Raw genomic sequence first — 1153433 nt, 5'->3', positions numbered from 1 at the left:
TTTCTGTCTGGATCATCTGTCCATTGATGTAAGTGGGGTGTAAACGTCCCTTTCTATTATTATACAATTATGTATTATTGTTATATTATTCTACAATTATAATAATTCTTGTTAAATTATTATAAAATCTTTCCCTTTATGTGTATTTGTATTTGCTTTATGTAGTTAAATGTTCTTATGTTGAGTGTATATATATATTTACAAGTGTTTTCCTTTTTGTTGGGATGATCCCTTTATCATTATATTATACCCTTCTCTGTATCTTGTAATAGTCTTTGTTTTAAAGTCTATTTTGTCTGATATAAGTATAGTTAGTCCAGCTTTCTTTTAATTTCTATTTGAATGGAATACCTTTGTCCATTCCCCCACTTTCAGTCTTCCTGTTGGTAACTCTTTTTTTTTTTTTCACAATTCCATTCTAATATATATATGGTATTTCTGAGTTTATCTCTTTGTGGAGCTTTTCTTAGTGGATGCTCTACATATTGCAGTCCACTTGTGTTGACATTTTACCAGTTTAAGTGTAGAAATCTTCCCCCCCCTTTATATCTTTTCACTCTCCCCTGTTTATATGTTTGCCCTAAATATTTCCTTTAAATATTTAAATGGAGTATTTGAACATTAGAACTGTATCAGCTAGTTATAATTTTTATATCAACCATCAAACATATTTAAGAAAACTGAAGAGAAGGAAATTGTATTTACCTATATTTTTACTCTCCACATTCTGTTTTTCTCTCTGATATTCCAAAATTCTTTTCAAAAATAATTTCCTTCTTGTTTAGCCATTCTCCTTTAGCCATTCTTAAGGAAGATCTACTGGCAACAAATTCTCTTAGTATTTCTTCATCTGAGAATATCTTAATTTCACCTTTATTCCTATAAAATATTTTTAGTGGATATAGAATTCTTGGTTGAAAGTTATTTTCTCTCATCACTTAGAATATGTGTGCCACCTCCTTCTGGCCTCCATGGTTTCTGATGACAAATCTGCTGTTATTCAAATTATTTCTCTCTATGTATAAGACATCATTTCTTCTTTAATGCTTTCTGTATTTTTGTTTACTTTGTTTTCAGTTTTGAGAAATTTGAGTATGATGTCTTGGTGTGGATTTCTTTAGGTTTATCTTCTTTGGAATTCACTGAGTTTCTTGATTCTGTGTATTATTCTTTGCTAAATTTTGGAAATTTTCAGCTATTATTTCTTCAAGTACATTTTTCAGTCTCATCCTGTTTCTGCTCTCCCCAATGACATGAATGTTAGATATCTTGTTATAGTCCCACAGGCCTTTGAGCCTCTGTTCTTTTTTGGTTTTTTTTTCAGATTATTTTCTTTCTGTTTTTCAGATTAGGTAATTTCTATTGTTCTCTCTTCAAATTCACTAATTCTTTCCTCTGTCCCCTTCATTTTGCTGTTCAGCCCATCCATTGAATTTTAAAATTTTGATTATTTCATTTTTCAGTTCTAAAATTTCCGTTTGGTTCTTGAATTGATTTACTAAGATTTTTAATTTCTTTGATAATACTTTCTATTATTCCATTTGTTTCAAATGTGTTCATAAATGCTTGAAACATTTTTTTGATGATTGCCTTAAACTGTCAGGTAATTCACATATCTCTGTCATCTCAGGGTTGGCATCTATTGATTTTATTTGTTTTTTCTTTGTTTCATTTAGGTTGAGATTTTCTTGGGTCTTTTTATGATGAGTGACTTTCAGTTGAAATTTAGAAATTTTGGGCATTATGTCATGAGAACTGGATCTTCTCTAAACCTTCCTTTTTAGCAGGCTTTGTTTGACACTATTTTGACAGGGGAATTTACTGCTCCATTACTGCCAGGTGGGAGTAGAAGTGGGGTTTTGTAGAAATCCATGTTCTCCACTTGACCTTCAATTACAGTGAGGGAGGGGATCATCTCCTCATTACTGTTTTGCAGGGACAGGTGGGGAGCTCTGATTTCCATTGATACCTGTATGACTGGGAGGGATAAGAGCACCTCATTACCACTCCCTGACACCATGGATTGGGACTTGGCTTTATTACTTTGGGGCAGTTCTGTAAGTTCTGACTCTACCAGTCCAACTCTGACTATTCTATTGAGGAGAAGAAGGGACATCTTGTTACTGCCAGATAGGTGTGGAATTCCATGTTCCCCAACTGGTCTCCACTGACATTGCAGAAAGGGCAGCACAGTTATTATTTTTGTTAGGATTGAAAGTCCTGGCTCCTTACTGATCCTTTTCTGACACCACACCCACTGGAAGGCTAGGAGATTGGGATGCCTTATTAGAGCCTGGCAAGGATGGAAGTCTAGGCTCCCCACTTGGCTAGTGGAATTTGTGGAATGGGTGGGGCTACAATTTTTTCTCTGTGTTTTTGTCTGGAGTGGAATGGTTATATTCTAAAAGTTTTTTTTTTTTTCTCTTGCAAGGTTTTTCTTTTCCTGGTCTTTTGGCTAGAGAGAGGAGGTTTGTCTGGAGTATATGTAGCAATAAGGAATCCAGGGAACTCACCACTGTGTCGTCATTCCTTGTTTCCTGAGCTCTCTTGTTGCTTTGCCTCCTTTTATCAAAGTTTTCAAAGGCTTCCTATGTTTGTTTTATATATGATGTCCAGGGTTTTTAGTTGTACTTAGAAAAGGAATAAGAAAAAGTGTCTACTCCATCTTCATGGATGCAGGATTCCCCTTCATTCTGTTTTTTTACTAAGTAATGTGGTAGGCAGAATAATCATTCCCCAAATATATACACATCCCAATCTCTGGAACCTGTGAATAAATTACCTTACATGACAAAAGAGACTTTCCAGATGTGATTACATTAAGGATCTTCAGAGAAGGAGGTTATCCTGGGTTACTGGAGTGGACGCAAACTAATCACACGGGTACTTAAAATTGGAGCACTTTTTCTAGTTCTGGTCAGAGAGAAATGTAATGACAGGAGACTATCAGAGAGATGCAATATTGCTGTCTCTTGAAGATAGAGGAAGGGTTGCTGGTGGCCTCTAGAAGTGGGAAAAGGCAAAGAAATGAATTCTCCTCTAGAGCCTTCAGAAAGGAACATAACCCTATTAACTTTTTTGTTTTAGCCCAGTGAGACCTGAGTCAGACCTCTAACCTACAGAACTCTAAGATAATACATTTGTATGGTTTTGGTCCACTAAATTTTTGGTAATTTGTTATAGCATCAATAAAAATAAAATCAATAAAAATTAATTTATTGTTCCTATAAAGCAATAATCAAATCAAACCTTTATCTGAAGACTGCTAATAATTTTATTTCAGTTTGAATAAAAATATATAGAGATACAAATTACCTTATGAGTTATCATTGCTTATTTTCTGGAAAACACACATTTTTTGAGTGGTTAAGAATTCCAAAATGAGATAATTTACGTATATCTTTTATGTGCTTGGTTTGTAAAAGATGTTCAATAAATGTGTATTGAAGTTGTTAAATACTGGAGGAAAACAAATAGTGGTGGCAAAATGTCATTTCTTAAATCTTTAGAATGTACAAACCAGCTAATATTATTTGAATTATTTTAGCATTGCATCATATTTGTATTTTACAGTTAGTGAAGGTAGTTCTCTAATGGATATTGAAAATGTAATTCTGGCTAAAGTCCATGATGAAGAAGAAGACAACTCAGAGGCAGTATTGAAATCTGATAAGTTCCAACAGGACTTATTTTTTATGGAACGAGTTATAATGGAAAATATATTTCAGCCAAAACTTGCAGCTTATCGTCAGCTTCCTGTTTTAAAAGGTATTTAATACATTATATACTAAAAATCTTTTGTAAAAAAACATGGTTTTGTTTTGAAATAACGATTTTGTACTTTAAAAAAGGTATTTAAAAATAATCACTTTTAGTTAAGCTCAAATAATTTAAAAAATCAAATGATGTTATTATTTCTAATTGCAATATCTAGACTGAGTTATCACTGATCAGAAGACATTTTTATATAGTTTACAGCACTAAACATATGAGTAGCAAGAGAGTCCAGACCAGGAACCTGAAAGAAAAAGGTGTAGACCTTTACCTTTGGCCCTTTCCTCTCCGTTGTCCCCTCATTGAATTATTCTCTCATAATCAGACCCACCTTTCCAGTGCCATTTATACTTTCCAGGTTCTAGCTTTTATTACCTCTCCCTAATTTTATTACATACTCTTTTTTTTTTTTTTTTTAACATCTTTATTGGGGTATAATTGCTTTACAATGGTGTGTTAGTTTCTGATTTATAACAAAGTGAATCAGCTATACATATACATGTGCTCCCATGTGTCTTCCCTCTTGCGTCTCCCTCCCTCCCACTCTCCCCCTCCCACCCCTCCAGGCTGTCCCAAAGCCCCGAGCTTATATCCCTGTGCCTTGCGGCTGCTTCCCCCTAGCTATCTACCTTACTATGTTTGTTAGTGTGTATATGTCCATGACTCCCTCTCGCCCTGTCAAAACTCACCCTTCCCCCTCCCCATATCCTCAAGTCCGTTCTCCAGTAGGTCTGCGCCTCTATTCCTGTCTTATCCCTAGGTTCTTCATGATATTTTTTCCCCTTAAATTCCATATATATGTGTTAGCATACGGTATTTGTCTTTGTCTTTCTGACTTACTTCACTCTGTATGACAGACTCTAGGTCTATCCATCTCATTACAAATATCTCAATTTCATTTCTTTTTAAGGCTGAGTAATATTCCATTGTGTATATGTGCCACATCTTCTTTATCCATTCGTCCAATGATGGGCGCTTAGGTTCTTTCCATCTCCGGGCTATTGTAAATAGAGCTGCAATGAACATTTTGGTACATGACTCTTTTTGAATTTTGGTTTTCTCAGGGTATATGCCCAGTAGTGGGATTGCTGGGTCATATGGTAATTCTATTTGTAGTTTTTTTTTTTTTTTAACATCTTTATTGGGGTATAATTGCTTTACAATGGTGTGTTAGTTTCTGCTTTATAACAGAGTGAATCAGCTATACATATACATGTGCTCCCATGTGTCTTCCCTCTTGCGTCTCCCTCCCTCCCACTCTCCCCCTCCCAACCCTCCAGGCTGTCCCAAAGCCCCGAGCTAATATCCCTGTGCCTTGCGGCTGCTTCCCCCCAGCTATCTACCTTACTACGTTTGTTAGTGTGTATATGTCCATGACTCTCTCTCGCCCTGTCAAAACTCACCCCTCCCCCTCCCCATACCCTCAAGTCCGTTCTCCAGTAGGTCTGCGCCTCTATTCCTGTCTTATCCCTAGGTTCTTCATGACATTTTTTCCCCTTAAATTCCATATATATGTGTTAGCATACGGTATTTGTCTTTGTCTTTCTGACTTACTTCGCTCTGTATGACAGACTCTAGGTCTATCCATCTCATTACAAATATCTCAATTTCATTTCGCTTTAAGGCTGAGTAATATTCCATTGTGTATATGTGCCACATCTTCTTTATCCATTCGTCCGATGATGGGCGCTTAGGTTCTTTCCATCTCCGGGCTATTGTAAATAGAGCTGCAATGAACATTTTGGTACATGACTCTTTTTGAATTTTGGTTTTCTCAGGGTATATGCCCAGTAGTGGGATTGCTGGGTCATATGGTAATTCTATTTGTAGTTTTTTAAGGAACCTCCATACTGTTCTCCATAGTGGCTGAACCAATTCACATTCCCACCAGCAGTGCAAGAGTGTCCCCTTTTCTCCACACCCTCTCCAGCATTTATTGTTTCTAGATTTTTTGATGATGGCCATTCTGACTGGTGTGAGATGATATCTCATTGTAGTTTTGATTTGCATTTCTCTAATGATTAATGATGTTGAGCATTCTTTCATGTGTTTGTTGGCATTCTGTATATCTTCTTTGGAGAAATGTCTGTTTAGGTCTTCTGCCCATTTTTGGATGGGGTTGTTTGTTTTTTTGTTATTGAGCTGCATGAGCTGCTTGTAAATTTTGGAGATTAATCCTTTGTCAGTTGCTTCATTTGCAAATGTTTTCTCCCATTCTGAGGGTTGTCTTTTGGTCTTGATTATGGTTTCCTTTGCTGTGCAAAAGCTTTGAAGTTTCATTAGGTCCCATTTGTTTATTTTTGTTTTTATTTCCATTACTCTAGGAGGTGGGTCAGAAAGGATCTTGCTGTGATTTATGTCATAGAGTGTTCTTCCTATGTTTTCCTCTAAGAGTTTGATAGTTTCTGGCCTTACATTTAGGTCTTTAATCCATTTTGAGCTTATTTTTGTGTATGGTGTTAGGGAGTGATCTAATCTCATACTTTTACATGTACCTGTCCAGTTTTCCCAGCACCATTTATTGAAGAGGCTGTCCTTTCTCCACTGTACATTCCTGCCTCCTTTATCAAAGATAAGGTGTCCATATGTGCGTGGGTTTATCTCTGGGCTTTCTATCCTGTTCCACTGATCTATCTTTCTGTTTTTGTGCCAGTACCATACTGTCTTGATTACTGTTGCTTTGTAGTATAGTCTGAAGTCAGGGAGCCTGATTCCTCCAGCTCCTTTTTTCGTTCTCAAGATTGCTTTGGCTATTCGGGGTCTTTTGTGTTTCCATACAAATTGCGAAATTTTTTGTTCTAGTTCTGTGAAAAATGCCAGTGGTAGTTTGATAGGGATTGCATTGAATCTGTAGATTGCTTTGGGTAGTAGAGTCATTTTCACAATGTTGATTCTTCCCATCCAAGAACATGGTATATCTCTCCATCTATTTGTATCATCTTTAATTTCTTTCATCAGTGTCTTATAATTTTCTGCATACAGGTCTTTCGTATCCTTAGGTAGGTTTATTCCTAGATATTTTATTCTTTTTGTTGCAATGGTAAATGGGAGTGTTTTCTTGATTTCACTTTCAGATTTTTCATCATTAGTATATAGGAATGCCAGAGATTTCTGTGCATTAATTTTGTATCCTGCTACTTTACCAAATTCATTGATTAGCTCTAGTAGTTTTCTGGTAGCATCTTTAGGATTCTCTATGTATAGTATCATGTCATCTGCAAACAGTGACAGCTTTACTTCTTCTTTTCCGATGTGGATTCCTTTTATTTCCTTTTCTTCTCTGATTGCTGTGGCTAAAACTTCCAAAACTATGTTGAATAAGAGTGGTGAGAGTGGGCAACCTTGTCTTGTTCCTGATCTTAGTGGAAATGCCTTCAGTTTTTCACCATTGAGGATGATGTTTGCTGTGGGCTTGTCATATATGGCCTTTATTATGTTGAGGAAAGTTCCCTCTATGCCTACTTTCTGCAGGGTTTTTATCATAAATGGGTGTTGAATTTTGTCAAAAGCTTTCTCTGCATCTATTGAGATGATCATATGGTTTTTCTCCTTCAATTTGTTAATATGGTTTATCACATTGATAGATTTGCGTATATTGAAGAATCCTTGCATTCCTGGAATAAACCCCACTTGATCATGGTGTATGATCCTTTTAATGTGCTGTTGGATTCTGTTTGCTAGTATTTTGTTGAGGATTTTTGCATCTATGTTCATCAGTGATATTGGCCTGTAGTTTTCTTTCTTTGTGACATCCTTGTCTGGTTTTGGTATCAAGGTGATGGTGGCCTCGTAGAAGGAATTTGGGAGTGTTCCTCCCTCTGCTATATTTTGGAAGAGTTCGAGAAGGATAGGTGTTAGCTCTTCTCTAAACGTTTGATAGAATTCACCTGTGAAGCCATCTGGTCCTGGGCTTTTGTTTGTTGGAAGATTTTTAATCACAGTTTCAATTTCAGTGCTTGTGATTGGTCTGTTCATATTTTCTATTTCTTCCTGATTCAGTCTTGGCAGGTTGTGCATTTCTAAGAATTTGTCCATTTCTTCCAGATTGTCCATTTTATTGGCATAGAGTTGCTTGTAGTAATCTCTCATGATTTTTTTTATTTCTGCAGTGTCAGTTGTTATTTCTCCTTTCTCATTTCTAATTCTATTGATTTGAGTCTTCTCCCTTTTTTTCTTGATGAGTCTGGCTAGTGGTTTATCTATTTTGTTTATCTTCTCAAAGAACCAGCTTTTAGTTTTATTGATCTTTGCTATCGTTTCCTTCATTTCTTTTTCATTTATTTCTGATCTGATTTTTATGATTTCTTTCCTTCTGCTAGCTTTGGGGCTTTTTTGTTCTTCTTTCTCTAATTGCTTGAGGTGCAAGGTTAGGTTGTTTATTCGAGATGTTTCCTGCTTCTTAAGGTGGGCTTGTATTGCTATAAACTTCCCCCTTAGAACTGCTTTTGCTGCATCCCATAGGTTTTGGGTCGTTGTGTCTCCATTGTCATTTGTTTCTAGGTATTTTTTTATTTCCTCTTTGATTTCTTCAGTGATCACTTCATTATTAAGTAGTGTATTGTTTAGCCTCCATGTGTTTGTATATTTTACAGATCTTTTCCTGTAATTGATATCTAGTCTCATGGCGTTGTGGTCAGAAAAGATACTTGATACAATTTCAATTTTCTTAAATTTACCAAGGCTTGATTTGTGACCCAAGATATGATCTATCCTGGAGAATGTTCCATGAGCACTTGAGAAAAATGTGTATTCTGTTGTTTTTGGATGGAGTGTCCTATAAATATCAATTAAGTCCATCTTGTTTAATGTATCATTTAAAGCTTGTGTTTCCTTATTTATTTTCATTTTGGATGATCTGTCCATGGGTGAAAGTGGGGTGTTAAAGTCCCCTACTATGAATGTGTTACTGTCAATTTCCCCTTTTATGGCTGTTAGTATTTGCCTTATGTATTGAGGTGCTCCTATGTTGGGTGCATAAATATTTACAATTGTTATATCTTCTTCTTGGATCGATCCCTTGATCATTATGTAGTGTCCTTCTTTATCCCTTTTAATAGTCCTTATTTTAAAGTCTATTTTGTCTGATATGAGAATTGCTACTCCAGCTTTCTTTTGGTTTCCATTTGCATGGAATATCTTTTTCCATCCCCTTACTTTCAGTCTGTATGTGTCTCTAGGTCTGAGGTGGGTCTCTTGTAGACAGCATATATAAGGGTCTTGTTTTTGTATCCATTCAGCCAATCTGTGTCTTTTGGTGGGAGCATTTAGTCCATTTACATTTAAGGTAATTATCGATATGTATGTTCCTATTCCCATTTTCTATATTGTTTTGGGTTCGTTATTATAGGTCGTTTCCTTGTTTTGCATTTCTTATCTAGAGAAGTTCCTTTAGCATTTGTTGTAAAGCTGGTTTGGTGGTGCTGAACTCTCTCAGCTTTTGCTTGTCTGTAAAGATTTTAATTTCTCCATCAAATCTGAATGAGATCCTTGCTGGGTAGAGTAGTCTTGGTTGCAGGTTTTTCTCCTTCATCACTTTCAGTATGTCCTGCCACTCCCTTCTGGCTTGTAGGGTTTCTGCTGAGAGATCAGCTGTTAACCTTATGGGGATTCCCTTGTGTGTTATTTGTTGTTTTTCCCTTGCTGCTTTTAATATGCTTTCTTTGTATTTAATTTTTGATAGTTTGATTAATATGTGTCTTGGCGTATTTCTCCTTGTATTTATCCTGTATGGGACTCTCTGTGCTTCCTGGACTTGATTAACTATTTCCTTTCCCATATTAGGGAAGTTTTCAACTATAATCTCTTCAAATATTTTCTCAGTCCCTTTCTTTTTTTCTTCTTCTTCTGGAACCCCTATAATTCGAATGTTGGTGCGTTTAATGTTGTCCCAGAGCTCTCTGAGACTGTCCTCAGTTCTTTTCATTCTTTTTTCTTTATTCTGCTCTGCAGTAGTTATTTCCACTACTTTATCTTCCAGGTCACTTATCCGTTCTTCTGCCTCAGTTATTCTGCTATTGATCCTATCTAGAGTACTTTTAATTTCATTTATTGCGTTGTTCATCGTTGCTTGTTTCATCTTTAGTTCTTGTAGGTCCTTGTTAACTGTTTCTTGCATTTTGTCCATCCTACTTCCAAGATTTCGGATCATCCTTACTATCATTATTCTGAATTCTTTTTCAGGTAGATTGCCTATTTCCTCTTCATTTGTTAGGTCTGGTGGGTGGGGTTCCTCTGCTAATGGGTGGGGTTGTGTTCCTGTTTTGCTAGTTGTTTGGCATAGGTTGTCCAGCACTGTGGCTTGCTGGTCGTTGAGTGAAGCTGGGTGCTGGTGTTAAGATGGAGGTCTGTGGGAGATTTCCACCGTTTAATATTATGTGGAGCTGGGAGGTCTCTTGTTGATCAGTGTCCTGAAGTTGGCTCTCCTACCTCAGAGGCAGAGCCCTGCCTCCTGGGCTGGAGCACCAAGAGCCTTTCATCCACACGGCTCAGAGTAAAAGGGAGGAAAAGTAGAGAGAATTATTAGAAGTATGAGGAAAGAAAGAAAGAAAGGAGGAAAGGAAGGAAGGAAGAAAGAAGCAAAGAAGGAAAGAAAGGAGGGAGGGAGGGAGGAAGGAAGGAAGGAAGGAGGGAAAGAAGGAGAAAATGTAGAGAGAATTAGTAGAAGTATGAGGAAAGAAAGAGGGAAAGGAGGAAAGGAAGGAAGGAAGAAAGAAGCAAAGAAGGAAAGAAAGGAGGGAGGGAGGGAGGGAGGAAGGAAGGAAAGAAGGAGGGAAAGAAGGAGAAAATGTAGAGAGAATTAGTAGAAGTTTGAGGAAAGAGAGAAGGAAAGGAGGAAAGGAAGGAAGGAAGAAAGAAGCAAAGAAGGAAAGAAAGGAGGGAGGGAGGGAGGAAGGAAGGAAGGTAGGAGGGAAAGAAGGAGAAAATGTAGAGAGAATTAGTAGAAGTATGAGGAAAGAAAGAAGGAAAGGAGGAAAGGAAGGAAGGAAGAAAGAAGCAAAGAAGGAAAGAAAGGGAGGGAGGGGAGAAGGAAGGAAGGAAGGAGGGAAAGAAGGAGAAAATGTAGAGAGAATTAGTAGAAGTTTGAGGAAAGAAAGAAGGAAAGGAGGAAAGGAGGAAAGGAAGGAAGGAAGAAAGAAGCAAAGAAGGAAAGAAAGGAGAGAGGGAGGGAGGGAGGAAGGGAGGAAGGAAGGAGGGAAAGAAGGAAAAAAGACAGAAAGAAAGAAGATACAGTAAAAATAAAATAAAGTATAATATAGTTATTGTACTAAAAAATATTTAGAAAGAAAGAAAAAAAAAAAAAAAAAGAACAGATAGAACCCTAGGACAAATGTTGGAAACAAAGCTATACAGAGAAAATCTTACACAGAAGCATACACATACGTGTTCACAAAGAGAGGCAAAGGGGGAAAAATCCTAAATCCTGCTCCCAGAGACCACCTCCTCAACCTGGGATGATTCGCTGTCTAAAGGAGGGAAGGAAGGAAGGAAGGAAAGAAAGAACGAAGGTAAAGTACAATAAAGTTATTACAATTAAAATTAATTATTAAGAAAAAAAAATTTTTTTTTAAAAAAAACCATGGACGGATAGAGCCCTAGGACAAATGTTGGAAGCAAAGCTATACAGAGAAAATCTTACACAGAAGCATACACATACACGTTCACAAAGAGAGGCAAAGGGGGAAAAATCATAAATCCTGCTCCCAGAGACCACCTCCTCAACCTGGGGTGATTCGCTGTCTAAAGGAGGGAAGGAAGGAAGGAAAGAAAGAAAGAAAGAACGAAGGTAAAGTACAATAACGTTATTACAATTAAAATTAATTATTAAGAAAAAAAAAATTTTTTTTTAAAAAAACCATGGACGGATAGAGCCCTAGGACAAATGTTGGAAGCAAAGCTATACAGAGAAAATCTTACACAGAAGCATACACATACACGTTCACAAAGAGAGGCAAAGGGGGAAAAATCATAAATCCTGCTCCCAGAGACCACCTCCTCAATTTGGGGTGATTTGTTGTCTAAAGGAGGGAAGGAAGGAAGGAAAGAAAGAAAGAAAGAACGAAGGTAAAGTACAATAACGTTATTACAATTAAAATTAATTATTAAGAAAAAAAAATTTTTTTAAAAAAAAAACCATGGACGGATAGAGCCCTAGGACAACTGTTGGGAGCAAAGCTATACAGAGAAAATCTTACACAGAAGCATACACATACACGTTCACAAAGAGGGGCAAAGGGGGAAAAATCATAAATCCTGCTCCCAGAGACCACCCCCTCAACCTGGGGTGATTCGCTGTCTAAAGGAGGGAAGGAGGGAAGGAAAGAAAGAAAGAAAGAACGAAGGTAAAGTTCAATAAAGTTATTACAATTAAAATTAATTATTAAAAAAAAAAATTTTTAAAAAAAAAAAAAAAAAAAAACCATGGACGGATAGAGCCCTAGGACAAATGGTGGAAGCAAGAGTATACAGACAAGATCTCACACAGAAGCATACACGCACACATTCACAAAAAGAGGAAAAGGGAAAAAAATCACAGATCTCGCTCCTAAATTCCCCCTCTTCAATTTGGGATCACTCCCTGTCTATTCAGGTATTCCACAATGCAGGGCACATCAAGTTGATCGTGGAGCTTCAATCCGCCGCCTCCGTGGCTGCCGGGAGAGACCTCCCCCTCTCCTCCCTGCTCTCACAGCTCACAGGAGCTCAGCTTTGTACCCGGCCCTGCCCCTGCGCGCAGATCGCTGGAGGGCGTCTGTTTTTTTGCTCAGACAGGACGGGGTTAAAGGAGCCGCTGATTCGGGAGCTCCGGCTCACTCAGGCCGGGGGTTGGGGGATGGGGGAAGGAGGGGCACTGCGTGTGGGGCGGGCCTGCGGCGGCAGAGGCGGCGTGACGCTGCGGCAGAGGCCGGCGTGACGCTGCACCAGAGGCCGGCGTGACGCTGCACCAGCCTGAGACCCGCCGTGCGTACTCCTGGGGAAGTTGTCCCTGGATCCCGGGAACCTGGCAGTGGCGGCCTGCACAGGCTCCGCGGAAGAGGGGCGCGGAGAGTGACCTGTGCTCGCACACAGCCCCCCTGGTGGCGGCAGCAGCAGCCCCAGCGTCTCCCGCCCGTCTCTGGGGTCCGCGGTTTCAGCCGCGGCTCGCGCCCGTCTCTGGGGCTCGCGCTTCCCGCCGCGGCTCGCGCCCGTCTCGGGGGCTCGCGCCCTCAGCCGCGGCTCGCGCCCGTCTCTGGGGTTCGCGCTTTTAGCCGCGGCTCGCGCCCGTCTCTGGAGTTCCTTTAAGCAGCGCTCTTAAACCCCTCTCCTCGCGCACCAGGAAACAAAGAGGGAAGAAAAAGTCTCTTGCCTCTTCGGCCAGTGCAGGCTTTTCCCCGAACTCCCTCCCGGCTAGTCGTGGCGCCCCAACCCCTTCAGGCTATGCTCAAGCCGCCAACCCCAGTCCTCTCCCTGAGCTCCGTCCAAAACCAAAACCCGAGCCTCAGCTCGCAGCCCCGCCCGCCCCGGCGGGTGAGCAGACAAGCCACTCGGGCTGGTGAGTGCCGGTCAGCACCGATCGTCTGTGCAGGAATCTCCCCGCTTTGCCCTCCGCACCCGTCGCTGTGCACTACTCCGCGGTCCCGAAACTCCCCCCTCTGCCTCCCGCAGTCTCCGCCCGCGGAGGGGCTTCCTAGTGTGTGGAAACTTTTCCTCCTTCACAGCTCCCTCCCACTGGTGCAGGTGCCGTCCTTATTCTTTTGTCTCTGTTTTTTCTTTTTTCTTTTGCCCTACCCAGGTACGTGGGGAGTTTCTTGCCTTTTGGGAGCTCTGAGGTCTTCTGCCAGCCTTCAGTAGGTGTTCTGTAGGAGTTGTTCCACGTGTAGATGTATTTCTGGTATATCCGTGAGGAGGAAGGCGATCTCCACGTCTTACTCTTCCGCCATCTTCCCGCCGACCGCCTATTACATACTCTTATTGCTACAAATCCCATCTCATAGATTCACAAAATATTTTGTAGGATTTGAGAGATTATCTAATTCAACTTTTCAATTTTAATGCCTAGCTTTCAAGTATGGCTTAGGGCCAACTCCTTTAAGAAATCTTTCTTGATCCTTCAAGTCAAAACTGATCTTCTACATCAAAAAATTAGGTTACAAAATTGCATGTGTGACAAATGGATGTAAACCTTTTTCCTTACTTACCTCTAAGAATATTGAAAAACTATGTTTCTTATCTCACATTAGGTTGATGTTTTAAAATTTTTATCATATATATAAATTTTTCATCCCATAATTAGAGTTATAAGATTAAAATTTTACTGAGTACTGTAAATTTTGATGTTTTAAAAACAAAACTGGTGGTAGATCACTTCTTTAAATATATCTAAGAAATAGAAATATAGTAGGAAATTTTTTAATGAGGTAAGATTTACATATAATAAAGTACATATATTTTAACTGCATAATTTGATATATTTAAGAATGTATAAGCCTATATAACTAATACTGTAATCAAGACAGAAACTATATTTACCAACCCCAAAAGTTCCCTTCTGCTGTTTTCCAGTCAAAATGTACACCCTTATAGACAGACATTAAGCTGATTTCTATCACTATAGAGAAATTGTTTTGGTATATCATATAAGTGGGTTCGTATAGTAAGTATTCTTTTGTGTCTGGCTTCTTTTACTTAACATAATGTTTTTGAGATTCATCTACATTGATATGTATAGTAGTTCATTTTTTGTACATTGATATGTATAGTAGTTCATTTTTTTTCCTGAGTACTACTCCTTTTTATGAATATACCATAATAATTTGTATATTCATTCACCTGCTGATGGACACCCGTACATCTTTGAGCTGTTGTGAATAAAGCTGCTATGACCATTTTTGTGTTTCTTTTTGTGGATATATGTTTTAATTTATCTTAGATAAATACCTAGAAATGGAATTATTGGGTCTTTGGATAGATGTATGTATAACTGCAAAATACGTTTCCAGATTATTTGTACCATATTACAATCCCACAAGAAATATACAGGAGTTGCTCCACCTTCTTTTTTTTTTTTTTGGCTGCGGTAGGTCTTCATTGCTGAACGGGGGCTACTCTTCATTGCGGTGGCTTCTCTTGTTGCAGAGCATGGGCTCTAGGCACGTGGGCTTCCGTAGTTGTGGTACACGGGCTCAGTAGTTGTGGCTGACAGACTGTAGAGTGCAGGCTCAGTAGTTGTGGTGAATGGGCTTAGTTGCTCGGCGGCATGTGGGACCTTCCCGGACCAGGGCTTGAACCCGTGTCCCCTACATTGGCAGGTGGATTCTTAACCACTGCCACTAGGGAAGCCCCGCATTCTTGATAATGCCTGCCGTTGGCAATCTTTTTAATAACTTTTTTTGTCATTTGTATATCTTCTTCTGTGTAATATTTGGTCAAGTTCTTTGTGCATTTTAAAATTGAGTTGTCTTTTTAAAAAAAAATCAAGTAGTAGGAGCTTTTTTTTAAAAAATATATTCTGGGTACAAGCTCTTTGAAAGATACAACTATTTTATTTAAGCCTATAACTTATATATTTGTCTGTTGTTGAGCAGACGTTTTTAATTTTGATGAAGTCTTATCTATCAGTTTTTCCTTTTGTAGTAAATACTTTCCATGTCTTCTCTAAGAAATCTTTGCCTGCCCCAAGGTTGCAAATGTCTTTGTCTTGTTTCTGAACTTAGGATAAAGGAATTCAGTATTTCATTGTTAAATGAGATGTTAAGTATAGTTTTTTATAGATGCCTTTTACTGGTTTGAGGAAATTTCCTTCTCATTCCAGTTTGCTAGACATTTTTAAACATAAATGGGTGTTGAATTTTGTTCAAAACATTTCCTAAATTATTAAAACAATTACGTAATTTTTTCCTTTAATCTGTCAATGTGGCCAGTTACAGTGCTTGATTTTAAAATGTTAAAACAAACTGAATTCCTCTGGTTAAACTTCACTTGGTTATGATATATTATCCTTTTTATATACTGTTGAATTCAATTTTCTAATACTCTATTGAGAATTTTCGTGACTAGTCTCATGCAACATATTTTTCTGTAATTTTCTGTTCCTTTGAAGTTCTTTAGTGTTATGATGGACTTATAATATGAGTTTTGAAAGTCTTCCCTCATTCTCTGTTTTCAAAAATTTTTGTGTATTATTTCTTCTTTAAATGTTTCATAAAATTTACCAGTGAAACCATCTGGGATGGAGTTTTCTTTACAGAAAGTTTTCAAATTGCAAATTTAATTTCTTTGACAAATATAGGGTTATTCTATTCCTACCTGTATCAGTTTTGGTAATCTGTGAGGAATTTACCCGTTTTGTCTATGTTGTTGAAATTATATGCATAAAGTTGTTTATAATATCCTCTCTTTAAATTGTTTTGATATCTGTAGGATTTATAGTGGTATCTCCTATTTCATTCTTGATATTGGTCATTTTTGACTTTTCTCTCTTTTTTATTAGTCTGGTTGGGGCTTTTTCAATTATAGTAATCCTTTCAAAAATATCTTCTTGTTTCAATGATTTTCTCAATGTTTTGGTCTTTTTAAAAAAAAACCAGTTATTTTCATTTTTACTTTTATGTTTTTCTTCGTTGAATTTAATCTACTCTTCTTTTTGTAGCTTCTTAAGATGGAAGTTTGGATCATTGATTTTACATCTTTTTTCGTGTCTAAGATAGGCATTTAATACTATAAATTTTCCTGCCTCTTACAAATATTGATATCTTGTGTTTTTATTATTATTCAGTTCCAAATAATTTTTAATTTTCCATGTGGGCTTTTCTTTGATGTTTAGGTTAGTTAAAAGTATACTGTTTAGTTTCCAAGTTTTTAGTAATTTTTTATTCATCTTTTCTTACTGAATTCTAATTTAACATCGGCATGGTGGTCAGAGAACATATTCTATATGATTTCTACCCTTTGAAATTTATTAAGAATTGTTTTATGGCCCAGCATATGATGAATATTCCACATTCAAGAAGATGGGGTATTCTATTATTTAGTGCAGTATTCTTTAGATGTTAATTATGTCAAATTGATTGATAGTGTTTTACAAATCTTTCATTTTTATTGAGTTTTTGCTGACTTGTTCTATCAACTAATGAGAGAGTATTGTTAGAATCTTTAATTATGATTATGGATTTGTCTCTATTTTCTCTAGGCTTATTAATTTTACTGTATATATTTGAGAGCTTTATTATCAGATACATTCATACTTAAATTGTTCTATCTAGTCTAGACCCCTACCTTCACACACTTTAGAAAAAGCTAATTTAAAAAGCAAGATAATCTGAACATAAGTTCACTGCTTGATAAAACAAACTTCAAACTGTATTGTTTGGAAGAAAACACAATCCGGTCATTCATGCTGTAAATTTTATGATGTACAGCCTCCAATAAAAATAATTACTAGTCACGTAAAGAAGCAGGAAAATGTGAGCCATAACTGAGAAAAATCAGTTAATAGAAACAGATGAAAAGATGACTGAGATGGTGCAAAAGCAGACAAGGACTTTTTTTTTTAATAGATCTTTATTGGAGTATAATTGCTTCACAATATTGTGTTAGTTTCTGTTATACAACAAAGTGAATCAGAAATATGTATACACCCGTCCTCACATCCCATCCCTCTTGAGTCTCTCTATGCCACCCCTCTAGGTCATCACAAAGCACTGAGCTGTTCTCCCTGTGCTATGCTGCTGCTTCCCACTAGCTAACTATTTTACATTCGGTAGTGTATATATGTTGATGCTACTCTCACATCACCCCAGCTTCCCCCTCCTACCCCGTGTTCTCAAGTCCATTCTCTATGTCTACGTCTTTATTCCTGCCCTGCAGCTAGGTTCATCAGTACCATTTTTTCTTTTAGATGCCATATATATGTATTAGCACATGGTATTTGTTTTTCTCTTTCTGGCTTACTTCACTCTGTATGACAGATTCTAGGTCCATCCACCTCACTACAAATAACTCAATTTCCTTTCTTTTTATGGCTGAATAATATTCCATTGTATATATGTGTTACATCTTCCTTATCCATTTATCTGTCGATGGACATTTAGGTTGGTTCCATGTCCTGGCTATTGTAAATAGTGTTGCAATAAACATTGTGGTACATGTCTTTTTGAATTATGGTTTTCTCAGGGTATATGCACAGTAGTGGGATTGCTGGGTCATATGGTAGTTCTATTTTTAGTTTTTAAAGGAACCTCCATACTGTTTTCCATAGTGGTTTTATCAATTTACATTGCCACCAACAGTGCAGGAGGGTTCCCTTTTCACCACACCCTTTCCAGCATTTATTGTTTCTAGATTTTTTGACAATGGCCATTCTGACTGGCATGAGGTGATACATCATTGTAGTGCTTTTTCTGGTTGGTTTTTCAAATTTTTATTTATTTATTTTTGGCTGTGTTGGGTCTTTGTTGTTGTGCACGGGCTCTCTTTGGTCATGGCAAGTGGGGGCTACTCTTCGTTGCAGTGCATGGGCTTCTCATTGCGGTGGCCTCTCTTGTTGCAGAGCACGGGCTCTAGGCACGCGGTCCTCAGCAGTTGTGGCATGCAGGCCCAGCAGTTGTGGCTCGTGGGTTCTGCAGTGCAGGCTCAGTAGCTGTGGTGCATGGACTTAGTTGCTCTGTGGCATGTGGGATCTTCCCAGAACAGGGCTTGAACCCGTATCCCCTGCATTGGCAGGCAGAGTCCCAACCACTGCAGCAGCAGGGAAGTCCCCTCATTGTACTTTTGATTTGCATTTCTCTAATAACTAGTGATGTTGAGCATCTTTTCATGTGCCTTTTGGCCATCTGTATGTCTTCCTTGGTGAAATGTATATTTAGGTCTGCTGTCCATTTTTTAACTGGGTTGTTTGTTCTTTTGATATTGAGCTCCATGAGCTGTTTGTATATTTTGGAGATTAATCCTTTGTCTGTTGTTTAATTTGCAAATATTTTCTCCCATTCTGAGGGTTGTCTTTTTGTCTAGTTTATGGTTTCCTTTGCTGTGCAAAAGATTTTAAGTTTAATTAAGTCCCGTTTGTTTTTATTTCCATTACTCTAGAAGGTAGGTCAAAAAAGATCTTGCTGTGATTTATGTCAGAGTGTTTTTCCTATGTTTTCCTCTAAGAGTTTTATAGTGTCTGGTCTTACATTTAGGTCTTTAATCCATTTGGAGTTTATTTTTGTGTATGGTATAAGGTAGTGTTCTAATTTCATTCCTTTACATGTAGCTGTCCAGTTTTCCAAGCACCACTTATTGAAGAGGCTGTCTTTTCTCCATTGTATGTTCTTGCCTCCATTGTCATAAATTAGATGACCATATGTGCGTTGGTTTATCTCTGGGCATTCTATCCTGTACCATTGATATATATTTCTGTTTTTGTGCCAGTACCATACTGTCTTGATTACTGTAGCTTTGTGGTATAGTTTGAAGTCAGGGTGCCTGATCCCTCCAGCTCTGCTTTTCTTTCTCAAGATCGCTTTGGCTATTTGGGGTCTTTTGTGTTTTCATATGAATTGTAAAATTTTTTGTTCTAATTCTGTGAAGAATGCCATTGGAAGTTAAATAGGGATTGCATTGAATCTGTAGATTGCTTTGGGTAGTATAGTCATTTTCACAATGTTGATTCTTCCAATCCAAGAACATGGTACGTTCCTCCGTTTATGTCATCTTTGATTTCTTTCATCAGTGTTTTATAGTTTTCTGAGTACAAGTCTTTTGCCTCCTTATGCAGGTTTATTCCTAGGTATTTTATTCTTTTTGTTGCAGTGGTAAATGGGAGTGTTTCCTTAATTTCTCTTTCTGATTTTTGTTGTTGGTGTATAGGAATGCCAGAGATTTCTGTGCATTAATTTTGTATCCTGCTACTTAACCAAGTTCATTGATTAGTTCTAGTAGTTTTCTGGTGGCATCTTTAGGACTTTTTATGTATGGTATCATGTCATCAGCACACAAAGTTTTATATCTTCTTTTCCAATTTATATTCCTTTTATTTCTTTTTCTTCTCTGATTGGTGTGGCTAGGACTTCCAAAACTATGTTGAATAAGAGTGGCGGGAATGGGCATCCTTGTCTTGTTCCTTATCTTAGTGGAAATGCTTTCAGTTTTTCACCATTGAGTATGATGCTTGCTGTGGTTTGTCATATATGGCCTTTATTATGGTGAGGTAGGTCCCCTCTATGCCCATTTTCTGGAGAGTTGTTATCCTAAATGGGTGTTGAATTTTGTCAAAAGCTTTTTCTGCATCTATTGAGATGATCATATGGTTTTTATTCCTTAATTTATTAATGTAGTGTATCACATTGATTGATTTGCATTTACTGAAGAATCCTTGCATCCCTGGGATAAATCCCACTTGATCATGGTGTATGATCCTTTTAATGTGCTGTTGGATTCTGTTTGCTAGTATTTTGTTGAGGATTTTTGCATCTACGTTCATCAGTGATATTGGTCTATAATTTTCTTTATTTTGTGATATATTTTTCTGGTTTTGGTATCAGGGTGATGGTGGCTTTGTAGAATGAATTTGGGAGTGTTTCTCCCTCTGCTTTTTTTTGGAAGAGTTTGAGAAGGATTGCTGTTAGCTCTTCTCTTGATGTTTGATAGAATTCTTCTGTAAGGCCATCTGGTCCTGGACTTTTTTTTTGTCAAAGATTTTTAATTACGGTTTCAATTTCATTTCGTGTGATCAATCTGTTTATATTTTCTAATTCTTCCTGGTTCAGTAGTGGAAAATTGTACCTTTCCAAGAATTTGTTCATTTCTGCATGGTTGTCCATTTTATTGGCATATAGTTGTCTGTCGTAGTCTCTTATAATCCTTTGTATGCCTGCAGTGTCACTTGTGATTTCTACTTTATAATTTCTAATTTTATTGATTTGTGTCCTCTCCCTTTTTTTCTTGAGTAGTCTGGCTAAGGGTTTATTAATTTTGTTTATCTTCTTAAAGAACCAGCTTTTAGTTTTATTGATCTTTGCTATTTTTTCTTCATTTCTATTCATTTATTTCTGCTCTGATCTTTATGATCTCTTTCCTTCTACTAACTTTAGGATTTGCTTGTTCTTCTTTCTCTAGTTGCTTTAGGTTTAAGGTTAGATTGTTTATTTGTAGTTTTTCTTGTTTCTTGAGGTAGGATTGTATTGCTATAAACTTTCCTCTTAGAACTGCTTTTGCTGCATCCCATAGGTTTTGGGTCATTGCATATCATTATCATGTGTTTCTAGGTATTTTTTAATTTCGTCTTTGAGGTCTTCAGCAATCTCTTGGTTATTTAGTAACGTATTCTTTAGCCTCCATGTATTTGTGTTTTTTACGGTTTTTTCCTGTAATTTATTTCCAATCTCATAGTGTTGTGGTCAGAAAAGATGCTTGATATGATTTCAATTTTCTTAAATTTACCAAGGCTTGATTTGTGACCCAAGGTGTGATCTATCCTGGAGAATGTTCCATGAACCCTTGAGAAGAAAGTGTATTCTGCTGTTTTTGGATGGAATGTCCTATAAATATCAATTAAGTCCATCTTGTTTAATGTATCATTTAAAGCTGTGTTTCCTTATTTATTTTCATTTTGGGTGATCTGTCCATTGGTGTAAGTGGGGTGTTAAAGTCCCTTACTATTATTGTGTTACTGTTGATTTCTCCTTTCATGGTTGTTAGCATTTGCCTTGCATATTGAAGTGCTCCTGTGTTGGGTGCATAAACATTTATAATTGTTATATCTTCTTCTTGGATTGATCCTTTGATCATTATGTACTGTCCCTCCTTATCTCTTGTAACATTCATTATTTTAAAGTCTATTTTATCTGATACGAATATTGCTACTCCAGCTTTCTTTTGATTTCCATTTGCATGGAATATCTTTTTCCATCCCTTCACTTTCAGTGTGTATGTGTCCATAGGTCTGAAGTGGGTCTCTTGTAGACAGCACATAGATGGGTCTTGTTTTTATATGCATTCAGCCAGTCTGTGTCTTTTGGCTGGGCATTTAATCCATTTACATTCAAGGTTGTTATTGATATGTGTGTTCCTATTACAGTTTTCTTAATTGTTTTGGGTTTGTTTTTGTGCATCTTTTTTTTTTCTTGTGTTTCCCACCTAGAGAAGTTTCTTTAGCATTTGTTGTAAAACTGTTTTGGTGGTGCTGAATTCTCTTAGCTTTCAATTGTCTGAAAATCTTTTAATTTCTCTGTCATATCTGAATGAGATCCTTGCTGGATAGAGTAATCTTGGTTGTAGGTTTTTCTCTTTTATCACTTTAAGTATATCCTGCCACTCCCTTCTGACCTTCAGAGTTTCTGCCGAAAAATCAGCTGCTAATCTTATTGGGATTCCTTTGTATGTTATTTTTTGTTTTTCCCTTGCTGCTTTTAATATTTTTTTGTGTGTTTAATTTTTGTTAGTTTGATTAATATGTGTCTTGGTGTGTTTCTCCTAGGGTTTATCCTGTATGGGACTCTCTGCACTCCTGGACTTGGGTGACTGTTTCCTTTCCCATGTTAGGGAAGTTTTCCACTATAATGTCTTCAAATATTTTCTCAGTCCCTTTCTTTTTCTCTTCTTCTTCTGGGACCCATATAGTTCGAATGTTGGTGTGTTTAGTGTTGTCCCAGTGGTCTCTGAGATTGTCTTCAATTCTTTTCATTCTCTTTTCATTATTCTGCTCCTCTGCAGTTATTTCCACGATTTTGTCTTCCAGCTCACTTATTCGTTCTTCTGCCTCAGTTATTCTGTTATTGATTCCCTCTAGTGTATTTTTCATTTCAGTTACTGTGTTGTTCATCTCTGTTTGTTTGTTCTTTAGTTCTTCTAGATCTTTGTTAAACATTTCTTGTATTTTCTCGATCTGTGCCTCCATTTTTTTCCCGAGATTCTGGATTATTTTTACTGTCATTACTCTGAATTCTTTTTCAGGTCGAGTGCCTATTTCCTCTTCAAGTTTTTGGTCTTGTAGGTTTTTACCTTGCTGCTTCATCTGTGGCATAATTTTCTGCCATCTCATTTTTTTTTTTTTAATGAGTAGGATTGTGTTCCTGTCTTACTGGTTGTTTGGCCTGAGGCTTCCAACTCTGGAGTTTGTAGGCTGTTGGGTAGAACTGGGTCTTGGTGCTGAGATGAGGACCTCTGTGAGACCTCACTCCAGTGAATATTCCATGGGGTCTGAGGTTCTCTGTTAGTCCAGTGGTTTAGACTCAGAGCTCCCTCTGCAGAGCTGGCCGAACCCCCGGCTAGTGAACGAAGATCTGGTTCACTTGGGGGTTCTTCCCACCTCCTTGGGTGTCAGGGTTCCCCACCAGTGGCCAGCAGGTGCCCTAATTGTAGGGAGACACTAACTCGAGGCAAGGAATTTTAAAAAGCTATTTTACCCAGAATAGCTAACACAATATTGAAGGAGAAGAACAAAGTTGGAGGACTGGAATTACCTGACTTCAAGAATTACCATAAAGGTACAGTGGTTAAGACAGTGTGGTGTTGGTGAAAGAATAGACACACAGATCAATGAGACAGAACAGAAAGCCCAGAATAGATACATATAAGTATAGCCAACTAATCTTTGACCAAAGAGGAAAGGCAATACAATGGAAAGAAAAGATAGTCTTTTCAACAAATGGTACTGGAACAACTGAATATTTATGGGAAAAATAAAGAATGTAGATACAGACCTTACACTTTTCAGAAAAATTAACTCAAAATGGATCACAAACCTCAATGTAAGATGCAGAACTATAAAACTCATAGAAGACAACACAGGAGAAAATCTAGAGGATATTGGGTATGATGATGACTTTTTAGATTTAACATCAAAAGCATGATCTATTGAAAGAAATAATTGATAATCCAGACTTCATTACAATTAAAAAGTTATACCATATTAAAAAAAAAGTTATACCATATTGATACTGTATGACCCAGAAATTTCACTCCTGGATATATAGCCAAAAAAACCAAAAACACTAATTCTGAAATGTACATTAGCAGCATTATTTACAATTGCCAAGATATGGAACCAACCTAAGTGTCCATCAACAGATAAACGGATAAAGAAAAAATATATATACAATGGAATACTACTCAGCCAAAAATAAAAATGAAAATTTGCCATTTGCAGCAAAATGGATGGATTTGGAGGGCATTATGCTAAGTGAAATAAGTCAGACAGAGAAAGACGTGTACTGTGTATCACTTATATGTGGCATCTAAAAATACAAAAAACTAGTGAATATAACAAAAGAAGAAGCAAACTTATAGAGAACAAACTAGTGGCTACCAGTGAGGAGAGGGAACGTAGGAGGGGCCGTGTAGGGGATTAAGAGATACAAGCTATTAGGTATAGGATAAGCTACAAGAATATATTGTACAACACATGGAATATAGCCAATTTTTATAATTACTGTAAATGGAGTATAATCTTTAAAAATTATGAATCACTATATTGTACATACTTAACTTATATAATATTGTACAGCAACTATACTTCAATAAAAACTAATTTAAAAAAACACAAAAAAACTTATGCCCTATGAAAGACATTGTCAATAGAATGAGAAGTCAAGTCACAGACTGGAGAAAATACAAAAGACATATCTGGTAAAGGACTCATCCAATATATAAAAATATCTCTTAAAACTCAACAATAAGGAAACATAATTTTTAAAAATGGGCAAAAGACCTAACAGATACCTCACCAAAGAGATATACAGAGGGCAAATAAGCATGTAAGAAGATACTCAACATTATATATTAAGGAACTTCCAATTAAAACATCAATGAGATACCACCACAAAACTATTGAATAGCTAAAATCCAAAACATTGATACTACCAAATGCTAGCAAAGATGTGGAGCAACAAGTATTCTCATTCAGTGTTGGTGGGAATGCACAATAGTTCATCCACTTTGGAAGATAGTTTGGCAGTTTCTTACAAAACTAAACATGCTGTAACCATATGGTCCATAACTGCACTCCTTGGTATTTACCCAAAGGAGTTGAATAATTATATCCACACAGAAATCTGCATGCAGATGTTTATAGCAGCTTTATTCATAATAGCCCAAACTTGAAGGCAAACAAATGTTCTTCAGTAGGTGAATGGATGAATAAATTGCAGTATATCCAGACAATAGAATATTATTCAGCACTAAAAAGAAATTACTTATCGAGCCATGAACAGACATGGAGAAAACCTAAATGCATGTTACTAAGTGAAAGAAGCCAATCTGAAAAGGCTACATGCTCTGATTACAACTGTATGACATTCTGGAAAGGGAAAAAGTATGGAGACAGTAAAAAAATCAGGCGTTTCCAGGGATTAGAGGGTTGGGAGAAATGAATAAGCAGAGCACATAAGATTTTTAGAGTGATGAAACTATTCTGCATGATACATAATTGTGGGTACATGTCATTGTACACTCATCCAAACCCATAGAATGTACAACACCAAGAGTGAATCCTAATGTAAACTATGGACTTTGGGGGATAATGATTTGTCAGTATGGGTTCACTGATTGTAACAAATGTACTAGTGGTGCAGGATGTTGATCTGGAAGAGGCTGTGCATATATCTGTGTGTGAGTATTTGGGAACTCTGCACTTTGAGTTCATTTTTGCTGTGAACCTAAAACTACTCTAAAAAAATAAAGTTTATTAAAGAAAAAGCTATAAAAATATGCTTAAGGATTTAAAGAAAATAAGAATACAATGAGGAAAGTAATGAAAGCTACATATAGGACCAAACAGAACTTCTAGAGCTGAAATACATAATACATGAAATGAAAAATTTACTGTTTGGGTTTAACAGAATACTAAAAACTGAAGAAGATCAGTGAACTCAAAGACAAGCAAGAGGAACATTCCAAACTGGAGTACAGAGATAAACAAGGCCAAAAAAAAAAAAAAAGAGCCTCAGTGACCTGTGTCACAAGATCATGTGATTTAATATGCATGTAATTGGAATTGTAGTACTAGAATAAAGAGGAGGGAAAGCAGAAAAATATTTGAAGAAAGAGTAGCTAGAAATTTTCCATACTTGAAAAAAATCTTTAAACCAACAATTATAAGAAGCTCAATGAAACCCAAGCAAGATAAACACAATGAAAACCACACTGAGGCACATAAGTAATATATCAAAAAAAAGAACGTTTAAAAGTTGCCAGAAAAAACATGTTACATTTAGGGAAGAAAGCTAATAATGCCCTTATTTCTTAACAGAAGCCAGAAGCCAGTGCAATGACACTTTTACTGTGCTAAAAAATTCTATATGTAGAGAAAATATCCTTCAAAAATCAAGGTGAAATAAAAACATGTTCAGACAAACAAAAACTGAGAGAATTCATTGCTAGCAGACCAGCACTGTAAAAAATATTAAAGGAAGTTCTTCAGACTGATGGAAAATAATAATAGAAACCAGAATCTAAACAAAGAAATGGAAAATGCTAGAATTTGAAAATGTGAGTAAAAGTAAGAGACATTTCTTACCATTTTAAATTTCTTTAAAGATAATTAATTGACACTATAATTCTATATTTTATATGGCAAAGCAAAGGACCTAGAATAACTAAATCAACTTTGAAACAGAAGAATAAAGTTGAAGGACTTACCCCACCAGATTACAAGTGACTATAAAGCTACAGTAATCAAGGCGGTGTGGTATTTGTCTAAGGATAGACATATAGATGATTGAAACAGAGTAGTGAGTACAGAAATAAACACAGACCTATATGGTCAACTGATTTTTAACAAACATGCCAAGGTGATTCAATAGAGGAAGGCTGATCTTTTAAAAATGGTGCTGAAACAATTGGATATCCATAGGGGCAGAAAAATGAAGATCAACTGTCACCTCATATGTATAAATTAACTCAGAATGGGCCATAGATTTAAACGTAAAAATTAAAACTATAAAGTTCTAGAAGAAGATATAAGAAAAATTATTTGTGATCTTAGTGTAAGAAAAGATACTTAATACACAAAAATCCCAAGGCATAAAGGAAAAAAATAAGACTTTTGCAAGAGTTAAAACACCTGCTCTTTGGATAACACTGATAGGAAAAAAATGCAAGGCAACAGACTAGAAAAATATGTTTACAATACATACATCTGACTAAAGACTTAAGTTTTGAATATGTAATGGACATTTATTTACAGCCCAATAAAAAGAAGATAAACAGACTAATGAAAAAACAGACAAAAGATTGTAAAGCAATTATACTCTAATAAAGATGTTAAAAAAATTAGACAAAAGGTTTGAACAGGAACTTCACCCAACAAATAGACACCTGAAAATGTACTAAACATAGTCATCAAGGAAATGCAAGTTAAAATCAATACACTAGCCGGAATGGCTGAAATTAAAAAGACTGACAAAACCAAGTGTTAGCAAAAACATGGAGCAGCTTGGGTTTTTCATATATTGCTGTGTAAGTATAAAATTGTACAACCCAGACGTCTGCTAGGAAGTTCCTTAAAATGTTAAACACAGATCCATCCAATGACCCAATAATCCTTTTCCTGGATATTTACCCAAGAGAAAAAAATATGTCCACAAAAAAGACTTATATAAGAATGCTCATTATAGCTTTATTCATAATAACCCCAAACTGGAAAAAGCCCAGGTATCCATCAGTAGGTCAATGCTTAAACAAATGCTGGAGCACTACTCAGCAGTAAAACTGAGTGCACTACTTATATACATAATAACCTTGATGGATTTCAAAAACAGTGTTAAGTGAAAGAATTCAGACACAAAAGAATGCATACCAATGGGCCCATTTTCATGATATGCTATAACCAACAAAACTACTCCAAGGTTTTAGAAATTAAACCAGTGCCTGCCTATGGTAGATTAGGTTTGACTGGAAAGTAGTATGAGGAAACTTTTTCGGTTGATGGATATATTCTGCATCTTGATTGGATTGTTGGTTACATCAGTGTGTATATTTATCAAAACTCATCAAACTGTACAGCTAAAACCTATGCATGTCAATGATTGTAATTTTTTTCACAATTAAAAAATGCTGTGGTATTTATATTATCTGGGATTCATTTAAAGAGTGATATACCACTGTTATTTTTTAACAGCTTTACTGAAGTATAAGTGACAATAAACTGCCAATGCTTAAGGCATACAATTCAAAAGCTTTGATATATCACCACAATCAATCAATATATACAATTATATATAATGATATATATGTATATCTCAAATGTTTTTTTCATGTTTTTTATAATCCTTCCTTCTTATTCCTCTTTGCCCCTCTCCTATCCTTAAGAAGCCACTGATTTGCTTTATATCCTTATATAGATTAGTAGTTTGCATTTTCTAGAATTTTATATAAATGTACATTATGTACTCTTTTTTATCTAGCTTCTTTTCCTCAGCAAAATTATTAAAATCAAAATTATTTCAGATTCACTCATGTGGTTGCATGTATCAATTGTTCACTCTTTTTTATTACTGACTAGTATTCCATTGTATGAATATCCTATACTATGTTTATCCTTTCACCTGTTGATTTATATTTGTTTCTAGTCTGGGGCCATTACAAATAAAGTTGGTAAAAATATTGGTATACAAGTCTTTGTACGGGCATTTGCATTCATTTTTCTTGGGTCAGTACCTAGGAGTGGAATGGGTGGATCACATGTGAGATACAAATTTAACTTTCTTTCTTTTCTCATATACGCTTTCTAAGCAGTGCTTTAGCTGAAACTCATAAGATTTGATATGTTGTAATTTCAGTTCATTAAAATGTATTTTAAAATTTCTCTTGAGACTTCGTTGACCCATGTGTTGTTATAAATGTGTTAATATACAAATATTTTGGAATTTTCTAGCTATCTTTCTCTTATTTCTAATTTAATTCCATTGTGGTCTAAAGTCGTTTTATGGTCCATAATATGGTCCATCTTAAAGAATGTGCTATGGTACTTGAGAAGAATATATATTCTGGTGTTTTTGAATAGAATGTTCTATAAATGTTGGTTAGGTCAAGTTGGTTGATAGTGATGTTCAGGCCATCTGATTTTCTGCCTACTTGTTCTACCAGTTATTGAGAGAGGAGTGTTGAAATCTCCAATTATAATTGTGTATTTATGTCTCCTTTCAGAGCTATTGGTTTTGATTGTTTATTTGTTTCATGTATTTTGAAGTTGTTAGGTACATACATATTTTGGTTTGTTATAATTCTTGGAGAATCAATTGCTGAGTTTGCTAATTTATGCAGGCAGAGATCTGAGGAATATAGGTGGAAATGGGTATTAAGGGTATAGGATAATGATGGAAGGAATATAAAGTCAGATCAGGTCAAAGTTAATATGGTTCCGCTGAGCGGAGATTCTGGGTACAGTGTTGTAGTTTAAGGATTAGAGATGGCTTTAAGAATTTTTTATTTGGTTGGCTGATAATGGACCAAAATGTGGCCTTTACTAAGTGGAGCTGAAGTATCAGAACTGTCTTGGTATACTCTAAAGAAAGGTATCCAAAGGCATAGGGACTTTCTAACGTTAGAGCGGACTTATCATGATGACCTGCCTGGTCACTCCAAGAGGGTCCAGATAACATACCTTTCATCACAATTGTGAGAAATAAACTTGTGAGGGAGAGCCCCAACATCCTTGAAGAGCTCTGTGGTCACTCTTCTGTAGGTCAGAATTTATAGTGAGAGCTGCTGCCTCTGAACTGGGGCCTTAAATACAATAAGGGTAATTGGATCCTGAAGGTGAGGGGGCTAAAGGGCAGCATTTAATTGCCAGAGGAAATGTAGGCGTGGTTACCATAATGGGGACAAGGCAGTAATGAGAATAGTCTGACTTGCAGAGACCCAGGGCACTGGCTAGTTGATTATGATGTCCTTAGAAGAGAAATTGGTAGGTGGTGTATTAGTTTGCTAGGACTGCCATAACAAAATACCACAAACTGAGTGGCTTAAACAATAGAAATTTACTTCCTTACAGTTCTGGGGGCAGGAAGTCCAAGATCCAGGTGCCAGCAACATTGGTTTCCTCTGAGGCCTCTCTCCTTGGCTTGCAGATGGCCACCCTCTTGCTGCCTCTTTACATGGTCTTTTCTCTGTGTGTGTGCATCCCTTGTCTCTCTTGATGTGTCTAAATTTCCTCTTCTTATAAGGATACCAATCATATTGGATTGGGACCCACACTAATAGCCTAATTTTACCTTAATCACCTCTTTAAAGCCCTTGTCTCAAAATACTATTACATTCTGAGGTACTACATTCTTAGGACTTCAATATATGAATTTTGGGGAGAAATGTTTCAGCCCATAACAGACACACTTCTTGTAAATTCTTAATCTGTGTAAGCAGTAGAGTTCTAGGTCAAGTGTTTCTAACTTGAAACACTAAAAAACAAAGTCACAGCCCCTTAACCTATTCCTATTCTTGAGCCAGTTTATAGAACCAGAACTTCTTGAATGAAGGGGAGACTGGGTCCCTTTGAGAATGTATCACGCTACACTGCCAAGAATGTATACTGTTAATATTTATCCCAGCTTTCCCCATAGGGATCTATAGCCTTTTACAAGGGTGACTGTGCATTGCGGATAAGGAAATAATCAGAAATTTCAGGGATTACTGAACAGTGGCTCTGAGTTCACACTAGCTCTGGGAGACCCAAAACATCACTGGAGTCTACAAGTCAGAGTAAGGACTTGTAAAAGTCAGGTGATCTACAGAATTTTAGATCAGGTTCATCTCACAGTGGGTCCACTGAATCATCCTGTGGTTATTTCCCCTGTTCCAGAATGTATACTTGAAATAGAAATATTCAGAAACTGGCAGAATCCCCACATGTGATTCTTGACCTGTGGAGTGAGGGCTAATATGGGAGGAAAAGGCGAAGTGGAAGCCACTAGAGCTGCCTATACCTATGAAAATAGTACATCATAGCAATACCACCTTTCTGGAGGGATTTCAGAGATTAATGCTACCACCAAGGACCTGAAATATGCAGGAATTGTTGACTCTCACCATTCAACTCATCTGTTTAGCTTACATAGAAAACACACGGATCCTAGAGAAAAACAGTGGATTATTGTAAACTTAACCACGTGGTGACTCCAATTGCAGCTGTTGTTTCAGATAGGGTTTCACTGCCTGAGCAAATTAACGTATCTCATGGTACCTGGTGTGTAGCTATTGATAAGACAAATGTGTTTTTTTTCCCTCAATACCTGTTGGTAAAACCACCAGAAGCTATTTGCTTTCAGATGGTCAGGTTAGCAGTACACCTTCACGGTTCTGCTTCATGTCATAATTTAGTCTGCAGGGAGCTTTCCCTTCAGCAGAACATCACACTGGTCCATTACATTGTTGATATTGTGCTGATTGGACCTAGTGAACAGGAAGTAGACTTAACTGGTAAGACATTTGCATGTCAGAGGGTGAGAAATAAATCTGACAAAATTTCAGGGGCCTTCCACCTCAGTGAAATTTCAAAGGGTCCAGTGGCATGGAATATGTCAAGATATATACCTTCTAAGGTGAAGGATACATTGTTGCATCTGGTTCCCCTTCAACCAAAAAAAAAAAAAAGAGACACAATGCCTAGTGGACCTCTTTGCATTTTAGAGGCAACATATTCCTCATTTGGATGAGTCCTCTGGTCCATTTACTAAGTGGTCTGAAAAACCAATAGCTTTGAGTGGGGCCTAGAATGACAGAATATTCTGCAACAGGCTCAGGCAGCTATTCAGGGTACCCATATGACCCAGCAGATCCAATGATGGCTGAAGTGTCAGTGGTAGATAGAGATGCCCTTTGGAGACTTTGGTAGATTCCTGTAGGTATAAAGCACAATGATCTTCTTTTTGATTTGACTTAATTTTAGAACCAGAACCTGAAGACTTTTTAGTAGGTGAAAAACTTGAAGAGGTAGAAGAAGAGGTTAAGAAGGAAGAGGAAGAAGAAATAGAAATAGGTTCAGAACAATCAACAATACCAGCCAATTTGGAACGACTTTGGTCCTTTTCCTGCGACTTAACCAAAGGCCTTAATGTGAGCAGCCTTGCCTGGAATAAAAAAAATCCAGTAAGTTATCAAACATTTTAGTAATTCTGTCTCTAGCATTTAAGGGCACTTGTCAAGTATTAATGAAAACTTTTTTTTCTCAGCTATTAGGCAAGGGCTTTAAATGGACATAACCCCTAGTTTTAAAATTCCTCTAAAAACAAGTTTATGTTTTTAAAAGGGGAAAACGCAAACAGTTACAAAATGATGGTTTTCTCCTTTAATATGAAAATGTCACCATTTTTATTTTAGGAGATGTACTTGGGACATGGCATTCTCTGAATCCACATGAGATATTAAGTGAACAAGAAGATAGTATATATTTATTTAGTTTAACATGGTACCAAATTCATGTGCTCAAATTTGTGTTCTCTTTAAAGTAATCATATTTGGAAGTATATACTTAATCCAGTGACCCTGAACATGTGCAAAATGATTTTGAGATTCCTTAAAATACTATAACTACTAATAGCAGCAAATACTTAAACAGCACCTACTATGTACCAGGCACTATTGTAAATGTTTTACTTGTATTATCACAACTCTACTATTTTCCTCATTATGTTGATGAGGAAACTGAAGCACAGAAAGGATAAATAACTTGCCCAAAGTTATGTAACCAGTAAGTGAAACAGAATTCAAACCCAGACATCTGGCTCCAGAGTTCTTGCTTTTAGCTACTGCACTGCTAAGAATCATCCTGAGGAGAATTAGATGAATCATCAAGTGGGAGAATGGTATGTTTGCTTGTCAAAAAGAGATGATTATAGAGTAATGAGACTTATTTTTTCCTGTGGTTTATAAACTCATTCTGAAGACATGATTCTCCACTAGTAATTTCAAAAATCTTTTGTGTAATGGCAGTATCTTTGGAATAAATATTTGGTGTATTTTTAAAATGGTCAAAACTAATTTGTTTAAATTGTCTTGTATTATCCATGTTTTAAGAACTAGCCTTATTATTTTATTGCTACACCTTATAAGGTACTGTGCGCAAACATGATAGTTGTTATGGCTATTAAATGGGTGAATGGAGTCAAAAGGTACGAACTTCCAGTTATAAAATAAATAAGTCATGCTGTAATGTGCAGCATGGTGACTATAGTTAATAATACTGCATTGCATATTTGAAAGTTGCTAAGACAGTAGATCTTAAAAGTTCTCATCACAAGAAAAAAATTCTGTAGCTATGTATAGTGATGCATATTAACTAGACTTTTTGTGATGATCATTTCACAATATATACAAATATTGAATCATTATGTTGTACACATGAAACTAATATAATGTATGTCAATTATACCTCAATAAAAAAATTAATGCTAAAACAACCTAAAAAAATCATTTTTGTTGAAACCTAAATTACAGCATTCTTAAATTATATATATTATTTTTGAATAAAATAGAATACTATTAGTATGGATTTGTCTTTATAAAACTATTTGGGAACATCTTGTAGATAAGTGAAATTTAATAAATCAATAATAACCATGTAATAAGTACAGATGAATCATTTTAAGAAACTGGATATACTAGCATTTAAACATTATTATTGCTATTGAGAATAAGATTAATTTTGAATGAAGCTAAAAAATATATGACAGGTGCCATCTATCATATTTATTAATTCATTCTACAAATATTTATTGAACATTAACTCTGTGCCAGGAACTCTGTTAAAGCGCTGGAGATACAGTAGTAATTTAGTCACACATAGACACTGACCATATAATACTTTCCTATGTGCTTTAATAAAGAAAATAAATAATGCTGTGGGAACATATAAGAGAGGCTTGTGAATGCTTCTTAGAGGAAGTGACGCCTGTGCTGAGTCTAGAAGAGATGAATAGGAGTTTGTCAATGTTAAGATAAAAAGGGTTGTGGTGAAGAGTATTTTAAGGCAGAGGGAATTGTGGAGACACGATGTTGGCTTGAAGGTAAGGTGGTGGCAGGACTGTGTTTGTAATATTTCTGATTACAGAGAAGAGGCAGGGTTTGGTCGATCATTAAACTTTTGTCCATACATCCTTATACAGTTGACCTTGAACAACGAGGGGGTTGGGATGCCAACCCCCCATGCAAATGAAAATCCAACTATAACTTTTGACTCTCCCAAAACTTAACGACTAATGCCTATAGTAGCTGACTGGAAGCCTTGCCAATAACATAGTCAATTAACACATATCTTGTGTGTGATATGTATTATATACTGTATTCTTACAATAAAGTAAGCTAGAGAAAAGAAAATGTTATTAAGGAAATCATCAGAGAAAATACATTTATAGTACTGTATTTATCAATACCGTTAAGCTTATGTCATCTGTTTAACAGATGAATACTCTGTCAGTACCTGCATCAATACTATCTTATATGATACAAAACACTGTTGATGTTACATGTATTACTAACAGCAGACATCAAAAATGAAAATATCATGTGAAAAATAAATTCATATTTGTTTACAGGTATAATGATTTATGCATTGATAATGAAGAAGCAGCAATATGATTGCTTAATGGTAGCCTAGTGTAATTGATATGATTGCTTCAGTATAGCCTAGCCTATAAACTAATGAGTGAATTATTATAAAGTTTTTATGACATACAGTATTACAGTCATATTCATAATACAATATTGGAAACACTGTTACATTAAAAAAAAAACCTACTTACCTGTGATGATAGGCTGATATGCAGTTTCTCCAATTATGAGAGAGAGGCATACTTTATGGTAATGTAGTTCTTCGAAAGAAAAGCTATAAAACAGTAAGAAAACTCACATATTATTAATTTTATATTGAATATCACTTATGCCTATATGAGGATAGACTACTATCTACACATATTTTATGCATTCATGATAAATCTTAATTTTTTTGATATTTCTAGGTTATGCAGTTTGTAAAATTTTCAAATTATCTCAAATCTCTAAAAAATTTTCAATGTATTTATTTAAAAGAATCCATGTATAAGTGGACCTGCACAGTTCAAACCTGTGTTGTTCAAGGGTCATCTGTATAAGCACTTCTGGAAATGACCTGCTATATTAATCAGCTCGAGCTGCCATAAGAAAATACCATAGACTGGATGGCTTATACAACAGAAATTTATTTCTTACGGTTCTGGAGGCTGGGAAGCCCAGGATAAAGGTGCCAGATGAATTTGGTTGCTGGGGAAGGCTTTCTTCCTGGCTTGGCTGTATCCTTGCATGGTGGAGAGAAAGAGCTCTTGTGTCTCTTCGTCTTTTTGTAAGGAACCCAATCCTATCAGGTTAGGACCCCACCCTTATGACTTCATTTAACCTTAATAACCTCCTAAGTGCCCTATTTCCAAATATAATCACATGTTATTAGGCATTAGAACTTCAGCATATCACTTTTAAGGGAGGAGACACAATTCAGTCCATGGCACCTCCCTTTAAAAATAAATGTCTTTTATTTTACATTTGAAATTATTAGGTCATTATTAAAAACCCATAAGACACTATAATGCAATAATACACTTTTTGAAGATTATCTCAATATGTAAAATAGCTTTTCAGCAATTGTTTTTTTTGTATGTTTATTCTTCAGCCTAAAAATGTGGTTATTTTTACTATTATTTTGCTTATGAAGATGGAAATGTAGAGTGAAAATAGTTGGCATATTGGTATTTTTTAACCTCAATTGAAATGTCATCACTATTTTAACACAGTTCATTAATATGCATCTTTATACATTTGCTGATATTTTTATGCTGTCTTCTCTTATTTTTAATTTTTCTGTTTTTAAGGACCTTTTGGCTGTTGGCTATGGGCACTTTGGATTTAAGGAGCAAAAAAGAGGATTGGCTTGCTGCTGGTCAATAAAGAATCCCATGGTAACTAAAACAGGAATAAGACCTATTTTTATTTAATTAAATGTTCACATAATTCTCATAAAGTAGTTAGTTTTATGTGATCATTAAACTAACTCAAGAAAGTTTTACCAAGCAAGACTTTACTTTCTTTGGTTTAAATCTATAACAATAAAACAATTAAAATTTGTTCTTGGGCTTCCCTGATGGCGCAGTGGTTGAGAGTCCGCCTGCCGATGCAGGGGACACGGGTTCGTGCCCCGGTCCGGGAGGATCCCACGTGCCGCGGAGTGGCTGGGCCCGTGAGCCATGGCCGCTGACCCTGTGCGTCCAGAGCCTGTGCTCCGCAGCAGGAGAGGCCACAACAGTGAGAGGCCCTCGTACTGCAAAAAAAACCCCCAAAAAACAAAAACAAAACACAACAACAACAAAAATTTGTTCTTACACTTTATTGGATAAGGTAAATTCATTTAATAAATATTTATTGAAAATCTACTATGTGCTGTTAGATATGATGATCTAGGGCTGAACCATTATTGTTTATCACTGCCTGTTATAAAGAAGAATATTTTTGCAAAGAAAAATTCTTTAAAAATTAAGTTTCATTTACTACTGGGTTGTTTCTCAATATATAAATAACTCCTTATCACTTTATAAAATATATTTCTGCTCTCCTCGATAGATAGAAAATAGATTAATATAACTCTCTTACTGCCATGAATTTTTCAAAGAGAATGAACAAGAATCAGTTATGCTTTTTGTTAAACAGCCCTAGTCAACCTGTTACTTTACAGCTTTCGTTTTAAGTCACAACTGAAATGTAAAGTGGAAAACTTAGAAAAGGATCAGAAGAGCATATAAAAATGATTAGAGTTTTTATAAATAATCCCCCATCTGTTAGGAAGCTGGGTTTATATAGCCTAAAAGAAAGGAAGAAGCAATTTTAAACGTATGGAAGGGTTGACATAGGATTCATCATCAGCAGGTTATCTTCTCTTCCATGTAGGTTGTTAGAAACCAGAAAGGAGTTGGATTAGACATTAAAACAAAACAAAACAATAAAAATCTTGACAGAGTTGTAGAAAAGAGTAACTTAGAGAGAGTTTTGGAGCTTCCTCTATCCTTGTTTAGAATGATTAGATAATACAAGCATCTGAAACAGATACTGGAGGATAGGAATATATGCAGGATAATTTATTTGGTGTCCATTATTTGTATCTTTAAGACGGTGACTTGTGATGATCATACAAATCCTGCTGCAGGATTACCCAAAATAATTACTGTAGAAACCACGTGCTGTATTTCTTAAAACTACTGAGGTCTGAGGATTCATCAAAATAAAGGAAATGGCCAATTGAAGTTTTATTCTCATGTATACAGGAAGTTAGGAAGAAATGAGTAACTGAATGCAGACTAACTCTCCTCATATCCCCACTGCCACCAGCCTAGTCTTCAGCCACCATCATACCCACCTTACTGCGGTCTACAAAACCAAGGTTAAAATGTAATGTACTTTCTTTTTTATTCAGTGGCCAGAACGTACTTATCAGAGTCCATATGGCGTTACTGCTGTGGATTTTTCAATTGGAGCACCTAACCTTTTAGCAGTTGGCTATCACAATGGCACTATTGCGATTTATAATGTACAGAGCAACAGTAACATTCCAGTTCTGGATAGTAGGTGAGAATCCCAAGAATTAGATAAACATAAACCATGTGCTTTTTTTAGGGAGAAGGAAAAAATTACTCTAATGTTATTTAGTTTTGAGTGAATGTTTATATTGTTATTGCGAGTAATACCATTATCCTTCAAGCATTTAATAATTCCTCATAATGTCTCTCCAGCTGGAATGCTCTGCCCTAATATCTCCTTATCATCCTCTCTGCCTCTTCACCAACAAACTTCCTTTGGCTTGACGGTTTATTCTTTTCAAAAATTTTAAATATCTCCAGCTTTATTGAGGTATAATTGAAAAATAAAAATTGGATATATTTAGATTGTATGACATAATTTTTAAAGGCATACAGTGTGGTGATTTAATATATGTATACATTGTGAAATGATTACCACAGTCAAATTAATTAACACAACCATAACCTCACATAATTACCATTTTATGCGTGAGTGGTGAGGACACTTAAGATCTACTCTCTTAGCAAATTTCAAGTATGCAATACAGTATTATTAACTATAATCACCATGCTGTACATTAGATTTCCAGAACTTATTCACCTTATAAATGAAAGTTGTATCCTTTATTGCCTCTGTGTCACGTCTTCCAGGAAACCTGCCCATTCTTTTCTTTTGTACATCCGATACATACGTTTATTGTAGCCTTTATTGTGCTTTGTATAAATTATTTACATATATAACTCCCTGAGGAGGCTGTAAGCTCTGGGGGCAAGGATTATGTCTTCCTTACCTTTGTATCCTCAGTATGTCACATAATATCAGGCATATAACAGGATTACAGTAAGTGTTTGATTAAGAATGAATGAATGAGACATATTGAGAAAATAAAATGTTAAAGATATCTTAGGTTTTTATAATAAACCAGATACCAGTGGAGCAAAATGAGGCGGTATATTTATATTAGTGTTTGCATAAACTTCACAATAACTGGAAATAGGCATTAAAGCAGGTGTTCTTTAGCTTAATTTTGAAATTATTTACATAGTTTTGTAAGCGTGAGCCTTTGTGCTTGTTTCTGGGAAGAGGGTCCATAACTTTTACCAAATAATCAAAGATATATAGACTTTAAAAAATTCAGAACTACTGATTTGGAGAGTTTGCATAAAAAATCAAGGGAGTCAGTACTAGGAACAAAGCAACCCATTAATCTGACAGGAAAGCAACCAGTAATCTAAGAAGTGATTATAATTCATCATAAAACTTTTAAATCTCAGCCCTAGAGAGAATCAAGCCAGTGGGCAATCCTGAAACATAGGAAGAAGGAAGAAGACTTAAATGACTTACTCATTTAAGCTATGAAAAATATCCTTATAAAGATGGAGATAGTAATATTCAATGTGTCTAAAATAAACTTACACAACTAGGAAAAAGTAAATGAATAGAGTAAGAGGAGTAGATTCTAAAAAAAGAAAATGTTTGCTTTTGTATCCCTGATATGATAGCTAATATAACTAAAGGCAATAAAATTTTCCTTTTGTAAGAAAAGAGAAAAACACCAGTGAATATTAGCAAAGTGATTTTTTCCCCTGTTTTTCAAAATACTTAAAGTAAAAGTCCAGTTTTGAACAACAAAAGTATCATTCCATGAGTAGGTCATGATGCTTTAGGGAGCTGTCCTTATCACTTATACTCCAAGTCGCTTATACCCCAAGAATTTTAAAATTATTATAAGTATTTTATATTTCGTGCTTTTCCCTGTTTTAGCGAATCACCTCAAAAACATTTGGGACCTGTATGGCAACTACAGTGGATAGAACAAGATCGAGGGACAGCAGGTGATGACAAAAGAGAAATACTAGTTTCTATATCAGCAGATGGAAGGATCTCCAAATGGGTTATGCGGAAAGGACTGGACTGTCATGGTAAAAATAAATAAATACACACACAGACACCAAATTATCTTTCTCTTGTTATGTGTTGAATTAAAAATTCCTAGTGAACTATGTATAAGAGGTGACGAATTTAGGTTTGGCTAAATAAGAAAAAAAACTGGGCTTGGTCATTGTTTTTCTAAGCATCTAGCTCTGGTATTTGCTAATTTTAACCTAATGACCTGCAAAGGATGGCAGAAATCATATTCTTTGCAGAAGGGACATATCTACATTATTATTTCCTGTGGTAAATAATATATGTATTTTTTCTTTAAATAAAGATTTGATGCGTTTGAGGAGAACTACTGCTAGCAGCAGCAAAAAAGGAGGAAAAAAAGAAAAGAAAGGTGAAGCTTTGTTATCTCGACAGGCTCCTGGAATGTGTTTTGCTTTTCACCCCAAGGTAAATTATTTTAATCTGTTATTTACTATTGCATATAACAACTGCTGATAATTGAATTGTATTAAGATATAAATCAAGACAAAATGTCATCATGTTAATAAATATTGCGCCTTGTAAATAAAAAAGTCACACACATAGGTATCATAGGTGTCAGCCTAAGGTAGAATGGCACATTCCAGTTGGCTGTCCTTTTTCTGCTTTCTGGAGGAAAGGTCTGTATTTCTGAGCGACTATGGAACTATCTTTACAGCTCCATGTTTAACTTGAATGCCCCTCCTTGCCTCTCTTTGGTGCTCTGCTGCTCTATCATACTTATAGAAACCAAATCCACTCTATAGTCCTCCATGTCTCAATGTGAGTGGTGACTCATGATTCTGGGGATCAGGAAGACCACTTAAGATCATGTTTGTCAAGACGAAAGTCAAGTCAGAGCACTCTTAGTAAAGTTCTACTTTTCTAATTCTTTTTATCCAGAGGTCCTTTGGAATCAGAAATTCAGCCACTATGACAGACTTGCAAAAACACATATCCTATTTATTTTCTGATATGTAATATGATTATCTCTTTAGTGACACCATCATCCACCTACTTACTTAAGCCAAAACTTGAGCTCTTACTCTATTCTACCCTATTACCCAAATGATATTTAAGTAAGATTGTCCCACTCCTTCTAGTCCAAGTCTACTACTGCTAATGTGGTTCAGGCCTTTATTACATTTCACTTTTACTACTGCAGTCATATTCTAACTGCCTTCATTCTCAAATTCCTGTAATCTCCTTTTCACCTTGACTCTAGAGCAGTGGTTCTCAATGTGGGTAGAGAGGGGAGTAGTTTCCCATCAGGGACACTTCACAATGTCTTGAGATATTTTTGGTTGTTGCAGCTGTGGGGGGTGGGATGTGGGGAGGAGTGCTATAGGCATCTAGTAGGCAGAGGTCAGGGATGCCACTAAATACGTTACAATGCACAAGACAGCCACTGTCCTCCCCTGACCCAAACAAAGAACTAGCTGTCCCAAAACATCAATAGTGCTCCTTTGATTTCTTATTTGATTGATGCATTATTTAGAAGCATGTAATTTAGTTTCCAGATATTTGGGGCTTTTCCAAGGATCTTGCTGTTGATTTCTAATTCAATCCTATCATGATCAAAGAACAAACTTTTTATAAACTGAATCTTTACGAATTTATTGAAATTTGTTTTAAAGCCCAGAATGTGATTTTTACTTGTAAATGTTCCCTATGCACTTGAGAAAAGTGTATATTCTGCTACTGTTGGGTGGAATGTTCTGTGGATGTCCATCAGTTTAAGTGGGTTGATGGTGTTGTTCAACTTTACTGTATCCTTGCTGATTTTCTGCCGATTTCTTCCATCAGTCATTGAGAGAAAGAGATTGAAGTCTCTGACAATAATTGTGAATTTTTCTTTTTTTCCTTGAAATTCTATCGGTTTTTGTTTTATGTATCTTGAAGCTTTGTTTTAAGTGCATAAGTGTTTAGGATTTTCACATTCTCTCGATTAGTCAACTCCCTTATCATTATAAAATGGCCTTATTTATAACTGGTAATATTCTTTATTCTGAAACCTATTTAGTCTGATATTAATGTAGCTACTCCAGCTTTCTTTTAACTAGTATTATCATGGTTTATCATTTCCCATCCTTTACATTTAACCTATTTGTGTCTTTATATTTGGTATGTTTCTTTTAGGTAGCATATAGTTGTCTTGCTTTTTTATTGAATCTTACAATCTCAGCCTTTTAATTGTGATGTTTACACCATTTTTATTTATTTACTTACTTAAAAAATTAAAAAAAATTTTTCTCTCTTTCATCTCCCTCCCTCCCACCCTCCCTATCCCACCCCTCTATGTGGTCACAAAGCACTGAGCTGATCTCCCTGTGCTATGCGGCTGCTTCCTACTACCTATCTATTTTACATTTGGTAGTGTATATATGTCTATGCCACTCTCTCACTTTGTCCCAGCTTACCCTTCCTGCTCGCCATGTCCTCAAGTCCATTCTCTCGTAGGTCTGCATCTTTATTCCCGTCTTGCCCCTAGGTTCTTCATGACCTTTTTTTTTTTTTTTTTAGATTCCATATATATGTGTTAGCGTATGGTATTTGTTTTCTTCTTTCTGACTTACTTCACTCTATAGACAGACTCTAGGTCCATCCATCTCACTACAAATAACTCAATTTCATTTATTTTTTTATGGCTGAGTAATATTCCATTGTATATATGTGCCACATCTTTATCCATTCATCTGTTGATGGACACTTAGGTTGCTTCCATGTCCTAGCTATTGTAAATAGAGTTGCAATGAACATTGTGGTACATGACTCTTTTTGAATTATGTTTTCCTCAGGGTATATGCCCAGTAGTGGGATTGCTGGGTTGTATGGTAATTCTATTTTTAGTTTTTTAAGGAACCTCCATACTGTTCTCCATAGTGGCTGTATCAATTTACATTCCCACCAACAGTGCAAGAGGGTTCCCTTTTCTCCACACCCTTTCCAGCATTTATTGTTTCTAGATTTTTTGATGATGGCCATGCTGACCTGTGTGAGATGATATCTCATTGTAGTTTCGATTTGCATTTCTCTAATGATTAATGATGTTGAGCATTCTTTCATGTGTTTGTTGGCGATCTGTATATCTTCTTTGGAGAAATGTCTATTTAGGTCTTCTGCCCATTTTTGGATTGGGTTGTTTGTTTTTTTGATACTGAGCTGCATGAGCTGCTTGTAAATTTTGGATATTAATCCCTTGTCAGTTGCTTCATTTGCAAATATTTTCTCCCATTCTGAGGGTTGTCTTTTTGTCTTGTTTATGGTTTCCTTTGCTGTGCAGAAGCTTTTAAGTTTCATTAGGTCCCATTTGTTTATTTTTGTTTTTATTTCCATTTCTCTAGGAGGTGGGTCAAAAAGGATCTTGCTGTGATTTATGTCATAGAGTGTTTGCCTATGTTTTCCTGATAGTATCTGGCCTTACATTTAGGTCTTTAATCCATTTTGAGTTTATTTTTGTGTATGGTGTTAGGGAGTGTTCTAATTTCATTCTTTTACATGTAGCTCTCCAGTTTTCCCAGGAAAATTTATTGAAGAGGCTGTCTTTTACCACTGTATATTCTTGCCTTCTTTATCAAAAATAAGGTGAACGTAGGTGTGTGGGTTTATCTCTGGTGTTTCTATCCTGTTCCATTGATCTGTATTTGTTTTTGTGCCAGTACCATACTGTTGATTACTGTAGCTTTGTAGTATAGTCTGAAGTCAGGGAGCCTGATTCCTCCGGCTCCGTTTTTCTTTCTCAAGATTGCTTTGGCTGTTGAGGGTCATTTGTGTTTCCATACAAATTGTGAAATTTTCTGTTCTCGTTGTGAAAAATGCGATTGGTAGTTTGATAGGGATTGCATTGAATCTGTAGATTGCTTTGGGTAGTATAGTCATTTTCACAATGTTGATTCTTCCAATCCAAGAACATGGTATAACTCTCCATCTATTTGTATCATCTTTAATTTCTTTCATCAGTGTGTTATAATTTTCTGCATACAGGTCTTTTGTCTCCTTAGGTAGGTTTATTCCTAGGTATTTTATTCTTTGTGTTGCAATGGTAAATGGAAGTGTTTTCTTAATTTCACTTTCAGATTTTTCATCATTAGTGTATAGGAATGCCAGAGATTTCTGTGCATTAATTTTGTATCCTGCTACTTTACCAAGTTCATTGATTAGCTCTAATAGTTTTCTGGTAGCATCTTTAGGATTCTCTATGTATAGTTTCATGTCATCTGCAAACAGTGACTGTTTTACTTCTTCTTTTCCAATTTGGATTCCTTTTATTTCTTTTCCTTTTCTGATTGCTGTGGCTAAAACTTCCAAAACTATGTTGAATAAGAGTGGTGAGAGTGGGTAACCTTGTCTTGTTCCTGATACTAGTGGAAATGGTTTCAGTTTTTCACCATTGAGGATGATGTTGGCTGTGGGTTTGTCATATATGGCCTTTATTATGTTGAGGTAAATTCCCTCTATGCCTACTTTCTGGAGGGTTTTTATCATAAATGGGTATTGAATTTTGTTGAAAGCTTTTTCTGCATCTATTGAGATGATCATATGGTTTTTCCCCTTCAATTTGTTTATATGGTGTATCACGTTGATCGATTTGCATATACTGAAGAATCCTTGCATTACTGGGATAAACCCCACTTGATCATGGTGTATGATCCTTTTAACGTGCTCTTGGATTCTCTTTGCTAGTATTTTATTGAGGATTTTTGCATCAGTGATATTGGCCTGTAGTTTTCTTTCTTTGTGACATCTTTTTCTGGTTTTGGTATCAGGGTGATGGTGGCCTTGTACAATGAGTTTGGGTGTGTTTCTCCCTCTGCTATATTTTGGAAGAGTTTGAGAAGTATAGGTGTTAACTCTTCTCTAAATGTTTGATAGAATTCACCCGTGAAGCCATCTGGTCCTGGACTTTTGTTTGTTGGAAGGTTTTTAATCAAAGTCTCAATTTCAGTGCTTGTGATTGATCTGTTTATATTTTCTATTTCTTCCTGGTTCTGTCTCAGAAGGTTGTGCTTTTCTAAGAATTTGTCCATTTCTTCCAGGTTGTCCATTTTATTGGCATATAGTTGGTTGCAGCACTCTTTCTTGATCCTTTGTATTTCTGCAGTGTCAGTTGTTACTTCTTTTTAATTTCTAATTCTATTTATTTGGGTCTTTCTTTTTTTCTTAACTAGTCTGGCTAATGGTTTATAAATCTTGTTTATCCTCTCAAGGAACCAGCTTTTAGTTGCATTGATCTGTGCTATTGTTTCCTTCATTTCTTTTTCATTTATTTCTGATCTGATCTTTATGGTTTCTTTTCTTCGGCTAACTTTGGATTTTTTGTTCTTCTTTCTCTAATTGCTTTAGGTGCTAGTTTTGGTTGTTTATTTGAGGTGTTTCTTGTTTCTTGAGATAAGATTGTACTGCTATAAACTTCCCTCGTAGATCTGCTTTTGCTGCATCCCATAGGTTTTGGGTTGTCGTGTTTTCATTGTCATTTGCTTTGAGGTATTTTTTGATTTCCTCCTTAATTTTTTAAGTGATCTCTTGGTTATTTAGGAGTGTATTGTTTAGCCTCCATGTTTTTGTATTTTTTACAGAATTTTTCTTGTAATTGATATCCAGTCTCATAGCACTGCGGTTGGAAAAGATGCTTGATACGATTTCAATTTTCTTAAATTTACCAACGCTTGATTTGTGTCCCAAGATATGATCTATCCTGGAGAATTACCACTTGAGAAGAAAGTGTATTCTGTTTTCTTGGATGGAATATCCTATAAATATCAATTAAGTCCATCTTGGTTAATGTATCATTTAAAGCTTGTGTTTCCTTACTTATTTTCATTTTGGATGATCTGTCCATTGGTGAAAGTGGGCTGTTAACATCCCCTACTATGATTTTGTCACTGTCAATTTCCCCTTTTATGGCTGTTAGAATTTGCCTTATGTATTGAGGTGCTCCTGTGTTGGGTGCATAAATATTTACAATTGTTATATCTTCTTCTTGGATTGATCCCTTGATCATTACATAATGTCCTTCTTTGTCTCTTGTAATAGTCTTTATTTTTTAGTCTATTTTGTCTGATATAGGAATTGCTACTCCAGCTTTCTTTTGATTTCCATTTGCATGGGATATCTTTTTTTATCCCGTCACTTTCAGTCTATATGTGCCCCTAGGTCTCAAGTGGGTCTCTTGTAGACAACATATATATGGGTCTTGTTTTTGTATCCATTCAGCCAGCCTATATTTTTTGGTTGGAGCATTTAATCCATTTACATTTAAGGTAGTTATCAATCTGTATGTTCCTATTACCATTTTCTTAATTGTTTTGGGTTTGTTATTGTAGGTCTTTTCCTTCTCTCATGTTTCCTGCCTAGAGAAGTTCCTTTAGCATTTGTTGTGAAGCTTGTTTGGTGGTGCTGAATTCTCTTAGCTTTTGCTTGTCTGTAAAGCTTCTAATTTCTCCATCAAATCTGAATGAGATCCTTGCTGGATAGAGTAATCTTGGTTGTAGGTTTTTCCCCTTCATCACTCTAAGTATGTCCTGCCACCCGCTTCTGGCTTGCAGAGTTTCTGCTGAAAGATCAGCTGTTAACCTTATGGGGATTCCCTTGTATGTTATTGGCTGTTTTTCCCTTGCTGCTTTTAATACTTTTTCTTTGTATTTAATTTTTGATAGTTTGACTAATATGTGTCTTGGCTTGTTTCTCCTTGGATTTATCCTGTATGGGACTCTCTGTGCTTCCTGGACTTGATTAACTATTTACTTTCCCATATTAGGGAAGTTTTCAAGTATAATCTCTTCAAATATTTTCTCAGTCCCTTCCTTTTTCTCTTCTTCTGGGAGCCCTATAATTCGAATGTTGGTGCGTTTAATGTTGTCCCAGAGGTCTCTGAGACTGTTTTCAATTCTTTTCATTCTTTTTTCTTTATTTATAAAAATGTGCTCAACCTTGTTAATATCCATATAAATGGAACTTAAAACCATTAGGTGTAAATAATTTTATACCTAATAGAATGGCAAAATTTAAGATTTCTGATGTAACCAACTATTGAAGAGAATGTGTGTCAAAGGGAAATTTTATATATTGCTGAATGTAAATCGGTAGTACTACTTTGGGGAAAACATTATACTTTATTGTGTAATTTAAACTACATATGCAACATAACCTAGTAATTGCATTCTTAAGTTCTGGTGTATGCTAAGCAGTGGGTCTCATATTTCAGTGTACTTACAAATTACTTGGGAATCTTGTTAAAATGCAGATTCTGATTCAGTAGGTCTGGGACAGGGCCTGAAATTCTGCCACTGCACAATGCTCCCAGGTGAGGCTGACTGTACATAGTCAGGACTTAGAGCACTGACTTTCAGACTTTTTGATTATGACTGCATTGTAGAAACTACATTTTAAATCCCTATTTGTTACATACATTTAGAGTTAAAAGATGTCTGAGACTCCATCTAGTTCAATCTCTCATTCCCAGCAAGAATAATTTCTTCAGCATTATGTACATAAATTGTTATTGTTAAGTCATTTGTCTTCTCTTTGACTAGTTCAAATGAAAGAACACTTACTATTTCCCTGGATTGTTAGTTCCATTGTCAGGTAGCTCTAAATGTTAGAAGTTTCTTCTTCATTTTAAGCCAGTGTTTGTTCATGTAATTTCTAGACAGGATACAAATTTCTACCCTTTATTCCAGCAAAGAAAAACGTCTGTATTTTCTTTGCACAGTAGTCCTTCAAGGTAATTTAATTATTGTAAAATCATGATAGAAAGAAAAAGACAACAATCAACTGTCTTCTAGATAGTATTTCTAGTTTGGTTCTTGAATTGTCTCTAAGAGATCTTGAATCATCTAATCTTCTATTTAGCACATTTACTAATATATCACAAGCAAATGCATTTTGATTTTTTTGTGTTATAGGACACAAATATCTATTTGGCTGGCACTGAAGAAGGTCATATTCACAAATGTTCTTGTTCATATAATGAGCAATATCTAGATACCTACAGAGGACACAAGGTTAGTTTAATTATAGTAGGTATGGAAAATTTTATCTTGCAATATTTCTGAAAAAAATAGTATCATTAGGCACAGCATTTTTTATGCAATAATTTACAACTTCAGAGTTAAAAATACCAGCTTGAATTAAGTGCTTTCTTATACAGAAAACACCAATAACATGGGGGTCATTTAATTTGGCTTCTAGGTATCCTTGATTTCTTCTTGCCAGTTGCAGAAGCCACAATTTTTATTTGTTTCTAAGCGACTTTGCTTATGTTGACATGCTGATCCCAGAGTGAAATTGTCTCTGGCATATACCTATTCTCCACATTTTTTATGATTGTTCCAACTATGCTTTCTTCATTTTCTCCCTTATTTCTATTTATTTTCCTTAACATTCTTTATATTTTTAAAAGTAGTATAATATGTATTAATATTTAGTGAGTATTGTAGCAACTATATTTTTATGTTTCTGAATGGCATAATTTAAGGAAGAGATTCAATTTATGGCCTTATTTTCAGCTAAAATAATACCCACACAATATTTACATGGTATATAAGCTTTTAGAAATCTCTGCATTTTTAATTTGTTGGTCAAGTTTAAAGTATAAGAGGTTAAATCCTACTTACCTATGTATTTTAATTTATTTTTCTAATTCCAGGGTCCAGTGTATAAAATAGCATGGAATCCATTTTGTCATGATGTATTCTTAAGCTGTTCTGCAGATTGGGGCATTATTATATGGCAACATGAGAATCTTAAGCCATTTTTGAGTTTTTATCCAACTACTTATGTTGTTTATGATGTTGCCTGGTCTCCAAAATCATCCTATATATTTGCAGCTGCAAACGAGAGCAGAGTGGAGATTTGGGACCTTCACTTCAGCACGTAAGTGTTAATATTTTTCTTGGAGTTATTTCTAATAGAAGCAGTTCAATCTAAATGATACCTGATAGTACTGACATTGGTTAGAGAGAACTGTAGTTACTTTAAGACAAGTAATAGTTTACACTGTGAGAGTCCTTTGTGAATAAAGAGATATGCCAGGATAATAAATATAGTTTTGAACCTGCAAAGTATTATTTTATTCAAGAAAAACAAGGAATGTAGTATAAAATTATGACATGGGAAAAAAGTTTGCAAAGCATTCACGTGGAAAGAAGGTGTTTTAACTTTTCAATATCCATGTTTGCTTAATTCTTGTCAGCTGTTCACTACTGCTTCAAATATCCGGAATTAATAACTGTACCAACAAAATTCATCCCTAGTGTTTCCACAGAAGACATTAAAATATGAACAAATTATTTTTTCCTTTTCTTCAACCAAAATAGTCTTTCTTAGTCCTTTTTGTGCAAAAATATTACAAGAGCAATTTAAATGGAAATACTGAAATAACATGCCAACATTTCAGAGCACATTTAAAACACCCAGATAATTCTTGAAATTACCATATTCTAAAATAGAATAATATATTAATGTTAATTACTTATACCATATGTCATTTAAAAAATATTTGAATGAAAAATATTTGAATGAAAATAGGTTACCTTACTCCATCTCCATAAACTTTTTGTTTTTGTGGTATGCGGGCCTCTCACTGTTGTGGCCTCTCCCGTTGCGGAGCACAGGCTCCAGACGCGCAGGCTCAGTGGCCATGGCTCACGGACCCAGCCGCTCCGCGGCATGTGGGATCTTCCCAGAACCGGGGCACGAACCCGTGTCTCCTGCATCAGCAGGCGGACCCTCAACCACTGCGCCACCAGGAAAGCCCTCTCCATAAACTTTTACAGGCTGATATAGGATATCATAACTAGCTTGAATTCTTTGTCATTGCCTGGTTTGTGGAAGAATGCAGAGAGACACTGTTCTAATTGTGTCTAATTAACTAAAGACTTTCTATAATAAGATAAAGAAAGGGAACAAAATAAGTATTTTTTATAATATTTACTTACTCTCTTACCTTGCTTTAAAACATATTTGAAGGGGCATGCATTTAATTAAAATTTCTTATTTTAAGTGTTACACCAAAGTTATGAGAGTGCCATCTAGGCCATCTATCCTTTTTAATATGAAAGTTTATACAACGCTGGAATAAAATGTTTAATGGTTCTGTAATACTTATTCAATCAATATTTCAATATTGGAAAATATTATAGATCTTTAGGCAAGTTATTAGCAGATGAAGCATGGAAATGCATTCTTGTTTAAAATAAATGACATAAAATTCAATGGGTTTATTATTAATTGCAAATTTTTTCCTAGAGATTAATAATTTAGTAATTGGAAATTTGCATCATGGCTTGTTCTATAAAACAGTTTGACCCCAAAATCAAGGATTACAACACAAAGCAATTTATTTTTGAGTATGAGATGACTAAGGTAGAAAGTGGCTACTTAAATGATCCTACCTCTGATTTTATTTTTTCTAGTAAAATTGTAGTTCCCAGGGCAACATTTCTTCAGAAGTATGCAAGTGACTGCTGCTCTTATTTTATAAGGGTGTCAGTGGATTGCTTTGGATAACCAAGAGTAGGAAAGAACCTTTGAACAAGGTTTTCAATCTTGTTCAGATTCATTTAATTTAATTTTTAATTTTTTAAAATAAATTTATTTTATTTTATTTTTGGCTGCGTTGGGTCTTCATTGCTGCCTGCAAGCTTTCTTTAGTTGTGGTGAGTAGGGGCTACTCTTCATTGTGATGTATGGGCTTCTTATTGCCATGGCTTCTCTTCTTGCAGAGCACGGGCTCTAGGCATGCGGGCTCAGTAGTTGTGGCACACAGGCTCAGTAGTTGTGGTGCACAGGCTTAGTTGCTCCATAGGGATGTGGGATCTTCCCGGACCAGGGCTTGAACCCATGTCCCCTGCATAGGCAGGCAGATTCTAAACCACTGCGCCACCAGGGAAGCCCGAGATTCATTTATGTTCCAGGGGTTCATTTGGATCAAAACATCCTTCTGTTAAGAGACATTTATTATTTAAGGAGTTGTATTAGGGATCTTCAGAGAAACTAAACCAATAAAGAGAGAGAGAGAGATTTAAAAATATTGGCTCACATGATTGTGGGACCTGGCAAGTCCCAAGCCGGCATGACAGGCTGGCAACCTGGAATTTCCATCAGAGGAGTCCATGTTGCAGTATTGAGTACAAAGGTAGTCTGGAGGCAGAATTTTATTCTACTTCAGGGACCTCAGTCTTTTCTTTTAAGGCTTTCAACAGATTGGATGCGGCCAACTCACTTTGCAGAGGGTAATCTGCTTTATTCAAATTCTACTGATTTAAGTTAATCATATCTAAAAAAAAAAAAAGATACTTCACAGCAATGTGTAGACTTGTGTTTGACCAAGTTAATGCATAAAATTACTCATCATGGGAGTTTAAATTATGAGTTCACATCTTAATTGTGAACTGCTTTAATTTATTTCGTTGAAATTAGTTTATTGAAAAAATGAAAGTTTTGATTGAATAAAGAGTCAGAAGCAGTTTATTTGCTTTTGGAAACACATAAAGAAGCTTTTGGTTTTTGTTACATGAAATCACAAATATCTCAGATTTTTCTTAGTCCATATCTAAAAAGAACATATTAGCAACAACTAAATTTACAAATAAAATATTTCATTACAGTTTGGACCCTCTGATTGTGAATGTTGCTAACCCTGGAATCAAGTTCACAACTGTTCTCTTCACTAAGCAAACAGATTGCCTTCTGGTGGGAGACAGTGATGGACAAGTTGCTGTGTATGAATTAAGAAATATGCCCCCTGCTTTGGACTCTAACCGGGTAAGACTCAAAAGTCAAAATTTATGTCATTCTATGATTTTATTCCGTTGTAATTTTGTGGCATGGAAGAGATTTACATTTCTTAAACGTATGTTAAGTGTGGTGCAATGGAAAGAATGTAAGTCCCAAGAGTTGCTACCTACTAGGCGTGGCCCCTACTAGGCTTATTTTCTTTGAGTCTCACATTCTCTATCTGTAAAATTAAATAATGTTGTTGGGCAGAATAATTATAAATATTATATGAAAGAACTTAAAATTGTCCCTAGTATATGGTTGGGACTGCTTACTGCAAATATTCAAAGACTTTTACAAGAAATATTTTTAGATATTATCCAGTGTTCCTGAAATTGGCATTTGTTTCTGTTGGTTTAGCATTACCCTCTTCCCTTACTCTGATTTTCAAATATCAAAACTTTGTTGTAAAACTTTGACAAGCAAGTCCGTTAGATTACTAGATGCCCATTATTTTAAGAATTATTTATGTAATTATATATTTACTTATTTCTTGTTTTAAAAAAATTTTAAATTGAAGTATAGTTGATTTACAATGTTATATTAGTTTCAGGTGTACAACATAGTGATTTGATATTTTTATAGAGTATACTTAAAGTTATTATAAAATGTTGGGTATATGTCCTGTGTTGTACACTATATCCTTGTATCTTATTTATTTTATACCTGGTAATTTGTACCTCTTAATCCCCTTCTCTTATCTGCTCCTTTCCCCTCCCCTCTCCCCACCGGTAACCACTAATTTGTTCTCTGTATCTATGAGTCTTGTTTCTGTTTTGCTACCTTCATTCATTTGTTTTATTTTTTAGATTCCACATATATGTGAAAACATATAGTGTTTATTTTTCTCTGACTTACTTCACTAAGCATAATGCCCTCCAGGTCCATCCATGTTGTTGCAAATGGCAAAATTTTATTTTTTTATGGCTGAGTAATATTCCATTGTATATATACCATATAGATGCCCATTATTTTCAAGACAGCTTTTCAATTTTTTCTGTTTATGTTTACATTTCTATTTTAAGGAGTAATCTGGTAATTATTATGAATATATCAACATGTTAAAAATATTAAAAATATGTACAAATCAATAAGAAAAAACATTAAGACTCCAATAGAAGCATGAGTAATGGTCAGGAACAGTTCATTCACAAAAAATGTCTAGTAAATATATTTAAAAATTTAACCTCACTAATAAAAATTTGTTAAATTAAAATGTGATACCATTCTCATATATCAAATTAACAAAGTTTTTTTAAATTGGACTACTTATTCCTGGCAAAAATTTGATAAGATAGGTCCTCTCCTATACTGATGGTTGAAATAGAAATTGGTATAACTTCTTTGGAAGCAATTTGGCAATCTGAACCAGAATTGTCCACTTTTGAGACTCTGTCCTACAGAAATATTCATAAAGGCAATCAAAGCAATTAGTTATAGCATATTTTGTGATGGGATGAGGAAAAAAGAAAAAGAAAGAAAATGCAAGAAAAAAAGAGAAAAAGAAAAAAGAAACAATCTAAATATCCAACCAGAGGGAAATATGACCAGGAAAGTCAGATGTACTGATTAGATTAGGGGCACATGTCAGAGGTGCAGTTCTACCCCAACCATATGGACTATAAATGTTAAACAAACAAACAAGCAAGGAAACAAACAGAGAATACCTACCTACATACATACTAGCTTGCTTGGGACTTTGTACTTGTCATTCCCTCTCCGTAAAATCCACACAGTTTGTTCCTCTACCCACTGCAAGTCTTTGCTGAAATGTCACTTTCTTAGTGAAGTCTTCACTCGCCACCTTATTTAAAATTGCAACCTCTACTCTTGCCCACACTCCCTATTCAATACTCTTCCATAACTTATTTTTCGTAGTAACACTTACTTGGTATATACCATATTCTTTATTGATTTATTTTGTTAATTGCTAGTCTTCCACAGCTAGATTATAAGTGCCACGTAAACAGTGAATTTTGTCTCTTTTGCTCTGGGCTATATCCCTGTGGCCTAGTACAGTGTCTGGCTTGTAGTAGTTAGTCAATAGATGTTTTTGAATAAATATGCATTGAAAAACTAGAGAAAAATTCAACATGTTAGAAGCATTATTTTTTAGGGGTAGGATCATGAATGAATTTTAGTCTTTTACTTATCCATTTTACAAATCATTACACTACATAAAGTAATTTAAAAAATACATTGGTCTCCTTACATAACAATTTTAGTCTGCTCTGAGATGTGCACCCCTAATGGCTTATTTTTTCCATATAAAACATTTTAATATTTTCAATTTCTCACACATTCATTGAACGCAAGATATTTTAAGAGGATGGGGATGTTTGTGCCCACAGTGGAACTTGTTTAAGATACACAGCTCAACTACCAAAAGAAATTAAAAGAGAATTCTATTCTTTATTTAAGCCTCTCAAAGAAACATTAAAATGGATCCAAATATGTAGTTCATAGTACTCCTTTTTCTTCTTCTGTCCATATCTCTCAAACCCTAAATATATCTTCAAGGCCTAAATCCATCCCTTTTTGTCTCTGTAATTCTTTCAGTTCTATCCCAGAAGAGCTCTAAGAACTTGTCCACAAGCTCTGAACTTGGGGCAGTGGGCAGGGAGACTTGAATTGTTTCAAAATTTTTCTTAGTATGTGTTGGTGTACTGGTAGAAGGGAATCTATAAGCGTTAGCATGTTGATTCTTTTCATCACATATATTTTTCTGCAGGACCTATCAAGTACTACAACAGTTTATCAATATAATTTATAATATTTTGTATACATGTCTTTCTTACTAGTTTGAGCTGCTTGAAAATTGTATGTTCAAGTATCTAGCATAGCGCTAGCACATAATAGGTGCTAGCACATAATAGGCATTCAGCAAATGTTGAACAGATGTGTGAATGAACAAACCTATAAACAAAAAGAATATAGTTTCTAAGAAAGAAGCAACATATGCTTAAGAAACATAATCGAGTCATAAAGAACAAAATAAACAAACTCCTATAGGAGCACAGAGCAGGACAACAGTTGACTTTTGAAAGGAGAATAGGAAGAAGAAAAGGAAAAAATAAGAATGTTATGGGGAAGGCTTTCGCACAGGAGATTAAATTTCAACTGTGTTTTGGAGGACTAGGATTTTCTCTTGTAGACAAGAGAGTAGAATTGTTATTCCAGACTGAGTGAAAGGTTTAAGCAAAGATATGGAATTGAAAAGGTCCATGGCACTTTTCATGTGGAAATGGTGAGTAGATTTTTTTGACTGGTAAAGAGATTGCTTGAGATAAAAGCAAGAAAAGGGCCAGTTGGGCCATCTGGGACCAGAAAATGTATGACAGCCATGATGAGGAATTTGAACTTTATTCTATAGATTATGGAAAGCCATTTAAGGTTTACAATTTGAGAAGTGACATAGGGGGGAAACATTAGATCCCCATCTCACATTTTGTACAATGGTGAACTCCAAATGGATTGAAGACTGTGAAAAGTAAACGAACTCATAGAAGAAAATGTAGGATAATACATTTAAGGTCAAGGATAGATTTTTTTTTAAATGACCACCCCAAATCCCCTAATTTTTTCAATTTTTTTCCTTTTCTTTATTTGTAAAATGGGTATAATATTGGTACCAGAATCAAAGGTTGTTAGAAAGATTGAGGGCTTCCCTGGTGGCGCAGTGGTTGCGAGTCCGCCTGCCGATGCAGGGGACATGGGTTCGTGCCCTGGTCTGGGAAGATCCCACATGCCGTGGAGCGGCTAGGCCCATGAGCCATGGCCACTGAGCCTGCGCGTCTGGAGCCTGTGCTCCGCAACGGGAGAGGCCACAACAGTGAGAGGCCTGCGTACCGCAAAAAAAAAAAAGAGATTGAGTGAATATGTGCAAAGTGGTTAGAACTGTTGCTGGCACATAGTAAGCTCTCAACAAATCTCAATTATTCTTTGTATGATTATTATGTCAAAATTAACATTTTCTGTTCAGGATTCCATATGCCAAGTTAAATGAAACAGATTGGAAGAAGAAATTTCCAAGATATATAAAAGACATTTAATATCCAAAATGTATAAAGAACTCCTACAAAACAATAAGAACTCAATTTTTTAAATAGGCAACGTATAAAATATTAACTCAGAGTAGAGGAAACTAGATTATCAAATAAACTTGTGAAGCAATATTCATTCTCACTAATAATGAGGGGATGTGCAATTAAAGTTATATAAGATACCAGTTCATATTGATCAGATTTACAAAAATTAAAATATTAGCCAATATCAAGTATTAGCAGAGTTGTAGGGAACTAGGAATTCTTCTTTTTTTTTTTTTCCCTGGTATGCAGGCCTCTCACTGCTGTGGCCTCTCCCGTTGCAGAGCACAGGCTCCGGAGCGCAGGCCCAGCGGCCATGGCTCACGGGCCCAGCCTCCGGAGCGCAGGCCTAGCGGCCATGGCTCACGGGCCCAGCCGCTCCGCAGCACGTGGGATCTTCCCGGACCGGGGCACGAACCCGTGTCTCCTGCATTGGCAGGCGGACTCTCAACCACTGCGCCACCAGGGAAGCCCAGGAATTGTTATGCAAGGGTCATGGGAATATGTCGAGATTCTCTTGCACATGTGTACCAGGAGACATGTATAAGGTAGCAATGTGAGTTTTTTTTAATGTTTCTTTTAGACATAGAGAAGATTACTCAGTCTAGATTCATTTCAAACATTCACATTCAAATATGTTACAAAATTTTAAAAAAACTTTAGGTCACCTTAAGCTCTTACATTTAGATTATATATTTTATTATTCTAAGTCTAGGAAACTTTAATACCTACTTTTAAGTGAGTTTTTGTAACAATTAAATTTCTCTAAATTCTTTAAATTACATTTATGGATTTTTAAGTACTTCAATTGTCTTAGGGCCAACAAATCTCAGATACTTAAGGAATTTTTATTAATTTAATATATTTAAAATATTGAATATGCTGTATCTTAAACTTTCCTAAATGTTTCAGTGCTCTTTACAAATTAATAATTTTTAAATCTATGATTACAAGTCTAAATCAGTTATCCAATCACACATTAAAATTAGACAAATTTATTTGTTAGACAATCAAATATGACAAATTCTTTTATATGTAATGAATATTTAAAATTCCAAATATGTACAAATTCCTTAATACAAAAGTATTAAAATTACCTGTTTGATTTGCTACATTATTTCTATACACAACTTTTATTCTTCTCAGGCTAAAAAATATGTTTTCCCAATAAAGAAACAAGTGAAACATTCCAGGTAGCTTTGGAGATTATTTTCTTAACTGGCTGAGATGCATATTGATGGTAGATGTTTAAGGGCATTTTCCAGACTACCTTGGCTGCCAGGCTGAGCCCTATTTTACAGTTGATTTGTCAATGCCCTCCATATGGAATCGTCTCAAAGCCCGTGTCTCCTCAAGTCTAATTATATATTACCAGCATATTCCATCTTCTCATGGAAGGCTGCAACCCTGAATGTGTTGCTGCATTACTTGATTTATTTCAGTTCATTTATTGACTGTGTCATTAATTCTAAATTACTACAGTTTTCCTAACTGGTAGGACTATAATTGTTCTTGATGTTTAAATGACATCTGTTTGGATTCTGTATATCTCCCAGGGCTTTGTTTAATTTGTTGGTAGTGGTCTGAAAGACATGCAAATGAGAAAAGAATGTTCATAACAGCTTTGTTTCTATATTGATAAATTGGAAGCAATCTAAATGATCATCAGTGGGAGACTGGGTAAATAAAATATGGCATAATTACATGAGTGATTACAATACAGAAGTTTAAATGATATATATTTCAATGTGTCAATATGACAAATTTTGAATAAACCTTAAAAAACACAGTGTTGAGTGACAAAAGCAAATTGCAGGAAGGTAAATACAATATGTTATGATTTATGTAATATTATTTAAACACAAAAATCAAAATTATGTCCTTTACTGGCTCTATTTATAGTTAGTAAAAGAAAAGAATATAGACTGGAATGTGAAAGAAAAATGTTTCATTTTTGTTTTGATTTGAATCAGAGACATCTTTTATTTTGAGCAGTATGCTCTGTAAGCAGAAGGCTAAGCTCAGAGAGTCTGAATGTTTTCGACAAACGTGTGTGTGTGTGCATGTGTGTTAATGATTTCAGTGCTGCTGAGCAAAATTTTCTTTTAACAAATATATTCCATACATTAGTAAATAAATACAATTTCCTAATACAAATAAGTTTTTCGTTCTTTTTGGCCATTATATTTTAAAGGTTCAGGGTTATATTTCTGAGAGATTAAACAAAAAATTATTAATCAGGTTTTTAACCACAAGCTTAACTGATACGCCTCCTCCTTAGCTTTTCAGAGAAGAATTATAATCATAAAAGTTATTTAAAGTCTTAAAGTAATTAATGTCAAACCATTATTTCCCATCAAGATGTCTTACCGAGTAACATTATGACCTACAATTTCTTCATTAATTTTAACCAAGAGTTAATCAAAATTTTGGAAGTCATATGATTTCACTATATAGGAAAGATGTACATCAAATTTATGATAAAGGCTGCCTCTGGGAAGTGAAAGATGAGGGAAGAATAGGATTGGGGAAGGGTACAAAGAGAATTTCATCAGTAAAATTTTATTTCTTTTATTAGAAAATATTCAAGGCAAAGATGATGTTTGTTGATTTGGATTAAATATGTGTTTCACAAAGGCAAAGTACCAGACAGCCCACGCATAAAGTGTACTGGAGCAGGGTTCACTGAGGAAAACCCACGGAGATGGGATCAATAGCAATTTTAGGACCACAACACCCACTCATATTCTCATTGCCCATCACTTTCTGTGGCCTTGCACAGCAGGAGAAGGACTTTGATCCTTGGGCTGTGGAGGAGGTTTTAAGTGACATAATTTCTGAAACTATGGACCCTCCCAATGTGATCAAGGGTCAGAGTATTATTGTGATAGGACATGGCAGAACATTGGCTCTAGCCCTATCCTACTGACTCAGTGCTCATGGTTAAGGGTAACATCAGCCTGATGCCTGACATGAACAGGCAGTTGGGGTCCAAGCCTTGCAGTTATAACTTTGTGATGTAGCTAGCTGTTGACAGGATTTACCGCCACATTAGCATTTATTGTTTGTTGAAGCACCAACTCCTCTCCTGGTGTGATGGGGTTTGGTTGATGGGGGCCTAATTCTTGCATCGAACAGAATTATGGCTTAAGCACTTGGCAGAAGCTAATTTCAGTGGCACAAACCAACTCCTTTTCTGGAGGCAGCCTGTAGAGAATCACTCCTAAATACTGTATCTACTCTTATGTTTCAGTATACAAATGTTTGCCATCTTTTCCTCTGTACTTTTGAGTGTACATTTTTTCCCAAATTAAAGGGAAAACAAAAAGATAAGTGAAATTGTCAAAAATATAAACACACACACACATGCGTGTGTGTGTGTGTATATATATATATATACACATATTAATGTTGAGAGACACTGAAGACAGAAAAAATAGACTGTTCATTCAATAAATATTTACTGAGTATACACTATATGACAGGGTCTGTTTTAGGCACTAAGAATACAACTGTGAACAAACTACAGTAATGATCTACTACGTTTGCCCAAGTGACAGACTGAACTAGATTTAGGTGGGTTTGAGAAGCAACTTAGCAACTGATTTGATGTGTCACAGCTTAAAGGATGGGGAAGTACCAAAGAGTATAGTATAGGTTAAAAGACAGGAACTGACTTATGTATTATCTAAGGTGTTTATAACTCTTTAGAGTTTATAAAACACTTTCACCTACATTAGCTCATTCACCTCTTACAACAGTTTTTGGAAGTGGATGTTAATATTTCCATTATGCATTCAAAGAAACTAAGATTCCCAGATATCAGTGATTTCCTCAAGATCACCTATATGTGATAGAGAAAACTCTAGTCTTCTGCTTCCAATTCCCATCTTTTCACTATGTCTTTCTTGAAAACTCACCTCCCATCTTTGGTTTCATTTACCCTTTTAGTACAAAGATCATTATTATTAAATGAAATACAAAATCCATATAGAAATTCAGACATTTTACTCTCTCTAAATCAAACACTACAGATCAACAAAGAGCTTAAGATAGCATCAAGACTAAAAGTTATTTTACAGATGAGAAAAAAGATTTAAGCATTAAAGCTAAACAGGAGCTGCCAAAATTGTCCCTTTACTGAATCCTTATAAAATTGTTTTTCAAACTTCATTAAGAGAATCTCTCATAGGAAAGAGAAGGTTCATAGTAGGAAGTAAATGTTATTATTTAAACTTACCTTGGTTTGTTTCATTTTACAATCTTATTTGATGCCCTTTATATGTGTATCACTAGCTTATAAATTTTAAATGGCATTTTAAAGACTACTTTACCTCTTAATTTGTGTTTTATTGCATTGTAATTGTGTGACCTTTTTTTTTTTCTTTTCAGGGAGATATAATAAATACTTTGCTTGGACCCAAGTCAAATCAAAGCATAATTCATCATCAGTAGTATCTTTTTTGTTGTTGTTTAAAGGAACAGTGTTTAATATCCAATAGTCTGGTTTGTATGCAGTGAGCTGGGATTTTGATTATAGAACACAATATTTGATGTATAACTTCCATCTAAATTTAATATAAACTTAATGAACTTTTACTTCAGAAAATGTGATTAGTTTGTGATTTAAGCTAATTGTAAGAGTTTTACTGGGTTTTTCTTAATTTTTAAAAATTTATTTCTATTCTTTTTCTTAGTCATAGTCCAAGTACATATATGTACTTATAAAATATCCAGATAAGTTAGAAATTGTTATTCCTTTAGAAGCAACGCTTGGAAAGTATTAGAATTATTTAAACCAGAATCTTTATTAAGACAAAGTTCCATACACTTTTAAATCTTCTGCTTTCTGAGCTGTGTTTTCCAGGGTTTATGAATTTTGCAGGTGTTAGTATTGTGAGAATACTGGATTTTCATACCCAATTTTAAATAAGAATTTTATACTCTTAGATCTGAGAGCTGAAACTATAGAATATTGTTAGACTATTTGACAAACAAAAGACATGACAATAAATGTCAGAATTGCATTGTTTGGCCAGCAGGCATCATACACTCAATTCAGAGAGAATTAGTCTGGGACACATCAGGGCATCCTCCTCTGCATCCTTCAGAATCTGCTCTGGGTTTTAAGCCCAGACTTAAGTGGGCCCAGAGATAAAACAGAAGTCCCTGGTCTGTAGTTTGCATCAGGATGTTATTTTGTGAAGGGCTCTAGAGCAAGCTTGTGGAAATTGGAGGAGTGGGAGGCAGCAACTCCTCCAAATATAGATTGCTAACTGTCTGTTCCATGCTGTTTGTCTTCAAAAGTCTTGCAGTTTGTTAACTGAGACCATAGAACAGTATAACCTGTTCTGTAAAGCATTCTAAGTGGAGAGGAGAGGATAAGGCACTTGAAACTGACTAAACTGTCTGAAAAATAATATTAAAAGTGAGAATGGAATCAGAGCAGCAGTGGGAATTATCAGTGTCCATTTCTTTGGAGCCATCCTTTAAACAAAAGCAAGGCAATTTTTAGGTGGACTGAAAGCTAAGGTCAGGTTATAAGGATTATAAATTTTCTGCTGGTGTAAATCATTAACTCTTTGTCTTTTAAAAAGATTTGGACTTTCCATAATACTTTGTATAACAAAATAAAACTTAATTTAATTGAAAAAAATGTGTCTTTTTATTATATATTTTTGATCTTAAAAAATTTTCACATGTTCTATTCTCATTGCTCATCAGGCCTAAATGAAAAATAAAGCTATTTTATTCTTCTTGGATCCTGGGCAACTGATCCTGAACTGAACCTATTCCATTGTATGGAATCATACGATATGTAGCCTTTTCAGATTGGCTTCTTTCATTTAGTAATATGAATTTAAGGTTCTTCCATGTCCGCTAATGGCTTTATAGCTCATTCCTTTTTAGTGTTGAATAATATTCCATTGTCTGGATGTACCACAGTTTGTCATTCACCTACTGAAGGACATTTCGGTTGAGTCCAAATTTTGGCAATTATGAATAAAGTTGCTATAAGCATCTTTGTACAGGTTTTTATGTGGAATAAGTTTTCAACTCCTTTGAGAAAATACCGAGGAGTGCAATTGCTGGATCGTATGGTAAGAGTATGTTTAGTTTTGTAAAAAAAACAAAACAAAACCCTGAGCCATCTTCCAAAGTGGCTATACCATTTTTCATTCCCACCAGCAATGTATGAGCATTCCTGTTGCTCTACATCCTCGCCAGCTTTGATATTATCAGTGTTCCAGATTTCAGCCATGCTAATAGGTGTGTAGTGGTACCTCATTATTGTTTTAATTTTCATTTCCTGATAACATATAGAGTTCACCATAAAATGTTAAGAATTGAATGAGAATTCTGCTCAGTTGTTAGCCATCTCGTTTTATCTTTAAACACACACAAAATACCAATGGGCTGGTTAAGGGCCTAAGGAGGGAGTGGTGACTGGGCTAACTTTAGGGTCCTATTTTGTGCTAGGTATGCATTTTTGCATTTGGTCATTCTCTGCCAGGCATCTCTCAGAGAGAAGTTAAACTGTTGCCTGAGAGTAAATTGTTAGCTGCTCTTCCAACTTCTGTAGGGAAGGAAGATTGTATTCTCTAGTATATAGTTGTACATCGTATTTAGTGTGTTCATTTAGTTCACCTCTGTGTGGTTACATACAATAATAAATGAGAAGTAGAACATTTAGTATTTGCTGCTTTGTCTCAATAGGAGTCTCTCTAAAAACGTTGAATTGTACTGTGAATAATTGTTATCAACGCGCTAGTAACAGTGTACCTGTTAAAGTTCTTTGCAGTTTGCAAAACATCTTCAAGTCCACTGTCGCATTATACCCTTACATTGATCCTATGAGACAGGTAGGGCAAACAGTTGTATTATTATCATAATCTCTACTTTCCAGATGATATAATTAAGGCTTAAAGAGGTGATATATTTTGCCAAAGATCATAGAGCTGGTGACTGGTCAGACTTGAACTCAAACCCAAGGTTTTGAACAGTTCTTATACATTATCCACTATTGTGTTGTCAATGGTTTATGCCTATATGGTTTGCTGAGGTCTCATACACCAAAACATGAGTACATATTCTTCTATAATTAAGGTTTTACCCCTAAATCATAATGCTAGTAACTTAGTTTTACTCAGCTTTTTTCCTCTGCTATTAGACATTGCCATATGGACCCCTTCTGCTGGGAGTACTCTCCTCCTCTCTCCTCACTCCCCTTCAGTGTGTTAGCTCTTCACTCACCCTTCAGATCTCAGTTCATATCTCATCTTCTCAGAAGAGCCCCTTCTGAGCTCCCTCCTACAGGACCTCACCCAGCCAGGCTAAATTTGCTCCAAGCATCTTGAACATGAAGGGAAATGTGAAGTTTCTGCAGGGCTGGAGAGGAAGGGGAAATGAAGAAAAGAGAGAGGCCTGTGGATCCACACAGCAGAGGGGACCCATGTCCTACTTCTGAAAAGCATTGTTCAGGAAGTAGTAAGACCTAGGAGGGACCATAGTCAACCTCAAAAAACCATTCTCCATGGAATGAGCGATGTGCAAAGAAGCACAGGAACTGAAAAAACCAGGCAACTGAGGATGGTTAATGATCCAGCAAGAAGCAGCGCTTTGGTGGTAGAAGGGCCTTGGCACAGAGTAAGATACTAGAATTATATCCTGGGAAATGGAAGAAAACCAACTCTGAGAGATATGGACATTAACTTTTTGTATGTGTGGTTTATTTCTGCCAGCTGACTGGAATGAAGACTTGGAGTTAGAAATTGAATTATAGAAAATCTATTTCTTGGATACCTAAGTTTCTGAGTTGACATTCATACCTGCTGTGCTAAATATTTCTGTGGTCATTTTCATAGCGTCTGCCTCCAGCCCTAGACTGTAAGCTCCTTGAGGGCAGGGACTATGTGTTTTGCTCACTACTGTATGTTCAACACCTAGAACAGCACCTCCAATGAGTAGTTATTACCACAAATATTTGTTGAGTAAATGAATCATCAAATTAATGTAAGTAATGTTGGCTCCATGCTTGTCCTATATTATAACATGATCTAATATTTTACATATGATTTCCTCAACATCCTAACAAAACATCTTAACATCACAGAGGGTAAAAACATTTTAATGGTGGAAAACATATAAAACATAAAATGAGCCTTAAAAGTTGCTAAACACAGGTCATAGCTCTTTTTGGTTCTACAACAGGATAAAATCCATTTTCCCCCTCAAGACAAAAGCTAAGAACAAATCTATGATCACTTTCTTTAGGTGAGTATTACTGATGCTTTGTGAGACTGTATTCTCACTGACAATTTGGGGCACACTTTTCCTCCAGCGGAAAGCACTTAGCAAGATGCCTGGTATGAAGTAGTTGCTCAAAAATAGCAGTTCTCATTTTGATTATCCCAGACCACATCCCCACTTCTTGATCTGAGAACCTCTTTGCCCTTAGCAGCTGGCTGTGTCCTTGCCAAGGCCCTACTCCTCCTTCAGGAGATATAGACTGTGCTTATGACCTCATTTGTTCCTTTATACAACATCTGGGCTTCGTGTCTTGTTTGTTCAGGCCTTCAGAACCATAGAACACTTACTAGGCTATTAGCCTTCATTTGCTTAGGTTGGCATACCTAGTTGGTGATAAAACTAAAAGGCTAACAGTTTACATGAAACTAATTCCTGGGTTAAATAGAAAGCAGAACATGCCCATTAAGCTGGAACACCTAAAAACATGGTTATGAATCTTATAAAATGAGCACTGCTTTTTTTAAAACTGATGAAACATTTATGTAGCATCCAGAACTACTCATAAAAAATGTACTCTCACCGTGTCTGTGATTTCTTTGGATAAGCCAGCTTTTAAAAGATATGATGCCATTATACCAGGAAGAACAAAGGATCCCAGGACACTTTAGGGATCTTACATCACAACTTACTGATAATAGTTTTAGTGAATTTTCTAAATTACACATAGTTTGATTATTTATTGTTTTAATTTCTAAAAGCCCCAAATAACAACAAACTCATAAAAAGAAAATAGCTTCTCTGTCCATACAAAATGAAACTTTAAATATTACTGTTTATGAGATTGTTAATAAAAACATTTTCAGCTGCTCATTTAATTCTTAATGATAGGGCATTTTAAAAATCACTAAAATGAATGGTAAGAAAATTTTATCCATAAAATTATGCAAAATTATCTAGATAAATGGTATTTCAATATTGGTTCTACAGATAATTGTAGAATAGAAATTAACTGGTTTTAAAGAGGGAAGGAAAAGGAGCTTTAGGTGAAGAAAACAGTATGTGTAAAGGCCTAGAGAGAGAGAGAGAGAAAGAGAGAGAAAGAACATGAACCTTTCAAAAAACTCTGAGGTGTTTGGTATAGGTGGACCATTTAAAGTTTGAGGGTATCTAAGACCTTTGCAAATAGAGGCCAGCTCACGAAAGGTCTTACAGGCCATGTTAAGGGAATTTTGCTTTTTCTTGAGGAAAATAGGAAACAATTGAAGAGTCTTCAAAGTGGGTAATAATCACATGTTTTAGAAAGATCATTCTGGCAGCAGTGTGGAGAATGGATTGATGAAAGATATAGCCAAGTGAGAGGCCATTGCAGTAATCTAAATGAAAGTTGTGATCATGGCAGAGGTGATAGAGAGCAGTGAGTAGAATACAGGGAAATTTATCAATAGAAGGTAGAACTGATGAGACTTGGTGATTTAATGGATGTGTGTGTACAGGAGGATTCAGTCAGTGAAGAGTGAGGGAGCATGAGGAGCTGTGAATGACCCACAAGAATAGCTGAATGAATGGTGTGCCATTGATGAAAACACCCTCCAGAAGCAGTTAGTATGAGTATTAGCCAAGGATGAGCAGTACTAACTCTGTGTTAAAAAAATAATAAAAATAGGGCTTCCCTGGTGGCGCAGTGGTTGAGAGTCCGCCTGCCGATGCAGGGGACACGGGTTTGTGCCCCGATCCGGAAAGATCCCACATACCGCAGAGCGGCTGGGCCCCGTGAGCCATGGCCGCTGAGCCTGCATGTCCGGAGCCTGAGTGGAGAGCCTTAAATTCCAGGCTGTTTGGATTTTATTCTCCAGGTAATGCCGAGCCACTGAAAGTTTTTGAGGGGGGAGTAACAGAATTAGCCAATTATAGCAAGACTTAGAATTTCAAGTTCAAAAGAGTTTTTTTCTTTCTTTTTTTTTTAAAGAGTTATCAAGTAATTCAATCCAACTCTCTCAATTCACAAATGGGGAAAACAAAGCCCCCAAATTTGAAGCTCTGCAGCTGGGGCTTTCATTATTGGCAGTAGGTTTTTCAAGTGGATAACTGACATGGGTGATTAGCTTGCCTCCATTTGGTCACGGCCTGAGCTCAGGTCTTGCGCAGGTCTCTCGCCTGCGTCCCAAATTAACAAGAGTCCTGATGAGGCCTAAGAGCTGGCTGAAGAAGGGACTATTTTGAGCCTTGGGAGATCAAGTAAGGGTGATGGCAGAGTTCAGAGATAACGGAGTGTATCTAACATCTAGGGTAGGGTCATTCCTTGGCTGAATGCTTCTCTCTTGGGTTTTGCAGAAGCCTAACCTAGCCCATAGTCACTGATGACAGCTTTACTGCAGTGCTATGTTAAAGCTGGCATTATCAAGGTGGGCAATATAAGTCTCCAAAGAAGGGAAGAAGTTGGGAATAAATGGCTGAATAATTGCTGATGTTGTGAGTGTGTTAGACTTGGTCATACAGATGTCCCTCTGGAGTTGATAAATGACACAGGTTCACCTGCAGTTTTGACCCATCAAAAGATAAGGTAGCTCTGTCTGATGTCAAAAACCATTCCTGCGCCTTTGGTGTCTTTCTTAGCAAATGGGCGCCCTACCTCCCAGCTGTGTAAGGCAGAAACCTAAATACCACTTTTGGCTGCTCTCTCCATTGCCCCTGATGCCCAATCGGTACCAAGCCCTTCTATTGTTTGAATACCCATTTGTCCCATCCTGTCTACCATGACCTTAGTTTAGGCCACCATCATATCTCATCTAAATTATTGCAAAAGCCTTTCTCCGTTTTCCCTGCCTCAAACCTTGTACCCCTTAATCCATTATCTGCAGCCAGAGAGATAAAGAAAGCATCAATTCTTTGAAATAATATGTCTGTTTTGCAGAGTCAGAGATGTGTCCAATGACAGCATCGATTATTTTGTTCTGTTTTCTAGCTTCCCTACAGAAGAACAGTGATGTCACAAATATTAGGGGTGAAATGACATTGATCCACAGGCTCAAGTGATCTTTTTCAACCAGATATCACAAAGATTCAACAAAATCAACTAAAAAATTATTTGTCCAACTTGCTAAAAAGCGACACAATAAGTCTTTAAGATCTCAAACTCTAGAATTTTCAGTTTAGGTAAAAGCTTTGCAAGAGCTAGTGCTTTCAGAAGGTTTACTGCAAGAGAAATTTCATTATTTAGCTATTTGAGATTATGAATTCAGTTTTCTATTATAAAAACGTGTGTTGATAAAGGCATACCTAAGTCATAGTGTGAAGGATAACAAGGAAGATTCTAGTCAGAGAACTTCTCCTGAATTCTAAAGGAAAGTTATCTTTCTACTTTGTTCGGATGGTAAGGGAAGAAGGCAATCAATAATTATTGACTGTTTATTTTGCCAAGCAAGATGCACATTATCTCATTAGCTCTAGGAAGTAGTTACTATCAGCACAATTTTACAGTGAAGGATGCTTGGGAATGTTAAATATCTTGATAAAGATTCTAGAGCTGATAAGTGGGAAACCAGGATTCAAGCCTAAAACATGAGAACCTGCATTCTTTTTCTAAAAAATTTAATTTAATTAATTTATTTTTTATACAGCATGTTCTTATTACTTATCTATTTTATGCATATAGGTGTATATATGTCAATCCCAATCTCCCAAAGAGAACCTGCATTCTTAAGTGTGCATTCTCAATGCTTTGAAATAGATGGTGCTTTCAATACTTACAAATCCCTTATGAGATAGGTTTTCCCATTCTATAGATATGATTATCGAAGCTTAAAATGTTTAAAACTTGTCCTGTGTCACTCAGTAAGGGGTAGGGCTGACACTGAATCTCATACTTGTCCAGTTTCAAAGTCCATGTGTTTTCCACAATGTCTTCCAAGACAGCATCCTGTTAATTGTCTCACGTATGCGGCTAATAGTAAGTGATGATGTTCAGAAGGGACTGAATAACTAGCAATAATCGTAAAAGCTCATTTTTAAAACGTCATGGTGTCGCCTATGTGCTTAGCAAATGTTGTTAAAATGACGTATTGACCAATAAAATGTCAGGAAATTTCGTATAAATTGGCCAAGAGTGTGAGGGCAACGTCAAAACTTGATTTGACAATATTCACTATATCAGACTCTCATTAAATTCCCAGCGAAATGAGGGGTTTCATTTTTACTTTGTTTCTCTTCTCTCTCCTGCTTGCCATCTCAGAAGTGAAGAGTGAAGAATCCAGGAAGCTCTGCGGGCTCGAGTACATATGAACTGTCATTTACACCTGTGCCAGCTCCCGGTGGAGAAAGCACCTGGAGTCGATCCCACAAGGTCAGCAAGGTAACATGAATGCATATGACTCCCTCATTTATTATTATTTTTTTAAGACTTGTTTTAATAACTGTTTCTCTAGTTACTGCTAAGCCACTTCTATATCAATCTGGGGGATTAATTATCAAAATAAACATTTTGGCTTGGGAAGGAAGTGAGCTTCCTTTCAAAAAATAAGGACCTCGTTTTCTTTAGTCCCCAGCTTGAAATGATTTGATTGCGCAACTACTTCGATGAGCTTAGCATCTATGGCAGGTGCTGGGAGGGTGGGTAGAGAGAAGCATGTGATTTCAAGGGTCATGCTGGAGCAGCAAGATTTTCACATGCAGATAATTATAGAATATAGTAAGTTGGCATTCAGGCAGGTGCTAAATAAGAATGGAAGGAAGGAATCTAACTTTTACTGAGCACTTATTACATGCCAGGCAGTTTCATGGGCAACATTTCATTCAGTCTTCCGATAAGGATCCTTTGAAGTAAGTAATATTACCACCATTTACCATTTTACTGAGGACAAATATGTTCACCCAGCTAGTAAGCAGGGCGGTTGGGAAGCAAACCAGCTCTTTCTGGCTTCAGAGCTGAGGTCTCCTGCTTATTCTATACTGCGTCTCAGGTGGGGAAAAGATGGTGGTAGTGTGTTGTAATAAATGACACTACCGTGGAGGTGGTGGTATTTGACAGAGGCCCTAAGGGTGTGTAGGGTTTGGGAGTTATGGGGAGTGGGATGGGAATTCTAGCAGTAGGAATTGTCAGAATTTTAGAATTTTAAGGGTGCGAGTGAACCTAATGTGTTTCAGAAACGGAGAGGGGGGTGACTTCACTACATTTCTTCATTTTCCAATTCAAGTAACTTAGAAGTTGGCATTTTTCTCCTGCTAATCCTATATTAAAGTGTGACGTATAATTTATTTAAGATTCTATTTTAATAGTTGTGTTTGTTATGTTTTATAATAAAAGTAAAAAAGAAAAACATGTTTACAGAATAAATGTTGCAACCACACATATGATATGAAAACTTTACAGGTTTCAATTTGGTTTAAAATGACTGGTAAACAAAAAGATTTTGGAAAATGACCCAGAGTTTTTGTACTTTGGTGGACTAATGTCTTGAAAAATTATGAACTTACCACTCTTACTTTAATAATGAGAGGTTCATAGTTACTAGATGTTAATAAACAATAAGCATTTTTAATCTCAAGGGAGTAAACATAATTTACCAGATTGACCATATTTTATCAATCTCCGGCAAATCAGAATGCAATAGAAAAAAATACATTTTGAATATCTTTAAAATATGTGGGGCAATGGAGTATATGTCTGTATAAGGCTATCTCTTCCGACACCACTAGTCAAATATTTTCCCATACATTATTTATTTGATGCATTACTGGTTTACCAATCAGCATTTATTCATCTACATTTTTTCTGGTGGTTGCCAGTGTGCTAAGGTGCTGATGAGTAAGTTTGAACGAAGTTAAAGTGAGACAGGCTTATACATGGACTTCGGGAACAACACTGACAAAAACAGTTGGGCCCACTTTTAATTTTCAGACATAGAGGTTTAAATCTCCACTTCCTTCCTTACTGATCAGCTTTGCAGGGCATACACAGGATTATTTTTTGTTTGATTGTTTTCGTTGATAGCATGTAACTAATACTTTTGGAAGCCACTGGTCACTGTGAAGAGGTAGCCACGGCAACAGAAGTCAAGCCCTGACTTGGCTGCTAACTGGCCAAGTGACACTGGTTCTGTCACTCCTCTCTGCACCCACGTTTCCTCTTCTGTAAATGAGGAGGGTGGATATGACTGAGTTCTCCCTAAAATATCTAATCTCTCTGAAACCCCAGATCAAAGTTAAAAAAAAAAATCAACTGCAAGATTCAATTTCCTTCCAGAAATCCAATGCATTTCTCCCAGAGTAGAACTTGGTTGCTGCCTTTGTCAGAGCTCTCTAAGGAAGTATTGTTTTTTCCCTTCCATATAGCTGAGAGAGGAAACCTCTTCCAGCTGCCTAATGAACAGATTTCCGAGGAAAGCCCAGTGCAAAACCTTCCAAAGACGGATTCCTCGGAGGAGGAAAGTCTTCAGGGAGAACAGCTGCCCACGGAAGGGCTTCGGAGGTCAAAGAAGTATTCGGTGATGTCAAGACAAGACTTGCAAAAGTTGTGCTGCACCGAAGTCTGTTCCATGTCTGACTTGAGCGCTCTTTGTTAGGACAAACAAATCCCCAAGGGTGGCAGAGTTTTAGCACACCTTTAATCACGGTGTTTTACTTCCCAGAACAATACTCACATTGTGTCATTAAACTAATGTCTTTTGGGTAGGCAATCCTTCTTTCCTAAATGTTGTAGATGGTTGGCTAAAACCACAACGAGGTCTAGTTTCTCCCATTGCCAAGGTGAATGCACTGTTCTTTCCAAATTTTAACTAATCCTTTGAAATTTTAAATGCTGTGCAAAATTACGATAAAAATTCCATAAAGCAAGCTTACTGTGATTTTTCTGTTTTTAAAACAATTTTAAAGAACTTTAAAACAGTAAACCAAAAATGTTGATGGTAAAAAAAAACCTTAAAAAATAAAAAACTACTACTATTACCTCATCATCTAGAAATAATCCATTCTTAAGTTTTGTGTTGCTGTATATTATTACTGAAAATTTAAACATCGATTCACAGTCAAGTGTAAGAATCTAAACAAAGTGCTTTTCTCAAGAGTTCTTAGAGTGCTCAATTAATGTTTCCTAATATGCATCTCTTCAACATTATACTTGAGAATAGTTGGGTGCATATATGTATCAAAGAGGGCCCATAAACAGCCCGAATCCAGAAAACGTTTGGGTATCTTAGCTCCTTTCATAGTCTGGGCTGCCTTGGTTTTGCCTTCCTACTGCTGAGATAAAAGGACATTCTATTCTCATCCTGGATGTTGAGAAACTAAAATGCAGATAGCCAAGTCATTGTGCCACAATTGGATGTCTTCACAGATGAAAAGATAAAGTAAGATATCACAAAACTATGCTCTTATTTCTAACTCTGTCAGCCAACTCTGCAGTAGGTTTTAACATAGTTAGACTCTGTTCATCTGAGGTGCTGCCTATTAATACTCCAGCCTGTATTTGAAATTCATCGTCTACACATTGTGCACGTAAATTGTGCCAAAGCATTGTTCTTTGCAGATAAAAAACTGAGTCTCCCTAGAATTAAGTAAAAGTTTACTAAGTCACACAGCTGAGGAGGCGGTATCACTGATCCAAACTTAGGCTACTTAGCATGAATCAAGGCAGTCACATCAAACTGCACCGGTTGTCAATTACTCTTTACCACAAGACACTCCCTGTTTGTTTAAATCAGTTTCACTGAAGAATGTCTTTTGAAGAAGCAGTAGAAATTAATGATATTAAATCTCAACCCTTGAGTACATGCCCTTTCAATATTCTGAGGGGTGAAATGGGAAGACTGCATGAAGCATGTTTGCTGCAGACTGAAGTATGATGGTTTCCTCAAGGAAAAGCACTTCTGTGATTGAGTTTGAACTTAAAAGTAGCTGCTTTTTCCAAGAAGCACCATTTTTTAAGAAAAAATAAAGACTGAAAAACTGTGTTTATTCAGATTTGGGTATTAGCAATGAAATGAAATAAGATTTGAAAATGAACAAAGTAGGCTTCAAGGAAAACGACTGACAGTATTGGTTGCTGATGATAAAGTTCAAGCTTACAAGCAATTTTGGAAAACTTTTACCTACCACCTTGAGCATCAGTGGTGATATTTGATTTTTTGATATTATATGACATGTGTCAACATTTGGGAGATCTGCTATAACTCAATGAACCAATATTTTCCAAATGATCAATGCATGATACTACAAAATCATGAATGGTTAAGAAATCTGCTCAAAGTGCAAAATAAAGATTTTAATCTAACTACAAAAAATTCATTGGTATCATTTCAGATTTTACATTGCAAGTAACCTTTAATAAACAGTCACTTGTTGAGTTTTGGTATAATATCAAAAGAGAATATATTGATAAAAATGATCTGAAAATGCTATTAAAATACTCTCCCATTTTGCAACTAAATGTTTATGTGTGGCTGAATTTTCTTCATGTACATTAGCCAACATAACACACAGCAGCAGATTAAAAATGTAGGAGCTGATAGAAGCTGAATTTTATAAAGACAGTCATTAGAGACTTGCAAAAATATAAAACAGTGCCACTTTTCTCACTAAATGTTTTTTGTTTTGTGAAAATATAGATTTTTAAATAAAATATGTGATTGGTGTTAATGTGTGATGAGTTTATTTTTATTTTCAAATGAGTTAAACATTTAAATTTCTCAGTAAAATTCTAATATGATAAGTATTGATAAATTGAACCCACATAAACGAAAGCTCTTTGACATTCTTAATACTTTTTAAGAGTGTGAAAGGATTATGAAACCAAAAAGTGTGAGAATTGCTCTTATATAAGGTTTTGCCACAAATTTTTGAGGTTCCATCAAGAGATGTTTAGGTTGCTGTATTTGTCATGACAAAGATGCAATAAACAGCCTTGTTTATATATCCTTATGTACCGACACTTTCATTTCAATAGGATAGCTTGCCGAGTTGCTAGGGGGAAAAATATGTGTATTTTTTTCAATGTACTTTTAATAGTTATTTTTTATTTGTTACATATTTATTAGTTATTATAAATGTATCTATTCAATTTAAGTACAAAGAGAAACAAAGAAGAAAGATGGAACCTCGTCTTTTTTTTTTTTTTTTTGCGATACGCTGGCCTCTCACTGCTGTGGCCTCTCCCATTGCGGAGCACAGGCTCTGGACGCGCAGGCTCAGCGGCCATGGCTCACGGGCCCAGCCGCTCCGCGGCATGTGGGATATTCCCAGACCGGGGGACGAACCCGTGTCCCCTGAATCGGCAGGCGGACTCTCAACCACTGCGCCACCAGGGAAGCCCGGGACCTAGTCTTTTTACTTAAATCCTGTAGTTCCTTTTTTGGGGAAAGAAAGATAATATATGTATACGGTTAGGAAACGTAAACAGTCCAGGGAAGTATAAAATACAACAAAAGTCTCACTCTCTTCCATTTGATTCTGAAGTAATATAACCCTTATTCAGAGTTTCTTGTAATTTCTGCCAGAAACAAAAAATTATGTCTATACTGAATATGTGTGGTATAGTTACAGATTTAGTAACTATAGTAGATATAGATAGCTTGCCCTATATCATTATCTATCTATCTACCTACCTATCCTATCTATCTACCTATCATTGTCTATCTATATCTATATCTATCTATATCTATAACAGAGACTTTTAGCTGTCCACTAAAACTTCTCCTCTTCCTCTTGGGCACAGATAGACTACATTTCTCAGTCTCTTTTGCAGTTTCATGTGATCATATGACTGAATTCTAGCTAATTACATGTGACTAGTCCATCAAGTCTCCCTCCCTCTGCCTCAATTTAGCAAGCAATAACCTTTGACGTTTTTATGTTTGATTCTATTTTTTACAGTTGTTAACCCACTCTAATACAATATGTACTGACTCTATCAACCCATTTTACACAAAAAGAAATTACACATACTCATTGCTTTGTTTAATACATCTTGGAAATATTTCAATAACATCCCAGTATAGGTATTATAATTTTAAACACATACCAAGAGAATACCATTTAAAAAGTTTGTATTAATTCATATTTTCACTAGAAATTTATGAGTGACTCTTTCTCTACATTCTCCCCAGTCCATGATGTTATTACACTTGCAAAAATTTGCAATTTGTATAGATGAAACATTGAATATAATTTTGTTGTATTTGCATTATTACAACTATGATTGCCTTTAGTATTTATTGGACATTTTAATTTCCTCTTCTGTAAATTTGTCTGTTCATATTCTTTGCCCATTTTTTGATTTCTATTTATTTATAATAGTTTTCTTATCAATTTTTAAGACTTTTTAATATTAAGGATATTAACTTTCTGACTGCCTTCTTAGTAAAATATTTCCCCCCAAATCTTTGGTATGCATTGATTTCATTTAGGATGTCTTTTGCATACAATGTCATTGCATACAATGTCTGTCTTTCCTTTACAGTTTCTGGATTTCCTTTTTTGCTTAGGCAGACCACCCTTATTGTGAGTAAGGTTGTGAAAAAGTCTACTAAATTATATTCTAATAATTTAATTTTGTAAACTTTGCATTTAAATTTAATCCATCTTATATTTATTTTTGTATAGTATGAGGTGTTTAATTTTTATTTTCTTCCAAATGAACAGAACATTTTGCCTGCATCATGGAACAGCCTTTTCCCATGGAAATTTCATGCCATTTTAGTCATATGTTGTTTCACATGTTTGGAGCTATTGTAGGCCCTTTATTCTGCTCTCTGCTCTATTTATCCTCAGTTAGCACCATACTATTTCGATTGCAGTAACTTTATGGTAAATTTTAGTAGCTCTTAAGAAAAGTTGCCCATCACTATAGATTGTTTAAAATTTTTTCATGGATATTATGAGACATACATCCTTCTATGTGGATTTTATAATCCAGTTTCCAAAAAAATTTTATTGGAATTATAATTTGAATTGCTTTACATTTATACTCATGTAGAAAACATTTATATTCTATGATATTAAGAATTCTTATCTAAAATATATTACTATAATAATACAGTATTTTATTTCTTTTAATAACTTTTTATAATTTTAACTATATAGGTCTGTGTCTTTTTATACTACCTTCTAATTTTGTTACCTTTTTTTTTTCATTTTTTTCTTAAACATCTTTATTGGAGTACAATTGCTTTACAATGGTGTGTTAGTTTCTGCTTTATAACAAAGTGAATCAGCTATACATATACATATATCCCCATACCTCCTCCCTCTTGCGTCTCCCTCCCACCCTCCCTATCCCACCCCTCTATGTGGTCACAAAGCACCGAGCTGATCTCCCTGTGCTATGCGGCTGCTCCCCACTAGCTATCTATTTTACATTTGGTAGTGTATATATGTCCATGCCACTCTCTCACTTCATCCGAGCTTACCCTTCCCCCTCCCCGTGTCCTCAAGTCCATTCTCTATGTCTGCATCTTTATTCCTGTCCTGCCCCTAGGTTCTTCAGAACCATTTTTTTTTTTTTTAGATTCCATATATATGTGTTAGCATATGGTATTCTTTTTTTTTTCTTTCTGACTTACTTCACTCTGTATGACAGATTCTAGGTCCATCCATCTCACTACAAATAACTCAATTTCATTTCTTTTTATGGCTGAGTAATATTCCATTGTATATTACCCTTTTATTTACCATTTTTATTTGCCCCTGTGAATGAGACATTTCCCCCATGTTCATTTCTAAATGCATGCTGCGATACAAAGAAAAATCTTGATTTTTTGTATACTCATCTCCAGCCACCTCCTCCAGTTATTTTATTAAATTTAATGGCTATCTACCCAAGTCTATCTTGGGTTTTCTAGGTGTACAATATTATCATCTACTAATTAAAAGGTAATTTTGTCTCTTTCAATATTTAAACTGATTGCTTCATATTCTTGTCTTATTACATGACTCATTACTCTGAAATTATACATTGAGAGGGTAATGTGCAGGCATTGTTGTGGGTGCTAAGGATACAACCATGAATAAAACAGACTAAGTGTATATTCTTATGGAAGGCAGACATAAGCAAGAGAAATATTAGATAATGATGGACGCTAAGGAGAAACTATGGAAAGGGAGCAGGAGGGCTTGGAGTGGGGGTGAGGATTGAATTTCAGACAGAATAACTAGGGAAGGTCTCACTGGGAAAGTGACTGCAGCAAGAATTCTTTTTTTTTTTTTTTTTTTTTTTTTTGCGGCTCCGGACGCGCAGGCTCAGCGGCCATGGCTCACGGGCCCAGCCGCTCCGCGGCATGTGGGATCTTCCTGGACCGGGGCACGAACCCGTGTCCCCTGCATCAGCAGGCGGACTCTCAACCACTGCGCCACCAGGGAAGCCCAGCAAGAATTCTTAATGATGATGATGATGGTAGATATCTCTTTTATCTTCCTAATTTCAACAGAAAAATGGTTTCTGCATTCCAGTACTCAATATAACATTTGCTATTCAAAATATAAATAAATAAAATAATGAATAAATAATAGTCTTTATATTATAGATGCATATATGTATATGTACGAATATAAATAATATTGTTGATTATCTAAAGAGTTTTATTACCTATTGCTTATGAACTTATTTTGTTATAAATGGCTTCTAAATTTTATCAAATATCTATTTAACTTCAATATATAATTTTTTTCTCTTCTGTTAAAGTGAAGAATTATATTGCTAGCTCTACTTATGTTGAAATTTCTCTGTTTTCTCAGAATAAATCTATTTGATCATGAATTTATTAGTTTTTAGTGTAATAGTTTTTCAATACTCAGAAGGACTAAATTTGTTAATATTTTCTTTAAAATTTTTAATCTGTTTTCATAAGTAAAACTGATCTCTATATTTGTCAATGAAGATTAATATAGCTTCATAAAGTGAAAACATTATCTGTTCTTTAGAAATTTGGAAGAAAAATGCTATGATAGTATCTTTTGCCTAGTGACTTTAAAAAGATTTGTTGAAATATAATATACATATACAATAAAGTGCATAACTTTGAAGTGAATTTTTGCCTACTTTTATAGCCGTGAATTCCTGGAACAAATTCAGTTATTAATAATTTGTTATTGTTTTTGACATATCACTGGATTTTATTTGCTAACATTTTGCTTAATATTTTTGCATATATTTTCATTAATAAACATATTTTTCCTATAATTTTCTGTAATATCTTAAGTGATTTCGATATCAGGGTTAAGTTAGCTCTATAAAATGAGCTGGGACAATCCCTTCCTTCCTTCCTTCCTTCCTTTTCTAATCTCTGAATGTTTAAGATTGGTATTATTTCTTCTCTAAATGTTGGAGATTTCACTACTGAAGTCATTAAGGCTTGGCATTTTCTTCGTAGAAAGATTTAAAATTTCAGATACAATTTATTTTACAGATGTAGAAATCTCAAGATTTTTACAATTTTTCCTGAACAAATTTAATGATTGTGTTTTTCAAGGAATTTGTCCATTTCACCTAAATAAATTCTTCATAATATCTTCTTATCTTTTTGCTGGGAGGTACTTTTTATATGGTAAATCATTACTTTTCTAGTCTACTTTGTAGTTACTGATCTTTTCAGATTTCTATCATTTTGAGGGTTAATTTAGATAGTTATTCATTACTCAGAATTTCTTCTAGATTTTCAAATTTGCATGACAGCAACCACAAGGCTTTCCTTTATAGTGTGTCCTTGGTTTCAAGAACTTATCTTTAACACATAAATTCCGATCATATTATCAGCATTTATTCATATTTCAGTGCAAGAACTACTGTTTACCACTATTTTCTCCTTCTTCCTGATACATAGTTTCTAATCAATAAGTATATTTTGGTTGAATGAATAAAATAATCTTATATATTTTTTAATATTATATATTTATGTTCTATTTGCCCCTTAATCATGCTTGCTGATGGTTGGGGGCAGAAGGGTGTTTTTATTCTGTTACTCTTTTGGTTTTTTTCCGAATTTTATTTTATTAATTTTTTTATACAGCAGGTTCTTATTAGTTATCAATTTTATACACATCGGTGTATACATGTCAATTCCAATCGCCCAATTCATCACACCACCACCAACACCCCTCCATTGCTTTCCCCCCTTGGTGTCCATACGTTTGTTCTCTACGTCTGTGTCTCAATTTCTGCCCTGCAAACCGATTCATCTGTACCATTTTTCTAGGTTCCACATATATGCGTTAATATACAATATTTGTTTTTCTCTTTCTGACTTACTTTACTCTGTATGACAGTCTCTAGATCCATCCACGTCTCAACAAATGACCCAATTTCGTTCCTTTTTTTTTTTTTTTTTAGATTTATTTATTTATTTATTTATTTATTTATTTATGGCTGTGTTGGGTCTTCGTTGCTGTGCGTGGGCTTTCTCTAGTTGAGGTGAGCAGGGGCTACATTTCGTTACAGTGCACGGGCTTCTCATTGCAGTGGCTTCTCTTGTTTCACAGAACGGGCTCTAGGCGCACAGGCTTCAGTAGTTGTGGCTCGTGCACTTCAGTAGTTGTGGCTCACGGGCTCTAGAGCGCAGGCTCTGTAGTTGTGGCACACGGACTTAGTTGCTCCACAGCATGTGCGATCTCCCTGGACCAGGGCTCGGGCCCGTGTCCCCTGCATTGGCAGGCAGATTCTTAACCACTGCGCCACCAGGGAATCCCTCGTTCCTTTTTATGGCTGAGTAACATCTTCTTTATCCATTTATCTGTCGGTGGGCATTTAGGTTGCTTCCATGACCTGGCTATTGTAAATAGTGCTGCAATGAATATTGGGGAGCATGTGTCTTTTTGAAATATGGTTTTCTCTGGGTATATGCTCAGTAGTGGGATTGCTGGATCATATGGTAATTCTATTTTTAGTTTTTTAAGGCACCTCCATAATGTTCTCCATAGTGGTTGTATCAATTTATATTCCCATCAACAGTGAAAGAGGGTTCCCTTTTCTCCACACCTTCTCCAGCATTTGTTGTCTGTAGATTTTCTTATGATGCCCATTCTAACTGGTGTGAGGTGATACCTCATTATAGTTTTCATTTGCATTTCTCCAATAATTAGTGATGTTGAGCAGCTTTTCATGTGCTTCTTGGCCATCTGTATGTCTCCTTTGGAGAAATGTCTATTTAGGTCTTCTGCCCATTTTTGGATTGGGTTGTTTGTTTTTTTAATATTGAGCTGCATGAGCTGTTTATAAAAATCTGGAGATTAATCCTTTGTTCATTGATTCGCTTGCAAATATTTTCTTCCATTCTGAGGGTTCTCTTTTTGTCTTGTTTATGATTTCCTTTGCAGTGCAAAAGCTTTGAAGTTTCATTAGGTCCCATTTGTTTATTTTTGTTTTTATTTCCATTACCCTAGGAGGTGGATCGAAAAAGATCTGGAAACAGAAGCTTTAAATGACACAATAGACCAGATAGATTTAATTGATATTTATAGGACATTCCATCCAAAAACAACAGAGTACACTTTCTTCTCAAGTGCTCATGGAACATTCTCCAGAATAGATCACATCTTGGGTCACAAATCAAGCCTCAGTAAATTTAAGAAAATTGAAATCATATGAAGCATCTTTTCTGACCAAAATGCTATGAGATTAGAAATCAATTACTGGGAAAAAAATGTAAAAAACATAAACACATGGAGGCTAAACAATATGCTACTAAATAACCAAGAGATCACTGAAGAATTCAAAAAGAAAATCAAAAAATACCTAGAGCCAAATGACAATGAAAACACGATGATCCATAACCTATGGGCTGCAGCAAAAGCAGTTCTAAGAGGGAAGTTTATAGCTATACAAGCCTACCTCAAGGAACAAGAAAAATCTCAAATAAACAATCTAATGTTACACCTAAAGGAATGAGAGAAAGAAGAACAAACAAAACCCAAAGTTAGCAGAAGGAAAGAAATCATAAAGATCAGAACTGAAATAAATGAAATAGAAACAAAGAAAACAATAGTAAAGATCAATAAAATGAAAAGCTGGTTCTTTGAGAAGATAAACACAATTGATAAACCATTAGCCAGACTCATCAAGAAAAAGAGGGAGAGGACTCAAATCAATAAAATTAGAAATGAAAAAGGAGAAGTTACAACAGACACCGCAGAAATACAAAGCATCCTAAGAGACTAGTAGAAGAAACTTTATGCCAATAAAATAGACAACCTGGAAGAAATGGACAAACTCTTAGAAAGGTATAACCTTCCAAGACTGAAATAGGAAGAAATAGAAAATATGAACAGACCAATCACAAGGAATGAAATTGAATCTGTGATTAAAAATCTTCCAACAACAAAAGTCCAGGACCAGATGGCTTCACAGGTGAATTCTAGCAAACATTTAGAGAAGTGCTAACACCCATCCTTCTCAAACTCTTCCAAAAAATTGAGAGGAAGGAAAACTCCAAAACTCATTCTATGGGGCCACCATCACCCTGATACCAAAACCAGACAAAGATACTACAAAAAAAGAAAATTACAGACCAATATCACTGATAAATATAGATGCAAAAATCTTCAACAAAACACTAGCAAATAGAATCCAACAACACATTAAAAGGATCATACACCATGATCAAGTGGGATTTATCCCCGGGATGCAAGGATTCTTCAATATACACAAATCAATCAATATGATACATCATATTAACAAACTGAAGGAAAAAAAACATATGATCATCTCAATAGATGCAGAAAAAGCTTTCGACAAAATTCAACACCCATTTATGATAAAAACCCTGCAGAAAGTGGGCACAGAGGGAACCTACCTCAACATAATAGAAGCCATATTCAACAAACCCACAGCAAACATCATTCTGAATGGTGAAAAACTGAAAGAATTTCCTCTAAGATCAGGAAAAAGACAAGGATGTCCATTCTCACCACTATTACTCAACATAGTTTTGGAAGTCCTAGCCACGGCAATCAGAGAATAAAAAGAAATAAAAGGAATACAAATTGGAAAAGAAGAAGTAAAACTGTCACTGTTTGCAGATGACATGATACTACACATAGAGAATCCTAAAGATGCCACCAGAAAACTACTAGAGCTACTCAATGAATTTGGTAAAGTAGCAAGATACAAAATTAATGCACAGAAATCTCTTGCATTCCTATATACCAATGATGAAAAATCTGAAAGAGAAATTAAGGAAACATTCCCTTTTACCATTGCAACAAAAAGAATAAAACACCTAGGAATAAATCTACCTAGGGAGACAAAAGACCTGTATAAAAAAACTATAAGACACTGATGAAAGAAATTAAAGATGATACCAACAGATGGAGAGATATACCATGTTCTTGGATTAGAAGAATAAATATTGTGAAAATGACTATACTACCCAAAGCAATCTACAGATTCAGTGCAATCCCTATCAAATTACCAATGGCAATTTTTATGGAACTAGAACAAAAAAATCGTAAAATTTGTGTGGAGACACAAAAGACTCTGAATTGCCAAAGCAGTCTTGAGGGAAAAAAATGGAGGTGGAGGGATCAGACTCCCTGACTTCAGACTACACTACAAAGCTTCAGTAATCAAGACAATATAGTACTGGCACAAAAACAGAAACATAGATCAATGGAACAAGATAGAAAGCCCAGAGATAACCTCACTTATGGTCAACTAATCTATGACAAAGGAGGCAAGGTTATACCATGGAGAAAAGACAGTCTCTTCAACAAGTGGTTCTGGGAAAACTGGATAGCTACATATAAAAGAATGAAATTAGAACACTCCCTAACACCATACACAAAAATAAACTCAAAATGGATTAGAGACCTAAATGTAAGACCAGACACTATCAAACTCTTAGAGGAAAACATAGGAAGAACACTCTTTGACATAAATCACAGTCTGTATGTGTCCCTAGGTGTGAAGTGTGTCTCTTGTAGACAGCATATATATGGGTCGTATTTTTGTATCCATTCAGCAAGCCTGTGTCTTTTTGTTGGAGCATTTAATCCATTCACGTTTAAGGTAATTATTGATATGTATGTTCCTATGACCATTTTCTTAATTATTTTGGGTTTGTTTTTGTAGGTCCTTTACTTCTCTTGTGTTTCCCGCTTAGAGAAGTTACTTTAACATTTGTTGTAGAGCTGGTTTGGTGGTGCTGAATTCTCTTAGCTTTTGCTTCTCTGTAAAACTTTTTTTTTTTTTTCTGTAAAACTTTTGATTTCTCCATCGAATCAGAATGAGATCCTTGCCGGGTAGAGTAATCTTGGTTGTAGGCTCTTCCCTTTCATCTCTTTAAGTATCTCATGTCTCTCCCTTCCAGCTTGTAGAGTTTCTGCTGAGAAATCAGTTGTTAACCTTATGGGAGTTCCCTTGTATATTATTTGTCATTTTTCCCTTGCTGCTTTTAAAATAATTTTTATTTGTCTTTAATTTTTGCCAATTTGATTACTATGTGTCTCGGCCTGTTTCTCACTGCGTTTATCCTGTATGGGCTCACTGCACTTCCTGGACTTGGGTGGTTATTTCCTTTCCTATGTTAGGGAAGTTTTCGACTACTTTCTCTTCAAATATTTTCTCAGGTCCTTTCTCTCTCTTCTCCTTCTGGGATCCCTATAATGCGAATGTTGTTGCGTTTAATGGTGTCCCACAAGTCTCTTAGGCTGTGTTCATTTATTTTCATTCTTTTTTCTTTATTCTGTTCCACATCAGTGAATTCCACCTTTCTGAATTCCAGGTCACTTATCCATTCTTCTGCCTCAGTTATTCTGCTATTGATTCCTTCTAGTGTAGTTTTCATTTTAGTTATTGTATTGTTCATCTCTGTTTGTTTGTTCTTTAATTCTTCTTGGTCTTTGCTAAACATTTCTTGCATCTTCTCGATCTTTGCCTCCATTCTTTTTCCGAGATCTTGGATCATCTTCACTATCATTATTCTGAATTCTTTTTCTGGAAGGTTGCCTATCTCCACTTCATTTAGTTGTTTTTCTGGGGTTTTATCTTGTTCCTTCATCTGGTACATAGCCCTCTGCCTTTTCATCTTGTCTATCTTTCTGTGAATGTGGTTTTTGCTCCACAGGCTGCAGGATTGTAGTTCTTCTTGCTTCTGCTGTCTGCCCTCTGGTGGATGAGGTTATCTAGGAGGCTTGTGCAAGTTTCCTGATCCTGTTAGTCTTTTGAAAGAAAAAATTGTACATTTTTACTAGCTTTTAAATTTTTATTTAATATGTTTCAATTTTTGTCTGTAGATATCTCCCTATTTTTCTATGTAAATCTCCCTTTTATTTGTTTTGTTTATTTTGAAATGCTTTCTTAATTATTAATATTATCTATTTCCTTCCTTTTTAACTCACTAATGTGTTTAAGTCTAAATATATATGTCTGAGTATATCTTCAGCTATGTCCCTGGGTTTGATTATGAAGCGTTTACCTACCTATTATGTTCTAAACTCTTTTCAGTTTTAGTTTTCTCTTCATCTTTGACTTAAGGAATTATTTGGGAGTGTTTCATAATTTCAAAATAATACAGTTTTGTTTTCTTAGTCCCTGATTTTTGATTTGTAGGTTTAGAAGTTTATGATCACAGATTAAGTCCTGTAAATTCTCTAATTTTTGTAATTTATTAAAGTTTTTCTGGGAGCCAAAACAATAAAAAAAAATGTCCAGGTACATAATATATAGTTTATGTTGAGAGTATTGGCTGTTAATAGCTCACAGTTTTCCCTTTTTTAGAGAACTGCTTTGACCAAATGGAGGTGACTCACCAAGGAGGTTATGTGCCTCTCTCTCTGTACCCCCCTCCCCCACTCACGGATCAGCAACAGGTAATGACTGACTTACACAGAGTACAAAGGGCCAGCTCCCTTTTGTCAAGGCTGAACCAGCAATATGGTGCACCTCCTGCTCCAGGGCTCCAGGATGAACCTAAACTCCAGCTGAGAACACATGCTTTGCATAGCTCCTTCCTGTCTGGCTTTCCTTTCTTTATTCCTCCTCAAAACACTCCCTCAATGTTTCTGTTTCTCCCTCAATGTTTCTCAATGTTTCTGGCCCTGTTCTGGGGAAGCTAACTGTTTCAAGAGCTGTCATAAAAAACTGCCACAGGCTGGGAGGCTTAAAAAAGCAGACATTTATTCTCTCATAGTTCTGGAGGCTAGAAGTTTGATATCAAGGTACCATCAGGACCATGCTCTTTGAAGGCTCTGGGGGAGGATCTGTTCCATGTTATTCTCTGAGTTTCTGGTTTTGCTTGCAGTTCTTGGCATTTCTTGACTTGTAGACACATCACTCCAATTTCTGCCTCTGTTGTCACATAGCTATGTTCTCCTCTCTGTATAGGGCTGTCTTGCATCTCTTTTTCTCTCCTTATGAGGACATCACTCATATAAGCTAAGGGACCACATTACTCCAATATGACCTCATCTTAACTTACATTTTAATTATATCTGTAAAGACCATATTTCCAAATAAGGTCAGATTCACAGGTATTAGCGGTTAGGAACTTTACATATCTTTTCTGAGGACACAGTTCAACCCTAAACACTGACCTAACACATCAGATGAAAATGCGTATTATCTATTTTAGGGCATGTCCTTCTTTCTGCCTGTAACTGCTAAATCACGTTTTAAAAAAATATTATTAAAATTCTCCATATCTTGCTTATTTTTTGCCTTTTTTAAGACTCTGTAAAAGAACCATTAAAATCTCTTAATTTAATTATGATTTATCAGGTTCTTTTATTTTTAGGAATTTTTCTTTATGTATGACTGTGACTATTGGATGCATAAAGATTTACTGTTGTTATACTCCCTTCAAGTTCTATCTCTACTATTAAACAGTATTTTTCTTTGTTTTATCTAATACTTTTAAACTTGGAAATCTGCTTTTTCTTATATCAATACTGCTTTACTTGCTATTATTTAATATACAAAATTTGATGATTGTTTTACCTTCTTTATGAACTGTATCTTTTGTTCTTATGAGAAATTGTGTTAGCTAGCTCAGCCTGCCATAACAACATACCATACACTGGGTGGCTTAAACAACAGTGATTTATTTTCTTATAGTTCTGGTGGCTAGAAGTCCCAGATCAAGGTCTGGAAGGGCTGGTTTCTGGTGAGAGCTCTCTTCTGGCTTGCAGACTGCCGTCTTTGGTCCTCATATGGCCTTTCCTCAATGTGTAGGCCTGTGGTGGTGGTGGGGAGGGGCGGGAATCATTCGCTTTTCCTCTACTTATAAGGTCACTAATTCTATCAGATTAGGGCCTTACCCTTATGACTCCATTTAATCTTTTTTTTTTTCCTAATGTATTTATTTTATTATTTTTGGCTGCGTTAGTTCTCTGTTGCTGTGCGTGGGCTTTCTCTAGTTGCGGTGAGTGGGGGCTACTCTTTGTTGTGGTGCACGGGCTTCTCATGGCAGTGGCTTCTCTTGTTGCAGAGCATGGGCTCTTGGCGCCCAGGCTTCAGGAGTTGTGGCTCGCGGGCTCTGGAGCACAGGCTCAGTAGTTGTGGCACACGGGCTTGGTTGCTCCACAGCATGTGGGATCTTCCCGGACCAGGGCTTGAACCTGTGTCCCCTGAATTGGCAGGTGGATTCTTAACAACTGCACCACCAGGGAAGCCCTCCATTTAATCTTAGTTACCTCCAATGTCCTAATTTCCAAATATAGTCACAATGGGGATTAGAACTTCAACATATGAAGTTGCGAGAGGACACAATTAAGTCCATAACAGATATCATTTCTTTTATATTTAATGCTTTGGGCCTTGAAATTTACTTGGTCCAACATTAGTATTGACATTGTTTTTGCTCATATTTCTGCGGTATATCTTTGACCAAAATTTCAAACTTAACTGAACTTTAACTCCTACTTTTCTTGTCTTTTGGTTTTCAGTGTGTATTCTCAAAGTCACATGTAGCTGTCTTTTATTTGTTAAACAAGCCAATTCATGTTTAATGAGTGGTACTTAATAGAGCTGATTATATTCTATACAGTCTAGCATTTATTTTAATTTTTTTGTTTGCCTGACCAATTCCCCTTCCTCACTTGTTAATTTGGAAATGTTACTGTGCTTTTCCATTTCATTGCTGGTTACTTTCCACTTTCTATTAGACATATAAAAATCTTGACTTCTCTCTTTTATATTTCCAATTCCTCTCCTCCACTAAGAGAATCCTTTACAACTAGGGCAGTCAAACCATGGCCTTGGGGTCAAATCTGCCCTACCATCTGATTTTTACGGCTCACATGCTAAGAAGGGTTTTTACTTTTTAGATGGTTGATAAAGAAATCAGAAGAAGAATAACTTTTCATGATATATGAGAATTAAATAAAATTAAACTTTCAGTTACATAAATAAAGTTTTTTTAGAACACTGCCACACTTATTTTGTTAATTATTGTCCCTGACTATTTTTGTACTTTGATGGCAGAGTTGAGTAGTTGTGACAGAGACTGCACGGTTTGCAAGGCTGACAATATTTACTGTCCAGCCCTTTACATTTTTCTGACCTATGATTAAGAACATTCTAATATCCTCTGGTTGACCCAACTCTCTAGAATGTGTCCTTAGAAGGCTTTGCTTATGCTTGTAAACTGGGATACAAATAAAAAGTTTAGCTGTCCTACCAAAATATAGTTCTTACTATGGAATAAATTTCCTCAAAGAAAAATAAAAAGATAATGTATTTTCTATAATTAATATATAGACTATTTTTCTTTATTTCCAAAATGGAATGACTCTCTAAGGTTAATATTTCTCATATGAATTTAAAAAATGATTTCTCAGCACTCTCTGCACAAATCAGTCTGGATATTCTGTTCTTTTGATGGTTAGATGATCCACCCTCATCATGATCTGTGGGAAGCAACAGACTTTCTTTTTTGATTATGAATGGTAAGTGCGGCTTAGTGCTTCCATAGTGGCTATACTGGTTCCCTGACTTGCTAAGTAGGAAAATGGCCTAGTGGGTGGGTAGAGAACCACAAGTTTCCAGTTATGTCCTGCACTAAAATAAAAATATAAAAAATTGTGCATGGTAGTTAAATTAGCAAGGAAAGAAACTGAGAAGAAATTTCAGGAAACTTTAGTCAGACACTTAGCATAGTTAAGCTTTAATAAACCTTCTGGTAGTATGTGTTCATGTATGCGAAGAAGGGAAGAGAACATGTAAATTCAAATGGACACTAAGCCAGGAAAAAATAAGTAGATAAGTAGAGTAAGCAAAAATATTAAAAGGAACTACATAAGTCCTAAAGTGGGAGGCAAGACATCTGATCAGAAGAAGTATAAAAAAATAGGCAGAGGTTAGCAAAAAGAGATTAAATTTGGGGATGAATGGTATTTAATCATAAATGTGGACTTGAGAAATAATTCAGTGTTTCTGACTCAAAGAAGGCAGAAACAGGTGATTAAAACTTTTAAAAGAAAAAAAATAATCTAGGGAGTATAGTGGAGAGCAGAAATTGCTAAAATATAAGCTCAATTCTTTAGGAAAACAGGTTCTGCATAAAGAAGTTGGAGGTGGAGAGGGAGCTTTCCACGATGGGTCAGATGTTTTACATACACTTTCCCTTTCAGTCTTCACAGCAACAACAGAAGCAGTGATCACTGATCATTGATCAGTTATAAGTAGCAATCAATGTTACAATCATTTTTACTTTTGAGAAAACTGAGGCTGCAGACACTAGTCACTTTGCCCAAAGTCACACCGCTAGTAAGGTCTAGAAGCTAAAATGAGATATATGTCTGTCAAATCTGCAATTTAAAACAAACAAACAAGCAAACAGTCAAACCTATATCACATTGCTGCTCAAGAGAAATTCAGAAGAGAATTCAGAAGAGAACTGAGGTGGAATGCAGCTGGAGGAATGTTTGGCACATTTGGCCCCAGGCACCACTTCCAGTGTTTGTGAAAGCAACATATTGGTGGGGCTGAGATCTGGATTGCAGGAGGTGGAAGTGAGAGCAGCAGAGAAAGTCAGAGGCCGTGGGGCAGGCCACTTATTTAAGAATTTCAGGAGCAAAAAGCACAGTAAATTATCAATACTATTTAATATTGAGTTTTCTTAATTCATTTTTTGATAATATCTAGAAAGATAGGTCAAGTCATGGTCCCAAAAGGAAAGTGTTCACTCTCTAAAATGGCTAGATTTAAAAGTTCTGATTTCTCAACTGTTGTTTTGTAAACTCACCCACATACTGGATAATTCCCAAGAGTTTCTAAAGAATCAATGAGCTGAGATAGCTCAATTTCCCCACGAGTAATCTGTAAGGGCCTTTTATTATGTGTTTTCTTTAAGGTTGTTTTACTAAGGATGACATCAGACGACAGCATTGACCCTTCTATTTAAGGTGCTGATGTATTAAGGACTGAACCTTTATATTTCTTGTGGTATCTGACAACAGAAGCCCATCATATAGAATTTTTTTTTTTAATGAAGGAAAGAAAGAATGTATCATTTAATTTTGATTTTGGGAAAAATTTCTCTATTGATTTTGGTGACATTCCTAGAGTTAACTGAATTTTCAGTAATTTGCTACTAGTACCGACTATACTTGCTGAAGCTGCTGCTAATGAATATTTTATAAAGTAGGAGGAAGATATTAGGTCTCAACTTGGATGTCTGTCTAGTCTAAATTTCTCACCTTGATGTTGTAACTTAGCTCCAGTCCCACTTTTTCAGCTGCTTGAGGCAATCTCCAACTGAATGTCCCATTATTAACTTAAATTCAACAAGTGCAAAATCAAGCTTAGTATTTTAGTCTTCAAATTCTTCCTGCTGACTTTATTTTTGCTAGGAGGACCATTGATCTGGTTACTCGGACTCAGACTTTCAACTGCAATCACAGGAGCTGCAATCATAGGGCTTCCTTTTAGGCATGGTGCTGTGAAGAGCTTAGCTAACATATGGATTTAATTCTCACCAAAACCCTGTGAGGTACGTACCAGAACTATCATTACTGTACTTTAAGATGGGGAAGCGGCAGCATAGTGGGGTTGTTGATTTATTTAAGATCACTTAACTAGTGACTGGGATGGAAGGACTCAGACCTGAGGCTGCAAACATCAGAGCTTGAAACTTTCAACCACCTTTTCACTTTGCCTTAATTACCTCTGACTCCTTCCTCTTTGCCTGATTATGTAGACTTTGTCCCTAAAATGTTCATACAACTGTCTTCTCCTTTCCATTTCAATGGCACCGCTGAGTTCAGCCCCTCACTACCTGTCACTTCTCCTAAGTGGTCTTCCTGCTCTTTACTGATGCATTCATCTTCTTAAAGAGTCAGTTCATGTATACAATCAGCCTAATGAAAAGCCTTTGATGGCTACCCAGGGTCTGAGTGTCATTTTCATACTCAGACATTCAAGTTACCAATCTTAGTTCCAACCACTTATCTTCATTCATGAACACTGTGTTTTATCCAGTCTAGACTTCTTCCTGTATTCTGAACTTCTGTGTCTGTTGAAATTCTACTTGTCACCTTCATAGTATAGATAAGTGCTTCTTCCTTCATGAAGCCTTCCCTGATTCCCTTAATTATATAAAGATATTCTGGACTTTTCTTATGAAAACATATTCTAGCCTGTACCATGGTCACTTGTATACTTACCACCCCTATAGGATCCTAGGTCTTCTAGGGTTGAACTCTGTGTCCTATTACCTTTTTGGTTGGTAATTATGTAGCATAGTACTATCAATGCTTGCGATTCTTTCTTGAAAAGTTAAGATGTATTACATTTTCTTCTTAGGTGTTGTCAGGATATGTGGTCCATATACTCAAGATGTTTTCGATCTAGTAAGGGAAACAAAGCTATTATTCAAAACTCAGCTAGAGAAGAATCAGGGGCTCAGCCATGAGAGTGATGAAAGAAGAGAGAGGATGGGAGGGAAGAAATGAGTGGAGAAAGATTTAGAGAAAAGGTGACACCTGAGTTTAATGCTGAAAATTGAAGGAAGCTGCTCTAAGTGGAAGGAGGGTGTTCTGAGCTAGGCACAAGCATGAGTCAAGGCTATGAGGTAGGGATGGCACTTTAGGAACATCTATTGAGAAGAAAAAACACCAGGAGAGTTCAGTGGATTTCAAAGTAAAACAATTCCCTCAAATTTAGTGTCATTTCTTTTTGTAAAAAATGTTTATTTTAAAATTGAGATATAATTGACAGAACACTGTATAATTTTAAGGTACACAGCATGTTAATTTGATACATTTATTGGTTGGAATAGGTGTTAGCTAATATATCTATCAAAATTTCCCATCACAAAGCTTTTTAAAATAATCAGCATTCCTCCAAATTAGTTACAATTAGTAAGCTTTTACCATATATTTTTATGCTGTTATATAATTGCGAGAATTCATCATTGACTACCTGAATTACAGTACACAGCAATATGCTGGCAAACCGCTTCCTTTTTCTGATTTTTAACTGCCATCGTATTGTTAGGTTTTGAATCCTTATACAGCCTAAGACAGATGGTAAGAAACTATCTCATGGTTGAGATTTTATAACTCTAAAAAATAAGGACATTTTTATAATGGACTTTCTACATACTAAAAAAATTTCCTTCATACTGATTTATTCATGCAAAATTGCCATATGATTTCCCCTGCTATTGTTCTAAGAGGAGAGATGTTCATAAATGTATAGTGAATATATAAAACTCATTTATGTACTGTACTTATGATCTAATCCAGATTCATCACTGGCTATGAAGATCGACAAATCTTGGTTGTGATAAATTGTTACACAGACATATTCCCACTAAGGCACTAACAAAAAAAAACAATGAAAATTGACTAATTCATTTTGAAACGCTACCTTAAAAGCCAGAACAAAGAGAAGAAAAGGGATTTAAAAAGTATACTTAAAAAAAAAATACACATCATCTTGAGGGAAAAATAAGACATCAGTACGTGATTATAAAGCACTGACTATTTTCCCATTTGTTAAATTCGTTTTGATATGAATTACACATCATTTTTTCCTTAGGACTATAGAGTTGCTAATTTTCTCCATATGTGTACACTTCATCTTTGACCTTTAACAAATGTCCTCTAGGCAGACCACTTACCATCCAAGAACAATGTCACAGCACCATTTTACATGCACACAAAGGGCTGAAAGCTCCATAAAAATAAATGATCCATGTTATAAGCTACATTAACCCACAGAATAATAAGCTATTGCAGCCCTGTAAATTTTAGTGCCATCCATTCAAAACCACACCGGGTCACTTTAGTATTAAATTCATAGGAACAAAATAGTAAATACACGTTTTATCTGTTAAGCTGCCAGCTATATATTTTGTGTAAAAGTCTGTTAGCCTAGGAAACCTATTGAAAGGTGTATCAGGCAGTGTATATTTAAAAGCAGTGGCTCTTTCCAATACACGATTTTATGTTAAAGATACACTTACTATTAAGCATCATGTATATTTAATATCGCATCCTCTACTTCAGTGCCCTAAAAAGCCTATTTTCATTTTGTTGTTTCCATTATTGAAGAGCTAATATTTGGTTCTCCCACAATTTTGTAAAGTGCAGGCAACCCACAAGAGCTTCTAGTTTTAGCTAGCAGTCCTGTGGGACTACGATAATTGTTATGAAATCATTAATTCTACATTAGCAGTTTCAACTGTCAGGTACATATAACAATAATTGCAGTTAATGAATGCTGCTTAACTTATTAAATACAAAATGAAAACCAGTATTCTTTTATACACAGCACTGAGACAGAGTACCATTGATCATTTGTGTATACCACATTGAATATGCTACCGTCATTTATTGGTCAGGGTATATAGCCATATTTTTTAAGACTTCTCTTCATTAAAAAAATAATGCAGGGAATTCTAACTCTCTAATTAAAGTGTAATTAAAATAATTAGTACCCAAGGCAATATTTAATAAGAATCTATGTCTATGAAAAAACAATCCAGCAGAACCAAGACTTAGTTCCTTCTTTGGATAAACAAGATTCTTTCTTGTGCCACCATCTCTCCCCCAAAGAGTAAGTATACTCTTTCATACTTACAAGAGTATGAAAAAGTCCCCAAACTTCCAATTGTTTGAAATATTAGTGCTGTGTCTTTCTCAAACGTCTGGGCAGTGAAACTTGTGTACAAAGATACAGCCTATTTCTTGATTTAAAAAGTATGAACTAGATTTCTTGTTTTCAGTCACTCAAAGTAAACTGTGTAGACATTTGCAAGAGCAAACAGAGAAGAATTTCTGAAAATGTAAGATGCAAAGGTATCATTTTTAGGATCCCAGAGGCATCTGCTTCCAATCAGTATGCTCTGGCCGGTCAGTTGTCCAATGTGAACCATCACAATTAGCTTATATCGTGGAATCATCAAGTCCTTGACCTGGGCTTTAATAACCTAGAAATTAAAAGCAAAAAAAAATCCTCACTTAGTCACATTGAAATGTAAGAGTCTTAATTTTCCTCATAAATATAGTGGATTTAATTGAAGAAAACAGCATGATACATTTTGGATCCTTTTTTTTAGCGGTACGCGGGCCTCTCACTGTTGTGGTCTCTCCTGTTGCGGAGCACAGGCTGTGGATGCGCAGGCTCAGCAGCCATGGCTCACGAGCCCAGCCGCTCCGCAGCATGTGGGATCTTCCCAGACCAGGGCACGAACCCACGTCCCCTGCATTGGCAGGCGAACACTCAACCACTGCACCACCAGGGAAGCCCTTGGATCCTTTTAACTGTTGTAGAATGGTAGCTATAATTTCCTTCAAGCACTGGCCTCACAAGACAGGACATTTAGGGACAAAATGATAGCCCAAGCAAGAAATCTACGTTTTCTAAGGCACATGGAAAAATGATAATCCAGAGAATAGAGTTTAATGGATTTATTACATTCTTTGAAAATCTATGTTGAGATGGCTTCCCTTCAAAGAATGTTGGCATTTGAGTTATACCCTCTTGTTCATGTCTAATTAAGGGACCATACAGCTGGAGTCTCCTGTAATATGACTAATCGTGAATGCTTATTAGAGAGTTTGTAATAAGAAAGTAGAGAAAACCTGATGGAGTGCCAGCATTTTACTTGATAAAAATAGAAAGGTATTTAAAGGCCACAATGTTTGCATTTGATGGCATACAAAGAAGGTGCCTTGGGGAAGAAAAAATGATTATTAAAGTGTATTTTTTACAATAAAAAATTTTAAATAAATGGGCAGTTTTATATATTTCTTAAACAGAATACATGCAAGTGATGCACATAATAATTGTATTAGACAAAGGCTTTTTACACACACACAGATACACATAGAATATGACCTAATAAATATTTTTATAAAATAAAAATAAGCAGTTTTACTGCTACTGCAAATTAATTGCCTTCATCAAAAAGTAGGGGGTTGTGCTTTCAACAAATGTTCTCATCATAGTTAACACTTTGGGAAATCACACGCATACCTCAGAAATCGTTTTAGTCATCTGTCTACAGAGCTCTGGTTCATATTTTTCTTCTTGTAGGTAGTTAGTTAACACATCTTTCAGAATATGATTGACAATGACAACAGGAAAATGTTTGGTAGGACCTGAAAATACAGATGGAATTTCTTTCAAAGAAGTAATTTCAAATCATATCCATCCACCCCATAGCTTTATTGAAAGAGGGGTCTGAGAAGGGAACTAGATCCCAGAAGAGCCATGTGGAGAGGGCTCCCTTAAGAGTAGCTTATGTCCTTCTGTTGATAGATGCAAACAGCCCAAGATGAGCCCAAAGGCAAGGGTTCACACTCCTCTCTTCCTGCTGAAGTTTCCCTATGGCTGAACTTAACCAGAAGGTGACAGCCCATGCCTAAAGTTGAGTTAGGTCAGCCTCCTGGGGCTCAGTTAATCGTATTTTTATTTTGATGATTATACATGAATTGTTCAATTAAATTTAAATCAGCCTGGGGAATGAATGTGGACAAGTAAAACAGAGACATCTGCTACGAGTATGAGAATTAACCCCAGTATTGAGTCAGCAGGAATCTCTGTTCTACAGGAGAACGACAAGCAGTTATAAACCTATGAAGGGTTGGTCCTGGTTGCTCTTGCATCATGGGGTCAGAGCTAGGGCACCAGCCCCAGCAGGCAAGCTCCCAGACACCTGTCACCATCCTGTGGATGTTTCAGAAGATCTCCACTTGCGTACGCTAGTGAAATGAGGCTAAATTTGAGAGTGGTTTCTCCCTTCCTACTTAAGAAATTAAAAAATGATACTACCAGCTTGGACTAAATTAAATAGACTATGTCCTTTAGATTGGTACCTCTCTTTTTCACTCCCTCCTACCAAGCACTCGTATGGCATTTACCTTAACTTGACCTGTATCATTCACACGGAACTTAATTCGGCCATGTATTATAGCGACCATATGCATTGTTCCCTTCAGAAAATAGTTAATTCCTTCAGTGCATATATTTGTCCACCTATGCTTAATACTCCTCCCTGTGATTTGGGAACAGCATCTCCCAAATGGAAGGAACTGGTCCTCTTCCCACTCTAACCAAGTGGTTCTTTACGCTCTACCATCATTTTCTTTGAGCCCAAGTCCAGATCATGGTTGATTGGCCCTTGATGGACTTGCCCCAAGCCAGGCCAATTAGAGTCCTTTCTTGGAATTTTTATTTTAAATTGGAGCTAGGAAAAAAAAAAAAGTCAGTCTCTTTTTGGTGTTAAAAGTTATGACATGTGACTCTAAGGAACTGCTGGAGGCTGTTTCTCATAGTGGGAAGGCAGCCAGGCCACGGTGAGAGAGGGAGCCTCACACAGTTTAGGGCTGGAAAGATGGAATCCTGGGGGCACCTGAGTCTCAGCTCCCACTGCCCGGCTGCACCAATGCCCTTTCTGCACTTTGCTCAGGTTTGTCTTTTTAATCTCATTAACGAGATTCTATTCTGAAAAGAATTTAAAATATGGTAGTAAACTTTTCTTTTCTCACTTCTTTGTGACCTTGGCCCTATACAGCCAGAATTATCTATTGCCTTACTCAGGCTGGGATGCTGAGAGGCAAAGAGAGAGAGTCAATATTCAGCACTTGACTTCCAAAACAAGCTCCTGAAGCTTTCAGAATCAACTAATGTGAATGCCTAAGCTTTTTTTCATTTCTTTCTTTTTAGAGAAAATTTTTTTCTTTAGGAGGAAAAAATGTCTTTAGAAATCAAAAAGCAAAGATCTGAAGAAGTATCAGGATGGAAAAAAAAAAAAGAGAGAAACTTGTCCATAAAAATAGATTTAAGAGAGAATAGATAAAAATTTGGTTATTTAATATATCTGTGTCTTAGCTTCCCAAATAGGGATAGTGATAAGAATGATCACATATTGTTTTTTGTTGGGATTAAATGAGACGAAGTATTTAAAATGCTCAGAACAGTGCCTGCCACACAAAAAAGCCACTCATTAGAGCTTTGTTATTTAAGAGTGTTGTAGCTGTTATTGTTGCTACCTTATTCTGAGGAAAGAGACAGGGATTGCTGTTGCTGAGAAGGCAGCAAGATGGGCAACAGTGTAAAGGAGGGATGTAGTGAGGCCTCCACAGGCGGGAAGGACCCTGTAGGGTGGAGCAAAGTCAGCACTGAGAGACTGGCAGACTCTGTCCAACAAAGCCTCTGGTGACAGGGCCTGCTCATCTCACGGGAGTTGAGTTCAAACGATGTCTCTCTCTCTGTCTTTAGATTCTATTTTTCAATAATTGGCTTCAGGTGGACTGTCTCGAAGTGGCAGCAAAGATGGCCCCCTATAGCCCTTGTGTGACGTGGTGCTCACAGTGTTTTTAAAAAATCAGGTACCTCTATAGTCATTGCTCCAGAAAAAGTCCTGTGGAGAACTCATTCCATACTTAATAGGAAATTATGTTGGATATCATAGAAGGCTTTTCTTCTTAGTGATCTAAGGTGAAGACCTGGAGTCAGTCAGTTTGAGAAGCAATAACATACTGAATGGGGAAGCAATTTAAATACAATAGTTCATTTAATTCTCACAGTATCCCTAGATGTGACTTGCAGATGAAGAAAGTGAGATTCAAGGATGCTGAGTCCCTTGCTCAAACATCATTTATTTAGGAATAGGCAAAATGAGTGTTCAGATTCATATACATTGGACCCTACAGCTCGTATTTTCTTCTGTACTCATGTTTCAGTAATTAATTAATGGGAAGAGGTAAGTGGCTTTTATTATAAGAAATATGTTTTCATTCTTCCATTCCCCCTTTTTAAAAATTATGATTTATCTCATTCTTGGTGGCTGTAATTACTTAGATAAAGGGAGGACAAACATGCTAAACATTTAAGATGTGTTTACATGATGCATGAGAAAAAGTAAACACAGTGATACTGGTGATTGAGTTTTTCCTCACTCTTCTGGTCAGTATTCATTGTATAGATAGGAGAAAATCTTTGCCAAAGGCCCACAGACTACCTTCTTTCAGATGCAAAATAAACCCAGAAACAAGTGGAAGTGGAAATACATTTTTGATTATTAACAAAATAGCTAGTTAAATGCTTTAAACATGGATTGTCATGTATAAAAGACTTTAATCACAAAAGAATAATTCACATGACTTTCTGAAAGAAAATATGGAAAATATACTAAGCTATTTCTAAAATTACTTTTCTAACTTGCTTCAACACTCAGTACTTCTAAAACTGATTAGACAGTTTAGTTTATTTGGAGAAATGTTATGGAAATAGATCCCTTTGAAGAAGAAACACAGGGCTTCATATTTCAAATGCTTTATCTTGTGAAAATCAGATTCAAAGCCTTCTAGCATGCAGAGCCCAGAGTCATAGGCACTGAATGGAAAAGCTCTTTTAGTTACAGGAAGACCTGACCCAAACTTATTTTGCCTAACTGAAAAGTCTAAGAGTACGCAGCTGGATGTAGGACGTGGTCTCAGGCTTCATGTGAGGGCAAGATGGCCAAAGCTGCCATAAGCCCTTATTCTTTCCAGTTTCAGGATATGAACTGCTTCCTCAACAGCCCAAACAACATTTTCTGAATTGAACCTCAAAGGCTTTGACGGCCTTGACCAAATCCCCAAATCAGTCACTGTTACATCTCTGAAGCCAGTGTCAGCTTCAGGAGGATGCTATGGACCAAAAGTGATAATGATGGCAGTGGTCGGGCTCCCCCAAAGGAAACTGGGTCAGGCTACCAGAAGGAGTATAAATGTATCTTGGTTGGCAGGAATATTAGTTGTCTACCATAGGCACTGTGAAAATACCAGTAGGCAGACTAATTATGGAGGCTTATACTCCATGTCATCTTGGGGATTACTGTAGAAAACTGGCTAGAAGGCCTAATGGGATGTGCTGATGTTCTATAATTTTCCTGAGGTTAACTGACCACAGATGAAACCACTCTGGCCCATGGAGTCTTCCTTTGGTCACTGGTAAGTCTCTGCAGAATTTCTATACAGCAGTAATTATATGTGGATCCAGATAATAGTGAGAAGGTACTCATTTAGAGAAAGCAAGTAGTTCTATGAAGAAATGTGAATGGGGAATGATAGTCACTGTGGACTCCACCTGGAGTATAGGGGCAGGTGCAAAGATTTTTGTTTTCAAAGACCCAAAACCTCTGCGGGAAAAGATAAACATCTCTGTCAACAGGGGACCAGGAATCATTTGCCTTTGTCTTAAGGCTTTTTTCTCCACCTATCAGCAACCTTGGTTGGTTTTGTTTGATAAAACTATAGTGCATATCTCTTTCATTTAACTCAAGTAGATATAGAAAAACTCCACAAGAAATACCCAATGAACTCCTTAATTCAGTAATACAACTACACCTCAGTGCCGCCCAGTGACTTGCTTGGTATTTAGAAAATACTGATAAAGAAAAGTAGGCAATGGATACTGGTCCCACTTTGCATAGGAAGAAATTAAAGCAATACCAAATCACCCAATTAATTAAGATCCCTTATATTGTGCTAGCATTGAAGATAATGCCAGGTTATCAGGTATTATTCTAAGTAAATATCACCCATAAAATTAGAAGTCTTAAATAGGATGGAGTGATAAAATAACACACCCAGTTGGTAGGTGTTTTCCATCTGAACTGCGAGGTGAGAGGCATCTTCATGCTGGCTAGGTTCATCCATATAAGACACTGTACCCAGAGAGCTAAAAGCAAGGAGAAAACAAATTTCAACAGTTACTATAACAATAATAGCAAAACACCATGTTGCTCTTAGCAAAGATGTGACAGAAGTTTTATGTTTTCTCTAAAAATATTTCAAGCAAGTCCCCTGTAAATATCCTGGTAATACATTTAAAGTCTAAAACATTTTGGAGATGGAAATATTACCAGTGTAGAGAAGTCACTTGGAGCAGGTCTCAATATAGTGGTTGAAGCCCAGTGCAGTGCCTGGGGCATTTGATGATCACGAAAGTATTCACGGGTTGTTCCATCTGTGGGCTAATGGAGTATGTACAGTTAGCCCTTCGCATCCAGGGATTCACCCAGTCACGTATTTCAGTTGGTTAAATCCGCGGATGCGGAACCCATGGATATGGAGGACCAACTGCACTGCGCCATTTTATATAAGGGACTTGAGCATCCACTGCTTTTGGTGTCCCATGGGGGGCTCCCGGAACCAATGCTCAGCAGATACCGAGGGCCGACTGTACACGTTTCAAAAGCTATTGTCAATTGCATCTCTACTGCAGGTGCAAAAGTCTCTCCTCAAAGTGGACAGAACTCACAAAAGGGACTGGGGATTAAGTGAGGAAGCTTAAAATGTTGGGCAACAAGCTCTTTACATACATGGGGGATTATAAGGAGTTTACTATTAAATGTACCTCACAAAATCCCTTTAGTAGAAAAAAGAAAAACGAGAAACTCATCTACATGATGAGAGAAACCGCAATTCACCCAAACTATAGTAATCAATAAGCATCAATCACCCTTTTCAACATTAAGAAAGGGTTTTGGCTTGGTTACCAAGGCAATATAAGCTTATCCAGGTGCTGAACAGGAGACTCAAATGAAGAGTAACCCCTAAAGTCCCTCCAGCACTACTTAATCAGAGAAAATTCAGCTGTCACTAATGGCAGTCTCAGATCTCTACCCCAGTTCTCTCCACCTGTGAAACGGAGGTTAAGACAGATATTTCAAAGGAGATGATATAACAGTGTGTGTGTGTGTGAGTGTGTGTGTGTGTTTTCAGAGTGATTACTTTTATAAGCAGGCTAAGTGTTTGCTTTAATTAAATGAGAATATTTGTTCTTAATCTTTGGGGACTTTTTTTCTCTCTGCAAGGAGTTTTAAATACTTAGTTCTGAGCTGTTGGGAGTTAGTGAGCTTCCTGCAAATTGCTATTTTAAGAAAATCATGGATATTATCTTTTAAAAATCGTTTAATACAATTTAAACAATAAATTAAGGTTTACCCACCCAGCCCAAGAAAGTGATGTAAGACATTACGGTTGCTTTTCCACAATGGATTTCTGGATTAGTGAGTTAGTCTCCATTCTTATAACACCTGCTTTCCTCAATTTTCTGCTGCCCTTTGAAGTAGCAACCAACCTATTTAGCCACGTTGGCTGCAGGTGTTGTGAGTAGCACCAAAGATGGTAACTTCTGCTTAGAAAAACCAATGTTGCATAAGCCCCTTGATTTTAAGATAAGCCAGCCTGCCCCAATATTGTATATGCTACTTTTTTTCTGCAAAATATTTTCCATCAACTGTCTCATTTTATCTTTAAAATACCCCCTGTAAGGAAGTAAAAGAGTCATTATTCTGCCCATTTCAGCGATAAAGGGAACTGGCAAAGTGCTTAACTGAATACACATACGAAAGGCAGACTTAGATTTCAAATACTCTATTTACCTCTGTAACAAAGTTTCATATATGATCATACCTGATAGAATGGAAATAGGGGCAATGACTACCTGAAATAATTAATTGCTGCAATTAAAAGTTACTTGCACAAACATAAGAAGATCTTAATAAAACCCTATTTCTTTTCTACTAAACGCCATATTAAAAAACTCATAGAAGGAGAAGTAGAGTTTGTATAAACTCAAATTAGCAGAGTTAGAAGTCTAACACAAAAAAAGCGAGTAATGATTTTTTGCTTTGGATACTATTGCTTTGTTATTGCCATGTTACTAAAAAATATGATCCAGTGCCGTTTGTAATATTATCAGTATGATATTGGTAACTGTCATAAGGGCAGCTTCAAAACCCCATTGGCTGAAGATTGATGTGCAAATAGAAAGTTCTTTAGAGTGACTTTTTTTTTTTGAAATACTGAAGGTGATTTCGTACAGTGCCTTTTTATTTCTACAGCAATCTGTAAACCGTGTATGCTCATTGTAAAAATTTCAAAGTGTACAGGAAAGTATAAAGAACAAAGTAAAGTTACACAAAAAATTACTAACCTCAGTGATTATCTAACCACTCTTAATGTTAAAAAAACTTTTCAGACATGATTTTACATATGGGATCTATTATAGACGCCGTTTTTTTTTCACTCAGAAATATATAGCAGATAACTATGTCAATAAATAGTAATGTGCATCCATGTTTTAAATATCAAGACAGTATTTAATTTATGAACATACTGCATTTTAGTTAAACAGGCCATTTAGGTTGTTTTCAATATTCCATCATTATAAAGAAAACTATAATGACCATTGTGGCAGGGACTCATTTGCTTTCCAGTGTTGTTCTCTTCTTCCTTGGTAGCAGTACCAGAAGTTTGTGGGAATATTTCTCTCCAGATTGAAGACAAATGCTTGGACTCCTTAGTGCTACTGGGGCCATGTGGCTTATGAGCCAATAAGATGTAAGTGGAAGTTATGGGTGAAAATTCTGAGAGAATTAATTCAACCAACTAAGTCAACCAGCAGGGGCCTGTTCATGACTGGACCATGGATATGATGGCAAGAGCTCAGCAGCTATCTTGGATCTTGAGATGACATTATGGATTGTAGATCAGAAGCTAGAAGACTAGTCCTTCTAGACTTCTTTTATGTAAGAGAAAATATATTTCTATTTTGTTTAAGCCACTGTTTTTATTTTTTATAAAAAGATTTTTATAAGAAGCATTAGATATAACTGATACAAATTTTAACTGATACAGAGTTTGGAAGTGGGATGCTGCAAGTAATAGAGCACAAAACTTGGAGTTAATTTTGTGGAAGAGACGGGGCTTTGGGGAGTGAGATTTCAGATATTTCAGATATATTAACCTGGCTTCCCTTATCATGCAGAAGGAAAATATTTGGTTAGTCTATTGATTTCTGTACATTGGAAATCTGACCATGTATCAACCAAGACTATAATTTCATGTAAGTTATAGAAAAATTTTACTTTTTTAAAAACCCTATTTATGGTATTTTTTGAAACTAATGTTTCCTATATTAGAATGAGATGCCTCGGAAGAAGGGAGAGAGAAAAGAGAGTAAGTTGAACAGAAAAAATACAATATATATTGCATGAAAAAAGACAAAAAGAAGACACAAAATATTAAAAATGCTTGCAATTACCAATGTCAGTTCAGAATACTGACTTAGAAAAACATGTACATATTTTCTATTGATAAACAGCTTTATTCAAGCCCTTTGAAATTTTTAAAGATAAAAATGTGAGCTGCTTCAAAGAGCAAATTTATAATTTTAATTATCAATGCTGTATTCACAGCACAACAAATTTATTGGGTATATTTCACATTACATGTGGATGAGTTTCTGTTGCCTATGACCAGGCCTTCCCTAGTTTATAATAATAATCCTTCTTAGATACATGATCTCACTGCGAATGGAACGCTGTAGTTGATTTTTTTAAATGTGAAAAATGTTCTTGCTGTCTATGTGTTTCATCAGCTTGTTGGCATTTATGGAAGAAAAGGATTTCAACTGGCAAAATGTGCCCAAGGGAGTTGTAAAGTTTTAGGCAGGAAGGTAGTTTAAAAGTAAAAGCAGGAAAACTGAAAGTCTGGTGTAAACTGCTGGTGAAAACAGTGAACAAATGAACTAATACTATTCTAGAGAGAAGAGTAACAATTTGTAACCAATATAAATTTCCATTAATACTTGGAATCACATGTACCATTGCTCAGGACAGACTTGAAATTAGCCTGGTTGTGGAAATAGCTGCATGAAATTGGTACACAATAACAAAAGTAACTCTCTTACATTGTGTCCCATGCTAACCCAACAGCCTGTGTTATGATTATGCAGAAAAGAGCCAAAAAAATTAGCTAGGGAGTTGGAATATGTTTATTTTTCATGAAATTCAGTTTTCCTGAAAACATCTTACAAATTTGCATGCTGACCATTCCTTGAATTACACAGAATAAGTACAAGGCATGTCTTATTGTCATGATGGTTGGAGATAGAAACAATGTCAATTAAATCTCACCAGCCATAATACCATCTAATTATTATTAAGAATTCATTTCCAGACATTTTCACTGCCATTATGCCTTAGATGTTTTAAGCTGCAGTAAGAGATAATGTTTGTATAGATAGCTAGCCTTGAAGCCATTCATTTAGCAGCTTAAGAAGGTCACACTACCACCTCTTTCTTCGATTTGTAACTGTGAAATGCCTGGAACTACCGTATTTTGAATGGAATCATTTAAGCATGACCCTCTCTTATTTTTTAAAATCTGTTAAAGTCACGTGCTGCCTCCCAGTGGGGTTATTTCAGAGAGCACAGAGAAAAAGAAGGCTTCAGGGTATAAATTTGTACATTTGTTCTTTTCTTTTTGCTTCATTCTTTCAACAGCTATTTATTGCCCACCATGTGGCAGGCAAAGTGGGAAGTACCGGGAATAAAAAGGAAAATAAGACTTCCTGTGCTGGAGACACAAGATGTAGAAAACAAAATAAAATATGCATCAAAACTCACTTGGGGGCTTCCCTGGTGGCGCAGTGGTGGGAGTCCACCTGCTGATGCGGGGAACGCTGGTTTGTGCCCCGGTCGGGGAGGATCCCACGTGCTGCGGAGCGGCTGGGCCCGTGGGCCATGGCCGCTGGGCCTGCGCGTCCGGACCCTGTGCTCCGCGGTGGGAGAGGCCACAGCAGTGAGAGGCCCGCGTACCACAAAAAAACCCTCACTTGGGAACTTTCCACCTCAAACTGTCTATGGACATTTTTATGATTATTATGCTTAAGATCAAAAGCGTACCAACTCTTCCCCCCATCAGTGGAAGGTACAAGTTGTCTGTTAAGGTAATTTAGTTGTGTGTAGCCAGTTAGTTTTATAGCAGTATTGCTGGATTTTTTACATAGTTTTAAGATATTTTATTCACATTATGGGTCCCATCTTACAAGTAAGAGAAAGGTTGTAATGGAAACAAAAGTCAAGATATGTTTTCAAAAATGAAAGAGGAGAGAAAATGACATGATATGTGTTCTTGTGGGATACATTTTTAAGAGTAGGAATGATTCTGAAGGACAAAGAATGAACCATGCAACCTGTGAAAAGTCTAGCTCTGAAGCGATTGAAGATAACCCAGGAAATGTGACTGACAAAGTAGAACAAATTTGAGTGGGTGAATAGAAAGTCAGAGTTAGTGTCTGAAGCCCACTGTTGGATTTCTTTATTCAAGAGAAGGTGAGGTTAAGGTCAAGAGCAGCTGACGAAACTTCTGTTGCAGCTCCTGGATGAATGCACAGTTCAAAGTTGCATTACCCTTGGCAATCATCAGAGAGGTGAGGCTGGGAGTGTGTGTGCCATGGTTACCTCCACAGTGCCATGGAGATCATCAAGGAGTGTCGTCTATCCCAACAGATGTTCAACACAAATGATAATGTTCTTCTTCTTTTTTAATAGGTGCACAATGGAATGTTTCAGCAAGAAGGTAAAGTATACCTTGTTTTAAAAATTTGAACGAACATTTTTCTTTTTGCTGTAAATGCATCTTTTGTCTGCAAGATGAAAGCCCTTAGTCACCCTGGACTTACATACTCGGACCTGTGAACCTAACCTGTTTGTGTTCAGGAATGAGGATAATGCAATAATTATTCATTCTACTGTCAAAAAATATTTATTGAGTGACTGCTATGTGCCAGGTGCTATTCTAGGTCCCTGGGATATAAAAAACAAACAAACAAAAAAAAACCCCAAACAACAACAACAACAACAAAAAAAACCCAGAAAACAAAAACAAACTAAAATCTGCCCTCATGGAACCTAGTGAAAAGAGACAGAAAAAAGACAATAAAATACTAAACAAGTAAGTTATATGCTATGTTAGAAGATGATAAATGCTACATGGAAAAGGAGAGCTTAGTTAAGGGAGCTTGAAAGTGGATGGGAGAGAGGCAGTTGTGTATAATTTTAAATAGAATGATCAAGATAGATCTCCCTGAGCAGAGAGTTGGAGGAGGTGAGGAAATGAGCCATGTTGATGTCAGAGGGAAGGGTGTGTCGGGGTAGAGGAAAGCACATGCATAGGCTTCGAGCAGAAGGCTGCCTGGTAGTTTTGAAGAAGTGCATAGAGGCCAGAGTAGCTGGAGAAGAAGCAGCAAGCAGGAGGGTGGAAGGAGATGAGGTTACCAGGGTGTCAGGTAGCTGGACCATGTAGAGTTTTGTGGACCATCTTAAAATCTTGGCTTTTACTCTGATAAAGTGGAAGACTTTATAGAGTTTTGAGTAGAGGAATAGCAAGATCCATGTTATATTTTACAATGATAACTCCAAATGTTGTGCTGAGAATAGGCTGTAGGGCAGCATGTGTAAACACAGGGATTCCAGTTAGAAAGCTTTTATAGTAATCCAGGGGTGAGATGGTAGTAACTGCTAGGAACAAAATTGTGTCTCTTCAAAATTCATAGACTGAAGCCTTAACACCCCATGTGAGTATATTGGAGATAAGGCCTTTAAGGAGATCATTAAGGTGAAATGAAGTTGTAAGGGTGAAGCCCTGAACTGATAGAACTGGGCTCCTTACGTAAAAGAAAGAAACAGCAGCGTTCTTTCCTCCATGCAAGGACACTGTGAAAAGATGGCCGTCTACAAGTCAGGAAGCAGGCCCTCACCAGAACCTAACCAAGCAGGCACCCTGATTTCAGACTTCCAGGCTCCAGGACTGTGAGAAAATAAATTCCTATTGTTAAAGCCACACAATCCGTGGTATTTTGTTATGGCAGCTCAAGCTAATACAGTGACCCAGACCAAGTCGGGGGGTAAGTGGTAAGTAGTTGGGTTGTTTTTTAAAAATATTTATTTATTTATTTATTTATTTATTTATTTTTAGTTGAGTTGGGTCTTTGTTGCTGTGCGCGGGCTTTCTCTAGTTGCAGCGAGTGGGGGTTACTCTTGGTGGCGGTGTGCGGGCTTCTCATTGAGATGGCTACTCTTGTTGAGGAGCACAGGCTCTAGGCACGCAGGCTTCAGTAGTTGTGGCGTGTGGCCTCAGCAGTTGTGGCTTGCAGGCTTGGTAGTTGTGGCACATGGGCTTAGTTGCTCCACGGCATGTGGGATCTTCCCGAACCCATGTCCCCTGTATTGGCGGGCAGATTCTTAACCACTGTGCCACCAGGGAAGTCCCAGTAGTTGGGTTCTGAATATATTTTCAAAATTGATCCAACAGATCTCCTCTTGAATGGGAAGGAAGGTAGTTAAAGAGTTAAGTTGTGAGATGTTGAGTTTGCAATGTCTGCTAGGTACTGAAGTGAGGGGTCAATAGGCAGTTAGACCTATCAGTCTGGGGTTTGGGAGAGATGTGTGGGCCAGAGATATACATCTGGGGGCATAGCACCATGTCTCAGTCACTAGACTGGAGGAGATTCCCGAGGGGACAAGTGTAGGACAAGAGAAGAAGGGGACAAAGGGACAAAGTGCTCCCTGAGGCACTCCTACGTTAAGAAATTGGGGAGAAGAGGAGGGACCAGTGAAGAAGACTGAGAAGGACTGACCACTGCATCAGCAATGTGAAAGTCATTATGATCTTGACAAGGGCAATGCCACAAGTTCAGGGGCAGTCTATTTTGTTCACCACTGCATCTTTAGCATATAGCACAATGCCAGTAACCCAGGCAACAAAAATGTGTTCAGTAAACAAAAGACATGATGCAGTGATGAAGTGATTGTTATTCTCATTTCATAGATAATATATTAAGACAAAGAATATTAAATAGTAGCTAGTTAACAGAAGATCAGGGATTCAAACTCAGGTCTAGTTTGATGCCAAAGTTCTATGTAATAATAATGATCAACACTTGCTCTGTTCTTTGATGTGCCAAGAACTATTCTAGTGCTTCTATGTATTATTTCAATAAATTCTCAACATGCCCGAACTGACAACTGTTATTTTTATCCCATTTTGTAGAGGAAGAAACTGAGGCAAAGAAGGCTTAATAACTTATGCAAGACCAGCAGCTTGTAAGTGCTCACACTGGAATTGACCCCAGCCAGTGGTGGCAGAGCAGGCCTCTGAGTCACCCGTTCGACTCCCCAACTAAGCTCATGCTATTCCATTCACTCCTTCAGAGATACAGTTGACAACGTGGGGGTTAGGGGTGTTGACCCTCTTTGCAGTGGAAAATCCAGTAGAAGTTATGGTCGGCCCTCAGTATCCATGGTTGCATTTCCTCAGTATCCTTGATTCCACATCCACAGCTCCAACCACGGATCGTGTAGTACTGCAGTATTTACTATTGAAAAAAAAATCCACGTGTAACTGGACCTGCACAGTTCACACTTGTGTTGTACAAGGGTCAGCTGCACTGCAATAGTTAGCCAGGGCTGCCATAATGAAGTACCAAGTCTGGGAGGCTTAAACAACAGAAGTTTGCTGTCTCACACTTCTGGAGGTTAGATGTCCGAGAACCAGGTGTTGGCTGGATTGGTTCCTTCTGAGAGCCATGAGGGAAGGATCTGTTCCAGGCCTCTCTCCTTGGCTTGTGGATGGCCATCTCCTCCCTGTGTATCTTCACATCACCTCCCTCCAGGCCTGTTGGTGTCCAAGTTTCCTTTTCTTATAAGGACACCAGTCACATTGGTTTAGAACCCACCCTAATGAACTCACTTAAACTTAATTACCTCTTTAAATAAGAGGTAATTAAGTTTACCTCTTATTCCAAATAAGGTCACATTCAGAGGTATTGGGGATTAGGGCTTCAACATATGAATCTGGCAGGGGTAGTGGGGTACAATTAGCTCGTAACAAATAAAAATACTTTCATGAGGTCTCTAAATTCTAGGGTCAGAGAACCACAGGATTATTTGCTCTGTCATCTGGGAACTGTGATACGCTGGCCAGTCACTTTACCACAGCAAAGCCTCAGTGTCCTCAGTATATGGGGATAATAGGGCATGTATATCCCTATTTTTCTAAATACTGTTAGATTTCTTTGCTGAATGCCTATATAAGCTATTATTCTCACTAGCCTTGCCAACATTTGGTGTTATTCTCCCTTCTTATGTTTTGCCATTCAGTTGGGTGTAATATGGAATCTTGTTTTAATTTGCATTTTTCTCTTTCCAAGTGAATTTAAGCATCTCTTCACATTCTGCTTTGCCATTTGGGCTTTGCTTCTATAAATTGCTATTTATCTCTTTTGATTATTAAAAATTGTTTTCCTCCTTTTTTAAAAAATTGTTAATATACATGAGTTTACAAATATATATCTTCTACTGACCTACAAACTGTGTCTATTGTATTCTTTGTTGAACAGAAATACAAGTTTTACTGTAGTTGTATTTATCAAATTTTTTTTTTGCTTTATGATTTTAGTTTTTCATTTTGGGATCTTATTTAAGAAATCTTTCCCTTCCACAGAACACAAAGATATTCTATACTTTCTTCTATTAGCTTTATAGCTTTCCACATTTCAGTCTTCCATCTGGAGTCTACCATGCAAATGGTGTAAGAATCCAGCTTCATTTTTTTTCCCATCATATAGTAAGCCAGCTTTCTCCCAAAACAATCTATTAAAAACCCATCATTTCTCATGGAAGAAATCAAAGAGGAAATAAAATAATATCTAGAAACAAATGACAATGAAAACATGATGACCCAAAACTTATGGGATGCAGCAAAAGCAGTTCTAAGAGGGAAGTTTATAGCAATACAATCCTACCTCAAGAAACAAGAAACATCTCAAATAAACAACCTAACCTTACACTTAAAGCAATTAGAGAAAGAAGAACAAAAAAAACCCCCAGAGTTAGCAGAAGGAAAGAAATCATAAAAGAGCAGATCAGAAATAAATGAAGGAAACAATAGCAAAGATCATAAAACTAAAGGCTGGTTCTTTGAGAAAATAAACAAAATTGATAAACCATTAGCCAGACTCATGAAGAAAAAAAGGGAGAAGACTCAAATCAATAAAATTAGAAATGAAAAAGAAGTAACAACTGACACTGCAGAAATACAAAGGATCATGAGAGATTACTACAAGCAACTATATACCAATAAAATGGACAACCTGGAAGAAATGGACAATCCTTAGAAAAGCACCACCTTTGGAGACTGAACCAGGAAGGAATAGAAAATATAAACAGACCAATCACAAGCACTGAAATTGAGTCTGTGATTAAAAATCTTCCAACAACAGGGGCTTCCCTGGTGGCGCAGTGGTTGAGGGTCCGCCTGCCGATGCAGGGGACACAGGTTCATGCCGCAGTCCGGGAAGATCCCACATGCCATGGAGTGGCTGGGCCCGTGAGCCATGCCCGCTGAGCCTGCGCGTCCGGAGCCTGTGCTCCGCAATGGGAGAGACCACAACAGTGAGAGGCCTGTGTACCGTAAAAAAAAAAAAAAAAAATGTTCCAACAACAAAAGACCAGAACCAGATGGCTTCACAGGCAAATTCTATCAAACATTTAGAGAAGAGCTAACACCTATCCTCAAACTCTTCCAAAATATAGCAGAAGAAGGAACACTCCCAAATTCATTCTACGAGGCCACCATCACCTTGATACCAAAACCAAACAAAGATGTCACAAAGAAAGAAAACTACAGGCCAGTATGACTGATGAACATAGTTGCAAATATCCTCAACAAAATACTAGCAAACAGAACCCAAGAGCACATTAAAAAGGATCATACACCATGAACAAGTGGGGTTTATCCCAGGAATGCAAGGATTCTCTATATATGCAAATCAATCAATGTGATACACCATATTAACAAACTGAAGGATAGAAACCACATGATCATCTCAATAGATGCAGAGAAAGCTTTTGACAAAATTCAAACACCCATTTATGATAAAAACCCTCCAGAAAGTAGGCATAGAGGGAACTTTCCTCAACATAATAAGGCCATATATGACAAACCCACAGCCAACATCATTCTCAATGGTGAAAACTGAAACCATTTCCACTAAGATCAGGAACAAGAAAAGGTTGCCCACTCTCACCACTATTATTCAACATAGTTTTGGAAGTTTTAGCCACAGCAATCAGAGAGGAAAAAGAAATAAAAGAAATCCAAATCAGAAAAGAAGTAAAGCTGTCACTGTTTGCAGATGACGTGATACTATACATAGAGAATCCTGAAGATGCTACCAGAAAACTACTAGAGCTAATCAATGAATTTGGTAAAGTAGCAGGATACAAAATTAATGCACAGAAATCTCTGGCATTCCTATACACTAATGATGAAAAATCTGAAAGTGAAATCAAGAAAACACTTCCATTTACCATTGCAACACAAAGAATAAAATATCTAGGAATAAACCTATCTAAGGAGACAAAAGATCTGTATGCAGAAGACTATGAGACACTGCTGAAAGAAATTAAAGATGATACAAACAGATGGAGAGATATACCATGATCTTGGATTGGAAGAATCAACATTGTGAAAATGACTCTACTACCCAAAGCAATCTACAGATTCAATGCAATACCTATCAAACTACCAAAGGCATTTTTCACAGAACTAGAACAAAATATTTCACAATTTGTATGGAAACACAAAAGACCCCCAATAGCCAAAGCAATCTTGAGAAAGAAAAATGGAGCTGCAGGAATCAGGCTCCCTGACTTCAGACTATACTACAAAGATGCAGTAATCAAGACAGTATGGTACTGGCACAAAAACAGAAATATAGTTCAATGGAACGGGATAGAAAGCCCAGAAGTAAACCCACGCACATATGGTCACCTTATTTTTGATAAAGGAGACAAGAATATACAATGGAGAAAAGACAGCCTCTTCAATAAGTGTTGCTGGGAAAACTGGACAGCTACATGTAAAAGAATGAAATTAGAATACTCCTTAACACCATACACAAAAATAAACTCAAAATGGATTAAAGACCTAAATGTAAGGCCAGATGCTATCAAACTCTTAGAGGAAAAGATAGGCAGAACACTCTATGACATAAATCACAGCAAGATCCTTTTGACCCACCTCCTAGAGAAATGGAAATAAAAACAAAAATAAACAAATGGTACCTAATGAACCTTCAAAGCTTTTGCACAGCAAAGGAAACCATAAACAAGACCAAAAGACAACCCTCAGAATGGGAGAAAATAGTTGCAAATGAAGCAACTGACAAAGGAGTAATCTCCAAAATTTATAAGCAGCTCATGCAGCTCAATAACAAAAAAACAAACAACCCAATCCAAAAATGGGCAGAAGATCTAAATAGACATTTCTCCAAAGAAGATATACATATTGCCAACAAACAGATGAAAGAATGCTCAACATCATTAATCATTAGAGAAATGCAAATCAAAACTACAATGAGATATCACCTCACACCAGTCAGAATGGCCATCATCAAAAAATCTACAAACAATACATGCTGGAGAGGGTGTGGAGAAAAGGGAACCCTCTTGCACTGTTGGTGGGAATGTAAATTGATACAGCTACTGTGGCAACAGTATGGAGATTCCTTAAAAATCTACAAATAGAACTACCGTATGACCCAGGAATCCCATTACTGGGCATATACCCTGAGAAAACCATAATTCAAAAAGAGTCATGTACCAAAATGTTCATTGCAGCTCTATTTACAATAGCCAGGAGATGAGCAACCTAAGTGTCCATCAACAGATGAATGGATAAAGAAGATGTGGCACATATATAAAATGGAATATTACTTAGCCATAAAAAGAAATGAAATTGAGTTACTTGTAGTGAGGTGGATGGACCTGGAGTCTGTCATACAGAATGAAGTAAGTCAGGAAGAGAAAAAACAAATTCTGTATGCTGACACATATATATGGAATCTAAAAAAATAAAAAGAAAAAACTGGTTCTGAAGAACCTAGGGGCAGGACAGGAATAAAGACACAGACGTAGAGAATGGATTGAGCACATGGGTAGTGGGAAGGGTAAGCTAGGACGAAGTGAGAGAGTGGCATGGACATATATACACTACCAAATGTAAAATAGATAGCTAGTGGGAAGCAGCTGCATAGCACAGGGAGATCAGCTTGGTGCTTTGTGACCACCTAGAGGGGTGGGATAAGGAGGGTGGAAGGGAAACGCAAGAGGGAGAAGATATGGGGATATATGTGTAGGTATAGCTGATTCACTTTGTTATAAAGCAGAGACTGACACACCATTGTAAAGCAATTATACTCCAATAAAGGTGTTAAAAAAAACCCCATCATTTACCCTTGCTCTTGTATTATGTTCTATATATTCATAGGTCTACTTCTAAAGTTTCTATGTATTCCATTGCTCTATTTGTCTATTTCTACACGTATTTGCTTATTCCTGTATTTACTATTATTTTTACTTACTACAGCTTTGTGGTATATCTTAATATCTGATAGAGTAAATTCCTCCTCTATGCTCACTCTTCAAAGTTAACTTAGTTACTCAGAATTCTTTCCCTATTTATAAAATTTAGAAATGGTTTTTTGAGTTTCTCAAAACGTACAAATGGGTTTTGATTGAGATATGTGCATTTGTAGATTAATTTGAGAAATTTTGATATGCTTTTGTGTTAAGCAGTTTCATCTATGAATTATTTCACCATTAATTCAAATCTTCCTTAACAGGAATGCCTTTACCTGGGATCACATTCACAGGGCACTTTTCACAAAGATGCCAGTGAAGGGTTATGTACAAAGATGTTCCACATGGCACTGCATACCTTGGCAGGGAGGGAAAACCAATCTGGGTGCTCATCCCTAGGGGAATGGATAAGAGCATGAGTGATGGATGTGTATTAAGGACTATTATGCAGCAGTAAGAAGCAAAGAGCTAGATATCCATAGTCACATGAGTAAACATAAAAAACTAAAACTATTGAATGAGATATGAGATTGAGCAAACAAAATGAGATTTATAGCACAGTACCATTCATGTAAGCCAAAAATGCATATCTTTAAGTACTCGTTCTGTAATTTTTTATGAGAGTCAGTCAGGTGAAGTCACAGAAGGAGTCAGAGGACGGGTTCATGAAAACAGTTTATTATACTCACAGGTCCTAGAGGCAAGAGACACAACATGCCACACAGGACCATGTGGAAAAATGCCAGTGTGGTCAAGAGGCAGAAGACGGGAGCAAGGGAGAGCCAGGGGCCTTTACTGGGGTTTCCCAGGGAAAGGCAAAGCGGTACAGGGGAAACAGCTCAGGACTGGCCTGGTCTGAATAATTTCAGTGGGCTCTAAGCTATAGGAGAGGCCCCTAGTTGCCTGGTACTTGGCACTGGGATGATTAGGGCAGAGAAATACTGCCTCCTGGGATGTGTGGGGGGCCAGAGAGAATGGGTCAGGATGCCAGTTGGTTAGTTTGCATATTAAAGGCATGCTCCCTGCTGAGTCCTTGACTATCTTTAATAACTGGCTAGCCCTGGTGCCGGGGGCAGCCTCTCCCCAGCCAGAAAGGTTTTTGAAGATGTCAAAACATCATAATACACAGAAAATTAAAAATATATATAATATAGTATTTAAGTATGTATATTCTTGTAGTATATTTAGTATTTTGTGCATCAGAGTGGGTGCCTATTGGGAGATGAGAGTGGGAGTGAGGATGGGGAAGAAGGGGGCAATCAGGCAAACAAGGGGTCCTACTCATATTAGCGATGACAGTGTGCTACGAAATGAGGAATAGTTTCAACTCGTCTCGGCTCCTGAGAGAAGTAAGATAATAAATGAGATGAATGGGGATAATAAAAGTACCTTCTCTACTTAACCCACAGGGTTTTTAAGAGATTCATATGGATATTGTATGGGATATATCTATTAAGCACAACTTAATATTAGCTATTATTGTGGTTTAATTTAGGAACATGGCCAATGCAGTTTCTCAAGCTTCTCTCTCTTTGGAGGGAAGCTGTGTCTCATCCAGGTTTTGTTTGGGGCTTTAGTTTGATTCAGATGGCAATAGAGCTTATCAAAAGGAGGAAACAGGCCAGGCAACATCATTTTTAACTGCACATAAGCGGCTCAAGTAGTATAGGTTGGAATCATTGAATACATTCATCACATTTAAAATGACTTGTGCATTGCCTTTCCCACCAGATTATTTCTGTGTGGTTCACCACCTACTCATTGGTCAATAAACATTTATTTCAAATGAAGCAATGAATGTAATCTTTTCCATTTTTTCCAAAAAAAGATTACCATGTGGCTTTAAGTTTACTTGAAAAATGAGATTCTCGAGAGAAGAACAACCCTACAGTTACACCTTTATATGCCTTACATGTGGCACGAAGTGGAAGCTTAATAAATCCTGAATAAATGAATAAGTGGAAGAATATAATGTGGCCTACCTACTGCATTAGATGCCGCCAGTGGGTTCAAGTGGAGAGCTCTGAGATCCATCAAAGTTCTGGTTCATGATATCACTGTAATTTTGGTTTGAGGCAAAAGAGAGACTCTTCAGTCTTCAGCCTTAGGCTTGACCTACCAGTTGAACTACTGGCCTCAGAGATAAGAAGCCTGGATATCACGTCACATTATCCTGGGAAAGTAATTTAATCTCAGGCTTCTATTTCCATTTTAAGGATATGAGAGCAGCACATCTGTTCAAATACTCTTTGAAAGCTGCCAAAGCCTGTTTCCAACAAGAAAGACGTCATTGTAAATACCTGCTCTTACCCAGGGATGGGAAACAGAAGGTTCTGGTGAATGAGTAGAAGAGTTTCATTGATCCAAGTTACACGTAGATAGCCAATTTTCAGAGAATGAGAATTTTTGACTGTAAACAAAAGCCCGTTTTGCCACTTGCTGATTCTGTAGCTTTGGAGCCTCAACCTCTCTAAGCATGTTTCTTCATTTGTAAGATGAAGATGCTAACAGCATCTCTCTTATAGAACAGGGGTCAGCAGATATTTCTGTAAAATGCCATATAGCAGATATTTTCCACTTTGCAGACCCTGCACGTCTATTGCAACTACTGAACTCTGCCATTATGGTGTCAAAGCAGCCAGAGACAATACATACATGAATAAGCATGGATGTGGTCCAGTAAAAACCTTATTTATGGATACTGAAAGTTGAGTTTCTTATAATTTTCACATGACAAAAAGTATTATTCTCCTTTTGATTTTTTTCAACCATGGAAAACCCTTTATACAAAAACAGATGGCAGGTTGGAATTGGCCCTCAGGTCATAGTTTGCCAACTCCTGATACAGTGGGTCTCTGAAACTTAAATGAGGTCATAGTGAGGGCTCAGTAAAACTTAGCTTAGCACTCTTATTATTATCAATTATTTAACTGAAAAGCAACAAAATTCAAAATTATAGATAAAGTGTGATGACAACTAGCTAGCTATCGGAAGAAATATGCCAATGCGCTAACAGTTATGATGTTGGGATAGTAAAAACCAGCTTAAAATGTTTTTTTTAAAGAATAAAGCATAAAAATTACCTCATAATGAAAACATAATTTACATTAAAGAGACAAATCTAAAAACAATTAACAATAATTATATTGAATATAAATTCAATCTTCCTTTTACAATTCAGAAGGCATTTCAGGTATCCATTATGCCCAGGGATCAATGTTAAGCGTTAGTTACTTCTATAGAAGACCACAGAGAAACCAAGAATGTGGATGAACTTATGCTGAGCTTATGCCACATCTAAGAAACTGTTTTCCAAGTAGGTCTACCTCCTATGCTTCTTTGCTCTCCTTATCAGAGTGTTTACCGTTATAAAGGCCAATAAGTCCACAGTCTAATGAGAGAGATAGACAAGAAAACACCCAAATACAGTACCACGTAGAAGGCGAAAGCAGCAGGAGCAGAAAGGAAGAGCATCCGACCCAGTCGGAAGTGGAAGCGGTTGTAGTTGGGTAGTTATGAAACCGTGGGTTACATCCATTTCACCTGCCTTCGCTAATCAAGGTTGTTTTAAGACGTTCATGTCCTCCAAGCGGTGCATAACCTAAACAATAAGATGTTTGCCCAAGTTATTGTTTAGGAACTTGGAGTCAACTGCATCTAATTCGAGGTCAGCTGGTTAAGGCTGGATAGGACCACTGACCCTTCAACTGGGCAGACGCTAGTGTCCAATCAGTGACCTTTTAACATCAGAGGGCCCAAAACTCCACCCTCAGAATGTGCAGAGGGCTGTAGGCTAGAAATGTCTGCACGGAACAACAATTACTGCATCTTTTCCTAATCACCTTTCCTCACCCTCCCCGCACTTCCCACGCCTCATACCACCCTGCTTCTTTATTCTTTGTCCCATAAACTCCCGATCCCCCTGGCTTTGAGGAGGTGAATTTGAGATTTGTTCTCCTATCTCCTCGCTTGGCTGCCTTGCGAATGAACACTCTTTGCTGCAAACCTCAGCATATTAGCGTTTTGGCTCGTTGTGTGTCAGGCAAAATGAACCTGTTTTGGAAACTGTGATAGACAGCTTTTTGGAGAGTTGGAGATGGAGCTAAATTCTGAAGGAGGAAAAGAAGGAAGCCAGAGTGTAAGACAAGCATTCCAGACAAGGATACCCCATGGGAAAGCAATGTGAAGCAATGGCTGGAGGCAAGGCAGAGCACCGAGGGATTGTAAATATGGAAGGTGGGAATGGCCCAAGTGTAGGATGCAAGCAGGATAGTGGGGAAGATGGAACTAGAGAAGAAGGCAAGAGTTCGTGGACCCTTTTGGCCATACTCATAATTTAGGACTGTATCCTAATCCTTAAATTGTTCCTTGACCTATAAGTCTCAGCTATTTCATAGCAAAATGGTAAGAATGATGTCTACCTAGTAGGATTAATGCTGGGGAGATTAAATGACATAATGTATTAGGTCCTCAATATACTTCAGCATATGCTTTATACTATTGAAATTAATCTGTTCAAAAAATTGTTTTGAGATAACTTTCAAGTGAAAGCTATATGTTTTTCCAAAAAAACACTGCAAATTCAAAACAATGCTGCATTTGATAGCCACTAAGTTTTCAGAATTTTTCTACTAGTTGAAGACCCATTTCAGGAAGGAGAATCACCCATACATTCTGGTACCTGGCAAGGATGAAGACAATGGAAGATAAATGGGAGTTAGGGTTAGGAGGCAGCCTCCTAAATGGCCTCTGCATTGCAAGCGTGCTTGGAATCTGTTCATTTGCTATTTAATAAAAAAGGCTCCAATAGAGGATCCACTCTGAATATTTTGTTTGAGAGTCCCTGTTTCTAATTTTGAAATATATCAAGATAATTATCACTCAAATGTATTTGTTAGTAAAAAAAAAATCTTTCCTCATGTGTTGCTAAAACTATTTTCGTGTTCTTGTTACCTTTTAATTTGTTTTTATACTTCATCAATAAAATAAGAGTGATCTTTAATTCTTCAGGTTGGGCCATGTTCTGATTCTATATACTTGACTTTCTAATTTGCTTTGAAAGGGAAGAAGAAAATGAAACTTATGCAAGTAGGGATGATAGTTTAGTTTCTGGATAAGAACAGTGCTTTTTAAATCATGGGACCAGGACTTATGTCAGATTATTATTATAATATTTGCTTCTAAAAAGTTGAATTTAAGCTAACAATTATTTTAAAATAATTTAAAAATAACTCTTACACTTAAATCTTGGAAATAGCAGTCAAAATGACTTAGGATCAGAAGCAAAAGCTATAGAGGTTAATTATTCTCCCAGCTTTACTTCTGATGTACACTGAGATTGCTACTCCTTTATATTTCCTATCTATGAAAGAGAGCATTTGTACAGGACTTGTAATCCACAATCATCTAGGGTTGAAAAGTAGAATTTTGAGTAAGTGTATTAATACATTCTGAGAGCAGAACAATTTGGTTTCAGAATTCGAACGTAAATCTCTTCCAGTTCTTCTGGTCTCTGTTCCAACAGACGCACCAGCTCCTGCTTCCCAATCATGGGGATTAATATGCTACATCTTTCTTTCTTTCTTTTAAATTTATTTATTTATTTAATTTACTTATTTTTGGCCGCATTGGGTCTTCGTTGCTGCGCGTGGGCTTTCTCTAGTTGTGGCGAGCGGGGGCTACTCTTCCTTGTGGTGCATGGGCTTCTCATTGCGGTGGCTTTTCTTGTTGCAGAGCATGGGCTCTAGGCACGCGGGCTTCAGTAGTTGTGGCTCGCAGGCTCTAGAGAGCAGGCTCAGTAGTTGCAGCGCACAGCCTTCGTTGCTCCGTGGCATGTGGGAACTTCCTGGACCAGGGCTTGAACCCATGTCCCCAGCATTGGCAGGTGGATTCTTAACCACTGTGCCACCAGGGAAGCCCTGTTATATCTTTCAATCGTGTAGAAACTTTTAAGAAGGAAAGTTTATAATATAAATTAATTGACCTCTGCGTTGGATAATTTGTTTCGTTTTCCTCCCAATGGCAGTCAAAAAAAAATGTCATGAAAGTATTAAAAATTAATTCATCTTTTTTAGGAGAGCAAATGCAATATGTAGCAAGAGCCAAAAAATATACTTATTATCCTTTGACCCACTAATTATACTTTGGGGAAGAAAACAATCAGAGACTTCTTATATAGTAAAAAATTTAAAAAGTGGAAACAAACTTAAAATGCTCAATGATTGGGGAACTGTTGGCTAACCCAGAATTATAAGCTGACAAAATATTGTATTATGCAACCATTTAAAAGGATATGCACAAAGACTATGAAAATACATTACAAAATTTGTTTAAAATAATGCTAAATGTATTGTATATGTATATATTGATTACAAAAATGCAAAAATGATGTATTCATATAATATTGAGGAGAAGAATTCAGGAGTCAGTTAAGAAGTAGCTGGTCTACATTGCATATGACATTCTTTTCAGTAGATGATTTTTTGGGGTAGTCTCTGAAATAGTAACAAAAATGCTGCTGTGATCAACTTATCACTTAAATTTCCTTGTTCTTTTTCTCTTTCTTCTTTTTCTTGGTGCACAACACAGTGATTTATTATTTCTGTACATTTCCAAATGATCACCATGATAAATCTAGTTACCATTTTTTCTCGTTCTTTTAAAAAATATGGCCCCCAAAGATGACCTAAACCTTGTACTTGCCCATTTTTCTCCCTTTTTATGTCCCAAAGGAAATGCATTTTTTTCCTCCTGATAAATATTATGAACCTGTTTATTCAATAATTGAGTGTGTTAATGGACATCCAGTAACTCACTCTTTGGTGCGCCCACGAGGCTCTTTCCGCTGGAACTCATGGCTACTTAAAGAAGACACACTGCCCCTCTTCTTCAGTAAATGAGCCGTTCTGTCTTTAGCAATGTCTGACATCATCCTAACCTACGGAAGGAAACTTTTGTAAAATACTGAACAAAAGATCTGAAAATATTTTAGTATAACATAGAGACTCATTCTAAATAAAGTACACAGATCCTTTTTTTTTTAAGCATTTTTGAATAGGGAAGTGGGGTTTCCTTAAGAGTGATTTTTAGCATATGTTGTTATTCTGGTCGGTATAACTGGAAATATGATAACTCTTTTAAAAAATATTTCAGAATTTATTTATAAGAAGTAGAGACTTCCTTTTTTGTTTTATTTTTACTTTTTTGGCTGCACTACATGGTACGCGGGATCTTAGTTCCCTGACCAGGGATGGAACCCGCTCCCCCTGCAGTGGAAACATGGAGTCTTAACCACCGGACCACCAGGAAAGTCCCATCTGATAACTTTTACTTATGCAATAGCATACTTAATTCACACAAGCATATATTAAGCTGCAACAAAAATACTTAACTGCAGAAGAGGTTAAAGTCACTGAGAAATGATAGCCATATGTAGAAGAACGATATTATCCTACACCAGAAAACAATATTTTTATTGCCTCCCCAAATTTAATTTCAATGATATTTTGCTAATTAACATTTGTTGTTGTTGCTATTACTTTAAAAATTAAGATAAGCTGCTTCTCCAAAGGGTATTTTTTTTTTTTCAAGCAACAGTGATTTACTTTGTAAAGAGCAAACAGAACTTTTGTTTTTGTTTTTTTTTTTTTTTGCAGTACGTGGGCCTCTCACTGTTGTGGCCTCTCCCGTTGCGGAGCAACAGGCTCCGGATGCGCAGGCTCAGCGGCCATGGCTCACGGGTACAGCCGCTCCGCGGCATGTGGGATCTTCCTGGACTGGGGCACGAACCCGTGTCTCCTGCATCAGCAGGCGGACTCTCAACCACTGCGCCACCAGGGAAGCCTAGAACTTTTAATGAAGTAATTTATTGGAAAACCTACCTCCTCTCACAAATGCTTGTGAAAAAGCTGGTAGTAGGAATGGACTTCCCAGAACTTGGACTGTAACTCTACTGCCCTATTGCCTACATACAAGTTTAGACATTCATTGGAATTATTTTATAATCTGTAAATCTGAGAGCCCTAACAGGGAGACACTGTGCTAGGCACTAAAATAGAACTAAAACAGTTCCTGCCTTCAAAGAGCTGGCAGTTGAAGTGGGTAGGGCAGACAAGAACACAACCTAAAACCCCAGTGTGATCAGTGTGAAGGCAGACAGAGGCAAAGGGTACTGAAGGGCACACAAATACAGCAGAGGTACTGTGTGTTAGGAAGCAGTGTGGGGGGTGTGTGATTGTGGACCTGTGTGTGAGAGTGTATGTACATGGGTGTGAGCATCTCTATGTGAGCATATATGTGTCTCTGTGGGCATGTGCGTATGAGCATAAGTGTGTCCCCATGAGTGTGTGAGGCTGTGTGTATGACTGAGTGTGTACATAAATGTGTGTGCCTGTGTGAGTGCCCATGTGAGCATCTCTTTGTGTACGTACCTGTGTGTATGAGTGATTATCTGTGTACCTGAGTGTGTGCCTTTGTATGTTGGTGTGTGCACCTTTGTATGTGATGTGTCTGTGCACTGAATGCATGTGTGCTTGTGTGTTTGAGTGTGTCTGTGTACATGAGTGTGCCTGTATGAGCGTGTATATGTGTGAACAAGACATACAGAGCCTGTTTAAGTGGGTCATTCAGGTTCCAACCTTAAAGTGACACTGACAGACCTCGGTTTGCTCACCTGTTTCCAAAGCTGCCCCGCAGGCCAGAATTGGGACCTGGAGGTCCAGAGGGGCTGAGGCCGCCGGTGTCGCCAGACCTCAGGCAGACTGCTCAGAACTCATGCTGCTCCACGATCGGACCGGCTGGCCAGCTCTGCACTGGGCAACACTGTAAAGCCGAGACACACAGGCGGGCAGGAAACAAAAGGCCAGGACCTGCTTCCAGTTCCAAAAACTGGGGCCACTTTTTTCTTATTTTTTTGGAGGGAGGAGGAATAAGGCATTAGAGAGAGAGGTCGTGGACAAGGCAGGCAGGCCATTTCTAACACAGGGCCCTCCCCGCTTAGCCCCCTCGATCCTCGAACTTGCCTTTTGCCTCTGTCAATCTTCTCTGCTCCTGCCCAGACGCGCTGCGGAGAGGGCGCACTTACCTAAGGCAGTGCTGGAGACGCAGACGCGACTCGGCGGGGGACCTCCCGGACCACTGGCTCTTCCACTGCCGGGACCAGCGCGGGTCGAGGCTCCCGTCTCCCAGGCTTCCCTCTGCCCGCGAATGCCCGCGCACTCCCCCTGGACTCCGCGGCCCGTCTCCAAGGTGACCTTCTCAAACAGAGTCCTTGGCCCGCCCCAGGCAGACATAGTAGTTGCGTAGTCCTCTGAGCCGCCTAAAGATGTAGAGGATCTCCTCGTCACTGCCCAGAGGGGGCTGCCCTGAGCCTGGCTGTGCCTTGGGGTGGTCGTGAGCTGGAGAGAAGCCGAGTCACTCTGTAGCGAGGGGGACATCTGGGAACTCAAGGGGCAGCCCTGAGAGCCCTCATCAGTTTCCTTTTGCAGATGTCAGGGGCAGGGGTGGGAAATGCTGGCGGTTCCTAGGACGGGAAGTGCGAGGTACAGAGAGAAAGGAAAGCACCCCCTTCCCTTCCCCCGACCCCTGATGCTGCCTTCCACCACCCCAAGGCACAGATGGTTGATAATAGAGCTCACATTTACCAGGTACTGGCAAACAATTTTAGTTTTATCTAGTCCTCCCAATAACTCTCTCAAGAAAGCACTGTTGGGACTTCCCTGGTGGCACAGTGGTTAAGAATCCGCCTGCTAATGCAGGGGACACGGGTTCGAGCCCTGGTCTGGGAAGGTCTTACATGCCGAGGAGCAGCTAAGCCCTTGCGCCTAACTACTGAGCCCGCGCTCTAGAGCCCGTGGGCCACAACTACTGAGCCCATGTGCCACAACTACTGAAGCCTGAGCACCTAGAGCCCAGGTTTCGCTACAAGATAAGGCACCACAACGAAGAGTAGCCCCCGCTCGCTGCAACTAGAGAAAGCCCGCACGCAGCAAGGAAGACCCAACACAGCCAAAAATAAATAAATAAATAAAGCAAATTAAAAAAAAGAAAAGCAGAAAGCGTTGTTAGTCCTTTACAGATTTAGAGAATTGAGATTCTGAGATATTGAATAATATGCCCAGGGCCGCTTGGAACTCATCGTCTTATCTTTTGGGCATTACAAACTTTCACGTTACACTTTCCTTGACACCACTCTCCCCAATCCTTAAAGTTTACGAAGATTTGAAATGGAGGCTGTTTGGGGTTGAGAACCCACCTGACATAAATAATAGGCCCTTCCTCCTTAATAACTATCCCTCTTCTAACCCCAGAGCCCTTCCCCCAACCCAAAGCAAACAAAACCAGACCCTGAAGGGACCTTCACATAGTGGGCAATCATTGGAAATAGAAAAAGATGGCGCCCTAAGCACCTAGCTTGGTGCATGTCCATTAATGAGTGCTCAGTGCAGCTAGAATTGGCTGTCAATAGCAATACATCTGCATAGCGGTAGAGCGCATAAGGATTAGGATAGCATTGGAGAAAGAGCATTAACATTTTCTGGCCCGTCTCAATCCTTATTCACATAAAAATAAGAACAGGAAAGGATTGTTGACTATTTACTATATAATAGTTAGGAACTGTTAGGTGACTGATAAATATTATCTCATTTAATCTGTTCAGTGACCCTAGGATAAGTGAATAGTAACTATTTTTTTTTAAGATAAGGAAATGAAGAATCATTGAGTAACATGCTCAAGACTATAGTTAAATTATAGAATGAGATTTGTCCAACTCTATAGCCCTTGCACTGTGCCACCATGCCCACCCTAAATATGCAACGAAGTTTTCCAGAAATGTGGTAAAATTTTAAGAGGCTGGTAATAAAAGAGGTTCACAGCTCAACTTATTTTTGTTTTTCATTTATTTTCCAGAAAAAAATCACATTTAAATAGTAACTTACTTATATATTTGATCTTTTCTCAAGTATAATTAAACTTTGTCCTGCAATGGGAACCCTAGTGGCAGTAATGTGCCATGATAAATAATTGCATATTCAGGATTTTGTAAAATGGGTGATTGGGAAAATTATGAAGGAAAAAACACTTGTAAAAATCATTGTTTACAAAAAATGATATCCACACCTTTTCTAATTTATAAGGCAAGTAACATTAAAATGTTCTCACGGTTATCTTCAAGAAGTCAGTATTACACATTCATATCACCATTGTTCATCAGAGAGCTTTGGGCAGTTCTGTGAAGGAACAAACCCTTGCTTTTTTTTGCTGTTTTTTTCTTGAGCACGGCACATAAGCAGTAAAGATTTCATCACAGCTACGAGAATTAAGTATTCTCTATTGAATCAAACATGTAGGAAAAAGAGCCAGCCATCAATATTTTAACTAATTTTAAAAGTATATTTGAGTATTTTACCCCAGAGTTTTTTTTTTTTTAATAAATATTTTATGCTCAAGGTATTTTGTGAAAATATGTACTCCATCCAAGGTCATAAAGACATTGTTTACTTTTGCTACAAAGATCGTGGAGAACTCTAAATAAAAGCTACCACCAACTCAAAATATACACTAACAGCATTTTCTTTAAGAAAGACAGATGACTGAATTTTATTACCTTTAGAAATACAACAAAATTTCTGAGATATTTTTCCTAGTTCCTCTTATTGTTAAAAGTACAAAAAAAAGATCAATGCCTTCCATTGCCATTTAGTAGGCACAAAATTAACATTTGATCATTACATTCATACAGATCTCTATGCAAAGTGAAAAAAAAATCCTTTGTATATTGAAACCCAAAACTCTTCAAACAGTTTAAAAAGCCAGCTCTACAAATGACTGCTTGGCCTGTAGTGAAGTCCTAATGAATTAAAAATTGAACTATATTTAGAGAAATGTAAAGTGATTCAGCTTTACTCTTTTCTGTCTGGTAACAGACAGTTTACCCAGGAATTATTAAAGGAACTTTGTTGATTTTTTGTGAAAACGATTTGCAAAATAAAGCAAAGCAAAAAAGAACTGCTTAATGCTCATTAATAGAGTGTAGAGTCCTGCAAAATTTATACAAAATAGTGTATTTTTCCTAGGTTTAACTGAAATGTTTTTCATATAATTTCTAACAAGATTATGTAAAAATGCAGTCAGCATCAATCCATCATGATTCAATTTCTTAAAGTGTTTAGATAAAGTATTACCAAAGATTGTTCACTAGTATTAATTCTACTCTGTAAAGAAATCTGGACCATCTTCAACAGATAGCAGCATGATGTGATGGTCATAAGTGCAGATCCTAAAAATAATGCTTAAAAATTTAAAATAGTAAAACAATTTTATTGTTTTGTTTTGAATACTTTAGGTGATAAAGTTAAATTCACTAAGATATACTTATGAAATTTAAAGTAGATACTAAATCGTTTAAAGTGGTAGAAATTTTCCTTAGAGTTAAAACAAAAACCCAGAAGCATCTTTCCAAAGCATTCCTGGTTATATTATTTGAAATTGCTGAAAGATATGTAAACCAGTGTTAAAAAGAAAACTTTTCTAAAGTTTCTTCAAGATGTGTTTAGAAAGAAAAGTGTTTTTCTGATCCAAAACTTTCTTAAGCTTCATTAAAACACTAACATTTATTATCAATGTCTAAGGAGTGGGTTGGGACTATGGTCTAGAATAATTTATTCTCAGACCACAGTGAACATTTGCCAGAAGCAGTAGTCCTGAACATGATTTGGAAAACTCTGGAATACAGTGAATGAAGTAGAATTACCCTTTACTTATTTTCTTTTACCAATTAAGGGACACATAAAAATATATTTGATTTTCATTGAAACATCTTTTCCTATAAGGTTAAAGATGTATTTAAAACAGGCAATGTACTGCACTAGAGATAGAAGGAGACAATTAGAAATACTATAAGTCAAAGGAAAAATAACATTAGAAGTTAAGCCTAGAGAATAAGTTATTATACCCATGGTGGATGTCAGCAAGGAGGTGACTTTCTCTCCTAGGAATACTCATTTTGGGTAGACATCAGATATTAAACATGAGGGACAGTGAAGAGGTCTGACCATGGTCAACTCAATAGACCCTAAAATTTGATCTTTCAAGAAGGATATTTGGTATTCAGTTAGATATTTAAAATGCAGCTCTAGCCTATAGAAGATTACAGAACATCAAAGAAATAGAAATGCTAGTGGGTTTTGTTGTTTGGTTTTAATAATTGGAGACTTAAACATTGCACTCCTATCTCATTTTTCCTCCATACATTCCACAGACAAAAAGTAATGTAATGGTAGCCATGTTTGATTCACAAATGAGTAAATGGCATTTAACTGCTGTTTGCTGAATGAAAAAAAAAAAAAAAATGGAAGGAGCAGGAAAATACAATAAAGCCTGAAGAGAGAAGTGCACATAGTAAAAGAGATGGGGTGGGTCATCAGAACAGTCTCTTTAATCAGTGTAACAATGATTGACTCGTTCATTCATATCAACAATTTAATTTGACTCATTTTAAGGAAACATCATGTTGACAACTTTTAAAGCGATATTTAGAGATCACCCTAATTTTGATAACATAAAAAAATTATGCTTCCATTGAAAAAAAATTGCTGACCAGAAAACCATGTAGCAAAATGAATACATTTACATTGAATGGGATTTTGCTCAAATGCATGATCTTTTGGAAAAAAGAAAGTTAAAAAAAAAACAAACAAACAAGAAACCACAAACGCATCTCCTTAGTAGATATAGGCACATTTTACCGTGTCATTCAACTTTAACTGACAGACTGTGATTATTTTGAGAAAAAAAAATGCAAAAATGAAAGCAATTGGTGCAACTGTTTTGGAATGACAGTAGTCCGTGCTTATAAAGCATCCAATTCAAAGGCCTACAAAATAAACAGTGTCAGCTCACAAGTTAGTTGCCTGTGTCCCTTGCAGGAAGGGAGCCATGTTTTAGGACATTTTATTTGGAATGAATGATAGCTTGCAACCTACCTACTTCTTTTAATCTTTTAAGACACTGACAAAAAGGACAGAAAAATGACAATGAGAGAATGCATTTCAGGTCAGTTTGAGATAGCATAAAAGAACTCTAAGAAAACAAGGAATTTTCCTAGAAAAATCCCTCTACCTTTTTTTTTTCCTTCAAGATTGTAGGAAGCTAAGTGGACTGAATGAAAAATTAAGCTCACTAGAAAAATGGTATTCAAATGATAATTGAATGTGTCAAATCTGATGAAATGTCAGAACTAAGAAGTATTTGAGAGATCTACTAGGGCAGTGATTCTCAAATTTTGGGTGCTGTCAAAATACATATTCTTAAACCCCACCCCTACAGATTTATTTATTCAATATCAATTTATTGATGCCCACTACATTCTAGGCTCTGGGGATATAGTGGTAACTAAGCCAGAATCATTTCCCTTGTTAAATAAATGATAATACAAGTGGTCCATAAATCATGCTTTGAGAAACATATTCTTTTCCAAGAATTTTGCTTTTGGAATTATCCTTATTTTGGTATTAATTTTTCATAGCACCTTTTACCTGGGTATTTATTGGAATATGTATAGTAAAATAAAACAGAAGAGTTCATTTCCCAGAATGAACAAGTAAAACAGGTCAAGGGCTCCCACTGCTGTCAAGATAACTGGGTTACTTCCAGCTGCTGTGTCACTTTGGGCAAATTATAAATTTGTTTAAGCCTCAATGTCACCATTTGTAACATACTAATTAAAAAGAGTATCTACCATTTGGGGGTTGATATAAAGATTAAGTGAGCTAACATCTATAGTGACTGGTACATGGTAAGCACTCAAGAGAATATCAATTTTTATTGTATATCAATTACTATGATTGTACAAGTTTTTTTTAAAGCCCGCAAAGGTGGATCTCTCTGAGTCAACTAGAACCATGGCACTTCTGAGGTGGGAGAAGATTTATAGATCATGGCTGTGTTATTATGGTATTTAAACAGTGCTCTGGAGGACCAGATTTAAATTGCCGGAGGAACTCCTTCATTGCTCTGAGCTGTTTTGCCTAAGAGGATTCCATGTGCAATTTTAGCAGAAAAAAGTTTGGCTGTTAAGAAAAGCTTGGAAACCACTGTCAATCTCAACTCCTCATTCTAAAGGTGAGAAATTAAAGAGGGCTATGATTTGTCCAAGGTCACACAACAAGAGTTAATGGTAGAGCTAATGTAGTTACCAGGCTTCTTTGAAATGAATATTTGGAAATGGAAATATGAGTAATTATGGCCTCAAACACTTTGCAGATTGAGATTCAGTAAAAATACATAAAAACAAAAATAAAACAACTGTAGTTTAACTTTCTGGAGGGGATGGTTCCTCTCTATTCACTTGAAACCATTTGAAATGTGGACATTCTTTCTTTACAGGTGAAATGTACTTCCAAATACTATGCAGTGAATTTTCATTTTGGCTGTACGTGTCGAGAAGAATAAAGCTTTAAAAATAATTTAAAATTTAATTGTTTGGAATTGTATGTTCCAATTATGCTAAAATTCAGACTAATTCTTAAGAAAAATTATTTTTAAAAATAACATAAAAATATGGAATTTATTTGAAAAAAAATATTTCCCATGTTGCAAAATAAAGCATTCATACTTTCTATCTTGTTAGAGCAGAATCTTTTTTAATCATAATGCTCAGGAAATGGTGTTCTGTTTAATGAGAAGCCTTTCTTTTTATTTGACCCCTTGGTATTGAAAATCTAAATATGTACTAGCTCAATTTGTTTTAGGAATTGATAATGAATCTGACTTAGTGTTTCTTTTATAATTACTTTGTCTAGGATCATTTTTCCTAACACAAATTATTATTGTACAGTACTTTGCATACAGGAGTAACAGGAGATTATAAACTACAAGATTAAAAAAGAAAACACCAAAATCTAAATCCCTGCTATGAGTTAATTGTGTTATTATATGACCTATTTTCTGAAAGAAGAAGGGATATATTCTCTATGAAGTTTCTGGTATTCAATAATAATAATAAAAATATTTCAAAATTAATAATTTTGAAATCTCTGACTTTCATTCTGTTTCATAAAGACCAATTATGGAATCATAGGATATCTTCATAGTTTCAAATTTCGTGCCTAGAGACATTTGAATAATGTAGAGATCATTGTAATCTGTTTTAAATTACATTATATATCAACCAAATTATTCTATGAAAAGAAAACCCTTGTGTTTAATTACTAATTCACTCTAGAAAGATATAAAATAAAATAAGATATAATGAGCAAGACATGAGAACCAATAATATTTATACACTTTTAATATGGCTTTGTGTTAATATTCAATATGTTTTCTCATGAACTGATTTCTTAAAAACACATTTTTATATTCATATGCTGGATAATTCTCAATTTTCTGTTACTTACTCTCCATTGGTTTCAGTGTCTGAAATTTCCCCATGTTTCATGGGATTTAAAAGTTTGCATTTACTATTTTGGTTACAAAATCAAATTGAATATCTTTGCTTAAAGTGAGTTTATTACTTACTTGTTCAAAAAACTTCAACACCAGAGACTGCTTGGCGAGCCAATTGAGAGTTGTTTGAACAGTAAGATTTCTTCTAAGGTAAAACAGGTCATTTTGAACATTCTCTTGGTAGCAAGCACTGATTGAGAAGTACAAATATTAATTTAAAAGGTTTCACTATAAACAATTGCCTGTCACAATCTCGTTTTAAATGTAAGACTTACAAAATTTAATTTGATTCTAAAATTTAAAGGGGCTAAAGCTTCTTTGTCAAGCATGAATGAATGTAAAATAAAATTTATCAACTAATGATGAATATAACAACTTAATAATTATACTTATTTAATAGTATAAGCTAGAGTAGGAATTAGTTTATGTTTAAAATAGGTTCTATGACTTAAAGGAAAATTCATGTTTTCAGATTGTAATGAAGGAAGGTTTTACAACTGGGACCCCTGAAGAAGAGCTTCTTCATCCCGAATTCCCATATTATGAGGCCAGACTGAGTAATTACAGTTTTTATTATACCTTGCAACAATGAAATCATAACATACATTTTTGATAACTCTCTTTTTGATTCCCCAAGAATGGCAAAGATTTATAGTTACATACAATGAATCTTATCCAAAAGGAAATTTATTGCATAATAATGTGGTTAGAATTTGATTTATAAAGCTTATTTTTTCCTTCCCAAATTATATAAATGATGACAATTAAAATTCTTCTTCTGGATTTAAGTAGGGGACTAAAACCTTTTTTTTCTGGGATATTTAGACTCAATGTTTTAGTTCCTATTGGTAAGGAGGAAGATGCTTGGTACCATTCCCCATGCTGGATGGGAGGCACTCTCTGTATAGAGTTATTGTGCAAAAGTTGTTAACCAGTTCAACTATGGAAATTCTTGAAATTTTAAAATCACAATTTTTGTTTTAGTCTGATTATTCAGTAATCTCCACATCTGCTAAACTGTGGAGAGAGGGGGAAGTAGTTAAGACTTCGACATCTTCTTTACTCTTGATTATAATTTCATAAACTTTAAATATGAATTGCTTTCCCTTTTTACACAAGTTATAAAAATAAGAGGGCCTGTTTACACAGTTTGCATTTTTATGAAATTTGCAGTTTGAAAAAAAAGCTTTTTAAAAAGTGGTAATTAATGCTTTTCTTTGAATATGCACATGTACCTTAGAATTTTTTTTTTCTGAAATAGTTTCTGACTTTAACCCACTAAATATTTGAAGATAGAATTTTTATTTAGCACTAGAGTAAAACATACTAAGGACCGAAGAAAAGGAAGTTTTTTTCTGGTTCCACTGAATTTTCTTTGTGTGTGGCACCCCCTTATGACAGCTATCAATATTATATTTAAATTTTATATATTGACAAAATGCAATCTACCTCTGTAAGCATTGTGCCATTCAACAGTACTACTATTAAATTTACATACCACAGTTTAAATTACATCCATTTCAGGAATGGTAAAATGCTAAAACTCAAGTATAACTGCCTTACTGGAATGAGTACAATTTACAAATACAATAATTACATTTTAAAACCATTAACAATATTACACCTAGAAGCAAATACTGTAGGACTGGTCATCATGGTATTGTGTGAGGGAAATCATTGCTGAAAGTCATTGACATTTCCAGCAGATATACCCCAAGTGCAGATTTTGGTTTGTTTTCATCAAACCAAAATTAAAACCTGTTTCTCATACAGTAGTTCTCCATTATATGAATCCTCCAAATCCTTGCATAAGATTTTATTAGTTATCTGCCAAGTATTTTCCTGCAAAATAAAACAACATATCAACGGTTACCTGCTAGTTCCATAATGTGGTTATTAAGTGGGTAACATTTCTATTCTTCCTGCCCTACTCCTAGAAGCCAATACTATGTAATTGAAGGGTACAATACTAACATAAAATACATAAAGTTTATTAAGTTTTCAACTTTCCAGACCAGTTAGTTGCCTTTTCACATTTCCATATAGGAATACTTTGCAGAGGTTTGGGTTGCCCAGAATAGCTTGGAAGATTTGTTCCTGGATGGGAGAATCCAACTTCTTATAGAAAGAGTAACCATATAATTTCCACCCTGGGCCATTTTTGAGAACAAAATGGGTGTAGTTAATAATTACATCAATAAGGCAGACATAAAAGCCAGGATGTATTCCAACAAATCATTGACCAAGATAATCACCTTAATATTGGGGAATCCCCACCAATAAACTCTCGTGTGTGCCAAAAACCTGTCTCATTATCACATTTCAGCTCCAGGCAACCACTTCTGATCTCTGGTCTAGAGTTTTTAAGGTGCTATTAAAGTGAAGATGGATCCTCTTAGATCTCAGCTAAGCCTAGACAAGTCTAAAATCTATGAAGACCTGCTGAAGAAGAAAAGTTTTCAGGTAAGAGATAAATTCAAAATTAGCATTCATCTTGCTTGTCAATGTAACAAAAGTAGGATTTACCCCCATTAACCTCAGTGTACACACCTATATAATGGGAATGACAGGTCAGTCCCATATAAGAAATAGCCAGAGCCATGATAAGTATCCAGGACCTTCCTGATTTCTGATTCCCAGTTTCATTGTCCTATTTTTACTTCATTCAACAATTGGTTTGCTTTCTGATTGTGATGGGAAATGGGGATTGGGAGTGGGGAAGAAGAGGAGGAAGATGATCAGAAAATCACAACCTATTCCTTCTTAAGGAAGAGTAGCTAAGGCAACATTATTGTTTGCAGATGAAACTCACAAGATACCCACTTACCTGCAGCAAACCTTTTCTTGATGAGTGAAAATCTATACCCTGCTCCAACAAGTTCAATGTCACAGCCAGAAAGGGTGCTTCCTTCACTTGTAAACTGCACAACCAATGGGGAAGGTTTGCTTGGGCCTTCAGATAACTGAAATCTTGCCAATAAAGAGCCCACTCCTAAAAAAGAGTATTATTACAAGATAGTCAACACAACATTCTGGATATAACTTTGGAAATTGTATTCAAAGTTAATGTGCAAAATCGAACTTACTAGAAAATAGTATATGTTTCAGTATAAATAGAATAAAATTTATCATTAAATATTATTCATGACGTTTTTTGCACGCTGATAAAAATGTAATTCAGCCAAATGGTACTTCAAAATTTGGAAGCATGCTGCTTGGAAGGCAATGTATTTTCCAGTTTATGATTAATATCAGAGGAAAGTGAAAAATATCTAACTATCAGGGAGTGTGAGATCTGATACAGAATGGAAATATGCCTCATTAAAAGCTCTTCTCTGCTTAAAGTATGGTCTGTTTGATGTGGGGTCTTGGGCAGAAAAGAGGTAGCAGAGGATTCATTGAAGAACTATTTTCTTTTATTGGTTAAAATAAGTATATACCAAAGTGAACTGAAATATTTTGCTTACTTTTAGTGCTAAATGTATTTTGGTTAATAAGTTTCTAATATCTGAAAGTTATTTCAGCTTTATATATTAAATAAAATAAGCCTGTGATTACATTACCTCCATTTTCTGACTTCTGAGAAATATCAGGAATCTTCCACAATATTCTGTGCTGTTCAGCATTCCTAAAAATAAAGTAGGTAAAAGACTTTTTCATATGCAAGGGTTTCTGTTTAATGGATGTCGTATTTTTCCAGATAGTATTAATTACTAAAAATGATCTTAAAAATTTTAGCTACAATTAAAGCATTATCTATCTATCATCTATCTAACCATCCCTTCCTCCTTCCCTCCCTCCTTCCATCTATCTATCTATCTATCTACCTACTTACCTATCTAACCCTTCGTCCTTTCCTCCCTCCTTCCATCTATCTATCTATCTATTTATCTATCTATGTATCCCTTCCTCCTTCCATCCCTCCTTCCATCCATCTATCTATCTATCTATCTATCTATCTATCTATCCATCCCTTCCTCCTTCACTCCCTCCTTCCATCTGTCTACCCATCCATCCATGCATCCATTCATCCATACATAAATACTCTCCTTTCTCTTTCCTTATTGTAACTAGTCACAACACTGTCAGAGAGATAAACATTTAGAGGACAATGCAGTTAAAAATTTTTTTAACACATCTACTGAATAAATAGATGGGAAGTGTTAGTTGATCAATTAATTCAGGTAATTTAAATTGGAGCTGTCACATGGCTGACATTCTATTTTTTTTTCTTTTTTTTTTTTTTTTTTTTGCGGTACGCGGGCCTCCCACTGCCGTGGCGCCTCCCGCTGCGGAGCACAGGCTCCGGACGCGCAGGCTCAGCGGCCATGGCTCACGGGCCCAGCCGCTCCGCAGCATGTGGGATCTTCCCGGACCGGGGCACGAACCCGTGTCCCCTGCATCGGCAGGCGGACTCTCAATCACTGCGCCACCAGGGAAGCCCTTTTTTTTCTTTTTTAATGTTCTACTTTTTGCTTCTAACAATCATGTGGAAAAACTGGAGTATTTTTCCTTAGGAGGAAAGGATTTTTTAACATCTGCTATTGGTACTCAGTGTCTATTCTGTTTCTGTTCCCATACCTTCTCTAGTGTGCCTTTTAATAGTCCAGAGGCTGCAAAATGAAACTCAGACTCCCTTGTAATTAGGGTCCTAGATGCAGATTAGGGTCCATCAATTATAGGTACTACTTGAAATCTGGAGGATAGAAGGGAGGCAGAGGCCATTTTCCTGATGCTTTTTGGGCTGTTTTCTGCTGGTCAGCAGCCTAACTGAGATGTGGGGATCTTGTTAAACAGTGCTCCAGTCCAGTCTCAGTTTTGTAGTTGTTGAGAAGCAGTTTAGGCAGTGCCAGTAGGAGCTCTCTTATCCTTAGACTCTCATGAGGGTGGTGGGTTCTTGAATTCAATGGCTCCACTGACAGCCTTCTAATTTCTCTCCTTCCTGGTTGTAGCAGAGGTAGCAGCTCCCCTGGTGGACCAGTTCTGCAATCTTCTGGGAAATATTCTTGGAGATCCAGTCTAAAGCTTGTTCCTCTTTTTTTGTGTGAACATCTAAATCCCTGTGTTAAATCATTTTCTGCTTGAAATTAGCTATAGCAGCTTCTCTTTAATGCCCTGAACCCTGACACCCAGGCCTGCTGTGATCTCTTCCTGTAGGAAACACAAATGCTAAAAAGTCTGTGATCCCTTTGCCCAGGAGCCCTTTGGTGAAGAGGAAGGGGACTAATGGCTCCTTACCAGACTGCTGGTGGGAGCACAGCCTGGAGCTTGGTTACCCCTCCATCTATGGGGACCAGGAACTGCACATTGTTGAGGGCCACGGCCGTTGTCATTGCATCCGTATTGTATTTGTAATCTATGCGCAGGTCGGTGCTTGCCGGCTCACATCGCCAGTTCACTGCCAGGTTCAGAGGTGTGGACTGAATGCCCTGGGCTGACACCTTGCCAAAGACAGGAAGGAGAACATTTAAGGCTTGAATATTAATCTGAAACAAACCCAGAAGCTATTATTATCTCCCAATGGAATATTCGTAGATATCAAAATGTCATAATGTTGTTTGTGCCGCCCACAAGTGAGCACTCAGTAAAAAAATCACCATGAAGGGTGCCGTATGAGTGAGAGCTGGGTGCTTCAGGTGAACTGTTACAGATTAAAAATATAAAATCAATTATTAAAGTTTCTATAGCACTTTAGAGTTTACAATGCACTTTATGTCAGATAGGGAGCTGGTAGCACACTGGTTAGGAGCTGAGGCCAAGAAGGCAGACAATCCTGGGTGTGAGGTCGTTTTTCCTTTCTTTCTTTCCCTTTCTTTCTTTCTTTCTTTTAATTGAAATAGAGTTGCTATACAATATTATATAAGTTACAGGTGCACAATACAATGACTCATAATTTTAAAGGTTATACTCCATTTACAGTTATTATAAAGTATTGGCTATATTCCCCATGTTGTACAATATATCCTTGTACCTTATTTTATACCTAATGGTTTGTGCCTCTTAATCCCTTACTATTGCCCCTTCCCCTTTCCCTCTCCCCACTAGTTTGTTCTCTATATCTGTGAGTCTGCTTCTTTTTTGTTATATTCACTAGTTTGTTGAATTTTTTGATTCCACATATAAATGGTATCATACGGTATTTGTCCTTCTCTGTCTGACTTGTTTCACTTAGCATAATGCCCTCCAAGTCCATCCATGTTGCTGCAAATTTCATTCTTTTTTATGGCTGAGTAGTATTCTATTGTATACATATACCCCACATCTTCTTTAACCATTCATCTATTGATGGACATGTAGGTTGTTCCATACCTTGGCAAATTGTAAATAATGCTCCTGTGAACATGTATCTTTTCAAATTAGTGTTTTTGTTTTTTTCAGATATATTTGGGTGTGAGTTCTGATTGTCACTTCCAAGCTGAGTGATCTTTGACCAGTCACTAAAAACTTCTCTGTGCCTCAGTTATTTCCTCATTTGCCAAATGGGAATGATAATATATATTTTTTAATTTTTAAAAATGTTTTTGGCTGTACCATGTGGCATATGGGATCTTAGTTCCCTTACCATACTCATGGCCCCTGCACTGGAAGGGTGGACTTTTAACCACAGGACTGCCAGGGAAGTCCCAGAAATAATAATAATATTTATGCCTAGAGATGTTAGGAAGATTGAAGAAGATGTTTTATATGAAACACTCGGCCTAGTGCCTCATATACAGTAAGGAGTTAACATTTTAATACATGTTACCTATTAATATTCTTATCATATTTGCTCTTCACAAACCAGTGAGTTAGACAAAGGTGAATTTGACTAAGGAAAAGCCAGGTTTGAAGAAGCAGCAAAAAGTTATAAGACAATAATATCAACTAGAATCCTGGGCCCACAGTGAAAAATTTGCAAGGTTATTACTTCTATGTACCTTTTATAAGTACACGCGCACAGCAGGGGCCGTGTGGGTGGTGTCTGTGCCCTTGCAGTTTTACTCATGGAGTATAAGTTTTGCTGATTTTAAAGAATATAAACAGCTCTTTATTGGCCTAGTAATGCCTGCACATATGGACACCACGTGGACCTGAAGGCAGGCTGTGCTTAAAAGTCAGCCATGGGGGGGGACCTTGAAGATGGCGGAAGAGTAAGACGCGGAGATCGCCTTCCTCCCCACGGATACACCAGAAATACATCCACACGTGGAACAACTCCTACAGAACTCCTACTGAAGGCTGGCAGAAGACCTCAGACCTCCCAAAAGGCAAGAAACTCCCCACGTAACTGGGTAGGGCAAAAGAAAAAACAGAGACAAAAGAATAAGGACGGCACCTGCACCAGTGGGAGGGAGCTGTGAAGGAGGAAAAGTTTCCACACACTAGGAAGCCCCTCCGCGGGCGGAGACTGCGGGAGGCAGAGGGGGGAGTTTCGGGACCGCGGAGTAGTGCACAGCGACGGGTGCGGAGGGCAAAGCGGGGAGATTCCTGCACAGACGATCGGTGCCGACCAGCACTCACCAACCCGAGAGGCTTGCTGCTCACCCACCGGGGCGGGCGGGGCTGCGAGCTGAGGCTCGGGTTTTGGTTTTGGACGGAGCTCAGGGAGAGGACTGGGGTTGGCGGCTTGAACATAGCCTGAAGGGGTTAGTGCACCACGACTAGCCGGGAGGGAGTTCGGGGAAAAGCCTGCACCGGCCGAAGAGGCAAGAGACTTTTTCTTCCCTCTTTGTCTCCTGGTGCGCGAGGAGAGGGGTTTAAGAGCGCTGCTTAAAGGAACTCCAGAGACGGGCGCGAGCCGCGGCTGAGGGCGCGAGCCCCCGAGACGGGCGCGAGCCGCGGCTGAAAGCGCAAACCCCAGAGACGGGCGCGAGCCGCGGCTGAGGGCGCGAGCCCCCGAGACGGGCGCGAGCCGCGGCTGAAAGCGCAAACCCCAGAGACGGGCGCGAGCCGCGGCTGAAAGCGCAAACCCCAGAGACGGGCGCGAGCCGCGGCTAAAACCGCGGACCCCAGAGACGGGCGGGAGACGCTAAGGCTGCTGCTGCCGCCACCAAGGGGCCTGTGTGCGAGCACAGGTCACTCTCCACACCCCTCTTCCGCGGAGCCTGTGCAGCCCGCCACTGCCAGGTTCCCGGGATCCAGGGACAACTTCCCCGGGAGTACGCACGGCGGGTCTCAGGCTGGTGCAACGTCACGCCGGCCTCTGCCGCAACGTCACGCTGCCTCTGCAGCTGCAGGCCCGCCCCGCACGTAGTGCCCCTCCTACCCCCATCCCCCAACCCCCGGCCTGAAAAAACAGACGCCCTCCAGCGACCTACACGCAGAGGCAGGGCCAAATCCAAAGCTGAGCTCCTGTGAGCTGTGAAAACAAAGAAGAGAAAGGGAAATCTCTCCCAGCAGCCACAGAAGCAGCGGATTAAAGCTCCACAATCAACTTGATATACCCTGCATCTGTGGAATACCTGAATAGACAAGGAATGATCCCAAATTGAAGAGGTGGAATTTAGGAGCGAAATCTATGATTTTTTTCCCTTTTCCTCTTTTTGTGAAGGTGTACATGTATGCTCCTGTGTGACATCTAGTCTGTATACTCTAGCTTCCACCATTTGTCCTAGGGCTCTATCCGTCCATGACTTTTTTTAAAAAATTCTTTTTCTTAATAATTAAGTTTAATTGTAATAACTTTATTATACTTTACCTTCGTTCTTTCTTTCTTTCCTTCCTTCCCTCCCTCCTTTAGACAACGAATCACCCCAAATTGAGGAGGTGGTCTCAGGGAGCAGGATTTATGATTTTTCCCCCTTTACCTCTTTTTGTGAAGGTGTATGTGTATGCTTCTGTGTAAGATTTTCTCTGTATAGCTTTGCTTCCAACATTTGTCCTAAGGTTCTATCCGTCCCTTTTTTTTTTCTAAATATTTTTTAATTCAATAACTATATTATACTTTATTTTATTTTTACTGTATCATCTTTCTTTCTGTCTTTTTTTCCTTCTTTCCCTCCTTCCTTCCTTCCTCCCTCCCTCCCTCCCTCCCTCCTTTCTTTCCTTCTTTGCTTCTTTCTTCCTTCCTTCCTTTCCTCCTTTCCTTCTTTCTTTCCTCATACTTCTACTAATTCTCTCTACTTTTTCTCCCTTTTATTCTGAGCCGTGTGGATGAAAGGCTCTTGGTGCTCCAGCCAGGAGTCAGGGCTCTGCCTCTGAGGTAGGAGAGCCAACTTCAGGTCACTGGTCAACAAGAGACCTCCCAGCTCCACATAATATTAAACAGCGGAAATCTCCCAGAGACCTCCATCTTAACACCAGCACCCAGCTTCACTCAACGACCAGCAAGCCACAGTGCTGGACAACCTATGCCAAACAACTAGCAAAACAGGAACACAACCCCACCCATTAGCAGAGAGGCTGCCTAAAATCATAATAAGGCCACAGACACCCCAAAACACACCACCAGACGTGAACCTGCCCACTAGAGAGACAAGATCCAGCCTCATCCAGCACAACACAGGCACTAGTCCCCTCCACCAGGAAGCCTACACAACCCACTGAAACAACCTTAGCCACTGGAGACAGACATCAAAAACAACGGGAACTACGAACCTGCAGCCTGCAAAAAGGAGACCCCAAACACAGTAAGATAAGCAAAATGAGAAGACAGAAAAACACACAGCAGATGAAGGAGCAAGATAAAAACCCACCAGACCTAACAAATGAAGAGGAAATAGGCAATCTACCTGAAAAAGAATTCAGAATAATGATAGTAAGGATGATCCGAAATCTTGGAAGTAGAATGGACAAAATGCAAGAAACAGTTAACAAGGACCTACAAGAACTAAAGATGAAACAAGCAACGATGAACAATGCAATAAATGAAATTAAAATCACTCTAGATAGGATCAATAGCAGAATAACTGAGGCAGAAGAACGGATAAGTGACCTGGAAGATAAAGTAGTGGAAATAACTACTGCAGAGCAGAATAAAGAAAAAAGAATGAAAAGAACTGAGGACAGTCTCAGAGACCTCTGGGACAACATGAAACGCACCAACATTCGAATTATAGGGGTTCCAGAAGAAGAAGAAAGAAAGAAAGGGACTGAGAAAATATTTGAAGAGATTATAGTTGAAAACTTCCCTAATATGGGAAAGGAAATAGTTAATCAAGTCCAGGAAGCACAGAGGGTCCCATACAGGATAAATACAAGGAGAAACACGCCAAGACACATATTAATCAAACTGTCAAAAATTAAATACAAAGAAAGCATATTAAAAGCAGCAAGGGAAAAACAACAAATAACACACAAGGGAATCCCCATAAGGTTAACAGCGGACCTCTCAGCAGAAACCCTACAAGCCAGAAGGGAGTGGCAGGATATACTGAAAGTGATGAAGGAGAATAGCCTGAAACCAAGACTACTCTACCCAGCAAGGATCTCATTCACATTTGATGGAGAAATTAAAACCTTTACAGACAAGCAAAAGCTGAGAGAGTTCAGCACCACCAAACCAGCTTTACAACAAATGCTAAAGGAACTTCTCTAGACACGAAACACAAGAGAAGGAAATGACCTATAGTAGCGAACCCAAAACAATATATAAAATGGAAATAGGAACATACATATCAATAATTACCTTAAATGTAAATGGACTAAATGCTCCCACCAAAAGACACAGATTGGCTGAATGGATACAAAAACAAGACCCTTATATATGCTGTCTACAAGAGACCCACTTCAGAACTAGAGACACATACAGACTGAAAGTAAGGGGATGGAAAAAGATATTCCATGCAAATGGAAACCAAAAGAAAGCTGGAGTAGCAATTCTCATATCAGACAAAATAGACTTTAAAATAAGGACTATTAAAAGGGACAAAGAAGGACACTACATAATGATCAAGGGATCGATCCAAGAAGAAGATATAACAATTGTAAATATTTATGCACCCAACATAGGAGCACCTCAATACATAAGGCAAATACTAACAACCATAAAAGGGGAGATCAACAGTAACACATTCATAGTAGGGGACTTTAACACCCCACTTTCACCCATGGACAGATCATCCAAAATGAAAATAAATAAGGAAACACAAGCTTTAAATGATACATTAAACAAGATGGACTTAATTGATATTTATAGGACACTCCATCCAAAAACAACAGAATACACATTTTTCTCAAGTGCTCATGGAACATTCTCCAGGATAGATCATATCTTGGGTCACAAATCAAGCCTTGGTAAATTTAAGAAAACTGAAATTGTATCAAGTATCTTTTCCGACCACAACGCCATGAGACTAGATATCAATTACAGGAAAAGATCTGTAAAAAATACAAACACATGGAGGCTAAACAATACACTACTTAATAATGAAGTGATCACTGAAGAAATCAAAGAGGAAATTAAAAAATACCTAGAAACAAATGACAATGGAGACACAACGACCCAAAACCTATGGGATGCAGCAAAAGCAGTTCTAAGGGGGAAGTTTATAGCAATACAAGCCCACCTTAAGAAGCAGGAAACATCTCGAATAAACAACCTAACCTTGCACCTCAAGCAATTAGAGAAAGAAGAACAAAAAAACCCCAAAGCTAGCAGAAGGAAAGAAATCATAAAAATCAGATCAGAAATAAATGAAAAAGAAATGAAGGAAACAATAGCAAAGATCAATAAAACTAAAAGCTGGTTCTTTGAGAAGATAAACAAAATAGATAAACCACTAGCCAGACTCATCAAGAAAAAAAGGGAGAAGACTCAAATCAATAGAATTAGAAATGAAAAAGGAGAAGTAACAACTGACACTGCAGAAATAAAGAAAATCATGAGAGATTACTACAAGCAACTCTATGCCAATAAAATGGACAATCTGGAAGAAATGGACAAATTCTTAGAAATGCACAACCTGCCAAGACTGAATCAGGAAGAAATAGAAAATATTAACAGACCAATCACAAGCACTGAAATTGAAACTGTGATTAAAAACCTTCCAACAAACAAAAGCCCAGGACCAGATGGCTTCACAGGTGAATTCTATCAAACGTTTAGAGAAGAGCTAACACCTATCCTTCTCAAACTCTTCCAAAATATAGCAGAGGGAGGAACACTCCCAAATTCCTTCTACGAAGCCACCATCACCTTGATACCAAAACCAGACAAGGATGTCACAAAGAAAGAAAACTACAGGCCAATATCACTGATGAACATAGATGCAAAAATCCTCAACAAAATACTAGCAAACAGAATCCACCAGCACATTAAAAGGGTCATACACCATGATCAAGTGGGGTTTATTCCAGGAATGCAAGGATTCTTCAATATACGCAAATCTATCAATGTGATAAACTATATTAACAAATTGAAGGAGAAAAACCATATGATCATCTCAATAGATGCAGAGAAAGCTTTCGACAAAATTCAACACCCATTTATGATAAAAACCCTCCAGAAAGTAGGCATAGAGGGAACTTTCCTAAACATAATAAAAGCCATATATGACAAGCCCACAGCAAACATCATCCTCAATGGTGAAAAACTGAAAGCATTTCCACTAAAATCAGGAACAAGACAAGGTTGCCCACTCTCACCACTCTTATTCAACATAGTTTTGGAAGTTTTAGCCACAGCAATCAGAGAAGAAAAGGAAATAAAAGGAATCCAAATTGGAAAAGAAGAAGTAAAGCTGTCACTGTTTGCAGATGACATGATACTATACATAGAGAATCCTAAAGATGCTACCAGAAAACTACTAGAGCTAATCAATGAATTTGGTAAAGTAGCAGGATACAAAATTAATGCACAGAAATCTCTGGCATTCCTATATACTAATGATGAAAAATCTGAAAGTGAAATCAAGAAAACACTCCCATTTACCATTGCAACAAAAAGAATAAAATATCTAGGAATAAACCTACCTAAGGATACGAAAGACCTGTATGCAGAAAATTATAAGACACTGATGAAAGAAATTAAAGATGATACAAATAGATGGAGAGATATACCATGTTCTTGGATGGGAAGAATCAACATTGTGAAAATGACTCTACTACCCAAAGCAATCTACAGATTCAATGCAATCCCTATCAAACTACCACTGGCATTTTTCACAGAACTAGAACAAAAAATTTCGCAATTTGTATGGAAACACAAAAGACCCCGAATAGCCAAAGCAATCTTTAGAACGAAAAAAGGAGCTGGAGGAATAAGGCTCCCTGACTTCAGACTATATTACAAAGCAACAGTAATCAAGACAGTATGGTACTGGCACAAAAACAGAAAGATAGATCAGTGGAACAGGATAGAAAGCCCAGAGATAAACCCACGCACATATGGACACCTTATCTTTGATAAAGGAGGCAGGAATGTACAGTGGAGAAAGGACAGCCTCTTCAATAAATGGTGCTGGGAAAACTGGACAGGTACATGTAAAAGTATGAGATTAGATCACTCCCTAACACCATACACAAAAATAAGCTCAAAATGGATTAAAGACCTAAAAGTAAGGCCAGAAACTATCAAACTCTTAGAAGAAAACATAGGAAGAACACTCTATGACATAAATCACAGCAAGATCCTTTCTGACCCACCTCCTAGAGTAATGGAAATAAAAACAAAAATAAACAAATGGGACCTAATGAAACTTCAAAGCTTTTGCACAGCAAAGGAAACCATAACCAAGACCAAAAGACAACCCTCAGAATGGGAGAAAACATTTGCAAATGAAGCAACTGACAAAGGATTAATCTCCAATATTTACAAGCAGCTCATGCAGCTCAATAACAAAAATACAAACAACCCCATCCAAAAATGGGCAGAAGACCTAAATAGACATTTCTCCAAAGAAGATATACAGAATGCCAACAAACACATGAAAGAATGCTCAACATCATTAATCATTAGAGAAATGCAAATCAAAACTACAATGAGATATCATCTCACACCAGTCAGAATGGCCATCATCAAAAAATCAAGAAACAATAAATGCTGGAGAGGGTGTGGAGAAAAGGGGACACTCTTGCACTGCTGGTGGGAATGTGAATTGGTTCAGCCACTGTGGAGAACAGTATGGAGGTTCCTTAAAGAACTACAAATAGAATTACCATATGACCCAGCAATCCCACTACTTGGCATATACCCTGAGAAAACCAAAATTCAAAGAGAGTCATGTACCAAAATGTTCATTGCAGCTCTATTTACAATAGCCAGGACATGGAAACAACCTAAGCGCCCATCATCGGATGAATGGATAAAGAAGATGTGGCACATATACACAATGGAATATTACTCAGCCTTAAAAAGAAATGAAATTGAGCTATTTGTAATGAGATGGATAGACCTAGAATCTGTCATACAGAGTGAAGTAAGTCAGAAAGAAAAAGACAAATACCGTATGCTAACACATATATATGGAATTTAAGGGAAAAAAATGTCATGAAGAACCTAGGGGTAAGATAGGAATAAAGACGCAGACCTACTGGAGAACGGACTTAAGGATATGGGGAGGGGGAAGGGTGAGTTTTGACAGAGCGAGAGAGAGTCATGGACATATACACACTAACAAACGTAGTAAGGTAGATAGCTGGGGGGAAGCAGCCGCAAGGCACAGGGATATTAGCTCGGTGCTTTGTGACAGCCTGGAAGGGTGGGATGGGGAGAGTGGGAGGGAGGGAGACGCAAGAGGGAAGACATATGGGAACATATGTATATGTATAGCTGATTCACTTTGTTGTAAATCAGAAACTAACACACCATTGTAAAGCAATTATACCCCAATAAAGATGTTTAAAAAAAAAAAAAAAAAAAAAGTCAGCCATGGTTTTGCTGCAGAAACAGACCCAGACATGGATTCTTTTATAAGATGACAGACATGGCTTTTGATGACGTAATTTTAGTTTGATGACCATTATAATAAAAGCTTTAAAACTTTATAATAATCTCTATGATAAGCTTTATAATAAAGTTTTTAAACTTTAAATATTTTTAGCAGCCCAGTCCTCTGCAAATGCACTTTTATGTAGAAGTCTGTTACTTAAGATATAGCTCAAAAGCAGAGCAGACCCACTCTCCCCACCCATTTCTATACTCTGTCCTTGGCAGGAGTTCTCAACTTCTCAGTAGTTCCTCTACCTGGGGAGGTGCTTTATGGATATGTGATTGTCCCAGTTACTGGGAGGGTGCTACTGGTGGCCAGAAAGTAAACATGATGTGATTTGATCCCACAAAATGCTAATTATGCCTCCCAACCAATCCCTTGCATTGTTGAAAAACAATAACAACAGCACAACTAAACCACAACAAAAGGGATTCCTCAGAGCACCTTTAAAACAAAATGTCAGGCCTAGGGCTACTTACATTTCACAAAGTACTTTGAAATGTCACAGCCTATAAAATACCTAGGTAGGAATCATTTTTTCCTAATTTGCAGATGAGGAAACTGAGGCTCAGGGACATTAAGTGCCCAAGGTCAGTGGACAGTAGGAAGCTGACTTAATTCCAGAATTCAGTCTCTTGCCTTCATTATAGTACTTTATACCAAGCTCATATTGCAATAGGTGAATTCTGTTTACTTTCTACGTTTTGTTATAATGTCCAAAGCTTCAATGGTATTATTCTTACTAGAAAAACATTATATTCATTTGTATTTTTGTGAAATGTACAATTACATAGATGCTTCATGTTCAATGGTTCCCTTAGAACATGTGGTTTTCAATCCACAGGGTGCGTTATAATCATTTGGAGGACTTGTAAAAATATATACACCTACGTCACATCCTGAACCAATTAAATAAAAATCTCTGGGAGTGTCAGGGCCCAGTAGATGTCTCTGTCTCTGTCTCTGTCTCTATCTTTATCCCTCTCCCCTCCCACCTCCCCATCTCCATCTTTATCTATAAATAGATTTTTATAGAGACATCTATCTATATTTATATCTGTGTCTGTCTATAATTAGCACCAGTTCAGAATCAGCATTTGTTTATAACCGCCCTGGTGATTGTAAAGTACACTCATGTTTGAGATGCACTGATTTCTATTAAAGTACAACTTTCAAAAGAGATCAAGTGGCTAGGAATCAGTGGGATACTCACGCTCTCTAGAACCCTGGTTTGAAACAGGCTTATTTATTAAATCAGTAATATTCTGGGGTAAAGGGAAATCCTAAACACAAAAAGAAAGTTCTCATATCCTTTAATGTGTTGTACCAAATATTCTCATTAAATTATTTCTTAACATAAGTTTCATCAGAATTTAATTCATAGACTATCACATTATGAAAAAACACCAAATTACTTACATTTAATCATTTAAAGTAAGAGATTTTAGTACGGTAATATCTTAACGAAATTACAGTGAAATATTTTGTCAATATTTGTAATCTTAATTGATGTAGTTTTCTGAAAATTCATTTTTTGGCGTGTTTCCCTAAATTTGAATGAAATTTTTTACTTGCAGGTTTCAACTAATAAGAATATGTATGAATATTCTTGACACTATATAGCCTCCAAATAGTCTTTTAAGGTTTCTGTTTTCTTATAAATTCTAGCTTTTAAATAATATTGAAAGAAATTTTACTTTGTCTACTTTTATTTAATGTTAGGTATGTTAGAATATACATTTGTAATGTGAAAGAGACACCTTGACCATATAAATAGGCTTACCTGATATTTGAGCATATCCACGTTATAATATGTAGCCTGGGGCTTTTGTTCCGACACTTTCTTTAGGTGAATCATCAAATTTGGCATGTTTACCCAGAATTCCTTGGTATTGGCATCATTTTGGGTATTATCACTATTCAATTGGGAAGAAAAAATGATTGAGTAGCATTTTGTAACAAACATAAACCACACAAAAAAGCATATTTTCAAATTGTCATCTGATTTCTATCTCCATCTTTGACAATTTGTAGAGATTATATTATTAACAATAGTATAGTTTTAGTATAATTGTAGTCCTGAATGGTATTATGTTAATAGATTAATACCCATAGGGAGGCATTATTGTATTGCTATAAATCTCAGTGATTTGTACCCAGTAATATTACCCAGTAATATTAACCAATCGTGATGATAACTGGTTGCTTTAAACACTGAATTATTTATTAACCCAAATTTAATAGCCCTTTCTACATCGCCACCATTTCCTATGAATTAGTCGGTTAATGCAATCAAGGAGTCGAGTACATTGATTTTCTGTTGAATTTACTTGAACAGTAGGGTCTCAGAAATTACTTAGTAAATATTTGTAAGCGAACATTTGTAAACAAATGTGTAAACAAATATCTGTAAACACGGTCTTTATCTCCAACTGAGGAGAAAACGGTGATACTAAAATTATCATGCTCCTTTTTTAGCATTCACAATAGTTCATCTAAGAGTATCTAAATCATAAAAAGTCACCTCACTTATAAGATGATCCTGGAATTTAAATGATAATAACCAAGGTAGTTACACTAGAGAGTGCAGTCTTGGTGAATTAAGGAGTTTTATATTCCTATGAGGGTCGTCAATGTTACTCTGCGGCCTCTCCACAGGCCACTCCCCCCGTGTCTTGTGAAAATGTTTGTCTCAATGGCAAAAAGAATCAGGCTAGAGTGTGAAAAGCATCTGCTCACTTCTCACATGATGAAAAAACTGGGGCCCAAGTGTCTCAGTAATTTACTGGCATTTCACTTTCAGAATATCCTATGTAATACAATAATGGTAGGTAGAAGTTTTTGAGCCTCTATTATGTGCTAGGCACTCTGTTAGATACATTATAAACTATATCATTAAAATCTACCCTGCAAAAGAAGAATTATCTTCCTTTTTAAAAATAAGCATATGTTATAAAAAGAGAAAATTAGAGGTCACAGAGACAGAAGGGTGTGATACAGTGATAAAGGCAGGTCAAAAGTAAGTTCCTATGGTTCAGCCTCCAGAAGCCAAGCATATCAAGAGCTGAGTCAAAAAAAACATCAGGGCCTTGAATCTGCTTCTGGTCAGTTAGGAACGAGTGGTCATGGACACCAAGTCTCAGCAGGACCCCTGTGGTTCTGTTGTGCCTGCTATAGGTTGTTGAGGACAGAGAAAACCCTGTGCCTCTGGGCAGGAGGAAGTGAATGGAAAAGACTCCTGGCCCCTCGTCCTTGCCCCTGGCCCAGCTAAGCTAAGGATGCTGATAAGTGTTGTCTAAACTGTTATTATCTAAAACATCCAAGTTACCCAGAGCCTCCAGAGTGGTACCTACACAGGAGGCTGGAGCTAAGAACAATAGAGGTTCAGCAAAATTAAGTAATTTACTTAAGGTTGAACAGCTAATAAGTAAGAGAGTCAAGATTCCAGCCCAGGTCAGTCTTACTGCAGGTCATACTTTCCCACTATACCGAAAGAGGTGTGGAATTAATATCCAGCAACATTTTATTAATTTGTGCTAAGTAAATCCAAATAACTGAGAAAATCCCAATTATATGTTTAATAACAAAATAAGCTAAGTCATATGTCTATGAAAATTCCTCAGAGAACTTGCTTTAACAAATAGTCAAGAAAGGTTTGTCAATCAAAAGCTTGCACAGAGATGCAATTCCTGACTACTCATAAAGCCTTGAGAATTCTTCAGACTCAATTGGTTTAGCGATTGTTCCTGAACATCCTTTGTAAGCCAATCCCTTTCATAAGGGAAAAGTAGAAGTAAATTTCAATTTGGTCCCTGTCACAGGGATTGCAAACCCAAATGTCTCCAGGGACCTAAACTAACCTAACCTAAATAAGTCTTTCAGTAAGGATAACTGAGAAGATTGGCTGGGTGTAAGATAACAGATGAAGAAAGGCTTGAACAGCATTTGAGAATAATGCTTGGTTCCATGACCTTTTGAAAAGTAGGGGTGGCAGCAGGGGTGGTGGAGTGGAGCTACATACCAAAACCAAACAGTCTCTAGGACTGATGGGTCACCAATCACAGCCCTGACACAATCATCAAATACTTAGAGTTAATAAAGTCCAAATTAATAAGAATTTTTTTGCTTTTGCTTTTGTTTTGTTTAAAAAACAACTTAAGGGTCCATATAATGTTTTGTCACACAAAACATTCTCAGACTGATATTTAGTTCAATTCATAGGACTGATATATTAATATAAGTATAAAACTCTGACACATATGCCTAAGAACTTGGCAACATAACTGCCTAAAAGTGCAACAAAAGCTATAACTATCGCACCAGTGATATTTACAGACAAACTGGTGAGATGGTGGCACGTAATTCCTAATTTCAGATGGAGGAACCTAGAAAAATAAAATCAACTCGCTGTGAGGCTCGCTGTGCACATCAAAAACACAGAGGGAAACTGGAATAAGAAGTTCCCAATTTCCAATCTTGATCATTTCACATTTATTTTTCATTTAAAGGGTGAGCATTTCTTTTGTATTTTTAAGCCTGGAATCAAGTTTGCCAATTAAACCATCGCAAGGACCAAAGAGAAGGAGGTGATCTTGGTCATCACCTGAAACACCTGTGACTGTTTTTCATCATGGGAGCGAAAAAGTCTCATTCGGGCAAGAGAAAGAGAGTGACTGTATTGGTCCTCAGATTCCAAATAACCTTTAGTTATTTCTACATAAATATCCAGCTTGACAAAATTCTCTAAGTTATAGTTGAATTGTTCATTCATTCAACAAAGACTACTCAAGTCCTTATTAGGCATAGTGGAAGGTACTGAGGATACGGTGGTGAACCAATAGATGTGTTCTATTCCCTCATGGATTTTACAGTCTAGTGGGGGAGATGGATGGATGAAGAAGACAAATAGATATGTAATTATTAGTTTTAGTAAGTGTGACAAAGGGAAGAATAGGGAAGATGGAGAGAGAATAACAAGGTGATGTGATTTAGTGTGGGAGTGGGGAGGAGAGTGGGGAGGTCAGGGGAGGCTGAGTGCAGCTGAGATCTGAAGGATGAGAAAGAGTCCGGTGAAGAAGTGTGGGAATCCTGTTGGAGGCAGAGGAAACAAGCATACAAAGTCTTGATGTGGGAAAGGACTCAGCAGTTCCCAAGACTGGCAGGTCTGGCTGGAGCTACAAGGATTCTGAGGAGGATGGTGGGAGATGAGGACAGACAGACAGGCAAGAGTGGATGACTCAGGGTCTTGAAGGCAATGGTAACAAGTTTGGATTCTGGTACAGATGCAATGGGAAGCCATCAGAGGACTACGAGCGAGGATAACCTGATTTATGTCAAAAAAGGTCATCTGGTTATTGTGTGTAGGAGTGGGGCAAGACTGGATGCAGGGAGGGAAGGAGGAAAGCAGTTGCTGTGGTCCAGGGAAATGACAGTCATCATTTGGATAGAAGAAGTGATGATAACAGGGAAAAAGTGGCCATTTTAGAGAGAGAATTTTGGATGGAGTATCAGGACTTATTGATGGAAAAAACTGTCAAGAATGACTTTTTTTGTCTCATCCATTGTCAATAATTAACTTGTAGGGTGGATCATTTTTTAGTAGCATGTATATATGTGTGTGTTGTGTGAATGTGTATGTGCGTATATATATATGATAAAGACTTCAGACTTAATAGGAAATGTGAAGAAGTGTATTTATGTAAACAAATTCACATAAGCTTCTTTGATGCCATACATGTAAAGTTCCATCAAAACAATCATCATTACAGTACAATGAAATTACATGTTTAACAAAGAGATTTTCAAGCTTATATGAAGAGTAGCTCACAGTTCAGATATCATTTGATTTTAGAAGATGCCAATACAACAAATGGACTTTATTCCTTTTATTGGGCTCATTTTCCACCATCCTCATCCATTGTCTACCAGTGATAAGCAAAACAGACAATGACTAAATTGTCACTAATGCAGATTTCATTACTCTAAATGTCTCTTTAGCCACTTGAGATAGATGGCCATTAAAATACATATATGCACACACACACAATCACCCACCAACAATTTTTACAGCTGGTAAAAGTTCTGGGATTGAATCTATAAACATATCTGAGTAGCGGTAATTTCAGTACAGTGTACCTCTCTCGCTAAAGTACATCCCTCATCTAAGAATAAGGTGCTAAGCCACACACATCTCTAAAAAATTTGTGCAAAATATATTTACCAGCAGAGAAGTTGGGGATTTGGCAGGACGTGTTCTAACCTGCTGAAATTTGTCACCCGAAAAGTCAGGGCAGCTGGCGATGGGTTGTTGGCAAAGTGTCTGGTGATGCCGGCAGGAAAGGACAACACCATTTCTCCAGTAATCTTCACGATACATCTGGCGTATCACAACACGTGAGAGGAAAGAGAGGAAACCTAGGTCAGCATGTGAATCAAAGCAGTTGTGAAAAGCAAAGATTTCTGTAACAATATGACACAGCAGAAGAGAGGAAAAGTAAGCTCTTACAATATCTAAAGAACTGAGGACTCAAAGGTTTATTTTAACACGTCTCCAAAAAAGGTGGCTGTTTTGTTGAAGGTGTTTTTGCACCGTTAGAAGAGAAGTGCAGCTTTTTTCTTTCTGTAGAAAAGTCTGTATGTTCACCTCACAAACAGAATCATTTATTCTGGTGATTCTCTCTCTTTGCTGAATTGATGGCAGCATATTTGACGATACTAAATAATTGCACAATGTTACCACACTATTCACTGGGACTTATTTTAGTTTTCTGAGTAATGTGATTGATGCCTTGAGTGTGTTCTTTTATGGACACATGGGGTAAACTTCCTGCTTCCCACTTAATTAGATCTTTATTCCATTAACTTGTCTATCTGGTTGAAATGATAAAATCAGTCATATATATAAGTTAACACAGTTGGATGATAATTTGGAAGGAATAATAATCCTTTCTAAAAAGGGGCTTTATTGAAGTATAGTCGATATATAATAACTGGTGCTTATTTATAGTGTAAATTTCCATCATTTTTGACATAATCTACATCTATGAAACCATCACACAATCAAGATAATCAAAATATCCAACGTCCCTAAGAGTCTCCCCCTGTGTTTTTGTTTCCCTCTCTCCTGCCCTTCTCCATCCTTTCCCTCGATGTCCCTTGGTAATTACTAATATATTTTCTGACATTACATATTAGTTTGGACTTTCTAAAATTTTAGATAAACAGAATTGTAAGGTGTGTGATTTTTTTTTTGGTCTGATTTTTTCCACTCAGCATAATTATTTTGAGATTCATCCATGTAGTGTGTGAATCAATAGCTCATGTCTTTTTATTGCTGGGTGGAATATGGATATACCACAGGTTCGGTTTGAAAATTCATTCACTTGTTGAAGAACATTTGCATTCTTTCTGTCTTTTGCCTATTACAAATGAAGCTGTGATAAATATGTGTGTACAAGCCTGTGTATGGGCACATACTCTTATTTCCCTTGGAGAAATATATGACTGGATCACATGATAGGTGTACCTTTAACTTTTTAAGAAACTGCCAAACTCTTTTGTGAAGTGGAAAATACAGCTGAGTGTGAGAGTTTCAGTTCCTCTCCATCCTCACCAACATTTGGTAGGATCTGTCTTTTGATTTGTCATTCTCATAGGTGAGTAACAGTATCTTATTGGTTTTTTTGTTTGTTTGTTGTTTTTTTTTTGCGGTACGCGGGCCTCTCACTGCTGTGGCCTCTCCCGTTGCGGAGCACAGGCTCCGGACGCGCAGGCTCAGCGGCCATGGCTCACGGGCCCAGCCGCTCCGCGGCATGTGGGATCCTCCCGGACCGGGGTACGAACCCGCGTCCCCTGCATCGGCAGGCGGACTCTCAACCACCGCGCCACCAGGGGAGCCCTCATTGTTGTTTAAATCTGCATTTCCCTAATGGCTAAGGATCTTAGCACCTTTTCACGTGCTTATTTGTCATCAGTTATTTACTCAGGTGAAGTGTCTGCTCAGATTTTCTGCCAGTTTTTAAAACTGAGTTTTCTGTTCTTTTATTGATTTGGGTTGTTTTTTTTTTTTTGGTACATTCTGGATGTAAGTAATTTATCAAATACATGCTTTGCAAAGATTTTTTTTTCCCCCGTCGGGGGCTTGTTTTTTTTTTTTTTCTTTCTCTTAAGAGTAATTTGAAGGGCAGAAATTTTAACTTCATCAATTTATTCTTTTATGGGTTGTAGCTAACACTTTATTCTTTTGGAGTCTTATCTGAGAAATCTTTGCTAAATCCAAGGTCACAAACATTCCACCTATGTTTTATTCTAGAAATTTTTAATTTTTAGTTTTACATTTAGCTTTGTGATCTATTTTTGGTTAATTTTCTGTGCGGTATGCGTCCAAGTTCATTTTTTAGTGTGTGGATGTGGGTATCTAATTGTTCTATCACCATCTGTTGAATTTATCCACTTGGTAATTTTGTTGAAATTCAGTTGTCCATATATGTGTTGGCCTATTTCTAAATTCTCTATTCTGTTCCGTTGATCTATTTTGTCCGTCTTTACAACAATCCCACACTGTCTTGATTGCTGTAGCTTTAAAGTTATTCTGAGATCAAGTAGTATTAGTCTACCAACTTTGTTCTCTTTCAAAATAGTTATGGCTATTTTAAGTTCTTTGTATTTCCACATGAAACTTAGGATCACTGTGCCAATTTCTCCATAAAATCAGTGGAGTTCCAATTCACCCTTTACTGTCTGCTCTGAGAGAATTAGTATTGGGCCATTAATATATTTTTTCTTTGCCAACGTAACAGGCACTGTCTTACTTTTTGTCAGTAGAGGGCACTAGAAAGACATTGCAGGAAGAAGAGACCTTTTTCCCCTTCCTGGTTCCAGTGCGCTTGCTAGGCAGTCCTCTGCAGTACTCAAGGCTTTTCTAGAGCTAGGCTCCTGCAGTGCAGGAGGCACGTGGCACCCAAGAGTATGGGTACTGCAACCCGTGTGGCTTTGCTAGTGCCCAGTAACTGGCAGCTTCCGGAGCCTCTGGCTCCTGAGGTACGTGTGGCTGGGCTGTCCCAGCGCCCAGCTCTTTTAATGCAGATGGGGTCCCTGGCTCCAGGCTCCTATCATATGCACACCTTCTCCATAGCCAGCTTCTGCAGTGCATGGTGGTCTGAGGTACCCACAGGCCATTAGCTTCCTCGGGCACCCTCCTCAGCCAGTTTTGCAGTGGAGTGTGTCTCAGTGAGACACCTCCCACGAACGCCTGTGAGTCTGCTGGGCTCTCCCTATGCCATGGCCTGGAAACTCCCCAGGAAGTCAGTTGGGGCAATCATAATCTCACCTCTCAGGGGTCACTGTCCTTCACCTGGGGTCCTGTGTCTTGCAAACCATTGTTTCATATATTTTGTCTGTTTGTGCAGTGTTTTCAAGTAGAAGCGTAAATTGGTCCCTGTTAATCCACCTTAACCTGGAGCAGAAATCTCAAAAAGACTTTTCTTCTTTGGGAAATGCTAAATATTTAAAATGAGTGAACTTCTTTATAACTTTCCTATACATCTGGATAATTGACCCTTGTACCATTTCTGCAACTTTAAGTTCAGGAGTGTACTTTCTAGGGAAATTGAGGTTAATAAATGAAAACTTTGCTCACACTTGAATATAGGAAACTCTATTTGCCCCATAGTCACCTTGTATGCTGTGTAATTGTGACTGATGAGGCATAGTGGCTCAGATGAGATGGTCCTTGGCACACATTCAAAACGGCTTGTGTGAAGAACTGCTATAGCCTTGTTTGTGTAAGGCTGGGTTTGGGGTAGAGGTGGAGGGCAGGTGAGCTTCCTAAAGTTGCCATGTGCCCCTCCTCCCACTCAGATAATATCATCCCTAACTCTGAACTGCTCTGAATGAGAATTCTGGTTTCTGGAAGTTTGCCCCTCCATCCCTGCTGCAGAATATTGCTGATCTCTCCGTTTGGTGCCAACTCTTCTTCCTTCTCTATCTTTCAGACCCATAAGGCTTGCTTGATTTACTGGTGATGAATTGGTGCTAAGCCTGGACTTCCCCTTAAGCTGAGTCTACTCTTTATGTTTTTCAACATGTGGGCAAGAAAAATTTTATTTGATGACTCTAGAAGAAAATAATAACTACTCAGAGCACTTGTTAATCTAGGCTTCAGCACCTACCATCACTCAGTCCACTGTTAGCAGTGGTTGCTCAAATGTTTTTTTAATTGCTAAGGGATCTGCTCAGTTTCTTTTCCAGGTTGCTCAAAATGAGCTCTAAGTGGTGTCTTGGTGGAGGATAAAGTTTCTCTTTTGAAAGAAAGTCAGCAAGGGGAGGAGGTGGAATTTATTAAGTCAATAAACATTTATGGATGCCTAACTATGTAAGCTGGGGTTGTTTGTTTTTGTTGTGAGTGGGGAGGCAATTAAAAAATGAGCAAAAGACATATATACGCTAATATGTATAAAATAGATAACTAATAAGAACCTACTGTATAAAAAATAAATAAAATAAAATTCAAAAAAGATGAGCAAAAGAGCCCCTGCCTTCAAAGGGCTTACAGTGTCAGATGGACTATGAGAGAAGTAGTCAGTATAAGCCAATAGATGAAGCACCCAGGTTCGTCAGTTACATTACATTTCTTTCTCTTTTTTTTTTTTTTGCGGTATGCGGGCCTCTCACTGCCGTGGCCTCTCCCGTTGCGGAGCACAGGCTCCGGACGCGCAGGCTCAGCGGCCATGGCTCACGGGCACAGCCGCTCCGCGGCATGTGGGATCTTCCCGGACCCGGGCACAAACCCGTGTCCCCTGCATCAGCAGGCGGACTCTCAACCACTGCGCCACCAGGGAAGCCCTACATTACATTTCTGAACTGCATCTCAATTGTCAGAGTCAGACCTTTGGTGATTTATTAATCCATCCAGTGTCTAAGTCGATCTAAAATTTTTTATATAAAAATTAATATTTTCAACCTATGCTCACTCACTAAAGGAAAGTCTTTGTTCAACAGTAATGATTGTTCCTATCAGTGTGTGATGTGGCTACATTTCATGTGAGTTTAAATCATGGAAATCTGAAATACTGCTATATGGAAATATTGACATAGGTACTTTATGAAGTAAATTTAAAACCCTATGAATCCCCATATGAAACATCTGTCTAGAATGGCAAGATTTCCAAGTCAACTGGTCTAGAGCCTTGTAAACTGGGCTCTCCCTGTTACCACAGGCAGCATCATGTTAGCTGGTCAATAGAAACACTGGCCAATTTTGGTCAGGAAATGTGTGGATTTGATTTATGTGAGGTCATCAGAAATATATCCCTCTCATAAAGTGTAAGTTTTACTGCTTTGATAACTAAGCTCATGGTTTTCTGTTCAAGCATACACACTTCTGCACATAGGCTGCTTCCCTTCCTTTATCATCCCCTTTTATTGACTTGGGTACCAGGCAAAAACTCCTTTTCATATTCAAGACTCAGTTCAAAGGCAGGCCTTTCCAAGGTCTTTGTTAATATCTTCTCCATTCAGCCCTCTTTAGTTTTTCCTTTCTTTAGTTTCCTTGGACAAATGGACAGATTTTTTTTTTTTTTTTTTTTTTTTTTGCATTACGCAGGCCCCTCACTGTTGTGGCCTCTCCTGCTGCGGAGCACAGGCTCCAGACGCACAGGCTCAGTGGCCATGGCTCACGGGCCCAGCTGCTCCGTGGCATGTGGGATCCTCCCAGACCAGGGCACAAACCCGCGTCCCCTGCATCGGCAGGCAGACTCTCAACCACTGAGCCACCAGGGAAGCCCAAGGACAGATTAAAAAAAAAAACTGCTTTGTAGTTTCTTGCACGTATTTACTACTGTGAAGGCAAGTACTGTGTCTTAGGTTCTGGGAAGGCAAAGGTATAAAACACAGAACCCAGTGCAGAGTAGGAACTCAATAAAGTTTTTTAAAAATAAATCCATACATTTAACAATTATATATTGGCTGCCTAATCAACATACCAGGCATTGTGTAATGCACTAGAATGGGCAGTGAGAAACAGGACAAATGTGGTCTTGAGCAAACTTCTAGTTTAAGCAGGGAGATATACACTTGAATAACTAATTGAAATATGGTGTTAAGGGAAGGATAGACTATAACTGAGAAGCCTAAGGTTTTCTTGGGAATTAGAGAATTAGTTCCTAGCACAAGAGTTGTTCAAATAGGAGCTAATAACGGGAAATACGTTTCCCCCAGGTGGCAGCAAAGTCAAGGAGTTCTCTGCCTTTGAGCTACTGAGAAAGACTCAGATGCCAGAATACCAGTAGTGGATTTTTTTTCCAGTGTATGGTCTGAAAACAAATGGGGAAGTCTTTGATACAGGATGAGAGAGAACCACAGGCAAAGCAAAGCCACGTGCGTTTTCTGCATCATTTCTCTATGTGGCGCTGTGTTTGGCTTTATCCTGCTCCCCACCTCTCCCCATGATGGAACTTTTGAACTTGAGTTGTTTCTTTGAAAGTGCATAACAAAGGAACAGCAATTAAAGTCATTCACTGCTTGGAGATGACATTAAATTTAGAAGAATGTCACTTCATGATCTGTTCATAAATTTCAGATCTCATAATTTCAATGAAATATACTAAATCTCCCATCTACCAATATACAGTATACACTACAGCTACTTATGGCAATATAATTGAAAAAAGACTCGATATGTGCAGTCATCCACAGATCAAAGGCTCAGTTTATTTGGAAGGGCATAGGAAAAGCACTAATATTAATTTGGCTCAAGTACCACATCACTGGAATGCTAAAGTCATGGACACCAGGCTGACTGGTACAGACCTCCGCAGACACTTGTCAGAGTGTGCTGGGGAAACGGAAACTAGATGAAGAACCCAGCTTGTATAGGGACAGGTTCGCAGGTGACTGGTAGGGTCTTTAAATCCCAAGACCACTTCTTGGGATTTAAAAAGGATTATTATTCAGGACTTCTTAACTCCCATTGCCCCATATCTACACCTCTTCTATAGTGGACTTTGCATTATATTTATGTACAAGTTTTATTTTCCATATCAATTGTCTTCACCACCAATATATCCCTGTCTAGCACAATGGCAGCCACATAATAGACATTCTGTAAATGTTAGGTGAGTAATTAAACTCAACTTGTTCAGCAAATATGCACTGGGTGCTCCATGCCAGGTCCTGTTTTAGGTACTGAGGATATAACAATGAACAAAATACTTAAAGTCCCAGCTCTCATGAAGCTTACACTCTAGTGGGGGAAGGGACAGACAGTGGACACTGAAAACATGGAACATGTTAATTAGCATGTTCATTAACTAGAAAACAGTAAGTATGTTAACTACGAAGGAAGAGAAAGTGAAGTAGGGAGAAAGGAAATGTTGACAGCGGAGAGGGCAGGAGAATTGCTATTTTACATAGAAGGTCTCTGATAAATCTGCTGAAGAATCATGAAGGAAGTGAGGGGGCAAGTCACTCAGATAGTTGCGAGAAGATTTCACTAAGGCGGAAGGAGCAACAAATGCAAAGACCCTGGGGTGCAGGTGGGGTTGGGCTGATGAAAGAAAAACAGCCATGAAGCCAGAGTGGCTAGAGGGGAGTGATTAAGGACGAGGGTGACGGAGGCAAGATCAGAGAGGTGGCAACTGGGATGGGTCGTGAAGGACAAATCTTATAGACCATTATGAAGCATTTGTCTTTAACTTTGAACAAGTTAGGAAGATTTTGAGCTGAGGAGTGACATGTTACATTGAAAATAGATTTCAGGGGGGACCAGAAGTGGAAGTACCCCTACTACCAATTGGATCTGTCTGAATAAATGAACGAATAAATGAATGAATGAAAGCCAATTAGTAAGCAGACAAAAAAGCATTCATTCTCGTGTGATCCTTAGTGTTTTTCACTCCATTATAGACACCTCTCCACATTTTCAACTACTCATTTTTTTTAGGGTGTGTTTCTACCTGCAATTCAGGGAAGCCTGAGCTTTCTAAGGTCCAGGTCAGTCAGTAATAAGTAGTCTTTAGAACTGGTGTGACAGAAAGTCATGCAAATTCTTTACTCAAAGAAGGGTCTACAGAAGAAACATGTATGTATGTATACAAAGTCTGTATACAACCTAAGCGAATGATGCTTACTTTTCTCTAACAGTTCAAATGCATATTCTGTATGAGGAGCTTTTAGTTGCTGTTGATGCATGGTCATGGCAAATGATCTTTCTGCTCTGAAGATGTAAAAGAAGAGACGTGGGAGAAACCAGAACGCTATAGCCTGAATGCTTGTGTTCTCCCAAAATTTATATATTTAAACCTAATCCCTGATGTGATGATATTTGGGACGTGATTAGGTTATGAGGATAGGGTGCTCGAGAATGAGATTAGTGCCTTTATAAAAGAGACCCACAAAGTTCCTTAGCTCTTTCCAGTATGTAAGATTCCGATGAACCAGGAAGCTGGCTCTCATCAGATACCGAATCTGCCAGGGCCTTGGTTTTGGACTTTCCAGCCTCCAGAATTTTGAGAAATAAATTTCTGTTATTTATAAGCCACCTAGTCTGTTATAGCAGAGCAAATGAACCAAGACACCAGCGTCCACAGTATTTGTTTCTCTGCAAAACTCTGGGCCCAGAATAAAACCTAAATGCTGTTTAAAAGGATATTTAGGGAGATTGATAGATCTCAGTGGCTAGAATGGAGTGCAGTTACTAATTATATTAGGTATAATTAGTAATGTTGTTAGATTTAAACTTAAAAATAATGTTGTTAGATTTAAACTTAAAAAAAAAAACTTAAAAAAAACAAAAAAAAAGCTAGTGTTTCTGAAGTGTAAAGAGGGTTCACAATTATTCATATAGATTTTCACTTAAAATAGAGTTCCAAGTTCTAATTATACTTATCACTGTTTCAAAAATTTTTATAAAACAGTCTAGTGTTCTATATGCACATTTAATTTTTTCTCTCATCTTTATTTCCACGGCTACCAAGGTTTTCTAAGCTCTAGTCCCTGCAAGTAAAAAATAAAAAGCAATTCTTTCCTCACCTAGGTTTGTCCTTTGTTTATACATCAGATTCAGACCTGGAATTGTATTAGTGACACACTTGAAAACCAGTTTGACTTAGGTGTTTAGTTTTCAGTGTAGACTAATAATCGCCCTTAACTTTTTTTTTGAATCTGAACCCCTTTGTGAAATTGATGAACACTGTAGAGTGTCTATGGGCAAATGTGCATGTACACACACACATTAGATATGAAATATAATTTCAGGGGATCCATAGACTTCCTGAACCCCATCCATGGGATACCTTATAGAGAAGCATGTACATTCAGGTAAAGCCCATTGTCAAGTTGTACTGATATAAGTGTAATCAGGCTCATGTAAATAGAGAGTGGTACATTTTTACCTAAAATTTTTACTTTGTTGTGATTATTTTTTTTGGCTAGTTTTTCCTTACTTAACAAGGGTAACACATAACTTGTCCTCTTACATATCTGCATGTTATGGAAAGGTGGTTTTATTCCAGGTTCTCCAATGCACCATTGTTTCAGTTTCTATGTGGGTGACTCCCACCCAGGAAAGACTAAGACAATAAAGACATGATCTAGACATTTCCTTTTGTGAGATAATACATTTTCTCATTGCTGATGGAGTTGGTTGGGTTTTCTGTAACCTGCAACCAAAAGTGAATCAGAGATTTCTGTATTAGATTAGATTACTGGACCTTTTGGCATATTTTTTAAAAAAAGCAGTGAATTAATATTCCTAATCAAATTAATTCTAGGTATGCCACCTGTTACCGTTGACTGGATTTTTTTGTTTGTTTTGTTTTAGGATATGGAATGAAATAACTATACGTAAGGTGTCCCCACTGAATTGGATAGAGTTTGGAGAATACAATGGACCAAGCCCCAGACTTACTTGCTCGGATCTGCTCCTTTGAAGTAGGCATTGACTGTTTCTGTAAATGCTGCTGCAACAGGGAGGGTGTCCTGGGCTCCCATGGTTAGGGGGCTGGGTCCCCTGGAAGAACCTGCATGAAATGAAAAATCTTCATTTAATATGGATCGGAGCCATCTTAGTATATGTGGAACTAAAAGCCCATTAAAAGATTAGAGGATGAAATCTAATTACTGAAAAAAAAAAGCCATGTGCTAAGAGCCATAACTGTATATTCAACATAGAGCTCAAGTATTTAAAAGGAAATATTTGGCTGGTTTACAGACAAACACACTCGAAATTAATGCAACGATGTATTTTACTACAGAAAAAAATCCAAGCAGAAGAATAAAGTCATGGGGGGTTTCAATGTTTTACATAAAGCATAAGGCAGTATTTGCATGACAGTTTGTACAGCAGGTAGTTAGTAAGAAAATTATTAGCTTCCTATTTGAGCCTTCACCTTATACAATTGCCCACACACTCAAAACTGTTTGCATTTCTTCATTTTAAAGAGACAAACAGCCATGGAGCACCAAGCTACACATTGTCCTTCTCTGGGGTGTTTCCATTTCAAAAAGTCCAATTACCCTCAGATCAAGTAGGCTGAAGTGTACATGTCCCCAAACATACACAACCCAAACGTCCACCTTGACTTAGCACAAACACATCAATGCATCAATTCACATTATTAAAAATAACAGTTTACTGACCAACTACTACATACCAGGCACTATACTGGATACCTGACAAGAATTACCACATTCAAGCCCCACATCAGCCCTGTGGGATAGACATTATTATCCCCATTTTACAGAAAGAAAACTGAAGCTCAAAGAGCTAAGTGACTTGCCCAAGATACAGTTAGTTAAGTGGCAAAACTAAAATTCAAACCTAGGTTTGCCAGCCTATAAGGCTCATGTTTTTCCCTATACTGTTTATACCATATTGTTTGTCTAAATGAAACATTTTCCTGTATGTTTTTGATACAACTTGAGGTTTCCAAAAGGAGCGAAGTTTAGGATTGTTGTCTTCATTAATAATCTTTAGACATGGTACTGAAGAGTCAAGTTTTATAAGGACAAAGTATTTAATTATGTCACACATTCACTGCTTCTCCTTCTTATCACACAAAACACATTTCCTCTTCTCCACCTCATCACAGACTACGTGTTATGCTTTTTATCTTTTACCTTTAGTAACTCTCATACTCCTCTCTGATTATGAAAAGATCTACCTTTGTATATTTCCCTCCTCAATAAAGTTTTCCTTGATAATTCTAGTTCATCCTAGTGTCTACATTTTCTATCTTCCCTTGTCTTTCAATATCTTGGATGTAGTAATGGATCACCAACAGACATTGGCTTATTATCTGCTATGTATCAGGCATTATGGTAGGTGCTGGGGATTCAGAGATAATTAAACATAATCCTTGTCCTCAAGAAATAGGTTTTTGTTGTTTACGAGCCACGCCTCGAGTGGTATTTTGTTACAGCAGTCAGAATGGACTGAGGCACGCAGTCTGGCCCAGATCTATCCTTCCTCACCTCTTCCCTCTCTTTCCAACAACGCTATACCCTAGCTGTGTTCACCTCTGGGCACTACAGTCCTTACTGTGGGTTTAATCAATAATGCCAGAGAAGGAAAGAACATCAAGATTTTACAAAGAACCCTTTTACCTTAAAGGATCCACAGTTTACAATTCTAATTTCTTCACATCCCTATACATTGCAATTAATATGCCATCTTCTATTTCACTTTTTTCATTTATTACACAATTTTCCTTATTGCTCTCTGGTCTACATATCATTTCCATGAGTATATATTATTCTACAAAAATTCTCCAAATATTGGGTCATTTCTAGGTAGAAATTATTCTAAATCCATCTTTGTATAAATTGGTCTTTTTCTTTTAATTATTTTTTTAAGATATAGTTTTATTACTACAAAGTGGGATGACCCAACCATAAGGTAGATAAATTTTTGATTGCTAAGAATGCCAGATTATTTTATCTTATTTTTCAAAATAAATTAATTTAATTTATTTATTTATTTTTGGCCGTGTTGGGTCTTCGTTGTTGCACGCGGGCTTTCTCTAGTTGCGGTGAGCAGGGCTATTTCTTTGTTGCGGTGCGCGGGCTTCTCATTGCAGTGGCTTCTCTTGTTGCGGAGCACGGGCTGTAGAGCGCAGGCTCCGTAGTTGTGGCACATGGGCTTAGTTGCTCCGTGGCATGTGGGATCTTCCTGGACCAGGGATTGAACCTGTGTCCCCTGCCTTGGCAGGCAGACTCTTAACCACCACGCCACCAGGGAAGTCCCCCAGATTATTTTACATAAAGATTACACTCAGTGAAAATGCTATTAGTAATAAATGAATGCTTCTGTTCCCCTGCAGTACCTTAGAGAGTCTTTGTTACTATGATTATTGGAAAACTGGGCTAAAACCAGGAGAGTGTCTAAGATGCTGAGAAATTCAAACCTTATGGCCTAAGGTGACTAAGAGGGGCCTCAAAACTATTTTCAAATATCTGAGATAATATTACCAGACAGTGACTCTAGGGACCAGAATTCATGGCCATGGATCTGCAAGTTAATAGCTTTGTGACCTCGGGCAAATGAATTATCTTTAGGTTTTCTCAACCATAAAATGAAGGCAATAGATCACATCATCCCTGTGTGTTAGGATTCTATGGTTTTAAGTTGTTTATAGGAATTTAAGGAGTTTTAAACAGTAGGAACAATTTTCTCACACAGAAATAAGCTGCTTTGAAAACCGTATCCCTTCACTGGTGGTTTTAGTGAACCTGCCAAATATTTACTGGGTCTCTACTATGTGTAAGATAGTGGTGGGAACGCAGATATGTAAACTTTCAGGAAATAAGATACAAGCATATAGGAAACCCAGTAACAATATCATAAACAAACAAGAGCTTAAGACAATAGCTCAAGTGACAGCACTACGAGGTTTTTTCACTACAAGATTAATTGTCCAATGAGCAGAACAGGAAATTCTGCTCCTTGATTTAATACAAAGAACCTCAGACTCTGGTGTCACATAGACTTGTGTGTGAATCCCAATGCCTCCACTTACAATCTGCTGTGACCAGGAGCAAGTTATTTAATCTGTCTGTGACTCAGTTTCATCTTTAAAATAAAATATCAATAATATCTATGTTAAAGGTTTGTGGTGGACATCAAATGGGATATCCTTAGCGTGGTATATACTTGAAAAAACATCTTCTTGTTTTTGTTGCTGCTATTTTGTCAGGGTGAGTTTTACTAAGGTTGTTGAATTAGAGTTGGTTCTATGAATTTGAATAGTTATTGAGGTAGAGAATGAAGGGAGGTACCACAAATGGTACTCCTCACTGAGCAAGGACTAGACCAACATTTTCAGGTTCCTTCCAACTCCAAATTTCTTTTATCATAAGAGCAATGAATTCTGTCGTGCATGTTTAATTTTTTGTGTATTACGTGGGTGGCTCTCATATCTATTCAAGTTGCCTGATAGAATGCTTGGACTCTTGGAGATGAAAGTTGGTTGAATGCATATTTGTCTGTTGATTCATTCGAATGTGAGTTCCTGCAATAAGTAGGCATTGTGCTAGTTGCTGAGGGATTCACAGAAATGTATGAGATGTACCCCTCCCTTCATGGAGCTTATAGTGTAAAAGGGGACTATAATATTAAATACAAATGAAAGACAAAGCACTACATGAAGGTAGATAATATTGATAGTTAAGTATTATAATTATTATATTATTATTAATGATTATTTTTAAAGAATTCAATGTCAAAATAGTAATTATTATGTCTGTCCTACAATAAAATAAAAGATCAGACACTAATATGGCTTTTTGTTCTTTATACATTGAGGGGATAAACAGGTTCAGTATAATTATCTCTATTGCACTAGCCCAAGTTCACTCTGCTAGTAAGTGGTAAAGATGAAATTCAATCCTAGGTCTCCTAGTGCTAACAAAAACAGTAGTAGCAACAACGAAAACTTTGTACCTCTTATCGCATACTAAGAACTATTCCTGTATTACCTCTTAATCCTGATAATACCCCTATTAGGGAACTACCATTGTTATCCCTGTTTTCCAGAGGAGAAAACTGAGGTTACAAATCATTCAGTAGCCTTGCCCACAGTCACCCAGTTAGTAAGCAGTAAGCACAGCATTGGGATGCAAACCTAGTACTTCCTGACTCTGGATCCTGAAGTCTTACCTACACTGCTCATGGAACATGTAAGTCAGAACAAAATTATGTTAGACATCTGAGGGTGCATATGTGGTCCCCCAAGGAGGACAAGTTGCTGCCATTACCTTGTCGAGTTCTGACAAAATAGCAATTCCAGGGTCCTGGAAAGCAATTGCCATGCACACTTAGGGAGTTCTGAGAAATGGAAAAAGGCACACAGACTCACCATCATGTGATGAAATTTTCTGAAAGGCAGTTTTCTGTGACTCTCATTACCAAGCAAGGTTACACACACACACACACACACACACACACACACACACACACACACTAAGGCTAAAGAAAAATTAGTATGACATCTTTAAAAGAAGAGGTCATCCTACTATATAGCACAGGGAACTATACTCAGTATTTTGTAATAACCTATAAGGGAAAAGAATCTGAGAAAGAATATATACATATATATATATACATATATATATGTAAAACTGAATCACTGTGCTGTACACCTGAAATGAACACAGCATTGTAAATCAACTAAAAGAAATCAATAAAAAAAGAAAAAGATAAGGTTGTTAGTTTGTGAAAGCATTTCCTGAGTAGTCTACTGAAATATGAATGTGAGTATGGAGTAGGGGCTGTATATGTAAAAATACGAAAGGAGAAAGGGAAAAGGGAGAGCGATTTTAGAAGAGAAAGGGAAAGATACAAATAAAAAAGAGGGAGAAAAGGAAGTGAAATACCCAGGTACAGAACTTGAGTAAGAGTACAAGGTTTACTTGATAAATAAATGGCTGTTCGAGTCCCGGGTTCCACAGACACGCCTGGTACTACACCACTGCCAGTCTTTTGTGTGGAGGGGAAGTGTGTCCTCACGGTGTGCAAGCCTGTCCGGTCCCCCTGCCCCCCTGTTCGGTACAATTTACTCCATTTTCTGTATAATGTTTTCCACTTTGCAAAGTTGAAATTTAGAACTTTTTTCATATCAAACCAGCTCATGAAGAAGACTTCTTTTGAGTTGTTTTAAATATAATATGAATTTATGTCAGAGTAGTGCTTTCCTCAGGGGTGTTTGTAGCGTTTGTCACTATAGGCTTAATAAATGGTAATAGCTGTTATTTATTGTGTCCTAACTCTGTGTGATGCTTTATATGCATTACCTCCTTTAATTCACACAAACACCTCACCAAGTAGGTGCTATTTTTAACAACCTTTTCTTACAGATGAGAAAACTTTGGAGGCGTAAGTAGGTCAAACTCAGAGAGCAAGTGATCTATGCTTTTAGTTATTATGCTTTGCTGTTACAGTAAAGAATCTAGAACTTCTTCGGAGGCTGTGGGCTTCAGTAGTGACTGTGCTTCTTAGTTAACATCTGCCCTTGGGCAGGTCACTGATTCTAGCTGCATCCCTATTAAATTGCGACAGCAATGTCAGTGCCGCCAACTTTATCTGACTGTAAAGAGGATTTGCACTTACAAATGTCAGGAGTCAAAAGAGCTGCAAATTTTACTCTCTTTTCACCTGGGTTCGGAAACAGTCACTCTGAAAGTACAACATGAAGCATGGACAGCAGGAGAGGGCAGACTTGTTTGTTTAGAAGACCATTACCAGCCTTGCAGCCTACCAACCCGAACAACTCCTGCTCCACCAGGCCCGCTGTACACGCAGGGCAAATGACCCTTATGTCCAGGAGTGAGAATGCAGGAGACAGAACCAACAGATGGAAGAAACAGACAGCATCAGAATGCATGAAAGAAGAGAGGAGAAATTCCAGGAGTTGTATGAAGAAGCAGAGAGTGGGAACTGGATTAGCTTTTTCTAAAACAAAGCAAATCATATTAGTAGAATTAGTAAAAAAAAAAAATATATATATATATATAGTCAATTCAACTATAATTTATAGAGTATATTCTGTATAATGTGATAAAGACAAAAATGTTGGAATCAGATTGAATTAAATTTGAATCCTGACTTTATCACTTATTGTGCTACCTTGGGAAAGTTACTTAACCTCTCTCATGTCCACCTTCATCATTTTTTAAAATGGAGATAGTACCTTCTACAGATACTGTGAAGATTACATATGATGATATAGAATGTCTTTGTTATCCGAGGATAGTCAGTATCAGAAAAAAAGTCACTTAGAAATGAATGCATTTACACGGTTTCCAAAATTTCATAGGATATAGTAATAAAAGGGCTTGACTTGCACTCTAAATTGTCATAAACTAAATTTGTGAAAACAATCTTTTATTAACACACTGCAATCAAATAATCAATGAGTTCTTAGAATGAACAAAAATGATTTGTGTTGTTTTTTGTGTTGATTTTTTGTGTTGATTTTTCCTCAATCAAAATTGAGGAAAGGCATATTTTTCTGATAAATTGTATTATAGCTTCATATAACAATCTAGTTTCAGATTTGGTTTTCTTTCATGATTATAAAGTGATCCTACATTGCAGGGTTACTTGAGAGTTTTATACATTTTCCTAAGGGTCTCTCAATTTCTTGATTTTCTTTTGAAGTGGCTATGATGTAAGCTTCCTTTATTTCTTCTTTTTCAATCATTGATAGTATTATTTCTGCTCAACCCTCAATTGATGATGACTTTGAATATGACCTAAGGAGCTTTACACCATCACTTTCCTTGACTTCATGGAATCCTGTATCCTTTCTAAGACTGGCAATTTCATTTTGCAATAAATGTGCACTGCACCTGCATTGCATGTCCATTGTTTGTTTCAGACATTTATGGAAAAACTGACTACATCTGCATATTATGTGATGAACGGTGATAGATGCTAGGGTTAATTTGGTAAACTGATTTTAGAATGGGGACTAATGTTCTAGATTAATACTTTCATGTCGAGTTGGTCTTACTTTCCTACCAAATCCAGTAACTGCAAAGACACCCGTAAGGACACTAAAGTAAGGAGTTTCGCCAGTATATGTAAATCTGAGTGCCTGAGCATAGTAAATACTCAATAAGTAATAGCCATTATCATTAACAGAGAAGGAGAATTTGCTGGGCAGTCACAATATGTAATATATTGTTTCAGGCTGCCCTCAACACCATATGCATTTAGCATACAAAGTAAGATAAAGAGACGATTAGAAGCTTTTCTTAGCCCAGTAGAAAGAATTTTATCGTGAGAGCTTAACTTGAGAAGGTGAGTTGTACTTTTGTGACCTTGTGAATCTTAGTTAGCTGAAGTGATGGTTAATAAAGTAATGTTACTTTTTTAAAAATCACGGCAACTTTGTTTAAAATTTTTTAGGATAGGTTTGTAAGAAAAGGAGTCAAAGGAAAGTTATTACACATAAAATTTTCTATTTTTTTTTCTCTGCATCTTGGAATGTTACAACTTTACATAAACTAGTTGACTTAAATTATTTGAAATTTATCTTATATGTGTATGTTGTATGTGTGTGTATATGCTGCATATAAAAGTGTACATGTAAAATATTTTGTGTATTTTGGTATATTTTTGTCTCTTTTAGAATTCTAGGTCTAAAAATTCTATATCTAATGAATGCTGTAGGTTAATTTCATAAATAATAATGCTGTGATGATAGCTAAACTGAACATATACTTTTTGTATCCCAGGACTATTCTAAAAGTTTCACATGCATTACCTTACTGAATCCTCACATTTAAAAAAATATTATTATTACTATTTTGCAGATGACAAAACTGAGGCTTAAGAAAGTCTGAAAGATTCCCTAAGTGCTAGTTTGGTTCCTCACATCCTGAAGTAAGTGCCATCAATTGACTTGCTAAGTGCCAAGTGCCAGTACAGAGGAAAAACGACAAACCTCAAATGAAGAGTCACCAACATTACTGGGTACTTGCTATGGGCTACACTCTCTCGTTTATGCTTTACACATACTGCATCATTTAATTATCACCACAGTCCTGTGCCCACATGGGCACTACTACATATTACAGATCAAGAAACTGAGTCTGAAAGAAGATAGTCTTTGGCTCACATTCTCACCGTAAGCAGTGGAGTTAGTTAGGATTCAAATGAAGGTCCACTTAGCTCCACGCTCCTTCCACATAAGGAGCCCCATAGGCTTGTCTCGACTCACAGTGGCTTTGGGTGAATTATACTTGTTACATGCTTTTCAGTGTGCAAGGCATATACCTTCAGGAAAATGAGGAAGGCATACTTAAAGTCAGTTATCATAGAGAAGAATTAAGGACACTGAATTTCTGGGTATGTAAATAGGATTAGAGTTGTTTTCAGTCTTCCTCTACAAAAGTCCCTGCTCACCTGCCTTGGAGAGATATACATATATGTAAAATATATAAATATATACATATATACATATATAGATATATAAAAATATATTTTATGTGTAAAATGTATATATACACATATAATATATATATTTCATGTGCAGATAATTGTTGCTTTTCAAATTCCACTTAGTCCATAAACGTGATTGGTCAACGTTTTTGTTGTATTTTATAGAGAATTTTCTTCAAACTGGATCTTTGCTTACAGTTCTCAAACCATCATCCAACATTAATTAATGCCGTATTTAATTAACTTCCTAAAACAATATGGTTGACTCAGAAAATGGGAAAATTATGTTTCCTTTTCATCATCAAAGTCACATCAAGCATATTCAACACAAGGACTATTATTAGACATGGACATAAGGCAGGAGACAAAGCCATAATGAAAACGTCTTCAGTATGAGGACTCACATGACCAAAACCTATACAACTTCATACAGACAATACTGAGAGTGATTAAGCATCTGAAGCTAAGCCAGCCAGAGCGTGGTATGACAAAGGATGTGGAGAAGACATGAAGAGCTACTCTATGTAGAACACTTATACGGGATGGCCATTGTGCCGAATACTTTACATGCATTATGTCTTCTACTTTCCAAACATCTCTTTGAGGTACATATCATACCATTATTAGGCATGTGTTACCATCGAGGAGATTGAAGCTTAGTGAGATTAAATAATTTGCTCAAGGTAACTTGCTCTATAGTAAGTAGAAAGGTGCTGTGACTGAAACCAGATCTAACTTCAATTGTATTTTCAGTGTTGGCCTGTTCATGTTAGAAAGCTTTGCTCCAAGATCCAGCTGGATGCACAGTATGCATTCTCAAGGGGGCAGCTTCTCCCCAAAAGGGGTAGAAATTGGTTCTTAGGGGAAGGTGAAGGAAATCTTTACCTTTTTATGTATGAAGCACACAGATATTCATACAGTACATAACCAGGTGTACAGTACATCTGTGATATTAAAATTGTACTGGGGAGCAATGAGGGGGAAACAAAGGTCTAAAAAGACTCTGTGGGTAAGGGAAGGGGGATAATGAAAAAACAGTTTGAGAAGATCTGGTTTACAGCTTAAAAGGGTCATTGGTTGTGAATGTCCTTTACACCTCATCAACTCTCTTGGGAAAAACTTTACAGGACTGGTTTCGCTAAAGGATAATAATGGTTTATTTCTTTCTTCAAACTTACAGAGTGAATAATATCTATGGGGCTGAAATTATGGGTGGGCTAATCAAGATCATTGGGAAAATATCCAGTAAGGACCCCACAGAGGAACCATAAATGGCTAAAAAGTTTGAAAACAAGTTCAGCCTCACTAGTAATCAAAGAAATACAACAGGAAGAGAGAAATAATTTTTTATCTTTTCAGATTAGAAAAGATCTGAAAAGAACAATACTTCATGCGTGTGAGAATATAATGAACTAGGCACTGTAATATAATGTTGATGGAAGTAAAATTTGGTATAACCTTTCTAGAAACCTGCTTGGCAATGTGTGTCATGAGCCTTTAAAGGTGTCGTAAATTTAGCCCATAATTCCAATTTTAAGGATCTATTCTAAGAAAACGTCTTAAGGCCAAAGAATTATGTGCAAAGATGTTCATGGCATGTGGGAGAACTTGAAGCAATTTAAATGCCTAATAACTGAAGTGAAATAAATCACAATTCATGACAGAATAAAATGCTATGCAGATATTAAAAGGTTTTCAGTAATTAAAAATAGAGCTAAAAACAATCACGTATCACATTTTACCTATTAGATTGGAAAAGATCAGAAATACTGACATAACTCAGTGTTGCTAAGTGCATGGAAAAAATGTTAATCATAATGCTGGTATAAATTTTTGGATGGACATTTGGCAATATGTAGTATTATTTTAGATGTGCATACCCTTTAACACAGTGATTTCAGTTTTAGCAGTTTATCTTTTGGAAAAATTCACACAAGTACGTGAGGACATAGGTTTAAGGCTGCTCACTGCACCATTTTACACAATAGCAAAAAAAAGAAAAGAAAGAGCCAACCTAAATATCCATTAATAAAAGAAAGGTACATGCATACAGTATAATACTATGGAAACATTAACATGATTATATAGATGTATATGTATATAATGCACACACATATATATATCCCAAACACTCCATATCATAAATTTAAATGACTACTATTGAATGCAGATTATAGAGGAGAGTCTATCTTCTATTTGCATAAAACCGTACATACTTCCTTGATTGTTAAGAAACATACTTTTGAAAACATGAAAATATTAAAATTTCTGAAATTGAGATGCATCTTGTAATCAATGTCAAAAGAAAACTGGCAGCTGCTAACAGAACATGTTCCAGAGTTGTCTTTGCTTGTACTTGTGGGAATGTAACCTTGATTAGAAGTGATCAGCTCATCTCGAGGTCCCCTCAGTTGAGTTATTTGAATTGACAGCCTCTCATGTGATTAAATTTGGACCCTTATTTTCCCTTAAGAATTGTTTTTAAAGATTCCATCTGATGCAGTAATAAAGTGAGAAGTTATTTGTACACAGAAGATAAACTGTCACACACCAAGCTATGCAACGGCAGGCAGGAGAAACTGCCAGATTCTTTGAAAAGTAAACCATGGAATTTCGAAAGGTGGGACAAGTAGGTTATGACTGAATTATGCATCATGAAAGAATATATAACTCAGGTGCTAAAACTGTATCTGTCAACAACTTCTGGCTGACTTTCAAGAAAGTTACCTTTTGGCAATTTATAAATAAACTTAGGAAGACGAATGCAGATAAAACCTTGGAATTTTTGAAGTGCCCCCAAATGAAACCATAAACATCAAAGAGAATAAAAAGATCCAGATTATGAACATGCTGTATAAAAAGCATCAAGTCACTGTGATATTAAATATAACTGCTGATGGCCAGAGTGACTTAGGTGTATCTTTAATTCTGAAATTGAAATAAGTTTAGATTCAACTTCTGATGGTTATACTGAAGATAGTGGCTTGCAATTTGTCTGTTATTGTTAGTTAGGAAAAAAATGCCTTTATACTTTTAATGAAGCTTATTTTGCACCTGAAGTGTTGTTAAACCAATGGAGCACATCCCAATGGATGGCTTTTTGGAATCAAGTAAATGCAGCACGTGTGCACACACACACACACACACACACACACACGTGTGATTTCAGCATTGTATTTACTCTTTTATTTTTCAGTTCCAGGATCTTTTTTCTTTAACTTTATTGAGGTACAATTGAGAAATAAAATTGTAAGATATATAATGTGTACGTGTGATGATTTGATCTACATTTACATTATGGAGGATTCCTCCCATCTAGTTAATTCACACGTCCATCACCTCACATATTTTTCTCCCTTTCTTCCTTCCCTTCCTTTCCTTCTTTATTTCTTTTGTGAGAACATTTAAGTTCTACTCTCTTAGCAAATTTCACTTGTATCAATACAATACAGTGTCATCAACTATAGTCACTACGTTATACATTAGAGCCTCAGACCTTATTCATCTTATAGTTGAAAATTTGTACCCTTTTACCAGCCTCTCCATATTTCCCCCACATCCAGGCCCTGGCAACCACTTTTCTACTCTCTGTTTCTATGAGTCTGACTTTCTCTTTTCTAGATTCCACATATAAGTGATACCATGTAGTATTTGTCTTCCTCAAGATCCATCCACGTTGTTGCAAGTAGCAGGATTTCCTTCTTTCTCTGTATTTACTCTTTTATCTATACTTCTCCATATTGTTTGAAGTTTTAAAAAGTAATGTGCTTACATCAATTTCACAATCAGAATAAAACACTGAGCTATTTTCAAATACAGTTTAATGGCATGGGGGACATTATCATATGTTAAAGTAAGAGAATGCATACTTATATACTGTATGAAAATATAAACTACACAAACACACATGAGTCACCTACACAAGAAAAACCTTAGAAATAAATTACACCAGAACAGTGGTTATCTATGGTTATTAGATTATAGATTATTTCATTTTTTATAGCTTTCTGTTTTTCTAAATTTTATATAATGAGCATGATTAGGGATAGTGTGGCAAAAAATATTATAAATAGAAGATGTGGTACATATATACAATGGAGTATTACTCAGCCATTAAAAAGTATGAAATAATGCCATTTGCAGCAATATGGATGGACTTGGAGATTATCATGCTCAGTGAAGTAAGTCAGACAGAAAGACGAATATCATTTGATATCGCTTATATGCAGAATCTAAAAAAAATGGTACAAATGAACTTACTTACAAAACAGAAACAGATTTATAGGCTTAGGTAACGAACTTATGGTTACGGGGAGGGGAAGTGGGGGAGGGATAGATTGGGAGTTTGGGATTGACATGTACACACTGCTATGTCTAAAATAGATAACCAACAAGGACCTACTGTATAGCACTGGGAACTCTACTCAATACTCTGTAATAACCTATGGGAAAAGAATTTGAAAAAGAATAGATACATGTACATGTATTGATATAAGTGAATCACTTTGCTGTACACATGAAACTAACACAACATTGTTAATCAACTGTACTCCAATATAACATAAAAATTTAAAAAGAAAGAAATTGAGAGTTATACTAGGATCTTAAATAACTCTGAAGTTTCTACATTTCTCCTTTATTTCTTGAATGGTTTCTGTTCTTACAGTCAAAAAGTAGATGCTGGTAATTTTGAATTTTATGATATTTGATATTTATGAATGGAGAGGCATAAAGAATGCTGTCAGTCCTAGTCTGACTGCCTGAAAGCCTGCTATTTGAGCCACCAGTTTCCTGGGGAATGGGCTGTGAGCAGAGTCCAAAAAAGGCAAAAACTAGGAAAGGAGTAATCAACATTAAGTAACTCATTCTTCCCCTTCCTGGACTCACCCGTTACAATGATGACTGCAACTCCGGAAAGTCACCAAAACATCTTTGAAAAATTAACCTCACCCTTGCTCCTTTGTGATACTTCTCCAGAAAAACCTTTCATGTTTCTCAAAGGCATAGTTCAATGAGCCTCTAAATCAAATCTTGAAGCAATGTTGCAGTTACTCTGAATATAAGACTGAGCAACACAATTGTAAGTCGCACACACTGTCTGTGTGAATATGTGCCAGCAGGAAAAGAAGCCCCAAGGCCATATTTACTAATATCCTGGTGACTCAGTACAGCAGAGCCAGCAGAAAAGGAACACGTCCATGAAAATTCCTGTCTGCTGAAATTCTACACTCTAGCAGAGATTATTGCCACATACATGTTGCAAAATAGTTGAAGATACAAAAGGGTTAAAATCTTAAGGGCAATGACTTATCTTAATGCCTTATTTTGATGACCCCAAATCAATCTCTGATTTAATAAATAAAGCAATGAATCTAAAATTCTTAGCACATATTAAGTATTCATTAATGTTAATTATTTTAAGAAATGATTATATTTGTATAGTACTTTATAGTTTACAAAGGCCTTTCACAAGTAATTGATTAAAGTCTATTAGGAGTATGTTTGATATTGATGAAATATATACATTCCACATACATAAAAGGGCTTAGAAATGGGAGATTCTCCCGAGTCTTGACATCACCTCTTTGAATCCCTTTTTCATTCACTGTGTCAGCTCTCCTCTCTCTAGTGGGTAATCAAAGGTCCTTTTCTCTGTCTGGGGGAGTCAGAGTCAGGAGTACAATGTATGGGCTGTCTCCATCTGTGGACAGCTCTTCTTAGAAGACACATAATAAAAAACTATTGTACAAACTAGTATGTGTAAAATAAGTTACAGGGATATATTGTACAACACAAGGAATATAGCTAACATTTTATAATAACTTGAAATGGAGTATAACCTTTAGAAATTGTGAATGACTATATTTCACACCTGTAACATATAATATTGTACATCAGCCACACTTTAGTTTAAAAAAAGCTATGCATGATGAAGGCTCACAACTATGCAAAGGTAAAATAGATCCTTCTGGTGATTCTCAGCTTCTCCACTCTTTTCTCAGGAAGTTTGAAGTTACTTGTCAAATTTGCTGAAATACCTTGATTTACAAATTCCTTAATAAAAGAAATGGTAACAGATTTTCTTCCAACATCTCCCATCAGCATGAACACAGCATCCCGAGGAGTGTATCACCAGGCAGATCATTAGCCTCAGCGAGGCAGCTTTAATGATTGGCTCTGGTGGAGGCTGGTGGTAGGAGGTGAGTGTACAGCAGGAGGACGCATCCTGCTTCCACGGGATTCTCCTGCTCCATAAGCAGCCAGAAAAGAGGGCCCATTGTCCCTGCTGACAAAGAGCAGGGGGCCATGTAGCAGCTCACGGCAGACTGAGTTGCCAGATGCTTTATGTGGAAGACTAGAATGCAGCAACCTGACCTTCTTCAAAGCAGGCGATAACTAAACAAAGCAGTCCAGGGATATGGGAAGGTGGACAACAGTGGTAATAGCTAATCATTATTGAGCACTTTGCATGCACTGACCTCGTACTTGACTATTTAATCTTTACTACAACCACTACAATACTATGAAATAGGTTACTATTTCCCAGTAATACCATAACTATTCCAATTTCCAGAGAAGAAAACCAAGACTTAGGTTAAGTAGCTTCCCTAAAGTCACATCATGCTTAGACTATAATTTAGACCCCGAAGGCTAGTTCCAAAGCCAATGCACGCGCATACACACACACACACACACACACACACACACACTTTCTCCCTGTCTCTAAATATATATATATTCCATGTATTTTTCTCTATCTCTATGGATATATGTGTGAGTACATGCATGTGTGTACACTGAAAGTAAACTAATATAAATTAAATGGGGACTTTGTCTATTTCTAATATCTAGGATAATACCCAATATGCCTTTAGATTAACATTTATACATTATGTAAGATTTTTATTAGAATTCTAACTCAGCAAAACATTTTATCTTTCTTTAAAGCGGACTCTGTGTAGACTTAAAAGTCATGCCTGTCTCTTCTTCTGGAAGCTCTCCCTAACTTCTAGGCCAGGTTGTCTTTCTGCTGGGTGCCTCCCCAAACATCCTATCTCCTGAATTATAACAATCTCTGCATGTTACTGTAACAACTTGTTTAATGTCTTTTCTATGCTCCATGAAGGTAGAAACATGCTTTTCTTGTTCCCGACTGTAACCCCAGTATCGTTCATAGTGCTGAGCACATAGTAGAGGCTCAGTAATTACTTGCTGACTGAATGAATACAGCCACAACAATATTTGTCCTTATAGCAATATTATCAAGGTCGTGTTCTACCAATTTGTTCATTGTTTTCCCTATCAGATACCTACCTATTGTAGAATTAGTAAACATGGTAAACCTTAGCATTTTAATCAATTTTGTGCACATACATACAAACATATGTAGACAGTCCTAATTCCTGCTAGAGAATATTAACTGCGAGCATGTCTAGACACATTGCCGCTACCATGAGGAGGAATTTAGAAACTCTGTAATGTCATAAGAAGCAACTAATTGCTCCTTTTGAACATGACTTATATAAGTTTACCGTGGGGATAGGCAGGGAACTTTAAAATTTATTGCAAGAGCTCCTATTTCATGGAAAAAGAAAAATGAAGTGCCCTATTAAAACAAATAATTTTCTTTCTATTTATAAGCCAAAAAATACAAAATTTATTACTCAATTATTTGTAAGGTTTATACAAGTCATTAAGTTTTTGTTTGATGTACTCAACAAATATTAAAGATTCCTTCAGTCTCAAATGATGGTCAGTTTTGAGCGTTCACGTCTGTGGGTCAGAAGGAAGAGATAGAAGCTTACAAGACAGATGAGAAGGACACACGCCCAAGAGAGGATGAAAGGCGTGGACAGGCAGCGGTCAGGGAAAAGAGGCAGGATGTCACCTCTACGCTAACTTGTATTTGCAATAATGGCCTTCTAGAAGCTGGTATCCTCCTTCTAGGCTTGGTGTCTGCAATTTTCCTATCTGTTACTTAGGTGAACGGTCATACTCAGAGTGCAGCCGGGTGAGCCGGTTAGGCGCTCTCCCCCGAACACGAGTGACCGAGAGACAACAGATGAGCAAAAGATCTAGGCACTTAGTATATACCACAAAAACCTGTCCATTAAATATCCTGCATTCAAAATTAACCATTAATACTGTGTGGTTATTTAAAGAAAAGATACAATGGAGCAAGTTCCAGGCTACAATGCATTCCTTTTCCCATATGGTTCCTGATACAGGCTTGCCCCAAGGCTAAACCCTTACCTCCCTGGATTCAGTCCTCACGTCTAAGCAAATAACTCCCACATTTCCACAGTCTGTTTACTCCTGGACTCATACTATATAGATGGTGTGCAGGACTTCAAAGCTGAGACGTCTCCAAAGAAACTCATTTTTTCTGACCAAATCTAGTGCTCTTGGAGTCTCCTTTCTTCTGGTTTACAACAGTACCCTTCTCCCTGTGTCTCAGAATAGAAGTGTTCACTTATTTTCCACAACCTACTAGATGTCAGATGTTTCTACCCCAATGGTGATTTCCAAAGCTCTCCGTGAAAACGGTACCGTCGGTTCTTTCCTACTTCTCCCGAACTGCTTCAGTAAATCCCCAAATTTCTCTGTGCCTCTAATCCTAAAAGTCAAAGATGATCCTACCAATTTCTTTCTCCAAAATTTCTCAAAGTTCCACCTTGCATAAAGATTGTAATCAAATTCCTTCTCTCAGTATTGAAAGCCTTTTGGAATATGATCTCTACTTACTTTTCAAGATCATTTCTTAAAACATTCCTGGCCTCTCCCAGTGTTTACTGAATATAATGTGGATATCATTCCTGGGTATGACGTGGATATCACTCACCCTAACGCCTTTGCTCAAGTCATTCTTCAAACTGGAACAATCTTAGGTGTCTGAAGTCCTCCTTGTACCTTACTGTCAGTCAGGTCAAAGTCCCTGTGTCTCTAAAAAGCTTTCCCAGATTCCTCCCAGTTAAAAAAAATCTATCCATTACTCATACATTTCCAGCGTGTTTTTAAAATTCTATTATGACATTCACTACAGTGTGCCTTTTATAGAAAATCCTAACTCTTCTATTTCTTGTGAATTCCTACAAGGCAGAAGCCATATTGTTTTACCTCCATAACTCCTTCACAGGGGAGTGTGATAGCTCTCTAATAGCTAAGAGCAGCTCAGGGAATGCTTGTTAACCACTGAAAGAAGAAATACAAGAATGAACAGTCTTTAGCTTTTCTATTCTATTCATTACTAACCCTAGTTCCCTTTTCCTGATCTAGGGAACTATTTAACTTATGCTTCAGGTTTTGAAATTGTCTACACATAACAACTCTTCTTTGTGGGGCTTAAGGCTTTGTGCTGTTCTTATTTGTTCTTCATTTGGTAACCTCAATCAGATGAGAAACACTACGATTTAATCTACTTTTGCACCCAGACAAGTGTGACTGAAACTCAGGGTTCATTTCCTTTGTTGGGGAATAAAAGACTTCAATCTTGAGCAAAGCAAAGGCTGTCCAACATTTACATATTTTAAAATTATCGAATTATCTTCATTTTCTTTTGCATGAGGGACACATTCAGAAACAACTGTGTATTTTGGACCATATTAGAAGAAAATACACCATCAGTGAGTCTGATGGGGATACGAAAGGAAGCTCCTGGCCTTAGTCACTACCAGAGACCCAAGAGGTCACTTTAGAGACCAGGAAAATACCAGAAATAAACAAATGCATCTTAGCTACAGAACCTTCTTGGCCCCTTCCCTTAATTCTCCTCATTCAGTTTGAATGAAAATTCAAAGTATGAAAAATAAAAACATTTCAGAGCTACGAGTAATAAAAAGACATGGAGGAATCTTAAATTCATATTATTAAGTGAAAGAAGCCAATCTGAAAAAGGCTACACCTTGTATAATTCCAACTATATGAGATTCTGGAGAAAGAAAAGCTAGGGAACCAGTAAAAAGATCAGTGCTTGCCAGTGGTTGGGGAACTGGGAAAGAATGAATAAGCAGAGCACAGAGGACTAGGGCAGTGAAAAAACTATGTAGGATATCATAATTACAGACACATGTCATTACACATTTGTCCAAACCAATAGAATATAAAACACCAAGAGTGAACCCTAATGTAAACTATGGACTTTAGGTGACTACCCTGTGTCAATGTAGGTTCATCAATTGTAACAAATGTCCCACTCGGATGAGGAAGATTGTGCATGTGTGAGGGCAGGGGGTGAATGGGAAATCTCTGTACCTTCCCCTCAATTTTACTTTGAACCTAAAACTGCTCTAAAACATAAAGTCTATAAAAAACCAAAACCAAACCAAAAAGCCTTTCATATCGTGTAGTATGTTAGTAAACCAAACACACACACACACACACACACACACAAACTATCTTAACTTGATTTTCCTAATTATCCTACCAGGTGGGTATTATACCTTCCACTTTAAAAATTACAAAACAGAAAACTCAGAGACATTAAATTCTCAAGATCACATAGTGAGTGGCACAGCGAAGATCTGAATATTATAGTGGTTAGGAGCATTTATAACATAACACTAACTCCCTCTGAACCGATTTACACACTGACTAGCTGTGTTATTTTGGGGAAGTAACCTGAATTCTCAGTGCCTCTGTTTACTCATCTGTAAAGTGTGAATAACGATAGTGCCCACTTCACACAGTTGCTGTGTAGAGTACACGAGTTTGTGGCCAGGGAGTAATTAGCAGAAGATGAGAGCCATGGTAAGGGTTTATTGGTGACATTGCATCAGCAGTATTGGTATAAGCAGCAGTACTCTGGATATGCTGAATCCAAATAAAATCAACTTTTCACTAAAGGGTACCCTTTGCTTGGTGACTTGGGATAGAAACTGCCACCTACTCTTAAGCTTTCCCACAAGTATTTAATTGTATAGAATTCTGATATGAATTCTGTACATTCACATCATCCCTAGCAACCCATTCATAATTTGGCCTGGACATCAGGGCTAAAACAGGGAGCACTTTGCTGACTACGATGTTAAGAAACACATATTAGGTCTTTGTCCCAGTTCCTGGCACAGAGCTCCTCAAACCCTTGTGATTGCTTGAGCGAGAGGGTTAGTGGGGGCTTTGGGGTTATTCATAAAAAGTCTCTTTTAACCATACTTGAGTCCATACTAAGGAGGTGACTCTTGGAGGATGGGGGCTGGTTGGTTAAAGGGTTGAACTTTCTGTTCCATCTCCCAACCTCTGGAAGAGGAGAGAGCCTGGACATTGACTTAATCACCAGTAGTCAATGATTCACGCAACTGTGCCTACATAATGAGCCTCCCATAAACCCCCTAAACGATGAGGTTTGAAGAACGTCCGGGTTGGTGGACACATCAAGGTACTGACAGGGTGGCACACCCAGACAGGGCATGGGAGATCCGTGCCTCTACCCCCATACCTCCTCTTAGTCATTTCTTTTATTTGCCTGTGCCTGTGCTGTATCCTCTAGAATAAACGGTTGATAGAAAGTAAAGCTCTTTCCTGAGTTCTGTGAGCTGTGCTAGCAAGTTATCAAAACCCAGGAGGTGGCTGTGGAGAGCCCTCAATTTACAGGCGGTCAGTGAGAAGTACAGGTGACTTGTGGGACTTGTGACTGGTGGGTAAAGCGAGGGGCAGCCTCGTGGGACTGAGCCATGGGGTGTGCCTAACTCCAGGTAGTTACGTCAGAATTGTTCAGTGTGAAGGGAAACACCCCACATGTTTGGTGTCAGGAGTGAGTGGAATAAAGAGAGAGGCTTCTCTTTTACTGACTTTCTTGTCTATCTCCAGCATGACAGTCATACACAAAACATGTGAGCCAAGGCACCTGCCTCAAAGAACAGGAACAAGTGAAATATCAGCATGTTGGTCAATCCCAGAGATTTTCAGAACCAGGTCATTAATTTCTTGTGAAGAGGTCGAGTGAATTCTGAAACCCTCAGCAGATCTGCCTGGTAGAACATTTTGCAGGTTCAGCTCCACTTGAACCTTCTTCACAGGTTTAGGCTATTTTAAAAACTGCGACCTTCAGTTATGAATAGAAAGGGCGTTACATTTTATATTGACAATGTACTTTACATAGAAAGATTCAGAATAGCTAGGAAGTGTGATTTTAATATGTTTAATGAAGACAGTCTTGTATCACTGCTTTTTATGTTTCTATATCGTTTCCCCAACTTAGTTGTACTTAACACTGTGACTTGCACAGTGGGGTATTCCATAACTTTACTGCATTATTGATTGAAAAGGGCCTACAGTGGGGTAGGGGCAATTAGTGGACACTTCCCACTTGAAGAATATTGTGAATTTAGCAAAACAGCTGCTTCCCAGAAAATTGGTTATGCCTTTCAATTTTTCTTTCTTTAGTGACTCTCAGATGAATGAATTACTATCCTCCTGGTCATATGTGAAAAACTTGACCTGTTTGCTTCTTACAGGATGCTATTACTAGTGTCAGGGCAAAGAAAGTTGAGTGGTCCATGACTACGATTATGTCTTACCAATTTTTAAGCAGGGATATTTAATAACCTACTGAAGGAGGTCAGAAGTTAAAAATATCCCAAGTGTTACTTTTTTCACATGGACTACATAATTCCAAAGAGGAAAATGTAGATCCCACTGTATAGAGACATACTTTTCCTCTGTGGGGTCTAACCTGGATAAAGAAGAAAACTTGAATGTAGGCTTGGCTAGTGGACTGAACGAGAGTGGGGTGGACATGAGACTAGAGGTTTCAACAAGGTTAAAGATAAGGTGTAGTCCCGGGACCAGGAAGCTGGAATGTTAGGAGAGTTGGAAAAACCTGCGAGCATCACCTATCTCAAGGGGCTGTTGCGAAGGCTGAATGAGATCACGGATGCGGAGCAGAGCATCAGCCTCGGTCTCCAGCTAGGAGCCTGGTTTCAATCCCTTCTCTGCCTCTTCTTGGCTGAGTGATCTTGCAAAAGTGACTTATTTTAGCTGAATCTGAATTGCCTCATCAGTGAGTTGTGCAGGTAAAATGAGATAGTAGATGAAATGTACTTTTTGCATAGTAAGAGCTCAGGTGTTAGTTATTATTGTTCATTACTTTTATTACCTCAGGTCCTCTTATTTATTTATTTTCACCCCCAATATGTTCCATTCTCCTTCCCTATTTTATTTTATTTTTTTCTGTAGAATTTAGGCTGTAAATTTTACTTGTTTATCTTTTCACTTTTGATTCTCCACATTAAAATGTAAGCTCCATGGTGACAGGGAATTTTTCCTGTTTTGTTCCCTACAGGGGAGTGCCTAGGACAGTGCTGGCACACAGTAGTACTCACTAAATATTTGTTGAATGAAAGAATCATTGTATAGGAGTATAGGAAGGGGGACACATGGTTAGTTCTGAGATAGCCAAAATGACACTTGTCAGTAGGGACCTTTTCCAAGATGTGGTCAGAGGTGTGCGTTAATGAGTGGAGGGAAAGTTTATTGGAACTGAAGAAGTCAAGAGGCTCTGGAGCGAGGGTGTTGGGTGGATCATCCCCATCGAATCTATGACACAAAATGAAGCTAGGGAGTGAGGTGGAGAAGAGGGTGAAAAGGGGCTGCCAGCATCCCTAAGCCTGTAGATGAACACAGAGGAATGCTCCGTAGTCAGTGGTGGACGGCCGTAAGTAAAAGGCAGAATGAGCAGATGGCTGCTTTACATTATGGGGAGTGGGAGTTGGAGGTAGCAATGGGGAGTTGGGAGAACTCGCAGTCCCATGACATAGGGCCCACAGAAGACTGAGGAACTTTCCGTGGAGAGAGCTAGAGGAGAAGAGATGGCCCCTGGAGAGAGCTGGGATGCAGTTAAGGAAACAGGTGGGCGAGTGTGGCAGAGAGCCTGGGAATGCAGAGAAGGGTGTTGCTAAGGACATGGCAGTCCCACAGGTTGGTGGGAGTGAGACTAGTAAACGGGAGCACGGAGCTGTCTTGAGAGGAGAGTGCAAGTGGCTGTATGCACAGAGGAGAGGTGACACTCAAGAATGTATGGCTGTAGGTCGTCTTTTTCTCCATTACCAGATACAAGATGATTTTGTAGTTAAATAAGTTAAACAAAGAGAGGGACAGCACATTTCTGGAAGCATCTTGATGTTCAAATGCTCTACAGAATTATTCAAATATCTAACAGTCACATCTTCTACTTGTTATGGAAATATCTTTCCCTTCCTTCCATCTCAGAAGAATACTTGATAGTTTCAGTTGGATATACTCCTGGATGAATGAATTTAAACAATTACCACCTTTCGTAACCTTCACCACTTTTTTTCAGCTCAACTTAAATAGGTTAAAATTTCAGTGAATTTTTAAAAGATGAAATTGTTTATAAAAGTAAACCACTAAGACAAGCTTTGGAACTCTTCTGAGTTAGAACTATCATCTAATGCTTTTCTATCTCTCTTGTTAAGTTAAATTTGGAGGTGTGAAGCATCTCAAGTTATCTCCAAATAAGTTCATAAGGCAAAGTTCATTAGTGAGTTGGCTGATTGGTCAGTGACTCAAACACTCACTGGGTAACCACAATGCCTAGAGCACTGTAAGAACAAAGCAATGGATAAGACAGGCTAAGGTTTTGAACATGATAGAAACACTATTTAGATGCCAACCAATAATAATTTCAAAGCTATTTGGAACAAGTGAATATTTTGAGCTGGGAATCTTTCTTCCTTTTCTGCATTCCCTGAATAAAGAATTGAAGATAAAGATAATTAACATTAATAATAACAAATGTGGGTACAGCCAGAGTACCCTAGAAAAATATACTAAAAGTGCTACTCAATAAAACATGTTGAATGACAGTCTTTTGGGAGTTTAAAATTTGGGTAGGGGCACTATTCTCAAGGCATTTTAACATGTCACTGTTTCTATGCCATTTTATCATCACAGCAGAAAATTTAAAAATCATTCCAGGTTGCACTAGCTAAAACTACCTGAGATGAATGTACATAAAAGATGAAAACAAAGTTTTCCATTCTTAAAATGTAGCCATCCTTATGTCATTTTTAGTTCCGTGGGTAAGGTGTCATTTTTAGTTTCTCTTAAGTCTTCTCTTGAAGTTCACTGTAATGTATTTTCATCTGCATGAGTGTTTCTTGATGAGAAGACTAGGGACACATTTATGAAACAGCTGCTCCTATAGTCCCTTAAGAAGCCTTGCCTATACTTTCCAGCCTTGAGCAAAGTCCAAGATGAAGCTAACACAGAACTAGAGATTCCAATTAATTTCTATTCAACCTCTTTCTTGTATGACTTCTCTTGGCTTAAATTGAGATGCTTAAGGAATTTAGATCTTACTAATTAAAATAGCAATGTTACCAACTTTAGATACCCCCAAATCTACTAACAAATATTTTCTTTTCCTAAAAAGAAAAAAAGGGGTTCACATTGTTATTTCATATGTTTATTAATACTTATATTTGATTGATGATGTGGATTTTAAAAAGAAACAAACCAACAACCAAAAGTTCTCTTTAGATTGGTATCTTCAGAAAAAGTCTACCTCTCTCTGTTTAAAGAAATCCAAGCCAAAACACAAGCAAAGCAACCAACGGATACTCTAAAGACAAAACAAACCACACCAACAAAAAATTATGAAATATATTTTTTGGAGCCCCAGATGTTACTTGAAGGTTGCCAGTAGCATATGGCTTAATTTCCTGGTTAAAGCAGGGTAAACTACAACTTCTACTGTGGCCAGACTGAACCAGAGAAAGGGCCTTTATGTATGCAGGTATTGGCTATAAGTCAGGATCACCAACCTATTCAACTGTAGCTTCTGCTCTGAGTTGTGCTGATCAGTAAAAAGACACCTGGGCACTTTTTAATTCCATCTGATTCGAAGAGAAAGTTTAGCAGGTCATAAGTTTGTGGATTTTGCATCTTGGTTATCACAAAATTAATAGCCCGAGGCAACGAAGGTTTCCGACATCACGTGGAAAATATGCATCTTCCCTTAAAGACTGCCTATCCACCTGTTCTCTGCCTGACCCAGGATAGACATCAAGTATTTGGGAAGCTTTAAATCATACAATATTTCCTGCTGCTACCCAAGCTACTCCAAGCTAAGGACTTCCATCTCTGGGACCACCTTGCAAGGAAAAGTCACTGTTAAGAGAAAAAAGCCACACCACAAAAAACTACTTCAAAATCTGTATCAGTCATTCTGATTTTTTACAACTGTGCTAAAACACACACTTAAGAAAGTTCTTTTTGTTGTCATGAAATATAAAACATTCAATATTTAGGTTCAATTCTAGAGTAGAATATTTTTTGGCCAACTTTTTATCCCAAGATAAACGTAGCTATTTAAAATCGTAGAAAGCAGAGTTTTAAGTGATATGTGTAAGATAGTCCATTAATTAAGTTGAACTACTTAATTTTTCCTATACAATAGTTTAAACAGGCCATTTTATCAAATGCCTGGCCTGTTAAAATGATTTAGAATTTAAATATAAAATAGAAGAATGCTAATCCTTAATACAGAATATAACAAATTATCCAACATTGAGGTTAGATACCTGACATTATATTTATGTATATTTTCTTTCATCTTCTAAAATGGCAAGTCCAGTGGTAGCTGTACATTTTACTAGTCATTCCAGTTTCAATTTCCATTTCAGAAGATGTAAATAGAACTTACTAAAATACTTTTTTTCTTTTCCTCACTTTTCTGACCTCCCATGCAGCATTCCTTGTCATAAGAATATTTACACATTTACATTTTACAATAATGGATGTTGTATCTGAAATATTAATTATCCAAAGCAAAGTTAAATTCCAATTCCAACCAAAAATGTCCTTATATTTGTTGCATTGCATTTGCAAAAGAGTTAAGAAAGAGCCCTGGTTGACAGAGTTAAGTTCCTTGCCCAAAAAAGGTGTTTGTTTTTTTTCAATTTAACACAGTTAATTAAGTAACCAATATTAACTGCAAATTAGCTTTAATTTTTTAATATGAAAAAATCGAAGATCCCATACAAACCAAATTCATGGAATATTTTCTTTAGTATTTAATATTTTCGAAGTAGCCATAGCATTTTTATATAGAAAGTGAGACCAGGTCTTTTGAAGAGAATTGGGATTTAAAAATGTGAATGGGGAAAAGGCACGAGGGGAGGATAAATTAGAATCTGGTATGCTATGCACTACTTACCTTCAAAAGTCAAATAAAACTTTCCTCTGTCAAACCAAACGAGGGAAGGCTGTTCATTCTCTGCATGGCCAGGAGTTGAAGCGGGATGGGAAAGGTTAAGGAGAGGGAGAGAGAAGGACACAGTATGAGTTACAGAGCAGGTCATTAATCTCACTAGGGGGGAGGGCAGAGGCACTGCATGCCGTTAGCGTGCAGGAAAAAGGGAAGGCTGGCAATCTATTATTATTGTTATTTTGTTTTCAGTTCGGGAAACAGAAAGCAAAAGCAAAGCTATGGAGGCCTAAAGGGATGGGCACGTGTTGCTGGTAGCTTGGTACTCGGTGCTGGTGCGCATGGAGCAGAAGTCTTCCTGGCCATGCAGGGGTGTCAGCATATTTTAACTGCACTAGTTTGGCCAAACCGTCATTCAGCAATTGCTGTATTTATTTCATCTTCAATGTCATCCCCTTCTATGTTTTCAAAAAGATAAACTCGGAGTTATAGGTTATATAAAACTTAGCTGAGGTTTTCAATGACAACAGCATTGCATATCAACTGAAAGTTCATGGAAGATGTCATATTTCTTCCATCCCCTCCCCTGGAATCACCTTAGGCATCCGGACACAAAACACCCTTTACCTACATACCAAAGAAAAAACAAGATTACTAACGGTGCTCTACTATATTTTTAATTAAAAAGCCGTCACTGGACACGTAATTCTGAGCAGTTAAATTATTCCTCCTTCTGTAAATTCACAAAGCAATAGCATCTCACCTTTTTGGAACCTTTTCACTGAGAAACTGTCATGCAACCTGCGGCTTTATAAAATGTTCACTCAAAAAACATTTCAGTGGCATGAGTTCCACGATGAACAGTAAATAGACGGTGCATCTGATCGGCACTGGCCACTCATGAGGCGAGGAGCATGTCCATGAATTCATGTTGAGCATTCAGATGGCATAAGGGCTTGGATTTTTAAAGTCTAGATATCTAGAGCTCACTCGGCTAGCACCATACCTGCAGGCGTTTCACAGCGCCTTTCAAACGAGGGCAGTTTGTCATAAAAAACATCATCTTCTGACACTACGAACCAAAGAAATATAAAGGAATGGAAAACAAAAACACAAATACAAATCTCAAATGAAATCAAGCAACACACTTTACTGATCGAAACACAGGAATGATTTTAATGGAAAAGGAAACAAAACCTAAGACACTGCGATTATGGAAAGGGTATAAAAAAGTGATGTGCTTATTTCATGATGAGCCTATGAGAAGAAATGGAAATCTAAAAAATGCCAGATGTTAGCATCTGTGAATTCACTGAAGTCAGCTCCATGGAAAAAATCACACCCCCACCTTTTCAGGGAGTTGTTAAAAGCACTATCATTAATAATTGACTCGTGCAGGTGTATTTCATTCAGACACAATTCTCAAGTGGCTGGACATATATCCATCAACAGAACCTCTGGACAGAGCGCTGACAGCTCAATGGGATCACCCAGCATGCACCTTCCTCCCCATGGGGAAAGAGGAAGCTTTTAATGAGACCATAAAAATGCAACAGTATGAATCTGAGGTCCCTGAATGAAGTATCCCATTTCAACTTCATAATATCCAAATTCAATTTGCCTTGCACTGTACTTGGTAGTTATGGATTGTTAATTTTGAACAGCATTATTGTAATTCTATCTTTGGCTATGGTATCAGGCATGGCCAAATGTCTTTGTAAACTGGTCACAACAGTTGCTCTGAATCCCAACCGTTCTGGATCTCTGTACACGGTCTCCCTCCTCACCAACAAACGAATGTAGACAATTGAAGTTTTATTCTATGTGATTTAGATCAATCAGTGCTACAGGTCTGAAGGGCATTATTATAACTTTAATAGAAAATTGAATAAATTCTGTACAAATTTCTAGGGAATTTTTCTAGGGAATCTTCCCTAGAACACAGAGAAGTAAGATAAGGAAATGGATGAGGGTAGTAAAATTATTTCAAAAACTCTGTTTCTTGGAAAATATTCTACTAGCTTGCCTCCTTAGACTTAGTGAATAAGGCGGGGAAACTATTTCTTTGTCAGTTCTTAAGGCTCTAGGATAGCACCTGTCAATCAGCTTTTAATATACATGTGGCTTCCTTGGTGGCTAGAATAAGAGAATGCAACTCCTATAATATCTGTAGGAGAGGAAAAAGAACTGGCCCTAAGAAGGATACCCCATAATATCTCCAGAAAATAGGACTCAAAAAAGTTACATTGGCAGAAACTGAATGTAACAGTGCCTTTTCATACCTATTAGTGGGGAATGGTGGAGAATATTCCTTTCTTTTGAAGAACTAATTTTCTGTTTACAATCTCCTTCAAATGAGGAGCCTCCAATACTGTCATTTGTTCTTTGAGCTGAAGTTACAAAAGAATGGTTCCTAAGGGTTGAACAGGGTGGCTATCATTTTTTATTGTGGTTGTAGACATTGAGCGCTTAGAAGAAAACATACTAAATATGTCAGAGAACTTAAAAAATGGGTGGTTGCATAGCTCTGTGCTTAATTTAAATAAGGGCAACACTCAAATCAAGTACAGAAGAAAAATTTCCTTAAGAACTAACCATGGAAATTGCCTCAGATTGATCTGAGATAGGGAAGTCAGTACTGGAGACAGGCTTTTCAAAAAAAAAAAAAAAAAAAGGCAGAAGGAAAAAAATACTAAAGTGTGAGAATTTAAAATTGGGATCAAGAATATCTACCTCCAAAGGTCTTTCTTTTTGTCCAGAATAATTGATGTTAATATAGTTATATTTTTTAAAAAGCTTATCTAAGTCAGAATTGCCACCCAGCTTAGAGAGACAAAGACTTGGAGGAAATATTTTAAGTTTTAAATGCTATGACTAATATTCCTGTACTGAATACAAATCACTTTTGCTCAAAGATCTACACCAAAGGAAGCATCAAAGTCCATCTGATGCTTCCTTTGGTGCCTGTAAATGATTACCTTTCATTCATTACAGATTCCTGGGATGTTAAAGATGTAATTTAAAAATGCATAATTAACAGTGAAGGAATATAATTCATAGTGAATTTAACAATGAAGAAAAATTGTCTTCATGGTGGTCTTTTTGCATTGGGGTACCAAAGGAAGGTTTTGCAAACATCGAAAAAAATGACTATCACCTATAGAAATAAGAAACAAATAATAAATTGGATATATACAATTAGAGATGACTCCCTGTTTATCTCTATCTCTAAATGTCTAGGAATTTGTTTCTTACAATAGAATAACTTTAAATACTTTCTTTATTCATATAATATTAATAGGATTCTTCCCCCCAAATCAAATAGTGAAGGTCCTGTGAGCTTTGTTCAGTACAAAAGGAGTTTATTGTATTTCATTGATTCTACTATGTGTACTTTTTAACCTCTCTGGAATTGGGATGGGTCTTAAAATCAGTATGATAAGAAAGTATTGCACCTTACCTCAACTGGCAGCTTTCTCCACCCTTTCTCAGTCATATAGAAAATAATAGTGCATCTTCTGATTGAAGGTAACTTAAATTCAGTGACATATAGTTGCAAAGGTACTCTTCATTATTTGAATGTGACAATGCACAGAAAGTCCTGTTTTCAATTTGGCATCAGATTTACTACTTTATAATCACAGGTCTCATGAAAAAGATTTTATGCTCGAAGTCTGGCAGGAGCGAATTCTTACTTGAATTGTTGTGTAGGAAGACCAGACATGCTCTTAAAAATTTAATCCTTGAATTATATTAAACTATGCAATAAGCAAGTACAAATAATAAGTATCCAGTTTCTGCCACACATGTCCCAATTTTGGCACAAGTGTCACAGGAAATGTCAGAAAAGTATCTTGGTGGAGGGAGGGAAATATTGAGCCATCGATGTCAGGAATTTGCTGCTGAAATTCTATCTGCCCCAAGCCATCTGATTACATTAAGTTGATGTTCCAAGGCAGTCATGAACAGTCAGCACCTTAGTGCTGAACAGCCAAAGCACATCCTCTCCAAAAAGAGATAAACAACGCTACACAAGGTGCTGCTGGGCGGTCGTTGACAATGTATTTACTTCAGAGAGAAACGGCTGTCAGGTGACCCACAGCAGCAGGAAATAAAGAACAAGAGAGTGAGGAAGATGAAAACCAAACAAAAGTAACAGACCTAAACAGATAAAATCAGAATGCCCCTCAGCAATGAAGCAATGTGACCAGCCTCTAAGGTGGCTTTTTTCTCTTTTTAGCCCCTCTGTGGTTCATCTTAAAAGAATGCATACTAGCTGTGTTAAGAATCAGAGTCACTGGCCAGGATTTGAGATTTCTGCAGCAGGGAGCATGAGAACACATGGTACAAAACGTGGCCACAGGTCAAACGCTCTGTGTGTGCAATTTTCTCTATGAATCTCAATGAGTTGAAGGAATAGGTTAGATGGTCATCTGAGGTCACTTGAGGTCTGCTTTCTGAGTGACAGTTTATTATCCTTACTTTCGTCTCTGGACCACCAGGAAAATCACAGAGAGTGAGTGGAACAAGTGACCTTGAGGAAAAACAACGGAAAAACAACAGAGCAGGAGTGGGGGAAATGGCTGTAGCAATCAAGAGTATTAAAGAGAGTTCAAAAATAAGGTTGGAAGTTACAGAAAAGACAAAACAAAACAGCGACAACAACAAAACCCAGAGAGAAACTAGCTAATAGGCATCTAAAGTTAGGGAGCCCTGAATGGCCCCAGCTGATGATGCAGGTAAAGAATAGACATGGTTATATAAATGATGTTAAATATCTGTCTGTTAACGAATCATATGAAATTGGATAACTGGCTACATTTTCACCAAATTTGAAGAATTCTTTGGGGCTGATCTGATTAAAAATGTAGAGCACATGATATGGTCGAAATTCCCTTTGGGGGCCTAAGACGCACACCTTAACTTATTTCCCTGGGAAAAGAGGGATTTCTTCTCCAGAAGAGCTTCAGGCTTTGATCAAATTACTCCTCCCATGGGCAACTCTGTAGTGTGCTTCTTTTTTGGCAAGTAGCAGCGGGAATTTATTTAGCTTTGGTTAATGATTCTCCCAAGCAATGCAGCATGAGCCAGATGGTTTATAATATGGGAGACTTGGAGGGCATTCAGACAATAAAGGAAGACAATGGGAAAAAATGGAATGGGAAAGCCCAGGTCAGAGATACCATGCAAACATGAGAGAGGCAGCAGGAGCTACGGAAGGTGGGTAAAGAGGTGTAGACAGAGACCGGCCTTGGGAAGAGGGAAGACACTCCAGGCAAAAAGAGGCATTTAAACCTGGGAAAACCATCCAGCTGAGCAGCCATTCTCAACTCTTCACTTTCATCACACCATAAGGAAAGAGGCACAAAGGCATTTACTGAAAATGCCAGCAATGACTTATTTCTTGGGGAAAATTGACCGCACATCACTGAAAAGCACTACAAAAAATGTCGAAAAGTTTTCTCACGTCCCACAGTGCCCATGTTTATACCATCTGTCAACATAAGGAGAACCAAAGTGATGAAGAAATGAAAGCTTCAAGAAAATAAAAGTTCTAAATTTTGTGATTTCTGATGCGTTACATGGTTGCAATTTAAAAAAACATTCCCCCCTCAATGGAGACTATTTTCATTATAAGAAATAATATCTAAATTATAGGATCGTATTTGACGATTTCTTCTTTACTTTTATGAATAGCTCTACATGGAAATAGCATAAGAGAATTCCTGCAAAACACAGGTGTTCACATTCTTTTATTTGTTTACTTAAAGCACTTTGCCTTCTTTGCTGAGAAGGTGCTTTTAAAAGAAGAGTCAGATGATAGTAGCAAAACACACAGCAAACCAACTTTGATCAGAAACATTGGGCGTTAGGGTTTTCAGATCATAAATAATAGCCAGTCAAAACCACAAACAGATTAGAAGAGAGGAGATAATTTTTACCAACTGTCGGGGTGGTGGCTGCACTCAAGGAATTTGTGGACGATATTGAAGAAGTGCTTTCAGCTCGGGCTAGGGGTGCTATCGGAGGAGGGCTGGAAGAATGGATGGGAGGGCTGAAAGGTCGGGGCTGCAGGGAGAAGAAAAGAAATGGAAAGTTAGATTCACAGGTCTGCCCTCCATATTTTTAGTGTCTCCCGGCCCCAGATATGACAACTCAGATTCTTAAAAGAGAACAGGTGGCACCATTTTTACACTGAAGTTGATTATATCTGTACAGGAGCTTGTGGATGGAGCTAGAGGAACCATCAACCATAATGCGCTGCACTCAACAGGAACATCACATTTAGAGAAGCTGACATCTGGGGTGTGGTCAGTGATGTTTCAGGAGGATGGCCTCTTATGCCCCCAGGAACTAAGCAAGTAACATAATGTGAGAGCTTATACCCACTGAAAGATATCTGAATACAGAATACTGTACTGTGCTAGCTAAACCAGATATCAGGGACATCACCGGTCTGTGACTCCTGTGTGCAGATACCAAAGAAATTTACCTCTGCCAGAAGTCTCTTAATTGTTCACACAGAATGTTTCCCACCTCTCAGCCTTAAAACATGATGCAAGAAATGTCAGAAAAAACTCATTGGGTCATACCACCCTCCTTTATATTCACACAGTGTGCCTACCACCAGTAACTTCTCTGTAGTCTGGGGACAGAAATCAGGACTTGCCCTCCCTTGGAATCTTCCAAAATCAGATAAATATGGTGAAAGGAAACACCTCCCATTCTAAAGGATCTAGCACAATTGAGCATTATTATCTTAATTTTCATCAAACCCACTGTAGAAGAACTAAGGGCCCCAGGATCCTGTTCCTACTATTTTCGACCTTGGCTTGAAAGATGTTAGAGATTTGAGGGCAACTGAAACATACACTCTGATTGCAGTGACTGTCTTTCAGATGTCACCTGTCAGGGCCATTTGTACATGCACTGTAAGTGAGACTTAGACCTGAAGTTGAGATGACCCGCATTCAGGCACTTGGACTCCTGTTTGTCATTCCCACTGGATGTTTCTGAGCAGGCCAGGGCAGAAGGGAACATACCACATCTCCGACTCCAGGCTTCCCTGGAGGTAGCTTTGGCCGAGACGGAGGCCGGGGAGGAGGTGGAGGTGGGGTCGTGGTGCTGCAAAGAACCAAGGGGGTGGCTGGCCGAGCAGGGGATGATGCACCTGAAAAACAAGCTGGTGTTAAAAATGATTAGGAACGCAGGTGGCCAAAAGTGCTGTCATCACTGGATCCCGCCTTCCCCATTCCCCAACACAGTGTCAATCACAGCCATTTGTTTCACCTCAGCAGTTAGTACAGTCAACTCTGTAGCACATGGGGTTTGGGTTTTTTTTTTTTTCAATAAAGAAAAAAAATCACTAGGCTGATGGCAGAAGCTGAAGCTCATTGCCTTTTGTTGTCATGTGACATCCAGTGAAAGGTAAATCCTTTTATTACTCCCTGTGACAGAAAATATATTCTTAAGACTCTTTTGGCTGGGTGGGTGGGTATCCTTCATTTTGACCATGGTACACACCAAACTTATGATAAATTCTCTTGATTTTTGCATATTCAGAATTTATTTATGTCCAAGATGAAAATGGAGGTTAGAACTTGAAAAAAAAAGATTTTTCACATTATATGTATATATACATATATATAAATATGTGTGTATATGTATATATATATATATATATATATTTATGTATATAAAACACAGAAGAGAAGTATCCTTCTTACTGTGCTTCAAGCTATGAGTGCTAACTTCGTAAATGTAAGCAAACACTCGATGGTAAGCAAAGGACAAAATGTAAGAAAGTAAATTAGATGGTATGTGCATACTTTGTGTGTAGAATCTTAACAGAAACACATTGAATTGAGAGGATTTTATTTTTCAAAGGTGGCTAGGTAGGAATCTGTCTGTGTAGAGGTTTCCTGTGATGATTTTTGTGATGATTTTTAAAAGAGCCCTTGGATTTACTTTTCTGGCTGTCAATGACAAGCATGTGAAACACAGAGGACACACAGAGGTTGGCATGCACGCTGATGAGCACACCAGAGAGGTCTCTAGACTCAGGGGTCTGCCTGTCTTCAGTCATCTGTCCGGGATACACGGGTAAACTACTTGACTAACAACCTTAAGAAAGTCAAATCAATATTCCAAACTGTTCTTGTTCAGTCAGAGAAGTTCCAACTACTCCTAAGGTTTTTTTCACTTTGATTAGAAGCACAGGTATCAAATCACTCCAAGAAAAGTCTAAGAAATTGTGCCCCAGGAAAATATCTCTCCCCACCTAGCCTCCCCTCCAACATGTCACAAAGCTCTTTTCTCTGGAGACTCCTAGACCAGCACCTCCATGTCCAGATTTTCAGATTCTCAAGGAGCTTTGGAGTTGAGCAGCAAAACCCATCACCTCAGCATCTGCTCCCATCTTAGGCATGTCCTGGATGTGAAAATCTTGCTTCTTTGTTTAAACAATTTGAAACGTTGAGTGCGTTGTGTTTCTCTGTGTTGCTTATTCTAAGTGTAGTTTCATCGGTGCGAAACCCTACTAATTATTACCACCCATCCCTACCGATACCTCCTCTCCACCACTACCAACTTTTTATTGTATACTCACTTTTTATTTTGTTGGGCCAGCATCTATGTTAGGCATTTTACATGCACTATCTTATTTTATCCCCACAATAAGCTTTGGAGGAAGGTACTTCTACTGTCTCAGTGGAAAGTAAAGCTCAGAGATATTCAGTAACTTGCTCAAGGTCACGTAGCTCAAATGGTCTATGTAACTACAAAGCCTGAGCTTTTAAATGCAGTGTCTTGTAGCTTTAGGTGGACCTTAGCCCCATATTTTGCACAAAGGTCTTCTTTTTGCATGGATAGACTGCATACTTTTCTCTCAATATAAATATTCTTAGTCTTTGGCTAATCTTCTCTGAATAAAAGAATAGGGTATATTTTGACAGGTCCCACTACAAAGTTTTCTTTATACCCAGGATGTTTTCAGAAAACAGAAGTGACAGCAAAGAGATGGGAAATAAATCTTTACACAGCAAAGTCTTTGTCAGGAAGTTTTATGGAGCTTTTTTGAGGGTTCTATTTTGCTGGAAAACCATGCTATAGGAGTGGGTCAAAATGTCTACCCATGGGTCTATTTCCAAGAAATAGTCTTCTGAGTCAATCTCGGGAAAAGGTCAGCTGTGGGATTTTGACTTCTCTGAGCCTCAGCTTCCTGTTTTAAAAAAATAAGACATGTTTCTACTTTGCAAAGGGGTTGTCACAATTGGAATGGACAATGCTTATTAAAGTATTTACTAAACTATAAAACACTACACAAATGGAAGGCAGTTGATGATGGTAAAGATTGTTTTTTGATACAGGTACAACGAGAAGCAAGGAAAAAAGTGGCTAGTTAACTGGTTTCCTTTTCCTTTTGCGGCACGTTTTCTTTACTGTTTTACTCACTTTTTCTTTACTGAATTGATTTCATTGATTCGTTGTGCAGTTAGAAGATACTAAGGGAGTGTTTAAGAAGCAAAACCTGCTTGACAGAACCCACACATTCAGCAGAGAGTAGTCAGGGCCTAAGGAGTATTTCACAACTGTACTAACGTTTCACACAATTTTGTGAGATTACACAATTATTTTGTATTGCAAGAATATAGAGGGCTATTATTTGTACATCTCTATCCTCATTCTTCTACCTTCAATTATACTTTCATTTTCCCTTCAAGCAGTGTTTATTCCCAAGAACAATGCTGGAAAATAACTGGGCAACATTGTTTAACTTTAAAAATCACACGTACGTCATTTGAGTTTTGTGAGTTCAGAAAAGTTGGCAACCATTGACATGCTCTCAATCCATCTGCTGCTCTCAACCTGGAGTTCGATCATAACTTTGGTATGAGAACCGCATAAGGATGGCTTCAACTTTCATCTCTCTTTTTGTGTGTGTGCTTGTGGGTGGGGGAGGGGAGTGGGGGGGAGAAGTGGTAAATCGAATCCAACAGACCTGAGGTCAGACAGATACTGGCTTTGCTATTTATTGTTTTGTAACGGTGGCAAGTCCTATCTTTCAGCATCCGTTTCCTTATCTGTAAAATGAGGCTAATACATCAAAATGTTGTGGAGGAGAATCAAATGAATTAAAATATATGCACTTCAAAATATGTGAAGAATAAGTCTTTCCCAACTTGTGTTCCTTAGGACACAATTATACCATTGCTTTGAGGAAAGTATTAAACATATGTGGGAATGGTTTCACACTGCATTTCTTTTTTGGTGACCAGCACATTAAAAGCCCTAAAACAATACTGTCCAACAGAGCTTTCTGCAATGATGAAAATGTTCTGGAACAAGTGCTGTCCAATAAGATAGGCGTTAGCCACATGTGACCACTGAGCACTGAATTATGCCTACTGCATCTAAATAACTGATTTTTAATTTTAATTAATTGCCATTAAGATTAAAATAGCCCCACGTGCCTAGTGGCTTCCATATTGGACATGTAGTTAGGAAATATATTTGTTTAATTCAACCCCAGGTAGCTCAAAGTAATTTGCTTATGGGGGGTTGTATGTGTGTGTCTGTTTGTGTTTAACATGCTTTACTATTGCTTTAGTTTCCCCAGTCGGGAAACGTTGCACTGAACGTTCTATCTTTACGGACACCTCTCTTTCGCTGGCCTCCAAACTTGCTGCAGGCCAAGAAAACACTTTCCCCATTCTATCCCCTGGGCACACACAGCCCACATAGGAGAAGCGATAGCTTTTGCCAAGAATCAGTGTCTGCATTCCAATAAAGCAATGTGTTGGCCAAACTATGTATTTTGAACTTTTGCCATAAGGAAATTAAAGTTCTTGGAGCAAATTCTTAACTTCCAACTTTTTCAATAGCAGGTAACTCTTCTGATTCACGAGGCCTGAGTACTGTCTAAACTTGGTCATTGGCAGTCATCTCAGTGTGAATGAAAATTTTAAAGTAGGCATAATGGTATCTAATTAAATATAGTTTGAGGTCTACAAGAAGAGTTATTCCCATCAGGTTAAGTTTTAAGAAGCAGGTAGTGATAAGCACTACGAATCTTTAAAACATGAGACCGTGTCCTATTGTTTTAATCCTAAATTTACATTTCTTCCAGTCTGTGTATATTTCATCAATAAAAGATTTACGAGCAAATAAACTGGGACTTAATTAAGGAGATAATGGCGCAAGTTTTATTTATTCATGAGCTTCATTGGCCCAGTTCGGTCTTCTACTTAGAAATTCAATCCTTTAATACCAGCAAAGTATAGTTTTTTCCAGCACAGTTATTAAGAATTGATAGTCTTTACTGGTAACATTTTCAAGTAATTTTAAATAAGAATATGGAAGCTAAACACTAAAACAACAAAACTCCCAAGGATTCTAGAAAGAAAGCTAGAGCTTCTCTTGTCACTCATTAGCTCAGTGGTCAATTCAATCAAACAAGCATCTCCCAGAGCCTTGTGGAAGGTGTTGGAGGAGCTGGGTGAGTAACAAAGCTCCCCTCCCCCGACCAAAGGAGTTTACTTTGAGGAGAGCATAGTGGCCGGGCCACTGGAAAGAAAGCATTATTCCTTGAAAAGTTCTTTCGGAAGACTCAGAGTCTGGCCCAGGAAGGAGAGTCCCATCCAAGGCAATGAAAACATGCCCCTCTTTGACAGAGGACAACCAGCTTCTTTGGGGTTGAGGTCTGAACTTAAGGTTTTACCTAGGGGCCCTTTATTATCTTTACAGTTAAGTAAGAACCCCAAAGACCTAAAAAGGAATAGAGGGTGGAAGTGAGGCTCTAACCCTCCAGAATTATAGAAAGGAACACAGAGGAGTAGGTTTGGAGAGAAGACTTTTGGTGATCTTGATGACACTGTGCAGTACAGGTGTGTGTCAGTCTCAAATAAGCTTGGGATGTTTTGTCACTAAACCTTACAAGAGTGCCTGGAGGGCATAGTGGTTGAGAACACAGGCTTGAGATCAGAGAGACCCGAGGATCAATCCCAAGTCTACCACCTGCAGCTGTGTAAACTTGGGCAAAGTACTAAACATCCAAGAGCCTTGGTTTTTCGATCTGTAAAATGGGGGAAAGAAGAGTATTCACCTCATGGGGTTGTTGTAAGGATGAAATGATGTGCATAAAGTTCTTGGCATGAAGCCAAGACAAGAAACTATAGCTGTTGCTCTTATTGGCAAAATAATGGCTCTCAGAGGTCCTATAGTAAAGAAGCCTGCCGATTTTGTTTTAACATAGTTTCCCAAACTTAAATTTTAGTACTGCATTCTTTGTCCTTCTTGGTGGAGGAAGGGCACACCTAATGATATAAAACACTGATTTTGTGCGCAGTGCATGTGACTCTCCAGTCCTCTCCTTGATCGGCTTGGATGCTCTCACTTTAAAGCACAGAGCAGTTTGCAAACCAGAGCAAGCACTGAAAGATACTCCACTGAAAGCAGAAGCAATGATGACTATTAGAATAGAGACAAATGCCTTTCCTTTCTGTCTCTTACTAGACCTAAATAACTTAGACTTGGTCGCCTCTTTCAAAGAAAATAAAAAACAAATAGTCCTTCACACCCCTGCAAAGGAACCTAAACCAAACCCACAGGAACAGTTTGGGAAGGCACTGGAGGATCTTGTCAGACAAACATGAGCACCAATGGAATGAATAATACAGAAGCTGCATTAGAAAAATCTTGGTCTTTCTTGGATATGCTTGGTAGTTCCCATCCTTTCATAATTAGAGAGCACAAAATGAAGCTTCAAATAAGGGAAACCAAAATATCAGATTCAATGTCAACATGTGCATTTAGAATCCCAAAATGTACATTTCTGATAAAGTGCTCCATCACCTGTCACTATACTTAGAGTTGACCTCATAGGCTGATGAGCATGTCAAATGATGACATCAGAGAGTAGTTTGTTTCAGTGGCAGCTTGATTAGGCTGGGGATGCAATAAGGCAGGCTCTTTTTTTGCTGTCCTCTAAAATCTCTTTTTCAAACCCTACTTCTTTTTCTCTGAAGTAATTAGAGGAGTTAGCATAGTTCTCCCACCATAAGGAAAATAAACAGAAAAAAAATAGAAGAAAACGCATTGATCTACAAAAACTAGGACCCTTGAAAAAAAATACAAACAGATTTATAAGCTTATAAGCTGAATAATGTCTGAGGATCTAATGTATAACATGGTGACTATAGTTGATAACACTGTATTGAATGACTGAAATTTGCTAAGAGAGTAGAACTTAAATTTCTCACCAAAAAAAAAAAAAAAAAAGGTAAATATGTGAGGTGATGGACTGTGTTAATTAACTTGGTGGGAGGAATTCTTCACAGTGTATGTGTATATCAAATCATCAAATTGTACACTTTAAATATCTTACAATTTTGTCAGTTGTATCTCAATAAAGCGGAAAAACCCGAAAAAATCCCAAACAAACTAGGGCTCTCGTGGAGGCATCTGATGAGGAAATCAGACATTAAACATGAAACTCATTTGCTGTGAAACCTGTCTTTCTAGAACTTTTCCTGAAATCTAAACAATGACATCACAGCTTTCTTTAAAAAATATACACCTTATCTGCAGGGTAGAAGGCAGGGCACTCCTAAGGGCTGCAAGTGCAGGGCAGGACACATCCACAGACTTGCACTATGACCGTGAGCATTCGATGGACTAGTACATGCCACAGGGCACAGGACACCCACGCCAAAGGAGGGATGGCTGAAGCTCTAAAGCCAACTGCCAGGCAGGAGGAGGGCGTTGCTCACACTGCAGTAGCCACGGCCATTCCCGGTCACATGAAGCACACTCAAACATAAGACGTACCACTGGTGGTCCCCGTACCACTGCCCGAGCCAGGTCCAGGGGATGAAACCACAGTCCTGTAGGTGGGTGGTGGTGGGGCAGGCGGAGTTGCTCTCTGCCCCAGCCCCAAATCTTTAGGAGATGAGATTGTTTCTAAGTAATCATCTTTAATGAAGGCCTGCTCAGCGACTTTCTTCTGGACTTCTTCTAAGTTGAGTGGCGATGGTACATTGCGAGGGGGACTTGGAGGTCCTGGGGGACCAGGAGGGCCCGGGGGGCCCGGAGGCGGGGAGTCAGCTGGGTTGTCTGAGGCAGCTGGTGGGGACACCACCTTTTCCCTTGGAGTCAACTCTGGAGTAACACGTTCCGGGGATGTATCAGAAAAATGGACCCACTTTTCTTCAGCATTAACAGCAACAGACTTGGGGGACAACACAGGGCCAAAAATGCTGTCCAAGTCATTGATTGATGGTAGTTTTTCAATTTTGACCTCTGTGGCTGCCTGGTCATTTCCTATGGTTAAAGTAGTTGATTTTAAAATTTAATTGACTTTGTTAAAATTATTTGTATGGGAAGTGGGAGGGGTGAGGCAAAGCCTGGTAAATAGATTGTCTTGTGAGGTGCCTAGGTAGGCATATTTCACAATGGAAAATCTTGATTGGAGTTGAAGGGGAGGGAAGAGTTCCTTGCGTCTACAATATGAGTATCGTCTTTTTTGCTATTATTTACCCTTGTATGGGGTGACCCGAGTTGGCTACTTCTACCATCATCGAAAGCACTTGAGCACACGACTGCCCTCCAAGCCTGCTCACAGGCATGCAAAGTGTGGTCATTCTGAGAAGGCAGTGTTAGGTTCACAGAAGTGTACAAGCTCTGGAACTGGAAATTCCAAAAGGGAGGTCCCTTTGGAAAATCTGGCCTACTGAAATACAGAGGACACAACTGAAAAAGAACTGATAGCTGGAAATGACCCTCATTTGATAAAGATTGTCTACTCTGGCATATTAAATGAAAATGTTTCGTGAAACTAATGACAATATCTGTTAGTTAAAAAAAATGATCACATCATAATTAGTTGTATAGCCTCCACCTTGAACACACCAGAAACACAGCACAAAGATTATTTAAAGAGATATCCCCACATGAATATTTACAAACATACATATACACACTCCACATACCACACACATAGGATAATGAGAATACATTTACTACTTATTAGAACTGTTATATACATACCTGTTTAATAGGGAAGAAAATTATAAAAACATCTTTATAATTTCTTTTCTCAAGTCTAACCTGTTAATATCAAAGGCATAACTGATATATATCTATCTGAAGTCGCAAAACAAAAAAGTCTGTTTTGCTTAAGTATTAGCATTAGCTATTCTTTTTAATTCTTATCAGTAATAAGAGAAAAAATTAAAACTATCTTCTACAGCTTGGCAGGAAATACTTGATAACATTCAAAATGTGAGAAAGTGTACCTTTTACTAAACCTAGGTTATTTAAATTAGAAATTGTTACCTATATAATTGCAAGGCATGAGCAGAAGCCACTTTACCTTTAAATAACCTTCTAGCTATAAGAGCCAGATTAGTATTTCCATATTTCACATTTGAAAAGAGCTAACCTTCAAGGTTCCAAGGCTACAGATAAATGGGATAGCAGTTTGCATAGGCCACAATATTTATAATTTTGTTGCTGGTAGATTTATCTCTAACACATTCATGGGAATCCAAGGGGCCAAAATGATTTGAACTTGCAAACACCTTTACCTGTGACACTCTGGATGACTGTTGGGTCTGAATCAATGTAAATTTCATAAATGACTATGTCTTGCATTTGCTCTTGTTGATAAATACCTCACTCTGTAGCTATCAAACTCACCAGGCTGCATAAATAGCTAAGGATGAAGCTGCAACAGAATTCCAAAGGTGATGAAGAACTGCATTCTAAGGACCCAGGCACATAAAATAACTACTATTGCCTTTTTTTTTTTTTTTGCAGTACGCGGGCCTCTCACTATTGTGGCCTCTCCCGTTTGGAGCACAGGCTCCGGACGCACAGGCTCAGCGGCCATGGCTCACAGGCCCAGCTGCTCCACGGCATGTGGGATCTTCCCGGACCGGGGCACGAACCCGTGTCCCCTGCATCGGCAGGCGGACTCTCAACCACTGCGCCAGCAGGGAATCCCACTACTACTGCTTTTGACTTGCTAGTCCAGTAAGACTAGGTAGATTATAAACTGTAGGAATACATAGCATTGATTTTAATAGACAGTAAAGGTGTGCCTTAGAAATTATCTGTCTAAAGGCATGCAGCAATTCCTTGCCATATTTTATCATCCTTACACATCTCTTTGCCGTGGGATAATAAATACTTTAATAGCTACTGGGAAAAATTCCCACCACCCAAGCTTACCTGTATGTTGCATATCCCAGGAACCATTCTATTATCATTGTGGACGACACAGTTTTAATTCTAGAAAAAGACTTACTGGTTCTTGGAACAATACAAATTATGCCTTTTAATTTGTAAATCATTACAGTGAGATCCAATGAAGTGAGATGTCAATTGAACAATGACTTTTGATATTGAGTTTGTTTTCTTCCATCTCACAAGTAAATGTGGCCTTTGTTCGACAACATTATACAGAGAAAACATGAGTTAGGAAAGTGAACCCTTTTGTGAAACCTGGGAGTGTTACTTTAAAAGAAGTCTACATAGTGAAATGTAATGGCAATAAAACTAAACGCAAACAGTTTCATGTTTAGTCTAGCCTATAGCTTCCAACACATCAAGAGCATGTTGAGGTACGGGGCCACTGCTGATTGCTACATCATCCCAGAGCAGAAAAAATAAAGCTTACCTGGTCCAGTTGTTAAGGGGGAGCCTGTTCGGGGTGGAGTGGCTGGTACGTGTTTTGGAGGCAGTGGTGGAGGTGCTGCCAGGAGATAAGAAGCCAAGCATTGCTGATCACACTCTCCCTAAGTTACACAGTATTCCCTAGGTAGGCAGGATTGGGGCTTTCGCTCATACTTCTGCTATTGGAAAAGGAATAGCCATTAACAATCCATCTTCTTTAAAGTTCAAAGCTAAGGGATTGAAGCAGGACTCATTCAGATTCTTCCATTTTATGATAAGAATTTGTCAAGAGAAAGTCAGATAGTAACAACAATAACACCGTCATTTCATTCATTCGTTCCTTTTTTCAATATGCCTCAAGTACCAATGAGGTCCCATGTCCTGTACTAGGAATGAAGGACGTGGGGTTGACTACAACGAGCCTCTGCCCTCAAGGAATTTACTACTGAATGAATGAAGATCATGGTCACAGGCAATTACTGTCCAGAGTATGGTCAAGGACAATGAGAACAGCTTGGGTAGGGGCTCAGGGGAGGTTTTGTTTTTAATAGAGTCAGGATATTATCGCTTGGATGGAGTCTGGAAAGATTTCTCAAAGTTATATGTCTTAAATTTTGGGTATATTTTTGAAAGACTGAAGCAAAATGATTTGGATCAAGGAAGAATGAACAGATTCCTTTGATGAAATTATAGCTAAAAAAAATCCATGAGATAGAAAAAGTATTGTATTATAGCCCCAACCCAGAGACTCCTCCTTCTGAACTGGGCTTGTCACTTTGTGGGCCAAAGTTAAGAATTTCAACAGGTACGCTGTTTTCTTATTCTTTCTTTAAATGTATGTTTTCCTCTCACTGCTATATTTGGTAGATTTGATGAGTTCACTTTTTTCTTCAGGACTTCTTTCCCCAGCCACCTGGAGTAAGGGTTGGGGGCATTCTGGAATAAGTGGAGATGATGGCTCTCTTTGCTTTGAGATGAAATTGCCCTGATCTCCTATCTCAGCTTCTCTCTACCATATGGCATCATTTCTTTTGTTCTCCAATTATCACTCTTTCCTCTCAATGTGTCCTCTCTATTCTCTGTAGCCTCAGTTGTTCTGTAGGCCTAGCAGAGACCTTACCTGATTTGGTTACCTCTGTGTTGTGTGCTAGCCCACGCCTGGAGAATAGCAGGGTCTTTAGTTCACTTGCTTATCACTCCTACATAAACCTATTGAACGAATGAATGAGCCTGTGGGACGTCAGAAGAAGCTATAGATTCCAAGTTACTTATTCTGCTTTATTTATTTTATTATTCCTGTCTCAACCAACTGTCCTAGGTCCCTGTAACTCTAAAGCTTATCAGGATAACATCTCTTCTTAATGTTAAACAGTCCAAATGTGGCTTACGTAGACTTTGTAAGGGTTGCCTAATTTCACTATGCAGGCAGACAGTAAAATGAGTCACTTATTTTTCCAGACAGAGCAGACACATAACTTACTTCCAGTGGGAAAAGGCCTTGTTAACTTTGGCGACTCTGTGCTTGGATTAATTGGTTGGCCTGGACCCCATATCTCAGGCTGATCTAAAAGAACTGGAAACATAAAAAGAAAATTTCCCAGGGTGAGTTCAAAAAAGAAACGTCCTGAGTTTAGAACTTAAAATTTCAATTTAAAGTTGAGTTTCACAAAATTACTTCTGTCTTCCCTCAGTCCTAGCAAATTAATTTAGAGATGCGTTGTTCCTCATTTTTTTCAAGCAGAGAATGGACAAAGGAGCAGTGTGTGTGTGTGTGTGTGTGTGTGTGTGTGTGTGTGTGTGTGCGCGCGCAGGGGGTGTCTGTGTGTGCACATATAGCTAAATAAAAACTTGCAAAACAGAGCGTCTGCATTCTTTTCCTGGTTGGTCACTTAAGGACATTCTAAATGTCAATACATGTACTGGCTCCTTTCTGGCACCCACTTGAAAATCCAGGCATTACTCCCATGGACATTTGTTTTAAGTTGGTTTATTTAAAGTTTGCTATGAATAGGCTTCAAGAATGAAGATGCCTGAATTCTGTACAGTGGTTCCCACCTTTAAAGCATCTTACGGGGTCTTTAAACAATCCTTTTACAGTATCATAAAGAGAAATTAAATTATTCAAAAAATGTTTGGTGAACATATTAAGAGAACCAGAAAAATAAATAAGTCCTTAGGCATCTAAAGTAAATCAGGGCAGTTAGGTATTAGGCCTAAGGGCACTGAATCTAATATTTCTTTTTTTTGGTTGTTGCCATGGTAACAATGTAATGAACTAGCTCTTCTCAGCACCTATCATGTGCCAGGGTCTGTGTAAGTACTGCTGGTAATTCATTAGGTTGTAAAACAGGCTGGGAAGTCAGTTGGATGTGGATTTGAATCCAGCCTCTATGCTTACTCTAGGACCTTGGGCAATTCGTGTAACCTCTGAACTTCCCTTCCTTCAGTGTAGGGATAATAAGAGCAATCTCAAAGAGTTACTAAAAGGATTAAAGGAGGTAATGTATATAAATATAATGTATATAAAATACATGTAAAACACTTATCACAAGGCCAGTAGCTATTATGATATATTTTAGTCCTCACCTCACCACCATGTGGTTGATATTGAGGAAACCAAAGATTACAGTGATTAAACAACTTGCTCAATGACATACATGGTGAAAGTAGCAGAGCTAAGATCTGATCCCAGGCGGGCATTCCTAACTCCAAAAATATCTACTTTCCTCTCAGGCTTTGTAAACTAGTGATAGAAGAATCAATAAAGAAAGAGTGAGTAGATAAGAAAAGTAGGTGCAGATATTGGAAGAGCTAGTATGTTCGGTGCAAATGTTGGAACTTTACAGAAATCCAGGGGCTGAAACCACCTAAAGAACAATCAAGACAGGCTCATTGACAAGTTCAGTTCCTCTCCACCACAAACCTCAATGATGGTCTTAGCTCTGTTTTGTTTTAACATGAAAGCACACATTCTCCAAAGATGTGATGTAGCATTTGGTTTTTTGTAGATGCAGTGTGGGACACCACTTTGATTTTTATGAACTGTTTTCTATTTTGTCTATCAGGTTTATATAATGTTATGGGATTTTTTAATAGGTAGATTCAAATGCAACAAATCAAACCCCACCTTCAGTCACTACACATGACTTTATGTCATTAAAAGTGAGACTGATCACAGATCGGTTAATAAGATAACTGAGAACCTCACTGCAGGGCCACCTTTATTTATGGATTCTAAGTTGTAGACATGTAAATCACTGAAGGAGTATTTAGGGATGTTCTTTATACACTTTGCTAACTACATTGTTGAAAAACATTCAGCTGTGGCTGGCTGCTAGCTGTCTCCCAGGATCCATTCTCCATTTCTTCTACGGTTAAAGTTAAGCAGGCCATATGGCACTAAATTCTTTCTGATGGGTTCTGGTTGGAAGTGATGTGTGTCTCTTCCAGGTTTTGCTCTTACAAGAATTGGCAGTGAGTTCCATGGTCCTCCCCTGCCCCCCTTTCTTCTGATGGTGAGAGCTGCAGCAGCCCCCTTGCACCCAGAGATGAAGGCCACATGCGGAGGATAGAAGAGCCACCCAACCAGTCCTACATTTTGTACTTCGAGGCTGTTTACATGAAACAGAAATAAAATTCTATCTTGTTTAATTCACTGTACTTTGGAGTCTCTTTGTCACTGTATCTTAGCCTACTTACTATGCTTTCAAGTCTTGTTGTCCTTAACACTTATATCTAATTTCCTTCACCGATTGGTCCTAGAAAAATCATCTTTGATTTTTTTGATTTTTTCTTTGATTACATGACCATAGGGGTCTTAAATCAAATGATTTCTATAAAAACATCCCATATTATCAAATATATAGCTGCTGGAGATCCATGCATTGGACATAAATACATTTTAGGAATAGATTAGATCCCTTTCATAAAGAGTTTCTTTTATGTCAGCAAGGTATACATTACTCACAGCCATCCAAAAATGGTTAATGTTTAAAAGTTAAAATATTTAATTCTAGGAATAAATATTTAATAGGTAAACCCAACAATAACAGCCAAAATGATATTTCTCCCATAACATTTTATTTCTAAGTTGCTAAATGATTTAAGGTCATTCCTGGGTCTTGAACCTGCAAACAGTGTCTATTGTGTGAGTAAGACAATTGACACCTTCACTGATGAGGTCGACAAGAGAGAAAATGTGGTCAAAGAGGCTATATCACAACGACAGTGACTATGATGGGGAATTTGAAGGTCTGGCTCCATAATAATGGCTGTTTGGTTAATAGAACACTTATTCCCCATCCAGTGAGTTGTAGAGATTTGCAGTAATTCTTATTGGCCTCTTTTGAAGAGTGAACTTGTTAGCTCTTAGCTACTCTTGGAAGTAAAGTTTCAAATCCTGAAATGCTAGAGGTCTGCAAACAAAATTCCCATGCTGAGAGCACACCTAGATCAGAACTATCCTTTCACATGAAGATCTGGTGATACCTTACAAACATGCCTCAAAACACATTTACTCTAGGTAAGTTATACTTTATTGAAAGGAAAAACAAATCTATAGATATACAGAGTTTTTTCTACCTTCTGTCTTCTGTTCATCAAAAGCTGATTCTAATGGTGGGCCAAAGAGGGGAGCAAGTGCCATGGTGTCATCTGGAGGTTTTCTGCTGAATCACACACATTACAGCAAAACATAGAGAAAGGAAATATTAATGTTAAAAAAGATATAAAGCTTCCAAATATTTTCCACGGTAAGGCCGATGTATGTGTGTGCACTTATGTACATATATATGTATGTACTCAAGCTCCCGAGGGGCTAAAAAGTATATTTATGAAGAGGTCAAATGTATACGGACAAAAGGATCAGTAGGAGGTAAGATCCCTCATTCTCAACGGGGGCCCAAGGGGCTGGTCCAACAGAAACAAGATGAAGAGAGAAACTCTTTCAAAGCATCTGAGTCTCTATACCTAGAAGAGATTATTAAAGATAACAGTTTATTGAAAAGTACCTTCTTCTCTTAAGATCTCAAAAACCATTTATATCTGTCTTCACCACATCTCTGTGTTGTAGTTAATGTGGGTTTATGATTAGTGAAAGTCAGGCACAGGGAAGCTAAGAAACAAGCCACCAGGAAGTTTGTGTTTGAATAAGAAACTGAGTCTACCAGCTTCTAACTTCCATCCTCCCCTGACCGCCCCACACAGTTGACTAATTATAACTTCCTAATACCTTAATACTGCACATTAGAAAAAGAAGAGCATTGAGAAATCAGGGGGGAAAGACAGGTAGTAAGTTAGATGCTCATCCTTTCTACTAATTATTACTTAAACTGATTATTAAAGAAAAGCTGCATAATTATCTCCATTTCTTCCCCAGACCTGATTCCCTTCATTGATCCTCATGAGTTCTGTGTGTGTTGGGGGATAAGAGGTGAAGAGGAGAGGGGAGGGGTTAGAGAAGGAGGGAAAGTTAAAAGGATCCAGCCTTTAGATAGAAATAGGAGTCTTTGGGGGAAACATTGCTTATGTGCACAATACTTACTTATCCCAAGGATTACACGGTGTAAAACACAATGCTTTGCCAAAAACAAAAAACAAAATAGAAGATTCCTTTGGTGTGTGGCAGGTAGAATGTATCACAAAATTGTAGCCAGCTAAACAGGCTACTCTTTGTAAGGCAATATAATCATATTTCAGATCAGCATTCCAGACACCAAATGACGTCTTCATGTAGACGTTTAATCCTCTCATTAGTGAGGGGCTCCATATTCTGATAGATGTTACTTTAGATGACTACAGAGTACTTTCCTAAAGATCTCCCTCAGGCTGCACTTAGGAGAAATGATAACATATTTGAAACTGCTGTGACATACACATATGGGCAGGCCCTTTGTTATTAGATGCTGAGACTTTAGCCCAAAGGAGATTTGTTTCATTGTTAACAGTGCATGATGCCTTGCATAAAACACAACTAGTGTTTTTCATGCTCACCTTATGAGTTCTGGAGTTGGTGTGGAACGCCTGGGTCTCGCTACTTCTTCACCTGATGCACAGGACAAAGGGAATTTTTAGGCATATTTTTACCATTTTTTTTCTTTTATGTCTTATGAGCTATGTTTGGAAACACTTAGAGATTTAAGTCCCATCAATAAGCAACTCCATGTGAAAACTTTGCAAAACAAACCCAGAAAACAAACCCTCTCCCCTGGCAATGCAACAGCCATATATTAGGCATATGTAGTAGCATTTTCTTTGGCATTTATAAAACTAGTTAACCAGGGAATTACCATGATAAGCCAGCAAATGGAAGATGTGTACACTGTAGAGCTTAGTGGAATAGCACACCATTCTTTCAATGCCTGCTGCCTTGATCAGTTCTGCTTTTCAATTACCATAAGAGAATACTAAGCCAGGCCATATGTACATAGTGCATGAATCCAGCATTCTCTGCCTGTTCTTTTCTTGAAATGCCAAGAAAATGTTATACCTTTAACTAGGAACCATTCATTTAAAATTTCCTAGAACGTGCTGTATGCAGCAGAAGAAAATCATGCCACATGTATATTATAACCTATTTCATATAGCTTTGGTTTACCAAGATTTTCACATCAAATAACACAAAAATGGGTAAGTTGCATCTACCTTCAGTTCCTTCAGCCCTCCTCCTCTCCCTACCCCAATAAGCAAACACACACTTGATTAAATTCATTTCTAAAGTCAAATGATACAGTAAGAGTTGACAAATATAGGAAGAAAATAGCAATGTTTACCCCAAAACATATTCACTTTCAGGATCTAAACATTAGTCATTCAGAACCCAGAGAGCCCTTTTATCATTACAAGATTTCTTTTATCATTACAAGATTTCTTTGCTGTAAGAGTAAGACATTTGTAAGCCTTAAAAATAAGCCCAAGAGTGTATAAGTCAAATGTATATATGCTCCAAGATCCAAGGAACTGTTCCTTCTTTTAAATCGTACTCTATTTCTGGTAGCTAAGATATACTTACTGGATAAGTTCCTTTTAATTGCACCCTAGAATTAGAAATAGACACTATAAGGTTTAAGACCACATATATGTTATGTACAATATGTATATTTCTGTCATTTCAATTAAACTGAACTCAAAGAAATGCAGTTGGGGAAAAATGAATTTTTTCTCAGAATTGCATTCAAGTTGGAAATTGTAGACACACACATATAAATCAATTTTTCATTTTATTCAAAGATTACAGAGAGGAAAGAGAGTAAACAATAAGTCTTCCAAACCAGAAGAAAACCCTTACCTGGGTAGATTTGGTAAATTAAAGCAAATATTGAATAGTCTATTAAAAAAAAACCCTTGAAATCTAGCAGTCAAGAAAGTAAATCCATGTTTAACTTATGTTTAATGTTTAAAAATTACAGACTGTATGAGGAGTACTCTCTGCTCTTATCAGATGGGGTCCCTAAGTTGCTTGTAGAAACAGTCATTAGTTACGAATGCAATTTTTAAAGATACATGTGGAAAATGTTAAAAAGAAGGAAAACTTGAAGGTATTACCACTGAGTGGGCTGTTCTATTCAGGGAACCAGAGAATTCCATTCTTTCCCATCGGCCCTTCCTACCCCAATTTCTTTCACTTGCCTGCCATGGGGGCACCAACCTATCAATTGGGTGTCAAGGTGCTGTGATTCTATAGAAATGACAATTTCCCTGTCAGGAATAATCTGAGAAGGTCATTTTCAGATTTATAAGGCCCTAGGAGAAAATTATTTTGACAACAGAAGATTGATTCAAGTTTTGATTCAAAACTGCTGTGAAAGGTCCTTAGCATGTGATGCTTCCAGAAAAGCAGACCACTAGAAGCGTGGCCTCATAAGATGGGACATGGCTTGGCAGGGCCTCCTTAGGAGAATGACAGGGGCAGAGTTCAGGTTGGGGAAGTGGAAGTATAATAAAGTATAATAAAGTATAATATAGTATATATAATATAGTATAATATAGTTTTATATAATATAAAACTATAATATAATATAGTTTACATTACTATAATATAATATAATATAATATAATATAAAGTATAATAAAGTTTTCAAAAGGGTATGACTATGAGTTTGGTGGGTGATAATCAAACACATTTTTTTCTACTTTCCTACTTTGGTGAAGGCTCAACATGGTGGTCACAGATGTTTTCTTCTCTCAAATGATAACAAACAACTCAGGACAAGACGTAGCACCTCTGTAACAGAACTATAAGAGGATTCTTTCCCTCTTTCCTAAGGATTTATCAGAATTTTGTCTCATTTTGAACTCATTTACAATAGAGGAGCAGTTTCAGACTGAATAAGATCCACTAGATGTTTTTTAGTGACTTGCATGTATGTGCTATATAGAGATTATTATACATTATTAGTAAAAACTTTTTAATAAATATTTTATTTATTTTAATAGATAAACACTTTAAATCAGTATGTGTAAGTTAACATGTTCATTTAAATTAATAAATATTTAAAACAAATATGATCATTTAAATCAGTTATGGTCATTATAGGAGTTTTGATGTGGGTTGGCTTTTGGAAAATAAGACTCTGTAGACAAAATAATAAGAGAACAAATTGTTTAAATGGAGTTAAAATGTTTTTCTAGGTTGGAGAGCCTCAGATTGTCAGATTTTTATTAATAAAGTCTGAAGGAAGAGATCAGGTGGAGGCGTTAGGTCCAAGTAGTCAATCACGAGGTTGACACTGAGGGAATAGGACCTACCTAGTATAGTGAGACCTGAAATTCAGGAGTTAGGGGACCCCAGAAGCTGTATTGAAGACCTTTTGGTCTCTGTCTTACCCCTTTATTTATAATGTAATATTCATGAAACCAAGAAAGATACAAAGCTTTTTTGGTGTTCATTGGTATTCATCATTTCCTGGTGTATCAATTCATTTGATAGATGTTTATTGTTGAGAGGCACTAGACAAGAAGCCTCTGTGATATTTTATTAAATATTCCGTATGAATGAACAATCATCAGTGAAGAGGAAGAAAGACATGGCAGAAATATGCAAGAAAACCGTTGTTTAGAAATTAGAAAGAATAAAATCATATCAATTTAGAAAGGAACAGATGTTCAAACAATAAGCAGGAAACCATTAGCAACAGAAAAGAAAGTCCCGTTGTCCCATGATCTGGCATACAGATTTCGATGGCCTTGCTGTCGAAACAGGACAACTCTAGAACAAGGTTAAGGTGATGTCGACCACATAAAGCACATTCAGGAAAAAAGCCTATTGAATCCTGAAACCTTCTCCTCCCCAAGTGACCACATTTTCTTCCTTTCAAGGACTGTCCTTATAGGCAGACTGTGAATAGACTTCCTGCATTTTGCCTTAGTTAATTCCCTCTTTTTCTTTTTTTTAAAAAAGGAGTAACTTGTCATAATCTGAGCTGTGACCCCACTGCTGGATTGGAATCAGCCACATAGTCCCTGTAGGTGTTATCTTTGATCATCAACTACGTGGATTAAACAGAGAACCACAGCTTGTCAGCTGGTGCAGAGTATTTGTCTCAAGTAGTAATTGACTGATCAAATTGGCATAGGCCTACTTTCTGACAGCATTGTTTCAGTTCCATTTCCTCTCTCAAGGGACTGACTGGGCAGGTCCGGGTCATTTCAAACATAGCAAAGTCTCTTCTTCTTGTTGCCTCAATGTTATCACACGGAGGAAAATAACAGATTTACTTTGAGCAATGCAAACTAATACTGATTTGCCTTCAGTGATGAAATATATATGTGACAGCCTAGAAAGATTGACTTGAAAGTACGGCTCTTCCTCCCAAGATAGAAATTATGATTGTGTATGACTGTATATCAGTACACTGAACAATCTGAGTTATGGTCCAGGGACTTATGTTAAATTCAGGCTTAAAAACAATGTGGTTTACAAATTCTTTCCTTACTTGCCTTACAGTTTTCTTATTCTTTATTATCACCTTGCTATACATTTCTATGGTGATTTCTGGACAATCTCCAGCCCTTGTACACACACACACACACACACACACACACACACCACACTTTTTACATTTAGCACTAGGAGTTGGGGTACCTATGTATTAGTTTAATTTGTTATGGAAAATTGCTCTGATGATCCTAAAACATGCTCTTGACACATATAAGACCAGAGACTTTCAGCCACTAAACCTAATTCATCTGCCTCGTTCATACTGGGTTATCATAAATTTAACAAGAAGCCAACCTGGCCACCTTGCCTAGGCAAGAATTATCTCTATACATGTTTAAGGTAAAAATGTTGAGGATTCTTACCGGGCTGCGCCTCTGTGATCAGCAAAAAGGAAGAGAGAACAGACACCTAGTCAGAGAATGATGGATCAGTCAACAGGCTTGGGTAATAGAAGATTTCATAAACAGCTAACTAAACACACACTCCAGGTAATCAGGCCAAAGGAAGACAGGCAGTCATTGTGTTTGTGGCTTATTTAAACCATAATGAGGTTTTGGAGAACCTTAAGGAGAATCTATCCATTGCATAATATAGCTTTGCTAATGAGGATGTACTGGTTTCAGTTATGTGTACATACAGACAAAGCAGAAACATACAAGAAAATTTTACTGATAGATTTAAATGTCTTGTCATACAGAGTTTTTCTTCATATTGTTTGAGGAGGGGAGTTTTAGAAACTGGGTAGTACAGAGAAAACTGTTTCCCCACACAAAAGGGTGTTAGCAAACATCATAGACACGATGCATTTCCCACATAATTCAAGCTTTAATCGGAGCCTCCAAAAATCAGAGAGCAGGATTAGAGACACCTCTTCTTTGCCTAGCTCTTCTCTTTAGTGTTCTGTGGAATGAGTGCGGATGAGGACTTTTTTAAAGTATATGTTCTTGGCCTGGTGTGATTTGGGCAGCCTCACCCAATGGGTAGAATGTGGTGGGGAAGATAAGGAGCTCCTGACAAGCACAGGTGCGAATGATGAAAATTGTCCAGCACCAATAAAACACTGGTGGACCAGATGATGCCTGGAAAAACACAAAATGCTGACCTACGACTTTTTTCTTTCACTCGTCAAACCTTGATCATGGCTGCTATCAATTTACCCCAACAATCTCTGGTTGCTCTCCCTCTTTGGGATTTTTCTGTAGTAACAAGAGTGACTATGATGTGAGTAGGGAAAGAGCTGTTGCTCAGTTTCTCTTTCAGGATATGGGCTAGCTTGTGAATTCACCAGAGGCTACCTGGGACCCAGTACCAGCCAAATTCCAAAATCCAAGCAAGAAGCACAAACACAAAAGTATCTAGCAGGTTGCTTAAATGAAAAAGATGATTCTACTCTCCATAACATAGACAAGAAATAAAAACCTATAGTCTTTTATACCTACTCCAGTTGATTTTACTTGTAATATTTTAGATATTATTATTTGCCATATTTTTCCAGTTCTGTTCCATACGGATCCCATCTTTCTTATAAATCTGTCTATATGCATGGATGCAATTTAAATGAAATTAGAAAAAGGACACGTTAATATGTATTTCTGGGCTTACATTCTTTTACTGACGAATTCATACTGTGTTTTGAGAGAAATCCAAGCACTCTTTTATCTATTTAGACTTTATAATTCTTTAATGACCAGGCTAAAGTTCTTCACTAAAGAAGATGTGGGCATTTATGATTTTGCTTTAATTGCATGTCAAACATTTCCTTCTTAAGAGCAGCATAAAATACAGCAAAGAGGGGATTAAAAGTGACACAATTTTCCCCAAGATGATTATGAGAAATAATGCAAAATAAAATGTGTATTGCAACCATATAGAGGCAGAACCTTAAATTCAATAAACTTTGTTAAGATTATAGAGAACAACACTGTTCAAAATAATTTCAATTATATAAATTCACCCAAATTAAGTCCAGTGAATTAAAAACCTATATATTTTAATCAATATTTCCTGTTTGTATTTTTTCTAGTAAAAGATAACATGAAAAAAAGGAACATCAAGGAACATCTGTTGAAATTCATGTAGTCACAGGTTTATTAACCAAAAGCCAGAAGACCCAGCTAAAAGCTACGGAAAGGTCAGACCCAGAAAACCTCAAGGTCCACAATTAAAAGTGATCTGAAACCTGCAAAATAAAAGGAATTCCAGAAGTCAAATTGAAGGGCTTTCTATACACTAATTATCACCATTAAGGAGCATAAAGCAGTTGTAAGTTCTGCTGAACACGGACAGCAAAATCATTATCCGCCAGGAGGGGAGAGTCTTTCCTTTTAAAAGTTTTATTTTACTCTTTCTCCTGTCATTTCCCAGGAACTTTGAGGCCTTTAGCATTCTATCTTTGTTCTACCAATGTATAGAATTTGCTTCAAAGGCGGAAGGAAACATTCAGTATCTGATCTTGATATATTCTGTAAGCTGAACACTCTCCATGTTAAATCACAAACTCAAAAGCTTGCAGGGCAAGGAGCAGGGTCGCTGTGCACGAGGGAATGAGAGTTTCACAAAGCTTTGGTGAAATGGCCACAACTCAGGGGCCCCATGCTTGCAGCACAAAAATATGGCCCTAATGCTGCCAGATCTTCAGAGTTGTCAGAGAAGACGCATATCTTGATTTTTTTTTAACTTCAAAGATTCTGGCTTTTAAATGGCATTAGAATTGTTTTTAACTGCACAACCAAACAAAACATCTATTCAGTTGTTCAGAATCTGCAGGTGGCCAATTTGTCTCTGATTGCAGACATTTGTATCACACATAATAAGCTCTCAGCAAGTTTTTTTTAATCTACTGTTATTATTATTTCACCTGATTACTCAAACAGGGATTTTGCAATTGGTCTATTTGTTTTCTGAACAAATTTCTTGTGTTCCTAATTAAACATTAATTGCTCAATTCCTTGACTTCTCTTGACCTTCTGATGCATTCTGGAGAAGGTACTGAAAAACATTTTATTTTCCCCTCTATTTTTATCTTGATGTTCAACTTAGAGATAAGTCTTAGCTTGTATTTTGAGGCTATTTTCAAAGTGGGTATGATTTGGTCACTAGAATGAAGATCTTCGGTCAGAACATTTTGCATTTCTAAAATTTATATACTTGGCTATATGAATACGCCTTCCTAAAAGAAAATACTTCAGCAAATGTCCTCACAGCACCCACAGTGTCCTTACCCACACCAGCTTTGTTTTGTTATTTTTCTGCACAAAAGAATTAATTTAAATTCAGCTAAGTAGGCTAACTTAGTCTTTGCCAATGCGGGTAAGTGTTTTAAGATATTTATAAAAAGAAGTAACCAAACACAATCTGTCCGGCTTGTCAAAGTCACTAAATAACCAACCTCAGGTTTTGAAGCTTTACAACATCCTCATTTGCTAAAATTCAGTGCTATAGGGAAACAGAGGAAAATACGTGTAAAGCCACAAAGCACCCAACAAATATTATTTTTATACAGTCTAGTCATAGCAAATTCAGTCATTCATGGTAGTGAATTTTCTAGGAAAGAATTAGAATATATGATGATTATGTTTATTATTATGGTCCTAACCAGTTTCTTGTTTGCTTTCAAATGCTTCAGGGTGAAGATAACCTCTCTGGCAAGCACCTATTTGATGTCCCCACCCCTGCCAACTTTTGTGTTTGTCTGTATTTAAATTTGTTCCCATAACTATTACAAGTCAGATGACTGTGAATGCCTGCCAGATCCAATAGGACTTGGTAGAGATGATCTTCCGAAATTCCATTTAGGAAGAGACACAAAGAGCCTATTACTAACCAAGATATCACTAAAAGTTGACTGGTTTGAACAGCAACAACGTGGGCATTGCCAAAGAAAAACGAGGCAGGGGAGCAGGAGAAGGACTCATCCTTAGAGGCACAGCTAACAATGCAAAGGAGTACTTGTAGTTGAAATTGCTGTAAGAACAAGAGGAGGAAAACCAATGAGGAACAAAGAGTTTTTAAAGCACCACGGATAAATTTCAGACTACATAGTCCTGTCAATATTTGAAGTGGCCAAATCTGGATAATTCAGAGAAAGATTCAGGGTCAAAGAGAATAAATGAAATGGGCAAAATACTGTTGACTGAAAAAGAAAAGCACAATGCAAGAGTTGTGAGTTAAGTTTTATTTGGGGCAAAGTGAGGACTATAGCCTGGGAGACAGCATTTCTGATAGCTCTGAGAAACTGCTCCAAAGAGGTAGGGGGGCAGGTCAGTATACATGTGATTTTGGTGAAGGGGGAGTACATGCAGTCAGGCACATATTTTTTGCAGAAGGTTGCTGCTAGTCATGAGGAGCAGCCATCACCATGAAGGATTTTAGTGCTTTTCTATATATGAAGAGATGCAACAGTTGGGCTCATAAAATCTTCTCCTGAAAATATCTAACCATCTGAAGTTCTGCCAGTTTTTCCCAGAGCACAGATTGCCTCATTCCTGATCTCCACCCTGAACTCCTTTCAGGAAGTGTTGAAGGTCAGCAGCTGCAGTGGCTCATAATTTAATCCTCGTAGAGGTAGATGGAAAGTACCAATTTATAGTCGGCAATACAAAGAAAGGTTGCTGAAGCACACCAACGATCTGTATGTCACATAGCATGTGACCCAGAGTTGACTCGCAGTTACACAGAAGTGGGCCATTCAATTTAGTAATAGTAATAGTTACAATCGTACTAATTTTATTTTTGGAAGCAATGTCATTGGGTCCATATTTTGACAAATTGTAATATTTTGATTCTGTCTTTTGTTCTTCCTGTGTCTTCTGTTCTTCCTTCCTCAAAAAATCACATGAAATTGTTACCAGTACATTTCCTGCATGTGGTACAGAGACTGCCAGGCTTGGGTCAATGGGCAGGATGGGAGGTTTAGCAATAATTACAGCATCCACTTAGGTGAGGTCAACAGACAGTCAACTACTTCTCGGTGTGTGTTAACATGGAAACACAATATTTTCATATTTTCCACTGGAGAGGTCACGTGTATCAGCCATGCATTAGCATCCTGGGAACATGTTCCCATAAATTAGGCAGCTGAGACAAGAACAGTGCATTTTTTTTTTTTTTAGTAGATCTGTTTCATTGCTGCTCTTAAAAAAAAAAAAAAGATGTAGATACATCCTAACAGATCTGTACTGCCATTGAAAAGGATGCTATCATGCTGTACATTCAAAGAAAATTTAACAAAGAAATGTTTGCCTAGCTCATGGTAGATATATGTAGCTTGACTAACCCAAGTGGAAGCTGCAATAAATGAAACTTAATACTAAAATATTTGAACATATGCCTGTGATTGAGGCGGAGGTGAATCTTTACAAAATTACCCTGTGGCCCTTAATAACAGGTTTGGAAAATCACTTAGCAACCAGCTTCCTTTTATCCCCATGGGGCATAATTAGACTGTGTCCTGGTTCACAAAGGTTTGTTTTTAAAATTCAGAATCTTGTTTAGGTGTTAAACACAGTCAGTCATTAGATATGCAGATGATGAAAATGAACAGAATAAACAATGTTTGGCCAAGATGTAGAAAGGATTTGTTGTTTCTTACCGGACTTTTCCTCTAAAAGCGTAGGCATGAGGAGGAAAAATAAAGAGAAAATGAAAGAGGTGAAATGTATATTCAAGAAGATACCACTCAAGGCTCAGAATAACCTTACTTAAAGCAGCTCTCTAAGGCATGGCTTTTATAAATGTTTCCTGCGGATGTCTGATATAGTCATACCCAGGCTGCCAGCTTTATACCACCCCAAAACATGCCACTTGGCCATACTGTTTTGAGCTGTAGGCACTTGAAAACAGCAAAATCAGGAGAGACTTTCTATGAACAACCTTAATCTGCCTAAACATAAATCTTCCAGTTGTCATAAGGGTTTCACCAGCCAGGAAGGACTGACTCAACATAGGAGTGGAGACCAGAAATCAACACCATGCCCAGACAAACTCTGTCACAAACTATCATATTTCCCATCTATGCTTCCAAGGGTCCATTCATCTTCCCTAAATTACTCTCCCTTAAGAAGCCTCCATCCCTCTCCCTTTTCCCTGTTAAGACGGTATTTAATCCTGAATTCTGAAGACACCTCTTCGAGTTACTCAATTTTCCTGAGTGTTTGCCAGGTATACAGGAATAGACATGTTAATAAACTTATGTTCGTTTTCCTCTTGTTAATTCTGTCTTTTTGCTGAAGAGTCCCAGCTGAAAACCTAAGACGGGTTGAGGTAGTTTTGCCTCCTGTCCAAGTTCAAGTGATAGAGGACATAGGTGTGGTCTCCATTTGAGCACATTCTAAGCTCTCTTTTGAATGGTTTACTTTTATCAAATAGATTTGTACTTTCAAAACAGAGAATTATGCTTTGTAATATTGAAAGGAGCGGGAAAATTCCATGAATGCATTGCAGCCAAGCATGAAACTAAAATGTGAGATTTTCCCAAAATTCTAATCCTGTCAGGGAACATGGTACCTAGTATCTTCTCCCAAGATACTCTGGCTAGAACCATCAGTTCTTCCATCCCATCCTTCATTTGTCCCCACCCCGCATTGGGCAATGACAAATTATTTTCCTGGTGAGTGGTCCCTGGCCCCTGGGAATGATCTTTTCTTTCTTCCACATCTGCCTTAATGAGGGCTTCATTTCTTGCTGACAGTAGTACTCCACCAAGCTCCTCCATATTTCATCTCCTAAATCCATCCTTTGTACCATCCCTAGAATTATTTTCCAAAAATAGTGAAGTCAATGTATTACTCTGCCCTGCAAAAACCACTCTATTATTCAGAAAATAGAATGCAACCTCCATCCTGTAATTTAATGCCTTTGTGATGGGCTTCGTCTTACCTTCACTCCCTCGTCTTCCACTGTTGTCTGTATGAAGCCTACACTTAGCTGCAGACACTCCTTCTCGTCTCCTGAACTTGTAGCACACTCACACTTCCCTGCCTTCTGCTCAAGCTGCTTCTTCAGCCTTGATGCCTTTTCCCTCCCTCTCAATTACCATCTTACTTATTCTTCAGGGCCAGTAACGTTTCCTCTATGAGGGCCTTCCCCAAGGGCCTTTCCAATTAGGATAAATTGTTCCCTGGCATTTATTAGCCTCAGAGAAAACAGAGGTACAAACGGGTAGTATATATTTTTGCAGTTCTTATTTTGTTCTGTATTATTTAGATGTCTCCATTCGATTATTAGCTCCCAGTAATGGTTATGAATAACCTCTGTCTAGCCCCAAACAGAGTGCAAATCACACAGTAGGCACTCAAAGCATGTCTATGAATTTTATTTTTGTGGTCATTAAAACATTATACAAATGTTTGAAGCATAGTGTCTTTTAAAATATAGAAAGATGGGGGGCTTCCCTGGTGGCGCAGTGGTTGAGAGTCCGCCTGCCGATGCAGGGGACACGGGTTCGTGCCCCTGTCCGGGAAGATCCCACATGCCGCGGAGCGGCTGGGCCCGTGAGCCATGGCCGCTGAGCCTGCGCGTCTGGAGCCTGTGCTCCTCAACGGGAGAGGCCACAACAGTTAGAGGCCTGCGTACCACAAAAAAATAAAAAATAGAAAGATGAATTGCTCTCTGAAATAAGGCTGAATTGTATATAATATATAGCCCAAGGGATATGGCCCCAGTTGTAATGGTTCCTTCACCAGCTCCTATAAATGTGTCACTTAGCTCCTATTTAACTGTTGATCTTTCTGCCCATTAGTGACCTCAGGGGCTGATATGTGTTACCAAGGCTCCAAGGAATTGGCACAGCTTTGCACAAACACTGGTGTAGAGCTATGTGATCAGCTCTCAATGCTCTCCTATAGCAAAAAGAAAACGAGTGTTTCAGCATAACTGAGGCTCAAGATAGGGCCCACATCCTAGGTGCTGCTTTCAGACCCAGACCCTTGCGAAGTAGCACAGAAAAATGAAAATGCTTAAGGTCCAGGTCCTCGATTTACAAACAGAAAGAATTTTGGGGTTAAGATCAAATAGCTTCAAAGAAGTTGTCATGGAAGGAGGTGCAAAAGTTTTTATATATTCAAATTAGCTTAACCCCTTATTTTCTGCTTGCTTTTGCACAAGACATACTGTTCCTCAGTTCCATAGGTTGTAAAGTAGGGATGATTGCTATCTTATAGAACAGTTGTGAGGATTAAAAGATATGGATGATAGTGACAGATAAAATTCACTGAGAATTTACTATTATTGTTTTACCTTATGAGGTTGGTGTCATTATTATTTCTAATTTACCAGTGAGGAAAAGGAAGGTCAGTTGCGTTCCAAGGTCACGTGGTTACAAAGGATGAGAGTGGGACTAGATCCCAGCTTGTCTAACTCCAGAAAGCCTGGGCAGGGGTGGGCTCATGGCACAACCCAATTCCCCTGGCCCTTATCAGCACTGGGATTTAGAAACAACAGAGCTAATAGCTTGCAGATCACAGAGCCTGGAAAATAATCTTGGAGTTTTCCAATGGAAGGAGTTAAATAGGTCATGCCTGTCTATCATAGCAGGTCACAGGGAATGAACTTTTCAGAGAGTGAGCTTGTATTTTTAGGCATGGTGTCAGATCTTAGAATTAAACTCTGATTATATAGGTAAATTTCTCAGCCTCTTTCTAGAATTAAGTGCATTTTATTAAATTAGAATCAGAAGAATAAACATGAACACATGAGTGATAAGGGCCCTCCCCTCCTGCCCACTCCAGGCTAGATGATGATTAAACCATCTTTATTCAATATGTTGTTTTGATTGTTAGCAGCTATCAACACCTAGGCTATGGCCGTTTGGCTTAAGGGTTTCTTCAGAATGTTAAACAACCAAAGATAAAACATGACAAGACAATTCTCCTTTGGGGAAAGCAAATATATTTCTTGATTTAAAATGAGCTAATAGCATCAGAGTGATTTTTAATTATGGAAAAGATAATAAAAGAAACAAAAAAGACATGTATACCTCCAGGTACTCGTGTTCACAGAAACAAAGTCAGTGAATTTTTGGATTGAACAACATATATACCTAAAATATAACCACTGTCTCTAAGTGCAGGGATGTTCCTGTCCTATGGCCTGAGATAACATAATTCTCCAATTTGCAAGCCTTGTTGAAAGGTAGTTCATCCTTATGATCGAGGAAGCTTTCCAAGGAGCACACAGGCCCCTGCCCTCTGTGGATGGAGTCTCTCTCTGGCTGCATTATCCTAAATCACTTTCTAATGCAAGTAGTCATTCAAGTTAGGGCTTGTTGAAGCCTTCATTCTGCACGAAGGGCTAGAAATCTGCAGCATTTAAAACTGAATTCTGTTGGAGACCCAGACCAAAGCTAACTGAGGTGAATAGAGAAAATATACACCAGAGTTTCAATGATCCTTACATGGAGATTTTGTGCTCTAAATACACCCCTGTCCTCTGAACAAGGAACTGAGCTGCCATGGGAATTTTTGGCATCAAGTTTCATAGAGTGGGATCAAGACACAAAAAGCCAGATCTAATTTAGAAGCTTTTTAAGAGTCCACAATTGTTTAACCTGAAAAATAGGATAGCTATATTTTGAGTCTATATTTTAGCTAATGAGATTTTTTATAGATATAACCACTTCCTACCAGTTATGTATGAATAGTCAGGTATTCACAAGGAGCAAAAGGGTTATTTACTCATTTATTAAACCAGTAACTGATATTTATTGGGTACCTAATAAAGACCAGACACTATTCTTGTACCTTGGTGAACAAAACCGTAGGAACAACAAACAAAAAACTTCAATGAGCTTTTTGGGGGGCAGGGGAGGAAATAGATAATAAATATAATAAGTAAGCAAAGTATTTAGTATTTTAGAAGATGATAAATGCAATTTTAAAAAGTAGAAAAAATATAAGGGTTTGGGAATACCAGGGTAGAGAGTTTTGTGATTTTAAATAAGATGGTCAGGAGAGGCCTCACTGAGAAGGTGACTTGAACAAGCACCGGAAGCTGAGAGGGAGGTGGCAGTGCCAGTATCTAGAGGAAGAGGGCACAGCCAGGGAGCTGGGAGGGGTGGTGTGAGAAGGAAGAGTGGCAGGTGTTAGTCTGGGGTCGTGGTGTCCCCACCGCGAGGGTCTTGAAGGCCAATGTGAAGATTGGATTCGTTCTGCTCCCAATCAGGAGTTCTCAGCATGGACGTTTAGTCACTCTTGGTTGCTGAGAAGAGGCATTGATGAAACAGATGAAACAAGACCAGAAAATGCCTGGATGTGACATATGCTGTTGTTTTTCACTACTCTTTGGGAGCTTCTTTTGATTCCCCATGTACCATGCTAAAAATAAAATAAAATAAAGATGGGCTTCACACAGGCTGGGAGGTAGAAAGAGAGTTTCAACTGGGCAAAACAGAATGAGACCAGTCCATCTTGCCTTCCCTCTGTGTCGGCCACTTCAGGACGAGTAGCTCAGACTGGCACGCACAGCTCTGTACCACAGCTGTGCTGGTGGCTGATTTCAAACAGTAGTTCTTAAGGTCCAGTTAGTGGCTGTCCTTTAGATAATATAAGAGACAGAAGGAAACTTCACCTTCATTCTGTTTAGAAATGAAATTTCCCCCAGTCTTTGAGGAAACATTTTCTGACATAATTAATATGGGTGATTCGTACTCTAAGATTTTTTTTTCTAAAACAATGAAAAAGTACATTCATTGCTGTAGATTATTTCTGACACTAAAAAAAAAAAAATTCTCCTTTAAAGAACAAAGGGATAGATCCTTTTTTCTTATACTGTTATACTTACTTTTATACTATTATTCATACATTTATAGAAACTCTTTAGTATAAAAATAAATATAACAGTGTAAAAAGATAATAAAGTATCTACCCTTTATTCTCAAGGTCATGGACCACTAAGTGACAAATCTGAGATGAGAAAACAGACATCTCATTAGGATGTATGGGATTAGGGAAAGAGAATTATGACAAAAAACTGGTAGCCTCAGAAAAGGACACATTAATAAACTTTAGAAAAGAACCTACAGATAACCCCTATAAGAGAAGAACAGTTATTGTTCATACTGATCATCCATCTGATAACGAAGAAAAACTTGGTTGAATTGAAGGGGAAAAGATAAAAAATTTTCTCTCTTTATAAAATAATGCGAGGGATATAAGTTGTCTTATATCCCAGGGAAACACCAAGTTCCGTACACGTCCCACAGTGAAGAGCATCCTTCTGTTCAATCAACCAACAAATTTTGTTTTGTTTTTGGCTGCACCACGTGGCTTGTGAGATCTTAGCTCCCCAACCAGGGACTGAACCGGGGCCCTGGCAGTGAAAGCGCCTACTGGACTGCCAAGGAATTCCCAGCCAACAGGTATTTTATAAGTACCTATTACGTGCCATTCAATGTCCTAGACTCTAGAGGAAAGGCCCCATTAAGGCAGGAGCAAGAACCTATAACTTCTGGGTGCAGGATGAGTTGTCATTAACCCAACACTTGCTGAATTGTTCACAAGTTATGTTTCTGTTACAAACTTATTTTCCAAAATGATTGCTTCTTTACAGGGCCCATTCTATCCCGAATACACCATTAGCTAATAAAAATGGTTTTAAATTCAACTCTACACTGGTAGGACTAACACAACCAAGGCAGAAGACCTTAAAGATAGAAAAATTAGCCTTTTTGATTACAATTAGCATTGTAATTAAAAGACTAAAAGCATATAATTCAAGAATTTGCTACCTCTGGTTGAGGACATCCTAACATTTTTATGTGTGTCAATATTGTAAGTCTATTGTTTCATTCAATTAGATTTTAAGTTGGTAACAGAAATTGAGGGTTAAGGTCTCTGACCCTGGTGTTCACGTTTCTGGAACCCCCAATCAGATTAGGTTGTCTGAGATAGAAGAACACAATGAAAGAATCTGCAGTTATGCAAGGAAACTCTAACTCTTACATCTCACAAAGAGAAGCAAAATACCAGGTACTCAGAGGGTACAACCAGTATTAGTTGGAGAAATAATAACAGAGGCAATCCAGATTGAATTAATATTCTGCTCATTTTCAAGGAGATCAGAACATATAACAGTTCAGGGATTTCTTCTCACCATCGTAGGCTGGGCATAAGGGTTTGGAAAAATGATATTTTAATTTTAAATGTCAGGGAATGGGAGCAACAGAGAATTCCCTAAGAAAAAATAGTAACGAAGGAAAGAACATACACATATCAGATATGAAACAAATTCTTCTGCGAGTAAGTCACACGGCTTACTATAATGCAGGAAAGAGAAGAATATATTTTGAAAAAGGAAGATCCCACCCATCTCCCCATCTATCCTTCTCTATAAGGCCTGGAAAAAAAGAGATACATCTCATGTGCCAACTCCAGAAGATTTTGGTCAGGCTGCTTGCAGCTCTGTCTAGAGGGGGCTTCTCAGACTACATCTGGGATGTGGGATCTAGTCGCAATGTCTGTTGAGGGTTTGGAAGGGGAGTGGCAGTTTATATGCTTCATGCTTGACATCCCTGATCTAATCCCAACCCAAATCATGTTTGATGCGTTGAACCCAAGCTGAGCCTCTCCCCTCCAACTCGTTGTACTGGAGGTCTGGGCTGAGCGCTTAGCATCAGAATGCATGCAATCTTTACCTTCCCCTTGCACCGTGCTGAGTTTCTACCAAGAGTGAATGCCAGTGTGTAGGAGACTGGAGCTCTCTTCCCCCACCGATGACTCTTTGATTTTACTGAACTCAATGGGGTGCTGAACCTTCTGCCCAAGTGAGGACAGGAAAGGGAGCGGTGCTACCAAGCAGCAGCAAATTCAGGGATTTTGCTCGCTGGCAGGCTAATTTGGGGGTGGGGGGTCACCTGGAATAGGCAAACAGCACCAGACTGTCCTCAATTAAAAGCTATCTCCTCCTCCCCAGATTTTTTGATTAAATAACTCCATTATGGATGGCAAATCTCCAGGAACAAGATTAAACTAATTGCCCCTTCATAACTCCATGTCAAATTCTTTAATTCCTTGTATCACTGAATTTTGCAGGGGAGAGAGAGGAGGCAGTAGCACACATGCCAGGCTAGGTCAACTCCTACTCTCTCATCATTTCTATCAACCCTCTTCTGCTTGACTTTGCTCAAGTCCTCCCTCGCTATTTTTATTCTCTTTCTTCCTCCCACAAGTCTCTGAACTTAAGGAAGAGAGAAATGGAGCTGAAGAGGGAACCGATACTTACAGAGCCCATTCCTAGGTGATAGGCACCCAAGTGGGCATTTTGCAACATTACCTCATGTCATCTTTACATCAGTCCTGAGAAGGTAGGCATTACTGTTCCCATTTTACAGACTTGGGAACTGAGATGCTGAGTTAAGGAGCTTGCCCATGGACACAGAGATAATAAGATACGGATTCAAAAGCCTGTGTTCTCTCTACTTAACCAATGGGCTTCAAGGAAGTGCTCTTTTTCTTGGTCCCCTTGCTATATCATCAACCTGTCCCTAAAACAGAGCACTTCCCGTAGAGATTCTTGGGCCAGAATATGCACAGCAGAGTATTAAAGTTGAGAGGAATTTAAAAATAATTGAATCACAGACCCTGATTCAATGTAGATGAGAAAATATACTGTGGTGGTTTTTATTTGTTTTTTTTTTTTTTAATATACTGTGTTTTTAACTTGGCAGAAAGGAGGCAGATGCTGGAGTTCAAGTCCTGGCCCTCAAAACTTCAGCTGCCTCTTGATCTTTCGGAGTTGATGTCTTCCGTAAAATAAGCTGAGCGCCACCTCCCTGCCTACTTAACAGTGTAGCTTGCTCATTACATCTTTCTGATCATGACAGCTTTTGCAAAACATGAACCATTATTATAATGAACCATCCATCTAAAAAATGCTTGCTGATTGATTGATTAGGGGAACTGAAATATATGAGTCATATAAAAACAAGGTGTCTTTCTTTAACATTTAAAACAAAGGTGACACAGCTGCAATTACGCCTGACTGACCTATCAGCTCAACCTTGCTCTCTTGTCACGTGGAACACAGGAGAGAGTGTATGTAGAGTGACATGTGCTCTTTAGGCACAATTATAGTGATAGCCTTCAAAGGGTTTGTGAGTAATCAGAAATTATTTGTAAAATGTTTTGTATGAGTTATTGAAATTTTAATTTTTTCCTCTGGAAAGAGAAACAGTAGCTTTCTTCAAAAGTAGTATAATATAGTGGGTAAAAATTTTGAATTGGAAACCAGAACTTCTGAGTTTAAATCTCAGCAACTTCACTTACTAGCTGTGACATCTTGGGTGAGTTAATTAATTCTTCTATGCCTCAGTTTTCTCATCTGTAAAATGAGGGTAATAATAGTACCTATCTCATAGGGTGGTTGTGTGGATAAATGAATTAACATATGTGAAGCAACTGAAACACAATCAGTGAGCAAATTTTCATAGCTGCCAACCAGCAACACCATCGCCATCGTAAGTTCTCTAAGTGGTCTCTCACCTTAAGGATGTTTATGAGTAGTCACCATGAGACACACTCCATTGTTCTGATTAAAAATAGCTATCATTTACTAAGCAACTCCTTTGGGCCTTACGTAAATATAATTACAAAGTACTAACTACTTTACATGCACTACTTCCTTCATTTTTAAAAGGATCCTATGAGGTGAATAGTATTATTAAAATGATTTTACACCTGATTAAGCCTTGACTGGGGCTTAAAGGTTTAAGTAACTTACCCAGGATCATGTGGATAATGAGTGCAGAGCCAGAATGCAAACTTGGTTCTGACTTATCCCAGAGCAAAAATTTGTAATCAGTATAGAACTCAATGCTTCTAGTTAAGGACAACTTCTCAAGGTAAGTCAGCAGTGATCCTCGACTCACCAAAGAACAAAAGTAAAGGAATCAACGGCAGCTCATGACACAAGGAAAAGATGATATTGCACCAAGAATTAAAATATAGCATCTGTCTTTTCAATTCCAGGAAAGCTATGAGAGCCACAAGATTCAAAGTACCTAGTGAGCAAAGCACGTCGCTGAAGATGTGTCCCTGTGGGTTCAGGAAGAAACGGAGATGTCTACCTCTGAGATCCTGAGAGGGGTGAGGAAGTCAGGAGACTGTGAAATGGAGGCCAGAGGGGAAGCTGACCACATAGGCCCACATATTCAATCAGGACTGAGTGAATACAGGACCACAAGGGGAAGTTCAACCTCTATGTACTGCTTGTGACATCAGCTATACATTGTTTTCTGATAAGCTTGTAGTTAGTTAGCACGAAGGTTAGACCAAGTGTGTCCAATATTTCTGATGCTAGCTCTCAGTGCCTGCTACATAGAAGGTGCTTACCAAATATTCGGTGAATTGATTCGAAGAGGGCTGGAAAATTATGTCATTTCTCCATGAAATAAATTTGGTGGGGATGCACAATGTAGGATCCCATTGGGAATGCTAGCCTTCAGTACGGTCTCCCGAAGAAGCACCACACTTATTCAAGGGATTTTGTTAAAACAAAATTAGGGATGCTAAAACAGGAATGCTTCTGGAATGAGCTTCAAAACCAATCCACAGGCATCACAAAATAAGTTATTTTATTAACACATTTTCCCAGTTTGATACTCAGAGTAATTACTGGTCTTGGCTCTAAATGACTTTTGGTCATTTGGGTTTCCTGATTTATCACCATTAATGATATTCTTAAAAATATGCCCCAGGCTCTGCAGACAATTCTAATAACAACAATCAAATAATCCCTAAATGTAGCATCTGAGTGCTTTCTATATTAACTCATGCCACCCTTACAATAGCCCTGTGAAGTAGGTATGGGAGTTATCTTCACCTACTAATGAAGAAACCATGACTCAGGTTTTGTCACTTGCACAAAGCAACCCCAGGTAAGAGGCAGAGCCCAGTTATTTGAGTAATTGTGACATCATTGGAATAAGGGTCTATTTGTATCTCCCTCAAATTACCTTAAAGGGAATTAATGGTATTCCATTGTGTATTGACTTTTCATTTTTTTGTTTTTATAAGGGCATATTTCCTTATAGTCCAATCTTGCACCCGTTAATTTATTTAGCCCCTTTGAGAAATTTTTACTTTTTAAGGACAAAACCACTCGTGGAAGATATAATAGAGGTTTGCTTCTACCCTGAATGTAAGGAGTGTGGTATCAAGGGAAGCAGATAGCAGAACTCTTTATCTCATATCTCTGCTTCCATCTTCTCCTTTAAAGGAAAGATCTTTACATTTTATTAGCAGAAAGAGATGGACTACCGTGTAAGGTAGGTGTTCATTTATGCCCATTTTAGACATGAAGAAACTGAGACTCAAACAGGTCTAAGAAACTTGCCTAAGTTTGCAAGAGGTTGAGTTCAGGTCTAACAGATTCTAACATCTTTCCTATAAAATAAGCTGGCACTGTATGCTAGGTCCTTCAGGGGTTAAGTACAAAGTTTCTATTTGTGTTTAAAGAAATATCAATCACAAATGTCCAGTATGGAAAAATTTGATTTAAAAGCAGTTCCTCTAAAAGGTGGAGATTTGGTTCAAAATTAAAGTCTAAGATAGGCAAGAGACTGCCCAAACCTCTTTAACTGAATTCAAGACTTGAGATACAGATACATTATAATCCAGGATATGAAAAGACAAAATGCTTTTAGGGCAGGGGACTAGAAATGGGGGAGCAAAGCCATGACTCTCAATAAAGGGTCAAGAGTTAGATTAAAAAATTATGTATATACAGATATAGATAAATACATACATACATACATACATACATACATATTAGTGTGATGGTTAATTTTATGTGTCAACTTGATTGGCTATCAGGTACCCAGATTAAACATTATTTCTGAGTGTGTTGTGAGGGTGTTTCCACATAAGATTAGCATTTGAATTGGTGACCCTCCCCTATGTGTGTCAGCATTATCTAATCTATTGAGGGTCTGAATAGAAAAGAGGTGGACAAAGGAGGAATTCTCCCCCCTTTCCTGCCTCATTGTTTGTGTTGGGACACACCTTGTCATCTTCTGCCCTCAGACTGGAATTTGCACCATCAAGTCTTCTGGTTCTCAGGGTTGAGGCTCAGATTGAATTATTTCACCAGCTTTCCTGGGTCTCCAGTTTGTGGACAGCATGTTGTGGGACTTTTCAGCCTCCATAATCATGTGAAGCCAATTTCTTATAATAAATCTATCATCATCATCTATCTATACACATATATACATATATCCTGTTAGTTCTGTTTCTCTGGAGAACCCTGAACAATACAACCAGTAATAAAGAAACAAACAACTGCAAAGCACAGTACTTAACAAGGTACTGTTACTAGGATATTCTGTGTGCTTTCTTCATTCACTCATTTATTGAATAACTATCTATATGCCCAACGTGTGCCATGTACTGTGCTAAGCACAGGGAACAAAAAGTCAAAGAAGATTTGATCCTTCCAGAGACCAACAATAATCTACAGAAAAATTCCATAAGGACCATTATTACCCTCACTTTACAGAAAAGGAAACAGAAGCTCAGAAGAATTATAGGACTTATCTAAGGTTACATAGGTAGAACATGGCAGACCTGGGTATTATTATACGGCTACCTCCTATTGACCCAAGATTCTAGAAGAAATTATTTATACAAATGGCCAGAAAGCACTTGGAAAAGAATGTGTTAACAAGAGGTGCCAAAATATGCCGTGTAGATTTGTCTTCAGAAGGGTTTCTCCCACAGCTGTTAGGAGTGCTATTGGCAGACAGCCTTCAACTGTCAACACTTCAGGATCTGACTCAGCTGCAGAGAGACACCTTGGCGAAGGTCATGCCCCTTTCTTAGCCTGCCCATATTGGAGCACTAGCTGTATAAAGGTTATCGATCTCAGCTAAACCCAGGACAACCCGGAAGGGTCATTCTAGCTCACAAGTTCCCCATGTGATTAGCTTAGGCTGTTGTTGGATGTGCAAAACGGCTTAACTTCTCCCTCTGCCCACCCTACCCCACAGGTATTGAGCCCAACATCCTGCACGCTAAACTTGGAATTGGAGTCAGCGTGCTGCACGGAAAACCTGTTGAGAAAAGGAGGGACTCTGTTCTTTTTTCATCCTCCAAAGAGCACAACTATAACATGAACAAAAGTTACACAGAGACAGCATTTGGGTTTAATAAATTTCTTTCAACAATGAAACAGCCTTCCTCAAAAAGCAGTGAACTTTGTAAGATAGAAGGAGCGCTATTACTGTTGGAGGCATCTCTATCAACCAAATAAGTTGGTATTTTACTTAAATTTGTTTCTTTTCATCCTTCTGCTGGCTAACACATAGCATAACATAACTGGTATTTAGAAATTAGTGATTAGAATTCTCTAAAAGGAAACTTCCTAGTTTCAATAGGTTCTGGGAATAACTTTAAGATAGATGGGGAGGAAATCCCATTTTCCAATAACTCCCCAAATTTATCTGAGATTATTTAAGATATAGTGGCACAGAAACTGTGTCAATATCTACCAATATCCATTCACTCCTTTATCTTTTAGTAACAGAACCCTGAATTTTAGCTGGTTATATGTGTATCCAGCCAAAAACTACATTTCCCAGACTCCCTTCCAGCTAATATGGCCATATGACTAAATTATGGCCAGTGGGATCTTGGGGGCAGTGATGGGTACAACTTCTGAATTCAACACTCAAAAGAAACCACTTGCCTTTTATTTTCCCTTTCTTCCATCCCAAGGCTGGAACATGGAGGTGTTTTGTGATGGTAAGGCACCAGCATCCTTGAAAAGGTAGAGCAATAATACAGAAAGTTCCTGGGTTCTTGAATAACCCCTGGAGCAAGACTCTATTACCCATCTGGACTGCCTACCAGCTTTGACTCTTTTGTGGGATAGAAATAAATCATCCATTTTTTAAAAGCCGTGACTATTTTGGTTTCTGTTAAAGCAGCTCTACCAATATTCTAACTCATACAGATCCCAAATCAACAACTAAAACCTGGGTGATTTTCCTTCTTTACCATATCAGCATGATATCTTACTAGGAGACCACAACACGATAAGAATAGAAATTAACATTTGCCTGTGAGTTGACCTTTGCATCCTCCTGTCTTCTTTTTTGGTGCTTGGCCTTGTCCTGGTCCATACTATACTTGATTTCTATATAAAAATCAAGGGCCCAGGTGAGATCTGAACTGGAATTATGTTCATTTGTCTGTAGAGTAGGATTTTTGCCAGTAGCTAAAACCCTGATTTTCTATGTTGCTGAAGCTTTGTTTTGGGGAGGAGTAATTTTCAGATAGGTTTGTTTATACTGTATATACACATAGATATATATGACACATTCATCCATCCATTCATTCATTTCATTCATTTATCGAGTCATTTGACCATGATGTATATACAGGAAACCTATCCAAATAAAATGAAAATCAATTCATGATAAGAGATATCAAATGGGTTACAATTCATTAATACATATTCACAGATAGATGAAAAGAACAAGTGAAACACAACTTTATCTTAAAATTCTTCAAAAGAAATAGAAATCAGAAATTCAACATAAGACATTGTTATGAATAGCTTACCATTTGGAATTTTCTTTATTTCTAGTAGTGTAACAATTGATGCTTTTGTAGCGTAAGAACCATAGCCTAAATGAAATATTCTGATATATCATTAACTGGTATAGGTCCTATTTCTCTTTTTGTACCTGAATTAAGTGTAGCTGTGTGAACGTCTGATTGCTTGGCTGGAAACATCTAAAGCTGTGCAAAGCATTCCTCATTTTTATCATGGCACTAACTAGATTTCAGAAGGTTATTTCTATTTATCCAGTTCTGGAGATGAAGTTCTACCTATGTCATTGGTGAAATACACCTATATTTGGTTATGGGTTATCTAGAAGAGGGCATGGATTCTAAAGCCAAGAATATGTTTCCAGTTCAATCGCTCTTTACACTTATGTTTATCCAGAAACGTGCCTACCTTTCCCTAAAGCAACAATCACAGCTCATTTTCTTACAGTAAATGTCAAAAATCACAACTCTTTGGGAATCATAGTAATGAGAGAGCCAGGTTCTCACAGTAGAGGGAACCAGCTGGGAGTGTGGAGGCAGTAGTGGGGGTGGGGATCCCTTGGTTTGTGGGGCTGCAGGGCTGCAGGAATTGCCTAACCCTGGGATTACTTCTCTGGGTGTCTCCATCTAGTTTTAACATTGTTTCCCTAACATCTTTTTGTCAGTCTCAGCCACATCATGTCAATATACCACTTTAAAAACTGGTGTTGGGAAGAGCTCAGAGTGACAACCACTCTCCTTGCTGTACCCTCATTATCTGGTAGGAGGAATGACTTGGGCAGGCATATTCGTTTTGATAGAAGGGACTTCCCCTTTCCAAGAGTCAACTAGCTTTCAGCAAATATATCCCACACATGTCTGGGATCGTTCTAATAAGTTTTCTTTCACAGAAATTTGTTCACTGAACCCCATGAACTTGCCTTCTTACACTTATCCTGGTAGCTTTCAAATGACCACTAGGTTTATTACACTCTACAGAGAAGTGGATATAAACCGGTTTCAGGCATTGAAATAAACTTTTACAATTGATAAAAAATGATTTAGTAAGTAAAAAATGATTTGAAAGATGTTAACTGAAAAGTGAAAGTGTGTACAGTTAAAATGCCCCTATTACTAGAAATCACCTGTATTGTAGACCAACATGTGAATTTAAAATCTGTACCCTCCATGGCAGAAGGGAAAGAAAACTAATACATGTTATGCCTCCCTTTTCAAGAAAACATCTTAAGATGGCAAGTGAGTATGATTAAAAATTACCTGAAATATCATTTGCTGTGGTTGACTACTATTAGCAATCATGTTAGTTGACCCTAACCGTAGAGGTAAAGGCCATTATAAGCACTAAGCACTAAAGAAGGCATCTTTATAGACTTTATTCATCCCAGGCAGGCAAACATTTATTCCCAAAGGATGGGTGATTACAACTCCTTCAGAAAGGTTAGTCGAGATAGTCCAGAAGCATCTCAAAAATGGTTCAGCATTTATTAATTACCTCGTTCATGGGAAATGCTGCAGGGAGAGCACATTTCTCTAAAGAAGATGCCAAGAAGCCAAGAACTATTAGCTCCTAGTATGAGAGCCTTCATTTGCTCTTCACAGCTATTTTTAGAAAACAATTGCAGCATTTATCAAGTACTACAGAGAAAACACTGTAAATGTTGGAACTCAGAATGCAGCAATTAGAGAAATTTAGTAGATGAGAATTGGAGAAGGAAGTACAACTTGTAGAAAAGTACAAATTTGATTAATATAAATAAGGCATACCTGTATCTGAGGTGCCTAAATGATGAGATTATTTAAAACAATTTGATAATAAAATATAATGAAGCTTATGAATTTTAATATCTTTTTAGACTATGATCTATGATGTTAGATTAATATTTCTTTTTGAAGCATTAGCAATGAAAAGGGTTTTCATTTTCCTAAAAAAAAGCAATTTTCTTGGTTTTCTTTCCATGAGTTTTTATGTTTTATATCATAAGAGATGACATTAAGATGTGTTTTTAAAAATCACTATTAGTAAATTTGTATACTTCATATTGTTTTTAATTGTTTCAGGAGTAAGTCTGGATAATCTTTATGTTATTCTTTCCTTCTTTGAAAAATGATTGCGGGAAAACATCAAAAAGAAATGTGATCTCGTGCATTTTTACCATTTTGAAAAGCACAGAAACTGCAATATAGAATGAGCATAACTTTCCATGGCTAGAACGAGCTGCTTCAGGTTTATAGACTTCATAAAATGGTGACCATATGCAGCCTTCAGTTTAAGAAGTTTCTGATCTACTTAACGTGTATGGGCAGAGCACAGCTCTCTGTCCAACCTCACCAAAGCTTGAAATAAAATCCACTCACCACTGGTGATGGGGAAAGTGCAATGTTGCCTATTGATGCCTTCAGTTCATCTACAGTTGCAGCGTTCTTAAGAATGTCTTTAGCTTGCAATGGCTTAATCTTGATATTAAACTTCTTGTGTGATTCTTCTTCCTCTTCCGATTCGCTTGAAGAATAAAAGTGCTTTCCTTTGGTAGGTAGAACACAGTTAAAGATACGTAACTCTTTTTTTCTACTGGGAGGCAATGATGAGTATAAGACATGAGTGACTGCACATAGAGGCAGCAGAAGTATCCTTAGATGGTAGAAAATCAAAGCAAAACAAACAAAAATCAAAGGGTAAAGAAGGAAAGAGTTAGAATTTATTCACCTTTCCTTGGAGCAGGATTAAGGATGGTGAATTTCAAGGAGCAATGGTTACAAAGTTGGCCATTTGTGTCTCACTCAGCACACACAGTGACAGGCGTGACAGGCCCACGGGAACTTCTTCTTACTGTGGAGACAGGAAGGCCTCTCTACTGACGATTTGTGATGATTTTTAACTGCTTCAGAGTGTGACCTGCTCTTACCAGAGATGGTTTGCAGGCAAAGCACAAGTCAGAGCTATTTTCCAGCCACCATTAGTGACGTCATATCAGATTTCAGCAGACAACCCAGTACCCGCAATTTGTACAACTGTTTTTCAGCACAACTTTTCTCTTTCTCCTCTCTCTCTCTTTTCTATGAATAGAGCAAGGCAAAATGCCTGCTTGTTAGTGATCAGGCTGTTCTCTGTGCTGTTTGTTCATCTCTAATACAAGGGACAACAGGACTTGAAAAGCTTGGGTTTCGGCACCTTTTCAATACAAAATTTATCACCCTGCTGAGAGCAAATGAAAATGAAAATGAAAATATAAAGAAAGGATATAGCCGGGTTCCTCAGGTCTGATGCTGTAGCCTTCCTCATCCAGTTCAGGCGAGTTCTATAAAATACAAGTGCACATCAAGCAATTATTATCCTGACAATGATAAAGGAATTATTCATTTTCCTTCAAGGGTCTTCCAGTTAAGGGTATAGACTTGTCTCTTGTTTTGGAGGTGAGTGCTGGGCCCTATATGTTTAGATATTTACTCACGGATATTTGGAGAGTCTTCCTATTGGGAAAATAAACTAGTAATCAACTGTCAATGAAAGAAAACATTCAAACAGAATTTATCATGCATTTCCTGTAAGCCAAAGACTATGCTGAGCAACATGGCAGGGATACAAAATGCAAATTATCTTTCGACTGTATTCTGGTAAGCAAAAGCTCAAAAAAATGCGAAACACAAAACATCAGTGATAGGAGTTTGAAAGGAGAGGAAATTTGTGAGGTTTGGAAGAATTAGGGAGTCTGTGTGTGCCTTTCGGGCCAGATGGAGAGGAGAGGGGAGTCAGTGGTGAGGAAGAGCCTGTACCGAGACACCAAGGCAGGAATGGACAGTATGATTCCTGTAGGGAAAGGGAGAGGCAATGGTGACAATGACAGGACTGGAAAGGAAGCTGTATTGTGGAAGACCATGGAAAAGAAGACCATGGCTGGGGGCTGGGGAGCAACATGCTGGGGGAAGAGTCTGGACTTGATATGGCTACTGCAGTTTCTCAATTAAGGTAGGACATGCTGAAAGCAGAATCTTAAGGTGTTGGAAATATGCTTCAGGAGATATTGGGGACAGAAGAAACTGGAGAAAGGAAAACTAATTTAAGATGCTTGCATCAATTCAGGTGAGATGTGCTAAGTAAATGACCAAGTTGTTCGTGGTGGGAAGGGAAGAATCAAGGACATTTGGAAGGACAATTTGTTAGTTCTTAGTAACAGACTGGTCATAGGAGAAAAAGAAGATGGAAGGTTCAAGAAGACTCCAAGATTGCTATCCTCAAATTCTGGGAGTACTCCTGGCTGAACTCATTCTAACAGAAGGCAAGTAACATTTTTAGGAAAAAGACAGGAAAGATAAAAGATAGTTTGCATGACTGGGATTAGAGTTATATTTTAGTTCCTATTATAGGATAAGTACTGTGACCCACGCTTTATTTTACTGACCCTTCATAACAGTCATATGCAGAAAGAATTATCCCATTCACCAAGGAGGAAACTAAGAGGAATTAGACGCCATTTCTCAAGGAAGCACACCCAGCAAATGGTAGACCTGGGCCTTGATCCCAGGTATTTTGAGGCTCAACTCTATGCCTGAGAGAGGAAAAGGGTACAGAGTTCAAGGGCAGCCTCTTGAAGTTGAGGTCATAGGCCTGGAAGTAAAGAAGACAGAGCTGGAGAGAGAGATTTTGGAGTCACTGAAGCAAAAGACATACCATGACCATGGAGAGAGAAGAGGGCCTGAACGCCATGGAAAAGCTGCCATTTATTGGGCATTTATTGTCTCCCTCTGTCCTTTCAGTACTCAAAGCTACTTTTAAAATGCAAGTGTATTAAGGTTACTTTCCTGCTAAAAACCTGTCCCTGGCTTCTCACTGCACTTAGAATAATAGTCAGCACCACTGTGCAGCCCACAAGGCCCTGCCTGATTCTCACGAGGCCTTCTTCCCACTATTAACGTTTATGATTTGATTGCTCCAAGCTCTTTCCCACTTCAGGGTCCTCATAAATGTCCTTCTCTCTGCCTGGAAGTCTCCTCCCTCAAATGTGCAGTCAGTTAAACCCTACTTAAACTTTAGGGCTTTGCCTGAAGGCCACATCCTTCCCTAGGCCTTCCCTGCCAAAAACACGATGATATAATCTATTAAGAATAAAACCTTTATTATTACTTAGAGAAAGTGGAGTCTAATGTATAATTACAAACACAATTCCTGTGACCCGAGTATTTTTTAGGACCAAGCAAATTCGAGGGAAATTCTGCTTCATTTAAACACTTACGTGTTGACAGGACAGCACTAGGGTTTAGAGTTTAGATGGGGTAGCAGAAGTACTTGATGAGTAATTTCGTATTTTAATTACCATGCTTCTTGTTTGCTTAGAGTATCCCATTCCTGTGTATTAAAGAATTCTACAAAACATAACAAAAATCTTTCTGGGTGAAAAAGTGTTAATTTTGAGAAAAGAAATCATCCTTCCTTAATATCTTTAGTAACTTCCTTTATAACATTATTTGTGAACAATTTGGATGTAGGATAACATAGGGGCTATCATAGATCTAGGGAATTAAACTGCTAAAAATAGCAAAAGATCTCAATTCTGGGAAACAAATATAAGAGAGGACCAGGTAATGAGGCTGACAGAAGGACATGTTTTGGACTGCACGGGTGGCATGAAGAATTTAACCTATCTGAGCTTCAGTTTTCTTTTCTCTAAAATGCAGATAATGTAGTATTTACCTTCTAAGGTGGTAAGAATTCAGTAGCATATAATATTATAAATGGTGGTTGTTATTATAAAAATCAAATTCTTCTTATTAACAAATGTGCAAAAGCATTAACATCAATCTTAATTCTTATGAAAGGGGAGGCTGGGCCAGACAGTCACCTAAGGTATAAGTACAAAGGCATTCTGTAGGGATTGTGAATTTGGGCACTTACTATGCAATAGAAATGATTTTGGATGTGAATATGGTCTACACGTTTTCTATGATTAGAAATCTAAGAGCCATTGTGTCCATTTTGTTGTGGTCGGTGAAGAGTGTGGTGATGAGGTTAATAGCTTTCTGGGGGAATTATGAGGAGAATTTAGGTCTCAGTTGGGATTCACCTTCGCTCCTTGAGAAGCAACAAGTGATTGTCATTTGACCTAAGAAAAATCTGTACCACGAGGCTATAATAATTATCATGAGCTATGGTATGAAGGTTTGTATTCTCCCCAAACTTATATGTTGAAATCCAAACCCCAAGGTGATGGTATTAGGAGGTGGGGCCTTTGGAGGTGATTAGGTCACGAGGCAGGAGTCCTCATGGTTGGGGTTAGTGACCTTATAAAAAAGACCCCAGTGAGGTTACAGCTAGAAGGTGCCTTCTATGAACCAGAAAGTGGGCACTCAACCAGACACCAAATCTGCTGGTACCATGATCTTGGACTTCCAGGCTCCAGAACTGTTAGAAATAAATATCTGTTGTTTACAAGCCATTCAATTTTTAGTATTCTTGTTAGAGCCGCCCGAATGGACTAGGACATTATGAAATCAAGGCCCAATACTCAAAGCTGCTTAGAAATATAACCAGGACTGAAACATCTGGAGTTAATATTTTAAAAAGCATTTTTTGAACACATATTACAGGCTAGGCAGGCTACTGAAATATTCTGCAAATAATTAGCTCAATGAATCCTCGCAACAGTGTTATAAAATAACTACTGACTTCATTTTTGCTGGCCAGCAAATAACCAAAGCCACACATAGGTGATATATGGAGGGGCCAGGTCTTGAACCCAGGTCTAATAGACTCTAGTGCTCTTAACTGCTACCTGTGCCGGCACTTCCTAATGAGGTGTTTCACTTATTTCTGTGTCCTATTTTAAATACAAGAATGCCTCGACTCGTTTTCACGTTCTGAAATATTTATAAAGACAAACAATCTTCTGATACTCACGTATCTTTCCCAATCAATTTCCGCATAAAATCCATTTGGTGCCCCATTGCTTTTCTTCTGTAATAAATTTGAAAATACGTTTAGAAGAGAAACAATTGAATGAAAAAAAAAAAGGAACAAAGAACACTTCACTCTTATCTGGATTTAGCAAGAGCTATCCAAACCCAACACTGGAAAGACAAATTAGAGCAGCCTATTAAGAGGCCACATTGGTGTAACTGAATGGTAAATTGAGCTGCTGTGACACTGCATAAAAGAACTTACACACTTATTTCACAAAAGACTGTAGGATACCTAAGCATAGAGATATTAACAACTAGCTGTTCAAATTTTATTCAATTACTAGAGAGTCAGCAGCACCTACGTTATAATTCCATCCTCTATACCTTAGGGGATATACCCAGATGTATATACATATTTAAATGGAAATATTTTGACTTCTACATTACTCTCATATACAATTAGTTCCAACAGATCCAAAGAGTATTCATCCCAACCATTAACTAGTCTTCTTTGAACTTTTCTGACACTGACTCAACTTTTTCCTAACCACCCCCTTGACAGAATATAAAGGAAATCAGCTCCAAATTAGGTAATTCAGCCTGTAAGTATTAAAAATAGTGCTGATATTCTTTTCAAGTGGCTTTTCTTACCAAATTATTAATATAGAATTTGAGGATTAAGAGTGGATTTCTGTCATCCATGCATCATAAGCCTCCATGAGCACACATCATTACAAGTGACTGGGTATCAGCATTGTCCTCTCAGGATTGTCTTAAAGTTCTATTTTGGCCCCTAGACAACCATGGCATGTATGGCCATAAGAACTTGAGCAAGGATGTGGCATCATCCAAATTGAAATTCCTGGGATTCTCTACTTCTTGTGAGCAAAGGACAAAAACGCAAATGAGGTTGGTAATGGACAGTCCATTCAACAACATTCCTGTAGTTGGCACATGGAGCAACAAACAGTATGTCACAGAGCACTCACAGATCTCACAACAACACGCATCAGATGCTGACATGACACACGAGGCTTGAGGACAGGACACGTAATTTCGCAGTCACAAATGAAGGCCAGTTGAAATAAAATATGAACAGCTGACAATCTGACAAATAGGCAGGAGAAGAAAGCTTTGCATCTATGCATATAGGATCATTGGAAAACCAAAGCAGAGGTAAACCTAGTAACCATCATCATTGAGTAATACTTACTGCATGTTGACTGGGCACTCTAAGAACAGTAGTTTAGTAAGGGTAAAGTGCCTAGGGAATAATGTGTTCATTATCTTCCTCTCTCTTCCTGTACACTAACACTGCACTGGAATTTACAAATGCACCAACGCTGCCCCACCTCCACCAACCAGCGCCCCAGAATACAGGGCTGGTACTCCTCTTCGTCTGTGTCTTGCTCCTGACAAAGATAATGTACTTCGTCAGACTACATCATTTTAACCTTCTCACAGAATTGCTTTCATTGAATTAGTGCTTCAATGACATTCTTTCTTCTTTGAACAAAGGTTGCTTTAAGAACCTGCCACATCAACTCTGCACCTGTATGAGCTATGAAGCTGCTTTTGAGGACATACATGGTCCATTAAATAATGTGCCATCTAATAAAAAAAAAAATCTCTCTCATAGTGAATGGGCATGGTTCCTATTTTCTTTTCATCATATTTGCTTTCTTTTAAAATTTCTACTTTACCAATCTGTTTGCATATGTCTTCTTTGCAAAATTCTCCAAATCCTTCTTAGATAGCATGTATAATAAATTCAAAATACAAATGTAATGTATAATAACGAGAAATCAAATAAACTAAGCTGATCTCAAAGAACTAAACTGATGAATTTTGTGATCAGTATAGTACTATTAATAGACCTTTTAGTTATCAAACAATTCTTCAATACAAAGAATTGTTATCTGAAAACTAAAGAGATTAGATAAACTACTGAGTTCAAAATTTTCAAAGTTCTACAGTTGTTTGCTTCCATGATAAGCTCATCTCCATAATCAAAGCCTTTCAAAACCAAGATAGTTGATATGTTCAGCTAAACAAAAACAAAATAAATATATGTGTGTGTATGTTTCTTTCCTGACAACATATATCCGACATTATGACTAAAAAAGTTCCTCGATTTTTTGAATTTTCTAGATCTGGGCTGAGTGAAAATTTCCCAGTTTCCATGGAAACCAATGGAAGATTGAGATAAAGAGAAAGCAAAGCCTATAAAAAGAAATTTTCCTTTAAAATAGGAACATTTTAAACATAAGTACTAAACACAAACAACAAATCATAAAAATACATTCTTTGGGGCAGACATTCAAAACATATGCAAACATACACACACACACACACACACACACACACAGATTCATTAGAGAAATTGGCAATTTGGCCTCATTCATACTAGTGAATTCTTACAAATATATTTGGTTTTGCAAGTGGATATTATCAAGTTAAAGCTAATCCAGAACCTGGCTGAAATTCTTCTGGTCAAACTCCAAGGAAGAAACAATTCTCCTGGTTTAACCATTTAAGCAGCTCATAGTGGTAATATGGAGGTGATGGCTGTATTGATTTTCAATTGGAAAACAGTGAAAAAGCAAGGAAGTATGTAAGTTAAGTGGGGAAATATTATTTAAAAACTAAGCTTACTATTTAAAGCAATGTTGGCTATTCATCAACATATAAACAGTGATTTTTCTCTTGGAGTATAATTATTTATTCTTTTAATTCTTTTCTGTATTTTCTAAAATTCCACAATTAGCACAAATAACTTCTACAACTTGAATATATGACTGTTATTTGAAGATAATTGAGGCTTACAGCAATGTTGATCACGTTTTAATAGGTATTTTACTTTGGTCAGGTTTATTATCTGCTCTCACATAATATCATGGTTTAAATCAATAGACGTAGTAACAATTGTGTTCAATTACACATTCATCAAAGTTCTTAATTTCCATCATGAATGCTCTTCTTTTCCAAGGTCAGATCATGGCCACACAGCTTTCCTTGGCGAGAAGTATTAAAGGCACATGATACACTGCCTAAATATAATCTTTTTGCCATTGAGACAGACTTGACTCACTTTGTATAGAACAGCACTATCCAATAGAACTGTCTGTGAAGAAGTAAATGTTCTGTAAGTGTGCTGTCCAATATGGTAGCCACTAGCCACAAGTAGCTGTGGAGTACTTGAAATGTGACAAGTGTGACTGAGGAACTGAATTTTATTTTTGAATTAAAAAATTATTTATTTACTTAATTAAAGTATAGTTGATTTATAATGTTTCAGGTGCATAGCAAAGTGATTCAGTTATATATATATATTCTTTTTCAGACTGTCTTCCATTATAGGCTATTACAAGACAATGAATATAGTTCCCTGTGCTCTACAGTAGGCCCTTGTTGTTTATCTAGTTTTATATATAGTAGTGTGTATCTTTTAATCCCAAATTCCCAGTTTATCCCCCCCTTTCCTTTGGTAACCGTAACTTTGTTTTCTATGTCTGTCAGTCTATTTCTGTTTTGTAAATAGGATTTGTATCATTATTTTTTTTTTTTAGATTCCACATATAACTGTTATCATATTATATAATATGTGTCTTTCTCTGTCTGGCTTACTTCACTTAGTACGATAATCTCTAGGTCCATCCATGTCGCTGCAAATGGCATTATTTCATTCTTTTTTATAGTTGAGTAATATTCCATGGTGGAATATTCCATGGTGGAATTCCAAGATGTGGTGCATATATGCACCACAACTTTATCCATTCAGCTGTCGATGGACATTTAGTGAGCCCTGAATTTTAAACAGCCACATGTGGCCACCGTGTTGGACAACACAGTTATGGTTGTTGCATAGTCTGGGACAGGATCAGCATCCCAAGTCCATTGTCAAGTACATTAGATCCCACAGGCCAAGGTCCTGCCGAATTCCTGATGTTACTGAGATGGTGCTTATCCTAATAAACAACTACTCAATTTGTATGGTGGTGTTTATATTACAGCCAAGGCTTTTTTATAGATAGCATATTCTTTTTAAAATCTGAATCCCTATCCTTTGTGTAAGACATAGGAATCACACGTCTCTTATGTCTGATCACTTTTTAAAAGTATATTCGGATGTCAACATATAGAGTCTATTTGGTTGATTTAAAAATTGGCCCTGGGTATTCAGGAAGTAATTGGGAAATATTATCTAAGAAAGAGTCTTATTAAATGCTACTGTTGTTTTTTCAAATTTCAAATTGGGATTTTACTCACTGTTTCTACAACCCCTTGGATATCTTAAACTAAAATCTGTTTCCTTACCGAAACTTTTTTTCCTCCTTCACGTGCGCACTCTGCTTTGTTATTGTAGGGTGGTTCATGTGGGCTGGGCTGCTGGAATTGATTGTTTTCATGTAGAAAAAAGTTGTTAAAGGATCTGTTTGTTCTTCAAGACACATATAAAGAATCACATGGAGTCAGCAAGCATACCATAGAAGAAATAATGTCTAGGCCAAATTGTAGGGCCTACCAATCTTGGCAGGGTTCTTGAAGCAAAGAGTGGACTTTGGGGCCCATAATGAGGCTCTATTCAGCAGGCCACTGTGGCTAGGCCAGGAGAAGAAGGGAAGGAGGAAGAGGCACCCCAGGCACTAGGGATGATGTGGATCGAGTCCTCACTCAGCCGGCACTTAATTTACAGGTAGAGAACAGACACCGGGACACACCAAAGAGACTTAATAAAAATGGTTGCATTTCTAATGGACGTCTGAAAAGGCTAGCTCCATCATATATTCCCCTGGATCAAAGCCTTCCTGGGAGACATCAATACACACAGCACACACAGTTGACAGCTCCAAATCCGGACACTTTCTTGCACACGTGTTCAGGATGAGCAGAGATCTCACAGCAACGGCCGTGACCCCTAGTGCCCCCAGTCTAGGTGTGGATGGAAATCTGAACTGCTTAGGAAAAACTTAGAGAGTATCCTGCGAAAAACAGAGTTTGTCTCTGGGTTAGACTGCGTCACCACACACAGTTGCCTGAAGCTTCAGACATCGAGACAGACAGCTCGGCCGAGGGTAGGCATTTTCAGCCAGTGGGGAGCAAGGTAAGCCCATCTTGATACGTGCAGCCTGGCCACAGAGGCTCTGTAGATAAAACCTCAAAAGCAGTGTCACTAGAGATGGGCTTCACTGGATTTTTGAGAAACTGAATTTAAATAGTTAAATCTATCGTGTGGCCCCTGCATGGACAAAGTCGTCTATAAGCGTTAAATGGATACACCACAACCTGTAGTTTGTAGAACCACGTGAGTGAAACCATAAATTTCAACTTCAGATATTCAAAAAGCAACAATTTGAAAGCTAACTCAGCCACATAAACGTGGACTGGCTCCACAGACATGAGATCTTAAAGAAATCAGTCTGAGTTTGAAAGAAAATCAGGTTGAGATTTCCAGGGACTGAATGCGAACAGAAACTTGGACCCCTACAGCACTGGTCTCATAAGACGTTCTCAAAATTTGGTGACCATAGTATGTGGAAAAAACTTGAGGCACATTTCCAAATAGTAAAATTAGCAGCTGGCCAATAATTTCCAGTTACCCAGGAAGCTGTACACCCTGTTTCTGAGAAACTGCATTTATTTAGAATGCAGCCTGCTTTCCAAACAGGTCTGTGTTATTTCCTGAGAAATCAAAATTAAATAATTCTTCCTTCCTAAAATCATGACCATTCATGGCATTTCCAATTAAGGAACAAAGAAGGCACATCTGCTGATAAATAACTTGATGTGACTGAGAATGGTGACAGTGAAGGAGGATCGGGGAACTCAGGGATGAAGCCCTGACTTAGGGTGGGCAAGTCCGCAGAATCATGGCTGGGCTTATTGACTCAGCACATACTCAGAGTTGCCTGCTACACGCCCGCCAGGACTGTGCCAAGCACTGGGATGCATGTTCTGCTCGAGATTTAAACTCGTGGTCCCTAGAAGACCAGAGAACTCTGAGATAGCAGTGGGGCCTTGGGAGACAATGAACAGCAGGGTGGGAGGAGCTTTAGAGAAAGGAAAAAGGACAAGACTGAGGGTGCCACAGGGAGAGAAGCAAGAAACAGCAAACCAGCCTGGAAGCAGCAGGGAGGGAAAGCAGAGACTATCTCACAGAGCCTTGCAAGGGTCAGAATGAAGGGGACAAGAGAACTCAGGGAGGGGACCAAGACAGAAGCAAAGAGAAGACACAGAAGCAGAGAGTACCTGAGACAGAGTTAACGAGAGGGCTCTGAGCCAGAAGCAAGAGGTGAGGAGAAGCTGAGTCTTCTGGGTCTTTTTTTTCCCCTGCTGAATAGAGCCTTGATTATAGTGTTACCCAATGTCTGATAAATTTCAGTCTACTTTCTTAACATTTCATGGCGAGAACTACATGAATGCAAAAGGCGTCCCAAAGCTAAGAACCTTGAGTCAAATATGGGAGAAAAATTCTTACCATAGCTGCAATTAACACCCCAATTTAGGTCTAATATTATAAAGGGTGATTTTTCAAGAAAATATTTTTAACTATCTGGTTTATTTTCATTCCCACTTCAGCCCAATGAGCCTAATGCGAGTCCCTTTTTTTTTTTTTTCCTTCAGTGGCAGCTGTTCTTTTGAACCTTCTGAATAGGCATCTGATTCAGATTTGAAGGAAGTTGTTTTAGAAGCTGGTGCAGACTCGCATAAGCACAACTCAGATAAATCCAAGCCCGTGCACCACAGATTTCTTTAAAAAGCAAGAAATCTGGTGACCAGCAAGGAATCAGAGTTACTGTTGAATCTAAACCCAGTGGACACATTTTCCTCCTCCAGGCTGTAAATTCAGGCATAAATGGTTTCAAGACTATTCCCTACTTATGAACTTAACATAGAAAATGTATCTGCAGCTCAACTACGAAAGAGGAAGAGCTTCTTTCAATTTTATTGGATCTCAGATCCATTACGACTTTGTGGCCTCTGCTGGAGAAAAACATTCTCATATAAGGAGCTCTTATATCATTAAATAGGAAACGAAATTACAGTTGATGGTAGCAGTCCCTGCAGGAACTGTCTGGCTTCTGACCCACCATATTGATGACTGGTTTGCTTGCCTACTCTGGGGCAGGGTTTTTGGTGAATGCAATAAATAAGTTTAACTTGACCAAGACTGAATTTATGTCCCATGCAATGACTACAAAATTTACAACAAAAATTTGTAATTGAAAAGTCATTTAAGCTAATTTTTTTCCCCTTGCAGAAAAAAAAAAAAGAAGAAATGGGGCTTTAAGAAATTTAAACTAGCATAGGTTGAAGTGCAAACCTACTAATAATGGTCATTTAAATACTTACAATTCCATCTCTATCTGGTGAACCTCTGTAACAAAAAGAAATTGGTAGCTATTAGGAAAATGAATCATTCTTGCTACATAGTCTCAAGTATGACAATAAGAATCATTAACCACCTTTCTCCCCCCTCTCACGAGTTCCAACCCCAGTAAACCTGGCTAATGAAAGCCAAATCAAAACAGATTGGTTGAGTGATATTTGAGTGTGGGGTGTGTGTATGTGTGCGTGGGAGGGAGAGTCTCATTAAAAACTGAAATCCAAAAGGCACAAGTTGCTGGTGCAGTGTTTTGAGAGGAGAATTCATTAAGAGCTGTCCCACCCAGCAGCCTTCTATTTGAAACTACCACCAGGAATGCAAACCCATTTGTTCTCTCTCATCTCCCCATAAGTGGTCTTGAATTTCCCCTTATAAGAAGAAACTTCTTATACTTATAAGAAGAACTTATAAAACTACAAAGTAGTTTTCAACTTACTTTGAGAATCTATATTTTCTTCCATATTTCTAGAGTTACTGCTCCTTTGATTACAGAACAGGAAATGGAGGGCAATTTTGCTAACTGGCTTGTTTTGATGACTAAAGTCCAGGGTATTTAATCCATGGTGAAGCTAGGCTGCAGTGCTTAAGAATAAGGGCTTTAGAGTAGGATGAAGCCAGGTGTCCGGACTCCACCACTTATTAGCTCTCTGACCTTGAACATATTGATTATTACTTAGTTCTCTAAGCCAGCTTAAATATGATAAGGTATATAAAGAACGTACAATGGTTCCCGACACATACTAAGTATTCAAAAATGTTTGTTTGTTACAGGTTTTTTCCTCTTCCGTGATGTCTCTACCCTAGGAACACAAAACTGTTCACCTGCAGCCATGTTAGACTTTATAGCAATAGAGGAAGGGTATTATTATTGTTACTTTGGAAAACTGGGCTGGAGGAATCAGAGAAAGAGAGAAGAAAAAGAGTAGTCACTTTATAATTTCTTATATTAATTAATTCTGTAAGGAGCTAGAAAAACATTATTCTATTAACATGGAGACCAGAATTATGCTTAGATGGGGACCTGCATTGTTTGGAAGAAAACCTTAGTAAGTGCTTGGGTGGACTATGAAATCTTGAAGAGTTTGGTGTGGTTGGAACTGTTCCTTAGCAGGTGGGACCAAGTGACAAAATTGTTTATTGCTTCATAGGGTGGGACAGAGGAGAGAGAGAGAAATGCAGAGTTGGTGGGACATCTTCTTGGCTTCAAGATGTGATTCCCCTTCTCCCACCAACACCCCCTTCAAAATTAGTAGAATATTCTACTTGTATTACAAAACACTTGATGGGAGAGCATCATTTTCCATAATCATTTCTGTGTCCATGTGGATACAGGGATGAATCAGTGATACAGGGGCTAGAAGCAGAGAGGACCCTGATATTGAAAGACCATGGGAGTTGACAGAAATCTTAGGATCTTTGGACATTCGCTGGCTATGGGAAAAAGTTGGTTCAAAGAAATTTCATCTAAGATAGAAAGATAGGAAGAGTCTCCGCCAATAAAAGTTATATATAATTCATTGAACAACTATTGAGTGCTTATAATAGGCCAGGCACTAGGCTAGGGTCAGAAGATAAAATAATGAAGAAGACATGCTCATCATAGAGAGAATGAGACAGGCAAGTAAATCCAGTGGGCTATTATGGCCGCAGTAAACCCAGGTAGTAGGAAAGTACAGAGGAAAGGTACCAACCCATATTCATCAAAGTCAATTTTCCCTAGATTTGTACACTGCAAAAAATGAGCATTTCTTACTAGGATTTCAGCCTCTGCTAAAGGAACTGATAGAGAGGAGATTGCATCAAATTTTGCATAGGACACATCCAGAGGCACTGATCCTCGTGGGGTTGTCTTTCGGGGCAGGTGATAGATGTGGAGAAGACAAGGCTCTGGAGATAGTCCTGGCTGTGGTGTTGCCCACTATTGGTCCAGGTAGAAGGGCATAGCTATAGGGGATCTTAAATGGGAAGCCACTTGGTCTCATGCATATTACAGCTATAGGGATGGCACTTCAAAAATCTTAATCAGAATAATTGTAATTGTACATAGCAGCGTTGGTGTCTATTCTGATCCTTTGTCTTATCCACTGATGGAAATGGGGCTGCTGCTTCCCTGTATGACAGCAGTAAGCATGGTGGTATAGAGCACTAGCTATAGTGCCCAACTGCCCAGGTTCAATGAACTTAGATTTCCTAGTTGCATAACCCTGGACCAGTACTTCACTCCTTTGTGTCTCAGTTTCCTCATCTATATAACAGCCGTGATAACAGCATATAGCTCATAGGTCTGTTAAAGGATTCAATAAGTTAATATAAATGAAGAGCCTGGAATAGTACCTAGAACATAGTAAATACTCATTAAATGCTACCTAGAATAAAGTTACAAGCTGACCTAGGATGGGGAGTAGAGAGAGATTTTAGCAGCCTCAGACAATGGGGTATGTGTCCTCAGTTTATTTCCTAACCCGCTTTTATTAAGTTTTATACATTTTTAAATAATTTTTTTTCTTTTTAAGAGCAGACCCATTATATTTACTGATTCTGTTTTAAAACTGATCATCTACCAGGAACGCTTTGCCTCTATTTTAAAAAGTGACAGTCACCTCTTGCCACTGCTGCCGTTTCTCTTTTACCCTCCTATTGGTCTTTTTTTTTTTTTTTTTTTTTTTTTATGCGTTACGCGGGCCTCTCACTGTTGTGGCCTCTCCCGTTGCGGAGGACAGGCTCCGGACGCGCAGGCTCAGCGGCCATGGCTCACGGGCCCAGCCGCTCCGCGGCATGTGGGATCTTCCCAGACCGGGGCACGAACCCGTGTCCCCCGCATCGGCAGGCAGACTCCCAACCACTGCGCCACCAGGGAAGCCCTCCTATTGGTCTTGAATATAATTTTGCCCATCTATTCTTTTTTTTTCTGAGTAATCAAAGAATAGGCACTTGACTCTGGACTAGAATACTGGCTCCATGTCTTATTTTTCTGGGTAGCCTTCAGCAAATTACTTAATTCCTTTTGGCACTGATTTCTCATCTCCAAAATTGAGATATTATTTCTAACCTTGTTGAATTACTATGAGGATTAAAAAGGATATCAGTACATACAAAATACCCTGCACAGGGCCTGCCACTTAGCACAGGCTCCTCTCTCCTTTCCTCTTTCTATCAGCCATTGTAACGTTGATCAAATCAGGAAGCTCTGGTTCTAACCCCACTCTATCTAAGGACACTCAATCAACTGAAGTTGGAACTGGCAGCTACCATAGCAGGTTACTTGTCAACCCTCACGGAGTTGCAACAGCCCTGAAAACAGTTTGTATCAACAAGGTTTCAGTGATTGCAGACTAACATAAGCATTACCTAAATCTGAAGGGATAGCACATTGCCAGAACATTTCTCCAGCCTTCTGCAAGAATGATATATGACCCAATTAGAGAGCAGGGGCTCATGAAAAGCAAAGGCTTACACTAAACATCTTGTCCTTTGACCATCACTGCTGGTGGAACCAATTTATAGCTAATTTGCTATCACCTAAGTAAACTGGGGTGCTCAGATGATAAGAAGTAAAGGACAGATGCTTGGGATTTTACAAGAAAATGTCTTGTTAGAGTATTTCAGAGAGATATTGGGTATCTACACAAAGCCATGAAGAGTAACTTCCTCATTTTCATGTTTTTAGAAGTGGTGATGGAAGAGTGGTACTTTGGCCACCTGCAAATGAGCTCAGTCTGCCCTGGGGAGGTTGTTTGACCTCTTTTTCCTTTTGAGGGAGCTTTTTTCCTTTCTAATTTTCTTCACACACCAGAGATTATGTATAGTCAGTTACAGAAACCATCTCAAAGAAAAATGGATTTGTTTTCTGCTAATGATGTTCTCCTGAGATATGTCTAATAGTGTCCCCCACAACACATGGCACATTGTAGGTGGCAAAAGATTCTGTTGACAGACGGACTGCTACAGTGTCTGGCCTTTTATGGAAATTCAATTCCATCTAGTGCAAACTGAGGCCCATTAGAGGAAAGTGTATTCTAAGTCTGTGGAGCTATTGGCAATGCTGAAACCAGAGCCCAGGTCTTCCGACTCTGGTGAACGAAGCATCTCCTATTCTGGTTAATGTTTCAAAGTTGGCAATTTCTTAAGAAATAATGAAAATTATATAATACTCAGAGAAATTTTTTTCTAATTTAATCATTTAGAAAAATTGGCAAGACTAGAGTAAATACAGCTTCCATGAAATAATTATTTACCCAAAGAAAAAACACAAAGAAAAGGTAAGAACAGGGGACTTAAAATTTGATATCTGGACAAAAAATAGCTTTTTACCCCCCAATCCTTTACAGTCTCTGGTTTAAAAGCCTTCAAGGCTTCAAGGTCGCCCACTGCCTAAGGAAGGAAGCCCAGACACCTCAGCCTGGCTGGTACTTAAAGCCCTTCCTATTTGGCCCTGATCTCCTTTGCAGCCTTGCCTCCCACTATTACATTTATGTGTGGCCGACAAGTAGACAGACTGCTCTGTTTAGCTTGTCCCGAATACCTACTTGGCTTTTCCACATCTCTGCTTTGGCTGTTGTCCCTTGGCACGAAATGCATGTCCTCATCTTCTTGAAGGCCAAAATCAAGGCTCCTCCCTCTTTGAAGCTTCACTGATCATTTATTCAAATGTGAGCTTTCCCACCCTCCAATTCCCCGGAAATTCCATTTATAATCGCTCCTAAGGAACTTACCACGTATTAATTTGTATTAGTGATAACAGGAGTAGTGGCTGCTACCATTCACTGAGCGTTTACTAAGTACGTGTTACCACGGTAGTCATAACAAATGTTAGCTCTTTTAGTTATATGAAAGATACTTCAATTTGCGTGATAGATATTCTATTCCATGAATTATAAATTCCCAGAGGACAAGGCCACAGGGCAATTCTCAGCACCTTGTGATAAAATTTATGCACGATAAAAATGTACAGAATGAAAAGCTAAAGGTGCGAGATCAACATCACCTTTTTTTCTTTTCACCTGTGCCTAAACAACTATTGATTTTTGCATTTTCTAACTTTCTTTCAGGGATTCTTGTCAAATAAGGGGTTTTATAGGTTCATTATTCTGCTATACAGCAGACCACACCAGATCTGCGTTTCCACACGGTCACAGCCAGCTGATGCCGAGCAGTGGTGCTCTCCTTAAGTACATACGTAGAATCAGTGTCCTTTTCTTTCTTCCGTATTCCAAAGGCCTTCCTTGTACGTTTTTTCAATCCTGTGGGAAAACAACAAAAGGTCAAAAAATCTATTTTCTATTTGAATGTTCCTAGCAACATGCAAGTGAACATATTTTTTTTTTTTTTTTTTTTTTTTTTTTTTTTTGGTACACGGGCCTCTCACTGTTGTGGCCTCTCACGTTGCGGAGCACAGGCTCCGGACGCGCAGGCTCAGTGGCCATGGCTCACGGGCCCAGCCGCTCCGCGGCATGTGGGATCTTCCCAGACCAGGGCACGAACCCGTGTCCCCTGCATCGGCAGGCGGACTCTCAACCACTGCGCCACCAGGGAAGCCCCGAACATATTTTTAAAGTTGCAATATATCAGTTAAATTTGAACGTTCAAAAACCCGTGAAAGTTTCTTCATGTGTATGCATGTGTGTGTGTGCGTAGGATTCATTATTGTTTTTCAACAGATGTTTATCAAGGACATGGCACTGTAAGTTCTTAGCCCTATGAGCAATGTAAGAATATTAAAAAAAAAAAAATGGAAAGGAGATCAGGACAAAGTACAGTAAAGTAGGCAAGCTTTTCTTAGACTATTGCTAGCCATCGCCCAAATTGGCGCTGTGCCAAGAAACCCCATCATAGACTTAGAAGAACAGTAATTTCCAGGGTAGGCGGATTCTTGACACTAGGGTAGTTCCAAGACAGAGATGATGTAAACCATACGAAAGAGCCACATTGGCCTGACACTTCTTTGTATCCCATATTCCCAGTTCATCTTTTTCTACTTCCTCAATTCGGTGGCTATACTGGATTCTCTGAACATCCCCAATATCTGTTCTCCTGTATCTCTTTTCTCTTTATGTGGTCCTTGCCACTGGCTGAAATGCTCTTCCTGTTTTGATATTTACAACTTCTATATGTGCCTTCACAGCCCAGTCAAATGCCCCCTCCTCTGTGAGGGCCTCTCAACCTTAGTGCTGTCAGAACTGACTATCCTGTCCTCCCCCAAATGTTGCTGTTATATGTATTACAATATATCAAAGCATTCCACTTAGTAGTTCCTACGTCAGTTTCCCTCATAGACTGTAAGACTTTCTAGGACAGAGGCCAAGGATACCCTCGGTATCCTCGGTATGTCCTCTACGCCAAGTAGAGGAACCAGATAATATTTGTTGATTTAAGATGTTTTCCAGGAAGCATCATTCAGGTGGTATTGGGGTAAGAAGTCTCCTTTTCTTCCATCCTGGACAAACCAAGCCTACTCTTGTATCTTCTATTCTTCTCCTGTCAAGGCTGTGTCAGGGATTCCTATCTCCCACGTGTCCTGTAATTACATATGTGACTTGTGTGTTTCTCATGTTAGTGAGTATTATTCAAATATACCAATGCCTATATATTCAAAATCTTAGACTTGTTACTGGTGGTTTGGAACTTCATCCTGACAAATTAGAGCTGGAAAAGTCACTGACGTTCAGGATTTGTTTGGCACTACCAGGTGGATCAAGGGTAAAAACACTGACAAAATCAGAGATTTGATGACATCTTTTTTTAAAACATGTGAGTCAGCCCAGACCACTCAGATGATCTGAGTCATTCATTATCTGGCTCTTAGGATACTACTCAAATATAATCTCCAAAATGCCTCTGTTTGTCTAATTTTGTATTGGAATAGTCATTCCATTTAAGATGTTTAGGTCTTTAAAATGTCAATGTTTGTTTAAAAAAAAATCTCCTCCCACATTAAGCTATTCTCCATTATCCCCCACGTGAAGAGTTTATAGAAAACTTATTGACATTTAAAACTACCCACCCATAATATTTAGGAACACCTTCTCTCTGTTCATTTTTAATTTTGATTGTGAAAAACTTCTTTCTTCTCACCTGTAATTGCCTTATCTCCTTATAGGGACAAAATATTGTAGTTAAAATCATCATTTTCCTCCTATAATTTTTCTTGGGCTTCAAGTCTCTTAATTGGCTTCTCCATGCTTCTAATTCAGCTTTGGAGTCACAATGAATGCTATATTCACCAGTCACTACTGGTTTTTATAGAATTATAAACCAAATGCTATTATTATCTTATGTTTTCAAATTACTCTATTTTCTGCAACTTGACCATGAGACAAGAGATAGCATGCCCTACCAAACAGATGAGAAAATACAGACAAATTCCAGTAATTCTTGTATTAAATTAGTAACAGAGCAAGCAATAGTAATTTTCCATAGACTCTGTCCTGTTTTTGACCACCAAACTTGGATAATAGCCAACATGAACTAGGTCATGAACGTCACGAGTTGTCCATTTTCCAGTGAAAAGTGCCCTGGATCAGGCTCCAGGAGACAGAGTCCATTCCCAGCATCATTTCTAATTGTGTAGATGAGTATGAGTTGCATTCTTTTTGTATTTCCATCTCTCAGTGTACAACAAATCAGCCAGTAATAAGGAATGAAAGAATTTGCATATGTTCACAAAATGCAATGCCATTCTGTAGTTTTAGTTTCACTGAAAGTCATATTTCCCATATGTAAAATACATTCCTATATATGGAACATAAATAGGAATACACTAGAGATGTGACATTCCAGAAAAACAAAACTAATCGAATTATTGTATAAGAAAAAACACTGAAGACTTTTCCCCCTTGAAAGGTGGAAAGATGTGAGAAGTTTAGAAGAGTAAGAAGAAAACTCTGAAAGACTAAAACAAAGTTATGAAATATAAAAGTTATTCATATCTTAACAGCTTTTTGAGAAGACCCAGGAAGAAACAGTCATACCAACCATGTTAAAAGTGAATGGAGAGGTGTGGTCAAGTCTTTTGAGAGTTTATTTAAAAATATTCAAAGAAATTCTTCAGAAGAGAGCAAGGACAGTCAAAAATCTTACAGGAGTAACAAGTTTAAGACACTGTGTCTGGTAAAATGATAAGCTTAAAAAACAGTGTATCCAATGATTTTTCATTTCTGACTCCAATATAGTGTAATTGTTTTTAGGCTGGGTCATGAATTTTTGTCAACTATTTCTTTACCAAAAATGGGAGGGAAAAAAAAATCAAGTGTCTTTGAGAAATGAAGTAAATAACTTTTCCCTTGCCAATATCAAAACAAAGAGATCTAAAGAGAAAGAATTTTAAGGTCCTGATGATCTGGGGCTAGAACAGTTTTCTTCCAAGCTATGGAATTGAGAACATCCTCCTGTGTGCATGCAGAACTGGGTCGGAAGTCTGGCCTGTGCCTCTTAGCATCTCTTCACCTAATTTAGATTCTTTTAGCTTCCATCGGTATTATGGGAGAAGCTAGCAAAGTCTGGGAACAACAACAACAACAAAATTAAAAACAGACTGAGCTTTAAGAGGGTAGGAAAGCTTATTTCAAAATAGGTAGTCCTGGATATGAGATTACAAGACAGTGAAATAAAGAAACATGCAGAAACTGACAATAGTGACAGCACAAATATATATAGTAATATTTGTAGCTATCATTACTGAGGTCCTACCTATGGGCCAGGTACCAGCTGCTTTGCATATGTTGACTCATTTAATTTTCTTACAAACCTTGTGAAAAAGTAGGAGGTGTTTTCTTTGCAAATGATGAGCCTGAGGGTTCACCTGAGTTAGGTTTTATTTATCATCATCTCTAGGGAGGAAATTGGAGGCTCCTTCTCCCTCCATGGATCCCCAAAGTACCTCTGGACTCTGTCCTAAGTTCCTTTACACTCTCTCCCTGGGGCAATTTCATTCACTCACATGGTTTCATTTTCCATCTGTAGGCAGATGAACCCTAAATCCATAGGTCAGATCCAGTACTATCTCATGAGCTTCTGGATATACAGCACTTCTTCTCATGCTCAAACTTCTACAAATAGACATCAGGTTTCTTTGAAAGCCTTTAGGTGACCATATATATATATATATGTGTGTATATATGTATATATATGTATATATATGTATATATATACATATATGTAATCAAACCTCTAAAGGTATGTCCAATTGATTAGTTTACAATTATTTTCTGAATAAAATCTCCCTTAAAATGAAATAGTTCTCCATGAACTAATGAATGGATAAACAAAATGTGATGTACCCATACAATGGCATATTATGCAGTCATTAAAAGGAATGTGATACTGACACATGCTACAACATGCATGAACCTTGAAAACATTATGCTAAGTGAAAGAAGCCAGATACAAAGAACCACCTATTGCATGAGTCCATTTATGTGAAATATCTGGAGTAGGCAAATTCACTGATACAGAAAGCAGAGTAGAGGTTGCCAGGGGTGGAGTAGAGGGGAAATGAGGAGTGACTGCCTAATTGGTACACAGTTTCCTTTTGGGATGATATAAAAGTTTTGGAACTGGATAGTGGTGATGGTTGCCCAACACTGAGAATGTACTGAATACACTTAAACATAGCCAAAATGGTAAATTTTGTCGTGTGTATTTTATCACAATAAAAAAGAAACAGAATAGCTCAAGCCAGATTATTCTGTGACCAGAGGGAAGAAAGATAGGAGGGAGTGAAAAAGAAAAGAAAGAGACAAGGCAGATTGGCTTAAAAGTTGGGAATCTTTTTTTTTCCTTTTTATTTATTCTTTTGTAAAGTTGTCAAATATTTAGTTAAGAAACTGGGAGCTATATAGTCACAAATCTGTGTTCATGATGACCTTCACCATCGCGAAAGTGATATGTCTGCAAGAATTTACAACTACAACAACCCTCCAGCTTTTCTCTCTCACATAATAGCTGTTTACAAAAAGCTTGTCATAAACACATTTTTATTTAATGTTCCTTTCAGCTTTTCTCATCAGATCACAATGTTATGTTAATCCCTACTAGCCGGTAAGCTCTGTGAAGTCAGCCACTCTACTATGTAGATGCCTGTCTTTATTTTCACTGCCCCATAGTGTTTCACGAATAGAACATTCCTTAAAATGATTTACTCAATTGTGTTAAAATAGAGGCATTATTTCTCACCTTCTTTTCAGACTGCAAGTCAGGCCATCGGAAGCTTATGAAATCAATTTGTTAGGGTGAAACCTCCATTCGAAAATAAAGTAGAAGAGAAAAACTAAGTGTGCATTGCCTGTAGAAAGGATGAAGACTGCATCATGAAATTCTTGGCCTCAGCTGTGTGGGTAGTGAGTGTCTGCAAACTGGGTGACCATGTAAAATATATTTCTTATGATAACTCCAAAAAGTTTGAAAGTCTTTTAAAAAAATAAACCTTCCTTTTAAAAGTCTTTTAAATTTAAAACACAAATTACTGTGTTCACTATGTTTTTCTCTGAAATGTCTCCTAACTAATTAAAAAATAAAGATACCTTCCTGACTTTGAGTATACAACTCCACAGGTGAGGAAGAAATAATACAGCAAAAAATTACCTTTATCAATTTCCTTCTCTCCCAAGTGTAACTGTTCTATAGAGATTCACTAAGCAAACACTAAGTTCTAAATTTGAGCCTTTAAATGTTACAATGAAAACAGAATTTGTCAGAGGGATCCTCCAAAACAGAAAATTTAGCCTCTATACTATATACTAATTTTAGGTGAAACATCAAAATCTGATACTCAAAAGAAATACAGAGTTTTTGCTTGGTTGGTTTCACATCTTCTATTTCTTAAAATTACAATTGAAATATTTTTCCCTAAAAATGAAGGCTAGTTCTATAGATGGACAGACTGAGATAACAGTCCTGGAGTTGAGTCCAAAACAGGAGAAATCAAGGTGTGAGCATCCTGTAGGCAGGAGCTGAGGACCAAACTCACAGAAGATTCTGCTGGCCTTCGCAAGACGCTCTCCTGCCACATAGGAGTGAATGTGGAGAGTCCTGCCAATACCTCCTCTTTTCTCTCCTTGTCCTGAATTCCTACCATTCCACTGCTAGCTGGTAAGACAACAAGAAGAGGTCAAAGGTAGACTGGTCACCATCCTATCAGCATGTTGGCAACAAACTGGTTTATCTCCAAGATAAATTAAAGGGACTGGGATGGGAAGAGATGTGGCACTATATTTTATTACCTTCCTCACTCATGTCGCAGTCTTGCTTACACACTGCTTTCACTAACAGCTCTTTATTATGGTGTTAAACCCCCCATACAAGCATTTTGCATTTAAAATTGATGAAAAGGCGGCACTTTTTCAGATCATGTTCCTGGGGTGTACTTGATCCTTCTTCTTCCCACTCCACTACAAACAGTGATTTTGAGCAGAGCTTGGACCAGTCATGGCCTGGGCACAGAGCTGGCTCTAAGAGTGACCTAGAGCTTTGGAAGAAAGAGGAGAGGGTGGCAGTGACAGCTGTTTAGGGTCAGTATGTAAGACACAGTTCACAGAGGAATGCAAATCATCTTCTCGTGTATCTCCTCCAGAAGCATGAAGATGCCCCTCCCAGATACAGAGCAGGAGACGTGGTGGAAGGGAGCAGAAGGGCTGCTTTCTTTGGAATCCAAAGATCTGGAATCAAATCTTTTTTTTTTTTTGCGGTACGCGGGCCTCTTACTGTTGTGGCCTCTCCTGCTGCGGAGCACAGGCTCTGGACGCGCAGGCTCAGCGGCCATGGCTCACGGGCCCAGCTGCTCCGCGGCATGTGGGATCTTCCCGGACCGGGGCACAAACCCGTGTCCCCTGAATCGGCAGGCAGACTCTCAACGACTGCACCACCAGGGAAGCCCTGGAATCAAATCTTAATTGGACCTCTTACTGGCTGCCATTTGCAGCAAAACGTATAGAGAATCTGAGAGGCACTGCGTTACTTTCAATATAAGATTCATGTCCTCCCAGGACATGAGGTTTGGAGGAATAGCCTCAGTTTTTCTCTCTGTGATCCCTAGGAGTGAGGGGAAGGCAGCGCTGGTTCACTGAGTCCCGCATACGTGTCACACACTATGCTAAGCATTTTCACAAACTAACACTTTCAACAAGCCCATACGGTATCACTAACCCCTACTTTATGGATTAAGAAATAAACTCAAAGTGATTAAGTTCCTTTTCCAAGATCACCAAACAAACAAGTTAGATAAGACCAAGATTTTGAGCCAGGTCTGTATGCCTCCAAGCCAAGTGACTTATCGGGTAGTCCGGGTAGTCCGGATGCTTCTCTCGGTACCCAGGGCCATGCCTAGTACATGGTGGACACACCTTCCATGTTTGCCTAACACCTTTTAAAAAAGCCACTGAATGTTTGTGTAATAATTAAAAGAAAAACTAAATGACTTTTCTGGATGTTTGCAATCTACATTCCATTGATGTTTAGTGTTTGAATATTTATTTGTATATATGGAGGTATCAGGGAAAGAGAAGGAGCCCTAAGCTGCATGGGGTGGACCTATCTGATAGCATGTGCATTGGGGGAGGGGTGTGGGGTGACCTCACCACATTTTTAGGTGAAGAATGTATACAGTGGCACATTGAAAAGCTAAATTTAGCCCAAAACACACATCATGAATAAAAACCAATAGATGTAATTTGTTAAGTACTTAAGATGTTTCAGGAAATTCATCAGGAACTTCGTTATCTTAGCTCAACACAACCTTATAAAGCGGGAGCTATTATTATTGTACTGATTACATACCATGGGGCATGAGGAGTGACTAGTGTCAGGTCACACAGGTGGCAGTTGACGGACCACATTTCTTTTTTTTTATATTCATGGTTATAGTTTATTACAGAAAGGCTTATTACAAATTAAAATCAGCAAAGGGAAAAGGATGCTTAGAGCAGATTTCAGGAAAAAAACAAGTGCAAGCTTCCAGTTGTTCTCTCCTACTTTTGCATGGGTAGTGCTTAATTCTCCCTGTAGCAATGTATGACAACACATGTGAAGTGTTGCCAACCAGGAAAGCTCACCTAAGTTCAGAGTTTTTACTGGGGGTCAGCTCACATAGGCATGGAACACCTGCCTGACTGACCTGAGGTTTTCAGTCTACAGTCCCCTAGATGTCAACTGATAAACCCAAAGCTTCAGGCATACAAAGACAGATGCTCACCACAAATCACACTGTTAGACTAAACTATCTGGTATGGCTGAAGGTTTCAGATATACAATGCCACTCCTATCAGGCAGGGTATTCCAAGGGCTCCCTCGGAGTTTAGTTCCCAGCGGTTGGGACAGACCACATTTCAAAGTCCCCTTTGCCTAATTCCAGAGTCTATGTGCTTCATGTCTTTGGAATATCTTTCTGTTAGTTGACAATTCGTCTTGCCCTCTTATCAAAAAAACCAAAAACCAAAAAAAACAAAACCTTGATTTTTTTTTTTAAATTGAGAAACATTTTTAGGGAAAATAGGCAGTACATTTGTTAAACACAAAGACTGTGTTTTGCACGTTTAAATCTTTGTGCTGCCCAGTGAACATAAGGAGACCCAATAAATGTTTGCTAAATGGATTATTTCTGTAATAAATGTAAATTTTCAAGCTTGAGTCTTCGTCAGCTTGGAGGGTTACTCAAAGGTGAACCACATGTAATGGAATTACTTATTTTCTGCAGGAACCCAGGCCAAACATTTGGTCTCAATAATAAAAAACAGGCAAATTTAATTGCCCTGGGCGTAATGCCACATATTGACAGCAACTCTCACTGGCAATGTCTATTAATTATAATGGCCACTGTATTTCTGTCAGGAAGGATTAAAATGCTTTGCGTATTAGCTCTTCCCCTAAGTTTTAAATATAGGTACTATAATCCAATTCAGATTCTTTGTCCTAAGAAGGTCTTACAGAAAAATGTAAGACCAGTTAAGATGAAGGCCAGTCTCTCCCAAGATTTTTTATGATATTAATGATTTCCAGTGCCTAGACTATTGCCTAAGATATGGGGATGCTTAATAGAGGTGAGTACCAGGGAATATGAAAAGTCAAGTTCAGTGTCGAGCAGTACCTGGCACAGGGTAGTCACTTAACAAAAGTTTGTTGGTTGCTCTACACATTTCCAGATTGTTCAAAATTGGTATGCATGTGGTCTGAATGCTTTACTTTCATTTTTATGTGACTCAAAGGAAATCCAGGTGATCTTTGTACTTAGCACAGAGCCTCTTTACAATATGGTACCCCTTTATTCTGAGCTGAGCTTATTGGGGGAAATATGCATCTTAATGACACACTCCATTGGTGCTGGATTGCAAAAGAGGCTGATGTGGATGGCACCTTGAAATTCAGATTTGATATACGGGAGTTCAGGTTAGTATGCTGAAATGGAGATGACCGTAAGACAATTAAGACTTCAAGGGCTAAAAAATAGTAACAACTTTTTTTGTGTGTGTGTGGTATGCGGGCCTCTCACTGTTGTGGCCTCTCCCGTTGCGGAGCACAGGCTCCGGACGCGCAGGCTCAGCGGCCATGGCTCACGGGCCCAGCCGCTCCGCGGCATGTGGGATCTTCCCGGACCGGGGAACGAACCCGCCTCCCCTGCATCGGCAGGCGGACTCTCAACCACTGCGCCACCAGGGAAGCCCAAATAGTGACAACTTTTAAAGAAATATTTGACCTTTTGGAGACATGGAAGAAATGTTGAAAAGAAAGTGGTCATGGAACAGGTTTGCCACAAACGAACTTAGTATTTGCTATGCCAATATCAGTGCAATGAAGGAGTTGAGTGGGAATGGGAAGAATTTTAAGCAGGTGAACAACTTCTATTAAGCTTTAAATACAGTAACAAGATCCATGGGAAACATGCAGTTGTAAAAAAACGTAGGAGCTTTGAGCTCTGAAAAAGTTTTGTTCAAATCCCATCTTCACTACCTCCTGGGGTAAGTTACATAACTTCTCCGACTCTCAGTTTTTTCAGCTATCATAAAAGGTTTTTGTAAAGTTTAAATGGGTGTAAAAGCTTCGTATCATACATAAAATACATTGCGCATCACTTTATGCATACTTTTCTTGCTTTTCTTGCAGTTTTGATAGTTACAAAGCAACTAGAAATCAGCTATTTTAACAGATTACATAAAAGTAACTAAATGCCTGATTTCAGCACTTACAGCATCTCCCTAGCTCTATTCCTTTAGAAATAAAAATACAACACCAAAATTTGAAAATAATCAAATTTTCAAAATCTCAAGCTTCTCCTGGTTACAGCTATAAAAACAAAACCAAGATCAAGAAATGTAATTTACTAACATCTATCATAAAAGATAAGTGGGGATTTAAAAACTCACAGTAAGAAATACAACAGTCTCCTGAAGCAGGAAAATACATCATTGATGAAGCCTTTACTGTGTGCTATTCCAAACTTTAATCAGCTGGTCATCCCAGCATGATTTGAAAGTAAGCCAGTGTTACTTTTACTTGGGTTAGTGGTATATAGAATTTGTTTTCTGCTCCTACCAGGTAGGGAGAATAACACTTCAAACACTAGTGAAATGAATTTGACGTGTTCCTTGGGAACCTTGTTCTGTAAAATGGTTTTCCTCTTATTCTCTATTTCTCTCCCTCATCCTCTTTCCCCACATTCATTTATTCTCTTCTCTCCCCTCCATCCCCAGTCCCTCCCCAGCCTGACACTGACACGTAAACAGAACTGAAGTTAACGATCCTGCACAGAAAGATTCTGGTTTTCAGGCATAAACAGAAAAATTCAATTGAATTGTAATTCACCAAATCTCATTTCCCAAACACTCCATTTTCAGCAAGAAAATAAATCCAAAAGAAAGCAAACTGCACAACGACAGAAATGCTTTTCGTATGCTCTTGTCTTTTTATATTTCATCTGGAGAGGAAGGAGCAAGTCCTTTGGTCAAATTGCTAAATTGTTACGACATGTGGCATTTAGCGCTGTGAATTAAATTCTTCAAATGTGAATTTAAAAATGAACGCTGGAACATGTCCTACAAAGAATCATTTTGGTTTAATTCTAACCTACTACATGGAGGAAGAGAGGTGAACAAAGGAAAGGAGATTTACATGGCATGGCTGACTCAATACATCACAGGTTATTAGCCAACCTTATTTACTGGGAATCCATGAAGTCAACTTCTGAAATGGAATGGAAAGGGTTTAAAACATATAAACATTGAGTTGTTTTTTTTAAAAAGAAGATCAGTTATCGGAGAAACATACACAAAATAAGGGTTTAAAGGAACTAAATACAGAATTCGCGTCTAAGTCCTTTTGAGAGGCCTCTGGAATGCATGTGGATTGATTCTGTTTGTAAGATTTATAATCATCATCATCCATCTATCTATTCACCTGTCCTCTATACATTTGCCTGCCCACCCACTCACCCATCTATCCTTTGGCTATAAATTTCAATAGGTAACAAAGTTCAATGTCATGAAATTATGCCTGTTGTATAATATAAATCTACCAAGTTGCAATGAAAATCTACTCTCCTTTAGTCTGTTCTCATTGGAGGTAGAAAATATCAAGTCCACCCTCTTGGAAAATTAACCCTTGGTAGGCTTGTTGATTTATTAAGCCATGCCCTCAGCATCTTGGTAGACTAAACAGCCATATTACTCTTCCCTTGCTTCATTTACCAATGTTATATTCCAATCACTTAAATTCATGTTTGTTACTCTACAAATGATCTCTGATTCTAGTTCTGCATATTTACCTAGGAAGCTCAGATGGCAATTTTCCCCATTACTGGTCAGTATTCTCCTCATCAATTTCTCAGTGTTGGGCAAGGAGATAACTCTAGCCTTTTATTCAATGCCCAGAGTCAGGCAAGCTCCTATATTTGGGATCACTATCAGAAGATTTCATCTTCTCATTTGATGGTTGATAGAACAGGAACGTGTTGGACGTCTATCATGTGCCAGGGGCTCTTCTGGACTAGAGATAGTGTCTAATATGACCCTTGAATTATGTGAAATCAAAGCTAAGTTACTGGGCTTCCCTGGTGGCACAGTGGTTGGGAGTCCACCTGCTGATGCAGGGCACACGGGTTCATGCCCGGTCCGGGAAGATCCCACATGCTGCGGAGCGGCTGGGCCCGTGAGCCATGGCCGCTGAGCCTGCGCATCCGGAGCCTGTGCTCCGCAATGGGAGAGGCCACAGCAGTGAGAGGTCCGTGTACCGCAAAAAAAAAAAAAAGTAAAGTATCCCATCCAGTGTAAATGGTAAGGTCTCTCTCTTCCCTTGTTTGCATGAAAAGGGGAGGAAAATCCATTTTCCCTAGCAAAACATCTAAGAGCATATTTTCCAATTTCTTCCTTTGGGTAGCATTAACTCTAAAATTCTATAAAATCATGCTTATTTGCTTTTCAACAATCTATTAAGATAAGGACAAGTGTTTACACGAGGCATGGATAATCTAAACTGGAACTTCCTCCTTAGCCAGTTCCTTTGCCAGAGGTTCCCTCTCCATGGAAAATAGTACCATCAACCCTCAAGATGCTCCATCCAGAAATCTAAGAATCTATCTTTGACTCCTTTCCCTCCCTCTCCACAGCCAATCGATCAGAGAGTGCTGTTAGCTTCTTATGTACATCCAGTCTGTTCACACAGGCTCCTTCCATCTCTGTCATCTTCAAGACATGGCCCCTAAGATTGTCGTGGAAGGGAAAGAAAGCATGAGGAAGTTACCTGGGATACTTTATTACCTCAGCCAGGAGGGACAGAGTTATGCTTATATACCACTGACCAGAAGGGTTTGGGCTTATATACCATCTGGTCTCACCTAGATGTAAGAGATGCTGGAAAACAAAGTCCCTGGCTGTGAAGTCACTCCCCAGCAACAGCTCTGTGCTGTGGAAAGCAAGCTTGGCTCTTTGGGAGTCAGCTAGCTATCTCTTCCAATCCCTTTACACAAAAGCCTCACCTCCCATTTCACTTCTCTGCAGCTGAGAGCTCTAGTCCCACATAATTAATTGATTCTGCCACTTGCTACTTGTGTTACTGTCAATAAATTTATGCTTCTCTCAACCTCAGTATTCTCATCCACAAAATGGATCTTATCTCATAGGGTTGCTATGAAAACTAAATGAATCATGCCTGTAAATTGTTTAGCAAATCAATGGCTTATCACAATCAATATTTTCTAGAAACTGAGTCTGGATATAAAATTCTTAAAATAATTCTTAAAATTGTTGGAATAAAAAAAAAATCTATACTGTGGTTTACTGAATTATCTTTTCACCATAAAGGTAATGGTTGAAGAAGACTTTGGAGATTTTTGTTTCCTTTTTTCCCCCTTAAAATCCCAATTTAAACAAAACATTCTTGTTCTTTGAAGAAGCTTTTAATAAGCCTCCATTAAAAGATTAAAAAGGGGAAATAACATGGCACAACTGATAGGCAGTTAAATCACAGAATATCAGGGTACAGATTAACTAATAGATAAGCAAAACTGAAGTGCTGGGAGACTAAAGCAACATGCCTCCAGCCACACAGAAAATTATAGAGAAGGCTGGATTCAAACCTTTGTCCCTTTACTTTAGTTCAATATACTTTACCATATTGCTTCATTATGTATGAGTGGGCATAGGTATGTGTGTGTATAAAAAATAGCCTGGCATTCCCTGGTGTTCCAGAGGTTAAGACTTCACACTTCCACTGTAGGTGGCACCCGTTCGATCCCCAGTGGGGGAACTAAGATCCCACATGCTGTGCAGTGCGGCCAAAAAGTTAAAAAAAAAAATTATATTTATATAAAATAAATATATAAAATAAAAAAATATATATTTTATATATACATATATATAAAAAAGAGAGAAAGTACACAAACTATCTCCCATAGTGCTCTAGAATGCCAAGTAGTTTTAGGTTTGAATACAGTTTTTGTTTCTACTTCTATGCTAAATATATCTCATTACTTTCTAAATGTCTAGAACCATGTCATGAACCCCTATTTGGCTGAATAGCATTCCCCCAACAATCTGGGTCACAATTCCAGTGACACTAATACCATTTTAAGTGGAAATTTGGCATAACATTTTGACTAAATTTTCTGTTAAGTACTCTAAAAAGACTTTTCCTTTCATGAGACTATAACCTCAAAGGCAGAAGGAAGTAAAAGGTGACTTTTATAATGATAAAAACAAAACAGAAAAAAGTCATTAGAAATGGGGTTTGTAGAAACACCAAGATCCAAATGCTGAGTCTGAATTAAGCTAATTATGTGGTACTTTCCGCAAATGTATGTTTTTCTTCCTGGAACAGTCATGCTAACAAGAGTAATTCTATGCGAAATTCAAAAGTTTGCTAGCATCCTAGTCAGGCTGCCCCAGATATTTCTCCTCTGAAATGCATTTGAAAACCCCAAGTGACTGTAGTTCCTTCTTTTTTACAGCCACCTAAATACATGCCCACACTTGGTTCACCTCTGCCATTTTGTTTAATTAGAGCCCCCTCAGTGATTTCAGCAGAATTCAGTCTGCTCTGAAGTTACCAGAAGACAGATCTCCTTGCTTAGGTTGGCATTTCAGACATGGTCTATCATATTTCTCTAGTTTCATCTCTCACTATTACTTGTAAACACTCCGCTCTGCAACCGAATGAAAATTCTCCTCATTCCCTAAACAAGTGTGCACATCTGTGGCGTATGTATTAGCTTCTATTTTGAGGACTCTCTCTTTGGACCACCTTCTCTTTAGCAGATAACCACAGGAACCCACCTATGCTCCAGCTGGTTCATAAATACCCCACCACACCTGCAGGAGGGTCTCCTTCAGAACTGATTTTTTTCTCTTGGGTTCTTCCAAAACTTAAGACTCCACAATAGAAATTACCAAATTTTGCCTCATATGTCAGTTTACAATGTCTTTGTTCTTTTGGATCTTAGGCTGCATGAGGACAGGACTCACTTCTCATTCATCTTGGGCCCCATCAGTGAAGCTAATTCAGTGCCCTGCAATAACGTCAACTAAGTTAACACTGATTGAATTGAGAAAAGGGTTCTAAGCCAAGCAAAGGCTCAGGTGTCAAAAATGACCTTCTCTATCCTTGCTGGATATAAGCAAACAAATCAGGAGCTTTCAAGTTAAGTCTTCTTCCATCACTGAGAAAAGAACCTCCACTAAATACTTGCTAATCTTCACGTATACAAGCACACGTATCATAAATACAGCCAACATCCTAAAAAGCTAGCAGAGTTAATGAAGAAGTGAAACAAAGGTGAAAGAAGGTATACTAGTGTGTGTACACAAATAAGATGTACTAATACTTGTGTATACAGCACAGAGGAGGTCCTCAGTTTTTCTCATTGTCTGTTCCCTCCTGTTTTAAGGACAGAGACAACAATCTTACTAATCTTTTCCAGACCAGAAGGGCAGCAGCTAATTAGAAGGGGTCAAAGAGGCAAAGTTATGCATAGGTAGCAATGGCAGCTGCCAGAGAGGAAATGGCACATCGCACTCTTCAGAAAATGAAAGGGCTTTTATCATCAGGCTACCAGCCTGGCTTGTAACAACAGCGCCTGATAGCTTTGTTGAATTATAGCATAGGGCATTCCATGGTATTCTGAACAATGATAAATATAAAAAGCACTTTTTAGTTGTTTTAAGTAGTTACAAAACTGTTACTTCTCACCATCAAAAATGGGTTAAATGATGTTTGATGATCTTTGCTTAAGAAATATAAGAATACTGATATATCAGAATATATGTTACATATGTTAAATATATATTTATATATCTATAATATGCAAACATATTAAAATTTCACTTTTGATATCTCTAAAATGTAATATATATTACACATAAAATATATAATATTTTTCCCTCAGAAAATTAATTTCTGTGGGGTAAGACTGGCTAGTCTTAAGGTAGCATTTATTAAATGCCTGCCAGGTACTTTCATGCATTATCTCATTAAAATGCACAACACCACACTGTGCTGTCTGCTTGGCAGACAAGGAACACTTCTTTGAGAAGTTCCACAACTTGCTGACACGTGTCTGCTGGGTGACTGGGGAGAGAGAGCTGGGTGCACACAGTGCCCTGACCGTGCACTTGCTGAAGGCACTCGGGAGACCCGGTGATTCTCCTCTCGCTCCCCCAGTTTCCTCTGCCAGCACTCCTGGGAATATCTGCTCTAGATGGTCTGCTACATTCTCTTGCTACCATTATTACAGAATAAGATGCGTGCATTCAGGAAAATGAAAAGCAATAGCAAGAACTAAGTCGGTGGTTGGCATGTAGGGATGAAATACTTCCCTTGCCACCAAGTTCTAATGTTTTGAGTAGGCTTCCCCTCTGAAGAAATTGAAGAGATTGATCAGGCATCTCTGTGACGGGGTGTCCCCTGGTGGGGGAGCATCCCTCTGGGCCTTTCAGGACTCCCCCATGATAGAACAGGTTCAGCTACACAATCAGAAGGCAAGGGGAAAAGAAGGGACCGGTTCTCTCTCTGAATTACCAGCTTTTATTTTAGCGATAGAGACAGTGACTTACTTTCTTCACTTACTCTCAGCCATCAAGTGCCGGCAAAACGTACCCTGCCACTATGGTGCACCCTCCTTCACTCAACTCTACCCAATGGTAGACTGTGCTCGAAACAATCAGTCTGCTGTTTGGCATCTGCTTAGCGGTACTCTCTAGGACTTAGCAGGTTTTATTTATAAGTAATGCCTAGTCAAGGATGCTAGGCTACCTGGTCACTGTGTGTAATAAAACTACAAGCCTTGGTCCCTCATCCTAAAGGAAATTGTCATTTGAGGTAACCAAACAGTTAGTATTTTGTTTTGAAATATGAGGAAATATTGGAAATATGAGGAAATAGGGGGAAAGTTCATGGTTAAAGGAAGGGTATTATAGACTCAAGCATGTTTCTTAAACAATTAAAACAGACCTTGGAATATCTGTTTGAATTCTGTTGAGGAAAAAATGTGATAAAAACCCCATAATAAGATAGTACAGTTCACAGAAACAATGCATGGCTCCAATCCTGTTTTCATTAGGGAGTATATTTTAGAATTCCAGGAAAAATGTATTCATGAAAATGGTCTCTCTAGCTATAAAGAAATTTGGTCTTTTACTATGTAGCAGTGGCTCTTCACTTCTTTTTGGTCGCAGACTCCATTGAGAATCTAATAAAAGACAGGGATCCTCTCGCATAAGGTATTGGCATAGACATATATCTACCAACCTGTGCATACTATTCCTGCATTATAAACAGGCTAAGCGTATCACGGACCTCAGGTTAAGCCCCTTCCTCTGTAGGAACTCATTTTTTTTTTGCATTAATGTGTAACAATAGCATATAATAAATGATCGTGGCCAAGACAACCCAGCAATGCCAAGCATTATGGTGAATCTTTGTCAGAAATTAAATGTTACTTAACACTTCAGAAGGAATCAGGGACTGAGTCAGGCTTAGAATTCAGTGTCTGTCCCTGGACCCATGATGATGGATGCTCTAAATTACAGTCCATCAGCTGAGTCCTTTGTCATGTCTCACTCATGGAGCCTCCCTATTTTTCCTCTGGCTGGTCTAGTCATCCATCTGTTTCTATTACAAACAGCCACAGTGCTTTGGCTGGACCTGCAGCTTTCAAAACTTAGTAGAAGGAGGAAAGAAAACCGCAGAAGCTAAAGAGCTTGGTTATTAGCAATGATAAGGGAAGAAAAAAATAAACATAGTTCCTACTGTGTGTTAATTACAATGCTAGGCTCTCTCACTTATTTTATCTCATTTAATCTGTAAATCATTCCTGCTGGGTAGGTATTATCAATCCACTTTTTACATGCAGGTAAAAATCTAAGAGATTATGTGACTTGTGTAAGACACCATGGTTAATAAATCGCACTAATATTTAAATATGTGTCTGACTCCAAGTCTAGTATTTTTCTACTATATAATGCTTTTAAAAGTACTTATTAAAAACATCTGAGATCTAACTCCATGCTTCCAGTATCTTGAAATTATCTATGTCTGAGAGACCTCAAAGCTTCCTCAGATGAAAAGTTATGCATGGAGGAAAAGGTGACATACACCTCTTAGAACATTCAGGTGAATTCCAACACTAAGGTCACATGGTTTTCACTGAGACAAAGCAGTCAAAACCTTACCTGGAGGACTGGGTTTCCATCCAGGAGCATTCAGACTCATAATGCTTTTTCTCCCAAGACATGGCTAATTGAACCACAGAGACAATCAGAGGTATCAGGCAGTCATGATGAAACTTCGTATCCTATTTCCATTCACCCTCAGACACCAAATTAGCTTTCACCTGTATTTCCTTCTAGATTAAGAGTCAAAGCTTTTATGGACTGTCATGGCAAGAATATCAGCTTGTTTGGGGCTATAAAGGGGTCATGAGTCACTGTTTTGCTCTTTGTTAAGAACTCTGGGATACACCGGATAGCACAGTAGTTTTGTAATATCTAGACTGATTGCCTCCCCCCACATCCCATTAAGAGACAGTCTGGTATAATGACTGTGTCCCTACTCTCCTTAAATTCATTTCAAGTGTCTAGGTTGAAAACAAAGCCACATTACAATTCTTTAGAGAGATGTCTTACAGAGGTGTCCCATCTCTTCACCTTCTTTGACAGCTTCCCATTTCTACGTCTCCTTTCATTTTTCTACCTCTTGGGCGAGGTAACTGAGGTGAGGTAAGCAGACAGTCTGGGGGGCCAATGTTTCCAGAAAGTCCTGCTCATGGAGTTCTACCTGGGGAACGACTGCCATAGAGCAATTGAATAGTCAGATAAGAAAGCCTTCAGAGGGCTGTCTTCCAAAGTCATGCTTAGAATGGACCCTGGCTTCTCCCTTGGTAACAGCCTCCTGTAACTCACCTGAAAACATCTGGCAAATGCTTATTGAGCACCTACTATATTCTGGACATCATTTTAGATATTGTTCTATGGAGATAAATAAGATAGAGCTTCTGCCTTTGTGGAGTACTGCTGAGTTAGAAAAAGCGATTCACAAGTATAAAATTTCAATAGAGCATATTTGGGTATGCTTATGTGCAGGCGTTAGAGTCTATGAGAGCAAATAAGAAAGGCACCCACCCCAACCTGGGGACTTAGAGAAGAGTTCCATCTGACATGCATAACATGAGTATCAAAAGATGAGTAAGAGTTATTCTGGTGGAAACAAAAAAGTGGGATGAGCAAAAAATGTGGTCTGGACTGAGGAAACCACATAAACATAGGCACAGAAGGATGAAACAGATGCCATGCATGGATAAGTAACAACAATTTGCTATTTGTTACTAAAACTAAGTAAAAAGGAGACAGTGACAGGAGATGGGGCTGGAAAGGCAGGTAGGGATCTGGTCATAGAGAGTCCTCTATGCCATACTAGGTAACTTGGACTTCATTCTTTAGGTTATTATGAAGCAGATGCAGGCTTTTAGCAATGCAGTTACATGCTTAGACTTGTATGTGGTGGAGAAGATGGATTAAGAAGGCAAGACCAGAAGTAGGGCGACCAGTTTAAAGATCTTTGCAACAATCTAGTCAAGAGATGTGATAGGGACCTGGGATTGAGCAGTGGTACAGGAATGAAGACCACAAAAGTGGATTAAAGAATTTATTTAGGAGATAAAATAGGAAAAACTTAGTGAATGACTGGATATTGGATTGAGGGGTGGGAAGATCCCAAGATGACTCTAGTTAGAAAAAAGGGGCTAAAGGTTGACTAGGGAAAACTCAAATGTCTCAAGAGTATACAAACAATCAGCTAACCCGTGGCTAATCCAATGCAATAATTTATACCTAGTGACATAGCAGCGATTGTTTATGAATTAGACATTCATCACATCATTTTGATCCTCCCAACTGCCCTATGAGAAAAACACTACTTTGTTACAGATGAGGAAATGGGTTCAGGGAAAGTTAAATGGACTTGGTCAAGATCATATAACAAAGCAGTGGTTGAGAGAGACTCAGACTTTCTAGATTTATACCAGTAACCTAGAAAATGAGTTTCTTTTTAAGTTAAACTGTATAAAATTGTCCATATTTTACCATTTTGGCAATTTCATATGGTTCGACCCAACACTCTGGTACATTCTTCAGTGGAAGAATCTTGTGGTCTGAAACCTCCATGACAGAAATGCAGACTTTTTCTTCAGTCATCCCACCAGAATCTTTCTGTTTCTGTACTTTAGTTGTTTTCCTCCACAGACTATTCCGCTACATTATGAGATGAAATTCAGAACCCTGGGAATAAGTCCAAGGAGTAAGCTTTGGAGTCCTAGTACCTTCTCTGATCTGGAGAAGAATGGCTTTTTCCCCTTGCACTTGCCCTTCTCAGAAATCTCATCATATTTAGATCATCATCGAGTTTTCCAGGGACAGACTCTAGGTAACTCACGGGGTTCCCATGAAGGTCAAATAAGAGAATACATGTGAAGGGGATTCATAAACTATAAAGTGCTGTTTAACTCATAGTACTATGTTGTTATTCTCTTGTCATAATGAAATAAAAGGGAGGAAGACAAAAATTTTAGTCAATATCCTTCAGACTCCTTTCTGATTCTGAGTATACGCACCTCAGCACATTCCAACATTCATCTGAGTTTCAAGCAGCTAGGCGATGATTATATCTAGCTACAGAAAATTAAAAAAGAAATACCCCATAGATACTTTTTTTATTAAGATACTGGAGGACAGTTGGAAAGTGATTGCTTTTTCTATTTTATTTTTCTTTCCTTTCTAGACCTTACCTAAAATATTTTGCCTGAAGAGATTGGGTTTTCCTACCTTAAAAATTTATATCATCTTTTAGTAAAGTGTTTCTCAATGTGTTTCACAGCTCCAGTACCATGAGGTCTGTGTGACTGGTTCTTCTTATTCTTTTTCATGCATAGCTTTATACTTCAAATGCTCTATCAGAAGCCATACAAGTGAATATTCTAATTCCAGTGCTTTCCTTTCAGTTTTTAAAATCTCCTTATTATGTCTTAAACCACTGAGAAAACATTAATTGCTCATTTTTAAAATGGAAATTGAACTCTTGTAGGCCACTAAGCATAGACAGTCTCCGAATTCACTCACCCAGAGACTGTGGGGTTTGATATGTAAATCCTGCACAGGATGTGATTATATATCATTCCTATTATTTACCTTATATTAGTAAATAAAAATCTTTACTTGAGAAGTACCATGAAAGAACTAAAAGTTTTTCCACAGTTAGACTGAAAAACCTTTAATACCCTCTCCTTAAAGGCTGAACACTCTATTCTCACCTCGTTTTCTAAGACAAACTGTTGTCAAATAGCATGAGCTTAAAATTTATCATGTATTTTAGGACTGATTCATTTAGGCTCCACCTACAATAAGGTGAATTTTCTCATATGTTTCTTCTGATATACATGTTTGTAAAAAGGGAGAAAACAAGTACACACACAAACAAATCCCACTGTTTTCCACAGACAATAACTATAGCTCATCATGTTATTTTATTTCAGAGAGGTCAGTTTTAATTTAGGACTTAATTTAATTATGTAACACTTTAAAACATTTGTGTGAAACTTTTTTTTAAGATTTTTTTTGATGTGGATCATTTTTAAAATCTTCATTGAATTTGTTACAATATTGCTTTTGTTTTATGTTTTGGGTTTTTTGGCTGCAAGGCATGTGGGATCTTAGCTCCCTGACCAGGGATCAAACCTGCACCCCTGCATTGGAAGGCAAAATCTTAACCATTGGACCGCCAGGGAAGTTCCTATGTGAAACTTTTTTTTTAAGTTCTAGGAAATTTCTGGTGTTACTATAAGCAAAATATTCAAACGCATTACAAGAAAATAATATTTTTTCCACATCGTTATAATTAATCATTTTTAAGGTGAGCAAGGAGAGAACATGCAAATTAGGAGATAATCTGATGCTGCTTTCTGTTCTACACTTTGGCCATTTGGGTTTATTAGTTATGCTCAGTCTAAACACTGCAGTTGACTCTGGAATTTCAAAATTCAGAAAATCATTGATAATTTGCCCAGATTGGCAGGGAAAGCTGGGAGACCTCTATATTGGTGTCTTGCACCTAGAGGGCTTTTGGCTGTTTGGGGGGTTCTTACACACACTGTTTCATTTGTCCCCCATCACAACCATGACAAGGAGGCAGATCACAGCCTCCTCTGGAGCAAGAACCTGGGGTTCATAAAGCCCAAATCAGAGAGTTCCAGTCATGTTCACACATGTGGGTCATGCAGGGAGATTTTAAAATGTTTACATTCCCAGATCTGGCTTCAGCGCTCAGGAATCTGGGGTTGAAGCCCACAGGAATTTATACATTAAAATATTTCCCAGGTGATTCTGCTGCAGTGAGTCCAAGGCTCAGTGTCTGGGAGGCTCAGGTCACATAAGCAAGATCTAGGAACTCTCAAATCCTAAGGCAAGTTTCTGTGCCCCACCAGTGACCCAGCTTTGACTTTAAGTCCCTCTAGTAGAAAATCCCTGTGGTATGAAATGCAGAGATTCCAGTTTCTCCAGACCACTGCTTCTCAGCTCAGCCAAGTCTCCTCTATGCTCACCCGACACCAGGAGCTCCTTGGTCTGTACATAAAAGAATTACACATGGGCTTCCCTGGTGGCACAGTGGTTGAGAGTCTGCCTGCCGATGCAGGGGACACGGGTTCGTGCCCCGGTCCGGGAAAATCCCACATGCCGCGGAGCGGCTGGGCTCGTGAGCCATGGCCGCTGAGCCTGCGCGTCTGGAGCCTGTGCTCTGCAACGGGAGAGGCCACAATAGTGAGAGGCCCGCGTACCGCAAAAAAAAAAAAAAAAAAGAATTACACAGATACGCTTGGGACATGATATCAGGAGGGTGAGATTTATAGAGGAAGGTGAGATTTACATATAATTAAAAATATTGTTTTTATTAATATGACTGTTATAAGGAAAGGCTCTCTACATCAGAATGGAAGTTGAACTAGATCAGTATTTTTCAAACACCAAGCAATCATTCATTAGCGGGTCAGGAAATCAATTTACCAGGTTTTGACAAGCATTTAAAAAATGAAATAGAGTAGAAAATAGAGTGACTCTCACACAGAAAAAAATAGGGTTTTTTGTTTGCAAAATACTATACTTTTAATCTGTGTACATACATCTGTGTATAAATCTGGATGTAAAATGTTTTTATTACTGTAGGGGTCAGGGTAAAGTGTTTTTTGAAAACACTAGATTAGATCATTTAGCTTCATTCCAATTATAGATACACACACACACACATACACACACACACACAATCAAAAAAAACAAGCCAAAAAAAAAAAAGAAACCTGACAAAAATAGTGGAAAGATAACTCTGTATGAGTTTTACTAAAGAAGTATAAAAGTTGCTTTTACTTCTTTTGCACAGGACCAACATTGGTGCTCTTGAAGCCCAAGCACCCCCTTTGTGTTCATGTTGGGGAGGCTTTTTCTCTGCCAGGGAAAGGTGGGTACACTAAATCACCATGAATTGTCAACAGTAAGAGTCTCATGGAATAAGCCTTCACATGCACATAGTGTTTGCTGTGCACTATTCCAGGACGCTAGGTACTGCAGAAGGGCTTTAGAAAGTCATCCGGCCTAAATAATTCCTGCTTCAAAAAACAAAGAAAGAAAGAAAAACATCAAGGAAATATCAGTGGAATTAACAATCAAAATGACAGTCAGTTCAAGAAGCATTTAAGTGAGGATCTGTCCTTGCTGCCTGGGCTTGGGAAGGCAAAAAGACAGATAGCAGGAGATCTTCACACATCATATTGTATTGACAATACCGATACCACATACTGATATCATCAAATGTGTTGTTTGATAGAAAACTCTATCAAACGGACCAAGTGTAGGAAGGAATTGAGGGGGGAAAGACCAGAGGCCTGAGGACCAAATGGAAGGGATTTTACAATGATCCAAGTAAGAGACAATGATGCCAATGACAGGTGGAATGGGGGAGTGAAAATTGGCAGGACCTTATCATTGAATGCAGGCAGAGGATGGACCTTTAGATTTCTATTATAGTACCTAGAATAATGACACCATGTGTTGTCCATGTGTTTAAGAAAAAAACAAGAGAATAAGTTTAAGGAGAAGTTGAGATTATAAACCTGTTAACTTTCAGATGCCAGAGGGATATGCAAATTGGCATATCCAGTTGGCATCTGGGCATAGCACTCTGAGCTCAGGGATAAGAATGTCAGAATATAAGTAGTGCTTGGACCATCACGGTAGCTGACAGCCAATCCTGAAACCCTGCTAGTCTTCACAACAACCATGGGAGATAGGCCATATAATCCTTAATTAAGAAATGAAAAATCCGAGGCCCAGAGAGGTACAATAGCTTGCCAAGGTCCCACAGTAGTGGCAGAGTAGAACTCCAATCCAAGTCTGACTTCCAAACATAAACTCTTTCCACTATGCCATGATGCCTCTTGAGAAGAAAGTTAGGGAAAGATCTGAACCCTGGGGGATATTTATATTTGAAAGGTTGACATAGGAGGAAGAGCTGTTTGCTCTGTCACAGTGAAAAACTGATCATGTTTCTGCAGCCCTTCTGCTACAAAAAGAAGGTTACAAATGTGACAATGTCCGCCTGGATTTCTTAATATAATATCTGAAACATTTTTGCAGTAAAATGTAAGAATGAAACTAACTCTCTTTGAGCAGCTACTATACACTAAGCATTGTTCTCTATACGAGATTAAATAATCTCAGCTAATTCTTAACCCTCTCTAAAATATGACATTATTAACGATCTTTTATAGATGAGAAAATCAAAGCTTAGGGGAATTAAAAAGGTCACTGAAAAAAAAAGACACAGATAGATGGTATTCTAGCTCATGACTGTCAGGCTCTAATGGCCATGCACTTTCCACTTTCCACCATACCTTGTGGACTTCCACATGAGGCATTAGTAAAATCATGAGATCAGTCACAAGAGCAAGTTCAAATTGGGGAAGTTGGTCCTTAATGCTTTTTTTTTTTTTTTAGATGTTGGGGGTAGGAGTTTATTAATTCATTTATTTATTTTTCCTGTGTTGCGTCTTCGTTTCTGTGCGAGGGCTTTCTCTAGTTGTGGCAAGCGGGGGCCACTCTTCATCGCGGTGCGCGGGTCTCTCACTATCGCGGCCTCTCTTACTGTGGAGCACAGGCTCCAGATGCACAGGCTCAGTAGCTGTGGCTCACGGGCCTCCTTGCTCCGCGGCATGTGGGATCCTCCCAGACCAGGGCTCGAATCCGTGTCCCCTGCATTAGCAGGCAGATTCTCAACCACTGTGCCACCAGGGAAGCCCCTTAATGCCTTTTTAAAAATTACTTTTGATAACATTTAAATTCTTCTCACTGATTTACTTTAAAATGCAATTTCCAGTTAGGTCCTAATATAAATCCAGCCCACTTATTACTGTCCTATTCAGTGACAGTTAGAATTCATAGTTATCTCCCTGAAGGGCTGCAAGATTCTGGAGTAGGTCTTCCTGTGTCGGGCTTCTTATCTATTCTAAGCTATTCTCTACACTATGGGCAGAGTGGTTTTTCAAGTCTGCAAATCTGATTATGGCTTCCCCCAGCCTAAAACCTGTCAGTGCTTTACCCCACAAATCCATACCCTTGCATGGTGTACAAGACCATTTGCCATGACAATCTCATCTACTCACTGGCTTTCTCTCCTGCTGCCCTCTCTGAGCCACGCCACAGCCCAGAATACTAAACTACTTGCATCCTCCCTAACAATGTGCTATTTCAGCCCCTGGTTTCTGAGCACACTCTTCTTTCTGCTTTGAATTCTCTTTCTCAACATGTTCACCAAAACTCCTACTAAAGCTTCAGGTTAAAACCTAATCATACCTCCTCTGTAAAGGTTGCCTTGGTAGCATCATCTAGACAGAACCAATAACTCTTTTCTTGCTGCAACAGTCAGAACTTGTGAATGCCTATTATTATTATTGCCTTATGATTAATGTCTTATTATTGCAACTACCTCATGAGTATGAGTTTCCATTTTTATGACTTCCATTTATAGGACGGGGTCTCACGCTTGCTTTGCCTTTGCATCTCCAGTTTCTAGCAGAATGATTGGCACATAATATATATTTGATAAATATCTGAGCAAATGAAAGCTATCCAAATCAAAGGAAGATTAAATCTTAGATAGAAATTTCTTGTCTAGATGTGAGTCATAGTCACACCGCTTTGTAATGAATCTATTTTAGAAAATTAAATTTCTGTAAGTTTATTGAAGTGCACCCAAGGCACAAAGACTGACTGTTTAACATGCTGCTCATAAGGCTGCATGTTAAATGCCACTAAACAAAAAGCAAAGCAAAAGCTCACCAAAGCTCGCTAAAGCTGTGTTTTAAAATACCCATTACAATAGACATCAATGTGTCAAATCTTGTAAAAGTTCTAGCATTCATTGGACCTTGGGTTTTAATACTGCCTGCCCCTCTGGGCTAAAAAGATGGTATCAGGGATAATTTCTGTGAGGGCTGATGGGAAAATCCAGACTCTCTTCAGTGTTAAATTGGAGCTCGGCAGGTTGAAAATAGATCCCAAGTGTCCAATTCCCTGAAAGACAGAATCAACCATTTAGCTACAGGAAACCCGAGGAGAGGACATCATCCTCTGAAAGACCTCAGGGTCTCCTTGGTAACAGGAGCTGAAAGTTGTTTTAATATTGTTTTAGTGTTTATTCAGACCAAACTCAAATCCTCATGCCATAATACCGTGTACATTTTCCTCACATACTCAAAATCAAGTGGGGCAGTGATTAAATCAGCACACATATTCCTGTCGTTAAATAAGACATGGAGAATGGAAGTCTACCTCTTTATTCCGTAAATTCAAACCTGGAAGGAAGAAGACAAATGAGGATAGGGAGAGAAAGCATGGCTTTGTGAAAGGCGTCCTGGGAGGAGAATCAGGACACCAGGATTTTGTTTCAGTTTTGTCTCTAATTTCCTATGAATTTTCAGGCAAATCACTTAGCTCTGCAGCCTTAGTCACTTACCAGCCATTTAGATGGACAAGTCCCCCAAACTCTGTTAAGTCTCAATTACTTTGGGTGTAAAATTAGGCCGATTATACCTACCTTATGAGATTTCATGAGGAATAAACAAGAGAACATGGATGAAGTATGTTTCCCAATGCCCAAGTTCATTTGATAGCTAAGTAATATTTTCACAAAATAGAAATACCTAACAGCTCTGTTCATTAGTAGTTAGGTACAAATAACTTGATGAGTATTTTCAGGTCCTTAGCAACTTAGTAATTGTATGAAAAAAAGATACGTATATACTGAAAGAAAAAAATTAACAATTTTATTATATTTGTAAATAACCACAATTACTTATTAACAGAATGTGTGCTCTTGCTGGAACACTGCCTCCTTCATTTCCTGTTCCACAAAGATTTTCATTCTTTACTTGCTTTTTGTCACAGTAACTATCTAAAACCCAGCTTTGCGAAGATATGAAGTCATCTGAAGGAAGGTAGCATGGTCTAAGGTTGAAAATGTGAAGTACCTTATGCTCATTCAGCATCTGACAGATATTATTGTGTTCCCCTTGAAAATTTAAAGTTCCCGTGGCAGCATGGTACCCTGGGGCACCTTGGCACAAATTCTGGGAACTATGGCCCTAGCACATAGTAGTTACTCAGGAGAAATCTGAACTAGATGAATTGACTCTTTCGGGTAAATAATTCTATGATTTGTTAGTTTTTTTTTATTGCTTTTCATATACTAGTGTGGATAGAGTTCATGTAAAGAAAATAAATTTAAATCACCTATTTGCCCTTTTCTCCTCGATTAAAAGATACCTTTATCTTCAAAATGAGTCACTGGTGTCAGCATCTAGAAACTGATCTTCTCTGACACTGAAGGTTGCCAGTATATATTAATCATTGCAAAAAGGGTACATATCTTTAAAAATATGCACATGCCCAAGAGAACTTACTTTCCCCTACACGGGCCAGTTGTGATCATTTTCTGCTTGAACTATGAATAAATTAAATAAAACCTGTTCACAATTTACCAGCTGCATATGGCATTATTTTTTAAGGAATGTTGCATTTAAATGCGAAAACACTCAATTTGGGGAGTATTTATTTATGAACAATAAAGGCATTTCAGCCAGCATGTGAATCATATTTAAATGAGGTGAAACTGGGGGAGGAAACAAAAAGTTAATGCATAAAATCCTTTTTATTTGGCGTGGACAGGAGGATAGAGTACACTAGAAAAATCTCATTCTCTAGGAAGGTGAAACAGCACATAAATGCTGACTCTGGGGCTCCATCTTGTGTCAATGGCAATTTACTGTTAACGTCTCTCTGAAGTGTTATGTTAAGAAGGATTCTGAGGAAAAATTCAGGCTTTTAAAGATTTAAGTGCCATGATCCACTAGTGATGATTGGAAGCATATATGCTGCATGTTTGCCATTTCTGGCTGAAATACATAGAAATCCAGAACACTCCCCCTTCACATTTTTAAGGAAAAAAAAACCATCTCATTTTTGCTTACTTATTTTACTGTCTTATATTAAAAATAGAAAATAAAACAAATAACTATAAACCAATACTCTCGAGTTTTAAATAAAGTTCTCAGGTTGACATATTGTTTGATCAATAGCTTTCTGCTATAATATAGACTCAGGTCATATGAGGGAGCAAATGTATCTTTGAGAACAGTCCCCAAAGTAGCAACATTATAATAATAGTAGGAAATATTAAGAACACAGCCATGTTAGGGTTGAAAACACCTGAACATCATTCTCTGCTACTATTCTGAAGGAATAATTCTCTTTATTTGATACCAAATTACTATAAAATGCGGTTGTAATTCCCAAGATCCTTATCACAGATCTTTTAAAACTCTTTTGAGATAATGCTAGATTCACATGCAGTTGTAAGAAATAAGAGAGAGCCATCTACCCTTCACCCAGTTTCCCATTCCAGTGATAAGTCTTATATGACCATAGTACAATGTCACATCCAGGAGACTGACATTTATACAATCCACCCAATTATTCAGATTTTATCAGTCTTCCATGCATTCATATGTGTTGTGTGTGTGCATTTGCGTGTTTTTATAATGCGGTTTTATAACATATGTAGATTCTTGTGACTACCACAATCAAGTCAAGCTACAGAACAGTTCTATTACAAGGACCCCTTGAACTACTCTTTTTTTTTTTTTTTTAACTTAAGCAACAGAAATTTATTTTCTCACAATTCTGAAGGCTAGAAGTCCAAGACTAAGACTTAGGCAGGTTTGGTTTCTCCCAAAACCTCTTTCCCTGTCCTACTCTTTAAGAGCCACAGCCAACCTCCCTTTCTCCCCTCTTCCTAAGCCCTGGTAACTACTAGCTTTTTTTCCTCTCTATATAATTTTGTCATTTCAAGCATATTATATAAATGGACTCATACAACATGTAACCTTTTGAGATTAGCTTTTGCAGCACAGCATAATTCCCCTGAGACCCATCCAGTCTGTTGTATATGTCATTAGTTCATTCTTTTTGTCACCGAGTAGTATTCTATAGTATGGATTCCATAGATCAGTTTAACCATTTGCCCTTATCGTAAAATTTATGAATAGGTTAAGAAAGTCAGTGAATGGAAATGCCAAAAGTACAAACTCTTTCACAGGCATAATGTCTGACAGAGGAACTCAGGAGTTCCCCAATATAACTTTTGTCTTTATCCTCTCATATTTTGTGAGGTTGTGGAAGGTATTTGGAGGGTACCCCAAGACCCCTTAGCATGGTGAAAATCTGATTAATGGAAACAGCATTCAGTTTTAATATAAGAAATAGTCTGTTTTTAAGCTAAAAGCAGGGACTGGTGATTGATTTCACAGTGGCCTGTTCCCAGGATGGCAAATACATTTCATTTCCAGTAAAAATTATGAGCCATTGATAGTGGCGGCCTGGAGGGCAGTGATGAGAATTCAGAGCGTGACTCCAGGCTCAGCAGGAACAGAAACTAGATGGTTCCCGATGTCTGCCCCAGGCATTGGTGGAGATATTGCCACATCTGTGCTAGCTGTTTGTCACCAGTTAGAACTAAAGAAAAACTGCATCAACTGAAAGGTCAATGACCAGCATGAAGTATATAAAAACAATGTTAAGAAAATCAAACCTGACCCATGTGTCTCTAGTATTGTTTGGGCAAGGAGCTCCCAGCAAGCAAAGTGTCATTGGAAAGCTTATCTCAGTGGTGGGAAGGAATGGCTCAAGCCAGGAACTCCTTCACTGTAATCTTCTGTTCCCTTTTCTTCCCTCTCTACACACTTTAACAAACTAGCTCATTCTGAGAGAGAAAGCGCTGACCAGAACAGCTGAAAGTTTCCCCTTTCCCTAATATTTGAGTGTTTGGTAAGTGACAAATAGGGTGCTAATGCATTTTATATGCATTATCTCATTAATTCTCACACAATCTTGTGAAATTGGGTCCTATTATTTTCCTCATTCACAGATAAAGACTGAGGTTTAGAGAAGTTTGGTACCCACCCAAGCCAGGAAAAGGAAGCCCTTAGTGTCTGTCTCCACTGCCACCCCTGCCCCATAGCCTTTCCTTTCTCATTATAAGGTAATAAGCTAGAGGTATGTTTAATATACAAATCTCTGGTGAGTCTGAGTCACACGGTGGTTTCCACAGTCCCAGAGCCTGCTCACCTCTGGGCGCTAGCAAAATCAAGTGCCTGGATACCCAAGTTTAAGGACCAGACCTTGCAAATGGAGACTCAAGTGAGTTTTCTGAAGCCACTTTGCTTAGTCCTGAGCCAGCCTTCCTAAGCCACACCCTTCATCACCCTAATACACCTCAACATAGGTCTTATCACAAAAGACAGAATTACTGGGAAAAAATTGCTCTTTTTTTTTTAGCACCTACAGGGTGAGAAATTATGTTTATGTTAATAATAACAGGTCTAATAGATTGAGAGTTTCCCAATGAGACCTACAAGGGGGTAGAAAGAAATAATTTTGAGGACTAAATAAGTGTTTGGAGTTTATTGGGTACAAACCTTTTTTACACTTAAGCAAAAAAAAAATTGTTTCCATTTTTTTCTTTCACATATGTTGTTTATTCCCATTAGATCATCCCACGAATATTCTTCATTCTCACTTCTAGATTTGATAGATATAGAAGTATTTTTAAATTTCTAAATTTATACCCACATCGCACTTTATTACTTTAAGTTGTGAAGAAGAAAAACACATTCTTGTTATTGGGTAACCAAGGATAAGATTCTTTTATTTCACCTCTCATGATGTTATTCCTTAAGAAACTTGCAAAGTTTATCAGAATATTTGTTATATTCTTTAAGAATATGATTAGATAAATAGTCTTTAAAATATGTTGGTATCTATTAACCTTATTTAGAAGAATAGGAAACCTAAGCATATAAGAGATTAAAAAAATGCTTGGCAAATTGCATAGCAAATGAGGAACAGAACTGGGTCTCACTTAGGTCTGTTTTTGACCTCGAGTGGAATTCATTATGCCTTAGAGCTCACACTAATATTCCATTTTCCAAAATAACTAGAAGACAGTCTTAATAAGGGAACCATGTGCTTAATCATCTACTTACACTAGTAAGTACTATGAGTCCAGTGACCCCACCAACCCATGTGAAAAGTGAACATAACTGTGGGCCTAGAGAAACTCTCATTCATTGTTGGTGGGAATGCAAAATGGTACAGCCACTTGGAGACAGGTTAGCAGTTTCTTATAAAACCAAATGTGCTCTTACCATGCAATCTAACAACTGAGCTACATGGTATTTTCTCAGAGGAGTTGAAAACTTATGTCCACACCAAAACCTGCACATGAATGTTTATAGCAGCCTTATTCATAGTTGCCATAACTTGGAAACAATCAAGATGTCCTTCAGTAGGTGAATGGATTAATAAACTGTGGTACCTCCAGATAAGGGAATATTATTCAGTGCTCAAATGAAATGAGCTATCAAGCTGTGAAGACGTGGAGGAACCTTAAATGCATATGAGAAAGATGCCCATCTGAAAAGGCTTCATACTGTATGATTACAACTATGTGACATTCTGGAAAAGGGAAAACTAAGGAGATGGTAAAAAGATAAGTGGTTTCCAGGGTTTGTGGAGGTTAGAGGGGTGAAAAGGCTGAACTCAGAGGATTTTTAGGGCAGTGGAACTACTCTGTATGAGACTACAATGGTGGATCCATGTCATTACACACTTGTCCAGATTCATAGAGTATACAACATTAAGAATGATCCATAACGTAAACTGTGGACTTTAGTGATGATGTGTCAACATTGGTTCATCATTTATAACAAATGTACCACTCTGCTGGGGGATGTTGATAGTGGGGAGGTTATACGTGTGTGCAGGTTTGGAGGATATGTAAATTCTCTGCGCTTTCCATTCAATTCTTCTGCGGACCTAAAACTTCTCTTTAAAGTCTATTAGAAGGAAGAAAAGTGAACACAACTGGCAAAGGAAGGGACTTTCTCAAAATGGAGGTCAAGGAGAAAGTGTCCATCACCCACATATGATCATTCTCACAGGCTTACTTTGAGCCTAAGGATCATATTCTTGGCTTAAATGAGGTAAAATTATCTGAGAAAATTTTATTGTTTAACAATTGGGTCAAGATTCCCTGTAAGAAGAAATCTAGCATTGTCTGGGAAATGGCTTGATAAGATGCTTTGGACTTTGGTCCTAAATCCGGAATGTGGAGTGAGGGTGTAGGATAGAGAGAAGGATCAGAGACCTCTTCTCCCTCCCTGAAGTAGCGTAGCCAATGCTCAACTTTAGAGAAGAATCAATGAACACCAAAGATTTCAAGTTTACTGTACGTGCATGATATTAAAATGCCTTTATCACCTCTAAACAATATTTAGCAAATTTTACATTGCTCATTAATGCAGAAGCATTGATAAGAGTAGATTTTTCTGTTGGGGCAGTTTGAAAAGGAGGACGTCTGAGCTACAGAAGTAGAATGTTTCCCTTATTTAAAAAAATTCTTATATATAGAACATACACTTAAAGCCAATAATTCAGAAGAAAATTATTTTCTAATGTGTCCTCTAATTTTATAGAGATTTACTACAGGACTCTGTTAATCAAACTAACAGATGTTGACAGAATCCAATTATTCTTAGGAACATAAAGGAGGATAATATTTATTTTTATCTTCAAACAGATTAGGATTACTCAAGAGGCCATCTATGTATTTGCTTAGTGTGCCAAAAACAGGAAAAAAAGTTAAAGAATAACATTTCCCAAAACAAGTATAGAAAATTCTGAAATTTGCTAGACTTTCTTATCCTTATTTGACTGAATAACATCATTTTTATTTTGAATTAGATGTGGTAGTGGAGGAGATGCCAAATTTTTTTCAGTACCTAGGGTCTCTTGAGATCTTAATCTAATCTCTGTCCTCGAGTAATTTAAAAACTCGATGGGGAGGTAAAACACACAGGAAACAAAAAGAGAAAACACAGCGTTATATCACCGTGTGGCAACTGTGTGTTTCTGTCTATGAGCACAATAGAAATTTTATGAGACATAGAGACATATGGATGAGATGAGACTTAGGCAAGGCCAGAAGGACTGGATAGGCCAGTCCTTGGTATTCAGAAGAAGATATTCAGAAGGAGATGTGGAATTTTTATATCCAGAGGATAGCTTAAATAACCCACAGTTTCCATGACTTCTGAAGATGATTCCTTTAAAAAGTCTTGACTTACAGGTAATGTTTTAGGAATATGTTGTCAAACACCTTCACTTGTTGAGTCTTCAGGGCTTAGAGTCATTAGACATAAGAAATGTAGCATCAGGGGAGTGATTTCCATGGGTTTCTGAATTTTCACCACAGGTATCCTTTGGACGCTAAAAGGTGGGGAGGCATACATTCCCATCACAAGCTCAAGATCTCCTGGGAAAACTCATCTTTGTAAAATTCATGGGCTAAAAAGGCCAACAGTTTGAGTTTGCTTTAAGGACTCCTGACCTTCTAGCCCAATGTTTAGGGAATTTGTTATGTATTGTTTTAAGAAAAGAAGAGAAACTGGGGTTAATGACAGAGGATATTTTTTATGTCCAAATGATTTAAGAAAACAAAGTCTAAAATAGGCATGTCTTAGCCTCTTCAGCAAACACTAAATAAATTCATTCTGTTTCCTTCCAGTCATGAGAAATCCCTGAACCCTTCACCTTCTCTTTATCCTCAAGTTACCATGTAGGTACTGGGAATCTAAATGAAGAAAACTAATGATGACATATTTAGATGCTAAATAAAACATAAGACATGAGTTCCTATTGATTAAAGCAGGCCTGTGTTTTATTGCTGGGAAAAAAATGAAGAAGATAAGAGTCCTGCTTCCGTTTCTTGTGTTAGATAGAAGCAGTTTTTTCTTTTCTTCATTGCATTTCTACCAATTTTTCTCTTTTAACTGCCAGAACCTGGGAGGCAGTATAATTCTCTTATTTTACAAACTTAAAGAACATTTGATAATAATAGTGTTTTGGTTACTTCTGAGAAAATGTTCAACTGAGAATCTACTGTTAATGGTCTGCAAAGAATAAAACACAGATTAAATATGAAATCAGAAGGGAGGTAAGAATGAAGAATGAGAATGGGACATTGTGAAGGTTATCTGCACTCTTAATTGCACTTAGAGCTTTCTAGATCACAGACAAAGTGAAATGGAAAATACAGGAAGGAAGATCCACTAGAAAGAGTGAAAAATTAACTCTGTTCAATTGATTATTCTTTCTTTTCTTTTACGGTAAAAATCAAATTACCATATATTATTAGACTGAATATATCTCTGCCTTGGATCACTTGGCCTCAAATATTCACAAATCCTGCATATTAATAAATCTGTCCTTCATAAATGAAGAAAACACAAAACACCACTGCTTCACTTTCTCTTTCAACAGTTCAATGAAGTAGGGTAGAGTCTAACCTTTTCACATTTTGCAGATGAAGGCACCAAAGGAGAGAGAGGGTAAGTGCCTTCTAAGAGGCTGTACAGTGAGTCAGGGTCAACCTGGGGTATGAGCGATAGGACTTGCATATTATTTTACTATCGTACTTGAACACTTCAAGGGGACACATACCTATGCAGTGATTCCATTTGCTTTTAGTTAGTGGTAATAAAAGATGATGTCCTAGCAATCATTTCTCTTCTTTCATGGGGATTGTAGTGATGCAGACAGGAGCTAGCCATGAAAACAAATGTTAACACCATGTGACAAAGGAATATGCAGAAGAAAAAGACACCAATAATCTCTGCTTGTTGGGAAGTAGGAGGTCTTAAGCAAGGATGTAAAACAAAATGAGGCTGAAACAGCATGGGGTTTGCTCTTTAGTTCACCTAATGAAAGGGTGTTCGGGCTCAGAGAATTATGCTTTCTATGTATTTAATCACAAACTGAGGAGCTTGGATTTTTATTTTAAAATAAAAATTAGGATCAACAATTTCTACAAAGGTGAAACTCAGCCTCTAAGCGAATAGTCAGTCCCAATGGTTGACAACCTTTAGGGTGCATCAGAACAAACCAAGGAACTCATTCAATGCAATTTTTGAGACCCGCTCCCTGAGATTCAGTAGAATGGGGTTAATCTGAATTTAGAATAAGCACTTTAGGGGCTTCTAGTGCAAGTAGTTCATGGACCACACTTTGAGAATACTCCCAACTTTTCTGCTGCTTTCCAGAGCTGATGGGTCACCTATTGAACAAATCCATCTTCAGGTCTCATCCAAACCACTTAGACTTTTCTGGCATCCCATTATAGCTGGATGTTTTATTCGAAAAACCATATATAATTCAAAATACTTATAGGCATATGTGTCTCACCCTCTCCTTGAGAACCATTTTTTAGGCAGGGTGTAAAACGCCATGTGTAGTTCAGATATTTACAAACCAATGGATGTCAAACACATCAGAGACTTGATATATTAGAGAATTTTATAAAGGTATGTAAAATAAAATCACTCCCTATCTATATTTTTTCATAAATCTGAATTTAAGTTGGGCTTACTTTAAAGTAAGATGTACCTATAGGTTAATACTCATTTTTTCTAGCATAGTACAGGTGGTTGTCACTCTATTACGGTAAACAAAGACCTGAGGGCTTAAGAATGAGATCTGGGGGCTAACTTATTTTAACATAATCTTAGATTACTCAAAGTTGATTAACCTTTTAGCTTATTTTACGCAACAATAAATCTAATTGCTTTCTATGTTTTTGATTGGAAAGAATTAACTGCTTTTCCACTAATATAAATTGGCAAAGCCCTTCAAAAAAAAAAAAAACTCGTGCTCAGTTTGTGAAGTGTGTTTTCCCCTCATTTAACCAAAGACTCAGAGGTAACTGCCTTTCCCCAGATCTCCCACAGAACAATGACTCTCCATTCATATTTGTAGGCCTGACCCGGTTTCACACAAAGTATGCCTGCAAGGGATGCTGGACAGGAAAGTCCTTCTATCTTCACTTGCCAGCTCATCTGGCCACTTCCCCTGAGAAAAAAATACCTCAGAGCAAAGCCATTCATTTTCAAAGGCAACGTTTCACAATAAGTGGTGTTTTATATTATCCATACTATTACTTTGAGTCCACTTACTCTCATTCAGAATTTATGAGCCCTTTTAAAATCAAGATGACCTTTTCCCAGATTTCTAGATAGCTCATAACCTCCTTTACCTGCCCTATGAGCACAGGAACGTGGAAGGAGTACTGAATGGACTTGGGGAAACAGTGATTCCAGTCCTGTTGTCACCACTAAATAGACTGTCTCTTCTTTCTGTGAGGTGAGATTCAGAATCCATCACCTTGCTCTCTGGGCTATACCTCAGTGTTTCTCTTTTTCTTTTTGTATAATTATGATGGCAAAGTAGCTGGTGACCTGGCCTTGCTTCTAGTAAGACACCGGTTAATTGGAATGCTGCAGCTCATTGAGATCCACACTGGTTATCAGGTCCCATGTCAAGCATTTCAAATACAGAATGAGGGATTATCTCTTGTGATCTCACAAGGACCCTCAGGTGGTATGCGGGCAATGGATACTTTGTGAGGTAAATTAGATTACACTACAGAAGGATTAACCAAATTATAATTTACTTGCTTGTCTCTAATGAACATCTTGTGTCTTTCTTCATTTGATGAAGTAAAATTGGGTAAAAGTCTCCAGTCTTCCTATTTTAATGTTAAAGTGTTAACTATGTCAGGACCAAACTTACATGTGATGCTGTGTTGTTACTATGACAATCATTCTTCAGTCTTCAGTGAGGAACACAAAATGAAACTCCGCTAACTTGGAGTTTTCTCATGAAGAATGCAAAGTAACTTGGTTTGGGCTAAGCTGAGGATGTGCCAGGCGAAGCATTTTAAACTTAGGAAAATGTATGGGTCCTAATAGAGGAACTACTTTTATAGAAATAGATGTTCATCATTAATAGTTTTCATTTATTCTTTGAGTCAAGACTGGCAGGACCTACTGAGAAATACCCTGTTGACAGTTATTACGTGCAATTAAAAGTAATAAGAACTATATTCTGGAATAATAGTAACAAAAGATAAGATCAAGATTTTCCTGTTTATAAGGCACTATTTTAAGAGTTTTATGAATATATGCCATTAAATCCTCTCACGAACATGATGAAGTGATACATTATTAACCCCATTTATATACAAGGACCAGAGATGATAAGTACTTTTCCAAGGTCACACAACTAGAAAATGTTCAAGGTAGAATTTGAAAATACACAGCCTTGACCCTTAAACCACTGCCTTACATGAACAAACTGGCAGTTTAAACAGATTGGGCTTTGTTCGTCTAAAGTAATAATGAGGTTTCATCATTTACTCTCACATCTTAGCGTGAGAAGGTCTTGAGTTTTTGCCCACTAATAAAACAAGTAATTGTGTCAAGAAAAAAGTTACAAAATAAGATTTCTCCAATTTTTTCCATACCTTTTTTTAAGCTTTGGTATCTATGATGGCTTGGCTTTTCTCCAGGTCACAGTTGGCAGATCAAAAGACATGTACCAAGCACTGTACTAAATGTTGAAGACACAGTAACGACAACAACAACAAATTACTGCTGTATATGGAAAGATAGATGATGAACAAATAAATAATATATCTTGTGTCAGGTGGAGAGAAATGTTATGCATAAGAAAAAGACAGGTTCAGGTGGTAGGGTGTTTTGAGGTCATGGTTGCTATTTTATGTGGTATGTTCAAGAGAGGCCTCTCTGGCTAGGTGCTATCTGAGCAAAGACCTAAAGGAAGTAAAGGAATATATATATACCATGTGGTTATCAGGGGACGAGGGTTCCAGGCAAAGCAGAGCAAGTGCAAAGATCCTGAGGCAGGAGCAATGCTTGAAGGTGCACAAGCACCCTAATGTGGTGGAAAAAGGTAGAAGAGATGGTGGAGCTCTAGGTTACACAGGGTCTTGTGGGCACTGTTAGGAGTTTGGCTCTTTCTCTGAGTAAAATGGAAAGCATTCAAGTGTATTAAAGAGTTGTGATATGATCCACCTTACATTTTTAAAGGATTTGCTCTCACTGTCATGTAGAGAATAGATAGAAATGGGGCTAAATGAAAACAGAAACGATAATCAGGAGGCTATTAAAATAAAGCATCTGAAGGCTGACTGTGCCTTAGATCAAGGTGAAACCTTCGCAGATGGTGAGGAGTGATTGTATTTGGGACATGTTCTGACAGCAGAGATAATAGGATAGTTAGTTGATTGGATGTGGTATGTGAGAAAGAGAGGATTCTGGTGTGACTCAAGATTTTTGGTGAGAGCAGCTGTAAGAACAAGGTCCACATTTACTACGATGGGGAAGAGGAGAGAATGGCCAGTTGTATTTGGGTGAGGGTGTTGCCCAAAAAGGCTTTGTGGGAAGAAATAACCCTTGAACCCAATTTTGAACAGGTCTTATAACGTTAGGGAAAGATGTCCCCGGAACATGAACAGATGATTTTTATTTTTGTCAGCTGTGAGCCAAGGCAAAGGCAGGTAAGAAAGGAAGAATGTTGGTCTTCCCTGGTGGCGCAGTGGCTGAGAGTCCGCCTGCCGACGCAGGGGACACGCGTTCACGCCCCGGGTTCGTGCCCTGGTCTGGGAAGATCCCACATGCTGCGGAGCGGCTGGGCCCGTGAGCCACGGCCGCTGAGCTTGCGCGTCTGGACCCTGTGCTCCTAAACTGGAAAGGCCACAACAGTGAGAGGCCCGCGTACTCACCCCACCCCCCAAAAAAATGAAAGAAACACAAGAATGTTGTGAGAACCACGGGTAGTCTGGTAGGCCTGGAACAGAAGGTGTGAGACTGGGGAGGTCAGCAGGGCCCAACGAATGAAGAGCCTCTCAGACGTGCACTTTATTCTATAGGTCCCTTGTCACGTGCACAGGATTTGAGAACCATGGTCTGTCTACATAGCTTTAAAGTTCTTCTTAATCCCATTTGGATCTCTTTTCTATCCTATATGTTTGCTCTAATTCCATATTGATCTCTTTTTCTATTCTGTGAAATGGCTATGTCTATCATTTTATAAAACCTTACAAAAACTCTGACATTGGACAGCCCCATGTCCACCATCTTATGCCTATTATCTTATACCTCAATGAATGTCCCCAAGGACTCTGACATAAAGGGCTGGGCTAGTGAAAAACGTGTGAGGCTAAACAGAGGTAGCCTTGAGAAAGGGAATATCGGGTACAGGCATAGTGGGAAGACAGGGTAGTCATGGTTTCTCTCTCTCTTTTTTGCCTATAAAATTCAGTTTATTGATTTTTTCTTTTATAGACTGTTCTTTTAAACATTATCAATTGAAGTATAGCTGATTTACAATACAATGTTGTCTTCACTTTACCTTCTTAAAAGAGAATGACAGTAAACGGCAACAACGAAGTTTGGTTAATCCCTACAAGTAAACATGTATACGATTTTAGGAACCCCAAAATAGACAAAAGTAAGACCACACACACTGGAATACTTAAAGAGGAGGAAAAAAAAGTTCTGCTCTTTTTCTTTCATTAGATTTTTATCCAGAGACCGCATGCTTACTGATGCGTCTCTGGATCAGCAGTGTCACCTGTAGATGCCCCCCCAAATTCTCTCTGCTTGCTGAGCTAGATATTCATTCACCATGAACAAATTCCTTGGACCACTGAATGCATATGTTGTGTAAAGGGCATGAGATACGCAGTGTTTGAATCTGGGCTTGGCCAGGACTTTGGGTTTCTAGGCAAGTCAGTTGATGTCTTTGCCTCAATACCCATTTAAAAAAATAGAATAAAAACAACTGCTTTACCAATGTTTCAGAAAGTATGAAGTATATGAGAGCACTTTATAAGATGCTTCACAAATGGTAAAGTGCTTTAAATATGTAAATTATATATTTCATAACATAATTAAAGTTTGTGATTGTGTTTTCTTATGTCTACTGGGCAGGACCCAATCTTTTTACCTCAGTGGTTCCCACATCAGTTGTTCCTTTGCTGCCTTTGGGAAGCTTTTTTTAAAGATACACATTCCCAGCACCTGACCCATCCCAGATATCCTGACTCAGAACTCCAGGGATGGGCTCAGGTATAGGAGCTCTCACGTGACTCGGGCGGTCAGCTAGATTGGGGAGCTATTGTTACATGGTACTGGATATTCTCCAACCCCCACTCAATATAAGTACATAGCAGGAACTTAAATCTGATAATGGAGAAAGATGAAAATATAAATGTCTCTGCAAGACATAAGATCTTGAAAAAGTCATACTAATTTATAAAGGACAATGTGATATTTTGGTTAGAGTAGATCTTAATAGGAGAATAATTCCTAGAAAGCAAACTTGAAGCTAAAAATCATCTGGTTCTTGAATCTTGACTTCATACAGGAAGGGAAAATGCCAAAGAAATAAAGAAAAAATTTCAAAGTGTAATCTAGGATTGAGCCTGCTGTCACTGTGTCCTTCCCATTCCTCCTTTCTGTCTTTTCTGTCTCAGCATGCAGCACACACACATACAAAGGACTGGATTCATACCATTTTTCTAGATTGCTAAGTAAATTAGTTCATCAGATTCAAATTATTAATCATTTGAGCACTTGCTATGTTCAAAGCCTGATTTTATGTAGAAAAACAAGTCCCTGGAATCTTGCTTATGAAAGAGAAACAAGTACAACTGTCACTACAGTGAAAATGAGGGAAGGTAACACCCACCAGTTAAAATAGCCTCGTAACCTCTCTCCTCTGTGTACTTCACTGTGACCAGCTTCCCCCAGGGTCAGAATCAGAAGCCAGAGGCCATCAAATTAATTAGCTAATTTAAGCATCAGGGATAGAGTGAATTCAAAGTACAGAATGGTTATCAAACCAAGATACACATAGATTAAAATAAATTGTTCAGGGTCAGTCTATGAATGAGAAGCGTTCTCTAAGGGGTTCCTTTACGTGAGGAGATGCTGGACTGCATCACCAGATTAGCCAAGGATACTCGCAAGTGTAAACCTCTGCTGTAAACATGTGCTCTGAGCTGAGAGAGAAAGGGAGAGGAGAGGCCAAGAAAGGACTTTATGGAGGAATTGATGTTTGAAATGGACTTTGAAGAATGGAAAAAGCATTGAATAAGCAGAGAGTGGAGGAAGGTGGTGCCAGTAGAAGCTTGAGCTTTATCCGGGAGAAAACCTCCCTTGCTAGTGCACAGCAGTTCAGTAGTTACTCAGGTCCCTACATCCTGACAGTTACCCTTCCCCAAAAATAAGACAGAGCTTTTTCAACTCTAACTGCGGCAGCTGCTCTCCAAGCCCCAGGCACGACCCCACTGATGCTGCAGCCCTGAGCAGGCAGCCGGTCTGCCCGGGAAGGAGGTGGGAGGGAAAATGAGACAGTCACTGCCCTTGTCTATTCTGTAATCCCTGAAGGAGAACTCCCAGAGCCCAGACTTCAGGTGACGCAGGGCTACTCTTTCAAGAACAGTTTGGCGTATGCCACTGCCCATCCCTACCAACTCTGAGAAGACGGATGAGAAAAAAGGAGGAGAGGAAGAAGATGAGAAACGAGACCACAGATAAGTTTCAGAAAATTTAGAGAGATGGATTTTTGGAGCTAAACTAGTAAAGACAGAAGAGGTTGGTCCAGGATATCTCGCGATGTGTGTTAAAGTTTGGTGTAGTAATAAAATTAGCTATCAGTTCCTTGAGTGCTTACCATGTGCATTGGGATCATTACCTCTTTACATCTTTACCATGAGCCTATATTCTCATCTCTATTTTACAGATAAGGACACTGAGGTTTGCAAAAGTAAATACTTGCATAGATTCGTAAAGCTTTTTAAAGTGGCTGAATTAAAAAAAAAAAAAAAAAAAAGAGACTGAACCCCGTTCACTGACTCCAGAAACCCAGGCTCCTAGCCCACATCATAATGGGCTTAACCACTTAGGTTCAGCAGTGGGAAGCAATTCGGTTACAATTATTTCAGTTTACCTAACAGAAAGGTTTTCTCCTTCTTCCTCATCTTCAGTGATTCTGAATTGATACATTCTCCGTTAGCACCTCCTTTTCAAGAAGAAAAATGTTAATGCTAATACAGTACTCCTTCCTTGTTAACAACCTGAAAACAGTAATTATCTTTATGACTCCAGGATGACCCAATCCCAGGTCCCATCTCCATATTGTTACCATCCATTCTCGTGTTTTGACCTCTTGCTGCAATACATGAATCAATACTGATTCCCTTTGGATTTTTGCACCTTCACTCCCAGCTCCAGCGTCCACATGTTCCCAGGAAGAAAAGTTCTGAAGTCAAATAAGTTGCACATTGCTCCTGGTGTAAGGACAAAGCTGCCACTGTCAGGGGAAGCCTGGATCCATTTGGAGGCCACCTGATAACAAAGGCAAACTCTGTCTCTAGTTTTCTTTCCAAGACACCCAGATGACAGGTGGTTTCCATTTAAGCTATAAACACACAACACATATTTTATTCACTTTGAAGTTTGTCAAAATCTAACCACAGATAGAAAATAAAGCCCTTGGTATGATTTTACCACCGAGTACATATGTACCAAGCATGAATCATTCAGTTTCTACAGCGTTCGAAATGAAGAGACATTAGGAATAAGACTGGCCCCCTTTTCCACTTTTCTGTGAAAAGGCCTGGCATGACTTGCATGAGGACCCACATTGAGCCATGTGCAGGATGTCTCAAACACATGGGTTTGAGAGAATAGACATTTACTAAATTTGTACTATGGCTACTTGCGTCCAGTTTTGAGGTTTTGGACTGTTATTTTTAAGTGGCTCATTTCTAAACAACAGCAAGCAGAGAAGATTTGAGGGTGTATCTCCAAGTAAATGTAAGGCCAACTTGAATCTAAGAATGAGAAAGTTGCTCAAGTGAAATGGGGTGCTTTAAATGCACATTATGGACTTGAAGGGTTCAGAATGTGCCACCCAAAATATGTTGCTTTGGCATTTTGATTATTTTGAGCTGAAGGCACTTGAGAAAGTGCAGATTCAGGAAGAGGTCTCTGACTTCTCCCTTTCTACCTAAAAGCAGGTAGAAAAATTTCCCATGAGAAAGGTGCACTCCCTGTACCAGGGAGAGAAGAGCATTCTTATCACCAGACACTGCAAGCTGACTCCAAAATGGACCTGTACAAACAAACCTACTAAAATAACCCTTATCTTACATAGCTTCCCCCATATATTTCCTAGTCACTGTCCCACAATTTACTGCCCCTAGCCCAAGCCCCTTTGTCTCGTCATATCCTCATAATTTATTGTTCTCTTTGTAAAAAGGTTTATAAGTTTTGGTGCCCAACAGCTTCTTCGGGTCTTCATTTTCCTTCTGAAGACCCTTGTGTACATGTAAAAATATTTTTTAAATTTTATGCTTTTCTCCTCTTAATCTGCCTTATGTCAGTTTAATTCTTAGGCCAGCCACAGGACTACCCCTAAAGGGGTAGAAGGAAGTTTTTCCTCCTCTGCAGACAATAGTTAAGACCGTGGGCTGTTCTTCCATCACTATCAATCTTATAGGAAATTCACACATGACCTAGTACAAGTCCTCTCACCCTCTTTACAACACTCCCTAAATTCCCAGAAGATTCTTCACTCTTACCCCCATGAACCATACATAGACATGAGCCTTCTAAGCAGAAGGTCAAAGCTACACATCATGTGATCAGAACTACAGAGAGGATGTACCTTCCAAGTGTTCTGTGAGTGGCAACGCGATAAACTTTTCTCTCAAAAGACATCTCTTCAAAAAGCTCTAGAGCTCTCAAAGTACATGTTTGCCCACATTTTGACAAAAAGTATAAAGTCAAATCTATTTTAGAATAGAAAGACATTTAAAATCAACAACACCATGGCTTCACGAAAGAAAAAATTTTCATACCCCAGAGACTGGAAGGACATAATCTCTAAATAAATTTCTTGAACAAGGGCTGTTGGCAACCTTACACACACACACACACACACACACACACACACACACACACACACCCCACATAGACAACATTGTCTTTATTTTGATCACTTCACCATGGACTAGCAGCAGTCTACAGCCTGGTATTTGAAAACTATATCTGTATGCAATGGGGAGCCACTGAACGTTCTAAATGGGGAGTACTAAGAATAGATTTGTTAAAGAAAAGACGTTGATGACAAAGACTATAAATTAAGGGGCTGCCCTGGTGGCGCAGTGGTTGAGAGTCCGCCTGCCGATTCAGGGGACATGGGTTCGTGCTCCGGTCTGGGAAGATCCCATGTGCCGCAGAGCAGCTGGGCCCGTGAGCCATGGCTGCTGAGCCTGCGCGTCCGGAGCCTGTGCTGCGCAACAGGAGAGGCCACAACAGTGAGAGCCCCGCGTACCGAAAAAAAAAAAAAAAAAAAAAAAAGACTATAAATTAAGGAGCAAAAGGACAAGGTGATAACTCCCCATGTGCTGCATATGAAGCAAACTATACTCTCCTTCCACTTAAAGAATTAAAAACAATCTAATTGTTTACATAGATGTACACTATATGTGCCTAACTAAAGACTGAAAATGTATATAATACGGAATTGTATTAGGTGATGAGTAAAATATGAGAAAGAATTGGAGATAAGCACACATAAGTTGGGAAGGAGGGAAAGAGAGAGTGGATGGAGAGACGAGGGCAGGGTGGGAACACTGCATCAGAGATTGGATAGCCATTTGCTATCCAGTTTCCTCTTCTTCCTGGACCACAACTGAGTTACATTTCCAAGAGTCCCTTGCAATTAGATGTGCTATGTGACACAATGAAACTTGAGTGGAAGTGATATTGGGTACTCCCAAGCTGAGAGGGCAGAGAAATGGATGTGCCTCTCTCTGCTCCCTTTCCTTATCTACCAGCTGTATACAGAGGACTCTGAAGACCTAGAGACATAAGATGGAAAGAACTTAGGTCTCTGAGTGAATGCATGGGACACTCTTTGGCCACCAGGAATACCCGTTATGGGAATGAGAAAACAAATTTGCTAATGTGAAGCCACCATAATGTTTGAGTGTCTTTGTTACACCAGCCAGCATTACCCTAAAAAATAATGTATCCAATTCTCATGCCTAAGTTTTAAAGAAAAGTAGCAGCTTTATTGAGATAGAACTTATATACAATAAATTTACAATTCAATGATTTTTAGTATGTTCCCAGAGTGTGGAGCCATCACTGCTACCTAATTCCAGAGCATTTTCATCACTTCACAAAGAAACCCTATACCCATTAGCAGTCTCCCCCATTTCCCTCCAACCCTCCCAGCCCTAGACAACTACTCATCTTCTTGTCTCTATAGATTTGCCTAGTCTGGACACTTTCTATAAATGGAACAATAAAATATACGGTCTTTTGTGACTATCTCCTCTCACTTAGCACAACGTTTTCAAGGTTCATCAACATAGCGTGTATCAGTACTTCATTCCTTTTCATTGTTGAATAATATTTCATGGTATGGATATACCATATTGTACACTTCCATCCATTAACCAAGCTTTTCTTATCTTTGCTGTAGGAGCTTTAAAATATCCTATCACCATATTGAAGAGGCGATTCACTCATCTGGAGAACGCACACACACATTCAAAGTCTTGTGGGTTACAACTATGAATACCTTACCAAAAAAATGGCTTGACTTAGCATTCAGAAAACTTGAAATTCCTGTTAGAGTGATAACATACAAGGTACCCCAAAGTGAAAAAAACAAGAGGAAAGCACATGGTTTCATACCTTTTAATTCAAGAATATAAGGAAAAATAATGCATTGCAGCCAAACAGTCTGGCAGCAGCCTCCATGAAGATACATTCTGGGGAGGAACCCAAATAACTAAACCAAGTGTCAACAGAAAGCAATTAAGTAGAAATTAGGTATTGCTGGGTCAGGAAGAAAAGTTCATTAAAGAATTAAATCTCAGTGTTTTCCTAAAGATAAATCCCAGCTAGTCTGAAAATCATTAAATCTTAATGACAGAGTCAATTGTTGGTGTTGTTTACAATTGAAATATTCACATATTTCTGTAGCCTGCAAGTTTAGAATTGTGATTGCCTTTCCATGGTAGAGAAGTTAAGTTTCTGGGAAGATTTGCAATACGGGAGAAAAATGCTGTAAGACAGAAAAATGCTGTTTCTGTATTCACTCTCTTTAGGTCATCAGGAGGACATTCACAAAGAAAGAACTGACTCTGCAAGCATTACATTCATTTGATAGGCACTTATCAAGCTCCCCTTGTTTCCTGGGCACTATGGTGATGCTAGGAATACAGAGATATAGAGACATTGGCTTGGTAATTACAGCAGAATGTAGTAAGATCTGTAAGAGAGTTGTGGATAAAGGGGAAACTGGGAGAGAAAGACTAATTCTGACTGAACTCCTGATCTCAACGGAAAACATATTGTGTAGGGTCTTGGGGATGAGTAATTTACTATGTGAGAAGGACAGCAAGGAAATTCTGGATAGTGGGAATGGGATCCACAAAGATTTGGAGTCATGAAAGGTCATGACAGGCTTAGAAAAAATGGAGTTATGCAAGGCAGAATTATAGAGAATGCAGAAGTAGGTTGAAAACTATTTTGGGTTCAGTCTATAAAGGGACCTGCATGGCAAGCTCATGAGTTTAGATTTTGTTCTTTAGACATCAGGGAATTAGCAGATTTTTTTTTTTAACGAGTTCCATGGTTGGATTATTTTTTAAATTTTACTATGAAAACTTATACACACACAAAAGAATAAGATGCAAATTACCATATGCATATCAACCACTCAGCAATTGTCAAGATTTTTCCACTTTTGCTTTGTTTTACTTAAATGAAGGATTTTAAAGTAAACTTCCCACCTGATTTCATTTCACCCCTACATCTCTACATGCGGATATGTTCTTATCAAACCACAATCCACTTTCACATCTAACTAAATTAATAATATTGTATTGGCATAATTTAATCATTGTGGACTGAAATGTTGTGAATTATCTCATAAATATCTTTTTTATAGTAGGTTTGCTCAATTAATTTCCCATGTTGCCCTAAATTGCAATGATTCTTAAAAATCTTAATTTAGAGCACTTCCTCTTCATCCCACCCTCTTTTATCCCCATGCCATTGACTTACTGAAGAAACCTGGTATGTTCTGGAGTCTGTCCCACACATTGCATTTATCTGTTTGCTTCCTTGTTGGTATAACTTAACCTTTTTTTTTTTTTTTTTTTTACATTTTTCCTGTTTTCTATAACTGGTAGTTTACTCTGAAAGGCTTAGTTACATTCACCCTCAATTATTTTTTTTAAGGCAAGAGTACTTCATAGGAGGTATTACGTAATTTATATTGCATCCCATTGAGAAGCACTTAATATCTGGTTGTCCCACTCACAGTGATGTTAACATTGATGATCAGATTTTCTTCCAAGATGACTTTGCTAGTACTTTGTGGAAGATGGACTATGGTGAAGCCACTTTTGTAGCAGGGAGATCAGGCATTGCAGCATAACAGGAGCAATGAAGTGATGTGAGGCAGGAACCATAGATAAACAGAGAGACTGACATGATAATAATCCTGGAGTAGAAGTATTGGAAGATTGGAAATTTATTATAAGTTTGGATGGGGGATGGGAATCAGGGCAGGTGAGCATGTGATGAGGACAAAAGAATGTAAGCTCCATGATAGCAAAGAACTATGTGTATGTTGCTCAGTACTAAACCCTTAATGTTTAGCACTGTGCCTAGCACACAGTAGATATTTGATAAATATGTGTTAAATCCATATATGAATGTATTGTTGGATGGGTGGATGGGCGGATAGGTGGATGGATGGTGCTGAAGCTACTAAAATAAAAAACTAGTTGGGTGTTCACACTACTGCTAGTAGCTGGAGAGATAATATGAAATGTCCTTCAAATTTGACTTGCCTCCAAGATATTTGTCTATTAGTACCTCAGGAAAATGCTTAACATTGTAAGGTATATTCCAAATCATACAGCCCAGAGATGTAAAAAAAGATCCAAGTGAATCTAAATTTATTCCTTGGAATGCATATCTAGATTTTAGAAATGTAGGAATGAACTTTGTGATTTTGGAGGGCCTCAAATCATACAAGAGTTTCAGGAAATTCCTAGGATGATGACAATGTGAGAATTTATGCATGTCCAACAGGAGGCATTTCACATAGTAAAGTCAAGAAACATTAAAAATAATAATAGATCAACAAAAGCAGAATCTGGTTCCTTGAAAAGATCAATAAAATCAATAAGCCTCAGCCAGGTTATCTAAGAAAAATAGAGAGATGACACAAATTACTAACATAAAAATTAAAAGCGGGGACATTACTACAGATCTCACAGACATTAAAAAGATAATAAACAAATATTATGCCTACAGATCTGATAACCTATATTAAATGTACCAATTCCTTGAAAGGCACAATCTACCAAAATTCACACAAAATAAATAGAAAATCTGATAGACATGTATCTATTAAGGAATTTGAATTAATAAATTAATAGCCTTCCAAAACAACATCAGGCTTAGACAGGCTCACTGGTAAATTCTACCAAACATTTAAGGAAGAAATCATACCAATTATCTATAATTTCTTCCAGAAGGAAGAACTACATGGAATACTTCCTAACTCATTCTATGAGACCAGCATTACCCTAGTACTAAAACCAGACAAAGGCATTACATAAAAAGAAAAACTACAGACCAATATCTCTTGTGGACATAGATGTAAAAATTGTTAACCAAATATTAGCAAATTGAATCCAACAATGTATATACAGAATTATACACCATGACCAAGTGGGATTTATCTCAGGTACACAAGTTTGGTTCAACATTCAAAAATTAATTAATGCAATCACATCAACAGACTAAAGAGAAGAATCACATGGTCATATCAATAGACGCAGAAAAAGTATTTGACAAAAGCCAACACCCATTCATGATAAAACCCTCAGCGGACTAAGAATATAGGAGAAATTCCTCAACTTATAAAGAACATCTATAAAAAACCAATAGCTAACATCAGATTTATTGATAAGAAACAGGAAAGTTTCTCACTAAGATCAGGAGCAAGACGAGGATGTCCTCTGTCAACAGTGCTTTTCAGTATTGTACTGGAAATCTTAGCTAATGCAATAAGGCAAGAAAAGGAAATAAAAGGTATACAGATTGTGAAGGAAGAAATGAAACTGTCTTTGTTAGCAGAGGACACGATCATCTTTGTAGAAAATCTGAAAGAATCAGCAAAAATCTCCTGGAACTAATAAGTGATTATAGCAAGTTTGCAGAATGTAAAGTTGATACACAAATATCAATCACTTTCCTATATGCTAACAATGAAAAAGTGGAAATTAAACACAGTGTCATTTCCAAAAATAAAATACTTAGGTATAAATCTAATAAGCCAGGTATAAGAACCACATGAGGGGAATTATGCTCTAATAAAGATAACAAAGAGAAGGACCTTCAAGATGGTGGAGGAGTAAGATGTGGAGATCACCTTCCTCCCCACAAATACATCAAAAATATATCTACATGTGGAACAACTCCTACAGAACACCTATTGAACACTGGCAGAAGACCTCAGATTTCCCAAAAGGCAAAAAACTCCCCATGTACCTGGGTAGGGCAAAAGAAAAAAGAAAAAACAGAGACAAAAGAATAGGGACAGAACCTGCACCTCTGGGAGGGAGATGGGAAGGAGGAAAAGTTTCCACACACTAGGAAGCCCCTTCCCTGGTGGAAATGGGGGATGGGCAGGGGGAAGCTTCGGAGCCACGGAGGAGAGTGCAGCAACAGGGGTGCAGAGGGCAAAGTTGAGAGATTCCCACACAGAGGACTGGTGCCTGAGAGGTTTGTCTGCTCACCCGCTGGGGCGGGTAGGGGTTGGGAGTTGAGGCTTGGGCTTCGGAGGTCAGATCCCAGAGAGAGGACTGGTGTTGGCTGTGTGAACACAGCTTGATGGGGGCTAGTGCACCACAGCTAGCTGGGAGGGAGTATGGGAAAAAGTCTGGACCTACCTAAGAGGCAAGAGACCTTTGTTTCAGGGTGTGTGAGGAGAGAGGATTCAGGGCACCACCTAAACGAGCTTCAAAGACGGGTGCGAGCCACAGCTGCTCCTGCAGCCACCAAGAATCTGTGCAAGCATAGGTCACTATCCACACCTCCCCTCCCAGGAGCCTGTGCAGCCTGCTACTGCCAGGGTCCCATGATCCAGGGACAACTTCCTTGGAAGAACACACAGCATGCATCAGGCTCTTGCAATATCACGGTGACCTCTGCTGCCACAGGCTCACCCCACATGCTGTACTCCTCCCACCCCCCAGCCTGAGTGAGCCAGAACACACTAATCAGCCACTCCTTTAACCCCCTCCTGTCTGGACAAAGAACAGACGCCAGAAGGTGACCTACATGCAGAGGCAGGACCAAATCCAAAGCTGAACCCCAGGAGCTGTGTGAAAAAAGAAAAGAAGGGGCAATTTCTCCGTGCAGTCTCAGGAGCAACAGATTAAATCTCCACAATCAACTTGATGTACCCTGCATCTATGAAATACCTGAATAGACAACGAATCATCTCAAAATTGAGGTAATGGACCTTGAGAGTAACTGTAGACTCGGGGTTTGCTGTATGTGACTGACTAGTTTCTGATTTTTATGTTTATCTTCGTATACTTTTTAGCACTTGTTATCATGTTATCATTAGTGGATTTGTTTATTGGTTTGGTTGCTTTCTTGTTTTTTATTACTTTTTAAATTTTTTTCAAAATAATTAAAAAAATTTTAATAACTATTTAATTTAATTTTGTTTTATTTTATTTTATTTATTTATTTTTCTCCCTTTTCTTCTAAGCCGTGGGGCTGACAGGGTCTTGGTACTCCAGCTGGGTGCCAGGCCTGAGCCTCTGAGGTGGGAAAGCCAAGTTCAGGACATTGGACTACCAGCGAACTCCCAGCACCACATAATATCAATCAGTGAGAGCTCTCCCAGAGACCTCCGTCTTAATGCTAAGACCCAGCTCCATTCAAGAACCAGCAAGCTCCAGTGCTGACACCACATGCCAAACAACTAGCAACACAGGAACACAACCCTACCCATTAGCAGAGAGGCTGCCTAAAATCATAATAAGTTCACAGACACCCCAAAACATACCACCAGACGTGGCCCTGCCTACTAGAAAGACAAGATCAAGCCTCATCCACCAGAACACAGGCACCAGTCCCATCCACCAGGAAGCCTATACAACTCACTGAACCAACCTTACTCACTGGGGTTAGACACCTAAAACAACAGGAACTACAAACCTGCAGCATGTGAAAAGGAGACCCCAAACACAGTAAGTTAAGCAAAATGAGAAGATAGAGAAATATGCAGCAGATGAAGGAGCAAAGTAAAAACCCACCAGACCAAACAAATGAAGAGGAAATAGGCAGTCTACCAGAAAAAGAATTCAGATAATGACAGTGAAGATGCCCAAAATCTTGGAAAATAAATGGAGAAAATACAAGAAACGTTTAACAAGGATACAGAAGAACTAAAGAGCAAACAAACTATGAAGAACAACACAATAAATGAAAGTAAAACCTGTATAGAAGGAATCAATAGCAGAATAACTGAGGCAGAAGAACGGATAAGTGACCTGGAAGATAAAATACTGGAAATAACTACCGCAGAGGAGAATAATGAAAGAAAGAATGGAAAGAATAGAGGACAGTCTCAGAGACCTGTGGGACAACATTAAATGCACCAACTTTCAAATTATAGGGGTCCCAGAATAAGAAGAGAAAACGGAAGGGACTGAGAAAATATTGGAAGAGATTATTTTAGAAAATTTCCCTAATATGGGAAAGGAAATAGTCAATCAAGTCCAGGAAGGGCAGAGAGTCCCATACAGGATAAATCCAAGGAGAAACATGCCAAAACACATATTAATCAAACTATCAAAAATTAAATACAAAGAAAAAATATTAAAAGCAGCAAGGGAGAAGCAACAAATAACATACAATGGAATCCCCATAAGGTTAACAGTTGATCTGTCAGCAGAAACTCTGCAAGCCAGAAGGGAGTGGCACGACATATTTAAAGTGATGAAAGGGAAAAACCTAAAACCAATATTACTCTAACCAGCAACAATCTAATTCAGATTCAACAGAGAAATTAAAACTGTTACAGAAAGCAAAAGCTAAGAGAATTCAGCACCACAAAATGAGCTTTACAACAAATGCTAAAGGAAATGCTCTAGGCAGGAAACACATGAGAAGAAAAACACCTACATTAACAAATCCAAAACAATTAAGAAAATCGTAATAGGAACATACATATCAAGAATTACCTTAAATGTAAATGGATTAAATGCTCCAACCAAAATATATAGATTGGCTGAATGGATATAAAAACAAGACCCATAAATATGCTGCCTACAAGAGACCTATTTCAGACCTAGGGACACATACAGACTGAAAGTAGGGGATGGAAAAGATATTCCAAGCAAATGGAAATCAAAAGAAAGCTGGAGTGCAATTCTCATATCAGACAAAATAGAGTTTAAAATAAAGACTATTACAAGAGACAAAGAAGGAAACTACATAATGATCAAGGGATCAATCCAAGAAGAAGATATAACAATTGAAAATATTTATCCACCCAACATAGGAGCACCTCAATACATAAGGCAAATACTAACAGCCATTAAAGGGGAAATCGACAGTAACACAATCATAGTAGGGGACGTTAACACCCCATTTTCACTAATGGACAGATCATTCAAAATGAAAATAAATTAGGAAACACAAGCTTTAAATGATACATTAAACAAGATGGACTTAAGTGATATTTATATGGCATTCCATCCAAAAACAACAGAATACACTTTCTTCTCAAGGGCTCATGGAACATTCTCCAGGATAGATCCTATCTTGGGTCACAAATCAAGCTTTGGTAAATTTAAGAAAATTGAAATCATATCAAGTATCTTTTCTGAGTGCAACGTTATGAGACTAGATATCAATTACAGGAAAAAAAACTGTAAAAAATACAAACACATGGAGGCTAAAGAATACACTACTATATAACCAAAAGATCACTGAAGAAATCAAAGAGGAAATCAAAAAATACCTCAAAACAAATGACAGTGAAAACACAATGACCCAAAACCTATGGGATGCAGCAAAAGCCGTTCTAAGAGGGAGGTTTATAGCAATACAATCCTACAGCAAGAAACAAGAAACATCTCTAATAAACAACTTAACCTTACACCTAAAGCAATTTGAGAAAGAGGAAAGAAAAACACCAAAATCAGCAGAAGGAAATAAATCATAAAGATCAGATCAGAAATGAAAAAGAAATGAAGGAAACAATAGCAAAGATCAATAAAACTAACACTGCTTCTTTGAGGAGATAAACAAAATTGATAAACCATTAGCCAGACTCATCAGGAAAAAATGGGAAAACACTCAAGTCAACAGAATTAGAAATGAAAAAGGAGAAGTAACAACTGTCACTGCAGAAATACAAAGGACCATGAGAGATTGCTACAAGCAACTATGTGCCAATAAATGGACAACCTGGAAGAAATGGACAAATTCGTAGAAAAACACAACCTTTGGAGACTGAACCAGGAAGAATTAGAAAATATAAACAGACCAATCACAAGCACTGAAATTGAGACTGTGATTAAAAATCTTCCAACAAACAAAAGCCCAGGATGAGATGGCTTCACAGGCGAATTCTATCAAAAATTTAGAGAAGAGATAATACCTATCCTTCTCAAACTCTTCCAAAATATAGCAGAGCAAAGAACACTCCCAAACTCATTCTATGAGGCCACCATCACCCTGATACCAAAACCAGACAAAGATGTCACAAAAAAAGAAAACTACAGGCCAATATCACTGATGAACATAAATGCAAAAATCCTCAACAAAATACTAGCAAACAGAAAACAACAGCACATTAAAAGGATCACACACCATGATCAAGTGGGGCTTATCCCAGGAATGTAAGGATTCTTCAATATAAGTAAATCAATCAATGTGATATACCATATTAACAAATTGAAAGATAAAAACAATTTGATAATCTCAACAGATGCAGAAAAAGCTTTTGACAAAATTCAACACCCATTTATGATAAAAACTCTCCAGAAAGTAGGCATAGAGGGAACTTACCTCAAAATAATAAAAGCCATATATGGCAAACCCACAACCAACATCGTCCTCAATGGTGAAAAATTGAAACCGTTTCCTCTAAATTCAGGAACAATACAAGGTTGTCCATTCTCATCACTATTATTCAACATAGTTTTAGAAGTTTTAGCCACATCGTCAGAGAAGAAAATGAAATAAAAGGAATCCAAATTGGAAAAGAAGAAGTAAAACTGTCACTGTTTGCAGATGACATGATACTATACACAGAGAATCCCAAAGATGTTACCAGCAAACTACTAGAGCTAACCAATGAATTTGGTAAAGTGGCAGGATACAAAATTAATGCACAGAAATCTCTTGCTTTCTATGCACTAATGATGAAAAATCTGAAAGAGAAATTAAGGAAACACTCCCATTTACCATTGCAACAAAAAGAATAAAATGCCTAGGAATAAACCTACCTAAGGAGACAAAAGACCTGTATGCAGAAAACTATAAGACACTGATGAAAGAAATTAATGGTGATACAGAGAGATGGAGAGATATACCATGTTCTTGGATTGGAAGTATCAACAGTGTGAAAATGACAACCCTGTCAAACTACCAGGGGTATTTTTCACAGAACTAGAACAAAAAATTTCACAATTTGTATGGAAACACAAAAGACCCCAAATAACAAAAGTAATCTTGAGAAAGAAAAATGGAGCTAGAGAAATCAGGCTCCCTGACCTCAGACTATACTACAAAGCTACAGTAATCAAGACAGTATGCTACTGGCACAAAAACAGAACTGTAGATCAATGGAACAGGATAGAAAGCCCAGAGATAAACCCATGCACATATGGTCATCTTACCTTTGATAAAGGAGGCAAGAATATACAGTGGAGAAAAGACAGCCTCTTCAAAAAGTGGTGCTCGGAAAAGTGGACAGCTACATGTAAAAGAATGAAATTAGAACACTCCCTAACACCATACACAAAAATAAACTCAAAATAGATTAAAGACCTAAATGTAAGGCCAGACACTATCCAACTCTTAGAGGAAAACATAGGCAGAACACACTGTGACATAAATCACCTCAAGATCCTTTTTGACCCACCTCCTAGAGAAATGGAACTAAAAACCAAAATTAAACAAATGGGAGCTAATGAAACTTAAAGGTTTTACACAGCAAAGGAAACCATAAACAAGACAAAAAGACAACCCTCAGAATGGGAGAAAGTATTTGCAAATGAAGCAACTAACAAAGGATTAATCTCCAAAATTTACAAGCAGCTCATGCAGCTCAATATCAAAAAAACAAACAACCCAATCCAAAAATGGGCAGAAGACCTAAACAGACATTTCTCCAAAGAACAGATACAGATTGCCAACAAACACATGAAAAGATGCTCAACATCACTAATCATTAGAGAAATGTAAATCAAAACTATAGTGAGATATCATCTCACACCAGTCAGAATGGCCATCATCAAAAAAACTACAAACAATAAATGCTGGAGAGGGTGTGGAGAAAAGGGAACCCTCCTGCACTGTTGTTGGGAATGTAAACTGATATAGCCACTATGGAGAACAGGATGGAGTTTCCTTAAAAAAAACTAAAAATAGAACTACCATACGACCCAGCACCCATTACTGGGCACATACCCTGAGAAAACCATAATTCAAAAAGAGTCATGTACCACAATGTTCACTGGAGCTCTATTTACAATAGCCAGGACATGGAAGCAACTGAAGTGTCCATCAACAGATGAATGGATAAAGAAGATGTGTCCCATATATACAATGGAATATTACTCAGCCATAAAAATAAACGAAGTTGAGTTATTTGTAGTGAGGCAGATGGACCTATAGTCTGTCATACAGAGTGAAGTCAGTCAGAAAGAGATAAGCAAGTACCGTATGCTAACACATATATATGGAATCTAAAAAACAATGGTTCCTATGAACCTAGGGGCAGGACAGGAATAAAGACAGACATAGAGAATGGACTTGAGGGCATGGGGAGGGGGAAGGGGAAGCTGGGGCAAAGTGAGAGAGTAGCATTGACATATACACACTACCAAATGTAAAATAGCTAGCTAGTGGGAAGCAGCCGCATAGTACAGGCAGATCTGCTTGGTGCTTTGTGAGCACCTAGGGGGGTGGGATAGGGAGGGTGGGAGGCAGACGAAAGAGGGAGGGGATATGGTGATATATGTATGCATGTAGCTGGTTCACTTTGTTATACAGCAGAAACTAACACAACATTGTAAAGCAATTATACTCCAATAAAGATGTTAAAAAAAAGATTGTAATTATGTGATGTGACTGAGATGTTAACAAACCCTGCTGCAGTAATCATTTCACAATATACACATATATCAAAATCATCACATTTTACACCCTAAAGTTACCCAACGTTATATGTCAACTATATCTCAAAAACACTGGAAAAAATAAAGTTAATTAAAAACCTAATAATATATAATGAAAATGATGATGCTTACAAAAATAAAACTTAAAAGACTTAAAATAGGTCACTAAGGCAAAGCCTTTGGTCTTTAATGATGGTGTTTTCCCCTTTTCTTTCTTCAAATAACATCTTTTTAAATTTCATAGATTACTGTCTGCCCTCCTTATCCTCAGATTCTGTATCCATGGACTCAACAAACTGCAGGATCATGCAGTACTATATTTACAATCCTTGGTTGGTTGAATCCATGGATGCAGAACCCACGGATATGGAGAACCAACTATGTGACTTGAGCACCTGTGGATTTTGGAATCTGCAGCAGGTCCTGAAACCAGTTCCCCGTGAATACCAGTGGATGACTGTATTATCTCTTCTGTTCTGAATGTTTGAAAATATCTGGTGGTGTTCTTCCTAGTAAGATAAGAAAGTCTGTATTATCATATTCCTTCCTTACTACCAGATTGGTATCAGTCATGCCATTAATAGTTACCTTTCAATGGCTTAATAAGTGAAAGGTTCATATATGTTTTACCAATTTTTAAAAAAATATAGTCTGATTCAAACAGCTTTAGTGAAAATGGGGGATTTATCAGTTCACCTAAGTGAAAATTCAGGAATGGCACGTCTTTAGACCTAGGCTGTTCCAGGGACTCGAACCACACCATCAGGGCACCATGACCTTGAGTACTCAATTCTCCTTTTTCTGAAGGGACGTCCTTCTTAATCTCCACTATTTAGAGACTAGCTACAGGCCCACATCCTCCTGGGTTTAATTTCAAGAGAACAGAGAGAGTACCACCAGTAGCTCCCATATAACTCCCGGAATTCATTTCTGATTCAACCAGCTTGGATAATTTGTCCATCCCTGATCCAAATCTCTGTGGTTATTTTATAAGCATCGTCAATTAGTGTTCTGATTTGCTAGGTCTGTGTCACATGCTCTGTGCCAGACAGAGGAATGGCTAGTTCCCAGAAGAAATTTTGTATACTAGAAAAAGAGTAGATGCATTCTAGCAAGGCAAAAACTCTAAAACATTGTTTTGTACTTCGCTTTCATATTATTTTGTTGTGAATATCATCCCCACCTCACAAACGAGAAACTCACTGAGTGGTGTCATTTGGACTGCAGCTCAGGTCTCCCCTTTCTTAGCTTGGTGTCATCCCGCTGGACTAGATTGTGCTGCATACTAGAGTAAATATTCATTACTCCAAAAATGAATAATGGAACTCTCCCCCCAGAAAAGATGTACTTTTTTATTGCTGGATAAAGGAAAAGATTTTGGAGGCAAATGTAAAAATTCCTCTTTCCAAATTTTCAGTTGTTATTCAATTGTTATCCCAATTGATTCTCTGAAATCAAAATGATGGATGGAGTAAGAATTAGCTCCTAAGAAAGTTGACGGCCCTAAGAGAAAACAATTGCTCATTAATTCACACTGACCTTAAAGAGATCCCATGATTCAAATAGCAAAGTTGCTGGCAGAGAGCGCTGAGGTGGGTTGCTTACCACTAAAGAAATCACCCTAGTGTCCTTTTAATAAGATTTACATAGACTCTTGTGCAGTTTCAATGTACTTGAGCCTGAATGATTAATTTTCCCCAATAAAAGAAAGACATTAAAATGAATACATCTTTCACTCAGTGTAGTGACTGGCCTGGGTTGACCCTAACTGGAGCCATAACAACTTAGAATGATATACTGAAAATTTGCTTTTTAATTAAATGGGCTGGCAAATGGATGAACACTAAAAGTTCAGACTAGACTATTCTGTATCAATATCTCCTGCTCTTTGCTTTCTCCTAGAAGTAGGACATGGTAGGACTAAAAAAGTTTTTCTTGACAAACTAGACTTTAAATTCTACAAGAGCAAAGACCTTTGCCTGCTGGACTCACTGCCTGGCACATACACAGACACTAGTACAGGAGAGATAAATAAAGTTTGTTGAATAAATTAGTAAGCAAACAATTCATTTAACTTTCTTAGAGGAGCAAGAGTCTTCCAGCTTTGGGACTCCACTGTGACATACTTGTTTTCTAGAACTCTAAGCCCAAATTTTGGAGTTTCAATTTATCACCCTCCCATTTAGAAATCTCTCCTTTTCTTCAGAACTCTCTTGTATTTTCTCTTCATCTCTCTATCACTTGGAATTTATTTACTGTCTTTTCATTTTTATATGTGTATGTTTTTGTCCTCAATTTATGTTTCTAGATTTCAGACACCTAGGTTTATCCTTTTTATACCCCCTACCACCTCCTACATCCCTCAAATATTTAAGTTTGCATTTCCACTTGTTTCCGATAACCTGGACAGTTTTCAAAAAGACATACCCCCAAAGAAATACAGTACTCTGTTTAAAACAAAAAGTAAATAAAAACCAGGCCACAGAAAATAAGAGTCCATGTCAACAGAAGGAAGGGATAAATTCTTTCAGAGCTAGACAATTATACTTGGGCAATAAATTTGGTTTCAAGTTTTCCAGTCCAAAAAGAAAAAGGGGGATGCCCAAATTACATGTCAGATGACTATGCCTTGGCAGAAACATTTCCCCCAAGAAATTAAACCCAAGTAAAAATTTATGAGGGGTCTTTGTAATAGAAAGCAAATGGGCATTGGAGTCAGGTTGTCCTGGTTTTACATCCATTTTCTCCCCGTTTCCTAACTGTGTGACTTTGGACAAGGCATTTATTAAACTCTCCAGACCTCAGTTTCTTCATCTGGAAAATGAGGACTTTGATAATGATAAGCTCCACAGGGTTACTGTAAGGAGTGTTATTATTAAGCTACTTACATAATAGTAATAATACTTACTACTACTTCATGCTTACTATACCAGGCACTGTGCCAAGGTCTCTATGTGTAGTATCTCACTTCCCTCTCATTCCCACCTTGTGAGAGAGGTGACCGAAGTAGTGGGATGAAGTAACTGGCTTAAGGTCCCACAGCTAGCTCACTCTGTGACTCAGCATTCGATCAAAGTTAATTCCCTTTCCCTTGCATGGCCTGGTAAATATCTCCCGCCATCACATTTTTACAAAAAGAATAACCAGTGCAGCATGATTTCCTATCATTTCCTCAGGACTGCAAGCCATCCTGGGATAGTATTGGGACCTACGTAAGGAGAAAAGGGCAGATGACACAGAATCTCAAGTCTTGATAATTACACTAAATAAATTTCTGTGTGCCTTCTTTGCATGTTTATATGCATTAAGTTTAGATCAGTCAGGTCCAACCATAGTTTCCTCTGCCCTTACCTCACTGAATTTTCCCTGCTTATAGGACACAGTAACCTAGTGCCTGTCCAGCCTCATCCCATCACTCTCTGTCTCCAAGGAGACCTTAGTTCCAGGTGAGAAAGAAGTCAAAAGACCATTTACCACTTAAGTGAGTTACAGGAGAGTCAATGGACTGAGCTCAATTCCAGGCCCGCTACTCATTAGCCATAGGACCTTAGGAAGGTCACTCTGAAACGTGAGTGTCACTATGTGTAGAGAGAATAAGTTGGACAAGCTTAGTAATAGTTATTGAATTACTAACTCGATAGGGAGCTGTCTCGGGGACTGCTACTCCAGGGCAAGGAGGAGATTAAAATGTTCTCAACCCCTAACTTCAACCTGGGGAGCTCCAGTTTTATTGTTTTTTTATTTACTGGGTGTTGACTTTAGTTTGGTTTAATAAAGGGCTTCTGATAGATTGAACTAAATGATTGCTAAAGGTCCTGGTTTAACAATCTCAGTATACATCTATTCCTGGCTGGACTGACTGCCCTAGGTGGGACTTCTATGTTACAATTTGCCACTAGTAGTAGGCATGGCAGGTTTACTAAGAGAAGAGTTAGGAAGAGGCCTTTTTCCTTTTCTTTGCTAACTTCTGAAAAGAAGTAAAATATTCCAGATGATATTCTTTCTCTGAAACTAGCAAATAGGTGGCCAGAGGAAGACACTGGTTGCAAGTGAGACCAGATGAACTGGGAAATTATTTACTGCTTTCAGCAAATTAGCTGGAGGAAGAAAAAAGAATGCTTTTTCCCCTTTAGCACTGTGGGGCGGAAGTAAACAAAACATTCCATTCGATGTGATTCAGAATTTCCCAGATGCTAAGCCAATCGGCCCATTGCAGAGTTCTAAATCAGTAGGACTTTCCCAGAGCATCCTCAAAGCAAAGAACCGTCTCTTATGAAAGCGGCAGGGGCAGAGGGGACTGTCCGTAGGCTCCCACTCAAGAGATCTGATCCTCCCAGTCTCTCCTCTGTCTCTCTTTGTTTGGAGCTGGGCAAGTCGCTTTCTTCTCTGGTCTTGGTTTCCAAATCTGTCAAAGGAAGATTCTGGATGAGGTATGTGTTACTAAAGTCTCTTCTTGCTACAACATAGTGTGTTCCTCCAAATAACCCAGGAGTCAGCCAAATGGACAGCCCCAAGTCACCTGGCCTCTGTAACACTTCTCAGTATTGAAGTAGAAATGCTTCAAGCCCCAACCCTGCAGACAATGACACACCCACTGACCCTCTCCTCAGTACCTTCAAGGTTTACTGGGTGGGTTATATTCCTTTTAAGCATATCTCATTCAGATGGTCTATTTACACTGAATTCTTGATGTGTTTTTTCTTTTTTTTGCAGTACACAGGCCTCTCACTGCTGTGGCCTCTCCCATTGCGGACCACAGGCTCCGGACGCGCAGGCTCAGTGGCCATGGCTCAGGGGCCCAGCTGCTCTGCGGCGTGTGGGATCTTCCCGGACCGGGGCACGAACCCGTGTCCCCTGCATCGACAGGCGGATTCTCAACCACTGCGCCACCAGGGAAGCCCGTGTTTTTTCTTTTATAGCTGATTTTTATTTCCTCTGTACTTCATGCTGATGTTTCAGGACAATGCCTCCTTTTTTTCCCCCCACAATTTCCCCTAAATATCACATATTAAAGAGTAGTGGGTAATAGACTTTAACAACAACAAATAGGCAATAATAAAGGAAATGTTACATTATAGAAAAGTAGGTTACTTAAAACTAAATTTTAGGGCTTCCCTGGTGGCGCAGTGGTTGAGAGTCTGCCTGCCGATGCAGGGGACACGGGTTCGTGCCCCGGTCTGGGAGGATCCCACATGCCGCGGAGCGGCTGGGCCCGTGAGCCATGGCCGCTGGGCCTGCGCGTCCGGAGCCTGTCCTCCGCAACGGGAGGGGCCACAGCAGTGAGAGGCCCGCGTAACGCATAAAAAAAAAAAAAAAAAAAAAAAACTAAATTTTAAATATTTCTGTTCGTAAAAATCACAAGTCATTATTATCACAGAGAACCTTCCTTCTGCCAAATTTCTTCATCTTCCCTCAGCCTCTCGCTCTGTTACAGATCCTAGCTCACTGCCATTCATTCTAAGTCCTCTCCTTGGCAATTCCTGGATATTTGAAATTTTTCTCAACTTCATTTTATAGAGCAGTTCGGCTCTCTCTCTCTTTTCTAATGATGCTCCTTGGCCATGCCCTGGGGTTAGTTCTCCACATCTAAAAACAACAAATTATTTTTTCTAATTGATTTCTCTGTGCAGTTTCACATCTCAGTTTCCTTAGCTGTAAAAAGGGGAAATCCTATTTCTGTGAGTTATTGTGAGGCTTCAATGAGATGATACCTGCTTGGCCTGCTTGGTACCCCAAATAGTGCCTGGTAGAGTCATAGTCGGTGCTCAATTAATGTTAGCTATTTTTAGCTATTGGTATTTGCAATACTATAATCTTTCAGGATTGCTTTGAGGATTAGAGATAAAGTGAATACAGGGCCTGCCTCATGGAAGGCAGATAAAAGCATGTAAATGTGTTAAAACTTAAAGAGGGCTTACTCAAGGCCAAGCACCCTTCTATTTAAGCACATTTAATATTCACAACAGCCCAGAGAGGTAGAGTATAGATATTCTTATCTTCACTTTACATACGAGGAAACTGAAACATAAAGAGGTTAAGTAACTGACCTAAGGTCACACAGCTAGTTAGTGGCATAACTAAGACTTAAACTCAGACAACTGAACTTCAGAGTCTGTGCTTTGACCCACCATGTTGTTCTGCCTTTTAACTTTTTTTTAGGAGCATTCATAAATAAATGAGGACAGAAGGTTCATTTAATGCATACTCTAACTATAGGAATCTGTATCAAGGAACAAATTCTCTTAAAACACTTTTAAAAGTAGCTTTCAGCAGTTCACTAGGTCTTCCAGGAATGTTGTCAAGAACATTCTAATGGCTAATCGGTTGAAGGAAAAGAGAGCGTTTGGGCCTTCAGGCTTCCCTGCAGGAGATCTGTGATGAGATGAGATGGTCTATTGCCCTTCTTGAAATGAAGGCCTTTTGTTGGGAAGTGTGTGTGAGTAGCCCTTGGTTGGTTGTCAACCCAGTACCCTATCTCCTCCTTCCCCAGTCATAGCACATTTCCTCTTTCCAACATTACCTGGCCTTTTTTCAGTTATCCACTCCCCCACACATCCATGTGCTTCAAGGTACTCTAACCCCCTCCTCTCTGGCTCCAGCAAGGGGACCCTGATTATCCTGATTAACCTAAACTGATCACAGTCATCTAATTTCTCTGGCTAAACCACTGGGTTAGGAATAGACCCAAGACATGAAACATGAGACGTTTGCTTGGGGCTTCTGGGAAATGTATCTGGGCTCTAAACAGAGACACTCTAGAGACAGCTCCCTCTGCCCAGGACATTGTTTTATCCAAAGGTAATGCCTGTGACAGTCATAGCCATTCTGCAATGCTGAGAATGGCAGCATGGAGAAAAGCCTGGATCTTTGATGACACTATGGAATCATGGACTCTGCTGCTCCTGGAGCCTGTTTTGACTCTCTCTGCTCTTTCAATTGTGTAAACTAATAAATCTCATGGTTGAAGGCAGTTTGAGTCAAAGTCAAACTTTCCCCTTATTTGAAGCTCTAAGGATTCTAAGTCCCAGCATGCATGCATGCATTTGTGCAGGCTTGTGTCACTCTAAGTATCAGGAAGATAGGGTAAACCAGACTGCTTTTAGGGAAAGGTGGTAGCTCCACTGTAAGCCAAGATGAAACAGAAACTCAGGATCTGACCAAAATGCCAAACACGGCAAACCTGTCAGCTTGCTACCCAAAGTGTGGTCCATAGACCAGCAGTATCAGCCTCACCCATGAGCTTATTAGAAATGCAGAATGTCAAGCGCCACACCTCCCAACCCCACCACCTGACCTGCTGTGTCAGAATATACATTTTAACAAGACTGGTAGGTGTTTCCTGTACACAGTAAAGTTGGAGAAGCATTATCTTAGGATCCTTGAGTCCTGGAAGAAAAGCGGAAGAAATGGGCCCAGTGATATGGTTCCCCAGGGATCTCTTGAGGAATTTTCAGGACTCAGCCTACTTTCCCTTTCCCTTGTCTCTAGCTGGAGGGAAGGGCCTGGAAATCATGCACCCTTGTTAGCCCCTCTCCAGGTCCTGTCCTCTAAAGATTTTTCTCTTTGACTCTTTGAAATCAAATGATAACACCTGCATGGCAGGATTGTAGCTCTATTCCTTTGCAGCCAGGTGAGAAGGAATGCGTCTTTCTGATATGATGGTTGCTGGAGAGGGCTCTCGTTAAACAAAGGGCACCACACATCACAAACCCAGCCATTACTCATGCATTCAACTTGGGGCAAGAAGAGCCAAATTGGAAAGACAGGCTATTCTACAGCTGCCAGTCTAGCCCACTGTGTACGTTAGGTGTTCAGGGAGGACCTGGTACATAACTTGTGGGGCTTGGTGCAACATGAAAATGTAGGATTCCTTGCTCAAAAATTACTAAGAATTTTAAGCAAGTAACAGCAGGGCACTAAGCCAAGTGCACGGTCCTTCTAAGCCTTATGCAACAGGACAGATTGCACAAACATGAAGCCAGGCCTGCTCTCAGGATAAAATGAGCGGGAGAGAATGTGAATGTAGTTGTCTCTGCTTTCAGAAAACCTTTTGCAATAAAAAGATATTGTCAGTGGAAGAGGTCTAAGATTGGCTCATGGTGAATAAGACTCCATGATGAAACCACTCATACTACATATCATCTACTGTAATTATTTCTTCATTCAGACTCACCACATGCAAGGCACATTGCTAGTTTCTTGGATACAAATTTTAGAAAGAGACGTCCTCCATCTTCATGGGGCTCACACTCCAGTGGGCGAACTAACATGAAAACAGGCCTATAATCTGAGTCTGCAGATTGTTATAATGGAAGAATCCAAAAATATTAAGTATTGGAAGCTGAATCACTGATCCATAAAATCTAAGGGTGTTCTATAAATTAGTAATTTTCCCCTTCTAACGAAAGGGGAACTTTAATTTTGTGTGTGGCAAACTTTTCAAATGAAGCCAAGAAGCAGGCTGATTGAGGGGACCACAAGTTGAATTTCTTTTTGAGGGATGAGGCACATCATTTTGCCTATGTGGAAATTTTGTCTAGTATGTACCTACTTATTTTTCACCTTCATGAAATCTTGCCCCTACTCCTCCTTTCTTCACTATATCCTCCTAAAACATCTGTCCCAATCCCATTGCCGGAGGTGGGCAGATCAAGTAAAGTGATCCATTTTCCTGAGGTTTTTGGAGAATGTTTGTCAAGGAGATAACGGAGAGATCTGCATTTAATGTCAGGCTGAAATTAAAAAGAGGAAGAAAAGAGCCAGCTTATTTTAGACCTTCCAAATCCCAACAATAGTAAGCAATTTTCACATCTTCAAGCACCAAAGCCAGTTAACCTTTTGTGGAGGATTCTGATACAGGCTGCATCTGGCCAGGGCAGTTGATGGATGAGCAATGTTGGCCATGGGTGTGGAGTGGGAAAGTTCCGAAAGCCTTATGTGAAAACTATTTGTACAAAAACCTAGTCATTTCACTGATTCAGAAGTAGAGTTTACCCTTAACATTTGGACAAGAATCTCCAAATTATAATTACTACTCCAGAGACCCCAGAGATGTGGATGCTGGATGCACAGCTGGGTATATTCTCTAACTGACCCTCACCTAAACCTCTGCATCCCTACCTGGGTGATTCATAGTCACATCTTAGGACCTACAAATTATTTCTTGCTGTGAGTCTAAAATGCATGGTATGAATACTGGAAACTTGAATGCTAAAGTTGTAAATATCAAGATACAACAGTTGTCTGTCAAGCATGGACTCTGAAAACATAATTTAACCAGGTTGATATTCTCTTAAATAACTGGGATTCACATGATTAGGCTTCTCTGAGGAAAAAGCTTTCAAGGAGAGCAAAAATATTAAGCTTGAAAATCCAATAAGGGAACCATTTGAGACATCTTGTGTTACAGATCATTTTATCCATGATGGATAACTCACCCTTTAAAAAACACTTTCTGATCTCCACACTCATTTGAACAGGGTCCAGCTGGCATCAGAAGTAGGGCATCTTGCATAAACCATCCCGTGACTTGTGGGTGGAGGAGGGAAAGTTCTGGAGCCTTGGTTTTAAAGGGTACCAGTGACACATATCCAATGCCATGCTTTGCAAGGAAGCTGGGCACACAGCCTGCCTTCCTCCATCTCCATTGCAAGCCTGGAAGCAAGCCTGTCTGTGCTTTTGTGAATGCGAACCTACATCAGGTTGAGCCAACTCAATCAGTGGGGAAATACAAATGCCCACTTCATTTTTATTCAGCGATCAGAGGCTTGCAGTGCAGAGCTTCCTAGGATAGCATGCCAGCGAAACTCTAGGAAGCAGAGCTTCCTTAAATAAGGCGCATCCTGCCGTTATCCATGTAGCATTTTCAGAGGGCCAGAGAAGACCCTTAAAAGGAAAAAGAGGAGCTCGAGCTAGGGTAAGCTTGTTATTATTTAATGCCAAAACACAAGGATACATCTATTTATAAATAGCTAGGAGAGCATCTCACTGGGGATTCTGAATACACAAGAACTGAATCAAAAGGGCCATCCATACCTAATAAGATCATATTGTGCTTCATTGATTGTAGAGTCTGCCTTACGAGATTATTTTTATTTTGGGGGTTAGTCTGATAATATATTCACTATTTTCCTATGCCTTGCAATGGTGTGAGGATTAGCACAGTATAATGCTGACAATTGCATACTCTGTAACCCCTGGGTTTGAATCCAGGTTGAACCATGTTCTAGCTTTCTTATCTTAGGCAAGTTACTTAATCTCTCTGGACCTCAGTTTTCACATCAATAAACTGGGAATAATAAAGCACCTAACTTCACAATGTTAATATAATGGTTCAGTGAGTAAAGCGTTGACAAAGCACTCAGAATAGAGCCTGACACATAGGAAGAGCTTCCTCCTTCTCCGGTCTGTAAGAGAAATGACTATGGCCAGATTTTGGCCAATTTAAAATCCTTCTTTTATTTCACTGATTTCATTCTTCATTAAGTGTATGAAAGCAAAGCAACGCTCTAACACTAAGATCACAGAGCTATAAATTAGTACCACTGGGGTTTACAGAATCCTGACATGAATGTAGGATACAATAGTCAAGGATACCCTCGTGGAAGGGAGTCATATACTAATTCAACTAACACTTACTAAGTTCTCCTTATGTGCCTGGCCTCGTGCATGTGCTCAGGATACATCTTTCTTGATGAACAAGAGGGACAGAGCTCTTCTTTGTACTTGGGCTGGACCTTGAAGGACTTGGAAGAATTCAATGAAGAGAGTTGCAGAAAACAGTCTTGGCAAAGGTTCAGAGATAAGATAAAGATGGTGGCCACAGGAGTACAGAAAGCTTATTTGGGACAGTTTCTGCTTATGGAAGCCTAGAGAACTTGATATTGCAAGTGATAGGGAAGGAACAATTGAGGTTTCAGACAAGAACAAGAAGTGAGCAAATATGTATACACACAAGAAGGACTGGGAGGAAAACTGGGTAGCGCCTGGGAGTATGGACAGCTTGCAATGTACTTCAGGATTCCAGGAGTGAAATAAGATCCAGATTTACAGTAGAGGGTGACAACAATAGGAAAGAAGAATACAGACAGGCATTTTGAGAAGAGAAGTGATGGTACTTGGTGATTGAACCTATGAGATAGGGAGAAAGAAGAAAAAAAGGCAATTCCACGTCCGACTCCTAACCAGTTGGGATGACTAAAGCGTTAACATGGCTTAAGATAAAATAGAATCTCTTAAGATTACTTAACTTAAAGATAATCAGTTTTATAGATTGATTTTATAGATGAAGAATATCTTAATCAAAGCAGCAAATGAAAAATTATTAGCAGAGCTGGAATGAGATTTCCAATCAAGTGCCTCTTTCTACTACGAAACCAAAAGGTAGATCACAGTATTGTATAAAAAATATAAACAGACTCAAATTTGAATTCTCTGCACAAGCTTTGGGGCCTCATTCTGTCTGAGCCTTGGAGAAAGTACCTATTCTCATAAGATTGTGAAAAACAAAGCAAAAGATATTTAACTCAGTAGAGCTCAACGGTTGTTGGGTTCTCCCTCTTCTATACTGTACTCCAACCTTGATTAGACTCTTCAGAGCATCATTTCTTCCGAAACTGTGTGAACTTGTGGATCAAGGCAGCATACATTCAGGAACTACCAGAAGTGAATTCTTGAAGCCCTACTGGATGCCTTAGAAGATCTGCTCAATGGTAATGGAACAAGGGGTGTTTGGTCGGTACGGGAAACACGGTAATGGACTCTGTCATGTGATTCAGAGACAGAGTCACAGACAGTTGCAGCATAAACCAAGCAGCAATGAGCAAATGAGGCCAGTCCACACACATCCAGATGGATGCTCAAGAGGGGGACCACCGGCAACGGTGCTTCTAAATTCAGATACCGACCCAGAGTGCTAGAATGTCAGAGCTGGAGGAAACTCTCAATCATTTTACAGATGAGAAAACTGAGGCCAGGAGCGGGCAGTGTAGGAAGGAGGGTGTGCAGCAAAGTGAAGGGAGCAAGATGGTGAGGTGTTAAGAGCACAGATACTGGAATCACATCACGGAGACCTGAGCCAAATTACTTAACTTCTCTTGGCATCACTGTTGATGACCTTATTTTTAAAATGGAAAACATAATATCATCCGTAAGAGGAGGTTTCGAATAAAATGCTTCGTGAATAGTACCAGGCAGAGATGGCTCTGAGCATCTTCTGAATTCTTTACACTCGCCCCTCCCCACCTGCACACGAGTTATCACATGTGCACTGATGCATGACTGTTGCAGGCAAGTGAACAGGAAGCCATTGTTCCCCCAGTTTTCTGCCCAGCCTCCTAAGACCACAAGACCCAAACCATGGAGCTATTGCCAACACCCCCCTGCACTGGAAATATGGGAGGCATATGGTAAGACAGGAATTGCAAGAGTTAAGAGAAAAACGACACTTGGCTGATGTATTGGTCCCTGTGGCAGTAGGCCAACGTGCTTTGTGGCCAAGGGGAACTTGAAAAGGAAGGAATGGGAAGCACCTTAAAGGGAGAACTTGTCTTGTATTCTTCCTGGGGGAAGGGTTTTCCTTAGAGTGGTTAAAGTCATTTCTCTCTCAACGAAATGATGGGATTTCCTGATATAAATTACTCACCACTGAAAAATTTATTAAAAAAAATGTTATTAGGCAAGTGATTGCTAAGCTTAGGCACTAACCTAAGCACTTTATATATATTTGCTCATCTATTCCTTATAATAACCCTCTGAGATAGGTATTAGTATTGTAATGTTGATTTTAAAGCCGAAAAAAACAGAACACCAAGGCATAGAGAAGTAAATTAGCTGAGGTTTCAGAACTTGTAAGTGAAGGGGGAGGGATCTGAAGCCCAGCAGCCGAGCTCAAAAGGCCGCTGTCTTGTCAAACGTGACTGCAGGAGGGGAGCAGGAAGCGGGGAGATCACAGAACGGGAACACAGGAAGCAGCAGCACGATGCAAGCCAGGTAAGAGAACACAAAAAGAAATGAGGAGAGAAGAGAGAAGAGGCAGCAGTGGAGCAGTGTGAAATAGCACACAGAGCAGAAAGGAAGGGCCAAGTGAAGCGGCCAAGCGTAGCGCAGCTCCGGAAATTGTGTTGCTAAATGAATTTGACAAAGTCAGTAAAGACTCATTAAAATACGTAGCCAGCAAAACAGGCACACTCAAGAGCTCAGACGGGATGATGAGTGGTGATAAAGAAGTCCCAGGTGAAGTCTTCGACTGCTCTTGACAATGGATGAGAGCTTCACCAGCCCAGCTTCCTCTAAAAAGCCCGCGATGATGGCAGACATTAAACACAGAGATGACAGGATCTGGGCTCAGCAAGTCCCATCCTGCTCTACCATTTCCTAGCAGTGCATGTGACCTTGGGACTCATTTCCCTCATTTATCAAGTATGCTTAAGAATAACCCTCATTGAATGTAAATTGGTGCAGCTACTATGGAAAACAGTATGGAGGTTCCTTAAAAAACTAAAAATGGAGCTACTATATGATCCAGCAATCCCACTCCTGGGCATATATCTGGAAAAGATGAAAACTCTAATTCGAAAAGCTACATGCACCCCAATGTTCATAGCGGCACTATTTACAATAGCCAAGACATGGAAACAACCCAAGTGCCCATCAGCAGATTATTGGCTTAAGAAGATGTGGCACATCTATATAACAGAATATTACTCAGCCATCAACAAGAATGATATATTGCCTTTTGCCACAACATGGATGAACCTAGAGATTATACTAAGTGAAGTAAGTCAGACATAGAAAGACAAATATTATATGATATCACTTATATGTGGAATCTAAAAAATAATACAAATGACTTTATTTACAAAACAGAATAGACTCACAGATATAGAAAACAAATTTATGGTTACCAAAGGGGGAGTGGGGGAAGAGGGATAAATTAGGAGTAGAGGATTAACAGATATACACTACTGTGTATAAAATTAGATAAGCAACAAGTGTTTATTGTATAGCACAGGGAGCTGTATTCAATATCTTGTAATAACCTATAACAGAATAATCTGAAGAAATATACACGTATATAACTGAATCACTCTGCTGTACAACTAACACATTATTGTAAATCAACTATACTTAAATTAAAAAGAAAAGAATAACCCTCATAGAGTTATGGTGAGAAATAGGTGATCTACCATTTATACAGTCACTCACTCAGAGGCCTGCACACATAATTACTATTACACATAGTACTAATGATGGCTAACGTTACTACAAGCCTTGGGTGCTCTGGCCAATTTTGCCCTCAGAGAATCTACATGGTTTTGGACTGTTGCACGCTTTAGGGGCATGTGCCTTATATAGGGAGTTCAACTATGCTGTTGTTTTTCCTGCTCTGCCTAAAGAGCTTGTAATGAGAACAAGAAACACAGTGCACAGGGGGAAAAAAGGCAATACCTAGGGCTGTATTTATATTTACTGCAGAATAAATAGCATAAATGCTCTATTTTGGGTTTATAAATAAACTTGGAGAGGATCTGCATATTTTTACACATTTCTAAAATACGCATTTTATTACAGTTTTTGAGGACTGTGCATCTGTTAGGAATATTAAAATCAAAAGCAGTGTTAAGTCTTAACTACAGTGAAGCTATTAATATGGAATTGGGAACTATAACCTTTTCCAAACCACACAGTCAGAAGGACTTTATTTCTCACATTAAACAAAAGTGAACTGGTGATTGAACTGCCTCTGAAATTCTATAAAGTAAAAATTGTACGATGTGCCCAATAGATTATTAAGCAAAAGGTGGAAATAGATTTCTCATTCTAGCATAGGAGAAGTGCTTTAAGTACTGAAAAGGCACTGCAAATTCCTCTGAAACATCCAGTGTAGTTTATCAAAGTTTGCTTTACCATACAGTGCCATAGAAACCTATAAAGTAAATGTGAGAAAATGCAAACCAATCTGATTAAGAACAATCAGAATAAGGACATCCTGGACAATGTTTTTCTACCTCTACCATTATCTACTTATTTTTTTATTAGCCAGAAAATTTTATGTGAGGTATTATAGACGTTTTATAATATATGCAGGAATTGAACAGCAATCTCCTCAAATTCACAATTTACCTGGTGGGAAGAAACAGGTAGGCATACTGTAATTGTCAGTTGTGATGATGTCGCTGTTTTTCTTGATATGGGAATATATTAACATAATTTCTCCAAGGTTAAAACTTTGAGACACAATATTACTTAGTGATTCAAACATAAGTTTGAGAGTCAGATCAGTGTTCAAGTCCTAAATATTTAGGCAAGTCATAAACTCCCTCATCCTCAGTTTTCTTATCTACATAATGGGAATAATTATCATAGTATCAACCTCAGAGAATTGTTGTGAAGGTTAAATGAGATAAATGCTTATAAAGAATTTAAGAACGGTTTATGGCATGTATCAGGGGCTCGAGAAATGGTAGCTAGTTTTACGTTAATAAATCTGAGCTCTACCCGAACATTCCCTCCTCCTGGGGAGGGCAGTTATTATAGCTGTAGTTACTTGTTAAGAGCAATTGTGGAATATTTCAGGGATAATGTTATTCTTAGTCTTTCTTACATCTGGAGATCTAGTGTTGTTCTGGGGCAGCTCTCTTTCTATAAGGTATAATTAGAGAATAGGAAGAAAGGAAGGGAGAACTAAAGTCATTTATGAGCAACTTCAGAAGAAGAGGTGATTCGGAGCTAATGGCTATAAAAAGCTATCCCTCTCACCCATCAGCTGGAAAAATCAACAATTTACCATGCATAGATGTATATATCACATATGCACAGACAATATAAAAAATTAAAACCATAGTTTCACAGCCTTTGGTATGAAGAAATGGAAAAGTTTGAGGATTCAATTGATGGCATAGGCTCTAAGGCAGTGATGAACAGGAAAGACTTGCTGGAAATCAGTGGGAAGAAATATTACCTCAGGCTCATAATTCAGCCAGAACAGGTGCTTATGGTGTCGAGTGGGTGTAGCCATAGGCTCTTCAAAGAGGCTTAAACAGAGAAGGAGGCATCCTCCTTTTCTTTTGGAAAATCTCCTAAAAGGTTCTTCTTCCCTTCTGGAATAGCATAGCAACAAGGCAGTTGTCATGTTGGGATCCGGGTGACATGCATTTAGGAGATAAAGCAATAAGATCAGGAAATCAGGAGCTTTCTAAGGAATCCAGGTGAGTCAGGCATGGCTGGAACTCAAAGTGTGAGTGGCTAGTCCCAGAAACTACTCAGAAAGCAGGTCAGAAATTAGGTAAACTGTCAGGCATCAGGGAGCACAGATGCAGAGCAGCTCCAGGCAAATAACCAAGAACGCAGTCAACAGACATTTTTGGAGCACCCCGTAGCAAGTTCTGGGAAAGCTCACTGAATCAAGGATACACACATACACATGGTGTATCCATACATGTGTATCCATACACACATACACATACTACATGCACACACATGGTGTGCATGTATTATTAACAATGACAATAGCAATGATAATATAACAATAACAACGATGATCCACTGAATGCAAAGGTCACAGGAAATGTGTTATAGGTACAGTGTCAGTTAATGTTTGCAACAACTTTGACTCATCCCCACCTTACCAGGTTAGGCCTCATAGTTAAAAAGCTCTGTGACATAGAAAACAAACTTATGGTTACCAAATCAGAAAGGGAATCGGGGAGGGATAAATTAGGAGTTTGGGATTAGCAGATAAAAACTCTTATATATAAAAAGATAAACAAGGTCCTACTGTATTGCACGGGGAACTATATTCACTATCCTGTAATAAACCATAATGGAAAAGAACACACATATATATATATATGAATCACTTTGCTGTATACCAGAAACTAACAACACTGTAAATCGACTATACTTCAATAATAAAAATAAATAAATAAAGAGCTCTGTGAGAATCCCATTCAGTACTTCCTTCACAGCACTTTGCTTGCTTGCAATCATTTCATCATCTGTATTAATGTTTTTTTATTTAAAAAAGACATTTATTTTCTTTTGGATATATTTCATTGTTCATCATAATGAGAGCCTCTATATATTAGGTACTTAACAATACTTGCAGAATAACTATCTGAAAATTTAAAATGTCAATGTGTCTTTTTTTTTTAACATCTTTATTGGGGTATAATTGCTTTACAATGGTGTGTTAGTTTCTGCTTTATAACAAAGTGAATCAGTTATACATATACATATGTTCCCATATCTCTTCCCTCTTGCGTCTCCCTCCCTCCCACCCCCTCTATCCTACCCTTCTAGGTGGTCACAAAGCACCAAGCTGATCTCCCTATGCTATGCGGCCACTTCCCACTAGCTATCTATTTTATGTTTGGTAGTGTATATATGTCCATGCCACTCTCTTACTTTGTCCCAGCTTACCCTTCCACCTCCCCATATCCTCAAGTCCATTGGCTAGTAGGTCTGTGTCTTTATTCCCGTCTTGCCCCTAGGTTCTTCATGACCATTTCTTTTTTTTTTTAGATTCCATATATATGTGTTAGCATATGGTATTTGTTTTCCTCTTTCTGACCTACCTCATTCTGTATGACAGACTCTAGGTCCATCCACCTCACTACAAATAACTCAATTTCATTCCTTATTATGGCTGAGTAACATTCCCTTGTATACATGTGCCACATCTTCTTTATCGATTCATCTGTTGATGGACACTTAGGTTGCTTCCATGTCCTGGCTATTGTAAATAGAGCTGCAATGAACATTGTGGTACAAGACACTTTTTGAATTATGGTTTTCCCAGGGTATATGCCCAGTAGTGGGATTGCTGGGTCGTATGTTTTTTAAGGAACCTCCATACTGTTCTCCATAGAGGCTAAATCAATTTACATTCCCACCAACAGTGCAAGAGGGTTCCCTTTTCTCCACACCCTCTCCAGCACGTATTGTTTGTAGATTTTTTGATGATGGCCATTCTGACCAGTATGAGATGATATCTCGCTGTAGTTTTGATTTGCATTTCTCTAATGATTCATGATGTTGAGCATTCTTTCACGTGTTTGTTGGCAATCTGTATATCTTCTTTGGAGAAATGTCTATTTAGGTCTTCTGCTCATTTTAGGATTGGGTTGTTTGTTTTTGATATTGAGCTGCATGAGCTGCTTGTAAATTTTGGAGATTAATCCTTTGTCAGTTGCTTCATTTGCAACTATTTTCTCCCATTCTGAGGGTTATCTTTTAGTCTTGTTTATGGTTTCCTTTGCTGTGCAACACTTTTAAGTTTCATTAGGTCCCATTTGTTTATTTTTGTTTTTATTTCCATTTCTCCAGGAGGTGGGTCAAAAAGGATCTTGCTGTGATTTATGTCATAGAGTGTTCTGCCTATCTTTTCCTCTAAGAGTTTGATAGTGTCTGGCCTTTCATTTAGGTCTTTAATCCATTTGGAGTTTATTATTGTGTAGGGTGTTAGGGAGTGTTCTAATTTCATTCTTTTACATGTAGCTGTTCCGTTTTCCCAGCACCACTTATTGAAGAGGCTGTCTTTTCTCCACTGTATATTCTTGCCTCCTTTATCAAAGATAAGGTGACCATATGCGTGTGGGTTTATCTCTGGGCTTTCTATCCTGTTCCATTGATCTATATTTCTGTTTTTGTGCCGGTACCATACTGTCTTGGTTACTGTAGCTTTGTAGTATAGTCTGAAGTCTGGATGCCTGATTCCTCCAGCTCCGTTTTTCTTTCTCAAGATTGCTTTGGCTATTCGGGGTCCTTTGTGTTTCCATACAAATTGTGAAATATTTTGTTCTAGTTCTGTGAAAAATGCCAGTGGTAGTTTGGTAGGGATTGCATTGAATCTGTAGATTGCTTTGGGTAGTAGAGTCATTTTCACAATGTTGATTCTTCCAATCCAAGACTATGGTATATCTCTCCATCGATTTGTATCATCTTTAATTTCTTTCATCAGTGTCTTATAATTCTCTGCATACAGGTCTTTTGTCTCCTTAGGTAGGTTTATTCCTAGGTATTTTATTCTCTTTGTTGCAATGGTAAATGGGAGTGTTTTCTTAATTTCACTTTCAGATTTTTCATCATTAGTGTATAGCAATGCAAGAGATTTCTGTGCATTAATTTTGTATCCTGCTACTTTACCAAATTCATTGATTAACTCTAGTAGTTTTCTGGTAGCATCTTTAGGATTCTCTATGTATAGTATCATGTCATCTGCAAGTAGTGACCGCTTTACTTCTTCTTTTCCGATAATCCCAATCTCCCAATTCATCATACCACCACCATCACCCCTGCCACTTTCCCCCTTTGGTGTCCATACATTTGTTCTCTACATCTGTGTCTCTATTTCTGCCCTGCAAATCGGTTCATCTGTACCATTTTTCTAGGTTCCACATATATGCGTTAAGATATGATATTTGTTTTTCTCTTTCTGACTTATTTCACTGTGTATGACAGTCTCTAGATCCATCCACATCTCTACAAATGACCCAGTTTCATTCCTTTTTATGGCTGAGTAATATTCCATTGTATATATGTACCACATCTTCTTTATCCATTTGTCTGTCAATGGGCATTTAAGTTGCTTCCATGACCTGCCTATTGTAAATAATGCTGCAATGAACACTGGGGTGCATGTGTCTTTTGAATTATGGTTCATCTGTACTAATTTGTATTAATTTAATGTCTTTGTCACTATACTGTAAATTCCAGAAGGCCTGGCATTTGCTCACCAGAGACACCTAGTCCTGAGCACAGTATTTGGAACCTCAATAAATACTTGCTGACAATCTTGTGAATTTGTGATAGATTAAAAACCTGAGAAAGACACACAAAAAAACCCTGAAGTTTAGGCTTGCCCAAAGGCACACAGTAAGTTGCAGAGGCAGGATTTGAACCCAGGTCTGTTTTGACTTCCAAGCCTGTGTAATTCCCTGCTGTGAATACTTAGAAAAGAACACCAGAGTCCTAAGTATCAAGAAGATTGGAATAGGAGCACATGCCACCATCAGGAAGGGGACAAATGCATACAGCATTGGCAGTTTTGGCACCTGCAGGTAGGCAGGCAGAACTGTATAGCCGGAGGTGTGCATAGGTGAATCTATTTAATGGAAGCAATAGGGACTCAGGCAATGAAATTCAGAAAGGACACAAGAGGTTTTAATGGAAACATTTGTGGAGAAAATGGAACACCGAGAGGTCAACCTCTATCAACAGCAAGGTCTCTTAAGTACTTCCATCTTTCTGATCTGGCCTAGAGAGAAAGAGACGCAGTGATGAAAGCCAGCCTAATACACTAACTGATTCAGTATCAAAATGACTATCAAACAATTGAAGTGCTTTGAAGCCATTTAAAAATAAGTACATAGGGGCTTTCTTGATGGCACAGTGGTTAGGAATCTGCCTGCCAGTGCAGGGGACATGGGTTCAAGCCCTAGTCCGGGAAGATCCCACATGCCACGAAGCAACTAAGCCCAGGTGCCACAACTAATTGGCCTGCACTCTAGAGCCCACAAGCCACAACTACTGAGCCCACGTGCCACAACTACTGAAGCCCATGCATGTAGAACCCATGCTCTGCAACAAGAGAAGCCACCACCATGAGAAGCCCGCACACCATAACAAAGAGCTGCCCCCGCTCACCACAACTAGAGAAAGCCCATGTGCAGCAACAAAGACCCAACGCAGCCAAAAATAAATAAATAAATAAGTTAAAAAAACAAAACAAAACAAAAAAACAAGTACATAACACAAACACATATTAATATACTTTAATATCTTCAATTTTTTCACCTGTCAACATGCCTCTGAAAAAAATCTAATGCCAGAACATTTGGGTTAGGCAAAGAATTGATTGAATAAAGTCGAATTAACCCTCACTTTGAGCCCTCAGACCTCAGCACAGATGGTGCTGAGTAGTTGGGGGAAGAGCAGCACAATTCCTTCCAATTGCTCTTAGCTTTCCCAAAAATGAACATATAATTTAAATAAAATCAGAGTATTTATTACTCAAACACAGGTTCAAGACAATCTCCTCTCAGAAAAACAAACAAAAAAACCCCAAAAAACCCACTCAAAAAACCATAATGCTATCTCTAGCCACTCAAGTTCATCCAACATCCACAGTAATTGTTTAAAGACAAATGGAAGCATGACCTTCTGCTAAAACGCCTCCAGTGGCTTTCCATTGCCTCAGAATGAAGTTTAGATCCACCTCCATTCCTCGTAAAGACATCCTTGACATGAATCTTGCCTTCGTTCTTTCTTGCCTCCTTCCCCCTCCTTCACTGGTCTCCAGTCACCCTGGCTTTCCTTTTGTTCCTTGAGCTTACCAAGTTCCAGGCCTTTGACCCTTGCAATCCTCACTCCTGCAGGATCTTCACATGTCACAGTGTGAAGAAGTCTCAGCTCAAATACTTTCCCGGACCCCCTAAAGTAGGATTCACCACCACTCTCCATTCTCTTCCATACGATTCTTTTTTTAAAATTGATTTTACCACCATCTGAAATTCTCTCGTTTATTCATTTGGTTTGTTAGTCTTGTCTTCTCATAGTAGAATGCAAGCTCCATGAGAGCAAGGACTCTCTGTGTCTTGCTCACAGGTATCCCATACCTAGAACCATGGTAGCTCAAAGCACTCCACTGCCACCAAAAAACTTCCTCTGTATCTTAGTCAAAGTTTATCAAGAAAGCAACGAGCTCTATCCTTCAATGTGCCAACTTGAAGTGGGTTGCCGTGAAGATAGAAGATACCAGAAAACTCTAGAAAAGAAATCCAGATTAAGTAATTTGTTCTGGCAATTAGATTGAGCAGATTAGACTTTGCTGAGATTATATATTTGGTTTTGTAACTATGCCAAGATAGATTTTAATTGGACACACTTTTAAATGTATTTTAAATTGTCCCACTACAAATTCATCATTAGAAACAATATTTTTACCCAGTTTAACAAAATGATATACTACACTGTTCAAATAAATAATTCACCAAATTAGGAAAGGTGTTGGTCTCCTGGTATCCAAAAATGAAGAAAACCATTTGTATGCATGAACGGTGGGAGGTATGGGGAGAGGGGTTAACTATAGCAGGGACACAGCCCGAAATCCTAGTACCAGGTCACAGAACCTTAAAACTAGTTAGCGCCTCCCAAATTACCTAGCCTAACCTTTCACTTGAAAACAGAGTTTCCTAGATACTAAACGTAATTATTATAGCCCTAATACTATACTACATTTATATAAAAATTTAGAGCTTTCAAAATACTTTCTCATTATATTTTGTGCTTTGATATTTATAACCTAGTGAGAAAGGCAGGAAAGTTCATATCATTTACCATCCTACAGATGGGAAAATAAAGAGATAGTGACTTGCCCAAGATACACAGCCAGAACCTTCAAATAAGACATAAAAAATCGATTCCTACCCACCTGGTAAATTCTTGGCCTCATACCCACAGCTAATAAAGAATGGTGCCAGGAGATGCTAGAATTTTTTGAATTACAATCAATTTCTCTTTCTAATCTTTGCTTTCTCTTCTCAGTGTTATATGGCTGTCCAAGGTTCCTCTGCTGGCTGGGGCAGTGCAGGACTAGAACCCAATACAGAACTTGCACCGCCTCACCAAGCTATCATATTAAATGAAAACCAAGAATTCATACTATTCCATGAGACTCAATGTGAGCCATTCTAGCTCAAAATGCAAATCAAGCTCCAGCTAACAGTATAAATGTGTAACACCAAGGAAATAGTAAAATAACGTATGATGTTATGGAATATTATGCAGCCCGCAAAAATAAGGTTTTTGGAGATTATTTCGTGAGTATGATAATGACAGCTAACATTTCTTTTTGTTGTTGTTGTTGGCTGAGTTGGGTCTCCGTTGTTGTGTGCGGGCTTCCTCTAGTTGTGGTGAGCAGGGGCTATTCTTTGTTGTGGTACATGGACTTCTCATTGTGGTGGCTTCTCTTGCTGTGGAGCATGGGTTCTAGGCTGTGTGGGCTTCAGTAGTTGTGGAGCATGAGCTCAGTAGTTGTGGTGCACAGGCTCAGTAGCTGTGGCTCGTGGGCTGTTGAGTGCCCAGGCTCAGTAATTGTGACACTTAGCTGCTCTGCGGCATGTGGAATCTTCCCGGACCAGGGGTCGAACCCGTGTCCCCTGAATTGGCAGGCGGATTCTTAACCACTGCGCCACCAGGGAATTCCCAACAACTAACATTTCCTGTTTTTTTCAATGTTTTTATTGGAGTATAATTGCTTCACAATGTTGTGTTAGTTTCTGCTTTACAACGAAGTGAATCAGTTATACATACACATAGATCACCATATTGCTTCTCTCTTGAGTCTCCCACCCTGCCACCCTCCCCATTCTACCCTTCTAGCTGGTCACAAAGCACTGAGCTGATCTCCCTGTGCTATGTGACTGCTTCCCACTAGCTAGTTATTTTACATTTGGTACTGAATATATGTCCATATATACGCTACCACTCTCTCACTTTGTCCCAGCTTACCCTTCCCCCTCCCTGTATCCTCAAGTCCATTTTCTAGTAGGTCTGCATCTTTATTCCCATCTTGCCCCTATGTTCTTCATGACCTTTTTTTTTTTTTTAGATTCCATATATATGTGTTAGCATACGGTATTTGTTTTCCTCTTCCAGACTTCATTCTGTATGACAGACTCTAGGTCCATCCACCTCCCTACAAATAACTCAATTTCATTCCTTTTTATGGCTGAGTAATATTCCATTGTATATATGGGCCACATCTTCTTTATACATTCTTCTGTTGATGGACACTTAGGTTCCTTCCATGTCCAGGCTGCTGTAAATGGAGCTGCAATGAACATTGTGGTACATGACTCTTTTTGAATTATGGTTTTCTCAGGGTATACACCCAGTAGTGGGATTGCTGGGTCATATGGTAGTTCTATTTTTAGTTTTTTGGAACCTCCATACTGTTCTCCATAGTGGCTGTATCAATTTACATTCCCACCAACAGTGTATTAGGGCTCCCTTTTCTCCACACCCTCTCCAGCATTTTTTGATGATGGCCATTCTGACCGGTGTGAGATGATATGGCATTGTAGTTTTGACTTCCATTTCTCTAATGATTCATGATGTTGAGCATTCTTTCATGTGTTTGTTGGCAATATGTATATCTCCTTTGGAGAATTGTTTGTTTAGGTCTTCTGCCTATTTTTGGATTGGGTTGTTTGTTTTTTTTAATATTGAGCTGCATGAGCTGCTTGTAAATTTTGGAGATTTATCCTTTGTCAGTTGCTTCATTTGCAAATATCTTCTCCCATTCTGAGGGTTGTCTTTCCACCTCATTTATGGTTTCCTTTTCTGTGCAAAAGCTTTTAAGCTTCATTAGGTCTCATTTGTTTATTTTTGTTTTTATTTCCATTTCTCTAGGAGGTGGGTCAAAAGGATCTTTCTGTGATTTATGTCATAGAGTGTTCTGCTTATGTTTTCCTCTAAGAGTTTGATAGTGTCTGGCCTTTCATTTAGGTCTTTAATCCATTTGGCGTTTATTGTTGTGTAGGGTGTTAGGGAGTGTTCTAATTTCATTCTTTTACATGCAGCTGTCCCGTTTTCCCAGCACCACTTATTGAAGAGGCTCTCTTTTCTCCACTGTATATGCTTGCCTCCTTTGTCAAAGATAAAGTGACCATATGTGCATGGGTTTATCTCTGGGCTTTCTATCCATTAATCTGTTAGTTCTATTAATCTATAATCTATAATAATCTATTAATCTATATTAATCTATATTTCTGCTAGTACCATACTGTCAATTACTGTAGCTTTGTAGTACAGTCTTAAGTCCAGGAGCCTGATTACTCCAGCACTGTTGTTTTTTCTCAAGAATGCTTTGGCTATTTGGGGCCTTATATGTTTCCATACAAATTGTGAAATATTTTGTTCTAGTTCTGTGAAAATGCCAGTGGTAGTTTGATAGGGATTGCATTGAACCTGTAGATTGCTTTGGGTAGTAGAGTCATTTTCACAATGTTGATTCTTCCAATCCAAGAACATGGTATATCTCTCCATCAATTTGTATCATCTTTAATTTCTTTCATCAGTGTCTTATAATTTTCTGCATACAGGTCTTTTGTCTCCTTAGGTAGGTTTATTCCTAGGTATTTTATTCTCTTTGTTCCAATAGTAAATGGGACTGTTTTCTTAATTTCACTTTCAGATTTTTCATCATTAGTTTATAGCAATGCAAGAGATTTCTGTGCATTAAATTCATATCCTGCTACTTTACCAAATTCATTGATTAGCTCTAGTAATTTTCTGGTAGCATCTTTAGGATTCTCTATGTATAGTATCATGTCATCTACAAATAGTGACCACTTTACTTCTTCTTTTCTGATTTGGATTCCTTTTATTTCTTTTTCTTCTCTGATTGCTGTGGCTAAAACTTCCAAAACTATGTTGAATAACAGTGATGAGAGTGGGCAACCTTGTCTTATTCCTGATCTTAGTGGAAATGGTTTCAGTTTTTCACCATTGAGAACGATGTTGGCTGTGGGTTTGTCATATATGGTCTTTATTGTGTTCAGGTAAGTTCCCTCTATGCTTACTTTCTGGAGGGTTTTTTATCATAACTGGGTGTTGAATTTTGTCAAAGGTTTCTCTGCATCTATTGAGATGATTATATGGTTTTTCTCCTTCAGTATGTTAATATGGTGTATCACATTGATTGATTTGCATATATTGAAGAATCCTGTATTCCTGGGATAAACCCCACTTGATCATGGTGTATGATCCTTTTAATGTGCTGTTGGCTTCTGTTTGCTCATATTTTGTTAAGGATTTTTGCATCTATGTTCATCAGTGTTATTGGTCTGAAGTTTTCTTTTTTTCTGACATCTTTGTCTGCTTTTGGTATCAGGGTGATGGTGGCCTCAAAGAATGGGTTTGGGAGTGTTCTTCCCTCTGCTGTATTTTGGAAGAGTTTGAGAAGGATAGGTGTTAGCTCTTCTCTAAATGTTGGATAGAATTCACCCGTGAAGCCATCTGGTCCTGGGGTTTTGTTGGTTGGAAGAGTTTTAATCACAGTTTCAATTTCAGTGCTTGTGATTGGTCTGTTCATAGTTTCTATTTCTTCCTGGTTCAGTCTCGGAAGGTTGTGCATTTCTAAGAATTTGTCTTTTTCTTCCAGGTTGTCCATTTTATTGGCATATAGTTGCTTGTAGTAATCTCTCATGATCCTTTGTATTTCTGCCATGTCAGCTATTACTTCCCTGTTTTCGTTTCTCATTCTATTGATTTGAGTCTTCTTCCTTTTTTTCTTGATGAGTCTGGCTAATGGTTTATCAACTTTGTTTATCTTCTCAAAGAACCAGCTTTTTGTTTTACTGATCTTTGCTATCGTTTCCTTCATTTCTTTTTCATTTATATCTGATCTGAGCTTGATGATTTCTTTTTTTCTGTTGATTTTGGGGTTTTTTTTGTTCTTCTTTCTCTAATTGCTTTAGGTGTAAGGTTAGGTTGTTTATTTGAGATCTTTCTTGTTTCTTAAGGTAGGATTGTATTGCTAAAAACTTCCCTCTTAGAACTGCTTTTGCTGCATCCCACCGACAGCTAACATTTCTTGATCGAGCATTTACTCTGTACCAAATGTTCTTTAAGTATATTATATTTGACATATATTAGAATAAAATAATAATAACTATATTAAACTCATTTAATCCTTATAGTAACCTTTTCATTGTGGATTATTTCATATAGAAGAAGGAACTGAGGCACAGAAGGGTTAAATAACTTGCCTAAGCTAGCATAGTTGGCAAAGGTAGAGAGATCAGGATTTGAGTCTGGGAAGTTTTTCTCCAGTTCCCCTGTGCTTAACAAATATACAGGCTGCTTAGGATAGTGGTTACAATCTAATGTAAACTGGAAAAGTCATGTGTATGAATATACACACAAATATGTGTAAATATGAACATATTTATAATGATAAAATTGGGTTCTTTGACATAAATATATATTTTGAACATAAAGCTATTAAGAGCTAGCATGTATTCTGTGCTTACTTAATACGCCAGGTAAGTTGCAAGTGCAGTCTATATATTATCTTATTTTATTTCCCCACCGTCTTGTGGTAGGTGTTATGTCAACTCACTTTACTGATAAGATTGCTGAGGTTTAAAGAGTTTCAGATTGTCCGTTCCCAAAACCCATATTCTACACTCAACAAGTTGTAACTGTGTTTGGTTATTTTATTGATATAACAATGAGATTAATGGTGATTTCAATTTCTTCTTCACATCTTCTTTGTATCTTTTAAGTTTTCTACAATGAAACCTAGTCTTCCTTAAAATGAGAGGAACACAATTAAAAGAGTCAGGAGGAATGTGTGAGATACTAGATTAACTGCATGCTCCTGGAACCAGAGTGTGGCTTTTGGCCTGAGTGAGCCTACACAGCAGACGGGTGCTTTGGGGAGAGCAGAGAGAGCACAGTCCCCAGGGGTACTGCCTGGCATCCAGAAACCATGCTGGAGCCTTCTATGTGCCCAAAAGAGTAAATTGAGTAAGTCTTTCCTATGGAGCAAATACTCTTCTAAATGTTTTATGTATATTAACTCATTTAATTATTATGATAGCCATAGACTGGGTGGCTTGACTATCCTCCAAAGAGTCTGTTATCCCTCGACAGGATTCATTCATTCACTTGATATTTACTTAGCACTTATACAGGCCACACAGTGATAATACAAAAATGAGTAAAACATGGTCCTGGCTCTAGCCAAGTCCTTGGGTCTTTGGGGGAGACACAAACAAAGTAGGTGTAAGAACAAAAAATAGCAGCTAATATTTATTGAGAGCTTAACATTTTGCCTCAAGACTGCAACATCAACCCCACCTAAGTTTCTAGCCTGCCAGTCTGTTCTGTGGACTTTGGACTTGCCAGTCCTCACAATCAAGTGACCCATTTCCTTAAAAGTCTCTCTCTCTCTCCCTCTCTCTCTCACCTATTGGTTCTGTATCTCCAGAGAACTCTGAGTGCAAAAGTGTACTTTCTGATTTAATCCTCAAGAACTTTATGTGATTAAATTACCCATGAGAAAGATACTTTTATTATCACTCTCATTTTCCAGATGAGAAAACAGGTTCACTAGCTTCTCAAGGTCACACACATGAGGTTTAACCTAGGTCAGTCTGACTCCAAAGCCAGGGCTCTTAAACCTTCTGCTACTTGGCCTTGGAGAATGGGAATTGAGAATTAAGCACAAGGAAGGAAGCACCTCACCATCAACCTGGGAGACTGTAGGAAGGCTTCTTTGAAGGGGTTGCTTTTGTTTGACCTTGAATGATCAGAACAGACCGTTACCACACAGAGAAGGGGAGGGACAGCATATACAAGGGAAAGAGAAGGCAAGGCACTTCTGTTTGGCAGGGGCAGTGAGACATGAGGGCATAACATGGCCCATGTGTGAAAGTGTTGCACAGCACACGAATGCATTTGGACCTCATATTAGAAGCATGAGGAGCAATCAAAGGCAGCTGAGGAAAGGGATCTCTTTGATGGCTGTGAGGAGGATGGATTGGAAGACGGAGGCAGCAACGTCTTGTCAGGTGTGATAGCAGGGGATGAAAGAGAGAGAACAGAGTCAGGAGCTCTTCAGGAAGGATAATCAACAGCTCTTGAGGACCTACTGACACAAGGCAGGCAGGAAGGAGGAGTCAGGAACAAATCCCAACAAGGACTCTGGCTTGGTTACTTGGTAGACACAGTTCTTCAAATTCGGGGCACAAGGAGGCTAAGAGAAACTTGATGGTTAAGGTCAACAGCACAGGAGTAGGGTCCTACCTGTTACAAGGCTTACAGACCACTTCCTATTATTACTACCATAACCAGGGCTGTGAGCAATTTTTCACATGTTATTTTTCAGTGACTCACTAAGGGCATTTGTAAAGGCTAGGTGCACAGCTAGACCACCCGTATTCTAGTTTTATGCATTGTATTTCAACTTACGGAAACTGCCCGTGGTAGGGAGAGAAAAGTGATATCATCTCATGTGCCAACTTCAATCAACTGGCAGAGGTGGCCTGGAATGTGATGTTGAGATAGGTGCTGAGGCCGGACAGGAAGATGACTATGATTGATTAGTGATGTCTGCCATGTTCAAGAAAGGGGCAGCATAGCACACGGACACTGAGAATAGAGGATGATAGAATATGCTAGTAACTAACAGTATGAAGAGAAGAGGGAAATCTATAAGCCTTCTCTGCAAAAGAGATGCAGCAATAATCTACTTGAAAAGCAAAATAGCAAGCAGTAGTGCCTAGCCACCAAATGCTAACAGACCCACATGTAACAAACAAGCTGAGAGAGAGCCATCTGAGAAAGTAACTGGCATTTGCATCACACCCTTTCAGATGTTTTTATATTGATGACCTCATTGGATTTTCACAATGACTCTGAGGGAGGGAACTAGCATTATTGCTACCTTACAAATGGGGAGGGTGAGGCCAAAGCAGGTCCAGAACTCACTCAAGGTCATATAGCTACTCAGGAGGTACAGCCTCTTCAGGTCCTGGTCCTTCCCTCCACATGGCCCTGACTCACCAACAGCAGATGCAGGAGCCATGGCAGCCCAGGAGGCAGCTATAAATGGCCCCATTGTATGCACACTCAGTAGAGCTACGGCCCTGGGGACACATTCATTTGTGTGTCTTTGGGCAGTCACCCAATCAGCCCCAGCACCTTTGAACGTGAAAGACACCACAGGTTCCAAGTCTTTGTCTATTCACATTTTTGGAATCATTATTAAAATAAACTTTGTCTTGCCCTCTTACAGAAAGAATAAAAATCCTTGGGAAGGTTGTTTCATTTGGTTTTGGTTTCCTCAATGCAAAATGAGGTTGGACTAGATTGGTTAATCTTCCAGGGTAGCACACACCATCACGCTTTTATGATAATGGTCAAGGCTTTCACGGAATGTCAGTGAACACCGAGCTGTCCTTCTCAGAGAGAAAGGGCTTTTGTTCATAGTGGGAGCCAGGCTTTCTGATAAAGTGTTTTGTAGAATGTAAGCTGTGAAAGTTTAGAGTCCACTGGCTTAGTGATATCACATGTCCCTTCCCGTCATAAAATTCGAGGAACCAGTGTCATTGAAAGGAGCCCATTGGGCTAAAACACTCCTGCATTAGGTAGCCTTCTTCAGGATGGTGGCTGTTCTAAAAGCTCATGACCTGATAATAAAATTAACTTGCTTAGTTTTGAAGAAGGCTCTTGAAATACCGTGTCAAATTTAGACAATGTGCTGTTGGCTTGTCAGCCAGAGACCCAGGCCAAACAATTTCAGATTTGAGCAGGATGTTCCAATCACGGCATTAAACAAACAAAGAACACTTGACTAGGATTCAAGTTTGGCTAATAAATGCTGGTTCTGCCTTTTGGTAAGGTGGTCACCTTGAACAAGTCACTTAACATCACTGACCCCTGGTTGCCTCCTGTTTGAAATGAAGATAGTAATGCCTATTTCTACCACACAGAGATAGTGTAGAATAAAATACATACAGAGTATGTGATAATATATACTAGACTCTGAGTTTCTGAGGATGGCAACTACAGCTGCCCCTTTTTGCTATCATATTCACTGGGCCTAGAATTGCACATGAGACTAAGGAAAAAGTTCCAGATATACCTGTTAAATGAATGAAACATTTTGGAAACTTTGAAGTATGTTCAAGAGCCACATAATTTTAGGACAATGTCCTAAGTTAGATAGGACATGTTAGATAACATGTTAGGTAACATCTTCCTTATACTGTTTGTAAAGATATGAGACATGGGTCACTCTGCGCCTTTAAAAAAAAATCCTAAAATACTAGCCCTGGTACATAGTAGAAATTTATATGAACCAAATAAAAATAAAAGCTTCTGATACATAGTCAAAATATTTGTGAATTGATGTGTAATTCTGATTCTGATATCACCTTATCATGAAGCTCTATCTTTTGTGTGGAAATGTTCAAGACTAGAATTGTAGCTGAACTCTCAGCTCTAACTTTGGGCTTGAAACCATAAGCCAAGGCAAGAGCATGATATGCATCCACTTGCTGAAATACAGGGGAAGAATGGGTCTGAGAGGAACCATCAAAAGACAGTCACAGAACTAGGATCAGAATACCAGGCTTCTGAATGCCCACCTGTTGCTTGACACATGGATAACACAGGTCCATGTAGAGTGACTTCTGCAAAAGGAAACTGGCTTTCCTACCATTGGAAAGGATCCAGCGATTCCACTCCTGGGTATTTGTCTGAAGAAAACAAAAACACTAATTCCAAAAGATACATGCATCCCAATGTTCGTCACAGCATTATTTACAATAGTCAAAGATATGGAAGCAACCTAAGTGTCCCTCAACAGATGAATGGATAAAGAAGACATGATAATATGTTTATATATGTATGTATATATATATATGTGTGTATATATATATATATATGTATATGTACACACACACACACACACACACACACGCACGCATGCAATGGAATATTACTCAGCCATAAAAGAGGATGAAATCTTGCCATTTGCAACAACATGGATGGACTTGGAGGGTACTGTGCTAAGTGGAATAAGTCAGACAGAGAAAGACAAATACTGTTTGTTTTCACTTATATGTGGAATCTAAAAAACAAAACTAATAACCAAATATAAGAAAACAGAAAACAGACTCACAGATAGTGGTTGCCAGAGGGAAGGGCTGTGGGGGTATTGGTGATATAGGTGAAGGTACAAACTACCAATTATACAATATAAATAATAGGAATGTAATGTACAACACAGGGAATATAGTCAATAATATTACAATAACTTTGTATGGTGAGTAATCTATAAAAATATTGAATCACCACGTTGTACACCAGAAACTAATATGATATTGTAAGTCAACTATATTTCAACCAAAAAAAAAAAAGAAAAAAAAAAAGAAAGGGGGCTTCCCTGGTTGCGCAGTGGTTAAGAATCCGCCTGCCAATGCACGGCACACGGGTTCGATCCCTGGTCCGGGAAGATCCCACATGCCGCGGAGCACCTAAGCCCGTGCGCCACAACTACTGAGCCTGCTCTCTAGAGCCCGCGAGCCACAACTACTGAAGCCCGCACGCCTAGAGCCTGTGCTCCGCAACAAGAGAAGCCACCTCAATGAGAAGCCTGCACACCACAACGAAGAGTAGACCCCACTCGCCACAACTAGAGAAAGCCATGCACAGCAACAAAGAACCAAAGCAGCCAAAAGTAAATAAGTAAAATAAATAAATTTTTTTAAAAAGAGAGAGAGAAAGGGGCTCATAGGTGTCTATTTGTTCTTACCTCTCTGAATACCTCTCTTGAACATTCCCCCGACCTTTGCTCCAGACCCACGGGCCTCCTTGCTGTTCCGCCCACATTCTGAGCCTTTCACTGGCTCTTCCCCCTTTAGACTGCTCCTCCAGGTAATTACTTGGCTGCTCACTCCCTTCCCTCCCTCAAGTCTTTGCTCAAATGTCTTCTCAGCGAGGCTTTCCATCAACACCCTATTTAATAACTGCAACCCCATCTGCCCCGATCCTTCCACTACTTCCTCTATCCCCTTTCTCCACTCGTCTCTTCTCCAAAGCCCTCACCCCCATCCAATGTACTCTGCATTTTATTTTATTTTTTCATGTCTCTCTTGCACCAAACAGGAAGCTCCGTGCAGGCAGGAATCTGTTTTATTCACTATTGAGCCTCTAGCACCTAGAACCATGCCTAACACCTAGTATTCATTCAATATACAATTTTTAATGGGCACGTAAATAGTTCTATGCTAAGAGCTATATAAGAGGGTTGCATAGATGCACTTTTGTCTTCTAGCACAGCAAAGATGCAAGACAAACTTGTAGCATAAGTGCAAAAGGACAGCAGAGGAAGAATAAACCAATAAAAGCAGATACTAATATATTTGAATCATTTTTTGTGTCAGCAAAGGTATGTTCTGAGGTAGGATGAAGAGGAGTCAATCATTAGAATTTAAACCTTGGAGGGAGTGAATATGTGGAATCCAAATCATTCAGTAAATGCCAGAGACTCTTAGAGCTGGAAGTTCTAGAGGGATGACAGATCAATGCTCGTATTTTGTTTGCAAGGAAACAGAACCCCAGGAAGGTAAAGTAATCCTCTCAAGACACATAGCCAAGAAGTTACAACACTTAGTCTCTAACCTAAGTCTGACTTCTGAGTCCATGCTCTTTCACCCCAAAAAATCCAGTCTGCACAAATTCAGAGAACATATTGAGTTTCTAAGATTCATAGATTCTCCAATCGAGAATAATTTGGCATCTGAAAAACCTCACATACCAACACATTGCCACTGCATGCACAAATACATTGTACAATAGTACACTAGTTTACATACATTAATTTATTTAAAAACACTTTCCCAAATTCCAAGTCAAACTTTCTAGCTCTATAATCTATTATTTTCAGATCTGGTCATAAACCAGAGAAAAGGAAAGAGAGCCCTGGAATGAAAAGGAGGAATGGAAGAATGAGAAAAATGGAGAAAGGAAGGCAGAAATACAAGGAAAGCAGAAGGAAGAGAAAAAAAATATATGTACAGGATATTGACAACAATGCCTCTGGGAATGTCTTTGAATAGCTCTGCTATAACTTGTCTTTTTCCAGTATGAAATCATTTCCTTGGAGCTAATCACCAAAATAATTTAAGCTCGAGTACATATTTTCAAATGGACTATTTCTTTTCTTTTGCTTCTCAAAAGGTATTATCTGTAACTTACAATTAGTACTCCATAACACATATCTTTTCCCTAGTTATCTCATGTTTATAGATCTTGTTTCTCCAGCAAGAACATACATTTGAGCAATTTATTTTTCTTATATCTACCATAATGCCCCAAATAATACCTTATAATGTAAACTATGAAGTCATCAGAGTCATTTACATCAGGTTTTACTCACTTAGTCAATAAACAAACATCTAAGCATCCACTCTGCATTAAGAGCTAAGGATACAGAGGGGAGATGACAGACCAGATTCCTACCCTCATGGAGCTTACCTCTGAGTGAGAGATTTAGCCGATACACCATTAAACAACCATGAATAATAAATACAGCTCTTAGGAGAGAGAGGACACTGAGATGGACTCAGGGCCCAGGGTGTGTGTCTGGGAGCTTGGGATGACAAGGATGGTAGGGAAGGCCTCCTGACGAGGCGGCAGTATTGCTGGGATCACAAGAGAATCAGTTACTCCATGAGCTGGCAAAAGAGTGTTCTAGGCAGGGCAAAAGCCCTGAGACAGGAAAGTATTTGTTCTAGACACTCTGAGAGAGGCAGCAAGGCTGTCGGTGTTAAGTGCCACGTGAGATGAGCTTGAAGAAGCACAGAAGGCCAGCGCGTGCCGGCTCCTGTATGCTCTAGATTTTAAGAGAAATGAGAAGGTATTGAAGTTTTTTTAAATAAGGAAGCGACATGATAGAAAATATTAAATAGAGATACTGAATATCTTTCTAACACCCTGTAGGTACAATTAAATGGCATACATGTTCCAAGAATGGAGATTCATTCCTCCCCAAGTCTACACCTTCCTTCCCCAAAGCTCTTCCGCTGGTGAGCAAGCCATCCTAAGCCCATAGAAATATTAGGTAGTCAGTGCACAAACCCATTAGATCCAATACCTCTGCCCCACACCCTACTTTCTCCTCAAAGGAATCCTGCACTTAGCATGCTCCCTAATTCCCTTATACCTATGATCTCTTCTCCAGTTAATTTCTCCTCAGAGACTTTTGTAGACGCGTGAGCTCACATCCATTATAATCCCTTAACTTTTTCAACTCCTTTACAATTATCTTTCTCTCTTTCTTAATTCCATTTGTGAGTTTCCATAAAGTGGTCACAATTAAACAGCATTAGATATGATAAAATTGAATTGCAAATAGGTAAGCCACAAGTATGGACGTAAAATTGAACATAATTGAAAAATCCAGTGTTGAGTCTCTAAAACTTCTAAAAATACTTAAAAAGAAAAAACTCTTCAAAATTTCTCTCCATCTCCTCATTGTCCTCTAAGTAAACCTTCTTCCCCTCAAGTAGCAACATTAGAAATAGAAAATACATTTAATGCCATTGTTCTCTTTTGGCTAACTACTATAGTAACTGTCATGTTCTTTATACATTTCATGGCAAATATTTAGTTTCAGGTAGATAACAGGTTAACAGCCTTTGATGGATTACTGAAAGAATGCAACCATCATTTATATCATCATTTCTACAGGAAAACTTGTTTCAAGTGACCAGATCCCAAACAGACCCAGGAACATAAAAATTGAGTTGCTGACTTCCTGCAACTTGTTTATTTGAAACATGGATAGTGTATGTGCCAAATCCAACAGAAAGAATTATCCACAGTCTTCTAGTGTGGTTTATCTAAGTTAATTTTTTTTGAAAAGACTACATGTTCTTTTTAGAGATTTAAAGTTGGCCTTGGGAATTGGATGGGAATTTATACATAACAGGAAGCTGTTTCCAACCCTGAGCCCCTTAGGAAGGAGAGAACTTACATAAGGGATGGAATATATATTATAATCTCATAGGCATGCTTAAGATTTTCCAAAATATCATCACCATTTCTGGGAAGGGAACTGGTAGAACAGTGAGAAGCATTCCCTTTAAAACTTCTTAGCTAACTAGAAAATGAACAGTTCCAGCTTCAAAATGCTTCGTTCCTTTTTGATTACAGCAAAGAAATTTCCAAATAAATAAACTTCATTTCTAGATAGGGGAAAGAAAAGCCTTTACTGTTACAAGGTTCACTGCCACAACAGAAGATCAGTTAATCTAGAATTGTTTAAATTTTTCTAAATATTGATTTTGGAGGTAAAAGGTATTAACAAGGAATTGAGAGGTATGATTCTGTGAGTACTCACATTTAAAAGAGAGACAGATGCAACCAAAGAAACTTAAGGCCTAGCTTTCAATCAGGTTAATATACCCACCTTGATACAAAGTAAAAAGAAAAAGTTCATATTTAAAACGTTATGAGGGATCAAAAATAGGAGCTTTCTTGTTAAATGAACTTGGGTCCGAAATCCATCCTCCCATTTTTCTGCCTCAATGCATTAGTTTTTATTTTTACAATTTAGAAAAAGTACTGCAGAAGCACTCCGTGCAGAATACATTTACTTGCAGGTTATTGTGAATAGTAAAAATAATAAAATTAAATTCCTCCGCACATTGCGATTAAACCCAGTAAACCCTTAAAATATGCTTGTTAACTTCAAAAATTATTTATAGGATGAAACTACTGGCCTCCCCTACACTTTTCTTTCCAGTAAAACACCTAAGAGCCTGAATAGGGAACTGAAAACACAAGCACTTCCAGTCCAGTTCTTCCACACAAGGGAAAATTTCCCAGACTGCCTTACAAATTAATAAATGTCCCTGGAAACCCTGACTTAGTTTCACTTATCTTTAAAAAAAGTAGCTAAAAGGTCATTTTCAAACTTTAATAATAATAATATGTGAAAAACAACAGAATCCCTGAATAGTTGCCCTAACCACACAGACTGTACTGTAAGCTTGGCCAACATATATGCCCTTTAGCAAATAATTCCCTCTGCTCATCCTCTTTCCCTTCACAGTCATACTACATAAGGCTCCACACACAGGGCATTCTTTAGGAAAGACCCAATACTAACCACTGCCAAAAAATAAAGAATGCAGGAATCAACAAATCGGGTCCCTTAAAATATACTTTTTAAAAGAAAAATATTTGAAAGGAGTCATGGAGCCACAAACGACCGATAACGTGCTTGAGGTCCCTGCAGAAGTACTTCACTGCCTTCTGTGATACTTGAATCACTGGGGAGGTAGTAACAGTTCTCTTCTATGGCCTGAATTTCCAATAGGCATTGAATGAATGCAGCTTATATCCTGTTCCATCAAAATGAGAACACAAAATTAAACCATAAGCCATTCTGATGAATATTTGTATACTCTTGTTTTACACAAAGTAGAGAAGTAGCTTTGAAAAGTTGCCATGGCCATGCTTTTCCTGAGCACTAGACTAAAACACTTCAGTAAATATAGAAATATATACACACACAAATGCAAATGTGGGTTCTCTCCCTTTCTAAAATACTGTATATGTGTGGATGACATATGTGTGTGCAACTCGTGTGTGTGTGTGTGTGTGTGTGTGTGTGTGTGGCATATTAACTAATTGAGAAGACAGCATGTTACCTATCTGGATGTTTGGTGACACATTCTCAGAGCCCACTGACGTTTTGGCAGACGGCTGCCATGACAGGATTTCAGGGTGCTTTTTAGGGGCTTTCTTATCTTTCCAAGGCTATCATGATAGATGGAAGCCTAGCTTCTTCTAGGGAAGAGTTAAGTGGGAATGACAACTGCTATAACACACTTTCAGAGCAATTCAGAGGTGAAATTCTGAGATGCAGTATCAGAAATATGCATATATTGCCAGAAAGGCTGGCAACTAAGTTGGAAGGCCATGGATAAGCAAACTGATTCCTGATTAAGGTTCCCACCAGCCTTTCTAAGGTCCCTGAACCGTGAAGGTAATAAGTCTTGAATAGTATTTAAGTAGGAGCTTTAAGTAGATAAAAATTATTAGTTTCATTTAAATGTTTAAGCCACTGGAAACACCTGTCCAATTTCTTTTGCAAGGATCTGATGGATGGCCACCGCACCCCTAAGTGTCACCTTTAATTCATAACAGTGCTCAGATAGCATCCTTCATTAGATAAATTTGGTCAACGCAGAGCAATAGTGTTAATTCAGCTCCAACACATGTCTTTGTTACAGTTCTCATTTCAGTGTAGGCAGCTCAGATAAGCTTATCACAGGGCTTCGAACTGACATTCTGGGGTGGCACAATAGACAATATTACCAAGAGAATCATTAATAAGCATCAAAAAATATTACTTCCTTCAAAGATACTTTAAGTCCATAGTCTATAAGGCAAGAAGTAAAAGGAAAGCTCTTCCACTTCCCCGTGTAAGATTAAAATCTAATCAGAACGTGTGCGGATTTATTCTCAAGAAATGCTACGTGAAATTTAGCTGGAGAAACCTAGTACCTCTATAGACACAATTTTTTTCTGAAGAGGGTAATCCACGTGAGCTTCTAATTGAAAAGTTCATCAGTAATGCTCTTTCTTGTTTGTTTTGCCTTGTTACTCAAAGGTTAAATCCATTTTGGATTTCATTTTGAATTAATGAAAATGATTTAATCTTAGAGCATTAGTAATCTCACTTTATTTAAAGGCCTATATTTAAAAAACTAGCTTGAGAACCCTTTGCAAACAAGACCAGTCTCCACAGCAAAATGATACCCAATCTCTCTTTTCAGGCTATTTTCTAAAATCTGTGGGCCATGACTGTAGAATTCTTCACTCCCCAAATCACATTAACAATGTTTGACATGATGACAGAGAAAGCAAAAAGAATTCATTTCTGCCAAATAAGTACAGGCAACGCTTCTGTTTTTTGCAACCATTCTCCTCTTATTCCATTTTGGTAAATTTCTAAGGAATGTTTAAAATCTGTAAGACAGACCTTGGCTTAAGAGGTGGCCTCTCTGCCATTTTCATGGCTGATTTGAGACCCATTATGCACTCGATTCCGCATTGTGAAATCCAGGCTGGGGACAAATTTCTGCCTGTCATCTTAGGAAAGGCCAGGAGTTTTGCACCATCCTGTAGTGTGAAAACAGAAAATCAAAGCCGGGGTAGGGCTGCCTGCTTCTTTCCTAATCAGCTTGCTGCTTTTCTGAGGCACTCTTGGTTGTCACCATCTCAAGCTTAGAAGGGTAATTTAGTAGAATAAAATAGAGTTTAAACAATATCACCCCAGGGAAAGTTCCTCCTTACACTTAAAATTGAATGCAAAAAGGTAATCAGTTAAGTAATCATTTGATGCTTAGCTAAGAACCATTGCATGGAGAACACATTTAGGAAGCACAAAATTCTTTTTTTTTTTTAACCTGATAAGACCCCTAATGAGAAGCCAAGAGTCCCAGATATTTTCCTCATACTGCTCATTCTGTTGCAATGACAGCCCCATAAAACTATAGCTTATGGACTAAATTTGTTGCACCTCTCACCCCAACAGTATGATGTAAATTGCAGAGATAAAAATACCTTACAAGAATTTTTAAAATTTTTAAACAGTTCACCGAAAATGACAGCATGCATAACTCTGTCAATGACCTCTCCTGTCTAATGTTAATTTCAGAAGACAAGTTTCCGTTGTAAATGTTTAATCAGTGTAGTCCCAGGAACCCAGAGCAGAAAACCTTATCTTCTCTCCCAACTTCTTTGCTTTGCAAGCTCTTTGCTAGCTCTATCTCAGCTCCTTGCAAGCACTTTAGGCAAGCTCTGTAGGTTCTGAGCTAAACAAGAAGCCCTGTGGTTTGATTCCATTAGTCTGAGCCCTGGTCCGCTGCAAGCAAACTGCAGAATTTCTGCTTGCAAATCCTGGCAACAAGGTTCTAGACCAGCCACAAACACAGACTGTACACATAATTCAACACTGTTCTGCCCAAACCTTGCCTGAAGCCAGTCAACCACAGCAGAAAGCATCCTACCTTCCATCATGGTGGCAGAATTGCATTCCTTAATTTCCAAAGAGTCTGAAAAAAGACAGGAGGATACGATTCCAGGTCCCAGCTAAGTCCTCACAACGCTGCTGCTGCTGTCGAGAGATCTGCTCTGTCCGATGCTGAAGCCAAAGGAGACAAGTGTTAACCCCAAAGATAGGCCATGGATGCTTGTGGTGCTGCTTCACCTACAGGCTCCCAGGAAGATGCTGCGAGAGAAAGGGAGAGGAACAGCAAGCCGGCCAAGCTGCACCGCCTGCGCTGCCTCGGCCAATCCCTTCAGCTCTGGACCGCGTCACATGGTAGCCAGCCTGCATCTCCTGACACAATACCCCCGGAGAGCACACAGAACCTATTTCCCGTCCCCATTCCCCTCCACCCCCATCCCCTCCGCTTGTCACCAAATGCACAGCCCCTTCCCCACCTGGTGACGCACTTCCCCCGCCCCTCCTCTTCGTCTTCTTAAGCCTATTGCAGCGTCTGGGTACCCGAGATTAATTATCAGACGCTGCCACCTTAACCGGGGACGCTGGCATGAAACGAGCACCTAAGTGGCTCGCTGCGGAGGAGACTTTCTTTTCGTTTTTCTTTTCTTTCTTTTCTTTTTTTTTTAAGAAAAACTTCTTAATTATTCCGTGCAGCCTGAAGTCTTGGCTGCACACTTTCAAGCTCCTATTGCTATCTCCCTTTGCCCTGAAGGAATTCCAAATGTCAGTTATCTGTGGCCTCCGCACACATCTGTGACCCTCTCTCGCGCTCTGTTTGCCTCTCTCTCTCTCTCTCTCTCTCTCTCTCTCTCTCATTCAGGAGAGAAAAATCAATCCGGCTGACGTCACATCATAAACAATTATCCCCAAAAGGATGATGCAGAAGAAATATCACCCCAGTTGCCTTCAAAAGAGCCAGAGAATTAATCGCGCATGACACGCCGAAGGGCTGGGAACTGTCATTAAAACAAAGAAACAAAAGAACCCACCCGAGTGGGGCTCTGGAATCGCACTGGCAACGCTTGAGATAATTTCTGGGGCGGGAGGCGGGAGAGAGGGGAGCAGGCGGGGAGTGAGGCCTCAGCCCGACGGAAGCCAGCTCTGCGCGCCGCTTCCTCCCACTCGGACCTGGGCCGCCGGCCGCCGACCAGACCGCGGGGCGCAGCTCCGCTCGGCGTTCGAATCCCGCCGCCGGCGCGTCCTCGGGCCCAGCGCACACGTGAACCACGGCGCCGCTCACGGCAGTCCCTGTAGAAACCAACTTTCTTCTCAATGACACCTTTCTCGCCAAGCGCCTCTAGCATCCGTAGTCGCCGTTAAGCCCATTCGTTCATTCCTGTGGGAATCTGGCGGGAGATAAACGTGCCGGGTTCCGGCCCGAGGGGTGGGTGGAGCCCAGGGTTACGCAGCTTCCAGGGATGGGGTCGGGGCGCCGTGCTGCTATTTAAGTGGAAAGGGTTATGACACCCCAGCTGCTTGGGTTGAGACTGTCACCCGACTGGTCCCTAGGGATCCAGGAGCCGTTAAGAGGGCTCCAAGCCCCGGGGTCTGGCTGTCCTCGTTTCCTTTCAAGCAGGCTTAGCCCTCAGAGGGCCAAGGAAGGAGAGGGCAGGAGGAGTTTAGGAGGCAAGAGGAGAAAGAAAGGAGATGGGCAGGGGAGGAAAGTCCTTTCTAGAACCCTAGGCGACAACATCCGGCAACGTGACTGAGAGAAAGGCCACTACATCACAGAACAATTCTGAGCATCGAATGAAATAATTTTAAGAAGTATGATGCATTAGACCATAAAGGTTGAGTCTCTAATACTATTATTAATTATTTATAGTATAAATATACCCATGAACTTTTGATATTGCCCAGCCCTTGTCATAGTCTAGTTCTTTCTGTGAGAGCAAATATGAGGTATTGGTGGCTGAGGACTACTGAAGAAAATATAACTAAAGGAGCTAACTGAAGTACCATATTAACAGATGAAAAAAATTCAGTTCCTTAGCAACTTAGAAGTTTTGAAAAACTCATTGTTCTCCCTAAGGACACATACTTCAATGGCCTTGAAATTTCAAAATGAAACTCTCCAGGGAGATACATGCTTGTGCCTTATTCTGTATATCTATGAGGTAGTTGAATTTTAAAAGAGGAAATAACTCCAAAGTAAAACCTGTCTTGAGTATAACTTACACTGCTCTGAAGACTACAAGGGTATTATAGCAAAACTCAGATTGATTAGTGTGGGAGTATTTAGCCAAATGTCTTTTAATGGTTAAGAACATGGATAGATATTGGTGTCAAACAGACTGGGATCAAGTTCTGCCTCTGCCACTTCATGAGCTCTAGTGGCCCTGTACAAGTTATGTAATTCACTGTGACTCGCAGCTTCCTTATCTGCGAAATGAAGATAATAGTACCAAGTTCATAGGACTATAAATAGTACTAATAACAAATCTTTATTAATGGCTTACTGTGTGCTAAGTGTTCTAAATACTTTGCCAGTAAATTACTTAGCATTGTGTCTGGAGCATAATATACCCTCCATGTTGGCTTTTTAATATTAGTATTATTACCACCAAAGGGCTGCCAGAGGCATCAAAGAAGTCTGCAGCCAACTCAGAGTTATACCACATGCACAGAGAACAGCTCAGTGAAAGATTAGGTGATGCATCCAGACGTGTAACATGTCAGAGACTGCTCTGTAAAAGAGTGGTTACTAAGTAAGATAGGGAGCTCTAAAGTAAAAAATTGGCTCAGTGTAAAATCTGGAGGTAAGTGTAAGCACTGAAGTGTAGGGCTAGGCAACATTGTCAAAGGTGTAAGGGGAGAGAAGAGCCAGGGAAACCCAGGCTGCCTGGCTTTTCTCACCCAGTGTAAGTTTTACAGCATGTTAGAGCAAACCTCTCAGATAGATTCAATGTGGGCACACATCAGTTTTGTTTTCGACTTGGAGCAAAGCAACTAGCCAGAGACAGAAAGATGGTTCAAAGATTCTTTTGGTCACTGGGGTGGTTATAGAAAAAAGAAAAGTGTCTCGTTAGGATTGTTAGAGAAGGAACATGAAAGGGATGTGTAGTTAAAGGTTATAAGGCCAGTATCAAGACTGGTTGAACTTTATGCAACTTTATCAAAAAAATGTTATCAATTATAAAAGCATCCGATGAACAAAGTTCTGCTTCAAATAAAAAACTGCTCAAGTATATTATCAGAAAAGTTTAAGCATTCTAATTTTTTCTCATAGGTTTTTTGGGGAAAAAAATTGTTTTCTCAAGAACAAAGACAGTACTTTAGATTGAAACCCCAATTTCATCCCTACCTAGGATAGTTTTTACTTACCAACAAGAAGGAGAATTTCTAGCTGCTATAATAATGGAATACTTTTTTTAAGTCTTAAATGGAAGTCAAAGGATCTGTGGAAAAGATCAAATTACTGACTTGCACCAAAATACAGGGACTTCCCAGGAGTCTAATCCAGGATAGCGAGTGTGTGCCCAAGATCACACCAGGCTCTCAGAGAGTGCCTGAGATTTGTCCAAGACCAAAAACTTAACTGCTGAAGTCACTAGACATTTAATTTTTTTCTGAGGTATTTGTATGCTAATGATGCCCTATTACACATTGTTTTTTTACAAATCCTATTATATTTTACTATGCACATTGAATTTCTTCACTATATCCCGATTGTCATGTGTGTGTGGAAAATCAGCTCATATCTCAGAAGGAGGAAGAATATAATGAGAACTGAGTCACAAATGAAGAAGGAAACAAAATTAACACAGAAGGAAAGTTTTAAAAATGGATCCAGATATGTATCTCCAAGACAGTGATCTCAGCACGACCTTGACTCTGTCCCTCTTGCTATCCCTGCTGAGGCAGTTCCATGAATTTAGAAAGGAAAATATTGTCCAAGCCCTGGAAATCAGCAAAGGGTCCCACTTAGAGAATTAGATTTCCATAGGCTGAAATAGGTGAGGAGCAGAAAATATATAGACCCATGCTCAGAATGTTTATACTCTTTGTTAAAAGGAAAAATTCCAACTGGAACTGACATGGGCAAAGAAGGGGTCTATTTGGGTAGCTCACAATATGTGAAGCACTGCACAGCTGAGGGAGAGCAGGAATTCAATCCTCCAGGAAATGTTGTGACCAGAACCAAGTACTTACAAGTCTGTTTCTCCCAGCACATCAGCTTCTTTTTGCTGCCTAGTTTTTCTCCCTGTGATCAGAGAGCTGGCCATTTAAATCCTTTAAGTTCACAGCTTGACTATCTAAGATCTACTTCAAAAAACTCTGATTGACTCTGGCTTGGATCACTGTTCCACCTTTGAACACATTAACGAGGCCAGGTTGATGAGGTCTCATGATAGATTTATTCAAACCAAAATTTACATTGGACTTAGTCACATGCCCACCACTGAGACTACACGTGGGAGAGAGATAGGCAAGTTTCTGTGACAAACAACCTTTAATAATATGAACCCCTAATATGGTTGGAAGGGTAGAAGAGACATTGGTGAAGAAAGAGAGGGAACGATTACCAGAACAAATGTGGGGAGAGCAACTATGAAACAAAAGCTGTCCATCATGTAGACATTACTCAGTACACCTAAGATAAAATTTACAGAAGGATTCATGGTGGCAGAGGGACTCAGAATGCTATACTCAATCCCATTCGGTATATCAGAGAGGTTATTTGTATATTCTCACTCACTATATCCAGAGAGAAACTTGCACACCCTATAGCCATCCTCTTCCTAACTGTGGGGAAGGAGGGCAGAAAAGGGGAGAGCTGACCCTACATGTTGACCCACGGACACCAAAGACATGCCCTGAAATGTTTGCCACCCATTGGTCCAACACTGTCCCGAGAACTAATACTGCAGGAACCTCAACCAGTACTGCAGGAACTTCTATCAGCCAAGAGTACTGCTTTATCTAGACCTACATTGACAAAGGTAAGTGGTAAAGATTGAATACACTAGTAGAATCAGCGGTTTCAAACGAGGGAGAAGGTAAACAATTATAGCTCACTGAAGCAGAGGAAACACCCTCACTGAAAGCAGGGGAAATGTAGAAAACTGGAGAGGCATTTATTAAAAAATCAATTTTTTACTTTTGATACAATTTCAGGGATATAGCAACAGTAAGTAAGAGCAGACTGCTATGATAAAAGAGCATACTGAGGGCCAGAAAGAGAGCATGGAAGTAATAAAAATATTCTTATTAAAATTTTTAAATGTTATAGTTATAATCAAAGATATGATGGATACTGCCGGCAGGGAATATTGATAGTCCCGGTGGTAATGTGCTTGAAATATAGACCCACAACAGCATTAACTGGCCCAAGCACAATGGTATTCTTTTTCTCTTTGCAGAATCATTTAACTTAGGTATAACTTTAACAGTACAAGAAACTAGCGAAAGAGATAAAGCTCTGAAAGTCACTTATGAATTACGAAATCTGACAAAAAGAGTTAAAAAGTAGCCCAATCTTGCTTCTGAATATCGATGCAAAACTCTTAAATAAAATAACAGCAGACAGAATCCACCTTTTCAAAAACATTATATGTATTTATATATAATTATATATATATAATGTTAGAGTTTATTCTAGAAGAAAAAGTCATTCAACATTAAGAAATCTAATAAATCTTATTCACAATTAAGCTAGTGAAAAGAAAATTGTTATTATCCCCACAATTGCTGAGAAGATATCTGATAAATTTCAACTTGTATCACTCATTAAATAAATAAAAACCTATTAACAAAGAAAGAGATAAAAAGTTCCGTACTATGATGAGATAAAGAAATCTCTTCCCCAAATCTGTCATCTTGTTAAATGGAGACATGTTGAAAACAATCTTCATTAAAATCAGAAATAAGACTTAGATCATGCTTGTTATTTAATACTGTTCTATGGATGCTAGCCAAAAAATTAGGAATAAAAGGTATAAAACTGTGCCAGAGATAGTGATATGTATTCATCACAGCATTTTCTCTATCTAGATACATAGGAAGACTGCATTTGTTGGCTTTCCTTGCATCTGGGTGGAGTTATATGACTGAATAAAGCAACGGAAATTTCCAGGCCTGGCCTTTACAGACATCCTACATACTCTCCATACCATTTTTTCCCAAATGGGAGAGACCTACTTGATCCTCATTAGACTTCTTTTTTTGATTATTACTTTTTTTGTTAGCATCTTTATTGGAGTATAACTGCTTTACAATGGGTGTTAGTTTCTGCTTTATAACAAAGCGAATCAGTTATACATATACATATATCCCCATATCTCTTCCCTCTGTGTTTCCCTCCCTCCCACCCTCCTTATCCCACCCCTCTTGGTGGTCACAAAGCACCAAGCTGATCTCCCTGTGCTATGTGGCTGCTTCCCACTAGCTATCTATTTTACATTTGGTAGTGTATATATGTCCATGCCACTCTCTCACTTTGTCACAGCTTACCCTTCCCCCTCCCCATATCCTCAAGTCAGGTCTCTAGTAGGTCTGTGTCTTTATTCCTGTCTTGCCCCTAGGTTCTTCATGACTTTTTTTTACCCGTTAGATTCCATATTTATGTGTTAACGTACGGTATTTGTTTTTCTCTTTCTGACTTACTTCACTCTGTATGACAGACTATGGGTCCATCCACCTCACTACAAATAACTCAATTTCATTTCTTTTTATGGCTGAGTAATATTCCATTGTATATATGTCCAACATCTTCTTTATCCATTCATCTGTTAATGGGCACTTAGGTTGGTTCCATGTCCTGGCTATTGTAAATAGAGCTGCAATGAACATTGTGGTACATGACTCTTTTTGAATTATGGTTTCCTCAGGGTATATGCCCAGTACTGGGATTGCTGGGTCGTTTGGTAGTTCTATTTTCAGTTTTTTAAGGAACCTCCATACTGTTCCCCATAGTGCTGTATCAATTTATGTTCCCACCAACAGTGCAAGAGGGTTCCCTTTTCTCCACACCCTCTCCAGCATTTATTGTTTGTAGATTTTTTGATGGTGGCCATTCTGACCGGTGTGAGATGATATCTCATTGTCGTTTTGATTTGCATTTCTCTAATGATTCATGATGTTGAGCATTCTTTCATGTCTTTGTTGGCAAGTCTATTCAGGTCTTCTGCCCATTTTTGGATTAGGTTGTTTGTTGTTTTGATATTGAGCTGCATGAACTGCTTATAAATTTTGGAGATTAACCCTTTGTCAGTTGCTTCATTTGCTAATATTTTCTCCCATTCTGAGGGTTGTCTTTCTGCCTTGTTTATGGTTTCCTTTGCTGTGCAAAACTTTTAAGTTTCATTAGGTCACATTTGTTTATTTTTGTTTTTATTTCCATTTCTCTAGGAGGTTGGTCAAAAGGATCTTTCTGTGATTTAAGTCATAGAGTGTTCTGCCTAAGTTTTCCTCTAAGAGTTTGATAGTGTCTGGTCTTACATTTAGATCTTTAATCCATTTTGAGTTTATTTTTGTATATGGTGTTAGAGAGTGTTCTAATTTCATTCTTTTACATGAAGCTGTCCAGTTTTTACAGCACCACTTATTGAAGAGGCTCTCTTTTCTCCACTGTATATTCTTGCCTCCTTTATCAAAGATAAGGTGACCATATGTGTGTGGGTTTATCTCTGGGCTTTCTATCCTGTTCCATTGATCTATATTTCTGTTTTTGTGCTAGTACCATACTGTCAATTACTGTAGCTTTGTAGTATAGTCTGAAGTCCAGGAGCCTGATTCCTCCAGCACTGTTTTTCTGTCTCAAGATTGCTTTTTCTATTCGGGTCCTTCATGTTTCTATACAAATTGTGAAATTTTTCGTTCTAGTTCTGTGAAAAATGCCAGTGGTAGTTTGATAGGGATTGCATTGAATCTGTAGATTGCTTTGGGTAGTAGAGTCATTTTCACAATGTTGATTCTTCCAATCCAAGAACATGGTATATCTCTCCATCTGTTTGTATCATCCTTAATTTCTTCCATCAGTGTCTTATAATTTTCTGTATACCAGTGTTTTGTCTCCTTTGATAGGTTTATTCCTAGCTATTTTATTCTTTTTGTTGCAATGGTAAATGAGAGTTTCTTTCTTAATTTCACTTTCAGATTTTTCATCATTAGTTTATAGGAATGCAAGAGTTTTCTGTGCATTAACTTTGTATCCTGCTACTTTACCAAATTCATTGATTAGCTCTAGTAGTGTTCTGGTAGCATCCTTAGGATTCTCTATGTATAGTGTCATATCATCTGCAAACAGTGACTGTTTAACTTCTTCTTTTCTGATTTGGATTCCTTTTATTTCTTTTTCTTCTCTGATTGCTGTGGCTAAAACTTCCAAACCTATGTTGAATAATAGTCGTGAGAGTAGGCAACCTTGTCTTGTTCCTGATCTTAGTGTAAATGATTTCAGTTTTTCACAATTGAGAACAACGTTGGCTGTGAGTTTGTCATATATGGTCTTTATTTTGTTGAGGTATGTTCCCTCTATGCCTACCTTCTGCAGGGTTTTTATCATAAATGGGTGTTGAATTTTGTCAGAAGCTTTCTCTTCAGCTATTGAGATGATCATATGGTTTTTCTCCTTCAATTTGTTAATATGGTGTATCACATTGATTGATTTGCATATAATGAAGAATCCTGTATTCCTGGGATAAACCCCACTTGATCATGGTGTATGATCCTTTTAATGTGCTGTTGGATTCTGTTTGCTAGTATTTTGTTGAGAATTTGTGCATCTATGTTCATCAGTGATATTGTTCTGTAGTTTTCTTTTTCTGTGACATCTTTGTCTGGTTTTGGTATCAGGGTGATGGTGGCCTCATAGGATGGATTTGGGAGTGTTCCTCCTTTGGTTATATTTTGGAAGAGTTTGAGAATGATAGGTGTTAGCTCTTCTCTAAATGTTTGTTAGAATTCGCCTGTGAAGCCATCTGGTCCTGGGCTTTTGTTTGTTGGAAGATTTTTAATCACAGTTTCAATTTCAGTGCTTGTGAGTGGCCTGTTCATATTTTCTATTTCTTCCTGGTTCAGTCTCAGAAGGTTGTGCATTTCTAAGGATTTGTCTATTTCTTCCAGGTTGTCCATTTTATTAGCATATAGCTGCTTGTAGTAATCTCTCATGATCCTTGTTTTTCTGCAGTGTCAGTTGTTACTTCCCCTTTTTCATTTCTCATTCTATTGATTTGAGTCCTCTCCCTTTTTTTTCTTGATGAGTCTGGCTAATTGTTTATCAATCTTGTTTATCTTCTCAAAGAATAAGCTTTTAGTTTTATTGATCTTTGCTGTCGTTTCCTTCATTTCTTTTTCATATATTTCTGATCTGAGCTTTATGATTTCTTTTTTTCTGTTGATTTTGGGGGTTTTTTGTTCTTATTTCTCTAATTGCTTTAGGTGTAAGGTTAGGTTGTTTATTTGAGATCTTTCTTGTTTCTTAAGGTAGGATTGTATTGCTATAAACTTCCCTATTAGAACTGCTTTTGCTGCATCCCATATGTTTTGGGTTGTTGTGCTTTCCTTGTCCTTTGTTTCTAGGTATTTTTTGATTTACTCTTTGATTTCTTCAGTGATCTCTTGGTTATTAAGTAGTGCATTGTTTAGCCTCCATGTGTTTGTATTTTTTACAGATTTATTCCTGTAATTGATATCTAGTCTCATAGCGTTGTGGTTGGAAAAGATACTTGATGTGATTTCAATTTCCTTAAATTTACCAAGACTTGATTTGTGACCCAAGATATGATCTATCCTGGAGAATGTTCCATGAGCACTTGAGAAGAAAGTATATTCTGGTTTTTTTGGATGGAATGTCCTATAACTATCAATTAAGTCCATCTTGATTAATGCATCATTTAAAGCTTGTGTTTCCTCATTTATTTTCATTTTGGATGATCTGTCCATTGGTGAAAGTAGGGTGTTAATGTCACCTACTATGATTGTGTTACTGTCGATTTCCCCTTTTATGGCTGTTAGTACTTGCCTTATGTATTGAGGTGCTCCTGTGTTGGGTGTATAAATATTTACAGTTGTTATATCTTCTTCTTGGATTGATCCCTTGATCATTATGTAGTGCCCTACTTTGTCTCTTGTAATAATCTTTCTTTTAAAGTCTATTTTGCCTGATATGAGAATTGCTACTCCAGCTTTCTTTTGATTTCCATTTTCATGGAATATATTTTTCCATCTCCTCACTTTCAGTCTGTATGTATCCCTAAGTCTGAAGTGGGTCTCTTGTAGACAGCATATATACAGATCTTGTTTTTGTATCTATTCAGCCAGTCTATGTCTTTTGGTTGGAGCATTTAATCCAGTTACATTTAAGGTAATTATGGATATGTATGTTCCTATTACCGTTTTCTTAATTGTTTTGGGTTTTTTATTGTATGTCTTTCCCTTCTCTTGTGTTTCCTGCCTAGAGAATTTCCTTTAGCATTTGTTGTAAAGCTGGTTTAGTAGTGCTGGATTCTCTTATCTTTTGCTTGTCTGTAAAGGTTTTAATTTCTCCATCAAATCTGAATGAGATCCTTGGTGTGTAGAGTAATCTTTGTTGTAGGTTTTTCCCTTTCATCACTTTAAATATGTCCTGCCATTCCCTTCTGGCTTGCAGAGTTTCTGCTGAAAGATCAGCTGTTAACCTTATGGGGATTCCCTTGTGTGTTATTTGTTGTTTTTCCCTTGCTGCTTTTAATATTTTTTCTTTGTATTTAATTTTGATAGTTTGGTTAATATGTGTCTTGGAATGTTTATCCTTGGATTTATCCTGTATGGAACTTTCTGTGCTTCCTGGACCTGATTAACTATTTCCTTTCCCATTTTAGGGAAGTTTTCAACTATAATCTCTTCAAATATTTTTTTAGTCCGTTTCTTTTTTTCTTCTTCTGGGACCCCTATGATTTGAATGTTGGTGCATTTGATGTTGTCTCAGAGGTCTCTGAGACTGTCCTCAATTCTTTTCATTCTGTTTTCTTTATTCTGCTCTGCAGTAGTTATTTCCACTATTTTATCTTTCAGGTCACTTATCCGTTCTTCTGCCTCAGTTATTCTGCTATTGATCCCTTCTAGAGAATTTTTAATTTCATTTATTTTGTTGTTCATAACTGTTTGTTTGCTCTTTAGTTCTTCTAGGTCCTTGCTAAACGTTTCTTGTATTTTCTCCATTCTATTTCCCAGATTTTGGATCATCTTTACTATCATTATTCTGAATTCTTTTTTAGGTAGACTGCCTATTTCCTCTTCATTTGTTAGATTTGGTGGGTTTTTACCTTGCTCCTTCATCTGCTGTGTGTTTCTTTGTCTTCTCATTTTGCTTAACCTACTGTGTTTGGGGTCCCCTTTTTGCAGGCTGAAGGTTTGTAGTTCCTGTTGTTTTTGGTGTCTTCCCCCAGTGGCTAAGGTTGGTTCAGTGAGTTGTGTAAGCTTCCTGTGGAGGAGACTAGTGCCTGTGTTCTGGTGGATGAGGCTGGATCTTGTCTTTCTGGTGGGCAGGTCCACGTCTGGTGATGTGTTTTGGGGTTTCTGTGACCTTATTATGGTTTTTGGCAGCCTCTCTGATAATGGGTGGGGTTGTGTTCCTGTCTTGCTAGATGTTTGGCATAGGGTGTCCAGCACTGTAGCTTGCTCGTTCAGTGGAGCTGGGTCTTGGTGTTGAAACAGAGATCTCTGGGAGATTTTTGCCATTTGATATTATGTGGAGCTCAGAGGTCTCTTGTGGACCAATGTTCTGAACTTGGCTCTCCCATCTCAGAGGCACAGCCCTGATGCCTGGCTGGAGCATCAAGAGCCTGTGATCCACATAGCTCAGAATAAAAAGGAGGAAAAAAAAAAGAAAGAAAGAAGGAAGAAGATTAAAATAAAATAAAGTTATTAGAATAAAAAAAATTTATTAAAAAATTTTTAAGTAATTAAAGATAAAAAAGGAAAGAAAGAAGAGAGCAACCAAACCAAAGAACAAATCCACCAATGATAACAAGCACTAAAAACTATACTAAAACAACAACAACAAATGGACAGAGAGAACCCTAGGACAAATGGGAAAAGCAAAGCTATACAGACAAAATCACACACAGAAGCATACACATACACACTCACAAAAAGAGGAAAAGGGAAATATATATATATATATATATATATATATATATATATATATATAGTTGCTTCCAAAGTCCACCTCCTCAATTTGGGATGATTCGTTGTCTATTCAGGTATTCCACAGATGCAGGGTATCAGGTTTATTGTGGAGATTTAATCCGCTGCTGCTGAGGCTGCTGGGAGAAATTTCCCTTTCTCTTCTTTGTTCGCACAGATCCCGGGGTTCAGCATTAGATTTGGCTCCGTCTCTGTGTGTAGGTTGCCTGAGGGCATCTGTTCTTCGCTCAGACAGGAGGGGGTTAAAGGAGCAGCTGATTCAGGGGCTCTGACTCACTCAGGCTGGGGGGAGGGAGGGGTACGGAATGCGGGGCGAGCCTGCGGTCGCAGAGACTGGAGTGACGTTGCACCAGCCTGAGGCGGGCCGTGTGTTCTTCATTAGACTTTGAATGTGCAAGAAATAAACTTGCATTATGTTAATTTCTATACTATGAATATACATTATATATATGTGAATATTTACATATTCTTTGCACATTATATGTGTGAATAATCTTTTATCAATGATTTATCCAAAAGTATATATTTTTAAAAGAGCTAGAGGAAGAGTAATCCAAGCAGAGGACCCTCCAGGTGTAGAGGCCATCAGAAGGGAGAGAACACTGAGCAGTACTATGGCAGTCGGCCAGAACAAGCACGTTACACAAGGTGGCCAAAGGGGGCAAGAAGAAAGTGGTTGACCCATTTTCTAAGAAAGATTGGTATGATGTGAAAGCACCAGCTATGTTCAATATAAGAAATATTGGGAAAACACTAATCACGAGAACTCAAGCAACCAAAATTGCGTCTGATGACCTCAAGGGTCATGTTTTTGAAGTGAGCCTTGCTGATCTGCAGAGTGATGAAGTTGCATTTAGAAAATTCAAGCTAATTATTGAGGATGTTCAGGGCAAAAACTGCCTAACTAATTTCCATTGCATGGGTCTTACCTGTGACAAAATGTGCTCCATGGTCAAAAAATGGCAGAACATGGTTGAAGTTCATGTTGATATGAAGACTACCCATGGTTATTTGCTTCATCTATTCTGTGTGCATTTTACTAAAAAATGCAGCAATCAGATTCAGAAGACCTCTTATGCCCAGCACCGACAGTTCCTCCTAATCTGGAAGAAGATGATGGAAATCATGACCCAAGAGGAGCAGACAAATAAATGACTTGAAAGAGGTAGTCAATAAATTGATTCCAGACAGCACTGGAAAAGGCATAGGAAAAGCTTGCCAATATATTTATCTGCTCCATGATTCTTTGTTAGAAAAGTAAAAATGCTGAAGAAGCCCAAATTTGAATTGGGAAAACTCTGGAGCTTCATGGTGAAGGTGATAGTTCTTGGAAAATCTACTGGAGATGAGACAGGTGTTAAGGTCGAATGAGCTGATGGATATGAGTCACCAGTCCAAGAATCTGTTTAAAATTCAGACTTTTAATGGTGACAAATAAAAGAGCTGATTTGTGATTTTTTTTATAAAAGGGAAAGAACTAGGTATGTTCTAGAATCTAAAACTGCTCTAATACAGTAGTCACTACTACATGTGCCTCTTTCACAATTGAAATGTGTCTAGTCTGATAGAAAACAAACTTACGGTTACCAAATGGGAAAGCTGGTGGGGGGGAGGGATAAATTAGGGCTTTGTGATTAACATATACACACTACTATATACATAATAGATAACCAACAAGGACCCACTGTATAACATAGGGAACTATACTCAATATCTTGCAATAACCTATAATGGAAAAGAATCTAAAAAGGAATATATATGTAAATATAGAGAGAATATATATATTTTATGTTCATATATATAAAACAATGTACATATATATATAAAACACTGAATCACCTTGCTGTACACCTGAAACTAATACAACATTGTAAATCAACTATATTTCAATAAAAATTAAAAATAAATGTGCCTCGTGTGAATTGAGATGTGATGTAAGTGTAAAATGCACACCAGATTTTAAAGAGTACAAAACAAAGAGACACTAAAATATCTCATTAATAATTTTTATAGTGATTATATGCTGAAATGATAAAATTTTTATACATTTGGTTAAATAAAATATTAGTAAATTAATTTCACTTGTTTCTCCATAGTGTGTGAACTTGAAAATTTAAAATTATACCTGTGCTTCAGTTTTGTGGCTCACATTATATTTCTATTGGACAGGGCTCTTCTAGAGACTGACAGAAAGCCAGGCTAAGAAACATTGGCATAAGCAGGAGATGGGTTAATTTAAGAGGTTATGTGTTAAGGGTGTATGTCACTACCACATTCACATTTCTTCATTTCTTCATCCAACAAAGAAATGTTAAAAATTATCTATGCCCAGGCATTGTGTCAAGTTTGGAGACACAAAGATGAAAGAGGCATAAACCTTTCAAGAAACCTCTAGCACAGGGGAGGAGACAGATGAGCAAACCAAGAATTACAATATATCCATTTATGAATGTTCAGCGCTAAGGCGACATGAGGAGGGACACCTGGGGTAGAGGAGAGGCAGAGAAAGCTCTCAAGAAGAGTTAACGCTTGAGCTGTCTTTCAAGGGCAAGTAAGATACTCTTACAGACCCACCCTTATCCAGCCCTATCCCATCCTTTCTCTCCAACTTCAATTTCTCCTCTGATAGCCCTTTCAGTGTTCTGTCTAGATGTTCTGTTCAATGGTTGACAAAAATGCCCATAGTCAAACTTCAGCATCAACTTGCTTAAACTCAACCCTAGTTTTCCTTTAGTGACATATTTTCTCTTTCCTCCATGTCCACTCTACTGGAGACCATCTCCCTCTCTCATGCCCTACCCTTCATCCCCAACTCACTAGGTGAAGAGGGGTTGGCATTTTCTTAGTTCCCCATTTCGGCTTCGTGTCAGTCATTTGCTGCCATTGCCAAAAGTAGCTTCTAGGTCCATCCTGCCTGCCTGCCCCCACTTTAGTTGTTTTTCTTTTTGTCAACCCCAGATCAACTCCAGGTCAAACTTTCCTCTATGTTTTCAGCAACTGTGTCACAGTCCTCCTCTTTATCTCACTACCTGTCCTTATTATTCATGACTTCAGCATCCCTTCCATCATCCAGCATACCTACTTCACAGTTCCTTGACTTTCTCAAGTCTGATGACCTTAATTCCCTTAATTTCCATTGTATCTTAGTCACTAAAAGTATAGCCATATTTTGGACCTCATCTTTGTTTATTTTTATTCTTTCACACTGTATATTTCTCTAACCCCTAAACTATGTATCTACCCTTCCCCACCCTCCACATACCATACGTATGCCTTAACACCTCCTGAATCTGCTTTTGTTTCTTATTGTGATCCCTAGGGCTGTGATGCTTCTTTATTCACTTCTCATAGTCTTGGGAGTAAAATCTGTGGTGAGGTAAGAGGAGGGTTTCTAGAAAGCAATCCCTCCCTCAAAACTCAATAATATCTGCTCTAGTCATTTTCCACTGGCACTCACCTGTAATGCCTACTTTTATCTTGATAAATGTCATCCTTTCTTCAAGGTCAAACTCAAATTCCCTCCAGGAAACAAAGCACATGGATCTTTCCTTCTTTAACTCCTACTACATGAACCAAATCAACTTTTGATTATATAGCTTAAGTCATCTCCAGATTATTTCTTATCTATTAGTCATTGCCCCAACAGAAATCTATAAGAAAAGGACCATACATTCTATTTATTTGGCATTTCCTACCCAAAGAACACAATGCTGGATGTATATTTGTTGCTTAGATAATTATTTGATAAACAAATATATCATTTTTTATTTTGCTATGTAAATCCAGTAACAAAACATTCTGCTTATTCTCATAATTTCTTTGGCAGTGGAAAAATTGAGGAGAAAATAAAACTTTCTTGTATAATCTCCTCAGAGAGGTCCCATTGAAAATCCCAGTGGGAATATAAGACTGGCAATTAGTTCCCAGATTGGATACAGAAGCCAGACCTGGTTATGTGGGGTTGTTATCAGAGCAATCAGAAGCAGAAACCACAGAGCACCATGATAACAGCCAGAGTTTATGAAGTATCTCATAGCATTCTATATTTTATTAAGTATTCTATAGGCAGTCTACTAAATACTTTCTGATTATTATTTCATACAATTCCTCCAAACATATGAGTTAAGTATTCTATTCCCATTTTACAGATGAGGAAATAAAGACTCAGAAGTAGTAAATGACTTGTCCAAGAGAACAGCAAGTATCAGAGTTGGGGTTTGAACTCACATCTGTCTGACCCTAAAGCCTATGACTTACCCTTAAAATTCAATGAGTATAATTTTGTTTTGTGAATATTAATTGGTTTGGGAGGAGGTCTAATATTCCTTATTTCCTCTGGTAATACAACTCCCTTCTTTGGGAAGAAATTCCCTTCTTCTTTCCACCATGCTCCATCATGAAGAAGAAATGGTTACTGTCATCTCTCAACATGACAATACCGCCCTACCCATAATGTTTAGTCAAGGGAGAGATATCTGCCCAAGCTGAGCCAACAATACCTGATTTCCCAGATCAGAACCCAAGCTGCCCCAATTAGAATTCTTCCCCCAAATTCAGGAAACTAAACCTGTGAGTGAGGAGTGTTTCCTGTTAGGTACTCAAACTATACGAATGTAAACCTGAAGCCATGGCATGTCCTTCACCTCCTGGAAGAAGACTGTGTGCAGGAGAGAATAAAACTGACATGGAGAGACAGGGAGAGAGAGCCAGCCCTACTGCTTGTGAAACATCCCCACTCACCTTTTCTCCCTTGCTGCTTCTGACCTTCCCATGGTGAGTGGAACCAATAACTTCCCCATTTTGCCCAAGCAAGTGCTTTCTGTCACTTGCAAAGGAGTCCTAAATGATTCAGCCCAACCCAGGAAGTGCTGAAGGTCAAAAATCAGTAAAAGTAAGACTCATTAGCATAATGAAGAAGTAAATGAAATATTGGAAGCAAGAGACAAAGCCAAGAGGTTGCAAATCAGACAGCACGAAGAGTGGATTAGGGGTGAGAGACAATGGAATTAAAGCCACCTAAGATCATCTATCCTGGAAGAGCTCTGTGAGACCTGAAACTATTTCTTTTTAAAGGTCACTAGCCAAAATAAGAGTCAGCAGGTCAGCTTAGTTCAAAGACATGGATGGAGTAAGAGCAATAATCAGAATTTCATAAGATAAAATTATTCCTTTTAAGAATTAAGCCCAAATTAAGCTCCATCTTAAAAGAGCGTTTTTTTACTGGTATTCACTACCTTCTTTTTAATGACCATTACAAACTAAGTAAATCATATGTTAGACCCAAGGAAGGAATTAGAAGGAAATCAAAGACATTTGAATATGTAATATGTCATATTGGCTAAGAACTAAAGTTATATAGAATTTACACATAGAAGAAAAAGAGGCTTGGCTCTTGGTAGACTTAATTTCACCAGGATGATGTGTTGAGGTTTAGAGTAGGTGAGAATCAGTCTTTGACAATGGACCAGACAGCCACACTAATATGGCTGAAAAAATAAGCTTTCTCAGTCTGCATTTACATTTCAAAAATGTAGGTGCATGAGCTTAATTTCCTTACTGGGTTTACCTGGAGATCAGTGTCAAGGAGCAAGCTCTAAAATGTAAATAATTCATTGGTTCACCGAGTGGTTTTCCAAGCTACCACGGACTTTAGTGCTCTGACCTCTGGGAGAAAGGGGTGAAGGCTTGGATTGAAGCTTATTTTAGCAAATCCTTTCCATTCAAAACCCATAAGCTTCTTGTCCTTGTCAGCAAGTGTCCAGAAGGTGCCTTGTCAACAGATCCCATTCGAGGGTAGCACAGCTGGGAGCTGACAGAAGTGGGAGGAGCCTTGGGTGCTTTTGCTACAATCTGGCCTGTGACATGAACTGAAAACTGCTTTGGTTTTTCAGCTGGAAGTAAATTACATTCCTTTGACTCACTTTCTGTTTTGTGATGTGCCTGTATGTGTACACAATATGTGTGGTTTGTACATGTACATGCACACATACAAGTGTGTTTATCAGTTGAAACTGGGCAGTGTTTTCACATAGTGCATAGTCCAATAAAAATTGTTGAATCTCCAATTGCTTCCTGTGGGTTTTGTGATCATTGCCCAGAATAAGAGCCGGATCCAATCCAACTCATTGCAGAATCTGCCACCAATACAGTCAAGTAGTATGATCAAAAATTGTTGAGGGCTGCTAATTTAAATGGATAAATGTGCACCCAAGGTATAATATTAATCTTTCAACTTTTTTTTGCTGAAGTCTTTAAAATTAGGGCATGGCTTAGGATTTACACACAGAAAAGAGATGCTTATACAATTGCTTTTTTTTTTCTCTTTAAGAAAATCATTGTGCCTCCATTTAGTCACATCATTGGAAATAGGCCATGGTGAAGTGTTTCTACCATAAAAAGGACAGATTACTAAGTTCTCTAAATCCTATCACTTTTACAGTTGACAATTAAACCAAATTATTACACCCATAAAACAGAATAAGAGAAGGTCCTTGTTAAATAAATCATTTCAGTTTCAGCATTGCTTGATAAATAGTGATAGGGATATAAATTCTATTAAGTGAGAAACTCTACACTCTAAATTGGATACACATGGTGGACTTGAGAAATGAATTTGAGATGAGAAATATATTCGCTTTGTGAACCAAAGTAATATAGTGGTTGCTAAATCCATTAAAGCATTAGCTGATTATAATTCAGTATGTTAATTTAATATTATGGGTGATAAGCTTTGTCCTAGTTCTAGTTCTAGTTATGATCTGTAATAAACCTGGATGTATATTTGTACCCCATTTTCAGGCTGTGCCTTTTTCAGTCCCTTTGAACTAACACTGTTGATACCTTTTATCTGTAGCCTCAACTGCACTTCTTATGAACCTCTTCTGACAAAAGCTGGAAAGAATGTTACTAATTGCATTCATTCTTCCCAGCAGGTGAAACCAAGAATCATTTGTGTTTGCAGTGTGGTATCAGTGTACTGAGGGTCAACTCTGGATGCTTGAGTGCCCTCCATCATTTTATTCTGGTCCATATCCCTTATCTCCCTTTAGTTTTCCTCCCAGCTTCTTCAGAGGACCTGCTTATCAGGGGCTCTGGCACCTTTCCTGGTTTTACCAAACAATTTCTATGGTATCCATCTTCCACTTGCAGTTTTACATCACTGGACATAACTGCCACAGAGGCCAAGAATACTGAATATAAACTGGCAATAGAGGATCACTCATTGTCTCAGTATGAGTTTGTTCAAAAACATTGAGACATTGCAAGTATTGATGGGTGTAATTGATGTTTAATAATGAAGACAGGGCTTACACAAATATGGAAAGAGCCACAGGATTATCAATCTGGATGGCTGACGCTAGAGAATCAAGAAAGAGTCACAAATATCAGACTGAGGCAAAGGAATAAAGAAAGAAGCATACCTCTTATGGGGGGAGTTTTCAAACCAGTATGACCGCTAGGTGAAAGCTCTTGAAGAAGTCTTGAAGCCTACCACATGGGATTATAATAACTTTCCAAAAATTCATTTGCTTTACTTTACCTTCCAAATCTCAAGAAAGTTGTTCTCATTGGAAAACTCCAATCCAGAACCATGTATGGAAGGAGATTTTAGGAAACATACTTTCCAGGCCTAAAAGGGGATTTTGAAGATACTGCTAAATTGACAACAAACAATCTAACAGAGTCAACCCCTTTGGAAATTTGACAACTATGCCCCATTCCATTTAACTGCATTTAACTCAATACGTAATATAAGGACATCATGCTTTTAATTAGCACAATGCAACCATCCTTTGATAACCAAAGACCAAAAAACTCTCTTCCCAAAGAGTAGACTCAAGTCTCGTATATCATTTTAACTACCTTTAAATGATGCTTAACCCTCTTTAGCTAAGTTATACTTGCCCCATTGAAATCCTGTAATGCAAATGCTAATGCTGTATTAAAATATCTAATGTTAGGGCTTCCCTGGTGACGCAGTGGCTGAGAGTCTGCCTGCCGACACAGGGGACACGGGTTCGTGCCCCGGTCCGGGAAGATCCCACATGCCGCAGAGCGACTAGGCCCGTGAGCCATGGCCACTGAGCCTGCACGTCTGGAGCCTGTGCTCTGCAACGGGAGAGGCCACAGCAGTGAGAGGCCCACGTACCGCAAAAAAAAAAAAAAAAAAAAAAATCTAATGTTAGATAATACAACATTAAGAGACAGAACAGATAAGAATAATTCATTAACGTATGTAAATATAAAATCAAAGCAATAAGGAAGATGAGTGTAATCATTACAGTTATTATTCCTACAAGTGATGATTTGGCCATAATTGGTATTTATATCTTTCTTATTCCACTAAACTTTCCTTAGCCTCTTTGTTTTCAATAAGTGATTCAGTTGGTTGTGGTTCTTTGCTCAATGGAATTACTCAAATCCTCCTGAAGGATCTGTCATCAGCAGTCTTGTCTGTATTGGGTTTCTGTAGTTTCTCATTATCTTTCGCTAGAGGACATAAGAGTACTATGAAATATACCCATAGAATATTCTGGGTTATAGTCATGTCCTCTTTACTCCCATTTTGTAGTAGCAACATAATTTCCCCTTTATAATCAGAATGAATTACCCCACCTATTAGAGTAACACCCTCCTTTGCTATTGGTTCAGTGGCATGAGGTACCCATAGTGGACAGATGGCACTGGTAGTTTCTACTTCATAATAACTATGTTGTGTCCCCTGATTCTAGGAATTAAGATCTTAAAGCAGCAAGTCCAAGTTATAATATTGGGAATAGAAAATTTGCTAGTGGATTTTTAGGGATAATAATGAGAGAATCCAGTTCCATTTCTACCCTGTAGTTCTTAAATCCATACATCCTGGCTATGGGTGAAATAACATCATATACTGATTGCTGATTCAAAGCATGTACAATATACTGAGGACATTTCCCCAGGCTTGCAAAGTTTGTCAAGCACCTAAAGCCCTCCATCTATAACCTATAGAGGGTTATATTGTCCCTCTGATCATTGAAAGTCTCCTCTGTTGTGGTAGCCCTTTCATGAACATTTATATGACACAAAAAATTCCTAATATTCTATGCCAATTTGGAGAATTACATCTACTTATCTCTTCTCCAGACCTCCTTGTCTACAGTTTTCCAATTTTGTGTCTTCTCACTCCATGATCATCTAGCTAAACTGTTAGCAACTGCCCACAAAACCGTATAGATCCATACCTCTGTCTACATTTCCTTCCAAGAAAAATGAATAACAAGGGGCATTGCTCAAAGTTCTTTGTGCTGGGAGGATTTCTCTTTACTACCATTCTTTAGGATCACCCCTGTGTGGTGCTACAGTGTTGAAGCTGCCCACTTTAAATTGTTACTGGGATATAATATAGAATCATCTTGTAAACAAGCTCTGTGTTTGTCCATGAGCTGATCATAGAGGACTCACCATGAAGTTAGAGGTGCTGATCAAGGAAAAGAAGTCTGGCAACAGGAGTAGGGACCTCAGGAGTCTTGAGTAATTCATCTGGGCAAATTGCTTGTGCCTCCAAGAGCTGCTTGGGCCCCATCTTGTATATAGTACTTGATGATGAAGTGCTGTTGTACACTCCAAATTTATAACTTCATGAACCAGACAGCACACATGCTATGAGAAAAGCTTATCATTTTATCATGAAAAGCTTAGGTCACATGGTAACTCGATGGCCCATTATCACACATTCAGTCTCTTTTAGGACCCAGGAGCAAGCTGAAAGCTGTTTCTCAAAAGGACAATAGTTATCTGCAAAAGACAATATAATTTTACTCTAAAATTCAAAAGATCTTCACTGTTATTTATCTATAGGACTTGCCAAATACTCCATATAGCATTCATATCTGTCATAGATACTTCACCACCATTGGGTATGCAGGCTTATATGGCTCAAGTGGCAAAACAGCTTGAAAAGCAAGCAACCTGGACCTGTTGCATAGCTTTTCCTTGTCCTGTTTCCACTCAAAACTGGCAGTCTTAACAGATTACTCAGTAAATGGATCAAATCCATGTTCCTAAATGAAGAATAGATTGCTTCAATACCCAAAGAGGTACACTAGGTGTTATACATTTTCCTTACTGGTTGAAGCCACTTGTCCTTCACTTTGTAGTGATTATCTCAATGTATCCCAGAAATTCCTAGAATTCCTAGAAATTTCACTGAGTTTTCAAGCCCTGAATTTTGTGGTCTTACCCCCTGGCATGCATGAGTTTTATTAAGGTGTACAAGGATATTAGCTACTTCCTGCTCACTAATTTCAATCAGCCTGATAACATCAATGCAGTAGGCCAGAATAATGTCCCATGGAATCACTAGATAACCAAGGTCCTTGAGCACTGGAGTATTGAAGGGGTCTGAGGTAAGGCCACCTATTGAAGGTATATCGTAACTCCCCCTATATCAAAGAACACTTGTTCTGATTGTGCTTACTAACAAGTGTAGAAAAAAAAAAAAGAACCAGCTAGATCAACAGCTACTTACAAGATATCCGGAGCTGTGTTGATTTGTTCAGTAAAAATCCACATCTGGTCAATAGCTTCAACTGAAGTCACTATCTAATTAAGTTTATGATAATTCACTGTCATTTCCAAGATTTATAATTTCTCTGTCCTGGCCAAGTATGTAGGTAGTAGGTAGGTTGAATGGGTAAAACGGTAGAGACCAATATCTCTCCATATTTCAAGTCTTTGATCAGTATTACTTTTGGTTTTCAATTTCAGTAGGAAGAGTACTGAAGAGCCTTTCCCACCATAATACCTCCCACTCCACGGATCAAGGTGCTAATATGACAAGTCTGCATATGCCTATCCTACCTATGTATTCAGAACTAAGAAACAGCCAGAAGCTTGGACTTATAGGCAGGCATGAGCCAAAACTCCATTAACCACCTGTTCTCCATAAGTTCCTACTTTTGGCTAGTGGACCACAGTGGCATTTGTGTCTCCAGGAATGAGCATCAATTCAGAGTCAGTTTCTATTAATCTCTGGAAGATTTGGCTACCTTCCTTTTCTCAGTGTGCATTCACCCCGGTAAATGGAAACAAGTCCCTTTGGGAAGGTTGGGCGGCAGACTTACAGTGCAATTTTTGTAAGTATAGCAGATCCTTTACTTAAAGTGACCTTTAATATAGCATATTAGTTTCCTATGGCTGCTGTAATAAATTACCACAAATGTAGTGTCTTAAAGCAACACAAATACAAGTTTACTAACTTACAGTTTTGGAGGTCAAAAGTCCAAAATGGCCTAAAATGAAGGTGTTTGTAGAGTTATGTTCCTTTCTAGAGGCTTTAGGGGACAACATATTTTCTTGCCTTTTCCAGATTCTAGAGGCTACTTGCACTGGCTCATCACCCTCTTATATCTTCAAAACCAGTAGGGACCAGGTATTTTAAAATGGCTCCTTTCCCTTCTGCTTCTGGGAAGTCTGAGGGGATCCTTCTCTGATATTTACTGAGAGTTCTTGTAGGTAAATCTTGCAAAATTGTGGGGGCCCTTATGCTTGGATGCCCCTGGAGTTTTTAAATCTCAGAGTTTTAAATCTCAGAGTTGTCCACACTGAGTATCCAGCAAGTGATTGATTACAGCTCAAGTTTTTCTGCCCCAGCACTGGTTCCTGAGGAGGTTTCCACTGCTGACAACTCTGAACAGGGACAACGACTGAACCCTGTGGGTTGAAGAAAAAAAATAACAGATTTCCAGGTAGACTAAAAAACAACTTAGCACTCAGCAAGAAAAAAAGTGAGAACTCAAGTTGAAACAAACTGTGCAGACAATGTCACCACAGCACTTCCAGATATTAAGAATGGTGGAAACCTGGACAGACCACAAGTCATCTCCACCAGTGCATGGAAAAAGGAAAGAGCTTACCTGAAACAAGAAAAAACAGAGCCAGGAGGACGAGAGAAACATCTCTGATGACTTTTGGAGCAGCAGGACTCAGTAGTGCCTGAAACCATTTAAATGAATTGAAAATTTTTCTTTTACTTTTCAAAGAAAGTTTGGAATTTTTAAAATTTACAGCTATAAGACTGAAGAAATCCTGTTGTTAAACATCTGATTGAGCAGAAGCAAGAACTACAATCCTGCAGCCTGTGGAACAAAAACCACATTCACAGAAAGATAGACAAGATGAAAAGGCAGAGGGCTATGTACCAGATGAAGGAACAAGATAAAACCCCAGAAAAACAACTAAATGAAGGGGAGATAGGCAACCTTCCAGAAAAAGAATTCAGAATAATGATAGTGAAGATGATCCAAGACCTTGGAAAAAGTATGGAGGCAAAGATCGAGAAGATGCAAGAAATGTTTAACAAAGACTGAGAAGAATTAAAGAACAAACAAACAGAGATGAACAATACAATAACTGAAATGAAAACTACACTAGAAGGAATCAATAGCAGAATAACTAAGGCAGAAGAACAGATAAGTGACCTGGAAGACAGAATGGTGGAATTCACTGCTGCAGAACAGACTAAAGAAAAAAGAATGAAAAGAAATGAGGACTGGGCTTCCCTGGTGGCGCAGTGGTTGGGAGTCTGCCTGCCAAGGCAGGGGACACGGGTTCAAACCCTGGTCTGGGAAGATCCCACGTGCCACGGAGCAGCTGGGCCCGTGAGCTACAAATACTGAGCTCTGCGCGTCTGGAGCCTGTGCTCCGCAGCAAGAGAGGCCGCGACAGTGAGAGGCCCGCGCACCGCGATGAAGAGTGGCCCCCGCTTGCCACAACTAGAGAAAGCCCTCGCACAGAAACGGAGACCCAACACAGCCAAAAATAAATAAATGAATAAATAAATTTATAAAAAAAAAAAAAAAAAAAAAAGAAATGAGGACTGCCTAAGAGACCTCTGGGACAACATTAAATGCAACAATGTTCATATTACAGGGGTCCCAGAAGGAGAAGAGAGAGAGAAAAGACCTGAGAAAATATTTGAAGAGATTAGAGTCGAAAACTTCCCTAACATGGGAAAGGAAAGAGTCACCCAAGTCCAGGAAGCACAGAGAGTCCCATAAGCATAAACCTAAGGAGAAACACACTGAGACACATAGTAATCAAATTGGAAAAAATCAAAGACAAAGAAAAAATTTTGAAAGCAACAAGGGAAAAATGACAAATAACATACAAGGGAACTCCCATAAGGTTAACAGCTGATCTTTCAGCAGAAACTCTACAAGCTAGAAGGGAGTGCCATGATATACTTAAAGTGATGAAAGGGAAGAACCTATAACCAAGGTTACTCTACCCAGCAAGGATCTCATTCAGATTTGATGGAGAAATCAAAAGCTTTACAGACAAGCAAAAGCTAAGAGAATTCAGCGCCACCAAACCAGCTCTACAACAAATGCTAAATGAACTTCTCTAAGTGGGAAACACAACAGAAGAAAAGGACCTACAAAAACAAAGCCAAAACAATTAAGAAAATGGTCATAGGAACATAGATACCGATAATTACCTTAAACGTGAATGGATTAAATGTTCCAACCAAAAGACACAGGTTTGCTGAATGGATACAAAAAAAAGACCCATATATATGCTGTCTACAAGACACCCACTTCAGACCTAGGGACACACAGAGACTGAAATTGAGGGGATGGAAAAAGATATTCCATGCAAATGGAAATCAGAACAAAGCTGGGGGATTCCCTGGTGGTGCAGTGGTTGAGAGTCTGCCTGCTGATGCAGGGGACACGGGTTCGTGCCCCGGTTTGGGAAGATCCCACATGCCGCGGAGTGGCTGGGCCCGTGAGCCATGGCTGCTGAGCCTGCGTGTCCAAAGCCTGTGCTCTGCAACGGGAAAGGCCACAACAGTGAGAGGCCTGCATAAAGCAAAAAAAAAAAAAAAAAGAAAGCTTCAGTAGCAATACTCATATCGTATAAAATAGACTTTAAAATAAAGAATGTTACAAGAGACAAGGAAAGACACTACATAATGATCAAGGGACCAATACAAGAAGAAGATATAACAATTATAAATATATATGCACCCAACATAGGAGCACCACAATACATAAGGCAACTGCTAACAGCTCTAAAAGAGAAAATCGACAGTAACACAATAGTAGTGGGGGACTTTAACACTTCACTTACAACAATGGGCAGATCAGTCAAAATGAAAACAAATAAGGAAACAGAAGCTTTAAATGACACAATAGACCAGATAGATTTAATTGATATTTTTAGGACATTCCATCCAAAACCAGCAGATTACACTTTCTTCTCAAGTGAGCACGAACATTATCCAGAATAGATCACATCTTGGGTGACAAATCAAGCCTCAGCAAATTTAAGAAAATTGAAATCATATCCAGCATCGTTTCTGACCACAGCGCTATGAGATTATAAATGAATTACAGGGAAAAAAACGTAAAAAACACAAACACATGGAGTTTAAACAATACGTTACTAAATAACCAAGAGATCACTGAAGAAATCAAAGAGGAAATCAAAAAATACCTAGAGACAAATGACAATGGAAGTGCGATGACCCCAAACCTATGGGATGCCGCAAAAGCAGTTTAAGAGGGAAGTTTATAGCTATACAAGCCTACCTCAAGAAACAAGAACAATCTCAAATAAACAATCTAACCTTATACCTAAGGAACTAGAGAAAGAAGAACAAACAAAACCCAAAGTTAGCAGAAGGAAAGAAATCAGAAAGATCAGAGCAGAAATAAATGAAATAGAAACAAAGAAAACAATAGCAAAGATCAATAAAGCTAAAAGCTGGTTCTTTGAGAAGATAAACAAAATTGATAAACCACTAGCCAGACTCAAAAAGAAAAAGAGGGAGAGGATTCAAATCAATAAAATTAGTAATGAAAAAGGAGAAGTTACAACAGACACCACAGAAATACAAAGCATCCTAAGAGACTACTACAAGCAACTCTATGCCAATTAAATGGAAGATCTGGAAAACATGGACAAATTCTTAGAAATGTATAACCTTCCAAGACTGAACCAGGAAGAAATAGAAAATATGAACAGACCAATCACAAGTATTGCAATTGAAACTGTGATAAAAATTTTCCAACAAACAAAACTCCAGTACCAGATGGATTCACAGGTGAATTCTATCAAACATTTAGAGAAGAGCTAAGGCCCATCCTTCTCAAACTCTTCCAAAAAATCGCGGAGGAAGGAGCATTCCCAAACTCATTCTATGAGGCCACCATCACCCAGATACTAAAACCAGACAAAGATACTACAATAAAAGAAAATTACAGACCAATATCACTGATGAACATACATGCAAAATCCTCAACAAAATACTAGCAACAGAATCCAACAACACATTAAAAGGATCATACACCATGATCAAGTGGGATTTATCCCAGGGATGCAAGGATTCTTCAATACACACAAATCAATCAATGTGATACACCATATTAACAAATTGAAGATTAAAAACCATATGATCTTATCAATAGATGCAGAAAAAGCTTTTGACAAAATTCAACACCATTTAAGATAAAAGCTCTCCAGAAAGTGGGCATAGAGGGAACCTACCTCAACATAATAAAGGCCATATACAACAAACCCACAGCAAACATCATTCTTAATGGTGAAAAAGTGAAAGCATTTTCTCTAAGATCAGGAACAAGGCAAGGATGCCCACTCTCACCACTATTATTCAACATAGCTTTGGAAGTCCTAGCCACGGCAATCAGAGAAGAAAAAGGAATACAAATTGGAAAAGAAGAAGTTAAACTGTCACTGTTTGCAGATGACATGATACTATACATAGAGAATCCTAAAGATGCTACCAGAAAACTACTAGAGCTAAACAATGAATTTGGTAAAGTAGCAGGATACAAAATTAATACACAGAAATCTCTTGCATTCCTATATACTAATGATGAAAAATCTGAAAGAGAAATTAAGGCAACATTCCCATTTACCATTGCAACAAAAAGAATAAAATACCTAGAAATAAACTTACCCAGGGAGACAAAACACCTGTATGCAGAAATCTATAAGACACTGATGAAAGAAATTAAAGATGATACCAACAGATGGAGAGATATACCATGTTCTTGGATTGAAAGAATCAATAATATGAAAATGCCTCTACTACCCAAAGCAATCTACAGATTCAATGAAATCCCTATCAAATTACCAATGGCATTGTTTACAGAACTAGAACAAAAAATCTTAAAATTTGTATGGAGATACAAAAGACCCCGAAGAGCCAAAGCAGTCTTGAGAGAGAAAAAACGGAGCTGGAGGAATCAGACTCCCTGACTTCAGGCTAGACTACAAAGCTACAGTAATCAAGACAATATGGTATTGGCACAAAAACAGAAACACAGATCAATGGAAAAAGATAGAAAGCCCAGAGATAAACCCACGCACCTATGGTCAACTAATCTATGACAAAGGAGGCAGGGATATAAAATGGAGAAAAGACAGTCTCTTCAATAAGTGGTGCTGGGAAAAGTGGACAGCTACATTGAAAAGGATGAAATTAGAACACTCCCTAACACCATACATAAAAATAAACTCAAAATGGATTTGAGACCTAAATATTAGACCGGACACTCTAAAACTCTTAGAGGAAAACATAGGAAGAACACTCTTTGACATAAATCACAGCAAGGTCTTTTTTGATCCACCTCCTAGAGTAATGGAAATAAAAACAAAAATAAACAAATGGGACCTAATGAAGCTTTTGCACAGCAAACGAAACCATAAACAAGACGAAAAGACAACCCTCAGAATTGGAGAAAGTATTTGCAAATGAATCAACAGACAAAGTATTAATCTCCAAAATATATAAACAGCTCATGCAGCTCAATATTAAAAAAACAAACAACCCAATCCAAAAATGGGCAGAAGACCTAAATAGACATAACTCCAAAGAAGACATGCAGATGGCCAAGAAGCACATGCAAAGCTGCTCAACATCACTAATTATTAGAGAAATGCAAATCAAAACTACAATGAGGTATCACCTCACACCAGTTAGGATGGGCATCATCAGAAAATCTACAATCAACAAATTCTGGAGAGGATGTGGAGAAAAGGGAGCCCTCTTGCACTGTTGATGGGAATTGTAAATTGATACAGCCACTATGGAGAACAGTATAGAGGTTCCTTAAAAAACTAAAAATAAAATTACCATATGATCCAGCAATCCCACTACTGGGCATATACCCAGAGAAAACCATAATTCAAAAAGACACATGCACCCCAATGTTCATTGCAGCACTCTTTACCATAGCCATGTCATGGAAGCAACCTAAATGCCCATCTACAGAAGAATGGGTGAAGAAGGTGTGGTACATATATACAATGGAATATTACTCAGCCATAAAGAGGAACAAAATTGGGTCATTTGTTGAGACGTAGATGGATCTAGAGACTGTCATACAGAGTGAAGTAAGTCAGAAAGACAAAAACAAATATTGTACATTAACGCACATATGTGGAACCTAGAAAATGGTACAGATGAACAGGTTTGCAGGGCAGAAACTGAGACACAGATATAGAGAACAAATGTATGGACACCAAGGGGGGAAAGCAGCCAGGGGGTGGGCGTGGTGGTGTGATGAATTGGGCGATTGGGATTGACATGTATACACTGATGTGTATAAAATTGATGAGTAATAAGAACCTGCTGTATAAATAAATAAATAAAATTCAAAAATTAAAAAAAATCCAAGAAAACCAAAATACCATCTGATTAGGGTGATTTGATTAAAGGTATTATAAATCATTCAAGAGTCTTTTGAAGTAACTTTAAATAATATGAATTTGTAGTAAATGATTCTTGACTTATTGTATAAGAAGTAATCTTAAGTAAGTATAATCCTCAAAATAGTTATAGCAGAAATATACATTTAACAAATGTTCTATTTTGTTTAATCAGTTTTGTTTGTAAAACTTTGTACTTTAATTTTTCATTAATTTAGACTTTGTTTTATATTATTTTATTTATTTTAAATTAATGGTATCTTTAATAACATGCCTAGGTTATTTTTTTAGTTGTAGAAAATATACAATCATTATCTCCCTCCAAACCCTGCCCAGTTCCTCTCCATCAAGTGACAGGCTGCTAAGTAGATTTCCATATGTAGATCTTTATGCATATTTATTATGTGTAATTCCAAAGATTTTTATTCATATGCAAGTTAGTATGATTATATATCCCCCCCTTTGTTTTTACACAACAGGCAGCATAATATACACAGCAATCTTTCCCTTACTCATTGCATTTAACATCTAGACTGATAACTCCCAGGTTTATAGGCCAGACCTCTCCCCCTAATTCTAAACCCACATGTCTAACCACCTAATTGGCAACTGCATTTGGATGCATAATAGCCATCTGAAAATGTACTTGTCTAAAATTGAACTCGAGACCTCTCTCCACACCAGCTGTATTTCTAGTTTTCTTCATCTCAAGTCACTAACATTTCCATTCTACCTGTTCAGGCAAGTGATGTCACCCTTTCATTTCCCCCTATTTCTCTCACAACAGTTCCAACAATAAATCCTATTGGCCCTACTTCAAAATACATCCAGAAGTCAACTGTGGCTCACCATCTCTGTTTTGCCACCACCCTCTCTCCCCTGGATTATTGCATTAACATTTGAGCTAGTTTTCCTCTCTATTTCCCTGAAGCCCACTCTCAATGCAGCAGCCAAAGTCTGCTGTATCACCTGCAAGACCCTATGTGATGGGTACCTCCTATTCTCTGGACTCATCTTTTCTGATCTCCTTCTTATTCTAACTGCTTCAGCCTCATGGCTTTTCTTCCTGTTCCTCTAACATTTCTTTCTGTTCTATTCCTCAGCCTACGGCTTCTAGGCTTCAAATTACCTGCTTTAGTTTTTCTGTTGTCATATTCATTAAATTCTGTTTTAATAATTTTAATAGTCTTTAAAATTTTTGTTTTGTTCTTTATTTAAAAATTTTAAAATATGAGTCAGTATTAAATAGTTTGCCATTTTCTGTTTACATATTTCTCTAGGTATTGAAAGCTATTTATTTTCCACCAAGCACTGCCTTAGAGAAATCTCATAAATTCTTCAATATAGTGTTTTCATATTCATTATCTTTATTTTCTAGATATGCTATGGTGTTGTTTTACATTCGCTTCATGAACTGGGACTTATTTTAAAATATAATATTAAAATTTATAGTTAGAATGAAAAAAAAACAAAACCCAGCAGGGACCATTAGAATCATTCTCACAATGACATCTCTTTGGTTCTGACTCTTTGGTCTCCCTCTTCCATCTTTTAAGGATCCTTTGATTACATTGGGCTCACTCAGATAATCCAGAATAATCTCTTTATTTTAAGGTCAAGTAAGTAGAAACCTTAATTCTGCAATCTGGTTTCCCCTTTGCCATGTAACAAGACACATTCACCGATTCTGGGAGTTAGGACATGGACATCTTTGGGAAGCCATTATTCTCCCTCCACACCTATTCTCTCCCTTTTAAAAAGGACTCTAGGTCTGTGATTTGGCTCAAGTATGGGAATTTGTTAAGGAAATATGACCATCTATTATATCAGCTCATGTCAAACCTCTGTGATCACATCAAGTTTTGGTTTTTGTTTGTCTTGCTTATACAAACGAAGTAGGTGGCTCACCACGGTCCTAGGGACCCCATCATAAATTAGCCACCACTAAAGATCTCTACAGACAAAATCATTCTAATTACTTCTTGTATCTTGTTACTCAGGGATTTCACCACCCATTGAATTCAGAGTACCTAATTCCATGGCAGCATCTTTTGCTTTCTTTGCAGACAACTGCCACTACAGAGCCTTTCTAGGATGCTGACACTACCTTCACCAACTTATTTCTCAAAGCCTTGATGAAGGGTATGTACTCTGGACTCTCCTAGGTGATATAACCAGTAGGCCGTTCATAATAAATCTACTCCAAGTTTCATATCTCCATAAGCCTTCGGATACCTTCTTCTATAGCAATTGTTCTCAAGTGGAGCCAATTTTGCTTCCCCGTATGGACATTTGACAATGTCTAGAGACATTTTTTCTTGTCATAAATTGGGGGAGGTGCTACTGGCATCCAGTAGGTAGTGGCTAGGGATACATCTAAACATTCTACAATCCAGTCTCCCTCAACCTCCAACAAAGAATTATCTGGCTCCAAAATATCAATAGTGGTAAGACTGAAAAAACACTGCCCTACAGTGTACCACAGGAATTCTGACATCTTAGCTTCATTGATTATAGACCACTATTGAGCCCAGATTTTAGTCAACAAATCTAGAAACTAAGTCATTCCCAGCTTATTGAGCTAATGCATTGTATTCAGAATCTCTAGTTGATGCATCCATATTTAGAAATTCAGTCTGATCAAATGTTATATTCCTCTCACCCTGGTCTAACATATTTAAGATCTTTTTAAAATTTTATTTGTACCATTTTACCAATCTCTCCCTATTTCCCCCATATTCCAGTCCCTGGAAACCACTTTTCTACTCTCTGTTTTAAAGTTTAACTTAAAAGAAAATTAGATTCCACGTATAAGTGATATCATGTGGTACTTTTCTTTCTCTGTCTGGCTTATTTCACTGAGTATAATGCCCTCAATGTCCATCTATTTGTAGCAAATTGCAGTATTTCTCCTTTTTCATGTCTGAATACTATTCTGTTATAAATATACACTTCACTTTCCTTATCTATCCATCCCTTGATGAACACTTAGGTTGTTTCTATGTCTTGGCTATTGTGAATAATGCTGCAATAAGCAATGGAATTCAGATATCTCTTCAATATCCTGTTTTCACTTCCTTTGGATATATACCCAGAAGTAAGATTGCTGGATTTTATAGTAGTTCTATTTTTACTTTTTTGAGGAACCCTCATATTGTTTTCCACAGTGGCTGCAACAATTTACATTCTCGCCAACAGTGTAAAAGTGTTCTCTTTTCTCCACATCCTCGCCAACACTTGTTATTTCTTGTCTTTTGATAATAGCTATTCTAACAGGAGTGAAATGATATCTCATTGTGGTTTTGATTTGCATCTCCTTGATGATTAGTGATGTTGAGCACCTTTTTATGTACCTGATGGCCATTTGTATATCTTCTTTGGAAAAACATCTTTTCAGTTCCTTAGCCCATTTTTTAACTGGATTGGTTTTGCTATTGAGCTGTATGAGTTCTTTATATATCTTGAGATTAACTCCTTATCAGATATGATTTTCAAGTATTTTCTCTTATTCTGTAGGTTGCCTTTTCATTTCATTGATGGTTTCCTTTGCTGTGCAGAGGCTTTTGAGGTAGTCCCACCTGTTTATTTTTGCTTTTGTTGCCTTCCTTAAGATCTCTTCTTATCCATACTCCCCAAATTTCTACTGATATGAATTGATAAACCTTATATTCGGTGCCTGTGCATCTGGGTTATACTCAGTGCTGAGCTGTAGTACAGGCCTAAAATCAATAGAGGTGGTGGGAGTTGGTCTTTGTTTTTTATTGAATCAAGTTGATTTACAATGTTGTGCCAACCTCTGCTGTACAGCAAAGTGACTCAGTTATATATATATATATATGTATGTGTATATCTATATGTATGTATATATATATGTATGTGTATATATATGTATATGTATATATATATATATATATATATATATATATATATATATATATACACACATTCTTTTTAAAATATTCTCTTCTATTACGGTTTACCTCAGGAGACTGGATATAGTTCCCTGTGCTATACATTAGGACTTTGTTGTTTATTCATTCTAAGTGTTGTAGTTTGCATTTACCAACCCCAAACTCCCAGTCCATCCCTCTCCCTTCCCCCAACCCCTTGGCAACCACAAGTCTGATCTCTATGTCTGTGAGTCTGTTTCTGTTTTGTAGATAGTTTCATATGTGCCATATTTTAGATTCCACATATAAGTGATGTCATATGGTATTTGTCTTTCTCTTTCTGACTTATTCACTTAGTATGATCATCTTGAGTTGCATCCATGTTGCTGCAAATGGCATTATTTTGTTCTTTTTATGGCTGAGTAGTATTCCATTGTATATATGTACCACATCTTCTTTATCCATTCATCTGTTGATGGACATTTGGGTTGCTTCCATGTCTTGGCTATTGTGAATAGTGCTGCTATGAACATAGGGGTGCCTGAATTATAGTTTTGTCTGGATATATGCTCAGGAGTGGGATTGCTGGATCCTACAGTAATTCTGTTTTTAGTTTTCTGAGGAACTTCATACTGTTTGGTGGGGGGTGTTCTTAAGGATCAGCATTCACCTACAAGAAAGATATCTCTGAAACAGTCATTACAGATTCTGTAGGCAAGAAGAATGTAATTCTCTTACATAGGGAAGGAAAGGTGCTTCCACTGGCAAGGGAGACTCAGGGGAATCTGGAAGTTCCAGGTCCTCAGTTTAATTAAAATATAGCCAGATCTTCTCATTCCAATTTTAAAGGTCCAACTCTTTCCCAATCAGTGGCCTAAATTTAACATGAGAGAATAAAACTTTGGATTTGGTTGTCATAAATTTCAACTCTGAGGCTATAGGAAATAGGATTTCCTTTTGGACAGTCATAGAAATCTTCTGATTATTTATCTACCTCTGAGCTGGAATATTAGAGCCCTAAGTGCAGCTCCTCACCCTCCCTATGTTCTCTATTACATTTAGAAGCAACCAATCCATCTGACAGTACATTATTTCCATTACAGTGTTCTATTGCAGAAACTTACAGCCTTGACTCCTATAGGTACTTGGCTCCAGGTGACTACAGTGCTCATTTAAGTAACTGTTTTACTACCACCTGCAATAAACTACTAATGATTCATTACTACTGAAAATGAAGGTTATTAATACCTTTAAATCTAATCAGGTCAGAGAACCAATGCAAGACTCCCATCCACAAATTTCTGTGCCCTTAAGACTACTTTAAATAGCAAAAGTTGCATTAGTTTGGGTTTGGTTGAGAAAACAGAGCTATAAGAAGTTTTATGAAAATAAGTACTTTAATACAGGAATTAGAGCTTACAAAATGGAAGGACCTGGGGGATCTGGGATATCTGGCATGCCAAAGCAGAAGAATTGGAGAAACTGTCACTGTGACATCAATGAAAGCCCTGGAACAGAGAAAGAAAGCTGCCACTTGAGAAGTCTGGAAACCCTGTAACTTAAAAGTAAAAACTTCAAAAGGCGTTTGAAAGCCTGCCACGTATGTCTGCTAGACCACTCCAAATATAATAGCTTCTGCTTCACTTCTGCTTTTCCAGATCTCATACAAGTACCTTCATTGGCAAATTCTAACCCAGAGACTTACAGATAAGGGAATCCTGGGTAATGTCGTTCTTGGATTTAAAGGGACTGGTGGTGACGGTGCAAAGTTGACAACAAATGCAGCACATTCACTCATTTTACAAATACTCATGAATCTCCGTTGTTAAACTGTGCCACCTGTAACAACCCTGGTATTTCAATTCTTGCTTGTTTGATCACAATCTGCTTTTGAATATCCTTCCTAGCATTAATGAATCAGATTCTAAAAGTGACTGTTCAGTGTTTGATCTGAAGATTTGTTTTAGCTCTGCTTTTTGGAACACTACCCTGGCATGGAGAACCACGTTTCTGGACTGAACTAGGTGGTTCATGTGTTTGAACTTGATTTTGCTTTGTTAATCCTTTGGGCTTTTGAAAACAAAGTCTTCATGGTAGCTGCAGATAGAAGTCTTTCTGCGTTTCCTTTGCTCTGTGATCCCGCCACCCCGATTTTAGTTCAAACATCACATCCTTGGAGAAGTTTAGCCTGACTTCCCATAGATCTAATCTACCCTATCAAATCAGATGGATTACATTCTCACAGCAGTACTTTGTAGTCCCTTACAGCACTTATCATAGTGTGTACTTTATACTTGTGCCATTATTTGATAAATAGCTCTAACTCCCACTGAACTATAAGTCACAGGAGGACAGAGACTATGACTGTTTTGCTTACCGTTACGTCACAGTGCCTGACACATAATAGGTGCTCAGTAAATATTTGATGATGTGTCATCTGATAGCCTCATGCCATCCCTTGCAAAAGTGACAGCATGATATAAAGAAAGGAGTGCTAATAGACCATCCGGAGAGCTCCGTTCTAGTTCCACCTCACTTGCTACCTTGTTAGATGAGCTTGGGCAGGTGACTTAAACTTCCTGAGTTTCAATTTACTCATTGGGAAATGAAGCAGTTGAACTGAAGGGAGGTCCATTTCAGTTCTGAGCCTATGACTTTTTTGTATGACTGAATGTTGTACATAGAATTTTCTTAAAATAGGATATACTATCACATACTCACATTGAATATGGGGGGTGTGGGAGATGGGGCATTCTGAGATGACCCCCCAATTTTTAGCTTAGATGACTGTTTTTTTTTTTTAATATACCAACGAAAGCAATCAAAGTTTGTAGCATGAGTCATGGATCTTTCTTTGGATTCAAGATTAACAATATCTTCCTTATTTTTACTTATTTTTATTAATTTGGGTCAGTTTTATTGGACTGCACTCACACTAACATTTTTCCTGAAAGGTAGCAGTGTGTTTTAGAGGCAAATGCATGGGCTGGGAATCATATAGATTTAGTTTTTAATCCTGATTCCTCACTTGCTGGTCATCTGATCATGATGAAGTAACTTCATCTCCGTGAACCACAGGTTTCTTTTCTTTAAAATGAGAATAAGGGACTTCCCTGATGGTCCAGTGGTAAAGAATCTACCTTCCAATGCAGGAGACGTGGGTTCAATCCCTGGTTAGGGAACTAAGATCCCACATGCTGCAGGGCAACTAAGCCCATGCACCACAACTACTGAGCTCATGCACCTCAATAAGAGAGCCTGTGTGCTGCAACTAGAGAGAAGCCTGCACGCTGTAACTGGAGAGAAGCCTGTGCACCACAACGAAGACCTAACATAGCCAAAAAATAAATAAAATTTATGTATCCTAAATTATTCAAAAATAAAATAAAATAAAATGAGAATGACTACACTATAGAATTATTATGAAAATGAAATAGATCATAACTGTGACTATCTAAGCCCAGTTCATGGAATAAAAGAGGCATTCAAAAACTTAATTGAGTTTACAAATAAGTAAATTGAGGCAACAATTTCATGTGTGTGTATGTTGCCTAAGCTCATGTGACTGGAGCACCTGTTTCTCAAACCTTCCTGGATCTCAGGTCTGCCTGGCAATCCTGTGGAAAAGGAAGATAATAAAGGATGAAAAAGGATAGTTCAGAAAGGAAGCCATGTGAATAAAAATACTAGGCACATACATGGTATAAACAGTTCTCAGTATCTAAAAGAACATTAAGCACTTTGCTTTTTATTTCTTTAATCTCCTTTAATGTTTATCTTGGAACTGCATTGAGCACAATGAACAGCATTTTTACATTATAAGACCTTCAAAAGGGTAAATCAAAATACAATTTTTAATTAACCAAAATGCTCAGAGAAGACCAGGATTTTGGTTAACTGAGAAAGAAGTCCAACAAGCATTTTTTTCTACTTTAAACTTGAAAACCTTTCAAGAATAATCTTTTAAAAGTTTCTAGCTATAGTCTATAAAATATGTACATTCTCGGGAATTATTTCATTGTTGATGTCTAAGGATCTATTGAGAGGTGTGTTATCATTGATTATCAATGATTCATTTAATCTATTATATTTTCTTAGTGTCTAACAGAACTTGCTAGATGCTAGAAATACAAAGACAATAGGTATAATTTCTTTACTCAAGATTCTTACAGTGTAGTGCTATGTATAGTAAAAGTAAGAAATTACTAAACATAACTAAAAAGTGATTGTTTTAGTTATCGTTGTTATTTAATTATAGAAGCTTCACTTTTGGACACCACTGGCAGGCACAGAGGAGAGGAGAGCAGTGCCTGGCAAAATAAGAAGGGTGGCCCAGTTCACCATGAATGTCCATTGGGCGTGGCCTAGGCCTGGCCCCGGTTAGCCAGACGTCACCATATCCATCGATCACCCTCAAAACTAAAGAGATTTTTGTCACCTCCAGTGGAACTGAAGATAAGAAAGAAGAGGAAGAAGAGGACTTCAGGAAAAGCGAGTAAAGAGTGCTGAGAGAGGGCAGACAGCAGAAGCAAGAAGAACTACAATCCCACAGCCTGTGGAACAAAAACCACATTCACAGAAAGATAGACAAGATGAAAAGGCAGTGAGTTATGTACCAGATGAAGGAACAAGATAAAACCCCAGAAAAACAACTAGATGAAGTGGAGATAGGCAACCTTCCAGAAAAAGAATTCAGAATAATGACAGTGAAGATGAGCCAGTACCTTGGAAAAATAATTGAGGCAAAGAGCTAGTAGATGCAAGAAATGTTTAACAAAGACTGAGAAGAATTAAAGAAGAAACAAACAGAGATGAACAATACAATAACTGAAATGAAAACTACACTAGAAGGAATCAATAGCAGAATAACTGAGGCAGAAGAACAGATAAGTGACCTGGAAGACAGAATGGTGGAATTCACTGCTGCAGAACAGAGTAAAGAAAAAAGAATGAAAAGAAATGAAGACATCCTAAGAGACCTCTGGAACATTAAATGCAAAAACATTCACATTATAGGGGTCCCAGAAGGAGAAGAGAGAGAGAAAAGACCCGAGAAAATATTTGAAGAGATTAGAGTCGAAAACTTCCCTAACATGGGAAAGGAAATAGCCACTCAAGTCCAGGAAGTGCAGAGAGTCCCATACAGGATAAACCCAAGGATAAACAGGCTGAGACACATAGTAATCAAATTGGAAAAAATCAAAGACAAAGAAAAATTATTGAAAGCAACAAGGGAAAAATGACAAATAACATACAAAGAAACTCCCATAAGGTTAACAGCTGATTTCTCAGTGGAAACTCTACAAGCCAGAAGGGAGTGGCATGATATACTTAAAGTGATGCAAGGGAAGAACCTATAACTAATATTGCTCTACCCGGCAAGGATCTCATTCAGATTCTATGGAGAAATCAAAAGCTTTACAGACAAGCAAAAGCTAAGAGAATTCAGCACCACCAAAGCAGCTCTACAACAAATGCTAAAGGAATTTCTCTAAGTGGGAAACACAAGAGAAGAGAAGGACCAACAAAAACAAACCCAAAACAATTAGGAAAATGGTGATAGGAATATAGATATTGATAATTACCTTAAACGTGAATGGATGAAATGTTCCAACCAAAAGACACAGGCTTGCCGAATGGATACAAAAACAAGACCCATATGTATGCTGTCTACAAGAGACCCACTTCAGAACTAGGGATACATACAGACTGAAATTGAGGGGATGGAAAAAGATATTCCATGCAAATGGAATCAAAAGAGAGATGAAGGGCTCCTTGGTGGCGCACTGGTTGAAAGTCCGCCTGCCAATGCAGGGGACATGGGTTCGTGCCCCGGTCCAGGAGGATCCCACATGTCGCGGAGCTGCTGGGCCCGTGAGCCATGGCCACTGAGCCTGCGCGTCCAGAGCCTGTGTTCCGCAATGGGAGAGGTCACAACAGTGAGAGGTCTGCACAAAAAAAAAAAAAAAAAAAAAGAAAGCTGGAGTAGCAATACTCATATCAGATAAAATAGACTTTAAAATAAAGAATGTTACAAGAGACAAGGAAGGACACTACATAATGACCAAGGGATCAATCCAAGAAGATGATATAACAATTATAAATATATATGCACCCAACATAGGAGCACCTCAATACATAAGGCAACTGCTAATAGCTCTAAAAGAGGAAATCAACAGTAATAAAATAATAGTGGGCGATTTTAACACCTCACTTACACCAATGGACAGATCATCCAAAATGAAAATAAATAAGGAAGCAGAAGCTTTAAATGACACAACAGACCAGATAGATTTAATTGATATTTATAGGACATTCCATCCAAAAACAGCAGATTACACTTTCTTCTCAACTGTGCATGCAACATTCTCCAGGATAGATCACATCTTGGGTCACAAATCAAGCCTCAGTAAGTTTAAGAAAATTGAAATCATATCAGGCATCTTTTCTGACCACAACGCTATGAGGTTAGAAATGAATTACAAGGAAAAAACATAAAAAACACAAACACGTGGAGTCTAAACAATACGTTACTAAGCAACCAAGAGATCACTGAAGAAATCAAAGAGGAAATCAAAAAATACCTAGAGACAAATGACAATGAAAACATGACGATCCAAAACCTATGGGATGCAGCAAAAGCAGTTCTAAGAGGGAAGTTTATAGCTATACAAGCCTACCTCAAGAAACAAGAGAAATCTCAAGTAAATAATCTAAGCTTACCCCTAAAGGAACTAGAGAAAGAAGAACAAACAAAACCAAAAGTTAGCAGAAAGAAAAAAATCATAAAGATCAGAGCAGAAACAAATGTAATAGAAACAAAGAAAACAATAGCAAAGAGCAATAAAACTAAAAGCTGGTTCTTTGAGAAGATAAACAAAATTGATAAACCATTAGCCAGACTTATCAAGAAAAAGAGAGGGCTCAAATCAATAAAAATAGAAATGAAAAAGGAGAAGTTACAACAGACACCACAGAAATACAAAGCATCCTAAGAGACTACTACAAGCAACTCTATGCCAATTAAATGGAAGACCTGGAAAAAATGGACAAATTCTTAGAAAGGTATAACCTTCCAAGACAGAACCAGGAAGAAACAGAAAATATGAACAGACCAATCACAAGTAATGAAATTGAAACCGTGATCAAAATTCTTCCAACAAGCAAAAGTCCAGGACCAGATGGCTTCACAGGTGAATTCTATCAAACATTTAGAGGAGAGCTCACACCCATCCTTCTCAAACTCTTCCAAAAAATTGCAGAGGAAGGAACACTCCCAAACTCATTCTATGAGGCCACCATCACCTGATACCAAAACCAGACAAAGATACTACAAAAAAAGAAAATTACAGACCAATATCACTGATGAATATAGATGCAAAAATCCTCAACAAAATACTAGCAAACAGAATCCAACAACACATTAAAAGGTACATACACCATGATCAAGTGGGATTTATCCCAGGGATGCAAGGATTCTTCAATACACACAAATCAATCAATGCGATACACCATATTAACAAATTGAAGAATAAAAACCATATGATCATCTGAATAGATGTAGAAAAACTTTTGACAAAATTCAACACCGATTTATAAAAAAAACTCTCCAGAAAGTAGGCATAGAGGGAACCTACCTCAACATCATAAAGTCCACATATGACAAACCCACAGCAAACGTCATTCTCAATGGTGAAAAACTGAAAGCATTTACTCTAAGTTCAGGAACAAGACAAGGATGTCCACTCTCAGCACTATTATTCAACATAGTTTCAGAGGTCCTAGCCACGGCAATCAGAGAAGAAAAAGGAATACAAATTGGAAAAGAAGAAGTTAAACTGTCACTGTTTGCAGATGACATGATACTATACATAGAGAATCCTAAAGATGCCACCAGAAAACTACTAGAGCCAATCAATGAATTTGGTAAAGTTGCAGGATACAAAATTAATTCACAGAAATCTCTTGCATTCCTATACACTAATGATGAAAAATCTGAGAGAGAAATCAAGTAAACACTCCCATTTACCATTGCAACAAAAAGAATAAAATACCTAGGAATACACCTACCTAGGGAGACAAAAAACCTGTATGCAGAAAACTATAAGACACTGATGAAAGAAATTAAAGATTATACCAACAGATGGAGAGATATACCATGTTCTTGGATTGGAAGAATCAATACTGTGAAAATGACTATACTACCCAAAGCAATCTACAGATTCAATGCAATCCCTAACAAATTACCAATGGCATTTTTTATGGAACTAGAACAAATCATCTTAAAATTTGTATGGAGACACAAAAGACCCTGAATAGCCAAAGCAGTCTTGAGGGAAAAAAACAGAGCTGGAAAAATCAGACTAGACTACAGAGCTACAGTAATCAAGACAATATGGTACTGGCACAAAAACAGAAACATAGATCAATGAGACAAGATAGAAAGCCCAGAGATAAACCCACGCACCTATGGTCAACTAATCTATGGCAAAGGAGTCAAAGATATACAATGGAGAAAAGACAGTTTCTTCAATAAGTGGTGCTGGGAAAAGCAGACAGCTACATGTGAAAGAATAAAATTAGAACACTCCCTAACACCATACACAAAAATAAACTCAAAATGGATTCAAGACTTAAATGTTAGACCGGACACTCTATAACTCTTAGAGGAAAACATAGGAAGAACACTCTTTGACATAAATCACAGCAAGATATTTTTTGATCCACCTCCTAGAGTAATGGAAATAAAAACAAAAATAAACAAATGGGACCTAATGAAGCTTTTGCACAGCAAATGAAACCATAAACAAGATGAAAAGATAACCCTCAGAATTGGAGAAAATATTTGCAAATAAATCAACAGACAAAGGATTAATCTCCAAAATATATAAACAGCTCATGCAGCTCAATATTAAAAAAACAAGCAACCCAATCCAAAAATGGGCAGAAGACCTAAATAGACATAACTCCAAAGACGACATACAGATGGCCAAGAAGCACATGAAAAGCTGCTCAACATCACTAATTATTAGAGAAATGCAAATCAAAACTACAATGAGGTATCACCTCACACAAGTTAGAATGGGCATCCTCAGAAAATCTACAATCAACAAATGCTGGAGAGGGTGTGAAGAAAAGGGAACCCTCTTGCACTGCTGGTGGGAATATAAATTGATACAGCCACTATGGAGAACAGTATGGAGGTTCCTTAAAAAATTAAAAATAAAATTACCATAGGATCCAGCAATCCCACTAATTTTTCTCTGGGCATATACCCAGAGAAAACCATAATTCAAAAAGACACATGCACCTCAATGTTCATTGCAGCACTCTTTACCATAGCCACATCATGGAAGCAACCTAAATGCCCATCGACAGACAAACGGGTAAAGAAGGTGTGGTACATATATACAATGGAATATTACTCAGCTGTAAAGAGGAACGAATTTGGGTCATTTGTTGAGACGTGGATGGATCTAGAGACTGTCATACAGAGTGAAGTAAGTCAGAAAGAGAAAAACAAATATCGTACATTAACGCATATATGTGGAACCTATAAAAATGGTACATATGAACTGGTTTGCAGGGCAGAAATTGAGACACAGATGTAGAGAACAAACGTATGGGCACCAAGGGGGGAAAGCGGCCGGGGGGTGGGGGTGGGGCTGTGATGAATTGGGCGGTTGGGATTGACATGTATACACTGATGTGTATAAAATTGATGAGTAATAAGAACCTGCTGTATAAAAAAAATTTTTTTTAATCTAAAAAGTAAAAAAATAAAATAAAATTTTAGAAATAAATATTAAAAAAAAAGAAGCTTTACTTTTTTAAAATATAAATCAGATTAGTTTCCAAAGGCTATTTCTGAACCCACTTGTTTATAACTTTAAAATGTTGGAAGAGGTTTTTACATGTATTTCCTTGATGCAGTTCTAACTAAAGTGAGGTATGATTTGTCCCTTCACAGTTTTAAAACCAAGTTCAAATTGGATGTTGTCTCAGGGAACTTTTCCCAAAATAGATCAGTTTCATCTACATTAAAATTTAGCAAAGCCTGTTGATCACCAAACCTCCCGCATACACCCACCCCCCCCACACACACACCCCACACACACAGACGCCACACCCTGATAATCTCCAAGGCAACCACAAAATGCCCCAGTGTCTGTTTTCTTCCTCATCACTCCTTTGATATTTAGAGTCCAGTAGGTGTTGAACCATTGCACATTCAAGAGCTGCACTAGAACTTTCCATCAAGAGCCTTTTCACCTTGTTTAGTCTTTACTCTTGTAACAAACTTTGAATCTTCTCCTGAATGAATATTAGACTAGTGGGCTTCCGGCATGGATGCTGACTCTCTAACCACACATGTAGAAGGTTATCCGTTTTGCTCATAACCTTCTTCATATCTTGCTGAAGCACCATATTTGTTATCAATGGCATGATCTAATCTCTGTCCTTTCAGAAGCTTTCCTTCTCATTATACTGCAAATTCATCCATTTGCAATATTCATAATCTTTTCACTACTTTCTAATTTTAAATATTCATCTTGTTTTTTATACATTGTACATATACACCTCTTACTACTAGCATTTACCACACATTGCTCATGGTAAATAGGGAGATATAGGACAATTATCTGGAAGCATTAAGGACCCACTTGAGGTTCTTGGTCAATATTTTAAGGTGATTTCTGTCAGCACGGTTGAATGTTTTCCCCTAGGCACCTCCAGCTGAGATGTGGGTATGGAATAGAGGAGAATTGGATTTAGCCAGGGTTGTAGTTTTGCCTGCAGATAAGATGATGAGAGAGATGGCCAAGAGATTTGTTTGTGCAAGTGACTACAAACATTGACCTTGGAGTTTTAAGCTGGATAGGAAGAAAGAGAATATATTGAACCATGAGAAATAGTGATAAGATAGAATGATCAATTGATTGGAGATGAAGAGTCAAAGACCATTAGAACCAGCTGTCAGGGTAGAGAAAATGAGCTGAAAAGATGAAAGATGATGATCAGAGTGGAATGGTATGATGGCTGGGTTGCAGGTAACAATCTTGACAAGGTCTACTGTTTGACTTGGGGAGTGAGGAGGCTGAAGTAGGGTGGACAGCAAAATCATGGGGAGGAAAGACATTAAGGTTGTGAGCAGCCATGCTGTGAAAGAGTCATATATACATATATTGAGATCACCAAGAGTTAAGATATAAGTAGTATGGACAGAATGAGAGTGAGCCAGGGACTGAAGTTGCCAAAAAAAATGCGGAGATGGGGTGATAACCTGGGAGTCAGTAGATAACAGCCAGGATTCCACTAGACGCAATAGTAATATTACTAAAAACCTCAGAACTGAGCATAAAGACCAATACTCACATTTCAGCCCATAGGTTTAGGCCAGTAAAGCACTAGAACCATGAATAAATCAAGCCCATTGACAAATTTTTATCTGAGGGACAATACACTTTTTAAAAGTTTGGATTAGTTGTCAGATAAAAATGGAAGGAATCGCATAAAAGTCCAGTTTCCACCTTCTCTGGAAATGGAAAGATTTGTCAATATTGAACTCAAACTGACATACAGGAATAATACAGTGAAGGTGAGTGCTGACTGCCCCATCAAACAGGACGCACTTGCTCCAGTTTACCACAGTCCCCTCCACTCCCTCGTGTCTCACTTGGCCCCTTTTACCAAGTTACTTATCAGTTCACCTATAGGCATTTGAGTTTTTAATCCTGTGTCAAATCAATAGACAATATTTTGGCCAAATGACTGTAAAAGATTGCTAAAGCTATGCTTAAAAGTGAATCTCATAGAAGGAAAAGTATTTACGTGTTGGAGAGCTCTTTTCAGTTGGAATTTAAATTTACTGAAGTTTTACCACCTTGCCCCACCACTTCACAAGCAATTATCCTCATTGAATCAACATTCCTAAATTACAATGCATTTCAAATTATATTCCAAATATATCCTTTGTGTCATAGAGATAAAGATTAAGAGCCTTTATTAAGGCTCTTAAACATACCTTACGCTCAAGCTTCTTAACTTATAAGAAGAGAATGGAAGGAAGCGTAGGGAGTTAAGGTAAGATGTTCAAGGTCATGAACCATGCTGCATGGCATAACTGGAATTTAAATTCTTAACTCCTCCAAATTAAATTTAAAAAGAATCATTTATCTTGTTTAGGATCTTTTGGAAATACTTTTGTTGTAAAATATTGCAAAAATTATTGCAAAAGCTTACAGAATTGAATACATTAATATATGTGTACTTATCACCCAGCTTTATTAAAATTTCAAATATCTTTAGATTTGGGTAAGAAATATTTTAGATAGAGTTGAAGCCCTTCCCACATGTTCACCCCAAGTCTCTTCACTTCCCTTCCTCCTCAGAGGCTGCCATTATGGCAAATTTGGTATCTTTCATTTAGGAAAGCATTTAAAAGGAAATAAATTCTAAAAGTAATTATATTTATGGAGATATTTTATTCCTACTAAGATGTGTGAACGTACAGTGCTAAAAGGAGAATGCATATAGAGTTTATTTACAGACCAAAATCACCCTACAAAAGGAAATGGAGCCATTCCAAATATGCCTCCAAGCGAAGTCCCAAATTGAAACTAAGTATTACTGACTCAAGACAATACATGAGACTCATTGATTTCAACAATAAGAACTAAATCCTGTTTCTCCAAGAGTAAAAGTGAGGAGAGATGCTTCTAGGCAAAGCCAGGTTCATGGGCATGCAACCTGTGCAGTCACACAGAGCCCTACAGCTCAAAGGGTCCCACACTTGGTTTAATGCTCTGTTATTGCTGTCTTGAAATTCTGGATAATTTTTGAACAAGGGGCACCACATTTTCATGCTGCACTAGGCCCTTCTTATTATGTAGCTGGTTCTGGTCTCGGGGCAAGTGAGAGCCAAACTGAACCTTCCATCCCCAACTCTGTCTCTCTAAGATGTAGCTGTCTTCTAGTGACTCCTGAGCTGACAGTGGCTGCCAAATTTGCTTTTTCCTCAGGAGGGTGCTGTTCTACCTTTAATACTCAGTTCTAATCTTAGATGCAGACTTCTTGCCTAGTTTCCCATGCACAGCTGTATATAAAAGAGGGAATGTTTAAGTAGGGTTTTAAAGGCCAAGTTACTTCAAAAGGGAAATGGACATGGAAATACAGATAGGTAAGAATTACAGTCATTTGTTGAGCTCTTACCTTGTGCCAGGTGCTATGCTAAGCAGAGTAAATGCAGTATTTCTTTTTTCTGTACAACACCTTATGAGATAGATGTTATTATCTCCATTTTACAGGTAACAAAACTGAGGACCAGAGAGTTTAAGTACCTTCCCAATGGCAGATAGCTAGTGAGAGGAAGAATTAGAATTTGAGCCTTGTCCTGTCTGCCTCCAGAGACCATGAATGGAAGGCTTTTGTTTGTTTGTTTTAATCTCTCTAATAGATAGATCTTACTTAATCTAATCATTCATCCTTTGAATAAATCATTTCCTTTTGGTATTTCAAAAATATCTCTAGAGCAAAACATCAGAGTAAGAGGGATCAGTTAGTCTCACTGGATCAACGGCTTTCTAAGCTTAATAAATCTTTCCCAGGTCATCATTCAAACAAGTGCTCCAGGAAAATTCCTTGTTTCTCCATGTTAGAGGCCTTTGAGGCAGCTCACAAATGATTTAAATCGTGAATAATCTGTGAGTGTTAAGGTGCTATTTTTGCCAATAGCTTTAATGAATGTTTAATACATTCTAGATGCCATTTTAAGTATTTCGCATACATTGTCTCTTTTAATTCCCACTATCAGCCCTATGAAAGTGGTATGATTGCCATTATCCCCCTTTTGCCAATGAAGAAACTGAGGTCCACAATTATATATATATATATCAGTGAAAAGAATGAAGGTTGCATTGATAAATTAACCTGTCCCCAAATGCCTGGTAATATTTCCTCTACTCTCACTTTAACCCATTGTATAATGTGTGTGGTTTTATATCAGGAGGTACTGAAATTTGGAGGATTATGTTATTCTGTGCTGTGAATAGGATGTTCTGTAAAACCTGATTCAAGTAATATTCTTCTGAAACAATCTTGGGCTGCTACATTGCCAGTCTTTTGTTAGATCTTTGGTGATCCCAGTCAAATTGGCCTTTTGCTTATTTTAAATTAATCTAGGATCTTAAAGAGTTATACATTCTAAAAGAAGAGAGGGCTTATTAATACTGACAGTGAAGAGACACAGAGAGCAACGTTTCTTTGCTACTAAAAGTAACTACTCATACAGCTCATAGTCACAGACCCAAATTCAGGCTTTCTTTTCAGGTTGCATCCTTACCCAGCTCCAGGTCTGCTTCCTTTTGGAAGGAGGCACTTTTCTGCCACCTCCATCACTACTGGGACTACTCTAATTATCCTCAACATGTACATGTCTCAGAGTACGCTTAGTTACGTGGCAAACAGGTAAGATCTTTATCAGCAACAGAAAGATGCTCTCCAAAGGTAAGATCTCTATCAGCAACAGAAAGATGCTCTCCAAACAATTCAGAAGGCCACCATTTGAACTCTAGGTCTATCCATGTCTCTACAAATGACCCAATTTTCATTCCTCTTTATGGCTGAGTAATATTCCATTATATATATGCACTACATCTTCTTTATCCATTCATCAGTCAGTGGACAGACATTTAGGTTGCTTCCATGTCCTGGCTATTGTAAATAGTGCTGCAATGAACATTGGGGTGCATGTATCGTTTTGAATTATGATTCTCTCAGGGTATATGCCCAGTAGTGGGATTTCTGGGTCATATGGTAATTCTATTTTTAGTTTATAAAGGAAGCTCCATACTGTTCTCCACAGTGGCTGCATCAAATTACATTCCCACCAACAGGGCAGGAAGGATCTCTTTTCTCCACACCCTCTCCAGCATTTATTGTTTGTAGAGTTTTTGATGATGGCCATTCTGACCAGTGTGAGGTGATACCTCATTGTAGTTTTGGTCTGCATTTCTCTAATAATTAGTGATGTTGAGCATCTTTTCATGTGCCTCTTGGCCATCCGTATGTCTTCTTTGGAGAAATGTCTATTTAGTTGTTCTTTTTTTTTTTTTTTTTTTTTGATATTGAGCTGCATAAGCTGCTTATATATTTTGGAGATTACTCCTTTGTCAGTTGCTTCGTTTGCAAATATTTTCTCCCATTCTGAGGGTTGTCTTATTTCATTTATGGTTTTCTTTGCTGTGCAAAAGTTTTAAGTTTAATTAAGTCCCACTTGTTTATTTTTGTTTTTATTTTCATTACTCTAGGAGGTGGATCAAAAAAGATCTTGCTGTGGTTTATGTCAAAGAGTGTTCTTCCTATGTTTTCCTCTAAGTGTTTTATAGTGTTCAGTCTTACATTTAGGTCTTTAATCCATTTTGAGTTTATTTTTGTGTATGGTGTTAGAAAGTGTTCTAATTTCATTCTTTTACATGTAGCTGTCCAGTTTTCCCAGCAACACTTATTGAAGAGACTGTCTTTTCTCCATTGCATATTCTTGCCTCCTTTATTATAGATTAGGTGACCATATATGCATGGGTTTATCTCTGGGCTTTCTATCCTGTTCCATTAATCTATATTTCTGTTTTTGTGCCAGTACCATACTGTCTTGATTACTGTAGCTTTGTAGTATAGTTTGAGGTCAGGGAGCCTGATTCCTCCAGCTCCATTTTTCTTTCTCAAGATTGCTTTGGCTATTCTGGGTCTTTTGTGTTTCCATACAAATTGTGAAATTTTTTATCCTAATTCTGAAAAATGCCATTGGTAATTTGGTAGGGATTGCATTGAATCTGTAGATTGCTTTGGGTAGTATAGTCATTTTCAAAATATTGATTCTTCCAATCCAAGAACATGGTATATCTCTCATCTGTTTGTGTCATCTGTGATTTCTTTCTTCAGTGTCTTATAGTTTTCTAAGTACAGGTCTTTTACCTCTATGAGATTTTAAGTTACAAGTATTGTAGGCTTCTGAAGATGGGACCAAACTCTAAGTCTTTTCTGAGGCATCCAGAGTATCCAACACAGTGTCACACAAAATGGATCCCATAAATGCCTATTAACTGATTCAATTATATCTCTTGGGCAGCATCCCTGTCTTTATGACCATTTAAAGAGTCTATCCTCTTTCTCCAAGTTCTCTTTTAAACATTAGTTTCTATGTTTCCATAAAACCATGGACTGATCAAGTAAACATGAAGAGAAAGTTGTCAGCTAGGTCACTTCATTATAAGGCTCATTTTATAGGCACCTCTCTTTAACACCATTAAAAACAGGGTTTCTGCACCACCCCAAACTTTATTATTTGGTTCTAAAACTACACTGGGACTTATAAGTCCAAGGATGAAAGGAGATACAGGAAGGGAACACCTATTTAATGCCTACTCTGCAGTGGAAAATGTATACACCCTGTCCTATCACACCAGCAGTCTCTTGGGAAAGGCTGGGATGACAAAACACAGGAGAATTAAAAGCCTCTGCTCTCAGCAATCCTGTCTTGACGGCTCTTTCTAATCCTCAGGAATATTCCAATGTTTGATATCTTCATAATTAACCCAGACTCTGGGCACTCACCTAAGCTTTTATAAGGAGTTTTTTATGGGAAGCCCCAGAATCAGATCAAGGGAGTGAACATCTTGCCCCAGTTTCCCAAAGATCATTCAAACTATCAAATTCTTTCTGGTAGCAGAGAGAAGGAAAGTTAGCAAGAATAGCAGCTCCAAAAACTTTGGCTAAAGTTGTAGGTGTAGTTGAGACCTCAGGCCAGCTTTAAAGAAGAAGACTATAGTAGCTTCACAGTCTCTGGGGCCAAAGCCAGTGGCTTTCAATGTAGATAGACTCTAATAATGGTTTTCAAGCTGAGTGTGGGGTTGTATCTAGAGAAAGGTTGTATAAGGCCAAGGCAACTTGGCTTTGGGAACCAAATGATCTGTATGTAGCAACCTGCATCTTGGCTTCTTGGAATCTAGCTGAGGGTAGTCTTAGAGAAGCATGGAAAAGAGGAAAGAAAGAATACTACTAGCAAATGGTATTACTAGAAAAGGAAAGAATACTATTGGACATTTTTGGAAAAGTTGAATTTGAATCTTGATTCTGTGTCTTTTTGATTTTGAGTTAGGCACTTAAGCTCTCTGAACCTAAATATCCTTTTTTTGCAAAAAAAAATAAAAGAGAATAATGATACCCTGCGTATACCAAAGAACCATCATGAAGATCAAATTTATTTCATCAATTCTTTAAGCAAATATTTATCACATGCTTTCTATGTGTCAGGCACTCTGTTACATGCTGGGGATACACTGGTGAGCACAGATGTGCTTCTTGGCCTGATGAAGCTTTAGTCTAACACAAGTTTCTCAACCTCAGCACTATTGATATTTTGTATTGAATAATGCTTTGTTGTGGGAGGTTACCCTGTGCCTATCCTGTAGCAGTAGCCTCCCTACCCACTAGATGCTAGTAATGCCTCTGCTTCCTGTCATAACAACCAAGAATGTCTCCAGACACTGCCAAATTTCCTTTGGGAGGAATAATTATTGCCAGTTGAGAACCACTAGTCCAATGGGAAACAGGTGGCTTCTGAGAAAGGGAAAACAAGTTTCTTTCTTCTTCTGGATGTTAATTAGGAAGCATTTCCTGGTGGCGGACATCTTATGACCAAAAGGGGAATTGGCTGATGCTGTAGGTGGCAAAATGAAACGATGGAAGAAAACTTGGGGTCCTGGTAACACAATAAAAACTTAATCCCTGGAGTTTGCCCTATCTCTGGACCTCTGGATTTGCTGCTAAGTGAGATATTGCATTTCCATATTGTTTAAGTAAAAGAGTTTCTGTTGCTTGCAACTGTAAGAATCCTAATTCATATGGTCTTTCTTCATCTCTTCTTTCTTCATCCATAAAATGGGGATAATAAAACATTCTTTGTTTTGCAGTGAGGATAAAATGTTTATAAAACATATTGCCCACTGTTGGGCATCAAGTAACCAGTATTATTATAATGACTAGATTTATTTTTGATCTTTTAAGACACTCATCATCATTTGCATACATCTCTGTTTAATACCTATCCTTAATATGTGCATCAAATATTAATTTTCCTCATGGATTTCCTCAGAGAATCTTCCTTCAAACATACGGTGCAACTTACCGGTCACTAATATTTGTTAACCCAATAATAATGAATGTCTATAATACTTAAACCTGCAGCATTCTTGGTAACCTGACTGTTCTCACCTCTCTATATGTGTGTTCACTCTTCAAGTTGTATACCTTCACTATAGTGTATTATTGCATGTCTGTCCCTTTGGTGAGAAGAGTCACTTCCCAAGAGGGACCTGAGCTAAAAATTATCTCCAGCCAGGAAGGATCATGGACATTATGACCCTTCCAGTGATGTAACATTAAATGTCCTTCTTACCCACACTGCAGTAGCCATTCAGGAAGTTTATGATGGAGATAATTAGTGCTCACCATATCCAGCTTTCCTTTCTTTCCTGGGCACAAAGGAACATGTCCCAGGCACTTACAGTTAAGTGGATCCATATGACTAATTCTGGACAGTAGTCTGTGACACAGCATTATTTGAGAGTGGGTGTCATCTCTGCAATTCTCCCTTTTGCATCTTTGGAAGCTATTTTTTCCGGATGGTATAGCCACAAATTGGAAAGGGCCTGGATCCCCGCTTGGAAGGGAACAGCCTTGAAAAGCTATCTGACCTAAAGGAGATGTGAGTGAGAAATAAACTTTTATATGTAAGACCACTAAGGTTTCTGGGGTTATTTGTTACCTAAAAATAGCCAATCCTGGGGCTTCCCTGGTGGCGCAGTGGTTGGGAGTCCGCCTGCCGATGCAGGGGACAAGGGATCGTGCCCTGGTCCGGGAAGATCCCACATGCAGCGGAGCAGCTGGGCCCGTGAACCATGGCCGCTGAGCCTGCGCGTCCGGAGCCTGTGCTCCGCAATGGGAGAGGCCACGGCAGTGAGAGGCCCGCGTACCACAGAGGGAAAAAAAAAAAAGCCAATCCTGTTTTAATACAAGGGTGTTCCTACTCATTTATTTCATGTCACACATCCTGGAGCTACACGAAATCCCTTCTATCTGGAATCATTTGGGAGGCAAGTGCTCCACATTAGTGAATTTTCCAAATACCTGAATGGAACCAGTATGGAGGGGAGGTGAGATAAGGGGTTTGGAAAGTTTTTATTTGGCTGTGTATCTTTTTGTCCTATGGCCCTGGAACACGGTTAAATTGGGCCTGACAGCTAATTTAGGTTAACTTTCTCTTGGAGTGCTTTTGTGGGCTCTATGAAGGTGCTGTGCTGATAGCACCCTCTTCCATTTTTTTTGACCTAGGAAGATTCATCCTTATTCTAGATGGTAAGACTTGTGATTACTTTCTCAGTTTCCAGGCATCTTCTTACTCCTCCAGGTCACTCTATTGAGTAGGACCCAAGAAGACACTGTACTAATACTGTCCTATGTGGCCCCCATCATCTATGGAAAACATTCCTGCATTGTTTGCCCTGATAAACACTGGAATAAAAGCTGGTCCCAACGTAGCAGTGCTCTCCTGATTCTGGGTCCCTACACTAATCAGTCAACCTCTTTCCTACCTTCTACTTAGCCCACAGTCCTCTTTTGCTTTCTTAGACACGGATTTTCTCCATGACATCTTCTGACTGCAAAGGACACATAAAATATCTCCAAGTGGTGCCCTGGAAGATTCCCTCACTAGGATTGAGGTAACAAGATTGTAACTGTACTTCTACTTCATAGGAGGCCAGGTAGAGACTCACAGCAAGGCAAATGCACTCCTCAAAGGTATCTCCTTTCCCATTTTTTCTGTCTGACCCCACGTTTATCTTTGACTTGACTGAGGGTATAAAGAGACCTGGACTAGTTTCTAAATCTGCACATGGTAACATACGGAGGGAAAATTCTATCTCAGGCTCATTTTGCCATTCTGATATGTACAGTACAAGTGCTTTAATTGATACTAAGATACAGCAAACAAGCCCCATGGCAACATCTTGTTACATGAAGCTTACCTTTTTAAAGCAGTGGATTCTTTCTATTTTAATAATTTTTCAGTGACACATATTTTAAGTGTGTGCTTAAATTATTTATAGATAACTAAAAATTTTTATTATGCATGTTAGTTATTATGCCTAAAAATTCATGCCTTTCGGGAGTACTAACGTGTGACTTTGCTTATTTCTATATCAAATGGCCCCAAATGACTATGCTTTAATAGTTATGTCACATGAAGAATTGAAGAAATTTGGGGTATATGTACGGAAGAAAAAGAAGACATATGAGAGGCTTCCGGGAAGATGGCGTTAGAGTGAGACGCGGAGATCACCTTCCTCCCCACAGATACACCAGAAATACATCTACACATGAAACAACTCCTACAGAACACCTACTGAACGCAGGCAGAAGACCTCAGACCTCCCAAAAAGCAAGAAACCTCCCACGTACCTGGGTAGGGCAAAAGAAAAAAGAAACAACAGAGAAAAAAGAATAGGGGCGGGACCCGCACCAGTGGGAGGGAGCTGTGAAGGAGGAAAGGTTTCCACACACTAGGAAGCCCCTTCGCGGGCGGAGACTGCTGGTAGCGGAGGCTGGAAGCTTCGGAACCGCGGAGGAGAGCAAAGCAACAGGGGTGCGGAGGGCAAAGTGGAGAGATTCCCGCACAGAGGATCAGGGCCGATGGGCACTCACCAGTCCAAGAGGCTTGTCTGCTCACCCGTCGGGGTAGGCGGGGCTGGGAGTTGAGGCTCGGGCTTCGGTCGGAGCGCTGGGAGAGGACTGGGGTTGGCGGCGTGAACACAGCCTGCGGGAGATTAGTGCGCCATGGCTAGCCGAGAGGGAGTCCGGAGAAAAGTCTGGAGCTGCCGAAGAGGCAAGAGACTTTTTCTTCCCTCTTTGTCTACTGGGGCGCGAGGAGAGGGGATTAAGAGCGCTGCTTAAAGGAGCTCCAGAGACGGGCGCGAGCTACGGCTAAGAGCGCGGACCCCAGAGATGGGCGTGAGACACTAAGGCTGCTGCTGCCACCACCAAGAAGCCTGTGTGCAAGCACAGGTCACTATCCACACCCCACTTCCGGGGAGCCTGTGCAGCCTGCCACTGCCAGGTTCCCGGGATACAGAGACAACTTCCCCGGGAGAATGCATGGCGCGCCACAGGCTGGTGCAACGTCACGCTGGCCTCTGCCGCCGCAGGCTCACCCTGCACTCCGTGCCCCTCCCTCCCCCCGGCCTGAGTGAGCCAGAGCCCCCGAATCAGCGGCTCCTTTAACCCCGTCCTGTCTGAGCGAAGAACAGACGCCCTCCAGCGACCTACATGCAGAGGCGGGGCCAAATCCAAAGCTGAGCCCCTGGGAGCTGTGAGAACAAAGAAGAGAAAGGGAAATCTCTCCCAGCAGCCTCAGAAGCAGCAGATTAAAGGTTCACAATCAACTTGATGTACCCTGCATCTGTGGAATACATGAATAGACAACGAATCATCCCAAATTGAGGAGGTGGACTTTGAGAGCAAGATTTATGATTTTTTCCCCTTTTCCTCTTTTTGTGAGTGTGTATGCTTCTGTGTGAGATTTTGTCTGTATAGCTCTGCTTCCACCATTTGTCCTAGGGTTCTATCTGTCCATTTTGTTTTTTGTTTTTTTCTTAATAATTATGTTTTATTTTAATAACTTTATTTTATTTTACTTTATCTTCTTTCTTTCTTTTTTCTTCCTTCCCTTCTTCCTTCCTTCCTTCCTCCTGCCCTCCCTCCTTCCCTTCTTTCTTTCTTTCTTTCTTTCTACTTCTACTAATTCTTTCTTTCTACTTTTTCTCCCATTTATTCTGAGCCATGTGGATGAAAGGCTCTTGGTACTGCAGCCAGGAGTCAGTGCTGTGCCTCTGAGGTGGGAGAGCCAACTTCAGGACACTGGTCCACAAGAGACCTCCCAGCTCCACAAAATATCAAATGGCGAAAGTCTCCTAGAGATCTCCATCTCAAAACCAGCACCCAGCTTCACTCAATGACCAGCAAGCTACAGTGCTGGACACCCTATACCAAACAACTAGCAAGACAGGAACACAACCCCACCCATTAGCAGAGAGGCTGCCTAAAATCATAACAAGTCCACAGACTTGTGTCCATAGCACACCACCAGACATGGACCTGCCCACCAGAAAGACAAGATCGAGCCTCATCCACCAGAACACAGGCACTAGTCCCCTCCACCAGGAAGCCTACACAACACACTGAACCAACCTTAGCCACTGGGGACAGACACCAAAAACAATGGGAACTACGAACCTGCAGCCTGCAAAAAGGAGACCCCAAACACAGTAAGATAAGAAAAATGAGAAGACAGAAAAATACACAGCAGATGAAGGAGCAAGATAAAAACCCACCAGACCTAACAAATGAAGAGGAAATAGGCAGTCTACCTGAGAAAGAATTCAGAATAATGATAGTAAAGATGATCCAAAATCTTGGAAATAGAATAGACAAAATGCAAGAAACCTTAACAAGGACCTAGGAGAACTAAAGATGAAACAAATGATGATGAACAACACAATAAGTGAAATTAAAAATACTCTAGATGGGATCAATAGCAGATTAACTGAGGCAGAAGAACGGATAAGTGACCTGGAATATAAAATAGTGGAAATAACTACTGCAGAGCAGAATAAAGAAAAAAGAATGAAAAGAACTGAGGACAGTCTCAGAGACCTCTGGGACAACATTAAACACACCAACATTCAAATTATAGGGGTTCCAGAAGAAGAAGAGAAAAACAAAGAGACTAAGAAAATATTTGAACAGATTATAGTTGAAAACTTCCCTAAAATGGGAAAGGAAATAGTTAATCAAGTACAGGAAACATAGAGAGTCCCATATAGGATAAATCCAAGGAGAAATATGCCAAGACACATATTAATCAAACTGTCAAAAATTAAATACAAAGAAAGCATATTAAAAGCAGCAAGGGAAAACCAACAAATAACACACAAGGGAATCCCCATCAGGTCAACAGCTGACCTTTCAGCAGAAACTCTGCAAGCCAGAAGTGACTGGCAGGACATATTTAAAGTGATGAAGGAGAAAAACCTGCAACCAAGATTACTCTACCCAGCAAGGGTCTCATTCAGATTTGATGGAGAAATTAAAACCTTTACAGAAAAGCAAAAGCTGAGAGAATTCAGCACCACCAAACCAGCTTTACAACAACTGCTAAAGGAACTTCTCTAGGCAAGAAACACAAGAGAAGGAAAAGACCTACAATAACGAACCCAAAACAATTAAGAAAATGGGAATAAGAACATACATACCGATAATTACCTTAAATGTAAATGGACTAAATGCTCCCACCAAAAGACACAGATTGGCTGAATGGATACAAAAACAAGACCCATATATTTGCTGTCTACAAGAGACCCACTTCAGATCTAGAGACACATACAAACTGACAGTAGGGGGATGGAAAAAAATATTTCATGCAAATGGAAACCAAAAGAAAGCTGGAGTAACAATTCTCATATCAGACAAAATAGACTTTAAAATAAAGACTATTAGAAGAGACAAAGAAGGACACTACATAATGATAAAGGGATTGATCCAAGAAGAAGATATAACAATTGTAAATATTTATGCACCCAACATAGGAGCACCTCAATACATAAGGCAACTACTAACAGCCATACAAGGGGAAATCAACAGTAACACATTCATAGTAGGGGACTTTAACACCCCCACTTTCACCAATGGACATATCATCCAAAATGAAAATAAATAAGGAAACACAAGCTTTAAATGATACATTAAACAAGATGGACTTAATTGATATTTATAGGACATTCCATCCAAAAACAACAGAATACACATGTTTCTCAAGTTCTCATGGAACATTCTCCAGGATAGATCATATATAGGGCCACAAATCAAGCCTTGGTAAATTTAAGAAAATTGAAATTGTATCAAGTATCTTTTCCAACCACAATGCTATGAGACTAGATATCAATTACAGGAAAAGATATGTAAAAAATACAAACACATGGAGGCTAAACAATACACAACTTAATAACGAAGCGATCACTGAAGAAATCAAAGAGGAAATAAAAAAATACCTAGAAACAAATGACAATGGAGACACGACGACCCAAAATCTGTGGGATGCAGCAAAAGCAGTTCTAAGAGGGAAGTTTATAGCAATACAATCCTACCTTAAGAAACAGGACACATCTTGAGTAAACAACCTAACCTTGCACCTAAAGCAATTAGAGAAAGAAGAACAAAAAACACCCAAAGTTAGCAGAAGGAAAGAAATCATAAAAATCAGATCAGAAATAAATGAAAAAGAAATGAAGGAAACGAAAGCAAAGATCAATAAAACTAAATGCTGGTTCTTTGAGATAAACAAAATTGATAAACCATTAGCCAGACTCATCAAGAAAAAAAGGGAGAAGACCCAAATCAATAGAATTAGAAATGAAAAAGGAGAAGTAACAACTGACACTGCAGAAATACAAAAGATTTGGTCTTCCCCGGTGGCGCAGTGGTTGAGAGCCCGCCTGCCGATGCAGGGGACACGGGTTCGTGCCCCAGTCTGGGAAGATCCCACATGCCGCGGAGCGGAAAGGTCCGTGAGCCATGGCCGCTAGGCCTCCGGGTCCGGAGCCTGTGCTCCGCAACGGGAGAGGCAAAAAAAAAAAAAAAAAAAAGAAATACAAAAGATCATGAGAGATTACTACAAGCAACTCTATGCCAATAAAATGGACCACCTGGAAGAAATGCACAAATTCTTAGAAATGCACAACCTGCTGAGACTGAACCAGGAAGAAATAGAAAATATAAACAGACCAATCACAAGCACTGAAATTGAAACTGTGATGAAAAATCTTCCAACAAACAAAAGCCCAGGACCAGATGGCTTCACAGCCGAATTCTATCAAACATTTAGAGAAGAGCTAATACCTATCCTTCTCAAGCTCTTCCAAAATATAGCAGAGGGAGGAACACTACCAAACTCATTCTACGAGGCCACCATCACCCTGATACCAAAGCTAGACAAGGATGTCACAAAGAAAGAAACCTACAGGCCAATATCACTGATGAACATAGTTGCAAAAATCCTCAACAAAATACTAGCAAACAGAATCCAACAGCACATTAAAAGGATCATACACCATGATCAAGTGGGGTTTATTCCAGGAATGCAAGGATTCTTCAATATACGCAAATCAATCAATCTGATACACCATATTAACAAACTGAAGGAGAAAAACCATATGATCATCTCAATAGATGCAGAGAAAGCTTTTGACAAAATTCAATGCCCATTTATGCTAAAAACCCTGCAGAACGTAAGCACAGAGGGAACTTTCCTCAACATAATAAAAGCCATGTATGACAAACCTGCAGCCAACATTGTTGTCAATGGTGAAATACTGAAAGCATTTCCACTAGGATCAGGAAAAAGACAAGGTTGCCCACTCTCACCACTCTTATTCAATATAGTTTTGGAAGTTTTAGCCACAGCAATCAGAGAAGAAAAGGAAATAAAAGGAATACAAATCGGAAAAGAAGAAGTAAAGCTGTCACTGTTTGCAGATGACATGATACTCTACATAGAGAATCCTGAAGATGCTACCAGAAAGCTACTAGAGCTAAGCAATGAATTTGGTAAAGTAGCAGGATACAAAATTAATGCAAAGAAATCTTTTGCATTGCTATACAATAATGATGAAAAATCTGAAAGAGAAATTAAGAAAACACTCCCATTTACCATTGCAAAAAAGAGAATAAAATACCTAGGAATAAACCTACCTAAGGAGACAAAAGACCTGTATGCAGAAAATTATAAGACACTGATGAAAGAAATTAAAGATGATACAAATAGATGGAGAGATATACCATGTTCTTAGATTGGAAGAATCAATATTTTGAAAATGACTCTACGACCCAAAGCAATCTACAGATTCAATGCAATCCCTATCAAACTACAACTGGCATTTTCCACAGAACTAGAACAAAAAATTTCACAATTTGTATGGAAACACAAAAGGCCCTGAATAGCCAAAGCAATCTTGAGAACGAAAAATGGAGCTGGGGGAATCAGGCTCCCTGACTTCAGACTATACTACAAAGCTACAGTAATCAAGACAGTATGGTACTGGCACAAAAACAGAAAGATAGATCAGTGGAACAGGATAGAAAGCCCAGAGATAAACCCACGCACATATGGACACCTTATCTTTGCTAAAGGAGGCAGGAATGTACAGTGGAGAAAGGACAGCCTCTTCAATAAATGGTGCTGGGAAAACTGGACAGGTACATGTAAAAGTATGAGATTAGATCACTCCCTAACACCATACACAAAAATAATCTCAAAATGGATTAAAGACCTAAATGTAAGGCCAGAAACTATCAAACTCTTAGAGGAAGACATAGGCAGAACACTCTATGACATAAATCACAGCAAGATCCTTTTTGACCCGCCTCCTAGAGGAATGGAAATAAAAACAAAAATAAACAAATGGGACCTAATGAACCTTCAAAGCTTTTGCACAGCAAAGGAAACCATAAACAAGACCAAAAGACAACCCTCAGAATGGGAGAAAATAGTTGCAAATGAAGCAACTGACCAAGGAGTAATCTCCAAAATTTATAAGCAGCTCATGCAGCTCAATAACAAAAAAACAAACAACCCAATCCAAAAATGGGCAGAAGATCTAAACAGACATTTCTCCAAAGAAGATATATAGACTGCCAACAAACACATGAAAGAATGCTCAACATCACTAATCATTAGAGAAATGCAAATCAAAACTACAATGAGATATCACCTCACACCAGTCAGAATGGCCATCATCAAAAAATCTAGAAACAATACATGCTGGAGAGGGTGTGGAGAAAAGGGAACCCTCTTGCACTGTTGGTGGGAATGTAAATTGATACAGCTACTGTGGCAACAGTATGGAGGTTCCTTAAAAATCTACAGCTAGAACTACCATATGACCCAGGAATCCCATTACTGGGCATATACCCTGAGAAAACCATAATTCAAAAAGAGTCATGTACCAAAATGTTCATTGCAGCTCTATTTACAATAGCCAGGAGATGAGCAACCTAAGTGTTCATCAACAGATGAATGGATAAAGAAGATGTGGCACATATATACAATGGAATATTACTCAGCCGTAAAAAGAAACGAAATTGAGTTATTTGTATTGAGGTGGATGGACCTAGAGTCTGTCATACAGAGTGAAGTAAGTCAGAAAGAGAAAAACAAATATCGTATGCTAACACGTATATATGGAATTTAAGGAAAAAATGTCATGAAGAACACAGGGGTAAGACAGGAATAAAGACACAGACCCACTAGAGAATGGACTTGAGGATATGGGGAGGGGGAAGGGTAAGCTGTGACAAAACGAGAGAGAGACATGGACATGTATACACTATCAACCGTAAGGTAGATAGCTAGTGGGAAGCAGCCACATAGCACAGGGAGATCAGCTCGGTGCTTTGTGACCGCCTGGAGGGGTGGGATAGGGAGGGTGGGAGGGAGGGAGATGCAAGAGGGAAGAGATATGGGAACATATGTATATGTGTAACTGATTCACTTTGTTATAAAGCAGAAAGTAACACATCATTGTAAAGCAATTATCCTCCAATAAAGATGTAAAAAAAAAAAGAAGACATATGAGAGATATAAAACCATTTAAACATTTGAAGGGTTATTTGTAGAAGAGAGATTAGAATTATTTTGTGTTGACCCGGGGGCAGAATCAGAACCAATCCATGTGGAATTTTGGCTAAACATGAGAATGAACTTTATAATGAATAAAACTGTGGCATCAACTGGCTGGCCATTTACCAAACCTGTTTCTGCTCATCCTGGACATGTAGTTAGACAACATTTCCCAGCCTCCCTTGCAGTTATGTGTGTCCATGTGATCGAGTTCTGACCAATGGAATGTGATATTTGTTGTTTCAGGCCTGGTCCATAAATACCCTTCTCGTACAATCTTCCATGTTCTTTCTCCCTCCACCAGCTTGATGCTTGTGATTCTGAAAGTCTGAAAGCTAGATGTCAAAGATGGGAGAAACCTGGGCCCTGAATCAGTACTCAGAAGGGAGCCTGTTACCGATCAGGTAATCTACTTTGAACTTTACTAACTATATTTGACTAGATTATTTGTTACAGATACTAGCACTGCCATAACTAACTTAATAACTGTGAAAACGTAATGGGCTCCATTGGGAAGTTCTTTTTGTGACCAAGGTATCCCTTCAGCAAGGGTGACTTAGAAGGAATTAAACATTTGCACAAGGGTTGAATTACATGTTCTGAGTTTCCCTCTAATCCTGAGATTTTTATTATTTTATTCACTCAAATATTTTTCGAACTTACTGTACCCTCAGACTTTCATTTAACAGTTGAGAGCATGGCTCCTTTTAATGGTCCTCAAATTTCTCTTCCAATTTGCTGCTTCTAAACTGCTCTGAATATTTTAGACAACCAAACTTGTTAACTCTGGCCTTGAAATAACAATCAGTATGCAAAGGGCAGTATATGAATTTTTATATAGAGAGAATGATTCTCATTTTGCAATTTATTTACATGCATATGCACAAAAAAGAAAAAAGATTAGAATGAAATACAGTAAGTCCCCTACATATGAACCTTCAAGTTGTGAACTTTCAAAGATGCAAACGTGTGTTCGCATGTCCAATCATGTAAGTTAGTTCATGTGTCTGGCATATATTGTCACATGCATGCATCCTCTGCAAGTGTTTGTACTTTTGTGTACTTTACTGTACAGTAGTGTACAGAGTACAGTAGTAGAGTATCTTTATTTCAAGCCCAGGAAGTCCAGAAGAAAGTGTAAAAACAGCGGTGATGTAGCTGGTACTGCTAAGAAGCACCAAGCGATAACGATGGAAACAAAAGTGAAAACAATTGAGAGAGTGGAGCAAGGTGAAAAGATGGTAGACGTCGTTCATTCTTATAACATGAATCGTTCACCCATTGGCCCAATCCTAAAAAACAAGGACAAGATCATGGAACATGTGAAGTCTGCTGTGCTGATGAAGTCGACAATAATACTGAAAAAGTGAATAAGAAGAAGACAGTAATATGGAAGAAGAAAAATGATGGAGGAGATGGAGAAACTTCTCAGTGTGAGGATGCAGGATCAGCATCAGAGTCGAGTCCCACTCAGATTAATGCTGATTCAAGAGAAAGCTAAAAGCCTTTATGAAGACTTGAAGAAGAAACATGGCAAAGAATCAGAGGGTGCATTTTTAATGCCAGCCATGGCTGGTTTCGTTGGTTCAAGGCTAGAGCCAAACGTCACAATGTAAAAGTAAGTGGCGAGGCAACGAGTCAGATACCATAGCTGTCTGGGAATTTCCTGAAATGCTTCAAGAAATTATTGATGAAGGCGCATATTTACCTGAGCAGGTTTTTTTTTTTTTTGGTGGTACGCGGGCCTCTTACTGTTGTGGCCTCTCCCGTTGCAGAGCACAGGCTCCGGATGCGCAGGCTCAGCGACCATGGCTCACGGGCCCAGCCGCTCTGCGGCATGTGGGATCTTCCCAGACCGGGGCACGAACCTGTGTCCCCTAGCATCGGCAGGCGGACTCTCAATCACTGCGCCACCAGGGAAGCCCCTGAGCAGGTTTTTAATGTGGATGAGACAGGAATGTACTGGAAGAGGATGACCGAAGTTATATCAGTAAGGAGGAAAAGTTGATTCCAAGCTATAAAGCAGCAAAAGACAGGCTAACTCTGTTGTTAGGTGGCAATGCTTCTGGTGATATGAATCTGAAGCCTCTCTTAGTTTATCATTCAGAGAACCCAGGAGCCCTTAAAAACATAGCCAAGGGCTCTCTTTCTGTTGTGTGAAAGAGTAACCCCAAACCCTGGGTTACACAGGCCATTTTCCAGGACTGGTTTTTCCACCACTTTATCCCAGAGGTAGAGAAATATTGCTTAGAGAAGGACATTCCATTCAACATTCTTTTGCTGCTCGACAGTGCTCTGGGCTACCTCCCATTCATGGACGACTTTCATCCCAACGTCAAAGTAGTGCATCTGCCACTGAATACTATGTCACTCATCCAACCTATGAACCAGGGAGTTGCAGTGACTTTCAAGAAATACTATTTACGACACACTTCTCATCAGACAGTAAAGGCAAGTGACGAATCAAGAACAACCTTGCAACAATTTTGGAAGACTATAACAGTTACAAGGCCATAAAAAAATTTGACTTTGCTTGGCGTGAGTTTACAGCTGTCACCATGTATGGGGTTTGGAAGAACCTTTGCCCACAGTTTGTTCACGATTTTCGTGGATTTGAGAAGGTGGATGAGGAGTCCAAAAAGGTCTTCAGCAGTTTAGTGACCCTCAGCGAGAAGCTGGAGCTAGATCTGCAAGAGGACGACTTCATTGAACTCCTTGCTGTGCAACATGAGGAGCCTACTAATGAAGACCTGATGGAATTGGAGGCCCAGAGAAAGGATGAAGAGAGACAAGAGGAAGAAGAAGTAACTGAAGAACTGAAGAGATTCATGACACAGGAAAAGGCAAGGGGATTTTCTTTATTTGAGGAGGCACTGTTAGTTTTGGGCCACAGGACCCAAATGTAGAATGGTACATGAAGGTTGCAGCAGCTGTTCAGAACGCAGTCCAGTGCTACTGTGTCATCTATGATGAGAAAAAAAGAGCTACTGCCCAGACATCACTGGATTGTTTTTTCAAGGGGGTAGGTAGAATTGAACCCAGCAAGGAACCAGAACCTGTGCCATCAACGTCAGGCATGAGTGAAAGTGCAGGTTGCACTCCGTTTCCTATTGCTGAAGATCCTTCAGCTCTACCATCTCCCACCTCCTCTCCCTCCTCCAGTCAGTAACTCTTCTTGCCTGTTCACTCGATGCCAGCCCCTGTATGCCAGCTGTTGCACTGTGCTACTGTACTTCTCAAGGTACTGTACCGTAAGATTAAAAGTGTTTTTTTTGTGTTTTTTTATGTATTATTTGTGTGAAAAGTATTGTAAATCTATTACAGTACAGTACTATATAGCCAATTGTGTTATTTGGGTACCTAGGCTTACTTTGTTGGACTTAACGAACAAATTGGACTTATGAACACACTCTCAGAACAGAACTCATTCATAGGTAGGGGACTTACTGTACAAGATAGCAAAAGTGGTAATTTCTAGGCTTACTTTGTTGGACTTAACGAACAAATTGGACTTATGAACACACTCTCAGAACAGAACTCATTCATAGGTAGGGGACTTACTGTACAAGATAGCAAAAGTGGTAATTTCTGTGTTCTGGGATTACTGTTAATGTTTAACATTTTTCTTTAAACTTTCCTGTACTATATTTTATTTAAACTAAAAAAGAAAAACAGATTTTTTTTTCATAATCTAAAAAAATCTAATAACTATTAAGGTTACTTTAAACATTTAAAATAAATAGATTTTAAGTTAAACCTGTGAGGTATGACATAAGAGTACAGCTCTGACTGTGGATTTTGTCATCAACATTATGTCCAGATGGTGAAACTCTAGAGTGAAGAGTTCAGGTGATCTGCAACATGACCTCCAGTTGAGGGATGCTGCTCTACTGTACACACACCTCAGTTTTAGCTTTATCCATCACCTGGTCTCCATTTCTCATTGCTCTATAAAAAGGAAGAGCAAGGGAGAAGCAGCTGACCTTAGGACTATTCATCCCATTCTTTATGGCTCATTTCATCAACTGATTGTTTACATACTACCTATTGTGATCTCGTGGAAATCTTTGATTGGAACAATTATTCACAATTGCAGGCCTTAAATGAATGCCTTTTTTGATGGATAACTTGATGGGGTATTACATTTTATTCCCCCAGAATTCTAATTGGATAACTCTCATTATAGCTCTCCTTTGTTTTATTACTCCCCAAGTCCCAATTTACCTTTCGATTACTTTTTGGTTTATTTGTTTTTCCCCTAAAATCTGCAGCTATAATTTTACATATGATGTTTCTCTGATCTATTTTATTTCTATCCGTAAAATGACTCAAAAACTAGCCATGGAAGAAAAGTCAATTTTTGCAATATAATTAGACAACGGAAAATCTGATTGGTTGTCTCCTCAAGCCTCTAAATCACAGGGAAAGTCTATAGATTAACATGCCTAATTTGGAGATGCCAAGTTAGTTATGAGAAGAGCCAGCCTGGGGTTTACCCAAACTGTACTCAGTGCCGTATCTCTGCCACTGGTGATGGACCACTGTTCTTTCCAAGTTCATATGTTTCCATAGACTGGGTTTTCATGGTTTTGGCCAAGTATGCTAAAGAGCCTTGGTACGTCTATGGTGAGCAGAGAGTTTTCAGCAATGAAATGATTCAAGCAGCTCTGAATCATTCTGAACACAGAGAACAAATGTTATAGGAGCCTTGAACCCGGTGTGTCTATGCTGTTCCTGCAAATGGTTGACAATTAAGTCCAGATGGCTCAAAGGAGCCTTCCTGGATCTTGACTGAGACCAAACGGGTATATTATGCCTACACTTAGAAATATTTTTTAGACCAAAAATCAGCAACTGGCTCTGACAGCATAAGGAAGATAAAGGTATTCAACATAGATAATGATGATGATGATGATGATGGTGACAACTAAAACTTTGATGGCACTGTTCTTGTTTTTTTTGTTTTTTTTTTTTTCCGGTACGCAGGCCTCTCACTGCTGTAGCCTCTCCCGTTGTGGAGCACAGGCTCCGGACATGCAGGCTCAGCGGGCCCAGCCGCTCCGTGGCATGTGGGATCTTCCCGGACCGGGGCATGAACCCGTGTCCCCTGCATCACGGGGCACTGTTTTTTACATGTATCAGTTATTTCATTCTCACAGCAATCCTGGGTGGTAAATATGTAAACAATCAGTTAATTAAATGAGTCATGGGAAATAAAATAAACATTATTTTTTTTTTACATCTAGAATAAACACAGTTTCTCCCTTGCATTCTCTTTTAATAGAGAAAGGAGAATTGGAGGCAAGTGAGGAATGTTAGTATTCCTATATCACAGATGAGAAAGCTGATGCACAGAGAAATCAAATTGCCTGTCCAAAGTTATATTGAATATTTAACATTGGAGGTTAAATTAGGGGACATATTTGATACTGGAGACATGACATGAGTATAATGATAATAATTTCCCTTTTCATACATTACATCTAATCTTTGTAATAAACCTGGCAGGTAGGAATACCATCCCCATTTTACAGTGAGGAATCTGAGGCTCAGTTTTAGTGAGTTATTCATGGTTGCATAGCAAGAAATTGGTGGAGCCAGAGGAGATACTCAGCTTTCTTTGACAAAAAAGCTTGCACTGTTTTACTAGATCACACCGCCAGACACATACTTCCTAAAGTTGGTCCCAGACCTTCTTTCTCTCTATTCCCTCCCTTTCATAACTTGCCCAAATGTTAGTCAAGGATATAATTCAAGAAAATGAGAAAAATCAGATTTCAAGTAGATTAGAAAACAGGAAAATTGCCTTGCTTTTTTCTCTTCTGGATTTAGATATGGGGTTTAGAGTAGAATACTCTAGATGTTTAAGAGTGAATAAATAGTAATAATGCTAGTCAAATGGCATCACCAGGTAGATGAGAAAAGATGAAAAGAATAGAGGAAATGAAATGTAGCTTAATATGATTGAGGATAGGCTTGCAATAGGAGGAAATAGGTATTGATGGAATGGAAGTCTGGGAAGACTTAACAGAACAATTAATTGAAAATTAGACTCAAAGAGCACTGTGTAACGTATATACAAGATCAGTTACACAATACATACAGTTTAAGGATCAGAGCCACTCCTTTATAAACACACATACACACACATGCAAACACATGCACACATATCCTTATCTAATGAGGTAGGTCTCTCAAGGAAAGAGTCTTTTTCTGCATGTGTAGTCTTTCAGGAGAGAGAAATGAATGATAATAGCATAAATTGATAGCAATTATTAGTTCAAAGCACTACCCATCATGTTCATTTCAGATTTAATATTTCAGATTCAATAGTACAAATGCAGGATAGTATTTTAACATGATTTATAAGCATTTTCGATAAAAATAATTGAAAAACATTAGAAAAGTCTTTTGGTTTATTTTCCAATTGCATCTTTCATGTAGAAATTTTGGCAAAAAAAAAATAATGTGAAAGGAAAAATAATTTTCTTCATTAATCCTTTCCAGAAATAAGTATTGCTAAATCTCTGGTATAAATATATACATGTATTTATTCAGCAGGTAGAAGAAATGCTATTAAAAATTAAAAACTGACTGCAGTTGCTCCTGCCTTCTAGATTAATGGCCAAATTCTTATCCAGTTGATAGATTATTATTCTGGTTTATTTGCAGAGAAGGAGGAGGAAAAGCTGTTGATGGATCTTTTTGGTGACAATAGATAATGTTGTTACCATATACCACCAACACACTTAACACAGAACACAATTTAGATGGGCAAGTGAAGGACAAAGGAGGAGCTGTATGTTCAGGACAAAGGACGAGGAAAAGTAGAAGGAAATTCAGTAGCTCAGGTTTCAGGGAGGTCTAGCAACATGGTGGGAGGCTGTGGGTACACAAAGCAACAGAGCCAGTGAGAAACTGAAAAGAAATGCAAGACTGATGGTTGCCAGATTTCTAGGTCTGGCAACATCTGCCTTTGAACTGGAAATTGCTTCCTGTTCTATATTTTATCTATTGATTCTTCTCCAACCCGATTTTCTATTAAAATTTCAGTAAAATTCCATTACACAAAAAAGCTTTGTGTCTGTGATACTTTGGATGAAAATTATGTACAATGCATCTAAAAATCAAAATCATATTGTACATATAGAAATTTTTCTTATTGAAGAGATAACTTTTAAATAATGAATCCCTTAGTTTTCGTATGTATTTTGATATGGACATGAATATATTTAGGCATATATCTTTGTATAGAATTCTATTTTCTTAATGACAAATGTCCAAAGTCAAGACACAGCTTGGTTGCCATTGACACATTTTGTTAAGAAAGAGTTATGATTGTTATATCTTTATTCACACATTTTATTCTCTTCCAGTTAATCAACTTGTACATATAGTTATCAATCCTGGCAGTTTCACTCAAGTTGATTCATCCATATGATAGCTAAAGTTGCCACCAAAGTAGCCCTAACCCTTCTGAGTTCTGAGTCCTTCTCAGACTTGGTCTGCTTAGAGATTTGAACATCCTTGCCTTTGACCTTGAGCCCTTCTGAGTCTGCTAACCTCTAAACCTGGCAGTGGAACAGGTTAGAGGAGCTGAGCAGCAAAGTCAGTAAAGGTCAGCTGAACCAAAGTGGTTAAACGTGGGGATCTTGCCCTCAGCTCCATTCATGCTGGTCATTGAGGTGCCTATGGAAGTCAGAAGGGTCTTGAGAAATGATATTTTTCCAGCTGTAAATATTAACTTATTCGGTCCTTGTATTATCTGTGAAATATAATTGTTATTATTATTCTCTCTACAAAGATGAAAAAACAGACTCAGACCAGCTCCTGGTCATGAGCTAATATGTGGCAACCTAAGGTTCTTTTAGCTTGTTTTGCTCCTGTTCCTGCTCCCAAATTCTTGAAAATCCTGAAGAACAAACATAATATAGTTTGAATTATATCTCCCTGATTTTATCTCTCTCTTCCTCTTCTCACTCTGGTGCAGTTGTTAAGGGGATTTAAGCCAAAAGGAAGTGGGAGGAAAGGAAGGTGTCACAATGGGACTTTGTACCTAAGAGTTAACTACACCCTTCTGGAAGCAGAACCGAGGAATGTCTGAAATCTTAGACTGTGAGTCTGATGCTTGTGGGGATTTTGTGGTCTCCTAAAATATTAATGACCCATCACCAAAATATAACAAAATAGAATAGAAGTACTCCGTATGACTTCTAAGTTTGAGATGCACTCATCTCTACTTCCCCAGAGTCAAGTATTTCACAAACATTATCTTAGTCATCTAGCACAGTTTTATTCATTCCTCCTTGAAGAGGAAAAAGTTCTGAAATTCAAAAAGACTGCAAATTTGGGTCAAGATCATACTAAAGCAAGACTATAATGAAAGCAGGCATAATTTAGTTAAGTTCTGATTCATCTGGGCAAATGCCTAAGGCTATAGACTGCTGTGTGGCGATAGCCTTCTATTTGCTCTATTTCCTCTTCCCTATCTCTCTACTTCCTCTTCCTTCCCTCTACTTCCAACCTTCCTATCTCTCTGAAGAGTAAATAGCATGTAGTTTAGCCTGGTATTTCATGTTTGCCCCTAATCTAGCTTTTCAGCTTTCACCAAACACTTTCTGAGCTGTGCACATCCTGTGCATTTTTAGGTCTCCATGGCTTTCCAAACAATGTTCCTTCCTCCTTGAAGCCCTTCCATCCATCTCCAGTTTCCACAGGCCCTTTGCTTCAAGACTCACCTCCATGATTAGCCACTTAAGAAGCTTTCCCCAATCTCTGTTTCTCCCACTCCATAGTATTTTTTTCCTCTTTTACATCCCTTTCTACCATTGTAGGGGATATCTTTATTTTGACTATCCTGAGACCTGGCTACACCAATTTTTGTTCCTTCAACATTTGCTATGATTTTTTCAATGGCAGTTCCTTTATTCTTATGGTTTCTTCTGGCCACATTTTACTGGTCTAGATGGGGCTCCCATCTACAGTCAGAAGTTTATTAATCAGTCTTAAGATTTTTTAAAACAGAATTGAGGAAAAAAATAGTCAGGTTCTCTCTGGTGGCCAAAGTTGTTGGGAGTCAGATTTGGGAAATGTAGGTAGCCTGCCATGTGCTTCCACAGAGAACAGTACTGCCTAAGCTGCTGAGCAATGAAAAATAAGGAGTTGGAGAAAAGAAATAAAATGCTGGCAACATCCAAGTCCTGCTTCCTGTGGTTTCTGAGTTGAACCTTCCTTGCAGACCATGAGCCAATTTGCCAGTTTGTTACCTGTTGTCTCTTAGCTCCAACCTACATTTCTTTAGTCTATATACTGCATTTCCTAGACCCCTATACCAACAGGCTCTTTGATAGCTTGCAGGAGGCACTAGAGAAGGATAAGAAGGCTCCAGAAGAGCAGGGTCTTCTTTCTTGTTTTCTGGTTGTTATTATCAGTGTCTTCCCAGCAGTGACAGTTTGCTACAGCTTCCAGCTTCTTTGACACTCCCAGTAGCTGATTTATTGCACCCCCTCAGAGAGCTGGAGTGGGAATGGCCCCTTCCTCAAAGTCTGAGCACCAACTCAACATTCAGTGCTCTGAGATCCAGGGTTCTAGAAATGCACCCCTTCTGTTTTGGCCCCCTGGTCTGGAGGAGGTAGCTTCTTCTTGCAGTTACCATCTCTGTTCCATCTTTGCCCTTTCAGCTTTCCAACATCTGTGAAACTATTTCCTATATATTATTCCCTCAGATAGCTAATTGTGATTTCTGTCTTTCTGACACATCCATTAAAAAAAACTCCCCTTTGGCTATTTGGGGACTTTTGTGTTTCCATACAAATTGTAAAATTTTTGGTTCTACTTCTGTGAAAAATGTCATTGGTAATTTGATAGGGATTGCACTGAATCTGTAGATTGCTTTGGGTAGTACAGTCATTTTCACAGTGTTGATTCTTCCAATCCAAGAACATGGTATATCTCTCCATCTGTTGGTATCATCTTTGATTACTTGCATCAGTGTCATAGTTTTCTGAATACAGGTCTTTTGCCTCCTTAGGTAGGTTTTTTCCTAGGTATTTTATTCTTTTTATTGCAATCGTAAATGAGAGTGTTTCCTTAAATTCTCTTTCTGATTTTTCATTGTTAGTGTACAGGAATGCAAGATATTTCTGTGCATTAACTTTGCATACTGCTACTTTACCCAATTCATTAATTAGCTCTAGTAGCTTTCTGGTGGCATCTTTAGGATTTTCTATGTATAGTATCAAATAGCCAAAGCAATCTTGAGAAAGAAAAATGGAGCTGGAGGAATCAGGCTCCCTAACTTCAGACTATACTACAAAGCTACAGTAAGCAAGACAGTATGGTACTGGCACAAAAACAGAAATATAGATCAATGGAACAGAATAGAAAGCCTAGAGATAAACCCATGCACATATGGTCACCTTATCTTTGATAAAGGAAGCAAAAATATACAATAGAGAAAAGACAGCCTCTTCAATGAGTGGTGCTGGGAAAACTGGACAACTACATGTAAAAGAATGAAATTAGAACACTCCCTAACACCATACACAAAAATAAATTCAAAATGGATTAAAGACCTAAATATAAGGCCAGACACTATAAAACTCTTAGAGGAAAACATAGGCAGAACACTCTATGACATAAATCAGAGCAAGATCCTTTCTGACCCACCTCCTAGAGTAATGGAAATAAAAACAAAAACAAATGGGACCTAATGAAACTTCAAAGCTTTTGCACAGCAAAGGAAACCATAACCAAGACCAAAAGACAACCCTCAGAATGGGAGAAAACATTTGCAAATGAAGCAACTGACAAAGGATTAATCTCCAAAATTTACAAGCAGCTCATGCAGCTCAATAACAAAAAAACAAACAACCCCATCCAAAAATGGGCAGAAGACCTAAATAGACATTTCTCCAAAGAAGATATACAGAATGCCAACAAACACATGAAAGAATGCTCAACATCATTAATCATTAGAGAAATGCAAATCAAAACTACAATGAGATATTATCTCACACCAGTCAGAATGGCCATCATCAAAAAATCTAGAAACAATAAACGCTGGAGAGGGTGTGGAGAAAAGGGGACACTCTTGCACTGCTGGTGGGAATGTGAATTGGTTCAGCCACTATGGAGAACAGTATGGAGGTTCCTTAAAAAACTACAAATAGAATTACCATATGACCCAGCAATCCCACTACTGGGCATATACCCTGAGAAAACCAAAATTCAAAAAGAGTCATGTACCAAAATATTCATTGCAGCTCTATTTACAATAGCCCGGAGATGGAAACAACCTAAGCGCCCATCATCGGATGAATGGATAAAGAAGATGTGGCACATATACACAAAGGAATATTACTCAGCCTTAAAAAGAAATGAAATTGAGCTATTTGTAATGAGATGGATAGACCTAGAGTCTGTCATACAGAGTGAAGTAAGTCAGAAAGAAAAAGACAAATACCGTATGCTAACACATATATATGGAATTTAAGGAAAGAAAAATGTCATGAAGAACCTAGGGGTAAGACAGGAATAAAGACGCAGACCTACTGGAGAACGGACTTGAGGATATGGGGAGGGGGAAGGGTGAGTTTTGACAGGGCGAGAGAGAGTCATGGACGTATACACACTAACGAACGTAGTAAGGTAGATAGCTGGGGGGAAGCAGCCGCAAGGCACAGGGATATTAGCTCGGTGCTTTGTGACGGCCTGGAGGGGTGGGATGGGGAGAGTGGGAGGGAGGGAGATGCAAGAGGGAAGACATATGGGAACATATGTATATGTATAGCTGATTCACTTTGTTGTAAAGCAGAAACTAACACACCATTGTAAAGCAATTATACCCCAATAAAGATGTTTAAAAAAAATAAAATAAAATAAAGCGAAAAAAAAAAAAGAACAACCCAATCCAAAAATGGGTGAAAGACCTAAATAGACATTTCTCCAAAGAAGACATACAGATGGCCAAGAGACACATGAAAGGATGCTCAACATCACTAATCATTAGAGAAAAGCAGATCAAAACAACCGTGAGCTACCACCTCACACCAGTCAGAATGGCCATCATCAAAAAATCTACAAACAATAAATGCGGGAGAGGATGTGGAGAAAAGAGAACCCTCCTACACTGTTGGTGGGAAGGTAAATTGATAGAGCCACTGTGGAGAACAGTATGGAGCTTACTTAAAAAAACTAAAAGTAGAACTACCATATGGCCCAGCAATCCCATTACTGGGCATATGCCCTGAGAAAACCATAATTCAAAAAGATACATGTACCTCAAAGTTTATTGCAGCACTATTTACAATAGCTAGGACATGGAAGCAACCCAAATGTCCATCGACAGATGAATGGATAAAGATGTGACACATATATACAATGGAATATTACTCAGCCCTAAAAAGGAACGAAATTGAGTTATTTGTAGTGAGGTGGATGGACCTAGAGACTGTCATACCGAGTGAAGTAAGTCAGAAAGAGAAAATCAAACACTGTATGCTAATGAATATATATGGAATCTAAAAATATGGTACTGATGAACCTAGGGGCCGGACGGGAATAAACACACAGACGTAGAGAACAGATTTGAGGACACAGTGGGGATAGGGAAAACTAGGACGAAGTGAGAGAGTAGCATTGAAATATATACATTACCAAAAGTAAAATAAATAGATAGCTAGTGGGAAGCAGCTGCATGGCACAGGGAGATCAGCTCAGTGCTTTGTGACCACCTAGAGGGGTGGGATAGGGAGGGTGGGAGGGAGGCCCAAGAGGGAGGGGATATGGAGATATATGTATACATATAGCTGATTCACTTTGTTGTACAGCAGAAACTAACATAACATTGTAAAGCAATTATACTCCAATAAAGGTGTAAAAACAAAACAAAACAAAACAAAAAAATCTCCCCTTTTTTTTAAGGTGGTTCAAACTGAGGTTCTGTCATTTGCTATCATATCCTTCCTGACCGACACAAGCATGCTTTATGGTTACTGTTTAGAGTAGCAGTCACTCTGTCCTTAATGTTTACTATATGCAAAGCACTGTGTAACTACTTCATATGAATACTTTTATTTAATACTCTCATTGTTATGAGATAAGCATACTAACCAAAGAGGCCCCCTTCAGCACTCATCTGTTATCTTTACCTGGCTCCGTACACACACACACACACACACACACACACACACACACACACGCTCACACACTGTGTTCCCACAGGTACCCAGAGGCACATAAACCCTTTCCCTTTCTCTATCAGCAGTTATATGGGCAGACTTCATACCTGTTATCAAGGAACTGGCTTATTTCTAATACCAAAGGAAAAAGGGTTTCTGCATGACTGAATGAAGTGCATCTGATATGTGAGTGATATTGTCAAAAATACCAGACCAACAATGTACATACTCTCTACTGGTCCCTCCACCAGTCTGGTAACTGTGGAAGGCAGACCTGGGACAAGGGGCCCTGGGCTTTGAATAGACTATCTTTGCTTTCCAGAAACTTATTTTAAAAACGAAGCCTTGCAAAGGAACTTTTGAATTTCCAAGGCCAGGGACAGAGAGCCTTGATCTCATCTAACATGTTAAAGGTCCAAGTCTTTTATCTGGATATCTTCCTATAGATAGGAGGTAACCACAGTCCAGGAATAACTGCAGAACAAGTCCAATATAGAATCATTCACTGGGCGCCAGAACATTCTGTTTTGATTCCTGATTCTAATACAGCATCCTCACTGTGTTATATTCTTATTGTTCAATCTAGTAAAGCTTTTTTCATAAGGGATGTGATTTATACATAATATTTGGAGGTAATTGCCTAGCAGGGACCAGTAATAATTCGATGAAGGGCCAAGTCTTTCACTTGTTTTTTTTTTCACATCTGAGAGCACTGAGGCATAGTAAGGTTGATAAACTTACCAAAGACCACACTATTAAAAAGTGAAAGATCTAAGCTCTGAAACGATATGGCTCAAACCTCATGCTTTTAACCATTATATCTCACTGCTTATCTCTTCAAAACTGTGATCAATACATGATTTCTTTTTATCCCTTCTCCACTCTTTAATCTTGCCCTCAATTTATAGGGCAGTGCCTTGCACTGACCAGAAACTCAAAGATTAAATGTTGAATATCTTTTTAAAAAGCACAAACAACCACCCTCTGTGAACTTAATCATCTTCCTCTTTGCTCTGAGGGCTTTGACGAAGGCCCAAGCATTCACCAGGCAATCACATCTCTGAGACCTCTGCCTTGTCTCATCCAGAGCTGTTCTTTTTTCTATGTTGTATAGTGTATCATCTGTTTTACATAAGATGTTGTCCAAGAAAAGGGCTTCTGTTACCAAAACAACTTTAAAATCCTCTGATATAGAAGATTCTTCAAACTACCTAAACTCGTTCCTGTATATATATATAGTAGGAACAAGTAAAAGGGAGTGTCTATATATATATATATATACATGTATAATTTCTTTTCCCAGACACTTACCCATCTATGGTACTTAAAAAGTTGAGCTGCTAAATCCTTAGGGACAGGCCACTAGTACTATAATACTGATGGCAGTAGAAAGAGGTGAAAATTGGGTGGTAACAAAGGTGGCAGAGTACATGGCAGAACAAGAGTGTTTCTCTTGCTGCACATCTTCAGAGAAAACATGATTCATGTGCCTGCACCTCCAAGTGGCATTGCTGGCAAGGATGAAACCTCTGGGACTGGCAGGACAGAGATCAATGGAATTGCTTAGAGGACGCTGTCCAGCTGGCTTCTGCTAGGTTCACTTTCTCAGTTTTTTCTGGTCGCTGTTCACCTGTCACCTCCATAGAGAGCCTGTCCCTGGCATGCTATCTATCAAAACATCTTCTCCCATTAGTCTTCCAGCCCTACTCTGCTGCATTTGTCTTAACTTTTTTATCTCTACCTGAATTATATTATATATTTGCGTTTTTTATTTGTTTACTGTTGGTCTCCGTGCACTAGAATGTAAGCTCTGTGAGGGCAGGCAATTTGTCTCTCATATTCACTCATTTCCCCAGTGCCTTAAACACTCAATTCAACATTTTGTTGATGGATGGATAAATGAATTCCAGATCTTGTACTTGTCTTTGGCAGAGCTAAAGCTCTACAACTTTATGCATTTCAGAAGGGGTTTGGAACATACCCCTGGCCTATGGGGTTTTTTCCTTCTTTGCCAAATTAAGCTAAAAATGACTTTTCCTATCACGATTATTAAGTTTACACTGTGCATCTATGTTCACAACTATCGGGGAGATAGAAATCCTTAGTAGCTGTGAAGTTAACTTTGATTTACATTGAAAAACCCTGATATTCTCAAACACATTAATGTCTCATTTATTTAGCACCCATAAATTTGTAATGGTATGGGCATTACAAATTGGTCTGAAGTATATTTTCTCTATTATTTGAAGTAAGGTTTTGCTGTGTCAATTGATAGTCTGAACAAGATTGCAGGGAAACTGATTAACTGCTTAACAAAATAAATTCTCATACAAGTTTTTTTTAGAGTATTCAGCAATACCAGTATATCCATGTTCCAATGGTTTAAATGGTTCATCTCTACTGAGTAAAGCAGATCCAATAGAACCTTGAATTGAAATGCTAACTTTGGATCTTGTTTGACCCTTAAAACAGTACAACTTTGCAGAGACTGGGACATGAAATTTCTGTATTGCATTTTTGGCAACAAAATTTAAGAAGGAATTAACAAAAGAGATGCATGAAAAGATGGTCCCCTTGATGGCTGAGACACAGATTGCACCTCTAAATTCCTCCAATTTCCTTGTTCATCTAGAACTTATGACATGATTGTCAGGCAAACTCATCTAAGTCAGTCCTGACTAGGGCCAGAGGCATATTAGCAATCTTCGCTCCTGTCTGTAAAAAAATAATTTAAATAATAATATTGACCATTTCCTGAATATTTACTACATGCCACACACTGAACTATGAACTAAAATAGTATTTCCATTAACCTTCTTGATAAAGCCCATGAGTTAGGCATTATCTCATTTTACAAATGGGGAAACTGAGGTTCAAAGAGGTTTATTAATTTATGCCATGAAGTCCCATAGCTGGTAAATAGCAAAGCCAGGATTTAGAAGCAAATGCTTTTAACCCCCAAGTCACTGCTCTTATCCAGTGCACCAAAGGTAGGTGGCCTTTGGTGCCATAAACTCAGCCTCAGTGTGATGAATAAACCTTGTGTGCCCTGGTATCTTCCACGTTTTTTCCCTCCAACACTCTTGTGGCTATCCCAGTCCATAGGCCTACAGCTTTGCCTTGGTTTCTCTGCCTAGCCCTGTAGTTATTTCCAGTAACAGCTACTGGCTAGGCCCAATATGTAACTCAGATTTGGCATGTTTCCCTTTCCTAAGGCAACTCCCAGGGACATACTCCACCCCACTGATGAAAACCCTTTGATTCTCATGCCAGTCAGAATGACATCTGAGCTTGCTCAGTCCTTAAAAATGCCCATTAGAGCCTTCTCCAGGCTCTGTAGACAACTTAATTTTCCCTCATCCCATCCTAAAGACCATGCCTGCCATCTTTTTTGTTAAGGTTCCATCATGTCTTGAGGTCTAATCCATTTTCCATAGTTTAGCCCAAAGACTTCTTTGGCAGAGGCTTTCTGCCCACATCATTATTTTCATTTCTTTCTTCTAGTGTAATGATTAAACTTGGTCAGTAGCAATTGTTTATCCAAGAACTTAGCAAAACAGCTATTGCTGATTGCAGTGCACCTGGAGATACAGCCTTGTCAAATGGTGCATTCTTATTCCAGGTGGATAAACTAATAGGGACAGTTGGCTACCTGAAATAATTGAAAATCTTCTAAGCTGACATTCTAGGTAAATTAACTTCCTCCCTTTCCTTATCTCCATCTTTCTGCCCAATCCACTTACTTCTCCCAGGCAAATTTACTCAATATTCTTTTCGTGTCATCATCTTAATCTTGCCATGAAGACTTCTTCATCAAACCCTTGGCCCAGAACAATTCACTTCATCCATTTATTATGTGACCATCTTCTAAATGTATGATTATCCATAAAACTCCATCTGAAAAATTGGAAGGGAGGTTGCAATTATCTCCCAACTCTACCTTTTTTCTAAACAAGCAACTATTCTTTCTCCTCCTGTCTTTCTATGTTACAAACACATTATCAGTTAACAGCAACTATCAAGATTTCTCAAATGCATTGGTTACATCTCCAGTTGCAAAATAATACAAAATTAAACCAATAAACTGTATTTTAATAAAATACAACGAGTAGATTTAATTTGATTCATAAAGAGTTTTAGATTTCTATAATTAGGACCTATGGGGACCTTAAGAGTCAGGCAGTTGGTAATAAGCATTATGCTGGGCAGCCAAGGTCCTGGACTGGGTGTCAAGAGGACTGAATTTTAGTTCTATCTCTTCCACTAGTCCTCTGTTATATTGGACAATTCTTTCCATATTTTTGGATTCTCTGAAAATACAAAAACTTGGACTACATGATGTCCTAGGTTCTGAAACATTCCATGATTATAGCATATTACAAACCTGCTTAATGTTTTATTAAGGAACAGATGTTAACTTAAGGTTTTTAAAAATTTCTTTGTAATCTACCAGATAATTTATTTCTACACCATTCAAAATTTCAAAAAATTTTCTTTAAATTAGACAATTGAGGCTCCTTGTACTCTATTTCCCCTTTATTATCCCTAAGTCTATAATAAAATTTTATTTGAGTGTTTTAGTCCTGCATCATCTGGGATAAGAGATATGAAGAGAGAGGCCCAGTGTCCCTGCTTGGATAGGAGTGTGAAGGGGGTGTGGGTCAGGATGGAGATGTCAGGGACAATCAGTGACTGACCCCAAAGGAAAAGATGAATCTCTGGGACAGACTTGGGTTGATTCACCAGCCACCCATCACCACTGAAAGATTCTTCTTTTGGTTGCAACCTAGAAAGCTATGGGTTTAATATTTACGAAGAAAGGAAGCTTTTCATTTATGTATTTAACTTTCATTCATTTTAATAGAGTAATTACTACATGCCAGGCAACAGGCTAGGAACCGGAGACACAGAGAGAGGAGAGCAGAGGAGCCCAGTGTGTAGAGACAAACATTAGCCCGATAATGCAATTACACCATGTGGTAAGTGCTATCATGGCTCTGGTGTAACAGGTTCCCCCTGCCCACACCGTTTGCTCCCCTGTGATGCTCTTTACTCTACTACATGGTAGCAAGTGAGTGTGTGTGTGTGTGTGTGTGCATGTGAAGATCTGTGCATGAGAACAAGGTCCCAGTCCTTTATCTTAGCTAACATCTTTGCCTAGATACAAAAGGATTTCTGTTGCCCAGGATTTGATATCTCACAAATGGAAAGGGATGCATTTCTTATTCTGTGAGTGAGGAAGACTGTGGATTCTCTGCTTTCAGATTACTCTCTATATCAACAAGATCTGATTACATCACAAATCACCTACAAGCAAGCACTCTTCACCTAAGTAAATATTATTTTCTTCTAAGATAACTTACATCTCTTATGAGGCTAATGCATTTGTCCTATTAACATAACTTTTGACCTTGCTTCTTACAAAATAATAATCCTGGAAGGATACTGTTAAGAAACATCTGACCTCCTCCTAAACTTACTTATATTATAAACCCCACTATATCAGCTTGGAAAATCTGTGTCCAGACCAGATGGACCTGACCTAAAATACTCTTTTTGATCATATTATCTCAATGTCAACCATTTGTAGGTTTGATCCTGTTGGTTCATTTAGTTAATCATGAAAATGTGTACAGCATTATCTACCATGCATGCAAGATGATGGTAAAGACAGAAGTATTCTGATGTTGTTTACAATCTAGCTGACTCTTTTATCTATCACAAACATATAAACAGTCCATGTTTATTAGCTGTGATATCCAAAAGATGTATTTTTCTTCTTATAACACATTGCTTCTGCACTAACAATGTAAGAGATCTGTGTTATTCAGTGTTGGCTGAAAATTTTCCAGCACTCTTGACTATTGAGAAGAACACAGAGAAACATGATTCTCTACCTAGTTGCTGATTCACCCTTGTGTGGGATAGGAGGGTCCGACAGGTGCTCTGGGAACCCATTAAAATAAAAGCACATTTGTGAAAAGTGAAGTCAAAGGAATAAACTAAATTTCTTAGCATATGACCCAGTCTGGAATTTGTGGTTCTATTACTCTCATGGCCTGGTTTCACTAACTGGAGTGTTCATAGAAATGGTATCAGAGGAAGACCTGGGCACATCTCAGCACAGATGCTGGCAAAAGTCCCACCAAATAGAACTCGGCTCTATAACTGATTGAACCAAAGTAACCCAGGGCTGAGAAGCTTGCAATTTCCTGAAAAGTCTTTAATGTTGGGACTTTGAGATCCAATTCAGCTGCATTTCACTGCATGTTAATAGTGTTCTAATGGGATGAATCTTAAATGTTGTTGGCTTAGTTTTTGAGAGCTTCTTGAGTGTTCTTAAGCCTTGTAGAATGGTGCTCAGAAAAATATGTCTTTAGTGTGCTGGAATCTTGATGAAAAAGCTAACAAATCTAGACTGCGTTCATTGAAATTTAATATGAAGTTGAGAACAGACTACAAATGGAGTGCTGTGTTCTGTTCTGGGTGCTGGACTTCAACAGTGACATTGACAGTTATAAAATGTAAGGTACAAGAAGTGCCACTCAGGAAGGAGCCTAGGAAGAAAGTTTTACAAATAATAGTTGAGATCATACTGGATGTTTTTCCTGAAGATATGAAGACTTGGTGTTGGTGAAGATGGCAGGAGCTTGGGAAAGATCGAGTTACAAAGAATTGGCTTGTTCAGGTTTACTCCAAAAGGATGCATAAAGACTCATGCAAGTTTCTGGTAGACAAATTTGGGGGTATAAAATCAGGGAAAAAAACCCCAGAGGTATTCAAATATAGAAACAACTGTCTCTTAAAACAGAATCCACCCCAGGCTGTGATATTCCAGGTGAAGCTGGGGACTCCACTCTCTGTAATCTGTGATTGGGGGAAGTAAATCTGATTTAGGTACAAAAGGTTAAGGTCTTGGAGTTGGGCACACCTGAGTGTGTATATCATGTCCATAACTTCTTGGCTATAAATATAAGTAAGGAATTTACTTTATCTGAACCTGAGTTCTGTCATTTTAAAAATAGAGGTAACACTTTCCTCCACATGTTAGTTTTGTAATGAATGAATAAGACATTGTATGTCAATGGTGTATTGAAATGCTTAACACATAGAAAGCACCCCTGAATCACTTGTAGGGCTCCTTTCAGTTTTAAGAATTCCAAATTCTGAGAATGGTGCAGGTAGTATATAATATTTTTTGCTAGGTAACTTTTTCTGTACTTTTCTATCTTTTCTTGTACATATTATGGTCCTGCCTAAACATGTCACTTATTGACTGGGAGTACCTTACATTAAAATTTGTGATCAGAGGTTCTGAAATCAATGTAAGGTTACTCAGGAGATGTTTGATATGTTTAGTATTTCCATTATGGAATCATGAGTGAGCTCAAGTTAAGATATTCTGTTTGACTTTGCCTTCAGTATTGGGGGAAAAAAATCCCATGACACTTTACTGCCTCTTGGGATTTCAGGATTTGTGTTTTGGATTTCCTATAAAGTAGCTCTATTGGAGAAGTCATTTCAACTCTGATGACCTCATATTCCTTATCATGGAAACAAAAATGTGGATTAGATAATCTTTAAAACCTTTCCACCTATAAAAATAACAGGATTTTACTATATGGTCAACTCTGTCAATATTTTTCTAGAAAGATTAGCACCTTGGAAAATGCAATTTGAATTCCAAAAAAAATTTATGATGGCAGAGAAGTAGGAAGAAAAAGTGGAAAATTGTTCACTGGAAACTAATAAAGAGAAAAGTAACTTGTACTAATTCAAGGTTAGAAAAATACCAAATTTGGATTACATAAGAGACTTCAAATATACATGAGTCAGGAAGTAAATAAAGAATAATGAAAAGAGATGCACAGGATGTTCTGGAAGACCCAAATCATGTATGAGTAGGTCAAGAAAACCTTCAAGGTTCCTTCTTGATAGAGGGGGAAGGGTTTGCCAGATGGACCAAGAGAGAAGACATTTGGGGCTCATATGCAAGTGTGTAAGAAAGGACATGCTATATTTCAGGAGTAGCAAGTGGGACCAGTATGCCAAGAGTTCCAGGTGTATATAAAAAGGCAGAAAACATGAAGTGGGAGAAGGAATGGGATGGGGTCAGAACTTGAAAATGAGTGTTTATTATTCTCTTCTCAAAAAAAATTTAGGCGTGTGTAGTTACGCAGGGGACTTCATAAGTACTGCACAAAAAGAACTAACCAACTGACTTTTTTCTTTCCTACCTGCCTTCCAAAAGCGTTGACCACGCCCCTGTAATAGGGAGGGCAGGCCTTGCATGAGATACACCAGGTATTCAAATCCTCACTCGAGGCTGCAAGGCATCCTTTATCTGCACAATTCCATGGTTTGGGAACCTCAGTCTATGTCCAATTTACTCATACCCCCAACCCCCCTAAAATGTGCTCCATCCTGCTTGGGCTATCTGATTCAGCAGGCAGCCCAGGCTAATATCATTCTTGGTGCCATCCTCAGGAATCTCAGGTAAACTCAGGACATGCTGTTTCATTATGCTCCTTTTTCAGCTCTGCTGTTTTCTAGTTCTCTCTTCCCCTGTTCAGAGTGATAAAGGGTCAGATTAATAAGCCGCTAGTCAAGCATGTTTCTGACTAGGGAATATATTCAGGTCTCCTCTTGCAGGCACCCCGAATCTGTATGAGCTATTCTCCCAGAGCCCCCTAAGGAGGAAGTGAAGCCACCAGCCACCCCTCCTTCACAGGTGATAGTGATGAAGGAAACAGCCCCTCTTTGTGAACTCTGCACTTTCTAAAGGGCTCACTACCTTTTACCTTCCTGGTTCTTCTCTTTTTTTTAATTAATTAATTAATTTTTTTAACATCTTTATTGGTGTATAATTGCTTTACAATGGTGTGTTAGTTTCTGCTTTATGACAAAGTGAATCAGTTATACATATACATATGTTCCCATATCTCTTCCCTCTTGCGTCTCCCTCCCTCCCACCCTCCCTATCCCACCCCTCCAGGCAGTCACAAAGCACCGAGTTGATCTCCCTGTGCTATGCGGCTGCTTCCCACTAGCTATCTACCTTATGTTTGGTAGTGTAAGGTTCTTCTTATAACAACTAGAGTTTGGGCAGCTTTGGTGCCTCCCACAAAGTCCTTCAGGCAAACTTCTGGAGACCCTTTGTTCTTAAAATGTGACATAATTTGCAGAGTCTTTTGCCCTAAACTTTGGGCCTTAATTGCCCACCTGACGTCTTATACTGTTTTGGAAACTTTGTGGTGCCTATAACTGTGCTTTGCCTTTTAGACTTGGAAGTTTAGGAAATCAGGACAATTTAGAGGATTACTATCCAATCCCTTAATTGTTCAATGGAAGAGCTGAGGTCCAAAGACATGAAGTGGTCTGTCTAAGATTACATATTTATTATTGGATACTGGAACCATATCAGTTAGGTTGCTTTTGGTTGTAAGAAACTATAACTCTAAACTGGTTTAAACAATAACAGAATGCATTGTATCATGTAACACGAAGTCCAGGGGTGGGACAGTCTACAAGGCACAATCAAGAGCTCTGACTGTATCACTTTGCTCTTTGCTCCGCCCTTCTACCAGGTGTCAGCTTTGGGTCAGGCTCTCATCCCTCATGCTTTCAACATGCCTGCTCACTGTAATTGTAGCAAAAATTATTCCTTGTTCTTATCTAACCAGTGAAAGAGATTCTTCCCTCCAACCATACAATGGAAGTCCTTCTTTGTAATCTGATTGAGCCAAATTGGACATGTGCTCAATCCTGCACCAATACAGCCCCTGGGGGATGCCTGTGCACTTATAGCTTAAATCTGGGTCCCTGAATAAATCACTAGCTAGCGATGGTATTACTCTAATTGGCTTAGTTGTTAGGATACATTTTTTGGAGTGCAGATAAGTTCAGCTATTCCTGAGATACATATGACTGTCAAGGAGTGGTGAAGGATGGTTATCTAAACAAAATTAGGAAGGGGGAAATGGATACTGTATAAACAACAAACAGTATCAACTATAGGAACCCAGGGACCCCATATATTCCGGTCCTATGTTGATCTGCTGACAAGAAAGAAGAAAGATGAAGGACTCTGGAGCTTGTACTTGAGAGAGTACCACATTCAGAACAGACAGTGTGGAATCCTTCTTATGAGTAATGACGCTGAGCCAGTCCAAACAGAAAATAGCTAACTAAAGAGCAACAATTTTATTCTGCTGCCAAGACAATGCCATCTTCTATGACATCACAGGTAGATACAGCAGCACGTTTTATCTTCTGAAGTTGCCAAGGCAACATAGTCTGACCATGACGGTAGAATAAGGTGGGGAGCGTAGAAACTGACTTTCTTTTTTTCAATATATTTTTTTCACTATGAAAAGCAATTTAGACTAAAACAAAACTTATTGTTGGAGAATATTTTAGATATCCAGAGATAGGTTAGCCAGAGAAAAGGTAATTAATTTTTTAATTCAATATTTTTTAGACATTCTTCAGTGGGTTAAAATGATCAATAAATTATTATGAGTTGGAGCCTTCTATGATGGGTCTCAGTTGTTTTGTTTTACTTCTTTGTCTAAGTCTTTTTGATTTTTTGAATTTCTTATCAATATGACACAGGTCTGTGCAGATCTGGCTTTTTTTTTCTCTCTTGAATTTTTTTTCTCTATCAACTTCTGCCCAGCTCTCTTGAAGCTAACTGATGAGACTCATTCAATATTTTTTTGTACTTATACTCCACAGTGCCTATGATAGAACTAGACAAATAGAATGTATTTAATTAGACTTGTTGGTGAATTGCTCTTTCCTTGTGTTTTCTTATTTTATTTTATATTCCACCACCAATTTTCTAAATTTATTTTTCTTACTTGCTTCTTTTTAGTAGAGATTTGTCCAAAATTAATAATGGATTGAAAATGCAGTTTACAAAACAGCATGAATCTCAGTAAAGAAGCATAACTTACAATATCTGTCTACCAGCCTAAGATGTAATTTGGTATACCTCTTTCATCTTTTCAGTTGGTGACTGAAACTTTCATAACCCTAATAAGCAACAGAAAGCCCAGCATCTCCTTCCTCAGGCTTCAGCACTAACTGTGTAAGAAACATGGGGCTTTCTCATTCATCAATTTATTCATAGAAAAAAATAATTATGGCGTGACCATTATGTGCTAGGCACTGTTGCAGATGCTGGAGATACAACAGTGGAAGAGTTCTACTCTCAGATACTTTTAGAGAGAGAGAACTAGGAAATTTATGTGCTCTAGCACTGATGCTTTGATCATTTCTACATAGTTCACTGTTGAACACTCATTCTATACCATTAGGTTAAAACCTGTCCACAATTAGGTGTTACCTTTTCATGTCCAGATCCTTAACCAGTGTTGCATTAGCACCTCACCATGAGGTCCAGAGTTATTTTACCTTTGTTTGAATTCGTAGCCATTTCCTCCAAAGCTTATAATTGAACCAGGAAAAATAAATCTTGCAGGCATTGTATTTGTGTGAAATGATTTCCAGGTAACTTAAGTTTTTTAAAGTAAGTTTCACCATGGCTTAAACTTTTTATAGTGATCATGCATCAAATTTGAAAACAAATAAATAAATGAACAAAAGAACAACTGAAAATAAAACATCTGGAGGCTTCTAGTCTCCATCTAGTATATAGAAAGCTGAAAAAAATGTTGCTTCTAACAACAGAAGATTCCAGAAAATCCAACAAAATTCTAAGTTTTCTTAGGAAAGCCTGGACAGGGGGAGAAACCACTGTTATGAGAAAAGCAAAAAATCCTGCCCAGACACTTCTCCCCTAAGGAACAAATACTTAGGTTGTCAGTGGAAGGGCAGCAAATACTTTTGTCCCCAGAGTACAGGTGAAGACTCATTTCGGCTGAGGGAAGGGAAAAAGAAAAAAACCTCTATGACTAGAGAATGGGCAGGGAACTGGACCTGGCTCAGACAATTTGAGGTCTCCTATTCTGGTGGAAGGGCAAGACCACCAAGTTTAAATTCTGAGATCCTTGGATATAGAGCCTGCCTAAGAATGAGGCAGAAGCAGGGCAACAGAGAATACCTCCCACATCCCACTACCACTACTGTGCTAGCAACCACCAAGTATCAAGTAATAGTAGTCTACTGCTGGGTGAAAGGCAAGAGTATAGGAGAGACAACTTCTCTGATATGCAGGTGAACAGGGAAGGTGTAAAGCTGAGAGAAGAGCAGGAATATTGACAAAACCATCTGGCAAACCAGCCCCCACCTTAAGCACAATGTAATAATAGGGGAATGAAACTGGTGAGACACTAAAGCAACAACAAAGTAGAAACCAGCTGAATTTCTGATCACGTTGACTCAAACCCCAACAGAAGACGTTATTCCTATTTGCAAGCATAAATAATATGGATATTTATTACACTCTCTACTGTTCTAAGTACTATATCCAGCATGCAATAAAAAGATAAAAATAACCACTGTCAACAGTGTCAACCACTGTCAAGATAAAAATAACCACTGTCAAAACAATCAACAGGATCATACCCAGTAATTACCCAAGTATTGGGACTATCAGCCAGGAATTTAAATCAACAATGATTAATATATTAAATACTCTAGGAGAAAAGATGCACAACTTGCATGAACATATGGGAACTATCAACCCAGAGAACTGAATACTGAAATAGTATGCCAAACAGAAATGCTTGAAATAAAGGATACAGGTAGCAGAGATAAAGAACAACCTAATGGATACATCAGGGGAATCAATACACCTGAGGAAAGAATCTATAAACTGAAGAAATTACCCAAACTAAAACACAAAGTAAAAAAAGGAAACAGAACAGAGAATTCAGAAACTATGGAATAAGATCAATCATCTCATATATGTATAATTGGAACTCCAGAAGGAGAAGAGAGAATGACATGGAAAAAAGTATTTGAAGAGATGACATCCAATAATTTCCCCAAATAATGAAATATATCAAATCACAAATCCAAGAATCTCAGAAAACGCTAAGTATAAAAATACCAAACACATGCACACCTTCCCCCCACCAAGAGACATTATATTCAAACTACTGGAAATGAAAGTTTAAGAGTAAATTGTAAAGGTATTCAGGGAAAATAAGACATATATAGAGAAACCAACTAACCAACCAAATTACAGCAGACTCCTCATCAAAAACTATGCAAGCTGGGAACCACAGAGTGGTATTATCGGAGTGCTAAAACAAAATCTGTAAACCTATAATCCTATACGCAGTGAAAAGACATTTAGAAACTGAAGGAGAAAAAAAGACTTTTTCAGAAAAATAAAAGCCAAGAAAATTCTTCTTAGCAGAACTGCACTGCAAGGAATGTTTAAAACAGCTCTTCAAGCAAAGGAATGTGCTACCAGAGAGAAAAGTTGATGTACACAAAGAATGAAGATCTCTGGGAATGGTGAAAATAAATGTAAATATTTTCTTTTTAATCACTCTAAAAGATAATTGACTATCTAAAGTAAAATTAATAATGATGTATTATGGCACATGTAAAAGTAAAATGTATGACAGTGACAGAACCAAGTATAAGTGGGAGGACTAGGGAGCATGTACTATGAGGTTATTACATAACACTTGAAGTAGTGTAATACTAGTTTAGGAAAACCATGCTTCATTAATGGTTAACATTGTGAACCTTGGAACAACCACTTAAAATAAAATGTTTTTAAATGATGTTTTAATAAAAAAATATATTAATTGTTACATCAAACATAAATTGTTTAAACAACAACTAAAAGAAATTATCAGATTTGATAAATAAGCAACTCAACTATATGCTCTCTATAAGAAACTTTTTTTAGATACTGGTTAAAAGTAAAAGAATGGAAAAAAGATTTGCCATAAAAACACTGATCGAAAGAAAGCTAAAAAGGGTAAATATCAGACCAAGTAGACTTTAGAACAAGAAATATTACCAGGAAAAATGAGGGACATTGCATAATGCTAAAGGGGTCAATTTATCAGGAAGACGTAACGATCCTAAATGTGTATGAACTTAACAATGGGGCTTCAAATTATCTGAAGCAAAAACTAGTAAAATAAAGAAAAAATTGACAAATCCACATTATAGGTGGAAACTTCAATCTTTCTCTCTCAGTAACTGATAAACAAATGGATTTTCAATATCAGTAAGTATAGAGAAGATATGAACAACAAACCTGATCTAATTAACATTAGTAGAATACTCCTTCCAACAACAGCAGAGTACACATTATTTTCAAGTGCAGGTAGAAGTACACGATAGACTATTTTTCTGCAAAATGTTTCCATAAAAAAAACTTCAATTAATTTAAAAGAATTAAAATTGTATAAAGCATGTTATCATATAGAAATAGGACTGATCATCAACAGAAAACTACCTAGAAGACCCTGAAAAACTTGGAAATGAAACAACACAGTTCTAAGTATCCCATGGTTCAAAGAGCAAAACACGATGGAAATCAGAAAATATTTTTAAATGAATGAAAATTAAAACACAATATACTAAAATTTGTGTAATATAGCTAAAGCAGTATTTGAAAGGAAATTGCTACCCTAAGATGTTTATATTAGACAAGAAGAAAGGTCTCTAATCAATAAGATAAATTTCCACTTTAAGAAAATGGAAGAATATTTTAAATCCAAAACAAACAATAGAAGGAAATACTAAAGATCCCTACAAAAATCAACAAAATATAAAGCAAAATAATGAGAGAAATCAAAGCTGGTTCTTTGAAATCAGTAAAAGTCAATTAATCTCTAGCCAGTCTGATCAGAAAGGGGAAAGTCACAAATGAGAATAGTGACACCTCTACATATTCTACAGATATTAAAAGATTCTAAGGGAATATATGAGCAACTTTATTCCAATAAAGTAGCTGCCATGGGCTGAGTGTTTTTGGGAAAAGTTTGGTTGGGTGTTTTAAGGGACTGAGTGACTACAGAGTAGAGAATAAAGAAATTTTTGTGGATGATGAAACTGTTCTATATTTTGATTATGGTGTTTGCACAACTATATGGGTTTGTTAAAATTCACAGGACAGTGCATTATAAAAAAATTCTATTTAATGTAAATTCATTAGTTTCTTTAGATTAAGGATCTCAATCATCATTGTTTCTCAATCATCCTTGACATATGTAATAGCTATCCTTAACTTCTGGGCTTTTTTAACCTCTTGTTTTTAACTTACGTAGATTAAAAAGCTTAGATATCAAAAATTTTAGTTATTAAAAATTCTTTTCATGAAGATTGGAGGAGATTATTCAGACAGGATAACTATATGCAATGCGTGATTGGATCTTGAACTGAATCCTAGAACAGAGAAGGACATTATTGGGAAAACTGGTGAAGAATACAAGATAGAAAAATAGAGTCTGAAACATGATTTTTAATTTAAATATATTGCTTAAACTAATAATGTATGTAATTCAAATGAGAACAAGATTTAAAATTAAAGAAGAAAAAATACACCACGTCTGTGTGCTGGTGCAACTGAAGGAAGTCCCAGCATCACCCACAACTGGCCACCTCCCGAGTTGACTTGTGTACTGAAGCAAAGGACATAAGACAGGAAAGACGTGCTGCTCCTGAATGTTTGTGGCTACCCTCATCTCTCTTGACTCTCCATTCTGGGATATGTGATATTACTATTAAACAGAAAGGAAAGCTTAGAACTAGTCCAGGCAAAGATAAGTGAGAGATCTAAGCCTCATGTCACCCTTGTCACAGACCTCTTAATGAAGCTTTGTGTGCGCCAATGGCAAAGAATCTGAAATCAAGAAAACCATGACTTATAACATTGCACATTTACGTTTTACGTATGACAACTCTTTATTGTAGAATGAAACATTTTCTTGTTGACATAGCCATCCATCACTTCCTGGGCAGGTAACATTTTCTTGTTGACATAGCCATCCATCACTTCCTGGGCAGGTCTAGAGCTGCTCATGAATTTCAAGGATCAACTCCCACACTTCTTTTGCAACCCTCATGTGTTCACCACACAATCTGGCATTTACCTCTTCCTTCACATACAGCATTTGAGCCATTTCTTTTTAGAGATTATCCCATAAAACTTTCTCAAATCTATTTATCTGCGTGTCCTTGGTGCCCCTCAGTCTTCTGCCAGAATTTCTACATAATTGGAAGGAGTTCAGACTTTTTTTTTTTAAGGGAAACAAGCTTCCCTATTTCCTCAGTATGTTAATGCATCCACGGCAGAAAGAACTGGCTGGTGTCCCCCATCCCTTAACGAACACAATAAAAATGGGTGCATCACCAAATTAAAATAATGTAATCTTGAATCTCTTTGGAAGCAAACATCCAAAAGGGAGCTAATGTTATTCTTTTATGATAAAACTTTTGTCTAGATTTCTCTAAGAAAATGGCTGCAAGATCAGGGAAACTTCTTGATAGTTGAAGAAATTTTCCTTTACATTATAGGTTTAGATAACACTGCTCCCCAGCCACCATTCCTCCAAATTAATGACTTTTCTAAGGATATATACATGTAACTGGTAAGAATTTTCAAGCCATATGCTTAGATATGTATAGGAAATAAAAATTTTTTTCCCTGAGAACTAGACCCAGTTTCTTCCTTAAGCCCTTGCTCCATCAGTAATGGGACACATGTGGCAAATTCAGAGTAAACTTTGACATCTTAGGATTTTTTAGATGATTTAAGGAAAGTATTGTCCCTGCACACTTTTTCCTCAATCAGTTTTCCTCTGATATGGCACCTAGGTTTCTGGCGGCCCTCAGAGCCTCCTGACAATTACATGATGGAGGAATTGTCCTAGCTCCCGGGTACCCCCAGCTCCTCCATTTTTCAGTGTCACATCCACATCCTCTTGGCTACACCAGAAATATTTTGCTGCTCTCACTGAGTGAAGGAGCTCAGAGTCCACCTCTGGCTCATTGGCCTGGGATCCTCACACTGCATCTCCACTCTACTCCCATAACCATGATGATGTGGAAAACTCTCCAGCTTCTCCCCCCTCCCAGTACAGGTGGGAAGCTGAGCATAGGCCTTCACTAGTCTAACACCCTCACATTTCTCTGAGTGCATTATCATCCCTTACATCCACCACTTTGATGTTGAAGGAAGGACAGAGATCAGTGCCACATTTCAAAGCCCCTCACCAGGTTCTCTTCTGAATTTCTTAGAACTCTCTCTTCCCAACCCGGAGGTATTTTAACATCTCCTCAGTGTTTGTGCTTACTTATATTTTTGCATCTGTCATGGGGAATGAATGAGACAATGGGGTGGAAAAAAATAACTAGAAAAATGTTCTTAGAAATCTTCAGTGTATTCCAAGACCTCAGCTTTTTTTTTTTTTTAATAGATTTTAGTTTTTAGAACAGTTTTAAGTTCACAGCAAAATCAAGCAAAAGGTACAGAGACTACCCCTTACAGCATGGGTATGCCTTCCCTATTATCAACATACCCCACCAGAGGGTCCATTTATTATAACTGATGAAACTACATTGTCTGTAAATGTTCAACTAAATTGAACCAAAGTTCATACTTCACATTAGAGTTCACTCTTGGTGTTGTACTTTCTATGGTTTGGGTCAAATGTATAATTACACATAACCGGGATTATGGTACCATACAGAGTAGTTTCACTGCTCTAAAAGTCCTCTGTGCTTCACCTATTTATCCCTCCCTCCGCCTAAGCCCTGGCAGCTACTGATGTTTTTACTGTCTCCAGAGTTTTGCCTCTTTCGGAATGTCGTAAATTTGGAATCATAAAGTATATAGCTTTACAGACTGATTTCTTTTACTTAGAAATAGGCACTCTTCTAAAAGATTCCACTATACTTCATTGATGCTAGGATGCATCATTTGTAAGATACATTACTGTTTTATGCGCCACTAGGGGAAAATATGCTACCAATTGAATATGAACAATGCTTTCTTGCATTCTGAATTTTATTTTATACTAATCAAAGATGGCACTTAATGGATTTTTTTAATCAGAGATCACAGTTGTTCACACATTAAACAGGAAAATACAAGTGAAATAAATTATTTAATGTCTTTCTAAAACTCATTTATCTTTGGAGACTGTCTCTTCTTAGTAACTTTTGAGGGTCCCCACTTCAGAATTCCTGTTCCAGGATTTTCTTCCAGCCCCTGACACCCATTTTCCAGTTTTGACACTGGAGCTTCCGGTACCTTACTAGAAGAGCATTTTCCAACAATCAAGAGGCACGTTGCTCCTAAAATCATCCTGAGACGGCTTGTGGCCTGACACCTGGAGTGATTGCAAGGGTCCTGTCTCCCCACCTCAACAGCAGTCTTAGCCCAGGAGCAGCTGATTACAATTTCATCAGAACCACAGTGTGGACATCAGCGGGTGGAAGCCCCGCTCATTGTCAGTACATCCTGATTTTAAGATGTTAAAACAAGAAAAAAAAAGTGCTCTTAGAATTGATGATATACAGGTAAACCATCTAATCTTCGCACCCCTCTGAGGCAACTACAATTATATCTCCATTCTACAGATAAGGAACCTGTCTTCGTCTGTTCGAGAGGTTATAACAAATTACCATAGACTGGGTGGCTCATAAAGAACAAAAATTTATTTCTCACAGTTCTGGAGGCTGGAAGTCCAAGATCAGGGGACCAGTATGCTCAAGTTCTGGTGAGGGCCCTCTTCCAAGTTGATTAAGAGGTTTTATCGAGTTTTAACCTCCTTCCCCCTTTACCAGTGGGCAGTGGGTGAGGCTGAAAGTTCCAAACCTCTACTCACTTTTTCTTTTTGGTGACCAGCCCTATCCAGAGGCTATCTAGGGGCCCCACCCTAAGTCATTTCATTAGCATAAATTTAGATGTGCTCAAAAGTGAATGACAAAAACACTCCTGCCACTCAGGACATTCCAAGAGCTTCAGGAGCTTTGTGCCAGGAGCCAGGGACAAAGACTAAATGTATTTCTTACTAGGCCACAAGCCCAAATGTCCATTGATGGATGAATGGATAAGTAAAATGTGGTATACACATACCATGGAATATTATTTAGCCTTACAAAGCAATGAAATTCTAATATATGCTACAACATTCATGAACCTTAAAAACTTTAAGTTAAATAAGCACAAAAGAGCAAATGTGATGTAATTCCACTTGTAAGAGGTACCCAGAATTTGACTAAATTTACAGAGACAGAAAGTAGAATAGTGGTTATCAGGGGCTGAGAGCAGGGAGGGAAGAGTGGAAAACTATTGTTTAATGAGAATAAAGTTTCATTTTGGGATGATGATGCCAACGAAAAACTGGCACTTGTCATCTGCCTCTACAAGGATTAAGTCACTAGCTACTGTAGTCGTTGACCTTCAACTCACCCCGAAGTGAGTTCGGGGTGGAAATCAGGAATGAGGCACTCTGTGCTCTGGTAGAACAGGCCTTCAGATAGTTAGATATTTTCCAGAGAAGATTTTATGAGCCCAAATTCTTGCATCTTCTCACATCTAGAAAAGCACTGAAATCATTAACAGAGACATCTGCTCCTCGTGACGAGCAGTATAACCTCCTGCAAAAAATGTGTGCTTGCTTGCATGTATCCCCTTTCACCAAAATCACATATATACTGACTGCACCCACACCTTCAGAGAAGTTCCTCAAAGCTATCTGAGAGGCTATTTCCCAGGCTATAGTCCTCATTTTGCCCCAAATAAAACTTAACTCACGAATTTCTAGAGATAGCTGATGGTGATGGTGCACAAAAGTGTTAATATACTTAATACCACTCAATTGTATGTACACTTAAAATGGTCAAAATGGTAAATTTTATGTTATGTATATTTTGTCCCATAAGAGAAAGGAAGAACACACACACAAATGCACTATATGAGGCTTTGTTAAAGAATTGGATGTTAAGATATCAAGCAAAGCACCTCAATCTGTTGACTTTCTAGCCACCTTCCCTTGATAAGAAACTGTAGGGAAACATTATTTCATGGTGTTTCCAGGGTTCTCTGGGAACTGTATCCATTGAAAACATAAGACCTGGCTTTGAAGCAAGGAATCCAGGAGATTCCAAGAGTCAGGGTAAAGAATTTGTGAGCAAATTCTCCCTCGTGGCTGATCATCTCCTAAATCTAAGGACTGGTTATTCTGTTTTGCGTAGTCCATTGTGTTCAGTTTCCTGATGAGAACAAGGTGGATGTTCAAATAAGCTTCACCTTTTAGTCGGATGTAACCAGTTTTTCCTGGTCAAGTTATTTATTTAGATGTATGGCACCAACTGGTATGGGCAATTGTGTCCATCCAAAGTTCATGGGTTGAATTTCTAACTTCCAGTATTTCAATGTGACTGCATTTGGAGATAGAGTCTTTGAAGAGCTAATTAAGTTAAAATGAGCTCATTAGGGTAGGTCCTAATCCAATATTACTGGTATCCTTCTAAGAGGAGATTTAGACACATACTACACAGAAGGACGACCTTGTAAAGACGTGGAGAAGACAGCCATCTGAGGCCATGGAGGGAGGTCTTGAAGAAACCAAACCTGCTGACAACTTGCTCTATAACTCTAGCTTCCAAGATGGTGAGAAAATAAATTTCTCTTGTTTAAGCCACTCAACCTGTGGTATTTGTTACAACAGCCCTAGAAACAATACACAGTCTTTGAGGGAAGACTCTACTTGCTACAGATTGAAGCAAAAGAACTTGGATAAAAACTGCGGTATTTGACTAAACATTTCTCCCCAAAGGGTAAGCTTGTTCCTACTTATATAATTTGCCTTCCAGATAAAAACACAGGACATTGTACACCTTATTTTTTTTTTCTTCTTCTTTTGATACTAGTAAAAGACTGTGAGCTCCTACTTGCAGGGACATACTTCATTTCTTAAGTTGTTCTGTCAGTCTTTATAACAGACATTGCCACTTTTCTAATGCACTGCTAAAGTGCTATAGCTTCCATTACTAAACACCTGTTTGCTCTGTTTAAAATTTTTTTATTTTCTTTTACTTTTTATACATTCAGCTAGAAATGAATTAGCTTGATCTTGGTCATCAATTCAAAAGGGAGCCCTCAGGTGGTTATAACCAATTGTCATAAAGCAAAACTTATAATGAGATTCAGAGGAACAAACAGAGATACAACATCTTCATGTCTTTGACTGGAAAAAAAATACTGAAGTACTGGGCAAGATTTTTTTTAAACATTTTTGTGTAAAGCAATATTCTATGTGTTTTCATGTAATAACTAATTTAGTGCTTACAACACCATAGAGACTTATTGTCCCTATTTAATAGTCACAATGAGCTTATGTTACTTGCCTCTAATCGCTGAGAAATGGTAGCGACAGCTTGTGAGTTCTGGCCTTGTGGTTCCAGGGCCCACCCTCTCAATGGCTATTCTTCAAGTCCCCCTCCCACTTGCACACCAATTTTTACTTGTGAGACTCTGGTTAGTTATGTTAGAATTTGCTTTTCAAGATCTGTGTCTCTTGGTCTTTTATTCATATATACCACCTCTTTATCTTTCTGGGCTGCATTATAGGTAATTCCTTCAAATTATATTTTCCAGCTCATTGTCTCTTCAAGTCTGTTGAACTTTCTGTTTCACTCAACCACTGAGATCTGTGTGTGTATTTGAAATCTACAAATCTTATTTAGTTCTAAAACCTGCCTTATCTTTTTTAGTATTCTGGGTCTTGTTCCTTATTTTCTCTCTGATTTCTTTGAACCTTTTGCACATGGTTATTTCACATTTTCATCATATCATTACAATATCTGCTGTCTTTGGAAGGTCTAAGTCTTTATTGTTTCTGCTGCCTCTCAATTATTCCTTGTATGTTTTGTGGGTTTTTTTTAAAAATTGTGGATTATATTTTACTGAATGAAATCTATGAGAATCCCAAGAGCCTATGTTGGACATGTTGACTGCAAGGATGTGAACATTTTCTTCCAGACCTTCTCATCTTACAGCTCCCTCCTCTGCTCGCTTACTTCTTGCTTACTGTTACTATTACTGTTTATTTAATTCTTAGACCCTCATAAATTTCCCTTCACTCTAATAAGTGCTACAATGCATTAACATTAGTTTACTGTGTTTGTATAATTCATCATCTAATTATATTTTATCTGGAAGGCACTTTAAAGTAACTAGTTGACCATATTGCCAGAAATTGATAACCACATCTTCCTTTCATAAGGTAAAATTTTCTAGGCAGGCTGAGTGTAGGTTGTCTGAAACTCTAAAAAATTTTTGCATGCATTCTCCAGGAATATAACACAACTTCTGGTTATCTACGTGCAATCATTCCAGACTCTTTGATTTTCTAATGAAAGAAATGAAGGTTAGAGGGGAGAAATGACTTGTCCAAGTTATTTCTGCAATTGAAAAACAAATTTAATAAAAGAATTAGAACTGATCACTAGGAACAAAGAAACTTTTCAGGTTTACCCAATGGTCTGTGAATTAGACTCAGAAAAAAACTGAGAGAAAATGGCAAAATAAGAGCTCTCCTAGCAGCAGACTGCTTGGCCTGTCTAAGCAATCCAGGATATTCAGCAAAGACACTTTCTCCATCCGTTTGGGGTTCAAACCACAGTTCTTTGCAACTTGAATCTGATCAGCACTCACAAGCTGGGGTGATAAATTGGAAGGAAAGAAAATTTAACAATTGATCAGATAACTTTTTGTGTCCTGGACACATAATAAGTTACCTCATTCTAGGATTCCATGGGAATGACCCAGATCTAGATGCTTTACTCTCCAAGACTCAAGAAAGCATATACATTTGCATTCTTAGATTGACAACAACAACTGGCTGGTAATATTCCAAGGGAAATTTTGCAAAAGTCTTGCTTGCCCAGAAATGTCCACATCAGGAGCTTGGGGTTTAAAAGGTCTCAATTTTGTGGGCTCTGAGAAGGCCTGAGATCACTTTGGATCACAGATTAAGGAGTGAGGAGGGAAATCTGTCTTAGCGATGTCAGAAGCCTGGCTCACCTTTTTGTAGTGAAGACAGCAGATTAGGGATGCCTATAAACTAACATAGACAGATCTTTCTGAAATCAGTGTATAAGTTTTTGTAAATAACACTTGTTATACCCCCAGTGACTAGAGTAAAGCCACACATATCAAAGGCTTTCAAATAAATAATTGTTGATTGAATTTGTTAAGAAGTAAAAATTACTGAACCCCGTTTCTGAGCTTTAGTGACAGAATTGCTTTGTGCCACTGGATGGTGCTGTAAAACCGCTCACAGATACACACAATACAGATTCTGATGCTTTCTGGCCTCCCAAGCATGAGATATTTCTCTGTCTCCGCTTTTCAAATGACCTTAATCTGGATATCATGCATTTTTCTTTCTGAGAAAAGCTGAAAGCATTTCCAATTCATTCTTTATTTAAACGACTTTATTTTTGTAGAGCAGTTTAGGTTGACAGCAAAATTAAGAAGATACAGAGATTTCTTATATATCCCCTACCTGACACATGCATAGCCCCTCCGCATTATCAATGTCCCCCGCCAGGGTGGTACACTTGTTACAATTGATGAACTTACATTGACCCATCATAATAACCCAAAGTCTTCAGTTTACATTAGGATTCATTCTCAGTGCTGTTCATTCTGTGGGTTTCAAATGTAGAATGACATGTATCCATCCTGATATTATCGTACAGAGTATTTTTCACTATCCTAAAAATCCTCTTGTTCTGCCTTTTTATCCTTCCCTCTGATTCATTCCTGAAGGCAGTGATTGTTCCAGCAACACTTCTGCTAAAATTGGATCCACGCTGGGAAGATTTCTACAGCTCTGACATTCGGATGATAGACACATCTATGGAGCATTTTGTTGTTTTTGTCAGGGGTGACAGTTGTAGATTAATTAATAGAAAGAAAGGAAACCAGGAATTCTAGGCTTTGGGTCCCAGACCCAACATCCCCTTATGACTTTCCTCAAAGTGAAAATGTTTAACTTGACCAATGATTTTCAAATTGTGCTCTTGTTCCTCAGTGACCTAAGGATTCTTCAGGGATACTTTTGGCTACCAAGGGGTGTGTGTGTGTGTGTGTGTGTGTGTGTGTGTGTGTGTGTGTGAGAGAGTGTGTACAGAGGGGGAATGAGAGCAGGACTGTTCCTTCCAAACCTTTCAACCAGAATAGCTCCATGTCAGGGATGGTGATAGGAAACAAAATCTTTTTGTTGTCGTTGTTTTTAAGAACGTTACCCTCTTTCAGAAGAAAATTTGAACAAACTACCAGGCTCAAGGATCTCAAAGGCCCTTCCAGTCCTAACAGCCTATGGTTCTAAGTTCTTTCATTTCTTGGTTGAATATTTCACCTTGGTCGACCTGCATGCAGGCTAAGAGGATGAGAGGCTCTGGATTAGCCTGAAAGCAACAGGCAGGTCTGTGCTCACCCTCAGTGCCCTTTCCTTGGTGCCGTCTCCTTCCTGTGACCATGAGTGCTGGCTGCCTGGCTCAAACAAGCCACCACTTAGGAGGAGGTCTTTGGAGAAAGATTGGAGAGACACAGAGCACTGTGGTGGTACAATTAATTGAAAAGATACCCACTTCTTATAGTGGGCTGGGGAAAGTACATAGGCAGAAACTGAAGGCCAAAGCCCTGTAACAGGAAAGCATCAACCCAGGGCCGACTGTGCATAGAGGCAGGAGCCAAGTGTACACAAAGGAGAGGGTCCCAGAGATGGGCAGGTGAGAAGACGATGTCAACCAGTTCAACAAGCATGTTTTGAGTGTCTTCTGTATGCTGCACTCTAAGGATACAGAGAAGAATGTAAGGAGATATAAGGAGATGGGAGACAGACACATAAATGGAGAGCCATCAGGCCATATGTAAGTGCTTTGGGAGTGAACGGAATAGGTTGTTAGGGCAATTGAGAGAGAAGGCACTGAATCTAGTTGGTGGCTTTGGGAGACATCCTGGAGGGGCAGACACCTAAACTGAATCTCTATTGACCCAGAGACCACTGCTTCAATCATACTTAATGAAAAGGCTTTTATCAGTTTTTTATGAAAGTTGTTTTAAATTAATTTTTATTGGAGTATAGTTGATTTACAATGTTGTGTTAGTTTCTGTATGAAAGTTTTTAAACTCAGACTTCTGTATATCTTTGATGGTTGCTTTCATCCCATATGTAGTATTAATAGCTACTCTTCATTAAGTTCTAAGCATAGTGCTAAGCACTCTACATATAATTCCACATTTAATCCTCACAACAATCTCATGACAGAGGCAGGTATTAAGACCCTTACGTTGGAAACTTTTTATGGAAAAATCAAGCCCATACAAAAACCTTTTTTATGTATGATTATTTTTTTAATTAATTTTTATTGGAGTATAGTTGCTTTACAATTTTGTGTTAGTTTCTTCCTGTATAGCAAAGTGAATCAGTCATACATATACAAATATCCACTATTTTTTAGATTTCCTTCCCATTTAGGTCACCACAGAGCACTGAGTAGAGTACCCTGTGCTATACAATAGGTTCTTATTAGTTATCTATTTTATACATAGTAGTGTATATGTGTCAGTCCCAATCTCACAGTTCATCCCTTCCCCTCTTGGTAACCATAAGTTTGTTCTCTACATCTCTGACTCTATTTCTGCTTTGCAAATAAGTTCATCTCTACCATTTTCCTAGGTTCCACATATAAGTGGTATTATACGATATTTGTTTTTCTCTTTCTGACTTACTTCACTCTGTATGACAATCTCTGGGTCCATCCACATCTCTGCAAATGGCACTATTTTTTATCCTTTTTATGGCTGAGTAATATTCTGTTGTATATATGTGCCACATCTTCTTTATCCGTTCCTCTGCTGATGGACATTTAGGTTGCTTCCATGTCCTGGCTATTGTAAATAGTGCTGCAATGAACATCAGGGTGCATGTACCCTTTCAAATTATGGTTTTCTCCAGATATATGCCTAGGAGCGGGGTTGCTGTGTCGTATGGTAGCTCTATTTTTAGTTTTTTAAGGAACCTCCATACTGTATAATTAGTTTCAGTATACTCATCACCCAGTATGAACAGTTATCAACTAGGAGCCAATGGTGTTTCATTTATACCTCACACATTTTCTGATGTCAGGAGTATGTTGAAGCAAATTTCAGACATCATGTCTTTTCTGTACATAGGTCAATGCCGTAATCTAAAAGATAACAAATAAATGTAACCACAAGTCTGCTGACAGCTAAGATGGAGTTAAGGGATTGGATTCACACTCCTGCCTGAAATAACCAAAGAAAAAGACAAAATACATGAAATGATGTTTTTTCTTAATACAGTGGATATCAGACAATGAAGGACAATGATATCCCAGACATGAAGAACAGATGAGGTATGCCCTCCCCTTGTCCTGCTTATCTCCCTGAGTTCAGCTGTGACAGGGCAGAGGAGCACAGAGAAACAGGATGGGGGTCCCTGGGCAGCTTTTTGTAGAAGTGATCATTTGACTGTAAAATTCAAATGGAAATGCAAATGACTCAAAATAGCCCAAGTAACTCTGAAACAGAAGAGCAGGGTTGGAGGAGTAGTACTACCTGATTTAAAAACTTATGATAAAGTTACAGTAATGAAAACAATGCCATAATTGGCATCAAGATAGGCAAATAGATCATTGGATCAGAACAGAGGGTCCAGAAGTAGATCACATGTATGTGACAACTGATTTTTAATGAGGCACAAAGGAAATGAGTGGAGAAAGGATAATCTTCAACAAATAGTTCTGGAACAAGTAAATATCCATATGCAAAAAATGAAGTTTGATATATCATGTACAATATAGAAAAAATAACTCCAAATGGATCATAGATCTAAATTTAAAACCTAAAGCTACACAACTTCTAAACCTCTAGAACATTGGAGACTTTTGTGACCTTGGGTTAGGCAAAGTCTTCTTAGATATGACATCAAAAGCATAATATACAAAAATAAAAATTGGTAATTTGGATTTCATCAAATTTTAAGACATGTGCTCTTTGAAAAATCCTGTTAAGAGAATGGAAAGACAGCCTACAGCCAACAAAAGATGTTTGCAAATCATATGTCTGATAAAGGACTTGATCATATATATAATCAAGTCACTTCACCAAAGAAGATATAGATATAGACGTAGATATAGATGAAGATATAGACATAGACGAAGATATAGACATAGAGATCTAGACATAGAAGTAGATATAGATGTAGATATGGAAAATAAGAACTTGAAAAGATGCTCAACATAATTAAGCATTAGGGAGATGTAGATTAAGACTAGAGTGCAATCCTATTACAAACCTATTATAGTGGCTAAAAATAGAAACAATGGACCATGGCAAATGTTGGCGAGGATATAGAGCTTTAACTCGTATGGAACGTGGAAGAAGTTTGCAGAACACATTGCCAGTTGCTTTGTTTTGCCAACGCTGCAAGGGGATATCTAGTTAGAGAACCAAAATGTGAGGTAAATGCAGTAAAATCAGACCTGAGAATATGGTCATTTGCCTCCCAAGTTAGGAACATTGAACAGTGAGGGACCCTAACAGATCTGGGAGTTTTGAGGTTTAGTGGGCACATAACACAGAGTAGGCTTTAGGGGGTTACTAACTGAACCACACCTGAGGGATCCTCCTGAAAGAAGGTAGGCAGGGAGGTCTGTAAACTGGGATATACATCAGCAGGACACATTTTCTTACCTGGACTGTCAGTCTTCACAGTTCAAATCCCCATCATGAATGGAAGTTTGATATTGCAACTCATCTGCTAAGAATGGAAGGGAAATTAAAGGGGGAGAAATATTGGATGCATTGTGGAAAAATATTGGATGTTGTCCTTCTGGTGAGGATTACCTAGAAGTGTGAGGAAAACGCTATAAGTATTTTCAAACAAGCAAAACAATAAATCAAGTATTTAAAAAATATCATTAAGTTCTTATGTCTGATCAATAACTTAACACTATGAATTAACAAGGCAGTTAGTTAATAATGAGTATTCGACTTCAACAGTTGCATTTTTAGCCAGAGAATCACACATTCAGGATTCAAATCATGGAACCGAGAATTGCAAAGTTTTTAATTGTTCTGGACACAGCTCTTTGGGCCCTGCTGCCCTTCCCCTTCCTCTTTGGTCAAAACTGTGAGGTTGCCTCGAATAGTCCCGTTAACCATCTGGTGCCTTAATGTTCTCATCTGCAAAATAGAGACAAATATTATTGTTCTCGAAGAGCATAATAGGGGCCTAATATCTATTCCTTAAGTGAATTAATAGATTGGTTTCTTCAACACTTAAGTGCTATCACAGATCACATCAGTGACCATTATCTTCCAGGAACTCTAAACCCTACAGAGGATATAAACTATTTCCTGACTCCAACTGTAAAGACCAACTTCCTCATTTCAGTAAGAAATCACACCATTAGCAACAAGTCAATACCATAAAACATGCATTTCCTAATATGGGTATATTTTTTAAATTTTCTCAGTGCTTTTTTTTTTTTTAAGTTGGAATGAATTTCAACAGCCTCCCAGCTGTTACTGCTCTTTCACATAGGAGCAAAGTGAAACCCTGAATAAATGAACGACTTGCTTATATTTACATAGCACAGACCCTGGGACTATTGATCTTTCTTCTATCCAAGAGCAAGTATGAGTAGAATTACCCATCCTCAATTAAATCCTAGGATAAATATAAGTATCTAATGCTCCATTAAACCTGCTCTTGATACCACGTGGCAGAGGTGAATCTGTTGTAAAAATTAACTGAAGGGATGGTAGGAGCCATAGTGATAATGGAGTTTGGCCACCCAGATTGGTTTAATCCCCCATCACTTTGAATTATCCTGAAGTCCTAAAAAGTCAACAGGGAGGATATATCAAAGAGGGAGGATTTGGAAGGTCTGTTTAGCCCTGAAGGTAGGGCATTAATGCCAAAACACAGGATGGCTTCAAATCCAAAGAAATTGTTGGTGGGAGCAGTGGGGCTGGGGAGTTGGGAGTGGGGGAATGAGATGAAAAACTTTCATGGAAGTCTCTCCCTATTGGGAGACACATCCCAGCCAAGCCAATCCTGGTGAGACCCAGACTGAGGAAGAGGGAAGTTGTTGAAAAGTAAGATAGGTCCTAATCCAATGGAACAAAAAAGCTATTTCCAGAATATGGAAACAAGTAAAAGGAAAGAAGATGTTTACCTGGGGGTTCTAGGTTATATTCATAGAAGTTACACATCTGCTGCTTTGAAATGTATACCGTCTCAAACAGATATCCATGGCTGGATTTCCAGTGAATAGACAGGAAGCTCTGCCCCATGTTTTATATGCCTGTTGGGTCTGCAATTATAAATGCAGTTAGGAGATTAAAACTGGCCATTCCTAGCCACACCCATTATTGCTCATCATAATCTCCTCTGAACAACAAGAACAATTATAGGACAGAATCATAGAACTTTAGAGTTAGAGGGACTCCCTGAAGAGGGTTTCTATCCTTGACACTACTGACATTGAAGGTGCAATAATTCTTTTTATGAGAGACTGTTCTGTGCATTGTAGGGTGGTTAGCAGCATACCTGGTCTCTACACACTAGATGCCAGTAAACAGCTCCCCAGTGGTGACAGCCAAAAGTATCTCTAGATGTTGTCAAATGTCCCCCGGGGGTGGGGGTGAACTCACTCTCTGTTGAAAACCACTGTCCTAGAACACTGTACCCAACCCCTCTCACACCTTGTACACATAAAAAATGAAGATATTTGTATAGGACAAGGAGTAAACTGGAGGGACTCTGAGAATAGCTATGTAAGCCTCAGTGAAAAAATTCATTACACTTTATACACTTATAGGAAAAATAAAATACAGAATATTAAATATTTAAATTTATACAGAAATTCTAAATAAAATCATTTCAAAATTTTAAATGAGAAATTTGAACTTACTTCTACTGACATATCTTTTTGCCGACAGATATTATGCTTGAAATGATTTTATGCAATGTTGATCAGATATTTTAATGATGATCGCTTCAAATTCTTAGGGGTCTCTATCAACAAGGAATTTCAGTCATACAAGCAGATGATTTAAAAAATTTAAATCATTGGGGTTTCCCTTGTGGGGCAGTGGTTGAGAGTCTGCCTGCCGATGCAGGGGACGCGGGTTCGTGCCCTGGTCTGGGAAGATCCCATATCCGTGGAGCGGCTGGACCCGTGAGCCATGGCCTCTGAGCCTGCACGTCTGGATCCTGTGCTCCGCAGCGGGAGAGGCCACAACAGTGAGAGGCCCGCGTACCGCAAAAAAAAAAAAAAAAAATTTTAAATCATTGTTTATAGTCAATTGAATATTTCTAACTTTTGATATTAAAGAACCTAATAGCTTATCCTTCTCTTATACAGATAAATCAGTGTTTAAATTTCTTATGATAAAGCGAAAGTATTTCAAATTTGAACTTTTATTTATCTTGTGTTTCAAAATAATAATGAAGGTTGAATTTCTACGTTGCATGTGTACGGTACGAGTGGCTGTCCTGCAGCCAGTGTGGAAACCACTAAATAGGCTTCTTGTCCATCAACTGCAGATGGACAAGAGAATCTGATACATGTGAAGACAGAAATCCTGGGCTACCATTTGTCACTGGGCAGACCAGAAAGCCTCACCATATGTCTGCACCCATCTATCCCCAACTGGCTGCATCTTGGCCTAAGCTTCAAGCTCTGGGCACCTGGCAACAAACTCCCTTCTGGTCCTTAGACTTTATACAGGATGGTTATTGGTGTGCTCTGAAGCCAGCTGCTGAGATACCCAGGCAGTAGAGCACCTTCTTGGCCACACTCAGGGCATCATGGTGAAGCAACACATGGTAAATATGGCACAGTGTGCTAGTTGTCTTCTCTGGGGACTGTGAGGCTGGTCCTTGGACTCCAGAACGGCTAAGACCACTCCCCAAGGAGCAGTGATGAGACTCCTCTTGGTTAGAGGCACCTGGCTGCAGAGTCTCAGCTACCAAGTCCCATAGGGCACTCTGAGTGTTGAGAGACTCAGTAATTCATAGCACACTTGGAATCCATCTGCAGCACACAATTGTAACATGGCAAACAGCTTCGGAAGCTCTGCCTTAGAGAATTCTTCCTGGCTCTAGGTGAGTACCCCATGGCCCAGAGAAGGGTGTGAGTCACTCCAGGTCACGTGCTAAGTTAATGACAGAGCTGGGACCGGAACCTAATTCTTCTGGCTTGACATACCACAACCATGTAGATCCTTCTTTTCTTGTCACTTTTTTCCTCTCTGTGTCTTCCTTCCTCCCACTGACTCATTCACCATAAATTTCTCATGTAACTAGCCTACTAGTCAAAGACATTGATTGGCTTGTACAGTACCTACCACAGGGAGGGCAGTGTTTCCTCAAGCTTTGGTGTGCATAAGAAAGGAAGTTTAGAAATGGGTATATTTTATTGTGTCTCTGTGAAGAAACTTGCCGCAGGAAGAGAGAAGAGTGAAGATTTACAGTAGGGAACATTAGACAATATTTTCATTTTACTCCATCTAATATCTTTGGCTGCATTTTATGCTGAATACTACTAGATCTTGGTGACCTGTAAAGAGACACGGTGACCCAAAGGCTACAAATATGCAAGAGGTCAAAATAACAGATCATTTTGTCTGAGAAAAGAATGGAAATAATTTCAAGTGCTTGGAGAGACATGGCAGTGGTTTCCAAACTCCAGTGTGCATGAGAATCTCATTGGAAGCTTGTTTAACTTATCTCGGCAAGTAATTCTAAATCAGTTGGTTTGGACTGAAGCTGACAGATCTGCCTTTTACAAGCACTCTGGGATCATCTGATTGAGAAATGCTGAAACAGGAGTAAGACCTTAGAGCTTGACTGCATTATATAATGGGGACATTGCAAAAGGTGGGAGGAAAATGATTTTGTAATTAAAAAAATTCTAGTTTCTTGGGCTTCCCTGGTGGCGCAGTGGTTGAGAGTCCGCCTGCCGATGCAGGGGACACGGGTTTGTGCCCTGGTCCGGGAAGATCCCACATGCCGCGGAGCGGCTGAGCCCGTGAGCCATGGCCACTGGGCCTGCGCATCCGGAGCCTGTGCTCCGCAGCGGGAGAGGCCACAGCAGTGAGAGGCCTGCGTACCACAAAAAAAAAAAAAAAAAAAAAAAAAAAAAATTCTAGTTTCTCTAAGGTAACTCATATTCAGGATATTCATGTTGTAAATTATTTCTTACAGATAAAAAAATTCATCTCCTTTCCCTCTCTGATTTCCTCCTCTACGTTCATCTATTTTGAAGCTGGGAAAAAGGGACTTTGGGTATTTTCCCTTAAATGAATGCAAGCCATTTATATAAAAACCCCATTCCAAGTGGAATAGCCAAGCTGCAAGCTTCCCTGGTCTTCTGAGCCTTTGACCCTTTGCTGTGCACCCCAAGTTCAAATACCTGTTAAGGCTCCCCTTGTTTTAGGCAACACTTGTGTTAGACCCCCCCCTCCCTGTCCCTAGGAAAGGTGAGGCAGACAGTGAGAGAATAGGATAGAGGTGGTGTGCTAGTGACAGCCTATCAGAATGTAGGATGTGGGAAAGCTCAGAGCACCGCTGGCCAGTTATGGTAGAGGAATTGCCCCAGGAAACCACAAGACAGAGTCCATAATGTAGGCCCAGAAATGGGTTCATGAACACATTTTTACCCTGAGTTAATAATTTTCTTCTCAAAGTCCTTCTAAATAAATCTTACGTGTGTACGTGTACATCATATTATATTGTTATACATGTGTTATGTGTGTATGTGTGTGTGTGTGTGAGAGAGAGAATGATTACTACCATCTTACTCATGTGTAAAGAGAAGATTAAAAGCCCCTGATGTACACATCAAATACCATGATGTATTTTCATATATATTTTCTCATTTGAGCCATACAGAAGCTTTGTGAGGAAGGTAGACTTGGTATTATTTTTCTCATTTTGAGGAAATGGAGATTTAGAGAGTTAACATGTTGTGTAACTTTGAACAAGTTATTCTTACTCTTCTGGCTTCTGTTGTTATTTTTTAACCTACAAAATCGGGGGATTAGCATAGCTTAATCCCGTGGTAACAATATATCATAATTAACTTAACCCAAATCACACAGCTAGAAAAGAACTTTAACTCATATCTTCTCCTTCCAAATTCAGTGTACGTTCTTCTACACAAATGGCTTATCAGTGAGGATGGCACTCAGAGCAGTTAACTGGAGTCCTGCAAATCTTGCTGTACCCAGTGTAATGAAGACAAGAAAAGTCCCTGCGCAGCTGTCCGTCTCAGAGCCAGAAAAGTCTGTGTGGACCAACCTCCTCCGTGTGGTCATGTGTTCAGGCTACCCTGAGGAGGTCATCTGGCCCTACTCATGGGTAGTCCCATGAACCCACATGCTCAGTGTCCAAGAGTCAGGCTGTGGTGAGAGGACCGGGAGAGCAGCAGCAGCCTCCCATGGGATGGTTCCCTCTGCCAGAGCAGGGAGACAGCAGCTTTCAGGCAGCCACACCTGCATCCATTAGGCCTTAGTTTTTCTGCCTCCCCACTTTGCAAGTGAGGAAATAGTACCTTCCATGCAACACCCAACCATGAGATATCTTGCAGTCTTGCAAGGTATCATGCAGTCTTGCATGGCATGGCAGAACAAGTCAAGCCTGTGAGTTAGAAGATCTCATCCTAGTTACAGAGAGCTGTGTGACCTTGGGAGTGTCACTTAACCTCTTTGAACTCTGATTTCCACATCTTTGAAACAAATTCAGTTGGTCAATTAATCTCTAAGACAGGTGATTCTCAAGCTTTTAACAGACATTAAGAATGACTTGGAAGATTTGGGTATAAAAATGGGTTTAGTATCATAGAGGTTCATCATATTAAACACAAATAAGAATGAACACATCTTACATATTATAGAATATTTATATTGGATATAATAAATAGAGGAACTGATCAACTTATACATTTAATTTCTTTCTAGTTTCCAAACAGACAGTTTTAGCAAAATGTTATTCCTCAGTGTACATGTGTGATTAAACTCTTTGAATTTCATCAAAAAAAATCACTTGGGGTTAAAATGAGGGTGCTTGTGAGGGTCTTGGTCCCTATGATTCTGATTCAGTAGGCTGAAATAAGGCACAGAAATCTGATTTTTTGACAAGCACCCAAGTAATTCTGCTAGAAGTGGTCTGTAGACAATACTGCAAGGCTGAGGGCCCCTCCAGCTCATGCCATGTGGATTATTCATCTCTCTCTGTAGTTTACCAGTCACCAAGTGCTGGTGATTATTCAGGCAAATTATCTGCCTCATCCACCCCTTCCTTTGTATCCCACAGCAAAGACAATTTTATGTCGGTATGACAGCAGTGAACTTTGATTTGAATTCCTACTTCCATTATTTTGTCCTCACATCCTCTTATCACAGTCTGCATATATTCTTAACATCTTCTCGTCAAAACCATGCAATGGGTGTTGGTTGTCTGTAGGATGAAATCCAAACTTCTTAATCTAGCGATTGTCTCCAAATCCTTGTTTTCCATGGGTCCTCAATAGGAATGCTCTGCACAGAGAATCTGACTGCTTGAAGTCTCCTGAATGAGCCTGTGTGTCCTCGCCACCAAGCCCTTTGCTCATACTTCGTCTTCCTCCTGAAACTTTCCCGTTGACCCCTCTGTACCCACTGTCTAAATTCTATTCATATTTTGAAGAACAGCTTTAAAGTTCACCTCCTTTAGGATGTATTTTCTGACCACTCCTCTTGACCGTGAGCTCTTTATTCCTTTAACTGGCCCAGCACCACGAAACGATCATTCTAACGTTTCTACCTACATTGTGTATCTCCATCTCCTCACTTGCCTAGAGCACGGTGGTGTCTCTAAGTAGTTATGCATTTCTGTATCCTCCACAAGGCTGTGCACAGAGCAGGTATTCAATTCAGATGTATTGCACAGTCTTTTCTCACAGAAGGCCTTCACTGTTTCAACAACAAAACTAGCATGAACCTGAGTGAGCTAAATTAACTTCTGACATTTTTCTCTGTTTGCGAAATACAAGAACCAAAACAGGATACTCCTCATCCCAGGATGTTACAAGAAACCATTTTTTCAAAATGAATAATTGTTGACCAAGAAACAAAATGAACAGGTGTATCTGCCTGCTTGGATTAAGAATGCTTCCTCTAAGTAATAACACAAGCTTTTTCCCCTCTGTGAAGGATTTCCTGGCATCCTCAGCCATACTTGTTGCTGTTAATGATAACATTTATTGAACATCACGAAGAATCATATACATTATTTTATATAATTTTGACAACCACCCTATGTATGAATCATTATTAACTTTCTTTTATAGATAATGAAATTGAGACTTAAGAGATTAAACAGTTTAACAAAAGTCACCAGTTGGTGTCAGAGCCAGAATTTGTGCCCAGGTCAGTCTGATCCCAAAGCTTAGGCATTTGGTCATTACATTATCTTGCTAAACTAACATCTTGCTGACCTAATATCACAGGGCCTTTCAGATGTTGCTTGCAGGCTAGTTATCTGGGGAAACTGTAAAAGTTTTGGAAGCCAGCTGTGTCTTTAAAGCCTGGCATATAATAGGTGCTCAATGAAACCCGGATAAACACAGACTGAAAGGGAAGATAAGAATGTGACAGATTATAACATGTTCCAGGCCAGGTGGTTATGACAAGTGCTAATAAGTGGCATCAACAACGTTGAGAGGCAGAAGAGGGAGGGAATCCCTTCAGCTGCCACCAAGAAAGGTTGCGTGGAGGAGGTTGCGTTTGAGATAGCAATGCCCCTTTACCTGAGGGTCCCTTCCTCAATACACTTGTCCTGTACAAACTCCTGATCAGTAAACATCATGGTATGCACAGCACAGGGTCCTCAACCACTTAATCATTCAGATGATCTGTGTGTCACTTAGGTTCTTAGCTATAACCACAGGAACCCACCCTAACTAGCTTAAGCAAAAAGGAATTTACTGAGGATGTTAGGGAGCTCACAAAATCTCCAGGAGGACCAGAGAATCAGTGTGAGGAGCTATTCAACCAGAAAGAACACTCAAACCCTCTGTGGACGAGGTGTTTACATCCACGACTGGGGACAAATACCTCAACCTACAAGGGTGATGTTAGATCGAGAATGCCTGAATCTCAGCCAATGCTGTACCCCAAAGCTGGACACTCCAGCCACCCTTTTCATTAAAAGATGGAGTCCATGGGGTGTCTGCACCATCACACCGCTCTCTTCCTAATCAGAGAGGGTGAGGTTGCTGGGGGAAGCTCAGATTTATGTACTGACATTCGAGCTTCAAGATAGGCTGGGAAAAAGACTCTGGCTTCTTACTTGGCAGAGCAGAATTCAGAATGCAAGCCACTCTCCCAAATGTAGGAATGTAGTTCAAAAGATGCTGAGGGGTTCTATGAGGGATACCAGATGTTAATATCATATAACAACAAGAAGAGCTGAAACTTCCTGAGCATACACTATGTGCTAACCATTTTACATACATCTCCCTGTCTTCCTTGCAAGACCACACAACTGATAATATTTGTATCCCCATTTCACACAGGTGGATACTAGGGCTGGGAGAGGTTAGTTTAAGGCCATACAACTGAGGTGTTAAATTCTATACCAGATTAAATTACAGGTCCTGCTACTTCCCTGAACTTCCCCTATCATAACACTCTTCTTATCTTGTTGTTATTATGTACTTTACAGCTGTCTTTTCGGCTATGTGCCATGAGCATACAGGAGGCCTGTTTCCTGTTATATCCCCAGCACCTGTGATATTTATTCATTAACAGATACTCAACTTCCATCATGGGTCTGGCACATTCAAATGGTGACTCAACAATGATACACTGACTTCATCTAACGTGCCAGGCACTGTCACTACGTGCTGAGGGTGCTGTTGGAACAAGATAGGCAAGGTCCCTGCCTGAGGGAGACAGACAATCAACAAATAAACAAGTGTATAAAATAACTGGAAGTAATATGTGCTATGAGGGAAAGTAAAGCAAAGGAGGGGATAGAAAGTAATGGGGTGGGGTGATGAGGAGAGGCTCTGCTGGGATGGTGTTCAATATAACAGAATGAAGGAGAAATGAAAACCTGGGGAACCATGATCTAGGTGGTGGGAATAGCAAGTGCAAAGGCCCTGAGGTGAGAATGAACTTGGCCTGTTCTGGGAATAACAAGACCAGTATGGCTAAAGCATAATAGATAAAGGGGAAAGTGGTTGGAGATGAGTTCAGAGAGATAGACCAGGTTATATACAGCCTTGAAGTCACTGTCTGATATGGAATTTAAATTTTACTCAATACAAGGGCAGCATTGGAGGGTTTCAAGCAAGGGAGCGCCATGATAATGCTTTAGTTTTAACTAGATTATGGCAGAGGCTGTGTGGAAATTAGACTGGGAGTGGGGCAAGATTTGAAATAGGGGGGGTTGTATAGATATTTTAGCAGTAGAACAGGAGAGAGAGAACTTGGACTGGGGTATTGGGGATGAAAAGAAATGGTTGAATTGAGGGGTCTATTTTGAAGGTGAAACAAACGGGTTTCCAAGTGTATTCAATTGGGGGTGGAAAGAAAACTGACTTGAGTAACTGGGTAAATGGAGATACCATTTCATGAGGTGCAGAAGACTTGGGCGGCAGAAGCTTTGGAGAAAAAACTCAGATGTTTCATGGTACTTGGATGTGGACACCTTGAGGGGCTTCCAGGATTTGAGTGGAGATGTTCAGAGGCATTGGATGGATGGATGTAAGAGTCGGGATTTGAGGCGAGAGGTCAGGACCAGATGTACAAACATGGGAGACGAGTATACAGCTGAAGTTTCAAGTCTTAAGACTAGATGATCACCTTAGCTAGAATTCAATAAACTTGCTAAGTATTTAGGGGTAGAGATTGTGTTGAAACATAGGTCTGACTCAAAGCCTTAAGGCACATAACTTGCAACATCCTTTTTGAACTTCAGGACAGGAAGAGGAAACAATTTTACTGAGGGAGAGAGAGATTGGTAGAGGGATAGAGACACTGAGGGAAAAAAGGGGTAGATAGAGCAGTGCCAGATAAAGGGGAAAAACATGAAAGGGAGAGGTCAGCAGGGGATGGGGAAGAAGAGGGCAAGAGCCTACGGTTTGTGGCTGGAACTCCTTTAATCTTTCGTGATTTGTGTACTTACAGTCGCCCTCTGCCCATTGAGTGCTTTTCTTGGTTTTGTTAACTACATCCTCTAAAATTATTCATGGAGCTAACTTTATAAGACCTCTTGGGAGCAATTTATTTCTATTTGGTATAAGGAATAGCTATCTTTTCTTGAGAAATTTAAAGCAAATCCTGAGAAATCTAGGGATCCCATAACTAATCAGGTTTTTTTTTTTTTTTTTTTGGTCACACCACGCACCTTGCAGGATCTTTGTTCCCCAACCAGGGGATTGAACCATACCCCCAGTAGTGGAAGCGTGGAGTCCTAACCACTGGACCACCAGGGAAGTCCCACTAATCAGGTTTTCTTTTTGTGTATCAAAGCCTCTTGAGTGACATTTTTGCATCAGCCTAATTTCAACTCCATTTTAGGCCCCAATCATGTTTGTCTTTTTTTAATGTATATGTGCTTCTTGTTTAAATTTCTTTGCTCTTTTTAAATATCCCTAACAGTTACATCAACTGCTCTATGGAGCAAGGCAGGGAATAAAAAACACATGTGGCAACTGAAAGAACCTTCTTTTCAAATCATCTGTTCCATTGCCCCTATAAACACACTTGTCAGACGTGTGTCTCAACTTCTGGTAGAGAAATCTGTCCCTCAGGTCCACCCAGGGACTGTCCCCCACATTTCTGCTCTGTCTTTCTTTTCCCAGGAGAGGGAGTAACCAAGCTCAGTTTTCCTTCCTCCAGTCACTCTACGAATGAGAAGTAGGATTATCTTAACTATTTATATTAAGAATAAAAGAGGCCCAAATGTTACCAGCAACACTTAGCATCACCTCTTTGGTCAAATCCAGACTGGTGTAGCTACTGCTACAACCAATGCAGTAGCAGGGGTTGCAGCTTGACAGTTTAAGTTGTAGTTGTCCTAGGATACAGTTCCAAGCACATATGGCAGACTGGTGGTTTGGGCCTCCAAGGTTGTGTCCCTGTGAAGGACTACAATATGAGCCAAAGTCAGCTCACATCTGGAATGGAGAGGTCACCACTCTCCAGAAACAAGGTTATATCATGGAGTCTTTGGCATTGGTCATGACCGAAGACATCAGTGCTACAAACCTGAACAGGAAAACAGGAAAATGGTAGCCAAGACCACTACATGAGATGGGCAACTTCCTGGGGACTTCCAGAACAAACAGGGAGGAGTTTGAGGAAACTGGAAGTACTGCAATAGCAGGTGGAGGAAGAAGCAGAGATATACTGTTTTGATATGGAGTTATTGGTTTGGCCTAGAGAAATTCTAGTTAAAGACTATTTTGCGAAAGAGTTCGATAATAACAGCATAGACAAAGTTTATTTAAATCTGCTTATGTTAGCGTCCATGAACACTGAGGTAAATTTCCCTCTAATGCAGAAGAAGCCCTTACGAACTCACTCACTGTTGGGAATGAGAAAGCTGTACACTGGAGAAGGGAGATGTATTTCCAGTAATCGATCATTTGTTTGTGAACATTTATTAAGAACTGATTACAAGCTTCTACTGTGCTTGGGGCAGATCTACTTATAGAACAAAAGGTGGTTGTCATGGAAACTGCAGATAGCTGCAGTCCTCTCTGGACCTGAATGAGGAGCTAAAACCCCTCTGACCAAGTTATTGTCTCTAGCTAAGAAGCCCAGGAGCTTCAAGACTGTTCAAGTCAATACTAGACTTCTGATTTTATGCACTACTCCCCCATTTTAGTTCTGAAATGAACTGTGAAATCAGGGCTCTTCTGATGAAGAGGACGATAACGACTCAAGCAGTTGACACACTCCTCAAGGTCTGTGTTGCCTTTTTTGAGTGTGTAAATCCACCCTTGTCTTTGCATCTGCGTTATCCTAGCTTACACTGCAGAGAGAGCAAGGGGCTAAGAACAGAAGGCATCTGATATATGAGATGGACTAGGGTGAGTTGATCACATAATATGTACTTCTATTTGGTTCACACTAGTGATTTAAACAAGCCCAGAATCCCAGAGACAAATGGCAGAGACTAAGGATGAGTGGTTCACCCTTCTCTTAATGTACCTGCCCTCTCAAATTCCAGCTCTACTGCTTAATGGTTCTTTGCAATTAGGCAAATCCCTCAAGCCCTCAGAGCCTCAGATGCCCCTTATGTTAAATGGACAGATCAGTTATTAGATCACAGAGTTATTTGAACAAATGAGAAACTGTGTGTAAAAAGTTTTTGGGTTTTTGTTGTCCTTCTTTCAAATATTAGAACTTAGTGGTAATTTTACTTAGCTTCATGGAAAGAGGTTGGCACCCTGGTGAGGGCTATGTTTGCATTTATTCAGCTTCGCATCCTCAGATTCTGGCACAATGCCTGGTTTACTGTAGGAGTTTAGTAAATGTTTGTTGTTGAAGAAATGAGGAAGGGTTGTAGTCGCTTTGCTTGTAGTCATTCTGATATTCAATTCCAAGCATTGGAAGGGAAGTCTCAAGGTCATCTGATCCATGACTCTGCCTCTGTCCGTAAAGAAGAGGTAGGTTGGTATAAAATGAAAGCTCTTCCAAGGATATGACTGTCCATGGATCTCATGGCTGATCAACGGGGGCTTTGGATAGAAGCACCAATAGGACACAAAGGAGAGTGGAATTGGCCTACCTCTAAATGAAATAGGCTGTTTTTTGCATGGGTGCCAGTAGATCTATCTTCTCTAAAATAATTCCACCATCCTTATCTTCCTGTTGGTTTATGGGATCATGTCTCTAGAAGACTCCAATTGAAAATGCAATTATGTTCTCAGAGAATGGTATCTTACAAAGTCATTAATAAGTTCTTGAACCAGCAGAGTAGGGACCACTGAACAGCAAGATTTTCAAGGGAGGGAGGAGGGATTGAGAGTAGATTTGGGGCTATTTCTTGAGGACCATGAACAAGCCGGTGTGCCTAGGTGGGTCCCAGACAAGCTGGGAGCATCTCAAAAGCACCAGGGAAAAGAGGACTCAGAAACTGTGGGATGGACATCTAAGGCAGATGTGACAAACTCTGTCATTTTGACCAATATTTAAGGTAATTAAAATTCTCAAAGCACGGTTACCTTAATTTTCTCATGTCACTCTCATAACAACTGTGCAAGGTGGTCAAGCAGGGACATGATCATCACCCCACAGTTTCAAGTGAAGAAACTGAGGCCCAGATCAGTCAAATGGTCTGTTTAACACCACTCAGGTAATATGTAGCAAAAGTGGTACTAGAGTTTATTTCTTTTGACTCCTAATTGAGTTTTCATTAAATTCTACTGCCTCCTTGACTTGGACAACTGACCAACAAACCAGTGACAATGAAATACAGATAATACTAGCAGCCCTCTTTCATCGTGCTACTGCTGTGTAGCAGGTATTGTGCTAAAGAGCTGAGAAACACTTTGTCACTTGTTAATTATCACCTCATTTTACAGATGTGGGAAATGAGTCGTGGAGGGGATAAAATTACGTGCCCACACCCCTGCAGCCAGTGAGAGATGGAGCATGGACTCTAATCTTGGTCTGTCTGCTGTCAAAGTCTGGGAGTGCTCAGAGCTTTTGCAGTAAAGGATCTCTGGGTTGGAAGGATCTTAAAGATAACTTGGCATAACCGTCCATCGAAATCCTTCTCCAATGTCTCCCTAAATGCTTTTCTATGTGTTTGGCTTAGAGAAAGCAATCTCCCTATTTCCTGGGGCAGCCTGTTCCATTTTAAGACAGTTCTCATTGTTAAATCACCAAAGGGAGAGATTTTTATTCTTTCAGCAGCAGATACAAGAACATTTTCACAGGAAAACACTTTGATAGCCTCACTTGAGACCAATCTAAGCCTCTTGAGGTCTGAGAGTCGGCTGGTGCCACTTTAAAACCAGGACTGTGTAAGAGAGGGTGAATTGTAGCTCTCAGAGGGCTTGGAGAATGAGAGTGTAAAAAAGAAGGAAAGGAGGGAGGGTGAGTAAAACGGTGGCATGATGAGCACTTCTTCATGTCTCTCCTCTTTATCTACTACTCCCCAAAACAAAACAAAAACAAAAACAAAAAATAAAAAAAACTTATGCAAAGTCTACAAAACCCTAAAACATTTGTTAGATTTTTATAGAAACCTTTGACAGGGTTGGCCTGGGGGTATTCCCAAAGGAATAGAGGTAGTGCTTGTATTCGGGGAAGCTGACCATATGAGCATAATGGGCAAGAGGGCTGGCAGATGACTCTACAAGGAAGCTTGTGGTTGGTAGAATGGAAGGTTGTAGTATACCAAATGAGATTTTATAGCCTACAAAGGCCTCAGTTGACGCTTGACTTACAGTTACAAGAGTTTTCCAAGTTATTGCACTTATGTTTTTTCTTTTAGCTGGACTGTTTCAAGTAGAGAAGAGGAAAATTAGTCCAGTAGATTCTTGACATCCAAATGAGATGCTTTTTGAGACTTTCTCAAATCCTCATCTTCACGACTATTGCCATAGACCATGATCTCCTATACATTAATCTGTAAAAGGAGGGTAATAATATCAGCCCAACAGGGCTTTTTGTGAGAATTTAGTGAAATCACGTGTTAAGTAGAGATAAAACACCATAGAGAACCTGATGCTGGGCAGTCAGCTAAGCTCACTCATTTGCAATGACTTGCTTTTCATAGTGTGATCCACATTTGTGCCTCAGCAAAAATTTTAAATGGTGACACAGCATGGCCTTTGGAGGGTAGCATGAAAATAACTGAAACCTCAAATTTGAAAACGTCAAGTGCCCAGATTCGCCTATGTCAAGCAATGTATTCAAAGTATCTTTCATATTCTCTGGGTTTGAAACCCTCAGATCTTTGCATGTTAGCCATCAGTTTCACACTTAAAAAGATGAATGATCCAGAATAATAGTGCCATCTTTTCTTGCCAGCTTTTTCCTCCAGCTAACAATGGTCTCATCTCCGAGGTCTAATTCTCCCTCATATCCAGGAGCAGGCAGTAACTACTGATTCGATCTCCACTCCTTGCCTCTCCGTCATCAGCAGAGCTAGAAAGAGATGTTGTGTACCTGGCTGGAGTCATGTTGAGGTCAAAGGGAAGGACTGGGGTCAGAGATCAAAGCTTGTCTGGATGCCAGGTTTATGAACTAACATTATCTTGTTTTTTTGTCTCCCGGGGGAATTGTGAGAGGCAAAAACTGCACTTGTTTGATTAAAGAACATGAATCTTAAGATAGAATGAGTGAGATTGGTATCATAAATAATTTTGGGAATGATAGGTGGTCACAAACACATTGTAAGCATCCGTGGGTGAGCCGGAACTCCAAGACTGCACATTTATACAATCTACATGAGCCCCTGAGCGCCCCACATGGGATGACTGACTCTCCTTGGAAAGTCACCAGCTCAGGTCCCCCAGCCCTCTGAAGATAAGACAGGGGAAGCGATGACAAGAGGGGAGAAGCTGAGAAATTGCATGCCTAGGACGATCACAGGGGATCAGCAGAATGGCTCAGGAATGTTATTTCTTGCCGGAAAGACGTGGCATTATCTCAGAACCATCTGGTGGCAGCAGGAACGAGAAGGGGGAAGGAGGCTCTGAGCAGTGGTCACGTAGCCTTGTCTTACTGTTTGCAGATGCCCACAATCAAGCTATTTCCTGACAGAAGTGGGTCAGCTAATAGCCTGGGTTCAGGAAAAATGGAGCTTCAAGGCATCAGAGAGATGATCTGCGGAGACTGTAGGATTCCTCTACCAAGAAACCTTAAGAGACACTGTCCAAAGCTTCCTGTAACACGGGCAAAGTCCCCAGACTCGGGGAGAGTGTAGGGTGCTCTTGATCTTTTGGTGTGAAATTGATCTGAATTCAGGAGGGCCAGCTCTCTCGCAGCCTCAGTGTAAGATGGCATTTATGGACTCCAGGGTTCAATCTGGCTTCTATATACCACATTAGTGATTACGGAACTACTGGATTAGTTCCCAACTTTAAAATATCAAGGTATTTTACATAGAATGCAGATTTCTGGCTCCTCCGAAGAATGGGAAATCTGACCACTCTGGGCCCACATTCTCACATGGCAACACTTGGCTGGAATTGAGCAGCCTCTGTCCCAGAAGCAAGGGATTTACTCTCCACTACCCCGTATTCCCTACCCAACCACTTCACTTAAAGCCCCTGTAGGCATTTGTTTTGTGACTCTTGCCCTAGAATGCAGTATCAGTGATGACAAGGAATGTGAGCATGTCCCCCAAGTGTACCTCTGTCCCCAGCACATGTCTGCACAGGGCTGGGCAGTGCACAGGCATTTAATAAATATTTCCTTAATAACAGATGGTAAGTGAAGACAGTTCTGTCGAAGCAGGTCTGCATTTAAATCCAGGCTGTGTGAGCTTGGGTAAATGATTGAACTTTCTAAGCCTCTGCTTTCCTCATTTATGAATTAGTACTGACCTCATAGCACAGTCTGAGAGAAGGAATGCAAAACATTTCACGTGGTGTTGCCCAGACTGAGCACCCAATAAATATTTGTTGAATGGCTGAAACCATGTTCAGTCACAGAGTTGTGATCCCTGGGCCTCCTTTTTTGGATAAAGTAGAAATTATTTCATGAAGCGAGCATGGGAATTGCAAAGTGCCAGAAAAGAATCACAAATGACAACCAAAACAGTGGTTCTCGTGGGGGTGAGGGATTGCTGGGCAGGGAAGGATAACTTGTGCCTCCATTTCATTGTTAACCATCAGGGTAACAGCATGATGTGTAGCACTAGGGGGGAGCAGCTGGGTGAATTTTAGGGGGATAGAGTTGGGGTTATGAGTACAGGATTTGGAGATGTGTAATATGTGTTAGGCACTTGGCTAGGCTACTAAATCCATTTGAGACTTCAGCTCCCTCCATTAGAAAATGAAGATCATAATGCCCACTGTTTGGGGTTTGGTCTGATTAGTTAATATGCAGATCCATATAATATGCTTAACATGTTGGCGAGCACATAGGGGATGCTTAGCAAATGATATAGTTATTGGTATGAGAGGGAAAGCACTGCTTTGAAGTTCACAGTCCTGAGTGCTGTTCTTTTTTTTTTTAGTTTAGGGTTTTTTTTTTTTAATTAAAGTATAGTTACTTTACACTCTTGTGTTAGTTTCTGGTATACAGCAAAGTGATTCAGATTTTATATATATATATATACATATATATTCTTTTACATTATAATTTATTACAAGGTATTGAATATAGTTCCCTGTGCTGTACAGTAGGTCCTTGTTGGTTATCTATTTTATATATTTAGTAGTGTGTATCTGTTAATCCCAAATTCCTAATGTAACCCTCTACCCTCCTTTCCCCTTTGGTAACCATAAGTTTGTTTTCTATGTGTGAGTCTGTTTCTGTTTTGTAAATAAGTTCATTTGAACTATTCCTTAGATTCCACATATAAGTGATATCATATGATATTTGTCTTTCTTTGTCTGACTTACTTCACTTAGTATGATAATCTCTAGGTCCATTCATGTTGCTGCAAATGGCATTATTTCATTCTTTTTATGGCTGAGTAATATTCCATTGTATATATGTACCACATCTTTATCCATTCATCTACTGATGGACATTTAGGTTGCTTCCATGTCTTGGCTACTGTAAATGGCTCTGCTATGAACATTGGGGTGCATCTCTTCAAATTAGAGTTTTCTCCAGATATATGCCCAGGAGTGGGATTGCTGGATCATATGGTAACTCAATTTTTAGTTTTTTTAGGGAACCTCCATACTATTCTCCATAGTGGTTGTACCAATTTATGTTCCCACCAACAGTGTAGGCAGGTTCCCTTTTCTCCACGCTTTCTCTGGCATTTATTATTTGTAGACATTTTGATGATGGCCATTCTGACTGGTGTGAGGTGATACCTCATTGTAGTTTTGATTTGCATTTCCGTAATAATTAGCGATGTTGAGCATCTTTTCATGTGCTTATTGGCCATCTGTATGTCTTCTTTGGAGAAACGTCTACTTAGGTCTTCTGCCCACTTTTTGATTGGGTTGTTTGTTTTTTGCTTTGAATTGTATGAGCTGTTTGTATACTTTGGAAATTAAGCTCTTTTTGGTCACATTGTTTGCAAATATTTTCTCCCATTCTGTAGGTTGTCTTTTCATTTTGTTTATGGTTTCCTTTGTTGGGCAAAAGCTTGTAAGTTTGATTAGGTCCTATTTGTTTATTTTTGCTTTTATTTCTATTGCTGTGGGTGACTGCTTAATGCTATTCTTTATTCATCACCTTACCATATTACCCTGGGCCATCCAACTTCCTACTCTAGGACTCTGCTTCCTGTAATGTGAGAGAATTTACTTGTGTAGTGGATGCTGTGGAATGCCACCCCAAACTACCTTCAGAACAGAGGCATTCAGTACCCCCAGCGGCAGGGAGTGTTTGTTGGTTGCTGATGGCCCATGGCTGAGTTCCTCTTGAAGAATTGCTCTCAAAGATAACTATCTCATCCCAGGTTCCACACACCCCTTCCTGGGGGTGTGTCTATGCAGAGGTTCAAAGTACAGAGAAGCTAATTTAGGACATCTCTGAAGGGTCATCCCAGCTTCAGAGCTCTCCCATGGGATCAGCTGAATTCTCTGTTTCATTGTAATTCAACTTCTCCTTTGCCCAGTCTCCTTTCCCTCATCCCCTTATAGATGTTCCTGAGAGCACTCACCAAGAATTTGAGGGTATAAGTTTCCCTTTCAGAATATATTTCCAGGAAATATGACCAATGGCAATTTGGGTGATTTCAGCTTAGTCTCTCTGAGCTCAGAATTGTTTGCCTTGCTGTATTGCACTTAGATGACAAGGAGTTGGTGTGTGTTACAGAGGAAGATCAAAGTTATCTTCCTCTGAAATCCTTAATATAGACTCTAGAGGATTCTCTATGAGAATTTTAAAATAACATGGGATAAAGGCAAATATTTTCTGGAAGGCCATGAGGATTCAAGGAAGTGGCAGGCCTCCTCTTGTGCAGCTGATGCAGGATTTGGGAGTTTGAGACACACACAGGGCAGCTCAATTAGATAAGCCTTTCAAAGGCCTGCATAGAAACCTGGCAGGGAAATCCTACCTCAAACCTCGGGAAATGACCAAGGTTTCTTCCCCGAAATGCAACTGCAGGTTCTGCTGAGACCATACCTTCTTGCCAGCAGGAGGAACAGAATTTGGTGGATGCTGCCTCCATTCCAGAGAGAGGAAATTAGGAAAATCAGCTGGGATGGGAGAGCCAGTACTGTCTGGCAGCACTGCCTCTTGCTGGCAGTTTTATCCCCAGCATCAGGCCTGTTTGTGCTACAGGAATGGTGAGGAAAGCCCGCCTTTTCTTGCAGAGAATTAGGCATCTTAAGCAAGGCAGGGTGACCCCTAGGTGTCCCTTCTGCACTCAAAAGTGGACAGTGTGCTCAGCCCCTCAGAGAATGGGCCTGGGCCCCTCCAAACACTGCATGTGCAAAAGGAGCCGCAGTGGCAGCTGGTGTTTGCACACACTCTCCCTGGGGACCCGATACTCAGAGTCATATGAGTCTTCCGTCTGGTTCAGAAGCAAAGATGCAGAGGCAAGGAGCTAAATTCGTCCTTCACAAAGATTCCCACAGAGGAAAGCACCTTGTCTAGAGCTGGAGGAGGACAAGATGGGGGTGGTCTTAGGGTCTGAGCAAATGAGGGGAGAAGCAGGAGGCCCTCCTGCAAGACTGGGTACAGGATATCCGCCAGAGATTCCTCAGGCATCCAAAGGACTTAAGGACATGTCTTGGAATCAGAAAACTGATTCTTCCTTGGGCAAGTTCTTTAATTCCATAGACTGTTTATTTCCCCTTCTGTCTAACAGGGATGATAGTAAGAGTCCTGGCTTCATAGGTTGCTGTGAGGCCTAAGGGAGGTCACATATGTGTCTAGAGCACTTAGCTCAGGCCCTGACCCTCAGCACACACCCTCTAAAGCATTGCTGTCTTTAACTTCATTCTCCAAGGTAGCTGGAGCTGAGAGGTGCAGGCTGGAGGAATCTGGCTTCTAGGTCAAGTGTCCACCAAGAGTCAGTTTAAGAGACCCTGTTATACAGAGAGACTCATGCCTGCAATTGTCATTGCATCCTGACGGGGTTGTCCTCCTGTATTTAAAGTCTGAATCATCATCATCAATAGAAAAGGATGGTCTTTCCCTTCCAATATTCCAAACTAGCTTCCACAGGTCCCTCTTAATTTCCATGGCCATCTAGTTTAAATCAGCACAAGGATCCAGCAGAGTTGTTTTTCTCCATTATTGATGCTGTTATTACAACTAACTTGGATTTGTTCAGTGCCTACTATGTGTCACCTCATTTAATCCCCATTTTCACTAGTGAGTGAGGTAACTCCATCACATGGAATGAAAGTCTCAAGGAAAGTGAATGCTGGAAGAGAAGAAGAAAAATGGAGTAGAAGCAACATGGTAGCCAAAAAATCTCATTCATGAGTACATGTGGGACCCCTCCTGGGGACTCCTACTACTGGGGCGTACTCTCTGGGACCTAAAAGTTCTTCATTAACAAGTGGAGACAAGAGCTAGCCACAGCTCATGTTACAGAGTCCTTCTGAACTAGCTCCTTGTCAAAGGTTTTGTGTTTTACTCTAAAACACTTGCAATATCCTTCTCCATATCTCCAGGCCTGGATTTTGCTTTGCCAAAGAAAACAAACTTCATCTCCTACCCCTTCACATTCTCCTTCATATGGGCGCTCACCTTTTTAATTGAATCTTTCAGTTCAGAAGAATCTAGTATTGTCTGTGAGAACACAGAAGGACCTCTTTGTGAGCATTTCTCAGAAGCTTCCTTGGGGGTTTCCCTAATCAGAGCCAGAACTCTCTACTAATGCTTTCCGTTTCTGTGGGATAAGCCAGAACCTTCCCAGATTTCTTTTGTTCTGGAGAGGCCCCTAAACACAGGAATTGCCAGCCTGCCTGCCTGCCTTTCCTTTTTCCTTCTCTCCTTTATTTATTTATTTTTTTCTCCGTGTGTGTGTGTGTGTGTGTGTGTGTGTGTGTGTGTGTGTGTTTTAATCAAACTCACTTCCAAGTCCTGGCTTTACCACTGTCTATCTGTCCTTGGGCAAGTTAAACTCTCTGAGTCTCTAAAATGTATAAAGTGATTTCTAATACCACTTTCAGCCCTAAAATCAAATTTAATGCTAATATCCAAGATAGTAAATAAGAGCTTGGGCATTGGAGTTGGTCAGGACTGGGTTTAACTCCCACCTACTTTGCCACTTACTTCATGACCTTGGAGTAGGAAGGCACACATTTTTGGGGCCTCAGTTTTTCTAGCAAGGAGATAGAATTGACCTCATATGATAAGAGGGTTGGATGCGGTAGCGGTACTGAGCGGTACACTTATTATGTGCCTGATTCTGCTCTAAGCTCTTTACATGTGTTGACTCATTTAATTTGCATGATATCTCTGTAACGTTTCATTTTGTTAGGGTCTCTGCTTATTTTTCTAGCTTGTTGAGAGTTTTTATTTGCTTATTTTAAACTTAATTCCATCACTTCAAACATAGGAAGTGATGGAATTAAGTTTAAAATAAGCAAATTAAAACTCTGAACTATAACCCAAGTGGTTTCTCTTGTCTTCATTCAATATGTTCTTTAAAAATATATTGTAAAGCCTATAGCCAAGAAGACAGCACTAAGCAAGTAGTGCTAAACCTTTGTACATTAGAACGCTAGAGAGTTGTTGAAATATACAAATAGCTGATGGCAATGCCAGACAAACGAAATCTGAGTCTCTGAGGGTAGGGCAAGGTATTGACGTGTTTTTAAACTTCCCCTGTTTATTCTAATCATCGGCCAGCACTGAGAACCACAGCCCTATGTCATGAGTTTAAGGTTACTCACTTAGACTAATAAGCTGTGAAGGGATGTGGGTAAAGTGATTATCAAATATGACTCTGGCTTATCACTGCACCCACATTTCTGCAATTAACCTAATTGTCAAATCTCCCTCTAAAATCAGAATCCATTCTTTTTAGCATGTTCCTGACCAGCCCACTCCAGTAATCCTCTCAGACAAGTGCTGGCTCCTAGTGATGACCATTTTCATGCCTAAATGTTTAGAAATATCCTCTAGAGTTTTGCCCAAATCAATGGCATAGGCTTATCATTTCTGAAATTCAACTTTTGGAAAATTAGAAACTGCTTATTTCCAGTCTTCTGGAACCTTACTCCACACTTGTCAAAGATCATAGAAAAATGGCTCTCTCATCAGACTGTAAGCTTTCTCAACCCTATGGGTTATAACACCTATGTATTTACAGGCGAACAGTTAAAGAAACTTTATACTCCTTTCCTATTCCCTGCTTATTTCAGGTTCTACATATTCAGAAACGCTGGGGGTGGCTGGCACTGACAGTGCACTAACAGCTCTTCTGAAGAAATCCTCTTCGCAAATCCCCTCTTAATCTTCAGCATCCCAAACCTCTTACCCTCTCAGTGTGTGTGAGTTATCCAACAGGATTCTGACTACTTCCTGTTTGCAGGCCTTCTGGGTGGACAGCCTCAAAATTTGCTTCAGTGTCTAAGATCTAGGCTCTCTCGGTACTTTGGTTTACATCCCAGTTATCACACCTGGTAAATGAATGCAAAATGCAAAACTGCCCACTTGGCTGTTTCTGTAAAAGCCTATTGCACAGCATTCATACTTGAAGCCAGCTTGTATTCTCCAAAACCTTCCTCCGTGTCCTGGAAGCCTGATTGAACATAGCCTACGTGTTGGCTGTCAGTCCCCTGTGCTAAGAGTTTTCGTAGTATACAGAAAACAGGTCAAAAATCTGTTGTGAATAGATGAAATAAATTAGCCTTTCTATTTTTTTCCTTCCTTCTCACTCTAAGGAATTTCAACTTTTATTATTCCCTGATTATATTCCCCAATTTCTTTTCCATACTAAGGGAGCTTACTATTATGGAGTCCATCATGGGGGATTGTTTAACATTTTAATTCTTATAATCCTCACAAAATCTCCTGCAGGTGAGTGCCGCTTTGTTTATCTTACAGCTTGGGAAGCAGACGTTCTGAGTTATTAAGTAAACTGCCTACATTCTGACAGACAGCAAGTGGCAGAGCTGTGAGTCAAACCTGGGTCAGTCTGAGCCACTGTACGTTATGCAGACACTGTTAGAGCAGCCAGCTCCGGCCTATCCCGGGCATACATCATCAGTGGACAATACTTATTCCCACTGGATCCAGATATACCCAGAGTCCCCAACACATTATTCCCATGGCCACTCATTACCTTTCAAAGTTGGCAGGCAAGCGGAAGACTTTGTCATTTCTTCACAATATGATGGGTACTGCTGTATAAACCATATCCTAAACAGATGACTTGAATCTTTACAGTCTATCAAAAATCTTAATTCTTTTGAACTAAATCCCTTTCCATTCTCTTAGAGCAAAGACTACTTCTGGGTGCTCACCAATGTTCTGCACACTCTAGTTTCTTCTTAGCTTTCCAGCCTCATCTTGAATCTCTTCTCCCCTCTATTTCTATCCTTTAGACACAGTGGGAATCTTTCATTCCCTCAAATAATCTATGTTCCCTTATCCTCAGGGCCTTGGCACGTGCTGCCCTTTCTCTCTGTAATATTTATTTTCTTCTTTATCTGGTGAACTTCTCATCTTCCTTTAGACCTCCACATGCTGTCTATTACGTCCCAGCTAGATCAGATCAGACCATCCATTTATCATTTTTAACACTCTAGAACTTTTTTTCATGCAACTTACCATGGTTTGTGAATATGCACTCATTGTGTTGTTATTTAATCAATTCTATCACTTCTCCATTTACTTTCAAAGCCTCAGTGTCTGGCACATAGTAGGCAGGCAATAAACAATTACAGACCAATGTTTTCAAGTTTCAAATCATTACAAGGGTCTCCTGAAGTGCCAGTTTCATTTCTCCTTTGAATATTTCAAGTATTAACCATAATAAATATGCAGAGAACCTGTCAGGAAATAATGCTTTTGTGAAATGGAACGACACCAGTCAGATGGTAACTCCCCTTTCCCTAGCCGGCCCCTAGTCACATGAACAGAAACATGCTCTCTTGCTGGGCTATTCCATTTCCATCCATAGGCAGTGGGTAGAGTGATAAAAGAGAAAGTGGAAGTGCTGGGGCCAAGCTGGGATTTGAGTTCCAGCTCTAATACTCTGTAGATGTGCAAAATTTGTCATGTGGCTAACTTCTCTAGTCCTCAATTTCCTCATTTGTAAAATCCCTCATTCATAAGATTCCTGGGGAAACACAATGGGCTAATGAATCTGAAGCACGCTCCCAGCACAGAGACTGGCTTGTTGTATAAAACTACCTTCCCCCAGGGTACACAACATACCTGGGAAAACAGCAATGAGTTTCTTCAATCAAGTTATACGATTAAAATAGTTGACATTATGTTATGGTCCGTGGTCTAAACATTCCTCATATCTTAATCTATTTTAAACTCACAGGACCTGAACCAAAATGGTGGAGTAGAAGGACGTGCTCTCACTCCCCTTGCAAGAACACCAGAATCAAAACTAATTGCTGAACAATCATCGACAGGAGGACACTGGACTCACCAAAAAAGACACCCCACATCCAAAGACAAAGAAGCCACAATGAGACGGTAGGAGGGGTGCAATCACAGTAAAATCAAATCCCATAACTGCTGGGTGGGTGACTCACAAACTGGAGAACACTTATACCACAGAGGTCCACCCACTGGAGTGAAGGTTCTGAGCCCCACGTCCAGATTCCCAACCTGGGGGTCCAGCAATGGGAGGAGGAATTCCTAGAGAATCAGACTGTGAAGGCTAGTGGGATTTGTTTGCAGAGCTTCAACAGGAAAGGGGGTAACAGAGACTCCACTCCAGTATTGGGTTGCCTCGGGCAAAACAACCAAAAGGGAAGAAACCCAACCCCACCCATCAGCAGTCAAGCAGATTAAAGTTTTACTGAGCTCTGCCCACCAGAGCAACAGTCAGCTGTACCCACCACCAGTCCCTCCCATCAGTAAACTTGCCCAAGCCACTTAAATACCCTCATCCACCAGAGGGCAGACAGCAGAAGCAAGAAGACCTACAATCCTGCAGCCTGTTGAACAAAAACCACATTCACAGAAAGATAGACAAGATGAAAAGGCAGAGGGTTATGTACCAGATGAAGGAACAAGATAAAACACCAGAAAAACAAATAAATGAAGTGGAGATAGCCAACCTTCCAGATAAAGAATTCAGAATAATGATAGTGAAGATGATCCAGGACCTCGGAAAAAGAACAGAGGCAAAGATCGAGAAGAAGGAAGAAATGTTTAAAAAGACTGAGAATAATTAAAGAACAAACAAACAGAGTTGAACAATACAATAACTGAAAAGAAAAGTACACTAGAAGGAATTAATAGTGGAATAACTGAGGCAGAAGAACAGATAAGTGACCTGGAAGACAGAAAGGTAGAATTCACTGCTGCAGAACAGAATAAAGAAAAAAGAAGGAAAAGAAATGAAGACAGCCTAAGAGACCTCTGGGACAACATTAAATGCAATAACATTCATATTATAGGGGTCCCAGAAGGAGAAGAGAGAGAGAAAGGATATGAGAAAATATTTGAGGAGATTATAGTTGAAAACTTCCCTAACATGGGAAAGGAAACAGTCACCCAAGTCCAAGAAGCGCAGAGAGTCCCATACAGAATAAACCCAAGGAGAAACACACTGAGACACATAGTAATCAAATTGGCAAAAATTAAAGGCAAATAACAATTGTTGAAAGCAGCAAGGGAAAAACAAAAAATAACATACAAGGGAACTCCCATAAGGGTAACAACTGATTGCTCAGCAGAAACTCTACAAGCCAGAAGGGAGTGGCATGATATACTTAAAATGATGAAAGGGAAGAACCTACAACCAAGGTTACTCTACCCAGCAAGGATCTCATTCAGATTCAATGGAGAAATCAAAAGCTTTACAGACAAGCAAAAGCTAAGAGAATTCAGCACCACAAAACCAGCTCTACAACAAATGCTAAAGGAACTTCTCTAAGTGGGAAACACAAGAGAAGAAAAGGACCTACAAAAACAAACCCAAAACAATTAAGAAAATGGTCATAGGAATATACATATCGATAATTACCTTAAATGTGAATGGATTAAATGTTCCAACCAAAAGAGACAGACTTGCTGAATGTATACAAAAACAAAACCCATATATATGTTGTCTACAAGAGACCCACTTCAGACTTAGGGACACATACAGACTGAAAGTGAGGGGATGGAAACAGATATTCCATGCAAATGGAAATCAAAAGAAAGCTGGAGTAGCAATACTCAGATAAAATAGACTTTAAAATAAAGAATGTTGGGCTTCCCTGGTGGCGCAGTGGTTGGGAGTCCGCCTGCCAATGCAGGGGACGCGGGTTCGTGCCCCGGTCTGGGAGGATCCCACATGCCACGGAGCAGCCCGGCCCGTGAGCCATGGCCAATGAGCCTGCGCGTCCAGAGCCTGTGCTCCACAATAGGAGAGGCCACAGCAGGAGGGGCCCGCATACCGCAAAAAAAAAAAAAAAAAAAAAAAAGAATGTTACAAGAGACAAGGAAGGACATTACATAATGATCAAGGGACCAATCCAAGAAAAAGATATAACAATTATAAATATATATGCATCCAATGTAGAAGCACATCAATACATAAGGCAACTGCTAATAGCTCTAAAAGAGGAAATCAACAGTAACACAATAATAGTGGGGGATTTTAACACCTCACTTACACCAATGGACAGATCATCCAAACAGAAAATTAATAAGGAAACACAAGCTTTAAATGACACAATAGACCATATTGTTTTAATTGATATATATGGGACATTCCAACCAGAAACAGCAGATTACACATTCTTCTCAAGTGAGCATGGAACATTCGCCAGGATAGATCACATCTTGGGTCACAAATCAAGCCTCAGTAAATTTAAGAAAATTGAAATCATATCAAGCATCTTTTCTGACCACAACGCTATGTGATTAGAAATGAATTACAGGGAAAAAAATGTAAAGAGCACAAACACATGGAGGCTAAATAATATGTTACTAAATAACCAAGAGATCACTGAAAATATCAAAGAGGAAATCAAAAAATACCTACAGACAAATGACAATGAAAACACGATGATTCAAAACCTATGGGATGTAGGAAAAGCAATTGTAAGAGGGTAGTTTTAAGCTATACAAGCCTACCTCAAGACACAAGAAAAATCTCAAGTAAAAAATCTAACATTACACGTAAAGGAAATAGAGAAAGAAGAACAAACAAAACCCAAAGTTAGCAGAAAGAAAGAAATCATAAAGATCAGAGCAGAAATAAATGTAATAGAAACAAAGAAAACAATAGCAAAGATCAACAGAACTAAAAGCTGGTTCCTTGAGAAGATAAAGAAAATTGATAAACCACTAGCCAGACTCATCAAGAAAAAGAGGGAGAGGACTCAAATCAATAAAATTAGAAAAGTAAAAGGAGAAGTTACAACAGACACCGCAGAAATACAAACAATCCTAATGGACTACTACAAGCAACTCTATGCCAATAAAATGGACAACCTGGAAGAAATGGACAAATTCTTAGAAAGGTATAACCTTCCAAACTGAACCAGGAAGAAATAGAAAATATGAACAAACCAATCACAAGTAATGAAATTGAAACTGTGATTAAAAATTGTCCAACAAACAAAACTCCAGGACCAGATGGCTTCACAGGTGAATTCTATCAAACATTTAGGGAAGAGCTAACACCCATCTTTCTCAAACTCTTCCAAAAAATTGCAGAGGAAGGAACACTCCCAAACTCCTTCTATGAGGCCACCATCACCCTGACACCAAAACCAGACAAAGATACTGAAAAAAATAGAAAATTACAGAACAATATCACTCATGAATATAGATGCAAAAATCCTCAACAAAATACTAGCAAACAGAATCCAAAAACACATTAAAAGGATCATACGCCATGATCAAGTGGGATTTATCCCAGGGGGCAAGGATTTTTCAGTGTACACAAAACAATCAATGTGATACACCATACCAACAAATTGAAGAGAAAAAACATATGATCATCTCCATAGATGCAGAAAAAGCTTTTGACAAAATTCAACACCAATTTATGATAAAAACTCTCCAGAAATTAGACGTAAAGGGAACCTACCTCAACATCATAAAGGCAATATACGACAAACCCAAAGCAAACATCATTCTCAATGGTGAAAAACTGAAAACATTTCCTCTAAGGTCAGGAACAAGACAAGGGTGTCCACTCTCACCACTATTATTCACCATAGTTTTGGAAGTCCTATCCATGGCAATCAGAGAAGAAAAAGAAATAAAAGGAATACAAATTGGAAAAGAAGAAGTAAAACTGTCACTGTTTGCAGATGACATGATACTATACATAGAGAATCCTAAAGATGCCACCAGAAAACTACTAGAGCTAATCAATGAATTTGGTAAAGTTGCAGGATACAAAATTAATGCACAGAAATTCTTGCATTCCTATACATTAATGATGAAAAATCTGAAAGAGAAACACTACCATTTACCATTGCAACAAAAAGAATAAAATACCTAGGAATATATTTACCCAGGGAGACAAAAGACCTGTATGCAGAAAACTATAAGACACGGATGAAAGAAATTAAAGATGATAGCAACAGATTGAGAAATGTACCATGTTCTTGGATTGAAAGAATCAATATTGTGAAAATGACTATACTATCTAAAGCAATCTACAGATTCAATGCAATCCCTATCAAATTACCAATGGCACTTTTTACAGAACTAGAACAAAAAATCTTAAAATTTGTATGGAGACACAGAAGACCCCAAATAGCCAAAGCAGTCTTGAGGGAAAAGAACAGAGCTGGAGGAATCAGACTCCCTGACTTCAGACTATACTATAAAGCTACAGTAATGAAGACAGTATGGTACTGACACAAAAACAGAAATGCAGATCAATGGAACAAGATAGAAAGCCCAGAGATAAACCCACGCACCTATGGTCAACTAATCTATGACAAAGGAGGCAAGGATATACAATGGAGAAAAGACAGTCTCTTCAATAAGTGGTGCTGGGAAAACTGGACAGCTACATGTAAAAGAATGAAATTAGAACACTCCCTAACACCTTACACAAAAATAAATTCAAAATGGATTAGAGACCTAAATGTAAGACTGGACACTACAAAACTCTTAGAGGAAAACATAGGTAGAACACTCTTTGACATAAATCACAGCAAGATATTTTTTGACTCACCTCCTGGCGTAATGGTAATAAAAACAAAAATAAACAAATGGGACTTAATTAAACTTCAAAGCTTTTGCACAGCAAAAGAAACCATAAACAGGACGAAAAGACAACCCTCAGAATGGGAGGAAACATTTGCAAATGAATCCATAGACAAAGGATTAGTCTCCAAAATATATAAACAGCTCATGCAGCTCAATATTAAAAAAACAAACAACCCAATCCAAAAATGGGCAGAAGACCTAAATAGACATTTCTCCAAAGAAGACACACAGATGGCCAAGAATCACAGGAAAAGCTGCTCAAAATCACTAATTATTAGAGAAATGCAAACCAAAAGTACAGTAAGGTACCACCTCACACCAGTTAGAATGGGCATCGTCAGAAAATCTACAAACAAGAAATGCTGGAGAGGGTGTGGAGAAAAGGGAACCCTCTTGCACTGTTGGTGGGAATGTAAATTGATACAGCCACTATGGGGAACAGTATGGAGGTTCCTTAAAAAACTAAAAATAAAATTACCATATGATCCAGCAATCCCACTACTGGGCATATACCATGAGAAAACCATAATTCAAAAAGACACATGCACCCCAATGTTCATTGCAGCACTATTTACAATAGCCAGGTCATGGAAGCAACCTAAATGCCCATTGACATACGAATGGATAAAGAAGATGTGGTACATATATACAATGGAATATTACTCAGTCATAAAAAGGAACAAAATTGGGTCATTTGTTGAGATGTGGATGGATCTAGAGACTGTTATACAGAGTGAAGTAAGTCAGAAAGAGAAAAACAAATATCATATATTAACACATATATGTGGAACCTAGAAAAATGGTACAGATGAACCGGTTTTCAGGGCAGAAATTCAGACACAGATGTAGAGAACAAACTTATGGACACCAAGGGGGGAAAGCAGCGGGTGGGGGTGGTAGTGGTGTGATGAATTGGGGGATTGGGATTGACATGTATACACTGATGTGTATAAAACTGATGACTAATAAGAGCCTACTCTATAAAAAATTAAACTAAATTAAAAAAAAAAAGCTGGGTCCAAAGAAACTGGAAGTTTAATCAAGTTATTAGTTCATCATCCAAATATCACATTTTCTTTCCTGAATCCATTTAACATCTCTTTTTACTGTTTCAAAACCACTTGTGCCCAGTGGAGGTCTATGAGCTGTTTCTGAAAGGTCATAGAGAACCCTCTGGAGACCAAGAGGCACCGGGGCAATGCAGCATCATATTGTCTTTAGTAAGAATTTCTGAACATTTAAGGACTATCGCTATTTATTTCTTTTAATACCACTCAGCACCACCTGTAAACTTTTCTTTTTTTAACTAAAATGTGCTTGTTTAGTTACCCCACACTAGCTGAGGGACAAGATAAACAGTTTTTACAAATCTTGCTATTTCTTTTGTTGTAAGCATGCTGTTGAAGATACGGGTCATTACATAGCACAGTTACCATTACAAGGAGTCCCAGGAAATATTCCTCTCTGACTTCACCCTCCTGAATCATTGTGGGGATCATAAACAATTGGACAGTTTCTATATACAGACACTGGGAATTGTGTAACTGACCACAATGTTTCCCTTTTATTATTATTTATTTCCCTTTTATTCCACACTTTCTATAGCAAGTGTGTTAGTTTTATAATAGGCATTAAATAAATAAATAAATAAATAACTCACGAGAGCCCTATGAAGCAAGTACTAGTATTAACAGCTACATTTTACATATGACGAAACTGAGGTTAAGAGAGATTAAGTAACTTACCAAAAGTCACAGAGCTAATCATGACTGGGCCAGGATTTAAACCTAGTCTGTTTATACTCTTTTTTTTTTTTTAACACCTTTATTGGAGTAAAATTGCCCCACAGAGGTGTGTTAGTTTCTGCTTTATAACAAAATGAACCAGCTATACATATACATATATCCTCATATCTCCTCCCTCTTGTGTCTCCCTCCCACACTCCCTATCCCACCCCTCTAGGTGGTCACAGAGCACTGAGCTGATCTCCCTGTGCTATGCAGCTGCTTCCCACTAGCTATCTATTTACGTTTGGTAGTGTATATATGTCCATGCCACTCTCTCACTTTGTCACAGCTTACTCTTCCCCCTCCCTGTGTCCTCAAGTCCACTCTCTACGTCTGAGTCTTTATTCCTGTCCTGCCCCTATGTTCTTCAGAACCTTTTTGTTGTTGTTGTTGGATTCCATATATATGTGTTAGCAAAGGTATTTGTTTTTCTCTTTCTGACTTCCTTCACTCTGTATGACAGACTCTAGGTCCATCCACCTCACTACAAAAAACTCAATTTCGTTACTTTTTAGGGCTGAGTAATATTCCATTGTATATATGTGCCACATCTTCCTTGTCCATTCATCTGTCAATGGACACTTAGGTTGCTTCCATGTCCTGGCTATTGTAATAGAGCTGCAATGAATATTGTGGTACAAGACTCTTTTTGAATTATGGTTTTCTCAGGGTATATGCCCAGTAGTAGGATTGCTGGGTCATATGGTAGTTCTATTTTTAGTTTTTTAAGGAACCCCCATACTGTTCTCCATAGTGGCTGTATCAAGTTACATTCCCACCAACAGTGCAAGAGGGTTCCCTTTTCTATACACACTCTCCAGCATTTACTGTTTGTAGATATTTTGATGATGGCCATTCTGACTGGTGTGAGGTGATACCTCATGGTAGTTTTTATTTGTATTTCTCTAATGATTAGTGATGCTGAGCATTCTTTCATGTGTTTGTTGGCATTCTGTATATCTTCTTTGGAGAATTGTCTACTTAGGTCTCCTCCCCATTTTTGGATTGGGTTGTTTCTTTTTCTGATATTGAGCTGCATGAGCTGCTTGTAAATTTTGGAGATTAATCCTTAGTCAGTTGCTTCATTTGCAAATATTTTCTCCCATTCTGAGGGTTGTCTTTTCATCTTGTTTATGCTTTCCTTTGCTGTGCAAAAGCTTTGAAGTTTCATTAGGTCCCATTTGTTTATTTTTGTTTTTATTTCCATTTCTCTAGGATGTGGGTCAAAAAGGATCTTGCTGTGATTTATGTCATAGAGTGTTCTGTCTATGTTTTCCTCTAAGAGTTTGATAGTGTCTGGCCTTACATTTAGGTCTTTAATCCATTTTGAGATTATTTTTTATATGGTGTTAGGGAGTGTTCTAATTTCATTCTTTTACATGTACCTGTCCAGTTTTCCCAGCATCACTTATTGAAGAGGCTGTCTTTTCTCCATTGTATATTCTTGCCTCCTTTATCAAAAATAAGGTGACCATACATGCGTGGGTTTATCTCTGGGCTTTCTATCCTGTTCCTTTGATCTATATTTCTGTTTTTGTGCCAGTACCATACTGTCTTGATTACTGTAGCTTTGTAGTATAGTCTGAAGTCAGATAGTCTGATTCCTCCAGCTCCATTTTTCTTTCTCAAGATTGCTTTGGCTATTCGGGGTCTTTTGTGTTTCCATACAAATTGTGAAATTTTTTGTTCTAGTTCTTTGAAAAATGTCATTGGTAGTTTGATAGGGATTACATTGAATCTGCAGATTGTTTTGGGTAGTATAGTCATTTTCACAATGTTGACTCTACTAATCCAAGAACATGGTATATCTCTCCATCTGTTTGTATCATCTTTAATTTCTTTCATCAATGTCTTATAGTTTTCTACATACAGGTCTTTTGTCTCTTTAGGTAGGTTTATTCCTAGGTATTTTATTATTTTTGTCACAATGGTAAATGTAAGTGTTTCCCTAATTTCTCTTTCAGATTTTTCATCATTAGTGTATAGGAATGCAAGAGATTTCTGTGCATTAATTTTGTATCCTGCTACTTTATGAAGTTCATTGATTAGCTCTAGTAGTTTTCTGGTAACCTCTTTAGGATTCTCTATCTGTAGTATCATGTCATCTGCAAACAGTGACAGCTTTACTTCTTCTTTTCCAATCTGGATTCCTTTTATTTCTTTTTCTTCTCTGAGTGCTGTGGCTAAAACTTCCAAAACTATATTGAATAATAATAGTGTGAGTGGGCAACCTTGTCTTGTTCCTGATCTTAGTGGAAATGGTTGCAGTTTGTCACCATTGAGAATGCTGTTTGCTGTGAGCTTGTCGTACGGTCTTTATAATGTTGAGGTAAGTTCCCTCTATGCCTACTTTCTGGAGCGTTTTTATCATAAATGGGTGTTGAATTTTGTTAAACTTTTCCTGCATCTACTGAGATGATTATATGGTTTTTCTCCTTCAGTTTGTTAATATGGTGTATCGCATTGATTGATTTGTGTATATTGAAGAATCCTTGCATTCCTGGGATAAACCCCACATGATCATGATGTATGATCCTTTTAATGTGCTGTTGCATTCCGTTTGCCAGTATTTTGCTGAGGATTTTTTCATCTATGTTCATCAGAGATATTTGTCTGTGGTTTTCTTTCTTTGTGACATTTTGTCTGGTTTTGGTATCCGGGTGATTGTGGCCTCCAAATAAATTTTGGAGCATTCCTCCCTCTGCCAAATTTTGGTAGAATTTGAGAAGGATAGGTGTTAACTCTTCTCTAAATGTTTGATAGAATTCACCTGTGAAGCCATCTGGTCCTGGGCTTTTGTTTGTTGGAAGATTTTTAATCACAGTCTCAAATTCAGTGCTTGTGATTTGTCTGTTTATATTTTCTATCTCTTCCTGGTTCATTCCCCAAGTGTTATGCTTTTCTAAGAATTTGCCCATTTCTTTCACGTTGTCCATTTTATTTGCATAGAGTTGCTTGTAGTAATCTCTCATGATCATTTGTATTTCTGCTGTGTCAGTTGTCACTTCTCTTTTTTCATTTCTAATTCTATTGATTTGAGTCTTCTCCCTTTTTTTCTTGATGAGTCTGGCTAATGGTTTATCAATTTGGTTTATCTTCTCAAAGAACCAGCTTGTAGTTTTATTGATCTTTGCTATTATTTCCTTCATTTCTTTTTCATTTCTTTCTAATCTGATCATTATAATTTCTTTCCTTCTGCTAACTTTGGTGTATTTTTGTTCTTCGTTCTCTAATTGCTTTAGGTGTAAGGTTAGGTTATTTATTTGAGAAGTTTCTTGTTTCTTGAAGTATGATTGTATTGCTATAGACTTCCCACTTAGGACTGCTTTTGCTGCATCCCATAGGTTTTGGGTCATCAGGTTTTCATTGTCATTTGTCTCTAGATATTTTTTGATTTCCTCTTTGATTTCTTCAGTGATCTCTTGATTATTAAGTAGTGTATTGTTTAGCCTCCACGTGTTTGTATCTTTGACAGGTTTTTCCCTGTAATTGATATTCAGTCTCATAGTGTTGTGGTGAGAAAAGTTACTTGATACGATTTCAATTTTCTTAATTTTACCAAGGCTTGATTTGTGACCCAAGATATGATCTATCCTGTAGAATGTTCCATGAACACTTGTGAAGAAAGTGTATCCTGTTGCTTTTGGATGGAATGTCCTATAAATATCAATTAAGTCCATCTTGTTTAATATATCATTTAAAGCTTGTGTTTCCTTGTTTATTTTCCTTTTGGATGATCTGTCCATTGGTGAAAGTGGGGTGTTAAAGTCCCCTACTATGATTGTGTTACTGTTGATTTCCCCTTTTATGGCTGTTAGTATTTGCCTTATGTATTGAGGTGCTCCTATGTTGGGTGTATAAATATTTACAATTGTTATATGTTCCTCTTGGATTGATCCCTTGATCATTATGTAGTGTCCTTTTTGTCTCTTGTAATAGTCTTTATTTTAAAGTCTATTTTGTCTGATATGAGAATTACTACTCCAGCTTTCTTTTGATTTCCATTTGCATGGAATATCTTTTTCCATCCCCTCACTTTCAGTCTGTATGTGTCCCTAGGTCTGAAGTAGGGTCTCTTGTAGACAGCATATTTACAGGTCTTGTTTTTGTATCCATCCAGCCAGTCTATGTGTTTTTGTTGGAGCATTTAATCCATTTGCATTTAAGGTAATTACTGATATGTGTGTTCCTATTACCATTTTCATAATTGTTTTAGGTTTTTTATTGTAGGTCTTTTCCTTCTCTTGTGTTTCCTGCCTAGATAAGTTCCTTTAGCATTTGTTCTAATGCTGGTTTGGTGGTGCTGAATTCTCTCAGCTTTTGCTTGTCTGTAAAGGTTTTAATTTCTCTGTCAAATCTGAATGAGATCCTTGCTGGGTAGAGTAATCTTGGTTGTATGTTTTTGCCTTTTATCACTTTAAATATGTCCTGCCACTCCCTTCTGGCTTGTAGAGTTTCTGCTGATAGATCAGCTGTTAACCTTATGGGGATTCCCTTATTTATTGTTTTTCCCTTGCTGCTTTTAATATTTTTTCCTTGTATTTAATTTTTGATAGTTTGATTAATATGTTTCTTGTCATGTTTCTCCTTGGATTTATCCTGAATGGGATTCTTTGCACTTCCTGGACTTGATTAACTATTTCCTTTCCCATATTAGGGAAGTTTTCAACAATAATCTCTTCCAATATTTTCTCAGTCCCTTTCTTTTTCTCTTCTTCTGGGACCCCTATAATTTGAATGTTGGTGCGTTTAATGTTGTCCCAGAGGTCTCTGAGATTGTTGTCAATTCTTTTCATTCTTTTTTCTTTATTCTGCTCTGCAGTAGTTATTTTGACTATTTTATCTTCCAGGTCACTTATGCATTCTTCTGCCTCAGTTATTCTGATATTGATTCATTCTAGAGAATTTTTAATTTCATTTATTGTGTTGTTCATTATTGTTTGTTTGCTCTTTAGTTCTTCTAGGTCCTTGTTAAATGTTTCTTGTATTTCCTCCAATCTATTTTCAAGATTTTGGATCATCTTTACTCTCATTACTCTGAATTTTTTTTCAGGTAGACTTCCTATTTCCTCTTCATTTGTTTGGTCTGGTGGGTTTTTACCTTGCTGCTTCATCTGCTGTGTATTTCTCTGTCTTCTCATTTTGCTTAACTTACTGTGTTTAGGGTCTCCTTTTCACAGGCTGCAGGTGTGTAGTTCCCATTGTTTTTGGTGTCTTCCCCCAGTGGCTAAGGTTGGGTCAGTGGGTTTTGTAGGCTTCCTGGTGGAGGGAACTAGTGCCTGTGTTCTGGAAGATGAGGCTGGATCTTGTCTTTCTGTTGGTCAGGACCACATCCAGTGGCATGTTTTGGGGTGTCTGTGACCTTATTATGATTTTAGTCAGCCTCTCTGCTAATGGGTGGGTTATGTTCCTGTCTTACTACTTGTTTGACATAGGGTGTCCAGCACTGTACCTTGCTGATCATTGAGTGGAGCTGGGTCTTATCGTTTAGATGGAGATCTCTGGGAGAGCTTTTGCCATTTGATATTACGTGTATCCAGGAAGTCTTGGGTGGACCTATGTCCTGAACTTGGCTCTCCCACCTCAGAGGCACATGCCTGATACCCAGTCAGAGTACCAAAACCCTGTCAGCCACATGGCTCAGAAGAAAAGAGAGAAGAAAGGAAAGAAAGAAAGAATAAAATAAAATAATTAGAATAAAAAATAAATAATAATTATTAAAAAAATTTTAAAGTAATTTAAAAAAGGAAAAAAAAAGAAGAGAGCAACCAAACCAAAAACAAATCCTCCAATGATATAAGCACTAAAAACTATACTTAAAAAAAAAAAAAAACAGAACCCTAGGAGAAATTGTAAAAGCAAAGCCATACAGAGAAAATCACACACAGAATTGTACACATACACGCTCACAAAAAGAGAAAAAGGGAAAAGAAAAATATATATCATTGTTCCCAAAGTCCACTGCATCAATTTTCGGATAATTCGGTTGCCTATTCCGGTATTCCACAGATGCAGGGTACATCAAGTTGATTGTGGAGATTTAATCCGCTGCTCCTGAGGCTGCTGGGAGAGATTTCCCTTTCTGTTCTTTGTTCGCACAGCTCCCAGGGGCTCAGCTTTGGATTTGGACCCGCCTTTGCATGTAGGTTGCCTGAGGGCGTTTGTTCTTCGCTCAGACAGGATGGAGTTAAGGGAGCAGCTGATTTGGGGGCTCTGGCTCACTCAGGCCGGGGGGAGCAAGGGGCACAGAGTGCAGGGCAAGCCTGTGGCAGCAGAGGCCAGCATGACGTTGCAACAGTCTGAGGTGTGCCGTGCATTCTCCCGGAGAAGTTGTCCCTGGATCACAGGACCCTGACAGTGGCGGGCTGCACAGGCTCCCAGGAGGGGAGGTGTGTATTGTGACATGTGCTTGCACACAGGCTTCTTGGTGGCAGCATCGGCAGCCTTAGTGTCTCATGTCCGTCTCTGGGGTCCGCGCTGATAGCCGTGGCTCGCGCCAGTCTCTGGATCTCGTTTAGGCGGTGCTTTGAATCCCCTCTCCTCACGCACCCCAAAACAATGGTATCTTGACTCTTCAGCAGCTCCAGATTTTTTCCCGGACCCCCTCCTGGCTAGCCGTGGCGCACTAGCCCCCTTCAGGCTGTGTTCATGCCGCCAACCCCATTCCTTTCCCTGGGATCTGACCTCCAAAGCCCGAGCCTCAGCTCCCAGCCCCCGCCCGCCCCGGCGTGTGAGCAGACAAGCCTCTCGGGCTGGTGAGTGCTGGTCTGCACTGATCCTCTGTGCGGGTACCTCTCCGCTTTGCCCTCCGCACCCCTGTTGCTTTGCTCTCCTCTGTGGCTTTGAAGCTTCCCCCCTCTGCCACCCACAGACTCCACCAGTGAAGGGGCTTCCTAGTGTGTGGAAACCTTTCCTCCTTCACAGCTCCCTCCTACTGGTGCAGGTCCCATCCCTATTCTTTTGTCTGTTTTTTCTTTTTTTTTTTTTTTTGCCCTATACAGGTATGTGGGGAGTTTCTTGCCTTTTGGGAAGTCTGAGGTCTTCTGCCAGCGTTCAGTAGGTGTTCTGTAGGAGTTGTTCCACATGTAGATGTATTTCTGATGTATTTGTGGGGAGAAAGGTGATCTCCATGTCTCACTCCTCTGCCATCTTGAAGCTGCCTCCCAGTTTATACTCTTAGACCACTACATGATACTGTCTCTTGGCTGGAAATTTAGCAAGGAATCCTAGGCAGTGAAAAGATCATTAGCTTTGGAAAGAGAAAAATCTCCCAGTTTTACTATTCATTGGGTGACCTGGTCAGCTCAGTTCTCCATTCTCTAACATGGGGATTGTGGGACTTCCCTGGTGGTCCAGTGGTTAAGACTCCATGCTTCCAATGCAGGGGGTGCAGGTTCGATCCCTGGTTGGGGACCTAAGATAGCACATGCCATGCCAAAAAATAAAAATGAAATAATAAAATAACATAAAATGGGGATGGTGTTCCCCAGCCCACCCTCTAGCGTGAGAGCCATGTGAGAGGATGAACGTAAAAGCCCTGTGCACACTCGGCATCAGACAAACATTGGCTCTTTCCTCTCATGACAATCAAATCTGTTTCTTTCATAAAAATGTGATCTTTGAGTTTTCTTGCCAATAACCTGGGAAGGGTAAAGAGAACTTTGGCCCTGGACCAGCTCTAGAGTTTCTCGGATACAAATTGTTGGCATCGAGCCCACACAAAGCTGGAAACTCCCACACGGATAACTACACGGGCTGTGACCCAGCACAGATTTCCCCTGAATTCTACAGAGTTTCAGCACAACTGAGGCTCTTAGAGAGCAAAGCCCAAGGTTCTGGAACTACAGAGCCCAGCATGGGGGAGGGGAGCAGTGCTCCTTTGAATAGGAGGGAGTCTTGGTGATCAGATTTAGCAGACAGGGCTCCAGCCACACTGCCTCTGCCCTTCACAAACTTCATAAACGTCACTCTAGGAACCTCCTTCACACAGCTTTACCCAGAGAAGTGTTCTTAATAGAAAAAAAAAAATTCTGACATTGGCCCTTTGATTGCCAGAGTTTCCCTGGACTATAAAGGACAAGGGTCTGCCCAAGGTGGCCTTAGGACATATGCTGAGCACTCTGAGCCCCAAGAAGAGGTGGGAGTCTTCTCAGTGCCTCAGTCACAGCCGTGAAAGCAAGAACAGAATGGATCCTATCTCTTAGAGTTACTCTGAGGATGCAGTGGGGTAATAAACGTTCAAAGCTTAGGACAGGGCTTCATCCTTACTAAGCACTCCGTGAATATGAGCTGTAGTTGTTGTGTTATTACACTTGTCTTAGATCACACAGCAAAGTAAGTTAAGAAACTAGAATTGGAGCAAAGATGTCAGAGAATCACAAGCCCAGCTCTTTCTGTCCTGTGAAGCAGCCTGTCTCTGGCACGTCTGAGCCTCAGTATCCTACTTTGTGGAGTGAAAGGGCTAAGCCATGTTAGGGAGTCTTATAGGACATGTAACATGAAAGAGTCTCCCCCAACTCTCCACCCCACCACAGATTCCACTCCCATGATCCCGCTTCACTAACATCCTTCCCAGCCCCTCATCCCTCTGGGCTCTCTCTACCCTCACAGGCTTCCTTCAGCTCCAGAAAGTCCCTGTGCCATAGAAGCACACACACAGAGTTTTCTGATCAGTGCTTTCCTCTGAATTCCCATGTTCTGCTAGGCCGTGGACTCTGCATGTGGCATCTCTCTGTCAGTAGGGTACCTGTGATCTGCAGCAGTCCTGAGCTCAGGCTTGACGGATCTGGCTCTGTCCTGGCCTGGGTCAGCTTGGCTAGTAAAACCAGGGCAGTGTTCCAGAGCTGCGTGACTGAGGGGCGAGGAACCGGTTTCCATGGCAGCAGGTGTGTAGGGGCCATGGCACTGAGTTTGTGGGCATTTGGGCCTGGGAAGGCAGCACGGGCTGGGGGAAGCCTGACTGCCAGATCAGGCAGGAATTTTGAAAGAATACAGAATTCTTTGTCTGCTTCAAGTTAGATCTTACACAAGTGACTTAGCTTCTCTGAGTTACAACTTCTCTGCAAGTGAAAGATCTTACTGCCCTCCTCGTGGGCCCTGGGGAAGATTAAGAGGGCAGTTAGTGTAAAGCATGGGGCAGAGACTCAATTAGTAGCTGTTTACTTATTATTCCGTTCCTCTTCTCTTCTAATATAAATGCAAATAATGGATCTGGCTACCAGGAAGATGAAAAGAGAAAGAAAAGATAATAATAATTCAGTGTTATTCATGCTCCACGCAATATATCCTTTTATCTTCTCCGTAACCCTACAAGATAGGGATTATTATTATCCTCATTTTATGTATGAGAAAACGGAGGCTTGGAGAGGATAAGTAACTTGCTCATCATCACTATAGGAAGTGGTGGAGTTGGGACATGAACACGGGCCTCCAGCCCCAAGCTTATCCACCACCCAAACCTTTCTGACACCCATGAACTGAGCTGGCAGCTCTCAGCCAAGCAGATGTGGACCAGACCTCCTTGCAGCCTTTCTGGCAGATTTTCCTGATAGCTGAGAATTCTTCTCAGCAAGGTTCTGCCACTTCTTCTCTTGGTTTAGTCTAAGCTTCACCTTTTTCTTTTGAAACCATAAATCTGTCAGCTGTCCACTCTCAGCCATACAAGGAGAAAATGCACAACCAGGGGAGGATTATGGTCTTGGCAATCCAGACCCTCCTCCTGAGACTGTCCAAACTGGCCTGGGCCTGAGGCTGGAGGCATTTGTTGACTCTGGCTGTGGTCCCCCAGGATGTGTTTCTAATTCTCTTCATGGGTCAGCTTACCCCCCCTTGGTCAGTGGTGGCTCATCCTCTGTCAGGACTTGGGCCTTGCTTTGTCCATTTCCTACTCCTTCCCACTTGCCCACCCCTGCTTTTGACTTCCCACAGTCCCTGGGTTGTGCTTATACCCTCCACTTTCTGGTCTTAAGGTATCAAGCAGGAATGGCCAGAGCTTGAGATGAATGGGAAAATTGCCATTGGCCTTCCATGTTCCCAAGAGCACCATGACTGCACAGGGACCCTCCAAAATAGTCTGAGCTTTGGAGGGATACACCTTCTACACCTGCAAAGAATACTTGGCTTCTCCAATCTTCAGTTTTGTGGTTTCTTTGTCTGAAAAATGAGGGAATTAAGTCAGGTTCTTGCTAATGCTCTTTCAAGTGCTGACATCCTATGAGCTGGTGATTAAGATCTTTAAACATATTTTTAATCCTTTTCTTCTTTTTTTTTCTGATTATAGAATAGTGCATTCTAATTGTAGAAAATCTGAATAACATAAAAAAGTGTAAAACAGAAGCCAGTCGAAACCTTATCCCTCAGAGAAGCTTAATATTAATGTATTGGTGTTAATTATTCTTTTTCTTGTAGTATACATTTGTGTGTTTAATGTGATTTTTGTTTTATATATTTATTATACAGTTTTTAATAAATTTAACCTAAATATATAATTAAATATTATTCAAAAATATTAGTTTGATGGCATCATAGAATCCCATCATTTATTTGTTTTCATGGTATTGGACGTTGAGGCTGTTTTGAGCTTTTTTTCCAATTTAATAATATTATAGTGAATATGTTACATATGATATTATAGAGCAAATATCGATAAATCTATATGTATACTTAAATCATTTCCTTTGTCAGTTCCACTTAAAAATAGAATTACTAAGTTAAAGGATTAGAATTAATTTTAGTACCCAAATCCCTTTCAGAAGACTTGTATTGATTGATACTTCTACCCAAACTAAGTATGTGAGAATGTGAGTACTAATTTTACTGAAGTCTTAGTATTGGATTCGATTTTTTAAAATAACTTTGTCAATTTGAGAAATGGTATCTCATTGTTACTGTAGCTTGCATTTGTTTTGTTACTTTTAAGGATAATATTTTTCACATAATGACTGGCCATTTTGATTTCTTTTTAAAATGAATTCTCTATGGGCTTTACTCACTTTTTGAGTATTCATCTTTTCTTTTTTATTGATTTTTGAGAACTGTTTATTGATTTTGAGTATAAAAATCATCCCTTATTGATCTTTGGGAAGGCTATTATATAAAAAATTATATCCTTTGCCTTTCATGTATGTGACATATTTTCTATATTTATTGTTTCCTTTACTTTTGTTTATAGTAAATTTTAGCACATATATTTTAAATTTTATGGAGAAGAATTGATCAATCCTTTCCTTTATAGTTTCTTTCCTTGTTTTTATGCTTGGAAAACCTATCTCCACCTTGAGATAAAAGAGTCTCCTATAATTTCTAATAATTCATTTCTACCTTTAATTCTATAACCAATCTAAATTTAGCTCATGTATAATATGAAATTTGAGTCTATTTTTCTCTGATGATTAATAAATAGCTACAGGTTTGAACTATATTAATCAACTTCCTTTGAAAAATGATTTGATATGAAGTCTCTATCACATTTTGAAGTCATATATAAACAGTTCAGTTTCTAGACTTTCTCTTCCGTTGTATATCCATTTTCTTACCCTGTAACACTGTCCCTTGTCTTAATTATTATAGTTTTATAATAATTTTAATTACCTGGAAGTTCATATTGTCCATAAATTTTTCTTTCAACTGTTCTTCAGCTATTCTCACTGCTTTGATCTTTCAGATGAATTTTAAAATCAGTTTGTTAAATTTCTCCAAAAAACTACCATTGATTCTTTTTTGAAATTACATTAAGTTCATATGCAAACCTGAGGTGAATTTAGATTATTATGACACTGAGTTTACCACTCAGGGATATAGTATCTATTGCCACTTAGAAAAGTCTTCCTTTATGCCCTTAAGTTCCAATTTCTTTCTGTAGTTCCTGCCTATTTCCTCTTAAGTTTGTTCCTACCTATTTTAAAATATTTTTGCTATACTCTTGTAACTGTGATCATATTTTTTATGACACTTTGTGGTTATCATTTCATGCTGATTATTTAGCATTAAACATGACTGTTTTCATTTAGCATTACATAATCAATAGTAATCGTTTAGCTTTAGGTGATAGCATACAAATCGCACGGAGATAGCATTTCTTCTTTCTTACTGGTGCTAGGAAGCAGGGGATTTGCTTTTATTCCTGTTCCTAAACTCTCCCCACCCACCAAGAGTCAAGTATTCATTTCCCGCACATACTGAGTGTCCTCCGTTTGTCCCATGCTGTGCTTGGCAGTGGGGCTCAGCACCTTCCACCTTAAAGTCACCTTTCTGAGTTTGTCCTTCCAAGTCCTCTGCCCCTTTAAGCCACAGTGAGAGGTTGGGTGTGTGTATTAATAACACTTTCTGGCTGCCTCACGATGCTTATTTGGAGGCTTCCCAGATTTGGCAGCATGGGCTTCCATTTTAATTAGCTTCTCAGGAGGTGTTTGCACAATTCATGAGACAAATAAGCCTTCTTTAGAAGTGAGAAGCCTGGTGCATAGTGGCCTGGTCTCCTGAGTAAAACTCCTGGGAGCCTTGTTTCTGGGAAGGGTGATCAAATTGTGACAGAGGAAATGGTGTATCTGGCTCAGCTCACTATGGATGAGAGGCTTGGCTGTTTCTGGAAGTGAGTGGCAAGCTAAGCCATATTAGAAACCTGAAAGGAAAAAAAAAAATCACTGATTCTGTCTTTATTTACTTTTTCAATATTTCTTTAATTGTTGACTTTTGGCACTCATTTTGACTCGGGGAAATATTTTATTAAAATATTTATTTCTATTATTAATTTATTTATACTGCTGAGCTTTTTTTGGTGTCCCCTTCAGTTCTGCAGCTGAGTTGAGTGCCTCACTCTCCTCGTCCCAGTCCTGACCCTGCTAGAAATGCCTCTGGAACAAATGGAATTGTGGGTATCCCCCCAAAGCCATGCCCATATTTAGCCTCTAGCATCTGTGAATGTGACCTTATCTGGAAAAAGGGACTTTGCAGATATAATTAGGGATCTGAAGATGATCTCATTATCAGGGTGGGCCCTAAATCCAATGACAGGTGTCCTGACAAGAGAGAAGAGAAGGCAACACAGAAGAGGAGGCCATGTAAAGACAGAGGCAGAGACTGGAGTTATGAACCCACAAACCAAGGGCAGAAACTGGAACACACAAGGGGGATTCTTCCTGAGAGTCTTTGGAGAGAGCACAGCCCTGCCAACAACTTGATTTTAGAATCTTGGCATCAAGACTATGAAAGAATAAATTTCTGTTGGTGCAAGCCACCAACCTCGTGGTCATTTGTTATGGTAACCCTTGGACATGATTACAGCCCCAAAGGCAGGTGTGTTGGGAAGAAGTTTATAAGTCATACTGAGGAGAAACCTCAACCATCAGGTCCAAGGCAGGGCAGCTGCAGGTGTTGCAAAGTGTGTAGAGAGAAACAGAGGTGCAAAATAAAAAGTTAAAGACAGCTTCTGGTTGGTTAAATGGGCATGTGTGTATGTGTAAATTTCAGTTGACTCATCAAATATTTGAGTACTTTCTCTTTGCCAGCCCCTTGTGTGAGGCAGTATGCGGCCCTCACACACATGTGCACATGCTCACCAGGCACAGACATGCATGATTTAAAACAACTTTAAAAGACAGACTAAATTGTGAAGCTACAATAGAATTCTAATCAGCTCTTCCCAGAACACTTGCCACAGTTCTTCCAGCTCCCTAAGGAGACCTAGCAAAAGCTTCCCTCTGTGATGTCATAACACCCTCTGTTTTCTACTAACGATGTACTTTCCCCACTGCGTAGTAAGGAAACCTTTTCTTACCTGCCTCTTACCTGCACTAACTGTGGGCTCAGTGAAGTCAAAGATTATCTTTTAAATCTCTATTTCCCCAGCACTATACACACACATGTATATATACATATATATATATGTATATATGTATACATATGTGTGTGTGTATATATATATATATATATATATATATGTATGGAAAGAATAAGTTAAGCCCAAACCCCAGATAACATTTTGAGAGAAACAATCAAGGCCCCCCAATGTTAGATGTGCTAAGTGAGGCCAACAAATGTTAACTTAGAAAATTTTTAAAAAGCAGAATCCCTAATAAACAAAAATGAACAAACAAAAAGAGAGGGCGTATGTGCAGTGGTCAAGCTTACAAATTCCATGTCTGAACTCCTGGGTTTATGTCCTGTCTCTACTTTTTATCAGCTTGTCTCCTAGTTCTCTCATCTATAAAATCGGACTCATATAGGTATCTGTCTCGTTGGGCTATGGTAGGGTTTAGATGAGTTATTATATGTAAAACTTCAATGCATTTTAATTAATATTACCCATTGAATCTAAAGCTTTTAGCAATGTAGCATCCTTATGCAGACTATCTTATAAACTTCATGCTACATTGTTTCCATTTTTGCTTAAAGGGTCAGTTATCTTTTTAAAAGATTTTTTAAATTAAGAAAAATTATATATTTAGTGGTATAGTTGTCATTTCTGGGGCTCTTCATTTCTTGGTGGATCCAAGTTTCCATCTCATTTCCTTTTCCATTTGCTTGAGGATTTCCATTAACATTTCTTATAGTGTGAGCATTGGCTACATGCTCTTTCACCTTTTGTATGTCTGGAAAAAACCTTTGTTTCTCCTTCATTTTTGAGAGGTGTTTTCACTTGCTATAGAATTCTTGGTTAACAGTTTTTCTTTCAGTACTTTAAAGATGTTGTTCCATTGTCTCCTTGTTTCCGACAAAAAAATCTGTTGATATGTTTATCTTTTCTCCTCTATACATAACCTAATTCCCTGCTCCACCTGCCTTGGCTATTTTTAACATTTTTTTTATCACTGGCTGTAAGAAATTTGATAATGATGTGCTTTGATGTCGTTTTCTTCAAGTTTCTTGTTCTGGGGTTTCACTGAGCTTCTTATATTTGTGGGCTTATAGTTTTCATCAAATTTGGAAACTTTTCAGAATTTATTTTTTAAAAGATTTTAATGAACCCCTTCCCTTTCCTCAGGGATTCCATCTACTCCTTATTAGCCCCCTTGCAGCTGTCCTGAAGCACAGTGATGATTGGTCCATTTCTTTTTTTTTTTGTTTGTTTGTTTTTTTGCGGTACGCGGGCCTCTCACTGTTGTGGCCTCTCCCGTTGCGGAGCAACAGGCTCTGGACGCGCAGGCTCAGCGGCCATGGCTCACGGGCCCAGCCGCTCCGCGGCATGTGGGATCCTCCCGGACCGGGGCACAAACCTGTGTCCTCTGCATCGGCAGGCACACTCTCAACCACTGCGCCACCAGGGAAGCCCGTCTTTTTTTTTTTTTTTTTTTTTTTTTTAATTCTCTTCTCTTTTTGTTTCAGTTTGAATAGTTTCTGTCACTATGTCTTTAAGTTCACTAATCTTTTCTTTTGTAACGTCTAATCTGCTACTAATCCTAATTAATGTATTTTTATATCTTTCTTATCTCTCCTTAACATTTTGAACATAAGGAATACAGCTTCAACTGTATTTCTATCTCCTAATTCTAACATTTCTACTAGGTAAGTGTTACTTTTGTTTGATTGATTTTTATCCTCATTATGGGTGGTATTTTCTTCTTTCTGTGCCTGGCAAGTTTTCATTAGATGCCATAAATTTTGAATTTTACCTTGTTTGGTGCTGGATAATTTGTATTTCTATAATATTCTTGACCTTTATTCTGTGATGCAGTTAAGTTACTTGAAAACACTGTGATCCTATGTTTTTTTAAGATTTATTAAAGGAGACTATAGCAGTACTTTATTTGAGACTAATTATTCCTTACTCAAGGCAGTTCATCCTCGATACTCTAACTAATGCCCCATGAATCATGAGATTTTCCAGTCTGGCTGGAAGGTACAGGCACTCTTTCCAGCTCTATGTGAGCACAGGGGACTGTTATCTCTTATTCATTCCAATAATTCTTATCTTTGACTTGGGTTGTTTTCTCACAGGTATGTGATGATCAGTACTCTGCCATGTACTTGAGAAGAGCTTTCGGCAGACCTCTGAGGTTCTGTTAAGCTCCCTCTTTCCTGATACTCCATCCTGAGAACTATAGCCCCCTTGTTTTCCTCTGACTCTCAGCTCTATATTCAACTCAGGGAGTCAGCTGGGCTCTGCTTGGGTTACATGGCTTGGAAATTCTTTCAAGGGAGATTATTGGGCTCACCTCACTTATTTTCTGTTTCTCAGAAATCACTCCCCTTCATTGACTAATGTCTAGGATTTTGAAAACCACTGCATCATAATTTGTCACGTTTTTTTTTATTTCGGTTGTTTCAGTCAGGATGGTAAACCCAGTTAATTTATATTAAATGGAAGTGGAGTCTGAGACTGCATTTTAAAATTTCATATGTCCCAGCTCCTGCAAAAGTCTGATTCATAATTTGTATTTTGCAAAACAAGATATTCTGATGGATATTCCTTGTTGTACACCAGAGGACTAGATCTTTGATATTCAAAGTACTGTCCATGTACCAGCAGCATCAGCATCATCTGGGATCTTGCTAAAACATACAGAATCTCATGCCTCACCCAAGATCTACTGGTTCAGAATCTGCATTTAATAAGATTCCCAGTTGGTTTGTATGCACATTCAAGTTTGAGAAGTACCAGACTGGCTAATTTCAAAGTTCCCTTCTAACTAAAGTTCTTTTTGCCTGTGAAATGGGTAAGATGGTTTCTAAGAGAGCAAGGGACATTGTGGGAAAGTTGTATGTTAAAAAGTATGTTAAAGACATAATTTTCTAGGGTAGGTTTTTCATATTAACTGCAAAAGTCCTAACAAAGGAAAGAATAAAAGCTCTAACAAAGGACAAAAAGGACAAATAAATACTTACTTGACTAACACATAGTTTTGCAATTATTTGGTTAATGTTTCTCTATATGGTTTATGTATTTCTTTTGTTTTTCACCAATCTATCCTAAGAGCCCAGACAGTGCTCAGCATGTGTCAGGCACTCAGTAAATAGTTTTTGATTCACTGAATGACCAACAGACTGAAAGATTAGAGACACTATCAAGGTGGGTGTTTTTATGCCTTTAAGAGGGACAATTTAGACACAGAGAGCTCAAAAGGGACAGAATAATTTGACTCAGAGAAGATGGCTCAGACTACCTAAGAAATATTAATGTTCAAGAGAATTTCGTAAAGGAGGGTATCCCAGAAAGTTTATTCAGTAATTCAGTAAACATTCTTTGTAGCTAAGAGAAGTAACTGCAATTCCATGTAATTTCAAACAAAGAGGAAGAGTGTGTTACAGAGGAAATAGCAGGAAGTTTTGGAGAAAGTGACCATGCCAACTCCAAATTTACAATAGCTGAGGACACAAGTCTTGGGGCAGCAGCTTTACATATAGAAAGAGCCTAGAGTTTCACATCATGCAGATCTCCCCTTGAGTCTCTGCTTTTCATCAGTCCAGTGAAATGACTTGAGGCACTTTCTTAGTCTTCTCTGGGCCTTTATAAAACTGAGTTGGTGGAGATGATTATGATGGTAATCATGGTAGTGGTGATGCTGTTGTAGCTGGGTGGCACATAGCTTGTATCTCAAGGAGGCTTTGTAATAATCAAATGCAGTGATGCCTATGAATGGATACTATAATGTTTATTAAGTGCTATGCAAATGATCATTATTCCTGGATTTTAGAAAGGAAATAAGAAAAACTCATGTGACTGCACAAAGATGCTCTCTAAAGAGCTTAGTTTGTAATATAATAGGTATAAAAAATGGTAGGAAGAGGAACAACTTTCCCAGAATGAATACAAAAGTTTGAGACCATAAGAGTCAAGACAGCCACTTGATGAACATGAATACATGCTTAGCAAGAAAACAATGAGAATAAGCTAGGTGGAAAATTGCTGAGGACAATAGAGGGAGTATTCAAAGCTCTGACAGGGGGTGTTAAAGCTTGGCAGATAGTGTAGAAGTTATATAATTCACAGGAAAACTCTAGCCTAATAATTCTCACATCCTATCTGCTCTTTCTTTCCTATCTTTCCCTCTTTCTATCTTCTCAGGGAGAATGAACTTCATGCTGAATGAGAGAACAAATTGTCTTCATGTGTAAAGGGGAGAAAAACAGTCAAAGAAAGAGAAACTCCCAACATCCAGCCTCCCATCTCATGCTTGAATTTTCCCTTTAGCATCAGCCCCAACGTAAAAGTCTCCTCGAACAACCACTTCTAATATCTTCAATTCACCATATCTTTGATCATATTATTCCATCTTTGGGCAATAAGAACAATTAGAAAATCCAGTTTGTCATAATTCTGGGCCAAAACAAGACTTCCCGTATCTTCCTTTGGCCTGGGTCACATCCTTACTGTAATTAAGTACAAACTAATTTTCTTTTTACTTGAGAATTACTTAAACTTTAAGAAACTTTAAGCGTTTCTTCTATTTCCCTTCTCCAAGTGGATTTATCATTTCTTCAGGCTGAACACTCAGTTTTCCTCCAACAGTTGGATGCTTGAGTTCCTTTAGTATCCTCCAAAAGTGTTTTTACTTGATTTTAACCAAATGTTCCTCTTGGTTTAAAGAAATAGCTAGTGTGAAAGGACCAATGTTCTTTTGTTGAAAGAGTATCAAAGATACCAGGAGAAATTCTTTCAACTTTCCTTCACTGAACTCACAAGTCCACTTATACATATACCCATCCTTTTCTGGTATATTGGAGAAAGTAGCTTTTCTTCTAAGACTAATCCTTCCACCAGTGCTTTGGACCACACCACTCTGCTTTCCCAAGCAGACATTATCAATGATCCCTCCATCTTTCTTCCCTCAGTCCCTCTCAGTTTTCCTCTTCATAAATGAGCTTCTTGTCTGGTCTCACTGCCTCCATTTTTTCACTTCCCCCTTACTCTTTATTCAGTGAAAACTGGCCACGGAGCCATTGCTTCACTGAAAATGATCTAAGTTCACAAGTAATATCCATCATTCTAAATAAAATGAATATTTTTCCTTCTTACTTATTTCATCTCTCAGCAGAATTCAGTATTGTAGACCAACTCCTTATTAAAGCAATCTTTTTCTTTATCCTTCTTAGACACCAGGTTCTCTTGGTACACTCCCCACTTCTTTGACTTCTCTTTCTCATTCTTCTTTACAGACCTATCTTTTTTATATTCTGTCATTGAATAACAGAGTCCCTCAAAGATTAGTCCTACCCCCCAACCCTCTTTTCTCACTATATAGTGTCTCCACAGGACATCCCATGGCTTCAGTTACCATATGTATAATCTGTGGGTATCTCGTAGCCCAGGCTTCTTTGAGTTCCAAACTGTCATATTCAAACTATTTCACATCCACTTGGATGTCACAAAGACAACCAAACCAAAAGTCAACACACTCCAAGCTGGAATCATGCCTCCCCACAGCAGTTCTTCCCTAGTGTTCCTTTTTTCAGAAAACAACTTCACTACCTTTCCAGTTTTATAAGCTAGAGACTTGGGATTTATTCTTTAGTCTTGTCTCCCTTTCTTCTCTAATATCATCCAACACCAAGATCTGTAAACACAAGGCCTAAATTGCTCCACATTCATGAAATCACCTGCTAAGTTTTCTCCCACATTTTTTATTGTCCTCTCAGGATCTGCCCTCCACTCTGTAGTCAGAATGATCTTTCCAAAATTCAAGTTTGATCATATAGGCTCCCTGCCTCAAATTTTCAGTAGGTTCTCATCATATTTAAGGAAGAGCAAAATCCTTAAAATGCCCTGTGAGTTATAGCCTGTGCCTGCTTCGCCAGCCACCATCTCAAGTCGAACCAGCCTTGTTTCAGGTCCTCGTGGCCACTCTGCTCCCTCCTGCTACCGAGCTTTGGCACAAATTGTTTTTACAAACATGAAAATCTTCCCTCTCCCTTTCCTTAGAAATAGGTCCAGGTGATTTCTTTTAATACTTTCATGTAACTGTATTTCCATCCTTTGGAGAACCGATATCAATTCCTAATAATACACTTGCATTTAAAAATTTGATTACTATCTGTCTTTCTAACTATAACATTATTTAATGTGAGTAGGTCTTTTATTTGTTTAAATATCTCTGTATCTCCAGTGTCTAGTATAGCTTCTGGCCCAACAGTATGCACTCAATAAATTTTTGCGGGATGAATGAGTATATGGATGAGCCTCAACAATACCCTTTCATATCCCTACTCTTTTCCTGTGCTCTTCCTTCCTCCTGGCATACAGCCCTTCCTGCCCTTCTTCCCCATGCTCTTCTGCTAGACTTGCCAAATAAAGCACAAAGGTGTTAGAAGAGCATCTCTGTTCTTTAAGTGCTTTCATGTCTCTGGGTACATGATTTACCAGGATGTTAAAAGGACTTAACCAATGTGTTTTTTGACTCATAATTGGTGATCTTTGAGGAAGCAGAGAGAACACGTAATATGTCATACATCTGGGGGAATGTGATAGACAAATATTATCCCAATTTTTAGAAAGAAAGATAGAGTCCATCAGTACATGTTGAGCATGACATCAGTTGTATGAAAAATTCTAGAATAGATCATCAAAAATTCTAGAATAGATTAATGTATGGTGTGTGGGTCATTGAGAGAAAAGTAACTAGCATGAGTTCCCTTAGAAAAGTCATTCTATAATAGTCACTTCTCTCAGTTAGTTAGGGTTTAGTAGATTGTACTAAGGAGGGAAGTGCTTTAGACACAATATGTCTAAATTTCAGAAAAGTCTTTGATCACATTTTTTCTGATGTGTTTTTGCACATAGGTGAATGGCATACAAAGTTGAATTTATAATTGACTGACCACCTATGAAACACTGACAAATGGATCGATGCTGATCTGAAAGACTGGTGGTGGTTTAACACACCTCCATTTTTGGTTAACATTTTTACTAAAAATGTAAATGAAAATATAGAATACATTTTTATTAAAGATGTAGATTATAAATGTGGGGGTGGGGTGGGTGCATAGGTAACAGATTATCAGAATCAGAATTCAAAATTATTTTTAGGCTAAAAGTAATTTGGTTTTAGGATTAAAACCAGCAACATGAAGATTTTTCCCCACACACATATGCTGCCTCATTTAACCATCATTGTAGGGTGTTAATATTATTAATAATTCTCATTTATGACATGTCTGAATGTGCCAGACTCTTTGCATTAGTTATGTCACTTAGTCTTTCTAAATCATGCTTTGATATGGATATCATGCCTCCATTTTACAGAAAAGGAAACTGAAAATCAAACAAGTTAAATGCCTTCTCTAATGTCTTAAAGGTAGTGCTAGAGCTGGGATTGACACACAGGTCAGTCTGACACCCAAACAGAAAACCCTCTTTTCTATACTCCACTGGTTTTTCAGATAAAACATATCAATAAAGTGTAAATGATGCACTGAGTTGCAGGAACTCAATTCTACAAGCACAGAAAGGTGGAGACACGGTTTCACAATGGTTCATGTGAAAAGGTGTAAAGGGCTTCTTTGCCTGTATGTACCTTGTGAATCACCAGGGTGAGTCACTGACTTCTCACCAAATGAATATGATCTGGGCTGTGGACCAGTGCCCAGAACAAAGAAGGGCAAGAGCCACACTGTGCTCCACTGTGACTGAAACACGGTGCTTTTGGACACTCATCCTAAGAAAACACTGTCAATGTGAGCAAACCCAGGATAATTAGACCAGAATGATGAATTTAAGTCATACAGGAAGTGCTTGAAGGAACTACAATATAGAAACCATGCTACCCCTAGCTATATACAGTTAGCATGTGTTAATGTATACTGTAGGACAGACACTATCCTGAATATTTTACAGCCTTAATTCATTTAAGTCTCACAATAATCTTTGACATAGGTTCTGTTATTATTGTTTCTATTTTATAGATAAGGAAACTGAGGCACAGAGAGGTTATATAACCTTTCCCAAGGTCACATAGTCACAAACTCTGAAAGGTTGGCTCCTATTTTCAATTGGAACAAGAAATTAGAAGAGGAACTAACTGGCTACAGAAGAAAAACAAGCAGTGTGGGTGCTCTAGAAGAGTACAATTTGATTCCATCTCAAAAACTTAACAATTTACCTCATCTCAGAAGAATCTTGCTGAGTTCTCTATCACTGGAAGCTTTCAATCAGGCATATTTTTGAGGGTCTACAGCACTGGAAGAGGGTGGACTAACATGATTACAAGTTTCTTTCCATTTCAAAATGAGTCTATCAGTGTCAGCATAATCCCATATTGGTGGGTTGAAGTGAGAGCATTTATCCTCCTGGAGTCTTAAGGTGTGTTTGGAAAAATCTAGATTAACTGGAACTTAATTTACAGAACCTTAAATTAATCAAAACGTATTGTTGCATTCTGTTTTCAAAGGAGAAGGTGATTTTTAATCCTTCCATCCATAAGAACACACATCCAGATGGTAAAGATTTGTTGATCCCCTACTATATGTAAAGTTACATCGGAATCCGTTTTTAACTGCCTATTGTTCGTTCCTGTTAATTATGAGAAAATGTAGGCTTGGAAAATTTAAGTGATTTGCCCAAATTCCCACAACTAGGAAAAGCATAACAAGGGCTGGAACACAGGTTTCTCAAACCTTGCTTTCCCTAGCGTACTCTACTCCTTCCCTAAGAAAATCAGATAGATGGCTAGATATATTTCCCAAGTAATTTCAACAACAAAGTTTTCTACCTTGTTTCTTGGGTCATTTGCTCAACGAACCTCACAGGGCACTCCTTTCACTAAGGGCCAGCATAATGATTGCTGGGGAGGGATACAAAGATTAAGCAAGCAAACAAAAAACACTGTCCTATCTCGAGGGGCTCAGTACTAAGTAGAGAGGCAAGTCTGAAAACAGGGCATTGCAAGCTAGTGAGAAAAACTGAGAGCCAACTTGCCTGCCATGCATCTTCCTATTAACTGGGGGTTTACTGTCCTCAACATCAGATTTATTCAAAACTATTTGAGCATCCACTCTGTGCCAGGCATGATGCAAAGCATTGTGGAACCTGGAGCAAAGCACCAAACGTGGTTTCTGCCTTCACAGAGGTTCCAGTTGCTTGATCTCACGTGTTCTGGCCTGGCTCTTCTTGGAGTTTCCATATAGGAAAACAGAGAAACTGTGGAGTCATGTCTTACTTGGATGTTAGGTTAGAAGTCAGTGAGAAAGACAAAAATAAATATAAATATGATTACTGTCGAAAATTGCTGTATTGGACATGACATACTATAACTCTAATCATCCAGAACAGCCAGGTGTTTTTTTTTTTAAACCCCCTGGTGTTATAAGAGACCATTTTTTACTTTGTTTTTATTTTTACCTAAGCACCAGACAGCAGGCTTGCTTTGAGGGCTCATGCTGTACGATAAAATCATATCTTGGAATATTAAATATCACAGTCAGAAAGCACAATGCAGGACCTGAGACGGAGTGAGGGAGTAGTATTTTTATGTGTCTCCACTTACTCTCACTGAGGGCCTGCACTCAGGGCTCTAAACTACAGAGAGCTGTGAGAGATGCTTGGGGAAAAGCAGGAGACCCAAAGAATATTTGCAAGCAATGAAAGGGCCTGGTAGAATTATTCTATCAAAGATATGGAGAAGAATCTGTGCCCTTGTTGGATTGGGGTGAAATTTGAGGGGGGAAAAAAAAACAAAACACAGAAGGATCTGGTAAAAATCACTACCCAAGCCTCCAAGTCTCAACTACCAAGCAGAGGGCAATTCTCAAGCATCCGTGCAAACCTGGTCAAGGGTGTGGGCAGGGCTGGGCCTTGAGGTGGGGAGACTTGGGAGACTCTTGTGTTTTGTCTTCTGCTCACGCATCTCTCAGGAAGTTTGTGACTGAGCCTTCCCATTTTGACTGAGGGAAGATATAACAAGAGGCAGAAAAGTTCTTATACCTGAACTTCTCTTGGGAGAGCAATGTGTATATGTTTACAAAATACCTATTGAGAAGCTCTTTGGTTTGGAAAGTAAGATGCCCCCAAATCAGCCTCCACCCATAAAAGATGAATGCTGACTCTCGTGCAAAAGCCAGGGAAAATAACTGGTTCTCCTCCTGAGAGGGAGGTTCAGTGAGTTGGAGAAAAGAGTGAAAAGGAGAAAGAGGAAATGAGGCAGCTCTGTGGTGGCGGAAAGTGGCATGCTATTGCAACTGACCTCCCAGACACCCTGTAGTTTCTAGAAAATTCTACAAAATTACAAAATGCTGGGTGTGGACAGCTTTCTTGAGGAAGCTACTGAAAGGGTCCCAGTGTGGGTGAAGGACGATTTGGGGTAAAACAGAGTTAGCCCACGTGGACACAGGGCCAAGTGGATAGGGAATCTCCTCACTGATAGCTTGGGGACTCTCAGGAACCCTGCCTTGAATTCCGGACACAAACATCTGACTGCCTCCTCAGCATCTCCACTTGGATGAACAAAAAGCACCTCAAATGTCAAGAGTCCCTCACCAAAATCTGTTCCTCTCCAAAGGCTCCCCATCACAGGAAATATTCCCACCATTCAGTGGGCTGCTCAGTCTACCTCTTCGGGATCTTTTTCACACCCTTTCCTGTGGTTTCATTTTCAAGTCCATCAGCAAGTACTGTTGGCTCTGCTTTAAGAGCCTACCCCAGGGAATTCCCTGGTGGTCCAGGGGTTACGATTCTGCCCTTCCACTGTTGGGAGCACGGGTTCAATCCCTGGTTGGAGAACTAAGATCCCTCGTGCCATGCAGTGCGACCAAGAAAAATAAAAAATAAAAAAAATAATAAAACCAGGCTGAGGATCATTAAAAATTTTTTTTAAATAAAAATCTACCCCAAATCTTCCAACTCTTAACAGCTCTGCCACCACTAATCTTGTCAAGTTCCGGTCACTTCAGAAGACCCTTGCAGGAGCCTCCTGGCTGGTCTCCCTGATTCTGCATGTGCCTCAATATTGTTATTCTCCTCACAGAGTGATCTTTTAGAAATGTAGGTCGGATCATGTCAGTCCCCTGCTTGAAACTCTCCAACAACTTCCCCATAGCCTTACAATAGCCTGGACTCTCTGTGACCTGGCTACCAACTTTCTCTCCTACTCCTCTGCCTTCCCTGGTCTTGCTGCTACTCTTCGCAGTGGACAGGTACACTGTATTTTCAGGGTCTTTGTATTTGCTGTACCCCAGTCTGGACCATTAATAATGGGTGAAGCTGGGATTCCAAGCCAGGTAGCTGAACTCCAGAGCCATTGCTCTTAACCACTGTCACTCACCAACCCCACAGCACAGGTCATACTACCTGATACTGTACTACTTATCTTCATTTATTGGGTTTTTTTTTCTCCCTCTCTAAAATATAAACTTCATAAGGCCAGGGCCTTTGTCTATTTTGTTCATCACACAGTGCCTGGCACACAACTGGCCACTCTATAAATATTTGTGGAAGGAATGAGCCTTAGCTGACATCTGTGATACAATGGCTAACACATGCCCATTAGATGCAATATTCACTAGTCTTTACAAAATCCTCACTTTAATGAGGATGGAACTGTGGCTTGAAGAGGTTAAGTATTTGCCCACAGTACACAGCTAAGAAGTAGATGAGCAGGGATTTGAACTGGAATCAGTTTACCTTCAGAGCCTAAGCTCTTAACTCTTGGGCTATGTTTGTCCTCCTACCCCAAGGTTCTGCTTCCTCTTCTCCCTGATCCATGTGGAACCTAGCTATACAAAGGAAATAATTAATTTGTTTGAAGAGCTCAGAAAAACCTTAAGAAAACAAAAAACACCTTGGTATAAAGCATTACACTTTTTATAACTGAATAGTACCTGTTCAGACATATAGTCCATTCCTCTGATTTTATAGCTGAGATTAAGGTGCAGAGAAGTTGAATGGATGTCTAAGGCTCCCAGATTCCAAGATGCTGCAGAAAAATCCCTGTGTAAGGAATCATGAAATCTTCTAGTGAGTAACTGTGTGTTATGATTTGAGTTATATCCCCCTCGAATTTATATGTTGAAGTCCTAACCCCTAGTACTTCAGAATGTGACTTTATTTGGAAATAGGATTGTTGCAGATGCAACTAATTAAAGTGCTACTGGAGTACGGTGGGCCCTTAACCCATGACTGGTGTTCTTATAGAAAGGGGAAATTTGGACACAGATATGCACACTGAGAGAACATCACATGAACATGAAGGCAGAGATTGGGGTGCTGCATATACAAGCCAAGAATGCCAGAGATTGCCAGCAAATCACCAATAGCTAGAGGAGAGGGAAGAACAGATTCTCCCTCACAGCCCTCAGCAGGAATTCACTCTGGCACCATGACCTTGGACTTCTAGCCTCCAGGACTGTGAGACTAAATTTTGGTTGTTTAAACTACCCAGTTTGTGGTACTTGGTTATGGCAGCCCCATGACACTAATATACTCTATCATCTCAGGCAGGTCACAGGCCACCTCTGGACCTCAGTTTCTTTAATTATAAAACAAAAGGCAGAGACTGGAAGATCTCTGAGGAAATTTTGTTTCTGGAATTGTATGGCTTATCATTCCAGGGCTCTGAGACAAACACCTTTTTGGTTTGGAAAGCCTGAGACATGGGGTTGTATTTCACTCTTTCACAAAACTACTTGGTTCTATTCAGTTTGACAAATGTATATTTATTTCAGAAATTGGATTTGGTACTGGAAGTTCAATAGCGAATAAGATCCATCTTCTGACTTCAATGATTTATGGTCTTTTGGGAAAGACAAAAACCTAACTTAAATACATAGTGGTAGGTATTAATAGTCATAACATTTCTTAGAACTTTATGTATATCAGTTCATGTAATTCTCACATAACCTGCTATAAGTTAGATATCATTATAATTATCGCCACTTTACAGATGATAAAGGTGAGGAACAGGGGAGTTAAGGGACTTGCCCAAGGTTACGCAGTTAATTAGTGTCAAAGCATGAGATGTTCTCAGATTTCCAGAAAAGAGTCCTTATCCCAACCTTGAGGATCAGGGAAGCGTCTTGTAGGAGGTCACCTGATCTGAGTCTTGAGGGATGTAAGAGATGACTAGGTTGGAGAATTCTTGGTAAGGGGCACAGGCTGCACAAATTGTGGGTTGATAAATGGCATTTACCAGACATCTTAGTCCATTTTGGTTCACAGGTTTTAAGGCTCATACAATTGTTGATTTCATCACTCTCAAAAGATATGAGGCTCAGAGAGGTAGCAATGAAATTGTAGAAAAAGCCCTGGGGTTATTATCCCCATCTGACAGATTTATAATCCCCAGTGAGTAAGTGACTTATTTAAAGTTGTACAGGTAGTAAATGAAGGAGTTAGGATTTGAACCCGGGCCATTTGGCTCCAGAATCAGTACAATAAACCACCTCCCTTCACTTGGACTCCATTAGGCTTCCTTCAGTGGACTTAGAATTACCATGACCCCCAACTAATTTATATCAAAATAAGCCTGTGGGAATATGTCAGGGAAATGCCATCCAGCACGTGTGTGTGTGTGTGTGTGTGTGTGTGTTTCTTTCCAACTCTGACAGTTCCTGAGTCTATAAATCAGCCTTTAGCTCCTATGCATTTTGTTAAACACAAATTATCACCCTCAGCCTTGGCAAAAATGCTGCAGTAACTTCTGCTTCTGCAGTAGCTCCCTACCATCATGTGGGAGGATGACTACTCTTATGGCCTATGTTTTGGAGTCAGAAGATTAACTTTCTTTTAGATTGATCTTCACTGTGGTTTTCCTGAGAGCATGATTATGATTTTACAATCTGGAAGGCAAGTAGTGAGCAACAACAGCATATTGTAAGCTCCTGGAGTGCAGAGCTCCATCTTACTCATTTCTGATCCCTACTTGTCTCTATACTTGAACCAGTGCCTGGCCATGATGGGTGTACAATGTCTGAAGACAGCTGGGGTGAAAGAAAGCTGTTATGGTCTGAATGTTTATGTTTCCCTAAAATTTGTATGCTGAAATCCAAAACCCCAAAGATGATGTATTAGGAGGTGTCACCTTTGTAAGGTACTTTGGTCATGAGGGTGGAGCCCTCATGAATGGGATTGGTGCCCTTGTTAAAGAGGGTCCAGAGAGATCTCCAACCCTTTCTATCAGGTGAGGATACAAGTGAGAAGGCACCAGCTATGAAGCAGGAAGTGGGCACTCACCAGAATGTGATCATGCTAGTATCTTAATCTTTGAATTCCCAGCCTCCAGAACTTTGAGAAATAAATTTCTGCTGCTTTTAAGCTGTACAGTCTGGAATTTTGTTATAGCAGCCTGAATGGACTAAGACAAAAGCCTTAGCTGCAAGTGTGCTTCTCTCTTCTGGAGCAGTGGTTCTCCACTCAGATTACATGTTAGAATTACCTGGGGAGACTTTAAAAATCTGATGCCCAGGGCTCCACCCAAGACCAATTCAAACAGAAATCTGGGAGTGAGGATGGAACTCAAACATCAGTATTTAAAAAAAAATATTTATTCCCCAGATGATTCTAATTTTGCACCAAAGGTAAGAACTACTCTGTAGGAAGAGACCTGCAAATAGTTATAAATATTTATAGCTCTAGATATTTTAAAGTCACACCTGTGGCTATTCTAACCAATTCACTTTTGTCACTCAATCTGTAAAAGCTCAGAGACAGTGGGGTGCAATCAGAAATCAGGGATGGTGGCAAAGAACTATAAATACTAGCTCTGGAACCAGCAGGCAAGCTGGTTCTGCAACAGTGGCTCACCTTCATTGTCTTTAAAAAGAAATACAGTAATTTCAGTTTATTGAATGGAGTTTTTCTAGAGCAGACCCCTTCCTGTTTCACGAACCACGTCCCCCTGTGGTTAAAATATCATGGGCCATCCACTGATTCTTATTTGCAGGCTTTCTCAACACACACACACACACGCACGCACACACACACACACACACACATACACACACACCTTTCTCAGGATAAATTTTTTTTTAAGCTGACTTTTTCAACGAAGCATTATTTTGTTTATATTTACACAGTTTTTTCCAGAAAGAAAAGCATAACCATATGATCAACAGGAGACTCCAAGGATCACTGAGATGACCATGAGTGTCAGCCATCACTCCTTGCATTGTGCTTTAAGGTAACTCTTTGGACCTCAGATTCTTCATGTGTCAGATGAATCAATGGGACAATCTGACTACACTAAGCTAATGTTGGACCATCTGACTACATTAAGTTAATGTGCTATGATTCATTTTTCTAGAGGACCCAGCCAAGTTGGAGATTCCCTTTATTCATCCAGTAGATTAAACTCTTCAGATTCTTAAAGTGGCTTTGTTTCTTTTAATTCATCATCTCCCTTCTCGTACCACTGAGCTAGTTGAACAGTTGTTAAAAAAATAAATGTTTCAAGCTAGGGGACTTTTTGGACACAGATTATGAAACTTTAGTTGTGATGCTGGTCAAGCAAAGTGGGTAGTTTTCTCTGTGGGGTATGGTAGGAGAGAAGAGGGAAAAAAGATCTGCTTTCAATGCGTCAGAACTAACCACAAAATAATTGGGCCTACAGTCTAATCTAATCATGCTTTTTTTATTCACCTCATATAAAAGTCTCTTAAGAATGCATCTGAGCACAATATATAATAATACTATAACATACATTGTGAGAAACTTTGGAAAACAATAAAATGTCCACCTGAAATAAGCAGTGTTCATAGACATACAAACCCATTGGTCATGCACATTTGTGCCATTTCTTGAACTACTGAGTCACAATGCTGAACTGAAAGCATGAAATAGATTTTACAAACAGAGACTGAAGCCACTCAGAGGCCTAACAAGTGTTATCAGAAGCTTCACATTTGCATAATTTACTACGTCAGTTCACATTTTATTATAAAATTCACATTGTTTTATTGTTTTCTTTTGTAATTAATTGGAACATGACATTCCTGCTTAACAGCAGGCAGGGGGCTTCCTCTTCAAAGTCAGTAGTTTGGGGACTCTCCAGAGAACCATCTGTGAGTTGCTTGTTAAACTGAATGTAGTGTTTCTTGTTAAACCGAAGCCACAATTATAGTAGAACCCAGTTAAAACTCAACTCATGTGTACAGATTTGGATAAAACAGGGGTAAAAACCGCATCCCACTGCCCCCTACCCCTATCAAACTATACAAAAGTAAAAGCTCAATAGAAACCATTAGTATCTAATGTGAGAATCCCGTTTCCAAAACAGTTCATGAAAGGGTTGAGCAGTATTAGCAACTCAGACCGGGAAAAGGGCAGACCCAACTGGTGAGGGGCCCGTATGTCTCTCTTCAGCGATGTTCAGGTTCTATAATAGTACACAATACAAAACGTTACAGGAAAAGTCGTAACTCTTAGGCAGAGTCTTCTACACAAATTGAACACCACCGTTGGCAGGCAATGTTAGATATATAAATTAATAACTTACAAAACATTACATTATATACATTAAGTAATAAATACACGGTTATAAACAGAAATGGAGGTGATAGCGTGGAAGGCAGTGCAAGAGAAAGACGGCAGCATTAAACTGGAAACGGTGTAACTGGTGTTAGCGTGAAGAGGGGCGCAAGAGAACAGGATGGGGACTGTGCAACCCCAGTGGCACAGGGGTTCGGGACCCGAAAGGGTAACTGCTCATGAAGCTGAATTCTACACAGATTGTTACTGGGAACAACATGACTACCCCTTAGTTTGTTCAACTTTATTCTGTTTACAGCAAAAAAGTGCAACTCTAGAGGAGAAAAAATACTGTTGGAAGCAGGCAAACAGAGATACTTTGTAAGGGCAACTGAGGAGTTGTTTGGGACCACAGGAGAAGGAAGTTGAATGTGGTTAGAAGCGTAGCCTTTCTATTTGCAAAAGTAACTATAGTCAAGTGAAAGATATTGCCCAAGAAAGAAGGAAGACCATTTTCTTTCCTTTTTTTTTCCCCCAGAAAGAGTCAGAAAAGTTTATGTCAACTTTGAACGTTTATCTGTGTAGAAGTTAATACTAAACTCTAGGTATTCAACAGGCATTTTAAAGACGTGAAAATGTTTTACAAAAAAGGCACACAGGTTGGCAGACAAGGGGACAGGTGAGCAGATATAGAAATGACATTATTAGTCAGTCAGTTCAGTCACTAGAGGGGACAGATTCCCAAAACTTAGTGCAGAAAAATCTCTCAGTTTTGTGTCTTCCATTTTCAAGCCATTCGGTTGTGATGCGAACTTGGCCTCCAGAACCACAGAAACCTTCAGCTCTCCACTAAGCCTGCAAGCAAGGCAAGTCAACTGTGGAATTTCCTGAGCTGCTATGTGCTTCCTGGTCTTGCATTCTCGCTCCAAACTCAAGTAACTGGAAAGGCCGGGAGGCCCTTGTCCCGTGCAGGCCTCGGCCCCCATGGTGGGCTGGCCCTACCATACAGCTGGCATGCTTGTCAAGGGTGGAATGTTCATCTCCATATGAAGAGGGAGATTATGTGTCAATCGGGGACTTGTCTTCTGTTGTGATGTCTACATCAGTCTCTCCCAGTGAATCCCTATTTTCCGGATCCATCACACAAAGTGTCTTTGTGTTGCTGAAATAGTTGTGGCCCTCTCCTTCTTTTTCGGGGCCTTCAGAATCCTCCTCTTCGAGGGTCAGTTCAAATTGAAACTTCTCCATCAGACCCTGGCAGTCTCTGTTCTGCTCGTCCAGTGGTGGGGAGGGACTCTGGGGTATCATGCTCTGATACCAGTTCCTGTTATCTTCTAAAGTATCCAGAATGTCCTGGGCATCAGGCTGTACCAGGTCTGCCCAGGTCTCCCACAGCGGATGGACAATGTAGTCGATGAAGCCCACCTGGAGAAAAAGAAGGTTACACATCTGTTATTGTGATGGGCCCTGGAACACCAAACAAGCCGTCCTGGTTTGCATGCAAAGAAAGAGCCACAACAGCCCAAGAGAGGTCAATAATACTGGAATCTGTTATTTGAGTACCTATTATATGGTGCATCCTGCACTGAACACAATATATACATTATCACTCTTAATCATGCAGAGTAAGTATGGCTATTCACCATTCACAAAGGAGGAAACTGTGACTCGTCGAGATGAAATATCTTGTCAGAGATCACAGAGCCAGTAAGTGGTGGAGATGGGACTCAGTCCCAACTTTGTCTGATCCCAAAGCCTGTGTTGGTCTCACTAGAACTGATTACTTTTCCTCTGACGTCTGCCAGGTAAGAAGTCTGGATGTAACCCTGGCTGGGAATGACTTTGTCACTCATTGGATTCTGTGAGTCATTCTCTGAAGAAGGAAGCTCCAGGTCTACTGAGCTCTGACTCAACATTCTTTCCCTGATAACTTTAAAATATGCCACGGTTTTAAAATGAAAGGGAGCCGGCCTCGTATGACTCTGAGATGTCTCAGGTTCTGTGGAATGTTTTTGGTTTGTAGACGACGTAGGTAAAACACTTGAAAACACTTCAAGTCCCTAAACAAACAAATATCCCCTCTGCAGACACGTCTGCAATTGTTTTAGATCCAGAGGGCATACCGTCATTTCCATCAGGAGAAAGAAGGAAAAATAAAGACAATTAAGCAGTTCCTTTGCTAGTGTTCCTGTGAAGAAATGTGAAGCTTATGGCTCTGTTATGGTTTACACAGGGGCTATGCATCCTGCATGAGCTGGCTCTGTGGCCTTATCCTGACCTTTCCACTGTGGGACAAACAGGAAACATTGGGGGTGGGAACAGGCTGAGAGAAAGAATAGGCACTAGTTGAATCAGGGAATGGAATTCCCCTGTCATGGTCTGGGGAGCTGGAGAGATGCTGGGTAGGGATTCAGGGGTAGATGAGCAAAGGCAACTTCTGTGCACCCATGGGCATTACATAGCTGTCTTTCCACACTGCTGGAAACTTCCCTTTATTAACATTCTGGATTTGGGCCAGTTATTTAACACATCAAAGTTGTACCATATCAAAGAACCTTAGTCGTATGTGACTTTTATCTGTTTATCTATCTATCTACCTATTATCTATCTATCTTTTCTCTGGTGTTTCCCTAGCCTAAACAAACAGAATTCATACCACAGTCAGGGCATCTCTGATCTGCACTGATTACAAGAACTTCGACTGTGGATGATTCAGATATTTCTCTTGCTTCCACCCACTCCTCTTTCCTCCCTTTTACTTCTTTATGTATGTTTAGTGGTTTTTAGAGACTATTTTCAAGGTGTTTTCCAGGGACCTGAAAAAAACAAGCTCAAGGCAATGGAGAAAATTCAATCAGCTGAACGCAGTGCCGTCATTTGCTTTCTTCATTTGTTCTGCTTCTGCTAAATGTTCAGCACTTTTTTGAAAGGTAGCCTCTAGTTGCTTATTTCCTAGGCCCTGGGACGAGAGAACTCTACAAATCAAGGGCTTCATTGCCAGACTACTCATTCCCCATCTGTGGGAAATACCAGGGTGGACCACAACATCATGGAAACAGTGAGACCTGTTCTCAGTGATGGACAGTGAATAGTTTTGGGTGGAGGGTAGCTGGGTGAACTGGAACAAGAGGACAGCTTCTTCACCTGACACACTGGGGAAATACCTGCTATGTCTATGTCACAAGGCTGTTTGGAGGTTCAAATGGGATAACGTATGGGAAATGTGTGGAAAACCACACAGAACATCATATACATACGAAACACCACTGTTGCTAACAAAAGGGCAATACGCTATTTAATTAACTAATTCATGAATATCTTGTTCTAATTAAGGCATTAGGGTATTTGAATTGGCCCTAACTTTATGTTATCACGTGTTTTTATGGCATATTAGACCTTCAGAGCACTTACAGATTTTAAACTCATTTGATTGGGTTTCTTTAAAAAGCAACACAACAATAATTGCAAAGGAACTATACATTGATATTATAACTACATGTAAATTTGGGAGTAGAAGGTAGTGGGGAAAGAGGATAAACACTAACAAAAAATACTCTGAATGCTTTTGTGAAAAAGGCCTTGGGCAGCCTAGAGACACAGTCTTAATCATGACTGCCTGGCTCAGGTAGTTTGTTGTCCTGAAAAAAATAGCATCTCAGCCGGCCCTGAAGCCTTTGTAAGAATATCGATACTATCTAGTGCTACATATTTTGCAGCTAGCGGCATCTGGGGCATTTCTGCATCTCCCTGCCTACAGTGTAATGTCCCCCCAGTCCTTAGCACACAGAGAGTTTGTAGCTTTGGACACAACCAAAAGATGTCAGCATGCTCTCAGAAGTGTAGACGTGACCTTGGAAGGGGACACAGGACAGCGCTTCAACTATGAGGCAGAGAGATGTGTGGGAATGAGGTTCGTCACCTCTGGTGATGGTAGCAGTGTGCATGATTATGGAGAGACAACGAAAACAGGAAACAAGGGTGAAAAGCAGAGGTCCTGGAGGGTAAAGACAGAGCTGGGGGAAACCTAGAGGGATGAGATGAAGGAGACAGCAGCATTCAGTTAAATCAGCAGGATTTGTTAAGGTCATAGACAATGATCTAAACGGAGGATACACAGTCCAAACTTTGATGGATTTCTGAAGACTGCTTTATCTCCTTGTTGTGAAATTGAGTGTAATGCAGAAGGCGAATGAGTCATGAGCATAATGGAACTAAATAAAGTAGTTGCTTCCTTACAATTTCACACACACACACACATATTTAAAAGAAAACAGCTAGAAAGAGCCCTCCAGTTCAACCATCAGCAGAGCTCACAGAAACTCTGAAACCTTATATTAGATACCTGGGATTTTTCCACGGAAGCTGTGTGCTTATCACACATGGGGCTAATCTCCATTCCCCTCTCCCGCTCTTTGTCTCCCTGCTGGAAAAATTCCTCCATGATGCGGTCTGTCCATTGCCGATACAATTCCAGGGACTTGGTGGGGTTACTCAGGTCTGCACAGTGTACCATGTTGCGAAGGACCTGAAATCATCAAATTTTGGAAATCCCATAAAATGAGGTATAAATACTACCGGAACATCTCATCCCTCTCGTACTAGTACACTTGGTACCAGACCCAAGAACATTTTAGTTGCATTATAATTATGGTGCTTGCACCAAAAAAGCAGGATTACAATGGTGCTGGCCAGAGTTGGTTATTTACCATTATAAGAGTCCCCAAAGGGAAAATATGTCTTCTTTGATTGACAGTCATTGAATTAAAAAACTGGAAGGGACATTAGAGGTCAGATGCTGCCATGGTTTCTTCTCCTCAGTTTGGAAAAAATGCAAAGAATTACTCAAAGTAGATGTCTTCATATTTTCCACTTGTGGAAAGAGGAGACCAACTGAGGGCAATTTGTATAATCAAAACAGACCTAACAAAGTTCAAGTCAGTAGGATTTATGTCCAAACATGAGCCTTTGGGATCAGCAGTCACGTATACCCTATTATAAAGAGATTTTGCTGTTTATTTTTAGAATTAAGCAACTCAATAAATAGGGTTCTGTTTTTCTTCGTAAATTAGAGAATCAACTTGAATGTCCATTTTCCTTTGCTCATTCTTAAAATAAGCCCAAGGCCTTAGTTGTAACCTAGGACATGCAACTCAGTAAACTTGTTTTTCTTTTTCTAATTGCTGCGTCATTAATTTGGTGTGGCTTTGTGTTAAATCAAAGGCTTCTGTCAAATACCTGTATACGATCAGTATAGTTGTCCAGGAGAAGAACACCGGAACTTGTAACTTTCTTTGTTTCTACCATTGTCTTCAGGTCTGCCAGCAGGCTCATGTGTTTGGACATATCAGTTGCTAAGACCTGAGGTTAAAAAAAAAAAAAAAAAGGAAACTCTCAATAAACTCAGTTTATCAAGGAGATGGATTTTCTCTTCCAGCAAAAGTGAGGAACACAGGGAGACCAAAGTCTTACCATGTCAATAACCATCTTCCTGAGTGTCTGACGCTGCTTCTTGGTGAGATTCTGGAAGATGTCACAGTGTTCTTCTTGGAGCAGTTTGAAACCCACGGCAAGGTGATGGTTTTCCAACACAGATTCATCATTATACATCAAAGCAAGTTCTGAATCTAATAAACAAAGGAAAATGATGATTTAATAAAAAGGGATACAATTCAAACTGTGGAATTACCTCAGTGTGAAATCAGATCTAGTTCTCTCCATATGATCTTAAGAACCAAGACCCCATATGTCATTTTCTATTAGAGCAGAGTCTCCCTCTACAAAGAGAAATAGTCAGTTCCTAAGTTAAAAAAAAAAAAAAAAAGTTTCCAGTAGATATTAGCTCATAAACTTTCTCTTTGATTAAAAGTCACAGTATTTTTAAAATCCTTTTTTTCCTTTTCACTTCAGATGAAGAATTTGACATTTTAGGTAAGGGCATTCCCAAGCAATTAATCCTATTTTTATCTCAGTTTGTAACTTCCCCTATGTCCTCACAAATGTGTGCTTTGGAAAAAGAACAGACTGAAAATGCCACTAAACTTTACCCAAGGTATTAAAATTTTTCACATTATCTCACTTTTTGATATGTTTCCCAGCTCCATCAATTGTGAGTTTTGGATTTTCAAAGAAGATAATGGTGTGAGTGTAAAATTTCACTTTATTCAAATAATGTAGCTCTTTGGAGCTTTCTGTAAATATGGTAACAAAACAATAATTTTTTACAACAATTTTGATATCCCAGTTTCTGCCCTATGGCCCTATACAACAGAAACTGCATTATCTAGTTACCTAAACTACAGCTTCTAGCCTGCCTTTCACACAGAAGAATCACAGACAACCTTTGTTAGGCAGCGCCATGGTCTGCAATTGAGAACATGGTCATCAAACTCATGAAGCCACATTTTCTCTTAACCAAAATGATAACCAAGTGATGATAATATGTTACTAATTGTAGGTGTTGTTACTCATAAACCATTGCTTTTACAGTGTGCTTTGAGTTACATCTTCAGAAAAGGTGGTGGGATATGTGATGTGGTTTCAGCACTCTTGCCTTGTTCATCCTGTGATCAAGGGCATAGCTCTGCAAGCTGGCTTTTTATGGTACGTGGCTTTGGCAGAAAGACCATTTTTCTGTGTGAAGCTAACTGGCCTATATATGGAATGGTTCATGACACCACAGTAGACCAGCTGATATAACCCACACAGACAAGCAGCTGCCCAAAGTTTACGTTCTTTCAGTAGAAAAACAACGTAAAAACCAAGGTGCCTCACACTTAGTCATTCAAATATCCTGATGATAAAGTATGATAAGGGCTCTTTCACAGCAAGTAGCTCCAATATTTCTTAAAACCGTCAGCACTTGATGTTAATCTTGACCACAACAAGATAACCAGTATTCTCAGAAGAAAAAAGTACTTAGATTTTCAGCATTTGGAAGTGGTACTTAACTGGGAAAAATCATGGATTTTCATTAGCATGGATGCTAAATATTTCGAGCATGACAAAAGCTTTGAGTAGGGCTTGGGATCCTAAGGATGGGCCAGCCCTTGAAGGTCACTGAAGTCAGACCAATCCATACTACGGACCAGTGCATAATCAAACCTATGAAGCTGGAAGAGAGTGTGTGAGACTTTTAATGACCCGACCCTCCATCCTGAATTGTGGAAGCTTTTTCTTGGAGTCTTATTTCTATATGGAGGCTCCCATGCTCAGATACAACGTTTGAACCTGCTCCCTCAGTAGAGAGGGACACTAGTGGGTCACCATGCTTTGTGTGAGAGCCCTGCATAATCCTAAAAAATCATTACCACATTATTCCCAAGCCTTTCCGTATCCTTACTGGATAATTCCACATGTGTTACTCTTTCCTCACATATTGCATTTTCCAAACACTGAGTACTTTTTATGGCTCCCGTCTGACCCTTTCCAAGTTCTCCACGCAGCTCAAAGTGATGTTGCTAGACTGGACACAGTAACCAGGAAAGGTCTGACCAGTTTGAGTGGAATGGAAGGATTACCTCATTATTACCCTCATTATTATCCATAATGAAAACATCAGGAGGAAAAAAATGAAGCAGTGACTCATACAATTATCTCAAATGACTGTTCTAGTGGCGAACTCACTTGTGTTGATGAGAAACTGATTGGAGACTCCAGGATGATCAACGTCATGAATAGCAGCTGCAAAAATGGCGGCCAGGATTTCCAAATCTGTGAAGACGGCCTGCAGGGCAAAATGAGTGCACTGAACTCCACGTTCCATTTGCCTATCCTGCTTAATTAGTTTCATACTAAGGTACCCCATTTCATTCTTGTTGGGAGAAAGATGGTTTGTTGATCTATACAACATCTCAATATACTATTTTAATTAAATGTAGATTCTGTCCATCATCATAAGGTCTCTTATGTGAGAGGATTGGTGGTCAGAGCCCACGCCCACATCGAGCCTGCAGGCTGAGGCTCGGGGAAGGCGTTAGCACAGCGCTCATGGTGAGAGATCAGGTGGTACCTGATATTTGTTTCTTGGATAAGTGGTATAACAGGATGGTGCTTAGGCAACACAAGCACATATAGTGGTCAAAGACGCACGTCAGACTGGCTCTGCTCTGCTATAAAAAGCTTCCTATGCTTTCAGGCTGCATAACTAAGGCCAAATTCCAGATGTATAAGCCTGCCAGTAAGTTATTTCTTAAAGCTAAATTTGTAGCATGGTCAGAGCTTTCACACATTTATTCATTCATCCATTCAGTCAATACCTATCCACTCAGTGATTAGTATGGACAAGATCTGAGGACATTTCTGAGAAATGAGACCTAATGCCAACTGCTCAACTCCTTCATGCCGTCCCGTGAAGCCTCCCTCCTCTGCCCCTACCTGTATGCAATGATTTAAACCTAGTATTTATTTAGGTATAAATTGCTTCTGGCTGAAATGTCTTTCATCATTCTCTGTGGTTACTTAAATCTTCTGACCCTTCGATTCAATCTAATTATGCAAGGACACATTGAACTCTCCCTTCTCTAAACATCTGTGGTTCTCATGCTCGATTTCCAGCCACACAGTAGGTAACAGCAGCAGACAGTTGATAAACAGTGTTGGCCCACCGTGTGATACTGACACAGAACATAAAAATAATACTGTTTTTTTTTTTTTTTTCCTTCAGGGCTATAAAACAGTCTTAGCTTCTTGGATTTCATTTCTCAGAATATATGGAACCCAAGCAATAGAGTTGGGGTCAGTTTAATCTTTCTTCACCTTCCAAGCTGAATCTGCAGAGGTGGGCTTGGCTAGGGCATGGCCAGTCCCTTCCCACAATGAGCCTACACATTTTGGAAATACCCGACCACCACTGCCATCTGTCAAGGAAGAGCATGGACTGCTGTACCCACTGGGCTGCTTATAGTGATATACACAAATGCATTAATCTGTGAGAGAAGCAGTCACAGCCATCTTCGAGAGAGATGTCTAACAAGTTGGAAAGCTGTCCCTCTTTGCTTCAGCATTGTTAATTCCTCAGTTCTAGATTTTTCGGTTACTTTTCCTTCAATCCATAGAGCCTGTTTTATGAATTCTTAGGCAAATAAGCTTATGGATGCTTATTCTTAACAGGAACTATATAGAACATTTTATATTATATTTCTGTGCTATCCCTCAGAGGACCTGGGATGGTGCAGGCAGCTCAGATCAGCACATGCATACTGAGGATATACTATATACTAAATGCTGAACTGGACACTTATTAGGTACTAGAGATACAATGACAAATAGAGCATCCTATTAACTGCTTGATAATTAAATAATTTTTCAATTGTAACAGAGGTAAAGGAAAGGTTACTCTGATATGAGAGAGCAAGTAGAAATGTCATCCATTTATATTAATAACCCAATTGATACATGCTCTACATAATAAAGAGCCAGTTCCAGTATGCAAAAACATCTAATTACATTATTTCTATAAATATATCACATGTTGTATGGCACTTTTTAAGGAGGATGGGCAGGGTATGCAAAACAGATCATAACTACTCACATCTAAGGCTGGCGTAGAAAGAAGAACATGGGTTGACTGGGCTACGTCAGCAGCGTGTAGGCTGTTATGATATGCCACATCAGCATGGTAATGGTCTTCTAAAGTCATCATGTAGGTAACAAAGGTGTCAGATGAAATTTTGAATGTCTTTAGGAGGTCTCTTTCCTATGCGGCAAAAAGGATTAGAAAATAACTAAGTGGATGTCCAAAAATGAAGAAAAACCAAATCAGAAAAGTAAACTGGGATGGAAAAAAATCATAAAGAGCATCTAATTGGATAACCAACGTTCACTCCTGTTTACTCACCTGGAATATGGCATACATGATGCATGTTAGGGGCCTATTGTGGGAATATCCAGCCACATTGAAGATGTTAAGGCCCCATTTGTTCAGGTCTTCCAGCTCCTATCATCAAAATTAGAGAAATTTAGAAATAAGGACAGTTTTGTTCACATGCCTCATTATTTTTATTTATTCTGGGGACAGGGGTTGGCTAAGTCTTTAGAGTATCTAGTTAGAGTGTTCTGGTTGCATGAACGTTTGAAAATGGAATGATCTGGGAAGTTGAGTACCTTCATGCTGGTTAGAAGGTTCTGTACATATTTTTCAGAAAAGGGAGAATGTATGTTTATTGATAAATTTTGTTGCTGACCTCTAATTTTTTGCCATATGTCAGTCCTCAATCAATGTTGCTTTCAGAAGTAGGTGCAAGTGATTAGAGATCATTCTAGCCCCATTTCCCTGTCTCTCCCCTTCTCTGCTCACTGGTCCATGAGTAACAGCTAGAAAGCAATCTCAGGGAAACTCCTCTGCCCTTTGGTTATTATCACTGAGAGCCATGTCAAGGAGACTTAGCTGCTAGAATGTGTGTAAGTCAACCCTGATTTAGTATAAAAGGTCATGAAGATGCTAGTCATCCATTACATCCTAGAGCTCCTGCGCCACAGAAAGACTTGAAAGAAACATCATTCCATCCTGTGTTGTGGGATTATTCCAAGATTATCTGATTAAAGGAGCAATTTATTCCATTATTAATTACTGCCCAGAGTAAGGGATCCAGGCTCTCCCCAGAGGCTTGGCCCAATGTGTAATCAACCTTCTTCTAATGACATCTTTCAGACGCTCCCTCACTGAATGTTCATTTGTTCTCATTTCATATTCTCACAAGGCTGAGAGAACCTCAGCAGTCACCTTGCACGGCCTCCGAGAGGAGGTATGAATTCTTTCTGAGCCTTCCTCCACTACTAGGGTTTGGGCTCAAGGATCAAGGCTGTCAATTTCTCCCATTTCTTCTTCAGCTCTGCCAATCAGTGCAGATTTTCTCATCGGTCCTTGGCATACAGTCTCTGAAATATCCTCTGGGGTAATTCAGCCCTGTCTCTTGCCCTCACCTTGGATTCTCCCGATATGTGTTCAACAGGATTCTCCATTCATAGGTTAATGGACCCAACTCAGGACAAAATTATGGTCCTTTGGTACAGAAAAAGGGCCTTTAACTAGGTATTCAACAATGGACAACGGGCTACATCAGCCTCATCATACTATTTAATCATAAAGCAAAAGCGATCACTGTTTCCTAGTAGGAGCTTTTAGACATCTGCCTGCTATAAAGCAGAGCTACACGAGCACACACCCAGCTCATACACACCTTGGCTAGATGATCTTCATTTTCCGTGTTGACTCCAAAGCGTGAGATACTTGTATTATTTAAGCTTGAACTATGCATCAGTTTTTTCACTCCGCTTATCTGTGTCATGAGCTGTTGCTTTTTCTTTTTCTCCCTGTCTTTCTGGGTGGGAGATGGAATCTCCACGTCATTCTGCTTGTCTGCAACAACACAAAAATAGGTTTTCCAGTCCCTGTGTGCCAATGAGAACCCACTGCAATATTCAAAAACAACTTCTAACGGTCTATAATGGATGGCTCATCTTATGAAGGTCTGTCATAGCGTTATCTCACTTGATCTCCAGGACAATCCGGTGATACATGATTTTATTGCTAAAGCAGCAAACTGACGTCCAGAGGAGCTACATAAGTGGTTCAAGAAGTGGCAGAGGTAGAACTCAATCCCATGTCTTCTGTTTGCAGGGTGATTTGGGACAATTACACTCATACACTTTCAAGGTGAGGCATCAATATTTATATGTAAATTTCTTATTAAAGTGAATAACTTGTATGTTTGTAAAAATAGAAAAGGTTCATGTAGCCAAGCCCAGGTTAATAAAAACAGGCTTTATGTTTTGCTCACTTTATTATGTTTGTAATGACTGTTTAATTTAAAAGATCCATATAACAGTAGCTGGGTTCAGTTTAGATGAGTAGTACATATGTTAGAGAACTAAATGGCTTCTAATCTTCAAATGATTACTCTAAAGCCTTGGCTTATGACGATTTGAGGTTAAGAGGAAGACTGTAATTTCAGTTTTATTTCATGCCTTGTGTCTATGAATTCTGCTAGTAAATAATAACAATGCCTCTCATTGGTAACAGGCATTACATTTATTAATGTATTTGTGCTTATTAAATATTTATAATCATCTCATTTAATTTTTTAAAAAATTCTGCTACAACAAGATAAAAGGAGGGCTAGGGTTAGTGAGAAAAACCTATCTACCTGCTCATAGAAGCTCTTTCTTCTGTATCATGCTATTAAAAATATCAGCAATCAAATATTCTATTTCACTTCTCAGGGAGATGGATGGATCCCGAGTCCTTCTGAAAAATGCATTAACTCTCTCAGGCCACAGGGATGCCTGTGAATGTACTGAGGCAATCATTTATTGAGGTGCTCTACAGCTGCTTCATTGAACTAAATGACACCCTGTGGCTGAAAGAGTTAATGCAGCTTTCAAAAGTTCCTACATTTATCTCTACTTGTTTCAGCGAAAATGAGTCTTTGGACAACTTCTCTATTTGAAAATGACACATTTCCAGATGGCCTGCTGGGATCTAGATGATTTGCTTTCAACTCTTGCAGCTGATGGCATAGTCACACGTTCTCCCTGGAGACTTCCGCCTGCTCACAGAGCCCTGTGGACAACTCATCAAAGCAAAGTGAGCACAGTGAGGTGGAAGCAGCTGTCCTGGACCCTTGGTACCTGGTTGTAGGGCTGGAGCAAGAGATTTCTCTATCCCTAGCATCTCAGTGCTGTCTCTGGGTGCCCCCAAGTTCCTAGATTCATCAGCCTATGACTCTGCCTTAGGGAGGAATTTTAGTGGTCATCCCAGTTAGTTCAGGGGTTTCCAACCTAGTTCAGCATCAGAAGCACCCAGGGAACTTTTGAAAAATACAGATTTATGAGCCCCACCCAGTCCTACTGAATCAGTGTTTTTTAAAAATCTTCCCAAGTGACTTTGATGATCAGAGTCAGGTTTGGGAACCAATAATAACCTCACATGTTCACTTTTCAGATGAAGTCAGCAACTTTCCCAAGCTAAAGGGCAATTCATTCAACAGATATTTATTTCACAATCACTTTGTTCCAGACGCAGTGATTTAATAGCTTAGAACCCAGGCCTTCAGGTTCCCGTTAAAATCTCTTTCTGGTCTCTCAACCTTTGGCATAAAAACTATATATGACATTACTTTTGAAATTACTTTTCTCCCTGTCACTTTACTCCTCATAATGACTACTTTTGCTAAAATAAAAGGCCACAATAGCCCCTGCGTTTCCTAACCATCATTCTTCACCATTCTTCATGCCTGGTTAACGAAGCTGTTAGATTCTTCTGTGCCAATGCAAATATAAAACCTCTAGCGGGACTAGCAGCTTTTTCCCTTTGTTTAATTAAAGATTCCCTGCGACAGCGAGAAATTGAGCCGAACCACTACTGTGTCTGGAACATTACGATAAAGAAGAAAGCCATTATCCACAGAGAGTGCCATTTTGACATTAATGGGTGTTTCCCTATGCAGGCATTGGAACAACTGATGGGTTTCCCTATTCTGAATTTCCTCTGCTAAATGCTTAGCCAGTCCCATGCAGAAATAACCTGAAACACACACTCAAAGAATCATACTACATGCTTTGTGAGTTCACATTTACAGAATGGTCAGACTACAGTGGGGAAAGAGTGGAACAGTACCAAATAAATAAATAAACAGATGCAAAAAACGTCTCATCAAAACTCTGATAATGGCGGCATTGGAGGTGCTTTTCTTGCTAGCTTACAGCATTTAATCATGCAAAATTCCTGAGTTCTCTTCCCTGTGTCTTGAGAATTCTATGTTCCAGCTTTGGAGACAGTAAGTCGGGGATTTAAAGGGGTGATTCTTCTCTGAAAAAATATCAACTAACTTGTAATATCACATTTAAATATCTTGCTCTAATCTGTGCTCCTTCCCCCTGGGTCCTTTACTTCCTCCTGTACCAGCAACCCGAGCCCATTAACCTGTATGAGTATCACAGAGTGCCTGCACTGATGGTCTCTTGCCTGCATGTCAGCCTGTCCATCTGGACGCCATCCTTTTAAATGGAAACAATACAAGTTTCACACATTCCCCGCAGTGAGGGATTTCCCTCCTTTCTGGATGACACATTTTAACTTTCAATGACTCTTACTGAGATACTGCTCTTCAAGTTTAACTGAAATCTATAAGGTCTTCCCATTTTGTGCTCTTGGAGATGGTTGCTGTGCTCTGACAAGAGGCTCTTATATTACTGGAAGCTGTTAACACATTTTTAGGTCCAACAATCCTGATTCTAAAGACTTTTCTCCATAGATTACATCTATTCTGAAAGGCGATTTTCTTCTGACAGCCTAATAACCTTTCCTAGTTAAAGAAGTGACAGGTATTTTGATCTAGGAGTCAAGAGAGTGAAGTCATAGTTCTGGCTCGGGAACATTTTAGCCAAGTAATCTTGGTCAAGTTACATACCCTTCTGGGCCTCAGTTTTCTTTCTTGGAAAATGAGGGAACTGGATGAGGCCATTAAGGTCCCCTTCAGATCTGACATTTTGTGAAGAAGGCTTCACGGTCCTCCAGGAATACTTGCCATGCTCACAAGACAGGACGTAGAGTTCCATGTCCTGCATTTGCAGTTTGGAAACAAGCTTTGTTTGTTTGCTTTTTAAGATTATCAAATTGTAAGCCTACAGGCTATTCCAGAGAATCCAGGTTGCCAGGTATGTCTTAGCAAGACTGATAAACTCCATCCATATAGAAAGTTAGAGCTGGAATGGACAGAGGGTGTCATCTACTCCAGTGTTCCCATTTTACAGTTGAAGTAGCTGATGAATCTTTTGTTTATATGATGGATTTTTTTCTCCCTAAATTTTCTCAAGAATATAATCTATCTGTCTAGTCTGTTTGATCGGGTCTACCTTGTGTGCACATGCATGTGCATGCAAACGCACACACACAAACACACACTCAGGCTCACCACCCTCCTAATGTTGAGTGTGTAAGGACTGAGGTTCTAACAACCTACCTCAAACCACTTGTTGATAATTTAATTTTGGGGGGAATAATGAGATGCCAAATGATGGTTTTCCTCAAGAGATATGCCTCCATAGCAAATGGAATATTCAACAGAGTTGACAGTTTCCCGTTCTTGAGATGCAAAGTGTTGAAACTGAGAACTCATTTTTATTATCTTCTCAGCCTCCTCACTTGATAGCCTTTGATGGTAAAATAAGAATAATTGGTATACTAAACTATTCTCATGGTCCTTAGCAAGCAGATAGTGAAAGAGGCTACAAGCCAAGAGGACAGCTTAGGTACAACCTTGGATGATGAAGAGCTCAGAGATTTCCTGCAGCTTTACTCCAGTGGTCAGAGTCTCTTCTGAGACGACAGACAAGCCCTGATATTTTAACATGCAATGTTTATGAAAACAAAAATGAGTCCTTGCACTTATTGATTTTATTCTTCTTTCCCACAGTCATTAACCTGGAGACTGTCCCTAAAACAATCCCCAGCTTATGAAAAATAATTGGGTGTCACACAGATGGACAGGAGAAGATACCTGCCTCCAAAAGCATAAAGGGGGATAACGGAGAAGAAAAGGATCAGTACACAACACTTTCTGTTCAATTAGATTCTAGCTCCTCTTGGAGCTAGGATGTATGAAAAAAATCTTCTCTTTGTTCTCTGACAAAGGTTGCCACAACTGCCGCTGGAGAAAACCAGGTGCTGCAGACACCCACATACTGGAAACTGTTGGAAAGGCACTTGTCAGTCATGCCAATGCCCACTGGCCACAGAGTAGCGCCATGAGCTTTCCACTAGGCTGATCAAAGATTGATCTGCTGATAGCAGGAACTGCTTTGGTATTAGAGAAATAGAATTGATTTTTTAAAATAAAACTAGAAGAGGTATGTGTGTCCATAAGACATCAAGGCAAATGCTCATTGATTTAAGGATATGCAGCAATGCCAAAAAGAAGGGAGGTGTAATGTTCGGCTGTAAGAATAGGTCATTTCCCTGGAAAGTGGAGTTCTGCTAAATGAGCATAATTCAGTGGTAATTGAAAGTCAACAGAATCAGAGTCTAAAGGCTACCCATTCACTCTGAAGTACAGATTTGCAGGTTCTGCAGGTCTTAGTCAAGAAAAATACACAGCAGGATGGCTTTAAACATGAGATCAGAAATTCCTAGTAATCAAACAGGATGCATGACAGTAGTTGAGAGGCACTGATGCAAACCTTTCCTGTCAGTGACATGTGTTAAAAGACTAGCAATGTGAAAGCAGAGACTGATAGGTAAGTATCAGATTAGGAAGATAATGATGCTGCTTGCAGAAGGCTAACTCCTTCAGAGAGGTGGAGATTCTTTCTGCCCTCCCCCCATGTATCGTTAAGAAATACCTTAGCAAAGCAACAGTGAAATTATTTCCAAAGCTTATTATCATGGGTCAAATCACCATACAGTTCTCCAGCCATCTCTCGCAAAGCATCTAAAAGGAAACCTTTTGCTCAAAGCCCAGTTACTGGAAGAATTTAAAGAATACCATGTCACAGGAGCCAATTGGAGTTGTCCCTAAGGACTGGATGATTGAACCCCCCATCACCCACCCCCCCCTTCAGAGGTCTTGACAGAGATGGAAGTGGGTGGGTAGATAAGGAGTGACCTGAGGTCTATATAAATTTAATTAGCCCATAATAAACTTCCGTCTTTGATGGGTATTTTCATTCATTTTTTTCACAACACCTTACAGCTTTTTTTTTTTTTTATGTTAAGGATTGTCTTTAGTTCTTATTTTAAATGGATTTTTCTGTCACTTAACCCCATTCCAAACTCATATAGTGATGTTCCTGACAGTTTGCAGAAATTAATATTAAAAAAAATCTCAGTTATGGAATAAGTTTTCCAGTGAATATCTTACCTAAGAAAGTATTTGAAATGTATTCAGACACCTGGTTCCCCGATCGGCTCATTTCTGAAAGGTGTGTCAGCTCCCGGTTCAGCATTCTTTTGAACTGTTTATAAAGAACAAAAACGTATTAACCACCTAAAAAATAGCAGATTATCATTTTAGATGTTTCCAACTTTATTAAGAACCAAGAGACCGAGTGAGCAGACATCATTAGATAAATGATACCGTTTCTACAAAATACAATAATGTGAAATTATTCCAACGTCACCTTAGGGAAAAAAGGTTTTCTTAAGATTTCTTAGAATTAACATCTGATTTCTTTTGAAGATTCAAACATAGGAAAAGGAATTTTAACAGAGGTCAAGATCATTTCACTTAAAAATAACCACATTTTAAAATACGTTTATTGGAAATTAACTCTAAAATATAATTTGAGTTAATAACCTATAGAGTGAGAGGTGATTAAATGTGAAAAGTTTAAGGGAAAACAAAAGAAAAGATAAGCATCCTTTAAAAATAGACACGTGTAAAAAGAATAGGGTTAAAATACAACACAGTCTATTTAAATACAATGTAATATAACATGCCCCTATTTCACCATAAGCAGCCTCAGTGGGCTAAGTGATAACACAATTAAATCATTACAGAGATTTTCTACTTCACAGAAAACATACACATGTAAATGTTTCACATTCTATCAAAGACACATAATGGAATCAAATTAACCCACCTTGATGTAACCCCAAGATACAGATAACAAATAGTTTGCCTCAGGCATTTTGGAATGCACTCCTTGCCACAATCCACAAAAATCCCTTTGAAAGAATTCACAGTTCTGAGAGAGCAGTCCCCAAAGGATCGGGAAAGCCTTGCAGATTCAGTGGTAAAATAATCAGAACTTATGACAGACAAAGCCTCCGAAATTTAGGGCATTTTCTAATCCAAACAAAGCCCATCTTCGCACTCCATTCTTGCAAGAAGCCTATGTTCCCTGCTTCTTCCCTGGCAGAGAGAGTAATGAAATCAGGACGTGCACGAAGGTGCAAAAGCCTGTCCAAATGCATTCAGCTGGCTGGTTTGCAGCACTTATGAATTATGAATAGTCCTGGTGGCCGAAGGGGTTTCCACTCTAGATTAGTCCTGCTCAGCTGAACTCTGCAAGGAAGGAGCAATTCTTCTTTCCCGAGGGGATGCCAGACTAGGAAACACAGCCATCTTTTTAAAAGGAGAAGATTAAAATGGAGGAAGCCCCATGAATATTTAAAGCAATCCGAGGTCGGTACCCTCCCCCATTTCATCTAGGTGTTCTTCACCCTCTCTCCACTGCGGAGACCAGGACACTGCAGACGCAGCCTCCGTACAGAGCTCAGCCGCTCTAAGGGTTTCGAAGTGACGGTGTGTTTGATTAATTTACTTTCCGAACATTAAAAAAAAAAACAACATTGAAAAAGCGAGAACTGTGGCTCTTTTCAAACTAGGCTTTCAGTATACAAGAATACTTTTTAAGCTAGCTTTTGGGGAGATTTTCTGCACACCAACGGCGTGCCAGTGCATTTAGACTTCTTTCACAATGAAACGAATGGGAATAGAATTAGTGGATTTCGTTTTAAAAGTACTTCGTATGCAGAATATAATTTTCTGCCCTCCATCAGCTCATTAATATGCACATGAGACTGCATTCGACAAATGAATTAAACACATTTAACCTTTCCATCTAGGATCTGGAGTGAGTTAGGAAATACAAGCTATCGTTTTCTGCATGAATGGAGAATTATTCGGGGTTATGAAAGACTGTGCTGTTTCGGTATTTCAGTGTTACATCTTCTAATTCATGCTAGAAATATTTAAGAATTAAATTAATTTTTATTTTGTTTTTGCAATCTGGAGCATGCTGAGGAAGTCTTTCCTATAGTCTCTCTCTCTCTCTCTCTTTCTCTCTCTTTCACCTTGTCGGCTTTAGAAAGATCACAAGCAAGAAGAAAGTCTGAGACTAGAGCCCTGCAGTGGGATTCCCTACCCAGGCCCATCCCACTCCCCTCCTTCTCCCTCCTCCGTTACCCCACCCCTGGACTCCCAGGAGTTCAAGTACAGCACGTTAAAGAAATAGCGAAGCACCATGGCAACAGTCTCCGCACGCAATTGGCTCTCTTTCCTGTGAGGCACTCCCCTTTCAAATCAGCATCCTGCACAGACAATGGCTTCACTTCAAGCATCCAGGCCCCCTCATGCCACTGCCTGTGCCCAGGAGACTAGGCCTTTTGAGGTGAAGCCAAATGCAAGTCAGTATTGCCGTCCTTTAGCTCACTGCTCTATGCATTGTCCTCAAAGAGGCATGCACAGTCACCCTCTTTCTGGGGAACCCTGCTGGTGTACGTGTGGGTCTTCCCATGATATAATATGTTAGTAACAGTCACCAGAAATCTCTGAATTAATCGTCTCAGCTAGTGTGTTTTACTTATCGAGCTGCTCTGCAATTTGAACTCCAGGTGAATCATGTAAGTTCTAAGTTGTTTATTTTTTTAAGACAAAACTGCTGTCATAATAGCCTCTCATTTTCAGTTCTCAAAAGACAGGCACTTACACTAAAGACTCAGAAGCTGAAAAAGACAGGTTTCTGTGCTCTGATGGATCGGCTGAATTTTGGCAAAGAAGCAAACTTTACTCGGAGCATTGCAAAAAAATGTCTTGTAGAAAGCATAGAGACAGATGGTTTTTTAAATTATGTCTCCGCACTAGACTTAGCCAAATGTAACATTCAAGCAATCATCCTCATTTTGGTTCCTTTGGTCTCTTGGAAATACTTCGGAAGATTTTGGAGTCAATCAGGTTTGTACTAGTTGAATAATGCCATTTCATCTCATGTATTTGGTAAATATTTACTGAACCCCAAAATGTGCCAAGCAATGCATTAAGGATATAGCAGTAAAAAAAAAGAAAACAAAAAACTCCCCCAAACAAACAAGAACACTTTTCATGCTTTTAATAAGCTTTCATGCTAATAGAAATAGTCAGATATATTAGGGCATGTTCGTTAACCACAACAGTTACTGTCTGCTGAGGCTGGGGCCAACTCTTTATTAGCTGTATTGACCCTTCAGCTCAGAATATAGGAGCAGCTAGAAATTCAATCATAAAAGACTAGGAAAGACTTTCCTTCTTACTTTTTTTCTATCACCTCCCATTGCCACAGGATCCTGTTGGTATACATTGTCAATCAGTCCCAACGTGGGCACAGGGAGGTGGCTCTAAGCCACAGGGCTGGGAATAAACCAAACTCCTCACCTTTCCTGCAGAGCTCACAGATGGGTTAGTGAACTCATGTCAGTAGTTAACAGCTGAAAACCACCTCTCTCCTTCTCATGCCTAAATTAGTTCTCCTATGAGCCTTTTGCTAACGGCATGACAATGCCACCAAAACCCAAAGTCATTTTAAGGCAACCATAAAACACACAACATGATGAAGTAAGCAGATGGAGGTCACTCAGTGTCAGAAGCTGACCCAGTCCTTTAAATGTTGCTTAGCAACAGCCTTTGGTTTTCCTCCTCCATAAGGGAGGGTCCAATCACATTGACTAAGGCAATCACTGCTCTCATCATAAAGCATTTATGAAGGGCCCACTTACATTGGGCTCTGTACAAACTAAGCAAGGCAGACATGCCCTTGGAGGAGCAGACAGGGGGTATCTTTTACATGCTAGTAATGCAGAGTCCAATCAGTATGATTAGTGCTGGCCTGTGTGATGAGACACGTCAAGGAATGGAATAGCTTGTGTTTGAGGTTAAGGCTACGGAGACAGTGGGGAAGCTTGGCTTAGTGGGGTTTTCAGTGTCTGATTCCCATATGGGAGTTGTTTCTGTTGAGCCAGAGGTAGCTACGATGTAGTAGACGAATCTAGACTTTCATTCTCAGCTCTCGATAACAGGTAACAGTCTGGTGAAGTCACCTTAGCTCTCATATACAAAATGAGAGTGATACATGATTTTAGGATCTCAGCCCAAACCTGTCAAGATTCTATGATAAATTTTGTGGCAGCCTCCTACTGTCTGGACATATGATTTACCGGCAAGCAAAATTTCCCAGAAAACAAAACTCCCTTAACACTACAGAGAAAAACAACCCAAATCGGAAATGCTTCAGTCCAAAAGAATAGGTCACCAACAAAAGGAAGAGAAGTGGTTATCATCCCTCCAGAGTTTTATATTCTAAGACCCTTGGAGTCTTCCTGTCTCCTTATCAAGTTGGGTATTCAGTCCAGATAAGAAAATTAAACAGCTCCTGAGGTTAACTGTGGCCCAGGAGTTACGGGATTGAAAGGGAACAGACATTATTTACTTTATCAAATGCAGTAGAGAAATCCACAAACAGGAGCACACTATTTCAAAGATAAATGTGTCTCTACAACCTAAGGTACACATATCCTATTTTTCTATTAAGAAGCTGCCTTCACAAGAAAACCCTGTTAGAGCTTACCTAGAAATAATGTCCCCAGAGGAAATGGCCAAAGCCCCTTTTCAACACAGACAAGCAAAGTTTGTGAATGAACCCTTAGTAATACAAATTCCTCCAGTGCTTCCTTAAACTTACGCCCAACACTAGATTCATGAACACGGCCAGAAGTTAGTTATTTTCTGAAAAGGGAAAAAGATATCATTCTCTACTTAAATAATTCGATATTGTTTGCCTAGCATATATCTTCTCTATAAAATCATATGTGAAGTTTTTTGAATAGGCTACCTTTAATAGTGGGAAGTTACTTAAAATATATAGAATAGCAAAAGCTGAAATTGAATATAAACATTTTGTTTTATGGCTTCAATTTTTCTTTGGCTTCAATGCTACTACGTACAGAGAATATTTTCTTCCGAGCCAATTTCTCCTGAAGGGATGGAACACTTCATCATTTTTCTATATTTCTCATCAGAGGACTAGTTTGGGCTTTGCGCAAAGATCCACAGTAAAGCTAGAAACTCTCCTGAAAAGTTCTTGTTAAATCAATCACACAAGGAAGCCTGGACTAGAATGATCTCGGAAATTCATCCTGGTTCTAAAACTTGTTGATTCTGTCTTTCTAAGAATAAAACCATCTAGAAGAGTAATAATACAAGGGACTAGTATCAAGCACATAAAAGACCTACTTTTAAGACTAATCTGGGCTTGTTAGGGGGTGACCTGGAAATCACTTAAGAGTGAATCTTTAGTGATCAAAAATATTCTTCAGCCTATCAAAGGCTAGATAAAGCAGGTACTTTCCTCTCATTGATAACCTTAAGATGAAGTAAGTAGATGAAACCTGCAGATGAAAAAAAAGGTGCCCCTGAGAGGAAGACAACCTCAGGAGTCACCCTTGTGGGTGGCCGTCTGCGCAGAAGCCCATCTGTGAGACAGGCGCCTTATTGTGTGAGATCTTCCTGTTTTTGCAGAATGAAACAACCGCCAAAGTCATTAAAGTCACAATGACTTTATTAGGGACTACATTTTGACTCATATTTTACACTTGGTTAGTCATAACTTAATAAGAATTCCCGGGCATGAGAAAAAGTGAAGGGGCTGAAAATTCTGCCTGGAATCACAGAATGCTAGTAGTGGTAGAAGGAGGTTGAAACTGCAGTGGCCGGCCCAGTTTAGTGAGAAATGGAAGTAAGGCAAGCTCGTCTCTTAGTCCTGGCACTCACCTGATGTGTGACCTTGGGTAAGATGAATTACCTTCTTGTTTCTGTAGTTGTAAAATGGCAAATTTATCAGGTTCTTTCTCATTTTGAAAAAAATTGCTTCTTCCGTATATCTAAGTTTCCACATGAAGGAACGAAGACCCAGAGAAGTGAAGGACTCGAATTCCTAAACACCTACACTTTCCTTTGCAAAATCTGATTTAAACAACAACAATGGGAATATAGTGTACTTTTTCTAAACCCCTTTATCACACTCACAATTCCCACAATTCTTAACATTTCAGGTTATCCGACAATGCATCTCATCTCTTGTCTCCTTTTTGTCTTTCCCTATGAACTCTACCATCTATTTGAAACTTGATGTCCAATTTCTTTAATGACATATTTGTCTTATTTGAGAGGCAAATGAAATTGAACTGAGTTGGTAATGGGGTTAAGAAAGGAATAACTTGCCATTGTCCATTAATATCTACTTAACTGGAGACTATATAGTTCCATGATGGGGCATTCTGGCAGAAAAGTTCTGCTCTATTACTGGAGCAAACCCCTGGTGCTCCAAGGAATATAGTTAAGTCGTTCTAACTGTCCATGTGCCAGATCAGAAAGAAATGCATCTAAACGTATAAGAATTGAGTGATTCTCTTCTTAACTGTCCAGTGATGTAATAATCCACAATAGATATGTAATGAAAAACAATCATGGACATCTCTACCATAATTCTGTAACAAAACATTGGCATTTATGATGAAGCTAAAAGAGAGTAAATTCCATTTGCTGGTTAGAGGACTAGTATCTGTTCAAGAGACATTTTAAAAGTCAAGGTAGGGACAAACCATTAGTGCTTTCATACAGAGAACTGAAAAAAAAAATCAAAAGAATTTAAATATAACTTTGAATATAACTGCTCTACAACTTGATACTAGGTCTTGAACAGTTCTCAAAATTATTACCGTAGTTGTTTCTTTTTACCCAACTGTCTATCTATACTCTTTGCTGCTGTCTCTTTTTCTCAGAATTTCTGGAAACTTTTCAAGAGGAGATATGGCACACATTATTGGGATGCTAAAAAAACGGACTTTTCCTAGACCCAAAGTAATCCCCATAAAAATATTTAGAGAAATTTCTCATGAACTAACATTCCCCTAACTCTGAGAGTTGCTGCAATGACACAATTTAATAGACAAAAGACACCATATTTATACCCAAAGACTTATATTTTCATTATGCATTTTTAGCTATATATACATATATATGTATATATATGTATAAGCTATGATTTATAAATATAGTGTGTGAGTATATATATGTTTTCACATATGTAGGGTTTCTAGATTTAGTAAATAAAAATTCAGGGTACCCAGTTAAATTTAAATTTCAGATAAACAACAAATGTTTCTTTTTAGTATAAATATGTCCCAGATATCACATGTCCTAAATATCCCTTAAAGAGACTGGATTTCAAAGTCATACACTCATAATGTGTAAGGTTTAGAGGTACTGTATATTTTTAGATAATTTAAAATATTCAAACTTGTTCTTTTTGACAGAAGTCTTTCCTTCTGATGAAAAACACCTGCAACTGTTACTGAAGCTTCACAGTTTCATTTTATGTACCTGACCTTTCCCTTTTAATATGGTTGTTAATAGTGACAGACCCCCAAAAAGGTACTATGACAGACTGAGGATGCTGGCCTGATAATTACACACAGCAGAGGCTTTATTTTTCTACAGATGACAAAAATCACAGTAGCAATGAGAAAAATCAAGGAATCAAGGTAAGCTATTTAGTTACTCTTTTGTTTTTCCATTTAAGCCTTCTACAACTTCTTCTGTGCACGATGGCTAATATTTAACCTCAAGCGTCTAAAGCCAGTTCCAGGGCCATGGGACGTTAATGCGATTCCAAAGCAGAATATTAAGGTTTCTTTTGAATGACTACATAGCCAGAGGTTCTACAACTTGTTACATTTTTAAAATTAGAAATCTTACCATGGATCAGACCCACGGTCCTTTCAGTTTAGTGTCCTCTCCCGACCAGCAGAAAACACGACCTATGCTTCAAGGCCTTCATATTTAACTTGAGAGCAATGTCACAGAACAGGAAAATCATCCCCCAAACATTCTACGGTCTTTTCATAACCCCATAAAAATTGGTCATGATTTTCTTTAAGAACTGATTTGCAATTTTATCCTATAACATCTCCTGGGTTGCTTAAAATCCTGCATTAAATATTGCCTTATTAAAATTTCCACTATTTTTGCAGCCATAAAAATCTACCATAGCTGATTTTTGAGATTACTACTACACCCCTTTTAAACACAATCTGCAGCATATCTTGTGTTTAATATCAATTATATTGATTTCAGCTAGCAACTTTCACATACCCTTTGAGATAAAAGACAACGGGATGCTTCAAAACGTCCCCTGAGAATCGCTGCTTCTGGATTAGCAGTTTCCCAGGGTTGGGACAGCCGCTTAGTCTGGAAATGTTCAAGATCAACTCTAGGGACCATCAAATAAATAAAGAAAATCCCTGGGTTACATAGAAATATCCTTTTCTTCCCTGGATAAATATATGTTATCTGTTGGTATTTTGGTAATCCCTACGCTAGAATACGTCCTTGCAAATTGAGAAGAATCTACCATAGGTTAGAGATTTGAACATATTTTTAAATCATAAAGGATGAATGCAGTAGTCTTAAGTAATTTTATCCTCAAAAAAGACAATTATACTTGTTTTGCATTTTGTTTTTCCTATTATTAGCTACCAAAGTTTAGAAGAGATGGATGGATGCTTTGCAGAACAGCGTACCCCCAGATGTACAGGTTTGTTGGGTGCATGAAACGACTTATAAAAGTAGTTTCAGAGTTAGATGCATAGGTTATACATGAAGTAGAAGGGGTTCTGACTACAGGATGGCCTTACCCGTGGGGTCTAACAGCATAAATAAGACTCTAACAGCAGACCCAACATCATAATAACATGACATAGGATCAGCTGAGTATACAACTGGGTCTGAAAATAAAATCCTATATTGTAACTTAGACTGAGAAACTTGACAAGTTGTTGAGTTTCTTGGAGACTAAGTTTTTCTATCTTTAAAATCGGAAGGTTAGAAACAATACATATACAGTGGTCGGTAATGTGTCTGAGACTGTTGTAGAATTTGTACTTAAAACTGAGTTTTTCTCTGAATTTTCAAAGAATCTGAGCTCTTGGCACCTTTTTCACTTGGTTTGCATCTGAGTGGAGGTTTTGGTTGGCTCTTTAGCACCTAAACTCTTTTCTTTTCATTGTTGACAAGAAATTAACTAGAGAATTTCCCTGATATGCTGCTGCAGGTGTGATGCAGTGCTATGTCATATAGATTACGTGACACATGATTTACTCACAGAAGTTCTGGCTCGCTGGTTGACATTTAGATTATTCCTCAGTCTAAGGAGTGTAAACCAGAATTGCCAGAAAGATAGATGAAACCTGTCAGATAAAGCCGTAACTCAAAATGGCCTTGTGTTAAAGCCATACCTTTAAAAAGTTTATTTTGGAGATGTCGAGCTGTTTCAAATCTAGCCTTTCATGATTCATGACTTAGCCAATTTCCTCAAATTTAGAGACTTCAGAACTCTTTATGTATTAACCAGAAGCCATGAATGGCCACAGATTGCCTGACATAAGGACAACTGTACCAAGTATGCATTTTACTCAGATTTCCACAGTTCAGGTCAATCCAGCAGCATATCTGAATTAACTGAATATGTGGCCAAGGTGGGGATGAGAGGAGCACCAGCAATATGTCAGGAATGAAAAATACAACCAAACAACGGCACAATGACTAAGCTCCTATGCCCCAGACACAACAGATATGGCAAATGGCTGAGTTTTAGACACAACATGTATTCACAGATATGCTCCCAGCTGAGCGTGCAGTGGCTATTGTCAGTCTCTGTAGAGCTTAGATTCTTGTCCACAGGATGCAGACTTTTCAAGAGAAAGGTAAGCTGAATACCCCGATGTCGAACCAAACAACACCAAAAATGTGCTTCATATTTCTGCTCACGAGGAAAGAACATTTGTCCCCAAGACTTCGTTCTGTGTTATCTGATTGCATTTGGGGAAGGCTCTGGTGCAAGCTTTTGCTGCTTCTGAGGGTACTTTGAAGAGCCACTGTGAACCAGATGGGAATTTCTCATCAAAGCTAACAATTAGAAAAACTAGAATTGGTCATGGGAAGCACCTATGTGTAGCACGGTACAGTGCAACAGGAAACAGGATTCTTGGGTTCTAATAGATTTGCCACTAACAATATAGTTGGTCCTCAACAAATTAAGTTTCCGAGCCATCATGCACATGATCCAACAAATATTTATTTGAATGCCTAGAGCTATTCTAAATGCCAGAACTACAATAATGAACAAGGTAGACACAATTCATGTCACCAATAACCTTACAGTCAAAGGGAGGAGATTAGTAAAAACCAAGTTCTACAACAAGAACAACAAAAAAAGTCAAAAATCATAAATTGTGACAGCAAATTGTAAAACGAATAAGCTACTGACTTAGGATAATTAGAGAAGACCTCTCCAAAGAGAAAACATCTAAGCTGAGGTCTGAAAAATAAGAAGGTCGAGCTCTAGCTTTAAAATTCTATGATTATACGTTTTGTTGGCAAGGCATGGAAGAATATAATAAATTACCCTGTGGATTTCCTTTTAATTATTATTATTTTTAAAACTTTTATTGGTGTGCAAAATACACACAAAATAGTGTACAAAATGACCATACTTGTTTAACAAAGCACTCAGGTAGGAAAGGAGAATATTACCAGCAAAAAAGTCCATTTTGCTCTCTTCCAATCATTAACCACCGCATTTCAAAGGTAACATCCTGATAAAAAATATTAGTTTTCCCTGCTGTTGTTCTTTTATAAAAATGTAAACATACATCATACTAATCTTTTGGTTTGCCTTTTAATTATTATTTTTAAGTCATTTGACTTTGAAGTAAAGAGAACAGGTTTGATTCTAAGCATCATGATTTAGTGACTGAGGGTCTTGGACACAGCTTGTAGCTTGGTTTCACATTGAATATGGAGATATACTAATACTTTCCTCTTGGTGAGCATCAGATGAGATAACATAGGTGAGAGTGCTGTGTATGGAGCAAAGGGCTCTTCAGATAGGTTTCCTTACCATGCTATCTTGGATCTGGCAACACAAAAATAACAAACAGCTATACACTTAAAGAGAGTGGCCCTTTACGTAATGCTCTATCTTGGTACCGCAGGAAGCTTTGAGAGCAAATAAGCTATAAGTGAAGAAATGGGCCTTAAAAATCTCTACACTGCCCCATAATTAATGTTCCCTCGGGCAAAATCAGAGTCCTTGGGAAAGTGCAGTCCTGGCTCATGTAGTTAGATTTGAAAAGTGTTCAAAGAAGAAAAATCTCTCCTGAATTATTTCTTACCAGTATCTCCTCCTTCTTCATTACCTTTACCAAAAAGCTCATTTTTTACTCATTTTAACTCAATATAGTTATTTTACTTTAAAAAAAAGAGAATCCAGTCTTGCCCAGGGGTTCATGTTTTTGTTTGTTTATTTTGGCAAAGTTCTCCTATTTTAGGATTTATCAAGGGCCCTGAAAAGCCTTTTTTTTGAAAAGCAATCTATGACCTTTCAAAGTTAGAAATTTTACTAGTTTACTATGCAGCATTCAACAATGACCTTACCTTAATGCTTCAAACATACAAAAAAAGATTATTAGTAAAGGAGTATTTTTAATTATTGCAAGCAAAATAAAATGAACGTACTGAAATTAAATTATACTGATTTTAAAGTGTTTAAAAAATAATACTGATAAGTCTTGAGATATTATCAGGGACGCTCCCATGCAATTGGTAAGACAGATGCAAATCAATGTGGTGCAACTAGATCTTAAGTGTGTTAAAATACAGCAGGGAAAAGTTCAGTGGCAGCTCATCCTGTCAAGAACACAAGTAATGTACTAGCCCTGGCCAAGAAAAACATACCCATTGCATCAATCAACGCAGATCTAGCTAAATCATTCTGACTCAATTACAGAATGGAGCCAGGAGCAGTGATCGCAATGGACAGGGACTGAGGCAGGGAGGGCACTGTGCCCTTTCATCTTGGTGGATGGGTAGCATCTGGTCAGTGAAACTGACCCTTCTGGGCTACCTACAGCAGGAGTTGGAGTCCATCTCATTAGTGACCCATCAGAAAGTCTCTAGTCTTCTCACAGGCAAATGGGTGTGCAAAAGGATACTGGAAATGCACATTACCCCTGGATAGTCTAAGCATGTTCCATGAATTTAAAGTTTTTGAAAATGCAAAAAAATGTTTCCATCTTTAAACAGTGCTGTGCCCACCAGTGAGGTCATTACCTGTCCTAGCATTGGTCAAAACCAGGATAAGCTATCAAAACTCCCAATGCCAACAAATGTCCTAAATGACCAAATCAAGTAGAACTGCAGAGAGCTTTTCCAAATAAAACAAAACCAAAATCAATTACCACCAACTGACAAAAGCCTTCATCTGCTTTTCACTTCCCTCCTGACAGACAGAAGTAGAGCTATGCCTCCTTGATAATTTTTAGCCCGACTACCACTATAAGCAAATGTGGAGCCTCAAAAATGCAAAGCAGAATTTCAGGACTCAAGAGCTTGCAAACTGGAGCAGACATAAATAAAACCCCAGATAATGAAAATGTTAGCTATGATATTAACCAATAAGATAGTTAAGAGGATGGTCTATGAAAATTTGATCCAAGTCAGGGTAGCTAAGGCAGGGTTTCAAAAAAAGAAAGCCAAGAAGTCTAGCAGACCAGGAGTAGGTTCATAGTACAGGGCCTGATGATGTATTGGAGCCAAAGGGAGGTTTTCTAGGCAACAGGATACCAAGAGAGGGGTAGAGCCAACATTTCTTCATTCTCAGGTTATAATAAAACTCTTCCTTGTTTTCAATAGATCTTCTGATATTGAGGGTAGAGAGGAAGTTGGAAGTCCACTGTTGGGAACAACCAGAGCTACTAAAATTTTAGTCTGTTTTTTTCAACTCTGTCAGTTCTTTTCCTATACTCAGCTGATTATCCTGGTTATTAAATAATCTCCTCTCCCCCCTTTCGCCCCCAGCAGTGAAATCACCTTTTACATATTTTAACTTTTAAATTCAAGTCTTCTGTATCTTATAGCGGCTAAAAAACTAAGTTTTCTTATCCATCCAGGAGTTGAAATTTTTCTTTTCATTTCCTACATTATATGCTAAGAAAATTTCTAACTTTGTCCTACTTGATAAAATAAGTAATGATTAGCAATGGGTAAATATCAAAAGAGCTAAAGTTAGACTATCAAGGATATTTTGGCATGGAATGATTTCCCTTAATAAACATTATCCACTAGTCCCTTTTTATTGGTGGAGGATATGTTCCACCCCCAGTGGATGCATGAAACTGAAGACAGTACTGCACTCTATATATATATACAATGTTTTTTCCTATACATTCATACCTATGATAAAGTTTAATTTACAAATTAGGCACAGTAAGAGATTAACAACAATAAATACTAAAATAAAACAATTATAACAATATATTGTAATAAAAGTTACGGGAATGTGGCCTCTCTCTCGAAATATCTTATTGTACAAATTTAATGCTTTTTCCGTCTCAATTAAGTACTTATCACACAGTGTGGCCATGACTTTTGCAGCTTGAGGAGCAAAACTGGCACAAATTTCTTTTTTCGTTTTCACAATTTCACCAATAGAAGATTTATTCTTACCATAGATCTTAGCAACCTCAGCATGTGATTTTTTTCTTTCCTTATTTCCTTATTCTTATTTTTTCTATCCTTATTCCTTATCCTTTTCTTTCCTTATTTTCTTTCCTTATTTCCTTATTGAGAACTTTTACCTTTTCACTTAAAGAAAGCACTTTATAACTTCTCTTTGGCATATCTGAATGGCCAGCAGCACTACTCTAGTGCTTTGGGTCCATTATTATGTAAAATGTAAAGTAAGGGTCACGTGAACACAAGCACTGAGATACCAGGACAGTTGATCTGATAACCCCGCTGGCTACTAAGTGACTATTGGGCAGGATATGCTGGACAAAGGGGTGAATGACGTGCCTCCGGGTGGGTGAAGTGGGACGGTGTGTGATTTCATCACACTAATCAGAACAGCGCGCAATTTAAAACTTAGAAATTGTTTACTTCTGGAATTTTCCATTAAATATTTTTGGACTGCAGTTGACCACGGGTTACTGAAATGGTGGAAAGCAAAACCACAGATAAGGGGGAGGGACTACTATAAACGAGATAATCAGTTCTTCCCAAGTCATTTTCCCTTTATTTTTTCCTGCATCTGCTCATTTTAAGTAGTTAGGTTAATAGTTCAGAGTTTGTCAATGTTTTGTGGCAAGATATTCGCAACATGTGCTTAACTCAGACATCTGAGTTAAACATCAAAACTCAGCTTGAGCTACCTAAACACATCAAAATGTATCTCTATCTACTGTAAATGAGGTTTATTTGATTTAAAACGTTGACAAGGCATTAATTACATCAATATTGTTTCTAAATGTGTAGCTGCCAACACTGTTGAACCCAACTCCACCAAGATGTCGATGACACAACTCAAGAATCCAGAAATCTTATTTGAGTTGGGAGAGCTTTGCATAATTTGGGCCACTGGGCAGAAACATTCTGGGGTACAGGGATAGGGTCAACCTGAGATCACTGTCTTCGTTTCTACTTCCTAAGCCAACAGCTCTGCTAAGTAGCAGAGAGAATTGGAACGTTGACTATTTTTCCACCAGTTGGTAAAACTCTCCAATTTATCACCTTCAGTTTCAGAGAGAGGAAAGGAAGAAATAGAAAGAAACTGAAGGAGTTTTACTAATCACAGGGTTTTTACTACTTAAACTTTGGCATTGGGATCAATGCCAAAGCAAATAAGTATCAAAAGCAAATAAGTATCAAAGCCTTAAAAATGTTGCCTTTTAATCCATTAATTCCATTTATGGGAATCTAACCTAAGAAAAGAATGAAGAAATAGGCTATTATGTTAACTGAAAAGGTTGGAAATAAATTATCTGTAGGGTAGCATTTCAATTATGTGAGGATGAAAATGTTAATCCTGGTTGCCTTAATGAGTTTTTTATCTGATGATATATGTATGTATATATATGTCTATTATATTAATATGTATTAATTCAGATATATTAATATGTATAGTTATTCAGAAATTGAAACAGCAAAAAGCAAAGAGAAGAAAAACAAAACAACCAATGCCAGGGACATTTAGAGTAACTTGCTCCAACTATTTCCTGCTAGATTTTGATCACACAATTTTCAGGAATACTAAATTAGTTCTCTTTACTTGAAATGATTAAGACATGTAGAGCTTTTATTCATGAAGAGGAATGAGAAGGTTAAAAATCATTGCAAGCTAAAGAGGGAATGTCCCACGTCTTTCTTAAGCTTAATCAGCTTTTTGCTGAAGATGAAGAGCAAGCTGGATTTTAGTACCTTAATCTTCCACTAATTAACCTGATGACTCTGGAGAAGTCATGTCATAATAAAAGTACTTTTCATTTAGATTTCTTTTTTATATTTTACAAAGATCTGTGGCGCATATTAGATATTTAACCCTCAGTTTTTATAATCCTCATCTATAAAATGAAGTCTTAAAATAGGTAATACCTATGGCTCCATTATGGGCTCAAAGTTCGGGAATTTTGTCTAATGCAACCGCATAAGACTATAGCTAGAAAGAATACATTCAGGTCTCTTTTGGTTAGGTTTATCAACTTTTACCATCCATACTGACCAAAGGCATTAGATAGTTGCCAGATTATCACTCCACTTTGCCCCATTTGATTAGCTTTAGCACACAGCCTATGTGGTTGAGCTGGACAGATATTTTTATTTAATGATAACACCTCTTCTTACTGTTTTCTTTCCAAAATAACCATTTAAAATTTTCAGATATAAAATGCCAAGACCTCTTGTCTTAAATGCAAATTTTTTTTTTTTTTTTTTTTTTTTTTTGCGGTACGCGGGCCTCTCACTGCTGTGGCCTCTCCCGTTGTGGAGCACAGGCTCTGGACACACAGGCTCAGCGGCCATGGCTCACGGGCCCAGCCGCTCCACGGCATGTGGGATCTTCCCAGACCGGGGCACGAACCCGTGTCCCCTGCATCGGCAGGCAGACTCCCAACCACTGCGCCACCAGGGAAGCCCTTAAATGCAAATTTTTAAAACTGGATAAGTCACTTTACCTTCTGGTATCTGTACTCAAATTTCATTTTTATAATTTGCTGAGGGTTATAATATTACGCACTATGCTGTTATCAAAGAATAAAGGGAACTGGGCCATTTAGAGTTTTAAAATGACTATCTTTAAGATGACCATATTCTGAGTAGCTAAAAAAAGAAAAAAGATGAAATTGAGCCATGAAGATGAATTTTCTTTTCAATAAGTTCACTAAACTTCAATCTCTGAAGGTTTTTAAATGGCAAGTAATTAACTGAAGAAACATGTGACTCATGAGCAGAATTGCATGATTTATAGCTTTTAAACTCTACTCCATAAAGAGAAAAAAGTATCAGGCACTTTTTAAAGAGAAAAAGATTATCAGTGACTTCCCACAACAGAAACAAAAGAAACAGGAGTTTTACTGTCTTCTTCACTTCTAAGTAACTTAACAGTCCTTTCTTTGTGGAAACACTTGGCTACTTTAAAGTAAATCAAACAAAGGAAGTTACAGTAAAATATCCAAGAGACTAAACAGTTTGGCACCAGTTGAGGGAAACATCACGTACAACTGGGCAAGACAGAGAGGGGTTGGCAGATCCCTGAAAAATGCTAAAGTGGAGGGATGTGCAGAGATGCACGGTGACAACTGGCACAGAGCCTTCTAGAGTGTGAAATCTATTGACCGTGGCACAAGTTTGCCCTGGTATCTTCTGGTTTGGTAAGTCTTGGCTTCCAGAGCTGAGCTATCTCTACTTGCTGAGCACACGTTTACTTAGAAGTAAGATGTGCTGGAAGAATAGCACAAGAACAAGCTCCACCCTTGGCCTTTTCTTTCATAGATAACAATGGCATGGATCTGGGGAGGCTTCTAGACCGGGGCATACTCTAAAAGTAAAAAGAACAATGAGAAAGAAGTATAAAAAGATGTAAAACAAACCTTTATTCCATTGACATAGTGTAATTCTATTTTTCAAAACTAGTGTTCTAGATTTATACTTGTACTCTAAACATAATTACCTGATTTTTTTAATGTGGAGAGAAAGGCTCCCATTAAAATGACTTATTTATTCTATTTTGAGAATATCAGCTCTTATCAGCTAGCCAGAGGTGCACCAATCAATGGTAATGTTCCTTCACTGCATTCCTTCTTGTTTTTTAGAGATTTGTTCACTTGGGCACTTTCAAGTGAGTTATGTGGGCTAAATGGATTAGAATTCAGTGGAGAAAATGGTTCTGTAAATACCAATGCAAAAGTATTTCAATTAAGTAAAACAGATTACAGATCAAATTTACTACAAAGCACTAAACAAATTTCAAAATCTTCGATTTAGGTTTTGATAAGAATAGAACGTGGAATACTGACTTACACTCAATAATGCAACACTATTTTGTCAGAAAGAATAACTGAAATAATGCTGGATAAAGAATAAACAACTTAATTTTCTATTTCGTCTCTGCATGAAGACAAATCTAAGGGAGACAGTCTCCATGTTACTTCTAGGAAATTTCCCTATATTGATTACTGCTACAGAAACATCGCTTCTCTGTTTTATGGTCATATTGCATGCATTGGAAAGGACATAGAATATGATGAAATTGCCCCAATTATTTTAATCCTAATAAAATGAAAAAAATTACAGGAATAGCCTCTGTTTTCTTTTTATTTCGGGGGTTGGGGGAGGGGGGGTAGGTAAAAGGGAAATTAGAGGGTAGGCTAAAGTCCTTTAAACAAAGCTTACTATCTTATCTTAGGTCATGTTAGAGAAGACTTTGGGGAAAAAAATAGACCTTGAATTTAGCAAACTGATACAGTGGATTAGTTTAATATCATTATTTACAGTTTTATGGATGCTTTAGAACCATTTTCTATAACTACAGTTATTCTTCCCCCTCTTCTATGTTAATGGACACTGCTTCCCAGCCACAGAGACAGAGCTGGAGGTTATTAATGGCCAATCTAGAGGCCCAGAATATGGTGATTGCAGACTAGGATTCTGAACCAGACCTACCCATCTGCGATAGCCAGAGTTAGAAGAATAAGACCTCCCAGAAACCACAACAAAATTCCCTTATAAGAATGATTAACTATCTCTTTATTTCTATATTTATCTGTCCCATTGGGGTCATTGCTGGTGAGTCAGATGGCCCTGGGTATGAATCCTGGCTCTCATCTTTACCTTAGGCGATTTATTTCAACTCTCTAAGCCACACTCTACTCATCTGTAAAATGGGGATAATAACAGTACCCATCCAAAGAGTTGCTGTGAGTGTTAATGACAGAATGTAGATCAGGAGCTTAGCACAGTATCTGCACACAAAGTATACACCTGCAAAAATAGATTGGTTGCTCACTATTATTGTTCTATTGATAAATACAAGAGCTGAAGTAGACCATGGAGACAGTCCTCTCCAACAATTTTTTTTTGTAGTTAAGAAAATGCAAAGATTCAAAATGATGTAATTGTTTAAGATAAAACACCTCAATAAAGGCAGCGCTAGAACTCAAACTCATGGCTTATTCCCAGGCTCTTTCCACTTTGCTGTCTCTAGTACCATACATATCTGAGCAGTAGAGAAAGAAAAATTGGACCAAAACACTGTATGAGTCCCCCTCTTGGCCATCAGAACTGATTTTTATTCTATTCTGCCCTCTAATCCAAGGTCACCTCCAACATTTGTGGAGCCACATATCATAAGTCTAATTGTATAAGGATATAAATTGAGCTACCTCCAATATTCCTACTTTGACAGACATCCCTTCCTGTGGAAGGCCAGATTGAATTTAGAAAACCTGAACACCTTGCATATGGTAGTGTAGGGGGATCGAGTTCGTGGACCACGCCCTGCCCCATTCTTTCCCCATGTCCTAGCACCACCAGGGACCTTGTATGTGGGTCCCATAAGTACACCCTCTGCTTAGACAGCCTGCATGTCCAAGCTTCTCCCACACTACTGTCTCAAGCCAGATTGCTGCCTCTTGGCTACTCCTTGGGCTTAAAGGTATGCTTTCCTGCAGCACACCCAGGTAAGAGGCCTGCATAGGCCCTGGAAGTGAGTTCAAAGCCATTTGAGCAGACAATGTGAGGGTGGATGCAGTATGGAAGGGGGAGCACAGGTGGTCCCTCGACCCAGCAGCCTCCCCAGGTCCTGGAGCAGAGTACAGCTGAATACAGACTAGGCTAGGCTCTCTATAAGCACAGTGCCCAGGAAGAGGGGTCCTCCTGCCCCATGGGGGGCACTGCTCTAATCATGTCATTCAGTTTTGCGTCAAAGTGGAATGAATCCCTTTCAATAATTGGTTACCTGTCTATCATCTTCCCAACAGAGTTCTAAGATGAATCCATTGATCAGTAAGATCTATTTCCTTTCAGTTCTGCTGGATCCAACATTTCCCATCCTTACAAATTATACAACTGGATAGAGAATGACTCACCAACTGTAAGGGAATCAACCTATCATGGTCACATTCCAGTGACATGCAGCTTGGGTCCCAGGTGGCTCCAGGCTGGTAGAATTCGATGACTTAATTCCCTCCCACCCAAGAGCACAGGCAAGTAGTTGGCTTCACGTTTGGTACTCTAGTACGGCTACACCTGAAGAATAGGAAAAAGAAACCTGTAGAGCTGAGAGGACTCATTTCCCCTGTCATGGTATCTGTAGTGGACTTTCTGATGCCCTTTAGAGAAAAAGGTCCGTCTGTCTCCCGTTCCCATCTTATAGACTTCCTTAGCAAACATTTACTGAAATGCTGGGTCCTGGTGCTCCATTCTCAAGAGAGTACTGATATTATTCAGGACTGCTCTTTTCAACAACAGAACATCCATTTTCATTGATAAGGCCCAAACCTTTGTACTACACATAAAATAGCCCCAGGGCAAAGCTAGTTGAGAAAGAAAAGTGTAGTGGGGGACTTGTGGGGGAAAGTTAGGTCAGTGACCAGCTGCTTGAAGATAGTTCCTTACTGGGTATTACATCTTTTTTTTTTTTTTTTTTTTGCGGTATGCAGGCCTCTCACTGTTCTGGCCTCTCCCGTTGCGGAGCACAGGCTCCGGACACGCAGGCTCAGCGGCCATGGCTCACGGGCCCAGCCGCTCCTCGGCATGTGGGATCTTCCCGGACCGGGGCACGAACCCGTGTCCCCTGCATCGGCAGGCGGGCTCTCAACCACTGAGCCACCAAGGAAGCCCCTGGGTATTATATCTTTTGAAAGACATTCAACATGCCGGGTACGAATGACCCCTTTGACATTTTTCACCTGAAAATTTTAGGCCAGAGACACTGTTTCTCAGTCAAAGCTCCCTCTTTCCCCTCAGTCACAACGCCACCTCACTGGGATTGTTCTGTGTTGGTCCTTCCTCAGCCACTGTTGTTGCAACTCTGTACTTTTCAGCCTGCGTCTGTCAGGAAGGAGACAGGAAATTCTAGTCACCCTCACAGCAGCTGTGCCATTCCTCCTCTCCTCCTCCAATGACGTCGGTTGGCTTTGGTGACACGAGGTCAGGAACTGAGCTACAGTGAAGGTCAGGAAGATAGGTCAGTGTTTATGCCGCTGTTGGGCTGGGGACCCTGCTGAGGCTATTTGCTTTCTTCCTTTCTATACTGTTTCTCTTTCCGTTCCTCTTTTTATAATGCGCAGCCAAAGCATCCTGTTTTCAAAACATCTGACTGTTTTGCCACTGAGGAACTCATGCTCTGATGCATTTCGCTGAAGTGTAAGACAATTCTTCTAATTCAGGAGGTGATAAAAGTTGAAACAACAAATTAATGAACAAATCTAAGAAGGCAATCTGTGGTTACAGAAAACAGCTCTCACGCGTCTAGCTGCTGGCAGAAGGTTCACTAGATATCCTTTTCATCTTGAAAGACAATGTCATTGCCCTGTAAAACTCCTACTTAATTTATTCCATCTTGTTGTAATTCTTGGGGGAAAATAATCTACAGTACTGACCCACCTGGCTGCATCTTTCCCTGTAATTCTGGAATTCCATTTGGCCTGTGGCCAGCATTAAGGAATGAGGGAAATTTGAGCCAAGGAAAAGACTATGTTTTTGTAAGTCACAAAACATCTTATCTTACTCTCTGGGCTCTGAAGCACACTTGGGATGGTTGCAATCTTTGAGTCACGGTTTCCTTCAAAAGGGTTAAGAAAAAGCAACAAACAAATCCATCCCTACCCAGATGAAGTGAATATAAAGACTACTTGTTTTCCTCTACTAGACGCAGTTGACGTTCTACCATTTGCATGTAGACTGGCATACATGTAATCTCCAAACCCCTAAGCAAAACACAGGCTCTCCCATCACCACTCTCATGCAAGTTCAGAGGCTGCAAACAAAACTCAGCAGTCACTTAGCTGATCAGAACTAGAGACAGAGAGTTTTATGCAAAGATGTAGCAGATGCTATTAATAAGTTATCACTTATTGAACTTTTGCTTCACATCAGGGGCCTTGCTGAGTGCTTTAGACGCATTATCTCAATCTTCACAGCAACCCCAGTAAGGTAGGGACCATGTTCATCCCTGTTTTACATATGAGAAAGTTGAGTCTTAGAGCAGTTAAGTAAGTTGGCCAAGGTCAAGTAGCTAGTAAATGATAGAAACAGGATCTGAACCACGATCTTTGGACTCCAAAGCCCATGCTTTTCACAAACTTCCTGTATAGAACATCTTCACACTTACTTCCAAGTCTGTAACTCAGAGATTTGCCACAGCTCCTGTGTTCAGTGAGAGTAAGCAGAAGATGATCGAAAAAGACTACACAGTAATGATGATGATGACGATGATGATATTTTTAAACAGTAGCTCAGATGGAACACTCAAATAACTTTGAGAATATTTAAAATTAAATGTGAATTTTAGTTTTACCACAGATAATTCAGTTCCCCCTAAACTGGTATAGATCAATTTCTTTTTGGTGGCCACAATAATATTCACATTATATTATATTATATGTGCCATGGATTAACGCTGAGATGATTATCAGTATAATCAAGACTTTGAGATTGGGGGTAGGTAAAAAGAGAGCTAAGTAAAGAGAGAGAGATCTTTTTAAAAATTGAAACTGACTTCAGCTGTCATCTGGACATTATTCATCCACTGGGTAATTGCTTTGCCCTACAACCTCTCCACTGTAGCTCTAGAAATAGGTGAAGCTGCATGCCTTCTACTTAAGCTAACTGTGTCAGCATTAAGGTTTAGCCCTTTCTTTAGGGTTAGCTCTATTCAACTTTCATTGCTTCCTGCACAGGACACCATAAAGGAGGAGCGGAAGCCTGAATTCTCACTAGGTCCTACACAGTCCCTGGTGTCAGAGCCTCAGTAACTATACACTGAATATGAGATCATTTGTAATAAATTTGCAAGATAGACAATGTCTAATTTCAGCACTCCAGACATAAACCTGGTTAGAATCTACAAGGCATCAACAGTCGAAACGAAAACTAATGGCAATTTGCAGTTTCTCAATGAGTAATCTTTTTCTCCAGAGGGAGAAAGTTGCCCACTTTATCTTAGTGACTCCAGGAGAAAGTTCAGGGTGTCCTTTATGGTGAAACCTGCTAAAAAACTATCCCTAAATACCAGATCTCCATCTTGCATGTGTATCAATGATCACAAAATGCAAAGAACAGAGTATCTGTGAATGTTTCACAGGAGGCTAAAGCCTGTGTGAAAAATCCTCCTACATGAACTCCAGTGTGGTTTGGAGAAGTTACGCAGTTACGCCCTCCTCATGGGGAAGCAGCTGGTTGAGATTTACAACAGCCTGGAAAAACCCAGAATTTAGCTTCAATTGAGAACTTCAGAGAAAAGTCAGTAAATAGTTAAAACTCAAACCTTTTTTTTTTTCCAAGTTGAATCGGAACTAAAATTTGAGAGAGGCTTATTTTTTTTGCCCTTTCATTAACCAATAAACAAGAGTAAGAAAAGTCCACTCTCTATACCACCCCCCCCTTACCCCGCCAACCTTCAGGACGTGATGCTTCCTGTACTCAGATCCTCTGAGCAGGAGCCAGCAAGTCTTGAAGGGAAGGTGATACTTTTAACCCCAGGAAAAAGGGAGGAGGGACACACATGCGGGGCTGGAAAGGGCATGTTGGCAGGTGTGGAGCAAAATCTCTTCCCAGCCCCAGAACCTTAAGACAATAAGATAATACCTCAGGCTAGGATGATTGGGGATTTTGAAATGTGTATTTATGAGGGTGCAGTGTTAAGGCTTTCAATTAAAATAATACATACACACACATATATGTGCATATAGATAGATAGGTGATAGATAGATAGATATAAAATCAACAGTCTCCAAGAGAAAAATACAAACTAAAAGCAACAACTCTCACTCCATAAATTAGCACTCTAAATCCAGGTGTTACTTAAACAAATGATATAAAGGTAGATAATTAAAGCTCTTCAACACTAAGTTTTGCCTGGGCATGGTACATAGAACCATTTCTTTGCAGTATGGGTGGAACTTCGTTTCATATGATTCCACTTTGTAAAGCAGCAAACTTTAAAAAAATAACTTTCTTTTTTGGAGACAAAGTATATTGTTTCTCTTTTTAATCTTAGGTCATACCAGCATCACAAAAGAAATGTTGGAGAACATCAGAACATCCTTCTGAGGAGAATTTCAGAATTTATGAAACTTCAGGGCAAACCGTGCTCACCATCGATATACAGAAATCACATTATTGTCTTGTTCAGACACACATATATAACACCTGACTGCAACGCAACATTTTACCCTGTGGGTTCATTCAGATTTTATCTTCCTGCTAACTGTTTACAAAAAAATAAAAAAGCATTTTCACTTGTATGGTGATTGGTACACTTCATAAACACCCCTCACCTTAAACACATTCCGCACAGCATCACTAAGAAAGAAGTTTAGGAATTAAAGCCTGCTGAGGATTTTAAACTTTTGCCGTAGCATCACGACGCAAGCAAAGTGGAGCACTTTGGAACAGAATCATCGGAGGCAGATCAACAAAGCTGACAGTGGCGTCCCCATGCACCTCTGCTGCTGGCGGAGGCCAGGGCAGCCCGGAGCTCCCCGCGCGGTCACACTTTAATGAATAAAACGGTCATCTCTTACCTTGTTAGACGCCATCTCGCTGACAGAGCGGTAGGTCTGTATGGTCTCTAGCTGGTCTAAGCACCAGTCCAGTTCCTCCAGCGTTTCCATTGCTAATTTTTGATAAGATTCTTCTGCAAACAAACACACAGACATGTAGTTAGGCTGGAGCTGCTGCAGGCTGTCCATAGCCGAGTCACCGCTGCCGCCGCTGATCCCGGCGCTACTGAAGGTGGCCCCGTGCTCCTTCATTATTTGCACGCCGACTCCTTCCTTCCAGCTCTCTCCACCAGGAGAACAGATCCGGTGCTCTGCCCGGAATGGCTCGTGCCAAGTTTTCACACACCCCCCCGCCCCCAGGCTGGATGAGGTGTCTGCGATCTACCAAGAAACTTCCTTTGAGGAAGAAGGCGGGGAACCGGCTCTTAAAAGCTCATCTGCATACATGAGTCCTAAAACTCAAGGCAGAAGCAGTCAGTTTTCTCAGGCTCTCTCTGCCTTTGTCATCTTGGGGCTCTTTAGGGTGCGTGATGTCATTTCTGAGTGTTTGCAGTCTAGAGGAGAAATGAGGAAAGCATTTTCTCGTTTGGCTTTTCTTCTAAATGAAACGTACAATCGAAAACTGGAGGGGGGAAACCGACAGTTACGTTGTTGGAAGGCTAAGCAGTCATTCATTCTGGGGAATGTGCAAATGTTGGAATAACTTTCAATTCAGCAAACACTGACCAGCACAAGTCTTCCTCTCTTGCGAGTCTCCCTTTTAAGTAGAGGCAAAATGAGGTCTCCCTGATAAGAGTGCAGTCTCAGAGAAACTGTCTGGAGTTTTACATGAACACATTTATTGGCTGGGGAGTCAGGCAGTTCTTGTTATACTAAACAAAGCTAAAACTTCTCTTCTGCAACTGCCAGGATCACAGGGAAATTCTGAACCAGACTTTCAGGTGGAGCCAGATGTGAACGCCGCAGATTTTCTGATTAAAGCCGGGGCCACGGATTTGTCACTGTAGGAATCCAGACTTTCTGTAAATATGTCTCAGTGGCCCATTCAAAAATTATTGCTTTTAAGATCATATTTTTGCTGGGTAATGAAACTCTTTTTAAGTGTTCACAATACGTCATTTCATACCCAAAAGTTCGTGAGTCTAAGCTAATACTTAAGGTTATTGACTTAAGAACCCTATGTTAATAAACACTGAAATTAATTTTATAAATGCTAGATGAACCAATGATGCTACAGACAGTTATAAAAACCAGTCAGACTCTCCTGCATACATGACTGATTTTTGAAGGGAACACCATCCATTAACTCTACCAAGCTTTCTGGAATGCAAGCACACAATAAACACTAATAAAATTAAAAATCTCACATGAAATTCTATTATAAGGAAAAGACTCACACATTCCTGTCATATTTAGAATACATTTTTCATATGCTCATGCAGAAATCCTAGGGAGATCACATAGCTTTTATATTATTATTTGAATACTTTTATGTGTGTGGCACTCATACTTGAAGCAGAAAAGGGAATAAACAGGAGAGAGATTCCAAGTGACAAGGAGCCACTTGGCACCGATGCACATTTCAAAGAATAGGTGTCTTGTTCATCCCCCACATATGCCTACCCTTCAGGATAAACAGGGGTTAAAATTCAACATCCTGTATGTCATACTTAAAAAGCCACAAAACCACTGAAGGTGACTTCCTCCATTTTTCTTTTCACACGCCTCAAAAATGTGCAGACAAGAATTGAAGTGTTTTTAGTGAAACTCATTTCAAGCCAGACTTGCACATACCTTCCCTCCTTTCTTCCTCAGTTTTGTCATGCTGCTTCAACACGAAGAATCTCCTCACTGACTCTTTTGTGTGTCTGAAACACCCCCTTTCCTCTATGCCCTTCCAGAAGAGCGCTTCATCCAAGGAAGCTTTTCCTGAAGTGACGGAATCCTCCCCTTCTCCCTCCTGGGCTCTCATAAAAGAAAAGTCCAACCACTTCCCAGTTACTCATGCTTCACGACCCTGGTGTCTTCCATATCACAACCTGTGGTCCTCAAGATCAGACATTCACCCTGGTGGTGGGGAGTAAGTAACTTGCTTGGAGCATTTTGAACTGACTGCGGGATGATATATTACACTTCTCCTCCCGGAAGAGGAAAAAAGGGATCCGATCTCCACCCACAAAGAAAATATGGTAATTATAGCAGTGAAGCACTGAAGAAGGAGGAGAACTCTTCAATGATCTTCCAGTTAAGTGTCATCGCCACAACTCATTCCTTGTCTATGACACAGAATGAACACACGCATGCTCCTAGAGTTGGGACAATAGTGAGATGCCAGGGACTGGCCAGTGGATATGGCAGGAACTTATTTCACTGCCCCCTCTGATTCTGGTCAGCCACAATATTTCTTTAGGTAAAAAGTTAAAATTTGAAGTTAATGAAAACTTGTCCCTTCCCAGATTCTTAATCCATGGCCAAGGCTTTCTTTATGTGCCGTTTTAGAGCCTTCTTATCACAGTAACTGAGGCAGGAGGCACAGATGTCAGAGTGGGCTAAGGATGGGAGCATCAAACCCCAGCTACTTACTGGCACTGCCAAAGGAAAGGACCAGTGCAGCTCAGACTGGCTTCCACACTAGAACTTTGTAGCTCTAGCACAAGATCCGGTGCTTGGTACCTAGTAGACACTCAGTAAATACTCAGAGGGATGGAAACCACAGTGCCTGCCCAAGCAGCCTGAAAATATCGATACTTGGGTATCTAGAGGCTGAGGATACATCTGTAGCACTGTGAAAAGAGCACCAGCTTTGGATTGAGGCTCGGGCATTTTGACTTTCTCTCTTACCACTTACTGTGTGATCCTGGACCTCCATTTCCCACATCTTAAAATAAGGAGAAGAATATTCATCTCATAAAGTTATAAAGGGGTTAAATGAAACAAAGTATAGAAAGTATGGTAACCAGTTCTTAGTAGGTGATCAGCACACAGGAGTATAATTATTAACGGCAGTAAAAGTAACCCCCAAACCTGGTATGTGTGGGGGGAGGAATAGGAAGGGAGATAGAAGAACTGCATATTCAACAAGGGGTTTTACAGTCAGGATCAGTTCCATAATTTGCAGGGCCCAGTGCAAAATGAAATGCATAGTCCCTTTTCAAAAAGCAGGAAAAAGTGCTGTGAAAGGTCTTAAAATATGAAGCTTTTCCTTTCTTCTGAAGCTCTCCCTGGACCTGTCATGGTGGTATTGTATTTTTTTTTTTTTTTTTGCGGTACGCGGGCCTCTCACTGCTGTGGCCTCTCCCACTGCGGAGCACAGGCTCCGGACGCGCAGGCTCAGCAGCCATGGCTCACAGGCCCAGCCTCTCCGCGGCATGTGGGATCCTCCCGGACCGGGGCACGAACCCGTGTCCCCTGCATCGGCAGGCGGACTCTCAACCACTGCGCCACCAGGGAAGCCCGGTATTGTATTTTTTAAATAAACTTTTAAAAAATAGTTCTAGATTTACGGAAAAGTTGCAGAGCTAACACAGAGAGTTTCCATATACCCCCCATCCAGGTTTCCCGATAGCTAACATGTTAAAACGGCACATCTGTCACAATTAATGAATGGCATGGTGTGTTTTATTTACTCTTTAAAATTGTGTTACTTCAGGCAGAGGGATACCAGGAGGAGAGTGCAGACCCTTATAGGACCCCAGAGGCCCTGCAGCCTCTGACTTAGGGCACATGTACAGCTTACCAGTTGCTGGGGTGCCCGAACCTGCCAACTTCCAGACTGCGTGCTATGCCCCGGCCCAGGGCAGGCTCTGAGAAAGGCAGACATTTCCCTTCACCATGGTACCAATGCCCCAACCCACAGCAGACAGGTGACCCCTAAAGGTGCTATAACTTCTGCACCAGGATGTGCTAGATACCTGGATCAGGGTGGACAAGAGGATCACCCCCACCAAGACATGGCCTCTGTCTACCATGGTACAGCCATGCCGGCCCAGGGCATTCCCCACCTGAGACTTTGCAAGGCACCCATATCCAGCTCAGATCCTCTCTGCACCTGCACCCAGGCCCCCGCTGGGAGTGGACGGCAGCAGTGGTCATGGGGTTGGGGTAGAGACATGGATACTGGATGAGCCCCGGGGTGCCAAGGATCAGGGAAACAGGTGGCTGAGAACACGTCCAGGGCAAGCAGGTAGGTGGCAGGAGATGGGACGGTACGTGAGCCAAGGCTTCAAGCCACGGAGTATATGCTCCATTTTCCCATCCGACTTTACTTACAAAACACAAATAATAATATTATGAGTTTCAAGACTAACTATGCGGCCCTTGAGTGAGGGCCCCTGTGCGGCTGCACAGGTTACATGCCCATGAAGCTGGTTTTGTTCCTTTTCTTACAAAAATGACTCTGAGAAGGAACGATGCTTGGCACCCCAGAAGCAAGTCTCAAGGGGATAAGGGAAGGTATTGGGGCCATCTGTAGCCATGGGGTGACCCTACTTGTCAAGAATTTTCAGAGAAGAAGGAGCAGGGAGAACCTCCCTTCTATTCTCCCCTTCTTTTGTTCTTTCACTTCAACAAGAGCGACAAAGGAAGATTTACTTCCTTCTGTAGGTCTGGTAAGTATTGCATTGAATAATTATAATTATTCAATTATAATTAGTATCAGTCTGGTAATAATACGTGACATTCTTATAGCTCTTTTCTCAAAGGAGCGCCAAGCACACTACCCATTAATCCTTGCCACATCTCTGTGCCATAAACACCGAAGAGATATGATTATCTCTAATTCACCTTAAGGCACAAGCTAAATCAGAGGTTAAACAGAGCAAGATTCCGGGCAAGACCCTATCTTGGTCAATAAAATAGAGGATTCACCTCAGGGCTGAAAATGCATGCATTCCTGAAATTGCTGTATTTAAAGTGGCATCTTACCCTTGGGTCTTTTCTATTTAAAATTGTGTAACTGCTTTCCTAAATGTTGTCATTTCTTGAGTCTCCTCTTCCCTTTTCTGATCCACCTAACACAGCCATTAGCCCAATATTTACTGTGCAGTATTTACTCAGAAGACCTGGCTTGGTTCTGGTCCCGCCTCTTGTTTCTGAGAGTAACCTCAGGCAAGTTACTTAACTTAGCTGAGGCTACATTTCTTTATCTGAAAAAGGAACATACGAAAAATACTTACTCTGTTCTCACAAGGAAGGTAGAATAGGAGAATACACACAAAACCAGACTCTAAACCTCTAAGTATAATGCACATTTTGCAAATATCACATTTATTATTACAGACAGGATATAGGTGCATTGTAGACATTGTAGACAACAAGAAAATTACAGAGAAGCAAAAAATTTGAAATGATAAAAATGTCACATTTTACCAAGCAGAAATCACCATCGCTATCCCCCTTGTGCATATCCTTTCATGTATGCATGTATATAATCAAAACTAGACAACACTCGTAATTCCCTGGCGGTCCAGTGGTTAGGACTCCGTGTTTTCACTAATGAGGGTCTGGGTTTGATCCCTGGTCGGGGAACTAAGATCCCACAAGACGTCCCGCGCAGCCAAAAAAAAAGAGAAAAGAATAGACAACACTGTACAAACTGTCGAGTAACATTCTTTTTTTTTTCAGTCAATGATCTCCCCTCTTCTGCTTTAATAATTTTCAGGCTCAGCTAATATTTAGCTCACATTTCAATATTCCCATTTTTTTCATGCAAATTCAGCAGAGTGTGTGTGTGTGTGTGTGTGTGTGTGTGTGTGTGTGTGTTTTAGCAGAAAGGTGTTGGGCAGGAGAGATGCTGACGAAGGGCAGGGCAACAGGAAAGGGCAATGGGAAACCTCAGCCTCGCCACGAAGAGCGAGCTGCTCAGAGCTGGAAAGCATGGAAACAGATTTTAGCAGTGATGAAGCCAGTGGCCCAGCTGGTAAGAGACCTCAGGTGCCCTAAAAGTTGGCCCCAAGCTCTGTGCAGGAAAGCATGATCTTATTACTGATCTCTGGGAAAAATCAGGATGGAGGCCCTTCGTGTACTTATATCATTTGACTTTGAAGCCCTCACTATGAGGGTTTCTCAATATAGATGAGAAAAACTGGGGCTCAGACAGGTCCTAAATCCCTATTATTAGCAAGTGAAAGCATCACAATATACCCCAAATATAAATTTTCTACAAACTATATCTAAATGCAATTTTTTATTGAGATATGATTGACATACAAAAAAGCTGGGCATGTTTCAGGTATACACCTTGATGAGTTTGAAGATAAGTATACACCTGTGAAACTGTCATCATAAATAATCTCATAAACTTACCCATTGCCTCTAAAAGTTTCCTCCCTCCCTCTGTGTGTGTATGTGTGTGTGTGTGTGTGTGTGTGTGTGTGATAAGAACGTTTAAATAAAATCTACCTTAAATTTTTACATATATTATACAGTATGGTTAGCCATAGGTACCATGCTGTACAGCAGGTCTCTAGGACTTAGTCACCTTGGGGATCAGAAACTATGTACCTTTTGATCAACACCTACCCAATCCCCCTTCACCCAACCCCTGGTAACTACCATTCTACTCTCAGCTTCTATGAGTTTGAGTATTTTAGATTCCTAATATAAGGGATCATTCTAAATGCAATTTTAATACAGCTCTGTATATATCAGAGTTGTGTTTGTCAAGATTCCAAGACTTTCTACCCCAATACAGTGCATAGGAAGGAAATGTAAATAACCTTTTGTTATTTATTATTTATTCTTTTGTTTATCTGCCTCACATAATCAGACCTTTTCATTAGAGAAGGTGGTACTATTTGCAAGATTGTATGGTGGTTAAATCAATCAGAACAATTGCCACAGGCAACAGCAGGGATGAATCTCATAAACGAAACCAGAGATTAAAAAGCACATAAAAATATGATGTAATTTATATAAAGTTCAAAAGAGGCAAAAATAAACCTATGATGTTAGAAGTCAAGATAGTGGTTAACTTGGAGTGTTAGCAACCGGGCGAGAACTGGAGGGGGACTTCCATGCGGCCGACAATGATGTACTTCTTGGTCTGGGTACAGGTTACATGGGTCTGTTCATTTTATGAAAATTCACTGACTTCTACACTTGTGATTTGTGCACTTTTCTCTGTCTTCCTGATTTTCTGTGCATGCTTTCAACAGAGAGACCCACCTAGGGAAAGCCTAGTTTTGGGGGTTTTTTTTATTATTTATTTTTATTTATTTTATTTTTGGCTGTGTTGGGTCTGGGTTGCTGTGCGCGGGCTTTCTCTATTTGCGGCGAGCAGGCGCTACTCTTTGTTGCGGTGCGTGGGCTTCTCATCGGGTGGCTTCTCTTGTTGCGGAGCACGGGCTCTAGGCGCTCAGGCTTCAGTAGTTGTGGCTTGCAGGCTCAGTAGTTGTGGCACCCGGGCTTAGTTGCTCCGCGGCATGTGGGATCTTCCCGGACCAGGGATTGAACCTGTGTCCCCTGAATTGGCAGGCAGATTCTTTCTTTAAAAAAATTCTAATTATATCACTCTTTAATTAAGTTATTGATTTGTACATCATAATATAATGTATAATATGATAAAATTGTTGTTGATCACATCAGCTTCTCTCTTTTTAACATCTTTATTGGAGTATAATTGCTTTACAATGGTGTGTTAGTTTCTGCTGTATAACAAAGTGAATCAGCTATAAATATACATGTATCCCCATATCTCCCTCCCTCTTGCATCTCACTCCCACCCTCCCTATCCCACCCCTCTAGGTGGTCACAAAGCACCGAGCTGATCTCCCTGCGCTATGTGGCTGCTTCCCACTAGCTATCTATTTTACATTTGGTAGTGTATATGTCAATGGCAGGCAGATTCTTAACCACTGCACTACCAGGGAAGTCCCGAAACCCCAGTTTAAAATAAAAAAAAAAAAGAAAGGAAGAAAAGAAACAGGGTTTCTAAAAACATGTTTCCTTTCCTTTCGTTGAACTGTAGCAGTGGGTTTCAAAAGAGCTTGAGTGCTTCCCTGGTGGCGCAGTGGTTAAGAATCCACCTGCCAAAGCAGGGGACATGGGTTCGAGCCCTGGTCTGGGAAGATCCCACATGCCGCGGAGCAACTGAGCCCACGCACCACAACGAAGAGTAGCCCCCGCATGCAGCAATGAAGGCCTAATGCAGCCAAACATAAAAATAAATAAAAGCAAAATGAAACAAAATAAGAAACTTACGGTTATCAAGGTGAAAGATGGGAGCAGGCAGAAATTAGCAGGTTGAGATTAACATACAAAAAATAAAAAGAAACAGAGTTGAGTAAATCACACACAGCTGAAAAAGGATATTGTTTTTGACATTTCATAGACCAGGATGCTTCTACTAACTCAAAATTCAGTGGAACATATTGGTGTCTGGCCCAGCTGTTTACAGATCCTGACTCTGCCATTTGTTTATTAGCACTGTGACCTTAGACAGGGTAAGGAGCCTGATTGTGTCTCTGTGTCTTTACCTGTAAAACAGGAAGAGAGCACAAACTAGCTATGAGAATTAAGTGAAACAAGGCATGCCGAGGCTTTGATACACAGCTTAGTACCTGTCAGGAACTTCTTCCTGCACCCCACCCCCTACAAGCCTCTCCCTGGTCCTGGCCACTTTCCTGAGGGTAGATAGCCATATGTTCGGTGGCTGAGTTGGTAGAGTTGTGCTCTGGCCCTGGGCATTGGAGGTGGGGGGCGGGGGGTCACATATAAAGTGGCCACGAAATCCTACAGTGTGCCTCTGGCTGCATGACCTCAGATAGGGAACTGGCTCTTGGTTAGGTTAGAGTTTGTTGGTTTTCACTTCTAAAATATAGAACTTGCCTGATGTATCATTCTGCTTTTACCCAATGCATACTGACGTACCAGATCAGTGGACCTTTAGACATGGAGAATTGTATAAGAAAGCCATTTGTTCATTCATTTATTCCACAAGATATACGTTGAGTGTCTACTACGTGCCAAGCCTGCTGATGCCAGGTGCTGGGACCACAGCAACGAAGAAGACTCGGTCCACTGAACTGAATGATTACATGGGAAACCCCTTTCCCATCTTCAAAATGGTCAGTCTGTGAAGCTGGGTGCCTTATCATCTTCCTCCCCTGCCTTTGCTCCCCATCCCAAGCTTATACTGTACCTTTGTGAAAATTAGAAAAATGTGCTCTCTCTCGGCAGACATAGCCCTTGGGCAGAAAGCTTGGGAAGTGATGCAAGGGTTGAATTTCAGCTCCCCTCACCACCTGGCTAAGTACCTTTGATCAGTACCCAAACTACACAATGACCTTTTGCAATGGCCCAGTGGCACATGGCACAGTTGGGGCAACCTAGCCTGAAGCTTCACCTGGTCACAGCAAAACCTGCACTTTTAGCCTCAAAATAAAGTAAACTGTTGATGTTGAAAGGAAAGCATCCCAAGACCTTTCCTAGCTCTTAATTTGTGAATATCATCAAATAACTGAAATAACATTAAATAAACCTCCATAAAATAACAAAAAAAATTAATTTGGTAGACTAATTGTTATCTTTAAATGCAGTTTTTGTTTTTGTAGACACAATTTCTAAAGCAAGGGCTCCCTTGGGGAAACTATTAAAGCAGATCTTGATGGAGAAAATTAAAAAACAACTCTTCTGATTCTTGGAAGTAAGAAGTGTATATGAATTGGACTCTACATCCAGCTAATAACTAGCTTTTTCCACAAGCTTCTAGCCCTGTAGTTGTCCTCCCTAGATTCAGTGGGCCTTGAGGTTAGCAGGCTTATTCCACTCCTTGGTTCCTCCTCAAAGAGCAATAAGTATTTGTTAAAATGTAAAATTGTTTCATACATATGGAAATCAGCCTCTCTTTATTTAAAGGAGTTAGGTTGGGGCTGTGAGAGTATTTATTTAGTAATCTTGGTTATGATGTTTTTTCCCTGACAGTTAGCAATAGCTTTTCTTTTCATTGTAAGTTATTAAGTCCAAAGGTATATATTTTCTTTTGATCACTCTTTGGTAAATGAAATGCACCTGTGTTAGAGTGCAACTTTTCCAGAAGGCTGTTGTTTTAACCTTGAGTAAAACATTCTTAGAACAAATCCCAGGAACTGGAGAACACTCATACACTCTGTAACACAGTTCTTCCAAAGGCCATCTGTAAGCCCCAAATGGCCTTTCTTCAGGCAGGACTTTGTTAATGTGTCTTTATAAATATGAGGAACTTTGCAATTGCACATGACAGGGATTTCACTCTGGGTGGATTCACGGAAGAAGAGGTTCACTGCCCTCAAGGGAAATAACAGTGAAAGTAGGTCATTTTGATGCTGATCTCCTTAGCAAACTCCTGTAAGACTACAAGTTAAAAAAAAAAAACTCCAATCACAGCTAGCTTTGGTATATACAACTTGACAGTTTACCAAGCACTTTCACTTGTGGCTCTCATTTTTTCCTTGAAAAATAAACCCCATGAGATAGAAATTATTATTATTATGACATACATTTTCCATTATGCATGTTAGAAATGTGAGGCCTAGAGATGTTTAATGATTTGCTCAGTCATCTGATGAGAGACAGAGAAAGAGAGAGAGAGATGAGAGATGAAGAGGAGGGAGGGAGAGAGGGGGAAAGGGGAAGAGAGCAAGGAGGAAGAAGAACCAAAGTTCTCTGATTCTGAATTCCATGATCTTTTTTGCTAAGCCATGGGGCCTGTTATACACAAATGGTCCAACTTTCTCTTCCTTTCACCCAGGCAAGATTGGACAAGGTGAAACTGTCTTTGATGTGCCAGCCTCATAGCCCTATTCCCTTTCAGTGTCCTTACCCTTGCCAAACTCTGCTCTCCAGAAGGACTCTGACTTTGGCATTACTTACTAATGAGAGTCTGTACTCATTCAGTTAATAACATGTACCACAAATGTGAAAGGGTGCCCAAGGAACTTAATTGTCCACCTGTGTTGGTGTTACAGGGCAATGCCACAAGAAAGCAATCAGACGTGGAGGTCAGTCGGTGCCCAGTTATTTTTCTAATACATTAAATATATACAAGAAATATTTAAGAAGAATATAGAGTAGCGGTTAAAAGCTTGGTCTCTGGAACTACACTGTCTGGGTTCATATTCCATTGCCTAATCTTAGAGAAGTTACTTAACTTCTCTCTGCCTCAGTTTCCTCACCCATGTAATGAGAATAATAATGGTATCTATATAACGAGTTGTAGTCTTAATGAATAAATGTAAAATGCTTAAGACAGTCCATGGTATAATATAAGTGCCAGATAAATGTTGGCTATTGTTTGTTGAATATGAGACAACAAATATCTATTTAATGAGTGGATTTTTTTTTGAGTGCCTCTTATATTGTAGGCTCAGCATGAAACTCCAAGGGTATAATGGTAAATTCTATGGACATAGTTTTTGCTTACTTGAAGCCTATATTCTAGCAGGAAGAGACAAATAATTATACAAAAACTTATTTAATTACAATTGGAAAAGGAGCTGCTGCTAATTTTAGAGTGCGCTAAGAATTTATCACAGGGATCACAGAGGACTCAAAAGTCTAAGAAGTAGGATGTGATAAAAAGTTCAGGGAAGGCCTAACTTGGAAAGTTATGAGATTTGACGGAATAAGAATTAGGTTCAAAGAGGGAGGAAAGCATACCAGAAAGGAAGAACATCAGGGTGCATTCCACGGACTAAGATCTGTCCATGTGTCAGGAACACGCTGAGAGAAAAAGACTGGTGTGAGAAGTTCAGATCAGGCCCTACACAGCCATGGAAGGCCATGGAGAGGAGCTTGGAGTGGCCTAGCCAAATCTGCATTTAAAAAAGATCACGCTCCTTGGTGGTCCAGTGGCTAAGACTCCGAGCTCCCAATGCAGGGGACCTGGGTTCTATCCCTGGTCAGGGAAATAGATCCCACATGCCAACTAAAGACCCCGCATGTCGCAACTAAAAATCCTGCATGCTGCAACAAAGATCACGCATGCTGCAACTAAGACCCAGGACAGCCAAATAAATGAATAGATAAATAAATATTAATAAATAAATAAAAATTTGAAAAAAAAAAAAGATCACTCTCCATGCGATCTAGAGAATGAACTTGAAGGTGGGAATGGCCGCAAGGAGGCTAGCTAAACAGTATTAAAAAACTCAGGATACGGAGGAAGACAGATAAGTTTGATTTCTGGCTCTGTCATTTATTTTATCAGCAGTGCAAACTTGGGCAAGTTACTTAATTTTCTCTAAGTCTTAATTTCCTCATTTCTAAAATTAGGGGATGTATATCTTTCCGGTGGGGTTGTTATGAGAATTAAGTGAAGTAATCCACATAAAAGTACTTAGTCCAGTACCCAGCACCTAGTAAGTATTCATACCAGTTGCTAGCAGCATTATTACTTATTTTATTGCTTTAACCTATGCAGGAAGTAGTGATGGCTAGAATTACGCTGTAGCAATGCAGATGGAGAGAGGTAAATGCATTTGAGATATTTATGAGTTGAAACCGTACTGTCCCTAGGACAGTGGTATTTGGTTGGTGACCAAAACTCTCAGTCATCTCAGCTTTTCAGGTCAGAATGTGATTTCTGTCAGTGTGCTTTAACTTTATTCCACTTCCAGTACTAGTCCAACTCGTAAGAGTGCAATGAGAAATCAGAGACCAATGAATTAATTTACATAGAGCAATAATTTATGGTAAGCTTTTCATGTCATCTAGTCATTACATGTTCCTCAACATGGGAGACCAAATTCTTATCGTAAGATTGCTTGGCAAGCATCAAATCAGAGCAGGGGACTTAGGTGGATGGTTTTAATCTGCTTTACTCAAGCCTGATACACTTAGCTTAAGTGTTTCCATTGGCCTGAAGTGCCCTTCCCAACTTTGTCCACCTGGCTAACTCTTATCTTTTAGGATTCAGCCTAGAGTTATCTCCTCTACAAAGCTTTCCAGATATTCTGAGGTTGGCTTAAGCTCCCTTCCTCTCAGCTCCCACAACAACTGTGTTCAGGCCTCTTATTTCCAACTGACCATGTCCCTGGAATTCTTTCTCTTCGTTTATTTTACCCATGACTTCTTGAGAGCAAGGAACATATCTTTTTGGTTGGTCTTTAATGTAGCACAGTATCTATTTACCTAGTAGAAGCTCAAAAAAATATTGTTTCAACTGCTGACTTGCCTAACGTATCAGTAGATGGGATATCTACTACCCAAAGGAATGGCGTCTTGGCTACTGAACAGAATTGGAGAAGCAATATCAGGAATTCCTGTCCTTGGTTCTTTTTTTACTAGTCTCCAAATAAACCACCTTCTTTTTGCTGATTTATTCCATGTTACCACAATTAATAAGCTCTCTATTTCTTTTGCATTCATGTCTTGATTCGATTTCTAGCTGGCTCATTTTAACATAGGGGATATTCTGTCTCCCAAGGGGACTTTTGCAAAATCACACGCAGAATTTGTTATTTAACTCTCACAGAATAGCTGCAGGTGTCTGTGCACTAGACAATACTAGAATTCCAAATTGATTCTGACAGTTGTCATACAAAAGATACAAGCAAAGTTCAGAGGCAGCACAGACAGATCTTAAAGACATGGGGGAAAGGGCGATCAGGAGAGACTTGGAGGCCAAGTAAAGAAGAATAGGTGGAATTTTGAGAGATGGAAAAACTGAGGTAAGGCAATGAGTAGCATGAATAAAGGTATGAAATTAGAAACACGCCACACCATTCAGTCCTGTTTGGAAGAATAAGCATAATAGTCCTATTTGATTAGAACACTGGGTGTCAGCAAGGGTACAGATTGGAATACATTTGCAAAAGTAGCACGGTCAGGGCCCGATACTGGAGAGTGTTTTATGCTAGACCAAGGAATCTGACTTCATTTGGCAGACAGTGGGGAGCCATTGAAAACTGTTCAACGGAAGGATGACACACACAGTGGTTTATAAATATCTTATTATTGTTATACAGTTATTTAATGTTTTGCAGTTATAGATCTCTTTCATATGTATAATCTTTTTAAATCATCATCGTGCCTTGTGAGAAATGTTTTACTGTCTCTATTTTATACAGGAAGAGACTGAAGTTTAGGGAGTTTAAGCATTTCACTCCAAATCCCATAACTGATAAATGCAGAACCCGGAGACCTGAGCCTGGGCTTTCTGCCTCAAGTTCCGTGCTCTTGCTATTACAGTGAAGCCTATAAGATGAATAATTGATCTGATAGATGTAAGTTGTAAGGATAATAGGATGGAGTAGAAAATAAGCACCTGGTAAATTATTATTATCAGGGATTATTATTTGCAGAAAAAGTTAGCCGCTAAGAAGTAATGAGGTCCCAAACTGAGTGGGATCAGGGGGAATTGAAGGGTTATATATACCTTAAATTTCTCTTTACTTGTAGAGTGAAAGTTGTCAAAGGAATTTCAAGAATCAATGGAGAGCAGAAGAAAAGGTGTTTGCCATCGGGAATGAGCATGGTAAGCGGGGAGAAGAGGGGTTGAAATTTCCTGTCACTCAAAACGTTATGGGCTGAAATCTCTTTCACTTACCTATAGGAAAGTGCCTCCACCTAGTGCTCTCCTGGGTGATGTCTCCAATCACACAGGACTTGGGGTGCTTCACCATGTGAGAACGTCATCGCATTTGACAGTCAAGAGTTTGCCAAGAGCCAAAAGTACTACATACAGTCTTTTCCAGTTGACAAAGCATTTTCAAGTGTGCTCATTTTCTTCTACAAACAAAGCCATGAACGTTCTCTCCATTTTTATAAATGAGATCATTGAGGCTCGTCAAGGTAAGGGGACTTTCTTTAGAATCTGGAATTTCTGCATTGGCCAGTATATAGTTATTAATCATTTGTGGCTACTGAGCAGTTAAAATGTGGTTGGAGATGTGCTGCAGGTGTAACATACACACTGGACTTCACAGACTTTATATAGAAAAATGATGTAAAATATCTCTGAAAAGTTTTACATTTGACATGTTGAAATTATAATATTTTGGATGTAGTGAACTGAGTAAACTGCATTATTAAAACAAATTGCACCTGTTTCTTTTTATGTGTTTACTAGAAAATTTTAAATTTCCTATGGGTTTTGCATTACATGACAATTGGACATCACTGTTCTAGACCATAAAGCTATTGCTATTGACGTGAATACTCCAAAGCCAACATTCATTCCCCCCACACACTCACTTTAGAAGAGGTGGTAATATGGAAAATAATTGGAGTTATTATTTATCCATTACCAAAGTTTCTAAGCACTTTACATGCATGAACTAATTTAATCTTCATCAAAATTTCATGACCTGAGTATTATTTTATATATAGTAGATCATTTTATTTTGCAGATGAGAAACAGAGAAATTCAGGAGCTCTCTGAGAGCCACAGATTTAGTGGCGTCAGAATTCAGACTTAGCCAGTCTGCCTCCAGTGCCATTAGGGAGGCTTTAGTGGCTGCCTCTGTTGGGTAAGTCCCAAGGAGACATTTGGATTGATTTCACTTTATTGTTGACCTACTATAACTCAGGCAGCATGTGAGAGACTTTAGATATTATCTCATTTAATCTTTGCAACAACTCCATTAAGTAGTTATTATTCTTATTTTATAGGTGAGTAAACTGAGGCTTGGAGTGATTGCACAACCTGCCCAAAGTCACACTAGGTACATGGTGGAACTCAGTTTATAATCCGGCCTGAATCTGAAGTTGATACTCCATCACTATGCCGGTCTGTGAAAGAGCTACACCTGAATCTCCTGGGGGTGCTTCCCAGGCAAACCCCAAGGTACTGAAGCAGTCTCTCTGGGGTGGGCTCTGGGAATTTGTTCTTCTTAGAATTGCTTCGGGTGACCCTCATCCTCAGTCAAAAGTTTGGCGATAACCACCCTCTCTGAGTCTTTCATTTTCCTGGGAGTCCCACCTCTTCAGTCTCTCCTGGGAGCTGATGAAAAATTGAAAAAAAAAAGGAAAAGGAAAGAAACAAACAAAAACAGTATTTCCCTTAGGCAGCTTCAGTGGGGCTGACCATTCATCTCAGCAGTGTCCCTGCTTCTTTCAAATCTTGTCATCATCTGCCCTAAAATGTGGGCTGAAATGATTTAATTAAGCAGAGATAAAACAGCCAGTCCTCCTGAAGACATCCTTAGAAACATCTAAGCAGTCCAGGGCTGTGTCTGAGATGAGAGAGGCAGGGATTTAGGGAGTGTAGAGGTGGGACGGGAGGAAGGAACCTAGTGGTAGACCCACAGACTCTCAAGGTGATTTATGGGGTCCTGGATAATTCACTAAGAACCACTGGATGTGAATGAAGGCACAGAATGAATAAAACCAAGTGACTCTTGGGAGTGGGGTTGTGTGTGTGTGTGTGTGTGTGTGTCCCCACATGCAAGAGCGTGCACGAGTGTGCACATGTGGTAGGAAGGTTATGTTTTTGGCAGCCTTGTTTGCACATAGACAAGCAATTGCTTTATGTGACAGATTCAGAACTTCTGACTAGCACACAAATATAAAATTAGGTCCTAGGTTTCATGGCAACCCAACTCAACACAGTAGCAAACAAGAATTGTTTGAGAATGTGAGAAAGAAGCCAACATTGTGTATGTCACAGCTAGCTTGCCTTCCTTTGACCAATTTCTCCTAATTTAGCAGTACTTCCGTTCCTGCCCTAATTTCCCCTGGTTTGTAAACTACGTCACTTAACTGAACTCAGCTCCAGACTTTAGAAAAACAAAATTTTGTATTTCAGCAATGGTTTTCTTGGCATTTCTGCCGCTAAAGAATTTTACTTGATTCTGATTTTTCCTTTTCACCCTTGAAAGATTGTAGCTATCAGTTGTGTCTCCCTGTTTCTCCTTTTCTAATGGAGTGTCTAACGCAGTATAATGCAGTGTCTGTTAAATGTGATTAAAGATTTCAGTGTTTGGTAAAAACCAATATTTACCAGGGAAATCCCGCCAACATAAATGTGCAGCCGAGGTAGAAAATATTGGCTCAATCTCCCCCGGACACACACATACAAACAAGAACTGTAAATGTTTTGCATGTCATTTCTGACATTTCTGGCCTCTTTTTTGCCAGTTTCACACATGTATCCATTTAACACAGATTCTGAAGTCTTAAAACTGGAATAATCTAGATAATAGACCCCAATAGTCATTTTTAAAGTTGTTTTCTTATTAGCTGAGGTTTCTTGTTGCTTGTTTTGTTTCTGCTCTGGTGGTTCTTCTAGCATTTATCACACACCGTCACGTAATTTGTTTAAGAGGTTGCCTTGAATTATGAGAGTTAATATTATTTGAAATAGTAAACAAGGGAATAGTGATCTTTTACAAAGCAGATTATACTACAAAACTTATTTGCAGAAACATCAACAGACATTTTGAGATTAAGTCAGTCTTGTTTGAGTGATTACTTTAATTTAGCAAACATTTACTGAATTGAATTTATTCACTAATTGAATTTATTGAATGAATGAAATACTGCTACACTTTGAATGAATTTCAAATAGTTGTAGTTTGGATTCGAAATTATTTCTCTGAAACTGAATAAGCCCGGGCAGCCAGTAGACAGAAGGCCCCAGCTGGCACCTGGCAGCCACAGCCTCAGGAGGAAGACTGGAGAGGGTGGAGACTGAGTGAGTTTCACGTGGCCAAAGCTCAGGACCGACCCCTCAGTAAAAACTTTAAACTGCAGTTCCTATACCACACTTCCTCTTAGTACAGAGGGCTGGGTCTGAGACGAGGGACAGGGAATGACTCATCTACAAAAGAGGCCTCTGAGATTGCTAATGGCAAACCCTGAACAGTGCCTGGTAAACAGCAAGCACTTAATAAATGCTTACCTTATAAACAAGTAAAATGAAATCCAATAACATACTATAACTTATGGGTTCAGTGTGGAATGTTCTGATCAAGATTTAGGAGCAAGAACAATTTCTATGTCTAGTCGTCATGATAAAAATCCCTTTGGTTACTTTCTCTGACTCCAAATGCCTAAGTGCTTATGAATCAAAAACTGAAGGACCACGGGAAGGATGGATAAGGATAATGTTAGTCAGAGCAACCATTAATTGAGAGTCTGCCTGAACAAAATCTCTCTAATCTTCAAGACAACCTTGTGAGGTAGATTGCGTTATCATTAACGCATAAATGACAGAACAGGTGGGAAAGGAAATGGTGAATGAGGCTGGAAAGGTGGCCTGGGTGTGTGGGCTCAATAGCAGGCCCCGGTCCGGGATTCAAAAGAAGCAAAAGACAAGTCGTTGCTGTCCTCTAGGAATGTGTGATCCGAGAGGGGAGCGGGAATGCTTAGTCACAAAAGGCAAACAGCAATGTGTGGGCTGTGGGCTGGATCATCTGAGGACCGGGGGCAGCAAAGGCACGCTTGGGCTTTGAACAGAGCAGGGGCTTATTAATACATGCTTGTGGAAGTGCACTGAACTTAATTGAATTAGGAACCAAATAACGGTAATCTAGGTGGAAAAACATGGAATCGAAAACGAAATGCAAAGCAGCAGGGAGATAAGTCTTACTGAACAGAGACTGCTGAAGAAAAATGGTTAGAGAGTCAGAGTGGGGCCAGATTGTGAAGTGCAGGAGTCTGGACCTGATGGACGTCCGAGCAGCAAGGAGCTACTGGAGGTTCTGGTCGAGGGACGAGGCATGAGGAAAGAGGGAATTTAGGACAACGCAGCCAACAGGAGTGTGTAAGATGCCTCTCAACGGGAAGCAGCTAGAGTTAGGGGTCCCAGGAAGACCCAACTGTGGGGATCTAAGCTGAAAACAATGCAGGCTAGGGCTTCCCTGGTGGCGCAGTGGTTGAGAGTCCGCCTGCCGATGCAGGGGACACGGGTTCGTGCCCTGGTCCGGGAAGATCCCACGTGCCGCGGAGCGGCTGGGCCCGTGAGCGATGGCCGCTGAGCTTGCGCGTCCAGAGCCTGTGCTCCGCAACGGGAAAGGCCACAACAGTGAGAGGCCCGCGTACCGCAAAAAAAAAAAAAACAACAACAACAATGCAGGCTAGAACGGATGGTGACAATAGGATGAAAGAGAGAAGTTCTAAATAAGGTCTGGAAGGAAACAAATATATACCAATTCATGACAGGGCAAAAAATATACCATTCTCCGTAAGAGATGACCAGGAAGAGGAAGGTGTGCAAAACTGTCACCACGGTTTCTAGCCTTGGAGTGGACAGAGCAGAGCCATTGACAGATATGAAGGAGCTGGGAGAGGAGGGGGAAACGGTAATTTGGACTCCCTAGAGTTTGGTGTGATTCCCATATGGTTACAAGGACTTGGGGTGGGTCTCTAGTAAGTGGACTGAGCTCCAGGCATGGATTGCTGCTGAGGATTATGAGCTAGGGATCGTGAGAACACACTGCCTGGCCATGACTCTCCAGGGCATGTGTCTATCTTCTGATTGGTTCCTGGAGAAAGGTCAATAACAAATACAAGATCCCACCCACAGCCCGCCCACACATTATCTCACCAACTTGAGTGATTTCCAGCTCTGCAGGGCACAAGCGCAATGCAAGAGATTTCTCTCTTCTCAGCATCTGCAAGGTACAAGGCCGAATCCTCTGTGGAAAGGACCCCTAAAGCTGGAAGCGGCCCAAGAGACCAATCATATTTAAACCAACTCCTTGGTTCATAGGTGATAGGACTGAGGCCAGGAGAAAGCAATGGATATCTCCAAGATCATACAGCCATTCCCTCCGTGAAACAGCAGGGACCAGTTTTGAATTTTTATAGAACCTGTTGTTGCCACTTCACTGTGCCTCAACTCTGACTGGCAACATTTAAAGTACCATTCAATTAAACTGGTATTTGTGGACACATAATAGATGTCGGTCTCCATGATAGACACAGAGGATACCAGAAGGGTAAATAGAGCAATCACTGCCGTTGAGGCACTCACAGTCTAGAAAAGACTGTTTGAGAATAGGAGTAATTGCTTTTCCTTGGGTAGGAGTGATAGGGAAGGCTTCCTGGAGGAAGTTATGCCTTAGCAGGGTTTTAAAGGATGAATAGGAGTTTTCTCAGCAAGAAATAGGAAAAGAAGGTAAAAGTATTTTATAAGCAAATGGAACAGCATGTATCAAAGTAAAGAGATGATACAGTATAATGTTTGGTGTTACTATTAAGGGTTTAGTAGTTTCATGGCAATTGAGGGTAGAGAAGAAACAGCAGGAGAGGCAGACAGAGCACTGTTAGGAATTTTAAAAGTATGTGTGTTGGGGGTGGGGGAGTGAAAAACATGAGGAAGACATCCACAAAGTCCCTAAGTGATATTCCTTAGAGTTATAGTTATAATCAGAGATATATAGAGAGTTAGAGAGCAAAAGTCAGTAAACTCTTTCAAAAAGACCAGATAGTAATTATTCTAGGCTTGTGAGCCCCATGGTCTGAGTTGCAAATATTCAACTCTGCCATTTAAGCATGAAAACAGCCACAGATAATACAGAAACAAATGCAAGTGACTGTGTTCCAATGAACCTTTATTTTCAAAAACAAGTGTATGGCCCAAGGGCCATGTTTGCCAATCACTACTACAGAGACATCCTGAGATCCTGACATCACTCTCAATATCTGTGGTAGACAGAACAAAGGCTTCCCAAAGAGGTCCACATCCTAATCCTTGCAACCTGTGAATATATTATGCTACATGGCCAAGGAGGAATAAGGTAGTAGATGGGAATATGGCTGCTAATGAGCTAATCTTAAAATAAAAATATTATTTTAGATTATCTAGGTGGGCCCTATATACAAGGGTCCTTAAATGTGGACGTGGAAGACAGATGAGTCAGTGTCCGAATGATGGAATGTGAGAAATATTCAACTGGATATTGCTGCCTTTGAATGTGGAAGATGGCCAGAAGCCAAGGAAGGCAGGCAGCCTCTAGAAGCTGGAAAACGCAAGAAAATGGATTTTCCCCTAGAGACTCCAGAAAGTAACACAGCCTTGCCAAAACCTTGATCTGTGTTGTTTTAAGCCCCAAAGTTTGTGTAATTTCTTACAAGGGCCATAGATAATTAATACAATGCTCACGTGAGCTAAACCTTCTAAACATTGTGGCGAGCTCTCCGGCCTCCAGAGGAAAGAACTCAGGTTTAACGTCCATTTAAGTGCCTCATTTAAATGCAAAGGGTAGGTGAAAGAAATCTGGATTTGGATGTGGGGAAATTAGGCCATGCTTCAGGGAGTGTCTAGAATAAGGAGCTGCTTTTACACTGAACAGGCTTTACAGCTCCCTGATGGAGTAGGGGAGGCACTGAAACAAAATTTCCCATGATGTGTGTTTCTCAGGGGGCTCCCAGACCTATACACTTGGGGATTTAGAGAACTGTGTGCGTGAGGGTGCAGATGAAAGTCCCAGAGCAGGTCCCGTAGGCAGGCTCAGAGTGGGGAAGTGGGCCGTCAGACATCAGCGCCTGACTTTCTCTTCCACCCGCAGCAGGCTACCCTCTGCCCTCTGCTGTGCCACTGTAACATTTACGTCACAGGGAATACATTTTGCTGCCCTAACATGAGTGTTACGAGGGAAATGAGAACGTGAAGCTGGTGGCGTTTGACAAAGGAGGCAGCATTCCAAAGACGAGCTTGGGCAGTCCTGGCAGGCACATGCTGTTAGGGGTCATTTCAGAGACGGCCACCGCCGCTGGGCACTCACAGAGGTAGGTCGGTTGAGGTCAAGGGCCTCTGCCCAAGAGTCCTCTCAAACTACCTTCCGTGGCCAGAGGCGGAGGCCATGGGTATCAACCTCCCTTCCACACTGTAAACATCCTGAAAGCAAAGACTTCCTCACAGCAGCTAACGCAGTGCCTTCCACTCCAGAGCCAGGCGTCACTGCCCAGTGGCTGATTATTAGTAAAATCGAGGAGACGGTGAAGGCAGATCTTGTCATAACAATAACAGTTCTCACAATAAATCTGGAAAGTACATTTCAATGTACAAAACATCCTCACATACACTGTCTCAAATGATCCTCCTAAGGCTGCTAGGAAGGGAGTATTAGCAAACCCATTTTGCTGAGAAGGAGAATGAGTTCCATAGGCATTAAGTGACTAGATTAACACTCCACAGCTCGCAACTGGAAGAGCTGGGGCTGAACCCAGGTCTTTGGTGTCTTAGATTGGGAGTTCATCTGCATCTTACAACTTCTCCTCCTTTCCTCCCTTCTCTTCGTCCCTCCCTTCTGGAAACACTGAGTATCTACTATGTATCAGACAACACTGTTCAAGGTCCCACAGATGTAAAGTTAACTAAGGTTCTGGACCCGAGGAAGACCATAGTTCGGCAGGGGAGCCAGACATGTCAAAGTGCAAACTATGATCCAACCTAAGACTAAGACATTTACTGAGTACTCTACGTGCTGTGCACTGCACGACTAACGTTCAACATCTTATGACGTAGGTATCATCTTCCCCACTTTACAGGTAAGGAAATGTAGCTTTAGAGTCATTAAGTATCTCGTAAGTGGCAGCCAGGATCCCCATTCTCTCCTGATGCCTCATCTCACACCCTCAGCCACTCTATGGTGCTATGTCACCACAAGCGCTAGCACAGAGCTCTACACCGGGGCAGTGAAAGAGCAGGGGAAAGATGGGTTGACCGTCCAGCAGAATTAGAGAAGCAGAATAAAAGCTGGGTTGACCGCCCCTAGAAAGTGGGGCATGTGCATATAATGCAGTAGAGAGGAATGAACCGGGTCATTTAAAGATGATCTTTAAGTTTGACCCCTGATTCTAAAAACTGAACATGAGAAGAGAGTATCCCACAAATCTGATGCCATTTAAAAAGATTGTTTTGAGTAACTATTAGGTGCAAAGCATTGGCCAGGGATTCCATGAGGAATCAGATTCAGGCCCAACTCTTAAGGAGATAATCCTGTACTTGCACTGAGAGAGCAGAGGTGAAGCCATCTTCTGAGGTCACTGTGGGGTAGAAGGAAAAGTTCTGAACTCGGAGATCTGGACTCCAGTCCCAGTTTTATCACCAGTTCACCTCAGCCTCTCAGTTCCATTTCTGCAGCTTTGAAATCCAGTGTTGGAACAGATAATGTCTAGGGCCTCTTTTTAGCTCTGATATTTTATTATTCTGTTTGGTTAAGGAAGTAGAGGAAAAGAGCTTACGTGTCACAGAGGACTGGAAAGGGAGGGAGTAGTTCACCTCGTCAGAAGCCATCCCACAGGAGGTGCCTTTGGCACCCCAATCCTGCAGGTGCCCAGCAGCCGCATGGTGCGAGCTGCCAGGGTCCCCGCCTGTTTTCCACTCTCAAACTTGCAAGGGATCCCCTAAATAATGAAACCACAGACAGGTACTCTGAGAGGTCAGTGTTTTTCAGATGCCTTGCACATCCACAGCACTAAGTGGCTGCTTGAAGCTATTATACCATTATTATTGTTGTTGTTAGAGAATTACGGTAATTAACACTATTTACTGGGAGCATTCTATGCACAAGGTGCCACGAGGGGCGCTTTGCTGACAATTACCTCCTCCTCTTGCCAAATGTAAGCAGTGTTACTGTCTCTACTCTAGAGATGAATCTGTGGCTGGAGAAGGTTAAATAACCTGCCTGAAGCCACACAGCTACCAGTCTGGGGCAGAGCCTGTACTCTCACGCAGTCCTCTCACCCTAACCCCAGTCCTAACCCTAACCATAATCCTAACCTTATTCTCCTGCTCAATTTTGCTACAATCTGCGATGCTTCCAATCTGGGTATCCTTCCTTCAGTTTAACCTGCCATGAGCAACTGAAAAGGAGGTTAAATGGCCGATACGAATCATACCATAATCTTACCTTACAGTTTGCAAAGTGCTTTCTCATAAATCCATCATCTGATTCTCATGTCAGCCAGAGAGCGAGATGGAGCATTATTTCTATTTTATAGAAGAAGAAACTGAGTATCAAGGGAAGTGAGTAACCTGGAGGTTTCTTAAACCCTCTTGCCATGCTAATCATGTACTCATCTAAATCTCTGACCACTCTGGGACCTTAATTTTCAGAACATTGTGTCATGTGTCTTAAAATGTATCCGGTTATTTATATTTGCATTGCAGCATGGCTAACATAGGGCCTTCCCAAAGAGATATTACCAAATGGCAACTGGTGTTTCCTTAAATCTTCTTCCAGGACTCAGTGTAAGTGATTCCCAAATAACTGAGATTCCCCAATAACTAAGAATAGTTCAGCGAATGCTAAAGTTCCAAACCCTCACAATAATACAATTTGTTTTCTTTCAAAATGCCAGTACATTCATTGAACCCCATCCTCTTTACTGACTTGACAGTGTTTATGGAAACTTCACAGAACATTTTGAACCTTCTTTTCTGAGTATAAGGCTGTATGTAGTGCTATGAAGTAGATCATGAAGAACTTTCTTATAAATTTTCTACAAACTATGTCTAAATGCAATTTTAACATAGCTTTGTATACATCAGAAACATATCCATCAAGTCTTCCCAACTATATACCCAAAGAAAGCACATAAAAAAGAAATTTAAATAATCTTTTGTTTCTCTGTCTCACATAATCAGACTCTCTTACCACTAGAGAAGGTGGTACTATTTGCAAGGTTGTGTGGTGGTTGAATCAGTCAGAGCAATTGCCACATGAAACGACAGGGATGAATCTCATAAACTTAAATGTCGAGCAAAAGAAATCAAATATTAAAAAGCACATAAAAATATGATTCAATTTATATAAAGTTCAAAAGAGGGAAAAATGAATCTATGATGTTAGAGGTCAAGAGAGTGGTTACCTTGAGGGGGATTGTGACTGGGAGGGCACTTGAGGGGGGCTTTCATGGGGCTGGCAATGATGTATTTCTTGTTTCAGGTTCTGACTACGTGGTTGTGTTCGTTTTATAAAAATTCACTGACTTCTACACTTGTGATTTGTGTACTTTTCTCTCTGCACGCTATATTTCAATAAAACGTTTCTGGAAAAAAAATCAGTTAACTCTAGCTTCTTGGGCCTTGACATCTGTAACTAGCATCTTGTTGCTTCTGTCACTTCTGTTTCCCTTTGGAGCTTCTCAGCGGGAAGTGTTCCACCTTTAATTCTGAAATACCTCTACTAAGCTTAACCTTCTTACCTGCCTAATTTTGTAATTTTTTCATGGCTACTGGAGGGCAGAACCGACATGGTTTGAAGAAGAAAAGGTTCTACCATTTACAGTTTTGAGTCCTTAAGCAATTGCTTGTTCAATGTGACTTTGAGGGTCTCTACCTGGGTAACTGGGGTCATAATGGCTGCTCCATAAGGTTACGATTACTCGTCATGAGGATTGCATGAAACAATGTGTGCAAACGCCATCAGAAATCCTAGCATAAAGGTACTCTTGGAAACCTGACTTTTGCCCTTAACTCCTCCCCACATTGCCCATTCTGCTTGGATCTTCATCTAACATGAATCCCATCAACACTAGTATATAAAACAATAATATTCCCCACTACCTGGGAATTCCCGGGAAACCCCCATTGTCCACATTTTCTCTTCTGCTGCCATAGTTGAAAAGCATCAATGCTAGGTTAATTACATCTACCACAAATGACCAAGTCTAACCTCAGCAGGGCTCTTAGTGCAGTTTTATCATCTCCCTACTGATTCCTCATAGGTGTATATGAAAACATTCCCACTGCTCACAAATTCCCATTTCCATGTCTATCCTCTCACTTTTACCAAAGATCCAATTTCCTACTTCACTGGTAAGATAAAGGTCAATTTGAATTCTACCAACTTCACCCCTTTCATGCCTCAGGAGGCTTCTTTGTCTCTACTTTTACCTATCCATTTCAGTGTCTCTCCTCATTTTGTTTTGTTTTTTTCTCCTCCACTCTAGTTGTTTTTTTTTTTAAAGACCTTGATAATTTCAGTTATACCCTCACCCATTTACACCTTTAACAACTTGTTCTCCATGACCTTCACTGTTTCTACTATACGCTCATTTATGTTTTTCTCATCCTGCAACCTAAAAGCTTTTCTTTAGGCCCCGCTTCAACGTTATCACATCATTCTTCTTTTATTGCCACCTTCCAGAGAAATAATTTTAAATTCTAGTTCCACTTCTTCACCAGCCCATCAGCCTTCAATATCTGTAGTCTTGCTTCTGCTCCCTCCATTCAATGGCAACTGCTTTCTCTCTCTCTCTTTCTCTCAAAATCCAGGGGCCTCCTGAATGTGAAATTTAGTGGGTACTTCCTATTTAATTTACTTTTTAGAGGGCACTTCTTAGTATCCATTGACACCTGTCACACTTGACTTAGTGACTCTAATCTCTCCTTTGGCAACTTCACTTACTTCCATGTCTTTCTATGTTATTTTCATTTTGATAGCTCCCAAATCATTGTCCCTGATCTGTTACTGAAATGCCACATCTACGTTTCCAGCTGACTAATGCATCTTACCACATCATTATTCTACTTTTACAGATTCGAACTCATCATAAAATAGATCGTTTTATGGAATAAGCATTGTTCAAGGCATCTGATTTCCCCAACTGGCTATTCCACTAACTTGCAGAGTGATCATAGACAAGTCATGTACTCTCGCTGGATTTTCTTCTACATGGAACAAAGGGATTGGGCATAATCATAATGACTTTAATAGCTGTGAAATTCTATAATGCTATGTTTAAAAAGATAAAGCCATAATCTTCTTCCCACCTACAATCTTCCCTTTTCCCTGACTTCCATATTTTTTATTAATGGTATCCACATTCCCATAGTTATCTAAACTTAAAATCTCTGCTTTATCTTCCATGCTTCCTTTTTTTCTCAGTTTCTACAACCTACCAGTTGGCAGGCTCAGTGGATTCTACCTCAAAAATATCGATTGCATCCAGTCCCATCTTTCCCTTTCTCTCATTATAAATTATAGTCAAGCCCTCATTGAACCAACCAGGGCTTTTGCAGTCACTTTGTCACTGGTCTCCATGTTTCATACCATCAAAAGACTGATTTTCTTCATACGTGACTCATTACATCAAGTGCCAGATGAAAAATCTTTAACGACCCCCAGGACCTTTCTAATACATCCAAATACCTTTATTTGGTGTTCAGGGTTCTTTCTAACCCAGGTCCAGCTTCACGTACTCTTCTCCTTTACACAAATCTCAGCTGCAAACACAGGGATGGATTTGTTCCCCAAGTTAAGTCCTGTTATTTTCACCACGATCTCCTGGTTTGTGCTGTTTTCTCTGCATGGATGATGTTCTCTGTAATCCTTTATTGAAATCCTTGCCATCAATCAAGTCCCAAGTCAGATGGAACTTCTACTTGACGTCTTCCTTGAATCCCACGGCTGGAAGCCATCTGTCCCTGCTCAGAACAGGAGTGCCATCACGCTCTTCTGCTGTGACACTTTATCACGTTCTGAGCTGATTTAAAGTGATTTATATATACTCATTTTTCATTATCTGAAGGACAGAGGCCATGTCCCCTTTGTACCCAGATCAGTACTTCTACTGTAGGCTTATAATAGAAAGGGGATAAAAGAATGAATTAAGTACTTAATATTGTACCTTGTGTATGACAAAAGAATAAAAGTCACAGGAAATATGACCGTAAGGAGTTGTGGGGGAGACAAATCACTACCCAAGGAGACAGTTAGAAAACAATGTAAGATATTCTAACACATCAACACCAAATTGAATTGGCTCTGCTTTAGATTCAGAGTTTGTTCCATCTCAGCTCCAAGTAACTGGATGGTATCAAACATAAATTGCCCTGGGTTACTTTTCTTATGAGTAAACTGCAGAGTTGTCCAATTTAGCCAAAAAACAAACAAAACGAAGACAAACAAAGACAGCCAGTTAAATTTCAATTTCAGATAAATAATATCTTTTTTTAGTTCTTATACTATAATCTGTCCTTATACTAAAAAATTATTTGTTATTTATCTGAAATTCAAATTTACTGGGTATCCTGCATTTTATTTGGCAGTCCTCAATAAGGGAACTGTTGTTAATCATCTCTAAGGCTGACTACTCCAATATTCTACATTCGACAGCATTTTCAGAGAAAAGAAAGATAAAACTGTGCTGTTCCCTTGGCTTATAATTCCTTTCCCCTAGATCTCTGCACTCAGCTTTTAGCTCAGTTATAGATGCCATAAAACCCTTTTGATTCTCCTATCCAAAACAGCACCTTCTTATCCTTCCAGCTCCCTTCTCTGGTCACCCCTTATCCCATTAGCTTGTTTTTTTTTTCATTATCTGAAATTATCTCCTCCGTTCTTTTGGTCACATGCTTATTGCCTGTCTCTCTCTGTCACTAGAATGTAATCTTCAGAGAGAAGGGTCTTTACTATCCTGTTCACTGCTGAGTCCCCAGCACCTAGAACAACAATGGCAGATACATGAAACACTTAAAAAACCGAAAAAATACCATAAGTGCTAAAAATGAATTTTTTGGCCAAAGAGGACTAATGGGGTCCAAAGGAAGAAAGCTGAGTATGGGTTAATGTGGTTAGGAAAGGTTTCTTGGAGGAAGTGGGATTTTAGCAATGCCATAGAGCACTGGTTTGGGGGGAGAGTGTCTATCACCTGAATAAGCTTAGGAACATTTGCAAGCTATACAAGTCCCTGCCCTGCCCCACCTCCTCATTGGGCCTATCAGAATTTAGGGTGGTTGATAAGCACTATGTCTAATGTCAAAAGGCTCCCCAGATGATTCTGATATAACCCCTCTACCCCACTGGAGAACATCTTCCACAAAGGATGGGTAGGATTTGGTTAAGCAGAAAGCCTTAAGAACAGAACGATGTGAACTGAGCACACAGAGAAGAAAAAGAGCGTAAACTCTCAGGTGCTATGAAAGTACTGCTCAGATTGGAATAGAGTTAAGGAATTTGTGCTTCAGCTTGTAGGCAAAGGAGAACAAAGGAAGGATTTTCAGAAGGAAGTAAAATTGTAAATTGCTACCTATACGTTACACCAGGATCAGGAAAGTCTGAGGAACCAAACACGGCCTACTGCCTATTTTTGTAAGTAGAGTTTAACTGGAGCACAGCCATGTCCATTTATTTACACACTGCCTAGGATGCTTTTGCTGAAAGTTCAGCACAATGCCTGTAATACTCAACCCTTGTCAAGCTCTCCATGTCCTTTAAGATTCTGCCATTGCAGAAATGGCCTTGCAGCCAGGACTCCACTAATTCATTTTATGTGATGATTACATTTATGCATTCATTAATTCCTAGATACTTGAAAGGATTGGGGATATACAGGTTCTAGGTTAAAGTGCTGGGTTCTGTATTTACCCGATTTGTAAGTCCTACACCCTGCTCATCATCTACCATGATTATCATACTCTGTCGATATGTGGTTCTGATAACATATATCAGTGGTATTGTAGGGTCTTCTAATCTGGCACCAAATAGGAAGATACAGTTATAAATAACCACATAGCAAGTTCAAGTCTCTTCTTAGGAACTGATATCTGACAGAGGATTGGTATGAAGCTTGGTTCCCAGGAATAGCACCAGACACATGAGCAGGCAGGGTGTCATGGCTAAGTTTTCCAGTAACTCCAGAAATATCTACTCTCACCTCTTTCCCCATAGAGTTACACAAACACTAACTTCCATCCTTATCACACTTTTAGTCCTTTCCCAACTCTAAGTCTTACTTCTGGGAATAACCTAATGTTTTAAGCAAATGGCTATAGAGTTTGGTTTCCTGAGAGCCTCCTCCTGGAAATGGTGCTGTTTTAGATGGCTTTAAGAGAGCTTTCCATCTTCTCCTACCCCCAAGGGTAATGTGGAAGCAAATTCCCTTTTGGTTACAGTAGATTATACAGCATTTACTCAAGAAATATTTATCCAGACAGAGCTTATCATCTTATATGTTGGGGTTAAATGGTGAAAAAATAACCATTAGTGAATGACTTGTAAATAACTAGTTTTAGTGCCTAGACAGTGATATTCCAATATGGGTAATTTAATTAGAGTGGTAAGGATAAAGTGGTGATAATCACTGGGTACCACATAAGCTTACTGAATGGTCACCTAACAAAGTCTTGGGGACTTCTTGGAGGAAGTGGTGTCTAAGTGGTAAGCTGAAGGAGCTACATAGATCAAGAGGAGGTGGGAAGAGAAGCCAAAACAAGAGAAGTCCTAGAGGTCCAGAAAGAATAGAAGACTGGAGTCCCGTGTCAATAATATACTATAAACAGTTGCTGATTATCTGAGGATAGCTAAAAAGCTTTGTGGTAGATTCTCATCACTCTCTGGTATGTCGCATAAGGAAACAAGGGCTTTGGCTTATATTCTACTTTTTATACTGCCACCACTGTTTTTGTGTGTGAGCTCTGGACATTGCTTAACCTTTTAGAACATCAATTTTCTCATTTGTCAAATCTCATTTGTCTCATTTGTCAATAGGAATACCTGCCCTTGAAGGACTTTGCAGGAATCCAATGACACAATGTGTGGGAAAGTGCTTTGCAATCTCTAATTCCGGCCACCATCCAGGCCACTCCCTGTTTCCACCCACCATTGTCCATCTAGATTTGCTCAGCAAATGCAAGCTACTTTTAATGTCATCTGCTGACAATAAATCAAGAGCCCCCAAATCCAGATTTTTAGATTCTCCCAGGCTACACAGCACCATAGCCCATGTAATAGGTAACAGTAAGGCGACCATCAGGGAAACTTACCAAACTGTCAATCTGTAATTCTTTATGTTTTTCTTGCTCATTTGACAAATGTGGAAACCAATGGGAAAGAGTCCCATGAATGTCACCCAGCTAGGGAGTGATGCTAAGAGCATCTGGTTTGTGGATGAACTGTGCATTTCCATCATCTCTTGCCTCCAAAGCCAATGGGTCCCTTCTGCTTCAGGACCTTCTCAAGTCCTCCAGAAATCAGTATAGGGACAGTGAACTGCAATCTGGAAGCAGTTTAGCTTTCCCCATTTTCACCCAGGGAAGCTGTGTCCTAATCCCTCCCTGCTTCTGGGCTTAGTATAACTGAGCAGTCCAAACCTCTGGGGTTTGGGAGGAGGCTAATGACCACCTCCCAGACAAAGTTAATCAGGTGGATGAGCAGTAAGCTCCAAGCTTTAGCAGGAGATTTCTCTCGAGTTATAAACGCCCAGTGAACTTGCTACTTGTATTTCTCCCATCACAGTCATTCCCTAGGAGAAGTTCAGCAGGGATCCCTGTAATAAAAAGGTCTTTGTAACTCACATGGGTGTAAAAAACCAAACCAGTCATTTGGGAAAGGAACTCACTTATGCCGATGGGGAGGAAAGGCTAGGGGATACATTCATGACCTAGTTTTAGGTAGCATTTTAAATTAACTTTAACATTTTCATTTCATTGTTATTATTCTATCATGAGGTCACAATTATATGTTTGCAAGGAATTCTTTCTTTAATATATCCCGTGTTTTTGAAAAATATCGGCAGGCAATCTGGTGTAGTTAAAAAAGAAAAGAGTACTGTCCAGTGGCAAAAAGATCAGAGATCTAGCCCCAGCTTTATCACTTGCTAGTATTGGGGATCTTGGCAAGTCACTAAACTTCTCGGGGCCTCAGCTACCTCCTCTGTGACATACGAGTCCTTTTTACTTCAGGATCAACTGAAGCAAGAATGACAGCACAGGAAGCATGAAAGTGACTTGAGGATCATGATATCTGACTCAGTTTCCCATAGCCCAAAACTTTACAGGACTGGGAACACAGCAGGACCTCAGGAAATACTTGCTGCTCAAATGAAGCTCCAAAATGGGTCCTTAAAGTAACGAAAAAAAGTATGCTTAAAGTATTAAAAATTACCAGTTGACAAAAATCTGCTTATCTGATATTGGTAGTCTGGTGTATGTGGCAGCCATGTGAGGCCCAGAAGAAATCCGTAGCTTGTACTGTGGCCCATTCATGAACAAATGGTTTTCTTCTGAGTGTTTCAGTGCACTACACCCGATGAGCACACGTGTGCACACACACACACACACGCATGCACATCCATGCTATCTTTTACTAGGGGGAAAATGGAGACTACTTGAGGTATTAATAGCTTGATCTTCAGAGACCACCCATTTAAACATTATCTGTCAATAATGTCATGTTTGGGTGAGAAAACCCAATAAAAAGAAGACTAGAGAATAGGCTGTTTATGAACAATACATTTGGATACTAGAAATGGAGCTGTATGTAACAAGTTGTGATTGCCCAATCCATCCAGGGCAGAGAGATTGCCCTGGCATAGAGTCATCTTCCTAATGGAACTCAGACCCTCTGGAAATCAAAAACATAGAGAAGGGTAAAGGCCTTGAGTGCAGGATCTGTGTCTTAAGTCACAGCTCCTTACACGCATGTAGGCATCTAACACATATTTGATGAATGTATTAATAAGTGAGGGACCGGGGAATGGAAAGAGCTCTGGACTGGGAGTCAAATGTGGATTCCAGCCCACATTCTATCATCAGCTATGTGAGCAGAGGGAAGTCAATCCAAATCTCTGTCCCTCACACGTGAAACGAGGAGACTAGATAAATCAGCAGCTCACAATCAATAAAATGCAGTGAATTGGCTGATCTCGGTGGGCAAGGAGAAGTGAGTCTGGCCAGAAGTGATGTTCCAGGCTGCAGCCAGGAATGTGGTCTGAGTGCTGACTAAGTGCCCAGAACTAAAGAGATAATATTCCATTCCATGATCAGTATCTCAGGAAGTCTTGTGAAGAGGGGAACCCAAATCACCAGAAAATGAATTTATTCAAGGAAGCCATTAGCTTTGGCCAGTCACTCTGCTTGTTGTAGGATGAGCCTGTCACTCTGAGAAATGAAATAGGACCCTTGAAAGTCTTCTCACATGGCTAAAGATAAAAGCAAGAACAGTAGAGAGAAGACATCACTCTCGATGCCTGTGTTTGTGCAATAGAGCAAATGTCCTCAATATGCATTTGATTGCATTTTAATATTCATATCATTAGGAGTTTATATTATAGCATGTTACTTTTCCTTGTAATATTTCCATTCTGCAATCAACTTTATTATTATTAAAAAGTACTATAGGGAGAGTCAGAGGAGAAGCCGTGATGACACAACATTGCCGGCGTTGAAGATGGGAGGAGAGAGCCACGAGTCAAGGAATGTGGGCAGCCTCTAGAAGGTGGCAAAGGCAAGGAACTGGAGTGTCCACTAGAGTCTCAAGAAGGAACCCTCCCTGATGACACCATATTTTTAGCCCCATGAAGCTGATTTTTGGACTTCTGACTGAGGAATATAAGAGAGGCCATTTCAATCAAATATCTCATGGTCTGCAAGGAGTTTCTGCAGTGCCACTGAGAACTTATGCAGATTAACCAATTGATGCTGATGTAACAGTGATAGGTTCTGGTCCTGGAGGATATGTTGCTGCTATTAAAGCTGCCCAGTTAGGCTTCAAGGCAGTCTGCGTTGAGAAAAATGAAACACTCGGTGGAACATGTTTGAACGGTGGTTGTATTCCTTCTAAGGCTTTATTGAATAACTCTCATTGTTACCATATGGCCCATGGAAAAGATTTTGCATCTAGAGGAATTGAAATGTCTGAAGTTCGCTTGAATTTAGAGAAGATGATGGAGCAGAAGAGTAATGCAGTAAAAGCTTTAACGGGTGGAATTGCCCACTTATTCAAACAGAAAAAGATTGCTCATGTAAATGGATATGGAAAGATAACTGGGAAAAATCAGGTCACCGCTATGAAAGCTGATGGCAGCACTCAAGTTATTGATACAAAGAACATTCTTATAGCCACAGGTTCAAAAGTCACTCCTTTTCCTGGAATTACAATTGATGAAGATACAGTAGTGTCATCTACAGGTACTTTGTCTTTAAAAAAAGTTCCAGAAAAGATGGTTGTCATTGGTGCAGGAGTAATAGGTGTAGAATTGGGCTCAGTTTGGCAAAGACTTGGTGCAGATGTGACAGCAGTTGAGTTTTGGGGTCATGTTGGCGGAATTGGAATTGATATGGAGATATCTAAAAACTTTCAATGCATCCTTCACAAACAAGGATTTAAATTTAAATTGAATACCAAATTTACTGGTGCTACTAAGAAGTCAGATGGAAAAATTGATGTTTCTATTGAAGCTGCTTCTGGTGATAAAGCTGAAGTTATCACTTGTGATGTACTCCTGGTTTGCATTGGCCGATGACCCTTTACTAAGAATTTGGGACTAGAGGAGCTTGGAATTGAGCTGGATCCTAGAGGTAAAATTCCAGTAAATACCAGATTCCAAACTAAAATTCCAAATATCTATGCAATTGGCGATGTGGTTACTGGTCCAATGCTGGCTCACAAAGCAGAGGATGAAGGCTTTATCTGTGATGAAGGGATGGCTGGTGGCGCTGTGCGCATTGACTACAATTGTGTACCATCGGTGATTTACACACACCCTGAAGTTGCTTGGGTTGGCAAATCAGAAGAGCAGTTGAAAGAAGAGGGTATTGAGTACAAAGTTGGGAAATTCCTATTTGCTGCTAACAGCAGAGCTAAGACAAACGCTGACACAGATGGTATGGTGAAGATACTTGGGCAGAAATCAACAGACAGAGTATTGGGATCACATATTCTAGGACCAGGTGCTGGTGAAATAATAAATGGAGCTGCTCTTGCACTGGAATATGGAGCATCCTGTGAAGATATAGCTAGAGTCTGTCATGCACATCCAACCTTATCAGAAGCTTTTAGAGAAGCAAACCTGGCTGCATCATTTGGCAAATCGATCAACTTTTCAATTAGAAGATTATATTTTTCTGAAATTTCCTGGAAGCTTTTATAGAGGATTTACTTACATGGATGGAGCTGGAGTATGGTATGTGAACAGCTGTGTTTGAAACAAGGTGATCAAGTTATTTTAAACTTGGTTTTCACGTTGGAAACAGTCATTAGAATAAGTTAAACATGTATAAACTGAACTGATGTAAAAAAAAAAATGTACTGTAGGAACTTTTGGCTACCATGAACACAATACTTTCCACTCTACTAAATGTTTTCATATCCATGTAAAAGGCTGCAGTGATGCCCTCAGAGGAACCATTCAGGGGTAGAAAGCGGAGATGATATCTCAGTTCCATTGTGTGGAACTTCTCCCTCAGTTTGTCAAGAAATGTTTGTAAAGTGGAAATTTAAAAGATGTCAAGTGCAACATTCACCTGACTGGACACATACAGGTTTACCTGGAGTACCCTAAGATCATGCTGTTAGTGGAAAGAACACAAGTTGTGAAAGCTTGGGTTCAAATCTGGACCCTGCCCCCTAGGAGTTGTATGACTTCGGACAGATGACTGAATTTTTGTTATGGGCAGCCTATCTTTAATTTCATGCAATAATCTTCTCCAGAGTTTCTGTGTGAGGATGTAAAAGACTGTGAAACACCTAGCACGTAGTAGGCATTCCGTAAATGTTAACCCTCCTCTTTTCTCCAGAAAGCTCTGCCCTTCTGTGGTCTACCGGTCCTCCAACACTGAACCAACTAAGTGAAACCTATTAGTTAGTCAGGCAAGCTTCCCCTTCTCGTGTCCTATTTTCCCCCAAATATATTCCTCCTCCTACTTTCAAAAATGTAATGAAGAGCCCCACCTAGTCTGATATGACTATAGTAACTTAGGGGTAATCTTAAGTTTGAAAACAGAAGTCAGTGTGAGAACAAAAGTATACTAGTATATTGTTCCGTTGATGGACTTAAGATATTAAATTAATATAGTGTCATAGGATTTACCATTCTTTTTTTGTATACACTCTGTTATTATATATCTGAGGAATTTATGATAAGGAGCACACTTTGGAATTCACACCTAAATTCACTAACAAATGAATAAAATAGTTTTTGGCAGACTTTTACATATAAAAGAGTAGGACAACCCTGTTATTACCATGTGAAATATAAGGTAAACAACCATAATGGACTAATAATCTGGATCATTTAACCCTACTACTTAAAAGATTCTTCAGTAAATACTACAATGAAGTGGCTTTTGGCATGAGGAAGTTAAGTTTAGAACATTTTGACGTGGATCTTTTAAATGAAGCAATACCATCATTTTATTTGTCCTGTTTCGTGGAAGACTTTGAGAATTGCTTCTTAAAATTTCTTTCTTTGTTTTCTGTCTTTCTGGTAGAAATGTAGTATTGAGAGATGTCCGTGAGCTACTGAAATTCAAAAAAGCTTAAAACGATACTTTCATTATTTGGCATAAGATACTCAGGAAAGTACTGAAAATAGGAAAGGCCCAAAATGAAACCTAGGAATACAAACATCTATTCATGAAATGGGAAACAGTAAGGACATTAGGCAATAATGGATTTTCCATCCTTATGGATCTTACACAAGATCTCTGCAGAGGAGAAGAATGAAACAACTCTAGGAACACAGAGAAATTCAGTCATGTTTCCCAAAACCCTGAATCAGAATCTGTGTGGGTCTATCTAATACGTAGTGAATGATGATATGGCTCATGGATGTCTAACAAGAAAAGAGACAAGAGAAGAAGAAAGAATCAAACGCCCATACATGGCAACTCAAAAACAGAACTGAAGGACCTCTACAAAATTAACCAGTCTTGCAATGACTAAACTTCGTTCTAGACTAACAGCACGAAATACCACATTCTTCAGGAAGACGAATGTTTCTACCTGCATCTTGAATCGTTGAATGTCAGGGTATGAAAGTGTCCTCTCACAGGTAGGAGCCTAACTTCTGACCAAAGAAGTTATAAGGAATTATCATGCATATCATGCATATTCCAAGGAATCCTGGCAAAACTTGATAAGATATTCACAGGAATAAGAGCTGCTTTGAATTACTGAGGGCCTATTGAGAGCAGCAAAATTTTCACCTATGCAGCAAATATGTGCCAGCCATTTTTCTAAGTCCATGACAAGGTACCGAAGTGACAAAACTTTCTGCCCTCACGGAGCTTATGTCCCATTATTTAACATCTACACAATCCTAACAACAGCCATAGAAGGTCATTATTGCAGATGAGGGAACTGAGATTTTAAAAAATTGAGTAACTTGCTTAAGGTCACAGAGCTTGTAACCAACGGGCCAAAATTCAAATCCAGTTCTGTGCAGCTCCAAAGCCTGAGTTTTCCACCTGCTTTGCTACACTATATCTTATGAGCAACAGCAAAAAGATTCTGAGGGTCAGCACATCTACTGCAACTCAGGTGCATATTTTCCACTAAAGGATACTCATTTCTCGTTTGTGTAAACAGACTACAACTTACCAAGGAGGCAGCAACTCAGTACTATGTGCCGACCAACAGGCAGGCTCTCATTCATCCAAAATTTATGAACCAGGTATGTGTCAAACCTTAGACCAGCTCCTGGGGATATAAGACAAAGCCTTTGCTTTCAGGGAGTCTAGTGGGAAAGAAAAGCATATAAATGGATCACCATAACATAGCAAGATGAGGCTGAGATAAAGATAAGGATGTCTCCAGGACGCTTGGGAGAGAGCAGAAAACAGGTCAACACAGGCTGAGGGGAAGGACTTTTGAGCCCTGGGTTGAGTCTTAACCAGATGGAGTTAGCTTGGTGCAGAAAAGGGAGGTGGAGTGAGGAAGCTCTAAAGTGCTTTGAGTAGAGACAGAGAATGACACGTGCAGGGAAGTGAAAGAGAGCATGGTGCTCAAGAAACTGCAAGTATTTTGACATGTGGGGTGGAGTGAGAGGGATGCTTCTGAAAATGGGCTGTACTGTATTTGAGCAATGTGTGTGTGTCTGGGGGAAGGTGTTGCAGACAGGAAAGAAACTGGGGAACATATGTAGAAATCCAATAATAAGTTATGAAATCTATTTAATGGGTCTTGGCCAGTATTTATTTAAACAAAAAAAGACTAGACTAGAATAGAAAACATCAGGTATAACACAGGTAGTAAGATATTGTTTTATAAAACATACGCATATGTGGGGACTCAGTCTTGACGTAAACTTTATGTCTTACTGCGAGTCATGGTCCAAAAAGTTCTAAACCACTGGTCCAGTCTATCTTTTTCAAGGGGCAGACTGTCCCCTTTGGACCTATTCAACGGGGCTCCCTTGCAGGACCTACTATCTATCTATTCCTGTCAGGACACAAAGAGAGGTCGCTTGGAACAAATCTGTCCCAGTTTCTTAAATACTTTCCATACTCCAAAGTCCATGATCTAATTCTAAATCTCAAGTGCTCAAACAGATAAACTCCAATGACCAGGGCTATTTCTGAAAAGCAACTAATACTTCCTTTGAAGAAGTGAGAAAAAAATACACACACAAAATGAAGCTTCAAATGACTCCAAGGAAGTTTGGGGCCAGCAAAAAGTTCTCTGACCCAGCTGTGTTTTCCACCAAATGAATCACCCAGGTACAAAGCCAATACCTTTGAGTCATGAAGCACATGTGTTGTATCTTTGGATTCTCTTCCTTTACACAGGGATTTTCCCTAAAAAACTTTTTTGGATTTTATTCCTCACTTTCTCTTCTAATTCAATTTCTTGCCAGTTTCTCTGCTCTTTGATTTTTCCTTTACGATGTCTAATCTTGTTTCTCTCCTCTTTTGTCTCATCATTCTGAATTAATAAAAAAAGTTCACATGCAAAGAAAATCCGTATAAAATACAGCTTAAAAAAAAAAGAACTTAAGATGTTATTGTTTCTTTCTTTTAAATGTATTACCCATTTGTTTGTAAAGCACATGAGTTAAAGAGATCCCACAATATCAAGTGCTGGGGAAATTGATAACATGAGAAATTCTTTTCACCTGCAGGGAAGTGAGGGTGGAAGAAGAGGAAACCTTTTTGTGGGACTGGCATTTGAACAGCTCTTAAGAAGATGGGAGGAATTGGATATGCACAGACGGTATTAGGGAGAGATCAAAAGTGCGACAGAAAGATGGGAAGCTTGGGATCTGAATTTAAACTGTAATGAAAATAAAGTTTTATAATTTAACCCTCAAAAAATAAAAGAGAAAGTTAACTGAAGTAGTTTAATAAATACCTCTTCATTAAATTATCTGGTTAATTTAGGCTAGTAAGATATTAGAGATTGATAATTCAAGTCAAAAATTCACTTCGGGCCTAAATTAATTAGATTCCTGGCCAATATCAGTAGAATTAATCAGAACTCGTGTTTTGTGGGTCAGCACACACATTTGTTTATGAATCAACAATCAGAAGTCAGTGTTGGAAATGACTGACTCTCTCTCAAGCCCTGACGATTTATCCTTCTCTAAGAATACATCTCTCTTCTTTGAGCTATAAAAACACCAATTGTTTTTGGGAGGCGATTTTGTACAACCATAGATTTCTTGAACTTGAAAACAACCTTAGAGATTATCTGGTCCAGAGTTTCTCAACCAGTTGTTTTTTTTTTTCTACCGGTTTTATAAGGTTAAAAGCATAAAAGATCACATACCTTGCCCTTATGTAGATTCAGATGGCCCTTTTATTGGGATTCTATGCTTTTTATATCCGTATTGGCTAAGAAGAGTTTGTGAAGCTTTATTTTCTGTGGTTTCTGAAGATATTTTTCTTCTCTTTTTTAAATGAAAAATTGAATATGCTTTATTAAATATGTATAAAACTTGGGAATCACTAAGGTAGTCTAATTCTCCATTTTCCAGACCAGGAGAATGAATCCCAAAGATGATAAATGATTTTTCCCCATGCTCCATCCTCCATGGACCTGGTACAGGATATGCATAGCAGATGCCTAATAAGTAGCCATTTCAACCACCTTGAAAATGCCCATAAAGGAAAAAAGTGAGTAAGGAAGTGAGTGACAAGAAATCATCCATTGAGTTACCATCCCAAGGGTAACATTTGCCGGAGAGGGTGATTTTCCAGGGGACTTCAGAATGTGTCCTTAATTTCTGTCCCATTTTAGTCATTCTGCCAAGAGCCCAGCAGCAAATAGCTGCTGCACATGAGGGGACATTTGTCCAAACAAGTGGTGTAAAAACAAAGCTGCTTTGTTTAGAGCGCCTCGTTGCTCCTCCCTGCTCCCTCCCTAACCTCAAGGACCTCAAAAAAGGTCATTTTGTGAAGTTCTGGTGTGTACATGAGTAAACTTGAATCATCATATGTCACAATTGGAACCACTCAGCCAAATGCCACAGACCAGATTACCATGGCATCCCCAAATAGGTTATTATGGCAGGTCTGGGCTACTGGGTCACCAGGATACTCCAGCTGGGTTTGTTTTTCATCTTACCCCCAGGGAGCTTTGGTCCATTGCAAACATCTATACCTAAAGCCATTGGAAAAATATCTTGAACTCATTCAAATTTACTTAGAAAGAACAGAAGGACAACAGAAATATTTATGCTACTTTTCAAATTATGTAGAATTAGTGTGTCTGAGGGAGTCTTGGGCACAGATCACATCCAAAAAGGTAGAAGGAAGGGGGGCGTGAGTTGATTACCTGAGTAATTTGGACACTTAAAACAATAAGGAGAGAAGAGCATATTTGATATGGGTCAGGTATTTGCAATACATATGTTCACCAATTAAATCAAAATTATGGAATACTTATTCAACTTTCCAGCTCATTCCATTTAATAACCATAGCTACCATTCAATGAGCATCTACTAGTTGGCAGGTATGTACTTGATGCTTTATGTGGATTGTTCTGCCATCCTTGCAAAGTCAGTTTTGTAAACTTTATCTTTCAAACTGCTAAGTAGTGAAGCTTTGATTTGTTTCCGTGGTTTTCTGTCTCCAAATGATGACTTGGCCTTCAAAAGCTCTAAATTCTCATTTTCCCTTTTAGTAACTATGTGACCTTGGGCTAGTTACTTAACCCCTCTCCATTTCATTTTCTTTATCTTCAAAATAGGGTTAATGATAGTCTCTAAGAATTTGTTATACATGAAAAGGGCACATAAAGGCCTTAGCTGGCACAGAGTAAGCATTTGACCTGTTGTTGGCTTTTATCATTATTGTAATGATAGCATATTATTAGTATATCTGCAAATAACCTGGACAGTTAAGATGCCCAGATGCTGAGACTAAAATTTTCAAATGGACCTCAATTATCTGGGAATTTTTTGTAAAGGACAATTCTCAATTCATAATTATGTGGTGGGAAAAGATCAGGTCATTGCCAGTCCTTAGAGCCCACAGAGCTCAGCTTATGCTGTGTCACATGTATCAACACATTTGACTTCAGAGACAATTATATTAACGTAGGTCACCAGGCTTGCAAAAACCAACAACCATAAACCCTTCTCTTTAATAGGCTGGTTGCTATGAAAAGAGGGAAATTTGAATAAAAGCCATCAATTCTATAAATACCCCCAATGAATTAATCCCTCATTTTGAGAGCATGGGAGAGTAGAAATCGGTCTCAACATAGTTGAAAACAAAATTCATGTGTTTTCTGAATAAAATTTATAGAATGGTGGCAGTGTATGATAACATGAATATGCGCAGTAGTTGATCTGGCAAGGCTGCTCACTGATTTGCTGTTATAATGTATTTGTTAAAAGAGCCTAGATCCTGGAGTCAGGCTTTCTGGAATCAACTCATGGCTTCTTCACTTGATGGCTTCCTGATATTAAAAAAATTACTTAATCTCTTTAAAGCTCATTTTTCTTATCTGTAATACAGATATTATAACAATACATACCTCACTGTGTTGTTTTAAAGATTAAGGGACACAGTGCATAGTAAAAAAGCACTTTGCCCCGATCCTGATATAGAGTAAGTGCTCAGTAAATCTTAGCTCTTACTGTTTGTTGTCAGTCAAAAGCTTTCTGTGTCAAGTAAAGACTGTGTACCTCTTCTGCACTCATGAGAGCTTGGCAATGGGGAGAGCTAATGGTGATTTCTCAGGTAAAGGAGGTGCCCTTGTTGCTGATGGAAACCTGGCAAGCTGTGAGGTACAGTGGGATAGAGCATCCAGCTTGGACTCCTTTCAAGTATAAGAGTCAAAATCAGCCAGTGCATGTCTGTCATCATCCTGGTGGGCTGTGGTAGTTCATTCTATATATCATTCTCTCATGGAGGCCATGGTTCCTCCCTCTGAGCAGGGGCAAGAGTGGTAGTGGGGTAGGGGCAGGGTTCCTTGTGGCCAAGTCTCAAAGCAGCTTCATGAACATTTATTAAGGGCTAGGATGCTAGTAAGGGATTCTAGTATATTTTATTACTCCTGGCATTGGAAATTACCCCTGCTTCTAAATTAAGCATCAATTAAGTCAGGCCACTGAAGTATGACTGCTGAGTGCTGTAAAGACCCACTTGGATTTTGTGTTACATTCACTTTAAAATATATATATATATATATATTTATTTATTTTATTTTTTAGCTGCATCAGGTCTTAGCTGCGGCATGCAGGATTTTTCATTGTGGCGCGTGGGCTCTTCACTTCGTTGCGGTGCGTGGGCTTCTCTCTAGTTCTGGCACGTGGGCTCCAGAGTGCGTTGGCTCTGTAGTTGCGGCACGCGGGCTCTCTAGCTGTGGCTTGCAGGCTTAGTTGCCCCACGGCATGTGGGATCTTAGTTCCCCGAACAGGGATCCAACTGGAGTCCCCTGCATTGCCTGAAGTATTCTCAACCACTGGACCACCAGGGAAGTCCCAGATTCACTTTTTATTGATGATTTCAAATCTCAAATGAACTCCCAATACTGCCTGGAAGTCCCAATGAGTACTTACTTTCTGTGACACTATGTCCTACCTTTTCCCTTCTCAAACCTCCCATCTGCCTTCCACTCCACAATTTAAACTATCAGATGAGAACGAACTCTCTTAAGTTTTAATTGAGTATGTGTAAGAACCTATCTCAAAAGATTGTTATGAGGATTAAATGAGTTAATAAATGAAAATTACTTAGAACATTACCTGGCACATAATAAACTCAATAAATATTAGCTATAAGGATGGTGATTATTTCCTGTGCCTAAAGCTATCTCCTCTTTCACCTGAAGAGGTGTCCCTGCTCCGGTCAAAAGGCAAGCCCTCAACCTACTTTCTGGATCCCACTGCCCTTTACCTGCTCTAGGATTGTTCCCTTGATTATTTCCTTTCTCTTTCCATCAGTAACCTCTCCTTGTCTCTGAATTTTTTTTCAGCAACATACAAATATGCTTTACCATCCTCAAGTGTTAACCCACTGTGAATCTGGCTTCTAACCTTATAAGTCCCATAAATCTACTCTTGTCAAGATCATCAATGACTTCTGTGTTGCCAGAACCAGTGGTCACTTTTCTCTTCTCAACCTACTTCAACACAGCTGATGGCTGTCTCCTTCTCAAAATACTCTCCTCACTCAGGCTCTGTGATACCATGTTCTCCATGGTTTCCTCTTACCTCTCAGATCATTCTTTCTGAGTCTTCTTCCTGATCCCCTCCTTCTCTACTCAGAATCTCAATGCCGTCATTCTCCCTGGATTTGTATACTCCCTTTACACTCTCATTCAAGCCCACGGATTTATTCACAATTTATATGCTGAAGACTCCAAATATGGATCTCTAGCCTAACCTTTCCTATGCTGACCTGACATCTACTCAAGGATGCATCAAAACACTCAAAATTAGCATCAAAAACCAAACTCTTGTCTTCTTTCCCACCCCCCCTTCCACAATTTCCTCCTCTAATCTTATCTATTTTAGTCAATGGCAACAACACCATACAGTGGCTCGAGCCAGAAGCCTGAATTTCATTCTTGACGCTTTTCTTTCTCATAGTGTTTCTACTTTTACCTCTCCCCATCTAATCCATTAGCAAGTCTTGTCTATCCCATCTCCAAAATATATGGCAAATCTGTCCATTTCTTTGTGTCCCTGCCTCTCTACCATCCAGGACTAAGCAAACATCACCTCTTTACCTAGACTGCTTCAATGTTCCTCTCACTTCCTCTTTTCTTTCCAATCCAACTTACTATCTACATTGATGCCTAAGTGAGTTTTAAGAAGTTATATAACATTTTCCCTTCTACTTTTTGGTGCCTTTCCAGTTCGCTTTAATATAGTCTTAACTCCTTACTATCCCTTACAAGGCCCCACAAGATTAAACCCCTGCCCATCTCCAACCCCATTTTCTACCTGTTTCCCCCAGGTCACTCTGCTCCAGCCACACTGGCCTTCTTTCTTAAATACACCAAGCTCAAGATCTTTGAACATTCCATTTCCCTGCCTGGAATAGTCTCCCCTTTTTTCTTCTTAGCTTTCTGGCTTCAGGTGAAATGTCACCTGCTTGGAGAGATATTTTCTCATCTAAACAACCTCCCTTTCCTTCCCATTATTTTCTACCTCTGTGCCCTCTTAATATACTTCAAAGCACTTACCAGAATTTGTTTACTTTTCAGTTCATAGTCTGTATCTCCCTCCTGGTCCAAAAGGGGTAAGGTCCATTTCTATTTTACTCACCACTCCCTAATAAAATGTCTGATACTTAGTGGAATCTACAAAATACTTGCTCAAAAAATGAGTGAATAAGTAAGCAGTCATCAAAGTCTTAATTTGAACAGTTGAAACGCTAGAAGGATTGAAGCAGAGTTTTGGCCAAACTCACTTTAAAAGCTGGACCACGACAAATTATTCTTCCAGAAAGTGGTGCCAAGTCCTGTTGATGATGGAGCATCTTGTGACTGTGATTGGATTTTTCCTCCCTCCAGTTTATGCAGATTATATGCCTCCTCCGTGAACTCCTTAACCCTGACTATTTAATTCCTAACCAAGAGTCAACTTTAATTCCCTGTCCTTGATGAAACCCCTCCCCGTATTGCTAGCCCACGAGGTCCTCGTGATCCTCAGAAAACTTAATAGCACTCTCTTAATAATTATATTCCATTTTGTGCATTTTTTAATGAGCCAGGCACTGGCTTAGGAAATGAGGATCAAATATAAAGTTCTTTGAACTAACATTTATTCAGCATCATTTGAACCAGGTTATGTTAAGCATTTTACAACATCAACACTCATTAATTCCCATGCAAACCCATTTTCTATTTATATATATATATATTTTTTATTTAACAAATATTTTTACAGCACATACTATGTGCCAGGCCCTCGTCTAAGGACTATACAGATGTTCATTCATTTAATCCTCACAACAAACCTAAGAGGTAGGAAGTATTACAATATTATCCTTACTTGATAGTGTGGGAAACTGAGGCAAAGACAAGTTATTTGCTCAAAACCACAGAACTAATAAATGACAGGTTGGGATTCAGGCGCAGACAGAGGGACTCCAGAGTCTCCATCCTCAAACATCATTCTGGACAACTTCCTAACGCCTATCAGGCAGGTGTGATTACTCCTGTACCACCCCGGTGGGGGACTCTGGACTCACAGGTTAACTTTGCTAGGCTTCCACGGTTAATTTAGGTATTCAACAGCAAATATTTATAGAGTGTCTAGTAAACGTCAGGCACTGTGCCGAGTTCTAAGATACACCATGTTTAAACAGACTTGTCCTCGGGGAGCTTACCATCCCGCTAATTCATGGGCAATGGGGAATTTAGATTTGAGTGCTTCTGACTCTAAAATTTATGACCTTTCCGTGATCCCATTCTAGTAGAGTTACATCAAATTGAGTTCAGACATGAGCCTTCGACACACAGGTGGTGAAGGTGGGGCAGCTCTGAAAGGCTTCACTGAGGAGGAAACCACCTCTTACCACTTTTACCATTATTTAAATGATTAACTGTTTCACATTGAAATATTCCCATCCTCACTCACTGCAATCTCCTCGAGGGCTGGGACCCTAATTTAATATTGTTCACAATGTTTGGGACAGTGCTACACATTAGCGTCAGTGTCCAATAAAGGGATCTTGAACGAGCTCTGATTGGGTGAGCTCTCGAAACAGTGAACAAAGCTGGCAGAAGTAGTTTTGCTATATGTAAGATTTCTTCAAGCTTCTTCAGACTTGAACACTTAATTACCATGGCAGACACACACTAGCTTTTTCTGGCTCTTTGGGGACTGTGACTCAAAGACTGAATGCCATAAAACCAGGAGGTGTTCTGAATAGTCTCCTTACCACATGGCCTAGATCCTATGCACTTCCAGATTCAATATTGTCCTCCCTAGGGAGCCTCACAGCCCCATCCGCTGCTACCAGGCCCTCCCGAATGAGGAGTCCTGACTTGGTGACCACAAATTGTCTCATGTTTATGTGGCCAAAATAGGCAAATTGAATTCTCACATTTTTTTTTTTCACCAGTGCAATGGGAAACATCCAGGGCCTTGGTCCTTGGAAACAATGAAAAACCAACCCAAATGTATAACAGAGCAAACACCACTGTTTGCCATGCTGTCTTGTTTGTTTGGAGGGAATGTGGATTTATTAATAAAGTTTCTCCATGTGGCAGACACATCTGGGTCACAAAGTATCCGTCATAGAAAGTAACTCAGGAAAAACCCCATTCAGTCCTGCAGAGTCTGACATCTGCCAAGGCTGTGGGCTGTGTTTCTGCCTTTTGAGTTTTAACAGCATTTCAAAACAAAAGAGGAGATGTTAGGTGTGATCTCTCACCTGTGATTCAGAATTATTATTAACAGTGGTGCTCTTCATGGGAAAATGTAAAAAAAAATCCCCAAAGTTTCAACTCCTTAAAGTTTCAACTCACAACCCTGAGCAGGCTGGTTCCCCAAATTTACACAGAAAGAAACGGACTAGTAGACTTCAATGAACAGAAGCACGTGGCATCTTCTGTAGAGACACATGGGCAAAGGAACAACATCTACATTTATTTATTTAGCACTTATTTATTTAACCTTCTGGCTGGGTTGGGCTGTTGGATTTGGTTTTACATCCTGAATTACAAAATTTATGATGGGAACGTGTGTCAGCTGTTTGCTGAAGGAAAGAAAGACCTCTGTTCTTTGTTTTAACTCATAGTAGAGCCAAGCATCCTACATGTTTATTTAGAGAAGTTAAAATATGTGACGAATAAGACCCTAATCCTAGCTGGCCTTCCTCTTCTACATCTTCTGTTCTTTCCTCCTGATTAAACCCTGGGCAGTCTCCTGGTACCTTCTGCCTGGACTGCCCTTTACCAGGTCTCCTCTCAACCCCCTCTAATCCATCTGGCCAAAAGCTGCCAAAATCAGAATCTGCTAAGATTTTCTGAGAGCTGAGCACATGCCCGTTTTGTGTATAACGTGATCAAATGAGTATCCTACACTTAATTCTCACAACCACTTTGTCACATAAGAAGGGTACAGTATGAACAGTAGCCAAGGGCATGGGCTCAGGATCAGGCAGAAAGAGTTTCCAATCCTAGCTCCACTACTTCCCCCCACCTCCCGTTTTATTGAGATATAGTTGACATACAACATTGTGTAAGTTTAAGGCGTACAGTGTGATGATTGCTACACATATATGTTGTGAAATGATTACCACAGTAAGCTTAGTTAACATATCCATCACTTCTCTACTTTATTTTTTAATCCTTTTTATTTTTACATCTTTATTGGAGTATAATTGCTTTACAATCGTGCGTTAGTTTCTGCTTTATAACAAAGTGAATCAGCTATACATATACATATATCCCCATACCTCCTCCCTCTTGCGTCTCCCTCCCACCCTCCCTATCCCACCCCTCTAGGCGGTCACAAAGCACCAAGCTGATCTCCTTGTGCTATGCAGCATCTTCCCACTAGCTATCTACCTTACGTTTGGTAGTGTATACATGTCCATGCCACTCTCTCGCTTTGTCACAGCTTACCCTTCCCCCTCCCCATATCCTCAAGTCCATGCTCTAGTAGGTCTGTGTCTATTCCTGTCTTACCCCTAGGTTCTTCACGACATTTTTTTTTTCTTAGATTCCATATATATGTGTGGCTTTGAGAAAGTCAGTAGCCTCATCTGTAGAGCAGGGATAAGAACAGGAATTCCTTCATAGAGTTGTTTTCGCTTTAAGAATAATTTTATTGAGGCTATTTTGCATGACACATACCTCACCTTTTTCAAGTGTACAATTCAATGATTCTTAGTAGATTTACTAAGTTGTGCAACCATCAACATAGATCAACTTAAAACCATTTTTACCACCCCAGTATGATCCCACATGAACCTTTACTGTTAATCCCTGTCTCCTACCCCTGCCCCAGGTTTTCTCTTTGCTTTTTCTGGATATTTCATGCAAATAAAATACAATTTACAGTATCATACAATATGGAGTATCTCATGTCTGGCTTCTTTCACTGAATGTAATACTTTTGAGGTTCATCCATGTTGTATGTAGCATGTATCCTTAGTTTATTCCTTTCTACTGGTGAATAACATTTCATTGCATGGATGTAAGCACCTTTTTCTATCTATTCACCAGTTGATGGACAGTTGGGTTGTTTCCACTTTTTAGCTATTGTAAATAATGCTGCTAAGAACATTTGTGTCAAGACTTTCTGTGGATATATATGTCTTCAGTTCTCTTGTATAGATGCCTAAGAGTGATCATATGGTAAACATATTAAGTACTCATAGAGTTGTTTTGAGGCTTAAACATTACATAGAAATGGCCTAGCCCAATGCTACACAGGGAGCAGTGATCAATGAAAATTGTGGTTGTTTTTGCTGCTGCTCTTTTAAGGAGGTTTAATCTTGTTTACCATGTAGGTGAGGAGGCTAAAATAAAGCTCAGAAAGGGTTAACAACTTGCTCAAGATCACACAGCTAGTCCATGGAGGAACTGAAATTCTCTCATGATTTCTGACTCCAAGCCTGGCACTATTTCCTGCCACCATAGCAAACACACCACATTAACCATCCTGAAGAGCACAGCTCTGACAACGTGCTCCCCTGCAGAACAAATATCAGTGGCTCTGTGCTGCATGTAAAATAAATTTTCAGCTCGTGTGCTAGGTATACAAAGCCCCCTATTGTTTTCCCACCAATCTTTCCTCCCTACTCCCCCTATCCTCCCTTCACGAATCCTTCACAATGACTTTCGTTCCAATAACTCAGCCCACACTCTTTGGGCCACTATACCTTTGTTTGAGCATGATCTACTTTCTTTTTTTTTTTTTTTTTTATTCAAACAGAAAGTCACAAAAATTATAATATCCTCATCAGTTCACTCAGTCCCATGTAATTAATTTTTTTTCATCTTGATCTTTTGTTGGCACTTTTATGAATTCATCAGTTTTCCATTAGAGTTCTGAAAATGCTTCTTCATTCAGTTCAGCAGTACAGTCAGTTACCAGAAACCTGTACTTGTCAGAGTCTCTCCCATGAATTCCTTGATCTACTTTCCTGAACAGTATTTCTCAACTTTTGCCCTGTGAAGTCTTACCCATCCTTCAGGGCACAGTTCAAATCATATCTCCTATACCTTCATCGTTCTAGTGGCTCAGGACAAAATTAACCCATATTAATGAGAACCTACTGTATAGCACAGGGAACTCTACTCAGTGCTCTGTGGTGACTTAAATGAGAAGGAAATCCAAAAAAGAGGGGATATGTGTATACATATAGCTGTACAGTATACAGTAACACAAAATACTGTAAAGCGATTACACTCCAATAAAAAAAATCATAAAAAATAATAATTATATAAACAATGAAAAACAATTAACCCATATTCTCCTAATCCACTTAGTTATAACAGGTACTCAGTGAACACACTGACTTGAGCTGAAATGGCTAAAAGAAACTTAGCTGTGTAATGAAGGATCTGGCTATAGGAAATACTAATTTTTTTAAATTCAATAACAACTTATTTATAAAATTCCTAGGTATAGCACAGTACAGAGTGTTATTTGTACCGAGGGTAGAAGCCCGTTCCCAACCACCGGCCTTCCTCTGAGTGTCCAGAGCGCTCATGCCTCAGGCAAATTCTTATCATATGCTATTACATAACCATTTATGTTTGTCTACCCCACAAGACTGAGCTCCTCAAGAGAAGAAACTGCGTCTTATTCACTCCTGTATACCCATCACCCAGCACAATGCCTGATTCACGTAATAGTGAGTCGTCACTGGGTGCTTTTAGAGTGAATGAATGAAACAAAAGATGGTGAGTGAATGAGAGAATGTCTGATTTCAGAGTTCTAAAAGAGGTTTTTCCTTTAAGAAAGACTCTAACCTTCCCAATGGCCTACTGTTAACCCCTCTGCTTCCAGATGGCTTGCCTGATTAAGTCAGTAAGTACATATGAAGAATATTTTCCTCCTAAGTCCTTCCTTAACCCTTTCTAAACAACGGCCACTAGAAAGGAATATTTAAGGAAAAAAAGTTTTCAAATTATAATTATATAAGCTCTAAGACATAGTGACTTTTTCCTAAGTAGGCTGTTGGATTCTACCAAAGCAGAGGGCTTTGCACATAGTACAAGCACTGCACATAGCTGTTGAATAACTGCATCCAGCAAACTTTCATTAAGTGCCGATGAACAAGACCCGGTTGCAACCTTCCTAGACTCCTGCCATAAGGGGGCTAACAAACATATATAATAGTAACAAGAACAACAATTATGTATTCAGTCATTACTCTATGACTGGCACTATTTTAAATGTTTTATATGAAGTAACTCATTGAACCTTCGTAACAACTCTAAGAGGAAGGTATTAAAGATGAAGAAATTAGAATGAAGACTCTGAGGTATCAAAGCAGGTTTAAGAAGTCATTAGCCTGATAAGTAGTAGAACGGGGATCTAAACGCAGGCAGTCTGGCTCCAGAATCTCCCTATGAGAATGCTTTTAAGCTGGGTTGAAGGACCACCCCCCCCCCCCCGCTTCATTTTTGTTTCCCCAGCACTCATAAGGACTCAATGACCATTTGCTGTTGAATTGTGCCAACTATGGCTGGCAGGGATTAGGAAAATAATAAAGATGCACTGTGTTATGTAACAATAATATAGCCAAAGTCAGGGTGGGAATGGGTGGAGGTTTTGGAGCCAAACCCATGAGACCTGGGCTTGAACTCCAGAATCACCAGTAACTAGCTCAGAGGCTATTTCTTCTCTGACAAAAAAAATGATCCATCCCAACACCCACACACCACCATTTCTGGGCCAGGAGCCATTTTGGAAGTTGAAGGCTCTGTAAGATTGGATTCTAGACTCAAAGACTCAAAATAATTCAAAATAAAGATGACTAAGTCTGAGGTTAAAAGATTTACCTCAGGTCACACACCTGGTTGGTACCAGTACTAAAATTCAGTTTCCTGAGTTCCAGCCCAGTGCTCTTTCATTTAAGTCACACAGTTTCATTTGAGGTAGGGAAGTTGAACAAACACCGTAAGAGGCAAATTATTCAAAACGGGACTTTCCAGAGCCAGCCTAGAATTGGACAGCTGCCTCCTTGTGTTCAAGTGAGCCGAGCCCCAGTTTCACTACAGATCTGAAATCGAACTCTTGCTCCTTGTGATGTCAGAGGCCAGGATATCTTCCCAGCTGTGAGTAATGGTCCAGAGATAATTGACCCACCACTCTGCTCTGTCCTAAAATTTCTCCCTTGCCTCCTCTTCCTGCCAGGTTGTCCTACTCAATACCCAAAAGAAATATCCTTCAGTGAAGAGGACTTATTCCTAGAACAGAGGAAGACTGTCACCTCTCCACTGGCTCAGTGATTTCCTTGAGGGGAGACAAGGGCTTGAATCACACTTTCCTCTAGATTTTCTCTCGTCCTAGAATCCAGAGTAAGGCATAGATTAAATGTAGCACAGGAACAAAAGGGTATTGTCCAGAGAAAGCTGAACGTGATTGAAGCAGCAGATGTAAACACCAAACCCAGGGTGTGTGTACCTTTTAGGCAGGTACCTGTGTGGCCATCACCAGAGGCACTTGTACTTACCTGATAGCACAGAGGGCTAGTGCCAAGTATATAGGCTTTGGAGTCAAACAAGCCAGGGTTCAAATCCTAGCTTTGTTACTTACTAATTGAGTGCAATTATACTGCTAGTTACCCTCATTGAGGCAGGATTTCATTGATTAACAAAAGGAACAATAATATGGATTCTATAGGGGGTTGCTGAAGAAGAAAAGAGATCTCATGTGCAGAGTTCCTAATAGTAAATACAGTATTTACTTAGTAGTGGTCTAATAGTATGTTAATACTTCTCTCCCATGCCTTGTAATTGAAACAAGTGCTTTATGGAGAGCTCTTTGGAAATACACACTTTGGGGGCAGTGTAGAGCTGAAACTAATTGATCAAACCACTGTTCTCTCACAGATACTCCTAATGCAGAAACATCTCAGAATCGACCAAGTCCACCCTTCTGCTGAATGATGGAGTCCCAAGTTAAACTTTCTACATCTATCTAGACAAGTGCTCTTCCAACAGGGGAAGGCAGAATGAGTCACTCTCCAGAGAAACCCCTTCTATTTTCTGCCAAATCTCTAACGGGGCAAATGGCTCATGGACACAAAAATCTTTCTTACAAATTCCACCCACCGTAATCTGTCTTTGCTTTCTGCCCTGGTAGCACAGAATGGTGAAGAAAGACCATTCTCTGTCAAAGACTGGAGTGAATTCCCTCCACAGAAACTTGAGGAGTCAGGGCGGGGGGGAGGGTAATAAGTAATTCCTCCAACAAAATTAGGAAAGAGATGAGAAGTAGCACATTCCAGTGCCGTAGAAAAAGAGGAGGTAGAGGTAAGTGTTTCTAGAAGTTGAGTAAAACAAGTTACTCAAGACCTGAAGAAAAGGTAAGATTTGGGGAAAAGGAACCTGGTGAGATGCTAATTCTCTAAACTCCAGAAAGTATCAACAGTTAAATAATTTGCTGAGAGCAATTCTTTATGAAAAGATCAGTGAGACTTAGGAGGAAATTGCACCTTGAAGGCAGGATCATAGGTCTGAGATATTCCAGACTGGGAGGGGTTACAGGAGCCACGTGCCTTAGGATTAAAATACCTGGGGATCTTACTGAGATGCAGAGGTGAGAGCAGCCACTTGGAACCCTGGTGAACACAAGCCTGTGAACAGGGTATGGAGAATTGCCTGGTGCAAAGTGCTCTGCCCAGGGGCTGGAGGCTTCAGCTCTGAATACATGCTTTCTCAGTGACAGGAGCACAGGACTCAGAGGGGAAATGGAGATAATGGAGATGTTCAAACTCACATTTGAGAAGGAGTCCCAAGAATGACCCGGAGAATAGGGTTGGTATTAAAATTTCCAAATTGTGTAAGAGGACATGAATGTTTCAAACCCCATTTGGTGGAAATAAGTAATATACATAAAGAGGATTCCCACCTCACTCCTCCACTCCCACCACCCTGAGATATTTCAGGCCAAAATTAACCTTTTTTGAGATATTTCTCCCTATTAAGTCTAATATCATTGGTTGTGGTCTCTAGACATGGGGCACAAATTAACTGGCATTATTGTACATCCTGTGAAGCCCAAGATTTTCTCTTTTCTCTCACAGCCACTCAATAGAGAGAACAACGTGCCGGATGCTGATGCGGTGTCACCAGCACTGAGGCAGTGTGCTGCCGCTGCCTGGCCACCATCCCAGGTTCTGAATCCCACCACTTTGCACTCCTGGTCTTTCAAAACTATCATATGGTTTTCAAAACATTTCTGTGAGCTGAGAGGAATGGTTATTTTACTGTGTTTTGAAGAATAGTCTCGATTAATCAGAAGAAATGTAAAGATTTTTATTTTCCTGGATCTTATATACTTTATTTGTAGCAGAGCAGGGCATAATTCTGGTCTGATTCCCAAGATGAGATTTTTGTTGGTTGGTTGGTCCCTGTGATGATTAGTTTTATGTGTCAACTTGGCTAGGACCCAGCTCTTTAATCAACGCGGATCTAGATGTTGCTGTAGGCATTTTGTACATGTGGTTAACATCTACCATCAGTGGACTTCAAGTAAAAGAGATGACTCAGATGATGTTGGTGGGCTTCATCCAATCAGTTGAAGGTCTTAAGGGCAAAAACTGAGGTTGCTGGGTAAAGGACAGATTCTGCCTTGAGACTGAAGCGTTAACTCTTGCCTGAATTTCCGGTGTGCACTGTGGATTTCAAACTGCTGGTCCCCACAATCACATGAGCCAAATCCTCAAAATAAGTCACATATACATATGTATGTATGTGTATACGTGTAAATAGAGTCTCCCACGGGCTCTGTTTCTGTGGAGAATCCTGACTGATATGGAACATATCTTCATGTAGCTTTTTCTCTAGAGTCTTCTTTCTACGTGGTGCGCAATCAAGATCAGATTCTGTGTCTTATTCACATTAGTACTTCCCCTCTCCACCGGCTTGGAGACAGGCCATAATAAAAAAATGTAGCATAAGGAATACACTAAAACCTGAACAAATGGATGAATGATGTAGAAAGAACTTAGGCCCATGGCCTAAAGAACTAGGATGCTTTTAAAAAGCAACACAGAACATGCATAGTCCAATATAATGTAGTTAGAGTGGGCAGTTCTGACACTAGGCAGGACTAATTGCAAGAGGCTTTCCATAGGTAACTTTTTTTATTTTTTTTTTTTGCAGTACGTGGGCCTCTCACTGTGTGGCCTCTCTCGTTGCGGAGCACAGGCTCCGGACTCACAGGCTCAGCGGCCATGGCTCACGGGCCCAGCCGCTCCGTGGCACGTGGGATCTTCCCGGACCAGGGCACGAACCCGTGTCCCCTGCATCGGCAGGTGGACTCTCAACCACTGCACCACCAGGGAAGCCCCGTAGGTAACTTTTGAGTCAGATTAAGAGGACTGGGAATTTCCTGGTGGTCCAGGGGTTAGGACTCCATGCTTCCGCCGTCGGGGGCATGGGTTCCATCCATCCCTGGTCAGAGAATTAAGATTCCACAAGTCTCACAGCGTGGCCTCCCCTCACCCAAAAAAAAAAAAAAAAGGACTGCAGGGAAGGTGATTTGGAAGTGTGAGGGGCGTGGAGAGAGTGGTAAATCAGAGGGAGGCCTAGAAACGTTCTGAGGGTAAAGAGAGACAGGCTGGCCAAAACTGTGATGAGAGAGGAAGAAATAATGGAAAACCAGTTCAGTGAAAACAGAGACGCATCGTGTTGACAAAAGGCATGAGAAGAACCCTTATTTCCCCTGGGATAAAAAAGTAAAGAACCGTCATGTGCACGCACTCACGCACGCACACATGCACATGGCATTGAGCTGGCACATTTAGGGAGCCAAAGGATTCATTGTTTGTCTGGGCAGGTACTCTGCATGGAGATGTAAAGGAGCTGAGTGCCTAAGACTGCCCAAACAAACATGTGAAAAGCCTCTCTCCATGCTTAGGTACCACACTTAAGGCGTGTGTTGACTTCCTAGAACTGAGCCTCTGTTAGCTTGAGGCCCTACTAGCAATGCAGGGATGAAAAGGAAATCACAGTGTCAAGTTCTTCATAGGATGGTTGGCTCTTTGGTGGGACTGTCCTTCCAAAGCGAGCACACAGAGAATTCCGGAGGGTCAGCCTTGCCTTTGCCTTCAGAGAGACAGTCACATAGCCTAGGAAAATGAAACAGCTTTCTTTCATGAGCCCAATTTTCTTTTTGTGCAGATGGCAACCTAGATTCTGAAACAAATTTTTGTCCCACTGTTTCAAGTTCTCCAAAGCTGGAGCAACCGGGCAGCTGCAGAGTCATCCAGTTTCTCTGTCCCCCCATAAGTAAGTTCCTCCTTATCAGAATCCACCCCTGACTCGAGGAAGTCCATTTTCCCATGAGTAGAACAGCCATATGGTTCTCCTTTTACTTACAATTCATTGCACTACCTCTCTTTCGTTGTTAATTCTTTTTTCAGTAGATTTTTGAGCACCTGCCCTGTGCCAGGCACTGACCATACAGCTAATGGTATAAGCCATCAAGAAAACAGGCAGTTACAATATGTTAAGAATATTAGCATTTATTTAGTGCTTTTTGAGTGCCAGCCATTGTTCTAGACACTTTACATAAATTAATTTAGCTCTCATAACAATAGTATCCTATGCCAAAGGTCCTATTATTTTCCCCATTGTACAGATGAGGAAACCAAGGCCCAGAGATATTGAATTACTTACCTACAATCATACAGAAGGAAAGGAATAGAACCAGAACTAAACTCAGGCAGTCTGCCTTCCGAGGTTGCCTTCTTAACTGTGCAGGTGGACAGAAGGGGCAGGTGCTGAGTATCGTTTTTTTTTTTTTTTTTTTGAGGTGCTCAGCGGCCATGGCTCACGTGTCCAGTCCCTCTGCGGCACGTGGGATCTTCCCGGACTGGGGCATGAACCCGTGTCCCCCCTGCATCGGCAGGCGGACTCTCAACCACTGCGCCACCAGGGAAGCCCAGGTGCTGAATATCTTGATAGAGAAAGCCCAGGTGCTAGGGAGCACATAGGAGGTGTGGCACGAGCCCAGACTTGTGGTTCAGGAAGTACTGTATTTAAAGTTCAAATCAGATCATGTCAACCTTGTTCTCAAAATCCTTTACCGGCTCCCCAACTGGATCTACAATAAAAGCTACACGTTCAACCATGGCTTACAAATGCTCTGCCCCATCTGGCCTCTCTGGACCTCTCTGGCCTTGCGCCTCGCCGTCCCTCTATCAATCCAGGTCTCTGGCTGTAGCACCTTTTAGGTGTTAGTCACTGTCTCCACCCACCCAGCTCCTACTCAGTGTTTAGGTCTCAAGTCCAAGTCATGTATTTACAAAGGGCTTCCCCATCCCCTAACCTACATTAATCCCAACCATAACCAATGATAATGATAATTAGAGCAAACAGTAAATAACACTAGTTGGTAGGCAATGTTCTAAATGCTTTACTTACAATAACATTTAAATTTTATAACAATTCTTATGGGAAGAACTAGTATTATTCCCACATTCACGGGTGAAAAAATGAGGCGATATTATGGCATTCTGTACTTTTCTTCATTACAGTGATCAAATGTATAATCATGTACTTATTTATTTGACATTTCCTGTGCAGTAAGCGCCACAAGCTCAGGGTCTGAATTCATTCTCTCCTCTGAATTCTCTCTCATTGTATCCCCAGTGCCTAGTACAGTGTCTCATATACAGTAGGCATCTAATAAATGTTTATTGAATAAATGAATAATGGACGTATATGAAACATTTCTCTCAAGACTTACACGTTACAATGAAAGGGATAGATGACAAAGGAATTAAGGGAAATTCTCTGTTATATAGTACTTATTGAGGCTGCAGATAACTCAGTTCCTTTGGTTTCTCTCCTGTTGTGAAATTCTAACCACCCCCTTTCCGTTCGTTATAACATCCGAGGTTTACAGTGTGGGGAGGCCAGGACGGTGTGGTCTAGATTAGAGGGAAGAGCATGGGTTTTCAAGAAACACAGATCTAGGTTTCAGTTCGGACTTAATCACTTACTAACTGTGTGTCTTGAGTAAGCCCCCATATACCCACTGAGCCTCCTTTTCTAAATCTGTGAAACAAGGACAATAACATTGGCAAAACAGTTCAGTTGGTGAGAAAATAATGTCTGCAGAGGGCCGAGCACAGTGCCCAGCATGGAACAGGAGTTCTTCTCCTGCAATCAGAGGCAGGCATGTGGGGCGTTGGAAATGATCTAATGTACTAGACAAGCAGCACTAGCCAGACTAGACCCCAGGAATGTGAAGCCCAAAGAGTAACTGAGGGACAGGGGCAAAGGCTGCATTATCTGACCTGGCTGCCTCCACGGATCAAATGAGCTGGATAATCGCCATGGCCCAAGCTCGCTCCGAGGACACAGTCAAAGAGGGGATGGGAAAAATACACAAACCTCCGAGGGGTCACTTTTGGTCCATGTCAATAGCTCTAGCTGGGAGTAAGTCAAGACAATAAACCAAGACAAAGATCCAGTGAGTTCTGCTGCCTGTTCTCTATTTCTCGGGGACAGTCCCTGCTTTGTTTCTCTTCTCTCTGGTGAAAGGGCTGTTCCCTGAAATGCTCCTGGTTTCCGAGAACAGCTCTGGAGGCAACTCCATGAAGTGCTGGCCAGATGAGAAGCAAGCAAGATGAATTCACCCTGCCCGCCTGGGACCAAGTGGTTTTGCAGATGCAGGAGGGAGAAAGGGGAATTTAGATGGTCCTCTTCCTTCCTCCTTCAGCTCCCAGTGTCCACATTCATCCTTTTCTAGGCCAACCCGAGCTCCTTCTCATCTCCCTCCCTCCCAATAAAGAGGAGAGAAGGGAGTAGGTGGACACGGGGGTATTGAGAGAGGCATAAAAGTTTCCCAATAGGACTCAAAGCCCTCTCTGATGCTGACTCTGCTAGTAGGTTCTGTCTTCTCTCCAAAAAGAAGCTCTGCACTGCCTTATGCTGCTGTTCTCTGCTGATCTCTGTGGGTTGAAGCACCTGTGCCCGTGTAGGTGTGTGCCCAATCCTGAACATGGTTTTTACATACAACCGTAATGGGTTGTGTAGCTGCAATTATTCTATCCTATAAAGTGAAGTCCTCTCAGGTTTATACAAAAGAAAACTCTCACTTGACTAAGATCCAGCTTATCAGCATGCTAATTGGACTTTCTTCTTCACACTCTGTTTTTAAGAGGTATTCTGTTACATTTGGTAACAGCTGCATTCTGCCCCCAGCTCCCTTAGCTTCCCACTGTATGTCCTGGAGACTCCTATCTTCAGCTCTAAATCTACTTCCATAAAATCAGATTTTCGTGGTTTCAGGGGGAAAGAATCTTTCAAAAAAAGACTGCCTTCTAGATTGTATTACTATGAAAGAGAACGTGATCAGAACCTTCTAGAAAGATCTCTACAAGGCTTGTTTTTGTTCCCTACTGATGCCAGCAGGCCTGAGCTCTCACCTGTCACACACTGACCATGTGTTTTGTGCTGGGTGCTGTGGGAAGTGTGTTGTACAACACTAATAACATCGATACCAATATTGACACTTTCTAAGGGCCAGGAGCTACTCTAAGTGTTTTACATGTGTTTATGTATTTAATTCTTATAACCAACATAGGAGATATGTACGATTTCCATCACAGCTTTACAGAGGAGGCAACTGGGACACTGTCCCAAGATCACACAGTGGTGGAGCGAGGATTTGAGAGAGGCAGTGTGGCTCCAGAGTCTTCACTGTTAATCCCTATACATAGCTTTTCTCATTTAGCCTTTCCTGCAATTTTAAGAGTAGAATGTTAAAATACCCATTTTCCAGATAAGAAAACTGAGTCTCAGAGAAGTAACTTGTCTAAAGGGCCGACCCATGATCCCAAGCCAATTCAGTTCAATATGCTGAGTACCTACTTTGTGCCAGGCTCTGTGCTAGACATGAAGAGCATAGTATAGTGCAAGAAACTAGTCACATATAGCCATTTTCATTTTTTTCCATTTCTTTTAACACTGTCGCTTCTTGCTGAAGTGATGGATAATAAAGAGTTCACTTTGAGTGAAGGAAAGTCACCTGCAGTCAAGATTATCCAGGGATGTTGGTACTGGGCACATGCCTGAGAGCTAGAAGATATTTAGGCCAGGCCGAAGGAAGCCAACTATGAGCCTCAGCTCCTTTCCAATCCTTTTTGATTCAGGAACAAGCATTCACCCTTTTGTCTGATTATTCCATAAGCATTTATTGAGCATCTAATATGTTCCAGATCTTATGCTATAAATTATGGATATATATAAAGAGGATTCATACTTTATCTGGGACCCTCTCAGTTTAGAAGAGGTGAAAATTAAAATAAAGATTACAGCATAATACAACAAGTGCAATAATTGAGATTCTGAGATAATAATTGAGAGTGGTTTTGGATGAGTTGTGGAAGATGGCGTATATGTTGAGATCTGAAGGATAAGAAATGCACTTTCCAGATGGGAATGGGTAAAGGAAGTAGTATTTACTGAGCATATACTATATATCAGGCACTGGATTGAGACTCTATATTTAGTTTAATCCAGACTCTAGAGTCCAATAATCAGATGGTATAAAGAACTCATTCACCGTGACAACGTAAGAAAATCTCTGAGCTGAATATGTGAATGATATTTTCGGGGAAGGGCAGCCCAGGCAGAAGGAACAGCATGTACAAAGGCAGGAAGGCAAGGAAGAGCCTGATGTATTTGAGGGACAGTAAGTTCAGTGCATCTCAGCCATTAGCTGTGCACGGGGCCAGGGGTTAAAGGGGGAGGTGAGGACAAAGAAGGAATTAGAAACAAATTCTGAAAGACTTTGCATACCTGGTAAGAAGTAAGGATCTTATCCCAAAAGTAAAGGTTAACCAACTCAGAAAACAACATAATTGGGTTTTAGAAGAATAATTCTAGTACCAGAATAGAAGGTGGATTGAAGTGGGGAAAGACTGAGCACAATAAACCAAGTTGGAGGGCCACCACAATGGTTTAGGAAGGGAAGATGGAGAGCTAAACTGAAGGAGAGGAGATGGGGAGGAAAAGGAGGGTGTACGATTAGAGGAAATGACTACAAGGATTGTCTGCGGGAGGCGAAGAGCAGGATAAAGGATAGTGAACAGCCACTCAAAGCCAGGAATATGGGAAAAGAAGGAGAGGTGGAGGGAGGGATGGGTCTGGGCCTCCAGATGAACCCAAAGGGGTTACTAAAGGTGGCTGGATGTCTAGCATTCCTGTACATACTTACTGATAAGTATGTACACACTTACTGATAAGGAGTGCGGGGAGGAAAGGGACAGGGTGGAGAAGGGAGATGAGTGCTGAACCAACATGGTAGATTCTGACAACCGGATATGAAGAAAGCTGTCTGCTCAAGATGGTTCCCTGACTCTGAGCCTGGGAGAGGGAGGCAGGAGACTCCAGGTGTGAGGGGAGGATTTGGCTCTGACTCCTGGGGCCGTCCAGGTAAACAGAGCTGTCAAGAACACCCAGAAACAGACAGATGTTTCCTGAAGGGCTCTCTCTGACACGCCTGGGAGCTGCATGACCAGGCTTGAGGCTGGCAGCAGCTGGGGTTTGGGAGGACACAGGCACGTGGGCAGCCTCCTGCGGGGCTCTGCGGATGAAGCAGCTGAGACAAGGGAAGCTTTTTTTCCCAGCCTCGTCCTCCACCTTTGCTTTAGAGCCCCGGTGCTGCCACAGCACAGTGCCGGCTGGCTGCATAGAGGTTGAGTCATAGATGACAGGCTGCGGCTAGAAGACACATAGAAGCAACAGACAGGGCAAAATTGTGTGTGTGTGTGTGTGTGTGTGTGCGTGCATGTACATGTGCAGGAAACTGTATTCAGGGAACTATCAAGCACGGTCTTACGGGTAGACAATAGTGATTTGCCTAGATAATTTATGTCACCAGATAAACATCAGGATGGGCTGTGCAGAGCTAAAGGTGAGACACATTTTTAAAAGTGGGGTGTCTCCCTTTAGGGTCTCAATGACAGGAGATGCTTTTGCACACAAAGCCCTCAGGCAACAATATCTAAGCTTTGTCTGAGCTTACTGTAACCAAAGAGAAAGAAAGGCCGGAACTAAGAGGCAAAAAAAAGAAAGAAACTGTTTGGAGATAGGTCTGCTACAGTATAAACTTTTCCCTTTCTCTGGCTCACTGCTATAGCAAAACCTGATGGTTGTCTTTGTAAAAAACGTGTCTGTATCTAGGTCCCTGGCAGTGATTTGCTTCTGGGAGGGCCAGCAATCTATTTAATGACTCCATTGACGTCAATAGCATAACTGAAATACTTACTAACATGCATGATTCCAACTTTCAGGGGGGTGGGTGGATGCTGTTGCTCAGCAGTACAAAAAACGTGAAGTGGAATCAAGGCGGAATGAACTCCAGTCTTTAGGCAGCAAGTGAGAGTTGAGATGCTAAGGGTCTCATCAGTTCCATTTAATACTAAGAAACATTCACACTAAATTTAGAAATTAATTTCCAAATAGTGGAATAGCAGTTAATGAGCAGGGTATTATTTTTGGTGACGTTTGCTCAAGGGTAACATTTTAACTATTCACACTTTAGTTGACTTGTCAATGTTTTTTTTTTGCAACTTACACTTACCTAATTTTAGATGCATATGGAATAATTGCAAATCCATATAAACAGCTTAATGTTGATGCTCTGAGGTAAACTTACAACAGGAGGGCTAATTTAGACAAAAGCAATTCTTATAAGACAACCATTTTTGAAATTATTCTCCGAATGACTAGGACTTTTCTAGTGCATCTGCCCTATCGTCCGGTATGCAGACTGCCTAAATACTCAAGGTGAATAACTAAGGCAATTATCCCAATAATTCAGGCCACACAGCATTCAGAACAAAGAAAAAGAATATCTGATATTTTTGTTTTTTTCTTTTTTTCCTTTCCTCCCTCTATCTCTCTCTCTCCCTTTTTCTTTTTCTTTCTTTCTTTTTTTTTTCTTTCTCTTTCTTGCTCCTTCCTTCCTTTTTGTTTGTAATTCCCTCCAATTTCTCCTTTTTCATGAGTGGCCATAGCCTTTGGTAACAAGATTGATTTTATTAGTATTTGCTGTAAGTGTTGTAACCCTGCTTGACAGTTCTTGCTTAATGTGGAAAGCGAGAAAACGTTCTGCTTGAGCTGGGCTTCATTTCCAGTCATCTGACTCAGATCAGCTCTCAGGCCATTGCTGTCATTCTCAGATAGCCCTTTACTGGTGCACACACAGCCCATCTCTCAGCCTAGGCTCTGGCTGCTCTGGCAAAGAATGAAAACTGAATCAAGGTCATGACTTTCCGAATTTCTTAAGATCCAAGGTAACTCACTGAGCCTCTTGTCTACTCCTCAAATAGACCCTGCGTCTGACACACACACATGAACCTCCAGGGGAATATTCATAATCAAGCAAAGACATGGGAGGAACTCATACTGAGAAACAGGCTTCTTAGGAGAAAGTCTCTTCTGTTTTATCAACCGGTAAAAAGCCATTTCCTCCCCAGAATGACCTAGAGGACACATATTAGAAGAAATGGATTCCCATGAGCACTAAAAAATATTAATTAAGTCTGTTTCTCACTTAGGCCCAGCTATTTCAGACTTACTGGAAAGCCCTGTATTGTCTCATCCTATTTCTCCATACACTGGCTTTTCCTGAAATACAGCTAATTGACTGATGTTGAAAACCATTATGAGCCGAGGCTGTGCATACCCAGGCTGAGAGACACTTCAGGTCTGCAGCAGTCTAGCCTGAAGTCCTCAAGGCAATGCTCTAGTCATCTTTGTATGGTTTGCTGTCATTTCCGATGACCCATGGCCTTGGGGGTTGTTCTTCAAAACATCTTGTCTGTTACATGGGTGATGTTCCTGCTCAATACGTTTATTAGTAAACTTTGGAAGAAGAAAATTAGTGTAGAATATTCCACCTTACACATTGATTTGGCTGCTAAAATGTTCCATATATGATACATATTATTAAAAATCAAGTCACATTTATAATAATCAGAAGCGCTGGTCATTAAAAGGAATACTTCTCTAATCCTTTGCAAAGCAAATGATCATTTCGTAAAGGCAGTGAACACTTGATAATTTATCTTTTCAGTAAATTCTTACTTTCATGACATACCCATGATCACTACTGAAATGCATGCAAAAGCAAGGGATGGTTTGGGTGGGAAAAGTGGGACAATTATCCTACACACACACACACACACACACACACACTACACATACAACATACATATGCACACACTCAATCATGTACACACACACACACACACACACACAGTGATTTTCCTCAATTATCTTTTTTTTCCTGTTGAAAATAATTTGGGGGCCTGAAATCCTGAGAATTACTTCAATTTTCCAGTTTGAATGTGTATAGATGACAGAACCCAAGTTCCTCGATACATTATCAAGTTCCTGCCTTGTCTGGAGTGTTCTTTTTTCAATTCTTTTTTTTTTTCCCTTCTGTTCCAATCCTTACATATCATGTAGAGAAGGCCTGGAATTCATGCTTGGGAAAAGGCAAAATGTGATAAAAATCGAGATGCTCATTAAACTCCACAGCATTAACATTTTCAACACCCCCAGGAGGATTTACTACATTTCCTCCTTAATGTGGGAGCATATGATTTCCACATTGCTATATTTTCTGGCTTTTAAATCCTCTATTACTTTACTCTGGCTTTCCTATTTAAAGTATAAAATGCTAACTTTTTCGATTTAACTTTTTTTGTTCAAAATCTATGTGACCATACTAATATATAGATTTAGATAGTGCAGTTATAGAATGTGTCTCGAACTTCTTTCAATTTCAATGCAATAACTGATTTTTAACAGTAAAAACATGCATGGCTTTTCATAGCCATGGAGGTAAAATATTGACTCATTATTAAAATTTAATTTATGAGCATTTTCCTTAAGATAAAGTCCTTAAACTTTATGCAGTTCTCCTGCTCAATTCAACATTTACCTATCTTCCTACTATGTGAAAATAACTGTGCAAAAGTATCTTATATGATAAAGAGAGGAATAAGGTATAGACAGTCCCAGCCTTCAAGGAGCTCCAATGGAGGAAACATATAAGCCACAAATTGGAGTATATCCTAGAATGGAATTCTCTCCATAGCACAAAAAAGGGAGCAATTACATTGAGTTTTTAAAAAAAATCTGGATGCCTTTGCAGAAGAGGGAAATCTGTATTGTAGCATGAGAGCTAAAAACAATAAGCTTGGTTAAACCGTGAGGAGAAAGGTACTGCAGACTGAGAGATTTGCTTTGACTTCCCCTATGAATTTTTTCAGTTAATGATCAATTTGTAAGGGCAAATGTACCAATTTAACCATGGTTTTTGACAACTAACTTTTAAAATGAATTGCATTTCCTTCATTTAGATGCATTTTAAAAAACGTTTTAAAAAGAAAAAAAAAAATCTTTCCTCTGGCTTTTCTCTATCTCTCTCGTAAACTTGATTTTTACACAAGAATACAGTAACCTAAGTCAGCCAGGCTTTCCCAACAAACTGGGTTGTTGTTAAATCTGTTTAAATTATTGTGGTTTCTTGTATCTTTTATCTTAGATTTCAACTGAAATACATGAGTTCAGCATCAGTGCTAATAAATGAAAACCTGATCTCATCACCACGCTATATCATTTTTTAAAGCAGCACTGCAGCTTTCATTTTTTGTGTGTGCTGTGAGCCACTTATTTTTCATTCCCCTTTAAAGTTTCTATTTAAACACACCTCTTTGTCATATGCTGATAAATATTAAAATAACAGGAAAAATCTGCCTGACTTATTTATTTAAGCTGATAATAAAAACAAAACACAGGATGTGTGTGTCCTCCTTCCTTTTTTGACTGTGGTTAAGCATTAAGAAGGTTTTGAAACCTATAATTATGTAATAATTGGTATCGCTACATTCTCTGCTCAATGAAAAGTCAGAATTTTTGTAGTTTGCCACAAAGACAGACAAAAACAAATTGCCTAAGTGGTATTGTCATTTCTTTGCTCCATTGTTTTAAAAGAATTTAGCAAGAGACTCTGTACTTGCCAAGCTGTAGTTACTGTGCCAATAATCACAACATGATCTTTCCAACATCATCTTTGGCTAATGAGCTAATTTATAGAACCATAAATATCACATATTCTCCTGATGTTTGTCAGTATTTATTACAAGAAAACATAGCTTAAATATTCGATTTGTTGTCAAAACCATCTTAGTAAATTTGGCTTATAGAAATGGTAGTGATGGTGTCTCACAAGTGGGCCAAGATGATGAAATGACAGGAGTTTCGAAACCACCCCCTTTGATCTCTAGCATGTAACACCAGTTACATGTTCAAACACTCTAGTTATTCCGTTTCGTTTTATAAAACTTCTAAAGGACATAGTACATCAGCACACCACATTTTTAAAGTCCACGGATAGAGTACCATTTTCTTCTATTTCATATCATGGGGCTCTAGAGGTAAACTTGACTTTGCTTAATATCTTCCTTTTACTTTTATTCTTGTTCTCAATATTTTCTCACAAACATATGTTTTAAAGCATGTACCATTAATACTTCAAACGCCAGTGAGCCAATGGAACATACTGCCTTTGTTCTCTTCTTTTAAAAGTTGGACTTTTGTATTATTTCTGTTATATGTATGGCCATCATATTAGCAAGAAAACACAACATCCGAGCATGGAAGATCATAAGAATAAAGCAAAGGGAAACAGAAACCTATGAGGCAACATTAGGTGTTAGATGATCTCAGCATGAGCTCATCTTACTGTTTGTCCTGTGGCTCTACTCAAATCCACTGCCATACTAGTGGGACAGATTAAAGAGGAAAAACTGCACTTTGCACTTTCAAAAATGCCATCTAACTGGTTGCATCTTATGGCAAGAAGAATTTTATGTCCAACAAGTCTCCAAGATGTTCCTTCAAGGTGGCCCTTCCTCTCCACAGCTCTCAACTCCACATGAAAATCGTATGCACAGTACTAAAAAAAAATGAGAGGTTAGGTTTCTCTTACAAAAAACACCTTTGAGGAACAAAGTTGGATGACCTCCAAAAGAAATGATTTGTGACCTGGAAAGAGCCTTTGGTTTCACACCTGGAAAGGATGTAGATTCAATTGGGATGTATAGCTGACACTAAGAGGAAAACCACTAACATTCACCATGGGGCCCTCAGGCCAATGTGGGAGCACCTGGGACGTTTGAGGTTAGCTCTCCTGGAGTTCACTGGGGCCGGCAAGCTGAGGTCATAGTTGCACTCCTGCTCTTGTTCTGGGAAGCAGCATGACCACACATCCATCACATTCTGAAAGCCGAGGCATGCACAGGATGGGAAAATTATTTCATACTGCTTTTCATTTGGTTTCACATGGAGTGAAGTAAAGCTCCAGCCTGCCTTTGAAAAAAGTCACCAAGAGACCTACCTATTTGGAGGGCCGTGATGTGCAAACAAATGCTATTATTCTACAAAAGGTTCTGGAAAAGAGGCACATTTGTTATTTTGAAACATGGAGATAAGCCTCATGACACGGCTTACCTGGCAGGTTGACTCTGGAGACAGATGGCTGACTAGCAGCTGGAGACCTCCTGTGGAGAGGGAGAGAAAGGAAGGTCTGAGTCTCTGTATGAATACCCCTGCCTGCACCCCCATGATCACTGAGAAGTTTTCCAGGTCAGAATGAGCTACCTAGTGACGTAATGCTATCTCTGGAAGGCGGGCTCCTATAACTCGTGGGTGACTGCAATTCTCACATCCAGATGGCCTGGAATTTCCCTATGCATAGCCTCCCGGATGCTGTAGCACTCCAGGAAGGAAGTCATTTACTCCAGGTCCCTAACCAGTCCTTCTGCTTTAGGTTTCCCTGCCCCAGGAGGCCCTCCAAAGATGATACCCTTGCTCAGATATGACACCAAATATATGCATGAATCCCAACTCCTTTGGGCGGTGCTATAGAAAGTTACAGCCAGAGGAGCTCTTAGAGATTAATCAGCCCAGGCCTCCCATTTTTCCACCTCAGAAATCTGAGACCCAGAGAGATGAAATCACTCGCCAAAAGTCACATAGCCATTAGGAACAGCAATCTAGGTGGCCTAACTTACGGAAAAGGCTTTCCATGGTCAAACTGAGCATTATTCTTGTATCACAAAGCAAGTCAAATGAAACAAGCAAACAAACTCATGCTCCACAAATATTAGGGTTCCTTCTCCTTTTCTTTCTTTCTTCCTTCTTTATCTTTTTTACCCCCCTCCCCCCAAAACCCTGATTTTCTTTGCTGCTCTTGCCATCCTTCTCATGCTTTGCCAGACTCTCCAGGATTCAGGGTGCATTGCTAGAGAGCCTCCCAGAAATAGGATAGAGCAGTGGCCCTCAAAATTTAGGGTGCAGAGAATCACCTGCAGAGTTTATTAAGACACACTGATGAACCTTACTTCCAGGGTTTCTGATTCAGTCTGCCTGGGGTGGGCTTGAGAGTTTGCATTTCTAACTAATGCCACGTGGATCTGGGGGCCACATTCCAGAGCCATTGGTATAGAGGGCTGTCTGCCCCACTAAAGAGCAAGCAGGATATTAGCAGTGAGCAAGAGAGTGACACTCCAGGCCAATGGGTCTCAAACATGGACGCCATTTGATCACTTGGGGAGCTATTGAGAATATGATTGCCTTCTCCATCCCTGGAGGGTCTATTTCAGGGTATCTGGGACAAGGCATGAGAATCTGTAACTTTACTATTGCTCTGTGAATTCTGATGCACAGGCAAGGTTGGGAAGGAAGCCAAGTTCTAAATGGCCTGCAAAGGGGTTGAAAAGGAAGGGTTTCCCTACCGGTGTGGCCACAAAATTACTTTCCTAGATTTAAAGTATTCCAAATCCATTTTTGGTCCCTTAGGTGTAATATAGCTTCAAGGTAAAAATATCTTATTGTCGCAGGGTCTGATGGATAGGGTTCATATGTATCACTCATTTACCAGCTGGGTGATTCTAGGCAAGGTACTTTTAAACTCTGTGGCATGAAATCTTCATGTATGATGTGGGGGAGGAAATTTTCTCTACCCTTCTAGGTTCTTTTCGCTGGTCTACTAATTAAATCGACATAAGACAGATGAACAGGTGACAAACAAGTTTAACTACATACTTAAGGGAGCCCCATAAGAATATGAGACCCAAGGGCAAGTCAAGCAGTTGGGACTTATCTGTCACCCTGAGCTAAGGAATGGAACAGGAGCCTAGGGCTTCAAAGCTTAGGAGGGTCGTTCACCAGACAATGAGAAGAGCAGATGATTTGTAATTAGACGTTTGCTCTGCCATACAGATGGGTCATTCAGATAAAAGTTATCTCTGATATTAGCTCTGTTGCTCTTTCAGCCAGGCCCCCAACTACAATTATTTTAGGTAGTTGAAGGAGAGGTAAAAGTTTATCTTGAATCTGCTGGGTCTTGATTGCCTTCAGCTCGAAATAATCCAAGTGCCAAAGTGGCATATTTTGGGATCACACATTCTGCTCTCCTGCGGTGACAAGCGAAGGGAAATTGCCATCCAATGTGTGCTTTTCTCTGCTAGGCACTGTGCTGGGTACTTCTTAGCCTCCATTGAGAGTATCATCATCTCACTTTAAGGATAAGGAAACTGAAGCTCAGAGAAGTTAAGAAATATGCTGAAGCACACATGGCTCATAACAGCAAAGTCAGGATTCAAAGCTCAGTCTTTCTGCATCCAAAGTGCATTTTCTTTGTACTAGCCCATCTGCTGATAACACCTGCACTAATGCTGAGGGCTGGTCTTCAGAAATAATTAAGAGATTAAATTCCAAACTCCTTAGCCTGGCATTCAAAGTCTGCTCTTTGGCCTCAACATATGCTTGTATATGTCAACCACTCAGTAAATACTTATTGCATGGAAGAATGAATGAATGAATGAGGGAAAGAACTAACTCATACTTTGCCAAGGCCAAACTTGATCACTTCCTTTTTCTTGAACATGTGCTCTTCCTTTCCTGACGTTGCTCAGGCCGTGCTTCTGTGAAGGAAGCTTTCCTCTCACAAATCTGCACATTTAAGTATCCCCTCCATTCTATAATATTGCCAGTTATGGTAAGAAATATACATATATATTTGGCCTTTGGCTCCATTTTTGGCACAGAGCTCCTAAAATCCTTGGAGCTTCCTAAGTGAGGAAAGCAATCAAGGTGTCTTTTGCTATGTTAATGAGGTGACTTTTGGACCAGCAACTACGTAACCTAAGGAGGGGGTTGCCAGGGGTCGCAACCTTGTGATTAGAGAGTTTGAGCCTTAGGCCCACCCTGAACCTCCGGGGAGGGGAGAGAGCCTGGAGATTGCGTTCAGTCACCAATGGCCAATGATTTAATCAATCATGCCTTTGTAACAAAGCCTTCATAAAAACTCAAAAAGACTGGGTTGGTGAACACGTGGAGATTCAGAGAGAGGGATGCACTTGGAGAGCGGGAAAGCTCTGTGCTCCTTCCCCCGGCACCCTCTTTGTTCTCTGCATCTCTTTCATCTGGCTGTTCCTGAGTCATATCCTTTTATAGTAAACCAGTGATCTAGTAAGTAAAATGTTTCTCTGGGTTCTGTGAGCCCCTCTAGCAAGTTCATTGAACCCAAGGAAGGGCTTGTGGGAAGCTCCAACCTCTAGCCAGTGGGTCAGAAGCCCCGGCAAGAGCCTGGGCTTCCCACTGGTGTCCCCAGTGTGTGTAGTGGGAGAGGGGTGTGCGGGGGAGGGGCAGTCTTGTAGGATTGAGCACTTAACCGGTGGGATCTGACGCTATCTCCAAGTTATTAATGTCAGAACTGAATTGAATTATAGGACACCCAGGTGGTGTCAGAGAATTGCTTGGATGTGTGGGGAAAAAAAACCCATTATCAGAATCATACCTTCAAAGGTCAAATGCCATCTTCTCCAAAGAATGTTGTTGTAGGGAGGAGAACTTGCTACCCAAAATGCTCTTGGCATAGCATACGGATTATTTCAAGCTGAAAAGGCCCGAAAGACCGAGGAAGAAACTTTGACCTTTAACAGCCTAAAAGAATGTAAATAGAGGAAGGGAGCTCTGACCACAGATAAGTATAGTATGAGCTAGGTATGGTAGACAGGGAGGAACCCAGCAAAGTCTGTTTGTTAAAATTCCATTCTGTGTGCCATTGTCTGTCTCCGCATGGTCCAGCAAACATTTATTTACCAAACATTTGCTTTTCCACTTCCACGTCAATTGCCTTCCTTCCTTTTCAAGTCCCAAACCCCTACCCCACAATATCCTCTTTGGTCTTTAGCTGAAAATGGTGTTTAAGGTAGGGTTTCAGCCACTTTGTCCAGTTACTTAGTTTTCCTGGGCCTCTCCCATGTATACATGCTATTAAACTTCTGTGTGTCTTTCTCCTACTAATCTGTCTCATGTTCATTTATTCTTAGACCAGCCAGAAGAACCTAGAAGGAAAGAGGGAAATTTCTTCCTTCCCGAAAAGCGCAGCGTGCTTCATCTGTACCTTCAGGGTTATTTCCTCATGTTACAACTCATATGGCCATGGACTATCCCCTCCCCTCATCAATGACCCATTGATGGTGGACTCCAGTTCTGACCCCTTTCATGTGCCCTCTGCAGGACCTCCCAACTTGCCTCACGTAAAGTAGGAACTCCATACATATTGGTAAACTGTCGATTGAATGAACCATTGATGTGAAAATGATTTGAGAAGCCAAATACCATATGAATGTTTTATCTGGTTTCCTTTTCCTCTATAGTCTTGGTTTTACATACTGCTCACTGTTCCTCAGACTCAGAATATGTTTGTGTTGCTGGACCCCTTGCACATATTTTGCTCATCTGACCACTTTTCTCCTCTTTAAGCGGCAAACTCCTTCACATGTTCTAGGACTGCACTCGGCATCACCTCAGAGGATCCTTCCCTCCTGTGACTAGTCACTGGGCTACCTATACTTTCCTATGCCCCACCCTAGCGCTGCTCTTACTGCATTACAATTCCCATTCTCTTGTCTGTCTCAACTAGGCTGTGAGAAATTTAAACAAAGATTGAATCTCATTCATCTTTGTAACCTTGTAATTGGCAAAGAATTTGGTACGATATAGGTAGTCAATAGCTGTTGATTAGACTGATAATATATTTTTTTAATACTTTTATTTTAACTATCTTCCTGAGTTCCAAAGAAGACTTCTGTGAAAAGAGGCATAGAACCAAGAGACCCTCAATATTGGAAATCTCTGCTTTCTTAATGGCACAGCGACACATAGCACCTGATCCTCCCAATGACTTCTAAAAAATTACACAATTTACATAAACTCCTTTGTCCCAGGAGTTATTTTGAAAATATAACTTTTATTTAGAGTTGTTAATTCAGGTGAGCATCTGTGTGTGTAAGTTTTGGAAAGGCAAGGAGTACGTTTATAAAGGTTCATCACTTTTTCTCAAGAGCTGGTGCAAAGAAGAAGCTCGATACATTTAAATGAATGAATGACATCTGGACGCTGCATTATTGCTTGTGGGGCATGAGAGTACCAATTAGAAAACTGTGATGAGTGTCGGAAGAAAATGGCACTGGTTGCCCATTACGAGCCCAAAGGTCCCTAACTTACAGAAGAATCATAAGTTCTACACCTGGGTTGTAAAGATGGTGATATTAATAGGGAGGATAATATGGCCACAGCAGTTAATACTTTCCAGTCCTGAATAACACAGTGGAAAAAGAGCTGGACTATGAATAAGAAGACAGGAATTCTAATCCTGGTTCTGGCACCTTCTAACCATATAGCCCTGGGCAACTCACTGAACTTCTCAGTTTCTTCCTCACCTGGGGAGAACAGGCAGCAACTAACATTTTCTGCTAATTTACAGAGTGCCAGCTCCTGTGTGAGAGGTTTTACATATATTTCCTCCCTTACTCTGAGGAAATTTGGCTAGGTTCTGTCCAGCTCTGAATGCTCAAGATTTTTATTATTCTCAGTTAATTTAAATCCCATGTCAAAGAACACAAGGCAATGAAAGACTGAAAAAAAAAATCTAGTGGTTATTAATTCTTTCTCAAAGATTTCATACATGTTCATTTAATTATACCTCGGAAGAACGTGGATACAGTGATGTTACGTGATCTCCCGGTAGCCACCGGTGATGTGTGTGATGTTAGGGACAGAGTTGGATGATGGGGACAGCTCTTTGCTCCCAGCTCAATTGCCTGGTTATCAGTCTGATGAATGTAGGTACTCTCATTCACATGTGATTTCTCCATCAATCTGTTTAAAGTCAGTAAATGCTTTAGGGAATGCTTATCTGAATTAACAACTCTGAAAGCTACAGTTTCAAAATTCCTGGGACAAAGAAATACAAGCCCAATCAAGCATCCCTCAACAGAACATTTCAAGGAAGTGCAAGGAAATCACCTCAATAGGAACTCTGAGATTTTCACCCTTTGGGTGGTAAAGCTCAGACAGACAATGAACTGCTTTTGCTGAGCAAAGAGCCAAAAGATAAAGGAAATCTTGACTTATGAGAATTATAGTTCTATGTGGGAGTTCCTTTTCATATAAAAACAACACATTATCCAAATGTCTCATGAAAACCATTCCAAGGACATAATTATTGCTTAAATGTTACATTCAAGGCAAGGAGTAGCACTTTGGAACCCAAGTCAAATATCCCAGAAAACAACTTCTGAGTTCCATGAACCTTATAGTTTCAGTTGTTGAAATAAGTGAATATCTGGGTTGGGGTGGGAGGGGGAATGCTCTTAGCATGGTGGATCCATTCCTGACAGATATTCTTGTCTTCAGTTGTTTTTATTTGTTTGAGGGTATTGACTATCTAGGAATAGAATAAAGTGCATTAAATGGACCCTCAGTTTTCCAACCTGTCCCTGCCAGGCAGCTCCATCATTCACTTCTCAGCCCAAACTAGACCAAGGCAATCTCAACTCCCTTTGGTGAAGCTCTAGTGGTGGACATGTTGGTTTTAAGGAAGTACTTGAACTCAGTAAGAGGATCAACTCTGTACAAATATGCGTATGGATTTGGGAATGATCATTAGATGCAACTATTCTACTGCTGGTCTATTATGTTTGCTGAGTGTGGTTTGGGCCAGAGGTGACACAAACAGCCATGATTTGGAGGGTGGTCCTCAGCCAGAGTGTGAGAATTAGCTCTGGGTGAGCTCTCTATATGGCAACTATGGTCTTAGGGCACTCTGTATATGGCAAATATGGAGGTTTATGTGGCTCAAAACCCCCAAGGCTATGGAAAAATCTGATCTCGAGAAAGTAGCTTCAGCTGATAGCCTATAATAAGCAGGGTTAGGCTTAATTCCCCAATGCTTTAACAGAGGAAGGACCTCCGAGCCCATGCCAACAAACCAGTAACTGAAAACGCCCTGACACATCACCACTGGCACCCCTTCTCCCTGGAGCTGTGCAGTGTAGTGGCCTTGAGCCCTGCTATGTTAAAGAAGCCTTGGGAATGTATCCTTATTAATCTCTTCCTCCTCAATTCCTACCTCCATCATCTTGGTTCAGGGTTTTACTCTTCATATTTTAATTCCTGAAATGCTCTCCTAGCTCACGTCTCTGCCTCAGGCTCTCTGACCTTCAGCTATTCCATGAGTTCTTCCTAAATGACTCTGTTCCAAAGCCTTCAGAGATTTCGTCCCAAAACCCAGAAGACTGAATAGGTATAGTAAATGGAAAGATGTGAGATAGTAGAACATACATATATTGTTCTCTACCCTTGCTTCCTGACACAGAGCTCCTAAAATTCCCTGTAGTTTCCTAAGTAATAAGGGCACTAGTAGCATCTTTTGTTCTAATGAGGTGACTCTGGGTGGGGTCCTGGATTTCTCCTGGATGGGGGCTGGTCCCCAGAAGCAACAAGCCATGATTAGAAGCTTAGAATTTTCAGCCCTACCCCTCATCCTCCAGAAAAGAGAGGGGCTAGGGATGGAGTTAATAATTGCTCATGCCTACGTGAAGAAGCCTCCAGCAAATCCTAATAATACAGGGTTCAGAGAGCTTCTAGGCTGGTAAACACATCCACACCAGGAGGGTGATGCACCCCAACTCCAAGGGGAAGAAACTCCTGCACTCGGGACCCTCTCAGACTCTGCCCTCTTCATCTGGCTGTTCACCTGTATCTTTTATCATATCCTTTAATGAACTGGTAAACATGAGTACATGTTTCCTTGGGTTCTGTGGGCTGCTCGAACAAATTAATGAAATTAATTAAGGGGGGTGTTGTTGGAATCTTATAGCTGGTGGGTCACAAGCAAAGATGATAACTTAAGCTTACAACTGGTGTCTGGAGTGGGGAGGGAGGCGGTGGGCAATCTTGTGGAACTGAGCCCTTAACCTGTGGGATCTGATGCTATGTCAGATAGCATCAGGATTGAGTTAAACTGTGGGACACCCAGCTGGTGTCGGACATTTTCTTGCTGTTGTGAGGGGAAAACCTCCACGTATTTGGTGACCAGATGTGTCAGAAGTGAAGTGTTTTGTGTGACTAGTAAAGAAGAGTCACTGGGAAGACAAACCCGGGAGGGAGGAACTGGGTTTTTCTCTACAGAGGAAGGAAAAAAACTGAGTTTTCCTACAAAAGAACACTGCAAGAGAACCAGGATACTATGTTTCAACACTGGCTCTGCTCATCCCATCAGAAGTGAGCTGTTTTTGCACTAGTCATTTAATTTCCCTGAGCTTTGTTTCCTTGTTCATAGTGTGGTGGCAACATGTGGGTCATAAACATCATTTACGGTGATGATAACTGTGATAATGGATGTGAAAACTCCAAAGTATTGTACTGTTTCTGGATTCAGCAAGAGAAATGTAACTATCACTCATAATAACTCACATTTATTGAGCACCTACTACTATGTGCTAGATGCTGTTATGAATGCTTTACAAATAGTAACTCATTTCATCCTCAGAACAACCCTATCTTATAGATTGGGAAACTGAGCTCTGGAGAGGTGAAATAACTTGCCCAAGTCACATAATTTTCAGTTGGTAGAATTGAGTTATGAAGCCAATAAATAAGGCCCCAGAGGCCATATCCTGTAAAGAAAAAAAGATGGAAGAATGGAAAGGATCACTTCCGAAAAAATAATTTTTGAAACATTTGGTGGTCTTTCTCTAACAATTAGTAATTCAGAGATTTATATGCATGACGAATACTTATGGAGCACACACTATGTGTCAGGCATTCTGCTAATTCTTAGAAAGTCAAGGAAAAGTAAATGTAAATTTCAAGTGTCCTTATGGGGACACACAGTATAGTGGTCGTGGCAGAGATCCATACATGATTTGCAGAGTGCTCTGGGGCCACTGGGGGGTGCTCAACCAGGCTTGGCAGGGTCAGGGCAAGCATCCTGGTGAAGATAACACAAATGAGTGTTATAAAAGACAAGCAGGATTCAGTGAGGCAATCACTGGCAGGTGGAGAGAGACACTAGGAAACGAGAACAGTAAGTCCATAATTAGGATGGAGTAGAACACGCAGGGAACAACCAGGCCACAACTGTTAGAATGTGATTCCATGTGGCCAGAGACCTGGTCTGATTGTACACCTCTGTAGTCCCTGGCACTCCCATCAGAATGTAAACCCTGAAAGGGCAGAGAATTGTCTGTTTTGGTCACTATTATATCACCAGTGCCTAGTACAAGGTGGTGCCCAATACATATTTGTTAAGTACACACATATACGTGTGGATGAATAGTACACTAAATAAATACTTGTTGAGTGAATTATTTAACAATAAACAGGGAGCACCACTGCAAATGAGCCTGGGCAAGCCTCTAGCTTTCCTGTATACTGCATCTAACATAAACCCAATCAACTATCAAAGTACCTTGAGCTGGATCATGCGGTGCCTTGTGGCCAAGCACACGCATTTAAACTTTATCGTAATGATCAGAGTGAACCACTGAAGTGCCTCAAGCTGCGGAGTGACATGGCCAAACAGCAAGTGAGAAAGAGGACTCTGGTGGCAGTCTGGAGAACAGTTTAGAAGAGGAGAGACCAACGATGGGAAAACTCCATGGGGCTATGCAGGACTCTCTCACAGGAAGCTCCGGGAAAAGGGATAGAACAGTGAACGAAAAAGTTAGCATTCAAAGCAGGGTTCACTCTCGCTTTTAACAACTCCACACAATAAAAATTTGGATAAAAGCAAAGTAGGGGGTCAATGAATAATTTCACAAAGACTGGAGAGACAGGGTATCCTATAGTGAACACTAGCTGAGACAATCAGGAGATTTAGAATTTGGCCCGGGTGCATCTTTAGCCTATGGTGTGGTTGTTAGCAACTTGCTGGATTTCTGAGGGCCTGATTTCTCCTTCTGTAAAACAAAGAGGCTGAGTCATTTCTCAACATTCTCCTCTAGCCCTACCATCCCAGGATCACTGATTCTATGACCTTCTGATCCCTGTGATGAGTTTTACATTGCTGGATAGTGAACGGCATAGCACTTAGACCCACAGATTGAAATGATTTCGGAGGAGAAAATTACTGCAGTATTATTAAGTTCAAACCTTTCATTTCACAGATGAGGAGACCAATGTTCAGCCCTGTTAGTCGAAATGGCCAAGCTTATGTAGCTCGTTAAGGGCCGAAGAGAAGATAATCACACTCTTATCATCAAATTACATGAGCCTGTTTATATATTATCAAAAAATAGGCAACCTGGACCTGCACTTTTGGTACGTGTCATTTTGAGTTTGAATTCTCTGAACTCGTTAATAGTTTATTCCAAAAGAATTTTAATAGAATTTACGGCCTTTACTGATGAGCATTCACACTTTCAAGTGGTAAATACAAAGGTTAAAAAAAAAACCATCTCATGTTTTCATCTGTTGAACTCCTCTCTACTAAGTGTTAAAGGCACAAAGATAATAAGATCTGGACTAATTTCTAACATCTTACCAGTTCTAAAATACTATGGTGATCCATCCTACTTTAAATTTTATCATGTATCCTAACCTAGCTAGGAGGGCAAATTTCCATGCATTAGTGTTGGGTTGTGGGTTTTTTTTAGTGCTGTTCAGGGTTTCGCCTTTATGGAAAGGATTTATAACTCCACAAAAAGTGCATGCTTACTTGTTGGGTGTTCCATGGAGGTTTGTCAGTACGGTGAAGTTGTTTCTCACACTTCGCAAGCTGGCAAGGACCTATAAGTAAAATGTTTCCACTGTTAGGAATGGTTAGGAACAAAGGAGAGGAATGGGCAGGTTTAGAGGCTACACTTAGAAACTACACCCAGAGACAGAGCGAGAATGAGGCAGGCCAGCATGATACATACCTGGGCAAAAGGCGTTACAATCAAGTCATCGCCATGTCTGGTGAAAAGAGAGAAAAGAAACATTTTGTAAATGCATTTGAATTATAACTGTGTCATATAAGCTGTAATATGAAACTTCATCAGTGTTAGCAACACAAATGTTATACAAATTCTTCCACCTGGATATAAGGCAGGATTGATTTAGGTGCAGATGGGGATTTCAGGAACTTGAAAGAAAAAAACCCACCAGGTTCATGGCTCCTGGGTGTACAGTGGCTATACCTAAAAACACTTGCAAGTAAGCATATATCTTCAGGGTATTTTCCCATTAAATAGCAGACCCAGAGTACTGTAATTCAGAGCAATTTGTGGATTTTGGTTGCCAGAGCCAGGAACTTCAAAAGGAGGGCTGCTCACAGGCACACACAGAGTTGGAAAAAATGGCCTAACAGTCTGGATAAAGGTTAACTTTGGATTTCCTCGCTTTTGTTGATTTGAACCACAGCCTTCATGCCATTTAAACACAGATTTCTGTCTGGAAATCCCATTACTTTTTGTTTTTAAGACAACTTTTTTCTTAAATTACCGAAGGAAAAGCTTTTAAGGGAGTGTAGTATAGGGACTGAACCTACTATTATATCATTGTCTCTCACTTTGTCCCAAAGATCTGATTAAGCTGAACCTAGTGTTACATAAATCTGTACTTAGGAATAGTCAAAAGCGTGTTTTCAGAAGTGCACTCTCTCTGACACATGCTTTGATACCTCTTCTTAAACCCGCATTCGGCAAGGTCTCCGTTAAAACCGTTAGAAGACAGGCTGGCCTGACCAGCAGACGCACAGTCAGGCCAATTCGCTATCACAGTGTAAATCCTAACAGTCGCACAGAAGGTGGTGGACAGTGAGTTTCCTTCACTGTCTGATCATCTTCTCTGTCTTCACGATCACCACACATATATGGCACCTTATTCGCTAACTACGGGAGTGCAACCAATGGTTATTAAACACCTGCCCGGTACCAGGCATTAGGTGAGGCCTAGGGATCCAGGGTTGGATAACACCTACATCCTTGGGGGCCTCTTCTCTGGCATGGGCTTTTACTTTGGGGTATTATTTAATACAATATTTTCCTTTCTACCTTGGTCTTTAGCTAGAAGTCCCCCTTCAGTTTCATAACTTCCTGTGCATCTGAATTGTACAGTGACTAAGTGACTATAAAAAGAACACTGACAAGAGTAAGCATCCTTTGAGTGATTACCATCTATTAGCCCCTGCATAAAAACCTCACTTAATTCTTGTAACAAGAACTGGGGTAACGACTCTTATTCCCATTTTATAGATAATATCAACGCTCAGAGCAGGTAAGCAACTGCTTAACTAGCACACAGCTAATAAATGAAAGAACTAAGACCGATTCCAAAAATCTATGCTTTTAAACATTATGTTTCCTGTTTTATGACGACCCTGCCTAGTTGACTGAATTATACAGAACTCATGATCCCCACAACTTAAAACAGAGGAGACAGAAAAATGTCCAAAACACTGCAGTAGATATTATAAATACAGAATGAGAAATACAAACAAGTAATATTTAATGGGGTGCAAAGGAGATGTGATAATTACAGAGTAGACATAGTAGAAAAGGCTTGATTGAATGAGTGGTATTCGAGATGAACCTTGAAGGGCAGGCTTTAAAAGGCACGGATGGTAGGTGCTACTAATGAGAACAATGCAAGAACCGAGGCATTGAAATGGGAAAGTCCTGAACATGGAGATGCTTGGTGGCTGTTTAGAGCTGAGCAGTGACAGACATTTGTAGGGGATAAGACTTAAAGGCCTCCCCACACCCACGTTATGGACATTGTGGACAATGGTTGTGGAGCTGGTGCTCAACTCAGTAAAAGAAATGAGCCAGTGAAGGTTTCTAGTGAGATAGGCAAACAGAAAAGTGCTTTGGAAAGTATTGGGTTGACCAAAAAGTTTGTCTGTTTTTTTTTTTTTTGGCTGCGTTGAGTCTTTGTTGCTGCATGGGTTTTCTCTAGTTGCAGCGAGCGGGGGCTACTCTTTGTTGCGGTGTGCGGGCTTCTCATTGTGTGGCTTCTCTTGTTGTGGAGCACGGGCTCTAGGCACACAGGCTTCAGTAGCTGTGGCTCGCGGGCTCAGTAGTTGTGGCTCGCAGGCTCTAGAGTGCAGGCTCAGCAGTTGTGGCGCACGGGCTTAGTTGCTCCGCGGCACATGGGATCTTCCCGGACCGGGGATGGAACCCGTGTCCCCTGCATTGGCGGGTGGATTCTTAACCACTGAGCCACCAGGGAAGTCCCAGGTTTTTCCATAACATATTACGGAAAAATCTGAACAAACTTTTGGGCCAATGCAATAAAATGCTATGGATACAAGAGATGGATGGAAGAGAGGACAGAGCCAGGAAGATGGGTTAGGGGGATATCGCCGTCATTCGGATGAGAAGACATCGGTGAGGCAGAGGAAGAAACAGGAAAAGACAACTGGAATAGACCCTGAACGTCTTGCCAAGGACTTGGCATTGAATTGGATAAGGGGTCATAAAGAAATACTATTTTCAGTTTTAAAAATGGGTATCTGGGAAAATAGTGAAGTCGTTAGTAGAAGTTAAAAAGTGAGGATTTGGAGGAGACGTGTCACCTTCTCACATGTTGAGTTTTAAGGTATACATTGATATCCTGGTGGAAACAGCAAGTGGGAAGACTGAAATATGGGGGTTAGAGCTAGAGATTTAGGAGGTACCTACAACAGTGGGGCCCCTTAAAGCAATGGCAGGGAGTGGCTTCCTGGCGTGGGGTGTATAGAGAGAGAGAGTCAAAGGGAGAACCTCAGGGCTCTTGTTAAGAGAGGAGTAGTTGTGATAAATGCAGGGTGGTGAGCTATTACAAGAACTGCCCCTTCCCAAGCTATTTTTTGGAGATGGGTGAAATATCTTTCTATTTTTTCAGATTTCTGCTGTGAAGTTCACATTGTTCAGAAGACATCAGGGTGAACTAGGTATAAAATGACAGTGTTAGACTTAAGTAAGTCATCTATGGCTCCTGGATTTCTGGAGTCTACATGTCCAACAAAAGTTAGATAATACAAGCAAATCTCATACATATGTAGTACCTAAAGCTGATGTATTGTTGCATGAGTGGGGAGCTACTAAAACTAAAAAGCTACTAGTCATTAGTACAAACTAATGATTAAACACAGGTTAAAAGAAAAAACACATTAAGAGAGGGCTCGGTGTCAAAATGACTATTATCATGATATTTTGAAGTTTAGGAAAGCAGAACATTCAGAGGCAAGAGACGAATTTTCAGATCCCCAGCACTGGGTCCCTTAAAGAATTCGAGCAGTAAAAGCTAATGCTGTATATCAGACAGTAGTTGCTAGAGAAATGATCAGATAATTCATAGATTACTCATAGCAATTTGAAGAAACAAAAGAAACTTCTATTTGAGTATAGCCAGATTATTTATAAAACCGTTCTAAATTTTTAAAATCATAATTTGGTACATTAATAATAAAATGCATGAATGTAACAAAACACTTGATTGGTTATGAAAACTGATGTACTTCTTAGTTGTCCAAACCACTAGAGCGGATAATACCTCTCAGGAACGAGGCCAGATATTCAGAACCGTGGCACGAGCATCATCTAGTGACAAAACTAGCACATTACAATTTTGTAGGATAATTGGAGATCAGAACTCTGTGGGTCTTAGAATTGAATGTAGGTCTGCTCTCAACAATGAATGCTTTTCTAGGAAGCAAAAACGCTGCTTCCTACTGCTACGCTCTGGGTTTTATTAATATTAACTTCCTCTGTTTCATGACTACACGTACTTTTCTTGTAATACTAATTTTCGTCTGCCTTAGAGAGAGACATATGCTATTGTAGTTAAGAGCAGAGCTTTTGGAGCCAGACAGCGTTGGTTTGTTTCTCAGTTGCACTATTACTAACTATGAGACATTAGGCAACCTCTCTATGGCTCACTTTCTTCATCTGTAAAATAGAGTGTTGTGAGAATTAAATAAGTTATTATATATGTACAACTCTTACAACAGTGCTAGGCACATAAAGGCACTTTCATTAGTTATATTCGTATTAGTAGTAGGTATCATTATTTCATTATAGTAGGTATCATGTCTATCTTCCCAGCTGGTGAGAACTTCTTTAGGGTAGTCATTTCTGCCCCCATTACAATCAAGAGAACTAACATTTATATTGTACTTTACAGTTTACAAAGCATTTTCATGTCCCTTATTTCATGTGGTAAGAGTATGTTCTTGACCCTGGGGAATGGTGCAAGCACCTATCTTGTTGGTCAAGTCTGAAACCTTCTTTTCCCTCATCCCACAGTCAACCACCAACATCTGCTGATCCTAACTTGCAAATATTTATTAATCGCCCACTGGATCTGTTCTAATGTAGATCCCCATCCTTTAAGATGCAGATTACCGAAGCAGCTTCCCATTTGGCTCTTGGAAACATCTTTAGGCTTCTCCACCCTCCAAACTGTTTTTTTTTTTTTTTTTTTTGCCGTACGCGGGCCTCTCACTGCTGTGGCCTCTCCCGTTGCGGAGCACAGGCTCTGGACGTGCAGGCCCAGCAGCCATGGCTCACGGGCCCAGCCACTCCGTGGCATGTGGGATCTTCCCGGACCCGGGCACGAACCCACGTCCCCTGCATCGGCAGGCAGACTCTCAACCACTGCGCCACCAGGGAAGCCCCCAAACTGTTCTTTAGACTGCAATCAGAGTTATCTTTCAAAAACATTCATCTGATTATGTATTTTCCTGTTTTAAAGCCTTTAGTAGCCCCCTACTGCTTGTCTGCAGCATAAATGCCAACTCCTCACATAGGCCCTTCGTGATGAGGGAACTGCTTACATGTCTAGCTTCGTCTCTCACCACTTCCTCATCCTCTCATGTTCTCTGCCTGAGCCGTATGGAGCTGTGGTCCCCCCAAATGTTCTTGACAACAAGAGAGTTAGTGAGCGCATAGCCCTTCCTCCTGCACACCTTTCTGCCTGGCTAACTCCTTTAGCTTAGCGGTAACCCCTCGAAGCAGGCTGCTCGCCTTGCCTGGCCAGATCTCTCAAAGTCCGGTGCATCCCTTTCCACAGACATTGCCCTTTTCCGAAGGTATTACAACTGCCTATTGACTTACTAATCTTTTAGCTCCCCTGAAGACAAAGAAAATGTCTCATTTGTTTGCAAAGTGCCTAAAGGTAAGTAAATTTTTGTTAAAAGAAAGGATGTATATAATCTTCATAACAGCTGGAAAGGCAGGCAGAGCAGAGATTCGTATCATTCTTTTTATTTTTCATCATTATTTAGAGTCTGTTTATGTACTGGATAACCATATAGTTTAATCATCTAGACTCCCGGGATTTAAGCCGTGATTCCCCATTTACTGGGCAGGTTACTTAACCTCTCTGTACTTCAGTGTCCTCATCTTTAAGACAAGAAAATTACAGTACCAACTACCTTGGGGTATAGGGATTAAATGAGTTAAAATATGTAAAGGACTTTAAATAGTATATAGGAAATGCTTAATAAACGTGTGCTTTTATTTACAGGTAATTTAGACACTACGAAAAATACTCAATGTCTTAAAGCCATGGTGCTAGTAAGTATGATGGCTGTAACTCAAGTCTTAGACACCACATTGTACTTTTTTGGTAGTCCATCAATAAACAGGTCTTCCATTTAAGTGTGCTCTTATTTCTGCTTTTTCTCTTGGTTCTCAGATCTCATTTCCCTTGACTGCTCTCTCTAGAGACTACTTACATCTCATACAAATGGTGGCTTTAAAAAGTTCCTTGTCTGAGTAAGACTGCAAATGGGATGACCAAATGAAGGAAACATGGATCTTGCTTCCCTGTGGCTTTACTGGTAGGTAATTAAAACTTGGTCCTGTCCAGGGTGGTTTCCGCCACAGTTTGGGGTAATCTAACTGGCCTCACCAGTTTCCGGTACTTTATGTTCCTATTGGGAAATCTATACCTTGGTATACAAAGACATTACGCTAAAGATGACTACGACACAGGAAGGAAACAGAAACCAATAAATTATTGCCACATCTAGGAAAGCATGTGAAATTTCCTTTTGGGATCCAATGGTGATTTTGTTTTCTTTACTAGAAAGCATTCTTTACTAGAACGAAACAGAAACCAATAAATTATTGCCACATCTAGGAAAGCATGTGAAATTTCCTTTTGGGATCCAATGGTGACTTTTTTTTTTTTTTTTTTTTTGCCATATGTGGGCCTCTTACTGTTGTGGCCTCTCCCGTTGCAGAGCACAGGCTCCGGACGCGCAGGCTCAGCGGCCATGGCTCACGGGCCCAGCCGCTCCACGGCATGTGGGATCTTCTTGGACCGGGGCCCGAACCCATGTCCCCTGCATCGGCAGGCGGACTCTCAACCACTGTGCCACCAGGGAAGCCCCAATCGTGATCTTGTTTTCTTTACTAGAAAGCATTATTTCAGTCTTGCTTTTGTTGCTGTATGCTAAAGCCACTTTTAATGTTCCATTTACTTTTTAACTCAATATCTTTTTCACTCATTCTCCCTGCCTATATGTTTCCTCCTGAAAGAGCTGAGAGGAGAAATTTTAAAAAGCTAGTTTTGTCTCTACTGTTAAGATTTAATGCTGAGGAATTATGCAAAGTTTTCTACCTCTTGTGTAAATTCGTGACTGTTCTGTTCTGGAGAGAGGGGCTCCTGAGCGGGGAACATGCTGCAGCCCCCATCCAGCAGCCTTCACGTCAAGACTCCAAATCTATTATTGTCCTTCTTTTTCTTGGCTTTATGGGTAGAAGGCAGGAGAAGCAGTAAGAGGTTCAGTGGCTGCTGCTCCTCTATTTCAAATCATCCTGAAGAGTAATAATCGGGTGAAATAGCTTTGAGAGCATTACTTCAGGTTAGCTCAAAATACCTGTGTAAAACTGGATTTTCCAACATGGTCCTGAAAAAATGAAATTTCAGAAGAATCTGGATATTCAAGTTCTACTTCTTGTTGTGTTGAGAAATATAAATTCCTAAACTGACAAACACATGAAAGTTTTACTGTCATGCTGAAATATTTGCAAAACAAAATTCTGGGCTATTTTTATTCACTCAAAGCTTTTAATATATCTTGTTATTAGTATCTTTGATAGGATGAGATCATGTTTACAACTGTGTTTTCTTGGGAAGGACCATTCTTTATTACGAAAGTGTGCCCTTACTATATTTTTAAGTTCTAATTTGTTTTCTTTTTAATATCTTTATCAGAGTATAATTGCTTTACAGTACTGTGTTGGTTTCTGCTGTATAACAAAGTGAATCAGCTATACATATACATATATCCCCATATCCCCTCCCTCTTGCATCTCCCTCCCACCCTCCCTATCCCACCCCTCTAGGTGGTCATAAAGCACTGAGCTGATCTTCCTGTGCTATGCAGCTGCTTCACAGTAGCTATCTATTTTACATTTGGTAGTATATATAAGTCCATGCCACTCTCTCACTTTGTTCCAGCTTACCCTTCCCCCTCCCCGTGTCCTCAAGTCCATTCTCTACATCTGCATCTTTATTCCTGTCCTGCCCCTAGGTTCTTCAGAACCATATATATATATATATATATATATATATATATATTTATTTATTTATTTATTTATTGGATTCCATATATATGTGTTAGCATACAGTACTTTTTTTGTACTTTTTTTTCTCTTTCTGACTTACTTCACTCTGTATGACAGACTCTAGGTCCATGCACCTCACTACAAATAACTCAATTTCGTTTCTTTTTATGGCTGAATAATATTCCATTATATATATGTGCCACATCTTCTTTACCTATTCATGGGTCGATGGACAGTTAGGTTGCTTCCATGTCCTGGCGATTGGAAATAGTGATGCAATGAACATTGTGGTACATGACTCTTTTTGAATTATATATTTTTCAGAGTATATGCCCAGTAGTGGGATGGCTGGGTCATATGGTAGTTCTATTTTTAGTTTTTTAAGGAACCTCCATACTGTTCTCCATAGTGGCTGTACCAATTTACATTCCCACCAACAGAGCAACAGGGTTCCCTTTTCTCCACACCCTCTCCAGCAATTATTGTTTGTGGATTTTTTGATGATGGCCATTCTGACTGGTGTGAGGTGATACCTCATTGTAGTTTTGATTTGCATTTCTCTAATGATTAGTGATGTTGAGCATCCTTTCATGTGTGTATTGGCAATCTTTATATCTTCTTTGGAAAAATGTCTGTTTAGGTCTTCTGCCCATTTTTGGATTGGGTTGTTTGTTCTTTTAATATTGAGCTGCATAAGCTGCTTGTAAACTTTGGAGATTAATTCTTGGTCCGTTGCTTTGTTTGCAAATGCTTTCTCCCATTCTGAGGGTTGTCTTTTAGTCTTGTTTATGGTTTCCTTTGCTGTGCAAAAGGTTTAAAGTTTCATTAGGTCCCATTTTTTAATTTTTGTTTTTATTTCCATTTCTCTAGGAGGAGGGACAAAAAGGATCTTGCTGTAATTTATGTCATAGAGTGTTCTTCCCATGTTTTCCTCTAAGAGTTTCATACTGTCTGGTCTTAGTCTGGTCTTTAATCCATTTTGAGTTTATTTTTGTGTGTGGTGTTAGGGAGTGTTCTAATTTCATTCTTTTACATGTAGCTGTCCAGTTTTCCCAGCACCACTTATTGAAGAGACTGTCTACTCTTCGTTGTATATTCTTGCCTCCTTTATCAAAAATAAGGTGACCATATGTGCATGGGTTTATCTCTGTGCTTTCTATCCTGTTCCATTGATCTATATTTCTGTTTTTGTGCCAGTACCACACTATCTTGATTACTGTGGCTTTGTAGTATAGTCTGAAGTCAGGGAGCCTGATTCCTCCAGCTCCGTTTTTCTTTCTCAAGAATGCTTTGGCTATTTAGGGTCTTTTGTGTTTCCATACAAATTGTGAAATTTTTTGTTCTAGTTCTGTGAAAATTGTCAGTGGTAGTTTGATAGGGATTGCATTGAATCTCTAGATTGCTTTGTGTAGTATAGTCATTTTCACAATGTTGATTTCTCCAGTCCAAGAACAGGGTATATCTCTCCATCTGTTTGTATCATCTTTAATTTCTTTCATCAGTGTCTTAGAGTTTTCTGCATACAGGTCTTTTGTCTCCTTAGGTAGGTTTATTCCTAGGTATTTTATTAATTTCTCTTTCAGATTTCTCTTTCAGATTTAATTTCTCTTAAATTTCTTTAATTTCTCTTTCAGATTTCTCATCATTAGTGTATAGGAATGCAAGAGATTTCTGTGCACTAATTTTGCACCCTGCTACTTTACCAAATTCATTAATTAGCTCTAGTAGTTTTCTGGTGGCATCTTTAGGATTATCTATGTGTAGTATCATGTCATCTGCAAACAATGACAGTTTTACTTCTTCTTTTCCAATTTGGATTCTTTTTATTTCTTTTTCTTCTCTGATGGTTGTGGCTAAAACTTCCAAAACTATGTTGAATAATAGTGGTGAGAGTGGGCAACCTTGTCTTGTTCCTGATCTTAGAGAAACTGGTTTCAGTTTTCACCATTGAGATTGGTGTTGGCTGTGGGTTTGTCATATATGGCCTTTATTATGTTGAGGTAAGTTCCCTCTATGCCTACTTTCCGGAGGGTTTTTTATCATAAATAGGTGTTGAATTTTGTCAAAAGCTTTTTCTGCATCTACTGAGATGATCATATGGTTTTTATTCTTCAGTTTGTTAACGTGGTATATCACATTGATAGATTTGCGTATATTGAAGAATCCTTGCATTCCTGGGATAAAACCCATTTGATCATGGTGTATGATCCTTTTAATGTGCTGTTGGATTCTGTTTGCTAGTATCTTGTTGAGGATTTTTGCATCTATGTTCATTAGTGATATTGGCCTGTAATTTATTTTGTGCGTGTGTGACATGTTTGTCTGGTTTTGGTATCAGGGTGATGGTGGCCTTGTAGAATGAGTTTGGGAGTGTTTCTCCCTCTGCTATATTTTGGAAGAGTTTGAGAAGGATAGGTGTTAGCTCTTCTCTTAATGTTTGATAGAATTCACCTGTGAAACCACATATTCCTGGGCTTTTGTTTGTTGGAAGATTTTTAATCACAGTTTCAATTTCAGTGCTTGTGATGGGTCTGTTTATATTTTCTATTTCTTCCTGATTCAGTCTCAGAAGGTTGTGTTTTTCTAAGAATTGGTCCATTTCTTCCAGGATGTACATTTTATTGGCATATAGTTGCTTGTAGTAATCACTCATGATCTTTCATATTTCTACAGTGTTAGTTGTTACTTCTTTTGCATTCCTAATTCTGTTGATTTAAGTCTTCTCCCTTTTTTTCCTGATGAGTGGATAATGGTTTATCAATTTTGATTATCTTCTCAAAGAAGCAGCTTTTAGCTTTATTGATCTTTGCTATTGTTTCCTTCATTTCTTTTTCATTTATTTCTGATCTGATCTTTATGATTTCTTTCCTTCTGGTAACTTTGGGGGGGGTTTGTTCTTCTTTCTCTAATTGCTTATTTTTTTTCTTTTGAACTTTATTTTATTTACTTTTTTATACAACAGGTTCTTATTAGTCATCCATTTTATACACATCAGTGTATGCATGTCAATCCCAATTTCCCAATTCATCCCACCACCACCACCACAACCTGCCGCTGCTTTCCCCCCTTGTCCATACATTTGTTCTCTACATCTGTGTCTCAATTTCTGCCCCACAAACCGGATCATCTGTACCATTTTTCTAGATTCCACATATATGCTTTAATATGTGATATTTGTTTTTCTCTTTCTGACTTACTTCACTCTGTATGACAGTCTCTAGATTCATCCACATCTCTACAAATGACCCAATTTTGTTCCTTTTTGGCTGATTAATATTCCATTGTATATATGTACTACATCTTCCTTATCCATTCATCTGTCAATGGGCATTTAGGTTGCTTCCATGACCTGGCTATTGTAAATAGTGCTGCAATGAACATTGGGGTGCATGTGTCTTTTTGAATTATGGTTTTCTCTGGGTATATGCCCAGTCGTGGGATTGTTGGGTAATATGGCAATTCTATTTATAGTTTTTGAAGGAACCTCCATACTGTTCTCCATAGTGGCTGTATCAGTTTACATTCGCACCAACAATGCATGAGGGTTCCCTTTTCTCCACACCCTCTTCAGCATTTGTTATTTGTAGATTTTCTGATGATGCCCATTCTAACTGGTGTGAGGTAATACATCATTATAGTATTGATTTGCATTTCTCTAATAGCTAGTGATGTTGAGCAGCTTTTCATGTGCTTCCTGGGATCTGTATGTCCTCTTTGGAGAAATGTCTATTTAGGTATTCTGCCCGTTTTTTGATTGGGTTGTTTGTTGTTTTGATATTGAGCTGCATGAGCTGTTTATATATTTCGGAGATTAATCCTTCGTCCGTTGATTCGTCTGCAAATATTTTTCACATTCTGAGGGTTGTCTTTTTGTCTTGTTTCCTTTGCTTTGCAAAAGCTTTTAAGTTTTACTAGGTCCCATTTGTTTAGTTTTGTTTTTATTTCCATTACTCTAGGAGGTGGATCAAAAAAGATCTTGCTGTGGTTTATGTCAAGGAGTGTTCTTCCTATGTTTTCCTCTAAGAGTTTTATAGTTTCTGGTCTTACATTTAGGTCTCTAATACATTTTGAGTTTATTTTTGTGTATGGTGTTAGGGAGTGTTCTAATTTCATTCATTTCCATGTAGCTGTCCAGTTTCCCAGCACCACTTATTGAAGAGACTGTCTTTTCTCCATTGTATATCCTTGCCTCCTTTGTCATAGATTAGTTGACCATAGATGCATGGGGGTTTATCTCTGGGCTTTCTATCTTGTTCCATTGATCTGTGTTTCTGTTTTTGTGTCAGTACCATATTGTCTTCATTACTGTAGTTTTGTAGTATAGTCTGAAGTCAGGGAGCCTGATTCCTCCAGCTCTGTTTTTTTCCCTCAAGACTGCTTTGGCTATTCGGGGTCTTCTTTGTCTCCATACAAATTTTAAGATTTTTTGTTCTAGTTCTTTAAAAAATGCCACTGGTAGTTTAATAGGGATTGCATTGAATCTGTAGATTGCTTTGGGTAGTATAGTCTTTTTCACAATATTGATTCTTCCAATCCAAGAACATGGTATATCTCTCCATCTGTTTGTATCATCTTTAATATCTTTCAACAGTGTCTTATAGTTTTCTGCATAAAGCTCTTTTGTCTCTCTAGGTAGGTTTATTCCTAGGTATTTTTTTCTTTTTGTTGCAATGGTAAATGGGAGTACTTCCTTAATTTCTCTTTCAGATTTTTCATCATTAGTGTATAGGAATGCAAGAGATTTCTGTTCATTAATTTTGTATCCTGCTAGTATACCAAATTCATTGATTAGCTCTAGTAGTTTTCTGGTGGCATCTTTAGGATTCTCTATGTATAGTATCACATCATCTCCAAACAGTGATAATTTTACTTTTTCTTTTCCAATTTGTATTCCTTTTATTTCTTTTTCTTCTGTGATTGCCGTGGCTAGGACTTCCAAAAGTATGTTGAATAATAGTGACGAGAGTGGACATCCTTGTCTTGTTCCTGATCTTAGAGGAAATGTTTTCAGTTTTTCACCATGGAGAGTGATGTTTGCTGTGGGTTCATCGTACATGGCCTTTATTAGGTTGAGGTAGGTTCTCTCTATGACCACTTTCTCGAGAGCTTTTATGATAAATGGGTGTTGAATTTTGTCAAAAGCTTTTTCTGCAACTATTGAGATGATCATATGGTTTTTATTCAATTTGTTAATATGGTGTATCATATTGATTGATGTGTGTATATTGAAGAATCCTTGCATGCCTGGGATAAACCCACTTGATCATGGTGTATGATCCTTTTAATGTGTTGTTGGATTCTGTTTGCTAGTCTTATGCTGAGGATTTTTGCATTTATATTCATCGGTGATATTGATGTGTAATTTTCTTTTTTTGTAGTATCTTTGTCTGTTTTTGGTATGAGGGTGATGGTGGCCTTATAGAATGAGTTTGGGAGTGTTCCTTCCTCTGCAATTTTTTGGAAGAGTTTGAGAAGGATGGGTGTTAGCTCTTCTCTAAATTTTTGATAGAATTCACCTGTAAAGCCATCTGGTCCTGGACTTTGTTTGTTGGAAGTTTTTAATCACAGTTTCAATTTACTTACTTGTGATAGGTCTGTTCATATTTTCTATTTCTTCCTGCTTCACTCTTGGAAGGTTATACCTCTCCTAGAATTTGTCCATTGCTTCCAGGTTGTCCATTGTATTGGCATAGTGTTGCTCACAGTAATCTCTTGTATTTCTGCAGTGTCTGTTGTAACTTCTCCTTTTTCATGTCTAATTTTATTGATTTGAGTCCTCTGCCTCTTTTTCTTGATGAGTCTGGGTAATGGTCTATCAATTTTGTTTCTCTTCTCAAAGAAACAGCTTTTGGTTTTATAGAATCTTTGCTATTTTCCCCTTGTTTCTGCTTCATTTATTTATTCTCTGATCTTTATGATTTCTTTCCTTCTACTAACTTTGGGTTTTGTTTGTTCTTCTTTCTCCAGATCCTTTAGGTGTAAGGGTAGATTGTTTATTTGAACTTTTTCTTGTTTCTTGAGGTAGGCCTGTATAGCTATAAACTTCCCTCTTATAACTGCGTTTGCTGCATCCCACAGGTTTTGGATCATCGTGTTTTCATTATCATTTGTCTCTAGGTATTTTTTGATTTCCCCTTTGATTTTTTCAGTGATCTTTTGGTTATTTAGTAACGTATTGTTTAACCTCCATTTGTTTGTGTTTCTTATGTTTTTTCCTCTGTAATTCATTTCTAATCTCATAGCATTGTGGTCAGAAAAGATGCTTGATATGATTTCAATTTTCTTAAATTTACTGAGGCTTGATTTGTCACCCAAGATGTGATCTATCCTGGAGAATGTTCCGTGCGCACTTGAGAGAAAGTGTAATCTGCTGTTTTTGAATGGAATGTCCTATAAATATCAATTACATCTATCTGGTCTACTGTGTCATTTAAAGCTTCTGTTTCCTTATTAATTTTCTGTTTGCATGATCCGTCCATTGGTGTAACTGAGGTGTTAAAGTCCCCCACTATTATTGTGTTACTGTCGGTTTCCTCCTTTATAGCTGTTAGCAGTTGCCTTATGTATTGAGGTGCTCCTATGTTGGGTGCATATATATTTATAATTGTTATATCTTCTTCTTGGGTTGATCCCTTGATCATTATGTAGTCTCCTTCATTGTCTCTTGTAACATTCTTTATTTTAAAGTCTATTTTATCTAATATAAGTATTGTTACTCCAGCTTTCTTTTGATTTCCATTTGCATTGAATATCTTTTTCCATCCCTTCACTTTCAGTCTGTATGTGTTGCTCGGTCTAAAGTGGTTCTCTTGTAGACAGCATATATATGGGTCTTGTTTTTGTATCCATTCAGCAAGCTTGTGTCTTTGGGTTGGAGCATTTAATCCATTCATGTTTAAGGTAATTATTGATATGTATGTTCCTATGACCATTTTTGTAATTGTTTTGGGTTTGGTTTTGTACGTCCTTTTCTTCTCTTGTGTTTCCCACTTAGAGAAGTTCCTTTAGCATTTGTTGTAGAGCTGGTTTGGTGGGGCAGAATCCTCTTAGCTTTTGCTTGTTTGTCAACCTTTTGATTTCTCTAGCGAATCTGAATGAGATCCTTGCCGGGTAGAGTAATCTTGGTTGTAGGTTCTTCCCTTTCATTACTTTAAATATGTCATGCCACTCCCTTCTGGCTTGTAGAGTTTCTGCTGAGAAATCAGCTGTTAACCTTATGGGAGTTCCCTTGTATATTATTTGTCATTTTTCCATTGCTGCTTTCAATAATTTTTCTTTGTATTTAATTTTTGCCAACTTAATTACTATGTGTCTCGGCATGTTTCTCCCTGGGTTTATCCTTTCTGCACTTCCTGTACATGGGTGGCTATTTCCTTTCCCATGTTAGGGAAATTTTCGACTATAATCTCTTCAAATATTTCCTCGGGTCCTTTCTCACTCTCTTCTCATTATGGACCCCTATGATGTGAATGTTGTTGCATTTAATGTTGTCCCAGAGGCCTCTTAGGCTGTCTTCATTTCTTTTCATTCTGTTTTCTTTAGTCTGTTCTGCAGCCGTGAATTCCACCATTCTGTCTTGCAGGTCACGTATCCGTTCTTCTGCCTCAGTTATTCTGCTCTTGATTCCTTCTAGTGTATTTTTCATTTCAATTACTGTAGTGTTTATCTCTGTTTGTTTGTTATTTAATTCTTCTAGATGTTTGTTAAACATTTCTTGCATCTTCTTGATTTTTGCCTCCATTCATTTTTCGAGGTCCTGGATCATCTTAACCATCTTTATTCTGAATTCTTTTTCTGCAAGGTTGCCTATCTTCACTTCATTAGTTGTTTTTCTGGGGTTTTATCTTGTTGCCTCATCTGGTACATAGCCCTCTGCCTTTTCATCTTGTCTATCTTTCTTTGAATGTGGTTTTTGTTCCACAGGCTGCAGGATTGTAGTTCTTCTTGCTTCTTCTGTCTGCCCTCCCGTGGATGAGGCTATCTAAGCGGCTTGTGCAAGTTTCCTGATGGGAGGGACTGGTTGTGGGTAGAGCTGTGTGTTGCTCTGGTGGGCAGAGCTCAGTAAAACTTTAATCCGCCTGTCTGCTGATCGGTGGGGTTGGGTTCCCTCCCTGTTGGTTGTTTGGCCTGATGTGACCCAACACTGGAGCCTATCCAGGCTCTTTGGTGGGGCTCATGGCAGACTCTGGGAGGGCTTACACCAAGGAGTACTTCCCAGAACTTCTGCTGCCAGTGTCCTTGTCCTCACGGTGAGACACAGCCACCCCCTGCCTCTGCAGGAGACTCTCCAACACTAGCATGTAGGTCTGGTTCAGTCTCCTATGGGGTCACTGCTTCTTCCCCTGGGTCCTGGTGTGCACACTACTTTGTGTGTGCCCTCCAAGACTGGAGTCTCTGTTTCCCCCAGTCCTGTCAAAGTCCTGCAATCAAATCCCACTAGCCTTCAAAGTCTGATTCTCTAGGAATTCCTCCTCCCGTTGCTGGACCCCCAGATTGGGAAGCCTGACATGGGGCTCAGAACCTTCACTCTAGTGGTTGGACTTCTGTGGTATGTGTTCTCCAGTTTGTGAGTCACTCACCCAGCAGTTACAGGATTTGATTTTATTGTGATTGCACCCCTCTTACCATCTCATTGTGGCTTCTCCTTTGTCTTTGGATGTGGGCTATCTTTTCTGGTGAGTTCCAGTATCTTTTTGTTGATGATTGTTCAGCAGTTAATTGTGATTCTGGTGTTCCTGCAAGAGGCAGTGAGAGCATGTGCTTCTACTCTGCCAGCTTGAACAAATCTCCTTTCTAATTGCTTTAGGTGTAAGGTTAGGTTGTTTATTTGAGTTGTTTCTTGTTTCTTGAGGTAGGATTGTATTGCCATAAACTTCCCTCTTAGAACTGCTTTTGCTGCATCCCATAGGTTTTGGGCCATCATCTTTTCATTGTCATTTGTTTCTAGGGATTTTTTGATTTCCTCTTTGATTTCTTCAGTGATCTCTTGGTAATTTAGTAGCATATTGTTTAGCCTCCATGTGTTTGTATCTTTTACAGGTTTTTTTTCCTGTAATTGATATCTAGTCTTATAGCATTGTTGTCGGAAAAGATACTTGATACAATTTCAATTTTCTTAAATTTACCAAGGCTTGATTTGTGACCCAACATATGGTCTATCCTGGAGAATATTTCATGCACAGTTGAGAAGAAAGTGTATTCTCTTGCTTTTGGATGGAATGTCCTATAAATATCAATTAAGTCCATCTTGTTTAATGTCTCATTTAAGGCTTGTGTTTCCTTATTTATTTTCATTTTGGATGATCTGTCCATTGGTGAAAGTGGGATGTTAAAGTCCCTTACTATTATTGTGTTACTGTCGATTTCCCATGCTATGGCTGTTAGCATTTGCCTAATGTAATGGGGTGCTCCTATGTTGGGTGAATAAATATTTACAATTGTTATATTTTCTTCTTGGATTGATCCCTTGATCATTATGTAGTGTCCTTCTTTGTCTCTTGTAACATTCTTTATTTTAAAGTCTATTTTGTCTGATATGAGAGTTACTACTTCAGCTTTCTTTTGATTCCCATTTGCATGGAATATCTTTTTCCATCCCCTCACTTTCACTCTGTATGTGTCCCTAGGTCTGAAGTGGGTGTCTTGTAGACAGCATATTTATGGATCTTGTTTCTGTATCCATTCAGCCAGTCTATGTCTTTTGGTTGGAGCATTTAATCCATTTACATTTAAGGTAATTTTCAATATGTATGTTCCTATTACCATTTTCTTAATTATTTTAGGTTTGTTATTGTAGGTCTTTTCCTTCTCTTTTGTTTCCTGCCTAGAGAAGTTCCCTTAGCATTTGTTGTAAAGCTCTTTTTGTGGTGCTGAATTCTCTTAGCTTTTGCTTGTCTGTAAAGGTTTTAATTTCTCTGTTGAATCTGAATGAGATCCTTGCTGGGTAGAGTAATCTTGGTTGTAGTTTTTTCCCTTTCATCAATTTATATATGTCCTGCCACTTCCTTCTGGCTTGCAGAGTTTCTGGTGAAAGATCAGCTGTTAACCTTATGGGAGTTCCCTTGTATGTTATTTGTCATTTTTCCCTTGCTGCTTTTAATATTCTTTTCCTTGTATTTAATTTTTGATAGTTTGATTAATATGTGTCTTGGCATGTTTCTCCTTGGATTTATCCTGTATGGGACTCTCTGTGCTTCCTGCACTTGATTGACTATTTCCTTTCCCATATTAGGGAAGTTTTCAACAATAATCTCTTCAAATATTTTCTCAGTCCCTTTCTTTTTCTCTTCTTCTTATGGGACCCCTATAATTCGAATGTTGGCACATTTGAAGTTGTCCCAGAGGTCTCTGAGACTGTCCTCATTCTTTTTTCTTTATTTTGCTCTGTGGTAGTTATTTCCATTATTTTATCTTCCAGGTCACTTATCTGTTTTTCTGCCTCAGTTTTTCTGATATTGATTCCTTCTAGAGAATTTTTAATTTCATTTATTGTGTTGCTCATCATTGTTTGTTTGCTCTTTAGTTCTTCTAGGTCCTTGTTAAACGTTTCTTGTATTTTCTCTATTCTATTTCCAAGATTTTGGATCATCTTTACTATCATTACTCTGAATTCTTTTTCAGGTTAACTGCCTATTTCCTCTTCATTTGTTTGGTCTGGTGGGTTTTTACCTTGCTCCTTCATCTGCTGTGTATTTCTGTGTCTTCTCATTTTGCTTAACTTACTGTGTCTGGGGTCTCCTTTTCACAGGCTGCAAGTTCATAGTTCCCCTTGTTTTTGGTGTCCGCCCCCAGTGGTTAAGGTTGTTTCAGTGGACTGTGTAGGCTTCCTGGTGGAGGAGACTAGTGCCTGTGATCAGAGGATGAAGCTGGATCTTATCTTTCTGCTGTGCAGGACCACGTCCGGTGGCGTGTTTTGGGATGTTTGTGCCCCTTTTATGATTTTAGGTAGCCTCTCTGATAATGGGTGGGGTTGTGTTCCTGTCTTGCTAGTTGTTTGGTATGGGGTGTCCAGCACTGGAGCTTGCTGTTTTATGAGTTGCGATGCATCTTAGCATTGAGATGGCAGACCCTGCGAGAGCTTTCACCAATAGATGTTATGTGGGGCCTGGAGGTCTCTGGTGGTCCAATGTCCTGAACCCAGCTCTGCTACCTCAGAGGCTCATGCCTCTTACCTGGCCAGAGAACCCAGACCCTTTTGGGAAGTGTGAGGTCTTCTGCCAGCCTTCAGTAGGTGTTCTGTAGGAGTTGTTCCACATGTAGATGTATTTTTGATGTATTTGTGGGGAGAAACGTGATCTCCACATCCTACTCCTCCACCATCTTGAAGGTACTTGCTCTTGTTCTTTTTAAGGGAGAATGATACTAGTTAACTTACATATATAATCCTTACTTGCCTAAATCTAAAGTTGGCAACTCTATGTAGGTTCTAAAGTTAGGGGAGAATTTTTCCTGGTTGGTAAAATTGAAAAGAGGGTAACCATTAGTATTAGGGACCTGAACGCAGAGTCGTTCAGAACTAGATGTCTGTTTCTACAGCTATAGACTGAGTTGGACTGTGGTCTTGAAAGTCTCTTCATGTTCAAAATTTCTATAACCTTTTTGTCCTAAGTAAGGAATCACTGGAGTTTAATCTGAAATTTGGTTAGAACCTGCTGGGAAGCCTCTGAGTGACGCTGAGATGCATCAGGCTGTTTGTCAGGAGTCTGGGGGGTGGGAGGAGGCATTAGCTGCCTTCCAAAGCTAGTCTTTCACCAGTGAAGCACTATGTGAATGAAGCTCTAATTACTTCAGCTCAACACATCTCCTATGCTCTCCCTTGGGAGAGTCCAGAAAGCTGTTTGTTTTGGTGGAAGAGAGACTTCCAGGGATGTTCACTGTCAAAGCCCCCATCCAAACCTTGGTCAGAAACTTCCTTGGTTCTACATGATCTACAGCAAAGAGGTTACCTCTACTCCACTCATGTTTTCTACCTGATAGGAGAGGTTCTACTTTGCAGTTTGTAAAACATAGGTAAATAAAGTCTCAAAGTTTTGCCTATGGTCTTTCTTAGCTACATCAAGGTATATAGCATGGCATAGAATCATGGGGGAGGGGCAGGTTTCTCATTTCTCAGAGTCTTCGTTTCATCATCTATAGAGTGGAGATAATAATGGTGCCTACCTGATGAGACTTTTGTAAAGATTAAAAGAGATAACGTATGTAAATGAACAGGGCCCTATAGTAAGCACTCACTAAATGTTTCCTTCCACACGGTAGCAGTGTTCCTCTTATCTTTCTTATTTAACTGTAACCTCCCTGAGAGCATGCAAACTTTTAGAGAATAATGTCTGTTTTTAAAGCATCTGTGATTTTTTCCCACTGTTCTGCTCACCTTTTATGCTCAAAGCCTGGCACACTGCATGGCACAAAGGAGAACTTCAGTAAATTTTTGCCAAATTAGTGGATAAATGAATTTTGGTCCACCCAATGATTGAGATATTTTAGGGCATGAGTGCCTCTGTTAAAATTAGCTGGCGTAAATGCTCTGGAGAATACTTTTTTTTTTTTGGCGGTTACGCAGGCCTCTCACTGTTGTGGCCTCTCCCGTTGCGGAGCACAGGCTCCGGACGCACAGGCTCAGCGGGCATGGCTCACAGGCCCAGCCGCTCCGCGGCATGTGGGATCTTCCCGGACCGGGGCACGATCCCGTGTCCCCTGCGTCGGCAGGCGGACTCTCAACCACTGCACCACCAGGGAAGCCCCCTGGGGAATACTTTTTATTGGTAGCTTTAAAATGCTCCCTGCCCCTTTCACAAGAGGGTGACCCTTTTTAGCTTCCTTTCCAACAGCAGAAGAGAGCCCAGTGGAATTTTCCAGACTGGAGACTTTAGAGAGCTACTGATATTTTTATAACATATGATGTTAAATACAATTGTACATGTGCCTAGAGACCTTTTTTTTTTTTTTTTTTTTTTTTTTAATTAAACATCTTTATTGGGGTATAATTGCTTTACAATGGTGTGTTAGTTTCTGCTTTACAACAAAGTGAATCAGCTATACATATACATATGTTCCCATATGCTAGAGACCTTTTAAGGCATGAATTCCAGCATCCAATTTTATTTGGTTTCAGAAACTTAATAAACAAGTAACACAACCCACTCGTTGTTCTTTAAATAAAAATTAGAGATCTCCAATTAATAGCAGCAAAACAGAAACATCAGCCATGCTTAATAGGGCGGTGGAGTATGTTCTGTCTCACCCAGGAGTCAGGCAACAAGTGGGCATTGTGTTAAGGTTCCAGAGAAGGGACACAGACACGTGACTAGATGACAGCTTATTAAATGTCGCCCAGCAAAGGCCACTCAGACAGGATGCGTGTCACCAACCACCATTTTCCTTCTCTGCTGTAGCCTCATGCAAACTGCGCATGCCTTGGAAAGTTTGAGTGTGGTTTGCAAACAGTGTTAAGGTTCTCATGCCATAAACAATTCAGCAGTTCAGGAAATGAAGCCAAATAATAATAATATTTTTTAAGTGTCAATAACCGAAGTAAATCAAACACTGTTGCCTAAGGTTTTAAACACTCTTGGGAACCCCGGCTACATATTTCTCATGCAAGAGAGCATTAATAACCTTAAGGTTGTCACCTCTGCTCTGTTCATTTTTCTCCTCCCTCTTTCCTGTGGGTTAAAGGGGAACAGTGCCACTGCTCTGATGTGATGGGGTTAAAGTTGAGGTAAGTGTGAAACTGGGAGCCAGACAGCTCGTACTTACTGCTCGCTTGGAAGTGAAGAGTTTCTCGACATTGCCTTTGGTGACAAGTCATAGTCACTGTCTGATCTGTAGAGAAAGGACTCTCTGCGCTGGCTGTGCCCGGGAAAGGTGGCATGAAGCACCAGCCCAGAGGAAGAGCTGGCCTGGGGATCCAGCGGGCTCCGACCTGGGGAAGGGCCATTTTCCACATCAAAGCTTAAAGAAAAAGAAGAAAACTGGTCACATGAGAAACATAGAGAAGGGCATCTGACATACATACATGGAGAACTCATGCGTGCCAGGCACTTTACATAGCACTTCACACTTCATGGAAAGTTTTAAGGCTCCAAATAGCTCTGAGTTGCAGTCATTCTCATTTTTATACAAACGGAACAGTCCCACAGAAGTTCAGTCATCAGCAGAGACTGGAGCCAGGATTTGACCCTGGGAGCAAAGTCCCATGGCCTTTCAGCAGCATAAGCAACATTGACAAATTCATAAAATAAACTGTTGATAATAAGTGACTCCAGATATAGCATCTAACACAGCTCTAAGTGCCAGACACTCAACTATTACTTGAATGAGTCTTCTTAGCTGGGAGGCTTCTTTCTACCATGAATAAATATCACAGTCTCATTAAAGATACAATGTGCACATTTCTGAATGTTTCAGGAACAAAGTGCTATCCTGAAAACATCCACTGGCTGATTAAACCGGAGGCCCAGTCTGACACTTAATATTCATATGCAAGTTTAAGCACACACAATGACTTAATTAATCTAATAATGCCGAATAGCCCTCCAGGGGTGCAGAGCTTTCTCTCTGGAGGAGGATACAGCTACTGACTCTGGCAGAGGAGTGCCATTGAGATTTCTGGTCAGTCTACCTCACTCTGGAAAGGTACCCTCAAGTCCAGAATTATTTGAACAAGCTCTGATCAATGAACACACAGGTGGGAGCAGTAGACATTTTGGCTGTTGTTTTCTCTCTCCTGGTCCTGGTGTTACTTGAGGCACTGTGTCCTTCCCATGCTCTCCACCATCCCCTATGCATTTTTCCTGCATGCACAACCTCCCTTAGCCTCAGATTGACAGTAACCCTCTTGCCTAGTATTTCTCTAGACCACTCACTGCTCTCTGGCTAAAGCTCTGCAGAAAGGTGTTGGAGAAGGTACGGGGCTAAGGATGCTCTCTTTTCCAAGCTGGACCACAGCAGCGGGCTTCCTTTATACTCATCCAGCTGCCATAATTTATTTCTACATTTGTGGTTCTTTTCGTTCACTAGTTCTTATAGCCTTCTCTCTTGGGGTGTATTTTGCGTATATTTTTTTAGTTTATAAATTGCTTTCTCATCTATCATTCCATTTACAACCCTTATCACGACCCTGTGAAGTATGTATTATGATCTCAGTCTACATTTGAGGAAAATGAGGCTTAGAGAGATTTTAAACACCAGCTCAAAATCACAGGCTAGTAACTGTACAGTAAGAATTGCAAGACCCAAGTCTTCCAATTCAGGCTTCTACAACCTCAGAGTTCAGTAATCACAGAACTCCAGAACGGCTCACTGGGTCACTGAGTGCAGTTTCCCCTCAGTCTCTACATTCAAGCGAAACGTGTGTTTGGTATGTAGAGAGTAAATCGGATTATGAGCAACCTTGGCTGTTATCTTGGATGAAGACAAGGGAGGCAGTAAATTACCCTGAGTCTGTAGGTTTCACTGAAACAGGGAAAGAAGAAATGAAAGAATTCAGGGTCATAATCCTTCCCTGGAGACCATTCCGAGAAGCTGCTTTTAGCCAACCCACAAACTCCAGGTGTCTGATAAGAAGCAGTAAGTGAGAATCTCCAGTTAAGAGAACAAGGAAGAGCCATAACAATCCAATGTATGTATTTGGGCTTTCACGGTACTGCAGATGGATTTTCACAGCAGGCTCACGGTCTGGGATGGGACTGTCTTTCAGAGACTGCAGGCAAGCAGGCAGGTGGGCAATCACTCACACACTTCAGCCTGTTTGCCAGCCTGCCTGGAGGTAGAGCTATGTTGTAAGGCAAATACATTGCAGCAAGTGAAAATATAACGTAAGCTGACTTGCACACTTTCCTTGGGTGAGATCTATACTAGTTGCTGAGCAAAATAAAAGAGCTCCTTTGTGGATAAGGACTCCTTTGTGCCACCCAGAGCTTGTAGAACTAGGACTTGATGCTGGCTCTGAACTCTTTTTAAGGACAAAGAGGGAAGGCTCTTAAAAGGTAAAGATGGGACTACATAAAGCTTAAGAGTGGGCATAGGGCTTCCCTGGTGGCGCAGTGGTTGAGAGTCCGCCTGCCGATGCAGGGGACAGGGGTTCGTGACCCGGTCCGGGAAGATCCCACATGCCGCGGAGCGGCTGGGCCCGTGAGCCATGCCTGCTGAGCCTGCGTGTCTCCACAATGGGAGAAGCCACAACAGTGAGAGGCCCGTAAACTGCAAAAAAAAAAAAAAAAAAAAAAAAAAAGAGTGGGCATAAATAAGCTTTGAAATTTCATGAGTAATCATGTTGTAATTCATTTGGTATCTATCTGTACAGCCTTTATGGCTATTAAAACATTGAAATACTTTTCTTTTTTTTTGATGTGCACCATTTTTAAAGTCTTTATTGAATTTGTTACACTATTGCTTCTGTTTTATGTTTTGTTTTGTTTTTTTTTTTTTTTTTTTGCGGTACGTGGGCCTCTCACTGCTGTGGCCTCTCCCGTCGCGGAGCACAGGCTTTGGACACGCAGGCCCAGTGGCCATGGCTCACGGGCCCAGCCGCTCCGCGGCATGTGGGATCCTCCCGGACCGGGGCACAAACCCGTGTCCCCTGCATCAGCAGGCGGACTCTCAACCACTGAGTCACCAGGGAAGCCCTATGTTTTGGTTTCTTAACCCTGAGGCATGTGGGATCTTAGCTCTCCAACCAGGGATTGAACCTGCACCCCCTGCACTGGAAGGCAAAGTCTTAACCACTGGCAGCCAGGGGAGTCCCTGAAATGCTTTTGTAACAGTTGGCAGCCAGTCACTGCCCCAGACCGTCCAGGATCTGCTGATGACTGGAACAGCAGGGGGCCTCTAGCTTCAGCACGGTGGTCTGTGTCCTTTTAATTGGTCAGTGCCCATGTGGTACCAGTCATTACATTTTATGAATGCCACTGCTGTGTATATCTGTGCTAAAATCTTGGAAGAGGTGCCAAGTGGGTATGCCTACCAAACTCTCAGAACATTTTCCATTGAGGGTTTCCACCAAGGCTCACTCTGCCCTCTTTCCTGCTGCAGGCATTCCTAGTGGGCAGAAAGTAAGTCCACAAGTATTACCCTTTATGTAGATGTCACAAAGCATCTGCCCCCAGTGTTAGCAGGAGTACCAGGAGGTTTAGTCCTGCCAGGTAAGCAGGGACTAGGCCCAGACACTAAAACTCCCTCCATGCTGCTTTCCTTTGTTTTCTTCTTTCTCTTTTTTCTTTCTTCTTTACCCTGCCTAAACTCATAGAAGAGCTTGCGGGAATTCAGAAAAAGCCAAGGAAGAATTCTCTGGGGCAAAGAAGCAGTTTCAGGGAGACAAATGGCCTTTCATATTCCCTGGGGCACTGTTTCAAAGCAACCAACACAGATGTACAACTTAGGAACAAACATGAATCACCAACCAGACACCAGCTCCAGTCACAGCAAAATTAGTGGGCAGACATCACAATACGTCCCACAGATCCAGGGTGGGAAGAGGGGTGTGGGCAAGGGGAAGATGGAAGACAGGCTTAACAAGCAAAACGACATGCCGCATAAACTGAAATACAACTAGGGAAAAAACAGAATCTGAAATATCGGAAGCGAACATAGAAATGGGGTCATTATTTATTTAGAGTAATTTTTGGCCCTGTCTTAATCAGGACTCATATTTCACTTTTAGGCTTCTTTATATTAAAAAATACTATTATAAAAGTAAATAAGAATGTTATGTAAAATATAAACAATAGAGAAAAAATATTAGCAGGTTAGTATTTTCTTTCTGAGTGTTAATATTTTTCCTGCAGGCTTGAATCGTGATTTTTTTTCTCATAGTGAGCAGTTTTCAGAATTATCGTTTTCCATGCCCATGGAACTTAATGCTTCATCCAGAATTTGTGCCGGACTTCCTCAGGCATTTTCCCTATTGTGGGTCACTGAATTTCTAATTTTAAATAACATTTTAAGCGATACCTTTGAGCTTACAGTTACTTCAATATTCGGATGACGTCACTGAGAAGTTTCAGATAGACTGAGAGGATGTCATGCACAAGTTTCTGAATAGTTGACGGGACCTGCCCAAAGCCAGCATCTGGACTGAAACAGTATTGAAAGTGGCCTTTTTTTCTAGGATCAGAGACACTTCCCCCACCCCCAAGTCCTGCTCTCTGACGTCCAGGATTCTGTATGCTGCTGTCCCCCGTGATTCTGCCTGCCTCGGCAGATCGCCCTGGACTGAGTCAATTGCTTGTTGTCTAAGACCTAATGTTTTAACAACTTTCTCCCGCTTTGATTCTAGAGGTCTCAGCTTCTTGAGGCAGCGGTGGTAGTGGGTGATGCTGTGTGTGAGAGGCGGTGCTCCCTTCCCTGTAGCTGGAACGCCCTTCTCCCCACTGTCTCCAATCGATCACTACTTCAAATTCAGCTCGTGCCACCTTCTCCAGTAAATATTTTCTAACATTGCAGCTACCAGTTCGATTTAGATACGTACTCCTCATCTGTGTTCTCCTAGACTCCTTTACAGCAGTACCTGATCACAGTACTTGTAATCTATATTTAATTTTCCATTTATTTAATTATCCACTTATTTAGCTGCTCCCCGATAGATTCTTATCTCCTAAAGAGAAGGGACCCAATATTACTCACTTTTGTATCCCAGGCAACTGGATCGGAGCCTTGTAAATAGTAGGTCTATCAGAAAATGTCAGCTGAACCAATGAAAGTCAGTTTACTATGAAATGTTTCTCCTGTCCCTTCCCTCTTCCTGCCTCCTTACCCTCATCTCAATTCCCATTGGCAGGGGTTTCTTCTGTTTCCTTCAAATGAGTCTATACAGATGAGGCATTAACTTATTTGATAAGCTTTGTGAGACAATGATCTAAAAATAATAATAAAAATAGGGCTTCCCTGGTGGCGCAGTGGTTGAGAGTCCGCCTGCAGATGCAGGGGACATGGGTTCGTGCCCCGGTCCGGGAAGATCCTAAATGCCGCGGAGCGGCTGGGCCCGTGAGCCATGGCCGCTGAGCCTGCGCGTCCGGAGCCTGTGCTCCGCAACGGGAGAGGCCACAACAGTGAGAGGCCCGCGTACCGCAAAATAAATAAATAAATAACAAGCACACCTGTGTTCTCCCTGAACAAAACAAACTTACATACAAAAATCACTGGCTTAGATGTTTGAGATGGTGATATCTTTACACAAACCCCCATGATGGGAAAAGCCCTCCTATACCAGCTTCTGTCTGCCATCTTCTCATCTCTTTCTTTTTAATAAAAGCAGGAACATTCTCTGCCCCACTTTCTCTCTGGTGGACTCCATTGCCTAGGGATCCATGCAAAGCCAGCCCTGCACTGGTGCTAAGAGGGAGCCAGCAGGCGGCAGAAGACATCTACAGCTTCCCCAGCCTCTACTGCCCAGCCTCCAGCTGGAGCAGGTAGGGCCGCTTGCCAGTCTCCGAGGGAGAAATAGGACTGAAGCCTTATTCATAAGCCTGGCAGGAAAAGTCAGGGATAAAGAACAGAATCACAAGGTGTACATGAAACCTTTTATTAAACGAAGAGAAGCTCTATTTCCAAGAATTCAAGCTAAGCCAGGTGGCTGCAGAATTGCCTGCAATTGTCCCCAGGGTGGTTGTTTCCTGATCCCCAATTACCTGCACATACCCCAATTCATGTAACAAAGAGTTATGAAGCAACATCCTAGGAATCACTCATTTCTGAATCAGAGGAGACTTTTCTTTGACAACTCATTCCTTCTCTAGGTAATACGTTGCCGAATTCTCACAACGCTGGGCTGATTCTCTTCTCCCCATTTCAAAAGGAGGAAACAGAGGCCTCCAAAATGTGAAACTTCATTTGAAAAATTCTCAAGTGTGACCTCTTTTAATTTCATCCTGCAATCTGTGCCCAGGTTCCTCTTCTCCACGGCCTCACAGACTCTTTTTGATCCCAGAACCTACCACGCTGGAATGTATGTCTCTGTTTACATTATCTCTCTCATTCCAGTAGACTGTGACCTTGAAGCAGGGACTAAGCCTTATTCATTTTGTGTTCCCAGGGCCCAGAACTGAGTTTCACACCAGAAGGCATCCAACAAATATTTATTGAATGAATGTGAGAATCTCACCAGTTTATATCTCTTATCTGACAAAAAGCCATTTTTATTTGGATTAAAACCTCTGGCAGATAAGATCTCAGAGGAGTCCCCAAATGGAGTCAATAGGGTCCTCTTTCTCCATCTTCCCTTCAGTATGCCAGGAACTCCATCCCACGAGTTTTGGAGAACTTTTTTGTCTATCATAAGGTGTATGTTTGGGTGTGGAGTGTGTGTGTATGTGTGTGTTTTTAGGCGGTGGTATATTTGTGAAAAAATGCTGTTTCTTTAAAATTCTGTTGGAAACTATTTCCCTCAATTATACTCAGAAACTAACATCTTCAAATGCTTGCTTACCACTTTAATAAAAATAACCATTCACTTATATACTTCCATTGGCCATCACCTCAATGTGCAACCTGGTCCCTATAGATGAGGAAGCTGCACAGGGGCATGCATTTTTACCCACAATGACAGTGACCCACCTTTGTATAATTAATGGCTGCAGGCTGCAGCCAGTCCTAATTTCTAATGAAGGACTTAACTGTGCAAAATCATAGTCAGCATGATGTAGAGCCCATGTCCCAGCTGAAAGCAGGCAGACCTCCTCTGGCCACAGTTATGGCAGAATATCGCAGTTTTGCCCTAAGAATCCAGTTCCAAAGTGTTGACTTCCCTCCCGTAGAATAGGAAGGAGAACTATGATGTTCAGCTCATCTGAATTCCAGAAGCATCTTCCCACTGCTTTCCTTTTTTCCTAGGGGCTTTGAAAATTACATCCACTGCAATAATCCAAAGATGCTTTCCCCACAGAGAAGTTTAACCAGAGAGAGCAGAGTAATCCCAAAGAGCCCTGAGATTCTGGAGCCCTGGCTTCCAGCTCCCGCTCTGTGAAGAAATAACTGCCGTGAAACAGGCACTCCCCATATTCTGGCCCCCAAGCCTTAGTCTTTCCCCACTGAAATGAATGAAGAAATGAATCACTAGAAGATCTTTGAGATGCCTCTGAGATTAAACATGGTACGAGATTTTAGAAATAGAAGATCAGTTCTCAAGCGTGGTTCAATGTGGTTTTACATTGTTAACGGTAACTCATTCACTGAACAAATATTTATTAGCATCCATTATGAAACAAGGCACTGTTCTAAGCCTGAGAATTCAGCAATGTATAAGACAGACAAGGTCCTTGTGGGGTGAGATGGACAATAAATAAATCAAATGAGATGATTTCAGAAAGTGATAAATGCTATGGGGAAGATAAAGTATAATGGTATGGTAGAAACAGGTTCGGAGAAGAATGTTTCTAGGTTGGGTGGTCAGCAGGCCCACTCTACACAGCCTCGTAGACTGTCTATTGCTTTACACTGGGCGCACCACCCATCTTCCTCAGATGCTCTCATTTGAGTTGAGACCTGATAGAGGTAGTAGTAACTTTTGTCATTGTGTTCCTTCCAATCTCTATTTCCATACCCTTTTAAGCCAAAGAATTGTGTCAAATGATATTTGGGTTTGAATGTGGTGCCATCTATTAAGCTAGTGATTTAATTTTCCTCTTCTCTGCCCACCCCCCTTTCTGAGTTGAGTTAGGTGCTCCATTGTCTCATACAGGTATCTCTGCACTGATATCTATCTATTGATATATCTCTACCATAAGACTTGTCCAGGATGATTGTAAGTAAATGTTCTAGTTTGCCCCCAAAGGGCTGTGTTCCTCAAAGACACAGAACCTCTTTTTCATATTATTTATCCCATTGCTAAGGGTCATGCTTGTCAGAGGTACTTAGCAAATGTCTGATGAATAAAAACAAATGAAGGAATAAATGGTTCGAGACCAGGAACCTTATTCTAGCTCCTCTTTGATGCCCACCACAGACAGCACAGACTTCTCCAACAAAATGGAGTGTAAGTGGTGTGGAGACATGGAGTCATCTCCTGCCCTCTACTGTGATCACCCCTAAAAGCCAGCTCCATAAAGAAGAACCAGGGGGTTGCTACCAAATACCAAATACCACCTGCAAAGAATGGCTGGAATACCTTCCATAGGGCATCAAGCCCAAGAAGAAGGCAAATGATCCTATCTGGCAATGATCATCCTCATCCCTTGATGTTGATGGTGGATGGAAATGCCATGAATATTCCTCTTGATGTTCCTTTAGCTGAGGACTCTATGTTGAAAGTTCTTTTATTTGTTGTTTGAGATCTTTTCTCAGGGTGTTAACATTTCACTAAGGAAATGCATAAACAAATAAGTAATATCAATACCTAATTTTTCTACTGGGATTATAAAATGAGGGTCATTTTAAAAAATCGTTGTTTCAAATGCTTAGGAGCATATTTTAATGATCCTTTAATAACTTCACACTGTGTTTTTCCTATGTTATGTAATTTGATGCACAAGGAAAACAGGACCAAATGTAAACAATTCTACCTCATAATTATAAGAACATTATTATTTCTAACCTGTTTACAAAGTGTTCTGCCCATCTATTTCCAGGTAAAAAATAATTTTCAGAAATAGGAATGTTATAAAGTGTGTGTTTCTCTATGTTTTATAATAATGGCTGTAATTTCATATACCCACTCTCACACTTTCATCCACTAAAACCTTCTAAGAGCTAGGACAACTCTTAACAGTAAAGGTCACTTCCTATAGGACAGTGATTCATATCAATAGATAGATATCAGGGCAGAGATAGCTGTATAAGACAATGGAGCACCTAACTCAATTCAGAAAGGGGGGTGGGGCGGGCAGGGAAGAGGAAAATTAAATCACTAGCTTAATAAATGGCACCACATTCAAACCCAAATATCATTTGACACAATTCTTTGGCTTAAAAGGGTATGGAAATAGATATTGGAAGGAACCCAATGACAAAATTGCACTTTGGATGTACAAATTATCCTACTAGCTCAATACTTTTCAGCCTACTCTCTCCAATTTCCCTAAAAGGTTATTATAAAATATATTCAAATGGTTTCTTAACAAAATAAAAATACTCTCATTTATAAGTTTGGTAGCCCTACCAATAATAAACTCTAATAATTAAATAAAATATTTATTAAAATATATGGTACCAGCTTCCAGTAGCTGAGAGGCAAGTGAAACTACCTTTGAGAGAAATGAGATCAATCTAGGAAAACCATTTCTTACTCAACGAATGATGGTTTCAAGAAATTGTTTCTTTTATAAGTTCTCACATACCATCTGGAAATCTGTTTCAGAATTCTGCTTGAAATCTATAGTTAAAATATTGTAGATAAATGGTCATTTAGCATGTTTTTATATACTCCAGTGATGGGGGACATGTTAACCCCATGAGACACTGAATTTCACTTTTGTATTGATTTAATCGTTTAAAACTTGGGCCAGGAAACTTGAATTTATTTTAATCTTTAGCCCAAACCTCCTCTAGTAACCCCCACCAACCTCCATCCACTTACCCAGTCTCCCTCATTGTGGTAAATTAAGCCACCATCTATTTAGTTGAATCATCCATGATTTTACATCCTTCCTCAACCCCCCTTCTTCTTTTTCAGTTGGCCAGAAAGTCCTTTCCCTCCTACATCAAAACTGTACACTCTATCTCTGCTGCCATCACTGTTTCAGGGCATTAAAATCTCACTTGAACTAGCATAGCCACCCTATGAACCTCCTTGCTTCCACCCCCGCTCCATCCTCCAAACCCTTCTCCACATAACAGCAAGAGCAATCTCTTAACACACACAGCAAATCCTGTCATTGCATTTAGCATAAAGTCCCTACATAGTATTGCCCCTGCCACCCCTGCAACCTCATCTTGTGCCACACTCCCCTTTGCTCAGTATGATTCATCTTCAAGGGCTTCCTTTTTGTTTCAGAAGCATGCCAAATCCCTTCCCACCTCAGCAGTTTTGCATGTGTGTTTTTTTTCCACTGGTATATTTTCTTTGCTTTGAACAGTTCCTGGCTTATAGAAAGTGCTGAATAAATATTTGTTGAATGAATGAATAAATGCTGCTCTCTGCTTATTATCTCCTCTACTCTTTGTATGGCTGCCTTCTTCTCATTCTTTAAGCCTCGGATTAAGCCACCTCATAAAAATTCCTTCCCCAACCCATTGTTTAAGTAGGGCCCTTTTGCATCACAGTACTATTACAGCTTTTTGCTACATCTATTTTTATGTTCATTATTTTTGTAATTGTCTTCCTCTTGCATAAAATGCCAAGCTCCATGAGGATCATTTGTTGTGTTTACCAATGTATTAACTAGTGCCTGGCAATGTGCTTGGCACATGTTGCTAGTCCTGGACCAATGTCTATTCAATGGATTAGTGAATAAGTAAATGAGTGTGTGAGTATATTAAACACCAACAATCAACTTACTGATTCATAGAAGATCCAACTTAATTGCTATTTTAAAAGCAACTCTTCTTCATTAGGAGAAGGACTCATTTATTGATTTCCTGTCATTGGCATAGCACCCACACTAATCCTTAGGAAGCTCAAATTTAAAACATCAGTTGGCATAAAAACTTGTTAGAGGTTTGAAGCATTTTTTGTGATTATTACTCTGGGCTTATTTCAGAAAATGAGACTAGTTTTGAGATCAAATTTCACAAGTTGCTGACCTTTCAGAGAGAGTTTCGTGTAGGTGATGAGGTCTGCACTGAGGCTGCATTTCCAGTCCTAAGTTTGTGAAATGGCATTACTTAATGTTTCAAGAACTTTGTATTTCAAAAAATTATATTCTCTTGAGAATGAATAGGCTATATACCTCCCTTTTGGTGGAGTCAGGGGGTGGAAGGAGTGGCAGTATGGTTTGCTATTAATTTAAATAATAATCGTAAAATTGGAAATCATTGCCTCAGCCTCTGGTCTACAGAGCACTTAATAGTGTTAACATCTGGCCTCCAAATGTTATCAGTCTTGAACACTGCACCTGCAGACAGCCTGGTATTTGAGTTTTAAATATGTTCTTTTAGAAAGGAAGGTGGGGGGGTGGTGAGAGGAGGAAGATAAGAGAAAGTAGAGGTAGAAAAATAAGGTCACAGAATATTTTCTCCTTGACTTAGGCAGTAAAGCTAAGAAAAGCGACACATTATTTTTCCTCATAGGTATAGAGCACTCACTGTGATCTGGGTCACATGTTATGTGCTTGGTGGACATTAACTCATTTCATTGCTATATGACTCTGTGGGGAAGATGTTAACTTGATTCTATGGATGTGAAAACTGAAGTTCAAAGGGTGTAAAAATTTTGCTGAAGATCACTCAGCTATTGGTTGGTGGATCTTGGATTTAAACCCAGTTGGATTGGAACCATTAACAAATTCAACCAACTCACTCACATCAGTAAATATCTGCTCAGTCTTTCCTCTTGTTATTATCAATAAATCTCCATGATAATATCTGAAGTCAAGTCTTCTGTTCTGAACCCGACCCTTTCCCCCTATTCATAGACTATGTTACTTTACTTGCTCATGCATCATCATTTTCCATTTTGTACATCAGCAAGGAAATCCTTTAGACAGAAGAAACATAATACCAGATGGAAATCTGAATCTACACAATGAAATGAAACATTTTTTGCTTCTTATTAAAATATCTGAAAAATATAACTGACTGAAAAGCAAAAATAATAACAATGTATTGTGATATTTATAACACATGTAGAAGTAAGACATATAACAATAAATGCACAAAGGCAAAGAAGGGAGAAATGGAAATATATTGTGGAAAAGATATTATACTATATGTACTGCTTGAAGGTAGATTGTGGTAAGCTAAAACTTACACTAGAATCCCTAAAATAAGCATTAAATTAAAAAAAATGTAAAGCTATACCTAAGGAAATAAAATGGAAGCACAAAACACTAGCAGAAAAAGAGAAAAAAGCACATAATGAAGAGATAGGAAAAATAGAAAACAAATAGCAACATAGCAGCTTTAAACCTGACCACCTTAACAGTCTCCTTAAATGTAAATGGTCTTAATACTACAATTAAAAGGCAGACATTTTCAAGATGGATAAAAGAGCATGACCCAACTATATGCTGCCAAGATAGATAATATTCTAGGCCATAAAACAAGTCTCAATAGGTTTTTAAAAATCCGAGTCATACAAAGTATATTTTCTGCTCAGAGTGAAATTAAATTAGAAATCATAACAGAAAGATCTCTAGTAAAGTTCCATATATTTGAAACTAAACATTCTAAATAACTCATGAGTTAAAGATAAAATCAAAAGAGAAATAGAAAGTATTTTTAACTGAATAAATATAAAAACATGACATATCAGGATAAGGAGCAAGGAGACTTTCAAGATGGCTGAAGAGTAAGACGTGGAGATCACCTTTCTCCCCACAAGTACATCAGAAATAAATCTACATGTGGAACAACTCCTACAGAACACCTACTGAACACTGGCAGAAGACCTCAGACTTCCCAAAAGGCAAGAAATTCCCCACGTACCTGTGTAGGGCAAAAGAAAAAAAAAAAACAGAGACAAAAGAATAGGGATGGGGGCTTCCCTGGTGGTGCAGTGGTTGAGAGTCTGCCTGCTGATGCAGGGGACACGGGTTCATGCCCCGGTCCGGGAAGATCCCACATGCTGCGGAGCGGCTAGGCCCGTGAGCCATGGCCACTGAGCCTGCACGTCCGGAGCCTGTACTCCGCAGCAGGAGAGGCCACAACAGTGACAGGCCCACGTACCACAAAAAAAAGAAAAAAAAAAAAAAAGAATAGGGACAGGACCTGCACCACTGGGAGGGAGCTGTAAAGGAGGAAAAGTTTCCACACACTAGGAAGCCTCTTCACTGGCAGAGACGGTGGGTGGCAGGGGGGAAGCTTCAGAACACGGAGGAGAGAGAGCACAGCAACAGGGGTGCAGAGGGCAAAGTGGAGAGATTCCCACACAGAGGATTGGTGCCAACCAGAGCTCACCAGTCTGAGAGGCTTGTCTGCTCACCCACCAGGGTGGGTGGGGGCTGGGAGCTGAGGCTCTGGCTTCGGAGGTCAGATCCCAGGGAGAGGACTGGGATTGGCTGTGTGAACACAGCCTGAAGGGGGCTAGTGCACCACAGCTAGCCATGAGGGAGTCTGGGAAAAAGTCTGGAACTGCCTAAGAGGCAAGAGACCATTGTTTTGGGGTGCACGAGGAGAAGGGATTCAGAGTACCACCTAAATGAGCTCCAGAGAGGGGAGCGAGCCACGGCTATCAGTGCGGACCCCAGAGACGGGCAAGAAATGCTGAAGATTCAGCTGCAGCCATCAAGAAGCCTGTGTGCAAGCACAGGTCACTATCCACACCTCCCCTCTTGGGAGCCTGTGCAGCCCACCATGGCCAGGGTCCCATGATTCAGGGACAACTTCCCCGGGAGAACACACGGCACGCCTCAGGCTGTTGCAACATCACGCTGGCCTCTGCCCCTGCAGGCTCACCCCACATTCTGTACCTATCCCCCCACTGGACTAAGTGAGCCAGAGCCTCCTAATCAGATGCTACTTTAACCCTGTCCTGTTTGAGCAATGAAAAGACACCCTCAGGTGACCTACATGCAGAGGTGGGGCCAAATCCAAAGCTGAACTCCAGGAGCTGCGTGAACAAAGAAGAGAAAGGGAAATCTCTCCCAGCAGCCTCAGGAGCCGTGGATTAAATCTCCACAATCAACTTGATGTACCCTGCAACTGTGGAATACATGAATAGACAACAAATCATCCCAAAAATGAGGCAGTGGACATTGGTAGCAATGATATATATATTTTTTTCCTTTTTCTCTTTTTGTAAGTGTGTATGTGTATGCTTCTGTGTGAGATTTTGTCTGTATAGCTTTGCTTTTACCATTTGATCTAGGATTCTGTCTGTCCATTTTTTTTTTAAACTATGGTTTATAGTGCTTGTTATCATTGGTGGATCTGTTTTCTCGTTTGGTTGCTCTCTTCCTTCATTCTTTTTATTTCCTTTTTTTCCTTTTTTATTACTTTTTAATTTTTAATAATTATTTGTTATTTTCTATTTTAATAACTTTATTTTATTTTATTCTTTCTTTCTTTCTTTCTTTTCTTCCTTCCTTCTTTCTTTCTTTCCTTCCTTCCTTCTTTTCTTTCTCCCTATTCTTCTGAGCCTTGTGGCTGACAGGGTCTTGGTGCTCCAGCTGGGTGTCAGGCCTGGGCTCTGAGGTGAGATATCTGAGTTCAGGACATTGGTCCACCAGAGACCTCCCCGCTCCACGTAACATCAAAGGATGAAAGCTCTCCCAGAGATCCCCCTCTCAAGGCTAAGATACAGCTCCACTCAACGACCAGCAAGTTACAGTGCTATACACCCTGTGCCAAACAACTAGCAACACAGGAACACAACCACACCCATTAGCAAAGAGGTGCCTGAAATGATAATAAGGTCACAGATACACCAAAACACACCACCGGACATGGACCTGCCCACCAGAAAGACAAGATCCAGCCTCATCCACCAGAACACAGGCACTAGTCCCCTCCACCAGGAAGCATACACAACCCACTGAAACAACCTTACCCACTGGGGGCAGACACCAAAACAACAGGTACTATGAACCTGCAGCCTGCAAAAAGGAGACTCCAAACACAGTAAGTTAAACAAAATGAGAAGACAGAGAAATGCAGAGCAGATGAAGGAGCAAGGTAAAAACTCACCAGACCAAATAAATGAAGAGGAAATAGGCAGTCTACCTGAAAAAGAATTCAGAGTAATGATAGTAAAGATGATTCAAAATCCTGGAAATAGAATGGAGAAAATACAAGAAACGTTTAACAAGGACCTAGAAGAACTAAAGAGCAAACAATGATGAAGAACACAACAAATGTAATTAAAAATTCTCTAGAAGGAATCAATAGCGGAATAACTAAGGCAGAAAAACGGATAAGTGACCTGGAAGATAAAATAGTGGAAATAATTACTGCCGAGCAGAATAAAAAAAAAAAGAATGAAAAGAATTGAGGACAGTTTCAGAGAATTCTGGGACAACATTAAATGCACCAACACTCGAATTAGAGGAGTCCCATAAGAAGAAGAAAAAAAAGGGACTGAGAAAATATTTGAAGAGATTATAGTTGAACACTTCCCAAATATGGGAAAGGAAATAGTTAATCAAGTCCAGGAAGTGCAAGAGCCCCATACAGGATAAATCCAAGGAGAAACACATGAAGACACATATTAATCAAACTATCAAAAATTAAATACAAAGAAAAAATATTAAAAGCAGCAAGGGAAAAACAACAAATAACATACAACGGAATCTCCCTAAGGTTAACAGCTGACCTTTCAGCAGAAACTCTGCAAGCCAGAAGAAGTGGCAGGACATATTTAAAGTGATGAAAGGGGAAAAAACACAATGAAGATTACTTTACCCAGCAAGGATCTCATTCAGATTCGACAGAGAAATTAAAACCTTTACAGACAAGCAAAAGCTAAGAGAATTCAGCACCACAAAAAGAGCTTTACAACAAATGCTAAACGAACTTCTCTAGGCAGGAAACACAAGAGAAGGAAAAGACCTACAATAAAAAAACCCAAAACAATTAAGAAAATGGTAATAGGAACATACATATCAATAATTACCTTAAATGTAAATGGATTAAATGCTCCAATCAAAAGACACAGACTGGCTGAATGTATACAAAAACAGGACCCGTACATATGCTGCCTACAGGAGACCCACTTCAGACCTAGGAACACATACAGCCTGAAAGTGAGGGGATGGAAAAAGATATTCCATGCAAATGGAAATCAAAAGAAAGCGGGAGTAGCAATTCTCATATCAGACAAAATAGATTTTAAAATAAAGACTATTACTGGAGACAAAGGACACTACATAATGATCAAGGGATTAATCCAAGAAGAAGATAAAATAATTGAAATAGTTATGCACACAACATAGGAGCACTTCAATACAAAATGCAAACGCTAACAGCCATAAAAGGGGAAATCGACAGTAACACAATCATACTAAGGGACTTTAACACCCCACTTTCACCAAAGGAGAGATCATCCAAAATGAAAATAAATAAGGAAACACAAGCTTTAAATGAGACTTTAAAGAAGATGGACTTAATTGATATTTATAGGACATTCCATTCAAAAACAACAGAATACACTTTCTTCTCAAGTGCTCCTGGAACATTCTCCAGGATAGATCATATCTTGGGTCACAAACCAAGCCTTCGTAAATTTAAGAAAATTGAAATTATATCAAGTATCTTTTCCGACGACAACACTTTGAGACTAGATATCAATTACAAGGAAAAATCTGTAAAAAATACAAATACATGGAATCTAAACAATACACTACTTAAAAAATCAAGAGAGCACTGAAGAAATCAAACAGGAAATCAAAAAATACTTAGAAATAAATGACAATGAAAACATGACAGCCCAAAACCAATGGGATGCAGCAAAAGCAGTTCTAAGAGGTAATTTTATAGCAATACAAACATACCTCAAGAAACAAGAAACATCACAAATAAACAACCTAAACTTACACCTAAAGCAACTAGAGAAAGAAGAACAAGAAATCTTCAAAGTTAGCAGAAGGAAAGAAATCATAAAGATCAGATCAGAAATAAATGAAAAAGAAATGACTTAAAGAATAGCAAAGATCAATAAAACTAAAAGCTGGTTCTTTGAGAAGATAAACAAAATTGATAAACCATTAGCCAGACTAATCAAGAAAAAAAGGGAGAAGACACAAATCAATAGAATTAGAAACGAAAAAGTAACAACTGACACTGCAGAAATGCAAAGGATCATGAGAGATTAATACAAGCAACTAAATGCCAATAAAACGGACAACCTGGAAGAAATAGACAAATTCATAGAAATGCACAACCTTCAGAGACTGAACCAGGAAGAAATAGAAAATATAAACAGACCAATCACATGCACTGAAATTGAGACTGTGATTAAAAATCTTCCAACAAATGAAAGCCCAGGAATTTATGGCTTCAGAGGCGAATTCTATCAAACATTTAGAGACGAGCTAACACCTGCCTTACTCACTCTTCCAAAATATAGCAGAGGGAGGAACACTCCCAAACTCATTCTATGAGGCCACCATCACCCTGATAGCAAAACCAGACAAAGATATCACAAAGAAAGAACACTATAGGCCAATATTACAGATGAACATACATGCAAAAATCCTCAACAAAATACTAGCAAACAGAATTCAACAGCACATTAAAAGGATCATACACCATGATCAAGTGGGGTTTATCCCAGGAATGCAAGGATTCACCAATATATGCAAACCAATCAATGTGATACACCAGATTAACAAACTGAAGGATAAAAACCATATGATCATCTCAAAACATGCAGATAAAGCTTTTGACAAAATTCAACACCAATTTATGATAAAAACCCTCCAGAAAGTAGGCATAGAGGGAACATACATCAACATAATGAAGGCCATATGACACAAACCCACAGCCACCATCATTCTCAATGGTGAAAAACTGAAACCATTTCCACTAAGATCAGGAAAAAGACAAGGTTGCCCACTCTCACCACTATTATTCATCATAGTTTTGGCAGCTTTAATGACAGCAATCAGAGAAGAAAAAGAAATAAAAGGAATCCAAATTGAAAAGAAGTAAATCTGTCACTGTTTGCAGATGACATGATACTATACATGGAGAATCCTAAAGACACCACCAGATATCTACTAATCAATGAATTCCATAAAGTAGCAGGATACGAATTTAATGCACAGAAATCTCCAGCATTCCTATACACTAATGATGAAAAATCTAAAAGTGAAATCAAGAAAGTACTCCCATTTACCACTGCAACAAAAAGAATAAAATACCTAGGAATAAACCTACCTAAGGAGAGAAGAGACCTGTATGCAGAAAACTATGAGACATTGATGAAAGAAATTAAAGATGATACAGATGGAGAGATATACCATGTTCTTGAATTGATAGAATCAACATTGTGAAAATGACTATACTACCCAAAGCAATGTACACATTCAATGCAATCTCTATGAAACTACCAATGGCATTTCTCATAGAACTGGATCAAAAAAATTCAGTTTTTATGAAAGCACAAAACACCCTGAATAGACAAAGCAATCTTGAGAAAGAAAAATGGAGCTGGAGGAATCAGGCTTCCACTCTTCAGACTATACTACAAGGCTACAGTAATCAAGACAGTATGGTAGTGGCACAAAAACAGACATAGAGATCAATGGTTCAGGATAGAAAGCCCAGAAATAAACCACACATATATGGTCACCTAATTTTTAATAAAGGAGGCAATAATATACAATGGAGAAAAGACATCCTCTTCAATAAGTGGTGCTGAGAAAACTGTACAGCTACATGTAAAAGAATGAAATTAGAACACTCCCTAACACCATACACAAAAATAAACTTAAAATGGAGTAAAGACCTAAATGAAAGGCCAGACACTATAAAATTCTTAGAGGAAAACATAGGCAGAACTCTGTATGACATAAATCACAGCAAGATCTTTTTTGAGCCACCTCCTACAGCAATGGAAATAAAAACAAAAATAAACAAATGGGACATAATGAAAATTACAAGCTTTTGCACAGCAAAGGAAACCATAAACAAGATGAAAAGACATCTCTCAGAATAGGAGAAAATATTTGCAAATGAAGCAACTGACAAAGGATTAATCTCCAAAATATACAAGCAGCTCATGAAGCTCAATATCAAAAAAACAAACAACCCAATCCAAAAAAAGGGCAGAAGACCTAAATAGACATTTCTCCAAAGAAGATATACAGATTGTCAACAAACACATGAAGGAATGCTCAACATAACTAATCATTAGAGAAATGCAAATCAAAACTACAATGAGGGATCACCCCACACCAGTCAGAAGGGCTATCATCAAAAAATCTACAAACGATAAATGCTGGAGAGGGTGTGGAGAAAAGGGAACCCTCTTGCACTATTGGTGGGAATGTAAATTGATACAGCCACTATGGAGAACAGTATGGACGTTCCTTAAAAAACTAAAATTAGAATTACCATATGACCCAGCAATCACACTACTGGGCATATACCCTGAGAAAACTGTAATTCAAAAAGAATCATGTACCACAATGTTCACTGTGGCACTATTTACAATAACCAGGACATGGAAGCAACCTAAGTGTCCATCAATAGATGAATGGATATAGAAGATGTGGCACATATATACAATGAAATTCAGCCACAAAAAGAAACAGAATTGAGTTATTTGTAGTGAGATGGATGACCTAGAGTCTATCATATAGCGTTGAAGTACGTCAGAAAGAGAAAAAAAAAAATATGCTAACACATATATATGGAATCTAAAAAACAAAAAATGGTTCTGAAGAACCTAGAGGCAGGACAGGAATAAAGATGTAGACATAGAGCATGGACTTGAGGACATTGGGAGAGGGAAGGGTAAGCTGGGATGAAGTGAGAGAGTGGTATGGACATATATACACTACCAATGTAAAATAGATAGCTAGTGGGAAGCAGCCACATAGCACAGGGAGATCTGCTCAGTCCTTTGTGACCACCTAGAGTGGTGGGATAGGGAGGGTGGGAGGGAGACACAAGAGGGAGGAGACATGGGGTATATGTATATGTATAGCTGATTCACTTGGTTATAAAGCAGAAACTAACACATCACTATAAAGTAATTAGAGTCTAATAAAGACACTAAAAGAAAAAAAAAAAGAAGAAAGGATAAGGAGCTTGTCCAAGGGAAATAGTATGTAGACCTTTTTGAAATTAGAATTTGAAACCAGATCTGCCTGACTGAAAATAGCCACATTATCTTCCTAATAAAATTATAAATTTATTAAGAACAACAACATCAACAAAAAACAAGACATATGAAAATCTGTGGGATGCAGCTAAAGCAGTACTTAAAGGGAAATCTATAGCACTAAATTTTTATTAGATAATAATAAAATAGACCAGAGGGCAGACAGCAGAAGCAAGAAGAACTACAATGCTGCAGCCTGTGGAACAAAAGCCACATTCACAGAAAGATAGACAACATGAAAAGGCAGAGGGCTGTGCCAGATGAAGGAACAACATAAAACCCCAGAAAAACAACTAAATGAAGTGGAGATAGGCAACCTACCAGAAAAAGAATTCAGAATAATTATAGTGAAGGTGATCCAGGACCTCAGAAAAAGAATGGAGGGAAAGATCAAGAAGATGCAAGAAATGTTTAACAAAGACCTAGAAGAATTAAAGAACAAACAAACAGATGAACAATACAATAACTGAAATGAAAACTACACTAGAAGGAATCAATAGCAGAATAACTGAGGCAGAAGGACGGATAAGTGACCTGGAAGGCAGAATGGTAGAATTCACTGCTGCAGAACAGAATAAAGAAAACAGAATGTAAAGAAATGAAGACAGCCTAAGAGACCTGTGGAACACCATTAAACGCAACAACATTTGCATTATAGGGGTCCCAGAAGGAGAAGAGAGAGAGAAAGGATGCAAGAAAATATTTGAAGAGATTATAGTTGAAAACTTCCCTAACATGGGAAAGGAAAGAGCCACCCAAGTCCAGGTAGTACAGAAAGGCCCATACAAGATAAACCCAAGGAGAAACACGCTGGACACATAATAATCAAATGGGCAAAAATTAAAGACAAAGAAAAATTATTGAAAGCAGCAAGGGAAAAACGACAAATAACATACAAGGGAACTCCCATAAGGTTAACAGCTGATTTCTCAGCAGAAACTCTACAAGCCAGAAGGGAGTGGCATGACATATTTAAAGTGATGAAAGGGAAGAACCTACAACCAGGATTACTGTACCTAGCAAGGATCTCATTCAGATTCGATGGAGAAATCAAAAGCTTTATAGAAAACCAAAAGCTAAGAGAATTCAGGGCTTCCCTGGTGGCGCAGTGGTTGAGAGTCCACCTGCCGATGCAGGGGACAAGGGTTCGTTCCCCCATCTGGGAGGATCCCACATGCCGTGGAGCGGCTGGGCCCGTGAGCCATGGCCGCTGAGCCTGCACGTCTGGAGCCTGTGCTCCACAATGGGAGGGGCCACAACAGTGAGAGGCCCATGTACCGCAAAAAAAAGAAAAAGCTAAGAGAATTCAGCCCCACCAAACCAGCTCTACAACAAATGCTAAAGGAACTTCTCTAAGTGGGAAACACAAGAAAAGAAAAGGACCTATAAAATCAAACCCAAAACAATTAAGAAAATGGTCATAGGAACACACATATCAATAATTACCTTAAACGTGAATGGACTAAATGTTCCAACCAAAAGACACCAGCTTGCTGAATGGATACAAAAACAAGACCCATATATATGCTGTCTACAAGAGACCCACTTCAGACCGAGGGACACACACAGACTGAAAGTGAGGGGATGGAAATAGATACACCATGCAAATGGAAATCAAAAGAAAGCTGGAGTAGCAATACTCATATCAGATAAAATAGACTTTAAAATAAAGAATGTTACAAGAGACAAGGAGGAACACTACATAATGACCAAGGGATCAATCCAAGAAGATATAACAATTATAAATATATATGCACCCAACATAGGAGCACCTCATTACATAAGGCAGCTGCTAACAGCTATAAAAGAGGAAACCGACAGTAACACAATAATAGTGGGGGACTTTAACACCTCACTTACACCAGTGGACAGATCATCCAAAATGAAAATAAATAAGGAAACACAAGCTTTAAATGACACAATAGATCAGATAGATGTAATTGATATTTATAGGACATTCCATCCAAAAACAGCAGATTACACTTTCTTCTCAAGTGCGCACGGAACATTCTCCAGGATAGATCACATCTTGGGTCAAAAATGAAGCCTCAGTAAATTTAAGAAAATTGAAATCATATCAAGCATCTTTTCTGACCACAATGCTATAAGATTAGAAAACAATTACAGGGATAAAAATGTAAAAAACACAGACACATGGAGGCTAGACAATATGTTACTAAATAACCAAGAGTTCACTGAAGAAATCAAAGAAGAAATCAAAAAATACCTAGAGACAAATGACAATGAAAACATGACGATCCAAAACCTATGGGATGCAGCAAAAGCAGTTCTAAGAAGGAAGTTTATAGCTATACAAGCCTACCTCAAGAAACAAGAAAATTCTCAAATAAACAATCTAACCTTATACCTAAAGGAACTAGAGAAAGAAGAACAAACAAAACCCAAAGTTAGCAGATGGAAATAAATCATAAATATCAGAGCAGAAATAAATGAAATAAACAAAGAAAACAATAGCAAAGATCAATAAAAGTAAAATCTGGTTCTTTGAGAAGATAAACAAAATTGATAGGCCATCAGCCAGACTCATCAAGATGAAGAAGGAGAGGACTCAAATCAGTAAAATTAGAAATGAAAAAGGAGAAGTTACAACAGACACCACAGAAATACAAACCATTAAGAGTGAAAGACTGAATTATTTCCCACTAAAATTAGCAGAAAAGAAATGTCTGTTCTTATCTCTTCTATTCAGCATTTTACTAGAGGTTCTGTTCAGTGCAATAGGCAAGACAAAGTTATGAAAATATCTATATTAGAAAGGAAGAAGTAAAATTGTTTATATTCATAGATGATATGATAGTCTATATTGAATATTCATTGCAGTTTTGTTATAATAAACACTGGAAACACCCTAAATGTAAAGGTTCATGAATAAACAAATTATAAAATATTTATATAATGGAATACCACTTAGCAATAAAAAGGAATGAACTAAAAAAAAATTTGTGATTACCACTTGTGACTCTTCACCTATTTTCTCATTTTTTTGCACTGTTTTTAAAGCAAAACTCTTCAAAAAGTTGCCTTTATTGGCTGTCTCCATTTCTTCGACATCTGTGTAATTCTTAACACATCATAATCAAGATTTGGTCCAAAGCACTTTGTACAAAATTCCTTCTGTCTAGATTATCAGTGCCCAAACAAATGATCAATTCTCAGACACCATCTTTCTCAAAGGGTCAGGAGCATTTGACATAATCTTTCTCTAATTTTGACTTTCAAGATATCATCTTCTCCTGGTTTTCATCCTATTTCATTGACTTCCCTAAGTCTTTAATCTCTTCCCAAACCCTACATGTTGGGAGAGTCCCTGGGCTCAGCTCACAAATCTGTTTTCTTTATCTACATTCATTTCCTATGTGATTTGATCATTGCTCTTATCATGGTATAAAATATTACCTGTTCAGTAATGACTCACTAATGTGTTTAAAACAATGATGATTATAGGAATAGTACAATGAATGGCCAAGAAGCTCACTAACTGGACAAAGCTGGAAACCGCAAGAGGAGCAAAGACTATTTAAAGGACAAACATTTGAAAATGTGGTATGGTGCTTCCAGAGAGGGGCCCAGACTGTGCTTTCCAGTGTATTCGAGACACTGTCTGCACTGCTTTTGTGAATCACTGTTCTCAGCTCTGGTGGTAATTTTATATAAAATGCATCCAATTTATATAAAACTACTTAGCATTGATTTTGCATCAGAAGAGTTTCAGAAACGTCAACATTCCAAAAATAAATGGTACCATGATTCTATTAGAGCTTAAGCAAAGTCTCCAGGCTTTGCTGTTCTTTGCCATTATTTTGGGAAATTAAATCTTCCTGTAATTTAAACCAAATGCCTCTGAGCAGGTCACAGCTTGCCCTCATCAGGATAGGCAGGCAGTCCCTCTCTTCCTTCCCCAAAGCCAAGGTTAAGGCGGGATCAGTCAGGCTTGGGAGGTGGCCTTACAAGTACAATCTCCTTGGGGAACTGAGGATCCTTTTACCTCACACCTGACACTCACATGGAGAATGAGAGCCCTAAATCACTAGGACAGGCTTCAGCTTTTCTTCCCAGAGCAAACTTTTCAAAAGAGAGTTACAGGATCAGTGTTTTGAAGTAGATAGAGAAGAGTTAATTTTTTTAATGAATGTGAATTCATATTCCTCTTCAGATATCAATTCCCATTCATGATTCCTTATTTATTTATTTATTTATTTTTGCGGTATGCGGGCCTCTCACTGCTGTGGCCTCTTCCATTGCGGGGCACAGGCTCTGGAAGCGCAGGCTCAGCAGCCATGGCTCACGGGCCCAGCCGCTCCGTGGCATGTGGGTTCTTCCCGGACCGGGGCACAAACCCGTGTCCCCTGCATCGGCAGGCGGACTCTCAACCACTGCGCCACCAGGGAAGCCCATGACTCCTTATTTTGGAAAGGGCATTGTTACTTTACAAATCCAGCTTTTCAATAACAGCAACAATCATTGCCTCCAAATTTCAGTACTGAGGAAACATATTGCCAAAGCATTCTCTTCCTTTCAATTGCTTCTCCTACATCCCAGTGCTTTGACTGACCCACTCACAAAGAGTTAAACAAGTCATTTGAAGGGCTGATTTATTTGATAAAGACATCCCCTGAATACTTTTTCTCGTTTCTGTCAATAATCCTATTTCCTCGTTTTATCTTTTCACAACCAATTCTCTCAACATGGATTTCCTCTTTAAGACTCAATTATCTTAACTTACTGGTAAATCACCCAGTCAAACCAAAACATCAGTTTCAGTAATCAAAAGGACAGAGGGCTCTTCACGTAGTGTTTATGACTCGCATATTTCTGATTCACAGATGGATGTACTGTGTTCTGTGCCACCTCAATAACGTAGCATTACTTGGACAAATAAAAGCCACTACACTTATGCAGTCTAGATAGGTTTCTTGCATGTTTCCTTCTCAATTTTATAAACAAGTCACTTCTTGAATATTCTTCAACAATTTGTAAAATTCTATTCTGGAGTATGACCATTCTACTCTAGACAAAGAAGCCATGATACTCTTTCTATTTCTCCATGCAGGTTTTACAACTTAGGAGCTATTTTAATATAGAATTGAGAGTTGCTTACGGCCATTTATTATTTAATGAAAATAGAAGCAACTTTTATTCTTATTAGGAAAATTTAGTTTGGGAATAGTTGATTTGTTTTTTCTTTCTGTTTTTAGGCTAACAGTTCTTCTGATGCACAAGCTATAAATCTCATTGTTAGCTTGGGAAAAAATATGACAGAAAAGGGCAGGAAACATCCCTTAATAATTCCTGCAGTGGGATTATCATGTCTGCTGGGTACTTAAGGCACTTTTCAAAGAACTTCTTTTTTTTTTTTTTAATTGCAGCACAAAATACAAAGTGTAATTGAACTTTCCTGTGTCAAATCCTCTAATACATCACCATTGTAGATAGAAGAAAGTTCAAACTGATCTGTCGGGTAGTCAAGGTCCTTTTGGTATAGTCTGAACCTGACCTTCTAAGCTAGGATCACTTATCTATGCTCTAACCAAGTTGAATTACACACTCTCCCAGAGATATATTTACTCGCTTTTGCTTATGCTCTTCCTACTTCCTAGACTATCCTTCCATCTAGAATATGCTTTCTGACATTTTCAAAAATCCAGATCCACGTGTGAGCAAGGGACTAAGTGGGGGATGGAAAGCCCAAGAATTAGGGAGAATTCGGCAGCTCTAATTCTGGGAGTGACTGTGCAGAGACTGTTAGGCTTCTCTATGCTGTCAGCTCCATTAAGAAATACTCAAAGTGACTCAAGGGGTCCTATATATAGTGGGAAATGAGTGCCCTGGGAAAGCTCTACTTGGAAGCAGTTTAATGTAATGGATCATGCAGAGGCTTTGGAATGAAACAGACCTGGGTCTGAACAGAAGCCCTGCCATTTGCTAACTAAAAGGGCTTGGATTTAAACTTTCTGAGCCTTAGTTTCCTTGTATGTAAAATCATAATAGAAGAGAAAACTAAAGGCTTGCTATGAGCATAAAATTGAATATGTGTAAAACTATAGATGTTCAGTTCTACAGTTCAGTAGCAATGCCAGCAAAGAACAAATGCAGAACAGAAATGGAAGTATAGCTTATGTAGACAGAGGATTTGAGATTTTATCATTACCTGCCCTGACTCCTGAAATGTAATTCCCCACGATCTGTAGACATCACATAGCAGACCTAAAAGTTTTCATGTGGCCTTAGAAGCTGCTGAAGTGTGGAGTAGGAATTCAGAAAAGAGTTGAGAACCCCTAGATCTGTGAAGGCGTGGTGGCCACCTGGTAACAGAGGTTCTGGGGGGGATGGCCCAAAGCCAGGAGACTGAATAGAGTCTTGGAAGATAAGCAACTCAGGAAGAGCCAAACTGTATGGCAGGCATGGGACTGGCTGCCCCAGAGGCTCACACAATCTTTGTCTCCTACTCTGCTTTGAGGCTAAGAGTGCTCAGGTAACATAGTTTCAGCCAATGAGATGTAGCTGGATGTCTCCGGGAAAGGGGTTCCTTCCTAAATCTTAGGTCAGACATACAAAACTGCCATTTTTGTAGGTTAAAAAGTAGCTGAAAGTCAGCAATTTCAGACATTCAACTTATAAAAGACAAACCTTTCTACCTAGGAGAGCTCTTCATCCTTTTTTACTCTTTCTCCTTTTTTTTTTTTTTTTTCTTCCCTGGAACAGAGAACTCAATGCACAATCAATAGCAATATTATGGCTTTGAGGAGAAGCACCAGGGTGGTAGAAAAAGAAGATAAAAGGATACTGAATCTCCAGACACCACTGAGTAACGTAAGGTCCTGGACCATCTACCTCTGACATTCCTGTTGCATGAGACAAATACAGCCCTCACTGTTTAACCACTGTAGTATGGAGTCTTGTTTGCATCTGGAAACACCCCTAGTTGATGTCATGGTGCTGAGTCAGAAGGCAGAGAACCAGTGGACTTTAACTGGGCAAAAGAACTGACCCTGGAGAAACGGGCTTCAGGGAGTAAAGTACCTCTCAGGATGATCAAAACATTTGAAGTAGAAACCCACCTTCTGCTGCCTCTTCAGGCAACATGGTATGATTCCTCTTCCGGAAAAGAAAGGAAGAGAAAGGAAGAGAAAAGACAGGAGGAAAAGGAACATATTGCTCCTTCTCCTAGAACAATAGTTCTACGAAAGCTGCAGTTTTAAACAGAGTGGTCAGGTTAGGAAAGCAGATATCTGAGAAAATATTTGGCTGAAGAAACAGGAAGTCAAAAGGCCCTAAGGCAAGAACACCCTTGTATTTGTTTTTGAATTTTTGAACTTCATTTAATTTTTTTATATAGCAGGTTCTTATTAGTCATCCTTTTTTTGTTTTTGTTTTTGTTTTCTTTTTGCAGTACACGGACCTCTCACTGTTGTGGCCCGTTGCAGAGCACAGGCTCCAGACGCGCAAGCTCAGTGGCCATGGCTCACGGGCCCAGCTGCTCCGCGGCATGTGGGATCTTCCTGGACCGGGGCACAAACCCGCGTCTGCTGCATCGGCAGGCAGACTCTCAATCACTGTGCCACCAGGGAAGCCCAATCAACCATTTTATACACATCAGTGTATACATGTCAATCCCAATCTCCCAATTCATCACACCACCCCCACCCCCACCCACCGCTGCTTTCCCCCCTTGGTGTCCATACGTTTGTTCTCTACATTTGTGTCTCAATTTCTGCCCTGGAAACCAGTTCATCTGTACCATTTTTCTAGGCTCCACATATATGCGTTAATATATGATATTTGTTTTTCTCTTTCTGACTTACTTCACTCTGTATGACAGTCTCTAGATCCATCCATGTGTCCACAAACGACCCAATTTCATTCCTTTTATGGCTGAGTAATATTCCATTGTGTGTGTATATATATATATATATATATATATATATATATATATATATACCACATCTTCTTTATCCATTTGTCTGTCGATGGGCATTTAGATTGCTTCCATGACCTGGATATTGTAAATAGTGCTGCAATGAACACTGTGGTACATGTCTCTTTTTGAATTATGGTTTTCTCTGGGTATATCCCAGTAGTGGGATTGCTGGATCATATGGTAATTCTACTTTTACTTTTTTAAGGAAGCTCCACACTGTTCACCATAGTGGCTGTATCAATTTACATTCCCACCAACAGTGCAAGAGGGTTCCCTTTTCTCCACACCCTCTCCAGCATTTGTTTGTAGATTTTCTGATGATGCCCATTCTAACTGGTGTGAGGTGATACCTCATTGTACTTTTGATTTGCATTTCTCTAATAGTTAGTGATGTTGAGCAGCTTTTCATGTGCTTCTTGGCCATCTGTATGTCTTCTTTGGAGAAATGTCTATTCAGGTCTTCTGCCCATTTTTGGATTGGGTTGTTTGTTTCTTTAATATTGAGCTGCATGAGCTGTTTATACATTTTGGAGATTAATCCTTTGTCCGTTGATTCGTTTGCAAATATTTTCTCCTATTCTGAGGGTTGTCTTTTTGTCTTATTTATGGTTTCCTTTGCTGTGCAAAGCTTCAAAGTTTCATTAGGTCCCTCCTATTTGTTTATTTTTGTTTTTATTTCCATTACTCTAGAAGGTGGATCAAAAAAGATCTTGCTGTGGTTTATGGCAAAGAGTGTTCTTCCTATGTTTTCCTCTAAGAGCTTTATAGTGTCTGGTCTTAGATTTAGGTCTGTAATCCATTTTGAGTTTATTTTTGTGTATGGTGTTAGGGAGTGTTCTAATTTCATTCTTTTACATGTAGCTGTCCGGTTTTCCCAGCACCACTTACTGAAGAGACTGTCTTTTCTCCATTGTATATCCTTGCCTCCTTTGTCATAGATTAGTTGACCATAGGTGCATGGGTTTATCTCTGGGTTTCTATTTTGTTCCATTGATCTATGTTGCTGTTTTTGTGCCAATACCATGTTGGCTTGATTACTGTAGCTTTGGAGTATAGTCTGAAGTCACGGAGTCTGATTCCTCCCACTCTGTATTTTCCCTCAAGACTGCTTTGGCTATTCAGGGTCTTTCGTGTCTCCATACAAATTTTAAGATTTTTTTGTTCTAGTTCTGTAAAAAATGCCATTGGTAATTTGATAGGGATTGTATTGAATCTGTACATTGCTTTGGGTAGTATAGCCATTTTCACAATATTGATTCTTCCAATCCAAGCACATGGTGTATCTCTCCATCTGTTGGTATCATCTTTAATTTCTTTCATCAGTATCTTACAGTTTTCTGATACAGGTCTTTTGTCTCCCTAGGTAGCTTTATTCCTAGGTATTTTATTGTTTTTGTTGCAATGGTAAATGGGAGTGTTTCCTTAATTTCTCCTTCAGATTTTTCATCATTATTGTATAGGAATGCAAGAGATTTCTGTGCATTAATTTGGTATCCTGCAACTTTACCAAATACATTGATTAGCTCTAGTAGTTTTCTGGTGGCATTTTTAGGACTCTCTATGTATCACACTATGTCATCTGCAAAGAGTAACAGTTTTACTTCTTCTTTTCCAATTTGTATTCCTCTTTTTTCTTTTTCTTCTCTGATTGCCATGGTTAGGACTTCCAAAACTATGTTGAATAATAATGGAGAGAGTGGACATCCTTGTCTTGTTCCTGACTTAGAGGAAATGCTTTCAGTTTTTCACCATTTAGAATGATGTTTGCTGTAAGTTTGTCATATATGGCCTTTATTATGTTGAGGTAGGTTCCCTCCGTGCCTACTTTCTGGAGAGTTTTTTTCATAAATGGGTGTTGAATTTTGTTAAAAGCTTCTTCTGCATCTATTGAGATGATCATATAGTTTTTATTCTTCAATTTGTTAATATGGTTCATGACATTGATTGATTTGCATATACTGAAGAATGCTTGCATACCTGGGATAAATCTCACTTGATCATGTGTATGATCCTTTTAATGTGTTGTGGGATTCTGTTTGTTAGTATTTTGTTGAGGATTTTTGCATCTATATTCCTCAGTGTTATTGGTCTGTAATTTTCTTTTTTTGTAGTATCTATGTCTGGTTTTGGTATCAAGGTGATGGTGGCCTCATAGAATGAGTTTGGGAGTGTTCCTTCCTGTGCAATTTTTTGGAAGAGTTTGAGAAGGATAGGTGTTAGCTCTTCTCTAAATGTTTGATAGAATTCACCTGTGAAGCCTTCTGGTCCTGGACTTTTGTTTGTTGGAAGATTTTTAATCGCAGTTTCAATCTCATTACTGGTGATTGGTCTGTTCATATTTTCTATTTCTTCCTGGTCCAGTCTTGGAAGGTTATACCTTTCTAAGAATTTTCCATGTCTTCCAGGTTGTCCATTTTATTGGCATAGAGTTGCTTGTAGTATCCTCTTAGGATGCTTTGTATTTCTGCGGTGTCTGTTGTAACTTCTCCTTTTTCATTTCTAATTTTATTGATTTGAGTCCTCTGCCTCTTTTTTTTCTTTTTTTTTTTTTGAGGTATGCGGGCCTCTCACTGTTGCGGCCTTTCCCATTGGAGAGCACAGGCTCCGGACGCACAGGCCCAGCGGCCATGGCTCACGGGCTCAGCCGCTCCGCGGCATGTGGGATCCTCCCGGACCAGGGCACGAACCTGCGTCCCCTGCATCAGCAGCTGGACTCTCAACCACTGCGCCACCAAGGAAGCCCTGCCTCTTTTTCTTGATGAGTCTAGCTAATGGTTTATCAATTTTGTTTATCTTCCCAAAGAACCAGCTGTTAGTTTTATTGATCTTTGCTATTGTTTTCTTTGTTTCTATTTCATTTATTTCTGCTCTGATCTTTATGATTTCTCTCCTTCTGCTAACTTCGGGTTTTGTTTGTTCTTCTTTCAATAGTTCCTTTAGGTGTAAGGTTAGATTGTTTATTTGAGAGTTTTCTTGTTTCTTGAGGTAGGCTTGTATAGCTATAAAAATCCCTCTTAGAACTGCTTTTGCTGCATCCCATAGGTTTTGGATCGTCATGTTTTCATTGTCATTTGTCTCTAGGTATTTTTTGATTTCCCGGTTGATTTCCTCAGTGATCCCTTGGTTATGTAGTAACATATTGTTTAGCCTCCATGTGTTTGTGTTTTTTATGTTTTTTTTCTCCTGTAATTCATTTCTAATCTCATAGCGCTGTGGTCAGAAAAGATGCTTGATATGATTTCAATTTCCTTAAATTTAATGAGGCTTGATTTGTGACCTGAGATGTGATCTATCCTGGAGAATGTTCCGTGCACAGTTGAGAAGAAAGTGTAATCTGCTGTTTTTGGATGGAATGTCCTATAAATATCAATTAAATCTATCTGGTCTATTGTGTCATTTAAAGCTTCTGTTTCCTTATTTATTTTCATTTTGGATGATCTGTCCACTGGTGTGAGTGAGGTGTTAAAGTCCCCCACTATTATTGTGTTACTGTTGATTTCCTGTTTTAGAGCTTTTAGCAGTTGCCTTATGTAATGAGGTGCTCCTTCGTTGGGTGCATATATATTTATAATTGTTATATCTTCTTCTTGGATTGATCCCTTAGTCATTATGTAGTGTTCTTCCTTGTCTCTTGTAACATTCTTTATTTTAAAGTCTATTTTATCTAATATGAGTATTGCTACTCCAGTTTCTTTTGATGTCCATTTGCATGGAATATCTTTTTCCATCCCCTCACTTTCAGTCTGTATGTGTCCCTAGGTCTGAAGTGGGTCTCTCGTAGACAGCATATATATGGGTCTTGTTTTTGTATCCATTCAGCAAGCGTGTGTCTTTTAGGTGGAGCATTTAATCCATTCACATTTAAGGTAATTATCGATATATATGTTCCTATGACCATTTTCTTAATTGTTTTGGGTTTGTTTTTGTAGGTCCTTTTCTCCTCTTATGTTTCCCACTTAGAGAAGTTCCTTTAGCATTTGTTGTAGAGCTGGTTTGGTGGTGCTGAATTCTCTTAGCTTTTGCTTGTCTGTAAATCTTTTGATTTCTCCTTTGAATCTGAATGAGATCCTTGCCGGGTAGAGTAATCTGGGTTGTAGGTTCTTCCCTTTCATCACTTTGAGTATATCATGCCACTCCCTTCTGGCTTGTAGAGTTTCTGCTGAGAAATCAGCTGTTAACCTTATGGGAGTTCCCTTGTATGTTATTTGTCGTTTTTCCCTTGCTGCTTTCAATAATATTTCTTTGTCTTTAATTTTTGCCCATTTGATTACTATGTGTCTTGGCATGTTTCTCCTTGGGTTTATCCTGTATGGGACTCTCTGCACTTCCTGGACTTGGGTGGGTATTTCCTTTCCCATGTTAGGGAAGTTTTAGACTATAATCTCTTCAAATATTTTCTCACATCCTTTCTCTCTCTCTTCTCCTTCTGGGACCCCTATGATGTGAATGTTGTTGCATTTAATGTTGTCCCAGCGATCTCTTAGGCTGTTTTCATTTCGTTTCATTCTTTTTTCTTTAGTCTGTTCCACAGCTGTGAATTCTACCATTCTTTCTTTCAGGTCACTTATCAGTTCTTTTGCCTCAGTTATTCTGCTATTGGTTCCTTCTAGTGTTGTTTTCATTTCAGTTATTGTATTGTTCATCTCTGTTTGTTTGTTCTTTAATTCCTCTAGGTCTTTGTTAAACATTTCTTGCATCGTCTCAATCTTTGTCTCCATTCATTTTCCGAGGTCCTGGATTATCTTCACTATTATTATTCTGAATTCTTTTCTGGAAGGTTGCCTATCTCCACTTCATTTAGTTGTTTTTCTGGGGTTTTATCTTGTTCCTTCATATGGTACATAGCTCTCTGCCTTTTCATGTTGTCTATCTTTCTGTGAATGTGGTTTTTGTTCCACAGGCTGCAGCATTGTAGTTCTTCTTGTTTCTGCTGTCTGCCCTCATCCTTGTATTGTTAAATTGAAGGACAGTTGCTATAGAATATTATATAAGTTATAGATGGACAATATAGTGATTCATAATTCTTGAAGGTTATACTCTATGTATAGTTATTATAAAATATTGGCTATATTCCCAGTGTTGTACAGCATATCCTTGTAGCTTATTTTATAGTTCGTACCTCTTTCTTCCTTACCCCTAGGCTGACCCTTCCCCTTCCCCTCTTGCCACTAGTTTGTTTTCTATATCTGTGAGTCTGCTTCATTTCTGTTATATTCACTAGTTTGTTGTAGCCTTTAGATTCCACACATAAGTGATATCACACAGCATTTGTCTTTATCTGTCTCTTATTTCACTTAGAATATTTGGATAACAGCAGATAGGTCAGGGTAGCTGGGGCAAAGTGAGCGAGGTGGAAAGCAGAAGATGAGGGGAGTGGGCCATTTCATACAAGGCTTTCATAAAGCATTTGTGAGAAAGAAAGACAAGGGCCAATGATGCCTGCAAGGTTTTATACCTAAGCAATTAGAAGACCTGAGATGTGATCCATCATCTGAGATGAAGACAGTGGAAGGCGTCGATTCTGGTTCTGGGGGTGAACACAAGATCATGTTAAGTTTGAGATGACAGACATCAAAGAAGAGTTGTCAAGTGGGCAGCTGGATATAAGTGGAGAGAGACACATTTCAGGTTCATATGAATGTTTCCCAGATTGATAAGTCAGGAGTAGTCTGTGTAGGTATGCTCTTGTTTTTGAAAAGTGAAAGATAAATTTATATTTGCATCCATCTGTTTTCAGTCTCTTGTATACTGATATTTGTTTATTTTTTAATTTAATTTTTATTTTATATTAGAGTATGGTTGATTTACAATGTTGTGTTAGTTTCAGGTGTACAGCAAAGTGATTCTGTTATAAATATACATATATCTATTCTTTTTCAGATCCTTTAACCATATAGGTTATTATAGAATATTGAGTAGAGTTCCCTGTGCTATACAGTAGGTCCTTGTTGATTACCTGTTTTATATATAGTAGTGTGTATATGTTAATCCTTAGCTCCTAATTTATTGCTCCTCCTACTGACATGGTTGATGTGAGGAGTTTGGGAGGATTTAGGTGAAATAATGTATACAAAGGGTATCACAGAATAGATGTTCAATAAATAATACCTAATATATGTCGTGTTCTTATATTTTTCCATGAATTTTGGTAAGCACTATGCATAAACTAACATATTTAATCTTTCCAGTCAACTGATGGGGTATAGAATATTTTAAGCTCATTACATAAAAGAGGATACTGATGTTCAGACAACTTAAGAATCTTGTTCAAGTTCAGAGAGCTGGTAAGCAGCAGAACCTGGATTCATACAAAGATTTTCTACTCTTGGACCGATGTTGTTAACCTGCATGCTATACCAGAGTAACAAACTCAGAAGCCCTTAGGGGTAACATAAATTCATGCCATGATTCCTATATCCAATACCCAGTCAACATTTACACACGGGTATCTAATGGGTATCTTAGACTCCACATGGCCAAAACAGAATCCTTTACTTTCCCAACTAAATCTATCTCTCCTTCAGTCCTTCAGTCCTTCAGTTTCCCATATCAATTAATGGCATGGTCATCTGCCCAGTTGCTTAAGCCAAAAACCCAGAAATTGTCCTTGATCTCTCACTTTTCCTCAACTGATGCATCCAACTCATCAGCAAGGCTTGATGGCCCTATTTCCAATATTTATCCCTTATTTGTACATTCTGTTGATATTCACAGGTCCAACTGTGATTTCAAGCTAACGTTATCTGTTATATTGATTTTTTTCACTACTCACTGTTCTTCGTGTTTCCATTCTTGGCTCCTATAACCATGTTTACCCATAGCAACCAGAATAAACTTAAATATGTAAACCAGACAGTGCTTTGAAATCTTCTACAGCCATTCATCACACTTAGAATAAAACCCCACATCCTCACTACAGCCTATATTGTTCTCCTTGGTCTGTTCTCTGCTATCTTTCTGACCTCATTTTAAACTAGTGTCCCTCCTTGTTCATTATATTTTAGTTGCATTGTCCTTCCTTTACCTTGAACAAACCAAATTCTTCCTGCTGCAGGGTCTTGCCCTTGCCATTGGCTTTGCTTATCATCCTCTGCCCCTGGTTCTTCATATCACTGAGGCCTCAGAGCAAATATTATCTCACGAAGGCCTTTCTGGTCTACTCCATCTATATTATCACTTCCTTCCACCAACAATCCACATCACAGCATCTTATTTTATTTACTTCATTATGTGCTTATCGTTGTTTGAATTTTTCCTGTTACTTGATTTGTTGACTCCTTTTTATCAGTCTCTCTCCAGTAGGATGCAAGACTCATGAGATGTGAAACTTTGCCCTATCTTATTCCCTGCTATATCTGCAGGGCCTAGTACAGTGCCTGACACGTAGAGGACCTTCAACAAAGATTTGTTAAATAAATTTGTTGATTTATTGGTTGATTGCTTGAATATCAGATAACAGGGAGTAATTGTTGGGGTCTTGATGAACTAGATGCATATTCAGCTTAAAAATCTTTAATTTAAATTTCTTTAAAATACTTTATTGGCCAAATCAAAAGGTCTGTTAGAACTGAATCCCTGCAGCTCACCACTTCAGCTCCTGACCCATCCTCACCAATTCCATAAGGTTGAAGACCTGAAAACCTAGAGACAAAATGACACAGAATTTCAGTATGCAAATGAGCAACTGCTTCCCAGCAAAATATTCTTGTCCTAGATCTGTAGTGATTGTGCCAATAGAAGAAACTATCCAGCTACCTAGTCTTCCTTTAAACATGACATATACAATGAATGTGTTATTTCCCCCGGTGGGAAATTTATTGATGGGAAATGTTGCAAAATCCATGAAAACAAATTTGTGTTCAAAGGAAAATAAGGGATTGAAACTTCCAGTCACCAAAAACAAAATAAAACAAAATAAAACTGGAGACTCAAAAAATAGTATGAATTTACATAAGTTAAACAGGGTGCTTTTATTTAATTGATTAATTAATTTACTTTTTTTTGATAAGATTTTAACTTTTTTCCCATGTACACAGGGGTCTCACAGATAAGGAAATGAAAACCCAGAGAAAGAAGTAGTTAGGCTTTAAACAGAGTGCTTTTTAAAAGATTTCATAGCCAGGTTAAGTATCAAATATACTGTCTCTGGTTGCTGGGCCCAAATATTCAGTTTATAATTTCTAGAACCCAAGTCTAGATGCATCCTGGCTGGAGCTGTGCATAAGTCTTGCTTCAAAGTCTATCAGGAGAAATGCCATGGGAGTTGATGTATCCATACTCAAGGAGAAACAGGCTTTCTTCACTTAATTCAGTTCAAATCCACTTGATGAGTGTAAAAGAATTCCTCTTACTCGGGATTTCCCGTTATAAAATGTGAGGGTAGAAAATATTTGAGCTAAGATTAAGATTGCAGTAGTTCTTAGAAATACTGTGTACTGAGTAGAGTAAGATGAGGATAGATCATGTGCTATAGGTTTTGGAAACAGGAAAAAACACTGATGGTAGTACACAAAAGCCAGATTGAAGTGGGTTGAGGGGAGAATGAGAGGGAAGGAGATAAAGACAACTTTTTAAAGAGTCCTGCTGTGAAGGGGAGGGCAGCTATGCAACAGACACTGGAGGGGGCTCTGAAGTCCATCTGGCTTCGTTAGTGCCATGCTTGAGTGCTTGAGAGGAGAGAATGATGATCAAGGTGCAGGAGAAGTGTTGCAGGTGGGAAGTCCTGGAGAAGGCAAGAGGGCATAGGGTCTAGTCTACAGTGGAGAGGCTGGACTGGGTTCATGGATTATGTCCAAAGAAAGGGCAGAGGGCATTGCTAGATTTGGGGACAGTTAGGTGAATTAGCTCTCCTGTGATTTCTTCTATTTTCTCAGTAAGAGTGAGATAGATGAGCATGATTCTGTAGGTTTCAGGAGCAATGAGATTGTGTGAAATAGTTGTTTTAGAGACTGGGAGAGTGCACTGACCTGAAACACGAAGTAAAACTGCTGAGTATTGCTGACAGCTCATTTGAGATTTGTGGTCATTAATTTCGAATGAGCCCACGAAGCATGGTTGGGTGTTATTCTCCAGCCATGTTCAGCTACTGTTTCTTGTGTGTATGCTGAGAAGGTGAAGAGCTGGTCTAACAAGTTCTGAAATGTTGACCCTAAGTATGGTGGGCAGCTAGGGATGTTTATAAAGGGGTGATTTTAATGATAAACCCTGAAGTCTAAGCTGCGTACAGGAAGAAATAAGGGATGTGTGTGTGAGGAGTTGAGGGGAGTGAGGGACAGTGGGAAGGTGGTAGGGTCTGAATTGGAAGTCATCATGGGGTACAAGCCTAAGCAGAGGGGAATAGAGAGATGAGCTGGAAAGATGGAAAGTGGGAGTCTGACAGTGGGATACTCAACATCAAAATTCTGGAGATGGTTCAGTTATTGGTAACTAAAAGGGCTAGGATAAACATGGGAGAGAAAATGGCTTAGTTGGTATGGAGGAAAAGATTATTCAAAGTGATAGCAAGTAACCATGAGACCAGAATACTGAATGGATCGTATACGTGGGTGTGGAAGTGATTGCAAATGATGACAAAATTTATAAAAGAGAGAAAGAGTGAGTCAGATGCTGCAATATTCAGTGAATTAGGAGTGACCCAGAGGTGGATGACTGCACTCAGGAGGAGTAGTGGGTGATATAGTCTGATGGCATACACTTCAAAGGAGCCAGGTTTTCAAGAGAGAAGGCTAATAAAGTGGCCCCTAAGCAGCAAGGAGGATGCCTCCTCGACCTCTAGGCCTTATAGTGCACAGAGTATGGGAGGAACAAAGGGAGCTATCTCTTGAGGGCACTGCAAGGGTAGCTCAGTGGCCAAGAGAGAGGCAGTGTCAGAGCAAGGAAAGGGAACAATGGGCTAAGAGACTGAGAATGCAGGAAATCTTGATGATTCCCAGACCAGGAGTTCTAGTGATATGGTGGAAAGGTTAGGGGAGAATAGTTTATATTGGGGGATGTGTCAGGCCATGCAGGGCTAAATGTCAGGGTGATTATGGAAGGCTTGGACTTTTAATGGTAACAGAGGAAGACAGGAACTAAGAAATAGGAGAGGGATGGTGATGGAGGGTGAAACAGTCAGAGGGAGGAAAGGAGAAAAGATTTTGGAACTGAAGTTCCTCAAGGATCTTACCTGTCTGAATAGCAAATAACCACAGAATAGGAGAGACAGAGAGGAAAGAACATAACGTACATAAACAGGAGTCTTGGTCTCGATATGATTCTGTCATTTAATTGCTACGTGACTTGGGAGAATTTATATATTTAATTCTAAATTACATAATCTATAAAAGAGTTTTAATACTGCATACGTCATAGTGTTGCTACAAAGATTAATTGTTGATTAATACATTTTACTTTTTTAATGAAAAATAAAGTACACTGGATTTATTTTTTGGTTGTCAAGCGCGCATTTCATTTTTAACAATATCTTAATTTACCCTTAAGCAGTTTTGTCTTCCCCATTAGAGAAAGTCAGTTGACATAACAAACAATCAGAGGTCCTACATAACCTGGCTAAACAAGATGTCCCATCCTTGGAATTTAAATCTCAGCTAGGGGAACAAGAGAGCTAAAAATGGCTACAGTTCCTTTTCATCCTGGTGGGGTGGTCTTTATCAGATGGTCCTGTTTGGGAGGTTCTCTGGGGGGTCCTGCTTCTTTCCTCCAGGGCTGCCTTTTCAGGCTTCCAACAATTGTAGGAGCTCCCAGTAGCTTTTCAATAAATTCCCATTTGTTTAAGTTAGTCAAAATCAATATCTGTTTTAAGAAACCAAAGAAACCTAACTGATATATTAATACATATTATATAAATATTGTTATTGCAACTGCTACTACTAATAGCAGTAAAAAACAATGTGCCTGTTTACCACTTTAGACAGAAATAGCCAAGGCTCAATTGGAAAAATAAATGAAGAGATCAAGTTCATATTCTTCCCTGGAGCCCTGGCAATATTTTCAACTTATTCTCTTTCAAAGGACTATCAATCCCAATTGATGTCATTACCCATTTCCAACAAGGCTCTCAGCAACAATTTTAAGACACCTTTCTAAAGCTATAAATTTGCCAAACCAGTCCCAGTAAATCCAAGTCTATGCCATTATGAAACAGTAGCAGAGGGAAAGGCAGTTTAAGAATGTGAATGGGGAAGGATAAATCACAGATAAAAAGATAAATTAGCAACCTGAAAAAGCAATGACTCAAAAAAGAGAGCATCCGTTCTAATTTATAATGCAAAAGTCTCCACTGTCATCATCCATCTTAGCCTGCAAGCAGCATACAAAGCTTCTTTGCAATTTTAATAATCAGTTTGGATAACTAATATCCATATTAAAAGCCCCTCAACTTCATACTCCATTAAGAGGATGCTGATGTGCCAGGCTCCTGAATGTCTCCCATTTTATCCCTTGAAATTTCAGGAGAGACAGTTTGGAAACTGTAACATGTTTTCTCTCTCTAATGTATAGAAGGTGAGGCTAAGAGAAAAGTACCTGAACAAAGAAATACTGAATATTAATCTAAGCTATAATGCTTTGAAATAGAAGGGGATCAAACAGCATTCTTGTTATCAGGTACTCTGCTCTCCTCTTTCTGTGGTAAGTAAAACATCCAATCTTGTGAGCTTTTTGGCTGCTTCGCCTTGTCTCAGACCACCTCCAAGGCTCCAGACGTTCCTGTCCTCCCTGCTTCCTTCCTTTTACTTTATTTTGTCCTGTCATTAGGTAGCTTCTGCTAGCCATTGTGGATTTCTCTGCCCCAAACTGGCTTGGATTATGTAGCTTCCTCAGCCCCAAATTCCATGTCGCCTTGGAAGACAAGTAGTCAGGTCTTTCTAGTTTTAAGGGTTTTGATGCTAATCATGATAGAAAAACTATCAAGGAATCACAAAAATAATAAAATAGAGAAATGACAAAGGTTTCCAGAATTGTACAAAGTATATAGTCTCTGGTCTTTCATTTCTACATCCTGGTGACTGGGAGTCATCTTGCACTCTTGCTCTCTGATTTTGCTATTGGGGATGAGGCCCATCTCCATCCCTAGCCTTTGTCTGATCCTGCCTCTCCACAATGTCATGCAGAATCCTTCCTCAACAAGAGTCTTCTTGCCAGTGCTTGACCTGAAGATTCCAACCATAATTTTTGGAAGCATAATTTTTGGCAAATGGAAATGAGACCATTAAGGAGAATTTTATTTGGATAATTTGATCTCTGTATTGCAATGGCAGATGAAGTAACATCTCTTCAAATGTCATGGCCCAACCCAGATCATTAAAACAGGTTTCAGCATAAAAACGGGGTGTAGAATCCAAACGTAAGCCAGGGACAAAGGAAGGGCTAATACTGTGCTTTGTGACAGTCTCTGAATTTCAATTTTCCCCATGACTTGGTTTTCATAGGCAGAATAGAGACAGCACACTTTGTGACCACAACTGAAACCACAACTTAGGAAAATGCTTTACATGTGAAATGATTTGAGTCAACTATAAAAGCTCTCTCTTTGATGGTTTACTAATCAGTTTCAACCTGAGAAACTTCTATGGCAGCAAGTAAGAGCAATTGATCCTTAGTAGCAGCCAATAGAATTAGATAAGAATCATGCCACTTACATTATGATATATTACATGCCCACTGGTACCTGCGACCAACCCCTGCCATTGCGCTGCCCTTGCCACTGGACCATATTCCAGGGAAAACCATATTAGAAAAACAATCTTCTAGGGACTTATCTTTCCTGAGCCTATATATAACAAAGTTCTCTACTTGTGAGAATGGGACTTCTACATATTAGCAGCCCCTAAGTGAGAGGTAATTTGACTTTATTTACTCAATCGGAGAAGACAGACTACTGATGCTATCAAATGCTGCTACCAGAAATGGTGCACATTAGTAATTGCAATGAAAGCATGACTTTTCTATAAAAACTAATTGAACCCCACAGTTAAAACCCAATGAAACAGTTTTTTATAAGATGGCTATTGCTATTCTTATAACTGTATGTACCCAATCAACCAAAAATTGTTTTAATTCTATCAAATACAAGGTCTATTGCTATTCTTATAACTGTATGTACCCAATCAACCAAAAATTGTTTTAATTCTATCAAATACAAGGTCCTATGCTAGATGCTAAGAGCACTGAGATGAGGAAATAGTATTTCTGCTTGCAAGAACATCACTGTCTACTGGTAGAATAATATACGCACAAGGATCTGAAAGAAGATTACGTCCAAGATCACAGCATTCCTGAAGGATAGGAACGAGGTCCCACGGGGGTCATAGAAAGATTAAAATTTGTTGGGCTGGAGGTAGAGCGATAAACACTGATATTGAGAAGGACTGATTGCCTAGGAGGAGCATAACTTTTTAGCAAATGGAAATGAGACCATTAAGGACAAGACACAGAAGTGCAGCTAGTGGGTCATCTCTCTACTTCCCTCCTCTGCACTTTCCAGACAGCTGAGAAAGAGACAGATAAAGAGAGAGGCCAGTAAATTCCTGTCCTAATGACTCTGCCCTTGAACTTTGTAGGATATTCTCTCTCTCTTTGCATTTGAGAGCTCAGCAGACCCTGAGTGGGAGTATCCTAGCTTCTGTCTAGTCCTCTGTCTAATAGTTAGGAGTTACTGTTTTGGATGGGGGCTGAATCATCCTGCAATTCCCATGCACTGAATAGTAATATCACCACTATCTGTTTGCACCCAACAGCCTTACAAGGTGTTCGGTGGGCTATTACCAGGCTACTGCTGCTTCCCCGTGTTCTTCCTGCCTTTAATTTCTCCCCCATCAATCCATCTGATATAATGTTGTCAGCTTAATCTTTCCGTAATCTATTTCTAACTAAGCTGCTCCCATATCCTGAACATCCTTCAGTGACTTCCCATTGCCTATCTAGCTAATGAAAGTTCTCAGTGATCTGGCCTCAAACTACTTTTCCAGCTGTACCTTTTTTTTTGGTCTTTTTTTCTTAAATCTTAACCAGCAACTACACAGAATTTCTTCAATTGCATGTGTATAATTCAGTTTCCTGCCTATGGATTTTGCCTGCTATTCTGTTGCTTGGAAAGCACTTTTTCTCTCCCACTCTTGAAATCCCAGCCATCATCCAAGGCTCTCTTCAAATGCTGCCTCCGGCAGGTTTTCTCACAATATCTCCAATATACTCTATAAATTATATGTTTAATAGCCTCTGAATTAATTCAAGAGATATTTAATAAACAGCTACTATGTGCACAGTACTATTCATGACACTTAGGATTTAAATAGTTACAGTTAAGAAATCTACTGTTTAATAGGAGAGGGGAACATAAAAAGTAACAACATAAATTTATTGAGAAAACATGACTGCTGTTCCTACTAGATTCCAGGCACACACAAAACTATTTTTTGGAAGTTTAAAGTCAATTTCTCTCTTATTATTTTTTTTTCTTATATGGATCACAGTAGAAGAAATATATACCATTTTCTGTCTAGAGTTAGAAACACTTATACTCTTCAATTTTACAGCCTCATCACTGGTTGCATTTTAAAGGAAAAAAATGTACCACTACAGTTTAAGGATGAGGGTATGATTTAGAAACAGAAGAGAAAGAAAACAGAATCATAGAGGATAGCCTGTCATAACTTTAGGTCTGGAAAAACCCAATGATTTCACAAATTAGCTGAAACCTGCTAACTTGAGAAGTTATAAACATTCGCTTTTTCCTTATCTTCTAGAAATTTTACCTAGTATGTTGCCATTAATTGTTAGTGGAAACATGGCCAGAACCCTTCTCCCTGCTCTTGTGTTTACACAGTGTAGGGAGATCGGTTACAGACCCACACAATTTTAGAGATTTGGATTGGGTCTTAGAAATCAGGAGTGACCCAGTGGTTGTCTACTTGTACGCTATGGAGATCTTTGAGGGTAAACCCAGATGGGGTTAGGATTCAGGAAAATACTAGCAGGATTCCAGGCATCTACTCTCCAGGCTTCACATCCAGAGAACTGCAATTTCATTAAGTTTATTTAAATTTCTTAGTAGGACCTTACTTTTTAAAAAGTTTCCTGTGGTTTAAAACCACTAATCTAGGCCATTTCTTTTACTTTCCAGTGAAAAACCTGAGGCTCAGATAGTTAATGGGACTTGCTCATGTCACACAAAGGCTGTGACAGAACAGTACTCAATAACTTAATGTACATTTCTTCATTTCAGAACATTCCCCAAAGGAGTCTAGAGAAGGAATTAAGGGATGGATGAATGGATGGATGGATGGGTGGATGGGTGGGTGGATGCATGGATGGGTGGATAAGTGATTGAGTGAATGTATAAATGCATGTGTGTTAGGGTTTGATCCAGTTTAACCCATGCTGAAGTGCATTCATTTCCTGGTGAATGAAAAGGAAAATGGATTGGGCATCAGAAGTCTTGGATGCCAATTTCAGCTCTGCCATTTACTGTTATGAGAATTTGGGAAGGTTTATCCTCTACCAGCTGCAGTTTTTTCATCTACAAAATGGAGTTAGTAATATATTCCCCTCACGGTTACAATAAGGAGTAAATGATATATTGTTTAGAAGAGCCCAGGTGCAATTCTAGTGCCAGGAATGTTAGGAGATAATAAATAATAATTGCATGAAAAAACCCAGTCCTTGTTAGAGAAATAAACATTTTCACTATATTTTAGTAAGAAATGTTAAGACTAATAAAAATAATAAGCCAAACCATATAAATATTCCAAATAGCTAGGTTGGTTATTATCCATTTGCTTCTCTCTACCTCTACCTACACTCCAATCCATTCTCCATCCTTCTCTGTGATCTGTAGGGTTGACTCCTAGATTCCCTTGCCATCTGACTTTTGGTTGAGTTAAGCCAATAGAATGCACTAAACAGAGACAGGCAGGCAGGAGAACAAAGATGCCACAGCGTCTCTTCTCTTGCTCTCTCCAGCTTGGCACTGCAGTTCTGACAGTGGTTGCGTGCTACACTGTCCTAACCCTGTTTCCTCCGCCTGCTTCTTCCAGACTAGCACTACGAACTACTCCCCACTCTGGTCAGACCTTAGGCACCCCAATATCCCTTACTGGTTCCTTTAACTGCCTATACTTTTGCAGATAAACCTTTATCAAATTACATTCATAATCCCAGATGGATGTGCTTTATATTTCTTGCCAAGACTATGACTGCTACATTGTTGGGGTTAACTGTTGATGATGAAATGTAACAGCCTCACATGGCATTCAAAAATGAATAAGGTAGGGCTTCCCTGGTGGCGCAGTGGTTGAAAGTCCGCCTGCCGATGCAGGGGACACGGGTTCATGCCCCGGTCTGGGAAGATCCCACATGCCGTGGAGCAGCTGGGCCTGTGAGCCATGGCCGCTGAGCCTGCGCTCCGCAACGGGAGAGGCCACAACAGTGAGAGGCCCGCGTACTGCAAAAAAAAAAAAAAAAAAAAAAAAAGAATAAGGTAGATTAAACATGATCCAGTAGATTAAATGTGGGCACCAATGACCCACATGGGCAGGGGCCTAGAGGGGATAAGCTAAGACCTCTACAAACCACTGTTTTCCTCCTCTTATAGTTAATGACCCACCTTACTTTTCACATTGAAAGAATAGACTTGGAGCAAATGAAGCAGGTAGGATGGCATAAGAAGAGAGTAATTTAAGTTCAAGGCTTTATTCAATCTCAAAAGCAATGGAATTTGTAGCTGGGGCTGGATTTAGGGCCATGACTTATCCTCAACTCATTTTGCTGTGCATAGGGACTGAGACTGATGTTGGGAACATGTGGTCCAGAGAGTCACAGTCAAATCCAAAAAGAATTGGGCAAATTAATGATTGTACTACCTCTAAGATAGACTTCTTCTCCAAATAGCCTTCTCTTTCCTGTGGCTAAATGAGTTGTTTCAGTATCCCTTTTCCTTTCTTCTCTTGCATACCACGCACTGACTAGTTGGGAAATGAACATGTCAAACTGTGTCCCCAGCTAACAGCTGACTATGCTTTAAGACATTTTCAGGGATGTCTTAAGAAAGCAGGCTCAGGGCCAAATTGCATTGCCTTCTCTAATAGTAAAGTATATGCTTTTGTTAAAAGTAACATATGCATTTAAAGACTAACTTGTTAGATGAACTGGAACTGAATCCATGAAAGTAATTCAGGAAATTCAGATATTTAGTCGGATATTCATAGTTAAATACTGTGGTACCACTGGATAACACTAGTGTAGCCAGTTTACAGCAAAATATCAACTCTGTTAGGGATAAAATAAGAATGATTTTTTTTTCTAATTCCGCTCTTCAAATATACTTTTGAAAATTTCCTTTGCTGTGACACTTGAATAACATCCTGGGCAGACACTGTAGCTCTGCAAGCAGTTTAAGGAGTATAATGCATGCTCCTTTAAAACTCCAATTTCATGTTTTCCCCCTCCTCACTGCAGGCAAGGCATTTGGCCTTTACTCCTTCCCTCCACCTCCCAGTCCAGCACCTCGCGAGACGGGGCACAGAGTTTCTTGTTGAAGTAGAGTTGATTTACAATGTTGTGTTAGTTTCAGGTGTACAGCAAAGTGATTCAGTTCTACATACATATATATATTTTTTTTTATCAAATTCTTTTCCCTTAAAGGTTATTACAAAATATTGAGTATAGTTCCCTGTGCTATACAGTAGGTCCTTGTTGGTTATCTATTTTAGAAACCCAGCCCAGGGTTCTCTACACTGTGATACCACTGGCTCTCTCATCTCCTTCCTGGCATCTCCCAGCCCCAGGATCTAGTCTCATGTATCATGCTAGAAAAATCATGTTCTTCACTGACTGTCAAAACTCTTTGCCTCTAGAGTGAAAATATTTGCAGATACTAGCTCAAGCTATAACCTTTCCATGGACACGTTTCCTATGACCTGCAATCTTGCTGAAGAGATCTCTGAGACCTTTTGTCTGGATCTTTATACACTGCCTGTGCTGAGCTTTCCACCTCCTGGGCTCTGTCTACTTGTCAGAACACCCCATTACCTCTTACTAAACTTCCCTCACCTGTCACAGCAGGTTTCTACTGCCTGTTACTAAAAAGTCTAGACTTTCTGCTTTCATCCTTACCCACAGCTGTTCAGTTTCTAACCACTACTCCACCCCAGTAACAGTTCTATTCCAGGAGGTGTGCCTTATGCTTGCTCCTATCCTCCTACTGTTATTCGCCCCTGCCAGCCTGGCCATATTATGAGAGAGGATCACTTTTAATTTCAGTCAGTTTGCACTTTCAATTTCATTCAGTTTGCACTGAGCTGCCCTAGCCAGTTATGATTATTTTGTATTCTGAATTGGTCGTAATGAATTGTAGGTATTTACCCCAAATTTAAAGTAACGACTTGATTTGTTAATGGGTTTTGGAATTACTCAGACCTAAGCTTTAATCCTGGCTCTGCTACTTGTGACTTGGGAGGAATAATCTCTTTGGTTACTTAATGAAGATAACAGATTAAGCAAGGCATATTTCATTAGATAGAAAACACTATTGATTTTAAGATACATTTATGGGATGTTGATATTTAAGAGAAATATGTGTCTTAGAATTGATGTGAGAACATGTGTACAACCCTTCAGGCCAATACCTAACCAAGAGTAAGTGCCCAGTAGATCGGAACTCATTTCCCCTTCCTTGTCTCTGTGATCTCCCTTTACTCCACTGTCTTCTTCCTCTTCAAAAATCCATGAAAGTTATGAAAAAACACCAGAAGGGAAAAGTAGGGGATGAATAAAAGATCTGAGGATTCTTTTGATTTTTTCTTTTTGCCTAAATGGAGCCTTTTTTTTTCTTTTTTCACTTAAAGTCTAAACATAGTGCTGATCCCAGAAGTACAGTTTCCTGGAAAAAATGGTTGTTCTACTTTAGGAGTTAGGGAACATTTCATGGACCAGGAATAAAATAGTTTTTCACTAAGAAAAAGGAGATGTTGCTTAGCTTTCATTGTATTATCCCCAAGATCATAGTATATCTCTTGCCACAGGTATGTTTAGGGGGACATTTCAATTTTTTAATGCAGACATGCTATTTGTGTACAGTAGGCATCCATATGGCAAGCAGAAAGGGCTGTAAAGTTAAGCAGGACAAGACTATGGAGAAACTTTTGGTCATGATAATTAGTACAAATTGTTCTCCTGAATGTGATGGGAGAGCATGGAAAGATTTTATGTGAATAAGAATTTTACTGTGGGGCTTCCCTCGTGGCACAGTGGTTGAGAATCTGCCTGCTAATGCGGGGGACACGGGTTCGAGCCCTGGTCTGGGAGGATCCCACATGCCGTGGAGCAACTGGGCCCGTGAGCCACAACTACTGAGCCTGCGCGTCTGGAGCCTGTGCTCCGCAACAAGAGAGACCGCGATAGTGAGAGGCCCACGCACCGCGATAAAGAGTGGCCCCCGCTCGCCGCAACTAGAGAAAGCCCTCGCACAGAAACGAAGACCCAACACAGCAAAAATAAATAAATTAATTAATAAACTCCTACCCTCAACATCTTCTTTAAAAAAAAAAAAAAAGAATTTTACTGTGGATCATCATATTTGCATTTCCAAGGAAATCAACCAGGGCACTGTGATGAAGAACTGAATGAATGAAAGCAGAGGTGCTCTAACTACACTGGAGCCCAAAGCCACCTAGGTTCTTAAATTCTAAGCCACAGTAAATGCATGGTGGAGGAGCAATGGACCAAAAGCAAATTAAAACAGGGAAGTCCAGCCACACGTGTGGTCCCCATTAAGCAGGAAGAAGAAAAAAAATTGACTTTACTATATACAGTTGTTTATTGCTTTCAAATTTAGTTTTCAGAGAGGAGAGCCTAAAACAATGAAAAGCACAAACTATGTTAGGTCAGTTTGAAACCTATTATTCTGCAGTAATAATGTTTATAGTGCTTAGGTGAAGTTGCTATAAAACAGAAGTGTTGGGTGAAGGTAGTCAAAAGGTACAAAGTTCCAGTTATAAGATAAATAAGTACTGGGGATGTAACAACATGATGACTGTAGTTAACACTGCTGTACAATATATTTGAAAGTTGTTGGGAGAGTAGATCCTAAAAGTTCTTATCACAAGGAAAAAAAACATTTTTTTCTCCTTTTTTAAACTATATGAGGTGATGGATGTTAACTAAACTTACACAGTAATCATGTTGCAATATATCTAAGTCAAGTCGTTATGCTATAGACCTTAAATAGCACCATCTGTAAATTATATCTCACTTATTTATATATATAAAACTGAAAGAAAAAATAAAATCAGAAATGCCACAGGTATATAGCAAGGATCTAAGGATTAAGACAGCCCATGGAACACCTGGATACCATGTCTGGGCACCAAGAGTCCTATTTGCAGACTTAATAGGCATCTAAGGGTACACATGAAAAGAGATTTCAAGCTGGAAGGCAATAGCTGGAAAGGAGCTCCTGGGGAGGGCACTATAAAATCTCTCTGAATAAGAGAAAAGCCTTTCTTAGGACAGTTATTTATGCTTGGTGGACAAGGTTGTGCCACTGAAGTACATCTAGTTCAGTCTCTAGGAGCATTTTTTTTTTTTTTTTTTTTTTTTTTTGTGGTACGCGGGCCTCTCACTGTTGTGGCCTCTCCCGTTGCGGAGCACAGGCTCCAGACGCGCAGGCTCGGCGGCCATGGCTCACGGGCCCAGCCGCTCCGCGGCATGTGGGATCTTCCCGGACCGGGGCACGAACCCGTGTCCTGTGCATCGTCAGGTGGACTCTCAACCACTGCGCCACCAGGGAAGCCACTCTAGGAGCTTTACACAGCTTCCTCAGGAAGGAGATTTTCTTCAAAGAGTTTCAGTGATGCACAATGAAATAGTGTCTATAGGAATACAGACTAATTAACTATAGGGTCTCGAGCTGAAATACATGCATAGAGCCAATTAAGGCCCTTATTGATTTAATTGGAAACAAGAACAACAATAAAAACCCATGTTTGTAAAACAAGGCTTGACTGAGCCACCACCGAGAAAGAGGAAAGAAACTTCAGGGGCCTCCATAGACTTTGGAGGCAATATACACCATATTATGATGCTCTGCCTAAACTCACTGACCAATGACTTGAAGGCTTCCAGCTCTGAGAAAGGTCCAGAGCGAGAGCAAGCCCTCCTGCCATGCTGTGCTGTGTTGAGCTCCAGTGCATGCAGCCCTACCACTTGCTCCTTAGTACTGAGCTTATCCAATGATGCTGTCAGTGTCGGTGCAGATTAGGAAGGTGTATGGAGTTTACAGCATGTCTCAGAAAGTGTGTCATGATGGCAGTCTCCAGGATTCGTGTCAATTCCACAAATATTTAATGAAAACCTAATGGGCCAGGAACTGTTCTAGGTGCTTATGATAGGCCAGTGAACATGAAAGAAATGACATGAAGGAATTACATTCTAGTGGAGAGAGAAGACAATTGAAAATAAAATGATAAAGTGTATTTCATAGTATATTAAAGAGTGATACATGCTACTGAAAAGAGTAAATAAAACAGAGCAAGGTAATGAAGATCGGGAATTGGGGTTAGGGAAGTTAGGTCTTTTGGAGAATGTGATATTGGAGCAAAGGTCTGAAGGTGGTGAGGGAGTTAGTCTTGTGGACACGGGGATGCGGAGCATTTCGGACAGGGAAACTGCCGGAACAGAGGTTATAAGGCAGGGGTGTGCACATATGCTCTGACTGAGGAACAGCACAAAACCCCATGTGGCTGAGAGAAAAGAGTGAGAAGAAAAGTAGAAATCAGAGAAGTAGAATTTAGAGAAGTAATAAAGGGGCAGATTAACTAGGCCCTTTACTTAGGTTCTGAGAGAAAGAGGATTCGATAGTGGCTCTGCACAAAGCTTGGAACCAATTGTAAGCAGGTCCTGTCACATGAAAGAGGACAGGTTGCCTAGCAGCGACCAGGACAGCAGGGAGAAGCAATTTCCCCAGGGGCTGAACCTCATGTGATACATGTTGCTGTCACTTTTCTTGGTAGATAAGACTAAGGTAAGAATCCAAATTTATCGATGGGCTGCAGACAGTAGTTGCTCACAAAGAGGGCAGGAAAGAATTCTGAGGGAATCCAAGGAATTCTTTAGAGTACTCTCTGATGCCCCATGTCTGGTGGTAGAAGGCAAGGAAAGTTTCTCTCAGTACTGTGCTTTCAAGACTGCAAGGACTTGATCCATCAAGAATAAAGGCTTGGGTTCCCCTCATTGGGTAAGAATATCAGCTATCTGAGGTACAGGCTGAAGGCTTTTCTGGTAACTCTGTATGAGAGACTTGCTAAACAACAGTGCTACAGTCTGCTATATGCTTAAGGAATGTCCCCAAGTTACGACGACATCTTCTGAAGCTGTCTTTCGAAGTTAAGCAAACCTGGTTTGCTGCCATGTACTAGTTGTAGAACTTTGGGCACAAAGCTCCCCCACCCCTTACTTAGTTCCTCCTAAGCTGCAGTTTCTTTCTTAATAACTCAAGGCTAATTAAAATATCTACTTGAAAATGTTGCTGAGATGATTAAATGAGATGATGCATGCACCATACTTAGTAGAGGGTTATTTTATTATTAATAAACCATTATCACTTACTCCAGTATATAGCATTATTATTTAACTGGTCTGAGACAGAAGCATAGATAATTCATCTATAGGCAGGAAGGTAGAGTATCTGAGAGCAGACACTAGTAACTGGGAGTCTGTGGAAATCTTCTATTGCTTCACTTTACTCAGTGAACTAGAAAAAAGGATCATCAACTGAGAGTAGGGATAAGAGAGGAGGTCTTGAGGTTTGAGCAGCAGGGGAGGTATGAAATATTCACCTAGAATTTTAGGAGGGTGAATGGACCTGGAATGTATAGCCTGATTGCCTGGAGAAAGGCCATGCCTTTTACACAGGTAAGAAGTTGTATCTGGCTAGTGTCTGAGTCTTAGTAGAGACTCATAACCATGTAGTATCACGTTCACACCACATGGGATTGAGGTGACGATGTGGCCCAGGCTGTCCATCATGAATGGCATATCTAATCTTTCTAGCCTTAATATCAGGCGTGCCCTGCCCCGCCATGATCTTTCAGAGGAGAAAGTGCTCAAGCAGGTCTTGATGTCTCAACTAGAAGGCAAGGCTTTCAACACACACCTCTAGTGTGCCTACACCTGCCACTCTACTCCTCCCCCTGAGCCCATATCAATGGCCCTATTGGAAATTTCTTAGGAGCAGACTTCTAAAGGCAAAGGGAAAAAATGGAATAACTAATTATGGTCTTATGATCAGGAGCAGAAATAGAGTCTAGTGTCAACGGCTGTGACAGCAGGGTCATCAACAGCCTGCTTTTTGTGATGTGACCTTGGCTGTGGTCCTGGCAGCTGTCTAGCTTTACTCTCTCCTGCCTGTTCGACAAACCTTGTCCTGAAGGTTCTTGGTGATTGCACGAACTACCATATATCCTTTGCATAAATTCATCTACTTTATAAGGGAGCCCAGATTGTTTTCAGAATCTTGGAACTAAGAAGCCTGACTGATAGATAGAGGGATAAATATCACTCACCTGGAGGTAAAAAGATCACTGACCCTAAAAGCAATGTAATCCATCAGAAGGACATATTGCAGTGCAAATGGAAGTCAGTGTAAATGCATAACCAAATACCTGAGAGAAAAATGCCAACACTAATCATGAGTTTCAGAAATTGGCTGGAGTCCATGTTATCCTCCGTGCGATTGGGCTTGTATGAAGGGCAATCAGAGCATCGTTCAAGACGAATGCAGAGTTCAAGAAATGTTTTAGGATAATATGCCCATGAGCCCATAAAACTGGAATGTGAATGTTCATAGCAGCTTGATTTGTAATAGTCCCTAACTAGAAACAACCATATATCCGTCATCAGGCAAATGGAAAAACAAATATCATGTAACAATAAGATGGCCTATTATTTAGTAATAAAAAATGAACTACTGATATATGCTACCATATGTGTGAATCTCACACAATATTATGCTGAGTGAAAAAAGCAGATGCAAAGTTCTAGAACTGACAAAACTAATCTGTACTGATAGCAATTACATCAATGGTAGCCTGAGGCAAGGGGATGGGGTGAACTGTAAAAGGGCACAAAGCAATCTACTGAGTGGTGGACATGTTGGATCGCTTGAGAGGCGTGGTGGTTCCAAAGATACATAAAATTTTCAAATCTCATCAAATGCAACGCACTTAAAAGTACGCTTTCCATTGTACATAAATTATATCTCAACAAAGTTGATTAGAAAACTCACAAGCTAGCCAAACACAAATTTATGGTAAACATAAGCTCTGACTTAACAGGGTATTTTGTGTAGATTTTGGAGTCAAACAGCTGAGTCTGAATCTAAGACATTCCCTTCATTTTGCAGCTATGTAATCTTGAATAAATCATTCCAGATTTTAGAATATTAGAATCCTCACCTATTTTACAATGAGGATTAAAGGAAAGAACGTGAAACTACCTAGCACATAGTAGAAACTCAAGAAATAGTTTCCATATACAACTGAATTGAATTCATGGTGCTCTGAGTAATACTACACACCAGCTTACTTCTGAGGAAAGCAGAATTAGCAATTCCTTGCATGAAGATCCCTGTGGGACAAGAAATCATTACACTGAATTACCACTATCTATGGAACACACACGAAAAAGGTCTAAAGCTTATGAGGTGGTCTGACATGAGACTAAGGGTTCATATCTGGCATACACCATTGAGCATAACAGAATTCTGATGAAAGAATCTGAAGCTGTACAAGGTTGGAGCAAGACAATCCTGGCCTGCTGCTATTTACCAGTTAAGAACTTCAGGCATGCAAGTTCCCTCCCTAAGCTTCAGATTTTCATCTGTAAATGGGAGTATATACAACACCCACTTCAAATGGTTGCTGTGAGAATTAAGTGAGATAATACAGGGAAAGCATTTAGCAGAGTATTATTTTGTAATTACTAAATTGATGCCTTTTCTGCATTTATTTAATTGACCCATCCATTGTAGTCTATGTGTTATTTGGGATAGCTTTATTTTAAACAACATACAGAATAAGTCCTATTTTGTAAAATTTGAGTGACTTTGGAGGAGCAAGAAAGTGTAGTGTAGGAAATTAATAATTTCATTGTATGGCTCTGGTTATAACAAGAAGCTTACTATGATAAAGCATATTTTAGGCTCTCCATATCTCCATCTCTTCAGAAGAATGAGAATCTTTTGAAAAGAATATTAGCACTTCCCTTGACAATTACATTAGGAGTCATCCCAGAAGAATCTTCAGGGAGTTAAGCACTTATTAATAATTTGCTTGGGCATCTATAGCAGGAACTGGCAGGTGCTAGCTAGAACAGCTCGCTGGAAGTAGACGCCACCTAGACCATGAATTCTTTGAGGATGCATTCATCTTTCTACCCTCATCACTTGGAACATAGTACACCCTTAACAGTTGTTAGCTGGGGTCGGGGAGAGGGAGAGTAAAAGCAAGCAGTACCAATAATAACTTGTATAAAAGAACCTGTGCTCATCCTCAACGCTCCTTTCAGAGAAAATGATGGGAATGATCAATGGCCCAAAATGACAAAAAATATTGAAGGAGGCACATCTAGACAGCATGGAACATTAACAACATAGGTTATTTAATTTATACAGGAAGCAGTTATAATTAGTGGAAAAATATACGGTGTGATTGTGAAAATAAGAGGTTCCCCTTAGGTTTGATTCAAAATTAGTCTAAGTAGTTGAGCTACACAAAAGATAAAGAAATCACATTTTAACACCTAGAAAGCTACCCTATTAATTGGTAAAAATCAAATGCGAAGAGGATTAACAAGCTGAGATCAAACTTTATGGTTCTTCATGCAATTCTAAAGACTTAATTTCAGGATACAAAAGTACTCAAAGAGTGTTTTGTAATTACAAACCAATAAGAAAATCTATCCAGGAGGAATAATTATATAATTTCTGCATGGCTTCATTGTGCGAGGCTCAGAGAACAGGAATAGATTCCTCTATCATTATGAGCGCCGCAGGGAATGACTCACCATTACAACTGGGACAACATCCTAGAATAGTTGTTTTTTTTCCCCCCCATTGTGTATCGTATAAGAAATTAAGCAGGCTATAGTTCCCAGTAATTTTTTAAAAATTTAGAAACCCCAAACCTGATTCAGTTTCTGAGACTCTTGCCAGTAACAAGATCAGCAATAGGGTTAAGCTATCATTAAAAATATAAGAAATTTCTCTTTTGAAAATGTTTTTCATTTGTCTTAAACTGTTGGTCTTCACTGGCAGGAAATTAATTTATATCTTCAGTGACCTGTGGTTTCATAAATATTTATGATAGCAAAATGCCATCTGTGTAAATAATTGGGGCATAGTTTCTAAATTCTTGAGACTAACATCCTATATCACATGATGTTGAGACTAACACCATAAATTAAGAAACATTTCATTTACTCTAATCCTGCTACTGAATTTTAATCAGTAAATATTACAACAACCTCATTATAAACCTACATATTATTAAGAATAAATTATGGCACTCAAGACTAAAAATGTATCAGGTAATAAAGAAATAACATGACTATAAACAAGTTATTCTAAAAACAAAACTAAAAACGATCTTTTTAGATGTTAGCTGAACTTGTAATTATTTCACAATATATGTAAATCAAATGGCACACCTTCAACTTACAATGATGTATGTCAATTATTTCTCAATAAAACTGGGGGGAGAAAACCCTTAATCTTTTAACCTTCCATTTATCTCAAAGAGAATTGAGAATTGTAAATTTTTGCCCCACAAGTTGTGTTTATTTACTCAGTTCCATTATTATTTTCAGCAAAGCTTGTGGCTAAAGAAAAAAATAAAATGTAAGATTTCCTTTCAGTTTAAACCTTGGTAATCTTTCACCAAAAAGTAGGCTCAGCCTTGGATGTTTTGCCTAAGAAAGAATAAGAAAACACTAAGGGGCAGGAGGGGTAAGCGGTGATATAATTAGTCCACTTTACAACATGCTGTAATGCAGAATCTTGATCATATTTAGCCTATTAATAACCCATCTTCAGTCTAATTTACATGTTTTAGACTCATATACTAGAAATTCAAAGACAAATGAAAATCAGGCCCTGAGCTGGAAGATCATACAGTTTCTGAAATTCCACACATGATTATATGAGTCCCACACTCTCTGCCCTATAGGTTCCCCACTCTAGGCATGCTTGGACTACCTGGGTCGGATCTCAGCTGTGGCACTAACCAATCTCTTTACCTGCGACAGATTCCTAGCAAGCATACTGCTGAACCAAGCCAGCTGCTGGCAAAATGAATGAAGGTCTTTACAATAAATGATCCACGTCCCACAGCATAGTTTATTATTATCCCACTGAAAAGACTTTTTGTTGTTAAATCTAGAAAATGATTATACACCTACCATGCCCAAGACTTCTGTGTTCTTGCTGCTTCCTCCACCTTCCGTTTCAGGGTTACTAGACACATCTATTCTTTGGTCACTGGGCTATATGTGGGATGGGATGCTGGCATGTGGAGCTGGGCTGCATGGCTCGCAGAGGGTCTATCTGTGCTCCAGGCCAAACAACCTCCTGTTGCTGACCCTTCAGGGACCCTGAAACAGGAGCCTTCTGGGAGATCATCTGAACCTACCCCAGAACTGGATTTCACTCCTGTGGGGTATATTACAAGTTTCCCTGAAGGAAACTGGATTGGAAAGAGAAATTAAAAGAGGCCCTGGAGAGAAAGTACTCAGGTGTGAGGATGGAAAGCAGTGCAGGCCATGGTTAGGAGTGGCAGAGGTTCTGGGGAAAAAGTGACTGGGCCCGACCATTTGGAAGTCATGCTACTGCCACCAGTGACCAGTGTCCTTGGAAGATGATAGTTTAGGAACTCCTGATTCCTGGTGTACTGCTTCAGCTCCCTTCTTCCTTTGCCCCTGAAGTCACTGTATGTGTCCAGAAAGGTCCCAGCGGGAGGACAGATATTACTGCATCTTGAAGAACAGTGGAGTTAGTCAGCCTATCTGAATGCAGAAAAATACCAGGGAAGGCAACAGGGCATGGACACAAGGGAGTAGGACTTGAAACTTTGACTGGAAAGGGCCATTTACTAGTTGTATGACTTTTCTGTTTCCTTTTTTCATATGTAAAATAGAGAAATTAATAATAACATCATGATGAGTGAGTATAACATCAAGATGTAGAACTCTAACACTAACTATTTTGCAATCACTCAGAAGAGTGGGTTTTTGTATCAGGTTTAATTAATGACCTCTACATCCAAGATTCACTATGAAAGGGACCTGAGGCTCCTTGCAGGATATTAGTCACTTGGTTTGCTCCTAAGTCTCTAGATTCAGATGAATATTAGTAGCTTAATAGTGTATTAATACAAAGCCACAGCCTACTTGATCTCCAGTTGCATTCTTCTTGCAGCTGAGTACTTACTTGTAGCAGTCATGGACTTGGTCCAAAAAAGCTCTTTGCAAAGAAAGTACTAAAAGCAGTGTGATTTCCTTGGCCTACTTCTCTTCCATTCAAGCACACTAACTTGCCAACTCAACAGAAACCTGTTCCTTCCTATTCCGGTGAAACAGCAGAACATTTTGAACAGAAATATACAGCAGTAGGGTCTTCCTTTTCTTTCTCAAATTGAATGCTAGTGCATTTTAAACGCTTTCAGGATGAATCTTAAGTTGTTAGGGATTCTAAATTTTGTCTATGTATTTCTTGTTTGCCTTAACCTTAGGTTTCAGTTTATGTTTTATTCAGAGCTTTAGAGAGAGAAAAAAATAAATTTATACAAAATATGGATTCCAAGTCCCAGACAGGAGATTCTGAAGAAACCAGTGCTCTTCGGGTTTTGTATTTTCCCTCATCAGTAACGGGAAAAGAGCAAAGATGGTTTTTCACTGTAGTTTAGGTGGCGTATCTGTGGACTTATTTCAATTCAGTTTTTACTGTGAGAAACACCATTCCTGAATATTCTGCTTATAAAAGCAATAAACATGATGTGTGTCTGGCTGATTATTTTACCCTCTTTAACAGTAGGAAAGACTGCTGCTAGCTATAAGATATTAACATCTATAAATTATTTTGCTTTTTTGGTTGGGTGAAGTGAGTTGATTTATCATCTGTTATGGCCAAGAATACAGTTCTAGGCCAAGCATACAATTAGACACGGTCCATTTTCAAGTGCAAAGAACATGGAGAAGGAATAAAAATACAAGCTTTGCAAATATATTTTTTATTCCAAATAAAGAGATCTAATTTAGGCCATAAGTGGGAGAGTCACAAATATCTATACCCTGCCAGCTCCATGAAAATTAAATTACTGAGTGATATTTGTATTTGGTAAATTCAACAGAAACTGCGGCAACAAAAAACTGATTCAGACTTCAATCTCTGAAATTTGATTTAGCAGAGTAAATTATTTGTCTGATTTCAGATTTATATGGTTTTTAATCTCTTTTTTGTCATTTTTTAAATCCTGAACATGAGCTTAGTGTTTATTTTGTTGTTATTGTTCTTTTTACATTTCTGATTAGTGACAAACTTTCTTAACAATCAAGGCGGTATGATCTTCATGTAAAAAAGAAATATGAGGGGGCAGAGTGCCCACAGAATCTTCTTGTGCTCACACCTGGTCACCTGATATTTTCCCTTCAGAGATGTGCTGGCCTAAGGGCCATGTCATTTTGCAGAAGTTCTCCACGTCTGAAGTTTTGATGGCAAAACAACCCTCAACACTTCAGCGCTCCAGGCAGTGTCTCTTTGAGAGAATAACAATTTCTTAATCTCAGTACCTAGACTGTTGATACAGGAAGGCCTTGGATATAATTCTCTCATTTCAAAGATGAAGCAGTTAAGACCTAGTAAAGAAAAGTGACTTACCCAGGCTTATAAAGAAAAGTGACTTACTCAGGCTTATCTAATTTGTGGCAGAGCTGGCTCCAAAGCAGGCCTCCTGTTCCTAGTCCAGAATTTTTTTCCCATACTGTTTGGCCTCGGCAGGCTGTAATCAATTTTCACTTTTAAAGATACAATTTTTTTTAACTTAGTTCCTCAAAAAAGAACACATTCTCAGAGCTTTGTGGCTTTGTGTCATTATCAAGTGATCAATATCACTCTTGAAAAGAAATTCAATAAAATGCTTTATCGAAGTTTCAGCCTCTTCTTGCAGGGGTCTCTTAAAATCCATTGAACATACTAGTTTTGTAAGGCATATTAACTAGCCAATTCTTACTAACAAGATATGCAAAAGAGAAGGATAACAGAAGGTGAAGAAGGTAATGAAGTTCCCCCAAATCCAATAGGGCCAGGAGTCTTAGGAACTTGGTGACATATTTCCCATTTTACAGATTAGAGAGACTGAGTGATATTCCCCAGGATCTACTTGCATGGCAGAGCTAAGATCTCAACCTGAACCACTTTGATTACAAGCTCAAGCTCCTTGAGTCAAATATTTGTTTACAAGCTCAAGCTCCTTGAGTCAAATATTTGTAAGTCAAGTACAAAGACAGGGGGAGGGTGTTCTTTAAAAAGATCAAACTACGATTTACAAAAACTCCTTTTTAAGTCTGTGACAAAAAAATTTTCCCTATATTACTCCTCTGGTCCTCTGGCAATGTTCCCCGTGGATGAAGGTCAAGAACCTAAAAGACTCCTTTCAGTTATGTTGTTAATACATAAAGCAATGTTATTTAAATCTTTGGGTGCTTTTGTTAGTCAAAGATATCACTGATTTTCTCTCCTACATAGGGAAATGTACACAAGGTCATGGGAACCCTGGAAAAATATAAAGTTTTCAGAGTAGCTCTATTCTTCTGGTGCCAGGGTGATTTTTGATTGGCCCCAGGAGGTCACCTTAGTCACATTTTAAGTTCATTTGTCATTCTCGGATTGCTCATCAGAAGAGACTAAGCATTAAACTCCAAGTAGTAAGCTGTGTGCTATTGATTATTCATTTTAGGAAACACACCTTTATCAAATTTTTATAAGATATGCAACAAATGGATAGCAGAAATGTTCCTGGAAAGATGAGTGCAAATCAAAATCTAGTTAAATTTTTTTTTTAAATTCACTACTAATAATGACTCTTTAAAAATTAATAGTAATGACTCACAATTATGTAGAGTTCAAGAGCTGACCAAATATTTTCACATACAAAAATCTCATTTAATTCTCACAAGCAACCATTCAGTAATATTCAAATATTAAGTGACCGTTAATCTATCCTGTGAATTGCGCTAGGCCCTAGAGATACAAAAATAAATAAGAAATAGCCCTGGCCTTCAAGGAATTCACCATTTTTATTATTATCATCTTATGTAACATAGTATGTAAGCAAAGCTTATAAGTTAGAATATACTTGCCCATTGAGTCCAGTTATATCCAGACTGAGACTGGAGTTGTTTGAAACCAAAATTTATTCTTGTCTTACTACATCAAACTTCTGCTTAGCTTTGGAGTAGAAATGTGAGGAAAGTGGCTGTGGATTTTTAAAAAAACAGTCTCCCTTAATATATTAGTTCTTAGTTTATGACTTTTATAAATCTGGGATTTTTAAAGGCAATGTGCACCCTTGTAATCTCTCTTGCTATTACACAATGCTTTGCATTTCCAAGGTTAAAAGGAAAAGTTTTCAGCATATGTTTGCTTAAACAGAAACAGAATCCAAGTTATCATGTTCATGTATAATATTCAACTGAGCAACTCACAAGGTATAATTGCTAAACATGCGATTATATATTATCCTGGGACTCACAACTGAGACGAAGACTTGGGGAGAGTTCATGTGTGCAAAAGGAAGGTGATTAAAGGGTTAGACAAAGAGAAATTATGCAGAACCGTTCAAGGAATTTGGCTTTAGGATGAGAGCTGAATAACATCTTGATAACAATCTTTATGTTCATGAGGAGTTATTATACCAGCTGTGTTTTACCTCTAGGGATGGAAGAAAATGAATTCAAACTGCAGCCCTAGGGATTTAGGTTAGCTCTGAAAAGCTATTTGCTGACAGGTGAGATTGTCTTACTGGAAAAGGATACCAGGGGAAGTTGTGGAATCTCCCTTAAAAAACAAAAAAAGATTTCTAATCTCTTTTTTTTTTTCTTACCTTTTGTATTTTATTTTTTATTATTATTATTTTTACATCTTTATTGGAGTATAATTGCTTTACAATGGTGTGTTAGTTTCTGCTTTATAACAAAGTGAATCAGTTATACATATACATATGCTCCCATATCTCTTCCCTCTTGCGTCTCCCTCCCTCCCAGCTTCCCTATCCCACCCCTCTAGGTGGTCACAAAGCACCGAGCTGATCTCCCTGTGCTATGCGGCTGCTTCCCACTAGCTATCTATTTTACATTTGGTAGTGTATATATGTCCATGCCACTCTCTCACTTTGTCCCAGCTTACCCTTCCCCCTCCCCATATCCTCAAGTCCATTCTCTAGTAGGTCTGTGTCTTTATTCCTGTCTAATCTCTTTTTATAGCTCAAATGTGACATGGCCCCAGGCAGAAAGGTGGACCAGATAGACAGAACCTCAAGGTTCCTTTCATCCTAATGACTCTATAACTATGATGATTTCAGCCACAAAAAACATCCTACCATGGCAAAAGCCCATTTGATGCTGAAGTTATAATACCTGAAGTTTCCCTTTTACTTTGCTAATAGTTCCATATAAACATTCCATATAGACGATAGCTTCAATTTATGGTTTTCCTCCAAATGTCAGCTAGAATCAATTTAGAGGTGTCTTGATCAATGTTTCTAAAGGTTAAAAGGCCAAATGTAGGAAAGTGCTAATATTTTGTAAACTGTTGTCCCCCTCACTCATTGTTTCATTTTAATTCCAAACCATGGAGAACCCAGTAGAGATTATCATTATAAAGCTCTGAGATGATAATATCCCCCTACGAGTATCCCCATAAGCTTTTTCTCACCAAATCAAGTTGATACTGGACTTCAGAGGTTGCTCAGAAGCAAACCAAGCACAGCAGAGGGATTGGAAGGTATGGGATATGGTGAACCTAAGACATCACTCCATTCAGTTCATTTATTTAACAACAAAGAAATAGGCTCAGGATTGTTAAAGAATTAGTACAGGATCATACAGGTTAGCAAAACACAAAGCTGAGATTAGAATTCAAGTCTTTTGACTCCTTATACAGTGACTGTTTTATAAATCATATTTTTCATATTAAAAGAACCAAAGCAAAAATGAATTTAAAAATAATCATGTTGGGCTTCCCTGGTGGCGCAGTGGTTGAGAGTCTGCCTGCCGATGCAGGGGACACGGGTTCGTGCCCCTGTCTGGGAAGATCCCACATGCCGCGGAGCGGCTGGGCCCGTGAGCCACGGCCGCTGAGCCTGCGCGTCCGGAGCCTGTGCTCCACAACGGAAGATGCCTCAACAGTGAGAGGCCCGCGTATCGCAAAAAAAAAAAAAAAATCATGTTTCCAAATATATCTAGATGCTAAAAGACTAGACAATGTGAATTGGTTCAGCCACTATGGAGAACAGTATGGAGGTTCCTTAAAAAACTACAAATAGAATTACCATATGACCCAGCAATCCCACTACTGGGCATATACCCTGAGAAAACCAAATTTCAAAAAGAGTCATGTACCAAAATATTCATTGCAGCTCTATTTACAATAGCCCGGAGATGGAAACAACCTAAGCGCCCATCATCGGATGAATGGATAAAGAAGATGTGGCACATATATACAATGGAATATTACTCAGCCTTAAAAAGAAATGAAATCGAGCTATTTGTAATGAGATGGATAGACCTAGAGTCTGTCATACAGAGTGAAGTAAGTCAGAAAGAAAAAGACAAATACCGTATGCTAACATATATATATGGAATTTAAGGGAAAAAAAAATGTCATGAAGAACCTAGGGGTAAGACAGGAATAAAGACGCAGACCTACTGGAGAACGGACTTGAGGATATGGGGAGGGGGAAGGGTGAGCTTTGACAGGGCGAGAGAGAGTCATGGACATATACACACTAACAAATGTAACGTAGATAGGTAGGGGGAAGCAGCCGCAAGGCACAGGGATATTAGCTCTGTGCTTTGTGACAGCCTGGAGGGGTGGGATAGGGAGAGTGGGAGGGAGGGAGACGCAAGAGGGAAGACATATGGGAACATATGTATATGTATAACTGATTCACTTTGTTATAAAGCAGAAACTAACACACCATTGTAGAGCAATTATACCCCAATAAAGATGTTTAAAAAAATAAATAAATAAAATAACAGACTAGACAAACAACTTGAAATTCCTTTCTTGTGGAAACATCTGACTTTTCTCTCCATGCTATGATAATGAAATCAGGAGGGAGGGATAGATTGGGAGTTTGGGATTGACATGTACACACTGCTATATTTAAAATAGATAACCAACAAAGACCTACTGTATAGCACAGGGAACTCTGCTCAATATTCTGTAATAACCTAAATGGGAAAAGAATTTGAAAAAGAATAGATACACGTATGTGTATAACTGAATCACTTTGCTGTACACCTGAAACTAATACAACATTCTTAATCAACTATACTCCAATATAAAATAAAAATTTTTAAAAATCAGGTATCTTCCTGCATGGACAGACATGTGTTAACAGTTATTCCATTCATATGTGACTACCATATTCCATAAAATCCACATAAAATCCATGTCTTTTCTAATGGATTTGATAGATGCTCACTTGCCAATTTCCCCTAACTGTAAAGAGTAGGCTTTAGAGGCAGAAAATCAGGTTAATCTTGACTTTTCCAACTGCTAATATTTCTGTGGCCTTGGGCAAGTAACTTAACCTGTTTGCTTCCCCTTCTGCAAAATGAAGATTTACCTAGACTGACCAAGATATTATTATGTTAAGTGCTTAGCACAGGCCTTGCAAACACTAAGTGCTCAGTAAACTATAGGTGCTGCTGTTATTATTATTGTTACTATTATTATTATTCCCATATACTTCAACACTCAGAAAGTTACCCTGAGACATGATGAGAAATACAGCCTTTCCATTAGGCATACAGATATAAAAGAGCTCTTTCTTAGGAAAACAATCCCCCATCCCCCAAAGCCATGAAATCCATGTCTTCAGTGTCAAAAGTTCAGTTTAACTGACATTTTCTGCATTTCCTGAGGAGCCAGTATATGTCAGAGGCTCTACTGAGTGCTGTGGACATAAAAATGAGGGAAACAGTCATGCTCCTCAAGGGTTTCATGGTCCAGAGTTGAAAGAAACAAATAGACAAATACAATATGACAGGTCAAAGAGAGCAGAAAGGGCAGTACATGCAGGATGAGAGGATGGGGGAGAATGGGGAAGGGTGTTGGGTGGAATTTGGAAAGGCTTGTCAGAAATTTCCATCACTTCAGCTGAGTCTAAATTTTAAGCAACAAGGCGATGGAGGTTCATGATCCCTGAATAGTTTTTTTAAAACTAAAATTTTGTAGGCTAAACTAAAAGAGGTCACTGATCAAATCTGTCCCTTATCTGTTTCATCTTAAGTCAGTTTGACAGAAAGAATTACAAAATATTAGCGTCTGAATGAGAGAGAGCTATTTCAGCACGACGCCTGGCACATCAGTAACTGTTTGCTGGGTAAATCTTTTTCAGTGAATCTGCAATTTGCTGGAGGTAATTATCAATATAAGAAGGTCATTTTATTATCATCTTATGTTTACTAACACAACTCTTCAAAGATAATTATGCAGGTAATGTTCTCAACTCCTCACTTCAGCTTCCATGTGGATTCTTATTCTTAACTTGACAAAAGGCAGACACTTTAAATAAAGGGGGTCATTATCAAAATCCTCAGGGTTTCTATTGACCGGATGATAACCTAATTATATGGCTCACATTTGCTTGGATGTGAGCTAGGATTCTTAATGTCCGCTAATTTTTAAATATGCACTGGTTAAAAACATCTTACTTGTAATATAACCCACAGGTCAGCATTATAAATAAGTTCTGAGACCTGTGGATAGGTAGGAAAAATCACCTATACTCTATCACTCATCTAAATAACCTCAGAGGAGATGATTAGATGTTTAAACTGTTAAATGCTCAAGATGACATAGCTCACAAAACGTATCAATATATAAGGTCGAATTCAATCTCTCCCCACAGGGCACTAGCCCCCTAGACCCTCATTTTAGTAGCTCCGCACACAATGCATAATATTTTTCATAATGTATACTGCATTAACATATAGGCAGGGTCACAGCAGCAATGAGCTAAAAAGATTACATGGCAAGGTAAATTCCAAGCAACATTCCTTTGAAATAACTTTCCTGAGATTATTTGAAAACACATTATGAATAAACATATTTTGACTCTTTGCTTTAAAATGATAAGTAAAATGGGAAACAATTTACCTGATTAAACATATTGAAATATCTATATTTTGTTAGAATAAAAATACACTAAAAAACCCCAATCATGACTTGATAATATTGATAATATTTATACAGCACTTGATGCTTTGAGCTATAGAGTATCCATGTGAAGTATTATTATATTGTCAAAGAGGCTGACTTCATAGTGAAAATGCACTTTTAGCAAACAAGCTATGGGACTTGTTCCCTTGGCAGAGAAATTTCCAAGTCAGCACTGACTCTTCTTCCATTCAGGACCAGTTGTTACTAAGTGCTGTTAGTTCTAGCCCCTTTGCTCTTGGTGAATTTATCTCCTCTCCATTTTAGGCAGGCAGCTTATCAGTTTGTGACTCTCATATTCTCATACCTAGAATAGTGCCTGACAGATAGTAGGTGCTCAATAAATACTTTAAAACAAATGAATGAATTCCTATATCGCCACATTATCCTATTTCCTCAAACCCCTCCTCCCACTTGTCTCTGAAAACTCCTAATTGGCGCCGTGAGCCAGATTTTCTATTCTCTCATGTACCTTACACACGGTTGCTTAACCAATTACACTAAAGCACAGATTTAATGGTTTTACTCCCTAGATTAAAGTATTTAAATGTTTCCTTATTATTACAAACTCCTCACCCTGGCATTTAAAGTCTGTCACTAACGGCCCTAGTCAAACTTTGACCAGATCCCAGCCTTCAGTTTCAAAATAAGATCCTTTGTATCATTCCTGTCACCCCTCAGACTATCTTGACTATTTGACTGTGTTCATGCAGGTCCCTTGGCCCACATGGCTGCACTCACCATCTTTATCTGCTGAAATGTCACGAGTCCTTCAGTATTTATGTGAAATGTACTTCATTCCAGATGCACTGATCAGATACTATCATTTCATCTTATACACCTATCTTATTCTGCCTAGTAATACAGTTATATGTGGATCCGTGTCTTATTCCTAGTATTCTAAGTTCTCTAAGTCCAACGACTGTATCTTATTGATACATAGCTTTTATCCTAAAGCATACAGTAAATGGTCAATACATATCCGCTAAGATGAAGGGAATCCAAAAGATAGGTCATAGGATCAAAAAATACTACCTCATTGAACATATGGTGGGGAAAGCCGAGGATGAATGTAGAGTTTCCAAAATTGGGGTTTGAATCTTGGTCCTGCCTTTACAAGATGAGTAGCTCAGGCAAGCTTTTTTATTTTTCCTTTTAACCTGACTGAAGCCGTCTCCTCATCTATAAAATGATGACAATTACTTTATCAACCTCACAGAGTTGTCTGCCAGACAAAGTGAAAAATGGAAGGGATGTTTCATAAACTTCAAATGTTATAAAGATTCAGCAGTTTTCCAATTGTATGCCATGTAACTTGCTGGCTCAAAAGAAATGGAAGCTACCTGGTAATTGTGAGTCCTTTCCTGCCATTCCTGGTGGAGAATGAGGACTGGGTATGCATAAGAACAGAGATGGAGAACATTCTCCTTCTGCCAGCAGTCCAATTGGCCAGCAGAGGAAAAAATCAGCATTTGGACACATATTTTTAACATTAATGCTCAGCTAGGTCACTAAATTGCTATGTTACAGCATGTAGAAATAAATTATTTTGAGGCTTAGAGTTTATCATATTTTTAATGTATTAAGCTGACAAAACAACTTAAAAGAAAACATTGCCAAGGGGTTTCTTTTTCCTCCTCTGCTTCCTCTTGTGTATTTTCTTTTTGCTAAATTCATTTTTTAAAAAAATACAACGATAAGAGTCTGTCATTTTCCTTGGAAAATACTGTAGCTCTACTCTGTGTTCATATCATGGTTTTGGTGCGTTTAATTAGAGCTCGACACAAAAGACTGTGTATAGTGTAGAGACCAGGAGGAAAGGGTGCTGGTAACTAGGCAGGGCGGTTAGACCAGTCCTGCCCCCAGGGAAAGACATTTCCCAGGCCACTTTCTGCTTCAGATATCCCCGATGGTAAGAGACAAGCCGGATGCAGGTTATGATATCTGAGTACCCTGGACGAATGTGGCTCACTGAGATATAATCTGATTTTAGAAGGGCTTATCCAACTCACATTCCTTGTCTGAGGCTTTCCCACATTTCTGGATAGCTGTTGACATTCTAATAATTTTTTTAAGTGCAGCGAAGGAGACAAAGTCTGTCCATTATCTGAGAAAATATAACAGCTACGTCTTTGGAGTGAGGACTGGGTTCTGAATCAGTGTTTTTCTGTTCCTTCATTTCATTTTTGTGCAGGTTTACTAGACACTCTGGACTGGTTTGAAACCTCGCAATGACGTCAATGGGGCAGAGAAATTGGAGCAGCAGAGACAGCTGCAATGCAGCGAGTCTACTGAGGTTTTATTCTTTTCTCCCAGGGTGACATCTGAGACAGATATTATCAATCAAACCCTCCTGGCTCAGCACCAAATCAAAGGCACTTTATCATTCAAAGCAGTAAAAGCTGCAATTAGATGATCTGCTCAGCTTTTTCCCTAGGAATATCTTGTTCACGACAATTAATAATGCAATTAAACCTAAATTAAACAAGAAAATGCGTACTAAAATATTTAATTTAAATATGGGAGTTCTTTCCTTTAATGGTTCAATTATCAAATTATTAAAGATCACTCTCTACATATATTTTGTATAAAAAAATTCAAAATAAAGTATTACCTGTTTTGAAAATACTAATAAAAGCCAAATGATAAACTTTAGCCTGCTTCCAAGAAATGTCCAAATGTCCAGGAAAAAAATATAGGTACATAAATAGCAAAGCTTTACTATCATTTAGAAAACAACAAACAACAACAACAAAGACCCAGGGACAGTTTACAGGAAGGAAACCAGTGCTCTGCAAATTAACATTTCTTTCAAAAACATTCAAAATAAAACCAAAAGGAAGAAAACCGAGCCAACTGCTTTTTTGTTTGTTAAGCACAACGTATTATTTACTGACTTTTCAAGCGTCTCTTCTTGGGAATTGTCTTCCTTGCTTGAGTATAAAATAGCATATTGAAATCTGAAAAAATACAGCACTTAATCTAATTATATAGTTTTAAAGTAAAGGTCTTCATTCTGTCTGTCTCTCTCTCTCTCTCTTTTTAAAGAAGAAAACTTAAAACTACTAAGGACACCCAAGGCTAATCTTAGCAAATCTAACTAATAAACATCCTTAGAACAGATTTTTTTTTTCAAAGTTGCCTAGAAGAGCTAGACATGGAACATGCTCACCAGAAGGAAGAATACAAAACTGACTGCTGTCCTGTCTCTCCTTGCTTTCTGGAGTGTTTGTTGGAAAAAAAATGCTGGTGAAAAAAATAAGTGCAAAGTGGACTAGAGAGAAAACTCAGGGTAAAAATCAAGGAGAAAATACCAATGTCAGTCTCAAGGTGATGTAGCCAAACTGAATGGGATTCAAAGCCATTTAGTCTAGAAAGGCAAACTGGCCAAATACAAGAAATATAGAAAACAATATTCTTCGGCAACTGTCTTTTATCCAGGAAGCATCATCAACTCACTCAACGTTATCACACTAGGTAATATTACATATGATGTATATTTCTCTATCTTAATAATAGATTTCAAAACTAGGAAAGGCCATGATGCAGGAGACTTACTATTTTAATGAGAAATAAAAAAGAGGACATGTGTTAAGTCAGCACTAAGAGTTTAGTTTAGCTAGAATAACAAATATCTTGCCAATCAGTCATGTTTACCCAAGCGTAGGGTACCAAAAGTTCTCTTTATTATTTAGATTTAAACAATAAGTTCCTTTTTTCCACCCTCTTTCATCCATTTAGCTGTGAAATAGACAATAAATCATAGCTAACACTATGAAATACCTTGTACATTATTTACAAAGCTTCCTAACTGATCCAGCCCTAAAGCTTCTCCCACCACGAGATCCATCATTCCTTTATCCATTCCTTTCAGTCAGCATAATGGTAATAACATGGGCACTGAGGCCTGTGCATGTGGGTTTATATCCTAGCTCCATCTAGATACGTGTCCTTGAATAACTCAGTCTGTAAAATAATAATGAAATGAAAGGACACATGAATAAACATTTGTAGGCATTCTAAATGTGATAGCTATTATTTTTAGATGTTTGTTTAAAATGTGCATTATTGTGCTTTAGTGCCAAGTACTGTGCTATGCGGTCAAAACACACACACACAAGTGCATGCACACACACAGAAAATAACACAAGATGCGCAGGGTAAACCAAGCTAGCAACCTGAGAATCATTCTTACCTTCCCACCTAATCACCACTACCACTACCAACAAAAGCAGAGTAGGGCCCTTTCACAGCTGTCGGAAATGTCTTATCAGCCACAATGTGCCAAACCTTGCCAATGTCATAAACAAGCAAGTAACAGAAGTTCCAGAATCAGATTCAGATTTAAAATCTACACGTTCTGAGTGTCCGCGGTTCTTCTAAGGAATGTATAGCCTACCATTTCAATCCAGAAATCGCAGGGATGCCAGAAGTGAGAGCCCACGTCAGCCCACGCAGGAAGTTAATCATTTATTGACAACTACCGTTGTCCAAATGACCTGAGCATCCTGGATCATTTACCCATTCATTCAGCAAATGTTGATTGACAACTGTGTCATCCTAGACACTGCAAATTCAATAGTGAACAAACAGGTTAGTTTACTTTTATTGAGCATCCACTGTGGTATGCTTCTTTCCTTCTAATACATTTTGATGTGTAAGCAGCCCATGACGGAGGGCCCTTTTAGTCACTGGCGAGATCTCACTCTCACGCCATCCTACCGGGTCTTCTTCTCCATGTAATTTCTAGTTCTGTGTGCAGTTCCTACCCTCCACTGTAACCTGTGTTCTAATACAAAGCGTAGTCTCACTGTCTCTTGCCAGATTAAGGAGAAAAGGATTTCTTTAAGCAGGCAGAGCAGGCACCTAGATAGTCTGGCATTGGCCATTCACTATTGGATGGTATTTTGATATTAAAAAAATATGTACTTGGTGAGTTTCCCTGGTAAGTTTGGCAAACACTAATGAATAATTGACTTGGAATTAATCAAAGCAGTAAAGAATGAAAGTGAATTTTTTTCTGACAGGTGATTGAAAGGCAGAAACTAAGTATTGAGCATAAATGCTTCATTCTCCAAGCTTAATTATAAGGTCCTTGAGGGTCTTTCCCTTATTTACATCAGTTTCAGCACACAGTGTATCTCATATAGTACCTCCTTGTCCACAGTATTATTACCATAAAAATTTGTGGACTGTTGCTTTTGGAAGCAATTAAAATATTTTCAGTTGAAAGTACCAAATATGTTTAAGTAAACTTGGAAACAAATGCTATTTTTCTGTTAATAAAGGCCACAAAGGAATTTAAATATATTCACTAAATAAAATTTAAATATGTATAAATTTATAAATAATAAATTAAAAATTAAAAGCACTGTCATTAGCAATCAAGAAATCAATACTTATACAAATTGTCTTTATTATGTGGTATAAAGAGTAAGAGTTTTAGAATCATACAGACTAGAGTTTGTGTCCAAATTCTGTTCATAATATGCTCCATGAAAATGGGAAAATTAATACTAAGTCTCAATTTTTAATAAAGGGACGATAGCTTATCCAGTAGTTTATTATGAAGAATAAATGAGTATGTATAAAGTATCCTAAACTGGCATAGAGTAAATATTTAATATTTTTAAGTGATATACTGTATTTTTTTTTCTATTTTGAGTTTTTTAGGGGGCACAGGGAAAACTGTTACATGGAAATTTCAGAATATGTCACTATAGTGAGTTTTTTCAAATAATATATAAGAGAATAAGATGCATAGATAATCTCTTTCTTTTACTGTATTTAAAAAAATGAATTGTAGGCATTGTGAGACTTTATAGTATTTTAAAGTCTGAATTATAATTTCAAGACTTGTCCTTTGTAACACAGAAAGTGATTTTTAACTCTATCACTAAATTTTTTGGGTTTTCACAGCAACATAATGCCTACTGACGCTTGTGACAACTCTTCCAAAGCTCTGTTTACTGAACCATCATGGCACCCCACCTTTAAGAAAGACATTCCTGTTGCTTACTCAGAAATCAACACCAAAGGCCTACACTAAATATCCTTGAACAGGGTTTCCTAAAATGACACAGAGCCTGAATATTTATTATCTGGCTTCAATATGCTATGGACACAAGCCAAAACTTGACTTATTCCTTCTGTAGCTTATGGTACTTCTCAATGACAAAAAGATCTCCCAGGGCTTTAAAACTCTGCTGCTACAGAGTGAATTTTGTTTTAAAATAAAATTCTCCTTTGGGTCAAGTATTCACAAGGAGGTAAGAAGATCAAAGACCAAGGCTTGTCCGAGGCTTGTTTCTCCAAAATCACTTGAACTCATGGAGGTGCATAAGTCCCAAGTCACAGAATTACAACTCAAACATACACACACACACATACACACATGCAGTCTTTTAACAAATATTTATTGAGCATTTACTGTGTGCTAGACACTGTTCTGCACATGTAAGATATATTCATTAACCAAACAGACAAAATACCATGCCCTTATGGAGTTCACATTCCACCTTGGGGTATGGGGTGAGATGGGAGAAATGGGGAAAGAAACTATAACAATACACATAAGCCACAGTGTAGACTTTATCTTTCCCTGGACAAGTCATGCCCATATCTATTATCATTCCTTTGCATTTTCTTTGCTTTCTACCTGGAATGCCTCCTTTGCCATCCTGCTAGACCAAGGTCAAATATCACCTCCTCTGTGAAGACTATGCTAGCTCTCCTTGGGGCCTCATGGAGCTTTATTATAGCTCTTCTATGGCATTTCTCAGATTGTCTTCTAATCGACATGTGTCTGCATCTCTCAGTGGCAGACAAGTTCCTCCGAGGCAGGAACCTAGCAAAGACTAATTCTTAGTAAGTGTTGTATCACCAGGGCCACCCAGTACAGAGCATAATCAAGTAGCACCCTCAATGAATATTCAGTTAAAGACTGAATGCAGTTTTATTCTATAATAAAGAAAAGAAAGATTAATTGTGAGGTTAGCTATGACTAGGATGTTTCCTTGCACACAATCCACACCAAAGTTTGGCTAATACACAACTTTAAGAAAGATTATGCTTGAAATTGAACTATTTTATGTGAAATATAACGGCATTGTTTAACAGCTGATTCAGCAGGCATGGTAATTCAAAAGCAAACTTTTAGTTAGTTGATACAAATAGCCTTGATAGAAATACTAATTTTATGGCTTGCTTATCTTTTTTTTTTTTGATTCTCTCTTTTTTTCTAATTTGAAGCTTTTTTTTAAACTTTTATTTATTTATTTATTTATTTATTTTTATTATTTTTGGCTGCATTGTCTTTATTGCTGTGAGCGGGCTTTCTCTAGTTGCGGCAAGCAGGGGCTACTCTTCATTGTGGTGCGCGGGCTTCTCATTGCGGTAGCCTCTCTTGTTGCCAAGCACGGGCTCTAGGCACACGGGCACTAGGCACACGGGCTTCAGTAGTTGCAGCACACGGCCTCAGTAGTTGTGGCTCGAGGGCTGTAGAGAGCAGGCTCAGTAGCTGTGGCTCACGGGCTTAGTTGCTCCGTGGCATGTGGGATCTTCCGGGAGCAAGGATCAAACCCCTGTCCCCTGCATTGGCAGGCGGATTCTTAACCACTGTGCCACCAGGGAAGTCTGGCTTGATTATCTTTTAAAATACTTAATTTTATCTGTGCTATAATCATTTAGATGAGTTTAGTTAAGATGTTTATTTTCTTCAACCTTCTAATTATCACAAGAAAATTAAATTACTGTGTTACTCTGAGAAGGAAGTCTTAGCCCTCTAACTTACTGTGATTGGCACAGTGGAGATTACTTTAGGGAGCTGCAGTTTAAGGCAGGGAATATTCCAAGAGCGGAAGTCCTCGTAGGCTTTAGAAAGTGTCTACGCCCCACTGAGTTATTAGATCTGTGGTTCTGTAGGTTGGACCCTCTCAAGACATTATCTATCAGATTAGCTTTTCTTCAGTCTATCTTCAGCTCAGAGAATGTTGCGTTCGTTGATTCAGCTATGCAATCAAAGAGGAAGCTGCATTTCTGATACAGAGGAAGGTATTAGGAGCAAGTTAACATCCCTTCCTGCAATCAACTGTCAGGGTAATGTTAGGTCTTCTACTAAACGGATAGCTGGAGCCATCTGCCTTTAACCAGCATATAATACGAAGCACTACATAGCTGTTGATACTAAATAAGAATATCTTCCTTCTTTATCTTTTCTCTACTGACTTTTCAAGGAAATAATCTCATGGGAAAGGTTTATTTCTCTGCCCCAAATTTGAGGCAAATGCATTCACACTTCTCTTGCATAGCCCCAACACTTAGCTTCATGCTGATAACAGCAAATAGGTGATGACTGATAGAGTACTCTTACTTAGAAGTGCGTGCTTTTGCTTGAGCAGGCTGTATGCAGTTCCTTTAAATAGCATAGGAAGGAAGAAGTGATGTAATTCTTCAAATATTATATACACTTTTCCTCATTAAAGTAGGCTCACAGGCATTCACTCATACTGCTAGAGCTATGGTGAAAGTCTCAAGAGTAGGATAATGTCTATAGCACGGAGAAAATTATGAATATATTTTTTGGAAGTCTTGGGTGTATATATTCCAGCTAAATAAATTAGTTGTTGATTGAAATGAGTTTTTCTGCTCTCTGTACCTATCAGTGACTACCAGTAGAAGATAATATATTTGAATTTTTGTGAGTATTCAAATTTTACTGTTTTTTAACTTAATCACAGGGACCTGGTCTCGGGCACATTTTTTCCTTTTGGGTAATTAAAGCAAAGGGCCTTCTCTGAGCTAAAAAAAAGTATCTTTCACACATAATTGCACACAGGACTGTAACCTAATGGTGGTCAAAAATCAGCTCTTGAATGTTAGTTTCTGTGTGGTGTTTAGCAGTGACAAATACACTCTGTCAGGCTCTATAGATTTTCTATCTATTGTTTCAAAGAATAAACAAGTATATACTGATTTCTGGATACATTTACAAATCTGTAACTTAGCTTCTAATATGATTACCTTGGGAGCCAACACAGTTTCAAGTTAAGCCCATAATCCCACCTACTAAACATACTAAATGTAGATGTGCCCTGCTTTAAGGAACTATGCAGTACAAAATATATGTTTACATAAAACAAAAATATTTGGAAGTAATTTTACTCTAAAAATAATTCTTCTTCTTGCTAAAGGATTTCACCTAGGGTTCCTTTAAAGTTTAGTTCTCCTAGTACATTTAAGTGATGCTTATGTATAATTAAACATTGAAAATGTAAACTCAATTTTATTTTCTCACTGAATTCACCATTAACTATAGCTCAATTGGAAAAAAAATGTCGATAAAATAACTAAAAAAAATTAGGTAAGTCAAATGAGCCCAACTAGAAAAAATAATTTTACACTTAACTCTTAAGGAATTGATAAAAAGAGATAAATCTTATCAGGTAGAGGGCCTATAAGAGTATTCTAGGCAGCTTTCCAAGCCTTTAGCTGTTGAACCTTGAAAACATTTTAATTGAACAATTTAATTGTGAAGTTCCATTTTGATCATTGCAAATTGCCACCAAAGAGTTGACCGAGCCATTGGGTCACCTCGAAGATTCTTATACACACAAATAGACTTTTGTGGGTTTAGTAGCACTTGCCTGAATGGTTTTTTGGCCTGAATTTTTTCCTTCAAAAATATTGAGACTAGGGCTTCCCTGGTGGCGCAGTGGTTGAGAATCTGCCTGCTAATGCGGGGGACACGGGTTCGAGCCCTGGTCTGGGAGGATCCCACATGCCGCGGAGCAACTAGGCCCGTGAGCCACAACTACTGAGCCTGCGCGTCCGGAGCCTGTGCTCCGCAACAAGAGAGGCGAGAGAGTGAGAGACCCGCGCACCGCGATGAAGAGTGGCCCCCGCTTGCCACAACTAGAGAAAGCTCTCGTACAGAAACGAAGACCCAACACAGAGAAAATAAATAAATAAACTATATATAAAAAAAAAAAAAAATATTGAGACTAGAATACAACTCTACTTCTATGAAAGCCCCCTTTGCTTTCGTAGAAAATGCTCAAAACTGTCTCTGCTTCCAGGCTGGTGCCACACAGTGGTCTATGGCCTTCCCTGCCTTAAGACCCTTAATGGTCCCTCGTAGTTTTGGGGATAAAGTTGAAATTATTATGAGAGCTTAGCTAGCCCTGTCTGTCTTTTCTGCATCGTCTCAGGCATCCACTTCCCTTCTTATGATTTGGAACAGCAACAGCTTTTCCCCAAATGAATCATGCTCAGCTATGTTACACCTGGAAGTTCTTTCTTCTGATTCTCTGTCTAGTTTTGGCCTACTTATCCATCAGAATTCTAGTTATGAATCACTTCCTTTATGCCCCCATCTGATATAGGTGAAGCCAAAGCAGGTTATAACATACATTATTGTTTTAACACATTGATTTATAATCAGTGATTTATTTGTGGATTTACTCTATCTGATGGTTACACAACTTTAGATCCCAGAAGCCTGGAGCAGTACTTAATATGTAGTAAGTGCTCAATAAATGTATGTTAGAAAGATGAATGAATCAATCATATCAATGGATAAGTGGAATTTTTAAAAAGTTAATTTGAACAGCATACCATGACTAAAAAATCCCCTGGATTTTCAACAAAATTCTAACCAACTTATAAATATGTGAAGGTGATGAGATAAAGAGTAAAGAGGCTAATATTTGTTGAGTTAATTATTTGGACTAGGCGCTGTGCTACTTTTCATCTCATTTAAATACCACAGACACATAATACCTGTATCATTTCTCATATTTCATTCTTATTATAACTTAGAGTTATTGAGAGTTTCATATGTGCCAGTAACTGTGTTAGGTGATTCACATCATGTCACTTAATTGTCACAGCATTTCAACGGAAGCATTATACCTTCATATACAAACAAGAAAATTAGCGCTCTGACCTGCCCAAGCTCAGAGTTTGTAAACAATGAAGCTGAGATCTTCACTCACACTGATCTGGTTTTCTAGGCAGTGTTTATTTCATCGAAACAACATCACATCACCCAAATTGTTTTTCAGAGGTCTATGAAGATATTAATAGGTTGCTCCACTCCCCAAAAAGGTTTTACGGTTAGATAAGTTTAAAATACTTTTTCCCTTTTAAAATATATCCTTTTTTAGAAATTCCAATGACATTAGTTGTATATCACAGCTCTGAAAGCATTAAGCAACCTGCGTAACTATCTAACCAAGTGTTTTCAAGTTTTAAGAAACTGCCTCCTTTCCATTTCTTCACAGACCACTAACATTACACCCCATAAAGTCATGACTGCCTTCAACTGAAATTATATTAAAATAGGGTAAAAGGGGTTCTTTTTGACCCCAACCTCTTTTGAATTCCATTCTTGATGGGAAGTTTAGAAATTCTAAGTTCCTTTTCCCTTCATGACCCCTTTATTTTCAATTGACCCTAGCAAAAAATATATGATCAGGAAAAATTGTGGTCTGATTTATGAGAAATAATTTTGCTCAAAATTGAAAGTATTTTTCTTCTCTGATTTACTCATCAATACCACCAGAAGTATTTGTTGAATGAACTGCCTGAAACCTATGCTACGCACTGGGCAAAAAATTATGCCAGCTGTAATTTCTGTCCTCTGGAAGCCTTGGCATTCAGAGAGTTGGAAAATGAAATCCCCAAATAAGAAATGCCTATGTTTAAAATGTATGCTCACATTCCACTGTTTTGATGTATATGTCAGTCTGGGACTGTGAGATGCTACCAGGCTAAATCAGTGTAAAATCACACAAGTCACTGCTTGGTTCTAGTTTGTGACGCCCATTGTCTCCCATGTACCCAGAATTCCATGTTTCTTATTGTCTTAATTCTCAAAATGAAGACATAGTTCATAGACAACGAAATATTTAAACAATGCAAAGTAGTTTACCTCTCTTCCACAGCTCTAAACAACACGATTTTAAAAAATATTCAACTATTCATTAGCCACATAAAAATACATATTTGAGAACGGTTAAAAAAATCTTTACAATTTATAGTAACTGCTCATTACCTTATAGTTCTTTTTGTAAGAGTCTAATAAAGGAAAGCTTTTCAGAAAGTCTTACTTTAAATTTCAAGTTGAGAAAAGTGAATATCATTCACAAATTTTACCATGGCCTGAGGAAACAGATAATTTATTCTTACAGAAAAATTTCACCCAATTCACTATCTACTCCTATAACCTAAAAAAAAAAGATGATGTAAAGAACTTTTAATATATGAAGGTACTCAAAGTATTTTTCCTAAAAAAACACACAATTTTACAAAGCATAAAATTTTCCTGTTGTTTTGTTTATATTCATTTCTTATTATTCAGTGATTTTAAATATGAAACCATGTCTCAGCTCTATTCCTGAACTGTCAGATGAAGTTTGTTGTTCACAGGGTTACCAACACCTACCATATCCATGAATGTCTCCGGGGAGGAGGTAAATCTCCAACATGCAGCATCTTGAAGGGCTGGTGCTGTCTCAGTATCCCAGCACTCAGGAACTTATTCATTTACATTAATTTCCCTGTGTTCTTGAGGCCACATAGTTATTGCTTAGCTCTTTGTCCTTTTAATTTTCTTTCCGATGGCATGCCACTTCCCATTGCAGAGTAGATATCGTTTTTGATATGAATACAAATGACTTAGCAATCAACATGTACGCATTCAACTGGAACATCATCAGTAGTTTCCTTTAGACATCAAATGAGAAAATCGATTTGCAGTCACATCTGAATGATAGCTTCCCATGGTGCGCGGAGCATTTCTTCCAATTTACCTCAGAAAAGGAAAGCATTTGAGTTTCTAAAATTGTTGAAAAATCTCCCTTTAAACAGTATCCTCTGTTTTCTCTCTCATTTTGCATTTTCTCCTCCATGCCTGGTGATGTGTCAGCATGTTTTCGGGTTTTCTTTTAACTGAGGTAGTGATCAGATTAATCAAATACAATTCCCTCTCCTTCTACCTTTTGCTTTGCGTTTGGAGCTATCAAAACTCCTGTCTGACTCGTTCTGCATTGTTTAGCCCATTCGGGGCACGATGAAAGAACACCTAACACACAGGGTCAGATTTCCTGAATGACATATGTTAGACCACAACAAAGGAGAAAACCCTGGAGAGATTATAAGTCCTTTTCATCGCAGCAGATTACAGAGCAAAGAAAATGTCTATGTTATACAAAGAAATAACAGCGTGACTGGAATAACAAATTCTACTTTGCCCAGGTTTGGGATCAACATCCCTGACTGCTCTAAGCATGCTGGTGTGCATTTAAACTCCCACCTCTAGCCCAGGAAGACCGGCCTTTAAGCAGATACAATAGCCCTTAACAGCCACTAGGATCATCATTAACACCGCACAGCAGTAAACAGATTCAAAGCTCCTCAGATCCTGAAGAACTAAAGGCATCTTCTAGAGTGACAAATTATACCCCAAAGACATTCAACAGAAAAGACAAGGGTCTCAGCACTTTGGATCTCTGAGTGGAATGTGATCGTGGTTACAGCTCACAGTGACAAACACTGGTTTACAATCAAATGAGACACGTCTGCATTGCTTCCCCTTTGCCTCTTATTATAGGACTTAGTCTTATTTAACGTCCTTCTGGATCCTGATAATCCTGTGTTTTAACTGGATCTGTGCTACTAAAGGGATACCCGGTTTCTTTACTTCAGATTTGCCTCCACATTTCAACTTCCCAAACCTCACTATGTCCCAGAGAAGCTGACCTTAAGATAGGACTCATTTTTTACAATGGCAGCAACAGGCATGAATTTATATATAAAAGGTATATATATATATATATATATATATATATATATATATATATATATATATATAGCCAGGGTAGTTCTTTAAAAACCTAACTCAGGTCACATCATTCATCAGCTGAACACCTTCTAGTTGTTCCCCCTTTCATTCAAAGCGAGAGATAAAGTCCTTACTATGATGTACGAGGCCCTAGTACAATCCCCAAGATCTCCCTAACCCCACTGCTCACTAGGCGTTCCCTTCCTCACTCTACTTGAGCTTGCGCTGGTCCTTTGCTGTGTCTAGAACATGCCAGGCATGCTTCTGCCTCAGGGAGTTTTCAGTGGGTATTCTCTCTGCCTAAGATGCTCTTCCCCAGTTCCCTCTCTGGCCCACGCCCACACTTCCTTAAGTCATTGCTCAAATGTCCCCTTATTACTGAGAGCTCCCCTGACCACTCCTAACCTGACATGCTCCTTACCTTGCTTTATTATTTCTGTGCACTGCATTCATCACCTTCTCACATACCTAATTTATTTATTGTTTGCATCATCTGTATCCTTGCACTAGAATGTGGCTGCAAGAGAAACAAGATTCCTGGTGCTTTATTGTCAGTGCCTACTTTAGTGCCTAGTTCACAGGCTTACAGCTCACAAAAAAGAAGGTAGTTGGTCCAGTTCATAATTAAATAGAAGTTTTTATGAAAATAATATTTTGGGTCAGGATGAATGTTCCAATAACTTTCCTACAGGAAAAAGTTTTATTTTCTTTTGTGGTTTAGGGAGCAATATAATTGTTGAGAAGGACTAAACAGAAGAGAGACGCATTGGGGAATGTAGCTCATTTAATACAATGGCAGCATGATGGCTTTTGAAAATGCTAAAAAGGATTGTTTTTAGATTATGAAGGCAATATAAAATTAGCGAAGGCTATCTGGGAAGACTTTGATAAGGGGAATTTTAAAGATATATGCCTAATTCACTACCACAACTACCGCAAGAGACTCTGCTTTTACTCTTGGAAATAGAAAAAAAGGCACCTTATATTCTTTTTCAATTCCATAGGATTATCAAAAAGCTTAAGTTCCTTTTTTTTAATAAGGAGCTTTATTAAGATATAATTCACATGCCATAAAATTCAACTTTATCAAGTGTCCAATTTGATAGGTTTTAGCGTATTCACAGTCATGCAACCATCACCACCATCAATTTTAGAACATTTTCATCATCCGAAAAAGAAATCCCATCTCCATTACCTTGCCCCTAGTCCCTGGCAACAACTAACCTACTTTCTGTTTCTATGGATTTGCCTATTCTGAACATTTCATATAAATGGAATCATATAATATGTGACTTTTTTCATTTACCATAAAGTTTTTAAGGTCCATTCATGTTGTAGCATGTATCAGTACTTCATTCCTTTTTATTGCTAAAAAATATTCCATTTTATGCCTATATCACATAAATGAATATATGTTGATTGCCATTTTAATTGTTTCCACTTTTTGGCTATTATGTATGAATAATACTTCTATGAACACTCAAATACAAGTTTTTGTGTAAATGTATGTTTGCATTTTTCCTGGATATACACCTAGGAGTGAAATTGCTGTATCATATCATAACTCTATGTTTTACATTTTGAGAAACAGTCAAAGTATTTCCAAAGTGGCCACACCACTTTTCAATGTCATCAACAATATCTGAGGGTTCCCCTCCTACACTGGTGGTGGGAATGTAAATTGGTGAAGCCACTACGGAGAACAGTATGGAAGTTCCTTAAAAACTAAAGAGTTACCATATGATCTGAGATTCCACTTTTGGGCATACTTCTGGAGAAAACTATAATTTGAAGATACACGCACCCCAATGTTCATAGCAGCACTATTTACAATAGCCAAGACATGGTAGCAATCTAAAGAAGATATGGTACATATATGCAATGGAATATTACTCAGCCATAAAAAGGATGAATTAATGCCATTTGAAGCAACATGGATGGACCTAGAGATTGCCATACTAAATGAAGGAAGTCAGATAGAGAAAGACAAATATCATGTGATATCACTTATAGATACAAATGAACTTATTTACAAAACAGAAATAAACTCACAGACATAGAAAACAAACTTATGGTTACCAAAAGGGAATGGTAGGGGGAGGGCTAAATTAAAGGTTTGAGATTAAAATATATACACTACTATATATGGAGTAGATAACCAACAAGGACCTACTGTATAGCACAGGGAACTATATTCAATATCTTGTAATAACCTATAATAGAAAATAATCTAAAAAAGAATATGGATAGATATATTCTATATCTATGTCCCTATATGCATAACTGAATCACTTGGCTGTACACCTGAAACAAACACAACATTCTAAAACAACTGTATTTCAATAAAATTTTTTTTTAAATGTCTGTGGATTCCAATTTCTTTACATCCTCTCCAACATTTGTTATTGTCTGTCTTTGTTATAGCCATTTTAATGGATGTGAAGTGTTATCTCATTGTGGTTTTGATTTGCATTTCTCTAATAACTAATGACGTTGAGCATATTTTCATGTGGTCATTGGCCATTTGTGTATTTTCTTCGGAGAAATGTCTATTCAAATATTTTGTCCATTTTTAAATTGGATTACTTGGCTTTTTATTGTTGAGTTTCAAAAATTCTTCATATATTCTGGAAATAACTCCCTTATCAGATATATAATTTGCAAATATTATCTCCCATTCTAATGATTGTCTTTTCATTTCTTAATGGTGTCCTTGGAAGCACAAAAGTTTATGATCTCAATGAAGCCCAAGGACTTAATTAACAAGATAGAGTGGTAGCACAGGGATTCAAACGCAAGTTAAAGAAACTAAGTCTGAGAGACAGCTTGCTCATGGTCACTCATCTAGAAGAACCCAGAGTCAGGGTCCAAACCTAAATCCTCTGACTCTGTATTTCATGTGCAGTATATCATGCTGCCTATAACAGATAGTGTTGGTCTTCTCATAAAAGTTGAACTACTGGTAGTAGAAATTCCTCACAATGGGGGAAAAAAAAGAGTATACATATGAAATACATTACTCTAGGATTATGTCTGCAAAATGGATTTCTTTTGGATTTCTACTAATGCATGTCTTGCTGATGGAGTGGATCCCAGCTTCCAGCTGAGAGGGCTGGGCAACATCAGGAAATAAATGGAAGAAGAGTGACGGCAGAGACTTGCATACTTATAGACCAACACATCTTAAGATTTGTTCTTAAAGCTCACAAGGAGGAAAAGCAACAGGGAAAAAAATGTTATCTGATAGCACAAAGACACATAGGCCATCCATCAACAGCTAATAGCACAAAAGACACCAAACAACTTTGCCTGAGCAGGCCATTTTTCTTTTAGTAATAAGTCACGCACCAGTGCCGGGTGGAGACCTTCCCAGGCTGGCGCGGAAAATCTGAAGTGTGATGGGCAGCTGGACAGCCTTTAACTACTTAAATAGGGCAGCACTTCTCTTATTTCACTAACTTTTAAGCTCACTAGTTTTAAATGACGTTTTAAAAAAATTACTTTACTCAGAAACAATTTTACATGCTGAAACGTGATTTTATTAGTTCCAGTGTCTTACAATAAATGTGGCTCTGAACAAAATCTTATGGGCTAAGGAATTTGAAAAGTTATTTCCAAGCCATCTTCTAACATGGGTATTTCTTTGAAATAAAAAATTAGAATCTATACTATTTGACCTAGAAATAGTAAAGGCAAAAATAATGATTAACAGTAGTAATAAGCAATAATTATTATTACTTATAAGCAATAATTACTATTACTTATTAATATTAATTAGTTACTACTATTATTATTTTTACATTAGTAATAATAGTATTATTTTAAATGATAGTGATGAGATTAATGATAATAACAATGATAATAATACCTTTTACATAGTACTTTGGAGTTTACAAAATGCTTTCACATATATTGTTGCATTTAATCCTCATCACAACCTTCTAGGGTTAAGTATCCTATCTTCATTTTATAGATAAGGAAACTGAGATCCAGATTCAGTCTCAACAAACATCAGTGTATCAGGTGTATGCTAGGTATTGCCACCCATGCAATCTTATCTACCAATTACAACACCATTTGAGGAAGGTACTGTTAATTTCATTCTGCAGATGAATCTCAGGGAGAATTAAAATTTGCCCAATTCTATAGCTAGTAGGAAGCAGTAAAGAAATTGGAGCACAAAGTTTTTTCTGACTCCAAAGTTATGCTCTTCTAGTAAGAAACCATAACTCCTGAGAATGTTTATAAATTAAATTTTTTGACAAAAAGTTTTCATGGTGATTATAAAGATGGGAAGTTGTATTTTGCATCTGAGCCTCAACAAGAAAAACAACAATGACAAAAAAAATAAAAATGGTTCACATTCATTGAATACTTACTATATGTCAAACATTGGGTTAAGTGAGCACTTTGAACTTACTATCATTTAATCCATATAGCATCCCTATATTATTACCTCTGTTTAAAATGTTGAAAACTGAAACTAAGAGAAGTTTCAATAGCCTACCCATGACCCCAGTATGGTTAATTGACTTCAAGTCACGTTGAATTGGGTCTTCTGTTTCTCACAAACAAAAACACAATAGGTAATTCATCTATCCATTATCCTAATGATTGGTAATCCTTTAATTCATTTCTCACTTTATCTTAGGTCCAGCACCAGTCGTCCACGCACTGTGACTGGAAGCCAGTACAGACTAGGCAGCAAGCTGAGATCTGTAGTTACTGAACAGAGAGACGCTAGCTGGCTTACCCGAGATCTGATATACGCTCTAACAAAATATACCAGCTCTGTTAGATACTAATCCCAGATGACAGCATCGACAGACTGTGGAACAGCCACTTTCCCTTGCCTGGAAGCCACAGATTGTTAGATTCTGTGTGTGTGTGTGTGAGATTAAAGGGTCACCGGGATGACAGAAAGCAAAGTAGGCAAGTCCATGAACCTTACTGCTAAAGAACCTTGTGAAAGCACAGCTTGTCCTGTGCATTAGTTTTCAATTAAGGATAAAGTGAGGCCATAGAAAATCCTTAGAGCCTCAAGGCACCTGAGCACTGACCATTTTGTAGTGTAAAAGTGTGGAGTTTCCAAAGACCCTCAAGATACCAACACTGACTAGAGCACTTTTTTTTTCAGCAGTAAAAGTTCTTGGATGAATACCTACTTGGCACTGATAAGTAACCACATTGGTTGTGATGAGTGTTAAGAGCTTTACATGGTTTCTCATTTAATTCTCCAAAGAAGCTTACATAATTTGATATCATTAACTCCATTTTAAAGATAGTGGAATCAAAGATGAATGAGATTAAGTTATATGCTGGGGGTCACAAAATTTGTGGGTGAACTTAGGAATTCAGCTCAGATATATTTGGCTTTAAAGCCCTTGCTCTGCACTATCTGAAGCCTAGGTAGAATATTAGCCACCACTTATTAGCTGTGTGTGTCCCAGGATGAGTTATCGATATCATTGAGCCTCAGGATCTTCATCTTTAAACACAAATAATAACAGAGTTACTGTGAGGATGAAAGACAAATAGGTAAAATATAAATAATAATACTACCAACTTCATAGGTTTGGTAGATAGCTTAAACAGAAAGTTTGCAATGAAAACCCCTGGTAGACAATAAGATACCATATAAATATGAATTTAAAAATAATTTGAGCTTCTGTGACTAAGAGATTCTAAAAAGATGAATTGATTTTCTTATTCAAAGAATTGAGTGTTAAACCAGAAACTCACTCAGAGTAAGATTACCCTGATACTTTAGACTTGGGTAATTATCAAAAGGCTGGGAAGACAATTTCCCAGCACCCAATCTAAGAACACATTCCAAAGAAAACAAAGGCTATTCTGTGTGCATGTGTGTGTGTTTCTATTCAGGTTTGCATGCCTGTTCCTGTTTGTGCACGTCAGTGCTAACATGAGCTTTACCACACTGATATTGCCTCTCAGTGTGGTCATCTGGAGCGGTCCACATGTTCTGTGGAGTTGTCAAGCACCCAATTTAAATGCCAAAAAAAAGGTGCTTACAGCAACCATTCCAAAATCATGTGTTTCCAAGATTTGGGATTATGTATTATAATTTTCAATAAAAAAAAATAAGAAATCTTTTTCATCTTTCAAAAGATTGGTTGCATCTGGATATTTTTAAATTCCTTCCTGACAGTGCACACATGTCCTTTAGGATTCGACTCTGATCTGGAAATAATAATCTATTGATGTTCTGACAGCGCCACTCTGGAATTATTGCTGGATGGCTGGAAGCCAACTTGGCTTCTGATTGTGAAGGCTAAGGGAGAACCTCCTCTTGATGGCTCTTTGTTTTCATATTTAAATAAACCTTAGAGGCAAAGTCAGTATAATTAGATCTTCAGAGGCACTAAGATCTTTAGAAAACTTTCCATGAAAAAAAAAAAAAGATCTCAGAGGTCACTGAATCCAACTTGATCATTTTGAAAATAAAGCAATTTAAACAGAAACTTGTGTAGGGCCACTTGGTAGCTAGAAATTTTCTATAACTATAGTAGGTACTTGTCTCCATCAAAAAACAGATGAACAACAGCAATAACAAATCCCTAAGTTGTGTTAAACTGTTGGCTGAGCGCTAACTCCGTTAGGAGGGTAGACAGCTGAGGCAATGTGTGTGGTGGACAACAGAGGAGGAGGCAATGCTTAGATACCCATAGACCTGAATTCAAATCTCATTTTGCCACTTAACAAGTTAGCAAGTAATTTAATTTCTCTGTACCTTAAAGAAAGGTCTGCATCTATAACATGGAGATAATACACCGTACTATTTAGTGTCAAATTCTTTAAATCTAAGAATTCCTTTTTTTTTTAGGGTGCTTTTTCTGCCACTCTTGGCACTGTGCCTAAATCATCACAGTGGCGCATTGGTGTGAGGTGACTCTTAGCCAGTGGAATGCTACTGACGTCCCTATCACAAGCCCACACCACACCAACCCAAACTGCAATTTACATAATTGCTCTAATACGATGCATTTTCATTTATCTAGAAGAATCTGAAATCAAGGTTCTCAAATGTTTCCTCAGAATATTCTGGAGATATCACAAAATAGAAAGACGATCACTTTTTATAAGCCTTTGGGTTAGGGAAAGAGTACTCAAACTCTAGTCAAAAGATTCATACTCAAGTCTCATTCCCTCATTCAACAAATATTTGTTGGGCACCTTGAAATAATACAGCACTTGGACTTATGTTCTAGTAAGGAAAAGAGGGAGTACAACGAATTAAGCAAGTATATAATATACTGACAGGTAAATGAATAAGAAAAAATAAAGTGGGTTAAGGGACAGGGAGTTGTCAGGGAGGGATTACCTTTGAGTAGAATCAGAAGGAATTCAGGTAGTGAATCATGGGAAAATGTGGTAAAAGAATATTCCAAACAGGACTAGTAAATAGAAATACCTTAAGGCAGAAATAAGCTTGGAAAGGCAGAAGCTAGATCATGTAGACCTCATAGGTTCTAAAAGAGACTGTGAGTTTTAATTAGAATGAGAAAGGAACCCACTAGATGGTTTTACATTTGAAAGGACTATGGCTGTTCAGTGGAGAACAGACTATAAAAAGGAGAGAGAAAGGAAGCAGAGAGCCAGTTAGAAGGGCATTTCGGAAGTCCAGTCTGGTGATAACTGTGGCTTTGCCTAGTTTGGTAGAGGTAGAGATGGTAATAAGTAGTCGGATTGCAGGTAATATTTGGAAGGTAGAGTCAACAAGACTTACTGACTGATGAAATGCTGGGCCTGAAGAGAGGCGTTAAGGATGACATCTAGATGATTGGCTAGGGATCTGGATGAATTTAGTACCACTTCCCAAGAAGGGGAGCATTGGCATTAGAGCAGGATTTTCCAGAGTTCTGCTTAGGAGCTGTAAGCTTGAGATGCTTATCTAGAGAGAGTTAAGAAGACTCTTGGATACACAAGTTTGGAGCCTCAGGGAGCAAACTGGGTTGAAGATATGAATGTGGGAGTCACCAGTTTGCAGACAATATTAAAAACCAGGATCTGGTTAAGATCACCTTGGGAGTATAGACAGAGACAAGAGGAGAGACAAGACCTGAGCAGTGGGCCACTTAGAAGTCTGGAGGAGGAGAAGCCAGTCAGTAGCTGGAAAACCAGGGCAATATACTGTGTTTAAGGCCAAGTGAAGAATGTTTCAAGGAGGAGGGAGTGAATAGATAAGATGTAGGTTCCTAATTACCTTGATAAAAGCAATTTCAGGGGAGTTGTGGGAATGAAAACCAGACCTGAGTTGACTGAGGAAAGAATGTCAGATGAGAAAGTAGAGACAGTGACAGCTTTGCTATAAAAGAGAAGACACATAAGGTTTGTTTGTGTTGGGGAACATGAGGTCCAGAGAGGGACTCCTAAGGATGGAGATATTATAGAATGTTTACACTCTGAAGATAATGGTCCAATGGAGCTTGAGAAATTGAAGTTTAAATGACATAATGTGAGTGTGCTTTATAAATCAGAAAACACTATACAAGTTTCAGGTGTTTAGTAATTTGATCTAAATGAAAATTTACAGTCTAACCTTTCATAACCCACATCTCACAAAACATTGCATCATGTCCCTTTTATAAATATTTATGATGACATCATAAACACTCTCCTGAATACTTCTTGTTTGTGTTCAACTCACAAGAGTTGCTTTGTTAGTCACAATAATAGCTATTGAGTTTGAGAAAAGATGAAACTGTTCATGTGCCAATGAACTTATCCTTTAAAGGTCCTTTCATTCACTCATTCTTGCTGGATCTGAAGCCAGATGAAAACACAAATGCCACTCTTTAATCCACTCTAATAAGAACATACCAAATGCCTACTACCTAGAAGGCAATAGTAAGTTTTGTGAGATTTACACATTAGTTAAATCATTTAGACATCTTATCAACCTGTCTCTAAGACCCATCTTCACTCTGTCTCATACTTTGCATTTCTATTGATTCTTCCATGTACAAAGGCAAGGACATGGTACACTATAGTATATTTCATGAGTGACTTTGGCTTTGTAAAGCATCAAGTACAAGAAATTGAGCAGGAGCAGGAAATAAAGCTGGAGAAGTAGGCAATAAATATCCTCATACTAATTTGGCTGATAAATGTCATTCATAATTTTTAACACGGAATATCATGGTTTGATTGGTGTTTTGGAATGACTGAAGGTGGATTAGAAGAGGATGAGTGAGAAGTAAGGGTGTCAGGAGCCTCATTTAGCCATGCATTCAATGTCTGGAGTACCTACAGGATGCCAGGAATTGTGCGACGTTCTGGGGAAACCACCAAGAAAAAAATGTAACTCTGCCCTAGTGGTAATAACTATATTACATATATATTTTAAAATAAATAAATACCTAGAATAAGGTATAATGTGTATTAGAACATAAATATATAATAAATAGCATACTGGTAATAATCGACATACAGGTAACTACAATGTACGATCAACTCTTGGTTATATTATGGAAAATGAACCAATCTGTGGATCAACCTGCTAAGAATTAATTTGAAAAATACATTTGTGGAAAAATTTGAATTCGTATGAACCAGAGGGTACCTATTTGGAGGCATATATTTTTGAAGCTGAAAAGTCATAAGGTAGTGAGTGTCTGGGGTAGCCATGATGGGTCATGTGAAGTTGTGAGAGAGGAGAAATTATAGGTAAGCAGAAGACATGAGAAAAGAGAAAAGACATGTAGGGCTGGAGAAGCAAGAGGAAAATGGAGCAAGCCTACAGAGGAGACATCATGAAAAATAGAGAGCTCATTCAGCTAATGAGAAAGAAACAGATAAGAACATAAGACTCCAAAGGTATCTTGGCTTCAGCTCCAATCTAGATGCACCTTGAAAACTCCAGCCCTATTACTTGAGAAAACTTGCGTAGGTCTGCGTTCCTTGCAGACCTACACAGGACTTGGAAAAAATACTTTGTTGGCTGTCTTTGCTAGCTGATAACTTTGAGCAAAGGCAAAGGGTGGAGGATGGGAGAGACAAGCATGGGAAGAGGTTTATGTTCTCGGTTCATGCAGAAATAAAAGATATCTTGAAAGCATTTTGTTTTTATAAATGAAGCATGTGTAGCCAATTTTACACTCAACAAATGCTTCGAGAAAAAAATCCTGCCAGCTGACAGTGTTTCAGTTTGTGTTTCGTAGAACAAAGAAAAGAGCATGTTTAATTCACAAGGTACTTTATCCATGAACGAAAGCAAAAAGTGGACAACAGCAAAAAGCAGGATCAAGGATGGCCCCAGGCACAAAAGTGGTTTCTTTAAGGATCTGTTTTTTAGACTTCCTCCATCTCTGCCCTTCAATTCCCTTTCATAAAGCCTGTCCCCTAGATGTGCTCAGGGCTCACTCTATCAAAGAACCACTTAGTCATACCAGGAACCCTTACAGAGCATCCCACTATGTGTTTGGTACTATGCTAGATGCTGGGATAACAGACGTGAAAAACTCTTTTTTTTTCCTTTAAGAGCTCAGTCTAGTGGGGAGCTTGGGCAAATAACAAACAGGTAAACAATAGAGGATGGAAAATGGATGTTGTAATAGGCAGAGTGCTGTGGGGACCTAGGGGAGAAGCCCCTTACTCCTCAGGGTGGTGGCAGCCTTCAGGGAGGGCCACTTAGCTGCCTTAAAGGAGGAGATGATACAGAGGTAAAGAAGGAAGAGAAAGGAATTTGAAAGAGATATCAGGACATGTATTAAATAATGTCTCCCAGGTACATCTGGAGACTGGATAATTCCAAACCCAAATGAATGGATTCCCAATGGTGGCATATCAAGCATTATGGCATCTTAGCAACAGAGCTATTTTTGGATCAGTTGACTTCTTTGATGCCCCTCAGATCACACCACACACATTATTCCTTTACAGGTTTTATGAGGACAGAGTTTCCAGCCCACTACCAGCCGGCTGTCTGCTCTGGTTAGTGTCTGTATGTAGGAGGATTAAAGTGAGGAGATGCTGAGGGGAAAGTGATTACACTTCTACAGCAGGAAGTGATTAAGTTCAACAAACACTTATGGATACCTACAGGTTACTTATTCGCTCCCCCCACTAGACTATGAACTCTCAGATTGCTGAAAACTTGTCTAATTGATCTTTACATACCCTGGCAGTTAGCATAGGACCTGGCACAGAGTAAGTATAAAGATTGGTGCATGAAGGAAAGCTCTACACCCTGTAGAGAAGATAAAAATTTGATACAAAACAAACCAAAAAACATGAGATTCTTGATGCCCTCAAGCCACAGAAGAGGGGGGCCGTTGCCATGAATACATTTTAGAATAATGCAAAGCAAAGTAAGGTGACTGAACTGCCAGGGAATCTGCTGGGGGTTCAGTAGAGGGAGAGATGATATTTAAATAGGAAAGCAGCCACGATTTGTGAAGGCAAAGGGTATTTGCATGGGGTCTAAGGGATAAGAGGAGGAATTTGATAGCTGGGGCAGAGAAGGAGACAGACTCTAGAGTAGGTATGGGGAGACCAGCAAGGCAGAGATGTGTGGCATTCCATTAAAGCATGATTATTAGTCTGGTGTGGGGCATAAAAAGGCCTGGAAAATTGTGAAGCAGGAGAGTGAGGCAGGCCCACGTGGCAAAGGACCTTGTAATGATTCGTTTTATGGATCAACCTGGCTAGGCTACAGAATCAATATTTAATCAAACACTAATCTATGTATCTCTGAGAAGGTGTTTAGTAGATGTGGTTAACACCTACAATCAGTTACTTTAAGTAAAGGAGATTACTCTCAGTAGTGTGGATGGGGCCTCATCCAGTCAGTCAAAGGCCTTAAGAGTGAAAACAGGCTTCCCAGAAGATGAAATCCTGCCTCAAGTCTGCAGCACTAACACCTGCCTGATTTTCCAGTCTGCTATTTCAGTCTTAAGACTTTAACATCAATCCAGCCTGGTTTTCTAGCCTGCTGGCCTGCCTTACAAATTTTGAACTTGCCAGCCCCCATAATCATGTGAGCCAATTCCTTAAAAAAGTCTCTCTTTCTCTTGCTTCTGTTTCTCTGGAGAACCCTGACTGATACAAACCCCAAATGTCAATGTTAAAAAGCACAGACCTAGGGCTTCCCTGGTGGCGCAGTGGTTGAGAGTCCGCCTGCCAATGCAGGGGACACGGGTTCGTGCCCCGGTCCGGGAAGATCCCACATGCCGCGGAGCAGCATGGCCGCTGAGCTGCACGTCCGGAGCCTGTGCTCCGCAATGGGAGAGGCCACAACAGTGAGAGGCCCGCATACCGCAAAAAAAAAAAAGCACAGACCTTGCTTAGGTAGCAGTCATGTATTGTCATTGCTGCTACAGGCAGTGCCACCACTCTATCTGCTCCCTTTGTCTTGTGATAGAGGGAGAATATAAGAAATACTAAATGTATTGGGAACTCCACAGGGATCCTGAGTTTTTCCATATTCCAAGGCATTTAAGTAAACAGCACTGGGAATAGCTTCCAGGTACAAAAAATAAAACTTGTCACTGAAAAGCTTCTAAAATGGATTTCCCCTCCCCTAGTACCAAGCAGTGTTGTGATGATCACCAGAATCCCTAAACACAGCTCTGTTACACCAAAAATCTTCAAGTGTAATTATGTTTCAAAACACAACAGATTTGTTTTTGTATTTTCAAAAAAAGATGTCATCCAAATAGATTTTTATCATCTCTATTTTCTATAGCTACTTTGAGGCTTTTATAGTGCCTTTTTACTGAAGGGTTCAAAATGTGCTACTGACATTATAATATTAATTTGTCATTCAGCTGAGTTAACTTCAATGAGCATTTATCAGTATCGTACCAGGTGCTGTGAGAAGCACAGAGAAGTACAATAACATCTCAGCTACCCACAATGCTGGGGAAAAACCTCATTCTGGATAGTGAATCTATTAGTTTAACAAATATTAGTTTAACAAATATTTATTGAATGTTTACTATGTGACAGGCACTCTACTAGATTTGAGATAAAGAGATGAATCAAACATGGTTACTGCCATCAATTATTTATAGTACATGAGAATAACAGATTAACAAAAATACTCAGATTTGTTAGATGCTCTTCACTGATATTTTATTCAGGAACATAAACAGTCTTTATTGTGATAGATGCAAAAATCCTTAACAAAATACTAGCAAACTGAATCCAACAATACATAAAAAGGATCATTCACCAGGATCCAGTTGGGTTCATTTCAGTGTTGCAAGGATGGTTCAACATATGCAAATCAACCAGTGTGATACTCCACATCAACAAAAGGATAGACAAAAACCACATGATTATCTCAGTAGACACAGAAAAAGCATTTGACAAAATTCAACATCCATTCATGATAAAAACTCTCACTAAAGTGGGTATAGAGGAAACATATCTCAACATAATAAAAGCCATTTACAATAAACCCACAACCAACATAATACTCAATGGTGAAAAGCTGAAAGCCTTTCTGCTAAATTCAGGAATAAGACAAGAATGCCTAATCTCACTACTTTTATTCAACATAGTATTGGAAGTCCTAGCCACAGCAATCAGACAAGAAAAAGAAATAAAAGGTATCCAAATTGGAAGGGAGAAGGCAATACTGTCACTATTTGCAGATGACATGATACTATATATAGAGAACCCTAAAGTCTCCACACAAAACCTATTAGAAGTAATAAATGAGTTCAGTGAGGTATCAGGATACAAGACTAATATACAGAAATCTGTTGCATTTCTTTACACTAACTATAAAATATCAGAAATAGAAAGTAAAAGAAAAAATCCTGTTTAAAATCACATCAAAAAATAAAATACTGGACTTCCCTGGTAGTGCAGTGGTTAAGAATCTGCCTGCCAATGCAGGGGACACGGGTTCAAGCCCTGGTCCAGGAAGATCCCACATGATGCAGAGCAGCTAAGCCCAGGCATCACTACTGAGCCTGTGCTCTAGAATGCATGAGCCCCAACTACTGAGCTCACATGCCACAACCACTGAAGCCTGCACACCTAGAGCCCATGCTCCACAACATGGGCTCCAGGAGCTCCACTCGCTGTAACTAGAGAAAGCCTGCATGCAGCAACGAAGACCCAAGGCAGCCAAAAATAAAATTAAAAAAACCAATAAAATACTTAGGAATAAACTTAACCAAGATGGTGAAAGGCCTATATGCTAAAAACTATAAAATACTGATAAAGGAAAATGAAGATGATTCAAAGAAATGGAAAGATAGTCCATGCTCTTGGATTGGAAGAATTTATTTGTGAAAATGGCCATACTACCCAAAACAATCTACAGGTTTAACGTAATCCCTATCAAATTACCCACAATAATAAAGAACAAATAATAAAGAACAAATAATCCTAAAATTTATATGGAACCACGAAAGACCCAGAATTGCTGCAGTAATCCTCAGGAAAAAAACAAAGGTGGAGTCATAACCCTCCCAGATTTCAGACAATACTACAAAGCTACAGTAATCAAAACAGCATGGTATTGGCACAAAAACAGACATATGGATCAATGAAATAGAATAGAGAGCCTAGAAGTAAACTCACACACCTATGGTTATCTTTGACAAAGGAGGCAAGAATATACAATGGAGAAAAGACAGTCTCTTCAGCAAGTGGTATTGGGAAAGCTGGACAGCCTCATGTATCAATAAATCAAAGAAGTTAGAACACACCCTCTCACCATACACAAAAATAAACTCAAAATTGTTTAAAGACCTAAATGTAAGACATGATACCATAAAACTCCTAGAAGAGAACATAGGCAAAACATTCAAGGACATAAATCATGGTAATATTTTCTTAGGTTAGTCTCCCAAGGCAAAAGAAATAAAAGCAAAAATAAACAAGTGGGACCTAATTAAACTTAAGCTTTTGAACAGCAAAGGAAACCATCAACAAATCAAACAGACAACCTATGGAATGTGAGAAAATATATGCAAATTATGTGACCAACAAGAGATTAATATACAAATAGCTCATACAACTCAGTATCGAAAAAGACATACAGGTGACCAACAGGCACATGAAAAGATGGTCAACATTAGTAATTATTAGAGAAATGCAACTCAAAACCACAATGGGGTATCACCTCACACTAGTCAGATGGCTATCATCAAGAAGTCTACAAATAATAAATGCTGGAGAGGGTGTAGAAAAAGGGAACCTTCCTACACTGTTGGTGGGAATGTAAATTGGTGCAGCCACTGTGGAAAACAGTATGGAGTTCCCTTAAAAAGCTAAATATAGAGTTATCATGTGATCCAGCAATTCCAGTCCTGGGCATATATCCAGAAAAGATGAAAACTCCAGTTAGAGAAGACATATGCATCCCAATGTTCATAGCAGCACTATTTTACAATAACCAAGAAGTGAGAAAAACCCAAATGCCCAGCAACAGATGATTGGCTTAAAAAGATGTCATATATATCACAATGGAGTATTACTCAGCTGTAAAAAAAGAATGAGATACTGTCATTTGCAGCAACGTGGATGTACCTAGAGAATATTATACTTGGTGAAGTAAGTCAGACAGAGAAAGACAAATATTATATGATATCACTCATATGTGGAATCTAAAAAATAATACAAATGACTCTATATAAGAAACAGACTTACAGACATAGAAAAAAAACTTATGGTTACCAAAGGGGAAAGGAATGGGGCATGAAGGATAAATTAGGAGTATGGGATTAACAGATACAAACTACTAAACATAAAATAGATAAGCAACAAGGATTTACTGTGTAGCACAGGGAACTATATTCAATATCTTGTAATAAACTATAATGGAAAATAATCTGAATATATATATATATATATAACTGAATCACTTTGCTGTACCCCTGAAACTAACACAATGTTATAAATCTCCTATACTTCAATTAAAAAAAGAGAACTAGTACCCAGTTTTCAACAAGATGATTTTCTTCCAAATGCCACTTACCATATAAAATAAAGAATAAAAAATATTTTAATGTTTTTTAAAAAGTCTTTATTGTGAAAGTGACACTTGATGTGAGTCTTAAACCATGAGTAGGTGTTTGGCAACAGCACAAGACTGAAGCAGGGAGGGAGCAGGGATGAATAAAGGCATAGTTTATTGTGGGTAGTGGGAACTTCATGAACAAAGTCATGAAGTGAGAAGGGCTTTAATTTCTGGGAAACTGAATATAACGGTTAATTGAGATGGTGTTATAGACCTAACATAGTGCCTAGAAGAGAATAACTATTATTATCATTAGTTCAGCACAGATGATGCTTACAGTGTGACAGAAATAGTGGCAAGAGATGGGTGAAGCCAGAGAGGTTAAGCAAGTTCCCCATGGAAGAGTCATGAACCAAGCTAAAGAGATTAAATTTTAACATGCAGGCAATGGGGAATCACTTCAGCTCCAGTGGCCTTAGCTTTCTAACTGTTTTTGAAAAACCAGTCAAATTCCAATATGTCTTGTTGTTCTCTTTGCCTATAAATCCTTTGACCCCAAAACACCCAACAAAGAAAAGTCCAGGACCAGATGACTTCACTGTTAAATTAACACAAATCCTTATAAAGCCCTTCTAAAAAAATAAAATAAAATACAAGAAGAGGAAACACTTTCCAACTCATTCTATGAAGCCAGTACTACCCTAATTTCAAAACCACACAAGGATATCACCAGAAAAGAAAATTATAGGCCAATATCCCTTATGAATATAGATGCAAAAAATTCTCAACAACATAGTAGAAAACTGAATTCAGCAACATATAAAAAGAGTCAGACATCATGACCAAGTGGAATTTAACCCAGGAATCCAAGGTTGGTTTAACATATAAAAATCGATTAATATAATATACAATATTCATAAAATGAAGGATAAAACCCATGTGATCATCTCAAAAAAGGCAGTAAAAGCATATGACAAATTCCAACATCCTTTCATGGTACAAACACTTAATAAACTAGGAATAGAAGGAAACTTCCTCAATTTATGAAAAACTCACAGCTATCTTCATATTTAACAGTGAAAAACTAAATGATTTCCCCTTACGATTGGGAACAATAAAAGGATGTCTGCTCTTACCACTTCTGTTCAATACTGTACTGGAGGTTTTTGTCAGTACAATTAGGCAAGAAAAAGAAATAAAAGGCACCATGATTGGAAAGAAAGAAGTAGAAACATTTCTATTTGGTGATGACATGATCTGGTAAATAGAAAATTTTAAGGAATCCACTAGAAAACCATTAGAGCTAATAAATGAATTCTGCAAGATTTTGGAATATAAGATGAATATACAGAAATCAACTGTATTTCTACACACTAGCAATAAACAATCAGAAAATGAAATTAAGAGAACAATTTCATCTAAAATGGCATCAAAAAGAATAAAATGTTTAGGAATAAATTTGATCAAGTGGTATGGTCTGAATGTTTGCATCCTCCCAAAATTCATATGTTGACATCCTAACCCTCAAATATGATGGTATTACTAAGTGGGCTTTTTAGGAGATGCTTACACCATCAGGGTGGGGCTATCATGAATGGGATTAGTGTCATGTAAAAGAGGCTCCAGAGTGACCTCTAGCTTCTTCTACCATGTGAGGACACAGAGAGAAGATGCTGGCTATGAACAAGGACGTGGGCCCTCACAAGAAAACAACCATGCTGGCACCTTGGACTTCCCAGCCTCTCGAACTGTGAGCAATAAATTTCTGTTGTTTATAAACCACTCAGTTGGTGATATTTTGTTATAGTAGCCTTAACAGACTAAGATAGCAAGGAAGTGTAAGACCTGTATTCTGACAACTATGAAGGGTTGCTTAAAAAAATTAAAGAATTAAATAAATAGAAAGACATCCCAAGTTTACTGATGGGAAAACTGAACATTGTTAAGATGACAATACTCCCTAAAGTGACCTACAAATTCAATGCAATCCCTATCAAAGTCCCAATGGCCCTTTTTTTTTTTTCACATAAATAGAAAAGCTGATTCTGAATTCCAAGGGATTTCACATAGCCAAAAACAGCCTTGAAAAAGAAAGTTGGAGGATTCACAGTTCCTGATTTCAAAACTTAACTTGTATGATATCGCTTATATGTGAACTCTAAAAAAGTGATACAAATAAACTTGTTTACAAAACAGAAATAGATTCAGAAACATATAACAAACATATGGTTACCAAATGGGGGTTGTAAATTTGGAGTTTGGGATTAAAATACACATGGTACTATATATAAAATAGATAACCAACAAGGACCTACTGTATAGCACGAGGAACCATACTCAATATCTTGTAATAACCTTTAATGGAACCTACATATATATATGACTGAATCACTTTGCTGTACACCTGAAACTAACACAATATTGTAAATCAATTGTATTTCAATAAAACTGAAAAACAAAATAAAACAAAATCTTAAGTCTAACAGGATTAGGAATAAGGCTAACTTCTTAAGTACTGTGTACTGACAAAACAAATGTATAGAATAAATTGTGTTATATGTCATGAAAAAAAAAACTTAACTTGTAATCAAGACAGTGTGGTGTTAGCATAAGGACAGACATATAGATCAGCGGAATAGAATTGAGAATCCAGAAATAAACTCATGCATCTATGGTTAATTGATTTTCTACAAGGATGTCAAGACAGTTCAGTGCAGGAAAGAATAGTCTTTTCAACAAATGGTGTTGAGAAAACTGGCTATCCACATTTAAAATAATAAAGTTGGACCCCTACCTAACACGTATTCAAAAGTTAACTCAAAATGTGTCATAGACCTAAATATAAAAGCCAAAACTTTAAATTTTCAAAATAAAACACAGGAGTAAATCTTCATGACCTTAGTTTCAGAAATGGTTTCTTAGATATGACACCAAAAGCATAAGCAATAATAGAGAATAATAGAAATTTGACTACATCAAAATTAATGTGGTACAAATGATATCATCAAGAAAGTAAAAAGATGAACAGAATGGGAGAAACTATTTTCAAATCTTATAACTGATAACTGGATATATCTGTGTTTGGAATAAAGAACTCAATTAATTAAAGAACAACTAATTTTAAAAGATATTTCACAAAAAATTATATACAAATTACCATAAGCACATAAAAAGATACCATCATTATTAAAGAGAGATGCACATCAAAACACAATTAGATACTACTTACTCCTACTAGGATAGCTAAAATAATAAAGACAGGCTATAACAAATGTTGGTGAGGATGTGAAGATATCGGAACCCTCATTTACGTCCAGTGGGATTATAAAAATGGTGCAGCCACTTTGGAAATGTTTGGCAATTTCTCAAAAAGTTCTTGTATGACCTAACAATCCCCCTCCTAGTTATATACTTGCATATGAATGTTTCTCATCACTCATGAGAGCCAAAAATTACAAACAACCCAAATGTCCATCTATTGCTGAATGGATAAACAAAATGTGGTATATCCATACAATGGAATATTATTCAGTAATAAAAAGAAATGAAGTGTCAATACATGCTACAACATAAATGAATCTGAAAACACTATATTAAGGGAAAGATGCCAGTCACAAAAGACCACACATACTGTATAACGTCATTTACATGAAATGTCCTGAGTAGGCAAATCCATAGAGGTAGAGAGTAAATTAATGGTTGCCTAGAGCTGAAGAGAGTGGAATTGGAGAGTGAATGCTAATGGAGAATAAATGCTAACACAGGGTGTATTTTTGGGGTTATGGAATATTTTAAACTTTGAGGTTATGGAATATTTTAAACTTAAACTTTGCAAATTATGTGAATATACTAAAATGATTCAACTGTATGCTTTATAAGGATACATTTATGGCAAGTGAATTATATATCAATAAAGATGTTAAAAACAACAAACATATGCTGAAGTCAGATATGGAAGCTACTATGGGAGACAGAATTGTCATAGAAAGTTTAAGGGAAGAAGGGGATGTCAGCAACCCTGAAAAATAGACAGGATTTCGACATAAGGGAGCAGGTCACAGAAAATTCCATGGGGAAGCTGGTGTAAACTTTTTTTTAATGATACAGATAAGATAGCCATCCCCCAAAGAGGAGAAAACATATTTGTCTTTCTGCAAAACTTGGTAGGGTGACTTTGGTACACTGCAAATAATTCTAGCCTCAAATGATAGAGTAATAAAAATCACTAGATACCTGTCAGGACAGAGCTCCTACTACAAGTCAGACTTTTTCATTCTAGTTTCTCTTCCTGAGTGATTTAAAACAGTTCCGTGTGGAATGCCAAGAAGCAGAATAAAGTAGGTAAGAAGTAGGTAGGAAATACCTGCCTGGAAGCACTCTATTACTGCCATCTATAATTTGTTCATTCCATCCTGAAGTTTGACTGAATCCAAGCTCACAAGAAGAATTACCGGATATAGAAAAAAGTTTTTACTCTGAACCTGATATTTGAACCAGAAAAGGCAATGTGATATGTGTGGATCTCGAAATTGTGTGGTTATTGAAAGGAAAGCATGAATGTGGGAATGTAGAAGGTATCTAGGGTCACGGATGGTGCATTGTTGATGTACCAGTGGGCATGGGTTCATGTTCCCCCTCCCAGTTCTGCCATGAACTAACAACGTTATCCTGAGCAAGTTGACACTCAACCTCCAATCCATCCTCTGCAAAATGTCAGTATTTCCCAACTTATGATATTGTAGAGAGGGTCAGAAATGATAAATGTTAACTAGCTCAACAAATCTTTATTGAGAATCTACTTGGAACTATGACACGATGAATTTTAAATTGTCTTTGAAGAAGCTCACAAGTCTACTGTGAGAGCACTTTCTAAAGTATAATATACTGACCAAACTTAGATGCTATTTTTGTTCTTCTTCCACAAGTTATTCCTTCTCACACAAACTGGCTCAATCAGGCTTCACAGCCTGTCCACCTATGTCAAAGCTGTTGGCTGGTTCATTAATGTAGCCTGGAGAGCATGCACTCACAAATCAAAAAAGGTGGAATTTCCAGGCCCTGGAGCTGCACACAGCAACTGAGCAGAGAAGTCATCCTTTGTGCTTACCCCTCATTTTTAGTGTGCAGTGGGTGTAAAGAAGTACAGGATTTTAAACATGGTAAGTTTTTCTGGGGCATTAATTTGCCTCTATGGTAAACAATTTAAAACATGATTTATAACAGACATATATTAGAATAGAGTCAAAATTTAAATGAAATTTTAATATATAACCTTGAGTCTTTAGGGAGAGCAAGCAGACTTCCAAAGTGTATAATACTAAGGTAGGCAGATTTCAAGTATCTTAGCTCAAAGCTGTGAGGTTTGACTGTATGCATTGTTTATTGCACAATGTCAGGGCCACCATCCACATAGATCTGAGTCAAACAGTGTCCCCAGGAGTTATGAAACAGTGGTAATTCTTCAGCTGCTCATCTAGGCAAAAGTCTTGGTAGACTAAGTCCCTAAAAGTCATACTGCCTAGGGTATGGCCTTCTAAGTCTTGTTCAGGATGAGTGGTTTTAATATATTCTTATTATGCTGTGAGCAAAAAAGGATAAGAATATCTAACAGCAGGTTTTGGAAGTCACTTTCAGAAATGAGTTGGGGGGGTGGGCAGTGGACTGGTTGACCTGTCAAATGTTTTTCTATCCTTGCTGACTTTGGTGAAACAAAACAAATATTGCAGTCATATATCAGTGCCACAACTTTCAAAACACACACTCGCAACATCTTAATAATAGCAGGGAATCATCACTCAATGTCAAAGAGCTGTTACTATCCCTCTGTGGAAATAATTAGGAGAAAAAACAATATTCAGTATCTGTCCAGAAAAGCACAACAATCCACTGTGGGAAGCAAAGCAGCAATGAAATGGCTGGAAAGGCACCTTCTTCATTTTATCTCATCCCACATTTCTTAAAAGGCAAGCAATAATAAGGCATAAAAGCTTTTGTGGAAATCACTTACCATCATCTGAAGACCACAAGACTGTTACTTAAATAAAACGTTTGAAAATTACTTTCAGAAATCCCTGAGACTCAAGATCTCAAAACACACTGCGTGTGTCATACAAAGAGGGATGATGAAGTGCCCTTCCCATCAAAGGCCCAAGTTTTGACTTTTTCAGTATATGAGAGCTAACAGAACCTCAAGTTATATACCTGAGTGTTCTTCTCCACCTATTTGTAGTAAGGTCCAAATATCTGGGCAGAGAAATAATAGCCTTGCCCATTGTTGCAACAGGCTCACTAGCACTGCTTGAGTTACACTAGCTACAAGATTCTCTTGGACTCTGATGCCATCAAAGGTGTTTGGCTTCCTACTAACTAACCATCCATGCACCTTCTGCAGCTCTGTTAGGTGCTTGCTCTGGAAACTACTACCTACCTGTTTTCTCTAGCATGCATAGGCTACCAGGAGCTTGAGGACAAAAAACATGCCACTCTACTCTGCCTTCTCATCACATAACACAGTGTCTGGCACATAGCAGGTGACCAATAATGTTTTCTGAATGTGTGGAAAGAGATGCATTAATGCTCAATTTAAATGTTTATTTTAGGAGCTAGCAGTCAACCTTGTGGATTGCTTTTTGTGATAATCAGAGCATTACAGGGGCATAAAGAGGTTGTATGACACACACCAGTCCATTTTACTGCCTTAAGAAGTTAGATGTTTGATGGGGTGCGGTGATTTTGAAAAGTGGAGATTAGAGCCTCTGGAAGTCTATCAAAGCAGAGTAGCCATCCATAACTCTCCAGTGGTGGCATTTACATGTCTTCCAAGATGTTCTGTCTTCAGCTACTTAATTCATTTTCCATTAGAAAGACACTAACTGTGTATTTCCTTAATTCAAGATCACTAGTAATAAAACATGATAGCCCCTTTTCTTCTGTGGTACTAATGTATCAGTAACCAATCTAAACTCCAAATTGTTGGTGCAGTTGAAAGAGAATAATTTATTCTATGTTAGAATTTCAGAAATTTTTTTAAATCACATTTTTCAAATCCAGACTATTTATGATTAACTTTGATACCCCTTTTTTCATTGGATCATGTGCTTCCTAAGGAGCCACATCATATACCTTTTTGTATCCCTGCAACCCAGCACAATGCCTGACACATAGCAAGTGCACAATAAATATTTATTTGAATGATGAATAGATGGATGTTCTAAGAATGCATAATAGTTCAGTAGGAAAGAAAAGAGGAACTGGAACCTTTTGCTAAGTACTGACTTAAGAAGATTGGAAAGTTTACTTTTCTCCATCCTCACTAATTTTTTCTGTTGAAATAGAGTTGACATATTATGTTAGTTTCAGGTGAACTGCATACAGACTTGACATTTGCATACATAATGAAATGATCACCATGATAAGTCTAGTAACCATCTGTCCCACACAAAGTTATTACAATACTATTGACCATATTCCTTATGCTGTATATTATATCCCCCATGGCTTATTTATTTTATAACTCGAAGTTCATATCTCTTAATTCCCTTCACCTATTTTGCCCATCCCCCCACACCCCTCCCCTCTGTCAACCACCAGTTTCTTCTCTGAATCTATGAGTCTATTTTTGTTTTGTTTTATTTGTTTTGCTTTTAGATTCCACATATTAGTGAGATTATACAGTATTTGTCTTTGTCTGACCTATTTCACTTAGCATAATACCCTCTAGAGCTATCCATGTTGCCACAAATGGCGAGATTTTGTTTTTTAAGGCTAAGTAATATTCCATTGTATATATTTATATATATCCCATATTTTCTTTATCTGTTCACATAACAATGGACACTTAGGTTGCTTCCATATCTTGGCTCTTGTAAATAATGTGCAATGAACACTGGTGTGCATATCTTTTCAATTACTGTTTTTGTTTTCTTCAGGTAAATACCCAGAAGTAAAATTGCTGGATCATATGGCAATCCTGTTTTTAATTTTTTGAGAAACCTCCATGCTGTTTTCCATAGTGGCTGCACTAATTTATAATCCCACCAACAGTGCATGAGGGTTCTATTTTCTCCACATCCTCACCAACATTTGTTATTTGTTGTCTTTTGATGACAGGCATTCTGACAGGTGCAAGGTAATATTTTATTGTGGTTTTGATTTGTATTTCCCTGATGATTAGTGATGTTGAGCATCTTTTCATTTGTCTGTTGGCTATCTGTATGTCTTCTTTGGAAAAATTCACGTCCTTTGACCATTTTTTAATCAGGTTTTAAGGTTGTTGTTGTTTTTGTTGTTGTGTGAGATATTTGCATATTTTGGATATTAACCCCTTATTGGATATATCATTTGCAAATATCTTCTCTCATTCAGTAGGCAGCCTTTTCATTTTGTTCATTTTCTTTCACTGTGCAAAAGTTTTTTAGTTTGATGTAGTCCATTTGTTTATTTCTGCTTTTGTTTCCCTTGTTTGAGGAGACAGATCCAAAAATATATTGCAAAGCCTGATGTCCAAGAGCATACTGCCTATGTTTTCTTCTAGGATTTTTATGGTTTCAGGTATTACATTTAAGTGTTTACTCCACTTTGAGTTTATTTTTTTATATGGTGTGAGAAAGTAGTCCAGTTTGATTCTTTTGCATGTAGCTAACCAGTTTCCCCAATACCATTTACTGAAGAGGCTGTCTTTTCCCCCCATTGTATATTCTTGCCTCCTTTGCCAAACATTAATTGGCCATAAAGTGTCAGTTTACTTCTGAGATCTGTATTCTGTTCCACTGATTTATCTGTTTGTTTTTGTGCCATTACCATACTGTTTTGATTACTGTAGCTTTGTAGTATAGCTTGAAATCAGGGAGTGTGATACTTTCAGCTTTGTTCTTCTTTGTCAAGATTGATTTACAAATTTTTAAATTATTTTTTCTAGTTCTGTAAACAATACTATTGGTATTTTGATAGGGATTGCATTGAATCTGTAGATTGCCTTGGGTAGTAGGTTATTTTAACAATATTAATTCTTCCAATGTATGAGCACAGTATATATTTCCATTTGTGCCATCTTCAATTTCTTTCATCAGTGTCTTATAGTTTTCAGAGTACAAGTCTTTTATCTCTTTGGTTAGATTTATTCCTAGGTATTTTATTCTTTTTGATGCAATTGTAAACAGAACTGTTTTCTTAGTTTCTCTCTCTATGAGTTCATTATTAAAATACACAACAGATTTCTGTATATTAATTTTGTATCCTGCAATTTTACTGAATTCATTTATTAGCTCTAATCGAGTTTTGGTAGCATCTTTAGGATGTTCTGTAGTATCATGTCATCTGCAAACAGTGACAGTTTTGCTTCTTCCTTTCCAATCTAGATTTCCTTTTTTTTTTTTTTCCTTGTCTGATTGCTATGGCTAGGACCTCCAGTACTATGTTGAATAAAAGTGGCAAGAGTGGGCATCCTTGTCTTAAAGTAAATACTTTCATCTTTTTACCATTGAGTAAGACATTGACTGTGGGTTTGTCTCATATGGCCTTTATTATATTGAGGTATGTTCCCTCTTTGCCTACTTTATTGAGAGTTTTTATAGTAAGTGGATGTTGAATTTTGTCAAAAGCTTTTCCTGCACCTATTGAGATGATCATATAATTTTTATCCTTCAGTTTGTTAAGGTGTTGTATCACATTGACTTGCAAGTATTGAACCATCCTTGCATCCCTGGGACAAATCCTTCTTGATCATGGTATATGATCCTCTTAATGTACTGTTAATTTGGTATGCTAACATTTTTGTCAAGAATTTTTGCATCTATGTTCATCAGTGATACTGGCTGTAATTTTCTCTTCTTCTGTGGTGTCTTTGTCTGGTTTTGGTATCAATGTGATGCTGGTCTCATAGAAAGAGTTAGGAACTGTTCCTTCCTCTTCAATTTTTTTGGAAAAGTTTGAGAAGGATAGGTGTTAACTGTGCTCTAAATGTTTGGTAGAATTCACCTGTGAAGCTGTATGGTTGTGGACTTTTGTTTTTTGGGAGTTTTTAAATTATTAATTCAATTTCAGTACTGATAATTGGTCTGTTCATATTTTCTATTTCTTCCTGATTCAATCTTGGGACATTGTACATTTCTAGGAATTCATCCATTTATTCTAGGTTGTCTATTTTATCAACATATAACTGTTCATAGTTCTCTTATGATTCTTTGTATTTCTGTGGTGTCACTTGTAACTCCTCTTTCAGTCCTGTTTTATTTATTTGGCTCCTCTATTTTTCTTGATGAGTTTAGCTAAAGTTTAGATGAAGTTTTATCCATTTTATTTCTCTTTACAAAGAACCAGTCCTTAGTTTCATTGATCTTTTCTATATATATATTTTTTAGTCACTATGTCATTTATTTCCACTCTGTCTTTATATTATCTTTCCTTCTACTAACTTTAGGTTTTGTTTGTTCTTCTTTTCCTAGTTCCTTTAGATGTAAGTTTAGAGTGTTTGATATTTTTCTCATTTCCTGAAGTAGGCTTATATTGATTTAAACTTCCCTCTTAAAATGGCTTTTGCTCCAGTCCATAGATTTTGGATTGTTGTGGATTTCGATTTTCATTTCTCTCCAGGTATTTTTGATTTCTTCTTTGATTGGCCCATTGGTTGTTTAGTAGCATGCTTTTTAGCCTTCACATATCTGTGTTTGTTTTTGTCTTGTAGTTGATTTCTAGTCTCATACCCTTGTGGTCAGAATAGATGTGTGATATGTTTTTGATCTTAAATTTATTGAGACATGTTTTGTGGCCTTGCATAAGATCTATTCTGGAGAACATTCCACGTGCACTTGAAAAGAATGTGTATTTTGATGTTTTGGATGAACTGGTCTGTATATATCTATTGATTACTTCTGGTCTGATGTATGATTTAAGGCCAGTGTTTCTTTATTGATTTTCTGTCTAATTGATCTGTCCATTGATGTAAGTGGAATGTTAAAATGCCGTACTATTATTGTGCTACTGTCAATTTCTTCCTTTATGTTTGCTTTATGTATTTAGGTGTTCCTATGTTGGGTGCATATATATATATATTTTAGCTGTGTTGCTGTGCACAGGCTTTCTCTAGTTGCAGCTAGTGGGGGCTACTCTTCATTGCGGTGCATGGGCTTCTCATTGTCGTGGCTTCTCTTATTGCAGAGCACGGGTTCTAGGTGCATGGGCTTCAGTAGTTGTGGCATGCGGGCTCAGTAGTTTTGGCTCGTGGGCTCTAGAGCTCAGGTTCAGTAGTTGTGGTGCACGGGCTTAGTTACTCCATGGCATATGGGATCTTCCCGGGCGAGGGATCCAACCCATGTCCCCTGAATTAGCAGGCAGATTCTTAACCAGTGCACCACTGCAGAAGCTCCTGCATATACTTTTTAAATTGTTATATCCTGTTGTTGGAGTGATCCTTTTATCACGTTATGCCCTTTGTCTCTTATTACAGTCTTTGTCTGAAAGTTAATTTCATCTAAGTATTGCTACCCAAGATTTCTTTTTGTTTCCATTTGCAGGGACTACTCTTTCCCATCCTCTCACTTTCAGTCTGTATGTATCTTTAGGTCTGAAATGAGTCTCTTGTAGCCAGCATATATATGGATCTTGTGTTTTTGTTTTTGCTTTATCCAACCACTCTATGCCTTTTGATTGGAGCATTTAGTCCATTTATATTTAAAGTAATTACTGATAGGCATGTACTTATTGCCATTTTGTACATTGTCTTCCAGTCATTTTCATAGTTCTTTTGTGTTCCTTTCTTCTTTTGCTCTCTTTCCTTGTGATTTGATGACTATCTTTAGTGTTATGTTTAGTGTTATGTTTAGGATTCCTTTCTCTTTTTTTTGTGGGTGTATCTATCATAGGTTTTTGGTTTGTAGTTACCATAAGGTTCATATATACATATAATTTTTTTGATGTTCTCTTATGTTCAATTGCATTCTAACAACTCTACATTTTACTCCCCCAACTACATTTAATGTTTTGAGGTCATATTTTACAGTTTTTTAATGTATATTCCTTAATTACTTATTGAGGATATAAATAACTTTACTACTTTTGTCTTTTAATTTTTCTACTAGCTTTGTAATTTGTTGATCTATGACCTTTACAGTATGTTTGCCTTTACCAGTGAGATTTTACCTTTCATAATTTTCATATTTCTAGCTGTGGCTTTTTCTTTTCTGTTAGAGAAGTCCCATTAACATTTCTTGTAAGGCCAGTTTAGTGGCATTGAACTCTTTTAGCTTTTGCTTCCTTGTAAAATTCTTTATCTCTCCTTCAAATCTGAATGATAACTTTGCTAGCTTGTTCTTGGTTGTAGGATTTTTCCGTTCATCACTTTGAATGTATTGTTCCACCTCCTTCTGGCCAGTAAAGTTTCTGCTGAAAAGTCAGCTCACAGTCTTAAGGGAGATCCCTTGTACATAACTAGTTGTTTTCTCTTCCTAATTTTAAGATTCTCTATTTATACTTCATTTTGCCATTTTAATTATAATGTGTCTTGATGTGGATCTATTTGGGTTCATCTTGTTTGGGACTCACTGTGCTTACTGGACCAGAGGTCTGTTTCCTTCCCTAGGTTAAGGAAGGTCTCAGCTATTATTTTTTCAAATAAGTTCTGCTCCTTTCTCTCTCTCTTCTTCTGGAACTCTTATAGTGTGAATGTTGGTACATTTGATTTTGTTCCAGAGGTCTCTTACACAATCCTCATTTTTAAAATATTCTTTCTTTTTTTTTTTTTTCTGTTCAGCTGAAGTGATTTCTACTACTCTGTCTTTCAGATTGCTGATCCATGCCAATGTATCATCTAATCTACTGTTGATTCCTTCCAGTTATTTTTTATTTCATTTATTATATTTTTCAGCTGTTTAGTTCTTCTTTATGTTTGCTAACTGTTGAAATTCTCATTCTCATGTGTTCATCCATTCTCCTCCTGAGCTCAGTGAGTATCTTTATGATCATTACCTTTAACTATTTATCAAGTAGATTGCTTATCTCTACTTGGTTTAGTTCTTCTGAGCTTTTGTCTTATTTCTTAATTTGGAACATATTCCTCTGTCTCCTAATTTTGTCCACTTCTCTGTGTTTATTTCTATGTGTTAGGTAGATTGATTATATTTCCTGATGTTAGAGAAGGGACCTTGTATAGGAGGTGTCCTATGGGGCTCAACAGCACACTCCCCTATGGTCACCAGAGCTATATGTTCTAGGGGTGCCTTCTATGTAGGCTCTATTCACCCTTCTATTGTGGCAAGGCTGACTGCTATGGTCATACTGGTAGGTGGGACTGGCCCCCAGCCCAGCTGGTTGAAAGGCCCTGCCTCATGTGGTGGCTGTAGGCCCACTGGAGGGAACAGTAGGTTTTCCATGTGGTTGGCTGCATGGCCTTGTGATGGGGAGTGTAGGGTTGCTGCCAGTCACTGGTGGGTGAGGCTGGGTCCTCATGAAACTGTCTGTGTGGATAGTGTTGGGGGTGCTCAGCACTGGTGCTGGCCTGCTTCCACCTTCACAATGCTTGAGGCTTTTAACTTCCAGTTAGAATTGCTCTTACGTTTTTGGTCAACTATTTTTGCTTTCCCCCACAAGCTATCTCTATCAATCAGGACTGAATTTAACTGCATTAGTAGGTACCTGGCCACAGTGGGTTAAACAAATTAGTTTATTTTTCTCCCATAACAAGGGACCCAGGGTAGGAAGCCTAGAGCTATTGCTCAAGAACCAGGCTCCTTCCTGCTCTATGATCCTCAGTGTAAGACTTTTGCCATCCTAGCTATGAAACGGCTGTTCATCTCTGTGAGTTGAGTGGAAAGAAGGGCAAGGGCAATATGAACTACAGATGTCAGGTGTGTCTGTTCCATCTTAAAAATACCATCTGAGCAACTTCTGCTTATATCATAATGGCCCAAACTGTTACATAGCCATCCGTGGCTACAAGGGAGTTCTGAGAAGGTAAGTAATTTTATGCAGGCACTTTGGCTCCCAAATTAGAATTAGGTCCCTGTTCATAAGGAGAAAGGGGAGGATGGTTACAAGTTGGACACCTAGCAGTGTCTCCTATACCACCACCCATCCTAGAAGCACCCTAGCTGGCACAGTGTCAAGGGTCTTCTGACTACATTGCCCTGCTTCAATTCACCATTCCTGTTAGTCTCATCTCCCTACCTCACTTATTGATGCTTTGATCATGATCAGATTATTGTCCTGGATTCAGATCTAGTACTGGATCTTGACCTATTATTCCCACTTTTCCCCTCTCTGCCTATTGATATTCTCCCTATTTGTCAATCCTCCACTCAAATGTTTCCTACTCAGTGACACCTCCTTACCTCTTAATTAATCAGCATTTTAGTGTACTAATAAGTTAGGCTATATTAGGATATAGTTAGTTGTGGATAGACCTGTTTCCCTCAGTAGAAGGCAAACTCTTAAAGATAAGGGCTATGTCATACTTTATTGTAGCCCAGTGTCTGGCAAAAAGGTAGGTCCTCAATAAGTATCTTCTATACTACTGTGATGCTTTTCTTGATTCTTCAAGCATTTTCTGTGCTTCTTATTCTAAATAACTGTCTGTCTCCTGTGTTGAGGTTCTCACTCTGCATCTACATTATAAATACTTGCTATAACACAGATACAAAGCATGGATGTGAGGGGAACTGTTCTCTCTGCCTAAGCTTATTCTCCATCTTATCCATCCATTCCCTGATGCTGGGAGGAGGGTTTTCTTTACAGATCTTTCCTGGTGGCTGATGTGAGTGTTCAGGACAATCCTCAAATGTTCCTTCCTTCTAGCCCTTCTCTTCCAAAGAACGGAGATATGTATATAAGTGAAAATTACCAGGGGCAGACAGATGTCAACAAAAGAGTGAAAGACAGATATTACAATATCATTAAATCAGAACACGACCCTGGTACTTCAAATGAAATATAAAGTGTGGCCCACAAGGCAAATTTTTCACATATAACTAACAGCAACTTGACATTTTCAATTCATCTGTGGATTTTTCCACACACACACACACAAAAAAAAAAGACAGTTCAGAAATTGTTTCCCCCAAGAGGGGTTATTTTCAAAGCAGGTATTCTTGTAAATAAACTCTATTGTGCTTGCTTTCTAATGTTGTTTCCCATTTAAAAAAAAAAAAAAAAAAAACACTGTCAGTATGTTGGCACACTGCAACAAAATTCAAATTCTTCCTGTGGTTTTCTATATCAGAAAATATTTCCATATTGAATTCTTGGCGAAGGATTGTAGCTTTTCTAATCTGGGGGAGAACCATGGGAAGTAACATGTAAATTGGCAGAAGTGACTTTGAATCTTTTATAGTACTACCATTTACTGACTTCTTTAGAGGTTATATAGAATTGTTTCCCTTTCATTGCCTGTTTTCATGATACCTCAAGTGCATGACACATTGTGTTGCTTTCCTAGTTGGAGCAATGACTAACCTGAAAGGGAAGTCCATGTAGTCACTGTGTCACCACCCAAGATTGGCTGTGGAAATGTGGCCTTAAAGGCAATTGTTCTAAGAATTGCAGGGCAATTCTTCAAGCCCTGCCTCTCAGAGACCCAGAGAGAATTATATACTCTTGTTTTGGTTTCTCCCATAATCAGGGAGATGATCCCCACTCCCTTCTCCTAAGAGACCCAGAGCCAAGAAACAATCATCTGTAATGGAACTCATATTCCAGGGCAAACCACAGAGGCATTCTGAGATGGCTCTTAACTCTTTCTTTTTTTTCTAACTCAATCTCCTTTCCCTTACATCTCATCCTTCACTGAACTGGGTAATAAGATATTGAAAATATCAGAAACCTGAATAAAGAAATTACTTCTAAAGACTCGTTCACTAAAATAAAGTCATCTCCAGGAATCCTTGCTCAATTCTTTCTGTCCTAGTTTAGAGTAAGTTTCTCTCCTGTGTATTCCCAAAGCTCTCTATGTTCACTGCTGGCTGCTAGTACAGAATTTACCACAATATACTGTTCCACGTTTCTCTCAACCAGAATTCTGAGAGCTCTTGAGCCCAGGATGCTGTGTCTTAATAACCTTAGCATTCTCAGTGCTCAGGTCACTACAAGGAACACAGCAGGAGCTTAATAAATGTTTAATAAATGAACGAAGAGTAAAATTCCTAAGCTATAGCATATATATATATATATATATACACACACACATATAAATGCATATTATATATGCACAAATATATACACATATGTATCCATTTATTTAGCTTTGATTAGATTGATATCTCTGACAACCAAAAACTAGTAAAATTCTGCATCTGTTGAAGAACAGCATATGTGAAACCACTGTATCCAGACAGAGACATAAAACGTTAATATGATGTTTTTAAATATATCTCACAAGCTTCAAAATAGAGAACTAAAATGTAGGTGGGTGGCAGAAGTAGGGAAACCAACTGCTACAAAGCTAATTTTCAAGAGAGCAGAATGTACGTGAAATCATATTCCAAGTAGTACAGCAAGAGCAATCTGTAATACACCTACTCCTCCCAATGAAAATGTACCCTTCAGGGCTTCCCTGGTGGCGCAGTGGTTGAGAGTCCGCCTGCCGATGCAGGGGACGCGGGTTCGTGCCCCGGTCTGGGAGGATCCCACATGCCGCGGAGCGGCTGGGCCCGTGAGCCATGGCCGCTGAGCCTGCGCGTCCGGAGCCTGTCCTCCGCAACGGGAGAGGCCACAACAGTGAGAGGCCCGCGTAACGCATAAAAAAAAAAAAAAAAAAAAAAAAAAAAAAAAAAAAAGAAAATGTACCCTTCATATACATCAGACTTAACCATAACTTTAATAGGCACACATATCACATTCAAGCACTGTCATAAGCTGAATGACACCTCCTTGTATTCAAATATAACCACAGTCCCTTAAAGTCATACGAACTTTTAAAAGATGGATATTTTTACAATTTGGGAAAATAAACATAGGGATTCCTATAAACAGTGTAAAAACAGTATAAAGACTGATTTTTGTATTTTTCCATTATAAAACAATGCCATTTTTACTTTTCACTTGTTTTGTAGAGTACAAATGGAGATGTTCAACACATTTTGCCATTTTTTTCTTACATGATTAGAGCATCTTCAGCTTTTTTGACATTTAAATTATATTTTATGCTGCTTATGTAATGATGTGTCATTCTTTACATTTAATTTGTAGTTGTAAAAGTTGCATCAAATCCTTTGTTTCCTGGCTCTGTATTTTTAAATCTGAGAAGCTTTGCTGACCTTTTCCCATTTTCTAGCCCTCTCTGAGGGAATTTCATCAAGTGGCTGGCCTTTCTGGGCTTGCGAGATTGGCACTACATAGAATGAGACCACCAGTTAGGGCAAATTGCATGTTAACCAACTGCTCTCCATCCTTCATATCATTTTCATCTGGGTAAGGACATTTTAAAATGAGCATCAAAAACAGCCATCAACAAAAACAGAAATATAGATCAATGGAACAGGATAAGAAAGCCCAGAGATAAACCCACACACAAATGGTCACCTTATCTTTGATAAAGGGGGCAAGAATATATACAATGGAGAGAAGACAGCCTCTTCAATAAGTGGTGCTGGAAAAACTGGACAACTTAAGGTAAAAGAATGAGATTAGAACACTTCCTAACACCATACACAAAAATAAACTCAAAATGGATTAAAGACCTAAATGTAAGGCCAGACACTATCAAACTCTTAGAGGAAAACATAGGCAGAACACTCCACGATATAAATCACAGCAAGATCCTTTTTGACCCACCTTCTAAGAAAGGGAAATAAAAACAAAAATAAACAAATGGGACCTAATGAAACTTAAAAGCTTTTGCACAGCAAAGGAAACCATAAACAAGGCTAAAAGACAACCCTCAGAATGGGAGAAAATATTTGCAAATGAAGCATCTGACAAAGGATTAATCTCCAAAATACACAAGCAGCTCATGCAGCTCCATATCAAAAAAACAAACAACCCAATCCAAAAATGGACAGAAGACCTAAACAGATGCTCCTCCAAAGATATACAGATTGCCAACAAACACATGAAAGGATGCTCAACATCACTAATCATTAGAGAAATGCAAATCAAAACTACAATGAGGTATCACCGCACACTGGTCAGAATGGTCAACATCAAAAAATCTACAAACAATAAATGCTGGAGTGGGTGTGGAGAAAAGGGAACACTCTTGCACTGTTGGTGGGAATATAAATTGATACAGCCACTCTGCAGAACAGTATGGAGGTTCCTTAAAAAACTAAAAATAGAACTACCATATGACACAGCAATCCCACTACTGGGCATATACCCTGAGAAAACCATAACTCAAAAAGAGTCATGTACCAGAGATTGGTTCAAGATGGCGGAGTAAAAGGACATGCTCTCACTAGCTCTTGCGAGAGCACTGGAATCACAACTAACTGCTGAACAATCATCGACAGGAAGATACTGCAGCTCACTAAAATGATACCCCACATCCAAAGACAAAGGAGAAGCCACAATGAGATGGTAGGAGGGGTGCAAGCAAATAAAATCAAATCTTATAACTGCTGGGTGGGTGACTCACAAATTGGAGAACACTTATATCACAGAAGTCCAACCACTGGAGTGAAGGTTCTGAGGACCACATCAGGCTTCGCAACCTGGGGATCTGGCAATGGGAGGAGGAATTCCTAGAAAATCAGACTTTGGAGGCTAGTAGGATCTGATTGCAGGACTTTGACAGGACTTGGGTAAATAGAGATTCCACCCTTGGAGGGCACACACAAAGTAGTGTGCACATTGGGACCCAGGGGAAGAAGCAGTGACCCCATAGGAGACTGAACCAGACCTACATGCTAGTGTTGGAGAGTCTCCAGCAGAGGCAGGGGGTGTCTGTGTCTCACTGTGAGGACAAGGACACTGGCAGCAGAAGTTCTGGGAAGTACTCCTTGGTGTAAGCCCTCCCAGAGTCTGCCATGAGCCCCACCAAAGAGCCCAGATAGGCTCCAGTGTTAGGTCACATCAGGCCAAACAACCAACAAGGAGGGAACCCAACCCCACCCAACAGCAGACAAGTGGATTAAAGTTTTACTGAGCTCTGCTCACCAAAGCAACAGCCAGCTCTACCCACCACCAGTCCCTCCCATCAGGAAACTTGCACAAGCCTCTTAGATAGCCTCATCCACGGGAGGGCAGACAGAAGAAGCAAGAAGAACTACAATCCTGCAGCCTGTGGAACAAAAACCACATTCACAGAAAGATAGACAAGATGAAAAGGCAGAGGGCCATGTACCAGATGAAGGAACAAGATAAAACCCCAGAAAAACAATTAAATGAAGTGGAGATAGGCAATCTTCCGGAAAAGGAATTCAGAATAATGATAGTGAGGATGATCCAGGACCTCAGAAATAGAATGGAGGCAACGATCGAGAAGATGCAAGAAATGTTTAACAAAGACCCAGAAGAATTAAAGAACAAATAACAAGAAGAATTAAAGAACAAGCAAACAGAGATGAACAATATAATAACTGAAATAAAAAATACACTAGAAGGAACCAGTAGCAGAATAACTGAGGTAAAAGAATGGATACGTGACCTGGAAGGCAGAGTGGTGGAATTAACTGCTGCATAACAGAATAAAGAAAAAAGAATGAAAAGAAATGAAGACAGCCTAAGAGATCTCTGGGACAACATTAAATGCAACAACATTCTCATCATAGGGGTCCCAGAAGGAGAAGAGAGACAGAAAGGACCCGAGAAAATATTTTAAGAGATTATAGTCGAAAACTTCCCTAACGTGGGAAAGGAAATAGCCCCCCAAGACTAGGAAGTGCAGCGAGTCCCAGGCAAGATAAACCCAAGGAGAAACATGCCGAGACACACAGTAATCAAATTGGCAAAAATTAAAGGCAAATAACAATTATTGAAAGCAGCAAGGGAAAAAAGACAAATAATATACAAGGCAACTCCCATAAGGTTAACAGCTGATTTCTCAGCAGAAGCTCAACAAGCCAGAAGGGAGTGGCATGACAAATTTAAAGTGATGAAAGGTAAGAACCTACTACCAAGATTACTCTACACGGCCAGGATCTCATTCAGATTCGATGGACAAATCAAAAGCTTTACAGACAAGCAAAAGCTAAGAGAATTCAGCACCACAAAACCAGCTCTACAACAAATGCTAAAGGAACTTCTCTAAGTAGGAAACACAAGAGAAGAAAAGGACCTACAAAAACAAACCCATAACAATGAAGAAAATGGTATTAGGAACATACATATGGATACTTACCTTAAATGTGAATGGATTAAATGCTCCACCCAAAAGACACAGGCTCCCTGAATGGATACAAAAACAAGACCCGAATATATGCTGTCTACAAGAGACCCACTGAAGACTAGGGACACATACAGACTGAAAATGAGGGGATGGAAAAAGATATTCCATGCAAATGGAAATCAAAAGGAAGCTGCAGTAGCAATATTCATAGCAGATAAAATAGACTTTAAACTAAAGAATGTTACAAGAGACAAGGAAGAACACTACATAATGATCAAGGGATCAATCCAAGAAGAAGATATAGCAATTATAAATAATTTGCACCAACATAGGAGCACCTCAATACATAAGACAACTGCTAACAGCTATAAAAGAGGAAATCAACAGTAACACAATAATAGTGGGGGACTTTAACACCTCACTTGCACCAATGGACAGATATCCAAACAGAAAATTAATAAGGAAACACAAGCTTTAAATGACACAATAGACCATATTGATTTAATTGATATTTATAGGACATTCCATCCAAAAACAGCAGATTACACTTTCTTCTCAAGTGCACATGGAACATTCTCAAGGGTAGATCACATCTTGGGTCACAAATCAAGCCTCAGTAAACTTAAGAAAATTGAAATCATATCAAGGATCTTTTCTGACCAGAACGCTATGAGATTTGACATCAATTACAGGGAAAAAAATGTAAAAAGCTCCAACAGATAGAGGCTAAAGAATACGTTACTAAATAACCAAGAGATCACTGAATAAATAAAAAACTACCTAGAGACAAGTGACAATGAAAATACGATAATCCAAAACCTATGGGATGCAGCAAAACCAGTTCTAAGAGGGAAGTTTATAGCTATACAAGCCTACCTCAAGAAACAAGAAAAATCTCAAATAAATAACCTAAGCTTACACCTAAAGGAACTAGAGAAAGAAGTACAAACAAAACCCAAAGTTAGCAGAAGGAAGGAAATGATAAAGATCAGAGCAGAAATAAATGAAATAGAAAGAAAGAAAACAAGAGCAAAGATCAATAAAACCAAAAGCTGGTTCTTTGAGAAGATAAACAAAATTGATAAACCATTAGCTAGACTCATCAAGAAAAAGAGGCAGAGGACTCAAATCAATAAAATTAGCAATGAAAAAGAAGAAGTTACAACAGACACCGCAGAAATACAAAGCATCCTAAGAGACTACTACAAGCAACTCTATGCCAATAAAATGGACAACCTGGAAGACACGGACAAATTCTTAGAAAGGTATAACCTTCCAAGATTGAACCAGGAAGAAATAGAAAATATGAACAGACCAATCACAAGTAATGAAATTGAAACTGTGATTAAAAATCTTCCAACAAACAAAAGTCCAGGACCAGAAGGCTTCACAGTTGAATTCTATCAAACATTTAGAGAAAAGCTAACACCCATTTTCTCAAACTCTTCCAAAAACTTGCAGAGGTAGGAACACTCCCAAACTCATTCTATGAGGCCACCATCACCCTGATACCAAAACCAGACAAAGATACTACAAAAAAAGAAAATTAAGAACAATATCACTGATGAATATAGATGCAAAAATCCTCAACAAAATGCTAGCAAACAGAATCCAACAACACATTAAAAGGCTCATACACATGATCAAGCGAGATTTATCCCAGGCATGCAAGCATTCTTCAATATATGTAAATCAATCAATGTGATAAACCATATTAACAAACTGAAGAATAAAATCCATATGATCATCTCAATAGATGCAGAAAAAGCTTTTGACAAAATTCAACACCCATTTATGATAAAAACTCCCCAGTAAGTGGGCATAGAGGGAAACTACCTCAACATAATAAAGGCCATATATGACAAACCCACAGCAAACATCATTCTCAATGGTGAAAAACTGAAAGAATTTCCTCTAAGATCAGGAATAAGAAAAGAATGTCCACTCTCACCACTATTATTCACCATAGTTTTGGAAGTCCTAGCCACGGCAATCAGAGAAGAAGAAGAAATAAAAGGAATACATATTGGAAAAGAAGAAGTAAAACTGTCACTGTTTGCAGATGACATGATACTATACCTAGAGAATCCGAAAGATGCCACCAGAAAACTACTAGAGCTAATCAATGAATTTGGTAAAGTTGCAGGATACCAAATTAATGCACAGAAATCTCTTGCATTCCTATACACTAATGATGAAAAATCTGAAGGAGAAATTCAGGAAACACTCCCATTTACCATTGCAACAAAAAGAATAAAATGCCTGGGAATAAACCTACCTAGGGAGACAAAAGACCTGTATGCAGAAAACCATAAGACATTGATGAAAGAAATTAAAGATGATACAAACACATGGAGAGATATACCATGTTCTTGGACTGGAAGAAACAATATTGTGAAAATGACTGTACTACCCAAAGCAATATACAGATTCTATGCAATCCCTATGAAATTACCAATGGCATTTTTTACAGAACTAGAAAAATAATTCTTAAAATTTGTATGGAGATACAAAAGACCCCGAATAGTCAAAGCAGTTTTTTGTTTTTGTTTTTTTTTTTTTTTTTGCGGTACGCGGGTCTTCTCACTGTTGTGGCCTCTCCCGCTGCGGAGCACAGGCTCCGGACGCGCAGGCTCAGCGGCCATGGCTCACGGGCCTAGCCGCTCCGCAGCATGCGGGATCTTCCCGGACCGGGGCACAAACCCGAGTCCCCTGCATCGGCAGGCGGACTCTCAACCACTGCGCCACCAGGGAAGCCCTCAAAGCAGTTTTGAGGGAAAAAAACTGAGCTGGAGGAATCGGACTCCCTGACTTGAGACTATACTACAAAGTTACAGCAATCAATACAGTATGGTAATGGCACAAAAACAGAAATATAGATCAGTGGAACAGGATAGAAAGCCCAGAGATAAACCCACACACCTATGGTCAACTAAACTATGACAAAGGAGGCAAGGATATACAATGGAGAGAAGACAGTCTCTTCAGTAAGTGGTGCTGGGAAAACTGGACAGCTACATGTAAAAGAATGAAATTAGAACATTCCCTAACACCATACACAAAAATAAACTCAAAATGGATTAGAAACCTAAATGTAAGACTGGACACTATAAAACCCTTAGAGGAAAACATAGGAAGAACACTCTTTGACATACATCACAGCGAGGTCTTTTTTGATCCACCTTCTAGAGCAATGGAATTAAAAACAAAAATGAACAAATGGGACCTAATGAAACTTAAAAGCTATTGCACAGCAAAGGAAACTACAAACAAGATGAAAAGAGAACCCTTAGAATGGGAGAAAATATTTGCAAATGAATCAACGGACAAAGGATTAATCTCCAAAATATATAAACAGTTCATGCAGCTCAATATAAAAAAAGCAAACAACGCAATGAAAAAATGGGCAGAAGACCCAAATAGACATTTCTCCAAAGAAGACATACAGATGGCCAAGAAGCACATGAAAAGCTGCTCAACATCACTAACTATTAGAGAAATGCAAATCAAAACTACAATGAGGTATCACCTCACACCAGTTAGAATGGGCATCATCAGAAAATCTACAAACAACAAATGCTGGAGAGGGTGTGGAGAAAAGGGAACCCTCTTGCACTGTTGGTGGGAATGTAAATTGATACAGCCACTATAGAGAACAGTATGGAGGTCCCTTCAAAACCTAAAAATAGAACTATCATATGACCCAGCCATCCCACTACTGGGCATACACCCAGAGGAAAGCATAATTCAAAAAGAGACATGTACCACAGTGTTCATTGCAGCACTATTTACAATAGCCAGGTCATGGAAGCAACCTAAATGCCCATTGACAGACGAATGGATAAAGAAGATGTGTTACATATATATAATGGAATATTACTCAGCCATAAAAAGGAATGAAATTGGGTCATTTGTAGAGACGTGGATGGATCTAGAGACTGTCATACAGAGTGAAGTAAGTCAGAAAGAGAAAAACAAATATCATATATTAACACATATATGTGGAACCTAGAAAAACGGTACAGATGAACCAGTTTGCAGGGCAGAAATAGAGACACCGATGTAGAGAACAAATGTATGGACACCAAGTGGGGGAAGTGGCAGGGGGTGGTGGTGGTGGTGGGATGAATTGGGAGATTGGGATTGATGTATATCCTAATATGCATAAAATAGATAACTAATAAGAACCTGCTGTATAAAAAAATAAATAAAATAAAATTCAAAAACAAAATACTGTTGGTGATAGAGAAGCGAATAAGGTGTGGTCTCTTACCCAAGAGTCCTAACAACTCCAGCATGGAACATATCATTGAGCAAAGATGCAAAAAATACTTCTTGGATAGATGGTTGCATAAATGGATGTATATGAATCCTCTGCTTTGTCTAAAACTTAGCTCTTGCTTTGTCATTTCTTCATGAAAATGTAAATTTTGATAGACCTTAAAAGAGTGTTGCTGTCTATTGCCAAGCTCTGATTATTCTTACCTCTCTTGCTTTGTGAGTCAAACCATTCTAACCCTACCTGCCAGGCAATCAAGCCCACACTGAGATCTCCTTCCTTACATTTCTAACTGGACTAGTCATTTTGCAATTCATCATGCTCTGCATTACTGCTCTCTTTGTATTGTTACATTATCTTGCTACTGATTGCCTTATTTGTTAAAGGCAATTCTCTTTACTTTCTGCTTTCCCAAAAAGATAAGCTCCTTAACAGCAGGAACTATACTTACTATAATGGATAAAACTGTGAGTGCTTGAGCTAGTCTAGCCTGGCTTTGTCACTTAATATCTGTGTGACCCAGTGTAAGTGACTTAACCTCACTGGACTTTGGTTTCCTTTTCTGTAATATGGAAATAATAGGAGTTCTCCACTCTCAATGGGTTGTTGTGAGGATTACAGTCATTAATATGTATAAAGTACTTAGAATAGTTCGTGGCACATAGTATGTGCTCAGTAAATATCAGTTACATAGTTGGTTTCTCAGTGTAGCACCTGTCACAAAATATGATAGAAGACATGAGATACTCAGTAAATAATTGTTAAAGTTTAGCCATAAAAAGGAGAGTGAAAAGATGATGAGATATGCACATTTAAAACTATTTTTTAAAATTTCTATTTTTACCCTTTGCTCTTTGATTGACTGGTAAAGATAAAACATAAAAACCTCTTAAAAAAAAAAAAAAACCTCTTAAACTCTCCAGTGCCAATAGACTAATAATCTGGAGACTCCTGAAGCAGTTCAGACTCTGACCTAAGCCACCTGGGTGACCTCTGGTGAGTCACTGAAGTGTTCTGATCATTTCTTTCCAAGTCTCTCTGTTAGGCATAATAATACCACTCCTCTCAACTGAGACTTTCAAATTTCTAAATGAGTGTATAAGAATAAGTGACTTAAGATCCTGACTCATCACATTCAGCAAAATAGCCTTACCCCCTACTTCAGTGAGAAAACTAAAGACGTCACATGTGATCTCCTTCAACTTTCTGCCACCATGAATAAATACGTTGAAAGATATGCTTAAGTGACTCCCCTCCTTTTTCAGAGAATGAGCTTTCCCTCCTGATCAGCCCTAACTTCTTAGCTGTGACCTTGATCTCCTTCTTTTCTATACCCTATGAAGTGATGAAAATGCTCACAAAAGAAGTAATCAGCTTTAAACATCTGCCAGCAATTATCCTCTCCCTTTCCTGTATCTTCAAATCACCCCTCTCTAATGCCTGTTTTCCCTCAGTCTGTGAACCTGCTTAAGTTTCTCCCATTCCAAAATCCTTAATCCCACACCCCCTCTAACATGTAAGATCTCTCCTCTTTCATCTAGACTTCTCAAAAGGCTTCACGATTTCCCCTTCTTTTACTGGATTTGCTTTTACTGGATCTGCTTGATTGATCTCCTAATTGCTAAATCCAACGTTTTCATATTTTAGCCCTCATCTAATTACATGTATCTGATATGCTGAGTATGCCCTCCTCTTGTAACCCACTCTACAATTTCTGTGACTCCTTTATCTCCTGGTTCTTCTTCTGCCTCGACCATTGTTTCTGTCACTCTCCTTCTCTGCCTCAGCTCACTTTCTGAATGATGGTTTCCCCGAGCAATCTGTCCCTATTCCACTTGTCTTCCTTCATGAGCCTTCTTGCTGGGGGAGATGCGGGGCGGTCTCATCATTTCAGTTACAACTTCTAATGAAACAATTCACACATCTTTGAAACAGGATCTGAAACTGGGATTCAATCTACTTGGGTTTTGGTTGAGGCCCCAAGACAACAGATGTCAACTAGTCCCATGCTCCAGAATGAAATTCTATAGCACCTGAGCAGAACTGGAAGTAGAAAGCACATCTTATATTACAGCTGTACTAATGTATCTTCACAAAGTGGAACTGCAGAGGTGAAGATGGGGAGCAGTCATAAGTAATCAGACAAAGGAAACACACTGCTGGCATGTGTAGCTAGCATAGCGGTAGTCACCATAGCTCAGTACACAACTCTTCAATGAGCCCATGGAAGTGCTCAAAAGGGAAAGAACCACCTTGAACCATCTGGAACAGCCAGAGCAACCCCATACCAGATTACACTGGTGCCAGTCAAAAGAGACCTTTTCTGACCCTTACTTTCCTCACTCCTCCCATCTATTGCCTGCTCACAGTGGGAAGGCAGAAGTTTGACTTGAAATGCTGATTTGCAATTTCAACTACTACATAAGATCAGATATTTTACTTACTAAAATGAGACTATCTAGGGAACCAAAAGTGACCAAAAGGGCTCAATGATGACTGTCTCTCAAGTTGCATTTATTAAGTATAATGAACACATCTATATTACTAGCCCAGACTCTTATCTGAGTCTTGTGTTCAGAATCCTAACATCCAACCACACATCTTCACCTGGATGCCTTAAATTACACATGTTCCAAACTAAACTCATCCTTGCCTAAACTTGTTTCTACCTCTATATTTTTTCTCAGATGGCATCAACCATTTTTGGTTTCCATATTTATATCAATATCCCTAAGAGCAAAATCAAGTTCCAAGGATCACTCTATTCTTTTATACTCTATTCTTAATGCCATTGTGCTAACTCAAATCTTCATCATTGTTTCCCTGGACTCTGGACTTTCTCTGACTAGTCTTGATATATCAAACCTGTAGCTGACCCAGTGAAACCCTGCATTGTGGTTATCTATTTAAAATTAAAATCGTATGGCATAAGACCCTTCAATGATTTCTCATCACCCAAAGAATTCCCTTATCAGAATATTCTGGCCTTTAACTACTTCTTCATTTTCATCTCTAGTTACATGTTGCTTCAAATTGCACGCTCCAGCCATATTAATATGTCTAGAACCTCTGTTTCCACCAACAGACACCAATGCGGGTGTTTGCTGCTTTACTGTCTTGTTCTGTTATTGATACCTTGATCTTCTAAGACTCAGTTTGGGTATCAGCTCCTTCAGGAAGCTCATTCTAGCACCATCTTCCTATATACAGACGATGTAGTTACCTTTCTTATACATGCTATGACACATTTCTGTAGATGCAAATACTGCTTCACACGGTACCCTTCTGTCTACTTATCATTCTACTTTACTAGATTATATTTCTGGAGGGAAGTGATTATATTTTATCTATAAAGCTCCAAAGCAAAGTGTTTGGCACATGGCACACATGTAACAGACATTTTTAAAAAGAAGGAAGGAATTGTATAAAAGTATTTTACAAACCTCCTTTCATCACATTATTTCATTTGACCCTCAGAACAAAATCATGGAGTAGATATTTTAATTTCTATTTTACAATAAGGGAAACCAAGCCTTGGATATCATAATCAACCTGCTGACGACCACCGAGGGGATTAAGTGTAGCAAGGATTATGTATCTATGTCTTCTAGGACCAGGATCCATGTTTATCCCACTCAGCCACACTGGCACCTTTGAACACTGAACCTAAATGTATATGTGAGATAAGGCATGAGGTGTCTGATACTGTTAACAGGAGTTTCCTCTAGCCCTAAAACACCAAAAAGAGAAGAATCAAATTCCAGTCAAAGTAAAAGAAAGAACCAGAGCTGTTTGGGTATGAAGAGATGAGGTAAAGGGCCATCGGACCTTTGAGAGCTGTGCTGCTTTACACACCACCTGCCTCTTAGACCATCCTATTATTAAGCAGAGAAGTTTTTAAACTACCACGTAATTACATTGGATTCTCCAAAGTAACTCTACAGTGCCAACTCTGTAACTCTCCTCCTGAGACACAATTGTTTCTCAGGCTGAATCAGAGTATGTTTTCCGTAGGAAGCCAGCATGGTTCTGGCACAACAAGAAAGCTGTTCTTTTGGTTTCAACATATTCATCTGGATCTCTATCTCATCTTAGAAAAGATTTCTACTCTTTCATGGCAGACTTAGGAGTCTGTTTTTCCAGTTTTGTCTATATATTTGAGATGACAACCTACGCTTTTCTCTCCCTGCCTTTTGCCTGCTCACTTATCTCCCACTAAAGTAAGAGGTAGGCTCTAAGCTCATTGTCTCAAGGGAGGAATGGGGAAAGGCAGAATGCTTTCAGGACAGCAGATAATGGCAACACAGAGAGGGCTCAACCCCAGCTACCAACTCTCCTCACTGCCCCAAGCCAGGTTCCTGAGATTTCAGAGGTCCTGGGCTCTGCTCCTCAGCAATATCACCAGGAAGGTGTCAAGGCCCCAGGAGGAAGATGGCTTCTTAGGGTTTCTAGGCACACGGGATCAGAGGAAGACTTGCTTAAGATTCCATAAGGGCCACAAGCATGGCAAGGAAGCAGCAGAAGAATGCCAGACCTAAATAAACGATGAGGATAGGAACAACAGGCTTCTTCTCATGGTCAAGCCAGCTTGCAGGTCCAATGGCCAAAGACAAGGTTGCCCTATAGTCATACTTGGCAGTAAGACTAGGAGTTGTGACTCACCCTTGAACCCCAGGGAGGCCTAAGCTTAACTTTTCCACTGTGTAAATAGGACTCAGAAACAGAAGTTAAGGCATGTTAGTGAAAGTAAAGGCAGTAATATCTATTGCGATTCCAAGTTTGTGAACTGAGATTCATAGATAAGTTATTGTCATCATCATCACCATCATCACCATCATTACCATATACTGTGGAATTTCTTCAAATACCTGACAGTAATTTCCAAAGCTACCTCTATTGCACGGGAGATTGGCAGGACCACCTGAGGCCTACAATTTTGTGGGGCATTATATTGTGGGGAAAATGTGAACAGCACTGCAGAAGAACAGAGGCAACATCCCTACTTCTATATCTGAGTCTTTATCGCCGGGTCTTCTCCTGCTCCCACCCATGTTCTTCCTATTCGCTTTAAACAAAATCACAGGAGTTTGGGATTAGCAGATGTAAATATCATATAGAGAATGGATAAACAACAAAGTCTTACCACATAGCACTGGGAACTGTATTCAATACCTATGATAAGCCATAATGCAAAAGAATATGAAAAAGAATGTGTGTGTATATATATATGTGTATGTATAACTGAATCACTTTGCTGTACAGCAGAAATTAACACAACATTGTAAATCCACTATACTTCAATAAAATAAATTTTTTTAAAAAATCTCCAAACTGCAATATTGGAAGTCTCGCTGGCATGCCTTACCCTTCATGTTCCTCTAAGCGAGGAGCCCCGGTTGTATCAACTCTTGTATCCAGTTGCCACTCAGAGGAAAAGATTCTCCAAACATAATATTTTTCATGCTACACTGCTGCCGCCGCCTCTGAGTTGTATCTGAATTTTCCTAATCCTGAAAATCCTGTTAAAAAAGTTGGATAACCTTGGTCTTCTCCAGCGCTTTGCCCTTGAATCATTGAGAAAGCAAAGAAGTGCATTAAATGTAAATGCACACTGTGTAAGTCACTCGTGTCACCCCGGCTGCTGTCTAGGGCTGTGTGATCTGGAGACAACAAAAACAGTCTGCTTGAGGTATAGGATTTCAAGGCAATGAGAAAAAGAGAAACATTCCAGTCTCATAGACTCAGCAGCCTTTCACTTCTAACTCCCTTTGAAGCTAGAAGACCAATAAAGCAATTGTTTTTCTCTTTAAGAAAGGTCAGAGTTTATTTCTAGGCCTTTCTAGCACAACAAAAGTAAGATCAGAGAAAAGCCAGCATATTTACATCAGTGTTCATTCAGTCCTATACTCCACATTCGTCTCTATGACAAATATGAAACATCTACCCTGCGTCAGGCACTGCATGTGAGTCATTTCCTCCTTTCACAAATGGGGAAACTGGGACTCAGAGGATAACTTCCAGTTAGGAAGAGCTGGGATTTGAACTAAGGTGGGTATGATCTCCCCACTGTACTGCACTGCTTCCTTATCATGTCCTCTTTCATCCATGACACTAAATAATGCTTGAGTTGCTATTGAATAGACCCACATTTCTCAGGGCCACTCTAAGTCAGAACAACCTCATAAAAATACGAATAAGGTCACGACGTCACTCCATGGCTTGAGATACGCTAATGAATGATCACACTTAGAATAAAATCAAAACAATCTTTCACGGTCCGCAAGTGATCTGGCCCTTGCCTAACCCTGGCACTTCCCCTACACTCTCCACATCTCTTGCTCTGCTGCAGCCATCCTGCCTTTCTTTCTGTTTTTTCAACGTTCCCCTCATTCCCTCACAGGGTTCTACATTGGTCTTTTGCCTGAAGGTTCTTCTCACAGACCCTGAAATGGATGACCCCTCACTGTTGAGATGTCAGCTCACAGACTGGCGTTGCTTATGTGTTTATTTTCTTGTTGGCTGTCTGCATATCCCTGGCATAAGGTAAGGTGATATGAGAGGGAACATGCCTCCCACTCACTGTTCTATCCCCAGCACTCAGAACAGTGTGGGGCACACAGTAGGTACTCAATAAATATTTATTAACTGAATGCATTTGTTATTACTAGAAAAATTTTAAATGTTAAATCATAATCCTTTCCATGGTTATGAATATACATTTGGCATTCACAAAATATTGAAGGTTAATATTGGCATAAAGTTTGATTTTGCCATTTTCATAGGAAACATATAACTATTGTTTAATATAACTCTGATTTTTTTTCTCATATCCACAGCTATTCTAAATTCAGAATCTGTTTTCTATGTTCCTAGCAGCTTTTTTTTTTTAAAAAAACATGATTTCCCATAAATATTTTATGTTGTTTATAGCTCCTTATTTTGATCATTCAATATTTGGTGACACATTGAAAACAATAAAATAAGTATCTGCTAAGTGGGACTGACTTATTAACAAGGTCCCAGTAAAACAAATGAAGTAAATTCCTCTTCTGGATGGCAATACTTACACCACGTTTCATCTGTCCACTAGCTCCTGCCCTCTTTCTTCCTGCTAATGGTGACATTTCGACATATCCATCTTGCCCTTGGAATTAGCTCTGCAGAGCCCTTTAAACCAATTCTGAGAGCATCAGACTGCAAGGCTGGGACTGAGAAATTAAACTGACCTGGAAGGGGCTTATCTGCAACCTTGAACCCCATTTCTAATTGCCGGGTTTTTACAATATCCATGACATTAGAAGAAAGCATCCTGACTCTACAACATATTGACTGTATGGGCTTGGGTGAAATAATAATCAAAAAAAAAAAAACCCAAAAAACTCCCCTAACTTCAGATTCCTCAACTGTAAAATGGATGTCCAGGAAATAGGCTTCTAGTCTTTATGATTTGTGTGGTTTGTTGGCCAATGCTTTTGGGAACAACACACTTATAAGGGGTGAAGAGAAAGGACTGGGCAGAGCTGATGAACTGTGATGCTGCAACAGAGGCCTCAGCTCAACCTATTACTGACGCTTTGGAGCTGGGATGGCCTTTCAGTAATGTTGACACTAGGTACTGAATCTTGATAATCTACATCAATCAGTCATTGGATACAGGCTGCCTGCAGGAGGAAGTGTGACCCTGGACAATTGCTGTCTTTGGTTGACAGCAATTCCTGATAGGGAGTCAGGCAAGAGCCTTCAACTGCCAATACTTGGGGGAAGCTGGGGGAGTGAGTAGCTTGGTCCTTAAGGATGTCTGGGTGGTGCCCCACAGCATCCACTATGTGGGGTTGGTCATATTTCTTTGCCAGATTTCATGTGATATCAAACAAGATCATGTGTGTTGAAAGCATCTAGCCTAGTCGCAAGCACTTAGATGACACTCAATAAAAATGTGCCATATGAATGAACAAAAGAAAAATGAGTAAATGTTTTATTGATGCCATGTTTTGTTGTATTTGCTAGTTCCTGTGTGCTACCCGTGCTTGTCACCTGTGTCTCTCTTTCCTAAAGTATGTGATTATAAAGATTTAACTTTTTAGAGAGGCTCTACTGGGTCTACCACGAGGGGCCTGTCTCCACTTCACAAATTGATTCATTTTCCCATTTGCTTTGAATGATCAGCTACACTTTTAAGTTATAGGAAGTACTGTCTAAGTGGGTCACGTTCGACAGCTACATGTTGGACCTTTGAAGACAGAATTTGGGGGATTTTTAGCATCAGAGTTAGGCTGAATGGAATCTAATCTTTTATAGAATTTTTAAAAAATAACTTCTGTTTTTTAGGCTTTAAGGCTAGCCTGGCAAGGTAATATTTTCTAATTATTTCATTTCAGCTGGCCCATACATGAGATTTACAGTAGAAACAAGGCAAATGTTATACATCTGAATCAAGAGAAAGTCATGTTATATAGTTATTTCTTTTACAAAATAAGAATTCATTTTCCTCTTTATGGAATAGATCTCCTATTTTAAAGAAATTCCTCCAATAAATATACTTTTACACATATTAATTAAAAACCTTTTGAGATAAATACATATTTCCCCATTTATGGAGAGATTTAAGTGACTTGCTGAGTTGCAGAATTTGTAAGGGACAGAGCTATAGCTTGTAATTTTGACTATTGTGCCATGTCCACCTCCAATAATACCACAGTGATTTTGTTTTCTCTATCAAAAATTTGTTTTCTCACTGTATAATTAGTTAATTCTTTAATTCCATTATGAAATATTTTTGTACCACTTAATATATACCAAGTCCAGACTGCAAGATGAGTAACAGTGTCCCTAAATGCAAGTACTCACACAGGTAAGACCAACTACTGCAACAAGAGATGTGTCAGAACAGAGCCTTAGACCTTTGTGAGATGAATCTACTTCCTTCAGTGTCTTACTAGTTATTCAATCATTAAGTCAGGCTACTTATATGGTTTTCAAATCTCTTAAGAAGAAGCAGTCACTTTTAACCTCACTTTTAACCCTCAGGGTGACAAATATCCTTAGAACAGGCTGCTTCTTCTCAAGTGAACATCCTGAATACATGCTACTTAGACTCCAATATAAATGAAACCTAATGGCTAGAGGAAAATCACATTCTCCTGGAATTGTACATTTATGACTCTAATAAGGTGAACAATGGCTCTGTTAATTTTTTGAAATCCAATACACTCACAATTACACTAATACAGGCTAATTTTCAAGGGAACAAAAATAAAATAAATTGATTCTTTGGAGAAATCTCCAATGAGAGCTATCTTATGACATGGTATCTCCCTGGAGACTGGTTATAGAATTTTCTTGCAGAAAACATTTTATGTGATGAAAATGGAGTGCATTTGTTTCCTTGGAAACAAACCCTTTCACCTTCATTGCACAGAATTTTAAGCAATGAAAATTTAGTAATTAGGCCCAGAATCTACCTATTTTAAACTAGTGGAATTTTCAAATGCATGATATTATTAGAAGTAATGTGCAATAAAATCCAGCTAGCTCAGTTGAAGTCAAACAAATAACCTTTACATATCTTAGAAGCATAGGCATCTGGCATTCTAAACACTGAAATAGAATTACCTAAGGACTCATACTTGAATGGGTTAGAAAATCCTTCAGTTCAAGTCATCAGATGACTAAAATAATCTGTCCTAAAGAGCGAGCTAAGAAAGGCACAAATTGAGTAAACAAATATTAGTTATTAGAAAGTTTCATCATGAGAAAGGCAGTACTGTGACTATTGGCCAGTAGTCTCAAGCAAATAACAGTTTTGGGTATAGAAAATGTTTTCTACAGGGAAACAAGAAGTCTGTTTTCTTTGCTGAAGTGTGTGGGGGAGGTGTCTTACAGCCCTTTGGGTATTTTTCCCCCTGAGCACTTATTTTTAGAAAAGTTTTTATTGATATACACTTGATTTACAATGTTTCAGTTGTACAGCAAAGTGATTCAGTTATACACATATATGTGGACATATATATGTAGTCGTTTTCAGATTCTTTTCCACTACAGGTTATTGCAAGATATTGAATACAGTTCCCTGTGCTATACAGTAGGTCCTTGTTATTTATCTATTTTATGTACAGTGGTGTGTATCTGTTAATCCCAAATTCCAAATTTATTCCTCCTCCCCGTTTCCCCTTTGGTAACCATAAGTTTGTTTTCTATGTCTATGAGTCTATTTCTGTTTTGTAAATGTTATTTGTATCATTATTTTGTATCCCACATATAAGTGATATCATATGATATTTTTCTATCTCTAGCTCTTTTCTTTTTTACAGAATCAACCAGAATCAGCCTCCTGGATATACTTGAGATATCACATGCTTTCTTTTTTTGTATTATATACTATTTGCAGTGTAAAGATAAAAATATTGGGAGAGGGCACTAGACCAGTTAAGACTAATTTTGACATTTCTCAGGCTCAAATGATTACTTCGATAAAAGTAATCATATACTTTAATTCTACACTTTATTTAGCTTCTATATTTTATTTAAACTCTAGAAGAAAAATGTTACAGAAAATTTTTCTCCTTTTTTTATGTTACAAAATTTTCTTTAATAAAATGATTTGGATAAGATTTGAACATTTTACCCTGTCTTCAAAGTTCAAATCACTTAGAAGTGTCCCTAATGTGTAGACAGAATTATATTTAAAATTTTTAACTTTGAAATAAATTTAACCTTACAGAAAAGTGGCAAAAACAGTAGAGAGTTGTGGGGTACCCTTCATCCTTCACCTAGTTTCCCAAAAGTTAACCTCTTGCATAACTATAGTATAATTCTCAAAATTAAGAAATTAACATGCTACAATACTATTAACTAAACTGTAGTCTTTACTCATAATTTACCAGTTTTTCTACTAATGTCCTTTTTTTCTGTTGATCCAATTCAGTATCTCACATTACATTTAGTTTTAAAATTTCTTTATTCATCTCTAACCCATGATGGTCCTCCCTCATTCTTTGTCTTTCATGACCTTGATACTTCTGAAGAGTACAAGTCTGTTATTTTGTAAACTGTTCCTGAGAAGTGATGCACCTTTTAAGTTTATCCTATGAAAGGGTACATGATTTCAATCTATCTTATTACTATTGATCATTGGTTAAACTTGATCATTGGTTGAGAATGACTCTGCTGGATTTCTCCACTTAAAAAAAAAATTACAATTTTGCCTCTGTAGTTAATAAGTATCTTGGGACAGATACTTTGAGACTATGTTCTTTCTCAAACCCAACAGTTTTAGGATCTACTGGTGGATCTTGCCTACAGCTATTACTGCTATGTTTTAATGGTGAATTTCTGTTTCTCTCATTCTTTCTACATTTATTAATTCAAATTCTACTGTAAAAAGGGGCTATAAGGACAGTTTTTTGTTTTTATTTTTGGTTGGTTTGAAAATAATCATTTTACTCCTTTGTCCTAGGTCCTCTGAAACAATTTTAAGTTTTAGAAGATCAAAGTTGTTATCTTAATAAGGCGGGGTTGGTATGAAGAAATGTTACCGTGGGCCAAGAAAGTTAAAGCTTAAAAAAAAAAAAAGAGAGAGTCCATAAAGCAAATGCTGTAAGGAAAGCTTCAATCTCTGAAACAATTTATTTGTATTTGATGTTAGTAGCAAAAGAGGCATATTAGAAAGTTACCAAGTCTTGATTATTCAATTATGTATTCAGTGGATTGAAGACGTTTTGCTAGGTGAGGAACTGACCATTTTTCATGACCCAACTAAAATATCTCTTCTCAAAATCCATCTCTGACTTACTCTGCAGAGAAATTATGTACCCCTTTTTTATTGTCTATTAGTGTGTGCCTCTGATATTTGCTGCTTTTTTTTTAAAGATTTTTTTTTGATGTGGACCATTTAAAAATCTTTATTGAATTTGTTACAATATTGCTTCTGCTTTATGTTTTGTTTCTTTGGCCACGAGGCATGTGGGATCTTAGCTCCCCAACCAGGGATTGAACCCACACCCACTGCATTGGAAGGCGACGTCTTAACCACTGGACTGCCAGGGAAGTCTCAAATTTTTAAAATTGTATTTCAGTTGTGGACGTTCTCCCCTGCGCTCGACCCCTCTCCCTTTCTCTTTCCTCTAAGACTGCAAGCTTCTTGGGATCAGCCACCTCATCTGATTTACCCTTGTATTTCCAACACTTAACCCAGGGTTAATACATACAGGTCTTCAAATTAATGTTTAATAAATTCTCGACAGATGGATGGATGGATGGGCCAAAATACCTGCCCTCAGGAAGCTTAATCTAGTTATAATTTGAATTATTACAGGCAAAATAAGGGGGGGGCAATATATAAAAAGAGTCTGGCTTAGCCATTAAAAGTCATGTGGACATAGAAAATTCATTTACCTTTCTGGGTTTCAGTTTCCCCATCAAAAAAACGGATTAGATGATTCCTAAAGTTATTTTCAATAATAATACATTCCATCATTCTAACGTCTATTTGGATATCGCTGAAATATGAATACTGTACTAATATGTACTCAAAATGTCCAATTGAATAAAATTTAAAGCAAGTATACATGTTCTTTCTAACACCAGAACATTTATATATTTTATCTAAATTGCATCATTGTATAAAATTAGATCCTTTTTCATATGACTGTCAATCTGTGAGCTCTTCAGAACTAACCAAGGAGCATGATCGTTTTCTATCTCAAGTTATGGCAAAAGTAAGCATTTTTGGTGCCTTCCCAACTCCCCTGGAACAACATTTACCAATTATGCTAATCCTGCTTCACACATGCTGATGTTGTAAGCACATCGCCTCTCATGGGACGAATCCATAATTTGATAAATATAATTAAATGCTTAATGGCGTCATACAGACTTCTTTCTGTGTAGAACAGTTTGCCTTAAACTTACTAATGAAAATAATATCTTGCATTTGCTTTGCGTTTTATATTTCAAAGGGCTTTTGCATTCATCACCTTGTATAAGGAAACACGTTAAAAATATTTAGGAGCCGAACAGAAGTCATATATTGTTGTTCTCATTACGGTGATATGACAACCTTGTGAGGTAGACAGGGAGAGTGAGAATCATTATCCAAGTGTACAAGTTAAGTAACAAAGCCACAGGCTGGCCAAGGGACCGCTCATGATCACGGCCTGTGACTTCCAGGTATTGTGAAGGGTATTTTGTCCTTGGCCTAAAGGAACTCACATCTAATAGCTGGTCTATAAACACAACTAATATGTTTTATTTGATGAAATGATGATGAGCAGAAGGCTAAAGTGTCTGTGATGATTATTTAATGGCAACATTTACGAGTTTAAAAGAATAGAATGATACTACAGCTTTCAGAAAAAAGCAAAAGAAATCAATAAGGGAGGGAAAGAGGGAATGGGAGGAAGGGAGGGAGAGAGGAAGGAAGGCAGGCCCACTCCCACCCATATCCTACCCCTTCACTTGAAAAGATCAAATATCTGAAAATGCTGATGAACATAAATATTTCAGGAAGCAAGGTACACAGATATACAAAGGTACTCTGGAGGGACAGCCTTCAAAGTGGTGTCAAGAACGTTACATTTGAATACTTTCTTGTCAAATCTATTAGGATTTCAGTTACCATACCTGTTGAATTCACACGAACTAGAACAGGCTTAAGTCGTGCTATTTTCTTTTGTTAAAATCACTGTCCTAACGAAAAAGTCTCATTGTCCCACCTATTTCAAGTAGAACATGCTTACTAGCATGTGGAAAAATACTGACCTTTGCAAATGTCAAGGTACGATAGGCTGGATATTCCCATAAAGGAAAAAGAACAGAGAAATAGATAAATGGTCAAAACATCCAGCTCTTGAAAAATCCCACTGAAACCCGAGACTCCTCAGGCCTTATGTATAAAGTATGTTATATCACAGACAAGTTTCTCTTTCTCAAGAGCATAGAAGAAGGCATCTACAATACAGCTATATTCTCCTATAAGTGATCTAAGAGTTGGTTATATTTGTAAAATTAACCTATTTATCAGTCAGCCTCTAATAATTCATGATTTTCATTATCTGAACCTAGGTTGTAGATTCTACATGTTATTTCATAACAATTTTTTCAATATCAAAATAAATCTTTTAGGTCTAAAATTAAGTGAGAAATAGTATAATTTCGCTCCATATTTTAAAGAGTCCATCTTCAACGAGGACAAGAACTGTAGCAATACTAGCTAACACTTACTGTGTACTTAACAGGTACTAGGCACTGTTCTAAGTGTTTTGCATATATTAATACATGAATATTCTCTACGAGGTGACCCTACGAGGTGAATGTTAATATTATTCCATATTGAGGATAAGAAGAAGCTAGAAAATTGAGGATCGATAAGAAAATTGAGGATCGAAGAAGCTAAACAACTATCTCAGTGTTGCATACCTAGTCAGTAGTAGCTCTAGGATTATAATGCAGGCCATATGACTCCAAAGTTATTGTTCTTAACCTCTACATGATGTTACAAAGGTACGAAGGAAGCAGGAAGGAAGAGAGGATGGGAGGAGGAAAGGAGGAAAGAACGGAGAATGAAGAAAGGCAGGGAGGGAGGAAGAAAGAAAGAGCTGGGAGGGAGAGAGGAGGAACATTGGGAGGGTGGAAGGGAGACAGAAAAAGAATGTCAAAGGGAATAATTTAACTCAGGTTTCAAAAGGACAGATGAGCTTTCTCAGTGAACAGTTGTGAAACTCAGCTAGTAAGTCACTGAGAATACTTTTGTGGAAGTGAAGCATTGCTAGCACGCTCATGTGAGAAAGTTGGGAGAGGGGAAGTTGTGGCAGAAATAGGAATGGTGTACTACTTCCTTAGGACTACTTACCAAGAACTGTGTTAGACCCATTCCCTGAAAACTGCTACTAAGAGAATGAAAAATAAATAAATAAAGGGAAATTTTCCACCATGCATCTACTAGATGCAAATGTTAAATGGCCAGTTTTCTTCTTGAGCAACAGAGGTTAAGGCACAGAGTTCTTGGCTAATTCTTAGTTACTCTTGCCTATTCTTAGCCAAAGAATAAACAGAGCTCCTTTAAGAGACTAATAACTCACCACTGCCTAACCTTAGATCTGACATTCGTGTTATGATTGGACAGCTCCAAATAATCCTCTCTAGATTGTTCTCCATAACTTCCCTCAGCTCAGGCAAATTGAACTATTTATTATTTCTCAAATTACCCCATACTTTCCCACTCACATGCTCAGTTTTCTTCATGTTTGATCAAATCCTACATTTTTCCAAGTCCCAGCTAAAACACCCCTCACTGCCACTACAAAATTTCCCTGATGGTTCTACCTGATGGCCCTAGCCAGAAGTGCTCTTTCCTTCCTCTGAATTCTTGTTTAACTTTGTCTGCATTTGTCTTTACACTTTTCACTTTCTTCTTGAATCTCTTACATGGATGATTCATTATCTTACTTCCTCAGGGCAGACTGTAATCCTCTGAGGCAGCACCACTATTTGGTCTATCTTTAGAGACTTCATGGTACTTAAAAGATTGATTTTGAGATAGTGGACAAAACAGACTTTAAATATTTGTTTAATTTCCACCGTATACATTACACTATTGGGGGCATATACATAATCATTACAGGGCACACACCCTTTGTAGATATATAATGTACACATGGGGCAACTAAAATGACTTAAACTAAGTTCTAGACTCCCAGAGGAAATAGTAAGAAAACAGAGAGTCCTCATAATGATGTCTACAGAGGTCCCAAACTCAAATGCCTGTAGGGCCCATGAAGGTAGCATTCATGAGAGAAGCCAGCACTGGGCCTGGTGCAGGAAGAAAAGGGAGGGCTGGAGACAGTGGAAGTGGAAAGTGAACCCTTCAAAAGTAATCACTGCTCATCTTAAACGAGAGCTGGAAATAGTTCACTGGTACTGCATAGGAACGCCAGCCTATTATGCCAGAAATTCAGATCTTGATGTGCAATCCTGTAATTTTTATATCTTTGCAACTAATCATTATGATTGTTTTTGGGGTTTTTACTTTAATAAAACTCTGTGCAGGCAAATAAAACCCATTTGTGTGCTGAATCTAGGCTGTGATCACCAGTTTACTGATATCAGACCTGAAATTTTCAGGCAGGTGTGATGGAAAGATAGAAGGTCAGAGATCTGCGACGTTTATATGAGACACAGGGAGTCTTTTCTCTAATTCTTGCCATCACTACTGGGGTGGGGAAGGGAGCGCTTACAATAAATTTCTCCAGGAGACTGGATAAGGGTAAGATGCCCCTAGCTGCGATATCTGCATGGCTTAAACACAGAAATTTATTGTCCCACCATCCCAGGGGCTGGAAGTGCAAAATCAAGGTGTCAGCAGGGTGGGTTCTTCTGAAGCCTGGGTGGGAGAATCTGTTCCATGCCTCTCCCCTAGCTTCTGGTAGCCTCGGGTGCTCCTTGGCTTATAGATGGCATTCACACTGTGTCTTTATGTCATCTTCTCCCTGTGCATCTGTCTCTGTCCAAATTTCCCCTTTTTTATAAGCACACAGTCATACTGGCTGGGACCTACCCTAATGATCTCATCCTAACTTATCATCTGCAAAGATCCTATTTACAAGCAGGGTGCATTTACTGGTCCTGGGTGCTAGAACTTCAACATCTTTTGGGAGAACACAATTCACTCCATTAACAGTGATACCATCCACAATCCAGCGCTTCTTGCAGAGCTCCCTCTTCTCCTTGAAAATCCCAGCAGAAGTTTGTGCCATGAAGAAAGAACTGGGAACAGTGGCAGTAACGTCAGTTAAAGGGCAGGGTCCTGGGACACAAAAATGCTTTTTTACTCTGGTGATGTAGAATGCTGAAGACAATATTATTTCTCCTGAGAAACAAGTAAATATCTTTCCTTCCTCCCTGTAATATGAGGATACGCTCAGCTATCTGTACATGTGGCCAAGTGCACTAGCAACTGTTCTGTGTATCCTGCTTCAGACTAATGGCCTTAAAGGGTCAGGTCCTACCTGATTCTACAGGACTTAATGTACCAACTGCCTCTGTACAGAACGGCTCACTGGCCAAAGTCATAGTGAAAAACACACTGCTGCGTTTCTGCACATACAGGAACTGCATGGTGAAGAGATCTTCGGAAAGCCCCTCCTACAGTGAAACCCTGACCTTTCTACTCCTCTATTTCCTTCTCAAATATCATTAGAATTCAACCAAAACAGAGATTATCCAGAATCCAGCTGGGCCACCCAGTTATACATATGGAGATTACATGGGTCTTAAATGAGACTCCTCTGTTTCTCTGAGGCCTTTATGATATGAAGCCTTGAAAACCCAATTCATTTCTCTGGACAAATTTTGCTATTTGTAAGATGAAGAAGTTGAAGAAGGTTATAAATAAAGATGAAGAAAGTGATACACATAGAGGGGAATAGCATTAGATGTTTCTGTGAGAATTCCAGAAGGCTTTACCAGAGAGGTAACATTTGAACTGGTTTTGAAAAAAGTAGTAAGGAATTCACCAAGACTCAAAGAGGGAATGAGCATTCCAGGCAAAGATAAAAGCATATAACACATATATATGGAATCTAAGAAAAAAAAATGGTTCTGATGAACCTAGGGGCAGGACAGGAATAAAGACTCAGACGTAGAGAATGGACTTGAGGACACCGGGAGGGGGAAGGGTAAGCTGGGACGAAGTGAGAGAGTGGCACTGACATATATACACTACCAAATGTAAGATAGATGGCTAGTGGGAAGCAGCCGCATAGCACAGGGAGATCAGCTCAATGCTTTGTGACCACTTGGACGGGGGATAGGGAGGGTGGGAGGGAGACTCAAGAGGGAGGAGATATGGGGATATATGTATATGTATAGCGGATTCACTTTGTTATACAGCAGAAACTAACACAACATTGTAAAGCAATTATACTCCAATAAAGATGTTAAAAAAATTAATTGGCCATAAATATAAAGGTTTATTTCTGGACTCTCAAATCTGTCCCATTGATCTATATGTTTACCCTTGTGTCAGTGCCAGACTGTTTTGATTACTGCAGCTTATATTAAGTTTTAAGATTAGGAAATGAAAGTTATCCAACTTTGTTCTTTTTCAAAAATTTTTGGCTATTCTGTGTCTTTAGGATTCCCATATACATTTCAGGTACAGGTTGTCAACTTCTGCAAAATAGCCTGCTGGAATTTTGGTGGAAATTGAGTCGAATCTATAGATCAGTTTGGGAAGAACTGCCATCTTAACAATGTTGGGTCTTCCTAACTGTGAATGTGAAATGTCTCTCCTTTTATTTAGATCATATTTAACTTTCCTCAGCAATGTTTTGAAATTTTCAGTGTTTAAGACTTGCACTTCTTTTGCTAAATTTATTCATAAGCATTTTACTCTTTTAAATACTATTGTGAATGGAATTGTTTTCTTATTTTTATTTTCAGGTTGTTCATTCTAGTATATAAAAATACAATTTATTTTTGTATATTAAAAAAAGATAAAAGGGGCTTCCCGGGTGGCACAGTGGTTGAGAGTCTGCCTGCCGATGCAGGGGACACAAGTTCCTGCCCCGGTCGGGGAAGATCCTACATGCCGCGGAGCCATGGCCGCTAAGCCTGTGTGTCCGGAGCCTGTGCTCCGCAACGGGAGAGGCCACAACAGTGAGAGGCCCGCGTACTGCAAAAAAAAAAAAAAAAAAAAAAAGATAAAAGTATGTGCAAGAGCATAGAGGAAAGAAAAAAACAAGCAAGGAATTTATCTACTTAATTCTTAAATGCCACCAACTCTGAGACAGTTCATCAATGTAAGAGATGTAATAACAGTTTTGTTGTATCTTTTTTTAGAAAGAGAAGCAATAATACATTACCTGTGCATCTCAATTTTCATGCACAACCTATTTTCAGCAAAGATGATATATGAAAAAGAAAAATGTCCTGTAATCAAGAAAAAACTAAGTGATCTGATAAATTCCTTCCAGCTCTAATATTTTACAAGTAAGTGAGCTGTCCAGTCCCAGAAACTAATTCAGTTGATCAATAGAAAACTGAGTACTCACTATGGATAAAGCTCTGAGCTGAATGCTAAGGGAGGGTGGGGATATAAAATAATTTAGAAATAGCTGTAGCCTTGGAAACTGAACAAACATTGAGGTAAATTCTGTGTGTTACTACCACATTGCTTCCAACCTGTATACTTGATCTGCTAATTTTTCTGCAATCAAGTACAGACTTATATCTAACAGTATTAAATGTTACCTTGCCAGATAATTTCCATAATTACAGCTTGTGAAGATTCTCTGGGCTCTCAAGTTTTCTAATGAAACTGTTTTAGTGTTACAATGGGGTGGCTATTCATAAACAGTTGTGAAGAGGGTCAGAAGGAATTTCTCATTAACACTCTACCTGGGTTCATGAATTTGATTCAAGAAGTTAAAAAAAAACCCTCTATACTATCAACAATCCTTTTTTTTTTTTTTCTGCAATTAGTAAGAGCTTCTTGAGCAGACCAAAGAGAAAGAATGCAACTAGAGCAGCTGGAGTTGTGCATAATCTACATCTACTTATCTATGCTGCAGCCCACACTCAACAATTTTCCTGAATGTCTGTTTTACTTTGCACACAGGTGTTTGTCTTCTTTTCTTCCTTAGATACTTTAAAAGTAAAAACGGAATTTTAAAAAATCTGATGAATATACAATGATAAAGTGAAGGGGGGCAGGAGTCTGTCATCAGCATTTGGAAGATGAAAGCTAGACTGAGGAGTGATAAATGATGAGGCAGGGCAAGAGATAACACAGCCTAGTGACGTCCTGGGGGCTGCAGTTGAAAAGGAAGTCACAATAAGCTCTAGGCTGAAAACTGGAAAAGTTGTTAAAAGATTTTTTATAGATAGACCTCAAGATATTTACACTCCCATGCCAAATCCTCAGGCAAAAATCAGAAGAGCTCCTCTAAACAATTAGACTGACCTGTATGGTGAAAGTTCCAGGATATGTGTGTGGTGCTGGGGGTGGAAGGGGAGCCCAGCACGAAGTACCCAGTTCAATGTCCTATCCACTCACTCTGCCTGATTCCCCTAAAGCTAGACCTACTTTTGCACATGGAATTCCAAACCAGCACTTTTATTGACTCATTTCTAAATATGAATGGACAATCAATAATCATCACACATTTGAGGAAAGCCTAAAACACGAGAGAGCCCCAGATAAAGAAAGGAAATAGAGATAATTTGACAAAGTTTTCAAAATTAGGTATGCTCATGTAAGTGAACATCCACCTTGATGAGTGTCTCAGCAGAAAAGCAGGTTAAGAAATAACTGCTCTTCCAGTGTTTGATCTATCCCTCCAAATTTCCTATCTTCTGTACATTTGATGAACATTCTATAGCTATGCTCCAAGAGCCCTAGAACCCTTGACTAAAACAATCAAGGAAATACAGTAGAAATAGAATGTTGCCAATGTTAAATATTTCTTTGGAGTCAAAGTAGATTTGGCAATGTAAATTTAGAGTATCCAGGGGACAGTTTCAAAAAAGTGACAAATATACGATCCTGAATCTATTATCAGGATTCCCTACACTGTAAGCAAAATATGCCAACACTCAATCCTTTCTGCTCAGATTCCAGCCTTCCAGAGCAATAATTTAATAAGTACATCTGCCCAGCTAATCAAAAAGGAGAAACGGGTTTTCAGACAATGGATGTGCCCAATAGAAAGTCCTCACAGTCTCAGCATTCTATATTCTATAGAAGACAATTTGGTATTTGATTAACATGTTACCAAATTCCTAGGGTCCGATTAACTCCTATGAAAGTTTAGAATCAAATTTTGTACCTCAACTCTTGATGAATTCACAAAACTAATGTCATTCTGGAATGTCTTGACTGAATGGTTAGGTTACTCCTTGCCTGGCAATAATCCTTTATATTTGGTGCATTTTTCTAAAACAGTGATTCTCAATTTTGGCTAACTAGGATTATCTGGGGAGCTGTTAAAGAAAATTCTGATGTCAGGACCATCTCCAGATATTCAGTTTATTTGATCTTAGCTGGGACCTGGGCATTGATAAGTCGTAAGTGCTTCCCAAGTGATCCAAAAGTAAGCGAGAGAAGAGAACCATTGCTCTGAGGTAAGTTATTGTGGGCCAGGAGTTTAAACTAATACTGGGCTGCTGACAGCCCAGTGTGAATCTTATCATCCATTTTTGATATCAATATTATCTTATCAATATTTATCATATTCATTTTTGCTCCATGATCAGACAATTTCAACAAGGGGAAATTATGGGGAGAAAGATTGTTACCTAACAGATAAAATAATTTTTAATGCCTGGAACTTCTTAAGAACAGATTGGATCACAAACTCCCTAACCTTGGAAGGCTTTGAGTTGGACACAATTCAATTCAATATTTTCTGTGGACTACTGTATGCAAGGAGATCCAAAAATGAGTTAAACACAAGACTCTGTTTTCAGAGAGGTTTCAATCTAAGTTTCCTTCTCATTCTAAGCTTGTATAATTTGCACATCAATTATTTTATTTTTATCTGACTAATAATAAAATTCAGAACCAGGCATTAGTACTTTCTGCCTTTTCCTGGATTTCACTTTTATTTAAAAATCTACTTTATTATTTGATGCTTTATCTACCTCTTACTGACTATAAAACCTTAAACTTAAGGTTTTAAGTTTAAGGCAACTTAAACACTCTAAACTTTAGTTTCCTCATTTTTGAGAAAGGGTTCATAAGAGTAGAAGTGCTTACCCTCAAAAGATTCTTACAAGCATTAAATGAATTATGCATACAATGTTCTTAGCACAGTGTCTAACACAGAGTACTTAATAAATGTTTATTATTGTTTATCAACTCTCAAAACAATATATTCAACGCATAATTTATACCTCTTTTCTTCCTGCTATCATTAGAGTTTAAAGAAAATGAGATTTTTATTAGAATTTCTCTAACTCACTGACAAGAACTCTATTGACAGTGTTTGTAGTGAACACATTTTTGTGTTTTTAAAAAGGGATAAGAAGTAAGAAACACCTAACAAATGGTATTAGGCTTGTAGTTAATCGAGTTATAAGTGTTGCTTAGACAGACATTCGATGCACATTTCGTAATCAGATGTTTCATTTTCTTCTTCACATTTGGGCTCGTCATTCTCTTAGAGCAGCTGTGTAATTCAGTGATTAGAATTATCTTATTATGGACTAGCACAGTTAATGTACAACACATGTATGAAAATAACAGGATCTTGTATTAGGAAATGATTACAACACAGAGCAGCAACAGCAATTCTGTGCTCACTTGTCTTGATGAAACCCATTTTTGTTTTATAAATCATTAGATATTTTCCAACTCTGCAAAATAATGTAAATTGATGTTTTCCCTCACAAAATGCTAGTTAAAGAAAATTTTTGATGGCAATTATAATTGTAAGTTGATCAAAAGCTTTGAAATACCAAATGCAAATAAAGCAGCTCAAAGCATAAGACATCTGGAGCAACACAGCAATAAAACTCTGTGATTTTTTTCTGCACTGCAAAATGTTCTAGTTCAGTAAACAGTTTAACCTTTTTGCATGCTATTCGCACATCTGATTCACATCCATGGGGGAAAGCACCTTTCGGTGCTTGAGAATTCTAAATGTGAATCCCAATTTTGTCTTAAAACTTAGCATCAAGGGAGAGGAGGAACAAAAAGGAAACTTGGCCACTTCAGATGCTGTCACAATCACTAGAAACAAGCCGGAGTGCCATCTTATTGCTTGGGGCAACACTAGATTTGGAAGTGGAAGACCCAGTTTAAGTTCTGTTCTGCTATTTACTTGCTGTGTTATCTTGGGAAAGTCACCACATTTCTCTGAGTCTCTGTTTCCTCCTTTGTAAAGTGGGGAGGACATCACATCCTCCCTAGAGGCGCTATGGAGATTTGTCAGTTCATGGTAATGAAGTCCTCTGTAAACTGAAAAACACTTCAAAATGTTTCAAAATGATAAGGTATGGATACGTCAATGCCAGAGGCATGTGAGGAAATGCACATGACAGCGGAAACAGAGGGAGACTGGATCTGTATAATAATCAGGCAGTATGAATGGCAGTGGTATCATGCAGTTAGGTGCATCCTCACCTCCTTGTTTATGATCGTCATCCTGACAAGGTCAATGAAACGAAAACCTATGCAAAGTATCTGGCTCACAGTAGACAGCCAGTAAGACTTTGTTTATTCACTTTCAAGTACTAACCTATGACTTATTTTTGCTATGCTTATATGGTTATTTAATTAACTCATTCAACAGACATTTAGCAATGCTTCACTGGAGGGAAAAATTATTATGTAATTCTATTCTCATTAAGGTTTGGGGTGAGACAGACATTCAATAAATAATTTCCTCAAGTACATAATTATAAATTGTAATGAATGCTCTGAAGGGAAGGTACTAAAAGGAAGCAACACAAGAACATTCAATTTAGAAGAGTTAAGGGATGACTTCGACCTCTTTATGAGTACTTTGATTTTTCAAACATGTCTCCCTTTTCTCTACAAATACACTTAACTTCCTAAGTATGAGTCAGTAGTTATAGTTCTTTGTATTTCTCCCAGAATCTCACTCAATTTTTTGCCTATAATACTTACTCAATGTATATAAAGTGATCAACTTGTCTCATACTCTTTCTTCTGTCATTTTACTTGTCTTGTATACATCCTTGGGTAAACACATAAATTGTGAGTTTCCAGTATAAAAGATTAAACCTGCCAAAGATGCTGGGACCATTCAGTCACTTCATTATGTAGGAAATAGTGATTGCTTACTAAACTCTGAATCGCTCTCTTTTGATAGAGAACCATAAGCAGACGATACAAAAATACCTGATTAAAAGAAGTATGAGCCCTTCTAATCAACTACAAATCAGACCAAGCCATATGGATTGTAATGAACATATCACTTGTTGATGTACTGCCAGTGAGAAAGCTGAAATCAAGTGGAGGCAGTGCCCTTCTCATCCAAGCCTACATGTAATCACACCTGCAAATGTCTCTGTGACATAAACAAAGCCCTAGACTATAATGAGTATGACTAATCAACATCTGTTAGACACTGACAGTTATGCTTACTTGGAGCAGAAAAGGCCAAGAAATATGATTTAAGATCATGTTTTGAGACACTTTAGTGGCAACAGAAAAAAAATTAGCTGTGATGTTTTTTTGTTTTTAAAAAGCAACTTACTATGATAGATTTCCAGCGGCTGCTTCTTCTATTTACAGTTCTGTTGTGTTGGGTATTCTGCTTGCTTCCTCCACATGCCCACTCCACCCTTCCCCACTCTGCTTTAGGCTACAAAAGGATGCCCACCGTGACTTACATCACCTGCCTTTCTTGCCCTAACTTCTCTTTGTGTTCAGCCAGTGGGGAGTGGTAGCAGGACTGAAGAGGCGTTCATACTCCAGGCTTACATCCTGAGGGGTCAAGAGAACTGCTGAAAGGCTCATCTCCTTAGACGGCTATCTCCACTAAAACTTGCATGGAACGGCTCCCTCTTCTCTCCTCTTGAATCTTAGGGAAGTAAGGGCACCACTGTTTCTAATCTGGGTGACTGAACTATCCTTGCTGGCTTCCTTTATGCACCCTTGAACATAAATCTCTTTATAAATCTCCTCCAATTATCCTAATTTGGGAGCACAATCTGTTTCCTATTAGGATCTTGGCTAGCACATACATATGTAAAATTTTAGATTAGAGGAAAGTTCACACATATTAGAGTACCACTTCAGTTTTTACATGAAGAGAGAGAAGTTGCTTGCTCAGAGTGGCAAAGCTAGTGGAAAACCAATACCAGAGGGTATTTTTATCAACTAAGACAATGTTATAAGGTAATGGTTCTTAAAGTGTGGTCCCCAGACCAGCAGCAACAGCATCACCAGGCAATGTGTTAGGAGGGCAAATTCTCAGATACTTCTGTAGACCTACTGAATCAGAAATTCTGGAGTCAGGACCAGCAATCTGTATCTTTCAAGTCCTCTAGGTAGGTGATTCTGATGCATGCTAAAGTTTGCTAACTATTATTTTAAGGTACCATTCTAATACCAAACCATATGAGATAAGAAAAAGCTCACTGATTCAGACTATTATGGGAGAAAGGTCATTTTAATAGGAAGCCTAAGTTAAATAATAGTCTTAAAACAGAAACAGGTACATCAATGTTCATAGCAGCATTATTTAATAACAGCCAAAAGATGAAAGAAGGAAGCAACTCAAATGTCCCACAGATGGATAGGTAAACAAAATGTGGTATATACATACAATATAATGTTACTAAGACTTAAAGAAGAATGAAATTCTGACACATATTACAATGTGGATGAACCCTGAAGACATTATGCTAAGTGAGATAAGCCAGACACAAAAGGACAAATATTGTATGATTCCATTTACATGAGTGCCTAGAGTAGTCAAATTCATAGAGACAGAAAGTAGAATGGTGGTTGCTAGAGACTGCAGGGGAGAAAGATGGGGAGTTGCTGTTTAATGGGTAGAGTTTCAGTTTGGGAGTATGAAGATGCTCTGGAGGTAGATGGTGGTGATGGTTGTACAACAATGTGAATGTACGTAATGCCACTGAACTGTACGCTTAAAAATGGTTAAAATGGTAACTTTTACGTTATGCATAATTTACCACAGTAAAAAAAGAAACAAGCGTCAATTCTTTTAAAACACTGAAAATAACTGCTAGAAAACTGTTTCAAAATTCATATCACATAAGGCTTTTCTTAATGAATCCTGGTGCTCAGGTCTTTTCCTGTTGGTAGGAATTTGGCACGCCTTAAATCTTTGTTCAAAAGAGCTACATTTCATCATTTACTTATAAATAATTTGCTAACGTTGATAAAAGTGCTTTGCTTTACCACATAGGTTAATTCTCATGATTCATAAGTGCTACAAAGTAAGATTCTGCCATGTCCAAATTGGTCATATTAATCAGCTTGTGATGTATCTAATGCTGCTTATCCAAAACCTCAAAAGTTCCCAGCCAATTCCTAACAAGACAGGAAGGATAACAGTAGTTGCAGTATCAGTGGTAGTAGCAGTAATAGTTGTTGTCATCATCACAGTTGCAGTTGCGGTAGAAATCGCTGATATTTAACTTGAGGGCTTACTACATACTAGACATTGTTTTATTTACTTTATATGTATTCATTCATTTATTTTTCTGACAACTGTGTGAGGTAGCTATTATTATTATCTTGTAAGCTTCACAGAGTAAATAGTATTCCCATTTTACCCAGCTGGTTATTGTGGAAGATGAAAATACAGATGGGTTGACTTCAGAATCTATGCTTCTTAGCCATTAACCATTACTACCATCCTTAGTAATATCTACCATGTATTTGGCACTTACTATGTGCCAGGAAGCATGCTATGTGCTTTTTCATACATTATCTCAGAAAATCATACTGAAGACTTGGAGACACGACTTATGGAGTCAGTCCATCCATTGCACTCTTCTATATACCTCAATACTTACACGTTGGAACTCTCCCCATCTAGTTAAAGCTGCTTAAGTTGGAGGCAGTGAGGAGCTCCAAGCTCCTCCAAACACCCCCATTCACACTTCCCTACTTAGAAACGTGACAGAAATTACTATTTTGACTATGTCCATTGGCAGTGTTATCTCAAACACTCATCAATTTCTGTTCTTTATTGAAAAACTAGGTTTAAGGAATGATTTAAAAATCAGAACCCTCTTCACCAGTATTGATCTGCATTTATGAACACTTTCAAACTTTTTGCTAGAACAATTTGGTTTATAGGGTATCTAGTCTCGGCAGACGTGCTGGAAATTTACAGTAAGGTTAACTTTTCAATTGAAAAGTGTTGACAGTGAATGACTTGATCAATCTGTAACCAGACGAATCAGAAAATCTCTTATCTAGGAGTTCTCCACAGAAATTAACTGAGTCATCCATGTATCATTTTAGAAAGAGTCCCACAGATTTGAAACCTGATATCCTAACAAAAATATCTACTGCAATATTCCTAGCACTGTTAATATAGCCTTATAACTTCACTTACAAAACTATGGCTATGGGGGCTTCCCTGGTGGCGCAGTGGTTGAGAGTCCGCCTGCCAATGCAGGGGATACGAGTTCGTGACCTGATCTGGGAAGATCCCACATGCCGCGGAGCAGCTGGGGGCCCATGAGCCATGGCCGCTGAGCCTGCGCATCCGGAGCCTGTGCTCCACAACGGGAAAGGCCACCACAGTGAGAGGCCCACATACTGCAAAAAATAAATAAATAAAACTATGGCTATGCTCACTAAAAGAATTATCCCATCATCACCAATTACATGTGTATTCTCCAATATACTTGGCAAGGAAACTCTAAAAAACAAAAATAATTTTAAGAAGTATCCTGAGACATCTGTTGGTGTATTTTAGATAAATCTTCACCAGGATTGTCTAAAATAGAGTTTTACTAACTCTATACCCTAATTACAATAGATTAATTACCTTCCCCTTTAATTATCAGGTGCAATGATTAGCAAAGAATATTAAAAAATAAAACAACTTGGTTATTTGGGTCCGTACAGATTTCATTTCTCCATGTACCATGAGCATTACAATCAAGACACTGGGCAGAAATATGGTTGATGAGGAGACTAATGGGACAAAGGTAATGCTGTGAGAACAGAGATTTTCTATATGACCAATGGTTTGACTTAAAATCACTCAAAAACTAGAAATTAGGCAAGCTAATTTCATTAAAAATGATAAGAAATCATTTGACTAGATTTTTCAGTTGCATCAAAATAATTTAAACCAGCTCTGTAAGTAGAAATTGAATATTTAGATACTATGCTCAGTAACTACTCATAAATATATATTAACACCATACTATCATTCATAAAAGATATTAAAATGAATGTGCATCTTTCTTAAAAAATCCAAATGAAACCTCCGAACATGTCACTATCAGTGTCAAGGTTTGTTGTTGCTATTGTTGTTTTATATTGACATTTAATTCATAGCAACGAGCTGCAAAATAGCTTTTATTGCCTTGGGTTGATGCTTATACAACTAAGATTGATCATATTCACCTGGTAGCTTAGAATAGTTTTGTATTCGACAGTATCAAATTTGTCTTCAGAAATACTTGCTTCACCCATCTCATAAAACGTTTAAAATCAGGAAAGTTCCTAAAGGGAAAAATACCAGGAAATAACGTGGTGTTCTGCCTGGAAATGAATGCATCTGCATGAGAGCATACCATCTCCTGAGGCAAGGACTCAACAAATAGTCTTTTTGGTTGCCACACTGGACTTATCATGAATTCTCATGGGAAGGCAAGTACTTTTTGCTGTTTTCTGAATGATTGGAACAACTTAAAACTTTTTTTTAAAGTACAAAGACAAAAATAGTTTTAAAGTTCACTGTACACCATAATCTTGAATAAATAGAGGTAAATGTGTTGGCATTAACAACCCAAGTTCATTACTGTGCTTTTCTCATTTCAGGTGCACTGAAAATAATGGATGATGGCTATCCATCTTAATTTAATTTGTATGTACTGTGTTGGTATGTTTTTATGCATTCACAGTAGGCTATGACTTCCCATTTCCTGCAAAGTAAAGGAGCATATGCTTTAGTATAAACAGATTTTGTAATGAAAAGTGAATTTCATTCAGAGACTACTTGGAAGCCTAAAATGTTCTGATAGATTGCACAGGGGGAAATATATCTGTATAGATGATTCATTGGGTTTAATGGCTATCATTCCAACTCAATGTTATGGAATTATATTGTTTGTTTATGTGTACTTATTGGCTTGTTTTCCTCTGTGGTTTTAATACCATACTGGAAACTACAAATATAGAGTAAAAAAGGTTGCCATGATCTTCACTAGAAAAGCCAAGTCTCCTTCTAGAGATTTATCATGCTAAATCAATTTCTAAATTCTATCACTATGGACATGTACAGACAAATATTCAACTTCACTAAAAGAGGAACTCTAAGGCCATTTTTCAGTGGCAGACATGCTGGCCCCATTTCATAAGTTTAAGATACAGAATAAGAAGCAGGGCAAGACCAGGAAGTGTGATGAAAGCAAAAGTTCAAAATCTTTTAAAGTTCCCACTTTTGGGGAATTCCTTGGTGGTCCAGCGGTTAGGACTCTGCATTTCCACTGCAGGGAGCATGGGTCCGATCTCTGGTCAAGGAAGATCTCACATGCTGTGAGGCACGGCAAAGGAAGGAAAGAAGGAAGGAAGGGAAGGAGGGAGGGAGGGAAGGAAGAAAGGAAGGGAGGAAGGAAGGAAGGAAGGAAGGAGGGAAGGGAGGGAGGGAGGGAGGGAGGGTGGGAGGGAGGGAGGAAGGAAGGACAGGAGGGAGGGAGGGAGGGAGGGAGGGAGGAAAGAAAGAAGGGAGGGAGGGAGGGGGTGGGAGGGAGGAAGGAAGGACAGGAGGGAGCGGGGGAGGGAGACTAAATAAATAAAGTTCAAGTTTTTGGAGAAATATGTTCAACATAAGCCTTGTCTCGGGTCCTTGAGCTTCCTCAAGATCTAGAGAAGGAGGAAGCAACTTGAAGAAGCACATGTAAGGCAGGATTTCTCCTACTCAACAAAATCAACTAATTTTAACCTTTCCATGAAGACTCATAGTGATTGTCCAGAAGCAGATGCCAATTTTTAACAAAATCAACAATTTACAAATACATTTCCAATGCACTTCTACAACTAAACTAAGTAATCCAGGGGAGGCAATGTGATTTTACTCTATTGCTAATGACAAACCTTCATTTATCTGTTTTAGAAAATATTAGTTTCATAGAGAATCATAAAGAACTTTTCTTTTATATAATTAATTTCCTAAAAAGTAGACTGTGATTTATTCTCTGGAATATCTACCTCTAAGAGGAAAATGTTACTATTGAAACAATACTTAAGGCACAATATCTAAAGAATTTGGAGCCAAAGAAACTTGGCATGTTAGTAAGCTGGACATGAGGTTTCTAATTTCTAGTCCTCGCCACCATTAACTCTGTGTCTTGGAGGAAGTCATATTCTGACACAGGAAAGTTGGGCTCGATTTTATTTTTTCATTTGTAAACTGAAGAAGTTGATTTAAGTGATTTTGCAGATCCCTTCCATATCTAAGAATAAAAGATATTGGTTTGCTTCATTTTAATGAACCATATTAAAAAATATGCAAGTCAAATCAAAATATAGAAAAGAGATCTATTTTACAGGCATTTTAGCAAAAAGATGTTAGAATAAGCCCAGATATTTTCTAATAAGTTGAAAATGTATGATTAAAAGATCTTAAAGGTAACCTTCTAAAACATCAAAGATTCTAAGAATAACAATACTGCTCATTTTACTAGCTATACTCACAGCAAAATTAATCCCATCACTTCCCATGTGCTACTAGAATGATAATTTCTGATTTACAGGATTTAGTCTATCTGGGACTAGTTACATTTTCATAACATTAGAAATAAAGAACACTCAGGTAGGCACACCTATTCAGGGAAAATCCCTGAAAGTATAATGCTATAAATTCAAAGCAGAATAATGGTACAATGCAGAAATTTTTTTCTTAAAAACAAACAAACAAAAAACCCTAAAAGATCTCCTTAGTATTTAAAACTACTAGGGTCTCTTTGAATTAGCTACTAGAATCAAAGTATAAAAACTCAAAAGCTTAGAGTTTAGTTTAGCCATAGATAGGTAACAGCAAAGGCTTTAGGCATCTTGATTCAGCAGTAATGCTTTTTGGGGATGTGCAATTAAACTCTACACCTAGAATACCCTCCATACAAACAACAGTGAGTTTGGAAACTGTATTCTCGATGAGTTCTAGTATGGCTGGCCAGCAATGGGAAATTCTAGCAGGCTACAAATAGTTTAGGCTAAACTTAAAATGTCTGCAATCATCTGAATAAAGAATTCATTTATTCATCATTGGTTGATGAAGCAAATACTTATTAAGCATTTATTTTACTAGGCACTATTTTAGGACCTATGGATACCATGATAAAGACACCAGTCAAAGTGCCTCCTCTCACAAAGCTTACTTTGAAGTCAGGGGAGAGGGAAATAAACATATACATACATAATATTCAGGTGGTGACAAAAGCTATGAAGAAACATAAAGCAGAGTAAGAGAACAGAGTAAAGAATCAGTGAAGACATCTTCAATAGAGTGACATTTAAGCAAGGATGGATTTGAATGAAGCAAGGAACAAGACTGGGTATTATCTAGGTGAGTTGTGTCATAGGGAAAAGAAACATTCCAAGCAAAGAAAGCACCCAGTTCTGAAAACATCAATAAAGAATGAAATTATGGAGTAATTATTCCATGAGGACAGAGACCACATCCCTCAATGTATTTCCCAGCACCCACCACAGCATTTTGCACATTGTAGGAGCTGACATGTGCTTGGCACTGAGATAAATTGACTAAATAATTCAATGCCTGCTTACTTAAGGATTCAAGAAAGGAAGAAAGGATATGTTCACTAGCTTTATTCTATCAGCAATGGACTTCCATTTCATCAGGTTTTACTGAATGCCAGCTATGTGTTCAGCATTGCCAAATATGTGTTCAACATTGTAAAAAACATTTTATTCTTTGATTATTTAAAAATGTATATTCTGCTATTAAAATCATAATATAAAAAGGCATTAAAAACAAAGTTGAAATGAGTCGAAACTATAAAAATATGCTAAATAGCATGTATTACTATATTCTTTCAAATTGCTCAAGATTTTCACCAAGTCAAAAGCAAAAGGTCTAAGAATTAGATTTAGTTCAGAGCTTCTTGGCAACCAAGAGGGCAAAAAAGTAATGGGAGGTATATTACGGTAACAAAATTTTCATTGTGTGTGTGTATGTTTTTTTTATTGGAGTATAACTGCTTTACAATGTTGTGTGTGTTTTTAAACAGAAGGTGTAATATGTTTCTATAAAGCCTTCATGAAAGCAATAAGGTTTACATAGCTGAGTGAAGACGTTTATGGAAGGGTTAAAGGAAAGTACTCCAGTTAAAATGCTTTTTAGTGCTCTAACTTGATATAGAAATGAAACCTAAAAATTTAAAAACAAGCATATTCATTATAATCTGTAGACCACCTTTATTTTATTTTATTTTATTTAACATCTTTATTGTAGTATAATTGCTTTACAATGGTGTGTTAGTTTCTGCTTTATTACAAAGTGAATCAGTTATACATATACATATGTCCCCATATCTCTTCCCTCTTGCGTCTCCCTCCCTCCCACCCTCCCTATCCCACCCCTCTGGGTGGTCACAAAGAACCGAGCTGATCTCCCTGTGCTATGCGGCTGCTTCCCACTAGCTATCTATTTTACGTTTGGTAGTGTATACAGGTCCATGCCACTCTCTCACTTTGTCCCAGCTTACCCTTCCCCCTCCCCATATCCTCAAGTCCATTCTCTAGTAGGTCTGTGTCTTTATTCCCATCTTGCCCCTAGGTTCTTCATGACCTTTTTTTTTTTTTTAGATTCCATATATATGTGTTAGCATATGGTATTTGTTTTCCTCTTTCTGACCTACTTCATTCTGTATGACAGACTCTAGGTCCATCCACCTCACTACAAATAACTCAATTTCGTTCCTTTTTATGGCTGAGTAATATTCCCTTGTATACATGTGCCAAATCTTCTTTATCCACTCATCTGTTGATGGACACAGGTTGCTTATCTCCTGGCTATTGTAAATAGAGATGCAATGAACATTTTGGTACATGACTCTTTTTGAATTATGGTTTTCTCAGGGTATATTCCCAGTCGTGGGATTGCTGGGTGGTATGGTAGTTCTATTTTTAGTTTTTTAAGGAACGTCCATACTGTTCTCCAGAGTGGCTGTATCAATTTACATCCCCACCAACAGTGCAAGAGGGTTCCCTTTTCTCCACACCCTCTCCAGCATTTATTGTTTGTAGAGTTTTTGATGATGGCCATTCTGACCGGTGTGAGATGATATCTCATTGTAGTTTTGATTTGCATTTCTCTAAGGATTAATGATGTTGGGCATTTTTTCATGTGTTTGTTGGTTATCTGTATATCTTCTTTGGAGAAATGTCTATTTAGGTCTTCTGCCCATTTTTGGATTGGGTTGTTTGTTTTTTTGATATTGAGCTACATGAGCTGCTTGTATATTTTGGAGATTAATCCTTTGTCAGTTGATTCATTTGCAAATATTTTCTCCCATTCTGAGAATTGTCTTTTCATCTTGTTTATGGCTTCCTTTGCTGTGCAAAAACTTTTAAGTTTCATTAGCCCCATTCGTTTATTTTTGTTTTTATTTCCATTTCTCTAGGCAGTGGGTCAAAAAGGATCTTGCTGTGATTTATGTCATAGAGTGTTCTGCTTATGTTTTCCTCTAAGAGTTTGATAGTGTCTGGCCTTACATTTAGGTCTTTAATCCATTTTGAGTTTATTTTTGTGTATGGTGTTAGGGAGTTTTCTAATTTCGTTCTTTTACCTGTAGCTGTCCAGTTTTCCCAGCACCACTTATTGAAGAGGTTTAGACCAACTTTCTTGAATGTTAATGTATTAATATTCTTCAGTGTATTTTTCTTGGATCCTAGGGAGCAATGATTCAACTAACCTGGTGATGGAAAGGAAAAACTCACGGTGCGCATGCAATATGTATAGGTTTAAAAGATGATGTTTGATTTCAAAGTTAAAGTGTTTAGACTTCTGCTTCTGACCATGATGGAATAGGAATTAACTCTCCCACCTCAAACAACAAGGAAATATATAAATCTATTTTATTTATAAATAAATATAAAATATATAAAATAATCAACTGTGATTCCTTAAAGAAGGTAAAATAAGCCAGGTGAGTCCAATGAAAGCCCAGGGTACAGCCCACAGTTATCTGCCTGGCTGCAGTTCAAGGAGAAGAACCCAGACAGAGCCCAGCATTCTCACTGAGTTGAGAAGATCAGAGTTTAGGGAGGGTAAGGGGGTTGGAAACCGCATGATAGAACATTAGAGATGAGGGAGCTGTACAGAGATAGAACTCCAGGGATCTGCTGAGGGTTGCCCATTGAGTCAGGCTGAATACTGATATGCAATTGTGTGAGAGGAAACTACCCGAGGCTGAAGAATGAATCCTAGTCTGAACAATTATCAGAATTTATGCAGAGCTAACCACAATTCATGTTTCCACCATCCAGTGTTATTACATGGAGTATCAATATGAATCATCATTTAGTTATCACCATAATAGTGAAGGACAATCAATCTTAGACTAAAGGCTACTGCGAACCTGCTTTAACTAGTTTAAAAGCAAGCTTCAAAAGAATCAAACTGATTCCAAGTAGCTTAACCATGCCAGAAAAAATGTCTATCACTATTTAAATGAACAAAACAAAATCCAGCAGCAAACAATGTAAACCCCTAAATGTCCAGCATCAATAAAAAGGGGGGAAAAAGATCAATAAATAGGGGAAAAGTCAGTAAAAGACCCAGAAATAACAGACATAATGACATGTGCAGAGAAAGACCTTTTTAAAAAGCTACAATAAATATGCTCCATTTGTTTCAGGATATAGACGAAAATATAAATATAAGGAAGAAAAAAATGTAAGCTATAACAAAGAGCCAACTGGAAATTTAAAGATGAAAACTGCAACATCTTAAATGAAAAAAATATAATGCATTATATTGTCAGCAGATTAAATACTGCAGAAGAAAATTATAACTGAACTTGATAACATAAAAATAGAAACTACCAAATCCAGTATATATAAAGAACCCTTTACCTTTTCAACTCAATTTGAAGACAAATAACATTTTTAAAAAGGGCAAAATATTTTAATGATACATTTCACTAAAGAAGAAATGTAAATGATCAATAAGCCCATGGAAATATCCTCAACATCATTAGTTATAGGAAAATATAAATTAAAATAACAAGACACCATAGACATTCACTAGAATGGCTAAAATTTAAAGAGTGATAATATCAAGCTGATAAAAATGTGGACCCCTGGAACTTTCATACACTGCTAGTGGAAATTTAAAGTGCTACAATCACTTTGGAAAACAGCTTAGATGTTTCTTGTAAAATTGCATATATATTGATACTTACTATACATCATCCAGTAATCTCATCCTGCTATATTTACCCAATAGACATGAAAACATGTGTACATATAAAGACTTGTACTCACATATCCATAGTGGCTTTATTACAATAGTCAAAAACTGGAAACAACCCAAATGTCCATCAGCTAAGTAGATAAACAAATTGTGGAATTTCCCTCCATAAATACCACTCAACAATAAGGGAGCAAACCTCTGATTCATAACAACACGGATAAATCTAAAAAGCATTATGTTAAATGAAGGAAACCATATACAAAAGACTATACTCTGTATGATTTCATTTATTTGATGTTCCAGAAAAGGCAAAATTGTAATGACAAAGAATCTCAATGATTGCCAAGGGCTGAGGGGGGAAAAGGAGATTGCAAAGTGGCAAGAGGGAAGTTTTTAGGGGTTATGGCAAGGTTGTATATAAGCATCGTCCAATAGAAATGTAGTGCCAGCTATACATGTAATTTAAATATTCTACTAGCCACATTTAAAAAGTAAAAGGAACTAGGTTAAATTAATTTTAATAATATGATTTATTTGAGATATCTAAATATTTTTCAATGTATAATTGATATAAATTATTAATGAGATATTTAAATTTTTTTCATACTAAGCCTTTGACATCCAGTGTATATTTCACACTTAAAGCACAACTTAATTAGGACTAGCCACATTTTGAGTGATCAATACCACAAGTGGCTAGTGGCTACCATTTTGGACAGAGTAGTTCCATATCATGATTGTGGTGGTGGTTACACAACTGTATACTTTTGTCAAAACTCATTGAATCATACACTCAAAGTTACTATACTTTATCGTATGTAAAAGATATAAAGCTGATTTTTTTTTAAAAAAAACAGTTAAAGTAGTTGATTTGTGGGTTTGCTCACATAAAAGACCTTTCCTCCTACCCTGGAAGGCAAAGCTCTAGGACACAGAAGAAATATAAAAACAAACAACCAAGAAACATTCCTATGTGAGAATTTTATAATTGAATTGGGAAAGCAAAAGTAATACATATTATATTACACCGCAATCCATGACATACATAATACAGAAATAGCTTAGTTCCAACTTCAAGTTCAGTAAATTAGTTCTACGAAGTAATATCACTGATTCTGAACTGGAATAGCAAGAGACATATAGAGAAATCGGTGGGTTGTTTTTGTATGAACCTTGTCACTACTAAGTCCTTTAGTTCACTGCAAGAAATACCGTAATCAAGAAACCTGATTTGTATCCTGGATATTCCACTACTAGCTAGCTATGTGATATAATTTCTCTGACCTTAGTTTCCTCTCCTGAATAATAATAATGGCTCCATTTTTAATTGCCTCATATATACTCTTTTAAATTACCTCATATATACTCAGTGCTGTGTCAGGCATTTTACGTCATTCCTTTCTCTCCTCAACATAATTTAGCAAGTACAATTATGTGACTTTTATAGATAAGCAAACTAAGACTTAGAGAAGTTAAGTAACTTACTCAAATTGCAAGCTAGTAAGTACAGAATTGGATTTAAATAAAGGTTCTTCTAGTTCAAAAAGTCCATGTACGTTCTATTAGACAGCATTCACTCCCAAGGTAGAGTTAAGACTGGATGTTCTCCCGGGATTGATGGTACTCTGTGGCACAAAGTAACGATCAAGAACTCAAATTCTAGGGTCATTAGGATAAGGCTAAAATTCTACCTCTGCTTTCCAAGGATTTGTTCTGTGATCTTGGGGAAATTACTTAACCCCTGTGCTCCTCAATTGCCCCCATCTTAAAAAAGCGGGGATAATAACTTCCACAAAGTTGTGGGGACAAAAAGTTAATATAATTTAGGCATTTAGGATTGTGGTTGGCTCCATAAATGTTGTTAGTTATTAACATTGTGCTTCTAGATGACTTTGGCGATCACTTTAAATTCTACAAGTCTATGATTCTACAATTTATAAATTATTGTGCATGGATAGTGAACAATTTTCCCTCTGAATTTGTGTCTTTGCCTTAAATAATTCTAAAGTGATTTTCAAAGTTTATAAGCTAACAGTGATTTTCAGTTTTTAGTCGATTAAACCCTAATGCTGAAAGGAAACTGCTTTTAATACAATTGTCCAAAGTAAAAGAAGCTAGATTCGGATGTATATGTCTTCTGCTGCAGGGACTCATTAGGTCACTAGGTAAGTGAGAGATCTTTGAACTGGTGTTCTGTTACACAAGGACTATAAACTCCGTTTATTAGTTTGAAAAGTTGTTAATCATTAGGTTTTCATAAAATCTAAAGTGCAGCCCTTCTTCTAACCTATCAAGCTACTACCTCTTTCAGAGTCTGTGTTTTCTATTCCCTCTGCCTTGAATTCTCTTGCCCCATATAGCATTTCTTAGCTTCCCTCAGGTCTCTGATCAGCTATCACTTCCTCAGAAAGTCCTTCCCTAACCACCTTTTACTGCTCTCATCTATTTGTTTTACTTCATACCATTTCTCACCCCCTAACTATGAATTACAATGAATTGTTTTGTGTTTTGTGTGTGTGTGTGTGTATGTGTGTTTCCTTTGATTTCAAAGACTTTGATGGAGTGTTCACAGTGCCTAGAACTGCACCTAGCACAGAGCAGAAGTTCAATTTTAAAAATAATTGAATGTATGAATGAGCCTCAGAGGTCCAAATGACCTCTTGGTCTGTGCTGGTTCTAGATGTTTGACTCTAAAATTTAAGGGGCATAAAATTTAAGGGGTATATTCTTCCTCTTGGTACAGAACTAAAACGTCAAATTACAAATATGTCCATTTGAAAATGATTGTTAAACAAGCAATTTTAAGGATAATTCAGTAAAGTTGCTTGAAAAAATAAGTACGTAAATAAATGTTTGTATGAAAAAAGTTAAAGAAGAAATTGACTTCAGTTAAATTCGATTTAGTGTTGCTCGTTTCCTGGAAGCCTCAGTTAAGCAAGACTAGGGTAAGTCTTTGCCTCCCTCGCTGCTGTCAGCCATTATAGAAAGGGCATCTTGATAACAAGACACTTTGACCCAAACTACAGCCTAGAAGAGTGGAAATATGATGTATCATACTGAAAAAGAGCACAGCTTTTAGAACCTAAGACTGTCCTAAATCCTAACCTCGGCCTCACTGCTATTACATCATCCAGGGTATATTATTTACTGTCCCTATTCCTCAATCTCTTAATATTATGAAAAAAAGAGGTAAAACAATACCCACCTTGCTTTGTAGTTGTTAGAATTAAGTTATGTATCTAGAGCATGTACTCTAAAATCATCTTCAATAAATGCTGTTTTCTACACCCTCTCTATTGCTACGCTCTTTGCCTGGCTCTGAGTGTTTGGCCTCTAGCCTTCTGCTTGGATTACTGAAGCAATGACTGGCCTTCAGTCTTCCCTAAATTGGGCCCGTAGTCCACTAGCACAGTCTATCCAAATGTCACAGTCGCACTACCAGCCCTATCCTACAGCGACTCAACTATCTCCGTAACCTCAGAATTACATTTTCACCTTCAGATCAAGGTCTTAAGTGATTTCTAAAACACACTTACTACTCTAAATATTAAAGCACAACTATGGGCAATGTTTCCAAACTTTTTCTGGATTGTTTCTCCTAAGTGCTGAATGTGGCAGAGAAGGCTAGTTCAGGGATCTTTCTTGACTGAAGTCTCATCCTGTTCTGTGCTCACTTCCTCTTTCTGAACTCCTGTCTCACTGGACTTTTTTGGGTTCCTCTCAATTCTCACAGGTCCTTTGCACATGCCCTCCTCTCTGTCTCTAGTATTTTCCACCATCTTTTCTTTTGCTATGCCTACTCAAACTTTCATCTCTCAGCTTAAATGTTACTTCTTCTGAGAGATTTCCCCTGACCACCCCAGCCCCAAATCCGACTGGGCTTCCTTGCTAAACTCACGCCATCATGTAGCTTCTCTTTACAGTATTGATCAAAGTTGTGTTTTTACTTTTGTTTGTACTACCATTTAATTAATTTATAATTCCCAATAACTTCATTTTTCAAGTTCCTTGAGGAAGGAATTATGTTTAATTTTATGTATCATTGTACTCTGAGAACTTAGGACACAGCCTGGCACGTGGTAGGTCCATGATATATATATGAATGAATGAATGGATAACATGCAAAGAAAAAGACTGACTCAAAATTAAAAATTCTTATGTACAGAATTCATTATAGTGTTCTCTTTTTCCAAATGTTCATTACTTTAGCATGGCGATCTTCATCTAAAAATCTTAATTTCCACCGGAAAAAGTAAAAGAGCTGGTGACCCTTGGTCATTCATAATTCAGTCTTTCATGTTTATCACAACTCATGTTCTATGACAGGCACTGAAGGTGCAAAGATGAATAGTGTATGTAGCACAAATTCTACTTCTAATTGTGTAAGCTTCTATTTCCTTCTTCTGTTGCCGTATTATGGATTTTAGATACATCACCAGTGAATACAGCTACCCAATATAGTTCTTCTTTAGAAGTGAATACAGAAGGAAAAATTACATAAAAGTGGTTAATGCTGATCATGCTGGCGCTGGAAATTTACTGGTCAGTATAAGTTAACAGTTATTTAATGAACTCCACTAGCAATCCTTCACATTGCCATCCATCTAAGCCTCTAAAGTACACTTCATCAGTGAAAACAAGGCAGTGTTCCTGGGTCCCACTCTTGAGCAACTTCAACTCTGCTCTCTTTATAAATGGCCCCTCGTGTAATTATTAAAAAGTGTCTAAATTTCATCTGCTGGGTATGTCTATGGATAGTAGTCAATTAGAAGAGATAGGAAAAGTATCTTAATTTAGAAAAAAAATAGGATCGGCATATTACAAAAACAATGAAAAAGAATGTATAATCTACCGTGTAATTTTACTTTGCAATCTCCACATAATCATTTATTAGAGTTATTAATACCCATGGGGAAAAAGTTCTTCTTATAAACAGAGACAATCAGAGAGCAGTAACCTGAATTTTATGGAACCTCATTCTTTAGAAGGAGGGTTTTCTTCTGAGCTTTTGAAGTTGCCCACAAGAGTTATGTCATTGCTTATAACCAAGGAAACCACAGGAAACTTGGTTGCTAGGAAACCACTGAATTATCTCCATGAAGATCACCACAGTAGTCTTGGTTTGAATAGAACAGATGCTAGGAAAATAAAATTATGAAGTTACAGTTACTTTTTATTTCAACCTAGGATGCCTCTTTAATTGCCAGTTAAATCTATTCACCTAAGAGGAACTGCTTGTCACTTCTGAAAGGCCATCACACAGTTAGAACGGGGAGCCACGACAGGGTGCTGCTGGGGCTGCAGGAAACGGGCACTGTACAGTGTGTGAGCCTAGGCTCCAATGCACACATTCTTCCTTTTCCCAATTAATTCAGCTACCTAGGGAAGGGATGTAGCGACAGCTACTGTCACCCCCACTGAGGGATAGATTATTTTAAAAAATCAAGCACACTTGTAATTGAATATTTTCAGACCTATGACTTCCAACATTCTCTAGTATGCTTTATGCAGAATAGAATTCCACGCCTCCTTCTTAAAAATTTAAATTGAACTGTGATGACACAATATAAGAACAAAGCAATGGCTAACCTTGGCCAAGCTTCTGAATGGTCCAATATAAGTTCCCTTTTAGAAAACAGGGTGATCCAAAAGTTTTCTTCAAATATCATACATATTGTCCTGTCACCTGTCCTTCCCTCCATGGAATTATTAGCGATGTATTTATAAATCTATCTAAACTTGGTTAGACTCCAAATATATTTCCAGCTCATACCATACCTGGAAAAATTAGGATTTATAGCCTGTCCACACCATGACAGGAAGTGATACTTCCTTTTATATGCCTCAAACCTAACTTTCAAGGTAATTCTTCTTTCTACTATTCTAGAACTACATTTACCTTATTCATACTCTTCTTTCTCCAGTTCTTCTACCTCTGTGTTTTTCAAGGTCACTTTGTCCCAAAGTTGCCACTTCCTCCATATTACCAATTTATGTTTTTCAAAATGAAGTTATGGGATGCAATTCTGATCATCCCTTCTGTTTTCTAAGAGTTAACTTGTCAGCCACGTAATTCAAGGGTCTATTGTATGCCTCTCTAAATGTAAATTTAGATTTTCATTTGATAGTCAAATGGATAAAAATCTTCCATAAACTTTATCCTGTGGGCAGTGATCCTGTGGGACCACTGGAGAGTTTTAAATAAGGGGGATGATATAAGCAAATAATCAGATCATGTTAGATAACTTTGATGGCCGAATGACAAGTTTTGGTGTAAGACTACACTGGAAGTAAACAGAATAGTTAAGAAACTATCTGTGTATTTCAGAACACTCACAACAAGCTTGTCTTTGGGAGGGAAAAAAGCTGGAATATCACTAAACAAATAGTTTACAAATATTCAAGAAGCCTATGGCATTATCTCATATGCAATCTCAGGAAAATGACTGGCTTAGTGCAATGCCTTTTATACAGTACAAGGGGAAAAAAATCTCTACATCTTCATGGACAAGATGCAAAACTAAATTTTTTGCAAGTGCATTGTTAGTACAATGCAGTCTAAAGATAGTCCATTAATAAATGGCATATTTGTAAGAAGATCTACGTTGGCATAGCCAATCTGGTCCTGTCCTTGGCTCTATCTTTCTCCTCTTTTGTAGCAACAGCTCAGATCAACATATAGCTAACATGTTCAACGAACCTGAGTACAATACAAATCTCAGAGGGAAATGACCATAAGGTATTACAAAATCAGTATGCTAAAAATGAGCCACTATCTATAAAGATAATAATAGCTGCAGTGTAATGAATAGCTTCTATTTATAGGGTACTTTATATACCTTGTCTCTAGGCCTTGCTGAGCTCTGGCAACCTCAGTATCATTATTCTTATTCCAAAAATGAAGAAATTGCTGCTCAGAGAAGTTGTGTAAGAGTTAGTTAATTAGTAACAGAGCCAGGTATTGTGCCCATGCCTAGTTATCTCTTTACCAGTCTGACTGGTTGGTTTATACTTTGAGAATAACAAGCTCAGTGGCTTAATGCAGGAAATTTTATTACTCATACTACCTGTCTAAGTGGGTCATATGGGGGACTCTGCTTATTATAGTCACTTAGGAACCCTGGCGGATGCGGGCTCCTCTCTCTAAGGCTGCAGAGGCAGAAAAAAGGAGTGTGGTGATTCGCAAACTAATTCTTAGAGCTTCTGCCTAGAAATGCCAAATGCCACGCTCCGTGTACTCACATTCCAGGAGCTAAAAGCTGGTCACAGAGCTAAATCTAACTTACAGGGGGCGAAGAATGTAATCCTGCTGCTCCAGGAGTAAGAAAAGAACTGAAACATTTGTGAAAAGCCCTAGTGATTACCAGGCCCCTAAGTTCAAGTTCTCTCCACTTCACCTTGTTGAATATTCAATAGGATGACATTGAGTGAAGTTAAGTCAGAAAGAGAAAAACAAATACTGTATGCTAGCGCATGTGTGTGGAATCTAGGGGAAAAAATAGCGGGGGGCGTCATGAAGAACCTAGGGGTAGGACGGGAATGGGGACGCAGACCTACCGGAGAGTGGACTTGGGGATGTGGGGAGGGGGAGGGGTGGGCTGTGGCGGAATGGGGGAGTGGCATGGACATGTATACACTACCGAGCGTGGAGTGGATGGCTGGTGGGAGGCAGCCGCGTGGCGCAGGGACATCAGCTCGGTGCTTTGTGACCACTTGGAGGGGTGGGATGGGGAGGGTGGCGGGGAGGGAGATGCAGGAGGGAGGAGATGTGGGAACATATGTATATGTATGGCTGGTTCGCTTTGTTGTGAAGCAGAAGCTAGCACACCATTGTGGAGCAACTGTACTCCAGTGAAGATGTTAAAAAAAAAAAAAAAGAAGAGTGCTGTGTCACACTATTATATATAAGATAGATAACTAATAAGGACCTACTGTATAGCACAGGCAACTCTACTCAATACTCTGTAATGGAAAAAAAATCTAAAACAGAGTGGATATATGTATATGTATAACTGATTCACTTTGCTGTATACCTGAAACTAACACAACACTGTAAATCAACTATACTCCAATAAAAATTAAAAGAAAAAAAAAAGACATTGAAAACAAAGACAAATGGACAGGTCTCCATTTCATTTAGGGTGAACAAATACAGAAATACAAGTACAGCCTAGAGTAGATCTGACACAGCAGCAGGAGGTATAAAAATACTTAAGGTTTATGAGAGTAGAACCTTGCAGTGAACCATCATGGATAGGTTTACTAATAGCATTATAAAGTCATGACTCAGAAAGGCCAATAAAAAATCCCCACACTTTCAATCCAGGTCTCCTGTCAAAATTTTCTTCATGAGCTCCAGGCCTCTTCATCTAATTAAATTCTAGACGTCTTCAATTGGATATCCAGGGTACTTGGAACTCATCATTCCAAAACTGAACTTAATTAATTTCTTGTCCTTAAAATGTAACTCAGGAACATCCTTGCATTTGCCTTATCTGAACTGACACGGCCCCAAGCCAGTGCCCCAAGTTAGAAACCTCAGACTCCTTTCCTTCTCTTCCCTCTCTTCTTCTCTGCTTCAGACAGCTGACCACGAAGTTCATTTGATCTTTGCTCAGCAACGCCTCTCCTTTGCCTAAATTGTAGCTCCTCTCAGCTATTTTTAGAACTATCGCTATACCCTCTTAACTGATCTCTGTGCCTCCAGTTTGGTCCACCCCAAATCATTTTGCATACTTCTTCCAGAGTAATCTTTCTAAGATACTTCTTAAAATATGGTCTCCCTATTTAAAAGCCATTGACTGGCCTTCTAATAACCATAGAAAAAAGTTCAAGCCCAACTGTGTGAAACATAGGCCCTTCACAATTTGGATCCTGTATTTCTGGTTTCATCTTTTGCCTTTCAACCCATACTTCACTGGCGTGAAGCTACCAGCCGTTCTCTGAACATACTGAACACTCTGCTGTTATGACCCTGTGCCCTTGTACGTGCAGGTCTCTCCCTGGCATGAGTACCTGTCTCTTCACAGTCTGGTGAATTTCCATTCAGTTTGTAAAGATCCAACTCAAATATCACTTTTCTCGATTACACTTCTCTCTTCAAACACCTCCATTATTATCCTTATCACACTGTATTGGAATTATTTCTTTACAAGTCTATCTCCTCTGCTAGACTACATGCTATGGTAGGAATTAATTGTCTTAGAACTTAACATGGGCCCGAAAGTTTTGGAAGAATTAGGATGGAGATGAGCTGGAGAATAAAATGCTAATTGGATGGAAATAATGGTGCGATGTACAAACAGTACTGTTGGGTTAATATTTTTAGGAACTAAGTAAATTGTGAACATATCACTGGCAAAATAAAATATCAAGATAGAAAAAATAAAAGGTGATTATTATCAGTATTAATTAGTAAAATGTTATTGGCCTATTCACTAATTAGAATTCCCTAATGATTAATGACATAAGAAAATAAACTTGAGGGTCTGGGATATCAGGAGGTGCAGAATGGTCTTGAAAGAAGGTCATAGTGAACTGCTGGACCCAGTCACGTAGCTCCCAAACTCTGCGGATCCTTTATGATACTGTACCGACCAACCCCTTTATAAAAAATCTCAGGTAGCAAAGAGCCCAAATATTAACAACACACCTGACTGCATGCTCTTTGAGGAATTTTAAATTAGCACAAAGGAAAGTGTTTCCCTTGAGAGCTATTCTGGCATTTTATACTCACTTATTGCAACTGGTATGTGAGACCAAAGCAACATGCTTTTAATAAAACACTCCATAAATGTGGGAGGGGTGTGTTTCATTACCCTGGTGATAATTCGGCTTTTTTCCCTTCAGAGAAGAGAGGCTCTGAACCCCGCTGAGCTGACAAAATAGGCTCGATGAATCCCTATAGCAAGAGTAGCATTAGCAGTGGGATTGCATAGACTTCAGATCACAAAAGCCTGTGTAGCATTTCATTATTGAAGTTGCCTGATTGCTTTGGTTCTAATCTTCTCCCCAATTCCTTTCTTTCTCTATTGAAAATCACTACAACAAACAAATGAAACAATAACACCACAAGCAGCAGCGTGGGCTGAGCCCCTCATCACGAATGACAGCTGCACAAACTTGCAGTCAAAACACCTATTTTTGAGGCTAACGCAAACAAAGCCTGTCACGATTCCCCCTAGCCTGTCAAGATCAAGGGCGATGTGCACTGCATGTCCCAGATCTTTGTGCTCATGCTGGTCAAATGTATCCAGAATCCAGGAGAAGTTTCTAGAATCAGAGTGCCCAGCCATTCTGCTTATTATGGCAACCTATGGTTCTGTTTTCATCAGCTGCCAAGTTATTATTTCCCTAGCTGCATGTAGAACCACTCTAGATTTCCCTTCTCCCAAAATAAAACTCAGATGCTCTTAGAGCTGCTTCATAGGAAGGTAAATGGCAGGAAATGCTGCTAGCTCATATGAAAACTTCCCCATTCATTAAATCTGTACCTTCTCCCATTATTAAGAGAACTTCTAAATTTCCCTGTCTGTACTTTCCTCATAAAAAAATCATTTTTTTAAATTCAATGACTTGTTCCAAACCACTTCATCATTCTATGTTTCATAAAAAATTTAATGGCATCTAATCCTCTAAGTCCCACTAAAATTTCTTTGTATCTAATGTCAGCTCCAAGCCAGTCTAAGAGCAGATACTTATACCTAAAGCCTGTAGGTTCTGTCCCACTTGGTCCCTAAACCACTGGTTCTCAAATTTTAGTCTACATGACAATCACTTGGGAGTTTGTAAAACATGCAGCTCCCCGAGACCTATGCCAAAACTACTGACTCACTAGGTCCTGGGTGGACCTGGATGGGGCAAAGGAGCATGAATGCTGATAAGCACCTCTAAGTGATTCTATTCCATACACTGAGACCCACCCATAAGCCAATGAGAACTAAGCCCCAGCATAGATATGTTTTCAGCCCCATCCTCACTAATCCTAACATTTGGTGCATCCTGATTTGAAAGCCATCAGGCTAAACCACATCCTCCAACATTTCTGCCCTAACTTAGTGTGCATGGCAGTGCTAGGCTACAATTTTTGATTAGTACTTTGTTTCCAGCCAGAATGAGAACTGTGCCTAGAATCTCAGCCCAATTTGCTGGGACACTAACACCTCACCTAGTTTCCATCAGGGAGAGCCCTGTCCCAACGACAGTCTGAATTTCTACCAAAAACCAGAAAGAGTCGCCAGGAGAATGAAGGCACCACCACATATCCGAAAAAAGGCTGGAATTATAGGTGAGGTCTACCATATCTGATCCCACTGGACGCATGCCATCCCCCAACTTCTACATCTGAGCCTCCAGATGTCTAGAGTATTTATCAGGACCAGTACATTCTCTAACAGTTAGACACTTAACCCTTTTACTGGATGAGAGTTTTGGGGGTAAAACCACAGTGTTTGCCCTGCTCGCCACGTGAGAAATTTTTCTTAACTGTATTTTACTTTGTTGCTATGATGTCATTGGCTACACTCAGGGTCATTATAAGAAAGATTCCTACGAGACCCTTTATTGTAACTACTGTAATGATGTTGGCAGGGATGTTGTTCACTAATTTACTCAATTTCTGGTTAGGGAGAAATTCCTGTCTGGTCTTGATACCAAAAATAGATTTACTGCCCATGAACAATTGATTTGTTTTTTTTATCTCATGGACACTGAATTTTGTAAGAGAGAAGGCTTCTGTTTTTGACTTTGACTGCTAGAAAGCAGAGCCTACCTCTAGTGTTATGTTGTATGTTTTAAGTCACATTCCCAGCAACACTGTCCCCAGTTTTATTTTTCTATTTTCTTTCATCCCAATACTCTCTTATTGTATTTCTCATATCTCTTATGGGGTGTCTTAATTTTTTTGAACTGAATGAAGGTTTACTCTTAACTCCTTTATGTCCTGCCCATCTGGGTCTAAGATAACAAGATAACTCAAAGGCTAAGGGTGACCAGTGGTCCTATCAACAAGCATCTATTACGTACCGACCTGATGCTCAGAAAAACTGCAACTCATCTGAGGGATTTTGAAGTAAGACAAAGTGCTTGCCCTTAAGGTACCTACAATGCAGCTGGGGAAAGAAGATTGGCACATATAGACTGGCACAAGAGAACACAGTGCAAGGGGAAATGCGAGGGACAAGGTGGTATTTATGTTTAATATGCCGGAGTTCAAAGATGAAGGAAATCACTGAAGGCAGGAAGAATTAGACATTTTCCAAAAGAGATAGGACTTGAACTTGCACTTAGGTCATGGAGAGAATTTAAGGTTTTAGATTAATAGAATGGGAACAAGGACATTCTGGACCAAATGAAGTATGGAGTATAATATAGAGTACAGCATGGAATAGAGGCACAATGAACAGAAAAGAAAGTTGAGGTAAAGAGACATGAGTTTGGATCCTGGCTTGACATAGGTAGATTCCTTAACCTCTCAGCATCCTTCTCCTAATTTGTAAGTCAGGATAAGGATGTCTACTAAGAGTCTCACTTTGATAAGAATTACAGAGAAATTGTAAAACAGCTATATAATACCTAGCACAGGTTAAGCACTCAAAATGAGCCAACTCTATGACAATGGTGAGAAGTCTGGAGGTGATACTTAGTGCCTCTGGCCTGCAGATTCCTTCCTTCTACAGCAGCTGTTATACCCTGAGAAGTGGAAAACATAATTACGTAGAGCTGGGGACAAATGGTGGGTGGTCTGGTAAGTTAGCAGGTAACTTTGGACTTGAGAGAGGAGGAACAAATGAGCTATTTAGAGTTACTAAGCAGGGTAGTGACATGATGAAAGCAGTGTTTAAAGAAGATTAACATAGTCATGGAGGAAGAAAATGAAGGTGACAATACTACAGGTATGGGCACTAACTCAAAGGCTGTTGTGGTGATAGGCATAAAGTGACAAAGTACAGGATGAGGGAGGTGGCAGGGGACTGCAAAGCTGAGGCTTGGAAACACTTTAAAGAAAATATTTCTTTACTTCCTTTAGAAAGGATTTTGTGACTGACTATACAGGGGAGATGAATGAGTCAAAGGGTCAAGTCTTATCATAGTAATTGTCCTAAAAATTGCCAGTTGTTTGTCTTTATCTCCCACTAGATTCTGAATTCCGTAAGGGAAAACAACGCTTCTACCTTGCTCACCAGTGCCTAGCATGGTATTTCAAGCACAGATGACAATCATGATACTTTAAAATGCATTTCATTAATGAATAATGAATTCATGAACTAATTTTATTCATGGAAAATAAACTGAATGAAAACATAAATAACATTAATGACTACCACAAACAAAAGTAGTGAACATGCATTGAGCACTTTCTATTGAGCCTTTTGTAAGACTTCATTTACATTAAATATCTTATTTCAATCCTAACAAAATTCCTATAGACCAGATACTGGGTTTTTCTGCGGTACGCGGGCCTCTCACTGTTGTGGCCTCTCCCGTTGCGGAGCACAGGCTCCGGACGCGCAGGCTCAGCAGCCATGGCTCACGAGCCTAGCCGCTCCGCAGCATGTGGGATCTTCCCGGACCGGGGCACAAACCCGTGTCCCCTGCATTGGCAGGCGGACTCTCAACCACTGCGCCACCAAGGAAGCCCAGACCAGATACTGTTTTATCTGCATTTAAAATGAAGCACAGCAAATTCAGGCTATTTACCCAAGGTTGCTTAACTAGAAAATGACAGAGCCAGGACTCAAACCTATGTCTTCTGCTGCCAAAGCCTGTGCACTTACTCAGCAAAGTGGGAGTGGGCCTTGGAAAAAGAAAGTCCTGTCAAAAGAGCAGAAGTAATGGAAGCCAGTTACCTGTTATACACTTTTCACTTTATAAATATTTACTCTTCATATCAATTCCACAGGTAGATATTCAATTACAGTGATCTCCTGTGGATAAGCAGGGTCCCTAGAAACAAAAAAAAGGAGCTTCCTTGTTCGCAAGGACAGGAAAAACAAGTAGAAGAGAGGAGATGTGACAAGAAAAATCAGCCAAAAGACGACAGTAAAAGATAAACTGCAAAACCCCATTTGATGGGTTTCCCTGCTGGTGCAGTGGTTAAGAATCCACCTGCCAGTGCAGGGGACACGGGTTTGAGCCCTGGTCCGGGAAGATCCCACATGCCGCAGAGCAACTAAGCCCGTGTGCCACAATTACTGAGCCTGTGCTCTAGAGCCCGTGAGCCACAACTACTGAAGCCGCGTGCCTAGAGCCCGTGCTCCGCAACAAGAGAAGCCACCGCAATGAGAAGCCTGAGCACCGCAACGAAGAGTAGCCCCCACTCACTGAAACTAGAGAAAGCCCGCACGCAGCAACGAAAACCCAATGCAGCCAAAAATAAAAAACAAACAAACAAACAAAACGCACTTGATTAAGTGTGCAAGGAAGATGCAGGTTAATAAAGATTAGGATTTGGGAAGTGAGAGTGAATGCTGCCATGTTTCTTTGTTCCAATGGCCCTCTGATTACTTCTTTCTGCAAATACAATTCCAATTGTATTTCTCTGTTATAAGACTGTATAAATTGCAATTGCCCATTTCAAGAGCATTTTACAAAAATCCCCCTTAAAAAAAAAGCTCTCTTTCCAGGCATCTGATGATACTTTAGAATAGATAACTTGTGAAGTGAACACATGCCATTTTAGCAGGCAAAGCTAGAGTATTTGTAGCTACACACACATTGCCCTTTTCATTCCCATATAGAAGTTTTCTGTAGTAAAGAATTTCAATTGAATTCAGAATTACCGAGATGCAGCAAAGGAAACCATTGACAAAATGAAAAGACAATTTGCTGAATGGGAGAAAAATATTTACAAATGATATGATTGATAAGGGGTTAGTCTCCAAAATATATAAATATCTCATACAACTCAATATCAAAAAAGCCAAACAACCCAATTAGAAAATGGGCAGAACACCTGAATAGACATTTTCCCAAAGAAGACATACAGATGGCCAACAGGAATATAAAAAGATGCTCAATATCGCTAATTACCAGAGAAATGCAAACCAAAACCACAATGAGATATCACCTCACATCTGTCAGAGTGGCTGTTATCAAAATAACAAATAACAAATGTTGGCAAGGATGTGGAGAAAGGGAATCCTTGTACATCATTGGTGGGAAGGTAAATTGGTCCAGCCACTGTGGAAAACAGTATGGAGTTTCCTCAAAAAAGTAAAAATAGAACTACCCTATGAACCACAATTCCACTCCTGGGTATATATATCCTAGGAGAATGAAAATGATAATTCGAAAAGATATATGCACACCAATGTTCATAGCAGCATTATTTACAATATCATAGATATAGAACCTAAATGTCCATCAACAGAATGGGTAAAGGAGAAGTGGTATATGGATATACAATGGAATACTACTCAGCCATAAAAAATAAGGAAATTTTGACATTTGCAACAATGTGGATGGACCTGGAGGGTATTACGTCCAGTGAAATAAGTCAGATTGAAAAAGACAAATACTGTATGTTATCACTTATATGTGGAATCTAGGAAATAAAATAAACTAGTAAATATAACAAAACAGAAACAGACTCACAAGTACAGAGAACAAACTAGTGGTTACCAGTGGGGAGCGGGAAGTGGGGAGGGGCACAATAGGGGTAGGGGAGTAAGAGGTACAAACTTCTATGTATAAAATAAGCTACAAGAACATATGGAAAGGGAATATAACCAATATTTTATAATAACTTTAAATGGAGTATAGCCTATAGAAACTTTGAATCACTATGTTGTATACCTGAAACTAACATAATGCTGTAAGTCAGCTATACCTCAATTTAAAAACATTTTTTAAAGAATTATTGAGTTACAACACTAGAACTAGTTCTGTGAAGTACATTAGATATCTCTATGCTATAAGAAGAGCCACCGCAGACCAAATGTACACAGAGGAAACAGTTATGGAGGTGAATCTAAAGCAGTGAACATTACCCAGTTTCCCAGAAAGCTAAGAGAAAGCCCCCAATTCCTCAAATAAAGACATTTTACAATGGAAATATTTTAAAATACATACTATATGGTCTTCTGCCACCTTAATGATGGTATGCAAAATATATAATTCATCTTTAAATCACAGATTTGGTTGTACCTTAGAATCAACTGGAGAACTTTAAAAAATATCCATTTCCTAGGCCCCACCCCTCATGAATTAAATTAGAATCCCTGAAGGTTAGGCCAAGAACATCAGGCTTTCTTTTTTAAATGCCTCAGATGATAATAATGTAAAACCAGATTGAGAACCATTACTTTAGCCTATGACTCAGAGACATTTTATGAATATCAGTTATTTCTGCATTCACTACCCATAGCTATAGAAACTGATGGGGAAGAATTGATGGGACCCTAGGCTGATGATTTAATTTGGCCCAAATCTTGTTCTCTGTGAGTGAATAGGTCCTCACTATGTGTCAGGTACATTTATGCAGTGTATACTTCTCCATACACAGCACTTGGTTTCTGCTGAAAAGGACAGGCTTGTCATTGGGTTGGCCAAAACGTTCATTCGGGTTTTTCCGCAAGATGTTATGGAAAAACCCAAAGGAATGTTTTGGCTAACCAATTATGTCAACATATCACCAGTCACTCAGGGCAAACCTTTGCAACACCAGCTGGCCAACAGCAGTACATCCAACCCTCAGGTCTCCCATCCACAACCTCTATGTTCATTCTGGTTACTCAGGAACTGGCTCCTCATCATTAAAGTATGGAAGAGTATGGCTCACACTGCTTACAGGGCCTGAACCAATCTAGAAATAGAAAAGTTCCACAAATTTGTCTCCAGATAATGCCAGAGATGATCACTTCTTGACTTTTTTTTTTTTTTTGCGGTACGTGGGCCTCTCACTGCTGTGGCCTCTCCCGTTGTGGAGCACAGACTCCAGACGCACAGGCCAAGCGGCCAAGGCCCACGAGCCAAGCTGCTCCACGGCACGTGGGATCCTCCCAGACCGCGGCACGACCCCATGTCCCCTGCATCGGCAGGCGGACTCTCAACCACTGCGCCACCAGGGAAGCCCCGACGATCACTTCTTGAATGTCTGCTTTATGCCAGGCACTGGAGTAAGTGCTTTTCCTAACATTACCCTACCTGGTGCTCACAGGAACCCTAGGAGCGGGTATTTTGTTCAGGGTCCTGAACAAGACTAGGCTAGATAAGCCAAACCAAGGGGATTTCCTTACAGGGAATTTGTTACACAGGTATTAAAAGAGAAGTAATGAAGTAGAGGTAAACTGGGTATCAGTAACTGCAAGAAGTAGCTAAAAATCCTCGGGCTGGAAAAAAAGGGGAAGATGTGGAGTTAACAGAACTTACAGACTCAGAGGAAGAGGCCCCACACAGTGGTGCACAGAAGGCTGAAGGGACATGACTGCTACTAGAAGTAAGAACAGAAATTGAAATCTGGAGCCTTCCCTCTCTTATGCTGTGGAAAAGATGCTAATAGGATCTGAAATCAGGAAGGTGGTCTTTTCTTCCCACCTCCCATCTTTTGGGTTCCCACCAGTATCTCCCATTTTTGGAACCTGACTGGAAGCAAGCTAATAAGTGAGCTTGAGAAATGTGGTCCACTGAGTTCCATCTTCAGCATCACAGAATGGTAAAATAAAAAAGGAGAGGGCGGAGTTTGGAGATGAGAGTCTCCAAATAATTGGCATTTGTAGGTGTTATCATTTTCCCTGTTTTATAGAGGGATAAGAAAAAAAACTAAGTAATTTGACCAAGGTTACAGTTAGCAAGAAGAGGAGATTGACTCAAATCTGTTAGCACATCTATGCTTCTAACTACTGACCAACATTGCCTTCCATGTAGTACAGCCTTAAGATTTTCAAAGCACATAATAATAATCATATTCATTAATGAGAATTAACATTTATTGAGCATTTTTCATGTGTCAGGCTTTGGACTAAACCCTTTACATGGATTTGTTTATTTAGTTCTCACAATAATACTATGAGGTGGGTACTAGAGTATTATCATCTTTGGTGGCAGTAAAATGACATGGTGATCAATACCATGGGTCAAGGGCTCCAGACTTTCAAGTACCTGGATTAAAATCCCATCATTATCACTTATTAGCCTAATCTACTGTAGGTAGCTATTTACCTATTTTATACTTCAGTCTTCTCACATGTAAAATAGGTTTATTAATAATACTTAGCTTAAACAATTGTAGGGAAAACTAAATGAGATAATGATATTAACTTCCAGAAATTCTGAATAAGCATATGATAGGTACTAGCTATAATTGTTATCACCATTTTGCAGGTGATAAAAATTGAGCCTTACTTCATTGCATATTCTCGCCTCCATTATCAAAGATAAGGTGACTATATGTGCGTGGGTTTATCTCTGGGCTTTCTATCGTGTTCCATTGATCTATACTTCTGTTTTTGTGTCAGTACCATACTGTCGTGATTACTGTAGCTTTGTAGTATAGTCTGAAGTCAGGAATCCTGATTCCTCCAGCTCGGTTTTTCTTTCTCAAGATTGCTTTGGCTATTTGGGGTCTTTGGGGTTTCCATACAAATTGTGAAAATTTTTTTCTAGTTCTGTGAAAACTGCCATTGGTGGTTTGATAGGGATTGCACTGAATCTGTAGATTGCTTTGGGTAGTACAGTCATTTTCACAATGTTGATTCTTCCAATCCAAGAACAGGGTATATCTCTCCATCTGTTTGTATCATCTTTATTTTCTTTCATCAGTGTCTTATAGTTTTCTGCATACAGGAAAACTGCATAGGTAGGTTTATTCCTAGGTATTTTATTCTTTTTATTGCAGTGGTAAATGGGAGAGTTTCCTTAATTTCTCATTCAGATTTTTTGTCATTAGTGTACAGGAAAATGCAAGAGATTTCTGTGCATTAATTTTGTATCCTGCTACTTTACCAAATTCATTGATTAACTCTAGTAGTTTTCTGGTAGCATCTTTAGGATTCTCTCTGTATAGTATCATGTCATCTGCAAACAGTGACAGTTTTACTTCTTCTTTTCTGATTTGAATTCCTTTTATTTCTTTTTCTTCTCTGATTGCTGTGGCTAAAAATTCCAAAACTATGTTGGATAATGGTGGTGAGAGTGGACAACCTTGTCTTGTTCCTGATCTTAGAGGAAATGGTTTCAGTTTTTCACCATTGAAAATGATGTTGGCTGTGGGTTTGTCATACATGGCCTTTATTAAGTTGAGGTAGGTTCCCTCTATGCCCACTTTCTGGAGAGCTTTTTATCATACATGGGTGTTGAATTTTGTCAAAAGCTTTTTCTGCATCTATTGACATTATCATATGGTTTTTCTCCTTCAATTTGTTAATATGGTGTATCACATTGATTGATTTATGTATATTGAAGAATCCTTGAATTGCTGGGATAAACCCCACTCTATCATGGTGTATGATCCTTTTAATGTAGTGCTGGGAAAACTGGACAGCTACATGTAAAAGAATGAAATTAGAACACTTCCCAGCACCATACACAAAATTAACTCAAAATGGATTAAAGATCTAAATGTAAGGCCAGACACTAGAAAGCTCTTAGAGGAAAACATAGGCAGAACACTCTATGACATAAGTCACAGAAAGATCGTTTTTGACCCACCTCCTAGAGAAATGGAAATAAAAACAAATAAACAAATGGGACCTAATGAAACTTAGAAGCTTTTGTACAGCAAAGGAAACCATAAACAAGACAAAAAGACAACCCTCAGGATGGGAGAAAATATTTGCAAATGAAGCAATGGACAAAGGATTACTCTCCAAAATATACAAGCAGTTCATGCAGCTCAATATCAAAAAAATAAACAACCCAATCCAAAAATGGGTGGAAGACATTTCTCCAAAGAAGATATACAGATTGCCAACAAATACATGAAAGGATGCTCAACATCACTAATCATTAGAGAAATGAAAATCAAAACCACAATGAGGTATCACCTCACACCAGTCAGAATGGCCATCATCAAAAAATCCACAAACAATAAATGCTGGAGAGGGTGTGGAGGAAAGGTAACCCTCTTGCACTGTTGGTGGGAATGTAAATTGATACAGCCACTCTGGAGGACAGTATGGAGGTTCCTTAAAAAACTAAAAATAGAACTACCATACGACCCAGAAATCCCATTACTGGGCATATACCCTGAGAAAACCATAATTCAAAAAGAGTCATGTACCACAATGTTCATTATAGCTCTATTTACAATAGCCAGGACATGAGAGCAACCTAAGTGTCCATCAACAGGTGAACAGATAAAGAAGATGTGGCACATATATACAATGGAATATTACTCAGCCATAAAAAGAAACAAAATTGAGTTATTTGTAGTGAGGTGGATGGACCTAGAGTCTGTCATACAGAGTGAAGTAAGGCAAAAAGAGACAAACAAATACTGTATGCTAACACATATATATGGAATCTAAAAAAAAAAAAAGTTCTGATGAACCTAGGGGCAGGACAGCAATACAGATGCAGACGTAGAGAATGGACTTGAGGACAAAGAGAGGGGAATGGTAAGCTGGGACGAAGTGAGAGAGTAGCATGGACATATATATACTACCAGATGTAAAATAGATAGCTAGTGGGAAGCAGCTGCATAGCACAGGGAGACCAGCTAAGTGCTTTGTGACCACCTAGAGGGGTGGGATAGGGAGGGTGGGAGGCAGGTGCGAGCGAGAGGGGATACGGGGATGGATGCATATGTATAGCTGATTCACTTTGTTATACAGTGGAAACTAACACAACATTGTAAAGCAATTATACTCCAGTAAAGATGTTAAAAAAAAAAAGTTGAGCTTTACAAGGTTAAATAACTCTCCTAAGGTAGAGCTTAAAAGTGATACATGAAGTTTAATAGTGACAGCCACAGTTTTTGGGCTCCAGATTCTAGTTCCATGGCCACTATAGTATAATCTATCCTGTAAATTTTATAAAGATAATTTCTAATCCTTATATGATGCTGCAATAATAATAATAAATACTTCTATATTATTTAGCTTGTGTCAGACATTATTCTAAGTACTTACATATCTTGGCTCATTAAATCCTCACAACTCAATGAGGTAGGTATAATGTTATCTCTTGTTTTCAGATTAGAAGACTAAGGCACTGATGATAAGTAATTCACTGGAGGATGCTTAGATGGTTAAGTGGCAGAATTACACTTCTAATGCCCTACAGAAAGAAAGGTTTTATTGACCTCTTTTACCAGTGAGGAAACTGAGGCTCAGAGAGGTGACTAATTCAAGGTGAAGCAACAAGACAGTAGAAACGCGACAAATCTCTCCAATGCTACCACCACAGGCTGAACACTTCCCACTTAGTCCACATTGCTACCAAGTTCTCTACCAAAAAATATGTAGCTTCCTTTAGAGTCACTGACATCATAGAACTGCTAATTCCATAGGCAGAATTTTCTTTATTCCTGAAGTATCTATTACATATCCTTTATTCTACTTTAGAAATTAGTACACACAGATGATGATTAGAATATATATATTTCAATCAGGTTTTTTTTTTTAAAAATGACTTTAATATTCTCTAAATTTAACTTTGTTGAAATTTTATAAAGAAAGTGTAGTCCACAAAATAGCTGGGACATAGAATATCAGCTCTGTAAGAATTTCAGACAAAGGCTGGGGGAACTCAACATCCAAGTGAAGGGCATCCAGCACTGATGTTTTTTGAATGAGATTGAGAATGTTGATAATAGAAAAGACATACACTGGATCAAACTAATCTCAACCTATGCCAAAGTTAGAAGCTTTACCTCTTGAAGGCTAAACAACAACTGTTATGAAGAAAAACAAGAAATAAGAGATTAAAATAGAATTTCCTCACATGGGGGAAAAGCCATGCAGAAAACTCTGTGGGATATCCAATAGCAATGAATCAGGAAGACCATGATGGAAAAGCAGAGGAAGATTCAGAAGGTCTATGCTAAGAACTGAATGTACTGTGAGAGACCTCTTTCTCATTAAACATCTACAATATTCTCATAAGGGATGAGAAAGCTGGAGAGAATCCGCCTGTAATACACACAGTGGCCGCCTCCATGTTGCCTCTAAAATTAGGTCTCTCTGTTAACACTTGAAGGCACTTTGGTGAAGACTGGCCCAACTTTGTTTTCCGTATTTTCCATCAAAGTTAGACTATTTTTCCTGAGTTCAGGCTATCTCAGCAATAACATCCAAACACCAAAACCTTTGCCAATGTTTTCAATGATTATATTTTGAATTTTACTCATGCAATCAAGCCTCCTTTTTTTCCTTTTATCCTCAATACTGTAATCCTTGTTATAAACAAGTATCCGCTCACTCACTAAAATAATGACCATATTCTTTAACTGGTTCATTTTGTCAAAGTAATTCCTTAAGTTCATTTTATTTATTCAGTTTTCAACAACTTACAATACAGATATGTTCTATTTGTTCTTTCATGATGGTTTTGGGGGTTTGGATAGTAATACTTTGTCACAATTTTTGTATGTGAACTGGAATAACTTTCTCACTCAGGAAAGGAAAACACAATGGCATAGAAACATGGAAATGTCATAGCCTGGTGGACAGCTCCCATTACTCTCAGAACGGTGCCAATGAAACAAAATCTTAAAAAGCAATTATTTTAATATTGCTACACTGGACCTCTCTCATACAGTTAGAGATCTAGGATTTTACAGGACAGACATTGTAGAAACATCTGGGACAGATGAGTTTTTGTTGGAACAAAAAGATTGCTCAAATTGAAGACTAATAAATGTGAAAAAACAGCAGGTCATTTAAACTGCCTGACAAATATTAAAATTATTTTTTTAAACTTGTTAGCCCATTTTAAATGCTTATTTTTATTTCTTCAAGGAGAGGCTTCTACATGATAATTGGAAAGACTACTTTATAATTTAATAAATTTTATCTTTAATAGAGTTCACATGTACTTCATTTAAATATTCTCATTCTCAATTCTGCCTCATTGCTCTTAATAGAGTTTCATTGTATTACATAAAATATTTTTTCCTCCTCAACATTCAGCATCTTCAAATATCAAAGAGTCATTAACTCTCCCTTTAGTTTCTGCTCAGTCAAGCTGTGTGTAATTAGCTCCTTTAATCTTTTCTCTAAATAACTCTCTCCATTCTCTTAATCAGTTTGTGCATTCTCTGAAGTTTCTTTAATTCACTGGCATTTGTTGCACTGCATTACATGTGGCTTTACAGGTGTAGTATAAAAACTATGTACAGTACACTTAATTAACTACCCTGAAGAATATCCATGGGGAATTTAGAGCCCCAGCAGGTTTATATGACATATTTCACATGTAACCTGAGGGCTACCAGGTATATAAAACAACTGAGATAAAAGGTCAGAGTCCTCAAGTTCCCTTAAGTCGCCAACAAGGGCACCTGTGCAACCATGACTCCATCAGCAGGAGTTTTTAACAAAAAAATAAAAAGGTACATTTTAACCAGAAATACCTGTCCACACCCCAGGGCCCACTAAGAAATCTTTAAATAGAATTGAGAGAGACCAAGACAAAAAGGAAGAAGATAGAGGCAGAGAGATATAGACAACTCAGAAAGTGAAAGAGAATGCTCTGAGCACACATGTTAATTTTTAATTCTGTTTGAAGTGAATCAATATGCACTAAATGAGAACGATGTGTAGGCTACCTGGTTGCAAAATTTTGATCACCAGACCCACCTGATCTGAATGTGCCTGAGGTCAAGCTCCTCAGAGACAGGGAATGAGTCTATTATAGTACGTAGTAGAGGCTCTAAAACCAAAACCACTTCTTGCATGAATAAATGAATTCATGGGTGATGCCACTTTCCTTCCCCTACTGCCCACTCCCCTCCCCAAAGCTGTGACACACACTTCAAGAGAACAGGAATATTCTCTGATCAAAGTTATAAAGTACTTCTACCCACCTGATAGAATCCTCATGTATTGTGTGATTTTCATATGAGGTCCTGTGCCAGGCTGTGGTGCAGAAAAGAAAGGTAAGAGCTAAAATCTATGACAAGATTTAAAGTACAGATTAATATAATAATAGGGGAAAATGTCACAGCTTTGTACAAAATGAATTGCCCAATAAATAACAAAGAATGTTAGAGAAGGGAGAGAGAAAAAATGTTGACCAGATTCTAGGGACTAAGCAGATGCTGCAGAGAAATAGGGAAAGGAAAGGAATATTCAGGGAGATGGGCAGTATGCCATGGTGGTTAAGGAGAGAAGCTTTAAGCCAGGTAGGCAGTGGTCTGAATCCAAATTCTGCAGTTTGCTAGTCATGTAACCCTAGACAATTTACTCAGTTTACTACTAAATTTCCTCTTAGTAAAATGGGCATAATAATAGTAGCCAACTGTATTGAATGCTCACTGTGTGCCAGCAAACTAGAAATGCTTTACATGAATTAACTCATTTAATCCTCACAAAGTCCAGGAGCTAGATATAATTAAGAGAGATCATTCCCATAAATTGCTTAGAACAGCACAGAGCACATGGTAAACATGAGGACAGGATTCTCATTACATCATTATCACCATTTTGAAGCTAATAAAAATAAGGTACATAGAGGTGTATGACTTGATCACAATCACACAAATTATAACTAACAGAGACAAGATTAGAATCAGAAAGTTTTTCTAGAGTCCCAGAAACCAACTTCTTCAAGGTGTGTGCTTTATTAATAACCTAATAGCACTGATATGTGCCTGACAATATCCCAAGCACATAGAAAGCCTTAAATATTAGTGACTGTTTCTACTATTTTAGAGTAGACAAGAATTATACAATTCTTAGAGACAGATACAATTCATTCATTCACTTAACTGAAATTTAGAGGGTATCTACATATACTTGGCACTGCACTCAGTCCTGGGGTCATGAATGTAAATAAAGCATTGTCCCTGCCCACAAATTGCCTACAGTATATAAAGGAAGTCAAATTCAAAAATAAGTAACTGAAATACTCTAAGAAGTGCTCTACAGAAATGAAGATAAAGAAATTACACCTACCTCATTGAATTGTCATGAGAATTAAATTAAGCTGACATGTGTCAAATGCTTAGACTAGTACCTGGAATGTAGTAGTCAGAAGAAATGCACTAGCTATCATTGACTTTATTGTTATTATAATGCTCTGAATGGTGGTATACTCGTGAAGAAAAAGAGAGCAAAATTAGTAAATTGATGGTCTGTTAGCCAAATTAAACTTCCAGTTTTGTTTTGCTTGGCTCACACAGTGGTTGGTTGGTTGGTTGGTTATTTATTTATTTATGTGAATACATTGCCAACATTTAAAAATTAGAATATTACATAAAATCTAGATTTCCAGTATCTCTTGAAAAAAATAAAAATGTGAAAGCACATTTCTGCCTGGCAAACACTAGCAAGAGCCAGGATTTAACCGGCTCAGAAGGCCTGGATGTCCTCATCCCAATGTATGGTGTAGAGACCAACTTGGAAGCAGCAGGCTCAGGGTCCCACTTGCACAACACCTAGTGGACAAGGAATGATATGAAATGCTGGCCTGAGGACATGCAGAAATCCCCCTATAGATTTATACATTTCCTAAATATTTATAAGATTTTGGTCACGATCATGAATAGAATTTTTTTCCTATGTCTAAGTGGATATTGCTAAATCTCTAAAGAGGTGGGAATAAAGGTACTGACAACCTTTCCTAATATTGCAAATTGTAGGCAAACCAGAGAATACGAAGCCTGAAGTCTCACTTTAAAAAAGAAAAAGAAGGGCTTCCCTGGTGGCGCAGTGGTTGAGAGTCCGCCTGCCGATACAGGGGACACGGGTTCCTGTCCTGGTCCGGGAGGATTCCGCATGCCGTGGAGCGGCTGGGCCCATGAGCCATGGCCGCTGAGCCCGCAACGGGAGAGGCCAAGCCCGCGTACCGCAAAAAAAAAAAAAAAAAAAAAGAAAAAGAAAATGAAGTTCCTCAATAAGTTAAAGAATTATCATATGATCCCACAATTCCATTCCTAGGTATATACATAAAACAGCTATCTAAACAAGAACTTGAACAAAAGTGTTCACAGTACAACTATTCACAATAATTAAAATGTGGATACAACCCAATTGTCCATCAACTGATGGATGGATGAAATGTGGTATATCTATATAGTACAGTGGACTATGATTCAGCCATAAAAAGAAGTGAAGTATGGATACATGCTGCAACATAAATGAACCTTGAAAACATTATGCTGCATGAAAGAAGCCAGACATAAAAGGCCACATATTATGTGATTCCATTTATACAAAATACCCAGAATAGGCAAATTCATAGAGACAAACAGGATGCAAGTTAGTAGTAGCCAGGGGCTGGGGGAGGCGGAAATGAGTAATTGTGTTAATGGATACAGGGTTTCTTTCCTTCTGGGGTGATGAAAATATTCTGGAACTAGAGTGGTGATAGTTACAAAACACTGCGAATGTACTAAAGATTTTATACGTTAAAGAGGTTAAAATGGTAAATATTATGTGTATTTTAGCACAATTTTTTTTTTTTTTTTGCGGTACGCGGTCCTCTCACTGCTGTGGGCTATCCCGTTGTGGAGCACAGGTTCCGGACGCGCAGGCTCAGCGGCCATGGCTTACGGGCCCAGCCGCTCCACGGCATGTGGGATCTTCCCGGACTGGGGCACGAACCCGTGTCCCCTGCATCGGCAGGCGGACTCTCAACCACTGCGCCACCAGGGAAGCCCTAGCACAATTTTTTTAAAAGGCATTATTCACAGGACTTAGGTTCTTTAAGTCCCCCATATTTGTTCTCTTTTGTCCAAGTATCTTTGCTCAGTAAGCTTCTCTTACATGAATGGATGGTTTAATAAGTGCTATGTGAATGAATATCAAATAATTATTGAGCGAAAGAAAGCATGACCTGATTACTCCTTACCAAGGAGTGTGTCATTTTAACTAACAATATTTTGTGACCAAGAAACATTTGGATATGTTTGCCATTATAAGTGTACAAACTAATTCATTAACCCAGAGTACTTCTAAACCCCCTCCTAAGGACATAACAATGAGCAATCACATCTCCAGAACCTTTTCTGACACAGGCAGTGAGTCTCAAATGGGCAGAGATGTCTGCCAAAAAAGCAGGTGTTATTTGTTTATGCTCTACTTATAGCGCTACAAAATAAAAGCAATGTCTGAAGGGCTCTGGGCTTGACTTTCCTAAGGACCACTCCACTCTGCATTAACACCCTCTCTTTATTTAAAGATGGCTCTTCTATATCCTGTGTCTACTCTTTTTCATATGAAATATCCCTACGTCTTTCAACTCTTTCCTTCTATACTGTGGTTTCCATAGCATTAAACAACCTGCACACCCTTCCTGGGATGATTTCTCTTTGTTAATGTCCTCAAGGACAGCATCAAAAACTAGGCTCAGAGTTCCAAATGGAGTCCACAAAGGTGCCAGAGAAGGATTTCCAGAGTTCTGGAACCCACACTTGCATTGTTGCAGTTTAAATTAATATGTGATTTAGGGAACACCATGTTATTTGGTCTCCTATTGAGCTTGTTGCCAACAAAAACTTGAAGGTAGATGTAAATGAATTTTTTTTCAAAAAGCTTAAGGGGGAGACATAGTCATACCATTATATCTCAAAGAAGGGACAGGGGTAAGAATAGGGAAAGTGGGTCTGGAGAGGCTGGAAAAAAAAGTGATATAAAAGTGATATAAGTATTTATCTTTCTCTGACTTATTTCACTAAGCATAATATTCTTCAGGTCCACCCATGTTGTTGCAAATGTCAAATTTTCCTTCGTTTTAATTGCTGAGTAGTATTCCATTGTGTGTGTGTGTGTGTGTGTGTGTGTGTGTGTGTATACACACACACACACATATACACATCTTCTTTATCCGTTCGTCTACTGATGTACACTTAGGTTGCTTCTGTATCTTGCCTACTGTAAATAACACTGCTATGAACATTAAGGTTGATGTATCATTTCAAATTAATGTTTTTGTTTTATTTGAATATATATATACTCAGGAGTGGAACTGCTGGATCATATGGTAGTTCTATTTTAAGTTTTTGAGGAAACTCCATACCATTTTCCACAGTGGCTGAACCAATTTACATTTCCACCAACAATAAACAAGGGTTCCCTTTTCTCCACATCCTCGCCAATATTTATTATTTGTAATCTTTTTGATGACAGCCATTCTGACAGGTGTGAGGTGATATCTCATCATGGTTTTGATCTGCATTTCTCTGATGATTAAGCAATGGTGAGCATCTTTTCACGTGCCTGTTGGTCATCTGTATGACTTTATTGGAAAAATGTCTATTCAGGTCTTCTACCCATTTTTTAACTGGGTTGTTTCTTTTTTGGATATTGAGCTGTATGAGCTGTTTATATAATTTGGATATTAACCCCTTATTGGTTATATTATTTGCGAATATTTTCTCCCATTCAGCAGGTTGTCTTTTCATTTTGTCGATGGTTTCCTTTGCTGTACAAAAGCTTTTAAGTTTAATTAGGTCACATTTGTTTATTTTTCTTTTGTTTCCTTTGCCTTAGGAGACAGATCCAAAAAATTATAGCTACAATTTATGTCAAACAGTGTTCTGCCTACATTTTCTTCTAGGAGTTTTATGGTTTCTAGTCTTACATTTAGGCCTTTAATCCATTTTGAGCTTACTTGTGTAAGTGGTGGTGTGAGAAAACATTCTACTTTCATTCTTTTACATGTACCTGTCCAGTTTTTCCAGCACCACTTATTGAGGAGACTGTCTTTTCTGCACTGTAAATTCCTGCCTCCTCTGCAATAGATTAATTGGCCATAAGTGTGTGGGTTTATTTCTGGGCACTCTATTCTGTTCCACAGATCTATGTGTCTGTTTTTGTGCTGGTACCATACTGTTTTGATTACTGTAGCTTTGTAGTACAGTCTGAATTCAGAGAGTATGATACCTCCTGCTCTGTTCTTCTTTCTCAAGATGGTTTTGGCTATTCAAGGTTTTTTGTGTTTTCATACAAATTTTAAAATTATTTGTTCTAGTTCTGTGGAAAATTCCATTGATATTTTGATAGGATTGAATTGAACCTGTAGATTGCCTTGGGTAGTATGGTCATTTTAACAATATTAACTCTTCCAATTCATTAACATGATTTATCTTTCCATCTGTTTGTGTCATCTTCAATTTCTTTCATCAGTGTCTTATATCTTTCCAAGTATAGGTCTTTTATCTCCATAGGTAGGTTTTTGCCTAGGTATCTTATTCTTTTTGATGCAATTGTAAATGGGATTGTTTCCTCAATTTCTCTTTTTGATAGTTCGTTGTTAGTGTATAGAAATGCAACAGATTTCTGTATATTAATTTTGTAACCTACAACTTTACCAAATTCATTAACAGCACTAGTAGTTATTTTGTGGCATCTTTAAGATTTTCTATGTATAGTTTCATGTCATCTGCCAACAGTGAGTTTTACTTCTTCCTTTCCAATTTGGATTCCTTTCATGTCTTTTTCTTCTCTGATTGATGTGGCTAGGACTTCCAATACTATGTTGAATAAAAGTGGTGAGAGTGGGCCTCATTGTCTTGTTCCTGACCTTAGAGGAAATGTTTCAGCTTTTCACCATTGAGTATGATGTTACCTGTAGGCTTGTCATATATGGTCTTTATTATGTTGAAGTAATGTTCCCCCAGGCCAATTTGCTAAAGAGTTTTTTTTTATCATAAATGGATGTTGAATTTTGTCAAAAGCTTTTTCTGCATCTATTGAGATGATCATATGATTTTTATTCTCCAATTTTTTAGTGTGGTATTATCACATTGATTGATTTGCAGATATTGAATTCTTGCATCTATGGGATATATCCCACTTGATCATGGTGTATGATCCTTTTAATGTATTGTTAGACTCAGTTTGCTAATATTTTGTTGAGGATTTTTACATCTATCTTCATCAGTGATACTGGTCTGTAATTTTCTTTTTTGTGTGATGTTCTTGCCTGGTTTTGGTATCAGGGTGATGTTGGCCTCATAGAAAGAATTTGGAAGTGCTCCTTCCTCGGCAATTTTTTGGAATAGTTTGAGAAGGATAGGTGTCAACTCTTATCTAAACATTTGGTAGAATTCACCTGTGAAGCCATCTGGTCCTGGACTTTTTTAGGGGGGGTAGTTTTTAAAATTACTGATTCAATTTCATTACTGGCAATTGGTCTGTTCATATTTTCTATTTCTTCCTGGTTCAGTAATGGAAAATTGTACATTTCTAGGAATTTGTCCTCTTCTTCTAGGTTGTCCATTCTATTTGCATATAATTGTTGGTAGTAGTCTCTTATGATCTTTTGTATTTCTGTGGTTTCAGTTGTAACTTCTTTTTCATTTCTGATTTTATTGATTAGGGCCCTCTCTCTCTCTATTTTTTTTTTTTTTTTGATGAGTCTGGCTAAAGGTTTATTAGTTTGGTTTATCTTTTCAAAGAACCAACTCTTAATTTTGTTATCTTTTTATATTTTTTAGTGTCTGTTTCATTTATTTCTGTTCTGATTTTTACGATTTCTTTCCTTCTACTAACTTTGAGTTTTGTTTACATATAGCTCTTAATTTTGTTATCTTTTTATATTTTTTAGTGTCTGTTTCATTTATTTCTGTTCTGATTTTTACGATTTCTTTCCTTCTATTAACTTTGAGTTTTGTTTGTTCTTCTTTTTCTAGTTCCTTTAGGTGTAAGGTTAGATTGTTTATTTGAGATTTTTCTTGTTTCCTGAGGAAAGCTTGTTTTGCTATAAACTTCCCTCTGGAACTGCTTTTGCTCCATCCCATAGATTTTGGATCATTGTGTTTTTGTTTTTGTTTGTCTCCAAGTGTATTTGATTTCTTCTTTGATTTCTTCAGTGATCCATTGGTTGTTTAGTAGCATATTGTTTAGCCTCCACATGTTTGTGTTTTGGCAGTTTTTTTTCTTGTTCATGATTTCTAGTCTCATAGTGATGTGGTTGGAAATGATATTTAATATGATTTCAATTTTCTTAAATTTACCAAGGCTTGTTTAGTGGCCTAGCATGTGATCTGTCCTGGAGAATGTTTCATGTGCACTTGCAAACAATGTATATTCTGCTGCTTTTGGATGGAATGTCTTATATCTATATCTATATCTATCTGTATCTCTATATATCTAGTAAGACTATCTGGTCTAATGTGTCACTTGAGGCCAGTGCTTCCTTACTCATTTTCTGTCTGGATGACCTGTCCATAGATGTAATTAGGGTGTTAAAGTCTTCCTACTATTATTGTGTTACTGTCAGTATCTCCCTTTAGGTTTGTTCATATCTGCTTTATGTATTTAGGTGGTTCTATGTTGGGTGCACATTTATTTGCAACTGTTATATCTTCCTCTTGGATTAAACCCTTTATCATTATATAATGTCCCTCTTTGTGTCTTGTAACAGACCTATATTCAGCAAACTATAAGATACTGATGAAAGAAATAAAAGATGACACAAATAGATGGAGAGATATATCATGTTCTTGGATTGGAAGAATCAATATTGTGAAAATGACTATAGTACCCCAAGCAATCTACAAATTCAATATAATCCCTATCAAATTATTGATGGCAGTTTTCACAGAATTAGAACAAAAAATTTTACAATTTGTATGGAAATACAAAGACCACGAGTAGCCAAAGCAATCTTGAGAAAGAAAAACAGAGCTGGATAATCAGGCTCCCTGACTTCAGAGTATACTACAAAGCTACAGTCATCAAAATAGTATGGTACTGGCACAAAAACAGAAATATGGATCAGTAGAAAAGGATAGAAAATCGAGAGATTAAACCACACACCTATGGTCATCTAATCTATGACAAAGGAGGCAAGAATATACAGTGGAGAAAAGACAGCCTCTTCAATAAGTGATGCTGGGAAAACTGTACAGCTATATGTAAATGAATGAAATTAAAACACTCCCTAATATCATACACAAAAATAAACTCAAAATGGATTAAAGACCTAAATATAAGGCTGGATACTATAAAACTCTTAGAGGAAAACATAGGCATATGTTTTCCTTGACATAAATCACAGCAAGGTCTTTTGTGATCCACCTCCTAGAATAAGGAAAATAAAAACAAAAATAAACAAATGGGACCTAATGAAATTTCAAAGCTTTTGCACAGCAAAGGAAACTATAAACAAAATGAAAAGACAACCCACAGAATGGGAGAAATATTTGCAAATGAAGCAACTGACAAAGGATTAATCTCCAAAATATACAAACAGCTCATGCAGCTTAGTATCAAAAAAACAAACAACCCAATCAAAAAATGGATGAAAGATCTAAATAGACATTTCTCCAAAGAAGACATACAGATGGCCAAGAGGCACATGAAAAGATGCTCAACATCACTAATTATTAGAGAAATGCAGATCAAAACTACAATGAGGTATCACCTCACACTGGTCAGAATGGCCATCATCAAAAAATCTACAAACAGTAAATGCCAGAGAGGGTGTGGAGAAAAGGGAATCCTCTTGCACTGTTGGTGGAAACGTAAATTGGTACAACCACTACGGAGAACAGTACAGAGGTTCCTTAAAAAAGTAAACATAGAGCTACCATATGACCCAGCAATCCCACTCCTGGGCATACATCCAGAGAAAACCATAATTCAAAAAGATACATGGACCCCAATGTTCACTGCAGCACTATTTACAACAGCCAGGAAATGGAATCAACATAAATGTCCATCAACAGAGGAACGGATATAGACGATGGACAATGAAATATTACTCAGCCATAAAAAAGAACAAAATAATGCCATTTGCAGCAACATGGATGGACCTATTGTCATAGTGAGTGAAGTCAGACAGAGAAAGACAAATATCATATGGTATCACTTATATGTGGAATCTAAAAAAAGAGTACAAATGAACTTATCTACGAAATAGAGTTACAGATGTAGGAAAGAATCTTGTGGTTATATAGGGGTAAGGGGAAGAAAAATTGGAAGATTGGGATTGACATATACACACTACTATATATAAAATAGGTAACTAATAAAGACCTACTGTATAGCACAGGGAACTCTACTCAATACTCTGTGATAGCCTATATGGGAAGAGAATCTAAAAAACAGTATATGTATATTCTTATTACCATTTCGTTAATTATTCTGGGGTTGTTTTTGTAGGTCTTTTTTGTTCCTTTTGTAAGTCTTCTTTTGTTCTCTTCTATTGTAATTTGATGACTGTCTTTAGTGTTATGTTTGCATTCCTTTCTCTTTTTGTATGTGTATCTATTATAGGTTTTTGGTTCATGGTTACCATAAAGTTTATATATATAGCAATCTATAAATATACCTTGTTATTCTAAGTTGCTTATCTCTTGATTTCAAACTCATTTAAACAACACTGCATTTTTACTCTCATCCCTTCACAATTACTGTTTTTGACATCTTATTGTATAGCTATTTGTTTTGTGTACCCCATAACTGCTTATTGCAGATATAGATGATTTTACTACTTTTGTCTTTTAACCTTTCTACTAGCTTTGTATGTGGTTAATTTACTACTTTTACTGTATATTTGCATTTACCAATGAGCTTTTTCCTTTCGTAATTTTCATGTTTCTAGCCGTGGCCTTTTCTTTTTTGCTTAAAGTCCCTTTAACATTTCTTGTAAAGCTGGTTTGGTGGTGTTGAACTTTTTTAGCTTTTGCTTGTCTGTACAACTTTTGATCTCTTCATCGAATCTGAATGAGAGCCTTTCCAGGTACACTATTCTTGGTTATAGATTTTCCCCTTTCATCACATATGGTGCCACTCCCTTCTGGCCTGTAGGGTTTCTGCTGAAAAGTAGCTGATAGCCTAATGGGAGTTCCCTTATATGTAACTTGTTGCTTTTTCCTTGCTGCTTTTAATATTTTTCTCTTGCTGAGGCGTGCCGTGGTTCTCCCAGGGAAGTTGTCCCTGGATCCCGGGACCCTGGCAGTGGCGGGCTGCACAGCCTCCCCGGAAGTGGGGTGTGGATAGTGACCTGTTCTCGCACACAGGCTTCTTGGTGGCAGCAGCAGCAGCCTTAGCGTCTTATGCCCATCTCTTGCGTCCGTGCTTTTACCCGCGGCTCGCGCCCGTCTCTGGAGCTCCTTTAAGCAGCGCTCTGAGTCCCCTCTCCTCGCGCACCAGGAAACAAAGAGGAAATGTAACAGAATCTAATTGAAGAGAATATGATTCAAGATACAGACTGGAATTTCTTAGTCAAGAATCACTGACCTCAACTATTTTACACAGCTAAATTATCAGCAGAACTTTTGATTTCCCATGAATCCCAGAAATCAGATTGGCTGTGCTTTTATGCAACATTAACCTGGATTTTCTAGACAGAGACCATCAGATGCAAGCTCAGAGCCCTATGTGAATCGCCCATTAACACTGTGTGGATGAAAGGCTCTTGGTGCTCCAGCCAGGAGTCAGGGCTCTGCCTCTGAGGTAGGAGAGCCAACTTCAGGACACTGGTCAACAAGAGACCTCCCAGCTCCACATAATATTAAACGGTGGAAATCTCCCAGAGACCTCCATCTTAACACCAGCACCCAGCTTCACTCAACGACCAGCAAGCCACAGTGCTGGACAACCTATGCCAAACAACTAGCAAAACAGGAACACAACTCCACCCATTAGCAGAGAGGCTGCCTAAAATCATAATAAGGCCACAGACACCCCAAAACACACCACCAGACGTGAAACTGCCCACTAGAGAGACAAGATCCAGCCTCATCCACCACAACACAGGCACTAGTCCCCTCCACCAGGAAGCCTACACAACCCACTGAAACAACCTTAGCCACTGGAGACAGACATCAAAAACAACGGGAACTACAAAAGTGCAGCCTGCAAAAAGGAGACCCCAAACACAGTAAGATAAGCAAAATGAGAAGACAGAAAAACACACAGCAGATGAAGGAGCAAGATAAAAACCCACCAGACCTAACAAATGAAGAGGAAATAGGCAATCTACCTGAAAAAGAATTCAGAATAATGATAGTAAGGATGATCCGAAATCTTGGAAGTAGAATGGACAAAATGCAAGAAACAGTTAACAAGGACCTACAAGAACTAAAGATGAAACAAGCAACGATGAACAATGCAATAAATGAAATTAAAACCACTCTAGATAGGATCAATAGCAGAATAACTGAGGCAGAAGAACGGATAAGTGACCTGGAAGATAAAGTAGTGGAAATAACTACTGCAGAGCAGAATAAAGAAAAAAGAATGAAAAGAACTGAGGACAGTCTCAGAGACCTCTGGGACAACATGAAACGCACCAACATTCGAATTATAGGGGTTCCAGAAGAAGAAGAAAGAAAGAAAGGGACTGAGAAAATATTTGAAGAGATTATAGTTGAAAACTTCCCTAATATGGGAAAGGAAATAGTTAATCAAGTCCAGGAAGCACAGAGAGTCCCATACAGGATAAATACAAGGAGAAACACGCCAAGACACATATTAATCAAACTGTCAAAAATTAAATACAAAGAAAGCATATTAAAAGCAGCAAGGGAAAAACAACAAATAACACACAAGGGAATCCCCATAAGGTTAACAGCTGATCTCTCAGCAGAAACCCTACAAGCCAGAAGGGAGTGGCAGGACATACTGAAAGTGATGAAGGAGAAAAATCTGCAACCAAGACTACTCTACCCAGCAAGGATCTCATTCACATTTGATGGAGAAATTAAAACCTTTACAGACAAGCAAAAGCTGAGAGAGTTCAGCACCACCAAACCAGCTTAACAACAAATGCTAAAGGAACTTCTCTAGACACGAAACACAAGAGAAGGAAACGACCTATAGTAGCGAACCCAAAACAATATAGAAAATGGAAATAGGAACATACATATCGATAATTACCTTAAATGTAAATGGACTAAATGCTCCCACCAAAAGACACAGATTGGCTGAATGGATACAAAAACAAGACCCTTATATATGCTGTCTACAAGAGACCCACTTCAGACCTAGAGACACATACAGACTGAAAGTGAGGGGATGGAAAAAGATATTCCATGCAAATGGAAACCAAAAGAAAGCTGGAGTAGCAATTCTCATATCAGACAAAATAGACTTTAAAATAAGGACTATTAAAAGGGACAAAGAAGGACACTACATAATGATCAAGGGATTGATCCAAGAAGAAGATATAACAATTGTAAATATTTATGCACCCAACATAGGAGGACCTCAATACATAAGGCAAATACTAACAACCATAAAAGGGGAGATCAACAGTAACACATTCATAGTAGGGGACTTTAACACCCCACTTTCACCCATGGACAGATCATCCAAAATGAAAATAAATAAGGAAACACAAGCTTTAAATGATACATTAAACAAGATGGACTTAATTGATATTTATAGGACACTCCATCCAAAAACAACAGAATACACATTTTTCTCAAGTGCTCATGGAACATTCTCCAGGATAGATCACATCTTGGGTCACAAATCAAGCCTTGGTAAATTTAAGAAAACTGAAATTGTATCAAGTATCTTTTCTGACCACAACGCCATGAGACTAGATATCAATTACAGGAAAAGATCTGTAAAAAATACAAACACATGGAGGCTAAACAATACACTACTTAATAATGAAGTGATCACTGAAGAAATCAAAGAGGAAATAAAAAAATACCTAGAAACAAATGACAATGGAGACACAACGACCCAAAACCTATGGGATGCAGCAAAAGCAGTTCTAAGGGGGAAGTTTATAGCAATACAAGCCCACCTTAAGAAGCAGGAAACATCTCGAATAAACAACCTAACCTTGCACCTCAAGCAATTAGAGAAAGAAGAACAAAAAAACCCCAAAGCTAGCAGAAGGAAAGAAATCATAAAAATCAGATCAGAAATAAATGAAAAAGAAATGAAGGAGACGATAGCAAAGATCAATAAAACTAAAAGCTGGTTCTTTGAGAAGATGAACAAAATAGATAAACCGCTAGCCAGACTCATCAAGAAAAAAAGGGAGAAGACTCAAATCAATAGAATTAGAAATGAAAAAGGAGAAGTAACAACTGACACTGCAGAAATAAAAAAAATCATGAGAGATTACTACAAGCAACTCTATGCCAATAAAATGGACAACCTGGAAGAAATGGACAAATTCTTAGAAATGCACAACCTGCCAAGACTGAATCAGGAAGAAATAGAAAATATGAACAGACCAATCACAAGCACTGAAATTGAAACTGTGATTAAAAACCTTCCAACAAACAAAAGCCCAGGACCAGATGGCTTCACAGGTGAATTCTATCAAACGTTTAGAGAAGAGCTAACACCTATCCTACTCGAACTCTTCCAAAATATAGCAGAGGGAGGAACACTCCCAAATTCCTTCTACGAGGCCACCATCACCCTGATACCAAAACCAGACAAGGATGTCACAAAGAAAGAAAACTACAGGCCAATATCACTGATGAACATAGATGCAAAAATCCTCAACAAAATACTAGCAAACAGAATCCAACAGCACATTAAAAGGATCATACACCATGATCAAGTGGGGTTTATTCCAGGAATGCAAGGATTCTTCAATATACGCAAATCTAACAATGTGATAAACCATATTAACAAATTGAAGGAGAAAAACCATATGATCATCTCAATAGATGCAGAGAAAGCTTTCGACAAAATTCAACACCCATTTATGATAAAAACCCTCCAGAAAGTAGGCATAGTGGGAACTTTCCTCAACATAATAAAGGCCATATATGACAAGCCCACAGCAAACATCATCCTCAATGGTGAAAAACTGAAAGCATTTCCACTAAGATCAGGAACAAGACAAGGTTGCCCACTCTCACTACTCTAATTCAACATAGTTTTGGAAGTTTTAGCCACAGCAATCAGAGAAGAAAAGGAAATAAAAGGAATCCAAATCGGAAAAGAAGAAGTAAAGCTGTCACTGTTTGCAGATGACATGATACTATACATAGAGAATTCTAAAGATGCTACCAGAAAACTACTAGAGCTAATCAATGAATTTGGTAAAGTAGCAGGATACAAAATTAATGCACAGAAATCTCTGGCATTCCTATATACTAATGATGAAAAATCTGAAAGTGAAATCAAGAAAACACTCCCATTTACCATTGCAACAAAAAGAATAAAATATCTAGGAATAAACCTACCTAAGGAGAAAAAAGACCTGTATGCAGAAAATTATAAGACACTGATGAAAGAAATTAAAGATGATACAAATAGATGGAGAGATATACCATGTTCTTGGATGGGAAGAATCAACATTGTGAAAATGACTCTACTACCCAAAGCAATCTACAGATTCAATGCAATCCCTATCAAACTACCACTGGCATTTTTCACAGAACTAGAACAAAAAATTTCGCAATTTGTATGGAAACACAAAAGACCCCGAATAGCCAAAGCATTCTTGAGAACGAAAAAAGGAGCTGGAGGAATCAGGCTCCCTGACTTCAGACTATATTACAAAGCAACAGTAATCAAGACAGTATGGTACTGGCACAAAAACAGAAAGATAGATCAGTGGAACAGGATAGAAAGCCCAGAGATAAACCCACGCACATATGGACACCTTATCTTTGATAAAGGAGGCAGGAATGTACAGTGGAGAAAGGACAGCCTCTTCAATAAATGGTGCTGGGAAAACTGGACAGGTACATGTAAAAGTATGAGATTAGATCACTCCCTAACACCATACACAAAAATAAGCTCAAAGTGGATTAAAGACCTAAATGTAAGGCCAGATACTATAAAACTCTTAGAGGAAAACATAGGAAGAACACTCTATGACATAAATCACAGTAAGATCCTTTCTGACCCACCTCCTAGAGTAATGGAAATAAAAACAAAAATAAACAAATGGGACCTAATGAAACTTCAAAGCTTTTGCACAGCAAAGGAAACCATAACCAAGACCAAAAGACAACCCTCAGAATGGGAGAAAACATTTGCAAATGAAGCAACTGACAAAGGATTAATCTCCAAAATTTACAAGCAGCTCATGCAGCTCAATAACAAAAAAACAAACAACCCCATCCAAAAATGGGCAGAAGACCTAAATAGACATTTCTCCAAAGAAGATATTCAGAATGCCAACAAACACATGAAAGAATGCTCAACATCATTAATCATTAGAGAAATGCAAATCAAAACTACAATGAGATATCATCTCACACCAGTCAGAATGGCCATCATCAAAAAATCTATAAACAATAAATGCTGGAGAGGGTGTGGAGAAAAGGGGACACTCTTGCACTGCTGGTGGGAATGTGAAATGGTTCAGCCACTATGGAGAACAGTATGGAGGTTCCTTAAAAAACTACAAATAGAATTACCATATGACCCAGCAATCCCACTACTGGGCATATACCCTGAGAAAACCAAAATTCAAAAAGAGTCATGTACCAAAATGTTCATTGCAGCTCTATTTACAATAGCCCGGAGATGGAAACAACCTAAGCGCCCATCATCGGATGAATGGATAAAGAAGATGTGGCACATATACACAATGGAATATTACTCAGCCTTAAAAAGAAATGAAATTGAGTTATTTGTAATGAGATGGATAGACCTAGAGTCTGTCATACAGAGTGAAGTAAGTCAGAAAGAAAAAGACAAATACCGTATGCTAACACATATATATGGAATTTAAGGGAAAAAAATGTCATGAAGAACCTAGGGGTAAGACAGGAATAAAGACGCAGACCTACTGGAGAACGGACTTGAGGATATGGGGAGGGGGAAGGGTGAGTTTTGACAGGGCGAGAGAGAGTCATGGACATATACACACTAACAAACGTAGTAAGGTAGATAGCTGGGGGGAAGCAGCCGCAAGGCACAGGGATATTAGCTCGGTGCTTTGTGACAGCCTGGAAGGGTGGGATGGGGAGAGTGGGAGGGAGGGAGACGCAAGAGGGAAGACATATGGGAACATATGTATATGTATAGCTGATTCACTTTGTTATAAAGCAGAAACTAACACACCATTGTAAAGCAATTATACCCCAATAAAGATGGTTAAAAAAATAATAATATTTTTCTCTTTATCTTTAATTTCTGCCATTTTAATTACAATGTATCTTGGTGTAGTCCTCTTTGGGTTGATCATGTTTGGGAATCTCTGTGCTTCCTGGAAGTTTTCAGCCTTTATGTCTCCAAATATGTTCTCTGCCCCTTTCTCTCTCTCTTTTCCTTCTGGGACCCCTATAATGTGAATGTTAGTATGCCTGATGTTGTCTCAGAGGTCTCTTAAGCTGTCCTCTTCTTTTCTTTGCTGTGTTCAGCTTCAGTGTTTTCCACTACTCTCTCTTCCAGCTCACTGATCTGTTCCTCTGTATCATTTAGTCTGCTGATTCCTTCTGTAGAAGTTTTCATTTCAGTTATTGTATTCTTCATCTCTGTTTGGTTGTTCTTTATATCTTCTAACTCTTTGTTAAAAACTTCTAACTTCTCACTCTGTTCATCCATTCTTCTCCCAAGTTTTTTGATCATCTTTACAATCATTACTTTGAACTCTTTCTCAGGTAGATTGCCTATCTCCACGTCATTTAGTTCTTCTTCTGGGGTTTTATGTTGTTCCTTCATTTGGAACATGTTCCTCTGCCACCTCATTTTGCCTAACTTGCTGTTTTTATTTTTGATGTCTCCGGTAGGTTAGTTATGTTTCCTGACCTTGGAGAAGTGACCTTTTGTAGGAGATGTCTTATGCCTCCCAGCAGTGCACACGCCTCTGATCAACAGAGCTATATGCTCTAGGGGTGCCCCCATGTGGGCTGCATGGGTCCTTCTGTTGTGGTGGCCTGATAGGTGTGACTGGCCCCTGGTCTGGTTCGTTTCCAGCCCATTCCTTGTGTGGAGACTGATGGCCCCTGGTTGGCAGGGCCAGGTTATAAAGCAGTGGCTGCAGGTCCCCAGGGCTAGTGCTAGCTCACTGACAGGCAGAGCCAGGTCCTGAGGTCTGGATTCAGGGCCCAGGGGTTCCAGAACTCATGTGGAACTGCTAGTGGTTGGGGCCAGTTCCTGAGACAGCTGACTGCAGTGTCCTGGGTGTCCCGAAGTGTTGGCCTGCTGGTGGGTTGGGTCAGGGCCCAGCTGGTCATAGGGCTGGTGGTGCCCTGCTGGTGGGTGGGCTCAGTACTGTGACATCAGGTTTCGGGGTTGCAGTGGTTCTGGGCTGGTGTCTGCCTGTTGATGCATGAGGCTGGTCCTAAAGCTAAAGCAGGCTCACTGGTGGGTTTGGCAGGGGATTCTGGGGGTGCCTGCCCATTGGTGGACAGAGCTGTGTCCTGGGGTCTCTGGATGCAGGGCCCTAGGGGGGTCCTAGGTCTAGTCCTGTACCCGTGTGTGTGGGGCCAGGACTTGGGCACTATGGTGGGCAGGGCCATGTTCAGGGGAAGTTGCGGACAGCCTGTCTGCTGGTGGGTGGAGCTGTGTCCCTGCCCAGTTAGTTGTTTGGTCCCAGGTATCTCAGCAGTTGCGCTACAGGCTGGTGGGAGGGTGTAGCGCTGGGTCCTCAGGCCAGTGAGCTAGAAGGAGGATTGAAAAATGGCACTTGCCAGCACCAGTGTCCACGTGGTAATATAAGTATCCCAAAATGGCTGCTGCTAGTGTCTGTGTCCCCAGGGTGAGCTCCAGTTGTCTTCTGCCTCTCTGGGAGACTCTCCAAGATCAGCAGGTCTGTCTGACCCAAGATCCTTTCAAATTAGCGCTTCTGCCCTGGGTCCCAGAGCATGTGAGATTTTGTGTGTGCTCTTTAAGAGTGGAGTCTCTATTTCTCCCAGCCCTCTGGGGCTCCTGAAATTAAGCCCCACAGACCTTCAAAGCCAAGTGTTTTGGGAGCTTGTCTTCCCGGCACAGGACCCTGAGGCTAGGGAGCCCAGTGTGGGGCTCAGACCCCTTGCTCCTTGGGAAGAACCTCTGCAATTGTAATTATTCTCCCATTTGTGGATCACCCACCTGGAGGTATGGGTCTTGACTATATAACGACCCTACCCTCCTACCCATCTCATGGTTCCTTCTTTATATCTTTAGTTGTAGAAGATCTTTTCTGATAGTTTCTGGTCTTTTTCATCAATAGTTGTTCTGTAAATAGTTGTAATTTTGGTCTGCCCGTGAAAGGAGGTTAGCTCAGGTTCTTTCTATCTCGCCATCCTGGGACCTCATCCCAATAGTAGAATTTTTCTTAAAGATATTGCAAAATGTCCATATACTGAAGTACTGAGAAGAGGTAAGGAAAGTCTTACTAAAGTAATTATAGAAGAAGTCAGGTCTGCCTCCTTCACTTGTAGTGATTTGGATACTTATCCTTTTGGAGGAAGGTTAATCCTTTTTAGGCACACACACACCACTCTTTACTGCTTGGTCATTATTTCTCAAGCATTTTCCATGGTATTCATCAATCTCTAGTATAGAAGAAGCACCCAGTGAACAGGATTTGTTTCGAAGTTTCATTTACATAGTGAGCAGTCTATTGGTGTACATTTATTTGTGGTGGCTTAGGGGTAAGTTAATAGAGATGAGGGTATAGGCTAAAGTATACCCGAGCCATGCCTTAGAGACCTACTGGTGCCATGGAGAGAACACTACAGGGACAAACAGGAGACACAGCCTTAAATTCATCACCTAACCTCTTTCTTCCTCAGTGTTTTTCCCTTTGAAATGAAATGAAATGAAAAAGTTGGACAAGTTCACCTCTAAGTCCTTCCTACCTATCAAGTTGTATGACCTTAAGAAAATAAGAGGGCTTTCTGTTGCCTGCAGTGTATGAAAAATCAACATGTTGTTATTTTCCTAAGATTGTGGATAATACCTAGTCTTATAGCATCTAATGAGGCTTTTCTTGTAACATATTGTTTGAGATACAAAAGATCAGTAATAACATGCGGGCTATCCACAAAAGGTCTATATGCCTTCCTTTTCAAACACTGAATTCTGAATGCCAAAGATGACAAGAGGTGACAGCAGGAGGAGAAAGCAATTCTCAGAAAGGTAATTCAATCTAAGTGTGACACTTAAGGTGTATCAGTACCTGGCAGGAAATCATGTATTCTCTGTAACCTCTTTACATTTCGGTTTTACAGGACTAAAAAAGTAAAGAATCACTTCAGGATATATTATCTAAAGTACTCATCAAAGGGAACTTTAAAACTTGAATCCTACAATGTACAGGTAACACTAAAGTTTAATATCCTGCTTTATCAATTCAAATTTCTGCATGTTGCATTTTTATAAACATGAATGTTTTTCAATCATCTAATTTCTACATATTCCTCAACTACAAATATACTGTCCATAATAGAAACTTCCTTGTTTCCATAGTAAGTTGACAGTCAAAATAAGCCAAATAAAATTCTAAACCTAAAAAGGGTCTCAAAATCCAAGTTATAAAAGCTTAAAATATACACTCTACTATATATAACATAGATAACCAAAAAGGACGTACTGTATAGCACAGGGAACTACACTCAATATCTTGTAATAACCTATAATGGAAGGGAATGTGAAAAAAGAATTGATATATAATTATACATATATGTGTATAACTGAATCACTTTGCTCTACATCTGAAACTAACACAACACTGTAAATCAACTATATTTCAATAAAATTTTTTTTAAAAACTTGTTTAGAGAAAAAGTGAGCCTGTTTTTATGGTACCATCATACTAGAAATGATCTCTTAATATTTATATTTTATGCTGCTATTCAGTGCAAATTAAAAGCAGCAATGGAAATTTCATTAAAAAACTGTCATTATTAGCATTGCTTTAAAGTAAAGAGTATGCTTTAAAGAAATCTAAATGATTCATGTTTATAAAATAATGCTTTTATAGCTTCCAAATAAATATATCATTTTAAAAAGATTCTATAATCATAAAAGAGTGATGTCTTATAGAATTGAAATCAAAAAATATTCCTTAAATTTCTGTGAATATAACTTACTAAGATAGAAAAAAGTTCTTAAACAAATCTTAAGGAATATTAAAAATAAATTAGAAACTAAGGTGTAGCAATTTTAGGTTAATCAGATATTTAGCTGAAAGAAATAAGTAGGAATCTCTTCAAGTGCATTTCTCTGAATGTCCATGTTTCCATGGCAACTATCTCTTTCCTTTCCTGCTTCCTAATATCCTCATCAATCAATATTTTATGATAATTGTTTCCATGGAAATTTGAACTTACCTACTTTTTCCCTAGCCTAAATTGCTACCTTCCCAAAAAGTGAACCAAAAAGATATAATTTTCAGCAAAGATTAATTTAGATTAGCCGGGACAAATTATTTTTAAATGGTTTATTGTCATTTTGTGTTTCACTTTACCACCTTCACTGTCCCCAGCTTCCCACTCCATCTATTTCTCCCTCTGCCATTCTCCTGTGTATTGACACATTTTTTTTCTCCAGCTTGCAAATCTGTCTCTTCCACCCTCAAAGACTTTTCTCCATGAAGTTACAGACTATATATAGTAACAAGAACACTTATATATTCCAACTAAAAATTGCAGCAGACCTTTTCCTCCTGAAAAAAATGCACATAGACGTTAATCAATCTAGTTTAACATATTTATTGAGTACTTGCCCTGTATGTTACAGGTATTGAGCTGGGTACCTGTCGATATGATTAAGAGTAAATGGTGGCATTTGCTCCAAGAGTTCACAGCCTTGTAAAGGTGTAAGGATATGAAACAAATACTTTCAGAGTACAAAGTGTACAGACACACTATATATCCTAATCAAGGTTTCACAGTCCTGCTGGATAAACACACAAATACCTGACACACACACACACACACACACACAAATGCAAGCATAAAGAAGCATGGAATAAATATTAGAACAGAGATTTGAGCAAAGAATTGAAAGACAGTAAATCTGATTTTTAATAATTATATGGACAGAACTACACCCAAAATGGTTTAAATGAGAGAATATAAGGAAAGGGCTATTTACAAAGTTAATATTTAGCTTCCTCCTGGAAATTTTTTCTGACCCAGACCCTCAGTATCCCCTAAAATGAAGATTAACTTAGGTGTCACTCATTTATACCCTGTGACTTTTTTATAAACCTACAATGGTATTTATCAAACTCAATTTTAGAGATTTTCTTTTCTCTGCCCTTACTAGATTTTCAATCTGGGAGAGCAGGGAGTATGGTCATTTCATCTCCATACTGCTATAGTGTCCAAACACAGTATGTGTTTAAAATATACATAAAATACATGTGCGGCAGTATGTATATAAAATAAATGTGCAATCTTTACTAGAAAGACAGTGTCATAAATAATCAGAGATATAATGTCTAAGAATTAGTATAATGCAAAGGTAATCATAGCAAATGCTAAAAGCAGAAATACAAAAATGTGCTAAAGAAGATCTGAGAGTAGGAATTAATCCTATGATAATCAAGAAAATTGTCTTAGTGGATGGTAACAATTTGAGTTATCCTTTGAAGTTTCTTTAGGATTTCATCCTACAGAGATAAGGCAAGATGGTGGGACATGCTGAGTGACAGCATGGAAGCAGGATAGAAACAGCATGCTTAGAGAAAGATATGCTTTGACTGGATGTCAAAGACATAGCTGAGGGAATGAGGTTGGAAAAGTGTATTGAACTATGGTCAGAGCTTGACTGCTGATGGACTTCAATACCCAAAATTAAATAGACAATAGGGAACCATGTAAGGACAGAGCAGGCGGTTAACACAGTCACCAAACATAAACAGGCCTTATCTGGAAACCATTCTTAGAGAGCTTCTTGCATGTCTCACCTACTCTTTGTTAAACAATTCTTACTGCATTTATCAGATAGATATCCATCTGGTCCTGGCACCTATCTGTACAATTAAAAGCTTTATTCACTACCTGTCTTATAAAAGAATTGAATTCTTCTAATTCAGGACTTTATGAAGACAACATAAAATTTAATTCAAAGGGATTTAGCCACTCTGTGAGGTGAAACCTATGTACAGTTAACCAAACAGTGAACTGGACATAAACCTACTGTCTATAAACCATAAGAAATATACCTGTGGTTCTGGTATTAAGGAATTGACCAAACAATGGGAAATATCTATGTCTTGATCCCATTTTGGATTTTCCATCTCTGTGATCCTGGATTGGTCTTCTTGAGTGTCCCATTATATCTGACATTCCATGTCAGTCTATGATTTTATATAAAAGTATGGTCTGTATTAAGGATTATGTTTAAATAAGAAGAATTTTTCCATATTTCCATTTGCAATTATTCAAAGTTATTAATTAATATATCAAAACATATCCTATTTCCTCAACCCAGAGGTATGAGTTATTGTAAGACAAATAATTAATTTAATATCCCCCTCCATGCCCAGGCAGGAGATAAGACATTAAGCTCAACTGTAAGGTCAATTTCAAATTCAGAAATTTTAAACTACAGATTTTGAAAAGGGGAGGAAGGGTTGAGTGTGCTTTGGTTTTTAAAAATACGGTAAGTTATTATCTCAAAAATCCTATCAACTCTTCCCCAACTCTGTTTCTATAGTTCTAGCTATTGGTTATTTCTGATAGCTGCTGCACAAATCTCCATGGAGGGCTCCTCTTCTTAAGTGCTTACTTGGCAAAACACTTGCTGACTCTTAACCTGCTTTCCTGGGAATAGCTTCACTGGTTTTGAGCTGTATTTCTGCTCTGTGTTATTCTTTCAGTGAGAGTTCTCTAAGTTGTGCTGTACTCCTGGCTTTTTAGTGAGACAGGACCATCATATCCTCAAGGCACTGACTTTGGTTGCTCTAGCTTATGTGTTCCCTAGCTTTAGGAATTTAATTTTTTCTGTGTAAGTAGTGCAAAATAGAAAGAGCAGTTAAAATATATCAAATGCTATGCACTGAACAACAACAACAAATTCCATTCATTTTCCTTCTAAATTGTCAGAGTAATCTTGTGAAGTTCTATTACGTTTTATATTTTACATATAAGAGAACGGAGTCTCAAATCAAGCAGCATGTCTAAAATCATATATCTAGTTAGGAGTCTCAGCCAAGATTCGTATTTAAGCCATTGTAACTCCAAAACCAACATTTTTTTTCTTTTTTTTAAATTTAATTAATTTAATTTTTTATACTGCAGGTTCTTATTCATTATCTATTTTATACACACCAGTGTATACATGTCAATCCCAATCTCCCAATTCATCACACTACCACCCCACCCCCACCTTCCCCCTTTGGTGTCCATACGTTTGTTCTCTACATCTGTGTCTCTATTTCTGCCCTGCAAACCAGTTCATCTGTACCATTTTTCTCGATTCCACATATATGCATTAATATACGATATTTGTTTTTCTCTTTCTGACTTACTTCATGCTGTATGACAGTCTCTAGGTCCATCCACGTCTCTACAAATGATTCAATTTTGTTCCTTTTTATGGCTGAGTAATATTCCACTGTATATATGTACTACACCTTCTTTATCCATTCGTCTGTCGATGGGCATTTAGGTTGCTTCCATGTCCTGGCTATTGCAAATAGTGCTGCAATGAACATTGGGGTGCCTGTGTCTTTTTGAATTATGGCAAAACCAACATTCTTAAATACTGGGCTTCAGGTGCTGTGTCTTCAGAAGATTAGCTGAGGAGGGTGAACAAGAGATGTAAGGTATGAAGGACTGAAAAGCAGAAATGGACATGAAGCTTTAACTTTGTGGTCAGAATGAAGAAAGCCAACTGGTATTTATGTGCATAATTATATTCTGCAGCTTTTAAGGAATATATGTCTCCACCTGGAATTTTCCAATTTGATTTACATTTTTCTGAATGTTTACACATCACATCTACATTAACATTTCAACAAAGCTTAGTGCCAAAGTAGTTATATTCAAAGGCAAAATCAGTTTTGTTTACTCAACAGAAATACTACCAATCATTTCCTACTTATGCTGGAAATAATTTGTCTTTGAATACTTAAGAATTTGTATAAAAAATACTACTCAACAATTTGCAAGGCTTCAGGGTAAGCTTTTTTTTTTATGTAATCAATGATATAAAAGTAAATGTAGAAGATTATATACTTGAAAACAGTAGATTAAAAGCACATTAGAGCAGAATAGTTCTTATGACAAAATAAATTAATTCAGTGTGTCCAAGACATATTTCTTTCTCATTTCCACTATATCTACATGGCTCCAAAATAAATAGTTAGCTTAGGAAATGGGGGAGCAGTAATCTTATTACTAAGCACAACAAAATTAATTAAGGAAATAAGAACACTCATCACTGAAAATGAATAATTAAGTGCTTAATAAGGATTGGATGAATAAATAAATGATCAAATTACTTATACATATTCTATTTTTTAAACATACAAATTACTTATACATGTTTATTTCTTTCATTCTAATTCTTGTTCCTGGAAGGAAGAATAAGGGCACCCAAAAGAAGACTGGATAAGCCATTCAGTATAACAAAAATTGGATGAAGCTTTTCTAAACTAAAAACTATTAACACACAAATGCACCAAAGGTGACACAAAGGTATCACTAAACCTTTTGGTACTAAGGTTAAATGACAGTAAAATTCTAACACCTACGTGGGGTATTAATATTTAAATTTAACCCCAATAACTAATAAATTATGAAACGGTAAGCACATAGTAAGCACATGTGCTATTATTCACTGAATATCTACCTCTTAAAAACGTACTGGATAATGAATAAAACACTAGACCAGGAATTTGAGAACTGGACTTTAGTCTCCACTCCACTTAGACTAGTTGAGTAACTAGGGCAAGTCTGATCGACTACTTTGATTCCCTCTTCTGTATAGAAGGAGTTTGGACTAGATCACTCAATGATTTCTAAAGCCTCTTTCATCACTGACATTCTATGATAATATTGTGTGATCACACTACAGAGACTGTCAAAGAAGTATAACACAGCTCTGACATTCAAAGTATAAATTACACTTACTGAAAAAAGAAGAACAACATACAAAAATGACACCCTGGACCCAGATATTGATTTTTTTTCATTTTATTTTGCTTTCCTTTGGTTATAAATTCTAGATCATAAGCTATTTCCCAACTCAAGTTATTCTAAATTGAAATACAGCCACCACGTAGATCGTTTCAACAATTCTAAAATGCACATTTTTTCACATTTTAGTATTTCTGAAATCAGGATGTTACTTAAATTGATGACATATTCAATGGCATATGGTAATAGTCATCAGTAAATATTTTGTTCCATGAATGAATGGATGAAATAATAAAAGATTGATGTGAACTAAGAACAAGTTGATTTTAGTTTCTAATTTCATTTCTATTAATGAAACTCTAAGGAATTTCTTTCATATTTAAAAGAATAAATTTAATATATTATTCTTGAAAACTATCTGTGTGCAAATGCTGGACTTTGATTTTAAGTATTTAAAGAAAAAGTTCTATACAGAAACCTAAGGAAGTACATAAAAGTGTTTTAAATATTAATAAAACATATCAGCAAATTATATACTTATTACATTTAAAAGCAACCAAAATGTTTATCTTATTCCCAAATTCACATTTCAGAGTTGCAATATGGGAAAAGCAAAAATAATTTAGGTGAAAACACTGCAAATTGTTTTGGAAAGTTTTGTGTGTGTGTGTGTCTTTTTTATATATATAGCCAATATTTTATAATAACTTTAAATGGAGTATAATCTATAAAAATACTGAATCACTATGTTGTACTCCTGAAACTAATATAATATTAGAAGGTGGTTTTTTTAGTCCTCTGATTCTGTAAGAAATACCAAAGACATAAATCTTATAGAATATATTTTAAACAAATGCTACTAATAGGAGTTGGCACTCAAGTTGAAATATATGGTATAACATTCTAATAAAGACTGGGGATCAGAATGCAAAATGCAAGAAATCAGTAAGGCATACTGCAACTTTAGAGTTCCATATAGGTAGCAGGAAAAAATAGACTTCAGAGTCCCAGAAAACAATAGACCATGAGGACAACACCAGTGAGACAACTTCTGGTAAGTGGTCTGAGGAGAAAGCTCCACCTGGCTTCCATTTGGATTTGACCAATGGTAAACACCAGCAGGTAGCCATAGGGCAAAAGAGACCCATGCTATGGATATTTCTTCTGCATATCCTTCTAGCTCTGGACTGCTCTCTTTTCTTTGCTTTTTTTCTTTTCTTTAAGTAGTCATGACCTTCCATTTCCATATCTCCTTTGGGCAGGTTTTTAGCTTCAGCTCATAGCCCATTAACACTCTTTTACTTCTTGCCACTTCAGGCCTAGGTTTCTCACTGCTATTAGGCTCTTGGTGTCTCATAGACCCTCGCTTTGTCCCCTACTTTGACCACACCTCTGTAAGAAGTTCCATCACTAACATCTCCTTATTACAACCATCTGATTTGAATTCTGTTTTTGCTGTCTGACTAACAAAGGCTAGGAGAAACCCAGGTGAAACCTTCAGTATGAATAATCTTGAGGAGTATGAAAATCTAATTCTGTTTAATTATACCTCAACATTTTTTTCACAACTTACCTCATTACTCTCAGGAGAAAAGCACTGACTCAACTATCAGTGACTATTGTTAATCCTGACCTTTCTGAAACCTCATTAGGATGTTCAGCGTTGACAGTTCTAACTCATTTCAGTAGTAAACATGCTGGATGTTCTTTATGGATTACTTTCTGCAAGAGCATCGTCTATAAAACAGTCAGCTTCTGATTTGATAGTTTACTTATTTTAAAACATTTAGAAATTTTCTACTTTGAAATTTAGAAAATGAACATACCAAAAGGAAAAAATAAACACTCCTTTACTCAATGTTATTTTTTAAAATAATAATTGCTCTATTTGGGGTATAAGCTAAGCTTTTCTAGGACTTGAAAGAATACTAATTAAATCATTTATCCATAATATAATAGTATTTTAGATAGGTACAACGGTGCCTGGAGGGCTTCTGAGACCTCAGGGGCAGCATATATGGTAGATTGGTGGTACCTAGGGAAAGGGGGCTGGAGCAGGAAAGAAATGACAGATGTCGCATAAGAACTGCCTGACAGGTGACCAGACACGCTAAAGAGCACCGGGATGATAACCCCTTATCCTCTTTATGTTGTAGGCTTAGTAGCTAAGTGGCTTATTAGCCAGGGACTTATATAATTTTTCTCAGGACTCAAGGCTTTCAAAATTGGCAAGGCAACCAGAATAATAAGTAGCCTGAGGACAGCCTGCTTGCCAGGAAGTGCAAGGTCATAGCCAGTGTATGGGAAACAGGCTCCAGATACTCCTAGACTCACATACCTAGGAAACCAGCTAGAAGGTTGTAAGTCAGATGCTCCTGGCTCCCAGATTTCTGTAACTCAACTTACATCACTTGAGACACTTTGAAAAATAAAGTCTTGTTCTCACAGTCATCAAAATGCCATCCTTTACAAAATTGCTAAAAAGCAGGCAACATCACCAGTGTCTGAGGGTCCTCCACCTTGCTTTTTTATGGCCTTTTGTTACCAGGGCCTAAGATTTTAGATATTTTTATTCCACATCAAAACAAGACTCTTGTGACATTCTTTGTATACTTAGCATTTGCATGGTTCAAGGCAGAAACCCACGTCCTTAACGCTTGTTTACTGTGTTGCAGCTTCCCTGTGAGAACAAGAGTCTTTTCATCTTCACTCACACTCACTCATTCATGCACCTACCCCATTGTTTATTTTATTTCAGTAAGCCTTTCTCAGGTGTGTAATACACGCCAAAAACTATCCTACAAGATACATCAATAGATTATACCTTTGTCAAGTGTCTAGCTTTGAGAAGTTCAAGTTTTGTGTGAAGGTAAATAAATTGTAAAACCAAGAATATGACACGGAGGACAGCTATGGACTGAGTACACAGATGATGGGAGTAGCTAATACTTCCTGGAAGACATGAAGGAAGCCTTCAGGGAGAGTGATACTGGAGTTGGATTTAAAGAATGAATACGTTGGTGGGAATGTAAATTGGTGCAGCCTCTATGGAGAACAGTATGTAGGTTCCTTAAAAAACTAAAAATAGAGTTACCATATGATCCTGCAACCCCACTCCTGGGCATATAACCACAGAAAACTATAAGTCAAAAAGATACATGCACCCCAATGTTCATAGCAGCACTATTTACAACAGCCAGGACATGGAAGCATCCTAAATCTCCAGCGACAGATGAATGGATAAAGAAGATGTGGTGTGTATACAATAGAATATTATTCAACCATAAATAAAAATGAAATAATGCCATTTGCCGCAACATGGATGCAACTAGAGATTATCATACTAAGTGAAGTAAGCCACACAGAGAAAGACAAATATCATATGATGCCACTTATATGTGGAATCTAAAAAAAAATACAAATGAACTTATTTACAAAACAGAAATAGACTCACAGACATAGAAAGCAAACTTATGGTTACCAAAGGGAAAAGGACGGGGAAGGGATAAATTAGGAGTTTGGGATTAATATATACACACCACTGTGTGTAAAATAGATAACCAATCAGGACCTACTGTATAGCACAGGGAACTATACCCAATATTTTGTAATAACCTATAAGGGAAAAGAATCTGATATATATATATTTATTTATATTATATATATATAAATAAATATATATATATATATATTCTGAGTCACTTTGCTGTACCCCTGAAACTAACGCAATACTGTAAATCAACTATACTTAATTTTAAAAATAAAGAATGAATAGGCATTCTCTGGTGTAAAGTGGGAGAAGAGCTTGTCAATATGTTGCCACAGCAGGTGCAAAGGCTTAAAGGCAGAAAATAATATTTTTTCCTTGTATCTTCGGTCCCTAACCCTTACTTCAAGGCAACACCCATCACCTCTGAGAGAGTCATGTTAATTCAGAGAGAGGGGTGGCAGCACTTTCTAGGGAAGACTGTCTCACTGAAGCTCCTCAAAAGACCTAGCTGGAGATTTCTCTGTAGAAATGAATACCAGCTCAATGGCCTAACTGTTAGAATAAAGATTATTTTTTCATTATTTATAAGATGTTTGAATTTAATTTTTAAAAATCCCTTAATTCTTAAAACAGAGGGTTGAAATGGATAAATATGGAGCTATGATTAATTATGAGATGGATCAAATATAAGAAGGTATAGAATTTTGAAACGTAGGTGTCTATTTTAATTCAAGCATCAAAAATAGCTCTACAATACTCTTCTCATTTACATGCACTCATATTCTTTCATGACTGGAAGAAACAGGAGTGGACATTTAACTATTGGATCGAGAATGTCTATTCAAAGAACTATATCATCCATCACGTGGTCTCAATAGAAAGGCTGGAGAATTGCTGATCCATCTATTTTCTCTGCCCTTCCTTAAGTTTATGGAGGACTTGGGCCTATTGTCCAGGGACACTTTAGCAGGTTTACATTCTTATAAATAACTCTAAGCACATTGGAGAAACTGATTTATTCTATTCAGAAAATTAGAAAGGAATAATAGAACATGCAAGGGGCTTGATCTGGGTTAAATAAGCACAGTGTATTTTAAAAATCATCTTAAGCACCTCATTTTACAACTCAATGTCAGGTCAGGTTGACTATTCTTTTTGTGAAGACTCCCTATCAAAAATGCTGGGATCCACTGATATAAATGCTGCTATGCATGAAAATTTTGATATCATCCCTGATTCCAAGACTATTTATAAAAACATTATATCCCTTACCACTTGTGCAAATTCAATAGTTTAACAATATCAATAACCAATTTCACTGACCTAATCATTTCCGAGCTTTGCAAAGCATCACTTCAATTCATTATATTTGTTACATTCCTAACTGAAGTCCTTTAACACTGGAACCATTCTGAGGTATTCAGCTAAATTTTGATCAATATATACAATTATATTTTGTTACAACTGAGTAGCAATTGTTAAAAACACAGTAGCTGTGTTTGTTTTTTCTCGCCACCACACCTCCAGCAATAAATGAATGGAGGAATGAAATGTCTGTTAGGCGGAATGTTGAGCAAGGCAGGTCATGGAAATGAGTTACAAGGACAGTAAAGCTTGTTGCAATTAGGCGTTAATAAGAAGCTGGCAACAAAGAAAGGTCATACATTTGGAGAAGCTGCCAGAATTTTGACTGTGACAGAGCACGGTCAGGACAGTAAAGAATTGTTGACAAAGTGGACCAAGACACCAGCACAATAACCAGGGATGCTTTTGTAGACCCTGTGAGTCATCATCATACTGCAGCAGTGAACGTGTCGCATTGTAACCATCACTTTGTGGTTTAGAGTGTTTTTCAGTCTTCTGATTCCCTCAAGCGTATTGCCCAAACTTATAGCTTTCACGAGTATGCTACAAACATCAAAGTTTTTGAGAACTATTCCTCTAAGTCCTAATATCCCCATTAAAAAATGAAGAAGTTAGGAAAGACTAGTGTTTCCCAACCTTGACTACACATTAGAATTACCTGTGGAGCTGTCAAAACAAAAGAAAGAAATAAACAAACCCTAAACCAGAGCCCAGGAACCACTTTTAGCTCAAGTAAAAAAACCCCTGAGTACGGGATCCAGACCTGGATTTAATTTTTAAATTAAAAATTCCAAGTGATATTCAGGGTTGAGAACCAATGAAACAAATAATTTTCACCTTCTCTTGCTCTAGTATCTTATCATACGACTTAGTAAGAAACTAGACAAGAACCCTCACAGTTTTGTGAGGGTTTTAAGTTTGGTCTATTTCAAATCCTAGGGCACAAAATGAATGCTATCTATTACGAGGCAGCTGGGTGCAAATAAGCTTCGCAAGGTCTTAGCTGATTGATGTTTTAATAAGGTCAGTGTACAGACTAGCTGTACCAACAGAACTACCAACTACCAGGCTCTGCCACATGTGGGAGGGCTGCATAAACACCTACACTCTTTAGTCACCTTTCATCAAAAGGGCTCATGCCTAGAACATAGAGATCCTTGCTAATAAACATGTGTTTCATTGCACTCAACTGGGGATGTGAATTATAATACAAATAGTCAAGTTTTAAATACGTAAGTGCATTTCATTGGATTTGCAATGGATAATGCAATCCAGATACCGAAAGTTTTCTTTTTAGAAACCTGTTAACACACGTCATTGCTTTTCATATAATCTTAACATTGAAGGGTTTTTGAAAGTTAGCTTGTCTAATATCCTACCAAATTTCAACCCAAGGTTGAAATTCCATTCTAGCATACTTTATAGACCTCTGCTTAAACACATCCTCTCGTGGGTCAGCCCGACTTTCAAGCGTCACCAATTTCGCTGTTATCTCTATTAGGATGCTCTTTGGTAAACTTAAAATAAATTTCCCTCATCTTTCACATCATCTCCTCTTCCTAATTCACCTGAAGCCACATAGAACAAGTCTAATTTCCTATACTGTCTGAAAGCATTCTAAATTCTTGGAAGAGACCTATACAGCATCTCTAAGCTGTCTCCCCAGTGTACCCTTCAAAGCCTCTTCTGTAAATGCTCCATGATGCTGATGTATGGAATGCCATTTTTATTTAGGTGCTATAACTACTACAGTTCCCGTGATTAGCATCCAACAGTTTATCTGTCAAGTAGAAAAATGCATTTTGTAAAGAAACCCAGAGTATCTCCTGCTTTTTATTTTAACCAAGATATTATAGTGTTTGGTTTGCTTGCCTAGACAAAATTATCCATTTTTTCATGGCTCAGGAAATAGAATATTAGCAATTTTCAAATGCTAAAATGACTAAAGTATTCAACATTTTGCAAACTAGATGAATAAGCAACCCCCCCCCCACTTCTGCTCCTGCTCCTAAGACAAGCAAAGACCCATTTGGGGAACCAAGTGTGATCACTTTTAAATTGCTTCTGCATGAACATCACTATTATGTCCCTCTCTCCCTGGAGGTAATTAAGAACTTCTAAAACAGATGTTCATAAGCAGTAAGAGGATATTGAAAATCTCTCCCTTTTTGCTAGCACAAGACTCATGGTTTCCTCTAGTGTATTAGCTTAAGTAAAATAATAAGATTCAACAGATTACATGGCCATAATATTATCTTTCATTAATTCCAAACAATGAGTGTAACTCACAGCACTGCAACAAAGCCTTGAAAAAAAACAAGAAAAAAATCTTAAAATTGGACAAAAGCTTAGACACTTTATAGTTCAACCTCCTCTCCATCCTCTTCTTCATGAAACTGAGAAGTCTTTACTTTTAGTGGGAGGACAGTCTGAACTCATGTCCAAGAGACATCAGATGTTTGGCTCCTTCTTTAGAAAGCATGGCCACTTGAATAACCACTTCCCCATGCTGTAAGAACACTAGTGCAATAAAATGATAAATGCTATATTGCAAATCAATTTCCATCACTATCAAATCTGAAGACAGTATAAAATCACGATATTTAATCCATCCCACCCAGTTCTTTCCTCTCCACTCAAATAGGTTAAATTTTGTCATTCTCACATTCTCCTGGGTTCACATTTCTGGCTGCAGACATGACCTAATCTCTATCTGGTGAATAAAGAGGCTCTTTGTCATTTTCAAGGGGTGGGTTCTAGAGCTTTCTTGAAAAAGGACAAACAACCTAGTTGCAGCTGATAGAATATGCTGCCCACTTCTATCTCCACTCTTCTGATGGCATATCAATGTTGCTCTAAACTTTCTCTTATGTCTATTTTACCTATTAATCTGTCTCTTATCAAGAAGGGTACCCCTCTTCCAGGCTCAGAAAGAGCGAAAGGACCAAGCAGGGGTGGCCTCACAAGCAAGAGACACTGACCTCACACTTAATATTTAAGAATCTGAACATGGTTGCCTATATTCTCCTACAGCTGAAATGACCAATTAAATCATCTAAAGCAGCACTGTCTAGAAGAATATAGTGTGAGACACAAAAGCAAATAACATATGTCATTGTAAATTTTCTAGTAGCTACATTAAAAGAGGTAAAAAGAAACAAGTAAAATTAATTTTAATATTATATTTAGCCAAATATATCCAAAATATTATCATTTCAACATATAATCAATACAAAACTCACTATGAGGTTTTTGGGTTTTTTTTAATTTATTTGTTTTTGGCTGCATTGGGTCTTTGTTGCTGTATGAGGACTTCTCATTGCGGTGGCTTCTCTTGTTGCACAGCACGGGCTCTAGGTGCTCGGGCTTCAGTAGTTGTGGCACGCGGGCTTCAGTAGTTGTGGCACGTGGGCTTAGTTACTCCACAGCATGTGGGATCTTCCTAGATCAGGGTTCGAACCCGTGTCTCCTGCATTGGCAGGCAGATTCCTAACCACTGCGCCACCAGGGAAGTTCCTCTATGAGGTATTTTACATTATTTTTTCTTTTGTATGAAGTTTTCAAAAGCTGGTGTGTATTTTACAATTATATCACATCTCAGTTTGGACTAACTACATTCCAAGCGCTCATAGTCACATATGTGGCTAGTGGCTACCATATTAGATAGCACAGGGAGAGTGCTACATCTCTCTGTTCTTTCAGGGGAAAAAAAAGTTATTGTATTATATATTTTAAATGAAAGAACAAATTTTGTAACATGTTAAAACTTTTAGAATTTAATAGGTCCTATATATTTTTCTTCCTAGTTTTTGCATAATACCTAGAGTTAGAAGTAGCAGTCAAGGACATTTGAGAAAGGTCTTATATCCACTAGTCGTACAAAATTTAGTCCTGAAGCTTCAGAACACAGTGATAAAAATAAAGCCAGATTGGAAACCACAAGACATAATTTATTGGTTGTAGTCCCTTCTGAATCAAATAAGAGCTGTTGGCATTCATGAAATATATTATGCCATAGTAGTTTAAGAATTAGTCTTGGCAGAACTGTCATTTATGATTTAATTTTCACAGAACAACTTACTTATAAACTGTTTCTGAAGTCAGGGTTGGATTACTATGGTGTGTCTGCTCCTGGAATTCTATTTGGGCTTTTACCTTGCTCACTGTTGTTTTGGCCAAAAATTGTTTTAAATTCTCCAGGATTCCACTGTAAGAGGTACCTTAAAAACAATGTAATACAGCCAAAGAAAATGAGCTGTCTCCTGATTCCACATTATATAGGGAAATCTTAAAAGACATGCGTATATATGTGTTAGCTTCCAAAAGACTCCCATCCTTTAAAAATGGCTTATGTCATAACGCTAGAACAATGCTGAGTACAAACAAAGGAAGAAAGCGTCCTTATCCTCAAGAAATGTGCAATCTAAAAGGTTGTACCCCTGAAATGAATATAATATTGCAAATCAAATATACTTCAATAAGTAAACAAATATTTAACAAGAAAATAAAAGGGGGAAAGTCTGGCAGAACTAGTCATGACTAATGTGATAATATAGTAAGAAAATGGCTATTCTTTTTAAACTGAAATATAGTTGATACGCAATATTATATTAGTTTCAGGTGTACAACATAGTGAGTCAATATTTTTATACATTATACTCCATCAATAGTTATTATAAAATATTGCCTATATTTTCTGTGCTGTATGTTGCAATTTTGTATCTTATTTATTTTATACCTAGTAGTTTGTACCACTTAATCCTCTTCCTCTGTCTTGCCCCTCCCTCCACCACTCTCCCCACTGGTAACCACTAGTTTGTTCTCTGTATCTGTGAGTCTGTGTCTGTTTCGTTATATTCATTCCTCTGTTCTATTTTTCAGATTCCACATATAAGTGAAAACATATAGCATCTGTCTTTCTCTGTCTGAAGCATAATACCCTCCAAGCCCATCCATCTTGTTGCAAATGGCAAAATTTATTCTTTTTTAATGGCTGAGTAGTATTTCAGTGTGTGTGTGTGTGTGTGCGTGTGTGTGTGTGTGTGTGTGTGTGTATGTGTGTGTATACCACATCTTCTTTATCCATTCATCTGTTGATGGTTGCTTAGGCTGCTTCCATATCTTGGCTATTGTAAATAATGCTGCTATGAACATTGGATGCATATATCTTTTCGAATTAGTGTTTTAATTCTTTTGGATATATAACTAGGAATAGAATTACCGGATATTTTTTTTTTTTTTTTTTTTTTTTTTTTTTTGCGGTATGCGGGCCTCTCACTGTTGTGGCCTCTCCTGTTGCGGAGCACAGGCTCTAGATGCACAGGCTCAGTGGCCATGGTTCATGGGCCTAGCCACTCCGCGGCATGTGGGATCTTCCCAGACCAGGGCACGAACCCATGTCCCCTGCATCGGCAGGCGGACTCTCAACCACTGCACCACCAGGGAAGCCCATGGATATTATTAATTTTTGAGGAACCTCCATACTATCTTGCATAGTGGTTGTACCAATTTATATTCCCACCAACAGGGTACTAGGGTTGCTTTTTCTCCACATCTTTGCCAACACTTATTATTTGTTGTCTTTTTGATGACAGCTATTCTAACTGGTGTGAGGTAATTTCTCATTATAGTCTCGATTTGCATTTCCCTGATGATTAGTGGTATTGAGTAGTTTTTCATGTGTCTGTTGGCCATCTGTATGCCTTCTTTGGACATCTTCTCATACCATATACAAAAATAAACTGAAAATGGATTAAAGACCTAAATGTAGGATCAGAAACCATAAAACTTCTGGAAGAAAACATAGGCAGTGTACTCTTTGACATGTCTTAGCAATATTTTTTTTGGCAAGGAAAGGAAAAGCAAAAATAAACAAATGGAACCTAACCAAACTTAAAAGCTTTTGCACAGCAAAGGAAACATCAACAAAATGAAAAGACAACCTACCAAATGGGAGAAGTATCTACAAATGATATGTCTTATAAGGGGTTAATATCCAAAATATATAAAGAGCTCATACAAATCAGTTTCAAAAAGCCACACATGGGCAGAAGACCTGAATGGCTATTATTCTTTACAGCATCTCTGGCACTTAGCAAAGTTCCTGGTATATACCAATGAATGTTCATGATACAGCAAACTGAGGGCTTCCGTAAACAAATTTGTCTTCGGTAGGGGATGGTAATTTAAACATATATTACACATGTAACATAACAGATCATGGTAGAATAAATATAAGTGAAAAACGATAAAAATAAATGTACTTCCCTCAATGTGATATGAAATGTGTACATGCTTGTATTAATTTTTTATTGCTGCTCTAACAAATTACCACAAAATTTAGTGGTTAAAACAATGCAAATTTATTATCTTACAGTTCTGGAAGTCAGACATCTGACACAAATCTCATTGGGTTAAAATCAAGGTGCTGGCAGGGCTGTGCTCCTTTCCGAAGGCTCTAGGGGAGAATCCTTTTCCTTATCTTTTCCAGCTTCTAAATGCTGCCTGCCTGCATTTCTTGACTCATGGCCACTTTCCTCCATCTCCAAAGCCACTGACATTACATCTCTCTGACCATTCTTCTATAGTCACATACCTTTCCGCTCACAGTGGGAAAGCTAGAAAGGCTATATTTACTTCTCTGAAAGGTTACATCTCTCTTTCTCCCTCTCTCTCTTTTTTTGTCTCTCTCTAATTCTCTCTTTGTCTCTCTTTGCCTCTTTCTGTAATAGGCCAACTGTCTGAAAAAAAATAGAGATAGCATGCAGATAGCAATTTAAAGTAAAAGTGAAAATTCTATTTAACTCCCCCTGGCTATCTGTTTCTTATTGCCTTCAGAAGTTTCATCAGCCTGACACTCCCTACATTACAGAAGAATGAGAAAAAATATTCGATAGCAGAGATGAAGTATCACCTACACACCTGATTATAAAATATATCCGAATAATAAAGTTGCATCCATCATGGGCAAAATATAGTTAAAATCACTTTGGCCCTCATCATTTCATCCTACGGGAAGTGTAGCCAGAAGATTCACATATTTATATTTAAAAAAGCAGCTGCTCTGCTGAAATACGTATTCAAACTGTTGAGCAATGAACCATTTCTGATATTTACCTTTTTGTGGACAAAGTATTCGATCAGAAACTCCCTGCCAACCTCGCTGTCAACAACCTAACATATTAACATATTTAAATGCAAAATTTTTTTCAGGGTTTTTACTGCAACAATTTATTTTATATCACAACATTTCATCTCCTATCTATATTCAGGTTTCTGACACATCATTTTAGGTGAAAAAGTATGCTTTAAAAAGTAAAAATATCTGGCCTCTTAAACATTTAGTATTGAGGCACAGGGGGAGAACACCTACATAAATCACAATCCAGACAGAAAAGGCGTAGCTATAGAGGGAACAAATGGGATGTGTTTAAAAATAGTGTCTTGTTACTGACCTAGACTACTAACCAGTCACCCATTCCCATCTACTTGTTATCAGAGTATTGAAAGAAGCATAAAAATCAGTTGTTTTTAATGTGCTTTTTTTTTTTTTTTTTTTTTTTTGGTACGCGGGCCTCTCACTGTTGTGGCCTCTCCCGTTGCGGAGCACAGGCTCCGGACGCGCAGGCTCAGCGGCCATGGCTCACGGGCCCAGCCGCTCCGCGGCATGTGGGATCTTCCCAGACCGGGGCACGAATCTGTGTCCCCTGCATCGGCAGGCGGACTCTCAACCACTGCACCACCAGGGAAGCCCTTAATGTGCTTTTTTAAATCCATGAACTGAATACTTTTTTTGCTAAGACTAATAATAGCTATTTTGTGCCAGGCATCAAATTAGCTATATTATTATTATTTATTTATTTATTTATTTATTTATTTATTTATTTTGCGATACGCAGGCCTCTCACAGTTGTGGCCTCTCCCTTTGCGGAGCACAGGCTCCGGACGCGCAGGCCCAGCGGCCATGGCTCATGGGCCCAGCCGCTCCGCGGCATGTGGGATCTTCCCGGACCGGGGCACGAACCCGTGTCCCCTGCATCGGCAGGCGGACTCTCAACTACTGCGCCACCAGGGAAGGCCTAGCTATATTATTAATAAATAGTTTCTCTATTTTTATCCTCACAACAGCTCTATGCAATAGATATTGCTAGCCAGAAGATAACTGAGGCTCAGAGAAGGTAAGTGGGTGCCAACCAAAAGTTACTCACCGGGTGTTACACATATGCTCTTTACAGTGCTAAGCCAACCTCCAATACAATTAAGCACTGTCAGCCACCAGGCATTTACAAAACACTACCTTCAAATACAGAGACTATAAAAACTGGTTAATCAAGATAGTCAGTGGTTAAGTTACTTATGGTTAAGATCATGTAATAAAAAAAAAACTAATTTAATATTCCTTAGTTCCTAGACTGCAATTCTCCCTCAAAATCAAAATCAACATCAATAAAATTAAGCCTTTGATTTTAGTGATGCTCATCTAAATTGTCTGCACTCTCAAAACCTGGCTTAATTAATATCTTCTCTACGAAGCTGGCCATGAAAACATAATCTAAATTGATTTCTCTCTTCTTTTAAATCCTCAGACAGTTTTATTGCAACTCTATTATAGGGGGATACCATGAAACTAAGGACGTAGTAGGGGTAGGGGCGATAGGGAGAACAATGACACTTAGAGAAGGAGGAGCCTAAGGGGGAAGCATGACATAAGAGGATGCTGAGAGGCACTTGCGGATACTGAATGCATGCATCCTGTGTTCCAGAGCCATGGGGGAAAGTGAAGTAGAAGTAGGGTACACAAGAGAAGGGTGTCATTCAGGAGTGACCCATGGGAGAGGGGAAAATAAGGCATCAATCCATACTACGAGTCCTAGTGACTTAGGGGAAGCAGGGAATAGGCCTGGGAGAAACCAAACCAAAGTGTAAGCAAAATAAATGTCCTTCCATCAAATGAGACAAAGCCAATTAAGAATCATAACATGAGCTCTACCCTCTTAACAACTTTTTAAAAATCACACAATACAGTATTGTTAACTATAGACACTATGTTGTATGACGGATCTCTACAACTTATAAAAAAAAAGGGCACAAGGAATTTCTGGAAGTATTGGATATGTTTATTACCTTAATTGTAGTGATGATTTTTTCACAGGTATATGCATATGTCCAAGCTCATAAAAATGTATACATTAAATATGTGCGGTTTTTATGTATCAATTACACCTCTATAGAGCTTTTAAAGTAAAAGAATAATAACAAATATGAGGCCTATGACTACCTGTCCAAACACATTACAAGTTAGCAAATCATGATCTCTTTTGTGACATATTTGTACCAAAACACAAACCATGGCCACAGGATGGAAATAGAAAAGGCAGCCTTCAGAATTACATAGAGGAGAGTTCAAACCTTGAATGCACCACCTTCTAACTGAGAGACAGAAGAGCTAAGTGCCTAATAGTGCAAGTAATTGCACAGACAACCTGGATCTAGTGTGACAAATCATTCCAGTTTGCCTGGGACTATTGTAGTTTTAACAATGAAAGTTCTGTGTCCTGGGAAACCCCTCAGTCCTGGGCAAACCAGGATGGCTGGTCACCCTACCTGCGCTGAATCCCATTCCCATCGTTAACCCACTGTGAGACCTTGGCCAGGTTACCTCATCTCTGTGTGTCTGTTTTCTCATCTACAAAATGCCAGTGATGATAATGGGGCCTACTTTAATGGAGCCATTCAGAGCAATAAATAATTAATATACATAAAGCTCTTAGAGAATGTCTGGTACATAATAAATGGCAAGTGAAAGGAGTTATCGTAACTTAAACTTGAAGCTTAGATTTCTTATCCAAAAATGAAGATGATCATATCTACTTCACATGTTTACTGTCAGTAAATATTAAGTGAAATTATATATAACTCCCTTCTCTAGTATCTGAATTTAATCACATGTATGGTATTATTTACTTGATAAACATTTAATGTATATAAGTGAAAGCATTTTGTACAATGCTAAACAATTATAAAACTACTATTAAGGTATTAGAGGAAGGATAAATGGATCTCAACTACTTACAGATAGAGATCAATAGGAATGAGATAAATACAGAATACACCCAGACCACCCCTCTGGAACACACTTAGCAATAAATATACCATCTTTTCCACACGGCAAATGCTAACATGGTCTCTGAAAAAATACATTTTTCTAGACTGAAATATCTCTACTTTGTAGGATCTAATTCCCAAGAAATACTGAATACAATTCTTGTGATCATGGGAAGAAGGTCCTGAATGTGAAATGAAGAAACTGTCCTTCAGCCCACCTCCCGCATTCTCAGAGGAAGAGGGCTAATATTCATTGCACTGTGGAGAACAGCTTGGTGTCATGGGGTTCAGAAAGCATCCTCCAATTTGATCAATTTTAAGCACAGTTATAATCTGACAGAATGACAAGAGCTTTACGTGCCCTTTGTATACCTTCCTATACACACCACACTCCCAATCATTTCTCTAAAAGGATTTTACATTTGTGGTAAACAGCTGTGGCTTAGGATGATGAGGAAAGAAACTGGATTCAAGGAACAGAAGAGGAAAGAAGGAGAGAAGAAAGATGAAAAAATGTCTCTGAACACAGGAAGCTAAGGAGCAGTAAACCCGCCTTGTGTTCTAACCTCTAGTATGACAGTAGGACCTTGAGTGAGTCCTTTTACCCCTCTGGGCTCCAGCTTTCTCATCTGTATGAGTGCATTTAGTGGGCTCTGTAGGGTGTCCTTAAACCCTGTAAACGTAATTAGGTATTTCCTTAGAACTCTTTAGTAGCTAAAGGTCTGCATGTAAAACATGAGCAAACTGAAATTTTGCAAGCATTACTTCTTTTCCTTGTGAATTACTAAAGAATAGAAAATAGATGATTTGATGGCATGTATACATTTGAAATTTGACTTTTAAATTTTATGTACATATATTTATCCATACGAGAATTTGCACACAATAGAAAGAAGTTTATGAAACCAATTAAGTCCTCCAGAATTCAGATTCTGAGATGGAGTTCAGGATGCAGGATGTTTGTAAGGAGTGCTTTGGGGCTGAACACCTGTGGAAGGGAGGGGAGGGAAGCAGGATTGGCAGAGGGAGAATCTGAGCTGCAATGCAGGTCCTCCCGCTGCTTTGGTTAACCCCACTGGACATCAGAGTTGTTCCATATTGAAGCAAAATGGCTGGACCCTTATACCCGCAGCCTCCATCAGCCATGAAAGTGGGCTGCTCTGGGAATGGCATGATCTTGAATGAGGAGGCCAGAGCTGAAATAAATTTTTCTTTGGAGGAGTATCTGGATGGCATATCAGCATGTTCACCATAGCACATGAATAATATTAATCTATAGATAAACATTTTCCAGGAGATATATCAAATTTTATAAAAATATCACCTTTGCATTCTATTCATGGCACGAATAGATGATTAAAATAAAATTTTACTTTGATAATCTACCCAAATTAGCAAATAAATGAAAGTATTAAGTCCATTAAGATCTTTTTGAAGGTCAAAAGTAACATTTTAATAGCGTTTTATTAATTCCCTTTGCAAATTATCATCCACTTATATATTCACATGTGTATAATGTTTTCTACCTCTACCCCTTGGTTATCAAACATGAACAGGTCATTCTCTTTTTTTAGAGAGAGGGACAGGGGGAAAAAACCCTTCTTACCCTTCTTTTTCTCTTCATTCTCAAACACTCAAATTAATGATTTATATCTCAGATTCCATTCCCTAATCTTTTCCCCCAATTAAAAATGTTCACTCCATGGACTGGGGTTTGAATTTGATTCTCTCATATATTAGCCCATTAACTGTGAGGTTGGTATTATTTAATACCCTGTTTTAAGGTATGATCAAGTGACTTGCCCCAAATTCCAAGACTAGGAAGAAAAGAACACAGGATTAAAATACATATTCTAGAACAAATGTTACTATTTTCCTCATTTTGTTTTCTTCCAAATTTAATTTTTAAGAAAGACTACAGGATTCAAGAAGTAGCTCTAAAGGCAAAAAGATACAATATGTCTAATTTAGAAGAAAATTTAATTTTGTTTTTTATTTGGCTGTGCCCTGCAGCTTGCGGGATCTCAGTTCTCCGACCAGGGAGTGAACCCGGGCCCCCGCAGTGAAAGCCCGGAATCCTAACCACTAGACCACCAGGGAACTCTGAAAGTTTAATTTTTAAAAGTAGAAAAGTCACCATTTCTTTGTACTCTCTACCCAAGTTGTGATATTGTTTTTCACATTTCCTTTGGGAATTTTCAAGATCTAGTTCCCCCACCCTGCTTCATGCTGTTCTTTTGTCAATAAAGTAATTCAGTGTAGTTTCTCCCATTCTCATTGGATGGCAGCCTTTCTTTCCATTGCTTTTCCACTCCTCAATGTTCAGTCTGTCCTTTGTGTGCCCCAACAGGAGCAGCATTCATTTCTATGGTAACAATGATGCTCCCCTCACAGATCTCCCAACACTACTGACTAACACAGCCTTGCAGGATAACTTCCCTTTCATTATTTTTAGTTAGTGAGGTCCAGAAAGGAAAAGCTGATGGGATCTTTTTTCACGAAGGCATACCTCAGATTGGAACCAATGTTGTGTGTTTTCTGGGCCCTGTTGAATCTATATGCTGTATAATCAAAGGTATTGCTTTTAAAGTAGGGCATGGCTTTGCAATACAAGAACAACTTTATTTGCAGATTCTATAGAGCATTGTGAATCTCATGCATTAGTATGAAAATTTAAGTAAACATTTTATGTATATATGTGTGTGCACGTATATAAAATTGCCAAATATGTGCAGAGAAATCAACATTGCCCATTATACTAAGTATTCATTAGGTTCTCACAGAGCCAAACAAAGAAGCCACTGCTTTGTTTCCCAAATGTTCCAAATTCTATTTCCACTAAATGATGTCACTAATGTCATGGTTACAATACTGCACAAAGCCTCATTCCTGCCACTGGCCACTGATACAATAGATCATTTGAACAGCTGAGTCATTAGTAACAAACAATAGATTTTCTACTGATCTTGAATTAAATGTATATTCTCACTTGAGCTTATGATTTACGGAAACAAATTTTAAAAGTTGCTCAGTGTTTCATTAAGTGACAATGAACATCCTGTACTGTTCATTTTTTTAATTTTTAAAATTTTTGGATATATGACATTATGTATTTTTAAAATTTTTTTAAAGATTTATTTATTTATTTTTGGCTGTGTTGGGTCTTCCTTGCTGCACGCGGGCTTTCTCTAGTTGCGGCGAGCGGGGGCTACTCTTTGTTGCGGTGCACGGACTTCTCGTTGTGGTGGCTTTTCTTGCTGCGGAGCACGGGCTCTAGGCGCGCGGGCTTCAGTAGTTGTGTCACGTGGGCAGGAGTTGTGTCTCGCGGCTCTACAGCACAGGCTCACTAGTTGTAGCACACGGGCTTAGTTGCTCCGCGGCATGTGGAATCTTCCCGGACCAGGGCTCGAACCCATGTCCCCTGCAATAGCAGGCAGATTCTTAACCACTGTGCCACCAGCAAAGTCCAACAACCTGTATTTTTTAATTCATTGAGTCCAAATCTGTCTCAATAAGGCTGGATGACAAAGCACTGAATGAGAGAAACCTAGTCAAAAGAAATTTTTTGTTGTTGTCTAGTCCCCAAACTTGTTTCCATTTCAAGTTATACTTCTAGGAGTATTTTAAAATATATTTTTATTTCTTTATGTGGGTTTTTCACACTGCTTTTCTTTAATTTTCAGCATCAGTATGGGAAATCTTAAATATATTATTCCCTCCCTAAGGCAGAGAGTAACTCAGGGTTCAATTTGTATTTTTGCAAAAGAAAAGCAAAAGGCATTTTGATGAGGTACATAGCAGTGGAATACCAAGGGCCAAGAGATGCTAAAAGCAAGTTCTTGGCATCACTGGTATCAAGACCCACCCCAATGCCTTCCATGTTTATACTTTCAAGAAGACCCAGACCACACTGCAAATGAGCATGAGTCAGGCCCTATAACCCAAATTCCTGCTCTATTCCCTTGAAAGATTTAGCAAATCCATGTTTGTGTGATCCAGTTTTAGAACATATGCTAACATACTATTTTTAACACAAATCAGCTACATTTTAATTACATGAGTTTTTTTTTTTAAATATGAAATAGAGGCCTAGTTGAAAAACCTCCAAAAATATCTCAGTGCTCTTACTCAGAAAATCTCTTCAGTATCCTCTTATTGAGTGAGAAACCCTGAGATGGTCTTTTTGTTACTCAAACCATAGGACTCCTATTTTAAAGCCCATCAGCTGACAGTACAAACACAGATGCCAAACTCCCACCCTAGTCCCTCTTCCAACAAGCAGGCATTGGAAATGTATGAAATGCATGAGGCTAACTGACAGGACAGGTGTAACATTCAAGGACCAGAAGCTTTTCCCATTCATAACTGAGAGGATAAACCGAGGCCAAAACTGGTAAAGTGACTTGTTCACGATCAGGCTTCAGGTTCAAAGTGGAACTTGTAGTAGAACTTAAATTATTCATCCTAAGTTTATACTCTTTCGTCTGCCCAAATCACAAGTAACTAATTTTTTAAAAATTAATTCAAATATAAAAGATAGAGAATCTAGTAAAAGCTCCACAGTTCAGGGGGTCAAACAATTACTGCAGCAACTGTAGCAGACAGGTTCAAGATGAACCAAGAACTAATTAATTGGGAAGTTTTCTCCCCTCCCCCAACAATATAACTTAAATATGAAGAAGTCTATATGTACTCCATCACTGACTGACAGGTTAAAAGTAGACTCCTTGTGTGTCCTCTGACATATCAAGTGAAAAGGAAGCTATCTCAAGTAGTCTCCCAGCCAGAAACGTTTAGACATTTTCAACCATGTTATCAGATATAAAATGTTCGTTTGCGGATGAAGAACACTGGGCTGTGAATCAGAAAGCTATTCCAGTATCACTGCAGCTCCTTGACTAAATGTGTGCTCTTGATCAAGTTAACTCCTTACCTGCCACAACTATTGAATAAAGGAGCCAGACTAGACAACCATCATGTTCTTTTTATCACTAAACACCCATGAATTCCATGATTTATTTCTCCTCGACTATTTTCTTATATAGCTACACATTCCACACAATTATTAAAAAGCATATTGAATACCATATTCATATTGTTCTATTATCTCAAAGCAGATAATATCTGGTCAAGTTTCTTTTCCATCATCCCCAAGTCATAAGAGGGTACACTCGTGGGAGCCTGTAATATTGACTGAAGAAAAGATTACTCATTGTTATGTAGGAGGATGGTGGAGTCGATTGCTCCTTAGCTGTCAGGAAACGGCTCATCTAGAAGCCTTCGAGTATGGGGGTGGCTCAAAAGGAAAAGTTTACTCATAAATACAAGTGATGCCTGGGTAATGGAATTTTAGTGATCAAAAGCTAAGGGAAGTGATGATGGCAGTCACCTAAACCTCATGTTCAGAGAATGGTGCAAGAGGAACAGAAATGAGGAAACTGTGAGCTCTCTGCCTGAGTTAAGGGACAAGCTGCTGGCGTGCGATGAGTAAGAGAGGATACTGGAAGCAAATCTGAAAATGGCAATGGTCTGCCAAGGACAACTCTAGTCACGATCCGAAGAACAGAACTGATGTGCACACCCGGTGGAAATGACTCATCTGTCACTTAGCCCGTTAGCCCTATTAACGCCAACAGGTAGCCATCGCCAGTACTGACAAGGTCACCAATGCTAAATAAACAAGCGACACTTCCCTGGACAGGGCAGGACAGCTGATGCTGGGGTGTGATTTATTTGACTGGCACTTCCAATCTGCCTCTTCAAAGGGCCTGAACTTGCACCACCCGAAGTAGGTAAGGCCAAAGTCTTAGCATAGCAGATCGTAATCAGTGAAAGCCCATGGTAGCAACAGTATTTCCACAATATCCTCAAACAGAAAAGTTATTGTTCAATCATCTTCAGAGCCCATGTCTGTACCATTTGGAGTTATGGGTCTAGGGCATGAAAAACTACTTGGAAATTTCTGCTACCTCTACAACATTTAATTTAATTCAGCTCAACCTTTGTGGGGCACCATAAATTATCTCAGAACACCCACGTGGAAGAGTTTAGGAAACACTGGGCTGGAGCTCAGGATACCTGGCACAGTGGCTAGCGATAAAGTTTGGAAATCTGACCCCTCATTATACAGGGAATATAGGCCATTCTAAGGAAAACTATGGTTCCTTTTCTTTGGAAAACAAAAGGAGCAAACACTAATATAATGCTTATTATTATATGCCAGGCATTGCTTCTAAGATCTTTGCATCCATTGATACCTATCATCCACTCAACAACCCAGACAGGTAGGTATTATTATACCCATTTAACAGCTGATGGAACTGAGGCACAAAGAGGTTAAATACGACCAGTGGGCAGTGAAGCGGAGAGCACAACTCAATCAGTCAGGCTCCAGGGTCCTTACCCGTAATCTCAGTGCTGCTCTGTCTCTCAAAGTAGAGATAGAAAACTTCATAAATTTTGTATTTCACCAAATCTTGCCTCATTTCCCATGGAATGACCAGTTGTCTAACAATTACAAACAAAATCATAGGAATTAATACTGTAAGGCTAACATTTTCTGTTCTCTAAATAAAGCAATTTACAAAATCCTCTCACTCTTAGTTTTGCTATCTTGCTTCCACTTAGAGATCTCATACTGGATTAAAAAAATCTAAAGTTCAGAGGGGTTTATTTGCGTTGACTCATTAGAGGTTCCAGGAGTTTTGGTTCGTAAAAAGTACACTCTAAGAGTGGTTCATACCAGAGTCCAATGTATGTGAACACTGCAGGTCTCTTTTATTCAGTAAGATACAAAAAGAATAAATACTGAAGAAGGATAGTATTCCTTTGCGAAGCAATGATACAATTTTTTCCCCCATTGTATAGTCTTCCTCACTCCTCACTGTTAACAGTTATAACCATTATTCTATTCTTAAGGCCAAAAACGTGTACTTCCTGATAATTCAGAATCTTATACATAAAAAGTTGACAAGATTTTGTGCAGATAAGAAAGAATAAGAATAGTATATATCCATGTTGACGACTTGCCAGACATGATTACTCAATTTGCCACCAAGAACAAAACGTTTTGGGTGTCCTACTCTCGCCTGTCTTTCCACTCTGCTCTGCTTTTACCTCTGTCATATTTCTTTGTGCTGGGAGATATTTAAAATGGGTACAGACAGTTCTGGGCTATGGCTAAAGGAAAGTTGAGGTGGTGATACGTTTAGTTTGTGCTTAATGAAATATATTTCTCTGTCTTAATTTTGTGAGGTTTATGGTTTCTGTCATGTTCTTGAAATGTGTAACTTTGTGGTCTCTTTTCTAATTTTAAGTAAATGTTTACTTTTGTACTTCATTTTGAAGTCAAATTTTGCATTCTTTTTCATCAACTGTGTTAAGTTTCAGGCCCCACAAAACCTGGATTTGTTCTGCTCCGTGTAAACATTTAGAAATCTCTATGTCATTTAAGACTTTATTGAATATTTCTCTAAATTGTCTCCTCCCCCACCTCTATCACCGCGGACTTAGTCCAAGTCTTCACTATGTGCAGCTTAGGTCATTTGTACTCACTTCCTAACTGGTTTCCCTGCCTCCAGTTTTGCCCATTTCAAGTGTCTCTGCACACTGCTGTTAGAAAATAATTTAGCTAAACTAAAAACACCCCAGTAGTGCCCCCACCATGTACAAAATCAAGTCTGTTTCCCCAACAGCCCCAGTCTTGATCTGGTTCTCACTCCACGGTCTGCTCTCCCTCTACTCGCCATCTTTCTCACTTCTCTGGTCAGCACATTACTGCATATAAGTTCCCTGAGAACAGCATTTATTTCCATGTCCTGTCATGTCCACTCCCAATTTCTTAGTCAGACTCTCACTCACTCTTTAAGACTCATTTTGCATGAACAACTCTTCTTTGATTGAATCGTATATCTTTTTACAATAATCCAAACATATACATCTTTATGTCTCTGTCCCCTACCTTAATGCATCTTGGGCGTTCAGTATATGTCTTAGACTTCTTTGTGTGTGCAGCATCTTAGAGAGTGCCTCCCATATCGTAGGTAATTTATCAATGCTTAATGAACTTCCAGCTACATACATGAACAAAATTATGAGGCACATATTAGGAAAATATTTTGGTAAGAGAATTTTGTGATATGAATCATTTTAGTGAAACATGCTGGAAGGAGTTACTTGAGGGATTGTAGGGATTTGATCATACCTCTAAATTTGAGTTAAGGATGCCTACTCTTTGGGAATCAACATTGTCTCTGGGAAGCCAGAAGAGTTAGATTAGACTTCAAAACAGAAGAAACAGAAATGTGGCACCAAGCACTATTTTGAAACTCTAAAATGAAGGAAAAGATTTAAAGGAGATTAAAGATCAGTTGGGAAAGAGTCATAAATTCTGAGTTAAAGCTCTATCTCTAAACATACATCATACACATAGCAGGAGCTTCACCTATACCATGCGGGTGGAATTAGAACGCAGGTGGGTCAAATATACATATTGGTTGGTTATTCCAGTTGCAGGGGACTTAAAAATACATCATTATTACAAGGAAATGGGTATCTTAGGTTTTGGGGTTTTTTTAAGCTAGGACCAGTAGTTATTCAAATTTATGTTTCATGAAAGTGGCATCAGTGGCAGTAAACAGAAGAATTCAATAGCTGATGTATATAATAATGACCAAGATTCAAGGAAAGGTAAAATTTTACTTAGGACATAATAACAGAAGGGAGGAATATGGAATTTTGTATAGAAATCTTTATTCAAAATTCTAAAAAGAATACCTTTCCCTCTTAGAGTTAAAATTCAGTTTTAGCGATGTGGAATATCTCATTTACACCTCGCAAAGCATAAAAGAAATGTAGTGCAACTTTGCTGAACATGTGAGTTTTGACTTTAATATAATACTATAAACTATTATAGTCAAATATAATTGGCATAAAATACCAATTTTCTCAAGTTCCTCTGCCCTCTGTAAGTCCAGAAAGTTTTATCTAATGAAAGATATAGCCAATCTTTCAAACATCTGCCTCAAAATTATTGAGCTTATAGTCCCCCCTGCTAAGGCAATTGAAACAAGCAGCATATAGAAACACTGCTGAGTCATCAAATAGTCCATTATTTTTTTCTTTTAAAACATAAGTCTTCTCATTTCACAGCAGATATCCACCTATGTAAGAACTTACTCAAAGCAGTAGTCAAAATTTTTAGACATGCAAAGGCTTTTAAAATATTTTTTTTAATCTGTCAATACTTTGAGGATGAATCAACCTACTCTAACAATTTTTAAATCCATACAAATAAGAGATAAATTATACACTCCTCAAAATAGAGTGCAGTGTGTTGAAAAGGGCTTGAGACACACCTGAGATTCAATCCTGAATCCACCCCTCCTCAGCTATATGACCCTCAGAAGACACTACATCTCTCAGTCAGTTTCTTCAGAAGCTAAAAATGAGGCTAAAATAATTCCTACCCCATATTGTTGGTGAGAAAATTACAGGAGAAAATGCATGTAAGAAGCTTAGCATAAAGTTTGGTCAACCTTCAGTGTGACTCTCAGTGCCCTCCTATAACCAAGTGAGAAAGAGATTTTTGTTTTAATTTCAAGACTATACCTTTAGTCCTTGTCAATCATTGTCCCTAGCTGACTATAATTTACAATGCTCTACCTAATTTTCTCATTTGCCTCTAGACTACTGTAAAAGAAAAACAAAAATATTGCAACCATCCAAGTTTCACTACAGAACACAATTTTGATGCCTATTTGGTTCTATTTGGACCCTTTGCTGATTTTTAGGTGAACCAGTTCCAAGTGCTCCAGAACTTTTTAAAGGAGATTAAAATGGATTTCCTCTTTTCACTGCCGTTAGAAATCTGTTTACATAAGTTTGATTGGTTCTGTTCATCTTTGGGAAAGAAGTCCAGTTTTTCAGGAAAAAAAAAAATTTTTCAGGGTCCTGGGGCACTTGAACAGAGACCCCTGAAATAGCAGCTGCTCTCAGGTGGTACATTAGGAGGGTTTAGTTTCTATGCTCCCCTTGAGTTTCCATATGGAAGTTATATACGTTGAAACCACTAAGCCAGTTCCATGAAACCCAAACTGCTGAGTTCTGCACTGCTTTAAAAGAGGTCTTCTGTTTCCTAACCAGCATGAGCTTGGGAAATTTTCCATTTACATGGAGGGCTGTCATGTAAAGCCGCTCGACCAGTTTTACTCAAAGATTCGATACAGATTAACTGAAATAATGGAATGAATCCAATTAGTTGACTTCTCCATTTCACTTTATTTTATAACTGCATTCTATGGTCAAAATTCAAAGGAATTCTCTTTTATTTCCTTTCCTTCTTCTAAAAGCTCTAAAGAGCTATTGTTAAAGGCAGGGGCTCAGGCTTATTTTTATTCCAAAAGCAATAAGAAATGTAGCTACTCAGTAGAACACATAGTAGGCACTCTGATCCATCTGTCCCGCTTTTCTTTTATGAGGCCTCTTAAAGCTCAACCCATAGCCCTAAACTCAGAATTACATCAGACTTTTTACAACTGCACATTTATGGAAGGAACACATGAATTTCACACAGTAAGAAAATAGTTACTATTGAAGATTACATTGTAAAGAATTACACCATTGCTAGAGTACAGTTCCAATTTGATTCACTAGTTACTGGGCTCAAACTATTGATGTTGTTTAGAAATGTCATAGGCGTTACATAGTCAAAGATTTTTAATTAATACATTCAATTAATTTTTTCCAGCTTTATTCAGACGTAATTGACGAACAGCACATGTACATTTAAGGTATACAACGTGTCAATTTGACACACTTATATACTGCAAAATGACTACCACCATAGCGTTAGCTAATACCTCCATCATGTCACATAGTTACCAATTCTTTTTATGGTGACATTTAAGATTTACTCTCTTAGAAACTTTCAAGTACATAAGAAATATCATTAACTATAATCACCATCCAATCTATTTTATATTAACAATTATATCTACTTTTGATAATACAAAATAACCAGTCTTTTCAATAAAAATTTTCTTCCTTTAACAGATCAAAAACTTTTCAATGCCAGTGAAGTCCCTTCTTAAATACGGACTGTCTGACAAAAAAAACCACCGCGATACACTTCCTCAAGAACAGTGAAGATATAAAGAAAAGAGAAATGCTGCTTTATTGAGCACCTGCTGTGTGCTGGGAACAGGGCTGATTGCTTTCCCTGCATTATCTCTTTCAAACTTCTTAACAATGTGAACTAGGTAACATTATCAACCTGTTCCACATGAGGAAATGGGGGCTCAGGAAGGTTAAGTAACTTACTAAGTTCTCAGGGCTATTAAGTGAGGGACTCCAAATTTGAACTGTGTTGTTCTCTACAATTTTGTTTTCCCAACTCTGGCCATGACTTCTACTTCATTTTAATTTATTCTCTTCCTCAAATTCAGTAAGTAAATCTCTCATTCAAAAATGTACTTCAGACACATGAGAAGAATCACTGCCATTATGTATGTAGTAATAAACCAGTATATTAAGATATACTGAGCCCTAACATATACTTTCTTCAGATAAATAAACAAGTGCATTATTATTTTTTCATCTATTAATATTAAAAATACATCATGAATTAAGTAGCAGTAGTATAAATTCCTTCTTCTGGAAAACACATGAAGAAAATATATTTTATGCTATTTTTTGGTTTGAGAATATAAATATTAAAACATCATTTTAAAAGCTATTTAAATGTAATAGTTATATGAATCACTCCAACTTCTACACAAATAATTTTAATACTTACTTGAAGCTATGTGGAAAAAAATAAATAGAAGTTGGTTAAAAAGGAACTACTCCATGATTAGTGACCTCCATGTATGACATTTCCTTTGAAAATGGGTAATCAAACCCTATATATCTTTCTAAACTTTTATATTAAAAATAAAGTTGAGGGGTTTGTTTTCTCCAAGAAAAGTAACTCCTTTAAAAATATTTATTTAATATTAACATATCATATATATCCATTAAGTAAAGCACTTGAAATTCATATATTCATTTATTCTTTCCATCTACTGGTTACCTACTAAGTCAGAATCATACAGCGAAATCATACATTAGGCGCTCTATTTATATATGCAAGAACACGATCTCTCTCCTCAAGTTACTCATGACCCAGGAAGAGAGGGGCAGGAAAACAACATGTTCTATGTGGTGATAAATGTTATTATAAAGCACAGTAAACTTAACTGGAGCACATAAGAGAGACAGCTAACTCTGACTTCATCTGCAACCAGCCAGGCTTCTATAGGACATTGAGCCCTGTTTTGAGGATTCAGTAGAATGAGGCAAGTGGAGAAGGAAGTGAAAGTGTTCCCAAAACTGGGTATCGCATAGTCAAAGACAGCATGTTGTAGAATCTGCAAATAGTTATATAGAATCTGGGTCTTAAGTTTGAAGAAAAAGACAAAAGGAAAATAGAGAAGTTGGTAAGGTCTAGTGACAAAAAGCATCTGAGGTCACATTAACAACTTCTGACTTTGGACCATAAATGCAAAACAAACCAATATAAAGGGGCATTGTCAATACAAAGATAGTGCCCATTTGACTACTGGGAAAATGCTGGAAGCTTTTTGCACATATGTGAGTACTGAGTGGCCAAAAGACTGAGAAGCCAATTACTAAAAGTGAGTCATTTTAAACAATATTTCACTAAAGAAAAGCCAGCAGTTTTTCTTTGAGCCACCATGCTCTCTAAGCTACTTTGCTTAGCACGTTTACCCAAGAAGCAGTTACTAAGACCTTAATACTTCTGTTTACAACACAATGTTAATATGGGTCAGTTTTAGTGAAGGAATTATTCTATTCAACAATAAATCATTTGAGGATTCTCCCAGCTCTCACCCACTTCCAATCTTACCAATTCCAGAAAAGATAGGCTGAAAGATTTCAAAGAAGTTGGAGCCAAGATCAGGCACATCAGATTTTAAGCAAAATTATCAAGTGAATGAGGTATGGTTTTGTCTTTACTACTTCCTTTGATAAGCCTTCCTCTCCCCCCCCTTTCCCAATACCCTGAGCTCAGGGCTAACTCCCAAATGGCTCTTACATGACAGCACCTGAGGTTTTTCTTAAACTGGGCTCAAACTGTTAATCTCATCTTTATCTTTGCTCTTTCTGATCAAAAATTTCATTTCCTGAGTAAAGTTACTTCTTTAAAACTGCGTCCAAAAATGTCTCAGACATTTCAGGATTACATTTTTTGTGTGTGCCACATGAGAAATGGACTTGCTTTTATTCCCAGTCATTTCATCAAACTCTTTACTTATTCTTTATTTTCTAACATCCCGTGCCTGAGTATATTCTTCTTATTAAACAGGCAACCCCAAACAAACAACTTGTCTCCCTAGGTGTCAGGCTTATCAAGAGAAGTGTCACCTGTCATTTTAATCTCCTAATGCAGCAAAGAACGTTAACAGAAGATGTGGCACATATACACAGTGGAATATTACTCAGCCATAAAAAGAAATGAAATTGAGTTATTTGTAGTGAGGTGGATGGACCTAGAGTCTGTCATACAGAGTGAAGTGAGTCAGAAAGAGAAAAACAAATACCGTACGCTAACACATATATATGGAATCTAAGAAAAAAAAAAAGGTCATGAAGAACCTAGGGGTAAGATGGGAATAAAGACACAGACCTACTAGAGAATGGACTTGAGGATATGGGGAGGGGGAAGGGTAAGCTGTGACAAAGTGAGAGAGTGGCATGGACATATGTACACTACCAAACGTAAGGTAGATAGCTAGTGGGAAGCAGCCACATAGCACAGGGAGATCAGCTAGGTGGTTTGTGACCACTTAGAGGGGTGGGATAGGGAGGGTGGGAGGGAGGGAGATGCAAGAGGGAAGAGATATGGGGACATATCTATATGTATAACTGATTCACTTTGTTATAAAGCAGAAACTAACACACCATTGTAAAGAAATTATACTCCAATAAAGATGTTAAAAATAAATAAACAAACAAACAAACAAACATCCAACCTACTCCCTCTCCGTAGCCTTTCTCTTTGGGGATGAGAAGAAATATGTATTTGTGCCTCCAGCCCCCTTCTTCCTGCTGGCAAAGGAAGGGGAAAGAATTAAGTATCCCGGGCTTCCCTGGTGGCGCAGTGGTTGAGAGTCCGCCTGCCGAAGCAAGGGACGTGGGTTCGTGCCCCGGTCCGGGAAGATCCCACATGCTGCGGAGCGGCTGGGCCCGTGAGCCATGGCTGCTGAGCCTGCGCGTCTGGAGCCTGTGCTCCGCAATGGGAGAGGCCACAACGCGGTGAGGGGCCCGCGTACCTCAAAAAAAAAAAAAAAAAAAAAAAGAATTAAGTATCCCTTTAACAGACTTTAAGATTCCTCTAAAGAGAAGAGAATTCTTGTTTCTCCATTCAATGACAATGAGGACCTGAGTGTCCTGGGTGCCCCCTGCTAAAAGGTTTACTTGCTAGGAGTTAGGCGTAGACAAAACTAATATCAGGAATCCCTCTTCCTGCCAATATAAGAGTCTTCCTAGTTGAGAAGGCTGAAAGATGAACATAGAGTCCTAGGGACAGCCAGTGTTCAGATGGTTCAACTACCTTCCCTGACAGGAGGACCCTTCTCATCCTCCATCCTGAAGGCTCCAGTTTGGATGCTGATGGAGGGAGGGGAGTGCCGAACCCTAGCTGCATCTTCCCAACCTTCCATTCTTAAAGAAGAAGCTGCTGGGGCTTCCCTGGTGGCGCAGTGGTTGAGAGTCCACCTGCCAGTGCAGGGGACACGGGTTCATGTCCCAGTCCGGGAAGATCCCACATGCCGCGGAGCGGCTGGGCCCGTGAGCCATGGCCGCTGAGCCTGCGCGTCCAGAGCCTGTGCTCCGCAACGGGAGAGGCCACAGCAGTGAGAGGCCCGCGTACAGCAAAAAAAAAAAAAAAAAAAGAAGAAGAAGAAGAAGCTGCTGAACTCAGACTTTCCTCTCAAATACTCACCAAAATTGATTAGAAAACATTGATTAAGTCAGTTATGGAAAGCAATAGCCATGTATGCCTATTTTCAACTGCAAAACAATAATACCATAAAATATAACAAAATAATATCCACTCTGTATTGCATACCAATTATAAAATCCTTCATAGATATTTTTTTCTAATCCTGCCATAAACTCCACAAGACAGAAGAAATTATTCACCTTTTTTCAGATTCAGAAACTGAAGCTCGTGACTACATGGCTTTTCTGGGTTACAGCTGACTGAAGCCAAGATTAAAACCCATGTTTTAAAAAAAAAAAAAAAAAAAAAAAAAAAAAAAAACCCATGTTTTTCTGCCTTCAGAGTACGTATACATGTGACAATAGGTAGGTAGATAGATAGATAGATAAACAGACAGAGAGAAAGAGATAGATCAGACAGAGAGAGAGAAAGAGAGAGAGAGTGAATACTGTCTTTGGTGACCTCTGATATCGGTCAAGAATGGAAAAAAATGTTTTGGTATGTAGCATACTGAAACCTAAATAAACTTTCAGAGAAATCATTTACCACCCACTCTTTGTGTCTTGAAAAGCAATGAATCTTTCTGCTTTGGGCATGCAACTGATTTCAACAAGAAAGGTACTCTTTCCAAATTACAGAGTTCTTTACTTGAAGATACACTAAGAAGCTAGGCAACAAGACAGGCTACATGTGGAAAATATAATGCAAATGCAGTACAATGCAAATGTTCATTCTACTCATTTAGTTGCTCAGTCAATCAATAACTATAGCCACAGCGTGTTCACTACTTTCCAAACAATGCCTTAGGTGCCCTACGTAAAATAAAGAACAACTCTCTCGGCCCATGGGAAGTTAACAGTTTTATTCAGAGAACAAGAACATAAATAATTAATTATTTCATAAAGTGTGTGCTAACAGAGGTAGAAATAGAATTCTGTGGGATTCTGGGGAGTAGCTATAACTCTTCCTGGGGGAATAGGGAGAGATTTTACTAAATATATGACTTTTGAGATACACATGCTCAACTCCATTTTTTAAAAAATAGGAGTGAAAAGACATCACAAAAACTGAAAACACATACCGGATATTTTTCACATGGACATTAAGCTCTCTTGATTCATGACCTTATTACTCCATACCTGCTCATATGCAGCAATCTTCCATCTGACCTTTTCCTACTCCAATCATTCAACAATCTACTGCCACCAGATTCTTAAAGCAATGCCTTCACCAGTTCACTCCCTGCTCAAGAGCCTATTTGCTAAACAATCTCAACTATTTTTCCCATTTTAAAAATGGGAAATTTTAAAAATGGGAAATTTTAAATTGTGAAACGTCATCTAAAATCCTGCAACTTCATATCCTACTTTTACCATTTTGGATACTTCACAGACATCTTCCTTTCCTCCATATTTTCAACCATTCCCTAGAGTGGGTTGCCAATCTTAAAGCAAAACAAAAAGAATTTTCTCTTCACCCCACTTTAAATCTTAAGTCAATGTCCCTTCATCGTGGAATTCTCTGATCCCATACTCTAGATATCAAGACCCTCAGCTGTATACTTTTATGACTTCAAGTTCTTTCCCTGCAAAACGTATACTACATGGTTTACCATTAAATTCTTATGCAATTATTCAATTAATGGCTATATAGGAGTATATTTTATGTTACCTGTTTTTAATTACCACTGAAACTCCAAAACCTAGTATAATGATGAGGCATGAGGTAAGAGCAACTAGATAATATTTTAAATGTGTGACTGACTGAATCAATGAGTCCTGCCCACTGTACACATCTCGCTCTAGGTGTGTACCATACCAACATGTACCAATTTTATTCCACCACCTAAAGCCCTGTTACTCTTGCAGTTCTGAGCTCCTGAAAGATCCTCCCTAATTTTTCTCTATTCAAATTGTGTAAATCCTTCAAATTTCTAGAAAAAGCTTAATAAAGCCTTTGATTTTATTGATCTCTTCTGTTTCTGATTTATCATACAACTTAGACATAAGTTGAATAAGGTAGCATCAACATGTCTTATTCTCTTTCCAGTAACATTTTTCTGATTCATAATCTTTCACCCAATGATAAAATTACCCTCCATAAATAATTTTTACTGTAACCCAAAATTTAAAAAAATATTTTTATTGTTGAAAATGATGACAGTCTTTAATCAAACTAAAATTTGAATTATAGTTTAGCCCATTTTTGCAACTGACACCAGGAAATGATCCAAACTACATAGAGTAACAGTATAATACAAGGAAGTATTAGAAGACTAAGCTGCAAAGAGGGTCCTAAAGGACTCAGATAGATTGAGAAGCTCCTCTCCAGCAGAGAGAAGATACCAGAGAAGAAGTAGGATGGTGACCTGAAAGTGAAAAGGTTTAAGTAATCCCCCACCTCAATTCTATCAAGTAGAGGGAGTGAATGCTTTAGGAAACAGAAATAACAATGCCAGTCCAGTTGAGGGGCTTCTGCGAGAAAGTGGACAGTAATATCAAAACTTTAGGACCAGAGGGGGAAAGCTAGAGCAGATGGAACTGAATAGAGGTAGAAATTAAAAGGAAATATGGTTACTTCTAAGATTCAGCACATGCAGTAGGAGTTCCTAGAAATGCTAAGCGTTTGAACAGAAAAGTAAGGGTCTCTCAAAACATAGAAGGAAAAAGAACAAAGGTGGTGAGTGAGTTCAACAGATTTACAGGCAGAGGTTTGTACAGAATTGTTCAGTGTCTGAATGCTTTCTCCCCTTTTATAGCCTTTTAATGTTTGGTATATATTTCAGAGAATATTTTCTGTAGTTAAGCCAATTCATAAAACTATGTAGGATATAACTAGAGGACCAGGCAACCCAGCAATATTCCATGATACCATGTATAAATTAAATTTATTGTCTAATAACATTAAAATAATAGCTTAAATTAGGGCTGATGACTCTTTTTCTACTGAAACGTTCTGACCTAGCATCCAAAGGAGGAGTTGATTACATAGCAAAAAAACTCTTTTTCTCTCTTTTAAAACATGAAATTTAAAGCTTTCAACTCGTTATTTAGGGAGAAAACTCGAGGTTGTAAATCTTTACGAAGTGACTACAGTTAATATGTTCAACATACAATTCAACATACACATAAGAGTTAAGGGTATGGAAACCACTTAAAGGGAAAAAAAAGGAGAGGAAAAGCTAATTCACAAAGATAGTGGTGGGGAAGAACTACAGAAACAAAGAGATAGAAAGATTAGGAAAACAGAGGATTCAGTAGAAGAGGCAAAAAGAGTCTGATAAAATACAATGACAGAGAAGCACAGAAAGATCAAGGTTAGGGGAGAGAATTCTGAGAAGTGCAGCGTAGGGGTGGGCTGGGACCTGTGTCACTGGGTTAGTCAAGCTGTCATTCATCAAAGCCGGTGATTCACAGAATCATCATCCATTGTCTCTCTTTGAAATGCTAATTAAAAGTCTAATATTAATAGCTAGTCCAAGAAGCACAAGATGATTTGAATGGAAAGCTTAAGGCAAAATTACAAAAAAAAAAAAAAAAAAAAAAGGAAATTTACTTTCGGCCTCCTTTCCTGCCCCTCCCATTTTTTCAGGTTTGGTGCTTTTGTCTTCTCCTGTTTGGCACATCTACTGGCTTTATGGCATCTTTCCTGGGTTTGTCTTGCTTTCAGCTGGCTGCTAACATATTCCACCTAAAGTTCTAACTAAAAAATCAAAGTGTACCCTCAAGTACAGGTATACCTAGTTTTATTGCATTTCTTTTTATTGAGCTTCACAGATATTGTGCTTTTTACAAGTGGAAGATTTGTGGCAACCCTGCCTTGAGCAAGTCTGTCAGTGCCACTTCTCAACAGCATTTGCTCCATTCGTGTCTCTGTGTCACATTTTGGTTATTCTCACAGTATTTCAAACTTGTTCATTATTATTTTATTTATTATGGTGATCTGTGATCAGTGATCCTTGATGTTACTATCATAATTGTTTTGCGGAGCCACGGTCCAGTCCCATACAAGGCAGGGAACATAATAGATAAAAACATGTGTGTTCCGTCTGACTACTCCAAAGACCGGCTGTTCCCCCATCTCTCTCCCTCTCCTCCCTATTCCCAGAGACACAATAATATTGTAATTAGGCCAACTAATAACCCTACAATGACCTCTAAGTGTTCAAGTGAAAGAAAGAGTCAAACATCTCCTACTTTAAATCAAAAACTAGAAATGATCAAACTGAGTGTGGAAGGCATGTTCAAAGCTGACAGGCTGAAATCTAGGTCTCTTGTACCAGTTAGCCAAGCTGTGAGTGCAAAGGAAAAGTTCTTGATGGAGATTAAAAGTGCTAAGCCAGTGAACACACAAATGACAAGAAAGCTAAGCAGCCTTATTACTGATACGAAGGAAGTTTCAGTGGTTTGGATCAAGCCAGCTACAACATTCCCTTCTAAGTCAAAGCCTAACCCAAGCAAGGCCCTAACTCTCTTCAATTCTATGAAAGCTGAGAGAGGTGAGGAAACCGCAGAAGAAAAGTTTGAAGCTAGCAGAGGTTAGTCCATGAGTTTTAAGGAAAGGAACTGTCTCTATAACATAAAAGCTCAAGGTGAAGCAGCAAGTGCTGTTCCGTAGCCCATGTATCAAGGAATAATTTTGATTTTCAAGTCTTATTATTTAAGAAATACATTTTGTAAAGCCATAGTTACATAAGATAGTGATTCCTCTGATGGATCAGGACAAAGTAAATTGAAAAGCTTCTGGAAAGGATTCACCATTCTAGATGCCATTAGGAACATTCATGATTCATGGAAAGAGGTCAAACATCAACATTAACAGGAGTTTGGAAGAAGCTGATTCCAACCCTCATGTATGATTTTGAAAGGTTCAGGACTTTAGTAGAAGAAGTACTGAGAATTTGGAGGAAAAAAATGATTCAGAATATTACATAAACTTAATTGATTAAGCAACCACAGGGCCTGAGAGGGTTGATTCTAATTTTGAAAAAATTTCTACTGTGGGTAAAATGCTATGAAAAAGCATTGCATGCTACTGAGAAATCACTTCTTGAAAGGAAGAGTCGCTCAACGTGGGAAACTTCAGTGTCTTATCTTAAGAAATTGTCACAGCCACCCCAATCTTCAGCAACCACCACCCTGATCAGTCAGCAGCCATCGACATCGAGGCAAGACCCTCCACTGGCAAAAGATTATGACTCGCTGAAGGCTTAGAAGATGGTTAGCATTTTTTAGCTACAAAGTATTTTTAATTCAGGTACATACATTGTTCTTCAGACGCAATGCTATTGCACACTTAATAGACTACAGTAAATATAAACATCACTTTTATATGCACTGAGAAACCAAAACATTCCTGTGACCAGCCTTATTGCCATATTTGCTTTGTTGTGGTAGTCTGGAACCCAGCCTGCAATATCTCCAAGGTATGCCTGTATACTACTTCTCAGAGGCATGTATATTTTAAAAGAAGAGATCTCTTAATGCATTCAGTAAATTGGAGAATAGTATGCATTAGTCCTCGGATTCAGTGGTGAATAGGCACTACTCTCTTGAAGCTAAGTGCCCCTCTCAAAGAAGCCAGTGAGCAGTGAGGAAGGATGAGCAAGGAGAGCCTGGGTCAGGTACTGGGTGGTAGAAACCATGGGAAGCAAGATGGTCTGGTGGGTGCAAAGTGTTCACTGCTCCACTCTGCCTATATTGCCTTGTAGGATGCCTTCTCCTAGAGAGTTCTCACCCGATGCTTTTGCTGAACATTTCAGTTGCCTAGTGTTGAGATTATAGTGACATCTAGGAATAGAAGGCTCAATTATTTTTGGACAGCCACCACCCTCTTAGGTTGTGACACCCCTTTTATTTTTTATTTCATAATTAAAACATAGTGTGTACACAGAAAAGAAGTAAGGGAAGGGGAGAAGAAAGGGAGGGAGGGACGGCAGAAAGCAAAATGGATTGCTTATTAAGAACTGAATAATGATACCACGGCATATCAATCTCTATTTTAGAGACCCTACCCTGAATGGAACTGAGAGTCTATTTGCACATGGAAAGATGAGGTATGCCACCTTGCCCTTATGAAATTATTTTAATTGTTTGTACATATCATCAAAGAAAATTAGACCATATCCTAAGGATTTTCACCAGTTCAGTATCTTAAAGGATACTTTACAGTTGATCATTCAAAGTGGGTGCATTTTACGTATGTCTTTACACAAATCTTAGAGTTGAAAAAAAAAAAGCATAAACTGTAGTGTCTTAGTATTGTAATTGAAAGATTCAGGTCTCTCGTCAAGAAAGCCATAATTACTGTGAGCAGTATTATCTCTACCACTTCATTATACTGCCAACACTGTAACACTGTACAGAATGTCTTAGAAGAGACTATTAAATATTGACATCAGTAATAATAAGTAACAAGCATCTTATATGTATTACTTCAATTCTCAGAACAGTTTTATGAGGTGGTCACCATTTTATCCCCATTTTTACTGAGGAGGTAACAACATTTAGAAAAATTGTACTACTTGCCCAAGTAATAAGGCCAGTTGGGGGTATGGTCACGGTTTACATTTAGATCTGGTCTGTCTCAGCCGTGGGCCAGAGCTACGTTCTATCTAACTAATCATTTTATCATCTACTTCAATAAATTTCGAATTCTGTTCAAGGGAAGCCCCAGGCTTTAAAGGAGCCACCTCTGGGGCCACCACAGACAGATAGAAAGTTGAGGGGACCATGGAATAATAGTCCTTCTCAAATGCAAACCAAGCAACTCTGCTTAAATAAGTTTTAAAAGCTTGAGTCCAGATTATAATTTAACTTGAAGAGCTATTTTTACTGCTAATAGGAAACAAAGAAAAACTTTGAGAACCATTGATCTAGATTTTTTAAACTTGACTTTTTTCCATGATAAGCATGAATTATTGAAGAGCAGTGAGTGCCAGAACCATATGGGGTTCATCAAGAACTAAAGAGAAAGGAAAAACACAATTCCACCTCCGCATTAATAGAAAATGAATCTTACAGGCAGCTGATCAATAATTAAAAATGAAAACAAGTGCTCTCTAATTTACTTGCAGGCTGCGCCCAATTCTGGAATAATAGGCAAACACACAAACACACACACAGACACACACATAAAAGTAAATATATGAGTCACTGAAATATTTTATTTTTCTTCTACATTATCGATTCCAAAATTTTGTCATTTAAAAAAATATGAATTTGATTTTTTTGTTTTGGGTGTACTGCACCAAATTTTCACCAGTGGGGATGGCTTTCCTCCTGGCTAAACCACACTTATTGATCATGAAACTATTTCCCTCTTTGACCATGTCTCCTTGCCCCATCCCCATTTCCATTGCCCTTCTCTGTAAAGGAATGCCAGATAAAAGAAGAAGTGTTATTAATTCCTATTGCATTAATCCATGGCAAAAGAGTTTATAGCCTCATCTATGATTCTCTAATCAACCATTTTAGTTGATTTATTTGAATACCCCAAAATGCAGTATTTGCTATCAGAAGCCCAGATTTAAATACTAATTTTGTCACTACATTTGACTATGTCACTTAGTTTCTCTGAATTTTCTGAAATTAGGATTAATAATTTCTGGTGAGCAAAAAGAAAAAACAGAATACCAGTTGAAAATACTTTTGTACATCAAGCAAATATAATTTATCATTAGGTACACTGGATGAAAAATTAAATACAGGTCATTTCAAAGTTAAGATTATAAAACAAAAATATCATAAACTTAAGAGTCAAAATATTTCATGATTTTATGTCTAGATGTAAGGAAATGATTTCATTATGTTATGATGATTACAATTAAGAAGAAATTTTGTCCACAGTTCTATTACAGTAGCATGACTTGTAATTATCCTAAAAAGTATCATTCATAAATATCATATATAAATAGATACTGGGATTGTCACTGCTTAAGAAAGAAGAGTCAACAGACTCTTTATCTTCTAATCTAAAACATTTTTAACAATGGTAAATTGGAAAAATATTTTCTCTAAAATATTTGTAATGTAAATCATATTTATCTCAAAATGTTTCTACTCAAACTCTCTTGTATAAAATTACATTCTACCAGCTTAGAGCAATCTTCCTGTATAGTCATACAGTTTCAAATTTTACTGGATTACAATACTTTAAAAAAGTGCATAAAGATAACAGGTAAAATAAGGGTCACAAATATAGATATGCATTTTCACAGTAACACTGGGCAACAAACTGATAGTATTACTCAAAGCAAATCTTGGTTTGCAAGTGGGAAAGAGAAAGAGCAAGTTTACTCAGTCATGTACTGTGTAAGTAGTCCTTTCCAGGCATATGTCATGGCATTACAAGGTGAAGTGTACATCCTCCCTCACAAGGCCATTTGCCCGGCTTATTTTGTTGGTTTCTTTGAAGTAAAGAACGCATATTTGTGTTAAGAGGATATATTCTCATCTGTTTTTCTGTGTGACTAAAGTCTGAAATACTGCTTACAGAAATTGGAATGGAGTTTCTGGCAATAAGAATAACAGCCAGCACTTTACTGAGTACCCACTACATGCCAAAAACTACGCTGAGTGCCTCATAAAACTATGAATAATAGCAAACAAATAGTAGTTTTTATTTGCTAATCAGGGTCCTAAGCACTTTTAATATATATTCACTTGTGATATTCTCACAACAGTCATATGAATTAAGTGCTATTATTAACCCCATTTTCCAGAGCAGGAAACAAAGACATAGAGAAATTAAGTACCTTTTCCCCGGTATCAGAGCTAACAGAACTGGGATGTATACCCAAACTTCCTGACTCCAAAGCCTGAGAGCTTAATCTTGAAGCCATGCTGCCATCCTATAGACCTCTACTAATTAGGGTGACATGGGGATAATAGAGGACAGGAGACACAGTGTTATCTAGATCTAGAAAGGAATCATTGACATCATCAAGTCCAAGCTCTATTCTGACGGAGACTAATTATTTACCCAAGGTCCAAAGCCAGTTAGGGCAAAGCAGAAAGTATAGCCATGAGTTCTGATCATATCCATGGCCCTTTCTACTGTACAGGTTAAACTCTTGAGGAAAAAAAAAACCTATCATTGATACTTCAAGGGCATTTTCTAGGTTTGTATAAGTAAAAAACTAAACTTGTATTCACATCTTATCTTATAAAGCAATAATGACCAAATGCTATTGATATTTAAAATTCTTTTTCAGGGTTGTAACCCTAACTAACTAAAAAGGACAGTGAAAACAATAAAACAGTTCATCATCCAGAAAAAAAAATATATCATTAGTGTTTATATTCTAAAACATATATTCAACTAGATTCTTCAAAACTGAAACTAAGAATAAAATTGCTAGTCTAAATCTATTCGCCATCCTAAGCTTGACATTTAATACTGTGAAATTTTCCAGCACTCACAATGAAAATAAAAGCATAAAACTTCTATGGTTGGTAAAGATCTGTGTTTACTGTACCTAAGGAGATAAAATAATTTGCTTGCTGGATTTGCAAACAGAGAACCAGAGTTTGGTAACTAATTAGTTGTGAAATGGGGGAGAGGAGGTTGAGTTTAAAATTTACAGCCTGGGAGATTTAGAGGGTGTGATACCATAAACCAAATTAGGAAACTCATGAAAGCATCAGTCTGGGAAGAAATTAGTTCAAATTATTTCAAGCCTGTTAAATTTGTAGTGTGGTAGGTTAAGCTGGCATAGCAGATAGTAGGGATGAAGGGTAGAAAGGTATTCTCTTTTTTTTCCCCTTTCGTTGTACTTACATTTCATCTTGGTACAATTGTGTTCTTTGAAAATATCTATCTTTAATAAAATCCTAGATTTCTACTATATGTGGTACTCCAAATGGTTTATTAGGCCCCTGAGGAAATCAAGATATTAGCTTCTTAGGCATTGTTTCAAACTTTTACTCCTTTTTATGCACTGCTATAGTAGGGTTTTTTCTGTAGTACTTCTAATTAAAAGTATGCAGCTTTCTTATAAATTGTTTTTTTTTCAGACATTACTTCTATCATAGCCTTCCTTAAAATACCCTAACTCTCTTAATATTCTCTCAAAGCCAATTTTTTAAAACTCAGTAAGTTCTAATATGTCCTTGAACCAAATCTTAAATGCTGCCATATTTCAATCACTGGACTCCTATTAAAAAGAATAAAGATGTAATGGACAACTGAAATGCTGGTTGAGAGGCTACAAATTTGAAGAGCCAATAAGGCTATTAATCTTAACTCTCTATCACACACATGGTCTTCAAAGTGGGACATGGAAGTCATTTTACTGAGATATTGAGATATGGGAATAAACTGTTTATATATATATATATTTGTATAAAATATTTTAAAATATGTCTATTTAGTATACATACATAATAATTTAGTCCGGTATTTCATATTTATAATTTTTATATGTATTAAACTAAATACGTATATATTGAATTTGCCTGAATTTTTTATACTATGCAATAAAAATACATAAATAATAATATCCTTCTAGAGGATATTAATATGCTCCATTTCACATTCTTCATTTATCAAGAAATAGGTCAACTTTACATACAGTTTATTATTTCATAGTGAAAAAGAGAAATCATTATAATTTATTTATCTATCCATCCATCTACTGATATAAGAAACATTTATTAAAAATCTGTCTTCTTACCAGGAAAAACATTATATCCTTATTCATAATTTTAACATTTGTGGGTCTAGAAAATTCCTTGCACACATTATGTGCCTGATAAATTTTGATGAATAAATGTATGAACTGACCTAGTTTGGTGTAGCTTCCCTAGAAAGAAATTGGAAAAATAGACTTAAAGTCTTAGATACAGATGCTAGCTTAATGCAAGGTCTTTCCAAGTGTTAAAGTTAGTCAACAGTGGAATGGCTTCCTTAGGTAGTGAGCCTGCCATCTTTGAAAACATTCACACAGAGCCTGGTGACCAGCTGCCAGGGATGTGATGCAGGTTGAGTGGCTACTTGATTGGGTAAGGAGTAAATGAGGCAACCTCTGAAGTACTTCCAACTCCAAGGTATATTGATGCTAGACTTATAATTTCTAGAGACATGCTGAAAATGCCTTGGTAAAAGATCTAATAGAATACTATTGAAAGTAATGTTTTTCTATTGTTTGTACCTATTAATGATTATTTCTCTAGTCTCTAGAATGCTTCGTATTGACAAGCAGCTCTACTCCAAGTTAATGGAAGAGACTTGCATGGAGAGTCTCTCAGAGTGGAGAATCAAAGAGCCAAGAGGCAGACAGAAGCACAAGCACTAGTGGAGAAGCAGTACAAGAGCTAGAAAACGAACTCAGGCCTAAATAACCCACAGAAGTAATGATCAAATACGTATAACTGAGATCTTCCTGAATACAGGAGTTTTTTCCTTTATTTCACAAGCATTTCTTCCTGAGGTCAATTCTCCAGGTAAATAAACACAACATAACTTTATGAAGTACTAATATAAGAAACAGAAAATAGTAACTCAGTTCAGAAAACCAATCTCTATAACACTGCCCTAATTAGCCCTCTCCACACTGATCCTTTATTCTTAAGACTTTATCTCTTAAGCATCATTATTAAGTTTATACTATACCTCTTTATTCTCTTACTACATAACTGGTAGTTATTCTAATGTTGGTTCAGGCCTGCGTGTTTCTTTTCTTCCTCAGGTGGACTGTGGGCTATTTACAGATAAAGACTTTGTCTTGTAATTATCTTCCCCAGAAATCCATGGAATGTTAATGTTAACCATTTTCTCCACCTGGAAGTCCCTCTCCCTTTTCCCAGATGTCTGAACTCTTTCATTACTACAGGGCCAGTTATTGTGTGGAGTCTTTCAAAGGTTCTATAGCTCTTAGTAACAACTTCCTTTTCTGAACTCTTATGTAGAGTGTTTATTGTCTCCACCACTAATTGGAACTGAGCATATGCCACCTTGTCCTTGGCAACACTTCTGCTGTCTGAGCCAAAAACAGGATCCTTCCCCTGGAGAGAAAGCATGCCAACGTTGTGAACCCATGATAAGCTTATTTGTCCTCCTCAGTACATAGGAACCTTGAGGAACCCTAAAATACTGCCCATGGTCTAGTGAGAGGGCCAAAAGGTTTAACAGGATGAAGATGATATCCTGGCACCATGCAGTTTAATCGCAGCTAACTGGAGTACAGCTGTAGTAACTAACTTTCAGTGCCACCACAATGATAAACCTTAGGTAGGCCTAAGCCTAGGAGGACAAAAAGCCTCAGTAGGACCTTAAGCAAAATCAGTTACAGGTTATCGAGAGCTCTCCAAGGTACCAAAGGACTAGAGCTACTCAGTCTACCCACCCAATGGTAAGAGTTCTGCTTCTCTGTGTTTTTTAGGTGACACTGTTTATTTACTTACTTACTTGTTTACTTATATACTTATTTATGTGACTCCCACTATTATAATGCCAGACACCTGCCTTAATCTGAATCGTACTGTACCTAGCAAAATGCTATAATGCACCTATTATCCTAACTTAATTACGACATGTTTTTGCAACTGGCCTGACTATCTACACTGTTGACCAGCAGCAAAATTTCCTGACCAAATTTCCAATGGGCATTTAAAAGATGTATATATCTAGTCTCCCAACATTAATGAAAATTCTTAAAAGAGAAATTGTGCCTCTGTGTATCAATAACTCTTGTTGATAACGAATACTTAATTTTTCTTTGACTTCTATGTATACAGTCTAGCGCAGGTCTCTGTCATGAGTGACCACACAGTGAATTCTTGTTTGGCTGACCTAAACTTAAGAAGCCAAACCCAGGGCTTGAGTGATGCCTACAAGTGAACCAGAGAAGTACACTTAGCTTCTGCAGCTCTCTGAGTGTATTGTCTAACTAGCCCTCCAAACCAGATGTGGAAAGACTTCCAGCTTAGATTTAGGTTAGTGCTATATAGTAGAATAAAAGAACAAAAGAGTATGGTTACATGTGTAAATATCTAACTGTGTTTCTGGATGCAAAGAAACTCCTATGCATTACTGATTTGCAAAAGATTGCACAAAGGGTGCAATATATTGGAAATAATTTTCTAAAATATTGCTGGAGCAATAAAATGCTGCTGGATACTTTCTAAAGTATGCTGCCATATCCCATAAATTTGCATGGGACATTTAAATAACTCTATGTGAATCATAAACTTTTTCTAAAAATTGCTTTTTAAATAAATTAGGCTTCAGTTCCTTAATTAATGATTTCTAGGCTAGGAAAAGCACTAATACATTTAGTTGTCACTTCAATAATATCAAAATAAAATGTGCAGCAACTACTAGCCCCCATCAATGACACTGAAAGTTTTTGCCAGTTTTAACCAGGTCATCAACACTATATGTCATTACATCTGGATGCATCTGAATGTGAAAATAAGAACTCCTACCATTAATTTAAGAATATAATTACTCCCCAAAGCAACAAAAAATGGCGTTTTCAATTTTATAGGTAGTTTCATCATTATAAAATATGAAATTATATAACTGTTACATCTTATACCATTTTATCCTTAGATCACAATCTATATCACATTTTCATTATTATCATACACATTTGTTTTCTGCCTCAGCACACAGTGGGCTCTCAATTGATATTGGCTGGATAAATATATAGTGGAATATGCTTGATTATTCCATTTCTTCTTATGTTATCTTGTATTTCTTATCTCTCTTGTGTTGTGTCACTTAGCTAAGACATTTCATCTTTTATTCCTTTTAGATTCTCTTGGCATTTTTCCTCTCACTGACTGCATTACACTTGATATCACAGTTCACAATTTTACCTAAAAATTATTTGTGTAATTTATGTCTCTAATATCTACATTCTTCCCTCCACTGAAGGAGGGTACATTGAAGAGGATGATGCAGATGTTAAAGTATGACAGTCGAATAATGATGGCAAAGATAATACAGGCAATAAAATAGGAGTATGTGGAAAAACAGAAAAATAGTGTCTGGGGGACAGTAGGTATTCAATACATATTTATTAAATAAATATAAAAGTGAATGAATGAATTCAAACTTCACTTTTTCTTTTAAACTTTCCTAACCTTTGGAACTGAATTAATTCGTCCCTTTCTGCTGTTCTGTAAAATAATCACAACAATAATAGTAGTTAATAGGTACCGAGGGATTGTTTTGTGTCAGACATCATTTAAAATGCCTTCAAGGTATTAACTTACTTCATCCTTACAGCGGCTCCATAGGGTAGCTACAATAAGCTCCTCATTTTATAGATAAAGATACTCAGACACAGAGAAGTTAACCTACCCCAGGTCACGCAGTCAACAATCAGTCAACAAACTGCCTACCCACAAACAGACAAGAACTTCTCGACATAAGCATTTTGCATTGTTTATCTCAGTTTCTCCAATGCCTAGTTATAGAACAGCACCTGGAATATAGCAAGTGCTTGGTAATTTCTTTTTTTTTTTTTTTTTTGCGGTACGCGGGCCTCTCACTGTTGTGGCCTCTCCCGCTGCGGAGCACAGGCTCCGGACGCGCAGGCTCAGCGGCCATGGCTCACGGGTCCAGCCGCTCCGCGGCACGTGGGATCTTCCCGGACCGGGGCACAAACCCGCGTCCCCTGCATCGGCAGGCGGACTCTCAACCACTGCGCCACCAGGGAAGCCCGCTTGGTAATTTCTGATAAATGAATGCATGGATATCTTAAGAGTAATGAATAATATGAACCAACCATACAATATAAAACCAATTCCTGACATACTTGCCAAACTACAGGTCTCCAAAGTTGAGAGGAGCTCCCAGCCATTTTCCCTATCACAGGGGATGCTCTTCCCAACCCTTTCCTCTCTTTGCCTCTGGACGAGGAAATATTAATTTGACCTCTGTTATATCACACTGCTGTCATCCTCACTTCCTTATATCATCAGCCTCACTGGCCTTATTTCTAGTTCTTAAACGCACCAAGCATGTTCCCACCTGAAAGCCTTTTCTGTTCTTTCTGATGGAAATGCTCTTTTGCCAAATTTTCTCATGGGTAGAGACCTTTAGCCAGTCAGATCTCAGCTCAGTCATGATCTGCTCAATGAAGTTTCCTTGACCAAATATAAAATTACCTTAGGCAGAAGCCATGTGCTCCAGTTCAGCTTGGCATGGAGATAAACTGTGGAATTTTAGATACAAATCCTAGTTATTATAAAGTAACTTACTTCTAACTTATATTGTCCTTTGGGCATTTTTCTCCCAAAAGTAACTCAGAAATAAGAGAAGTAACTGGGCCAAAACAAGCTGTAGGCTCGCCTGTAATCTTTGGCCATTATACAATTGAATAGCACCTCAAATTCTATGATTAACCCTACAAATATTCATTTGCTTCCTGACCAAAAAGGGAAAATTAATGTACGAATGAGCAAAGTCATGGTGACAGAAAGTGAAAAAGAACAATCTTGAAGGGAAAAATAAAGTGCAAAATAGTATTCCATTGTTAAAATCGAACTAGATATATATGAAATTCAGGTCTTTTTATAAATCACCGAGCCATAAAATTGGTCCCCTAGGCAGTCACCTCTGCAATCACCATTGTCAAGCCTTCAAATGACATAAGAGAGGATTACCCAATTTTCTGGATCCCTTTCTCACTATCCACAAGGCCAGAGTGTCTCAACCTCAGCACTAATGACATTTGAGGCCCGATAATTCCTTGTTGTAGAAGTGTGTTCTGTGCACTGTAGTATGTTTAGCAGCTTCTCTGACTGCCACTCACTAGATATAATTAGCAACCACCCCCCATTCCCACACCAAGATATGATGACCAAAAAAATCTCCAGACATTGCTAAATGTCCCCAGGGGGATAAAATTGCCTCAGTTGAGAACTCTAGAAATAATTCCTTCTAAATCCACTGTAGTTTGGACCAAAGTATGAGAAGAACTACAGGTTTACAGCTATGTGGCTTGCATTTCACTTAAACTTGTAGCAGTCTTTTTGACAAACAATGCTGGGAAAACTAAACATTCACATGTAAAAGAATGAAGTTGGACCTTTACCTTACACCCTACACAAAAGTTAACTCGAAGTGAATCAAAGACCTAAGCATAAGAGCTATGACTATAAAACTCCTAGAAGGAAACATAGGAGAAAAGCTTTACGACTTTAGATTTGGCAATGATTTCTTAGCTATGACACCAAAAGCACAGGCAACAAAAGTAAAATTAGACTACATAAAAAAATAAAACTTCTGTGCATCAAAAGATACACCCAACAGAGTGAAAAGGCAACCTATAAAATGGGAGAAAATATTTGCAAATCCTATATCAGATAAGGAGTTAATATCCAGAATATAGAAAGAGTTCAACAACAACAAAAAAACAACTCAATTTAAAAATGGGTAAAAGGGACTTCCCTGGTGGTACAGTGGTTAAGAATCCACCTGCCAAAGCTGGGGACACAGGTTCAAGCCCTGGTCCAGGAAGAGCCGACATGCCACGGAGCATCTAAGCCCGTGTGCCACAATTACTGAGCCCGTGCACCACAACTACTGAGCCTGTGCACCACAACTACTGAAGCCCATGCACCTAGAGGCCCTGCTCTGCAGCAGGAAAAGCCACCGCAATGAGAAGCCCACACATTGCAACAAAGAGTAGCCCCCCACTCGCCACAACTAGAGAAAGTCTGCAAGCAGCAACGAAGACCCAATAATATTTATTTACTTATCCAAAAAATAAATAAATATTTTAAAAATTAGCCCCTATTTTAAAAAAAATGGGTAAAAGACTTGAATATACATTTCTCCAAGAAGATATAAAAATGGCCAACAAACACATGAAAAGATGCTCAATGTCACTATTATGTAAATGCAAATCAAAACTACAATGAGATATTAGAAACATATTATACTCAGTAGGGCAACTACTGTCAAAAAAAAAAACAGAAAATAACAAGTGTTGGCAAGGATGTGGAAAAACTGGAACACTTGTGCATTGTTGGTGGGAATGTAAAATGGTGCAGCCATTAGGGAAAACAACCACTATGATGTTTCTTCAAAGAATTAAAAATGGAATTAGCATATGATCCAGCAATTCTACTTCCGGCATATACCTCAAAGAATTGAAAGCAGGGTCTCAAAGAGATATTTGTATACCCATGTTCATAGCAGCATTATTTGCAATAGCCAATCAGTGGAAGTATGAGACCAAAAGGTTCATAGGTGAATGAATAGATAAAATATGGTGGTTTCCAAAGGCTAGAAGAGAGAATGGGGAGTTGTTGTTTAATGGGTATAAAGTTTCAGTTTTGCAAAATGAATGTGTTCTGGAAATTGGTTGCAAAATAATATGAATGCTGTTAACACTACTGAACTATATACTTAGAAATACTTTAGACGGTAAATTTTATGTTATGTGTATTTTACCACAATTAATTTTTTTTTTTTTTTTTTGCAGCCTGCGGGCCTCTCACTGTTGTGGCCTCTCCTATTGCAGAGCACAGGCTCCGGACGTGGAGGCTCAGCGGCCATGGCTCACAGGCCCAGCCGCTCCGTGGCATGTGGGATCTTCCCGGACCAGGGCACGAACCCGTGTCCCCTGCTTCGGCAGGTGGACTCTCAACCACTGCGCCACCAGGGAAGCCCATACCACAATTAATTTTTAAAAATTGTATCAGTAAGTAGCGATGAGTGAAACGAACACAAATTCTCTCAGATTTGGAAATCCAAAATGCAAAGCATCATCCTAGGAGTATCAGGGCCTTAAATATGGGTTATTATTAGATACTAGGACCCACCGGCATCTCTGAAAAAAGAGCAGCCTCTCCCCTGAGTACCATTGTGATTTGCCTTTTGTTCTGCATATTTCAAAGTATGTCAAACTCAGTCATTATTTCACTCATTCTTAATTAAACACTTAATTAAATAAAAATTCATCCAGTGCTGATTATAAGTCAAGCATAGCACTGAGGGAGGAAGAGTGTGTAATTCAATTCGGGGGAAGCAATATTTGATTTTTAGAAATCTGCAGCTGAGCACAATCATAGCATAGTTTAGTAGTTAAGAACACAGACTCGGGCCTGACCACCTAGGTTTGAATTCTGGCTCTGCCACTTGCTAGCAGTGGTCATTTTGCCTTTTTGCCTGTTTCCTCATCCTTAAATTGGGTTTACTAATAATACATTATTCATAAAGTTGCTATGAGGATTAAATGGTTTAATATTTTTGAAGCTGTTAGAACATTACCGGACATGTAATAAGGGCTACATAAGTACTCATTAAACAAATTCACAAACATGTGCTGAGCACCTAATTAAATAAAAAAGACCCTGCTAGAAGTTTGAACATTTGCTTGAACTGTGCCCTAGAACCTACTACTTAACATAGCGAAAGGGGATTCCTAGATGTTGGGCTATTTCAAGAAAATGTTCAAGTCCTTGAAAATATCCCCTCCATCTGTGATGACTGAGAACAGATTGTTTAATGAAGAGGAGGTGTGACGACTGCTAAGTTTCCTCGTACCGGACTCACAGTGTAGTTACTTCTCCTGTCCTCACAGCTTTGATCTGCACAGAAGGAAGTAGAGAGCAAGCACGTTGTCATGGTGTGCAAACTATGATTGCTTTCAAAGAGAAATGCACCATTAAAATCAAATGTTGTTTAAGAAAATAAAAGCAAAAAAAAAAAATGCAAAGTTAAAAACGTATCTACTCTATCAAAGTAGAGTCATGGATAGAATTACAATGATGCTCTCCGAGCGCCTGAGCTGCATTACAAATGTGAAATCTTTTATGAGAACCAGATGGAAACAATAACTGCCTAGAGAATTGAGAACATGTTAAAAATGAAAATCCCAATCCAAACACAATAACTATGTCTGATGTATGCTACTGCAGAACCAGAAAATATTTAGAACATAAACTCCTAAAAGGTTGTCTTTCGTTGAAAATTAAACAGCTCTTAAGAGCTCCCAACTGCTAAAAACTTGGATAAAAATCTTGCATAGAAGTTCAAGAAACAGCACTTGGACCTGGGCAAAAAGTGATAAGACATAACTCTTGATATTTGTCATTATTACGATAGAAAAAGGAAAACAATTATAAATTCTAGGTCACAATTAACAAGTTTCTTGAGTACCTAGAAGGAAGAAGTTTTAACTACCATAACCCAGAAAACCATATATAAATTCTGTTTTTATATCAAAAACAAAAAATGGGTTCTTTCATTTTATACATTCATTCATGTTTTAGAAATATTCTAATTGTTCAACAAATAGTGTCTGTGCAGGTTTCCTCACACCCTATAATTTTGGATGTTACATTATTATATCACCCTCTGCCTTGCCAATATCTCAGTGGTAAAACAGTGACCAAACTAAGTGTGTCTCATATGCAATAGAAATACAGACACCCAGGGGCTTCCCTGGTGGCATAGTGGTTGGGAGTCCACCTGCCGATGCAGGGGACGCGGGTTCATGCCCCGGTCCAGGAGGATCTCACGTGCCGCGGAGTGGCTGGGCCTGTGGGCTGTGGCCGCTGGGCCTGCACGTCCAGAGCCTGTGCTACACGGCAGGAGAGGCCATAACAGTGAGAGGCCCTGTACTGCAAAAAAAAAAAAAAAAAAAAAAAAAAAAAGAGAAATACAGACATCTTAGAAAAAAAAATTAAGAAATTCAGTTCAAAAGTTACTTGCCAGAGACCATGTAAGGTAAATAAGACTAAATTATTGTGTTGGTCATTTTGAAACATATACATATATAGAATCAACATGTTGTACACTTTAATATGCATACATATGTTGTACCATTTTATAAATGGTGTATGTCAATTATACAGCCATAAAACTAGAAATGAAAACAAAATAAAATAAAATCCTTTGCCAATAAAAAATAAAAAGAAATAGCACCTGGCCTCAAAGAAATTAGTCTTAAACAACTTATGGTTACCAGAGAGGAAGGGTCGGTGAGGAGGGATAGTCAGGGAGTTTAGGATTGACATGTACACACTACTATACTTAAAATGGACAACAAACAAGGACCTACCATATAGCACAGGGAACTCTACTCAATATTATGTAACAACCTAAATGAAAAAAAAATCTGAAAAAGAATAGATACAAATATATGTATAACTGAATCACTCTGCTGTACACCTGAAATAACACAACATTGTTAATCAACTATACTCCAATATAAAATAAAATTTTTTTTTAAATTTAGTCTAATACAATGACCTCTAATATTTTTTCTTCAACATAGTGTCTTACGAACGACATTTACAATTCTGATACTCTGTCCTAAAAATACTCATATTGCTGTTGTTCTTTTAATAGCCTGGTTGTAGCATGGGGGAAAAACTGGTCATGGTAATTTAAACTTATGTGCAATTCACACTGCATTTACTCTATGAATACCCTTTTCACTCTTGCTGATTCATGACATATTAGTGACATGGGAACAACCACTGTTCTAGTGTGAGTCAAAGAAACATACTTCCAATTAAAGAAATATACATGTATTACTGTCCTATAATGCTGAAGACTGATCCAACTTTCTGCCCTTAGAAATACAGCTAAAGGACTCACCAGTTTATATGTGTATGTTAAAGCAAGGAGAGAAGTTTGATTAATCTTTGACAGGTTGGTGAGGTTGATTATAATATCACATGATGCCAAGAAGTCTTGTAGGAAGAAAACAGAAGAAAGTCAATGGGGCAGAAATTTAGAAAGTCACTGAATCGTGGCGGAGGAGTAATACAGATTGTAGAGGGCTAATCTGTGAGTGTAAATTGAAGTCCTGCATATAGGAAAAAAGAAAAATAATATCTACTCAGTGCCTATTATGCATCATATTATTTGACTCAACCTTCACAGAAATAAAGTTGATGGCATAGTGGGTATAATGGGAGGAACAGACTAGATTATTTATTTGCCTAAGATCATACAACTAGTAAACAATATAATCAGAATAGGAATTAAAGTTTTTTCATTGTAAGTTCGATATATTTTCCTTATGCCTGTGCATCTCTCTCTCCTCTCTCTCATACTTATCTACTGTGAAATTTTAATTTTTTTTAATTTTAAAAACGTATATTTGCGTATAAAATTGCTTCTTTGAGGGGCAGTTACTTTTACTATTTTATTTATCACAATAATTATTTAGTAATTATTTCTCGTTGTACTTTAAATTATCTGTTCACATTTCTCTCTCCTATCAACTTGGGGGCTCAGTGCTTAAACCTGGAAGGTATGCAAACAGTCTGCCCAATTCATTTTTTATTCGTTCATTCATTCATTCAACAAATATGTATTAACTGTCTACTATGTGCTAGCTTGTGTTATGAGTTTAGGAGATTTAGCAATGAACAAAATAGACAAAGTTTCTGTCATTATGGATTTTATATTCTAGTGGGAAAAGGCAGACAGTAAGATAGATGATAGGCAGAGAGAGATGATGTAATTATGGACATGAATATAGTTGTGCGTGTAGATATATACATACAGACAAAGATGTAGAGCTATACATCAGGTATGGACAAGTACTGTAAAGAAATCAAAACAGAGTTAAGGATAGGAGGAAGGCTATTTTATATTGCTTTTATCTCGGTGGTCAGGAAGATCCTCTCCAATGAGATGAATTCAAGCAATGATCTGAAAAAAGGAAGAAGGCCATACAGATATCTGGGGGATGTTGTTTTCTGACAACAAAAAAAGGCAGAGGCTTTGATAAGGGATGCTGCCTAGACTGTTTGTTTGAGGACCAGCAAATAGATCAGTGTGTCTGGAATGGTGTGGGGAGAGAAAGGAGTTTTAGAAGTTAATCAGCTGAAACCAATAGGGCCTTGCAGGTATGGCACATACACGTCAATCCACCCTCTGAGTGACATGGGCTGCTCTTGAAGGATTCTGAATAGAGGAGTGGCACAATCGCTCACATGTTATAAAGAATCACTGTGGCAGCTGCATGGGGAATACATTGTAAGGAGGAAAGGGTGAAAAGCAGGAGTGTCAGGTAAGAGGTTAATTTAATAATCCAGGTATGAGATAATGGCGACCTGGATCAGAACGGCGGCAGTGGTGGTGATGAGAAGTGGTCAGATTCTGGAGACATTATGAAGGCAGAGCTGACAGAATTTGTTGATGCATTTGGAATGTGAAATACCAGAAAAAAGCAGGTGCCATGGAAGACTCCAAGATTTCTGGCATGAACAATTAGAAAAATGGAATTGCATTTTACCAAGATGGAGAAGACTGGGAAACAGATTGCAACAAGGGTGGGATGTCGGGGATGAAAATTATGACGTCAGTTTTGGACATTCTCAGGTTTAGCTGTCAAGAAGGCTGTTGGATAGATACACAGGTCTGGAGTTCACAGAAGTCTGGCTAAAGATACAAATTGAAATCATCAGTGTACAGATATTATTTAAAGTCACGAGTCTGAGATACTTGGCCTAGGGAGTGGTGTAGACAAAACAGAGAAAGAGAGAGAGAGAGAGAGAGGGCACATTCCTCTGGGGACATTCCAATGTTTAGAATTTGGGGAGAAGAACCAGCTGAGGAGTTGGAGAAAGAAAAGCCTCTGAGGAAGGAGAGAGATTATAGTATCCAGGAAGCCAAGTGAAGGCAACGTTTCAAGAAAGAAGAAGCAATCAACTATATGATATGCTGCTGATGGGCTAAGTAAGATGAGGATTGCTAATTGATCATTAGATTTGGCACATGGATGCCATAACCTCAGTAAGAACACTCTTAGTGGAGTTGTGAGGGGAAAACTTGATTAGAAGTTTTCAAAGAAGGCCTGGAGGAGAGTAAGTGTAGAGAGACATATAGACTATTATTCTGGAGAGTTCTGCTATAAAGGGGAACAGATATAGGGTAATAGATGGAGGGGTTCATGGGGTCAAAGAGGGCCTTTGAAAGAATAGAGCTATAGACTGATAGACATAATCAAATAGGAAGGAAAACTGATGATGCAGAAGACAGCAGGGACAAGTGCAAGAGCAAAGCCTATTGAGGGGGAGAGGGGAGAGGCTGGCCTTAACCAGGTACACAGAGAAATAGGAAGGAGGGCAGGAAACATGGGCATGGAACAGGTAGGTGGTAAATTCAGTGAATGAGTGAGAGGTTTGCAAACACAACTACACGCCTGGGACATTCAGCCCATCATCTGTGTCCCAGACCTTGAGGACACTGGAAAATGCCCTTTCATCCTCCAAAATACTTCCCTTTGCCTCTGCTTTCTATTGTGTCAAATTCAGAGATTAATTTGTCTGGTTTAATGTTTATTTCACTAAAATGGAATAACACATTAAACCCTGTGAGTCAATTATGCTTAAGTGCAAATGAATCTGTCAGGTCCTCACTGTGAGAAGGCTTTTAATAAGGGAACATGAGAGTATGATAACTCTGGATGTCTCCCCATAGGAGTTGGGAGTTGGGGGTTAAGAAAGGGGGTGGAGTGGATTGTGTGAAGGAGCACCGCTGAATCTGTGGATTGTACATATTGTTCAATATGTACAATGTGTAACTCTAAATCAGAACACATGGGCTAATTCTTGGTTTACCACTCTGTAGCTTGGTTACTCAGCATCAGTCAGTTGACCTTCCTGAGTCTCAGTTTCCTCATCTGTAAGTAGAGGTGAGGATTAAATGATATAAGGTGTATGTGGTAGCACTTTTCTATTATTGCCCCATTTTTTATTTAAAAAATTAAAATACTGCTGTCTTGTTCCTTCCTCTCCTGGGGCATATTTTCTGCTTGCTCACCCCAGCAGTCTGCTTATACCCGACCTCTTGCTGGTACATCAGATTCCCAAGTACAGTTCACTATACTTAATACTGATTAACTGCTCAAGAAAATAAGTCATCATAACGTATGCTGATTCAAGGCTCACAGACATTTGGAAAGGGGAGCACCACGGTTGCTCTGTAGAACTTTAGTTTCATAATCAGATTGACACCACTTGGTAGTCATGAGAGAGCACTATATTTTATACTTGTATACTTTTAACACTAGAATCTATCAAATAAAATGATTTCACATGACAAATTATTATATACACTCCTTGGTTAGATAAAAGATCCTTAATGGCAAAGCATATCATGTTTGCATCATTCCACAATACGCATTTGTTGATTGGAATCAACAAGAAGTAAAAATGCAAGCCACGTATCAGAATTAATTCACTAAGCAATGTCTATCTGGTTTTCAGCCACTGAAAAAGGACTAACATACACAAATATAGTAATGCTTTAAGACACTCTAAACATAAACATCTAAACTTCCAGAGTACTAAATACTTGGCAAAAGCATTCTTAGGGTTCACATAAAATATAAAATTCATTAATACATTTTAAAGCCGAGTCACATTTTTGAAAATCTGATACGTATAAAACTTCTTAGAAGCCTTTTTTTTCCGTCTGAACGTTTTTGCCAAGTTACTTTGCAGAAAACCAAAGCACTCTATAAACACTGGCATTCAATATTCATACCATAATGCATAAAGTAAGGATGGTAGAGCAGGTAATTATTAATCCCTTTTGACAAAAAAGCTACCAGCCACAAATGTATGCATATGTGCTTACTGGGCATTTTGGATGCAGCTGGCATTAAAACCCAAATCCCTTGAATCCCGAGCAAGTACTGTGTTTATAAAGATAGCTCTTTCATAATAAGATAGCACTTTCATAATATTAGACCCTGCAAAGCTTTATTCAGATGAAGCAGTTACTTGATTTAATCTACAGTTACCAGATAGGTTCCTAAAAATCTTATTTTTATTAATTTAGACAGAATCAGACACTTGGCATAATTCTTTTGAAGCCCAAAAGTACTCTACTTTATTGCACTGTCGCAAAGGTTTGAGTTCATATGGATAGCCATTTTTCAATGATGTACAAATTCACTTGAACAGAGCTCCTAGTCTTAAAGATATAACCTTTTACTGCCTTTCAATTGCTCAGAGACAGAATCAACCTGATCAATGATAATGTGAGAAGGAAGTCTTTGTCAAAAGAGAAGCCATAACCTTTATTTCTGTTTTCATCCTTAAATACTCTTGGAAACGACCAAGAAATACAGAGCAATTTGACTTAAATGCTGTAAAGTCATCTGGATAAAGGTGAAATACAACTTGCACTGGACTGAACATTGGTTATCTGAGCTTTCTGTTATCTTTCTGTAGGAAGCATGAAAGTGATGTAAAGACCCATGAGGGTAGTAAGACCCAAAGGTACCATTTAGTCTAGCCCCTTTCTCCACAGTCTCTCCCTTAAGTGGTTCCATAGAGCAGAAATTCCTCCCTTTCTGAAAAATAAAATGTTTGTGAGGCAGTGTTCATGGTATTTAATCATGTTTATTAAAATGATGTTCTTTACATACAACACAAATACACCTACAGCATTTTGTACTCATTAGCAATAGTTTGTCATTACTGTCTGTCCTATAAACTTATCTTTCCTCTTCTTTCAGAAAACAGGTTCCAATTCTTTGTGCTTTTCAACAATTCTATTTAATTTTATAAATATCATATATGAATAGGGAAATAATTGTTTTATCTATACTTTACTGATGAGGAAGTTGAGATTCCAAAAGGTTAAATGACTATCCCTACGCTGCTCAAAAAACAAAACAAAACAAAGCAAAACAGTTTGTAAGTGGTGGCGCCAGGATGCATGTCTAGAGTCTATAACTCTAGGTCCTAAGCTCTTTTCCCATTGCCTCTCTTGAATAAACTTTCTTACATAAACAAATCACTAGGAGGTTAGATTCTACTGACTAGGGAAAACAACACAGGGACATTCTGGTACTTCGAAAAGAACATTATTTTTTTCAATTTAGAAGTAATTTATTTAAATTCACTTAGAGAAAAAGTGTTTCATCAGCATCTAGTTTCACTAATGGAGACAAGTATCAAATTCAGGAAGGTAACTGGAATTTTAAAGAATAAAGAGCATTTTATGGCCAAAGTCATTTGCAGTTGTCTCTGTGAAAAATGAGAGGGATTAAACCCCATAACGCAGAGTGATTTCTTTTTCTATTTAAATTTTATTTTACTGTTGTAAGAACACTTATTATGGGCTTTAAGATAATGTACTATCCTATGAAACTAAGGAATATCTAAGTGGCCTAAAAAGAATGAATTTAATATGTACAACATTGCTCAATAACAACTTATTTAATTAAACCATGTCATATCAAATATTTAATTTATATTACTACATATATATATTACAAATTGTTATATGAAATCATAAGTTCTGGATACATTTGTGAACTGATGTCTGCTGGTTACCTCTCATTGGCCAAGGATTGTGCTAAGCATTGTACACACATTACTTCATTCAATCTTCACAGTGGCTTGATGAGATACAAGTAGTATTTTTCTAATTTTGCAGATGGAGAAAAGAGGAACTAAGGTTAAATGGTTTGCCTAAAACCTAGTATCTGGTAAAAGGTGGAGTTAGGATTCAAATGCTGTGCTCTTTGCACTGCCCAGCTTCCTAAAGTCCCATGTTGTTTTGGTAAATTTGAGCATGTTAGAGACACAACCCTGTTTTCTGGGTGAGCTCAGTCCTGGCTGAGCAGGCTGATAGATAGGTAAGGACAAAGGCCATGGTTATCCCCAGGAAGTTAACATCTGCATGTGGATTTCAATGGTAACCTCTCAGAAGGAAGTCTGGGGCACTTAAGACATCAGCAAGAGAGACTTGGATCCCTGAGTTTCTTTGTCCTGCCTTTCTAAACTGCTCTTCAGGAGACCTAAATCGGCCTGATGGTGAGAGACAGGTTTCCTGTGTAAACTGCTGAGGTAATTGTGGCCCAAATAAGCCACAAAAGCACTTTCGGATTCTCTGCACTGTGACAAACAGTCTGTGCTTATTAATTTGTGCAGAAATATAAAGGGTAGCAAGGAGACATTTTGAGAAAAATGAGTTTTTGATGACACTGGAATTTTTCCAAGGCATTTGTTCACTGAATCTTATATTGGCTTTTTATATGTAGGATCCTGAAATAGACAAGGCATCTTCTTATGCTTTTTTTTTTATTCCTCTCAAGCTTATTGGTGCAAGTGGATGGAATTCAAAGTGCTTTTCTTCCTGTCTCTTTCGCACAGTATATGATAACACATGGCTTTTTCAAATATGTTGGTGATAGCAGCCAAACAAGGCTATAAAGTTTCTTATTGGGGATGTAAGCTATTCACATTGGGTCTTCTGATATGCACTTCAATATAATTTAGCTTGGTTCATTAAAATGTGATTTTCACATGATCATAAGTGAATGATATTTTGTTTCCTCAGTATGTAGAAGGGTCACACCGTGAATATTATAAAATCATTTATTTACAAATGCAAGTGCACTTTGACTCTTTCAAATTAGCACATTTCATACCCACTGATGCTTTTCAAATAATGAAAAATAATTTCTGCTTTACCAGCCATGGTTGACAATAATGTGAATGTTTGTGTGTGCTTAGAGATTTGGTAAGATAATTAAACAGTAGCATCTATTATGTGACTTATAATGCATGAAGTATTCCACTAGTACTTTAATACATTTTCTTAGGAGATAGATAGTGGGATAGATAGTAAATACATTTTTTTAATTAAATTAACATTTGAAAATATTTAAACATAAGGCTATTTTCTCCACTTTGAAAATGAAGGAATTAAGGTCCAAGACAGATAAGTAACTGGTCTAAAATTTCAACAGCAAGTCAAGAGAAAATACTGAAACCCAACCTAGCTTCCTTGACTCCAGATAATGTAACATAAAACAAAGATCAACAGTAAAAATAAAATTCAAGATAACATCAAAATTATATAATGATAGAACCCCATGTGTAGTATATTAAGAAATTATATAATATTCCATATTAATGATACAAGTTTTATAGTTTTAGAAAAAAAAATAACATCTCTTTTGGGGGGAAGAAAAAATTGAATGCTACAGACATCTACCCTCTTAGAAATGGTTTCAAGTACCTAAAACCAACAATTTATCACCACGAAAAGTCATAAACTATTATAGATACCTCTAACCCTCCACTATAACTGCTTCAGTAGTTTATTTTTTAAAATGGCCCACAAACTTATTCATAACTTGTCAGTATATTAGTCAACTATTAAGAATTAAACTCAAATTTTTATATGAGAACATGTTGATGAAATGGAAATAATTAATTCTGTACTTTTAAAATATGAGGCTCTTTTTGATCCCAAACTAATACTTTCCATCTAAGTGTGCTGTCTTCAAACTATAGAAAACATATATAAGAGTTTATATATGGAGAGAGGTACAGAGATGGAGTAAATATGTAAAAACAGTAACAATCAGTAAATCTAGGTAGAGGGTGTTCATTGTACTACTATTCTTTCAACCTTCTGAAATTGTAAATCTTCACTACCAGTAACCTCTCCTTGACCCACAGATAGGTCTATCCTCCTCATTTATTCTGCTGCCATTCCTGGACATCTTAGATGCATATAATCTTAATGTTATAAATTGTCTGGAAATTTCTATGACTCTATCAAGCACAGCTACCCAGAATTCTTTTTCCCTATCTACCCATTTATCTCTTACATTGGTGGTTTTCAAGCATCTGGAGATTACAGAATCTATGTGTGTGACTCCTCCAAATTTCTCCAAGCCTAGATTCATCCATGTTTCTTTGTTGGGACCCGGGACCAGGAAAAAGATCGTCACTATCTTATTTTTTCAAGGAATTCCAAAAATGGGTGCAAGAACACTAATGTTTCACAAAATTCAGTTTGAAAGCAGTTTTCCTTAAAGCCACACTACTCCTACCCCTTTATTTCCAATCTGTGTAATTTGCAGAAGTTGGAGTTGTGAGGGGTATAGGGAGGAGGAGGGGGGAAGCCGGGCCTGTCAGGGGTGCATGCCGAGTGACAAGTGTTCTTTTCCACAAAAGGTCAAGAGAAGTAGTCATTCGTATTCTCCCTCAAAGAGAAAATGTCTAAGTTCTAGCAAGAAGCAATCTGAGAAGGTCAACAAATTACTTTTATTTTTTTAACTTAAAGTACACAATGGGATTCAAACATATCTTTGTCAAACAAATTACTAGTGACAGAGGTCCCAACCTCTCAATTCAGAAAAAAATGAGACAGCACCAAGTGAAAATTTTCACTCCTGAGGATGTCTCTTCTAGAATACAGGGTTATTAATTCACAATTTCCTCACTCTGCAAGTCATGGACTCTTACTTCCAAGTTCCCCGGGGAAATTCTATCAAAAGCTCAGTGTCAATATTTTTTAGATGCTGCGTCAGTGGGAAAATATCGATAATTAAGCATTCTAATATATAATATGCAGATATGTTAAAGGCCAAATAACAAATATATTCCTCTGTACAACACTTCCACTGAGACAGTTAAGAGATATGTAGAGCTTCCCTGAGCTGAAACACCTACTGTGCTGTTTGATACGTGAAGAACACCGAATAAATAACTGTACAGTGCTACAGACAAATATTTACAGCACTACAGGCTAGGTAACATGATTTGTACACAGTGGCTTAATTAAATAGGCTACCATGTAAAACACTTAGCCTCTAGTGAGATATTGTAATTAAACCTGTATCTACAGTATCATAGAACACAAAATAGAAAGCAAGTTAGAGTAGCCCTACTGGCAGAAAGGGAACACAACTATTAAGAGATGGATGAAGTAAGGATGCTTGTAGAGTATCAACTAAGCTTCCTTTTCTCCTCCTTTATAACAGGCTAAAGGAAAGTGCTATAAGAATAAGGAACAGAACATAGGAACAATATTCATTTTTTCTTTTATTTTTTATCAAATATTTACCAAGCGCCAGCCTTTCTTTAGGTGCCTGGGATATAGTAAACAAGACAGAATCCCTGCCCTCATGCAATTCTGCTGGGTTGGTATACAATAGAAGAGAAAAACAACGTAACAAAGAAGCATGTCTTTTCCAGTAATGTATTTCCAGGTAATGATAAGACCCAAGAAGATAAATAAAGCAGAACAAGGGACAAAAAAGGGAAAGGTGCTTTTTTAGACAGAGGGGTCAGCAGAAACCTCTCTAGCAAGTGATATTTGAATAGAAGCCTGAATAGAAGTGAGAGAGTGAGCCACGTCAACATCTAGGGAGCTTCCAGGCAGAAGCAAGTGCAAGGTCCCGGAAGTGGAAACATGCAAGGTTGGTGAACAGAAAGGAGGCTAACGTGGCTGGAGAATAGGAGATGAGGTCACAGGTAGCGTGGAGCCAGATAATGTAGGGCCCTGTAAATCATGGCAAGCACTTTAGATTCTTTTCTGGGAATCATTTAAATGCAAGTATAATGTTGCTGACGTCTTGACAGTGATGGTAGAGAAGGAAGCACCATAAACATCCAAGTAGAAAAACTAGGAGACAACAAAAGAAGGAAGAATGGGAAAAGAAAGCAAATGGAATTTCACAAAAGGGCTTAGACTTTAGCAGTTGGGCAGCAGGCATGCCTGCTGGGCCACCTTCCGGTGTGTGTTCTGGGGGGTTGTCATCATTACTTTACAAAGCCCTTTTTCCAGTAAGTATTTTTAAAATCCAATACATTGAAGACTTGCAGACACTAAAAGGCCAGGAAAATACCATTTATAGACTTGCATTACTGAGAAAATGCTTGCTCTGATTAAAGCAATAGAATCACGCTATGTATGAGGCATAGATTTCCACTGGCATTGAGTTCAGACTGTGGACTAAAATAATCTTTGTAAAAATCTCACCAGGATTATACACAAAACACAACACAAAGCACCCCTAGTAAATGAGGACTGAGCTACTAGGTTTTCCCCAGATGCACCCATCCTCCCGAGCACCTTCGCTAGGACTGATACATTTGGAAGTAGTGCATCAACTAGAACTACGCACAGCATCATGCTGGAGGTGATAAATGCAAGGGATACCAAATTTACATACTTCCTTCCCAGTTTCCATAAACCATAATTTAAGTCATAAAGAATGTCATAAGCACAGTTTTCGATGTTTTGGGATATACACAATAACTAGAAGTCATTATCTCTCAAATGCACATTCTCCCTTTTCCCCCTCCTTCTAATCCTCTCATCTTCCAATCCACTCTCCACAATGGAGTGCAAAACATCGTTCCAAAGTAAAAGCTATTTACGGCAATCCCCTTCTCACAACCTTGCAGTGGCTCCCCACTGATGATGGAATAAAGCCCCAAGTTCATGACATTGGAAGCCCTAGGGTATGGCTGCAATCTATAGGCAGAGTCTGACTTCCTATCTCTCCCACCCTGCACTTTAGGCTGTAACTCCAATGAACTTTGCTCACCTTCCCCCACACTCTGAGTCAAATCCCAACTCAGCCCCTTATTTGCCGTGTAATCCTGGGCAAATTACTTGTCGTCTCTGTGCTTCATTCATTTTCTGATAAAATGGAAGTAACAGTATATAACCCATGGGCCTTTTATAGCACAAAATAAGCGAATATATTTAAAACAATGCCAGATGCATTTTTAGTGCCAAAATAAGTGTGAGTTATTATTACTGTTATTTGCTGATGGAATTTTCCTATTATTGTTTCTTTGGCAAAAAAAAAAAAAATGCCCTCCTGCCCACTCCTCAAAAACTCCTATTCATTCTACAAATGTCATCTCCTCTCCAAACTTTCCCCAACACATTGACTCACTTTCTAGCGGTATTTATTTTTTCTGCTGCTCTTATGACAAGTTGAGTGTCATTCTTCAACAGCATTATTTATACACTATTGATTAATTATTAATGCATAAGTGTGTCTTCCGGGGGTATATGCATTCTTTGAAGGCAAGTGCTCTATCTTTCTCATTTTGTATCTCCCAGAGTAGGGCCCATAGCACAGTAGGCTCTCAACAAATGTTTTGTTCAATCAAATGTTGAATCAGTAAATATTTAAAGACAGATATTTCTCAAAAAAATGTCCAGGGCTTCCCTGGTGGTGCAGTGGTTGAGAGTCCGCCTGCCGATGCAGGGGACACAGGTTCAAGCCCCGGTCCAGGAAGATCCCACATGCTGCAGAGCAGCTGGGCCCGTGAGCCTTGGCCGCTGAGCCTGCGTGTCCGGAGCCTGTGCTCCGCAACGGGAGAGGCCACAACAGTGAGAGGCCCACGTAGCAAAAAAAAAAAAAAAAAAAAAAAAAAATGTCCAATACTGCTAGGAAATAATTCAAGGAAATTTAAGAATAACACAATGCACAGATTTAGTAGATTTAGCTAACAAACTAGGACTAAATTGTGTAAGACAGTAAATGTGCTTAAAGGTTCAGAGAAAGGTTAAGCATATACTATTCATCACTTTCATTTTACTCTTCTCCAGTTATTCTAGCTTTGTCTTGTCAGGGGTAAGCTCCTTTAGAGTATGAACTATGCCTTTTAATACTTTTGTGGTCAAATATGAGGCACAAAAGTGCACATTTCATGAACCTTTGATAAAATGAGGAAATACTTCCAAGGTACAGGTAGAACTAAATGGGGAAAAGGAAGAAAAACCTAAGTCTTCTTTCTAATACTAACTCTGAAAGCATATTGTCCTCTGTGAAGTATATACCATGCGCAAGCAGGGACAGACAGACAGAGTGGTGCTCACCAATCCATCTGCTCTTCAAGAGCAGTGTGGTAGGCCTGGGATGTACTCAGGACCATCACCAGTAGCTTCCGTCACAGAGCATCATGCTGCTTGCTGATAATGGAGGACAACTGATAACTGAGGTTGGAACGTGAGCAAAGGAGAGAAGGTTGACAAGGCTGAACACCATGTGCTAAGTGCCAGTCAAGAACAAGCAGGCCCCATAAGACAAGCAAGATAAGGTTATGTCTCAGGAGTCATCACCCCTGATCTGGGGCTAGGAATCAATAATATGTCAACCTTAAGGACTCTGGCATTAATTTCCCCACTCATCAAAGCTCAACATTCCACTGACACTTTGTAGTGTAGGATATGTTTTTTTATCTATATTGTCTCATTTCAGCTAACGTGGAGTTTGGTGTCCACTTCTTCGTTTCAGAATTCAAAGAAGAAATTAGAAATTTGGGATAATGGTACAGAGTCAAAATAATCATTAATGGAGTAGAAATACTTGGAAGAAGCTAAAGCAATTCAGAACATTTTTACATCTGCAGCAAGCAACATTGAAAAGAACACAAATTTAGAGTATTCTTATCCCTCAAATGAAACTTAAATGAGATAATACATGTGAATATTCTAGTAAAGAACCTAAAATATAGTAGGTGTTGGAGTCCATGCAGATTGTATCAGCATTTTTTACTTTTCTTGCTCACAGCAGTGCTCAATTATACATGATGAGTGAAAAAAGAATTCCTGGGACTGGTTAATAATGATCTTTATTTTCATGCAAGTTCTTATAAATTTTTTTTTATATCCATTGAAGACCCAAAAAATTATATATATATATATATATATATATATATATATATATATATATATATACATAATACATATATAATTCAATACCTGGACTATGAAGTAGTAAGACTGTGTACTAAGTGAGGTTATAGAACTGCTTTCTCCAGAGTCTTAAAAATAGGCCAGATTCCCATATGTCAAAGATGGAGCAATTATGGTCCTGCCCAAGGGTAAAAGGAAGCAATGAGATAATCACCCAAATTCCTTCCAGATTTAGGATTGCGTAAATACTCTGATTAGCGACAACACATTGAATATTTACTATTTGTCAGATATTTAAAAAATAATCCCAGAGTCAGTATTTCACAAGTGTTTCTTAAATCTTCTACCATTAATCCACACTTCATAACTTGGGTTTTCAAAACCAGAACTACACATTCATCTGACCAAAATATGAAATCTACAAATAACTGAAGATAAAAAAAAAATGTTCAGTGGGTTTAGATATAAACTGCATCCTCTGCATTGTTTAGCTTCATCATGAAAATTACTTTAGTTTCAATGCTGGAATCAAAACAATCCAGCCTTCTTAAAAGATATCTACTGTTTACTGTAAAGTAATAACATGTTTTTGGAGACTTCTAAGTGCATATCTTGGAATTTCTAACTTAAATGCAAGGTTTGGAAAATACCAATTGTTGATCGTGAAAGAATGGTTACATTTCATCATGACAAAGAGGCAAAAATAAAGTACTTATGCTCTTATTTCCTCGTGTAAATTACATATGATTCTTAAAAATAGGAGCACATAATTTTTAGGATTAGTGAAAAAGTCATTCAAATACATATGTGTGTATTTTATGAAAAGAAATTTTCATTGAATGTTTCATGAAAATAAATTTGAAAAATACTAAACATGCACTCAGATAAAACAACAGAAATAAATATAAATATAGACTTAGGAGTTAAAACAAACTGTGATACAACTTTTCTAAGAAACAGAAGAAGAGTGTGTGAGTTGGTAGGTAAAAATGGGTGAAAATGAATCATGTTCATAATTAAAGTTATTTTATAAGTTTGGTGGTTAGTGGATTCTTTAAACCTATATTACAGTACATCATACTAAAGTCATGTGTTTTGTTTTTTAGCAATTTGCAGAAATTTTTTTTAACTTAGCTAGAAAAAGATCACTTTAATAGCATAAGTTACCTCAAATACCATTTAATTGTTCTTTGTGTAATTTGCTGCAAGAAAATTTGTATAATGCAGGAGTGAAACTGGCTCTTTAGTCATTTTAAAATTTGGGTTCTTTTGAAAAGAAAAAATTCAGTATTTATAGCTCTACCTTCCTAGCACATCAAAAATCTATTCTAAGTAAAAGAAAGGTCATGTTATTATATTCAGGAACTCTACAATAAGGAAATATTACCAAGGTTTTATGAAGATTTATCACTATCTGAAAATCAGTTAATTAAAATTAAGTATCCTTCTTGTCAAATTATTAACCCAACTAGTAAAACATATGAGTCTATTATCTAAGTATGTGTTTTCTCACCTTTATTCCTTTTATGAGAACTAATTAACAATATACCTATATACCTTCTCCTATTCAGTTATACTACTTAGCAAACTATGTGAAAATACACACACATTAGGGGTGGGGTAAATCATGAGACAGAAGACTTCCTCAAATCACTACATACTTATATATAAACCTTCTATTTATTAAATGCTACCACTGGTAGGTGTTGAAAAACTAACCACGTGGACTCTACAAATATGAGATTACAATTAAATAAATAATAAGATTTAACTCACCAGAAAGATGACCAAAAAATGTTCCCCGATAAAGCAATTATGTGAACAACAGTGCATTGTCAGAAAACAAAAATAACCATATCATTTTTAGCTAGGTAAAGTATGTGTACTGGTTTTAACATGTGGTGTCCATCAAAGGCAAGCTACATATTTCCAGGGGTAACTTGAATTTGCCAATATACTGTGCAGTAGATTAGGCAGACAAACATTTCAGACGAGCAAAAACACAGAATTCAAGTAAATATTAATTTTTGAAAACCAGATATCCTCAGTTTATAATGTTGGTTGGCAATCTAGTATGCAGTCAAAATCCCTGTGCTAGAAATGTCTTTAAGAGGTAATAGCTCCCTGCACTGCTATGGTCCCTGGTAAATAAAAATTATAGGTACCCAATTTTGAAAGGTATATTAATCTGAAATAAAATATAACCTTCAAAGAAATCTGAAAAGGCCTACCAAAGTTTTAAAATTTCTTTTGTGCTTTTCCCTGTATTCGGTTATTATACTGGTTTAAGGAAGCTACTCTCTTGTACATAACATATATACTAAAGGTGGCAGCCTCAATACAGTTTTTACAGAGGGTTCTGGAATTTACTTGGGCATTCCCAAATAAATTGGGAATTTATTTATTATCTATAAATTTTATGTCACTTCTTTACAACAAGAATTTCTTAAAGATAATAGCAATTTGAATCATAAATAAAATTAATTAACCATGTGATTTCAGAAGTGGGAACTTAGTTTTCCCTTGCCTTAAGTACTGTAAAGATAGAGGCGATAAATCAAAACCACTAGTTTACATACTACAAAAAATGGCAATGCTGTAAATTAAGTTTGACTTTATACATTGTTTCAAGAAATGAATCCAAACTAAGATTGAATCACTTATCCTTGTACCAAAAATATACTATTAAAAAACATCATCAACAACCGCAAGATACACACAAAAAAGTCAGCAATCACCTCAACAGAGATTAAACAAAAAAACTGAATTTTTATAACTCCTTCAATACTCGGTTGCCCTAGAATTAGCTAGGTGGTTTTTTTTAAAGCAGTAATTTTAAAGACTCTCTACAGTGAGAGGCTCATTTTATCTGGAAACAGCTAGTGGCACAGTGATATTAACGCACAGAGCACTATGTATTCTTCAGCTGACCTGCTCGCCATTCATCTCACACATGTGTTCTGTATTATGAACAAAATTCAAATGTCCTATTTGCTACATTTCTAAATCACTGTTGCTAATGAAAAGCACTCCAGACACCTCCAAGTCCCATCTTACCACGTATGAGCCACAGTGAAGCGACGACGCTGCCGAATGCTTTTATTCACCAGCAACTTTCTGAAAAAGCATGGTGAGTTCCTTGGCGAACTGCGTGGAGAAATTTTAGGAGATGTAGGTCTGTTTCCCGGTAGTCTCGGAAGCTCAAGTTCTAAGTGCATTTGCTCCTTGAAAGTCTTTATGTAAACCTCAGATTCAGAAGCGGTAAGTTCTTTTGAAGAATCTTTTGCTGTCATGTCTTATATGGAGTGCTGGCTTTCACCATCCAAAACAAAAACCTCAAACATAGCAGAGACACAGCTGCAGGTTAGGAGGCTGGTAAGTCTGCAAACTGTTCCCAGTTTAATTTAGGAAGCTGTGGCTCCAGTGTAGGAGCTGCTTAGAGCAAGAACTGCATAATCGAAGAATGGCAAGTCAGGCTGTCACAAGGAGCTTTATCAGCCTGGCTTTGCCTCTGAAAATGCGCCAAAGTGCTTCCTATGTCAGTAGCCTCCTTGTGGATGAGGTCTGTCTGCAAGCTACACACTGACACTCGCTGAATTCATTCAGCTGAATATATCAACTCATGAAATATTCATGAGGGCTTCTGATAAATCCTTTGCATGTATTTTTTTAAAAAATCTTTTCAAACATGCTGCATCCACTAATGGATAGTAAGCAAAACCCAGTCACCTATTTTTGTTTGCACAAAGAGCAGAACCAGAGCCCATCCAGCACGTGCGATGTTTAAAGTCTTCATTCAGAATTATCTTTCTCTGTAATGCACACAACAGTAACTCCACCTACTAAATGCTTATTGGCCCAGGACTATTTAAACAACTGCACTCTGTTTCCCCCTCAACAACACCCTCCATTGCCCAGATTTTCACATTTGTGAAGCCACGCTCATCATCAGTGAAAACATTAAATCAGGGATTGTCAAAAAGCCTAGCTAAAACAGCCCCCCCAAATTCCATTTCTGAATGAAAGAGCTGATTTGCTGAAGTTTTTTTTTTCCCTCTCCCCTCCAAAAGATCCAAAACCACATCCATGTAGAAAGTGTCAGCTAACAGGAAAACATTAGATTTGGTTCATTCCCCTAAGGAATTTAAGGACTAATCTTTAATCCAATAAAAATTGCCCTCATTCTTCTGCTTAACTTCATTGTCCCTGAGGTGCCCACAGCAGCCACTCTCTGTTAGATGTAAAGTCACTTCTGAAAGTCAAAGTTCCCTAGAATGGAAATGGAGGTAACAACCAGGAGAGATGAATGCTCCCCGTCACACCTGCAGGGTCCAAAGTCAAGCATCATTCATGTGTGTGTGCACGCATGCACGTGCAGGTAGATGTACACAACAGTGTCTGTGTGAGGGTATCTTTACTTGCTAGCATGTGTGTACTTGGTTCACAAGGGCATGCCAGTGAGACATATGGGCAGGGGAGTCCAAAAAAATGTCTCAAGTTCCAAAGCAGATCATTGTAACCTGAAATATCATTTAGAAATATACTGGCATGCAGCTTCTACACTTTAAAAGAAGTAAAAAGAATATTTTAGTGCTCGAAGTGTACAGATGCTGTGAAATTCTGTACCTGCAATGTCTACTACTAGGGCCAACCTGATCTCACACAAATTTGGCAAAACAGAACTGGGGCTAGTCAATGTGAGTGACAGTTCAGGAATGATTCACAGTAAGACTTCAGTGAAAAAGCAAGAAATTCATTTTTTCCTCTAAGGCGTGAGAACTTCCACCTTTATAAAATCATTTACATATGTCATATACTCTGGCTGAATATCTAAAGGGCTGAATAAGAGCAGACAATGACCTATGTATAGGAAAAAATAAACCCCACTCTAGCCCTTGGGGGAAATGGTTTAAACTTAATAGGAAGGATTTAAACTCCGAGTTTACAGGTACTGCCTTGGAAGGATATAAGTATTGCAATAGTACCCTAAAATATATTACGAACAAAGGCAAACTCATGGAATTTTAAAGTTTGAGTGAATCCCAGTAATCACCTTGTTTGGTTCCTGATTTTAAAGACGAGGAAACAGACATAGAGAACTTCAGTGACTTGTCCAAAGTCCTGTTTGTAGTTGACATTAGAGCAAAAGCTAAAACCAAGGCTTTCTGATTCCCAGTTGAATGTTCTTACGTTATACGATAAGAGAGGTCAACATAGTCATTTTGTCCAGCAAAGCCCTAGCACACACACTTTATATATTTGAAGATATTTTAACTGCTCTATTTGAGAATAAATTGTTAGTAATGTCATGAGAGAAAATATAGTTAAAGCTATCTATTATTTACTACATTATGAAAACAAAGCTAGGACTTTCTTCCAACAATAATGGGATATAAAACTGGAATGTGAGAATATGTGAAACTGCCAATATTCAGAGTGACTTATTTGCAAAAAAAATGAAATAGCAATTTGAAGTCTTATTCACTTTTTAAGGCTGCCAAAACACAATAAGCATTTTAGGGGTTTTTAAAAATTATGGCTCTCAAAATTATGGCAAATTTCACCACCCAGATTTAGTATGTGAACTGGGATTCAGATAAGGAAATGTTGACATAAACTTACCTAAAGCAGCATAGCGGTACTATTATAATTACTTTCTAATTCTTACTGTCAACTTACGTGACATTATGTGACACTTCACATTATTCTCTCTTTGCCTACTATGACAGCCAATGTCCCAGTTAAAGAAATTTTGAGAATCATCCTAAGAATTAGAATTCTCAAAAATATGTAAAGTCGGTTAATTCTACCTACTCTAAATAACATTTAGGAATACCAAAGACAGCTAATTGAAATACAAAACTTAAAAGATAACCAGACTGGGCTTCCCTGGTGGCGCAGTGGTTGAGAGTCCGCCTGCTGATGCAGGGGACACGGGTTCGTGCCCAGGTCCGGGAAGATCCCACATGCCGCAGAGTGGCTGGGCCCGTAAGCCATGGCCACTGAGCCTGCGCGTCCGGAGCCTGTGCTCCGCAACGGGAGAGGCCACATCACTGAGAGGCCCGCGTACCGCAAAAAAAAAAAAAAAAAAAAAAATAACCAGACTGTTTCAAAGTCTGAATTAGTTACCTCTTAGAAAAGGAAATGCATGTTTACAGATACATGCACAAAAGTTTGTTTCTAGAGTCAAAATACTATAGAAAAACTTGATACTGTGTTAAATATTGAAATCAAAGATGAATATAGACGGTAAAAGACAGGAGATGGTATCTAAGAAAATGTAAAACAAAAGCACAGTAAAAGCAAATAACACCCTGCCATAGTTTAGCAAAGAATATACTGTTTTGAGAGAGAGAGCCAGAGAACAGGAGAAAAAGCCAAGAAGAAAGCAAATAGAGTTATTGTGCCCTTCTGAGTGCCTCGGAAGGAGCTAAAGAACCATAGTGAAAACCCTCCTGTCCACACATAATGCTTAGCTATTTCTCCTCAAAGGGAGAAATGAGTAACTGAGTCAATTTATTAATGTTCAGATAATTCACCTTGGGAATTACTTGAGAATTCCAATTACAGCTAGGCCTCAATTTTAAATAATGAAATTCCTGGTATCCACATCCTGTCAAAGCAACAAGAATCAAGAATTATCATCATAAAGTATCATTCAAGGATCTGAATAGAGTTGTATGGTCTACAGTCAATAATGTATTATGTATAAATATTATGGACAAACCAAAACGTTGATTTTTCATTAAATTGAAATGGAAAGCAAATTAATTTCAACCAAATAAAATGATAAACTTACAGTGCAAGTATTATAATAGTTAAAATGTTTTTTTAAAGGTAACAGCTTTGTAATCAATTTAAGTGAAAATAATTGTACTCTTTTTATATTCAATATCTTTCAGACTTTAAAAGTTAACTTGGAATACATTTTCTCTGAACTGAGTGACTAATTTTTAACTAACTGTTCTTATAAAACTAAAGTATTTTAAAGGCACAAAACTACTGATTCTGTGCAACAATATTATACATAACAGTATTAAATGCAATATAACATGGCTCACATTTACTGTAAATACAAAGCTAGAGATTTGAAAAGACAGAGTTTATTCAGAAGTTTCTTTTTAAAGAGGAACAGATTTAAGACTGTCAATATTAACAGTTAAATTACTGTGGATTGTATCTTTATTTATATCATTATTCAGTTCTCTTTTTTTAAAACAACACACCATCTGAGCACCGCCATTAGGTTCTACTCAATTGAGTAGAAAATACACAAGCTCTTCCTTCAGTCAGACAAGGTAGTAAGTAAATACAGAACAGCAAGAAACAACTGTTGCCTCTTTCAACAGAATACCCTACTCACCACAGACGGCAACTCATCCCAATTTCTCTATTTCAGTTAGCAGAAATGGAACTAGAGAATTATTCTAACATGATTGAAGAAAAGACAACATTCAACTGAATGAAAATATTAATAGTTGTCTAGCCATCTTGGAGAAGAACAATTAGCTGACCACTCTTAAGAATTAAGAGATTATAAAGAAGAAATTTACATTTATTGCATACCTCCTGGATGCCAGATATTATTGTAAGCATTTTTAATAAGTTGTTTCATTTGGTTCTCATTACAAACATATCAGACAAGTGCTATTGAAATGCTTGTTGGACTTCTCCCTAGTATTAAACCATGAGGTCTTTTAGGGCTGGGTTGAGTTTTGTTCATTTCTAGAACATGGAACAGAGTTTGGCACAGAGTGGATACTCACTAAATTTTGTAGACCAAATGCACGTTATTTTGCCCATTTTCCAATGAGAATATCAAGACACAAAATTGCATAGCATTTAAGGAGCTGATCCTACACCAAGCTTTTTATAACAGAAGATACCTAATGAGACAGCAGAGGGAATGCAGGCTCCTAGGGTGGTCTAGTCATGTCACTAGAAGTATATGTTCACAAGTACTAAATGCCTTGAGTCTGAAGTTATCTAGCGTATTATTTTTATACGATGATATGAAGGCTTCACTTTTATCCATATGATACAATTAATTACTCATCATTAGTAAACTGATGTTCTAGAAAGATCAGTTTTAGCCTTAACCACCTTCAGTGTCACCTGAGTCCTAGAGAGGAAGTGGGAAGCCTGTACTCTAAATGCTTGAGCATGGTATCATAAAGTTCTCAGAGATTATCCTATTCAAGAAACAAAAACCCTCCAGTGGCTCAACATTACACTCAGAGTAAAAGCAGAAGCCCACACAATGGCCTAATGTACTCCACAAGCACTGGATTCATCTCTCAGAATGTTTCATAGTATACCATAGTACATATTTTCATTTGTCTCCTGAACTAACCTATGAGCTCTCTAAGGACCTAAGCTATCAATATTTTACTTATCTTTGTATCTCCAGAGCCTGAGATTGCATCTTGATTGATTAGTATTTATTGATGGAAAATATGAATAGAAAATTAAGGTACTGCCCCAAATCATGTTCTCCTGTTAGTCTCAGATTTTTCTTTCTGTCTTGAAAGCTAGTCCAGTCAATATCCTAACTTCTTATACTTGACCTTACACAGGATTTCAAAATGAACTTCCTAAATCATAGCCATTTGGCTATGTTTTGCCATTTTAACTAGCATTTCTTTGTTCTTTAAAAAATTATTATTATCATCATTATTATATTATTATTAATATCCTCACTGCAATGCAAAAGCAGAATACCTATGCATTGCAATATCTGTTCGTTTGGTGGTATACAGGCAGGACAGACTTGCTATGCCCTCTCTTCACACTGCTTTCTGGTTTTGGCAGAGTAATTAGGTGCTTCTTTCACAAGGCACATTCTATGAAGGGAGACTGCATAGACAAAGAAAAACTAAGGGAGCGCCTCTCTTTGTTTCTCAGGTCATTGTTAACATCAAGATATATTAGCAAGGATGAGTCAGATACCTATATGCAAGGAGAGAAACTCTTCCCTTGGTGTTTTAAAATCTGCATCAAAAGAGGGTACTCCAGTTCCTAAAGATAATACTAGCCTGTCAGCAAATTACCTTATAGGGTGATTTCAAATGAATATGATATTAGGGACATGTATGTTAAGTACAAAGGCACATTTGGGAAAACCTCTTTCTCTAAAATGAGCTTTCATCTTTTTGTTACTTTCCACCCTGTCAGCAGTCTTCTATGAAATATGTAAGAAAAAATGATATAGTATTAATCTACAGTTTAAAATTTTAAATGTAAATAATTATCTCTGTAAGACCAATTAATTATGATACTACAGAGATCATAGAAAGAGTACAGCACACATGAAAATTAAGTCAAATTCATTCCACTGCTCTTAAAAAGAGAATAATTTTCAGGGATCCATTTTGTGTTTAAGTATACATTTGCAAGCTAAACAAAATTTTCCTAAATTAATATTTTAATTGCATGAGTCTAAAAAGGGTACAGAATACATATCAATATGGAAAATATTTCCAAAATAGTGGGTTAGATCAAGATTGGCTCACTTAATTTCAAGATTTGTTTACTTATTACACATTTTGTTAATTTTAAATCTATTCATATTAAATTTTTTAAATTCAGTAACATTAATAATGATGGCTTTTTGACTCATAATTAAGAAAATAGAATTTTATCTACCAAGAGCGACTAGTGTTAAGAAGTAACTCAAATTTAATTTCATATAAATATTTCATATCATTAACACTGTAATATTAGCATATGTAAAATTCAAGACTGGAAACATATTTATATAAGCATGCTGAGCTTTGTAGCAAACATTTTAAAATAAAATATATATTTTGGGGGCTTCCCTGGTGGCGCAGTGGTTGAGAGTCCGCCTGCCAATGCAGGGGACACGGGTTCGTGCCCTGGTCCGGAAGGATCCCACATGTCGCGGAGCAGCTGGGCCCGTGAGCCATGGCCACTGAGCCTGTGCGTCCAGAGTCTGTGCTCCACAACGGGAGAGGCCACAACAGTGAGAGGCCCACGTACCGCAAAAAAAACTATATATTTTTTTTTTTTTTTTTTGTAAAGTTCCCTTGGCTACTCTTTTATTTCCTTTGTTTTATTTTTAAATGCATCATACAATATGATTAACAGTTTTGGTGTACTGTTCTATGAAATTTAACACATGTATAGCTTCATGTAACCACTACTACAATCAAGATACAGAACAGTTCTGTCACCCCCCAAAATCTCTCTTGTGCTATACCTTTATAGTCATATTCTCCTCCACTCCTAAAAGATGGCAAGCCCTAATCTACTCTCCATCACTATAATTTTGTTACATTTATTAATAACTCATTCCTTTTTACTGCCAAATAGTATTCTGCTGTATGGATGTACCACAGTTTGTTCATCCATAGAACACTGAGCTGTTTCCAGTTTGGGACAATTACAAATAGACCTGTTATAAACGTCCATGCACAGGTCTTTCTATAAATATATGCTGTCCTTCCCCTATTGTAAATACCCAGGAGTAGGATTGCAGGCTCATGCGAAAGTATACATTCATCTTTACAACAAAATGTCAATCTGTTTTCCAGAATGGTTGCCTCATTTTGCATTTCCATCAGCACTCTATGAGAGTTCCCAGTTGCTCCACAGACTCACCAGCACCTCTTTTCATTATTTTTTATTTTAGCCATTCTAATAGATGTGTAGTGGTATCTCATGCTGATTTTAGTTTATATTTCCCTAATGGTTAATGTGATTATCTTTTTGTGTGCTTATCTGCCATCAATATATCATTTTTGGTAATGTATCTGTTCAAGATTCTTGCCCATTTTTTAGTTAGGTTGTTTCTTTTTTAACAATTGAGTATTCTTCCCCAATCTGCCCACTAGTATTTACTTTTCAGAGTTCTCAAATAGCAATCCACGCATTTCATCCAGGATTTAAAGCTGTATTCAGTGGTTGAAACAAAATGGAATGTGATTACTCCCAACTCGCCTGGAACCAGAACCTTTAATAGAACACAGTCGTCCCTCAGTATGCACAGGGGATTGGTTCCAGGACCCCACACAATACCAAAATCTGCAGATGCTCAAGTCCCTTATATAAAATGCTGTAGTATTTGCATATAACCTATGTACATCCTCCTGTATACTTTAAATCATCTCTAGATTACTTATGGTACCTAGTACAATGTAAATACTAGGTAAATAGTTTTAAATACAATGTAGATGCTGCATAAATAGTGTAAATCGTTGGTAGCATGCAGCAAATTCAAGTTTTGCTTTTTGTAACTTTCTGATGTTTTTCCAAATATTTTCAACCTGTGGTTGAGAAAATCTGTTGATGTGGAACCCACAAATCAGCAGGAGGACAAGCAGTAACATTAGTTACAAAATCTGAAATTTTCAAATTGATTTTATAGTTTATAACCCTTTTAATTAATCAGTGCTCTTTCCAAAGCCCCCAATGTTTACATTCTTGACTTTGCTGTTTCTTTGCTTCTTGGGGCTTGCAGCCTGGCCCATCTTCAAAGCTCACTCTTGCAGTGATTAATCCTCCATGCCACCACTGGGGCAAGGCGGTGGGGCAGGGCGGGGGGCAGTAACTATCATCAAGGCACAGCAGAAGGTTTCATGCTTTTTGTGGCTATTGAAAGAACCCCTTCTAGAAATGGACTCTAGGTGACTCCCATTCTGCATCTCCTAGCCTCTCAATCTGTATCTTCTTTCCCCACTGCCAGCTGTGGCACCATGAATACCTCTTAAAGAAACCTGATCTTTTTGCTCCTTCTCTTTACTTCTATTATTTCTACTAATTCATACACTCTTCAAAGATACACTTACTGAGTAGGTACTATGTGCTAAGAATATGATTCCCTGTTTTCCTTGGTAAGCCTGGGTTATTGCTTGAAATTTGCACACTTGTTACTAACATAATCTAACATAATCACAATTCTAAAAAGCTCCATGTAATTTTAATTTTATCTGCCTTAATCAGTTTTTAAATTATTTTAATTAACTTTTAAAATTTATTTTGCATTGGAAGAATCTTTTTTTCTATACATATATAGTAAGTCATCACTGGCATGATAGTACATTTTCTGAGAAAGTTTCAGCATCAGACTTACAATTCCTTTCTTGTATGTATGTGCCACACAAAATATTTTATGCTCTTAGAGAGTTAAAGGCCATAATTTATTTTCTGTTTGTTTGTTTTTGTTTGTTCATTTCAGTATAGGTTATTACAAGATATTGAGTATATCCCTGTGCTATACAGTAGGCCCTTGTTGTTTATCTATTTTAAACATAGTAGTGTGTATATTTTAATCCCAAACTCCTAATTTATCTCCCCCTCCAATCCCCTTTGGTAACCATAAGTTTGTTTTATATGTCTGAGTCAGTTTCTGTTTTGTAAGCAAGTTCATTTTTATCATATTTTTTAGATTCCACAAATAAGTGATATCATATGATATTTGTCTTTTTCTGTCTGACTTACTTCACTTAGTATGATAATCTCTAGGTCTATCCATGTTGCTGCAAACGGCATTATTTCATTCTTTTTTATGGCTGAGTAGTATTCCATTGTGTGTGTGTGTGTGTGTGTGTGTGTGTGTGTGTGTGTGTGTGTGTGTATACCACATTATCTTTATTCATCTGTCACTTGACATTTAGGTTGCTTCCATGTCTTGGCTATTGTAAAGAGTGCTGCTATGAACACTGGAGTGCATGTACCTTTTCGAATTAGAGTTTTCTCTGAATATATTTTTTTATGTGTTAGCTTCTTTATCTAAACCTCTTGCACACAACTAGAAAGTGTTTTTTTTACTGTTACTTTTTTAAATTAAAATTTACCTTTTTTTTAAACATCTTTATTGGACTATAATTGCTTTACAATTGTGTGTTTGTTTCTGCTGTATAACAAAATGAATCAGCTATACATATACATATATCCCCATATCTCTTCCCTCCTGCGTCTCCCTCCCTCCCACCCTCCCTATCCCACCCCTCTAGGTGGTCACAAAGCACCTAGCTGATCTCCCTGTGCTATGCGGCTTCTTCCCACTAGCTGTCTATTTTACATTTGGTAGTGTAGAAAGTGTTTTGTGCATGCTAAACAAATGTTTAAAAACCCAGGAATATGAATCAACAGTTATCTATTCATTTACTGGTGTTAGTTAAATGTCAACTATGAGTCAAGCACTGTGCTAGTCTGAGGAAAAGTGCAATGAATAAGCTAGACGTATGCCTGCCCTCATGGTACTTAAAGTCTAATGGCACAACTATCACAGCCTAATTCTAATCAATATTCAAAACTAATTTGCCTCCTCATTCACCTGATCTCCTTTTAAAGGAGGTCAAAACCAGGTTCTCTTCTATTTCACTCCGTACTTGGAGTCTTCCTTGTCTCACAGTGGATTATTCTTATCCTGACTGTCCAACAAGACGAAATATGGATGCATTCTTTGTACAGAGTTTCAGGAAGTTTTTACCCCTTAGTCTACCCTGTCAGTGCCTATTCCTTGCTCCTAACTCAGCCTATGCTTTTTTTAATATTGAAGAGAGGTAGATGTCCATGCAGTAATACACACCAACAAATACAAACAAACAAAAAACCTCGTTTCAACTCTCTGTGAATTCCAACTGGGGCACAGGCGATTTCTGTCCCATTTTAATAATAACTGGCAAGTAGTTTTTCATTCTATTGAACCAAAGTCTGACTCTCAATAATGTCCTCCTATTGATTTTAGTTCTGTCACCTCGAATTACAATGAATAAACCAACTGAATACCCTTCAAAGATGTATCCTCTAACACATTTATTTTCCCTCCTAAATAACTACAGCTTCTTCAACTTTTTCTTATGAAACACATATTAGATTTTTTTTTTTTATAATACTTAGACTGAAACCTTGTGAGAGGTGTATTAATTAGTTTGCTAGGGCTGCCATAACAAAGTACCACAGACTGGGTGGTTTAAACAACAGAAATTTATTATCTTACAGTTCTGAAGGCCAGAAGCCCAAAGTCAAGATGCCGGCAGGGTCAGTGCCTTCTGAGGGCTGTGAAGGAAAGATCTCTTCTAGGCCACTCTCCTTGGCTTGTAGATAGCCATCTTCTCCCTATATCTCCTCATATCATCTCTACTTTATATATGTCTTAGTGTCCAGATTTTCCCTTTTTATAGGAACACCAGTACTACTGGATTACAGTCCACCTTAATGACCTCATTTTAACTTGATTACCTCTGTAAAGGTGATCAAGTCACCTTGAAATGAGAGGTTTTTTGTTTGTTTGTATTTGTTTGTATTTGTGTGTGTCACTGTATGGACATCTACCTCTCTTCAATCCTATCTCCAAATAAGGTCACATTCTAAGGTAATGGGATTTAGGACTTCAACATAGGAATTCGGGGGATACATTTCAACCCATAACATTCTACCCTCTGACCTTCAAAATTCATGTCCTCACATGCAAAATACACTCACCCATTTTAATGTCTCCAAAAGTCTTTATTCTGTCATCAACTCTAAGTCCAAAATCATTTAAACCATCCAAATCAGTTATGTGTAAAACTTAAGGGAAGATTCATCATGGAGCAAAGTTCCTCTCTATCTGTGAACCTATAAAATCAGAACACAACAATGACGGGACAGACATAGGATAGATATTCCCACTCCAAAAGGGATAAATTTTAAGGAAGAAAAGGGTCCCAATCAAGTCTGAAACCTACTAGGACAAATTCCATTAGAATTTGAGGCTTGATAATAATCCTCTTTGGCTCAATGCTCTATCCTCTGGGCTCACTAGGGTGGTGGTCCCACCCACTTAGCCCTGAGCAGTGAGGGCTCTGCCCTCTGAAACCAAGGAGGTGGCTCCATTCTCGGAAACTAAGAAGGTGGCCCCACCTTCTGAAACTGAGGAAGACGCTGCCCAACCTTCAGGGGCTTGTGTCCTGTGGGCCTGTGGTGTCAGGAACAGCTGCTGGCCTCTGAATTGCCTTCAAGGTCAGTCTTCACTTTCCTTGAAGGATGACACATGTTTCCAGCTGGATAGATATCAGCCCGTTTCCTGCCCATGGTATCCCAGAAGTCTGAGAGCCTTCCTTCATTTCATCCTGTCTCTCCTTCAGTCAAAGCTGGCAATGTTTCCTTTGATATAAATTTCTCAAAAATCTTGTTGGCCTCCTGAGCAATTCATGGGAGTCCAAACTATCAGACAGGAGTCCCCCACAGAGCTTTCCTGCATAACCACATCTCTATTCCTGACTTTTGCTAAGATAGTTGATTGAATCCATGAGTCACATGCCCAATTTCCTTGGCAAACAGTAGTCCAGTTACACCCTTGATGTTCTCTCTAGAACGTATTTTCTCATTTTTTTGCAATCGGAATAGGCTGAGAATTTTCCAAGTCTTCAAGTCCTGGTTACTTTTTGTTTAACAATTCCTTTTTCAATTTATCTTTCTACTCTTGCATTTTAGTATTAGCAAAAAAAAGAAACCAAGTCGTGCCTTCAAAACTTTGCTTAGAAACCTCCTCAGCTACAAACCCAAGTTCATCACTCATAATTTCTACTTCCCATACAAAAAAAAAAATGAGAACACATTTCAGCCAAGTTCTTTGCTACTTTATAGCAAGGATCGCCTTCCTCCAGTGTCCAAGAACATGTTCCTCATTGCCATCTGCTCAACAGAAGTACTTTTAACATTCAAATTTCTGCCAAGTCTCCTCAAGGCAATCTAGGCTTTTTCTTTTTTTTTTTTAACAACTTTATTGGAGTATAATTGCTTTACAATGGTGTGTTAGTTTCTGACGTATAACAAAGTGAATCAGCTATACATATACATATATACCCATATCTCCTCCCTCTTGCGTCTCCCTCACTCCATCGAGTGTCTCTTCCAGTCTCTATGCACAACTCAATTCCAAAGCCACTTCCATATTTTAAGTACTTGTTACCGCAGCATCCCACTCTCTGGTACCAAAATCTCTATTAGTTTGCCAGGGCTGCTGTAAGAAAGTATTGCAGGCTGAATGGTTAAACAACATAAATTTATTGTCTCAAAGTTTTAGAGGCTAGAAGTCCAAAATCAAGGTGTTGGCAGAGTTGGTTCCTTCTGAGGGCTGTGAAAAAAAAGATCTTTTCCAGGCCTCTCTCAAGTGGGAGGCAGAAGGAGAAAGAGAGAGCAAGGTGAAGAATAAGACATCACTAGCATTTATTGAGGGCAGACTATGTATTAGGCACTTTTGCACACATTATTTTCACATTTAAACCTCACAAAACCCCTTTGAAATATATAATATACCCTTTACAGATAAAGAAACTGAATTAAAGAAACATAGGATGAATTACCCAAGATCACCCAGTCAGTAAGGATTCGTACCCAAAGTCACCAAACTCAAAACTCATGCTTTAATCCACTATATAGCATTGCAAAGGAAAAATGAGAAAGAAGCATAAGGATATGCCCTAAAGATAATCAACTGTATAAAAACCTGTTAGCTCCAATTATGTTATATCCTGAAACTAGATTTGCTTCTCTATAAATGTCATATTTCAATATAATACAAAATAATTTGAATATGCAACAAAAATGATTAGTTTCACCCAGGCAGCCATAAATTTCACTAATAAGTTATTTTTTAAAATAATTTTGTCTGAATGCACCTTTATCAGTTTTAAGTCAATTTTGAAAGAGAAGATATTGGCTTAACGTACCTTAGCATGTTCATTCATTGCAACTCAAAATGAGAATTTGTTTGACCTTCCTGTGTAGTTAAAAACTAGAAAATTGTCTTATATTCCTCCCTTTCTTTATGATCTTAAATATTAAAGATAGAACTATCCTCCTATGATTCTATTTCTAGCCTGTTTTAGCTTCTAATAGACACTCCCAAGAGTTACATTTTGGGGATTCCCAGGTTACAAACTTCATTCTCTTGGCTGAGATTACTACAAACAGCATTTTGGTATGAAATCTATACTGATTTTGCAAATTCTACATGCAGATTTTAAACCATTTCATTTGTGCTACATTCGCCATAACCAGTATTTTCATCTTATTTTTGGTAATTTAGAAATTTTAGAAGTGGGAGACCAAATTCTTAATGATACTGCTTTTGTTTAATCTCTTCTAATTTTTCTATTTTTTTGGAAAGCAGGTCCACTTTTAGAAGATCCTCGAAGGTGCCGCTTCACACCAGCTGCCAAAATAAAATCTAGGAATTCTTTAATTCCTCCTTCCAATCTGTGCCTAGCACCATTTCTTGGTTCAGTTTTCTGGATTTCCAGACACATTTTGGGACTCAATTGGTACAGTATCCACTAAAATTAATGGGCACCACTTGTCAAGCATAGAAGCCAAAGAAAATTTCAACTTCATGAGAATATAAACAAACTCAAAGTAAGGCATATTGAGAACATAAATGAAAATCAAATGAAAAGAAAAGAAATGCCCTACCCCCTTTATAGCAGGTGATTTGTGTTCTAAAATCACAGCCTATGATTACGGCTGTAGATTCCATCAGATTATTTTTTACATCTAAGGAAATGTGCCTTTTAAAGCAGGGATCCAAATTTCTGAATCGTGACAGCAACAGCTGAAGACTAAAGATAGACAGTCAAAACAGCATTTTCTGTACATTTTCAGTTGTTAAAAAAGCAGTTACAGTACATTATGTGTGAAATATACCATTTTAACCCTGTGATGGCCCCACTGGGAAAAAGATTTATAACAGAAAACGTTATTTTATGCCTTCCTTATACCACATCCTTAAAATGGCAATGGCTCTTTTTCTTGATGTAATATTTTTTAATGTATTTTATACAGATGTGTATGCTCTTTATTAACAAAAACATCCCTATTTCAAATAAACGCTGTTTACACGTGGCTCATCACATGCCTACACACACCCGCCTGAGAGGCTATTTGCTTTTACCTCTGCTTGGAAAGCTCTTTCTCTAGAGCTTTCTATGGTTCCACCTCTATTTCCTTCAGGGACCTGTTCACACATCCTCTCCTGAGAGCGGTCTTCCCTAGTTATCCCCTGTGAAGAACCCCATCCTTCCTCTCACCTTACTCAGTTTCTTCACTAAACAGCATCTATTGCTCTCTTGACTTTGTTATTGTCTGTCATTCCCACTATAATAAAAGTCCCATGAGGACAGATTCCTTTAGTTTTATTTTCCACACTGATGCCGGCACCCAAAATAGTGCCAGACATATAATAAGCGTTTAATACTTGTCTACTTAATAAACAAAGGTCACTTAGTTAAACAGCAAAAGCATTTACTCTGTGCTCCAATTAAGCACCATCTGTCTCCTTCTCAGTCACCTCAATCAGGTCCATAAGCAAATTCATTCATAAGGCCACTACAAAGGATGCTGAAAGACATGTTCAGAACAACAGAGGAAAAGCGAGGATTAAGACTTGTCTTGAATTCACCACTTCTAATGGCCTTATAGCCACCACTACTAGGACACCACTGAAAGTCTAACCTTCAATATGCAGAGGAATACTGCAATTATCTATTGCTTAGCTGGAGCACTTCTTGCTAGACAGAAGGAAAAGCAGACATGAACTTGTGACCTTCCCAGTGGAGTAGCTCTGCCACCACCACCCAGCAGGATTCAGATAGCACAATGGTAACACTGTGTGTGGAGGCATGATTCACAGGAGAAACAGGAGCTCCGCCAAAGGCAAGAAGGCAATCTCTACAGAACACTATATGCTGAGAGGGCTTTCTTTTCATTTCAAAATGAGAAACAAGCATTTGGGGGGATGATAACTATCCAAGCAGCAATATGTGTCCCTTAGGTGGGAAGACCCAAGATGTGTGAATCGCTCCTTTGTTCTGGAGTGGAGTTCCAATAAGGAGCTTCACTATGGTAAACTAATCAAAATGTTTCTTGAACTTGATTTTCAGTTTTTCACAGCTCAATAAATATTGGAGAAATGTGGTGATGATGATGATGATGACAAAAATTAGGGAAACAGTGCAAATATAACTGAGTTAATGACAAAAACATATATGGATAATGTTTAATGTGATTTTGAAAATTACCTATGAAAAACCCAGATATATATAAAAAATTGAGATGCTAAGGTGAAAGACCCTTAAATCTGCATAAAATTCTAAATGATTCAGTATTCAAAACATTGAGTTTGTTGTCAAGGAGATTTATGGTAAGCATAGTAATTCTCCTTTCCATTCCAGGCTATCATTTATACCGTCCAGAAGCACTGCATGAAAATTAAGAACTATTTTGCCATAGATAGCATTATATTTCCTAAAGAGTAATCTTGATGCTTTTTATTAAGATTACTAAGCACAAAAATATAGCAATCTATGTTTACAAAATCTGTATGTGAAAATACTTATTGGAAACAAATTAAACCCCTGGTAAACTGAAGAGCAATCAAATAGGAGAATGACCTAAGTGAATGAATTATTTATCAGGAGTCTGTGCTTTGAGATCTAAAATAAGCCAGTTTCCTCATCATCACTGGGCAATTCCTTCAAACTTTCTGTTTCTCAGTTCCTCGCCTGTAAGATGTAAATGTTCATACCAAGTATTTTGCAGGGTAATTCATGTAAATTAACAAATTATAATTTAAAATGTAAATGGTATTGCACTTGCAATGCAATCTGGTACATATATTTAGATATTACGCTCCCTTGGAGGATCTAAAAAGTGTAACAGACATAATCACATTCATTTTTAAGTATTCCCTGTAAATAGGGAAATTCCAGCCTCAGTGTGGCTCCTTGGCTTTTTATACACAGTTTCCTACTAAGTTACCATTTGTCCACTTTCCTAAATTTAAATAAAGTAAAACTTTCTCCTCAGGGCCTAAGGCAAGATTTTCAAAGCAAAGAGAAGCTATCTTTAAAATACCATAGAATGAGTTTGTGAAGATTAGAATCTGTAACATTTCTTGGAAGAAACAGCAAGAACAATAATACATGACTGTCTCTGTTTGTCTCTGTTTCTCTACAGTATCCAAAAACATGCTCAACCTGATTTTTTTCAATTACAAAGTACAAAAAAAGTACACAAAGAGAATAAACATTTTTTGAGGGATTATTTCCACTAAGTGCTTGAAATATCATTTCATGTAATGCTTAACATAATTCCATGATACAGGTTTTATTACATAGAAAATTTCATAGATAAACATTTGAGGCCTAAATAGGTTAGGAAACATTCAAAGTCAGAGCACTAGTAATGATGCCCCAGGGCTTTTCTGTCTGTAATTCTGTGCTCTTTTCACTACACCAGTGGTTCTCCAAGTGTGGTTGCATAAACCTGCATCACCAGGTTATATTTCTTCTTGTGGTTGCATTTCCTAAAGAGTGTTCTGGACCTGTTGTTAAAGATTGCTACACCGAATCGGAAACCCTGATGGTGAGACCTGCAACGTGCTGTAACAAGTCTTCAGAAGATTATGATGCACACCAATGTTTGTGAACCATGATATTCCATGATGTTTTCGGAGTTGATCTCATGGAATTCAAGCATATAATGAGATCAAAAGGGGGAAAATGCAGAAATAAATAATAGGTCAAGTTTCCTAAATACAGATTTACTGGGCTAGAGAAATCTGCCTTCATTTAAGAGAGTGAGCAGGGACATTCTCAAACTCCTAAGAAATGCTTAGGTCAGGATGACACACAGGTGTTATCACAGGTGTCAAATCAAATCAATTTGTTGTGACTGCCTGAAATGTGGAGGCCAGGTTTGTGAGGCTGCATTCAATGGGAAAGAATGCCGTGATCAATTAGTAAGGTCTGAGGACTTCCCCGGCGATCCAGGGGTTAAGACTCCACCTTCCAATGCAGGGGGTGCAGGTTTGATCCCTAGTCAGGGAACTAAGATCCCACATGCCCCACGGTGAGGCCAAAAATTAAAAAAAAAAAAAATCAGTAAGGTCTGCCATGGGTCAGGGATAAGGCACCCACTACACTGAAGCACCCAAGCAGAGTAGTGATCAACTCTGAGTACCTCTAATTATGCCTACATCTGAGTAGGCATACTACATCTACATCTGAGTACTTCCTACATAAGGAGCCAGCTTAAAGATATAGTTTTAGAGATTGGGGGCCTACTGGAGATAACGCAGAATTGAGTTGAAGCAATTCATGATAATAACAAGCACAGCCCTATTACTGCAGTTGGACCAGTTATTGATAACACTAGTTATTGATCATGATTCTCAAGAACATCTTTGACTTTATTAAAAGTATTTTATTGGAACCTCAAATGTATATTACTAAGTGAAAGAAGCCAATATGAAAAGGCTATATACTGTGTGATTCCAACTATATAACATTCTGGAAATGGCAAAACTATCAAGATAATAAAAAGATCAGTGGTTGCCAGAGGTGGAGTGGGTGGGAGAGATTATTAAGCAGAGCGCAGATTTTTAGGGCAGTATAAATACTCTGTATGGTACTATACAGAGTATTTTCTGTATATATGTATGGATATATGTCATTATACAAAGGTCCAAACCCACAGAATGTACAACCCCCAGAGTGAACCCTAAGGTAAACCATAGACTTTTGGGGAGTGATCATGAATGTCAATGCAGGTTCATCCTTGGTAAAAAAAATGTACCATTCTGGTGAATGATACTGATGCTGAGGGAGGCTATTTATGTGTGGGGCAGGGGATGTATGAGAAATCTTTGTACCTCTCTCTCGATTTTGTTGTAAACCTGAAACTACTCTAAAAAATAAAGTCTTTCTTCAAAAAACAAAGTATTCTATTACAGCTTCATCCAGGGAGGAGATTTCTAGATACAGATTGGGAGAGAGGCCAATGACAATATAGAATTTCCATCCTTGTGACATAAAAATTATTTCAGAACTACATTTCTGCCCTATAAAGGTTTTGCATTGTTCTGTATGTATTATATTCAGATTGTTTCAGAATTATTTGATGTACGAATGCGTCTATCTCCCCATCCAAACTGTAGAAAGCTCCTTCAAAGACACAGATCTTATTTTGTTTCTCTTTGCGTTCCTCCCATAATATCTTCCTGCAATCTTTTGCTCATAATAGCATTTCAATATTCATTTAAAAATAAGTTAACAACAAAAGGCAAATAGCTACCAATTGTGAAGTGTCTACTGTGTTCTAGTAGCTTTGCAGATACTAAAACAACTTTACACAATACATATTTTTATCTCCCATTGTACACTTAAAGAAACATGTTCTGAGAGGTAAGGTTCGAAGCTGAAAACTGGTAATTCCTGAAGGCTTGATTCAAACTTGGCTGTCTCACTCCAAAGTTCTTTCTCCAACTAGAGTGTCTTCTCTAATAATCACTCTATAAAATATAGTATATATTTATTATTTTATAATATCTATTACAGATAAACATAAAATAGTCACTGAGTTTGAATACCTATATAAGTAAACCTACATTCATTCATAATTATCTATGAATTAAAGCATTTCTTTGTCATCCATTCACCTTCAGTTTAGTTCTGTGGAAATGGAACTATATTAAGGAATAATTCTGTGTGGTTTCCAAGCAATGAGAAAAGGGACTTGGTTCTGGAGCTGATATTTTTTCCAATATTGTCAATTAGCTAATGCTCAAAGCTGGCTAGCCCTGGGGTTTCCTGATAAAAACAGAAGGGATAGATTTTCAGCCAAAAGAACACTTTGCTCCTAGAATTTTACCTAAATGCAATCAAAAGAATGTACAAGACAAAATATTCACTAGACTAGAAATTCTCTAGGGCAACCGTTTGTCACAATCAACTTTATGCCACAAAATAGGCATTCAGTAAACGTTTGGTCCTAGAGAAGCTAAAAACAAGAGTGGGTTATCTTCTCCTCTCTTCACTGCAAAGGTAAGACTAATTAGTTATAATATAACTGCATCTAAATAAGGGGGAAAATGAAAATACTGTCCAGAAATAGGCAGAAACAGCAAGTTGGAGTATATCAAATAGGATGTAATCCCTTATATCTGTTCCTCCACTTCCACTACTTTTTGGTAAATTTCACAGACCTTCAGGTTGATTCTGTCTCATCCAATTCCACACTCACCAATTGAAAAGTATCATCATTCTTTGGCCTAAGTTACTTTGATCCCAGAAAGATTGATCTAGGAGATTACAAACTATCCCTTCTTCAGAAAAATATTCAGCTTTATTACACCTCTTCCCAAACAATCGAGACCTAGAAAGTATTCTAGGAAAAAGAAAAAAAAAACCTAAGACTCAAAAGGACTTTGATCTCATGGATTTCCTGAGATATCAAGATCTGTAAACACATAATCCAAACAACAAAAAAATCTTCTGTGTAACATAGCATAATATGGTTCTCTAGGTAACTGTACAAACACATCCAGCAGACCACTTGAAGGAATAACCTCTTAGCTTTTTGGGAGACTGACCATCTAAATGGCAAACTGATTTGTAAAACAACTGGCCATCTGACCACAAAATGTAAGCATCAAAACACACCTGTATGTGAAAGTGCAAAGGACCTAAATGCTTATAAACTTAAAAATCAAACATATCAGTTTAAAAGAAAAAGAAAATCCAACAAATATACAGTTATAACATTTTAACAAAGTTTTTTTATATCATAGCCTCTACCCATTCTGTCTGGAAAGAACAGTATGAGATCATAACAGGGAGACACAACAATAGTGGATATTTCTTGGTAACACAGATAATGGCTTTTATATTCATAAGATACAAGACATGGCATTTGAAAGTTCAAAGGAAGAATAGATCATGACCTACTTTGTTTCCTTAATAATGATGTTCATTTCTGAAATCTCTCAAATTATATAGTGTTATATAAGATTATAGCAAAACACCTACTTAGGCATTCTAGAGATAATTATTTAGAATTAGTCAATTTTGGCACTAATCATTCTCCCTCGTCTTTATTCTTGATTTGTCAAAAATAGCTAATACTGCTGATAACAGCAACCTCTCTAAACACTGTAAGGGACTATCATATTCTACTTTTGAAGTAGTTGAAATAAATATCATTCTCAGCACTTTCATTTCACTTCGACTATGTATCATTCTTCAAACTACTGATGGTTACATATGTGACATCTTTCCTTTATTCACTGATGGGTTCTTGCATTTAAGTCACATGAGGCTCTTCATGAAATAATTCACTGAGAAATCTCCCCAGTATACCTATTACTATCTATTAATAGAAATGTCTAAATAAGTACTTAGTACAAGGCAGATTTACATAGCTGAGGAAGGCAATGACTGCTGTTAACACGTATGCTGCTTTCTAACAAGTATATTGGTACTTGAAAGAAAATTTAATAGAGATGTCTTATGTAGAAAAAGCAGTCAAGTTATTAAAGGACCAGCTGCCATTTTCAAAGCACACAGTCATAATATTATAAGTTAAAGTACAAGAATTAGTCACCTATCTCAATTGCCTAGAATCTAGTCGCTGGAGAATTAAGCTGATGAAAACAAGATCTAAGTTTTGTGTGCCTCCCAGTCTCACTATTTCTAGTTTCTTCTCCCTATCCATCCCCCACTACGATTACTTATCTTCCTAAATATATCAACCTGACTGTGTCATCCTCTTGTTTTGTAAGTTTCAACAATTCCAGGTAAATTCCGATCCCTTTAGTTAATGCCTCTCTTTTCTTATCCTGAAAAAGTAATATATTCTTCTGAGGCAAACCCAAGCCAAGACCCTGTTCTGTCTGGCTCAGGGCTTTCTTTCAGCCTCATCTCCTGCCAACACTCCCCAAACCCATGTACACAGCCCTTGGGCTGTGCATGTTTTCACACGTCCATGCATTTAATAACTCATGTCACTTGCTATGCTTGCAGTGTTCTTCTCCCTCCTCTCCTGCTCAGTGAATTACACTCAAGACCCCAGTATATGTCACTTGATTACCTCACTCTTGGAAGATCTCACCGACACCTCCAGGTTGCTTTTCCACAAGCTCTTGGCACTTCCATTGTATTCGGTAGGTACATTTATCATAAAACTTATTACATTATACACCTGTTAATTATATATTAACATATCTATTTCCCCCAGTTTACTGTGAACTACATGAGAATATGGTTTACGTTGTAATGATCTTTATATTCTAAGTTTCTACCAAAGAGTAAATAAGGCATACTGTAGACCTATAGTTACTTTTGGCTAATTAAGTGAATAAAGTATGTATTCCATAATATTTAATGGCAACATATCATACCAGTACCTCCAGTCAATAATCTTCCAAATGCGTATATCACTCTTCTGCAAAGGATCACAGGAAAGCATGTAATCTAGCCCCTGCCTCTGGACATGTGTTTCAGAGTGCATGTTCCATTGTTAAGCTTCTATTGCCAGTTTCATATAAAATAGAACCTTTACAACTCTTAAAGTGTAACTAACTTAGAAAATTACCTGTGATTCCTCAGAAATTCTTAGTAATAGTCATATAATTAAATCAGTTTGAGTGCCTGCTACACTAGGAGTGCAATAAAGATTTGTTGAATAAGTAACTAAATGAAAAAAATGAATAAAATTGGTAACGCATATAAAAATGCATTAGTTTGAGGACGTAAAGTAAAAGCCATTAATACACTGTTTACTATTTTACCTAAGAAAGCTGAATAGTAAAATGAACCTTCCAGATTGATACTCAGAAGCATTGTGAGTCTAAAATGGTTTTCTGACAAATTCCTATGTACTCTGGCTCAGAACTGCATTAGAATGGAAAATGAGCAAGCACTAGTAGAGTGCTGTCAAAGGATAACACTGAAATAGCAATGCAAGGCAAAGCACGGAAAGGGTCTAATGAAAACACAAAAGGTAAAAGAAGCATTAAAGAAATAAAACCTCTACCATAACCTAAAGTTATTTATTTTGTAATGCTTCTGAGAATCATAGTAATAAGCTGATTAATGTCCATGGGCAAGATTTAGAAATATACACCATAGCAAATGTCATAAATCTAAAATTTGAAGATGCTGATGAAATTTCAGCAATATATATAATGCAGTAGATATTTTCAAGAAAGATGGTACTTTGATATTTTTAAAAAATGGTTTCTCAACTAAACAAGTGTCTAGGATAACCAACAGTTAATTGATTCCCAAGCCAATTAAGAGAGCTAATGCCTGAAAACAAGTCTTTCACACCATGTATGGTAGTAATTGCTGTTACTCATCAAATATCCCAGCTGTCTTCCTTTCAGGCAGATGGTAGGGTAACACTTCCTGGCCCCCTTGGGAGATGATGGAGCATGTGACTAATTCTGACCAATGATATGCAGCTGGATGTAGCCAAATAATTTATTGCCAGCGTGAGACTCTCCAGAGCTCTCTTTGTCCCCTTGCACGTCTTATGAAAATATTTGAGGTGGCTACTGTCACCCTGGATCTCAGAAGGATTATGATCAGTCTAGCTCATCCATATCCGAGGTGAATATGCAGTATGAGCAAGAAGAAAACCTATACGGTTTCAAGCCTCTGGGAGTTTTGGGGTTTTTTGTTACAGCACCATGACCAGCTTATTCTGACTTACCCTGAGAAAGCAGGATGTTTCTGAAGTAAAACTAGATGGAATATATTAGTACATCATCTAATAGATCAAAGTAATAAAAAGATCTATGCTGTGCCAAAATATGCCTATGATTATTTTAGTATTATTCATTTTGTTAAAGTATAGAGATGCTTTGCATTAAGAAAAATCTTAAAGTAATAGAAAAGTATATGTAGGTTGGGTCATAATTACATGACAATATGCCTTCATTATGTCACTGAAATATTACTTCTAATCATCAGTTTGCTCTGGTACAATGAAAATATGACAGTTTATAAAAATATAATTTATAAACTGCATTTTAAACACACATCTACATTGTAATGTGAAGTATACTCACTATGTCACCAAAAAGCTAGAAAATACTAAATTTGTCACTGTTCTGGTCCAAACAATTAAAAAGGAAATATAAATCATGAGTTTAAGCTTTCTGAATTAATTTATCTTATCAAAGAGAGCTCTATGATGACAAACGACCCCCCCAATAAGAATAACATCCCATTATTACAAGATCATACTTTAAACAATGAATAAAAATTTTCAAAATGTAATCTGCTGAGTAGAAGGGCACACAACTCTCTCACTGGAGGAAGGGACCCCAAGGCCAATGACTGTGTGTGCCTTGTTTGCAGGCCTATTCTGTATGACATAGCACAATGCCTAACACACAGAAGACATTCAGTAAGCATCTGTGGAATACATTAATAAATACATGAGCTTGGGCAATAGGGAGAAAAAGGAAAAAACCCCTGAGGGACCCCTTAGAATCTTAGGTACTTAAATATGAAACAAACTCCCATTGGAGTTAATCTAGTCCAATCCCCTTTTTAGCAAATGGGTAAATGGAGCCACAAAGAGAAGTCATACACTGAGTTAATAGAAGAGCTGGGATTAGAACTCAAGTCACTTGTCTCTCCATCCGTTATTCTTTCCATCATGCCATTCTACTCAACAGCAAGCACAGATTGGAGATGTCCAGGTAAGCACATTTTCCAGCTCTATCAAGTATGCATACTTTTGGTGAGTGCCTATTATGTGTCAGGCACTGTGCCAAGCACTTGGGGAGAAGGTGATAAGATACGATGTTTGGTTTATAGAAATTTATTCATGGTCACCTATCCATTAATGGGGAACCATCACAGTTAACAATGTTATATTTCAGTTCAATTTTTTCCCACCAGATAAACTGTTAAAATATGTTGTTTTGCATTTATGGGAAATAAAGGCATTTATTTTTAAGTAAAAAAGCTGACAAAATTCCTGGAAATGTTCATTGCTCTTTAACATTTAAAACTATGAAATTGTCTAATGTGGTTTGCTCCATATAAAATGTATTTAGTCTTTATTCCAAGGATGCCATCTTTCTGTACTAGAATTACTTTGACAACAATATGTGCTTTGTAACCCTTTGAGAATAGGATCCTGCACCAATTTCACTGAAGTTTGTAACCACAGACTATGCAAAGCTGAATTCTAATTAATAGTACAGTAAAAGCTTTGTTGTCTTTGCTCTGTGGGGGGATGAGATAGATGCCTTAACTCTTTAAGCAGGCATCAATTCATGTCGCCCAAGGTGTTCCCATTCCTCTAGGTCACCCTGCTCACCTTTCTAAAGCTTATCCCTGAATAGAAGGACAGGAGTTTAATGAATTACTCACATGTCCCCATTCCATAAGTTTAGCACATATACATGCCTCACTTTATAGTCAATTGTGTATGACTCTACTCCCTTCAAAATTCAGTAAGTTCATTGAGAATAACTTTTCCTTTAAACAAAATAGTGAAGCATGCTCAGGGCAGTAAAAACAGAGCACAGTGAGCAAGGTAAATAGGAAATACAGCAATTTAACTTTAATCATTCCATCCAGGTATAACCACTGTTAATAGATCATGTTGGTATACATTTTTTCTAGTCTTATGAAACACACACACACACAACACACAACACACCCATATGCGTAAAAATGTTGTCATAAAGTTTTGTAGATTGTTTTCACCACTTGGTAATATATTCTGAACATCTTTCCACAGCAGCAAATATTCTTCTACAACATCGTTTTAAATGATCTGATAGCAATCCATTAAGTGGCTGCAAATTAAATCATGCTTACTTATTAGACTGTAGAATTTTTACCCTTCTACAGAATTTTAAACAATGCTTTAGCAAACAGCTTTAATATATACACACACCTATATATGCCACTTTATGAATATCTGTTATTTAGATTTATATATTTCACATTATCAAAGACATTAATGGACACAGTGGAAGCACATAGAATTTTGTGGTGAATTGATTGTCACACTATGGTTTATGAAAGTTAACTACTCTTGCTATGACCAAAAGTACCAGGAACAGTGAATCCTGACCTTCTTGATTCTGGTGCATGTCTACTAAAAGCTGAGACTTAAGAGTCTTTGTTTACAGGTGTGATTTTGTACCTTATTTTTTATAGTACTTCGGAATAATTCACCTTGGAAAATGATCATTTTATTGGTTGACACATAAGCTGAGAAGACTTTTTAAGTAAACAACTCTTTAAGCAATTCACTTAAAAAGGACAGTGGTAGTACAAGTACAGAACTGTCATTTCACTTGATTTCATTTCAGCTGAGAACCGCTGGAACAGAAAGTGTGTGTCTGTGTCTGTGTGTTAGCATGTGTGTGTATGAGCACACGTGTCTGACTTGGAATAAATTCTGTCCCAGCAAAAGTGCAGCATCAACCACTGAACAGTAATATATTTAGGATTTCGAGAGGCAACGTCTCCCAGTCTTATCACTTCTCAGAAACAAGGAAAATTGCTTGTAAGAAGTCTGTTAGAAACTGAATTCTTCTGATATTTCACTAATCTTCGGAAAGGTATAAAGATCTTTACGTGCAAGTAGAAATAAGAACAAAAAGGGGGGAAAAGAAAAGAAAAATCTAGAGGCCAATTAAGGACGTATCTGCACAAAGCCAGGCTCAGCTAATAACCTCAGGTAACCAGTTTATTTCCAGAGCAGTTTGGAAGATTCTGCTTTTTGGAAGGCAAAGACTGTGTTATTTGAAGAATGAAGACCAGGGAATGAGTGTGTCAGCGCTTGCCTCAGGCCAATGTGAACAAGCCAAGGAGGAGCCCTGATCAGGCACTTAGTACCCACGTGGCTCTAGGGGAAGGCCATCCTACCACTGAATGAATAAACTACATTTTCTGCGCACGGAAGGCTGCTGTTTGACAGGGGATGGTGAGCTGACAGCAGTCAGATCTGGGTGAGAATGTCAGAGCCCAGGTCTCAGAATCCCCTGAGAAGCTGCTGTTTGCTAATCTGTCACAAAGGTGCTCTCCCACTGCTGACAGGCAAATTGCAGACCGCAGCTGAGTAACTTTACTCTAGGGGAGCCAGTGAGTGACCCCTGAAGCACTAATCAGCAGTTATTTACTGACAGTTCCTGCATATTCCTCACTGTGCTGGGCACACTGGGAGTGGAAAGGAGGCTGCAGGCAGTCTCTCCCTTCAAGGAGCTGGAAGGGAGGCTGGGAGGCAGACTTCCCACTGCCTGTAGTTTCAGACCCAAAGGCAGCATTGTTCTCATCAGTGATTTTGGAGTTTCAAGAATCACATGCACTTAAAAAACCTAAGTGAAAATGAGGGAGAGGGGACCCGAGGAGAGAGTATTTTAGGTAGGGCAATATACATCCAGTGGGATGTTGGAGCTGACGTGTCACAGCTTGAGAAGGCTGATTATTAAATTTTCAGGAATTTTGCCACGAGTTGATATTGCATTGGGAGTTTAGAATCAGCCGTGGCGGGAGTATTTATACCGCAGAAATCGGCAAACACTACAAATTAAATTTTGCTCTGTTGTTTTCATCATCATCACTGTTATTTTCTGGAGAGCAAGTGGTTCTTCCACCCACCATTGCCTACATCCCAGTTTTTATCTGTCCTTGTCCATTTTATGCTTGTAATTATTAACAGCACCCACTTTCACTCTCAAAAGTATGTCAGTTTCGATAACACTTATATGATCCCCCTAATTTTAGGATACAGAGATCTCTGGGATCCAAGACAGGAACTAGACCTGCTTCACGAGCCCTAAACAACTGGGAACTGTGAATGCAGCAGAAACTAAAGAACTGATGCCCCCGTTTCTTTTCCTCAGAGACCTCATGATGCTCCGTCTTGGCTCATCTCTGCACTTGCTGTGTTTTTCTCTTTCTAGAGTCAGTTTCCTAATCAGTTTTCACATGACCTCAAATAACTTCCTGAGCCCCCCAAATCGGATAACCTCCCGACTTTAGGGCCCTCCACAGACTAGCAATAGTCTTGGTATCTTTGCCTCAAAATTTTGAAAGAGAGAATCTGATTCAGCCAACTCGTATGTTAAAGCCAAGCGACACAGATCATATATCCCTAGTAAGACAATAGACTGTGCTACATTTGGGTCAGGGCTCTATCTCCACCCAGCCATAGCTGGGAGGTGTCCTATATCACAGTAGCAGACCTTCATCCTGACACCTGTACGCACAAGAACGTATCTATTACGTTTAGTGCTACAGATTCTCCAGCTACACTTAACTGTGTGCTATTTCCTGCATAAATGGTGCTCTTCCAAGCCTCCAATGCTTTGTTTCTGCCAGGAGATTCTCTCTCCACTCCCATCCCCAACTTCTCCTCCCTTAAGAACCCAAGCTCATCCTTCAGGCACAAGTCACATGTCACCTGCTCTTGGTAGCTTTCCATAACTCCTGTCACATTATTGTTTTTCTCTTATCTGTCTTCTCATTGAATTACTCTGCAGCCTGCGCTTTCAAACAAGACAAAGTGTTGCCTCACCCACTTCCTGGATATGTTACCTTAAGAAGGTTCTTTAGATTCTCTGAATAATAGGGTCAGGTTGTAAGAACTAACCTAGTATACAGTGAGTACTCAATAAGTACTAATTATTATCATGATTTTTATTATAATATTATAGGTGAATACACTTATAATAGAGGAGCTATAAAGTTATAATATCATAATAGATATTGTCTCCCAAAGAGACAATGAATTACATAGGAAACCCATCAATTTGCACGGTTTGCCCTGGTCTCCTTGCTGTTTCTCAAACATAACAACCACACAACTTGCTTTCAAGGCCTTTTACTTTTTTGTTCTCTCTGATGAGAGCTCACTTTTCCTGGATATATATGTGGCTCATTCCTTTATTTAATTCAGGTTTTTGCTCAGTTTTAACCCTCTCAAAGAAGGCTTCTAAGACATACTACCTAAAATGGCACCTACCATCATCCTCTACTTTACCAAGCTTCATTTTTCTTCATATTATTACCAAACATTCTACCGTTCTACATGTGTGTATGCGTTTGCTTACTGTCACCCTTACAAATATAAGCTCCAGGAGAAAAAGATTAGCCCATTTTGTTCATTGCTGAATATACAGTGCCTAGAACAATGCATGTTGTAAAATGGATGAATATTTCCCTAATATATATTAGGTGCTCTATAAATGTTTACTGATTTGAACTAACTAGATAAATGCAAAAATATAGGCATGTCTCAAGTAGAAATTGAGTTCAGAGAAGGAAACATTATCATCTTATTTTTTTACAAAGCTTTACAGTTTATAAAAAATGTTCACAAGCATCTTTTTTCTTACTCTTCAAATTCAAGCTTTCTATAGACACCCAGTGGCCTCAATGGGCATTGCTTGAAACTGCAGATGGTTCTGAGTTACAGAGATTGGTGCCCTTGTCACAGAGCAGAGTAGATTAAAATGAAATTTTTTTAAAAGGTTGGCCATTATTTACTGAATGGGTATGTGTGTACCAAAAAATGTATATACTTATATACACACATATATACATACACACATATACATATACACACAAATATTTACTTCATAATCCCAAGAAATTGATATTATTTTTTTTCTTTCTTTCACAAATGAGGAATCTGAGGCTCAGGGAGCTTGCCCAAAGCCAAGAGCCAGCAAAAGGCAAACCTGGGACAAAAATTCAAGCCTGACTCCTAAAGTGACGTTAAACTCAAAAGATGCAGTCCTGGTTCAGGAACAAAGACTGGTGGTTCAAAGATTTCAATTAGCAATCACGGGCAATCTACTTCAGCAATCTGTTCTTGCCTCAGTTTCTCTTTTTCAAAGGTTGAGATGCTGTCTTCCATATCTGCCACTGGTAGGTAATGGAGATAGTAACCCACCACCTTTGTTGTGCCTTGGGTTTCTCAGAGGAAAATGTGTGATGTGAATCCACTGTGCTACCATACAAAAGCAAATACCCCTTCCTTAGTCACTGATTCCCTAGTACAGTGAAACACAACTCTAAAGGGACTGGATGCTTCTGGGATCTCCTCCACAGTTCTGTTGAGATCAAGATTCTCAGACATAAGGCATTAAATGAATGCTCAGATGTAAAGACCTACAAATAATAAATGCAATACACACACACACACACACACACACACACACACACACATACATAATGGAAATTTATTATAGAAATTGGCTCACATTATTATGAAGGCCAAAAAATACCACATCTGCTGTCTACAACCTGGAGAACCAGGAAAGCCAGTAGTGTAATCCAGCCAAGTCTTGGTCTGAGTCCAAAGGCCCAAGAACCAGGAATGCTGATGTCCCTAGGCCGGAGAAAATGGGTGTCCCAGCTTAAACAAAGAGCAAATTCACCCTTCTTCTGCCTTTTTGTCCTATTTAGCCCCTCAAGGGATTGGATGATGCCCATCTACACTGGTGAAGATCATCTTCTTTACTGATTCAAATGTTAATCTCTTCCAGAAACACCCTGACAGACACACCCAGAAATAATGTTTTACCAGCTATCTGGGCATCCCTTAGTCCAGTCAAGGTGACACATGAAATTAACCATCACAGTAGCCTAGACTAAATCAAATATATGAATTGGATGGGGTAAGGATAAAGAAGTTTGAATATCAAATCCAATAAATTTTTACAGTGAATCACTGAATTCAATCTCTTTTACTGTGGATGGAGAAGCAGTGTGAAGTGGTGGGAGAAGCCTGGGTTTGGCAGTCAGTGCTGCCACCTATGAACTGAGGGTTGAATCACTTAACCAAGCTTCTACTTACTCACCTATAAAAAATGAGAGTAACTTTTCAAGAGTATTATATTAAGAATAATATAGTTAAGCAAATAATAAGGATCTAAGATAAAATGAGCAGCCAAGAATGGTACTTCTTCTTCCCATCATCATTATTACTATTGTTATCGCACTCCACCCCCATCTGCAAGTCCATTCATTTGTATGGACCTGCCAGAACCCCTGGCACCGGTTTCTCTCTCTCACAGACTTGTTGCATCACATCTGACAGGAAGCTCACCTGCTCGGAGGGTTACTCATCCTTTATGTCAAACAGGCCTATCTCCTGGTACCCTATGTACTTCCCAATAATGTGACTGAAAATCCCGTTTAAATGAATTCAGATTTTTAGAAAATTACCCAACATAAACACTACAAGACACAATAGTACCTTGTCTTCTTCTCAGAATTGGCTGATTATTATATAATAGGATCAGAAACAATGAAGCAAATATGAAATGTATACAATTTGTATGAATGCTCATCAGAGGGTACTGTTTCAAAGCTTGAATTAAAATGAATATCATGTGAGGGCTAAGTAGTCTGGGTCATCCTTTGTGCAATTCTCAAATGATTATTCATTTGGAAAAGGTACACTATATTTAAACCTGCACAAAGTATAGCAACGTTAGGCCTACAGGAAATGAACAGTGCTACAATGCTGCCCCCTTGTGTTGGAAAATAAAACAAATGAAAATATGTTATTTCTGCTTATCTGGGAGGGGCTGAATGATACATAGTTATAAACTTAAATATTTCAAGAAGAATTTTTAAAAGAGCATGTTCACAATTGGAAGTGAGATTCCATAAATAAAAGGCATCTGTAATACAACTCACTACATAGATCTATTGCCCTTTCTATTTTATATAGCTCTCTCTACACCTGAGACAAACATGCTGTGGCCTTTCATCCATCACAAACTTGGCAAGAACTAGACTGAAATTACCTCCCATCCACCATCGAATATGCATGTACACTTTGTTAATTAGTGGCTGGTTGGGTTTACTTAACAGGCTAAAGAATGTGTGGGTGCTGGGGGATTGGGTGGTATTGTGCCATGGATTCCATACCCCCTTGCAACTCCTTTTTTTTTTAAGTAAAATTTTTTTAATTTTAATTTTATATTGGCGTATAGTTGATTACCAATGTTGTGTTAGTTCCAGGTGTACAGCAAAGTGATTCAGTTATACATATACATGTATCTATTCTTTTTCAGATCTTTTATTCCACAAAGCTAGATGACTAGAAAGTAAAAGGTCCTCACACCTGTGTATCTTGTTCATCTGCTTTGAAGGCAACTGTACTGATGACAATCACTGAGAGAAGAGGCTAAAAGCAAGAATAAATACTGCTTGAATGAAAGAAGGCAAGTGTATTCATTTCCTAGGGCTGCCATAACAACATACCACAAACTGAGTGATTTAAAAATATATTCTCCCACAGTTCAGGAGGCTAGAAGTCTGAAATCACGATGGCAGCACAGCCAGGCTCCCTCTGAGATTCTGGGTAGAATACTTCCTTGCCTCCTCCTGGCTTCTGATAGTGACCATAGGTCCTTGGCACTCCATAGCCTTCAGCTGCATCCACTCCAATACCCGCCTCTATCATCACAAGGCCTTCTTCCTGTGTGTCTGTGTCTTCACATGGCATTTTCCTCTTCTTACGAAGAAACTAGTTATATTGGATTAGGGGTCCCACCCTACTTCAGTATGACCTCACCTTGATCACACCTGCAAAGTCCCTATTTTCAAATAAAATCACATTCATGGATACTGGGAGTTAGGACTGCAATATACCTTTTGGGGGTCACAATTCAACCCACAACAGCAAGCTAAATATTCTCTCAATGCTCTTATGGGGAAGAATTTATTAATTTTTACCTAAATATTTCTGGTAAATTAATCTATTAGTGATCAGAGAGCATCAATCCAATGGAGGACAGGAGAAAAAACACATGACAGAAGAAAACTGTCAAAAAGGATTACCTTAGCTCAGGCTGCCATAACAAAAATATCATAGGCTGTGTGGCTTAAACAATAAAAATTTATTTTCTCACAGTTCTAGAGGCTGGGAGTTTGCGATCAGAATGCCAGCATGGTCATGTTCTTGGGAGCACTCTCTTTCTGGCTTGCAGAAGGCTGCCTTCTCTGTGTGTCCTCACATGGTCTTTCCCTGGTGTCAGTGTGTGGAGAGAGAAATATCTCTCTTCCTTGTTGTAGAAAGCCACTAATCCCATCATGAGGGCCCCATCCTCATAACCTAGTCTAACCCTAATTACCTCCCAAAGGCCCCTTCTCCAAATGCCACCACAATAGGGGTTACAGTTTCAACATAGGGATTTGGGGTACACAGTTCAGTCCACAGCAAGGATACAGTAATCTAGAGGAAGCCCATGCCTGCTTTTCTTTGGGGGGGGAGGGGGCTTATTTGCTTTAGTTTAGATATTCACTGCACTATACCTTGGGAACATCCTGAGCTATTTTGCAAGAATTTGGACTTCCCTCTCAGAGTTCATCACTTTGGGATGACTAATGAGGTAAATCATGATAGAAGGAGCCTGTACTCCAAACAGGCACTATATATAAAATTGAAGACAAGGGGCATACGACCATCATGGGGACTCTGTGCCTCCAGGTTTTCTGTTTCAGAGGTGAAATTGTGTAAACCTGTACACCAGAATTAACTATTTAGAACATATTGACAAGAGATTACCTCTTCTCCTCAAGGGCACATTGACCCATCCAGAGGTGAATGTTAAGTGGAGTTGCTGTGCTGACCAGGACAAATGTTTTACTCTGTGGTTTGTAGTTGTCATGTCCTTCACTACAGTGTTGTTCACATGTGTCCCCAAAATTTTCCCTACAGAGGACCCTTTTGATTATTTTTCTCTCATAGCATGCATGTTTTAGAAGCGTTTGGGTACCTTTTCTAAAACCAAGAACAGTTAACGTTTGAATGAATACCATATACCAGGTACCATGCCATGGAGAAGTTACAATTAACTCATGTAACATTCACACATATCCTATGATTTTCAGATGGGACGCAAAGAATATTTAGGGAACTTACTCAAGGTATCAACATTGGTAAATCACAAAGCTCAGATATGAACCCAGGAAATCTGACTCCAGAACCCACTAGCTTAACTTCACTAATTCTAACTTTTTCACATGACAGCTACTGTAGTAGTGTTTGTTAATTAGATTTTTAACTAGCAAATTTCAAATACTTATAGGCCCTGTCATCAATATTTTCTCAATTAGGAAAAAGGTCCAGAGGGTTTAAGAATTTTGCCCAAGGCCATAGAATATAGAGGACAGAGGCATGATTCAATCCCACATCTTTCAGACATCTAAAGACCATGTTCCTCCTTCTATACCAAATTGTCTACCCAGGACCAGTTATATTATTTGTGAGGCCCATTGAAAAATTAAAATGTGGCACTCCTGGTTAAAAAATAATTATGAATTTCAAGGCATCCTCTAAGCATGAAATCAATAGCTGGGACCCTCTGAATTTGGGACCAGTCACACGCCCATGAAGCTGGCCCTGCACCTACATCCATGCCCAAGAGTTATGAGGGTGTTGCAGGATACAAGCAAGCAAAATAGATCAAATTTCTTTGTTATAACACCTTTGGCTACCTTTTCTATACTCTATTTTATGGCCACGTTCAAGACTATTTGAAGAAATTTGCTAGGAGTATCCAAGGAAAGAACAAAAAAATACACAAAGAGGCAAAGAAGGAACACAACACTAAAGGCTGGTAAATGTCTTGGTCTCAAAGCTCAGAACCATAGATCACTCGAATAATAGAACTTAAAGAGTAAAGATCAGAGTTCAGTCCCCTTTGTTTGGAGACAACGGGAGACCACAAAGTGAGTTAACGACCTTTTATGAAATATTTCAACTCTGGGTCTCCATTTTTTTATTTTAGAATGATGTAAAACTAGATTATTTCTAAATGTCTCCCAGGACTAAAATTCATGACACGGTATAGATATTTTAAGTATGTACTCTATGGGGCCATGTAAGTTCTAAAAATTTTTGAAAATGAGACTGTTTTAGCTCAATGTCCTCCAGAAAAGCAGACTCTGAGGCCGATTTGCATGCAAGAAGTTTATTGGGGGGACAGTGCCCATAAGATCATCGATACCTGTGGGGAAGTGACAAAAGTAAGATTTGCAGAGAACATGATACAGTCACGATAAAGGTCTCAACCATCTCCACAGGGATCTCTCAGCTACGATGGTCCCTGAGAGGTGTCCTGAACTGGGCACACACAGATACATCAATAGTCACTGGATGCAGACTGACCCTTGGGCATGACAGTCCTCTTCAGACAAGGGCAAGTCAGAGAGGATAGTGGTGCCCAGCAGCTAGGGAAATGAGGGCTTCTGTCCTGTAAAGGCGGGGGGGGGGGGTCAAGAGGGGATACTGGCAACAATCCAAGACGAACACTACAAAGACAGTACAATTTTATTCAGCACTCATTCCAAAAATCAATAACCACTGTCACCTTTTCTCCAGAACTTCTGCTTCCAGCAATATGGTAGGCTAAGAGTTTTATTGACCTTCTGCAACAAAGCAGCTGGATCTTCAATAGGACCTAATTTGTGATATACTGCTGTGCTCACAAGCCCCACTAACAAACAAATAAACCTTAAGCAGGGCAGCCACTGAATGCAGTAAGCAGTGAGAGTTGAGGAGAGGCAGAGTTGCCTCAAGGGCAAAGGACCACAACAGGACTGCCAAAGGATGCGGAATGGGAGGAAATAAGCCAGTTATTCCTTCACCAAGCCAGGCCTCTAAGGGTCTCAAAATAGTCCTGGGTCGGTGGCATCAAAAACAGACCAGCAAAACAGACACAAATATCTCTGGAAGAAGCCACCCCAGCTTAGGCTGGCAGGATTCTCACATAATATGATTAAGTAATGAGCTCACATTAAAATGTCCCAAAGCACATTAGGGTCAGCTGCAATGAGTGAAAGTCAGAGGTTTTCAAGGACTATAGATGTTGGAATTGTCCAGTACAGAATGTAGAATTACTAGTCTTGAAATGTTTAAATAAGTGCAGAATAAAATTACAAAGAAGAGTGATACTACACTGTAGTTTTGCAAGATGTTAAGGGAAATTAGGTAAACAGTATTCCAGGTTAAGGGTACTCAGCTACATATGAATCTACAATTATCTCAAAATAAAAAGGTTAATTAGAAAAAAAAAAGCAGTTGCAGCAAAAAGATCACCTACAAAGGACAGCTGGTCAGACAGGAGAGCAGTCTTCTGACCAACATGAAAATCAGAAATGAGTAAGTGGAAACATTGAGAGAAAATGACCATCAGACTAGTATTTTCAATCAAACAAAGCAATCTTTTAAGAAAGAGAGAAAGTAAAGGCAAACTCAGACCATCACTAAACCTTCACTAAAGGAACTTTTGAAGGGTGTAATTCAAGAAGTAATGATTGGGGTAAGACAGGAATAAAGACACAGACCTACTAGAGAATGGACTTGAGTATATGGGGAGGGGGAAGGGTAAGCTGTGACAAAGCGAGAGAGAGGTATGGACATATATACACTACCAAACGTAAGGTAGATAGCTAGCGGGAAGCAGCCACATAGCACAGGGAGATCAGCTCGGTGCTTTGTGACCTTGTGACCACCTGGAGGGGTGGGATAGGGAGGGTGGGAGGGAGGGAGCCGCAAGAGGGAAGAGATATGGGAACATATGTATATGTATAACTGATTCACTTTGTTATAAAGCAGAAACTAACACACCATTGTAAAGCAATTATACTCCAATAAAGATGTAAAAAAAAAAAAAAAAGAAGTAATGATCCCAGGGCAACAGATCTAAGAGGAAAGAGCAAATGGTGAGCAAACAAAATGGAAGATGTGGTACTTAATCCAAATAAACAAATATGATAAGAATATCAGATATGTGACAGTTGTTTAAAAATAGGGCAGAACTAAATTAGCATGATAAATAAGGAAAATATTTGAAGATTTTGAGGTTTTTTTGGGAGGGTTGTGGCTTAAGAGTAACCACTAAGAATAGTAGAAAACAAAGAATAAAATTGTGAAAAAACTACTTCAATCAATCAAAAGAAGAAAAATGCCTAGAGGGAATTCCTTCACAGTCCAGTGGTTGGGACTTCATGCTTTCACTGCCAAGGGCCCGGGTTCAATCCCTGGCTGGGGAACTAAGATCCCACAATCTGCACAGCACAGCCAAAAAATAAAAGTAGAAAAATGCATAGAAAAATGGAGAGAGAACAAAAATAATATGATAGAAACAAGTTCAGTGGTACCAATAATTATAATGACTATGAAAGGCTTATATTTGTCCTTTACAAAACAGAGATTATGAGACCAGAAAGAAAAACAAAACAAAATCATTCCAGATATACACTATTTATGAGAAACACTCCTAGCTCAAAAAGACATGGAAATTTTGAAAACAAATGCATGTAAAAAGGCACCCTAGACAAATACATGGACAAAAAAACAAAAACAAAATATCAGACAAAATAGAGTTAAAGTCTATCATTATTAGCACTAAAGTAAGTCACTATATAGTGATGGAAAGTTTATTACATCAAGAATACATAAAATTATACTAAAGGTATTTGCAGCACATATAACTGACAAAACATAGGTATTCAAAATACGTAAAGAATGCCTGAAAATCACTAATAGAGAAGAAAATACAGAAAATGGATAAAACATACAAACATGTCACAGAAATAAAAAAAAAAATGGTAATAAGCAATTCTATGCCCACAAAACTGATGTACATGAAATCGACCAATTCCTTCAACAACACAATCTGCCAAAACTCACACAAGAAGACACAGATGATCTGAATAGGCCTATATCTATTAAAGAAATTAAACCAATAATTAAGAACCTTCCAAAACAGAAAGCACCAGGCCTAGCTGGGTTCACTGGTGAATTCTACTGAACATGAAGGAAGAAAGTATACCAATTCTCCACAATCTCTGTTAGAGGATAGAAGCAGAGGGAATACTTCCTAACTTATTCTATGAGGCCAGCGTTACCCTCATACCAAAAACAGACAAACACATACCAAGAAAAGAAAACTACAGAGCAATATCTCTCATAAGCATATATGCAAAAATACTCAACAAAATTTTAGCAAATTGGATCCAAAAGGTATAAAAAATACATGACAACCAAATGGAATTAAATGGTACGCAAGGCTGGTTCAACATTCGAAAATCAATTAGAATGATCCATCACATCAACAGACTAAAGCAAAATCAGATGATAATATCAATAGATGCAGAAAAGCATTTGACAAAATCCAACACTTATTCATAATAAAAACTCCCAGTAAACTAGAAATAGAGGAGACTTTCTCAACTTGATAAACTATAAAAGCCTACAGCCAACATCATATTTAAGCATAAGAAACTTGAAACTTTCTCACTAAGAATCAGGTATAATGTAAGGATGTCCCCTCTCATCACTCCTTTTCAACAATGAACTGGAAGTCTTTGCTAATTCAACAAGGCAAAAAAAGAAAATAAAAGGTATATAGATTGGGAAAGAAGACATAAAACTGCCTTTGTTCACAGATGACATGATCATTTATGTAGAAAATCCAAAAGAATCAACAACAACAACAAAAACCTTCTGGAACAAATAAGCAAAGATGGCAAGGTTGAAGGATACAAGATTAATATAAAGTCAATTGCTTTCCTATATAGTAACATTGAACAAGTAGAATTTGAAATTAAAAATGCAGTACCATTTACAAAAACACCCCTCCAAAATAAAATGCTTAGGTATAAATCTAATTAAATATGTACACTATATATAGGGGGAAAACTACAAAACTCTGATGAATGAAACCAAAGAGGAACTAAATAAATGGAAAGACATTCCATGTTTATGGATAGGATGACTCAATATTGTCAGGATGTTAGTTCTTCTCAACATGATCTAGAGATTCAATACAATCCCAATCAAACTTCCAGCAAGCTACTTTATGGATATCAAGAGACTGGTTCTAAAATTTAGATGGACAACAGCCATGCACTATTGAAGGAGAAGAACAAAGTTGGAGGACTGACACTACTTGATCTCAGGACATACTATAAAGCTACAGTAGTCAAGACAGTGTGGTACTGATGAAAGAAGGGACAACTAGATCAATGGAAGAGAAGATAGAGCCCAGAAATAGATCTCCATAAACATAGTCAAGTCATCTTTGACAGAGGAACAAAGGTAATACATGGAGCAAAGTCTCTTTAGTAAATGACACTAGAACAACTGAACATCGATATGCAAAAAAACAAAAACAAAAAAAAAAAACATATCTGGGCACAGACTATACCTTTCACAAAAATTAACTCAAAATGAATCAAAGACATAGACGTAATATGTAAAACTAAAAAACTCCTAAAAGATAACATATGAGAAAATCTAGGTGAACTTGAGCATGATGGCTTTTTGATACAATACCAAAAACACAGTCCATGAAAGAAATAACTGATAAGCTGTACATCATTAAAATTAAAATTTTCTGCTCTGCAGAAGACAATGTCAAGAAAATTAGAAGATGGGCCAAAGACTGGGAGAAAATATTTGCAACAGACATCTGATAAAGGACTATTATCCAAGATATACAAAGAACTCTTAATACTCAACAATAAGAAAATAAACCCAATTTTAAAATGGGCCAAATACTTTAAGACACTGCACCAAAGAAGATATACCAATGGCAAATAAGCATATAAAAAGATCATATGGAGCTTCCCTGGTGGCGCAGTGGCTGAGAGTCCGCCTGCCAATGCAGGGGACGCAGGTCCGTGCCCCGGTCCGGGAGGATCCCACATGCCGTGGAGAGGCTGGGCCCGTGAGCCATGGCCGCTGAGCCTGCGCGTCCGGAGCCTGTGCTCCGTAACGGGAGAGGCCACAACAGTGAGAGGCCCGCATACCACAAAAAAAAAAAAAAAAAAAAGATCATATGTCATCTGGGAAAATGCAAATTAAAACAACAAGATACCATTACACACCTATTAGAATGGCCAAAATCCAGAACACCGACAAAACCAAGTGCTTGTGAGGATGTGGAGCAGCAGGAACTCTCACGCATTGCTGGTGGGAGTGCAAACTGGCACAGCCACTTCGAAAGATGGTTTGGCAGTTTCTGACAAAACGAAACATACTCTTACCACACAATCCAGCAATTATGTTCCTTGATATCTACCCAAAGGATCTGCAAACTTATGTCCACTCAAAACCTGCACAGGGATGTTTATAGTAGATTTATTTATAATTGCCAAAACTTGGAGGCACCAAGATTCTTTCCAGTAAATAAACAGATAAATAAATATGGACATACAGACAATGGAATATTATTCAACACTAAAATGAAAGGTGCTTTCAAGCCATGAAAAGATATGATGGAACTTTAAATGCATAGAACTAAGTGAAAGAAGCCAATCTGAAAGGATACGTACATATGATTCCAATATATGACTTCTAGAAAATGCAGAACTATAGAGACAATAAAAAGATCAATGGTTTGGGGGGTGGGGGATGAATAGGTGGAACACAGAGAATTTTTAGGACAAAAACTCTGTATTGTATTATAGAGATGAATATATATTCATAGAACACCAAAGGTGAACCCTAAAGGAAACTGTGGACTTTGGGTGATTATGATGTGTCAATGTACGTTCATCCTTGGCAAAAAAAAGAAAAAGTACCATTCTGAAGAGTGATGTTGATAATGAGGGAGACTGCATGTGGAGGGGGGGAGCAGAGGATGTATGGGAAATCTCTGTACTTTCCTCTCAACTTTCTTGTAATCCTAAAACTGCTCTAAAAAATAAAGTCAAAAAATGGCAAATAAACACTTGAAAATTTGCTGAAATTCATTAGTAATTACGTAATACAAATTAAAGCCACAATGAGATATCATTACATACTGACTAGATTGGCAAAAAACAAGATGTCTGAAAATATCAAGGATAAGATAGTGAATAGATAAATAGGAACTTTTACACACTGCTAGTAGGAATGTACATTTTCGACCTCTTTGAAAAATAACTTAGTGTTTCCTGGTAAAGTTCAGGGTGTACACCCTCTATGCCTGCATTGTCACCAGTGCATATTTCTCAGAGAAAATCTTGCACAAATGTACCAGGGAGACAAGTATATATAACATTCACAACAATAGAAACAAAGGTAACAAGTTTATTTCAAGCTCCACCTTATTTTATATCACTCATTATTTCAGGTATTTCACAAACATTTACTGAAAGTCACTGGAAAGTCACCGGAGAACCGCACAAGGAGAAAACCCTCAGAAAATCAAGGAACTACAATCTATATCTATATCGCTTTGTATATCTACATCTAAAATAGCATCTATGCATGATGTAATACTCTGTGTGCATATGTATGTGCCAGCAGGTGTGTATGTGTGTTTTAAATAAAGCGGCTTTGAGAACATGGAGGAAGGAGTGAACTATTATGCTTGGAAAGGAGAATAATTGATGGAAAGGCCTCAGAGAGGAAACAATGAGATGCTATCACTGTTACTAAAACCAACACCTTTCGTTTCCTGAATTAAAACAGGACCATTCAACCAAGAAACTAAAAATACTGCTCTTTAAAATGTGCTGAGTTATGACGTTCTCAAACCTTAAATATGCCCCAGTGGTAAGAATGAAACTTTGGCAATTATAGCAGCTCTCTGAGTTTCAGCACATCATTTAGAAAGCACTGCTTCAGGTTAAATATCAAGAAGAATTTGCTGACAGCATGAAATAGCCTTGAAGAAAACTGTGGAATCTTCTCTGGATCCCTCTTAAAATACCCCAGGGGCTAGGGATTCCCTGGTGGCGCAGTGGTTGAGCGTCTGCCTGTCGATGCAGGGGACATGGGTTCGTGCCCCGGTCCAGGAGGATCCCACATGCCGCAGAGCGGCTGGGCCCGTGAGCCATGGCCGCTGAGCCTGCGTGTCCGGAGCCTGTGCTCCGCAATAGGAGAGGCCACTTAATCAGTCTGGAACCTAGAGACATTTGAGTGACTTCTGTATGCCATGACATACTTATGGTTCTGTATTTGCTGAATTATAAGAGGTGGATTTCTTTTTTCTAGATCAATAACTTTCTTATTATTCCATTTAATTTAGTCAAAACGTATTTGTTCAGTTCCTAATATATTCCAGGCATGCTGTGAGGTCTCAGAAATACAGAAATGAATAAGACACACCCTGTCCTCAAGAAACTCAGAGATCAATAGACTAGCATGCAATACAGTAGGTGATTGTTTTTCTTCCAGTTTTATTGAGATACAGTTGACACACAGCACTGTATAAGTTTCAGGTGTACAGCATAATAATTTGGCTTACATACATCATGAAATGATTATCACAATAAGTTTAGTGAACATCCATCATCGTATATAGATACAAAATTAAAGAAATAGAAAATTTTTGTGTGTGATGAGAACTCTCAGGATTTACTCTCTTAACAGCTTTCATATATAACATACAGCCGTGGTAATTATATTTTTCATGTTGTACATGACATCCCTAGCACTTATTTACTTTATAACTGGAAGTTTGTACCATTTGACCACCTTCATCCAGTTGCCTCTCCCCCCACCCCCGCCCACACCTCTGGTAACCACAAGTCTGTTCTCTTTTTCTGTTTTTTTTTTTTTTGAAGTATAATTGATCTACAACACTATGTTAGTTCCTATCATACAACATAGTGATTTGATACTTCTATATATTTCAAAATGATCACCATGATTCTAGTTACTGTATGTTACCATATAAACATATTATATATTTATTGACTATACTCCCACACTGTACATTTCATAACCACGACTCATTTATTTTGCAACTGGAACTTTATACCTCTTAATCTCTGTCACCTATTTCTTTCCTCCCATCATTTCCTTCCCCTTTGCCCATTTTAAAATTGGGTTATTTTTCTTTTTACTATTCAGTTGTAAGAGTTCTTTATACTCTTGCTATAAGTCCCTTATCAGATATATGATCTGCAAATATTTTCTTCCATTCTATGGCTGTCTTTTCACTTTCTTGATAGTGTTCTTTGAAGCACAAAAGTTTTAAATGTATACAAAGTCCAATTTATCTTTTTGTTGTCGTTGTTGTTGCTTGTGCTTTTGATGTCATATCTAAGAATCCATTGCCAAACTCAAGGTCACAAAAATTTACCTGTGTTTTCTTCTAAGAGTTTTATAGTTTTAGTTTTTATACTTAGGGCTCTCATCCATTTGAGTTAACTTTTGTATATGGTGTAAAGTAAGGTTTCGACTTCATTCTTTTGCACGTGGCTCTCCAGTTGTTCCCGCACCGTTTATTGAAAACAGTGTTCTTTCTCAACTGAATGGTCTTGGCACCCTTGCCAAAAATCAATCGACCATGGGTGAATTTCTGGACTCTCACTTCTGTTCCATTGATCTGTATGTCTATCCTAATGCCAGTAACAGTCGGTCTTGAAGTAGGTGATTAACAGATGTGTTACTTGTAACATCAGAATTATGTTTACAAAATTCAAAAGGGGATCAGGAGGAATTCCCCAAAGAAGCAAAATGTGAGCTGGATTTGAGTGACAAAGGTTATGGTTAAGATACTAGACAATTAACTGAGAGAAAGAGGCATAAATCCCTACTCTTCAGGAAACAGGCTAGAGTACCAGAATGAGCTTTGTGTAAAGCAGACCTGGGCTTGAATCACAAGTCTCACTGTTATTAATACAAGCTTGAGCAACTTACTTAAATGCTTCACTTGTGTATGTGTATGTGTGTGTTAGCTTGCACACATGTGCCACTTATACTGTAGTAATGGATTATGCCTTTGTTGTTGTCATCATTATTTTTTAGGCAATAGGGGGAAGACACATTTCTGTGGGTAGAGAACAGAATATCCCCTAAACGGGTAGACGTTCCCCCAATACCATGCTTGACTTTAGAGGGTATTTCATAAACTGTCCATGGCCTGGAGAAGCATTTGTCTACATTTCTTGTCCCAGTCCTCAAAATAGAAAGTCACTGTGTCTTAATACCAGGTTTATGGGCTGTGCCATAACTGACATTGAGACGGATATGGCTTCAGAATATGGGGAAGGATTTAAGGAAAAGACAACACAAATCACTTAAATATATCTTAAATCACTTAAATATCACTTAAATCACTTAATATATATCTTAAATATATATATTATAATACATATTATATATATATATATCTTAATATATATATATCTTAAATCACTTAAATAATATATATTTTAAATCACTTAAATATATCTTCTCCTATAGAATGAATGCAATAGATTCTCTCATAACATATCATTTTCCAGCGGGCCAAACATCCATTATCTTACATCTGTGTTCCTGCTCGTGGTTCTTGAGGTACTCAGAAATTGTACAGTATTTTCAACAAAAACACAAACAGACATGAGTTTGGCTACTTTACTTTAAAAAGAATAAAAAGGATTTTTAAATTTTTTGAAAAAAATTTCTAAATTGAAAAAAACTACATGTAAAATATGCAACAAAGTGACATTCCAATAAAATATAAAGAAACTGGAAAAAGAAAATGAAAAACTTGCATGAAGGATAAGATGTGTATACAAATAAACTTGAGACTCATTCTGGCCATTCTAGGTCTTGCTGTAGTTTCAGCTGAGGTGAGAGGCTTGAACAAATTAAGCATTATATTTCTATTTTTTTTAATTTTCTCTTAATATCCCAGTATTTTAAAAAATAGGAAAAATAAAGAATTTAAGAAAAGCTCTATGCATCTAGATATTGCTTTACAGATGTGAAAAATCACAGCTATATATGACAGCAAACTATTTCCTTAAGTTAAATATTTGGGTTTTTTTTTCCAAGATCATGATAATTTATGATATGTAATTCCCTTAAAATGTGTGAACATGATATATAAACTAATAGTTTATTTTTAAATCTAAGTATTCATTGAGAGTTTTAATGACAATTCAGTTGCCACTGCCTCAGCAGAGCCAAATGTTGTAATTAATAAAAAATATTATCTAAGAACTACAATAACTCAAAAAAGGTGATCTAATTTGGCAATATTTTCTATTAAAAGCAAGTTCTCTGAACAATATAACTCACAATTATGCTGAAATAAAGGTAAGAAAAATAAATAGAATGGAATAAAAATAATTAATGACATACATTAATTGTATTATTCATTCAAATATCACTGGATCATTCACAGACTATTCAAAATAATCATTAAGTTTAATCACCATTGATATTTTGCTAATGTGTACTCTTATGTAATGTAATATAATGTGTAAAAGCACATATACATATATTTTTTTTTAATTTCATAGTTATGAAGGTAGGAGAGCTATTAGTTTCTTAATGCTGGTATAAAAATTATCACAGACTTATTCGCTTAAAATAACACAAATGTGTTACTGAATAATTCTGAAGTTCGTAAATCCAAAATTGGTCAGCAGGGCTGTGTTCTCTCTGATGGTTCTAGGGGAGAATCTATTTCCTCTCTTTTTCTATCTTCTAGAGGCTGCCTGCATTCCTCACTCATGGGCACCAAACCACAACTGTTGCTTGTTGTCACATGTCCTTCTCTGACTCACCTGCCTCCCTCTTATAAGGACCCTTGTGATTACCTGACTGATTATTCCGGATAATCTCCCCACCTCAAGGCCTTTAATCACACCCACAAAGTCCCTTTATCACATAAGGTAATGTATCCACAGGTTCCAGGGATTGTGGGGCTGTTATTCTGCCCACACAGAAGATAAAGCTTTTTTTAAATCTTGCCCTGTTAAATTATAAATGTAAGTGTATGTTGTGTGGGATTCCAATTTATACTCTTGTTCCAAACCCTGTAAATGTTGGGGGTGGGCCTGATGTTCCCCCAAAACGACAGCCTAGATAATAGGAAGGCACTGAGATGATAAATTAGTATTGGGGCTGAAGAGAGAATTCCTGTACTTCTTTTGGCCTAGACTTCAAGTACCCTAGATATTGTTGAGGGTGCTTTGGAATTCCAAGGGTGAAAAATGTTCCAAGCCCTATGGAGGTGGCCTGAGAGCTACTTGCTGAGATCCACTGCCAACAGGGGCTATGCACTGATGATGACTAAGCAAAATCCAGCTTATTACCCTTTAGTGAACACCCTCTATGAGTCAGGTGCTCTGCTAATTGCTTAACTCTCATCATCTCACCTAATTTTCACAATAGCTTTAAAAGGTAGGTATTATTATTATGGACGCAGAGCCTTAATATCAACATGATTAAATGACAAGTTGGATTCGAAGTCTAGTTTGTCTAACTATAAAACTGGTGCTTTTAGCCACTATAATGCATTTCTATATTTGATGAATCATTGTATGTAATTATACATTACTGGGGAAGTTCATTTTCCTTTTATTATGGACAAGCCATTAGGAAAGTTGTTTAAATGTTACAATTGTGTCATGGCAATTAAGGGTCCATTTGGCTTCAGTGGTACATGGGAAAGTACTCCCTGAGGTCAGAAGGATGTATCAAAGGTGATCAGTAAAAGACTCCCTCAGACAGTGATTCTCAAACTTTAGCAGACCTCAGAATCACCTGGAAGGTTTATTAAAACACAGATTGTGGACCGTACACTTAGAGTTTCTAATTTCATAGGTCTGGGGTGGAGCCAGTAATTTTCATTTTAACAAATTCTCCAGTGCTAATACTCTAGCTTGGAGACCACACTTTGAGAACATCATCCTAAGGAAATGAGTTCCCTTAAGGAAGGAGAATCTCAGTAGACAAGAGTGAAACCCACAGGTTTCTGCCATGGTTTCCCACAGGGAGATTCACCTTCTGTTGCCAAATCTTGGAGTATCAGGATTTGTTTCCTCAGAGCGGAGATTCAAACCAAGCTTAGAATTATGAGTGGAATTTTGACAGCTAGGAAGGAGAAGATGAAAGGGGGATTCTGCAGCAAGTACAAGGAAAAAATCACAAGCTAGAACAAGGGATTTATGTATGGGGGAAATGGAATATAAGCTGAAAGACAACTTTAGTGCAGACTTTGGAGAGGTTCGCTTAAAGAAACCATAATACCCTATTTTTTTAATGTAGATTTTCACAGTTTTCAAAGCACGTTAGCATGCATCAGCATTTTTGAAGTGTTTATGGCGCAGGGACTACACATTCCGCAGTGTACTCTAAGCTTTGTAGAGTGAAGAACAGGATGGTCCTAACCATAAACTGCTTTTTGTCAACTTGGGAGACAATGACTTATTTCCAGACCCTTCAAGAAGTCTGAAGTCCTGAGCGAGGTTATACATTGTTTTGCTGGCAAAAAAGTACAAATTCCCGAACTCAAACTGAAATAACAGAAAATCAAAATCTCACTCTCATCTATTTTTACACTACCTTTGGATCTTCTGTATTCTCTTTCCTTTTTTACTTTCTGTCCCCTTTTCATAAATAGTGTACTGGTATAGAGACACTTTCACTTGTACATGGAAAGCAAGAGGGTAAAGCATTGTTCACAGTACAATCATGCCATTCCAAATGGGACAATGTCCTCATAATCTCTCAATCCAACTACTATAGAGTAAAAGTAAGGATAAGAAGGAGGGGGAAACGATAAAATTAACCAAGGGTCACAGCAGGGAATAACATTCTCAATTTGAGGATGCTGAGTTGATAGCAGACCAGGAGGGAACACCTCATTTTCATGAGGGTCCCTAGTTCAAAGACGGTGAATTAGGCATTTGGGACTTACGGCCAATGGGACTGAGTGTAATTTTGTTAAAAGGAAGGAAAGATAAACACAGCTTTCCTACCCAAGCATAGAGAAGATTTCCAAATAGTTCAAAGAAATATATTTCTTACCTTGGATACAGAATAGAAAGAGTGTACTGATCATAAAGAGTGTAGAGTTCAGAATAGCTCTACCCTGTTGTACTGAATGCTGTTTATGTCCACCCAGATCCCCTCCTCAGGCTGGTGCACCCCTAACCTGTTTGCTGTAATTGCTGGAGATAACAATACAGAGAATTGCCCTGGACCAAATGGAAGCACCTTGCCTGGGAGGCTATACCTCTCCCCACTCTCCACCAGGGTTGACTCGGTCAGTGACCTGCTGGCGTGAAATAGAGAAGGTCGGCCCCCTTGCCTGAATGTGAGACTAGCTCTGTCATGCCATTTATGCTCTAGAGTATCTTGTGGGATCAGACTGAAGCCCGTCTTTACTGAGACCACATTCTTTTATTTTAATTGAAGTATAGTTGATTTACAATATTGTGTTAATTTCTGCTATACAGCAAAGTTAATTTCAGTTATACATATATATACTTTATTTTTTTATTTTTATTTTTGGCTGGGTCGGGTCTTCGTTTCTGTGCTAGGGCTTTCTCTAGTTGCAGCAAGCGGGGGCCACTCTTCATCACGGTGCATGGGCCTCTCACTATTGCGGCCTCTCTTGCTGTGGAGCACAGGCTCCAGATGCGCAGGCTCAGTAGTCGTGGCTCACGGGCCTAGTTGCTCCGCAGCATGTGGGATCTTCCCAGACCAGGGCTCGAACCCATGTCCCCTGCATTGGCAGGCAGATTCTCAACCACTGCGCCACTAGGGAAGCCCCCTATATATACATTTTTTATATTCTTTTCCATTATGGTTTATCACAGGATATTGAATATAGTTCCCTCTGCTATATAGCAGAACCTTGTTGTTTATCGATTCTATATATAATTCATCTGCTAATCCCAAACTCCCAATCTATCCCTTATTGCTGGCAACCACAAGTCTGTTCTCTATGTCTGTTTCTGTTACATAGATAAGTTCATTTGTGTAAGACGACACTCTTGCTTGACATTTTTCCCCTGCTCTGTTATGTTTTCCTCACTTACTTTCTTCTGAGAGCATATTACCAATAAATCCCTTAATCATGGGTCCCTATTTCAGGTTTTGTTCTGAGGAACCCAATCTAAGACAGTTGATACCAGAAGTGATCCCGGGAAGCAGACTCTAAAGATGGGAATTCTGGAATTAGATCATTTTCCAGCTGGATGCCAATAAGAACCCCATCACTGGTGACAGGTAGAGTGGGGATAGTCCTTGGAATGCTAGAGCATGTTTCTGGCTTCGACCAGTGGTCACCTGTGACGGGATACAGGTGGAAGGGGATGCAATGGTTGGAACAACACCCTGAGTATTTTACTGGTCTGAGGAAATAATAACTATAAGAACTGGGGAACTGGTTGGCTGTTGCTAAGCACCATTGATTTAAGAGAGAAAATGACAGGCTTGGATCTGTTAATCACCAATTTTAATCAAAATGTGAGAACAGGAGGGATTCCTTGGTAGCATTTAAAGAGAACTTCTGCTTCTGCTGGACGGCAGTCATAGTAAAACAAGGACAGAACTTAATTGCTAGCAGAGCTTCAGAAAAGGTTGAATCTCAGCCTAGGCAAGTCTCTTACACCAACTCAGGGTCCTGCAGGGAAGGAGAGGCATCCTGACACTTGGAAGGAGATATCTGTGAAGATACAGTTAAGAACCTCAAATCCTGAGGTTATCCTGAATCCTATGGGCCTGAAGAAATAGCCAATTCCCCCTTATCAGAAGATAGAGCTAGACACACACACACACACACACACACACACACACACACACACACACACACACACACACTTGAAGTTATACAAAGGCCTCAAATGAGGCAAGTGCCTCAGAAGATATTTCTGTAAACTGCAGCAAGTTCAGAATGAGTCAGCAAGGCCTAACCCACAAAATTTATGGAAATGGCTCATAGAACACAGTATTCCTAGGAACAAGATAGATGGGCAGCCAAAAAGGGTATAGACACATACATTTACAATAGAGATCAAGAACTGATGAGAAAAAGTTTGAGGTCAGCCACCCTCAATGAAAAGCTATGTTCACATGCCCAGTTCTCTGACCCAGAACACATCATCTAAAGGGAAGTCCCTGCAACACTACAGCTAGCCCTGTGGATTATGCAGACCTTTCAAGGCTATTGAGCACAGATTGATGCTGATAACCAGAGATCCCAAATACGATCATGGCCTTCCCTTTAAGAGCAGACGTGTGCAGAAGTCAGCTGATAAATGGTATCCTAACCATGTTTGTCTCACAGTGGTCATTTCCCTGGTTTCCAAATGCATAATTGGAATGAGTATACTTAGCAATTGGCAGAACCCTAACTTTGTTCCTTGAATTGTAAAATTAGAGATGTTTTGTAGGAAAGCCAAGAGAAGATCCTGAAAGTGCCCCTACAATCATTCCATGAGAATAATAATTTTTTAAATATTTATATTGCATCCATATAAGTTTCTTAGGGCTATTGTAACAAAGTGCCATAAACTGGATGGCTTTAAACAACCTAAATTTTTTCTCTCATAGTTCTAAAGGCTGGAAGTCTGAAAGCAAGGTGTTAGCAGGGCCATGCTCCTTCCAAAGCCTCTAAGGGAGGATCTTTCCTTGCCTCTCCAGCCTCTGGTAGCCCCCAGGTATCCTTGATTTGTGGTAGTACAACTTCAATCTGCCTCCTTCTGTCTTCTCTCTAGCTGTCTTCCCTCTGTATCTGTATCTGTGTCTAAATTTCCCTCTTCTTATAAGGACACCTGTCTCACTAGATTAAGGGCCCACCCTACTCCAGTATGGGTACATCTTAACTAATTACATCTACGATGACCCTACTTCCAAATAAGGTCATATTCACAGGTACAAGAGGGTAGGACTTCAATATATCTTGGGGGGGACACATTTCAACCTATAACAGCAACTAAAAGGGGTGACAGAAATCAGTGCCACCCTCAAAATCTTAAAGAACATAGGAGTGGTAGTCCCCAGCATAACACTATTTAATACACTAGTCTGGCCCCTGCAAAAGTTAGGTAGACCATAGAAGCTTATGGACTACCACAAGTTAATCAAGCAGTCACTTGAATTGCAGCTGCTGTACCCCATGTGGTATATTTACCAAAGAAGATTTTTTTTTTACATCTTTATTGGAGTATAATTGCTTTACAACGGTGTGTTAGTTTCTGCTTTATAAAAAGGGAATCAGTTATACATATACATATGTTCCCATATCTCTTCCCTCTTGCATCTCCCTCCCTCCCACCCTCCCTATCCCACCCCTCCAGGCGGTCACAAAGCACCGAGCTGATCTCCCTGTGCTATGTGGCTGCTTCCCACTAGCTATCTACCTTACGTTTGGTAGTGTATATATGTCCATGCCTGTCCCAAAGCAGATTAATACAGTCTTGACAAATGTTTTCTTTTTAATTCTTATCAGGAAGAAGAATAGTAAGTTCCCGTTCACATGGACAGACAACAGTGCACATCCACAGTCTTGCCTCAGGGCTGTTTTAATTCTCCTTCCTCTTGTCATAATATTGCCAGAAGAGCCTTGTGGACATTCTGCAGATCATCACACTGGTCCACTATATTGACGATGCCATGTTAATCATATGCCTTAGAAGGATGCCTTAGAAAGACACACGTGCTCCAGAGGGAGACAAAACCCAGAAAGATTTCAAAGTTTGCACACAGGTAAAGTCCCTAGGGGTCCAGTGTTATAGGCATCCTAGGATATTCCCTTGAAAGTAAAGGATAAGTTATTACTTTGCATCTCTTAGCAGTAAAATAGAATCATAATGTTTGATGGGCATCTTTGCTTTTGAGAAGCAGCATATAATACACTTGAGAATACTGCTATGACCCATTTTTCAGAAGATATAGAAAGCCATTGAGTGGAGCTCAGGGCAAGGAAAGGTTCTGTATAAGGTCTAGGAAGGTTGCTTGGACTACATCACCCATGGTACTGGAATTATTGATATTTGTGGCAGCAAAATACATGATATACAGTACACACTCCTAGGTTTCTAGAGAAAAGCTATGACATCTATAGCAGAGAACTCTGAACTATTGATAAACAACACCTGGAATGTGCTGGGGCCCCATTAGAAACCGAGCATCAAACAATGGGATCTCAAGTGACGTCAAGCGGACCATATAGCCAGAATTGCCCACCACTCGCTGTATGCAGTGGTATGCTAGAGACAGTTCATATAAGCACATCTCTTCCCAACTCCACATTCTGTGACCTTACTTTGGCAGCTTGAAATCAGCCATGATGGAAATATTTACACCACAAAACTCAACAAATGCTACAAAACCAGGTGGTATTTTTCAGAGGTGATTATTAAACGTTTGCCAGCACACCACTGACACTCATAGACCCCACAGGTCATATAGTTAGGCGTCCCCAGCAGCAATCCACCATAACATGAATGTGATACATCTGGGATCAAATGTGAGCAGGTCTAGAAATATACTTGTGCAAGGAGCTGCACGAATATATGTCCCAAACCCCCATGTCATCTGTCACTGTGACAGCAATGCTTTTCCCTCATTTCACACCTATGAACTCATGGAAGGCTTCCTGTGAGGAGGTGAGGAGGAAAAAGCCCAAGATGGTAACATGGCTAGGTCAAACTCAGTATGTGGGTTGTAAGCTAAAAATGAATTGCTATTGTGCTACAGAGAAGCCCTGGAAAATTGCAGTTAAGGGAAGAAAAAGAGAAGTGGACTGAGACTGGGATATATGAACTACGGACTTAGCTGACTGGCTGGTCAGGACCTGGAATATGCAACTTTGGAAGATGGGTATAGGAAGGTCAGGATAGAGGCATGTGGATGAACCTATGAAGGTGGGCACAAAGTACGGGGATGTTAGAGCATGTTCATGCCTACCAGAGAGAATCCATTGCAGAAGAGAGAAAAGAACACCAAGTAGAATCAGAGAGGAGATATCAGCCAGATTCTGCACGTGGCTACCCTGAAGCCTGGTCAATGGTCTTCTGAACAGAGTAGCCAGAGAGGGTAGCAATGGAGAATATGAATGGACCTAATATCATGGGCTCCGCCTCTTCAAAGCTTATCTAGTAACTGCTTGCTGCTTAAGGTGGGCCTGCCAGCAACAGAGAGCAATGCAGAGACTATCCCTCAAGGAGATCAACCTGCCACCTGGTAGAAAATTGATTACATAAGATACTTTTCACGCAGTAAAATGGGTGAATGTTTAATCTATGTTTAATCAAGCTAGGACTTACATGTATTCTTGGTCTGAGTTTGCCTTTCTTGCCAACAGTGTCTCAGCCAGCCCACTAGCCAAGGACTCAAATTGTATAATGACCAAATTGGAATCCCACATATTATCAACTTGGGCCAAAGGATCACTTTACAGCAAAGGAGGTATGGTGGAGAGGAAATGCCAAGGGGTACACTAATCCTACTACCACCATACCACCTAGAAGTTGCCAGCATTAGAATGGAATGTAGTGGACTTAAAGTCATTATTGAGGTGCTAGCTTGAAGGAGACACCCTATGGCATGAGGCACTGTACATGTTAAGTACTCTTAACATGCTTCGAGTGCCCCTCTTGGGAACCAGCACCACTAGACTCATAGAGCCTAAAGTGGGGGACTGTGAAGTCATAAATGGTCTCCAAATTGTCAAACTCAATTCACATTCCCTGCCCTAGCCTGAGATCTTGGTAGTAAAAGTACAAGGAATAAAGTTTGGGGACACCTATGGCGCCCCAGCCTATGGAAGTTCATAGAGAAGGATGCCCTGTAATTGCCAAGTCTCTACACATAACAAAAACTAAACATATACTAATAGGAGTGTCAGAATTGGAAACCTACTGCAATTGACTATAATTTTACAGATGCGGAAAGATGGGTATCACTTAGAGTCCACTGGGGACCTGTATCAGTGAAATTGTGTAGTATGAAACAGGGTATATGGCTATACCCATAAGAGACCCAAAATCAGAACTTACTGAGATTTGGCACTTAATTTATATTCCAGTTCATTACAACGTCTATTATATGGGCAAGAGCTGCTCTTGTTAGGAAGTTAATTCTAACTGACATTTTGTAATGACTGTAGTCTAATTCATAATGTAACTACATAATAATGAGGAAATTGGTAAGGATAACTTGATTTATTTTTTTAAAAATCCTATCATAATACTAATATCAATGATCAAATGTATTAGGAAATTGAATTAAAATCCCTATAGAATTTTCTCCCAGTGGAAGCTAATTGGCTAGAGGAGGAACTAGATTTACTTGGCAATCAATTAATCTTTACATTAAATCAATCTATTAATGCCTTACATAAAAGTCATATTTTGGTGATAAAAGGAGGTAAAGGGGTGGACAAACATGTGCAAGATTACAAATAAACCTGTGCTGGATATTTGGAAAACCAAAATATTTCTTTAAAACAATACCTATACTCTATTAGATGAAACAAGTAATTAGTATTTTGTTATTTTCATTTCTGCTTATTTTGGGGGGGGTTTCTATAAATGGTGCAAAAGATGCATGAAAAAAGAACAATAACAAGCAAGTTATAATTAAGAGGCTTGACCGAAAGTCAGGTGGGTGGACTGCAAAATACAGTTACATTGCAGCTGGACTGGAAGAGTTTTTGGTTATCTCCAGGGACAACCGGACATCAGGAGCTGATTTTTGGTCAAGATAACAATGAGTAGGCTAACAATGTATAATGTGCTATTTAAAGTTTAACACCACTGATGGCACTCAGGGCCAGCTTGATTGTTGATGGCTTACAACTACTGTAACCAATTAAAGAGACTGACTTGACTATAGGAGAGAGATCTGACTGGAAACTTCTGCCAGAGCTCTCCTGAAAAAAAAATTCCTCATTTGCATCTTGGTGGCTCATGATGCAGAGACGAAGTGCATTCTGTACAACTAAGAAAGGACCCTGGGGACTCCTCTTGGAAGTCTTCTGCACTTTTTCTCCTGCAATCACTTATACTTTGTCGTTATTAAGAGGCTTCCATGAATATCGGCTGAGGAAATCTTATGAGTTATTTCGATTATCCAAACTGTATAATCTTTGCTGAAATTACAAAGGCATTCTTGATTTAAGTTTAACACCATAGTTGGTAATAACTTTCACCACTTCCCAAATGATATGTGTACCTTATAAAGGTAAGACTGTTTTTGTCCTCCAGTCTTTCTGGTTCCACCATTTCCGGAACTAGGTTGAAAACCTAAGGCCCTGGATGAGCATCTTCAACAGTTTTCTTCAGTTTCTGTTTCCACTCCTTGGGCCCAGCCAGTCAATGGCTTCAACCTTATCCCCTGTTTTGTTTTTCTGTTTCATTTCAGGTCTAGAGAATTTCTGTAATCTGCAACTGCTGTGTTTTTCAAGCAGAACTTACATTTTATCAAAACTCCCTATATATGTATTTTCAAAGATTGTTTAATCTTTTATTTTAACTGTGTTTCTTAAAAACCGCATGAGGTTTAGGGGTCATATGATCCAAACTGACAGGCTCTGTCTTTCAGTGAGATCATTCAGTCTATTCACATTTAGTGTTATACCATGTATATTTTACTTCCAATTCTCCTTATAGTTACCAACCTTATAAAGCTAAATAGCAAGAGGACATTTTTTTCACTTTGTTGTACCCTCTTTGTATTTTTCTTTTTTCTGGTTTGATTACATTGATTTTTATTTCTTTTTTGCCCCATTTTAATTTGAAAAGACTACTATACTTTTGTATTCCATTAATAGCTGTTTTCCCTTTCCCAGTGCTTATAATCAAAACAGCTTCTCTACCGTTATGTGACCACAAGATATGTTATGTCCCTTACCATTATGTGCTCTTCCCTCATTTCTCCCAAATACAGTTGGTCTTTTATAATATTTTCCCTACCCCCCAACTACTCAGAAGCAAATTTTTCAGGGTTTTCATTGAAACCCCCAAGTCCCAGGCTATGCTAAAATGGTTATTATATTTATTTCTGGATTATTATGGGTTTTCCTTTCATCATGTCATTTTTATTCCAGAATTTTTTTTTTTTTTTGCCTTTGTGCTAAGCCCAGGTTGGTTGGTTGGTTGCTTGGTTGATTTATTTTTATTTAGGTATAGCTGATTTACAGTAATTATATTAGTTTCAGGCATACAATTTAGCGATTCAGTATTTTCACAGTTTATACTCCATTAAAAGTTACTGCAAGACAATGGCTATAGACTCAAGGGGGCGGAGTCAAGATGGCGTGTGGGAGGACGCCTACTTAGCGTCTCCCCACAACTAGGGTGCCTGCCAGCCATTGGTGGGGAACTCTGACGCCCAAGTAGACAGGAGGAATCCCCAAGTGAATCGATAGGACATGGTGGGACTGAGGGGGGAGAAGAAGTGGAGGCCAGACAGGATCAGCTCCCGAGGTGGGGGAGATAAGGAGAAGCAGGCAGGAGGGGCCCTACGAAAGGAGTGGAGGGCAACTGCCCCGCCCACTTGGGCCCCAGGAATCTGCTGAGCTCCCAGGTGAGGTCCCCCACTCTCCAAGGCCCCCCCTCCCCTTGGCCACATTGGTCCTGAGGGCATAGGAAGGAGGCTGAGGGGAGAACAGGAGAGGTAGGTGGGAGTGGCCCTCTGGGACCAGAGCAGGAGAGGAGAGGAGGGCGGTTGCCTTGCACACTCAAGCCCAGGAAGCCTGCTGGGCTCCCAGGTGAGTTCCCCTGCCCTCTGAGACCAGGAGTGAGGGGCACACCTGGGCCCCTTCTGTTCCGTTGAACCTAAGCCCCACCCCCCACAGCCCCCAGGGCATTTTCCAGCCCTGTGGGTCCTGAGCATAGGCCCCATCCACTGCCCAAACCTCGCCCCTGCTTAGGCCCTGCCCTCCACAGCCAAAGCCTTTTCCCCCGTTTTTCTTTTTTCTTTTCCCTCCTCCTCTTTTTCACTATTGTGGTACCGTTGTACCTTCCAGTTGTTGATTTATCTATATTTTTATTTTTATATTCTTTCTAACATATGTGTTAGTTTCCTAGTCAAATTTTATTTTTTACTTTGTTATCATTCTCTCTTTTTTATTTTTTTGCCACCCCCACACAGCTTGAAGGATCTTGGTTCATGAGCCGGGGGTCAGGTCGAAGTTCCTGCAGTAGAAGCTCCAAGTCCAAACCACTGGACTAATACAGAACCTCATAGACCAGGGAATAATTATCACAGTGAGGTCTCATGGAGGTCTTCATCTCAGCACCAAGACCCAGCTCTACCCAGTAGCCTACAAACTCCAGTGTTGGAAGCCTCAGACCAAATAACCAGTAAGATAGGAACACAATCCCACTCATTAAAAAAGAAAAAAAGAGAGAGAGAGACAGCAAAAAAAATATGTCACACATGAAGGAGCAACGTAAAAACCCGCAAGACCAAATAAATGAAGAGGAAATAGGCAATCTACCTGAAAAATAATTCAGAGTAATGATAGTAAAGATGATCCAGAATCTTGGAAATAGAATGGAGGCATGGACTGAGAAAATACAAGAAATGTTCAACAAAGACCTAGAAGAACTAAAGAAAAAATAAACAGAGATGAACAGCACAATAACTGAAATGAAAAATACACTAGAAGGAATCAATAACAGAATAACTGAGGCAGAAGAACAAATAAGTGAGCTGGAAGGCAAAATGGTAGAAATAACTGCAGAGGAGCAGAACAAAGAAAAAAGAATGAAAACAATTGAAGACAATCTCAGAGACTTCTGGGAAAACACTAAACGCAACAACATTCGAATTATAGGGGTCCCAGAAGAAGAAGCAAAAAAGAAAGGGTCTGAGAAAATATTTGAGGAGGTTATAGTTGAAAAATTCCCTAACATGGGAAAGGAAATTGTCACCCAAGTCCAGGAGACACAGAGAGTCCCATACAGTATAGACCCTAGGAAAAACACACCAAGACACATATTAATCAAACTAACAAAAATTAAATTCAAAGAAAAATTATTAAAAGCAGCAAGGGAAAAATGAAAAATAACATACAAAGGAATCCCTATAAGGTCATCAGCTGATTTTTCAGCAGCAACTCTGCAGGCCAGAAGGGAGTGGCAGGATATACTTAAAGTGATGAAAGAGAAAAACCTACAACCAAGATTACCCAGCAAGGATCTCATTCAGATTTGAAGGAGAAATCAAAAGCTTTTCATACAAGCAAAAGCTAAGAGAATTCAGCACCACAAAACCAACATTATAACAAATGCTAAAGAAACTTCTCTAACTGGGAAACACAAGAGAAGAAAAAGACCCACAACAGAAAACCCAAAACAATTAAGAAAATGGTAATAGGAACATACATACCAATAATAACCTTGAATGTAAATGGATTAAATGCCCCAACCAAAAGACACAGACTGCCTGCATGGATACAAAAACAAGATCCATATATATGCTATCTAGAAGAGACCCACTTCAGACCTAGGGACACAAACAGACTGAAAGTGCAGGGATGGAAAAAGATATTCCATGGAAATGGAAATCAAAAGAAAGCTGGAGTAGTAATACTCATATCAGATAAAATAGACTTTAAAACAAAGACTGTTGGGCTTCCCTGGTGGTGCAGTGGTTGAGAGTCCACCTGCCGATGCAGGGGACACGGGTTCATGCCCCGGTCCAGGAAGACCCCACATGCCACGGAGCGGCTAGGCCCGTGAGCCATGGCCACTGAGCCTGCGTGTCTGGAGCCTGTGCTCCGCAATGGGAGAGGCCACAGCAGTGAAAGGCCCATGTACCGCAAAATAAATAAATAAATAAATAAATAATAAAAATAAATGAAATAAATAAAATAAAGACTGTTACAAGAGATAAGGAGGGACACTACATAACAATCAAAGGATCAATCCAAGAAAAAGATATAGCAATTATAACTGTTTATGCACCCAACAGAGGAGCACCTCAATACATAAGGCAAATACTAACAACCATGAAAGGAGAAATCGACAGTAACACAAAAATAGTAGGGGACTTTAACACCCCACTTACATCAATGGACAGATCATCCAAACAGAAAATAAATAAGGAAACACAAGCTTTAAATGACACAACAGACCAGATAGACTTAATTGATATCTATAGAACATTTCACCCAAAAGTAGCAGAATACCTTTTCTTCTCAAGTGCACATGGAACATTCTCCAGGATAGATCACATCTTGGGTCACAAATCAAGACTCAGAAAATTTAAGAAAATTGAAATCGTATCAAGCATCTTTTCTGACCACAATGCTATGAGATTGGAAATCTATTACAGGAAAAGAAAACTGTAAAAAGCACAAATACAGGGCTTCCCTGGTGGCGCAGTGGTTGAGAGTCCACCTGCCGATGCAGGGGACACGGGTTCATGCCCCAGTCTGGGAAGATCCCACATGCCACGGAGCGGCTGGGCCCATAAGCCATGGCCGCTGAGCCTGCGTGTCCAGAGCCTGTGCTCCACAACGGGAGAGGCCACAATGGTGAGAGGCCCGCGTACTATAAAAAAAAAAAAAAAACCACTAATACATGGAGGCTAAACAGTGCACTACTAAATAACCAAGAGATAACTGAAGAAATCAAAGAAGAAATTAAAAAATACATAGAAACAAATAACAATGAAAGCACGATGACCCAAAACCTATGGGATGAAGCAAAACCAGTTCTAAGAGAGAAGTTTATGGCAATTCAATCTCACCTCAAGAAACAAGAAAATGTTCAAATAAACAATCTAACCCTACACTTAAAACAACTAGAGAAAGAAGAAAAAAGAAAACCCAAAGTCAATAGAAGGAAAGAAATCATAAAGATCAGACCAGAAATAAATGAAATAGAAATGAAGAAAACAATAGCAAAGATCAATAAAACTAAAAGTTGGTTCTTTGAGAAAATGAACAAAATTGATAAACCCTTAGCCAGACTTATCAAGGAAAAAAAGGGATAGGACACAAATCAATAAAATTAGAAATGAAAAAAGGGAAATCACAACTGACACTGCAGAAATACAAAGGATTATAAGAGACTACTACAAACAACTATATGCCAATAAAATGGACAACCACGAAGAAAGGGACAAATTCTTGGAAAGGTACAATTTTCTAAGACTGAACCAGGAAGAATTAGAAAATATAAACAGACCTATCACAAGTAATGATATTGAAACCATAATTAAAAATCTTCCAAGAAACAAAAGTCCAGGACCAGATGGCTTCTCAGGTGAATTCTATCAAACATTTAGAGAAGAGCTAACACTGATCCTTCTCAAACTCTTCCAAAAAAATTTCAGAGGGAGAAACACTCCCAAATTCATTCTACGAAGCCACCACCACCCTGATACCAAAGCCAGAAAAAGATATCACAAAAAAAGAAAATTATAGATCAATATCACTGATGAACATAGATGCAAAAATCCTGAACAAAATATTAGCAAAGAGAATCCAACAACACATTAAAAGGGTCATACACCATGATCAAGTGGGATTTACCCCAGGGATGCAAAGATTCTTCAATATACGCAAATCAACCAATGGGATACACCACATAAACAAATTAAGGAATAAAAACCATGTGATCATCTCAATAGATGCAGAAAAAGCTTTTGACAAAATTCAACACTGATTTATGATAAGAACTCTCCAGTAAATGGGCAGAGAGGGAAGCTCCCTCAACATAATAATGGCCATATATGACAAATCCACAGCAAGCATCATACTCAATGGTGAAAAAATGAAAGCATTTCCACTACAATCAGGAAGAAGACAAGGATGTCCACTCTCGCCACTCTTATTCAACATAGTTTTGGAAGTCCTAGCCACAGCAATCAGGGAAGAAAAAGAAATAAAAGGAATACAAATTAGAAATGAAGAAGTAAAACTGTCATTGTTTGCAGATGACATGATACTACACATAGAAAATCCTAAAGATGCCACCAGAAAACTACTAGAACTAATCAATGAATTTGGTAAGGTTGCAAGATACAAAATTAATGAACAGAAATCTCTGGCATTCCTACATACCACAATGAAAAATCAGAAGGAGAAATTAAGGAAACACTCCCATTTACCATTGCAACAAAAAGAATAAAATACCTAGAAATAAACCTGCCTAAGGAGGTGAAAGTCTTGTACTCAGAAAACTATAAAATACTGATGAAAGAAATCAAAGATGATATAAACAGATGGAGAAATATACCTTGTTCTTGGATTGGAAGAATCAATATTGTGAAATGACTATACTACCCAAAGCAATCTACAGATTCAGGGCAATCCCACTCAAACTACCAATGGCATTCTTCACAGAATTAGAACAAAAATTTTTACAATTTGTATGGAAACACAAAAGACCCCGAATAGCTAAAGCAATCTTGAGAAAGAAAAACAGAGTTGGAGGAATCAGGCTCCCTGACTTCAAACTATACCACAAAGCTGCAGTAATCAAGAGAGTATGATACTGGCACAAAAACGGAAATATAGATCAATGGTACAGGATAGAAGGCCCAGAGATAAAGCCACACACATATGGTTGCCTAATTTACGACAAAGGAGACAAGAACACACAATGGAGAAAAGACAGCCTCTTCAATAAGTGGTGCTGGGTAAACTGGACAGCTATATGTAAAAGAATGAAGTTAGAACACTCCCTAACACCATACACAGAAATAAACTCAAAATGGATTAAAGACCTAAATGTAAGACCAGACAGTATGAAACTCTTAGAGGAAAACATAGGAAAAACACTCTTTGATATAAACCACAGCATGATCTGTTTTGATCCACCTCCTAAAGTAATGGAGATAAAAACAAAAATAAACAAATGGGACTTTATTAAACTTCATAGCTTTTGCATAGCAAAGGAAACCGAAAACAAGACGAAAAGACAACCCTCAGAATAGGAGAAAATATTCGTAAATGAAGCAACTGACAAAGGATTAATCTCCAAAATATACAAACAGCTCATGGAGCTCAATAACAAAAAAACAAACAATCCAATTAAAAAATGGGCAGAAGACCTAAATAGACATTTCACCAAGGAAGACATACAGATGGCCAAGAGGCACATGAAGAGATGCTCAACATCACTAATTATTAGAGAAATGCAAATCAAAACTACAATGAGGTTTCACCTCAAGCCAGTCAGAATGGCTATTATCAAAAAGTCTAGAAACAATAAATGCTGGAAAAGGTGTGGTGAAAAGTGAACCCTCCTGCACTGTCGGTGGCAATGTAAATTGATACAACCACTATGGAAAACAGTATGGAGTTTCCTTAAAAAACTAAAAATTGAACTACCATATGACCCAGCAATCCCACTACTGGGCATATACCCTGAGAAAACGATAATTCAAAAAGAGTCATGTACCACAATGTTCACTGCAGCTCTATTTACAATAACCAGGACATGGAACCAACCTAAATGTCCATTGACAGATGAATGGATAAAGAAGTTGTGGTACATATATACAATGGAATATTATTCAACCAGAAAAAGAAACGAAATTGAGTTATTTGTAGTGAGGTGGATGGACCTAGAGTCTGTCATACAGAGTGAAGTAAGTCATGAAGAGAAAAACAAATACCGTATACTAATGCATATATATGGAATAAAAAAAAATGGTAGTGATGAACCTAGTTGCAGGGCAGGAATAAAGATGTAGACATAGAATGGACGTGAGGACATGGGGTAGGAGGGGGAAGCTAGGGTGAAGTGAGAGTAGCATCGACATATATACACTACCAAATGTAAAACAGCTAGTGGGAAGCAGCAGCATAGCACAGGGAGATCAGCTCGGTGCTTTGTGATGACCTAGAGGGGTGGGATAGGGAGGGTGGGAGAGAGGCTCAAAAGGGAGGGGATATGGGGACATATGTATGCATATGGCTGATTCACTTTGGTGTACAACAGAAACTAACACAGTATTGTGAGTGATTATACTCCAATAAAGATCTATTTTTTAAAAACAATGTTCCTCAAAAAAAAAAAGATAATGGCTATAATTCCCTGTGCTATACACAATATATCCTTGCTGCTTATTTATTCTATACATAGCAGTTTATATCTCTTGATCCCACACACTTCTCTTCCATCTCCCCACTGGTAACCACTAGTTTGTTTTCTATATCTGTGAGTTTGTTTCTCTTTTGCTACATACATCCATTTGTATTATTTTTTAAAATTCTATATATAAGTGATATCATACAGTATTTGTCTGACTTATTTCACTTAGCATAATACCCTCCAGGTCCATCCATGTTGTTTCATATGGCAGAATTTCATTCTTTTTATGGCTGAGTAGTATTCCACTGTATATATATATATGCCACATCTTATTTATCTATTTGTCTGTTGATGGACACTTGGGTTGCTTCCATAACTTTGCTATTGTAAATAGTGCTGCTATGATCATTGGCATGCATGTATATTGTCTTATTAGTGTTTTCATTTTTCCGGATATGTACCTAGGAATAGAATTTCTGGGTTATATGGTAGTTCTATTTTTAGTTTTTTGAGAAATCTCCATACTGTTTTCCATAGTGGCTGCCCATCCGTAATTCTTATTTATCCCCTGTACTACATATTCCCTTATAGTCCATAATTGTCCACTTAGTTTTACCTTTACATATTGCGAGATTCATTTCTAATCATTGTTTCTACTCTTTGTCTTCAACTATGTGGAGTTTTCTGTTTTAATCTGCTACTTGTTAAAGTTCTTTATCAAGTATTTTCCTCAGATTGGGTATGTAGATGATATATGCTCTAAACCATTCTATCTCTACAAATACCCTTTTTTTCCCCAAGAGAGATTATATTCATTTTCTATTCTTTCCATAATAAATGACTACAAATGTCGTGGCTTAAAGCAACATAAACTTATTATTTTACATTCAATGGACTAAATGTTTGTGTCCCCTCAAAACTCATATGTTGAAACTCTAATCCCAGTGTTTTGGAGGTTGGATCTGTGGAAGGTCATTAGGTCATGAGGGTGGAGCCTTCAATGAATGCAATTAGTATCCTCATAAGAAATGGCCAGAGAGCTAGTTAGGTCTCTTTCTGCCTTGTGAGGATACAAGAAGTTCACAGGCTGCCACCCAGAAGAGGGCTCTTACGAGAACTGACCATGCTGGCAGCTTTATCTCAGACTTCCAGCCTCCAGAATTGTCAGAAGTAAATGTCTGTTGTTTATAAGTGACCCAGTGTAAGGTACTTTGTTATAGCAGCCCAAACCGACTAAGACATTACAGTGCTGTAGGTCAGAGGTCTGATATGGGTCTTACCAGGCTAAAATTAAGGTGTCATCAGGGCTGGGTTCCTTTCTGGAGGCTCTAGAGGAAAATCTGTTTCCTTGCCTTTTTCAGTTTCTAGAGGCCACCCACATTCCTTGGTCCATGGCCCCTTCCTCCATCACTAAAGCCATCAACAGCAGGTCAAGTCCTTCTCACACTACCATTTCTCTGGTTCTCTCCACCTAGGAAATGTTCTCTACGTTTAAGGACATATGTGATTAGATTGAGTCCACCAGAATAATTCAGGCTAATCTCTCCATCTCAAGATCCTTCATATTAATCAAACCCATCATTTTCCTTAACACAGTTGTGAATTACATCTTGGTATCTTGGTTGAATACAGGATTATTGGGTTGCAGTCCTTTTTTCTTAGTAGTCTGTAGGTTGTACCCTTCTATTTAGTTTCTCATGTTGAAGACTAAGAGTCAAATTTCATTTTACATTTTTTTCTTGTAACTGAATTGTTCTTTCTTGCTGAAAGTTTAAAGACATTTTTCTTATATGTACCTGAAATCCCAGCACTTTGCTAGAGTATATCTAGATGTGAGTCTGTTGTCATCAGTCTTGCCTGGAATTGTAAGCACATTCAGTTTTCAGACACAGGTCTTTCTTAAACTCTGAGAAATACTTGTCTGATATTTATTTAACTATTGCCTATCTTTCATCTATGTCTTTTTCTTCTTCCAGAACGCTTATTATTTACATGTTAGGGCTTATTGAACTAAATTTCGAGTATTTTTTTACTTTAAAGATGTTTTTACATCCTTGTATTTTTCTCTGACATTTGAGATAGTTCTACCACTTGATCTTTCAGAACATTAGTTTATGTATGTGTACGCGAGTTGTGTGTTTGTATGTGTCTATGTGTGTGTGCTATTTTTTTTTTTTTTTGCGGTACACGGGCCTCTCCCGTTGCGGAGCACAGGCACCGGACGCGCAGGCTCAGCGGCCATGGCTCACGGGCCTAGCGGCTCCACGGCACGTGGGATCTTCCCAGACCGGGGCACGAACCTGTGTCCCCTGAATTGGCAGGCGGACTCTCAACCACTGCGCCACCAGGGAAGCCCTGTGTGTGCTAGTTTTAACCTCAAAGATATTACGCTGTTTCGATTCATCTGCTGAATGTTTTAAATGATTTTGGTTTCAAAAAGTTTTTCTTTGTTCAATACTTGAATGTCAAGTACTTTGTTTTTGCCTTAAGTCTTTGTCTTCCCCAATAACTCCACTTCACAGGAACCTCCTCTGTGTTTTCTCTTTGCTCTTCATTTCTCTGGTAACTTAATGCCCTTAGTTGCATTGATATTTTTCCCGGTCTTCTCCTGGGGGCTTAAGGTGATGGGGTTCATTAAGCAGTAGCAGTCTTGCCAACCTCCATTCTTATAATTCAGTAGTGTGGGGGTTGGTACCTCACTGGTTCATGTCGAGGCATCAGGAGGAAACCTCTCTCATATTCTTGCTTTGGCCTCTTCATGCTCTCCCAACCTAAAAGGTAGAAAGGATCCAGCAACTGGTTAGGTTACTTCTCAGCGTTTAGGAATCCAGAAGCAGAATATTGATATATTCCTATGCATGTAAATTTGCGTGAGATCACCAGTTTCTGAGGGCTAAGCTGTCGCAGGATGCGGGCATGCTCATCCTCATTCTGGGACTCTTCACTGCCGATTTCCAGGCTCTCCCCTTGCCAGAAGGGAGAAAGTCCTGTCCTATCTTTGGCAAGGTTGTGAAAGAATCTGAGGTTTCTTTCTTATCCTCCAGGACCTGTCTACTGGCAGAAGAGGAAGAGCTCAGAGTGAATGAGAACTGAAATGCATTTAAGCCACTGTCTTCCCAGCATCTTTAAGAATGCTCTCACTCCTTTATCTGCAACATCATGTTTTTAAAAGGACTGAAGCAACAAAAGGCAAAGTGTCAACATTTGTTAAATCTGGATAGCAGGTATAGCAATAGATGGTGAGTATTTGTTGAATTATTTTCTGTACTTTTAGTTTATTTGAGGTACTTATAAACCAAATGAACTTTTAAAGTATTAATGCTATATTTATTCTGATGACTTATCAAATTTCTAACTCTCCTCCAGACCCATATACCTCCAACTGCCTACGGCCATCACAAACCATCGCCACCTTCATACTTGACTTGTCCAAAATGGGTCTTTTGGTTTATACCCACCAAAATCTTTCCCCAGGTGTTTCTAATTTCAACAAATGGCACCACTATCAACCCAGCTGCTCAAGCAAAAAGCATAGGATTGGTTGTTGATGCCTTCCTCCCCCAGACCTCTAAATGCATTCCCTTTAGCAAGCCCTATCAATATACTTCTAAACAGCAATTAAAATCCTTTCACTTCTCTCCAGCTCCTCTGGAATCATCCTGTTTCAAATCACTTTTCTGCAATATTCTCTGCTTCCACTTTGACCCTGCAATTCATTGTACCTGTACCCAAAACACTATTCTTTTAAAGTCAGATCCTGTCATGTTTTTAAAACATTGTAATGGCTTCTCATTGCTTATAGAATAAAACAAAACTCCTTACTATAGCCTACAAGTAACTAGGTGATCTAACTGCTCCCTGCCTCTCAAATCCCAACTTCCTTCCTCCCCCTTGCTTTCTGTGCTCCAGCCACACTGGTCTCCAGTCTCCTATTCAAATATACTAGGCTCTTTTCCATCCCAGGGCTTTTATATTTCTATTCCCTCTGCCTATTAAGAGCCTGCGCCCCCTCACCACTACTTTTTGAATAGATTAACTGCTTTCTATCATTTAGGTATCAATCAAATATCATCTCCTCTCAGAGCTCTTTCATAGCTACCTTATCTAAGTACCATTCCTTTGCTCAGCTCATAGTTACTCCATCACATCACCCTGGTTATTTCCTTCATCACATTATTTCAGGCTATAGTTTTCTGTTAATTATTGTAATCACTATTGTAATCAGCTTGCACCTCAATGAACAGACTCATGCCTTTATCAACTAACTAACCATTTTACTTAAGATTGGATTAGTAAGTACATCAGATAATAAGAAGACATAATGAAGGGATATTCAGCTCTCATCACATTGGCTGGCATACTCAGATGTAAGTACTTTGTATAAGTGGGTCTTTCTTGTCTGAAGAACAACCAACTAACTGGCTTGGGCATTCTGTAAACCTCTTCCTTGCATGCAAATTACAGCTAGTAGTTATTTTGAATAATATATTAAGCATAACAGATCCAACTGTATACAACATATTTATATAACTTAGTTATACTTTTAGATGACTGCCTTTGTAAGATTCATGATCTGGGCATCCCCTTTATGTAAACCTCCACTACAATTGTATGTCTCTCCCAGTATTACTTATGATACAGGTTCAGATGCTGTGTCAGAGAGAAGCACAAAACAACAATAGAACTGTATTTACTTCACATTAAAACCCAGTGTGGTGTGGTGGCTCTCTATGAAGTTGTCACATACTCAGGGCCCTTCAGTTTTGCTGCTCCATCAGGCCCATGGTGTTAACCTTGGCCACAAAGTGCAAGCAGCCTCACCACTGCATACTCATTCCTGCCCATAGAAAGGGGGAGAATGGAAGGAAAAGGATGCCCTTTGATTTCAAGGGCATGACCTGGCCAGAATCTAGTGTAACTAGGTTCTAGCTAGACTTAAAACGAAGCTGCAAGAAAGGCCAAAAAGAACCATCTCTTTTCTGGGGAGCCTTGTGCTCAGTTACAATTCTAAAGTTTTCTTACTGTTAGAGAGAAGGAAAGGGTGGACATTAAGGGGTTCTCTCCTATGTACCCCTTTAGAACGTAAACTTCATAAAAACAGAGATTTCTCCATTACATCCCATTGTATCTCAGCTCCTAGAACAGTGTCTGGCACAAATATGTCCTCCTCTGACCATTTTCCTTGCCTTTGTCCTGACTCAGCAGCCATTGTCACTGCTCACTTGGACTAAAGCAAGTCTAAATTATCTTTGTGTCTCAATACCAATCTATCTTCCACACTACCATCAAAGTGAACTATTTAAAATAAAAACATTCTTCTTTGATTCCATTTCTTAAAGCCCTCCAGTAGCTCAGCAATGTCCTTAAGATAAGATCCAATGTACGAGCAGAGCCTTCAAGGCCCTTGCCAACTGCATCTCACCACACTCACCCTGTTCTACAGCTAAATAAATATGAATACAGTTCCTTCAACATTCCATCTTCTTTCATGCTTTTATGACTTTACACACGTGTTGTTCAATCCAGGAAGATTCACAGCCATTCACTCTCCTGCATTCCCATAGTACCTTGTACATACTACATATAACATAATTTTGTAGTTTTTTAATTTACATGTCTGCCTCTTCTATGAGACTACAACTACTGACGAGAAGGACAGAGACCATGTCCTGTTCATCTTTCAGTTCTTAGCCCTGAGTTAACCACAATATTTTTTCACTATTTTTGTTGTCTGAAATGACCACATATCTGAAGGAACAAAGCAACTATTAGCTTATTTAAAACTAAGAAACCTGTTTTATCCGGGCACCTAACATCCCCTGCAGGATTCTGGGCAGCCCCTGCCCAAGAATTTATAGATGTCAGGATGAACGACACATAGGACTAATAGATATGAAATTAGTTTACCACTCATATGATAAACAGCAAAAGGATTCCCCAAGGAGAAGGGCTCAGGTTCCGCCTAAGGTGAAACAAACTTGAGAGGGAGGTGGAAGGTGGCTTAGGGTTTTATTATGATTAAGGGGTGGGGGGTAGGGCCAGGATGAGGATTCCCAGAGAGAGCAGAGTTTTGCATCTTTTGAAATTCTCACAGGCACCAAGGGAGGGAGTGTGCAGATTTACTTATCCTTCCTAGATGTGGGGCAAAAAGGAAAGGGGAGAGGCGGAGAGTTGAAAGCTGTCAGCCACCAATCATCAAAAATGGAGTCTTTCTCTATTATGAAACCTTTCATGCCCATGATCATACTTAGGTTGAAGTCATTTTTATTTTTGTTTTACCTTAAGGAAAAAGTGCCCACCTTGCAAGGTTGTTGTGGGAGTTAAATTTAAATAAAATAGGAGTTGGAAAGGGCCTTATATACTATAATGTATTATAGTGAGAATATTATCTATATTACACCAACATTACACTATTATATTATTATATTATTGTATAATATTATATTATTGGTATTATATCTAATACCAATATTAAAGTATTATACCAATTATTATAATCATATAGACCAGATCGTATCCTAAGTACCTTCTATATAGTACATATCCTAATATATATCCTAATATTCTAATACAATTTTGACCTTATTGAGAATATATAAGCAACACGGTATGGAGTGGATGATGCATGGTTTTAAATATCCACTGTCTATTATCTCACATACCTGACAGGGGGAATCCAGGGGGAACTTTGTGAATTGCTGACTTGTAGATTGCAATGCCTGATGCACAAATGCAGTTTCTATAGCCAAAAGATTTCAGTGGGTGGTAAAGCCTGGTGGGAGCTAAACAGATGTGCCATCAATTTCCCATCTTCACACCAGCTTTTGTTGAATCTATGGCATTTGTGCACAGCATCTGTGGGTGTTTTGATCTTTAAAACAGGGCCTTAGGCTCTGTAGTTGAGAGGCAACCCCAAAGCATAAAATATTTTTATTGAAAACCTCATCAGACTGTAAACTTGTTACAGATTGTGGGAGCAATAAAGCATAGCCCATGTTTCTGAACCACCACCTCAGCGGACTGACCGCATTCCCCTTCCGTGATAATGAGAACAGTTGAAACTGCTCCCAGCCTTCCAGACAGCAACAGGGCAACTGACACCACTCTCCCCAGTGTAGATGAAAGTTGGGACAGCGAACTTTAAGGACATCACACCTAAGTTAATAGATGCCCAAATAGAATCATCATGTTCACAACTGAAACATTTAGAGAAGCAAAGCACAGCCCTCAGGCAGAAAGAGGTGGGAGACAAGCAAACTGATATTTATAATCTTCTTTGAGGGAATAACAAAGGAGAAGCCAGAACTGTTTCTTATGAAAAAGTGCACCATTAGGAAAACCCTGAAACAAGATTCCCTGCCTACTTTATCTCTGAGCTCTTCCTATTCAACTGAAAATGCAGCTGACAATAGCTCTATTGCATCATTAAGATGTGAGCATTCTTAGAGCAGTACTGTTATCTCACACCTGAGAGTTCAGTCCCACCACAGGTCAGCTGGCATGGCACAGAAAAAAGAAATGCCCCCAGACAGAAACGCATGCTTGGTGATCAGGAACAATGTATTCCTTTGGTTGAAAGGACAGTAGAGGGTCCGCACCCCCTTATTCTCAGCAGATGACTTAACCTCCTACTTCTGAGAAAATCTAGGCCAGAGTCCTCAAAATGTGGTCCCCAGGTCAGTTCCACAAGTTTCACCTAGGAACTTATTAGAACTACAGATCCCCAGCCCTATCTCAGACTCCCACCTCTAGGGTTGGGGTTCAGCGATAAGTTGAACCAACTTTTTCAATAAATTGTCCAAGTGATTCTGAACCACTCTAATATTTGACGACCACTGATCTCTACCTTTGGAAATAAGGTTCTCCTATTTCTCTCCTTGTCATTTCCAATATATTCATTCTTTTCTGCATTGTATTTACATGTCTCAAAAGAAGATATTTCTAATCTTGTCTAAAGTTTATCTTTCCTTGTGCTACTCCTACTATATTCTATATTAATTATTGCCCATCTCTCTTATCTTCAATCTCTCCCCATCTACCAGTTCCTTCTGTTCAGCATAGATGAAAATGTCTCCACATTATAATACTTTTCCGTAATCTTGTCTACCCCAATCAGCTTCCATTCTTACTCTTTTCACTAACAAAAGACTTCAACGAGTAATATTTTATTGCTATCCTTTCATCCTCAGCTCTAATTTTTGCTTCTTTAAAGTTGCATTTTGTCCTCTAGTATCACTTTTAATATAGTATCCGATATACAAAAGAACATATGTACCTGCCCAACAGAACTAGCACAGGACCTATGCATTGCTGTGCATTTCTCTGCATCCCTCTGCCTCCCTGGTTCACTCTTAATCCCATGCATTCTGATTCCATGATTCTACTAAGGCTTCCACTAGTGTTACCAATGTCCACTAAATTGAATTATCCGAAGGCCTTTTCTCCGTCCACATCTTACCTGTACTCTGTGCAACTTCTGTTTTTGCTGACCAAACCTTCCCTATGGCCTAACTTCTGTCCTTTTATAATTCTCTATTCTAATTCTCCTCCTATTTCTCTGTTCGTGTTCTGCCTTCTGCCTGCTCCTCTTTTCCCCTTATTTGACCCCATGTTATTATTATTCCTTAGGGCTATATCCTTAGTTCAAGACAAAATTGATATTGACTAATCTCTGCATACTTGCTCTGGGTAATCTCATTCATTCCATTACCTCATTACCACCTGTACACCTATGATCTCCAAACTATGATATTCACACACACACACACACACACACACACACACACACATTTAACAGCTCCCAGACAATATCCACTTAGTAACATGTTTAAAGTAGTACTTTAAACTCACACTATTCAAAACTAAACCCACCATCTTTCCCTTTATACCTTAATCCCTCATTTTTTGTCCTTGTTCATGGCATTTCCATGCATCCAGCTGAACAAGAAACTGCCGCATGTTCATGGTTTCTCCTCCTTGCTCCTAATCCACATTCAACTGCGCACCACTTCCCATCCATGCAACCCCAGAGTTGTTCAGTTTTCCTCCTCCTTCTCATTCCCACACCTACTGCCTGTTCAAATCCCTCAGCATCCATCACCCACCTCGCTCTGAAATCTTCCTCTCTAGATTTTCAACCTTCAACCTTTCTCTTTCCAAACAGCCTCTACATTGCCTCTCATTATCTTATTACCTTACAGATCTATACTCAATTTATTTAAAAAACCCAATGGCTTCAATTTATTAATTTGGATAAAGGCAAAAGTGTAAGACCCTTCACATTCTGACCTCTACCCACCTTTTCAAACTCAGATTTCCCGCCTTTTAATTAAGCCATATCTCCACCCACACCATCTCACATACCCTACGTGCCCTATGAATACTTGCATTCCTTGAATATGTCACTTTGTCTCAAGGAGTCATGGTCTTGTCCATGCTATTTCCTGCATCTGAAATGTTACTTCTACTTCTGTCCAGCAGATATATGCTTGCTCAGCTTCAAGTCAAGGACAAATAACAGCTTTCACTGTTGCTTCTCCCCTCCAAGGAAGAATTCATTGCTCCTCACCTGTATTCTTATTCTAGAACTAAATATACTGTATTATATTAATTTGTCTACATCTACATTTCTCACTACATCTGTGGGTTTTAAAGATTCATTCATTTTTATCAACACTCTCTCCTGAGCCCCTGGCAACCATTGATCTTGTACCATCTCTCTAGTTTTGCTTTTTTCTAGAATGCCATATAAATGGAATCATACAGTATGTTGCCTTTTCATACTTGATTCTTTCACTTAGCAACATGCATTTAAGATTCATCCATGTCTTTTTGTGGTTTGACAGCTTATTTCTTTTCATCATTAATGTTGCACTGTATGTATGTACCACAATTTATCAATTCACCTATTAAAGCGTATCTTTATTGCTTCCAGCTTTTGGTGATTTTTTAAAAATTTGTTATAAATATGTTCGTGCGGGTTTCTGTGACAATGTAAGTTTTTAAATCAGTTAATATCTAGGAGCGTGAGAGCTCTTGCTCTACATTCTTGCCAGCAATTGTTTTTTGGTGTTTTCTTTTTGGATTTTGGCCATTCTAATAACTGTGTCATGGCATCTCATTGTTTGAATTGACAATTCTCTAATGGCAAATGATGTTGTACATCTTTTCAAATGCTTGTTTGCCATATGTATATTTTCTTTGATTTGTTGTCTCTTCAGATCATATGCCCATTTTCTAATGAGGTTATTTGTATTCTTACTGTTGAATTTTTTATGTTTCTTGTATATTTTGGATACAAGTTTATTATCAGATATGTGTTTTGCAAATCTTTTCTCCCAATCTGTGGCTTGTCTTTTCATTCTTTTAACAGTGCCTTTCACAGAGCAGAAATTTTTAATTTTAATGAAGTCCAACATATCATTATTTTTTCTTTCATAGACCATGGGGTGTTTTTTTTTGGTGTTTTATCAAAAACTCATGGCCAAATCCAAGGTCATCTAGGTTTTCTCTATGTTATCATCTAGGAGTTGTGCAGTTTTGCATTTTACATTCAGGTCTATGATCATTTTGAGTTAATTTTGGTGAAATATGTAAGGCTTCTGTCTAGATTATTATTAATTTTTTGATATGAATGGCTATTTTTTCCAACACAATTTGTTAAAAGATTATGTCTTCTCAACTGAAATGCCTTTACTCCTTTATCAGAGATCGGTTGACTGTATTTTATCGGTCTACTTCTGAACTCTATATTCTGTTCCATTCATCTATGCCACTGTTCTTTTGCCAATATAAAGCTATCTTGATTACTGTAGCTTTATATTAAGTCAAAATCAGGTAGTGTGACTCTTCCATCTTTTTTCTTCTTCAGTATTTATTGTGTTGGCTATTCCAGATCTTCTGTCTTTTATACAAAGTTTAGGATCAGTTTTTCAATATCTACAAAATAGCTTGCTGGAATTTTGACTGGAATTGCATTGAATCTATAGATCAAGTTAGGAAGAATTACACCCTAACAATTTTGAATCTTTTAATCCATGACCATCATATATCTATTTATTTAGAATTCCTTTGTTTTTTTATCAGAATTTCATAGTTTTCTGAATACATATCCTGTACATATTTTTAATTTATATCTAAATGTTCCTCTTTTTGTTTTCATGAAGTTATAAATAATATTATTATAATATTTATTTCAAATTCTAATTGTTCATTTCTAATGTATAGGGAAGTAATGAATTTTATATATTAACCTTGTAATCTGCAACCTTGCTCTACTCATTTATTAGTTTCAGAGGTTTTATTTGCCAATTCTTTGGGATTTTCTGCATACACATTCATGTCATCTGCAGAGAGAAACTTTTATTTCTTCCTTTCCAAATCGTATGTCTTTTATTTCCTTTCCTTTGCTTATTGCACTAGCTAGGACTTCCAGTGTAATGCTGAAGAGGATTGGGCAGACAGAACACCCTTACTTTGGTCCCAATCTTAAACGAAAGCATCTAGCTTCTGACCATTAAGTATGTTAGCTATAGGTTTTTTTGTAGAGGTCTTCAAGTTGAGGCAATTCTCCTTTATTTTTAGTTTGCTGAGAGTTTTTACCATGAATGGGTGCTGAATATTGCCAAATTCTTTCTCTGCATCAACTGATAAGATTATATGACTGTTCTTCATCTATTGGTGTGGTAGATTGCATTGACTGACCTTAAAATGTTGAACCTGGAATAAACCCCACTTGGCCATAGGGTATAATTTTTTTTACATATTGTTGAAGTTTATTTGCTAAATTTTTTGAGGACTTTTGTATCTATTATGTTCATGAGAGATATTGCAGTTTTCCCTTCTTATAATGTCTTTGTCTGGTTTGGGTGTTAGGGCAACACTGGCCTCATAGAATGAGTTGGGAAGTGTTCCATCTACTTCAGTTTTCTGGAACAGATTGTGGAGAAATGGTATCATTCCTGTTTTAAGTGTTTGGTAAAATTTGTAAGAAAACCATCTAGGCCTAGAGCTTTCTTTTTCTTGGTAGGTTAATAATTTTCTATTCAATGTCTTTAATAGATACAGACCTTTCATGTTATCTATTTCCCCTCTGTGAGTTTTGGTACTTTTGAGTCTTTCAAGGAATTAGTCCATTTCATCTAAATTTTCAAATATGTGGGTATAGAGTTGTTCACAGTAGTCCTTTATTATTCTTTTCATCTCCAGGGAATCAATAGTGATGTTCTCTAATTTCTTAAAGTGGTAATTTATGTCTTTTCTTCTTTTTCTTGGTAAGCCTGGCCAGAGGTTTATCAGTGTATTGATCTTTTCAAAGAACCATCTTTTGGTTCCACTGACTTTCTCTACTGTTTTCCTGTTTTCAATTGCACTGATTTTTGCTCTAATTTAATTATTGATTTTCTTCTGCTTGCTTAAGTCTTAAATTACTCCTTTCTTTATGGTTTTCTAAGATAGAAGAAGTACTGATTTAGTTTTTTGTTCTTGTCAAATATATCTCTATATATAGACAGAAATCGATATATAGACATATATATAGGTATAGATATAAATTTCCCTCTAAGCACTGCTTTTGCTGCATCCCATAAATAACAGTAAATTTTAATTTTATTTTCACTTAGTTCAAAATATTTTTAATTTTCTCTTGAGATTTCTCTTTGGCCCCTTTGGTCTGTTATTTACAGTTGGGTTTTTAATCTCTGAATAGTTGGGACTTTCCAGTTATCTTTCTGTTACTGATTTCTTATTTAATTCCACTGTGGTCTGAGAACATACTTTATATGATTTTTACTCTTTTAAATTTGTTAAGATGTGTGTGATAGATGTATCTTGGTGAGCATTCAATGCAAGCTTGAGAAGAATGTATACTCTGTTGTTGTTGGATGAAGTATTCTAAAAAACTTCAATTAAATCAAGTTGATTGATAGTGTTGTTCACATCAAATGTATCTGTAATGATTTCTCCCTGTTTGGTCTGTCAATTTTCTGCAGTGTTGAAGTCTACAAGTATAATAGTGGATTTGTCTATTTCTCCTTACTCTTGCTATATTTAAAGAAATTTTTAAAAGCTTGAAAACATCTGCAATGTGGTAGGCAACCTCTAAATTTGTCCCCAATGATGCCCACCTCCTCATATTCAGGCCCTTGCACAGTTCCTCCCCTTGGGTGTAGGCTAGATCTAATGAACGGAATTTGTAAAAGTGATGGGATGTCGCTAAAAAGATTTTGACTTCTCTCTTGCTCACCTTCTACTGGTCCATCTTTCTCTATCAAAAACTCTTGCTCCATAAAAAGCAAACTGTCATGCTATGAGTAGCACAATGGAGAGGCCCATATAGCAAAAAACTGATGTTTCCAGTCATCAGTCAGTAAGGAGGTGAACCTGTCAAAAACCGTGTGAGTGAGCTTGGAAGCAGATCCCTCCCACCCAGTCAACCATTGAAATGATTGTAACACTGGCTAATAACTTGACTTTGGCCTTGTGAGGGACCCAGTCAGAGGCACCCAGCTAGGCCACAACGAGATTCCTGACCCACAGAAAATATAAGATAACAAATGTTTGTTACTTTAAGCCATTAAATTTGGGGATTATTCATTATACAGCAATAGATAACTAACACATGTAGGGAAAAGAAAACTACATAAAATTACCTCACATATTTAAAAACTAAATAAATACAAACTTTAAAAACAGAAAATACAATAATCAAAATTGAAATACTCAATATAATAGATTTAACAGCAAATTTAACATAGTTGAAAAGAGAATTAGCAAACCAGAAGGCAGACCAAAAGCAATTACCAGAATACAGCCCAGAAAGACAAAATTTTTAATTACATATATATGAAAGACATGAAAAGAAATGGAAGATAAAGAAGTAGATTCAAAATACATTTAATCATAAATCCAATAGCAGAGGAGCAAAAGACTGGCAGAGAAAATATCTGAAGAGATAATAACAAAGAATATTCCAGATCTGATGAGAAAGATACCAATTGACATATTTGAGAAGTCCAGTAAATCTCATATAGGATAAATAAAAGGAAATCCACCCTTAGTTACATCAAAGATGGAATTCAGAAATCAAGAGCCCACCCCGCCAAAAAAATGCAGATTATTTACACAGAAAAACAATTAGACTTACAGCCATTTTCCCAACAACAGTAATGGAAGCCAAAAGGCAAGGGGTAAAGTATTGAAATAAAGAAACTGCTACATAATGAAAAAGAAAACACTTTCAAGAATGAGAGCAAAATAAGGACACTTTCAGAGAAACAAACCAAAAATAAGAATAAATTCTAAAGGACTTACTTCAAGCAAAAAGGCAAGTGATCCCAGACAGAAAGCTAGTGTATTTGGGGGTTAAAATATATAGATAATTAAAAACTGTAAACAGGGAAGGGCTAGAAGGGGTTAAAGAGTTAAAAGGTCCTCATGGAGGAAAGTTAAAATTATAGATTAACTGTAGACATTCAAGGCTGAGTATTGGCTTATTTTCCTAACTTGGTTGTGGTGACATTGCTTTGATAAATTTGGTAGAGCAATAAACTGCTTTAATTATTCAAAAAGTGAAGACCACCAGAGGCTTGGCATTGGCCACATCCCAAGTATGACCCCAGACTAAAGGTGAAAAGAGGGGGGGAAAAGTTGGGGAATGTCAGGAAGAATGTATTTTTCCCACTTTTTGATGTGTCTTCCAAGTGTCAGGGATGCCACCAGCTTAAGATTCATAACCTCCTTCTGCCTTTTTACTCAGTCTTCCCTGAAAAGAAGGAGTAATTTAATCTGCACTGGTCTTTCCAGAAGGAGAAAGTAGACATGCACAACTCAGTCCTTCCTTCCTACTGTCTCACCAGGGCATGATTCTACAACTCCACCATTTCAAATTTCATATGTGTAGAGGAGATTCTCCCTCTGAGGACGAGGGCTGCCTGCACAGGCCCAGCACCTCCTATTACTGGGTGGTAAGTCTGTATGATTACGGTGTACAGCGTTAGCAGGCTGCTTGCCCACAGACACAGAGTACATATTCCAATAGTAACTTTATCAGTAATGAGGATAACATCTTATTTTCATATCTGACTTCTTCTTTCATCATATTTCCAAGATGGTTCCAATAACTCAAGTGGTGAAGTTCCTCCAGAACCCCCAATAATAGAAAATGCATAATTCTGGCTATTCAGTTCAGGTATAACAATAAAAAAACAATAATAACAATAACATCAAAATAACCACTAAGTGCTACATATATTACATTTTCTTTCTCACACAACTCTGAAAAGCTGTATCATCTCCACTGTTTATTCATTTGAGTTTCTGTAGGATAAAGAAACTCATCCAAAGGTAGCAAGATTGAAGTCCACCCAACTGGACTCAGGTCCTCACTCTTTCTTTCTCCATAGTAAATCAAATCATTGTCCTTCCATTCCAGGCCTTTTGCCTGCAGTGATGGCCACCTCCCTTCACCAATGTACCCTCCCCAAACAAGGGCTAAATTTATATCAATGTTTTTCTATTTAACTTTATATACCTTGGGCAGTAACTTTCATTTGTTCTCATTCAAATTCCTTCACTGGCTTTAAATACTTGATCTGTAGCACATATTCCCAGACTTTTGACATATTTAGAACACCAACCAGGAACTCAAGGTCAGTTTCACCCAGTTACAACTGTCAAAGCAATTATCAGAGCAGGAGTCATATCCTAGAGATTTTTACTAGTCTAGAATAGGAGTCATCAAACTGACTGGCAGGCAAAATCTAGCTTGCTGCCTGTTTATGTAAGAAAAGTTTCATGGGAGCTGAGCTACACATTCATTTATGTACTGTCTACGGCCATGTTCACACTACAATGGCAGTGTTGAATAGTGGCAACAGAGACTATAAAGCCCACAAAGCCAAAAATATTTACTAACTGGCAGAAAAAGCTTATTGACCCCTTGTCTAGACCTGGAGATTGATTCCACATTCTCCATGTTCTAAGCAGTGAGTATAATTCTTTCTCACACATGATTGTAGGCTGTACCCCTTACCTCTAGGACCTTTCATCAAGTTGATGGCAATGATGGTATCTGGAACCCTACTTCCTCACTTCTAATCAAATGATTTTTCAATTAAATTCCTCTGCCAGCAATTCCACCAGTATTCATCAATATTGCAAAGGAATTATTTTTAAGGGATGTATTGATATGCTTTTAGTTGCTTATACTTAAAAATAAATTTGGAGTCAATGACTGAATACTCTCACACTTTAAAAACTATCCAGGTAACTGAAAAAAAATGGACATATTATGAAGGAATTACTAATATGTGGTGTTGGCTGACTGCATGACAAACTGGATAATGGCTAAATCTTCCATTTCACTCAGCATGAGGCTAGTGATACTTGAAACATGGTTTCTAATTTTCAAAAGGCTTTAATGGATAATGATCAAGAGAAGAGAAACTAATGTTTGTTGATTGCCTAACATGTGCTTTTTACTAAACTAGGTATTTTGGAGGTATTACCGTATTTAATCCTTACAATAGCCTATGAGGTGAGTACAATTACTCTCTTTGTACAGATGAATATATTCAATTTAGAAAGGTAGACAAGTGTGCCCCACATGTCAGAGTCTAGATTCGATACTTCTAAGGAAGGAACAATTCTGCAACTCCCAAAGGGTCTTTGAGTAAAATGAACTCCAGCATCGCAAGGTACTCTAACATTGCAAGGTACATTTTATCTGGAGTGTTATTCTAACAGATAAAACACCAACGACCAACAAAACTGGACTCCTGCTGTGCCAGTCATCACCTTTTTAGCTGTTGGTTTGTAAGGAATTTGCTTCTGGGGAAGCGTCTGGAATAGTAATAAGGGCAATCAGAGAGCTCAAGAAAGCACGTATTTACCAACTGGTATGGAAGCATTTCAATATTGTAACAACTGGTAATACTGCACCAGTGCCAACCTGCTGAAAAATAACTCTGTGGAAATCTTCTGAACTCCAAATCTGCCATCATGCAGAAGCAAACCAAGACTAAACACATAAGTTATGTGACTGAGTAAGCAATGCAGAAGCAATATGCCCATTTTAGTGCTCAATGATTGGCTATGACTATTCTAATGTTAATTCAGCTGAGGAGCAGATGTTAGTCAGTGCTTTTCAAATGTTTAACCCATTCCCCCTACGACATGTTCACATGCTTCTCTATCACATACAGAATGATGAACCATTTCAGGTGAATAACTGTGATAGCTGAAGTCTCAGTGATCTAATTCTTAGTGTATTTGATAACCACCAACTAAAAGATTTCCTGCATCATTCAGTGAGCACATAATGGACTACTCCTCAGCACTGTACAGCACACCATAAAAACGACACATTTTAAGGATTTACTGTGATAATATTGCACAGTGATTTAATATGTTTAGTTTTTCTCCTTAACAAGTGAGTTAAATGAAAAGTGATTTTTAAAGCACCATATTATTATAATTTAAAATTACATAAAAAATAGAGAAAATATTTTTCTTTTTAATAAGCCTCCATGTTATGTAAGCAGACTATTCTTGGAAAATATTTGGAAATTATGTAGAGCAAAAAGAAAAACCAGAGAAAGTGCTAAAAACTAAATATGTGATTAAAAACACATATTTGAAGAAATATCATGGCACAATTTTAACCACAGTTATAAATTATACGTATTCAATTAACGTTTCAACACTAGATTAAAATAGCCTGTTTCACAAACATAGACTCTGCAAAACAGTCCAAGCATCTCTCATAGTACAATCTTCATTCCTTTTTTGCTTTATAATGAAGTGTTTTATTTTCTAGATAACCACAAACTGAAATTAGTAAAGTGGGATTATAATAAAAAGAAGCTAAGAATAATTATATTTTGAGTACAATAAGAATATCTCCTGTCATTCATCTATATAATATATATGTTTTACTTCCTTTAGGCACTCATATAATTTTGCTTTTCTAAATTAAAACATCATATTGACATACACTAATAGTTTTTTTTTTAAAAAAAAAGATCATAGGCAGTAATTTTGCTTTCCTTGTCATTAATAAAAATGCATCGCATTCCTTCCTCAGTAGGCCCCTTCCAATCTTAAGAGGTAGGAGATACCTCCACTCCTCATTTTGCTACCCAAAGGGAAACAAATTCTCAAAATGTCAAAAGCCTTAGTTACTCCACAGATAACTAACATTTTAATAACAAGAAATTGTACTGGGAGTAACTGGAAAATAAAACTTAGAACTGACATTTAAGTTGGGGGCTACTCACCACTCCTGGCTCACAGTTGTAATAGCAATGCTTGGAAGTGTCACCAAAGGAAGCGTGGTCGGTCTGGAAATGCCATCTCCCTCAGGGGTCCTTGCCCTTCCGCTCTGTCTTTGGGACAGTGGTGGCAACTGCAAGTTTCCTGAGCAACACCTTCTCCCTCTCCAGAGGTCGATCCCAAGTGTGTTACTAGAAGAACTGTAGGATTTACTCAAGTTGCATTCAAAATAATCTTTAACATTCTAGAGGAACCACAGGGAAAGAAAAAAGAGAAAAAGAAAATGAAATTCAAATGTTTAAAATGATGCACGATGGAGTAAAATAAGAAGCTAAATGATCAAGCTGTCACTCATAAAGTCCTGATTCATTATCTCACAATCAGAATTGAACACTGACGTCAAAAGCTTAAGAGAAAACACGTAGGCACAAGGGGCTAATTCTCAAATTTTAAACACATTAGTTGCATAGTCTTGGTGATCTTCAGGACTGCTGATAATATTTTCCAGTTAGAAGCATGTGGATTGCAGGGCTTTTTATCTTCTTTCTCTTTTTTTAAATTATTCTTTTTTTCTTTCTCTTTTTTAACTTGCTAAAATGAAAGCTTTTCATAGAAAATATATTTTGGACATCAGGATTATCATTCTGCAACACGGGAACAAACTGTACTAGCTAAATTATAACATTTCTTGTTCAATGTTTTAAAGTCAATACATTTTCTATCTCAGGCCAGCAAGATACTCATAATTGTGGGTAACCGGGTAACTGACTTTTCCTATTCTTATAAAAGGTCTCCTCAGAGTTGAGGGGATTTGGGGGTGGGTTTTTTTTTTTCTGGTCAAACATATAAGAGCTTAGAAAAAGAAGAATATACTTTATCTGGTCCTGAATTGAACTGCCATGTGTTCAATATATGCCCTAATGCTGACATGAATGAATACTTGTGAGAAGATAGAGGCATTGTATTATAACCAATAATAAGAGTTATTCATTCTTCCTATATCTCTTGGTGACTCTGGTTCCTGGTACTGTGGGGAGTGGAAGCCCCAAAAGAACCTCTGCCTGCATCACCATTCATACCGGCTTAAAGACAAGAAATGTTACAGCAATGCAAGTAGCCACTGATAGCAACTTGGAGTTTAAAAGTTGTAACTGTCACTCTCCAGTCGTATCTTAGGCAATAATGGAAGTCCTAACACCAGGCCAAGGTCTCTCACCTGGAAGTCATTCTGTAGCCCTAAAAAGACAGGTACTTCCTACTAGCCCTTCAGAATAGACTTAGGAGAGCCTGGGACTAGACTGCCTTAGGTTTAAACAAACTAAAGTTCTCCGCCCACCACTCCTCCACCCATCCCTATACTAGTTCATACAAGGATAATTAACTCAAGTTTAAGGGTCTAGCTGGGTTCATTCAACAAATATTTTCTGCACACCTATTAAAGTCTTGCTCTGTGCTACTTAAGAAAGGATACAACAGCAAAAAGAGACAGAACCTGGATTCTAGTGATTATGCTTATCTCATCCATGCAAAACCACATTTTCATGATGAAAATCTGGGCATGAATAGGCCTGACAATTTTCAGGGGCCCCACTCTCTCCACCTGTAAATGGGATATCATCATATTTTTTGTGCTTGACTTATGGTTTTGGAATACCACTTATTTAAAATTCAGTAGAACCACAATTCAGTAACAGGAAGGAGACAAAACAATTTACAATTTTCCAGAGTTTGAAATATTCTGGAATGTGGCCAGTGTTTTACTGTTTAGTAACTGGTTATATTAAATCTACTGTAGGCCTAGCACTTATATGTGTGTGCGTGTGTGTGTGTGTGGAAGGAAGTCTTAGGAGAGACAAAGTCTTCCTAAAGAGATTCAAGAACAAACCAAAAGTCAGAACTTTTATAACTCAGTTTGTTCCAAATATTCATGTAAAGAAAGCACTGATTATCTGGAAAGCAAAGCAGTGTTTCTTGTATGGGTGGTAAAGCATATACTTTACCACCCATACAAGAAACACCGTACCAAAGAACAGAAAGGAGGATGTCACTTAGTTAAACCACCAACCACAACAGTCTTATAATAAAGTTATTGGATATTTTTTCCTCTTTTAGAAATGGAAATATTACCAGCCAGGTTTAATTGCAGTGAATAAACTAAATGGGTATTTATTTGGTACTTGTTATTTGAAAAGTAACAAAGTCACACCTATCACAAAATATATCCCATACTGACTTGCCAACAAGCTTGAATTTACAGATTTGTAGCCATTCTTTGAAGAATTTGTTTCAAAAGACCTCAGTTAATGTGCAAATGCATTGCCACAAAAGAGCTTAATGGAATAGCTTTTTAGAAATTAAGTTAAATACTAAAAACAGTAACATTGTTATCCAAACACATTAACCTAAGTTGAGTTATTCATAATTACCTCAAACTTTCTAATTCATACTCATAATTACTGCCCCAAATTTGCTAACATCCTCAAAGGCAAAATCTAATTCAGTCAATTCTAAACTACTGAATTGGTGATCTTGGACTTATTTTCCTATTTTAATCAGCATGATACTGGCCAACTACACCACACATCAGATCAAAGATGTGGGGGGAAAAAACATTAATTTGAATGTTACTTTTGGAAATCACACTGTTCCCTTTGCCAGAAACTCTCTTCCCCCAGGTCTTCACAGGGCTCACTCCCTCAATGCTTATATGTCCTCACTGTCCATATTTCCTCTCTTCATGTTATCCTTCTATGAACACCTATTGTCACCGTCCAACCATTTTTTGCCCCCTGACCAGCTTCATTTTTCTCCACAGCTCTTATCATAGCTGGGATTATTTTATAATCTATTGATTGATGTACGCCCTCCCCCCTAGAATATAAACTACAAAGGGACAAGGACTCCAATCCCTAGAACCTAACCGGTGTGGAGTGTATAATAGGTGCTAAATTAATATTAGGTGAATATTTAAATCACTGAGTAACTGTTTGTTGAGCTGAAATAATGAGAATATAATAAAATATCCTTGACTTAAGGGTGAACCTTTCTTCAGAGTGTGGTATGAAAAAATATAATACCTGCCAATTTGCTTTTGTTGTAAGGGAAGAGATACTGTGTGTAACATTTGATATGATCTTCTGTACTATACTGGAAAGGTTGAGGTGCATGGTGAAAAGTTTTAGGTTATGATTGTCCACCAGAAATAAAGTATAAGTCACAAATGGGAGCCAAATGTATAATTTTAAATATTCTAGTAGTCACATTAAAAAAGTAAAAAAAAAGGAAACAGGTGAAATTACTTTTAATAGTATATTTTACTTAGCTTAGTATATCCAAAATATTGTCATTTCAACATGTAATCATATCAAAATTATTAATAACATATTTTATATTCTTTTCTATTTGTACTATTATGTAACCAAAATCCAAGATGTATTTCACATTTACAGCACCTCCCCATTCGTACTAGTGCTTAACAGTCACGTGTGGCTAGTGGCTACCATGTCGGACAGTGCAAATCTAGGTAATAATACTAACCCCACCAGTCTAGGTGGGGTTAGTATTCTTCAAATGTGCTTTTCTTTTTTGTACATTCTTCTATGCAACCTTCCCTGTCTTTTGATTGTGGTAACCATTACCTTAGAGAGGATTAGGATTATTACTGCAATGATAGAATGAAAAGGAAAAAAATCATTGATCATCCTTTATAGACAGGATGCATTGCTTAGTTTTATTCTTCCAAAGAAATAGAATCTGGAGCACACAGTATACAAATAGTATTATGGGACAACCCCAAGCTTTTTTTTTTTAAAGAGAAACAGAATTTCCAAATTCCAGAAGTTTCCCCTTAGATATCCTAACCAGAGCATGAAGGTCTGAACACAGCTTTTTACCACTGGTACTGAGGACTTAGAATATGACTTAAGGGCAGTTCCCTTGTAGTCAAGGAGCAGGGAAGGGGGAAAGAAGAAAAGGAAATATGGCACAGGCGATGAGACTAGATCACTAACCAAGTGTCTCAACACAAAAGAGTAGAAAAGGCAATGGCAAAGGAGTGCGCTTTGGTGGGTGAGAGCCTCATGGCACAACTAAGTCTCACTCTGCATTTGCGGGTCCTAGAAGTTCTTACAAACCCAGATAGGGACAGAGAAGGAAACTGAGAATTAGCCTCAGCTTGCTCTTCAAGGGGTTTTCCGCAGCATAAGGTAAAGGGACCAGAGGTTCATGGGGTGAGCAGCCCAAAGGTAAGGGCTGCACAGAAAGCAAAGCTGAGTCTTTTAAACAATCAGAGCTCCACTGAAAGGTTAGGTGAAGAGCCCAGGCAGCAGGGGAGAAGGTCAAATTTACAGCGAGCTGAGAAGGTCCCCTGCTCAGGCTGAGAGCACTCATCACCTTTTATACCTACCATGTGCCTAAGCACACTGGATCAAGGGCAGAGACTGACAACCAAATATCTGGGGAAATGAGCTATTCCTCAATAGGACAACAGTAAGAACCAGTGGAAATACAAGACAAGGACAATACCACACACCTGTGACTACAATGTCAATTAATGTTGTTTTCCCACTTGCCTACATGGAAGGGAAGGAGTAAGAACTTGGAGAAATACTCATAAACTGGGCATTTACTCAAAAGATACCAGTTTACATTATTAATTACCAAGTTCAAGTTCCTCCCAGCCCCTCCCCCATCTGTGAAATAGAAGTTTAACAAGATGAGCTATTACAGACAGCAAGGAAAATGACTTATTTTTCCTTCCTCCCTCCCTTCCTTCCTTCTGCACATCTGATTAGTGGCATATAATTTTTGGCTCAATGTCCTGAGTAAACACTGGACAATTAAAAACACACTAATGGGGGACTGGTCAATTGAAAGCAAAAAAGATAATATCAGCTGACCAAGAGGCAAAGCTATTAAAAATGATGAGTCTACAGACTTCTTCAAATAACCCAGAGCAGAGCTTCTCAAATATAATGTACATAGGTAGTCAGCCTGGGACTTACGTATATTAAAAATGTACTTGGTACATAGTAGGTCCTCAAAAATATTTGTACAATGAGTAAATCAAGAATATAATTAAATGTTAAAATCCTTAGGTTTCAAGGAAAGCTTTGGGAAGGAAATGCGGTTTCTTTTAGCCTTAAATAATAAGTAGAATTTGTTTAGTGAAGATAATGGAAATTTACATATGTACATTATGTACATATGTAATCACCTTGGGAATAATTCTGAACTTTAGGTCTGAGGGATGGTTCTGAAATTCTGCATTTCTAATAAATACATAGGTGACGCTAGTGCTGCTGGTCTGAGGCCCACACTTGAGCCAAGTCCTAGAGGATGGGTTTCAAACAGCTGTCAAAGACCCCACCATAGGAGATGACTCAAGGATCAGCTGAACTTGGATAAAAGTGTGCAAGAAAAGTCATCAAGAAATGCAAACAGGGGCTTCCCTGGTGGCGCAGTGGTTGAGAGTCCCGCCTGCCGATGCAGGGGACACGGGTTCGTGCCCCAGTCCGGGAAGATCCCACATGCCGTGGAGCAGCTGGGCCCATGAGCCATGGCCACTGAGCCTGCGTGTCCGGAGCCTGTGCTCCGCAACGGGAGAGGCCACAACAGTGAGAGGCCTGCTTAGCGGAAAAAAAAAAAAGAAATGCAAACAGGGTGAAAAGAAAAATTTCCACAGATTGGTGGTTTTGTAAATGAAAATCACAAAGCTCAAACTGAGCCCATCTCCAAGCTGCAGAGAGGGCAGTGTGCCTGCTGCCTAGCATGCAGAGTGTTGGGTCCAAGGGCTGGCAATGTCCAGGTCACAGAAGCACCTAGAGGCAGTGGTACTATTAGACAACCTTGCCTGCCCTTGGAACAGAATTATGGGAGTGACTTCTTTATTGAGCAAAGAGTGGGTGGAATCGGCAACTCTGATGTTTGGAACTTACATCGTCGGCCGTCACCGTCATCACACTCCTGCTTTTCTTCATTATAAAAGGGGAACAGCAGCCCCTTTTAGGGTGTCTGTTATTCAGTGCAGCTTTGCTGACAATTTTTAAGACCTGCAGGGGAAAACAAGACACACACAAAAAAAGAACAGCTCGGTATCCTTAAATACAAATAAGTAGCTTAGTCGTATTCTCCACACTAATATTTGAATGTACACAATGCACGTGTATAAGTAAATATCACAATTTACCAAGCCAATTAAATCTACCATGTGAGGAAAGAGGTTCACAAAATGCAAAAAATCCAAGACATCAGTGCAAAGATATTTGAGAGGAGAGAAAAAGAATAGAGGATAACAATTAGGCTCCCAAATAATCAATGATCCTTAAGAATACAGAATAATATGTATTAGTGAAAGGCTTTAAACTTACAAAGTACTTTCCCATATATATTTCATTTGATCCCCATAACAATCTGTGAGATTATTTTCATCTATTTTTTCTAATGAGAGAACAGAGGATCAGAAAAATAATTGGCCAAGGTAACAGAGCTAAAACATGGCAGATTTAGAATTTAATGAATATGATCCATTGATACTCTTGTCAAAGAAAACAGGAAAAGAAAGAAAACCAATACAAAAATATGCATGACAAAAAAAAAATCTTAATTTCAATGGTACCATCAGTTTAAACCTCTTACACATATAAGTACATAGGCAAGTATTCATCACAGAGAATTTTAGCAACCAATAGTTAGAAAGAGCTAGTATTCCCTGGTTTAAATCACACAAACTTGGCCATTCTGAAGCAGAGACACTGCAGTTCATGACATTTGTTTTGTGTAGATCACTGGAAGCCACTACAGCAACAAAGAACCTCAAAAACGTTACCAAAATTTAAGGATGCACCCCACTTGTACCAGCTCCAGAGGAAAAAGAGTCACTGGTTTATGAACACTCAGGGTATTAAAACAGGCCCAAGTTTAAAGTTCAGACATACAGTAGTCTAAAAGAGAATATGAAGAATTCTGAGTTTGCAGAATTGAACTGGAAAAGGTACAGTACAGAAACCATTGAATCCAAGAAGCGTTGGTCCACATGGCGGGATTCTCAAGATCTTAACATCAAAAATGGCCTGCATCGATGCTGAGCTCAAGAAGGCTCCTATGTTTTCTCACTCTGTACATTTAAATTCTTAATACATGCCTGATTTGAAAAGTCTGCTTCTCGAACATGAAGATATATATAGATTAAGAGCGTGATGGAATTGTAGCTATGTGACTAGGAATACTAAGTAGTGCATTGTCCCATCACCCAGGAAACCAGGGTTGAATTTCTAACACATAATTTGATGACATTATGCAGGAGTTGGCAGTGAAACTGACAGAGTGGATAAGAGAGTGGGGGGAGGGAGAAACTTTGCCTTTATAAGTCTTCTAGGGAGAGAACCCCACAGGCCTTTCAGGTGTTCAGTTCAATATGCCAAGGAAAAGAATTTCCTCAGCATACACAAGGAATGATTACAATTACTGAACTCCTCTACACACTGACCAAAGAAGAATAGGCAGAATTTTAGAGCTTTTTACTCAAAGGCTGCTTGAAACTTAACAAAAGTCGACAAATAACAGGCATTTATCTGTTATGTTCAGTCTTGAGTGACCTCTCTAAGGCCAAACCTGAAAAAAAATGTTTATACTCCTAAGCAAAGAAAAAGCAAGATTAAAAGATGTAAGTTTCAAATGCAGGATATAGGATTAGATATCCCCAATCAGAATATTCTGTAAAAATATGAGCATAGAAAATTACTAAAGAAGCTGTGTAAAATTAAAACCGTGAACATTATATAAGAGTTATTGGAGGTTTTTTCTTTCTTTTTCATATTTTCCAAATGTTTGTGATGTATTCTTTTCTGAGCCAAGAAAATGATCCATTTTGCTTGGCAGGAAATGCACTTAAAAATAGGATAAAACAACACAACTGGAGTAAAAATCTCTAGGCTGTCTTCAGCAGGGAGAAACAAGGATCAAGTTTCCCCAGCAGAAATGAAGAGTAAGACCTTAGCTATAGCTTCTTAGACGTGAACAAGGCATTCTAGGATCCAGATGAAGCTCAATGCAAACCCAGCCCTCAAGAATTTTAGGTCTAGTCTGGCAGAGAAGACTTACATATATTAAATGTGCACTTGGTACAGAGTAGGTTCTCAAATATGTTTGTAAAATGAGTGAATCAAAGAATATAATTAAATGTTAAATGCTTAGGTTTCAGGGAAGACTTTGGGAAGGGAATGACGTTTCTTTTTAGCCTTAAATAATAAGTAGAATTTGTTTAGTGGAGATAATAGAAAAGTATATGGTGTGCAAAAATATGGGAAAGAATTTAATGTACTAAGGGTGTGACACATGCAGGAAGATGCCATGCTAAGGAAATTTATGGCAGGCAGAAAGACATGTTCCAGGGTAACATCAGTAGATTTGGGGCATGCAACAGTATTTTTGTGAGGTCTTAGCCATGAAAATAAACATGCTTTAAAACACTTTGAGTGTGAGAGATGACTGGATAAATTCATGTGCCTCCAAGTGGGAGCATGTCCTGGCTAGGAAAAAGCAAGATCTCAAGTTACAAGGAAGTTGTCCAAATGTTCTACATTTAAAATATATTACTTTGGTGGCGCAGTGGTTGAGAGTCCGCCTGCCGATGCAGAGGACACGGGTTCGTGCCCCGGTCCAGGAAGATTCCACATGCCGCTGAGCGGCTAGGCCCGTGAGCCATGGCCGCTGAGCCTGCACGTCCGGAGCCTGTGCCCCGCAACGGGAGAGGCCACAACAGTGAGAGGCCCACGTGCCGCCAAAAAAAATTAAAATAAAATAAAATGTATTACTTTTACATTCAGAAATAAAACACAGCATCCATTATATATTGGGTTGGCCAAAACGTTCGTTCGGGTTTTCCATAAGATGGTATGAAAACCCGAACGAACTTTTTGGCCAAACCGATAAAACCAAATAAAAGAGAGGAGAGATTGTTTTCTAGATAGTTTATGTTTGCCCCTCAAGATCCACTCCAACACCTTCTCCATCCTGGCTGTGCCCTAGGAGGCTGGTCCTCACAGACTGAGTCCACGGGCTCTCTAGCCCTCTGGCTCCTGGGAAGTGCAGCAGGAAGACAGGAGGAAAGAAAGGTTCCTCTCTGTTGGCTAGAGTGTAATAGTGGCAAAAGCCCTCTACTCTAGATCACAGCTCCTGCAGTCACCCCTCTCTAAGGAGATAGGTTTCCCTGGGTTCCATTAACTACTGTCTCCACTTGACCCTTCAGACATAAGGCTGGTAGCAACTTTCCACCGTTGCTAGCCTCATGGTGCTGCATCATGCCTTTGTGGTTATCCTCAACCCTGTCCACACCTTTTGTAAATAGTACCTACATTAAATTCTCTTTCACTCCCTGTGCGAGTGCAAGCTGTTTCCTGCTGGGACCCTGACTGATAAGAGATTTGCTCCAAAAACTTTACAAAGCCAGAGGGCAATTTTAAAATATCTTCCCTCAGTGCCTCGTACAGCGACTGACACAAAGCAGGGTCTCAATAAATAACTGTTAGAGAATGAATAAGTAAAATCTAGTTGGAGTTCTAGAATGGTTTTATGGCTTTTAGAAAAGAAGGTCAGCAGGCATTATCTCACGTTGCTTTTGTGAGGCAGAAATAGTTTTATGTCATCACTCATGGGTGGCAATGGTGATTCTGTTTGGGAGTTCAGAGAAATGTTATAACATGTTTAATATTACATTGTTATATTATTGTATTATACTATTGTTATATAATAGTATACAATATAATTTAACATTATAATATATTGTGTTATAATATTATGAAATAGAAGAATAGAGATTATATATGCCATGTTCTTGCTGATTGCTAGTGTCAGTTGCCTTTCGTTTAGGCTAACATGGATGGAAAAATTATCTGGTACCAGTTTATAATATACATATAAGAGTTCAATTATGTTTCATTAGAGCAGCCAACCAAATAAAGTGGGCACAATTATCACAACAGGTGAGGGAATCAAGTCTCGGAACAGTAATAAAATACGCACAAAGTCACACACTCTGCTGGTTCAGACTAGAACTTTATTTCTAAGGCCAAGTCTCTTAACCAATCACTATGCAGCTGATTGGGTCTTATTCACATCTTTTCAAGGTAGAAGTGAACGAAGTGATTTTATTTATTTTTCTGATACTGGAATACAAATTAAGTTGATCGGTTTTCTGGAATCATGCTCCTAATCATGTAAGGACAAAAAGCAGTAATTTTTAAAAGATACTGACGTTTTAAGCACCTCAAATTTAAGGCAAATGTAAACAAGAGAAGAAGTCAGGCTCTCTTAATTTGAGATTATTCTTCCATTAGCAAAATTTGCTTCTCAATATGTAGAATGCCATTTGGTTCATTAAAACAAAGTGTTTCTAAGAATTTCAAAGTTATGAGTAAGTATGATGACTATAAATTCCATTCCTGGCATATATGAATAGTTTTCCTGTGGTTTTATCTTTCACCACTTAAAAGATGCTTTTAAACTTATGTTAATCTTTCACAACATTCTGTTATTTTCTAAGACTACAGTATTCTTCATATAATTATGTATTTCCCTCTTTCTCCACAGAGATATAAAAGCTAAAATGAGGAAAAAGACCCTGACTGACTGCTATAGCTATAGTGTAAATTTCTCCTTTGGCAGGTTTCAGTTATCAGTACTAGTAATCCCTGATTGACAGAAAGTTCAATGAATAATGATAATCATTCTAAAATCCTACATTATGGATATAAACCATGATGAAATGACCAAACCCTGAAGAGATGAAAAAAAATAAGGGTAATACTTTGAGTTTTTAAGAAAGTTGTTTTTCCAGTTTAAAGATTGCCCTTTATTCTGAGATGATGTTCAAAAAAGTTTCATTTTGTTTTTTGTATAACTGATTTATTGAACATTCTGCACATGTTTTAAGTTTTCTCTAATAACTGTTTTCCATCTGCAATGTTAAAATCTCTTTCCTCTTCCTTAACAGCAGCTCAAATTGAGTCCATAACTTATAACTGCTTAAATCCCCTCTCCTTTCCTTTTCTCTGCTCAGTGGCCAGGATCTGTGGGGCCACTTGGTGGCCGGTGTGTAGACTTGGAATGGCCAGAAGGAATAGTCTACTCTTTTATCCCTCCTCCCTCCTCTTTTCTTTAGGTTCTAGCTGTTTCCACACTGCAGCAGAGTGGAAGAGTTAATGAAAGGAAAGTCTTCGTACGTAACTGGGCATTTAATTGCAGTCCTCTGTTAAGTGCCATTGCTTCTCTGACAAAAAGAGACTGTATATTGATGCCCTCTCTAAGGCAGGTGTCCAAATGCTGGCTCTCTTCTTAGGGGTAAGTAGGAGCTTTCACTGGGGAAAAAAAAATAACTTTCTCATCTCCTCAGCTCCCATCCCCACTGGTACACATTGAAACTCTTTTTGGTAAGGTTCCCTTGAGCAAGTCTATTCTTCTGATTAAAGGAATGACAAGATGGCTCAATCCACAATGTCCTTATCCAGAATAAGCTCAAGCATCCTTGTTACCCCAAATGGCAAAGGTTAAGCTTCTTTGCTGCCATCTTTTCTCTCTGCCCTGCTATCTCTCTCCATTTCCCCTTTCCCTTGCTCAAGGGGACATAAAGAACCAATCAGAAATTCTTCTGCATAAATGATCAATGGAGAAATGAGACACTGTGTCAGTTGTTTTATCATTGTCTTTCAGACCAAAGCCAACCATTCAGTTACTCTGCTCTGTGACACTGGGGTTGAGACACTGCAAACCGTATTTCACAAATTCTCTTCCCAGCTGGCTTCCTTTAGGTGCTGACAACAGGAATCGTGAGGAGGAAAGTGGAAGAAGAGAGTTGGAGAGAATGGACTCTCTTCCTTTTATCAGGAGCATAAACAACACTGGCCCTCCCTCCAGGCAGACCCAGAAGCAGCCATAAAATACCCCATCAGATGTCTGCTCACTAGCTTTGAAGTGAGCAGAGCCACCCCTTGGTGGTTCCAGCTCCTAAGGTGGTGACCCCTCCTTTCCACTGCTAGACTCTCACAGTACTACCTTCCCTTTCTCCCTCAGCACTAGGAGTGGTAGCTGCTTCACTAATCTCTGTGTTACCTGGCTGGCCTGTTTTCACTTTCATTATTCATATTTATGTAATCAATTTATTATATTACATCCCTTTTGTTTCCCTAAAGTACATAGAATCTAACCTTCTTTTTATTGACGGCACCCCAATCTCTAGAAGTGGTTCTTCATCTTCAGTAGGCCAACAATTCACCTCCCCAACACCTCTTCACATACCATCCTACCCCCACCCAGAGTCAGTTTATATGAGGACTGGAAGGTTGCTGGGGTGATGACTGGTGTCAGAACCCACCTGGCTCCCTCTCAGAGGGAGCTGCCCGAGCACTTTTATATACAGCTCTCCTTGGAGAATGTGGGATATTTGGATGGCTCTTGTCCTCTGTTTAGGGTTACAGTCCCAATTTTTTTAAACAGGGAAAGTCCTACTCATCATTCTTTCAGATATGAAAATGTCCATTTTTGAGATGATGATGATAATGTAATGTGGCATGAGCATTTCTTTCTTCTGTTTCTTAATGGCCTCAATTGAGAAAATTAGACATCGGCAATTTCTATGTCATTCCTCTAGTTCTCTGGAAATTTCACTGATTCATAAAGTACAAATGTCTAAGAACCTCTTTACTAGACCGGTGGATATTAACCTTTTAAAATAAATAGCATAAAGTCTAGTTCAAGAAGATAAGGGTTTTCTGTTTTGGGCTAGGATCTAATGTAGTATGACTGGAAGGAAGAAATGCTGGCCAAAGAGGAGTGCGACGTGTTATCCGCATTCACAGCCCCACAGCTGCCTAGCAGAGCTATCAACCTCGCTCTGGGTCTTGTAAAAGGGCTGTGGTATAATTATCCACAAACTTTATGAATCTAATGAAATTCCAGGAAACTAGCATAAGTAAACACAAACCATAAAACCAACTCTCTAGACTCAGCAAATGGATAAACATGTCCAGAAGTCAATACAGAAAATATAAAGTCCTCCCTGGAGTTTATATCTACTGGTCTCATCACACTTTCAGAAACTCAGGGCTACTGTGCCCAGTTAGAGCTGATTTTGGATTTGACTGTTGGGGAGATAAAAGGAGAGACAAATGTGCTTCCTCCCAAAAACTCTAGTAATGGGATGCAAATAATGGAGAGCAAAAAACAAGTGATAAAAAAAAAAGTGTATGTAATACAAAAAGACATGTTTTATGTAAAATTTCTTAAGACTATAAGCACCCAACATTTAGATATGGCATTTCTGGGAGAGAAAAATGTTTGTTTAATTAGGCAATAAGCATCAAGGGCTTTTGAGATAAGAATTGAGAAGTATTAAAAATTAATATGAACTTAAACCATTAGCTTAGCCTGAGAGAATTATAAGTAACAAAGAAATAATGGCATTCTTTTAATAGTTGTCAGACTGCAAAGTAGCTAAGCTAAATTCTGCTCTGAGTAAAACATGTCTCCTAAACAACCACTTAAAACCAATTTCTACTATAAAATGTGTTCCTTATAACTTACTAATAGAACACAAACTTGAAATCAATACACATGTTGACAAGAAAGAAATAATTCTTACTGTACAATTTGTTTGGATGAATGTCAATTCCTGACAACAACAGAACAGAGAGAAAGTGACAAACTATTCCCATGTTTCTACTTGTATAAATACTGTAACGCCTCAATGGGTTTATTAATGAGTTTCTCTCCAATAAAAACAGTCTAAATGGAAAATTTTTAAGTGTTGAATTATTTTTCCTACTCTAAAAAAAGTAACTGGTACACTGATTAATTTTTTATAGTTTAAAGTGCCATAAGACATTATATAAACTGCTTTGTTTTTTCAGCCTCTTAACTAAGAGGGAAAGAACAAAGAAGCCCTATGTTCAAATGACATATTCAAGCCGTATATTCAGATCAATGAACAATTTGATATTGTAAGCTCTCTCAACATCTGAGGGCTTCCATCTCAGAGTTATCATTGTACCAAAGTGATGATGTGATCAGGAAGATTTAGGAAGCATGAGGAATTTTTACTACCTCCTGAAGTGAACCATAGAAGGTCTACAAACAAATGTAAAGGGCCAGTATGGATGAAGGATCTTCAGTTCCCTTAAGTATTTGTGGGGTATGTGCTCAGGCTCAAATTGAAATATTTTAATTCTACCTTCATAGCTACTTAGTAACTTTCACAAACCTATTACAGCTGTTCTAAGACCCCAATTAATGTTACCAAATTTCAATGATAGTATAACAAATTAAATTGCATCTATGATCCAAAATTCCCATTTCCACCCAAAATAAATAATGACACTTCTTTTCCTTCAGTTTCCCAAGAGCAGCAACAAAATCCATTGAGAACCCAGTGTGTGACAGAGACTTGCTAGATGCTGTGAGTAATACAAGATGAATATGACATAATCCTCAACCTTAAAATGTCCACTGTCTAGTCTTCAGAGAGATGAATCAACAGTTTTTCATTCTGCAATACTTATGCCTCCTTGGCACGCATCAGGCTCACAGAGCAGAGTGATAAGTGCTGTGACAGGAATAACAATGGGTTCATTAGGTGAACAAATTAGTGAAGGCCACCTCTATGGGTAAAAATCATCAAGGAAAGCTTCACAGAAGAGGTTCCAGTCCTTTTACAGGTACTGTAACTAAGGGACAAAGAAAGAAGCCCTCTGCTCCCCCTCTATCTATTCTCCAGAATGATCTTTTGAAAATGCAAAGTTCCTTATATACTTCCCTGCTGTACATCCCTCATGGCTTCCTGTTACATTTAGGATAAGCCAAAACCCTTCATGTGACATACCAGTCCCTACAGATTCGGTCCCAGCTTGCCTTTTCAGCCTCAACTTCCTGTGTTGGCTTTTACTCGCTTCCCCACCTTACTCCACATCACTATCCCCTTTAACTCATTTATCTTTAACCAAACTGCATTTAGGGTTTACCCAACATGGCTTCCTTGCCACAGGACTGTTCCTGCGCTGTAATAATCTCTCCATTTTGCCTGGTGAACTCATTCCTCAGCCTTCAGCTTACGGATCATTTCTTCAAAAAATACTTTACCGACTTCCCCTACGTGTCACGGGGCCTTATCACATCATTACTTTTTTCTTATTCATACTATTCATCATAATTATATATTTATTTGTAAGAATACGTAATTTTGCATTGTAGTTTACAGAACGTATGGAGCCTATGAAAAGCTACTCCTTTATGTAATCTCATACAAATTTACATCAAATTGAAAAACCTGGACTATGAAACAACTGTAGATCTAAAACAGCTAAAATGGCATAATAATTTGCCTCTGCTTTCTCCTATGCTTGAGCAAGAATTCACAAGTATTTTCTTCTTCTAAATTAGGTCTCTGCTTCAATACCTAAAATAATTTTAAGTTCATGCAGAAGACTCTTAATGTTCATTCACAAGTGCTATGTCTTTAGGCTTTTTAAAATTGTCCACCAGTATAATGCTTTTCAAACATGTTTCATGGAACATGTGGGAGATAGATGAGATTTTGGTCAAAGTCTTCTTCTTAGGCTCAAAAACCCCAAATGCTCATCATCAGTGTAAAAGTCTTCTTTTCTTGGGAAGAAGACAGAAATAACAAACTTCATTATTATTTTAAGCAAGCAAGCACACACAATTTCTGTGTGCTCCTTCCTCAGAAATATAAATACTACATCATTACAGACTTCCTATGAGAAAGATGCAAAAAATGTGAGGAATCTTCTGAGGACCTCAAATGAATTAATGGTGTGCCATTTACTGGCTTAACTGAATTAATGGGATATTAATTCTGGCAATGACTACCACCTATTTAGAAGCAGACACCCAGTTTTGGGCCAAACAGTCTATCCCAGCCCTACTAAAAGTTTGGGGGTCCAGATTGAGGTGAACATATGAAAAAAAAGAGGAAATCTCTCAAAAACAGAAGGCTGAAACTAATATGGCGATACCAGAATGTTGTGCAACATTATTTTGATAGAGCATAAAGGAATATATGGAAATATTTTTATTGGTCTTTAAATATCTTCATATTCAGAAACTATAATTTGTTTATTTTTAAAGATGCAAAATTAGACCTCACCCTAAGAATGGACTCACTCATGAATTTGACAAGTACCTAATACATCTGATATATAAGTGATGAGTGAACAGACTGAGCAGGTATTAGAAGACAAAGATGCTTGGCAGCCACAAAATCTCAATTTTTACCTATTTTATATTCTGGGGCTCTATGGAAGATTTTATTTGACAAGAAGTTCTGCCAGCTAGAAAAGTTTGAAAACCAGAACTGCCTATAACACCCCTGCCCCATTAGTTCCTTAGAGCAGTGTTTTTCAAAGTTTATTTATTCGAGTGCCATCTCTGTAATATTTGCCATATGGGATTCCCTCATTTTACAGATGAAATATAGACCCTATAAAAGCTGATTTGTCATTTACCTAATGACGGCACAAGGAGGACAAGACTTCCAGTAACCTGGATTTGGTTCTACTTCAGTGCTTACATTTGCTACCTCTAAATTAAAGGGTTGTGTCTGTTTTTGTTTGTTTTTGTTTTAGCAAAACTTTATACATTAAAGAGCATGCTAAAGCACACACACAAGAGACTTCAGCACAAAGCAATTCATTTATGAATTCATATATGCATGTACTCAGGTACTCTTTTATTCATTCATTTATCTGAAAATCATTCACTGAGTACTACTGAGGGCCATGTACTGTATAGGCCCTGAAAATACATAGATGAAAAGGCATGAGCCCTGTCTTCAAGGATTGTACAGTCTAAGTAGAGTAGCAGAGTGGAAATGGACAATTGATGTAACTATAGGGGTGGCAACAGCATACAGGAAGGTTATATAAGACTGCCTAGGAGGACCAGGAAAGGAATCACAAAGATACATCTGAACCATGCTCTTGTAGGATAAGTAAACTTTTATCAGGAAGGTGAAGGAGAGCAGTTCATTCAAAACAAAACGAGACTTCCTCTCACTGATCTTTAGCTACCAGTAAGAGCCCAATTAGTGACTATGGAATCTTTATTAAGTCATTTGATCTTTCTAATCCTGTACTTCTATTGGTGAAAAACAATTTGCTGTGTCTATTTTTGATATGGCTGCAATCATATAACAAATATTAAATGTGGTTAAAATGTTGCATGCTTTAGAATGACAGAAGCAGTAAGATTTCTGGTTTTAGTGATAGGCATTTGTAGATTCTCCAATATAAATGACATTCAATGCAAGCCAGCAGTTGTATAAAGGAAAGCTCTCTGAAACTGGATTCAGACAATTCTAGGTTGAGATTCCAACTCGATACTAACTGTGGGATGTTAGCAATTTGAGTGACCTCTCTGAGACTGTGTTCTTCCTTGTAAAAACAGGCGCAATGCCTCCTATCTCACAGGGTTATTGTGAGGATTAAATGAAATAGAAAGCAATGCCTAGCAGGGTCTTGCATGTAATAGGTCCTCATTAAGTGGCTTGCTGAATCACAATCCCATCAAAACATTTCAGTTAAGTCTTATCTCTTTACACCTCACCACAAAGATGCCCTCTTTCAACTTCTTTCCTTTTAAAAAACACAACTGAAATAACACGACCTTATATAACTGTGCTTTAGAGCTATTTATGCCTGAATTTTATTATCAAGAGAATATAACAACTGCTTCACAGGGGAAAGACAGTCTCCAGGGATCTGAGCAGAGAGTCAAGATGAAATCTGACAAGGTAAATACTACAAACATTACAAAAGGGCAAATCATAAGATGAGGAAATAATATAGTGTCTGAAATGGCATTAATCCCAAGTCCTTTAAACTACAGTCCATTCATAGATGATTGTGGGAAATAACAATACTGAAAAATTATTATACAACCATGAATGTAATATAGAACACTATTCCTCAGTATTGAATGAATAAGAAGCAGTATCTATTTCTCTCTTCTATCATAAAGCTAAACAACATCATCTGGGTCACAAAAAGTCTCTTGGCCTTCCCTCTGTTTTACAGGTTTTGTGTGTGTGTGTGTGTGTGTGTGTGTGTGTGTGTGTGTGTATAATGAAAATACAGATCAAATTTTTGTAAAAATATGAACTTCTAACACAGAATGACAGAATGCAAAGGTTACACAGGTCTTCCTTCTTAGGGAATTATAGATAATTTGTGATAGTATTGTTATTTTCTTTTTTATCTTTGCCAAGATGATAATAAAACAACTACCATTATCATTCATTAATCATGTTAAATCTAGGACTATATTAAGTAATACTGAATAGACAGAAAATTACCTTCAAAGTCTACAATTTCTGTCTGTGAGTTCTCCTGTTTCATTATCAAGTAGCCATGTTTTTAAGTGCCAGACAGGAAATGAGGCAATGGTCTCAAGCCTAAATTTTATGAGATCTTTATTCATTTACTTAGAGAAAATAAATAGCATAGGTCTATTATTTGACAGGCACTGCTACCAGCAGAAGATCCCCAGTTTGCCTGTCAAAGAGTTCACAGTCTAGGACACTGCAGTGCTGAATGGCAATAATGAGCATTATTATTCATTATGTAGAGAAGAAACACATGAAAAGGATTGATTAATGTAAATAAGAGTATTATAGATTTATAGGATCATGGTTTTGAAGGATGAATGGATTTCCTCAGAGCAAAAGAGCTGGAAGAATAATCCAACTGGAAGACACATCACGGAGATGTTCAACATTATGGTATGTTTGGTGAAGTATATCCAGTTTATATGGCTCTGAAGAATAGGATCTGAAGGATGAAAAGCAACAGAAAACACAACTTAAGAAATGTGGAAGAGACAGAACATGTTAATCTTTAAAGTAATGCTAAATGGTAAGACTTTAAATGGAGGTGGGAAATGTTTTGAAAGAATGTAAATAGGGGATTGAAATGTTCAGCTCTGCACTCTAGAAAATGTATTCTTATGGCAAGAAGAAAGTAAGCTGAAGAGTAGAATTTTGAAAGAAGAATAGTAAGAAGACTGATAACAAGGGATCAATAGTGACAGAAACCAAGGAGCTTTAAGGAGGAGGCACAATGGACATGGTCTTATGACACAGAAAGGTCAAGCAAGATAAGAACTGAGAAGTAATTACTAAACAGAGAAAGTAGCTGGTCATTAACCAGCTTTGAAAAGAAGAGGCTTCAAAAAGTGAGAGGGATAGAAGCTTGATTTGCGTGTCTAAAGGATGAGATTAACATCTTTGGAAGCCTGGAGCGCTGAAAAGATTAGAGTGTCTCCGCATGTGGGATTCAAAATAAAAACAACACTGAAGAGCCAATTTCCATTAGCTGAGAAGAAAAAAGTCTAAAATAAATCAGGCATACACTCAACCCTATGACAAAAGGAGGATTTCTTTATTCCTAGAACAAAGTACTGACTCCACCCTCATACAAACCTCCAACAAATGACTGGCCAAGAAGAACTCATTTTACTCAAAGATAAATGAGAATCAAAAAGAAAGAACACAGATCTACGCAAGCAAATGAATGAATGAAGGAGCAAACCAATGAATGAATAAAAGAATAAAGAGGTAAGTAAATGAAAGAATACCACTAGAAAAATACTATCATGAGACTAAATAAAAATTTTAATTAAGCACATTGCTATTAAATTGTGTCTGTGTGTATGTGCGTGTAAAGAAAGAGCATGTGCTTGAAAGAGAGCGAGAGAGAGAGATCACTTCTATAAAATAAGATCACATAGAAGAGATGCAACAATTGAGAGAAGTGTCTAATACATGGTAGAAGACATTCCATAAATATCTGTCAAGTGAATGACCTGTAAAACAACAAAAGAAGATAAACATGAATACATGAATTGGCAAAGTTTAATGAAGAAGTGAAGTACATAATAAAATCAACATAAAAATAAAGGCCAAATTGGAAGCAGCAAAAAGCCAAACTGGCGATGTTAGAAACATATTAGGTAACAGACTCACTTAAAGTAGGCTAAGTAAATTGGAAATAAGCAAAGGATTTAAAGGAATTAGAGAAATAATGACAAATAAAGAAAAGAAGAAACAGATAATTAGCATCTCTGAAAAAGGAACCCCCAAAAAAGGAGGCATTAATATGAGACAAATACCTAAAGGTATAATTTAAGACAATTTTTTAGAAATAAAAGAACATTGAAGAAGAATGAATAGATATACAGTATGGTCCAGGAAAAAGTGACCAATAACAATCATATCTTAGTAAAGTTAATAGATTCAAAAATGAAAAAAGAATTGAGTAAAAAAATGTAGATTCTAGTAAAAAAATTAAGCCACTAATAAAATTTCTAAAAATAAACATTTTTATCACTGTATCATATAAGCAATCATACAGGCTGTTCTCTTGTGTCTAGTTTCTTCTGTCCAACTTAATGTCACTGAGTTCCATCTGTTTTGTCACATCTACCAGCAGTTCTTTCTTTTTTTTAATGTATATTGCTGAGAAGTACTCCACTTTATAAATATATCAAAATGTTTATCTTTTCTCCTACTGATAGACAATTGAGTTGTCTATCAGTAGGAGTATTATGAATATAACACTCCTACTGACAGGAGTATTTGGGAGTATTATGAGTATAATGGGAGTATATTATGAATATAACTGCTAAAAATGTTTTGTACAGGTTTTTGTTTGTTCACATATATTTATTTCTCTCAGGAATTACCTAAGTGTGAAATTTCTGAATATAATCACAGAGTATGCTTAAATTTAAAAAGAAACTACTAAGCAGTTTTCCACCATGATTTTAATATTTCACATGACAACCAGCAATATATGAGAATTCCAGTAGCTGCAAATTCTCACCAGCATTTGGAAGTATCAGTTTTTGGGGTTTTTTGGTTTTTTGTTTTTGTACTTTAGACATTTTACAAGGTTTGAAGTGGTATCAAATTGTGGTTTTAACTTGCATTTCCCTGATAATTAGTAATGCTGAGAACTTTGTCATGTGCTATTGACAAATCATCTTTTATGAAGAGTCTGATCAAATACATTGACTATTTTAACTGAGTTATTTGTGTTTTCATTATTAATTTTCATAGGCGTTCCTTATATATTGATACAAGTCCTTTACTAGATATATCTCCTCCAGTTTGTGGCTTGCCTATTCAGTTTAATAAAAGTGTATTTTTAGTGAGTTTTTAATATTAGTGAACTCAAATTATACATTGTTTTCTTTTACATTTAGTGTATTTTATATTCCTAAGATCTTTGCTATCCAAAGGCACAAAGAGCTTTTTCTATTTGTTCTATAAGTTTTATAATCTTACTCTTTATGTTAAATACTATGGCCCATATGAAATTAATACTATGGCCCATATGAAATTAATGTCTGTATGAGGTAGGAGACAGGACCAATGGTCATGTTGTTCCAATATTTATCCAATTGTTAAAGTGCCGTTTTAAGAATCAACATACCTGAAGTAAAAATAACCTGTTAAAATTCACTAACTTTAAGTTAACTAATGTACAAAGTTCTATAACATCAACACAATCAAGATATAGAATATTTCCCTCATCCCAGAGTTCTCTCTTGCCCATTTGCAATAAATCCCTTCTCCTACAACTAGCTCCTGGCACCCACCAATATATTTTTTGTCTCTGTAAGTTTGCCTTTTCTAGAATTTAATATGAATAAAATAATACAGCATGTAATCTTTCATGTGTAGCTTCTTTCACTCAGCGTAATGCTTTTGAGATTAATCCATGTTGTCATGTGTATCAATAGTTTTATTGTTACTGCTGAATAATTCTCCATGATATGGATATACCACAATTTGTTTATCCATTAACCAGTTGATAGACATTTGAGTTGTTTTGGGGTTTGGGTTACCATGAAAAAAGCTGCAGTAAACATTCAAATATAATAAAACATTTGTTAAAAAATAAGTATGGGGCTTCCCTGGTGGCACACTGGTTGAGAGTCTGCCTGCTGATGCAGGGGACACGGGTTCGTGCCCCGGTCTGGGAAGATCCCACATGCCACAGAGCGGCTGGGCCCGTGATCCATGGCCACTGAGCCTGCGCGTCCGGAGCCTGTGCTCTGCAACGGGAGAGGCCACAACAGTGAGAGGCCCGAGTACCGCAAAAAAAAAAAAAAAAAAAAAAAAATGTATGTTTTCATTTATTTTGGGTAAATACCTAGGACTAGGATAGTTGAGTCATTTGGTAAGCGTGTATTTAACTTGGTTAAAAAACTACCAAGCTGTTTACCAGTGTCTAAACTATTTTGCATTCTCCTTAGTAGTGTATCACACTTCCAAACGTTCTGCATACTTGCCAAAACTTGCTATTATCAGCATTTTTTTGTTTTCTTATTTTAGCTATCCTAAGAGGAGTGTAATCGTATCTTATCATGTTTGGATTTACATTTCCCTAGTTACTAATAATGTTGAGCATCTTTTCATGTGTTTACTTTTCATTCATATATCTTCTTTTGCGAATTATGTGCTCAAATCTTTTGTCTATAATTTTATCTGGTTGTTTTTCTCTTTACTGATTCGTAGGAGTTATTCATATATTCTAAAAACAAATTTTATACCAGACATATATTTTGCAAATATTTCCTCCAAAGCTAAGGCATGTAGCTCTATTTTCTGGATAGTGTCTTTTATAAAGCATTTTTTTTTAAGTTTTCCCATTTATTTATTTATTTTATATAGTGTGCTTTTTTTGTGTGTTATAAGAAATCTTTGTTTAACCCATGGTCACATAGATTATCATACATTTTCTACTAGGAATTGTATATATATTTAACTTCCAGTGTAAGTCTAAATTCCAATTTGAGTTTTTTAAATATATGGCATGAGTTATGATCCAGATTATTTTTCCCCATATGCATGTTAAAACATCCAGCACTAATAGTTGAAAATACTATCATTTCCCTCATTGAATTATTTAGGTGCTGTACTCTAAAAATTACTTAATCATATATGCATGGATTCCACTATGTTCCACTGGTCTTTAGTGTCTATCCCTACATCACACTGTCTTCAAATCAGTTAGTATAACTCCTCTTACTCTATTTTCCTTTTTCAAAATTGTTTAGCTATCGAAAGACCTTTATATTTCAATATAAATTTAAGTAATATTTTAAAAGCTTACTATAGCTTTATTTCTAAGTGAAGTTAGAGTGGAAGATAGCCATGAACCCCTAAAAGATCCAAATATTGGTGATAAAATGGCACAGAAAGAATATTCCTCCCAAAGAATGACTCTGGAGGCCAGGTGGGCTTGCATTCATGGGTGCCCTGGGACTGTAACAATGGGAGAGAGAGTTCTTAGCAGACTACAGCCCCAGGGCACTGAACAGACAGCAGACTAAAACACACCCCCAGTCTTTCTGAGAAAGAGGCCTATTTGCTTGTCCAGGAGCTTTAGCCTGAGGGGCAGGCCTCCCTGGTCTGGCACACTTCCAGAGGCTTCCAGACCTGTTCTCAAGGAACAAAGGCTGGTGGTTTCAATCTTTGCACTCTTTCTCTACCTCACTCCAGCTCCCTCGTATCTCCCAAAGAAATTTATACCTTCGTCTGACATCCTGATTTTTGTAGCTGATTCCAGAGGTCACCTCTATATCGCTTTGCTCTGGTGCCCAGCAGGGCTTACGGTCACAGGTCCCATAAGACTGTAACCAACAGAGAAAGAGTTCTTAAATAGCTACCATCATCAGGGCTCAGCAAGAAACAACAGTCACAGGAGCTCAGTTTTTCTGTGAAGGAGGCCTATTAGCTAATCACCATAGCTGCAGCCCGAGGGACAAGCCTCTAATTAAATACACATATAAAGGCTGACTGTAAACCTTTCCAGAGACCTCAGAAGGTGGGCGCTACCTTTGTACTCTCCCTCTGCTGCACTCCAAAGTGCCAGCATCTCTTGGAGGGAAGCTCTTTCACATCTTGTGCCTCAGTATTTATAGCTGGTGCCCCAGTTTTTGCAGCTGCTGCCCATGGGATGCCCCTTGAACGCCTGGCTCTTGTGTCCAGGGATTCCTGGGTCCCATGGGACTGTAACAATAGAAAAGACAGTCCTTGGCAGGCTATCACCCCCAGGCACAAAACTGACAGCAGACTGAAACACACCTCCAAGTCTTTTTGTGAAAGAGGCCTATTTGCTTGTTCTGGAGCTTCAGCCTGAGGGACAGGATTCAGGTTTGGCACACATCTAGAGGTCTGCGAAGGGGCTCTCAGGAAACATAGTCTGGGGATGTCATCCTTGTGCTCTCCCTCTGCCTCACTACAGTGCCCTGGTATCTCCCAGAAAGCAACTTATACATTCATCTGGAGCCCCAACTTTTATGACTCTTGTCCAGGGGACAACTCCAGATGACCTGCCTGGTTGGCCATCAGGGCTTATGCTTATGGTCCCACAGGACAGTATACTTTTGCATACTTTAACAGCTGCTGACTGAGTGTCTGGCTTCCAATCAGCCTTAATCTAGATGCTGACCAAGATACCCCACTGTGGAACACTGAAAAGTCTAGGCACAACCTCAAAAACCGGGAGCTACTAAAAATAAGCTTTCAGACAATCACAAAGGTTTGGGAGACAACCAAGGGCTAGGGCACAGCTGAATGATAAGTTTCTTCTCCTACACAAGGCCACTCCTTCAAGACTAGGAGAGGTGGTTTCTTCATCGAAAACAGAGAAATATGTTCCAAACAAAAGAACAAGATAAAAACGCAGTAAAAAACTTAATGAAATGGAAATAAGTAATTTACCTGATAAAGAGTTCAAAGTAATGGTCACAAAGATGCTCACTGAACTTGGGAAAAGAATGGATGAACACAGTGAGAACTTCAACAAAGAGAAAATAGAAGAAAGTATCAGATAGAGGTCACAGAGCTGAAGAATACAATAATAAAACTAAAACATATACTAGAAGGGTTCAACAGCAGACTAGATGAACCAGAGGAAAGGACCAAGTGAACTCAAACAGGAGAGTGGAACTCACCCAATCAGAGCAGCAAAAAAAATAAAGAATCAAAAAAAAGTGAAGATAGCTTAAGGGACGTATGGGACAACATCAAGCAAACTAACATTCATATTATAGGGGTCCCAGAAAGAAAAGCGAGAAGGCGGCAGAAAACTTATTTGAACAAATAATGGCTGAAAACTTCCCTAACTTGGGGAAGGAAACAGACATTCTGAGCCAGGAAGCTCAGGGAGTTCCAAATGAGATGAACTCAAAGAAACCCACATCAAGACACATTATAATTAAAATGTCAAAAGTTAGAGACAAAGAGAGAATCCTAAGAGCAGCAAGAGAAAAACAACTTGTTACATGCAAGGGAACCCTCATAGGATATCAGCAGATCTTTCAGCAGCAACTTTGCAGGCAAGAAGAGAGTGACATGATATAGTCAAAGTGCTGAAAGAAAAAAGCTACCAACCAAGAATACTTTTTCCAGCAAAGCTATCATTCAGAATTAAAGAAGCAATAGCATTTTCCAGACAAGCAAAATCTAAAGAAGTTCATTACCACTAATCCAGCCTTACAAGAAATGTTAAAAGGACTACTTTAAGCTGAAAAGAAATGGTGCTAATTAGCAACAAGGAAACATATGAAAGTATACCTATCACTGGTAAAGATAGTGGATTAATCACTTAAAGAGCTAGTATGAAGATTAAATGACAAAAATGGTAAAAAAAATAATTATAATTGCAATAATTATTTAATGGATACACAAGATATAAAGATGTAAAATGGGACATGAAAAACATAAAATTTGTGTGTGGGGTAAGAGTAAAAATTTAGAGCTGTAGAATGCATTCAAACTTAAGTTGCGGGGGGACCTTGAAGATGGCGGAAGAGTAAGACGCGGAGATCGCCTTCCTCCCCACGGATACACCAGAAATACATCCACACGTGGAACAACTCCTACAGAACTCCTACTGAAGGCTGGCAGAAGACCTCAGACCTCCCAAAAGGCAAGAAACTCCCCACGTAACTGGGTAGGGCAAAAGAAAAAACAGAGACAAAAGAATAAGGACGGCACCTGCACCAGTGGGAGGGAGCTGTGAAGGAGGAAAAGTTTCCACACACTAGGAAGCCCCTCCGCGGGCGGAGACTGCGGGAGGCAGAGGGGGGAGTTTCGGGACCGCGGAGTAGTGCACAGCGACGGGTGCGGAGGGCAAAGCGGGGAGATTCCTGCACAGACGATCGGTGCCGACCAGCACTCACCAACCCGAGAGGCTTGCTGCTCACCCACCGGGGCGGGCGGGGCTGCGAGCTGAGGCTCGGGTTTTGGTTTTGGACGGAGCTCAGGGAGAGGACTGGGGTTGGCGGCTTGAACATAGCCTGAAGGGGTTAGTGCACCACGACTAGCCGGGAGGGAGTTCGGGGAAAAGCCTGCACCGGCCGAAGAGGCAAGAGACTTTTTCTTCCCTCTTTGTTTCCTGGTGCGCGAGGAGAGGGGTTTAAGAGCGCTGCTTAAAGGAACTCCAGAGACGGGCGCGAGCCGCGGCTAAAAGCGCGAACCCCAGAGACGGGCGCGAGCCGCGGCTGAGGGCGCGAGCCCCCGAGACGGGCGCGAGCCGCGGCTGAAAGCGCAAACCCCAGAGACGGGCGCGAGCCGCGGCTACAACCGCGGACCCCAGAGACGGGCGGGAGACGCTAAGGCTGCTGCTGCCGCCACCAAGGGGCCTGTGTGCGAGCACAGGTCACTCTCCACACCCCTCTTCCGCGGAGCCTGTGCAGCCCGCCACTGCCAGGTTCCCGGGATCCAGGGACAACTTCCCCGGGACAGCGCACGGCGGGCCTCAGGCTGGTGCAACGTCACGCCGGCCTCTGCCGCAACGTCACGCTGCCTCTGCCGCCGCAGGCCGGCCCCGCACGCAGTGCCCCTCCTTCCCCCATCCCCCAACCCCCGGCCTGAGTGAGCCGGAGGCCCCGAATCAGCGGCTCCTTTAACCCCGTCCTGTCTGAGCGAAAAAACAGACGCCCTCCAGCGACCTACACGCAAGAGGCAGGGCCAAATCCAAAGCTGAGCTCCTGTGAGCTGTGAGAACAAAGAAGAGAAAGGGAAATCTCTCCCAGCAGCCACAGAAGCAGCGGATTAAAGCTCCACAATCAACTTGATATACCCTGCATCTGTGGAATACCTGAATAGACAAGGAATGATCCCAAATTGAAGAGGTGGACTTTAGGAGCGAGATCTATGATTTTTTTCCCTTTTCCTCTTTTTGTGAATGTGTACGTGTATGCTTCTGTGTGAGATCTTGTCTGTATACTCTTGCTTCCACCATTTGTCCTAGGGCTCTATCCGTCCATGTTTTTTTTTTTTTTTAATTTTTTTCTTAATAATTAATTTTAATTGTAATAACTTTATTATACTTTACCTTCATTCTTTCTTTCTTTCCTTCCTTCCCTCCCTCCTTTAGACAACGAATCACCCCAAATTGAGGAGGTGGTCTCAGGGAGCAGGATTTATGATTTTTCCCCCTTTACCTCTTTTTGTGAAGGTGTATGTGTATGCTTCTGTGTAAGATTTTCTCTGTATAGCTTTGCTTCCAACATTTGTCCTAAGGTTCTATCCGTCCCTTTTTTTTTTTTCTAAATATTTTTTAATTCAATAACTATATTATACTTTATTTTATTTTTACTGTATCATCTTTTTTTCTGTCTTTTTTTCCTTCTTTCCCTCCTTCCTTCCTTCCTCCCTCCCTCCCTCCCTTCCTCCTTTCTTTCCTTCTTTGCTTCTTTCTTCCTTCCTTCCTTTCCTCCTTTCCCTCTTTCTTTACTCATACTTCTACTAATTCTCCCTACTTTTTCTCCCTTTTATTCTGAGCTGTGTGGATGAAAGGCTCTTGGTGCTCCAGCCAGGAGTCAGGGCTCTGCCTCTGAGGTAGGAGAGCCAACTTCACGACACTGGTCAACAAGAGACCTCCCAGCTCCACATAATATTAAACGGTGGAAATATCCCAGAGACCTCCATCTTAACACCAGCACCCAGCTTCACTCAACGACCAGCAAGCCATAGTGCTGGACAACCTATGCCAAACAACTAGCAAAACAGGAACACAACCCCACCCATTAGCAGAGAGGCTGCCTAAAATCATAATAAGGCCACAGACACCCCAAAACACACCACTAGACGTGAACCTGCCCACTAGAGAGACAAGATCCAGCCTCATCCAGCACAACACAGGCACTAGTCCCCTCCACCAGGAAGCCTACACAACCCACTGAAACAACCTTAGCCACTGGAGACAGACATCAAAAACAACGGGAACTACGAACCTGCAGCCTGCAAAAAGGAGACCCCAAACACAGTAAGATAAGGAAAATGAGAAGACAGAAAAACACACAGCAGATGAAGGAGCAAGATAAAAACCCACCAGACCTAACAAATGAAGAGGAAATAGGCAATCTACCTGAAAAAGAATTCAGAATAATGATAGTAAGGATGATCCGAAATCTTGGAAGTAGAATGGACAAAATGCAAGAAACAGTTAACAAGGACCTACAAGAACTAAAGATGAAACAAGCAACGATGAACAATGCAATAAATGAAATTAAAATCACTCTAGATAGGATCAATAGCAGAATAACTGAGGCAGAAGAACGGATAAGTGACCTGGAAGATAAAGTAGTGGAAATAACTACTGCAGAGCAGAATAAAGAAAAAAGAATGAAAAGAACTGAGGACAGTCTCAGAGACCTCTGGGACAACATGAAACGCACCAACATTCGAATTATAGGGGTTCCAGAAGAAGAAGAAAGAAAGAAAGGGACTGAGAAAATATTTGAAGAGATTATAGTTGAAAACTTCCCTAATATGGGAAAGGAAATAGTTAATCAAGTCCAGGAAGCACAGAGGGTCCCATACAGGATAAATACAAGGAGAAACACGCCAAGACACATATTAATCAAACTGTCAAAAATTAAATACAAAGAAAGCATATTAAAAGCAGCAAGGGAAAAACAACAAATAACACACAAGGGAATCCCCATAAGGTTAACAGCTGATCTCTCAGCAGAAACCCTACAAGCCAGAAGGGAGTGGCAGGACATACTGAAAGTGATGAAGGAGAATAGCCTGAAACCAAGACTACTCTACCCAGCAAGGATCTCATTCACATTTGATGGAGAAATTAAAACCTTTACAGACAAGCAAAAGCTGAGAGAGTTCAGCACCACCAAACCAGCTTTACAACAAATGCTAAAGGAACTTCTCTAGACACGAAACACAAGAGTAGGAAATGACCTATAGTAGCGAACCCAAAACAATATATAAAATGGAAATAGGAACATACATATCGATAATTACCTTAAATGTAAATGGACTAAATGCTCCCACCAAAAGACACAGATTGGCTGAATGGATACAAAAACAAGACCCTTATATATGCTGTCTACAAGAGACCCACTTCAGACCTAGAGACACATACAGACTGAAAGTAAGGGGATGGAAAAAGATATTCCATGCAAATGGAAACCAAAAGAAAGCTGGAGTAGCAATTCTCATATCAGACAAAATAGACTTTAAAATAAGGACTATTAAAAGGGACAAAGAAGGACACTACATAATGATCAAGGGATCGATCCAAGAAGAAGATATAACAATTGTAAATATTTATGCACCCAACATAGGAGGACCTCAATACATAAGGCAAATACTAACAACCATAAAAGGGGAGATCAACAGTAACACATTCATAGTAGGGGACTTTAACACCCCACTTTCACCCATGGACAGATCATCCAAAATGAAAATAAATAAGGAAACACAAGCTTTAAATGATACATTAAACAAGATGGACTTAATTGATATTTATAGGACACTCCATCCAAAAACAACAGAATACACATTTTTCTCAAGTGCTCATGGAACATTCTCCAGGATAGATCATATCTTGGGTCACAAATCAAGCCTTGGTAAATTTAAGAAAACTGAAATTGTATCAAGTATCTTTTCCGACCACAACGCCATGAGACTAGATATCAATTACAGGAAAAGATCTGTAAAAAATACAAACACATGGAGGCTAAACAATACACTACTTAATTATGAAGTGATCACTGAAGAAATCAAAGAGGAAATAAAAAAATACCTAGAAACAAATGACAATGGAGACACAACGACCCAAAACCTATGGGATGCAGCAAAAGCAGTTCTAAGGGGGAAGTTTATAGCAATACAAGCCCACCTTAAGAAGCAGGAAACATCTCGAATAAACAACCTAACCTTGCACCTCAAGCAATTAGAGAAAGAAGAACAAAAAAACCCCAAAGCTAGCAGAAGAAAAGAAATCATAAAAATCAGATCAGAAATAAATGAAAAAGAAATGAAGGAAACAATAGCAAAGATCAATAAAACTAAAAGCTGGTTCTTTGAGAAGATAAACAAAATAGATAAACCACTAGCCAGACTCATCAAGAAAAAAAGGGAGAAGACTCAAATCAATAGAATTAGAAATGAAAAAGGAGAAGTAACAACTGACACTGCAGAAATAAAAAAAATCATGAGAGATTACTACAAGCAACTCTATGCCAATAAAATGGACAATCTGGAAGAAATGGACAAATTCTTAGAAATGCACAACCTGCCAAGACTGAATCAGGAAGAAATAGAAAATATGAACAGACCAATCACAAGCACTGAAATTGAAACTGTGATTAAAAACCTTCCAACAAACAAAAGCCCAGGACCAGATGGCTTCACAGGTGAATTCTATCAAACGTTTAGAGAAGAGCTAACACCTATCCTTCTCAAACTCTTCCAAAATATAGCAGAGGGAGGAACACTCCCAAATTCCTTCTACGAAGCCACCATCACCTTGATACCAAAACCAGACAAGGATGTCACAAAGAAAGAAAACTACAGGCCAATATCACTGATGAACATAGATGCAAAAATCCTCAACAAAATACTAGCAAACAGAATCCAACAGCACATTAAAAGGATCATACACCATGATCAAGTGGGGTTTATTCCAGGAATGCAAGGATTCTTCAATATACGCAAATCTATCAATGTGATAAACCATATTAACAAATTGAAGGAGAAAAACCATATGATCATCTCAATAGATGCAGAGAAAGCTTTCGACGAAATTCAACACCCATTTATAAAAACCCTCCAGAAAGTAGGTATAGAGGGAACTTTCCTAAACATAATAAAAGCCATATATGACAAGCCCACAGCAAACATCATCCTCAATGGTGAAAAACTGAAAGCATTTCCAGTAAGATCAGGAACAAGACAAGGTTGCCCACTCTCACCACTCTTATTCAACATAGTTTTGGAAGTTTTAGCCACAGCAATCAGAGAAGAAAAGGAAATAAAAGGAATCCAAATCGGAAAAGAAGAAGTAAAGCTGTCACTGTTTGCAGATGACATGATGCTATACATAGAGAATCCTAAAGATGCTACCAGAAAACTACTAGAGCTAATCAATGAATTTGGTAAAGTAGCAGGATACAAAATTAATGCACAGAAATCTCTGGCATTCCTATATACTAATGATGAAAAATCTGAACGTGAAATCAAGAAAACACTCCCATTTACCATTGCAACAAAAAGAATAAAATATCTAGGAATAAACCTACCTAAGGATACGAAAGACCTGTATGCAGAAAATTATAAGACACTGATGAAAGAAATTAAAGATGATACAAATAGATGGAGAGATATACCATGTTCTTGGATGGGAAGAATCAACATTGTGAAAATGACTCTACTACCCAAAGCAATCTACAGATTCAATGCAATCCCTATCAAACTACCACTGGCATTTTTCACAGAACTAGAACAAAAAATTTCACAATTTGTATGGAAACACAAAAGACCCCGAATAGCCAAAGCATTCTTGAGAACGAAAAAAGGAGCTGGAGGAATCAGGCTCCCTGACTTCAGACTATATTACAAAGCAACAGTAATCAAGACAGTATGGTACTGGCACAAAAACAGAAAGATAGATCAGTGGAACAGGATAGAAAGCCCAGAGATAAACCCACGCACATATGGACACCTTATCTTTGATAAAGGAGGCAGGAATGTACAGTGGAGAAAGGACAGCCTCTTCAATAAATGGTGCTGGGAAAACTGGACAGGTACATGTAAAAGTATGAGATTAGATCACTCCCTAACACCATACACAAAAATAAGCTCAAAATGGATTAAAGACCTAAATGTAAGGCCAGAAACTATCAAACTCTTAGAAGAAAACATAGGAAGAACACTCTATGACATAAATCACAGCAAGATCCTTTCTGACCCACCTCCTAGAGTAATGGAAATAAAAACAAAAATAAACAAATGGGACCTAATGAAACTTCAAAGCTTTTGCACAGCAAAGGAAACCATAACCAAGACCAAAAGACAACCCTCAGAATGGGAGAAAACATTTGCAAATGAAGCAACTGACAAAGGATTAATCTCCAAAATTTACAAGCAGCTCATGCAGCTCAATAACAAAAAAACAAACAACCCCATCCAAAAATGGGCAGAAGACCTAAATAGACATTTCTCCAAAGAAGATATACAGACTGCCAACAAACACATGAAAGAATGCTCAACATCATTAATCATTAGAGAAATGCAAATCAAAATTACAATGAGATATCATCTCACACCAGTCAGAATGGCCATCATCAAAAAATCTAGAAACAATAAATGCTGGAGAGGGTGTGGAGAAAAGGGGACACTCTTGCACTGCTGGTGGGAATGTGAATTGGTTCAGCCACTGTGGAGAACAGTATGGAGGTTCCTTAAAAAACTACAAATAGAATTACCATATGACCCAGCAATCCCACTACTTGGAATATACCCTGAGAAAACCAAAATTCAAAGAGAGTCATGTACCAAAATGTTCATTGCAGCTCTATTTACAATAGCCAGGACATGGAAACAACCTAAGCGCCCATCATCGGATGAATGGATAAAGAAGATGTGGCACATATACACAATGGAATATTACTCAGCCTTAAAAAGAAATGAAATTGAGCTATTTGTAATGAGATGGATAGACCTAGAATCTGTCATACAGAGTGAAGTAAGTCAGAAAGAAAAAGACAAATACCGTATGCTAACACATATATATGGAATTTAAGGGAAAAAAATGTCATGAAGAACCTAGGGGTAAGATAGGAATAAAGACGCAGACCTACTGGAGAACGGACTTAAGGATATGGGGAGGGGGAAGGGTGAGTTTTGACAGGGCGAGAGAGAGTCATGGACATATACACACTAACAAACGTAGTAAGGTAGATAGCTGGGGGGAAGCAGCCGCAAGGCACAGGGATATTAGCTCGGTGCTTTGTGACAGCCTGGAAGGGTGGGATGGGGAGAGTGGGAGGGAGGGAGACGCAAGAGTGAAGACATATGGGAACATATGTATATGTATAGCTGATTCACTTTGTTGTAAAGCAGAAACTAACACACCATTGTAAAGCAATTATACCCCAATAAAGATGTTTAAAAAAAAAAAAAAAAAAAAAAAAAATTAAGTTGCTACCAACTTTAAATAGACTGTTATAAAATATAGATAGTTACATATAAGGCTCATAGTAATCACAAAGCAAAATCCTACAGTAGATACACAAAAGATAATGAGAAAGCATTCTAAGCATAACACTAAAGGAAGTCATCAAACCACAATGAAAGAGGGGAGAGAAAAATTTTAAAACAGAGAGGAACTACCAGAAAGCAATTAACAAAATGGCAGTAAGTACATATCTATCGATAATTACCTTAAATGAAATAAATTCTCCAATCAAAAAGCATAGAGTGGGGCTTCCCTGGTGGCTCAGTGGTTGAGAGTCCGCCTGCCGATGCAGGGGACATGGGTTCATGCCCCGGTCCAGGAAGATCCCAGATGCCGCGGAGCGGCTGGGCCCATGAGCCATGGCCACTGAGCCTGCGTATCCGGAGCCTGTGCTCCGCAATGGGAGAGGCCACAACAGTGAGAAACCCGTGTACCACACACACACACAAAAAGCATAGAGTGGCTGAATGAATTTAAAAAACAGAACATCTAATTCTGCTTACATGAGACTCAGTTCAGATGTAAGGACATGCAGTAGACTGAAAGTGAAGGAATGGAAAAGATATCCCACACAAACAGAAACCAAAAGAAAGCTTGACTAGCTATAATTATATAATTACATCAGACAAAATAGACTTTAAAGCAAAGACTGTAATAACAATCAAAGAAGGGCACTATATAATGATAAAGGGGTCAATACAACGAAAGGATATAACATTTGAAAATATTTATGCACCCAACATAGGAGCACATAAACATATAAAGTGAATATTAACATACCAAAAGGAAGAAATGGACAGCAGCACAATAATATTAGGGGACTTTAATATCCGTTTACATCAATGGATAGATCATCCAGTCAGAAAATCAACAAGGAAACACTGGCCTTAAATAACATCATAGGTCAGATCATCTTAACAGATATATACAGAACATTCAAAAGCAGCAGATACAAAAGCATCAGATTACATGTTCTTCTCAAGTGCAGAGGTAACATTCTCTAGGATAGATCTGTTAGGCCACAAAACAGGTCTTAATGAATTGAGCAATAATTGAGCAATATTGAAATCATATCAAGCATCTTTTCCACAATGATAGGAAAACAGAAATCAATTAAAAGAAGAAAACTGGAAAGTCACAATATGTGATATTAAATAAAATGCTGCTAACAACAAATAAGTCAACAAAGAATCAAAGACAAGTCAAATAACACCTTGAGACTAGTTAAAATGGAAATACAACATACCAAAACTTATGGGATGCAGCAAAAGCATATAAGTGAGAAGTTCATAACAATACATGCTTACCTCAAGAAACAAGACATTTCAAATAAACAGCCTAACTTTGCACCTCAAAGAACTAGAAAAAGAAGAATGAAGCCCAAAGTTAGTAGAAGAAAGGAAGTAACAAAGATCAGAGTGGAAATAAATGAAACAAAGACTGCAAAGACAATAGAAAGATCAATGAAACTAAAGCAGTTCTTTGAAACCTTCAGCTAAACTAACCAAGAAAAAAGGAGAGAGGGCTCAAATAAATAAAGTTGAAAATGAAAAAGGAGACATCACAACTGATAGCACAGAAATACAAAAGATTATAAGAGACTACCACGAACAACTATACACCAACAAATTGGACAATCTAGAAGATATGGATAAATGCCTAGAAACATATGATCTTCCAAGATTGAATCATGAAAAATTAGAAATCTGAGACTAGTTACTAGTAAGGAGGTTGAATCAGTAATCACAAACTTCCCCATAACCAAAAGTCCATAATCAGACAGCTTCAGTGGTGAATTCTACCAAACATTCAAAGAAGAATTAATACCAATTCTTCTCAAACTCTTCCAAAAACTAGAAGAAGAGGAAACTCTTCAAAACTCATTTTACGAGGTCAAGATCACCCTGATACCAAAAATCAGACAGGATACCCAAAGAAAAAAACAATTTCAGGCCAATATCAGAAGAACATAGATGCAAAATTCCTCAACAAAATGTTAGCAAGCTGAATTCAACAATACATTAAAAGGATCATATACCTTGATCAACTGAGACTTATTCCAAGATGCAAGGATGGTTCAACATCAGCAAATCAATCAAGGTGATACACCACATTAACACAATGAAAAATAAAAATCATATGATCATCTCAATAGATGGTGAAAAAGCATTTGACAAAATTCAATATCCATTTATGATTCTAAAAACTCTCAATGAAGTCAGTATAGAGGAAGCATAACTCAATATAATAAAGGTCATATATGACAAGCCCACAGCTAATATCATACTCAACAGTGAAAAACTGAAAGCTTTTCTTCTAAGATCAGGAACAAGACAAGAATGCCAATTCTCACCATTGTTTATTCAACATATTATTGGAAGTCCTAGCCAGATCAGTTAGGCAATAAAAATAAATAAAGTCATCCAAATTGTAAAGGAAAAAGGAAAACTGTCACTATTTGCAGATGACATAGTATTATATATAGAAAACCCTAAAGACTATCAAAAAACTGTTAGAACTAATTAAAAATTCAGTATAATTGCAGGATACAAAATCAATATACAAAAATCTGTTGGGTGTTTATACCTAATAACCAAGCTATCAGAAAAAAAAATTAAGAAAACAATCCCATTTAAAATTACATCAAAAATACTTTAAAAAAAAAAAAAATAAAAAAAAATAAAAAAAAATAAAAAAAAAAGAATTAAATACATAGGAATACATTTAACCAAGGAGGTGGAAGAACTACACACTGAAAACCATAAGACACCAATGAAAGAAACTGAAGACACAAACAAATGTGAAGGTATTCTGTGTTCATGGATTAAAAGAATTAATATTGTTAAAACGTCCATGCTACCCAAAGCACTCTACATATTCAATACAATTCCTACCAAAATTCTAATGGCATTCTCCATAGAAATAGAACAAACAATCTTAAAATTCGTATGAAACCACAAAAGACACTGAATAGCCAAAGTAATCTTGAGAAAGAAAAACAGAGCTGGAGGAATCATGCTCCCTGATTTCAAACTATACTACAAAGCTATAGTAATACAAATGGTATGGTTTATAATATCTGCAGAAAATGAAAACACTAATTTCAAAAGATATATGCACTCCCATATTCATTGTAGCATTATTTACAATATGCTATAAAAATAATCTAAGTGGCATCCATTGGTGGATGGAAATCCCTTCAAGATGTTTGCATACACTTCTTTCTTTTGCTTCTCCATTCTTCTCCATGTATTCAAATTCTTTAAAATCAGCTTAAATCTCATGCCTCTTATGGGACTCTATGCCCCTCTCAACTCTGATTACAGCAGACTTCAATTATTCTTTAATTGTTCAATATTACTCCAAACTAGAGTGTAGGCACATTGATAATGAAAACATATTTTTCACTCTGTCACAATATCTAGTTTTTTAATTGATTAAGTTGGTTTCGATACTTGAGTTACCACAGGAAAAAAAAAAACAAAAACAATACTGAGACTATGAATATTTGCATTTGCTATGGTGTCTAATGTATCCAATGATTTAAATTTCAGAACTCATACAAGAATCATACACCATGATCAAGTGGGATTTATCCCAGGGATGCAAAGACTCTTCAATATATGCAAATCAATCAATGTGATATACCATACTAACAAACTGAAGAATAAAAACCAAATGATCATCTCAATAGATGCAGAAAAAGCTTTCAACAAAATTCAACACCGATTTATGATAAAAACTCTCCAGAAAGTGGGCATAGAGGGAACCCACCACAACATAATAAAGTCCATATATGACAAACCACAGCAAACATTATTCTCAATGGTGAAAAACTGAAAGCATTTCCTCTAAGATCAGGAAGAAGACCAGGGTGTCCACGCTTGCCACTATTATTCAACATAGTCTTGGAAGTCCTAGCCACAGCAATCACAGAAGAAAAAGAAATAAAAGGAATACAAATTGGAAAAGAAGAGGTAAAACTGTCACTGTTGGCATTTGACATGATACTATACATAGAAAACCCTAAAGATGCCACTAGAAAACTACTAGACCTAATCAATGAATTTAGTAAAGTCACAGGATACAAAATTAATCTTGCATTCCTACACAGTAACAATGAAAGATCAGAAAGAGAAATTAAGGAAACAATCCCTTTTACCATTGCAACAAAACGAATAAATTACCTAGGAATAAACCTACCTAAGGAGGCAAAAGACCTGTATGCAGAAAACTATAAGATGCTGATTAAAGAAATCAAAGATGACATAAACATAAACAGATGAAGAGTATACCATGTTCTTGCATTGGAAGAATCAATAATGATGTGAAGATAACTATACTACCTAAAGCAATCTACAGATTCAATGCAATCCCTATCAAATTACCAACGGCATTTTTCACAGAACTAGAAGAGAAAATTTTACAATTTGTATGGAAACACAAAAGATCCTGAATAGCCAAAGCAATCTTGAGAAATAAAAACAGAGCTGGAGGAATCAGGCTCCCTAACTTCAGACTATACTACAAAGCTACAGTCATCAAGACAGTATGGTACTGTCATAAAAACAGAAATACAGACCAATGAACAGGATAGAAAGCCCAGAGATAAACCCACCCACTATGGTCACCTAACCTATGACAAAGAAGGCAAAAATATACAATGGAGAAAAGACAGCCTCTTCAATAAGTGGTCCTGGGAAAATTGGACAGCTACATGTAAAAGAATGAAATTAGAACCCTCCCTAACACCATACACAAAAATAAGCTCCAAATGGATTAAAGACCTAAATGTAAGGCCAGACACTATAAAACTCTTAGAGGAAAACATAGGCAGAACACTCGTTGACATAAATTGCAGCATGATCTTTTTTGACCCACCTCCTAGAGTAATGAGAATAAAAACAAAAATAAACAAATGGACCTAATGAAACTTAAAAGCTTTTGCACAGCAAAGAAAACCATAAACAAGGCAAAAAGATAACCTTCAGAACAGGAGAAAATATTTGCATACAAAGCAACAGACAAAGGATTAATCTCCAAAATATACAAACAGCTCCTGCAGCTCAATATCGAAAAAACAAACAACCTAATCAAAAAATGGGTGGAAGACCTAAATAGACATTTCTCCAAAGAAGACATACAGATGGCCAACAAACACATGAAAAGATGCTCAAGATCACTAACTATTAGAGAAATGCAAGTCAACAGTACAATGAGGTATCACCTCATACCCGTCAGAATGGGCATCATTAAAAAATCTACAAACAATAAATGCTGGAGAGGATGTGGTGAAAAGAGAACCCTCTCGCATTGTTGGTGGGATACAGCCACTATGGAGAACAGTATGGAGGGTCCTTAAAAAACTAAAACCAGAACTACCATATGACCCAGCAATCATACTACTGGGCATATACTCAGAGAAAACCATAATTCAAAAAGACACATGCACCCCAATGTTCATTGCAGCACTATTTACAATAGCCAGGACATGGAAGCAACCTAAATGTCCATCAACAGAGGAATGGATAAAGAAGATGTGGTACATATATACAATGGAACATTACTCAGCTATAAAAAAGAAACAAAATGGGGTCATTTGTAGAGATGTGGATGAACCTAGAAACTATCATAGTGAAGTAAGTCAGAAAGAGAAAAACAAATATTGTATATTAACACATATATGTGGAATCTAGAAAAATGGTATAGATGATCTTATTTGCAAAGCAGAAATAGAGACACAGTCATAGAGAACAAACATATGTTATATGGATACCAAGGGGGGAAGGGGGGGTTGGGATGAATTGGGAGATTGGGATTGACACATATACACTATTGATACTATGTATAGAATAGAGAACTAATGAGAACCTACTGTATAGCACAGGGAGCTCTACTCAGTGCTCTGTGGTGACCTAGATGGGAAGGATATCCAAACAAGAGGGAATATATGTATACGTATAGCCAATTCACTTTGCTGTACAGTAGAAACTAATACAACACTGTAAAGCAACTACTCTCCAATAAAAATTAATTTTAAAAAATAATAAATTTCAGAACTCTCTAGCTTCCAGGGTAAAAAATTTTTAGATTTTAACTGTATTAAAATAAACATACAACTTGATGTACTCAAACTCATGTATTCACACATACAACCACATATGATTGGACATAGAAACAGCCTTTCCATGAAAATGCAAATCAACATAAGGCAAATAATTCTTTTGGTTTCATTTAAGTAGAAGAATTGAAATCAAATTTGAAAAATAAGCAAATATCATATTGGATTTTGCCACAGAGGAGAAAAACAAATTCATCAAGCTTTAAATTACAGAAATTCCCCAAGTCATTATAAGATTTACAGTTCCAGCAATTCTAAATCGTTCATACAGATCTTCTTCGACTTACAGTGGGGTTATGTGCCGATAAACCAATTGTAAGTTGAAAATATCTTAAGTCAAAATGCATTTAATACACCTAACCTGGGCTTCCCTGGTGGCGCAGTGGTTGAGAATCTGCCTGCCAATGCAGGGGACACGGGTTCGAGCCCTGGTCTGGGAAGATCCCACATGCCACGGAGCGGCCTGTGAGCCACAACTACGGAGCCTGTGCGTCTGGAGCTTGTGCTCCACAACAAGAGAGGCCGTGACAGTGAGAAGCCCGTGCACCGCGATGAAGAGTGGCCCCCGCTCGCCCCAACTAGAGAAAGCCCTCACACAGAAACGAAGACCCAACACAGCCAAAAAAAATTAATTAATTAATTTTTTTTAAAAAATACACCTAACTTACTAAACATCATAACTTAGCCTAGCCTAACTTAAACTTTCTCAGAACACTTACATTAGCCTACAGTTGGGCAAAATCATCTAACACAAAACATATTTTAAAATAAAGTGTAATTTATTGCTCATGTAATTTTTGTTTGTTTTGGCTGTGTTGGGTCTTCGTTGCTGCGTGCGGGCTTTCTCTACTTGCAGCAAGTGAGGGCTACTCTTCATTGAAGTGCTGGGGCTTCTCATTGTAGTGGCTTCTCTTGTTGCGGAGCATGGGCTCTAGGCGCACAGGCTTCAGTAGTTGCAACACACGGGCTCAGTAGTTGCGGCATGCGGGCTCAGTAGTTGTGGCACATGGGCTTAGCTGCTCCGTGGCATGTGGGATCTTCCCAGGCCAGGGATTGAACCCATGTCCCCTGCATTACCAGGCGGTTCTTGACCACTGTGCCACCAGAGAAGTCCCACTCATGTAATTTATTGACTACTGTACTGAAAGTGAAAAAGAGAATAGTTGTCTAGGTATAGAATAGTTGTAAGTCTATCAGTTGTTTATCTTCACGATCACATGACTGAGTGAGAGCTGCAGCTCACTGCCACCACCCAGCAATATGACAGTATCCTACTGCATATAGCTAGCCTGGGAAAAGATCAAAATTAAATATTCAACTTAAGCTTTTTACTGAACATATATCTCTTCCACAACATTGTAAAGTTGAAAAATTCTTAAGTCAAATCATCTTAAGTGGAAATCATTTGTAATCATTTGTAAATGTAAATCATTTGAAATCAATGGTACAAATAAGATTTTAAGAATCTTTTTAATTGAGGTATAGTTGATGTACAATATTATATAAATTTCAAGTGATTTGTAATTTTACAACACAGTGATTTGCAATTTTAAGGTTATACTCCATTTATAGTTATTCTAAACATTGGCTATATTCCCTGTGTTGTACTATATTTCCTTGTAGTTTATTTATGTATACATGGTAGTTTGTACCTCTTAATCCCCTACCCCTATACTGCCTCTCCCCGCTTCTCTCTCCCCACTGGTAGCCATTAGTTTGCTCTCTATGTCTATGAGACTGTTTCTTTTTTGCTATATTCACTAGTTTGTTTTATTTTTTAGATTCCACATATAAGTGATATCATACAATATTTGTCTTTCTATGTCTGGCTTATTTCACATAGTATAATACCTTCCAAGTCCAACCATGTTGTTGCAAATGGCAAAACTTCTATCTTTTTTATGGCTGTATACTATTGCATTGTGTGTGTGTGTTTGTGTGTATGTGTGTGTGTGTGTGCGTGTGTGTGTACCACATCTTCTTTATCCATTCACCTGTTGTTGGATACTTAGTTTGCTTCCATATCTTGGCTATTGTAAATAATGTTGCTATGCATATCAAGGTGCATGTATCTTTTCAAATTAGTGTTCTCATTTTTTTTCAGAAAAATACCCAGGAGTGAAATTGCTGGGTCATATGGTAGTTCTATTTTTAGTTTTTTTCAGAAACCTCCATATTGTTTTCCATAGTGGCTGCACCAATTTACATCGCCACCAACAGTGTATAAGCAATATCTCCACATCCTTGCCAACATTTATTATTTGTGGTCTTTTTGATGATAGCCATGAGATTTTTTTAAATTTATGGATTAGCTATTTAATTTGAAGATAGTTAAACTTTAAAACTATTGAGTTAGCCAAATTAACAGCTATTCAAACTTGGCGTGATTCAGTTGGGGGAATGTTTAACCTTTGGCAGGATTATGAATCCAGTGAAGGCTCTAAAACAGGAAGAAATATGTGCTACATTTATTGTTCATAGCTATAGTTACTGTGTACTCTGTAGTATTCAGTACATAATAACATAGAATTTTAGCTTTTCTATGAGGATGTCTACTGAACACAATACCCCAAATTGAAGGAAACTTCTGAGCAGAGGAACACTGGAGCCATAACGTTAATGCAACGTGCCTGTTCTAGGGCCCCCACTAGAGCAGCAACCACACAGTGTGAGGCCTGCCAGAGAGTACTAGGAAGATATCTCTGTCTTTTCCCTGGCCACCTCTCAGTCAGATGCTGAGTTATCTGGCACCTCATTAAAAGGACAAATATTTTCAGCAGCAACATGTGCCTTCCTTGGCTTCAATTCTAAACATACTTGACCTTATGGAGCATTTTATTTGTCAAAAAAATATGTATGATTTAGTTTTATTTTATATTTTTAGCTATTAGCTATGAGTTACCCATAGTGTAAATATTAAGGTGTGAAAAGCAGGATATTAATAATAGAGTTTGCATAACATTGTACAGTTTTACAAAGCCCTTTCACATAGGAGTCTCGTCTAATTCTCTTAACCCCATAAGGTACACATATAATTACTAGTCCCATTTTACGGATGAGCAAATGAGGCTCAAAAAGGACAATTGGTTTGCCCAAAGTCACATAATTAGTAATATGATACAAATTAAGGACTCAAATTAAGACCTCAATTCTGAGTTCAGTGTTCTTTCTACTCTTATGGCCTAAATTGAAATTAGTTCATGTGTATCTTAAAGGCATTTTGATCTTCAAATGCCTATACTTCTAGGAAAAGACTGATTATTCAGTTACCACGGTAATAAGTAGTTACCCAGTGGAGGTTCAAACTTATTTAACTGGTCAGTGACAACTCACCTCAAGAACCAAGTTTCTGAAAATCAGCCAATCAGTGACACCTCAGGATTATGAAAGTCAGTGATCACACTTTTGAAAGTCAGAAAATCAACAACAGATGTACACTGGTAACTATGCTTCTACAACAAACGGTCAACGAATCACTAAGCAGTTCTGTGTTGTTTTAGGCCCCCAAATACCTAAACTCTATGCTTCCCACAAATTTCACAAAACCAAATTCATGCTTTGTTCACAAAGGGCCATGCCTAACATTCAAGGCTCTCCCATGCTTATAATAGTAAGAAATTCAGTATTTTGTTTCAGATATTTAGTGATGGTCTCGTCTCTCAACAAAGATGATAATTTATGCATACAGATTTGTTCTTCCTTTTAATTGTTTAAGAATAAATTCTCAGGAAAGTGACTATTAGGCAAAATAGCACAATGACATATAATGTCATGCATTTTTCTCAGAGTTATTTTGATTATCAATGTTGTCAGCAGTGTATAAATACATCTGTACCCTAACAACTTCAACAATACTGGATGCTATTAGATTTTAAAATATTTGCTGACTTAGTAGGCATAAATTGGTAGTTTAAGGTAGTTTTAATGCTAGTTTTAGAGAATTTTTCAAGGGCACAGATTGACATAAGAGTATAAGAAGACCATAAAGGATCCTAGGGAAGTGAACTGGGAAGGTACAGAAACAAAATTATGCCCATTGTGGGTCCTATTGGTAACTACAGGCAAGAGAAGACAATTACTCTTTAGAGGAATTAGCCCGCTCACATGCTTTTTAAGAGGGAGTGTTGTAAATTGGGCTCCCTGCGAGGGAGATGCAGAGTCTAAGCTCAACATTCCAGGTCATTATTAGGGAGCACTCTCAGGATTCAGGTTTGTGAAAATGAGGACAAGGAAGCAGGTCTGGCAGGGGCAGAAGCCAAGCTTCAGTGCATCCCCAACAAAGGTCTCGAACAATCCTACACTGGGTCCAAAGGACCCTTTATACTTGACGTTGATCAGTCCTTGGATGCAGGCTGCTCCAGGAAGGGGACAGAACCTTGGTGAGGGTAACTGACTGAGGGTAATTCCTGAGAGAACTGAGAACAATTCATCAGTCCTGATGGAGGGTCTGCTTGGTGTAGCACAGCATCCATTAATTTAAGGGACATTTTACAGAGGTATATGCAGGGTTAAGGAAACTGACAAAAGATGGCGAAGCAGCCAAAGACTAGCAACAGCGGGGAGTTGTTATCATCCCTCAATCTGAAGGGAGAGGGAAGGGTACAGTGTCACTGAAACCTGTTAAGGGCTGGAGTCAGGAATGAGGGGCTATCTGACAGTAGCTACAGGAACACAGCCGCTGCCAACACTATGGTCTGGGAGTAATGAACACCTCAGCTCTCTTCATCTTCCCTTTCTTCTTCCTCTACTGCTTCCCAGAGGCCAAAATCAAGAGGATTCCAAAGGACAGGAATACCATTAATGTAGAACTAGAGATCAGCCTCCTAGAAGAGAGAAGAGCAGAGGATGGATTTGGAGGAACAAACAGACAAAGACCAGCCTGGGCAGGGAAATATTTTGCTACTCAGAAGATTTATATTGTGTTGATGGCCACCTACTCAGTCCTGACCTGATTCACTTTTCTTTAAATTCTGAGTCCTTGCTAGTCAAAAGTCAGCAGAGGTGTTCTCAGTGGCCGATATCATTGGAGACTCCTATCCAGGTATTAAAGGGAAATTGAAGCAGCATAGCTGGAGCTATTGTCCAGATTATTTCTTTTCTGGTCGGATCTCAAATCTAGCCATTGTGGCACCTTCTGCTGTCTTGTAGTGATCATGATTGAATATTTGGGGAAGCAGCATATACTAACATTGTGGGAAAGGCAAGCCAGCTGCACTTCCTCCTTTTGTCATTCTTTTTCAGAGTCCTTATATAAGGCAAGGAAGATACTCAGACCAAGAATAGTATTAGACCTATGCTTGTCTATGCAAACAATGAGAAGAGAAAGAAGACGGATGCAACTAATCTTCAATAATCTAGGGTAATAAACAGTCCTGAAGTCTGGTCAGGAATCAGTACTCTTCAAATGCATAAGTGACCTTGAGTTAAAGTGCAATTGACCATTCTCTTTCCAAGTTTCTTTCATATCCCTTGACCTCCAGCTATAGAGGCCTCGTCACTGTACTTGATAAACCCTTTAAGTCTTTCAATGCTTTTATTCATGCTTTTTCTGTGCCTGAATGCCTACCTAACTGGGTTCCAGCCAATCTCCTACTTCTTTTAAAACCCACTCCAATCACATTCTTTCTCTGTAGCCTTTCACACTTTTGCTTCCTTGGGTCTGAATTAAATCTTTTCTCACCTGCTCTTTTATAACACTTTTTATACATATTTACTTTATATTATTTATGTTTTACCTATGTTTACTTGGGAGCTTGACTCTTCCCCTACTAAGCTGTTTATTTTATATACCTTTTCACCACATTCACTAGCAGGTACTTAACATCTGTTAAACAAATGAATGACCAAGTAATATGAAACCTTGGAAATAACAGGGACAAAAAACAGCATACACCTGTGCCTGCTACACAGTAGGCTGTGTTAGTTCTGGGCCTGTTTGTCCTGGGATCCACTCTTCACCCTTCCCCAGTTTGGCGTATATTTCAGGAGTATTGAACTTTGACTACTGTATTTCCCAGGAAGCCCTGACGGATGGCTTATGGCTGGGTTCAGACACTAGAAAGATTCACAGGGAGCGAGAACGCAAGGGAATATGTTGTTTGTTCTCGTCCCCACTGCTGCAGCAGGGGCCCCAATAAAACCGTGCCTGAATTTCTTGTCTGGCCTCTAGTCAATTTCTATTGATTGGGGAAGCCCAAGAACCCTGGTCAGTATCAGATTTATCATGCCCAACGTGGGGCAGCTGTCCTCTTCTAGGGAGAGGATCTGGGCACCTCTGGGACCACTGAACGCAGCTTCCCCGTAGGTGAAAAGTGGCCACCTGAACCTCTTGTTTCAATGTTACCACATTTGTTAAGTCTGCTTTCTTGGCCCCTGGAGGCCTCAGTACCCTCATTCAGGCAATGCTTTTCCTCTTCCCCTTTTCTCTCTCCTGATATCTCTCTAGTTCTCCTCTCTCTGTCCTCTCTTACTTCTGTCCTATCCTTCCGAGAGAGTGAACATCAGGCAGCTACAGCATCAGTCCTCTCAGCTTGTGAGGCCATGCTCCCTCTGGCCGGCAATGGCTCACCTTGACGGGTGACAGGCTCGCCTCACACCATACAGACCCTGGTCCATCAGGCTCTCCCTGATGGGAGATTTATGAGAGTGACAGAGGTTTAAACCTCATTCCATGTAGCGGCTGGAAGTCCTATCTTCCCAGTATTCTCACCTTTATTTTCCTGCTCTTTCTCTATTTCAGTCCTTCCTGTCCCTCCTCCCTTTATCTCTCCCTTGATCCTTATACCTGCACTCCTGTCCCTTTTATCCTGAAAACTTCTTGTTTGTGTCTTTAAGTTTTTGTCATTGGTATCTTTGTTTTATGTAGTTTTGTCTGTCCAACTGCTCCTGCACGTCTTTACCAAAATTATGGGCACGGTTGAGCATTTAAATCTTAAAATACAAACGCAGCCTACATTGCCTGAGACTCCAGCCTTGGGTTACTTGGTGGGATTTTAAAGGACAAAAAGAAAAGAGCTTGCATTTTTCCTTCCTCTGCTTTTGCAATGTAACTATTCTTTCTGCCTGAGCTCAAGGAGCTTGCATCTCTCTCCTTTGCCTTTGCAATCTAACTATTCTGCCTGGGCTCTCAGGAACTACCTCATTTATCTGTAGTCCCCCAGACTGAGGGAGAAAAGGGGGGCCATTTTAAATTCAAGCAGGAAAACTATGAGATCTCTGGTTCTGTCTGTCTTTATGTAAAAATTCACTTGTGAATGAGCTGTATTTAATTAACTTAAAGGAAACTGAGCACTTATATACATTTTCAGAAATATAAACGAGGCTCACCAGAATACATTTTGGGTTCATGTGATCTGGGAAATATTCAATATTAAATTATTATCTGGTATTAAAACTAGCTTAACCTTGTGGGTTTAATTAATACAGACCTGTCTTTAGAATCATCAACATTAAGTATAATACTTTCATTGTAGCTAGGGTTACTGAAAGTCAGTAAGTGCATATTGTTTTTGTCATGAAACTTGTCAACAGGGAAAATAACCTGATGTGATTAATTTTTTAAGTAAATGTAACTGGGATAAGAACTTTTTGGTAAACTCTATAGGAATAATTATGTTTTGGAAACATCCATCTAAAATAGTCCCTCCAAATTTTGGTAACTTTAAAGTAAGTTAAATGATAGGAATTCATTGAGTATCCAGGCCATTTCAAATAAGATAAAATATTGGGAACATTAATTACTAAATATTAATTGCTAATTAATTGTTAATTGCTAAACAGGTCTAAATTTACCTATTTTTGTCTTCTTGTGAGAGAGAAACTAAAGATGTTTGGTTCCACCTTGAGATGTTCTCTACCAATCTATAGAACGATGATGTAAAAGACAGTTCATGGTTGTTTAAGGAAAGTAGGATGTGTGTTTTCAGAAAAGAAGGTATGAGGAATGGAAATGAATTTTGTTAAAGGAAAAAGATTTATTTTTGTTCTAAAGTGGTTATTTCTAAATGGAAAGAAAAGGGACAAAGTATGGCTACAGAAAGTAGCAGAATATTTGCAGAAGAGGAATATTGAGAAAAGAATTTTGTATGTGGTCAGGATTTTCTAAGGTTGAATTAAATTTAATTAGGTAAATGGATTTTATTAAGAGTAGGCTGATGTAAGGCTGGATTTGGATTCTCTCTCTCATAAGAGAACAAAGTTTTCCTGGAATGCTGCTTTTGATATCAGATTGTGTGAGTTTCTGTGCCTTTAAGTGATCTGTATTTATTTTTGAAATCTTTTTTCACCTTAGCTCAAGGAATAATTGTTTCACAGTGACTTATGAGTCTATCTGACCAGATGTTTTTAAACTTTTTAATATTTTTGACAGACTTCCCAAATATCAAATTCTTACTAAAGTTCTTTTGACCTCCAAGTAACTTTGGGGTCCTTCAAAGGGCCCTTGGAGCATGCCCAAAGAGATATCCTAAACTAATTGGGTTCATTTGTTATGTTAATTTACATGGGAAACATTGTCCAAACTTGCTATTGCCTGTGTCAGATGGAATCATCAGGCTCTCCCCAGTTTTACTGCAGCTGCCAAAGAGATAGGGGAAAGGGTTTGGGGTTCTTCTCCTGTCTCGTCTCTCACCTTAATCTATATCCAAAAAATATCCTCTGTGGGAATACTCCCACCTCTAGGCCGTCAGATCCTGACCCCCATGGCATTTTGCATTGCACCCAACTCCAATTCCTCCAGGAGTTCCTTTTTGCACCTCTAGGACCCCCTTCCCTCCAGGCCTTGGCATCCCATTCACTGTTACAGACTACCTATTGGGTTGGCCACTTCCAGGCAGCCCACATCCTAGGCTTTACAGATGCTCGATCTCGAGGAATACACCCCAACACAGGGAAACTTACTATAGGACATAAGCTTTATAGACAACAGACTCCCCCTCAAGGAGAGCCCTGGCAATGCACTGGCACTGGTTCAAAGGTCCCCTATCGGGGACCCCTCGCCTGAGGGACTGGGACCAGAGACATCTGGTTAGGAATCGATGGGAGAATAGAGGACACTCAAAATCCCATTAGGTAAGAAGGGAATTTGGAGGACACTCTGACCCCCCTTCCAACAAAAGCCCCCTGGTAAATGTCTCCGGGATGCCAGACTTCATTTCTAGGAGCGCTCTTGGTTGCACGTTACTCAACATGGAGGCTCCTCTTCTAAGCCAGAAGAAACACCTCTGGAATGTATCCTTAAAAATTGGAAATTTTTAAAAATAGATGGGCTGTAAAGGGAAAAACTTAACCTCTATTGTAACACTGCCTGGCCTTTATATAAGTCGGGGGAATGGAGAAAAATGGCCTGAAAAATGGGTCTCTAAATTACAATACCATCTTGCAATTGGATCTTTACTGTCACAAGATGGGGAAATGGACTAAGGTTCCATATGTCCAAGCCTTTATGGTCCTTTACCAAAACCCTGCTCTACGTGGCTCCTGTAATCAAAAGCCTGGGGAATCAGAAAGCACTCCCGACATTTTAGATGATCTCCTAACATTTCCCAATTCTCAGGGGGGAAACCAAGTTTCCCCTGCTTCTCCAGAGCCACCTACTTCCCCAAATCCCTCTGACCAATCCCAAACTCCACCTCCCTATGTCCCTTTATACCCTCCGATACCCCAGGAGGGAGAAACTAATCCCTCCAGAAGCTATTGCCTTCTTAGGGAAGTAGCAAGTGGTGAAGGGACAATCAGAGTACATGTGCCCTTCCTTTTAACTGATTTAGCCCAATGCAAACAGAGACTGGGCTAATTTTCGGAAGGCCCTAGTAAGTTTGTTGAAGGGTTTCAGGCCCTAACTCTGGCCTTTGATTTAACTTGGAAGGATGTCGAAATAGTTCTATCTACTTGCTGTACCCCTGAGGAAAAACAGAGACTTTGGGCAGCAGCCCAGGGGCATGGTGACCAATTTGCCAGAGACCAACCTGAACATTTTGTTATGGAGGAGACACAGTCCCAAACCAGAAGCCCTGTTGGAATTATAATTCCCGGGAGGGAACAGAAGCTAGGAAGCACATGATCCAATGTGTATTAGAAGGGATGAGAAAGTGTATCAAAAAGTCAGTTAACTATGAAAAGGTTAAAGGAATGACCCAAGAAGAAAAAAATCTAGCCCTCTTTCAGGGATGGCTTGTGAAGGCTTTTAGAAAACTTACTAACTGATCTATCCACTCCTGAGGGTAAATCCCTGCTGGGACAACATTTTATGATATTAGGCGGAAACTCCAAAAGTTACAATTAGACCCACAAAGCCCGATATCCCAACTCCTAGAGGTGGCCTTTGGGGTATTTAATAATTGAGATCAAGCTGAGGAGGAAGAGAGAAACTGATGTGAAAACAGGCAGGCCAGGGCTCAAGCTGAACTGATGGCCATAGCTGTGAGCCACGCCTTGCAACCTCAGGACAACCCAAGGGAGCCAAGGAAGTTTACTCATCCACCTGGAGGTAAAACCAGCAAGGGGGAATGCTTCAAATGTAAGTCAACCAGCCACTGGGCCCAAAAGTGCCAAAAAGAACCCCCCGGTCCATGTCCAGTCTGCAAACAAATAGGTCACTGGAAGTGGGACTGTCCTCAGTCCCAAAGGGGAAGGGGGCTCCCTCTCCCAAGATGGCCATGCTGGATGACTGAGGTGGCCCCAGGGATTCTGGTGGCTCCCCCCAGCGAGATGTCTATCTTCATCCAGAAGCCCCGGTGGGCTGTTTTTAAATTGGTACGGGAGCCACTTACTCTGTCCTGATCTCTCAGGCTGGGCCTCTTTCCTCCAAAAACTGTACTGTGACTAGTGTTGACGGAAAGTCTCACACCCGTTTCTTCACTGGGCCTCTTACTTGTCAATTTGAACAGTGTGTGACCTCACATGGCTTTTTAGTTTTGCCTGAGTGTCCTACCCCACTTCTGGGGAGAGACTTTCTGGGCTCCCTCAGAGCCATATTACAATTAGGAGGCTCCGAGCAGCCCCTTTTCTTGACTCTAAGACAAATCAGTGGGAAGAGCAAGGTCCTATTCCTAGCCATATTCTACACACAGTAAACCCTGCAGTTTCCGGCAAAGAAATCCCTGGGAAGGCTATAAATGCCCGACCTGTAAAAATTAGCCTTAAGCCAGAAGTCGCTTAATGTAACAAGAGACAGCACCCCATAAAGTTGAAAGCAGAAAAGGTTTGCAACCCCTCATAAATAAATTCTTAAAACATGGCCTCTTAGTGCACTGTCAGTCTCCATGCAATACCCCTATTCTACCAGTTGTTAAGCCAAATGGGGAATATCGAATGGTACAAGACCTTAGAGCAGTAAACGATGCAGTGGTCCCTATACAACCCCTTGTGGACAATCCTTACAATATATTAGTCCAAATTCCTGGAGATGCCAAATGGTTTACAGTGCTTGACTTCAGGATGCCTTCTTTTGCATCCCAGTTCATCCCTCATCTCAGTATCTGTTTGTCTTCGGGTGAACTAACCCTCACTCGGGCCAAAAATGCAGCAATCTACCTGCACAGTATTGCCTCAGGGCTTTCGGGACAGTCCATACTTGTTTGCCTAGGCCCTAGAAAAAGAACTAAGGGAAATATACCTAAAAGAAGGGGCCATTCTACAGTATGTAAAAGACATATTAATATGTAGTCCCACCACGGAGGCCTCAGATCAGAACACCATTGAAGTCCTTAATTTCCTTGGGGCCCAGGGGTCCAGGATCTCCCAGAAAAAAAAGCACAAATCTCAAAGCAACAAGTTAAATATCTGGCATACATTATAAATCTTGGAAGCAGACCGTTATCTCCAGATAGAAAACAAGCTATATTAGGCCTAAGCACCCCAAAGGAAAAAAAAAAAATCTTTGTACTTTCTTAGGCATGGCACGATTTTGCAGCATTTGGATTCCAGGATTTGGACTCATGGCTAAGTCTCTATATGAAGCCACTAAAGGCCCAGATACAGAACCATTACTGTGAACTGGGGAACAAGAAAAGGCTTTTAATAATATCAAACAGGCCCTCACCAGAGCTCCTGCTCCGGGTCTCCCCAGTTTAAAAAAAAAAACAAACCATTTTTCTTGTACGTAGCAGCTCTGGCGGTCCTTGTACAAAAGCTAGGAGAAGTTCCTCAGCCTATATGCTATTTTTCCAAACAACTAGATTCCATGGCCCAAGGTTGGCCGGGCTGCCTCCAGGTAGTAGCTGCCACTGCTTTATTAGTGGAAGAAGCTGACAAGCTTACCTTTGGACAGCCACTGGAAGTCCAGATCCCCATCAAGTACAAGGGATTCTGGAGATTAAAGGCCACCACTGGCTAACTGGAGGCCACCTTACTAAATACCAGGCTTTACTCCTTGACTCCCCAGAGCTAACCCTCAAAACTTGCCATACCCTTAATCAGGCTGTACTCATGCCCACTGAAAGTCCAAAACTAACACATTCCTGCCCTGAAACCTTGACCAGCTTTACGCCTGTAGGCCTGATCTAACAGACCAGGCCACAGAAAACTGGGAGGAAGAAGAATGGTTTAATGATGGCAGTAGTTTCATTAAAGATGGAGTCAGGAGGGCAGGGTATGCCACTGTGAGCACTTACAGAGTTATAAAAGCAAAACCTTTGTCACCTAGCACTTCAGCCTAAAGGGCTGAACTAATATAGCCCTATGGGCAGGGAAACTGAAAACTGGTTCTCCACAAGGTATAAAACAATTTCTGTCAGGAGGTTTTCATTTTCTTATAACCCTTCTCTTTTCAGTCATACTGATTTATGCCATATTTCGTCTAGTACTCTGTTGTCTTCCCTACTGTTGTAAACTTGTGACTAAGACTTCTCGGTCCAAGAAGGAGACCCTGGGACCAACAGATCTAGACCTTCCATTCTAAAAATGTTGAAACATGTTAAACTTTAACCCAGAGATTAACAAAAATGTACAGATTAACAAAAATGTACACCCAAGCAGAATGGCTTCTTGGCAGAGATGACATCACCTCCCCTGCCTGGTCAACAGTTAAGGAAGCCCTCCCAGAGTTAACTAGGTTCCTTCCCTTTTTAGGCCTTTTAATGGCTATTGTTGTTCTCCATTTTAGCCTTTGTTTGTTTAACCTTTTGGTTAAGTTTGTGTCTTTTAGGCTTCAACAGTTTGAAGTAAGGCTCACAATGGCTCAAGGAATTTAACCCATTCCAGTGAAAAATGGCCCAGGTCCCTACAGGTCCTTGGAAAAGTCAGAGAGGGACTTTTACACCTCTAGGGTAGGCTAGGGTCTGCGGCACCTGTCCAGCAGGAAGAAGTTTCAGAAAAAGACAGCTTCGGCCCCTTACCCCTTAAGAATAAGGGTGTAGAGTCTCTGAGGGGGGAATGAGACAGGCCTGGGACCTGGGACCCTTTGCTGCAGTGCTGCAATGCTTGCACTTGGACACACCTCTCCTTAAGCAACAAAATGCAAAGAAACTGTACGGGACTAAAAATAACGCGCAGTTGGGACAAAATTATGGACTAAAGACGGAAACCAAAAAACTCAACTGCCACTTCTGAAGAGCTGGGAGCAAAAACAGGGTGTCGGGAGCAAAAGCAGGGTACTGAGCATGCCCCCTGCACACAACACCACCTAAGGGGTGGGCAAACCACCTAAGCTACCCCTCTGGACCGACCCCTGGACACACCCCTACCCTCACCCCATATAAAGAACAAGCTCGCCCCCCCTCAGCGAGCAAGGGAACCTGTTGTTTGTTCTCGCTCCTCCCTGCTGCAGCAGGGGCCCCAATAAAGACTTGCCTAAAAAGAAAAAAAAAAAAGAAACACTGATAGAAGATTGGAAGGTAAGAGGAAGAAAGAATCCAGGGTATCCGTTTTCTGCATCTCAATTTCTTCATTTCTCAAATGAGAATAATAGTTATCTCATAGAGTATGCTTAAAGATAAATGTGTAAAGAGTTCAAGTAATATAATAATACCTGGCATATAATAACGCCTCAGCAAATTAGTTTTTCTCATTATTTAAGTACTTTCTAAAATTTTTCATAATGACTTTATAATCTTTGAAAACTTCTCTGCTAATTGCATTAATTTGAAAATGTTACACAGAAACATACTTCCAGACTATCATTCCCAACCATGAAAATATTTCCAATTGTATGAATAGAGACAACAGTGATTAATAAGTCTATATATCTACAATGTGTGATAAATTATAAAAAATGTATTAATCGACAGTTTTAAGATCATATATTTTGGGAACCCTGACCACCAATAATTTAAATAAGTTACTGAAGAGGACCCTAAAGAATTTGGCCTGTGCACTGACACTAATAAAGAAAGATTTAATAGTAAATAAAATATACATCCATTTTATTTTTCTAATTTAATCAATCTCAACTCAACAATAAAATTTTACACACATATTATATATGTATATATGTACATATATATAATATATATGTAACTGTTTATATTTGTTTTGCTCATTTGACAAAATGCTAAGTATTTTTCATTGTGTTCTATGATATTCATAAGAAGCTTTATGGTCCTAAACAAATACTTTTTAGAGAGCATCTTTTAGTTAATTGAATTTTTGTAAGGATGGACAGCATTAAATTATATAAAAAAATGTTTTTGATAAAAAATACTGTGTATTACTGATTAATAATGGGGAAATCTAAAGTTAAAACTACAATAAAACAATTAATAAGTGATTCAGGTTAAAGTTGGAGGTTTAGAATATGTAATAAAACTTTTTATCTATATTGGCCTTTAAATCCAGAGAAATTCATCCCGCCCCTCCCCCTTATATCAATTTTTGAACTACTTTGTACATGAAAATTAATGAGCTGCAATAGGATGAAGATCAGAATATAATATAAAGAAAAATGAAAAAGAATTACAGAGAATACCCTTGAATAAACTGTGGAGAAGAAAATCAGAATTTGGCAAAAATCTCTAGCTCCATTTGTGAAGTACCATGTCAAGCCCCAGTATGTATATGTAGAACTCAATGCTTCTACAAAAATAAGTCTTAAGACACTGATCTGATAAAAAGAATATCTTGATAACAAAAGATAATTGTTCATTTTCATATATTCAATTAAAAGAGTTCTTTTAGGGGGCTTCCCTGGTGGCGCAGTGGTTGAGAGTCCACCCGCCGATGCAGGGGACATGGTTCGTGTCCCGGTCGGGGAAGATCCCACATGCCGTGGAGCGGCTGGGCCCGTGAGCCATGGCTGCTGAGCCTGCGCCTCCGGAGCCTGTGCTCTGCAACGGGAGAGGCCACAACAGTGAGAGGCCCTCGTACCGAAAAAAAATAAATAATAAATAAATAAAAGAGTTATTTTATATCAAATTCCTAATTAATTCCCAAAATATTTTAAAATGTCTTTTAAAAGAACAATTTAGGAAAGTTTTATGATGACTATTATACTAATTGCTTCATACAACATAGTTAGGTTTAGAAGATAAATGCTTTAAACTGATCATTAAAAAAACTAGTTTCTTGCACCTTATCTCACCCTTTGTAATCCACACATCACACTCTACCATATTTATCTTCATTATTTTTCTGTAGATCATTCTAATGCTTAAAAACTCCTTATCTCACACTTCCTGGGTTCTATTTTGTTGCTCCTGACCCCCTCTCCCACCCACCCGCCCACACACACAACTTCAAAGCCCTGCCTTTTTTGCCTGAGTGAAAAGGACTCCCTCTCTAAACTGTCAGTTGATTTCACTTGGCCTCTGTACCACCCACCCAGAGCCCAGCATTTTCTACTTAGGATTGTTATTTTCCCCTCTCCCCTTCTGGACTGTGAGCTCTGGAAGAGCAAGGGCTTTCTATCATTGCGCCAGTACTTGGTATGGTGCTTGGCACATAGTAGGACCACAATAAATATTTTCAAATGAATGAATATTTGTATATGAAGATGTGGATCCAGATGCCAATTCTGCAGAGGATTGGACAAATCATTTGATTTCAAAAGGCCTTAAACTGTCTTACCTCTAAAGTGGGAAAAATAATAACATCTGTATTTCTTCCTTACAGGGATGTTGTCAAGATTCCATGAGGTCATATATGTGAAAGAACTTTCTTTACTTGAAATGTGTTACACAAATGCTTTTATTATACTTTTTTATATTCCTCCACAATGCTTAATATACAGTACTTTGCACATAGTGCTTTGCATGCAATAAGTATTCAATGAAGCATGCTGAATGATTGAAGATGGAGAAAAAATCCATGTCCATTATCACTGCCATTCTGTCCCCCTTTGAAAACTGTGATGGCTGAATCGCTGCCTTTTTCTCTTCTCTAGACATTAAGCAACCTGACCTTTACTTCAGCAATCTATTCATTGAGTGCTGAGGATTACAAGGCTGCTATGGTTCTGAATTGTTAGTAACTCTTTGATCTAAGTACTAAGTAAAGTACAGTGGTTTAACTGTACCCTGTTCTTTCTTTACTTCCCATTCTCACAGTGAACCCAGTGTCAGCTGAAACACCAACCTTACTGAGAAGTATCTCTCATGATTGCATTTTAAGGACTGTACATTATTCAAGGCTAGAATCTATCCCTTGCCTGTGTTTCATTATTTGTCATTAATTACTAACAATTATTCAATAAATTGCACGTTATTTCATTACTCATAAACATAACCCTTCATTATGTCATTACTCATAAACATAACTATTTTTCTAAAAATGATTTCAGAAATCATTTTTTTAAATAATTTGGTCTGTAGGTGGTAATTATTTTAAAAATTTACATTTTCTAAAATATGGTTAAATCTGGCACTTATAAATTTGAAAAAAAAACATGTCTGATAAGCGAAAAGGAAGAAACTGGATAACTTACACAGTACATATGTAGGGTTTTCCCATAAAATGTATCATGAAATCAAAATGGTAACCATTAAGAAAACAATTATTAATTTCATCTACTCTTTTTTTAAAAGCATATTTGCATCTTATTCTTAGTACAATACTCAACATTTTCACAAAAGAATTGTACACACACACACACACACACACAAACTCTCCATATTATACTGTATTCAGAAGAGAAAAGTCATACTCAGAGCTTAGGCAAAATTAATATATTAAACAGACCTCTAGAGATAGGATTTAGGATGTTATGTTTCTTAGCAAGCATGATTACAGTATTTTTATTGATACTTATTATGGAACTGCCACACGATTCAGCCAGGCTGACAGGCACAAGGGAAGAGGTAGAAGTGGGAAGCCCACTGAATGTCTGGTCAGATGACGGAAGGCTGTGTGTCTGAGTATCAACCCTTCAACCAAACTAGTTAGAAATAAAAATAAAGTGCAAATTCTAATGACCTCTGTGCCTGGCATTATACCAACTGGTTTTACATCAATGCTAACAATCAGGCTGTGAAGTATTTTACTTATTCTCATATTATAGATAAAGAAACAGAAGCTTTGAGAAGTTAAATAACCTGTCCTGGGTCCCAAAGCTAGTGAAGGGGTATGTCTAAAACCAGAACTTCTGTGTTTAACTACCATCCTATATATTAGTTAGCAGTTAAACTAACAGATCAGTTTAGATTAGAGCAAAGCGGAACTGTGTTTCACAAGGGGATGAATCATGAATGTGAATATTTTAGATCTTAATTCTCATCTGCAAGCCCTGGTTCAGCACTCCAGGTCCAGGACCAAGTCTGACTTTAATTTGGGGAGATGTAAAGCATACTCAAAAGAGCTCAATTTACCCTGCCATTTGAAGGGTCCTGACTGTACGTCTTACCCTAACAGCCAAGCTTCTATCTTGTGCTTGGCAGTAAATCTCTACCTTGAACCCCAGTTCTGATAACTAAGTCCCTGTTATGCCCCCTTGTTGCTGGTCAAAATATTCTGCCCAGGATCTCAATGTTGATCACATTCCAGGGCTGCAGTGCTGCCCTTGGACATCAGGCTTAAGGCACGGTCCTTCCTCTAACTGTGCCATCTCTAATTTAATAGGTCCAACTCTCTTGACCCGGATACTCTTTTTCTTACCTACTTGGCTTTTAGACCATTAAAGTTATTTATACTTTGACCTACCTAGGTCACAGTATATTGCTATCTATCACTGTGCTCTCTGATCATCTTTCATGGCTCTCAATTAAACAAGGACAGGCTTAGCCACACCCATTAGTGACAATAAGATACTCGCTTTAGTGTTAGTAATTTATTTAAATGGTCTGATCTATGTGGGGAAAATGAAAATGCAGTCCCTCTCCTCTCACTATAAACTTTAGTTATTGGTGGTTTAAAAGATAAATTACTGCATTGAAACTATTTTGCTAATTTTCTTGTTAGTCTGAAAGACATTTACCAAGGAGTGCCATCTAGGCACTCAGATAAGAATTTATTTTTTAATTAAACCCCAAATATGATCTGGATGATTTTAATGTGTTCTAAGTAGAAAGGGATTTTTTAACCCTCTACTCTTTACATTTTTAGTTTTGTTTTGGTTTGTTTTTGTTGTTATTGTTTTTGGCTAGTGGCAAGGGAGGTAAAAGGGTTGGTGGAAGACTACTGAGAAATGATATCCTTCCTTTGATGAAATAACTTTGTGCTCAATAAGCAACTGAATGCGCTATTGTGAGCATTCCAGGGCATGACCTGAAGACAAAGTAACACATAAGAGCATGAATATGATGGTTCTGGAGATATGGTTAGAATATGCAAACCTTTTACACATTTCTTGGCCTAGCTCTGAAATTTATTCAGCTTGGAGAAGGATATAAATGCAAAATAAAACAATCCTCTTGGGAAATAATTCTCTCTGTCTCTCTGGTCAAAAATGTCTTGGGTATTTTAAATCTTAGCATGATACTATAGAAATGAAGAAAGTAAGCAAGCATTGAATGGAAAAAATACCTAGTCTAAAATTAATCTTATGACATATGTGAGCTATCTCAGTTCTCAAATCCTTCCCACAATCATACTCACATTATCTCATCTCTAATGAAAGCAGTCAAAGTTCTGGAGATAACGATGAAAGACTCTAATTGCCTTTATGGGAGCATTTTCATGAGATGATGAAAAAAATCAGGAGGTATACCTTAAACTGGAATTTTGTCTTTCATATAAAAGACACAAAAATTCACTTTTTAAAAAAATGTGATAAAGGCAGGTAATAGGTGCAGCTCTATTCTAGCACTCCGGTTACCAAAAGTTAAATAAACTAATACTAATATCACCTCAGAAATTTAAAAGAGTGGATTTAAATAGATTTCAGCTATTGAAAAATGTGCATGAACCATGTAGCCTCCTTCTCAGAAAAATAAGGTGGAACTCCAACACACTTTGATGTAATTTGTACATTGGAAACTGACAACTGATGGTTAACTCCATGATAATGATTGGTTACTATCACTGGTTCACAAATGTAATTCTTTCTGTAACATTCTGTAAGCTCCTGCACTCTGTGTACCTACAACATACACACACACACACACACACACACACACACACACACACAAACAAACCCAGACCCCTGCTGTTTCATCCTTTTGGAAATGTTGCAACTAACATTGGTTCAAAATCCCCAGACTTTAAACAATTATATTTATTGAACACCTTCCAAGTGACAAATATTCTTGAGTTACATAAGTTATGTTTAATACTCCCAAGAATCTGTACAGTGGCTATACTTATTTTCATTTTACAAATATGGAAACAAGGACACAGAATGAATAGCTTTGCACAAGATAACACATTTGGAATTTGCATCCACATAAATGACACTGATTATACCTGAAATAGAAAATGATTTACCTGCCTTAACTACTTGCACTTCCAAAGCTGTCTGATTATGAGCCTATCCAAGAGCATCTGCCAAGAATCAGACTGAGTGTGTCATTCCCCATACCTGGACTTGATCTGTGAACATCTGATCCTATTCCACTGCCCATTCGTGACCCAGATTATCAGTATTCCCCATATTGTCTCTGGATTGGTGCCCTTTTCACCTGCTCAATCAGTGCCTAGCAGAGTCCCTGCCGTATAGTAGGTACTTGATAAATATTTGTTCAATGAGTCAATAAATAAATTAGTGCTCTATGGCTAACCCCAGCTACATGGAGGAGAGAGGGGCAGTGGGAAGAAAATGTTAACCCAATTGTGTATGTCATCCTTTGAAACCCAAACTAATTTTCACACTGTGAAGCCCTTCCTTAGCCACCAAGCAGTGTCATGCAGAATTTCCTCTGTTCCTTGTACACTTTTATACCATCAGAGTGTTTAACCATCTCTGTCTCTCACTAGACAGCAGGGTTCCCAGGGCCTGGAACGTAGTAGGATGCTCAACTACTGTTAAATGAATGGGGAACGATGAGAGAAATGCCTATATTTCATCAGAGGCAGCAGCGATTGGCGAATTGTCCAAGAGATGGAATAAGCTTAGACCAGAGGGAGTCTAGGGAGCCATCTGGGACCTTAAGAATTAGAAAGTTTTTATAAAGCAGAGGACATCAATGTCAAATATAGCACTGAAGAGAAAGAGACTGAGCACTAAGAAAAGAAAGAACAGGGGAGCAAGAACCATGCCTCATATGTTCACCTCTTACCTCCAGGACCCAGCCCTGAGTCAGTATTTGTTAGCCATTCATTAAATGTTTATTAAATGACCACCAAGTGAGTGCACCGGTGACTTCTCTGATAACAGTGTCAGTGGAATTTGCAATATCAGAGTCAGTGGATAAATAAATGGATTTTGATCAAGAACAGAATGGTGAGGCAAAGTGTATATTCTCCCTCACGCACTATGCCTAGAAAATCAATAAATAGGGGTTGGTTGACAGATTTACATCTGCTCCTTTCTGAAGTGTGCATCTCTGTTTGAACAAAGACACTGACCACTCTGAACAATGATGTAGGCCATAGAGAACAGTTCCTAAGTCAAGGGGATAACAAGTTAGATTTATAATTTAGTCTAGTGCTTCCCAAGCATTTTTAGAGTATGACACAAATAAATTATAATCTCTATATCATATATTAAGGCCAAAGACAATGTTACTTACAGCTGGACACTGAAAGCCGTAGCCCAGGAGATTATATATCCCAGGCACCCCAATGGATAAAGTAAATCTGTAATCCATGCTCGTCACGCAAGCTGGGAAACACCGGTTTGGTAAAAAGTTGGGGGAACTGGCCAATCTGTCAGACAGGCCTTTTTAAGTGTAAGACACAAATATGTTACAAAGTTAAAAAAAAAAAAAATTTTGCATTTACCTGTTATTGTAGATCAGGGGTCCCCAATCCCCGGGCCACGGACTGGTAGCACAGAGCAGGAGGTGAGCAGCGGGTGAATGGTGAAGCTTCATCTGCCGCTCCCCATCGCTCCCCACTGCTCGCATTACTGCCTGAACCATCCCCCCACCCCACCCCCACATCCGTGGAAAAACTGTCTTCCATGAAACCAGTCCCTGGTGACAAAAAGGTTGGGAACTGCTATCATAGATTGCCAGGGAACCACAATATTTGAACAGAACTAGATTGATTTTATCCAGGATTATTAAATCTTCTTTGGCCTTCCTTCACTTTATATATATATAGAAAACCACGTTCTCTAAAGTCTTACTGGCCCACACTCTGGTTCTTAGAGCCTCATTTAAACATCTTTGTTCTCTCTTTTTTTTTAATAGATCTTTATAGATCTATTTAATAGATCTTTAATAGATCTCTATTGGAGTATAATTGCTTCACAAGACTGTGTTAGTTTCTGTTGTACACCAAAGTGAATCAGCCATATGCATACATATGTCTCCATATCCCCTTCCTCTAGAGCCTCCCTCCCACCCTCCCTATCCCACCCCTCTAGGTCATCTCAAAGCACCGAGCTGATCTCCCTGTGCTATGCTGCTGCTTCCCACTAGTTACCTATTTTACATTCGGTAATGTATATAGGTCGATGCTACTCTCACTTTGCCCCAGCTTCCCCCTCCCACCCCGTGTCCTCAGGTCCATCCTCTATGTCTACGTCTTTATTCCTGCCCTGCCCCTAGGTTCATCAGTACCATTCTTTGTTCTCTTGGTAGATGTTTTTAAAATTTTCATTACAGAAAATTTCAAACATATTCCACAACAGAGACAGACTACTATAATGAACCTCAATCACCAGCTTCAAAAATTATTAACTCGTGACCAATCTTACTCCACCATTTTATTTCCTCCCTTTCAGACATTGTATTATCTGCAAGTACTTCATTATACCTCTCTAAAAGTTAGGTATTCTTTTTAAAATGACCACATACTATTATCACATCTTTTAAAATATCATTTATGATAATTCCTTAATATCATCAGACAGTTCTATTCATATTTTCTAAATTTTTCATAATTTTTATAATTTGCAGCAAGATCCTAACATAGTCCAGACATCGCAACTGGTTAGTATACTAATGTGTCTCTGAAGTCTCTTTAGTCTATTTTTTTTTTTATTCTTTCAGTTCTTTGTTAAAGGTACCTTTTCTCTAGCAGGGTTTCTCCCCATAACCCAGAATATGCTGATTGCATTCCTATAGCCAGGTTCAACATGTTCCTAGGCTGTATTTCCAGGAAATGAGTAGTCACATCTAGAGCTCATTATGATGTACATGTTATTGCTGTTGGTAGTTTTACCTAACCTGGTCATATTTTGGAATTCATACTTCATCAGCTAGTTTTGTTACAGGTATTTTCTATAGGTTTGGTGCCTTGCTATCCTAGCTGCTTTTTTGGTATTTTATGGTGAATTCAGGAAAATTTTTAAACTAGCTATCATCATTACCACATTCTAAAAATATTTCTTAAAATTGACTTTATTTTTTAAAGTTTCAAGAGATATTGCTTTAGTATTTATTTTGAGTTTGAGTATGTTAATGACAGTTCTCTCATCTTAGATTTCCTCTAACTTATGTGACATATGGATTCATATTAAAGGAAAAGCATGCTCGGGGATTCTTGGTGTTGACAAATTATTTTCATTATAATTTTTCCTATATTTGTGTAACACTAAACAGGAATGAAATCCTTTGAATTTTGCTCTCATAGAATCTTAAAAATAAAACAAATTTACAAAATTAATAAAAAGAAAATTGTCAGGGTTTAAAATGCTCAGTAATGATTAATTTCTCTCCCTCCCAAAGTGGAAACCAATCAAGAGAAAGAGACAGACAGATGGAAATCAAAACATCATCTTTCATACTGATAAGGCAGCTAAAGAACATGGCTCAGTGTTAGGATAAGCATTCCTTGCCCTAGCCCTTGCCAAGTCCAAACCTTGGGACAACATACTTGTACAAAGTTTGGGTCTACTGAACAGCCACAACATATAATGAATCAGTGCTTATTATCCCTCAACAAGGTAATTCACTCCACCTCTGTGGACAAGAATGAGGGTTGGAACAAGATGTCAGGAGTGTTTCTTTAATGGGCATATATCCACACAGAAATAGGGAGAGGGGAGAAATTTCCTCTCCCTGAAATTACAAAACAATTACCAATCAATTTAACTACATTAAGTTAATGTGATATATAATGTTTTCCTAAAACTGAGTGAACTAGTAGAAAGCTGTATTTGTCTACAGTATTTATATGTTTTATGTCAGTTGCTACTGGCCTGATTATTATTGCTTTGAGCATATTTTGATCATTGATTAATTTTCATTATTTTCCCTTTTTAATGACAAACTCCTTTGGACAACCAATTGGTCACTTTCTGTGACAAAGAACATATTAGTATACTAAAATGCGATACCAATGTTTCTTAAATATTGCTTACGAAAATATCTTCACTGAATTGCAAAGCATAAAGAAAGAAATGTTGCAATTAGTACAAAGATAGAATCCACACAATCTCCCAGCACATTCATATGCAAGATAAACATCCTATGGTACATATTCTTCTGTATTTGACATCCCTATAGCAGTGTCCTGTGATGATTCAGCTCTTGCAACTCTTCTCAATTCAAACTAGGGCAAAACTTTTGCATTAATTATGGTGACGTCAGTTGACTATCACTTTGTTCCAATGTAAATGTAAAGTCAACAGAAAATGAGCATCCAGATAATCTAGAATATTTTATGTCAATTACTTTACATCATCAAATAGAAAATCTAAACATTCTCCTTATATTCATGGATAACTAAATTAAGTTGTCAAGGTTCCAGGTATCTGTAGATGCCAGTTTCAGAAGTACTGGGCAGAGAAGGGGAATACACAAATATCTGAGGTTGAATACATGGATGACAAAATGCGGTAATACAGCAAGTGATAAAATTCAAACATATCCAGAGAAAACTAAGAATTCACATACTACCAAAGGCAAACATCTCTAAAATGGGAGCAAAAGGCTCTCTCTTCCCATCCCATTCAAAAATGGTCTACTACGGAATAGGGATTGTTAAGTAATGGAAGGGAGGCTGAAGAGAACAAAGATAAGGACATATACAAAATCTACTGTAGAGTTACTGAATCAGCCCAGAGACATTGCACAGTCTAATCTCAACATGAGATGAGAAGTTTGTTCAGTCTTCTCGAGGAAGAACTGGTCTCTTTTTGTCTGTAGGTCACTGTGTGATTCTAAGGGACCACAGTTACAGCATCATGATGGCAGGAACATAGATTATCTTCACAAATGTTCCAGACCAGAATTCAGAGCTTAACTGCATCACCTATCTCTCATTTCCTCTGTTAACAGGTTGTTTGGCAAACAAAATCAGGGCCACAGGAATGGTCCATTGCTATTCTGTGGTAAATTCTCTGTCCTTCTGTTAACAAAATTGCTAGTCTTTTAAATGTTAAAATGGCCAGTCCTAAAGTCTGATTTGCTAACCAGGTGATATAGGCCAAAAGAAGAGAATTCTGTATACAGGCTGGTAAGAAGGGCCACATGTTTGTATGAGAGAAGGATGAAAAAAAACTACAAAATTAAGCCTAAATGTTATAACAATGCTTTTTTTTTTTTTTTTTTTTTTTTTTTTTTTTTTTTTTTTATGCGTTACGCGGGCCTCTCACTGCTGTGGCCCCTCCCGTTGCGGAGGACAGGCTCCGGACGCGCAGGCCCAGCGGCCATGGCTCACGGGCCCAGCCGCTCCGCGGCATGTGGGATCCTCCCAGACCGGGGCACGAACCCGTGTCCCCTGCATCGGCAGGCAGACTCTCAACCACTGCGCCACCAGGGAAGCCCTATAACAATGCTTTTAAACTTCTTATTCCTCTATACTACATTTAATCAACATTGTCACATTTTATCCAAGATAATGAAATGTTTCCAAGTAAATGTAATCCCCAACATGTCATCAAGCTATATTTCAAAAGTGTTTGTAAATCAGTTACTTGGAACTTGTAGCCAGATAACCCTCACAGCTGCTTAGAACTCAGACATAATTTCTCATATAAAAAAAGCTGATAAATCATGTAGGTACAATGATATTATTAGAATTACCGTTCAACTTCATGTGGATAAAAGAGACTTCTGTGGACTTAACCACCATTTATAACAAGGAGGTGGCAAGGGATAAACAGATTATATGAATTTGAATGTTCACAGCTGGACTGAACTCATTTTTAACACATTCAAAGAGGTTATCAGTGATTCCAATGAGTTGCCCTAAAACTTAAAGTTGCCATCTGAGAATGAAACTTCAGAAAGAAACCAGAAATAACGAAATTAATTCTCAGTAAAAATAACACACTCCAAGAGGTATATACCTGAGTCTACTTGGACACTTTCAAGTCTAAGCAAAATAACTAATGTACAAAGCCAGGAAAATATGTCTGAAAACAAAAGAAAGCTCTACCCTAGATACAGGTATTATGAAACTGCCTGCAGGAAGAGAATGCGGTCTGTGTGAAGTCTCAAAAAAAGGGGTAGTCACAGGTCAGGTCCTTGCAAGTTTTTGTAAAATACCACCAATGGCAAAGAAATACTGAGTTTGCAAGGCACAAATATCTGGTCACTAAAATAGACTTCAAATATTCATTTACTCTAAAAATATCTCTTGAGTGTGTATGATGTTCTCAATGGTGTTTTAGGCAACAGGGACAGTTTAGTGATTAAACGGGATAAAAATTACATTCTAGGTGGAATAGAAAGAAAATAAACAAACAAAAAAAAGAAAATATTTGGCTATGTTGATAATGAGCAATCCTATTGGGGGAAAAATAGAGAAAAGAAGGAGAATAACGAAGAGGTAGAGGGGTATAATTCTAAATAGGTTGATTAGGGAATTCTAAATAGGTCTAACAGAGAAGGTGACTTAAAATTAAACCTGCTGGGCTCCCTGGTGGCGCAGTGGTTGAGAGTCCCCCTGCCGATGCAGGGGACACGGGCTCGTGCCCCGGTCCGGGAAGATCCCCCATGCCGCGGAGCAGCTGGGCCCGTGAGCCATGGCCACTGAGCCTGCGCGTCCGGAGCCTGTGCTCCGCAACGGGAGAGGCCACAACAGTGAGAAGCCCACATACCACAAAAAAAAAAAAAAAAAAAAAAAAAAAATTAAACCTGCTGATGGTAAGAGAAGCAATGTGGATACGGGTTGCAAAAAACAAAGAATGAGGAAAACAGAAATGCTAAGGCATTGGGGTAAAAGCATGCCTGGGGTGTTTGAGAAATAGCAAGGACACCACTATGTCTAGAATGCTTGCATCAGGAAAAAAGAAGCAACTGAGGCTAGTCTATGTAGGCCCTTATAGACTATCCTCAGGAGTTTGGCTCTTACTCAGGGTCAAATGGAAAATCACTGCAGAGGGTTAATATGATCTGACTTGCATTTTAACAGCATTACTTTGGGTACTCCGTCAACATTAAACTGGGGGGAGGAGTGTGTGCAGGTTGTAAGGGACAAAGCAGAGAAAACAGATAGGGAGCTACAATATTCCAGGCACAAAATAATAATGACAAGCACCGTTAATGGTGACAAGCCTGGTGGCAGTGGAAATGATGACAAGACGTTGGATGATTTTGATGGTCGAACTGACAGAATTTCCTGAGAGATTGGGTGATATGCAAAAGAAAGTGAGACATCAAGGATGCCTCCAAGATATTTAGCATGATCCACTGACAAGGCAGGGCTGCAGTTATCTCAGGTGGGGCAACTTGGGAAGAATATATTTGTGAGACTGACAGAGCTCACAAGACTGTTCTGTGGCTGAGGCAAACAAACACTTAAAAATCTCCATCTGCCTGTGTGTTGATTCCATGCTCACCAGGAAAGCTTTCAATCATTAATGCAATCCACCCAATGGTATTAGGGAGACAGTACGCAGGATAACAAATGTGAGTATTTTAGTCATAATAAAGTTTGTCTTCTATCACTTTAAAGAGGGTGTTCCATCTACACCCTCGCTTGAGAAGTCTGAAATCATTCTCATAGTCATTTGTCTATATATAATATGTCTCATATTCTCTGACTGCTTTTAAGTATTTATGTTTATAGCTAGACCTTGGCAATTTAATTTTGATGTGTGTGTGTTTTTCTTGTGTTTATCCTATATAAATTAAACAAAATAAATTTATTATTAAAATCTTAGCAACTACAAAAATTTCAAACCCAGATGGCTTCACTGAAGATTTCTATCAAATATTTATGTAAAATATAACACTAATGTGACACAAACTCTTTTAGATATGTGAAGATGAGGGACTACTTCCAACACATTTTATGAGGCCAGCATAACTCGGATACCATAGCCAGACAAAGAAAGAAACAAGAAAACTACAGTTCAATATCCTTCATGAATATAGATACAAAAAACTCAAGATATTTTTGGAAATAGAATCCAGCAATATACAAAAAGGGGTACCACACCATAACCAAAAGGTTTTATCCCAGAAATGTAAGGTTAGTTTCACATTCAAAAATCAATCAATGTAATTCACCACATTAATAAAATAAGATATATATTATCATCTCAGTAGATGCTGGAAAAAGGATACCTGATTTTAAAATGTTTTAAAACAATCAGAAAACTAGCAACAGAAGACGTACTTATCAAAACTCCTTCTAATGATGAAAGAATGAATAATTTCCCCTTAATATTCAGTAAAGTAAGGATTCCAATCTCCAATCTTCTATTCAACAGTATAATAGTAATCCTACCCATTGCAGCAGGTGAGAAAAGGAAATAAAAGATATACAGACTAGAAAGAAATAATTAAATTCCTAAATAATTTAGAAAAAATGCTTATAGAACAAATAAGTTTAATGAGATCTCAAGATTTAAAGCCAATATTTAAACATCAAGTTTATTTTTATATACTAGCAACAGACAATTGGAAACGCTTTTTAAAATATGAAGAAAGGAAAGCAAAAAAGAAAAATAATAATAAAATAGTATCTAAAACCATGAATTATTCATTGATAAATTGAATAATTTATGTGTAGACTTGTACAATGAAAGCTACAAAGCACTGGGGGGAAGAAATTTAAAAAGACCTAAATAAGTGCAAAAACATACTATGTTAATGGAATATAAGACCAAAATTGTTCAGATGTAAGTTCTTCCCAAATTGACCTACAGATTCAACTCAATCACAAAATTTAAATCTCAGCAAACTCTTTTGCAGACTTTGACAATATGATTCTAAAATATGTGTGAAAATGCAAAAAAAAAAGCTAGACTATGTATGAAAATGCAAAGAAAAAGCAAAAACAAATTTGAAAAAAAAAACATATGAAGGAATTATACTGTTGGACTGCAAATTTTACCATAGAACTACTGTAGTCAATACAGTGTGGTACTGGCATAAGGATAAAACATAGATTAATGGAACAGATCAGAAAATCCATAAATAGACAAGGCATACATAGTCTATTGATGTTCGACAAAATGCCCAAGGTAACTCAATGGAACAAAGAAAGTCTTTTCAACTAATAGTGCTAGAACAACTCAGTGCCCACATGTGAGGGGAGGGGTGGGTTCATATTCATATCCAGATAAACCTCAATCATTATCTCACCCTATACAGAAAAATTAACTTGAAATGGATCATAGACCCAACTAACTCTCTAAAAAAACTTATAGAATAAAATATGGGAGAAAAATATCTGTTATCTGGACAAAGATTTATTAGATTGAACAGAAAATCACTGTTTAAGAAAAACTGTTAAATTGGACTTCACCAAATTTTAAAAGTTCTTCTCTTTGAAACGCATAATTAACAAAATGCCAAGGCAAGACACAGACTAGGAGAAAGCATTATAATACATGTATATGACAATGGATCTTTTTTCCAAAAAAAACAAAATAAAACAAATATATGTATATATATATATATATGTACATACACATACATATATATATACCACATGTATGTACGTACAAACACACATACCTACACACACTGTTACAACTCAGTTATAAGAAGACAAAAAAACCTACATTTTTACTTTGGTTTCTGTTTGTTTGTTTGTTTGGTTTTGGTTTTTTGGCCATGCTGCACGGCTTGTGGGATCTTAGTTCCCTGACCAGGGATTGAACCAGGGCCGTCGGCAGTGAAAGCGCCAAGTCCTAGCCACTGGACCACCAGGGAATTCCCAAAACCTACATTTTTAAATGAACAAAATATTTGAACAACACATCAATAAAAGATATACAAATGGCCAGTAAGCAAATCAAAAGCTTATCTTTCACCATCAGGGAAATGTTAACTAAAACCAAAAAGATATACCATACCAAATTCACTGCAGTAGTTAAAAGTATAAAGACTGATAATGCCAAGTGTTAGTAATGATGTGGGGCAACTGAAACCCTCATATGCCACTGGTTGGTGGGAATGTAAATGTTAAAACCACTTTGGAAAACAGTTCGGAGGTTTCCTATATAGTTAAACATACAGTAGTAACATATGACTCAGCAACTCCACTTCTATGGATTTATCAAGTGTGCCAGTTATCAGTTTATCGACTCCCAGCTCCATATTCACATTTCATTGTCTGCTCTGTGATAATGGAGCTTAACCCTGTAAATATTTCTCCTCTGCCAGAGGGCACAACATAAGACTTTGTAGTAGAGGGTTCTGGAAAAACAGTGGAGAAAGAAGAGGTTTCTCTTTCTGGTTCTGGTGTACTCCTCACGTCAGGCTTCTGAAGTATACACAATGCTTCCCTGAGGTGCCCAGGGGTCAAAAGCATATGGCACCTTCTTGTGAGCAGCTTCATGTAGCACTTTGTGGTAGAATGCCACTGTCAAGGCACCTCACTGTGAACAGATTCCCCCAGGACCTATATAGTTGCTTCCCTAGCAGTGCCACCTGCTAAGCACCTTCCCTTGAACAGCTTTCCGTGGCAGTGGACAAAAGTATCACTGGCAAGGCAACTCCACTTGACCAGCTTCCCTCAGCAACCCCTTAGGATGCTTCCCTGTTGAGTGCCACTGCATGCCCCTCTTGGTGAACATCTTCTTCCCTTGATACCCCAGACAGTGATTTCCCATTGAGTGTGGCCATCTAGGCACCTGCCCTTGAACAGCTTTCTAGCCCCCCTTGGGTATCTTTGCAGTGAGTTCCAGAGTACAGCATCTCGCTGTGGACACTGCCCTCCCTCTCCAGCACTCCTGAAGGCAGATATCAGGCACCTCATGGATAGTCTCCACCTTCCGTTGAGCCACGAACATACCCTCTCAAATGAGCCCTGGATCTCAGCTCAGGAAGGGGAATGGTCTCCTCTGTGGGTGCTCTGTCTCAATCCTAGGGGCAATGGCTGCTCCCTATTATGCTAATCCTGTATTCCTTAGAATTTTCTTTACCTCTTAATAGCCAAGTTCCCATTACCCCAATCCTCTAATAATAATCTCCTAGTAATAATTACCTGCTATTTTTATGATTTTAACAATATTTCTCCATGTTCAAATTACTGTGTGGTTTCTATCTCTTGATTGAACCCTGACTAGTATACCAAGACAAACGAAAACTTACATCCACAAAAAGACTTGTACATAAATATTCAGAGTAGCTTCATTTATGATAGCTAAGAGTTGGAAACAACTCAAATATTCATCATCAGGGAAGTGGTTAAACGATTTATAGTATATCGATACAATAAAATACTGTCAGCAATAAAAATGAACGAACTAATGATATGTGAAATGACATGAATGAATCTCAGAAATATTTTGTTGAACAAGAGAACCACCCACAAAAGAGTATATATTACATGATCCCATTGATATGAAGCTTAAGAAAGAAAATTTAATCTATGGTGAGAGAAAGCCTGTCAGTGGTTGCCTGACGCTGAGAGTAGGGCATGGGAAGTGACTGGAACTTGGCATGAGGGACTCTGAGGAATAATGGAAAGTTCTACACGTTAACTGTGGTTGATTTTTCACAGTTCTATACATTTGTAAAATTCATCACACTGCACCTTAAAAACTAGTCAATTTTACTGTTTAAAAATTATACCTCATAGTTGATTTTAAAATTAATGAGTTCACAAATTGATTAATAACACATTAGTCCCTGTTCATTCAATTTTGGTGATGTTGTTCCCCTGAGCTTACTCAACTCTTAATATACTGACAAAACTGAGTTTCCAGATACTCAAAACTAAGGACTTGGTACTGCGTGATGATTTTATACTAAAGAAGTTCCATTTGCTATACTTTCCCTTGATACTCTCTCTTTCTGAGTTCTCTCTGTGCTCCGATTACATTAAGGTGGGAATGACAATAAAGCAGGGACAGTGAATGCAGCTGTGTCACTCACATACAGGCTACTGAGACTGTAGAAAAGCATGGTACCTCACCAAGGCCCCACACTTTAGAGATGTCCAATCTGCTCCAGTCAGACAGTGACTGAGAGACATCCAGTAAGGAGGAAGGCTAAGAAAAGACCCATGGTTGACAAAACAATAGTTTTAAACAAAATCATAATTTTATTCCTCTCCTGGTTAAAAACACTTAACGACTTCATAACTCTCCCTAAATTAAATTAAATTGAAGTTCTTCATCCCAGCATTCAGGGCCCTCCACGGCACATCCCAAATATTTCTCCTTTCTACAGCTTACCTCTCTATGCCACAACCAAACTGGGCTATTTCTTTGTGTCCAAGCATGTCCTATGGTTCCTCACCTCAAGGTTCATTCTCTAAAATCTCACAATCTTTCCCTATATCCATTTGTTGAAATATAATTTATCAAATCTTTAAATATTCAACCAAGTCTCCTGATGCTGTTGTCAGTCCTGACAAGCTTTGAAGAGTGCAGAGCTCATGGAGAGAGGCCAGTCTCCCCTCATCCTGTGCTTTTTTCTTGCTGGAACTAAGTAAGAGAGGCTCCCAGAGACTTGTTCATACAGATTAAGAAGTCCTAACATCCACCCTGGCTGGATAGAGAGAGAACGTGCAGGCCAGCTTGAGTGCCATCATGGAGTTGCCAAGACAATGCAGAACAAAGACCCCAAAGTTATAGGGATAGGTGACCACAGAGCCTGAGGCCCTTTTCTGGAAAAGAGATTTCTGAAGCCAGAAAGTCCACTGAAGTGGCCAGGCCAGCAAGGCTTAAAGACACTATAGTACAATGCATTTTGAAGAACAAGAAGAGAACTCTCTTCTTTACATTCTAAGCCCACCAGAAGGCACAGAAAAGAACCTTGAGGGTTCTTGTGAATTCTTCCAATGGCACACCCATCCAGAGAAGGGAGATGCAGAGCTCAAGAAAGATTTGACTTCCCCAGTCTAAGGGGTCCCTGGGGACAAAGGGAGCAGGCATAAAGCTAACCATTACCTAAAAAAGACCATATGCACAGCATCTGTGTGGATATCCCTGCACACTAACAGGCCACCAGGATCAGCCATATCCAAGATGGACTACAGTGACAGCAAAGGCACTTTCCAGCATCACCAACACAAAACCAGCTATACTACAAGATCTCTATCTTCCTCCATTCTGCCCACCTTTCCCCAAACCAAAAGAGCTTAACCTTGATGAATAAAGTGGTGAAGGTATCTCTGAGGCAGATGTGCCTCACCCCTACAATAAAGTCAGGGTTACAGCTCTAGCCCACAGTATAGAAGGAGGGGGCCTTGATTCAGATATGAGAATGAAGTCTTAAACTAGACTAAACTAAGTTTTAGTAGCTGAAAATGATTAAAAAGTTATAGAATCTATCCAGGTTATTGTTAAGGGATGCTAACAGGGGTTTCACACAGCACAGTTAAATATTTAGACTTGAAAAAATAAAGGTATTTCATATTTATAGTGTAATGAATGTATATACCTCAACAAATCATTTACAAGTGTTGACAACTGTGGAAAAAGTACGTCATATAAACTCACCTCTGAAAACTGCCAAAGATGCTATGTTGAAGGTTCTGTTGGATGCTGAGATATTTATTATCCAGAGAAGGATAAATTGTTTGCAATACTAATTAAAGAGTCTGTCATGTCATAGAAACCCAGAACACAGAAATGATAGGTGGAGGGGCCCCTTAGCCAGATGGGGGGGTGAGCAGAATTCTCCATGGCAATTACAAATTCAACAGCTAGGATTGTCTGGGCCTATGCTTATCACTGCAGATGTCAAACTACAGTCCATTGAAGTGATACAAACTTAAGAACAACTACTCCACAACAGGGTTGCTTTACAAATCACTTTCACCTCATAATTCCTTAACAATTCTATAACGAAAACAACTGGTCCATTCTTCTGCTTATGATTCTGGAAAGCTGTCCAACTGGTCACACCATCTTTTATAAAATATATATATATATATATGTATTTTTTTTTTTTTTTTTTTTGCAGTACGCGGGCCTCTCACTGCTGTGGCCTCTCCCGTTGCGGAGCACAGGCTCCGGACGCGCAGGCTCAGCGGCCATGGCTCACGGGCCCAGCCACTCCACAGCATGTGGGATCTTCCTGGACTGGGGCACGAACCTGCGTCCCCTGCATCAGCAGGCGGACTCTCAACCACTGCGCCACCAGGGAAGCCCTAAAGTATTTTTTTACTGAAGTATAGTTGATTTACAATGTTTCAGGTGTACAGCAAAGTGATTCAGTCACATATATATATAGAGAGAGATAGAGATAGAGATAGATATAGATATAGATATATATATAGAGAGAGAGAGAGAGAATATATATATACGCTTTTTCAGATTGTTTTCCATGATAGGCTATGAAAGGATATTGAATATAGTTCCCTGTACTACAGAGTAGGTCCTTGATGTTTATCTGTTTTATATATTGTAGTGTGCATCTGTAAACCCAAATTCCCAATTTATCCCTCCCTCCCTTTTACCCTTTGGTAACCATAAGTTTGTTTTCTATTCTTGTTTTGTAAACAAGTTCATTTGTATCATATTTTAGATTTCACATATAAGTGATATATGATACTTGTCTTTCTCTATCTGACTTACTTGACTTAGTATGATAATCTCTAGGTCCATCCATGTTGCTGCAAATGGCATTATTTCATTCTTTTTTATGGCTGAGTAATACTCCATTGTATATATATATATATATACCACAACTTCTTTCTGACTTTTGAGCCACGAAGCAGCAAAATAGAATGTCCTGTGTCTTCCCCCTGCTTCTTTTTTATCTCCCTTTTTAGTTGCTGTTCTTTCAAGTAATATGGTCAGGTGGAAAATAAACTACATGTTAAAGAAAGCAGCCTTTTGGTTCTGGTCACTAAACGGTCTTGGAACAAAACTCCTGTGACAAGAGATTATAAGAAACCCAAATTACTTTTTGTTTTGTTTTGTTTCAATTTTTTTGAATTTCAAATCCAACACAAAATGAGTTCATAAACCATTTTCAGCTGCCAAGTTAATAGTAATGAGTAAACCAGTTTAACTGGAAAGCTTCCATTTGTCTAAGAGAATACAATGGTCTCTAAGTTTCCAGCTCTGAGAACACATTTCTTCAGTAACGTTAGACCCATCATCAAGGCAATCCTGAACACTCCCATGTGTACTACTATTATTCCTCTTCAAAAAAGTATTTGTGTTTGGACTGCCTGACTAAATTAGGCTACCCGAAAGCATAGAAAAAAATTTCTTTCTCAATTTTGTTAGCTCCTACAGCACTCCTACAGCACCAGTACAATCATTAGTGTCCAATAAATGCTCTTATGCTATTGGCTGCTTTTCCCATCTTGCCCACAGGCCTAAATCCACATTTATAAAGCAATTTGTGAATGTCAGACATCAGGCACTTCAGATGTACCAAGCATTATGATTATATATTGAAGATGTGGATAAGAAATGTTTGAGGTACATGCAGTTAGATGGTAGTTTGTTTCCCTCAAGATCAAACAGAAAGTAAAAACCAGGAAAAAATAGACTCAACTACCTGAAACAGACAAACAAATCTAACTAAGCCATCCACTCAGATAAGCCTTATATGGCAACTTTGTTACCAGAATTGTCTATAATTGTCTTATTCCCACTTACGTCACACTCTAGAAACAGGCAAGTAATATTCAACTTCACCATGCAAGCATATGTAGAGATATGCCATTTTTAGAGTAATTATATTTAACTGAAAGGAAATTTTAGATTACAGCTTTTAAAAAATATATCTTTATCCCTAAAAAATTTGGAAGAATGATATGTTTAGGTACAAAACTTCTTATTTGCAAATGTAACAAAAAAAGCTGCTTGGAAAAAATATATTCTATCTTTCAACATGTACTGATTTAAAAATAATCTAACAAAGTGATTAAATGTATTTTCTTATGAAATCTTAGCCTTATTTTTTCAGGTGAAGAAAGTTGAGTTTAGATATACGACAAAACTTACGCCAAGTCAGATAGCTAGGAAGTGGAAAAGCTGAAAGTCCAAAATATATCTCATATTTTTAACTGTTAACATGTGGTGCCTCTCATGGCCACGCATGGCTTTAGTAGTAGGAAACTTTTATGGGCTCTCTAAATAGCTGTACCTTGGGAATGAAAGGGCAAAGTTTCCCATACAGGAATTAGAGTGAAGCCAAATGGAGGAGAAGCCAGCAAAGGAATCTTTTTAAGTGTCTTCCTTAGGATTTTTCCTGGGACCTTCCTAAGGGGTCTGACTACATTTCCAGTGTTTAGGAAGTTAGGCCTTCTCAGCCTCACTCTTTCTGGCAACTGTGCCTAAGAATGTAACTCTGACATCACCTGTTCTCTTCATGATCCCTCAGTGTACCCCCAGGGCCTTCAGAATAAATCCACAGTTTCTTAGCATGATAGATATGGTTCTTTAAGAAATGGCCTCCATCTAAATCTCCAGTCTCATCTTTTCCCTCTCCCTTATCCGTATGGATCTTAGGAATTTAGTAATTTCCCCAACAATCATACACTTTCAGACCTCCATGCCTGTGCACATGCAACGCCCTCTGTCTGGAGCTGCTTTCTCTACTTCCTGAGATGTCTGGCACAGCTCCCATGCATCCCACTAGATGCCACCCATTTTCTGAGGATGCCCGTGTGAAGCCTTCTTGAACGTACCTCAGGTACGTTACATACAACTCTAATTCCTACATGGGTAAAAGTTCCCATGTAGGAATTAGAGTATCTAGCTCCAAAGACTGAAGTCAAATAATGGAGGAGAAGCCAGGATATTAATGTTTTAAAGTATCTTCCTTTAAGGATCTTCCTGGGACTGTCCTAACGTAATGAGTATGTTTCTGAGCGCACACACACACACACACACACACACATACACACACCTTTTGACTGCGAGCTCTTTGAAAGCACAGATCTATTCTTCTCTGCCTCTATTCTCAGTATTTGGCACAGTGCTTGGCATGGAGTGGGTCTTCACTTATTTATTCAGCATTTACTCATCACATGCCAAGTACTAGGCACCACACTATCTCAGAATGACAAGTCAGATGAACTTGACCTCTGACTTTACGGAACTTACATTTCAGTAAATTTCAATAAATATCTGCTGAATTACATCATATTCCTTATGGTTTGCTTAAATATTCCCACTCATGAGCAGCCATGCATGCTGGTCCTTGTGCCTGGAATATCCAACGCCCTCCTCCCTCCACGTTTACCCAAATTCAGTTTGTCCTTCGAAATACAGCTCATATTCCATGCTCCCAAGCTTTACATAACCAATCTCATCTATGCTGACCTGACCTCCATAAGAATTAAACTCACTACCATCATCTTTCCTTCCTCATACAATTCACCCTTCTGACTTTCTTACTTCTGCCGACAGCCACAGCCTCCTCCCAGTGACCCAGTGCAAAATCCCTGACTCATCTTTGCCTCTTCCTTTGCTCAGCAGCTGTTGTATCCTTCCGCATCCACCCCTGCAATGCCACGGCAACCTGTTCCCTTCCTTTAGTTCCCAGTGCATTTACCGCCATCCAGCCCCTCATGACTTCTCTCCAGTCTATTGCTACAGCAGCTCTCTTTCTTTGTCCCGCTCCCCATTTCAATTCACTCCAGGTTAAGCTTCAGAGTTCTATTATAGTTCTATTTATTTTTACCTTTGCTCATAAATCCATAATAATACTTCCTCACTACCTCACAGATAAGGTTCAGACTCCTCCCTTGACCCCGCTTTACTTTTCTAACGTTAGAGGTTTACTTCAGGTAAACACATATGTGTCATGAATATGCCCTTAGCCAATGTTTTTGCTCTGCTGCTCCCTCTCTGCTCATCTGAACTATTATTAAATCCCAATCATGGTTCCACACCTTTCTCAAAGGTGAGAAACCTTCTCTTTTTTTTTAATATATTTATTTTTTATAAATTTATTTATTTATTTTTGGCTGTGATGAGTCTTCCTTGCTGCACGCAGGCTTTCTCTAGTTGCAAAGAGCGGGGGGCTACACTTCGTTGTGGTGTGCGGGCTTCTCATTGCGGTGGCTTCCCTTGCTGCAGAGCACGGGCTCTAGGCGCACAGGCTTCAGTAGTCGTGGCACGCAGGCTCAGTAGTTGTGGCTCGTGGGCTCTCGAGCACAGGCTCAGTAGTTGTGGTGCACGGGCTTAGTTGCTCCACGGCATGTGGGATCTTCCCAGACCAGGGATCAAACCCGTGTCCCCTGCATTGGCAGGAGGATCCTCAACCACTGCCCCACCAGGGAAGCCCTCAAAGCATTTTTTAGATTGTTCCCTCAAACTCCCTTCCCCATAGATGAAAGACAACTCTCCATCCTCAGAAGCAGCATGGAACTTCATAGCAAATTTTGCTACAATATATTTTGTCCTGTGTTTTAGTTGTTTATTTATTGTACCACTCAATTAAGACTTGAGACCACTGAGAGCCATTTTGTGGGTCAGCTTAGAGTGACTCTTCTGTTTTCTCATGCACTTTTTGCATATCTGAATATAATACTGGATCACAACACTATAATGATTTGTTTTTGTGTCTATTTCCCACACTATGACAGTCCCTAATGTTGAAAGACCATGTATTATTTTTCAGTGTATTTTTGTGCCTGGCATACAGTCAGTGCTCAATAAATTTCTCTTGCATGGATTAACACAAAACTTTGGAAATATCTCCTAAATACATCAGTTAGAATGAATAATATGTTTCACTTACAGCCAGTATAGTCTTAAATATAGCTTCCCTCTAATTTTCCATGGTGTAAGATTCATCTCTACAACTACACTGAAATGAAAGATTAGCTTGATTTAGTCTTTGCGTTTTAGTCTGGGTTCTTTGAAGGAAGACATTGGTATACACTTCACTATTCCCCTTTGTTACGACAGTTCAAAATATATAACAGTTATCAATAGATGTTCATTAGCTGATTGATAGGTTAATTATCTGATTAAGGTAGGAAACAGAGAATGACCCAAAATGGGATTTCTCTTATATAATAACAAGCTGAAAGTTTTATTTCCTAACTTTAATCTACTGAACAAAATTTTTGCATGTTATGCCAAAGACTATTTTTTAAAGTAAAATAAACTTTAAAGACAGTTTAGACCAGAAATTAAACTTGGGTGGCAGAAAGAAAATTTGAGTGTAGACTCCTGAGAATCTATTGAAGTTTTTCTCCAGGTAAAAATATATACTCTCAAACATCCACACATCATTTTGTATACCATATAAAGTCATTCAAGGCCTCCATTAAGGACATTAAGGTCATTTGTGACTTCAGATTAAGAAACTTTCTTTGGCCCTCGTGTTAAAGATGAAAAATCTCAAGTTCAAAGACGGCAGGCACTTGCCCACAATCACACAGGTATCTTACCTCCAGACTCCTGCTCTTTCCACTATACTAAGTGTTACAACAAATAGAAATGTTTAACACTATAAATGCTTAAATGCAATGCTGTTATTTGAATACTGTTAAATAATTTGCATCCTAGCAAGTTCAAGAGGTCCCACACCTCTGTTTTCTTCCATTTACAAACTTTCTGAGAAGCCCAAACATGACTCAACTTAGTGAGTGCAAAATTTTAGTTTTTCACTCTGGCAACAAATATTTAATTCAACGCATCTAGCAGATATTGACTGCTTTTTATGTGTTGAGCTTTGCACTAGATGCTAAAAGCACAGAGATGAATAATACACATACAAGGAACAAAGCTAGCCACTTCAGCTGTTCTTGGAGATAGGAAGTATGTCTAATTAATCTGGTGCCCAGCACAGGGCCTGGTAACTAATGAGCACTCCTAAGTTTTTTGTTTAAAATAATATAAGAGGTGGTACATGGCCTTAAACAGCCCATATTTTCTTGAAATTTTTTTCATTGTTATTTCTATTTTCCCAGACTGAATCATCAAGGTGTTGCATTTAAAAATTTTTAGTATCATTAGTGCTAATCATAATACTGAAAAATTCTGAAGACAGACCAACTAAACTTTTAAGAGGTTATAATAAAAATACACCTATTCATTTAAAAATTCAGGATAATGTTTTTAGTGTCCTAAGAAAATCATTCTATTAAAATCCAATTAGTCATTATTTTTGGCATCAAGTTTAAAAAGCATAACTATATGTTTCTCTTTTTAAACTTTTATTCTTTTAAATAAATTATTTTAAAGTATGCTACACTGAATATAGCTTCTTGGTTTAATCTACATTTATTTTGAGGAATTTACATTCATTTACTTCCATTAAAACTTCATGCTTTCCATAGTTTTGTATATACATTTATATATATATATATATATATATGTAACTATATATATATATTTAAGCCACAATCCTTACCACATTTGTTGATGAATAATACCTAATAGAACTACTCTTTTCTCGTAAATGAGATCATTTTCTTTCTTTTTCAGATAATTTTGCTGTTAGTGTATAGACACACTGCTGATTTTTGTATGTTAATTTTGTACCCTGCAGCTTTACTAAATTCATTGATTAGATCTAACAGTTTTTTGTTAGAGTTGTTAAGATTTTCTATATACAAAATCATGTCATCAGCAAATAGAGACAATTTTATTTCTTTCTTTCCAATTCTGATGCCTTCTATTTCTTCTTCTTTCCTGATTTTTAGACTATTTGTTAACTGAATTTTAAGGACATGGTTAGATTTCACAGTTTAGCTTTCTTTCTTTCTTTCTTTCTTCCTTTCTTTTTTTTGGCAGCTCTGCTTGTGGGATCTTAGTTCCCCAATCCCACCAGGGATCAAACCCAGGCCACGACAGTGAAAGTGCCGAGTCCTAACTACTGAACCGCCAGGGAATTCCCCAGTTTAACTTTCTATTAACTTTGATGAACACCTTTTTTTGTTTCATGTTTTGTAGCATACACATACACTACTTTCATTTTGCTTATTTCTTTTCTTCCTATATTTAAAATCACAGAAAAATATGCATCCAACAAAAGAACTCAGACCTAATCTTGGAAAGCTGAAGGTAAAAAGTATGGGATTTTAACTTCAGCTGTTATAGTTATTTCCAAATCCTAAAGGATAGAGCAAAATTTCATATCTTACATATGCCTACTGCACAAGCCACTAGTTACAACTGGTTTCAGAAATAAATTATTTTTCCTAGTACAATCTTTTTAAGCTCATCATTCAACACAGTGAAATCATACAAAGCATTTATTAGCTTCAAGGTCTTCATTGGTTGCACAAAAACCTTCACTTGCACTTGTCATTTTTAAGCAACAGAAACCTAAGAGCTTATAAATCAGTAGGAATGATTAACATTAGAAGAGCTTTTCCAAAAAAATCCAAGGAAAAACAGGAAATTTTTTTCTGCTTTTCTTATTAAAAGAAAAAGAAAGTAAAGGAACGAATGCAATTAGAGTACCATGGTATTTTCAAGTCATCTCCCAGGGCTAGATCAGTCACTAGCACTATATGCTCCTGCAATAAAGAAATGGAAGAGAAAAAAAAAAAATGCAATGATCTAGAGGAAGAAGAAAGAATCAGTGGGACCAAACTGTAAATTGTACAAACAAAATTTTCTAAATTAGACACCTTATTAAATCTTAAAAGTATGTGTTTCTGCTATAGGGTGTTTTTTTTTAACATCTTTATTTCCATATAAACTCTAATATTATCCTCTGCACTCAGGAGCCAATTAAATTTCTTGTCATTCTGCACATTTATTTAATAATCTAGAACACAAAATAGCAAAAAGTATCAGTGAAATACCTTTCCTCTTAAGAAAGACAGTATCAATTCTTAGGTACTTTAAATACAAATTACATACAGAGGCTTCACTGGCTAGAGATACATTCTTAATTTGAACAGAAAAATTGGAGGAAAAAAACTCTTCACACAAGTAACTATGCATATCTCATCCAGGGATGAAACTAAAAAAAAAAAATAGTATTTCATTTTTATAATGATGTTTTATATCCAAAAAGAAAAAAAAAGCATCATAAAAGTACCATCCATTAGATGTGCCTGAAACAAAACCATATCCCAACAAGGCTGCCCATCAGCTTTTACCTTATATCGGGTCCTCAAGCTACTACTACAGAAGCTAGCATACTAGAGAGAGTATCTTTATCGCTGTGAACCAAGTTTGAGAAATACTGTTTCAAAAGCTGTACATTTAGATGTGGTAAACACTTTATCCTTTATGTAAATGGGTATTTTATGTAGACTACAAAGAAAAATATAAATTGTTTTGTTCTTTATATATGTAAGTCTAGGATATCTATCACCATGGTAGCTTAATGCCAAAGACCTGGCCAGCTGTTATATTCTACTTAGAAAAGTATACAATGAACATTTTCAGCAATTGACCTCTTTGATATTTCAAGCAAATTACACTCAGAAAATACAGTGGAAATTAAAAAAAAAAAAGAAGTATTTTCCCTGAGTTGTAGAATCCTCTTTTAGAATCACCATTTTTTTTCTGCTCCAAGCCCTATAAAGACTCTAAACAAAGCAAATGTTCTCTCTTATAAGAAGAAAGAATAGAGACTGGATAGTTAGGCACACTTCTTTACTTCCATCAAGTCCCACACTCTTTCTCTTTACCACAGATAACCTTTAGGCATCATGGTCTAAAATACACAGTAAGAGAAAAATAATCTTTTGCATAATGATAGTGATAGAGATGGAGATGGAGAAAGAGAGCATAGAGAGAGAAATATGAGCTAGAAACAAAAACTGTAAGAAAACAGTATAAGTGTTTAGGTTATTCAGTGCGAGCATAGAATACCAGAGTAGCAAGAAGCCTTAGTGATCATGTGGGGTAACCATTTCACTTATACCTAAGAAAATGAGACTCAGGGAGGTTAACTGTCTAGTGGAAGGATTACCGGCTCCTAAACAACAGAATGTAGCCCCTGTTAGCCACCCAAATGTCAGATGTTACCAATATTACATAGGAAAATGGCTATTCAACAATATCAAAAGAATACAAGGACCGGGCAAATAACCTAACGGAACAGGGCAGACCAGGTATGGACATCAGGACATTGGGACATGGTGGGGAAGGTGATGAGCTGTAGAGTTTATGACCCATCTAAAGAGGGTAAAACTACTTGACTCGAGTGGATTTTCGCCTTGTGGGAATACAGGTCTGTTGTCACTGGATATACTGAATTTTCAAGAGAAGTCAGAAATCCAGATATTTAGTGGAAATCCCCTGATATTTAATTGTGAGAAACTAATTCAAGTTTCTTAACTCCCACATAGACCTAACATATCTGTAGCCCAGACACTGCCTACAGATTGCTAGCTCATGAACCTTGGTGTACAGAGGCTCAAATGCCCTCCGAAAACATTTTTTTTTTTTTTTTTGCGGTACGCGGGCCTCTCACTGTTGTGGCCTCTCCCGTTGCGGAGCACAGGCTCCGGACACACAGGCTCAGCGGCCATGGCTCACAGGCCCAGCCACTCCGCGGCCTGTAGGATCTTCCCGGACCGGGGCACGAAACCGTGTCCCCTGCATCGGCAGGCGGACTCTCAACCACTGCGCCACCAGGGAAGCCCTGAAAACCTTTTTATACGTGGTCAACTGGTCAAAAGTTGGTGTCTCTAGTTACTTCATTAAGATAACCAATAGATTTCAGGCTAGGGAACTTTTCAGTGAAACCTCTTTAAGATGGTTGGTGTAATTTGCCTTCATTTTCCCTTCTCAGTTTTCCTTGATGGCCACCTAATTGTACTGGCTTCTCTAGACTGACAGACAATCCACTTCACAGCCTTATCTTCTTTGGTTTTGCTGAGAGTGAGTTTTTGGGGTTAAGGTTTTTCTGAGTGAAGATTTTATCTCTTTGCCCCCCAAATCAGCAGCCTTGCCTACAAATGCAATTGCATTTAGATACCACAAGCAAAGAAAAGATGTCAAATTTTCTTCAGGAAATTATGAATGATGCAGAGATTGCTTTGGAAAGATCTCCTTGGAGAACTGGGAGGCATAATCCCTGTCTGCAAACTGAATGATGTTAGGTGCCATTTCCTATGCACTGTCTGTGTAATACAGCCCAGGCAGGCACAGCCAAAAGAACACAAAGCAATTTCAACCTCATCAAAACCTTCCCACTCCATGTTCCCTGGTTTCTCTCATCTTGCTTCTTTTAAACTCTCTGCTGGCCCTGTCATTAATCTATTCAATAAATAAATACTTACTGAGCACTAACAACAGTGAACATAGACTCTATCCTCATGGAGCTTAAATTCTAGAGGCAGGGAGAGATATAGATGGACATGGTGAGTGCTGGTAAATGTTTAGCAAGCAGTTCTCCAGGGAGAAGACTCTGACTTCTAGTGTTTGATGATTTGTTATAAATACTTCCACCATAGCTGATTTCAAGCTATCAATGTACATCACTGAAGGCAAAGTTGGGAGAGACATCAGTAGCATGCCATTGTATGTTTCCACCATACAGATGTGATCGATGAAAATAATTGCAAGAGCATAAATAATAGTAATATGTAGCAAAGTAATTAGGAAGTGATGAGTTTTTAGTGTTATTACCTAGTTTTTTAACATAAATTATTTCATTGTAAGTTTATGTAATGGAACTTTTAATAATGTCTGTGTTCTTAACAACTAGCTCTAAAAATTACTGAAAATTTAAAATTTGGTTATCTTGTCTTTGTACAAGCACGCTACCGGATACAGATAGATTGACAGATAAATGGATTTTTAATAAAATGAAAAAGGAAGTGATAGATTAGACAAAAAAAAAGTGGGGGAGAGATAAAGAATAATAGAGGAGGTTGAGATCTAAGAATCAGAAACCCTGAGTCTAGAAATGGCCAGCCAATGAGAGAATGTCTTCTACCACATACCCAGCATAATCAATCAGTGCTTTAACATTTCCTGTGACAGCAGCTCCCGCTTTAGTGCCCCACTCCATCTTTGGATATTTCTGACTGAGGGAAAGTATTTCCTTTTATTGAACTAAAATCTATCTTCTTGTAGTTGTGGTTTATAAATTGAGCTTGGTTAAGACTTAGGAGTTCTATAAATGGGACCCAAGTATCTCAGAGATCTCAAAGTCTGGTGAGGAGAGGGATGGGAAGGCTGGCTAGAAGGAGCCATTCCAGCTTCTGCTCTAAGTAGTTGCACAATTTATACCTTTATATAATAGAAATCTCCTTAAACTTGTATTTGAGAAAATAGTTTTATTTTTAAAACCTAGTTGAAACCCACTTCTATAATTATCTATACTTATTACTTATATATTACTTATTATATACACTTGTATATTATATACTTCCACCAATTTATAAATTTCCACAACGATATATATCTTTGTCTCAGTAAGGACAGGCTAGATTATGCAAGAGTAGCAAAATGATCCCCAAAGTCTAAGTGCTTTAATTTATTTTTTTATTTTTATTTCTGGCAGTGTTGGGTCTTTATTGCTGTGCGAGGGCTTTCTCTAGCTGCAGCAAGCAGGGGCTACTCTTCGTTGCGGTGCGCAGGCTTCTCATTGCGGTGGCTTCTCTTGTTGCGGAGCACAGGCTCTAGGCGCACGGGCTTCAGTAGCTGTGGCACGTGGGCTCAGTAGTTGTGGCTCACAGGCTCTAGAGCGCAGGCTCAGTAGTTGTGGCACACGGGCTTAGTTGCTCCACGGCATGTGGGATCTTCCCAGACCAGGGATTGAACCCGTGTCCCCTGCACTGGCAGGCAGATTCTTAACCACTGCGCCACCAGGGAAGACCCTAAGTGCTTTAATATGACAGAAGTTTATTTCTCATTCATGAAATGTTCTCCAAGTCCATGTGACATTGCTTACTTTTGCTCACTTTCACGCATCATAGAAAGTGACAAGGTTACATGTTCAAGGAAGAAGCAGATAAGGGCATACTTCCTATGCTCAGAGCAGCAGAACTGAAAACACTATTGAACTGCACTAATGCCTAGGACACCCTTCCACTCACTGAACTAAATACTACTTATACCCCTAATAACGTTAACCAGGACTATACAAAATTTGATCTTTAAAAGTGACACGTGAAATTCTGACATTCACCATTACTTTAACCTATTATTTATTCCCTATTGAAAACCACTGATTGAAGAAGAAAACATATCGTTCCACCACTTGTGATTTTGACTTTTAACACTTTCAAAGAGGTTGTCTGTGACTACAATGAGGGAACTTAATGTTCCCATCTGAGAACGAAACCTTCAGAAACAAACCACAAATGGCAAAATTAGTTCTCAGTAGAAATAACCCACTCCAAAAGATATGTACCTGAGTCTACTCAGGGACTCTCGCTTATTACATTCAACAAATGCTAAATGCTAGAATACTTTCTTTTCTTTCTCTTCTCCCTTTCTTGACTTTTGTTAAGTACTCTCAGCTAGTTTGGGGGTTGTGGAAGCTTCTTAGGCTTACATTGCAAAATAACCCTCTAGACAAAGGGTTGGTAAACTACAATCCATGGACAGAATCCAACCTACGCCTTGTTTTTGTATGAACCATTAAGAATTGCTTTTGCGGGCTTCCCTGGTGGCACAGTGGTTGAGAGTCCGCCTGCCGATGCAGGGGACACGGGTTCGTGCCCCGGTCTGGGAAGTTCCCACATGCCGCAGACCGGCTGGGCCCGTGAGCCATGGCCGCTGAGCCTGTGTGTCCGGAGCCTGTGCTCCGCAAAGGGAGAGGCCACAACAGTGAGAGGCCTGCGTACTGCAAAAAAAAAAAAAAAAATTGCTTTTGCATTTTGAAAGAGTTATAAAAACAAAAGTGACCTTCTGCATGGCCTGCAAAGCCTAAATCATTTACTTTCTGGACCTCTTCAGGAAAAATCTGCCTACACCCACTCTAGAACAAAAAGCCCCATATTCACTGGAAATCTATGGTTGAAGTTCAATGATTCCATTAAATTCCATCAGGAAGTTAGGAAGCATGGACAAAAAGATAAATAACAGCTTATCTACTAAAGTTATTTTGCAAGGAAGCATTACAAGGATTTCTGGGTAAACCTAGCTCCAATAAGGCAATTTTTCCAAAATAAGAAGTCTCATGGATTTCTTGGAAATGTGGACTTCAGGAAGGAAAGTTGTCCTGTAGGTGAAGAGTTTGTTAAAATGCAGTAAAGGGGCAAAATTAGCAATTCTTCTGTAAACCAAGCATTCCTACATGTAGATGAGCACAGACATTTTAGGGCAGTACAGATGTAAAATATGATGAAATTTTAATATGAGTCAGATTTCCATAATGATGATATCATCATCATAAGAGTATTCACACCCAGTGCCAGAAAGATGTAGTATATAAAAAGAATGAGTAAGAAGTTGTTATAAAATCTTGGGAAAAGAAATTAAAGGAGAGTCTTGTGAAGCTCATTTCAGGACAGATAACAGAAAAACTCACCAAGAGGTTGTTAAAATTATAGATAGATAGATATTTTCAAGAAGATTATAGAGAGAATTACAGATGGGTGATTCTATCACTTAGGATTATTCAGATTCAAATAACAGAAAACCCAATGAACAGTAAACAATAAGACAATTATTTTTCACTTCTACCAAGTGTGGAGGTGGCTTTTCCAGGGTTCATTCTGTTGCTTAATAGGATCATCGTGAACCAGCCTCTTTCCATTCCTGTGTTCCATACCTCAGCTCAGTGTGCTGGCTTTTTGCCCTCATAGTCACAGAATGACTGTTACAGTTTCATATATAGTTATCACCTCAACAACATCCCAAGAAAGAAGGGAAGGAATGATGCCAATGACCTCTCTTCATATGCCTATCCTTTTCATTGGGAAGAAAATTATCATTCTCAAAGGTTCTCAATAGTCTTTCGCCAAGTATCTTTGAGTCACATCCAAGTATCTGGATTTTCAACTTCTAGTGTAAGGGGACAAGACATAAAAGAAGAAAGGGGTAAGAAATACTTTGGAGTTACTAGCCAAGCAGGTCTGCTACTGATCTAAAAGATATTGGGAAATTTCATTTAAGAAATATCCACATTCTTCTACTTTCACTCTGAGAGATAGGCTAGGTCTACTGGACCTTTGGTATCCAAAGTAACCATTCTAATGATATGGGGTATCACTAAGGAGCCTGATTCATCTGGGCTTCTGAACCTGGTCCTCCTTATTGCTTGCACACCAGCCCGACTCAGAGACCTGCGGAAGCAGCAACAAAGTTGCATTCAGAATCAACAGCACAAAAATCTACCAAGAAAACTTTATTGTAAGATGAGATTGTAAAATGACAAGAAAGGTTTTAAACAAGAGAATCTATTGGTGAATAAACTGGATATATATGGAATATTTTGGTGGAGACTATATATATATTTCAATGATGTCATCTCTAAAAATATTTTTTGGAACATTCATGTAGAAATGACTTTAGGGTCAATTTATAAGTCACACAAGGAATTCAGTCTTATTCCTTTCTATTTCTTCATAATTAATCCTTTAATATTTTTTGCATACAGAGCCCTGTCAATATTTTTTATAAGTAAAACTGCCCAGTTACTTAAAAAGCTTAATCACCAGATTTAATTCCTAATAAATTTAAACTGCTTTCTTTAAGCAGACTCACATTAAAATATTTACTATTTCTCATCACTGAGAATTTTTTTCAAAGTATCTTTCATCTTAAAGGTAGAGTTTGTGTAATTTTCAAAACTTCCCTGTCAAGGGCTTCCCTGGTGGCGCAGTGGTTGAGAGTCCGCCTGCCGATGCAGGGGACACTGGTTCGTGTCCCGGTCCGGGAAGATCCCACATGCCGCGGAGCTGCTGGGCCCATGCGCCATGGCCGCTGAGCCTGCGCGTCCGGAGCCTGTGCTCCGCAATGGGAGAGGCCACAACAGTGAGAGGCCCGCATACCGCAAAAAAAAAAAAAACATTTGTCAAAACAAATCAACAATAAAGCCCATGACCTTCTTTCATCTTCACACCAAGCATGTGAAAGATACTCTAGTTAGGAAAAATCATAGACACAACTCATAAGACTCAGTTCTTGGCCCTGAGGAGTTGATCGGTTTAACAGAAAAAGAAAAAAAGAAGACTAAATTCTAAAAGTTGGGTTCTATTTCCACTCCACAATTTCATTCATCCACAAAAAATTACTATCACCTAGTATATAAAAGGCACTGAGATGGGGGTGGGGAAAATGAAGGACTGTACCTTCATGGATTCACTGCCTGGCAAAGGCAACAATAACACCAGGTAGAAAGTGGTAAGTAGAATAAAGGAACTATATACAATTACAAAATGTTACAGCAGTGGAACTCATGGGTGACCAGGCATGAAAGAAGAAATCGTGGTGCTCATGTTGCTATTAACAAGATATTAGGATCGACAGAAGTGAAAGGTATATGATGAAACTAGAGGTACCCAATACGCAGGTAGGTATTAATCAAAAAGGTACAAGAAGTTCAGACTTTATTTGCAGGCAATATGAAGTCAGCAACATTTTCTACAAGGAAGTTGGATAATCAGTCAGAACCGAGTTCCAGGAAGAAGAACCTGGTCAGATGAATTAATGGTGGGAGACCAGATGCTCAGAGACCAGTGAGAGGAGTACTGTAAATAGATAAGATGTTCCAAGGTGATGAGGGCCTGAACATATGCAGACACAGTAAGAACAATGAGGAAGGGACAGACACAGAGGCAGTTCCTCTCACTCCTGGCTGCTTTCCGAATTACCTGTGGAAATTTAAAAATTCAGATGCATGGCAAAAGAGAACACGAATTCTGCAGAAGAGGAAACAAGAATGGTAAATACACAAAAGAAAAGATGCTCAGCCTCATTAGTTATCAAGAAAAGGCAAATTAAAATCACTGTGAGATTCTACTTTACATCCTCCAGTATGAAAACAAAAAACAAAACCAAAAACTTGGGCATTAACAAGTGAAGACAGAAATATGGAACAACACAAATTCTCATGTACGGCTGGGAGTATATGGATATAACCACTATGGGGGGAAAAAAGTGGCATTATTTTGGAAAGTTGAAAATGTAAATGTGAAGATGCAGTCCAGTAATTCTGCTCCTAGGTGTATGCCCTAAAAAAGTTGTATAATATGTGCCTCTGGGGAAAAAAAGAAAAACAATCTAAATATTCATCCATGGGACAGTGGATGAATCAATTGGGTTGTAGTGGTAAGTGGGGTACTATATTAAATAAATGAGCCACAGCTGTAGGCACCAGCACAGACGAATCTCAAAATGATAATGGAGAATAAAAAAGGCAAGTTACAGAGTATAGACATAAGGTTCAACAAACAAAATTTGACCATATGTTGGTTAGGAAGACACATATCTGTAAGAAAACTACAATGAAACCTAAGGGGAAAATAATGTTAACATTCAGAATAGAAATTTCCCTTGAAGAGAGGGAGAAAGAAATGGTAGACCAGTAGTACTTAAGAGACTTCAGTTCTACTGGTAATGTTCCATCTTTTTGAACTGCATGGTAGCTTTAAAAAATCATTTTATTATATCCACACTTTATTTTTGTATTTTATATTGTATTTATTCTTCAATATCTATGAAACCTTCATGACTCAAAATACAGATACTTATACCCCAACATATCCAGGGATGGGTTTTAGGAGCAGTATTTTTTTTTTTTTTTTTTTTTTTTTTATGCTGTACGCGGGCCTCTCACTGTTGTGGCCTCTCCCGTTGCGGAGCACAGGCTCCGGACGCGCAGGCTCCGCGGCCATGGCTCACGGGCCCAGCTGCTCCGCGGCATGTGGGATCTTCCCGGACCGGGGCACGAACCCGTGTCCCCTGCATCGGCAGGCGGACTCTCAACCACTGCGCCACCAGGGAAGCCCAGGAGCAGTATTTTTAAAAGGCTCCACAGGTGACTCTCACACAGGCTAGGAATCACTGTATTAGGACAGCAAATTTGGCAGGAGGTCAACAATTTTAGGCTGTAGTACAGGAGTATCAAATGACACTCAGTTGTGAACTTTTATTTCTAGAGAGAAAAACAGGTACCATTAACCAAACCAGGGAATTCAGAAGGAGAACTGGATTAGGAAAAACTATGATCAAGATAAATTTAAGGTACGAATAGGGCCAGGACCATTTGTTGAAGGTAACCGGTTAAAGCAATTAATTTTTCAGTTAATTTTCATTAAATGGAGAAACTTTATCTGTCTGAAGACCAGGACTGGAGAAAGTAGACTTCTTTAGGAGGTAGTTTCCAGCCCCAAGAACTATTATATGGAATTTATGCAACTTCCCAGGAAAATATGACAAAAGGACTTGTTAAATTGCTTTAAAATTAAAGGGTTTTTAAAATAAATCATAACAGGATTAGAACTTCCCAAATTGCCAGTCTCTCTAATAAGGGATATTCTTGTGCTTATCTGCATTGGAGGGGATAGCTGTTGCTATGGTAATTACTCTCCTGCAACCTTAAGAATAAAAAGGCTGCTGTTTATAAATGACACACCACTTTATTCTTTCCAAGGGCAGCATGAGCTATGCTCCCTGTGCCTGACCAAGCTGGGTTCAAGTTGGAGTCATCACTAGAGACAGAGTGTCCTGTCTCCTGCTCTGCACGCATCTCTCCTCAATGGATTCACACAAGCTGTAGGGTTTGCAAGTTATGGTCAGGGTACCGGAAATTTTTTTATTAAGTTTTCAAGTAGTTAAATGGATTCTGAGGCTCTGGGGAAAGAAATTTCCCTTGCTGGGGACCTCCATGCATCACCATTAACCCTGATTTATCTTACAGGGATACAGGAAGTGTCCAAAAGTAAATCAGTGCTGATCAAATTATTTCTAACCTCTCTTATCCTGCAAGTTCCTAAGAACTAAAAGTGGATGAGTGAGTCATTATCACTGTAATTAGTACATTGTCGGAGCTACCACTGATTGTCAATATTCCACATACATTATTATTTATTATAATAAGACATCAAGATAAACATTATTATCCCTACTTTGTAGATGAAAAAAGTAGGAATCAAAGAGATTAATTTTCCCAGGGTCTCTGCTATCAAGGAGTACAGGTTGAATTAAAAATCTAAATCCAAGAAGTTAAAAAAAAATTTTTGATCCATCTTACTGAAAACATGTGCTGTTCCTCTGCTTCTAGATCTCCTCTTCAAGTAATTCTAATTGCCCCCACTGAATCTCTTGTATTAATACACATTTCTGACCACACACAGTCTAATCTCAAAAGTGAGAAAGCAATGATTCGATTAATCTTTATGATTTCATACTTTACCTTACCCATAAAATAAGATTACTAGAATTTCAAAAAGTGCCTATCTAACTTAAATATTTGAAGGTCCACTTTCTTTCCGTAGAGAATTACTGAGACTAACTGCAGTCATTCAAGGAGATTAATGTGGTTATTCAGGGATAGAATCCATTCTGCATTTTTAAAGATACTTCCTCTGTGTAACTGAGAAAATGAAGAACTAGACCACCTGAATATACTGCAGAGAGAAAAAGCTGTATCTCTCCGATACACAATCTTGACAGCACTCCCACCCCTGATCTCAGTCTCCAAATGCTCTGAAAGATAAATACTGTCACTATCACTTCTGCCTTTTAAAGTCTGATCAAATCTGAAAATACTTATTTGCCCCCCTGGCCTCATGGAAGTATCTGACAGCAAAGATCTTTTCTAACCAAATCTTACAGTCTTTTTTCCTAATCAATCTCTTTCTATGTTTGACACTGCTCTTGTTCTTTTCCTTCAGAATTTTTTTTCCTTAACCTGATTTCCCTGAAATGATACATTCCTGGCCTCTTTCTACCTCTGAGGTCATTCTTTCTCTTCTTTAATCATCACTGCAGATATTTCCCTGCGCTTTACAGAATAAAAGCAAACACAAGAGAGAATGAGCAGAGAGATATTAAAGAAAGAGATATTAGTAAGTATCTGAGACTAAGTAATACAAACAGTAAACTCATTCAGAATGGGCTCTGATGTTAGACTAACCAAATCACAGCTCTGGCGCACCTACTAGCTTTGTGACATTCCGTCATTCAGCCACCAAATACTGATATCTTCAACGTACAGGCATAGTAATAAGTGCTGAATAGGCAGTGGTAAACAAAGTAGTTCCCTGTGGTAGATTATACTAATGTTTGCCAAATATTTCATTTTTCCTCTCTTGGGTGCCATCCTCATAGAAGGATTATATATACCCATCCTGTTGTACAGTACTTAGGAATGGTCATGTGACTTGCTTTGGTCAATAAAACGGGCAAATATTCAAAACCCACCATGTGGTTCCATGTCCCTTTTCCTTCTGCTTCCTTTACAACTGGCAACACTCCAGATGAAGGCTGTTCTGTCAGCAAATAACACAATAAATGTGTCTCTAAGCTTCCACCTCCTAGGTGTGTTGCAGGGAATTAAAAAAGACAATGTACATAAAGTTCCTAACTTTTATACACGTAAGTATTAAACATCCATCACATAAACAAGCCCTCAGCTAGTCGAGGAAAACATGGTTTGAGTACTTTGAGTACTTCCCATATTTATACGCAAGACACACAAATAAGGAAAAAAACTGCAGTTTTGTATACGTGGTGCTGGGAACACAAGGTAGGAATAGATTATTCTGCCAGGTAAAACTAAGCTCATTAAAGGAAAATTAGAAGTTTTCTCCAAAGAAAGAGACAGTAGCAAGAATGAAGGAGGGAAGAGAAAAAAAGCATGAGAAACTAAGAAAAAGCATGAAAAAAGATCACAGCACTCTAGGAAAATTACAAGTAATTTAATAAAGTTAAAGAATAGGATGCAAATATGGAAAGAAGCAAGACGCCCGGGATGGCATTTAAGGGGAGTCTAAGGGGGAAGGGCACCGTGTGCCAGGCCCAGATTTGGCTTTCAACAGGAAAATAACCACAGCCAGATTTGCATTCCAGAAACATCCCTCAGAAGGCAGTGTTGAGGGTAGAAGAGGCTGGAGCAGAGGCTAGTTAGAAGGCAGCCAAGGCATTCTAGATGAGATGTGATGAGAGCAAAATCAGTGTCAGTGACAGCTAAGCAATGAATTTTAGCTTTGTGTTCTGGTAAATAAAGCAGAAGAGGCCCCATATTTTTGTCTGACAGAAGAAAACTTACAAGTTTATCTGGAGAAACATTTTCCTGAGGTGTTAATCTTTGAAGAATGACACTAGTATATGGATCCTTCTAAAATGCAAATCAAGTAACACAATGAACATTATGTTTAATTACAATTTTTCAAAAGACATATTCTTATAATATACATAATGGTAAGATTATAAATTATACTTATTGGTTGTTGAAAAGATAGGGAAGACTAAATATATGAATATAATGCCTAAATAATCCCACTACCAACAGATAGCTATCTTTAATTTTAGTGTGTATTCTTCTAGCCCTTTTTGCTCATTCATATAGATACAAAATACAAACACGATTCTATTTTTTTCTTAAATTTTTTTTATGTAGAATCCGGCCAACATAATAAGTTGCAATAACAAAAAAGGAAGGCTAGAGTTTTCCAATTGGGATTGGAAGAAAATAAAATCAATTCCTGTGTATACTGCAATGAGTTAAGACTCCTCAATAAACCACACGCCCACTGACACACACAGATAAACCTTCAATTATTAGAACAGTCTCGCTTTAATATTTAAAGCTCAGTCCTTGTGTTTTAAAATTTCAACCTTAAACTGAATTCAAAGCTCTTCTATTCCCCTGCCACCAGTGAAAGCTGGATTTGAGTTGACTCTTAAAATCTGTGAAAGTGAAGTGAGGCATCCTGACACCCCACCTCCTTCCTCTTAAAGGCTAACTCCTCCAAAGGAGGGGAGGGTAAAAGGGGCAAATCTCTCCTAGTTTTACTGGGAGAGACTAGCATATTCTCCCATTATTTTCCTGGTTATTGCTTCTCTGATTAATAATGACACACTGGCTTCCATGCAGCAGGCATCTTGATAATGTCCCTTGCATTGGGCCTCTCTTCCCAAACACTGTACTCCCCCCAAAGACAACCATATCTTCAGGGTACATTGTAATTAACCTTTGTTCTCAGCTTTGGAACTCAGCTGCAAGTTCAGGAAACAAGAATAATCTCACCTAATATTCTATTCCATGACTATGTTTATGAATATTTTTGTTTTGTTACAAAATTCTTTTTCAAATTATAATTTTAGAAAAATGCTTTTTATAGAACTTATTTCATAGAGGAAGGCTGCTTACAAAAGTAGGATCACACACATGGTATTATATCTTACTTTATTTAATTTGTACTTGATCATATGCATTTTCTCAGTTCTTTAAATACTCCTCAGAAAATGCTTTTTATGGCTTTAATCATAAGTAGTACAATATTTTCTTATTATAGACAAGTTGCTTCCCACTTTTGCCCATTATAAACAATGCTGTGATTCACATTCTTGTTTATATATCTTTGATTACTACCTTAGATTTTACCTAAAATGCAAATGAGTGTCAACCTTTTACGGTTATTGATGCAAACTGATGACTTATTTGTCTTTTGAAAAAACTACATCAATTTTTATTTCTACCTACAGTTTAAAAGATCCTTTCATAACAATTTCTTCAATACTAGCTATCTTTCCTTCTGAAACCTTTTGTAAATTATCAGTTTGGTAGCAGAAAAAAATGGTGCCCTCTTGTTTTAAATTGCATTGCTTTGATTACTGTGGAGAATTAATATTTTCAAGTGTTTATTAGCTGTCAGAGTTTTGGATATTTAGTAACACTCTCCAAACACACACACACACACACACACACACACACACACACCCCACCACCTCTCGGTCTCTGTCTCTCTGTCTCTCTCTTACAAACACACGCTCTCATACTCACACACACACATACACATACACACACACACAAACAGTAAATTAATAATCACTAAAAATTGAAGCAGGAATCACACTAACCTAAAAATTACCTTCTTAATGTTTAGTCTGATCAAAAAAGAAAACGTAACTTTAGATAACAATTGGGAGTCCCAAGATTCTTCTAACATTGAAATATAAGCAGCAGAGGTGCATCCAAAGAAAAGAGAAAATAGAGAAAGAGCTGAGCCATGCATGTGCGATTTTTTTCTCCTAAATCCTTAAAACCAGATAAGTAAATTCTCCTCATGTAAGACAGAGTGAGAAATGGGGAAATGGGCTAAGGCTGATGGGTTCCTGTGGAAACATGAGGCAAGGAGATAGGATCCATTCCTTACATAAGCCATATGTACAAATTATTTTATTGACTGCCTTTATGTTCTTGGCCCATTTTTCTTAGAGGGGATTAGCATTTTTATTATTGACTTATAACTGCATTTTATTTAATAAGGATTCATCTTGGGACTTCCCTGGTGGTGCAGTGGCCAATGCAGGGGACACAGGTTCGAGCCCTGGTCCGGGAAGATCCCACATGCTGCGGAGCAACTAAACCTGTGTGCCACAACTACTGCAGCCCGCGCACCTAGAGCCTGTGCTCCGCAACAAGAGAAGCCACCGCAATGAGAAGCCCGCGCACCGCAACCAAGAGTAGCCCCCGCTCGCCGCAGCTAGAGAAAGCCCACGCGCGGCAACCAAGACCCAATGCAGCCAAGAATAAATAAATAAATGATTTTTTTAAAAAAATAAGGATGCATCTTTGTCATATATACATCAACTGTTTTTCTCACTTTATTTCTTGGCTTATAATTTTATTGAGCAGAAACTCTTAATTATGCATTTGGTATCTCAATGAAACTTTTTTTTAAGTTTCTGTAAATTTAAATAAGTTTAAATTTACAGAAAATTTGCAAAGATTTCACAGAGTTCCTATATACAGTCTACCCATTTTCCCACTAATGTCCTTTTACTGTTCCAGGATCCAATCCAGGGTACCATATTGCATTTAATCTCAGTTTGATTTTTAATTTTGGTTGTATTTCTTTTTTATTTAATTTACAGAGCCAAGAATGTTAAATTTCTTCTCTCAAATTGACCAATCATTTGACAAGTAATTACTGTGTTCTCCAGTGACTACAAACACCAACTTAATCTTATAAATAACTTCCAAATTTGTGTTTCTTAAATTAAATTCCTACAAAAGCAGAGATGCAATATTTAACTTTGGCTCTCAAAGCACAAAATGCGTTTGCTCAAAACTGTGTGTTGAGTGCAGAATGAATGAATATTTTTTCTGCAAAATGTGATAGTTTTAGTATAGTCATATACTTTTTGATAACCTAGAACAACGAAGCTATTCCATAACTAGGTATTTACCCATGACAAATGAAAACATATATGCACACAAAGACTTAATTTTTAAAAAGTTTGTAGCTGGTGTATTTGTAATAGCCCATTGCTGGGAACAACCTAAATCCCAATCAGTAGGTTAATGGATAAACAAATTTTGGTATATCCATACAGCAAATAAAAGGAAAGGCATTGACTGAGGAAAAAAGAGACAAAAAGAGTACATACTGTAATCTATTTATATAAAATTCTAAAACTACAAACTAAGCTACAGTGAAAGAAAGGAGATCAGTGATTGCCAAGGGCTGAGGCAGAGGGACAACTGACTGCAGAAGGAGGAAAACTTTTGATGCTAATAGAAATATCTCGATGGTTGTGGTTGCTGTGGTGGTTTCATGAATGAATGCATTTAATACCAAAACATCACCAAATCGTAGACTTCAAGTGAGTGTAATTTATTGTACATAAGAAATACCTCAGTAAAGTTGCTTTCAAAACATTGCAGAAGGTGCACAAAATAATCTGTTCGTTATAGCAATATACGTTACAACTCATTCTTTACCGATTTATTTCATCATTATAAATTTGTTTTCATGTTTTCTCTACATTACACACACATATATGATAGTATGCTTTTTTAAAAATGAACTCTTCTTAATTTTTAAATGACTTCCTTTTTATTGAAGTATAGCTGATTTACAATGTGTTAGTTTCAGGTGTACATCCTGCTTCTTTTTTCAGACTCTTTCCATTATAGATTATTACAAGATACTGAATATGGTTCCCGGTGCTATACAGTAGGTCCTTGTTGCTTATCCATTTTATATACAGTAGTGTGTATCTGTTAATCTTAAACTCTTTATTTAGGTAAATTAGGAGTTTGGGATAGTGTGCTTTACATGAATTTAGTTATAAGGATAAAGGAGCAAAAAGATTTAAAGACTACCAATCCAGGAAACTGGAGGAAAAGAATGATGATATGTCTCTTGAGCTGTTTCTATCAACCAGCAGCTGTCTCAAGCAAGGCTTTGCAAGCAATGTGCTTTAGTCAATTCAGGACTGAATTTTCTGTCAAGTGTGCGGAGTGCCCCAGTCCTTCTGTTCACCTGGCTCTCTACTCTGGGTATTACCCAGAGCTCAAAACTTGGCCTTCTGCACTGTTCTGTCTTTATTCGAAACCTTGCTTAGAGCTCGAATACACTTACGGCTCCCAACATCACTGTGACGCTGAAGACTAATAAATCTGCACTCCAGATTTCTCACTGGTTTTCCTTTGCCTCAACCCCTGTGGCCTGTTGGACACACTAATTTCCAAAGTTCTATTCCAACTCAAATATTCTAATCATATATCTTTTCAAACCAGTTCCTTTTCATACTCTTGCATTACTGCCAAAGAAAAAAAAATACACTGAAGTTATCTTTGATTCATTCACTTCTTTTACTTTTAAAATACTAATTTCTGCCAACTTTCGTCTTCCGGTCTTAATTTACTGTCTGTGGCAGTGATTCCTTGAAACCATGGTGGACCCTCTCCTCCAAAAAACCACACTGGTACACAACATTTTCACACGGTTTTTCATTTTCATGGACCACTCCCCACTCCCAACCCCTAACCAAAAATGTATGGATCTCGATATTGTTCATTTCTAAAATCTGGATTCTGTGATGTGGCTCTTTCTTGAGAGTTCCAGAACCACTTTCCAAGTACTTTCCAGACAGCTGTTATTTTACGCTGCACAAATGTCTCAAACTCAGGAGGTTCAAAACTCAATGTGCCATCTCCCCACCCAAAATTGCACCTTTTTCTTGCTCCTTTTTTTTAAGTGAGTCACAACACCGTCCTCCCAATTATTTAAAATAGTAACTTGAATAGTATTGTTAACTCCTTTCTCACCACACCCTTCACATCTAAATAGTAATGATGGTAGTCTGACAAAATTGGTCAAGGGTGTAAATACAGCTTCATTCGCCAAGGTGGTAAATGGCCCATCATATACACTCAAGTCTTTTCTGTACGAATAAAGCAAGTGACTCATTCCTTTCCAGTCTGGTAGCCATACTCAAGACCTCACCCTGGGATTGCGTCAGGAGCCTCCTCACTCCCCCTGTTCTCAACCTTTTCCAGTTCTAACATCTCCCACCATGTATGAACATGGATTTAGCTTTTCCCTCACCGGCACCCTACAGAAACTGGTGTCCTTATCCTCATTCTTAAGTCTTTCTATCCCTAGGGCAACCTATCCAGGGCTGCCTGGACCTTTTAGGAAGCATCTGATAATTAAATAGAAAATAAAGAGGCTAGAGAATCACTGTTTACACTCTCCCACCCCCCATCCGGTGCTATTATTTACATTTTCCTGGGGAACTTCACAATAATAAGCTTTCTAGTATGACACATATAGTTTCATACAGGAGGCTAAAATAGTCATGCCCCCATGATAGCTACACAGGTCCTGGAACTAAAAACAGCTTTATCTATGTATCTCAGCATTCCCCAACAAAACATTAATATTCCCAAAGCGGGGACTTCCCTGGTGGTGCAGTGGTTAAGAATCCGCCTGCCAATGCAGGGGACACGGATTCGAGCCCAGTCCGGGAAGATCCCACATGCCTCGGAGCAACTAAGCCCACGAGCCACAACTACTGAGCCCACGTGCCACAACTACTGAAGCCCGCGCACCTACAGACCATGCTCCCAACAAGAGAAGCCACCACAATGAGAAAGCCCTCGCACCACAAAGAAGAGTAGCCCCCCACTCGCCACAACTAGAGAAAGCCCGCGTGCAGCGACGAAGACCCAAGGCAGCCATAAATAAATAAATAAATTTCTTTTAATGTTTTAAAAAAAATAATTAATTTTAAAAAGTATTTCCAAAGTGTGCCAAAGATGAAAAAAATTGAGAGGCATTGCAAGCATAAAAAAACCCTCAAGAGTCTAAAAACAATGAATTTGCATCATGGCATTTTACTGTCTGGGGAATTCAATGTCACCAACCTATAGCTAAAACCTAAATGGTTATGGCCAATTACACTCGGAAGGGATTTGTTAAAGTTGGTTTACGGCGGGGGGAGCAGCAGAAGGCGAGAAATGGTAGCTCTGAGCAGTCGGTGCAGCTCAGGTATGGCGGGGCTTGGAGTGTCCTCACCAAAGGAAGGAGTCCAGTGGAGAAACTAAATCCAGTCAGGAACTAACTGGAGGACCTGGGACTCTAGAAAAGGAATCCTCAGAGCAGAAGCTGAAAGCCAGGAGCAGAACCCAAAAATGAGTCAGAGGAAATGTAAAAGGTCAGACCTTGGGGAAGGAAGCAAGAGATGCCAAATCAGCAGAAGGCTGTGGGCTGAGATCAGGGATGAGTCAAGTCAGCTGTTCTTGAGGTCAAAAGAGTGGCTCTCCCTTGAGCCACCAAGAGGGTTAATCATTCTTTACTGAAATGAAATGAACTAAACTTAATTCTTTGTCAAAACCTAAATAATTCAGTACGTTATTTTAGTCTGTGTAATGACGCTATGTTTTTGGGTTTTACTTTATGTTTCTCCCCTACTTTCCTCATTTCTCTTCTGAATGCTTTTCTATTTTATGTAATTTTTATTTAATGTTAATGCAAAAGCAACTTTCAAGTTGTTCCACATAAACAAAAGAAAATATTTTTTTAACTTGATTGAAATTAAGTATATGTAATGATCTCATATTATAAAGGGAAAATCCAAAACATTTTTTATCATTAATATTATGATTATTTGTATTACTAGCAGCTACCATTTACTAAATTTTTTGTAACCTCATGTCATGTACTGTGCTAGGTGACATTTATTCCTCACAATATCTACAGGAGGAATTATTAGTCCCAAAACAGACAAGGAAACCAAAGCTAAAAGAGGTCAAAAACTTTTCCCTGGATCCTAGAACTAATAGATGGCAGGAATGAGATTTAAATTTGTGACGTGTCTGATTCCAAACCCTGTGTTCTTCATTACCGCACTAAGCTAAATTTTGTTTAAAAGATTCTTGTTTAAATATGACCCACATAAAACAGGCCATTTGTTTAATGAACAGCTGTCAAAGCACTGCGATATTAAGTACTTTTCCAGGCACCCCTGGGGCAAAAGAAAAAGAAAAATCCGATACAGCCCAAGTCTTCTAGAACTCTGAAGTTAAGTTTGAAGACAGAATCCATGAAATAAGGTGAAAATTAGACCAATGTGACATGTAAGCCTTGGGTTTGAGTCCTAGAGATGCCCCTGCCCAGCAATGTGACCCTGAGCAAGTTATTCCTTCTGTGTGAAACTGAGATCATAAGGGTGTGAGCTTCACAGGAGCCTCTGAGGATAAGATGGGAAAATACGGACCAGTGGTTCTCAACCTCAGCTGGTTTCTCCCCACCAAAGGATATTTGGCAATGTCTGGAGGCATTTTTAGTTGTCACAACTGGAAAGAAAGGTAGGAGTGCTATTGCAAGAGGCCAGGGATGCTGCTAAACACCTTACAATGTACAGGACAGGCCACTCCTCCCCAACAACAAGGAATCAGCTGGCCCTAAATGTCAATAGTGGGGAGGTTAAGAAACCCTAATGCAGAAAAAGCACATAGCAGAGTGCTAATGGTATGTAGTACCTTCATACTAGCTCTTATTGCATTTACATAAAAAGATGGCACTGTATGTACTTGAGCAGCAAAATAATATTAATAATTTAAAAATAATGGTGAAAAAGGAATAATAATTTTAAAACATAACTTTTAAAGACAAAGACTTCACACAGCAATGTAGCAGGTAAGAGCATAGGCTTTGGAATCAGATGGACCTACCCTTGAATACCAGGTCTGTGTGATGCTGAACAAATTACTCAGACTTTGAACCTCTTGGTTTCTTCATCTTTCTAATGAAAATAAATGTATCTACTTCTCTTTGTTTTGGTGATGATTAAATGAGATAATTTATGTACCTGGAACATAATAAAACTCTCAATAAGTATTTTTAATATATTGAGTCTTATGCAGGGCCTAGAAAAAGTACTTCGGATTAGTGAAAGGAAAAATAAATCATTTATTTCTATATAAACTTAAGCAACGTACTTAATCTAGTAGAGACTTATGATTTGTATCTTCAAAATGTGTATAAAATACCTCTATTGCAAAGTTACACTAAGAATTAAATGAATCAGCATTTTAAAGCACTGAGTAAGGTGCCTGGCATATGGGGGGGGCAGTATTCAATAGATATTAGTTACCTTCTCCCCAAAGGGTTAAAAAAAGTTTTTATAAAGGTACCAAGGTTGAAACAAATAATAAAAATTGCCTTTGCTAGAGCAGAAAGTTTGGCCTGAGAAGGACAGGGAATACTCCATAATTTACAAACAGTCCACCTTGGAGAAGCTCTCTGCATTTGAAAGGGAAGTTACACATACACCGCATCTCCTTCACACCACTCTTCAGCTTTCAACAAGCATCCTTCTTCTGGCCTAGGAATGCCACTGTGACTTACCTAGGCCCGAAGAGAGCACAGCCCTTGGCTGCAGTTAATGGAAGAACAGAAATTGAATTCTTCAACTACAAATGTAACTGCATTTTATGAGAACCAAGAAGATCCACAGCAATAACTATTCATAAATGAGCTAAGCACAACGCACAATTTATTAGAAGACATCTGCCATTCTACCTCTAAAAAATAATCATTAATGAGGCTTTATGATCATCTCTGAAAATACCTGTTTGTCAGGCAGTAATACCAGAGATGAAATTACCTATTCAGTTACTGACTGCCAAGGCAGACTATATCTAAGAGTATAATAAAGGCTATTTCAGAAAACACAGTTTAAATTTCAATGAAAATAAGAAAATAATCATAAACCATCCAATTCTAAGCTATTAACGTTAAGGCCTTTTTAAATATCCTGTACCATTGTGCTTAAGATAATTTCCCAATCAAATGAAGACAATGTTTAGATCTCATTTACTCTAGTATTTCAAGTATGAAAGATGTGTCCATATACAAATGAAATAAAAAATATAACACATATAACTTTGCCAGTCTAAATGGCTTAATAAGTGCATTTTCCATTTGAAATTACACATTAGCTGCCATTTGGCAAAGCTGATGATCTTATGGTAAGTCTATATGATTCTCTGACGCAGTTTCTGAATTCATTTTGCCTTTTTATACACCCAATATCTACCCACCTACCACATGACATGTTCAAAAACAATTTTACTTTCTGTTACAACCTATACATATTCTAAATGCCTCACCTGTCTGTCAAAAATGAACTACTTCCTACTTTCCTTTCTGGGAAATAGAGAATAACAACAACACTGCACTGGACGCATTCACATGATTCTATGTCATTCTGAACATAAATCAGCCACATGGAAAAGGTTCTAGGTCCAGTAGTTAAGATTCCCCACTTCCAGGGCTTCCCTGGTGGCGCAGTGGTTGAGAGTCCACCTGCCGATGTACGGGACATGGGTTCGTGCCCCAGTCCAGGAGGATCCCATATGCCGCGGAGCGGCTGGGCCCGTGAGCCATGGCCGCTGAGCCTGCGCGTCCAGAGCCTGCGCTCCGCAACGGGAGAGGCCACAACAGTGAGAGGCCCACGTAGTGCAAAAAAAAAAAAAAGATTCCCCGCTTCTACTGTAGAGGGGACAGGTTCAATCGCTGGTCGGGGAACTAAGATCCCATATGCCATGCATCATGGCCAAAAAATAAAATTAAAAGAAAGAAAACAAAAGAAAAGTTTCTAGCCTTTATCAACTGTAAGATTCATGTAGAAACCAGGAATACAACCTTTTGTATTGCCTGCATCCATTTCCAATGCGATCTAATGCTATTAACTTTCCAAAATCATGACATTTGTCAGGTCTTACCATACTAGGACTCCAAAAATCTTATAAGTCCCCCTCTGCCCTTAAGATAAATAACATACTCCATAGACTCACATTCAAGGCACACTCAAGTTTACAACGTGACCTTATTTCACCTTTCAAATACATCCTCCCTTCCTTTCCTATATGGACAATTGTCTAGAGTTAAACTTCCCTCACTCTGCATTATATTGTCTGCTTTCAAATGCTTGTGCTCTTCACCTACTTGGTAGACCCTCCCTTTACTCTCTATTGACTCAAAGCCCCACTTACACCTCCCCTACTTATTGCCCCAAGGCCACTCAGTCTGTGGGATTAGGGAGGATAATACAGTCTGGAGGTTGCAGTTATGTCCTCAAAGACACTACAGGCAAAGTAACAAAACCTATGGTATCTGGAAGGCATCCAGCACTTAGGGAAGTCAATGAAAAGGATCCCTGTGAAGGTTGCAGAGTTTAAACCACAGAGTTCCCCAGACCTTCCAAGTCTCTGAAGCAGTAACTACCCATTCCCTGCCAGATACCTTCTACTGACAACAACCCAAAAGCCGCTCCAGCTGCCCTGCTCCAACCACCTGCTTAAGCAGCCTCCTACCCTTTCACAGGACACCATGGCACATAAGAAAGTTCTTCAGGCTCCCTAGTAATCAAAGAAAACAAACTGAAAACAGCAAGGAGATCATTTTTTTCTCCTCACATTAACAGAAGACTGACAAAAGTCAGAATTATTGGGATCTGGGGAAATGATCATGTTGATGGACAGTTGTGAAAATGTAAATTGGTGTAACCTATTCTGAAAGGCAACTTGGTGGCAAAAAGCCTTTAAAATGTGTATAGCCTTTATAGCCTTTAACTCAGCATTTGTATTAGGATGTTTGTCAAAGCATTGTTTAATTGCACAAATTACAATGAAAGCAATTTAGTGATCAACATTAAAGAAAGGATTAAATAAAGCACCATGCATTTATTCAACAAAATACTATGCAGCCATTCATAAAGATGTAGGAAATCTATATTTTTCATTCAATTTTGGGTGAATAGATCCAGGTATACTATAGCATATACACTATGATTGTGAACCTATACAGAGCGACAGCTGGAAAAATGTTTTCCACTGCTTTTAGGCATGGTTCCCTGATGCACCTGTAAAAGGATGCCTGAACCATAAATGTGGTACTTCTTTTGTATTGATCACCTCCAAGTTCAGGTGCGTCTTCTGGCACATGTGCTGCTTTTAGAGGTCAAGGACCCCCAGGATCTTTACCATTTCATCTTGAGAAAATTCAAGTTCTTCTTCCTTACAATTAAGGCACACAGTAGGAGAGTGTCTGTCTATCTATACTAAAATGTCATTTATAACAACACGTAAGATGTGAAAACTGAATTTTAAAAGATAAGACATTTCTACAGGATTCGCCTATCTGGTTCAACATCTAAATATCATGCACATTTTCCACATTATTATAGCCCTCAAATCAGATACATCTCACAATCGGTAGTATCTTACAATTGTTCTCAGAGAGGCAGCAGTAATGAGCTAGTTGTCATGACCTGCACATTTATGAAAACCTGCAGAATGAGTGTTAGTTTGGTTGCAAGAAAACCCAAGAGACAATAATGGAACACTTTTAACATCTAGAAACCATATGCTTGTGAGGAAGCAAAAGGAAGAGTGGAGAATCAAGCATTTTTAACAACATTCTTGTAGAAGGAATCACAAAGCAAGCTCACTCTACATGATTGCTAAGCATCTTTTCAGGACCAGCGCTATTCCTGGCACACCAAGTGATAGTGCATGAATGGGCACAGAAATGCATGACTAGGAATTCAAAAGGGATTCAGAAGAGATGAATTCTGAATATGAATAAGTTTTTAGAATAACTTATCCAATTTATTTTAGTGCATGTTCTTTTTTATGCACCCACAGGAGAAATATATGATACATTTTATATTTAATTAAGTTTAAACATATTCTTTGAATCAGAATAAAATTAACATTCTAAGCGATAACAAAACATTTCTATAGTTTAATTGAAAGTATGTTTTTCTTAGTGATACATAAAATAATGGTGTATCTTACAACAGAAAGCATATTAGATTAATTGAAATATAGGAATAGAAGTTCTAGAAAGAGGGAACCGAGAAAACCAAATGAAAGAATTTACATTATTTCACGGAACCTAAGATTCTTTGATGCTGGCCCTTTTCTTATCATACAAGAAAGTGTCAACAGAATGTTTTTTTACACAGCCATGTCATGACTGCCACCTGGCTGATGGCTATTATAAGACACCATCAATTTAATATGCATCCTGATTTGAGATGTTAACTTGCAGGGGGAAGTTGACTTTACAACTGGTCAAATCAGTAATGCAAGAAAAATATCGGAACTGAAAGGCATATGTCCAAAAGGAAAAGATCCATTCCTTCCCCCACACAATCAATTAAAAATGACATACACCCAGGCACATCATCTTGAAATTTCAAAATTCCAAAGATAATAAGATGATGCTAAAAGCTTCAAATTGGGGGGAAAAATGTTCACATTTAAAGGATCAAGATTCAGAATAGCATCAGACTTCTCTATAGCTAAAAATGGCAGCAAGAAGACAATGAAATACTCCATCAAAATGCTGAAGGAAAATGACCTCCAACAAGAATCCTACAACCAGAAAAACTATCCACCAGGTGTAAAACAGAATAAAAATATTCTCAGATATAAAACGTCTCAAAAACTTCACCTCAACATATCCTTTCTTAGGAAGATACTGGAGGATGTGCTTCATTCATCGAAACAAGAGACTAAATTAAGGAAAAGCAAAAGATATGGAAATCAGGAAACAAGGGATCCAACATAAGAAAGAGGTAAAGAAATCTGCAGAATGATTGCACTGCAGATACTATTAGCTCTCCACCAAAATCCATTCCCTCTTCTCTGGACACACAGTTAGACATTATCTCAGCCACCCTTGAAATCAGACTTGGCCACAAGACTGAGTTCTAGACAATGATATCCAAGTGAGAGGAGTGTGAGCCACTCCCAGGACTATGTCCATGCCTGACTGAACGGAGTTGACCATGACAACTGTGGAATTCATGTACTGAAAATAGTAGTACCTCTAACCAGGGTCCCTGAGTGACCGCAGGAAACAGAGCAGCACCCTACCCTATTCACCTAGAAGAGCTCAGTAGTTTTACATGAGTGAGAAGTGTACTTCTGTTGTGTTTGAACCATTATCCATTTGTGGACTACTTGTTCCCTTAGCCTAAGATTACCGTAACTAATTTAGATGTAAAAGGAAGATTCCAAAATGACAACAATGAGCAAATGTATGAACAGCTTGAGGATGCATGTGGCCAAGAAAAAGACGAATGTATAGGTTGTCTGATTAAACTAAATATATTAAGAAGAGATTTACAATTTAGATGGCAATTTTGATGGTAAAATAGTGAGAGAGACTTCGAAAACTGAGCAAAATAAAATAATTAAAACAATCATAAAATATGGGGAAAATATTGGGTTGGCCGAAAGTTTCGTTTGGGTTTTTCTGCAAGATGTTACAGAAAAACCCGAACGAACCTTTCGGCTAACCCAATAAAAACATTTATAAGAAAGGAAATGTAATCATATCATAATATGCCAAAGGATTCAGCTGTGAGTGATAGTTACAGTCAGGGCAATTTAAAAATTAAATTGAGGAAGCAAAGTAGGTGAACGTATGTGTGTCATCTTCCATAGCAGGAAATAACTACATAGAGAAGAAAACTAAAAAAAATCAAGAAATAGCATCATAAACATCTTGTTTTCACAAAACGGAGGCAAACATGAAAAAACAGTAAAACTATTTGAAGGTAATCCCTCTAGGAAGTAAGAATCAGAGATGCAAAAGGGTACAACAGGGCAATGGGAACCACTGCTTTCGATGACATATCAAACTGTAAACCTGCAATTTGATAAATGTGCCAACATGTATTACATTCTTGATTGAACAAAAATACCAAATTTGTTTGCTTTAGGCTGAATTATAACTTCTCCAAAAGGTAACACTAGTTTTGTCATGTTAATTGGAAGCTCTAATTGGCAGCTTTATATGCTGCTGATTACTTTTAAAAGATGTAATTATGGAAATAATTTGATAGATAAAATATTTCAAAACAAGGGAGTCAGAGTGGGGGGAAATAAAAACGGCTGTGAAACTAACCAGGCCTAATCCTTTCATCTTCTAGATAAGAAAACTGCAACGCTTCTGGGAATCTGCTACCGTCTTCCACAAAAGTAAAGCTTTTAAAGTGCAGTGGAAGAAGAGCCTTCATTTGAAAAATGGAGCTAGACCTCGAGTGTTTGGCAGCCACATCTCCTCAATTTCCACCATAATCTCCTCTGCTATTACCACACTGGTTTGGGCTGGGGGCACTCTTCCCACCTATAGCTATTGCCGGATTGGATATTCCCCTTAATTTTCATAAAACAGATAAGACAATTAAACAAGACTTTCTACAGATGTGGAAGATAGATAGATGATAGATAGATAGATAGATAGATAGATAGATAGATAGATAGATAGATGATAGATAGATAAAAAATAATCTGGATAATCTTTACAAAGTAGGACATGCTTTCCTTAACCTGCAAACTTTGTTCCATTTTAGCTACTGTCTGTTTAGTATATACCACCAATGAGCCCAAAATGAAACACTCACCTTCCACAAATCACCCAAATGAATAAGACACAGAAAAAAGCAAAGCTTCCTTCCTCATACCCACTTCCAGACCAGCTTTCACAGGCCAGTTTCACGACTGAACACACATCCCAAAAGACTGACGTGAAAGAGGCCCAGCATTCTTCCCACAGAAATATGACTTTCTCCTGTGACCTCAATTGGTCAACTTTAGCAACTTAAGTCTAGAATGGCGAAAGAGGAGAAGGATATGGCCTGAAGGTGTTTCTTCACAAAGAGCAATTGAAAATCTTTCCCAGTTACAAAGATAAATCAGTAGCAAACCTGAGACAGGAACCTTACTCCCTGGCTCAAAGTCAAGGGTTCTTATCACCATACAATTCAATTCATCTTTACTGCGGATCAGCACATAAAAAGCATGGCAGTTAAGTCGGAAATAAGGAAAAAACTGCCTTTCTCAAATTTTCTTTCAAGGAAAAAATCTTGTGGCCAAGGAGATGACAAAAACCTTTACTGAAGATATCACAAAAACCTTTTTTGAAGATTTTTATGAGTCAGGCAGAGCCTCATTGTTTTCAAGAGAGAGCCATTGAAAGTTGCATTCTAGGTTGTAACCAACATTCACATTTTAATCACAGTTTTCCCATTTCTTCAACCATTTAAGAGACCCAAAGACCTTTTATATCTGGACAAAACTTATTACTGTATTGCATTATTCAATAAACCCATCTCTTTGAAATTCTTTCTATATATTCTCTTCCCCTCACAATGATGTTTACCTTTGATATTTCAATGCAAGAATGTAAGAGTGTGTTGCTATATTGCTCTTCATTGAAAAAAACAGACACTAAAGACGGCACTCAAAATTCCTGGTTATGATACTCACTTTCGGAAATGCTCACCCATTATCTTATTTACACAGTACTGATACTATTAATAGAATTTATATAACACCTTCTTTCAGAGGAAAAAAAAATGCACTTCACATCCATTATCTCATTTATCTTTGTACTCTCCCTCTGAAGTGTAGTGAGAACAGTTGCCTCACCCTGTTTTAATGGAAAAAAACTTAACCAGAAAAGATCTATTATCCTTGATGTGGATAAACAGCTTCTAAGTAGAGTGCCTACATCAATTAGAGAATAAACCCTCAATTACAGAATATTTCTGTCAATACCCTGAATGAGAGTAGCAAAGTAGAAATACTGGAATTCAGCCAATTTTATTCTTTTTAAGATAAATATCTGTTCTTGGATATTATTCACATATGTCATTAAAATTTTTAGAACAACACAATAGCCCAAAATAACTAAATGCAAATTTACACAAAAAATAAAGCACAGTATTTCACGAATGAATAGTATATAATATTGTCATTGTCTGATTTGTCAGAATTTCACACTTACAGATGTCATTGCAGAAGGAGATTATGACCTTTTCCACCCACAATTAGCTTAATACTAATTTCTATTAATATATACTTTGAGTTTTATACGTCAGCCAGCTATCTTGACACAAAGTGACAACTTATACAAAACTTTAAAGGACTATAACGCCTAGGACTTTAAGACAAGTAATAATAACTATTTTAAAACTGTCATATTTTAAGAAATCTCCAGATTATACATTACTGATACAACACAACAAATGTTTTTAAAGCTGAAAAATGTTCTTCAGATGCAATGACAATGATGGTTGCTTACCCAATATCCAATCTCCCCTTCTTTCTTAATAATAATGGAATCCTGGCATTCGTGGAAGTACTGATTTCCCCAGATTAAAAAAAAATTTTTTTTAAAAGCTTCTATTTCTCAGACCTCCCTACCATTAAGGATGGGCACTGGCATAGCTCTGGTCAATAAGATATTAGTAGAAGTCTACCAGATGCATCTTCCTGGGAGCTATCATTTTCCTTATTAAAAGGACTATCAGTTGATGTGTGCCTCGCCTTTTGTCCAGCCGCTTCTTCCTGCCTGTAGTACAGAAGCCATGCTTGGAGGCTCACTAACTGTCTTTCCACCAAGAGAGGGAAAGCCATACACTAACGGTGGTAGGGCCAAAAGCAAGAAGGAGCCTGAATTCTTGATTACCTCAAGGATGGTGCAGTTGCTCCAGCCTTGTACTCTCTCCCTCCAGATATCTCATGGCATGTAAAACAATAATAAACTCCTTACTTGTGATTGCCAAGGGGAAAAGATGAAGGGGAGGGATGAATTGGGAGGCTGGGACTGGCATATGTACACTAGTATATGTAAAATAGATAATCAACAAGGACCTACTGTATAGCACAGGGAACTCTACTCAATACTCTGTAATAACCTGTATGGGAAAAGAATCAGAAAAAGAATAGATATATGAATATGTATAACTAAATCACTTTGCTGTGCACCTGAAACTAACACAACATTGTGAATCAACTCTATGCCAATATAAAATTTAAAAATTTTGAAAATAAATAAACTCCTTCCTTTTTACTATTACATGTCAGATTTTACTCTCAAATGGATACAATCCTGATAAAATAACAAATATATCCCAATTGAATTCTTCTTTCTTCTCATCAAATGGCTTAATGCAAAAATTAATCCCCTACACTTAAGCAAGGAAAATCCAAATGAAAAGTGGGCAGATACTCTGTCACACAATAAATTATTTTCCATCTTTTATATTCACTTACTGTGAATGGCCATCCTTCTTTAACCTTTAAAGTCCGGCTTTAAAGTATTTCTCATTCATGTGAAAGTGTGAAGTCAGAAGGAAACAAACCTAGACTAAGCAAAGAGGGTAACCAACTCTGCTATACATTTTTGCCTATAAACCAAATGAGGAAAACATTTTTTTCAAGACTCATTGGTATTCTCCAGCTGTATCTCCATCTTACTGAAGATTATAGATAAGTAGGAGGTGTGACTCACAGAAATAGTTTTCCTCACATAAATTTCACCCATTGAATAAAATCTGAAATATTCTCTGAGCAATACAAAATAGATACTTTTGGAGTCTTATGCTATTCTTCATGCTATGAACAATAAAATAAAAATTTTACAAATTATCCAAAATTTTCACACCCAAGATTCCTCATAATGATAATATTTATACCAACTAGCCTAAATTTCACAGTCCAAGATCGGTAATTACAAAGATCTGTAAACACTAATTTTACCCTTCAAAAATGTAAAATGCAAAGTCATAACCATCACTTTACGTATTCAGTTGGGAATGTATTTGGCTGGGAGTAACAGAGAACCTAATAAATAGTGGAAGAAATAGTCAGGAGTTGTAATTTTTTTCTCTTGGAATAATAGACTGGAGGTAGGCAGTGCAGAGCTGATATATCCACTTTAAGATGTCATCAAAAATCCGAGTTTTATCATCCTAAGTTTGTGGTTTTATTCCCCATGCTTGCAAGACAGCTGCTCACCTCAAAGCAAAAACGTGATAAGGGTCAAGGGCAAGGGCCTTCTCCTTGAGAAACTTTGCCTTTTCAAAAATGTACGTGGTCCCCAGAAATCTCCATCTAATCTTTGTAATGTGGGCCATTCCGAGCTTCGAGGGAGACTGGGAAGTTGAATAATTTCCTTTCCAGCTTGTATAGCAGAGCAAGATGAAAGAGAAAGAGGCTGAATGGATGCTAAAGGAGCGATCCACAATATCGCTACCCCTCCAGACCAATTAAATCTAGAGCCATCCTCATTAGCATCCTCACTATTGTAATTATCACCATCTGCATTAAAGTGTTCGTTCCCCAAATTGTGTTGTGTTGTATCCATACAGTTGGGTAGTCCTCATCCAACCATGACCTCTCTAATTATTGTAAATTTCGGACCAAATCAAGGTATTATAGTATAATAACTTCAAACTAAAAATTTGATTCCCTGGAGTGCTTTCTTATGAATAATACAGTGGTCCCTCAGTTTGCGGGGATGGAAGAGGGTGGGGAAATTGGCTTCAGGACCCCCACAGATACCAAAATATGTGAATGATCATGTCCTTTATATATAATGGCATAGTTCAGTGGCACTTCAGTATCCACAGACTCCACATCCACGTAGTAGGTCAGCCCTCATTCAACAGTGGGTGTGGGAAACTACGGATATTGACTATGCTTAATTACACAGGCTTATCCAAAAATTCCACTAATTTTGTGTCAAATAATACCTTTTAATCTAAAGTTTCACCAAATCATAATGCTAGAAAGAATCTTAGAAATTATCGTAATTCAAAGTGTTAATTATACCCTAAGCCTTACCCAGGGGATGTCATTTACCCACTTAGTTGCAAAGCAGAACAGAAACTCAGGGCTTCTTATTCCAAGTCCTCACTTATGCAGTTATTAAAGAGCAACCCTAAAAACAAACCCCCTTTCACTCTTTTAAAAGATGTAAAATCACTAGGAAGAAAAACCTGTCATTCTATTATTTGTTTCCCTACAACCGCCTCATTTTTCTGCATTGAGTTTTTCACCATAGTATACATCATGGCACTTCAAGTCATTCCAGGGTCTTAGTTACAGAGAAGTACAGAGTAGCTTCCTTTAAGGATATATAGGTAGCTTCCTAAAAGTAATTTCAACTACTCTAATAAATACTTCCTGATCTCTGAATTTAGAGACATGTATCATTCTGTGTTCTTAAATTATTATGATCCATAATATAGAAAAACCATGGATGTCATTTTCTTCTTACTCTCAAAAAGTCCCCAGTCAATACATCAAATGCCACTCTATGCTTTCTTCTTTCAACCTATAACATTTGATATGGGTGAAATTGGGTTAAAATGACCACCAGAGCAGCGTTACTAGAGGAAGGGAGAATAGCCTCCAAGGGCAATGTTTCTCTCTATAGTGAGAGAGTGAAAGGAGACAGGAGCAGAGGAAGAATCTTTCCAAGGAATCTAGAGATCTGTGTATATGTGTGTATGGAGGAGGAGGGAGCAAGTATTGTAGGCTGAGCTGCTTGTTTTTTATTTCCCACAGTCTGTTTTAACATCTGCTGGTCTTGCTATATCCTTCTCACCTACTGGCTCTCTAGAACCTGCAGGAAAACAAATTCCTCAGCACACCAGTGCATGGTGACACAACCCACAAGCCTTTAAAGGTGAGTCTGTCTATAAAATGAGACATTTAAGTCACTTTCCCAGCAAAGACCATCCACAGATACCATCACATGGTACAAACAATACAAAAACAGAATCTAGGACTCTTCCTCAGGAGTTCATAAATCTCCAAGATTATATGCAAACTTTTGAGTTTATGTTAATTTTGCAGGATAATTGGTCCATATGTTCATGAGATTTTCAAACATACTTATTTTTTAAAGAGTACCATCATGTCATCCCAACTTATTAAAGTATTATTTTCTCTTTAGAAAAGGGTACTGAAAACCCATGCCTCAATATAAAATGTTAAGTCTTCTCAAAAGAAAGTGATTCTGATTTCTTAAAGAAAACATAAAATTAAGAAATGCTAAGAACTTATAATAAACAAGCCCTGCCATTATTGAATTAAAGGAAATTAAGCTCCCTATGGCCTTTCAAGGTATCAATGTTCTTAACTATAAAACAATAGGATTGAAATAGGCGATCTCTAAGTTCGCTTTCAGTTTAGAAAGGCTGTAATTCTATGAGTCAGCACTGTGGTATAAACCAGGATAGCCAAAAACAGAATCCTGTTATCTTTTCCTTAATCTACACAAAATATCAGTATGTTGCTTGTGCAAATAATGTCATTTATTTTCTCTACTGTTTAAAGTCCATCTGATATAGAACTTCTTTTAGCAATTCCCAGAGATGGCAACAGATAAAAAATATTAATATTTTTCAAATGCTTTAAGGCAACTTAGAGAAAAATATTCAATACAGAAAATACAGTATACATAGATTTTTTTGTCTTATATTCCACTGGCAAGATGTGACTTAACATTAAATTATTCAATTATAGTAATATTTATTAAAGTAAATAAGATATGTACTGATTTTTTAAACTGAGGTTATACTGTGTCTCTAAAACAAATGCAAATTACAGGAGAACACAAGTCAAACTATTGTTTTCTACTATATTAACAGATAACGTGGCTGAGGAGTTAAGAGTTTTTTTAAAAAGCATATACTTCCAGTGCAGACAAGATGGCATATACTTTCCTCCTCCCCACTTAATATAACTCTAAACTTTAAAATAAGGAAAGAGACAACCAAAGGAGGACTCAGAACAGTGAAAAGGAGGTGGACTGGTTACCGGCCTTGGACTAGAGGAACAACAGAGCAGAAGGTACCTTATGACCCCCTACCCAATAGCAGGTTATGCAGGTCCAGGGTCTCCCAACCCCCCGAATCTAGCAGTAGGTGATACAGGTGAGCTTACATTCCTCCCTTGTGTCTAACTGCGATCCAGCCAACAACACCAGATGGCCTCTCAGCACTGGCAGGGGGATTCCTGCCATAACAAGCTCCAGGCCCGGGAGTGCTCCTTATTCCTGCAGGCTGAAAAATCCCTTCCCTCACCTACAGGCATCAGGGGGACTGGCCTTGGCAGGTCCCTTCTGCCCCCTTCAGGGGCATCAGCAGGGTTCAGTGGGAGCTCCAGAAGCACCAGTCAAGCCAGGCAGACTGAAGCAGCACCATAAAGCTTCTGCAAAGTAAATTGTCATTGGAACCACAGCCCACAAAAGTAATCCTGGACATGTGTACTAAACCTACACAGGGTGACTGTCTGCTAACGTATAAGATTTCAATAGGACCCAGACCCTTTTAACATGGTACCCAAAATACCCAAGACATGATCACAACTGGAATGAGAAAAGACAATCAACTAAAACCAACACTGAAGTGAATCAGATGTTAGAATTTGGAATTATTTAGTAAGAATTTTAGGGCAGCCATTATAAAAGTGCTTCAACAAACAAACTCAAATTCTCTGAAAAAAAAAAAGAATGGAAAATTTCAACGAAGATGCATACGTTCTAATAAGTTCTAACTGCCAAATGGCAATTATAGAACTAAAAAGTACGATAACCAAAATAAAACACTCACTGGATGGGTTCAATACTGGAGATGACAGAGGATAGAATCAGTGAACTTCAGAATAGATCAATAGAGTTTATCCAATCTGAACAACAGAGAGAAACTAGACAAAAAAAAAAAAAAAAAAAGAAGGAGGAGGAGAAGGAAAAGGAGAAGAAGAACAAGAAGAACAGAGCCTCAGGGTCCTGTGGGACAGTAACAAAAGATCCAGTATTCATATCATCACTTCCCAGAATGACATGAGAAAGACAGTAGAGCTGAAGAGTATTTGAAGAAATAATGAAATAATGCTAGGAAAAAATTGGTGCAAGACACAAACCTATAGATTTAAGAAGCTGATCAAATCTCAAACAGAATAAACCCAAAGAAATCTATACCAATACACAACATCACTAAGCTTCTAAAAAACTAAAGACAATGAAAGTATCTTAAACTAGCCCGAGGGAAATGGCACATTGCCTTTAGCAGAGCATCAATTCAAATGACAACAATTTTCTCGTCAGAAACCATGGGGGCCTAAAGGAGGTGGCACATTTTTCAAGTGCTGAGAGAAAAGAACTGTCAACCACAAATTCTTTCCCAATATGAGTTGTTTAAATAATATTCAATGAGTGAAACGAAAAACATAACACTGTCTTACACTCAGAACAACAGCATTTAAATAGAACCAAGAGAAGAGACCCAAATACATATAGTAATAGCCAGAGCAACCACTGAGAAAACTGTACAAAGAGATACACTCAAAAACACTATAAATAAATCAAAATGGAATCATATAAAATGTTCAAATAACTCACAGGAAGAGAAGAAAAGAGAAATAAAGGAACAAGAAACAGAGGAAACAAAGAGAAAACATAATAAAATGGCAGACTTAAATGCTAACATAATGCAGAGAAATTGGATCGCTCATACATTGCTGGTCGGAATGTAAAGATACAGCCCCCCTGGAAAATGGTTTGGCAGTTTCTTATAAAACTAAACATGCAATTATCATAGGACCCAACAATCACACCCATGGGCATTTATCCCAGAGAAGTGAAAACTTATATCCACACAAACACCTGTACACACGTGTGCATACCAGCTTTAATCATAATAGCCAAAAACTGGAAACAACCCAAATGTCCTTCAATGCCTAAACAAGCTGGGGTACACCCATACAATGGGACAGTACTCAGCAATAAAAATGAACAAACCATTGACACATATGACATCTTGGATGATTCTCTGGGGAATTATGGTGAGTGGAGGACAAAAACAACCTCAAAGATTATATAACCTATGATTCCATTTATATAACACTTTGGAAATGAAAAATTTATAGTGATAAAGAGCAGATTAGTGGTTGTCAGAGGTTAGGAATGGGACAGGGAGTGTGAGGGACGTGGGTGTAGTTACAAAAAGGGCAGCACCAGGGCTCCTTGTGGTGATGGAGCTATTCTGTTATCTTGACTGTGGTGGTGAATACAGGAACCTACATATGTGATAAAATTGCATAGAACTAAACACTTACACAAATAAGTGTAAAACTGGTAAATCCGAATAAGAGCTGCAGATTATATCGTGTCAGTCGCCTGGTTGTGATATTGTGTTATACTTTTCCAAGATGTTACTCTTCGGGAACACTGAATGAAGGGTACACAGGATCTCTCTGTACTATTTCTCACAACTGCATGTAAATCTACAATTGTCTCAAAATAAAAAATTTAATTAGAAAGAATACTGGGTGAAAGTTGTGGGGAAGCTGGTCTTTCACATAGTCTCAAAGTATCACTGTACAGTCTATATTAACCTCAAAGGAAAAAAAAAGGATCAATTTGGTAGCGACCATCTTTCAAGTGCTCTGACTTAGTCACCAGTAATGGGACAACCAGACTCTCCTGTTGTGATACAATAGGAAGTACATATCACCAATTTAGGAGTATTCTTGCTGAAAATATTTAACCTGAACCTAACCAAATGAGTAAGCCATTAGACAAATCCATACTTAGAGACACTCTGTAAGTCAACTGACCTGGACTCAACATAAATATTAATGTCACAAAAAGAAAAAATAGACAAGGGGACTAGCATAAATTAAGCTTTTAAAAATAATGTGAGGATAGTATAAAAAAAAAGAAAATAACTGAAAAGAGTTGATTCTCAGTGTTATATAGTCACAGAAAGACGTCTTATGCCACCAGCAAGGCAGACTGAGTTCATGTGAACCAAATTCCCTTCCACTACAAACACATATATACTTAGATTTTTAAAACGCCGGAAAAATTGAAATAGGTTAAAGTGTTAAGCCTGAAGAAAAAAAAAAGAAAGGTAATCTGTAGCTGTCAGAACAGAAAGGAAACAGATACGGTAATAGCAGGCACAGAAATCGGTAATACAGCAACCCAAAATTATACACAACTTAGATGCAGGCACAAATGCCAAGAGGCTGGAGATTTCACATGTGTTTAGGGACAGGAAACTTAGTTTGGGACCCATGAAAAGAAGGAGCTGAGACCTCTGCCTAAGAACCCTGAAAGAATTGACCATTTAGTTTAAGAAGGACTAGAAGTTTGGCCTGGAAGCAGCAAGAAGGTTTGTCTCTTCCTGGGGTTCTGGATAGAAGAAAAAGAAAAAGGATTCTTTGAATTAAATCCCTAAACAACCTCCCCACACACAGTTTGAATTTACATCACCTGGTATTCCTATCCTGTGGTATAGGAATCTCAAGCCAAGAAATTAATGAAAAAGCCAATTCTACGGATGATCTAGACTTAACGTGGTGATCATTTCACAATACATACAAATAGCAAATCGTTATGCTGTACACCTGAAACTAATAAAATGTCAATTATATAACATGTCAATTATACCTTAATAATTTTTTAAATCTGATAGATCCTAGACCAGAAAAATCCCTAGGTTAATCTACAGAAGCAAACACAATATCACTCTACAGGGAAACTTCCAAAAACTAGGAAGAATATGGCTATCACAGGGAAAAGCCAAAAGCAGAAACCCAGCTGAAGATGAATTCATAATCCCAATAATAAACCACATGAGGAAAGGATCCTCCTTTAAGCGGATATATAGTTCTGGAAGAACCAGTAAACCCAACCACTGGGACGAGTAACTCCCAGAAGAATTCAAGTAAGAAAACAATCTGATACTTATTATAAAATAAGTACATGTATAATTATTAAAGAGAAAATATGAATAGAATCCAAAATAAAAGGATAGAAAAACTCAGGGAAAAAACAGGAAGATATGAAAAGGCATCAAATAGCACTCCTAGAAATAAAAAAATAATTCATAGCTCAATGGAAATTTAAGCAATAGATATCAATGAAGAATTAGTTAGCTGGAAAATAGTCCTGAATAATTACCCAAATGCCTTTTTGAAATATTTCTTAATAGAAAATAATACAGAGGTAACAGACACGAGACACAAAACAGGAAGGTCCAACATATATCTAAGAATTCCAGTGGGAAAAATAGAGACAATGGGGCTTCCGTGGTGGCGCAGTGGTTGAGAGTCCGCCTGCCGATGCAGGGGACACGGTTTTGTGCCCCGGTCCGGGAAGATCCCACATGCCGCGGAGCAGCTGGGCCCGTGAGCCATGGCCGCTGAGCCTGCGTGTCCGGAGCCTGTTTTCCGCAACGGGAGAGTCCACAACAGTGATAGGCCCGTGTACCGCAAAAAAAAAAAAAGAGACAATGAAGGCAACATAATGTATGATGAGATATGCTATGAATTTTTAATAATTCAAGAAACAGAAGAGTCATCTGATTAAAGAAGCATAAGAAATCCCATGAAGAAAACGTAAAAATAAACCCACACCTGGGCATACTTCAGTAAAACTGCAGAACACCAAAGACAGAGTAATCTCTTTTTTGTAAATTGAAGTATAGTTGATTTACAATGCTGTGTTAGTCTCAGGTGCACAGCAAAGTGATTCAGTTATATATATATATATATATATATATATATATATATATATATATGTATATATATATATATATATATACACATATGTATAGTTTTTCAGATTCTTTCCCATTATAGGTTATTACAAGATATTAAATATAGTTCCCTGTGCTATACAGTAGGTCCTTGTTTACCTGTTTTCTATATAGTAGTGTGTCTCTGTTAATCCCAAACTTCTAATTTATAAAGTAATCTTAAAAGCAATGAAGGAACTACTCATCATCAACAAGAGAGACAATATCTTCAAAATGATGAGATAAATAATTGTCAAGTTAGAATCCTGCTCTCAGATAGTCTGTTATTCAAGTGTTAGGATGAAATACAGTTTCAAACAAACAACAACAGTAAAAAGATTCAGAGTTTTATCTGTATATGCTTACCAAATAGCTACATACTTCTAATAAAGAGGAATTTTAATCTAGAAGGAAAGAGAGGGATGCAAGAAGCAATAGCGAACATAGAAAACATGGGTAAATTTAAATGAGCATTGACTATGAAAACAATCAAAAAAAAGGAAAAACTAAATATATAAAAAAATGACATAATGGCTGTAAAAAATGTAGTAGAACTATATCACTATACAATATTATGAAACATGAAGTATGATCAGAATTATAACATTGTAGAGCCTTTTAGTATTCGAGAGGAGAGTAGATATTTTGATTAATATCATCTGTTAAGACAAAACATGAATGTTGAAAACATAAAAATACCTATTACTCAAAGTATAGAAATATATACAATATTTAAATCAATAGACCAAAAAGAGAGTAAAAGAAGTATAAGTCCACTAAAAGGAAAGAATGGTATAACAAGGAGGGACAGAAGAGGATCAAGGACATAGAAATGTCCTCCAGAGAGAAGTGACACTATATTTTAAAAGATTAAAACAGGCAAAACTAATGTGCATGAAGGAGGTGTTGCTATAGGATGGCTTCCCCAGGGCAGCCGACTCCAAGATGAAGTTGAGCATGCAATTTTATTAAGCACTGCCTTGCTATCAACACCTGAGAATGGGGAAGGAAGCAGAAATGGGCAAAGGGAGACTTGGTGCTGCAACCCAAGCCCCATGGGGGTTTCCAGAACCAGAATGGTCCTTCAGAGTTACCTGGAGCTGGACTGAGATGGCCGAGCCTTTATACTCTAACATGGATCAGCCATTGGATGTGAGCTGCCCTGGAAAGTGGTGTGACCTTGGACAAAGGGGCTTTCTACAGTTCAGGCAATCCTCAAAGGGACTGGCCCTCAAAGACCGTCTGCTGATAGCACTCCCACAAGCTGAGGCAACAAGCTCTCCTTGAAGGGGGGTTTGGCACATCACAGGGTCTGCCATATTACCACAAGGTGACTGCAAAACAACAGCGCTCAAAGGAACCCATTTGTCCTGTGATCAACATCCCCAACACTTTCTCTGAAGCCTGCTGCTCAAATTGTCTTGGAAAGAGCAATGACGTTTTATGCCATAATGATAAAAGATAATTCCAAATTGCTAAGCCCCAAATCCTCCTAACTCAAGACTACATCATGTACCTCTTGCTCCCTAATCAAAGTAAGCCAAATAAGAGATTAAGAGCAACCTGGGACTCTTTATTCCTTCACAATTTTAAAGTTTCAGTTTGTAAACGATATAAAAATACCATTATTGTGTCTAATATTTTTATCAAACACAAATCCTTACTCGGGCACAGTACTATTATTAAATACCTGTCTCTAGACAGGCAAAAGACTCCAAGATCAGAAAACCATATATGATTGATATCTCATTCCTCATATCAAAACCAGTTCTATTCAAAAGAAACAAGCATGCTTAAGTGGGTATCCTCCAGAGAAATTCAATATAATTTATCTTTGCAAAATATGTCAAGTCAGAAATAAACTAAAAGGCAGATCGACTGAGAAAAAAGATACAAGTAGACATATTGCAAAATTGATTACCTCACAACTGTTATAAGAAATACAGAGAGATGACAGATATACAGACAGACGGCCTCAATGTAACAATCATGCCCTCTCAACCATTCCAGTCTACTCAACAACTTTACTCATTTTTTGTAATTGGGATTCTGTTGTTGAAAAAACACAAACAGCCAGCAAATATGTTACTAGCCAAGTCCTACAAGTACAGGTTTGAAGAGTTGAATAGACCATTGTTATGCTGAAGACACATGTTGACATTAAGGGGATTTCTCTTGGCATATCGTAATGTAAATGAGGTACCCTCAGAGGTAAGTGCAGCTGAATTTCCTTTTACCTGAAGTGAAATCATTTACCTTATCCACCTTCATGTCGAATTCATGCACAGATAACTTCCAGACCCCTCCCTACACCTCAGGCTTAGGTAAAAACACTAGGCAAAAGTACCCAGATTATTTTGCTTTTATGAAAATTATTGGCAAAACAACCAGCTTTTAGTAAAAGGAAGATGGGGAACGTGGATGGTCCACTAAAAAGAAACCAGCATCTGTACTTTTTTTGAAATTTAATGTGCCTTTTATTTTTACACTGTAGCCCAGGGCTTTCAAGTAGCCAGAAACCTCTGAATTTAAAAGATGGATGTGATTCAAATAACAGTTGTATCTCATACAGATCGAAGAGACAAAATGCACAGATTTATCATTTCTGTTTAGTAATATCATATACATGTGATGTAAACATAATGTAAATATAATGTAATTTTAGGCAGGAGCCTCAAAATATTTCTTTAAATTTATCCCAGGCATGTGTATACACATATATTTGTCTTTAAAATGAACCACACTATTTAAGAGCTATTCCTCTGTGCTCTCTTCATACTTGCTTTAAAAGCCATTGACTACAGTAGGTTCAGAATATTTTGAAATACAGCACTTGGAAGGGGGGTGGTCTGTGAAAAAGGGAAGGAAGGAAGCAAAAGAGGAAGATGGAAAAGGAGGGAAGGCAGGAAGGAAGCGGGAAAAAACACTACACACACACACACACACACACACACACACACACACACACTCGTAGCTTAGAAAGGGCCAGGCCCTAAACACACCCCAGCACCCCTCCCCAAACATGAGACAACGCTTCCCAAAAGTTCCTAGCGGAGCCTTCGTTAAGCCGTGGCCTGGGTGCACCCACTTGTGCCCCAAACCCCGGGCAGGCAGGACCATCCTGGGGCCGCAGCCCTGCAAACTCTCGGGTACTTCAGGCTCCCTCCCGTGCCCGCTGTCAATCACCCGGCACAGCGCGCCAACCCTTCGCCCACTCCCGGGCGAATTCTTCTGCCTTTCTCCATCCCCCCTTGGCTCTCTCCTTCCCAGGGACTTTCCAAAGAGTTCAGGGCCGAAGGCAGAGGCTGAGGAGGAGCGAGCGAAGAGTAAGGGCCGGCTGGCGGATTTACCACAAGGGGTAGGAACGTTGCGGTCAAGGCGACCATCCTGGCGCGGCCCCATATTCCCCCCCGCGCTCCCTACCAGCGCCGCAGCACCCACACTCTCCGTTTCGGCTTCGCTGTGTGACCGAGTAAGAGACAGGGGGAAACAAACCTGCAGCCCACGGGACACCCCTTACCTCAGGCTACCCTCGCGGAAGCCGCCCTCGTCCTGTTCGACGCGCCGCCGCTGCACTGCCGCGGCCGCCGCGCTCTGGACGCGCGGGCTCCGGCGGCGGCTCCGGCGGCGACTCCGCCCGGCGCAGCTAGTCCGTGCGAGGCGAGCGAGCCCTCCGCGCTTCCCTGCGCGGGGCACAAGAGGCAGCGGGGAGACGCCGGCGAGACGCTGGCGCGCCGCTCGCGTGCAGCCCGGCCGGCGATCCACAGCCCGCAGCCACCGCGGAAGCGGGGCCGGCAGCCCCGGAAAGGCGCGCACAAACCAGGGACGGCTGCGGAGCGCGCGCGGACCCGCCGGCGTGGAGGACCTCGCAGGGGCGACACGGACGGCCGCAACGCGGCCCCGAGCTCCTGTCTCCTCAGCTGGCTCTCCAAACTCCCACTCTGTACTCCCACTGCCCCGCTCTCCCGGAGAGACAGCTCGCCGGCGGCACTTGGTCTGCCGCGCTGCGCTCTTCAGCCCGGCGCGGGGAATAACAATTGGATCTTATTGCACGGACTAGATGCTGTGTAGTAGGTTGTAACTGCTGCGGCGGCCACCTGTCAATCCTAAGGAGCAAGGCACACGGTCCCCAGCCGTCTGGCCTCTCCCCGATTCCCCACCCCGCTTATTTTCCTCCCCCACCTACCTCGCCGACCGCCCGCAGTACTCCACCAGCACTAGACCAAGGGAGTTTTGCAAAATAACCCTCACTCTCAGCTGGAAGCTCGCGGCATCTCCCTTCCCTCCCTGGCTGAAGGATTACGCGCAGTCCTGCATGCCTAGCCAAAGCTGGATGCCGAAAAGCCTGGTTTGAACCCCACACTCGCCGCCCCCGCCCCCCGCTCCCATTCATAATCCCAGCGGCCGTCTGCCACTACGCACCCTCCCCCCGCTGGCCGCGCTCGCCGCGATTGGCAGTCCCTGGAACGTGTCAGTCACTCGCCGTGAATACGGTGCTCGAGGCTCCGCAGCCAAGGGTGACACAAAGAGGGATGGGGAGGGAGGGCACTCAGAGCTCGGGTGCGGGAAGGCGAGGGAGTGAGTGGGGCAATTACGTGGAAGGAGCCCGAGGGAGGGTGAGAGTCCGCTGCTCTCTGGTTGCGCAAAGGAGGTCCAAGAGTGGATCAGCGCAGTGCTACTGAGCCAACCGGTCAGATCCCCACCGCGGAGGTGCCCCACCAAGATACCCTGGGAGTGGGTCCCAAAACTTGGGAATTTGTGTGACCCAGCAACAGGCACCCGGAGCCTGACTGCCCCACCTTGAAAGAACGCAGCTGCGTGGAGGCCTGCCAGCTATGGGGGTCTTGGGGGGCGGGGGGCGTTGTGAGAAACACAGCCTTCCTTTTCCCCAGTTGTCCAACCCTTGCAGTCATGGAAAGAGAGAAGAAAGCTGGCAAGGAAAAGAGAAAGATAGGAATGCAGTTAACTCTGCCTACTGAGCTGCTCCAACAAGCTCGAGACCAGAAAGACCTTAATGGATAAAATTGGCTTATTTCTCAGTTTATGCCAATAAATATTAGGGCACACCCATTTGCAGTGAGCACAACATACTGTGCCAGATGCTGGGGTACAGAGATGATTAGGACACAGTTCCTAAACCCAAGGAGCTCACAGCCTGGTGGGAGAAGCAACTATGAAAGCCCAGAACTGACGATACAAGTATTACACTACAGAAACACATACCAATTACATTAGTGGGAGGAATTTTCTCTAGCTGGAGGGGGAATGGGTCATGGAATTAGATCCCTTTTGAACTGTGCATTAAGGGGCAAATAGCAGTGTCCCAAAGAAGTGGCAATAACCTTCTATTATTCAGCAATTAATCCAAACCAGCTTTACATACCCACTCATTCAAAGTCACACCTGAGTGCTTATTAATGTAGATAAGTAATGAACTCCTGCCCTGCACTGTTTCCCAGTTACAGTTTCGGAGGAAACATTACCAAACACTAGCCCTTGGAGTGTAGAACACCTGGTCCTCCCCAGCTGAGATGCTGCCTTCTTGGACCTGTTGCTTTACATCCTATACCATCTACCTTACCTATTAGCTTGAAATTGAGCCCAAAGCCAAAAATTAATAATATGGAAGCAATGAGCATCTGGAGAGAAGCCAATAAATCCTGCAACACGGTCATGGTTCTGACACAGTCTTTGTAAAATGATGACAATATAATCTCTTTTTCCTGAAATCCAGTGATGATTAATTAGTCAGACTCATTAAATATAAAGAGACCGTTGCCCGAACAGAGCGTGGGATGGGAACCTAAACTGTGATTCAGTCTCAGAAAAAAAGAACCAGTCTGAGTGGCACGCTCCCCCTCTCTGAATATTAGAACTTTGAAAAGTATTAACGATTACTAAAGCACTCTAGGTTATTATATCGTCTTCTGAAAAATATGTCCAAAGCGTTCTTGTTGCAAAAAAAGAATTAAATGGACTCCAGTATGAAGATGATGTCATCGATTAAACTATAAGGCAGAAGAGGCACACATGGAGGGGATAAGAGGCACAGAGGGTTTCCAGGGAACCCAGTAGCAGGTATCAGGGGCAACAAAACTATAATCCTTAAAGATGAGGTAGTTGCTGTGAGATGTAGGAGCCCTATTCCTTGTTTGCAAGAACTGGGGAGCACGGAGCTGTTAGCAAAAGGTCTCCTGAACCAAATTTACTTCAGGGACTCAAAGGGAGTACGTTTACAGAGAAGTCATCATTACTGAAAGCAGTCTGTTTTTGAGGCAGCAATAAAAGTGAATCTGTAATGTACTGCTGCATGACGAACCACCCAAAACAATGGTTTAAGAAGCTACCAGTTATTGGCCTACAATTCAGTGAGGTGACAAATCGGGGTGGGCTCAACTGGGATGGCTGGTCTCTGCTCCATGTGGGGTCAGCAGGTCTCATGTATTTGGGCCTCAGGAGGAAAGGCTTGGACACCTGGAGACTCTTTCCAGAAAGCTAGTTCAGGCTTTTTCACATGGAGGTGAAAGAGTTCCCAGTAGCAAGAGAGAGGGCAGGTCCCAATGTTTACACCCTTTCAGAATTCTGCATGTGTCATGTTTGCTAATGTGTCATTGGCTAAAGCAAGTCATACAGCTAAGAATAGAGTCATTGTGGGAGGGCATGGATATGGAACGGTGTCATTGTTGCAGGTCTTTAATACAACAATCTACCACAGAAAGTAAGAGCTTTTTGACTGAGAGAACAGGAAAGCTACCTTGAAGCCTCCATATCAGGAACTTTCTATAAGGACTGACCAGAAAAATATAATTCATTCAGTAGTGAGGAGTGATAAAGAAGAAACTGGCACAAAAAAGGATACAAAGATACTATAAAAGGATACAAAGACACCATTTAAAAAGAAGCATCAAAATTTACCAAGAGATAAGGAAAAAAGAGTTGCCACAGAGCCAATGAAAATTGTGACTATGTATTTTACAAAGAAAAAGAATCCAATAGATAAAACATGAATAGGATTTATTGTTGCCAGGCAATATTCTAACCGCTTTGCAGATATGAACACAATAGATTCTCAATACAACTCTGTAAATTAGGCATGATTGTTTTTCCTATTATGTATATGAAAAGAACTAAGGTACTTAAAAGTTAAATAACTTGTTCAAGATCACACAGCTAGTCAGAGGAGGAGCCAGTATTGAAACCCACTCATTCTTTCTCCAGTGTCTGTAACTCTTATTTGTTAAGCTATATTGCCTCCCTAAATGAAATATATTTACAATTATGTTAACGAAGCAATGTGGTCTATTATGAAAGATAACAGCATAAATGAAGAAACAAAGAAAAGAGACGAGGTTGAAATGAGCTGATATAAATCAGGTATGAAGAAGAAAAAGAACAAAACCATCACAAAAATGAAGACAACACAAATTGGAAGAAACAGAGAGGAATAAGCACTGTGGATAAGTAAGTAACAGTGAAGACAGGTATAAGAAGAATGGCCAACATTAAATGAAAATAATGAGAAATATATTTTTAAAGTATTACATGAAAATGACAGCAATAGAAGAAATATAATGAAGAGCCACCATACCTAAAATCAGAGTCTCTGAAGGAGAAAACCTTAGCAGTGGGACAGAGCAAATACTTTCAAACAGAATTATGAAAGAATTTTCCTGAAATTTAAAAAAAGTCCTGAATCTAAATGTTGAAAGTAAACAACATGCACTAAAGAAAGTTGGTTTATGATAGTTAACTCAAGACATATTATTCCTTACAATTTAATTTCTCTCGCTAGGGAGAAATTAAGTTAAAATTTTCTCTTGGGGGGGCAAAAATGAAAAAAAATTATGGGGACACATTATATTCAATTAGATTATAGTAGATTAGAGTAATCCTTAGGATTATATTAGCATTCTCTTTCTGTGCTTTAACCCTTTATCATTTCTAATTCTTAGTATTTATATCTTTTATATTTTTTTAATTGAAGTATAGTTGATTTACAATATTGTATTGATTTCAGATGTACAACATAGTGATTCAGTACATTTATAGATTATACTCTATTTAAAGTTACTACAAAGTAATGACTATATTTCCCTGTTCTGTACAATAGATCCATAGATCCTTGTTGCTTATCTATTTTGTACTTAGTAGTTTGTATCTCTTTTCTTGATTAATTTAACAGTATTTTAGATGTTATATTTTTATAATGATAAAAACCCAGCTTTTAGAATTATGTATTAATTCTAATAATCACTTTCTTTTCTTCTTCTAAATGACTTAGTTCTTTGTTTCTGTTTTCCTTCTTTTTACTTAGTAGTGTTTTTCTATGTTTTTGAGTTGATGCTTATTTAATTAATTTAGCTAATGCTGTGTCACAGAATCCTGCTAGGTAGTGTTTTCTTTTATCATTATTTTCTAAAACTCCTTCAATTTTTGTTCATGAGTATGTAAGAGAATTTCTTAATAATTTCCAGGTGGAAAGATTTTTGATTTTCTATGGGTTTTATTGCATTTTCAGCATAGATTGGGTCCATAATTCCTTATTTTTAGATTTTATTGAAGTTTTTTTATGGCTTAATATATGGCCATTTTTCATCAATTAAGGCTGCAAAACCATCACAATTTGTAGAAAATATGAGAGTATATCTGGAAAACCGAAGCAACTAAATTGAAAACTATTACAAATAATAAGCAGTATATCAATATAAAAATATTTTTACATATATAAATAACAGTTGGACAATATAATGAATATAATATCTAATTTATATTAGCAAGAAAAAAGCTGAAATATCCAAGAATACAATAAACAGGAAATGTATAAGATCTATACATAGAAAACTTTGGTAGACTAATGAAGGACACAGAAGAAGTATGAACGCATAGAAAGGCATTCCACAGGTTTTTTTTTAAACTTCTTTTAACATCTTTATTGGAGTATAATTGCTTTACAATGGTGTGTTAGTTTCTGCTTTATAACAAAGTGAATCAGCTATATGTATACATATATCATCGTATCCCTCCCTTCTTATGTCTCCCTCACACCCTCCCTATCCCATCCCTCCAGGTAGTCATAAAGCACCAAGCTGATCTCCCTGTGCTATGCAGCTGCTTCCCACTAGCTATCGATTTTACATTTGGTAGTATATATTGTCAATACCACTTTCTCACCTCGTCTGAGCTTACCCTTCCCCTGCCCGAGTCCTCAAGTCCATTCTCTATGTCTTCATCTTTATTCGTGGCCTGCCCCTAGGTTCTTCAGAACACTTTTTTTTTTTTAAGATTCCATATACATGTGTTAGCATATGGTATTTGTTTTTCTCTTTCTGACTTACTTCATTCTGTATGACAGACTCTAGGTCCATCCACCTCACTACAAATAACTCAGTTCTGTTCCTTTTTATGGCTGAGTAATATTCCAGTGTATATATGTGCCACATCTTTTTTATCCATTCATCTGTCGATGGACACTTAGGTTGCTTCCATGTCCTGGATATTGTAAATAGAGCTGCAATGAACATTGTGGTACATGACTCTTTTTGAGTTATGGTTTTCTCAGGGTATATGACCAGTAGTGGGATTGCTTGGTCATATGGTAGTTCTATTTTTAGTTTTTTAAGGAACCTCCATACTGTTCTCCACAGTGGCTGTATCAATTGACATTCCCACCAACAGTGTATGAGGCTTCCCTTTTCTCCACAACCTCTCCAGCATTTATTGCTTGAAGATTTTTTGTTGATGGCCATTCTGCCCAGTGAGAGATGATTTGAATTTCTCTAATGATTTGCTTTTCTTTTGATTTACATTTCTCTAATGATTTGCATTTGCATTTCTTTTAATTTGCATTTCTCTAATGATTAATGATGTTGAGCATTCTTTCATGTGTTTGTTGGCAATCTGTATATCAGCTTTGGAGAAATGTCTATTTAGGTCTTCTGCCCATTTTTGGACTGGGTTGTTTGTTGTTTTGATATTGAACTGCATGAGCTGCTTGTAAATTTTGGAGATTAATCCTTTGTCTGCTGTTTCATTTGAAAATATTTTCTCCCACTCTGAGGCTTGTCTTTTTGTCTAGTTTATGGTTTCCTTTGCTGTGCAAAAGCTATTAAGTTTAATAAAGTTAAACTTAATCCATTTACATTTAAGGTAATTATCAATGTGTATGTTTCTATTCCCATTTTCTTAAGTGTTTTGGGTTTGTTATTGTAGGTCTTTTCCTTCTCTGTGTTTCTTGCCTAGAGAAGTTCCTTTAGCATTTGTTGTAAAGCTGGTTTGGTGGTGCTGAAGTCTCTTAGCTTTTCCTTGTCTGTAAAGGTTTTAATTTCTCTTTCAAATCTGAATGAGATCCTTGCTGGATAGAGTAATCTTGGTTGTAGGTTTTTCCCTTTCATCACTCTAAATATGTCCTGCCAGTCCCTTCTGGCTTGCAGAGTTTCTGCTGAAAGATCAGCTGTTAACCTTATAGGGATTCCCTTCTATGTTATTTGTTGTTTTTCTCTTGTTGCTTTTAATATTTTTTCTTTGTATTTAATTTTTGATAGTTTGATTAATATGTGTCTTGGCGTGTTTTTCCTTCGATTTATCCTGTATGGGATGCTCTGCGTTTCCTGGATTTGACTATTTCCTTAACCATATTAGGGAAGTTTTCAACTATAATCTCTTCAAATATTTTCTCAGTCCCTTTCTTTTTCTCTTCTTCTTCTGGGACCCCTATAATTCGAATGTTGGTGCGTTTAATATTCTCCCAGAGGTCTCTGAGACTGTCTTCAATTCTTTTCATTCTTTTTTCTTTATTCTGCTCTGCAGTAGTTATTTCCACTATTTTATCTTCCAGGTCAGTTATCCGTTCTTCTGCCTCAGTTATGCTGCTATTGATTCCTTCTAGAGAATTTTTAGTTTCATTTATTGTGTTGTTCATGATTGTTTGTTTGCTCTTTAGTTCTTCTAGATACTTGTTAAATGTTTCTTGTATTTTCTCTATTCTATTTTCAAGATTTTGGATCATCTTTACTAACATTATTCTGAATTCATTTTCAGGTAGACTGCCTCTTTCCTCTTCATATGTTAGGTCTGGTTGGTTTTTACCTTGCTCCTTCATCTGCTGTGTGTTTCTCTGTCTTCTCATTTTGCTTAACTTACTGTGTTTGGGGTCTCCTTTTCACAGGCTGCAGGTTCATAGTTCCCGTTGTTTTTGGTGTCTGCCCCCAGTGGCTAAGGTTGGTTCAATGGGTTGTGTAGGCTTCCCGCTGGAGGGGGCTAGTGCCTCTGTTCTGGTGGATGAGGCTAGATCTTGTCTTTCTGGTAGGCAAGACCACGTCCAGTGGTGTGTTTTGGGGTGTCTGTGACCTTATTATGATTTTAGGCATCCTCTCTGCTAATGGTTGGGGTGTGTTCCTGTCTTGCTAGTTGTTTGACATAGGCTTTCCAGCACTGTAGCTTGCTGGTTGTTGAGTGGAGCTGGGTCTTGGCGTTGAGATGGAGATCTCTGGGAGATTTTCCCCGTTTGATATTACGTGGAGCTGGGAGGTCTCTGGTGGACCAATGTTCTGAACTTGGCTCTCTCACCTCTGAGGCACAGCCCTGATGCCTGGCTGGAGCACCAAGAGCCTTTCATCCACACGGCTCAGAATAAAAGGGAGAAAGAAAGAAAGAAAAAGATAAAATAAAATAAGATAAAATAAAAAGTCATTAAAATAAAAAACAAAAAATAATTATTAAAAAAATTTTTAAAGCAATTTTTAAAAAAAGAAAGAAAGAACAACCAAACCAAAAATATCCACCAATGATAAGAAGTGCTGAAAACTATACTAAAAAAAAAAAAAAGGACAGACAAAACCCTAGGACAAATGGTAAAAGCAAAGCTATACAGACAAAATCACACACAGAAGCATACACATACACACAGAAAGAGAAAAAGGGAAAAAAATATATATATATAATTGCTCCCAAAGTCCACCTCCTCAATTTGGGATGATTGGTTGTCTATTCAGGTATTCCACAGATGCAAGGTACATCAAGTTCACTGTGGAGATTTAATCCGCTGCTCCTGAGGCTGCTGGGAGAGATTTCCCTTTCTCTTCTTTGTTCTCACAGCTCCTGGGATTCAGCTTTGGATTTGGCTCTGCCTCTGCCTGTAGGTCGCCTGAGGGCATCTGTTCGCGGCCAGACAGGACGGGGCCAAAGGAGCAGCTGATTAGGGGGCTCTGGCTCACTCAGGCCGGGAGGAGGGAGGGGTACGGACGTGTGGCGAGCCTGCGGCGGCAGAGGCCGGCGTGACGTTGCACCAGCCTGAGGTGCGCCGTGCGTTTTCCCGGGGAATTTGTCCCCGGATCACGGGACCCTGGCAGTGGTGGGCTGCACAGACTCCCAGCAGGGGAGGTGTGGATAGTGACCTATGCTTGCACACAGGCTTCTTGGTGGTGGCAGCAGCAGCCTTGGCGTCTCATGCCCATCTCTGGGGTCTGCACTGATAGCCGTGGCTCGCGCCCCTCTCTGGAGCTCCGTTAAGCAGCGCTCTTAATCCCCTCTCCTCGCCCAACAGAAAACAAAGAGACAAGAAAAAGTCTCTTGCCCCTTCGGCAGTTCCAGACCTTTTCCTGGACTCCCTCCCGTCTAGCTGTGGCCCACTAGCCCCCATCAGACTGTGCTCACACAGCCAACCCTAGTCCTCTCCCTGGGATTCAACAGAAGCCAGAGCCTCTGCTCCCAGCCCCTGCCCATCCCGGCGGGTGAGCAGACAAGCCTCTCGGGCTGGTGAGTGCTGGGTGGCACCGATCCTCTGTGTGGGAATCTCTCTTCTTTGCCCTTTGCACCCCTGTTGCTGCGTTCTCCTCCGTAACTCTGAAACTTCCCCCCTCTGCCACCCGCAGTATCTGCCTGTGAAGGGGCTTCCTAGTGTGTGAAAATCTTTCCTCCTTCACAGCTCCCTCTCACTGGTGCAGGTCCCATCCCTATTCTTTTGTCTCTGTTTTTTCTTTTGCCCTACCCAGGTATACGGGGAGTTTCTTGCCTTTTGTGAGGTCTGAGGTCTTGTGCCAGCGTTCAGTAGGTGTTCTGTAGAAGTTGCTCCGCATGTAGATGTATTTCTGATGTATTTGTGGGGAGGAAGGTGATCTCCACGTCTTACTCTTCTGCCATCTTGAAGCTCATTTACTTTTGTTTTTATTTCCATTACTCTAGGAGGTGGATCAAAAAAGATCTTGCTGTGATTTATGTCAAAGAGTGTTCTTCCTATGTTTTCCTCTAAGAGTTTTATAGTATCCAGTCTTATATTTAGGTCTCTAATCCATTTTGAGTTTATTTTTGTGTATGGTGTCTGGGAATGTTCTAATTTCATTCTTTTACATGTAGCTGTCCAGTTTTCCCAGCACCACTTATTGAAGAGACTGTCTTTTCTCCTTTGTATATCCTTGCCTCCTTTGTCATAGACTAGTTGACCATAGATGCATAGGGGTTTATCTCTGGGCTTTCTATCTTGTTCCATTGATCTGTGTTTCTGTTTTTGTGTCAGTACCATATTGTCTTCATTACTGTAGCTTTGTAGTATAGTCTAAAGTCAGGGAGTCTGATTCCTCCAGCTCTGTTTTTTTTCCCTCAAGACTGCTTTGGCTATTTGGGGTCTTTTGTGTCTCCATACAAATTTTAAGATTTTTTGTTCCAGTTCTGTATACAATGCCATTGGTAGTTTGAGAAGGATTACATTGAATCTGTAGATTGCTTTGGGTAATATAGTCATTTTCACAATATTGATTCTTCCAATTCAAGAACATGGTATATCTCTCCATCTGTTTGTATCATCTTTAATTTCTTTCATCAGTGTCTTATAGTTTTCTGCCTACAGGTCTTTTGTCTCCTTATGTAGGTTTATTCCGAGGTATTTTATTCTTTTTGTTGCAATGGTAAATGGGAGTGTTTCCTTAATTTCTGTTTCAGATTTTTCATCATTAGTGTATAGGAATGCAAGAGATTTCTGTGCATTAATTTTGTATCCTGCAATTTTACCAAATTCATTGATCAGCTCTAGTAGTTTTCTGGTGGCATCTTTAGGATTCTCTATGTATATTATGATGTCATCTGCAAAGAGTGACAGTTTTACTTCCTCTTTTCTGATTTGAATTCCTTTTATTTCTTTTTTTACTCTGATTGCCGTGGTTAAAACTTCCAAAATTATGTTTAATAATAGTGGCGAGAGTGGACATCCTTGTCTTGTTCCTGATATTAGAGGAAATGTTTTCAGTTTTTTACTGTTGAGAATGATGTTTCCTGTGGGTTTGTCATATATGGACTTTATTATGTTAAGGTAGGTTCCCTCTATGCCCAATTTCTGGAGAGTTTCTATCATAAATGGGTGTTACATTTTGTCAAAAGCTTTTTCTGCATCTAGTGAGATGATCATATGGTTTTTATTCTTCAATTTGTTATTATGGTGTGTCACATTGATTGATTTGTGTATATTGAAGAATCCTTGCATCCCTGGAATAAATCCCACTTGATCATGGTGTATGATCCTTTTAATGTGTTGTTGGATTTTGATTGCTAGTATTTTTTTTTTTTTTTTTTTTTTTTTTTTTTTTTTTGCAGTACGTGGGCCTCTCACTGTTGTGGCCTCTCCCGTTGCGGAGCACAGGCTCCGGACGCGCAGGCTCAGCAGCCATGGCTCACGGGCCCAGTCCCTCCATGGCATGTGGGATCTTCCCGGACTGGGGCACGGACCCGTGTCCCCTGCATCAGCAGGCAGACTCTCAATCACTGTGCCACCAGGGAAGCCCCAATTGCTAGTATTTTGTTGAGGATTTTTGCATCTATATTCATCAGTGATACCGGTCTGTAATTTTCTTTTTTTGTAGTATCTCTGTCTGGTTTTGTTATCAGGGTGATGGTGACCTTGTAGAATGAGTTTGTGATTGTTCCTACCTCTGCTATATTTTGGAAGAGTTTGAGAAGGATTGTTGTTAGCTTTTCTCTAAATGTTTGATAGAATTCACCTGTGAAGCCATCTGGTCCTGGACTTTTGTTTGTTGGAAGATTTTTAATCACAGTTTCAATTTCATTACTTGTGACTCGTCTGTTCATATTTTCTATTTCTTCCTGGTTCAGTCTTTGAAGGTTATATCTTTCTAAGAATTTGTCCATTTCTTCCAGGTTGTCCATTTTACTGGCATAGAGCTCTTTGTATCTCTTAGGATGCTTTGTATTTCTGTGGTGTCTGGTGTAAATTCTCCTTTTTCATTTCTAATTTTATTGATTTAAGTCCTCTCCCTGTTTTTCTTGATGAGTCTGGCTAATGGTTTATCAATTTTGTTTATCTTCTCAAAGGACCAGCTTTTGAGAGCGTGGCATGGACATATATACACTACCAAATGTCAAATAGATAGCTAGTGGGAAGCAGCCGCATAGCACAGAGAGATCAGATCGGTGCTTTGTGACCACATAGAGGGGTTGGATAGGGAGGGTGGGAGGGAGGGAGACGCAAGAGGGAAGAGATATGGGGACATGTGTATATATATAACTGATTCACTTTGTTATAAAGCAGAAACTAACACACCATTGTAAAGCAATTATACTCCAAAAAAGATGTTTAAAAAAAAAAAAAAGAACCAGGTTTTAGTTTTATTGATCTTTGCTATTTTTTTCTTTGTTTCTATTTCATTTATTTCTGCTCTGATGTTTATGATTTCTTTCCTTGTACTAACCTTGGGTTTTGTTTGTTCTTCTTTCTCTAGTTCCTTTAAGTGTAAGGTTAGATTGTTTATTTGAGATGTTTCTTGTTTCTTGAGGTAGGCTTGTATTGCTATAAACTTCCCTCTTAGAACTGCTTTTGCTGTACCCCATAGGTTTTGGATCATCGTGTTTTCATTGTCATTTATCTCTATGTACTTTTTGATTTCCTCTTTGATTTCTTCAGTGATCTCTTGGTTATTTAGTATCGTATTGTTTAGCCTATATATGTTTGTGTTTTGTACGTTTTTTTCCCTGTAATTTATTTCTAATCTCATAGCATTGTGGTCAGAAAAGATGCTTGATATGATTTCAATTTTCTTAAATTTGCTGAGGCTTGATTTGTGACCTGAGATGTGATCTATCCTGGAGAATGTTCCATGTGCACTTAAGGAGAAAGTGTAATCTGCTGGTTTTGGATGGAATGTCCTATAAATATCAATTACATCTATCTGGTCTATTGTGTCATTTAAAGCTTGTGTTTCCTTATTAATTTTCTGTTTGGATGATCCATCCATTGGTGTAAGTGAAGTTTTAAAGTCCCCCACTATTATTCTGTTATTGTTGATTTCCTCTTTTATAGCTGTTAGCAGTTGCCTTATGTATTGAGGTGCTTCTATGTTGGTGCATATATATTTATAATTGTTACATCTTCTTCTTGGATTGATCCCTTGGTCATTATGTAGTGTCCTTCCTTGTCTCTTGTAACATTCTTTATTTTAAAGTCTGTTTTATCTGATAGGAGTATTGCTACTCCAGCTTTCTTTTGGTTTCCATTTGCATGGAATATCTTTTTCCATCCCCTCACTTTCACTCTGTATGTGTCCCTAGGTCTGAAGTGGGTCTCTTGTAGACAGCGTATATGTGGGTCTTGTTTTTGTATCCATTCAGCGAGCCTGTGTCTTTTGGTTGGAGCATTTAATCCATTTACATTTCAGGTAATTATTGATATGTATGTTCCTATGACCATTTTGTTAATTGTTATGGGTTTGTTTTTGTAGGTCCTTTTTTTCTCTTGTGTTTCCCACTTAGAGAAGTTCCTTTAGCATTTGTTGTAAAGCTGGTTTGGTGGTGCTGAATTCTCTTAGCTTTTGCTTGTCTGTAAAGCTTTTGATTTCTCCATCAAATCTGAATGAAATCCTTGCCAGTTAGAGTAATCTTGGTTGTAGGTTCTTCCCTTTCATCACTTTAAATATATCATGCCATTCCCTTCTGGCTTGTAGAGTTTCTGCTGAGAAATCAGCTGTTAACCTTATGGGAGTTCCCTCGTATGTTATTTTGTCAGTTTGATTACTATGTGTCTCGGCTTGTTTCTCCTTGCATTTATTCCGCCTTGGACTCTCTGCGCTTCCTGGACTTGGGTGGCTATTTCCTTTCCCATGTTAGGGAAGTTTTCAACTATAATCTCTTTAAATATTTTCTTGGGTCCTTTATCTCTCCCTTCTCCCTCAGGGACACCTATACTGTGAATGTTGTGTTTAATGTTGTCCCAGAGGTGTCTTAGGATGTCTTCATTTCTTTTCATTTTTTTTTCTTTATTCTGTTCTGTGGCAGTGAATTCCACCATTATGTCTTCCAGGTCACTTATCCATTCTTCTGCCTCAGTTATTCTGCTATTGATTCCTTCTAGTTTAGTTTTCATTTCAGTTATTGTATTGTTCATCTCTGTTTGTTTGTTCTTTAATTCCTCCCTGTGTTTGTTCTTTAATTCTTCTAGGTCTTGTTAAACATTTCTTGCATCTTCTCAATCTTTGCCTCCAGTCTTTTTCCGAGGTCCTGGATCACCTTCACTATCATTATTCTGAATTCTTTTTCTGGAAGGTTGCCTATCTCCACTTTGTTTAGTTGTTTTTCTGGGGTTTTATCTTGTTCCTTCATCTGGTACATAGCCCTCTACCTTTTCATCTTGTCTATCTTACTGTGAGTGTTTTTTGTTCCATAGGCTGCAGGACTGTAGTTCTTCTTGCTTCTGCTGTCTGCCCTCTACTGGATGGGGCTATCTAAGAGGCTTGTGCAAGCTTCCTCATGGGAGGGACTGGTGGTGGGCATAGCTGGTTGTTGCTCTGTTGGGCAGAACTCAGTAAGACTTTAATCCGCTTGTCTTCTGACAGGTGAGGATGGGTTCCCTCCTTGTTGGTTGTTTGGCCTGAGGTGACCCATCACTGGAGCCTACCCGGCTCTTTGGTGGGACTAATGGCGGACTCTAGGCAGGCTCATGTCAAGGAGTACTCCCCAGAACTTCTGCTGCCAGTGTCCTTGTCCTCACAGTGAGCCACAGTCACCCTCCACCTCTACAGGTGACCCTCCAACACTAGCAGGTAGGTCTGCTTCAGTCTCCTATGGGGTCACTGCTCCTTCCCCTGGGTCCCGATGCACACACCACTTTGTGTGTGCCCTCCAAGATTGGAGTCTCTGTTTATCCCAGTTTTGTCAAAGTCTTGCAGTCAAATCCCAGTAGCCTTCAAAGTCTGATTCTCTGGGAATTCCTCCTCCTGTTACCGGACCCCCAGGTTGGGAAGCCAGACGTAGGACTCAGAGCCTTCACTCCAGTGGGTGGACTTCTTTGGTAATAGTGTTCTCCAGTTTGTGAGTCACCCACACAGCAGTTATGGAATTTGATTTTATTATGATTGTGCCCCTCTTACTGTCTCATTGTGGCTTCTCCTTTGTCTTTGGATGTGGGGTATCTTTTTTGGTGAGTTCCAGTGTCTTCCTGTCAATTATGGTTCAGAAGTTAGTTGTGATTCCAGTGCTCTCGCAAGAGGGAGTGATCGCACGTCCTTCTACTCTGCCGTCTTGAGCCAATCTCTCCAAAATTTGGTTTTTTTAAACCATTTTCACAGAAAGGTAACAGGTTTTTTCCCCAAGTTGGAAATCTTATTTTTGTTACAAAGAGGAACAGCCAAATGGAAGCAATGCATAGGGCAAGGTCTGGGGAAATGGCACAGAGCTTCTTTGCTGTCTCTGAGAAAGCCACTCTCCTGAAGCCTCCAAGTCCTCCTATATAGTTCTCTTTATCTTCTCTATTTGGTGAGACATCATTCGTGTACTTTTTTTCATACTATTCTCTAGACATGATTTCCTTTAGTTCTTTGGAGATATTAATAGCTCATTTAAAGTCTTTGTGTGATAGGTCCAACATTGGGGCTTCCTCAGCATACTTTCTATTTGGTGTTTTTATTTTCCTGTGTATGGCCCATACATTCCCATTTCTTTGCATGTATCATAAATTTTTGTTGAAAACTGGATGTTTAAAATAATATATTGTATTAACTCTGAGAAATCAGATCCCCACCCCTCAGTGTTTGTTGTTATTGCTGCTTGTTGTTTTTGTCTTTTCTGTTTGTTAGTTTAGTGACTTTCCTGGACCCATGCTATGAAATCTATATTCTTTATCATGTACAAGCACTTTGGGTTCTGCTCAGTCATCTTAGTGTGGTCAGGTAACTACTGGACAGGGATTTCTTTAATGTCTTGACTCATTCGGTATCCCAGCCTTTGTTGAAGGACTCTGTATGTGCATGGGGGCATGCCTTCAACACCCCAGAGTCAGTTTAATGTTCTGCCTTAGCTTCATTTCCTGCTTGCACAAAGCCTCAAGGACAACTATATGTGAGAGTGTAGGGCCTTCTCAAGTTTTTCTGTTGCATGTCCACAACCCTGTATATGAGTGTGATTTTCTAGATTCTCAGGAATATTTGGAGCTTTTCAAAACTCTTATAGACTTATTTTTCCCCAGGTTTTCTTTAAAGATTTTTGGTCAGTTTCTTATTAGCCCCAACTGGTAATGCCACTGCAGGCAGCTGTTATGCTAAATAACTGCTGCTAATTCTATTCAACAAATGGCCTGTGGGGAAGGCTGTTTGCACAGAGCAGAGCTCTGAATCAGGCCAAGTAAAAGACCTGGAGAACAGAGGTTTTCAATGAACTTCCAGACAGGTCAATAGTAACAATCCTCTTTAGATGGGGCTTTTAGAGAGCTCAAAACCTGTTCTGAACCTTTCGTTGGCTACTAGGTTGCTAGTTTCACAGAGACTATATTTGCAGGGTGCGTTGGGCTTATAGCTGGTGCGTTAAATTAAACTTATGCAGATTATGACCTGTAAAATGAGGAGGCACAAGCCACCCATGTGGGGTCAGCAGGTAGGTCCCTCAACGCCCAAGCTTCCACTTCAGGGAAATGGAAACTTCAGGGCCTTTTTGATTGAAAGTGAAGTTTCATTATACCCACACAAAGGAAGTAAAGTCACAAGATTTATTACTTACAAATTCTAGAAATGGGAGGGTAGGGTTGGGAGAGTGCAACGAGCAGGAGGAAGGGCAGTCCTCTGTCCCAGGTCACCAGTGGGCTGGAGATAAGAGAGCAGAGTAGCAAGCACCTATTACTTACAAGGTGGTTGGGGTGACAATCACTAACTTTTCATGGGCTCAACTCCAGTTATTTTAAAAGATGCGCTGGGGAAAGCAAGGCAGAAACTTGTGGCAGGAATCCTAAACTCAGGTCCTTATCTAAATGTCCATGTTTGGTGTGAGCAGGGTTGTCATACTGTAAAGTGCCTAGGCAGCAACTCAAAATAGCTGTTTTCTCTTCACACAGAGTTGATTATTTTCAAGGCTACCATGGAGCTGGGGAAAGGGATATGGGGTTAGTGCAAGTTAAAAGGCTCAGTTTTATTGAGATGTAGCCATTTTTCTTGAATAAACGCTCTTTGGATTGTTACAAATCTTTAATTTTCAGAGTTTGAAAAGGTTGATTTTGACAGATTTTGCCAGTGTTCTTGTTGCTTTTATGGAGGAATAGATATTTGGAGGTCTTTATTCCATCATTCCAGAAGTAATATTGCAGACATTTTTGCACATATAAAAAATTCTTGGGCTTCCCTGGTGGCTCAGTGGTTGAGAGTCCGCCTGCCGATGCAGGGGACACGAGTTCGTGCCCCGGTCTGGGAAGATCCCACATGCCAAGGAGCGGCTGGGCCCCTGAGCCATGGCTGCTGAGCCTGCACATCCAGAACCTGTCCTCTGCAACGGGAGAGGCCACAACAGTGAGAGGCCCACGTACCGAAAAGAAAAAAAAAAAAATTCTTCCTTTTAGTTTGGTGAGCACCTTGAAAATAGGAACTGGAATAATGGAGGGTGAGTAGCATAGTAGACTGATCATTAGAGAGGAAGAGACTAGCTTTCTAATCAAACAAACTTGGATTAAAACTGTTTTGCCATTTACAAGCTGTACAACTTGGAGACTCAATTTTCCCTGAGACTCAATTTTCTTACCAGTAAAACAGGGAAAATGCTTTCTATTTAGGCTATGGTGAGAATGATAGGTAATGTAAGTGATATTAAAGATAATATCAACAACAATAATCCAAGCAAACTCCAATTAAATTTCCCTCTTCAGTCCTGTTATGATCTAGATATTGTGTAAGCAGTCAGCTTTTGGGAAGTACATCTACTTCTAGACTGGAAAAAATCCTGAAAATCCTGACTCAGTACACTGATACAGTCTGAAAATTGTCTAAGTGATGTCAGCTGAGAGGGCTTTACCCAAGATTTTATTTTTCAAAGCATCAATTGTTCAGAGAACCTGGAACAGTCCTTTCGTCAAGGTTCCATGTGTGTCTATATATGTTGAAGATATAAATTTTATACTAAAGCTTACATAGCAGGATCTTTAAGCCAGTATCAGAGGGACACAAAAACCTGTTGGAGAATGAGACTGAGTGGTTGTGATTATTTTAATCCAGTGACCAGTAATCTCAGAATGGAGGAAAGTAAAATTTTCTATTGATAGTACATTACTATTTTCCAGGAGGTTAATCAAAATTTCCCTTAAGGGTAAGAGCATATTATAGATTATGAAAAACAAAAAATCTCCAGGGCCTTGTCATTAAGTGTAAATTTTGTGAAATGTCTCTATGAATAGCATGCTTTCTATATAAACTTAACGTGGTAAAGATTGAGCATCTTTTCTAATTTGATGATTCTTCCCAGTAAGCAATTACAATAGTGTTAACCTAATTAAGAAATATGGAGCAAATCAAACAAACCTATTTTTAGCATTCCTATTTTTATAAGGCACAATAACAAACTTTTGCAAATTCCAGGGGCTTTAAGAAAACTCAAAAATAATTTCAGGTTTGAAAAATATCCTGAAAAATTTTTTTCTGTTTTTTCTTTTTTTTTACTTTAGAATCTAGTCTTGAGAATGAAAAAGGAAAAACAAAAGTATGAGAAAATGTGGTTGTTTGATTAAGACAAATCAGAGGTGGATGAAATGGTGAAGGTGGTGAAAAGATATAAACTCCTAGTTATAAACTAAGTCATGGGGATATCATGGACTGCATGGTGACTATAATTAATAATACTGTATTGCATATTTGAAAGCTGCTAAGAGAGTAAGTCCTAAAAGTTCTCATCACAAGAAAAATATTTGTAACTATATAGAGCAGTCAAATTGACAATAAAATATTTTCAAATAGATATAGAAGCACAATGTGGAAACAGCTCTTTTACAAGTGAGGAAATTTTGTTCCTTAAAAACAATAACAAATGGGACCTAATGAAACTTAAAAGCTTTGGCACAGCAAAGGAAACCATAAAAAATAGCAGCAGCAACAAAACAAGGATATGATACAATCGACCAAAGACAAGGCAGAGCTTATTCTGGTGAGATGTAGAGTTCCTGCTATTTGGGGGCATTACCTGAACAGTAAAGCTCTAACACCAATTTATTATCTTACAGAGATAGCCAAATTCTAGTTTTGTATTTAGTAACATTTCCCCCCCCAAGGGAGAAAAATAGACTTTATTTACAAGTAATAACATTTAGAAAAGATACATACCTAATCCTTAAAACCCTCCCCATCCCTCCAAATCTTATCCCAGTGCATGACTGGGGAAGGTGGGGGTGAGCTGCCTCTAAAACCTGCCCCTGCTATCTCCCTAAGGCATGGGGTCCATCTGTCCTGGAAAAGAGCATCCCTTGGGCAACCGTGGCCTTGAGTGGATAGGAGCACATGGGAGTGAGCATAGACCCACTTGGTCAATGGCCAGTCCTGAACTTCAAGAGCAAGTTCCCCTGCTAGGCCCAGCCACCAGGAACAGCAGGGACCAGGGCCTGTTCTGCCAATGGTCCCTTCTACAGTCAGAGGCTGAGAGGAGGACTGGCTGAGCCCAAGGACCCAGCCACTGAGTGCCAACCTCAAATCTGGTTGTGATGGAGAAGTGACTTTGCTCTAAGAAAACATCAGGAGAAGGCACGGAGAAGACTGACTGTCAAGGCTCCAGGCCTCCTGGGACAACTCTAAGAACACATCTATTCACCTGGTGAAGGTCCAGGTACCAGGCTGGGATGTGGGCAGACATCACTGTCTATCACTAAGGATTTGGCCACTGTTGGCCTGGGAGCTGAGAGAAGGCACAGAGACAGTAGAATACATATATATATGCATATATTTAGTAATAAAGGTTTCATAAGCTCTCTTTCTTCCTTAACTTTGTGAATATGCCCATCAAAATTATATAAAATTTGCCAAATTTAACACATTTCATAGGTCCTTTATAGATTTATGTACTATTATAAATCAAAGCAAATAGATTCATCACTTTTAAACCTACGTTCACCTACTCCCCCAGGTTTTCTCCTTTACTAGGCTTTTTCTTGTTCTGGAACAGGATGTGCTTTTACTTTAGGAGAAAAAGACTCTCCTTTTCCTTGAAAAACAAAATCATATACCCAGTTGTATGTCTCCAAAGATAGTCTCAACCACCCATATTGATTATAACTTTTAATTAAAGTAACTACTCTTATTTTACAGAGAAACCAAAAGGTAGGTAATTCGTAACAGTCCATCATTCACAAGTCTTTTAGCCAACCAGCAAATCTCATGAATACACATAATTTAATAAATTGAATGCCTCTCTTTTTTCATCCATTTGATGTTCTCTTAAAGAAACAAAAATAAACATTTTCATTAATATAATCCTAAAATATATATCCACTCTGTAGAGTATGTAAAAATAAGAAGCAAAAGTTTATAAACTTACAATTATGCTTAGTAATCAATGTTTCAGTATTCCAAATTATCCAGCTATTCAAAGATTATTCAAAAATAACTTAACATGACATTAATACAGATGTTTAAGTTATCTAAGGATCTTGGAACTTAATTTTAAGTTGGCACACTACAAAACGTGGTTATTGCTATTAAAATGTTTGTTGGAATTATTATTCAATTCAGTTGAACACAAATTTGCCCTATTCATAACCTTAAACTGTATGTAGGAGTAATGTTAACTTATTTGATCAAGAAACCAATATATGAAGTTTAAAATATTTAGCTTAACTAGTCTTTTCATGACAAAAACAAATCCAAACCTTATTTTTTTAACATATGCTTACTTCGTACTCCATAATAATTCATTTAAAGAAAAGGCAAAAAGCTATTATTGTTTTTTAAAACCAAAATCACCAAACCACTCTAATTTGTTCAAATAGTCATCAAAATTATGTAAACTTAAGTTCTTTTATTTAAAAAATATTCATTTATTTATTTAGGCTGCACCAGGTCTTAGCTGTGGCACATAGGATCTTCGTTGTGGCATGCTTTAGTTGCGGCATACGGGATCTTTTTTAGTTGTGGCATGCGGGATCTAGTTCCCCGACCAGGGATCGAACCCGGGGCCCCTGCATTGGAAGCATGGAGGCTTACCCACTGGACCACCAGGGAAGTCCCAGTAAACTTAAGTTATTAAGTTCTACAAACATTGTCCTAAGCCAGCAGCTTATGTAAGAAGAATTTTTTTTCCCTTAACGGTCTAGCACATTTACAGTCATGAGAAATTGGGCTTCTTTTTATTTGTGAATTTGGTAAATATTTTATTTCATAAAGCACTTGTTTATCTCATCAAATGAATCCAAACAAAGTTCGTATATTTTAAGAGACAATTATCTAATCTATTAACACGTTCTGCAGTTAGGAAACTACTTTTCTGATCACAGGCACACAGAAACAGAGAGTTTTTAGCTTGTTTTACAACTCAGTCACAGGTCAGAGGTCAACGTAAAAATACAAAACCTCACTGGTCTAGCTCTCAAACAACTGTTTTTCTTCCTAGTGTGCATGAAATTTTTAATTGATTTGAGCTCACTAATAGACAAAAAACACAACACAACTGGATTCCGTTTTCTCTCACCCAGCAGAGAATAGATCTGTATCAACTTTCCAAGTGATCAGATCGTAAAGCCAAATACACAATTTTAACTGCTACACACAAAGAATAACTTACCAGCCAGGAAAGGACAAAGCGGGGCTGTGAGGGGAGGAGGCGGGGGATGAAACTGGAGAGGAAAACACCGAGAGATTCGGCAAAGTCACTGAAATTCACCCTAGGAGCCAAGAAAAGATGTGTGTGGGCTTAGTAGCCCATGAAGTGTACATCTCTGTCAACACAATTCACTTGTTTATGCCAGGTGAATTTTATTGGTCACCTTGGTGGATGAACTCTAAAATTGTTAAAGGTCTAATTTTTTTTTTTTTTTTTTTTTTTGTGCTATGCGGGCCTCTCACTGTTGTGGCCTCTCCCGTTGCGGAACACAGGCTCCAGACGCGCAGGCTCAGTGGCCATGGCTCACGGGCCCAGCCGCTCCATGGCATGTGGGATCCTCCCGGACCGGCACCTGCATCGGCAGGCAGACTCTCAACCAACCACTGTGCCATCGGGGAAGCCCAAGGTCTAATTCTTGAGAGATTAAAAATCATGATTTCATACAAATACAAGACAAACACATGTCATATTTTTTATTTAATTCATTAATTAATGAGAAGGTTATTAAAGATATTAAAACTGGCCCAAAGAACACTTTAATAACAATATATATACATAGGGAATTTAATCCAAAATGTTAGGATAAGATAGCTGGATACGATACAAGAGTGGTATAATCTTCCAGGGCAACAAATTGTAAGCTTTGCTGTATCTGTTCCACTGGATGGAAATTATTTGCCTCTATACCATACAAAAATCTACAACTTCTGCTCCCACTGAGTTATAAAATACCCGAGTCAATAAAAACCCAGCCAGTAGCACCCTGAAGGAATGCCCAAAAATCTCTTTTTCCTATTTCTATGTTTTAGATAATTTTTCTGATTCCCTATTTTCTGTTGTAATACCCCTTTTTACCTTGCATAAAATTAGTAAGTATACAGTCTTTTCTTTTATTGATTTAGACTCAGCCTTTGAGTTTTCATGATTTTCCATCTTGGCTCTCTCTTTCCAGGAACTGGATTTCCATCCCAAAATCCCTGGCCCATACTTTCACTCGAAGTCAGGGGGTTTGGCCAAGCTATGGATGAAATCTTTTAGATCCATTTTCTTCTTCTGGTCTAATTAGCTATAGGCAGGGGGACAGCAATGGCAGTGAGTGGAGAGTGTTCCTTAAGTAAGGAGATAGAGTAGGGCAGGTACAGTGTTCAGTATATGTAGTAATAATACATCAAGAAGAGAATCAGTCACCTGTGGGAAGAAGACCTCAGAGAGGGCAGGACTTTTCAGATATTTCCAACTTAGAAAAAGGACACTCCATAAGCAAAGTCAGGGGTATCTAACATCAGACACTAGTTCTTTCTGCTTCCTCTTCACTCTTCTCATATATCCTGAACCTGCCTCCTTAACTTTTCCTGGCCCACACCCAATTCAAGGCCTTTCTTCTGGGAAATACCAAGCTGTCTCTAAGGTACTTACACTTACTTTTTCTTCCACCCAGTTAATCTTTAAGTATAGTGAGTGAGCTCAGCTCTCCAGGTCTAGGTATTCGGAGCTTAATGATGAACACCATAGAGTATGTGGAATAGGCACTTACTATCTCTTAGTTATTCTGCAAAGTAATGATATCTTGGAGGAATGAATTAGAAAAACTCTGTAAAATTAAAATCTTATTATAGTAAACTGTTTGGAGCATGAATGTACAGAGGTAATACATTTTAAAATTCTTTGTAACTATTTTCAGTAACAGTTTAGAGATTATTAACATGAAAAGAATATTAAAATATAATTTGCTTCTCATATTTTATTATCTTAGTTTATAGTCTGTGTTTCACTATGCTTGGGTGATTTGTGACTTTTGTTCCTAGTTGGTAAAAATTTTTGCTCTCTTGGTGATTATGCAGTCAAAAAGGCTTAGGAGGGAAAGATCTAACTAGTGTTTCCATGAATTTATTCCAAGGACATTTATAAGAAGTGACTTCAGAAATGGTCTTCAGGGGTAGGGTAAGAGCATGGTAGAGAAGAGAAAAAGAAAAGAGAGGTGTGTTTTGAAATGCCTCGTAGGTGATTCTGATGTTCTTACATGGTTTCCTGTTGAGAACAGCCACGTGTTTGAAATGATGGCTATGGAACAGATCAATTAGGTGTGATACTTAAGGAGTAGATCTTTAAAAACTAGTTAAAAAAAACAACTCTGGAAATTTAGGTAACCAATAGGCCAATAAAAGAAAGTTAAAATGATGACTGGTGGGTTTAGAAATCAAGGCTTGTAGTCTTACCTCTGCTCTAAAGAAAAGACATTGGTAAGTTTGGTGTTTATTCTTTATGCTGTATCAGATTTCTCAGTGAAAAAAGCAAGATGATTAAATTATTCCTTTCAGGATCTATTTTATAAGAATTCTTATTTTCAAAAAATAAAAGGTTAATGTTTCTTATTCCCTTGGAGTCAGATCTTATAAAGAATTAAACAACTCACTAATGCTTTCATAACAGACCAATCACACAGTAAGATCCCACTTTCCTGATAATTTACCTCTGCTAAGATACCCTTTTATCTTTCATCAACTGTTTATTGAGCATTCTTGGAATTTGAAAACAATTAATTCCTGACGAATGCCTAGATGATTTATAGATATACTATCCAAACTTCTTCAGAGTTTTAAAACAATAATATATTAATGTCCACATGTTTTTAAAGGGGTGAGCTTTCACAGCACGGTGGCAGAATAATTTTGAGTGTGCAGTACTGAATGTTATTGTATGCAGTAAAAGAGGAAAAAAGTGACTGAGTACAAAATTAATAAGATAGATAGCCACATGGAATGTGGCTCACACCGTGTATAGCACACCAGCAGATCATAGCCTCTGAGTATGAATAATAAACCAATAAAAAGGTGAAACACTTCTTTAATCCACAGGGCTTTCTTCACATTTTCTGAGTTTTATAGCATATGTTTTCCTCTGCAATAATAAATCCTTCTCTGTGGGATGACTTGATACTGGCAATCAGGGTTGGTTTCCCACATAAGAGAAAAAGAAAGCCAGGCTGATGCCCAGGTGGTAGTATTTGAGAGACAGTGTGGTGTAGTGGAAAGAATTCATGGGTAGAAATGTACAGACATAAGTACTGTTTCCATTTGGTCTCTTTGGACCAAATATGTAACTCATCTTAAACTTAATTTCCTCTTCTATGGAGGAATACCTTCCTGCCTACTTCACATCATTTTTTCACAGCTCAAGAGAGAAAACCCATGTGAAAACACAAGTAAACTATAAAGAACCAAGTTTTAATTTGCTACGTAAATGTAAGGAATCACAAGTATGAGAGCACCAAAAGATTCCTTGTTCAAAACACACCTCTCAAAGAGCCCAATTATAACTTTTCAGTGTTATCTTTCCTGAATTGCTTCAAAACCTTTGGAAACGTAGCCTATTTGCTTCATAGATTATCAGTAGTCCATCTAGTACATTAGTAAGTGCATCTGTTGGTTGCCTATTTGGAAACTATGCTCAACTAAAGATTTGTGTTGCTTTCTTCGTGACAGTCTCTGCTTTAAGGGGTTGAATCACGTCAGAGTCAATTGTTTCTCTGGCCAGCCTACATGGACAGATCCAGAAGCTGAAGAGCAACAAGGTCATGCTCTGAGTATATTAATTACACGTGCTGCAGTGTTCCCAATTTGACAATGAAACAAAATAAGCATTTTCTTGCCAAGACTTAACTGCTACTTTTAAAATGTCCACAGTGATTTACTCAGGTGACTCATTATACACAGACTCTACAGTCTGACCTATGTTCAAGTCCCATCTTCCTCAACTGTGTAACCATGTATATATACCTTTGTCTATAAAATGATGGTAGCTGTCAAGTCTACTTTCAGAAGACCTGACTGAAGGGAGATAGCAAGTAGAGTTCCTGTAAGGGTTTAATAGGTCAGGCTTAAGAGTAAAAGACATCACTACTACCACCACTTCTGCCACTACCTCCTGCACCAAGCCACCATCATTTGTCACTTTATTGCAATAGCCTTCTACATGATCTCCCTGCTTTCAGCCTCATCTCTTTAATTCTTTTCTCCGTAGAAGTCTCAGATAAACATTATAAAATATGTCAGATAACACTGCAACAGATAAAGCCTTTCTGCCAATTATTTATTTAAGAACCCAGTCATAACCGACTTTCAAAGATGGTGGAAGAGTAAGACACAGAGATCACTTTCCTCCCCACAGATACAACAGAAATACATCTACACGTGGAACTGCTTCTATAGAACACCCACTGAAAGCTGGCAGAAGACCTCAGACCTCCCAAAAGGCAAGAAACTCCCCACGTACCTGTGTAGGGCAAAAGAAAAAAGAAAAAACAGAGACAAAAGAATAGGGACAGGACCTGCACCAGTGGGAGGGGGTTGTGAAGGAGGAAAAGGTTTCCACACACTAGGAAGCCCCTTCGTGGGCGGAGACTGCCGGTGGTGGAAGGGGGAAGCTTTCGTGCCGTGGAGGAGAGCACAGCAACATGGGTGCGGAGGGCAAAGTGGAGAGATTCCCACACAGAGGATCAGTGCCACCCAGCACTCACCAGCCCGAGAGGCTTGTCTGCTCACCCGCCGGGGCGGGCAGGGCTGCGAGCTGAGGCTCGGGCTTCGCAGGCAGAGGACTGGCGGCATGAACACAACCTGAAGGGGTTAGTGCACCACGGCTAGCCGGGAGGGAGTCCAGGGAAAAGTCTGAACCTGCCAAAGAGGCAAGAGACATTTTCTTCCCTCTTTGCTTCCTGGTGCACAAGGAGAGGGGATTAAGAGTGCTGCTTAAAAGAGCTCCAGAGACGGGCGTGAGCCGCGGCTAACAGCGCAGACCCCAGAGACAGGCATGAGACGCTAAGGTTGCTGCTGCCACCACCAAGAAGCCTGTGTGCGAGCACAGATCACTATCCACACCTCCCTTCAGGGGAGCCTGTGCAGCCCGCCACTGCCAGGGTCCTGGGATCCAGGGACAACACCACTGGGGGGAACACACGGCGCACCTCAGGCTGGTGCAACGTCACACCAGTCTCTGCCGCCACAGGCTTGCCCCGCACTCCGTTCCCCTCCCTCTCCCCGGCCTGAGTGAGCCACAGCCCACGAATCAGCGGCTCCTTTAACCCTGTCCTGTCTGGGCAAAGAACAGATGCCCTCCAGCGACCTACACGCAGAGGTGGGGCCAAAATTAAAGCTGAGCCCATGGGAGCTGTGCAAACAAAGAAGAGAAAGGGAAATTTCTCCCAGCAGCCTCAGGAGCAGCAGATTAAATCTCCACAATCAACTTGATGTACCCTGCATCTGTGGAATACCTGAACAGACAACGAATCATCCCAAATAGAGGAGGTGGACTTTGAGAGCAAGATTTATTATTTTTTCCCCTTTTCCTCGATTTGTGAGTGTGTATGTTTATGCTTCTGTGTGAGATTTTGTTTGTATAGCTTTGCTTTTACCATTTGTCCTAGAGTTCTATCTGTTCGTTTTTGTTGTTTTACTTAAAAAAATTTTTTTCTTAAAAATTAATTTTTATTTTAATAACTTTATTTTATTTTATCTTACTTTATTTTATTTTCTTTTATCCTCTCTCCTTCTTTCTTTCTACTTTTTCTCCCTTTTATTCTGAGCCGTGTGGATGAAAGGCTCTTGGTGCTCCAGCCAGGAGTCAGTGCTGTGCCTCTGAGGTGGGAGAGCCAACTTCAGGACACTGGTCCATAAGAGACCTCCCAGCTCCATGTAATATCAAACAGTGAAAATCTCCCAGAGATCTCCATCTCCATGTCAGGACCCAGCTTCACTCAACGACCAGCAAGCTACAGTGCTGGACACCCTATGCCAAACAACTAGCAAGACAGGAACACAACCCCACCCATTAGCAGAGAGGCTGCCGCAAATCATAATAAGTCCACAGACACCCCAAAACACACCACCAGACGTGGACCTGCCCACCAGAAAGACAAGATCCAGCCTCATCCACCAGTACACAGACACTACTCCCCTCCACCAGGAAACCCACACAACCCACTGAACCAACTTTAGCCACTGGGGACAGACACCAAAAAAACAGGAACTACGAACCTGCAGCCTGCAAAAAGGCCCCAAATACAGTAAGATAAACAAAATGAGAAGACAGAAAAACACACAGCAGATGATGGAGCAAGATAAAAACCCACCAGACCTAACAAATGAATAGGAAATAGGCAGTCTACCTGAAAAAGAATACAGAATAATGATAGTAAAGATGATCCAAAATCTTGGAAATAGAATAGAGAAAATTCAAGAAACATTTAATGAGGACCTAGAAGAACTAAAGATGAACTAAGCAACAATGAACAACACAATAAATGAAATTAAAAATACTCTAGAAGGGATCAATAGCAGAATAACTGAGGCAGAAGAATGGATAAGTGACCTGGAAGATAAAATAGTGGAAATAACTACTGCAGAGCAGAATAAAGAAAAAAGAATGAACAGAACTGAGGACAGTCTCAGAGACCTCTGGGACAACATTAAACTCACCAACATTCAAATTATAGGGGTTCCAGAAAAAGAAAGGGGCTGAGAAAATATTTGAAGAGATTATAGTTGAAAATTTCCCTAATATGGGAAAGGAAATAGTTAATCAAGTCCAGGAAGCACAAAGAGTCACATACAGGATAAATCCAAGGAGAAACATGCCAAGACAAATATTAATCAAACTGTCAAAAATTAAATACAAAGAAAACATATTAAAAGCAGCAAGGCAAAAATAGCACACAAGGGAATCCCCATGAGGTAAACAACTGATCTTTCAGCAGAAAATCTGCAAGCCAGAAGGGACTAGCAGGACATATTTAAAGTGATGAGGGAGAAAAAACTACAACGAGGATTACTCTACCCAGCAAGGATCTCATTCAGATTTGATGGAGAAATTAAAACCTTTACAGACAAGCAAAAGCTGAGAGAGTTCAGCACCACCAAACCAGTTTTACAACAAATGCTAAAGGATCTTCTCTAGGCAAGAAACACAAGAGAAGGAAAAGTCCTACAATAACAAACCCAAAACACTTAAGAAAATGGGAATAGGAACATACATATCGATAATTACCTTAAATGTAAATGGATTAAATGCTCCCACCAAAAGACACGGACTGGCTGAATGGATACAAAACAAGACCCATATATATGCTATCTACAAGAGACCCACTTCAGACCTAGAGACACATACAAACTGAAAGTGAGGGGATGGAAAAAGATATTCCATGCAAATGGAAACCAAAAGAAAGCTGGAGTAGCAATTCTCATATCAGACAAAATAAATTTTAAAATAAAGGCTATTAGAAGAGACAAAGGACATTACATAATGATCAATGGATCGATGCAAGAAGAAGATATAACAATTGTGAATATTTATGCACCCAACATAGGAGCACCTCAATACATAAGGCAAATACTAACAGCCATAAAAGGGGAAATTGACAGTAACACATTCATAGTAGGGGACTTTAACACCCCACTTTCACCCATGGACAGATCATCCAAAATGAAAATAAATAAGGAAACATGAGCTTTAAATGATACATTTAACAAGATGGACTTAATTGATATTTATAGGACATTCCATCAAAAAACAACAGAATACACACTTTTGTCAAGTGCTCATGGAACATTCTCCAGGATAGATCATATCCTGGGTCACAAATCAAGCCTTGGTAAATTTTAGAAAATTGAAATTGTATCAAGTATCTTTTCCAACCACAACGCTATGAGACTAGATATCAATTACAGGAAAAGATCTGTAAAAAATACAAACACATGGAGGCTAAACAATACACTACTTAATAACGAAGTGATCACTGAAGAAATCAAAGAGAAAATAAAAAAATACCTAGAAACAAATGACAATGGAGACACGACGACCCAAAACCTATGGGATGCAGCAAAAGCAGTTCTAAGAGGGAAGTTTATAGCAATACAATCCTATCTTAAGAAACAGGAAACATCTCGAATAAACAACCTAACCTTGCACCCAAAGCAATTAGAGAAAGAAGAACAAAAAAACCCCAAAGTTAGCAGAAGGAAAGAAATCATAAAGATCAGATAAGAAATAAATGAAAAAGAAATGAAAGAAATGATAGCAAAGATCAATAAAACTAAAAGCTGATTCTTTGAGAAGATAAACAAAATTGATAAACCATTAGCCAGACTCATCAAGAAAAAAAGGGAGGGGCTTCCCTGGTGGTGCAGTGGTTGAGAGTCTGCCTGCCGATGCAGGGGACACGGGTTGGTGCCCCAGTCCAGGAAGATCCCACATGCCGTGGAGTGGCTGGGCCTGTGAGCCATGGCCTCTGAGCCTGTGCGTCCGGAGCCTGTGCTCCACAACAGGAGAGGCCACAACAGCGAGAGGCCCATGTACAGAAAAAAAAGAAAAAAGGGAGAAGACCCAAATCAATAGATTTGGAAATGAAAAAGGAGAAGTAACAACTGACACTGCAGAAATACAAAATATCATAAGAGATTATTGCAAGCAACTCTAGGCCAATAAAATGGACAACCTGGAAGAAATGGACAAATTCTTAGAAATGCACAACCTGCCAAGACTGAATCAGAAAGAAATAGAAAATACGAACAGACCAATCACAAGCGCTGAAATTGAAACTGTGATTAAAAATCTTCCAACAGGGCTTCCCTGGAGGTGCAGGGAACACGGGTTCGAGCCCTGGTCTGGGAGGATCCCACATGCTGCGGAGCAACTAGGCCCGTGAGCCACAACTGCTGAGCCTGCGCATCTGGAGCCTGTGCTCCGCAACAAGAGGGGTCATGATAGTGAGAGGCCCACACACTGCGATGAAGAGTGGCCCCCGCTTGCCACAACTAGAGAAAGCCCTCACACAGAAATGAAGACCCAACACAGCAAAAATAAATTAATTAATTAATAAACTCCTACCCCCAACATCTTCTTAAAAAAAAAAAAATCTTCCAACAAACAAAAGCCCAGGACCAGATGGCTTCACAGGCGAATACTATCAAAAATTTAGAGAAGAGATAACATCTATCCTTCTCAAACTCTTCCAAAATATAGCAGAGGGAGGAACTCTCTGAAACTCCTTCAACGAGTCCACCATCACCCTGATACCTAAACCAGACAAGGATGTCACAAAGAAAGAAAACTACAGGCCAATATCACTGATGAACATAGATGCAAAAATGCTCAACAAAATATTAGCAAACAGAATCCAACAGCACATTAAAAGGATCATACACCATGACCAAGTGGGGTTTATTCGAGGAAT

General features: G+C 38.5%; 6 protein-coding genes and 1 pseudogene across 21 annotated transcripts in view; 4 read left to right on the top strand and 3 right to left on the bottom strand.

Annotated features, from left to right (window-relative positions):
* WDR78 (WD repeat domain 78) overlaps positions 1-60586 on the top strand; it is a 129093-nt gene extending 68507 nt beyond the window's left edge. Inside the window, 10 exon segments of the mRNA XM_032614983.1 lie at positions 3574-3768; positions 31613-31812; positions 35562-35648; positions 37154-37305; positions 39022-39179; positions 39470-39591; positions 47067-47165; positions 47810-48036; positions 50772-50928; positions 59418-60586. Coding sequence (XP_032470874.1) covers positions 3574-3768; positions 31613-31812; positions 35562-35648; positions 37154-37305; positions 39022-39179; positions 39470-39591; positions 47067-47165; positions 47810-48036; positions 50772-50928; positions 59418-59480 — 1460 coding nt within the window. The 3' untranslated portion in view covers positions 59481-60586.
* Positions 60587-67448: 6862 nt separating this feature from the next.
* On the top strand, positions 67449-69892 carry INSL5 (insulin like 5). The gene is given in 2 exon segments (XM_032615169.1): positions 67449-67623; positions 69603-69892. Coding segments are annotated over 2 exon segments (405 nt in total). The 3' UTR covers positions 69833-69892.
* A 19489-nt stretch (positions 69893-89381) lies between these two features.
* TCTEX1D1 (Tctex1 domain containing 1) lies at positions 89382-120083 on the bottom strand. Of its 2 annotated transcripts, XM_032642539.1 has the most exons (6): positions 119985-120083; positions 119574-119722; positions 117718-117839; positions 97274-97365; positions 92674-92798; positions 89382-91624 (listed from the first exon to the last, which is right to left on the bottom strand). In XM_032642539.1, the coding sequence occupies exons 3-6, from the start codon at positions 117831-117833 to the stop codon at positions 91421-91423; spliced, it is 537 nt and encodes a 178-aa protein (XP_032498430.1). In that variant the 5' UTR covers positions 117834-117839; positions 119574-119722; positions 119985-120083; the 3' UTR covers positions 89382-91420. The 2 variants fall into 2 exon arrangements, with proteins under 2 accessions (XP_032498430.1, XP_032498440.1); XM_032642549.1 differs by lacking the exon at positions 119985-120083 and having other exon boundaries at positions 119574-119755.
* Positions 120084-127899: 7816 nt separating this feature from the next.
* SGIP1 (SH3GL interacting endocytic adaptor 1) lies at positions 127900-346184 on the bottom strand. Of its 12 annotated transcripts, XM_032612050.1 has the most exons (25): positions 338585-338617; positions 249410-249473; positions 244200-244224; positions 236845-236901; positions 233197-233251; positions 232311-232486; positions 216002-216013; positions 210774-210785; positions 207484-207508; positions 206466-206517; positions 205056-205141; positions 201955-202047; positions 200479-200553; positions 197628-198119; positions 190844-190971; positions 189743-189869; positions 184807-184872; positions 183810-183869; positions 158099-158210; positions 148415-148570; positions 143978-144110; positions 132584-132786; positions 130909-130973; positions 130173-130337; positions 127900-129187 (listed from the first exon to the last, which is right to left on the bottom strand). In XM_032612050.1, exons 1-25 carry the CDS (start codon positions 338607-338609, stop codon positions 129165-129167), a joined length of 2487 nt encoding a protein of 828 aa, XP_032467941.1. In that variant the 5' UTR covers positions 338610-338617; the 3' UTR covers positions 127900-129164. The 12 variants fall into 12 exon arrangements, with proteins under 12 accessions (XP_032467941.1, XP_032467874.1, XP_032467844.1 ...); XM_032611983.1 differs by lacking the exons at positions 183810-183869; positions 210774-210785; positions 216002-216013; positions 338585-338617 and adding exons at positions 241164-241235; positions 345858-346184; XM_032611953.1 differs by lacking the exons at positions 183810-183869; positions 210774-210785; positions 216002-216013 and adding an exon at positions 241164-241235.
* A 12415-nt stretch (positions 346185-358599) lies between these two features.
* On the top strand, positions 358600-359395 carry LOC116761293 (annotated as a pseudogene).
* Positions 359396-509276: 149881 nt separating this feature from the next.
* Positions 509277-1123471, bottom strand: PDE4B (phosphodiesterase 4B). 4 transcript variants are annotated; one of them, XM_032626205.1, is made up of 17 exons: positions 1123353-1123471; positions 1005936-1006049; positions 1000005-1000243; positions 649871-650065; positions 628493-628529; positions 628291-628361; positions 617727-617776; positions 551019-551131; positions 526990-527083; positions 521311-521489; positions 519969-520067; positions 519663-519827; positions 517757-517856; positions 515603-515757; positions 515369-515491; positions 514476-514658; positions 509277-511558 (listed from the first exon to the last, which is right to left on the bottom strand). In XM_032626205.1, the coding sequence occupies exons 2-17, from the start codon at positions 1005975-1005977 to the stop codon at positions 511193-511195; spliced, it is 2211 nt and encodes a 736-aa protein (XP_032482096.1). In that variant the 5' UTR covers positions 1005978-1006049; positions 1123353-1123471; the 3' UTR covers positions 509277-511192. The 4 variants fall into 4 exon arrangements, with proteins under 4 accessions (XP_032482096.1, XP_032482105.1, XP_032482126.1 ...); XM_032626214.1 differs by lacking the exons at positions 1000005-1000243; positions 1005936-1006049; positions 1123353-1123471 and adding an exon at positions 919271-919681; XM_032626235.1 differs by lacking the exons at positions 617727-617776; positions 628291-628361; positions 628493-628529; ... (2 more) ...; positions 1005936-1006049; positions 1123353-1123471 and adding an exon at positions 547182-547435 and having other exon boundaries at positions 551019-551157.
* Positions 584228-585740, top strand: LOC116758249 (dihydrolipoyl dehydrogenase, mitochondrial-like). The gene is given in 1 exon segment (XM_032641088.1): positions 584228-585740. A coding segment is annotated over 1 exon segment (1278 nt). The 5' UTR covers positions 584228-584462.
* Positions 1123472-1153433: the final 29962 nt, after the last annotated feature.

The sequence above is a fragment of the Phocoena sinus genome, chromosome 1 (genome assembly GCF_008692025.1).
Source record: "Phocoena sinus isolate mPhoSin1 chromosome 1, mPhoSin1.pri, whole genome shotgun sequence".
Classification (NCBI taxonomy): Eukaryota; Metazoa; Chordata; class Mammalia; order Artiodactyla; family Phocoenidae; genus Phocoena; species Phocoena sinus.
This window is presented reverse-complemented; position numbering and strand designations above follow the sequence as displayed.

Coding starts and splice junctions, on each gene's coding strand:
- TCTEX1D1 (XM_032642539.1), bottom strand. CDS start 117,833: ATGATGTCAGACATTGCTAAAGACAGAACGGCTCATTTACTGAAGAAG. Junction 92,799..97,273: donor GGAAAACACCTACCAACTGG/GTGTGTTATTTT, acceptor CTGTATTTTCAG/GTCCTACCAAACATTTTCCT. Junction 91,625..92,673: donor TGACTAAAACGATTTCTGAG/GTATGCGTGTGA, acceptor TTTAATTTCTAG/GTTATTAAAGCCCAGGTCAA.
- SGIP1 (XM_032612050.1), bottom strand. CDS start 338,609: ATGTTCAAGAGAGGTATTCAGAGAG. Junction 190,972..197,627: donor TGGTACGGGGACCACCAGTG/GTACGTCTTATG, acceptor CTTGTTTTTCAG/GTGCATCATCCCCTGCTCGG. Junction 148,571..158,098: donor AAAGGAGCAGATCCGAGCAA/GTAAGTCTGGGG, acceptor GTGATACGCCAG/ATGTATCGTGAAGATTACTG.
- PDE4B (XM_032626205.1), bottom strand. CDS start 1,005,977: ATGAAGAAAAGCAGGAGTGTGATGACGGTGACGGCCGACGAT. Junction 515,758..517,756: donor TCAGTTTCTCATCAACACAA/GTGAGTTCGCCA, acceptor TTTGTTTATTAG/ATTCAGAACTTGCTTTGATG. Junction 515,492..515,602: donor GGAAGATGGTTATTGACATG/GTAAGACTTTGG, acceptor TTTTAACCTCAG/GTCTTAGCAACTGATATGTC.